Raw genomic sequence first — 922802 nt, 5'->3', positions numbered from 1 at the left:
TGTAAACTACAGAAACTCGAAGGAGATTTTCTCTTCTTCTTATTATTATTAATCCAGTCGAGAGTTACATATATATAGTGAAAGGCAAAGCCCAAATACATTAGGACTAGTAAACCGACATAGATTAAGGAGGTGACCGATGGGCCTTATGGGCCGTGTATGGACCGGTTATGGAAATCCACTCATCCGTGTTTTACAACACTCCCCCTTGGATGACATAACGGTGCAAATGCTAAGTAGGATCTCTGTAATGCGCTTGGGGGTGCTGCCTCATTAAAACCTTACCAGGAAAACCCATTGGGACAAAACCATGGTGAAGGAAAAAGAGTACAACACGCATTACTCCCCCTGTTCCAAGCATCCCTAGAAGTCCTTAAGTCTCCGCATTCCAATCTGGTGCATGAGCTTCTTGAATGTTGACGTCGGTAAAGATTTGGTGAAGAGATCGGTTGAATTGTCGCAAGAAGGAACTTGTACCACCTGAACTTCTCCGGCCTTTTGTAGTTCATGTGTGAAGAAGAACTTTGGTAAAATATGCTTCGTCCGATCTCCCTTGATATATCCTTCCTTGAGTTGTGCGATGCAGGCTGTATTGTCTTCATAGGTAACCGTTGGTTCCTTATCGTCGGCCATGCCACAATATGTCCTGATATGTTGAGTCATCGATCTCAACCATACACACTCACGGCTGGCTTCATGCATAGCTAAGATTTCCACATGATTAGATGATGTGGCTGCAATAGTTTGCTTCATAGAACGCCATGAAATAGTTGTACCACCGTGTGTAAATACATAGCCGGTTTGAGACCTTGCATTATGTGGATCCAATAGATAACCTGCACCAGCAAAACCAACTAAACCTTCTTTGTTATAGTTAGTATAATATAAACCCAAATCAAGCGTTCCTTGTAGGTAACGCAATACATGTTTGATACCGTTCCAGTGCCTTTGGGTTGGACATGAACTAAATCTAGCTAGGAGGTTCACAGCAAAACATATGTCTAGTCTAGTGTGGCTAGCCAAGAACATTAACGCTCCTATAGCACTGAGGTATGACACTTCAGGACCGAGAATTTCTTCATCGTCCTTCCTCATGGATCACTATCCAAATTCAAGCTTCTCACAACCATTGGGCTAGGCAATGGGTGAGCTTGGTCCATATTAAACCTCTTGAGTACCTTTTCAGTATATGCCATTTGATGCACAAGGATTCCATCATTTATGTATTCAAGTTGCAATCCCAAACAAAACTTAGTCTTGCCTAGGTCTTTCATCTCGAATTCTTTCTTTAGATATTCGACTGTTTGGGCGATTTCTCCAGAGGTTCCTAGGATATTCAAATCATCCACATATACTGCTATGATGACAAACCCTTTGTTTGCAAACTTCTTTATAAATATATATGGACTGATAGGATCATTCTTATAGCCCTCTTTGACTAGGTACTCACTTAGTCTATTGTACTACATACGCCCACTTTGTTTCAGTCTATAAAGGGATTTGTTTAGCTTTATGCAGTATTGTTCTCGAGAACCGCTCTTATCTTTGAGCTATATACCCTCTGGTAATCTCATATATATTTCATTATCCAGTGGACCATATAGATATGCGGCCACAACATCCATTAACCGCAAATCCAGTTTTTCTCTTATAGCCAGACTTAGTAAATATCTAAAAGTCGTTGCATCCATCACAGGGGAGTATGTCTCCTTATAATCTATTCCTGGTATTTAAGAGAATCCTTGTGTGACAAGCCGTGCCTTATATCTCACGATTTCATTATTCTCATTCTCTTTCTTACAAAGACCCATTTATGTCCAACTGGCTTTATATCGAATGGTGTCCTTAAGATCGGACCAAACACATTCCTTTTCTTTAATGAACTTAATTCCACGTCGATAGCTTCTTTCCATTTTAACCATTTTGGTCTTTGAGTGCACTCTAAAATGGATGTGGGTTCATGATCCTCATTTATTTCAAGTGCTACCTTGTATGCAAATATTTCATCGATGTCGACATCTTTCCGGTTCCATTGAATTCCAGACATGATATAATTTATTGAGAACACATTATTATCAATATCTTCAGGACCTTGAGGTTCAGCGTCCCAAACCTCACTCGGTACCTTAGGATTTGCCGCGGCCATTTCTGTAATTTCCTTAACCTCGGTTTGATTTGCACCTTTCTTAGATTTCTGAGGGTTCTTACCTTTGGAACCTATTGGTCTACCACGTTTCAAACGGACCTTAGACTCTGTAGCAACTTAATTATTGTGTTCCTTTTGAACATCAATACGTAATGGTGCATTACAAGCTGGTATGTACGATTTTATTACTCTCTTAGGGTTAGCAAAGGAATCTGGCAATTGATTAGGTAGCTTTTGCAAATGTATTATCTTTAGGACCTTTGCATCACATGCTAGAGTGCGAGGATCTTGCCTCTGAAACTCCAAAGACTCTGAAACTCCAAAAACTTGGACTCTCGCTTACTTGGCTTCCTCTTTTTCTCTATGGTAAGTCTCTCCTGCAACTTCAAGCTCTCATTTTCAGATCACTTTCTTTATTTTCGAATCAAATCTCTATTCTTTTTGAAAAATCTCTACTCTTATGTCAATTGAACGACATTAGAATTAAAACATTTTGAGGAAGTTTCACCTACCACAAAAGAATCAATTCAATTTTTTTGTATCCACAGGCAAAAGAAGAGGAGAAATGATCTGGTTTAACAACATGCTTGAACCAGACATGCAACACAATCTACAGCCCGAACCAAACAGGTTTTTTTTTTGTTGCTTTTACTGCTTTTTAAGTGATTTACTCTGTTCTTCTGAAAATTTCCAGATATTTTGGTGATTCTGTTTTGTGTAAACTGTGGAAAAGGAAGAAAACAAATCAGATATCTTTCACTGTTTAGCAACAAAGGAAATTTTTGATGAACTGGTTTTGGTTGTGTGATCTTTGTGTGACACTGCAATTACTTTTTTTCTTTTTTGTTAATTTATACTTTATATGGAAAGATGTGAAGTGGAATTGTTTATTTATTGATCATTTCAGGAGGAGGCTTAGTCTTGAAATACCTGGGTTGTATAATATGTCTTGTACAGAATTATTGGCTCTGGCTAATAACACAGACGCGTACGGCACAAGTTCATCAGTTGGTGCATCATCATCATCATCATCATCATCACTTAGCTCTCAATACTCAATGGATTCATGGATTAATAGTAGGAGGATGGAGTCTAATCCGTTGTTTTCAAACCCTGGATCCTCCCTTGGGATAAATACAGGCATTTCTGGACAAAGAACAATGCAAACACAACAATGTGAGTAAACCTGAATTTGTAGGATTTTTTTTATAAAATTGTCATGTTGCAGCATAGTATAGTGAAGAGTTAGATGGTTTGCTTTGTGAATTTTGACATATTGGAGAATAGATTTAGACTGGACCTTTAAGTCAAAGTAGGTTTCATAATATGAATTCTATTTTTACCTGATATCTTATGTCTTGGTGAACCACAGATGATGTGTCAACTCAACAGAGGTTTCTTTGTGACCTTAATCGTACACCTGAAGAGATGGTGAGCACCAGTCTGCGACCAACAGAAGCTGAGTTGCCTCCGATCACATTAGAAAGGCCAGCCAGAAGATTAGCTGAAACAGACCAGGAGCCTCACGACCCTATCAAGAAGTCTATCCTTGAAACTGGATCTCGTGCAGGAGTAAAGAGAGGAAGACCACGAAATAATGAGAAAGGACAGCTGAAAACACCGGCACCGAAGAAAAAAAAGACCAGGCCAAAGGTTGTTGGTGAAGGCAAAACAAACAAAGCCTCATCATCTAAACCAAGGGTTAAAACATCCTCTGCTGCTACTGCTACTGCTGCTGCTGCTCCTCCACCTGCTGCTACTGCTACTAAAACTTCTGAAGAGACCAGTTATGTACGGCCAAAAAGATCAAGCGGCAGATTTTTGCGACTTGACTTTGACGTTCAAGACGAAGAAGAGGAATATTGTGGTCTAGATTTCCCTTCAGAAGGTCACACAGGTGGAGAAGGACCAACCGATAGAACACTTGTGATATTTAGTAACATTCCAAAGGGAAGACGGAAAAGGAGAACCAATGCCTTTAAGAGAAAACAAAGAATCAATCCGTCTTCATCAGAACAAGGCAATGATGGCCTCGGTTCTATGCTGTCCCCGGTCAACACAGGACCAGCAACTCTCGAGGAATCAGAACAAGACATTCCCAGTGAATCACACATTTCTCAAAGCTTGGGAAGAAAAAGATCATCCATAGTGACCAGACCAAGGAACGTCCGGTCACTGAGTAAACTTATAAAAAGCATTGTAGCAAACAAACGTGGTAGAAAAGTACATAACCGTCGTGGCAGACCTCCGCAGGTTAAAGTTAACCGTCGTGGCAGACCTCCGCAGGTTAAAGCTAACCGTCGTGGCAGACCTCCGCAGGTTAAAGCTATCGTTGACGTTTCCCCAATACAAACAAAAGTGTTTAAAAATAAGCGGAGTCCAAGAGACCCTACAGCAAGCCAAATCAATGCAAGGGTACTAGACCTGCAGTGGCGACGCCAATCTCCACAAGGTTTATCAACACACAAGCACTTTCAATATCAAATAGATTCCTAGTTTTGTAACTTTTGGAATCAATACTAACTCTTACAGAAATGCAGGTACATCGTTTGCTGACATGTGGGAAAGAAGTTCGACAATTGATGCCATCACTAAGTTGTTAGAAGAGCTAGACATCAACATAGAAGGTCTTTGCCTTCCACATAATAGAGAAACCGCACTCATTCTATACAAAAAGACATATGAAGAGCAACAGGCATTGGTGAAGTATAGCAAGAAGCAGAAACCGAAAGTACAATTGGATCCTGAGACCAAACGAGTTTTTAAACTCTTGATGCTGAGTATCCACAGCAACGGTGTTGATGGATCAGATGAGAAAACACGTAACTGGTGGAAAGAGGAGAGGAACGTGTTAAAAGGCCGAGCAAGTTCGTTCAATGCTCAAATGTGTAGAGTCCAAGGTACTTTTTTTTTTATTTAACTTCTTCGTGGCTGAAATTTAAACCTAAGTTTATTTTTGTATACAAAGCAAAATGGTCTATAAGCAAACTTATTACTGCAGGCGATAGAACTTTCTCACCTTGGAAAGGATCGGTTGTGGATTCAGTAGTGGGAGTTTTCCTCACCCAGAATGTTGCAGATCATTCATCAAGGTAAAATGCATTCAAGAGATTTGTAACAAACAGAGGATATGTGCAACATGAATGGTTTCATAATTATCAACTTCTTCTCTTGTGCAGTTCCGCATATATGGATGTAGCTGCTGCGTTTCCTCTCGACTGAAACTTCAACAAGAGATCATCTCCTGAAGAGTGGGGAAGTTCAGTAACTCAAGAAACAATGATGAATCCAAGAATTCGTAATCCAACTTGCGTCATCATAGAGGAGATTCATGATGATGATGATGAGGACGGCACTGATGTTGTTTGTAGTCAGGGATCATCTAAAACGAGTGACAGTTCCATCAGTTCTACAAACCAATCAACAATGATGCTGTCGGATCCATTTAACACAAGTTTGGTGAATGAGCAAGTTGATTCCCAAATGGTGAAAGGCAAAGGTCATATACCAAACTCGAAGGGTCTTTCTATGGTGTCGTATACTTCTTCTCATTTCGAACTGAACTTAAATGAAGTACCACCTGAAGTAGAGAGTTGTGATTCATTCACAAACATAGACTATAAAGAAATTCATGTTCAACATATGTCCAGCCATCAACAAGAACTGGAGAGTACCCTTCATGCACAAGACCAGGAACAGAACACAAGAAAAGAGGATGTGAAGAAGAAACCAACTACTTCCAGACCAGTACGTCGACCGCGCAAAAACAAGGTAGATGAATCCTCATCAAAGAAAACTTCAAAGGAACCAGCAAAGAGCAAGCCAAAGGACAGCTTTGACTGGGATAGTTTGAGAAAGGAAGCGGAAAGTGGTGGCAAAAAGAGAGAGAAAACAGAAAGAACAAGGGATACAGTTGATTGGGATGCTGTTCGATGTGCAGACGTCAACAAAATCGCTAATATAATCATAAAACGAGGGATGAACAACTTGCTTGCTGGAAGAATCAAGGTTTGACTAATTCAATAAGAGTTTTTTTTTTTTGTGCTATGTATTTGAAATATACAATCTAACAAGGTGAAATTTGACTTTGGAAATTGGGCAGGCCAACAGACTGGTGGAAGATCATGGAAGCATTGACTTGGAGTGGCTAAGAGATGTTCCCCCTGACAAAGCCAAGTAAGAAAATTATTTACAACACTTGATGTTATATAATATATATAGCCGATGGTTCAAAAGCATTTTCATGGGTGAACAAAAAATGACAAGTGACTGCTAATGGTTGCAGGGAGTATCTACTAAGCATAAACGGATTGGGATTGAAAAGTGTTGAGTGTGTTAGACTTCTGTCATTACACCAGATTGCATTCCCGGTAAGTTAGTGAAGAATACTCTACTATGTACAATAGAGATATCAAAAGTTACATATTTTAAAATGTAGGTTGACACCAATGTCGGACGCATAGCTGTAAGACTAGGATGGGTTCCTTTGCAGCCACTGCCTGAAGAGCTGCAAATGCATCTTCTAGAGCTGTAAGTAATTCTTTAAAAGATCATTATGAAAGGAAACATGAAACATTTCAATAGGTAAGCCGTTTTCTTTCAAGGTACCCTGTATTAGATTCTGTTCAGAGGTACCTATGGCCGAGGCTCTGCAAGCTCGACCAAAAGACGTTGTAAGTAATTTTTTTGTTTTTGCATAGCTTTAGATCCTTTAACTTCTCTAATAACGCTACTAAATAATACAATTCTAGGTATGAATTGCACTATCATCTCATTACGTTCGGCAAGGTAACTCAATATATATCTCATTTGTTTCCTTCTGTCACAAAACTTGTTCTGTTTGTGGAATGGTAACATCTTAAAGTGACTTTTCCGATTCTACAGGTCTTCTGCACAAAAAAAGCTCCCAATTGCAATGCATGTCCAATGAAGGCGGAGTGCCGACATTACGCTAGTGCACAAAGGTTATTATATCCACAAAATACTATAGTTACTGAATTAGTTTCCAGTAAATGATAGGTCCGTTCAAAAACAATCATGTGCATCAACTATTTATCATGCTATCGTAATTCGTGAAAAAACTTTAGCTTAAAAGAGAAAGAGATCATGAGTCTATGGTATTTGTATTTTCTTATGCTTGTGGTATATTGCAGTGCACGTCTTGCTCTACCAGAACCAGAGGCGAGCGATAGAACAACTGTAATGCTCCATGAGAGAAGACATCAACGCAAACCCTTTGTAGTTAATTTCCAGCCATCTTTATTGCTTTCTCAAGAAAAAGAGCAAGAAGTGCAAAGATCCGGAAGCTGCGTACCAATCATTGAAGAACCGGCATCACCCGAACCAGAGTATACAATGCATGACATTGAGGATTATCCTTGGGACAATAACAGAGTTTTAAATTCTAAGTTGTTGGAAAATGATCCTTGGGCAAGTCAGGAGATGATTCCTACAATCATGCTCAGCAAGGAAGCTGGTACATCAACGGAATTGGTGGTACTAAGCGCAGAAGCAGCAGCAATACCTACACGTCAACTCAAGTCCAAGGAAAGGCTACGCACAGAGCACCTCGTGTGAGTTGCCACTTCCAAATTTGAGAACTCAGTTAGCATTTGTCTCATATTAATTCTCTTATTTTTTAACAGCTATGAGCTCCCTGACCACCATCCTATTCTAGAAGGGGTTAGTATCTCCTGCAAGTTATGATTTAGCAAGAATTTTTCAACTTCTCCACTTCTTACAAACTGTTTGATATTATATTTTATTTTACAGTTTGATAGGCGAGAAGCTGAGGATATATTTCCCTACCTGTTAGCCATTTGGACGCCAGGTAAACACAATAACAACTGACCATGATTGTTCTTTTCAAAGATCATATACAAACACACAGAATGCTACATAATTATGGGTTTGCAAATGTATATAAAAGAGTGCCTAACATGTGATTGTATGATTTGCCAAACCAGGTGAAACTGAAAACTCCATTCAACCGCCTAAACAAAGATGTGATTTCCAAGGAAACGACAGTACATTATGTCATGAGAAGAAATGATTCCAATGCAACAAGATACGGGAAGAGGAATCACAAATAGTGCGTGGAACTATACTGGTAAGACTATTTTCAAGAGAATCTCATTTAATCAGTAGAAAACTATGAGGAAGGTTGAAAAGGTGACAACTTGTTTGTGAACAGATACCTTGCAGGACAGCAATGAGAGCAGGCTTCCCTCTGAATGGCACCTACTTCCAAACCAATGAGGTACGTAAAGTTTTCCCAAATTGAAGTCAACTTAGATAAATGACCACAAGCAACACTCTACTACAAGCTCAATTTGGCATACTTTTGTGCAGGTTTTTGCTGACCATGCCTCTAGCATCAACCCAATTGACGTCCCAAGAAAACTGATATGGAAACTAGCAAAGAGAATCGCATACTTTGGATCTTCTGTGAGCGTAATTTGTAAAGGTAAAATATCCAAAACAGAACTGTCAATTTATGAACTGTCAATACATCCAAGGTCAGGTCTGAAAAAGCTTTTCTGAATTTTTATAGGTTTAACATTGGACAGTATCCGAGACAATTTCGAGAAAGGTATGCTAAAGTCTTATGCTTATTATATATAAATAGTTAGCTGAAAACATTGAAATCGTGAAAAGAATCTGCAAATTGATATGCAGGATATGTTTGCGTAAGGGGATTCGACAAGGAGAATCGTAAGCCAAAGACTCTAGTGAGAAGACTGCACTGCGCACCAAGCAACCAAGAACCCAAAACACAAGAAAAGAAGCCCAAAAAACAAGAAAAGAAGCCAAGAAAACAAGTAAAGAAGCCAACAAAACAAGGAAAGAAGCCAAAGAAACAAGGAAAGAAGCACCTCCAAATTGCATAAACATAGAGTTAAGACATTGGATTCATGGGTTAAAAGGGGGTATACATCATCAAGGTCATCATAGCTTTCACCAAACTTTCAGATTCTTGAAACTTCTCTTAGGAAAAAAAAAAAAAACAATGTTTCCTTTTCTTTTTGTTTTTTTTTTTTGTCCTTGCCATCGTTTTGGGCGATGGATGTTAGTTTTTGAACTCATCTTTTTTTGTTTTTTAAGTTATTATTTCATAAATTTTGCAGCAGCAATTATTCATCTTTTCAGTTATCATACTTGATGAGATTTAGTCACTCTCAAGCTAATTTCAATCTTCTGGTCCCTAATTCCAAATCAGATTTGGTAGAAAATCAAATGCAATTGCTCTAATAAGTACAAATCGTATCCATATTCAAACAAAATTAAGGTTTATTCACGAATCCTATAGACTTAGGTCTAAAAATAGATTACTAAAAATAGATTACAGAGTTTAGCAAAACATACCTTTCTTCTCGAATCGATGCACAGAAGCGAATCGAGAGAGCATTAGAGAAACAATGTTCCTAAAGAAGAAGAGACTTTGGGAGAATCGAGATTTTGCCGCCTCAGCTTTATAAGATTTTTTTTCCTTTTAGGCTGGATAACATGATGGGCTTTGATTTTAAAATAAGCCCAATAATATAAACAAAGAAGGCCTAGTTTTTTCTCTTACAAATTGGCGTTGTAAACCGGATTGGTTAAAAAACAGAGTTGAGAAAAAAGACTCAGCTAAACCGTTCACTTCTATGATAATACAAGAACATGAATACATGATACATATGACATTTAGCGTGTCTAATATTGAACATATTATTACTAAATGTATTGAATTATCAACTTTTCTCTCTTGTTGTTGTTTTTTTCTTCGATTTGGGAACAATCATGGTCATATATGTTTATTTTATTATCTATGAATATAAATATTGAGGAGGTTGATGATATGTCAAGTCATAGGTGGGCAGAGTAGGGGACAATCTCACCTCTTCATTGTAAAATCATACCAGTTTCTGTATCTTTTATTATTATTTTATAGTTATTGTCTCTTCCCATCTCCTCAGTTTCTGTCCCTCATTTTGCAAAATCATGACTATATAATCAGTTAATTAATGTATATATCAAATGGCTCAATCTGATTTGAGGTTTGACCAATCACCAAAGGCATTTATAAGTTTTTTTGCAAATTAACCAGTTTGGATTTTTAGAGCTTTCCCAAACTAGTTTAGCGTGACTCTTAGCTAGCTGGAACTGGATCCACGACTAGCATCCAATAATATACGTACACATATTAGTTTAGCGTGAACGTGATCGATACAAATCTTTTACGTTTTGACTCTTGGCTAGGGGAACTTGAATGTTTCAAATTCCGTTGTGCAGTATAGTAAATATTGGAGTGAACCATGTAAGTGGTCAAATGAAATAAATGTGTATAGAAGACAAGATCAAAATGTCGCAGTAATAATGTATGGGAAGTGTGTATTGACTCGTATCTCTAAGAATCAGGAATTAAAGGCAAATAGTTACTCTGTCTCCACTCTGATCTCAAATCTCACTCTACTCTTCCTCTCTACGGACCTACTCAGCTACATACCATTCTAAAAGGAAAATATGTACGTACGTCTCTATCCAAAATTACATACTATACCTTTATGTGCATGGGTTTCTTGTATTAGTATATTTCGTTATGTAATTGTCAACTCGATCGTGAATAAAAAATGGGATTTGCGATTTGGAAATCTAATAAGCTTAACTTTATATGAAAACATACTATGTACCGCATGAGTAGCAGTTATAAGGATAATTAATAAGTTAGCACAAACAAGTAATACATATACACCAGGACTCTAGGAGTATATACGTACGTAACATATATAGGATACAATAGAAAAAAGGATTTAATATTTAGACAATACAAATTTTAGTTTACAAAACCAATTAAATACATGATCATTGGTCGTAAATAAACGTTATCATTGGTTAACCCCTAATTTAATATATATAAAGTCTTTTTATCTTATACTAATTTCACTGTTATTTATTCCTCACGGTTTAGCCACGCATGACATCTTTCCTAATTAAGTACCGTTTATTCTTCATTCTGAGAATGGCATAAGTAGCTACCTTTACTGAGGATTATCTTCTTTCCTTAGCTTCAAACCATAACCCTCCCACGAGTTTTGATCTCCATCTCCAACGAGCAATGGAAAACAGTTTGTAGGACTAGCCGGCATGGCAATGTCGCAGCTAGGGTTTCCTTCCTTGGAGTTTGAAGGTATATAACCTTCATGGTGGCCTTGCTCATCATCTCGACTACAATCGTTAATTCTAGTTTCTTGATTTTGGTATATCATCATACTGTCTTTGATTCTCGAATGATTCCCACCGTGGCTTGACCAAGTCTCTTTCCTTTTCTTATTTACTTCTTTTTTCTCCATCTTGCTCTTATTTTCTTCATCTGCCATCGTTTGATCGCTTATGTTCCCATGAATCCTCTCTGTAGGGGATGAAGAGTTCGGCCTTATCGATGCCTTTCCCGTCAGGTACTTCAAGGCCTCGATCACGGCGACATCCCGAGCTTCCATCCTCTCCCTTTCCTTTGTCCAAAACAGACGTTCCTTGTCGATTCTTGCTGCTTCATCCCTTTTCCATTCCTCTTCTCTAACCATCCTTTGATGTTCTTTGTCTTCCACAGTCTTCATCAACTTCTCAAGCCAAAAATCTTGCTTCTCTATCAACCTCTCAATATGAATACCAATATATTCCTTGATCTTTTCCTTCCAATTCATCCTCTTCCCTCTAGTAGATTCGTTTCCTTCAGAGTAGGAAGTTAGATCCAACTCCGAGGAGGAGTTCAAATTGTTAGAAATGCTAAGGCTTTGAGTATTGCTCAAGGGCTTCTGATGATGAGGGACAGCGTTATGATGAATGTTGGGAGCGTGAAAATCGTGAAGAGCATTAGTCATTAGGAACTGCGTGTTGTCATAGCAAGAAATCGAGTCTTTGGACTCGCCGTAGATCGCTTCAAGCTGCCGGAAGAATCTATAGTTCTTACCATCTTGACGTCGACCCGCTTTGCCTTCTTTTGTCTTTTTGTAGTACTTGTAGAGATTCTCGAACTTCTCTCTGCACTTCTTGCCACTCCTAGTGTACCCATGTTCCTCCGACATAATCCTAAGAAGATCATGAGGCAAAACCAACAAAAGAATGAAAAATACGTCACTTTCACTGATTTAAGTTTGTATAATAATGTACCAAAATCTTTAATTATGAATCTTAATTTTCCCAAATGAAAGGGAGCTTTGGGAAAATAAAGCTGGAGAGAGAGATGAAGAAAGAAAAGTAAAATATAGAGAGACCTAGAAACTTCATCCCAAAGAGGACCCTTTTGATTGGATTCTTTGAACTTGCGATCAAGACGAGATCTGACCTCTAGCAACATCAACGTCTCTTGCCTCGGCCACCTCCCTGTTCCTCCCCCGTCGGTAAAGCCACTAAACCCACCACGAGTACTACTTGTGCTCGCTACTATAGCGTTACTGATGTTTCCAGCCACCGTAAGACCTTGTATGCCACGTGGCAAAAAACTTATCTCATGGTCGGTCATATGATGAAGACGATGGTGCTGGTCCGGTGCCGAAATGAGGTTGAAGCCGAAGAGATCAGATGAGAAATGAAGAGGTGATGGTTGCGCTATACCGTACTGTGGGTGGTTTTGATGATGATGGTCCTCCATTTAGTTTTGATTTGGTAGAAGAGAAGTGTTCGAGTCAGAGAGTGTGCAAAATAATGAAAATGAAAAGTGAAGGTTCGAAACTTTTTATTATTATCCAACGATTAGATGGAAAAGGTTTATATAAAATACTAAATAATTAACTAAACGAAAACAATAGAAAAGGTTAGAGATCGAGACTGTGAGAGAGAGGAAAAGTGCGATAGCGATAGAGGCGGATCGTGTCGACTGTCGTCTATGTAGAAGAAAAATCGAATTTAAGCTATAGTGACGATGGTCCCATGCATGAATTTACTATAACCTCTTAAATCTTCTGGGTATATAAGTGATGTCTCTAAGATACATATGTTTTCTTTAACTATCTATTCACGGTAAAAAAAAAAAAAAACAAAAAGAGAGAGTAAATAATGGGTGTACTAAATGGTTACTTTGACTATATATGTTTTCTTAGTGAGTTTGAGATTACTTCAATCAAAACATATATGCAAACTGGTTTAGATGGTGCTATACAGCTATAGTCAAATGCAACTATTCATGGGTATGTATGTATGGGTAAACGGTAAACCATACAAAATATGAAAAATGTTATTAATGTGTTATGTGTACATATATATATGGGTAAAAGTAAAACATTTTCGTTAATAGTTATTACAGTAAAACCTCTATAAATTAATAATATTGGGACCAAGATATTTTATTAATTTGTAGTTATATTAATTTATCTATAAATTAATAATTATTATTTTACAGTGTAAATTAATAATTATTAATTTACAGGTATATTTTTAATTGTTTAATTTTTTAAAATTATGAATTGAGACAATCTTTGCAAAATAAGATTATGAAATTACAAATGTTATAGAAAATTTTTAAAAATAAATTACAAATATTATAAATTAAAGAATATTGTAAATTTATGGTATTGGAATTAAATTTTAAATAATTAAAAATTATTATAAAAAAGAAATTACAAATATTATAGACAAATTCACTTGTACACATGACATAAATATTCATATTTATGAATAAAATTATCAATTATTGTATTTTAATAGTCTATCAAACTATCAAAATGTAAATGATGCATATGTAGAAATTGAAAACTTTAAAATGTTTTAGCTGTTTTATGAAATGTTATAGAATATTTTATACCAGTATAGTTTGAAGATACAGTATAACTATTATTTTATAGATATGAGGTTTAAGAGAAACATATTTTACTATATCAACATATATATATATATATATATATGTAAATTTACATGATTATTAATTTATGATATTATTGGGACCATATTTTATATGGGAATTTCAAAAAAATTATTATCTTATTATCTTATCAAATTTTGTTATTTTTTACACTGTCCCGACTTGGGACTATTAAAATTTATTAATTTATAGTGTTTATTAATTTATAGAGTATTAATTTATAGAGGTTTTACTGTATATGTTTTTCTTCTTATCGCCAAGGTGGGAAAATTTGGCGAGTTGTTTTTTTTTCTTCCAATTTACACAAAACAAAAAATACTACTTTCACTGTTTCACACTTACCTCATACTTTACTTACCAATAAGATTGATGGTTACTTAATTTATGTGGAAAATTGTTAGAGCATCTCATAGAAATGAAATGTCTTTAGCTAGATTAAAATTTTAAATCATACTAAATTATAATAAAATTAAAACTAATAGAAAAGTGACATGTATATAAAGAATATCCTAATTATGGATACCAAAAGTTTCATGACGTATTTGATCTGTTACAATGACCAAAAAAGACTTTCACCGTCCATTTGATCATTAAACGATAAGGTTACCAGATTGACAAAAAAAAATGACAAGGTTTCTATTTTATCTTACTATATCTGTTTTAATTCACATACTGATAATCTTAGTGACAGCAGTGGCGGATGCAGAAGCCATTTTTGTATGGGGCACAACTTTAAGGAACTGATATTTGGTTGATTTAAATAGATATATTACACAACATAACATTTTTACCTGGGGCACAATTTTAAAAAACTGAAATTTTTTGTAGATTTTAATAGATATATCACACAACTTAGCTAATAATTTACAAGAATTAAGAAAATGAGTATGGGGCACTTGCTCCACTCCTCATAAGCCTAGATCCGCCCCTGAGTGACAGTAATTTTACGTTTAGAAGGTAGTTTAATCCAAATATCTAGTTATGATCAGCTGCAAACATACCATTCCAAAGAGAGTAAGAGACCACGCGGTCCATGCATGAAGGATGGATCGGTTTTTATATCACGTGCGTATCGACGCGATTTGATATATTAAAATTCACGATCAAGGCTATACGTACATACATCTAGCAACTCATATATATCCAATCTATCCACCAAACAATTTTTTTTCTTCGCTTTTTAAAATTTTGAATTTTTGACAAGTCACTAGTTAGTACGAACTACATATGCATAAGGAATAGATATAATCATACTTTATATGAAAAGAACGATAATTTCATAATAAAAATTACTACAGAAATATAAAAAGTTATAAATCTGTAGGTAGTAAGTTTTATGTGGAGCCAAATCAACCGCAAGAAAGTGGTACGCACGAACGACGACGTTGGTGATTTCTACTTTTCTCATGGCAAACAACATTGTCATTGAGAAAGCGGTGTTAAGATGTAAATATAAATTTTGTTGTAAATGTTTGTTTCATATGGACTTGTTTGGTCTGAACCATGAATTGGGCCTACATTGATGTAAAGCCTATACAAAATTCAGATTGTGTGGTCTGCAGGTCTAAACCGACATAAGTTTTAGGGTTTCATTATATAAGGAAAGCTAGGGTTGAAGATAAACGTGGTAAGCACAAAGACGCACTAAAGAAGTTGGTGGTACATTGGTGGCGGCTGTAGGGCACAGCGCAGGGCGCTGTGCAGGGCAGATGCAGAAACACAGGGTGCAGTGCAGAGAGCATGTGCAGGCGTCGTACATGGAGCTTGAAGCTGTGCGCAGAACCATGATAAAAGAGTAGAAGCTCGACTGGTGCTGAAGGGCTGAGAGCCGAATATGACCTAGTTTAGGTTTAAGGTGTCTTCAGGACACTCTTATGAGAGACGAAGGTGGAGTTGCTTCTTTGGGGTTCTGGAGGTGTTTCAGGGTTATACATGGAGAGGAGAGCTGAACCAAAAACAGAGAGAGGGGAAGAAGAAAAACTAGATCTATTATGTGTTTTCTTCTTCAGGTTTCTCTGTAGTTCTTAGCTCTCTAAACTTGTACATGAAACACTGTGTGTAAATCTTGGTTGATTGATAGTGGATGTTTGTGGGAGAAGGTTCCCACACGAGATATACCCTCTGCATAAGGGGAATTCGTTAAATCCCTGTGTTATGTTTATGTTATGCATACTGATCTGTGAAGTAAATGAGGAATAGGGACAGAGTCGCGATATGCGGTTCACTACAGAGGTGAATCGGGGTCTGTGATTCTTAACAAATCTTTAATTAGGAATTTAGAATGATGTAAATATAACTAGGATGATCTGCCGTGTCCAAGCTAGAATTTGTGTTTACGGTGATTACATATAACTAATCATATTTATTAAATATATATTAATATTTGTTTTTTTAACATTTATATAGTATGCTATTTTGTATTAAAACAATTTTAAAAGAATGTAGGAAAAAATGAAACAGGATACTCTACGTCTCAACTAAATGAGAAGAAAAAAATAGTCTGAATAATGTACTAGACTTTAAGAAAAAAAGAAAACCAATTAGTTTAGATTAAAAAAAAAAGAATATCTTTGGGTCAAAAACATGAATTGATCATGGTATGGGGTCTTTGTTCAAAAAAAAAATCATGGTATGGGGTCAACATAAACATAAGACCATCTACATTGGTCGTTGCTTTCCCCAAAATATTTTATTAAAAATTAATAAAAAAATAGAAAAATAAAGAGAGAATGAGAGAGAAGTTCTACTCATAGAATGTTGCTCAAAGTATTTAGAGTAGAAACGTTTCTTAGTTTTTTTCTACACTTGTAAGTTCCTTTCTAGTTACATATCCCCCACTTCTACCTTGAAGCCACTGATGATATGGACTAAAGCCCATTTAATATTAGATACAAATTCATTACAAGTACACCATATTAAACATTCAGAATAAAGCCCAAAACGAATTAGTCGAGACGCGTGTTATGTAGTCAGGTCAATCTTTATCCAAAGGGAGCTAGCCTTGTCGACCGTACAATTAGAATTTGGATTTTTACTTAATTGAGTTGAATGGATATGCGTGGAGCTAATTAGTCAATAGACGTTATCTGTGGTAACCAATCAGGATTAGGTATTAGGATTTTTGCGAAATCTTAATGGATAATAATCATGTAAAACAATCGATTTACGCCACAAAACTTATTAGGATAGGATTATGATCAAGATTTCCTTCCTAATTTGAGTAGATAGCTTAGAGATTTTCTCTATATGTATATATGGACAACTTCAGACAAGCTTATGTCCATTCTCTAATACACTATAGTACCTTTCACTTAGCTTCGAGTGTGTTCCTTTTCGACAGTTCTGAAAAATGGCTATTGAAAAAATAATGCCGACCAGGTTTGAGATATATATATATATATATCTTATTGATATGTACTACAAATATAAAAAATTTGTATCTTGAAATTATCTCAAAAACTTTTGCGTAATTATTTTCAGGGAAGATACAATGCTCTTCTTCTTTGTTGGCTCTTTGGAAATGGATGTCTTTTAGCATGGAACACTATGCTCACAGTTGTGGATTATTATGCTTATATGTTCCCCGTAAGTGCAATACATTTTTTTGTTTTTATGAATATATGTATATGCTGCTTTTCTGTTTGTAACCAGCTGGTCACTTACCTCGTCTTGATTGTTTTGTTTTGATTTTTTTAATATTCTAGCGGTATCATCCATCGAGAATCCTTGCAATAATTTACCAATCATTTGCCATCGGAGCACTTAGTGTTCTTGTTTACAAAGAGGCAAGCCTAAATACCAGACGTCGAAACTTGTTTGGATACAGTCTCTTTGCCCTTGGTTCTCTTGCTGTCCTAGTGGTGAGTTACTCTTTCAATGTTTTTATTTATATATATTTTATTTTTTTCAATGATTTTAATATTTATTTTCTTGGATTTTTTTCACTGGAATCATAAGCTTGATGGTTTAAATTTACTCATTATAATATTTTTGCGGATGTGAATTTATCTTAAAAATTGCTATGAGGCAGTTAGATTTATCTACTTCAGGAAGAGGAGGGATTGGCTCTTTCATTGGAGTATGTGTCATTAGCGCGGCGTTTGGTTTAGCGGATGCACATGTTCTAGGTGGAATGATTGGAGATCTTTCTTTGATGGCACCAGAGTTTGTTCAGGTAATTACAACACTCCCAATTGTTAGTTGATTTGTTCAAGTTTACATATTTTTTGCCTAGAAAAAAATTCACAAATTGAGTATTTTAGTCAAAATGATTTCGTTTATGGTAAACGTAATTTATGTTTGTATTGGTGTTATACATTAGATGCACTTTGAATGCATTTATGAAAAGATGAAATCATTTTATTTATTTAATATGTGAAGTTATTGGCTTAAAATGGTAGTCTTTTGACTTTTTTAATGTTTTGGCCATCGATATCAGTCATTTCTAGCTGGCTTAGCTGCTTCGGGAGCACTAACCTCTGGACTGAGGCAGGTCACAAAAGCAGTGTTCAAAAACTCAAGGGATGGCCTTCGCAAGGGAGCTAGTAAGTGTATTATCTATACTCTTTAAAAATACGTCAATTTTGGTTATTAATTTAAATCCTACGATTAATTATAACATATTTGTTTGTCGATATTGGCAGTGTTGTTCTTTGCAATCTCCGTCGTTTTTGAGTTGGTTTGCGTCATGCTATATGCATACGTTTTCCCCAAGCTCTCGATCGTCAAATACTACCGTGCACAGGCAGTCCCGCAAGGATCGACGACTGTATGGGGGGACCTAGCAGCTGGAGGCATACAAGAGTTACCAAGGAGACAGGTACGTTGTTGTCAATTTATGGGTGGACGAAAAACAGTAACTAAAAGAATAAATAATGTTTAAACGAAAATCAAAATTTATTTTATAAGTTGATTTAGTATAAGTATAGCATTATTTATCTTAATTGAATGATCATTATTTCTTTATATTATAAGTTGTCTAAAGTTTATGATTAGTTATTAAACCAAAATAAAAACTATATATGAATGCAGGCCGAGGAAGCCCTAGAAATATCAGATCGGTTCAGCAACAAAGTCTTATTTTTACTGAACTTGGGTAATGCAATCAACTTGTTCTTGGTATATCTAGTGACGTTTAGATTTTTCCCTCGGTTTCTGTTGGAGGACATGGGAAAACACAGTTTAGGAGACTGGTACGTATACTAACTATGACAAGGTTTTTTTTTTTTTTTTTTTTGGAAAAATAGATAATTAACTAAGAAAAACGGCTTGGAACAGGTATCCGCTAATGTTGATAGCAGTGTTCAACGTCTCGCATTTGGTTGGGAGATACGTTCCTTTGGTCAAGAAGTTGAAGATGGAGTCGGAAAAAGGTCTCATGATAACAACATTCGGACGTTTCTGGTTGGTTCCAGCTTTCTATTTCACAGCCACATATGGAAACCAAGTCTGGATGATTTTCTTGACGTCAGTTTTGGGATTAAGCAATGGATATTTGACTGTTTGTATCCTAACATCAGCCACAGAGGGTCACTTGGTATAATTCCATTTCCCCCTCTCTCTCTCTTTTTTTTTTTTTTTTTTTTTTTTCTTTTTAAGATGGTAATGATGATAATACTTTATAAAATTATGAAATTGGTTTAGGCACCGGAGCAAAATGCACTAGGAAACATGTTGGTGCTTTGTATATCTGGAGGGATGTTTGCAGGAGTCATTTGTGATTGGATTTGGTTGATTGGTAAAGGTTGGTGGTAAGTGTTGCCTATAGTTTGAGAATTGAAGCAGCGGTTTGGTTTTCCTATCAATAAAATGTAATCTCTAAAGTATCGAAATTAAGTAGAGAGAATAATGCACCTCCCATTTTCATCAGTTGTTCTCCTTTTCATGTAAGACATTTTTATCTCTCTCAATAAGTTCATTTGACATTGTCTTCTGATATGTCATTTTGGTCAATTTCTCCATCTTACTGCAATTGCTTTATTATGGTTAACAAATTATTTTGTCTAAGAGGTATCGAACGATATCATTAGAACTATTGGCCTAAATCAAGAACAATAAACGTATTGGGTTAAGAGTTTAGCTCGGCCCAGTCCAGACCATAACTATTTGTAGATTGAAAATGTAAAGTAAGATTTTAGATCTCCCTACCACGTGGGTTATATTATAAATATTATTGTATTCTTAGAAAAAAATGTGGTGGAAGACTGGAAGATGATAATTCTATGGTGAGTGAGTGATGCTGCATACCTCACAATGAGACCTTTTACACTTGTTTAGTTATTTTGAAAAAAACTCTTAAATTGTTTATTAGGATCTCTTTTTCAGCTAAACGATTAGAAAATTGTGTTTATAAGTTATATATTCAGTATGGTGTGACTTGTAAGCAGATAATAATATCAATTTAATAAAACATGGGATACATATTTGGAATTTTTATGCCACATGAATAAAATCATTGGAGAAACTAATCAAATGAAATAAAAGGCTGCAGAAAATTAATGATTTATTCTTATTTGTTTTCATCTTTTATGATGTTATTATCTATGTCTCCCATTGTAATAGCCACATCATCATTGATCATTAATGTCTCATTGATGTACCCCCCATTAAAATAATGAAATCAAATAAAAACAAATAAAACGCCTGGTTTATAATCATACTTTGATTTATTATATTGATATTATACTATTGAATTTGTACGTTTGTTTTGTGAAACAATCATTTTTCTCCAACGGTCATTTGGGAATAAAACCAAATCGGGGAAAGGACAACATAGATCACGTATGATCCGCGTGATGCCATCGTTTTTTTTAACTTAACGTACCGATCGATCGCACATTTACAGTAATCTAATCATTTTTTAATTACACAATTATTATTCTCTTAATCTTTCTACTTTCCTCTCAATGCACATGATATAAAGAAATTTCCACTTTTTAACACACTACTAATATTTTGTACATTTTGTGCTACAAATGTAAGAATATTAGACTCAAATATATAAAAAGTAAAACCAATCCACAAAAAGGATAATAAAGAGAAAAAGTGTTCAGAGAAAAGAAGAAGAAGAAAAAGAAGTGTTTAGTTACAAACCTGTCTTGATGAGAGTATTTTTCGAAGTTACTTCCTAAAAAAACATTACCCTTATAAATCTCCAAGAGCCCCTAACAAAGATAATGATAGTAGTGTAGTAGTAATATAACACACGACGATTATAAAAATATAAATTACATTCACCACCACCCCCCAAACCTAAACGTAGAGTTAAAACACTCAGAGAATGATCTGTGTTCCAAGAAGTTTTGCTTCTCTCTTGGATTCAAAGTCAGTGTATGGAATCTATGTTCTTGCTTAGCTCTTCCAGCTTCTTCATTCTCATCTTTTCGCTTTCTCCCACCAACTGCGCATCATTCAAAAATTGAATAATCCGTTAAGTCAAGAACACATATCAAAGTCAATATAATCGACACCGAATAGAGTGTGATAAAAGAAATAAGAAGAGAGAATATATGAAAAATTGTTTCTTTGTTATTCAATCCTTGAAATTGACATTGCACTCTATGCTTTACTTTTATATTGGTTACAAAAGTTTTAACCTAGAGTTTAGAGTCTTCCAATGATTGATGCTCTGGCACAATGATGTTACGTGGCTTCATTGTCATCATATGATTCAAGTGAGGCAAACCGATTCTGTGGCGTTACTGCCGTACTAGTACTCTCTGCAAATCCTTTCTTTTTGTCTTGATCTGCAGATAGCCGTTGAATCATTGTGGACTTCAGGGTTATGTTGGGCCTTGGACCTAGCAGACCTTTTTGCAGAGTTGTGTCGTTTTGAGCTTTGCTTTTGACACTCCCCCGCAAACTTGGAGTGGGTGGAACACCTACGCCAAGTTTGGTTCTGAGGATTTCAAATGGCCGTTGAGGAAGAGACTTAGTGAATATGTCTGCAAGTTGTAGATCAGCAGGGATGTGATTAAAAATCAACTTACCAAAAGCTACTTGCTCACGAACGTAGTGGTAGTGCGTGGCGAAGTGTTTTGTGCGAGCGTGAAAGGCTGGATTTGCTGTGAGGTATACTGCTGAAAGATTGTCACAGTAAAGCTCTGGTGTTGAGGGAAGAGAAACACCTAGATCTTGGAGTAAGTTTACCAGCCAAGTAGTCTCAGAGGCTGCTTCAGACATGGCTCTGTACTCAGCTTCAGTGGAGCTCTTGGAGACTGTGTCTTGTTTCTTCGAAGACCAGGATATCATATTGCTTCCAAGAAAAGTACAAAAGCCACCAGTGGAGCGACTAGTGGATTTACAACCGGCGTAATCACTATTGTTGTATACGTGCAGCTTGGAATTTGTATTTCTATCAAACGAAATCCCAATGGTTGTAGTGCCTTTGATATACCTGAGAATTCGCTTGAGAAGATTGAAGTCTGAAACAGATGGAACATGCATCTTTTGACAGACATAGTTAACAGCAAATTGCAGATCAGGTCTTGTTAATGTGAGATACTGCAGACGACTTGCCAAGCTTCTAAAGTATCTAGGATCAGAGAATTCAACATGTTGCTGTGGTGTTTTCTTGAGTTGCTGAGGAAGAGGAGTGGCAACAGGGGAACAAAATGACATAGCTGTTGTCGCAATGAGGTCTTCAACATATTTTTGTTGAGATAAAAACAGACCGTTCTCATGATACTGAATTTGAATGCCAAGAAAATAATAGAGTTTTCCAAGATCCTTCATTCTGAACTGCTTGCTTAGCTCATCAAGCAGGTTTGAGAGTAATGCTGATGAATTTCCTGTAATTGCCATATCATCAACATAAAGCAGCAACATAATGATGTCTTTACCTTTGAAACAGACAAACAAGGAGGGATCCCTTAGACTGCAAGTGAAGCCAAAGTCTAGTAAAAGTTACTAAACTTGTCGAACCAAGCCCTTGAGGACTGTTTGAGACCGTAAAGGGATTTATGTAAGAGACACACATGATCAGGAAAATCCTTGTTGATAAATCCAGCTGGTTGTTTCATATATACTGTTTCGGTAAGATCTCCATGGAGGAATGCATTTTTTACATCCATTTGCTTAATTTCCCAGTTCATGATGGCTGCAAAGTGAAGAACAGCTCTAATTGTTGTTGTTCTAACCACTGGATTATATGTCTCTAGATAATCAATGCCCTCTTCTTGCTTGAATCCTTGAGCAACTAGTTTGGCTTTGAACTTATCTAGTGAACCATCTGCATTTAGATTGACTCTGAAGACCCATTTGGACCCTAAGACATGCATATCGGGTGTTGGAGGAGTCAGAGAGAAGGTGTTTGCTTCTTTACAGTTATCCATTTCTTCATTCATTGCTGCTGTCCAGTTTGGATCTTTTAAAGCAGTTGTTACTGTTTCAGGTTTAGGATATGATACCTTGTGAGTGAGAAGTGCATATCGAGGATTCGGTTTTGAGATGCCTGACTTTGATCGTGTGGTCATTGGATGAGTTGGAGCTTCTGCAGGAGCATGGAGATTGACATTGTCACTGAGATCATCGTTGGTGTCTGAAGTCTGCACATTTGAGGTCGATGATTGGGAGTTGTTGCCAATAGGAACAAGGTCAATGCTTGTCGTACACTCAGTACTCCCATCAGCAACCTCAAGTGGCAATTCAAGCAATGTAGTTGATGGAGTAGGACTGATGGCATCAGTAGTAGCAGCCGCTGTAGTGAGTGGAATTGCAGAGGCTGGTAGTTGAGTAACAGTCTCGGAATGTTTACACGTTTCAGAGATATCTGAAAATTTTCTAACCATGCACCATACAAGGGTGTAGGTGATGACTGTTGAAGATAACTGTATGTGCTGGCGAAGGGAAAACATGCTTCATCAAAGATAACATGACGACTGAGATAAACTCTCCCAGTTGGAGGATATAAGCATCTGTATCCTTTGTATTTCTCTGTATAGCCTAGGATAACACACTTAAGGGATCTTGGATCAAACTTGTTTTGAGTATATGCTCTTAGAGTGGAAAAGCAAGCACATCTGAAGGTTCTTAGAGCAGAGTATTCGAGAGTTTTACCAAAGAGAGCTTCATGAGGACTTTTGTGATCTTTGAGAGCACTTGTGGGTAACAGATTACAGAGGAAATTTGATGTGAAGAAAGCTTCCACCCAAAAACTTTGTGGAGTAGCACTTTGAAACATTAAGGTGAGTGCCAATTCTGTTAGCTGTCTATGCTTCCTCTCTGATATCCCGTTCTGTTGCGGTGTGTGAGGGCATGACATGAAATGTTGAATACCAGCATTTTGCAGATGAGTAAAAAATATGTTACTTATAAATTCGCCTCCCCCATCTGATTGAAATGTTCCAATTTTTGTTTGCAGCAAATTTTCAACAAGGAACTGGTACTTGATGAAAGTATAACAGAAATCAGACTTCTTCTTTAAAGGATAAAGCCAACAATATCTGGAAAAATTGTCAATAAAAACTGCATAAAATCTGAATCCTTGAACAGAAGAAACAGGAGAAGGACCCCATAGATCACAATGCACTCTTTCTAGAGGTCTTGAAGCAAGAAAAGTAGAACTAAATGGCAATATTGAACTCTTCCCAAGCTGACATGATTCACATACATTGCTGGTACTTTTATTTACTTGAATTGCCTTATTTGTAGAGAGAAATTGAAGCACTTGTTGATTTGGATGTCCTAGTCTTTGATGCCACACCTCATCACTTGTCTTGATCTGTCTTGTAGAGTATAACATCTGGTACTTCTAATCATCCAACTTATAAAGACCGTTATTTTCCCTTCCCTTTGTCAGGAGTTTGTGCGTTGCTTTGTCCTTAGTGACAACACATGGATAATCTTTAGTTAACTTTGAAACAGACAGTAGATTCTTTGCTATTTCAGGACAAACCAGCACGTCTTTGAGAGGAATGTTACCTGACGTTGTGGCAAGATTGGCGAAACCAACATGGGTGATTGGAAGGAAATTTCCATCACTTGCCATTACCATGTCAGTCCCATGATATGGCTGAGTTTGTTGAAAACGTTGAGCGGAGCTGGTGATGTGAGCCGTTGCAGCAGAATCTGGATACCAACTGTTGTCCTCCGTAACATAAGTAATGTGGAGAGCAGAGAAAGCTGCTGCATTGATTGCAGGTTGAGCTGGTTGTTGATATTCTTCGTCGAACCTGTACCAACACTCAAAAGCATTGTGTCATCTTTTCCCACAGATTTGACAAACCGGCTTCTCACTTGTGCTGACAGGTCGAGGTGAGCTTGTGGAGGATGAAAATTATTGGTGAAAGCCACGACCTCTGGTGGAGTAACTACCTCGTCCTCTACCTCTGTTTCCACGTCCTCTGTTTGAGTAGTTAGACGATCTCATAGTGTTGAAAGCCAAGTGTGGTGAGACATCAGCGGAGACAGAGTAACCTTGGAGTCTATCATCATATCCGGTAAGACGAGATATCACATTGTCGTAGGTAGGTGCAGGCAATCGATCCATTGAGTCCTCAATAACAGTGATAATCGGCTCATACTCACGACCTAAGCCTCTTAAAGCTGCAAATATCTTCATCTTTCCACTAACCGGGTCTCCTATAGAAGCTAGTTGATCACAAATATCCTTGATTCCTCTAAGGTAGTCTGACATGCTTTTATCTAGTTTTTCAGCATTTTGCAGAAGTCTTTGTAACTCAAATAGTCTAGAGGATGATGTCCGGTTAAAGTGAGAGATTAAGGTTTCCCATACCTCTTGAGCAGTTGCAGAGCCGACCACCAGTCGTAGAACGTTCTCAGTCATGGAGCCAAGCAGCCATGCCTTAACTACTTGATCAGATCTGGACCAGCTTTCAAAATCTGGATTGAGTATGTCTTCGGTTCTGCCAGTATTGTTGTTGCGAATAGGAATCTTCTCAGCAGGTGGTTTGACAGCTCCATTGACAAAGCCAAGAAGGGCTTGAGTGCGCATAAATGATTCAAACTGAGACTTCCAAATGATGTAATTTTGTTCGGTGAGTTTTATAGTAACACAATTTGAAATGTGAAGAGAAAAGGAAAAATAAGGTTCCATGGTTCCGTCCATGGCTCTGATACCATGAAAGAAATAAGTAGAGAGAATATATGAAAGATTGTTTCTTTGTTATTCAATCCTTGAAATCGGCATTACACTCTATGCTTTGCTTTTATATTGGTTACAAGAGTTTTAACCTAAAGTCTAGAGTTTTCCAATGATTGCTGCTCTGGCACAATGATGTTACGTGGCTTCATTGTCATCATATGATTCAAGTGAGGCAAACCGATTCTGTGTCGTTACTGCCGTACTAGTACTCTCTGCAAATCCTTTCTTTTTGTCTTGATCTGCAGATAGCCGTTGAATCATTGTGGGCTTCAGGGTTGTGTTGGGCCTTGGACCTAGCAGGCCTTTTTGCAGAGTTGTGTCATTTTGAGCTTTGCTCTTGACATGTGAGTGGCTTGATGAATATGTTTCGGTTCACAGACAGGATATGTTGGAAAACGGCAAGAACAACCAATGTGTTAACTTAGATAGAGTTTGGAGGAATGGACTCCGCAAACTAAGGAGAAGACTCACACATAGCTTTAACCGGTCGAAGAACTCAACATCAAAACCTAAGGATTAAACACTGAATCTGCAAGATGACTAATATGTATGCCTAAAACTATCAGTGTTTGATGCATGTCTCAGAACAGAGTTACGGGACAGTAATTAGCTTAATATCTTTATCCACACAAGTAGGGGGTAATGTGAAAAAATAACCGACAACACAGAACCATAAACCAGAGAAAAGCAGAACAACAACAAGTAGATCAGTTAACTCCAATCATTTCAAACTCGACCCAAAATATATGTATTTGACAGAAAAGAGATTCGAGCATTTGTTGACTAACCTCCATTAGCTTGGTGATAAGCTGCACCTTCTCCCTATTCTTATCGTTGAATGCTTCAAGAGCTTCTTTGTACTCTCGTTCCTGCAAGTTGTGTAAATAAACCAGCTTAGCATCTTAATCCTCAACCAAACAGGCATACTCTGAATACAGGTCAATAGGATTTTGATTATTGTTTTGGTTTTACCTTTTTCTGAACTGTATGGCCCAATGGCTTTAATTCCTTGTTGACAGAATCAATCTTCTTCCTAACCAAAGCAACTTCTTTCCTCATGGGATCAGCTAAACCTTCAAGTTCCTGAAATGCAATTTAACCACTGATCACCTTAGTCATCAATATAACATCACTCAGAAGCTTTTGATCCACAGAGCTAATCTCTATCAGGTAAAGTGGGTTTTACAATCTGTGTTACAAAATGTACAAACTTTCACTGTTTTGTATCCCATAAATTGGGCAAAAAACACTAAAACCAAAGACTTAGTCCAGATTGATGAATATAAACATAAACCCAAAAGAAACAAATGGTTCTTTTCACATAAAACTTAATCCACATAGCCTATTTATAGCAAAGGGGGTTCCACTCAGCTACAAATCTGGAAACTTTCACTCTTTTTCCTGTGACCAAGAAATTGAAAAACCCTAGAACCTAAGTGAAACCACGTTTTCTTGCTATTGATCACTTAAAGATCCAAAATCCAAACACCAAAAGCCCCAAAATTTTTATCTACCTACGGCACAAACCACACAAAAACCAAAGGAAAAAATATACTTAAAATTGTAACTTGAATGCAATTGTCAGATCTTGAAAATTACAACACTTGGGGTCCTACAATTTCCCCTTAAAAACATGAATTAAATCCACAAATATAAAAACCCCCAAATGTTCAATTTAGCCTCCCATTCAAAAAATAAAAAAAATAAATAAAAAAACCAAAATTGAAGCACAATTCTCCAAAATAAAAAATAAAAACAATTTTTTTTGATGAAAAGTAGGAAAGAAAAAAAAAATTTACCTCACGGATCAAAGCAAGACGCTTAGTCTCTTCTTCAACACGACCAAGCTGAGCTTGAACCCTTTCCCTAATCTCCATTTTCCTCTTCTCGTCGTCCCCTGCGACGTCTCTATTGCCTGCATCTCCTTCATCTCTCTCTCTCTCTTTATCGCTCTCTCTCTCTGTCTCTCTCTGTCTGGTTCTAGATTCTTCTGTGGTAGAGATTTATTTAGCTTACTGAGCTTTTTTTTTTCTTTTTAGAGCCCAGAAAAATAGTGCTCTCTCTCATATCATATGAACATATATAATATATATTTATAAAGATAATTATTATTTATTTATTATTTTATTTGTATAACGGGAACTTTTTAATAAATTAACATATAATATTGAAACGTATATTAAAATAAGAAATTACATAACAGGCAAAAAATAAAAAGTTATTAGGTGAAATTACCTAACTGCCACCAACAACCGATAAAAGGAAGGAAACAAAAAAAGGAAGGAGAATCTGATTTTTGTAACCGTTGGATCTCTTTTTTTGTAAATAAATCCGATGAAGGAAGCAAAACCCGGAGAGACAGCTAGCTAGCTCGTTAACAACTCAGCTGTCCTGTCTAAACCGTATATTACCGAATGAACCAAACTAAACCACTTTCTTTTATTCCGGTTCTTTCATTGGTCCATTTTACCTAAACCATCGTGATTTGATGCCCGATTTGATGCTATTGAGTTATTATTTTCATTTATCCTCATTCTCCTTAGGGATAAGACCAAATCTACTATGATTCTATGAATGATCTTTTTTTTTGTTTTTTTTTGTTTTGGGTATTAATGTTAAGTACTAAGAATGATCTTCTAATAACAACCGAATAGATATGAGAAGAATATAATGATCCCAAAAGATATCTCCTATGATCCTCAAACAGAAAAGATAGAGAGAAATCCAATATATAGTACCTAGTAGGTTTTTCGACGTGGTGTATCTTAAGGGACAGACGATACAAAATGGTTTAATACATTGGCAAAGAGCAGTAGCCCCTCTCTCTCTCTCTCTATCTATCTCTCTATCTCTCAACGGCTTCAACTACGGGCCTTCGAAGCAAGAATCCTTCTTTTCATTTTTATTTTTTCCTTTTCTCTTAATGGAATTTACTTTTCTGTCAATGTATACTATATAAATATATTCCTCTAAGCTATATTAGCCATCATATCAACTCGATATACACATAGTCACACTATTTTTAAAAATGGTGGGGTTTTACATCTTGTCCTCATTTGGTAATTTGAAATTTTGTTTGTCCCACAAATTAATAGGATAAAGTTGTATTAGTCAGTATCATTTCAGTTATTAAGAATTAATGGTTGTTTTTTTTTTTGCAAGGCTTTGCTGTGTTATCTAGAGTTAGAAAGATAGCTTACCTACTTGTAATTGACATAAAACCATATAATCTTGTAAAGTCTATATAATATAGAGCTTAATTTGATATATTGTGAAATAAGTCTTTTTAAAGTCTTATTATCTAATAATCAATATAGGTTTTTAGTTCGAATTAATGTTATACGGTTTTGCTTAGTTGAGCTTGATCACCTGATAAAATTTTGTTGAGATCAAACTGAGCTAATAATGTCAGTTTGTGACTTCCTTTCGGAATAAACTTGTTCGAAGCAAAAAACCAAAATCGTAGAATAGATGTACGGTGAGGATTGAGTCGATGAAAGACATAGACAATGGAGTGATCCCGTAGTCGACGTGTGCCTCTCTGCCTCAAAGGACCCACTAAACCGGTGTTTGTGTTAGCGCGTGCATCAGATATCATTTGGCACCCATACTTTTTTTCCTTCAGATATTATTCGTTTATGGATCCCAACCTGTTCTTGTTTTGTAAGTAAACTATACATATTAATTTAAAAAAAAACTAGAATTTGTAACATTCTGATTATCTACAACAGAACAAGGGCAATTAATGTGTTTGAAATAAACTTCTTGCAAATTAGAATGATCGCAACAAAGTTTGTTTTAGACATGTAATCTTGTTTCGCGTGTTGTGTGTTCAAATTAGCGAAAATTAAACATAAATCGAATAGTGTGTTGAAAGCGTTTGAAACTCTTAATGGTGATGATTATGAACGTGATTGAGGAAGAGAGGATATCGACTTTATACCTAATTGCCAGCATCAGCACTTAATTAGGATTTAATGGTCTCATGATAATGATTTGCTGTCTCTGATCAGACCTTATATTTTCCATTATGTTACATTAAATCAACGTTATGTCTTATGCACTTATGTGTGTCTCCCTGTCCATGCTTGATGGTTTTATAACGAATAAAGTACATTACTATAGTTAACTGTAATTATGACGGGATCTTTGTACATTATTACGCAATAATTTTCATTAATGATTTTTACAAGTGTATATATATATGCCCTAGCAACGTTATTATAGTTGACTGAAAGGACTTGAGAGTATCAATTTATTACCATTAAATTTATGTACTACTTAGAATATACTATTGCAAGGACGAAACAAATGTAAATACATCGACAACACTGGTTTCATAGCTATGGGCCAGAATCTTTGGGATGTCGGTTGGATTAGCGTAACTGCCAAAACACAAAGATACTTCCCTTCTTTCTTCTTCGTCCATATGAGACATGTCAAAATTGTTTGTTTGTTTTTCTTCGTTAATTACGATGATGGCAATTAATCATGTAGAGATGAATATTCTTGGTAATACTAAACAATATGGTGAATTTTTCAGAGAATAAAATAACTTTTTGTATATGTTGGTCAACAACTCAACATCATGGTTCAACTATACTGCACATATATTGATTGGTTGACACCAAATAATAATACTAAACTAACTCCGAGAGAATCGGTGCAGTTGACATATTCTTTTTGTAAGTTTGACTATAAATTCGTTTAAACTAGGATTTGAATTTCGACTATTGAGTAACAGTTTATGAGTTTATCTCGAATGTTTATCATATATATGCGTTGAGACACTGGTTTATTCGAAGCTAGGTTTAGATAAAAACTCAAACGAACGTAACTTTTTATATTAATGAACAAATAATAGTCAAAGAAAGAAGTGATCTAGTCCAGAGAATTTCTTGTTTCTACCAAAAAAAAGACTGCACATAATATTGTCGTAACTCGTGATTAGGGAAATCTTGTGTCAAATTATTTTGTTATATATCTAAATGAGACATATACAATATAGGTACCTATATTATATAGGTACAATATAGATATATATAATATAGGTACACAGTTAGATACACATTCCTTCAGTTGAACCACTAGATTCTGTGCCAACAACCATATTTTAACCGAGGTATGTACACAATTAATCCAGCCAAAAAATTGTCCAATTCTCACGTTACATAAAGATCCTACTATCCTAGTTAGACAATGAAGTTCTTAATATTTTTGTAGAGCTGGATGCTGCCATATTGTTTCATGATACATCAAAATGTCATCCTATAACTAGTTTATCCAGTGGAGTCTCAAAAAATAAGGAATCGGGAAGAAAGCAAACTTATTTGGTTTAACTTTGAGAACAAAATTGAGTAAGATCTTGGTTATCTCTTCTTAGGCTCGAGGAAATTTTCGTAAACAAAATTGGATTCACGTGAACCAACCGAAGTAAACAGCTGTCGTTATTATATATACAGTATAATGAAAATCAAGTAAGCATGTGTTTGCACATTTCTGACGACTCCTTTTCTTATCTGTCCTTTTTCTCCTTTTTTTTGGGCCCATTCTTTTTTTTTATTTAATAGTGTTGCTCCTTCTCTAATTAATGGATCCAATCCAACCAAGTGTAAGAAGGAAATATTATTTTGATTTACAACATGCTTTTTTTTTTTATGTTAAAACACAAATTTCTGTATAACCCAATAAATATCGAGCCGTATTAGTCACCCACCACTAGATTCTTGTTCAAAATTGGGAACCTGAACATGCTAATTCGTTTTCTTTCCATGGCAAAGTGCTCCAACTCAGGAGCCATATAACGAATATAACTTTAGAAACCTTTCCCTCAAAAGTTCAGGTTCATCATGTAATATACAGTGACTAAAAAACACTCTACGCGCTTGTCTTTAAACAGCTTCATAAATCTGGGCTTACTGAATTTGCAAGGCTTTAAGTGTGGAAAATAAGTTTTAAGAGTTGAGCTGTTGAATGTTCAGAGGCCCATTTGTTTTCTTAGTAAACGTTATAACTGAAATTTGGTACTGCTAACGTTACTACGATTATTTTGAAATGACAATGTATGATATTGGATAGATGAGAAAACTTAACTAGAAAAATTATCGGTGTCGCGGATAATCTTCTTGGAAGGGAGAACAATTGCTGCCACGGGTTTATCCGGGTATCCACCGCCTTCATCGATGATCAGTCTCAGACCATGGATGTGAAGCTTCCCATGGTGCCCGCTAACAACAACAGTATGTTTATCATCCAGCTCCTGAAGAATGTTTCAGATTTTCAAAAAAAGAGATTTCCAAACTGAGTAAGATGTTTACAAAACGTTCGGCTCATTCAGTGGCTTACTTGTGGGATGTCCCAAACGTTTTTCCGACCACTTAGATGTTGTATTTTTGAAATGCTTGTGTCTTTAGCTCTCAAGAGCTTTAGTTGTTCTTCTACATTATCCCCTTTCTCTAAACCAGCATGTACCGCTATCAACTTACAATGCTTAAGCCCTTCCTCTGTTTCAATACAAACATCGTCCTGTGGTAGAATCAACAAATGGACACATGAGTTCTACTACGATACACTTTTCCGACGAAACATGCTTATACCACTTATATACATGGCTATAAATTTATAATTAGTTGCAAGAGAGTGACTAATAAGCTCATAGTTCGAGTTCTTATGGTTTTATAACCATTAAACCATTGTTCCTACAAACATCACAGTATAAAATGGTAAGAGAAAAGAGCCCTTACCTCTTCATGGACCCATACCATATTGGTCAAGAACTTCTTGTGACTCTCAGGCACTGCCTTCATCAAATCTATCAAGACATAAAAACAAACAAGTTTCAAAATCATACCAAAGAGATCCCAAAACAGTCCAAACAGCCCTGCTTCCAAACCGAGAAAGATTCAATTTTCAGCCGACCAAATTGCTCAATATTGAAATGTAAAGAGATCTAATCATACCCTGACCACCAAATTCACAAATCACAACGATACTTGAAATGAAACCACTAATTATAAAGTACAACTAGCAGCTAGACAAAGGTGTAACAGAGAATTCTAATGTGTACAGATTCAATCACAGCTTGATCAAGCAAAAACTAAACTATGAAGAACCAAGAAGGAACACATTGATAGAGAATTATACCAGAAGATCCATGAGGAACACCATAAGATTCAAAAGTCGATCCAGCATCGTAAATCGATCCTTTATAAGGCATCCCTTTCACAGAATTGAACAGAGACTTAATTTTACCAGCCCATCTCCGACCTTGGAGATGCATATCCTCGAACCCGTCACCTCTGTACCATCCTTCTCTCTCCTCGCTACTTTCGTACTCCTTCCACGTATCCTTCAAATCAGACCCATCTGAAGGACGGGGCAACAAACCCAAGAATCCAGAGAAGGCAAAGTCATGGTTTCCGGCGAGAAAGACGTGAGTTTGATCGGGATGTCTCTCCGGCAGAGAGATTAAAAAGTCGATGACTTTCCGGGTCTCGGGTCCACGATCGCAGTAGTCGCCGAGGAAGATGACAAGAGCTGTTTTGAAATCTGATGGGTCGATGGCGGATTGAAGATTAAGCCAGAGGTTATTGAGCTTCGATATGTATCCATGGATGTCTCCGACGCAGATCACCGTTGCTGGTTTTTGCGCCATCAGTCTCTGTTTCTTAATGATAATGTATTAGTGGGCTCTATGGGCCTGCTGTGGCTCTATATATATGTTTCCAAATAATATCGAGTTTTTTTTTTTTTTTTTTTTTTTTTTTTTTTTTAATTGTATTACAGCTAGCCGGTCCATTAGCCAAATTCTTACATAAGAAGCGGGATTCCTTGTGTGATGGTGCCTTATACAAATGGACTTACCTTCTGCCACTATAGTAATGTCACTTCACATCCATGTTCGAGTTTTTTTTACACTGAAATAATAATATTTAATTGTTAATTTAATTATTAATATTTATGAATGATAAGAAAACCATAGATCATTATGTAACATGGCACATGGAAATAATCATCAATTTTCTATTAAAAAAAAAATCAATCTACAAAATCGGTATTTAGGAAGAAAATGAAAACTCAAAATACAATATGTGTTCCCTTTAAAACTCAAACTCAAACTCAAAATACTTTTCCTTTTGTTCCCTTTAAATTTTAAAAATTCCAATTTTAAATTTTCAGTTTTGATTGTCACATTGAAATTTATAGAGAAATTATGTAAACGTCTAATACAATCAAAAAGAAGAAAATTTTGTTCATGACATTGATTTTAGGTTTACAAAGTACAATAGTTAATAGAGAGTTTGTATCCCAGTTTGGAGAAGGACCTGAAAACTACCCAAATGTAGTAGCATTGAATACGAAGAAAAACACTCACTCTCACTATGTGTTCTTCGATGTGGGTAACTGCAGTGGATTTAACTATGACATATATATGAGTCAGTCATACAGAGTGGAAGTCGAAGGTATGTTCATATTCTCATAAGCTATAAAGAATGACATTAAGGATGTAATGGTCAAATACGATTTAAGCTTGCAATATACTATCTTCATGGGAGGAGTTTAGCTGACAAATACTTAATGTTGATGTTCTCAACCTCTATTAAACCTAATTTATCTATCTATTACAAAAGAGTATGGAGTTGTTAATAAATGAAATATTGTATTATGATATCCAAATACAATATAATCGTATAGTGTCTATTTAATGCATAACTTAGATTAGCATTTGTTATCTTGTCTAGATTTTCTTCTCATGCATTTTATAGAAGAATCTGGTCTATGAGACTATGACCTTAGATTTTATATAATTGACTTTCTCTGTAGAGGTAATGACACTTAAACTTGATCACCTTATAAAACTTACTTAACACTCCAACTTGGTCTCAGTTTTTAATCGGGTATGAGATTTTTTTATATAGCATCTATCGTCGCAAAGACATGATGAGGTAAATTTTTAACTCCATGAACATCTATATCTTGATTAGTTTCACAAAGAGAATCATCACTCACATCATGTTTAATGTTAAAGAATACTTTGGTAACTTTGTATGAACGATGAGATAATGAATTAAATTTTGCGTGAGATAATAAACGTGTATGGTTCCTCGTTTTTGCGCTATTAGTCTCGTGTCTTGAGATGACAATGTCCTTGGGGCGGACTAGCTAATAGTTGGTTTAATAAAAAAAACTTAAATAAAATTCTACTACTTTTTTTTGTATTTAAAAGTGCTAAAATTGATTCAATACTAAATAAAAACACTTCAGATATTTTTCAACATAACATTTGTAGTTTTCTAATAAAGTTTATCATAAGTCACAAGAATAATTCAATCGGTGTATCTATCTCTTTCCTAAAGATTATTATTTGTAGATATGATAATTTTGGATGAGCAAAAGTACAAAATAAGAAAACAACAGAAGAGCAAACGGAATGCTTAGAAAATATACATAAAGACATGAGATACTTAATTAGAAATATTATCGGTGTCACGGATAATCTTCTTAGAAGGAAGAACAATTGCAGCCAAAGGTTTATTCGCGTATCCACCGCTTTCATCGATGATCAGTCTCAGGCCATCTATGTGAAGTTTCCCGTGGTGGCCGCTAACAACAATAGTCTGTTTATCATCCAGTTCCTGAAGAAATGTTTCGGAGAAAACGAAATCATACAAAGAGATTTCTAAACTTAAGCAAGATCTTAATTAATACAAGTGTTGTTCTTTCAATGTTTTTGTTTTTAACCTGTGGGATGTCCCAAACGGTTTTCCGACCAGTTAGAGGTTGTATCCTTGAAATGCTTGTGTCTTTAGCTCTCAATAGTTTGAGCTGTTCTTCTACGTTTCTTCCTTGCTCTAAACCAGCATGTACGGCGATCAACTTACAATGCTTTAGCCCTTCCTTTGTTTCTATACAAACATCATCATGCAATAGTATCACATAATGGACACGTCACATATATGATAACTACTACTACACATGCATTTTCCTGCGTATTAATTAAGCTTTTACCCGCTAAATCAGACATCCTTTGTTTTATAACCACTCAAGTTCTGTTCCTACAAAACTTCACATGATGTATAATGGTTGGAGAAAAATCCCTTAATTACCTCTTCATGTACCCATACCATATTGGTCAAGAACTTCTTGTGACTCTCCGGTACAGCATTTATCAAATCTATAAAGTCAGAGAAGGATTTATAAGAAAACAAACAAGTTTTAAAAGCAACGATCCCAAATAGTCTTTAAAAATGTCACAATTTCACTATCACAAATACTATATGAACTCCAAATCGGGAAAGCTTCAACAATTGCCTGATCATCAAATTTAGAATATCGTTTGAAGAAAATTCACAGATTATGCCAAATAAACTATAACAAAAGAGAAGAAGCAGAACACATCGGTGGAGAATGGTACCAGAAGATCCATGAGGGACACCATAGGATTCAAAAGTGGACGCAGCATCGTATATCGATCCATTATACACCACCCCATGCTCGGAATAATCGAATTGAACCCTAATATTTCCCGCCCATCTCCTACTTTGGAGATGCATGCTCTCGAACCCTTCACCTTTATACCACCCTTCTCTCTCCTCGCTTCTTGAATACTCTTTCCACGTTTCCGCAATATAAGACCCATCGGAAGTACGAGGTAACAAACCCAAGAACCCAGCGAAAGCGAAGTCGTGGTTTCCGGTGAGAAAGACGTGGGTCTGCTCGGGATGTTTCTCCGGAAGAGAGATCAAGAAGTCGATGACTTTTCGAGTCTCCGGTCCACGATCGCAGTAGTCTCCGAGGAAGATGACGAGAGCTGAGCTGAAATCTGACTTGAGAGTCGATTGAAGATTACGCCAGAGGTCACTGAGCATCGAGATGTTTCCATGGATGTCTCCGACGCAGATCACAGTTCGTGGTTTTTGGGCCATCGTTAGTCTTGTTTTCTTGCGATGCAATCTATGTGGGTGACGACTAAACATTGTCAACAAAAGTCAACTGTTTCGATGGTTCTGATTTTCACATGTTAATAAGTCATCTAAACCGTCAAATTTTCACGTGTAACACATCCTACGGTTTACAGTCCTTTGATAGTTCGCTTTCCACGATAAATTATAATTTAAATGATTTACTCAATGACTCTTTTTTTTTTCATTAATAAAAAGGACTAAGGAAGATAGAGAGATATATAAAAGGTGTCAATGATCAATTATTCAATTCATTCACGTTACTATTACAGCATCATATCAAACTCGTTGAACATTCGATTTTTCATGTAAACACGTTTTGGACATTGTTGTGTTTGTGGAGTTTTAGCACCCAGAAAAAAAAACACGGATGATACATGTGATACATGCGTAACTAACATAAAGTTTAACAAAATATATCATGCCATCTCTAAAAAGCTAACTACCCATATAATTTTGTTCTTAATTATTAGTATATAACCTCAATTTTTTTATTACTCAATCATCTGGTGGTTCAAAAAGCTAATATATTTTGGTGCTATAAAGCATATTTTTTATTTTTGTGCAGTGGGTGGCTACTTGCATTATTAAGCTTCCACTAGCGTAGTGACACCGTAAGAGTCAAAGAACATTATTAACATCGGTTTAGTCGAGACATGTCTGGTTCATAGCATATGCAAGGACATCATATTTTTAAATGTCAATTTTGTGAGGCTAAGAAAATAATTGTTTTTATTAAGGAAAAAACGCATAGAGAGGAGCATAAATTTTAATTTCTGGCTGGGGCATCTGAAAATATTGGAACTCCCTGAGTCATGATCCTAGCTTATAATTCACCTCCTTAATTCATTAACATCTCTTACGTTTTCCGGTTTATGATCATTAAAGATATTTATGTATAACATGGCATAATTGAATGTGACGTATAGGTATATACGGCCAGAAATATTCGTGATTATGAATTCATAATTACGTACATTTTCTTCTTAATTATCTACGCACGCAATTCCATTCATTGCTAAATGATAAGCTCTTTTTACGGGACTCTTCACCAAACGCTACTTAATTGCTTACAAATTTATTGCTCCATGTATACATCATCTCTTGAAGAGATTCTCTTCCCCTTTCTGGTATTGTTCTTAATCACAATTCACAAATATAACCTCTTCAATAATTAAAACCCAATTCATTCCCCTTATTCCTTCCTGAATCAAACAAGTGAGGTGGCATATATAAGTATAATGGTATATGTAAAATTGTTCCTTTTACTTCATGTAATTTGTCCTTTCTTTCTCTTCACGTAATCCATCCCACGGTAGCTATCTCTCTCTATATATACAATAAACACACAAGAAACACAATCGATCATAAATAAGAAAGAGAGAGAGAGAGAGAGAAGAAGAAGAAGAGATGGGAAACGTGAGATGGCTTCTCAACTTTCTCAACCATGCCAACAAGCAAGAAAGTGTTGAGAATCCTGACAAAACCGGTGTCGTAAAGGCCTCAAACAGTGGATTCAAGATGCCATTGCATTACCCAAGATACAAGAAGGAGGACTACGAGGAGATGGAAGAGTGGAGATTGGATTTGCTTCTTTCAGACTACGGACTTCTTGCCTTCCATGACAATACTCTACATGAGAAGCGAGCTTTTGCAATCGGAGCTTTTCTGTGGCCTCAGCACCCGTAATTTCCATCTCCTTTATTTATCTTCTTTATATTATTTAAGAGTACTAATGGAGATTGTGTAGAGATACGAGAGCGGAAGAGATGAAAGAAACCGCGATATCAATCTACCCAAGATATATGTCAGAAGAAGTCCGTAGTCTGAAAGAAGCAAACGTATCTTTAGTTTTCATTAGACCACTTTATGTTGTCTATATAAGTTTAGCTTTGGATTTTGCATCTATGAATCTTCAATTCAATAAAATGTAGTTTTACCGCTTGTCATGGTAATATGGTATCAAAGCCTTCATTCAAATCTCCCCCAAATGAGGCTGAGTCTAATTCATTATATTTCCTTACCTTGTGTTGCTATTATTGTACCAAAGAATGAACATAAAGAAAGGTGAAGATCCATTAGTATCATTATATAACATGATTCATTGCATCCCCACCCCTAACTTATGACACTATGGTTGTCCGTGATTGGACTTCTTCAAAAGCATAAACTGATAAAGCAAATTCTAATAGCAACATCTATGTAATAATCATACTAGTAAGCATCTTAAAGTTGATTTGTTAGCATGTGGCTAAACACAGTATTATTGAGATCTGCGCTAAATTTCATCGAGATTTGAGCAATAACGCCAACGAAATCGAGATTTGGATTTATAACGCCAATGAAATTGAGATTTGAGCTAATAACTCCAAGTGGCTGACACTCTGAAAATATATGATTAACTAAATAATTATCGATTCTACCAACCAAATAGTATACACGTTTTTATAACAGATATTTTTGATTTTTTGGAGTAAAATAAATTAAACGGAGTTCGTCGTTATAGGAGAGGACAGACAATTCCAACGTGATATATACGTTTTTTCATGTGAGTTCGTCTGCAGGTCATTTTTTGGGATTATAATAGCTAATTTAGGAACGTTAAAGGTATGGATGATATTATTAGTCAAGTCTTTCCAATATGATTATTATATTATCCACTAATACATAATAATGATATCCAATTGATCAATATGCCTTAAACAAATCGAGTCAGACTAGTCCAATACAGACACCTAGACTCGAGAGCCTTATCGTCACTCCACTATATATATAAACCTAAAGTCACTTTCCTCTTAACATACCAAAAAGAAACTGAGAAAGAAATTTTGATTCATCAATGGCGGAAGAGAAGAGCTACAAGTACGTGATCATTGGAGGTGGTGTAGCCGCCGTAAGTAAATTGCTTTGCTCCATTTTTCACATCTTTTTTTCGTTAAACAAGATATATCTTATCGAATTTAAATCCGATAGTGACACAACACAATACAAATACAAACTAGTATAGATTATATGTCTTAGTCCAACGTTTTTTTTTTAGCAACTCGACAGCATTGTAGTTTGTTAATGGTTAGACCATTTTTTATCAACGAATCATCGCTTATTTCGCGTTTGTGCTTTGCTTTCGAATTCCTCTCTCTAGATCTCTTTGATTCTGCTCTCACCTTTTTTTTTTTTTTTAATAACTAAGAAGTTTTGGATCTAGGTTCTCACTTTTACATAAAATCCATTTATGCTTAGTAAACAAACAAAATAAACTGTTTATGCTTTGATTTGACTTTTTTTTTTGGCATTTCCGAATCACAGGGTTACGCGGCGAGAGAGTTTACGAAGCAGGGCCTGAACCCTGGTGAACTAGCAATCATTTCCAGGGAAGCAGTACGTTTTTCACTCTTATGAGTTTGGTCTCGATTTTTCACTCTTACGAGTTTGGTCACAACTTTGAAAATGATTTCACAATTTTTTTTTTTTGTTTGCAAACACAAATACAAGCGCAAAAGATTATAAACACTATTTTTGGAAAGTTGAAACAAATGATATATGATATTCTCTAGTCTGAAAACTGATTTTGAAGCCCATAACCATGTTTTGTTTTGTGTGTTTGTCAATAGGTGTCTCCTTTTGAGCGTCCTGAACTAACCAAAGTATATATCGACCTCTCAGGTAAAACCTTTTTAACTCTATAACATCTCTGTCAATAGATTTAACTTTTATTTGCTACAAGATTTTGGTTTAACTTGGATCACCATTACAGTCAATCCGACCCTTGCGAGTGTCTATTGCTGTGCTGGAACTGGTGAAGAGAAGCAGTACCCTCATTGGTACAAAAAAAAAGGTAATGGTTTAGTTTCTGTCTTCTCCAAGAAATCTCGGTGATTTTCCACTCGCAATGTTTTTGGTGATTCTGAGATAATTTTGATTTTTACAGGGATTGATCTAATTGTGAGCACAGAGATAGTCAAAGCAGATCTTGCTTCCAAGACACTTGTTAGTGATGATGGAACAATTTACAAGTACCAAACTTTGCTCATTGCAACCGGTTCTACTGTGAGCACAATACTTGCCCTTCTCTCTCTCTCTCTTTGTTACGTTCTAAGTTACTCTAGCTGGCGACGACTGATATCAATATATTTTGCAGTACGTAAAATTGTCAGAACTTGGGATCCCAGAAGCAGATGTTAAGAATATATTCTACCTAAGAGAAATCGATGACAATGATGAGCTTTCGTTAGCTATGGAACTATATGTGCAAAACGGACAGGCCGTGGTTATTGGCGGCGGTTTCTTAGGTCTTGAGATGAGTTCTTCTCTAAAGGCTAATAACCATGAAGTGACCATGGTTTTTCCAGAACCTTGGATTCGTAAGTTTGATGCTTAACAAAAAAAAGTTTACCTAAATAATTTTACATTGGATATTATTAGTAAGTTCATTTCAAGATACTAGGAGTTATCAGTTTTGCAAAAGAAGTTTTCATTAACATATTTTCCTCTGTTTGATCGTTGTATAGTGAACCGGTTTTTCACCCCGGAGATGTCTGCATTCTATGAGGCTTACTTAACCAACAAGGGAATCAAAATCATCAAGGGAACCGCAGTCACCGGATTTAACACCAACTCAGATGGAGTGGTCACGGAGGTCATACTAGAGGGTGGAAGAACCCTAGAAGCTAACATTGTGGTCGCCAGTGTCGGTGGTAAACCGGTCACCTCACTTTTCAAAGGCCAACTTGAAGAGGAGAAGGGTGGAATTAAGGTTTGTGATTAAAAAATAAAAGAAAACAGAGCTCTTGTCAATTACCATTATTAGTAGTGAGTGATTAATGATTATTCGTTATTATTGTAGACTGATGGGTTCTTCAAAACAAGCCTACCTGATGTATACGCACTTGGAGATGTAGCCACATTCCCAATGAAAATGTATGGCGAGATGAGGCGTGTTGAACACGCTGACAATGCTCGCAAATCTGCTGGACAAGCCGTCAAAGTAAGAGCCTTACCAGCTTGATTCTATAAATCGAATATACGGATGACCGAACTCTTTTGAGCTAACGACATTAACTAATGATGTGTATCTCTATGGTTCTAAATTGTAGGCAATCAAAGCAGCTGAGGAAGGGAAAACTGTCCCGGATTACGATTATCTTCCCTTTTTCTACTCTAGATTTTTCGACCTCTCGTGGGAATTCTATGGAGACAACGTTGGAGAATCTGTAATCTTTGGAGACACTGACCCCAAAACTCCAAAGCCTAAGTTTGGGACGTATTGGGTTAAAGATGGGAAAGTAGTTGGAGTGTTTCTCGAAGGAGGAACTAAAGAGGAATACAAGGCTATTGCTAAAGTGGCACGAGCACAACCTTCCGTTGAGAGTCTTGACGTGTTATCCAAGGAAGGTCTTTCTTTCGCCACCAAGTTTTAATAGCACCACTCTTTGAGACTTTGGGTCTTTGTTTGGTATAAGTCAGATTGATGCAACAATATCTCCTTTTGTCCTTTGATTTCGTATGGAGCCCCTTTTCTGTTTGGGAGAATAATTTAGTATAAGAATGTATTTTATTTGGTTTGATCGAATCATTGGATTTTAAAGTTCTTGCAATATTCGATTCATGATAGATATTCAGTTTTGGATGCACGTGAACACATGGCATTTGCCATGCTCTTGATTAAACTTTTTGAGTCAGACCAAAACTGTAACATTTTTTTTTAATGTCCAACACAACTTAAATTAATACTATAATTTTGAGAATCAAAATATAAAACCTGATTTAGTAAGTTTTTTTTTGGTAGTCAACTATCAGTTACACTCATAACTCAATTTAAATTAATAAATTAGTGATAACATGTACTACCAAATCACACCTTTCGCTAAAACTCTTCTTTTAACAACAGAATCGTGCTTCTCACGAGATGCTTTCTCGAATTATTCCAAAAACCGCCCGGTAAATCGCTCTCCTAGAGGCTTACACTGCCTAGGGTTTATCTGCTTCGACCCGAAACTTAATTAGATCTGCTTCGACCCCTATGATTTTTGAATCTTTGCTCGTTTTGATTATCAAATTATTATTTTATTATTTTCTTGTGTGTAGGAGAGATAAAGATTAGAACTTTGTGTTTGTTTCCAACATGGAACATGTGGGATTTGTCGATCTCGATACAGAGCTGATATAAAAAATTGGGACTTGGTGTTGTTTTCTATGTTGCATCGAATCTAAATCCACTGAAAAAATCCTTTAATTATCTCTAAGTAAATTAAGCTTCTATAGTCTCAAGATATCAATTTAAGACCAGCTTGTGATTTAAAAAGATCAGTAGAAGGTTTTTTAGAGCATCTTTAATGGTAGGTTTATATTTTTGAGGTTCTTACATTTTTTAGTATTTAAAAGTATACTTTTATAAAATAAGAATCTTTTGTTTGTTAATTAAAATTGTACTCCTCCAATGATAAACTCTTATAAGTGAAGTTTTTAGTTTTGAAAAAAAAAATTAGAGAGTTAGTTATCAAGTCTCTGAATTAAAACAGCAACATGAATGAGAAAAACCAGAAAATATATATAAACCCTAATAAATCCCCAAAGTCCGAATTACATAATTCATACTTCAAACCATTGGTATGCACATAGAGAATCGAGAAGAAGAAGGCATCGTTAGTTAAATTTGTAAGAGCCAAATTGAAAACCCTCAAAAGGAATCATCATCCGTAGTGGTAATGGGAAGAAAGTGAACCATTCTCTCGGTCTTCACTTATGGATTGTGGTGCTGATGATAGTATTTAAGATAAGAGATCAAAACTTAAATCCAAAGGGTGAAAAGAAACTGCATGCCTGCTTAGACGATGTCTCTCTCTATGAAGATGTCTCTGTGTGAGCTGACGGGTTTGTGTCTGCAAGAGAGAAGAAAATAGATCAGTTGCTGCTTAGTAGAGTAAACAAAACAGAGTCAATAAGATCATGAACAGGATGAACATACTCAATTCAATTAGATCATGAACATGATACGTCTTCAAACAAGCATAACCTATGGACCATAATAACTAAAGCAATTAGAAGATGTCGAATGTGAAAATAAATTGGTTCCACTATATTAAGATATATCACTACATACAATCCAACCAACCAAAAGAAGCCTTTCACGAGAGCTATTGAAAAGAAACACACACAAACTAGATCCAATTTGATTATAAATCATCACTAGAGCTAAAACTTAGGGCAATTTTGTTATAAGATTAGAGACTAATCACAAGATAACCTATGGAATGATTCAATTAGCTCTGAATCACATGAATCAAGTTACGGGATTCCCAACTTAACTAAAATCACGAAGCTACAGTAAACAATTCGGGTGAGCGGAGGAGGAAGAAGCAAAGAACCTGCAATCTGATAAGAACGAAGGGAGAGAGATGATAAAAAAAGGCAGAGAAAGAGAGGAATCTTTTACAGCAATAGAATCATGCACCAGAGTCGCCGTTGAGATCTGCCGTCGATGGAGATGATGAGTTAACGAGGTTGAGCAGCCGGAGGCCACCCAAAATTGAATTATTCTTCTCTGCTTGCAATCAATTTGTGAGAGAAAACTCTTGATTTTGCACTCTCTCCGTCAAGAAACAGAGAGGAGGAAGAGAAAACATAATCAACAAAAAAAAAAAAAAATCTTTTATTAAAGGAACACCCAACAATTAACGAACACGTCGTCGTCTCTTATGTTCTTTTTAACCTCTTAGTTAAGAGGCAATTCTTACCAAAATTCACAATTTTGATTTAATTTTAAATAGGTTAAACCTAAGAATTTGGGACTAAGAAGTCCCGATAAAGATGCTCTTATATTCTTATAACCAGTTGCTTTTATCCATGACTTCAACGATCCTTATAATATGCACCATATAACCAGCGAGCGCTTGACTTGAAAACTATCTTCGCTACAAAGACAAGACGAGACAAATGTTATAAACACAATTTAGTGAAGGAAGAGATAGAAACACCAATAATGGAAAATATTTTAATTTAAGTCTTACTCTTAAATCCAAACTTCTGTGAGACTTTTATGTAAAACCGAGTAAACAGATCTCCATCCTTCTTCGGTTGGATGAAAGATGTCCCAAAAGAAGGCACCCTTTGGATCTTCACAAACTGTGTACTTCTTCTCACCCTTCTCGTCCACGTTTGAGCAGTCGTGATTGCTGTCGATCCCAACACAACACGGTTCCAACGGGTTCCCAAACCTCGTAACACCTAAGCGATTCACAAGCCTCGTAAAATATATTTATTTACAAAAAAAAAGAAATAACAATTTTAGGATCCAAAAACTTTCAACTTTTTTTTTTGGTTTACCCGGTTCCGGTCCTTTGTTCTTGAAAACGGTCAAGAAGGCGTTGTAGTGATCAAGGACGACGAAAGTGGAGGGCTTGGTCTCATTGTTAAGCCTGGCGACGGCTTTATGCAATAAATAGTTGTGAAGATTCGTTGATATGTTATCTGTCGCGTTGCAACGTTGGAATGAAGTAAAGACGGTGATGCTAGGGAGGCATCCGAGTGGCTGCATTGAAGTAATCGCTATCTTCTTCACTCCTAACTTGTGGATGCGTCTCGCGTTTGCCTCAATTTGACCAACGACTTGCTGCATGAATGCCGGTAACTCCTACAAGAATAATTTGGCTTTACTTTTGCATGCCATGCTTATTTACGTTTACAATTTCTAACAAAATTAAAGTATTATATTATTAAATTTAGATATAAATTTATATGTTTTAATGTTTTCATATTGAAACAATGGGATCGTAATTAAGTGAAAAAAAAACAATATATATATATATATATGGTAAAAATATATATATATGGTGTTTACTTACGGTCAGTGGGCGTTTTAGGGCCATGAAAGTGGCATAGTCGTTGCCGGCGACGCTGACGAGAGCGAGGGAGGAGGGGAGATGGGAGGGAGAGTAGATATTGCGGGCGGTAAGGATGCGTTCGAAATAATCAATCTGAGTTGTCATGTTTGGCAATGGATTATCTTTAGTCTTAAACACTCCTGTTCCTCCGTACGCATAATTCATCCCGCACAATAGCCGTTCCTTTCCCGCGTAATCCTTCCACGTGTATGGGATCGGTGACTTTATCCCCAAGTATCTTGCTGCACACACGCATCAAAAGATTGGTGTAAGAATTAAATCAAAACGTTTAGTTGTTCAAAATTAACAATTCGTAAATGCAAATAATGTATAGAATTTTCATAAAAAGTTAAAAATAAAAATACGTGTAGATCATGAATGCAAATAAAATGAGCAGTTTCTTATCTTTTTATTTTTACAAAGAGATTCAATACTGCACATGGTAATTTTATTAATCTAATACAAAACCATACCTAATAAATATTGAATCAATTTTCTAGTGTATGTACCGAACTTATACTTCCACGTCAGCACTATTGCACCTAGTAACAAAATACTCATACTTTTTCCTTTTGTGATATTTAGGATATAAATCTACTACCTACGTAACGAAACCTAGCAAAACAGTATGGCCGAAGCCCATGATGAATGATGTACGGTTTGTTAGCGTTGGTGTTGAATTTTCGTGGCCGATTCACACCATCCATATCCTCATTTATTGTGAACAAAGAAAAAGTGTGTGAGAGAGAGAACCTAGAAAATCGGTGGCGACACGGCCATCGGAGAAACGACCGGAAGGTTTTTGTGGGAAAGTGATGCCGTAAGGAATTTTCCAAGAATCGGAAAGAGACTTCCTTATGTTTCCTGTATCTGCATAGGAATCTCCGAACACGAACAGCCTGTTCGGTCTCAAGCTCTTTGAGTTACTATGTTGAAGATGATCCGATTCAGCACCTTCAAAACATTAATCGTTAATTAGTAATAGGTTTCAGAGATCCACTTATGTGATTAAGAGCTATATTTTAGATGAATATGCTCCATAATTACCTAAGAAGAAATATGAGAATGAGAACAAAAAGAGAGTGATAAACAGATTTAGAGACTTCATTGTTGTTGGTGTATTAAGGTATCAGATTCAAACCAAGAAGAGGCTTTTGTGTGTGTGTGCATGTGTGTGTTTGTTTTGATGTGTTAAAGTAAGCAAAGTGGAGCGAAAAGAGGAGGAAGAATAAGTATATATGTGGTGCGGATAAGTTTGAGGAGAGGCTTTTTGTGAATTTTATTATTTTTTTCACTAACACATTGTCCTTTTTGGCTTTGTAGTGACAATTACAAAAAGAGGGAATTAAAAAAAGAAGGTTAATAAAATAACAGAGACGATTTGGTCAACTGAAGGTTCATAGTCATAATGTTACCTATCGGCAAAAGATTATAACTTTCACATACAATTGTGAAATTGTCAAAACCAATATAATCTTATATTTTGTATAACATAAAAATCGTACTGTAAACGAATTGAAATAAAATGAGCTTTTTAATCAAGAAATGATTTGAGACCATAATACTAAATGGACCGCACGTCTAGACGTAGTGCCCTTCCACACATATTACATAATTTCCTCCCTAACCAAAAGGTCTCATTATATATATATGAAGTCTTTCTTACATCAGAGAGCATTGTCTCAAAATCATCGAAACAAAAGAAAAGTCGTCATGGCGCAGAAGATCACAACATTGGTTCTGCTAATCGAAATATTGTTTCTGGTGAGTTGTGTGAGTCATTTCACCACGACGACGGCGGATAACGACGTTGATGTGATTCACGTAGCCGGAAAAGTTATGTGCCAAGACTGCTCTCTGAATTACGGCGAATGGATCAACGGCTCTGAACCCATCAAAGGTATACATTAATTGTTCCAATAAATTTGATTTTCTGTATTAATCACTCATAACTATAAAAATCCAAACATCAGTTATGGTTGTTGTATGACCAAAACTAATTAATTACGGTTATATCTAAAAAGGCTATGACCAAGACAGAAGCTAACCAATCACGTTCAAAAATTGAAAATAAATTTCTTTTAGCTATATATTTTTTTCTTTTCTTGTATGCAAACCGTGAGAAAACTCTCAAGACCGGATTATATTAACCAAATTATTCCACTTTGTATCTTTCAGGGGCAGTGGTATCAATCACTTGTATGGACGAGAGGAGAAGAGTGAGATACTATGGCAGCGACAAGACAGATGAGAGAGGCCAGTTCGATCTAATCGTCAACAATGTCCTCTACGGCGGCAAGGAACTCAAGCCTCAACTATGTAATGTCCGGCTAGTGTCTTCTCCGGACCAGTCATGTGACATTCCGACCAATTTTGGGGATGGTCTAACTGGAGTGAAGCTAGTTCGACCATTCATGGTTTTCAAGGATCTGGTTAAGTATGTGGTCGGACCATTTTATTATACCACTCCCATGTGTGAGACGCCCAAATTTGAAAACAACTACTAAAATTGGGAAGGTTTTGACTTTCTTGGCTGAGGTCATTTAAACTTAGTGGTCTTTCATTAACATAATATATATATTACTCAAATATTCGTAATGTGACACGTTTTTGCTTCCGTAATTCTGGTAATTCTTGTACATGTCAATTTAAACTATACTCGTCAAAAAAGAACCAATTACAATATATTTTCCCTTGTAATAGGTCTCTTCCAATTAGTAGATTTCCTCTAGTAAATTATCAAGTACTAAAAGTGATAAAATGGCAGTAACAAATAGCTGAAACTTTTGTGGAATGAAACTAACATCGTAAAGTGAAATAAATTAACACCGTTTAACCAAATTACGGGTACCAGTTGTAACTCTGATTTTTTAAACTGGTACTCGTTGTCGACCAAAAAAAACAATGCTTTTTCTTTTTTTTTTAAAGTCTCAAACAGAAAAGGGAAATCACTAGCTATAAAGAGATTCGGAAACAAATTTTGACAAAAGCATGCACATCTTTGGCCTGACTATTCTGCAAAAAAATTATCTAGATACTCAATGATACATATATAAAATCTCCAATAAAACAAAACTACACTCCAATTTAATTTATATCTCAAATTCGGATATTCCTTCCTTTTATTCCTCACACAAAGAACAACATACTACGGGAGTGGATACACCACAAACATAATGAAGATAAACAAAAACATAGATAAAGAGAGAGAAGAGAGAGCGAGATAGAGTATTACATAACTAGAGAGGTACATAATCTGCTGATTCCGAGGGGAACCGAAGCTTGCCAAAGGATAGAAGTTGCCCAATTTCGAGAGGGAGATAAACAAAACTCGCTGTCTGAATCAGCTGTCTCTTCATCATCAGCCTTCTGCAATCTTCATTGCTCCATATCATAAAACACTTTCCTTACATGAACACAAAACCGCTTAATTGTAGAGGGTATTCAAATTTGTTTTGTACATAGGCCATCCCCTAGAGATATGAATAACATCTAGATAATTAAACTAGAGGTTTTCATTCTTCGTCGCCTTAGGGGATGGCCATTTTTTCTTCTGTTTTGTGTAGTTGTTGTGCCAAATTTAGAGAGGGTTCAACAATGGAGGCTTGCTAGGGGGGTTTTATAGCTTTTACTTCACTTTTTTTTTTTTGCGTTTTTTTGTTTGTCTTTGGTCATGAAGACATTTTTAAAAGATACACACACCTAAACCACATATTACATAAGCTATATAGTGTTCTTTCCACCTTTTCTCATTTCTTTTTCATATAAAAAACCAACTTTTTGTCACAATCAACCAATATATTTCATGTTTGTTAATATATTTCTCTTTTTATAAATGATACTATATTGTACAAAATGATGTACTACTGTTAATAGGTCGTATATGTTGTTAAGTTATATTGGTATCATATATATATACACGTATTTATCTTGTATGTCTTATAACATTCTATTTCCTTTTTCTTCCAGATTTTACGTACTGTTAAACAATAAAACAAAACAAATAAAGAATGGAAAATACTGTAGATTATTGGTGAACTTAAGTAAAGGGGAATAAATAAATGGTGTAAAGACGAGGGCATGAAAAAGTAAATTAAAAAATATAAGTGGAAGCAGATGATGGAAACAAGGGGAGTCTTACGTGAATATGCTTGGAATTTTGGATCATCCGATGGAATATGCCATTACCAATATAGCCTTTTTCAGTTTTCACAGACATTATACACTCATCAGCTGATGACATGTTCAAAAATTACGTTATTTCTTTATTCAATACTTTAGTCATGTACCTGAGCTGTCACGTAGTCACGAACCTAAATTCTTTAAATGCTATCCAGAAATTTTAAATTTAGATTAAAGATCTCTAGTAAAATTAATTACGACGTGACTCTCTTTTACTGAATAGTATTAATATTTATATACATAAACAGTAAAGTTATTCATTACGTATGCAATCTTTGTGATATATATTCGTCTCTAACTGCGTGTCATGGTAATAACTTGATTCGTTTTGTTAAATGAAAAACTCTTTATTTTTCTTTCTTATAAGAAACAAAAGTCCCAAAATATTTTAAGACAAAATAGGACGCAACGCATTACGTTTATCTTTTCTGGAATTGATCAGCTAACTAACAAAGCTTAGTGATTTATTTGAATTGTGTTTATTTTGCTCCAAAATTTCGTGTCCAGCTAGTTGATACCCAAAAAAAAAAAAATTGGATCTACTTACTGATCGGCCTAAACTTTCAAAATTATCTAAGTCAATATTAGCCCAAAAATTTGAAATTTTCAAAAAAAAAATGATTAGTGCGTACACGTGTCAGTACATATGTACATATACATTTGTCATAATCTAGCATTCGGATTTTTTTTGTTTTTGTTTTTGGTACTTCGCATTTCTTAAGAAAAAACTCTATTTGCAAAAGGAAAGCTAGCAGAAAAGGGTAAAAGAATTAGAGAAATTGAAGGTTGATGGGTTATGCTTTAATGGGGCAAGTAATGATTGGCGTGTGCATAGGAAAACGCATTAAAATTGTGGGAGACCGAACCGTTGTCAAACAATGAGCGCCGTTGACACAACTCTTACTTACAATCCTCAACAGTTCCTTTGATTTTAAATGAAATTGTTGCTGCGCGCACATCAGGAACCCCCGGCCCATTCATGAGTAATGTTCAAGTTGGCTTCAAAAATGTATCATGTATGTGTTCCTAAATCCCAAGTTTGTTAGATGGAAAAAAAAAGAGAGAGTAATGTTCAAGCTACGGTATTTGTGTAATTAAAACCGGAGCAACTATTTGTTATCGTGAATCTTCGTTTTCATCAACATTCGGATTAGCTTCGTCTAAACTATAAACATCTAAAATATTTGAGCTTCAAAATCTGTCAATTATTTGTTTGGGCTTCTGAAGCCCAAAAGGTCGAAACTATCAGTAGATTACATTTTTTTTTATAAAAAAAAAAATCAAACTACAAGTTCCTTTTGTTTTTAACGTGTTACAGTAGGTCACGGACTCTGTATACTGTATGTTTGGGTGGGTGATATAACAGAAAATGAAAGTGACAGGAGAACTATGCATGATTAAAAAGTTTTGTACGATGTTTTTGAAATCAAGAGAATGATGTTCTGTCAATCTGTCTCTTTAATAATACTGTTTTGTCCTCCGTATCTCCCCACACAAGGTTAATAATGGGTTTGCTATTTTTTTCCTCTCTCATTTACCAACCATATGTAATATGTATATTTAAATAGTGATACAAAAAAAAAATTATTAACACAAATCATTTAAATTACTATTTTTATATTTATTTTCATCAATAAATACTCTTATTTTCTTTTTTTTCTTTTTTTCTTTTTTTACTACCAAATTCAAAGCTACAATTTATAGTGTATCTATGAATCCCAAATTGGTTTCAATCAGGATTATACAAACTACAAAATTTCATTAAAAATTTTAGAATCATAATTGTAATCAATTTTTTTTTTTTTTTTTTTTTTGCGATGTTACGAAAAAACTCGCTTTGAAAGCGTGGTGAAAGTATACTATTCCCTATTAGATATGCAAGGTTTATTTTTGGAAAAAAATCTACAAAACTTGTTTAATGATTTAACTAACATTTGTACATACTCATATTCAAAATGAAAATTTTATTTTTGTGTGATTTTATGGTATTTCTTTTCTAAGCCTTGCCATATTTTAAAATTTGATGTGGAATCATAAGTTTTTTGTTGGTTGTTTTGAGCCATGCATTTGCTTCAAATGGGGCATCCAGCATCCTTCTTAATATGATAGTTTTTAATTCTTTTAATAAAAAATATGGCATATATATTGCCATTGATACGGTGAATGAGCCAAGAATGAAACCACTAGTTAGAATTTAGAAGAAGGCATTGACTCATTAGGATTGGCCTTAGAGATATTATATTAATTATTAAGGTCCATTAGGACATAAAACAAGATTATCACTAAGCACTTTGGTCATAATCCACATAATAATTTAACGCTATGATATTGTAATTTATATAGTTAACTAAGTTATCTACTGATATTTGAATATAATTAGATATTGATGCCTTCATAAGTCCCACAAGAGGTACATAAGAATAATATATGATCTATCAAAAATGAAATCTATAGAAAATATTGCGCTAGATTTCAATCCACGAAAGAAGTTTCATCAAAATTTTAAATCAATAATTGATATTGTGACTCGACTTTTTATCCGTTGAGGTGTATTTTTGTTTGAACAAAATAACAATTAATTTTGTAACTTCCTATCGGTTTGCAGGAAAACATATCATTTTCAATACTACTTGGTAGGGTTATCGTGTGACTCTTTGAATTGGGGCACACCACATGCAATTTGACCGAGACTAATCGTTGAGCGCGGTATAATTATGAACAGCATATAAAGTACTTTAATGAAATAAAAGGTGGAAATTGTATTTACTTGCTGCAGGTTATATATGCTATGTAAAAAATCATCTCGGAGACAAACAGTCACTAATCAACTTTAATGAACGTAGTTGTTAATATCGTCGAAAAGAACCCATTCTATTTGTCATTGCATGAAAAATGCAACGGACGTGACTAGACCCAACGCAAATCACTAAATTAAATACCATTATAAATTTTAGTCTTAAGAAAAAAAAGTCTAGAATTATACACGATGTATACAAATGTGTACACAATGTGACATCACTCATTGGGCCAACAAACCTATATTCGCTTCATTTTGTAAGACCAATGGCTCTAAAGCTTGATAAATCTAACAATTTTACTAGTCAAATATATATATGAAACAAGTTTGGTCGGCATCTAGCAAGAGAAGAAATTCCCATTTTATAAGAATACATCCCAATCGTGTTATATGAATTTACTTTACACTCAATATCTAATATGTAAACGTTGTCCTCTCTAGTGGTTGGTTGCTAAGTAAATAATGATAATTTTACACTATATTTTATTGATTTAGAGGGTAACTGTTTTGTAACTTCGAACATGTTTCAGGTCAAATTGTCCGTGGTAACCACGTGTATTGTGCACTTGTCACTATCATTTCTTGACTATTTTTTACCAAATCCTCTAGCTATGTCTTCCTCCAACGGTAGAAAGTTGTTTGTTAATTTAAAATATATTAAAAAGAGAGGAAATATCATTGTAAATCTGCGGCTAATACACGTATTTACAAATTATGAATATAATAAACCTCCAACTTGCTGTTAAATTATACTCACTAATAATATCACTTGCTTAATTAAAAAATTGGATGCGTCGGCATAACTTGAAACATGGTCGTTTGTTGACAACAAAAGGCACAAACTGTTATTAATTAGAACTAATATGCTAACGGTAATATATTCAATTTCAATTCATATAAACATATCTTTTTCAAAAAAAAAAAAATCATATAAATATATTATTATTTGATTGCTATATTTAGTGCGATGCTGAGATGGTTTATAATCAAGACAGAAAGAAAATACATAGTACCAAAACAAGTTCCACAAATGTGTTTATTATTAGGAAATGAGAAGGTATGATCTACTTAAAAGAAATATAAAAATTGAGCTCGAGTCATTGTTCGAGAGACTAATTTCTTTTTGGACGTTTTCCTTAAGGTATCCGGATGTCAAGTACGTATCGAACTATGAGTAGCAATGGTTTGAAGTTTATCTTCAGAAAAATGCTTTAGGCTACGGGAGACTAATTTCTTTTTGGACGTTTTCCTTAAGGTATCCGGATGTCAAGTACGTATCGAACTATGAGTAGCCAATGGTCTGAAGTTTATCTTCAGAACATATATCATTTTCATACTATTTGCTTCTCTAATTCAATTCACTGAATATATCTCCGCGTTAAACTACAGTTAAAAAAGAAATTAATGATTGATGATGAAGAATGTTTTTTGGTCTCGCAAAATTAATAAATTAAAAGTAATGGGAAACTGGAATTAACAACAAAGAGAAAACGACAACATAAATGGAATTTTCTGTGAGTTAGTGGTAGCCAACCCCACTACTTGCATCGGTGGCTTTGGTTAATTACTTGATTTTAGATACAATGTAAAATTAAGTTCTTGGATAGCTAGGTAGATATTATGTTATTCTTGATTTTAAAAACGAAAATATGATAGAAGTTGATTGATTTCTTCTTCATCTTTCTATAGTGTGATCGCCTCGACTGACAAGTCTACAAATAAAGAGAAAATATAAGTTATAAATGCTAATACGCTGTTTTAGAAAACTTCATAAGGGTTAGGGTAAGATCGATGTTATTTCTAATACTTTTGGTTTTTGTCGCGTTTCTTAAGTAATTCTTAAGTTGTACGTTGCATGGGAAAATCATACTTTTTTGTTCTGTTATGTTTTAAAAGTAGTACTTTTATAATGTTAATCAAGCTTCCTTTTTTTTTTTTTGGTTAATACGTTTCAGGCCTTTTACTTATAAAAAACGAAGTATAATTAACTTGTCTGATCACTAATCCCAGCATCATTATAATAATCCACCGAAAAAGATATGTAAAAGTGTTAATCATATATATAGCACATCACAACGACTATCATTTAGCACCTTCCTGTTTAACCTTTTTCCCCTTACATTATTTTCTTCCTTTTCTTCATTTGTTATATTATAGTATACATAGACTATTAATTAATTGTTTTCGCCCAATTAAAATTTGATAAAACGAGAACAAAACATACAAATGTTTGGTCGAAATGACCAATATATGACAATAACATCATTAACGTTAAGTCTGGATCTTCGTTGAATTGACAAATCTTCGTTGCAGTGTTCAGTGTTCTAGTATACTATATATACATATTAGTCCATAACAAATCTTTTTTAACTGCAGGACAGCAGGAGAATGTGATAAAAAAAAAAAAAAAAAAAAGTTGCGGATATAGTAGTAGGTATGATTGACGTGCAAACTGATGATAGTTTGAGAACGTAAATAATTTTTTTTTAATCATAATTCCAAATACAAACATATGCATACTTCCTAATTAAACATTACCTAAAGCGGCATAAAACTTTCTACTGAATACGGAATGCGACCCCCCAAATATCTCGTTTATTAGTACGATTTATGTTACTTAGTAAAAGTTTTAGGCAGTTAATGCCGATTAGTTTTATTGTATTTGTCATTTATTTGAGATTGATAATGTCGATTTACACTGGTCAAAAGATTTTTTCGAGCAGTAAAATCTGTAATCAATTCGTTTTTTTTTTCTTCCTTCAAACTCGTCCTGGTCAACTTTTTTTTTATCAAACTCAAATTGGTGAGCAGAAGAAGAAGTTGACTTAAAATATTGGAACGCACGTGGATAAGTGTAAGAAAAACACAATGTAATGTTTCCCTTCACCGGCCAAAGAGCAGGTCAACATCTCTACCTTCTAAAACACTTAAATTTCTTTTGTTGTTGAATAATAAATCTCATTCATTAAACAATTAATTGTTTTTTTTTCTCTTGAAAAAAATATCTCAAACCACAATGAAATAGAAAGATTGTTAATAATTATTAAATTAAACCTTTGATTATTTTTCACCAGCTACAAAACTTTTCTAAGAGATATATAAAGGAAACCACTCTTTTGCAATCCAAGACACAGAGGTTAAGTGGGTTTTTTAAGATCAAGAAAAAAAAAGATAGATCACATTGGAAAGGGTATATTGGTAAATTTGGGTAAAGTTAAAAGCTTGAATTTTTATGGAACAGAGGATTCTGAAATAAGAAGCTGTTATTGTGGCGCTTAAGCTTCGGGATTTGGGTCCAGTCGTGTCTCCTCCTTTAGAAAAGATTTTGACCAACAAAGCCCACAGAAGCTGAAGACGAAGAAGAAAGAAAGAGAGAAGAGATAAGAGCTTCGAGCTTGTTCCGTACGGTTTGTGCCACTCTGACTTTTAGTGCTCTCTCTCTCTCTCTCTCTCTCGATTTGGTTTTTCGGATCCGGGTTTCGTTTTTCGAGTTCGGGCTTTTTTTTTTGCTTATTGTTTGTCTTTGGTGGTCTCTTTAGATTGAAGTCTTTATCTAGGATCTTTGATTTGTGTTGCTTTCATTTCATCTTTGATGAAGATTGAAGATTGAAATGGTGTTGCTTGGTGTGATTGTGTTGATAAAAGTTTTAAACTTTTGTTTCCATTAACACGACTCTCATATTGGGTTTGAAGAAAGGAGTTTCATTTTGAAGTCTAGATTTCAAAGTTTTTAGGTTGAAATGTTGGAAACTTGTAATGAACATTTTAGGTTCATATTGATCAAATTCCTAAAAAGTAGGATTCTTTCTAGCTTTTGTTGGTTTGGTAAATTTGGCAATACTACTGTGGCTTTTATTTGGGAGACGTGAGAGGAATCTCTTCTTTTATAAAAAAAATGAGAATTCAACTGAAAAAGTTTGAGAATTTGATTGAAAAGTTAAGATTTTTTTAATGAAGACTTTATGATTGCAGATTCGTCTTCTTCCCTAAAAGGCTTTCCTTTTGAGAGTAAAAAAAAAGGGGGTTTTGTTCTTTGCTCCTCACCCATTCTCTTCTCTGCTTATCTGTGAAAATTTAATGAGTTCTTGTTTTTTTCAAGTGGGGACCAAGAATCAGATGCGTGTCTTAATTTTCTTGTTTGATAGAGAGATTTGAGCAAAGTCTTTGCTTTTGCGACCACTTATATCTTTTCATGTTTTCCTCATTAGTTTTGGATTTGTTTATATCCGTCAAAAGTTTGTTAACTTCCTTTTGTGATTCTGATTCTGATTCCAGATTCATACATCGTGACTTGGAACCTGATTCTTGCATCTGCTTCGGAGCGTAGCTGAGCACATTATATATCCCACAGTTTGCCAGTTTACTGGAGTTATCCTCATGTTCTGTTGAAAGAGTGTTCTCCTTGAAGCCGGTCACGCCTTTTTGCTCTACGGTTTTGTCTGAGCAATTTTGCGTTTAGCTTCTTTGGAGAGATTTACATGTCTGGCCTTGACGTGGGAGGAGGACCAGTTGCTTTTGCAGAAAGAACAAAATCTGTTGATGCACTTACTAAGAAAGAGATCCTATCGGCCCTGAACAATGGAGAAATTCCCGAAACTTCTGAGGATGCTAGGTTCAGAGTGAGGACCCTGTTGCTCCCTGATGCTGAATCCTACTGTGGTTCTTTGCTTGGAAATGTTCCCGAGGGATCAGGGAAGTACGTGTGGTCAGATGGGTGTGTTTATGATGGAGAATGGAGGCGTGGGATGAGACATGGAATTGGAAAGATGATATGGGCTTCCGGGGCATGGTATGAAGGTGAATTTTCAGGCGGTTATATGCACGGTTCAGGGACTTACGTGGATGCTAACAAGTTAACATATAAAGGAAGATGGCGGCTTAATCTGAAACATGGGCTTGGATATCAGGTTTACCCCAATGGTGATGTCTTTGAAGGCTCTTGGATTCAGGGGTTGGGAGAAGGTCCAGGCAAGTATACTTGGGCTAATAAAAATGTATATCTTGGGGATATGAAAGGAGGGAAAATGTCAGGAAAGGGTACGCTGACTTGGGTTACCGGTGACTCCTATGAAGGAAGTTGGTTGAATGGAATGATGCATGGTGTTGGTGTATATACATGGAGAGATGGTGGTTGCTACGTTGGAACATGGACCCGTGGTTTGAAAGATGGTAAAGGCTCGTTCTATTCAGCGGGAACCAGAGTTCCTGCAGTGCAAGAGTTTTATTTAAATGCTCTTAGGAAAAGAGGCGTTTTACCTGATTTGAGAAGACAGAATCAAGTTGCTTCTTCGGTTAATATGGAAAACCTTAGAGTTGGCGTGAACCATAGTAAGCTCTCAAAAGGGAGCTTAATAAACTTAGAACAGTCCCGAAACGGAAGGGTTTCTTTAGAAAGACGGTGGAGTCTTGAAGTATCTATTGAGAAAGTGATAGGACATGATTACTCGGATTTATCTACAGCAGTTTTAGATAGCGGAAGTAGCGTGCAGTATAATGCAAACATACCGATCTTGGAGCGGGAATATATGCAAGGTGTTCTGATCAGTGAGCTTGTGGTAAACAACGGGTTTTCACGCACATCCAGAAGAGCAAAAAGGAAACACAAAAGACTTGTTAAAGAAGCTAAGAAGCCCGGAGAAGTTGTTATCAAAGGTCACCGGAGTTATGATCTGATGCTCAATTTGCAGCTTGGAATCAGGTATGCTTGTCCATAATCTTGTCTTGTGTCCTGTGAGAGTAGTATAGCTCTAAAGGCAGCGCCGAGTATTGTGTCACTGAACTAGTTCAAACGTTAGATATACAGTGGGGAAAATTACACCCATACAAAGGCGAGAAGTACGGACCGCAGACTTTGGACCTCGGGCTAGTTTTTGGATGAATTTTCCTCGAGCTGGCTCCACGATGACTCCTCCGCACCACTCGGAAGATTTTAAATGGAAGGACTATTGCCCAATGGTATTCAGGTTAATATTTATGGAACTATATTTTCTTTACCAAGAAATTTTACGCATAGAATTTTTCTTTGTAGTATGATTGTGTCCTTGGTGTTTACATTCATTCTAAACCTTCTAGGAACCTGAGGGAGATGTTCAAGATCGATGCAGCTGATTATATGATGTCCATTTGCGGAAATGATACCTTAAGGGAACTTTCTTCTCCAGGGAAGAGCGGCAGCGTTTTCTTCCTGTCTCAGGATGATCGGTTCATGATAAAAACACTCAGGAAATCTGAAGTCAAGGTTAGTAACCACTTATGTATCCACCATCTCTGTTTTCACATTTCTCCATTTCTTTATGTAGAGTTCTGCTTGTGTGTGATATATGGACATCGATAATTCGAGATTAATAAAATTTCATGTGTAGGTTCTCCTGAGGATGCTTCCAGATTACCATCATCATGTGAAAACGTATGAGAACACCCTCATTACTAAATTCTTTGGCCTTCACAGAATCAAACCATCAAGTGGTCAAAAGGTCCTGAAGCAATGAATCATATATTCCTTGATGATTCTGATTTTGATTATTAGTTACTATCATTAGCTTTGAGATTACCAACATTGCTGCCTCCTGAAATGATCTAAGAGTAGCAACCTGGCATTAGAGCATCATTTTTAAATCCAAATAAACTTTTAGACTAACTAACTTTGAAAATCTCTCTTGCATTGCAGTTCCGCTTTGTGGTGATGGGTAACATGTTCTTTACAGATCTAAGAATTCATAGGAGATTTGACCTTAAAGGTTCGTCCCTGGGACGCTCTGCAAACAAAGTCGAGATAGACGAGAACACAATACTTAAAGATTTGGATCTGAGCTACAACTACTTCTTGGAGCCTTCTTGGCGGGAAGGTTTACTAAGGTATATCACTCTCTCTAGGACCAGTTGTAAGATATATACATTTGTCACTCCATATTCCGCATTTTAAAATTTGTTTCCACGTGGTGTAACCAGGCAACTAGAGATCGATAGCAAGTTCTTGGAAGCACAGAACATAATGGATTATAGTCTTTTGCTAGGTGTGCATCATCGAGCTCCACAGCACTTAAGATCACAATTGGTTCGTTCTCAAAGTATAACAACTGATGCGTTGGAAAGTGTAGCTGAAGACGGTGAGAAAATCTTTTTTCATCGCCTCTAAAATGATTCATAGTCTGTATTTTTTAAAATTTCTAATGATGATGATGAAAGCAGATACAATCGAGGATGACATGTTGTCTTACCACGAAGGATTGGTTCTTGTTCCTCGGGGAAGCGACGATACTGTAACTGGCCCTCATATCAGAGGCAGCAGATTACGGGCATCCGCTGTTGGTGATGAAGAAGTCGATCTCCTTCTTCCTGGAACAGCCAGGTAACTAACTCTCTACTCACTCGACAACTGAGAAACTAAGACTTAACTTAGCATAGGAGGATCAATGGTGCTCAATTTCATATAGAGACTTGCACCAAAACACCTGAAGTATGTTAAGAATACAAATTAAAAGCAGGAACCTTTATAATTTCGAAGCTTATACATTTGTATAGTAGATCATGAATTGGATTCACTGGAAACAGATGCTGACATGTAAGGTAAAGTTGTATGCAGTTATTTCACTCCTGGTCTCGGTTTTGGTTATAGACTTTGGTCCAGTTCTTGAATCAGTTTTTGAGAATATCTGTCTATATATAAATGCAGGCTGCAGATACAGCAAGGAGTGAACATGCCGGCAAGAGCAGAGCTGATACCGGGAAGAGAAGAGAAAGAAAAGCAGATTTTACATGACTGCTGCGACGTCGTGCTATACCTTGGTATCATAGACATCTTACAAGAGTACAACATGACCAAGAAGATCGAACACGCGTACAAGTCTCTTCACTTTGATTCTCTTTCGATCTCAGCCGTTGATCCTACATTCTACTCCCAACGTTTTCTTGAGTTCATCAAGAAAGTGTTTCCACAGGACAACAACACATAGTGAGAGAATTGAGTACAGTTATGTTTTTTGTTTTGTAGAGAAAAAAAAATGAATTCTACTTTGTAAGTATTGTTGTAAACAGAGCTTCAATAAAACAAATAAAAACTAATTTTCCCTTTTTATTTTCTAAATCGCCGAAACCGCAAAACGCAACCCTAACGTGTTGTCTTTTTTTTTAATGTGCTACCTTCTTCCTTTGAAGAGTAAGTAACAAATCAATGTCGTCCCTAGAAAAGAAGAAGAAGCTGTCCTCAATTACGTCACTTCCCGATGATTTGCTATTGAGCATCGTCGCACGCGTCTCAAGGTTGTATTATCCAATTCTCTCACTCGTCTCCAAGAGCTTCCAATGTCTCCTAGCTTCACCGGACCTTTACAAGACCAGGTCCCTCTTGGGGAACACCGAGGGTTGTCTCTATGTGTGCTTACAGTGCAATCCTGGTTACCGCTGGTTCACCCTCTGCAGGAAGCCTGATCAAACCCTAACCAATAACACAAGTGGGTATGTATTGGCAACAGTCCCGAGTCCCAGATTCCATAAAGCGTGCTTTTCAAGTCTAGTGGCGGTTGGTTCTGATATCTACAACATCCACGCGCCCTCTTCCTCTAGCGGGTCTGTTCTGGATTGCCGGTCTCACACTTGGCGCGAGGCTCCAGCTCCAACACAGCCGGTGAAAGAGTTGTCAATTTCAGCTAGCGTCATTGGTCGTAAGATATATGTAGTAGGATGTTACAACAATAGAATGAGTCCAAAACCGCTGAAGGTGTTGGACACGAAAACACAAGTTTGGGAGACTATCCCTTGCAAGGGCAAAAGAGATTACAAGTTTAAAAACTCCCAAAGCACTTGTATTGACGGAAAGTTCCACGTGGTGACTGAGAGAAAGGAGGTGGTTGCTTACAATCCCAAGGAAGGTAGATGGGATCTGGTTGAACAATGGTTCGGTGAATATAAACCGCCATTATGGTGGGAAGTTAGCGGTTTTTTGGGACGATGATTTGGTTTATGGTCAGTCTAGTTTCGTCCATAAGAAGAAGATTTTGTGTGCGGAGGTTGCGCTTGAAAGACGCAAAAGTGGTGAAATTGTTGGGAAAGTTGAGTGGTTGGGTCATGTGCTTACAATCCCTAGAGAATATGATTTCGTGAAGGCTCTTGCCGCTACCGTTTGATGAATGCTTCGCTACTAGGCTTGAGAATATAATGTTGTTTAGTTAACATGTCTCTTAACTGTTTTACTTCTAATTATAACTTTCTAGTTGTTGAGCTATGTTTTTGATATGCACATGTTTGGTGTTCAATACACAGCGGTCGCGGTCACATTCATGTAAAAAGAAACACTTTGGAGAGAGTTTTAGTTTTAATGGTTGATTATGAAACACAATGAGGTTTATGTTTTAATGTCTTTGTTCATGTCCTTGATTGCTTCTGTACATCAATGCTTAATTGCATGAGATATTTTGGTTTTATTATTAAAAAGCAAGAAAAGAGAAGTAAAAAAGGTGAGCAAGCAACAAACACGTGGATACAAGAAAGGGCTTTGGAAGAAACGTTGAAACAGTAACTCATACGTGTCGTGAACCGAAATGTCGGAGAAAGATAGACGAAGAAGCAAAGAATTTAACGTTTTATTTGTATTTATTTTTGTTCCATTTTTTCATAGACGTTTTCCATTTATATTTTTTTTTTCTGCTTTGTAAAGAATTAAAGTTTCTTCTTTATGAATTCATAATTTTGTATGAATCATAGCTTTCTCATTCTTTACACACACAAAAAAAAAATCACCTTTTTTGTTTGTTTGTTAGGTTTAATTTTGATTTGATCTCTTCTAGGTTTGTTGTTTGGGGGGTTCTCTACTGGAGTATTATATTAGATCGAGGGTTTTAGAGTGAAAAAGAATGGGATCTTCTTCTTCAGGGCAAAGTGGATATGATCTATCTTTCAAGATCTTGTTGATTGGGGATTCTGGTGTTGGTAAAAGTAGCTTGCTTCTCAGCTTCATTTCCAGCTCTGTCGAAGATCTTGCTCCCACCATTGGTAATTTTCTCTTTCTGAACAAAATTGAACTGAGTTTGTCTCTGAACATATGTTTTTGCATTGGAAGACTCGCGCTTATAGTTTGTATCTTTGTGAGCTTGACCATTGTCTGGTCTAAATTCAAATGAAAGTCAACTGAAGTTGAGACTTGGAGCTTTCTTTTTTGGTTATTTTCTGGTTTGTTTCCCTGAATAATGAACTGAGAAAAGATGATTTGTTTTGTGACCTTGTCTGATAAATTACAAATTGAAACTTGAAGCTAAGTCTTTTCTATATCTGCCTGGTCTGATCAGTATATAACATTGTAGGTGTTGATTTTAAGATCAAACAGATGAAAGTAAGAGGGAAAAGGCTGAAACTTACTATCTGGGACACTGGTAAGTTGAATCCTACCAAACATAGCATTAAGAGCAGGTTCGAGTTCTTGGAAAGTGTAGTTTAGTTACCACAAGATTCATTTGGTTTTGTATTTGTGTAGCTGGACAAGAAAAGTTCAGGACATTGACAAGTTCTTATTTCAGAGGCTCCCAAGGAATCATTCTTGGTAATATGATATGATCATAAAACTATCGGTAGCTGTTTTTTGTAAAGAGTTCCCAAGACTTTGTAATAATACTTCCTCTGGGTATTCTTGGTGATGTTGCAGTTTATGATGTGACGAAAAGAGAGACATTTTTGAACTTAGCAGATGTTTGGGCTAAAGAGATTGAGCTATACTCGACTAACCATGACTGCATTAAGATGCTCGTTGGAAACAAAGTTGATAGAGTGAGTAGTATTAGACTATTAGTAGTAGTAACATGTACTTGTTAATCAAATCAACTTGAGCTTGGTTTTACTGACAATTGTCGTTACAGGAATCTGAGAGGAAGGTTAGCCGGGAAGAAGGAATGAATCTAGCGAAAGAACTCAAGTGTTTGTTTCATGAATGTAGCGCAAGAACCAGAGAAAACGTGAACCAATGCTTCGAAGAGCTTGCTTTGAAGGTAATTAGAAAGAATCTTGATGATCCCTTTTCGCTTTTTCGAAACCGGTTGAAACTCTGTTAAGTAAATAATAGGAGAGCTGCAAAATGTAACAGATAATGGAGGTACCTAGTCTTTTGGAAGAAGGATCAAGCTCTGTCAAGAGAAAACCGGATTATCGAGCTCATCAAGGCCGCTGTTGCAGCTCGTGAGTCATATAATCAGATGGTTTTTTAAGTAGCCTCTTTTGTATGTAAATTTCTCGAGAAGCTTGGCTTTTTTTCTTTTTGTAAATTATCAATTCCTTAGATTTTTCTCCGTCTTGCCTCAGCTGAGATTGTGTTAATAAGTTTATTAACCTCATTATAAAAACTTAACATAGAAAAATGATGACTTCCGCAACTTTATCTGAACCACTTGTATAAGACAAAAATCTTCGCTGGTTACTTCGGAGGAGTTTCTGCAAAGGGATTGGCGGAGAAGTGATGGTCATGAATCATGATGATGAGGAGATGTCGTAGGTTTTGGTGTACAGAAGTCTTGGATCGGATGGGGGGGGGGGGGGGGGGGGGGGGGGTCAGAAGCTAATGTGAAGCATACAGTGAAACAGAGAAGAACAGAGTGTTTGCTTCCATTTTACTTGGAGGGGAGGAGAAGAGTTGTGTTATGTCCGGTTTTAACAACAAAGGCATATTTGGAGGGGGTAAATGAAGTGTATTATGGTTAATGTAAATGAAGTGTATTATGGTTAATGCCAAGTGGTTCAGGTTCGTTGATTAACCAAAACCAGATTTTTATACTTCCATTGAATTAATCATTTGGACCGAATGGAAAACCATGTTTGGTGGGGTGTATATATAAATAAAAAAAAAGGGCATTTCCATTAACATTTGTTACTTAGTCGTCAAGTTAGTAACAAGAAATTATGAGAAATCATAACAAGAAAACATATAGATGTTTCTCATAGAGAAAAAGGTTACTTTAGGGGAGAATTTGAAAATACAGTTAGCCTCGAAGAAGCTTTTTAAGAATTTTAAGCTTAAACTGAAAAAAAAAAACCCAAAAAAGAACTCATGCTCTAGCCACTTTTACACACAACATCTGGCATTAATTCAAAGTTTAAGAGGTCAGAAACAGGTCCATAGAACTTCTAAACATAACTGCAGCAAGCTGATTTCTCAGTTGTAGAAGACGATGAGGCTTTGTTAGCGTCTTGTTTAGTGATCTTGATCCCTTGGGGCTGCAAAGCAACAAAGACAGTATTCGATTTTCCTCAGCAATATATACAGTTTCATAACCCGAGTATCAAGTAAGTAGTAGATTCACACGTGCTTCTTTACCTCGGCTTTTGTATCGCTTTCTGTGAGTCTTTGCTTTATGTCTTTCGCGATAGAAAGGAAAACCTGCTCGACGTTCTGGTTTGTTTTTGCACTCTGCAACAGTTTCCAATCACATCCGTTTTAAAAAAATGAAATATCAGAACAAACAATGAATGAGGAAACAAACATGTTATATATTTTTCCAGCTCACCGTCTCAAAGAACTTGATTCCATACTCATCAGCCAGAGCTTGTCCCTTTGATGTTGGGACAGCCTGTAGAAGAAGGTGCAGCATCAGTATACTATGACGAAATGTAGGCAAAACATGGTCAAGATTGTGAACAGAGAGAGAGTACACAGCAAAATTACCCTTTTGCTTTCATCCATATCGGCTTTGTTACCAACCAATATTTTGTTGACACTATCGGACGCATGCTGCTCAATGTTCTTCATCCAGTTCCTAATGTCTGGAGAAGCAATTATTGTCAGTTCCCAATAGTAAGTTTTTAAGTTCTTGGCAAATATAGTTCCTGATACAAAGAAAAGCCAGAGACATACTGTTGAAGGATGACTCGTCTGTTACATCATAGACAAGTAATATACCCATAGCTCCTCTGTAATATGCTGCAAGAGAAAAATGGACTAAAGAGTTTCAAAGAAACGGCATCTGAACGTTACTAACAAGAAAGAAAGTAAATAAATAGACTTGGGAGTAATCATCTACACAAAACATAAAGAGTGGTTTTCACTTTACAAAGAGCCGAGAGAAGAAGTTTGACCTGTGGTTATAGTTCTAAAACGTTCTTGTCCAGCAGTGTCCCATATGTGCAATTTGATACGCTTGCCATCAAGTTCGACTGTTCTTATCTTGAAGTCGATTCTGGAGAAGATAAAAAGAAAAAAAATAGAACTTTTAGACAAAGGTTTTCAACTATCTTCAAGATATTAAAAAACACAAGAAAAAACACCAAAAGAAAGAAAGAGATACCCAATGGTGGTAATAAAACTGGTGGTAAAAATATCATCAGAGAAACGCAGTAACAAGCAACTTTTCCCCACACCTACACAACACATAAGCAACGAAATGAAAAGAACTGAAGTGTTAGCACTATAAAATTTAACATAGCAACTGATGACTTCTGCAACGTTATCTGAACTTACTTGTATAATCAAGTTACAAAAACAAAGTTTCCTTAGTTCTTCGCAATCGTAAGTATATAAAGATTTTGATTCTAAAAACTTCCAAAACTGACCTACATCGATATTTTAAAGTTCTACAGAGACTGTACTGTATAGCTTTCTTCATCTATACTTTGTCAATTAAATAACACGCAAAACAAAAGATAACAAGGATTCGAAAAAAAAAAAAAAAAACCCTAATTCAGAAATCGGCAAAAACAAGCAGGAAAGAAGATTCTCAGATGAAAAGCTAGTTTGTTCAATTACTGATAAAGAGAGAAAAGGTATTATAATTACCGCTATCGCCGATGAGGTAATCATAGTCCGAACGAGCTCTTGCCGGGTGCAACTGCCATCGGAGAAGATACTTCTTTCTCCACAGAAACTAAAAGTAACCACCGAGCTCTGCTGTTTTTTTTTCCCCCGGAAAATCTCTTCTCGCCGGAGAAAGAAATTTTCCTGGAGAAGACAGACACATACAGCCAAAGAGAAAGCAAAACAAAAAAACGGCGTTTCTTTAGTGGTTCTGCTGCGCTGCTCATTGGTCGATCATATTTTATTACTTATTTGCTGTTTTCGTCTTTGTTTTTCAATTATTCCCACTTAAACCCACACAACTTATTAAATCGCTCAATTTGTTTTAGACGTTATAAATTACTCACTGTTTCTTACAAAACTTTTTCTTCTTCACGATATGTTAAAAACATCTCGAAAAACAGTGAGTAATTCAAAATCAGTGATATAATTAAACGCTGTGGTATGTTTTAGAGACATAAAAAAAAAGTTATGGGGTTAAGAATAAGGAATAAGAAAGATGCAGGGTAGCAAAACTTAAGGAGGTTATGCTGACGTGTCAGAGAGTTACTGTATGTATACGATTATACGTTGTACGTTGGAGTATCCACTATGTTCACCTCTGAGGCCTCTAAATGCTTAACGAAAACTCGTTCAAATCTATTAATCCGATCATAATTCCATGACTCTAAAACAGACACGAACCTTCTTAATTCATTGGTATCAGATTTCAAACCTTTGTATGTAAATAAAACCATCAAAAAATATAGGATTAAGACGAGTTAAACCCAAAAAAAAAAAGTCACTTCCCTAATACTTCACTGACTCGCCAAGCATCACTGAGATACCGTTGAGTTGTTTATATAGCTTCTTCGAGGATCCTCCTTGCATCAGTGTTTATATCAGCTAATTCATCTGCTGTCTGCATATTCATAACCTAGTTATTATACAGCTAAATCATACATACCTTCAAAAGCCACAGATGAAAGTGTTTTCAAATGTTTACCTTCCCATATGAGTTTTCTGTCCTTGGTGAAGCCCCAGAACCCAGCAAAAATCTAACCACATCAACATGTTCGCCTCTTGCTGCATGATGCAGAGGCTGTCACCAAAGAAACAGATTGTCATGAAACAATATCGAAAGAGAGAGAGACAGAATAAGACACTTGGAGATGGAGAATACTTACAGTGTCACCTTCTATATCGGCTGTTTCGATCATTCTCTTCACACATTCAGGACCATTAGCTCGGCTAAAAAGAAGCTGTACTATTTCCAAGTATCCTGTGGAGCTCAAGTTAAACAGAAAGAACGATAAGCCATAGAATGTAACCATTCCGTGAAACAGAAATACCAAAAGAATGGTAGGGGCCATGACCAGTTTTACCTCCAGCACAAGCATCATGTAGAGGAATTGCTTCATCTTCATCTTTGACCTCCATATTCGCTCCTCTTTCTAGGAGAAGCTGTGGTAAGAAAATATCATTAGGCAATTAATGGATTTTTACAAAAAAATACATTAGCTATCAAAGTCAGTGAGAAATGAAAAAGCAAAGAAGAGCAAAAGTAAAACCAAACCTGAACACAAGGTAGGTGACCATATAAACATGCCAAGTGAAGTGCCGAGTCATTATCCTCAAGAGGCTCATCGACTCTCCCATTCAAATTGTCTATCAAATTCAGAAAAGAAACATAAACAATTTCATCAAAAACAGCAGAAAGTGCACACATAAATCTGATAAAATTACTTCTACCAGATATTCATCAGTTAATAAAGAGAATACATAGTCAGGTCCATGGCAGCCTCAATCAACAAACAAAACAAAGATAGACAGGAACACACATAGGCACGAATTACAGCTTTCTCCTATCCTTCCTAACTGAAACTAACTAAATTGAGCAAACAACAAACAACAAACCAGTGAGGTTGCTGACTAAGATGGGAGTCAAATGGAAGATAAAGCCCTTAAGGTAGGTGTCTTAAGAGGAGGAGAAGAACGATGAGACAAAGATAAAAACACTAGAGGTATCTTCTACAACGATAGTGAGAAAATTTTGTCGAGAAAACTATACTTTTTCAGAATGCTCTGGTTTTTAAAGATGGCAAATTTGTAGTGGTTCCCCTAAAAGTTTGAGGCTTTACGTCCTCTAACCAGCTAATTAAGCAATTACGCAACTCTGAGGATGAAATTGAAATTGCAGTTCAACTAATCGTAGGGTTTCTCCGCAAACTCTGAGGAAGGACTCTGTTAAAGGCAGAAAGAGAGAAGAGGTAAAGGAAGTACCGATGGCAGTGCGCAAGGCGGAAACGTCACCGGACTGAGCAGCGGCGGCCAAGTCACGGATGTGAGAAGGAAGCTCGGGATCGCTGTCGTAGTCAACGCCGTTTTCCTCAAAGAGAGCGTTATCTCCGTCAACAACTTCTTCTTCCATCAAACCATTGCCTTCTCTTGGAACAGCCATTGTAGTAGTTCAGTCAACCTCTCCCTTTCTCTCTCTCTCTCTCTCTTTTATTTTCTCCACCGCCGTAGAATAATCTTCTTTTTAACAACTAATCGCCGCCGTTCAATAAGCTGCGCACTCGATTAAATTTTAGGTTTTCTCTTGTTTTTTTTAATACAAAACTTGGTATATACAAAATTTAACTATAATAGTTTTTTAAAATTATTATTTAAAATTGCATTTTAAAAAGTCACTTTTTACTTTAAAATATCATATTTTTAGTTAAATTGATGTTCTTCACTTAGATTCGGTCAATATTTTTGAGTTTTTATTTTTATTTTTGGATGGTTGTTATATATTATAAGCAAACTTCTGTAAACCATCGTCCATATTAATGAAATTTACCAATTCATAGAAGAAAAAAATTGACATTTTTTCGTAGTTTACGTCTAATTTCTACTTTAATTTTTGTATACTCCGTAATTTTTCACTATTTTTTTTTTTTTTTGTAATTAGCCATTTGCGTCATCTCTTTGTGTCATCTCTTTGCGTCATCTTCTTGCGTCATTCTCAATTTTTGTTTGTCTCTGCGCAAAACAACCAAAACAAGAATATGGAGGATAAATAGATGTCACACGACATGTCCTGGCAAGATTGCCTCTTTCTAGGTATCACATGGCAAACAAAATATGCAGCCATCACCGTCAGGACTAGGAGGCCTAGGGACATATATCCGAGTAGCAAATGGGGCAGTTCGAGCACTCATATCCAACATGTACCAATCGAGTAGTTAGTAGGCGTTTTGAGGCTACAATTTCGTTTTGCTCTCCGCCACTTACTGTGTACTATATTTTTAAAATGATTATTATTTGTTAGCCTATCAACTTTTTGTTATCATCACCCGCACTAAGCTTGGGTATATTTACACCGGTTGTGGTAATTTGATTTTCTTCACACTACTATTTTTTTTTAAAATAAAGTTTGAATATATATTTTAAAATTATTTTAATAAGAAATAAAAAGTAAAACTTAGACAACTAAAAATAATTTTTATTGATATGTTGGTAATAATATGTATCAAACATTTTTCTGGCAATATTTTTTAACAAATTTTTTCCGGAAAATATACTAATAATTAAACCATAACTTTTTTTAAAACATGATCAAATATACTAATAAATATTTGTTTAATATGAATATAAAATATGAGTTTACTAAAAACCATTTCAATTATAAATAAATAATATTACTATATTATATCATCAAATATTATTAAGTATTATCATATCATCATATAACAATAACCATAACCGCTTTAACCATAACTTTTTAACCGTTATTTTTAATCAGTTAAAGTCATGGGCGGACCTAGGTACAAGCTAGGGAGGTCATATGACCTGGGTAAGTTTTTTAAGTTCCCTAATTGTTATTAAGAAAGAAACATATTTTCCCCATCAATTTTTTTTAATTACATTTGACCAGTTTAATTTAAAAATTATTCTAAGAGACCAGCTGTGACTTACAAGCTTAATAAAGGTAAATGGAGAGCAGCAGACTTAGCTATTAACAGGGGATGGTGGTGCTCATCATCTGATTACCCATCATCTAATTAATGTGTGATAGAGAACGTGTTATATTATATTGTTATATTGACGGGATGATCAATTCGTACAACCCAGAAAAAAGGTTGGACATATTTAAAGGGATTGAAGGGTTTGAAAAAAATGTTTAATTAGATCGCCGAACTATCGTAACCATAGCCATCCCTAATATTGGAGTTTACTTATATGACACCTGGCATGATATAACAATTAGAGTTTACTTTTTTTCAAACGAAGAAAAGAAGTAAATAGCGTTTCAGTCAATCAAAAGAAAAAGAAAAAAAAGGGCAACCATAAACCTTAAGAGGCGATCCATAACCATGAACGGAGAAGTGCCAATGACGTTGATGATGCTTCCTAATGATTTGGTATTAAACTGCTTAGCCCGCGTTTCGAGATTGTCTATCCGACCTCTTTAGTTTCCCATAGATTCCGCTCTATCCTTGCTTCAACTGAGCTTTACCAAATCCGAAGCCTCTTACTCTTAGGCCAAACTGAGAGTTGTCTCTATGTGTGCTTAACAATCCCTAGCTACAAGAGCCCACAACAATGGTTCACTCTCTGCCAGATACCAAATAGTTCTAAGAAAGTTTTGATCCCAGTTACATCTCCCAACTCTCCTTCTACGTACCAGTCAGATTTTGCAAGGGTTGGTTCTAGTGCCATTGGCGGATTCATAAAAGATGATAATGCATCATCATCTGCTAGCATCATGGTCATGGACTGTCGTTCTCACACATGGCATGAGGCCCCAAGCATGCGGGTGGCACGAGAGTCTCCTTCTGCTTGCGTCCTTGATGGAAAAATATATGTGATAGGAGGCTCCAAAGTTCTCGATGCAACTAACTGGGTGGAGGTATTCGGTACAGTGGATGAAACTTGGGAGTTTGATTCGTCGTCAAGTCCTGGCGAGAAAATATGTAGCGGTTTTAGGTATCAAAGCGTAGGGTATGATGGAAATGTCTACGTGAAGTGTTTTGAGCGACCGGTGACTTACAAGCTGAATAAAGGTAGATGGAGAGCGGCAGACTTAGCTATAAACAGGGGATGGTGGTGCTCATCATCATCTTATTGTGTGATAGAGAACGTGTTATATTGTTATAGTCACGGGATGATCAAGTCGTACAACCCGGAAAAAAAAGTTTGGACATATATAAAGGGATTGAACGGTTTGGAAAAAATGTTAATATCGCCAGACTATCGTTGTGTTGAAGCCAAAGTGGCAGATTATGGTGGAAAGTTGGCGGTTTTGTGGGAACAAAATGTGTCTGTTAATGAGTATCACCATCACAAAAAAATAGTTTGGTGTGGGGTGTTTACCATTGAACACATCTGTCTCTGAGTTTTTGTTTCCTATTGACGTGTTTACCATTGAGCCAGATGTGTTTTTATCTGATCAATCAAATGCGCAAGTTTACTATTGTTCTTTTCTATCTTCACTTCATCTTAGTTAGTATAACTCTTCTAAAGAGAACATCCTTTACTAAGGTCATTAGAAATTCCTTTACGAAAACTTTGTTGGAAACTAGTTTATTCCACATTATGAAATGAATCCTAGTGTATACACTAGTAACACAAAGGGAGGGAAAAAAAAAAAGACAAAACAAGAATACTAAATTGGATTTGAGATGGCTAGTAGTAGTATACAAACATTCAGTATATATAATTCAAATTTTACAAAATTTAAAACTGCCCTTCCACGGGATAAAAAATTAGACAGAAGATCACAAACACATTCTTAGTACTAACATATTCTCTCATAGTAAACAGCTCACTTCTCTCTACTTCTCTGAGCAATCAGAATTTTGAACCCATGATTTCTCAAAACAAAAACAAATCGAAATTTAAAAAAAGGAAAATTAATAGTAAACATTTGATTAAATGAGAACAAACAAACAAAAAAAAGTGAAAGAATAATACCCTTTTTGATCAATCTAGGAAGTGATCATATGATCTTCTTCTCCTCCTCTGTCTCGATCCGCCGCTGCTTCTGCTAATCTCTTCCATGTATATTGCCGTTGTTCTTCCACTTGTTTAGATTTTGCTTGTTTCTCTTCATACTGCCTCTGGCATTCTTCAAAGAGTTCAGGATCCATCTCCATGAACATTTTCTTGATATTTGTGGTTAGACCATGAACTGCTTGGTTCCAGTGAGACTGGATGTTCTTCTCCAGTGCAGGGTATATGATTGGAAGGATCACGCTTCGGTTCTGCGCGATTAGACCCACAATGTGCTCGTTGTTCCACAAGAACAGTGCTCGTTCTGCAACCTGTGTCAGATTTTTGAGATATGTATGTAAACAATTAGGCAAAACCCACAAAAGAATTATCCAATTTTTTGAAAAGACATAATACGATGTGTAATTGCTACTTGCTAGCAATCAGTGAGAATTAATCAGACTTGTGATTACAACCAAGGAGATCAAACATGCTTCAGTCTAATCACACAAATGGATACCACATAGGAAAAGATGCTCATGTCTCCTTTTTCCTGCTATACTCCAAGTAAAAGCATTGTGCAGCGGAAATCAATGACTCGTGAATAAAGCAAAAGCAACATTAAGTTTGAAAGACTGTATCATGGAAAATGCAGATGATTGAAGAATCCAAGGATTTAATCAGAGTAGTAGCTATCAACAGCATGAGATAACCCATCAACATAATGAGAGCAGTGCCAACAACATCATTATAATAATGTTGTGAAATGAAATTGAACAGTGTGGCAAAAATGAAGAAAGAGGCAAAGCAAGGAGAAAAAGAAAAAAACATGCACCATAAACTTAATAAAGCATTGGCAACGAATTTCATGACTCGTGAATTAAGCAAAAGCAACAGTGCCAACACATTCAGAGAGTTATTAAGCTCGATTAAGTTGGAAATGACTAATGATCTAAGATCCACGGATTTAATCAGAGCAGTAGCTATCAGCAGCATGAAAAAACGCCATCAACTGAATGATGCCAACAACATCATTCTAAAAATTTCTGAAATGAAATTCAGCATTGTGGCAGAAATGGAGAAAGACGCAAGCAAAAAGTTAAAAAACAATTTGCACCATAAACTTGACGAAGCACTAAAGTTGCATTCTTTTCCAGGTGGATGAATCAGACCAGAGTCAAACGAACTTGACTTGAAGGTGAGAGGAATACAGGACACTAGCACGCAACACGGAATATACAATGCATCAATATTCTTAATATATCGTGACTTCTTGCGCAGAAAATGGTAAATAACAAAATCTCTTTATTTAAGGTGATATGCATAGACGAGAGCCCTCCATGACGAGATCAAAATGAAAAGCCAACTCATACTAACCTGAAAGTGAGAGCTCGTGAGGCAGCGACCAATCTGTTGGAATAACGGAACCATGCAACGCTGGAACTCGACAGGCTGTGTTGCCTCAAGAACTTCTTCAAGTTCTCCAAGGAAGAGATTCTCCTTCGCGCAGTTTGTCACGGGCCAATACTTTAATAAACCCCTGATTACTGTATCCGCAAGCTTATAATCTTTCTCCACAAACTGAACGATGCAATAAGATAACTGCTGATGATACACAACAATTGGTTTTGGCTTATGCAAAGGTATCAAGACCCTGATTAAGAATAACTTGTGCTCCTCCTTCATAGGCAACGCAAACCCGTTAATGATACTACCTAGAATCTCCAAGAGTTCCCCAATCCCACTGTGTCTCTCTGTCTCATAAACAAACCTATAGAATATGTTGTTGATTGCTTTCCTAATAAAGGGCCTGTGAACCATAAACTTGCCATAAATCCTATGAAGAATCGTTTTCAAATACTCCCTCTCTCTCGGGTCCTCAGAATCAAACAAGTCAAGCAACTTCAACACAAAAGAATGGTCGATATACCGTTTAGCCACCTTTGTATCCGTGTCAGTCGAAACAACATATCTCAGCAGCAACTCGTAAACCAGCTGCAAATGAGGCCAAGAAGGTTCCAAATAAGGTTCCTCTTCCTCAGGATCTGCAGGCTCTTGGCCCGTATTCTCATGTGAAGCTGGAGGGAGACACCGGAATATATTAACAGAAACCATCTTAATCATTTCTCCCTGACACGACTCAGAGATCTTACTAGACCCAGACTGTATAAAATCAACCAGCTCCAACAACGTTTGCCTCTTAATCTCCTTCTCTCTGGCGTTCTTAACAGTGTCAGTGAAATCGAACAGGAAACAGCAATTCTGAAGTTTCCTCAAGAACAAGGTTTGCCTCTCTGAAACAGGCACATCTCTGAACAAAGGGAGTGGCTCCACGGAGCCCAAAGGCGGAGTAGCCGTCACAGGAGACGGAGACGAATTAAGCAATGCACCACGAGACGCGTGACTAACAACGACATTGGAGCCAGGAGCAGGAGGACCAATCCCATAACTAGAAGGTTCATTAGCTTCGGATTTAGAGGGCTTTCGATGCCCACCTTTCATGATTTTCCTTAACATGGCTTACGCAACTAAGAGCTAAGGGGAGTGACTCAGAAAGAAGCACACTTTAACTTTTGCTCCCCCAAACCAAACTAGAAACCCTAAGTTCCCAAGCCGAGGAGAGATTTCACTATAAGCTAATAAGGAGCTCAGAATTGAATCAGCAAATGCAACGGAGGGCGAATTTAAAAAAACACTGAGAGTATTCAGATTCGAAAAGAAATTATCAGATGTGGCTTCCACTCTATGCCTCTATTGGATCAAAGGCTCCTCATTTGCGTAATCCCGCGGATAAAGATGTGGCCAAAGAAGGCGAGAAATGGTACCGGAATGATGTTATCGGAGATCTGAGGTGGTGAAAATCAGAACATTAGACTGATAGAAGAATCTTTCTCGGAGTTTAATAAGATTGTTGATCAGACGGCTAAAATTTCCCGGCGATCAAATCAGGAAGAGAGCGAGAGAGAGAAGAGAGAGATAGCCGAAAGGGGAACAAAGGGACTAAAATCAAAATAGATACAGATATAAATTTACACTTCAAGTGCCTATCAATTTCTATTTATTTAATATTTGCCCACTTATTTTTGGTTATTATAAAAAATTTCGCATTATAAAAAATATACATATATAATTTTTCACTTCACATTATATTTTTTACATTAAACTTTAGGTTAAAATTTCGGATTTAGAGACGACGACCAAAAAAGAGAGTACAAATGTAATTTTTGATTTAGTATATGAATTTAGTGACAAACAATTTAATGATTATAAAATTGTAAATTATTTTTAAAAAAACTTAAATCATTAATATATTATAAACAAAAAAGATCTCTGATTTCATACATAACTTTGTCTACTTTGCTGGTGGCTCCTCTTATTATTGGCATTTGTGATCTTCTCCCTCGTTAACTCTATTGGTTTCCTCCAACAACAGCAATTACGTGTAAGCATAGGAAATATTTAGGATTATCTTATAATCAACAATCTGATTATATATGGTCTCCTTATCATCCGTATTTAGATTATGTTTTATCCTATTAATTTTTTTTTATATCATTTCACGTTTTAGATAATGTTCCCTAATATGGCATTTTGGACTCTCACTCTATGATCTTATATCTAATTATCTCTACGTATTTGTCAAAAAAAAATCTAATTATCTCTTGGTGGAAATACCGGCTAATAGTTGTTACAAAATAAAGTCTATCATTCGTTATTTTTTTGTCTTTATCTTCTCTTAAATATTTTTTTGGACATATTTTTTTAATCAAATTTAAGATCACAATATTACTACTTTTTCTTTGTTTCCCATTTGAAATATTTGCCATGTATTTGGCTACCATGATAAAAAAAATTATTAAAATGGTCTTTGACTATATAAATGACATTTCATCACTTTCTAATTCAGCAATTGTCCTTGTTACTCAAAAATATTTTATTTAAAATATTTCATTGCTTTTCCTGCCATTACCTCTTTGTGAGAATTTATAATAGACGTCCAAAATATTGGTTGTCAACTGTTTTAATGCCAATTTTGTTATGTTCAAATTTTTCGTTGAAAAACTAGTATTATTAAATTACTCAATTTTATTTCATGTCATATATGGCAAAACTAGATAATATAACTAATTCAAAATTACTAAAACTAAATTTGTTATAATTAATAACAATAATTTGTACCAAATAAACCAAACCAAATCCAAATTTGTGTAATTAGATCAAATAAACGGATAATTCATTAATACTCATCAAATGTATTTTCATCAAGTTTAAAAAACTAAGAGTATTTTGCAAACACAAATTCAAAATTATCGATATATTCTAAATCTGAAAATTGCAAATCAATGTTATCAACTCAATAGTAGCTTTATCAATATATAAGGACATGAATAAATAATTGTGTGCATAAAAAAGTATGAATTAGATAAAACTAAACCGATTTGAATCAAAAATTGGCCAATCAATATCTGTTTTATGCAAATATCTATACAAACTTCTAGTTTCATCAAGATTATAAACTAAGAGTATTTTGTAAACAAAAATTCAAAATTGTTGATACATTCTAACTCTGAAAATTGTAAATCAATAATATCAACTCAATAGTAAATTTATTAATGTGTAAGAAAATGAATTAAGGATTGTATGCATAAAAAACCTGAATTGAACCAAACCAAACCGATTTGAATCAAAAATTGGCCAACTCATATCTATTTTATGCCAATATATATACAAACTCCTAATTTCATCAAAATTAAAAACTAAGAGTATTTTGCAAAAAAAAAAAATCAAAACTCTCGTACATTCTAACTTTGAAAATTGCAAATAAATGTTATCAACTCAATAGTAAATTTATCAATGTATAAAGAATGTAATTAATGATTGTGTGCATACAAAACTGAATAATGGACCAAACTACACCGATGTGAATCAAAATTTGGTCAATCTATATCTAATTTATGCAAATATCTATACAAACTCCCAATTTCATCAATATTAAAAACTAAGAATATTTTGCAAACAAAAAAAATCAAAACTGTGGTACATTCTAACCTTGAAAATTGCAAATCAATGTTATCAACTTAATAGTATATTTATTAAGGTATAAGGAAAAGAATTAATGATTATTTGCATAAAAAATAAATATTGGAACAAACTAAATCTGATTTGAAACAAAATTGGTCAATTCATATCTAATTTATGCAAATATCAATACAAACTCTCAATTTCATCAAGATTAAAAACTAAGAGTATTTATGCAAATTTCCACTTTCATCTTTAACATCCTATAATTTTCGGCATAAACATTGAACAAGCCAAACTTAACCGAATATAACCAAAATTGAGCTACTAAAACTGAATTTCGTAGGAGTAAAAAACAATAATTTTTACCGAACAAACCAAACCAAATCCAGTTTTGTGCAATTAGATCAAATCAACTTAAATTTATTACAATATATATAATCAAGAGATTTTTGCAAATGAAAATTCAAAATAGTCCGTACATTCTAAATCATTATAAATGCAAATCAATGTTATCAACTCAAAAGTAAATTTATCAATGTATCAGGATTGTGTGCACATAAATAAACTAAATTGAACCAAACTAAACCGATTTGAATTAACAATTGGTCGAGCTAAAAAATTGAATAGTAAAACAATTTTTATACCAGTATAAACTAATTTAAACCGGTAAAATGAACCGTTATGCGCTTCAGGTAGTATAGAGCAAAGTCTTGTTAGATCATCAAATAAGGTTGTTGAAGATAATGAGGGTAAGAAGAAATAGTTGAAAGTGTCCAGCATAGATTTCATGGAGCTTGGCTTTGCTGATAAGAGAAGCACAAGAGGGCTTCTAGCGGGACTTGTTCCTGTTGTAGACTATCTTCCTGAAGGAGACTTACCTGAGGTGGAGTTTATTGTTGGTGATAAAACGAGATTTGCGGAGAAAGAGAGAGGATGTCAATCAAGAAGGAGATGGAAACTCTGATGTGTATAAGCCCAAAGTTTCTACATGGGTAGCAACATCTCCAAGACTGTATGTGATTGGCCCATCTAAATAGATGTCTTATGCAACTGAATTAGTTGTACCTAAGAACTCAAAGGGGGAAAAAGTTGCTTGTCCAATGATGTTAAGTTAGGATAATAGAGCCAATTACTCCAGATTATTAAAGGTAGGAGTAACAGAAAGGTTCAAATACAGATAGCTCGTTGAATTGTTTCTTGTTGATGATATGCAAAATTCGTTTCTTGTTGATGATATGCAAAATTTTATCATGTATATGTCCTACAACACTATGTTTTCCAAATTCCAAGTAGCATTTTCAATAGGTTTCTGAACAACTTGAACCTCTAAAAGATTAAAACTAATCCATTCATGTTCATGAGCTTGGGGCTAATTTTAGCTATAAGAATTTGCATCTTAACTTTGTTCGAATGTATACTTTCCTGAGGACAGAGATATATACTTTTTTTTTTGTTTAAGTTTGGTGGTGGAAGGACTCTCCAACCGGGTGATTCAGTTGAAACCGCTGAAGAGAGGATTGCGAGAGAAGCACAGACAAAACAAAAAAATGCTCGCTGCGTACAAGAAATCAATCGGACTGAATATTGATCCCAAACTCAAACTTGAGTGTGAGAAGGTACTCCAAAGACATTTTTGTTCTTCTTTGAAAATAGACCTGATGCTGAAGTTAATTTGGATGTAATATCACACAAAAGAAATCTCATTTACAGAGCAAATTTGCTCTCAATGAAAATGCTCCAAGCTATATCTTATAAATTTTATGTTACCGTCTTTAGAACCTTACTTATAGATCAAATAGAGCAAAGATGTGGGTTCAACTGAAACTATGAGTCCTGATTTCTCAAGCAGATTCTCTTATTGTAAATATTTAGATTTACACGTTGCCACATTTCTAGAAAGTTTTTTAAAAATTGATTTGAGTGGAGAAAACCTATAAAGAAAATATTTACTTTATTTACAGGCATGTTCTGCATCTATTTGTGCATCAAGATAGCTAGAAATTAGGATCGTTTAGCTCATCATCTACTTCTTCCGTTAATTTTAATACTTTCTTAATTATAACAGGCAATAGACAAGGGGAACTCGCTTATGGATTCGGGGAAACTCAAGGAAGCTTTGCCATACTATGAAAAGGTCATGGAGAAAATAGTTTTTTAAGGTAATTTCTCCAAATCTTGTTTTTTACTTCATGTCTATGTTTCTGCATTAATCTACTTATACAACAATTCTTCTGCATATGCCTTACTCGTTCTGATTGCATGAGACTTCTTTACTATCTATCCGCAGCATGTTTGTGGAGCAAAGAATCCAACTATCTTATATAACAACCAAACATACAATCAATAAGGTTTTAAGAACCTAATTATTTTGCATCATTAGTTCCATGACCTTGTTATGTGATATTCTATCGACATCTTAATCCATTGATCCCCCTAGTCCTAGATACCGAAAGAAGTAGTTATTCAGAAGATGATGTTAATTACTTGTAAGTTCTAATGTTCGCTCTAGTAGATGTGACCTTAACTAGGTACGAGTTTAGTTGTGTCAGGATTCACTTCGAAAGTAAGTTTTTCTCTCTTTGTATTTCTCTTGATGCAACTACAGGGTGACAAGTATTTCTTCATGAATATTTGAATTTTTAATAGCCTCATATAAATTTGTATTTGTAAATCATTGTCCCAAAACTCTCTCAAGCTCTAAAACTCCCGAAGGAAACCACAAAATACTTGAAGCTTCCCTGTTATACTTACCAAGTTGATGGTCATTTGCGAATGTTCTAAGATATCCTCAAAAGTAGTCTTGTTGACTACTGGTTAGTATTTATGGGCTCATGTGCCCTTAAACTCTTATTGTGGAGTGACTGACAGGGAAGATAAGGCAAGGGGCATGTATGAGAAGCTTCTATCCCACCCAAATCAGAGAGTGAGCAAGAAAGCGAGGCAGTTCATGTTCAGTTTCCAGGTAACTCAAAAACACTCCCAAAAGTACTATACCTACTAATCACAACGAGCAAGATGAGTTGTGTAACACAACTTGTGTTTTCTCTTTGACTAAGATCCGACAAGAGCCATTCAACTCTATTTGTTTTGCTTATTGTGTGCTTAACGATAAAAAAGTGTTGGCTTCTCGTAGTGTTTTCTATCATCTGGTTTTGGCAAACAGTTTCTCTTAAACATGTGAGGGTTTTTCTTAACACACTTGTAGGCAATGGAGATGCTCAATGTTAAAGGGGTCGAGCTTCATGGAGGGAAACACTGGTTATCAGAACTACTTTGAAGCCTTTATCAAAGATAATGTGAATTACAAAGCGCAAGAGGATAATGAAAGAGAGGCAATGGGTATAGATGAGTATGAGACACTCCTATATGTGATTCTGCTTGCGTCTCCGATTATAATGGTCTTTATTGTGGCTGCACAGAGAAAGAATATGCACTGAAACGCACAAATTCTTGTCAACTTCTTACATGTAAGTGTTGTAAATACAATATAGGTAATGTGATGCAACGCAACTAAGTTAGTCATTGCTTGATTTGCATCTATATTATTGACATTAATTAAAAAATATATTTTATTACAGTTAAGGATCATCATGCACACAAAGCTTTTCTTGTTAATTAAAAGAACATAACAGAAGAGAAGATGAGAATCAAACTCCAAAAGAATAAATACACAAAGCTAGTAGTTGATTGACTCCTCATGCATGTGGTTAAAAGTTCATTTTATTTTACCTTAAACTTGAGGTTAAAAGTTTGATTCCTCATGCATGTAGCTTCTGATTAGAATTACGAGTAACTTTAGATTGGAGACGACCAAAAAAATAACCTTAGATTGGTGCAAAACCTATAAACCTGAATTTGGGATATGAATTTAGCTAGTAAGAATTAAAAGAGTTTGCTGATTACACATCTCAAAATACAAATTAACAAGCAACTTCCGTGAATAAGAAGATACATATGAAGTCAAGTAACTCTAAAATCTAAATTACTGTTGCTTTGTACTGAAACATCAAATCAACTATATGGGTAATTGCCTAATTGGCAAGTATTCCAAGTTTTGATAGTTAAAGACTCTCTAAGTGTTTAGATACTGATCACCCAAAAATCATCAGATTGTTATTGAAACTAGAGTAGCTAGGGAAATTTGCAGACCTTCTTTACCTTAGGGCTCACGACCAAATTTTTGGGGGATACATGCTCCGATAACAAACAAACAAAAATCGACATTTATTTATATTTCTTTCTCTTCTTACTCGTCAAATTCTCTATCATCTTATAATGCATAGTCCCAAATCTATTAAATAATTATAGGGTCGATATCTTTGTGTACTTAACTAGAGATGATGAGTATGTCAGAAGCACAAATGTAGAGTGTTAAGTATGGAAGATTCGAACAACTCACTTACTCGTACGTTTACCTTCTTCTTATATATTTGCTAATTAGTGGGCCGATTTCAATTCTTTTTCTTGTAGCCCATATATCTTTAAATGGGCTAATATATTAAGTTTGATTCCTCATGATTCTTCAAAGGTTGATTACAGTGTAATTATCAACACCTATAAAATTCACATTCCATTTGACGTTTTTTTTTTTCCTTTCAACTAACTTTGTTTTGGTTAAATATAAACTTTGTTTTGGTTCTAAAAGTTAAGAGTTAATCCCTTATACAAAGACAACTTCGAATGGGAATGAACACCCCGAAACAGCGAATAAAATAGTTTTTTTCCAATTAAGTTTTTTTTATTTTATATACTATGACTGTGTTTTAAATTTTTAATACTAGTAAGCAAAATATCCAATTTGGAACATTTCACGACGCAAATATAATGGATGGCCAAGCTTTGTTTTGTGCAAAGGCCCAGATTTGAATACTATGCAATTCCAAGCTTAAATATGTGAGGTCAACTAAATATGATTACATGGTTGGATTATGCCCTACCTCGGAATTTGATCAACTTAATGTCTCGGCTTATAGATTCTTACAACTCCGGTTACCTAATGAAATCCAATTAAGTTTACAATTTTAGTGCAATCTTAATAATGTTAAAGACTTAGTAGATGTGATATTTCGTTATAGTCCGTATTTTTCAACTTTTCCCGCTTGTAATCCAATATCATTTTAAATACAATTAGATATAAGATCATTTAATTTAAATTTCCTAAAGTGATGTAATGCAATATTTGTAGTCCTCAACAAATTCAGTTTAAAATGCTTTGTGAATTCGGTGTGCGTTAATGTTCAAGAAAATGGTATAGGCGATCGTTTAAGCGCCGTCTAAGCGTTAGGCGCTCAGCAGAAATTAGAAGGGTTAAATTAACAATCACTAGGTAAATAATATGTATCTGAAATGTAGAAATTAGAAATAGGGTTATTAGTTCAGATGATTTCATATATAATGCGAACAATGGCGTCCAATAACTATCATTGAATGTATAGAATTATTGATTTATTCAAAAAGAGATGTAGTTTCAATCTATATAAGTATATCCGTAACAGGCCGTAGGTACTATAGTCACTTTCCTTCCGTGTGTTGTTGTTATTTTAAGGAGTTTACACGGTTCCTTAATATTAAAACGATGAAATAACGAACATCATGATCTACGAACAGTAAATAAATAAAATGGTTGATTTTACCATTAGTAAATGTCGAATAGTTATTGTTACTCTTTTTTTTTACTGAAACGGAGAGTTGGGTTATTAAATGAATAAAGCAGTAGATGAACCGACGAACAAAATATTCCATAAACATTAATGTAAAAATATAGATATTCCATAAACATTAATGTAAAAATCTATATTAACATTTTTTAAGTACATTTATGTGTTGTTATGACCTTTTAGTTTTGTTTATTTAAAAAGTTATTTATAACATTAATTCCTAAAAAAATTTCAAAACTAACACTACTCTAGATTTTGTTTCCTAAATATTTTACATTTCATTCCAATTAAAAAAATAACAGCAACCAATATGGAAATAGAAACTATCATATATTTAACCACACATTATATTTTGTTTTGAAGATATTCTATATTTGAATCCTTCGTAAACAAAGAAAACAACAATTTGATTTTCATTTTGTTTTCCATTTTGATTTTCATTCTGTATTTGCTTTGATTCTTAACGTAAAAAAAATTTCGATTGACATTTATTTAAATATTATAATTAACATATATAAACTTAATAATTTTTTAATTATTACGTATATGTAAAATTAAAAATTTTAAAATACTATATAATGTGGTTATATAGTAGATGAGTTATAAATAGGACATATTTGAATTAATAAAATATTATTAAATTTGTGTTAACATAGGTTAAATCCTTATTTAATTATTTATCAAGACTACTAATATTAGAATATTTGACATAAAATCAAGTTGATTTAACTAAGATTGTATAAAATAAGTAAATTATTAGAAAAAATATGACTTAATCACAGTGTATAAATTACTGATTATGTATTTAGATCTTTTATTTTTTGTTATAATAATTAAAAATCAAAATAGAAATAAAATTTAAATATTTAGCCGCACAACAATCATAAAATTTAGTCATTTTTTCATTTATAAAACATCCAATATTTAACAAATAGATATAATATAAAATATAAATTATAATAGAAATTATATGACCGTAGTGTAACGCAGATTAAAGATAAACGAACTATCGAATATATTTTTTTAACTAAAAACAAAAAGTTGGGTATAAAAAATAAAAATAAATAAGGCAGTAGACGACGAAGCGAGGAAGTAAAAATTACTAAGTGTTATTATTATTGTAACTTGTACATCAGGTTATTAATTGGGTACTCTTTCAAATTTCACGACAGCCACATAGCATAGGCAAAAATACCAAATAAAATACCATTAATTATATTCGTTATACTTATCAAATTAACATAGAGCAGTTCATTATTTAATTAACATCGAGAGTACCTTAGTCTTAGTTATTCATTTTATTTAACTATTAACAAGACAGTACGTAGTAAACTATTTGATTCAGTTAGCGCTAGAATATAATATTGCATAATTAGGTTCTTGTAAAGCAGAACAACACTGTTCTTATTGTTTAGGTCCAACAAAGTAAGAAAATGGATTTTGTGAATGATGTTCAGCCCATTACGATCATGAGTCGAGAAACACTCTGCAAAGGAAACGGTAACAAAACAGAGCCATGTGCATCTTGCCGTACAGTCAAACCAGTGAAGACAGCTCACTCTACAGCTCACACAACGCTCCAAACCATGAATAGATTTTTTTCTCTAGGCTCTGCAATCCTCTGCAGATGATGACATGTGTCAGGGATCAACCTAGTCGTTTGTAAACCTAGTCTCTACTATAAATAGACTATGCAATGTAATGAGAGACAATAAGATGGAATAATACTTTTGAGCCACCATCTCTTCTCGCTTACGAGGGTTTATGACTCTTGCTTTCATGGTATCATAGCTCCGGTAATACGATCTATGGCTCAAGAAGACTCTTTTTCTTCTTCTCTTTCTATTTCTCAAGTTGTGACTCTGAAACTGTCAGAGTCCAACTATCTCTTATGGAAGACTCAATTTGAGTCCTTTCTCTCACCACAAATGTTACTTGGTTACATCAATGGTTCGATAAAGCGTCCTTCTGCTACTCGACCCGTAACTACTCGTCCTGCAAATGCTGCAGAAGGTCCTTCTAAAGAGCCTAACCCAGACTTTGTGAAGTGGATTCGTAATGATCAACTGGTCATGGCCTGGATCTTTGGCTCACTAACGGAACCAGCTCTGAGAGCGGTGTACGGTATGCAATCTGCACATGAGGTATGGAATGCTCTAGCTAAAAAGTTCAATAGGGTGTCTACCACTAGAAAGTTTGAGTTGCAGAATCGTTTGCGGGGTTGTCTTAAGATAGGAAGAACAATGGAAGAGTATCTTAGTGAACTGAAACAGATCTATGATCAGCTTGATTCTATTGGATTTCCTATGACTGATTTAGAAAAGATTCATGGTTTACTGACTGGTCTTGGTAAGGAGTATGAATCGGTCACCACTGTTATTGAACATTCTATGGATTCAGTTCCTGGTCCCTGTTATGAAGATGTTGTGTTTAAAGTTATCTCTTTTGATGATAAGCTGAAAACGTACAACACTGCTCCTGCTGTTTCGCCTCATTTAGCCTTTCAAACTGAGAAAGGTTACTTTGATAGAGGCGGCTCAAACACCAGATGAGGTCGTTCAGGATCTGGTGGTGGCTACAGAGGCAGGGGAAACTATTCTACACGAGGCCGTGGTTTTCAGCAACATAGCAGTGGTCAGAACACTCAATCAAATACCTCCAGACCAACTTGTCAGATATGTCGGAAGTATGAACACAGTGCATTCAGGTGTTACAATCGGTACAATGAGTCTTTTCCAGAGCCAGAGCTGCCTTCTGCATTAGCTGCTATGCGTGTGTCTCATGGAAATCAACACACTGGCACAGAGTGGTTACCAGATAGTGGGTCTACGGCTCACATCACCAACTCTGCATCTAATCTGCAACAAGCTCAAACCTATCAAGGTAATGATTCAGTGATGGTTGGTAATGGTGAATTCTTACCCATTACTCATATTGGTTCGGTTCCTCTGCAGACTGTATCAGGTACTTTTCTTCCTCTTAACGATGTGTTAGTGTGTCCAAACATTACCAAATCTCTGTTATCAGTCTCCAAGCTCTGTGATGATTATCCTTGCTCTATTAAATTTGATTCTGATGGTGTACGTGTAAAGGACAAGCATACCAAGCTGCTCCTCACGACCGGAAACCGGAGTAAAGATCATTATGTTCTGGCTAACCCTGCGTTTGGTGCTTTCTACTCTACTCGACAATTGCCTGCTAGTGATGAAGTTTGGCACAAACGGTTGGGGCATCCAAGTGCAGAAGTCCTACAACTCATATCTAATACTGAAGCGATTTCAATAAATAAACGCACCAACAAGCTGTGTGAATCTTGCAAACTTGGAAAGAGTGCTCAACTTCCTTTTTCTTCTTCTACTTTTTTAGCCAGTAAACCTCTTGAGAGGATACATTGTGATTTGTGGGGACCTGCTCCAATCACTTCTGTTCAAGGGTTTAGATACTATGTTATCTTTATTGACAATTACTCTCGTTTTTGTTGGTTCTATCCACTGAAGAATAAATCGGAGTTCTACTCAGTTTTTGTGTTGTTTCAAAAGTTTGTTGAGAACCAGCTTAATCAGAAAATCATGATGTTTCAGTGTGATGGTGGTGGTGAATTTGTTAGTTCACAGTTTATCACTCATCTTGCAAATTGTGGAATCAAGCAACTTATCTCTTGTCCTCATACCCCTCAACAAAATGGTTTAGCAGAAAGAAAACATAGACACTTGACAGAGTTGGGTTTAAGTATGATGTTTCAGAGTAAAGTCCCACAACAGTACTGGGTTGAAGCTTTCTTCACTGCCAACTATCTGAGCAACCTACTACCTTCTTCAGTACTTGCAGCTTCAAAGAGTCCATATGAAGTCCTCTTTACACAGGAACCAGACTATTCTGCATTACGAGTTTTTGGCAGTGTGTGTTACCCAACTCTTCGTGCTTATGGGAACAACAAATTTGACCCCAAATCCTTGAAATGTGTTTTTCTCAGCTACAATGAGAAATACAAAGGATATAGGTGCATTCATCCTCCCACTGGTCGAGTCTATATTAACAGACATGTTCTTTTTGATGAACATGTTTATCCTTTCGGTGATGAGTATGCGGCTCTAATTCCTGCAGCAACAACACCGCTCTTATCAGCTTGGCACCGTGGTACTCTGCCTCCTCCAACACCGCAGTCTGATGTGTCTCCCTTAGCTCATGAGGAGATTGCAGGGCCACACTTGGTTACTCCAGAGCTTCCTCAACCTACATCTGAGCAGAACAACACTGCTCTTGTTGAAGATCCAGCTCCTGTTCCAGACAATGTTTCACATGAAACCACTGAATTAGACTCTGATAGTGAGTCTCACCATGATGGTCCTCCTTTATTCTCAGAAGCAGATTTTCCTCCACTAGTTGCTCCAACAATCAATGAACACTGTATGAGAACGAGGGGGAAAGATGGTGTAAGAAAACCCAATCCAAAATATGCTCTCACTATCACTCAAACACCGATTAGAGAGCCTAAGACAGTAGCATCAGCACTCAAACATCCAGGGTGGACAGGAGCAATGGGAGAAGAAGTAGAAACCTTTGTGGAGACCAACACTTTTGATTTGGTTCCACATGAAGAAGAAATGAATGTTCTCGGCTGCAGGTGGGTTTTTAAAACAAAGATCAATGCAGACGACAGCTTGGATAAGCTTAGAGCCCGTCTTGTGGCAAAAGGTTACGATCAGGAAGAGGGGGTTGATTTTCTGGAAACATACAGTCCGGTTGTAAGAACTGCTACAGTTCACAAATGGCCTTTGAAGCAACTTGATGTCAAGAATGCGTTCTTGCATGGGGACTTAACAGAAACAGTCTACATGAGACAACCTCCTGGTTTTGAAGATAAGGAGAATCCATCACATGTGTGGAAACTGAACAAAGCAGTCTACGGACTAAAACAAGCTCCACGAGCCTGGTTTGACAAGTTCAGCACATTTCTTCTAAAGTTTGGTTTTACATGCAGCTTGAAAGATCCATCACTCTTCGTGTATGATAGAGGTAATGATATCATTGTGTTGCTTCTTTACGTTGATGATATGGTCTTAACAGGAAGTAATATGGAGCTGATCAACAAGCTTCTCCAGAATCTAAGTGAAGAGTTTCGCATGAAAGATTTGGGCAAAATGAGTTACTTTCTTGGCATCCAGTGTCACTATCATCATGATGGATTGTTTCTCAATCAACACAAATATGCAGAAGATCTTCTCATTGCTGCAGGAATGACTGATTGTGCTCCAGCAGCAACACCTCTACCCTTGGAGCTACAAAAGGTTAAAGGGCAAGGGGACATGTTAGACAACCCAACTTTTTTCAGAAGTCTGGCTGGCAAACTACAATATCTAACTTTTACTAGACCAGATATTCAATTCGCAGTTAACTTGGTGTGTCAACGAATGCACTCGCCTACGGTAGCAGACTTCAATCTACTCAAAAGGATTATTCGATGCATCAAAGGAACCATTGATCATGGTCTCTCTTTCACTCAGAATACTGATTCTACATTACGAGCATACAGTGACAGTGATTGGGGTGGCTGTCAAACTACTAGTCGGTCCACAGGAGGGTTCTGCACTTTTCTTGGCACCAACATCATTTCTTGGTCAGCTAAACGCCAACCATCAGTCTCACGAAGCTCAACAGAAGCAGAGTATCAATGTCTGTCTGACACTACAGCTGAAGTTAACTGGATAAGAGATCTACTAGACAACATTGGCATGCCTCCAACTCAAACTCCGGAGCTGTATTGTGATAACTTGTCTGCTGTGTATCTTTCTACAAATCCTACACTGCACAAACAGTCTAAGCATTTCAAGACACACTATCACTATGTCAGGGAACAAGTTGCAGAAGGCTCACTAACGGTTTATCACATTCCGTCGGCTTATCAACTGGCAGATATCTTCACCAAGTCTTTGCCAATTCATGTGTTCAACGATCTCAAGTTCAAACTTGGTGTAGTCTCACCGCCCACACAAAGTTTGAGGGGGGATGTAAAGCAGAACAACACTGCTCTTGTTGTTTCGGTCCAACAAGGTAAGAAAATGGGCTTTGTGAATGATGTCCAGCCCATTACGATCATGAGTCGAGAAACACTCTGCAAAGGAAACGGTAACAAAATAGAGCCATGTGCACCTTGCCGTACAGTCAAACCAGTGAAGACAGCTCACTCTACAGCTCACACAACGCTCCAAACCATGAATAGATTTGTTTCTCTAGGCTCTACAATCCTCTGCAGATGATGACATGTGTCAGGGATCAACCTAGTCGTTTGTAAACCTAGTCTCTACTATAAATAGACTATGCAATGTAATGAGAGACAATAAGATGGAATAATACTTTTGAGCCACCATCTCTTCTCGTTTACGAGGGTTTATGATTTTTGCTTTCAGTTCTAACTACGTACTAGCGCATATTTGTTTAATTGTTTGTAGAGTAGTACTCTTAACTCTACACAATACTAAATTTACTTAAATTATCATATCTATGTGTCACCATGCATGTTTTGTAGCATGAAATCTCACTATATGTCACTTCCTCGATTTACTTTATTCGTATTTTACGTTTTATTAATTCTCTTGTAGAGAGAAAGAAGGTTTATGTTTCGTTTCCATATCACTTATCCATTTTCATCAATTTTCATATTTTAAAATTTCCACTCACTTTCTGAACCAATTAATAATAAGTTTACTTCTTTATGTATGTTTCAAACTATGGACTTCATTGTACGTAATACAGCAAACATATACTTACTGCTTACATCAAAAGGCTAATATTAGTTATACGAATCACCCAATACGAAATAAATAAAAAAGAGAGTGAGAGTTTGAATCCATCCTGTACTAGTACTCTCACTGGCAGTAGCAGAGTAAACTAGTGGGAGCCCACCAACCAGATTTCAAACAGGAGGAAGTAATAAGCCATTTAGTTTTCCTTGTAATAACATCTGTTAATACTTTCCAAAAAGTCTATACTAAAAAGTTATACAAAAACTCTTGAAGGGAAAAAACAAAAACAAAAAGATATAGATTTTAAAAGTTAAATAAGGAGATTTTTCTTCCGAAGGTTCTGTTCTCTGACAAAACATAAAGATCGAGCAATGAGGTAAGGTTATCTAATTATCTTGTGATATAAAAAAACAGAAGAATTGACCAAAATTATCTTACAAAAAAAATGTTACCAACACATGATCACGTGACATGTCCTTTTCGCTACTTTCCACAGTAGTTTCTAGAGATGGGACTCATCACTACTCTACAACCATGATTCACTGGGCCCCTACTTACCGCGCCGCGCGCGGAGATTAAAAACAACACATTTTATGAACTAGAGTGATAAATTGTGATTTGCCCATTGGTAACGAAGTCACCATTCTTACTCTCTAACGGCTAAGTGCTAAGGGCATGTTTACAGTTTAGGGTATTTATAGAGTATAAATATTGTGAAAATAATATAAGATTGTAGTTAAGAACTTTTGTTAAAAAGTTAGTTATTGAGAGAACATGTTTAAGATTTTAATATTTAATAATATAATATTCTTATAGAAATTTAAGAATGTTTAACAAATACATAGATTAATGTTTAATAAAAAATTTAAGAATGTTTAATACTATTTAATAATATAATGTTTATTAATATTCTTAAACATATTACAATTATAAAAATTTATAAAATAACATTTTAATTGCAAACTTATAAAACTTTTACTAAAATTCAAAATACAATGCCATATTTTTATGAAACAAAAAAAACATTGTAAATAAAATTTTTTAAAAAAACAAACAAACATATTACTTAATTAATTAAACAAGACAAACATTTTATTTAATTAATACATAGATAAATGTCCAAATTTATTTCATATATTTTCAACCAATCCGAAAGAGACACGTCACACAAGATCAGTTCTAGAATAAGATCAGTGAACCTGATCTTAAGTCTACTATTCAATTATTTTCATTTTTAAAGTGCCTAAGAACATCCCATGTGATCTCCCTATAAACATGGCCTAAGTCGTAACCTTAGCTTAACTCATACATTTTATACAATATATATTTTTTCTTGGTGAATGCATTTTTAGGAGATTGATTTATACATATGTATAACTCTTACAGGCAGTCTTACTACTTCATCCTTTAAAATCTTTATTAGTGTGACGTACCTAGTTTTCCAATTAGTAGTAGTAACTATCAGTTGCCAAGTAGGACTGGGGGAAGGCTTTAATTCTTTTTGTCATTAACTCTCGATCGGTGAATATAGAATCTTATTAATGCCGGCGATATTATTTATCACACTAAAATTAATTAGTTTGACATAGACACAAAACAATCTTGCTTTCAATATGGTTTTTTCTAGATGCTGCATTTCTTTCATTTTTCTATAAAACAAAAACAACCAAGCAATTGTGGATCTATATATGTTTAAAGAGCGAAGGTTTTAACAGAAACAACAAGTAATGAAAACTAATTAGGGTCTTAAAACAGCCACACCACACGTAATACATGCACATCCCGGTAAATAGTTTTCCCAAACGCAACCAACAAAAACAAAATATCGATATATATGCCAAAATGGACGTTACTAAAATGATTAGTGAAAAAAACTATATAAAAAAAATCAAAATAGCTCGATTATCTTACAAAAAATGTCCTTTTCCCTGTTTTTCTACCACGGTGGTTCCTGGAGATACTCATGATTACTACACTAGGCCCCTACTTACAGCGAGGAGATTCCTTTATATATTCACTCCCTCTTTTTCTGATCAAAACCACTTTTAGCTCACTCTCTTGTAAACAAAAAAAACACTCAAAACTAAAAAAAAAAAGAGTATGTGGAAACGCACTCTCACCATGTCGAAGAAGTTAGCTTCTTCTCGCCGCCGTGTCTCCTCCGTGAGACGTAACTCTGATGCGTCCTCCTCATCCTCCTCTGACGATGTCACTCCACCACCTTTGCCGCAGTCCCCTCTGCCGCAACTACCTTCGCTGCAGTCCCCTCCGCTACATCCACTTTCGCCACAGTCCATTCCGCCGCAGCCCACGCTTCCCCGCCACTATATGTTTATATTAATTTATTAAAAACACATTAATGTGAATTTTAAATATATATAAGTTAGGTTTTAATCTCACTTATACGAGTATAATTGAATTATTTTCCATATGATTTTTATATACGACTTCATCAATCATTTCAGAAAAGCGTATTTAGTTTTCGATTAATCATCTTGAAGAATATTGAATAATATTTATTTTCATAATGAATCTAAATAATATAATAAATAATAGTTCAGTTTTCTTGCATTTGTTGGACAGTAGAAAAATTATTGAAGGAATTAAGAAATCTATAAAACCATAATTGAGGGAAATTTTATATAATGTTTGTACAAATTTTGAAAAAGACTTATTTTAAAAAATATTTATGTAATATAAATTATTAAATAATCAATTTATTTAATAAATTATTAAACTCTTTTAAAAATATATAATTATATTTTATTATATTAATTTCAAATCTATGCGTGAGACATTATCTAGTATGTATATAAACACGAATAAAGTATAGATAGATATGTTAACAATATATACTAGATAATATATATAAATTATAAATTGTATCTTGGACTGATTCTAATGCTTCCTGGATCTTGGTGGAACCTTGTGATGGTCTTTTAATTTAGAAACTCTTTTTGCTTTTACGGACAAATCATTTCTATTAACTAGTAAGAGATAAGATTAAATTAGTGATAATACCAGATCCCTCTTATTAACCCTTTTTAAAGTTTTCAATATGCTTTATTTTGATATATCAAAGGATTGAGAATCCATTATATCCAAGATACAATCATGATTCGGTGCCATTCTATTACTATAATCAATAGGTCCAAAAGTTGAGGATACCCACAAGTCCGGTCAAAGTGAGTTGACTTTAAAGATTGGATCATTTATAATCATCAGATTCAAATGTTTTTTTTTTCCGTTACACCGACTCTTATGACTTTTCGTACCCATACAAACTCAGCCATAGCTCTGGTAGAAAAAAATTATGTGGCTTTTATTTTCAAGAGATTATAGCGATGCCTTGCGACTCGTTCTAAGCCATTAATTCACCATCGGCCAAATTTTTGTAGTAGCAAAAAACGTTTCGTAGCGTAAATAAACATAATCTGATTAGTTCACAGCTTTTGTTCAATATATCAAGTGTAAAAAGGCGACCAAACAACTATTTCTAATATCCTATAGACTTAACAATAGTTGTCCAAGTTCACTTTAATTTGATTAGTTCACGATATCGTTTATCCAAACTTATAGTAAAAAGATAAAGACGGTCGTAACTCGTAACGTTACATTTGCTTTTGAAACCAGTGCTTTACTCCTAGTCCTGAAACCCTACAATATGGTGTGTGATCAACCAACATGTAAAGAATTAAGTTGTATATATTAACCAATCGCATTAATCATATAGTTATGCAATTATGTTATAGATGGATGTTACTGACAAGAAAAGGTGTAGTAAAGTTTCTAAGTATGTTAGATTAGCCATACATCATTCTCATTCTAGAATACATTTATAGTCGCGCACTAGTATTTTCTAAATTCTACAACTATTTTTTTTTTGGTGAGGAATTCTACAACTATTTTATCATTATAATTCAGTGGTTTATCTATCAAACAAAGTAAAAAAAAAAACCAATGGTTTACACTACATAAAGTAACCAATCTATAAAACAAAATTATAGCTTTCTGTTATATACAATGAGTTTTAAGTGGGGCTACAAATAAAAAATTAATGAAGAGAGAAATCAAGAACGGGGAGACTGAAGTTGTACGGAATGGTGTTAAAAGTTTGAACGAACATTTAGTGACTCCGTACAGACCAGACCACAAGGTAGTTGACATGGTACAGTATATACAAATAATACTCTACTCTAGATAATGACAATTTCTTCACTTCTTTTATGTGTCGGTACGTCTCAATATACATACAACTACAAATATATAAAGGGCACGTAGCGGTGATTAATGCAAGAAACCAAACATGTGTTCGAAATGTCTGAATTTAGTGAAAACCTAAAAATAATCAAAGTCTTTTTGTGTCTTGTGCAGTACACGTGTCTACCATTTGATGAATTAGTACATTTTTAGAGTCTTAACAAAAAAAAAAGATTGAAGCAGAGAGATCAATTATCCTAATTTAAAAGGAAAGAGGTGTGAAGTTACACTTTTTGGTCTGCAGAAGCGTGTTCTTAGGAGGCCCCACGATTCTGAGGGAGAGCAACGAAAGATTACAGCTGATACACAAATGAGAACTTGCATTTAATGTTGTAATTAAGAAATCTCTCGGAAACTTCCTAACCATGAGTGTTGACATCAACGTCGAGTATATAAACTACTCTCTAGCCCAAAACAATGCAATAACTCCACGGAAGGAGAAGCAAATAAACACCAACCAGAACTTTACTTCTACTGTTGACGTTTTGAGAATGTGCAAGAAGTTGAAGATTTTCATGAGAAAGCTACAAAGTAGATTCTCCAAAAGGGTAGGGAATTGTGGTGAGTTCGAGGTAGAGGGTAATGCGGGTAGTAGTGCTGCATGGATGATTCCAAGTGATGTGAAGGAAGGGCACGTAGCGGTGATTGCCGTTAAAGGAGAGAGAGCTAAGAGGTTTATTTTGGAGCTTGAAGAGTTGAACAAACCTGAGTTCATGAGGCTGCTCGAGCAAGCAAGGGAGGAGTTCGGGTTCCAGCTCAGAGGACCTCTGACCATTCCATGCCAGCCGGAAGAAGTACAGAAGATTCTACAAGGAGGTAGAGAGTATTGATTTTAGATTGTAGAGAAACAATGTTAGTTGAAATTCTTTTCCTACAAGAATTTACCATTCTTTCTCTTATTCACCGTTCTGGTGATTGTTCATTTTTTTCCTCTCAACACTTATTTGAATGTAAGAGGTTTTCGTAAGAAGCTAGCTTGATATTACCACCAATATTACAGCTTCAATGGATGCATAACATTTTCTCCCTAGATTAAGCAATTTTTCTATTGCAGGCAGTACAAAACTAAACTAGTACTAATAATCATGTCCGAGTTATTTATTAGTCACTATTACAGTTTTTAGCAAGCATTGGAGACCACACAGTACTAAATACCAAATACAAAGAACCGGAAGGTGGTAATGGTGATCATATCAACAGATTCTAGTTCTGAGCTTAAAAGACAGAGTTTCTAATCTTTCAATAATGATATAAGAGATTTAACCAGAGGAGTTTAAAGAGTGAAGAGTTGAGTGATTGATTAAAATCCAAAAGTACTACAAAGAACAGAACAAAGAAGAAAGATAGAGCTATAATCCATAGAAGTTCCACAAGTTTTTGGTTTCTCTTCTGATTCACAAGGGGGCGGGCGCGTAGCACAGAGAGACTTCTATGGGAAATAGACAGGCCAATTGTAATAATACGAGTCCCTGACTTCTTTCGGTATCTTGTTCCACTGAGTAGCAAAGAGAAGAACCAAATAAACTTGTGAGCAATGTAATCATATATGAAGAAAAACAGATTCAGTTCTTAGGCTAGATATAGTCTGAACCTTGAATTCGTAAGGCTCCTTCTTTGCCCTTGCTTTTTTCCAGTGGTACTGCTCAAACAGCATCCACTTGTCATGATAACTGCCATAGAGAATACGAGAATCGTTACAAAAAAACCACACTTTAGATAACCACTGAACTCATCGGGAAGAAACATGCTTATTCATGTACAAGACTTCAAACACAGTTGATCACACTATGTCATATCTATCGTGAATCCAATCATCATATCATAGAAGTAAAGAAACGAACAAAGAGAGGGTATGCAGTTACAGTCTCGATAAGACAAAACCACTCCTTCAACTACTAGATGATATGGAAACCTGAGGTTTCAGCTATGTCTATGATAATAACTTCATCCTAGTTCGCCTAAAAGACATCAAACTATCTTCTAACATTACAAAACCTTCTAACATTGCGCTGTAACCAATCATGTAGCAGCAAAAGAAGAACTTTAACAGAACAGTCGAACCAAAAAGAATCAAGAGCCTTAACATAAACCTAATACCCAAAACACATGAACTTGGAAAACCAATTTCGGAACCCAGACACTCACAACATTGAGAGAGAGAGAGAGAGAGAGAGAGAGACCAAACACGAAACATAAAAACCGATCCAGGTAAGGATTTTACTTGAACTGGTTGGAGAGCTGCCACATGTAAGGATTGACCCAGGTAAGAACGGAGAAAGCAGCAGAACCAATCCATATATTCACAAACCGATCCGCATCAGCATGTGGCACTCCTGGATCTCCCCTGTACGCATTTCCAAAATACTTCTCCATTTCTTCCTCTCTCAGTCTCTCTCTCTCTGTCTCTATCTCTCTCTCTTTGTTTTATCTTCTTCTCCGGCGATTTATCTTTCTACTAACTTTCCTGTTTGGTAACAGAGATTGAAATATCCTGGGATGATTTTGTAAATAGAATAAAAACTTAGGGGTCAATCTAAAAATACTTCTTCTTCCTCGCTTTAGGGCCACATCATTTCGATTTTCGAATATTCCAACAATTAGATCCTCTAAGAGAGGAGGCCAAAACGACACGAAACCCATCGTTTTAACTACGTGGCCCATTTCATTTTGGGGGAAGAAGAACACTAATAAAAGATCTGATTCTTTCTTTTGATTCATCCATCGTCGTCTTCCCCAAATTAAGGTTTTCTGGGATTAAGGTTATTAAAATTATGCGAGGCGGTGGTAGGAGAAGATCCAACGGTGGTGGTGGTTCTGGGAAAAGTAAATCTAAATCTCCGGGACAGAGCACGAGAACCAATTTCAATTCCGCGGCGGGGTCTTCCTCCGGTGGTCGTCGCCGACGTCAGAATAATACTACTCTGTTCGTAGAAGGAGGCGTTCTCTCCGATTACCCACGGGATCCTGATTTTTCAACGCCATCTCGAGGAGGAGGAGGAAGCTCTTCGAGAAAGGGATCGAATCTTAGAAGCTCAGATCGTGTGAAAGCTTCTGCTTCCACTACTGGTCCAAGGAAATGCAATGGTAATACTTTTGTGTATCAGTATCCTCCCGTCGAGTTTGAGGAAGGCTTGGACCGAAGACCAGTCGCAGAAGTTGATCAAATGAATGATTCAAATCCTATGGTGTTGGGTAAGTCGGAGACGACTCAAATTGTTGCATTTCTGGATCATACGCCTTCGTCTTCTAAAGGTGTTAAGGTAAATTATGATTACGAATACGAACCGAGTTTTGTTTTGGGTGATGAGTCTCATAAAGGGTTGGGATTTTGTGATGGTTCTGATGCTGCACCAAGTGGTAGCCTTTCTATTATTCCAAAGGCGTCGGAAGATAAAGGTGGTTCATTTGCTCATGAGGAGGAGGAGGTTGATGCAAGTGAGGATGAAGTGATGCCTGATGTTGTGAAAACACCGAGAAGGAATTCGGGTTTCATTTCTATAGGAGGGATGAAATTGTATACTGAAGATATATCTGGTGAAGAGAGTGAGGGAGAAGAAGGGTCGAATGATGATGATGAATCTGGAGATGAAGGTAGCAGTGGGTCTTCTGAATTATCTGAGAGTGACAGCTCGGAAGACATGTTTGGAAGTCATTCCGAGATTGATGATGATGTTGCAAAGGATTACTTGGAAGGTATTGGTGGCAGTGAGATTATGTTGGATGCTCATTGGTTAGCTGAACAATCATTGGATAAATTGGATTTGTCAAGTGCTGATAGTTCTGATAGTGATTCTTCTGATCGAAAACCAAGGAAGTTGACTGGTATTAGTCTGCAAAAAGCTTCAATGGAATATGGTAAGAAGAAGACGACAGGAAGTCGTTTCTCCGGGCATGGTAAGGCTAATCATCCATTCACAATGGATGATCTTATGTATGTGAAGGATCCAAGAAGTCTTTCGGGGAAGAAGAATAAGAAGAAAGAGGTGGCTAAGTTTCCTCAGTCTTGGCCTTCAGGTTCACAAAAGAGCAAGAAGTCACGTAATTTCCCTGGTGAGAAGAAGAAACACCGCAAAGAATACATTGCTCTGAAGCGCCGTGAGAGAATGTTGCAGCGTGGTGTTGATCTTGCTGAGATCAACTCTCAATTAGAGAGTTTTGTTCTGGAAAATGTGGACATGCACTGTTTCCAGCGTATGCATAATCGAGATTGCTCTCAGGTAAGACGATTAGCAGATGTGTACCGCTTATCAAGTAGCTGCAATGGTTCTGGAAAGAAAAGCTTTGTGACGGTGACTCGAACATATCAGACATGTATGCCATCTGCAAGTGATAAACTTCGCATCGAGAAGCTGATAGGAGCAGGAGATGAGGATGATGATTTTGCTGTCAGTGGAGGGGTAAAAGGAAAATCTGGAAGCTTAGATAAGAAGAAAGCAAAAGACTCAACCAAAAAGCGACCTACTAGAGAGGAACGGGAGAGAAACAAAAACAATGGGAAGAAGAGTTCATATGCTGATCAACCTGTATCATTTGTGTCAAGTGGCGTAATTGATTCTGAGATAGCTATTGCGAAAACCTCTGGTGAAAAAGATGCAAAACGGGTAGCTGAAACTACTCCAGGAACCTCTAATGGAGCAGACATTGGGGCATTCGAGCTGCACACGAGAGGCTTTGGATCCAAAATGATGGCGAAAATGGGATTCATAGATGGAGGCGGTCTAGGAAAGGATGGTAAGGGGATAGCACAGCCAATAGAAGCTGTTAAACGTCCAAAATCACTTGGGTTAGGTCTGGATTTCTCCATTGACACTGAAGACATGAGTCCGTCAAGTAATAACAATGCTAAAAGGAACAGATCTTCTTCCTCTGGCAAACATGTGAAACACATCTCCCATGACAATGGTGCCTCTAGTTCCGGAAGAATTAGAGACAAAAGATTGGGAGCCTTTGAGCAGCACACAACAGGTTTTGGGTCGAGGATGATGGCGAGAATGGGTTTTGTCGAAGGCTCGGGTTTGGGAAGAGATTCACAAGGCATAGTCAATCCACTGGTTGCTGTCAGACGTCCTAGAGCACGTGGAATTGGCGCTGAAGGCTAAAGATTTAAGTATTTAACGGTCAAGGTTTGAGCAAGAACACTAATAGATATATTATATGTTCATCTTTAATCTCCAACATGTGGCCGTATTATGTTCAATTACGTTTAAGACTTGGGAGCAGCATTTGTTGTTATCTTGACATCAATTGTTGTTGATTAATAAAAGCATCCTTTTTGGCTTATCTGACAACCACCAGTGATGCAGAAAGAACATCCTCAGCTTCGGAATCCATTTACAGCGTGTCACAAAATTCTAAATGTCTAGAGAGAGACCAATTTAACAGCATTAACATGACATGAGGAGGAAACAGATCCACTAATACAATTGTAATCTGCAATCCTTTTGTAAAGATCTTTAGTAATCCCTTTGCTCTTCATTTGTAATTAAAGAACAAAAAAGGAGGAGTGAAACGAAAATTAAGAACATTGATTAAAACCCAAACACAAGAGATTCGGATAACTTAGAAACACAAGGAAAGAATCAGTATCACTTTCTTTCCCAGTAATCCAAAAGTAGAGAATTCGAGTTTTAAACTTAAATAAAAAAAGGATAACGAAGTTATCACTAGTTGTAGAGATCATCATCATCCGCAGCAGCGGCCGCAGACGTGACAAACGGATCCGCGACTCCAGTGGTAGCACCTGAACCAGTAGAATTCTCGAACCTGAATTCAGAACCGAACCCTCTAGACTGCTGCAAAGTCTGAGCAAAGGCTTGGTACTTCCTGATGTCTGCATCACTTACACTCCTACGAGCATACTTCATAGACTCCTCAAAGTGTGCAGCTTTGATCTCTGATACTTCATCCACACCATCTTCCTCCATAGCCTCTGGGTTCTCGCTCCTCCTCTTCTCCTTTTCAATGTCCTGAAACAAAAGCCAAGAGAATTAAGTTCAGATATTAGAGAATGTTGCCATTTTAATTAGAGATTAGAGATTATAGAGATCACTGACCTTCTCAATGTTCTCTCTGATGGCGTACTTGCAAGCTCTCTGGCAAATCTCAGTGATATCAGCACCACTGAATCCCTGTGTGTATTTAGCAAGTGCACCGATGTCTACATCTTTAGCAATAGGAGATTTCCTCAAGGCGGCCTTGAAGATATTGAGACGGGAATCCTCGTCTGGTAGTGGAATGTAAATGAGCTGGTCGAGCCTTCCAGGACGAAGAAGAGCTGAATCAATAATGTCTGGTCTGTTGGTTGCTCCGATGATGAAAACGGTTTTCTTGGCATTCATTCCATCCATCTCAGTCAAAAGCTGGTTCAACACTCTATCTGCAGCACCGCCTCCATCGCCACCGCCTCCGCTTCCTCTCTGAGTCGCAATGGAGTCGAGTTCATCAAAGAAGAGAACACATGGAGCGGATTGACGGGCCTTGTCAAAGATTTCTCGGACATTTGCTTCACTTTCTCCAAACCACATGGTCAGAAGCTCAGGACCTTTGACACTGATGAAGTTAGCTTGGCACTCGTTGGCAATAGCTTTGGCCAATAGGGTTTTCCCACATCCTGGAGGACCGTAGAAAAGGACTCCCTTTGATGGAGACATACCGAATTTCTCAAATTTCTCTGGGTGCTCGACTGGGTATTGAACAGTCTGCATTTGAACAATGACACAGCTTAGCTTACAATTAATGAACAGATCCAAGCAAGAAAGGAACAAACAAGCTTGGCTTACAATAAAGGACATAATCAAGCAAGAACGGACTTACCTCCTGGAGCTCTCTCTTAACATTCTCAAGACCTCCGATATCATTCCATGAGACATTGGGAACCTCAACAACCTGAAAAGCCAAAAAGAAATTTTGGAATGAGAATTAAGCAAAAATATAGGCTTTGATCTCGTTCTAAGCGGAGCACTGTCACTGCCAATACTTACGGTTTCACGAAGTGCAGATGGGTTGCTGTTCCCGAGAGCAGTGTGGAAGTGCTCGTTGGTCACTGCCATGGAATTGAGGATTTCAGCATCTATGGAGTCATCTTCCAAATCAATCACATCCATCTTCTCTCTGATGCATTGTAAGGCAGCCTCTGTGCACAGAGCTGCAAGATCAGCACCAACGTAACCATGTGTGTCCTTTGAGATCCTTTCGAGATCCACCTGGGGGAAAAATAACAACAAGCAAATTTTAGCTTTCAATAAACATTACACTCAATAAACAAAGGCAAGGATATATATATATATATATATATATAATTAGAAAATTACATCTTCAGCAAGCTTCATGTTCTTTGTATGGATCCTGAGCACTTCAAGACGTCCAATTTCGTCAGGAACACCGATATCGATCTCCCTATCAAATCTTCCAAACCTTCTAAGAGCTGGGTCAATACTGTTGGGACGATTGGTTGCTCCCATGACAATAACATGAGCACGCGATTTGAGTCCATCCATGAGCGTAAGGAGCTGAGACACAATCCTTCTCTCAACCTCTCCATTTGTCTTCTCTCTTTTTGGTGCTATAGAGTCAATCTCATCAATGAAGATGATCGAAGGCGCATTTTTCTCAGCCTCCTCAAATGCTTTCCTCAGGTTGCTCTCACTCTCACCAGCCAGTTTAGACATGATCTCGGGTCCATTGATACAGAAGAAAAAGGCACCAGTTTCATTAGCCACAGCCCGAGCAATCAAAGTCTTTCCAGACCCAGGAGGTCCATAGAGCAGGATTCCCTTTGGTGGCTTAACACCAATGGACTTGAATAGTTGTGGATGCCTCAATGGAAGTTCAACAAGTTCCCTGATCTGAGCCATCTGTTTTCTGACACCACCAACATCATCATAACCTACATCATCTAGCCTTTCTTCATCCTCTCTCTTCACAGGCTCACCCTCACAGAAAATCTCTGTGTCTGGAGCAACCACACAGTATTCAGCAGGATCGGTCTCTATAACTTTGAACTCCACACTCCTCATTCCTCCTCTGACTAGGAAGAGATCACCCTTCCTCACGGGGCGGTATGCCTCAAGGAAATAAGCTGTTAAAAAAAACAAAATTTTATTCAGAAATCATTCCAATAATATCTCAAAGTCAAAGCAAATAAGAATCTCCAAGGAAACAACCAAAACACAAAAGCCGACTTACGTTTCAAGTAAGCATCAAAGAGGTTGCCAGTCACCCCTTCAACGGTATCATCAACAGGCAAGATGTGAACACGTTTTCCGTACTTGACATCTGGGCATTGGTGAACAGAAATAACATCTCCGAGTCTAACCCTCAAGTTAGATCTGACAACTTTGTTCATCCGGATCTTTGGCTCCTCACATGTTTCATCAGCAAGAGCAATGCAGACAGTGTCCTTTCTTTTCTTACCCTGAAAGCCAAAAGACAAAACAAATCAGAACTAAGAGAGACCACAAGAAAAAAAACAATTACTTCATAAAGACAGGACCAATACAATACTATCAACACACAAAAAAGCAAGTCTCTTTGTTTTTGTATAATACCCAAAATCATAAACTAGGGTTTGTGTAGAAACACATAAGAAATCCACCGATCGAGCACAGCAAAAAAAAACCCTAATTTCAGAAACCACACCATTCAATATCAGAATCAAAAGAGAATCCAAACGAAAAAAACAAACCTTGATGAGAATAGTATCACCACGGAAGAGCTGAAGCTTCTCCATGGTAGCAGGGTGAAGAGAGACGACGGAGTTATCATCGTTGATAGCCTCATCGACGACAAGACGGTTAGGAGACTTCTTCCTCTCGAGAATAGCAGTACTGAAATCTTTCTTCGATTTCCTATAAACACAAATCAAAAGATTAAAACTTTTAAAAACACTAGATCAACCAAAAACCCTACCAAGTAATCAAAATCGAAAAAAAAAAACAGACTTTAAGTAAAAGAGATCCGAGATTTTCCCGATCGGAAAAAACAAAATAAGAGATCTGGGAGTACTTACGAGTCTGAAGATTCAGCTGGGGTAGACATGATTTGAGATTAACCGAAAGAGTTGCCTCAGAAATCGAAGAAAGATGAGAGCTTTTTCTTTTTGTCTTGGTGTGGGTTTCTCTGAGAAGAGAGATCGATTTGTGATAATGGGATCTGAAAGAGCTGATGAGATTAATATCTCTATGTTTCTTGTTGGTAAAGAGAACTCTCCATTTTTTTTTCCTTTTTTTCTTATCTTTCTAGTAAATATGTAAACGACCCCTAGTGTTTTACATTTTTCTCAAATCTTTACCCTATTTATGTTATGTGACTAAATTACTCCTTATCTCTTTTATTTTGGTTTCCTCTTTTCCAAAAAGGACAAATCAATGCCACAAAAGTCACACTCTTTGTGCTTGCTTATTAATTTTTTTTAATTTTATTTTTGTAATTTCCTAGGAACATTCATTTCAATTTTTTATACTAAGATATGAACAAAAATACCAAATACCTAAACAACACAAGCAATAGCATCTTCTTTTACCTATTGGTAAAAAAATATTCTTAAATCGGTTAAAATATTCTTCTTTTTATCCAACTACTTCTCCCAAATTTGAGTAGTCCTCTACATATTTTTTCCACCCCACAAAAGACGTAATTGTTTTTATGTTTATTTATGTTAGCGTTAAGATTTAGTGATTTACTTATGGTTTAATCCAAAAGAAAAAAAAAAAAGAGATTTACTTATGGTAATTAATAGGTACTTTTACAATTAACACAAACACAAATATACACGTAAGCAAGAGTATTTTTTGTGCTGAAAACTTATTAGCTTTGGAACAAAACTCTGATAAAGTGATAAGCCATTCTTGCTTATATATATCTTCTTGATTCAGCTGTGGTTACTGGTTATAATCACACAAATATCATATTAAATCATTTAGTATCGTTCATAATCTTCATATGCAAATTATATATATGTAATGTGTATGAGCTTGATCTTGATCTCTCGCCAAACTCTTCAAGCTTTCCAATCTCCCTGGAACCTTTCTTGAGTCTTGTATTTTCGTATGATGGGGTTTGAATTTTTATGTAATCAGCAAGCTCTTATTGTCTTTGGGTTCCATAGCTTTCCAAACCAACCTCCTTCACCGCCACCACCATTGTTCTTTGTTTCTAAACCCCTCTTGTTCTTTCCTCCCGTGTCTCTTGAAGCATTTACACTCTTCAATGGAACTAGCTGCGGGCTGCCGTTCCCTGAAGAAGCTTCCACAATCTTGGTCACCATCTCTAACACCTCACTCATCTTGGGACGTGTCTTTGGATTCCTAACCAAACATCTGTTGGCAACAACTGCTAGCTTTTGAACCGATTTGATCGGGTACTTTCCTTCGAGCCTCGGGTCTAATATGAGTTTAAACTTCCTTGTGTCAGATAGATAAGGTCTGACCCATTCTAGAAGCTTCTGCTCTCCCTTGGGTTTGTTTCTGTCTACTGGTCGCCTCCCTGTGATAAGCTCATAGAGGAACACTCCATAACCCCACACATCGCTTTTGGATGTGAGACGGCCTGTTTGAATGTATTCAGGTGCTGCATAACCCATTGTACCTACAACCTAATACAGCCGAATTGTAACATGTTAATAGAGAGCTAGATGATTTCTTTCTCAAATCTTGCAACAAAAAATAAGTGAAATGCAGAACTTACATCAGTAGAAACATGAGTTAGTCCTTCAGATGGACCTAAACGAGCCAAACCGAAGTCTGAGAGCTTTGCTTTCCAGTCCTCATCCAAAAGAATGTTCGAGGACTTGAAATCACGGAATATGATCTGAAATTAAACAATAGATCAAAGTCTTTAAAGAGAGGGAAATGAGATCAATAACATAGCAAGCAGAGACATGACATTACCTGAAAGTCCATTTCTTCGTGCAGGTATGTTAAGCCGCGAGCTGCATCTTGAGCGATTCTCAATCTGAGGTCCCAAGTAAGAACAGTGAGTGACCGAGGGGACAAGTGGAATTCAACACTTCGGTTAGGCATGTATTCATAAACCAAAAGCCGTTGGATTCCACGTTCATCATCTTCAGCACAATAGCCAAGCAATTTCACCAAGTTTGTATGCTCAACTATACCAAGAAAGTTTACTTCCGTAACCCATTCCTTATGCCCCTAGAAAATCCAAGACATGAGATAACAGAGTTAGCCCTGTAAATAACTGACAAATCTTGAAAATAAGACAGGAGGAAAGAAAAGACTTTACCTGCAACCCTCTTTTACCAAGCTGCTTCACAGCGACTTCGATTTTAATGGACGGGTCTTCTAAGTTCCTCACTGTTCCCCTGAAGACACAACCAAAACCGCCTTCTCCAATCATAACAGATCGGCTAAAGTTCTTAGTTGCAGACTTGAGATCAGTAATGCTGAACTCTCTGAGATTACTTGCTCTAGTAGACATTGTAGGGTACGAGTTCTTCCTCCCCATGGATGACTCCGTACTCGTCCCAGAGACATCCCGGGAGTTAAACTCTGATCCGCTTCGGTTTATTTCGCGGTCAGAGAAGTTAGAGGTCAATGAAACCGAGTTAGGAGTCTTCTGTTCTCCTTTCTTGTCTCCACCAGAGAACAAGAAACACTTCATCGTCGAGAAGAGATGAAAACAACGAGGTTTCTCCACTGCAGGACACAAAATAAACAATGATCATGAAAACATAAACGCAACCAGAACATCAGAACCATCTTAATTTTCACAGGAACATTTTATCGAACAACTAAGCTGCAAAAGTTCAAGCTACAACAGAGTCATTGCTCTTAAACATCAGTGCTTCCCTTAGTTTCAACTTACTTGGATTTCGAACTTTAGATATACAAAAGATCAAATTTTTACTCACAGGAATCAACAGATCCAATATCTTTTCAAAGTAAAGAACCCTAAATTTAGATAGGGTAAGAGAACGATCTGGAAGCTAGAAGAAGTAATCGAGTTTCACAAGTAAGATTCCTCCTATAGTCTTAAAACCCAACAAGCAGCAACATAAAAAGAACTGTGACTTATTGAACTCAACATAAAAAGCAGAAGAAGAAGAAGAAGAAGATGATTACAACCCACCTTTGAATTTTGTTTTGTATAGAGGAAAAGATCAAAACTTTATCAGAAGAAGATACAAGTCAATCGCCAGAAGAGAAGGATGATTATGATTATTATGAAATGGTTCATAAATCACGTAACAAAAGAGGACGAGAGAGAAGGATGACTAGGAAGGAGGAGTTTTTTAATTGGGTATTTGTGAAAATGGATTTTTTTTAAGAAGCAAAAACTTGGAAGAGGAGAGGATGAACGAAGAAGAAGATGAAGAAGAAGAAGTCGTCACACGGCAAAAGCAAAGAAAAAACCAAAAAAAGCTAATAAGTCTTTTACAAGGCAGAGCGCTGAAAGTCTGCTAAAGTACTGAGAATTAAAATTGGACAAAAATAAAATACTTTGGTTTTGTACTATTTTGTTTTTAGATGCTTCCAAAAACTATATTTTCTTATTATTTATATATATATAAAAAAAACGTTTTATTTCATCCCCTTTTTTTTTTTGAGTATCAGATAGTGTATTTGGTACTTTTTTACGATTTAGAGTATCATTTTTGATTATATGGATTACGGTTTCTTTACCTTATTTTTCAATGACTAATCAATTTTTTCAGGCTCTCCAAATTATAAGTTTATAACCATAGCATATAAACTAACTAATGGTTTATGCCAATACAGTCTTGTTGCATCACCATCGGGATTGAAAATTCTACTTTTTTTTTTTTTTTTTTTTATTGGAATAAAATGGGTTCTATTTTTTTTGATAGGATTGAAAATTCTACTTTTTTAAGGTGCATCGGCCAAAATGGGTTCTTAAGTCCTTTCAACCTATCAAACGTATGAAAATATAATCTTACGTATGATATAAGCATAATATTCTGCTAATCTTATTTATGATATATAAAAAGTTATCATATAGTATGAGATTTGCTATGGGGAAGTGAAAGGGATGTTACACTTGAGTCACCTAGGAGATTTCCCAAATCTTCCTGGAACCTAGATTACATCAATTTAACGTCAGAGTTTAGCATTTTCACACAAATAATGAATTTAAGAAATCCTCGGTTATTGCTTTCCGATTGATCTATATCGGTTTCTTAATAACTTAATACGTACTATTGGTTTTGGTAAACTGCACCACTTGTTGAGCTACCTTAAACCTTGGTAACTTAACCTATTTCTTACAATTATGTGTTAATTAATCTACCACTTTTGTCGAGTTGCTCACGCTGCTGTGTCGGTTTGATCCCGGTTTGGTACTTTTCGTAATATATACATCTTCACTCAAGTCTCGTAACTTCACCTACCTACCCATTAGATTTTTACAGCTACAAGTGGATCAGATCTTCTCTGTGATAGAAAAATGGCACAGTTTTCATGTTGTTTATAAGAACCTAGGCACTGTCCCTACTGAGACCTTTAAACTGGCAAGGGAAGGGTCACGAGTAGAGTCCATAGGAAATAAGATAGAGACTTCTTGTGAATTTTTCGAATTTGATTTGTATACGGAAAAGATAAAAGATAGTAGTAGAAGAGAAGAGATAAGTAAAAGTCAAAGTTGGTAGATCCATATAGGTCAAAAGTCAACAGATTTTAACGACTCATATTGGTCCTACACTCCTCCAACCCTAACATTATCAAAACATCCGAAACGAGACATTAATTGTCATATCTATGATCCGATAGAAATTGTTCTTTTATGTACCGACACAAAAGATTCCACAAACTTTGTTTTTGCATAGCAATGAAGACCAATGTAGTTTCGTTGAACCGCACTATTTTGAATTCGAACCAGTTGCGTTAAAAACAAGTTATAAAAAACGACAATGCACATTGCAGGGAATTATGATCATTCTACTACTTTATAGTTCCGTTTAAACTCTTAATTGTTGGGGGCATTGAGCTTATGCCAGATTTTGTATGGACGTGCCTTGGTTTAGTTAAGCCAACCAAGAGGTGTACCTTAACATTAGTTCAAATATCATAGAGCCACTAATTAAGCAATTATGATCATTCTACTACTTTATAGTTCCGTTTAAACTCTTAATTGTTGGGGGCATTGAGCTTATGCCAGATTTTGTATGGACGTGTCTTGGTTTAGTTAAGCCAACCAAGAGGTGTACCTTAACATTAGTTCAAATATCATAGAGCCACTAATTAAGCAAATACCAATTCAAGTTAAAGAGACTTTCTCATCTCTTTTTGTTCTCTAATGAGGAGCAATTTTAAAAAAAAATATATAGAGGAATTAATTACATCCATGATGATGTAACAAGCCCTCAACATTCTGACATTTTATATATCACACTTAGGCCTGGTAATAATATTTATTAAATAATAGAGTACTGATAAAAAAGGGTAATTAACAAAATCAAGCCAAAAACACACACTCAATAGCACAAATCCTCAACTCAAAAGGTGATACAAGCAAACAACAATAGTGTTTATTTGGGTAGTATATAAATCACCAAAATCTCATTCCGATATAAAACTAAAAAGATGATTTGGAGAACTTTTTTAGTTTTAGTTGAAGTCTGGTTTCTCAGGGTAAGTGCAGCCAGACCTCTGGATCACTACGTTTGAGGCGTAGCATCCCGCCCTCACACACTCTTCAATCCCTTTTCCGTGCACCAGCTGCGAAAGAAACCCTCCCACAAACGCATCACCTATGATCACAGAACATGTCAGGTTAAACCAACGGAATTAGTTTAAATGAAACTGAGACCAAATGTATGATGGTCTTCTTATTACAATCAAACAAAGCAAACAGTTTGGTAAACCTTGATTTAGATAAGGGTGCGTGGTGTTTACACTAACTAGATGACTGGTTAGCATCATCAAACATTAATAAGTTTCTGAAGGGAAATTTGGGGGATCAACTCTTAGCTATAAGTCTAACTGTACCTAGCCTAGGAAGGAGTATAGCTGATTAGAACTGTTGTGACTTATTTAGAGAGCAGTTAGTGATGGCTTATCAAATACCTGCACCGTTGGTGTCAACAAGGTTCTCCTTGGGGAGAGGGATGACTGGGTACTTCTTCACCTTTCCATCCTCGGCGACAACCACGGGATCTGCACCTTGTGTAATCACAGTAGTCCTCTTGTATGTTCCGCTGGCTTTGGGCAACTGGGACATCTTGATGGCTATTTGCTCAACATCATCAGTCTGTATAAGATATAACCAAACAGATTAATAAACTGTCTTCATTCAAACCAAAAAAAACAGGATGAAACTTCGGCAGTTACCTCCCAGCCGTGAACCCTGGAGAAGGTTCTTGCCTCGGTCTCATTGCCAAAAATATAGTCCATGTACCTGGTCCAAGCAAAATATTGCTTTCAGTATATCCAATGATTAGTGTAAGCAACTATAAGCTGGAATAAAGGGATTAAGAGATTAGGATGTGTTTACGGTAGGCACTTCTCCTGAACATCTTTGAAGAATTCACAGATGAATGGCGCAGAAAGGTTCATTGTGAACACCTGCCAAATATGTGAGCATGTCAGGATTGTTCATATTAAAGACAAACTGGTAGGGGAGACAGATCACTGTGCTTGGTTCTCATAAAGGATCATGTCTTCTTACCTTGTTGTTAGCAGCGGCATGTTCACGAACCAACTGAATGGATTCTGGTGATACCGTGAGGAAGAATCCAGCGATGTAGTAAAACTTGGCCTTCTCAACTGCCAAAGAAGAAACATGTTTCACAAAATCTCAGCAGGTTCCAACGTACGAAACTTTCAAATCTAAGAAAGAAAACTCTGATAAAACGGTCAGAAGATGAGGATTTTTTTTTACCCAGAGCCCAGTTCTCAGGCTTCTTCAGGTGTTCAACCTTGTAGCAGTTAGCAGCAGAAAGATTAGCAATGAGCGACCTGCAAAAAAGTGAAAGACGCCTCAATACAACTCATAAGAAAAAACATCTTATTAAGAAAAAAAAAAGCAGACATAAAGATTGAATGTAAACTGACCTTTCTCCACCAAGAACACAGACACCGCAAGTTCCGGTAGGTGTTGACTCATCTTCGTAATAGTGGACCTGGATATAGAACAACAGCAGATTAACAGTCTATTCCCTGATGATATGGACTAAAAGCAGAACCAAACAGCGATAACTTATGAAACATAAAGAAGACTCACATTGACACCAGCTGCAGTAGCATCCTTCTTCATGGCCTCTCCGTATTTGTCCTTTCCAATGGATCCCATGTAACTGGTTGCCCCAGGAGTTTGAAGCATCCACTGCAGTAATCAAATAAATCCTAGGGTTAAGCAAATAAAAGGTACCAACATTAAGAAGAAAAAAGTATGAGAATAAGTGTTAACGATCCTTTACCTGAGCCACTTTGATTGAGTTCTGGGTAGCACCTGACAAAACCAAACGAAATCAAGAAGAAATCACAAACCTTGCTAATAATAATGCACATAAACACCAAATGACTTATAATAACGCAAAAAGATGAATTTTACCTCCAGCAATGTATTCAACACTGAACTTCTGGCTCATTTCATCGTACCTAAACAATACCAATGATCATGTGAATCAAGATAATAGTCAAAGTCATATTCCAAATCGCATCAAGAACGTTTTTCATAGTCTGAATCACTCAAGGCCATATGAAAAACTAATCACCAAGACTTGTGACAGCATTATGAAGTTCTCTATTTCCCTTATAACTATATCACATCATATCCAAACTCTATTGCTACATCAGAATATATAGAGTGCGGTTTCAAATCAAAATAGGAATGAGAAAAGCGATTAACTTACATGGGCAAATGCTTGTCCTCTGCGAGAATCGCATTGTTCAATGTGATGTCGTATCTGTCACGATTCCAAAAGAAAAGAAAAAACATTCAAAACCAGAGAACCCACCAGAAAGAGTATCTTACGCAAATCGATTCAGATCGGGGGAAAAAAAACAATCGGGATCTAAGCGAACTTACTTGTTGAGAAAATCTTGGTCGACGACGGCAGAGACGTCGAGGAGTGGGTTACCCATTCCCAAGAGGATTCCATCGAAATCAGAGGAAGCCATTGATGAGATGATCTGGAGGAAGAGAGATTCAGATCTGGTAATGGAGCTAAGTGTGTTTGGTGAGTGAAGACTGTTGTGTCTGTTTTTATAATAGAGATAGATAGAGAGAAACCAAGTTAGGTATACCAAAGATAGATTCTTTCTTCCTCTTACAAATTTACTTTATTTTATATATTTAAAGCATCTCCAATGTGTATAGTTTAACAGTTTTTTTTTTTAGCTTTTTAAAATCGTGCTGAATTTTTCTAATTTCTCTTAATCAAAACCATATACAGTACTAGTGTACTACTACAAAACTTGGATAAGTATCCAACATTGTGATTTAATAAGCGACTATTGAAATTTGCAATATTTGAGATCGTGAGTAACTAAAATAATATCATTGCAGTAGTTTTGTTGTATGTTATTAGTAATGTTACAGATATAATAAGTCCCAATCCCACCAACCCACTTGAGGAAATTGTCAATACACTTTGAAAAGTCCATTGGATCTAGCGGAGGAACAAGAGAGAGTTAAAATAATAATAATAATAATGAGACAACCATATACAGTACTACTATAAGTCCACTTCACGGCTATCCCTCGTGATAGCGGTTTGCAATTGAAGAGGAAATGGTAAAAAGAATGTGTCGGTGGCATTCATTAAAAGAGTACTCCCCAATAAAGATGGTCTTAGTCGCTGAATCATCCACGTTGTGTAGTATTTAGTAGTGTCAGCAGCATTCAAAGTTTTCACTTTTCAGGGATTGAGAATGTGGTGTACTGTGTACATCTTCGTAAGATATTTTACTCCGACAAAAACTTATTATTTCAGGATTACACGTGTGATCATTCATTCTTACCTTGAATAAGAGAACATAACGCCAAACAATTCTGGCAACAAACAAATTGTATATGAATTCAGGCAAAACCTTCCTGTTGTTGTTATGAATCTTCTTTACCATTAAGGCACAAGTAAATAGCTGTGAAGCTGTGCAACAACTTAGAATGTAAAGAAAAAACAAAAATCAATCATGTGAAAAGCCACTATCAGCTTTTGTTTCTTCACACAGGAAGATGATCAATAAGTAGAAAAATATTTGGGGTGAGAAAATTCACGAGGAAGATCCAATGGCGAATGGTAGAGAAAGAATCATGCTTTTACGGGTGTTTAGTGTTTAGAGATGATCACAGATTGCTTTTGTGAAATCTGTTGTGGTTGAGGTACCTCCGAGATCAGCTGTTCTATACTTTCCCTCGGCTATTGTGTTGATGATGGCGCTGTGGATCTGCTCTGCTTGTTTGTTGAGTTTCAGGTGCCGCAACATCATCACTCCACTCAGTAGCAAAGCTGTCGGGTTCGCCAGGTTCTATACAACACCACAAAAGACAAAACATCATACATTGATCATAAGCTTAGGATTGAATCAAGTATTGATTTTGAACATTGGGCTGGTAAAATCTAAATCCATTGTCCAGAGATGTTTGAAACTTGATCCTATAGATTATACTGGTTAACCCTAAACACTTGATTGGCCAGTTATTAACATCATTCAAGTAACGATGATCCAACCAGAACCGTTCTACAATATAAACTAGACGGTAATCCAATCTACAATGAAAGTCTCAGCATCTGAATGTTCTACCAAGAAAATGCAGAGAAAGAGGTGACAAATCTTCTCTCAGGAGCACAAGTTATATCATACTTGGTTTATGGATAACAGTCAGACTAAACTCACTTAGTTTGGTCTACCGCATTGTCGAAATCGTATTATTCATAATAGCAATAATTAAATGCATCATACACATTCAGGATGATGATAGTATATGAGAATGATGCAGCTTCGAGGACTAACCTTTCCAGCAATATCAGGTGCAGAGCCGTGCACAGCTTCAGCAAGAGCAATGCCATCCTCTCCGATATTACAACTGCAGCCAAAACATCATAAGAGTTTAAGGTAATTGCCTCATGTTCATAGTAGAGAATATCCTGAGAGACGAAGGAACAAATGTTACCTAGGAGTCAATCCCAAACCCCCAACAAGCCCAGCACACAAATCGCTGATAATATCTCCATAGAGATTTGGCATCACCAAGACATCGAAAAGTGCTGGGTTTTTCACAAGCTGCCAGAATTCAGATTATCAATCCCATGTTCCACAATACAAGAAAGCATTTTGTTCCCAATGTAAAAATAGCGAAAGCAGACCCAAGTATGGGTTGCTGGGTAACCTACTCCCCAATATTAACAAGATTATACCAACAGCTAATTTAATCAACCTTTACATGATTCAGAACAAAGGGTAGGGTATATTTCATGTTGTAACTTACCATCATACAGCAATTGTCAATGACAACCTTCTCGTAATATATCTCAGGATACTTCTTAGCAACCTCATCACAACACTGCAAATCAGGACGCAAACACAACCTAGTCTCAGAACAAATGTTAAGAAAAAGAAGCCAGCAGAAAAAATGTTAATGTATTTATGAGTTGCAAAATGTGGAGACCTGCAGGAAAAGGCCATCAGTTTTCTGCATAATGTTGGCTTTGTGAATTGCAGAAACTTTCTTCCTTCCATGAGTCTTGGCATATAGAAAGGCATACTCGGCAACTCTCATACTCGCCTTACGGGTAATAATTTTAATACTTTCCACCACACCCTTGACGACCTAGCAGATCATAAAATGGCAAGTTATCAACATGAATGATTCTGAAAAGAATACTAAATATAGATAGATTTAATCAAATGATGGAGCAACAGACAAACCTGGTGTTCAAGGCCACTGTACTCTCCTTCCGTGTTTTCACGAATGGTAATGAGATCAACGTCATCATAACGGGTTTTGTAACCAGGAAGACTGTAGCAAGGCCTAACATTGGCATACAAATTAAGCTCTTTCCTAAGAGTAAGGTTCAAAGAACGGTGACCCTTTCCAATTGGGGTAGCCATTGGTCCTTTCAAGCCAACCTTGTTATCAAGCACGGATTGAAGACTTTCCCATGTCAAGAAACTATTGGTTCGAGGATCTACTTCGGTACTAACATAGTGTTCGTCCCATTCAATGGCCACATCAGCAGCAGTAAACACCTGGGAGGATCACCATAAAAAGTGGGGAAACCCATTTTTCAGAGAAATCAACTATAACACTAAAGGAAGAAAATTTCGAATTCAAGAAGCCTAGATTCATCATTAACAAGTCTCAAATTATCCAGCCAGACATGATCTGGTAACATAATTACATCACACCAAAGTAGATTGAAAAAAAAAGGGACCTGTTTGACAGATTCAGCGATCTCTGGACCGATCCCATCACCAGGAAAGAGAGTTGCTTTGATCGGAGTAGTGGAGGAGGAGAAAGCCCTAGCAATGGAAATGAACGCACCGGAGGTAGAACTCGAAGTCCCGAGAATCTGGCTCGAGCGATTACCAATAAGACGTCTGGCGAAAAATGCTGCCATGGTCATCGCTTCAAGCCCTCAGAAAGACGCAGAGAGGAAAGAGACAGAGAGAGGCAGAGGAGACTTTTTTTGCTGCGTTGGACCTGAAAAAAAAAGGTTACTTTTATAGTTTTCTCCAGCTCCAGCAGAGAAGAGAAGAGAACATTTCTTCTAACGCCTTGTAGTTTCTCCGAAATACAATTGCAAATACAAACGGCACACAGTTAGTTTCTAAAAATAAGAAACGGCGTTTCAGTCTATTGCTTCATAAATTGTGAGAACCGGTCGGTTAGATCAAATTCAAATTCAGATCTAGGATCCGGATAACTTATACTAGTAAGCAAGCAGTAATCGTCTTGAACATTTATTTACTGGGAACGAACGACGAAGCGAGAGCTCTCTCTCTCAAGGTACTCTAATTCCGATTTCTTCAGTTTTAGTTCTGACGTCTCGATCCTGCGTTTTTGATAATTGAATCTTCCATTGCTTCTTCTCCGATCTTGTTTTCCGGTGATCGTTTTGTCTCCCTTTGTTCCTTTGGATTATGATTATTCCCCTGATCCATTGCTATATTTGAGATCTTCTTCAATCAGCTTGATTGGAGAAATTTTCTTGCGTTTTCTCGGTTGATTATGACTACATTGTAGAGATCTGTGCATTTTTATGCTTCGCATATGTGATTCTCCTATGAAATTTTGTGCCTCAGGATGTATCTAGCGATCCGAATTTTCGTGATTCGCTGTTCCATTTATCTCTTTGTGTGAACTGTGGTTGTAATGGGTGCCTTTCTGTAGCTTTCTTGTCCTATAGTAGTACATTGACTATACACAGGATTTCACATTTGAGCTTATGATATATACTTTGATTTTTGGATTTTTCCTTGTTGTGTTTCAGCTTTTACTAGTGACCAGAATGTCTGTTTAAATGAGTGTGGGTTGAAGTTTCTAATATCTTGTCAAAAATCGAAAATTTGGTTGCGTATTTGCTCAAATACTTTTGTAATGGTGATAACAGCTATATTTTGTCACTATTTCAGGTACATCTCAAGTCTTACAACAATGTCTCATGTAAGTACATATGCCCTTATATTCTGTTGAATGTGTATCCTTTATGTTTATGTGTATGTGTAGGAGTTTGACTATACATGATCTTTTTTTGGATAACCTGCTTTACTTCTCCCCTGGAACTTAATTACTGAATTTCTACTTTACGTTGAATAGGATTCATGTCCTTTGGTAAAGAACATTCTTCTTCTAGACTCTGAAGGAAAGCGTGTTGCCGTCAAGTATTACTCTGATGACTGGTCAACTAATGCTGCCAAGTTATGTTTTGAGAAATTTGTATTCTCAAAGACCTCTAAGACCAATGCTCGCACAGAAGGTAAGACCACATATACTATTCATCTAAAGAATTATTTTCATGGGCTGTGTATTGGGTTTCCTGACTTTGTATATACATACTTTCTCGCTTATAGATGTTTGGTTTTAACGTTTATGTGCAGCTGAGATCACACTGTTGGACAATAATATCATTGTCTATAAGTTTGCCGAGGACCTTCACTTCTTTGTTACTGGAGGTGAAAATGAAAACGAGCTCATCTTATCTTCTGTTCTTCAAGGCTTTTTCGATGCTGTTGCACTTCTTCTGAGGTATTTTGCTCGACTTGAATATGCCTATATTTATTTGCTCTACTTGTTCTTAAAGTTTGATGCATCCCTTTTCTTTACCAGGAACAATGTGGAAAAGATGGAAGCTCTTGAGAACTTGGATCTCATCTTTCTGTGCCTTGATGAAATGGTCGACCAGGGGTATGCAAGTTTAATATTTTAGCCCTACATGACAGTTATATAAAAGTCCTAAACATGTTAAAAGATTTGCTGAAGCGTTTTTGAGCTTGTCCTATATATCTTAGCATTTAGCTGTTGTTTGACTATGGCTTATTATGTAATAATGTGTTAAGGGTGGTTCTTGAAACGGTTCCTAACGTCATTGCGGGGAAAGTAGCAATGCAGAGCACAGAAGCTAGTGGTTCACTCTCTGAACAGGTAATTGACACTTTTTAACTATTGTTGTTACATCTCCCTACGAAGAAAGCAACAGCTTTTGCTATAATTTTGGTCTGGTTCGGCTATAAACACAAAAGTGCACTTCTAATTTGGATCCATTGTTTACATTTTTGGGAACTGCAGACACTAAGTCAAGCGATAGCAACAGCTCGGGAGCATCTGACAAGAAGTCTGCTTACATGAGTTTAACCATGGCGACACATAATAGAAGAATGGACTTCAATTTCTATGATGAGCAACTATTATGAGTGAGTTTTGTCTTCCGGTTTCGAAACTTATTAAAAGTCTCTAATAATTATATAAATAGCTTTGTGCAATTGGTGGAATGTTTTTGGAGACTGGATTATTGAAACAAGAATTTGATTACTCTACTTGACGTCTAGAATAGCTATTCACGAAAGTCTAAACTCTAAAGCGATTTCAGATGCTAGTGAGGGCTAGAACCTTCTAATTTGAGGTGCACGCCAATCAGTTTTTGGTTCGAATTTGGGATGAATTTAGGTAAAAAAAAATAACTAAAGCGATAAACAAATAATGAATTTCAGATTATTTTTAAGTAACAGATAAAGTCGAATAAGAGATCTTGTATTAAAAAAATCCAAAACCAACTAGAAATTAGCAGATTTTCCAATTATTAAGTTAGATTTAGTATTTCAAGCCCTCTCTGTATAAACACAGACGCTTCTCCTTCTCGTTACTCAAATCTCTTTCGCTCTGCAAACGTTTTCCTGTGAATTACTCTCTCAAGGTACTTGTTTCTCCGATCTCTTCTCTTAATATTTTTTTCGTCTGATCTTTTTGGTTCTACCATTCAGAATCCTCCGTTGAGATTATTCTCTGCCATATGAAAAATTGTCTTACAGATGACAATCCAAATCTACGCAAAGACTCTTACAGAAAAGACCATAACACTTGATGTTGAAACCTCCGACTCCATCCTTAATGTCAAGGCAATGATCCAGGAAAAAGAAGGCATTCCTTTAGATCAGCAAAGACTGATTTTTTCCGGTAGACTGCTTGAGGACGTTCCTACTTTGGCTGATTACAATATCCAATAAGACTCAACTTTCCACTTGGTTCTGAGGTTGAGAGGTGGTATGCAGATCATTGTTAAGACTCTTACAAACAAGATCATAACTCTTGAGGTGGGAAGCTTCGACACGATCGAGAACCTCAGGGCAAGGATCCAAGATAAAGAAGGAATCCCTCCTGACCAGCAACGGCTAATCTTTGCCGGTACACAGCTCGAGGATGGTCGTACCTTGGCTGATTACAGCATCCAGAAAGAGTCAACTCTCCACTTGGTTCTAAGAGGTGGTATGCAAATCTTTGTGAAGACTCCTGCGGGAAAGACCATATTTCTCAAGGTCAAAAGCTCAGACACCATCCATAACGTCAAGGTCAACATCCAAGACAAAGAAGGGATCCCTCCAGACCAGCAGAGGCTTATCTTTCACCGGGAAGAGCTCCAGGAGGACCTTACTCTTGCGGATTACGGCATCAAGGAAAATTCAAAACTTTACCTTCTCAATCGTCTTCACTGTCGTACGCAGATATTCGTCGAGACCCTTCCCGGTGTAACCAGTACCGGTGAAACCCTTGCCGCTAAAACCATTACCCTAGAAGTTGATACCTCAGACACCATTGGCAATGTCAAGGCGAAGATTCAAGACAAGGAAAATTTACCCTCAGACCAGCGGAGGCTGATATTTCTCGGTAGAGAGCTCAAGGATGACCGTACTGTTGCGGACTACAGTATCCTGAGAAACTCAAAACTTTACCTTGTCCTTCGTCTTCCTCCTCGTATGCAGATATTCGTCAAGATCCTCCCCGATGTAACCAGTACCCGTGACACCCTTCCCGCTAAAATCATTACCGTAGAAGTTGAGAGCTTGGACACCATTGACAATGTCAAGGCGAAGATTCAAGATGAGTCAAATTTACTCCCGCACCAGTAGAGGCTGGTTTATCTCGGTAGACCGCTCGATGATTGCCGTCGGACTCTTGCGGATTACGGCATCCAGGAATGGTCAACCCTTCACCTTATCCGTCGTATTCCCCGTGTTATACAGATATTCGTTAACACCTATTCCGAAAATCATACCTCTAAAACCATTACCCTAGAAGTTGAGAGCTCAGACACTATTGATAGTGTTGCAGCTAAGATCCAAGACAAGGAAGGAATACCTCTGGACCGACAGAAATTTATCTTTGGTGATAAAGTGCTTAAGGGTGGTCGAACAGTAGCATATTACAACATTGAAAACGAATCAACTCTGAATCAGTTGTATTTTCTGAGAGGTGGTAGTCGTATGCAGATTTTTGTCAAGATTTTTTCGGAAAAGACCATTACTCTTGATGTCGAGAGCTCTGATACGGTCGATAACGTGAAGGCCAAGATTGAGGACAGAGAAGGGATCCCACCGGACCGGAAAAGGCTGATATATGCCTGCAAACAACTTGAAGATGGTCGCACTTTAGCTGATTACAATATTCAGAAAGAGTCACTACTTCATCTTTTTCTCAGTTTCCCCCGTGGAAGCTCCTAAACAAGAACTAGCGTCGATGACTTTTGAGATTCTAGTGCTTTGGTTTTTTTTCTTTTCTTGGTATGTTTTACGTTTTGATGAGCTCGTAAATCGGTTTTTACCATTCAACATCAAAGTCTTTTGAATAATAATATATTCACTTTGCTTTTCTTATTTCTCTGTTCCACAAAATCTAAATCTCAATTACCATGAAATTAGTTTTGAGCTTTTGAAACCTTGACAAATGACAATGCACAAAACTATCATCGAAGAAGCAACAGCTAACATATAATTCATTGTAGTCTTTGCAAATGTTCAAAGGGGGTCAAAGACAAAAACGATCAATAAAAGCTTCAAATAGACTAAAGATACTAAAGAATTAAAGATAGCAAAAAGGAGCTACATTGCGTTTACAACACCGAGGCAGGATTTTTGGAATCATATGCACCAAAAACGCCGAACTTATAACCCCACACATCTTTTGCTCAATAATTTAAAATTTCAGTCGTTTGCAATTGCTTGGAAAATTATTACCGACTCATGTTATATTTCTATTTTGTCACCTAAAATATATTATCCATTGCATATATGTCGACAAGTTGACAATGACGGTGAGCTCCAAAAGAGTTTTATTTTCTTTTCTTTAATATCTCTTTTGCATTAAAGCTCCAAAGAAAAAAAAGAAATTGACATGGGACTAAATCTTCTTGTCCCCCTTTAGGCAAAGTTCATTAGATTTTCTCTTTTTGGCTAGATATATTTCATTATTATGAACTAACTATATTCCCTTTTTACCGATATATTACGTCCAAAAGTTTAATTTTTAAACCTGAACTAAAAACTACACCGTTGACACATTCATGTAAAACTTGAATATTTTTTTTGTACCTGCATGAATGTGGTGTGTTAATAGTTTAGATACAGTTTATTAGTCGGTCGTCACTGTAATAAGCATACATACAAATACTATAGACGAGAGAGAGAGATCCAACGAATCCAATAATAAATATTTTTACTTATTTTTTTTGTTTTGGTTTTGGTGGTCGCGATGAGGACGCCACCCACGTTCTCTCTGTTCGTCAGCCATCACACTGTCAAATGGCAGCTTGTCTCAATCTTCTTCTTTCAGTTCATGAACTTCACCTCCAATGGAAACCCATCTCTTTCTCCTCTTTCTCTCTCTCATTCCACTACTTTTCTCCAAACCCGGATCCGGTTTCGGATCCTCCGGTCCAATAGCGGCCTCGTTCGGCGGCTCTGCTTTCTTCTGCGCCATTGACGCTAGTGGTCGTCAAGATGTCATCTGCTGGGGCAAAAACTATTCATCTCCTTCTTCTCCGTCTTCTTCTTCTTCTTCCTCATCTCTTGCTTCTTCCACTTCCGCAAGTTACACCATTCCCTCAATGGCGGTTCTTTCAGGCGGAGACGGGTTTCTCTGCGGCATTCTATCCAACACTTCTCAAGCGTTTTGTTTCAGTTCACTTGGTTCTTCTTCAGGTATAGATCTCGTTCCTCTAGCTTACAGGACTACTGCTTACTCTCAGATCGCTGCTGGAAACAGCCATGTCTGTGCAGTTAGAGGAGCTTACTACTCCGATCACGATTCTGGAACTGTCGACTGTTGGGAGATCGAAAGAACTAAGAGTAACAACAGCTTAATCGCTAAAGAGAATCCAAACTTCTATGATCAGTTTGTTAGTAATCTCGTCTTTAACGATATCGCTTCTGGTGATGGGTTTAGCTGTGGTGGAATCAGAGACGGTGGATTACTCTGTTTTGGTCCCAATTCTTCTAATTTAGGGTTTAACACATCTTCTGATAACTTCCAAGTCTTAGCCGCCGGAGAAAACTCACTCTGTGCGATTCTAAACTCATCCCGGGAGGTAAAATGTTGGGGAGAAGATGAGTCTTTCGTTAATTCTCCAACGGATGATTCTCGATTCGTCGCGTTAACCGCAGGTCCTCGTCATTTCTGTGGAATCCGTGAGGATACTCATGAGGTTGAGTGTTGGGGAAACTCAAATTTTTCATTGATTCCGAAAGGTTCTGGCTTCAAAGCGATTGCTTCATCTGATTTCATTGTTTGTGGTATCAGAGAAGAGGATCTTGTTCTTGATTGCTGGATGGTTAACGGGTCATCGACCTTAGCTTATGATCCTCCTTTAGAGCTGTGTAGTCCAGGGATGTGTCGAGCTGGTCCATGTAACGAAAAAGAGTTTGCTTTCAACGCAAGTATCCTCAACGAACCTGACCTAACGAGTTTGTGTGTAAGGAAAGAGTTAATGGTATGTTCACCTTGCGGCTCTGATTGCTCTCATGGGTTTTTCTTGTCTAGTTCTTGCAACGAGAACTCTGATCGGATCTGTACGTCTTGTTCGCTCTGTCAAAACAGTTCGTGTTCGGACATATGTAAGCTTCATAACAGCAATTTTCCAGACAAGCATTGGCATCAACTACAGAGACTTGTCTTAATCATCGGATCTTGTGCGTCCGCTTTGTTGATCATCATAATCGGTTGCTGCGTTGTGCCACGGATTGTCTCTAGTCCTAATAAAGATGACGGTGCTGCGAATCAATTCAAGTCTTGTATAGGAAAGCCTGATTTAGACACCGAGCCACTTGAACATATCTCCCCTGCTCCATCCGTGACACCTTTTGCTCAAGTGTTCAGACTCTCTGAGCTTAAAGATGCGACCAACGGGTTTAAAGAGTTCAATGAGTTAGGCAGAGGAAGCTACGGGTTTGTCTACAAAGCCGTGTTAGCTGACGGGAGGCAAGTAGCGGTTAAGAGAGCAAACGCATCAACCATAATCCACACAAACACAAGAGAGTTCGAGACGGAGTTAGAGATTCTCTGCAACATTAGGCATTGCAACATTGTGAATCTCCTCGGTTACTCGACCGAAATGGGAGAGAGGCTTCTTGTTTACGAGTACATGCCTCACGGTACGCTTCACGACCATCTACACGGCGGGTTTTCGCCGTTGAGTTGGAGCTTAAGGATGAAAATAGCTATGCAAACCGCAAAGGGTCTTGACTATCTTCACAATGAAGCTGAGACGAGAATCGTTCATGGCGATGTGAAGTCTTCGAATGTACTTTTGGACTCGGATTGGGTAGCGAGAGTTGCGGATTTCGGGCTAGTGACATCGTCGAACGAGAAGAATTTGGACATCAAAAGAGATGTTTATGACTTTGGGGTTGTGTTGTTGGAGATTTTAACCGGAAGGAAACGTTATGATAGGGACTGTGATCCCCCGGAGATTGTTGAATGGACGGTTCCGGTGATCAGAGAAGGCAAAGCGGTGGCGATTATGGATAAGTATATAGCGTTGCCGAGAAACGTTGAGCCGTTGTTGAAACTTGCTGACATGGCGGAGTTGTGTGTACGGGAGGATCCTAATCAACGACCAACAATGTCGGAACTTGCAAACTGGTTGGAACAGGTCACACAAGAGATGCATTGATCTTCTCTAGCTTTTTTTTTTTTTCGGGGAATAACAAAGTCATTACAAATTTACAATGATACGGCGACGATTTGTGGATAACTATTAATTTAAATTGTGAGTAAGTTAATTACAATGTTTTCTCAGCTAAAATTTTCAAATTTGACATATGAATCTCTAAAATCAAAGAAGGCAGTAGTAGTCAGATCGTTTAATTAGCTGTTTTTAGAAATTAATTAATTTATGAACAGCTTCTTTTTATTGTTATATAGTGTTTGTATTTAACCATTTTTACCAAACATTTAGCTAGCTAATTAGTTCATGCACACATTCTGTCTACTATATACAACTATTTTCAACAAACATTTACCTACTTAGTTCATGCACATTATTTGTCAGACTTCCAAATTTACATGCTCTACATCAGAATCTTACTAACAAAACAAAGATTGAACCTACTGATAATAAACTGAATTAGAGCTTTTCTTAGTCATAAAACAGCTTTAGTAACAAAATTGGAAACCATCTCTCTTTTAGGGATATTTTATTACATTTACACATGTACATTCCTCATTGATATATAATTTCCTCATTACGCACGAACCACACAAATATGTTTTTTTTTTTTTTTTTTTTGTTAAAAGGTTTTCAAATTAAATGCATAAAAGGTAATACAAGGATATGACTTTGAGGTCATATAGTTTTTGAAAGTAGTTAAAAGGATAAGAACACACAAGTGTATTCTAGATTATAAAAAGAAAAATCAAGGAACTACGGTGCTTAACCACGACTCCCACGGCCACCACGACCACGTTTGCCATGTCTTCCAACCATAGTCCATTCATTCTCTTGAACTTTTTGCGTAGGTTTGATTGACCTCCCTCCTTGAGTTCTTAGAGAGAAGTCACCCATCTCAAAACATGTATCTAAAGAAGCAAATGTATTGCTCCCAAAAATATTCTCTTGCACAACTTCAATTACCAATGAACCTTGTTGGGTAAGAGTAACTAGAGTATCCATAGCCGGAGGAGAGCCAATCATTGAAGAAGTCTTAGTTGGTGCAGCCTTTGAAGAGGCCAATGTAGTGGAAACAGAGATGGCGTTTAAAGACGCAGTAGAAGGAGCTAAGCCATGTACAATGGTAGTTGGTGTCAATGGTCCATCCTCTGATATAGAAGAAGAGTGAGTTAAAGAAGAGACAATATCTATCTGAACGTTTTGAGAAGAGCGAGTGGAGTTGGCTGGGGGGGGGGGAGACAACAGTTTGCTCTTCAACTGGTGCACCAACCTCTGAGGGAGAACCCTTTGAAGGAGTGGAGACAGTATTGTATTGGCGAAGAAGAAGGCATCTAGTTTCTTTATGTCCTAGGTGACCACATTTCTCACACTTTTATGGGAGCCAAGAGTACTCAACATCTACCATTGAGACATTACCTAACTTGTCAACAGCTGCAATCCTGTGTGGAAAAGACCTGTTTAATTCCATTTCCACCATCAACTTGGCCTCACCCATAAGGGTTGGATCCAACCTTGGTTTGTTGGTTAGCATGGGTTCTCCTAATCCTGAAGCTATCCAACTAATTCCCCAGTCTGAATAAAGACAGCTTGGGATGTTCTTTAAAGTCACCCATACCGGAACTGAAGTGATCTCAGGCAAAGCTAAAGAAGCAGTAGGAGTCCAAGGTGCCACAAACATAATGCAATCATCAATATGCCATAGACCACGCTCTAACACCCAAGTTCTAGTAGACTCATGTGGGATGTGAAAAAAGAAACGAGGAGTCACCTAATTTACGAGTGAAGATCTTACACTTCTTACCCCAAATCCTGTTAGCAACAACATGTATGACACCTCCAGATGGTGTATAACATCTAATAAACTGACCAACCAAAAATTCCTTCTGATTTTTTAATCCTTGTGCTAAAACATGATTAGGAATCTCGACCATGGGAGTACCATCCTCCAAATAAGTTGGTGATGTTGTACAATAAAGATTGTTGGGTCCATCTTTGCTGTCCATGGGAACCGCAATTGACCATCTTCCTTGAACTCTGGTGGAAGTATGTCAGAAGGTGGACTTACATTATCCGTGATCTTTGCAGTCTCGGATGAAAGCAAAAATTCAGGAATTGGATCTTTTAAATCCAAAGGAATTTTTAGAGGCTTTCCCCAAGCTCCAAGAGAAAGAACAAATGGAACATGAGATTTTACCTTAGAGACATCAGCTATAGCAGAATCTGTCATTTGAGCTGCAGATTCTGTGATAGCATTGGAGGCATCAACAACACCTGTGGGTCGAACTGAAGTCATCCCAGGTAAGATTGGAATCTCCCCAATGACAGATTCAATCGGCAAGGAGGTTGTAGAGTGAAGAAGCGAACTCGGACTCGACGCGTTACGTTGGTCGGGTGATATCGCTGCCGTGATGTCAAGTTCAGTCACCATCAAAGAAATAGACAACAGACAGATCGAGGAGGAGAAGAATAAGAGAAGCTCGCTAGAATACTTTGTCGGCGAGAGCAGACGGCGGATCTCGCCGAAAAAGGGATCGAGATTTGATTTAGGGTTTTGTCCTAGGCCGGTTGTTCTTCTTTTCTTCTATTCTTGTTATATAACCACACAAATATGTTCAGATCTCTAACACATATATTAATTTCCCACTCAAATACAAATCTTGTTAGGGTATAACATCAGCTCAGAGGAAACGACAAAATAAAGTTAATGAATAGTATTTGGCTTCAGATCGTGAAACGAAGAACCTCGATCTGAACATATTTGTATTTGACAAAATCTTGTTGGATAGCACGTGAAACGTTACAATTAAGACAATGCAAAGGTCTAACAAAGGACCTCGATCTTGTTCAATCTTAGTGACTTAAACCTAAGAAAATCTTTGACATGTCTATCAGTATATTACATTGGTGTTTCGCGAAGATGTTAATTACGTTCGACGACGTCAGAATAGTTAAACATGCAATTATTTTCAAAGATACATCATCAACAGAGAAGCATCATAGAAAAAGTTTACTTTATATTATATATATATATATATATGTCACAATCATAGGTCTATGAATGAATAAAACTTGATTTTACATTCACAACTAGTTTTAAAAGACAAGTTTCCGTATCCAACTTGATGCAAATATGCAATGATGCCTCTCCTCTCCTGTCTGCCGTTTCCCACTAAACATTTCTATAATGATATTTATTTTCCTTAACTATGTATGTCTATCTTTTGGAATTTGCTTAATGAAAGAAAGTGTGTGTGAGTGGTTAGGTATGTGATTCTATATATCTCTTTATTTATTTCGAATCGCATTATTTATACCTCCGTATGATATTTTTCAAGATGATAAAATGATCACGGTTATAATTTTCCAACACTTTGATTTGTTTATTTTTTGGTTAAAAACACTTTGATTTGTTTTAATTGAGATAAGGGTATATATCAAACATCCCATAGTTTATATCTGATCCGACAATTGATTTTTTTTTTTTGAATCTAATGTTAAATTAAATTCAAAAAAAAATAAACGTTTTTACATTACTTGAATATAAAAATATAATAGATATTAGAGATGACTACTTACTCTTCCTTTCGAAGAAATGTATATTTTATTAGTATTCTTTGTTTTCTTGTGAGGTGTTTAGCTAAACGTGACTCTATATTCATACTAATTTTAGCTAATGGCTATGGAAATTAAAGAAACTTTTTTTTTAGGGCTTATGCCTTTCTTTTTTTGGTTGGTCAACAGGGTTTATGCTTTGAAGAAAACACTATTTTTTAAGACATAATAGTAAACACCATTTTTTTTTTGTGGATTAAACTTATATACACAATTATTCAAAAACGACAAAACAAGAGTTGATATGGAATTCCAAAAAGATCAGTTCACCTTTCGGACCATATAATTAATATAAGAATATTATGTTGGCAAAAAGTAGGGTTATTATAGGTTTGAAATTTAAAAAAATGTAAATGTAGCCTACTTCGTTAAGAATATTAAACTAAGAATAATTAGGCAAAGTATAAATTTAGAAGGGGGGGAACTAGACAATGTCCACTACACATTTTAGAGTTCGGACAGCGCAAGTGACTTCGAATCTTTAATCATGCATCTATGCAATTGATCCACAAGTTCTCAACTCCTAGAATACAAATCTTTTGAACAAAAAAAAAAAAGAATACTATTCTAGAACGTAAATTTACTAGAACCAATAATTTAAGGAAATTGTTTCTATATATAAAAATCATTTTCAAAGCATTGAACAAATTAATCCTAGTATATATATACGTAATGCAACCTAGAAAAAGATCTTAATAATTAACGGTAATGTCTTCTTATTAAATAAGCTATTTTTTTTGTTTGTCGTCAGATAACTCTTTTGTTGAAAAATTATTTTTTCGTAAAAGAGACACCTTTAACTCCTCCCTATTAACAAACAATTAATAACAAGAAGAAAAAAAGTCTCAAGAAAAAAGAAAAAAAAAAGAAGCTTTGTTGTGTAAACATAAACACCATCGAAGGGGGAAGGGGGAAGGGGGAAGGGGGTGGTGTTTTAGTTTTAAGTTCGTGAGTGGAGCGTCTTGGCCAACCCCGACCCCATCATCATCATCATCATCATTACCCACTTTCATCTCCCTAAATTATTCTCTCTTATCTCTCTCTCTCTCTCTCCTTTTTTAATATTCTTTCTTTCTTAATTCATATCAGAAAAAATCTTGTTCTGCTTTTGCTTTTTTAATAATTCCTTACATTTCACTCAATATCAACAACAAATCTCCCGATCCATCCGCAAATTTAGAAAATTTCTGAGATTTGATCAATTGGGTCACCCAAAAATCTTGTCTTTTTGATCTGGGTTTAACGCAAAGACTCAAATCATTTCATATGGGAAACAACAGCAGCAGCGGAGGACGCCGTCGGCGGCGAAACCATTCGGCAGCTCCCCCTCCTCCGCCTCCTCCTCCTCCACCACCTCCAGCTACAGAAATCCAAGCGATATTCGCCGCCGCTACACCGTATCCAAACCCTAATTCTAATCCGGTTTACCAGTACCCTTCTCCTTACTACCATCATCCGTCGGGTCCGCCTCTTCCTCCTCCGTACGATCACCACCACCTTCATCATCATACACCGCATCCTTACCACCACCACTCTTCTTGGGCTCCAATGGGGAGATACCCTTATGCTGCTGGTGCTCACATGATGATGGCTCAGCCTACTCCTTACGTTGAACACCAGAAGGCCATCACGATCCGTAACGACGTTAATATTAAGAAGGAGAGTCTTAGGCTTGAACCTGATTCTGATCATCCCGGTCGGTTTCTCGTCTCCTTCACGTTTGATGCTACCGTCTCCGGAAGGTAAATTTCACTTTCTTCCCTTTCTCGTTTATTTCGTGATCGATTTGAAAAAAAAAAAAACAGAACAAAACAGAGCAGATAACACGTGAGACTGTCTTCTTCCTCGTGACCATATCTGAAGTTTATTATGGTCTTCTTGTTGCAATTTGACTTCTTTGGATTTTGCTTAGTAGATGAAATTTTTTAAAAATCAAATCTTCATGTGTAAATTGACTAAGCTGATGTTATGTTGGACTTGTGGGGAAAAAACAGGATTAGTGTCATTTTCTTTGCTAAGGAGTCCGTAGGTTGCAATCTCACAGCGTCAAAGGAAGATATTTTGCCACCAGTCACCCTAGATTTCGAGAAAGGACTTGGTCAGAAGTTTAAAAAATCATCTGGTTCAGGTATAGACTTTACGGCCTTTGAGGATGATGAGCTGTTCAACAAGGCAGCAGACTCAGGTATCTATCCGTTGGCGGTTAAGGCAGAAGCAGCTGCCTGTGGTGAGAATGAAGAAGAGAGGTTGAAATCGAAGAAGAATGCTCAGATTACTCAAGCGGTTTTTGTGAAAGATAAAGGAGAGATTAAGCTTAGAGTTGTGAAGCAGATACTATGGGTTGATGAATTGAGATATGAGTTGCAGGAGATTTATGGGATTGGGAATACGGTTGAGGGTGATGGTGATTCAGCTGATGATGCTAATGATGACCCGGGCAAAGAATGTGTTATATGTTTGTCTGAACCACGAGACACTACTGTTTTACCATGCCGACATATGGTGAGTGTACATTCATCTTTAATTTTGTGAATTGCTGATGATTCCTTACTGTGTAGTGGACTTATCGATGTGAAATATGTTTGGTTTTGTGGTGCAGTGTATGTGTAGCGGATGTGCTAAGGTATTGAGGTTTCAGACAAATCGATGCCCTATTTGCAGACAACCTGTTGAAAGGCTTTTGGAGATAAAAGTTCACGGTAACAGCGGAAGCGGGAACAATACCGGACAGGGGGAAGCAACTGAAGGCCAAACACGGGAGAGTATGGATTGAACGGACCAACTGCCATCGATATATTAGTATATGCATGTTTGATCCTTGTGTGTTAACAAGAAAATGTGTGATTTTCAATTCATAATATAGAAAATTTCGAAATCATTTGGATCACAGTCACAATCCTTCAGTATTCTTGTTTAGCTAGTTGCTCATCCAGAAGCTGCAGCGGCAGATGAACAACGGCAGGACATTTGAATCATTATAGTGGCAATAAGACAGATGCTAAAACATGGAAACACACAAAATCGGCATTATGATGACACGATAGACAAAGACTGAGACTACTGAATTCCAAAATGCTCTGCTTCTTAGACTTTGGAGTATGTTGATATGTTCATGCAGGCTCGTTGGAGCAATGGAGGAACTTCATCTCAGTGGTGTGAATTTGTATGCGTAAAGAAGAGAAAAACACACTCTGTTTCGTGTTCTAACTCTTCGCAAGCAGCTGGCTGTTTCCATGCTCTCTTTTTTAGCCACGCTGGTTGGGTTTGGACTTTGGACTCACCATGAGCGGTAGGACGAGTCTAGTCGACTTTTCGAAATGGAGAAGAAGCCGTAGGTAGGACAGCTGAACCTCCAAGCAGAAGTTTGATGGATCTACCACCGGGTCAGACAACAGATGATGAGAGACGCATGTCAGAGAACCAAGAAACTGAAGCCAGAGGTTCTGAAATAATTCGTCTCTGATTTCAAAAGGGGACTTATTTTGTGCTCAAATGGGCCTATATTTTCCTTCTTTTCTCTTCCGCCTTCTATTATTGGGCCCTAACCAGGTTTCGTAAACAGGTCCGTTTCATATTTCCGTAAACAATTCAAATTTTCTTTTTTCGTTTGCGGTTCATGTTGACATAGTGTAAAATTAAATAAACCAAGTTCTCATAATCGCATCAAATATGAAACGACCATGTGCTCGATACTTTTAAAAGGAAAAAATAATGGTGCTCCCATAACCAGAAGTTAATATGGAAAACTAAATAAAGAATTTTCATAAATATCATTAGTATATTATTTAAGTAAATTGATACTAATGATATACGGGGGTAGATCATGTGTTATATACTAAAAATATATAATGCACACCGTAGACAAAACAATTACAAACTTACTCCTTTTCTTTTTAAATTGTTTCTTCCTTCAAAACATACGATTTAATTATTTAAATATAAACTATTTATTAAATATGTGGCAATAAGGACAAAGAAATAAAACAGGCGAACCAAATTTAACCTTTTTTTTAAGCTGAGAAATGGACAGTGATATATATATACCTTAGAAAATAATTTTGAGTCTCTTATGTAATGATCAATCACATATCTCACAATTTCAGGAACCCAGAAAGAGGACGACTTGTCTTTTACCTCCCAAAGGGTTCCTGATTATTGTTTCTTTGCTACAATTTTCTCCTCTGTAATAATTAAAAAAAAAAAAAAAAATCAAAATTTTCTTTAATTCTTGTTTCTTTCGTTAGAGATTCTTCTCTCTGGGTTTTCGTTTCCAGTTCGATGATGGATGGTAAAGATGATAAAGCTCGCCAAGAAGCAAAACATGGGTCTCACGAAGATACTCATTCTCCTCTGCAAAGGGTAAATCTTTCATTTCATTCCAATCAAAAGGTTTAATTTGCTGGTGGTTTTTTTGATTTGATTGGTTGATTATCCTTAGAATCTCATCAATCTCCCTTGATTTTAGGGTTTAGGGTTTAGTTGGTCGTTTCTTCTTCTGTTAATCGTTTAAAGTCGAGTCCTTTTGATGGAAAGATCGAACCTTTGTTTTTTAATGGAATCTGAGAAAATGATATTTGGATTTTGAAATGATCTTTTCTTGGTCTTTGCAGGATGAAGTTTCTGCTGAGATAGCAGAAGAAGAAGAAGAAGAAGAACAATCACCAGGCCGAGACCTATGGAGGCGAGGTCTTGTGCTAGATTTATCATCAACAACAACACATGAAGATACAAGAGATGATCTATTGAGACGAAATGCATCGTTGACATCAAGTCCTGTTGCCAAAAGAGTCAACTTCTCTCCAATGTCTAGTCCTAGAATCGGGGAACGTGGTGCATCCCTGAGTCCTTCTTCTTCGTCCTCTCCAAGAAACAAGCCTACTAGCTTGAAGAATCTAATCCCCAAGTTAAGCGTCAAGAACCGGAACAGCAATAACAATAATGTCGATATCGAGAAAGCTGCAGATTTTTCCTTTGTGTCCTCCCCTTCTTCAGTACATGGCAGAGACAGGTGCACATGGACCCTCACTAATATTTTAACTCCAAGATTGAAGAAAACTGAGTCCTTGCCTGTAACCCCTATAGCCCACTCAAATCCTGAGTCCATGCACGGTAGATATGTTGTTGATCCAGTTACTTCCACGGTGAGTAAGTTGATGGATCAATTCATTTAGGTTCCCATGTGGATTCCATTGTGGTTTTTGCTGGTTTCTCGTTGGCAAGGGACATTTCCTTGTCTCGTACTACACCTTGGTTTCAGTAGAGTATTTTTTTAAGTGATACATTTTGCTTGTAAAATAAGTTTATCTAACCAGGCTATCTTCTGCTTTACTTCATTTTTGGTTTGACTTAAAACTGTTCTCTCAGCAGAAAAAAGGGCCTCCACTGCCTATTCACCGTTCACGCTCTGTCCCTGCATTCAATAAAGATGGAAGTCTCAGGCAATTAGGTGTTTTCCGGGTGATTCCAACTCCGAACATGACGCCAACCAGAAATACTATTAAACTTAATGGTTAGAAATTGTTTCTTTCTCATTTGATGTTTAAATCTTACAGACATGAAAGTTTGATATCTTGGTTCTATCCGTGTAACAAACCCAGTGCCTTATATTAGTGAAATGTTTCAGACGCAAATGTTGATGGCGCTGAAGATGTTCCTGAAGAAGAAGCTGTATGTAGAATCTGCCTGGTCGAATTGGGTGAAGATTCAGAAGCCTTCAAGATGGAATGTATGTGTAAAGGCGAACTAGCTCTTGCCCACAAAGAATGTACAATAAAATGGTTCACCATCAAAGGAAACAGAACATGTGATGTGTGCAAGCAAGAGGTTCAGAATCTCCCTGTCACCCTTCTTCGCATGCAGCAGAATTCTCAGGGTAATCGTGGAGCTGCAGATACCGAGGCTTCACACTACAGGCAAGTCAAAGTCAAAACCATACCTCGTGAAAAATCTCAAATGTTATGTATATTATTGACCAGTTCTCGTCCTCTCAGTGTATGGCAGGATGTTCCAATTCTTGTCATTGTAAGCATGCTTGCATACTTCTGTTTCCTAGAGCAGCTTCTGGTAAGATTTAGTGAATTCTGATTCTTATACTTCTTAGTATAAAGCTTTTCTAACACCGTCTTGTCCTAATTAATATCATGTACAGCTTACAAAAATGAAATCCGGTGCAATTGCAATATCTTTACCATTCTCCTGCGTTCTTGGTCTTCTTGCCTCGATGACTTCGACAACAATGGGTAAGAAATGCTTCCCCATCAGAAGTTTTACTTCTCAACAGTTCTTTTCAGTACTCAAGCTATCAGTTTAATTGATTATGTTGGTGATCAATGTGCAGTGAAGAAGAGATATGTCTGGATTTACGCCACAACTCAGTTTGGTCTTGTTGTTTTGTTCTCCCACATTTTCTTTACGTTGGTGAGTCTTTATCTGTCAGAACAGAACAAGATACTCTCTTTGGTGTTCTAACGCTCAATCTATGTCGGTGATACTTGTGCAGGTTCGCATGCAGCCGGTTGTGGCCATTCTCTTAGCCACATTGGTTGGGTTTGGAGTCACCATGAGCGCAACTACAGGTCTAGTAGAGTTTTGGAAATGGAGGAGAAGCCATCGGACAGCTGAACTTCCAAGCAGTAGGCAGGTAGATCAACCACCAGTTCAGACAAGAGATGAGAGCATGTCTGGATCAAGAAACTGAAGTCAGAGGTCCTGAATACTAATTATGTGTTCACCATTAGCGAAGTATGGTATCGAAATCAAACCATTTCGGATCAAGTTTTCGGGACATCTGGATGGGAGATATATCTATTTAGAGATGTGAGAACAAGATTGGTCAATGTGAATTAAGTAGTGATGGTTGACGAGGTTAAGGCTTTGTTTGGGGTTTCATTTTGTGTTGAGTGTATATCATCTTCTGTTGTGTTATGAAAGAAAAACAGAGAAAGAAACAAAGTTTTGTATCTTTATGTATATTACAATATTTGTATTATATAAAAGGTTAAAGAGAAAGAGAGCAGTCATCTTCTCTGCTCACGCGGGTTCATCTTCTTTCCTGTGGTTTCTGAGACCTACGACGAGATATCTTCAGTGTCAAGATTGTTTGTTTCCTAACCAGATTTCATAAAGGCCCCTAAAGTCCAACAATATCTTATTATATAAATTTTCATGACAAAATTATTCTATGTAAGATTAACCTATGCGTTTTCGTAACTATAAAAATGTTAAAGTGAAAAGACATATAATAAGTTATTTAATGCGTTCATAAAGACAATTTGTTGGTAGTAGTTAAGACTAAAGAGTATATTTTAACAGTAAAATATATTTGTGTGTACAAATAAACTTTTAGTGGTAATATAGACAATAGATTTGTAAATAGATATACATTAGTGTATTATAAAAAAAAAAACAATTACTTTCTATAACTAAAAGTTTATCTCTTTACTTTTATACATTGTTTTTACTTACCAAAAAAATTAAATATATATTCTTTGTTAAATTTTAATACTTGTTTGACTATAAAAGACTAAAACATTGCCGCCGGAACACAAATATCCGCCAATCCCTAAATTTGGTTTTTTTTTGTTCTCCAAGTAATAGAAGAAATCTGGAGAGGATTGTAGTTCTTCCTCGTTGAAAGATGAAGACTAGGATGAGGAAGAAGCAGCTGTCATCGACGGCGAAATCTTCGAACCCAAGTCAGTCGCTTCCCAATGATTTGGTACTGATCATCGTAGCACGCGTCTCAGTATTGTACTATCCGGCTCTCTCACTCGTCTCCAAGAGCTTTCGATCTCTCTTGGCTTCACCAGAGCTTTACAAGGTCAGGTCACTCTTGGGACACACCGAGATTTGTCTCTATGTTTGCTTAAAAATGAAACCTTATAAGACTCATACCTGGTTCACCCTCTGCCGGAAACCTGATCGAACCCTAACCAGTAGTAAGGAGAGGAGATCAGGTTTCCGGCAGAGGGTGAACCAGGTATGAGTTTTATAAGGTTTCATTTTTAAGCAAACATAGAGACAAATCTCGGTGTGTCCCAAGAGCAGTCATTTGGACAATACCGCATGTATTGACGGAAAGTTCAACGTGGTGACTTCCGCAAAAGTGGTTGCTTACGATCCCAAGGAGGGTAGATGGGACCCTGGACTCGTACCGATATCTAAACATATGCATTCAGATTCTTCTTGCGAGATAGATAATGTTTTATACTCTGCTGCTGACGGAGCGCTCAGATGGTTTGACTCTCAGGTAAGACAGTGGAGAGATTTGAAGGGTTTGGTAGGACTATCCAGGCTCAGTCCTGTTGATCAGGTTAGATTGGCAGATTATGGTGGAAAGATGGCGGTTATGTGGGGCGTTGAGGTTCCTTGTGGTTCAGACTATCCCACGATCATTTGTTGTGCGGTGATTGCGCTTGAAAGGCTCAATAGTTGTGAAATTTTTGGGAAAGTTGAGTGGGTGGATCGTGTGTTTACAGTCTTTGGCCCATTTACTTTCGTGAAAGTTGTTGCTGCTACTGTCTGATGATTGAAATGAGTCACAAGGCTGCTTGAACGTGTGTTCTTTTTTTGTAATATCATTGCTTATTTGGAATTAATGCTTGCTGCCTTCTTTTTCTATTGTGTGGTGTTTATTCTATGGTGTTTTTAGGATAAGTACGGGCTTTGATCTGGAATCTTTTCGGTTTCGTAGATTATTAAGCTAATAGAGTTTTCTTCCTCTTGGATAAATGAATCAGTAGATAGGCAACGATCAGACTTCCTTGGGATAACAAAGAATTTTGTCGTGTTTAATAAAGTTGAAAGAACCAGGTGGCCATCCTTGCTTCTTCTTTTTTTTCTTCCATGTGGCTGCCTGTGGATATTGTCTTGAGACGTTACGATGAGGTTTTTTTTTTAAATTTCAGTGGCTAGATTGAATTACTTTAGTAAGTAGTGTTTAAAATTCATTAAAGCCAGTAACTGTTAGAAGGATTTAATTTGCTTGAACTGTTGAACAGGGGCCGCCAAAACTCAAGCATCCATGTCATGGCCTAGAGAAGAAGGAACATAAATTTCACAGCGTACGGGGAGATCAAATCAAGACTCCTAAATCCTAATTATGATTACACCAGAGCTAGTCCACATGAACTCCCCTTACAGTAACCACAATATGATTCAAACAAGTAATATAAGCAGCTGAAGAAATGATTTCTTTGTTCATGCGGCTAAACCAAAAAGAGTTGTGGTATAAAATTTAGTTTAATATTGAACAAGGTTTGACGTGAAGAGTTGAAACGAGCCTAAAAAAAACTTGAAAAGCTGAATTCTTTACAAATTTAGATGATAAAAATCGATCTCTTTCCTTATGACTTGAGGCTGAGGTTGGTTGATTTGCAGGTCCACTAAACTTGGAACATAAGAAGAGCACACAAGTGGGCAACAGTATTTGATCGAATCAATAACTCCAAATCTGTTACGTTTTATGATCTTTGGAGCCTCTCCGATATTCACAGATTTGAAGTATCCATCTTGTCCAATTATGTTGGCTGTTTGGTTGCAACGGGTCTTGATCAGTTGAAATTCGTCGTCTAGATCGAAAAAGACAGCAACTTTCTTCTCCTCGTCAATGAAGAAACTCCCATCTAGATTACTAACGCCACAACTAGAGGTCGAACTCAAAAACATGCTCCACGACACTGAACCGAGACTAATTTGATTCGTAACCCAAATCTCCACTGTGGGACGAAGAAAATTCCACAAGCTTTGATGTAATACCGCAAGCTGCTCGTCTCTGACGCAAGATATAGACATAAACCTCTCTAAAACACAGGAGGGAAACGGCAGAGGCAGCGGTGGTCCAAATTTTTCCATTGTAAAATCAAACGGGAGTAGAGTAACAAAACCAATCGATTGCTGGATTGGCGGGATTCATGTGATTCTTGGAAGTAATCATCACCAAACCAACATGAATCTAAGACTCGAGAAATTTTGGCTACTTTAAGAAAAATAAAAAATTTAAATCATATTTTGGTTGGAAAATAATAGCAGCCTTCAGACACAGCAAACAAATCAGTTTGACGCACATTTTGACAAAGATGAATCTATGCACACGAACAACATTGAAAAAAAGTCGAAGCAGGAAGAAAGACTTCAATATTCTTGACATTAAGAAGAAAAAACTCTCGTCGAATGATCAGAGAAGAGGGAGTAAGATACAAGCACAAACTGACACTGACTCGGCTGATAGTACTACTAAATGGGTTCTTTCGTCGTGTTCATCTCATTACTTCAGTACACTGCACACATAGAACAAAGGTTTGTTTCGTCAAAAGAATGTTTTTATTCAGACTGAATAACTATATTTGATGCGTTTGAGAGAAGCTTACTTGTATAAGTATGCAGCGATGCCCAGAACAATACACAACAAAACAATATCAATACAGAAGTTCCGGCTTGATCTCAGCTGCAACAAAAACGCCATGCTTTTTATGTTAGTAATCAAAAGCAGACCGATGTAGCATAGATCTTGAGAAAAAGCTTTCAAACTCAAATCACCTGGTTCACCGTATCTTTGAGTCTAACATTGGTGTTCTTAAGATCCGAGGTTGCTCTATCCACCTGCGAGCGAGTTTTCAGAAAGTTCAGATTACACTGACGAATTCAAAGACATGAAAGGGATCTCGGCGGTGTCTTGTACCTTTGTGTCGATTTCATCCATCAGAGGGACTTGCCTATCCAGCTCCTGCATTCATCAATGGTTGTGACATGGATCATCAGCTCAGGTACTGAATAAAGGAAGTGTGTTAAGAGCTGCACTTTAATAAACTCACCTCGTTCATATCCGATGCCATATTCTTCAAAGCATCTAAACCTTCAGAGATCATGTCCAGACCTTGTTCCTGATTTATACACAAGTAGTCAAGTCATATATAACCCCCCCCCCCCCCCCCCCCAATGCTTAAGTGATCAAAAGAGTAGAATGCAACAAGATAGAATATCACTTGCCTGCTTAATCTTTCGCATCTCATACTCCTGTCTGAATTGGCTGGATTCATGTGATTCTTGGAAGTAATCATCATCAAAACGCCCATCTAACATTCACAATAGAGGTGAATTAGTGATCTTGAATTTCAGTTTGCTCATAAACAGGAAATAAGATTAACAGTTGATATGATTCTGAGATAAACAGAACTACTATACAAGAACGAACAAAGTCATACGATAGTGGAACGCGTAAATGAAATCTAGAAGCAATAAACAAAGCCACTTTGGTTGAATCACCTGAATCAAATTTGATATCAGGACGAGATGTTGTTGAAGGAGCCCAAGCACTAGTGTTTTTAGGGCCACCCGGGGTGCCATCAGGTATGGCTTCAATCCTTGCCGGAAGTGCAAGCACCAAATCATTCCTCGCAGCAAGCTCTTCGGTTGTAAGGCCCTTAACCTGAACAATGTATAGATTAACACTCGAGTTTGAACAAGTTGATCCTCTAAAACAAGATTTAGTCAAAACTCAGTCAATGAACTACCATCTGAATGATGCTACTACCACAAAACTAGATTGGAAAATTAAAAACCAACAGGAATGCTACTATTCTCCCTTAAAAACAGGAATCATATAACCTCAACCAAGAAACTGATATAACTAGAAGCAAGCAGTGTGTAGCTGAACCGTGAACCAAAGTGCTAAACATGAGAAAGAAAACTAACCTTCTTGACAGCAAGTCTCTGCAACTTTGGAACTTCCTCCGCTAATCGACCCTTAGTCCGGCGGATCTCAGCGTTCATTGCAACAGCAGCAGCTCTATTTTTCTCCTTTGTAACAAGTTCAGCTTTCTGCAAATCAAAATTACATGTCACATCTCATTCAAAATTTCAAAGAAGAACCTCAAAGCTGCACAGAGCATTCAAAAAGTTTTCAATTCCCGCATACAAAAATCAGGACTAATAGTGACCAGAATTGAGCTATTTTTCTCATATAAATTCCAGACCGGCAAAATATCAAATTCTATGTTCAACATTGTGAAGCGCACTCCGTTAAATCCTAAAGAGATTCATCGGAACCGAATCAAATCAAGTTAAACATCTCAAGGATGCAAAACAGAAAAAAGGGAAACAATCACCTCGAGAGCGGTTTCGATTTGAGTTTCGAAATCTCCATAGAAACGAGCAAAGGCATCATCGCCGGAGATGTTGGCCTCCCGTTGCTTGTCGACATCGTACTTGTCGTACTTCTTACAGATCGAGTCAACTCTAGTCAGAAGATCGATCACAGTCATCTTCTTCCAAATCTATAACCAGAAGCTCCCAGATCTGAGATAAGGTTAGAAGAAGAATAAACTCTGATTCGAAGAAGAAGGCTTTGATTTGTGAAATTTGAATCGCTCTTCTGGAAGTGGCTCGTTCGGGCGACGAAGGTAGGGGGCCTGAAAGAAAAATTACAGCCTGGGAAAATATTCTCGTATCACCACCCCAACTTTGTTTTAATTTTCAATATTCACCCCAATATTTGTTTGGGAGCCAAAACATTCCTATTTGAGTATTTTCCAAAAAGAACAGTTATAGCTGATAAAATAAAACAAAAACAATACACTTTTTTTTTTTTTTTTATGTTGCTATAATTTTTTTTTAATCATGTATATAAGTTCAAATTTTAGTTGGTATATAAATTTCAGAATATTGGTTTTGTAAGTGGGGTATTCTTTGGTACAACAAATAAAGTGCATACCACCAAAATCGAAGATTGAAATTAACTTTGTATCTATGTTATACTTCTTCCGTTTCAAAATATAAGATGTTTTGGAGAATTTTTTTGTTTCATAATATAGGAAGTTTTCAAGTTTTATGCAACTTTTAGATTACTTTAGTATTTTATATTATGTAGTATTGTTTTTGATTGGTTGAACTTGTTAAAAACTTTTTAATCTGCGTGCTTTAGTTAAAACATCCTATATTTTGAAACGGGAGGAATAATTTCCAAACTAACCCCATTGACCAACTTGCTCTTATTTATGGCTATGGCCGAGTCTTTTGGCAAAACTGTCTTCAAGCTGTCTATTTTTTTTCTCCGGTGAGTGGTGCGCTGATATCTCGTAGCTCCGAAGAGCCACCATGGCCGAAGACTTTTCTGTGAGTTCTCTACATATCTCTTTGTCTGTTTCATTTGTCGGAGATTAAATTTCTCGTTACTCACGATGATTCGCTAGATCTGATTCTGTTTTCCTCTATAGTTGTATGCTATTCTTTCACGCGCGGTTCGTAATCTTCTGTGTTGCCTTGAGTCTGATCATTTGGTTTTGATGCATGTTGGTCTAGTTTAAGATTTAGATTAGCGAGCCTTTTTGTTGTGTTCGAGCATTTTGGTCAATACGTTTGATTGTTGTAACGCTGCTTAAAGATGATCTAATTATATGAAACTTTAGCATGCGGTTGTGATTTAGCAGAATTGCATCGGTAAAGTTTCGTCCTTTTTAGAGAATTCCATGACATTTTGAGTTGTGTTATTGTTGAAGACTTTGGTTACTGACCATGAACTTCATCATTTGTCATCTTGATCTTGCCATGGAATGTCTAAGTTTTTCCATTTTTGGCTCTTTCAGAACTTGAGGTTCGTGTTGAGTATGGTACAATCTGTCTAGTATAATAACTCGCGGTATTGGTTTCATGATTTTTCGTGCTTGTAATCTCTTACTTTACCATATACTCTTGAAGCAATTGGTCTTTGGTAGTATAAGTATACAAGTTATTTTTCGGCATTTCCCTTTTTTATTGGTTACTTAGAGGTGACCTGACAATAAGATTGAGAAGCAAGTTAAGGCACCTTGTGTTCTGTCCTCTCAATCTTCATTATTTAGTGCTCTCAATCTTCTTGTTTCTTCGTGCATCTAGATTCCATTCTAAGTTACTAAAAAGAAACAATGAACAGGGAAAGATCGAAAGCAAAGGGCTAAACCCGGGACTGATCGTCCTTCTTGTAATTGGAGGGCTGCTAGTGTCATTCCTTGTAGGAAACATCATCCTTTACACCTACGCACAGAAGAATTTGCCTCCGAGGAAGAAGAAGCCGCTTTCTAAGAAGAAGATGAAGAAAGAGAAGATGAAGCAAGGCGTTCAAGTTCCTGGAGAGTAGCTTTGTTGTTGGGATGATCCTTTGATCATAACTCACTTTGCAGTACTAGAAAGTTACATATGACTCTGTACTCTCTTTTTAGCTTTTAATGTTTTCGTTGTAGCATGATATTTTCTTGAGTTGACAATCTATAAGCTTTGCTGAGATAATTTCATGCCAAATTTGACATAATTTTTGATGTTTTTCTTTGTTGACCGAACGCATTTCAACCGCCCAAACTGTATACTGAGATTTAACAAAATTATCTTTTGCAACTAATCAGAAAAGTCTACAAAACAGTGTGATCTGCAGTAAACACCAAACTCACACACTAACAACAGATTGAGAATACAAACGAAATTTATATGTTAACAAGTCCATAATCATTAGCTCTTCTACTAAAGCTAGCAATCTAAATCTCTAGACAGGTCAGGACTATGAAGATTTCTGATAGTCTTGGATTCTTCTGGTGAATATACATGTTATCTACTTGGTCAAGTCTAGATTGTTTGCGTACACCACCACCACCTTGGCATGATTTGATGATACGAACCTTCTGAGATTTGGATCAGTTTTGGTCCTATGGTGTCTATAAAAGAACTTACCATGCAGATTTTGTTACTATCACGTTTATTAAACATGCATAGATAACTCCATAGGCCTTTTCATCCCAATGATCTGCTTTCTTGCCTCCTTATCAGTTTGGTTACGCTGATTCCATGAGACTGAGAGATTGTTGTTCTGGTCTTCTTCATGCTCATCATCTGACGAAACAACACCAAGAAATGTTTCACGCTGTGAGAGACCGCTCGTCTTTGCGTAATGTAAGGTTTAATCACCAACAAAACGAATTTAAAGCAGGTGAATGATTTTGGGATGTTTGTTTAGATCAAATTCTGTTTCGTCAGTTCTTGTCAATGAAAAACTTCATAACGAGGTTTAGCTAACGAAAATTTACCTGAACGGTCCAACAGAGGAAACTCTGTAAGGCGTCTAACGCAGACCTTAAGCGCTTGGAGTTCAGCTTCCTTTTCTTGGAGTTTGGACTGAGTAGTTTGTAGTTCAGCTTCAAGCTCGTTGATCTGGCCTTCCTGTTGTTCGATGAGAAGGTGGCTTAGTTTTTTGTCCAGCTCTGATGACGATATTCCACCACATTGGTATGACTCAGATCTATTCACCAGATCATTACATTCCTCCATAACCTCACTTGTCTAAGGGGAAAACAAAATAAAAATTCAATATAAGCTTCATCCATTAAACCCACCCAACACCATACTGAATGTTGGGAAAACAGTCCAGATGGTACCATGTTTATTCTCAAAGTTAACTACGAATCTAACCATCAAATAAGATTTGAGAGGAGACTCTAAGAATACATCTCAATGAAATTGATAATTTGACGATAAAAGCATACTCACCTCAGCCAGATTCATTTTCTGCAGCTCAGATTCAAGTTCCATCTCTAACTGTTCCATTTCTACCGTCTCTTGTTCTGGCTCCTCAGTTAGGACGCTGCTAGCATATTCTCCATCATTTCCCGACTTAGTGTCGAGAGATTCTCTACTCACCATCTCTGATCTAGATTTCCCGCTGGATTTCTGAGAACTCGCTGCACAACCACGGAATTTGAAATCCTGTAAAGATTTTATCCTAGAAAGTTCATCTTTTAGCTCCTGGATGGCTTTGGTAGTTTCTTCTGTTGCTGTATGCAGCTTACTGATTTCACTTTTCTCTGCTGACATCATATACATCATGCAGACACTAAGTGCCGAGCTGAAAGAGGAATGATCTGAAACACAGAAGAATTAAACATCAATAATGAACAATGCCAATAGCCAATAGGTGATGAGTCATGGTTATATTTAAAACATTCCAACGAGATACAATCAAACATCAATGCAGTTAAATAAAATGACATTGACAACATCTCAAGTAATTAATTAAGGGGACTTAATAGACGAAGTTGTCGAATTAGCACTTGGAAACACACATAAATACAGGTCTATTCTACTCTTATGAAAGCCTAGGCAAATTAGTGGTTGCCCATCTTATCCAATCCCTCAATAAGCACAAAGCCTCTTGCACTCCTAGAAAATCAAGAGGTCTGTATCAAAGAGTACTATTATTGTCCCTCAAATCTCAAGAAGTCTAGGAAGCAAAAACTAACAGTAGCGTGAAAGCTTTTCCCCAAGATTGACGCCACTAGCTATCATTCTATACCACAAAATCCAAAACCCAAAAGAAACTTTGCACTCGGATCAATCATCGAATAAGAGAAGTTCAGAACACTCCAAAAAACTAACTAAAATTTAAAATTCCCATCATGCAAGTGAAAATAGTCCCACTACAGAGTAGAAGCAAAACCTTGATTACGTCTATAACATGAAGACCCACGTTTTGAAGCAGAAGCAGCACCCAAAGTTTTCGTCTTTTTCGAGTAAACCACACTCTTAGTTTCCAAAGCACCAACATTTGCAGATCGCTTCTCGATCTCACATCCCCCACCATTATTTTTCTTCTTCTTCTTCATCAATCCACGAACCCTAACTCTACATTTCACCCCTGAACTCTTCCTAAACCCAGGAGAAGGACCGGATCCAGACCAGGAGTTTACAGTAGACCCGGAACTAGAAAACCGGAAAACACCATCGGTTCTATCGCAAGAAGAGTCGAGAAATCCAATACCTACAGGAGTAGGAGTGACGGGTTCCTGATCTTCGGCGTAATCCTCAGGATGACGAGAATCGCGAGAGAAAGGGTTGAAGAAGCGTTTGGCAACAAAACTAGTGGATCCAGCAATGGCTGCTCCTAGAACAACTTGCCACATCTCTAAACAACAGTCAAATAGAGAATCAAAGATCGAGAGAAGAAGAAGAAGAAGAAGAAGAAGAAGCAGAGTGAATTAAGTCTGAAGTGTTTAAATCGACGGGAACAGACAGAGTCGGAGAAAGTCCCGAGGTGTCAGAGACAGAAGAAGAAACTTGAGATTGTTTTGTCTTTTCAGCGGCGGTGGGACACACCATCACATGACACATACACATGTTTCCCGCTTTAAATACTTTCCAAATTTATTATTTTCTTTTTTCTTACCAAACCTATCAGATCTACATTGGGCTTATTGTTATATTTGGGCTTTTAGAGGCCCACTTTATAATAAATGTTCAGCGTCTGCCTTTAATTTCCGTTTTAGCGATTCGAATTTTAAGACGCTAAATTAGCGTTTGATCCTCCTTCAGGTTTAGCATTCAGTATATGTAAATGACTTAACTACCCTTTTAATTATTTGAAATCAACCAAAAAACCAAACCCTAATTGTTAAACCCAAAATCTGTAAAAGAGTGCGTCTTCTTCTCGGCAATCTATTCGCCGTCGTCAGTGTCATCGCCGGCGTTTTTGTTTTTCTCGTGACCAGTGCTTCTATCATTGCTGCCTTTGCCTCTTCTTCAGAAACGTTCCCTTTCTCTATCAAGGTAAGAGTTATCAGGAATATCTTCTCTACTGGGCGCTGTCTTTGGTTTTGTCTCACTTGCCTTCTCGAATCGAATGATCTTTGTTATTATAGCTTTGCCTTTTTATTGAGACGTTGTCTTGTGGGTACTTGTCAGATGGAGAAAAGCTCATATTTTTTGTTTGGTGGAACAAACTTCAATAAGAAGAAGTTTGCTCCAGATTTTGCTAAGTTTAAGGTGATTCTCTCTTCATGTGTGTTCGTTGTTGTTTAATTCAGCACTACTCTCACTCTCGCTGTTAGCTATTAATCAAAAATAATCCATATTGCTGTGTTAGAATTCTTCGAAGGATGATGATTCCAATAAGAAAGTGAGTCTCTTTGAGGAAGAAGAAGAGGAAGACACTGAACAGCAGGAGGAGAAAGTTGTTGTTTCCTCTAAGAAGAGGAAACGAAGATCTTCTAATTCTGGTATGTCAGGGAAGTTGATAACTATCTGCTTCACTAAAGTTTGTATTATTTATCTCTGTCTTGGTCTAATTTTGAATCTTCTTTATGTTGAAACAGAACCTGTTGAAGGATTTGATGTGTTTAAGAGCTCAAAGAAGGCACTTTCTGAAGATAAAGAAGAAGATGAAAACACAAAGAATGAGATTTTAGAGAATCCCAAGAAGGAGCTTAACCGGCGAATGGAGGTATTGTAGTTGTTTAAAAATCTTGTCTCTATTTCATCAAAGGCAAAAGAGTGATAGATACATGAATTTGTTTGCTTCCTCATAATTGCAGCGAGATGCTCTGTCGAGGAAACAGTACAACATTCATGTTTCCGGTAACAATATTCCACCCCCGCTTAAAAGCTTCGCAGAGTTGTCATCAAGGTGCCTGGAACTGGACATTGAGACCCTTGACATGCTTTAATTATGTCTTGAAATCTTCCTCTCCTCTGGGTTTTGATCTTAATGCTTAATCCATGTACAGGTATGGTTGTAAACGATACATTTTACGCAATTTGGCTGAACTAGGATTTAAAGAGCCCACCCCAATCCAAAGACAGGCTATTCCAGTTCTCCTATCGGTATGGTCTTATTCACTCGTTTTCTATTCATTACAGACACTTAAGAGCAGAGCTAGAGCTTCTTTATCCAGATAATGTCGTGAATTCTTTCATGAGGTTTCAGTGCTAATTTAGTTTTTTTAATCTTTTTGCTTAATCCCAGGGTCGTGAATGCTTTGCCTGTGCTCCGACTGGGTCAGGAAAAACCTTTGCTTTTATTTGTCCCATGCTTATGAAACTCAAGGTAATAATTTGTGTTTACCCTCCAGATTTCGCAGATCCTGATTCTTTAATCATGCTTATGAGTTTTTTTTCCCTGTATTAGCGCCCTTCAACAGATGGAATAAGAGCAGTTATCCTCTCTCCTGCTCGGGAACTGGCTGCCCAAACAGCTAGAGAAGGAAAGAAACTTATTAAAGGAAGCAAGTTCCACATTAGATTGTTGACTAAACCCCTTGTCAAAACAGCTGATTTCTCAAAGCTGCATTGTGATGTTCTCATATCAACGCCAATGAGGTTGAAAAGAGCAATCAAGGCTAAAAAGATTGACTTAAGCAAGTAAGTCAATAGCATGTATTAGAATATATAAACATGTGTAATTCTTTTTGTGTTGTGCCCATATTCATTTTAACCTCTGTTGAATACAGGGTCGAGTACCTTGTCCTTGATGAATCTGATAAGCTGTTTGAGCAGAGCTTGTTAAAGCAGATAGATTGTGTGGTTAAGGCTTGTTCAAATCCTTCAATCATACGCTCGTTGTTCAGTGCTACTTTACCCGATTTTGTTGAGGAACTTGCACGTTCCATAATGCATGATGCTGTTCGTGTGATCATAGGCCGAAAGTGAGTGTAGAAAGCATAAGACTGTAGATTATTAAATATGCTTCACAACATTTCTTGCAGCATATGGATCTTAACCTTTTATAATTCCATATAGGAATACAGCGTCTGAAACCGTCAAGCAAAAGCTGGTTTTTGCTGGAACTGAAGAAGGGAAACTTCTTGCTCTTCGTCAAAGCTTTGCAGAGGTAAGTTCACTTGTCTTTAACAGTATGATTAAGTAAGACTAGTACCTTTTGTAATTCCCTTTCTACTTGGCAGTAGAGCCTGAATCCACCGGTACTGATCTTTGTACAAAGCAAAGAACGAGCAAAGGAACTCTACGATGAACTGAAATGTGAAAACGTCAGAGTCGGGGTCATCCATTCTGAGCTCCCTCCAGGAGAGGTAAAATAATCTTTTCCCTTGGTTATCAAATGTTTTCTCTTCTATGGAAAGTATAAACTGATTGGAAACCATTTTACTAAATGATTGCTGCAGCGGGAAAACGCGGTTGATCGTTTCAGAGCGGGTGAAACATGGGTTTTGATTGCCACTGATGTGATCGCTAGAGGTATGGATTTCAAAGGGATCAACTGCGTGATAAACTATGATTTCCCGGATTCAGCTTCTGCATACATCCACAGGATTGGTACGTATATTACTCTAGCCTTTGTATCTAGATCTTGTGTTTCTCTGTTCTATGCTGAGTCATTTGTGATGATGAGTTGGTGCAATTTGGAAGTAACCACATATTATAAAACATTTCAGGTCGGTCTGGAAGAGCGGGAAGGAGCGGAGAAGCGATAACTTTCTACACGGAAGAAGATGTGCCTTTCCTAAGGAACATAGCCAACACGATGATATCATCGGGATGTGAGGTTCCGTCGTGGATCATGTCTTTGAAGAAGAAGAAGTGGAGGAAGCATAGGCCGAAACGTGATTCTATATCTACTCGACCGAAAGACGATAAAGAGGAACAAGATGAGTAACTCCAAAATTTTGTCTTTTGTTTCTCTTGTTGTTGTTACATTTGATGAATTAGTCTTGGTCTTTTGGATCCAAACTGTGGGGCTAGAATCGGAAATCTAGAAAATAACTTATAGTTGTCACTTGGATCGTACTACAAAATACAAATGTACTAAATCAAATTCAAAACTAGTGTGAGAATTTTGGTTTTTCATTTAGTTGTATTCTCAAGATTCAATGATTTCTTAAAATACATTAAAGATTATATTTAGATAGAATCCTATTTTGGGTTGGGTTGAATCAAACCGGGTTTCTCCGAAATGGGTACTTCAAGTTCTTGCTTGGCTGGAGCATCATCATCACAAATCATTATTGGGGTATTAAAGATCAGTGATCGCCTTTGTTAAAATAATTACAAAACAATTGAATATACTTATCAAACAATCTAATAATCTAAATAGAGAATTCAACCAAAAAAAATCCAAACTTTCCAGAATTTGCCAAAAAAGCATAAATTTCTAGTCTAACCAAATAAATACTCAACTTTGTTGATTTTCAAATATAATAACAAACTTTTCATTGACTTGCCAAATTAGCACGCTGTTTATAAAGTTAAGAGAAAAAATTAACATCCTTAACAACACACGTTAACTGTTGGGCTTAAATCATAAAGGAACTATCGAACTCGTGTTCAGAGAGTACATAAGGGAAGATTATACCACTGAACCAGCAGCAACTTTCAATCAATGTTACAACTTACTTGTTTTTATTATATGAATACACGGAATTAAAAAAAACAAAAATCAGAGTTTATCGACGTCGAGAGAGAAGAAAACCTTGCCGTAAAGCAAGCAGGTCGAATTTTTTTTCTTTCTTTTCAACCTTCAATTCATAGATGACATAAATCTACTCGATTGATTTTTTTGTTGAAACTAATTTCTATTTGTACTCTTTTCCAGAACTTAAAATTGTTCAGATTAAACCTGCAATTTAGTACCAAAATCTGGAAATTAACTAACAAAAACATGTAAACTAACCAACTACAATAAGGAAAAACTGCAATTTCTTTTCACTTACAAAACCAAAACTTAGAATTGTTCAAACCAAAACTTAGAATTGTTCAAACCAAACCTGCAAGTTAGTTCCAAAATCTGAAAATTAACCTGTTTGCTCTATGTCGCGGTCTTCTTCTCTCTCTCGACGACAAAGTCTGGATAAACTCTGATTTTTTTTTCTTAATTCTGTGTACTCATATAATAAAAACAAGTAAGTTGCAATAATGTTTGAAAGTTGCCGCTGGTTCAGTGGTATAATTTTTCCTTATTTATCCTCAGAACACGAGTTTGACCCTTAGTGATACATTTTTGTTTTTAAATTAAGAATTTGAAAACGACGTCGTATGATTTAAGTCCAACAGTTAACGTGTGTTGTTAATGACGTTAAATTTTTCTGTTAACTTTATAAACAGCGTGCTAATTTGGTAAGTCAATGAAAAATTTGTTACTATATTTGAAAATCAATAAAAATTGAGTATTTATTTGGTTAGACCAAAAGTTCATGCTTTTTTTTGGCAAATTCCGGAAAGTTTGAGTTTTTTTGGTTGAATTCTCAATCTAAATATCATTTGTTCACACATGAAACAAAAAAAACAGAAGAAGAAAAGATTGGACCGACGGAGAGAGAGAATGAAATGATCTCAAACTTGTCACAAAACAAGACGTGTGCAGTAGGTAAATGTCTTTTCTAATAAATACCAGTTTGGCGTTACTAAACTAATACAAAAACACCTAGGATTTACAGAACATGTTTATAAATAAATGAATAAGCTTTATGCACATATATAAATATTCTTTACGAAGAAAAACTGGACTTAAAAAAAAAAGAATTCCCTTATATATATTGAAGCATACCACAACGACCACATGAATGTATGATGTAATAAGAAAATGAATTTTCCACATTAGAAAAAAACAATAATGGTGAAGAAGATACACACGCTTTTTAATGATTAAAATAAAACAAAACTGAATCCATTATTGAGTGAACTCGTACGTTCCACTTCCCATATTATATTAATATACCATGTTAAAATGTTAAAGAAGTTATCATAAAAAAAAAAATCAAGACTGATGATCTAGTTTACAAAATCTTAGGGATATAATTTTCAACAGTTGAACTTGAAGGATTCTTAATCATGGCATAAACTCTAATAGAGAGTAACAAAACAATGAACTGAGTAATTAGCGTTAAAAAGGGATCCATGTCTCTCCCAGTTTGGTCCTGATTTATTTAAGTATTGTTTTTTTGGCGACATAAAAATCAATCACATTAGCTGTGGAAGCAGTTTAAAGAAATGAAGCCGTTAAAAAAAACAAAGAAAGAGCGGCAAAGCTGTTAAAAGAAGAAGAAATCAAAGTAGGGCCCACAAAAAAAAAAAAAAAAGGGGGAGCAGCTCAATTAGTGGGCTCACACACCAAATTAATACTTCTTTCATCTCCGAGAGTTCTTTTATTTTCTTTCTTCTTCTCAAGTCAGCAAAAAGATGAAAACTTCAACCTATTCAAATTCTCATCGCATTTTCATTTCCAAGGAGGTCTCACATTTGCATTAAAAGGGTTTACCCTTGAGAAGGGTTTGAGCTTCTCTTCTTCTAGATTTGCTTCTGCAGTCTCTCTCTCTCTCTCTCTCTCTCTCTCTCAGGTTCCATTCCTCCTCTTCTTCTCCCGTATAGTATAGCAAAGGTGAAAGGGTCTTTTCTATTCGAATCTAACTGTTTTGACTTTGGGGTTATATCAAAGCAGTTAGCTTTGCAATCCGTTATTTGGAAATTCTTAATTGATGTCATTAGAATCAATTTTTATCTGAGTAGGAGGATTAGCCATACAAAGTGCGAGGCCATGGTCAAAAAGGCGAAATGGCTCAAGAATGTAAAGAAGGCTTTTAGCCCTGATTCAAAGGTTCCAACTATGTTAATCTATTCTTCTCTTCACTGTGCTTTATATAGTTGATGTTGTAACCCTTCTTGTTTTTGTGCCTTATTTATATATTGTTTGTTTTTTGTTTTTACAGAAACTGAAACATGAATCGGTTGAGTGTCAAAACAGTGTGATCTCTTACCCTGTCTTGATTGCCACATCCAGAAGTACTTCTCCTCAGTTTGAAGTTAGGGTTGATGAGGTCAACTATGATCACAAGATGAAGAATCCCTGCCCTCCTCCATCAGATTCTGTAACTGCTACAGTTGCATATGTTCCTGTAGACTCTCCTCCATCTTCACCTGAATCTGTTCATCAAGCTATAGTTGATGATAGGTTTGCAGGGATGTCAAAGGAAGAAGCTTCTGCCATCTTGATACAGACTACCTTTAGGGGCTATTTGGTATGCTTTGATATTCACAATTCAGGGTTAGCTTGATTAGAAACTTTTGTAGCTTTATAGCCAGTCATACATAACTCTGTAATTGAAATTGGCTAAGTTCTCTGAATTCTTTTGATATGAGAGCAAATGTGAGCGAAAGGGTATCTTTTTTTTTAACTGTAACCTTAACACTTATAGTTTCTCCAATGTAGGCAAGAAGAGAATTGCAGGCGTTGAAGGGGCGGGATAGACTTAAGCAACTGATGGAAGGATCAGTTGTACATCGGCAAGCTGCAAATACACTCAAGTGTATGCAGACTCTCACTCGTGTTCAGTCACAAATCCGATCTAGGAGAATCAGGATGTCAGAAGAGAACCAGGCTCGTCATAAGCAACTTCTTCAGAAGCATGCCAAAGAGCTAGGAAGCACAAAGGTCTCACTTATTTTTCTCTCTGGTTTATTATCTCATATGCAGTTTTCAGTTTCCTACCCACAAGTTTGGTGAGAGGTGGTAATAACATTATTAACTCATTCCTAAAATTGGTTTTACTAAACCTGCGGCTTCTTTTGCTTAGTTAAGCATATCTTCCTTCTGATGGTATATCTTCACAATGCAGTAGCTTGTGATCCTTTTTTAATTGTACCTAAGCCTTTCTCTTTCTTTCTGCAGAATGGGGGTAATTGGAACGACAGCAATCAGTCCAAGGCACAAGTGGAAGCGGGTATGCTGCACAAGCACGAGGCAACAATGAGAAGGGAAAGAGCATTAGCTTATGCATTCACACATCAGGTACTTCCAAAGAATTTGGACTGCTTTGTCAACAAGTTCAACTTATATGTTTCTGCGCATTTCTATGTGCTTATGCAGAGAATTTGAGTGTACACTGGATTTGGTTTAATGCTTATGATCATATCCGACTCATATATATTTGCAGCAAAACTTGAAGAGCAACTCTAGAACTGCAAATCCGATGTTTATGGATCCTAGCAACCCGACTTGGGGTTGGAGCTGGTTAGAGAGGTGGATGGCTGGCCAGACATGGGAGAGTTCGGAGAAAGAACAAAACCACAACGAAAACTCCTCGGTCAAGAACTCGACTAAGAGTCATTCCCATGTAGGAGAAACCGCAAAATCTTCAAACCGCAACAAACTCAATAGATCGACTCAACCTAATACCTCATCCTCATCATCCACCACCACCACCAAAAACCCGAGAAAGAAGAGGCCAGTTCCATCGTCCATAAAATCCATGAGTAGTGATGAAGACACCAAGAGCTCGGAGAAGAACCGTAGGCACAGCATTGCAAGGTCATCGGTTAGTGATGACGAGAACCTGGCTAGCTCAACTGCAAAACGTAGTAGCAACATGGTTCCCACAACAAAACCAGCACGAGGCAAAGTTAAGCCCCAAACCACATCACGCGTCGCCGTGACCGACCCCGCAACTGAGGGAATTAACAAAGTTTTACCGGAGAAAGCAGCAGCCAAGAAGCGGCTCTCCAACTCGGCTTCACCTGCACCCAAACCCAGACGATCCTCAGCCCCACCTAAGGTGGGAAACAGCGCTCTCAAGGCAGAGAGAACGCCCTGAGTCTGACCATCCGAGGTATAATAAAGCCTCATTATTTGATTTTTGTTGCCATATAGATATGGTGTTCTGAGATTTGTATCAATGTTGGTTACAGAAAGCCTTAAGGTAATTCTTTTGTTGTGCATAGTGTAAGTCTCTATCGTTTATGTAATTCTTTTATACATCAAAGAGAAAAACTAGAATAATACTTGCAACTTTCAAGAGCTAAACCAATGGACGGCTACTGGTCTCTCATCCACACTTGTTGAATTTAGAAAATTAACGCATCTTTTGTTGATGTTCATTCTCAAATCTTATTCAGCTCTGTTTACTAAAGAGTACAAATATAGAAACCATTCTCCAGTAATGGATGCAATGTAATGTAACTGATCCTAATTAAAACCATATCAGAATTATTGATTTGATAACCGGATCCAAGAGAAAATAAACCGGTTATGTTTTTTTTTTCATCTAAAAAAAAAAAATTCTAAAACCCCTAACAGGATTACATGACTGGCCGACCTATCTGGCAAAGGCGAAGCAAACCAGGGGAAATAGCTAAAACCCTAATCCTTTAAATCGACCAACAAAATCGAGCATTGAACAGTTTGTCCTATCTCTATCAGATCAGATCGTGTGTTACTACTCATCAGTGCTCTTTCTTGCTCAAATCCTCTACAATAATGGTAAAGTTTGCGTTCATCTCGTCTTCTTTCGGGTTTTCTCTACAATATTCCACTCTGTATTGTTTTTGCTGATTCATTTTGGGGAGTTCATTAGATGATATTGAAAGCTTCCTTTGATCGGATTAGGGTTTCTGAAAAAATCCTCCCTTTTTAGTGTTTCTGCTTCCATTTTTGCTCTTTTGTGTTTGGGGGGGGTTTGTGTAGGTATCAAAGTGTTTCTTTTTAGGTTTTCTCTGGTTCAACTTCTCTCAGCTCGTGGTTTATACTTTATTGACTAAGATTTGCTCTCTTCTCATCCCTTTCTCCAGGTTGCAGCGATAATTGCAGGCGCCGCTGTTGCTGCTGCTGCTTATGCTGGTAAATATGGATTAGAGGCATGGCAAGCGTTCAAGCTCAGACCGGTAAGGCCTAGAATGCGTAAATTCTATGAAGGTGGTTTCCAATCTACTATGACACGGAGAGAAGCTGCCCTTATTCTCGGTGTTAGGTACTTTTTTTTGTGGCTTTATCCCCTCTATCATCAAACCAGTAAAGTTTGAGAGCTGAAGACTCAATGATACTAGTTGATCGTGGGACTCTTTGTAGAGTTTGGTGTAACCATTAACGGTTTTCTTTAGGTCCCTGATGGGTAAAATAGTCATCTATAGTCAGTAAATATGCCATTCTAGTTCTTAAATTTTTTGCAATAGGTGCCTAGTTATTCGAATTCGATTTGTTTATGCATAGCCATGTTCTTATGGAAGGGTTTAATGGTATGTTTGCATTGTTTGTGGCTTGACAAGTTTGGCACTTATTATGGTGGTTTGAACAGGGAGAGTGTAGCGGCAGAGAAGGTGAAAGAAGCTCACCGGAGAGTGATGGTGGCTAATCATCCAGACGCAGGAGGAAGTCATTACCTTGCATCTAAGATCAATGAAGCTAAAGACATGATGCTTGGCAAAACCAAGAGCTCTACTTCTGCGTTTTGAAACCCTTTGGTTAGGTTGATTGATCCCATCAACAAAGCCATGTGGTGTTTTGAGTAATTAGCCTTAGACCATTCTCTTTATGCCGTTAGTTTAGTTGTTCTGATCAAGATAGCCATGTGGTTTTGAGTTATTGGTCTAGATCATTTTTTTTTATTAAGCTTGGTGTAATGCGTGGGTGAGATTTTCTTAGAATCGTTTAACTTTCTGCATGAGATATATAGAAGAAACCAAATTGGAAGTGATTCTAGTTCGACTTATTTTGTTGGTCTTGGATTCCTGTTTTCTTTTGACTATTTGACTAGCCAAAATTGAAGATGAACAAATTTCAGATAAGTTGGTGGTGAGTATGATGGACTAAACAAGTAAACAAAACAAAATTCCTTTCCAATCTAATAGAAAGCAGCTTTGAAAAAAATGTTCTTTCAATTGCACTCTTAGTGCTATATGTGATCTCAAAATGAACTGTGCTTTGTTATAACCTATAAAATCTGAAATCTTCAGCCAAAGCAAAGAACGAAGCATGTTCTTGGTGTTATTTACATATTTCTCCATGACGGAACGAAGACCAAGAACAACGTGTTTCTATAGTTCTTTTATAACCTGTTTACTTACTCTTTAGAGGTGCTAGTGTCGGATAAACCTGTCTTTGGTTGATCCGGTTTATGAATTTCCGTTTTTTGTTCTGGTAACTCTACCGGACCCTTTGGTTCTCCAAATATGGTAGAGAAGATCTGCTTGTGGCACTCATCACAGAAATAGAAGTAAGAGAAGTGGCCTTCGTCTGGGAGTCTATGTACTGTTGCTTCTGGTATGACCCGACTAATGTAATCAGTTACTGAAGGTGGAGTGACTCTGTCATCCATACCCTACGTGATCACAGTCAACATGAGTAACTCACAACTCGGGAAAGTGATCATATAGAAGGCGGTTTTTAAGTGTGATTTCAACAAACCTGCCATATGTGTATAGGTTTCCGAAACCCAATAAGTTCACATTCGGATTCGCTGTACATTGACATTAGCCAAGAGAGGACACCATTGGTTCGACACTTCTTCTGCACGTGGAACTCGGGAAGACTAAATCCCCAATTTGAAACCTGTAACGCAGCTTCTTCGACAAACGGTTTTGCAGTTCCTTGGCGTACAGACTCCTCCACGTTCCTTTGGTAACGATCTTCAAAAACTGAATCTGTGATTACAAGTTTGTCCTGAAGTAGTAAAGTGGCAATTACAGGTTTAGCTTGTGAGCCATAAATAAAAAAGCCATTCGACGAAGCTAATCTATTTGGTGATACGAAATGACCGAAAACCGTGGGAAGAGACACTTGATGAATACAGACTTACCTTTTCTCCTAATAACATGGACATCCACTGATCCAGCGGCTCAAGATTACCAGAGAGAAAGGACCTACGGTAGGAGAAAGGAAGAAGACTTGGCCACCGACGTGCTAAAAAGTACATAAATTTTCTCTTCCGTAGCCACTGCTCCCACGTTTTTGCCATCTCTTCCTTTGTCATGCTCGGCTCATATGGATTGATCATAGGAGCTACCATAGCAACTCCTGTAGATTGATAAAAACACAACCTTGCAATTATTTTGTGTCATTCTTTAAAACTATCACGGTGTGAAAAGAACATGAACTGTGTTCAAATGAATTGATCTGCATTCAAATTTTGTCCGAAAAATGGAAAGTACCAGCTATTCGGTCAGGAAAGTATCTCATTGCAGCCCAGGCATGCACACTACCACTGGAGTAGCCGAGTAACCAGAACTTCTCAACAATCCCGAGAGCAGTAGCTAGGTCAATCATATCCGATGCAGATGAGCTAAGGTTCCGAGCACGATGAGGATCACTCTCTCCAAACCCTGGAAGATCATATGACACTAGACGGACACCATAGTCCGTGAGCAATGATTCTTTCACTCCAGGTATACCTTGAATAAGTAATGTTGAAATATTAGTAGGTAAATCACATGTAATAGCATTATCAAAATTAGCTGAAACTGAAAAGAAAGAACTAATGTGATCATACCTGCAAGCCGAGAGGAAAGAAAAGAATGAGGCACAATTAGAGAGTGTCTAGCTCTGTCAGCTGAAACACCAAGCTCTTGGTAAGCAATATATCTACCATCGGGAAGCTGTACACGGCTTGCGCTGGTAGGATGCAGTCGGATTTTCTTCAACACAGGGACAGATCTATCATGGTCTGAACTAAAACTCAATGCTGCACTTAAAAGATGGATATGTCAGAGAAAGGATATAAGCCTCCCTTGCACCAAACAGAATCTAATCAATACTGCCACTTAAACCCAACATATAAACAGAAACAAGTAAATTTACATACAACAACCCCATAACTTAGAAAAGATTCATCCCAATATAACAGACACTTGAAAATGAATAAATCTTCACTAGATGACTGGCATTGGAGATATAACAAAACCAAGAAAATATAGATTTGGTAACTGAGTCTGCTGGATTCAGAATTCTACTGTGAATGAGACAAACAAAAATGGGTGATCCAGAATCACAAAAACACTGTTTTATCAATATGTATATATACCTGTGAGAGCTAAGAGGAAGACGAAGAAAATAACAGGCCAAGCATGAACAGGATCACGATCCTCAGGCAAGTACTCGTTAAGAAAGCTCAGCTTCTTAGAAACCTTAGCAGCTGGTTTGCGGAGCTTACGCACGAGGAAAGAGTCCTCAGTCACAACCATCTGCTGAACAACGTCTTTACATCCGATAGCTAGATCCAGAAGCATTTCTCCCCAAGACTTCATAAACCCCATCACTTGATCTTTCAAAGGCTCCACTGGTTCGGATCCAGAACCCAAAATCTTTGACCTTGACTCAGTATCCGCATTCAAGTCAATCGGAGATCCGTCGTATTGTAAACCTCCGTCCATGAGACTCGCTAACTCGTCTTGCCACGTAGGCACTCCTCTTCCCATCTCCTCCATTATCAAAAAAAAAAAAAAAAAAACGAAATCCCTAAATCCGGATCCGAAGTCCGAAACCTAGTCTTCAGAGCAATGACAAGAAGAAGAAGAAGAAGAGCTGCACATACATTTAAAGTGGGGTTTTATTATGAGGAAAAGAGAAAGAAACACAAAGAGCGCGAGAGAGAAGAGAAGAACATGGCTGAGAGAATGAGCTGCAAAACTGACACCTTTACAAGCGTGAACTTCAAGCTCACTCTTTTTTCTTTCATATTATATAAAAAATCACTTCTTTCCATTTAAAATATCTCAAAGAGAAAATAAACGAATCAAAACTTCTCTTTTATATTAGAGAGAAATCGAAAGAGACAAAAGTTTCTCTTACCATATGACGCAGCAGAAAGAAACAGCTTAGACGTTGGGGAGGATGGTCACCAATTTAGTCTTCTTCTTCTTCTTTCCATTGAACATTTTTTTGACTGGTTAATGTAAGTAAATGAAAACTACTCCAGTCCGCCATTGACGATCCTTTTTTTCTTCTTTAGCTTCGGTTGAATAAACAAATACGGACCGTTAGATCAAGGTCGCTCTTTTGAGAAAATGGACGGTCGTGCATGTCGTTTTTTCGATGGAGAGAACCGGCTGAACCGGTTGCGTGTCGTGCGCTTCCTAATGCTTTGCTTTGTGTGCCTTTTTACCTGCTACAGCCGGGTTTTTATGGTTTTGCTGACGTGGCGGATAGTGTGGGGGTCGTGTGGGGTAGTAGTAGTAGGTGCACCGTGCACGTGACTCGGAGCAGCGTATACCTTAAGGACATGGTAGTAATCGTACGCGGTCGTTCGTTCCGTATATATAATTATTGTTGGGCTTTTTTAATATTTGGGCTAAACATGTGATGGGCCACTTAAGTCGGTTTCATTACATGTTTTAAGTTTTATGACAGACGGCGGTTTAGTGTTAACCAAACCCTATATAATTATTTTCTTAACACTAGGGTCTCTCTCCCTCCAGAACTAAAAAGAAAAAAGCTCGAGCCTTTCGCAGTTTTCAGCTCATCTCATCTCTCTCGCGCCGTCGTCAACATGGGGTATGGTTTCCCTCTCTTTGATTCTTCGTGTTCAATCTCATCTCTCTGTTTAAGGGACTATGTTTATGTTTCTTTTATTGGTCTCGGGTGAAATGCAAGTAGTGTCATATGTTATGTTGGGTTTAGGATTTGTTGCAGTGCTTGTTCAATTTCATCTCTAACTTCTCTGGGAATTATGGAATTGGTGATTTTGCTTACTAGTGCCAGTGCATATTTGTTAATTACTCTGTTGTTGAAGCTATGAGGTTGCAATTATTCGTTCGTCTTTAATGTTAAGAGTCTGAAATGTGGAAACTAAGATTGTGATTTTTGATGCCTAGATTCTTGAGTTCAACGCTGAATATGTTTTTTATCTTACGAATTTGATTATCTGGGCATCTCAGTTAGTGGATTTCTCATTTTGTTATGTCTTTGTCTTTGAATAATCTCTCTTTAGTAAGCCACGTGGTATGGGCTCTGGGCGCAAGCTTAAGAGGCATAGGATTAGTCAGAGGTGGGCTGACAAGGGTTTCAAGAAATCTCACCAAGGTAACGAGTGGAAGAAGCCTTTTGCTGGATCTTCTCATGCTAAAGGAATCGTCCTTGAGAAAATGTAAGTTTGTATTATCATGTAAATTTTACCTTTTTGTTGATTTTTGAGTATAGATCTTGACTTTGAAGAGACTCTTGTGTTTCATTATGCAGTGGTATTGAGGCTAAGCAGCCTAACTCTGCTATCCGTAAGTGTGCTAGAGTTCAGTTGATCAAGAACGGTAAAAAGATTGCTGCTTTTGTCCCCAATGATGGTTGTTTGAACTACATTGAAGAAAATGTAAGTTAGATGAGAACTGCCTTGAGTAATCAATCAGCGATATTCTGTTAATGTGTCCAATTTCTTGACTCTTTAATCTTTGTGTGCAGGACGAAGTGTTGATTGCTGGATTTGGGCGTAAAGGTCATGCTGTTGGAGATATTCCCGGAGTTAGGTTTAAGGTGGTGAAGGTGTCTGGTGTTTCACTCATGGCTCTCTTCAAGGAGAAGAAGGAGAAGCCTAGGTCTTAAGCTCTACTACTTTACAAGGAAGGATTTTTTTTTGATATTTGAAGACATGTCTATGTTCTACTTCAAGTTTCAGTGACATCTTATTACGAGGAGTATGAGTTTATCTTATTTTTGTTTCATTTATTTTGGATGCTAATTACCCTAAGTATTCTTTTCCCAATATGATGAAGTTCTCATAATTTGTCCCATTTTATCCTACGGACTACGGAGCACTTGTTAAAATCATATTATATGCAACTGAATTCTTAAATTGAAATATTTACCAGTAGTAAAAGTCAAGTCTGCAAACAAAAATAACTTTGAAACAAACTTTTTTCTCTCATACAAAAGTGTTGGTTCTACCCTGATAAAAATTCACACAATCCTAAACTTTGAAAGAGAAGATGCCAATTGCCAAGTCATATTCCACTTGATCCGTATTAGTGGGTTAGACGCTGATGCTGAGCATTCCTACTCTGCAGAACCATTTTTGCAAGTATCAGATCCATCAGAGCAGTTCTTGTCACTAGGCTGATCTTTCAAGTCCGAACCACTGTTATTCTCCCCAGTTAGAGATTGCTGTCCTCTATCATAATCTCATCTGCAGCTTCATTCCTATCCTCATTTCCCATTTGCTCTTTAGAAGAGTCTTTCAAGTCCCTCAACTCCAACATCGGGTCCTTCAGAAGGGTAGTACTAGGTGCTTCTTTTATGACCTGTTCAAGTTCTCCAGATAGTTGGTGGTCGATGCTGATGGAATTGGATTTCGCACTTGGGGTTTTGGTAACAAAAGCAGCCTGAGGGCTTGAAAGCTTTTCATTGGTTAAAGGAGAATTATCTCTTTTAGATAATGTTTTGGCTTTAGGCTTCTCCTGGAGACTTTTTCCACTACCATTGCTTCAGGCTGCCTTTTTGGAGGTCGAATCACTGCAAGGTAAGAGTCTGGTAGGTGTTGAACTGTGCATCTGGTTTGCTACTTTCAATATGCTTGCCCCAATTCCAAAACTTTTTCTAGTTTTCCCTGGTGTAATCTTATCACTTGCAGAAGAACTAATTTTTCGATCACTTTCGGGAGGAATGGGCGATCCTGGATCCTCTGTTTCCAGGTTCGCCTTGATCTTCTTTGTGGACTTGGGAAGTTTTGAAAGCACAACCTTGCGTTTCTTTTCACAATTCAGAACTTCCCCAGACTTTTCTTGTGATATGTTCCCTTTATGTCTGCTTAAGCGTTTCTCAGCAATGAACTCTGCCAAAGTTTTCTCCTTTTTCTTTGGAACAGTAGTATCTTCATATTCAAACACTCCATCGTGTTTACAGTCATCTTGGTCTTCTGTCTTTCTCCTTTTAGTATAAACTTGTTTACTCTTTTTCAATTCAGGATTAGAAACTTTCACTAAGCTAATTTTCTCTTCTGCAGGAGAAGTTTTGGGAGCAGACTCTACTGAGCCCTGAAGTGTCTCAAACTCAGGGAGTTCAGTATAGCCTTTCCAGCGATTATAAGCTAATAATCGTGCTCTCTGACTTACAAGCTGCAGCGCATCAGTAGCATCAGAGCTAAGAGAGCGTGCTAAACGCTTCACATATTCCACAAGGTTTGCAGGTTCAAAGAAGATAGCACTTGAGACCTTATCTCCACCGTGTATTGAGCTTGAATCTTCTCGGATACCAGGATTGATTATGTTCTGACTCTTGATCTTCTGATAGACTTCCTCTGAGATACAAGAACAAGCTAAACCAAACTCTATCCTTCTTGAAACCTCTTCTAAAGCAAAATCCATAGCATCAATAAAATCTGGTAGACTACTCTGCTTCGCCATTTGGGAGAAATGCTGTCGAAAAGGCTTTATCCGTGATGCATCGTTCCAAGCAAAGGTGCAATCTCCGAAATATGTAACTAAGAAACTTCCTTTCTTGAAGTGCTTCTTTGCTTTGTCTGTTGCAGCCGAAGCATCAAACACCTGTCCAGGCCACCATGGATGGCTCCTTACTTTAGCCCAAACCAAATCTGAGTCAGAGATCTTCACCTTCGCAGTTACAGATGCCTTATCATCAACCAAAATACTCTCATCCTTGCTCTCATGCGGTTCTAAACCCATAAAACATACAACATCCAAGTCATCAACTTTTGTTCCTTGCTTATCTAAGCCATCAGGTTTTCTTTTCTCAACAAGGTCTTCACTATCCAATCTGGCATCAGAAACCTTCACATCACTGAGATCAGCGCCATGAGAACAGACCAAGTCAGGTTCAACTTCCTTCTCAACCTGAAGTACCTCTTCACTATCTACTAGGACCTTCTTCTCACTTTCGTTACTCTCTCCACCTACATTTTCGGTTCCAATGCCTAGATCTAACCCTCCATTTACAGATTTCGTTTGCTTCTCCAGATCAGTAATAACATTTGTTTCCTCCATCTCATCATCACCAGCTGAAGCTAAGCTTCCGTTTCCTTCCTGCTCATCTCCATCAGGCTTCGCTATCAGCTCCTGAGCTTGACCAGCTAGGGTTTCAGACATTTGAGCATTTCTGACCTCAAGCGTCGACGCATTAGAGCCATCAATAACGTCTGAGACCGAATCAATACCTTCTGATTCCGTCGTCATAAGCAGTACCAAAAACAAAAACCCTAAAAGAACGGAGACAAGTAAATCATCAGAAATTAAGTCATTTCCAAAGAAAACAAGTAACAGCACCTAAAAGAAGAAGAAGAGATAAATCGAGAGAGAGAGAGAGAAGAAGAAGAAGCTCGCAAACAAACCTCCGATGACGGTCGTGATGAACAGCTAATATCCCGGCGGCGGGAGCTCGGGTTTCTTGAATGAAGTAAACGAAGCGAAGACGTCAAATCTAAAAACCAGAGACGGGTTTCTCGTTTTGGGTCTTTTACTCTTTTTTCCTTTTTTTTGTTTGTTGTGCGCCATTGTCCACGTGGCGGACAACTAAAGCTTTTTGTTTTTAATGATTTTATCCTATTTATTTTTTCTTATCTCTGGGTTTTTGGGTTTAATCATTCGGCCCACTTACCAAAAAAGCCTTATTACTTCTTTTTTTCCCGCCAAAACCCATTGGCCGAAGCGATATTTACTCAGTGACTGACGGACGAACGAGTTACGGTGATTTAAGCGGTGATGGGGTTTTACGGAGGCGGCAGCGACGGTGCAAGTATGAATTCGAGTCGCCGTAGATCACCGGAATTGATTCCATCGACATAGGGAAATTATTAGCTGTGTATATCAGGGACAACGAGAACTTGGCTATCGACGAGGAGAAGTTGCTGCTCACGGCGGAGCTCATCCGCATATTCTCCGCCTCTCCTGGTAGAGACCTAGTTTCTCAGGTATATTCGCCACCTTCAGATTAGTGCTTTATAAACTCAATTGACGATAAGTTTTGCATCAGATATCTATGAATCGAATTTGAGTGAAGCTTGTTATAGCAATTTTCCTGTATACTCTGTAACCTAATTAGCTCGATTTGGCTTTAAATCAGGGTAGACTGAGTAGATTCGTTTACCTCAGTTAGTTATTCTTAGATGAGAAACAAGTTTATAAGTTCTTTTTCATGGCATGGGACTATTGACACAAATTGGGAGAGAAACAGGTAAATGAAGAAGGTGGTGGTTCCTTCTCTTTGTCTCTTGATCTCCAACAATTCAAGAAAATATCCGATATCGAGAAATTTTTCTTAAATCTGGAGGATAATCCCAAAGGAGTTATCCCATGTATGAATGCTGCAGTTCACAAGGTAAGGTATTAAAGTTCACTATGTTTTGTTTTCTTGTTTGGCATGAGATGAAGACTTATTTCATCTTTCACAGGTTCTTTTAGGTCAATGGGAGACTAATGAATTTGAGAAGGACATGAAGATCAATGTTCGTCTCTATAATTATCCAGAATCTTCTATCTGCCTGAAAAACCTGAGAGCAGCATATATTGGTAGACTGCTCATTTCGCGTATTTAGTAATATGATGATAAACTTTAAGTGAGATGTACCATGAGTGTGTGCTTTGAAAATTGCAGGAAAGCTTGTAACAGTTCATGGGACTGTTGTTAAAGTTAGTACTGTGAAGCCCCTTGTCACACAGATGGCTTTTGACTGTGCAAAGTGCAAAACTAGCATAACCCGGGAATTTACTGATGGAAAGTTTTCACCTCCCCTAAAATGTGATGCTCATGGATGCAAGTCCAAAACGTTTACTCCAATCCGGTCCTCAGCTCAGACAATCGACTTTCAGAAAATCAGGTGTTCTTCTATTTGCGCCTTATCATTTTGTGTCCTTCATATCTGTTAGTTATGTATCTTGCATTGTTAAGCAGCTCTCCAAATGTATTTTAGGGTACAGGAAATGCAAAAGCCTGAAGACCATGAAGAAGGACGGGTACCCCGAACTGTAGAATGTGAGCTGACGGAAGACCTTGTGAACACATGTATCCCTGGTGATGTGGTGACAGTTACGGGGATTATAGGGGTCATTAATAATTACATGGATATCGGAGGAGGTATTGGTCTATAAATTATCAATCCTTGTTGTGTCCAATATTTTCTAAACAATACCATGCCCAAACGCCTGCTATCCTTAAACCGTAGAATAGCTAGAAATTTCTCTCTTGCAGTTTTCTTCTATGGGTTTTGGGCTTCTCATTGCAGGAAAGTAAATTAGAACACAGATCAGTTGTTTGTGTTACCCATAATGACTTTTTACCAAAGATAAAGGAACTAAAAGCCTCACTAGTGGTGTTAAATACCATTTTACCATACTCTCAGAGAGATTCCCTTGATTCAATGTGCTAAGCTATGCTTAAACTTAACAAACATTTAAAATGCTACTGTTTCAGGGAAATCGAAGACCAAGAATCAAGGATTTTACTATTTGTTTATAGAGGCAGTTTCAGTGAAAAATACCAAGCGGCAGTCTGCATTTGAGAACTCAGAAGACTCTAGTAGCAGTACCCAGTCTGCAGATGTTGGTGACTTATATTCATTCTCACAGAGAGACTTGGAATTTATTGTGAAGTTCAAAGAAGAATATGGATCTGATACATTCCGTCTCATACTTCATTCAGTCTGCCCGTCTATTTATGGCCATGAAATTGTCAAAGGTTATACATCTCTCAATAACAAGTTTCCCTGGGATATCATTGGTAAAGACATGATGATTACAATTCGAAGAATTGCACACCATAATACTTCTGTTGTTTGTTATTTTTTCTTATCATTTCAACAGCTGGGATAACACTATCTCTTTTTGGAGGTGTAAGGAAGCACTCAATGGATCGGAACAAAGTTCCAGTCAGGGGAGACATTCATGTCATAATTGTTGGTAAGCTTTCGAATCAATATTTTTATTCATTGGTATAAACCTAGGCTATAGAGTACATGAACTGAGGGAAGGTTTTTCATAACTAGATTGAAGCACCAAATTTGGATTAATGATTTTCGATGCATAATAGGTGACCCTGGATTGGGCAAAAGTCAGCTTTTGCAAGCAGCAGCTGCCATTTCCCCGCGTGGCATTTATGTATGTGGTAATGCGACAACTAAAGCAGGGCTCACTGTTGCTGTGGTGAAAGATTCCATGACGAATGACTATGCGTTTGAGGCTGGTAGCTCCTTCCCTCTGCTTTATTTAGCCAATACAAACTTACATAGCATATGATTATACTGTTTCCAATATGGGTTTGCGATGCTGTTGATAGATAGTTTTACTAAAATACGTAGTTGCAGTCTAGTTGCGTCAGAGGTGCTAAAACGATTTGCTTATTTTTTATGCTTGAGGGTGTGGCATACCTTAATCGGTTTCAAGTGATATCATTTTATGTGAATTTTATACTGCTGTCTTATAGTTTTGCTAGAATGGGGGCTCATTTAACAAGATATAGATAGTTCATTCAAGGATTTGCATCTTCAACAGTTTTAATCAGACTTAGGATATAGTTTTATTGAAGAACTTCACACTAGTGAAAAGTTGTACATGCGTAGGAAGTAGGAACTCTTACTTGAAAATATCTTCAACTGATTTGTGTGTAGGACGAGAAACCTTCGTATTTATTAACCTAGTGCTACCTGTGAGCAGGTGCCATGGTACTCGCAGATGGGGGGTTGTGCTGTATTGATGAGTTCGATAAAATGACCACCGAGCATCAGGTTTTTTCTTATCAGCAAAGCATTACTTCTGATGCTGCATTTTTTTCTCATTACTTACATCACTTTGCCACAGGCACTGCTAGAAGCAATGGAACAACAATGTGTCTCTGTTGCAAAGGCTGGGCTTGTAGCTAGTCTATCAGCTCGAACTTCTGTTATAGCAGCAGCAAATCCTGTTTGTGGCCACTACAAGTAATTTTCTTACTTTGCTACTCATCATTGTGGGAATGTTTGAATTATAGTTACGATATTTAACGTTGTCTTTATGATCTCATTTTCAGCCGTGCAAAAACTGTAAACGAGAACTTAAAAATGAGTGCTGCCCTTCTCTCACGGTTTGATTTAGTTTTCATATTACTTGACAAACCTGATGAGCTACTCGATAAGCAAGTCTCAGAACATATTATGTCGGTGAGTCTCTTCATCTCAAATTTTTGTTGTGGAGCATGCCTCACATATCTATTAGCAGATTTTTATCTCTCGTAGATGGAACAAATCAGTTACAGCTACAGCTACAGTTCATTTGACATATCTGAACGTTGTCTCATTGTAAACCTTATATGAACTACTTGGTGGATAGAAGAGATATTCTAGTTTGTGAAAAGACTCTATTGACTCTACTCGTTTGTTAATTCAGAGCCATTGATTACCTTTTATTATTTCTCGCAGCTTCATTCTGCAAGTGGAGAAACAACACCTGCATTGAAGAAGTTTAAGCTAGGTCCACTTTCTTTTGGTTGTTAGGTATATAGCTAGTATAAACATCGCCTTATGAAAGATAAATTATTGACTTCTTGCTTAATATTTAATGCAGCATCATCACAGAATGCTGGATATGCAAATATAAATGCGAAAGGGAATTCTCTACTTTCAAGACTACGGTTAGACTCTAAGAAAGATGACGACTTTTCTCCCGTTCCTGGCCAGTTGCTTAGGAAATATGTTGCTTATGCACGGACTTTTGTCAACCCTAAGTAATTTGATCTGTATCCCAGCTGCAACTACTAAATGCCCGCGAGCTACTTTAGGCCTTATGGTTAACATCTCTTTTTCTGTTCAGGATGTCAAAGGAAGCTGGAGAGATCATAAAGAAGTTTTACTTGAAGCTGAGAGACCATAACACTTCTGCTGATAGCACACCAATAACAGCAAGACAACTGGAAAGTTTGGTTAGGCTTGCGCAAGCTAGAGCTCGGGTTGACTTGAGGGAAGAAATAACAGTCCAAGACGCCATGGTAAGCCAGAACATGAAATGTCTTGTACCCTATTTCTGTTCTTACATGCATATGTTTGACCATAGACTCGACTTAACATCCATGCCATACATGTATACAAGTATTATGTTATCTGCTCGTTATTGTTGATAAGATAAGCAGCTAGCTTGAAAATTTCAATTCAAATCTGCGTTGTTGTGATGTTGGCTTGGACAAATTGTCTTGACTTCTGTCCTTGGATTTGCTACTACAGGATGTGGTTGAAATAATGAAAGAATCGTTGTATGATAAGCTTATAGATGAACATGGGGTTGTGGATTTTGGTAGGAGTGGAGGAATGAGTCAACAAAAGGAGGCCAAACGTTTCTTAAGTGCTCTTGATAAGCAATCAGAGCTGCAGCAGAAAGATTGTTTCTCTGTTTCTGTATGGACAACTTCTCGCCTCGACATTTTGCTAGTCGCTACTCTGACACTTAATTATCGGATGACCAATTTCTTACTCAAAAACATTTTACTGCAGGAGATGTATAGTTTAGCTGATAGGATTGGCCTACGAGTTCCAGGCATCGATACTTTCCTAGAGAACCTGAATATTGCCGGATATTTGCTCAAGAAGGGGCCAAAGACTTACCAGGTAGATACCTTCACCCAACTCAGAGACAAGAATGAGAAATAAACAGATAAAAGATGGATAAAAGATCAGATTTTAATCTCTACCCTGCCATAATTTCATGTATAGGTCCTCTCCTCATCTTATTCCCGGAGCCAGTCATCCAGGTCAAGATGATTAGCATTCCAAGTAAAAACCTTTCTTAGAACAGAAATTTAAAGTAAATTTAGCATGTGCATTGCCATTGTATTGTTCAAATCTAATTATGAGCCTGATTATAAAAACAGTCAATTGTATATTACACAATGCCAGAAACTCCTTAGTATTATTACATGGACTTGTGTTGAATGATTATGTTGTTCTTCACTCACCTACTGACTTACATCTACGGTAGAACCTAGTATACATTGTTGTATAAGAGAGCAGCCTGATCAATATAATGATCTAGTCTTCTCTTGGACCTAACTTCCATTCACTTCCATAGTAAGAATTAGGTAAACCGAGCCAAAACTTGAAAGCTTCAGCCGCTCTCTTTCGTTCTACCCGCCTATCTACTCTGGCTTGTGAAGCATGTTTGCTAGTGAACATCCTCGAGTGCATCTCCACATAAATCTTCTTGTACTTAGTCTTATTCGGAGGTATCCCATTCTCCTCCATGCATGCAATTATCTCCAATGCCTTCTTGAAAAACGCAGCCCTGACACATATATCTGCTAGTGTATCTAACAACCCTTCATCCGGTTTCAGCATCGGAGGAGAAGGATCTGAAGAAGAATCTGAAGATGCTTCTTTCTTTTTCACTTCACACCTTTCCTTTATCTCCTTCCAAAGCAAGAGCGCCTCACCAGGTTTCCTCGCCAGAGAAACCCCATTGGCTAGGCTCCCATAGGTAGCCACATTTGGGTAAAACCCGTTTTCTTTCATTCTTGAAACTATTCTCTGAGCATCTTCAATCAAACCTAGCCTGCAATACCCTTCAATCAACATGTTCCATGCGATCAGATCAACTTTGACCCTTGGATCATTCATCATCTCATCAAACACCCTATTCGCCAACTTAGGTTGCCCTGACATTGCAAAAGCCTTCATCAAAGTTGTGTAACTAATCTTAGTTGGTGCAATCCCTCTCGTTCTCATTTCATTGAAAAATGCTAGAGCTCCTGCGCTATCATCTATAAGAATGCATCCATCTATAATGATGTTATAGGAAACCACGTCCGGCTCGACCCCTGCATCTTCAGCCATCTCTCTTAGTAAATCCTCTGCCCTGTCTATCTGCAACTGCTTACAATATCCTTTGAGCAAAACATTATATGTAATCCTATTCGCAGGAACACCCACCCGAGCCATCTCGGCTAACACCTGCCGTGCTCTGTCCATCAACCCAGCTTTGACAAAAGCTGACACAACCGTGGTGTATGTAACTTCATCCGGGTGGCTATTTCTATCATCTTGACGCCTCATCGCCTCGAGCATTCTAGCTGTGTCTGCCACACGCCCATTCTTCATATAACCTTTCATCAACGTCGTGTAGATTCTTGAGTCTGGAGCAAAGACTTTGGGCAACAATGGTGGGTCACTCCTCGGATCAACCGAGTTAGGTAGCAATTTCTTGAACACATCCTCAAACTCCTCTTCACTGCTGCTTACCTCATCTTGAGCCGAATAACCTGAATCTTCATCATCCTCAAACGCATCATCATCATCATCTTCTGCTTCTTCCTCTTCTTTCTCCTTCAAATCCTCTGCATTGCACTCTCGTAGAACCTTACAAAGATCTCTCCTTTTCTCCCTCATCGCTTGAACAACTCTCTCAGCAGTCCTCAAATCACCAAAACCAACATAAGCTGCAACAAGAGAATGCATTGTAGTCATACAAACCTTAATCCCTTTATCAATAATCCTCTCCAACACAAAAACAATCAGTTCCTTCCTATCAACCCTCGCACACAACTTGATCATAACGTTGTAACTCAAAACATCAGGCTCACATTCCCACTCAGACATCTCGTGGAACAGCTTCCAGTACTTGTCAGTATCACCAAGATTAGCACAAGCGTTAAGCACCGCGTTAAACGCCGCCGTATCAGGCCTAGATTGAGCAACCAAAGATTGGTCGCCGAAACGTTTGACTCGTCGCGTAATAGCCGTGAATAGTTTGATAGATTCCTCCGGTCCGTCATCTCCGGCAGCAGAGAGGCTAGCTACCGCAGCTGTCCACGCTTTAACGTGAGGTAAGTAACCGGAACGGAGCATTGACTTGATGACGGAGACGGCGTAAAGGGTTTGACCAGACTTGGCTGCAGCCATGGCGAGGAGACCGAGGGAATTGGCGTCAAGACGATGAAGCTGACGTTCATTGCGGAGGCGCGTGAGGATAGATTGAGCGCGCGTGAGGCTCTCGGGTTTGGATTGATAAGATAATTGAGAAACTAAACGGCTAAGACAAGTTGGTCCAGGGAGATGAGTGGATTGAACATACTTAGCCCAAGCTTCATCTGTTCTTCTATTACGGAGTAGAAACAGAAGGTCTTGGTCGTTGTGTGTTGAGTAGGCCTCTGATGGAGAGCCCAAGAAGGAAGAGAGGTCTCCGGCGGAGCTATTAGCAGTGCCGGAAGCGGACCGTTGGAAAAATTGGCGGCGCGTGAATCGACCAGCGGCGGTGAAGCAGAGATTTATGGGGATGTGGGTGAGAGAGAAAACCACCGGTGGGGTTAACGGAGCGGAGTTTTGGTAAGGTGGAAACGACGATGATGACGTCGGAGGTCGGAGAATGTTCATCTTAGGTCCATCGAAGAGAGAGAGAGTGTGTGTGTGTGTGTCCTGTAATGAAAATGGATTATTTGGGTGGAACAGAGTTGTGCTACGTCGCCGTATTGAGATTCAAGCATCGGTTCATATTTAAATATCTCCATATTGTATTTTTGATTCAAATATAATATTCATTTTTTTTTGGTGGATCCATAATTTCGATCACAAATGCTCGAATGTCATAGATTTAAAACTACGATAACACAACTATCAATATGTAGTTTAGTTAACTACGAGATTACTAATTAGCCTCCAAACATGTATATGAAGATGTTGTAAAGAGACTTGTTTGTTTACATCAACTGAGTTGTCTTATTTCATTAGTTACAACACAACCCCAAGGCACACGTACAATACAACATTCGATTTTACTGTTTTTTTGGTTCTATTTTAATATGATTACAATGATAATGCGAGAGAACAGTAATCAAGAAATAGGGCATTGACGCCAGATTCCAACTGATTACTCCTTAGTCAGCAAACCTGCAAAGCACATAAACAAAGACCCATGTGATAACTTCCTCTGAGTTGAGTTTAATTCATTATGATCGGTTTTTAGACAAAATCGGGTGTTTGTGAGTTGAGTTTTCTGAGGAATATATCAAAGTTTACGACATTACATCAAAACAAAAAGAAAAAGTTAAAGAGAAATGTACCCAAGTTCAGACAACTTCAGATGAGCTTCCGAGTAGTCTTCAAAGAAGGCATCCTCATCCTGAGAGTAACATTTGAATCAGTGATAAATCCGTTTGACGATATATATATATGATCATGAGAATCATGAAATGATGAGTTGTGTTACTTACTGCAGCATATCTCTCAACAAATGGACGAAAATGAGGATCCTCGAGAAGAGCCTTGTCGGTTGGTAGTTGAAGAAGTCCTTCTTTCTCTCCGCTTAGTATCTCTCTGTTTGATAAACCATTAAGATTCAAGAGCTTCTGATTCAGCTCCGGTCCAATTTCAAGCATGAGGAAAACATAAGCAGAGAGAAACTGATCTTACTTGAAATAGGAGTTGTCAAAAATAAGAGGATTTTGTGTCCATGCTCCCTCAAATCCTGAGCGCTCCTTGTGGCACCGACCCTGAAAGTAAAAGTTGGTATGATGAGCCAAAACTGAGAAGAGCACATATTTTAGGCTCAATTATAAGTCTTTTGTTTCTAGATGCAGCATACATACCAAGGTGTGTCCACCAGACAATGCAACAATATCTTTGTCATTGAGTCCCATCCGACCAAACACATCTCTTAGATGATCCACACCTGAATTTACAATAAAGATTATAAACATGTATCTACAATCTGGTACCTGAATTCAAACTAAAAGCATTGTTTTAATAAGATCTGCTTTACCTTTGGTGGCCTGAGGCAGACGACCTTCAGGAGGTGGCTCAACTTTGTCCTGAAAGATGAAGCTTGGTTCAGTTAATCACATGAACATTACTAAGAAGAGAGAAAACGTCACTTTGGTGGTGTCTGTATCAGACCATCATCAATCATCAGTGAGTTGCGTTTCAACAAGAAGAACTTGAATATTGACTCACCAGTCTACCAGGATGGAATGGAATCTCGGGTCCTCCAGTGATTTCAACAGCAACAACTCCAGCTAGCTACAGTGACCAAGAAAAAACAAATGAATCAAGCCGTTATACCGATAGGAAATACAAGGTAAATTTCTAAATTCAGTTATAATCATACATATGTGAATCTAGTATATAATCTCTTCGATTTCTTTGCAAACAAACCAGAGGGCCAATAACAGACGACTCAGGCTAGAGCCTAGAGAAGAACCTTTTTGAGTCATAACTTAGCGGTTTCAACAAACAAAATCACCTCAAGCTAGTAACTACTACATTTGGAAGTTACAATCATTGATGCATCCAAAAACCCTGATTATATGTGGCTATTAATTACTACAATTTGATGCATCCTATGGTCAAATATTACAGCCTAAAAAAACTCAGCACACTGAAATATACCTGATAGAAATCAGCATATGAAAGCATAGGGAACAGCTCCTTGATAGGCTCAAGAAGCCTGACGGCAATATCAAGACCATTGTTAGCTTTATGGGCTAGCTCTTGAGGATGCCTAATCGTCCCAAATGGTCCTCCAGTCTTCGTCTTCACGTCAAATGTCCCAGCCGAGTGCCATCTGCAAATTTTCCCAAACAAAATTGCTCTCGGAGGCAATCCATTGAACAACTCACAAATGCAGCAACACTCATAAGCAAAACAAAAGAAACTGTACAGAAACAGAGCAGATTAGAACCAGCGGGAGGATCTTACGCAAGACGAAGTACGATGGGAGCACAATGTTTCTCAGCGATAAGACCACGGAGCTTCCTCTTGCATCTCTGAACAGCTTTCTTGTATTCTTCTTTCACTTCGGGGTAACTCTTCTTCACCATTCTTTTCAAATTTTGCTTCTCTCTGCAAAGCGTGAAAGACTTTTTAAAACCCCACAGAGAATTCAAAACTGAAGAATCTATATATATCGATAGATAAGATTACAAGAACATACTCAACTAACTAGGAAAATACAGAGATCGATCAAAGGAGAAACCTGAACAAGTTGTTGTAAAAAGTTGTCGTTTACTTTAATTAGCGAATCAATTTATAGAATTGGCTAATGATAAAATGAAGCTTCTAGTTTCAGCCTTTCTTTTAGAGATGCCGTGAGATGGACGGTCATGATTTGTAGATAAAAAGAGACTCTTGGCGCGCCTTCCAGAAACCATAGAAGACGATAATGATACAAACTAACCCTATACACCACGTGGCATTCTATCTTCCTTAAGTATGTATTAATCAAATATCGTTAAACTGCTCTTGACTTGAGTTTGAAAAGTTTGTATTGGGCTTAACCTTAACTATTGATCACAAGCCTTGAGGACTGATCAACACTAAACAGTAAATAAATTAACATAATCTCTTCTAACTGGGTAAAAAATATGAAGCTTAAACCTTAAAAGCCTTCCAAGTTCCAAGATTCAACCTAGGGCTTGTCTTTAATTTGGTTCATACCATCAAAAGATACGAAGGAACAAAACAATATATAAAGGAAACTGATATAGGAGTAAGAACTGAAGAAGTGAAAAGTGAAACTTGTTCATAATTCAACTTAATTAATATCCAGACTCCAAAACACAAAACAGATATTAAAAAAAAAAGACCAAAATCTTTGACTAAAATATGGAAGTGTGCCAAAGCAGACGAGATGATTACTGGCTAGCACCGAGCCATTTGGTGAAGTTATCAAACTCGGTGTAATCACTGTCGGAGATCATAGTCTGGTACCACGACTTGCCTGCTGCTTTGATTGCCAACGCCTCCTCCTGATGTAAGAGATAAGACAAAGATGATTTCAAAATTGAGTTCGTGAAGGGAACAACTTTTAATTGTACATAACAAGACAAGGAATCCCACATAACCAATTTACAAGACGAAACTACTCCACAACATTTCAGAATTACAATGGTAAGACCTACACTACAAATTGAATTCACTCACACACTAAACCAGAGGGGCATAGTTTATTGTACAGCTTAACATACAATGTAAACAACTACCTAACACTTCACAGTTAAGAAATAAGTTCAGCCAAATGAAATGCATACACAACAACTAAACAATGATCGATATACAAAAAAATGAAGTAATGGGATTACCTTGGTAACGGTTTTCCTCTTCTTGGTGAGCTTCTCCTTCTTGGCCTTGACTCTCTGTGCTTCAGCCAACAGTGACATCCTCTTCGCGGTCTTAGCATAAGGATTCAACTTCAACATCACATTCAAGTTCTTCAAAGGATTCTTCTTAAGGACAGCCCTCTTCGCATCCTTCTTAATCGGCTTCACAACACTCTGAACCTCATCGGAGTTGATAATCCTGGCAAGATCAGCATTCACCATCTTGGCACGAGGAAGCACATATCCCTTCTTCTTCTCAGATGGCTTCTCAAACGAACCATAGATAGACTCGAGCTTCTCAAAAGCAGACTTGGTCCAGATCACGAACCGACCAAGGTGACCACCAGGAGCAAGCTTCAACAAGTTAAGTCTCTCAACATGGCAAAGTTCAACACCAGGAAGATTCCTAAACGCCTTAACTATCTTAGACCCTTCAGTTCCGTAAACCACAAGAGGACCCTTCCTAGAAATGTAACGACGGTTCCTCATTTTACCTTTACCAGGACGGATCCCAATGCTGTCCTTGGCCTTCTCAGCATCATCGTAAGCACCGATTTGTTTCAAAACCTTGATCGCAGCTGAGGTCTTCTCCACACCTTCGGCGGAGTCACTCACAACAAGAGGCATCTCAGGAACGTTCTCGATCCGGTGACCACGAGCCATAACAAGCGAAGGGACAGCAGTTGCGGCGATGGCTGAGACGATAGCGTGACGCTTCATGTTGACATTGATACGACGGTGCCAGCGGCGCCAGATCTTGGTAGGAGCGAACATCCGACCACCACGACACATGTTACCGAAAGCTGCTTGACCAGCACGGTGAGTACCACCACCGGGAACACGAGGGATACGTGAGACGGCACGTCCGGTTCCCCAGGACTCAGCGGAGGTCTGGTGACCGGCCTTCTTGGACACGGCGTAAGGCTGACGGCTGTTGTTCGACATTTGCGCGTGAACGAAGTTGACGATGTCGGGACGAACAGGCGCCGTCATGACGTCGGGTAATACGACGGTGGAGGATTGATCGGTGGCCATGTCACCGTCCAAACCTTGGACGGTGATGAGAGGACGAGCAGCGGCGGCGGCCATTTCTCTCGATTAGGTCTCTCTCTGTCTCTCACTCTCTCTGTCTCTTTAGACTCTTTTGAGAAATTAGGCCTTTCGCAGCTTCAGTTTAAGAAGGACTAATATACTAGGGTTTCGTTTAGGGTTACTGACGAAAACCTCGTTTAGTGGGCCTTGAGCCTTATAAAGCCCAACTGTCTGAAATATTTAGATTTTTAAGTAGCGGCCCAATTTTAAAGGCTTGAACCTCCACTTTCGATTTTGCTACTAATTAATTAAAAACAACAAAATTAACCCTTACATAAAAAATGAGAAAAATAGGGCAAAGCATTAACGAGACTTTTTGCGTACGGTTTCGTTCTCGAGTCTCGACCCTTCCGGTAGCTTCGTCTTCGTCGTCGTCACCGGGAATTTTTTGAGCTGGCGGTTAAATTCTTTGTATCTGCGTAATTAATTGGTTCTGTATCCGTATTTGTGGTGTTTAAGATGGGGAGGGATGATGATTTAAAAAGGAATCGCCGAGATCGTGACCGTAAGGATTGTGATAAGGAGACGCGGCGAGAGAAGGAGAGGCGTACGAGACCGTGTGAGAGAGTTAATAGAAGTGATTGTGAAAAGAGAGAATATGATGATGAGAGGGAGAAGATGCGGAGACAGAGGGATAGGAAGATTAGTGATTCTGAAGAAGAGACAGGGAGGGATACACGCAGAGGGGAGGAGAAGGATGATATCAAGCGTGACTTGAAACGTACAAGGAAAGAGAGTGAGAGAAATAGCAGGCATGGGGGTGACAATGGTGAGAAGAATTCTATGGAAGAAGAAGAAGTTGAGGATAAGAAGGTGGAGAAACGGAGGAGAAGACTCCAGGAGTGGCAACAGTTGCAGAGGAAACATAAGGAATCTCAAATTGAAAGTAAGGGTCCAGAGACCAGAAAGGCTTGGACTCTTGAAGAAGAATCTGATGATGAAGATAATAAATCAGACTCAGAAGTGAAGATGGTAGACTCGGAGAGTACTGTCTCCGAGAGTGGAGGTGCTGGACCTAAAGATGAAGAGGAAATTGATCCTTTGGATGCTTATATGAATTTTAAGGTATTACCTGAGGTTGAGAAGCTTAGAAGTAGTTCTCTAGATTCTAACAAGGATGTGAAAGAAAGTGGTGACCAACCAAATAATAGTTTTAGTAAGTCCCTTGGTAGGATAATTCAAGGTGAGGATTCTGATTATGATTATGATTATGATTATGCAGAACCAAAGAATGATGATGATGATCCAAGTTTAGCCGAAGACGATGAGGAGTCTATGAAGAGAGTTAAGAAGACTAAAACAGAGAAATTGTCTCTTGTTGACCACTCCAAAATAGAGTATGAACCTTTCCGGAAGAACTTCTATATCGAAGTCAAGGATATCTCAAGGATGACAGACGATGTAGTTAACGCTTATAGAAAGGAAATGGAGCTAAAAGTACATGGTAAAGATGTACCAAGACCCATCAAATCTTGGTACCAGACTGGACTAACCAGCAAAATTTTGGATACGTTGAAGAAACTTAACTATGAAAAGCCAATGCCTATCCAAGCACAAGCACTCCCAATCATCATGAGCGGCCGAGACTGCATTGGGGTTGCAAAAACTGGGTCAGGTAAAACGCTTGGCTTTGTTTTGCCAATGTTGAGGCATATCAAAGATCAGCCTCCCGTTGAAGATGGTGATGGACCGATTGGGCTTGTAATGGCACCTACTAGAGAACTTGTTCAGCAGATTCACAGCGATATCAAAAAGTTTGCTAAGGCATTGGGTCTAAGATGTGTGGCTGTGTATGGAGGATCAGGAGTTGCCCAGCAAATCAATAAGCTTAAGCGAGCTGCCGAGATTGTTGTTTGTACTCCTGGCAGAATGATCGATATTCTTTGCACAAGCAGTGGAAAAATAACCAATCTGCGAAGGGTCACATTTTTGGTAATGGATGAAGCTGACCGTATGTTCGACATGGGATTTGAGCCTCAGATAACTTGTATTGTACAAAATATTCGACCTGACCGTCAAACTGTGCTCTTTTCTGCCACTTTTCCACGCCAGGTTGAAACTTTGGCACGCAAAGTCTTGAACAATCCTGTGGAAATACAGGTTGGTGGGAGGAGTGTTGTGAATAAAGATATAACTCAGTTAGTTGAAATCAGACCGGAGAGTGAGAGGTTCACAAGACTTCGTGAACTTCTTCTGGAATGGTACGAGAAAGGAAAAGTTCTGGTCTTTGTTCGTTCACAGGACAAATGTGATGCTTTGTGTGATGAGATGTACAATCATGAGTATGCTTGTCTATCGCTTCACGGGGTTATGGACCAAAGGCATCGTGAATCAGCTATATTTGGATTCAAGAACAATTTCTGCAATTTGTTGATTGCCACAAGTGTTGCAGCCAGGGGTCTCGATGTGAAAGAGCTTGTGTTGGTTGTAAACTTCGATCCCCCGAACCACTATGAAGAATACGTGCATCGTGTTGGCAGGACAGGTAGGGCAGGGCGGAAAGGCCTTGGAACTATCTGAGCAAATTATGCACCAGATTTAGTCAAGGCCTTGGAACTATCTGAGCAGCCAGTACCAGATGCTGTGAAAGCACTAGCCGATGGGTACATGGCGAAGGTAAAACAGGGTATTGTGCAAGCTCATGGAACTGGCTATGGCGGTAGTGGCTTTAAGTTCAACAAAGAGGAGGAGGAAGTCAGAAAAGCAGCAACGAAAGCACGAGCAAAAATTGCACAAGCAAAGTATGGCTATGAGTAAGAGAAGTCTGACTCGGAAGATGAGAATGATGTAGTAAGAAAGGCTGGTAGTGATATCTCACAGCAACAAGCTATGCTTTCTCAGATGGCCGCCATTGCTGCTGCTGCTGGTGAAGCTACTGTGACTGCTAACCAATTGATGCCTAATGGTGGCGGGCTTGTTACTGTGGCAGGTGTCCCTCCTAGTGATGGAGCAGGCCGCGTTGCAGCCATGGCTGCTGCGGCTAACCTGCAACACAACCTTGCAAGGATTCAAGCTGATGCGATGCCTGAACACTATGAAGCAGAATTAGAAATCAATGATTTCCCACAAAATGCTCGGTGGAGAGTCACCCACAGAGAAACGCTTGGTCCAATATCAGAGTGGAGTGGAGCCGCCATTACCGTTAGAGGTCAGCATTATGAGCCAGGAAGTATGCCGGGACCTGGGCAACGCAAGCTTTATCTGTTCGTTGAAGGGCCTACTGAAAATTCTGTCAAGACAGCTAAAGCTAAACTCAAGCGTGTTCTTGAAGACGTAACTAATCAAGCCTTCTCCCTTCCTGGAGGAACACAAGCCAGAAGATACTCTGTCCTATAAAACCATGAGGTTTGTGATTCTTGGATGCTTTCAGAAAACAAGTATGACAACAGTTGCAGAGTCTTATTATAGACTTGACTTGGTGTGACAACAAACATCAAATTAGATTGGTGGTGGTTTTCTTTCATTACCGTCGTTCTCTCTTTCCTGTATATAATATTTTGTTAATCAAACAAAATTCTGAATCAAACACCTAATAGAGAAAGCTGCCAACTTAAAAACAAATGAAGTTACCGTTATTTATTTAACACTGATATTGAACCATTACAGTCAGTCCTAGGACTTATTATCCTTGAGACCCGCTTAGTGGAAATATAATCCCGATATAAATGGGGTAAAATTCAACGGCTGAACGTACTAAATTCACAACACAAACAAAAAAAATTGTAAGAAACTTTTGTACAAGAGTAATGAATAATGATGAGATCAAAGGAAACGACATAAGGAGAATAATGTGACGTAAATGGTAGTAAAAATGAGTGGGTCAAGTCGTCTTATTAACAAATTAGATCCGTAGTAAAAATAAACAAATTACTGAATAAGATTCTTTATGCATCACAGTATGCAATCACTGTGCATACCATCATTAAGATGACACTTGTCATCAATCATCATCCTTGAGCCAAAAGAAAATTATGGCATTGAAGATTTTTCCTACGTTTCTCTATAAATGAGACTTGAGAATGCTATCAATCTTCACTTGTATTGTGTCGCTCTTGGTTTTTCTCTCTCGATCGGTATCTCCTAATTAAACCTTATTTTATTTCTTCTTTCATAGATAATCTACTGATAGCAATCGTACCTATGTGAGTTAACTCTTAATTATTGGTTCTTTCTTATTATTATTTACTAATACTTATATACACTTTTGTTCTTGGACGTTTTCAAGGAAAACCAAAATCTCGAAGATGGCATCAAGCAGTAAGAAAATCGACGTTTTGTTGGTTCGTACTGGCGTAGATAGGAACTACGAGAAGATCATCGAAAGCGCTGGGGGAGATAATATTAACCTCAAAGTGGTAAAGACCGTTGATCATGTATGATGGAACATCTCCTCGGGTTGGCTTCCTACGACCTTATCATCCTCATGGTCACCGTAGAAAATGGAATCAAGGTACAAAAAATTGAGTTTAATATTAAACCCACAGACAAAACTGGTAACGATTTTTTTACAAACTTTTTAAAGATCAATATAACTTTAATCTAATCCTCTCTCTCTCTATTTAAATTGTTTAATTAGGTAACTAGGGATCTTCGGGAGAAGTATCTTGTGAAGTCGATGATCGTGGGTGTGACTTCAAAAGGAGTCACAGACGGACAGCGTAGTGATTTGATAAAGGCTGGAATTGACAAATGCGAGGTTATGCCGTTAAGCATCGAAAAGATGGAGTCGGTCTATAACAAGCTCAACACCGGGATGAGAAACGGTACTTTTAGGAAGCACTTGTTCAAAGCGTTAATCGTTGACGACAATCCCGATGATGCTTTCCGTCGGAATCATGAAAAGCTCATCAGAAAAGCCGGAGGACTTGTTTCTATGTGTTTTTTCACTTTGACAGACGTCCAGCTGCTGATTTCTTATGACCTTATCGTCCTGACTAAGGTATAATGTATATATAGGATCCATCATCGCTTAATATATAGCGTAACAGCTTCCATTTTAAAAAAGTTTCCTCTTCTCGTTGTTTGTATTATTTTTAGGCAAGTAAGGCTAAGGAGTTAAGAGACAAGGGATGTTCGTCGTTGATGGTGGGCGTGACGTCGTCCAAAGAGCAGTTTACGGCGTTCCATGAAGCCGGCGTGGACCACGTGTTCTTGGACCCCATAACGATGGAAAAACTCATCCCTCTTATTAACGATATCAACAATTAAAAAATAGAATTTTGTTTTATTAACTACAGTAAATTACAGTTTGCATGTGTGTAAGTATGATTTATTATCCAGTAGTATTAAGTATGATTTATTATCCAGTAGTATTATACTGTCTTGTGTGTGATACAGTATATATAAGTCGTTTCTTTTCGGCTTATGAAAAATATTACTAGATTATTAATAAAAGGGTTCGCGTTTGCTATATTCATTTAAATATATATATATATATATATATATATCATTTCATATATGGATGTGTTAATAACTTAATACAAACATATATAGCAACATCAATTTCTACATATATGATATTAATTTGAGGTTTGGCCCTCTTATTTGTAAAGAGTAAAGACTTAAATAAAACTAAGTAATATCAATTTTTATTACGTTTTGTAAAGCAAATTTATCAATTTCTACAAATAAATTATCATACACACATATATCTATATGTGTGTGGAAATTTTTATTCTTCATCTCCCGAGTCCTGAGCATTAAAGTGTGCCTACCAACCAACTATGCACCAGAGAGTCTATGGCTTTCCGTCTTTCTCAACTTGGTTTATAAACCCTGCTAAAGTTTCTTGCTTCTTAATTATAGAAGAGCATTTAACCACCAAATCAATTCGTGTGGATACAAAGTATTACTTAGTCATATTCCATATCAGTTACATTTTTGGATGGAGAAAACATTCATAATGAATTATTGTATTTAATGGTTATAGGCAAAAAATGCCTGTGAAACATATTATTAGAAGGCACAATGGACGGTCCATATGCATATATATATATATATATATATATTTGTGGTAAACGAACCAAGTAAGTTACATGACCCACATTTGTATGAATTCAGTCGTTTTTTTTTTCTGAAAAGATATTGAAAAAAAGAGTTAATGCATCTCGACGCAAAAGATAGTCAAGATGCCGGTAGCTGGCACAATAATACATTTCAAAATTTTGCTATTTTTGATTTAAATTGAAACTTTTATCTAAGAAGGAACTATAAATAATAATCATCCACGAACTTTACCCTTGACACTGAAATCAAAGGATATTACATACAATAGTTAGAATAATGTGAGTCCAAAGTCTTAATAATGTTTGAATTTGCTTTTTAAAGTTACAGGAGAAGACAAAAAAAAATAAAAATAAAAATTAGATTAAAAGAGAAGAAGTGATAAAATTGACGAAATCTCGACTAGTGAACCTTAATAACTCCCAATTAGCCCAATAACAATTTTTAGTTTTACTTTTTTTTTGTCTATCTGTTACCAGCACAACCAACCAGGGCCCAACAAAATATTAAGGCGGTTGGTTACTTAACACAACATAACAGTAGTCCACATCAACGAGACGTCGGACGCGTTACGGTGTAGGGTAAGAGTCCTTCTCGATTCTTCTGGAAGCTTCTGTCGGAAAATTTTAGAGTGGATGTATTATAATCGTTGAAGATTCTCTGGCTTGGCCGGTGGATTTGATTTGAATCTGGGTAGGGTAGGTTACGTGCTTTTCTATCGGGATTTTGTTGCATTAGAGATGATGAAGTTAGAGAAATCTAAGTCCAGCAAGGAAGACGATGATGCTTCTTTGAACGAGAAGTATCGTAGAGATGGTGATCGCGGTACGGAGCGGAAGAAGGAGACCATTTCGGAGAAGAGACGGTCTGAGAGAGTTAGGAGAAGTGATTCTCAAGAAGAAGAAGATGAGAGGATACGGAGTCGGAGTCGGAGAGAGAGGAGGATTAGCGATTCTGAAGATGAGGAGAGGGATAAGAAACGCAGAGTGAAGGAGGACAAGCAAAGAGGACACCGTGAACGTGAGAGAGATAAGGGCAAAGATCGGAAAAGGGACAGAGAGAGGAGAGACAGGGAGGGTAGGAAGAAACATGAAAAGGAGAAGTCACGAGAGGGTTGTAATGAAGATAGAGATGATGATGATGATGATGTCAAGCTTGACATGAAAATCTCAAGAACCAGCAGGCATGGTGAGATCAAAACCCGGAAAGAAGAAGAAGAAGAAGAAGAAGATGTAGAGGATGAGCAGAAGCAGTTGGATGAAGAAGTAGTAGACAAACGGAGGAGAAGAGTCCAGGAGTGGCAAGAGCTCAAGAGGCACAAGGAGGAAGCTCAAAGTGAAAGTAAGGGTCTTGACGCTGCTGGTAAGGCTTGGACTCTTGAAGGAGAATCTGATGATGACGACGACAATGCAGACTCAGAAATGGATGTTTATGGAGAGACTATACCTGAAAACGGTGGAGATGCCAAGATGGTAGACATGGAGAATGAGAATGGAGGTGATATAGCTGCAGATGATGATGATGTTGATCCTTTAGATGCTTTTATGAATACTATGGTATTACGTGAGGTTGAGAAGCTTAGCAATATGAATGACAAGGAAAGTGGTGACCGGGCAAACAAAGGTTTTAATAAGGCCCTCGGTAGGATAATTCAAGGTGAAGATTCTGATTCTGATTATGATTATTCAGAACCAATGAATCATCATAATGATCCAAGTTTAGACGAAGACGATGAGGAGTTCATGAAGAGAGTTAAGAAGACTAAAGCAGATAAATTGTCTCTTGTTGACCACTCCAAAATATAGTATGAACCTTTCCGGAAGAACTTCTATATCGAAGTCAAGGATATCTCTAGGATGACACAGGATGTAGTTAATGCTTATAGAAGGGACTTGGAGCTAAAAGTACATGGGAAAGATGTACCAAGACCCATCAAATCTTGGTACCAGACTGGACTAACCAGTAAAATCTTGGATACTTTGAAGAAACTCAACTATGAAAAGCCAATGCCTATCCAAGCACAAGCACTCCCAATCATCATGAGCGGACGAGACTGCATTGGGGTTGCAAAAACCGGTTCAGGTAAAACCCTTGGCTTTGTTCTGCCAATGTTGAGGCATATCAAAGATCAGTTTCCCGTTGAAGCTGGTGATGGGCCGATTGGGCTTGTAATGGCACCTACTAGAGAACTTGTTCAGCAGATTCACAGCGATATCAAAAAGTTTGCCAAGGCATTGGGTATAAGATGTGTGGCTGTGTATGGAGGATCAGGAGTTGCCCAGCAAATCAATGATCTTAAGCGAGGTACCGAGATTGTTGTTTGTACTCCTGGCAGAATGATCGATATTCTTTGTACAAGCAGTGGAAAAATCACCAATCTGCGAAGGGTCACATTTTTGGTAATGGATGAAGCTGACCGTATGTTTGACATGGGTTTTGAGCCTCAAATTACTCGTATTGTACAAAATATTCGACATGATCGTCAAACTGTGCTATTCTCTGCCACATTTCCACGCCAGGTTGAAACTTTGGCACGTAAAGTCTTGAACAATCCTGTGGAAATACAGGTTGGTGGGAGGAGTGTTGTGAATAAAGATATAACTCAGTTAGTTGAAATCAGACCGGAGAGTGAGAGGTTCAGAAGACTTTTGGAACTTCTTGGGGAATGGTATGAGAAAGGAAAAATTCTGGTCTTTGTTCGTTCACAGGACAAATGTGATGTATTGTATAATGATTTGATGACCAAATATGGTTATGCCTGTCTATCTCTTCACGGGGGTAAGGACCAGGCTGATCGTGAATCAGCTATATCTGATTTTAAGAGCACTGTCTGCAATTTGTTGATTGCCACAAGTGTTGCAGCCAGGGGTCTAGATGTGAAAGAGCTTGACTTGGTTGTAAACTTTGATCCGCCGAACCACTATGAAGACTACGTGCATCGTGTTGGCAGGACAGGTAGGGCAGGGCGGAAAGGCTGTGCTGTAACTTTTCTCTCCGAGGATGATGCAAAATATGCACCAGATTTAGTCAAGGCCCTGGAACTATCTGAGCAGCTTGTTCCTGGTGATGTAAAAGCAGTGGCCGATGGGTTCATCATGGCAAAAGTGAAACAGGGTATTGAGCAAGCTCATGGAACTGGCTATGGTGGCAGTGGCTTTAGATTCAATGAAGAGGAGGAGGAAGTCAGGAAAGCAGCAAAGAAAGCACAAGCGAAGGAGTATGGCTATGAGGAAGAGAATTCTGACTCAGAAGATGAGAATGATGTAGTAAGAAAGGCTGGTAGTGATATCTCACAGCAACAAGCTATGCTTTCTCAGATAGCCGCCATTTCTGCTGCTGCTGAAGCTACTGTGACAGCTAACCAATTGCTGCCTAATGGTGGCGGGCTTGTTACTGTGGCAGGTGTCCCTCCTTGTGATGGAGCAGGCCGCGTTGCAGCCATGGCTGCTGCCGCTAACCTGCAACACAACCTTGCAAGGATTCTTCAAGCTGATGCGATGCCTGAACACTATGAAGCAGAATTGGAAATCAATGATTTTCCACAAAATGCTCGGTGGAGAGTCACCCACAAAGAAACGCTTGGTCCAATATCAGAGTGGAGTGGAGCCGCCATTACCGTTAGAGGTCAGTATTATGAGTCAGGAAGTATGCCCGGACCTGGGCAACGCAAGCTTTATCTGTTCGTTGAAGGGCCTACCGAAATATCTGTTTAGACAGCAAAAGCTGAACTCAAGCGTGTTCTTGAAGACGTAACTAATCAAGCCTTCTCTCTCCCTGGAGGAACACAAGCCAGAAGATACTCTGTCCTATAAAACCATGAGGTTTGTGATTCTAAGATTTTTAACTTACTCAGATAACAAGTAATTATTTATTGATTTATTGGAATACAATCTCTGCAAAATTGCAGAATCTTTTTATAGACATGACTTGGTGTGACAACAAACATCAATTTGATTTGATTGGGGTGGTTTCCTTCATTACCTTCGTTCTCTTTTAATTAAACAGAACTCTGAATGAAACACCTAATAGAGAAAGCTGTCAAGTTTAAAACAAACAGAGTTACCGCTATGTACTTAACACTGATCTTGAACCATTACAGTCAGTCCTAAGACTTATCCTTGACACCCGCTTAGTGAAAATATAATCCACGAAATGGGAAAAATTCAACAGCTGAACATATAATAAATACACAACACAAACAAAAAGAGACTTTTTGTACAAGAGTACCTGCGGCTGAGGCTGCCTTGCAAACCCGTGAACCGCAACTAGTAGAAAACACCTTACACAGGTCCTTGTCAAAATCTGCGCAAGACCCTATAGCCTAAAACTTCGTTTATGTTTCTCCTCAAAACAACAACCACTTTAACACAATTCCTCACATGATGATGCATTGACAAGATTGTGATTCCCAGTGACGTATAACACCAAAGTTTATTAAACATGGAAAACCGATGAGTAAACCTGCCAATACGGTGAGAACCATATAACTCTTATGTAAGACTTTACAAAGTTTGCAAGAAGCCTGAGGTGTATATATATACTGTATCCTGGTCATTTTGACTATGACTATGACTACAGTGAAAACTATATAACTCTCATTGGAAACCTTAAGAGTTAGATCACTGTCACTAGACTTATATCTATCCGTCTAACCATGATTGCATGTGATTTCTAATACTGGAAAAGAAGGAAAAACACTTACTTGCTATAGCTGATGGCTGATATTTTTGTTACGATGATTTGTCGCTTGTTGAGTTCTTGACAAGGGAATCAGTGGTACCAACGCTTGGGAGCTCGGTGTTCAGTTCATATGATGAGAGGACTGTCCTCTGCAGTATTATTACAGTCGGACTAGCTGAGGTTAGATTATATTTACTCACGCAAGCGCAAAAAACTACTTTAATTGTATAAGAATCATAAAACTTTTATCGTAAATTTAACACTTACAGCGGATTCGAAATCAGGGTTTGATAAGTTAACTGTGAGGTTTCTCATCAATAGCAGAACCTGCAAAACATACATTGATCAATGAAGGATGCTAGAAGCTTGTACCATTATTGTAGTCTCAAAGCTTGTAAACTCTGACTCACAGTTTCGAAATTAATAGGATCCATTTCCTTGAGCTTTTCCACGTGACCAATCGTTTCAGGATCAAAGACACTCCCAATGAAGTTATAAACTTCAGCAAAATCAGGAACAGCTGCAAAGTATTTATCAGTAGAGTGTCCACGGCCTTAAGATATAGAGTGTTCACAGATGGTTAAATTACCGTGAAGCACGGGAGGCTGTTTCGACTTTCTTACAATCTCAGAACCTGATACTGTTCTTCGGCTTGAGCTTCCCACAGCAGATGTAGAAGGGCTACTAACATTTAATATGCCCTTCGATCCAATATTAGCTGAATCAGTGGCGTTATATGCCATAATAAGCACATGAAACGTCCTTTGATAGAACCTACTCTACTACTACCAATAAAACGAAGTAAAAAAATAAAATAAAGAGAGACAAAAGTGCATGCCTTCTGTTCCATAAAGATTAGCAAGTTCTGGCTGTGGTGAAATAACTCTGTTTAGCAGCATTGAAGCATCATCCCACAAAGTATATCCCGGCATGTCGCTATTTCGCGTAGTAAAAGACGTGGAACCTTGAAGTGCCATTTGAGCTACAACAAAAAAATGGAGTTACAACTCAAGTAAACGGAACAAAAGACTCATGTACCTTAACCAAACTAATAAGGGATTATAAAACCATCGAACCGTTCTTTGATGCCTTTTGAGGATACGGATGAGCTGCTTTGCGCTTAGGCCGAGGGGGTGGCACATGTGCTAATGTCCCGTTTTTCTGAACCTTTAGAAAGTATTTTTGGGCATGACTCCTTATCTGCAGTAGAGTAAATATTCAAATAAAGCTGAAATACATAGCCAACAAATGTGTAAATTCTCAGAGGAGCTATTCTCAAACCTGAATTACAGTTTTGGAACCAACAAAATCTTCTATCTTCTTCCAATCACGATCAAACCTAAGGAACAGAGACCAGTAGTATCAGCACAATCAGGGTCTTGCTAAAGCAATAACACTTTCAAAACGTCCGCACAAGTATAAAGACTTTGAGAATACAGAGCTGGCTATTATTAGACATATATATATATATATATATATGCTTCTATTCAAAGATAATAACATGTAACAATTTCTCTGAATCTTAATGCTAAGTTCAACATGAGCTGCTACAAAAGATCTGATGTAACTCAACCAACTAGATCAATGTAACTCAACGAAGTAGATCTTATAGCTAAGATACTAAACCTAACATAATAATAAAAAAAATAATAATAAACATAATACTTCCTCTGACTTAACTAAAAACTCAGAAATCAGCAGCAAAGTTAAAATAACTCAAGTGTCCCTAATAAACACAAGAAAAAATAAACAAATAGAAGCAGAGAATTATACAATTGAAGTGCTTCAAGAAACTTATCATGCTCTTCCTCAGTCCAGCTCTCTCTAGACTTGGTGATGGTATAAGGTTTCCTCACTTTCTTAGACGAACCACTTTCCGCGGCCACCGCATCCGTCGTCGATGTTGATGGCGGTGGCGGTGGAGGTGCTTCGGCGGTCGTCGGATTCCTTGACGGCGACGAGCTCATCGATTTATGTTTTCAGATAACGACAGGTGTTAAGTCTTAGAGAGAGAAAATGGGAAAAAAAAAAAAAAAAAGTCCAAATGGCGGGGGGAAGAAGTCCGAAGTTGGTATGTGTAATAATAATAATATGTGGAGTGTGTTTCACTTTGATCTCAGACCATCCATTTTTCATTTCTTTATTTTATTTGCTATCACTTGAGTTCTAGAGCCTCAAGCTTAAGCACGTGTAGACTTTTTGTAGTCTTTGATTATGATTATATGAAAAATGTATGGTCGTGTTTTTTTATATATTTTTATAATGTTCCTATAATTGGTATGCAAGAAAACGACTCGTACCGAATCATACCAGTTGCCAATTGCTAAGTGCCAAATCAAATAAACGAATAAACGATCCACCGTCGACGTAAACTTTTCGTGGTATAAATAAATGAATATACGCATGACTAACACAATAAGTCGATATGTCCGAGTGGTTAAGGAGATAGACTTGAAATCTATTGGGCTTCGCCCGCGCAGGTTCGAACCCTGCTGTCGACGTTCTCTTTTTTTTCCCTTTTTATTATTTTGATCAATACAAACCAAAAAAAAAAACAGGACACTTTTTTTAAAATCAAATTAAAAAAAAAATTCCATAACCTCTTCAATATATGCGAGGACAAAGCATAAATAATATATCTTCATTATATAAGAAAAAAAAAATGTTTTCGATCAATCTCTATTTTTTTTTCGTTTAATTGTTTTTATCGAAAGGGCTTTCACCTTCGTAATTCCCACGTGGATCATATTCACAAACCACAAGATAGCCACGACCGTTATTGCATTTCACGCGTGCGCATCCAACGGCTGTGGTGGTTCGCCACACTATCTGCGTGTAATGGCCGCACGTCTCACCCGATGCGCACGTGTTTGTTTTCATGTCGTAGTTAAACCTTTCCTCGAACCATTTCGTCACCACTCTCTCCAGCGACCACGTCCTCCTACGCCGGTACCAGAACATGTTCTCGCCGTAAGGCCCATTTGAATGTATCATATTGCAATCGGGCTGACGTTGTTTAGCCCATTTATCAGCGTATCGGGCCAGGCCTTTGTTCCATTCTAGAGGTGGCACGCCTGCTGACTCGCGCGCCATGTTGTGAGCTTGTAGGAATTCTCTCGATTGTCTAGCTTTCCTCGCTCTGTTGAACATACGCGCCGCCCTGTTCATCAGGTGGGGAATGATGGAGGTTCCGGAGGCAGAGGGATGACCGGAAAAGAGAAGGATGACAAGGATGAGACATGACGATGGATGAGACAAGGTCATAGACATCTCCACGTCTCCCTCTGTATAATTTGTGTGCTCTCATCATCCTGGTTCCTCTGTTTCTAAGGAGTTTTTTTTTTTTTTGTTGCATTGTTCTGTTAGAATTTTCCATTTTCCTAACAGATTTGCTTGATAAGAGAAGACGACTAGCATATATTTTTAGAGTTTGTTTATGAACTTTTAAAGGTACAGGTTGTACTAAAACGACCAACCAACATACCCCGATCAACATAAGTAAAACGTAAATCACTTTCGTCAACAGCAGGATTCGAACCTGCGCAGGCAAAGCCCAACAGATTTCGAGTCTGTCTCCTTAACCACTCGGACATATTGACTTTTGCTTAGTTAATCAAAACTATTATTTATATTGACAAATTTCACAATACAATGACAAAAAATGGTCACCTGAGGTAAAACAGAAAGCTGTAGACTTGCTTCGGGAGTACAAAAACGTCTAGTCCTTTGCCTGTGATTTCAAGATTTCTGCTTCGTTATTCCCATCACCATCCGGTAAAGAAAAGGGAATGCTCTTGTGCGAACGAGAAGAAAGTGTTAAAAGAGGTTTTGAGAAAGAAGAAGAGCCTCGGAATCCATTTACTTGACCATAGAACTAATGGAACAGAAACAAAGAAACGAAAAGTTGATTTATTTTCTTAAATTTTTCGAAAAATATAAGACGAAGTTTCGAGCCAAGTTCCCAAACAGGAAGAACAAAATCCATTACATTGTCTAAGACCATTATAAGTCATAAATAATCTCCCAAAAGCAAATAACATTTGTCTTCCAACTCTTCACTGGTCATCATCTTCCACAGGGCTACGGTCGTCTCTTGGGCTGTGTCCGCCTTTAGGGCTACGGTCCTCTCTGGGACTAGAACTCCGGTCTTGTTGTCCATTGGTTCCAATACCGTCATCATCATTCCTTCTCGGTCTCTCTTTGGGGCTGTGCTTCTCGCGCATTGGGCTGCCTTCTTCAGGACTCAGGCTTCTCTTTCTATCTTTGGAGGGAGGAGAGTTGTCCACCATAGGTTCAGGGCTTCTGCTTCTAGCAGCAGGTTCAGGACTCAGATCCTTTTCCTTCCTAACCGGTGATCTAGAGCGACTGAAACAATCAGACGCAGACAGAACAATACACAGTTTCATTATAATCAAACTTGTAGTTATAAGTTGTGAAATTATGTCATAATGGGACATCACTAGCCTGTAGCTACGACCACGGCTGTAGCTTCTGCTAGGGCTTCTTCTTCTACGACGAGGAGACCGAGACCGGGACCGAACTGGCGATCTTGAGTAACTTGCATCCCGCCTGATATATAATCAAAAACAGATGACTCAAACTTAAAAAAATGACAGTGTTTTAGGCAAGAAACAGCGTAAGAATGGGATTGGTAAATGATACCTCAGCTTCTTAGGACTGTTCTTACAATTCCTCTCAATGTGACCCCTATCTCCACATCGATAACATTTGTTCTTCCAGTCACCAGCGGAGCAATCTCGAGCCCAGTGGCCATCAAGACCACAGTTGAAGCAACGACCACTTCCAGGAGGAGGACCTCTGCTCGAGGAAAATTCTCTGGAACCACGTGGTGTCTACAACAGACGGAAAACCCAAAAAGGTTAAACGAAAGAAACTTAAAAATTCAAAATAGACCAAGAACCTAAGTTTTTAAAATATAAAATAGGGCTAATTATACCCCTTTTGCAAACTCCACAATTATACGGCTTCCATCAAAGTCTCTCCCGTCCAACCTGTACCTCGCATCATCAGCATCTCGAGGATCACTGAAATCCTGAGATCAGAAAGTGAACATGCATACCAGACAGAAAAGCCATCAATAGGACACAGCTTACATAACTAGTTAAGGAGACGACCAAGCTAGTTATAGAGGATTACTACTTACGATGAAGGCATAGTCTCGCTTCATGTCCAAATCTCGAATTCTGCGGAAATGGTTTTCCAGAAACAGTAAGGCCACATTTAACTTAAAAAGAACTGCTAGCTACTGGTGTAGCTAGTGTGCTATGATACTGCACCATCAAGGCATCAACGGCTAACAAAACACCAGATTTTGAGATTGTTGCCATTTTTTCACCACTAAAACACGCAATAAGACAAGAAACAGAACCGCCAAAGTCACCCAAACACCATGAAAGAATTTTCCACCAAGGGGACCCTCTCTCTCTCTCTCTCACCATAATCCTCCAGGTCAAAAAAACCTTCAACAAGATCATTCAGGTTAAAATATGCTACACTTTTGGGTCACAACACTCCCACCCATATAATTTAATGCAATACACAAGAATCCTCATTATGAATCGTAATTCAGACCCGGTTAAGGTATCGGACTCTAATATGAGTTGAACCAAAAGTGTGAATCTAAAACCATAGCTTTGGCTAACTACAAAGCTGACTAAGCTGAAAACAGAGCCATAATGAGTAGAACCAAAGATGTGAATCTAACAAAACCATAGCTTTGCCTGATTACAAAGCTGGCTAAGTTCACAACTGGCGGTAAAGAGAGCTGTTTCTGCTAAAAAGAACCTCCGAAAGATAGATGTATTACCTTCCATATTTGCTGAAGAGCCGTTCAAGATCCCGTTCCCTTGTTCGAGATGACAGATGACCAACATAGAGACGTGTACCGCTGTATCGATCGTCATATCGAGGCATCTTTAAAAAAAGATAGGAAAGGTAATCAAATCAGCATACATATCAAAACCCCCATTAACAAACAGCTTCGAGATAGTCTTGACAAGAAGAAGAAGAAGACTGAAACAAATCTATGATATATCCAATAGCATCATTCAAATCGTATTATCTAAACATCGATTGATTTCCAAGACCTCTCGATTTGACCCTAACAAGGATCTACATCGGAACATCAAAATCATATAGATATCGAAGAGATAACAAAACAGAAGATTCCTAATTCCGGTAGAAAAAAAAAAACAAACATTCCGACTATTGCCATACCTCTAGATCCGATAATTCGCCGCACTCGGTGTATCTCGAAACTGAGCTACCCGTCACGAGTCAGATCTACGAAACACCACATAAGAGAGGAAAGACAATATATATCTGACGGTTAGGATTTATTGGTTCCAAATCAACGGCACAGATCTCATAGATAGTTGAAAACAAACATGTGTTTTTTTATTAATTCCCGACAAACCATTTTCCCGGGGAAAATAAAAGTTAAAAAACCTTATCCAAAACTTTAAAAAATGCCACTGGCGATCTCTCTCCCAACCTCATCCTTTTCTCATTTCTTCCCTCGCCGCCGCGGCCATGCAAATCTCCGATGTAAACGCTTTCACGGAGCTCGATCGACCCTCGAAGAACCGTACGATCGGAAGAATCAAACCGGCGTCATTATCATCGGCGCTGGACTCGCTGGTTTAGCCGCCGCAACTCGGCTCAACTCCGAACGGATCCCATTCCTACTCTTAGAAGCTTCCGACGGCGTAGGCGGACGAGTCCGTACAGATATCGTCGACGGCTTCTTTCTCGACAGAGGATTTCAGATTTTCATCACTGCGTACCCCGAAGCTAAAAAGCTTCTAGATTACGAAGCACTTGATCTGCAGCGATTCTACGCCGGAGCTAAGGTTTTTTACGGCGGGAAATTTCACACCGTCGCTGATCCTCTCCGGCATTTTTGGGATTCGGTGGCGTCTCTCACCAACCCGATCGGATCCGTCGTGGACAAAGGGCTTATCGCTTTGACGAGAGCTAGGGTTCTGATCAAGTCAGACGAAGAGATTTTGACTGCCGCTGATGAGGTTACGACCATTGATCTCCTCCGTAAGATTGGTTTCTCCGAAGCGATCCTTGATCGGTTCTTCCGACCATTCTTCGGCGGGATTTTTTTCGACAGAGACCTTGAGACGACTTCCAAGCTCTTCGATTTCATTTTCCGGTGTCTTGCTCTCGGAGAAAACACACTTCCGGCCATGGGAATCGGAGAAATCCCTAACCAGTTGGCCGCGAAATTACCCGCTAGTTCCGTCTTGTTCAACACAAGGGTAGCTTCGATTGAGTATCCAAATGGATCGGATTCGGATCCTCCTAGTGTAAGACTCCAAGACGGCGGCGTTTTGAAGGCAGAGCTAGGTGTAATAGTCGCCGTCGAGCAACAGGAAGCGGATAAGCTTCTCGAGGAGATCAGAGAGCCGGTTATGACTAAACGGCTCGGAGTACGATTTGTGTTTATTTCACAGCTGAACCGAATCAAATACCGGTACAAGACCCGGTTCTATTCCTTAACGGGTCAAGCACCGGTATAATTAACAACATGTTCTTCGCTACGAACGTTGCTCGGACATACGCGCCACCGGGAAAGGCTCTGGTTTCGGTATCATTGATCGGATCGTTCGAGGATAGATCAGATGATGATTTGGCAGCAGAGGTTCTCAGAGAACTCTCTGGTTGGTTCAGTGAGTCGTCGGTTATGTCATGGAAACATTTGAAAACGTACCGGATAAAATTCGCTCAGCCGAACCAATGCCCACCCACTGATTTGGTTAAGAGTCCGCGGGTCGGGTCAGGTCTTTACTTGTGCGGTGATTACATGACTTCTGCTACGTTTGACGGGGCTTTGGTCTCTGGGAGACGAGCCGTGGAAGTGGTGTTACGAGAAAAGGGACAAATCAAGTAGTTTTTTCTGTTTATTAAAGATTCTTTGTCTAGCATTTATTCATGTATTATTGTATTTGTATGTACTAGAGTATGTATCCTCTAAGATCACATCTTGGACAGTTAAACATTTATGGCTTCCTCAACTCATGTTTATGACTTAAACACCTAATGAGAAGTTGTTGTTGTGATCACTGGTCAATGCAAGAGGAATTAGAGACAATGTCTCTTAACAAACGACAGTAACTAATAAAAAGCAGTCCATGTGGTATCCGGACGTTGACAATAACTTCACTAATGTCTATGTTACTTCCCCACTAATGGCTACATGGTCAGAAAGCTCATTGACTTATAGATAGTCCTGACATCGAACTAGCGAGTCGGGTAAAGCAGATTCAGTAAAGTGACAATACATGTACCAAAAAGCAGAGGCACTGATCTTCTCATTACTAGCAAATAAGTCTTGGTACAAACAAAAGCTTTTACCACATACGAGAGCAATACACAGTTATTACCTTTTGCGAGTAAACTACTTCTGAAGTTTTAAAAAAAAATCCAAAAGAAAATGCGAACGTCCTCACTGCTGATACTCCTTGATCTGTCTCAGAGTTCAAAATCATCCTCCTTCAAGGCCAACTCTGCGGCTTCCTCTTCTTCTTCATCTAAAACGAAATACTCATTCTTCTCCACCGGCCTGAACATATAGAACATCAACATGTAAAACGCCAGACTTGCAATCTCCTCAGCCGCATTGCTCACCCACTGATACTTATAAGCTGCGATAGTCTTCAGAGCAAATACTACAATCCTCGTAAAGTACAAATACCCAATGACAACAATGTAGAACTGTCTAAACAGAGTCAATTTTGCCAAGTTCCTAGCTGCTTTCCCATCGGTTTTCGAAGTCTCTCTCAACGAACGTATCGACCAGACAATGGGGAATAAGATTGCACAACAGCAAACAATATCTACAAGCAAGAATATCTGATTCCAAGTTACCCAATCTTTGATGAAAGGTCCAGTCTCTCCAATCACAATGGAAGCTATGTTGGCCAAAACCTGAAGTGGAACAACAACCATCAACACGTTCTTCTCTTTCTCTTGTAAGAAAGGCTTCAAGAAGGACCAACCAGTACCGATCAGCACAATCACAGTGAAGAGAAGAACAACACGAATAAACTGGAAAATGTAGAATAAGACATCCCAGCCGTGAGGAGTACCGGTGACTTTAACGTAGTGCTTATCCTCAGCGGCACAGATCAGATTCAGAGCTTTCATCAGAAGCAACGCCGCCATGAGAACATGGATCCTATGAACAACTCTTTTATTGACAAAACAAGCATAACCCCAGAGACCAAGGAAAGCTAAGTAGCCGAGGGAGAAGAAGAAGTACAATCCAGGTAATCGGGTTGATCCGGCAGGGAGGTAATCCTTAGACCCGCTCGGATCCAAATTGTACATCTCCGTTCGGACCTTCATCGAAACTTTGGTTTCCGGTACGCAATTAACGAAGAAGAGAGAGTACTCGTTGGGAGAAACCACCGGGTACAAGTGCTCGTATTTGGAACCAGGCGGAGGAGAGAGATCGTGGAATGTGAAGAGATGGAGGACGTAATTGGAATCGAGTACACAGAAGTTAGGGTTTTGCTGGATCTCTAAGACTACTTGGAGAAGCGATTCCTCTGACATGAGGAAGAATCCAAGCCTCGAAGGATCCGGGATCGGAACAGACGAAGAAGATACTACTGAGACGGAGGAAACAGAGACGCTAACATGGCCGGACTGAGTGAATCCGAATTTTTCGAAGAGAATCATCGGCCTAGAGTCGTCGGAGATTGTGAGAGACTTGATCTCCGCCGTCGTGCGGGTTGCGGCAAAGAGGAGGAGGAGAACGACGAAGAAGAAGGGTAATCTCGTCATATCGTGCCGTAACAGTATAGTTCAGAGATGATGATGCTTCTCGTGTTATTTTTTTGGTTTTCAGTTTTGCAAAGCTTGGAGAAACGAAAATGGCGTTTGACCCGATTTCAAGCTGCGGAAACAAAACGTCACCGTATTGTGACACGGGAAATTTTGGGTCGCCCGTATCGGCTGAATTGACCCGACTTTAGGCAAAGCCCATTGGGCTTAATTGATAAAGCTAATATGTACTAAGATTGTCAAAACTTTTGATAAGAACGGTTGGTACAGTACTTTGGTAAGGGAATGTGTAACACGTGCGTTGCACTTGCACCTGTCTTCATCCATACATCTGTAGCAATTTAAAATACGTATGCGTAATAAATTATAGGAGAGACCAGCGCCATGAATTGGTAAACTATTAATGGGAAATGGATTTACTTGGAAAAAAAAACGAGTTTGGTGAGAACCTTGTCACACTAGGACACTTGTGATTGGTGACGAGATGCTTATTGTATTAATTAGACTTATTAGACACATCTAAAACTCTCTCTATTACATTTTTATTTTCTTTTTGGTTTTTTTTTTAACTCTTTATTACATTTATTAAAACGTGATCTACATTAATTAAACAATTCTTTCTGTTTTTTTTTTAAATGAAAAAAAAAACCACAAAGGACGAAACAAATTCAACACAAACGAAAAATGTATAATAATTAATCAATATAGAAAACATATAAAAAAATTGGCATGTTAAAAGTTATTATATTTAGCTTTTGAGAGGAGGTTTGGTTCGTGATATAAACAAAAACAAGCAACTCGTAAGCGTAGAGATAAAGAATATACCACAATTATGCTATTGTGTGGATGAGTGGATCACTTGATTGATTCATTGTAATATTCCAATCCACACGAATCCATTTCTTTTCAATTATTTCGGGAAGTTTTATTTAATATAGTAACATTTGTATCATGTTCATATTGGAACCCTATTGGAAATGGAATCGAAGAAAAAAAATATACTATTAGTTGAACATTTTTTGGTTTAATAGTCAAAATACCAAACTTGCCCTGTAAGAAATCGAGTAATTACGACAAAAGCCCTAGACCCTTCTCGTAATTCTCCCTCCCTTCCTAGTCCTGGTGGGCTTTCATAGGAGAGTACTCATCATCTATAATCTAAATCTCTCTCTCTATATATAAGCAATTACAGTGTCTTTTAAGTAATGGCGGATTTAATTTTCTTCTTCTGATTATCCAAAACAAAACCATCTTTGTAGTATAAATTTCGCCCGCCGGTAAAATACAATCGACGACGAAGCAAAAAGACAAATCCTTTCTTTTCTTTTCTTGACTTTGATTTTTTTAAAAATTTCCCGAGAATCTTTTTTTTTTTTGAGGAACCCAAGATTTTTATCCCCAAGAAGATATTTCAATCAAAATTGATAGAATAGGGATAAAAAAATTGGGTTCATTACTAATAGAAGAAGAATCACGATTTCTGAGCATACGAGATTCGTCCGTCGTTTCTTGGATTCTCCGCTATTAAGTTCCTTCAATCTGTAAGTTGAATTCGAAATCTTTTTCTTCATCGCGACTCTGAGATTTGGGAAATGTTTGAATTTTTTTTTTCTTCCCTTTGGGGTTAGTTCAGAAACTGATGTTTAATGGAATAGTTTAAGCTGCATGCTCGAAATCGTGTAAATTCTTGCTGGAATAAACTTGTAATCGGAACATTAAGAATGGTTTTCTAGAAAAAAAATTTAATTTTGCTTGTGGGTTTTTTTTTTTTTTTAGTATCACAGCTTATTGTGTTGTCTAATTTTGGCTTGTTGGGTTGTTTTTGTATCATCTGCAGGCTTAGGCTGGAATTTGCCCTGTCTAGAAACTTTAAAAAGAAAGTTTTTTGTATATGATTTAGAACAGTCAAAGTTGAAAGATTTTTTTTTTCACAATTGAATTTTGATGAGAGATGAGTTTGGTTGGAAGAGTTGGGAGTTTGATTTCTCAAGGCGTTTACTCTGTTGCTACACCGTTTCATCCATTCGGTGGTGCTATTGATGTCATTGTTGTTCAACAACAAGATGGTTCTTTCCGTAGCACACCTTGGTATGTTAGGTTTGGTAAGTTCCAAGGTGTTCTGAAAGGCGCTGAGAAGTTTGTCAAGATTGCTGTTAATGGCACCGAAGCTGATTTCCACATGTACCTTGATAATTCTGGTGAAGCCTATTTCATCAGGGAAGTTGATCCTGCAGCGGCTAATGACACCAGCAGTTTGATTTCCGGGTCTGACAATAGCAATGCTAGTAGTGAAACTAACGGCGTTGGTTTTCGACTTGAGCACAGTTTATCTGACGCTGGTTCTGGGGAACTACGAGAAGGTTTCGACCCTTTGAATCGGCTTGAGAGGACTGAGTCTGATTGTAATAGGAGTTTCTATGATTTTCAGGATGATCCGCCTTCTCCAACCTCGGAATATGGAAGTGCTAGATTTGACAATCTTAATGTGGAAAGCTATGGGGATTCTCAAGGCTCTGATTCTGAAGTCGTTTTGGTCAGTATTGATGGACATATACTAACAGCCCCTGTGTCAGCGGCAGAACAGGAGGCTGAGAATTTACGGTTAAATACTCCTCAGTTTCATTTGGCACCTGGTGATGGGACTGAGTTTTGTGAAGGTAATACCGAGTTTGCGTCGTCAGAGACTTCGTGGGATACTGAATATATCGGCAAAGTGGAGTCATCTGATGCTATTAACATTGTATCTGAAAAAGTGGATACCGCGAATGATGACCGTAGTGATTCAGATTCCGGTTCTCGTGATAATGCCGAAAAAGATTCTCATGATGTTCAAAGAAATCTTCTTGGGAGCTATGTGGAGCAGTCAGAGCTGAGTGAGACTGGTGAGAATGCAAAGTCAGGGGAACCAAGTCCTACTTTTGAGGATCGGAATCTAAAAGAAGGTGAGTTTCCACTTAACACCATCCCGGAAAATGATAGAAGTGAAGATGAAGTGACTATTGAAACAAGAGATACTCTCGTTGATAGTTTTGAATCTTCTTCTACAATTCAAATAACAACAGAAGAAGTCAAAACAACCGAGGAATCCAGAATATCCGTTGATTCTAATACTGATTCAGAATGTAAGGATGAACAGCCAAGAACATCTGCAGAAACTGCCATCTTGATTAACAACCAGGAAGACGGGATTATAGAATCGGAAGATCAGGCTTCTGAGGGAGTCTCTATAGATTCAACGAGAGAGGACGATGAGCAACTGACTCCAACTAAGCCAACAGAGGAGGATAACGAGGACGGGAAGAGTGTAGTTTCTGTGGGTGCGACTTCTAGTTTAGACGTAGGAAAACCCGATACAGATCAGAGTAAGGAACTTCAGTTTTTGTTGGTTTAAAACTATGACTAAGTAGCACTAGTAGCTGCGTTGTTTTTAACAGTGGTTCAACTTTACAGGATATGAGCTATCAATTTGCAAGGATGAGCTTCGTCAGGGTATGGGACTTAGCGCAGCTGCTGAGGTCTTTGATGCACATCGGATTACCATGGAAGAATATATAAACTCGGCAACATCAATTCTTGAAAGTGAAAATCTGGTTGTTAGGATTAGAGACACGTATATGCCATGGACGAAAGCTGCTCGAATTGTGCTTGGGAAAGCTGCGTTTGATCTAGACTTAGATATCCAGCCAGATGATGTGATTTCTGTGGAGGAAAATGAATCGCCTAAACCCAAGGATGATGAAACTACAGTAACTCCTTCTTCATCTGGAAGAAGATGGAGACTCTGGCCGATTCCTTTTAGAAGGGTTAAAACAATTGAACATACGGGAAGTAACTCCTCCAGCGAAGAAGATCTGTTTGTTGATTCTGAACCTGGCTTACAGAACTCACCTGAACCACAATCAACCGCAACGAGTCGCCATGAGTCCCCGCGTAGGCAACTTGTGAGAACCAATGTCCCTACGAATGAACAGATCGCATCTCTGAATCTGAAAGATGGTCAGAATATTATAACTTTTAGTTTCTCAACAAGAGTTCTGGGAACACAACAGGTTTGTTGATGGTTACATTTGTTGAAAATTTGAAAGCACGTTGGGGAAATTCTCTTCTAACTTAAGTCCTTAAATACTAATTGGTTGTTATTAGGTCGATGCGCATATTTACCGGTGGAGATGGGACACCAAGATAGTGATTTCAGATGTTGATGGAACTATAACTAAGTAAGCTTGGATCCTTACTGCAACTGATACGTTTTCATATTAGATTTATAGTATCTTGACTTTTGCCAATGTGATGATCTGTTTGTCTTGCAGATCTGATGTGTTAGGTCAGTTCATGCCCTTCATTGGAAAGGACTGGACACAGTCCGGTGTAGCCAAGCTTTTTTCTGCCATAAAGGTAAATGTTCAAGGTTTAAGTCAATCTCGCTTCTCGCACTTGATATTGGAAAAACATGAAATTCACGACTGCCGTATATATAAGATACAGTTTGTTTAAAGTGGTTGTTTCTTAGATCGATAAAACAGTTTGTCTCTGTAATTTTTGTACCCTGTAAGTATGAATCTCACTTTATGCTTCACATTGCTTTGGTTTTCTTAGGAGAATGGATATCAGTTGCTTTTTTTGAGCGCCCGTGCCATCGTTCAGGCATATCTAACGAGAAATTTCTTAAATAATCTCAAGCAGGTAAGAGTGAGATCGTTTTACCTGTAAATTGACACTTCATTCACTCCTAGTTCTTATTAATAACAAAGGCTCAAGGAGCTGAAACAATGATGTGTGGGGATATCGACAATCTGTGATTATGAAATCTCTCTGCTTCTTATGAAATCTCTACTGGCTTGCAGGACGGAAAAGCTTTGCCAACCGGTCCTGTAGTCATATCACCAGATGGGCTATTTCCAGCATTGTACCGTGAAGGTTAATCTTCATGCCTTCTAGATTTAATGGTAGCACTTCTACGTATTTTAAATTCAACAGTACAGATCTCTTATTTTTTCTAATATAACAGTTATAAGAAGAGCACCTCATGAATTCAAGATCGCATGTTTGGAGGTAAATAATTCTCCATTATTCTGTGAATAAAAGAGCACAGTTAAATTTAGCGGCACACTTTTAGATATGAACAACTTCTACAACTGTAATGTACAGGATATCAGGAAACTCTTTCCTACGGATTACAACCCGTTTTACGCTGGATTTGGAAACAGAGATACGGATGAGCTGAGTTACAGAAAACTCGGAATCCCAAAGGGGAAGATATTCATAATCAACCCAAAGGTACTTCACAATCTCTTAGAATCTGACATGCATGGTTGTTTCTTCGCGTTTACTGAGTGATAACTCTGTGTTTAAAAATGGATAGGGAGAAGTGGCAACAGGACATCGCATAGATGTCAAAAAGTCTTACACTTCACTTCACACTCTTGTCAACGACATGTTTCCTCCAACTTCACTTGTTGAGCAGGTAACTAGAGTGTTATAATCTTTTAGCAAATATTATCTAATGTAGATTCATCAATGGTTTGAAGTGTTTTCTTACACGTTCATAGGAAGATTATAACCCATGGAACTTCTGGAAACTACCAATAGAAGAGGTTGATTAAGGAAATCATGTTACAAAGAGAAGAAACTTTTCGAGTCTCTAAAACGAGGTGCAGATGAGTCGGACATAGTGGCTGTGGAATCTATGCTTCTTCTATGACCTTGTAGACAGGAAAGAGCTGGAACTTGTAGAAAAGAAAGAGCTAGAACTTGTCTCTACTTTGTAATGTCTTATGTAGGAGTTAACACAATAGGGAAAGAATGCTATATTAGCTGTGACAAACTTATGTACAAGACATTATTTTCTTTATATTTCTCTTTTACATACACAGAAAAATAAAAGTTAAAATAATATACATATTGGATATAAATTATCAGATAGTCTACTACATAACCTTGAAAGCGTTGTTGAATGGAGAAAGATGCAAAGAAAAACCTAACTATAGAAGTTTACAATATAAATCTTGATCAAAATATGCAAAAGAAAAAGAAACCTTATTAAGTTGAGAATGTTAACGAGGCACTTCCCAATTCTTCTTGGACATGATCGTAGCTTATACTCTAGTATATGTTTAACGTAAATCATACTCTCGATTCAATTAGGTTGATTGATTCAAATATGTAGACTAATGGATCCAAATTCCAAATGCATGTGAAAAGCAAGTAGCTAGTTAACTTAACTTAAAAGACGATTCTTCAAAGAGTTCATATACAATTTAGCAACTAACAATAACTTGTTAACTTAGCACTTTAATGGGTTTGGTTGTTAGATCATTTTTCAAAGAAACCATTGTTTTCAAATCTCCTTGAATAGAAAGTTTAAGACATATATAGTTCGACCTTTCCTTACGGCAAAAATATATAAACACTACACTTTCATAGATCAAGAAAAAGAAAACATGAATTTCCATGGATAATGATATCATTGATCATCGATCAGATAGCGTAAATTGGATTAACCTCGGATTCAGTCTCCGACGGATTCGCATGATGCCACGAACTCGTCCCAGTTCTAGCAAATTTCTTCTTCTCCTTCTTCCTTACTTTCCTCGTCCTCTTCGATTTCACAACATAATATGTCATTATACTCAAAATCCCGGTCATCGTCACAGTTCCTATGACCGTTACCACAACTGCCGCGTATCTGTTTCTCCGACCAACCACAATGTACGATGAGGATATGAATGCCACACTGGTGCAGACAGAGGCGAGCCACATCAGCTTATTGATTACTTCCACCACACGTCTCTCCGTCTTAGTCTCTCCTCTTACAAGCGTGATTTGCACGACAACTACTGCTAAGGAAGTAAAGAGCGCGATCGCGTTGAATATAAAGAATACCTTGAAGGATGTTGCATGAACCATCACTGCCACTCCGTGGTCGTCGTCGCCTCCCGGAACCGTGAAAATGGCGGCAAATGCAACCGTGGCGAAGAGAACAGCCACAACGGTCACTGAGTTTGTCGCATTGTTGATTCCAGCTCTGTGAAGTTTCCTTAGCTCCTTGGCAATCCCGTCGACGTTTTTGTTGGTTTTTCGGGTTTGTTCGAGCTGCGTGTGTACGTCTTTCTTGATCTCGGTCACTGTTTTCCGCAGCTCGTCTCTTGGCTGGTTTAATTCATTGGCTTTGAGGGCACCGCAACGCGATAATATGTCTTTGATCTCTCCGGATTCCTCTGAATGAGTGAGTCCTTCAGCAATGTCGTAAGCGGTTTTATGGTCTCGTGTTAGCGCATTCACGTTTGTATCCGGAAGTTGTAACAGCTCATTAATAATCTGCAAAATCAAAAATAAACAATTCAAGATTCAACAATCAAGAATCAAAAATTCAAGATTCAAGAAACAGTCATTTTACCTCTGCTCTTTTCTTCCGCGTAGCGATATGCAACACGGTGTTACCGAATTTATCAGGAAGCATGACGATAGCAGGATCAGCTCGAAGGAGCAACCTCACGACTTCTGAGCTAACTCCTTTCACAGCCATATGCAAAGACGTCTGACCTTTCTTGTCTGTTCTTCTTGCTAATTGCGGATCTCTATCGAGCAACGTTCTTACAATATCTACATGACCTTGACGCGCAGCAAGGTGAAGCGCGTTTTTCCCATTCGATCTAGAAATCTCGAGCAAGCTTGAGTCTTTAGCAAGCAATTCGTTAACAACTTCAGAATGGCCTCGTGTTGCAGCTGACACAAGTGGGGTTGCGTTTGATTGAGCTACTGTTTTACTCAACTGAGGTTCATGCTCAAGCAATAACTTGACAATAGCTGCATTAAAAGAAGCTCCCGCGCGGTTAATTAGAAAGAAAGATGCAAATCTTTTTAGCTTCGAAAAGTTTTTTCATTTACATCAAGACTTACCTTGATGGCCTTGACTACAAGCAATGTGTAAAGCGTCGAATCCAGAAAGGTTCTTCTGCATAAGAGATTCTTTAGTGGTATAACGAAGCAACTCGTTGACAACATCAATGTTTCCTTTCTCTGCTGCTGTAAAAAGCGGTGTCTCTCCCAACTCATTCACCTCGTTTACCACTGCTGTCATTATCTGAGACACCTCGTCATCGAAATCAGCTCCGGTTATGGTACCAGTAATCTGAGAATCAATGTCACTAAGAATCTGCTTAACAGAAGCAAGATCTCCTCGTTGAGCAGCTAGGTGAAGCTCGGTGTCGTTATGGCGGCCGGTGACCTGTTTAACGTACTTCTTCTTACCCGTTGGATCAAACCGTTTCCCGGAATTGGAAAGTCCCAAGGACTTGCTAGAATTGGACACCATTAAAGCCTTGCCCGAATTAGACAGAACCAGAGTCTTCCTTGGGGTTGGAGTTGGCGAGAGGTCCGCTAAAGTGCTTCCAGCAGGACTCGCCGGTTCAGTCGCCAAACGCTTCTCCACATCCTGTTCCAGCTCCTTCTCTGCGTGATTCAGATTGATTACACATTGTTTGTTTGTTCAACACGCAAATGACAAACCCATTAGAAGAAATACAAAAATCAGCCTAAGATCCCGTTTGCAAGACCTAACCCTAATATTGCGATTAGAGTCAGAAAACTAAAAATCAAGGAGAAGGAGAAATCGTTGTGTACCTTCTTCGATTCTGGATCCCATTGTGAGAGAGATGAAAAAACAGAGAAGGCTTTTGTCTTTCAAAGCGGGATCATGATGGACCGACGATTCTCCGATTGGAGAAAGATGAATAAGGCCGTCGAAGACGTCGGCCACCGTTTATGGTCACACTGTGCACGGGCAAGGCAAGGGTTTGCGATCTGATTAATCGTAGGAGAAGCAAAGCAGCTTAAATTACCCTCTTTTTTTTGGGTGTAATTTGGGTTGTCTTTTCTTCTTCTTCTTCAGTTAGGGATTTGCCACATCAGCAACAATTTCATGCGAGCCGTTCCAATTTTAAAATTCACAGAATCTATACAATACGCGTTTAGGAAAAATGGAAAGTACTTGTCGGAATGGTTTAGTTAAACAATTGATGGGCTTCGTTTCTTGGTTTGTCAACAAATATGTGTATTGGCCTGTTTAGGCTTCACAGTTTTGAAAATTTGATGAACGTTTGAAATTTATTTCTAAATCATTTTTGAACGTTTCTAAAACAATTTTGTAATATTTACTGGTCTTTATTTTTAGTTTTTAGAATAAATTAAAACAGTAGATTTAAATATATAAATATATATATATATGGTCCAAAAATATCTACTAAATTTAAAGTTGTCTGATCAAGATTCTAAACATTTTTCCAACCTTATATTTATTTTTATTTAAAAAAAAAAAAAAAAAAAAGCTACTGTCGGCACAGAAGAGAGAGAAAAAAAGGACAAAACAGTTCCTCCAACAAAGCTAAGCTATACCATCAATGGTTCAGTTTCAGTTTCAGTTGAAACAAAAGGAGGAGCAATTTAATTCTATCCCAACAATACAAAACTGAAACTGTCCCAAGTTAAATTCAACACTTAATTATAAATAGAGAGATATGGGAAACTTACACGGCCTTCACAGATCCCATCACGGCGGCGAAACCCCCAACACCCCTTTCCCACCACCATATACAGCCGCTCCATCGCCAGCTCCACCATCGAATCACCAAATGACGGTGGGACCTTATTGCCACGTAGACTCCAGCCTCCGCTCTCTCGCCGGAAAGGCCGAGGGTTTCGGCTGCGCGGCCGTTGGTGGTCTTAATGGTCCGATTTGCCGCGTCACTTCTTTAGCTGGTATATATTCAGTAGCCCCCCTCCCCTCATTTCATTTATATAATCTAGGATTCCTCTGTTTCTTGGATTCATATGATCTAGGTGCTTTCTAAATTTGGTATAATCTATAGGTGCTATATATATATAAACTTGTGAATCCCACATAAGTTTTGGATTCAAACCGCATAAAACTTAAGAGATTTACATATATTTATTTGGTTTTGAGATCCACAATATTATTGGACACTTAATGTTAAATATTCGTATAAAACGAATCATGTATGTGTGTGTGTGTTTGCAGACGAGGGTCCAGGATCGTTACGAGAGGCTTGCAAGAGGCCAGAACCGTTATGGATTGTATTCGATGTGTCTGGAACGATCAATCTTTCTTCGTTTGTGAGCGTATCATCGCACAAAACGGTGGACGGAAGAGGCCAAAGAGTGAAGATTACGGGAAAAGGGTTAAGGCTAAAAGAGTGTGAAAACGTTATCATCTGCAATCTTGAATTTGAAGGCGGTGTAGGTCCAGACGCAGACGCTATTCAGATCAAACCAAAATCACACAACATTTGGATTGATCGTTGTAGTCTCAAGAATTACTATGATGGTTTGATTGATATCACTCGAGAAAGCACCGACATTACCGTCTCAAGGTATAATTTTGGAAACCAATCCTTAATTATTCCAGATGTCATTTGATAGATAGTTAGACATTTGATAGATACATATTATATGTCACTAGCTATTGTGTTAAATGTTTTTTAGAAAAATATTTCAGATGTCATTTCATGAACCACGACAAGACGATATTGATTGGAGCGGACACAAGTCACGTGACGGACCGATGCATAAGAGTTACCATACATCACTGTTTCTTTGACGGTACACGTCAGCGACACCCTCGCGTTCGCTTTGCAAGAGTCCATCTCTTCAACAACTACACTCGTCACTGGTCCATTTACGCCGTTGGGGCCGGTGTCGAATCTCAGGTCCGTAACCGGAAGATTAACCTATAAGACTAGTATGAACATAAATATTTACGATTATGCCATCATCTCCGTGTATAGCTCATACATTTTTTGTTATGATATATAGATATATTCTCAGTGCAACATATATGAAGCTAGTGAGAAGAAGACTGTCTTTAAGTACATCACTGAGAAGGTGATCTCTAGTTTCTATTCTTTCTTTAGGTTCTTATATTACACTTTCTTCTTTTTGGTATAATGTTATAATCAAAGTTATGTTTTTTTTTTGGTTTGTTGATTAGGCTGCGGATAAAGAGAAACCTGGAGCTGGCTTCGTAAGATCGGAAGGGGATTTGTTGTTGAACGGAGCCAAGTCTTGTCTTAGCCAGGACGGTGGACATCGCCACGTGTTCTCTCCGACCCAACACTATTCTGAATGGACCGTCGAATCTCCTAGCGAAAAACTCAAGAACTATCTGAAACATTCGACCGGCTGGCAGAACCTTCCTCTCCCACTAGACTAAACTCTTGACCACCTAGCAAAATAAATTACTATTGGCAACCAGGATTCTTCTACGATCGGGTTTTATATATGAGGCAGTGTAACAAAATTGAGCTTAGACAAACAAAATTACATATCTAATTCGAAGTTGGCATTTTATAGTTTCCAACTAATATGAAAAAAATATTGTGTATATTTTGAGCTTGTGTGTGTATGTATGGATTATCCTCATAAGATGAATAACACAAGAGTGGTTCACAGCCCCTCTAAAGAAGATTTGAATCTTTCGTCCTAGTTTAATTTCGCTTGGGAGGAATGTTTTACGCCCATACAAATTTTATCAAAATCAAGACGAAGTCAAACCCAAAATTTTATAAAAAGAAGATACCGTATAAATTACTTGATGTAACAAATTGAATGTTTGTTTTTATGCAAACTTTAAGGTTTTTGAGTATTTAATATTTGTCAATTGTCATACTCATCAGTCTCTACAAAATGTGTGGCTCTTCGGCTCCTTCAAGTCTCCCTTACGTTGATTGGTTCTACAAAAGAAATGTGTGGTATGTAGGTCTCTACAAATCGTGTTATCTGACTTGACTTAGCTTATTGGATTATTAGCTACCTAACGGTCCTCACCCACCAAAAAGGACGAAAATTTCTATATATGATGGTGAACAAAATTCACATCCAAAGGAAAATGATGGCGAATTCATTATCGCATTTAGTTTTGACATGACAATTTAATGGTACTAGTCACACAATATATATACCTAGCTCATACCGTGTTACTATACAAGTCGTAACGCGTTACAGCTTAAATCACATTAATTAAGTTACATAGAATAATATTAGGAACAAAAATGATGAAAACACTATTTTTTTCCCCCTTCAAAATCTTCTGCATGACAAAGATCGAGTCTTTCTTCTGCATGACAAAGACCCAGTAGTAGTAGCAGTTCTAACAACACATAAATCTTCCATACAAACATATCGATTATCCGAAATACCCTTCCCGGTAAAGAGCTCCGACAAGCGGTATTCGATATCTTCAGGGGTATATCGGATATTCCATCCACCTTCTTTACCTATCAACATAACGGCGTTTCTATGCGCGTTGTAAAAATCGCGGTATATCGGCAAGAGCTTTCTCCTGATCGACATTCTCATCTCGTCCAACAGTTTCAGATCCGGTATGACGCATTCGCTTTGTGCCTCGCATGTCTTCTCAAAACTCTCGTTGAACTTTTCGGATTGCATCTTCGCTTCCTCGTTCGACATCCCAACTGTCTCGCAAGTACTAATCGTCGGACACATCGACACTAGTGGATCCCACGCTAGCCGCTCGTAGCTTCTAGCGAACTGTTTAACTTTCTCAAAATGTCTCGTGATCCAGTCGTCCCCGAGGAGCTGCTTCAGGTTCGTGGAGCGAGCACGTGAGACTACGTGTTGGAGATTGTTGGTTAAGAATAGATATTGCATGGAGAATTCCTTATACATCTCAGCTTTGCCGTCGATTTTGCAAAGGAGGACGAGAATGAGCCACGCGAATCTTACTTTTAGTTCTGACGATGGAGAGCCTTCGGATTCCGTGACGTTGAAGTAAGATTTTGGAAGCATTGATTTATCAGGAGAGGATGAAGGTGATCCGTCGAGGATATCCATGAGAGAGCTACTGTATTCCGAAAGTCGAGAGATGTGATCCATGACGGAGATAGTCATTGGATGAACACCTCCACCACGAACCATCGTCTTCGACGTGTCTTTACGTATCTCAGATTCAAATTCAGCCAGATGCGAAAGAATCGACTCACTAAGACGGGTAAGAGAGCTGTGAGCTTGAGTTCGAACAGCTGAAATTGATGGAAACGAGAAGATAGCTTCGATGGCAAGCAAGTTCTCTGTGATCATGCAATACATATCTAACAATGGAAAAATCTTCTCCATATGTGGGTTTTTCTTGTCTCTTACGGCAACGGTTTCAGGGAACCCAAACAGAAGCAGAGCTCCTTCCTTAGAGATGTCTCTAAAACAAGACTCTCTAAGAGAAGCAGAAGATTCAAAAACTTCATCGCATAGAGTCTTTTCGCTGATGAAGAGAGTCTTCATCGAGACCTTAACTGCCTCAATCCATCTCTTCGTCTTCAACTCAACAACCTCATATGGCATCTTCTTCGCCTTGGACGAGCTTATTTTCTCAACTCCTAGACGGTAAATGGATTCGTCAACTATCGATTTTCTAATGGATTTATAAGTATTAGCACACTCTTTAGCGTAACCGGCGGAGATCATGCACTCTGCAATGGACTTGAGCTCTGTCCTAGAGTTCTTTGACACCTCCTCAACTTCTATGATCGAATCTCCAACGGAACGGTAGTCGTGCCAAGCACCTTCATCGTTGGATACGACAGAGGTAGGTGATCTAGTGGAGACGGATTCAGGATCCAAATGTGCACGATTCATTGATAGAATTTGGAGAAACTCTTTTTGGAGCCGTTTCATAGCGATTTGCATTAGTCTTTGAGCTCTAAGAAGATGATCTGAACTCGGATCTTCTCTAATCAATAAGTCCATCGCGTTCTGTAGTTCCTTGACGCGTCTCACGAACTTCTTAGCCTCACGCTTGCTTTCGCAAAACAGAGAATAAAAATTGTTAGAAGAAACATACTCCGTGTTCCATTTTTCAATGATCTCGGCAGCGTTATCGATAGTTTTGTCGATCCCTGAAAAATCGTAACTCTTGCTAGGTATTGAGAAAGAAGGCCTCTTCCTCGAAGAAGTAATCTTAGAGAAGAAACTAAAACCGCTCTTGCTTCTCATCTTTGATCCTATCTCTCTTGCTCTCTTTTCTTGAAATGTGTCGTTGCAATAATTTTGAAGGATGAAAAAAAATAATGGCTTTCAAAGAGACTTTTACAATAACATAATATTGAAACGCCTCGCCTCCGATATGGATTCAAGAACTAGCGGTGAAAGGGTTCCCTTTTGAAGAACCTACAACTTAATCCAAACGCAGGGGAGGCGTCGTTAGAAACAGAAACCAGTCAGATAATTATGTATCTGTCACGCAACAATAGTTATCGATTCAGGTCGTTTATCGTTGTGGTCAGAAAACAACGTCAGAGAAATATGAGGAAGAATGTGCCGTTGGCCTTTGACTCATCCTTTCCTTACACGTGTCTTCTTCGGTCATGGATGGATCAGAGATTGATCTAACTTGCAAAATACGTTTTGTAAAACAATGAGAAATATGACGATTTTTATGTTAAGTACATTTTTATGGTACAAATATTTCAATCCCTTGCATCATTTAGACATTACAAACAAACGTGTGGGCGTACTTACTTGATGTTCGATGAGGAAACATGAAGATTTACCTTCAACAGTAAAAAAAAATTAAAAAACAAGAAAAAAAAAAAAAAAAAAAAAAAAATCTAACCCTACTTTATGTCGTTGTCCATCACTCATTATGGAATCACAATGAGATTTGGTTTGTTGCGTAAACATAACTGCCAAAAAGAAAAAAGAAAAAAACATGAAAGATTAACTACTAATTAAAAGTACTTGCCTTTACATTTAAGACGATTATTATTGAACTCTTTTTCTTTTGTAGTTTAGGACAATGATGGCCGTGACCGACAAGATGAAGGAGAAGAAGTCGACGAATTCCCCGAACTACCCTTCTCTAAGAACAAATCAGACAAATAGTTTTCGATATCTTCAGGGGTAAATCGGACAACTGAGCTCAAGTTTCTCTTCCCGTTGTCGTTCCCTCCACCGGCTGCTGCTCCCGCCAAGACGAGAGAGCTTCTCGTGTTGTAAAACTCGCGATATATCGGGACCAGCTTCCTCGCTATCGACACTTTTATCTCGTCTCGTAGCTTCGGATCAGCTACGACGCAGACACTATGTCTAACGTATGCGTCTTTGAAGCTCTCGCTGAACTTTTCAAACATATCCTTAACTTCCTCAGCCGTCATCTCCACCGTACGGTTCTCAGGCAACGAAGCCAACACTGGTCCCCACGCAAGCCGCTTATAGCTACCGGCGAACTGCCTCATCTTAGCGAAATGCCTCGTGATCCAGTCCTCGCCGAGGAGTTGCCTCAAGTTCGAGGAACGTGCACGTGAGACCACGTGCTGGAGGTTGTTGGTGAGGAAGAGATACTGCACGGAAAAATCCTTGTAGTGATTCGATTTATGATCGATCTTGCAGAGGAGGACGAGGATGAGCCAAGCGAATCGTAGAGCAAGTTCCGACGACGGCGAGTCGTCGGTTTCGGAGACGTTGAAGTAAGTTTCCGGTAACAATGACCTATCCGGCGGTGGAGATCCGGCGAGGATATCGACAAGCACGTTGCTGTAGTCAGCTAGAAGAGTGAGGTGATCCATGACGGAGATCGTCAGAGGATGCACTCCTCCGCCGGGAACCACCACTTTAGACGAGTCTTTCTGGATTCCGGACTCGAAATCCGCCAGTAACGACCGAACAGATTCTCCGAGAGAGATTAAAGACTTTAGAGCTTGAGCTCTGACGACGGAGATAGAGTCGAACGAGAAGATCGACTCGATCGCTTGCCAGTTTCCGGCGATGGAAGTGTACATGTCAAGCAACCGGAAAATCTTCTCCGGCGGCGAGTTTTTCTTGGTGGTTTTGGTAGCGATGATCTCCGGGAACCCAAAGAGAAGAAGCGCACCGTCGCGTGAGATGTCACTGAAGCAAGACTCTCTGATTGCGTCAGAGGTTTCGAAGACATGATCACATAGAATCTTCTCGCCTCTGAACAAAGTCTCCATAGAAACACTCACTGCTTTCAACCAGCTTCTGATCTTCAACTCCATAACTTCCCATGACATCTTCTTCACTTTCCCCGTACTCGTCTTCTCAACTTCTAAACGATAGATACCTTCGTCGATGATCGATCTACGAATGGTTTTATATATGCTTATACACTCCTTAGCGTAACCAGAACCAATCATGCACTCAGCGATTGATTTTAAATCCGTCATGACGTTGATAGAAACCTCCTCCAGCTCAACGATGATATCACCTCCGTTGTGTGAATCCTCGACGTCGTCGGGGAAATCAGAGTAGCTAGATCTCGCTGAGGTAAGTGAAGAGCGAGTAGAGACAGACTCTAGATCAAGATAAGCACGGTTCATCGAAAGAATCTGGTAAAACTCTTTTTGTAACCTCTTCATAGCGATCTGCATGAGTTTATGAGCTCTCATGAGTCTCTCCGAGTTCGGATCCTCACACACCAGTACATCCATCGTCTTCTGAAGATCTTTGACTCGTTCGATGAACATCATGGCTTCTGATTTGTCCTCGTAGAACATAGAAGTGACTTTGGCGAAAGAGGAGGTCTCAGTGTTCCATCTCTCGATTATGTCGGCGGCAGACTCGATCACTCCATAGATCGCCGCCGATTCTAAACTCTGGCGTGGCGTTAACGTAAGAGGAGGCTGTTGATTAGAGGGCGTTACGGCGACGCAGCAGATGTTAATCATCGGTTTCCTCATCATCAAGTCGTCGTAAAATTTTCAAAATTTTCGTCGTCGTCGTCGTGGTCGTCGTCGTTGAGAGAAAATATTTGTATAAGTGGTGGTGATAAAGAGTTATATTATGAGAGTAGAAGATCGAGTCGTTGAAGGGGGTATTTATAAAAGAAATCAAAACAGCGTTGGGACTACGTCGTTAAACTTAAATTTTTGTGGACGAAAAATGTTATTGTTGTTGACCTTTGACTTTTTGGGCCTACACGTATTGTGTGCTTTCCCTAGATATGACGTAATTTTTTTTTTTTAACGTTTAGTAGTGAAAAATCCATTTTATAAGTGTCTGACTATTTCAGAAAGTTTAAATAAAAAAATGACTTCACGACTAAACAAAATCCATTTAAGTAGTATTCGCGATAAAACTTTTTCTTTTTATGATACAATTGTCAAAGTAACTCTTAAACGTAAACTACGCGAGCGTTTACATTATTATAAACTATGAATATATTTATAGTGTATGCTACACTGCTACTATGCTTAATCCATGAGGTGTCCGTCAATTACAAACCCTAGAATCTAGGTTACTTGTGGTTGTGGATGGTATAATCTACAAACACAATATGTATATCTTGCATAAAAATATATTCTTAATTTGGAAAATTAAATGATTAAAAGAATAGGTCTATGGATCGCGTCACCCCAATGTCCAAAAACTTACAGATGTTGACGCCTGAGCTCAATTTATAACGACTTGAGTAAATTACGAAGAGAGATTTATATAATTTCTGCTACCTTATAAAAATTTCTTTCCTTTTTTTTTTTTTTTATCTTTTCTAAATTTGCGTCCATCCTTTCTTAGGTTTTGAAATATATGCACAATAATGTTGTTATGCTGTTTTCTTCTTTTCTCATATTGAACATATGTAAGGTTCCCGGTTTCAATATGCGAGTTCTCACAAATTTTCCATCAAATAAAGAGTTGTATAATGTTTAAAAATAATTAAAATAAAATATATTTTTTTGTTTTACAATTTTAATAGATAACAAGAAATCACATCATGACTTAAATTCAATCTAATCCATATACAAAATTACAAACCTACAAGATTAGCTATAGTTAAATTTACTTATTTTGTTAATAAATGATCATCATTTATACGTAAGATAGTTATAGAAATTAAAATCTTCGATAATGATACAATGGAATGGACTAAGAGAATCACATTTTTTCAACCACGTGTTAACTACGTAGAGATAACTTTTTGTCAACAATTTGTTATAGATAGATAGCTTATATATCAAATAAGATAGCCTATCCATATTCATATGTAGTGGATTCGAGTTTATTTACAAAATGATTTTAAAATAGTGATCAAATCTTCTCATCAAAGTCAAATTCAACTTTAAATAATTGCAAGTCCTAATAAGATCAAATAGTGATACATCTTTGCTTAGCCGCTGACAAATATATACACTGTTTCATCGAGACTTGTATCATTAAAAGTAATCTAATACCATTTAAATATTACTACGGAAAAGGTTGGTAAGCCAAAAATGCGTCAAACCAAAATATAGTTTTGCTTGTTTTGTTTTTCTGTCTGTCAAGGATTCTAGTAGATTAATCATTCTACCAAGTAAGTTAAATATATTATATAAATTTGCGAAAATTCATGAGATATTACTTGGAAGATAAGCATTTAGAAAGCATCACCTAGCCAACCAGGTACTTAGCTTCAGGATAAAATGCAAATTCGATTAAAAATAGTAGTCTCTCTAAGTGATATAATTTTTTTTAAAATGTAACGTATGAGACAGTTCCTAACATATTGATATTCTAGAAGTTTTCGTCAGTTTTATAAGAGCCTAGTCCAGGTTAAATTCATTTGGGGGTTTATGAATCATAATTTGAAAATAAAATTTGATCATTGTTAGCAATTTTGAAACGTCTTAATTTACAAGAAGATCTGAGTTTTTATATGTCGGATAAATCCAAATTTTGGTAAAGAGTTTCTGATTATTAAAAGAAAAAAATCGTCATTATCTTTGATTTTCTTTCGAGTGTTTCAATTCAACTGACAAGGCAACGTAGATGAACCCCCTTTAGTCATGAACCTTTGGTGCATATTCACATGCATGTCTTGATAACTTGATATTGACCTCATATTTGCTGGCTCAGTTTGTTTCAAAGGTTATGATTGGTGGTGTTGTTGCTATAAACTTTTACACAATTTTCCAATTTTTTACGGTTGTTCTTCGATGATTTGTCCGTATACGTAAAGTCAGGAGTCACTGTCGTGACTCAAGACAAAGTACGCCCGTTTGAAAAATGGACAAAGCAATAATTAAAAAATTTATTAAAATTGAAATTCCAATTAAAAACTTAAATTAGGATCCAAGAGCATCACGCATTAAATAAGCAATATAAGCATTAGTTCATATACAATGACTTTTATATCAAAAGTATTCAAAAACATGTGAAACTTTTCATTTTCTTGTTTTTCCTTCTAGAAAATTTATGGTATACTAATCGTCATGAAGCAAATAAATTAAATTCATAATTATAGGTTTTATAAATATATGTATGGAATATAACAATCCACGATATATAGTGGCTATATATCCTTTCTAGTTTCAATCAAATAAACGAAATTTACATATGAAATAAACCACATAAACATTACGAGTTAGCACCGCGTAAACCTTTTCTAATCCTTCCACCGACTAATTCCAATTATAGAAGAAATAAATTTCGTATTACGAATACTATTTGATATTACAATGATTACAATTACGTGACATCTTAATTATTAATGTTGATGTAACATTCAGTTACACATTACACAGAAAGATTTATCAATGTGTGGGTATATATTTCACCACTCAAACAAAATTTCTTGGAATAACATTGCTTAGAATATCTGATTACTAATTTTATCATTGATATGTGAATGGTACTACCCGAAGAAAATATTTAAAGTATCTGTATTCATCCCATATAGCCAAACTATACTAAATCTTTTCTTGAGTGGTACCATTCACATTTTTCTGTCAGTAATAACGGCATTTTCGTTACTTTTTAAAGTATTTTATACGTTTGGTTACATAATTAAATAAAATAAAATAATATATCTAATAATAAATATGATTGGGATTTGGGAATATCGCTTATCCAAAAGGTCCCAAACCCAAAGAGTACGTTTAGAAATTGTAATTATTAAAGTACAAAAAATACACTTCAACCGAAAGACCGCATAGCGCAGTGGATTAGCGCGTTTGACTTCGGATCAAAAGGTCGTGGGTTCGACTCCCACTGTGGTCGTTTTGTTTTTATCCCCTTAGATTTTTGTTTGTTCTTTATAATTTTTTTTTTTGTTTTTTTGTTTTGGGTTTGAGTGGGGGAAAAAGGTCAACTGACCAATTTACAAACCGACGAAAGCAGACGTACTTATCGTAAACGAATGCATCATGCTCCGACTTCCGACTCCTTCACTTCAAAGTTCAAACCAAAACGAAAAATAGAGGAAAAAAACAAAAAAGTATCATATTTGCTTGTTTTATTTGCTTTCTGCAACATTTTATTACCACCACATTCTTAACAGATTCCTTTGTATTCACATATTTGATATTAGTCTTCTGATATTTTGAACACATGTTCTCTTACGATGTTGACAATTTATACTGCGATGTTTTCGTTCATTTCTAATTTCTTTGCCAGATCATGTTTATCTAACCTACAATATTAACATAACCACCGCAATACTGTAGACAGTTTGAATACGTTGCGATTGAAGATAGCTGTTTGAAGTGTGCAACAAATGTCAAATTAAAATTGTTTCTATCCAAAAGTTTCCTATAAACTTTCCATGTCGTAATATAGATTGAGTACTAAAATGGAGATGAGTTATATATTTTTCTTTGAGTTCATCAAAAACTTGGAAAAGATAGAAAAGCAAAGGGATCAATAGGAACCAAAATCCAAGTATCTGAAACTGTTTGATACGATAACACAAGTGAATAACAAGAACAAGTTTCCATCAAAACAAAAAAGCTGAAGCAGTTTCTAGTAGGCTAAGAAAATTAAACTTTGATAGCGTACTTCCTGATTGGGAAGTACATCTCCTTCTTCTTCTCACGCTCAGTCTTCAAAGAGGCCTGAAATGCCGAGAACAAGACAAAGAACATAAGCACTCACAGTGACCAAAACACACTGAGCTCTTGTGGTTTAAAATGTTTTTGCCAACTATACAAATGATTGTGAGTTTTGATTTAGCTAAACAATAGACAGACCTGGTGTTTGGTGAGGCGTCTGCGGATAGCACGGGTCTTCTTGGGACGAAGATCAAGAGGAAGCAACTTCTTGTTCTTGTATGCTTCTCTTAGAGCAGACTTCTGCTTCTGGGAGGACACTGTCAAAACCTGAGCTATGGATTTACGCACCACCTTGCTGCAAATTACAATATCACAAATTACAAAACATCAGATTCAAAAAATCCAAACCAGGAAATGTCAAAACCAAAACCACATTCACACTCTCGAGAAGACAGTTATATGATACATAGTCTGCATATAAGCTAACGAAGATAACACCATTTTCTAATTTCCCAAGGACATAGCAAATTCGAATAAGAGAATGGCTTAATGTAGATTTCAATTTAGAATCCTATTCGACACTCCAAATCTAGAAATGATTAAAGCTAAACTCGAAATCTAAAAGTTTCTCGATACGTACATTTTGGAGAGCTTGTTTGGAGCACCACCAGTGACTTTGGCGACACGGAGGAGAGCGAGCTCAGCCTTAAGCTCCTTAAGCTGGTTTTGAAGATCGCTCTTCGACTTGTCCCTCAGTTCGTGAACCTTAATCCTCGCTAACAAAAACCGAACAAAACAAAGATTAATAAGACGCAATACTTCTATGAGGAACGAAATGGATTGAAGATATTTAAGGTATTAGCCATCGCCATACCCATCGTGGAGCTTGTGACTTTGTGTTCAACTTCTGCGCCGCTGCTTGCTCTTCTTTTTTGGCTCCGAGATTCAGAAACCCTAGCTATTGAGTGAAGGGGGATTATATATGAAGCCTCTTTTGTTTGATGAGAGAAACAAAAGCCCTCCTAGTCTACTAATTGGGCCGTATTAAGCCCAGAGTTTTATTCCATAGCATGGCTTACGAAATTACTAAATGAGCCTTGCAAAAACAAAATTAAAAAATATTGTTGTTTGCCTGTTGGATGTTCAGTGCAACTTATCTCAATTATCACTAGGATTTGGGTATTGTTTGTGTTTGTACTTTTGTTACACAAGTTTGGTGGACTCTGGAGACAATTTTTGTAATCGCCGAGTCAAAAATTGGAAATTATATTTACATATGATCGAATGGAGTTTTTACATTACTTTACTCTTTGTAGTTTCCTTCTTTCATGAATCATCTACTCGTGCACTCAAATCTCAAGTGGAATATTCAAAATGTGATGTTGTTTATGTATACATCTCTTCGCTAACAGCCAAAAGCATCAAGAATTGGGGGATAAGATGAGTTTAAAAGAGAGAAGCCTAAAAAGGAAAGTAAACGAACGTGACCATTCCATATGCATCATCTTTCTGGTTTCATCATATGATCAGCGCAGTATATTTAAAACCTTAAACAAGCAAATGAAGCCTCGGCTTCTCAAATACTCACATGAACTGTTTACATCACCAATCTTTCAACAAAATAAAGTGCTCAGTCAGATCACAACACACATATCACAAAAGTGTTATACTAGTTACTTTTTTTAATTACACAAATTTGCCAAAAAAGAAGGAAGTGACAAAAAGCCTAGAAAAGGAGGTAGCTAAATAGCAGAAGACATTATCGTAAGTTTCCATGGCTCCCCATTCCTTTTTATCCATGGGAGTGTCTAGGTACGAATGATTCTCCGGAAGAATCCTAGCAACTTGCTCGAACTGCTTCTTAGCTTCGTCTCCCTTCTTTAACAATGTATACACCAATCCTTGAAACAGATATACCTTGTAATCCTCCGGATCCTCCTTCACTAACTCTTCGCATATCCGGATTGCTTCGACCGTGTTACCTTCGAGAACCCTAATCTGCGCGATCAACATCCTCAAACCGCGAATCTCTTTCGTCTTCTTCTTCTTCATATCCTTGCATCTTCGAATCGCGTATTTGATCCTCTTCTCTGCTTCTAATAGTTTCGGCTTAGAGTCGTAGTACTCCATCACCAAGTAATGTAATGCATCTACACGAATCGGATCCGTCGAAAGAATCTCTTCGAATGCTTCGATTGCTAATTTGTTTTTGCAGAAGAAGGAAAGAATCCGAGCTTTCATACCCGGCCATTTTTGTTCTTGAGGTTCGATTTCAATGAGACGGTTCATCGTCTCTATCGCCTGGTCACATTTATCGGACTCGAACTTTATTTTAGCTAGCGATACTAAAGATTCCACATCGTTCGAATGCGTCTCGAGGTGTTTCTCGAGCGTCGTCTCTAACACGGTAGTAACCGGAGTCGTCGTCAGGGCTGGTTTGGAGATGAGGAAAGAGGACGCTGAGAACAGAGCTGCTGCTGCGGTGAGGGTGATGAAGGTGGTTTTGAGAAGTGATCGTTTGGGATTCGACGGAGATGATGAAGCTCTGATGGCGACGACGACCGGTGTTGACTTTGCTTGGTCTCTGCTGTATAAACGAGGAAACGAAAGATTTTGAGGAGCTGTTCTGACGAGGTTGATATGAGGGTTATACTTCGGCACACAGCATTGAAACTTCGCCGTAGACGCCATTTTCGCCTCTGATCAAAACTCTATAAACAAAGTACCAAACAAGTCAACCCCTGAAATGGGTAAAGAGAAGAACAGGGCAAGATCCAGTTCGAAAAGCGAGGCAAGAATTAAAACGATGCCGTCTTATTAAAAGGCCAAGGCCCATTTAGAGAAGCCCAAAAATTAATTCGGCTCCTCTAGTGAAATCAACCGTAGATTATTTCTTTATCGACGAATACAACGAAGTCACGTTAGCGATCTTGGTCTTCTTAACAGTAACCAATCATGTTCGTATCAACTCCTCTATATATAGATTGATATTTTCAGTTTCACTTGGTATTTTTTTTTGTAGAAATCTTAAGAGTCATCATATCATAATCAATGGCACCGAAGGCAGATAAGCAACCAGCGGAAAAAACATCGGCGGGGAAGAAGATCACGAAAGAAGGAGGGAGCGAGAGTAAGAAGAAGAAGACGAAGAAGAGCACAGAGACTTACAAGATTTACATATTCAAAGTGTTGAAACAGGTTCATCCTGATATCGGCATCTCTGGGAAAGCCATGGGGATAATGAACAGTTTCATCAACGACATCTTCGAGAAACTCGCTCAGGAATCGTCGCGGTTGGCTAGGTATAACAAGAAACCCACCATCACATCCCGGGAAATCCAAACCGCCGTGAGGCTCGTGTTGCCCGGTGAACTAGCCAAGCACGCCGTGTCTGAGGGTACCAAAGCCGTTACTAAATTCACCAGTTCTTAAGATATATTTCTTATTTTTCTCTTTGATTTTGTATTTCCCTAGTATGGGAATTTCGAATCGATATTGATATTATTCTGGTTTGGCTGATATTTGCAATCCCTTGATCTTAATGTAATAAAAGCTATATTGAAATTTCGACACTCTTCTATATGTGTTTGACATTGATTTTATTTTTACGTTACGATACATTCTCACATTAGGTTTCTGATCTATATATACATTTTTTGAGACATTTATAAAATAAATCATGAAGTTGGTATTTATTTACAGGCATATCATTGCCATTAAATAATTAATTTAATAAACAAACTAACTCTATTTATATATGATTTTTTTTATAGAAACTAAGTGTTTGAAAAGGTAACAAACATAATTGTAAATATATACAGATTTTATTTTCTTATTTTATAAGGAGGTGAGTGATGAGCTATTGTTCTTTAAAAATTTGAAAAACTGATTTGATAAAATAGTGACTTTTAGTCTCACATACTATATTTTACTTTCACGGGTTTCGTAAGATAAGTTTTTGCGGATTAATTTTTTTTGAACATGTTGCGTGATCCGCCTAGCGTGGCGGGTTTGGACTACAGAACCAACCCTAAAACTATTAGTTTATTTCATATACTATATATTTGTATTTTGTAGTCATAGTTTGGAAAATTAACTTATAAATTATTTAATATATGAACTACAAAATATTACGCATAATATAACACATTCTTAATATTCCAAAAAAAAAAATTGTATACACATAAAAATATACACTAACATACCATATATGCACATACCTCTGTTTAATTATAGAAAACAAAATTAAGTGTTTTAAAATTTTATATTCTATCTAATAATAAATTTAATGTAATTAAGTTATAAATTGTATAAAACGTAAAAAGAATAAAAAACATTCTAAGCAAAATTATAAATTAATGAGATAAAAGTTAATTAATTGAGAATCTAAAAATTAAATAAATTAAAAATTATTATTTAAAGTACAATAATTTATAATTTAGTTTTGCTTACCGCCCATGAAAATCTAGTTGTTTGTAGTATGATCTGATCGGTTCTCTAGTTTTCCCGGGAAGTAAACTGAAATTATTATCTGGAAGTTGTTTTAGTGGGCTCAGCCCAATACTATTCTTGATTCAGTCTAAACCGATAAAAAAATTGAAAACTTCAAACAATACCGGAATATAATAAACCAAACCGGGATTACATTGTACCGAACCATTCACCAGTCTAGGAAGTTGCATATTTCTGTAATGGACTCCTTGTATTCCATAGGAATCTATCTCTCTGTCTACAGGGTTTGACTTTCACTCTCCGTGGAGCTCCTCCGCTTGTCTTTCCCGGAGGTGTTGGCCGGAACAATTCTACTCCATGGATTATCGAGCCGACGAGGAGGCGCCGTTGGTCTCTGGTGAGGATCGTAAGGGAAGAGCTGGAAAGAGCTACACAAGAGATGTTCATATCCTCAGCATCTCCTTTCTTTTAATCTTCCTCGCCTATGGTGCTGCTCAGAACCTTGAAACTACCGTTAATAAGGTGCCCTCGATCTTACTTTTTTCCTTTCTTTTTTTCCATTGTCGAAGTTGATTTTTTATTTTGGGGAAATCAGTAGCAATGAGTATAGGAAAAATGCAAATTTTGAATATCTTATGGATGTTTAAGTTTCATTTATATTTTTGAGGAGAAAAATTATGCTGCCAGTTTGTATTGATGGATCCCGTGAGACTGTTGTCTATAATTATGTTGAGACACGATATTGTCTTTTGTTCTGAGGGTCAACAGTGTTAATTTGTTTATTTGTGTGTGTGTGTGTGGTGATATTTGAGTTGTTTTGATTCTTTCAGGATTTGGGAACAATATCTCTAGGGATATTGTATGTGTCCTTTATGTTTTGTTCCATGGTTGCTTCTTTGGTTGTCCGGTCAATGGGATCAAAGAATGCTCTCGTTTTAGGAACTACAGGGTATTGGCTCTTCGTCGCTGCCAATCTCAAGCCATCATGGTATTCTCATTTGTTTCTCTTGTCTTCATGCCTAGCTCTTTCTTCTTTTTGGCTATAGAAGAATGTCTCCATCTATTTGGTTCTAGGTTTACTATGGTACCAGCTTCTTTATATCTTGGATTTGCAGCTTCAATAATTTGGGTTGGCCAGGTACAACTACATGTTACAGTTTCTTAATGTTAATCATTTGGATATTTACTGGATTTTAAGACCTTATCATTAATTGTATTGGCTGCATTAGGGAACATACCTTACATCAATTGCGAGAAGCCATGCTAAAGATCACGGCGTGCATGAAGGTTCGGTTATTGGTGTGTTCAATGGGGAATTTTGGGCCATGTTTGCCTGCCACCAGGTGCATGCTTGTTTGTTTATATTTTTTTACTGCCCCTTCTTTTTGCTTACCTCAAAATCTTGTAATGCACTTACCTTAAAACCTTCTTCTTGACACATTTCATGTCAATCTTTTTCTAGCTGTTTGGGAATCTCATCACACTTGCATTGCTGAAAGATGGAAAGGTACTAAATTTTTTATATTGTTGACAGCAATGCTAAAGCATGTATCAGAGTTTTAGTGTCATATTCATGATCGCTTCCCTTTTTGGTTGCTATAGTTTAGACTGTTTTGTTTTCTTTCATCGCTTTAAAAAAATATAACTTGACTACTTGTTAACGAAGTAATTATTCCAAGGTTAAAGTATTGAATAGAAGACAATGCGACCACATTCTCAGTGACTATTTATATATTTTCCCTTCTATTTGGGTAGCCCCACCATTGTTTTCTTCTTGTTGACATGACTGTAGGAAGGAAGCACCAGTGGCACTACCTTATTGATGTTGGTGTTTCTCTTCAGTATGACATTAGGAACAATACTAATGTTTTTCATTCGGAATATTGACGGAGAAGATGGAAAAGAAAATGTGGGTTCTCCTGTGGGCTTAGTTGATTCCTTGGTTTCTCTTCCAAGGATGATAATCACTCCTTTGCTCGACATACGTATGCTACTGATTGTCCCACTCCTTGCATATTCAGGATTGCAACAAGCATTTGTTTGGTATGTCTCTCAACAAACTGTATATATATTCATCGTGTTCCCTTTTTTGTTACAAGAACAGCATTAATTGGGTATTGTCACTGGGCTCACTTAGGATTCAGACTTCAGTCAGTGATTAGGAGTTATTCTGCAGATCAAAGTTAATATTAGGGCCTAGATAACGTTCACAAAATTCCTTGTGGTGGTTGGAGTCTCAGGCTCTTAGCATTGAATAGTTGTTTCCAACCTGAATTAGGTTTACATTTCTTGTCAGCGAAACCAGCAGAAGTTTATTTTCAGCGTAAGATATACTGACTAATATACATACATCTTACGTTGTCCACTCTATAGGGCTGAGTTTACAAAGGAAATTGTTACGCCAGCGATTGGTGTCTCGGGTGTTGGTGGGGCGATGGCAGTTTATGGAGCTCTTGATGCAGTTGTAAGTTTAAAGGACAAGTCAAAAATCATACTTTTTACTGGCCTAGGTTTTATGAGGTTAATCCTTATTTTTTCCTGATGTGAATCATTCTAGTGTTCTATGACTGCTGGACGGTTTACCTCTGGTTTGTCATCAATCACCTTCATAGTTTCTGGTGGAGTTCTTGCTCAAGCTTCTATATTTCTCTGGATTCTTCTTGGGTACGGGTACGTTACTTTCACACAATATTAACTACTACGTTCACCAATCATTTTTACTCAAAACTAATAACAACTTCACAAATAGAGATTTAATCCAGAACTCCTTACTTTTGTGCTTTCATGAAATGTTTTCCTCAATAGAACTTCATTACGGGTATTGGTATCATGCTATGAATATTGTGGCATTGATCAAGCAACTTCCTTTTGGAAGTATGCCGATTTCTTTGTCATATATGTGAAATTGTTTGTGCTGGAGTTAGGTTCTTTTACTGTAGAGAATTAGGAATTGTGTGAAACTCACAACGTACAACTGTTTTTAGAGAAGCTAAGCTATGGTGATATGATGATGCAGGCAAACAAGTGGAGTACTTGGCACAGCTTACCCACTAATAATGGCGGCGATATTAGGAATTGGTGATGGAATATTAAACACACAAATCAGTGCTCTCCTCGCATTACTCTTCAAACATGACACGGTATACATCACCATCATGATTAGTCTCATGCACTGAAAAGCATGACAAAACATCCTCTAAAACCATCTCTCCTCTATTTGTAAATTGTGTGGAAACAGGAAGGAGCGTTTGCGCAGCTAAAAGTATGGCAGAGCGCAGCAATAGCGATAGTGTTCTTCCTAAGCCCGTACATATCACTGCAAGCAATGGTCATAGTGATGCTCGTCATGGTCTGTGTCTCACTTGTCTCATTCCTGTTTTTAGCTCTTAAGGTAGAAAAGGTATTCACCCACGACGAATGACGCTTTGATCTGTTTACGTTTGGGGGAGGAGAATCACAAAGTGTGAAAAGCTTAAAACAATATTCTCAATTCAATTGTAAAGGAAAAAAAAAAATGTTAATGCTTATAATGTCTCCGAAATTTCTTCTATATAAACATAGTGTTTATGCAACTTTTCAACTCTTCCCCTTTCCGTTTTACGTCTATCCGGTTCTGGATATGAGATTTGTACCAAACCGGTATTGACTAAATTAATTCACAATACCCAAATCTAACGATGATGATGCATCGGGTTGGAATTAAGAAGAAAACGACGTCGTTGGAGTCATGTGCTTTCACTTCAATACATTGCTGCTTCAGAGAGACTTCAACGTTGAAAGTTAGAAACACACATTTTCTCACAAGGGTGCTCTTCTCTGCTCCTCCAGAACTGTCTTTCACGAGAAATCTCTGCGCTTTTCCAAGGTAAAGGATCGGTGATTTCTCTTCGATTTTCATATATTTTGTTTCGAGTTTTGGGTAATTAGATCTCCAGTCCCCTAGGGTATTTACACAGTGATCTGAGCAACGGCGGCCTTTGTTTCATCTTACTGCTAATCAGATTCAATCAATGTCGGGTTTTTTTTGGTTTTCTTATTGGATCGATTAACAAAACATACTTCCCTTTATTGGATTTAGTTATCAGAGTTCTGGATTCATTATAATGTATAACCCGCAATTGTTGATGCCAATTGTGATACGATTCGAAAATAAAATTAGAGTTTGTTAAAAAGAGTTGATTTTGTGAATGTCTGTTTTGGTTACAGTCTTCATCACATGATGAGCAGCTTCTCTCTTTAAATTCTAATATCCTCCAATGGTTTGATTTGTAAATGTTACAGATATGTTTGACGATCAAGATCTGGGCTTCTTTGCCAATTTCCTTGGAATCTTCATTTTCATACTGGTGATAGCCTACCATTTCGTTATGGCTGACGACCCTAAATTCGAATAGAGAGATGAGCTTCAAATTCACTTGTCTCTGATATGTCAGAATTGATATATAGTTGATGTATGTTGACAATATGGTTTTAGCTGGAGAAGTCTCTCTTTTTATTGTAGTCCTGTTATTCACATACTTTGGTAATTTCACTATAAAAGGATTTTTTTTTTTTTTTTCTTTTTCTAGAGCAATTCCCGCGTTTTACTTGATAAATTATGCCTGATTTACTCAGCTGTGAGGGTTGGTGAAATTTTTGGTGTTTATGTTAGTTTGGGTTTACATGCTCATTGATACAATGACCAAACCACGAGGCATGAGTTCATTCATTGATAGGGGAGAAAGCAGACACAACTTAATGAATGTTCTTTGTTCTGTTTGCAGGGTATCTAACAATTGTTGCGCTATATAGTTAAACCATTTGCTTCGTTTTGCTACAATTCTCTCTGTTTTTACATTAATTTTGTACACTTAATGTTTCTTACATCATGGTTTCTGCTTTAGTGTTACTAAACATCCTCTAAGATTCTTCCAAAAATCAAGTTGTATGGGCTATTTCTGTAACAATACATATTGTTTCTTGCATCAGTCTGCTAATGCAAAACCCTAGACTGCTCAGACATAGAGCAGTTTCACTCTTCTTGAGCACCTCTTCACCTGTGTTATCACTTATCTTGTCAGTTGCTTCCTTCAGTAGCCTTACAAAAGAAACCGTAAACCTCTCTGCATCATCCTGGCTTGGACCCAACTCCATGTTTGAGTAGTTTTCGTTTGATGTTGTTCCTGCTTCAATATTATGGCATATCTTTCTCTTCTGCAACTCCTTTTGGAGCCTTGCTTGCGACTTGGTTATGGTGATCTCTTTTAAGCATTTCACCGAAGGGTTAAGCTTTTCTTGGAAGGCTCTCAGGTCATGAGTGATGTTTTCCCAAGGAAACACAAGGTTTGGTTGAACTCCAGATAGATTTTTGAGGCCATCACAAACATAGAGACAAAGATCAGATATCTTCGAGAAAGACCCCAAAAGCTTGTAGTAACTGACCGTGTTGAGTGGGCGGAGGAATGGAATCTTAGGCTCTGTTAAGGCCTCTCCTGTTAACCTCTCTAATGCGTCTACGTGAGATTTGAGTTTCGCCTGTCTTTTTCTCAAATCTGTAACCGCTGCCATTTTCTGGTTCTTCTGCTCAGAACAAAGAACCACTGACTGTATGCAAACTAAGAGGGCATCAAGACAGTGGGTAAGTTCGGTTCTTGCAAGGGTTGCTGCTCTCACAGGGGTGACGAGAATCTCCCCAAAGACAAAACAGAGCAGCCCGATTGAAGCTTCAACAATGCGAGCGATCGCAAACTCAGTTGGAGCTCCATAATTTCTCCTTCCAAGTATCAACAGTGCAGCAATGGCTGCTGTAACTCCTCCAGGCTGGCCGTAGACTTTGCTGTGCCTCATGAAGACGGCGAGGATTATCCAAGGGAGCAGAGGTAAGAACCTGAATTCTTCTAGTCTATGGAAAAGAAAACAACATAATAGACCATAGACTGATCCCATCGCTGTCCCTTGTAGACGAGAATTCGCCACTGTTAATGTTGCTTGCCTACCGCTTACAAGGCTAATGGCTACAGTTAGACCCGACCAATACCCGTTCTGTTTATTATACATAATACCAAACAGAACCGCAAGGCCTAGAGAAATCGAGCACTTGAATGCAAAGACAAACTTTTCTCTGGCCATCCAGACACATAGAATGTCCAAAACCTTTTTGGTTATGGACAATCCTTCGTTTCCTGGATGAGTTTCTTCCTCCGTATTACTCCTATTTACAGAGTTACTGTCTTGTCTCACAGATAAGGAATCAGCTCTGAAGATTTTGACGCAGTATCGGAAGAAACAAACCGGTAAAGCTGCAGTGGACAGAGACCCAGCCTCAAGATGCCAGTCTAGACTATCTTGAGACTTAAGAGTAGATGATGACTGGGGAGCAATATGTGTTCTTGGACCTTCTAAAAGACGAGTCAGTTCATCGCGGTTCATGCCTTGAGGAAAGGAACTGCAAGAACCCAATGCTAGCTCTAGTCCCCTCATCAGATATTCTGTTGCATGCAGTTTCTCCCCAGGATCCAACTTCTGCTTCCTTCTCAAGAATCTTGTATCTGGTCTCTCCCATGCCAAACGATCCTGTTACCAAATAATAGGTTCATCAGAAACAGATGATTAGTCAATTTAGTCTCACAAGATGAGCCGAAACCAAAAGAGTTACAGTTTTCTAACAATGATTATGTTTAAGTTTGTTAAGACAGTTGGCTTACATGGTGGATTTTGATGCTCTTGAGTGTGTTTTTTGCTGCTGCAGACAATGAAGCTGCCCGTGCGATCAAAACCTGAGCTGTAGTGTTGTCTCGAGCCATCATGACATCGACGAATAAATTCAACCTCTCAAGAGCAGTTTCAGCATATAATTTGCAACCCTTGCTCATCTGTAAACCATTTAAAACCTAAGGTAAGTATTTTGTGACTGTGTCATCGTTATGAATATGGAAAAATAATCTCAAGACTCACCTGACTATGAGCTAGCCTTGGAAACGGGAGAAGCACGGCTAGGATAGAAGCGATGGCTCCAAGTGCTGTACTGGCCGCCAAATGAACCGGGAGCATGAAAACATGAGCCACCTCTCCATTGAACACCACAAAAGTCACGTAGACGACAACAATTTGCCCGAAGGCTATCCGTTTAGTGAGAAGACTAGTGGAAACAGGAAAAGCCACGATGAAAGACGCTAGGGCCACAGCAACTGGAGCCACCAAGCCATTTCCTAGTGAAGCTGGTCCAACCACCAAGACACTCACTAGCACAATGGCTGTTGTCTGAAAAGTGGCGTATGTGACATCAACACAGCACTTGAGTACTTCGCCATATGTTGGTTCAGCATCGGAGAGCCAGATCAGGATTGTGGTCAAGTAAGAAAAGGCTGGAAACGTTGTGAAATGTTTTAGTGGTTTAGGAGCGTACAAAGTTGTTAAGCTCACGATGAGACAAGCCATGGCGGTTCTCAGAGCCAGGTTGAGTCGCTCTAGCCATGTTGTGTCACGCATTCTTTTTATGGATTGTTTTTGTGGATTTTTATGTAAGGATACTTGTTTGATGAAGATGATGAGATGAAGGTTATGGTGAGCAAGAAGACTACGTATAAATAAGGTGTGATGGGATTTAGAGTGTTAACGTCAAAGAGTTAAGACTTACGAGCAGCTGTCTTTTACGTGTAATTTTATTTTCAATATTTTGTAGCAAAGGAACCAAAGTAAACCAGACTCAGTAATGCCACACCAACAAAAGGGGGCAAGAGAAACTAAATTAGTTTAAAGGAACTGACATTTTAGATAGTTTGGGTTTAGGCCATGCCATATACATGTAGGTGTAAGGAAATACTGAATTAAACCGATTGGTCTTATGGTATAGTTTTGTTTAGCCCATGCTAATATACATTTTAGGTAGTGTGTCTATAGGGTTTTTGGTTTGGCTTTGGTTGGATAGTTGATATTTTTCGGTTTATAAAATATAAGAACTAGACTAGAAATCAAATTTATTTCGGTTCTAATACAATATGGACAGGTTTGAACCATATAGGGGTAAGATGGAAACGATTTAAACCAGCTGGTTTCATACCAAAGAAAAAAACAAAACGTTTTGGTTTCAAAAAATTGACAAATCTATATGTTTCTCCAAGTTTCTCGAGGGTTTAGTTTTCTTTTACTCATACTAGATTTTGGAAATGTAATGTTCACCACGTAATCGACCTTTCATTTTCTCAATTTGAAAGTTTCATCGACGGAAGAAAAGGGTAAAGAGATTTGATTTTAGAGATAATATTGTCAAAAGCGTAACTCAATTAATAATGGAATAAGACAAAGGAGAAGGAGTTGGCTGTCTGAAAGACATAAGTCTCATCAACAACAAGAACAGTTCGAGTTCGAATAGAGAGCATTAATCACAAGCTGCACGCTTCATGGTTAGTATTATGTCCTCTTCGCCAGGGAATTTGAAATGAATAATTAATTTGGTCCTACAACTATCATATACTTGGTACTTGTACACCCTATTCTATTTTGAGTATTTTCATTCATGGATGCAACTTTCTATGCCACAAAAATTCGTTTTTTTTTAAAGAATTTAAATCTGAAAATGAGTTCCCTATTATAGTTGAGTTTTTAAATTGGTTGATTGATTGCATTTATGAAAAAAAAAATATATACATTCTTTGAGAATGTTGAAGTTATTGCCACCTGGTTTATTGCATTGCATGGAAACTAAAAACAACAATATACCATCTTCCCATATGGCCATATGCATACCTCTTTCACGTGTCGTTTGGGCCATATTAGTTTATCAAAATTAAGAGTAAGAGTTATATAAGCCCAAAACTCTCACTCTTAAAACTATTCAAATCATCTAGTTTAACTGATTCTAAACATATGGCAGTATCCATGAACTATGGCTCATGTCACCAACACTTTTTATCATTTATGGTCCATCAATCTAAACGAACTGCGGTGGATTATGATTTGTCTAAGGCTTCTTCACAATCATATGCATTATGCAGCTTTACAAATTACAACTATAATAAAGCACATTAACTTCTTTCTTTGTCGTCAATTACCATCCAAGACAAGTCCATTGGGCCTCAAATTTGATTTAAAGACAAAAGAGAAAGCTAACATTGACGGTGAGTCGGTGACCAATGGACCGACTAAAAAGCCAATGAAAACACAAAGAAATGTCAAGTACGTCAGAGCCAATGACCGGCGTTGATTAGGGACTAAAGCCACCGAATCGAAGATTCTCGAAGCCTTTTTTTAAAACGGCTTCTTCGAGTCCCCACCCAAACCCCAACTTGGAAGTATTCCTATTTCAACGAGCCTTATTTTTTTAAAGGTCTGAAAAAAAGGAAAAAGTGCAAAGAAGAAACGCTCCGTGACTGTCAGATCCAACTTAAAAAGATCGTGTGGTTACATATCGAACCAATCGAAGATTCTCGAAACCATTAGTACAAAATCTATAAAGACTTCTCCTTCGACCACTTCTTTCGGAAAAAAAACAAAACCCTAGCCGCACGCTCGCACTTGCCTCTCTCTAAAATCTTTCTAAGTTTGTTCATTCGGTTTCATTACTATTATTAAACCTCAAATTCTTCCTCTAGTCAAAAGAGTTTAACAATGTCTGGTAAAGGAGAAGGTCCAGCGATTGGTATCGATCTCGGTACCACTTACTCTTGTGTTGGAGTTTGGCAACACGACCGTGTTGAGATCATTGCTAATGATCAAGGTAACCGTACCACCCCTTCTTACGTCGCCTTCACCGACAACGAACGCTTGATCGGTGACGCCGCCAAGAATCAGGTCGCCATGAACCCCATCAACACTGTTTTCGGTACGTTTCCTCTGTACTAAGATACAAGTAGATCTGTAGTAGCGATGATTTAGGGTTTCATAGAGTAGTAATTTAATTGTTTTCTTGTGGTTTAACTGTGATCTGTTCTGTTATGTGACAGATGCAAAGAGGTTGATTGGTCGAAGATTCAATGACAGCTCTGTTCAAAGCGACAGACAATTGTGGCCTTTCAAGATCATCTCCGGACCTGGTGAAAAACCAATGATTGTCGTGAACTACAAGGGAGAAGACAAGGAGTTTTCTGCTGAAGAGATCTCTTCCATGATTCTCATCAAGATGCGTGAGATTGCTGAAGCTTACCTTGGTACCACGATCAAGAACGCTGTTGTAACTGTTCCTGCTTACTTCAATGACTCTCAGCGTCAAGCTACAAAGGATGCTGGTGTCATTGCTGGTTTGAATGTTATGCGTATCATCAACGAGCCTACTGCTGCTGCGATTGCTTATGGTTTAGACAAGAAGGCGACTAGTGTTGGTGAGAAGAACGTTTTGATCTTTGACCTTGGTGGTGGTACTTTCGATGTCTCTCTTCTTACCATTGAGGAAGGTATCTTTGAGGTTAAGGCGACTGCTGGAGACACTCATCTTGGTGGTGAGGATTTTGATAACAGGATGGTGAACCACTTTGTCCAAGAGTTTAAGAGGAAGAACAAGAAGGACATTAGTGGGAACCCGAGAGCTCTAAGGAGGTTGAGAACCGCCTGTGAGAGAGCGAAGAGGACTCTTTCCTCTACTGCTCAGACTACTATCGAAATCGACTCTCTGTTTGATGGTGTTGACTTCTACTCTCCGATCACACGTGCTAGATTCGAGGAGCTTAACATGGATCTTTTCAGAAAGTGTATGGAGCCTGTTGAGAAGTGTCTTCGTGATGCTAAGATGGACAAGAGCTCAGTTGATGATGTTGTCCTAGTTGGTGGCTCTACCCGTATTCCCAAGGTCCAACAGTTGCTCCTCGATTTCTTCAATGGCAAGGAGCTTTGCAAATCCATCAACCCCGATGAGGCTGTTGCTTATGGTGCAGCTGTCCAGGCAGCTATTCTTAGCGGTGAGGGTAACGAGAAGGTTCAAGATCTCCTCTTGCTCGATGTCACACCACTTTCTCTTGGTCTTGAAACCGCTGGAGGAGTCATGACTGTTTTGATCCAGAGAAATACAACCATCCCAACAAAGAAAGAACAAGTCTTCTCAACTTATTCAGACAACCAACCCGGTGTCTTGATCCAAGTCTATGAGGGCGAGAGAGCAAGAACCAAAGACAATAACCTTTTGGGTAAATTTGAGCTTTCCGGCATCCCTCCAGCTCCAAGAGGTGTTCCTCAGATCACTGTCTGTTTCGACATTGATGCGAACGGTATCCTCAACGTCTCGGCTGAGGACAAGACGACTGGGCAAAAGAACAAGATCACAATCACCAACGACAAAGGAAGATTGTCAAAGGACGAGATTGAGAGAATGGTTCAAGAAGCTGAGAAGTATAAGTCAGAGGATGAAGAGCACAAGAAGAAGGTGGACGCCAAGAACGCTCTTGAGAATTACGCATACAACATGAGGAACACAATCCGTGATGAGAAGATTGGTGAGAAGCTTGCAGCAGATGACAAGAAGAAGATTGAAGACTCTATTGAAGCAGCCATTGAATGGCTTGAAGGCAACCAGCTAGCAGAGTGTGATGAATTTGAGGACAAGATGAAAGAGCTCGAGAGTCTTTGCAACCCAATCATAGCGAAGATGTATCAAGGTGGTGAAGCTGGTGGTCCAGCTCCAGGAGGAATGGACGAGGATGTTCCTCCTCCTGCTGGAGGTGCAGGTCCCAAGATCGAGGAAGTCGATTAATAACCTTCTCCTCTGTGCTCGGTCCTGTCGTTCAGAATACTATTCTCTATATTGTCCCCCTTTTTGGTTTCCTTTTTTGTTATTCATGTAACTATACTTTGGGAATTCTCGATTGTTTTCCCCTTTTATTAAAGCTATAACAGAAGATGTTTTGATTAGTTCAAGTCACAACAAACTCTTCTTTTTTTTTCTAGCATAACAAAAATACTAGATACCATCTTATGTCTTGTTCCAGAGTTCAGGACTGTGTGTGTGTAACTTTTGGATTCAGGTCAAAAGTGTAGGACTTCATGTCTTCATGTAACTTTTGGAATCAGGTTCAGGACTGTGTGTAAGTTTTGGAATCAGGTGAAGAGTGTAGGTCTGTAGGACTTTATGTCTTCCGAGTCTTAGAAGACGTCAACCGTAATTCTACGAGATAGCTAAACAATAATAAGATTGAATGTTATATTTTGTTATGTTGATTTTAGATAGATACTTGATACAAATCGTAATACCCCTACATTACAGCCAAGTCAAGACTCACAGATCCATGAAAACCGTAGGATCAAGCTATCTTGTAGCTTAATAAAGATGCATATATCTTGATGCATAATAAAGATGACTTGGTTGGTGTGGGTTTGGTAAGATTTAGCTTGGTGATGGCAAGGTCGGGAAACACATTTGATCTTGACTGATCATCGTGGCAACCCAGTTGGGTTTTCTCGATATTCACCGATTCCTAGAAGATCCTGCAGGTAAAAAAGGATATTCTTAGAGCATTATGAAGTAGGAACATAGCACAATGAACATTGAAGCTAATACCAATGATTTTTAGAACGTTGAACTCCTAAGCCCTAACTCTAAGTTTCTCTAAGTTCTACGCGCTATGATTGCTAGTTTTTTTTCCTATATCTATTCCCTGAATTAGTAAAAAGTATTCTGTATTGGAATCATAACATTGTGCAAGACCCACGTTCAGTAACCGGCATTCAGTTTGATAGTAAAGTGCAAGAAATCAGTGTGTTATCTTGTCTCAACCATTTCTGTCATTTCTGGCAACTTTAAATAGGCTGAAATCAGCTAGGTAGAAATCATATGTGCAGAACCTTAAAGCTAAGAATCTCTATATGCTAGTTAAGGTACTTCATTCTCGAAGTCTCTTTATCACCTAGACTTGTCGTGCAGATGTATCAAATTCAACTAGCATGGTCTGTTAAAAAATGACATATCAACTACATTCAGTAACCAAGATCATTAGAGAAGAAGTACCTGGCAAGCTCGGTTTTTGGCTCTGGTCTCTGCGGTGCTGGGGATATCGTGATTTGGTTTAAGAAACTTTTTCTCACGTCGCTCACAAGAGCCCCATCCGTCAGCGAATCTCCCTCCACTGAAAAGACCATAAACCAAAAGGTTAAACAACATTTAAGTACTACACACTATCTGCTAAACCCACCATCAAATTCAGGTTTATAGATGAAGAACATTACTGCATGATGGCTCGGACAATGAACTCAGCACGCTGGACATTTCTGTTTTCGTCAAATTCAATAGTCTTGTCTCTGATTTCATAAGACACGTTGAAGTAAAACGATATTTTCCTCCAACCTTGACATTTCCATACAATGCAGCATCAAAACCAAATATCAAATGTAAAGATAACAATAAGCAAACAGCAAGCATAATCTTCTCACCTGACTTTTTAATGTATGCCTTTCCTGATATCATCGTGTAATCAGATTTCTCTAGAATCTGTAATAATTGATGAAGCCATGTTGTTACTTCACAAAATCATATCATTTCATGTCACGCTAATATTAGGCATTCTTGATGAAGAAACGAAGCTATAAACAAGTCATGATCGCAATAAAATCATAAGAAAACACTGCTTGGCATTTCATCGAACACCTTCAATGCACAAAACTACTCTTGAAATCAACAAAATCTAGGATAAATTTTACAATCCATCATCTAAGAAGCTTCAGATTTCTTCGTAGGTTCCCAAATCATCATAGCAATTCCATAGAATAAACAAAATTTTATAAAATTCAATGAAATAGAGAGCAAATCGAAATACCGCCATGGCTGTATTCTGGTACTCCTTGAACAGATTAGCTGAAGGAAAGCTACCGTACAAGCTATGTCGCATCTCATTAACCGGATCGTTCTTAATGCAGCTCGCTGACGGAGAAGAAACCTCCGAAAAGGGCGTAGTATGCCTAATCCCAGGCGACAAGTAACTCTCCGGCGAAGTAAACCTCGTCGAATTGATGATACTCGGGGTCGAATTCCTGTTCGCCGTCGTAACAAGAGCCATCGGAGTCTCACTCTTCACCTCCGACAAGACGCGAGATCTGGCCAATTTGTTCGGACGCGGAGACTCCTCATTCAACCGCCGGCCAAGATTAGGGTCACGATTCGGGATCTGAAGAATCTTCGACTGAGGAGAAGGATACGTAACAGGCGTCGGAGGAGAATTGTAATTTGGATACCTAATAGCTAAGGGTTTCGGAGATTTCCCGGCGGTAGTAGCTGCGGCGGCGGCGGAATCAATCACCGCCCATAAATCAGCGTCTTCTAGGTCTTTATCATCGAAGGTATATGAAGAAACCAGCGACCTTGACGATGATGACGACGACGCCATCGAAGCGTTTCCCAAACACACTGTTTTCTTCGGCGGCAAAATAGCTAGTTTCAAAACATTGAAATTTACACTAAAACCCGCTGAGTCACAAAGAGGCTTTTAGTTTCGACTTTAGGCATTCCAATCGGTTCAACTCTCTAACCGGTAATTTCGGTTTATCATAATTTGGTTCGATTAGTTATGAGGTTGTTTTTGGAGTTTCGTTTCGGTTGAGCTGTTTCAATCATGTAACCACAGATGTTAATTAACATTTATTTTAAGGACAATTCTTGGGTTTCAACTCTTTTGTTCACTTCTCCTTATTTTAGCCAATAAGAATCTGACATCTTATAATATATTTAAGAACATATGTATTCACTTTTTTTATAAAATAAGGAAACAAAATCGGTATATATTATTAAAATATTTAAAACTTAAACCGCTTATTTATAAACCCAAACCGACATATAATTTCATTCTAATTGTAAAATCTAAATCCTAACCATCTCATTTGTAAACTCAAACCGACATATAATTTTCGTTCTAATTATAAAATCTAAATCATAACCATCTCATTTGTAAACCCAAACCGACATATAATTTTGTTTTAATTGTAAAATCTAAACTCTAACCACTTCATTTGTAAACCCAAATCGACATATAATTTCGTTTTAATTGTAAAATCTAAATTCTAACCACTTCATTTGTAAACCCAAACCGACATATAATTTTGTTTGAAATGTAAAATCTAAACCTTAATCACCTTATTTGTAAACTCAAACCGATATATCATTTCATTCTAATTGTAAAATCTAAACCAAGCCAATATATAACTTTTCTTTCAAAAAAATATATAGAATTTGTTTATTTAATATGTATTGTTTTTTAATTTAATTTGATTTATTTTTTTTAAACAAGATAATGTACGAAAGATTCTTATTGGTTGAGAAGGAAGATGTTCAACCTAAGTATTATTCTTATTTTAATCAGTGTAGTGAACTAGTGATCGCTCCCTTGTTCTTCAATGGCGATTCCAAGGTTTAGCTCTCTGCTGCGGTTTAGAAAATTGGCTAAAAGCGACTGGCTTGTCGCTTCAATCGGATTTGTATTAATCGTATTTTTCCTCTCTTTCTTCTTCGATCCCACGTCAGACTCTACCACCCCCTCCGTTGACCGATCTCTGCCTATCAGCGATCTGGTTAAATTGAAGTTGTCGAGTAAAGCTAAAGAGAGAGGAGCTTGTACTGTGTTACTAATCCTCTAACTTTTTGTTGTTTTACGTTTTGAAAGTCTTGATTTTTTTTAACTGAAATTTTTTTAATTTTGTAGTTTGTTTGGATGGAAGCTTACCTGGGTACCATTTTCATGAGGGTTCTGGATCTGGCTCCAAAAGCTGGCTTGTTCATTTGGAGGTATTCAATTTTTTGTTTGATACAATTTAAAGTTGATGACTTTACTTGGGAACTTTGTTTGATGTATTTGAGTGATAAGGGTGGAGGCTGGTGTAATACTATTGCGTCATGTTCTGCTCGAGCAATGACTAAATTAGGTTCTTCCAATTACTTTGAACAAGAAGTGGCCTTTCAAGGTGTTTTAAGCACTGACCCATCTCAAAATCCTGGTACGGGAATCTCTAGTAGCTTGATTCTCCATTGTTGTCTTTTATAGTTGACCTTCTTCTAGACTACTTGTAGATGATGTAGGCCGTCTTTTTTTGTTGTTTTTGCAGAATTCTTTAACTGGAACAAGGTTGCGGTAAGGTACTGTGATGGTGCTTCGTTTGCTGGACATCCTGAAGCTGAGTTTAAGGTAATATAAGGCTTTGGTAGGCTGACAAATTTGGGTCAGATTCTATTGAAAGCAACTAAAGTTCAATACTTTCATGTTTATTCGACTCTCTCTTTCTCTCTTCTCAGAATGAAACACGGCTTTTCTTCCGGGGTCAGCTCATTTGGGAGGCTATTATTGATGAACTGTTGTCAATGGGCATGTCAGATGCAAAACGGGTAACGTCCATGATCTTCTAAATATGAATTTGTCAATGTGCTTCTAGTGACCAATGACCATGAAAGTGTCTTACATTCCAATATTCCATTTATATTAACAGGATCGTCCATATTCTCTTCTGCATTTTTCGAATTTGCCTACTTAGGTAACTTGCTACAGATTAATTTTTGTTCTTCTTCTGTAAATTTGAGAAAATGTAGGCCATACTTACAGGATGTTCTGCTGGTGGCTTGGCAACTCTTATACATTGTGATTACTTTCGAGATCATCTTCCAAAAGATGCATCTGTTAAATGTGTTTCTGATGGAGGCTTCTTTCTCAACGTGTATGTTTCTGCTCATTAACTTTTTCATAGACTCATGAATTCCAGTACTCTTTTGTTAAGTTCTTTGGGTCTAAGCTAGGTTTATGAACCACACATGTTAGATTTTTCTTGAATTTTTAGCAGACTATACTCCACAGAGCTTGGAAATTACTGTCAATGTGAATCCAGTTCACACTATTTCTCAGTCTTAGTAAAGCTATTTCCCTTCATTTCAGGCCTGATGTCCTTGGAAACCCAAAAATGAGATCTTTCTATCATGATGTTGTTAACCTCCAGGTTCCTTCCCACTTTCTGTCATACTTTGTGATATATTTTCTTGAATTCTTCATCAAAATGAACAAGAACATGTGATGGATTTTTGCATGGTTCTGTGCTGGGTTGCTGCGGTTAACACAAACTAGGGCGTAGGTAAGAGCTTGGATCAGAAATGTGTTGCCAAAATGGAGCCATCTATGGTAGATTTTGTGTCTTACTTTGATTTTTGTATTTTCCATCTACTGGTATAGTCTTTTCTTTGCCTGATTATAATTGGTATTGAGACTTGTTGATTTTCATTTCCAGTGTATGTTTCCTCACGAATTCCTGAAATACATTAAAACTCCAGTGTTTCTTGTCAACCCAGCCTACGATTTTTGGCAGGTTAGAGACACCATTTAAAGCATGAGCACTTGTTTGCCTGCTTCCATTTGATTACTCTAATTCATGTTTTTATTGTCTTACTAATACCAAGCACATATTCAGATTCAAAATGTCTTAGTACCAATTTCTGCGGATCCAGATAAACGTTGGGCAAAGTGCAGACTCAATATTAAGGACTGTGATGCCGCACAGATGAAAGTTCTACAAGGTAATGTACTCCTTAATGATGTTAAGCAAGGATGAGCAAATTGATTCTCTAATCCGATTATTAGGAGTATCCTCTGTTTCAAAGTACAATCAGTAGATATGAGCAAGCTGTGAAGTAGCTATAGATCTTTAGCCTTTATTAAGATACAAGTTGACTGTTTATAAGAATCATAAGATCATCCTCGGAGCATAAGTTATTTTCTAATATGGTCAGCTGTATTTATAAGAATATTATATGACTTGCAGGTTTCCGCAGTTCTCTGATGGATGCGATAGGGGAATTTCATCAGAACAAAGATGGTGGGATGTTCATAGATTCCTGCTATGCTCATTGCCAGACAGTCATGTCAGTGACATGGCATTCCCCAACCTCAACAAGAATCGAAAATAAAGTAACGATTTTAAAGCGTGTTGCTTGCTTTCTCAAGCCTTTTCTTCTTCTTACAAATGAGTTAACCCCGGTTCATGCATGTCTCATCTTCTTTTGGTTGTTGTTTTTGGCAACAGACAATTGCAGAATCTGTAGGTGACTGGTACTTCAACAGAAACCCGGTGAAGCTAATCGATTGTCCTTACCCGTGCAATCCCTCTTGTTACAACTTGAATTTGACATGAACTTGCCTTATTATATCCTCGTTGGCCAATCCCTCTACTTTATTTTTTCGATTCACCGGAAGCTTCTTCATCCAGGGAGCGTCGACTTCCTCTAAACTTCTCAATCGGTTGAGTCCTAAAAGGTTTTCATGTTCTTGAAGCTGAAGATATCCAGAGAAAGCCAATTGCTTTGTTCCTGGTGTAGTTAATCACATAAGAGACTTCATTACAAAAAGCAACATGCAGTATATCACAATATATCGTCTTCATTTGATCGATAGTTACGCAAATTGCCACTTGCCACTTGGCAGTCACATATGTATATTCTGATTGTAACTTATTTGTACAAGGATTGTTTTTTAATGTGGATATAAGTTCCAAAGTCATGAGAACAGCAGATCTTGTCTTTCTTTCACATAGCATCAAGAAAAAGTACGTGGGAAAAAAAGTCTGGAAAAGTCAACGGTCAAAGTATGTCGTCCAATAAAAGAATTTTCCACATTATAACCAAGTTGTGGCAACTTATTGAAGACGCATGCGAAGACTGCGATATAATCACAAAGAAAGTCACCTGCTTTGTGTTTTCTAACGTATAGTTTGATCACTGATCGCTTCCTTAGCTTTGTCTCTGTTCTTCAATGGCGATTCGCTCTCTGCAACGAAGCAAATTATGGTCTAAAAGCAACTGGCTTGTCCCTTCGATCCGACTCGTCTTGATCGTATTTTCCCTTTCTTTCTTCGTAGATTCAACTTCAGACAGTAGCAATATGGTCAAACTTACGTTGTCGAGTAAAGCTAAAGACAGAGGAGCTTGTACTGTATCATTCAATAGATTCATTCTTCTATCTTATTTTGTTTAAAGTCTAAAACTTTCCGAGTATATTTGTTTACAGTTTGCTTAGATGGAAGCTTACCTGGGTACCACTTTGATAAGGGTTCAGGATCTGGCTCCAAAAGCTGGCTTCTCTTTTTAGAGGTAACTACTCTTATTTGTTGATAGAATTTGAATTCCTTTTACTTGGTAATTTAGAAATATATTTTGAGCATGAGATATTTTCTTATAAAAGGGTGGAGGTTGGTGCGATACAATTGAGTCATGTTCTTCTAGAGCAATGACTAGGTTAGGTTCTTCAAACTACTTTAAACATGAAGTGGCCTTTCTTGGCGTTTTAAGCAGTGAACCATCTCAAAATCCTGGTACGAGGATTCTCTAGTAGTTTCTTCTATTCTAGTTGTATATTACCGGTAGTTTTGAATCCATATGTATCTTTGTTTGTAGACTTCTTTAACTGGAATAGAGTCAATATACGGTACTGTGATGGTGCTTCTTTCGCTGGACACCCTGAAGCTGAATTCAAGGTAATAAGGCTTTTGGTAGGATGGGAAATTATGGGTTGTAGATTCTATTGAGTGCTATAAAACTTTCATGTTTCTTTGACTCTCTTCTCAGAATGACACGCGTCTTTTCTTCCGGGGGCAGCTCATTTGGGAGGCCATTATGGATGAACTGTTGTCGATGGGCATGTCACATGCGAAACAGGTAACGTCCTCTTTGTCTTATAACCGGCATTGTATTAGTAGGCTTTGATTACCTGCCTTGTATTTTCATCTATTTATCAATCTGAAGTTTTTGAATCTAAAGCCTCTGTCTTGCAATTCCATTAATGTTTCTTTTTGGTGTTACACATTTTGAGAAAACGCAGGCCATTCTTACAGGATGTTCTGCAGGTGGCTTGGCAACTCTAATACATTGTGACTACTTTCGAGATCACCTGCCAAATGATGCATCTGTTAAATGTGTTTCCGATGGAGGCTTCTTTCTCAACGTGTATGTAAACTGCCTTAGATCACTACTTTTCCACAACATCTATGTCTGTGTTGCCCACGAGTTTCAGTGCTCTCAGTCTTCGTAAATCTACTTTCCTCTTTTTCAGGCCTGATGTCTTAGGAAACCCAACAATGGAATCTTTCTATCATAATGTTGTTACCCTGCAGGTTTGTATTCACTTTCTATCAATATTATCTTGAATTCTTCATTGCACTAAATAATGTCAAGATTGCATGGTTTTGGGTTGTGTTGCTGCCACCAGGGGGTAGATAAGAGCTTGGATCAGAATTGTGTAGCCAAAACAGAGCCATCTAAGGTAGGATTTGTCTCTTCCTTTGAAAAAACGTTCAGGCCTGACTATGATTGGTATTGAGACTTCTTGATTTCGGCTTCCAGTGTATGTTCCCTCAAGAATTCCTTAATAACATAAGAACTCCGGTATTTCTTGTCAACGCAGCCTACGATTATTGGCAGGTTAGAGTTACCAATCCCAAGCATGATCAATTTTTTGTTTGTGTCCATTAGATTCACGTTTTCTGTTTTACTAAAACTAAGCACATGATATTCAGATTCGGCATGTCCTAGTTCCAAATTCTGCGGATCCAGATAAAAGATGGGCGATGTGTAAACTCAATATCCAGGACTGTGACGCCTCACAGATGAAATTTTTACATGGTAATTTATCTACTCATTAACAAACCTTAAAGATGTTGCACCAATATGAGCAAATTGATTCTATAAAAAACGGTTTTCTCAAAATTCTCATCTGTTTCAAACTACAATCCGTAGATATAGTCTCTGTTTGTTGTTTCCTTTGTAATCTTTTCGGCCTTACTAAGATCTTTGTCTTCCTTGGAGCATAAGTTATGTTGTCTAATATTATCAGCTCTGTACTTGATAAATCTATTATGATTTGCAGGTTTTCGCAGTTCTCTGATGGATGCTATTGGGGGATTTCAGCAGAGCAAAGACGGAGGGATGTTCATAAATTCGTGCAATTCCCATTGCCAGACGTCTATAACAGAGTCATGGCACTCTCCAACCTCAACAAGAATCGAAAATAAGGTATTAATAAAAAAGACAACTAACGTAATCTGTTGCTTTATTTTCTTGAACCTCTCTACTAGCAAATGAACTGACCAAGTTCGTGTCTCCTTCGTTTTGTTGTTGTTGGAACAGACCATTGCAGAGTCAGTAGGTGATTGGTACTTCAACCGAAAGCCGGTTAAGCTAATCGATTGTCCTTACCCGTGCAATACCTCTTGTTGAACTGAAAATAAATATGAATTTGATGCAATAGTTAATTGCGTCGCAGAAAGTTATTATTGTAACTGTAAGCATGTTTATCAACTGTGCATGTTTTTTCTTCTTTTTATATAACCAAAACGTGAATTATATAAGTATGATGTAACGAACTATATGAATGAGGTATATTATCTCCACACGTCTAAACAAGAATGGGGAGGAGATTGAATGAGCCTGTTTGCGGTAATAATAACTCTTTTAAAAAAATTTCTTTTAGAAATAGTCAGAGGTGGAATTAGTTGCAAAGCTCTTTGCTTCCACGTTCTCAATCCCGTAATCGTTGACAAATTTTTTTATAAGGATTCGCAAAATATAATTACGTGCTTAAGCATAATAATATATGGTTAATAAACTAATTGCCTTATAAAACTAATTTAAAAATGAATGTTCGAACACTCTGTGTCCTGATCATGGCATTTAGTCGAGTTATTATTCTCATCGACTAGTAGCAGAATTAGTAATATAAATCTCATTGTTATTGAGGTCTGTGAAAAATAGAAACATGATACGTTGAAATTTTCAAAGGATTAAACTTAGAAAAAAATTTTGATTGCAGAGTTCATGCAATGCATATATTGCAACGTAAGCAGCCAGCTGCTCTTACAAAGAATATCTGGTATCTTTTTTATGATATTAATTTCCAAACTGGTAAAATATTAGTTTTGTTTTTTGCATTCATACTTGTTATAACTAAGTCAGTGCCAGTTTAACATGCTACTTGTAAAGTTTGAATTTTAACACGATTTTTTTTTTTTTTTTTTTTTTTTTTTGCTATAAAGAAAACTAAACAAGGAAGCAACATATGGATTGACATGAAGTCTATAGATTTCAAGCTTTATAAAATCAATTTCATACACAACATATATTACAAGTAAGTATCGTCGTTCCACTTTCCGTATGTTACTAGACGTATATACAAAACAAACCCATAACCAATCAAATTAGTTTCTACTTATGAATATTTGTACGTATGTATGTAGTGTTTTTTTGTTTTTTAATGATGTTAAATTTGATAATAGCATAATTTGGTAAGTCATTAGCACACGATTTGCCTGCCCTAGAGAGAAGATAAAGCAAGTTTCCTGCATTTAGTTTCTTCTTTGCGACTGGTCTAAACTAAATTAGTAATGGAATTAACATGTAAGTCATTTGACTTTTTGCATTCCATTAGTTTTATAATTTTCATACTTTTCTATATAATTTATAAAATCAAACCACACGTACCCTTCGTTAAAAGTCAACTCCCTCGTACCAAAAATACAAATTTATTTAAATGAACAATGAAAAGTTTTACCAAAAGAAAAGTATATTGTAAAATACTAAACTAGGGACATTGGTTTATAGTGAAAATGATATCATTCATCATCGCAAAATCATAGTCTTATTTACGATACGATATACTATTAACTTGTCAAATTTTTCATTATTTTTTTACTAATTCAAATAAAAATTGGAATAAACATAATTCCAACAGAATAAACCTAATTAAAAAGTCAACTCTTTTCATCATATTGTACACCATTTGGCTCCAACATAAATAGGCCGAAGCTACTATTCCATCATATTGTCTCAACAAAATCTACTTACACACTAACGGCGCCGTTTCGCCTCCATCATGCGACACGACACGACACAGTTTCTCCTTCACTGAACGTTGCCGTTTTAATAGCTCTGCGTCGTTCAACATTCTCAATATGGGAATTGGAGTCGCATGTTTTAGTGGCTGTTGCGCCGGAACCACCGCAGGAAAAGTTAACACACGATACGATGTCGGAGTAGGACTTGTTCAAGAAAACCTCGGCCACTCTTTCTGCTACGTTCCTCCAGTTATCACCGGGTCAAAATCTTCTTTTCCGCCGGAACAACCCCTCCGACCCGACCCTATACCTGGAACCACCACCACTTTCCGTTCAATCTCCGGCGCCTCCGTTAGCGCTAATACTTCGACGGCTCTCTCAGCTTCTCCGTCAACAGACACATCTGGATTAGCCTCCGCGTTCGAAAGCTCCAATAGATTCGCCTCCTTGCCTCTCCAGCCCCTGCCACGTGGTCCGATTAAAAAACCGGTTCACGGCTCCGGTTTATTCGAACGCCGGTTCTTGTCCGGTCCGATCGAAAGCGGATTGGTCTCAGGGAAGAAGAAGAAGAAAGAGAAAAGTGGAAGCAAATCATTTACGAAACCAAAACCTAATAACAAAAAGTTTCTTACATTCAAAAACGTTTTCACGAATCTGTTTTCTAACAATTTATCTCGTTCTAAGAAGAGCGTGGTCGAACCAATCAACAGCTCCGATTCATTCGACGGATCATCACACTCCGATCATGAGAGCAACTACTCAAGCACGATTCAGAGCAGCCACGAGAACCCTATAACTGAAAAAGGAGGAGTAGAAGAAGAAAAGACTGAGTCTGCTTCGGAGGAGCCAAAGATACAATGGGCGCAGGGGAAAGCAGGGGAAGATCGAGTCCACGTCATCCTCTCCGAAGAAAACGGTTGGCTTTTCGTCGGTATTTACGACGGATTCAGCGGTCCAGATCCACCGGATTATCTTCTCAAGAATCTCTACACCGCCGTGCTCAAAGAGCTCAAAGGGTTACTATGGATCGATAAAGGTGAATCCGAATCCAAGAATCTTGAATCATATAGTGGCAACGCGATTACAGTCGAGCATGATTCTGATTCAGTACAAGAAAGATGTCGTGTGATGAATGGGGACAATGTTGATTGCGGACCAAGAAACGTAACGAGTGACATGAAGAAGTTGCAATGGAAGTACGAGTGGGAGCATAACACAAAGTCTAATAATGATATTAAAATGAATAAGAAGGATTTGGAGATGATTAACCACAAAGACGTTCTAAGAGCTCTTCAACAAGCGTTGAAGAAAACAGAGGAATCGTTTGATCTGATGGTTGATGAGAATCCTGAACTAGCATTGATGGGATCTTGCGTTCTTGTGACATTGATGAAAGGAGAAGACGTTTACGTGATGAGCGTAGGAGATAGCCGAGCGGTTCTTGCTCGAAGACCAGATCATGGGAAGAAGAAGAAGATGCAAAAGGAGCTTGAGAGAATCAAAGAAGATAGTCCATTAGAGACATCTTTCACAACAGAAACAGGAATGAGTCTTTTGGTTCCTGTTCAACTCAATAAGGAACATAGCACGAGCGTTGAAGAGGTGAAAATCTTTTGCGAAAGTCCTGATCTCAATTTGTGTTGGTTTGATTGGGAAGAAAAAACATGAGAAACTGATTATGTTTTTCTATGTGACAGGAAGTGAGAAGAATCAAGAAGGAACATCCTGATGATGCATTGGCGATAGAGAATAATAGAGTAAAAGGTTATCTCAAGGTCACTCGTGCATTTGGCGCTGCCTTTCTTAAACAGGTATATAGACACGATTTTATTAAGACCATTAAAGACTTTGTTTGGTTTGTTTCTATTCGGTTTGATAATAATATTTCAATTGTCTTTCCTTAGCCAAAATGGAATGAAGCGCTTCTAGAGATGTTTAGAATCAACTACGTGGGAACATCGCCTTACATCACTTGCTCTCCATCGCTCCACCACCATAGACTCTCATCACGTGACAAGTTCTTAATCCTATCTTCTGACGGATTATACGAATACTTTTCAAACGAGGAAGCAATCTTCGAGGTTGACTCGTTCATCTCAGCATTCCCTGAAGGCGATCCTGCTCAACATCTCATTCAAGAAGTCCTCCTTCGAGCTGCCAAGAAATATGGTACTAATAATAAAGAACAAATCGCAAACGCACTAAAGATTCTTCTTATTGCAGTCTTTGGTTATAAACTCACGTACGACTTTGTTTGGTTTTTAGGTATGGACTTTCATGAATTGCTGGAGATACCACAAGGAGATCGTCGGAAGTATCATGACGATGTTTCTGTGATTGTGATTTCACTTGAAGGAAGAATTTGGAGATCTTCCATGTGAATTACTAATATTTTGAAGAGATTTACTAAAGTAGCTTAGAATTTTGGGTTTTTTTTTTTGGCATTCCACAAAGTTAATTTCTATCATTTGCCCGTGCGCATATTTTAACATTTATGTTGAATTTGTTTACCCATTTTACCTTAGTGAAAAGTAAAAAACTATACAGTGCAATTAGTCAATAGCATGTATATTATCTTGCATATACAAAAATGTACAAGTAGTCATTAATGAATAATCCTATTAATAGATTCGGAAAAATGACTTTTAATTTTAGCTACCATGGATAAAACATTTCTCAAAACAAATACTTTTAGTTTAAATAACTACTTTTAGCTACCGTTTAGCATAGAAGATCACTTTTAACTTTTAAGTTTTAACAAAGGAAAGAACAAATTCACTATTTATGTTCATATTTACTGGAATTAAATTTGATAAGAATCCCGAACTGATTTTTTTGCTACGTTCTCTCCCGACAATACATCTATTTTAACATTTTTGGAGTACATTTTTGTACCATTTTTTTTTTTATTTTTGTATCCAAACAAGTCTCAATTAAATTCTGTACAATCCTTACAACCAAACACAATCATTTCCTTATTTGATAATATTAATTTCAAATTTCCTAAAATCTATCTACCTAATTTAAAGCAATATGTTCGATTAAAATATAATTCTCCTTTCATTTTTATTTAATATTATCTTTAATTATTTGAATTACTATTTAATACATAAAGTTAAAAAAAAATTAGATTTTTTCAACATATGATGTGATTTGAATTTTTATAAACGGAAATATATTTTTAAAATCTATCTTAACATATTTGAAGTATATTTTTGTACAATAATCTTTTTTGAAATGATTTTCCAAAAAACCATGATCTTAAACACTATTAATCACCATAAATTTGATTTCAATTATATTTCATTGTATTTTTGACCATGGATTACCATGCACAAAACCATGGTCTTAAAACAAATTTGATTTTAATCATAGTTCATTGTATTTTTGAATGTACACATATTTATTGTTCTTTCAAAGTCAATCCAAATAATTTTATTAACAAGTACTGTTAATTATTGTAAAAACACCAAAATAAAAATATATATTTAAGTACATTGATATTACAAAACAAAGAAATTTACTATAGGGTAAATTTTGCAAATACAACATATTATATATAATATTCTAAGATTTATATTAACTAACTAAAAAACCTAATTATATTAGTATACTAACTTATTTAAATGATTTATGAAAACGTGGGGTACCAAGAAGTAAGCAATGAATTATACTTTTAAAGATTTTCTCATTTTTTTTTTCAATGTATTTTACTCTTTTTTATTGGATAACTCTTTCTTAAGAAACGACCAAAAAAAAACTCTAGTAATATCAAGAACTCCAAAAAAACTCTTTTTATTGGAGATATTTTTAGATATTTTCCCTGCTAAAAATATCTTTGTTTTACTATTGTAAAATAAAAAAATCTTAAAAAATAAACGGTTTTACGAATATATGCTGTGGACAAAGGACAATTAAGGTTAACAAAGATCGAAACCGTAGATCTTAGATCTACACGAGTACACGTAAGGCGGTGTTTAAATCTTAACGGTGATAAGACCGCAACACACGGAACTTGGGTACGCTCTCGAACGTACCAGAGCCAACACACACTCCGCAATTATTTGAACCGACAATTATTGAACCGACGTACGAGAATCAATGCCACGAAGGGTTAGAAACGTAAAAAACTAGTTTAGAACTGATATTTAGGAGATAAGAGCGGAGTAAGATCTTGACACGTGTATGGTCATTATTATCTCACTTAGCTTATAAATCTAGGAGCTATCTCTTGTCATTAATTTTCATTCGGTGATCATATCAAGTTTCTAACAAATCTCTGAGATAATTCTTTGAAAATTTCTTTACAAAAAATGTCTTGCTGTGGAGGAAACTGTGGTTGTGGATCTGGCTGCAAGTGCGGCAACGGTTGCGGAGGGTAACGTCACGTTTACTTTCTATATGATTATATATCAAGAAAATAGTGTTATTTTTTCGGTGAAATCGTTGCATGCAACAACTTTGAATCGATGGTGTTTTTTTTTTTTTTTTTTGTTGAATTACACCATCTCTGTTTTCATCCGATACTGATGAGTTTTGTTTGATTGTTTTTACAGTTGCAAAATGTACCCAGACTTGGGATTTTCCGGCGAGACGACTACAGCTGAGACTTTCGTCTTCGGCGTTGCACCGGCGATGAAGAACCAGTACGAGGCTTCCGGTGAGAGTAACAACGCTGAGAACGATGCTTGCAAGTGTGGATCTGACTGCAAGTGTGACCCTTGCACCTGTAAATGAATGAAGATATCTATCTTTTAATATAGGCAGAGATAATATCCAGTCTTTTAATCTAAGTAATTTAATAAGTAACCTTAATGGTGTTTTCTAGGTTTGGTTTATGTGTAATAATAACGGCTGCAGCTTATCTTCTAGCCGACCGTAATCTTTTGTCTGTGTGTGGTTTGATGATCATATATATTAGATCATTAGATGTCTCTGCCATGTGATGAGTTTGTATTTTCGAATGAAAAAGTTATTATAGTTCATTATTCTGTCTTTTTTTTTTTTTTTTTTTTTGGCTTTTCATTATTGGTCATCTCAGTTGTTTGGCTTTAGTGAATTTTTTTGGTTTGGTTAACGAGTGTTCTAGACAGATATCTGTTAATTTGATTCAAGTGTGAAAATGTTAATTTGAAAACGGAAAGTAAACCTATTACCGAACCACAATAATTGGGCCGTAGTTGTGTTTGTATAATCAAACCGGATTTTCAAAGATTATTTACTTTATTCAGTTTGGTTTCTAATTTATCTTTATAAAAAATGTTAAAAACAAAAAAGTATAATGCCTTGGGACCATAGAAGAAATAATTGTAACAAAAATAACATTAGAGAGAGATCACGACTCAAATTGTATTTAGGGAAATATTTGAGTACGATAAGGTCAAATCTCTTGTTTAGGTTAAATATCATATCGAGAAACAACTTTTATCTCGGTATCTTTGGCTATACGTATTTCGTTCTTCCTTTCTTGTTCCGTCTCCCTTTGAGGATTAAGGTTTACTAAGGATTTTTTCCACATCACAATTAACAAGCTTCTTTGGTTTTTGCAACTATTGATCGTTAGGGTGTATCATTAAGCGTTCAATATGGGTTCTGGATTAATGAATGAGAAACCAATTGTTTACCCAAAGAGAGAACGGCGTGCTCGTACTAATCAGAGCAATACCGATGAGTCTTCAGTAGAACCGATAGACCAGCTCGAGATTTTTGATATCCTTATACAATTTCGTATTCCCTAGTTACTAAGACACTGATTTTTGTCATGTTTATGTTTATTAGTAATATTGGATCATGCATCTCTCCTTTTTCTTTTTTCCTTAACAATCTACAAATCATATAAGAGATATCAAAGATCCAGAGCATCATGACCTTTCTCTAGAAGATCTCAACATAGTTACAGAGGAATCAGTTGAAGTTGATGATGACAAGAGTTACGTTAGGTAAGAAAATAGTTATATATTGCGATTCTTCTAATTACCTTTCTCTTTTTATCCAGAGATGTATTAAACTGTGCCATCTTTTTTTTTTTACAGAATTACATTCACTCCAACCCTTCCACATTGTCACTTGCCACAAATCATTGGTCTTTGCATCCACGCAAAACTTTTGCAAAGCCTACCTGCTAGATTCAAGGTACAAACAAAGCATTGTTGCGTTGAATATTTGTTTCTTAAAAAACCCTTTCGTAATCTTTGAGCTGATTTTTATGTAATTGAAACATTAGGTTGATGTGATAGTAGCACCAGGGAGTCATGCAAAGGAGGCTGCAGGTATAAAATTATCAGTTTTTTTTTTTTTTTTTTTTTGTTGCAATGGAAAAGATTTGTTGAGTCGCTCAAATTGGTGTTAAACTTGCAGTTAATAAAAAGCTAGGGGACAAAGAACGTGTGGCGGCAGGATTAGAGAATCCCAGCTTTGTGGCTACAATGCATGCAATTGCGTGATTTCCATCCATCTTCTATGATCTTACCTTTGCCGTTTTTAGTTTCTTGTGTTCGATCTCTTACATGACATTCAATTCTAAACAATAGCCTTGTAATATTTCTTCTATTTTTTCAAATCTGAGAAAGAGGGATTGGATTGAAGCTATATATGCCCTCGATCTTTTACCACTAGCTAGGTCGTCACCACTGCTTGATTAGTTACGTACCGCCATTCTGTAAAATAAAGATTTGGATCCTTGCTTTATTAAAAAAAAAAGATGATATTAAAAACATTAACATAACTTTTGTTTGTGATTCGTGTCAACACCACAAACTCTCACAGCTTTCTCTTTTAACTAGTAAAGAGATTATTAATTAGTTAATTACAAATGTCCATCTGAACAGTGGGATTCACATCCGCAAAAACGGTTAATCTTAAATGTATTTCATGCACAATCCTTTGCTTTTGGCACCGAACAACTATAATTTGAATTTATAATTGTTTTTATTTGTTTATTTTGGGGGCAAACCTTAAACGTAATTATAGTGATAGATAGTTTGATTAATCACTTATGAGACACTTTTTAAGGTCTTACTAGATTTTCTTATAAAGCTGATTTGATGCTTCAGCATCGAGTATATGAGAGATTATATAAGATGGTGTCAAACCAAATTACAAAAAAAAAAAAAAAAAAAAAATTGTAAGAAAAGAGGACTGGCATGTAGAAAAAATTGATAACTGTAGACAAGTTGTAGACAAGTTTATTAATTTTAATGGTAGACAAATTGGTTTTGTTGTTTGTGGACAATTGTAAAATCAAAAGATAAGTTTAAATCTTTACTTGTCTACAAGTAATTAACTTGTTTATTAGTAAACTGAATTTAGCTTATAATATTAAACTTGTCTACTGATAAGTTAATTTGTCTATTAATAAAGTGAATTTAGTTTACTTGACGTCAAGATTGACAAGGAAGAATTTTCATACTTCTCTTTATCTTTTATCTCTAGAAGTACAAATATAAGTGCGGATTCTCTACCACGCAAAGCACGTGTTTATCCGCATCATGTTTTGTTTGTAAACAATTTTTCATCCAATTAGCTTGTTTGATCTAATCTTTTTTTTATCCATCAATATTAGTTATTTGAAACGAATTTTTCCAAAAAAAAAAAATGTAATGGAAACATTTAATCATCCAAAAACTAACGAATCTGAAACACATGATTCTAAACTAAAGTGTACATCTCATGGCCCAAAATAGTTTGCATAAGTCTCACAGTTCGACATAGAGACTTGATCATTGGCGCATTCGAAGTGATAAGGGCTAAGGGGCTTTGGATTCCAACCGGGAGAGACGCTCATCTGTTAGCTTTTTTGTGACGATGACCACGTCTTTGAGACTGACGACCTCATTCTTCAGCTCCGAAATTTCAAACTCCAGCTTCACAGGACTCATTGAAGATTCAACGGCGTAGGGAGCTAGAAGTAAAACAACGAAATACTTGAACATCCTCCAAATGGCTGACTGGACCGTCTGAGCAACAGCCTCCGCCAAGACTTCAGAAGCAGTGTACTCTTTAGGAAGATTAGAGAGAGAGAAGATTCGGAGCTTTGAAGCTAGATACTTCAAGAGAGAATCAAGTGAAGGATGTAGCCTTGAAATGGCAGAAAACAGCCTCACCAGAAATCCTTTAATAGGATTACCTTTCGGTGGTGGTAGTTCTTGACTAGAGAAGTTTCTAATCAAAACATAAGGAGGAGGCTTGGCTGCTGAAAGAAGACGAGCAGTGGAGACACAAGAGACGGATCTCGGGGCAGGAAAAAGAGTAGATCGAGCATAAGGAGGAGGCTAATCTTTTGTTGACAAAAAATAAAAATAAATAAATAAATAAATTTGTCTACCGGTAAATTAATTTGTCTAGCCGTACAATATTAAATTTGTCTACCAGTTAGTTAACTTAAATTTAGTTTACAATTTAAACTTTTCTGATAGTAAATTAATTTGTCTACCAATAACCTGAATTTGATTTATAATATTAAATTAAATTTAACTTGTCCACAAAATTGTAGAATAAAAAGTTGTCAAATAATACTGATTTTTATTTTGAAAAAACAGCTTGTCTACCAATTACAAAAAAAATAATTACGAGAAAAAGTAATTGAAAAAGGATGAAAATGCATAATTAAAGAGTTGAGAGAGAGAGCAGTGAATCAACAAGGCGGGAAAAAACCAAAATCTTGACAAAATTATAAATAAATAAAATGAGATCAATCGGTCAATCTTAGAAAATTGTAATATTTGTGTTTTTTTGTTTTGTAGGAGCAAGTCATAGCCACTCTAGACCATTGGTGAACCAATCAGCCAATATCAAAATCAGACATATCATTTGCTATTTATCTAAAATAAAACAAGATAGCAAATCTTAGAAAATTTGTTATCTCTCCTTTTTAATAGGTTCAGGCCGCCGTAGCAGCAGTAAACCAAAACCAGGTTTACCATTCCCTATTAATCTTTTTACTAGGTACTAACCCGCACATAGTGCGAGATAAATCGATTCAAATAAAAATTATGAGTTATATTATTATTTGAGATTTAAGATTTGTTTGTATAAACAAAATCTGTAAGTAAAGTTTATTTTTTTTATTTATTCAAGTTTACATTTATTTTGTGTAAAAATATGTTTCACCCGTGAAATATTTAAACGTGAAAAACAATTTCAACGTAGTGGAGAAAGTTTTGATGTATTTTGTATTTCTAAAATCAATTTTTTAATCTTTTATGGTCACATGGTTATCTACATCACTATGCCATTAAATAGATAAATAAATATTTTTTAGACTAATTGATTTAATTTAAACTAATCTTAAGTCTAAAAACGCAATGAGACAACTGTATAAATTAAAAAGTGGTAAATAATCAAAAAGTGTAGTTCTGGTGAAAACTTATAGGGAAAAATGATTGTTTAGTGTTTTCAAAAAATTCAATAACATGGATACAATGTTAAGATTGTTGAGTCACATATATTTAAATAGTCATTGGAATTTTTAAATAGGAAAAAAAGGTTTTGTTTTTCAAAAAATTAAATTGGTGAATAGTTATAAGATTGTTTGTGAAATGTTATTTATTTTTAATATTATATTGTGATAATTAATTTTAAATATACTTGAATAGTTATAGGATTTTTTTAAACTGGAGAATAAGTTTTGCATTTCAAAAAGTTAAATAGATGAATAAGTTTAAACTGTTTGTGGTATGTAATCTACTTTTATAATTATTGTGATAATTTATTCAATTAATTTTCTAAATATAATTGAATAGTCATCAGACTTTATCAAAATAGGAGAATAACTTTAGCATTTCAAAAAAATTAAATAAATAGTTTCTATTTTTCTTGAAATGTAATTTACTTTTAATAATTAAATAGGTTATGAAAGTGATAATTAAATTCATTTTTGGATTTTAATAGTTGATTAAGTCTTTCATTTTTAAAAACTAAAAGAAAAAAACATTGTCTCATAGTATATTTTAATGACATATTTATGTAAATAATAATGACTTAATGAAAAGTGAGAGCATTTATTAGAAAGGTACAAGAACTCTGTAAGTACGACATATCAACCTTTTTGGTAAGAATACTTCTCTATTAATATACAGGGAATATATAAAATAAAGTAGATTGAAAGTTCAGTTAAGTTTGCACAGTTTTTGTTAGTCGTTCTGTCTCATATCTTTATATAATAAAATAATGATTAGATCAAATAATAAATAAATCAATGCCAATGGACAAAACGAAAACTAGTTATTGAAGAATCGGATTTTTGAAGAATCGAGTATTGCATCATTTATTTTTTGTGTTGTTGTTTTCTTTATAAGACATAAATATCTTAAATAATCTAGGCGTCTGACTCGTTTTTGTCAGTAAATTGTCGTTGTGATGATCCTTTTGATCATGAATCAATGGAACTTTTCCCCTTCTTTATTAGTAATTTGGTTCTACAATTAAAACCTCATACGTTTTGCTCTCTGATCAAGTATTATTAGACGACTATTGTACTAGTGGAAGATTACTTTTTCCTTATGGAATTGACTATTCGTGTGCTGACTCTCATATAGTTGTTTTTGTCTCTTCTTTGTTTCTTATCGATTTCAAGCTTAATATCATCCTTTTCAAGTACTTAATTCTGTTTTCTATTAAGTTAATTGTACAAGATCACTTTAAACCTTCATGTGTGTAATTTGGCTAAATCCTTGTGATATTAACATGCAGCTGATGAGACCCTAGCTACTGGCGATGAGACTCTTGCTATTTGTTCTCCCACAATGTCTGTTTCCCCCACAAGCCGCCTCTCAGGTATTGCTACTAGCGGCCTTTGAAAACTCTAATTTCGTTTAGAATCTGAATAATTCTCTAGTTTTGTCCCAAGTTCTCGATAAGTAAATTGCTCGCGTGATTACTTTATAGACTTAAGAATTCATTATCTCCTAGTTTATGCTTTCTCTGATCAATTTTGGATTATGAGTTTTGTCTTTATATTAAATGGACTACTATGGAGTTTTCGCCACTGAGTTGTTCATATTTTGTTGATTGATCATTTTACTAATGTAAGGTTTTACTATTGTAATCACCTAGTTTTGGATTAGAGGATGATGAGTTTGTCATTATTCAATTGAGTATGTGCATGCTGACTCAACTCTTTGTCTATTTCTGATTGATTTCTACTAATGCTTATTCTAATGGATGTTTATATCAGATTTGAGTATTGCATCATTTATTTTTTGTGTTGTTGTTTTCTTTATAAGACTTGAACATAGATAGATACCTTACATTCTCTGGGCATCTGTCTGACTCGTTTTTTCTCAGTAAATTGTTGCTGTGATGATCCTTCTGATCATGAATCAATAGAACTCTTCCTTTTCTTTATTAGTAATTTGGTTCTACAATTAAAACCTCATATGTTTTGCTCTCTGATCAAAAACTATTAGACGACTATTGTACTAGTGGAAGATTACTTTGTCCTTATGGAATTGACTATTCGTGTGCTGATTTAACACCTCTCACATAGTTGTTTTTGTCTCTTCTTTGTTTCTTATTGATTTCAAGCTTAATATCATCCTTTTCAAGTACTTAATTTTGTTTTCTATTAAGTTAAATGTACATGAATTAAGATCACTTTAAATAACATGCAGATGGTGATGAGACTCTTGCTACTGGTGATGAGACTCTTGGTGACGTAGCAGGCGTAAACCAGAACGAGGTGAGATCAAATAATAAATCATCAATGACAAAAAAATTTAGCGGGATTTTAATTGTGAATTACGGGTTTTATCAGTTTTTTTTAACAGCATAGTTATTCTTTTGCAGGTTTCCGTAAGTGACGTCCCTGATGATATCCTTATTGACATACTCAGGAGAGCAGCTCCAAGGAAGAACACACACTCTTTAGTCTGTCGGCGATGGTGTGATGTGCCTCGTCTACACCAGACTATACTGACTTTGTTAGAGTTTCCGCTGACCCTCTTCCCGCTGAGATATCGTGGATTCAAGAGGCTAGTCTCAGTTTTTTGTGGATCACCTGCTTACAGATGAGTACACGGATGTGCTTACTGATGCTCATCTTGCCAGCTTGGCCATGGATTTCCCTCTGCTCCAGAGCCTTGCGGTGTTGGGATGTGATGAGATCACTCCAGCCGGTCTAACCTACCTCGTTAGTCGGTGTACGTCGCTTGTTTACCTACACGTACAGTTACCAATTCACCACAATCAAGCTTTCTTTTCTGCCAAAAAAAAATTAACACTAACGTTGTTTTTGTGTGTTTGTTTATGTAGAGCTGCTCACGCTTTGATGACGCAGCCATCATTGCAGTTGTTAGGGCTTGCAATCGACTAGCGGAGCTCAGGATTGCGTTCTGTGAGTTTACTTAGGCGGGCATTGCCACTCTACACCAGCTCACGATGGTGAGTGGAGTAGTTTGTCTTCTTTCGGAGGTACAGCCTTTCGAGATCCCATCTAGTCCTTCATGAGGTTCCTATCCATTTTCGAATAACAAAGAACCATCTATTTCCATTTCCCATCTACTTCGACATGTCTATTCTCACTTCCCCATCTACTTCGATACCGTTATGTCTTTTTATGATTTTATAGCGTTATATTCTTTGTAAATTCTGCAAAACATTTTACAACATTATTGCATATAATAGAAATCGACATATAATAAAATGTTTAGAATTCTCGTTTTAGTTAAATTATATCTTGTTCATCCCCATGTCTTCACTTCATTGTGCAAGCTTGGCCTCCACGTCACCACTTCCTTCCCCGACAGTGCGTGAACCAACGTAGTGGCTGAGTGAATTCTGACATCCTAAAACTCTATACTGACAAATGCTATGAGTGAATTCAGACATCCATAAAATCCAAGCATAATTTATGTATATATGACAACAAGAATTAATAAATATGTTCTTTTCAAGATCAAAACAAAGTAATATTTTATCCCTTACATCATGACTCAATGTTCATCAAATGGTAGTAGCAAGAACATGCGCTAAACCATATGGCTCATTGGTTGTAGACAGTAGTACAATGTCAACCCACATCAGCATTCCCCAAATCTCTCTCTTTTGGCGTTTTTCAATCGCATTTTCCGCACACATCATTCTCTTTATGGTTCTTAGCCACCACATACTCTTCCCACAAAACTGCCATTTTCCCACCATAATTCACCAAGTTAACATGAGCAAAACGAGTTAAACTATGTAATTTTTCCAAACCTTTCAAAAAATTTCATAATCTTTCTTTCGAATCATAACAGTCGACCGTTTTACCATCAGAACGGTAGAACACGTTTTCTATCACACAATAAGATGATGATCGACGACCCCATCCACTATTCATCGCTAAGTCTGCGGTTCTCCATCTGCCTTTATGAAGCCTGTAAGTCACATCCTTCGCTTCAGACCTCACATAGACAGTTCCTTCATATTCTACGATTTTGTATTCAGAACCTCCAAATATCTCCGCGCTAGGGATCTGCAAAAACTCCCAAGTTTGAGCCTTTGTATCGAAAACCTCCATCCAGTTCCTTAAATCAAGATTTTTGCAACCTCCATGTTACATATATTTTTCCATCAAGGACGCAAGCAGATTGGACCTCACGGGCCACACGCATAGGTGGCGCCTCACGCCATGTGTGAGAACGACAATCCATGACCATGACGCTAGACGAAGCATTCTTATTCACTAATCCTCCAATGGTGTAGATGTTAGGACCAACCACTACAGCATCAGAGCACATTGTAGATGGAAAATTAGGAGATGAAATCGGGACCAAAAACTTTTTGGAGTTAGATGGTTCACGCTCTGATAACGTAGTGGCTGAGAGCCGGTAAGTAGCCGTAAACACATAAAGACAATTCTCCGTGAGCTTTAGAAGGGTTCAGGTCTGATAAAGTTCAGTTGAAGCAACGAAAAACCGGAATCTCTTGGAAACTAAAAAAAAGAGTTGGATAATACAAATTTGAGACGGGGGTTAAGCAGTTATATACCAAATCATTAGGAAGCATCAAAATTGTCATTTGTACTCGTCGTGGCTCTTCTCCGTTCATGACGGCTGTGGAAGGTATTACTAACATTAACTTAATTTCTTTTTCAAAAAAAAAACATTAACTTAATTTTGCTTTTTACATATAATATTCCCTAATGTGATAAGACTGCATATATAATGGTGATACCCAATATAGGTGTTTTAAGCATTTTTTGTAATTTGTTTTATTATAAATTTAATTAATTTTAACCCCTCCATTTATCACCTATGGAGTCGGTCTAAGTGATAAAGATGGTCTAATGAAGCGTGTCTCGCACGTAATGTGCTATTGTTTTGGTGTGTTTAGACCTCACAACTTTTTTTAATTTTATTGGAATACAATCAAAAGAGCTTTTCAACTAAAAAGGTAGAGATTTATATGTGGCGACAGCGAACGTGGCTAATCCTGGCCGTGGCGACCGTAGGAGAGGCGGTAGAGCAAGAGATGACGACAAGTCGGTCTTCAAGACGACCACAGGGGTTGAGACCGTCGCGAATTTCGAAGACATGGGAATTAACGAGAACGTTCTTCGTGGTCTCTACGAGTACGGTTACGAGAAGCCATCGGCCATTCAGCAGAGGGCTGTCATGCCGATTCTCAAAGGGCGAGATGTTATTGCTCAAGCCCATCCGGTACGGGAAAGACCTCTATGATTGCCCTCTCTGTCTGCCAAGTCGTTGACACTTCGTCTAGAGAGTATGTTATGTTTCCTTTTCCTTTTGCTGGCATAACCCTAATTTCAATTTTTAACTTTTCTGCCAAGTTATCTATATATTCTCATCTATTTGTTACTTTTGGTTGCAGGGTTCAGGCCTTGGTATTATCCCCAACAAGAGAGCTAGCTTCACAAACAGCGAAGACGATACAAGCTATAGGATTACACGCCAATATCCATGCACATGCATGCATCGGTGGGAAGAGCGTTGGAGAAGACATCAGGAGGCTGGAGCATGGTGTTCAGGTTGTGTCTGGGACACCTGGTCGTGTCTGTGATATGATAAAGAGGAGAAGTCTACGCACCAGAGCTATTACAATTCTGATTCTTGACGAATCAGATGAGATGCTGAGCAGAGGATTCAAGGACCAGATCTATGATGTTTACAGATATCTTCCACCGGACCTCCAGGTTTGCTTGGTTTCTGCAACTCTTCCTCGGGAGATTTTGGAGATGACGAGCAAGTTCATGACGGATCCAGTGAAGGTACTTGTGAAGCGTGATGAGTTGACTCTTGATGGAATCAAACAATATTTTATTGCTGTCGAGAAGGAGGAGTGGAAATTTGAAACACTCTGTGATCTTTACGACACACTTACCATTACTCAAGCTGTTATCTTCTGCAACACAAAACGAAAGGTGGACTGGCTTAGTGAGAGTATGAGGAGTCACAACTTTACTGTCTCATCAATGCATGGGGACATGCCTCAGAAGGAGAGAGACGAGATCATGAATCAGTTTCGGGGAGGTCACAGTCGCATATTGATCACAACAGATGTATGGGCACGTGGGATCGACGTGCAACAAATTTCTCTTGTCATTAATTATGATCTCCCCAACAACCGTGAGCTCTACATTCATCGTATCGGACGGTCTGGTCGTTTCGGGCTTAAGGGTGTTGGAGTCAACTTTGTTAAAAACGACGATATCAAGATTCTCCGGGATATTGAGCAGTACTACAGTACCCAAATTGACGAGATGCCAAATAATATAGCTGACCTTATGTAGTAGAATTTTTTTTTTTTTTTGGTGCTCTGCTTGAGATATTATCTTATAAGCGTTATTTATGATCCTTATCTAATTAGTAATTTGTCTCACTTTCAAGCGTTATTTATGATCCTTTAGAGTTTGTGTTGATAGAATATAGGAATATTCTCTAAACAACTTAGCTATTGTACATATATTGTTATGTGTATCCCATCTATATTCCTATATTCTATCATGTGTTACACATAATTCACTTTCTGGTATATGGTTTAATGACTTAAAAAGGATCATCTCGACCAGACATAGCGATTAGAAAAAGGATCATTCATGAAAGAAGAAAAAAAAATGAAAACAAAAGTGATCATATTCCTTAATAATTCACATAATAATAATGCATGACTTATTCATCAAATGGTAGTAGCAAGAACATGCGCTAAACTATATGGCTTACTGGTTGTAGACACAACGCCTGACCATTCTACCACTCCCCAAATCTCTTGTTTATGGCGTTTTTCAATCGCAATTTCCGCACACCAGAATCTTGTCTCTTTACGGTTGTCAACAAACACATGCTCTTCCCACAGAAGAGCCATTTTCCCACGATAATCCACCATTTTAGCGAGAGAGAATCTTGTTAAACTAGGCAATCCTACAAAACCCTTCAAAGTTTTCCGTACTCTATCATTGAAGTCATACCAATTGATCTTGCTATCATTATAACGGTAGAAGACGTTCTCTATCACACAATAACATGAATACCGACGATCACCCCAACTATCCTTTAGAATTATGTCTGCCGCTCTCCATCTACCTTTGTGCACCTTGTACATCACATGCTTGTAGACACATTTCACAAAGAAAGTTCCTTCATACACTGCGGTTAAGTACTTAGAGCCTTCAAATATCTCCTTGCTAGGGATCTGAAAAAACTCCCACGTTTGGGTCTTGGTATCAAGAACCTCCATCCAATTCGTCAAATCAAGATCTTCGGAACCTCCTGGTACATAAATTTTCCCATCAAGGACGCAAGCAGAGTGGAGGAACTCACGGTACGTCCGCATAGGTATAGGTGGTGCCTCACGCCATGTGTCAGAGTGGAACTCACGGGCCACACGCATAGGTGGTGCCTCACGCCATGTGTGAGAACGACAATCCATGACCATGACGCTAGACGAAGCGTTATCATTCACTAATCCTCCAATAGCGTAGATGTTAGGACCAACCATTACAGCATCCGACCACAATGCAGATGGAGAATTAGGAGATGAAATCGGGACCAGCGTCTTTGTGGAGTTGATTGGTTCCCGAGAGAGAGTGAACCAACGTAGTGTCTGAGTGCCGCTATGTAGCCGTAAGCAAACATAAAGACAACACTCGGTGCGGCCTAGGAGGGTTCGGGTCTGATAAAGTTCCGTTGAAGCAAGGAGAGAGCGGAATCTCTTGGAGACTAAAGAGAGAATTGGGTAATACAATCTTGAGACGCGGGCTAAGCAGTTATATACCAAATCATTAGGAAGCATCAGAATTGTCATCCGTCGTCGTCGTCGTGGCTCTTCTCCATTCATGGCGGCTGTGGAAGGTGTTCTCAATAGAGAGATACAATATTAGTATGTACTTTGCTCTGTTTCTTTTATTTTTCCTTTTTTTTTTTTTGTTGTATTTCCTTTTTGAATAACCAATAAAAACACCGAACTCATTCATGTGAGGAGTTGCAAATTATTCTTTGGATTAATCACAGCTTTTTAACATTAATCCAAAAATATATAAAAAGAAAAGGAAAATAAAGAAACAGAGCAAAGTACCTGCCGGGTAAGACCTTGGCTATTTCAGCCTACTTGTTTCCATAGATTCGATGAGCATTCATGAGAGCTACTTCTTCCTCTGAGGTCCAAGCATCCTTGTTAATATCAGGATTCAAATGGTTGTGCCACCTGCATGCAAATCAAAACACATTAAAGCTTCCAAAATAACTAATAAGAAAAAGAAAAAAAAAGATTGGCTCATATGAATTAATCACCTTTCTCGACATTGGTAACCAAAGAACTGCCAACATATATATTGGAGGCGAGGCCTTGTTTAATATATAGCCTCTGCATGAACTACCAAACCTAAATCAAGATTTGCTACAATTCCAATGGCACTCAAAACGCTTCCTAAGGTAGAACGGGTGGACTTAACACCAGAGTTCCGCATATTGAGAAAGTATTCAATAGCCACAGTCTCACATCCTCTTTTGCCATGCCCTGGAATCATTACATTCCACGCGACCACATCTGGGCTTGGCATCTCCCCAAACAATAGACGTGCATAAACTGATGTACGTATTGATGACAGTCACAAAAGCTAAATGGTCAGGCCGATGGCCTTCACCCCGCGACGGCTTCCTCTGGCAAACCAGCCTTCACATGGCCAGAAAACAAACATGTCCAGCAAACTGTATTAGGATCCACTATCCCATCAAAAACTAGTCGAGCATCACCAAGTGCTCCTCCTTGTGGTCCCATTAGATGTTAACATCTACTCTTTCGCATTTGCTCAAACCACTAACCATAATGTTGTGAGTCTTAACATTAGGATAAACAGAAGAGTCCACCAACAGTTTGTCTTCATAGCCATGATGTGATCTCTTTCCTTGAGAGACCCATCAATTAAGATGTTATAACACGTAACGTCAGGTGCTAATCCTCTCTCAGACATTTCATCGAACAGTTGCAGTGCATCATCAACTTTTCCAGCTTTCGCAAGATCGCTAATCACAGTGCTGTAACTAAACACATCAGGCTTCAACCCTTCTTTCCACATCCAATCAAGAAACCCTCTAGCTTTCTCGAACTGTTTCCTCTTGCATGACATCTTAATCAAAACATTATACGTCTGCAGAGTTGCCGCCAAACCCGTTGTTTCGAAGTAGGCGAACAAGGACTCCACTTTATCCCATTGTTTCGCCTCTACGAACACATTGAGCAGAGTATTATAAGATCTGACCCCAGGCTCGCACCCAAAAATCTCCCCCATTCGTTGGAATACATCAAGAGCTCGGTCCGGCATGGAGTTCTTCCCGTAGGTTTTGATGACCGATAAAGCGACATCTTCGTCGCACTTGCATCCTTGTGACCTAATGAGCTCGACGATTCGACTTATATGGTTTTATATGACCTAATGACCTAATGAGAGACGTCAGACGTCGGAGTATATAGTGGTAGACGACGGCGGAGTGTGCATAGCCTGGATGACGAGTCGCCGAATCGAATAGAGCAAAAGCTGCGATTTCAAGAGCTTGAGGATTTGTTTGGGTGACACGACCATGAGAGAGTAAACAAATGTTATTTCGAGATGTTTAATGTAGAAACCAATAATAGCTAGCTGGTTTAAGGCGGTTTATTCCGGTTAAAATAGATAGACAACGTCAACAAGTGATTCGTTTAATGATCCAACCACATGATTGGATACAATTAAAAAGTATAATTTTCTCTAAATATACTTATATTACCACCATATCAAACTCAATATTTATACTATCTTTAGCAAATAAAATTAACATAATCCTTGCTAATTTGCATATATAATTAATTTGTAGAGATATACAAATTGGATAACTTATTTTTCTATAAACATCATCTAAATAATTTAAGTTAAAATAAACTATAATTGAATTCTATAAATAAATATTTTCACACGAAGAGTAATGTTAAAACGAGACAAACTACCAAGTCTTTAATTAGTAATATGTTATCACCGGTCCTATTTACATACTTGAGAATCAAAAGACTGATAGGAAATTTTATTATTAAGACAGTATATCATCATCATTAATTCCGACTCTCGTATATACGTGTGATCAAATAATCAATCATTTGATATAATCGTTCACAAACCTTTTAATCATATCCTCTAACACTCATCTTATCCGATTTATATACATATATATATATATAATATATATATATATACTTTCATAGATTCCATGAATTTCATACTCTACTTTGTAATTTTTTTGAATTCAATATTTGTATGGATTTCTTCTAAAAAAAATATGTTGTAAATACGTTATAATCACTATGATAGACCGTAATTGAACATAAGTTGTACTAAAACCATGATGAGACTCTTGCTACTACTGGTTTCCAATGACCATTTTCCCCAATGACCATTTTCCCCACAATCCTCTCAGGTCTTGAAATCGAAAGTATAAACTCAGGAGAGCAGCTCCCAGTAAGAACACACACTTTTTAGTCTGTCGGGGATGGGGTGCCGTGCGTCGTCTACACCAGACTACACTGACGTTGTTAGAGTGACCGTTGATTTCCACTTCATGTCTCTTTTATGATTTGTTCTTTTATAATTTTATAGCGTTATATTCTTTGTAAATTCTGCAAAATATTTTACAACATTATTGCATATAATAGAAATCCATATATAATAAAATGTTTAGAATTCTCGTTTTAGTTAAATTAAATCTTGTTCATACCCATGTCTTTACTTCGTTGTGCAAGCTTGGCCTCCACGTCATCACTTCCTTTGCTCGGTCTCCCAATCTTCTTCTTTATATACCAAACGTATTAATCATGTTAACGTTACATTAATTCATTCAAACCCTTATACATCCATCCTTATTCATCACGACAAAGATATTAGTTTTCCATCTAATGACTTTCCTAAAACTCTATACTGACAAATGCTACGAGTGAATTCTGACATCCATAAAGTCCAAACATAATATATATGACAACAAGAATTAATAAATATGTTCTTTTTAAGATGAAAACAAAAGTGATATTTATCCCTTACATCGAGTGAATGATTCCATGTTCACAAAATCATGACTCAGATCCATCAAATGGTAGTAGCAAGAACATGCGCTAAACCATATGGCTCATTGGTTGTAGACAGTAGTACAATGTCAACCCACTCCAGCATTCCCCAAATCTCTCTCTTTTGGCGTTTTTCAATCGCAAACTCCGCACACCAAATCATTGTCTCTTTATGGTTTTTAGCCACCACATACTCTTCCCACAAAACTGCCATTTTCCCACCATAATTCACCAAGTTAACATAAGCAAAACGAGTTAAACTATGTAAATTTTCCAAACCTATCAAAATTTTCCATAATCTTTCTTTGGAATCATACCAGTCGACCGTTTTACCATCAGAACGGTAGAACACGTTTTCTATCACACGATAAGATGATGATCGACAATCCCATCCACTATTCATCGCTAAGTCTGCCGTTCTCCATCTGTCTTTATTAAGCTTGTAAGTCACATCCTTCGCCTCAGACCTCACATAGACAGTTCCTTCATATTCTATGCTTTTGTATTCAGAACCTCCAAATATCTCCTCGCTAGGGATCTGCAAAAACTCCCAAGTTTGGGCCTTCGTATCAAAAACCTCCATCCAGTTCGTTATAAATCAAGATTTTCGCATTACATATATTTTTCCATCAAGGACGCAAGCAGATTGGAACTCACGGGCCACACGCATAGGTGGTGCCTCACGCCATGTGTGAGAACGACAGTCCATGACCGTGACGCTAGACGAAGCGTTATCATTCACTAATCCTCCAATAGTGTAAATGTTAGGACCAACCATTACAGCATCCGACCACAATGCAGATGGAAAATTAGGAGATGAAATCGGGACCAAAAACTTTTTGGAGTTAGATGGTCCCCCGTCCCGGACAGAGCGTGAACCAACGTAGTGGCTGAGAGCCGGTACGTAGCCGTAAAACACACATAAAGGTGTGAGCTCAATAGAGAGATACAATACAATATATGTACTTTGCTCTGTTTCTTTTATTTTTCTTTTTTTTTTTTGTTGTTGTATTTCCTTTTTGAATAATCAATAAAAACCGAAGTACCGAACTCAAGTGAGGAGTTGCAAATTATTCTTTGACTAATCACAGCTTTTTAACATTAATCCAAAAATATATAAAAAAAAAAATTATAAAATACCAAAGCGTGTAATAAGGAGGATATCTCTGTTTAGCCTAGCCTAGGGGTTGAGAGAGTCTCAATCAATCAACATATCTTTCTCAGCTGATTTGGTTTCATCATCAGCCTTCTCTTCCTCGGCAGATATAAACTCAAGCTGTCTTGATTTGAAAACTGCTGTCCTTTTCGATCTTATCCGGTATGGAGGAGATAGATTGTAAGCATTTGATCCATTGTTTTGAATCTCTTCACTGTCAGGGCTCTCTGAACTATCTTTACCATGGTTCACCTTTTGATCAACCTCTTTAGCTTCATCTGTTTTCGCGGCAGTGTTGTCATCCGGAACAACAACCCTGGGTCGTCTTTTCCTGAAAATAGAAGGTGTGTTTGGGTATGTTCTGGCAGCTTCTCTCAGGAAAGATTCAGGACTTCTTGGAGTTGAACCGTTACTGTACTTATTTCTACACGGCGGTGGAGTGAAGAAGCTAACTGGTGATGCGATTGGACTGCAACCACAATCATGCCCATCCATACGCTGCGTATCCACTTCTGATGCCACGTAATACTCTGTTTGAGGCTTGTAGTAAAGATGATAACCATTCATTGCAACTCCACCATTCTCTGGCAATGGCTCTGGGTTAAGAAACTTAGGAGAACAAGCATACTCATTAACACCAGTCATTCTTGAAGCAGCTCCTATTTCTTCAAGCGGAACAGAAGAGTTTAATTGGCCATTTCCACTTTCATCAGCGTTCTTCACATCTGTAGTTCGTGATGGGGTTTGAGTTACTGAATCAGAACACCTTTTCTGAGCAGATGATGAACGTTTAGTTACACTATCAGGAACACCGTTCTTTGGTGTTGGTGGTGGTGGTAACCTACCAGTGACTAAGTAAAAATCTGACTTCTTTTTCAGTGAACTATTCCAATGGTTCTTTATTGCATTATCAGTCCTGCATCATCAAATTTCTAGTAAGCTCTTTATTATAACCAGAAGCTAGGCTTTCTAAAAAGTCTTTTACTCCATTGAAGAATATATACCTGCCGGGTAAGACCTTGGCTATTTCAGCCCACTTGTTTCCATAGATTCGATGAGCATTTATGAGAGCTACTTCTTCCTCTGAGGTCCAAGCATCCTTGTTAATATCAGGATTCAAATGGTTGTGCCACCTGCATACAAATCAAAACACATTTAAGCTTCCAAAATAACTAATAAGAAAAAAAAAATGATTGGCTTATATGAATTAATCACCTTTCTCGACATTGCTTCCCAATTCGACCTGGTAAAGACTGTGCGATAACAGACCATTTCGCAGGCCCGTATCTCTTAACGAGTTCAACGATTTTCTCATCCTCCTGCAAAACAAGAAAACGTTAAGCATTCGTACTTCACTTAAAAAGATAGCCAAACACATTAGTTAATTCAGAAACAGAATGAACCTCTTGTGTCCAAGGTCCCTTAACAAGATCCGGATTTAGAACTTTCTGCCACCGGTGCAGGCATTGAACTTCAGTTCTATCATTGAAAAACTCCGCTGCAAAAATAAATACACCAAACCAAACAATAAGAACAATACTAAATGCTTCACAGAACCAGCTGCTTTGAAAAAAGCTGGAAATAAACGTAAATGCCTCAGCTGATCAAGTAAATCTACAAGTGTAATTCATAAAACTAGATAGGAAATAGTATGAACAGTAAACAGTTAGACATATCTACAACTTCAGACAAGACTCCAACTACAAATCTCTGTAATGTTGTAACGAGAACTAGAATCAAACAGACATAAGACTTTTACCTATCTTCTTCCAGCTCTTCCCTTTAAAAGTGCCAACTGCCTGTCTCAATGTCTCATCCTGCATTATGAAGTAAGACAAACTCTCATCTTGATTTTCGAACTAGTGATCCAGAATTTAGATATGTCAAAGCAATCACTAGTAAAATACTAACCTCTTCAGGAGTCCACCCGCCTTTCGCTCGCCTTATAGGGCCGCTCGTCCTCCTGAATAGCAAAAATTATCAACATCAATCTCCTATAGAAAGTAGGGATTACAAACACCAGTTTGACAAAGGAGTTTAATGTATTTCAAATTGGCAAACGAGTGCTGCAGAGGAGTTACTTCAAAACTGCCATTTCGACTCAGATATACAGAAAAAGAAGAGGAAGAAGAAGAACTAACCCGAGGTACCTATGAGCTGGTGATGCTGTGGCAGGACTTGCAACAGTAGGAGGAGACTTGTGGGAACTACCAGCACTGCCTTCAGATACAGAAGAACACGAAGCAGGTGCTGATTGCTTATTTTCTACACACTTATCCTCAATTTTCACTTCACCTGTTTCTTCCTGAAGATCCATCTGTAAAAAAAAATCAAGAATTTGATAAGAATTATCAGAGAAAACCCTAGAAAAAAAAAACACAAACCCATCATCGTAATTCGTAAAACACAAAGCAGACAGAACCCAGATCTCACAGATCAGTAATTCAGCAAACCACCAACCATAACACAACAAAAAAAAATTAGGGTTTATTATAACAATTCCAATCACATAAATCAATTAAAGAAAAAGCCCTATATTCAAAGAAAGTGAGATTCGTTTAAGAATCAGAGCGAAACAACGATGAACTCAATTTCACTACAATCTGATCAGAAGAACAAAACCCTTAAATAAATAAAAAATTCAGATTCGTTATACACAAAAACTAACCTCATCTGGAGAAGTAGCCGCTGGATTCAAACTGCAGCTCATCGAGATATACAGATACACGAATTCACCACCAGAAGAAGACGGAGGTGAGAAAGGAACGTTAAAAAAACCAAAACTTTATTCGAAAAATACTTTGCCCGTTGAACCAGAGAGAGAGAGAGAGATAGAGAGAGAGAGAGAAAGAGAAGACTTTATCGAAACAAAGAAAAAAAAAATATATTACATTAAAAAAATAAAAAAAGGGGTTAAATTAGCTCTGACTATTATAACGAATACTTCTTCATCTGACGTCACACCGTTACTTGCCGTTCTTTTTACCTTATGTAACCTATTCTCTCTGTACCGGCTCCGGTTTATTTCAATTAACTAGAAATTATTTTGATCATATCATTACCAACGGACTAGTCAACCAAACCAAACCAAACCGAACCGAAAGGCTAAAGTGTATTAACGCCGTCTTACGTAATATTTTGGAAAGTGGAAACGTCGGAAAAGGCTAAAAAAGTAATAACGGACGTTAACGGTAGAGAGTTAACCTCAGAAACGGAAGTTTGAACTTCAAACGGCACTCGTAGCTTATCCGTTGACCCCATTGAACACGTACGTATGCGATGCAGTTAACTCTGGACCGTCCGATGCAGATTGAGATGACTCGATTATACTTTGGGTTAAAAAAGAACCCAAAGGCCCAAAAGAACAAAGCAAATTTTATGTTGTCCGGACCGACACAGTAATTAAAAAAAAAAAAACACTTTTCTGGTAGGCTTTTTTTGGCAAATTTCATAAAAAAACAACAACTCTTCTACATACATTAATAGCTCATAAAATAGGTGAGATAAAAAAAACTTAGATAAATCCTGTTATCTGTTAGTGATTAATACTAATTGTTATCTAATAAAATAACCAAAACAAGGATAATAAAATTAATAAACTTAAATCCATTTAGATTTAGTTAATTATATATATTTTTTTTTTGCCCGGATATAGTTATATAAGTTAGTAAATCTACATATATTATTCAAAAATCTTAATCACTTACTGATAGATAGATAATACAGAATCAAAGATCCTATAATAAAATCATAACTTATATTGGGGTTCTCCTATATTCACGCAAAAATCAACTGGTTCGGCTCATAATAGATCAATACAATCCAAAATTATAACCATCCGCTTCTTCTTCCTCTTCCTCTTCTTCTTCATAAAATTTCTCACCGTTTTGATACTTTGTGTTCATGTCGTATGATTCTACATAGCCTTCTTCATCCTCTTCAGCTTCATCTTCATTTTCACCAATCTCAGGCTCATCGCTCTTCTCTTCCTTCTCCTCTTCCATGTCTGTCTCTGTTTTCGACCTCTTGGGTGGATTCTCACCTGCCTGAAAAAAGAAAAGAGAAGAAGGGAAGTTGTATAGTGCGCTAAAATACACCTGAGAAAATTGATGAGAGTTACCCAAGACAAAATATAAAACTTACCGATGTATCAAAGAGTTCTTGCAAGACGTCGTCGTTGATTACAGCTGTAAGTCTCTGTAAGAGTCAAGACTCAAAAATCAGGGAAGAGGAAGACACACAAAAATCCAAATTTTTTTATTCAAAGCTAAATAATACATCACCTTTTTAACAAGCGTTCGGCGAACAGCTTCCATGATGGTTGTGGCTGGGGGAGCCGCGTTCTTTTCTTCCTCAGCTTTCTTCTGCTGCTTTTCCTATAAGAAGAGAGAAAACAGAAGCACCGAGTCCATCACGTCATTCTCCATAAGTCAGATACTTGATATGAAACCAGGAACGTAATTGCAAAGTTTAAACCGAGTCACCTTTCTACTTTGTGTCTTAGAAACTATAGTAGCTTCGTAAAACTTTCTTGCATGTTCTGGGCAGTTAGAGTTGCTCGCTTTTAAAGCTTCACTAGCAGCCTTCACAGCTGCTTCCTTGGCCGCTTGCTCCTACAAAATAATATAATTCTGTTTCTTATGAGTGGTTGATCTCATATATGATACAACGAAACCCAAGAGAAGATAGATGATATATCTAGGCTCTGAAATCACCTCAATATAATCTTTGTTCATTGCTTCCCATACGATCTTCTTATAATGCTTTTCATCCTCGTTGTTAATATAGCAATCCACCTGGTCAACACTAAAATATTATGACCGACAGATCAAATATAACAAGTGAAACTGTCTGTTCCATATTCAAGGTTGGACATTTGACGTAGCATTTACTAACAACACAAGAAAGCAAAACAAGTACCGACCTCTTTATCATCGATGTCAGAAAAGTTGCCTGATTCATCCGACGTACCAGCATACTCTTCAGCCCCATCTTTATTTTTTTCACCTTTCTCTGGGACACAGCACAAAACGATTCTCAAATGCTAAAATAGTAGCAGAGAACACTTTAATCTGATACACAACAATTGCACTCACCAGAACACTGTTTTTCGCTTTTGTTCACACTACAATAGTCTGGTCCTCTCTCTGACTGCTTAAAGTTCGACAGAAGAAAGAGCTTTCGTATAAGATCTTACCAAAGCGAAATTGAACAAGCTCCCACACAGGTGCTTTCTCAAATAAAGGAGCACCGAAACTTACATATAGTTGTTCACCGTGATTAAGGCTACCAATTCCTCCCTCGTTTTTTTCTCTAGCCGCTTTGTCCATTCTCTCTTTCTCTGCGCGCTGGAAAGCAGGAGGATCCGACCCACCAACAAGTCCACCAGAAACATTTAAGAGCTGTATAAAAATTTGGAAAAGAAACATGTGATTGTTAACTTTCGGAGCCATTTGTCACGGATTAGCAACTATGTAAACAGAGGACATGAAAGCAGAAAAGCAGGCATTAAACAGGATACCTACATCTTTGTAACAGTCCTCACATAGTCCATAACCAAAAGGTTTACAATCCTGATGCATACAGAGCACATCCTCTTTGTTTGACGTTGGTTTCATGGTAAACAATCTTTTCCGCATCTCCCTTTCTCTTTCCCTTTCTCTTTCTGTGAGCTCATCACCCTAGCCACATATGTACAAACGTTATAAAAATGAACATAATTCTTCAACTGATATGAGGCAGAAACAAATTGAGCCCGTGTTGCATTATTGCATATGACAACAATCAATAGCAGCGGAGTATGCAATATTGTTACTACTATGACGGCAGTACCAGGTACAAATACTTAACCCAACATCAATCATGTGTGATGATATGGCCAGTTAGCAAATAATTCTACAGCTAGACACGCTTAGCCTTAACTCACATTTAAATTTCCAGACTCCGTATTGCCAAACTCAATCAATCGTTTGGTTAGAGTTGCTTCACATATATGGACAATGTTTACCTGAAATATTGAGAAAACAAACCAAATCAGCAATAAATTAGTGAAATAGAAGGCTAACACATCTTTCCGCTCATCTAAAACGTTATTTCTTGATAAGCCAACCATATCTTACAATATCTGACTTAGAGCACTTGATACCATGAGAAAGAGCAGCAGTGTAAGGTGCTGCTCCACATATTCCACTTGGTTTCAGGCCGGTCTGCAAGTCAATAGGTAGCTAATATTAACACAAGACACAATATATAACTAACTTTAAGACAAACAGTACATAGGAAACTATCACCTAACATAACAAAGTCACACCTGCATCCAATCTCTCTTCATACTCGCTATAATGGCTGTAGCTGTTCTTACAACAGCTTTATGCTGTGTTCCTTTCAATAAGCCTGCAAATATATGATGGAACGAGTAGGTTGGGTCAAGTATTCAATATAACTGTTTCATTCTGGGCTGATGTTCTGCATCAACCAAATACAGAAAAGAATGGTAGCCAAAGGATGACACACTTACTGTTCGAGAATCGAGGAATGAAAATTGAAGGATCAACAAGCTTTTCATAATTTTGACCGTCCGCAAAGTACAGCAATTCACAGAGTTGCAAGTACACAGAACCTAACTCATAACTGCACAAGATTTGATGAGACCAAAACAGTAAAATCAGCATTACATTGCTTGGACACGGAAAATCGCTGCAGTAGAGGTAACATGTAATTAGGCTACAAAAGAAAGTTGAACAGTATGTAAATAAAAACAACTTATCGTACACGCTAACTCGAAGGTAACTTGAGAAATCAATAAGAAGAAACGCAATGTTCATTTCCCTACAAATCAAGAAAGTTTTTGGTTAACATATAGCAAAGAAAACATCACTATTCAGCATGGTATTCTAACGAGGAAAATAAATCAGGAGACCACAAGACCATGACTCTAACCTGCAAGTCAAGTACAGACAGGAAGCCTGTACTAGTTCAGTACTACGGCCCTTGGTGAAATTTTGCTCAACTGCCATCTTCAGAAGATAAAGTGAGTTAAAAAGGTGGTGGAAGTCCTTACAAATTACTATTCAGAAAATAAGTAAACCAAACATACTCTAAAGAATCGAGCAGCCATGTCAATCACATCATCTCTCTCATCACCAATTCCCAAGGCATCCCTCAAATTCCTAAACTCATCTCTAGCTGCCAGAAAAAACGAAGGTCTGTCAGATCAAACTGTACTGATCAAAGATTGCATTAACAATGCAATGTTTCACACGGCCTCAAATTTGGCAGGAAATATAAGGATGGGAAATACATAACAGTGAGTACACCTAAGCAATTATAGAACTGAAAAGTTTGAAATACAATAAAAAGGGAAATGCACTGCTAGTTCAAACATAAGCAAAAGTTGTAGACTAGAAGTGTCAGTTGCACTAATTAGGCCAACAATGAAAAAAAGGCATACCTATTCTTAATCTCCTTTCACGCGAGGCTGACACCCCACTCTGAACACTCCTTACAATGTTACCTGACGCTTGGCTCTGCAGGTACAAAAAAATAATGTGTAAGCTTGAACCAAATCATTTCAAAGAATCCAAAGGCAGTATAATTCTCAAGTAACTCTCTGGATATAACTGAAGAGAATTGTTGTAGACGATTAATAGCTACAATAATTCCAAGATTCTCCAACAAAAATTAGTTTATCCCTCTAAGCTATTAATCATCTGCAAACCATATGAGAGACACCAATAACATCCCTAAGTAACATTGAAACATCTATAGTTCTACAGCAGAGGAGCCTGAAAAGAGGGAAATGAAACAAAAGCGGTGCTGCTTATACCTGCCCAGTAGCATTCTTAACGAATGTAACTTCAGCAGAAAAATTGAAATTCTCCAAAATCCTCCCGCATAAGTTACAAGCCCTGCAAAATTAAAACATATGAAATTCATAATTCGAAGCTTGGAAAGTTGGAAACCACAAAATCCAAACAGAAACTGAGCTCCTAAAAAGATACAACACCAGTGAAGAATAATCAAGACACTTACAATGCACCATCGTAGGGGCGAGTTCCGGGAACATTCTTCCCACAATGGTTACACCACACCATAGCTTCCAGTTAAACTGCTCATTAATGAGGAAGATCAGATTTTTTGGCGAATGAACACGATCGTGCGAGGAAGTGGAAACAATTAGGGTTCAATGGTATATAGGTTCACCATAATTACATATATACACATGTAATTATACCGGTTCTAGTCGCGAAGACGGCGACGGCGGAGAAGGCGGAGCTGAGAGACGTGTTGAGCTCAGATATGTGACTGCTCCGATTCGAACTCGTGTCCCTAAGAGTTAGGCAAAAGTAAAGTTTGTAAAGGATAACGGCAATATAATTTGGTTTAGTACTTCGGTTCAGCTCAATTTCAAGAAATTATCAAGTTAAACCGGTCACTTAGATCTGGTCCGTATCGGTTATTGTTAAACCGTAAAGAACACGGAGTGACATCTTTAAATTTAGGCCTATGCATCAAAACCGTACCCGAATACCCAATCTGGAATCCGATCCAAAAACCGGGTTCGAGTTGGATATGAGTTTGCCTATAAAATCCTATTGGATTCTATTTTTTAATACTTGTGGGTTCAGGTTAGGGTCGGATAATACTCGATACCCGTTTGGGTACCCATTAAACGCGAACATATAAATATATTTATAATATTTATCATTACTATAATGCAATTACCCCAAAATTATGATTATAATTTTGAATATTTCATTTAGTTTTATACCTAAATATCAAAAATAATCAAAATATCTAAAATATTTTGTCACATAACTCAAAGTTTAACTAAATTTGTTTAATTTTAATTATATTTTTTTTCGAGTACCCAGTAATTCGGATATTAATCGGATTCTAAAATTTGTAACTCAAACCGACCCGAGCTCAATAGTACCCAAACCAAACCGACCCCATATATCTAAAAATACCCAATGAATTCTATTTTTCTAAACCCGTTTATCCGAATCCAAACGAATTACCCGAATAAATAATACCCGAACCCGATTGAATTGAAGTTTAAACTTTAACGATCACAAAAATCAAAGATAGAAATTGCCATAATAACATAACACTGGGAAATTGGGCACTGACAAACCAAATATTTTCTGAAAATTTAGAAAGTTACATAAAAACAAGGAGAAGTGTATATAAATAAACTTCAAAGCTTCAAGTTGTTGTCGCCTATGGTCCAAGTAATTTAAGAGGTTCCTCTTTCTTCTCAGTGGCATTACGATTTGCTGCAGAAGCTCTAAGAGGAGGCTCAAAGATCTTGCTTGCGACATCAGGAGGCAATGCGTCTTCACCGGGAAGAACAAGAAGCCCTTTCTCTCTCAGAGAAGAAGGTTCATTGTAGCAAATGCTCCACAGTGAATCCACGAGCTGTCTCTCTTCTTTCACCGTTTCGAGATCCTCTTGTGACATCAAGCTGATTCCTTTGATACGTTCTTCTAGTACCTGCCTCAGTTTCTCATCGCTTTTGTCTATGCTGCTACCTCCGCTTCCATCGTTTTTCTCTCTCGCAAGCTCAAGCAGTCCGCGGAGAGCTGCTTCCCTGGTCTCAGAGTCATCACTAGACGCGAGATGCATCATCACTCGGGGAAATCCGAGTCCAGCGGCAACACTGCGGTCTGAATCATCCTCTTGAAGTAGGTATTGCAACAAGTTTAAGGCTTTCCTGGAGAATTTGGAATAAAGTAAGAGATAAGCAACAATTCAAGAATCTTCCAAGGTTTGAAATCTACAGGGACCGTAAAGGAGTAATAAGTATTTGTGTGGATTACCTTTGAAATCTCACACTATCAGACGCCAAGGCTTCTCTTAGACCAGCATAGCCATTGGCAAGCTTGAAAGCAGTGACCCCGGGCTTGTTATGGCGAATCAAAGCTACAAGCCATATTGAAAAGGTATACCTTTAGTATATCATAAACCAAGTAAAATAGAATAACAAAAGCTTTATGATCATCTCAATCTTTACTGTAAACAAATATCACAAGCTGGCTTACCTGATATCGCGCCAAGAGCTTGGGTTCGAGCATGAATATCTGTGTCTGAAGTGAAGTTTGAAAGCAATGACTCCAAACCATTCGCTTCCATAACTAATTCCTGACTTCTAGGATTGTTCTGAACAATTGTAGTAACGACATCAGCAGCTTTTGCCCGAATATTAGCATGAGAGTTTTTAAGGAACCCGAGAAGAGGAACCAAGCCTCCAATAGAATGAAGATCTACACAATAGTAAATTAGCAATTATCAGACTGTGCCAACCACAACAGAAAAAAAAAAAAAAAAAAAAAAAAAGCATGTTCCAAGTAAGAGATGGTTTACCATTAGCCATATCAATCGATTCAACGTGCTCCTGCAACTCATCCAGCAAATCTACCAGAATATTAAGAAAAACTCAATTAGTAACCCTCAAAAGATAAAGACCTAAACAATGTATTATGGCCAAATTAATCTCACCTTGGATATCTTCAGGTGTAACTCCATTATCCACCAAAACTTGTTCAGGTGTTTGCATAACTAGTGTAATCTCCTTCATGCGCTTGACTACATCTACAGTCTGCGACTGCATAGCTTCCATAAACCATTTTCGATCCTCCTCACTGTCTCATCAAACAAATCAATCAACATTAAACACCAATCATAACATATATCTATGACTATGAGTATTGCTGACATGACCAAATAGTGAATCCACTAGAGCTCAAGAGAGTTCAATGCAGATGTAGAGAAGTGAAAACGAGAAAAGAGATAGCCTTTTCACCTACATAGCTACAGAATTCAATAATTGAATCCAACCAACCAAACCCAGATTCGAATACAGTCATTAAGATTCATTGATTTCTCTAACTACCACTACCAGCATCTCAATCCAATCTAAGACAAACAACGAAACAGAACCTAAGAAACTAGAAAACGAAGTCCGTACCTCAACTGACGAGTGGGTCGAGTACCGTCGGCGTGAGAGAGACTCCATTTAAGTAACCCGTCCCAATTGGGTCCGTCTTTCGCCATTGAAAGATGTTTTCACCGTAAACAAAAACTTAGAACAGAAGAAAGAATTACAAACTTTTTATTGTTCGTCTCTTTGTAATTTATAAGGAAAAGAGCAAGAGTCGTCTAATCGCTGGGTTTTGGTTTTACAAAAGACCTGAGATCATTCGCGAAACTACTACCACATTCTACAACAAAATCTTAAACCTCCTCCTCGACCTCTTTGAAGAGAAAAGCAGAAAAGCGAAGCCGATGACGCGTCTTCCACTTTATTGGGCCTTTATTTAAAGACTCAGGCCCAATTAATTCATCATTTTGGGCTTTAATAGACTCGCTATTAAACCGTCCAAACCAAATTTTCTGGATTTTCCTTTTTTTTATATACAAAATTATTATTATATATATATATATATATATATATATATATATATATATATAGATATTTTTCCTTTTTGACATCAAACAAAATTATAAATAAGTAATATAACCTTGTCCTCGTGAAATGTCATCACAAGGAATTGAGATATAATAGCCTTGTTAAAACATTTAAATTGTAAAAAAAACAATATAACATAAAACTCTCTTACGTAATCAATCAATTTGATCAAAAAAAAAATTATATATTGTTTCACTTATTTTGAATATAATTTAACCAAATTCAATTTTGTGTTAACCATAATGCTTATTAATAGTTAGTACGTCAACTTGGCATTTGTGTTATATTTGTACAATCTATGACCTTAAAAAATTAGAAAGTAATGGTAATGATAAAGTACTATAGAAAGATACAAGGTCAAGGTGTAAGGATGATTTCTTAACCATGACCATTAAGATAAAGTAAAGATTTAATTACTCTTTATGTTTTAAATACTACACGATTAACTTGAATTGTATACTTAAAACAGTATTAGCCTATTTGTATAATCGACTTTCAAAATACCATCAGCATGACGAAGTTTCCAGATTAAAGGCCAAGTTTTTTGACAAATTTCGAGAGTTCTTCAATAAAAATCATCTAAAATTTTCTTTTTTTTCTATTATTTTATGTAGCTATGTAATTAATGTTCAAGTCTAGAATCTAATCATGGCTTGCATCTCTTCATGATATCTCTTATTAGAGTCGAGTGAGCAATTTTAGTTATATATTCATACATAAATTCATTTAGTGAAAAAGATGACTACAAGTTAAAACAAACTTTATCAATGTATTAAAACTTGATTACTCTGTTAAATTTAATAAAATTTTACTACTTCGGATTATTGTTTCACAATTCTTGGACTTTAATAGACTGGCTATTAAACCTTCTCTACCAGGATGAACATTTTTATCTGCACAACAATAAAAGCACAAGTTAATACCAAAAACAAATTGTAAGAGAAATATTGACATCCCAAATACTAAATAAGCCAAATGCAACTAAGTACGAAAATGCAAAAGGACACACTATAGAAAGAAGACAAAGACAAAATTCTTACCCCAGAATATTCGTCGCATGATTAGATTAATTGATTTCAACAAAATGATTCCCTCTAGATAGTTCCATTATTGTGTTCTCTTTTCATACTTTTTATTAATTCATCATTCTTGGACTTTAATAGACTTGCTATTAAACCGTCCAAACCAAGTTTTCTGAATTTTCCTTTATTTATATATACAAAATTATTATTATTTATATATATATATATATATTTTCTTTTTGACATCAAACAAAATTATTAAATTACAATTGATAAAACACAATTATTGGGTTCACCCTGGGATGAACTTACCTCTTCATACTTTAACCAATAGGAATGTGCCAAATACAATTTATTAGTTGGTGCAAATTAAATACTATATCTAAACATAAGTATTTTAAAATTTATTAAAATAACCAAACAAATCAAATTAAAAAAAGCGTAAAAAAAAAATTAACGCCGTTGTTGACGTTTATGTTGACGCTTTCTCTTGATTTTTTGTTTTTAATGTTTTAGAGTTATATCTGTTTTTCTTTGATCTTGGAATTAATCTACGAATTAACAAGCCAGAGACTGTTTCTGCATGGTTGCTTCGGCTACAGCCGGGTGATTGAGTTCTCTCTAGGCAGACAAAAAACGAATTTTATGTGTTGATGTTGTTGTTATTTTTGAAGATTTAACTTAACAATGGCGGGTAAATATCACAGGAAATATAACTGCCATTGATTAGCCCTTGGCTTCGCCTTCATCAACCAATGAAGCTTTCAGACAAATGGTGATCGCCGTTTCAGTCTCTGTTTTGTTGCCGTGTTTTGTAGTTTGTTTGAGTATTTGGCGACAGGTGTTGTATATGCGTGCACGGTTGCCTTCTTTTGTCTGGAGTATTGGGTAGTGAACTAAACTAGAATTTAGCCCAACTGTTGAACTGGTGGTGATTACTATAAACGCAATTTGACTATAGGAGTCATGAGAATCGATTAAATTCGTTTATTGGGGAAAACAAAAACTGATTCAATCACTGGGATAATAAGATTTCTAAGAGAACAAGTCAGGGCTACCAAATCAAGACAAGATACAAGTTTCCTCAGATCGGATCACAAGATAGACATAAACGTCAACTACGTTAAAAAAAATATAGAAATTTTATTTTCTTAATTTGTTATGTTAAAACAGAATATGACATGGCATAATCTTATAATGCTATTGGTAGTAAGAAGAGGTGGATATACTTGTTCTCCATCTCACACATGTTATACATTTGCCTTTGGAGCTTTGTGACATGTGATGATGTAAACGTAGGACGTTACATCCCCACTCGAAAAAAAAAAAAATGGATTATCATAAATGCAAAGTACAACGTGGCAAAAATTCAAACTCACAACTAAATTTCCTTTATCTTTCTTCTAATACGTCTTCATATCGCTTCTCTGTTCTCTCTTTGAGATTTCCGGCACAACGAAGATGAAGCGTGAGGAGCAAGAAGAAAGGGACATACTGTTTCAGACAGATGACGAGGAATGCCAAGTCAATGACGAAGACGACGATTCCGGTTCATATTCTCCATTATTCCAGAACGATTCGGCTCCATGGCCTCAGAGTTATCGGTAAAATCCAAATCCTCTGCTTTTTTTTTTTTTTTTTTTTTTTGAAGTATCTAAAGAAGAATGCTTGTGAAGGGGACAAGGGGTTTGCAGTAATAAAGACTATTCCTTCCTTTTTTTTTGTTGGAAAATTTCAGACAATCTGTGGATATCTTGACCGGAGCTACACCTCCTACTACGACCAGTTTCATTCATCAGAGAGATTCTCAGACATCATTCACCAGCTCTATCGCCTCCTCATACAAGAGACGACAAAACTCTTTTCTAAATTCTTTTGCTTCTTCAACAAGCAAACAACAGCTTCTCTCCCACAAAGACGATGATGACTCAGTCAAATCATTCCTTTCATCTCTGCTCAAGTTATCCATCACAGATCTCTCCTACGCAGAATCAGATCTCTGCTCGTTTCCTCAATCTGTTCTCAACGGTAAGACGTTGTTTCGGTATTGGTTCTGTCTCAAAGGTCTTTCACACATAACTTTTGGACAGGGCATGAGAATGGTAATTAATTGGTAACCACAACACTTTAGGGATTAGACTCAAACGGTTGAGAGAATACTGTATCATGATTACAAACATGTGTTTTAATCTGTCTCTCCTTTTTTTTTTTTTTTTTTTTTGCGTAGGAATCAATATCCTGTGTGGATTAGCTCTACTCACGATGCCTTACGGGGTGAAAGAAGGAGGATGGCTTGGGCTTTTTATACTCTTCTTCTTCAGTATCATCACTTGCTACACCTGTATTCTCCTTAAACGATGTCTTGAAAGCTCACCTGGCCTCCATAACTACCCAGACATTGGTCAAGCTGCCTTTGGATTCACCGGCCGCCTCATCATCTCCGTGAGTTATATGTAATCCATTTACATATACACTTTAAAACATCCCCAAACTAAGAGTAGGGTTCTTGAGATTTGCAGATACTATTGTATATGGAGTTATACGCAGGTTGTGTGGAGTATATAATCATGATGAGCGATAACTTGTCGAGAATTTTCCCCAACATTTCACTAAACATCGTTGGAGTACTATCTTTAGATTCTTCTCAGATATTTGCCATATCAACTACCCTTATTGTTCTTCCAACAGTTTGGCTCAGAGATCTTAGCTTACTCTCCTATCTCTCAGGTTTCATATATATATATATATTTCTATATAAGAGCCTTACGAAATAGCTGGGGGACTAGCTAGTTCATTGTTTAATTCATGTGTTGGATCTATTATTCTCTTAGCCGGAGGGGTCTTCTCTTCGATCATGATGGCTCTTTGTCTCTACTGGGTCGGGACGGTTGATGGAGTTGGGTTTCGCCCGGGTGGACAAGCTCTTGATCTCGCTAACTTACCCGTTGCGATTGGGATTTACGGGTTTGGGTTCAGCGGTCACGCGGTTTTCCCTAACATTTACTCTTCCATGAAAGAACCATCCAAGTTTCCTTTGGTGGTAGTCATTAGGTAAAAAACACTCAAGGTTACTTATAATGAACGTATAAATGATGTTAAGTCAAAGTTTTCAATTCTCGTTTCTGCTTTCGCAGTTTTGGTTTCTGTGTATTCTTGTACATAGTCGTAGCGATTTGTGGCTACAGTATGTTTGGTGAGGCCATTCAATCCGAGTTTACACTAAACATGCCACAACAGTTCACGTCATCCAAGATCGCAGTTTGGACAGCGGTGAGATATATAACTTTAAAAATCTATAAATATGTTTGTCTCTATGTATTACTAACTAAAATATATATGATTGCTTCTTTTTCTACTCATTTTAATTAACTAGGCAATAACACCGATGACCAAATACGCATTATCTATAACACCGATCGTGCTAAGCTTAGAAGAACTTATGCCGTCGTCACAGAGATCCTACGGAGTATCTATGTTTCTTAGAACGATTTTAGTTCTCTCAACTTTGGTCGTCGCACTTACATTCCCATTTTTTGGTAAATTACTCTAACATCTTTTTCCATGAAACGATTTACAAATTTTCTTTTTAAAAAACAATATTCATCTTCGTTAGTTCTAATATCTTTGCAGCGATCATGGGGGCTTTGATGGGATCATTCCTTGCAATGCTTGTCGTAAGTCTCCTGTCACGTCATCAATTTATAGGACAAAGATATAGGGATAATATGTATTTGATAAAGATTAAACAAAAAGCTACATATTTCATCAGAGTTTTTTTTTTTAAAAACACATTATCAGATATTCAGATTTTCAGCTTTTCAGTTATTTTAGGCATATCAAACATGTTAAAAAGGATTCACATTTTTTGTTTATCGTGCAGGCTTTTATTATTCCCTGTCTTTGTTATCTCAGTATCTTGAAGGGTAAATTGAGTAAGACGCAAGTAAGAGATATATTAATTTGTTTTTATTTTATGCCATAAAGTGGTTCTTGTTTTGCTTCATTAGTATATGATTTTCACATGACAATTACATTTATTTTTTTCTTGTAAATTAATTGATATTTGGCAGATTGGAATATGCGTTTTCATCATAATCTTTGGCGTTGTAAGCGGTTGCTGCGGGACGTACTCCGCCATTGTAAAATTAGTAAGAGAAATGAGTTGATATGGTGGTACACTGTGATGAACAATAAAACAACGTAAAATTTGTGAAACAGTAAGAGGTTATGGTTTATAGAAGTGGTAAAGTTTTATTACTAAAATTTAACAGAACGAGTAATCAAGTTTTGTAAAACGGAACACTGATGTTAAATTTTTAATACATTAATAAAGTTTGTTTTAACGTGTAGTCGTCTTTTTCATTGAGTGAATTGAATTTATATAATTATATTGGAGTAACTAAAAAAATGCTCACCGGACTAAGCTATACAGTATCATGAAGTCTTTGCAAGCCATGATTCTAGATACTAGAGTCTAGACTTGAACATTAATTACATAGCTTGATTAAATAAGAGAAGAGGAGGAAATTATTGGATGATGTCTATCGAAGAACTTTGTCGAGAAACTTGTCCTTTAATCTGTTCTTTAAACTTGTCATTTTTATTTTCAGATCAAATGACAAGTTATATATATATATTTCTATAATTTATAATTATTTAATTATAGATTGAAAAAGAACCAAAAAAATGTAATTATTTATGTATTTAATAAAAAGTAAATTATTTTTGGCATTTGTTTGATACTTATATTTTTTTTAGTAATATAATAAAAATATATGTAGTATTTTAAACTTAAATTGCATAAAAGAGTAGTTAAATTTTATCCGAATGGTCATGGTTAAAGAATAATCGTTTTATCTTGTATCTTTATTTAATTATACGTCATGGATTGTATAAATATTACACAAACACCCGGTTAAAGCTAGGTGCAGTGGTTTTGGACTATTTTACGGGGGCTACAGACAAGTTGTCTTGGAGGGAGACGTCGAATGGTGAATTTACAGTTAAGTCAGTTTATGCTTTTTTAATGTGAGATGACATTCCTAGACCTTGGACGGAGAGTGTTTTTGACCGTGTGTGGAAGGTAATAGCGCTAGAAAGGATTTGTTGTTTTCTTTGGTTGGTAGTTCATCAAGTGATAATGACAGAAGTTGAGCGATACCTCAGACATTTGAGTGACTCAGGTTTGTGTAAGGTTTGTAAGAGTGGTGAGGAGTCTATTATACATGTGCTTCGAGACTGTCCTGCCATGGCAGGGGTGTGGCGTCGTTTAGTACCACCGCGGAAATTACAACCATTTTTTACAAGTTCTTTGTTGGAATGGATTTATGGGAATTTGGGTGAAGGGGGAGAGGTGAATGATAGTCCGTGGGCAACATGTTTTGCGATGGCCATATAATGGGGGTGGAAATGGCGGTGCGGTAATCTTTTTGACTCCAATGGTAAGTGTAGGGACCGGGTGAGGTTTATCAAAGACTTGGTGAAGGAAGTGTCGAGTGCTCATGTGCTTTGTCAGGGTCAAACAACTGCGGTGGTGAGAGAAGAAATTCTGATTAAATGGATACCGCCTAGTGCTGGTTGGTTAAAACTGAATATTGATGGCACGTCTCATGGGAACCTGGGCTTGGCTTCAGCGGGTGGTGTTCTACAGGATGGTGATGGTACTTGGATAGGGGGCTTTGCGTTGAACATTGGTATATGTTCGGCACCACTAGCAGAGCTGTGGGGAGTCTATTATGGATTATGTATAGCTTGGGAGCGAGGGATCACGCGTCTTGAGCTGGAAATAGATTCGATAATGGTTGTTGGGTTTTTACAGGCACTGGTATTGGTGATTCGCATCCTCTGTATTTTCTAATACGTTTGTGCTATGCCTTTCTCTCTATAGACTAGATAGTCCGAATTACTCATGTGTATAGGGAGGCTAACCATCATACGGATGAGTTAGCGAACTATTCTTTTACTCTTTTCGTTAGGTTTTCACTTGTTTACTGATCAACCGGAGGTTGTTAATCATCTTGTTTTGGATGATGCCGGTGTGTTAGCGTGTTCACGTGTTGTTGGCGGGTAGTTAGTTTTCTTGTTGATTGAAAGAGCCTCCCTCTCCCTCACCAAAAAAAAAACAACTATTGATTTTTATAATTTGTAAAATTGTGTATTTAAAATGTAATTTTCGCTTAAAAATAATTATTTTTATAAAATAATAATTTGATAATTTTGTAAAATAATATTTAGTAACTATCATCAATTGTATATGATTTTATTCTGTTGATGTATTTTTTTCTTTGGTATTCGAAGTCTAAAGAAAAGTTATGTGCTATATAGTTCAGACGATGTTCATTGTTGAAGGCGAAGATTTTTTTTATTTATTTATTTTATTATTGTGTGATTAGATTGAAACTTTTGGAGGACATAAAAGCATCAGTTTGGAGTTGCAGCGCTTTGATAATAAATAATGCAAGCTTTATCGTTATATATAATTCAGCAGCCTATATATGTTACAACCTTGTTCTGAATTTCCATTTTTATTGTTAAAAAAAAATCAAGTTTTGACCACTGACTAATATAGGAAGAGGGTGACATTTGTGTTTAACAAGTTATGAACAACTTTTTATCTCTTAAAATCACCCAATATTATTCTTAAAATCTCACAAAATCTCACCAAAATTACAAACAATTTTTTTTCAGAGAAACAGAATAACAAATCTACAAAGGTAACTTAAAAACTCACTCAAATCTTCTAAAATCCAAAATATCATAAATCTCACAAAATCCTTCAAAATCCTTCAAAATCATGATTTGAATAAATTCATTTTGAATCTATAGTTATTTTTTAATTATTTTTTGGATACATTTAATTGAATCTATAGTTATATAGAATATATTACTCATTATTAAATTCAACAAATCCATCTCACACATGTTACCTTTGACTTTTAAGGTTTGTGACATGTGAAACGTTACTTCCACTCGAAATATAAAACGACTAAAAAAAACTAATTTGGAGCTTTGTATAATGGATTAATCATTGATGCAAAGTACGACGTGACAACAAGTCAAACTCACAACTTAATCTCCTTTCTCTTTCTTCTACTCTACATTTTGCTGCTCTGTTCACTCTTTCATTCCCGCACAAAGAAGATGAAGTTTGAGGAGCAAGAAAGGGACATACTGTATCAGACAGATGACGAGGAATGCCAAGTCGACGTATCCTGCAATGACGAAGACGATGATTCCAGTTCATCTTCTTCATTATCCCAGAACGATTCGGCTCCATGGCCTCGGAGTTATCGGTAATATCAAAATCCTCTGCTTTTTTCATATCTAAAGAATGCTTGTGAAGGGTTTGTACTTTGTAGTAATAAAGATTATTCCTTTTTGTGGAAAATTCAGACAATCTGTGGATGTCTTGACCGGAGCTACACCTCCTACGATCAGTTTCATCAATCGGAGAGATTCTCAGACATCATTCACCAGCTCTATCGCCTCCTTATACAAGAGACGACAAAACTCTGTTCTAAATTCTTTTGCTTCTTCCACAAGCAAACAACCGCTTCTCACCCAGAAAGACGATGATGACTCAGTCGTCAAATCATTCCTTTCATCTCAGCTCAAGTTATCCATCACAGATCTCTCCTACGCAAAACCAGATCTCTGCTCGTTTCCTCAATCTGTTCTCAACGGTAATTAAGACGTTGTTTCTGTATTGGTTCTGTCTCAAAAGGCTTTCACACATATAAGTTCATAACTTTCGGACAGGGCATGAGAATGGTAATTGGTAACCACAACACTTTAGGGATTAGACTCAAACGTTTAATAGATTGTATCAAAATTACAAACATGAGTTTTAATCTGTCTCTCTAAGTTGAACCTATATATATATATATATTTTTTTTTTTTGTGCAGGAATCAATATCCTATGTGGAGTAGGTCTACTCACGATGCCTTACGGGGTGAAAGAAGGAGGATGGCTTGGGCTTTTTATACTCTTCTTCTTCAGTATCATCACTTGTTACACCTGTATTCTCCTCAAACGATGTCTTGAAAGCTCACCTGGCCTCCATACCTACCCGGACATTGGTCAAGCTGCCTTTGGATTCACCGGCCGCCTCATCATCTCCGTGAGTTATATGTAATTCAATTACATATACACTTAAAAACATCCCCAAACTAAGATTAGGGTTCTTGAGATTTGCAGATACTATTGTATATGGAGTTATACGCAGGTTGTGTGGAGTATATAATCATGATGAGCGATAACTTGTCGAGAATGTTTCCCAACATGTCACTAAACATCGTTGGACTATCTTTAGATTCTTCTCAGATCTTTGCCATATCAGCTACTCTTATTGTTCTTCCGACAGTTTGGCTCAGAGATCTTAGCTTACTCTCCTATCTCTCAGGTTTCATATTTTATATATAAAATTAATGATCATAAAGCTTTAAGAAATAGCTGGGGGATTAGTTCTGATAAGGTTGTTTAATTCATATGTTCGATCTATTCTCTTAGCCGGAGGGGTCTTCTCTTCGATCATGATGGCTCTTTGTCTCTTCTTGGTCGGGACGGTTGATGAAGTTGGGTTTCGCCCGGGTGGACAAGCTCTTGATCTCGCTAACTTACCCGTTGCGATTGGGATTTACGGGTTTGGGTTCAGCGGTCACGCGGTTTTCCCGAACATTTACTCTTCCATGAAAGAACCATCCAAGTTTCCTTTGGTGGTAGTCATTAGGTAAAAAAACCACTCTTTTGCTTAAGGTTACTTTATAATGGACGTAAATGATGTTAACTCAAAAATTTCAATTCTCGTTTCTGCTTTCGCAGTTTTGGTTTCTGCGTATTCTTGTACATAGTCGTAGCGATCTGTGGCTACAGTATGTTTGGTGAGGCCATTCAATCGCAGTTTACACTAAACATGCCACAACAGTTCACGTCATCCAAGATCGCAGTGTGGTTAGCGGTGAGATATATAACTTTTAAACTCTATAAACATGTTTGTCTCTATGTATTACTAATTAAAATATGATTGCTACTTTTCTACTCATTTTAATTAGGTAATAACACCGATGACCAAATACGCGTTATCTATAACACCGATCGTGCTAAGCTTAGAAGAACTTATGCCGTCATCACGTAAGATGAGATCCTACGGAGTATCTATTTTTCTTAGAACAATTTTAGTTCTCTCAACTTTGGTCGTCGCACTTACACTCCCATTCTTTGGTAAATGCGCTAACATCTTTTTGCATGAAACTATTTACAAATTATTTAAAAAAAAAAACAATATTTATCTTCGTTTGTTCTAAAATCTTTGCAGCGATCATGGGGGCTTTGATGGGATCATTCCTTGCAATGCTTGTCGTAAGTCTCCTATCATCGATTCATAGGACAACGATATAGGGATAATATGTGTTTGATAAAGATTAAACAAAAAACTACAACGATATAGGGATAATATGTATTTGATCAAGATTAAACAAAAAGCTACATAATATTTCATCAGAGCTTTATTTTTTGTTTGAACTGAATGCAATATTTATTCAAATAAAAAAAAAAAACTGTTTTTACAAATAAACACATTATCAGATTTTTAGATTTTCAGTTCTTTTAGGCATATTAAAAAGGATTCATATTTTGTTTATCATGCAGGCTTTTATCCTTCCATGTCTTTGTTATCTCAGTATCTTGAAGAGTAGATTGAGTCAGACACAAGTAAGATATATATTAACTTTTTTTTATTTATGTCATAAAGTGGTTATTGTTTTGATTCAGTATATGATTTTCACATGACATGTACATTAATTTTCTCCTAAATTATTTTATTTTTTGACAGATTGGATTATGCGTTTTCATCATAATCGTTGGCGTTGTAAGCGGTTGTTGTGGGACGTACTCCGCTATTGTAAGATTAATAGGAGAATTGAAATGATATGGTACAATGATGAATAATGAACCAACCTAGAATTGTGAAACAATATATGGAAGTAGTAAAGTTTTATTAAATTTAACAGTAATCAAGTTTTGTAATACAGAAGGCTGATTTTGATACATTAATAAAGTTTGTTTTAACTTGTAGTCATCTTTTTCAATGAATGAATTTATGTATGAGTATATAACTAAAAATGCTCACTGGACTCTAATAAGAGATATCATGACGTCTTTTTGCAAGCCATGATTATAGATTCTAGATTTGAACATTAATTACATAGCTAGATAAAATAACAGAAAAGGAGAAAAAAATTTAGATGATTTCTGTCGAAGAACTCTTGAAGTTTGTCGAGAAACTTGGCCTTTAATCTGGAAACTTCGTCATGTTGATGATATTTTGAAAGCCGATTACACAAATAGGCTAATAGCTTTTTAAGTATACAATTCAAGTTAATCGTGTAGTATTTAAAACATAAAGAGTAATTAAATCTTTATTTTATCCTAATGGTCATGGTTAAGAAATCGTCCTTACATCTTGACCTTGTATCTTTCTATAGTTTATCATTACCATTACTTTCCAATTTTTTCACGTCATGGATTGTACAAATATAACACAAATTGCCAAGTACTTGACGTACTAACTATTAATAGGCATTATGGTTAACACAAAATTTATTTTGGTTAAATTATATTCAAGATAAGTGAAACAATATATAATCTTTTTTTTTTGATCAAATTGATTGATTACGTAGGAGAGTTCTATGTTAAATCGTTTTTTACAATTTAAATATTTTAACAAAGCTATTTCTCAATTTCTTGTGATGACATTTCATGAGGACAAGTTTATTAATATCATACATGAACATAGTAATTAATTATTTACATATATCTATACCTTTAATTAAGAAGTCGGTAATTTTTGTGACATTTGCATTATCCCCATATGAGAACAATGGATGGATGTGTCAACATCCAAGTACTAGGCCTTAGACATTAAAGTCGGAAGCCTACTAATGCATCTCTGCCGCCTAACTCACTTTGATCTCACTGAATCTCATGGATTTACTGGGAATTTCTTGGCTGGGTGGGTAAGCTTACACAGTTTCTCAGTTAAATAGTGCTAACACCAAAAACATGTTATTATGAATTTTGAAAATTTAGACCATATAGTATTTTATGGATTTTTAGTGCAGTTGTAAACATAAATACGCATATATTAATGATTTTTTAGTGTAATGATAGTATAATTGAGGTTGTACTTATATAGGTTTTGTTGTAAGCATGAAAAAAAACATTGAATTTTGAATTTAATAATAAAATTGTGTTTTAATTTGTGATTTTTTCATTGAAAAAATATTACATGCGTACCAGTAACTAAAAAAAAAAAATGCTCGTGGGATCCTAAGATATATCATGAAGTCTTTCCAAGCCATTAAAACATAGAGATATTTGGCAAAATGATACATTTTTCAAACATAATTAGTAAACACATACATTCACTATTTACAATTGGGAAAAAACACATTCACCACTGTTCAGCTATTTCCACATCTATTTTTGCCATGAAGGATTCTACTTAATTACATCCTATGTCATTGTTTCCCATTTTTTTTTTTGATATTTCAAATCATTGTTAATATAATTTTTTTTAGAAAACTTTTTAAATACAAAAAATCTATGTTTTTTTCTTTACAATTTGGTATGAATTTTAATTAATATTTTTTAAATAAATTATATAAATATTTTGTATTCGTACACATTTTTAAGTGTACAGATGTCTATATACCTTATTAAGTGTATAGATATCTGTACACATTAATAATGTGTACAGATGTAATTTTTACAAAACCATTGAGATACAGACATCTGAAAACTTAAGAATTAAACAAATTACAAATTTTAGATCCGTACACCTAATTAAATGTACAGATGTCTGTACATACTATTATGTGTACAGATGAAATTTGTTTAATTCTTAGGGTTTCAAATGTCTGTACATATGCTTGTACTGCAATGTTTTTATACAAATTACATCTGTAAAGTTAATAATGTGTACAGACATCTGTACACATAATAATGTGTAGACATTTGTACACATACTAAGGTGTACGGATACAAAAGATTTATATAATCTATTTAAAAATTATTAAATAAAATTCATATCATATTGTAAAGAAAAAAATGTATTTTTTTGTATCTAAGAAGTTTTCTAAAATTAGATTATATTAACAGTTATTTGAATAATTATGATTGAAGAAAAAAAAATTATTTCTTACCCACACACATACCCATTTTTATAATTTTCTCACTAAACCTATGCCCCACCATTTCTCCCTATTTCACAAACTCTCTGTTACATCCTATTTTTCTAATTTTAAATAATAAATATATTAGTTTCCCAATTAAGTTTCTAAAATGTACTAATTTGCTAATAAACCCTAAAACATATCTTAAGCTTGAAGTTCTGATCGGTTAAACGGATAATTAAAAAGTGTCTTAAGAAAGATGTTAATAGAGGACCTTGAGGGTAAAATTTAAAAACTTTGGGGCAAATACGAGAGAATATAAAAATCAAGGGATCATTGTAATTAGGTTGGGGGAGCTTTCGAGTTCGAGAGAGACATCTCCAAAATCGTCGACAACTTCAGACGTACTCCAACAACAACAATAACAATCGAGAAAGCTAAAGAAAAAAAAAAAAAGACAAATAATTTTAATTTAAAAATCCACACTCGCCGGAGACGCCGTCGTCTCGACGCCGGTGCTCCAAAAATAAAATTAAAAAAAAATGAAACGGAAAGGAGTTGGATTGTCTCTGCCCGTCACGGTGGTGATGTTGGTGATCGGTTTCATATACTTTTCTTCGGTTTTCACTTTCATCGATCGGTGGTTCAGCCTCACTTCCTCTCCCGGAATCGCTAACGCCGCCGCGTTCACCGCCTTGGCTCTGATGTGTGTCTACAACTACTACGTCGCCGTTTTCAGGGATCCGGATCGGGTTCCACTCAATTACATGCCGGATGTTGAAGATCCGGAGAGTCCTGTTCACGAGATTAAGCGCAAGGTCTCATCTCTTTCTCTTCTATCCATTCTTAGCTCTTTCTCGGTTCTTGAAATTGTCAATTCCAAGATTTGTCAGTATTAGTTTTGGATGTTGTGATCAGTTTTTTTGTTCATTTCAATGTCAGAGAGATTTGCCATTTTCCTCTGCTTTTTGTCCGGTTATAGAAAAATCTAAGAATTCTGTGGGTATCGTTTGTTATTTAATTTCTCAGGATCTGGATTGTCCAATGTTGCGTAGTCGTTTTCTGTATACATCAATTAAATGTTTAGTCTTTGACTATAATGATGGTTCTTGTAGATTGTTGACTCTCTCTTTGAGATATTTTTTTCAAATTTGTTCCTTGCTTCTAGTTATCTTTGGGATTGCATAAAAATTTCATCTTTTGTGCTATATGGATTAGCTAGAGTGGTGATTCTTGTAGTTTGTTTGTTTCTTTAACGTTGTTTTGATGGCATCTGTGATACAATTTTGAGTGTTGAGGTTTTGAGATTTCCATATGTGAGCTCATGTTTTGAGGCTTTGTGATTCAACTTGCAACTCTGTTCTTAGATATTTCTTGGAAAGTCCACTTGTGATGTTTTGTTTTCGCTACTTACTTTGGTTATGTTATTTGCAGGGAGGAGATTTGAGGTACTGTCAAAAGTGTTCACATTTCAAACCTCCGCGAGCTCACCATTGTCGAGTTTGCAAAAGATGTGTGCTTAGAATGGTATGCTCTACTGAACACTTATGTTTCATGCCAAGCTGAACATATAATCGCCCAAACCCATGTGATATTATGTTAAACCAGTCGTCTTTGGTTTGTAGGACCACCATTGTATTTGGATCAACAACTGCGTAGGACACACTAACTACAAGGTCTTCTTTGTCTTTGTTGTCTATGCGGTGACTGCATGTGTATACTCCTTGGTACATTTCCTAACTTCTGTTAGCTCAATGTATCTCTCTCTGTGTTGCTTAGTATATGAGCTTTATATTATATATATATATTCCTTGATTGATTAGGTTTTGCTTGTGGGAAGCCTTACTGTTGAACCTCAAGATGAAGAGGAGGAGATGGGCAGCTATCTAAGAACTATATATGTAATGATTGCAATTGATGTACTGTTTTGAAAACTACCAACAGATATCATTTTTGCTAATGGTTATAGGGTTTCTTTTCAGGTACTTTCAGCTTTTCTTCTTATCCCATTGAGCATCGCATTAGGTGTTCTTCTTGGGTGGCACATCTACCTCATTTTACAAAACAAAACGACTATCGAGGTTGTTCTTTTTTTCTTTTCTCTTGTGTTTTTGTTTTCATTTCTTCAATTGCTAGATTACGGATTTCCTTAGCTCTAGTTTGGCTTTGTTCCTCTGCTAATCATTTTGCGGTAACTGAGCAGTACCATGAAGGAGTGAGAGCTATGTGGTTAGCAGAGAAAGGTGGGCAAGTATATAAGCATCCATATGACATCGGCGCATTTGAAAACCTAACCTTGGTAATAATTCTTATTATTCTTTGGAGGATCAGTATCAGACAAATGTTTATTCTTTCTTAAATTTCACATCTGTTTCTTCTTCAGATTTTGGGTCCGAACATACTTTCTTGGCTCTGCCCTACATCGAGGCATATTGGTTCTGGTCTGCGTTTTCGTACAGCTTTTGATTCAATCCCTGCTTCATCTGAAACAAAATCTTAGCCAAGAACAAATCAGATATTCCCTATTTCTCTGGTGAGTTCCATTGAAAAGGCAGCAGATTTTTAACTTCACAGCACCTTGGCTTGGCCGTATTCAAGCATATTTTAGCCGCCTCAGCTTGGAACCTAAAACTAGCCCCTAGTCAGTAGTAGGCTCTCTGCTTGACAAGAAGGTTCTCTATCTCTCATCATTGTTAACTGGATCAAGAGCATCCGTTTGTGAATTATGGTATTAGTTAGGTATCTTCCCCTGTTTTTTCTTTGGATTCCTCGAAAAGGAAAAGTAAGTTAGGTTGTGCTTGTGGATACAGAACTCAAAAGCTGATTATGCTTATTATACATACCACACTTAACAGGTGAAAAGACATCATTGTAAGATAATTAAAGGCTTTCATATATTCTTAATCAGACAGTTCTCATTCTCAATATGTGTTTAACTGTTTATTTTATAAATTATGGAGAATCATAGCTTGTAAGTTCTTTGTTTACATGAGATATAAGCCAAAAGAGTATTGCAAAGATTCTTGTGACCAGATTGAAAGAAGAAGAATAAAATTAGAGAGGAAGATCAAGCCCTTTCCCAATTTCAACACCAATCAGCTGAAGTATTCCTTTGTTCAGAATCTGGAAGAAAAAGGAAAAAAAAAAGAAAAAGGCATCTCTGTTTAAGTTAATTTTGTCTGATGTATATATAACTTCCATAGCCATTGAAACTCACCAGCTCAACAATGTAGGATCCGATGAGACCGATCATACAAGCTCTAGAGTTCCATATTTCAGCTGTATATGTGAATCCCAGAAACGCTGGCTTGAATCCGGGTTCCTTTTTTGGCACTATCATCTTCATAAAGAGAATTGTGAGAGAAAGGGGAGAACAAAAAAAACAGAACAACTTCAGATATGATATGATGATCAGACGAGAGTGTTTAAGAGACCATATATATTATTAATTTACCCCTTCAGGGAGTTTTGCGGCGCGAACACGGAGAGACGACTGTTTCTGGGGGAACCAGAGAGTTGTTTGGCTCGGACGATGGCCATGAACAGACAATTTCCGAGGAACAGGTAAGAAAGAAGACGACAATGGCGTTGAGCTCGCCATTCTTTTTTTTCTTTAGGCGAAGAGAAAGATGGAAGTTAATTTTGTGGATGTGCTCTGCCTGAAGAATGAAGATGCTTTTATCTGTGTCTGAGTTCGGTTCCATTTACATTGCGCCACGTGTTGTATTCATCGTATTCTGTACTGTAATATTATTAATTTTATATGTAAGATAAATAAGATGGAACTTTGAGTTTTGAGTTTTGTAATAATGGCGGTTGTCGTCTCCATCCAGCGTCCTTATGCAACACCGTTGATCTCTGAAAACCCTAATCCTCTTAAACTTCACCAGAAATCCAGCAATTCTCACCTGAGCTTTTATCATCTTCCTCGGAGAACCAGATTGCAGCTCCGTTGCTTATCTGCAAAATTGACTCCTTCGAATCAAGAACCTGAATCTGCTCAAGGTTTCTCTTCTCAAATTTGGGTGTTTTTGTTTTGTTTCTTTGTCTCTTTTGTAACCAATTTGGTTGGGTTCAGATGGAGAACTTGAGAGTGTGGGAGTCAAAACAGCTTTAGCGGTGCTGAGATTCTACAAGAGTAATAAAAACCCTTCCTTTTTGCAATTCCTCATCTAATTCTGAGATTGTTGTTTCTCGGGTCGTTAATGGCGTTTTCCGGTGGAAATTCAGGAGAGATATCGCCGGTGTTACCTAGAAGCTGCCGTTACGTTCCGACTTGCAGCGAATACTCCATGGATGCTTACAAGAAATATGGATTTCTCAAAGGCACTGTTCTTACCACTTGGCGACTCTGCCGCTGCAATCCTCTTGGTGGTTCTGGATTCGATCCTCCAAGATGGTTTGGTGAGAATGTGATCAATCATCCCCAAGAAGAAGGAGAAGAAGTAGAAGATAACTATGACGACGAGGAGGATTAAAGATAGATTTTTTGAATAGATGTAAGAAAAAACAATGGAAGTTGTAAACTAATACTAGAGAAAGCAAAGGGAAAGCTAGCAGACAATAGAAAAAGTTTGTTGTAACTACGAGGGAATAAGAATTACAACATCTGTTTCCAAAAAGATTTGATCTTTTTTTTGTCTTTTGGCGCGATACATTTTAAGTAGACAGATCTTGGAATTGCCATGGGTTGAACTCGATCGACTTAGCGTCGGTGTTATCTTCAGAGTTATCCCCAGCTGCACGATGTTCTGAGTACTTTCCATTGAATTGGTAAACTTCGAGATCACCCCATGGTGTAGGAGTGACTTCTTCCGTTATATCAAACCATTTTGGAGTAAAGCCTTGTCCTTTCTCTTCACGGGTTCTCTTTTCAGCTCTCTGTCTCTCTTCCATGCTGTATTGCAAAAATGAGGAAGATCGATTAGAAACATCTCGATATACCTGCAATTTCAGGCATCAATTTCAGATTCTTAAGGACAAGTTTTTGTCAACATACCTGCTCTTCTCATAGCCGGATTTGGACATGTCGCCCATCTCGAGTGCATATCTATCAGGGCGTAACCGTGAATCAGATGGCAACAGCTTTTTAGGGGCAGTGTCAAAGCTATTGATCTTGTGAGCAAAGTGTGTGTATTGGTATTTGTCATCCTTTGGAACATCAGCGAGTTTCCATACCTATAAACAAAATATAATATAGCATCAGAATGTCTCATCTTATGGAGATCTTTGCAAATAGGATCTGAGTCAATGACAGAGAGACATTTGGCGAACCTCTTTAAGTTCGGTGCCTGGGAGAGGTTCACCTTCCCCGTCACACGGTTGATAACTCATGGACTCGTTCCATTTTCCAGTCATGAGTATCTTAGGCTCCTCAGAGGCGTTATAGACATATCCATCCACTTCATATCGACCAGATCTGTTCAGACCATGAAAACACATTATTTCAGCTTCAAATGGGACCAACAGGACGATGAGGTTGCAGTGAAGGAAACTTACCCGAACCAGCCACATGGTTGAAAGTAAAGCACAACTTTGTCACCAGTGGTCAGGTTTGTCATGACCATTTCCCCAGGTGAGTCGACCCAAGTTCGTCCAAAGATTAGGTTGTGAACTTTGGTTAGAGGAGGTACCAAGTCAAGAACAACTCCATCTCTTTTCAGTGTCACCCGTGTCCTGCAACATAGATTCATGGCATTTAAGGTTCAGAGTAATGTACAAATGAAGAATCTGAATTAAGTATATATAGTTTAGTTGCAGCCTGTACTGTGGTTTCGCAGTATTACCTTCCTACCGGGTAAACATCAATGGAATTTCCCAGAAATTTTGTTTTCAGTTTTGAAGTACAATCATACGTAAAATGCTCATTTTCAGCATGACCAGCACTCATTGGTGGGTGATGGCTGACCTGAGAACAAGATCATTGGTATCAACAATCTGGGAGAAGTTGGGAACTAAAAGAACGTTGAGAATTATTTGAGTTCTAAAAGAAATGGGCCAAGACCTGTTCAGAAATGAAGTTAACACCATTGTAATTAGCCATCTCATAAGTCTCACCGAGGATTGGATTGAATGGTTTCCAGGTACGTTGGAAAGCATAATACACAGATATAGCCCAAGATGCTGTTAAAGATCAACTACAATTTAGCCATACAGGACAGATACTGATCATAGAAGAAATCAATGAGGAGAAAATATACTTACATGCATAGACCATGCGCATATAAGGGTCCTCAGTTTTGTCAGCCATGTCTAACAGATGCGAGTATTCCATCAACTATCAAAAACAGAGCACATATCATTGGCATCAGAGAATTACAAAGCTAACAGAGAGGAACAACTAATAAGATGTCTCTTCATAAGCACAAACCTCTGCCATTTTCTGGAGCATCGTCATTGGTTCAAAAATAATCACAGGAAGGGTCACCATTGATGTAACATCTGATCCTATATACTTCTGCATCATCTTCCAATAGCCATCACGATCCTGAGAATTGTGTATGTTTCTCAGATGATTAGATTAACAAACATGACAACAACAATAACAACAGTAAATGAAGAAGTGTATGTATATACCTCTTGCTTCCATCTTCCTCTGCTTGCTTCCTCCGCTGCATCATCAGTACTTCCTTCGGGATTGATAACTTCAAGTCCCTCATAAGGAACCAAACTGAGAAGCAAATCAAAACACAACGATGATTCGTTCAAAAGGGCTAAACTTTAAGCAAAAAATGCCAGTTTAGAAGTGAATCAAAACTCTCCAACAACAGTGTGAATCAATCTCTAGTCTAACATCAATTCCAAATGAGTATACTTGGCAGATATTAAATTTTAACGCTAGAAGAAGATCTGAACATAGGAGACACCAAATCCTAACAGGTTGATTATAAAGATTCCAGTTTTTGAAATCCACATGACATAACGAATAGAGCAGAGTGGCAGATCCGGGTTTAAGAAAAGGGATCTCAAAAACCTCACCCATTAACTGATTTGGTCATAACAGATCCCAAATTGGAGATAGAGGAAGCAAGGGAAGCGAAGAAACCACTTCCTCCGCCGCCGCCACCGGCTTTTTTAGGATCATTAGAAGCCATTCTCCCCGGCCGCGGATCAGCCTACACTACGAGCTCCGGCAAAGAACAAATCGAGAATGTGAGCGAGAGAGAGTATAGGCGTCAGTTGATATCAAATTGGGTTTGTTTAAGAACGCGGAAAAATAAAAATAAAAAAAGCAAAGAGAAGAGATTCGTCAATAATGGAAGACCAGCGATGGAGACGATGAAGGCAGAGGATTTAGGATCGTGTGCGCTGGGACCTGCCTGGTCTTCGTTGTCACCCTTCTTTTAAATTATTTCAAACCGGTTCGATTAACTAACTAAAGCAACTCAAATTCAATTTTAAAAAGTCCAAACCGTCCGGTTCAAATTGATTTGTTGGTTTGTCGCCTTCTCATTCTCGGTTTGGCACTACAAATTATCAAATTTAGATCCAAACCGGAACTCGATACAGGTTTATCATCAAACCAGGACGTCATTAATTAAGGAATGTCGTCATTGATGGCGTCACCAAGTCCAAGTGCAGCCTCCTCCTTCAAAATTGAACTCTCGCTCTTTTCACTGCCATCATCAACGTTGGAATCGTCACTGAATGGCTGGTTTAGTTAAGCATCGATCTAGTTATATTTATCATGAGGATGGGTCGGGACCATGTCTCATCAGTTTACATATATTATCATGAAAGATTACGGAATCTTTTTTCGGTTCCAACGACTTAAAAGTACATATAGTTTTGACTTAATACATAAATATTGTACTTATTTTTGTTTATTATCATCATGAACTGAACGTAATTCTAGTATAAATGCAATCTTGACTGTTAGAATACCATTCGAATTCGTTTTCGGAATTAGAAAAGCATAAACCTTTGTTTATGTTGTTTTGGTCAACTTTGTCGATTGATCGTTTATAAGTTTGCTAGCAAACGTTCATTATATGATTTAAGCCTATATTGAATTATTGATAACATCTGTTAAGATGTTGAGGACCAGTGATCTCGAAATATATATAACAGTCAAAATGAGTTTTTTTTTTTTTTTTTTTTTTTTTTTTTTTTTTTTTTTGAAAAAATCAAAATGAGTTATCTGGAAAGAATTACTCAAGATCTCGGGATTAGTACAATCTATAACGTCAATGATAACATTGTATTTCTCAGTGAACAGATTGAATAATACTAGTAGTAGCTAACTACCATTGATTGAATTAAGTTAAACTTATTCATTTTCCATTAACAAGTATAAAGCAGACATCAAATATATATATATTTCTATATATATGTTTGTTTGGACGTGTATGTCATTTACAAAGATTGTTGGTGAAATTAACCCAAATTAACAAGGAAACAAATATCAATATACAACAATGATAAGGTAGCAATAATAAGGTATACCTTCGATACAATCTGAGCCACGAATCCATTTGTAATAGACGGATTCGAGAGTATGATGTTTCAGAGTTGTTTTTCTTTCTCTTTATACAATGCAATCATGAATATATGATTTGGATCATTCGGAGATTACGTTATCTTTTTCTCCACGACGCTTTGGCCTAACCGAAGCTCGAGATCCAATCCTTCAATCTCACGATGATGACTCGAACTCGAACCATCTTTGCTAACCTCCATGACCTTTCCGTGATCATTAGTACCAAACTTGCTTTCTTGAACCCAAAACCCTAGTTTTCGATTAGGACTTATATCTCTGTCAACATCTTGGTCTTGATCATCACATGTTAAAGCTTCTTCTTGTTGTCGTTCATTGAGGTCTAGAGAGACAACTTCTGATGAATCACTCTCGGCGACCACATCATCCTTATTATCTTCCATAAGCTTTTGTCTGAGTTTAGCTCTGTCTCTTCTGTGGATGTTCATATGCCCTCCTAGAGCTTGAGCATTTGAGAAGCCTCTTATGCAGAAACTGCATATGTAAGATCTTGACTGGTTCAGGGAATCATCAACGCTTTGATGACTGTTTCTCGATATGCTGTCTGTACAATCGTCTAGGGCTTTAGGGTTTTTGATGTTTTCCATATAATATTTGGGATTTGTCCCGTAGAATACAAGGAAAGATGATCAAAGATTGTGAAAATTTAGCATAAAGAGAAGGAAGAAGAGAAGAAAAGAGAGTGTATTCCATCAAAGAAATGAAATGGTCAACTCGAGCTTCTTTATTTGTTTTATGAAAATAGTTAATTAATCAACACTTATATATTTATAATCAAAATCTACCACCAAGACAAAACAAGAAAAGTGAAAAACAACTGTTTCAATGTCATTACATGAATAACTTAGTTGTTTATAATTAAAAAATAATAATTTGCACCGATCGATAAAATAAAAATCTTAAAAACACATTATCGCAACTAACAATACAAAAATAAAAATCTACACAATTTTGTCTATACAGTTTTGTTGACATGAAACTACTTCTATTTTTCTGATTCAGTTTTCTTATAGAGAATATTCGGATACGTAACATTAAGAATAGTTGCAACTATCTACTTGCAAGTGTGGTTGTTATAACTTATAAAAGACCGTTCTTGTAGCCGGATTATCTATATCAAAGCTCAAACTAATTCCATAACTAAATTTCAAGAAAAACAATTTTTTTTCTTGAATTAGTCCTTGTTTATACGTGTATGATCCTGTGAGGGATATATCTTCTACCTCACTAAAACAATGGAAACGGCACAGTTTTCAAACAATATTCCAAAATGGTTTCATGTAAATATATGAATTTTAATATATATGTATATTAATTTAACTATTTAATTTGAACTTCTTTTAAGATCGACGTAATTAGTAGTATATGGTCAACAAAATATATAATTCATACTCGAGAAATATAAGTCTAATACCCATCTATATAAAAGATAAGAAAAATTACCCTATGTATATGCTAACCACTTATATATGACAAGAAGTCAAGAACAAAGATCAGCAGCCTTTGAAGTTTCAACTTTAGCAAAACGACACAATTAACTTCAATGCTTAAATGTATTTAATCATTTCTATTTATTTCAAGAAAATTGACTAATAGTGGTTTTAATTACCTTTTGCTCTCAATAAGTAGTTTTTAAGGATTTATTAGTTTTGTTAAATTAAAAAATAATAGATACGCAGTTGACAAAAATGATCCAACACAGCATTTTGGCGTTTTGTTTTTGTCTTTGCGCAATTAGTAGTTTGATACACATCATCATCTTTGTTTTTGTTATTAGCATTATTTTAACATGTGCTTTTCCTGAAATTATCAACAATTATACCAGTATTGGACATCTATGAGAAGTGAATTAATCAACAAAATCGAAAAAATATTCAAATATTTAAAGCGATCCAGAGTACTTTTGAATTTGTATGTACATGTACATCATATTTACTATATAACTTTAAATATGTGTTTTCTTGCAATGAGTCACCTAAGTTTAATAACTGAATAAACACAGTTAGTTTAACTGAATAGTATAACCAAAATGTCAAATCACAAGTCCAAACATATATGTCAAAAGCAATGAACGATCTTTGATCGACAGATAAAACTATGTTGTGAACTTGTGATCATTTCTATTCTATCACTATTTGTATATAGATTAGACATATAAATATAGTATTAGTTAGAGTTACTTGTTTAAGTGTAAATACAAGTTATATAACTGATTCAAAGATACACGAGAGTCGTTGCCATTAACTGAACTTTTCTAAAAAAAAAATTAGTACGTTGACAAAAAGAACTTAAATTAATATGAAATAATCACACAAGTCACATAATTATTTAGAATGTGATAGTAAATATTACATAGCTCAACTTATACTATATTCTGAGTTTACATGGGGTAAAATTGCAGAAAATTAAAGATTATGATAGTGATGACCTACTTTTAGTGAACCAACAAGTAGGTAGTAGTAATTTAGGGATTTATTGGTAGATGGATTTAAAATAATATAGAAGTAAATCTATTGTTTTATTTTTATATATTGCTATAGTGTTTTGGTCGGCATTTATATTAAACATGGAGAATAGCACTGTCCACTTCTTACCATCTCCGTCTCATCTCTCATGTATGGTTTGCAAAATAAAATTATTTATTAATACGAATGTGGTTATCTTTAGCGTTCAATGTTGATGACTAACTAATTACAACTAAAACTCCTAGCCGTCGTAAACTGTGATTAGACAAAAAAGATTGGTAGTATATAGTAATCCATGCATATGCACGTGCGAGGTAATCAGGTAGCATAATAAATATATATACTAATAAGTTGAATGTGTATTACCTCTTGATACAAATGATGTTAAATTTAAAAGGAAAAGAGAGAAAACAAAAAACTAACCTCTTGATGATGGTAATCGTGTATCCGCGTGTGTACGTATTGTGAGTAAGGACGAGGTAATCCGCATCCCGAGGACTAAAAGTTATACTAACTCATAAGCATAGTAAGTTAATTAAGCTTTAAACCTCAGGATGCAGATTACCCGATCCTTACCAATACTCATCATCTTCAGTTCTTCACCTCAGGATGCAAGTTCTTGCTTGATCATGGTTTATGATTTATGTATGGTTGTTCTTCTTGTTGTTTTTTATAATTTGGTGAGAAGTCACTAGGGAAACGTGAGAATTTATAAGCCTCGTGAGGCTAAATAGTAATGAGAAGATGCTTATTCGAAAGGTTTAATGCTCTGAGAATATATGCTTGGAAAACAAAATCTTATTGTTCATGTTTTATTTGTGCATCCGTATGTTATGTCTAATTGGCTTTTTTTTTTGTTTATATGATCGCATGTATTAGCTTTTGTTCTATATTCATCTTTAGAACTATACATATTTATAGGATCGATGTGAATGTATTTGTACTCTAAACTTTATGGTGTTCTGTAACAAATAGTTTTAATTGCTGGTGAATTTCTAAAATATCGAAACTGAAATTTATCTTGAGGCGCATGCACTTACAACGTGTATATGCGCGCGCGGTGTAGTTTGGATACGGAACATATTCTTCATTTCCATCCTGTTTAGACATGATGATCATGATCGAGACTCCTCAGGATATCTCTTCAAGAAATTTAAGCAATATAATTGAATGCCGGTGTGAAATTCATGGACCTGAATCCATACTAGTTTATAGACTTGCATGCAACTATATTGTATACATATATTGCAATTACGAATCGTTTGTTTATGTCAGACAAATCTAACAGAACCAGATTACAACCACACCATTCGCACAGAGTGTTTTCTGCGTAAGCACTAGGCATATAGAGCGTTAAAAGGTAAAATTAGTGAGTATGAGACATCAAATCATTAGAGAAAATATTATTTGTTCTCTATGAGCCAATAATGGGAACTTAGGATTATGCTTTTTAACAGACAAATCCTATTCGACTACTTTTGACTGCCTTTTCTTATTGTGTCTTGTATGCCAATGAGATCTTCCCTCGGATCATAATTTATTCTCTTCACAATTATTGATTTTTTTTTTTTTTTTTTGTCAACTATTATTGATTTTTTTTTAGTTCATATATTGGGAAAATCATATGGGTTTCAAGTTTTTTTTTTTTTTTTTTTTTTTTTTTTTTTTTTTTTTGTCACTAGCTAGGTTAGAGTTTAAAAATCATATGGGTTTCGACTCTTTCGAGTATCAATAAATATGTCTTTTTAGTTTTTAGGGTTAATTAGTTGTTCTTGAATAGTTACATAGAATGTGAGTTTTTCTGTTAAGTATATCTTTTTCTCATTTGAAATCAACATTCGATAGCGAGAACAAAGTTGTGCACATCTTTAATCACCATAAGAAGACCAAGTTTTGAGTTACTATATATGGAACTTAAAAAAATAAAAAATTAATAACTTTTATATGTAAATAATCTTCTATATTTTCGAATTTTTCCTTATAGAGATTTCAGATATTTTTATTTTTTTTGGTAAGACATACAGATTTTAGATATTGTCACATCTTAAACTCTATCTCTACTCGTGATTAAAAAAAAGAATAAAGTTACCTGTCGCCTGTCGGCATCCAAAAAAAAAAATAGTAGGCTAATCATGAGAAAGGGTTATCAGAATAAATTCTTCAACTAATGATCTTTGTCTTTAATTTCTCTTTGGACAAGAGGAGAAAAGGTTTGTCTTTGTCGAAATAAAGGAAAAGACAAAGTTATGTAGCAATAACAAGATCAACATTTGCTTGTTTTGCTCTCATGGGCTCTTCAAAAGGTGACCACTTTACATTGTGCGATACTTAAAATCGAACCAAACAAAACCACATGTCTAATCCGAATTTGGCTCAAGTATGTCTTCCGAAGTTTGATTTGAACAAAAACTGCCTTACCTGATGTAATTTTTTTTAACATATAGAATTATGAAAGGGACTCGGTTTTTCTACACCATTTTTAGTGAGAGATTACATTTTTTCTGTCAAAACCCATTATAGGGTAATCGGTCAGAGATTTTTCTCTACAGAGAGCCGTTCTGGTATCGATGTGTTTACATGGAGAAACTAAAATTTCGTATCTTTGCTCTTTGTAATAATCAGCACGGACATTGTTATAACACATCTTCTGCCAAATATGAAAAGATGGAAAAGACGTTCTCAAAAGCATAAATTGAATTAACGCAACTTCATATAGATCACTTAATGGGATTACCTATCATAGCGATCAGAAATTTCATCAGTATTGTCTCAATGAGATATTCCATTGCACAGAGAATTGAATTCTCCTTGACATGTATATACATGAAAAGAGCATTCTATGAACATTAATTAACATAATATATGAACGTGTATTCTTGCTCATAAACAGCTAAAAATATATACCATCAATACACAAACATTTTCTCTTAACTCAAGAGTCAAGACCGTGACTTGTCGTAATTGGCAGGGTAAGTAGCAACGTTTGTAAACTTCAATTACAGATCAAAACTTCTAACTATTTTTTCCTACGTATTACATATTTACATCCGATCCATACGTACGACACCTGCTATCACTTATCACTAGTATTAGCATTTGATGAGCATTCATGTACCAGTTTTTTTAATTCTGTTTTTAACACCAAATTCACGGAAACTATATAATAAATACAAAACAAAGAGGAAGCTAGTTCCCGACCACCTTCGTCTTTGCCTACAGACAAAGAAGCTTCAGTTCCTTGTTTAATCAGAAGATTCAGAACACGTCGCTGACAAACTTTTTACATATAAACACACCATAGATCTTGCTGTCTTTAATTTACTAATATAAGAAAATTTGCTATGTTTTAAACTTTAAACTAAATTATAGCTAGAGATCTAATATATTTTCCTACTAATTAAATCAATTTTATTTAGTTTCCTCAAAAATACTTTTTTTCAACTTCTAAAATATACATGTACGGTTCAATTTAGCAGAAAACTTTTTGAATGAATTGTTAAATCTTATATTATCTTTTAACGTAGTTCACGTGTACACCCGTATGATTCCTCCGGCCAACCCGACAGCTCCATCGAAGACACAAAATAATATTTTTTATTTATTTAACAACTTACACAAATACTAGTTTTTTCCTATTGAAATTCCAAGTGTACGTGTATCTACCCGATTTACCCGGAAACCAAACACTCGGAAATTTCCATATGACACCACACGATCTGTCTAGCCTCCCGATTAACAAAAGAAAATTAGAAAAATTGTTTGAAGAGAAACAAAAAATCCTAAGAAAAAACATTGACCTATAAATAACTCCAGTAACACAATCATCTCGAAGTAAACCAAGAAAGAAAACAAAAATCGGAGATATTAATAAACAAAAACTCTACAATGGTTGCAAAGCTTATAGTTCTATGCTGCTTACTAGCGTGCACCTTTGTCATGGCGGCAGCATCATCGGAAGCTGAGCCTCCGGCAACAAGGAATTTCGGCAGGCACAACTGGCCAGGAGCGGAGGTAGAAGCACCGGAGATTTCACATTTGGAAGAGATTGTACGGCGGGGACACCACCATTCCACCTTGGACAGATCGATCGCCGGCGGTGGAGTCATTCTCGGAGGCTTAGCGACTACGTTTCTTGTGGCGGTCTTTTGTTATATAAGGGTTACGAGGAAACACAAACCCGATTATGATGAGAAGCTCGAGACTGAGACCCCTAAGGTTTTGGTTTAGTTTTTTATGTTTTATGTTTTTTTTTTTGTAAAATAGTTATGTAAATTTTTTCGTTTATTTACTTTTTTAATATAATTTCTTTTTTCGTAATTAGTGATATAAATTGAGCTTCACTGTCACCATATTGTCTTTCTCTCTTTTTTGTTTCCGATTTAATTCAAAATATATTAGTGAATTGCTACAACTAACTAAATAAAATAAATCATACATATGATAACCAGGTTATCATAACCTGCAGTAAACCTTTTTTAAAAGAAAAAAACAACGAATTCAGCTCGAATCTAGGGTCGGATTGATAAATAATACTTCTTCTATCCCTAATAGTTTGATGTTTAGGATTTTTCACACATATGAAGACAATGAATGTATATGATTAATTTATTATTTGTTTTTTTATGATTTATTTCTTTTAATTTTTGGTCATATCATACATATGTGATGATTTATTTTTCTGACATTCTCTTTAATTTTCTATTTTTCCATTTTTTTAATATTAAAAATATTTAGAATATCAATCTTTTAAATACAAGAAATATTCTCTAAAACATCAATTTATCAGAAACAGAGAGAGTATTTAGTAAAAGCAAAACTATGAAATATCTCTAAATAATCTGAAAAAATGGTTAACAATAGTTATACATATATATATATATATATATAAACGTTTTTCCAAATAAAATAAAATAAAAGCTCATATAAACAAATACGAAGTTGGCCACTATTTTTTTTTTTTTTTTTTTGTCGCCAACTTCGGTAATAGCCTAATAAGGTTTCAGTTCAATTTGGTTTCAAATCAGCCTAAACAAAATGCGTATCCTAGTTAAGTTTAAGGCTTTAAGCCTTCCCAGTCCCAGGGTTTTTTAAAGCTAAAGATGCTACACGATTCGTCGTTTTTGGGCCTAGAGATGATGATGGCCTGTTTTAAAAGTTTCTACCACATTTGTGAACGTAATTGCTTACGTACGTAATCAGTCAACCACTGAGAAACAATCAAACAAACTAATCAGAATTGTAAGATTCCAAAATAAAACTTAACATGAAAGTATTTGAATCCGTCAAAGGCTGACTGTATCGATGATGTTAGGGTTACACAATTACGAAACGGTAATGTAATTTGGAGCAAAAACTATAATTTTGAAAATTCTGAAGGTACTATTACTACTGAAAGATAACTTCTTATGAAAACATTTGTTCGTATTTGCACATTATGCGTATCTTATCATCCTAATTTGTGAAATATAAAAAATTGAAGCTAGTAATTTAATCTCAGCCATACATGCTCAACCACTACCCTCCTTTAAGAGTCAAGAACTTGACCAACTAATACATATTGTTATTTTTATTACTATATTTCTCTTTCACCAACTGTTCTTAAACATTATACTATTATACATACATTGAACCAAGTCCAAAGTCACTATAAATAACTGCTCACCAGCGTTGCTCAAGAAAACACAAACAAACACAGAAAAGAAAACCAAACAGAGTGTATTTTACTTTAAACCGGAAAGATGAATCAAGATGAGCAAGTAAAGGTTTTGGGGTTATGGGGAAGTCCTTTTAGCAAAAGAGTAGAGATTGTCCTTAAACTTAAGGGCATACCTTACGAGTACATTGAAGAAGATGTTTATGGTAATAAAAGTCCTATGCTTCTCAAGTACAACCCTATCCATAAGAAAGTCCCTGTCCTCGTCCACAATGGCAGATCGATAGCTGAATCTCTGGTGATTGTCGAATACATCGAAGATACGTGGAAGACAAGTCACATGATATTGCCTCAAGATCCTTATGAGCGTGCCATGGCCCGTTTTTGGGCTAAGTATGTGGATGAAAAGGTACATATATGTTGATCTTAATAAAACAAATTATATCAGGGGTATGAGATTTATATGATGAATTTGGAATTGAGTAGCAAAGTAGTAACGTAATATCAAAAATAAAGATGCATGTCTTAATCAAAGAGCATTGTGTACAATATTAATTAGATTTTATAACTTGTATTTGTCTTTGGGTTTCAGGTAATGGTAGCAATGTGGAAGGCTTGTTGGGGACCTAAAAGCGAAAGAGAAAAAGAAACGAAAGAGGCTTATGAGGGTTTGAAATATCTAGAAAAAGAGCTTGGAGATAAACATTTTTTCGGAGGAGAGACAATTGGATTTGTCGATATAGCGGCTGATTTCATTGGATATTGGCTAGGGATCGTCCAAGAAGCTTCAGGCGTCACGATCATGACCGCGGAGGAGTTTCCAAACCTTCAACGTTGGTCAAAAGAATTTATCAGCAATAATTTTATTAAGGAAGTCTTGCCGCCAAAACAGAAGCTTGCGACTCTTTTGAAGGCTCAATTTGGAAGTGTTACATCTGATTAAACGTAACGTAAGATCCTCGTAATTTATTATTTGATACAATCATACAATAGAATAAAGTTGCTTTGGTCGAAACATTACAAAAAAAAAACGAAAAATTGATGATATATGTTGTATTTGTTTTTTTCTTTTTTTTTTTTTGTCAAACTTTTAGTTCTATAATGGTTATCTTATATTCTTATTAATGAATTTTCTAAAAATATTATATGGAATTGGAGAGATTTTTATAAAAAAAAATAGAGGAAACATGTTTGATAAGTTTATGCAGCCACTCATGCTTTTGTATACACCATCTGGCGTCAGCGTAACAATGTCCTACACAACTCCCAAAGGCTATCTTCATCTTTAGTTTTCAAGTCGGTCGACCAGGAAATTCGCAACATCATTACCGCTAGAAGACTTCGTAAGCATTGGAATAACCTTATACTTCTTTGGATCCGCTAACACACCCTTTTCTTGATCCCATTATTGTAGCCTTGATTTATTTTTTTGCCTTGGCTACTTTAACTTAGGTTCTCCTTTTGTAAAGCCTAAACTCTTTCATTATTAATGATGTTTAGCAAAACAAAAAAAGTATATGCAGCTGGTTATTGGTAGTCATTATTCTTAGCAAGTATTGATTGAAATTAAATACCATCATGGGTATTTAGTTGGCCACTTAAAAATAATGGGTATTATGGTAGGCTTTGCGCATTTACTGTTTAGGTGTCGGCCCGCGTTCACTGAACTAGAGTGTTCCAACGTACGTAGTGGCTAACCCGCAATATTAGACCCCCATTCAGATTCATTTCCTTGGTTTAAAAATGGTCCCATCTTTAGGACCGACGCAAACGAGAAAAAAAAAAGATGCCATGAAGGTCAAAGCTTGTTCAAAAGTGGTGACTAAAACAAATCAAGCTGATTCAATACAAGATTTTTATAATTCAATTGTTCAAATTTGTGATGAATAACAAGTGGTTGAATCGTTGATGTATGAATAAAGGTAGCAACTTTAATATATTCATTCACTACTGGCGATTAAATCGGATCTGTGACTACTGACTACCTAAAACAATTCATATCTGTTACTTGTAATTGCCCCCAAAAAAATCTGTTACTTGTAATTTTTTTTTGAGAAAATAGAGTTATGTCTACTTGCCTCAGTGCCAGACTCAATCATAATAAATTTGAATATCAAAAATACTAATTAAAATATATGTAGTGGACATTTAATGATAGAAAGGAGCCATTAATGTAACACATTAACATTATCTCACAAACAATTTTCAATATCTAGAACTACAAATTTGACTAAAGAAGTAACAGTAAGCTTACTAATCAATACCTAGAATCTATCTTACGATCGAGGCATCTTCTGAGTTTGCACGAAGCTATATGGTGACTGGTGAGTCAAACATATAACACATGTTTAGTTTACAAGTTCTAATGGGAAATTCTGTGCAAATATTGCAGCGAGGATGGGGTGCACGTTACTACTATGTACTATCCATTGGGCATTGACGGACAACTTCGAGTGGCAAAAACGGGTACGGATTTGGACTTTGTTACATCGATTACAAGAACAATTTTGACACGTCATGACAAAGAATAGGCCAAGTATTACAAGCATTTCCTTAGTCAAGGAACACCTCCACCAATATGTACTTCAATGTTACTTCTGACTTTCTGAGTATGGTTTGTAGTTTTTAACTCGATCCCTGAGGTGTAATAGAGAGTTTATAAAAAAGAAGGAAAATACTAATAAGTTATAGAGTTTCTCTCCCTCTCACCAAAGTCGTCGTGGTGCCCGATGCCTTGACTTTAAAACTTTAGAAATTCTTTAAAACTTTCAATTTAGATGGAACGTTTTAGAATTTAGATAGTCTGGTATAAATGGTATAACATTACAAAAACAACCCTTTCTGGACACGTGTTTGGCTTCCATATTAACTCTTGGTTCTTTATGTAAATGATATACTCCCTTCGTTTCAAAATATAAGATGTTTTAGATAAGTTTTTTGTTTCATAATATAGAATATTTTCAAGTTTCTATGCAACTTTTAGATTAGTTTAGTATTTTACATTATGCAGTATTGTTTCTAATTGGTTGAACTTGTTAAAAATAAAAACTTCTTAATCTACGTGCTTTAGTTAAAATATCGTATATTTTAAAACGGAGAGAATATAATGGAAGGATACAAGTCATACAACAATTAACTAAAGTAATTAATACTAAAAACATAACTTAACGTAACTAATAGTTAGTACAAAATTAACATGTTTATAATGAGATCGGATGTTCTATTTTCCTCCTATAGCATCGGTGGTTATTATATCGATTTTGAGGATATCGTTGAATAATAATAAATACTATGGATATGTATAGTGTCTTTCCTTTTCAATTTCAAACGTTTATTATTTTAGAATAGTGTGACTCTTTTAGTGTAATAAGAAAAATTAATCATACCTTGTATCTTACTTGTGTAGAAAACTAGATTGAAAGGGTCGTTGACTCTCCGCTACCGTACTTTTTGTCTTCAATGGTCAAAGTTGGATGATATGGATGCATGCATACATGTATATACCACGTACCAACTTCAGATAAGCATCAACTCTCAAAAATAGTTGAGGGTCAAAAAGTAGAATTTGATTTTTTTTAAAAATAGAGATTATATTATTAATTCGCCATTTACTATGTTATATCAATAACTTTAATGCAAAAAATTCCGAATTGTACTGATAGGTCAGGTAATCACTAATATATAGTTGTTAATGAACCAATAGGTTGCACTTGCACGATTGGGACTAGCTAACTCATATTATCCTTTCCCTAATAGATGACAACAACGACAAATAAAGTAAATTACTAATCAAATTTGCATTTGCTTCTCTAATCCTAATGATGACGGATTTTCATTTGTCCTCTTGAAACTCCGTTTATTTTTCTTTTATATAAAATATTTAAAATCCATTTCCATCATCCTTCATTCATATTTATCAACCAAACTATAATATATTCAAATAAATCACTTACGAATATAAAATCTTTAATCTTACATAAAAAAATGTATTTAGTATACATAACACATGGAACAATATAAAATAATCGTTCATATTACATCACATGGAAACGTCGAAATTGCAGTTTAATGCTGTTTTTCTTTATATAATTTGGAAATTTTAGATTGAAGCCGAACGTGTTGCATTTAAAATTGTTGCTCGTTAAACACGAGATATATTATTAAATGTTTCAAAAACTGAAATCAAAACAGTCTTTGAGAAGATAATTAAGAGGAAAAAAAAACCACTGTTTATTATTGGAGTTTTTTTTTTTTTTTAAATAGGCCTTATTCTATGCAGGTGAAACCATACTCCCTCCTCTGAGCTAATATTAAATGGTCTTAAATCATATAGTTTATAATGTATGGAAGCTTCATTTTTTTTGGAGATACACAAACACAACGACCTGATTGAATTTTATTATTATAATATGTACTCGTTGGACACGCGGAATATTATATGTTGTAAATTTTCAGAATTAAAAAAAAAAAAAAACGATGTAGATCATGCAATGAATCATCCTGTTTAAATAACAGTATGATAGTTTAGTCAAATAAATATATAAAAGCATTATAATATATAGGCTAACGTCAATAACCATGTACGTAGCAATCAATATATGATCCAAAACACGATCTTGATCTATAAAATAAAATATTAAAATGATAAAACGATGCCTGGTTGGCATATTAAAAAAAAAAACATAAATGAGAGATCAATAAGTGAATGAAAATCACTATATAAAGAAAGCCTTTGAGATGTAAAAGAACCATCAATACTTCTAATTCTGTTGAAGAGCGAACAAACAGCAACAAGGAAAAAACAAACAAAAATGGCTTTGCAAAAGTTTCCTCTCTTGGGGCTGCTTTTGCTCGTAGTTATCGTCGGTTCTCCTGCAAATGCTGGTGATCCTGTTTGTCCCCCGTCTACCAAACTAAGCCGAGGAAGTTTCCCTGAAGGTTTTCTTTTTGGCACTGCAACTGCGGCTTATCAGGTACCATTTATATACTAGATTAGCCTATATGTGTTTATATATATCATTTGCTAAACCCATCAGCTATTTTTTTTTTGGTTATATGTCATTAGGTTGAAGGTGCAGTTAACGAAACTTGTCGTGGACCAGCCTTATGGGATATCTACTGTAAAAGATATCCAGGTGAGCTAATGCCTCTACATTTACTTTTTGTTTCTTACAGTCTCTTAAATCTAACTTAGAATATTGATTTAACTAAACTTAATTAATTTCAGCGAGATGTAATAACGACAACGGCGATGTGGCTGTTGATTTCTTCCATCGTTACAAGGTATCTATTAATGAATACCTTGGTTGGTCCGATTTAATTATACTAGATTTTAAAAATTAATTTGTCTCCTCTGCGAAAATGTTTGTAGGAAGATATTCAGCTCATGAAGAGTCTAAACACAGACGCCTTCAGAATGTCCATCGCATGGTCAAGAATATTTCCTCGTGAGTGTATATCGAATTTATTGTATTTATATGCTCGTTGAATATTAATGAAACTAAACAAATGTTTATTTTAAAATCAGATGGGAGAAAGGAGAAGGGAGTGAGCAAAGCTGGTGTGCAATTCTACCACGACCTCATCGACGAGCTCATCAAAAATGGTTATATATATTTTAAAGCATTTATGTACATAAATAAATTAATCGACAAAAAAACTCTATATCTAAATAGGCTAATACCCTTATTTTTCTCTAATACAAATATTTATATTTGTGATTAGGTATTATTCCATTCGTGACTGTTTTCCACTGGGACACCCCACAAGATCTGGAAGACGAATATGGCGGCTTTTTAAGCCAAAACATTGTGTACGTTTTCGTAAGACGCAGTTAAAGCTTATACGAGAGACACTCTTCACGTGATTTTAATTAATATCCCTTTTTTGTTGCAAAAATACAGGAAAGACTTCAGGGAATACGCAGACTTCGTTTTCCAAGAATACGGTGGAAAAGTGAAGCATTGGATCACATTCAACGAGCCATGGGTCTTTGCTCACGCCGGTTATGACGTAGGAAAGAAGGCACCAGGACGTTGTTCTACTTACGTCAATCCTTTATGCCAAGATGGACGATCAGGTTTTGAGGCTTATCAAGTCAGTCACAACCTCCTACTCTCTCACGCAGAAGCCGTTGAAGCTCTACGAAAGTGTGAAAAGGTACATACATCATATACAAAATCATAATTACTTATTTATCGTCATGATTCAGATCATAATTACTTACTTATTTTACTTTTTTTTTGTGTAATTTTTATTGGCTATAGTGTAAAGGGTCGAAGGTTGGAATCGCACATAGTCCGGCTTGGTTTGAGCCACATGACTTTGATGATGCACAAGACGGTGCGTCTATTGACCGTGCACTTGACTTTATGCTCGGATGGTAAGTAATTAATCTCTATATATATATGAAAGAAAATAAATGCTCGTATATAATTTCTATTTTATTAATTAAATGGAATTTTAATTATTTTTATAGGCATTTGGACACAACTACCTTCGGAGATTATCCACAGATTATGAAAGACATTGTTGGCCATAGATTGCCTAAATTTACCACTGAGCAGAAGAGAAAATTGAAAGATTCGACCGATTTCGTAGGACTCAACTACTACACTTCAGCGTTTTCAAACCATCTGGAGAAGCCAGATTACACTAAACCAAGATGGTTGCAAGATTCTCTTGTTCAATGGGAGTGTAAGTTTTCGTTTTCCTTTTACTTGATTAAATAACTGATACCAAAAAGTCTCCGGAGTAGGTTTGAACGTATAGAATTACTTATAGTTGTTACTAATTAACATTATTATCTTTAATTTTCCAGCCAAGAATGTACAAAACTACAGCATTGGTAGCAAGGTATGTATGCGAGGTTAAGACTTTCCCACTTTGGCACTGTTTATTATACTGTCGTCTACTGATACCATGTTTTTTTCTTTTTTTTTTCTTTCAGCCTTTCACCGCTGCATTGAACGTTTACTCTAGAGGTTTTAGAAGTCTTTTGAAGTACATCAAAGATAAATACGCAAACCCGGAAATTATGATCATGGAGAATGGTAACTAGATATTCTATTTTTTACTGCTAACTAGTTTTCGGTGCTGATTATATTTTATGATAAATATTAAATATACAATTATCTTGATGTTGTTTTTCTAGGATATGGAGAAGAACTTGGGGCCACCGATTCGGTTGCAGTTGGTACTGCTGATCATAATAGAAAATATTATCTTCAGAGGCATCTTTTGAGTATGCAAGAGGCTATTTGGTAAGTAGTACTTCTTTTTTTATACTATATCATAGACTAACAATTTGGGAGAATTTGATGAAACATTTGTGTAAAATGTGCAGCATTGACAAGGTGAGAGTCACTGGATACTTTGTATGGTCGTTGTTGGATAACTTCGAGTGGCAAGATGGTTACAAAAACAGATTCGGACTCTATTACATTGATTTCAACAATAACCTCACACGTCATGTGAAAGAATCGGGCAAATACTACAAAGAATTTCTCGCTAATGGTGTCCGTCCCTCCGCGATCAAGAAGGATGAGCTTTGAGCTAAATTTTGAGGATTTGGTTTCATAGTCCAATGTTTCTATCTTATGTTTTGATTATGTGATTGACCAAGATTCAAGAGGTCTTGGTTAGAATAAACGCAAGTCTCTTCTTCGTCATATTTATTTATCAATCTGTAGCTGATTTGACAAAACCAAAAGCCTTTGGTTTCATAATAAATGATCCTTTTTAGAAGTTGCTATGTGAAGTTCAGAAGTTATACATACATTTACCTTCATAACATAAGAAACAACTGCATTGCATGTATAATCTAAAACATACAAAAAAACATTTGTATTATACAACATGAGTATTTTGTAACGAAGTACAAGTTAAAAACTCACTGATCCAACAAAGTGATTGATCGGATCAGTCCTTCATCACCCCTAAAACAACCACCAAGATATCCCACCGCAATCTCCAAATACAATATCCCAACAAAAACGTTTTGAAATTGTGTAACGTTGCTTTGTTATTTTGATCAAATATCAACAGGAGAAGCATGGTGAATGCATATAAACCACTGGCCATCAATCCGTTCAAACACATTCGAAACAAACTGAGCTCCCCAACTACTACTCCCTTTTGTCTTCACAAACTCCATACACGTTACATAACCTACTTCGCCTCGGACATGAGCCTCGACATCTTTCAGCTCGATCTGTAACGGAAAATCATAGTTCATCCACACAAATTCCCAGCTTTCAATCACATAATCATACCCTGTTATGCCTTTGGCTCCTGGATGGACACAGCAGGGGTTACCGGATTTTGACCACAGAGATTGCATCGCAGCTAAGTCCCCGTTTCTGAAAGATTGGTAGAACCTAGAATTAGCTGACAAAACAGAGGCTTTGTTGTCTTCTTGAAGCTCTTTTAGTTTGTCCCGTATTTTAGCTGCCTCCACGTAGTTTTCTTCCTGGATCGCAATCTCGAGATCTTGCTTCAACGTGTTCTCATCCACTGATATGCTCTCAACATCTGCAGTTTGGTTACTGTCCTCGCGTTTCACTTGACAAGGCCTAAGACGAGAGCCTGCATCAAAATGTTAAAAGTTACATTAAACAAAACCAAGACTCAAAGAAAGGAGTCTCATCTAAAACTAGATATTCTACTAGATAAGATGCTCGAACTCACACGGTTCTTTGTTTTGCAGCTTGAGATGAGCCAACCCAAATGCATTGCTGGCTGAAACCATGTTGCAATGAATGGGATAAGATTTAGGTAAGTGAAGCAGCTTCGTCGAACCACCAAACAGAGAAGTGACATCTACTGAGCTTGAAACCTATCAAGGAGCCAAAGATTAAAGGCCAGATTAGCACAACAATAAATTCATCAAAATTGCTCAAAGTGGCAACAACAAAGTTCGGATCTTGAAGAAGACGCTGCATCTCAGAGTTGAAATTCAAACACTTTCTAATCGTTAATAAGGAAAATATTGACTTCATCGATCCAAATTTCTTCTAGGGTTTAATCTCAGTACAATACGTAATCAGCTAATTCGTAAGAATCTTCACACCAGACAAAGATTAAAACTATGCCCATGAACAATAAACCGTCCAATCTCAATGGGTTCATCTTGTTGATCGACTAAACCTCAAGATTTCATATGACAACCATAGATTGGAGCTTCAGAACTCGAGTAAAAAAAATCGGAAGTAATGTCTTCCAAGGAGAGAAATTTTGGCTTACTTTGCATAAGAATCCAGACCCATGAAGCGCCATTGTTAACAAGGAATCGAAAATTTCAAAAGAGCTTTCCCGGAAAATTTTGGCGATTAGAGTTTCAACTTTCAAGTTGTTTTGATCATCATCAATCAACAAAGAAGATAGGAGCTCAAACTCAAAGGAGACAGTTCAGTTAGACTCCAAGATAAAAGTAATGGGCCTAGCATCAAGGCCCATATTTCATCATAAATAGTCCATTAAGGCGTAGGCTAATTTATATTTTAAGGGCTATATATGCTGTACTTATTTTGTTTTGTTCTTTGTGTTTAATAATAAGATATGAATATAATTTAGTCACCTAAACGAGCGTCCCATTACACCACTACACTAGAGTTTCTAGAGAGTGTTTCTTTTTTTGCCAGTAATGATCAAAAAGTTTACGAAAACGATTTGATTACGATAGATTACTTGAATGTTTTAAAAATTATGGATGAACTATAATAAAAATTTAATAAACTGTAAGTGTGATGTATATGACATTCAATCTCGAAAAGCTGTGGTATTATTTTAATTGAGAAATTTTATTTTTAAGTTTAAAATGAAGACGAAACTCCGCCTGATATTTTTATTTATAAAAACAAAACAAAAAATGAAAAGAAACTGTAATGTAAAAAAAAAGAACTGTAATGTTCAATGCTCACAAATTAAAAAACGAGGAATTTAAATGGAACAAGCAAACAATTTCTAATTATGACTTCAACATCATGTTGACAATTTTTCGTATTATATAAATAATACCAACGTTGATTTTTTCAAAAAAAAAATATATATATATATATATACTATACATTATTCTGTTCGTCAAGTATTTAATTATGATATATAAAAATATTCGATACCAAAAAAGAAAGATTTTGTTTCTTTAAAAAATTATATATATAATTTTAATGGCCGGAGGCGGGAGTTTAGTTTAATAAACCAAAGCACTTGAAAAAAATTTATTCTCGCCGAGCTTCTCCATCGCCGGCGATGGGCTGCATTTGCTTCAAACCTTGGCGTCGATCGCCTTCTCCGTCGATTACTTCCACCGTCATCGACGAACTAGGTAAAACAAATTCCGACGAAATTCTCCCAGACCCTCCTCCTCTGTATTCGCGTTCTGAAGAAGACGATGAATCGAGAAGAACTAACCTAATCAATAATTTCGACCTGCAGATAACAAAGGAGAAGACGAGGGGAGTACTTGTCCCAGTTTCAGGGAATTTAGCTTGGAGCTTTTGAGAGTTGCTACTGACGGTTTCGCCGCCGGCAACATCGTCTCCGAGCACAACGAGAGGGTTCCTAACATCGTATACAAAGGGAGGCTCAACGACGGCAGATTGATCGCCGTCAAACGGTTTCAGAGGCTTTCGTGGCCTGATTCTTTCGAATTCATCGTTCGTCTTTTACCTCTTTTGATTACTTGCTCAATCAGTTTTTGATGGTTGGATTCAAATTTCTTTGGTTTTGCTTAAGATTTGACTAGTGTTTTTTAAGCTTAGATCCCCAATTTTTTTTTTCCGGTTGTTCATCGTCTTTGACTTTTGATTGGTTATTGTTTCCGAGATACTTCTCTTGAATGTGACAGTGTTCTTGATTTTGGTATGTTTAAGAGGCAAATTTCATTTCTTTTTGAGTTATTAGAGGAAATTAGGTTCTGAGCTTGACCTGTTGTTGCAGAGGAAAATTTCATGAATGTGGCATTTTGTTTTTTTTTTCAGGAGGAAGCACAAGCTGTGGGGAGGTGTAGGAGTGAGCATATGGCTAATTTGATTGGTTGTTGCTCAGAAGGTCACGAGAGGCTGCTCGTTTCTGAGTACATGCCTAATGGAACACTCGCAAAGCATCTCTTCCACTGTGAGACTCATTGTTATTTGAGTTCCTTGATTAACTCTCCTGTCTCTGATTTCTTTTGGCCTTGACTATATGCTCTAATTAAGTGGTTTGACTATTGTCTCTTAAGTTGTTTGACTATGAAATTGTTTTCAGGGGAGAAACGACCAATGAAATGGGAGATGAGGCTGAGAGTTGCGTTACATACTGCCATAGCGTTGGATTACTGTAATGATAGGGGAATAGATTTGTACCATGATCTTAACACCTACAGAATATTGTTCGATAAGGTTAAAAATTTTCTTGCAGTTGGACAACCATAAATGTAATATTCATTATCATAAGTTTCTTACAAAGTATTTAACAGGTTGGGAATCCCAGGCTGTCTTGCTTCGGTCTAATGAAGTGTAGCCGAGAGGGGAAGACTTATAGCACTAACTTGGCATTTGCTCCTCCTGAATATTTGCGTCTAGGTATGTGCATCCAACCACTCTTCTCTAGGGAAAAGTTCTAAACATCTGAAACCACTCGTAACTTTTAAACTATTGCTAGGTACTGTGATACCGGAGAGTGTCACATTTAGCTTTGGGACCTTGTTACTGGATCTCATGAGCGGCAGACATATTCCACCGAACCATGTAACTTTCTTCTCACAAAGCAAAATATCTGTTGGTCCTCAAGGTGTCAAATGTCAATCTTTATAGATGAGCTGGCTCTTGTTACTTAGACTGTAATTAGTTGTATCCTGAGGCATGATTTATATGATATGTAAATGTATCTTGAGAAGTTTCATCATCTGGCAATGTCATTCCAGGCACTTGACCTGTTCCGTGGCAAAAACTATCTGGTGCTAATGGATTCAGCTCTGGATGGTCAATTCTCTGATGAGGATAGAACAGAACTAATACATCTAGCGTCCCGCTGTTTACGGCCTGAACCAGACGAGAGGCCAAGCATAAAATTTCTCATGTCGGCACTTTCAAGGCTTGAGAAACGAGCTGACTCTTGGCCCAACGTCAAAGGAGAAAACATCCCTGTAAGTCATCACTTCACTAATTCTTCCAAGGTTTCGGGTTATGCAGACTTTTCTTATGTAATCATGGGACTTAATAATGACAGAGTCCATCATACACTAAACCTGAAACAAAGCAGCAAGTGCGCTTGAGTCCTTTTGGAGAAGTATGCTGGAGAATGGATCTAAGTGGCATACACGAATTACTCGAGAAAGTCGGATATGGAGAGGATGATGTTGTTGTCACAAACGAGGTATATATGTCTGTGATGAACATAAAATCTCTTGATACATTCCAATATCTCATTATCATGAGTTCAAAAATATTGCAGTTCTCATTTCAAATGTGGACGGGTCAAATGCAAGAGAATATGGATTACAAGAAGCACGGGGATGCTGCATTTCGTGCTAAAGATTTTGAAACCGCAATCGAATTCTACACAGAGGTATCAATTTGAATCATCAAGAACCTGTCTTCTTTTACCAGCAAAGATACATTATTTATAAGGATATGAATATCTTCTTATCACAGTTCATGAGTGGAGCACCAGTGGTATCACCAACAGTATTAGCAAGAAGGTGTTTATGTTACCTAATGAGCGATATGTTCCGCGAGGCTTTAAGTGACGCGATGCAAGCTCAGGTCACATCACCAGAGTTTTCAATCGCTCTCTACTTACAAGCAGCTTGTCTCTTAAAGCTTGGGATGGAGGCTGAAGCTAAAGAAGCTCTTAGACATGGCTCTTCTCTCGAAGCTTTTTAGAGTTACCAGCAACAACAACAAACAAAAAAAGCCAGATTTGTACAGCTTCTTTCTCTGCATACGTATATTTAGAAATGTGAATACACACATAGCACATATACATGTTTGCTTCTTTGACTTGGCTTGAGAGAACCTTGGTGTACCATCAGATTTTTTGTGTGCTAAAACCGGATTTTCTTGCCGTTTTCCCTTGATCTTAACTGGATTGTGGATTTTTAACTACACATTCACATTACTTGGCAATGTTATGATATATAGATCATCATTGTGGGCTTGTTGTGAAGGCATGTTACAAAGTGAAATAACCACCATATTATCTTATGGAAAACGCAGTCGCCATACAGTCACAAAGAAGTTGAAAGCCACTGTGGCCTCTGCTCAATTTCAGAACTATATAAACTATCTCTACTCAATTACATCACAACTTTGATTACAAGTAAAACTCAAGCTCTCCGAGATCAAGAGATAAAAAAATCAAATACAAAAAAGAAAGTAAAGAAATCTCAGAAAAAAACAAAAGAAAGAAAAATCTCAGAGACTGGTTTTGTTTTGCTTTTTTGTTTTGTTCCTTTTATGTGGACAAGACATTGGTTATGTTCTTCCCCTGTTCAGATACAAGATAATGATCTCGATGTCCCCTTGAGCCTTGAGACCTTAATCGGCCAGCTGCTTCTTCCATCGCCTTCACGCTGCTACTCTCTAAACCGCTTCTCAGCCATGCAAGGCTGCTTATATCCGTTGCTATAGCAGCTAGTTCGTAACTCGGAATTGTTGGTGGGTCTAAGTAATCCACAAAGTCTGGACCCAACAATGAGTCTTGCTGAACGGGATTTTCGCTGCAACAACCATTTCCACATGTTGGAGGCACAAATTGTTCGCTGTAAGATCCTTCAACCACTCTTAGCATTGCTGTGTCTTGTTTAGATGATTGGAATTGATTTTTGTCTTGTATATGTGGAGAGGATGATCCTTCCATATGATTGTACGCACTATTAAAAGAACTGAGCCGAGCTACAGGGCGGAAAAGCGTTGGAGGATCATTACCGTCTTGCCTAGAAATAACTTCTCCGTTTGTCTCCTCTACGCATTGTTCTTCAGGCATTTCCATAGAGGCAGCCCCTTTGACTTCCGGAGACACAATTGGAGTAGTTACATGACCACCATCCCCTGAAGATAAAATTTCTTCTGGCAAAGCTATTGTTGCCGTTCTGTCAAATCCAGGATCTTCTTCGACAACTAAGCTTCCAGCTCCCATATTCTTGGCCTTTTCATCCATAAATCGACGTCGTAGAGTGGAGTTCCAGTGGTTCTTGATAGCATTATCTGTTCTTCCAGGAAGAATTTTCGCAATTACAGCCCATTTGTTTCCATGGATGGCATGTGCTCTGATGATAGCCTGGTCTTCTACCGCTTCATAAACCAACAAACAAAAAGATACAACGAAGTAGCCTGATTTAGTGCTACTGATGAAAATGGTATAGAAACAGAGTTTAAAGTTGATATGAAAAGAACACAAACTAGTAATGCCTAGGCCCTTGGAAGCCTCGTACCAATCAGCGCCAAATACTTCTACAGCTAAGCAGAGTTACTATCCTCAAATAAACCGTGTTTTTGATCAGCTACAACATCAAATGGTATCCAACCTAATTTGTTGTTCGTTATGGATTCAAGGAAAAGTTCACAAGCCATAAAAATCCCGAATTGACACACCCTGAAGAAGCACAGAATCCAAAGATCATTTCTTTTCTAGTTTTTTTTCAGTTTTACATCACCGTACCTCGCTAGTGATGATGTCTCAGCCAAAATCACCAATTCAATTCCATTTCACAACCATACAAGTAAATCACAGAGCAGATCCAATAGTCAAGTCTCTCTCCAAAAAAAACAGAACAAACATAAAAGAACCAAAAACAAAAAAAAACCCTAGATTCTCTCAACTCACCACATACCAATCAAAAATTCGAAAAGAGAAGAAGAAGATCACAGCAACAATCCGATCGGAAAAAAAATCAAAACCCCAAATTCAAATCAAAAACTGGGAAAATGGATTGAATGATACCAGTAAAGGAGTTGCGCTTCACAGATGGATCGAGCTGATTACACCAACGAAGACGACAAGACTTGCCTGAACGACCAGGAATACTCCGAGCCATCAAACTCCAATTCCTCGGTCCAAACTTCTCAACGAGCTCACTCAACACAACATCCTCCTCCGGTGACCACGGTCCTTTTACTCGATCTTTCCCTCCTCTCCCACTCGCCCTTTCCTCAACGAACCCCGCCGCATCTTCTCCACCATCGCCGTCGCCATCGCCATCACCATCACCATCTCCTCTGCCAATTGCCACCGATTCTTGCACCTCCCTGAATCCTGATCGTCTCACAATCTCTCCCTCCATACGGCTTCCGTTCTCGTCCCTCTCACCCACCGGACTTCTTAAACTGTAAAAGCGTTGAGTTCTCGTTGGGGTCGGTCGCGTGAGCACACGCGAGAGATTCGTAGGGCTTTGTGTTTCGGTGGGATCATTTTTATTCCTTTTAATTACAGTTTTGCCCTTGTGATTGACATTTACATTATTATCCTCACTAAAAATCCTCTTTCTAAAATTTTGGTCAAGCTTTTGTGAGGGAGGTTTAGGTAAATTCATTAAAACGGAAGATCTTTGGGAGGTTGATGACTTTCTCTGGCTTCTGGCGGGAATTTTTCATTATCTGGGGGACTAAGTACTTTTTATTGGGCCTATTTAAAAAGCCTATTCTTCTGTAAATTAGGCCTCTTCGTGTGGCCCATCCAGTGGATGATGAAGATGAAAAGTAAAGAACTGTCTTTCTTTTTATTTTGATAAAATGTGGAAGTCTTTTCAAGTTATAAAAACAAATGCTAAATATGAAGTACGCAGACCTCATTATTTTGAAAACAATTTTTAAGTCCAAATGTTTGATCTTGAAATAGTGAAACTATATAGATAGATCTCTAAAATCTAAATAGGTTTCTAAAAGTCAACTCACAAACCAATAAACTAAAATTTTGAGTTTCATGAAAATGTATTCAAGATCATCAAGGAGTTGATCGTGTCTACGAAAAGGCTTTGAAATGGTGTTTTTAATTTGAAAAGTCAATGGTAATCCATTCGCCTATGATATGAGATGGCGAAAGCTAATAAAGAAAATGTTCATGCCAACGCTTGAACATACAAGAAACAGTCGGATTATATTATTACACGATCGAGAGCGACCTTTGCCTGACAACAAATCTTTAGATCTGACTATTTATTTAATTAATACGGGGTTTCAGATTATGGCGAGAATGGCCGTTTACTATGTACTAATGTACATTAACCTACAATTTAATGGAAATCTAAACTTTATCTTTACAATAAACAAACACATACTATATTACGACCTCGGAAAATAATGATTAAGCAGAACAACTAGGTCAAAGATAAAACACATCGGAAAACAATGATTAACTGGAACAACTAGGTCAAAGATAAAAACAGTTGTTGCATTGCATCCGAGAGAGTACGTACGCAGTATATAAAGAGGTAAAATAGGTATCATATAATAATGATGATGTGTTGACTCGAAAAAATCATACAGATATGAAATGTATCTATATGTGAAACGTACATAAAACTATATCTATCTACACAAAATACAACACGTTTCTCGAAGGTATTGTAAAGTTGACTAAGAAGAGGCTTTCAAGTTTCAACTTGAACACATGGACCGCTTTCTATGCACGTATCAAAATTCTTCATGTCATAAGAAAATATGTATATTACTAAACCAATTAATAACATGGTGGGAGCCTTTTTATAATGAATTTGATCAGTAGTTGAATACTACCCAATTTGTCATACAATTTGAGACAAAATCAATTGGCCTGTGTCTGGAGTGCGTCGCATGTTTATTTCTGCATTTAAATAAAGCCAAAAGCAATATGGGTTCGTTGATTCCTTAATTATATCGAATTCAACACACTTTTTAAATATACGATCTCATATGATTCTTGGATATGTTTTACTTACTCTAAATTTTAAAATACGAGTAACAGTAGCAAATGGAAAAGAATAGGACCATTGGGTTTTAGGTTTCTACTTAAATAGTTGTAACTTTTAATTCATTGATACAATGTTTTGAGAAATTATTTTGCGGATTTTTAATGCTCAATTTTATTATAAATCTGTCGCTAAAATTGTGGTTGTTACTTAGATATCAAATTAGATAAGTAGTTGTCTATATTGGACTTGTAATACGTATTATAATGAGTTAAGATGGTTTGTGTTGAGACGCAAAAAATTTTGGATGACTTTTGTTATTTCTCAACGAAAATTATAAACTAAACTAATAAAGAGATCAAGTGTTAGAAATTTAGAGAACGATGTCTCTACTAACAGATTGAATATTACCTATTGGCATAGCTTCGCTAGAAAGAATATTTCAATATCTACAAAAACACATGCATACACGTAGACAAATACATACACGCCTAATTGATTATGCTATAACAGTGATCGATATACATCATCAAGCCATCAACTCAGATCTAATATTTATTTCTTTGTTCTAAATTATACATTTCTTTTAAGAAACTTAAATTAGAATGGAGAATGAATTAAAAATTTTATTGTTTAAATTATACATCAATTCTAGTTATTATCAGTAGTGTTTGTATAATTTGTATGTGTACGATATAAATCTTTGTTTTTTTTTGTGCACCATAGAAATCGTATTTTAAATTTAATATTCTAAAATATCTGCACACAAATACAAGAAAAAAAAAACGAACTCTTAAAATTGAAAACTATCTAAACTATGTGGCAGTAACATTGGATAGAACTTACGTGGCTAGCTAAGGTTCTAAAGAAATCCATATTGAGAATCATGATGTATATACTTCTATATTCAAACCATTATCTTAGACAGCCCTAGTTACCATCGTTCGTTAGTTACCACTTCGCATTCTATAAATTATTAAGTAGAACCACAATTCTCTTTGCTTCAACATCTCCATAACACACATCTCTCTTTGTCTGCTCGGTAGCTCTCATCTTTCTCTCTCTAGGGATGGAGGGTGTTAGGGTATCTCTTGCTTGTGCTCTACTTCTTTTCGCAGTCTCTTCAATAGCTTCTGCGGCCATTGTCGAACACACCTTCAACGTAACTATGCATTCTTGCCTCCTCTTCTTCTTCCGCTAAAATTGATTTTTATTGGCATGTTATAAGCGTATGATATATTCGATACGCTTATAATTAATTGTCTTGTATCGGTTCAAAACTTGAAACAAGATGATTCTTACTTATTTGAAAACCAAATTCATGCTTCTGCCAAATGTTGTGATTGTATTTGATTATAGGTGAATCTAGCTAGAATTAATGTGAAATATGAGTTTATTTAACTAGCTAACTAGCTAGTACGAGCATTGACCAGTCATATCCCTAACGACGTGAGAGATACTTGGATTTTGCCAGGTACAAAACTTAACGGTGTCTCGGCTGTGCAAACGGCAAGTGGTAACGGTCGTAAACGGAAGCCTGCCTGGACCAACAATACGCGTTAAGGAGGGTGACTCGCTCGTTATTCACGTCCTCAACAATTCACCTCATAACATCACAATTCATTGGTACTCAATTAGTTGATTACGGTAACCTCGTTTTAATTTATATATTAATAGTTTGCTTAACTAATACATGATTACGTTTTCGTAGTTTGGCTTTACTAGACGTTCGCCTTTCACCGTCTCTTAGTTATTTCCTTTCTCGCATAGAATACTCAACGTTGTTTTCGAAATATAAAATTAATATATGTAGATATTTCATATTTGGAGTATAGTCACTTCGGTCCTTCTTTTTTCCTTCGAAATTAATTAGGGTTATGATCACAGTATAGTTATATTTTAACAAAACGTACTTATCTAAAAGATGAATGTTTTTTTTTTCGTTTTGATTTTTGTTAAAAGGTTTAACGATTTTTATTTTTGTATTTGTGTTCAAATTTTCAACAAGTTTAATTATCTTAATATTTTGTGTACGTACACGACGACACAGGCACGGGATCTTCCATAGACTAACAGTTTGGGCAGATGGACCAAGTATGATAACGCAGTGCCCAATTCAGCCTGGCAAGAGATACGCTTACATATTCAACATCACCGGCCAAGAAGGTACCTTGTGGTGGCACGCACACTCTTCTTTCCTACGCGCCACCGTATACGGTGCTATCATCATCCGCCCAAAATCCGGCCACTCTTACCCGTTTCCCAAACCTCACAAAGAGGTCCCCATCTTATTTGGTATGTCTCAAAATAGTATATGTTTTATAAAAAAAAAAAAACTGGATTATATACTAACTATATTATAAGCTAGATATATATTATTAGGACAAATAATATTTCATTTGTTGTTAAAAGTTAAATGCGTCGTACTCCTCAGTCTTTTTTTTTTCTTTTCTTTTTGTGTGTTATAGTGATATTAAATTATATAAATAGTTAATACTTAATCGCACACGTTCAGTATAACTTCAGTTGGTTAATGACGTACGGGTGTTGGTCCTTGTCTTTTAAAATTGAAACGTCTATATACTTCAGTAGCTGGAATTGGCCAAATCAAAGTATTCGATGTTCTACATTATTATAAAAACAGTACTATATATATATTAATATCTTAACTTTTATATTAAAAAAAAAAAAAACAGGTGAATGGTGGAACACCGATGTAGTCGCGTTAGAGGAGACTGCAATCGCCACCGGAGTTCCTCCAAACAATTCCGACGCCTATACGATCAATGGCCTTCCTGGAAACCTATATCCATGCTCCAAAGACAGTGAGTCAAAAGATCAACAACTAAAAAAAACCCAAAACCAAAATATTTACTAATTAGTAAAATGACCAAATTAAAACAACTAAATAACCAAATTTCTAACCATACTGTTTGAATAAAACTTAACATTTTACTAATTAATCCTTTCATTATGAATCAAAATAGGAATGTTTAGCCTAGACGTGGTAAAAGGAAAGAGATACTTACTTCGCATCATAAACGCGGCAATGAACATGCAAATGTTTTTCAAGATAGCCAATCACAGGCTGACAGTTGTCGGCGCTGACGCAGTCTACACCGCCCCTTACGTAACCGACGTCATCGCAATCGCACCGGGTCAAACCGTTGACGCACTCCTCTTCGCCGATCAGTCCATCGACACCTCCTACTACATGGCGGCTCATCCTTACGCCAGCGCACCATCCGTCCCTTTCCCCAACACCACCACCAGAGGCGTCATCCACTACGCTGGCGCGTCGAAATCACAGCGAACGAAGCGCGTGTTGATGCCGAAACTACCTTCCTTCTTCGACACGTTAACTGCTCACAAATTCTACTCCAGCCTCACTAGCTTAGTCGATGGACCTCACTACGTACCAGTACCTCGCCACGTGGAAGAAGAGATGTTCGTAACCATCGGGCTCGGGCTAGAAGCATGCGCAGATAACACCACGTGTCCAAAATTTTCAGCTTCTATGAGCAACCACTCTTTCGTGTTACCTAAAAAGCTATCGATCTTGGAAGCTGTGTTCCACGGCGTCGACGGGATTTTCACGCCGGATTTCCCAGACCAGCCTCCGGTTAAGTTCGATTACACTGACCCGAACATAACTCAGACGAACCCCGGACTTTTGTTCGCTCAAAAGACAACGAGCGCCAAGGTTTTGAAATTCAATACGACGGTGGAGTTGGTATTGCAGAACCATGCGCTTATCGCGGCGGAGAGTCATCCCATGCATCTTCACGGATTCAATTTCCATGTTTTGGCTCAAGGGTTTGGTAATTATAACGCCAACCGTGACCGAAGCAAGTTCAATCTCGTTAACCCGCAATTCCGTAACACTTTGGCTGTGCCTGTTGGTGGATGGGCCGTGACCCGTTTCACTGCTGATAATCCAGGTAAGAACTCTTTCAGTCCAATTCTTTCATTATGCTATTTTACAATTAATGCACGAAACCTAAAATATTGGATAACATATTGGTTCAGGTGCGTGGATTATGCATTGTCATATCGATGTTCACTTGCCGTTCGGACTAGGGATGATATTTGTGGTTGAAAACGGACCGACCAAGGCGACCACGTTGCCACCGCCACCACTTGATCTTCCCAAATGTTAAGCAAGAATATTACAAAATGATTATTAAAAACAATAAGAAGATTATTTAGAGCAAAATAGGACAAAAATTTGCCTCAAACACTCAGTGAGACTTGTTTGATTTGCTCTCTCGTATTTATTTTGATGTAGTCGGTAAATAAAATTAAATTGTAGTTCCCTTCATATGTTTTTGTTACCAATTGTGTGTTGTCAATGATTTATATGGTTTATTTTCTTATAAATTTGTCATTTTTTACATAAAAAACTAGATATATCCGTGCTATACACACGCTTATGGCTTAATGTTTTTTTAACAATTGTGTTAGTAATTTGTTTTTTTTTTTTTTTTTTTTTAGTTTTTTTAATTGTTGAAATTTTGAAAAATAAATTTTTGACAATGATTTTTTTTAATACTTCAAATAAGTTTTCTCATTTTGTAATTGAATTATTAGATATATGGATGAACAACTTTATTTCAAATGAAAGCTTGATCTAAATATGCATATTTTGTAACAAAGAGATTTTTGGTTGAATAAATTTTACATTCATTCAAAAGTAGTGTAAGTATTTAGATAACTTCATACTTAAGCTTCTCAATTATATACTATAAAACACTAATATTTTTTTTTATCAAGAATTGCAGTTTGGCTAACTCTATAATAGATATAATTAAGATAGACAATTTCCTTTTATGTTAGCTCTTCTATTTCTTGAATATAACTCTTAATTTTTTTGTAATAATAATTTCATTTAATTTTTTTTTTTGACAACTTCTAAATATTAGAATATGAAAACCCCTTTCTTCTTTGTCTCTGTATTTTTCTAACTAACATTCTACAGTTTAATTCAATTATCTTCCATTTGATAGTGAAGAAAACCTCAATCTTCATCATATATAAAATTTTATTTCTTTTGGGACAAACTTTCATGAATTTTTCTATATTATTAAGAAACATCTCGATTATTCGTACAACTCTTCAGAATATTGACGAAATTATAACGCCTAAAACGATACATTCATGGTTTACGCCAAGAGGAAGAAGTGGCTCTTTGATTCACTCATCATGCCCTTTTATCTTTTGGTGATGCATGTACTTTCTTGGGACATGTTCTAAACCTCTCTAAATATCTTATGTGAATATTGAAACTGTTTTTGGGATATATATATATATATATATATATATATATATAAAGACATAAGATGTTTCATATTCCTTTTTATTTTAGGTTTGTTTGCTTTTAATGATGATAGACATGTGGCACTCTCTCCACTGCTGACGTATCACTCGAATGGAGAGAGTTAGCCAACTTTTATATTATAGATTAAATTATTACATAGTGATAGTTTGATACCTTAAAAAAAAAACGGGTACGCAGTAGTGTGATCTTGAGTTCAAATATTACAAAATATAAGCACAATGCTGAATGATATTATTATTATTAATTAGCCCAATGATTCGAAGTATATTATTAGTAGGGTTTAGCTATACACTAATTACAATTATAGCCTCACTATATGCAACTAATACATAGATGCATCTCTTTCTCAACCAATAAGCACAAATTAGTAAAGAATATACAAAACCAAAATTTTCCTTATGACCTTATCGTCGTGACGAAAGTTATCTTTGTTAATCAGTTCAGAATTATTTTTTTTTTTTGGTAAGACAAAAGGAGACAAACCTCCCTTAAAAAATAAAAAAGAAAATTACGAATAAATCCATTGAGAGGTCACCTCCCCACGCGCATCTTCCATCATGAGAGAAAGAAGAGCTTCCGGACAGGTATCGAACAACTGCAAGCCAAATGGATGAGTGATAGACAGGTTTTCACCCAGGGTATCAATCTCCTATGCAGTTGTAGTACAAAGGGTTATCAATCCAAATGGTTGTGTATTGCTAGCAGGAAGGATATGATCAGAACAATGCAAGTCAAGCCAAGCAATTAGGGTTTTGGTTTTAACGATTCCTAAAATAAACAAAGTAAAGAATATAAACAAGTAAACCACACGACCTAAGCACTTGATGCAAGCAATCGAGTACATGATCGAGTGGGGTGATCGAGTAAGCAAGTGAGATATGAACAGCTCGAGGTATTACTCGATACAGGTTATCGTGTACCTGATCAGGTAATTAGTCGAGTAAGTGAAAGAAATGCAAATAAATAAAATAAGAAAGTTCCTAAGGATGGGGGTAATCAAATCCTAAGTGTTCTAAACCAGTATGGATGCCTTACATGCCTCAAGCAATTATTTCCTAGATAATGAACCTCTAAGACCTTGTCACCATACTTTCGCACTAGCAACAATCAACCTTGAACACATTACCACACTGTCGCACTAGCAATATGAACAAGCAGGCATTAAGAACGATTCATTATTGTCAGTAGACTTAAACTCATCTAATTTTGTTACTCAAAGTTAAGTAAACCTCTAGCATTGGCTAAATCAAGCATTTTATCTACTCCTTTCGGCCTGTAGCATTTGTAAACGCCCTAGATCTAATCTCAACCTTTCGGTCTGTTGACAGCATTAAGAGCACCAATCTAGAAGGAAATCTATCAATCATTTACAATCAACTAAAGCATCCTAACCGATCAAGAACACAAAATCATCTATCCCATCCCTAGAAACTTTACTACACTACTCGGACATAGAAGCGAATAAAAAAACAATCAAAATGAATGAAAATGACATTGTATTAAAAGATAGAGTAGAGTAGAGAAAGTAAAGGATATAAATCTAAGAAAACTACAAAATAAAAATGCAAAACAAGAAGAAAAATGTTGAGTCGCCCAGTTCTCTCACAGAAGCTCTCGCTCTCTGGTTTGAGGGTCTGCGGCGTGCTACTTTGCAAGCTAGGGGAAGAGGGGGTTTACATATGGAAACCCATTTGACCTAGCTTCCCAGACCTGCCCAATGATCTACTCGATGGGGTACACAAGGGTGAAGTCGGGTTACTCTTCGGGTGGATCTTTGGGTTACTCTTCATGCTCTTGGATCCTCCTCGATCGTGTTGGGGTTCGGACTTGTTATTGCAGCTCGATGGCTCATTCGGGTACATGCTCGAGTTGTCCTTGTTTTTCCCTATTTTTGGCTCTTTAGCACATGTTTTCATCCAAAATATGAAAATGCAAAAATGCAACACCCTAAATGCTCTAAAAGTGAATTCCTACAGTAAATGACCTAAAAATGCTAAGTTAGAGGTATGAACAATGCAAAATATGGACAAAAAAAGATGCTAAAAACATGTAAATTAGAGAGTTATCAATGAGTAAAAACATAATTTGCTAAACCGTCGGCAAGACGATTAGCCTCCCTGTAAACGTGTGTAACCCAGACTGACCAGTCTTTTGATAAGAAGCCATAGCGCAGACGTACTAGGAATGACAAGGGATGAGTATCATGAATCCCCGTCTTGAAAAAACCTACTACCAACTCCGAATCGACTTCCAACTCCACATGTGTCACTCTTCTGTCCCACGCAAGGGAAAGCCCATAGTACACTCCCCACAGTTCCGCTAGGGGATCCATACAATATCCTATGTTCAGCGCAAAACCATGAACCCACCGCCCTTCACTATCCCGGAGAACTCCCCCAGCTGCAGCACACCCAGGATTCCCCCTCGAAGCGCCATCCGTATTAAGTTTAAACCAGCTTTCCTTGGGAGGACTCCACGCAATCTGTCTCTCCACTTTCACACCTGTACTTGTGGACCATCGGCTCAGGGAGTGAGCATTGCATACTTCCTTTGCCATATCCTTCACAAACTGGATCCTATCTCTACACTTCCCCACACTACCAAAGACATTCCCACATCTCCACTTCCACCCCCATCACACAGCCATACCGAATAAAGTTGCCCAAGGAACATCAAACGGAACTGACATATTACTCAAGTTCCCTGAAACCCATTCTAACAAAGTCTCCCCAAAGAAATGATCTCTTCTATCCGCGGCCACAAATCGATTCCAAAGCCCCGTCATTGCTGGACAGTCTCTTAAAATATGAATAATCGTTTCAATACCCCTTTTACACACCTGACAAACGCTGGAGTCACACAAATGCCGCCTCTGTCGCTCTGAGTTAGTCATAATAACTTGGTTGACAATCAGCCAGAAAAAAACTCTCACCCTTTCAGGAACTTGAAGTTTCCAAAATTTACCAAACAGAACCCCCATATTTTCTCTTGGGACCACATTCCTCGTGAACCAAGCATACGCTGCTTTCACGGTAAACTTGCCATTCGGACTCGCGGGACCACATTCCTCGTGAACCAAGCATACACTGCTTTCACGGTAAACTTGCCATCCGGACTTGATCCCCAAGATAGTCTATCTCTCGCCCCAGTCACTGTATCAACCACCACAGTCACAAGACAAGACAGAGTAAATTAAGACACAAACGGGACAATCCGTGCCACATCCCAACCAAAGTCCGTAGACCATAAATCTCAAACCCGTAAGTTGAGAAACTCACCCGGTATATCTACCAACGCAGCCTCAGCGAGTGGTGTAGTAGACAGCCATTTATCCTTCCAAAAGCTAATAGACGTACCATCCCCAAGCACCCAACTCATACCCGGGATCACCACATCTCGCAAACCTGTCCCCACACTTCTCCAAGTCGAAGACCAGTTACTCCGCACCGCTGACCAAGATGTATCTCGAAGATAACCCACCTTGTACTTACTCCGCAACACACGGGCCCAGAGACTGTGATCATCATGGACTAAACGCCACCCAACTTTTGCTAGCAACTATATTCGATGCTGCTGCAGTTCGTATACCAAGTCCACCATCACACTTTGGAGAACAAACTTTTTCCTAGGCGAGAAGGTGCTGCTTCTTCTTCTCAGGAGTGCTACCCCAGAGAAAAGTCCTGGTAATCCTGTCCAACTCCGCCAGTGTTGACTTAGGCAGCAGGATAGTACTCATCGAATGAATTGGTATGGATGATAAAACTGCTTTAGAGAGAGTAATCCTCCCTGCTAAGCTCAACGTTCTCCCCTTCCATCCTGACAGCTTGGAAGCGACCCTCTCGACAACCTCCCCAAAGGTACTCTTATTCATCCGCTTATGGATAATTGGCATTCCGAGATGCTTCCCCAGATCACTAGTCGAACTGATACCACTCTCCAGACTTATATGAGGAGCTAGGTCCCGACTAACATTCTTGGAGAAGAAAATTTTGGATTTCTCAAGGCTCACCTTTTGACCTGATGCTACACAAAACTCCTCCAGAACTCGCCTGATGACTCTAACCTGAGCCACAGACGCCTCAGCGAACAGAATAAGGTCGTCCGCAAAACATATATGTGAGAGCTTCGGACCCCCTCTCGACAAGATGATGGGCTTCCAATGTTTCAACCCAATCGACTTTTCAATCAAATGGCAGAGCCTCTCCAAGCAAAGCACAAACAAATACGGTGATAACGGATCACCTTAACGAAGGCCTCTAGCAGGTTGAAAAGCTTGTGTTTTCTCACCGTTCCATTGTAGATTCATGGATGAACCCTTAACACATGACATAATCCACCGAACCCATTGCTCTGGTAAACGCGCGGCTTGTAAGGTGTACTCAAGAAAGTCCCACCTGATCCTGTCATAAGCTTTCTCAAGATCAAGCTTGAGCAACATCCACCTTTTTCTCCCTTTCTTCCTCCTCATGGAATGCACCACCTCTTGAACAATCACTACGTTGTCTGTACTCAACCTTCCTGGGATGAAACTAGCTTGTGTCGGACCTATCAACCATGGCATGACAGTCTTCAACCGTAGAACCATTACCTTAGTAATAACTTTGAACAAAACATTACAAAACCTTATTGGTCGAAACTGCGTTACCCTCTCTGGTTTCGAGACTTTGGCAATCAACACGACCAAAGCATCATTCATCTCCTCTGGTAACTCCTGAGTTAAAAAAGTTCAGGACAAAAGTAACCACAGATTCCTCCACTACGTTCCAACAAAAAACCGGTTGAAAGCCATCCGGTCCTGGTGCCTTGTATTTTCCCATGCTCTGTAAGGAAGCTACAACCTCCTCAGCTGCAAAAGGCTTCCCTAACACCCGCAGATCCGCCCTAGACAAGAGTGGAACCCTTCCTGCGGTAATCTCTCAACATTCAGATCAACATCATCTATCGAGTAAAGCCGTTTGTAGTAGTTCACCGCCAACAGTTCCAACTCCTGCGCCTTAGTGATCCAACTACCGTCATCTCCTCGCAACATTTCAATCATATTTCTCCGCCGTCTGATAATAGTCGATTATGAAAATACTTGGTATTACGGTCACCCAAGCGCAATAAACTTCTCCCGTGATTTTTGAAACCAAACCATCTCCTCCTGTTCCAAAACCACATCTAAGTCCTTCTCTAAATCCGACTCCTTAGTAAGTAAAGCATTCGTCGGATTCAAGTCAATCTGCTCGTGCTCACGAGCAGATTGACTTGAATCCGACGAATGCTTTACTTACTAAGGAATCGGATTTAGAGAAGGACTTAGATGTGGTTTTGGAACAGGAGGAGATAGTTTGGTTTCAAAAATCACGGGAGAAGTTTATTGCGCTTGGGTGACCGTAATACCAGAGCTCGTTCAAAAGCTTATCCTTCCTCCTATTTATGTCCCCAAACACTTCTTTATTCCACCTTTGAAGCTTCACTCGAAGGTTATTCAGCGCCGGGTAATTACTACTTTGATAAAAAAAAGTTTAATTACTACTGTAGTCCGGGTAATTTTTTACTTTGGTTTTAGTTCAATACCGGTATTGGTGTTAAATGTTAACCGGTTACCGGTTAAAAAAACACTTTCGAAACATTATCCTAAAAAATTGAGAGTAGACAGTGAGAAAAAAACAGAGAATGATGAAGCTGCAAGGGGGACTTCTCCAATGGAGTCGTAGCAGTTTAATCCCATCGATTTACTCGCCAATCAACACAACCCAATTCTCTATATACGCATGTGTCATTGAGGGAAACCACCAGCTTACGGCGAAGGAGAGACGGCAGCTCCGGAACGAGAGGCGGGAGAGCAAATCAGGGTATAGCTGGCGAGAAGAAGTTGAGGAAAAGTTGATTCAGAAACCAACGAAACGGTATGCGACGTGGACGGAGGAGCTCAATTTGGACACTTTGGCTGAGTCAGGTCCGCAATGGTGGGTGGTTAGGGTTTCTAGACTTCGTGGTCATGAGACTGCTCAAATCTTAGCTCGTGCTCTCGCTCGTCAGTTCCCTGAAATGGAATTCACGGTAATGGGATTTGGGTTTGTCTTCTTCTGTTTGTGTGATTTTGAAGTTTGGATCAAAATGGTATCTTAGCCTTAGATCACTGTTGAGAAAGTTTAAAGCTTGTTTAAAAATCGAAACTTTATTGGAATTTTTTTGGTTAGTGTGATACTGAGTTTGGATTTTCGGTCATTGTGTGATCTTTGAGAATTTGTGGGGAACTCATACAATTGGTTTTGAAGCAAGTGGATTTGGAATTTCGTTGTACAGGTGTATGCTCCATCTGTTCAGGTGAAGAGAAAGCTAAAGAATGGTTCTATATCTGTTAAACCAAAACCTGTGTTCCCTGGTTGCATTTTCATCAGATGTATATTGAACAAAGAGATACATGACTCCATAAGAGAAGTTGATGGAGTTGGAGGTTTCATAGGGTCAAAAGTTGGTAATACGTGAGTAGTACTCTCACTCTCACTCTATGCGTCTGTAAAGGTCTGTGAATTGATCTGTATCTGCATTTTCTTTTGCAGCAAGAGACAGATTAATAAACCTAGACCAGTAGACGACAGTGATTTGGAAGCCATTTTCAAACAAGCAAAAGAAGAACAAGAGAAAGCAGACAGTGAATTCGAGGCGGCAGAAAGAGCTGAAGAAGAAGCCTCACAGAAACTTGCCACATCTAATTCAGATGTTGTTGAGACTGTAGCAGACTCTAAACCGAAACGAGCCCCGAGAAAAGCTACACTTGCTACTGAAACAAAAGGGAAGAAGAAGAAACTTGCAGCTGGTTCTACAGTTCGAGTTTTGTCAGGGACATTTGCAGAATTTGTTGGCAACTTAAAGAAACTGAACCGCAAAACTGCAAAGGTATAATTTTAGCTCCTTGTGTGTGCAACAAATGTGTTTTGTTTAGATGTCTGTCTGACTTAGTGACTCTCTTGTGTTGTTGATGGTTTGCAGGCAACGGTGGGATTTAGTTTGTTTGGGAAGGAGACACTAGTGGAAATTGACATCAATGAACTTGTTCCTGAGATTCAATCTTAGTAGACTAGTTTGTTCACTGTATGTGAATTTTTGGTTTGAAATAATAAATGCATGATTACATGTTTTGATGTATCTGTTCTGTTAAATTTGCCATACGAAAATATTTAGTCAAAGCTAAGTCTGAAAGAAAAAGTAAACTGATGAAGGAGACCATAGAGATGAATAACATCTATAGCAACTCTGATTAACCTCTACTGAACTGTGCCCCGTTTTACCGTTTTAACATCACAACGCATGATGTTTCTAGTGCTGGATTTGGGCCCTTTTGGGAAAGGCCCAATATCATTGAAATAAACAATAGCCGTCAGATCAGAAATCAAGCAAACAGATACAAACCGTTAGATTAAGGTCAATTGAAAACCCTAAAGCTTCCCTTATCTCTTGGCAAGTTCGGCGACTATAAAAAGGCTGATACCAAAACCCTAGCTTCTTTGCGTCAAACTCCCTCTGTACACAGAGTTAAACTGAGTTTGTGTCTCGAAATTTTTATCCTTATTTGAGCGAAAATGGTGAAAGCAACCAAGGCGGAGAAGAAGATCGCTTACGACACCAAGTTGTGTCAGCATATCGATGAGTACACCCAGATCTTGGTCGTTGCGGCCGACAACGTCGGATCAACTCAGCTCCAGAACATCAGAAAGGGTCTTCGTGGTGACTCTGTGGTGCTTATGGGAAAGAACACTATGATGAAGCGTTCCGTCAGGATTCACTCTGAGAACACCGGAAACACTTCAATCCTTAATCTGCTTCCTCTCCTTCAGGTTAGTTTCTTCAGCTTGGCGAAATTTTGTTTTTTGTTTTTTTTTTCTGTGTTTGGAGAGTTTAGATTATAACTTGCGTTTGGATCTGTGCTTTATTTAGGGAAACGTTGGTTTGATCTTTACCAAAGGTGACCTCAAGGAAGTGAGCGAGGAGGTTGCTAAGTACAAGGTTGGTTTATTGATCTTGTTTCATTTCCCTTAATCTGATTTACAAATGTTAGATAAAAGAAGTATGGGTTACATTTCTGCTTATATTGGTTAAGTCATCTGAATCAACTTGGGTATTGGATTGTGTAAAATGTTGATACATCTCAGTGTGATTGGATTGTGTAAAATGTTGATACCTTCTCACCGTGATTGGATTGTGTAATATGTAATGTTTTGTCAATATGATTGAATTGTATGGAAATGTTGATGCTTCCTCCATATGATTGGATTGAAAATGAAACTTTTTTCATATTATTTACAGGTTGGTGCCCCTGCTCGTGTTGGTTTGGTTGCCCCAATTGATGTGGTTGTCCAACCTGGCAACACTGGTCTCGACCCGTCCCAGACATCTTTCTTCCAGGTTTGTTTAATCATTCATTGTAATGTTTTATTGTATCGTTTGTATACAAAGTATGAAGTTATTGAATAATGAATGAATGTGTTTTGGAATGTTTAGGTGCTTAACATACCAACCAAGATTAACAAGGGCACCGTTGAAATTATCACCCCTGTGGAGCTCATCAAGCAAGGTGACAAGGTCGGGTCTTCTGAGGCTGCCCTTCTAGCCAAGCTAGGCATCAGGCCGTTCTCATATGGTCTTGTTGTCCAGTCGGTTTATGACAATGGTTCAGTCTTCAGCCCAGAGGTTCTTGACCTTACAGAAGATCAACTTGTTGAGAAGTTTGCTTCTGGTATCTCCATGGTCACTTCCTTGGCACTAGCTGTGTCTTACCCTACCCTTGCTGCAGCACCGCATATGTTCATCAATGCATACAAGAATGCCTTGGCTATTGCTGTTGCCACTGAGTACACCTTCCCACAAGCAGAGAAGGTCAAGGAGTTCTTGAAGGTTAGTTATAAAATAGTAGTGAATCTTTTTTATCATGTTATATCTAATGCTTGGTCCATTGATTATTGTAAATGTTAATTCTCGGGTGTAAATTTGGAATGCAGGATCCTAGCAAGTTTGCTGTTGCTGTAGCAGCTGTGTCTGCGGATGCAGGTGGTGGTGCAGCTCCTGCTGCTGCTAAGGTAGAGGAGAAGAAAGAGGAATCAGACGAAGAAGACTACGATGGTGGTTTTGGTTTGTTCGATGAAGAGTAGATTTTGTCTATCAAGGTTTTACCTTTTTGTCATGACTGATAAGTGTTACTTCGTTTTTAGAATCTGGTTTTCAATTTTCTTGGTTTTGGCCAATTCAGATTTTTATGTTACGGTCTTTATATTCAGGAGTTTTCTTTATTTTTGTGTGGATTTGGCCAATAATTTTTTTAGCTTCGATTTATGTTATGTGCACGTCAATAAATGTGTTTCATGACATAATTGCGATTTAGCGCTATCGAACGAGAAATGAAGAAGAGTAGGTACTTCATAAAGTGTCATGGTGCAAATATTTTTAACGTTTAGCATTCTTAGGCTGTAGTTGTCGTGAAACCATTTCGGAGAAAGTGGACAGGAATGTCTTAATCTTAGACTAATTGGGGCGAACAAAAGAGAATGCAATAATATTGAATAAGTATCAGAAACAGCATTAATCTTAGTCAGCAACCACTATGACAGATGGAGAGAGCGTCTGCATGAGTTAATGATATTCATCTCTTCCCTCAGCTTTCTTCTTAACAAACTTAAATACTTCTTGAAAAGATGGACTTCATTCTCTGAATCCTAGAAAATTCCATTTAGAAGGAGAAGAGAGAGAGAGAGAGGCAGAAGAGTTCGTCTCTGTAGCCATTGAAACAGAGGAGTTTCGTTTAGTTTAATCCCAAGTTAAGCTATGGCGCTGTTCAAAGCCATCTCTTTTCTGTTCGTTTTATATTTTGAGATACATGGAACCGCAGGTGTGGATTTCACGTTTTCGTTTGATGGATTCGTGAAATCTCAAAACAAGAGTGTTGCTATGTTTGGAGATTCGAAGCTGGTCAATGAGAGTTCTTCGATTCAGCTGACTGACTCAGTGGGCGGAAGCGTGGGACGAGTCTTTTACAGGAAACCCATCAATCTTTTCCACGGTAAAGAGAGTAACTTGGTTATTTTCTCGACTTACTTCTCGTTTTCGATGCCCAATGAGATTGGTGATGTCTTGGCTTTTGTAATGGTTCCAAGTACTTTGGATATTAGTCTGTTTGGTAAGAGAGATAACAGTTCCACTGCTTTAGGGTTTCTATTAGAATATGCAAAGAACGAGACAGTTGTTGCTTTTGAGTTTGATATCTCCAAGAGAGGAAACCGTGCAAGAATCTTAATTGGCAGGCCTGAATCTTCTAATATTAGAAACCTTTCGTTTGACGGTGACTTGATGATGAACAATGGAGGGACTTTGAGCTGTATGATTGATTACGCGGCAAGATCTAAGAGTATGATGGTTAATTTCAGAAGATCTGGTTCGATAAAGGAGTTCGATCCGTTCTTCTCTTTCTCAGTAGACTTGGCGAAGCTTTGGAAAGGTGGTGAAGTCATGGTGGGTTTAAGCTCTGCCAATGGGAAGTCTTCCAAGGCACATTTTCTCCATTCTTGGAGCTTTGAAACATGGCAGCGTCATCCGATGTGGCTGCATCCAGTGCCACTTGAACAGAATGAAGGTTTGAAGGCCGATGTTTCCACGGAGGAGGAAGAGGGTCGAGAGAGAAGTGAGTGCACATGGCGAATGCTTGGTGGTTTGGTCTTGGGTGTAGTATGTGGAGCCTTAGGGGCAATGTTGGCTTTGTATCTCTGGACAATATGCGGTGTTAAGAGGTCAATGGCGGTGGTTCCAGAGGAATGTGCTATTGAACAAGGCAAGAAGTAGTGACTAGTTTGGTTTGGTGTGTGTTTTGGAAGGTTGTCTTGTGTTGTGTGGTGGAAATGTAGGGTCTTTGCCTTTTTCCTCTTCTTCCTCTTCCCTCTAGTTTATCTTATCTTTCTTCTGTGATGTTTCTGTTTGTCTCCTTAGTTGCAGGTTTTTGCGATGTGTTTTCACTATGAAAAATCACTATGATAAGAAGCTGTAAGCGATCTTGCAAAATTAACTTAGTTGTTGATGTTGTTCTTGATCCATTTGGGTTGTAGAGTCCTACTCATACATTTAACATGTTTTCTATTTCTGGAACGGAATCAAGAACCAGGACCCACTTTGTCTTCTTCTCACTTTTGATGTTTACTGCAACAGAGTAATGTGAACTGAGTACAAAAAAGTCTTCGTTCTGTCATCTCGTGAACACAGATGAAAACTGTAGAAAGAAGACAACATTCACATGTATCATCAGTTGCCATTTCCTAATATATCTCAACCAGAAGAGAAAGAGACTGATGTATAATGAACCTAACCTCAATATGGGACAACAAACAAGAGGTGTCAAGAAGAACAGCAGATACTTAAGATTCATACAAGATTTTCTGAGAACCTAATTCTAATCTTTAATCGATCCTTCCTAATTACTGCTGGATAACTAGGAATCATCTGGAGAGCAACTGGAGTGGTAAGCTTCACAAATATCCAGGTTGACTTCCCCAGTTTTAACCGCATGAGGTAATTCCTGGTAAGCGCGGTGTAGAGGGGGTAAGATCAACGCAGACTTATTATCCATTGCTAATAGGCTTCCACATTTACTGCATCAGAAGAGAGGTAGAAAAGTTTAGTCCATATCAGGCCATTTTTTTCTAGTTTTTCCAGAAGAATTATAAAGAGTGGCATAGTACCTGCATGGTTTGCTAAATAGGGATTCAAAACTGCATATCCATAGCTGCATTAGAAAAAAAATAAAAGTGTAAATTAACTTCCATGGATCCAAAAGAAATAAATTATTCATGATGTTATCTAGTGAGTGATGTGTCTTTGTAAATGCATTACCAGAAGAGAATAGAGAGCTGTTCCAGTACCAAAGCCGAGAAAATATTGCAAGGCCGTAGCAGCATGTTCCTGAAAGAAAATCTATTTAATGCAAGTTCCCAATCTATCAATTCTGTGAAAATTTATAATGTGACACCAATTTGCAGTCTGTGTTACCGTGATGTGTTTGTACACATGATAAACCGAGAATCCTCTCGCATGTAAGTAGCTACCTCCCTGTAAGGAAGGGATGAAACAAAGACATGAATACTTAAAACAATTTAATTTGAGAATCAGTATATTCTAATGGAGAGAGAGTGGAAGTTACTTCATCTGGAGAGAAGAATGCAACTGCATCTGGATCAACAGAACCAGCTGGATTCAATGAGACTACAGCTCTGAATACAGACGGAAATGATAATTCAATCACAGCAATCTTATCAACAATTTCGTTCTGTATCCCTGATCTCAGCTTACTAGAACTCTGGAAAATAGGCTTCGAAGCTTCTGTTGGATCATCACTAGTTGACCCAGGTAAATAATTAGCTCTCTTCAGCCAGTTCAAGCGTCCATAAGTAGACACCTTCACATCCGGGACCAGCTTCTCTAAACGCGATTGTATATCTGGCAATGTTTTGTAATCAACCGGCTCCTCTCTTTCATTTTCTACTAGCAAATGGGAGGCACAAAGTTTTTTCGATCTTGGTTCCATCTTCAATCCATCATCAATGTGAGGAAAGAATCGTCTTTTCTGATCCGTGAAGGCCTTGAGAGCTAATCTACAGTCATTAAGAGTCATGACAACATATTATGTTAACAAACCAGAATGAAAACATCATTATTCACAACACAGGAGAAGCTTGCATAATGCATGACATTTAGTAAAACTGGTTAGCTGATGAAACTCCAAATAGGTTCACCAAAGCTTCACAATCATTCCGTTAGATCCAAGAGACTATTAAGGAATGATGGAAACAGAATCCACAATCCTCCAGGAGGAACTAACAGCCAAAATGATTCTTCAAATCTAATATTGTAGAGTCGAACCTAAACACTAATTATGCTCTCATGTCATCTGCAACAATCTCATACCTGGTTCTATCAACAGCAGAAGCACCAGCTTGTCCAGCAAGCTGTCTTTTCCAAGCATAAGCAACAACTGCACCATCTGGACAAACCAATGGCATGTGAAGACCCCATGAATTACTTCTTGACCTAAGAGACTCAGTTAACACTCCAGATTCTTCCAACTTCTTCCCTGAAACATAATTACGATCTTGAGAACTAAACAAGCAAAATCAATACTAATGACATAATCCAATTTATGGTATCACAAGTAAAGCACCGATTAAACGAAGATCCTGAAGATGTTGACGCATGGAGGCGTCTTCTCTGAGGAAGAGCTGAAGAGGCATATCGGTGTGACGAGGTTGGGAAGCAACGAACATTGCTTCAAGGATACGGTCAGCGCCGAGGCGGATATCGGCGATAACCCTAGCCGCTTGATTAAGTCGTTCCATGGCTTGAGCCACCTGTTTAGGCGGCGCGTCAGATTCCGACTGGTTGTTCGCCGGCTCGGCCGAGTTCTGGAGAAGTTGGGACTGGTGTAGCGTCTGCATAAGCTGTGATGGAGGATTCGAACTCTCTCTCTTTTTTATCTCTCTCTCGATAATTTCAATTTTTTTTTATTTCAATTGAAATTGATGTTCTTGACGACGACGGAGTAATAATTTTTCTGGACTGAGAAAGAGAGAGAAAGATTTGATTTTCACGTCCAAATACTATACTCTATTTTAGTAGCTGGAAACGCTAGACGCAATTTTATAGCGTTTGCGTTTTTAAACGCGTTTTTATTGATCTGCTTTCTTCTGCTCTGGTTTTATGTAATCTTGTCTAAATTTTTAACTAGTTTTCTATCTGTGAGTTGAGGAAGACCAATCAATTATGAATTTCTTCTTTTCCACAACATGTTACCTTTCAAAATACAAAACTTTGTTATTATATAAATCCACAAAATGTTTTGATTCTTGGAAAAATGGTTTTAGCTGACTCATTGGTATATACTACAATGCAAGTTGCAAGCAGAAGATACATCTTCATGCTGCTCTTTCTTATTCCTACTTCCCTAAGTACACTTGATGTTGTGTTGATGACTTGATGTCTAAAAGCTGAAATCGAACTTGTTTATATGAAACATGGATAATAAAGCTACAAGAGAAGTTAGCCGATAAACCTTCCTGTTAAATCCCAAGGCCGAGTTTCATATGACTTCCCGATGATGCTTCGTTTGTCACTCACAGTTCCGTCTTCTGTTTCGTACTCTGGAAAGTAATCGATAAATGTTTTTGTGCCTAACTCGTCGACCCCATTGAACAGGAAGTCGCGTAGCAGCTCCTGATTTTGTTTCAAATCATTTTCTTAACATCTTCTTCACAAATTAATGGGGGCAGGGCAACAAGTTGAAACATGAAAAGGGCTCAAATCTTTTGTTATACCTTTGCCTTTGCTTCACCAACTGATCTTTTAAGAAGACCATGTCCAGGATCCTGCAAACACCAAACAAGATTCGCTGTAACAATACAGATAGATACAATCTCTGTTCAAACATGCAAAATTACAAAGGGATATATTTGATTACCTTCTGTGCTCGCCATGTCAGGTATTTGTGTTGTGCTTCACGATTGGCTCTCACCTGAGATGGTTCCATCTCATCCCCCACTTGGATTGTCATCTCAAGCCATGCCTGTGGTAATAAAATTGATAAATTCCTCAGTCATGTTTCCTGTAAAACCTTAGCATTTGGCTGCACACATCACAAGTATATATACCTGATAGTACTCGAGGAACGCAGAGAACAAAGCCTTATGTTTTTCTTGGCTAGACGAAAACCTAGTCCACATCACCAAAGGAGAAAAAAACTTTATGGATTCACCAGTCAATTTCCCTCCCCATGGGAAAGTCTGCAAATAAAACCTCAGATCAGTCTGCAAATATAAGCATTAGGTTTACCTGCAATTGAGTGTTTCTATTAAGTGGTCACCTCAGCATATTTGTGATATATAGACATTATCTTGTTATAATACTTCTCTTGGTAATCTGTCCGGTCAGTTAACTGATGCAGAGGATTGAGATCCCTAAAGAAGAGCATACAGTAAAAATTTGAACATCTAGTGTCTATGTTTGGCCAATACCGAATTGATAACTCCAGCATAACTAGAGAATAAGGTAAAGAAGAAGATAACTTACAACACCACTATGTTCGTGTTAGCAGATGTGAAGAAGTTAGCACAGAATATGGGTGCATCATACTCAGGCTCCATGAAACCGGCAAAGTCAAAGACCTGCACAGTTTACAAACAATCAATCATTCGATGGTAAGGAGATGAGGACTAAAGCAATCAAATTTGTACACAGATAGATACTGCTGCAGTTAAACCTGCATTGTCTCATTCTCGATGGCCATGCTCCGTAAAAGTCTAATCTTTGAAGATTTGAAAGCAAGCATTTGAAGTTCACTTTTCCCATCCAGTCCTGTAATGCTACTATACCTTTCCTGAAACCAGTTTGATGATGATTAGCAAAATTAAAAATCCCAAGGTTTATTCAAGCAGCCTATACAGTAAAGTCATTGGAGCACTCATAAAATATGTCCCAGACTGGAATTAGATAACAGTTTAAACACAAACCAATCAGTTCCCTGTATCCTTGAAACTTGGCATAAGACGAAGACACCATTATCTAAGTATATAGAGCGACCATTACTAACACCACTAGAATCTTTGGTAAGATAATCGATAAGCAAAACAAATCAACTCAATTGACCCAAAATTCACAGTTTGATGATTAGGTAATCCTCTCTCTACAGTAATCGAAACATAAAATGCACAAACCTGGAGAGGTGAAGGTTCAAGAACGATCCTTTTCCTGGTTTCCTCAAAAGCAGACTCTGCGAAATCCTTATACGAGACAGCAGAGACTCTAAATAAGAATCGTTTACTTCTCCTTCTCAAAGTGAAACTGATCTTCTTAGGGCTTTCCGAGATTAGAACAGGTGGGTCTGCTGCTTTGAAGCACGACCCAGTTGAAAATCCAAACTTTATTGATAAAGCCATTACAACACTCACAAACTGATAACCAAAGGTCTCCTCTTTCCTCTGTGTCCCCTTTCCGACCACTATCTTCAATTCTTCATACTGTGACAACTACTGTATTAAAAATATATATTAATGGGGGAATCTCAAAAGACTTTTTTTTTCTTTATATGTTTAAGCCGGTGAGGTTCAAAACGTTTGCTATTCCTCTCTTTTGAGTTTTCTATTCTTTGCGTTGTTCTCTGCAAAGGAATACTACTACTACAATGGCTGAGGGTACAGAGACAGTGAAGCTAAGTCTGAGACTTCTCATAGATGAAGAGAGGAACAGGGTTGTCTTGGCTGAATCTGGTAAGGATTTTGTTGATGTGCTCTTTAGTTTTCTCACGCTTCCCATGGGAACTATAGTCAGATTGCTTGAGAAACATCGGAAATCGCCTCAAGTGGTTGTAGGATGTTTTAACAATATTTACAAAAGCGTTTCAGAGATGGGTCTTGAGAGTTTTCAGACTGAATCATGTAAACAAGTGCTACTGTATCCTAGGAGTGTGAATCATGAAAAGTATGGAAAGATTAAGTTGAAAATAGATGACACCGAGGCTGTCAAGTACTTTGTTTGCCCACGTTTTCACCATGGAGGAGAATCCTGCAGAAGATTTTATAGCATTGAGACATGTGGGTGTGGAGAAATTGTGAACTCGAAGTTGGTCAGTGGATTGATGAATCAGGAGGTTCTGGGACTTGAAGAAGAGCATGTTCAAGGAACTAGTAGCGATGAGATTTTTGTTAGCTATGAGAATTCGTTCGTCATAACGGATGACTTGAAAGTGGCGTTGAGCTCTATGGATTATGTATTGAATACTCTCAGAGGCTTAGGCTATGCAAATGCTCACAAGCTCGGTGAAATTGTTCTTGATGTCGGTTTAAGTGAGGTACTGTATCATTATTACACTTCTGTCGTCATTTGTATATTTACACGTTTTTGTTGAATGTTTGTTTTGTCTGATTGACAGATACTCACTTTGCTGGAATGTTTATTTACTTCTGATGCTTCATTAACCGATACTTTTCTAAGGAAGCAAAGTTCACTGTGCCTGACTAGATCTCGTATACCGCTAAATCCAACTCTGCAAGAATCTGGAGCAGGACCAGACCAAACCATAACATTGAAAGCATTTGTTAGAAAAGTGGACAATAAGATTCTCTGTGTAGAATCTGGAGCAGATTTCATTGATCTTGTATTCACTTTTCTAGCCTTACCACTTGGATCTGTCTGGGACATCTGTGGAGACAATAATATCACTCTTGGTTGTATTGGGAACGTGTTCAGAAGCTTCAAGGGTTTGAACGAAGAAAATGATGATTCCTCGTCGTCTGCCAAGTGTCTGCTTCCTTCATATTATAGTTGCCCAAAACAGTTGCTTGATGTTGTCACTTTGCAAAGAGAAATCTATTATTACAAGTGTCCCAGCCCGGGTGAACCCTTTGGTCGCAGTAGGTTAAGTTTCACGAGAAAGATGCCTGATGGTCTTATTTTTCGTTTCCAACACTTAACGTTCTTGATATGGGAAGTTTTGGGTTTGTGAGGGGATACGCAAGGTATTTGGTTACTGATGATTTGGTCATTAAACTGAAGGACTCGGTTTCGAACATTAGTTTGCTAAAGCTGACAATGCATTTGGCGGAGGAAGATATCAGAGAACAAACGATCACCATTGGAAAATCAGAGGTATGGTTGTTGTCTTCTCTTTTTTTGTGATTAAAGTGTTTGGCCTGGAGGGAATAAATCAGTTTCTAAAAATTGAAACTTTCTTCTATTTCAGGCTATTAGTTTGCTAAGAGCTTCAATGATGACATCCTCGGCTTTAACTAGTTGCTTCTGGAACTTAATCGTGAAGAAGGCCAAAGAAGAAACTTAAGGAAAGAGGATTAGGATAATAAGCAGCGTTTATCAGGGTCCATTTGGATATTTTCGTATGAGGTTCCCAAGTAGTCATCGTGTTCTTCTATATATTATCTTCTAATTTAACTTTTAGTCAACATGTTTATCTTCATGGTGAATAATGAAGTTCATCGAACCTAAGTCAATTTCTTGTGATGGATTGTTTCCAGATGCTAAAACACTGTTATAGTGTTCACCAAGTTTTTGTTAACCTCAACTTAGGGCATCATTAATGGGAGAACTTTTTTTTGTGTTCTTAGATTAAATATATAGTAAAAATAATGTTAGATTAGTTGTTAAGATCATAGGTAAAAAAAAAGGGAGAACTAATTATGGTGTTCTTAGAATAAAGATATAGTGAAATAATATTCATAAACATTTTACAAATTATAAAAACTTATAAAATAACATTTAAATTGCTTACTTATATAAAAGCAATTGTATACTTATAAATTAATATAATATTCTTAAACATTTTACAAATTATAAAAACTTATAAAATAACATTTAAATTGCTTACTTATATAAAAGCAATTGTATACTTATAAATTAATATAATATTCATAAACATTTTACAAATTATAAAAACTTATAAAATAACATTTAAATTGCTTACTTATATAAAAGCAATTGTATACTTATAAATTAATATAATATTCTTAAACATTTTACAAATTATAAAAACTTATAAAATAACATTTAAATTGCTTACTTATATAAAAGCAATTGTATACTTATAAATTAATATAATATTCATAAACATTTTACAAATATAAAAACTTATAAATTAACATTTAAATTGCATACTTATATAAAAGCAATTATATACTTATAAATTAATATAATATTCTTAAACATATTACAATTATAAAAACTTATAAATTAACATTTAAATTGCTTACTTATATAAATGAAATATTTTCTTTTTTTTCAAAAAATCTCGTCCAATCACATGAAGCCACGTCAAATAAGAACTGGACTTAAATCAGTTCTACATTAAAAACTAAAAAAAAGTGTTCTAAGCCACTATTCATTATTTTTATAATTTTTTTGGGCTTAGAACACCCTTGGTGTTCTCCCATTAATGATGGCCTTACAGTTCCATGGACTAAATAGTGAATTACAATACGAATGGGATGTTTTTATGTAAAACTGTAAAATGTAGGGACTCATGTGTAAGGTTTTGGTGCTTTTCCTTTTCTAATTATGCTAAGTTGGCTTGTACGTGGGTCTTGTTATATAAAGACCCCTTATGATTTGGGTTCAGCCTCCAACAATTAACCTAATTCGCAGCCTCCATCTTCCTCTTCCTTTTTTTTTTGCTTTTACTCGTTTCCTTAACCTACAATGGCTACAAGTGCGAATACAATGGCTACAAGTGCGAAGTTTAGCTTGAAACTTCTCGTCGATGAGAAGAAAAACAAAGTTGTGTTGGCTGAGGCCGGTCAAGATTTTGTGGATGTGCTCTTCGGTCTCATGACACTCCCAATGGGGACTATTGCAAGATTGTTGGCGAAGCATCAGAAGCTACCACAATTCCTAGGTTGTTATAAGAATCTTAATCGAAGTGTTTCAGATATGGTCATTGATGATTTTGAGACCGAGGCTTGCAAGAGTATGTTGCTGTCTCCCAAGAGTTCGCATGAGATCCATTGCAGAAGACTCACGCTAAATATCGATGATACTCAGGCCACAAATTTCTACGTGTGCCCTAAATTGTATGAGAGCGATTCTTGCAAGGCATACACCAATTTTTGCTCCTCTAGGTGTAGGTGTGGATCATTGATGAACATTCGGGTTCGGCTCCCAGAAGATGAGCAAGTTATAGGCTCCATAGGAAATGCTGTAGATGGAGTGTTTGTCAGCTGTAGATCCTCTTTCATTATCACAGATGATTTGAAAGTGATGTTGAACTCTATTGATGAATTAGTGAAGGTGCTCAATGGCCTAGGCTATCCAAATTTAAGCGAGTTGCAGGAAATGGTCCTTGATGTTGGCTCTGACGAGGTACTATATGGTTTTCTGTATTTTTTTATTTTTTAAGCTCTTCATGCATGTATATCTAATCTAATCCAAATGCAGGTGCTAACTCTACTGGGGAATTTATTCGCTTCAGAGTCTCCCTTAACAAGTACATTCCTCAGGAAACAGTGCATGCCAACGATGCTTACATGGCCCCCTCCACCTATGTTAAAAACCGGACGAGCAGAACAGGGCAGAGAATGCTATATTAAAACGTTTGTTGGAAAGTCAGATAGAAAGATTCTTTATGCTGAGTGCAGTGAAGACTTCATTGATTCTCTTCTCACTTTTCTTGTTCTCCCTCTTGAGTCAGCGTCTTCGCTCTCCAATAACAATACCATATTGGGATGTGTCAAGAATTTGTGCAGATGTGAATGTAGAAGAGAGTTGCCTTACCGTTGTTGTCTTCCAGCTTATTATACTTGCAGTAAGAATCTGCTTGATATTGCTAGCTGCTCGTCAGGAGCATATGAATGTTTAATTCCCAAGAGGTGTTTCACTACCTCGCTTTGCAAATTCTCAAAACGGATTGAAAGATCTGTTCTTGAAAAAGGTGACAAAGTTGTTGCTTTGAGTCCTATGGATCCAAAGGATTCAAAGTCTTGCTCTTCAATGATAGTTGATACTGGGTTTGTCAAGAGAAATACTAAATTCATCGTCTCTGATGATCTGGTTATCACTCCAATGAACAAATTTTCAACCATTGGCCTGTTAAAGAAGATGGAGATTAACATGAAAGACATCGAGGCTCGGCCGATTTGCATTAAGAAAGCAGAGGTATGCTAAATCTGAATTTTTTTCTTTAATGATACCTTTTCTGCATCTGTTTATCTGCTTGAATTTGTGAACCTGCTTTATTTTTATTCTTTTGCAGCTCATCAATATATTGAGTGCCTCCTTGATTTCGTCCTCTGCTTTAACCAACGGTCTCTCGTCCTTACTTGCAAAGAAGCCAAAGATAGAAACTTGAGTTCAGTTTGAAACGAAACAGGGCTTTGCTTTTCCTATGTTGTTGAAGACATTCAAGCTAGCAGTTTGGTTTTGATGCTCTTCTTCTCTATGTTTCATTTCGTTTTGGTTTTTTTTTTTTTTCCTGTCTAGATATTCTCAGACTAATGGTTTTAAGTGTTTTGTTGATTATCTTCCTAAATAAAACTTGTCTTGTCTTGCATTTGCTTAATCAAAACACCTATTTCATTAAACATCTGTCTAGCTTCTACTGTAGGCTATCAGTTTGTTAAGAGCTTCCGTGATGACATCCTCGCATTTAACTACTTGTTTACGGAACGTAATCACGAAGAAGGCCAAAGAAGAAACTTAAGGGATGAAAATGTGGATAAGTCGATGTTTCATCTGGTTATAAGCACAAGTTTATGGTTTTCGAGGAACCGTTGTTACCGCCTTACAGACCAAAAGTTTTTGTTGCTGAAAACATTTAGGCTAACAGTTTGCTTTTTGATACTCCTTTTCTCAATGTTTCACTTCGAATTGGGGTTGTTTTTTGTATCCTCAGATTAATGGTTTTAAGTATTTTGCGATTATCATCCTAAACATACAACTTTTGTTTTACATCGCTCCATCACAACTTAAGGCTCTGAAGTTGACTCTGTTTTTGAAGACAGACCCTTGTGGCTTTTAGGTTTTAAGAAACATTCTTTATAACTTGATGGGAACATGCAATGACGGGATGATAAATAGGTTTTAGGGTCTTAAGCCTGGTCATAAGTGTTGTTACCATCTCAAATTCTCATTAGAATTAAAGGATAACGTTTTTTCTGCAAGTTAAACCAATACAAGGTTCAGAATTATTCAGATCCACGAAGACTTATCAATTATTATCGACCCAAACACACATCAGAGGAAACACAAACGAAATAAGATAAGCAAAAGGGCCCTATGGGACACAGGAAAATTCCATAGTTGATGAAGCTTGGCCTTGAAGACGGCGTAATCAGAGAAAAGGTTTGTCCCTAAGGTGTAGGAGGCAACGTTGTCTCTCTTGAGTACTCTGAGGGATTGGTAATAACTCATGTCGGGGCCCCTGAAAAACTTTCCAGCCTTTTCATACATGGACGTGTAAAACCCGCAACAAAATAGCTACCTTTTCAGCGTTCTGAGTGCACCATTGTCCAATCCAAGCCACCGCCTTCTCCCTCGTGTCCATGCTCCTCAGGTGAGTAGGCGCGTTGTGAACGGTCACTACCTCTGTTGGCGTCGCAGCTGAGAAATTCTCCAGATATGATAGCATCTCATCAAGAGCCTCCCACTTGACCTCATCATCGAAGATAGGCGACAGAGTTGCTAAAAGGGTTCTGTAGGTTAGGGCTTTACTAACCTCATCTTCAATGGCGGGGAGCCTAACTGCAACGCTCCCAACACCTTCTTCTAGATTTTGTTCAAGAATCAAGATATTGAAGTAGTTTAAGATGAACGTTTCAGAATGAAGTCAGAATGCTAATTATTATAAATGAGGAATTCAATTGGAGATTAATAGAATCTTGGCATTGGGACATGTATATTAGTCACACGGCCATAGGGAAGCATAAAGGTCAAAACTTTCTGGGTTCCGATGTTTGAATCATTACTTTTCATTAAATATCAGAATACACGAAACCTTTTCAGTTTCATAACCGATGTTTCTTCAATATATAGTAGAGGCAAAAACTCATGTTCTTACTGTCAAATTGTATAACCTGAAGTCTCTGATCAATTACTTTTCTCTTCCTTGTTTGTTTGTTTTCCTTCACGTCCAATGGCTAAAACTTTTAGCTTGAAACTTCTGATTGATGAGAAGATAAACAAAGTTGTGTTGGCTGAGGCTGATCAGGATTTTGTTGATGTGCTCATTAGTCTTTTGACTCTCCCTATGGGTAAAATCGCTAGTTTGCTTAAGAATCACACGACGGTCCTAGGTTGCTTTAAAAACCTTAACAAAAGTGTTGCAGATATGGCCATTGATCATTTTAACACTGAAGCTTGCAAGAGCATGTTGCTCTATCCGAAGAGTACTAAGGAGATTCATTGCAGAAGGCTCAAGTTGAACTTGAATGATACTGATGATGCTACAAGGTTCTATATGTGCCCGGAATTTTTTACGGCTCGTTCATGCACCAAAGAATATAGAAATTTTAGCACCTCGAGATGCAGTTGTGGAGAACGGATGAGTCGTGAGATTCATATCCCAGAAGCAGATCAAGTTGGAGAAGTGATAGGAGATAATGCAGATGGAGTATTTGTCAGTTGCAGATCTTCATTCATTGTGACTGATGATCTGAAAGTGTCACTGAACTCTATTGGTGATATAATGAAAGTTCTTAAGGATTCAGGGTATCTCTGTTTTAGTGATCTACGAGAAACACTACTTGATGTAGGGTTCGAAGAGGTACTTTAGCTTTTTCTCATCTTTGTTATTTTCTTATTTTAGTACATAACGCTCTTATTATCTAATCTTAATCCTAATTCAGGTGCTGACTCTACTGGGATGTTTATTCACTTCGGAAACTCCCTTAACATGCGCATTCCTCAAGAAACAATGCTTGCCAAAGATGCAGAAAATGCTATCCCCACCTGTGCCAAAAACGGACAGTGTAGAACCATGCAGAGTGTTCTCTGTCAAAGTTTTTGTGAAAAAGTTTGATAGGGTGATTCTTTATGCTGAGTGTAATGAAGACTTCATTGAATCACTTCTTACTTTTCTGATTCTCCCTCTTGAGTTGGCGTGCTCATTGTCCAATAACAATACCATTTTGGGATGTGTCGGAAATTTGTGCAGAAGCCCGTGTAGAAGAGCGTCTGCATCCAATTTTTGTCAAATCCCTGATTATTATGCGTGCATTAACAACAATAATCTGTTTGGTTATGTCTGCTACAGCTCACTAACGTATGAATGCTTAGTTCCTCCTTCCGTTTTATCGAGTTATAGTTTCGCCAGGTATTTTAGAAGACCTCTGCTCCCACGAAGTTTCAAACTTGTGAGTGTGTGTCCAGTTAACCCAAAAGTAAAGTCTGGAAGTTCACCAATATATGAGACTGGGTTTATGAAGAAGAATACTAAGTTCATCGTCTCTAATGATCTTACCATAACTCCCATGAATTCATCTTCAACCATTGGCTTGCTTAAGAAGATGGAGGTTGATTTCAGCGATCTTGAGGAGCATCAAATTAGTATTTCTAAAGCAGAGGTATGCTTGTAATATTGCACTTCTTTTCTATTCTTTTTTGCCTCAGGGGAATTGTTTAAGTTACTGAATTTTTCTGTTGCAGCTCATCAACATTCTCAGAGCTTCGTTGATCTCTTCCTCTGCATTAACTAATGGTCTCTCAAGCTTGCTCCTGAAGAAACCGAAGGAAGAAACTTAAAACTCCATGAAAAAAAATACAACCTGAAGAGTCTTGATGGAGTCGCCTCTGTTTCTGAAGATTCTATCTTGCATCTTTTGGATTCTAAAGCATTATTTCAACTTTTCAAGCTTTATTTTCTATCCTTTTGTTTTTACAAGGCTTCAGATTTTAGTTTGAGCTTGATGCTCTTCTTCTGTATGCACTTCGTTTTGTGGCTTTTAAGCGTTGCCCTAGTAATTAATACATTTTGTTCTGTCTTATCAATGTTTATTTCTTAACTATATGCATCACAGATTTGCAAAACCAGAGTATTAGCCCATATTGAATACAGATAGTTTTCTCCCTAATCGATGCACTCTGTTTGAAAGATTACATTTCCTTGGGACATGATTCCAAATCTCATACGGGTCATGGGGAACTGTAAAGGTTTCTCTATGTTATTGGTTTCATTAATGGTTATTGACTGTCACATCATATGAAACCCCTCTTGGCACTGGATAGAGAGGAAATATCAATGCAGTGATTAAAGCAGCCGTAGATGCTAAGTTTAAAATTACTGGAGGTAAGTGGGCGGCTTCTTCACTAATCGATGCAATTTTTATGGAAAATATACACAACATCTGGGAAATATATATTAAACTCATGCGGACATAGGAAACCGCAAAGGTTTATAGGATAATTATTGTAATTGAAGATATACGTTGTGACACATCTCAAAATATATTTATATATAATAGGGGGAGATCACTGGAATCGTCACTCAGACACAACAGTTTACCTTAAACACCAGTTAGTTGATTTTTTCTTTCTTTTTTGTATCTTCCCTTGATCTTTTGATGGCTAAGAACGTTGCAAAACCGAAGTTTAGCTTGAGGCTTCTCATCGATGAGGAGAAAAACCGAGTCGTTTTGGCTGAAGCTGGGAAGGATTTTGTTGATGTACTCTGTAGTCTTTTGACTCTCCCTATGGGTACAATTGTAAGGTTGCTGGAGAAGCATCAGAACCCACAGTCTTCAATCGTTGGTTGTTTCCACAACCTTTACAAAAGTGTTTCAGACATGGACGTTGACAACTTCGAGACTCAAAGTGGTAAGAATTTCCTGCTGTATCCACGGAGTGCTAAGGCGAGTCACTGCAGAAATCTAAAGCTGAACATAGATGACACTGAGGTGACAAAGTTCTTTGTCTGTCCGAATTTCATATCTACTGAAGCATGCTGTAAGGTATACAGCAATGTTAGCACCTCGAGGTGTCGTTGTGGAAGCTCAATGACTTGCGAGATTCAGGTTGAAAGAGAAAAAGATGGTGATGGTTGTTTAGGAGATAAAGCTGATGGAGTATTTCTCAGCTGCCGAACGTCATTTATCATCACTGATGATCTGAAAGTGGCACTGAACTCTATGGGTCTTGTACTGAACGTCCTCAATGACCTTGGCTATGCTGGTTTTGATAAGCTTCAAGAAATGGTTATTGATGTTGGTTTTGAAGAGGTACTTGTCTTTCTTTTTATTATTTTGTACTTTGCTTAATTACTACTTTGTCATTTAGTCTTTAATCTTCTGTGTATTGTTTTAAAACGCAGGTGCTTACTTTGTTAGGGTGTATTTTTACTTCGGAATCTCCCTTGACAGACACATTCCTGAGGAAAAACTGTATGTCCAAGAAGCGTAAAATCTCCATTGGTGCAAGAAAGTAAAGTTGCAGGAGATGCAGATGAGCTTATATCTTTGAAAGTTTACGTTAGAAAGACAGACGGGGTGATTCTTTATGCTGAGTGCAGAGAAGATTTCGTTGATTTTCTTTTCACTTTTCTTGCCATACCGCTTGAGTTTGCTTGGGAGCTTTCCGTTGACAGTATGAATATGGGCTGCGTTGGTAATCTCTGCAGAAGCGTGAAAGATTTGAGCTTTGAGAAGCAGAATGAAACCACTGTTTCCAAATGCGTGCTTCCTTATTTTTATAATTTCAGGGTCAGGGCACAACTTCTAGATGTTGTTATCCAGGAAACACCAGAATATGAATGCTTGGTTAGTTGTTATGGCGGTACTGGCAGAAACATGCTCTTTAAAGAGATAGAGAACAAGGTTCTTTCGAGCGGTGAAAGAATTGCGAAGTTAATCTCAGTGGATTCAAAATCAAAGGACACTTCGGATTCTGCTAGTTTTGGACTTGTGAAGGGAGAAACGAATTTCATAGTGTCTGATGATCTAGTTGTCACTCCTATGAACTGTTCATCAACAATCTCCTTGTTAAGCAAGCTGCAAATGACCATTGGTGACATCGAGGAGCAAGTAATTCGCGTTGGCAAAGCTGAGGTATGATTCCCTCTGTTCCCTCTACATTAATTTTCAACTCTCTGATAGTTTTTGAGAAAAATATTCTTAATTTGTTTTGAAACAACTTGTGTTGCAGGCCACTAGCTTACTAAGAGCTTCCTTGATCACAACCTCAGCGTTAACCAACGGTCTCTCAAGCTATCTCTCGGAGATGGACCATCCTAAAGAAGAAACTCAATCAACATCCAAGATTCTGAAGTCTGACAAACCCAATGAAGCCCCTAAAGAAGAAACTCAAGCAACGTCCAAGATTCAAAAGTCTGACAAGCCCAATGAAGCTTGGCAGCTTCTGTAGCCATGTACTTCTTTAAATTTCAAGTGTTCTGTTTTCTTGTTTTGCTGCAAAATCTTTGAGAACATGTCTTTTGTTTGGTTGTGCACCATTTGCTTTTTTTTTTTTTTTTTTTTTTTTTTTTGTACCAATATAGCCAAAATACATTTATCTTCTAAGTGATACAGAAAATGTCTCCACAAACTCACAAGTACAAAACTTTACAAGTGAATCAAAAGTATCAGTAATTCATCATCATCATCCATTCACACGGCTTTTTCCCAGCCGCTCTTTGCCGCCAAGCGTTTGGATTATAGCTTCCAAGAGTTTAATCTCGTTATCACGTTTGGAATCTGTTCTTGCATACCTAGAATTTTACTTCGTAATATCCATAGAAACCTTAATTAAACAGCTCAAGGAATAGAGAGAAATGGATTTGACTCCATAGTCAAATCATCGGTACACAACACTGAAGCAGCTTTGGTTTTTTTTCTTCTTTCAGTATGTCAAACGTTGTCGTTTGATTGGCAAAGGTTTTAAGTTTTAACGTTACTTATCTCTAAATCCATTCAAAGTTTAGTTTGGTTAATCGGCTCTATGTTCCGGCCATGTAATTTTTTGTTGACCAATTAGATGGGCTTTTGTTGAGACCAAAGTCATATAAACGTGGCCCATACGTCTCTTTTTATTTTTTTTGGTCTCATTAGAGAGTCTCTTCTGAGTTATATACCCTAAGGCAGCTCGATTTATCTAAAGCCCTAAATCTCGCCGGAAATCTTAAAAGACGCGATTTTTCTTAACGCCATTTGAGATTCCCTTACAGTCTTTGAGGTCCAGGAGATAGCGAATTCGTTAGTGGGTGTTGAAAATGGAGGAAGAGAACGAAGTGGTGACGACGTTTGTAGAACTTGGTGTGCGTGAGGAGCTTGTGAGAGATTGGGATGGAAGAACCCTTCCAAAATTCAAGCCGAAGCCCTTCCTTATGCTCTTGAAGGTATAAGGCCTTTTGTGCGGTTACACTCTTTTTATCTGTTTAATACTTTTGTGATGATGATTCCTGCTCATTGATGTTTTATATATTGTTTTGAGGTTCCGAGATTTGAATTTTGTGATTATTAGGGTTTATTATAGCATGCAACTAATTGAATCTGATGTTTATTTAATGTCTCTGTTCGTTCAGGGAAAGATGTTATTGGACTCGCGCAAACTGGTTCTGGTAAAACTGGAGCCTTTGCGATTCCTATATTGCAAGCACTTCTTGAGTATGTTTATGATTCTGAGCCTAAGAAAGGACGTAGACCTGATCCTGCCTTCTTCGCTTGTGTTTTATCTCCAACTCGGTATGACAGTTTCTTCTAGCGCTTACTTACTTTGTTTGCTCATTCTTGTTGGATTTGATTTTTTTTAATTTTTCTGTGTTCCTTCCTCTCCAGAGAGCTTGCAATCCAGATTGCTGAGCAGTTTGAAGCTTTAGGAGCTGATATAAGTCTTAGGTGTGCTGTGGTAAGCTCATGTTTTAACCATAATTTAAATTTTAAATCTTCCTCTTGTAGCACAATAGTTGAATAGGTTTACAACTACATAATACGTCGTTTTCAGCTTGTTGGAGGTGTAGACAGGATGCAACAAACTATTGCTCTTGGGAAACGGCCTCATGTTATTGTACTTTTCTGTTTTAATCTTATGGTCATTTGTTTTGGTAACTGCACTTATCGTAAGTGTGAATCTAGCAACTAACTATGGTATGTTGTGTCTTTAGGTTGCAACACCTGGTCGTCTCTGGGATCATATGTCTGACACAAAAGGCTTTTCTCTGAAATCTTTGAAATATCTGGTATACTAATGCTTATCTTTATTGGTCTTTTTCGTTTTTGGTTTAGCCTTTTCTTGGATCGTATCAATTTCTTATCTACTTCAACAGGTTCTTGATGAAGCAGATAGGCTGCTGAATGAAGATTTTGAGAAATCTCTTAACCAGATTTTGGATGAGATCCCTCGTGAACGTAAAACACTTCTTTTTTCAGCGACTATGACTACAAAGGTAGGAACCTTTCTTGACAGTGTTTTGGTTATGATCGATCAAACTTTCTCTCTTATCTTTTGGAGTGGATGATCTAAACGAACCATTGATTATTATTTAAGTCTCTGATTTTGTTTTGTCCTTCTAGGTTCGAAAACTTCAAAGGGCATGTTTGAGGAATCCTGTGAAGGTATGGAAACACGAAATGACTTTTTTCTTTTTTCTCACAGCTATCATTGTTGGGGGTATAACAGTTGTCTGTTCGTTGCTTTCCTCCAGATTGAAGCTGCCTCCAAATATTCCACAGTCGATACTCTTAAGCAGTATTATCTGTTTGTTCCCGCGGAATACAAGGTATCCTATTTGCATCACAGAGCTTAGTAAAATACTCATACATTGATGTTTTGAGATTTGTTTTTGTTCCTAGCTAAAAGATTGATGTTGTAGATTTAATAATTAAAAAGTGTTTTCCACATGGCATGTTATCTGAAGGATTTATATTTTTTCTTTTTATTACAAACTTAATTGTATATTAATCTATAAATATAAATTTTAACTTTTTCTTAGTAATTGTGAATTTGTCAAAACATGAGAGTAGATATTATTAGCAAACACATAAGAGGTTTTATCTTCTTCAACTATATAATTAGCTTATTTTTATTCACTTTATAACAGGATTGCTATCTTGTTTACATTCTAAGTGAAATGCCTGAATCAACATCAATGATTTTCACCCGAACATGCGATGGTACTCGTTTTTTGGCTTTGGTGCTTCGGAGCCTTGGTTTTAGAGCCATTCCTATCAGTGGTCAAATGACTCAGGTAAATGATGATGCAGTAGTCCTATTTCTAAACATTTCTCGAATTGTTTTTTCTCAGTTTTCTTTTGAAATATTCACAGTCAAAGAGACTGGGAGCTTTGAATAAGTTCAAAGCACGGGAATGTAATATCTTGGTTTGTACCGATGTGGCTAGTAGAGGGCTCGATATCCCATCAGTTGATGTGGTTATCAACTATGACATTCCCACAAATTCAAAGGTTAGCCCTTTTCTTTCGTCAGATGAATATGATTTTTTTCTTTCTTTCTTGTTTCTCATGAATATTGAGATTACACACTGTTTGGTTCATAGGATTACATCCATAGAGTGGGAAGAACCGCTCGTGCTGGACGTTCTGGTGTCGGGATATCACTTGTAACCCAGTATCAGATCGAATGGTATAAACAAATAGAAAAACTCATTGGTAAGTAAAATAACTTGCAAGATACATTTTTATTATTTTGTTCTCTCTTGGGATACAAACATTTGACTATGTTTCGATGCTCAGGCAAAGAGCTACCAAAATATCCTGCTGAGGAAGGCGAAGTCTTATCATTTTTGGAGAGACTTCAAGAAGCCAAAAGGTTATCTGCAATGGTATATCTACTCATCAGCACTTTTACTACTACATGTAAAAAAGGGTTAGGTTTTTTTTTGCTTTTTAACTTGAATTTAATAATAGAGCTAATGTGTTTGTGGCAATTTATGTTATATAGGACATGAAAGAATCAGGAGGTTGGAAGAAGAGAAGGGGAGAAGATGATGAAGTGAGTGAGAGGTTCTTGGGAGGTAACAGAGGTGGCAAATACAAGAAATCTTTTAAGAAGTTCAAACGATAAAAATGGCTCTGTTTCTTTTGTTTTTCAGTAACTCACCAAAGTTTTGAATTCAAGTTTCCATTTGAACTTGGGAAAAATTAATCAATTTTGTACTCGTAATTTGTATTTTCTTTTCTTTGTTGCTTAAAGACTTAAATTATACTATGAATAATTTTTTCCTAAAAGGTTTAAAAAGCTATGGTGTCTGTTCTTGGTGTCTCTAACAGCTCTTTGTAAATTCACTTCGTAATCTCCCTGGACACACAGACTCATTCCTGAATTTTACTTTTTTTTTTCTCAACATCAACTATTCATTATCCAAAGCAATACAACCAAATCAAATGTACATAACATTCATCTCCATAGACTTGGACCAAATGCAATAGATCGATCTAGTATCACCCTGAATCACTATGCGGATTCAACGCTGCATAACCGAGAAACATTGCATTTTTTAACCACAACAAGATAGATAACACACCACGACTCGGTGTGAAATCATCTTTTAAACCACTTAAATTGACCATTTGACACGAAAACAACAACTAACTTCAGAGAAGACCAAATCCTATACTGAAGAACAAAACAATTCTTAACTATTAGAACCTCATGATCAGCGTGTAGAACTTGTCCCAATAGTATCAACACCAAAGGCGCAACTTGAGAAAAGCTTGGTTATTTAGAAAAATGCAAAAAAAGTAAGACAACAATTGTCTTTTTTTTTTTTTGAGAATTCACAATGGTTACAAGTTAGTCCAAATAATTATATATAATTTTGGCAATAAAATTTGGACTTTTGCATCAAAAGCAAACAGTAAATTTGGGTCTGTATATTCTCCAAAACATTTGGTACAAATTAATCCTCATAAAAACGTGAAAAAGGTTCTGTTATTATTCATTTATTTTATCAATGGATTATTTCGTATCTTTTCATTATTTTTGGTTACCAAATAAGTTTTTGCTTCGACTGGCCAGTATATAAATTAAAAAGACTTGGGTCTGATTCTCTCTCTCTCTCTCTCTCACCTTTCTCAACTACTCTCTCTCTCTCTCTCTCTCTCTCTTCCTTTTGTGTATTTCCTCTCTCTCTCTCTCTCTAGGGTTTCGATTTCAATTTTTTTTTTCCACTGAACCCGCGATTGAACTGAACCCTTCACCCTCCTTCGCCATCTCAGGTTGATTTAACGGAGAGCTTACTTGTTTCAAAGAGCCCATGTATGTTGTTTCTCCGATTCTCCCGAAGCTTTGTGTTCGTTAGGTGATTTGATTCCTCAGATATATTTGGATGCTCTTAGGGTGAGTTTTCTCACTTGTTATAGTGTTACGCCTTGATTTGGTGTCGCGATGCTTTCGAGTAGAGGACTAATTTGAAATGTCCGGCTGAGATTTCGTTGATTCGTCGCTTCTAGGGTTTTTTTTTATATTTTTTTTAATTTGGTGGTAGTCGAGTAAAGTGGAAGAAAGGAACATAGACTATGTGGATCTCTTGCTCTGATTTTGACCTTATTTGCTTCAATTTTACGGCTCTGTTTCTCGCTATTGAGATAATTGGAAAAATAATTTTGAGTTTGCCTTTTATCTCGCGGCTACTGATATCTTGCTTTTATCATGCCTTCAGATATTATTTAGGTAGCTGCTTGCAGAGGAATGAGGTTTTAGGTTAATGCTGTTCATTTTCCCGTGAATGGTTGCTACGATGGACTTAAATGCTTCACCCCAACCCGAAGAAGACGACGAACCCTATGTCAGACATCTAGAAGACTATTCTTCCAGGGATGACCGGATAGAGTCTGCAGTTGAAATCGCTAGACGGGTACTATTGATTTTTCAGCAGCACTCAACATTGATTGATCTAGTCACTATATAATGCAGGACACTTCAGAAAAACAATTAACTAATAATTGATCCCCACTTGTATATAATTTTTATCTGAGGATTTATTTTCTTGTGTTTATTGTTTCAGGAACGTGAAGAGAGAAGGAAACGAATGAGATATGACAAGCCAACACATAACTCTCAGCCAGTTTTCCGTGATCAATATTATCAGAATCGAAATACTAAAGCTTATGATAGATACAAGATCCCTCAAGGTGATATTTCTTTGCTGAGTAAATGCTTATTACGTATCTTTACTCCCAATTATAAACGGCTTTTTGGCTGAAAAACTTTTAGCTAGTTTGTGTTCTTTTCTTTTCCTTTTAGGCCATTTCTGTAAATAAGGTGACTCTTTGACAGCCTGTCTGATATCACAGGTTGGCTAGATTGCCCACCTTCTGGGCATGAGATAGGATTACTCGTTCCGTCAAAAGTTCCCCTGAATGAATCTTACAATAATCATGTCCCTCCTGGAAGTAGATACTCGTTTAAACAGGTGATCCATAACCAGAGGATAGCTGGGAGAAAGGTAATTTGTGGAATTCTTTGTCCTTGCTTTGTTTAAAATATGAGTGTGTATCATTGATTGTCTATGCAACGCTGGTATGTCCGTGATCTAAGTTGTCGTGTATTGTCTCTGTCTTTTTCAGCTTGGTCTGGTGATTGATTTGACAAACACAAATCGTTACTATTCGACGACAGACTTAAAGAAAGAAGGCATAAAGCATGTGAAGGTATACGGATTACATACTATTCTAACCCATATCCTTCGGGACGGCTGTAGCAGATTGCTTTATCTTTAGTTTTATTTGCTTGTAGATTGCATGCAAGGGTCGTGATGCAGTGCCAGATAATGTGTCTGTCAACACGTTTGTCAATGAGGTATATTTTTTTTTTGTAGCCAAAATGAATCATGAATGTTTACCTGATGTCGTATATAATTTTCTTGTAAAATCAATTTTGTCTACTGTTAGTTTCTCATTAAAGAAACTGTCTTCAGGTTAATCAGTTTGTCCTAAATCTAAAACACTCAAAAAAGTATATTCTCGTCCACTGCACACATGGGCATAATCGGACAGGGTTTATGATAGTTCATTATCTTATGCGATCTGGGCCGATGAATGTTACACAGGTGATTATTTTTCACTTCTCTTGTTGTATTTGTGCACTATATGTACCTCCTAAGAGCAAAAGGATCAGGATCTTATATCACTATTGTTTCTATCAGGCATTAAAAATCTTTTCCGATGCCCGCCCACCTGGGATCTATAAACCAGACTACATTGATGCTTTATACTCGTTTTATCACGAAATAAAACCTGAAAGCGTCATTTGCCCATCAACTCCCGAGTGGAAGCGGTCTACTGAGCTTGATTTAAATGGTGAAGCTTTGCCATATGATGATGATGATGATGGCGGTCCGGCTGGTCCTGTGCAAGTAAGCTCAGTGTTAACTAACGATTGTTTATTTAGCAGATCACTTATATACATAAACCGTCATTCCAATGATTTTCTTACACGTTTGTTTAAGCTTCAGACTTGTCTTTCCTTGTTAGCTCAGCGCAACCATCTGAAAAGTAGCTTAGTGTTAAATTTCAGCATCACAATCATTGTTTCTGTGCCATTTTACGTTTTAGTAGTGATCTTTGAATATAATGATTTTCCCTTAAGAAATATAACCTCTGAGATGTGTTAAGGTAGGTTCTATAGCCCGCGAATCAATTTATCAGGAATTTAGTTATTGGTGCATATTGATGGGTTCAGTTGAGTCTATCCATGGCTGATAAAACTCATAAAGTGGTCATCTGGTTTTCTTACTTATATGGTGGTTTTATGTATAATTGTTGTCTTACTGCCTTATGCTTTCAGGAGGAAAGCCATCAGGTGGATGTCAAAATGTCAAATGATGACGTTCTAGGTGATGAAATACCCCCTGACCAGGAGGAAGGTTACCGGCAGTTCTTTTATAAGATGCTATCGCTGAATATTGGGGTAGGAAATTTGAAATCTTGTTATAGGTTGTTCACATAGAATTTTATGTAGTTAAATTTATGATATCTAACACTGTGATATTCAATTTCAATTCGCTTTTGTATGATTGCCTTTTATCTTGCGATCTATGTCTCTTAATTTTGTTGTTGCACATCCTTATAATGCTACTTGAGAAAATTACAGAAGTAGATTGTGGTAACTTGAAATTATAACGTCATCTTGATCATCTTGGCATCGTTGTTTGCTGAATATGAAAGAAAGTTTTCCTTGGGCTAATAGGCACTTTTCCACTGACTATGGTTTCGTTATGAATTGGTTTCTGCTACAGCTTTTGTATAGTGTGCTTTAAGTTTCATGTTTTCGTTTATTAATTTTTCTCTCTCTCTTTTTCATTGGCGCAATCTAATCTAGGGAAGAGGATGTTCACAATTTCCAGGTTCACACCCTGTCTCCTTAAACAGGTATGAATCTCTGCGTAACTGTTTGTAGCTCATGTCAAGAGATGATTGACCTAATGCATCCCCTTAGTTCGGGATCAATTTGTTCATTTCGTTTGCGGTACTTTACTCCTAATTTTTTTGGACATTTGTGGTAAAACAGGGAAAATTTGCAACTCTTGAGGCAGCGGTACTATTATGCCACATGGAAAGCTGATGGAACTCGATATATGATGCTGCTAACCATGGATGGATGTTACTTAGTGGATAGAAGCTTTAGATTCCGGAGAGTTCAGATGCGGTTCCCCTTCAGGCACCCAACTGAAGTGAGTAATTTTCCACCTTTGTTGGTGAAATTGTGTATTGAATCTAAACAGAACTAGAGATTTTCCTTACTTTTTTGTTTTTGGTTGCCAGGGCATATCTGATAAAGTGCACCATTTTACATTGCTTGATGGAGAAATGATAATTGATACCTTGCCAGATAAACAAAAGCAGGAGAGGAGATACTTAATATATGATATGGTAGCAATCAACGGCCAATCAGTTGTAGAGGTTGGAACTGACATTATTTTATTTCTGTGATCGATAATGGTTGGATTGGTGTTTCCCTTGTTTTTCATTATTACTGGAATCTCAAGCTCTTTATTCTCAAGATCTGAGTATGTATTGAGGCACATCGTAAATACTGTAGCTTCCATTATCCTCATAATAGAATATTAGAACATTCGAGAAATTAAGCAGTAGTAAGGCCGGGCTTCCTGTCATGATTATCTTAGAGTGTTTGATGTTTTTCATATCTGATTTTCTCGAGATGCAATAAATATTTTAGCAATTGTGAACATATATGATCCCTATGCTAGAGCATCTGACTCCGGTGGTGCTTATTCCATGCAAATAAGTTGCATCATTTTCGCAGTTGTTCAGTATTCTTTGTTGCTGACTGTTAACCTTGACATTCTGTTTACCAACATACACATCTGTCAGTAGTATATATCAACGAGTTGTGTTTGGCTTGCTGAATCATGTGTCAATTGCTTGAGATACTAATAGAAAGTTTCACAATTCAAAAATGGACCAGCGGCCTTTCTATGAAAGATGGAAGATGCTTGAGAAGGAGGTGATAGACCCCCGTAATCATGAGAAGGCCAGAAGTCATATCTACAGATATGATCTTGAGCCTTTTAGGGTGCGTACTAAGAGTTATAATTCTTTTCTCATGCCATTTTTTCCATATTTATCTTTTTCCTTGTATAAATTGTTCATGAAGCTGATAATTATTGTCTTACGTAGGTGCGGAGAAAAGACTTTTGGTTGCTTTCTGCGGTTGAGAAGGTTTTGAAAGGTTTCATACCATCACTTTCACATGAAGCCGACGGTCTAATCTTTCAGGTAACCATGAGAGTGAAGAGGGTCTCTCATAAAAGCCACTGTTTGTTTTTATACAAATGCAAAGATGTGAAGTTTTAGTTTTAGTGCAGTGTATATTGTCTCTCAAATAAAATATCTAAAATCGAATTCTCTGTTAACAGGGCTGGGATGATCCTTATGTTCCCCGTACCCATGAAGGTCTGTTGAAGTGGAAGTATCCAGAGATGAACTCGGTTGACTTTTTATACGAGCAAGATGAGAGTGGCCGCGGAATGCTATCCTTGTTTGAAAGAGGGAAGAAGAAGCATATGGATGGGAATTCTGTTGTTTTTAGAGGAGGTATGTGTATGTATAGTGAAATATCTGCTTATTATTATTAGTAGGAAAAACTGTCAATCATAACTTACTCCATTAAAGAACTACAAGCTTCTAATACTGAAACTGCAACAGATGATTCGGACTCTGCCGAGTACTCTGGGAAGATCGTAGAGTGTTCTTGGGATCAGGAAGAGAAAGTCTGGGTTAGCATGAGGGTCAGGGTCGATAAATCAACGCCGAATGATATCAACACTTATAGAAAGGTCAGTACTTCTTTTCATAACCTCTCTGTATATATACTTGATGGTATTCTTTATATTCATATCCCCAGTGGTTGCATTATTGGTTGACGGTCATACTTTGCTAACATTTTGTTCTGTCTTTCGAGTTTCTGTCGTATTCAATTCCATCTAACGGGTTTCTTGCTGTCTTATTTGTTTTTTCTACTGAAAAACATCCTTCAGCTAGTTTATTTACCGATTAACATATCAGTGTACCATCTTATATAAATTTGTATGTTTATTTCATCTTCCATGACCAAAGAAGAGTTTCTAAAACCATTGTGGATGTAAAAAATAGGTGATGAGAAGCATAAAGGACAACATCACAGAGGAAGTGTTGCTGCAGGAAATAAGAGAGATCATCCGTTTGCCTATGTATGCGGACCGTATTCAAATGGATAGCAAAGCTGCGCGGCGCAGATGAAACAATGTCTGTTTGTTTCTCTCAAAACATGCAACAAGCTGGGATCAAGAAGAAGACATCCGTGGATCGCTGGTTATGCTTTCGCTACTCTTGTTTGCAAATCCCGGGTACTTCTATACTAACATTGTACGTAAGAAGAAAGAAAGGAACTCTGCAATTTCTCGAATGTGTAAGAAATCCCGGTTTCGAGGAGGTTTTAGGATTTATTATGAATCAAAATTCCGTTTGGGATATTTGATGATGGTTTTAGCTCTAAAAGGTGTGTTTACTCTTCTAAGTGATTCATCATATGTTTTAGATGGAGAAGCTGTTTGTAATAGTACTTAGGAAAGGGATAATGTTGTAATTTTTTAGTATTAGTGTCATATTATTATTATTGGTTGGTTCTCTATTTTACTTGACAGAATCAAAAGACTGATAGACAAATATCATCATCATTCCTAGTGTCGTATGTGTGATCAATCATTTGATATGAATCGTTTACAAATATTTTTTAATCACATCCTCTTGCAAATCGATGATATAACAGAGCGGTGAAAATGTTTTAAGCATCGACCTGCCTTTGGTCTCTCGTTTCCAGGGGATTAGATATACTGTGAGAGCCTATGTATGTGGGGGCCGTACTCCGCACGTATTCAAATGGATAGCAAAGCTGCACGCCGCAGACAAACAACGTCTGTTTGTTTCTGTCAATACACATCAAAGCTGAATATTCAAGGACAAAGACATTTCACTTTTACTTCACTTCTTTGCAAATCCCTGGGTGCTTCTTCTATACTTTACATTGTAACGTAAGAAGAAAGAATGAAGGAACTATGCATCTCTCGAATGTGTAAAGAATCCCGGGATATGTGTTTACTCTTCTAAAGTGATTCATATGTTAATGTTTATACGGGGAAGGTGTTTGTTTAAAAATAGCACTAAAACACAACCGAGACCAAGTTAAAAGAAAAACGATTTGACGTTTCTCATATTTGTAACTAAACAGCGAGCTGTTTTTCAGGCGTTTTATTTCGATCAAAACGGCAAGCAGTTTTTTCCTTCCCTGCGTCATTGGATTTCGCCGGCTTCGATCTCTCCCCACACAACACAGACAGACACAGTATCAGAAGGGCTTCGTCTCTCATTCTCCTTGTCGATCTCTCCCTTTCACTCCCCCATCCCAATTCCCAAAACCCCAAATTTTTGGGGTTCTTCAAAATCTCATCCACATAATCGGGTTCAGGTTCTTCGATCCTGAATCGATTATTTATTTTATTTGTGCAAGAGAATTAGTATTCGCAGAGTGTGGCTCATATGAAATCATCGCGAGCGCGGCAGTGTCTGCTGGTTTTTTTGCTCTGTCTTACCTTAACGAATCTCTCCTATGGAGAAAATAAGTTCAGAGAGCGTAAAGCCACCGATGACGAACTGGGCTACCCTGAAATGTAAGTTTTCGATCTATATTGAGTCCGTCTTGGGTAGAGAGGATGCAACGCCTCAATTTGATTGTTGGAGATATGTTTCTTTGCTCGTAAGGCTCTCTCTCTGTTTGGTTTCTCCGATTTAAGTTTTTTATTTGGGTTCTGGGTCGTTTCGTTGTGCAGTGATGAAGATGCTTTGTTGAATACTCAGTGCCCGAAGAAATTGGAGCTGCGATGGCAAACTGAAGTCACTTCTAGCGTTTATGCTACACCCTTGATTGCTGATATTAACAGGTATGGTTTTGTTTTTTTACTCACGTTTTGGAATTGGTTTTCTTTTGTGTTGAGGATCATTAGTGTTGGTTCCATATATTGTGTGCTTAAAGCCCGAATTGGATTTTTTTGTTGCAGTGATGGAAAGCTTGACATTGTTGTTCCATCTTTTGTTCACTACCTCGAAGTTCTTGAAGGAGCTGATGGAGACAAGATGCCAGGTACTGAATAATTTCTCTTGTTCGTGTTCATCTAATGCTGTTAGATTATTGAGGACTTTGAAAAAGGTTAGTGATGCTCTCATCAAAATGTTAGGTTGGCCTGCTTTTCACCAGTCAAATGTGCATTCGAGTCCTCTTCTATTCGACATCGACAAAGATGGTGTTAGAGAAATTGCTCTGGCTACCTACAACGGCGAAGTGCTCTTTTTCAGGTAATTTTTTTATCTTAAACGATGGATGTACTTTTATCTTTAATCATGGTCCTTGGAATTTTGTGGGTTTTCATATGATGCTTTCTTGTTTCCAGGGTATCAGGCTTTCTGATGTCAGATAAGCTGGAAGTGCCACGTAGAAAAGTGCACAAGAACTGGCATGTAGGACTGAATCCTGACCCTGTTGACCGTTCACATCCTGATGTTCATGATGATGAGCTTGTGGAGGAGGCTATGTTATTGCATTCATTGACCAATCGTAAGTTTATTAAACTTTCTACATCAGTTTTCTTGTTTGCTGCTTAAATTATGCCCTTCTTCCACATGATCCACTTGGTTAAGTTTATGTTCTTCCAAATTTTAGATTTAGAGACACTGAACTGCTAATGATTGGTTGTTTGCTTTAGTTAATTGAAAGTGTAAAGCTAAGTTTTTGCTTGGTGTAGCTGCCTCACCTAATCTGAAGAATTTATATTCTGTATCTTGCATTTATTTTATGAATTTTACATCTGATGGGGCTCCCAACCTTGCTTATCAGTATCTTCAGTATTTAGAGGGTAGAAAAAAATACATGGATTAGCAGAGTCAGTTTAATTCTTGATGAATGTTTACTTTGTGACTTTCACTTCTCCTATCTGTAGAAACGAATGCAACAACCACAACACCAAATGTTACTGTCTCAACGTCCAAAGAATTTCATGGCAGCGAAACTAACGTTTCATCTCATGAGGATCAAAAGAAACCCGAGAATAACCAAACAGAAGCTGTCGTAAAGCCTACTCCAGAGCTACATAATTCCTCCATGGAAGCTGGAGCAAATAGTTCGGCAGCAAATAATACTACAGCTGGCTCTGCAGAAAATCTCAACGGAAATGTAACCACCAATGAGGTGGATCAAAGGAAAATTAGTGAAGATAAGAATGAAACTGTTATAAAATTAAATACTAGTAAGGATAATTCCTCAGAAACTCTGAGGACATCTGGAAACAGTAGTGAGACAGAGACAGTTACCAAAAGTGGGAGGCGGCTTCTGGAAGATAATGGCTCTAAAGAATCTGCGGACGGCCATTCGGATAATAAAGACAACACTGAGGGTATTCGCATGGCCACAGTTGAAAATGATGGTGGCTTAGAAGCTGAAGCAGATTCATCGTTTGAGTTGTTGCGGGATAATGATGAGTTACCTGATGAATACAGATATGATTATGATGATTATGTTGATGAGAAGATGTGGGGTGATGAGGAATGGGTCGAGGGGCAACACGAGAACTCAGAGGATTATGTGAATATTGACGCCCATATACTGTGCACTCCTGTGAGTTTCATCTATGTCTAAAACCATTTTTTTCGATTTCTTACTTCCATGAGAGATCTTACAGTATCACTTTTTATCAGGTAATTGCTGACATAGACAAAGACGGAGTACAGGAGATGGTTGTTGCTGTTTCCTATTTCTTCGATCCTGAGTAAGTTCATCTTTCACGCTCGAAATGTTCCCTGATCTGTCAATGCAAAAGCATCATAAGTAGTATTGCATGCATGAGGTCTTAATATTCCCAATAGCGTTTCTAGTTTAATCACATTGCAGAATATCGGTTAGCTGACACGATAAGCTAATTTTCAGGTACTATGATAATCCAGAACATCTAAAAGAGCTTGGTGGTATTGACATCAAAAATTATATTGCTAGTTCAATTGTGGTTTTCAATCTGGAAACTAAACAAGTCAAGTGGATCAAAGAGCTAGATATGAGTACGGATAAAGCAAACTTCCGTGCTTATATTTATTCTTCCCCAACGGTAGTTGATTTGGATGGTGATGGTTACTTGGATATTCTTGTCGGAACTTCCTTTGGCTTGTTCTACGCAATGGATCATCGTGGTAAGACCTCTTGTTACTTCCTTCTGTTTATTTATTTCCGTTGATGACAATTCTGCCTTTCTTGCTACTGCTTTCTTCAAGCAATGCTTCTATAGCATTCACAGTAAAAGCCCACACTTCTCTCAAAATTTGTATGTTAAATTTGAATATTCCATATCTCTCTGCAAGACAGAAATTTCACTCTTATTAGATATTTCACTCTTATTAGATATTTAGATTCCTATTCATATTGAGAGTTTTTTTTTCCGCCATTTTCTCATAAGTATGATATTCAGGACAATGCACAAGTCTTACAACACATTTTTGTCACACTGGGTATTCGTAGCTGTTTCCTTGCAATTACCGATGTTTGTTTGGATTCTAAAATTGTTATCTTTTTGCAGGAAATATCAGAGAAAAATTCCCACTTGAAATGGCTGAAATTCAAGGGGCAGTGGTTGCAGCCGACATAGATGACGATGGAAAGATTGAACTTGTAACTACTGATTCACACGGAAATATAGCAGCATGGACCACGCAAGGAGTGGAAATTTGGGAAACACATCTAAAGAGTCTTGTTCCCCAGGTAAAAAGTTACCCACCGTTTGTTCTCATCAGATATAGAAATCTCTTATGTATGAACCAGTTGTAGGAGCATCATCATGAGATCTGTGTGTTGTTACTCTTAGTTTAAGTCCCAGAATAAGACTCAATTTTTTTAACCATGAACACTGTCTCCGAATTTGATCACTTCACAATCAGTGATCGTTGCCAATCTTCTCTTGCAGGGTCCTTCTATCGGCGATGTTGATGGTGACGGACACACAGACGTTGTGGTTCCTACATCATCAGGAAACATATACGTTCTTAGTGGAAAGGATGGTTCGATAATCCGTCCTTACCCATACAGAACTCATGGAAGAGTGATGAACCAACTTCTTCTTGTTGATCTAAACAAGCGAGGTGAGCAGAAGAAGGGCCTCACCATCGTTACTACATCCTTTGACGGTTACCTGTATCTCATAGACGGACCCACCTCGTGTACGGACGTTGTTGATATTGGTGAAACTTCGTAAGTCTCTTTTCTTCCTCTCGGCACATTAATATCTATAGTAGGTTTGTTTTTCCGATGGATATTGACCGCCAGGGTGTTCCGAGTTACAGATACAGTATGGTCTTGGCTGATAATGTTGACGGTGGAGATGATCTCGATCTCGTTGTCTCAACTATGAATGGAAACGTCTTTTGCTTCTCAACGCCTTCTCCTCACCATCCCCTTAAGGCAAGATCAATCCCGAACACTATGTTGAGCGGGTCTTGCTTAACATCTTCTTGATTCTTTTTATAATGTGCGAGATTACTGATTTCAGTCTTGTTTCATCAGGCTTGGAGATCTACTGATCAAGGAAGGAACAATAAGGCCAATCGCTATGATCGTGAAGGCGTTTTTGTCACGCATTCGACCAGAGGTTTCCGTGATGAGGAAGGGAAAAACTTCTGGGCTGAGATCGAAATCGTTGATAAATATAGATACCCATCTGGTTCACAAGCACCCTATAACGTTACTGTAAGTTCCTCAAAACCTCAATAGATGGGACATGGCCTCTTTCTGAAACTAAACTTGCTGTTTTCAAATGTACAGACGACGCTGTTGGTTCCAGGCAATTACCAGGGAGATAGGAGGATAACACAGAGCCAGATCTATGACCGTCCTGGAAAATACCGGATAAAACTACCAACAGTCGGAGTGAGAACAACAGGAACTGTAATGGTGGAGATGGTAGATAAGAATGGACTCCATTTCTCAGACGAATTCTCACTAACTTTCCATATGTATTACTACAAGCTTCTGAAATGGCTTCTTGTCCTCCCGATGCTCGGGATGTTTGGTCTGCTCGTGATTCTACGGCCTCAAGAAGCGGTGCCCCTCCCATCCTTTTCCCGCAACACAGACTTATGATCGATCTTAGGTACCATCTGGTAAACCGGATGTACACACATCCTTCATAGAGCTCATCTAAAGAATCCAGGGACAATTTCGTGCTAGAGTTTTCAGGTTCTGTATCTTTATAAAACCTGTAATTCTGACTTTTAGTTTTAGATCAACTCTCCTCGGAGTTTTAAAAAGTTAATGCACTACTTAAATGTGTCAAGAGTCCATTTTTGAACTAAAGAAGATACAAAGATCTATGGTTCGCAAACACAAGTTCATTCCCAATAAAAGGAGTCCATAAAAGTAATCAAGTGTCTATACCCAAACGCCGAAGGCAATGGGAAGAATGTAGAACAATTTATATATACACATACATATAAACAAATCTTCAAGAGAGCTGCAACAATGGCCTCTTACCAAGTCTCTTCATCTCTCTCTCCATACTTCCTGTGAGCATCAGACTAAACATCTTGAGATCGCAGAGAAAAGACCAAACCGGATGCCCAAAGCTCGCCGGAACATTTCCTTCCACGAAGAAGTGGCTGTACCAAGCGAACCCGTAACCAAAGAGAGGCACGAGAGCAACGAACCACCAGCTGATCAAAACCGAACACAACAAAGCCAAGAGGCTGGCGATTATACCTATGAAGTGCCATCGCCTCGTTGATGGATTCGAGTGTTGCATCACGTAGAAAGGCCAGAACTCCTCAAAGCTTCTGAAATTCATCTTTTTTTTTTTCCTCTCAATCAAAATCCCTAAATTTTCCGATTTTTGATGATCTCTCGAGTTTTTTTCTTCTTCTGGGTTTCGTTTCTGAATGTGAAAGCGAAAGGAGAGAGAGATAGAGAAGACGAGAGAAACAACGAACAAAGATTTTTATAGATGAAGAAAATGAAAATAATTAAACAAATGATTAAAAACCATATTCTCTCGAGCCTTCAAAGCCCACATTATACCGGGCTTTTTAAGTATATTTTAGGCCCAATCTCAATTTAATCTCGACAAAAAGAGTTTATTAGAAGAGAAACTAGTTATTAAGGTGAAATTAATGGTGATAACGGAAGAAATTAAAAATTTTGATTTTTAAAACCCATGGTTTAGAAATTGTTTCCCTCCTACACACACAGTAACGACAATCCCATCACTCAGAAAATTCCCCAAAATCACTCTCTCTCTCTCTCCCTCGCGCTAGGGTTTCCGATACCAAATCCCTCAGAAATTTAGGGTTTTTTCCCCAAATCGGAATGAAGCTGAATCAGAAATTAAAGAAGCCTTGTTCATCCACGAAGGTACCATATTTTATCAATCACTTGCTCTCATCCAAATCTCAAGGCAAATGTACTTAATTTCTGTTTTTTTAATTGGGGTTTTGTTTCCGTCTTCGTTCTTCCAGCTGATTCTGCAAGAGATCATCGGTTTGACTACAAAGAACGACAATGGATTGGCCTCAGTTACTTGCAGCTCCAAATGTGTTTACTTGGCCGGATGCGTTGTGGTGGTCTACGATGTTGATTCCTTCACTCAATCTCACCTCGTTGTATCTCATCGTATGCCTAAGCCTTTGAGTTGTGTGGCTATTTCCCAGAATGGGCGGTTCGTTGCTGCTGGAGAGGTAAATAATAATGATTCTGTTTCCATTTGCGTATAAATCTAGTTTTATGTATCGTGATTTTGGTTTTCTGGTTTTTTGATTTGATCTTTCCTCAGTCTACGAATCTTTCTGCAGTCATGATTTGGGATTGTGAGACTTTGGGACTTGTCTCGGAGCTTAAAGGCCATCTTTATGGAGCTCACTGTCTTTCCTTCTCACCAAATGGTTAGTTCTCCTTTTCTGCTTTTGTTGCTCGAACCGTCTTTTTTTAAGGTTCTCATCCATTTCTGTTTTGTGCATTTTTCCTTGCTTTGGTGTTTAGGGGAATATTTGGTGAGTGTTGGAGCATATATATATCTTTGGGACTGGCGCAAAAGTATCTTAGTGGCGAAGATCAAAGCCAGTTCTAATTGCTCTGAGATAACGTCTGTGACATTCTCATCCAATGGAAAATTCATTGTTACTTCCGGGAACAAGCACTTGAAGTACTGGACAGTGGGTTCTTTTCAGAGGACACGTTCAAGTAAAGTTGGATCTTTGGTATATCATGGAAAGCCAACTGATGATATTTTCCAAAATGGAAACTCTTTTGTATCAGTGATATCAGCCAACAGTGTGAAATCTAGTGGAAGTGACGAACAAACTGAAGATGTTATTTCAATATATGTTCTTACAGAAGCAGGTAAACGCTGAAACAGTTATAACTGTTAATATGAGTTTTTTTACACTCGTTCGAATGAAAATAAGTAAATTTATTGTGTTCTGTAGGTGTTCTAATGCTCATGAGTAATGGGATGTTAATCAAGAAGTCGGTAGATCTGAAGGTACAACAACTTCATTTCATTCTCTTTTGTTGTTAATCTAGGAACCATGAGACAATGCTTAGCCCCATCATTTAGACATGTAAAACAATCATTTCCTGTAGTCCATACGCATTGACTGTATTTTCCTTGTGGGCTTCGGCAATAAGTTTGATTAACTGTATGCATTGGCTCTAGGTGGAAAGACATGAATAAGTTTTCATGTTAGCTTGTGGAACTTTCAGATACAAACCTTCCGAGCTTTTCTTCTTTTCATAACAAGAACTTCTTCTATTGGCTTGCAATGAACTGTCAGGTTGAAAAATGTTTTGCTCTATCTGCATCCAATCGATTGATAGCCTGCGCTTGTAGCAAGGAACGGTCCAGCTATTTACGCCTGAAACTTTAGATTATGCTGGCAAAATACCATTTTCAGATGCTAAAAGCAGCACCACTGAAAATCAGTCTCATTCAGGAGAACTCGAAAATGTAGAGTCTCCGCCTGTTATCTTCCCAGACGCAGTTGCTTGTCAGTTTTCTACCACAGATAAGCTCAGTGAGTGTAGAAGAATCTTATAATAGCAGTACGTTGCTTACCTAATTTCCTTCTGACAAAAGGTAATATTTTGGCTTCACAGTTGTCATCTATGGGGATCGTAGTCTCTATGTTTGGGATGTGAATGATGTGAACAAGGTAATTGTAAACGTATTTCAGTACTTTGCGCAGATATTTAGTTGGTTTTGAAGTTCTTTCTGGCGCCAATGTTACTTCTGAAGTTTCCTGTTGAAGCTTAGAGCACCAACTGCATATGGTGAAACTTTTCTTCCTTATTCCAGCCTACTAGGTGCTCGATGATGGTATCACATTCTGCCGGAATTTGGGATATAAAAAACCTCTCTTGTGGAAATATGCACAGTCCAACAGCTGCATGTGTAGCTAGGGGATGCAGTGAAGGGGTTTCTTTCACTACATGTTCTGAAGATGGAACCATCAGGTTGTGGGATCTTGCTTTCCAAGTGGATCCGTTAGAAGCTAATGCAAGCAGCAATCCCTCAGAATCTTCAACACAAGGGATTATGCATTTAGGTAATTATAACATATGCTCGGAATTTGAGACCAATTAGTGTTAATATATTTCTGTTCATCTTTGTTTTCAATTAGTCATTTTCCCTCATTATTATGATAATGCAGCTAGGGCTGGAATTTTTGAACGTGATCTCCTTGAGACATGTGGTAGCAAATTTGGTTTCCGAGCACTGGCAGTAAGTGAAGATGGAAAGTACTTAGCAGCTGGTGACTGTGGAGGAAATCTTCATATATATGATCTACAAGAATCAGAATATACAAGCTTTACGGTAATATCAGTCACCGTTGTTCAATATTAGTCTTCAGTGGTTGGTTTCCAGACATCATATTCCTAAGCCTCTTATTGAGAACCATCTTTCAGGATGCTCATGAAGCAGAAATTCAGTCATTGAGCTTCAGCTTTCCTGGAATGAAAGACGCTGATTCTGAAAATACCTCAAGCAGCGATTTCTTGCTTGCTTCTGGTGGAAAGGGCCGAGCGATCCACCTTTATGATGTCAAAAGGTGTTAAATAACCGCTTTGTTATGGTCTTTTGATTTACCTAACAAGGGCCATACGAACTTATATGTTCTTGTTGTCAGGAACTTTGATCCCGTTGGGAGTGTTTGTAGTTCAGCTGCGGTAACTTCTGTTAAATTCGCATGTAATGGCCGGAAAATTATAACTTCTGGTGCAGATAGGTAATTTTTTATATGCTGCAAGACCACGAAACTTGCATACTTACTCTATTTTTTTTACATCCGCATATTTACTTTAGAGAAATTTATGAGATAATCGTTGATATTGTGGCAGGTTAGAGCTGTTTGACGTTGTCAGAAAAGCAAGTAGTGTTCGTCTTTCACCTTCTCTTCCTCAAACTCTCTCTCACGGAACCATCTCTGATGTGGCTGTAGATCCAACATCAAGACTTGTTGTCACAGTGGGACAGGTATTGGTACCTCTCGGTAAACATTAATATATTATTACCTTATCTCGAACACCTTGAGGCAATTAATCGTACACCTAACATCTGTTTAAACTTTAAACAAACAAGGAGTCTGATGGTTTATCTCATGATTGCAGGATAAGAAGATAAACATATTTGACATAGAAAGTGGAAAGCTCGTCAGATCATTCAAGCAAGACCGAGACCATGGAGATCCCATAAAGGTGCTTTGAACAAACATTTTGATTAGACTTCAACATTGTTTGATGTGATAGTGCTGAAAATAAGATCTCTTCCACAGGTCATTTTGGACCCAAGTTGCAATTACTTGGTATGCTCTTACTCTAACAGGACAATCTGCTTTGTGGATTTTGTCACTGGAGAGCTGGTTGCTCAGGCCACAGGACATGGTGAAGCTGTGACTGGTGTTATTTTCCTACCTGATTGCAAACATATCATTTCAGTAAGTTTCTGAATTGTAGTTTTCTGTTACTTACAACTGTAAGAAGCTTTGCTTATGGATGAAGTCAACATTAATGTCTTTTATTGTATTGAATTCCCATAAAAGAGCCTACTATGCTCGAAAACCTGGATCTATCTTTCTTGGTATGCCTCAAATGAAAGCAAAAAACTGAGAGAAACTTTGCTTTTAACTTTTCTTTGTGGTTATTGTCAGGTTGCAAGTGACGGCTGTATATTTGTCTGGAAACTTCCTTTGCGAATAGCTACACGTATTATACGGGCAGTAAATGAAAATGGCAGGTTAACTGTGGTCCAACTCGAAAAGTTCAAGCAAATTGCAGTTGATTTGGAGGAAGACAATCCAAAAGATGCATCATGTTCTGCAAACTATAAGCCAGTAGAAGAAAACGCAGATCAAGTGCAGCTACGCTCTCCATGGACATCCTCATTTAAGTTCAGCGTTTCTCGACTTCCTAAGTGGGCTCAAGTTTATGTGGAAACATCTGATATTGCTACCAATTGTCAGAATTCTATTTCAAACCAGGTACAAGCCCAAAAATTTGCATGCTTTCTGGGAATCATTAGAAAATGCTTTTTCTAGACCCAAAATTTCAGCTAAAGGCTTTCAGTTCTTCTGATATTGTGTATCTTTATTGCCTCCACATCAGAAACATGAAGATAAAAGTCTAGCAAATACTGTTCACAGTGCTGAAGAATGCTCTTCTGTTGAATGCCAAACTCCCAAGCAAGGTTCAAAAACCGAAAAATCATGCCTTGGAAGCCTATCCAAAAGCTCTAGCGACACAGAAACTTCAGATATTCAAGGAGATGCTCCTAGGTAAGAAGCTTTCTTCATTACTGCAGTTCTTCTCTCTATCACTCTGTCTGCTTTTATGAGAACCACACTGATTGTTTTAATTTTGCTTCTCAGCAGCCATAGGAAAGAAAAAACCCGTTGGAACACTATCTACAACGTGTGTTTGGATTTTCTGAATTCTCCAAACATCCAAGCATCTTTCATTAAACAACAGAAACCTGAAAATCTCTGCACCAAACATTCTGCCGAGCAGGGGGACATGCTCAAGCAATTTGATAACAATTTGTCAATGATAGACGAGGTAACAGCTCTCTTCCCTATTGCTGCGACATGTTTTAGGTTACCAAGAGAAATTTTGATGGTCAGTTTTTTTTCTTTCTTAACCATAGGTTGATGCCGAAAAATCATTGCAGCAAAAAAGGTATTCTTCCCAGTTTTTCCTAAGAAGAGACTACATTGGCGGAACCAAACAATTTATGCGTACGCCCTCCCAGAAATCAGGGTACAAGACTTTGAGGTCGATCCAAGAACATCTCCCTCTTGATACGGTGAATGATCAATCTTCACTTAGTTCAGAAGACCATCCTGAACAGGTTTCACCAAGTCATATTTTTGCTAACTATCAACTCACTTATACATTACACAGCACAGATTTATACAGACACAGTTACATATTTATAGGCCAACATAGTGTTCGTGTATATAGTAGTAAAGTGGTTCCAACGTTACGTTTTATGTAACCAGTGGTTTTGTTATGTCACAGGACAAGTCCTCTTCAGAAGTATTCCATGATACAGTTGCAGACGATTCACTTCAAGAAATGGTAACTTCCTGCCGTCAAACACTACACGGTTTAAACACTGCTGCTGCAGTTTTTGTCCAGTCAATGTCGGAATTGTCTGAAGCTTCTCCTCGAGATCAAATCTCAGGTGAACTCAGAGCCCAGTTGTTTGGTGAAGCAGCTTTGATGATCCCAGAAATGTCTCATAAAGTTAATGAAGTTGTTGCCAAGATAATGCTTGAGCAAGAAAATAGAAACAACAGCGATAGAATAGTCTCCAATTAGTTCGAATCAGTAGTAACCAAAAAAGACTACACAAATAAATCCTCTGTACAGTTATCAGTTACTTTACCATACAAAAATTGAATAAATAATGGATTGTTTGTTGCTCGTCCTAATTACATTGACTGGTTTGCTTTTCAAATCATTTCAGATTCCATATAATGTACATACGTTAACCCATTTAATGTATAAACTACTTTTCTGATAAAGTAATTATTTACTTAGTTATTTAACTTGTATGTTCTTGTAAGTTTCAAGATCGATACGATGAAAACACATATATGTGGCTAAGTCTAATTACGTGTATGATCGACTCTGAGTATGTATGAGCATAAAGTAAATAAGACACAAGATTTGTTAATGAGGTTAGGATAACCTACATCCGCGGAACCTAGTCCAGAACTCATTCACTAGAAAAGGCTGCAACCTACAATTGCTATATGGCACCCACCACTCTTTCCTAGAATTACAATGAAAGAAGACTACCACTAATTGTCTTTTCCGACTAGTGTAGATCTTCAACAAAACCATCAAAAGATCTCTATCTTATTGATGGGGCGACACCACACATCTTGTGTGCATCTCTTGAAACTACCTTGAAGCGCGCAAGTCTTCATGAAGCGCCTTCTCGATATTTAGATCAATTGCCCAACCCTTAAGGTTAGCAACTTTCCTATTATACAACAAATAGGAATTGGGAGATTAACAATTGTACAAACCCTAGGATTGACAATTTTCCTATTATACAACAAATAGGAATTTCCTCTTATACAACAAATAGGAAAGTTTCTCTCCATGATCCCATCTTGAATCTTCTATTCAAGATGTTCATCCAGCTCAGCAGCCGCCACTTGGCTTGTCCAAGTCGACCCCAAGCTTCTGTACTCAAACTCTTTAACTCAGCTTCTTGTACTACTTCTTGCATTAACGTCGGACTAGTACAAGAACTGCTTCAGACGTTATATATCTAACTGCAAGGTTCTTGATTCAATACCTTCTCTTTTCTGCTTTGTGTTAGGTAATACATCATTCTCTTTGTGAAGTAATACTTCATCTTTTGTGTCAATTCTTTCGGCATTTGTATCATGTAATGCATCAGTCTCTCTGTCAGTTTTTTCTTGTTTTAGTAGAGAATCCATGACATGTTCTAAGCCTTATAAAACTTCAATCAACACAACATCTTCGTACGAGTCTGTCATCTACAAAAAACGGATCCAGCAAAGTAATGTAAAGATATCCACCAAAGTAGTGTTTCAACAATGCCTTTTTCGTATCTCTCTTCCTTTGAGAACTACTACTACTACTATAGCTACTGATTTTCATGGCGATTAGTAATAGACTTTTTTTTTTCTCTGTTAGGTCAGGTACTCAGTTAATAATAGACTTGTTTTATGATAGTAAAAGTTAGTAACATATTCAGTACTAAACCTATATACGATAATATTCTTCTTTTTTTTCCAAATATACGGTGATATATTGGATCAACTCTCAAAACCCATCTTAATTTTGAGAGAGGAACAAACATGAACAAAAAGATTAATGTGTCAAATGTTAAGTTAATCGTTTTCTTAAATAATCTTGGAATCGAATATCATCTTTACATTATATACATATACTACGTAACTAAAAAAAACACTATAGTTCACACAAAAAGAAGAAAGAAATGTAATAAAGCAAAGCCTAGAAATTTGTCCTGTTTTGAGTGCTTTTTTGTCTTGCTTTAGTAACATGCTTAAAAAAAAAAACAGCTCCCTCCTTTATTGGGATTCCTCACTCTTTCTAAAAAAATTTCAAATTCTAGTAACAAACAAATCTCAAAGTATATGTTTAGCTCCCTCCTTCTCTTATGTCTCTTTCTCATCTATTCCATCTTTCATTAATTAATAATTCCGTTTTTTTTTTTTAAATTATACTCCATTATGGTTTATTACTAGGTTTCAACCCAAAATTATGTGTTAGTTGTAAAAGACACTAACGCATCACATGTTTAATACTACCGCACAAACGATTAATACGGATGTAGTGTACATTAGAAACTATTACACGAGATACAGTTAGGCACGACCAAAATCAAACGGTAACCGTATTTCGGACAGTAACCGGACCGTATTTGAACCGTAACCAGACCGTAACCGTATAAAATGGTTAAAAACCGTAACCGTTAACCGTAAAAATGTGGTTAAATTATATTAACCATAATTGTTAATTAATCATAACCGTATCAAAACCGTTGGTTAACCGCATAGTTAAACCGTAATTCATTAACCATAACCGTTTTACAAATGTAATAAAATATACTAATAATTATTTATTTAATATGAATTATATGATTTATAGAAATATAAATACACTAAAAGAACATATTAGTTATAAATAAATAATATCAATTATATTATATCATCAAATAATATTAACTGTATCATATTATCAAATAATCGTAACCGTGTAAAACCGTAACTGCTTTAACCGGAACCGTATTCAACCGTAATTGTTTAACTGTTTATTAAACATTTATGGTTAAGGTTAAACAAAATTTCTAATCATAATCGATGTCTGATAAACCGTAATTGTGATAACCGTAACCGTGGTTATGCCTAGCCTAGATACACTACATGGACACTTATTAGTTAAGAGAGTATCTGAGTAAGAAAGTAACCAAAGAGACTTTCATAAATGTGAATAGAATGACATACACAAGCATGTTGGGTCCAAAATAGAGGCTTTTATGTAAAATATTAAATCTTTTCCCATTCATTTTTTCATTTTAAAGTGAAAAATAATAAGTTGGGTTGTTTTTTTTCTTCTTGATAAATTGGGAAAACCAAAAAGCCTTTGATTTCTGTGAGTTGTCGAATGTTGTGGGCCAAAAAGGTTCATATTTGATTGTCCTTTTCCAACTCATTATTTCTCTTGTAATGATTATATGTCTCTTTTTTTTCCTTTACCTTTGATCCAATGTTTTTCATAATTTCTATCACAATAAATAAAAGAACAATTGAATAAAAATGATAGACAAATAATGTTGAAAAATTTATATATCTTTGTTGGTATTATGTCATAGAAAATTTTGAAGTTGCCTTAAATTAATCTGGTTTTTGAGAGATAAATTAAGTAAGGTGAATCAAGAAAGTTCAAGTATCTTTGTATCCTCAAGTGTCTTAGGGTTTGTTCTCACTTGGGAATAATAGGGTTATCTGCAAGCATGCGCTGGTCTCCTCTTTTTTGTTTTGTTTAGTGGACTTAATGACTAGTTTGAATACAGATAAATTGGTTTGAGTGAGCTTACCTTAACTTTTTTTTTTCTTTTTAACATCAAACTCTTTTTTCCATGTTTTTCTTCATTCCATTAATAATACCCATAAAAAAAAAATTTCAATCATGATCTTTAATCCATGATTAAATTGCCCACAGTCTAAAGATAATATATTATATAGCGCTGTAATAATTATTATGTTTTTTGTTTAAATGGCACTATTATTACTAATCGGTTAACTATTCAAATGTTTTACCAACCTGCTTTGGTTTTGTTATGCGTTTGTATTATTTTCATATTTTGGCTTTTTTGTTCCTATCGTTAATTACGACTTTACAAGTATTCATTTTCTCTATCGTTAATATCTTTAAATTTATTAAGATAGAGAATCAGTTTTCTTGCAAATAATACAAAATTTACTATACAAAATTATAAACGAGAAAGAAGTAAGTGAAAAGACGTGATTTAGTACGAATAGTAGTAAAATTCAGTATGAATAAACACCCACATTAATGGCATTGATTGCGTGAGAGAGGTTTCATGGGCTACGAGGCAGCAATGAACGTCAGTGCGTCACGCACACACGACCTTAAAATAATTATTTAAACGTAACAGATAAAAAAAATGATATATTTACGGTTTGACCTTAGAAAAAAAAAACAAGTCCATGCTATTTAACTACGAAAGTATACCTTTAGTAATAATAGTACATACAACAAAGGAACCGCCAATGATGAAGAATAATAATACTTACGTGGGAACTAGTTGGAAGATTCTTACTTATAATATACACACAAATAGCTAGACATCCTTATATATCTTTAAAACGTAAGATTGTAACCAAATTATTAAAATACAATGGTATATATATATATATATATTAGTACATCGTACGATGATGGTATAGTATAGGGAAACAAAAATGAACCCATAAAACGATGGAAAACGACGGCGTATAGATGAAGGACAAGATGTGCTTCCCATGCTAGAGACATTCGAAGACCGTACGTACTACCTCAGTTCAGGACAGAATATATCAAAATCTAAATATATAGTTCTACAGTCCAATTAAACATCAAATTTTAAAAATTTGTATTACATATTTAAAGAAATATATAGAATAAATGCAACCACGTCCAACACTAGAGGATAAATAGATTTTTAAAGAAATCAATGGAGAGAACAGAGAAAGAAAAGAAACAAAAAGAAAAGCCAAGACAAATTTGATCAGATAAAGCAACAAAAAATAGAAATAAAAAGGTAAAGAAAGCATCGCAAAAAAGAAGCATACAAATAAATAATATACAGTCTTTGATAACGAAAACTACTCAAATCGAAAAAAATTCTCATAGTTTTTTTAATTTGTTCTTGGATATCAAATGCAATTCTTCTAGCAAGTAGTATAGTTAAAAACAAATGTTTTTGAGATTTCTTGATTTTGTTACGATATACTAGTACTACTATTCTGGTCTTAATTTTCAACCTCTATATCTCTATCTCTCTCTCTCGTTTTAATATATTCCTACGAATATCGAGACGATTGATTTGCAAAAATAATGTTTAGAGAAAAAAAGAAAAAAAAAACAAAAAAAGGAAAAAGAGAAGAGAGAGAAAAGGAAAAAAGCAAGAAGGGAGAAAGCGAAAGAAGAGAGTGTCACAGAGACAAGAAATTAGGAGTGTGATTTTTGCTTTTTCTTTTCTTCTAGGCTCTCTCTCGTTCTCGTATCGTATTGTCCGAATCTTTTTTTTTTTTTTTTTAAACTATCGAGAGAGGCAGAGAGAGAGAGAGGGGAGGGTCTCTAAAAATCTAACTGTGGTGATTTTGATTTAAAGCAGTAATTTTCATATATGATTGATGCGATAATTGACAAATGATCATTACCGTAGCACTGTATACAAAACCGGAGAGCCTCGCACCACTGTCATTTTACACACGAATCCAATTATTATAATATATGTATATGTTTCTTAATGTTTTTTGGTATCGTTGGTTGAATCAACGTTAGAGTCGTCATTATTGATTTAAATTAAACTGAACCATGTGTTCCTTTTGGAAATTTTGTCCTAAAGCAGTGTGAAAATTTTGATTGTTTTTTTTTAGTTAAAAATTTGCTTTTTTGACAAAGCAAGCAAAAAAAAAAATCCACTTTGCCACCGACCCAACAAGTAACGGGTTTATCATATAACATTACATTATTACATGACTTGAGACAAAAAAAAAAGAATTAGAAGAATATCAGGTCAATTACGACACTACATATCTCTCAATTTTAGCTCTATCCATCCACTTGTTTTGGAAGAAACATGTAATTAGCAAAAGCAAAATGTTTGATAAGTGTAAAGGTTTAATATGTTTTTTTGTCTTAAAAAAAGTAAAACAAAAATAAAGATCTTGGCTTATACCATCAATAAAGCTGGACAAAATTTCTAGATAACCGTACATTAAACACGCTAATACCATATACTAAAAACATTATACTATTCTTACTTGAAAAAAACTGATTTATTTAATTTAGTTTTGGTTCTTCTCTGCTTTAATAATAATTCTTGACATTTAGTTTTGTTGTTTCTCTGTTCTATCTCCTTTCTCTTTCAATTACCGTTGGAACAAGACCAAGTTTCAGAGACAACACACTTCCCCCAATCTCTCTCTCTCTCTAACCTCATTGTTGTCTCTCTCTATAAGCCAAGACCAGACAGTGATGATGATATAGCTATGAGAGCAGAGGGAGAGAATCCATAACAACCATTATATCCCGTCATGAATCCAGCTACTGACCCACCAGTCTCCGTCGCCGCATCAGCAGCAGCTTTAGCTCCGCCTCCACAACCTCCACAACCTCACCGTCTCTCTACCTCTTGCGACCGTCACCCAGAAGAGCGTTTCACCGGTTTCTGCCCTTCTTGTCTCTGTGAGCGTCTCTCTGTTTTAGATCAGAGCAACAACAATGGCGCTGCCTCCTCCTCCTCTTCTTCTTCTCGGAAACCTCCCACCATCTCCGCTGCGGCTCTCAAGGCTTTTTTCAAGCCTTCCGGTAACAACGGAGGAGGCGGTGTAAACAACAGCGGAAACGGCCGGGTTAAACCCGGATTCTTCCCTGAGCTCCGTCGTACTAAATCTTTCTCAGCTTCTAAAAACAACGAAGGGTTCTCAGGAGTGTTTGAGCCACAACGTAGGTCTTGTGACTTCCGTAGCTCTCTTTGGAACTTGTTTAGCCAAGACGAGCAACCAAACCTTCTAACCTCTGTCTCCGGCGGCGGTGATGTTGAAGTCGAGCCGAGTAAATCTAGCGTTGCGGAGCCTGTTTTAGAGGTTAACGACGAAGGAGAAGCTGAAAGCGACGACGAAGGAGAAGCTGAAAGCGACGACGAAGTCGAAGAGGAAGAGGAAGACTACGTCGAAGCTGGAGACTTTGAGATTCTTAATGATTCCGGCGAACTTATTAGAGAAAAAAGCGACGAAATTGTTGAAGAGATCGAAGAGGTTGTTATGGTAACGGAGAAGGCTATAAGAGAAGAGGAGCTGAAGCCTATTAAGGATTACATAGATCTTGATTCTCAAACCAAGAAGCCATCGGTGCGACGGAGCTTTTGGTCGGCGGCCTCTGTTTTTAGCAAGAAGCTTCAGAAATGGAGACAGAATCAAAAGATGAAGAAGCGGCGTAACGGCGGCGACCATAGGCCGGGATCAGCTAGATTACCGGTGGAGAAACCGATTGGGAGACAGCTCCGTGATACTCAGTCGGAGATCGCTGATTACGGATTCGGCCGGAGATCGTGCGATACAGATCCTAGATTCTCCCTCGACGCCGGAAGATTCTCTCTTGACGCCGGAAGATTCTCCGTTGATATCGGAAGGATCTCGCTTGATGACCCTCGTTACTCGTTCGACGAGCCGAGAGCTTCTTGGGACGGGTCTTTGATCGGACGTACATCGTTTCCTCCCGCCGCGAGAGCTCCTCCGCCGCCGTCGATGCTTTCTGTTGTGGAAGATGCGCCGCCGCCGGTGCACCGTCACGTAGCCCGAGCGGATATGCAGTTTCCGGTGGAAGAGCCACCGCCACCGCAGCCACCGGTGGTTAATCAAGCTAACGGAGTGTCCGACCCGGTTATAATCCCGGGCGGGTCAATCCAAACCCGAGACTACTACACTGACTCATCGTCACGGAGACGGAAGAGTCTCGACAGGTCATCAAGCTCCATGAGGAAAAAGGCTGCAGCGGTTGTGGCTGATATGGACGAGCCAAAGCTTTCAGTGTCGTCGGCTATATCAATAGATGCTTACTCAGGAGGATCAATGAGAGATAATAACTATGCCGTGGAGAACACGGATAACGGGTTTTTCCGGGAACCGCCGATAATGGGCGGCGAGAGGAAAGTGAATAGTAACGATAATAGTAACAAGAAGTCGAGGCGGTGGGGGAAATGGAGCATCTTGGGACTTATTTACAGGAAGAGTGTTAACAAGTATGAGGAAGAAGAGGAGGAAGAGGATAGGTATAGGAGATTAAACGGTGGAATGGTGGAGAGATCGTTATCGGAGTCATGGCCGGAGCTGAGGAATGGAGGTGGGGGAGTAGGAGGGCCGAGGATGGTGAGGAGTAATAGCAATGTGAGCTGGAGGAGTACCGGTGGTGGATCACAGAGGAAAGTCCACGGGTTGGATAGGAATAAGAGTTCAAGGTATTCACCTAAGAATGGGGAAAACGGAATGTTGAAGTTTTACTTGCCAACTATGAAAGGTAGCCGGAGAGTGAACGGTGCAGGTGGCGGCGGTGGTGGTGGCGGAGGGTGGGCGAATAGTCACGGGCATTCAATAGCGAGGAGTGTAATGAGGCTGTATTGATTGGGATCAACAAATTGTTCATTGGGGTTTAGCTCTATGAAGTCTGAACCTTTTTGTTATTTCTCGTTGGGTTGGGTTTAATTTTGGTGCAATTGGTTTACTTTTTTAAAAAAGATGTTAAGGGGGGGAGGCATTTTCAAACGAATCACTTGTTGACATTGTCTATTTTAACCGGAATAAACCGCCTTTAACCAGCTATTATTGGTATTACTTACGTAAAATCGACTACTAACAGTCTAACACAAAGATTTTTTCTTTTGTATGCCATTCATTTTAGAATTACTGAAGAAAAATAATAGCATTAATGAGAATCATAAAGAGAGTTTCGAGTTCAGAACTTCAAAGAAAATAATAGCAAGAGTTGATTTACAAGGAAAGTTTCGAATTCAAAACTCCAAAGAGAATAATACCAGTTGTTCAGAAATCATAAGGAAAATTTCAGGTTCAGAAGTTCAAATGTCAACTTTCTTCAAGAAATCTCAAATGCCAACCTTCTACAAGAATTTTGAATGCCAATTTCTCCAAAAACTCTCAAAGATGATTGCCAAAGTGGAGTACTCCTTGGTACAACAAGACGCATTCTTGATAGACATGATGATAATCGATTGCTACAAATGTCGAGTTAGAAGTACATGTTTTTTTTTTACCGCTCTTAGTAAACCAAATATCTATTCTAAATACATAAACTAAATACATTTATGCATATCATTCTAATACAATACTTTTGCTGCAACTTATATTCAATTAGTGGCGGATAGAGAACAATATTTTGTCTAGGACACATATAGTACATAACTAATAATATATTTAATAAATAAATATTTTTGTTTATATTTAAGTATATTTTGTATTTTTAAATATATTTTAAAGCTTGAAATCAAAAATAAGCCAAACATTTTGAAAGAATTGTTTATATTGTTTTATGATTATGCTTAATTACATATATGGGGAATCTTGATATTTTTGTTCCTTCTCCACTTCATGAGTTTCTCAAAGAGGCTCAACGACTTCTCAACATTGAATTTTTTGGCTCTTAAAACTTTCAACAAAACTATTCTGCTTCTGTCACCTTCCAACAGTAGGATTCCCCATATCGTGCGTTTGAGAGCAGACTTTGTTTCTAAATACCTCTGCACCAATAGCCTAAATTCATTAAGAGCTTTCCTCTCTGAATCAGAAATTTCTTTTTCAACTATCGGCTGATGTCGTCTCGGTTGCGGCTGATGCCCTTCCTCGATTTCTTGGATAAAGTCCGTTCTGAAAATTAATAAAAGATTGAAATCCACGAAACCAAAATCTTAATAATAATTAGCCAAAATAATTGTAAAAAAAAAACTATTGGTTAAAGGAATCATAAGGAGAATTTCAAGTTCAGAAATTCAAATGTCAACTTTCTTTAAGAAATCACAAATGCCAACCTTCTCTAGGAAATTCAAATGCCAATATTTCCAAGAATTATCAAAGAGGTGTTACAAATGTCTACCAAAGAGTAATCCGTTTACCAAAGAGTATGCTTGATAGATATGATGATAAAATAAGCCAAACATTTTGAAACAACTGTTTATATTGTTTTATGATTATGCTTAATTACATATATTAGATACAGATTTGCTTTATTAATTAAAAAATAAGCTGTTACAAACTTATAATTCATGATTTGTATTATATTCAAGATTATTTATCAAATCATCATACAAATTCAAATTTTTAAAAATGATAAATTTACTACAAAAAGAGATAATATTGTATGATGTTACTAATTTAATAGTTTAATTACTAACATTTTTTATATTAAGATATATGGTGATTAACAGATTACTACATATTTACACCATACTTTCAAAAGGAATCTATATTTAAAAAAAAAAAAATTTGAATTAGATCTATGAAAAGAATTTTTGAAATATAACTACATACATAAAAGCATCGATGTGCAAATATTGAATTTAAAATATTTAAAAACCAAAAACATAATATTCTTTCTAGATCTAATAAAAAGAAGATAAAAAAAACTGTTACTTTAACCGGAATAAACCGCCTTTAACCAGCTATTATTGGTTTTGGTTCTACTTACCTAATTTTGTTAATCTATATTAACATTTTTGAAATACATTTTGGTTTATGCCCTTTAAATTTTACTTATTTAATTTTTTTTACAACATTAACCCCTAAAACAATTCCATAAATAACATTGCATAGAAACTCAAATACTAAACTTTCTTAAATTGACCAACATTTGTTACATTTATTGCCATAAAATCTTAACAACATCTATACATTCCGATATTTCTAAAAACAACTATACTCATTAAAGTTTTAGCCCATTAAATCTCCAAAACTATTTTTATGGATGCTAGAATCTCTCAAATTTAAATGATATACAACAGATTTTCCATAACAAAAGTTTACAATATCCATAATTATATTAACATTCATAAATTTCCTAAACTGAAAATCCAATTATAAAATGTCACATTAAATATGTTGAAAATCCCCCATATAATTTGGTTTATTTTTTATTTTTTGAGGAATTACCAAAAAAATAAAATTCTATTAATTATCATAAACTATATATATTGACATGGAAAAATTATAAACTATAAAATATGCTAATTTGGTAACAATTAACATAATTAAACTTGATAAAAAAACTTATTTTGATTTTGGTGAGACGGGTTGACATTAATCCCATATAGGGAGTTAAGTGGAATTGTTTTTTTTTTTAAAACACTTTTAGATGTTTACCATGAGATAAATGTATTACTAGACTATAAATATACCACACGGTTAAAACCTTGAAAACACTACAAAATTCTTAGACAAATAAAATAATATAAATTTTAAATTTTTAAAATTAAAAATATTGTCTAGCAGTGTAGTGGTCTAGTTTAAAACCCAATAACAACAGAGAACATTTTAATTTACTGATTTTGGGTTAAAACACACACAACATTGATAAACTAGTTTTTTTGTGTCTTTTGTTTTGTCACTGGCTCACTGCTAATCTCAGGTCTTCTGGTGAGTCACCACCGGGTAAAAGTGTCTTACCATAATATCCCGACTCTTTCATGGTCGTGTTCCCGAAATCGCTGTCACCCAAACAAGTCCTCAAGCTCTTGAAATCGGAGAAGAACCCGCGCGCAGCTTTTACTCTATTCGATTCGGCGACTCGTCATCCAAACTATGCACACTCCGCCGTCGTCTACCACCATATACTCCGACGTCTCTCTGACGCGCGGATGGTTAGTCATGTAAGTCGAATCGTCGAGCTCATTAGGTCACAAGGATGCAAGTGCGACGAAGATGTCGCTTTATCGGTTATTAAAACCTACGGGAAGAACTCCATGCCGGACCGAGCTCTTGATGTATTCCAACGAATGGTGGAGATTTTTGGGTGCGAGCCTGGGGTTAGATCTTATAATACTCTGCTCAATGCGTTCGTAGAGGCGAAACAATGGGATAAAGTCGAGTCCTTGTTCGCCTACTTCAAAACAACGGGTTTGGCGGCAACTCTGCAGACGTATAACGTTTTGATTAAGATGTCTTGTAAGAGGAAACAGTTCGAGAAAGCGAGAGGGTTTCTTGATTGGATGTGGAAAGAAGGGTTGAAGCCTGATGTGTTTAGTTACAGCACTGTGATCAACGATCTAGCGAAAGCTGGAAAAGTTGATGATGCACTGCAACTGTTCGATGAAATGTCTGAGAGAGGAGTAGCACCTGACGTTACGTGTTTTAATATATTAATTGATGGGTCTCTTAAGGAAAGAGATCACAGCATGGCTATGAAGCTGTGGGATAAACTGTTGGTGGATTCTTCTGTTTATCCTAATGTTAAGACTCACAACATCATGATTAGTGGGTTGAGCAAATGTGGAAGAGTGGATGATTGCTTGAAGATATGGGACAGGATGAAAGAGAATGAGAGAGATAAAGATTTATATACGTATAGCAGTTTGATACATGGGCTGTGCGGGGCAGGGAATGTTGATAAGGCTGAAAGTGTGTTCAAGGAGCTGGTCGAGAGTAAGACCTTTATTGATGTGGTTACATACAATACTATGCTTGGTGGGTTTTGTCGATGTGGGAAGATTAAGGAGAGTTTGGGTTTATGGAGGATTATGGAGCAGAAGAATTCAGTTAACATAGTGAGTTATAACATTTTGATAAAAGGGTTGTTGGAGTATGGTAAGATCGATGAAGCAACAATGATTTGGAGGCTTATGCCTGCTAAGGGATACGCAGATGACGAGACAACTTATGGTATTTTTATTCACGGGTTATGCGTGAATGGTTATGTAAATAAAGCCTTGGGGGTGATGCAAGAGGTGAAGAGCAGAGGTGGGAATCTTGATGTTTATGCATATTCGTCAGTTATAGACTGTTTGTGCAAAGAGAGAAGACTAGAAGAAGCAGTAAATTTGGTAAAAGAGATAAGTAAGCAAGGCGTGGAGCTGAATTCTCATGTCTGTAATGCATTAATAAGTGGTTTGATCCGAAACTCGAGACTTGGTGATGCTTCCGTTTTGTTGAGAGAGATGGGGAACAACGGTTGTCGCCCGACTGTTGTATCTTACAATATCCTTATTGATGCTTTGTGTAAAGCAGGGAAATTTGGTGAAGCATCTACTCTTGTGAAAGAAATGCTTGAAAACGGGTGGAAACCAGATCTGATCACGTATAGTGTACTCTTGGACGGTCTTCGTCACGACAGGAAGATCGACTTGGCCCTTGAATTGTGGCACCAATTTCTTCAATCTGGTCTAGAACCCGATGTGAGGATTCATAACATACTAATTCATCGCCTGTGCTCTGTTGGGAAACTTGATGATGCAATGACTGTCATGGCAAATATGGAGCATTGGAATTGCATTGCAAATCTCGTTACTTACAACACTTTGATGGAAGGATTCTTCAAAGTTAGAGACAGCAACAGAGCCACAATGATTTGGGGTTACATGTACAAGATGGGGTTGCAGCCTGATATTATATCCTACAATATTATACTGAAAGGGTTGTGTATGTGCCACAGAGTGTCGTACGCTATTGAATTCTTTGATGATGCTCGAAACCATGGTTTTTTTCCAACTGTTGTCACCTGGAACATACTTGTTCAAGCTGTCGTGAATTGCTAATGTGATGAATAAGAAAGCAAAGCTTAATCCGTTGTATATTGCTGTATAATTCTGGGGCAACTTAACTAGTTTTCAGTGAGAAGGTATTATGCTCTGACCCTGGATTTCAGTTTTGGAGGTTAAATTCTGATCTATCCGTGCCTGGAAGTGACATGAGGTAAATCACAGTAAGTCGATAAGAATCAAGTTAGCTATATCACCTGATGAATACATACATCAAAAACACATTGGTTTGAATGATTCGAGTAAACATCATCGAGATATGATATTTGTTGATGCAAAAGAAAAACTGTAGCTTGACGTATCAAACCAAAAGTTATAAGTTTCCCACTTTGGGTCTATGCCATTAAGCTATATATATATATATCTTTCGATTGGAGTCCAATTCTCTGTGTCTCTCGTTCATTCCTTCTTGTTTCCTTTACCTTTATCTGCTTCTTCTGATAATAATGTTTGTTCGTAGACAAATTGAGTGAGCAGTGGGATAAGAATAGCTCCAAGAATTGCGACTTTTCTCCAATCCGGTGCAGAAACGAAGGAATCAGCAATTGCAAGAACCACGATCCCAATTAACCCGAGGTAAATATTCCTTCTTGACTTTGATCCCGCACTTTCTTTGGTAAGCTCTTGTATTTTCTCAGTTTCCTCTTTAGCTTGCTCCATATCCACCGGTTTTTTGTCACGTAAGCTTTTAAAGAACAATCCTTCATTCCTGTCTACTTGGATCTTCTCCTCAAAGTCAGCTAACTTATTATCGTTCTCCTCTATCTCTAATCTGTTCAATCCCGCAGATTCCTCAAAAGCTTGCATCTTGCTTTCGATATTCTCCAGTATCTGCTCAATCACCCGGAAAACACACAAGATTAGCTTATCTATCTTTCTGTTGCTGCAAGATCATCGAGCAAATCACAATCTCTGAAAGCTTTTTTTTACTTCGTTTGATCTATAGAGAAAAGACAATTCTTATGGTACAAGTTGCATCAGAGTATCAAGGTAAGCAAGCCATTCTACTGTTCTAAAACTGCGTTGAGCAAGAAGGACAAAAGTTTCAATCTTTTCCATATCATACGAGATTTCAAAATATTATCGTTTAAAACTGACTGATACGAACCCTTGTGCTTGCTTCGTCAAGGTCTTTCATAGCGTCTTCTCCAACCTTGTCGAACTCCGCATTAGCTTCTTCAGCAAACTTGGTGAGATACTCTGATCTTTCATCCAAGAAATCAGTTAAACGGACCTTGGAAGTCTGAATCATAGCGATCCTAGCTAAGAGTTCTTGTCTCCGAGTATCGCCTTCGGGTTTTGGAGGGTCGGGATCAGAATCAGAATCTGAAGTTCCGTCTCCCGATTTGGAGAGACAGAGAAATTGGGGTCTGGAAAAGGAACGTCTCGAGGCATTGAAAAGAACATGGAAGTTTGGTGTTAAGTTTGTCTGAAATGCATGAAGTGTGTTCATCATCTTCTTCTATGTTACTGAAGAAGAAGAAGAGGTCCTCCGCTCGTTTCAGAGTAACCACCTCTCGTTTTTTTTTTTTAATTTTAGTTTACGCATTATCCAAAACCAGTATTGAGTTTCAAAGTATTTGCACAAAACACCCTATTTTTGTGAGACTATTATAGATTGAATATTTGAATCTGCTTACTTTTTAATTCGGATCTGGTTAGTATAAAATGTATAACTATTTTAGATTGAATCTCTTACAAAATAAAGACTTTAACTTTAAAATTTTCTTTTAAAACAAATATAACAATTATTTTTATTATTATATTATAATTTTTGGAAAAAATATATTGATCCGTGATTTGATTTCTAAAATATAGGAATGAAATCTGTGATTTTAACTCTGATTTTTTCCAAAAATATTTATTTTCCTAATTTTTTTAAATAATGAATATTTTATGATTATGAAAAAGTAAAAATCTATATAATAATAACAATCCGAATAAATGCGACAAACAGTTGTGTTTTTTCAATCGTACCTTTTGGATATTTTCTGAAAAGTCGTGATGGATCATTAGAACGGTTATTATGAAAAATTACAACTGTTCATTGTAAAGTTGTGTTGATTGGAATATTCGTATCTTTTGAAATATATATATATTTGCATGTTTGAACTGTTTTTATTTTTTTTGCCATGACACAAAATCAACTAAAATTTCAATCTCAACGGTTTATACATTTTTCTAAATTATTTTCTAGCATTTATTCTTTAAAAAGTCAAGAAATTCCTCTAATTCTTTATTTAACAAAAAAAATTTGGAACGATGAATTAAATTTACATCTTTTAGTTAATTTTAAATATAAAAGTTTAATGAAAATACCTAGAGTGTGTTTCCAAGATTTAGACGGATTACATAGTGAGTTTTTGGATTTGACTTTTCAATATATTTAAACCCAATCCGAATAAATACCACCAAAAGCTATGTTTTTTCAATCGTACATTTTGGATAATTTTTTTTTAAAAATCTATAAAAAATTTAAATTGTATGTTTTACAAAAAGTTGTGATTGTTCATTGTAACGGTTTTTTGTAAAGTTGCAACTGTTCATTGTAGAGTTGTGATTATTCGAATATTTGTATATTTTGAAATCTATCTGTTTGAACTGTTTTTCATTTTTTTCCATGACACAAAATAATATAAATTTTAATATCAACAGTTTTTACAACTTTCTAAATTATTCTCTAGCATTCATTCTTTTAAAAGTAAAGAAACTCTTCCAATTCTTGATTTAACCAAAGATTTTTGGAATGATGAATCTAATTTACAACTTTTAGATTATTTTAAATATAAAAATCTAATGTCTATATATAATAGCAATCCGAATAAATGCCACCAAAAATTGTGTTTTTTCAACCACTTTTTGGATATTTTTTTTAAAAATCTGTAGAAAAATTAAATTATGTGTTTTACAAAAAGTTGCGATTGTTCATTGTAACGGTTTTTTTTGTAAAGTTGCAACTGTTCATTGTAGAGTTGTGTTTATTCGAATATTCGTCTTTTTGAAATTTAGATATATTTGTCTTTTTGAACTATTTTCATTTTTTTTGCCATGACACAAAATAATATAAAATTTTAATATCAACAGATTTTACAGATTTCTAAATTGTTATCTGGCATTCATTCTTTTAAAATTAAAAATATTCCTCCAATTCTTGATTGAACAAAAATTTTTGGAATGATGAATATAATTCACAACTTTTAGTTAATTTTAAATATAAAAATTTCATGAAAATACCTAGAGTTTTTTTTTCAAGAGTTAGATGGATTATATAGTGAGTTTTTGAATTTGACTTCTCAATATGGTAATAAAGATGTCTTCTATTTAAAAACAGTTTATATGGGTTATTAGGTGAAATCAAGTGCAGAAACAACATTTGAGATTTTTCGTAGCACCTTATCATAGTAATTTTTTTTATTTTTATTCAAACGGTTGTATCTGTTCATTGTAAAGTTGTGTCTTTTCACTATATTTTATTTACATCTTTTCATCACAACTTTTCGGTCTAATAAGTGTGTCTATTTAAATAGTGATGTCTTTTGAACTCTCTTTATATTTGTCTCTTCATCAGTAACTAACAAGTTCATTGAAACAAATTTTCCATTTTATGTTGAATCTAAATAATTAAATTTAAATATATAATATTCAAAGTTATTCTATAAACTAACTAAAATTTTAGAAATGATTATAGCAATAGAGAAATTTAATACAACTTAATATAGAATTTACAGTTGCGTCTATTTTTATCGTAATTTTTTGTTAAAAAAATAGTTTAATATTTAAAAATAAGAATAACTATCTGAATAAATACGAACAACAGTTGCGACTATGCATAGTATTTTTTTATAAGAAAATTGTTTTTATTCCTTTTTTTAAAACTCAAACAGTTGTATCTGTTCATTTTAGAGTTGTGTCTTTTCATTATATTTTATTTATATTTTTCCATCACAACTTTTCGTTCTAATAGGTGTGTCTATTTAAATAGTCATGTCTTTTGAACTTTCTATATATTTGTCTTTTTCATCAATAACTAACAAATCATTCGTTGAAACAAATTTTCCGTTTTATGTTTAATCTAAATAATTTGAATATTAATATCTAATATTTAACGTTATTCTATAATCTAACTAAAATTTTAGAAATAATTATAGCAATATAGAAGTTTAATAAAACTTAATACAGAATTTATAGTTGCGTTGCGTCTATTTATCGTAACTTTTCGTTAAAAACTATTTTAATATTTAAATTTATATTATTTTGTTTTTAATTATAATTATTTAATTGTAAATTATATTTACTCATTACAACCATTAGTTCAATATTCTCAGTTAGGATCACTTTGTCATAATGATTTTTTTAATTGTAGCTTTACCATAATTCTTCGTAAAATACCTTATATTTATAATACTTTAAACAATATTTTTTTGTAAAGTTGCGTCTATTCTACATAATATTTTTTGTTATAAGTTTTCATTTTGATGGTTGTATTTTTAGTAACAGTTTATGTTTAATGTTTATGTATTCAAACTATTTTATTATATTCAAATAATTTTATAATGTATAATTTTAAATTCTAACTTTTATTTACTTTTTTATAAAATACTTTCCGCGCGATATCGCTGGGGGTCTGAGTCCTAGTAGTGTATAAAAGTAAATCCACAAAAGGAAAAATGAAAAATACTACTTGGAGGAGGAATTGTTCTTTATATAAGACAAGTTGCTGTCTTATTTCTTGGGAAAAAAAAATGATGATGTCCGTAATTCTTCCTTTAGATATGGTAGAGGAAATACTATCTAGGGTTCCAGCCACATCTTTAAAACGATTAAGATCTACTTGCACACAATGGAACGCTTTATTCAAAGACCAAAGATTTACTAAGAAACACTTTAGTAAAGCACCAAAGGAGTCTATGGTTCTCATGTTGAAGGAGTATAGGATTTTTTCAATGAGCCTCGATCTCAAAATTGCTCCCCATCTCTAGAGTTTAAGGGTGGCCTTGGCCTAAAGGATTCTCATTCTACTTTAGAAGAAGACGATATACATTTAGTTGTTCATTGCGAAGGTTTATTGCTATGCATCACCGAAGATAATAGACCCGTGGTTTGGAACCCGTGTTTGGGCGAAACCAGGTGGATCCAACCTAAAACCAGTTACGAGTGGAGCTCTACGTTTGCTCTAGGATACGAAAAAACGAAATCCGGCCATAGCTACAAAATGCTGATGTTTTGGAAACGTGACAATAACTTACCATACGAACTTAGTGGGTCTGATATATATGATTTTAACTCTGATTCATGGAGGGTGGTTGATAATATTGTCTCTCTCGACTGCTTTCTGCTATCATATATTGGCGTCTCACTGAAGGGAAATAGTTACTGGCTTGCTTATGATGCAAACGGCAATCACTTCTTACTATGTTTTGACTTTACAGCAGAGAGATTTAAACCTATGTGCCTTCCTCTGGTTGCTGGTCAGATGGCTATATCAGTTGTTGGAGATAAACAACTTTCAGTGGTTAGTCAGAGCGATAGTACAATAACGATGTGGGTTACCAATAAAACTGATACTGACATTAAAGGTGCGTTGGAGTGGAGCAAATCGTTTACAGTGGATATACCCACCCGCGGTGCATGGTTTCCATATTTATTCAGTTTTTCAGTTGTCGAGGAGAAGAAAGTGACCTTGTGTAGTGATGGAATTTTGGTGACCGGCAGAAACATGGTTTACATTATTAGAGAGGACGAAGAATCTTATACAGAAATCACTTATATCGAACCTACAAACATATTCCAGTGGTGGTATCCATTTATTTTCAATTATGTTCCAAGTTTGGTTCAAGTCCAACTAGAAGAATGAAACTTGTCAGTTAAAAAAATAAGCAAGTGATTTCTTCAAAGACAATGTTGTTTTAATAATTTAATGAATACTTTTTTGGTACTTTTACGATTCCTTTCTTCTTTTATGTTAGCTTGCTTTTAATCAAAAAAGATTATATATTTGATCGGATGATGATGTTTTTACCTGAGGAACTCTGATTTTGAAAGTGACAAACTATTTATAATTCACGATACTGAATCAGTAATGCAGGGAAATGAGGTCACAATGGCACTGTCCGGGAGTGCTCTTTATCTCTATCCAATGGTGTTATCCACCTTGACTTCAAGACCGTTTCTTCCAAATACAAACCAGAGCGAGCGGTTCAATGACACAACTATTGAAATGTGAAATGGATGATTAGTCACACTTACACACACACAAATTTATTAATCAAACCTCTTTGGCACAAAGAATTAGCAGATCAGCAAAGCTATTAGATAAGAACTCTACCATATATCCGCGCCTTCTAATGAGAGTTTAACAAAAAACAGGCGGGTTTTCGGGTCGACCCGAAAAAGGTTGGATCTTTTTATTTTGTTTTTCCCTGCTAAAAAGTTTTTTTTTTTTTTTCCGACTCTACACAGCTTTTCGAATTCTTTACTCACGACGACTCTACTCTTTTCGTTTCGATGCTTTTTGTTTCTCATGGTTAAGTGGAGTAGAGACCTCTGTTCTATCTCCGGCGAAGTTCTTATTTTGGTTGAATCATGTATTTTCGAGTTCTCTTGACGCCGTCCTCGCCCAAGTTCAGTTTTTTCTCCTTGGTACGTCGTTTGAGTTATTCCAAAGATTTGGGTCGTCAAATCTACTATGGACATGTTATGCCCAGCCATGATCAGTTACATCAACGTCTCGTGGAAATATGTCTGGACCAATGCAAATTATTCAAGAGTCGCAAAGTGTTCGACGGAATGCCTCAAAGACTCGCACTTGCCTTGAGAACTGGGAAAGCCGTCCATTCCAAAAGCTTGATACTTGGAATCTGTTCAGAAGGCAAGTTAGGTAACGCCATTGTGGATTTATACGCCAAGTGTTCAGAAGTTTCTTATGCTGAGAAGCTCTTTGACTCCCTTGGAAAAGATGTAACGGCGTGGAACTCTATGCTATCCATGTATTCCAAACTTGGGCAGCCAAGAAAGGCCTTAAGGAGTTTTGTATTGTTGTTTGAGAATCTGATTTTTCCAAATAAATTCACTTTTTCCATTGTTTTATCAACCTGTGCCAGAGAGACTAATGTCGAGTTTGGTAGACTAATTCATTGCTGTATGATAAAGATGGGGCTTGAACGTAACTCGTATTGTGGAGGGGCTTTAGTTGATATGTATGCCAAGTGTGGCCTTATTGGTGATGCTCGACTAGTTTTTGATGGGATAGTGGATCCTAATACAGTTTGCTGGACATGTTTGTTTTCTGGTTATGTGAAGGCTGGTTTGCCAGAGGAAGCCGTCAGAGTATTTGAAAGGATGCGTGATGAAGGCCATCAGCCTGACCATTTAGCTTTTGTGACTGTTATAAATACGTACATCAGTTTGGGGAAGCTAAAGGATGCACGTGTATTGTTTGGGGAGATGCCAAACCCAGATGTGGTTGCGTGGAATGTAATGATTTCAGGTCATGGGAAAAGAGGATGTGAGACTGTGGCTATTGGATACTTTCTCAATATGCGGAAGTCTGGTGTTAAATCCACCCGTTCTACCTTAGGAAGTGTTTTGAGTGCCATCGGAATTGTAGCAAATCTTGATTTAGGTTTGGTAGTTCATGCAGAGGCTATTAAACAAGGCCTTGCCTCCAATATATATGTTGGCAGTTCTTTGGTTAGCATGTACTCCAAATGTGAGAAAATGGAAGCTGCTGCAAAAGTATTTGAAGCTTTGGAGGAAAGAAATGACGTCTTGTGGAACGCGATGATCAGGGGTTATGCACATAACGGCGAAGCCCACAAGGTTATGGCACTTTTTATGGATATGAAATCTTCTGGTTATAACATTGACGATTTTACCTTTACAAGCCTTTTAAGCACTTGTGCTGCATCGCATGATCTAGTAATGGGAAGCCAGTTTCACTCGGTCATCATCAAGAAGAAGTTAACAGAAAACTTATTTGTAGGAAACGCATTAGTAGATATGTATGCAAAATGCGGAGCTCTTGAAGATGCAAGGCAAATTTTTGAGCGTATGTGTGATCGTGATAACGTATCCTGGAACACAATAATTGGAAGTTATGTCCAAGATGAAAATGAAAGTGAAGCTTTTGGTTTGTTCAAGAGGATGAATTCGTGTGGTATAGTGTCTGATGGAGCATGTTTGGCTAGCACACTTAAGGCATGTACAAATGTCCATGGTCTTGATCAAGGGAAACAGGTTCACTGCCTCTCTGTCAAATGTGGCTTAGACAGAGATCTTCATACTGGCAGCTCGCTCATTGACATGTATTCCAAGTGTGGAATCATTGAAGATGCACGTAAATTTTTCTCTTCTATGCCTGAGTGGAGCGTTGTGTCAATGAATGCTCTGATTGCAGGTTATTCTCAGAACAACTTAAAAGAATCTGTAGTTCTCTTTCAAGAAATGCTGGCCAGAGGTGTTAACCCATCTGAAATCACATTTGCCACCATTGTTGAAGCTTGTCATAAACCAGAAATTTTTACTCTAGGAACGCAGTTTCATGGTCAGATTATAAAGAGGGGGTTCTCATCTGAAGGTGAATATCTAGGGATTTCCCTTTTGGGCATGTACATGAATTCAAGTAGAATGGCAGAGGCTTGTGCTCTCTTCTCAGAGTTACCAAGCCCTAAGAGTATTGTTCTTTGGACGGGAATGATGTCAGGCCACAGTCAGAATGGATTCTATGAGGAGGCTTTGAAGTTCTACAAAGAAATGCGTCATGATGGTGCTCTACCTGACCAGGCAACATTTGTCACTGTTCTTCGAGTGTGTTCCGTCCTTTCCTCTTTAAGAGAAGGTAGAGCTATCCATTCTCTTATCTTTCACTTGGCCCATGACTTGGACGAGTTGACTTCTAACACCCTAATAGACATGTATGCTAAATGCGGGGACATGAAAAGCTCGTCACAAGTTTTCTTTGAAATGAGGCGTAGAAGCAACGTTGTCCCATGGAACTCCTTGATCAATGGATGTGCGAAAAATGGTTATGCTGAAGATGCCCTGAAAATCTTTGATTCCATGAGACAATCCCATATCATGCCAGATGAAATCACTTTCCTAGGTGTTCTTACAGCCTGTAGCCATGCAGGGAAAGTAACAGAAGGACAGAAGATTTTTGAGATGATGATTGGTCAATATGGTCTTGAAGCGCGTGTAGATCACGTAGCTTGTATGGTTGATCTTCTTGGGAGATGGGGATACCTTCAAGAAGCTGATGACTTCATAGAAGCACAAAACCTGAAACCAGATGCCAGACTATGGTCATCTCTTCTTGGTGCATGTAGGATTCATGGAGATGACATTAGAGGACAAATTGCTGCTGAGAAGCTCATTGCATTAGAACCACAAAACTCGTCAGCTTATGTTCTTCTTTCGAATATATATGCCTCACAGGGGCGTTGGGAAAAGGCCAATGCTTTAAGGAAAGCCATGAGAGACATAGGAGTCAAGAAGGTACCTGGATGTAGCTGGATTGATGTGGGACAGAAAACACATATTTTTGCTGCAGGAGATAAATCTCATCCTGATATAGGAAAAATCGAGATGTTCCTTGAAGATCTTTATGATTTGGTGAAAGATGATGTCATCGTCAATCCTGATACCGTGGAACGAGCTTCTCTTGATTGTGTGTAAAAACAGGGAAACACTAATGGTGGGAAGCTTCTCGATTGTTTGTACAGAGCTTAAGATCACCACATCAGTTCACAAAATCAGATACAAAGGTAGGAACTCATATTGCATACACAGACGACCATGTTGCTTTTGCCTTTTGGTGATGGGGACCAAGTTTTCATCTAGCCAAGAAAAACAAGGCTTATTCTCTGTGTTCCTCGAGTACTATCAGGTAACTGGGTTTGCGTGCTGCCAAAGCTCAAGGTTTTACAGGAAATATGACTAAGAATTTATCAGTTTTCTTTCCCGCATGTAAGGCTTGAGATGGACAATCCGAGTGAAGGAGCAGAAGGATCCATTTTAGGTGAGAGCCAACTGTGAATCACAGTACAAATACTTGACATGGCGAGCACAAAAGGTGATAAAATTTAATTTCCTTTGTAAAATTATGCATGTTTGAAAAGACATTGTATCTGTATCAATACAGTGTTGTTTATTGTTGGCAGGATCGTGGACATGGTGTGTTGATGATTATTTCCATTAGCGTGAGTGACAAACGAAGAGGTCTTTTGAAATCTAACCTTGGGATTCAAGTATTCAACATGGCAACTTATTGGCGAACTTCTTCTATAGCTTTAATCTATGTTTGTCTGAAACTCAACCTCTCCCGTCTATGTTGAATGTTTTAACCATAAAAACCAAAGCTTATTAAGAAAGAATCATTCTGTTGGATATATAAAAGCGAATCATCATAGTTGAGTGTTCAACCATAAACCAAGGTTCATATTCATTCACATATAAACAGATTCTCTTACTTCCTCACAGCCAGTAGTTTCAACTTACAAATCAGAAATCATGTGTAAATCAAACTCATTAATGGCATTTGACCAAAAGCAGAAAGCAGATGATAAGTATATGTTTAGAGTAAACTACTCCACAGTGACAGATACAGAGCTTCAACACTTTGTTTGGATTTTTAGTATCTGCTTTCGTCTTGTTTGTGTCCCATGCTGAGGTTAGATTAGCTATATACATCAGTCTCTTTCTTCTGGTGGAGACATATTAGCGACATAGAAGCAACTGACAAGTGACAACTGATGACACATGTGAATGCTGGGTTGTTTTCTAGACATTTGATCTGTGTTCACGAGACTTTTTTTGTACTCAGTTCACATTGCTATGTTTCAATAAACATCAAAGTGAGAAGAAGACAAAGTTGGTCCTAATTCTTCATTGCAATCCAGAAACAGAAAAGATGATAAATGCACAACTCATAATCCAAATGGATCAAGAACAACATCAACAACTAAGTTAATTTTGCAACATATCAATAAGCTTACATCTCTCACAGTTTAGATTTTACATATTAAAAGTCGATACTACAGTTTTTTTTGACAAACAGAAGGATACTACAGTTTATAGATCCTACATTTACACCACAACACAGGAAAACTTTTCAAAACCAAACTAGTGACTACTTCTTGCCTTGTTCAATAGCACATTCCTCTGGAACCACCGCCATTGACCGCCTAACACGGCATATCTTCCAGAGATACAAAGCCAATATTGCTCCTAAAGATCCACAAGCTGCACCCAAAACCAAAGCACCAAGCATTTTCCATATACACTCACTTCCCTCTCGACCCTCTTTCTCCTCCGTGGAAACTTCATTCGGTTCAAGTGGCTCTGAATGCATCCACATAGGAGGAGGATGCCTTATCTCAAAGCTCCATGAATGGAGAAAATGTGCCTTGGAAGAGTTCCCATTGGCAGAGCTTAAACCCACAGTGACTTGACCATCTTCCCATAGCTTGGCCAAGTCTACCGAGAAAGAGAAGAACGGATCAAACAGCTTTATCGAACCAGATTTTCTGAATCGAACCATCATTCTCTTAGAACTTGCCTCGTAATCAATCATACAGCTCAAAGCCTCTCCATTGTTCATCATCAAGTCACCCACAAACGAAAGGTTTCTAATTTGGGCAGATTCAGGTCTACCAATTAAGATTCTTGCATAGTTTCCACTCTCGGAGATATCAAACTCAACAGCAACAACTGTCTCGTTCTTTGCATAATGTGATAGAAACCCTAAAGCAGAGGAATTGTTATCCCTCTTACCAAACAGACTAAGATCGAAACTAGTTGGAACCATAAGAAAAGCCAAGACATCATCACCAATCTCACTGGACATGGAAGAAAACGAGAAGTGAGTCGAGAAAGATCTCGAAGTCCTCTCTTTACCTTGGAAAAGATTGATGGGTTGCCTGTAAAAGACTCGTCCCACACTTCCACTCACTGAGTCAGTCAGCTGAATCGAAGAACTGTCATTGACCAGCTTCGAATCTCCGAACAGAGCAACAGTCTTGTCAAAGCTCGGAGATTTTACAAACCCATTGAAAGAAAAGGTGGAATTCACATCTGCAGACATGGTTCCATGTAGTATCTCAAAGCATAAAAGGAACATAAAGGATAAGGTTTTGAACATCGCCATAGCTTAAAAACTTGAACTCTCTGATTTATTTTAATGGCTATAGAGATGAGCTAGTATGTCTCTATCTCTCTCTCTCCTCTCCTTCTAAATGGAATTTTCTAGGATTCAAGAATGAATTCCACCTTTTTCCAAGAAGAAGAGTAATATTTTTATTTTGTGTTGTGGTGTTCTTGTTTTATGTGAAGGAAGGAGGAAGACGTTATAAAGCTAAATTGACCCAAAAGTAATATCATCTTCTGGAGAAAGCAGAGATGTTGATTCGTTCTCTCACTTTCCCTCTTTCTCTCTCTCTGTCTTTAGTGAGTTAGTGGGGGTGTTCGAGTTGTTGTCGTTTATATGCATTTTGGTGATATATTCTGATTTTTTATTCAACATTTTCTCTTGTTTAGCTCCATTAATCATAAGAGAGTACTTATCACATCTATAGTCCGTCTGAATTATATATGAAAAGATTTGCTTAATACAATTTGTTTTATGTTTGATGATACACTCTGATGTATAGATAATTAGTTTTTGGTATACTCAAAAAGTTGTGACACATTCTTCTTGATTCTTTCTGTTGTGAAGAGCATCACCAATGGTTGGATCCAAATAATGGGATCCAACTATATTTATAATTGAAAAAAATCAAACTCTCAAACGTTAGATACTTATACATGTTTATTAATTTTGACACTCCAATGGTAAAAACACCTAATGAGTGTAAAAAATTCAAATTTTTTAAAACTTGTGTCTTGACACACACTTTAAACAAAATACACTCTAAACACACTCTAAACAATAAGAACTTGACAATGAACAAAGCATAAGATCTACCTCCAACCAGTACTAATACCAGCGACGCGTACGTCAAACAGAGAGCAAAATCGTTTTTATTCATAATCTCTCCTTGAAGAAAGTTAATGTAAAATCAATGGCTCCAAGCATCAGAACAATCCGAAGTTACGCTACTCAGGAAAAGTTCTCTGTCGATTTCTGCGGAGACGAGATCATCGTCACGGTGACGCCGGATTCCTCCGCCATCGGCCAATGGATCCACCACGTCCTCTTCAGCAGCCGCCGCCGCTCCTCTAACCCTCTCCTTATTGGAGTCGGTGTTTTACTGGACACCAACTGGTTCTCGCTCCGACTCACAACCGGATAGTTATCGCCAAAGATAACAGACATTGGTAAAATCACCAAAGATAGCAAACAAGATAGTGTAACATACTCGCCCCCTTCTATATTTCACCAAAACCAGATATATCAAAGCCACCAGAGAACTTCCGCTTTGCACCTGTAAGTAAAAATAACTCGAAGGTCGTTAACATCAAATCCCCAGTTTTGGGTTTCATCAAGATAGTAAAGAACTAGAATCTGCCAAACATAAACAAACCAGCTATCTTAGAAAGTATTCATTGATCCGATTCAAGACACCATTTATATAAACATAGAAACATAGCCGTGATCAAATACAAACACAAACAAACAACCTGATCACTCAATACATTGATCAAACAACACAATAAAAAAAGATAACATTCAGGAGCAGATGAATCACAGCAAAAACCTACTTCAAACTAAATTGATTCCCAAATCAAAAAGCTACTTCACAACATACACATTGACATAAATACACTTTAAAAACAAAAAAAAAAAACATTTAGGAGCATCTAGATGAATTACCTGGCTTCATTACTTGAAAGGAAGGAGCGGAAGCTACTTCACTCTCTGGTGTTCTAATTGGGTTGCTCAACCAATTTCTCTTCATAAAAATAATAAATGAAAAAAAAAAAAAAAAAATTAGCCCATTTAGCTGAGAATCGTTGCTATGAGAAGGAGCGGAAGCAGCCCTAAAGAAACGATATGTGGCAAACCAAATATTTTGGTTGGATACTGATTAAATATAAAATACAATTTTTTTTTTTCCCGACGATCTCTCTTTCCTCTCTCAATGAAACGGTGAATCCAGATTCACTGATTCCTCTTCAGTTTTCATTGATTTCAACCGATTGCCTTTTCCGGCATAAACATGTGAGATAACTGTGGCGACCAACGAACCGGAGCACGAGCACAGAGACGAGGAAGATGCTCCGATCGGTAGGCTTGAGGTGGTTCCTGTCACTACCGGCGAGGAAGATGAAGACGCCGTCCTCAATCTGTAAGGTTAGCTTGTAAAACTTGCAAGATATTTGCTTCCCTATGCTCATTAAATGGCCAAAAGTTTTGAAATAAAACAGTATTTATGCTGAGTGTTTCAGTTCAAAGAGTGTTTTTTTTTTCCTGTAATTGAGCCTTTCAGTTATGTTATTCTTGTTGTTGTAATCAACAGACGCTTCGTAGGCTCGCTCAAAACCGTGAGGCTGCAAGGAAAAGCAGGTTGAGGAAGAAGGTATACTTAGATTTATGCTCATTGTTTCAGTTCTTTCATGTATTCCACAAGCGTAGCTATTTGCAAACTCTAAGATATCCCTTGGTCACCGCACTTTTAGGCATATGTTCCAGCAGCTAGAGAACAGTCAATTGAAGCTAACACAACTTGAGCAGGAGCTGCAAAGAGCAAGGCAACAGGTTTTAATTGTGTTCTGCTTTGTTTTTGTGGATATATGCTACTCTACATACATAAATAGTTTCTCATAATTGTCAGCTGAGAACGATGTCTTCCATTTATTGTCAGGGATGTGGAAAACACCAGAGCTGAGAGATGTTTCTTGTGGCTTGGCGGTTTCCGTTCATCAGAACTTCTCAAGGTAATGATTAAAGCATAAACAGACCAATCTGTTTCAGTTTATCCGGTCTCTTCCTGATGATTTGTCTTTACCAGCTTATAGCGAATCAGTTGGAGCCATTGATAGAACAACAATCATTAGACATAAATAACTTGCAACAGTCTTCTCAACAAGCAGAAGATGCTTTGTCTCAAGGGATGGAGAACTTACAACAATCACTCGCTGATACTTTATCGAGTGGCACTCTTGGTTCAAGTTTATCAGGGAATGTTGCTAGCTACAATGGGTCAGATGGCCATGGCGATGGGGAAGTTAGTACCTCTAACTACACAGCTTTTACCGTTACCCATATGCTATACTTGTCATTTGGTTTACAATAATCAGTTTTCTGTTTTCCAGGTCCAAGGGCTTGTAAACACGTTTGGAGATCTACATCAGGCACTCCTCTGTACATGGCGCCAGAGCTTGTGAGAGAACAGCCATACAATCACACTGCCGACTTGTGGTCTCTTGGTGTTATATTGTAAGTGGAGAATCTCATCTGAGTTGTCGTATTTCAACTCCTATTTTTATAAAAGCTGTTACATATATAACTGTGATGATTGTGATGGCCCATTCTTGTGTTATGCAAATTTCAGTGCACTTGAGATGGTTCTAATTATGTTCTTTTGATACATCAGGTCGACTCCTCTATGAACAGATCATAGTCATGATTTTTGTTATGTTTATGTTTGGTTCTGATTTTTGTTATTTAAAATATTTTGGTTCTGATTTCCAAATTCTGTAAAATATTTTTGTTTCTCTTTTAAATGTTTTATAAGTGTTTTATTATTTTAAATTATTAAAATTTCAATATTAATAAACAATAATTTAAAAAATAATTATTTTAATGAAGGTTTCTCTAGTGGAAGGATAATTTTGTTAAGTTCTAAGTGGGTTGCTTTAATTAGTTTAGTATTAATTATATGATTAGTTTATATTTGAGCAACTCAAGAGAGTTGCTGGAGTGGACAGTTGAACCCGTATCCAACAATTTTAAATTAAAATTTAAATTTTTATAATTTAAGGTGTTTCTGGCAGTTTCCTCATACATAATTTTGTTTCTGGCAGTTTTTGTGTGGGTGGTGGTGATGTTATTGTGCTGTAGGTAAAGAATCAGTTCCTATAAAGGCGCAATTGCCTGAAGACGCCCGGAAGTGTGATCTTGAGCTGAGGAGACAAAGTATCATAGATTTTGATGGAATATGATTGTTTGCCAGAGTCAAAGTTAAATTGCTCCGAAAATTTTCCTTGAGTTTGCTATTTCAAGTAGCTATGTCGTGGTTTCAACAATGATGTGGCTGTTTAAGATCTGAGCGTGAACATGAACTCTTTGCTCTATGTCTAGATTGAATGAAGATTAGGTGAGTAACATAGACATGTCTATTGTTGTCATCAGGGAATTGCTATCGAAACGCAAGCAAGAGCATGAGGCTAAGTCATCTTAGAAGGATTCTTCTGAAGCTTCCAAGGAAGAAACTTCTAGACAGAATGGTATGAATAATGGTGAACAAAGAAGTAGCATCCGAGGATGGACCGAGCTCTGCATCAAAAGAACCTGCCAAGACAACAGAAGGATTTGCACCCAAAGTTCTAGAGGTCTTCTCCTATACTCTTTATTCGGTGTCATGTTTCATAGCTTATTGTGGTCTTGCATTTAGACAATTTTTTTGTTGGTGCATATTTAAATTTTCAGGCTTTTGTCAGCTTCTGAGTTACGGGCTATATAAGCTATGCACGCGATGGCCAGGGCATATACTTGAAGGCATTGGTGAACATATGCGGTGCAGCAGCAAGGGTATGGTATGATACAGCTAGCGCGCTTTCTATGAATTAATTGTTGTGTAAACTGATTTTATATTCAAAGCTGGAATCTTTTTTCAGATATGCCATCTTGTGTTTGGACAGGTTGGTTTTTCGTGTCACACTGTTTGCTGAGCAAGGCAGAGAACCTTCCACTTCCAAAGCAGCTCGTTTCCTACCTAATCCAGAGACGAATTGGAGTCCAAAGCTTCAGGGGTCAATAAACGTTAGTAATCTCAGTATTAGTTATTTGGAACGAAATTACACATCTGTGCTAATAGTTACTCAAATAATCACAACTGTATAACCTCTAGTGATTGTCAAAGTAAAAAAAAATAACCATTCCTGTGTCATGATGATTATTTTGAATATTACATGTTAAAACTAACAGCTTCAGTTCCAGATTGAGAAAACAACTTGAACTTCATCTTCATTGATAAAAGAAAACAAACAAAAAGAAAATGTGCGTGTTTTAGTCGATTTTCTCACTATGAAGAAGATGAGAGAATCCCACTCTTACTTTCCAATCATTCCAAGAGTGAACAACAACCTTGAACAATTCCTCCACTAGTGAATCCCCATCGTCAGCATTTGCTTTCTGATCCTTGTCATCAAAAGAAAGCTCATCAAGCTTTGTACCCAACCAGTCTAGCTTAAACCCCGCTCTTGTTAGCTCATTCAACTCCCTCTTAGCTTTATTTAGCTCAGTCTCGGTGAAGCTTTCTGGAGGCTTGTTCAGTGTCTCGACAAGACCAAGGAGGGCACTCATGTACGCTGTTTTCACCAATGGGATCTTTGGTATGAAATTTACTGCAATGTCCGGGTGATCCTGGAGAAGGTGAGTCGCTGAAGTAACCTGCGGTCAACGAGAGAAAGATGTTAGATGTTAATAATCAAAAAAGGGGAATCATCATCAACAAAAAGCAGAAGAAACAAGGGTACCTGAGAGTAAAGAACTTGGAAACCACGGACATCTAACATCTCGTTCCCAGTTATATCCCCTTCCTCAACTACTTTTATTTCGACTTGAACGATCAGTTTGTTGTTATTCTCCAGAAGCCCTTCTTCTTTAAGCTTCTTATGAGTGGAAACCCTTGAATAACCCCACTTTAGCAGCTGAGCGCAGAAAAAATAGCAGTATTTAGGCGATCTGTAGAGCTCTTTGCCTGATTGATTTAACAGAACGAGTGAAATATTAGCTCGTCTTTTCCATCCAAGTCTGAGTGATTCAGGAGTCGCAACGCCGAAGTGCACAGACAAGTGATCTTTAACAGCACCGTATCCTTTGGGATAAACGTCAACATACCTTTTAAGAAAGAAAAAAGAAAAAAACAGATTAATAACTAAACGCTAGCTGCTTAATTTTAGGGTTTGCATACCTAATCAATAACAGATACGATACGAGTTATTTATAAAATTGTCGCATGTATACGTACGATCGACGATGAGTTGCAAGAAGAAGAAAAAAGAACACATGTTAAAGATCGTGTATAGGTTTACCATTCGCAGCCACCACCGCTGGAGAATATAGGAGACCGTATCACATCAGCTTCCTTCTCCCAGAAGTTATCTATCTCAAACGTGAAACTCGTCGTTTCCTTTTGATCCTCCACCATATCCTCTGATTCTTTAGGGTTTCTAGCCAAAGACTCACAAAAACTATACACCCATATGCATCGTATGATCTTATTATATATGAAAAGCTTTTCAGAATCGTAATCCAACTGAAATAAGGAACCTCTTGTAACCCTTATCGCGTGTAACAGGAGTTAAAAGCCCACACCAAACCAACACTTTACATAATGATTATTATTAACCCAATAAATTTCTGTTATATAGTAAACCAGGGATTAAACCGGAATTGTACCGTTTTCACATTTTGGAGATCAATTTCTCCAAAAAGAAAAAGAAAAACATAGATGACTTTATCCGAGGTTAATCCAATTTACGCTATCTGATCGATGATATCATTATCCATGGAAATTAATGTTTTTCTTTTTCTTGATCTATGAAACCAATGAAGTGCTAATTAAGTTACGAGTTATTGTTAGCTGCTAATTTTTTTTTTTTTTTTTAGCTGCTAATTTGTACATGAATTCTTTGAAGTGCCTCGTCAACATTCTCAACTTAATAAGGTTTTCTTTTCTATTGCATATTTGGATCAAGATTTATATTGTAAACTTACTATACTTAGGTTTTTCTTTGCATCGTTCTCCATTCAACAACGCTTTAATTTCAAGGTTATGTATAGTAGACTATCTGATAATTTATATACAATAGAAATATTATTTTAACCTTTTTTTTTTCTGTGTATGGAAAAGAGACAAATATTAAGAACATAATGTCTTGTACATAAGTTTGTCACAGCTAGTGTTAAGAGTTGGTTTTAAGGTTATATGAATGGATAAAGAGCATATAAAGTAATTATTTAGAATACTATTATACTGTACAATTATATAGAGTAGAAAATTGAGTTACAAGTCACAATTTTTAGTAAAGTTGTTAAAGTACTAAACCCTCGTTATTACCTCTTTACATTTTCACACCAATGTCTTATTAAGTCCATAAGTCATATTAACAGTAACACACACGCAACCCGGCCCATAAATAGTCTTCAAAATATCCCATTTTTAAGCTTCTCTCTTTAGTTTATTTTTGGGTCTCCGATTCATCGAGATGAGACATTAGAGGAGAAATTGCTGCTGAGAAGCTCATTGCAATATTGCAACCAGAAAACTCGTCACCTTATGTTCTTTTTTCGAATATATATGCCTCACGGGGACGTTGGGAAGAGGCCGGCCAAAGCTTTGAGAGACAGATCGAGGAGTCAAGAAGGTACCTGAATGTAGCTGGATCGATCGATGTGGACCGGGACAGAAACACACACACATATATATTTAGGAAAAATCAAGATGTTCCTTGAAGATTTTTCTGATTTGGTGAAAGATGATGTCATCGTCAATCCTGATATTGTGGAACGAAACGAGCTTCTCTTGAATGTGTGTAACAACGGGGAAACACTAATGGTGGGGAGCTTCTCGACCGTAGTTGATTTCGCACAGAGCTGAAGATCACCACATCAGTTCACAAAATCAGATACATAGGTAGTGAAACTCAAAGTGCATACACAGACGACCACGTTTCTTTTGCCTTTTGGGTGATGTGGACCAAGTTTTCATCTAGCTAGCCAAGAAATACAAGGCTTTCTTCTGATCTGTGTCCCAACACTTTGTTTGGGATCTTTACTCTTTAGTATCTGATTTCCTCTTGTTTGTGTCCCATCTTGAGGTTAGATATATTCGCTTTACCTTTACATCAGCCTCTTTCTTCTGGTGGAGACATATATAAGCGACATAGACGACGCAACTGACAAATGATGATGACACGTGTGAATGCTTTGTTCTTTTCTAGACATTTGATCTGTGTTCATGAGACTTTTTTTTTTTTTTTTTTGCACTTATCAGTTCACAACAATTGCTCTGAAGTCGGAGGATCGAATATATATATATATATATATATATATATATATATATATAGTGCTCCTACTCTCTTTGATCTTTTGATGTATTGTTAAGAGAAGTGAGCATTAAACATTGTATAGGAGTGTTTTTTTATTTCTTATTTTTGGATTCAGAAATTTTTATTTGGTTCTTGAATATTCTTGATCTTTCTTTTCAACATTTGTTATCTAATGTGTTTAAAAACGTCCACCGTGTGAAACCACTTACGTGTGGTCTTTGGTTGTAATGTTAAGAGAATTGATCATCCAGTACTGCTTAAACTGCTTCTCCCTTATAACCCCCTACAAACAATGTAACTGCAGCATGTACGTATTATAATTCGTATATTATGTTTGTTATCTAATTCTTGACTCTAATTAATGGAGGGCACTGGTTGAGCTGTGATTTAAAGTTTCGATTGTTTAAAAATTATCACAAAAATTTAGGATGATAAATATCTCTATTAATTATATAGTCCCTATATTAATTATGCTGACGTATAAATGTGAAAATACGAACAAATATTTTCATAAGAAGTTAACTGCGGTTATATCGACTACGTCCAAGAAAAGAGAATAAAAAAATAAAAAAATAAAAAAAAAACTTGGGTTACAAGATAGTACGGTGAGCGCTTGAGAGAGCCAAAGAGGAAAATCAAAATAAAACCGCGAAACACTTCTCCTTCATCGCTCTCTCACTCCCTCCATCATCTCTCTCGTCTCGCCACCGTCTCCTTTATCTCTGTCGTCTCTTTCTTCCGCAAGAAAACCGCGACCCACCTTCTCCGTCTTTCGCAATGGTGCTTTCTTCTTTCTACCATAGCTTCGATTTTGGGCATTAACCGCGTTTCTTGAAATTATTTCTTCAATCGTCTCTCTCTCGGAGATTACAGCTTCTTCCCCTCTTACTTTTGATTTTTTGCTGGCAGGATCGGGATGCTGTACAAACTCCTATCGTTCAACAAGAACAACAACAAACACGAACCGGAGGAAGAATCTGCAGAGACCTCGTCATGTTTCTCTTTTACATGCAGTTGACCCTGGTTTCAATCTTTGTGATCTTCCTGATCATTCAAGGTTTACTCTCCATCTCCGTCAATTCAACAAGTTTCCAGCCCATGAAATGGTACTTTCCTTTACTCGGATCCATCGTTGTCTCCGGAGTCCTTTCTTTAGCCTGGCAATGCTTCTTCTTCTGCAACCTATCCGCAACACTCAACGCCACATTCTGGTTTACACCGCCACTCACAATCTCCGTTGGAGTCTTCCTTTTAGTGAACAGATCATCAGAAGTTCCAACCATCGGAATACTTTTCATTCTTTTTGGCCTTGCTCAAACATATCATGCCTGGTTTTACGTCGGGTCAAAGAAGCGTGACTTCACTATCAAGATGATGTCAATCTCCACAGGGTTACGGCCTGCAAAAACGATTTCCATAGTCTTGTCGTCACTCATCTTCTGTATCTTTTACATGAGTTTCTTGGCGGCTGGAATAGGAGGAGCTACTTGTGCAAGGGCTTCAGTGGGTGGAATTGAACAAGTTGCTGCCACAAGTCCAGGTTTAGATGTAATGTACATATGCATTATCGTGGTTACTTTGGGATGGACAATGCAGGTTCTGAAAAACGTACAAGCGGTAGCCATTTCAAAATCGACCTACGTATACTACGTGAGGGATGAAGAACTTACCGATGCATGGGCTGATCTTGGTGACATTGTGAGCAACCAGCTCGGGAGCGTTTGTATTGGTTCCGCAGTTGTTCCAGTTGTTGTACTCATCAGGGGAACGATCCGTTTCCTTAACAAAGTTGACAACGTCTCTGACCTCTCAGTGTACGCAAACAAAAGCAAGCGAACCTGCAATAAGATTGTCAACAACCTCATCCTATGCGGGAACAGGTGGGGGTTTGTTCATGTTGGAGTTTACGAGAAAATTTTTGTCCAAGCCTCAAGTGATACGTGGAAGATGTTTAGAACGGTGCCTGGGTTGGAGGAGATGATAGACTGTGACCTAACTAGTAACATTTGCTTCCTCAGTGCCACTGCAGTTGGCACCGTCTCTGCGCTAACTGCTGGTATATCTGCACTCATCATACATAAGAAGGATTACCTATGGGAGCTTACGCTGTATGCCTTTGTTTTTGGGTACTTTATGGTAAGTTAGTAATCATATAAATGGAGTGAAAAGAATGAATAAAAATGGTGGTTTAGTACGTTTCATAATTGTGTACCTTGTTTTTGGTGGTGTGTGACAGGGGAGAGTTGGTTCAGGGTGGCTACAAGGATGCGTATTAGGCTACTACGTAGCATATTCGGAGGATCCAACACGAGCTAAATTTGATGACACAATTTTTAGGCATCGCATTGAACAGCAGCAAGGTGTATAAGAGAAAGAAAGAAGCCAAGGGAGAGAGACACTACACTTACAGATGATGTTCGTTTTTCGATTTTAGATTTCACTGAGACTGTTTAGCTTCCTGAGCTAGAGAAGTTGTACACTAGAGGTAAACTGATTCTGCTTTCTCTTTCTCTTGAAAATCTGTTGCCTGTATCTGAATGCATAAACAACAGTAAAGAGAGAATTAGACAACTTTGGAGAAACTATGTTATTTGACAACCAGAATAAAAAAACGAATCCAGTACAGGAACACATGCAAAAAATATGTATGGGTTGGACTTGACAAAAGTAGGATTCCGATGCAATTAATAATAACTGACAAAAGTAGGAGTGAGCATGTAACAATAAACTTCCAACCCAAATCAAATTCCTCCCTACTTCCAGCCTTGTTCAATAGCATATTTCTAGAACCACCGTCATTGACCACCTAACGCGGCATATTTTCCAGAGATACAAAGCCAACATTGCCCCTAATTAAGGATCCAGAAGCTGCTCCCAAAAACAAAGCACCAAGCAGTTTTTCCGTATACTGCACTCACTTCTACCTGAACCCTCTTTCCCCTCTGTGGAAATTACTTCATTCTGTTCAAGTGGCACTGCATGCACCCACATCGGATGAAGATGCCTTGCTTGAAAGCTCCATCAATTGGAGAAAATGTGGCCTTGGAAGAGTTCCCACTGGCAGAGATTAAACCCACAGTGATTTGACCATCTTCCCATAACCTGGCCAAGTGTACCGAGAAAGAGAAGAACGGATCAAAAAGAGCTTTAAGCTAACCAGATTTTCTGAACCAAACCATCATTCTCTTAGAACTTGCATCGCAACCAACCAATCGTATAGGTCAAAGTCCCTGCATTGTACCAAAATAAATGGACCAAGCATCATTCTCTTAGAATTAAGAATGGACCAAGCATCAGATATAACTTGATAAAAAAGATGCACTGCTATTAAATGACTAACCTTCAAGAATTCCTTGACCTTCTCAGCTTGTGGGAAGGTGTACTCAGTGGCAACAGCGATGGCCAAGGGATATACTTGAAGGCATTGGTGAACATATGCGGTGCAGCAGCAAGGGTAGGGTATGATACAGCTAGCGCCAAGGAAGTGACCATGGAGATACCAGAAGCAAGTTGATCTTCCGTAAGGTCAAGAACCTCTGGGGTGAAGACTGAACCATTGTCGTAAACCGACTGGACAACAAGACGGTATGAGAACGGCCTGATGCCTAGCATGGCTAGAAGGGCAGCCTCAGAAGACCCGACCTTGTATACCTTGCTATTGCTAGGGGTGATAATTTCAACAGTAATCTTGTTAATCTTGCTTGGTTGGGATGTTAAGCACCTAAACATTCCAAAACACATCCATTCATGTTTCAACAAATTCAGACATTGCATCCAAACGAATCCAGTAAAAAAGTACAATGAATGAGTAAGCAAACCTGGAAGAAAGATGTCTGGGACGGGTCGAGACCAGTGATGCCAGGTTGGACAACCCCATCAACTGGGGCAACAAGACCATGAAAATGCATTCGTAAAACAGGCAGCACAAAGCAACACAAAAGATTTTCCAGGAAATGAGGTCTAGCATCAACACATCGTGTCAATAAAGCATCATCATGACACAAGCCTGCGAACAAGCACATTGGAACGGTTCCAGTTTACAGTGGAAATAAAGCGTCTCTAAGTCTATGCTGCTACAACTTTACATAGCCATACTAATTCATCATCATATGTAAATGGGAACGGTTCCAGTTTACAGGATTTGGAGTCTTGGCATCCTAGTGAATACTCATACTTACTAATGTTAAACTCACAATTCATCATCATCATCATCATTCTAACAGGACAGGTCAGGACAAGTGCATTGGTACGATTCAAATTTCCATGGGAAAAGTAGCTAAATTTACAAAAATTTGCTACATATCAGATGCACACAATTCTAATAACCAGATTGAAAAACAAAAAAACGCAGAATAACATATGAATTTCGCTTTTGACTATCCATATGAATTTAAACATCAAGCGGATATATAATGGAGGAGGAGGAGCAAAATTAACCTTGCGAGATGGAGGAGGAGAGTCAGGAGAGCACACGAATCCATCCCACGCCTAACATTAGGAAAGAGAAAAAACAAAAAAGAAACTCGATATCGCCGGAAAAAGGCAGCCGGAAAAGCGGACTTCATCGTCGTCCCATCGGGAGTAATTCATAAGATAAGACATAAGATTTGTTAACCGATGCGTCGCATTTGATACATTTGGGATATTGTGGATTAATTTTGGTCACTCTCGGTTTGGTTTGGTACAAATCTTTTTAAAACCGGCCCATCAGAACATGTCAATCAACCAAGTCAGAACCCTCCGGCTCATAACAAGCCTGTCACCTTCCACGAAGCAATGTTTTTATTGTATTGATTTAATTGTAAGCAATGTTTTTGAATTCGAACCGGATCGTAAACCGAACGGACTGCTTTCCAGATCACCCGGATCAATGGGTTATTAATCGGGTTTGACCACCGCCCAATCTATCTTAACATTTATTAATTAAATGTATTTATATGGATTACACAGTTTCATAGATATAAAAACAAAACTAATAAATATGAAGTCTAACAATGATAATAATAGTAAAAGTGATAGGAAATTCATTTTAATCCAAAATAAAACTAACAAAAGTACTACTAGTAAAAACCTAAAAAAATAGAACATCATGACAAAAAAAAATTGTGTGGACGTTTCCGAAAAAATATAAAAAGAAAAAAAAAAAAAAGATGGTCCAGTACAAGTATGATATTTTTAATAAAAAAATCATTTTGTGACAAAAGGCCCATTTCAGTCCAACAACTTGGGAATAGGCGAGATAATTTTTAAAAACCCACTTAGAATTAGTATGACATATTAACCATAGCCCAACTAGCTAGTTTAAAAGTTATCCTAAACGTTTATTAACGTTTATTGGAGCATTGTTGTTGAGAATGTTTAATGGTTTAGTGGTAAAACTCTTTCTACAATGTGTCTAAAGACTCGAGTTCGACCCCTGTGGTTGCAGTTTTTTTTCCTTTTTAAAAAGGAAGGAAAAAAAAAAATAATAATAATAATAAATAGTAAATTCCTTTAAAATATCTACAACAAACTCTTGTAGTCAAACAAAATATATCTCTCTCACTCACCGTCACTTCTTCGTCTCTCGTCGGGTCCTCTCTTCCCGTCAACGCCGTAGATATGAGCAGTATTCGCGTGTCCTCTCCGGCGATCTTGTAGTCAAACCTCTCTCTCTCTCACTCACCGTCACTTCTTCGGCTCTCGTCGGTTCCTCTCCCTCTCTCTCTCTCACTCACCGTCACTTCTTCGTCTCTCGTCGGTTCCTCTCTTCCCGTCGCCGTCGTAACTATGAGCAGTATTCGCGTGTCCTCTCCGGCGATGACTGGAATCACAGGTCTCGGAGATCAATGGACCTGCAAGAACCTCGTGGTCCTAGGTCTGGACTGGCTTGAGAAGAAGCTTGGTGACACGGGGTCAGCCATTCGAGAATTCATCTTGGACAGGGTCAGTCTTCTCATCCTCTCTTTGGGATCGTTGATCGGGATCCTGTACTGTCTATTGCAGACGAAGAACCTGAGAAATCAGAAAAAAATCATGTTCACCGTGCACTTAACGCTCGAATCAGCCGTTTCTTCGAGACATTTCTCACCAGATTCGCCACTCTTCATATCCTATCAAGGTGTGCTGGGATCTTACTTGTTCTTGTGGGGTTTGTATACCTCACCAGTTTTGTGGAAAAGGACGATGGTTGGAACGGATACGCCCTCGGTTTTTATCTGTTTTGCTACATGCACCTTATTACTGTGATGAAATTGTTTGGGCGTGAAGATTGTTTAGGGGCGTCGGACTCGATTCTAGCCGTTACGGTTACCATTTACATTAACCTGCCTGCGGGCAAACAGGGAACTTGGCCTGGTATTTTCCTGTTTGGTGCTTCTTTCATCCTGCTCCTCCTCAAGTTCTCCAGGCCTGTATCCAGGAATGTTGAAGAAAATTCCGTTGAGCTAGAAGAAGTCAAAGTTGTACTTCAACTTGGAGCTGGACCTGAGCCAGAATTACCTTAAGCTGCGATTCGTTCCTGATCTTTATTCATTTGCTATTGCTGCTACCTGTTATTAAATGTCAGAATTCGTAAGTTTAGTGTCTGTAAAACTGGTGAGGAGAGATGTTTTAGTTGAGCGATAGGATTCTGCTGTTTAGTGATAGGATCATTCGCTAGGATTCTGCTGTTTAGTGATAGGATTCTGATCCAGTTTCTATTGCAATGTCAGTATCCTTAGGTATAGTGTCAGTATAACAGTGTTGTATGCGCTCTAATTTCAAAAACTTTCAATAAAATTCTCTTTTCTAGTTCGCAAGGACCACCCTAGTATATGCAACAGTTATCTATAGTAATCTTGTTTTCTTTCTCTCTCCATGGTTAGCTATCTCCGGGGTGTTACATTGCATTTTCTCCTGTCCTTCATTAGAACCCACATGAATAGATCCAGAGATTTTGCAAGGCAGCATGCATCAATACATTGCAGGTTTATGTCCTAGGTACAGAGAAACCGCCTAACGGGACACCAGATAAGTTCCCGGTATGGTTCTGTTTCTCGTGACACAGTGTGTAACATTTCAATGAAGTTACCCTGCAGACTTCCATGAGGAGGCCGTTGTTTGTTGCTCTCTCCACACTACAGGGCAAGGAGACTCTCCTCGTTCCTTCAAGGTTAGTTGGAGTACCTACCTGCAATATCTTTACCAACATGTATTTTAGTTATTGCAACGTACATTTTGGAGGTTTCTTCTTCAAAGAAATCTGGGAAACCATTGCTTGTGTTTGGTGATTCTGGTTACCAGCCATGCATTGTTAGTGCTTCTGCCAGTTTATATTCCGTTTCACGTTTGTTTTTATCCTAAAACCTCTTTTAATCCCCCCGTGTTGGCCTACTCCCGCGACATATACTCTGTTAAGATTCTAAACTTTCAGTTTTCTATGAATTTGTAACGTCCAGTTGTTAAGAGTACTAAATTTTCACTTTTCATCTATTTTTTTTAGGTATGAAGGAACTCTTGATCCGTGGATCCCTTCATTATGGACTACAATTTATCAGATCAATCTGAAGGTCCGGATGCGATGATTCCTCAAGATGAAGTAGCTGATCAACCGATATATAGAAGCATATATCATAAGCAGGGGAAATTAGAGCCTAGGTTGTTAGAGGAATCAGGTATGCCAACGTGTGAAGAGAACTTATGGCCCGTTTTGAGTTGCTACTTACGTTAACTTGGGACCTAGGACTCACGACTATGTTTAGCTTGCCGTAACATTCCAACTAAAAATCAAGTCTTGGCGTAAAAGCTGGAAGCACAAAGGATGTCCGCCAGTTCGAGTTTCTTTTGTGTACTTTCTTGTTTGTTGCTTCACTTGCCTCTCTATTTCAAAGTTCATTGTGATTTGTCGTTGATTTACATAAATCATGCTGGTAGGAAGTTAATTTGTGGAGAGAGACTTCAGATTTAGCAATGGAAATGGATCTGAATGATTATACCGTATCAAGGAAGGAGAAGCTGAGATTCTCATGCACAAGAAGAATCAAGTCTTCTTCAACAAAGCTGAGGTTTCAAATTCTGCTTTTATTCTTCTTTTCTCTTCTTTGTAACCATTCAGTATAGCATCTCAATTGGTGTGTGTGTTTCTGTTTGATTGTATTGGCTGCTTTGGTTTGTTTTCATATGTTGTAGAGTCACATCCAGATCCAGTAGCTGATGGCTTGTTCTGGGACAAGAATTTGGGGGTTGCCCTTTTTTTTTCATTTATTTAGGAATTCTCCAAGAAGTGCCATTATAAAAAACCATTGAGCTGAGGAAACAAAGTATCATTGTTTGCCAAAGTCAAAGTAAGTTGCTCTGAAAATTTTCCTTGAGTTTGCTATTTCAAGTAGCTATGTCATGGTTTCAACAATGATGTGGCTGTTTAGGATCTGAGCGTGAACATGAACTCTTTGCTCTATGTCTAGATTGAATGAAGATTAGGTGAATAACATAGATCTGAGCGTGTGACTCCGTTTGGCATGAAAACTGAATGCTCCTATGGGCTTCTGGGTAAGCTAAAGTTGATTATTATTCATAAAGGGTCACCAGTGGCTTTCATGTGACCTTGTTTCATCATACATAATTTTGTTTCTGGCAGTTTTTGTGTGGGTGGTGGTGATGTTATTGTGCTGTAGGTAAAGAATCAGTTCCTATAAAGGCGCAATTGCCTGAAGACGCCCGGAAGTGTGATCTTGAGCTGAGGAGACAAAGTATCATAGATTTTGATGGAATATGATTGTTTGCCAGAGTCAAAGTTAAATTGCTCCGAAAATTTTCCTTGAGTTTGCTATTTCAAGTAGCTATGTCGTGGTTTCAACAATGATGTGGCTGTTTAAGATCTGAGCGTGAACATGAACTCTTTGCTCTATGTCTAGATTGAATGAAGATTAGGTGAGTAACATAGACATGTCTATTGTTGTCATCAGGGAATTGCTATCGAAACGCAAGCAAGAGCATGAGGCTAAGTCATCTTAGAAGGATTCTTCTGAAGCTTCCAAGGAAGAAACTTCTAGACAGAATGGTATGAATAATGGTGAACAAAGAAGTAGCATCCGAGGATGGACCGAGCTCTGCATCAAAAGAACCTGCCAAGACAACAGAAGGATTTGCACCCAAAGTTCTAGAGGTCTTCTCCTATACTCTTTATTCGGTGTCATGTTTCATAGCTTATTGTGGTCTTGCATTTAGACAATTTTTTTGTTGGTGCATATTTAAATTTTCAGGCTTTTGTCAGCTTCTGAGTTACGGGCTATATAAGCTATGCACGCGATGGCCAGGGCATATACTTGAAGGCATTGGTGAACATATGCGGTGCAGCAGCAAGGGTATGGTATGATACAGCTAGCGCGCTTTCTATGAATTAATTGTTGTGTAAACTGATTTTATATTCAAAGCTGGAATCTTTTTTCAGATATGCCATCTTGTGTTTGGACAGGTTGGTTTTTCGTGTCACACTGTTTGCTGAGCAAGGCAGAGAACCTTCCACTTCCAAAGCAGCTCGTTTCCTACCTAATCCAGAGACGAATTGGAGTCCAAAGCTTCAGGGGTCAATAAACGTTAGTAATCTCAGTATTAGTTATTTGGAACGAAATTACACATCTGTGCTAATAGTTACTCAAATAATCACAACTGTATAACCTCTAGTGATTGTCAAAGTAAAAAAAAATAACCATTCCTGTGTCATGATGATTATTTTGAATATTACATGTTAAAACTAACAGCTTCAGTTCCAGATTGAGAAAACAACTTGAACTTCATCTTCATTGATAAAAGAAAACAAACAAAAAGAAAATGTGCGTGTTTTAGTCGATTTTCTCACTATGAAGAAGATGAGAGAATCCCACTCTTACTTTCCAATCATTCCAAGAGTGAACAACAACCTTGAACAATTCCTCCACTAGTGAATCCCCATCGTCAGCATTTGCTTTCTGATCCTTGTCATCAAAAGAAAGCTCATCAAGCTTTGTACCCAACCAGTCTAGCTTAAACCCCGCTCTTGTTAGCTCATTCAACTCCCTCTTAGCTTTATTTAGCTCAGTCTCGGTGAAGCTTTCTGGAGGCTTGTTCAGTGTCTCGACAAGACCAAGGAGGGCACTCATGTACGCTGTTTTCACCAATGGGATCTTTGGTATGAAATTTACTGCAATGTCCGGGTGATCCTGGAGAAGGTGAGTCGCTGAAGTAACCTGCGGTCAACGAGAGAAAGATGTTAGATGTTAATAATCAAAAAAGGGGAATCATCATCAACAAAAAGCAGAAGAAACAAGGGTACCTGAGAGTAAAGAACTTGGAAACCACGGACATCTAACATCTCGTTCCCAGTTATATCCCCTTCCTCAACTACTTTTATTTCGACTTGAACGATCAGTTTGTTGTTATTCTCCAGAAGCCCTTCTTCTTTAAGCTTCTTATGAGTGGAAACCCTTGAATAACCCCACTTTAGCAGCTGAGCGCAGAAAAAATAGCAGTATTTAGGCGATCTGTAGAGCTCTTTGCCTGATTGATTTAACAGAACGAGTGAAATATTAGCTCGTCTTTTCCATCCAAGTCTGAGTGATTCAGGAGTCGCAACGCCGAAGTGCACAGACAAGTGATCTTTAACAGCACCGTATCCTTTGGGATAAACGTCAACATACCTTTTAAGAAAGAAAAAAGAAAAAAACAGATTAATAACTAAACGCTAGCTGCTTAATTTTAGGGTTTGCATACCTAATCAATAACAGATACGATACGAGTTATTTATAAAATTGTCGCATGTATACGTACGATCGACGATGAGTTGCAAGAAGAAGAAAAAAGAACACATGTTAAAGATCGTGTATAGGTTTACCATTCGCAGCCACCACCGCTGGAGAATATAGGAGACCGTATCACATCAGCTTCCTTCTCCCAGAAGTTATCTATCTCAAACGTGAAACTCGTCGTTTCCTTTTGATCCTCCACCATATCCTCTGATTCTTTAGGGTTTCTAGCCAAAGACTCACAAAAACTATACACCCATATGCATCGTATGATCTTATTATATATGAAAAGCTTTTCAGAATCGTAATCCAACTGAAATAAGGAACCTCTTGTAACCCTTATCGCGTGTAACAGGAGTTAAAAGCCCACACCAAACCAACACTTTACATAATGATTATTATTAACCCAATAAATTTCTGTTATATAGTAAACCAGGGATTAAACCGGAATTGTACCGTTTTCACATTTTGGAGATCAATTTCTCCAAAAAGAAAAAGAAAAACATAGATGACTTTATCCGAGGTTAATCCAATTTACGCTATCTGATCGATGATATCATTATCCATGGAAATTAATGTTTTTCTTTTTCTTGATCTATGAAACCAATGAAGTGCTAATTAAGTTACGAGTTATTGTTAGCTGCTAATTTTTTTTTTTTTTTTTAGCTGCTAATTTGTACATGAATTCTTTGAAGTGCCTCGTCAACATTCTCAACTTAATAAGGTTTTCTTTTCTATTGCATATTTGGATCAAGATTTATATTGTAAACTTACTATACTTAGGTTTTTCTTTGCATCGTTCTCCATTCAACAACGCTTTAATTTCAAGGTTATGTATAGTAGACTATCTGATAATTTATATACAATAGAAATATTATTTTAACCTTTTTTTTTTCTGTGTATGGAAAAGAGACAAATATTAAGAACATAATGTCTTGTACATAAGTTTGTCACAGCTAGTGTTAAGAGTTGGTTTTAAGGTTATATGAATGGATAAAGAGCATATAAAGTAATTATTTAGAATACTATTATACTGTACAATTATATAGAGTAGAAAATTGAGTTACAAGTCACAATTTTTAGTAAAGTTGTTAAAGTACTAAACCCTCGTTATTATCTCTTTACATTTTCACACCAATGTCTTATTAAGTCCATAAGTCATATTAACAGTAACACACACGCAACCCGGCCCATAAATAGTCTTCAAAATATCCCATTTTTAAGCTTCTCTCTTTAGTTTATTTTTGGGTCTCCGATTCATCGAGATGAGACATTAGAGGAGAAATTGCTGCTGAGAAGCTCATTGCAATATTGCAACCAGAAAACTCGTCACCTTATGTTAAAGTACTGAACCCTCTATATTATTATCTCTTCACATTTTCATACCCATATATCTGTTTTAAGTCATAAGTTATAAAAGACACCACCACCCCATATATAGTCTCCTCTTTAGTATTTTTGGTCTTCGACACATCTCTCTATTTCTTCTCTGATTTATTTAAAATGGCTACAAAGACGAGCTCTTCTCTATCTCACTTCTCTCCTTCTAAATGGACTTTTCTAGCCTTCTAGGATTCGAGAATGAATTCCATATTTTCCAAGACGAAGAAATACTGTAGTAATATATTTTAAGTTGTGTGTTCTTGTTTTATGTGAAGGAGAAAGTAGAGATTATTTGCTTAATACAACTTGTTAATGTTACTCATGTTTCTCGTAAACCTATATTGGGTATGGGTGAATCACACTGTAATAACCTCTCGTGATTGTCAAAGGTAAAATAACCATTCCGATGTACTTGCTTCGAACAAACTGGATGGGAAAAGTTATATTATTTTGAGTACATACATAAAAAGACATATTGGCGCTATGAATTTGACAGCTTAATTAGTCTACTTATTTCATTAGGAAGAAGATGAGGGAATCCCACTTATTCAAAGAGTAATCAACAAATTAAAATTTGATCCAGTCATCCAGTGGATCCCAATAAGAATTTGCTTCCTGATCCTTCTCATCAAAAGAAAGCTCATCAAGCTTTGTGTCCAACCAGTCTAGCTTAAACCCCGCTCTTGTTAGCTCATTCAACTCCCTCTTAGCTTTGTTTAGCTCAGTCTCGGTGAAGCTATGTAAAGGCTTGTTCAGTGTCTTGATAAGACCGAGGAGGGCACTCATGTACGCTGTCTTCACCAATGCGATCTTTGGTATGAAATTTACTGCAATGTCCGGGTGATCCTCGAAAAGCCGACTCGCTGAAGTAACCTGTCAACGAGAGAAAGATCGATATAAGTATGATATACGTTAATCAGAAAATTAAAGGGGAATCATCAAAAAGAACATGCAACAACGAAAAGACCAACTATTTCTAATAAGAAGGATATATACCTGAGAATAAAGAACTTGGAAATCATGAACATCTAACATCTCCTTGTCAGTTGCATCCTCTTGATGATCAACAATTTCAACTACTTGTATTTCGACTTGAACAATCAGTTTGTTCTCCAAAAGCCCTTCTTCTCTAAGCTTTTTAAGAGGCAAGAACCTTGAATCAGTACCCCATCTTGAGAACTGAGCGCAGAACAAGTTGCAATCTTTTGGCGATCTGTAGAGCTCTTTGCCTGATTGATTTAACAGAACGAGTGAAAGATTAGCTCGTCGTTTCCATCCAACTTTGAGTGATCTAGGTCTCGCAACGCAGAAGTGCACAGACAAGTGATCTTTAAAATCACCGTATCCTTTGGGATAAACCTTAACAAACCTTTAAATAAAGAAAAAGAAAAAGAGAGAAACAGATTTAATAACTAAACGCTAGCTGCTTTATTTAGGGTTTGTATACCTAATCAATAGACAATAGTAACAAATACGAGTTATTTATAAACTTGTCGCATGTAAGACGACGATGAGTTATATAAGAAAAAAAAACAGAAAAAGCACATGTATATATATTTGTTTACCATTCACAGCCACCACCGCTGGAGAATATAGGAGACCGTATCACAGCAGCTCCTTTCTCCCAGAAGTTATCTATCTCAAACGTGAAACTCGTTTCCTTTTGAATCTCCCCCATAGCCGATCCTATACTTTACTTGGATTGGAAGTTACCAAAAACTCACAAAAATTCATATATACTAATGTACTCGTATGGTCTTATTACAGGAAACTTTCCAAAATCCTATTCCAACTAAAATAGTTAAGGAACCTTGAAAACCTAATCGTTCCTCTTCCCCATGATAAATGTTACAGTCAGGAGTTACATTAGTAATTTGTGGACTTGAAATTAAATCATCTACGCCCACCAAGGACACGGACATAAAACCCAATAAAGTTTTCTTTTAATAGTAAACCAAGGATTAAACCGGATTGTACCATTTTCCTCACCCCAACACTTTTTTGGATAATATCAATATCTCTCAAAAGAATACCCCCAATACATAATGACTTGATAAATTATGAAAAGATCATTCCATAAGCTTTCTATCTTTGGAAAAATTGAAAAAAAAAAGTAAGATAAATATACTCTTAATCCATATAACCTTAGCAACTCTAACACTAAATCCATTTCATAGATATACACAAAATTTTAAAGTAGAAAAATTGAGTTACAAGTTTCAATTTTTAATAAGGTTGTTAAACTGAACCCTCTATATCATCATCTCTCTACATTTTCACACCAATGTCTTTTTAAGTCATAAGTCATATATAAAACACACACACACACACCCCATAAATAGTCTCTTCTTTAGTATATTTGGTCTTCGACACATCTCTCTATCTCTTTCTCATCTCCTCTCTCTCTCTCTCTTTCCATCGCAATTTCAGACCCCAAAAAAAAAAAAAAATGTCACGAAGAGCATGCAAAAGAGTAAGCTTTAATCCGAACCCAGAAGCCACAGACGAACCCATATTCCCAAAACACGAGGGCTTAAACTCGTCACATCACAGCCGGAGAAAGGTGGTTCTCGTCGGAATTCTCAGTTTCGGTCTTAGGAGCTCGCCGGCCGCGAGGAAATTGATCCAACGTATTGGAGCTAGAGTCGCCAAAACGTGGCGTTTCATATCCTTCCGAAGGAATACGACCGATAAAAAAACGTCATCGTTTCTGTTGCCTTCGTCGGACTCGTCGTCGTCCTCTTCTTCAACTATTTATATGAAGAGGTCAAAATCTGTAAACGAGACAGAGTCTCACCGAGCAGAAGCTATTGAAGATTGCATCGAGTTCTTGAACTCTTCTTTTTCTCTGTCGAGATCAAACTCCGTCTCAACGTGGTCTTCTTGATTTGACCAACCCGGTTTGGATCTGAGTCGGAGAATCGAATATAGTGCTCCTACTCTCTTTGATCTTTTGTTGTAATGTTAAGAGAATTGAGCATTGAACATTGTATAGGAATGTTTTAAATTTCTTATTTTTGGATTCAGAAACTTTTTTTTTTGTTCTTGAATAGTTTTTCCCTGATCTTCTATTCAACATTTATCACAAACCATATATTTAAAATTTAAACAAATAAAATGACACTAATCTAATGTGTTTAAAAAACGTCCACTGTGTGAAACCAGTTACACGTTAATAGTATTAAATTTGATGAACCGAGAAAATGAATAATAACATTTTCCTAAATTTGTACCGACCAAAAAAAGAACAAAAGAGAGAAGGCCAGGTCTAAAAATTCAAAAGGAGGGGTCGACTTCAAAGGACCATATAGACAAGAAAGCTCATGGGAAATCCCCACTTGGCTTTCTTCTTTTTTGACCCCATTCATTCCTCATAATAATATTTCTTTGTTCAAACAAACAAAAGGAAAATTCCAATTATTTTCTTAAAAGAAGGATGATTCAGACCAACAAAAAAAAAACACACACACACAAAATTAATTTCATCATGACAAACCTTTTAAGTGTTTCGGAAATTGTAGGTCCAAAACCTGACCTAACAAAAACAAAACGAATCAAATAGTATCTAAAGAATCCAAGGACGAACTTACATTTTAAAAAATGTTGGGTTCTTCCCCCTCTCAAGACCTTGTGTGGAATGCACTACCAGAAGTTGCAACAAAAGGTTTTATTACACTGGCAAGAAAGCAAAGACATAAAGAAAGATTCTTTGTCTTGTTCACAAAGGTAGACATTTCATCAAAAAAGAAAGAAAGAAGAGTATTAGGTTGAGTAGGTTGAGAAAGGAAGACAAAAGAGTAGTTGAATTTAGCTTATCTCTCTATACAATGGAAACTTGCTTTGAAAACTAAAAGATATATAATCATTTACGCTGACATAATATTGAGTACTTAAAAAAGGGGTTAAACAAGAGACATCAATTTAGATACAATGAAGATGATGAAGGTAAGATTTTTTCCTTTTACCGAGACCACTTCCATCATACCTTTTAACACATTTGTTCTTGAACATAATTTTCCCACCCAACTAAAACCAAAACATACAGTTCCTTGTCACTAGTCAACACTACAAAGTCTTTTTCTATCTTATGTCTCTAAAATGGATTCATTAGTTAGCTTTGTGACTGTAATTATATACCCATTAGAACCAAAAACTTTACAAAGACAAAATCTAAGAATCCACTTACAACAGACGAGCTCTCTCACACTAGATAAAGTTTGAATCTTGATGATGTTCTTCATTTTGTTCAGCTCCTTCTCATGAAAGTTACAAAATTATTTTCCGGGAAAACAGAGCGTGATCACCGTTCGTTCTTGGGGACACCATTACTCGACGGATGTTATCCCTGAGTCACTAGAAGTTTCCCAGACCTCAACACCTTCCATAAACTCCCGAGAAACAAAGAGCCGATCACCTCCAGCTTCAATTTTCGAAATCACCCCTCTCTTGGAATCTTCTTCCTTGTCTACAAAGTTTCTTCTGCGAATTGGATCACCACTCGTCTTCTCATTAACACTTGACCATACCTCTAATGCACCACCTCTAGCAGCAAACACTTGCTTTCTATAACAATGTACAGCGCTGTAACCGCCTCCGTCTCCGGCCTTCCAAGCACCGGGATTCTCATCTGACATATAAACCCATGGATCTTCACCTAATCTACGGATGTCTACCATTCCGAGGTCTCCTGACTTAGAACATACCTTGAAGATGATCGCGTCTTCAACGTCAACGTCCATGTCAGCTAAGGCATCTCCGAACCTACTGCTTCGTCCCGAACCTGGCTCGTTCGTTTCCCAAACTATGTTCCTGGTCCTCGGGTCCCATATCCGGATGTAGCCGGAGCATCCAAACGCTCCGCGTTGCACGGCGGATCCTACCAAAACACCGTTCGTTGGCAGCCACCGTAGTTTCTCCGGCACCGTGGTTTTAGCCGAGCTTCCGGATTGCTGGCCGATCACGGCGGCGACTTGGAGAGTGGATTTGTCGATCTGGAGAACGCTGTTCTCTCTGTGCAGGCACTCAAAGGATGCGAACACTCCACCGTCGGAATCAGCAACGGCGGCGACGCGTGCCTTATGGATTCTCGGATCCTCCGGATCAGTCCAGTGCGTAGATCCGACGTATCGACCTCCGGAGAGATCGTAGAAATGAAGCCCCGAAGCGGATCCAGATCCGACTGCAGCCGCTTCGCCCCACACACGGCAGATCGATGTGATATCACTGAGATGCGTACGGACGGTTCCAGCGTGGGAAAGACTCCAATCGTAGACGGAGATCTGACCGCCGTGAGCGATCCACAGAGAGGCGTCTCCAGCTGTGGCGGTTAAAGCAGACGGAACTCCGTCAGCAGCAGGTGCGATTGTGGAGACGAGAGACGCATCGAAACCTAGCAGCGGCGGCGGTAACATCGCCGACCTGAGGAGTGATTCGACGCCGTAATACAGAGCTTCATCGAGTAGCTCTTGCTTGGAGAAAGCGCCGGAGGAATTTGCTTGGAGTCGACCAGTACGGAGGAGATTGAGGATGACGGCGAAAATCTCAGGGTCACGATCGATGAACACAGGGATCGATCCATGGGATGTTGGAGTCGAGAGAGCAGCGAGAAGAGAGTCTGGACAAGTTGATTGAATGGTCGTTGCGTTGGTTTCGAAGATCTCGCCGCCGACGTTGAGCTTCACTCGCTCGCTGCCATCGGAAACCATCACAATCCGGTTCGAGTTTCGTTCTATTATTTCACCTTGAACTGTTTTTTGCCAATTGGGCTGTGGGTGGGAATAAGAAACATGATTTTGTATAATTGATAAAAGTCAAATTATATGGGCCTGGGCCAATCAGTATTGGATATTTAACAGCTTAAACATAAAATTTAATTAGGGTTTTAATTGAAGAAAAATTAAAAAGGTTGAGGGTTTCATTGTTAATTTACAAAACTATTCTACAATGGAATTAACTTACAAAATGGAAAAAATAAATAATGAAGTCTTTAGGATAAAGAGACAACACGATCACAGATTATACAATGATCTGAAACCAATTTATCCATGGCACTTCCTTGTTCAATTTCGAATTTGCTGCTAAACTTATTCCACAGATGCAATCCATAGCTTCTCTTGTGCATCTCAAGAACCTTGACTTGGACTCTCTTAGAATCTTTCTCTGTTCTTGGAACTTTGAATAGCTTCTCAATCTCAATCCAGTTCACTGGATAAAACGCAGGAGGTGTCATGATGGTGAAGTTATAACCACTTGTTCCTTCCACGGCTCGAGCCACTCTAGAAACCAGATACGGTCCGTTATGACCCCAAACGTTTCCGTTGAAAGTCAACGCGAACTCTTGAATGGATTTGAGCAAGAAAGGATGGTTCTTGTCGAAGACCAAAACCGCATTGTTCAATCTTGTCCAGTTTCTAGAAACCGGTTCGAGGGTCTGTGCACCGATCACGTTCCTAAGAGTTTTAAAGCTCTTCAGAACAATCATGTCCGTGTCCAAATAAACACCTCCGAATTTGAAAAGATACGCCAGTCTCATAAGATTTGACAGATTCTGAGCTAAAGGAATCTTTCCGGGATCTCTTTTACCCGTTTGAATCTCCTCAAGCCACGATTCTCCGGCTGTGTCTTTCAGAAGAAAAGGCAAATCCGGCGTGACCGCCATAACTCTGTAACCTCGATCAAGAAACGGTTTCAAGATTCTGAAACCTTGTGGAGAATCCATTGTCGATGATAAAATGGTCAAACAACCTCGAGGGTGATGTTTGAAGACGCTCTCTACAGATAAAACCTCTCTCTTACCGAACATTTCCGCAGGTGAGATCCATGTCATCATGAAGTTGACCTCACAATCATCTCTTAAAAACTCTGTTGCTCTCTGTTGAAACTTCTCCGACACGCCTTTGCCTCCAAAAACTTCGAGAACTTGAAGATTGTTAATCTCTTTGACTGTGACTTGTTGCTTGATAGAATAGTTGTGGTTGGTCTCTTCACTCAACTCTTTCTCTGAGCTTAGAGGTAAGTAAGGAACAACTGTCTTGATCTCTATTGTCAACATCTTCGTCGAGTAATCTCTCACCGATAAATTAGAGACGAGAATGATCGTGAAAACGATCAGAGCTATCACTGTGGAAGCAAACGCTGTGAATAGTGATGATCTGAAGCGGTTTAATAACCGCCGGTTATCAAACATGGCCGTGATTTTCTTGGTTATTTCATGATCCATATTTTTGGAAAGGAAGAAGTTAGGAGAAGAAATCAGAAGTGAAGTCTTTGTGTTTTTTTTTTTTGGGGTTCTTATAATATGTTGTGACCTTGTTTTTCTTGCTTCCTTTGGGGTTGAAGAAGGTGTCGTGTTTTGAAAAGTTCTTAAGCAGCCAAAGAAGGCTGACTTGGACGTAGGTTTCAATATGTTTATTATGTAATTAAAATGGGACCATACGCTTAAATAAACGACCATGATATATCCACTTTTTGGTTTTGCTTTACTTTTTTGTAAGGGCTCACAATCTCTTGACGACATTTCTGTTATCATCTCTTTGACTATATCCTTATGGACTGTTCATATCGTTTGAGTTTGGTTTTGATTCAGTTTTCTATCGGTTTAAGTACGGACCAGCTTAAATTTATCTTGTAATCAAAATATATGTATTAGCAAAAAGAAAAAAAACTTGGATTTCGTTTAAGTTTTTTTTAGTTTAAGGAGATGAAACCTCTTCCACTTTTGAGGTTAGATTCTTGGATTGAAATATTTTGGATATATCAATTAAATGAGGACAGCTAAATTATCCATTATTTTGAATATTTTTTTATTGTTACAAGTTGATGATTTTTTAGAATCTTCTCATAATTTGTTTATTGTAAGGACAAAGCAATTATTAAACTTTCTTTTGATATGGTCTTTAATCTTATAGCTTTTGATAATTATGTTAATAATTATTATTAGGCCGTCTGTGGAATTTTAATGCAATAGTACATTACTTTTCAAATTTCTCCCGAATGATAAACGCCTTGTGTTCTTCATAGTTGACTGATAAATAAAACAATAATTACGTTGCTATAACTAAGAAGGAAGGCACCTTAAAGGCAAGGTCTCGATGTGTGAGGCACTTTCCTAGTTGATCCATTTGTTATATCCAGTTTAATTTTGTTGGGTTCCTATTTTTATTTCTCTCAAAACTCTCTAATCCATCCTTAGTAATATTAATTTTTCTCGTACAAAGTAATTGAATTAGAAATTTAGGCGAGAAAAGGAGAGGTTTGAATAAGTCCACCTACATATATTTTTTCATCCGCACAACTTGTCAAGTGGAAGCATCTTGACTTTGACGATTGAAAGCATAGTTAGGTGCATACAAATCTTTTCCCAGTATTATACTACTGTACTTGTCTCATTATTGGCGATGGTTAGTAAGTTAATAAGTGTCAGTTGACAAAATAAAAAAAGTTAAGTTAATACAGTAAGTATCAATCATTCTGTTTAAGAATGTTGCTAAGAATGTTGCAAATCATGCCAATCATAATTAAAACTTCCTGGCCCTCTGACACATAGGGAAATGTCAGACAACTGCAATTGACCAGATGAGCATATTTGGTGTTTCTGATTCATAATAAGCTATTGGAAGTACAGGTACTCATTAAGCATTATATATACACATACATTCTTCAGCTTTTTTTTTTGGTTTACTTCTAGATGCTTCATTTGAAAGTGAAGGAGACAAGCCAAACCAGTTGGTTGGAAAGAGCAAACTGAGTTTGTAAGTGGCTATAACTTAATTCTGTTTGTGTATACGTTGCGATAGGATAAGTTATCAAGTTTTAAAACTCTCTAAGAACACTATAGCGAATTGGTGGGACTAGACCTTAATTTACAGAGATTGTAGATTCATTTTGAAATTTCAAAATTTGTAAATGCGGTTTGTGTTCTTCTTTTTGTCTGTGTTTTGCGTTCTCTGGTTCTATTGATCATTATCAGTTCGAAGTTACAACTTATTGCAATCAAAGCAATTAAAATCTGACTAAGACGATGATATCATCATTATTATACTGAGTTATTAACATTTTGATTTACTATACAAATATATAAAGATGTTAATACATCAGAAACTAGTTAGTATCCTCAAGAATACAATTGACCTCTATTAACAGATAAAAATCATCTAGGAGCCATCTCTGTGATGCTCTGAAAGGAAATATTAGACGTCGACGTCGACCCTTGAGGATTGGCTGAGCTTTTCCCTTTGTGACGTTGCGTTGACGAGCTCTCCTGTGAACTGCCGCCTAAAAGACCGATGCCACGGTGGTTGCGTCCCTTGTTGACACCTCTGTAGACACCAGGCTCCGTTAAGGCATCCTCGTTGAGGTTAAGCTCTTTCCTGCAAAGCATCTCCACCACTTGCTTCATGTTTGGTCTCTTCTGCGCCGTGGCTTGAGTGCAGAAAAGAGCCACTTTGATGAACCGGGTCACTTCGTCTCCTGGGAACTTGGTTAGATTCGGATCAACACACTCTAGTAGCCTCCCTTCTTTTCTCAGCTTCCACACCTGCCAAAACACACAGAGAATATATAGCCACCCTGTTAATTGTGGTTTGTTTTCATATTGACATGTTATCTAATAGGATGCTCAAATGAAACCACAACGTTTGCATTTACATTTTGAAAATGTATTATTATTGACTTGTAAGAAAAACACTAAAACAAACATAGAGGTCTATGTTGTGTGTTTAGGAGTGAGATCATTTCGTTCTTTACCCATTCAATGAGAATCATGTACTCCTCTCCAAAGGCGGCTCTGCTGCTACTACTACCACTTATGACCTCCAGGACAAGTATCCCGAAGCTATAAACGTCTGCTTTTTTCGTCAGTTGACCAAGAAGTGCATATTCTGGGGCCAAGTACCCTCTGTAATCTCAGTCTCATTAGTTGAAATTTATCCGTAGAGGAAAAGATAAAAAAAAAAACGATTATGTTTATAGAAGGATTCTTACACTGTTCCAGCGACTCGGGTACTGACATGAGTGACATTGTCTGGAAAAAGCTTAGCCAACCCAAAATCTCCAATCTTGGGAGAAAAGTTTCCGTCTAGTAAGATATTACTGGCCTTGATGTCACGGTGAACAACCTGAGGTTCGACTTCCTCGTGAAGGTAAGCTAAACCTGAAGCCGTCCCAACGCAAATCGCAGCTCGTTTAGACCAGTCAAGAGCTACATATTTACTCCGTGAACCTACAAAAATCACTCAAAACAAAATGAGAAAAAAAAAAAAAAACAGGACAGAATGGGACTTGGTAGACAAGAATGTGATAGTGTGGTATGGTAACAAAAAGTTACTATACCAAGCAAAGCACTAGCAAGACTGTTGTTCTCAAGATACTCATAGACAAGAATCCGATTGTTCCCTTCAATGCAGCAGCCAATGAGGTTAACAAGGTTAGGATGATGAATGTTGGAAATCAAGTTAATCTCGGTCAAGAACTCGCGTGTCCCTTGTTTAGATTCTGCTGACAATGATTTCACAGCTACTTGTGTGCCATCTCTCAAAACTCCCTACAAGATTCAAAACAGGTTTTCAACATATATCAAACATTTTTTATAATGAAACTGTAAAGAGAAGATCATTGAAGTTTAAACACCTTGAAGACAACTCCATAGCCACCACCTCCGATTCTGTTGGTTGGATGAAAACCATCTGTGGCTGATCTTAACGAATTATAAGAAAAGACCCTCACATTGTCGGTGCAAATCTCTGATTCATTCCAAAAAAGAGAGAGAGAGAGAGAGAATCAAATTCAGTGTCCATGTTCTAATCTAATCTAAAGCAAACGAAATCAAAGAGGAAGTGACTAAATTGATTTGGTCAACCATTGTCGAATTCTACAGATTCTATGTATCAGAGTAATGATGACAGGTAAACTAACTTGCACAAGGAAGCCAAAGCCAAAACGAAACCTAATTTGAGATCAAAATTCAAAACCCTAAAAATCAAAGTGAACATTCATCAAATCGTTGTGCAGTATTAGTATATATATATATATATATACCTTCAGCTTCTCTGAGTCCAAGACGGTCACTTCCTTTGCACTTATCAAGAAGTCCAAAGCAATTACAACGCATCACAAACACAAAAAAAAAAAAAAAAAAATCCTCCGAAAAAAAACAGAGGAATCTTTCACATAAAGAAACTCAAAATCAAAACCCGACCAAAGAAATAAAGAACCTCAGATTTGACATGTCTCCTAAAAAAAAAACTGAATCTGGAAGGTAATAATAACGATGAGATTGTAGAGAAGAAGAAGAAGATAAAGTGAGGGTTTGTTTATTTGAAAAATTTGTTAGTGGTGGAAATCCAAATCGAGTGAATCAAAGAGAAAGACAAACGAGTTTGGGTTTTTGTGTGGAGGAGAGTAGTAAAAATGTCAAAACTTTTTTTCGTGAGGGATATCAATAAATGGTTGAACATACAAAAACAAAACCCAGAAACTATATGAACAGAACAGTAAAGACGCCAAAAAAAGGTGTAAATCAAATTGTTTCTCGTATTTAATTTGTTGGCTGCTGATGCTAGAAAAGACACTGACAGGTACACGACGAGACTAAAATTTTAAATAATTTTTTAATGTTATTTCTCACACGACGACGACGACGAGACTTTTTAGTTTTTATTGATTGATTGAGTTTGCTTTCTTCTCTCTTTTTGTTCCCTACTTCCGCTTGTGGCAGCTGATAAAGTAATTTAACTATTACCAAACCAAACTACACGGCAAAACATTAATTTGACCAAGCAGAACTCGCCCTTCAAAGAAAATACGTCATCAAACTACCAATTTACGACATCATCGTTACGCTGCTATTAAATCATCCCTAGAGAGAAAGATCCAAAAAGCTTTTTGAATTGACTTTACGCTTGGTAGCAAATGACATCATCGTCATTCCACGAAACGTGCCATTTATTCTTTTCTGTTATGTGTGTGTGCACCACACACAAATGCAAAATTGAAATAGTCCACGTTGTTGACCATATAATTTCATACTATCTTTACTAGATTCACAGTCAGCTGTTATACAACTTTTAGTATTAAAGTATACGATTTCGGTGAAGTTGTGGCATGTAACTACTTCATTGGTCACGCGACTCACACGTAAGGTCTGATCTTTTCCTATCTGAACGTGAATACGATTCACCTAAATCCAAATCCAAATCCTCACAAGTCACAAGGACTTTGTCATCATGTAAATTGACTCTAACATAAAAACCTAACGAGACAAGTTATGCAGATGTTCCCGTAAGAAAACCCAAAATGTCCAAAACCATTTACATGTCTCTGCTGCATCCAAAACTATGCTTTTTAGGATATTTAAAAATATGTTTATTATATACACCTTCTAGAACAAAGTAGCTTTGAAAAAGGACTGGGTCTGTGAAACACTCTTTTCATATTTGAAGTGCAATATTCAAAATGCAAAAGGCTAATTATATTAGAGCGAGTCAATGAACAAGGTGAATATGCCTAGTAAAGTCAAGGATCAAAGTTCAACTGTGGTTAAACCGTGTGTCCCATTTCTCCTATATATATGCTCTGTTTTTCCTTACTTCCTTGCTCTGTTTTGTTTCTCGATACTCACTTGTTTCGATAGCTCTAATCGTGAACATGGTTTTAAAAGCTTAAGTTTAAAATCCAGACACACCCTTTAGCAGTTGTTTTCTGCAAAAACATTTTATGAAGGAAAAAAGACATCTGATACCTGAGTTTCTTAGATATAAGTATAACGGATCACTTAGAAACACGTAGTTTCAAAGTGTTAGAACAAAAACAAGAACATAAGATATATAATATCATGGGTCAAGATGTGAACTTGGGGAACTGATCTCGCGGAGAAGCATAGCTTCTCTCACTGAGAAGATCATCATTTTCAGCTTCGTTCCCGTCCAAGCATAGAATGTTGATGTTGTCAACACTCGGTTCAGATGAGCTCACGGTGCTGCTTGTGGCCATCGGCGAGCTTGAGACACTAGTCGGCCGACTTCTCACGCTGTACATTGATGATGCCGGAACTTTCGTCACAAGCGGTCGGAGATTTCCCGTCATGCCTCGTCTTATATCCTACACACGAAATACCAAAAGTTAACACTAAAATTACCGGAAATAACCTGAGCAAGCACTTTTTTGCAGGTAAGATCTTTTAGGCCAATGTTTTATCTATGGTGAGCTTCTGAGAAACTCTTTACTGAGGATTTCGTTCACTCCCAAGATTAGGTGGATGTTACAGGGAACAAAAGCGCGGTGCTACTCTAAACACCGAAAACTTGATCAAATATTGTACGACGTTATCATACCATATGTCTTAAGGCCATATCGATGGAGCTCTTGGAGAGGTTTCTTCCATATCCAAGGCTGTTAAAAGCGGAGTTAGATTTCCCGGTTCCTCGACCGCCGCTCTCAGTTAGCCGTGGTGGACCTAGTTTCCTCATGTTCACCACTCTCTCAACCATTTTATTACCCATAGCCACTGGGCTCAAGCTATCACTTCCGCCATTGTTTGCCTTAGCTCGCCCACGCACACCTGTAACACTCCCGTTGGTGTTCCCTATAGGAGCCCGACCTCTGGACGGCGAGCAAGATTGCCTTCTTGCATGACTGACGCTGCCACTGGTGGGACCACCTCCGCGTTCTATGGAACCCGATCTTGAACCTGGTGCTGAGGCTACTCCAGGTCTGCCTCTTGAAGCTGAGACCGGCCTGTCTGATAAAGTGGTCCTCAGATTCGGTGGGGCTTCTAAAGAGAAACCAGGCATCTCCGGCGGTTTCCACGGCCTAGACGAATTAACAGTAGGAGAAGGAGAAGTCCCTCGGGACGGAGCCTTACTGGAAACTATTGATGGACCAGTCGGGGTTGAAGGCCTGCGGGTTGGTGTGGCTGGCCTTGATACTGGTTTTTTAGAAGGTGCAGAAGATGGCCGAGTATTCGTATTAGACCGAGTTGGAGTAGCTGATCTCGCTGAACCGGTAGACGTGGTAGTGGTTCGTGGAGCCGACGAGGTAGTGGTTCGTGGAGCCGTCATGGAGGTAGTAGCACGTGCAGCAGTTAAGGTGGCACGTGAGGTGGGTGTTGAGGATCTAGAGGTTGAAGCTTTGGTGGTCACAGGACTAGTTGTAGAGGTGGTTGGAGTTGTAGACCTTCTTGTTGGTGTGGAAGGTCTGCTCGCTGACCTTGAGCTACCAGAGGATGATGGTCGCCTGAGTCCAGCTACAGAAGAAGAGCTCGTTTGGGGCTTATTATGGTTCATTGACACGATATCTTCACGGCAGTTCCCTAACTACAGAAACAGAACACAACAAGAGCTTCGGTGCTTATAATGACAAAGACAAACGTAAGCTTGGACCAGAGACATATTAAGGTTCATACCCGAGATTTAAGAGCCGTGGGGCGAGAAGTGGGAGCATCGAGCTGATTCATTACACTTCTATGCGACTCTTTCTCGAACTGTGGCGTGCCTGGTGGAGTTAGAAGCCTGAACAAGAGACAAGAACATCAGACCAATGATTTATGGAAGGAGACATTTGATTACACTCTGGCACTAAGCTCAGGTGATGTACAACAAGAAATCATGATGTAAATGAACCTTGCTTTGCGTAAAAATTTCAATATAATTTGGACAAACTCAAGTATATTCCCAATCACTAGTTGTTCTAATTTTGGAATGCGCAAAGAAAAAAAAAACTTTGGAATTTCCTTTCAATTTTTATGATATTAAAAACGATAGAAAGGGAACACAAATGGAAAACATTACCAATCGTAATCAGACTTCTCATTCTCAGAATACAAGAAGTTCTCGGCGGCGGTTCTCCGGAGAGGATAACGTTGAGACGACGCCGTTTCTGAGACACCAGAGAGCGCCGCTGCCGCAGCAGCCTTCAACGTTTCATTGATACTACTAACATTATCAGATCCTAGAAGAGACAGAAACAAGATTCAAACACCATTGCCAAGACACAAACAATATACATAAAGATATAGTAAACGGACCTGTTAAAAGAGAATCAGCTCTGTGTTCTTTCTCGCGACGACGCATCTCAAGGAACAGAGAGAGTTCCTCGTCTCTGTCGTGGGTCAACATATTTGAAACCTGAGATTGAAAAGCTTTCTGGGTCTCGTGTCCGAACTTGCACAACAATAACAACAACCAAAGTCTTCAAATAAAATTAAAAAAGAATGGGATCAATCAGATCTGGAACAGATCACCACACTACAGGGACCCTTGGGAGAACTTGAACAGCCATCAATGAGGATAATAGGAGGCACTAGAGAACAAAGGACAAGGACCCAAACGGTTTTTTTTTTTAATTGATTCAAAGAGTTGAAGAAGAAGAAGAACAACAGGGAAGAGAGTGGGGTAGATGTTCTATTCTTCTCAACGAGATGTTTTATTTTAATGTGTTCAATTTTTTTATACAAAAATTCCGATTTCAAACCAGACAACTCTTGGTCGTACCATAAATCTCTTGTTTTTTTCCTCTTAAATAATTGAATATAGTTTTGAAAATTTGAACAGAACACGAAGCATCGGGTTCAAACCGCAGAGGATCTAAGAAAAGCTCACGAGACACGTGTGCAGTCTTTACCCATGAACATGCTATTTAATTACGAAAAGGCCCACTTGTGTTATGGTTAGCTAAAATATTTGTGGTTAAAGGTTAAAACTGTTGTAACGGTCTCGCTAAATTTGAAAATTAATTAAGAATACACACTCGTACTGTAAAACCTCTAAATATTATACCATTAATTTATAGATAAATTAATAATTATTATTTTATGGTGTACATTAATAATTATTAATTTATAAATATATTTCTAATAGTTTGAATTTTAAAAATTATGAATTGAGACAATTTTAGCATAATAAAATTATATAATTTTGGATTTTGTAAATGTTATGGTATTGAAATTGAATTTGTAATATATAGAAAACATTATTAACAATAAATTACAAATACAATAGACAAACTCACTTACACACATGACATATATAAATTCAAATTTAATAATATCAATTGTTGTATTTTAATAGTCAACTAAACTATCAAAATGTAAATGATGAATATCTAGAAATTAAAAACTTAAAAGAATTTAGCTATTTTTATGACATATTACATAATATTTTATATCATTATAGTATGAAAATACAACATAACAATTGTTTTCTAGATATGAGCTTTAGGAGAAACATACATTATATATATATGTGTGTAAAGTTAGATGATTATTAATTTATGATATTATTGGGACCATATTTTACATAGAGATTTCAAAAAAAAATTATCTTATTATCTTATCGAATTTTGTTATATTTTACACTGGCCCAACTTGGGACTAGCAAAATTTATTAATTTATAGTGTTTATTAATTTATAGAGTATTAATTTATAGAGGTTTTATCCCTGTTTTAGAAATCGCTAGACGCTAGTCGGGCGGTCGGGGTGAGCCTAGCGCCTAGCGAGAAAATCAGAGATTAAACGGGGATTAATCGGGAACTAGTTTTTGGGTTATTTTATTAAATTAATAGTAAATTAAAAATATATAGTACTAAATATATGTATAATTATGTTTATGTGAAAAGAAAAATATCAAATAAAATATAAAGCTACAATATTGTCTTTAAAATTACGGTAAAAACATAAAAACGTAATATTAAGAAAAAAAATAATTTTAATTAAAAGTTTGTATATTAATTATTGTAAAACATCATAAACTCTTAATTTAAATGTCTAAATAATAGAAATATATATATTTGATTTATATTTGGCTCTAAAAATAATCGGTATATACAAAATTATGCGGGAATTAATCGGGTTAGACGGTGTAATCAGATAGTGGATGCTAGGCGGGGACTAATCATTAATCGAGGCGGAGAGAGTGGGTCTAATGATTTTACGGGGCGTAATCCGTGCTAGAAGGGGATTTTTAAAACAAGGGTTTTTACTGTACATCTTTATCTCCCACACTGGATGCGGTGAAATTGAATCGAAGTGTATAAGTAGGTAGTAGGACAGTAAAAGCATGACAGACAACCACCGGTGGAAGTAACTTCTGGTAATTAGGATTTCAGAATAAATTAGGATAAATGGCCTAAAAAATCTCTATCTTTCATTACTGTTTATTCTTATATAATATGTATCTTGTTACGAGGAGATATGAAAGTAAAAAATATGCATATGGTAAAATTGTTATGTTTAATTTGGAGATGTATGTGTGTTGTTAGACATCATATCAATGAATTCTAATCGCACAAAACAATTTTCCTAAAACGATTATAAACTTGATATGTATTTGTAATATCAAGTTTCAAATTTTATAAAAACGATTTTAGCTTTCTTATATAAATATGAATATTTTGGTTTCTTTTTGTACGCTTACCCGAAAAAATGTCGATTTTTTTTCCCCAGCGAGTTTGCTGGTCACCGATAGTCTATAAGAAGGGATTGACCACTAGCCAAAGTAGTTCCCATGGGGCCGCAAAATTAAAAGAGAATCCAATTTTTCTTATTCTTCGTCGCTTCCAATCATAGGCTCGTCCTCGTCCACGTCGTATCCACCTCCATCGGGTCCAAGCACCTTAAACCTGGCCACATTGGTTACACAACATCCACATTAAACCAAGTCACTTGAATCCATTTTTGTGATGGTTTATTCTTTAGATTTGGTTTTGGCAATTGAGAGAAACTAAGATGTCAGAATATTGAAAGATAAGAACCTTTCTATGATGAATTTTCCTTCCTTGTACTTCTGAGACTTCTCGTATGCAATTTCCTGAGGGAGAAAATGAGAGAGTTAGGGATCAAAGAAACAATCACAAAGAAAGAAAGTTGTTGACAACAAGTAAGAGTTTTGGAGTCGTGTACGTATTTCCAGCCGACAAGAGAGCCACAGCTAACACAGAAGATGTCAGCAACAGTGTGCCAACCAGTCATCATTACGCGATGCTCCTTCTCTCCAACAGTCACATTGACACTAAGAATTCAAAAAGGGCTTGCTCAAATAAATAAAGAAACCATATAACAATTCCTTGTATGAACAAAATCCTTACATGTAGTACTTGTACTTACACATTGTCGAAAAGATAAGCCCTTCCATGCTTGCAGTGAAATGACTGGAAACAATACAAGCACAAACAAACACAAATCAGATGTAGCTGTTTGATCAATTGAGGAACTATAATCGCACAGTAGAGTGTGGACAGAAATCATGGTGTGTTTGATCAGTTCAGCTCAATAACTACTACAAAACAAGAATTGACAGGTCAATACAAGAGCATCAATTGATTATTAGCAACTGAATGGTAAATTTCCATTTCCTATGATCAGTATGAAACTGTAAGTTGTGTGTGTTCAATCAGATATTTAGAACATAACAAAACCTCTGAAAACATGTATATTCTGCATACACAAAAGTGTATAAGACCAAAGCAAAGTTGTACTGTAGGAACATCAATTGTGCAAAAGAGGAAGCAGTAGTAAACTGATATGGAAATCAAAAGGAAGGAAAGATTACAAAAAAAAAAGGGCGAACCTTAGAGATAAGATCATTAGTAAGAGCGAAATGTGTCTGACAATGCTTGCAGCTATAAACCAGTCCTTCGAGGTTGATCACAAATAATCTTCCCATTTCGTAACAAAACCCACCTTACCTGAAAAATTAATACCAAACACCAACAGATCTCAAATTCCGTCACAGATCTTGACAATAATCAATTTAAGGATGCGAAGCAAAACAACAAACAACTGAAGATTCTGATCCCAACAGGCTATTAAATATGTAAAAGGGGCATCGATTGAACAGAGAAATTAAAAAAAAAAAATCACACTGAAACCAAAACCACAAACAACCGAGAAATTTTCTCAGAACTTGACGAAGAACATCAAGAGAAATTACCAGAATATAGTTTGCGTTTGACGATATAACAACATTAAATATTTCTTACAAAAATGAAAAAAATAAAAGAAAAGGAGGAGAGCGTTAATCTCGAGAAGAATAAGAAAAAAAAAAGCTTTCGATCAAAATGTCAAATGGAAAAAAAAAAAAAAGGGTAACGAAATCGAAATAGTAGTAGTAACTAGGTAAGAAGAAACTTGCGTAGTTCGCAAGATGCCCAGTGGAGAAAAAAAGTAAGAGAGAGAAACGAAAATAAAGAGACGAAGATCTCCCAGAGATTTTCCCAGCCCAGGAAAAAAAAAATATATTCCCCAGAAGACGAGAGATTCGTACGACATTGAAATTTGAGGCTTTTGAGCAATCAAAAAAAAAAAAGGTTCCCAGAAAGTGGAATTGATCTTACCCCCGAAGGAGGAGAAACGCCAGACAGAGAGAGGCAGAGAGCAAAGGGAAGGTTTCGAATTTTCCATGCATTTATGTTTATTTATATATATTTTAGTAAATTGAATTTAATTGACAAAAAATAGAGAGCCAAGGGGGGCTACTGCTCTACGGCCCATGATGATGGCCTTTATTCTTCTACGAAATTTAATTAAGGCATTTAATCACACACTTAACACGTGGCAAATAGTATTTATTCCCACAGAGTCTTTAATGAGATTGGAACTAGGTTTTTTTTCAATGATGGTGTTCGAGCCAGCAAGCAAACCGGAGCCACAATCAGGCTAAAAAGTACTGTATAAACCATTGTTCCAATACAAGAATGTTTTCATTTGTTTGTTATCATTGAGACGTGATGACTAATTCTGATTTGAGAATCTGAGATTGAAATATAGATGTAACTTTTTAAGAAAGAAAAAATGTGAATTTTGCGAGTTCCTCATTAAAGAATCTTTGAGGAACAATGTAGACGAATTTTGGATTCTCACTAGATCCCAATTGAGACACCGGACAAATTTGTGAACGAGGAGGAGTCCTACATTGTGTTAAAAACAAAGGGTATAAAAAACGAGATTTTTAATCTTTTTGTTAAACCATCATTCTTTGGTATAAAACAGATTCCTCAACGAGTTTACTTTTGGGAGAGGAAGAAACATTACCTTCTCATTCTCCTTCTTCTTCTCAATTAGCTTTATCGACCAATCTTGCTTACTCTTTGAGGAGGCCACACCACACGGGTGACCCGTCCTCGAATTAAACCCAAAGGAATCTGCCAAACAAGTTTTTTATCCACATCAGTCAAACGGGACAAGTCTTCAAGAGTATCATCACATCCTTCATCGACATTCAAAATCTATGTTTAATATGTGATTATGTGTAAGGGGTCTTGCAAGCAGAGAGGACTTACAGGGCCAAAGGTTTTTTGAGTCTAAGCTGGAATATTTGTTATCTCCTTCTACCCAACAATGACCTTCTGGGACTCTGATCACATCCCGAGAACTACTTATCCATTCGCCAGGCATCCCCACTATCCTCTTTATGTATCTATCCCTAAAATTTTCCGGAGAGCTGCCAGTGATATGCAGTTTTCATTGACATGAGCTCAATGATGTATTCCAAAAATATATAACTTAGAACACATACAACACAATGTGAAGAACATTACAAAACAGATTTGAGACCTTAAAAAGAGCCAGAAAAAGTAGACCCTTTTGAAGCAAAAGACAAGACGAGAATCCAAAGAGTTTCATTTCATGGCCAAATATTTTAGACTACATTGTATCAAAAGTGCAGTTTCTTAGGGCCATGTCTAGAGATTGAATATGCACTTATTTCATGGTACAGTTTCTTTTCTTTGCAAGGTTATAGTGATTAGTTTTACATTTTTAATGACATTGTGAATACTGTAACCATCCAAGATAACAGGAGGGTGGAGATTAACATGTAATCAACTAATACTCATTATATAGTTCATGTCAATGGATGACTCAAACGTTGTTTGGCATTAGAAGGAACATACCTGAACACTACAACATCACCACGTGCAAACTTGTAATCCTTGAGGCAAAATTTGTCCACAAGTACAAAATCATCTGCACCAACAATTGAACATCTAATAATAAGAAAAGAAGAATGGACAAAAAAATGCAGGAGTGTACTTTAAACCAGTTTTGGCAAAAAGACACTTACCAAAATAAGAATTTTTCTGTGGATTCATTGTAGGAGACATGGAATCTCCTCTCACCGGAACAACGCTACAACATCTATCTGAAATGGTAAGCCCTATGATACCTCCAGCGAATGATTTCTTTGCCACTTCCCATAAAAGTTTCTGGATTCCCATGTCCAAAGATGGCCTACCTTAATATGTGATTCTCAGCAACAGGCATAGAACCATCTACAACAAAACCCACAAGGCTCCAGAGTTGATTAAGCTTTTAAATGATGTTTTCTAATACAAAAATGACATAATCTATCAATTGCATCTTACATAAACCTTAAAGTTGTGAATCTAATCTTAAACTATGCTAAACTAAGTGAACTAAACCTAATCGATTCATGGAACTGAGAGGATTAAATTTGAAAACCAGGAGGAAGAAAATGAGACCTGTGACAAAGCTACCTGCAAATCGAATTTGCGAAAGTACGACAGCAGAACCAGAGCTCGCGACCCAATGTGAAGAAGAATCAGGGTTTCTCTTTTCTCAAAAATCAACACTCGCTTTTAATTTGTCTATAGGGGTTTCAGCTAAAACCATAAACCGGTCGGTTCGACCAAGAAATTTGGGTCGCGGATTTTAATGTCGACGATTCTCGGTCTAAAGTCCCCAACCCAAATTGAGCATAGAAAAGAAGAGAGGCAGATTCTCAATATGTGATGAGTCTACTGAATTCTTGGCTTGCGTTATCAGTTATCACACTCTGCCTGGTATTTGAAGTATCGAACAAAACTCAATTTATCTCCGGAAGACTTAGAGGATGCTCGATGGTTTCTTCCTGCGTTAATAATATCTCTGGCAAACACGTGCTGAACTTGAAGATTGGAACATTTCGCTTATGCAAAAGCTTTGAGACCAGATTGTGTAAACTATATGCTGCATACCACACTCGTCTGTATACATTTTTGGCTACACTGATTTGGTGTCTTCTATCTCTTCTTTACAGCTAGCTTTTTGTGGTTTTAGGTAACGAGAGTATTTTATGCTATTACAATAATTACATAGAACTCGATACAATGTGCAATCTAATTATAGAGCCCTGTAAAAACTATATTCACTGTATCTTGTCAGTACACTTCTCTGCAGACTGCAAGTACGATAATCGATCTTCAAAAGTAGCTTGCAACACAGGAAACGTGAAAAAAGAACCTTCTCTCCTCCAAAATGATGTACATCTCTGAAACTAATGTCTGATGAAAAAAAACCCCTTTCATTTGATCTGAGGTTTCTGTCTGGTCTTTGTGAACTGTATGTCTCCATTAAGAACAGCTGCTACGAATTTCTCAACTTCCTCCATTGTCATATCGCCTTTGAATGTAGCAAACTTACCTCGCCGAGGCTTGTAAGCTATTAGGAGTTTATCGGAAGTTTTGAACTCTGATTTGTCAAGTGAGCTCAAGAACGACGATTGTTTTGCTGCGTCTACAAGCGAATAGGATACTGTATCTTGAGAACCAGTGGTTGAAGCTTGTCGTCGAGACAGTGATTTCTGGGATACCTGGTCAAAGAATAGAGCCACATGATTATTGATCTTCAAGTCAAAGAACCAAAACAGCAAGGGCTTGAAGAATAACACCGCAACTCAAGTGGTTTCTTTTCACTTCTTCACTACCCCAGCATTGAGTTCAGCTTTCATGCTAAGCTAAAGGCCTAATATATAGAGTAAAGGTAAGAAAATATTCTTACCTGGGACAATATTGACTGCAACTTTTCTTTACCATGTGAAGATCTGAAGGCACCGATGATACAAACAGGAATGTTCTCCCCACAAATGGAGTCAAAATTTGATCTCAAGAGAAGAGGTACCCTTTCTAAAGACTCGCTCTCTGTTTGGCTGGACTGACTTTTAAAAGAGACTTTCTTGTTCTTTTTCTCAAATCCTTCTAGCAATTTACCAATTTCCTGCACAGCTGATTTCAGATTTTTCACAGTGATACCTGTTTTCAGGACTTGCTTCTCTCCATTCGATAACCAGCCAACTATTGCTGGAAACGCGTCAACCCCCAACTTACGAATTTTTGGATCAGAAGTATCATGGACCTACAAGATCATGGAAAAACTAAGCTTTAGAGAATAACTCTTCCCTCAAGTATACATAATGAAGCTTAAATCTGTTGACGTGGATCACCCATAAGTTCTAGGATCAGCAGATTTACAGAAACAACGCCGGTAGGAATATAGATGTAAGTGGAAGTTAAAAGCCATAATATAACAAACCTCTGTGTTGTAAAAGACAAAACGTCCATTGTACAAGCCACTAAGAACACGCCAAATCACTGGAGTGTCTTTCTTTGTTGACAAAAGCATAACTGTAGGAATCTTTTGTGAGCCAACAGCAGAGACATCGAAGGTATTCAGGTCAATCCTTTTTGAGAATCTCGGCAGATGTTCTTGGCAAAAGCTCTTCACCTTCTTTGAAACAAGCTCTTCAGTATATTCTGCTAAAGTAGCTTTGCCACTTGATGTGTATGAATAAACAAACAACCTTGGAGCCCTACGAGGAACTATGCCAAGTTGTTTGCAAAGAGAGGACTCTGTTTCACAATTTATACGCCCAACCTGAAACATAAATAATAATCAAGGTAAACAACCCAAAACAGAAAACATGAGATCAATCATGTTCACAATGACCATATTAAGCTTTACTTCTAAAACCAAAAACACAAAAACAGAAATCAACAAACTCGACAATTGATTTACCTTTATAGCTCCTTGGAATGACTCAGCAACTTCCTCAATGGTCGATTCATGGTACTGAGTTCCCCTTTGAGATGGAAGATACGAAAGCACAAGCCAAGTCATCCCTTGGTCCAAAATTTCCTTCTTATAGACCTGAGAATTTATTGTTCTGATAGTTGCTGCCGTACCACTCTTTGATCTAGATTCAGACTTGGATGATGAGCTACCAAAGCCACCAAACTGATCCTTTCCTTTAGAAGTACCGCCAGAAAACATGTTAAAGATATCATCCATCCCAAAACCAAAGGAGTTTTCACTAGGACCCCCAAACGAGAAAGAAAACGATTTGGAGCCTCCCCCACCACCCATATTTTTCCATCCACCACCACCTGGCCCTCCAAAATTGAAACCCCCACCACTTGAGGAGTATGAATACCCACCATTACCTCCGGGAAAACCTGAGTCGAACCCAGGCTGTCCTTTCTCATCTCCATAAAGATCATAGTTTTTCCTCTTCTTTTCATCAGATAAGATTTCGTAAGCTGTTACACATAAACCAGGGTCGGTTTAGACTTGTCTAACTCAAGGCCTCAAAGCAAGAACAATCTTAAAATGTACAAAAAGATTCATTTACAGAACTCCTCAAACTTGCATTAGCACCCATAAAGATACAACACACAATAGATTCTAGGACTGAAATTAGATACCCACCATTGTTAATCTCAGCAAACTTCTCCTGCGCAACCTTATTTTTGTTTTTGTCTGGGTGATATTTCAAAGATAGCCTACAGAGGAAAAAATCACAAGCTACATAAGTACTTGTGTTGATCATTCACTCAATTTCTCAAATCATAGACTAGAAAAAAAAAACAAGGGTGCGTACTTGTGGAAAGCTTTCTGGATCTCACGCTGCTTTGCATCCCGAGATACTCCAAGAACCTGAGAAGATACAAATACAACGTATAAATTTTATCTGCAGAAATTAATTAACAATCGCGAAAAGACTTAAGCAAAACCTAATCAATCAACGATTTCTCTAAAAAAAAAAAAGAATGATCATCGATTTTCACTAATACTCGAAACCCATCAGAGCGAACAGAGACAGAAACCTTCAATTCGATAGAAATCACCAGGCCCAATTCACAATCTCCAACCCTAATCAAGAGACAAGTCATGAAATTGGAAGTAAAAAAAAATGTACCTTATAAGGATCAGCGCTTTTCGCTTCCGCATTCAACAACAAAAGTGTTGACACAACAAGAACAATAGATATCGCCAATCTTGTTCTCACCATTTTCGAAAGTGTAAACCTCTGAAATCTTCTTCTTTTTCTTTCCCAAAACTCTTCTTTTTTTTTTTGTCAACGGATCTTCGTTTTCGTCTTCTTCTAAGCGGTTTCTATTATCCACGGAGCTCGACGCTTCGGGAAATATCGAGAAGAGAACGTTTCCCATTAAATAGGTTCACTGGTTTTAAAGAAGAAACGAGTTATTTCTCGAATGACCTTTTTATTGTTATATAATTTAGAATGTCTCCCATATTTATTATTAGTACAATATGACACAATATTCGTCATCTAGATTAAGAAACTGATGGGGAAAATTAGTCACTATAAAAACTATTAGGGCTTTTTAGTATTTTCAGAAAATAAATTATGGTTGCTTCCGGTTCTCAATTTAAGGCGGGGTATCATACGTGGCAAATTTGATGCATTCCCACGTATCTCGACCAATAAGATTTTAGCAAAGCGAACCCGATCTTTGTTTCGATTTGTACTCACACGCGCCATACAAAATCACGCGCTATAATTAGTTGGGCTTATCAGGCCCAATATTCTGTAATCAGCCCAAAAACTTCCAGTCTCCGGTTGCGTGATCGGAATCCGATCAGACGACGGTAAGTATTAATATTTTCTTCGGATGTGAAAAAAAAATAAGAGAAGAAAACAATTTCACTGTTGACTGTCACATTAATGTTTTGAAGAGCGTTAGAGAGAGAGAGAGAGAAGTTGAAAGACGGAGAAAGCAGACGATCTTCTCTTTTTATTGTTTCTTACTTCTCGGTCTTCTTACACTTAGCTTCGCTTTTTTTCCTCCGCCGTGAGATTTTATTATCGTCGTTCGTAACAAACCCCTAGGGTTCATCGTCGACGCTTCATTGGTTGATTAGGTCAAGGATTTCGTCGGATCTGATGGCGTTGTCAGCTTCCGATTTACCGGCTATGTACACGCTACTTGCTAATTCAATGAGTGGCGACGAGAATGTTCGGCGGCCGGCGGAGGCTGCTCTATCTCAGTCGGAGAGTAGACCTGGATTCTGTTCTTGCCTCATGGTATCGTTTCTAATCTGTTATGTTTCTTGTGGTTTCTGCTAACGTCGCTTGATTTTTACTCCGCTTATTTGCTCTCTCGGTCTGGTTGTAGGAAGTGATTGCATCCAAGGATTTGGTTTCACATGTGGACGTTCGATTGATGGCCTCTGTATATTTCAAGAACAGTATCAACCGTCATTGGAAGAGCAGACGAAATTCATGGTAACTTCAGCTTATTGACATTCTTAGATTTGTAATGGTGCTAGCTCTGCAAAAGTTACTGCCCTATTTGGTAGGTGTTGATACTCTTTGTGGCAATTTTTACAGGAGTATGAGCAACGAGGAAAAGAGTCATCTGAGGCAGAAGTTATTGTCTCACTTGAGAGAAGAGAACTATCAGGTGTTTTAACATTTTGCTTTGTTTGTTCTGATTTGTTTTCCTTAACTTACACCATCGGAAGACATGTATTTTGTAATCGTATCTATCTGACTTTGTTTGCTTTATGGCAGATTGCGGAAATGCTAGCAGTTCTCATATCGAAGATAGCCCGCTTTGATTATCCTAGGGAATGGTCAGCATTTTCACTTCTTAATTCATGTTAACTGCACAGTATCTTCCTTAATTTTCTGAGTTTTTTCATGCTTCATGATGTCAGGCCTGACCTGTTTTCGGTACTAGCTCAACAGCTTCACTCAGCTGACGTTCTTGCTTCTCACAGAATCTTTCTGATTCTTTTTCGAACCTTAAAGGAATTGTCCACTAAACGTCTCACTGCAGATCAGAGAACCTTTGCTGAGGTGTGTCTGCTACTAACATCGTCCCCTTATCAAATTTCTTTCTCCTCTTGCATGAATTTATTGCTGGACCAAAGCTTGGTTTTTTTTGCTTTAGTAAAGGATAAGGTTCAGTTTAATTTGTTGGCAGATCTCGTCGCAATTCTTCGACTTTAGTTGGCACCTTTGGCAAACTGATGTCCAAACAATTATACATGGCTTTTCAACAATGGCTCAGAGCTATGGTTCAAGTAATGCTGAGCAGCATCACGATGAGCTTTTTCTGACTTGCGAGAGGTGGTTTTTATGTTTGAAAATAGTGCGGCAACTCATAATTTCAGGATTTCAAAGCGATGCCAAATGTATACAGGTTGATACACTATTCTTTTTCTTGACTCATTAGTTCATTATTACATTCACCTTCAGCCATCTCTCTTCTATGGATGGTACATTTTCACCCAAGTATGTGTTTTGTTAATATACAGCTAACTCTTTTCTCTCAGGAGATACCACCAGTGAAAGAAGTCTCTCCTGCGCTTTTGAAGGCGGTTCAATCCTTTCTTCCATATTGTGAGTTTTTTGTAGTGTTGGACACTCTTTTTTCATGCATATGACAAAAGCACCTAGAAATCTGTATCGAGGAAAATTTTATCCCTTTCCTCGCTTCATCCTGTCACCACACATATATATGCTTTTGCTAACTTGTGTGGATTCTCCATGCAGATTCATCTTTTCGGAATCGAGATCCTAAATTCTGGGAGTTTGTAAAGAAGGCATGTGTTAAGCTGATGAAAGTGTTAGGCGCTATTCAAAGTAGACATCCTTATTCGTTTGGAGATAAATGTTCTCTTCCAGTCGTAGTGGATTTCTGCTTAAACAAGATAACAGACCCTGAACAAGAATTGTTGCCGTTTGAAGAATTTTTTATTCAGTGTATGGTGATGGTGAAATCTGTGCTTGAATGTAAAGAATACAAGCCAAGTCTAACTGGTCGTGTGATGAATGAAAATGGAGTTACATTTGAGCAGAGGAAGAAGAATGCTTCAAGCACAGTTAGTGGCATTGTGACTTCACTTTTACCCAATGAAAGGATAGTTCTTTTGTGCAACATACTAGTGAGAAGGTAACACTAACCAATGATAATACATGTGAATTCAAATGATTTGGTTCCTCTTACTTATCAAACTGTGGCCCTGTCAATTTCATATTCTTTGATGCCTTAGTTATTTTTAAGGTAAGTTGATAGAACAGAAATCCAAAAAATAATGAGCTGGGGTAATTTTGTGGACCCATAGGGATCTTGTTGCTGTACATCTATGTATCTCTGTTCTCCGTCTCTTCGCCGAAAAGTTGCTAAGCATGGAATAGATGAGAAGGCGTTACCATTGGGACCTGGTCGATTTAGTTTAATATATATTGCATACATTAAGTCATTTGTTTTAGTGTGAACTCTGATGCTTTCATGTAGTTACACCTCCATACAATCACCATTCTTGATTCTCTGGTCATTGCATGAATGATGCATGGAAGAAAAGTTTGCTGAAATATAACCATCAACTTTTGAACAGGTATTTTGTTCTAACAGCAAGTGACCTAGAGGAGTGGTACCAGAACCCCGAGTCCTTTCATCATGAGCAGGACATGATTCAGTGGACAGAGAAATTGAGGCCTTGTGCTGAAGCTCTATATATGGTTTTGTTTGAGAACTACAGCCAAGTAAGTAGCAAATAATCCTGTTCTGGAAAGTTTACTAATTGATATAGCGTCATAAATCATGCTTATTCGTTCTGTCTCCATCATTGCGAGCAGCTGCTAGGACCTATTGTTGTGTCCATCCTTCAAGAAGCAATGAATAATTGTCCCCCTTCAGTTACTGAAATAACTCCTGCACTGCTTCTTAAAGATGCGGCATATGCTGCTACTGCATATGTCTACTATGAGCTCTCGAATTATCTTAATTTCAGAGATTGGTATGCTCTAGATCTTCTAATGTCTGGATTTTTTTTCCATCTCTTCTTAATGTTGCTGTGTCTTGAACCTTCATATTGCCAGCCAGCAGGATGTGACAGAAGTTTTTGATTAGTTAAGTAATTACTGTGCCTTTCTTAATGATCGGATGATTTGTTTGCAGGTTTAATGGTGCTCTATCCCTTGAGCTCTCAAATGACCATCCAAATAGGCGTATCATCCACCGAAAAGTTGCTATGATATTGGGACATTGGGTTTCAGAGGTACTGTTGTTTTAATCCGGTTTACCGTCTTTATGCAGCTAAGTTTGACAAGAGGCTTCGGAGGAAATTGGATCTTATCATTAATTAAATTGCATCAGATTATAACATAATTTGTAAATGACATAATATCTTGTCCATAAGTTGATTCAATGAGGGGTAATCATCTAAAAAGCAGAATTTTATTGGTTAATTGTAACAAATGGCTATTAGGATTAGTTAACCTGTTGGTTTATAGGCTATCTTCTCTACCCTAGTTTTCGTTAAATTATATTTTGGTTGAAAAATGGCTGCCTAATGGTATATGGTTCATGATAACAACCTTTCAGATTAAAGAAGACACAAAAAGAGCAGTTTATTGTTCGTTGATCAAATTGTTGCAAGACAATGACCTCGCTGTCAAGGTAATTTTGTTTTTATATTTCTTTCTTGCATTAAGGACGCATTCTCTTCCTTCCTTTCTATCTGTGTTGACGACCTCTGAGATTGTTTGTTTACTTATGTAGCTGGCAGCTAGTAGGTCATTATGCTTACATGTCGAGGATGCGAATTTTTCGGAGCAAAATTTTCTTGATCTTCTTCCAGTCTGTTGGGAATCATGTTTTAAAATGGTTGAGGAAGTTCAAGAATTTGATTCGAAGGTACTTGATGCAGCTGCCTCAAAGTCATTATAGCACTCCATTCTTGCCATTATGCTTCCTTTAATGACTCATAGAGCTCTCTCTCTTTACCTATAACTATCCTTTCTTTTTCTCAGGTTCAAGTTCTGAACTTGATTTCTACTCTGATTGGCCATGTTAGTGAAGTCATTCCGTACGCACAAAAGTTGGTGCAATTCTTCCAGAAGGTATGATAGCATTCTTTCTGGGTTTGTTTGTTCTTGCTTGGTGCACAAATGTCTTACTATCTATGTGTTTGACTTAAGAGCAGGTTTGGGAGGAATCTTCTGGTGAAAGCCTTCTACAGATTCAGCTTCTTGTCGCACTGCGGAATTTTGTGATTGCACTTGGTTATCAATCTCCCATTTGCTATAGTATACTGCTCCCAATACTCCAAAAGGGCATTGACATAAATAGCCCTGATGCACTCAACCTTCTGGAGGATAGCATGGCAGTAAGTTTTCACTCATATAAAATGTTTACCTTTTTCTCTGCTGATATAAATGCGCTATATATAATTGACACTACTCTACATTTGCAGTTATGGGAAACTACACTTTCCTATGCTCCGATGATGGTACCCCAGCTATTATTATGCTTCCCCTATATGGTGGAGATCATTGAAAGAAGTTTTGATCATTTACAGGTTGGTGTTGAAGTTTTCAAGGAGTTTTCTGATTCATTAATGACCTATAATATATGTGTGTTCAGATTTATTGAAACATGTTACGTCAATAATCCCTTGAGACATTCCAATGACCATATGCTCCCAAAAAGGTTGACTAACATCTTAACCAAATGGTAGGTTGCTGTCAGTATCATGGAATCGTATATCATTTTGGATGGAGGAGAATTTCTAAATATGCATGCTTCAAGTGTCGCAAAAATTCTTGATCTTATTGTTGGAAATGTAAATGATAAGGGGTTACTCTCGATTCTTCCAGTGATTGACATCTTAGTTCAGGTGAGTATAATTTCTCATTTTCCCAGTTTTGTGCCAACAGGCGACAAATTTTCATGGTCGTTATGTTTTATCATTATGATTAGCAACCATTACCATATGGAGCCCTTTTGCACGTATGTAACCCTGTTAACTAAAATTTTGTTTTTAACGATTCTTTGATTCTAAGTTGTATGTTTATATTCTCTCGCACAGACGTCTGTAACTAAATTTCATTGGTCGTGTCTATTTTGTGATGGTATTATTGATCTGCTGTTAAGTTTGTAGCTACACTGCATTGATTTTTGTATTGCATAACCTCATCTCTTGGTATACAGATAATTTGACCAATAATGGAATTTTTGGCATAATAATTGTGAAGGGTTTTTGTCATGTCATTACTGTATATAAATGTGTTGCATGAAATTGTGCCAAGTTTTAACTTCTTCATATAAACATGTGCTTGTGTATTGAGCAGTGTTTTCCTGTGGAAGTGCCCCCTCTCATCAGCAGCTGTTTGCAGGTGAATTTCAGTCTTCTTTTATAGATGAAAAAAATCCATCCTTAATATTTTTGATAGAGTTGGTTTGTTCGTTTCCTTGCAGAAATTGGTGATTATTTGCTTGAGTGGAGGAGATGATCGCGATCCATGCAAGACTGCAGTTAAAGTGTCTTCAGCGGCTATCCTGGCAAGGATTCTGGTGATGAACACCACTTACCTGGCCCAGTTAACATCTGATTCATCTCTTTCAGTGTTACTCCAACAGGCAGGTGTCCCAGTCGAAGACAATGTACTCCTTTGCCTCATCGACATTTGGCTCGACAAGGTCAGTGGATAACGTATCTTGAAAAATAACTGCTTGTTCGCACAGCTTTCTGGAATTTAAACTTGTTTTACAATGGGCTTCCAGGGATCTTGTCTTTAAATGGTCTTGTTTTTTGAATTCGAAATTTCTCATTTTCAAACTGCTCTACATGTTAAAATGCGTGTTTCTTTTTCATTATCTGACACACTTCGGTCTTGCAACTACTCGTGCAGGTTGACCATGCGTCTCCCATGCAAAAGAAGACATTCGGCTTGGCTCTCTCCATAATACTTACTCTTAGAATGCCTCAAGTTCTTGATAAGCTTGATCAAATACTAAGGTACATGTTGCACAATCGAATATTAACAATTTGATTAATTTATCTTTGTGATATAATTGATCTGTATGTTTCTTGAAACAGTACATGCACCAGTGTGATCCTTGGTGAAAACAAAGATTTAGCAGAAGAAGAATCAAGGTCAGACACTCTATCAATTGCTTACATGATTAAGTCACGTTAGTAATTTGTTATGGAACAGTTGACAACACAAAGTATTAAGAAATCATACAATTTATAATTCCAGCGGTGACATTAGTTCAAGCAGGTCTCAAGGAGAAGAAACCCCACCAAGCAAAGAGTTACGGAAAAGTCAGGTAAGCGTTCATTAAATTATGGTCTTCTTAACGAAACAGCTTCCTACAAAACCACTGATTTTTACCCATTTTTTTGGTGGGGTTTGGATCTTGTTAAGATCAAAGTTTCCGACCCAATCTACCAGATATCACTAGAGAACTCAACCCGTGAGAACCTTCAGACATGTTCTACACTTCATGGAGATGCCTTTAATTCTGCCATAAGTAGGATGCACCCATCGGCGCTTGCACAAGTGAAGCAAGCTTTAAAGCTGCCGTGATCAAATGTTTTTACCTCTTCATTGTTTGTTTCCTTATCACTTAAAGAGAAGCAGTAGTCAAGTGAGTTTCTGATTCCTCGTTATTCTCCCTTCTCAGCATCTTTCAATAAAAAGCCTTCCAATTGTGTTTGTCTGCCTCATCTATATTCATCAGCACATACATTTAAAGACATAATTACAACTGTCGTAGGAAATTTATGTCCATGTAAGTATAGAGATACGAAATACTATATAGTTGCATATTTGATGCTTGTTAGGCTACTAATGCAAATGCAGTATATATATTTGCACATATAATTAGATATCATCCATGAATGTTTTATTTTGAGAATTATGTATAGATTGAGTAATGTAGTGACATGTGTATATGGTGATGAATCTTCAATTGGTCTGACTCGTCACTTCATATCTGTTCAGGTGAGTGTGTATTTCTTCAGATTTGATGGATGTGTTACATAGGCATGCGTGTTGCATTTTCCTCTGGGACCTTGGTGGTTTGAGCCTTGAGGAAACACGTACATATCTGTTGTGAGGGGCGGTGTCTCTTTTAGCTGCCCATTTGTTTTCTTGTCCTAAAGGGACACAAGGAGGCGACATCTTTTTGTATTTCTTTGGTTGAGTTTTATATGCCAATTCATTCTTCAATACAGCCTTTTTGTCTCAATGTTACAGTAAAAAAAAAAAAAAAAAAGCAAAAGAAAGTTGAGTCCAAGAGCTCTACCAACATATATGATGGGAAAAAGGTCGAAATTATGTTAAATTCTCTACTTTTTACTGATTTTTCTTGTTCTTTTGGGGTACTTTTGTACTTGTTGATTTTTTTACTCAACAAGATTCGTCTCATTGGATCTGATTTTCCCATTTTGGTCGTGTAACTCTCTCTCTCTCTCTCTATAACTCTTCACTATAATTTCGTAGAAGCACTTTGCTATGGTAAATTAACAGTGACGTCAAAATATAATGGAACTGCACTGTCAAGTTTTTAGGCCTTTAAGAGACATGAAGACGTGAGATCAATTTATTTGACAAGGGTAAATCAGAATGTCTCAAACTCTCAATTGATCCCTTAATGCACTTGTAATGTTATGCATACAAGAATTTCACTCGTTCCTTGATAACCTTTTTGTTTGACTCCATACATGTATATAATTTAATTGATAACCTTATTGTTTGACTCCATATATATATAGTTTACGAGCTTGCGATCAAATTGAAGGTGGACAGTTAAATAGCGATTATACTAAATTGTTCTACGGTACTTCCAAAGATTCGAAAACAATGTAGAATACTATATTCACAAGTAACGTCAAGTAACTCAAAAGAAAATTACTACAGACGAAGTTACTTAATTAGGAGATAAATGTAAAGCAACATATGATAGATGTTACTTGTGATGAACATTCACTGAATTCGTAACATTTCCATAACATATGAATTTTTTTTTGGTCAACAACCATTGAATTTTTATCTTCAGAAAAAGGTAAGCAAATGAAGAGCAATAACTGAATGCATGAACATGACCTCGTAAAAGGGTTTTGTATAAATTGGCTTTTTTTTATCTTTTATTTGGCATTAGAAAAAAATACATATCTTTATATTTATAAGCGATGAATAAACTCTCTTGTTTTTTGTTTGTTATGGTATTTGTATTGTGTGTTGGATTGGGTAACTCGGCAATCTGGAAGAAAAACTCTGTACACTTCAAAAGCTATCTTCGTGAAGGACATTTTCTTTGGGTTAGATGTGATTTGAACAAAGAAGATTTAGGCAACAAATATTTGAATCCTGGAGAAACTTACGAAATTAGTTTTTATGATGGTATTTTCCCGACCAAGATTCATTGTGGATTAGGGAAATCTGGAATGAATGAAAATGGTCACGCATATTTCATGGCATACAAAGGTGGTGGTCTCCTATCTCATCGTGGTGGTAAGACGAATTTCTGGGACGCTAGAGAAGATGGTATTTACTTCACACATGGTAAAGAAACACCTAAAATGGAGTATAAATGGATCCACTATTAGTTTGTCATTTCATATCATTAGATTGTTCTTGAGTTTGATATTTTTGTTGAATAAAGAGATTCAATCATGTTTTATGTGTGTGAATGAATTATTGTTGGGTTTACAAATGAAATGGTTAGGGTTTAGATTTTACAATTAAAACGAAATTATATGTCGGTTTGGATTTACAAATGAGGTGGTTAGGGTTTAGATTTTATAATTAGAACGAAATTATATGTCGGTTTGGGTTCAAAAATGAGATGGTTAGGGTTTAGATGTTACAAGTGTAACGAAATTATATGTCGGTTTGGGTTCACAAATGAGATGTTAGGGTTTAGATTTTACAAGTAAAACGAAATTATTTGTCGTTTGGGTTCATAAATAAGATGGTTAGGGTTTAGATTTTACGAGTAGAACGAAATTATATGTCGGTCTGAGTTTATTAAAGAGCGGTTTAAGTTTTTAATTTTATAATAATGTATACGAATTTTATTTTTCCTTATTTTATAAAAGGGTGTATGAAGAGGTTTACCCAAGTATTGTTCATATAATTATATCTAATTATCATAAACTATCAAACAAAAAAAAAAAGAAATCACAAATAATAATGCTCGTCTAGATTTATAGGAAAGAAAACTAAAATTGATAGAATTAAAAGTGAACTACATTTGATGAGATAGACGTAGGGTTTGACTTTTTTTCTTTTTTCTTTTTTACCACTCGTTTATTTTTGAAAATTGTTTTCTTCTTCTTCTTCATGAGGAAAACCAAACCAAATGTTATGTAATAATCACATCCATGACTCATACATATCCTTTGTGTTTGATCGTGTGCCAAAACAAGAATTTGATGGGTTTTTCAACACAAGCTCCGTACACGGTGAAATTCTTATTAATTGAGTGACCTTCCAAAAATGGGAACAATGTAAAAAAATTAAACACCTAATTAAAGTGTTTGTCGTTCATCGGAGGCTCTTTACTTCCGGTATTGTCCGATCTCTTTCACAACGCCCTCGGTCAACGAGTCAACATCGTGATTCTTTCCATAGAATTTCACAAAATTCATCTCCGGGCTCATCAAGTACCTTCACCCACAACATGTTTTTCTATCAAAACTCCAACCCACCAAATAAAAGAGATCAAACACAAATATACATGACTGTAACTATATGAATTCTGAAATTTGAGGATAGATACAATTTCTTATATTTTGGTGTATATTGTATATCAACATGAACAATTTGTAAATCTGCATGTAAATTTTTGCGCCCATAACTATAATCTTCCTAACAAAAATTAAGTTTAAGGGATAAACAAGTTTACTCACATAACTATAGAGTGATCAACGAGATAGTCTGAATCTTCCTCTTCGGTCTTCATGTAGTAAACCCGGTAAGATCGGGCCACTGATTTGATTTCTTCAGGGCTCCCGGTTAACCCAATCAATTTCGGGTGAAATTCTACACAAGAAATATCAGACTCCAAGAGTTTTTTCATTTCAAAAACTGAATGCATCTTTCTTTACGTGTGAAAAATATCTACCTTTGACATACTCATGTACTTGCTGAACTGTGTCTCTTTCAGGATCCACAGAGATAAACACTGGTACCACATCTACTCCCGACTTCTCCTCTGTGTAAAAGGTAATAGAACCTTAGAGAAAAGAAAAAAATCTCCAAATGTGGAATCAATCACACAAATGAAAAAAAAAAAAAAACTCACTGATTTTGTCGATGGCAGCAGCTAACTTAATAAGCTCGTCAGGACAGATATCAGGACAATGAGTGAAGCCAAAGTATAAGATGGTCCATTTTCCCATCAAGTCTTTCTCCGTCACACGTTTCCCATCGTCTCTTATAAGGCTGTATGGTCCTCCAATGGCTGCTTTTCCAGCAGATGGCCCCTCCTTGACGGCTATAGATTTTGTATTTATATCTAAACCAACAAGAACCCGAGTCAATATACAAAGAAGAATGGCGATAAGTAATAACCAATAAGATTTTAGAAGATACAGGAATTGAACAAAAATGATCAGTAAACATTTGCTCAGTGATTGAAGTGATCAGCTCCTTAATCTAGTCAAGTTTTAACTGAGCTCTCAAATTGTTTCAGACATCGTTTGCTAAGGGCTAAGCCATGTGATCATTAAGGTACAAACCATGTATTCCAATTAGGAGAGTTTCTACAATATTACATTTCAAAACTAGATTAAAAAAAAACGTACTTCATGAATGCAGATACTAAGAGCTCGCTCAAAATCCTAGCAGTCTTGCAAATCCAAACTTAAATAAATAGGAGCTATGTAGCAAAATACGTAACAGTAGCCTATGTTCATAAACGAACTCACCATAAATGAGTACCTTCAATATGACGTTTCTTTTCTCCATTATAATAGTAGACCAATCCAGCTCCAGTAGCAAACAGCAAGAAGAAGCTCATCCATGAAACTGGCTGCAATTAAAGATAGATTCCTAATCAAACATCAGAGGACCAAAACGAGTTTTATCCTTAAAAAAAACTATTCTGCAATTTGTTCGGAGAGACTTATTCATCTTACCGCTCCACGAACGTCTTTTCCAGAACCACGGTCGTTTCTCTGATTTGAACCACCGTCAGAACTCTCTGATCCTTCAGATTTCTCATTCTTATCGGAAGATTTTGATTCCGATTTACCGGAGTCAGATTTAGAGGTTGTAGTATCAGAAGCAGAAGTACTCATCAAACGTCTCTGATCCATCTTCGACCGTTCGATTCCACAATTAAGTGTTAAAAACTGCAAAAGAAGCATCGGAATTACAGAGCTAAAAAAAAAAAATCAAACCGAATTGGGAAAATGATGAAGAAAATTTCGAACCGATCGACGGAGAGAGAAATCTCCATGACGAAGCGCGTCGGAGATGCTTGCCGGAGATGGAGGAGACGATGTCGATAGTAGATCGCTCGAGACACGAATCCGACGGCAAAGTTGAACGGGACGAAGACGGCTTGCGGTTCTACATAGAGCAGACGCCATTGACGACCGATTTGTTGTTCTCTGAGAAATTCACAAATTAGAGCTCTGAGGTTTTTTAATCTGAGAGAGAGAGAACAAAGAGGTTTTAGTAACACTCTCTCTCTCTATTAAAAACCTTCTACACTTAAACGACACCGCTACAAAATAACGGCAAGGTTTGCGCACGCTTTTTATACAAACACCATAGCGTTCATAATAAAAAGCCCATGAGGATCGATAAGCCTATTAGTGGATCGATAATTACAAGCTACAGACAGCCCATTAAGCCGGTTTAGAATTTGACACTTTGGTTTTAGATATTTTACAACATAGCAATAAATAAGCTGCACCTCTTGTCATTAAGACCCAATTGACTCATACACGGCTACCGCGATATGTGATTGATACTTGCTTTTTAACCAAAAGAACAATAAAAAGAGTTTGCCATATAACCGCTATTCACATCATTCGATAGGAGACAAGATAAAAGAAGACCAAGACCCGTAACAAAACGAATCTTTTGACAACTAAGAGAGAGTGAGACTAGACTTAAAAAGGCTTATCATGAGTGCATGAGTCTTGCGATCATGCCTTGAGTCCAGCGTGCAGTGACCTTGAGATCTTCATCCTCTGATTGGAGACACTCATTGAGGAACTCACCACAAAAGGTGAAATTTTTGAACAACTGCTTTGTGTTCTCTCCTACAACGTCCGCAAGATCACCCATTGCTGCAACCGCTGCTTTTGTCACGCTCTCATCCCTGCTCCCAAAAACATAACCACAGCAATAAGTATAAACGGAGTAGTGAAACCAATAATATATAATACAAATTGATTATCTTATTGAAAACATACAGTACATTACCTTAGGGTATCTTTGGACACTACTTCAACAAACTGCAAGAGATGCTGAGCGTAGGGTATCATGAGCTCGGCTTTTGTGTCCTTGAACCCTTGTAGTATCCCTGAGTATGCCTCAAAGATGCTTCTCCGGAGTTGGTTCGCATAATCCATAAGTTCCTCGTCAAGTGTGTCCAGCTGAGCACACACCTGAGCAGCCCCTTGCATGATCTGAATGGCTGGAGCTACATACCTTTCAAAATTAGCACCAACCGCCAGAGAAATGTCTCCAAAGCATGAGAATATTGGAGGCTTCACCGATCTGTGGAGTGCATCGCTTTGAAGGTTTTGGATAAGGTGACCCATGATTTGATCGCAAAAAGGTAGGATTTGTTCATCCAGGGCACGGCAAATGTCACCAATCACTCCTACGGTGATTGAGCAGACTTGGTATTCTTCGAAATTCTGCAGTCCCATCTGGAGATATCTGAAGAGCTCAGGCATGTATTTCACAAACTCAGCTCCAGTCGCATAGGCAAGAGCACCAATTGCAAGCATGGCTTCTTCGTGGACACTTGAACTATGGCATCCAAACACTCTTAGGAACAGCCTCATGATGCCATCTGCGTTCTGCATTATGATGGGTCTCGTGTCATCCGAGCCACTCAGCTTCTGGATTATGACTTGGAGAACACCACAAAGAGAAGCCTGGAGTTCCGCTTGCTTCTCACGGTCATCAGATGATATTATCGGGAGGTCCATCGTCTCAGCTAATTTTTTCATGATGGCAGGGAGGAGATGTGCTATGATGTTCGAGGCCTCTGAAAGGTTTGAACACCGGACAACCTCGTTCAAGGTTTCATATGCAGCACCTCTTAGCTTAGACTCTGCCCCATCAGTACGCTCAGCAGCTGCAAGCAGATGTGTGATGATCTCCGTAAGATAAGGAGAGAGAAGAGACGAATTTGCTCCAAGGTCTTCATATCCCTGTGCAAGATTGTATATTGCTCCACACACCTTCTCTGCCACATGTGGCACATCTTTAATTGATTCCAGTAAAACACCCACAATTCTAGGGAGGTTTTCGGGTGATATAACAGAGAAGCCATTTTCTGGGGAGTGCAAAAACTCAAAGATACGGCTCAGAGTCCAAGCAGTTGTGTCCCTGACATGGTTATTACCATCTTGACTTGCGATGAGGAGAAATTCCAAGCCAGCAGCAACCATCGGGGCAAGTTTATCAATTGTTGGGCCCTCCAAAATTGATCCAAAAGCATAAGTGGCTGCCTCCCGGCTTCGCCAATCTGGCGAAGTAATGTTTTCTACAACAAAAGGCATTACAAGAGGGACTATACCATCTCCAACTGTTCTGGCGACGAGGCCAAGGCATGTCCCACCAGCCATAGATATGTTCCAGACATCGTCGTCATGATCCTGATCCTCTTCCTGCTTCTGCAGAGTTTCTAGCAACATTTGTACTAAATGGGGAAGGGCCTGCTCTATGAAACAAAAATGGGGAGGGGACGAGTCACCACTATCAGGACTATCATACTCTTGACGATCGATCTCTTCATCACAGATGGAACTCCAGAACTCGATCGCTTGGAGGGCAACACTCTCTTCATCTCCCTTAACAGCATTTGATGTGAGCTCAAAGAGTGTTGGCATGTATTGCTTTAGCACCTCGTAGTATGTTGATGCAATGGAGACAAGGCACTCGAATGCAGCTTGCCTGATCTCTGCTTCCTTGGAACATGCAGTCTCGCATACCATCTTCATGATGTAAGTTCTCTCCACCTCATTCTCAAAATTAGTCTGAGAGAAATCAAGGGCATTCAACAATGCCTTTGCGGCTGCAAGACGAACTTCTGCGGTATTTTCAGACTGGTTCATGCCCTGCACAACTGCTGTAAGGACAGAATTCACTTCATCTTGGACAAGATCATGATGTGATATCTCTTCACAGACATAGCCAAGAGTTTCCAAGGTTGACTGCTTCAAGTGTGAGGGACTGCCTTGCTGGGTCATATTGTTAAGCAGCGATCCAACAAGTTCAGGCCACTGCTTCTGAGGAACTTCGATGGAGGCTACCTTTGCAATAACCTGAGCTGAAGTATGCCTGGCCTCAAGGGCAGATGAACCAAGAGTTGTTAGTAACAGTTCCTTGATCTGGGATTTAAGAGCAACGTCAATAGCAAACCACTGTTTCACCAGATGACCTTTCCTGGCAGAATCTTTGGCATCTAGAGAATTCTTGAGCAGAATACCCGCTAGTCGACGGGATTCAGAAGGTTTATCATTCTTGGCAAGCTCAAAAGACAAGGATAATAAGAACTGCGGCAAGTTCTGTTCTTGGAATTGCCTGAGACTACCCTCTGCTTCAGTACGGATTCTTGCATCGGCTGACTGGGCGGCCAGTAGGAACTGAGTTATCTCCATCGCCATACTTCTCTCTGCATAACAAAGACATGTAGTAGAATCAGCGACAAAACATTGTCAATAGAACACAACCAGCACACAACTTTAAACAAAAGTAAAAAAAGCTACTAAACAAAGCATTTGCTATAAACATAGAAGCAATTATATACAAACCGTCCACAAGTTCATATGAGATAGCACAAGCAAGGGCAAACTTTACGATTTTGAACATTAGCGGTACAAAATTAAAATCCATACTCGGAGAAAACTATATGAGAATCTCTTATCTGAGTACAAACAAATCCAAGTATAAAATCCGAACCAAAATTGACCTTCAAAAAAAGCTTATATGCCTATAAGTCGTGAAGAACGCGAGTTTCCATTTTTACAAACGAAATCAAAGAATGTATAGTGACAAAATCACAGCGAAGTAAGCAACCAAATTTAAAAAAAATCCTAGAAGTAGTGAACCAAAACCTAATCAGAAAGCATAGATCTATCAAGAGATAAGCAAATCCAGAACTCAATACACAGTTCAAGCAAGAGACTTACACGGAAATTGAGGTTTCGCTCTTGGGTAATTCACGTAAGAGCTAGGGTTTATCGCTGCAATCCAAAACCCCGCGTCCCTGTCACTGCAGATTTTATCAACAAAAGTGTTTTCGAAAACGCCGCTCGAAAGCAAGCAGAAACCTATGGATCAGAAAACAAAAAAACCCTAGAGTTGCTGAGAGAAAGAGAGAGAGAGCTTGAAACTGTCGAAGGAGAGATATTTGAAATGAAAAAAGAAACAATTTCAATTTCGAATACAGAGAAGAAGCGGGTGGGGAAGGGGCAAAAAGGCTAACACACAAATTAGTAAATTACCATATTTCGAAATCACCCATTTAAACATTGGGTTTTTTTCTTTAATCTCAACTAACCTAATTGTCCAAAAATAATTCTGATTACCTTATAATAAAAGTGATACCAATATTTTTATTTGTATGTATATAATGAGTTAAAAACTCTTACATCCACATTATATTTATTTATTAGGTAGTTTATTTTCTCTTTATCTTTTCCAATTTTTTCCTTATTTGGATTAATAGATTATTTTCATCAACAAAATATTACATTCGCCGCCCTCTTTGGGTTTGATTGGTAATCTTCAACCGCCTCGTTTGCAAACGAACCATCTTGAAAGTTACCAATCAACATGACAATTGGAAGAAGCAGTTGGAATAGGTGGTTAGAGAAGATGGTTAAAGAGAGTGGTTGGAAGGGGGAAAATGAGCGGTTGCCAACCGCCCCAAAAACAAGGCGGTTCGTTTGCAAACGAGGCGGTTGGATTTTAAAAAAATTATTAAAAATTGTAAAAATAATATTCATATATATTATTTTCTAAAGGAATTTAAAAAAATATAAATAAAATTTTAAAAAAATGTTTTCATATTTTAATTTATTTTATATTATTTTTTATAATTAATTTGTTTACTATTCAACCGCTTGTTACCAATCAAAACTATTACTTAATCACTCACTTTAACTTAACCACTTTTTTTCTTCCATCTTTTCTAACCGCCTTCTTTTTAACCACCTTATTTACAACCGCTGAAAATTTTTCAATAGCCTCGTTTAAATGTTGTTACCAATCGGAGTTTCTCTTTTATCTTCAGAGCAAAAATAATTTTTTAACAGTGACAATATTTTGTTATTATTATTTTGTTTCAGTTCAAAATAATTTTGGTTCATGTTATTGAATTCATCAACTATAATAATAATTCAGTTAATGCATGCTAGTTTTATTTGTTTTGGGCTTTTGGCACTCAACCTTAGGTGAACTAGTATAGTACCCCGGTCCAAGTTAATATTTAAGTTTGAAACCTCAAATACATGACTAAATGTACTTTTACTTAACTTTTAATTAAATTTTACTTAACTTTCTTATTAAATCTGACTCTTCGGAAAGGATATAATTAAGTTGGGCGTCTATTCAGCTACAACAAATTCTTTTAAACCTAAGAAGGTTATATGAGATGAATGTCCATATTAATAGGTAATTTGAATTTAAACTAGGTTGAACAAATGATGTTTTCTTTTGCTAAAAATGATGTTTGTAATTCAGTAGCAAGACCAAAATATTATCTACTAAATAAAGCAAACAATGAGAATAATCAAACAAGCAAAGAAATCATTTTGAAAAAGAAAAAAAGTATTTAACGGTTGTAGGTTAAGTTTGATTTACAAACATTATGAAATTTTAATAAAGATAAGCATTAGTATTTCTTAAAATTAAATGGAATGCTTATAGTGTAGTATCAAATGCAAATACGCCCACAAGTTCCCGACGATTCAAAAGAATTTTGAGATGTAAGACGGATGATTTATAAAAGTTTAAGGTAACTAAACAAAATGTTAGAAACTTCAGGAGTTAACGCTAAAATAAGCAATAATTATGGGGTGAATTAAGAAATAAGGTGTAATGAGCTTTTGCTTTGCCCTTCTTCCCCTCTCCCCACCCGCTCCTTCCTTTTATTCGAAAATTCATCTCTCTTCAGTCTCTCCATATCTCTCTCTCTCTCTCTCTCTACCTCCTTCCCCATTTTCTTCTAAAGTACTCTCTCTCTCTCTCTCTGCAACTCTAGGGTTATTCTGATCCAGAGGTTTTTGCCCCTGCTTCGAGCGCCGTCTTGGAGAAGTTTACTTTCTCGATAGAGATTTTTCAGTGAGAGGGGGTTTGGATTGAAGCGATAAACCCTAGCGCTTACGCGTTTTCTCAGGCGAATAAAACCTTAATTTCCATGTAAGTCTCTTGATTGAACTGTGTATTGAGTTATGGATTTGCATATTTTCTCAATAGATCTATGATTTCTGATTTGGTTTTGGGTGTCACTACATCTAGGGTTTTGAAACTTTAGTTAGTTACTTACTCGCTCGCTCGCTTTGATTCGCCTCTCATTTTTTCTTCGTTTCAATTCTAATCGAAGTTCAAAGTAAACGCTGCGTCAACTTTGGTTTGGTTTTTTTTTTTGTAAATTGGGATTTGTTTTCTCAGAGTATGGATATTACTTTAGATATGGTTCAATCTATTTAACCTTGTTCTTTGTTTGTGCTCTTCGATTTTGAACCTGAGGGATGGTTTGTATAGTAATAGTACTATTGCCTTTTTTATAGTTCACCTTTACTTTGTTCTGTAGCTTTTACTTTTTGTTTTGAGGTATGTTCTATATACAATGTTTTGTCGCTGATTCTCTTGTACATGTATTTGTTACGCAGATAGAATAATGGCTATGGAGATCACTCAGTTTCTATTGGCTGCTCAGTCAGCTGATGCAAGGATCCGCACTGAAGCAGAGGGTAGTCTCAGGCAATTCCAAGAGCAGAACTTGCCGCAGTTCTTACTATCCTTGTCTTTTGAGCTTGCTAGCGATGATAAACCTTCTGAATCCCGTCGACTTGCTGGTATCCTGCTAAAGAATTCTCTTGATGCTAAAGATTCTGCCACCAAAGATCATCTAGTGAAGCAATGGTTTGCTATCGAAGTTGCTCTTAAATCCCAGATCAAGGAACAGTTGCTAAGAACTCTTGGTTCATCTACCCTTGAGGCCAGGCATACTTCAGCACAGGTTATTGCTAAGGTAGCCTCCATCGAAATTCCTCAGAAGCAGTGGCCTGAACTTGTTGGATCGCTTCTTAACAATATGACCCAGCAAGGCAGTCCCGCACACTTGAAGCAGTCAACCTTGGAAACTCTTGGCTATGTCTGTGAAGAGATATCACATCATGATCTTGTCCAAGATGAAGTGAATTCTGTCCTTACAGCAGTTGTGCAGGGCATGAACCAGTCTGAAAATACCGCAGAAGTTCGTCTTGCAGCAACAAAGGCACTGTTGAATGCCCTGGATTTCTCCCAAACTAATTTTGAGAATGAAATGGAGAGAACTTACATCATGAAGATGGTATGCGAGACTGCATGCTCCAAGGAGGCAGAGATCAGGCAAGCTGCATTCGAGTGCCTTGTCTCCATTGCATCAACATACTACGAGGTGCTGGAGCAATACATGCAAACACTCTTCGAGCTCACATCAAATGCTGTAAAGGGAGATGAAGAGAGTGTTGCCCTCCAAGCAATCGAGTTCTGGAGTTCCATCTGTGATGAAGAGATTGACCGTCAAGAGTATGACAGTCCTGATAGTGGTGACTCGTCCCCTCCCCATTCTTGTTTCATAGAGAAGGCTCTTCCCCATTTAGTTCAAATGTTGCTAGAAACTCTGCAGAAGCAGGAAGAGGATCAGGATCACGACGACGATGTCTGGAACATATCTATGGCTGGTGGGACATGCCTTGGCCTCGTTGCCAGAACGGTTGGAGATGGTGTAGTCCCTCTTGTGATGCCTTTCGTTGAAAGAAACATAAGCTCGCCAGAGTGGCGAAGCCGGGAAGCAGCCACTTATGCTTTTGGATCAATTTTGGAGGGCCCAACAATTGATAAACTTGCCCCCATGGTTGGTGCTGGCTTGGAATTTCTCCTTACCGCAACCAAAGATGGTAATAACCATGTCAGGGACACAACTGCTTGGACTCTGAGCCGTATCTTTGAGTTTTTGCACTCCCCAGAAAGTGGCTTCTCTGTTATATCACCCGAAAACCTCCCTAGAATTGTGGGTGTATTACTAGAATCGATTAAAGATGTGCCAAATGTGGCAGAGAAGGTGTGTGGAGCAATATACAATCTTGCACAGGGATATGAAGACTCTGGAGCAAGTTCGTCTATTCTCTCTCCTTATCTTACGGAGATCATCACACATCTGCTTGCAGCTGCTGAGCGTACCGATGGGGCGGAGTCTAAGCTAAGAGGTGCTGCGTATGAAACCTTAAACGAGGTTGTCCGGTGTTCAAACCTTTCAGAGGCCTCGAGCATCATAGCACATCTCCTCCCTGCCATCATGAAAAAACTAGCTGAGACAATGGACCTCCCGATAATATCAACTGATGACCGTGAGAAGCAAGCAGAACTCCAGGCTTCTCTTTGTGGTGTTCTCCAAGTCATAATCCAGAAGCTGAGTGGCTCAGATGACACGAGACCCATCATAATGCAGAACGCAGATGACATCATGAGGCTGTTCCTAAGGGTGTTCGGATGCCATAGTTCAAGTGTCCACGAAGAAGCCATGCTTGCAATTGGTGCTCTTGCCTACGCGACTGGAGCTGAGTTTGTGAAATACATGCCTGAGCTCTTCAAATATCTCCAGATGGGACTGCAGAATTTCGAAGAATACCAAGTCTGCTCAATCACCGTAGGAGTGATTGGTGACATTTGCCGTGCCCTGGATGAAAAAGTCCTACCTTTTTGCGATCAGATCATGGGTCTCCTTATCCAAAACCTTCAAAGTGATGCACTCCACAGATCGGTGAAGCCTCCAATATTCTCATGCTTCGGAGATATTGCTCTGGCGATTGGTGCTCATTTTGAAAGGTATGTAGCTCCAGCCATTCAAATCATGCAAGGGGCTGCTCAGGTGTGTGCTCAGATGGACACGCTTGACGAGGAGCTTATGGATTATGCGAACCAACTCCGGAGAAGCATCTTTGAGGCATACTCAGGGATACTACAAGGGTTCAAGGACACAAAAGCCGAGCTCATGGTACCCTACGCTCAGCATCTCTTGCAGTTTGTTGAAGTAGTGTCCAAAGATTCCCTAAGGTAATGTACTGTATGTTTTCAATAAGACAATCAATTTGTATTATATATTATTGGTTTCACTACTCCGTTTAAACTTATTGCTGTGGTTATGTTTTGGGAGCAGGGATGAGAGCGTGACAAAAGCAGCGGTTGCAGCAATGGGTGATCTTGCGGATGTTGTAGGAGAGAACACAAAGCAGTTGTTCAGAAACTTCACCTTCTGTGGTGAGTTCCTCAATGAGTGTCTCCAATCAGAGGATGAAGATCTCAAGGTCACTGCACGCTGGACCCAAGGAATGATTGCAAGGCTCATGATCTCGTCATAATTGTATGCCTTTTAATCATCACTACTCGTGTCGTCTCTGTCTCTCTCGGTCGTTATTGTTTTGAGTAAAGGTTTAAAGAATGGTTATGGGTCGTCCTCTTTCCTCTGTCGAATGATGTGGGATAGTGGTTAAGGGGGGTTTTGGGAAATTGTTTTATTGCTCGTTGCTATCTCTGTTTTGAAGCCGTGTCTTATTTTATTTTTACTATGTAGAAGAAAAAAAAAACTTCTTTTTTCGGTTAATGGAATCATCCACTTATCGGTGGTCACTTTTGAGTCAATTTTGTTTTTCATCCTTCGGTTTTAGCTTAGATTTCATATTCACGATTGTGTCTTTCTTATCGCGATCAATTTCGACAGCATTAAAAAGTAAACGCTCATTACTCATCAATGATCATCTACTCAAGCGCAAACTGTGAGAGGTATCAGAACTCGTTTATACATTACAAAAGGTGCCAAATTTTCTTTAAGATAACGACATTACACCATTACATGACAATAGGAGCTAAAAGCCACCACATCAAGAGGAAGAGAAGGTATCAATAATGGTGGTGTGAAGCGGGTCACTAAGGTGAGTCGCCCAGTTGTTGAGCGGTCCTTTACCCGTTGCAGCAGCCTGAACAGCGAAACCCAAGAAGGCAACCATGGCTAAACGAGCATGTTTGATCTCAGCTAGCTGAAGCTGAGCCTTCTTCTCTGGGTCAGACGCTAGTCCTAACGGGTCAAAGAACTTGCCTCCTGGGTACAAACGCTTCTCCGAGTCCAGCTCAGCGTTTCGTTGGAACTCAATGTAGCCGACCACTAACACTTCGATCCATATCAATGTCGAGATTGAGAAGGGCAATGGTTGTCCTAAGTAAGACGACCCATCCACTAGCTCAACCTGGTAAAACAATAACAATCACACAAAATGTCCAAACGCAAACGCTACAAAAAAAAAAAAGCGACGAGAAAGAAAGAGGCGATACCTTGCCGGCGTCTTGCCAAGTAACACCGGTGAGCCATTCCACGGTGAGAGCACCAAGAGTGGCGAGCATAGCCCATCGACCGTGAATCAACTCACATTCTCTGAACCTCTGGAGCCCGAAGACTTCACTGTATGGCTGAAACGGCGTCGATTTAGGGTCCACCTCCTCGGTACGTGTCCCGATCACCTCTCCGTACAAGTTCTTGGCAAGATTCTGGTCCAGGGAGTCGAGATCAAACTGGAGGTACTCCGCCGGTTTACCTAAACCGAAAGGGTCGAACCCGTAGTCTCCGACAAGCGAACCGTCGAGATACTCAGGGGATGTTGCGCCTGGGAACCATAGAGGCCGGTCTGTGATAACCTTCTTAGCTTTTTTGGGAGCGGCTTTCTTGGTTCCGAATCCGAACCGGGCTGTGAACCTGCTTGAACCGGAGTGGATGTCAGAAACCACCCGTGTACCCATGATTGAAGAAGAAGCAGCGGCGACGGCTGTTGAAGTGGCGGCCATCTCCGTCGTCGTTTGTTTTCTCGCTTTTGCTGTTTTGTTAGATTTTTTTTTTCTTCTGTAAAAGATTACAAATCAAATGGAGTTTTTAAGTGGTTTGTATATGTGTGGGATCAGATGAGGCTTGGGAGATCTCAGAGAACGTATCTCGACGGTTGGATGGAGAAACAAATCCATCTGACGGTCAGAAATAAACTCAGCCTTATCTAGCGTTATCTATCCCTGTCTTTTTAGAAGAATGAGTTTTATTAGATGAGGCAAGAAGCTGATTGGGCAAAAGAGGCTATTGGCGAATCGTATACAGCGCCACTTGTCACTTCAACAGCACAATGTCACCAACGCAAGTCCACTTGTATGCCTTCCAAACCAAAGTAAACTAGAAGATCATTCCAATCTTTGAATTTTGATAATCCGGTTCGGTTAACTCAACCTAATCCAAACAATTGATACGGTTTACAATTCTCTTTTAAACCACAAATAAAGTCTAACGGCTTGGCCACCTCTTGTGAAATTCGAACAAGGCTTCTCATTAGAAAAATATGATTACATTAATCGCATCCGAAACAGTACAATAGACCAAGACTACTGTTCCACAAACACAAGAAAAATAAAAATACATTCAAGGTAAATAAATCTCAGAAGCAGAGTCTCCAGATACTTCCGGAATCGATGATGATCCGGAAACAAGTAGAAACTTTGTCGATAGCACTCAAATCAGTTCTCGGTGAAGGCAAATCTCGAATAACCAAATGTTAAGCAAAGAAAAAGTTTTACTTTTAAGTAGAGAGCTGGAAACGGCCGCTGGGTTTTTTTCTCCTCCATCCCTGCCAAAACACCAAAGAACATATGAGATTCTTCAGATACTTATACAGAAGACAAAACGGAGGAGTAACATCAAAGAAGACTTACAAAGGCAATGTAATATAGGAAGGTTAGTCCAGCCAGGATAACAAACCCGATTTGGAACACATTGTACCTGAAATTTACAATCTCGATCGCTCAATATGACTAGTTACGAATATATCATACGACTGCCATATGCTAAACCATTTCTACTTACTTGTAGAGGTACTTAATTCCTCTAAGGGACTGCAATGTGTGACCAAAGATCTCCTGCGCAGCAGTGGCTTGAGCGTAATATCCAAATGCAGTGGCACAAAACTGAATCACACTGCATTTTATATGAACCGCATTACTCAGACTGTGAGGATTAACATGTAATTAAGAAGGTAGCAGCTGGAATTTAGTCAAAATGTTTTGGTTTGACGTCCAAGAGATAATGAAGGGTACCGAAGTGCATGAGTAAAGTAGTTATCAACTTTGATTTAGGCATTAGGCAAAAAGGAAATTAGTTTTGGTGATGGTATGACAACAACACTGAGTAGTAAATGTATGTACGTAAACACGCTTGCTCTAGATCCATTTATGAGAGTGAAGTCGATCCCATCAAATACAGAGGCAGAAAAGAAGAGATCGGAGAGACTTACCTGATTGAACAAAGAAGAATGAGCCCGACATTGAAGAGGAAAGAGTTCATTAGAGTAGCTCCCCATCTGAAATAAAGTTGATATGGCCAATCAGAAATCAAAGAATAAGGTACGAATGACATTAGAAACCAGCCAAACACTGTTTTTAACACTTAAACTCGTTAGATAAATTACTTCATTGGATGAATGGTAATGAAGACCAGCTTCAAACCCAGCATCATTGCCCCAGCAATAACAGCAAGTAGAAGGTAGAAACAGAAGAAAGCAAAGGCAGCAGTGCCTAAAAGACCTGGAGATTTCCACAATTCCAGCATGGAGTCAGTCAGATATAAAAAAAATTAGCCTTATATAGGATAACATGAACAGAAGTAAGAACTTACCCCAGACATCATCAAGCTTAATGAAAACCTCGTTAAGAAAAGGGGAGAGAGGAGGGTCGACGAGTAAATATATGATGATGTGTGCAACCCAAGCAATGGAAACGATCAATCTACAAAGACATTAAAAAATTGCCATTCGAAAAGACGATTAGATCCAAGCTTAAGAGTGCAAACCTAAATATGCAAGAACTATATGCATTACGCATGATTCTATAGCATTTAACAAAATAAGGCTGTAACAAAAAATATGCAAAGAAGATTTTTGCTTAGAATCACTAACCCTAAGATTCCAAGAATAAACTTGGCCAAGTATCCAAGCACAGTGAAAGCCCATGCTGTTTCTGCCTGGAAAAAAGTTCTAGGGAATAAAATAGTTGAACGACAAAAAAGGTTATAGATTAAGTTCTAAGAGACACTTGTCTTACCTGCTCTCCTTGAGGATACATCTCTTCTAAGAGGTTCACATCTTCCTCCAATTGGAGTAACTCCTGCAAGGATACCACATTCAATTATAGGATTGAGGGACACATATTAAATCCACAATCAAGCAAAGAATTTAATGACTATCATAACTAATTCTACTATCTCAGTAGCTTTTCACTACAAATTGTCATTCCCATAACTCCACACAAAACCAAAGTTTCTTTACAAGTCAGGGACCGGTATCAATAGGCAAACTTTCCAAGTTTCTACATACAAAACCAAATTTAAATAAGATACTGAAACTTGAGATAAATAATGTACCTTTTCAACTGCTTTCACATTTTTCCTCCATTTCCTGCCCTTAGCACCACTTCTTTCTTCCTGATGAAGTCCATCAGCTGCTTTCTTTAGTTCTCTTGCCTTTTTACCTAGTTCGGTTGCCTCCTGTATAACAGTTATGGAGTTAACCAAGCAAGAGACAGTGGAAATCTGATAGAGTAAAGTACGCAAACTTCACTACTATCGATCTCCATCAAGATCTCGAAGACATGCTTCCAGAGAAGAGTAATAACCAGACCTTTATATATTGTGATCTAGTGATAACAGCTTTTGGTCGCCTGATGAATGCAGTGATAAGTCCCAACGGTAGACATGCAATACCGACACCACCAAAAATCTAAAAATATTTGAGAGAAGACTTGGTTTTTTACGGAAATGTATAAATCAAACATCAAATCACTTCAATGGATACAAAATTAGATCTTGCCATGCATTTCATTTGTTGAAAGTTTGTGGTTAGTCGACGAGAAGTCAACAATATAAGACAAGTTATATCCTTCCAGAGCAAAGAATGCACTTTTCAACTTGATAGAATAATGCTCATACCGTAAAAAGAACTGAGCCAACAATTGTCGCAAGGGCAACAACATATTCTGGAAAAGTAGTACGCATGGTCCATGTTTTCTCAGATGCGGGATTAGCTGTAAATGCTGAGCACTGCATTGATTAGCCAGAGACAGGAAATTATGTTACATGCTGAAACTCTCTATGTCATAAATGACCCATGGTATAAAAACTAACACTAATTCTGCAATCAAGAGGCAAACATTACCTGTCGAGCAGTGTTACCGATGCATGGTTGAGTATTTGAAAACTGCCAGGAAGTAGGGAAAGTGGAAGTGGCAGAAGACAAGTGCCTAACAGAGAAGTCAACCTTTCCAATGACACCTAATATGATGTAAAGAATATAAGAAGAAGAAAGTCCAAGGAATATGAAACTAAACACAAGCATGAATGGCTCCTTGTAAAGTCAATGAGATTACTTCTGTAGGTAAGATGAAAAAGATGCTAATTATGCAAATTACTCTAAGCTATTCCTAACAAATAAATGACAAAATCTCAATCCAAGCCCTAATCAGGTAATTTATCAGCTGAAATAAAAAGTAATGTGTTAGGAATAACTTTACAAAAGATGTTAAATCTTAGTGACCAACATCAGAGTCATCCATGTTACAAGCACACTAATGGTTTCCAGCTAAAAAAGTATAAGACAGGAACAACTAACCGTATAAAATACCAAGCACCAGAGCACAAACAACAGCCGTGGTTACCACCCAAAGTAAGGCACTTTTTATCCTCTTTCCTAGAGTCCTGAGTAAAACCAAGAAAACTGTTAGCAATATTTCGATTAACAAAAACATGTTACAATGTACAGTAAAATCAATTTCCATCGAGAATACAAACTTGTCCTGGTCGCCTTCATAGAAAAACATAGCGAAGGGGATAACAAAGAAGACGAGAATAGCGTCAACAATGTAAATGGCAAGCCAAAGATCCTTCATTGGCAATGTTAGATTACAAGCACCGTTGTATATAGCATGTCGACAAGCATGCCGATTAGCCACATCCGCCGGTAACATGAGAATCGAGATCATGGCAACCGACAAGCCAAAAACGACGACGAATTTGGGGAAATAAGCCTGGTTTGCATCATCTGGATGCTGGTAGTTCACGAGGAGATAGATGCTTGAGATGAATACGATGACGCAGACAACGATCGCGACAATCACGAGAGCGAGGTTGAAATCGCCCATCGTGTGTAATGTACGATGTCCTCAATTCGGGAGATTTCGATGCAGCAAGCAACCTCAATTGAAACAATCTAGGGCTTTCTCGGAGTTTCAAATTTGAAAACTGAATTTGGGGATTTTAGTAGATCTGGATTTTTTTTTTTTTTTTTTCTTCCCTCTCGAAACCCAGACGAGGGAAGGAAGGAGAAAGAGGGACCTGGGATGAACGTTCTTGTGAATTACGCAGTTACCCTCATCTATGTGTTATAATTGCATGGGAATTGTGCCATGGCTTTGGGTGTAATCGTAAATTGATTGTATTAGGTTCGGAAATTAGCTGTCCTGTCCGAAGCAAATCATTCCGACAATATATTTCAATTAATGTAGAAAAGACATCTGTAATTTTCCCTTAAATAAACCAGAACTGCGCCGTCTTGTGTGAACCGGACATAATTTTTAAAGGACAAAAAGTGTCTCAATAACCAATATTTAACTATTCTTTTGGCCAAGAGACTGTAACAGTACAAGTAGTTTGAGTAAATAGTATGAAGCACCTCCTATCGTCGCGAACCGAAGCTCTTCGGTTCCCTCGATCTCTGGAAAATCTCCTTCTGTTACCCGGTTAAATCCTCCGGTTAACCACCCTAAGCTTTTGTAACCTTCTCCGTAGAGCTTTGATACAGCCATCAATGACCTGAGATTGATAAGAAGAATAAACCATTATTTATATACCAAATCAACCAACACCAAACCGATTCATTTTGGATAATGTTAACAATCCTAAACCAATATATGCCTATTTACAAGACTCTCTACTGATCAAATCGAATCTTTAACTACACTGATTTAAGTTTGAGAAGTTTCTCTCACACGACAATGATAAACCAAAATGGAACATCTTTAGCTGGGTTACCTGAGTCCTTCACCGCACACGACAAGCACTTTACTCTCTTTGTCCGGGACAGCCTCCACAACACGGAGGTTGAATTCGTCATTGAACATTGTGAATCTCTGGCCTGTCCAAAGCCCAATATACCCCAAATGGATCCATTTCTTCAGCAACGTAATCGGCCCATTGTCTGTATCCTCCACGAACAATGGCACGTGTAAGGACCCTTTCACATATGCCTTTTCTCTTTCCCAAACCGGTCTCACGTCTAAGAGCATGTAACCCTCCGACGCCACAACCGCCTTCGCTTCTTTCGGCTCCACCGCCCGGACCTTGCCGGAAAGTATCAGCTGCTTACCGGACACCGCGGCGGAGATCACTGGTAATCTGTAAGGTTTTCGGAGGCGTCGGTATAGTACTAGTGGTGGCTTGTGGATATGGTTTGGTTGAAAAGGAAGAAGAAGTGTCATCATCTCTTTACTTTTTGGATTTCTTGATAAATTTAACCAATCATAGTTTGTTCTTATATTTTTTCTTTTGCTTGCCAATATAAAGAACATTTATTTCCGTTTTAAGTCCTCAGAAATTTCATAATTTATTTATCACCCTTGTTTAGTTGTTTAGAGTTATACTACGGGGCCAAAATTAAAAGAAATAACTATTTTTTGGCCATTAAGTGTAAATTAATTACTATATCTTAAAACGACGCCGTTTATTTGATGTAAGCTTGGTATACCGAACCGAAAGAAACCGGTGAAGACCAAACAAAAGAACCAAACCATTCGGGTAATTTTTTGATGTCTCTCCATTATAAATCCGAACCGGTACGGAATGATCAACCCCATTGAGGAAGAAGATCATCATCGATTGAAAACTTACAAGACGAAGAGGCGAATCAAAAGAAGAAGAGAGGAAGAAGAAGGGAGAGGTAATAGCAATGGGGGTCGATTACTACAAGCTGCTTCAGGTGGATCGGAACGCAAAAGACGACGACTTGAAGAAAGCTTATCGGAAACTGGCCATGAAGTGGCATCCTGACAAGAACCCTAACAACAAAAACGACGCCGAAGCCAAATTCAAGCAGATCTCTGAAGCTTACGATGTACAAGTCTCTTATACCAACTCCAATTCCCTTAATTTTATATGCTTTGAATTTGGAGCAGTTCTGTAGTTTTTCTCAATTCAGTAATGGTGACTTCTCTGCCAATTAAGTAATACAAAATTGATCATCTTTGTAAATTATGGTGTTTGATTAAATTTTTCTTATGCTTTTGGATTCGTTTTAGGTTTTGAGTGATCCTCAAAAGCGAGCAATCTATGATCAATACGGAGAAGAAGGTCTAAGTAGCCAGGCTCCGCCTCCCGGAGCAGGCGGGTTTTCCGGTGGTTCAGATGGAGGAGCTTCGTTCCGGTTTAACGGAAGAAGCGCTGACGACATCTTCTCGGAGTTTTTTGGCTTCTCAAGACCTTCCTTTGGAGGAGACTCACGTGGTGCAGGTCCCTCTGGTGGTGGGTTTCGCTTTGCGGAAGACGTTTTTGCTTCGAATGTGAATGTTCCACCTAGGAAAGCTGCCCCTATCGAGAGACAACTTCCTTGTAGTTTGGAGGATCTTTACAAAGGAATCACTAAGAAGATGAAGATCTCTAGAGACGTCCTCGATTCAAGCGGGTCAGTTTTTTCACCTACATTGCCTTGTTTTGAGTTTTAACAATCACCTTCTTATGTATTGTAGTTTCAAGAATCACCTTCTTGTGGATTTAAAGTTCCAAAAACATTGATATATGCTTACTAGGTCGAATATTAGTGTCCTCTGTCACCATGTTTCAGTTAGTCGTTAGTCATTGAATAGGTTTTGTTATAGTGAATTTGTGTTAACTCTGTTTTTTCGGACATCAGAGTTGCTTCTTGTGCTTCGATGTTTTTGTTATTGGTAATGCAAGTTGAAATTGCATTCTTTGTTCTGATGCAGGAGACCCACAACAGTTGAGGAGATCTTGACAATAGAAATCAAGCCGGGGTGGAAGAAAGGGACAAAGATAACTTTCCCGGAGAAAGGAAATGAGCAGCGAGGAATTATACCGTCAGATCTTGTATTCATAGTTGATGAGAAGCCACATGCTGTTTTCAAGCGAGATGGGAATGACCTTGTGATCACGCAGAAGATCCCTCTCGTGGAAGCACTTACTGGTTACACCGCTCAGGTCACGACTTTGGATGGAAGAGCAGTAACGGTTCCGATCAACAGCGTGATCAGTCCTTCTTATGAAGAAGTGGTGAAAGGAGAAGGCATGCCAATCCCTAAAGACCCATCGAAAAAAGGGAACTTGAGAATCAAATTCAGCATTAAGTTCCCGTCAAGGCTAACTACAGAGCAGAAATCTGGAATCAAACGAATGTTTTCGTCTACGTAGTCACCCTCTTTCTCTTTTACTGCTACGTTTGGTTTCGGTTATATCAGCTTGGTCGTTGTGGAGTGCTTAGGATTGTGGCCGTGTGGGTGTTTGCTGGGAGATTGCTACCAACATCATTCAACGCTTTTGGTTTGAGGTTTTAACATTATAGTAGATTTTTTTCGTTTATCTCATTTAAATTGTTATTAGATTGATGGAAGAAAACCAAATAAAGATTTTTTTACTTCTTTAGTTTGTTAAGAGCTTTATAATTCTTTTAAAATACAAAAATGAGAAGAAACAAAACTTATGTATGGCACCAGCTCCTGCATTCTTTTCTATGCAAGCTCAACTAAAGTATTTCCTGTAATTATTTGATTAAAAGCATATCAATACAACTTTTCAGGTTTAGTTCTAACAGTCTTCCACAAACAGACGATGGTCACGTGATTTGGGTTTCAGAGAGTTAGAGGTGGTGAGAGTCGTGAATATGGGTTGTGATGAAAACATGAAAATAAAGAAACAACACCAAACATGTTTTCGCATAAACTTATGTCCATCTCGTCTTTATAAACACCAAAGAAGGCATCCTCATTATCGTACATCTCTCTTTGTCTTTGCTTAATCTTATCTACTCTTTCTTCCTTGTCGTTTCAAATGGCGCAATTGTATTCTTCGGTGAAACCCACGCCAATGTTGAAAGATGAGCTAGACATTGTGATACCTACGATTCGGAACCTAGACTTCCTTGAGATGTGGCGACCCTTCTTTGAAGATTACCATTTGATCATTGTTCAAGATGGTGATCCTTCGAAAGACATCAAGATTCCCGAAGGGTTTGACTACGAGCTCTACAACAGGGACGACATCAATCGAATCTTGGGTCCCAAGGCCTCTTGCATTTCCTTCAAGGACTCTGCTTGCCGTTGCTTCGGTTACATGGTTTCCAAAAAGAAGTACATCTATACCATTGATGATGATTGCTTTGTAAGTGGTCTCTTATATGTTATTCTAAGACTATATATAGTTGGTCAGCCAAAGTCTTCTTCAAAGTTGACAATATATGTCCAATATAGGTTGCAAAAGATCCATCCGGGAAAGAGATCAATGCGCTTGAGCAGCATATCAAGAACCTCCTATCTCCATCAACCCCACATTTCTTTAACACACTTTATGATCCATTCAGAGATGGTGCCGACTTTGTTCGTGGATACCCTTTTAGTATGCGCGAAGGTGCCATTACTGCCGTCTCTCATGGCCTATGGCTCAACATTCCTGACTATGATGCTCCCACTCAGCTTGTGAAACCTCTTGAAAGGAATTCCAGGAAATTTGATCTCTCACTGAGGCAACCAATTTTGTTATACATTTTTTTTTTGTGAAATCGTAAACGATGAAGCAAAGCTTATTAATTAGTTCTTGGTTACATGCAGGTATGTTGATGCAGTCATGACCATTCCCAAAGGAACTCTTTTTCCCATGTGTGGTATGAATCTTGCTTTTGACCGCGAGCTGATTGGTCCGGCCATGTACTTTGGCCTTATGGGTGACGGACAGCCAATTGGACGCTATGACGACATGTGGGCTGGTTGGTGTGTCAAGGTAAATCAATTACGTACATGTACAGTATTATGCACTAGTATGCGGATTTGAACTCATGCATGGTTACTCAATACCTGCTAGCACAACCACTAGAGTCTAGAGTACATATCATGGTCAAATGCAATTCTTATTTACATATCCATTATTGGTTTAAATGGAAGAAACGTTACATTTGTCCACCAACCTTAAAATACTTTTTCGTTTAAACAAAAATATAGGTGATATGCGACCATATGGGATGGGGAGTGAAGACGGGTTTGCCTTATATATGGCACAGCAAAGCCAGCAACCCATTCGTGAACCTGAAAAAAGAATACAACGGAATCTTTTGGCAGGAAGAGGCGATACCGTTCTTTCAAACTGTGACTCTTCCTAAAGAATGCACTTCGGTTCAGCAATGCTACCTCGAGCTGGCCAAGCTCGTCAAAGAGAAACTTGGGAAGGTTGATCCTTACTTCATCAAGCTTGCGGCTGGAATGGTCACATGGATCGAAGCTTGGGAGGAGCTGAACTCCCCAGAGGGAACCGAGGCCAAGGCCAAGGCACCAAAGGGTAAAAATGATTAAAAGAGAAGGTCACTGGACGGTTGGTTACTAGGAAATGAGGGTTTGACCCTCTCTGTTTCTCAAAATTATTATATTTGGAATTGTTACTGTTTATTATAGTTCTTTTCATCAGTATTTGTGTTCTCAGTCCATTGACTAAAAATGGTGTAATTTGTTCTATGTATTCTCTCTTCGGTTTCTATGGATTCTATTTGTAAATCTATCTATCATTCCTATTCAGCACTCAAGAGTTTTAAACAAGCCCTTATTGTACAGTAGGACTATAGCTCTGGTCATTTGCTTAAACAGTAACTCAGTAAGTACTACACAAGGACATAGGAACATCGTTTGGTGTACTGATTTACCATCTTCTTCAGTATTCAAATTCATAACTCCAACAGAACTGAAGCTCAGCATATACAGAAACCAATTTTTTTCAAACAAAAAGAAGCTTGAAAGATAAGAGATTGGAGAAAGAGGATAAAAGAATAGGTAATATAAACCAGCAAAAACAGAGCTAGCTAGAATTTATCAATCTCAACGCCATCTCTTAAAACCTCATAAGCATCTCGGCTTCTGCTTTTCTTCATCCCAGCCATGAAATGTACCTTTGAAGAATCAGCAGAGATACTTGTGACTTTAACCCATATCATTACTTTTGTCTTCATCCCTTCAACATCTGCGAGCTTTCCTTTCTCGAGAAAAGCTGTAACTGTTGTGGTGAATCTCAAGACTGATGAATCTTTGTAGCCAACTTCGCAGATTGATGGAATAAAGACGGTTAGTTTCCTCGTCTGTTCATTGAACTCGTAGTTGGTTGCGTCACGTGGAAAGATCCCAACAGGCAAACCAAACTCCTTTAGTAACTCAGGCAATGGCTTCTGCATTTTCCCTGGATAACGAGATCATAAAACCAACAACTTAGATGTAGCTCCTTAAATGAAACAGCAAGAATGATAGAGTAAGAAATAGCTAACCTTTGATTTTGTTTATAAACCATTTTGTTCCTCCTTCAATACTCGTAGACAGAGACTGAAACAAAGAGATGTATACAGATTATAGAAGAGATCAACATTGCACAAATCATGTTCTCAAGAAACCCAAAACGGCCTCAAGAGTATCTAATTTTAAGATCTTTATCCTACTAAGCCACAATTCACCTAATCTAAAGATCAACATAACCATAGATCGTATAAAAGTATGAATCAAGATTCTCAAAAAAAAGCACCGGATCGAGATCAGAACTCAAAAACCAAAATTGATGATGATTCTGAGTGATTGATTATATAAAAGTGTAAAAGTGTAAAGTAGTGAAGGAGTGAGTAGAGAGGGAGGGAGATGCGTACGTTGATATCGTCACCGACGGAATCGAGCTGCTTGTTCGCTTTTTTACCTAACCAGTAAGAGCCTACCTTGTTCAAGATCTGATCCATTCTCTCGTATCTTTTTTCTCACAGATCGTCTCGCTCTCTCTCTCTCTCTCTCTCTCTCTCTCTCGCCCGAGATCGGAGGTGTCTTTTTTCTTCCAATCACCGATTCATTTAATTTCGTTACTTTGTATTAACATTATAAATGTCCATTAAGGTTTTGACACGTAGCAATATGAGAAAGGTGGGATATGGATTGCAGAACTAACCATCAAAATTTAAAAAACAAAAAAACAAAATTATTTTTATTTTGCTGTCAAACAATATACTATATTTTTATATTTATTGTTTTAATGTTTTCATTTGTCTTGAATCTTTCTATACATTTTTTGAGACACTAAATAAATACTGAAATTCAAACATATTTACAACTATGCTATCAATATTAATTATTAATTTGTTTTTCATTTAGTTAATTAATATTAAGTTTCTATTTTTGAAAGCAAGATTTCTCATCCTAAATAAATTTCCAAAACAATCAGAAGTAGAACCACTCCCTTTAACATTAAATATTAAATTTATAATTAATTTAATTAATATTAAGTTTTCAATTTTACATTAAATAAAATCCTGATTGGTAGTCTTTAGCCCGATGGTCCTACTTAACAAAAAAGTTATATTAATTAAAGAAAAAAAATGTGATTTTGAGAAGAGAATTCTTTATAGGTAATAAACTTTCCATACAATTTAGATTGTTTGTATAAACTAAGTGTTTTACATAAATTTGGTTAACTGTTATAGGAACAAATGCCATTAATTTCGGTGTAATTGTTCTACATAAATTTTGGATTTAAACAATTGTTCAAAAAAACTAATTGTATGATTTTAAAAGATAACAAACATATTTACCAATTTGATATCTTATTCAAGGGATAATAATAAAATATAAAAGATATTGTTTGCTCACAAATTTATTTTTATTTTTATTACGTACTTAAAACTAATTTTTACTTATACGGGTTTCTTATGATGAGTTTTTGCGGATTAAAATTTTTTGAACATGTTGTGTGACCTGCCTAACATGACGGGTTTGGACTATAGAAGCAAACACTAAAACTATTAGTTTATCTCATATATACTATAGATTTGTAATCATAGTTTTGAAAATTAACTTATAAATTATTTAGTATATAAACTACAAAATATTACATATACTATAACACATTCTTAATATTCCAAAAAAAAATTAAATCCACATAAAGATATATACTAACATATTATATAGGCATATACCTCTATTTAATTCTAGAGAACAAAACAAAACACACTACTAACGATTTTCAAACATTCTCAGTGATATTAGCAAATAGTCTTAAAAACAAAAACAACAAATAGTCTTAAAAACAAAAACAAGTGTCTTGAACAAAAAAAACCAAGATTCAAAAGCACTATTCAATAGGCAGACACTAATATAACTAATATAACGATGGTCTTCAACTTTCTCATACTTCCAATATGCTGCCATTTTATCCTTTGTAGTTTGTGAAGACAAACAACTGCTCATTAACAAAGAAAACTCTCTGGCTTTAAATGTATCTAAAGTAAATTTATTTGAGTTTGATTATTTAGATTGTTAAAGAATGGATTTTCATCAAGGTAATTAGTGATTGTCCTCAAATACACTAAGTGAGTTTATATATATATATATATATATGATGTGAAGGAATTTTATATTTTCTTAAATAATTACTTAAATGAGTATTCTTGTACAAATTTCAAACATTAACAAAACAGTTGGATTTGAATATTTTTAATGTCTTTTTGTTAAAATAATATATAATAAACTTTTGAATGTACGTATTTCATCTAAATACAAATTGAAATCGTTGTATGTATTTCATCTAAATACAAATTGAAATCGTAAAATTTAATTGTATCATTCATTCTTCCAACTGGTCTGAAAAGTCCGTCACTACAATCAATCATAATTCTCCACCAATCCTTTCGTCACTACAATCATAGATAACATAAAGATCAAAACATTTTTAGAAATAAAAAGAATAATACATTTTATGGGGAATCAGAAAAACAAATGACATTACCAAAAAAAACAATCAAAGCTTAAATAAGGGTCAGATTTAGTGGTCTCTTCACTACATAAATCGACTACTCTATTTTGTCAATTACATTCTGGTTTAGTTTCGGTTCAATTTGGTTTATATGTCAACTCCGGATATTGAGAGAGAGAGAGTACAAGTAACCCAGCTGTGAAGAAATTGGCAAGCGATGGTTGGTTCCTTCGAAAAGAAAAAAACAAAAAAACAAAAAAGAAAGACAAAAAAAAAAAAAGAGAGTACAAGTAACCATACTACTGTAATATAAAATAGAGTAGTCGATCTATATAATTAATTTTTTTGGTAAACTAAACAAACATAGTCGATAGAGTTCTTTTTGTTGGTCGACTTTATATTGTCAAAGTATTAATACGCATTAACGTGAATATCATGAATGTCATCTCCTCCACACAAAATCACAAAAACCGACCACACAAATAGTCCAAAAGACCTTGACTTTGAACATTTCTAGTTCTTCATTCGTTGAGAGAGCGTAAAAACATGTCCATACTTGAGACTTCCTTAAACTCAAATGTTCTCTTTTACATCATACAATCAAAGTCAAAAAAGCTTAAGATACTCCCGATGGGAATATCAAGATTCATAACCTCCTTCATGCTTTTGCATCTACGGAACTGTAGGTGTAGGTAGAGAGGTTTTTTTGGTTGCTAAGCTATAGAACCAATACTGATCAAACAGAGATATCATACAAACGAACTGGTGCCACATGAACTGGTGTCAAGGTCTATCTATTGCTTGTTGATGATGCTCCAGATACTGTTACATGTCTCGTAGGCCGTCATCTCATTTGTCTCGAATTGAAACTTCTCGATGACCCTCTTTTCACGATCTACCATATCTATTATGTTTTCCAAAATCAAGGATTCAAAACACCCCAAGTATAAAACTGAATAAGATATATGACTAAGACAAAGTTGAGAGAATAATAGAGTAATGATGAAGGATACAGCCTGAGATCTTTGAAGGATCATCAATGTCCGGTATCACTTGCGTGACGGAAGCATACATAGATAGCTTTTTCCTGCAGAAAAAAAATAAAAAATGTAACGAACATTCACAAACAAAGCAACTGCAACAATGGGGGTTTGTGGATCTTACTCATCTCTCAAGTTGTCCCGCGCTTTTCTCTTTGTGGAGTTCTTATGTTCAGCAATTGAAGTCAATTGAGCATTCAGGTCATTGAGTTCATCAGCGACCACTGTATTGACACAAAAAAAAAAAAAAAAACAAAGATTTGTATTTTTCATGTCACTCACTCCAAATCATTAGACTATAATAATAACTTCACTTATCTAAGCTCGTCTTTAAGTTTGCATTCCAGTTCAATCTCTTCGTCAAGCTCTTTCTGAAGACGTTCAATCTCATCTTCAGCCGCAGAAACATCTAAATAAGCTTCCTCCGTTTTCTTCTTACAAACATCGAGCTTCTTCTTACAATCTGTGTCCCCCCCCCCCCCCCCCAAAAAAAAAAAAACCAAAATTGCTCACTCAAATCTAACACCAAACAAGCTCTAGCTAAAATCCACGTTCTTCATCTTATAGATTACCTGGAAAACCAAATCGGAAAAAGAAAAAAACTGACCTTGAATAGAGCCATGTATCTCAGTGTAATCCTCGTCAGAAGCGAAATTGAGAGATTTTAACTGCTCGGAACTTTGAGAGATCTCATCAAAACCATTCTTAACACGCAATAAACTGATTAAATCGTCTCCGTAAGACTTCAGATCCTCAATATCAAAATTCTCCGACGCAATTCCCATTTCTGATGCCGCAAATGACAAATCCACTACCAAAGCAGTAAAGGCCTAGAGAGGCTCAGGAGGAGGGAGGAGAGTAGGGCTCGGCATTCGGGTAACCGGTTCGGGTATTATCCATTTGGGTTTGGGTAAATGGGTTTAGAAAAATAGAATTCATTGGGTATTTTTAGATATATGAGTTCGGTTCAGTTTGAGTATTACTGGGTTCGGGTCGGTTTGGGTTACAAATTTTAGAACCCGATTAGTACCCGAACTACCGTGTACCCGAAAAAATATAATTAAAATAAATTAAATTTAAATAAATTTAGTTAAATTTTGACTTCTGTGACAAAATATTTTAGATATTTTGATTATTTTTGATATTTAGGTATAAAACTAAATGAAATATTCAAAATTATAATCATAATTTTGGGATAATTGCATTATATTAATGATAAATATTATAAATATGTTTATGCTTTCCAGTTTAATGGGTACTCAATAAATATGTTTATGCTTTCCGGTTTAATGGGTACCCAAATGGGTACCGGATATTATCCGACCCTAACTCAAACTCACGGATATTAGAAAATAGAACCCAATAGAGTTTTATAGGCAAACCTGTACCTAACCCAAACTCGGTTTTCGGATCAGATTCCGGATTGGGAATTCGGATACGGTTTTTATACCCAGCCCTAGAGGAGAAATTGAAGGGGATAGATCTGAATTTTGATTTTAAAATCAGTGTTAAGTTTATTATTATTATTATTGTTAGACAGACATATATAACCTTTACTGCTTACCGAAAGTGGACGCCGATTTGGGCCAAGCCCATATGTTTTTAATTTGCGTAATGGGCTAACGAAATGTATAACCAAAACAGTGCACAGATTTAGAGGTTTGGGGAAAATTGATTTATCTTTCACAATACATTCAATTCCATGATTCAAATTTCAAATACAGAGATTGATGAAGAATGGGGGAACAAATCGTTAAAAAAATAAATAAAAAGCCACAGGTAAAATTATTAAAAAAGCACACCATATCAAACCAGACTCGGTAAATTATACTACTTATGTTGTAAAACACATACAATATAACATACTAAAAGCCAAAAGAGAGACACATTCTTCAACTATTCTAGTTTTGGTTTCTGGGATTTTGAAAACCCGAATTTATAATAATAATATCCCAACAAACAAACAAAAAAGGAAACACAAACAAACATTTCTTATTATTTTTTTTTTGATTCTTCCGATCTTATTTACTACTACTATGAAATTCCTTCCTCACTTTCTCCTTCTCCTCCTCCACGAGCCTCTTCCTTTCCTCTCCTTATCCTCAAGCACGAAATAACCTTTCACATATAAGGTTTTTTTGTTAAATAAATGCATAGATTAAGATGGAATGAAAAAAGAAATCTCTCAATCTCTCTCTATACCTACCTAGTGCGTATCCTGCCGTGAGTTTTCCAACACTAACAAATCCATTCCCAACTACAATCACAACGAGCGCAACATTAAAAAAAAAAAAAAAAAAAAAAATCAGTAACCCGATGAAAATAAAAATCAAAGCTTTCGATCTTAACTTTACCTTTGCTAATAACGGTGGACGAAGAGATATTGCGGCCAGAGGGAAGCCCTCTCCCTCCGCGTGTTGCCAGCGTAGCGACAGATCTCAGGTGACTCAACCGCGACATACTCGGCACACAATTAGGTTCGCTCTTCCTCGTCTGCCCTTTTCTTTCTGCGCTTCAAAAGGGGTGTTAAATAGGGTGAAATGGGCCTTTAATTTCTTTTATCTCTATATCCTGTTGGGCCTTAGCCCAAATTGTTTTTAAACTTTATTTGAAGGTCATGCGAAATTTAGTATATGTCCAAAAAAAATATATATAGTAAAAAAGATGAACAATTCCCTTTTATTTAAGTGACTACCGCCAAGTCTATCTAAGTTAATAATGTCTATATGATGATGGATGATGCTTTGATTCTACCAATGTCTCTACGTCACCCTAAGTATTTTTCTTACAAAAAAACCACAAGTGTTGGCATCTCTCGAGAAGTAAAAAAAAAACACAAGAGAGACACACAAACCGAACAATTACAAGTCTGTTGTTGTAAACGGAAGATGATATCTTCTGAAAGAAATCATCCATGAATCACTTATTGACAGGATTCCAGGCCGGCAAAATGACCGTAAAACGTTGTTAGGGGAGTTGAACTGGATATTCACACACAGCAGTGACGGATACAATTGCATGGAATGTGCTGCCTCATAGTATTTCTCAAAACTTTTTTGCATAGTGTATCAAGGTCAAACATCTTTAACTCAACTTCTTTACCGTGCTCCTCATGAATGTTATGTTAGTTTTACCCTGCAGAACAATTCCAGAGATTATTTAGACAGGACTTGTTGGTCGCTAGCCTTTTCCTAAATTCCTTACTTGCTGAAAGAATAATATATATATATTTTAGTTTTAGGGTTATTTTATTAAATTTGTAATAAAATTAAAATATATTGGATTAAATATATGTATAATTCTGTTTATGTTAAAAGAAAATATAAAGGGAACTATAATATTGTCTTTAAAATTATGATTTTTATTAAAAGTTTATATATTAGTTATTGTAAAACATCATAAACTCTTGATTTAAATGTCGAAATAACATAAATATATATGTCTGATTTATATTTAGTTCCAAAAATAATCGGTATACACAAAGCTGAAAGTAATCGGATTAGACAAATTATAATCAAATTAGACAGATATAATCTGACAATTGATGCTAGGCGGAAATTAGTCATTAATCGAGGCAGAGAGGGTGGGTCTAGCGATTTTGCAGAGCGTAAACGGTGCTAGACGGGAATTTTTAAAACAAGGCATATAACATAAGCCAAATATAAATCAGACAAAAGACACTTTCTACTTTGGTTTATGGATCTTGAAGAGCCGAATTATAATAATATCCACATCTTAACTACAAAATCATTTCTTATTTTTGATAAAACAAAAGATCAGACAAATATTTACGGAAGGTCCATCTCCTCCGCCAAGCCAAGCCATGTAGTCAAGACTTCCACAGGATAAATATCCCCAGAGACCAAGAACATCCTTAATCGGATGTTACTTGCAAACAAACTCTACTATCCTATCCCTCACTACAAATCACATATAACAAAAGGATCAAAACATTTATTTAAAAAAAAAAATCAAAGTCCCTTAGAAAACTAGATAGATACATAAAAAAAAAATCAAAACTTGTTAAAGAATGGATTTTCATCATGGGAATTAGTGATTGTCCTCAAATACAGAGTTATTTTAAATATATGAAGGAATTTTATATTTTTTAATATTTACTTAAATGAGTATTCTCGTACGAATTTCAAACATTAACAAAACAGTTGGATTTGAAACTTTTGAATATATTTTTTATTAAAAATAATATATAATAAACTTTTGAATGTATTTCATCTAAATACAAATTAAAATCTTAAAACATAAGCCTGTTAAATAGCTCCACTAATTATATATTAGATATCTTTCAATAATAAGTCTTCCAACTGGTTTGAAAAGTCCACGAACACTCTCCAGCAATCATTTCCTCACTACAATCACACATTACAAAAATATCAAAACAATTTCGAAAAAAAGAATGATAGATGGAATAAGGGTCAGAAAAACAAATGACATTTAAAAAAAAAAAACAATCAAAATAAGGGTCAGATTTAGCGGTCTCTTCACTACGTAATAATAAGTCAACTACTTTGTTTTGTCATTTTTTTTTCGGTCAATTTTATCTTGTAAAAGTATTAATACGCATTTACGTGAATATCATGAAAGCCGTCTTCTCCACACAAAATCACAAAAACCGACCACACAAATAGTCCAAAAGACCTTGACTTTGAACATTTCTACTTCATTATTCGTTGAGAGAGCATAAAAAGATGTCCATACTTGAGCCTTCCTTAAACTCAAATCTTATCTTTTACTTCATAAAATCAAAGTCAAAAGCTCAAGATACTCCCCATGGGCATATCAAGATTCATAACCTCCTTCATGCTTTTGCTCTTTCTAATTCTATCATCAAACGTTTTTAAATGTTCTGTTCCTGTTGACGCCACAACAGCAGCAAAATTCACATTCAAAGGTTTCAAAGGAAGCCAAACGGCAATTCAAGCAGAAGGAGCTTCGACAATCCAACACGACAATGGTCTTCTTAGGCTAACTGATCGGAACCACAACGCCACTGGAACAGCGTTTTACCGCGAACCGATTAGATTACGTGACTACACCAACTCAACCAACTTCAAAGTATGTTCCTTTAGCTCCTCTTTTGTCTTTGTCATTATCCCTTCAAGTCCCGGAAACGGTGGTTTTGGATTCACGTTCACACTTTCTCCGACCCCGAATCGTCCCGGAGCCGAATCAGCACAGTATTTAGGGCTTTTGAACAGATACAACAACGGGAACAAATCGAATCACGTGTTCGCTTTGGAATTCGACACGGTACAAGGATTTAAAGACGGTGCCGACAGAAGAGGAAACCACATCGGTCTCAATTTCAACAATCTCTCCTCCGAGGTACAAGAGCCGCTCATCTATTACGAGACCGCTGATCGAAAAGAGGATTTTCAGCTCGATAGCGGCGAACCAATCAGAGTTCACGTCGACTACGACGGATCCAGCGAAATCTTAAACGTTACAATCTATCCGACGCGACTAGAGTCAAAACCCGAAAAGCCTCTGATCTCGCGGCGAGTTTCAGAGCTGACGGGGATCGTGGAGGAGGAAATGTACGTAGGGTTCACAGCCGCGACTGGGAAAGACCAGTCTAGTGCTCACTATGTAATGGGTTGGAGTTTTGCTAGCTGTGGAGAAAACCCAAAGGCGGACTGGCTTCATCTCGAGCAACTTCCTGATCCTCCACCTCCAAAAACAAGCTTGCGTGACAAGAAAGGTTACACTTCTCAAGTCGTTGCTTTGATTGTAGCCCTATCGATCGTTACAGTGGTCTTGCTTGTGTTACTGTTTGTATTTGTCATGTACAAAAGGCAAATCCAAGAGGATGAGATTTTAGAGGACTGGGAGATTGATTATCCTCATAGATTCAAATACAGAGATCTCTACTTAGCAACGAAGAGATTCAAAGAGAGTGAGATCATTGGTACTGGAGGATTTGGGATTGTTTACAGAGGAAACCTATCTTCTTCGGGTCCGATCGCAGTGAAGAAGATAACTTCAAACAGCTTACAAGGTGTTAGAGAATTTGTAGCAGAGATCGAGAGTTTAGGAAGATTAGGGCACAAGAACCTCGTGAATCTTCAAGGATGGTGTAAACACAAAAACGACCTTTTGTTAGTTTATGATTATATTCCCAACGGGAGCCTCGACTCGTTGCTGTACAGAACACCGAGAAGAAACGGCGTTGTTTTGCCGTGGGACGTACGTTTCGATATCATAAAGGGAATCGCGTCGGGTCTGTTGTATCTTCACGAAGAATGGGAACAAATTGTGATTCATAGAGACGTGAAAGCTAGCAATGTTCTTATTGATGAAGATATGAACGCTAAATTAGGAGATTTTGGACTCGCTAGGCTTTATGAACGCGGAACGCTATCGCAAACCACGAAAGTCGTTGGTACTTTAGGTTACATGGCGCCTGAGCTGACACGTAACGGCAAAGGTTCCACCGCGTCTGACGTTTTCGCGTTTGGCGTTTTGTTGTTAGAAATCGTTTGTGGGAATAGACCAACGAACTCATCAGGTGACTTCTTCTTAGCTGATTGGGTCATGGAGTTCCACGCAAATGGTGGGATACTTAGCGCCGTGGATCAGAAACTCGGATCTAGCTTCAATGGCATAGAGGCTAAATTAGCTCTTGCTGTTGGACTACTATGTTGCCATCAGAAACCAAAATCTCGGCCATCGATGAGAATGGTGCTTAGATATTTAAACGGCGAAGAGGATGTTCCACGGATTGATGAAAATTGGGGATTCTCAGATTCTTCGAGGGATGATCTTGGAATAAATGTTGTAGGTTATGTTTCATCCGATAAAGCCTCGACCTCGAATACTTTTTCGTCTTGTTCGGAGGTTTCTTCAAGCTCATATCGTTAGTACTGGTAGATAGTTTTATCACTTTATGCGCGCATAGCACTTATAGTATAGCTTTCTTTAAAAAAAACAGGACATTGTTAACTTGGTATGGTCTTTAATACTTAGTACTTACCGCTTGATGTAGCGCAATCTTAATTTCACATGTTTGAAAATTGTGTAACAATTTAACTAATGGAATGGTTAAAACAGAAGTAATGCTAAGGAACGAACGAACTACAATCTTATTTAGTTTGATATCTTAAACTCAGATGTATATATATGATGCGTTTGTGGATTATGGTCTAGTGGAACCCATTATGATGAGTGATATAGGGGTTGATTGTACAAATTCACATTCACATAGCAAACAAATATCTTATTCCAATGAAAACAAATTACATTATTCCGTTTAGTTCGCTTGTGTAGTTGTGTAGTCAACTACGACTTTGATTGGTGATGACTATGTCAAAAAGACAATAAAGTCCTAACATGATGACTCGTTCTCTTTAAACTTTGATGTAATTAAAGTGTGAATACCTGGCATGCGATGAGAGATTGATATTTGAGACTTTACGAAATGAGATTGACAGAAGATAAGACTAACATGTCCGTCCGTTCCATATTCTTTCCATACGTAACAGCTTGATTGGATCGTTTCTATAGCATTTTCAAGAGAAGGAAATAGAAAATACTAAAGAAAAATATTGTGATTGCCCAATTATTTGAAGAAGCGATTCAAAATTATTATGATATGAGCTTGGTAGGTTGACGGTTTCACTTTCATAGCACAACGACAAGTGAATTACGAACCAATGCCTCAGTTTGTGTCCAGGTTCATGATAGGTTGCCAATAATTAGAAACGTGTATTTGAAAAGAAAGCGTAGAAATTTGCAATTGGCTAGCGTTTAGAAGAGCCAATGATTTCGTTATGAACATAACTGAATTTTCATAATAAACACAACCCTTTGATAATAAAAAACAAAAAAACAATTTTATAATTCACTTGTTTTGTTAATGTGATACGTGTTAATATGCTTCAGATACACCGTGCATCTTGTTTTATACGTGATTCCTTGTATAGAACCATGAATCAGACTATCATCACTATCCTACTAGTTAATTATATTACGCCAACCAAACTAAAGAAAACTATATATAATACAATAGCTTTGACGCTATGGTTGGGTTAATTAAGGTGCTTACTTGCTCATCTTATCTATGATCATGATTATAATATTTACTTAATAAGTGGAGTTTTTTGAAGTATAGTTTTCATGTACTTGCTTATATAACTTACGTAAGATATACGTAAGTTTAATACTGTATAAAGTAAACTGGGATCATTAATTTTCTCAAAGAATGCCTAAACAAAAGGACACGCTTCAGCTGATAACAAATTAAATTTGCTTATATAAAATCAATTTTACGCCTTTTTATAGAAGACGAACTCTTGCCATAAGTCACATACTCTATCTCCTCTCTCTCTATCTCTCAAAAGATCTCTGCCGACGTTTTAACGGTGGTGAAAAATGCGGAGGTTTACGGCGGTTAATTCACTACTGAAACGGAACAATTATCTTCTTCAGCGTCATGGATTCTCACAGACGGTTGCTCAGAGAACAACCTCCGTTCGCGAGACCGAGACAAAAGTTCCGAAAATGCCCCCTTTCAATTATTCACCGTCGCCTTACGACGGTCCCTCCACGGCAGAGATCATAGCAAAGCGGCGAGAGTTCCTCAGCCCCGCTCTGTTTCACTTCTACAACACACCCGTAAAACGACGCCGCTTTAAACCTCATTAAAACGAAACCCTTTTGTTGTCAGCGACTAGGGCTGCTTACTCTGTTTTTTTTTTTTTTTTTTTTTTTTTTTTTTTTTTTTTTTACTGTCGTTGATGATAACAGTTAAACATTGTGGAGGGAAAGATGCAGTATGTGTTCGACGAGACGGGGCGGAGATATTTAGATGCTTTCGGAGGCATAGCGACTGTTTCGTGCGGCCATAGCCATCCAGAAGTAGTTAACTCCGTCATCAAACAACTAAAGCTTATTCAACACTCCACCATCCTTTACCTTAACCACACCATCTCCGATTTTGCTGAAGCCCTCGTCTCCAATCTTCCCGGAGATCTCAAGGTAAAAAAGTAAAAATATTTTTGAGTTGTGTAATTAATACTTAAGGTTTTATTGTAGTAGGGTTGATCGATGACTTCACCAGCAAGGCAAAGGCATATAACCGTGTGTTTATTATGTAGGTAGTGTTTTTCACGAATTCAGGTACGGAGGCGAATGAGCTGGCGATGATGATGGCTAGGCTGTATACAGGATGTAACGACATCGTTTCGCTTAGGAACTCTTATCATGGAAACGCAGCTGCCACTATGGGAGCTACTGCTCAGTCCAATTGGAAATTCAACGTCGTTCAGGTTCTTTTCCCTCTCAATCTACAAAATTGTTAACAGAGACCATGCATGGATCTTTCCATTTCCGTTTCTTGGCTATATATTTTCAATTTGTAGGTATAAACCTTAATTGTTAGTAAATATACTAATTAATCATCAACTTTGCAACAGAGTGGAGTTCATCACGCCATAAATCCAGATCCTTACAGAGGAATATTTGGATCCGACGGTGAAAAGTATGCAAGTGATGTTCAAGATCTTATCCAATTCGGAACATCCGGCCAAGTCGCCGGTTTCATCGGCGAATCTATCCAGGCAAGATCTATATGCATTTTTTTAATAAAAATAATTTATTGTTTTAAATATGCATGTATGTATTTAATAATGTAGCTGATGTTTTGAAATAGGGAGTTGGAGGAATAGTAGAGCTAGCTCCGGGATACTTACCGGCGGTGTACGACACTGTGAGGAGAGCCGGAGGAGTTTGCATTGCCGATGAAGTCCAATCCGGTTTCGCTCGTACCGGAACCAATTTCTGGGGATTCCAGTCCCATGGTGTTGTCCCTGACATCGTCACCATGGCTAAGGTTCACCATTATCATTCAACATCATGGTCCATTCATGATGCATCATTATTATCATCATCGATTCTAATATGAACTTACAGGGGATCGGTAACGGTATACCACTTGGAGCGGTTGTGACAACACCGGAGATCGCCGACGTTTTAAGCCGTCGGAGTTACTTTAATACCTTCGGCGGAAACCCAATGTGTACGGCAGCAGGACACGCAGTCCTTAGAGTCATTCACGAAGAGAAGCTCCAAGAGAACACTTTGCTCGTTGGCTCACATCTCAAACATAGACTTACACTTCTCAAAAATAAACACGAACGTGAGTTCTTTCTTGTCCAAACTAAACACATATATGTTTAATTTGTTCCTTTATTTTTTTGGTTGAAATCTTATATCTTTTCTCTAATGTGTTTTAGTCATCGGAGACGTGAGAGGAAGAGGATTGATGCTTGGAGTTGAGTTTGTCAGAGACCGTGACTTAAAGACTCCTGCTAAAACAGAGACCCTTCATTTAATGGATCAACTGAAAGGTTAGTTGTGTTCAATACTAAACCAAACCGGTCCGATCCATAATGGAATTGGTGACTAGCTATTTCTCTAAGCACAATAAAAATAAAAAATGAAAATGTATTGATTATCCTATCCGAAGCTACTTATGCATTGAATATGAATCTTTTGGTACAAGAAATGGGAGTGTTGGTGGGGAAAGGTGGATTCTATGGGAACGTCTTCAGAATCACTCCTCCTCTCTGCTTTACCCTCTCTGACGCTGGTTAGCTCCATACACTTTGATGTTACTTAATTAAATACGTTCAAATAGGATATCGATTCTTCAATTCCATTCTTCTATATCCTAACTATTCTTCGAATCTTTTATATTGTAGATTTCCTTGTGGATGTGATGGATCACGCTATGTCGAAGATGTGATGTACTCTCTTTATCTGATCATTATGATCATTCACCCTTGTGCATAAATAACACAGTACAACATGTAAACTACATTAATATTTCAATTGGTTTTTACCAAATTATATCACATAACTAATTAAGTGTACTACTATATATATACATGCACTTGGTATAACCTATAAATTAAAAGTCGCTGTGATATTATCGGAATGATATGTGCGCCAATATGTACTGCATATAATAATCCGAAGTTTCGAGTTTTGAGTAATTTCAATGATGATAAACCTGTGGGGCAAAGCGGTTGGTCATCAAAAGGCAAGGTGACGGGAGTTGCGGCGGAGTAGGTAGAGGACATCCGGAGAGTTTCCGTGATCGCTGAGGCTAGACATGTCAGCACGAAGATCATGCATGAGTTCTTCAAGTACGCTCAGTGTCGTTCCCATCAAATAGAATATATGTGTTTTATCGATTCCGAAGTCAAAGAGAGAGCGAAAGAGATGTGTGGTCTTTTACTACTGACCTTGCAGCTGGCCTTTGATGTTGTTATTCAGACAAACAAACTGATTATAGTTCTTTAAACGATCAACTTTTACTTCCCTTCATTTATAGTACTACTACTATTATCTAGTATTGGTTATTAAATACTATATTTAAGTAGCAATGGTCATTAGAAACAAAAACAATTAAACAAAAATAATGATCACTACGATGGAATCAAAAGTATTAACTGATTAAATGATGACATGAATTTTTAGTTAATTAACACGATGAGATAACTATATTTTAGAAAAAAAAATATATTTTTTATATATATTATATAATGTATACGATTTATATAAACTATGTTCTAGAAAATGAAATATTGGTCGATTCTTTTAATCGAGCACCAAATACCAGATCGTGGATGTTTAGAAAAAATACGTTAAATCTATAAAATTTCACAAATTTTGAATGGATGCAAACTGGCACATATCGGTGTTTTGATGTGTAAGGTTGTAGGGTAATTTTTTGCAAAGCTCCATATAGGAATGAAGGTAGTAAGGCTTTTTTTTTATATATGTATTGTATTTTGGATTTTTTTCAATACAAGGAGTTGCTAAGCCTGAAAGGTTTAATCACTGAGAAAAAAATATAGACAATTTGTCCTTTTTGGCTAAATTATAAATTAATATATATACATATAACAAAATAAAAATAAAAGTAAATCTGTCCTTCTGAAGCGATGGTTATTGTTTTCACAGATAGGTAGATTCGCTAAGTGTGTGCACGCATGATGATCTCTACTTGCACCGTTGTACCTATACGGCCGGAATGATAAATGTTCTATCGTAGCCCGTAGGGGGGGGGGTTATTCAAAGAGTTTATGGGGGTTATAAGGTCACACGTAACACTGAACAGAGCTTCTGATGAAAGTCACAACTCACAACTACAATTCAGAGCTTACGTAGTTGTACTTTTCTCTCTCAAACGTTTCAGTTGTACTTTGTGTCGTTTCTCTGCTACTCTTTTAATCTATTTCTCACTGTAATTACACAAGTCACATAACATTAAAGTGACCGTGGGAGAGTTATGGTTTGACAGAACTATGACTTTTAGAGTTCTTTTTCTTTGGCAGTTTTTTATTTTATTTTTATATATGGACATAAATCATGATCAGAATTCAGAACAAAAATCAGGTTTAAGTTGCATTTTAATAAAAATTTCAGATTGAATTTGCAATGATCACTCACGTTAATTGATTAGTCGGTTCGTATTTACATTTTTGTCCATGATGCATACAAAATTTTCAGTTGTCATATATTTAACATACATACTGCAGTATATCAAATTTAAATTCCAAATTTCTTACCTAAAAACATATAGGATACAATTTTATTCTTAAACATAACATTAAATTTTGTAATTAATTAGAGTGGATATTTTTCATCTCAAAGAGAGTAAAACTAAAAACGGAAAGGAGAAAAAAAGAATGAGAGAGAGAGAGAGAGAGAGAGAGAGAGAGAGAAGTGGAAAGAAAACGCAAATATGCATTGAAGACTTTCCCTTTGTCTCTCTCTCTTGACAAAATCCCAATTTTCGCATCCTCCTCACTTTCTCTCCTTTTCCTTTTTTTTTTTCTCTTCTGCCGCCACCACCACCACCACTGTTGTTAATTCGCCGCCGCTTCCACATCAATCGCCGTCGTAGCCATCATCGTTCACCATCCTCCGCTTCTCTAGATTCTTAGGGTTTCTTCTGCCGCTTCTCTGTCCCATCTGGGAGGGTTTTTTAATTCCGAGCTGGATTCTCTGCTCCTGCGCCGCTGGTGCAGCGGCTTTGTTGATTGATCTGGATTTCTCCTTCTTCGCTTCTATTTATTTATCGTCGCTTCTCTCCCAATCCAATACAAAATAAAAAGCTAGGGCTGAGGATTTGATTTGCGTGATTCCGTGTTAATTCGGGGGTGTGTTCTCCGATTTGGATGGCATTAGGAGACTTAATGGTGTCTCGGTTCTCGCAATCTTCTGTTTCTTTGGTCTCCAATCACCGATACGACGACGACTGTGTCTCTAGTCACGATGACGGTGATTCACGGAGGAAAGATTCTGAGGCTAAGAGCAGTAGCTACGGGAATGGTACTACTGAGAGAGCCGCCACCGCCACCAGCATGGCATACTTGCCTCAGACTATTGTGCTCTGCGAGCTTCGACATGACGCATCCGAGGCTTCTTCGCCCTTGGGGACTTCGGAGATTGTATTGATCCCCAAATGGCGGCTTAAAGAACGAGTAAGTTTTCGATCCAACATTGCTGTTAGCTGCAAGTATGATAAGACTAGCTTGTGTATTTGATCCTTTTATGTTTAGTGCAACTGATGATGTGAGTGGCGCATATAAGGACTACATTATATTGAATTCATGATACTGTCTGCTATTTTTTTTTCAACTATGTTGGGTGATGTTATTGGAGTAAGGTTATGTTAGCGTTTTTATTTTGGAGATGAACCTTATAGATACATGTTTTCATTTCATTTCAATCTCAGTGTCTCCTCAGAAAGCTTTTTTATTTTATTTCTCGTAAGCTTAATCAGGCATTTATTGGATCTGATTGCTACAGGAATCCTTGTAAGTCTCATATTCTTTGTTGACTTAAATTCTTCTTCTTTGCAGATGAAAACCGGATGTGTAGCTTTAGTTCTGTGTTTGAACATCACTGTTGATCCGCCGGATGTTATAAAGATATCTCCATGTGCTAGAATCGAGGCCTGGATAGGTTGAACCTTTGTCCAACTCAATCCTATTACACTCTTTCTTTTGCGTGTTTATCCTTTTTCTTTGTCATCACACTCAATATCTTTTTTTTTCCCTGATGGCAGATCCATTTTCCATGGCACCGCCTAAAGCTCTTGAGACAATTGGAAAGAACTTGAGCACTCAGTATGAGAGATGGCAACCAAGGGTGATGCATTTATTTTCCCGCACCCCTTCATTGCTATTTTGTTAAGTTACGCTTTTCATATTTATTTTATGATTTTCCTCAGGCTCGGTATAAGGTTCAGCTAGATCCGACGGTAGATGAGGTGAGGAAGCTGTGCTTGACTTGTCGGAAATATGCAAAAACCGAGAGAGTTCTATTCCATTATAATGGGCATGGTGTGCCAAAGCCTACAGCTAATGGTGAAATTTGGGTATTCAACAAGGTCTGCTTTTACTACGGTTTCTTTTCTCTACTATGTTCTTTTTCTTTTTCGTCTGTTACCACATGCTAATTGATCCTGTGTTTGCGCAGAGTTATACACAGTACATTCCCTTGCCAATCAGTGAGCTTGATTCCTGGTTGAAGACACCCTCCATCTACGTTTTTGACTGCTCTGCTGCTAGGATGATTCTTAATGCCTTTGCTGAGGTAAAGGAAACAACCACTTTACTCATATACCACCTCTTCCTGTCGAGTTTAGGACTTGATTCTACAATTGTGATTCCATATGATGATAAAATTCATTTACTCTTTATGGCAGCTTCATGATTGGGGTTCTTCTGGTTCCTCTGGATCCTCAAGGGACTGCATTATACTTGCTGCTTGTGATGTACATGAGACACTTCCTCAAAGCGTTGAATTCCCAGCTGATGTTTTTACGTCTTGCCTCACAACGCCCATTAAAATGGCGTTGAAATGGTAAATCCTCTTTCCATCTCTGACTGTCTTTGCGTACCCTGTTTTCTTGCTACAAAACGTAGTTTAAGTTCCGTCTTGCTAGTTTATAGAATCTTAGCAAGCATGTTCTTGCTTTACATGAGGTAGCACCCAAATTTTTTGGCGTAAGTGTTTCCGATGATACCAAAGATGGATCATAGTGTTTTAGTTAGAAGAACTTATGCATATGTTTTACTTTTGTGCGGTGAGTAAAGCTGCATATCATGAGAATTGTGAAATAATCAGGACTGATACCTTTAGTTGCCAAAATACTTTGCATATGAAAGTTTACTGATGAGACCAAAGATTCATGATATCATTCTGATTGAAGTCTTTCTATAATACTTATTGTATAACTCATTGATACTGAGGCTGTGCAGTTTCAGTTCTGGGCTTCTTCTTAACCTTTTTTTCCATTAAATAGATTACTGTTCTATGTTGAATGCGGTTGATTCGAACTATGCAGTTCAGTTTAGCTTGCAGCTTTCACAAGAGCCTTTCCATTGCAGGTTCTGCAGGCGTTCTCTTCTGAAAGAAATCATCGATGAATCACTTATTGACAGGATTCCAGGCCGGCAAAATGACCGTAAGACGTTGTTAGGGGAGTTGAACTGGATTTTCACAGCAGTGACGGATACAATTGCCTGGAATGTGCTGCCTCATGGTATTTCTCAAAACTTTCTGCATAATGTATCAAGGTCGAACATCTTTAATTCGAATTCTTTACCGTGTTCCTCATGAATGCTAGTTTTACCATGCAGAACTTTTCCAGAGATTATTCAGACAGGACTTGCTGGTCGCCAGCCTTTTCCGAAATTTCTTACTTGCTGAGAGAATAATGCGGTCTGCAAACTGTAATCCAATATCTCACCCTATGCTGCCTCCTACGCATCAACATCATATGTGGTATTCAACAAGAACCAGATTCTCTGTTATATAAAATGTTATGTGTCTAGATTTTGTCTCAGCTACCCGTTACATGCTCTTCAGGGATGCATGGGACATGGCTGCTGAAATCTGTCTTTCTCACCTTCCCCAACTTGTAGTGGACCCAAGCGCAGAGTTCCAGGTTTGTCTAGTATAGTTTCCTTGCATTGTATAAGCCGACACTTGTCTTGCTGATAATACTTTTTCCTATCCTTTTTCTAGCCAAGTCCCTTTTTTACTGAGCAACTGACAGCTTTTGAGGTGTGGCTTGATCATGGATCTGAGCATAAGAAGCCACCGGAGCAGTTGCCTATTGTCCTCCAGGTTCCTAGATTTCTGTACCCATTTCCCTTTTTGCTGAGAGAGAGATCCATATTCATTTGTCATTTTCGAACTCTTGGTTTTGTGTGGATATGGTTTAGGAATATTCATTGGCCTCCTTCAGGACGTTCTAGAATAGTTTTGTTTGAATATTGCCATTTTAGCATATTTATAGAATCTGGTTTGTTTCAGGTGTTACTTAGCCAGTGCCATCGGTTTCGTGCTCTTGTACTTCTTGGAAGATTTCTTGATATGGGTTCATGGGCTGTGGATCTGGTATACGTCCTTACATGAATTCTCTTTCCCTTAAGCTTACAAATAGTTTCTCTTTGTTATCATGTTTATGTCTTTACACGTGAAGTAAAAATTCTTTTAGGCCTTGTCTGTTGGCATATTCCCATATGTGCTGAAGCTTCTGCAAACAACAACGAATGAGCTAAGACAGATTCTGGTTTTCATATGGACAAAAATTCTTGCACTTGATAAGGTAGATCTCTCATATTCCATGTGCTATTTTCTGGGAGAACATGCTGGTTTGTCATGCGTCTGCTTTTTATTCTGCAAATTTATGCTAGTTTTTCTGTGGCTATCTTCTTAGTGTACATCTGTTGTTTACTGAGCATGGCATTGATGGGTAAAACTGTTTGTATTTTATTCTGACATGAATTCTGAATGGCAGATATCTACCACCTAATATTTCTCTGCATCTTTTATATCATATCCTTGGACATCAAATCAAGTTGCTTATCTTGGAGTATTCCGACACTGATTGGTCTCTCTTTATTTTCAGTCATGTCAAATTGATCTTGTGAAGGATGGGGGACATACATATTTCATACGATTTCTAGATAGCTCGGGTGCATTTCCAGAACAACGAGCTATGGCTGCTTTTGTTCTGGCTGTCATTGTTGACGGACATCGACGAGGCCAGGAAGCATGTCTTGAAGCTAATTTAATTGGTGTTTGTCTGGGGCACCTTGAAGCATCCAGACCAAGTGATCCACAGCCAGAGCCATTGTTTCTACAATGGCTTTGTCTTTGTCTTGGAAAGTTGTGGGAAGATTTTATGGAGGCCCAAATAATGGGCAGGGAAGCAAATGCTTTTGAAAAGTTGGCACCTCTGCTTTCCGAGCCCCAACCTGAGGTGAAGCTCAGATTTCTGTATAATGTCCTTCGTGTGGTAGTTTAATTTCTGACCTTAACATTCTCTTGCAGGTAAGGGCTGCTGCTGTTTTTGCCCTGGGTACCTTACTTGATATTGGGTTTGACTCTAATAAAAGTGTGGTGGAGGATGAATTTGATGATGATGAAAAGATTAGAGCCGAAGATGCTATCATTAAAAGTCTCTTAGATGTAGTTTCAGATGGGAGTCCACTTGTCCGAGCAGAGGTTGCCGTAGGTACGCAAAGCATGCAACTCTTGAAAATTCATGATCGTGGGACTGTGGGTTCCTAATTAGCGTCAGAGTCATTTTACGTCAAAGTAAAATATTTCTAACCTAATGAGATTAGATACATCTCTACATCCTGTTTCTTAATATATCATTTGCCCAACTTTGTGAGTTCCAATATAGTTAGAAACCCAAATTTATATGATGCGTTAGTTGGAGAGAATGTCATTTTTAAGTAAATACAATCTTTAAATCATATTGTCTCTAGTTTAGAGAGTTCATATAAGTTTTGTGCATTTCCAAATGTTTGCCTTTGTTCATTCTGCATATTCATCTTGAAGCGTAGCGTACTTATATTTAGTTTTTCCTATTTGGTCCCCAAGTCATTCTGTTGTTAATGTCTTTACAGCTCTTGCACGGTTTGCCTTTGGCCACAAACAGCACCTAAAGTTAGCCGCAGCTTCATATTGGAAGCCTCAGTCAAGTTCTTTGCTTACTTCGCTCCCTTCAATAGCTAAATTCCATGATCCTGGGAGTGCAACGATTGTTTCTTTACACATGAGTCCTCTGACCAGAGCTAGCACTGATAGCCAACCAGTGGCTCGTGAGGCTAGGATCTCAAGCAGCCCTCTTGGCTCTTCTGGGCTGATGCATGGATCTCCATTATCTGATGATTCTTCGTTACATTCTGATTCTGGAATTATGCATGACAATGTCAGCAATGGAGCTGTCCATCAGTCTAGACTGTTGGATAATGCTGTTTATTCGCAATGCGTTCGAGCTATGTTTGCATTAGCTAAAGATCCATCTCCACGTATTGCAAGTCTTGGACGGCGTGTTCTCTCTATTATTGGAATCGAACAGGTTGTTGCGAAACCCTCGAAACCCACTGGCCGACCAGGGGAAGCTGCAACGACATCTCACACTCCTCTTGCTGGGCTAGCTCGTTCATCCTCATGGTTTGATATGCACGCAGGTAGCTATTTTATGGAGTGTTTTATGATCATCAGTTGATGTAAAGTTTTGCTTAATTTAAGGATGCTGTTCACTACTGAATGTTAGTGAGTTTTGATTTTACACTGTTGTTGACGACAGGTAATCTGCCCTTAAGTTTTAGGACTCCCCCGGTCAGCCCTCCTAGAACAAACTATCTGAGTGGACTGAGGAGAGTTTGTTCGTTAGAGTTCAGGCCTCATCTGTTGAGTTCACCCGACTCAGGATTGGCTGATCCGCTTTTAGGCGTCAGTGGATCTGAACGAAGTTTGCTTCCACTATCAACTATCTACAGCTGGAGTTGTGGCCACTTTTCTAAACCGCTTCTTGGTGGTGCGGATGCTAGTCAAGAAATTGCAGCCAAAAGAGAAGAAAAAGAAAAATTTGCACTTGAGCATATTGCAAAATGCCAGCACTCATGTAAACAGTTTTATCTGTTATATCTGGTTTGTTCCATACCTATACTAGTTACCTGAATTGACTTTTTACATTTTACTTTGACTAGCTATTAGCAAGCTCAACAATAATCCTATTGCCAACTGGGATACGAGGTTCGAAACGGGAACAAAGACGGCCCTGCTTCACCCATTCTCTCCTATTGTAGTTGCTGCAGACGAGAATGAACGGATCAGGTACGCGAGTTTCATCTAAGCATCACTAAAATTGAATCTTAAATCAACTTCCTGCATTTAGATAAACCCTCTGTTAGGCAAAAATACAGGCTAGTTCCGAACAAAAGAGATGGTGTTTCCTGTAGAAGCATGATCTATTGGATCAGGTCTCTTTGTTTAGTATAGTCATTTAGAAAAAGCTTCTTTTTGAAGCTCCTAAACTTTGATGTTCTCTCTTGTGACCTATTTTATCGAGAAGCCTCAACTGCACCTAAGTATTTCGCTGTAATTTGCTCTCAGAGTGTGGAACTATGAGGAAGCAACTCTTCTCAATGGCTTTGACAATCATGATTTTCCTGACAAAGGAATTTCAAAGCTCTGCCTGGTCAATGAACTTGACGATTCGCTGCTACTTGTTGCGTCATGTAAGATTCACAACTCTTGCCACCACGTCTTCAGATGCTTGCAAGTTGATTGAATATGGCTGTTGAGTGATGGCATTTATGTCTTACACATGCTTTTCCGAATTTTGGGTAGGCGATGGGTCCGTCCGGATATGGAAAAACTATGCAACAAAGGGTAAACAAAAGCTTGTTACTGGGTTTTCTTCAATCCAGGGTCAGAAGCCCGGTGCACGTGACTTGAACGCAGTCGTGGACTGGCAACAACAGTCTGGTTACCTGGTATGTTATTACTTCAATCACGTTGTTCACAGTGTTTCTTCTTTGTTTTCCAAGTTACGAAGCTTGGTTTATTGTTATTTACGGAGTACTGGTATTTAACAGTATGCTTCTGGGGAGGTGTCAACGGTCACACTTTGGGACCTGGAGAAAGAACAGCTTGTCAGATCTATTCCATCTGATTCAGAGTGTGGAGTTACAGCACTTGTAAGTCTGCGTGAACAACCCTATTTTTAACAACTTAGAAACGCACTTAGGATGCTATGCTTTGCGACCAGTTTATTATGATCTATTAAATCGGTTTGATGAATCGAAGAAGTAATATACCCGAGTGATTGCCTTATAGTTCTTTTTGTTTGTATTGCAAGTTTATCTTGCTTTTCCTTGATCAAAGATCTTTCCAGGATCTTAACGAAAGAGAATCTGACCTTAATAGTTAATCTGAGAGAAGTGTAGCCTTGTGTTCATTGGTTGTCTGTTGGGCTGATCTTAGTTATTACATGGAATAAATTTATGTAGGTGTCTTTGATTCTTAGCAAATTGTTGTTTAAACTTAGAATGAGCAGGAAGAAACTAACAATACTTCCCAACTGGTCGAGAAGTACAAAACATGGAAATTTTGCTTACTTTACGTTATCTTTGTAGTCCGCTTCTCAAGTGCACGGAGGTCAACTTGCTGCTGGTTTTGCCGATGGGTCATTGAGACTCTATGATGTTCGATCACCTGAACCGTAAGTTGCTTCATAGTTCATTCTTGAACAGAAAAATTGAATATAACTTATCAAAATAATCGAAAATGACCCACCATTTGAATACGTAACTTAATATCATTTCTTCTGTTGAAGGCTTGTCTGCGCGACTCGGCCTCATCAGAAAGTTGAAAGGGTGGTTGGACTCAGTTTTCAGCCTGGACTTGACCCCGCAAAGGTTGCAAACCAAAGCTTATCTATGAGTTGATAATTCTGTGTCACTTTCCCGGGGCCAATATCTGTTCTTATTTTCTTTCAGGTGGTGAGTGCATCACAGGCCGGTGACATACAGTTTCTTGACCTTAGAGCAACAAGGGACACATACCTGTCAATTGATGCACACAGGGGTTCACTCACGGCCTTAGCTGTTCACAGACACGCTCCAATCATCGCGAGCGGATCTGCAAAACAGCTTATTAAAGTGTTCAGCCTTCAAGGGGAACAACTAGGGATAATCCGATACTACCCGTCCTTCATGGCACAGAAGATTGGTTCAGTGAGTTGCCTCACATTTCATCCGTACCAGGTCCTGCTAGCAGCTGGAGCTGCTGACTCATTCGTCTCCATATACACCCACGACAACACTCAAGCAAGATGAGTCACAACCGTAAGTGAATATGTTGCAATTTGCATTTGCTCTTGTGATAAAAAGAAAAGCAAAAAAAAAAAAAAAATCAGTGCAGGTCGGGTGGGTTTTGTGTCGGGTAAAGTGGGTGTGGTTTATATAGTATTCGTTAGCCTCCGTCGAAAAGAAGATCTAAGTTAACACATTAAAAAAGAAGGGAGGCTTCACCAAATAAGAAGTTCTTGTCTCTAGCTATGCAACAACAACGCACGTAAATGGTGTCTGTAAATAGTTTTCCTGTTTTTGCTTTTCATTTTCTCATCTCTTGGGTGTGTGATTTGCTTTTCATTAATCTTTATTTAAGTCTTTTCGTTTCCTAATTTGTTTCATGTGTAAAAAAAATGGTAAAATTAATGGTGGAAAAAAAAAATTTGCAGTTTCGTGATATTTATTACAAGGATGATTCATACTAGAAAAGTTAGTGTGTTGTTTGTTCAAATTGATCTCGATAAGTTGGGATCCGTTGGAAACAGTCAATAGACATGCATAATCTATTCTGATTGCAATTTTCATGCTACGTATCGACTACGTTTGGTCTAATAATGCCAATTATTATCCTAATCCAAATAATTGTGGAAAATCACTCATTAAGCAAGTACAGATGCGTTTGGATTGTTCTCACTTATCATAAAAAATTAGGTAATTTTTGTCAAAGCAAATTTATACAGACACGTGCAAAGCAAAGCTCCCGCGTGCGACGAATGCTTTTTGCTTCGAAAATTGTTCACTGCACCGAGTAGGTGTAAAAGCTTTTACGGAGAATTAAGCTTCCTTTAGAGATGGCGTCCATGGCGATCGGCGTCAGTTTCTCGATAATTAGCGGCGTAGGAGGAGGAGGAGATAGCGTTAATCAAGTAGCGACGGCTCCACGGACAACACTGAAGCTAAATCAGAAGTACACACTAACCGAGAGTACTACATGCAGGTTTTTGGGGATGAAGAAGTTTCGGGGATCCGGAGCTATACGAACCATCTCGAAGGCGGTCGTTTCCGGAGAGGAGATGAGTAGAAGGAATCTGAGAGTGGGACTCATTTGCGGAGGTCCGTCGGCGGAGCGCGGGATTTCTCTCAACTCTGCTAGATCAGTTCTCGATCATATCCAGGTTCTTTTCCTGATTAATTGAGCTTGGATTTTAATTGAGTATGGTTTGAGATTGCGTTTCGATTGTGTTGGGATGGTTTATCATCAGGGTAATGGTATAAGCGTGAGCTGCTATTATATAGATCCTGACCTCAAAGCTTTTGCAATTTCCTCCGCCCAGGTTTGCTAGCAGCTTCTTGTTTAGGTGTATATTGACAAGTTTCTGGTGTATGTATCTCTTATTATTTTTTATTTTTTTTGTTTGTGAAAATTTTCAGTTGTACTCGAATACTCCGGCAGATTTCGATTTCAAGCTGGAGAGGTGAGGTATATGATAAGAATGAGCTGCTATTATTATGGAACAATAATAATAGTGACCAAATTAGCTGAGTGGCTAGTTTGTTTCGTACTGTAGTCTTGCACAGGGATTCTCATCGTTATCCGGATTGGCTGAGCATCTTGTTTCCGCTGTGGACATTGTGTTTCCAGTAATTCATGGTCGATTTGGTGAAGATGGTGGCATTCAGGTTTGTTGTTTTGTACAAAAGTTTGGGGTTTATTTTCTCCTGTAAGTACTTATGCTACGGGACCTTAAATTAATGCTATCCAGGAGCTGTTGGAAAGTCACAACATTCCATTTGTGGGGACCGGATCCCGTGAATGTCGTCGAGCCTTTGACAAGGTAAATTAATGAGTCTGGATGAACGATTTTTTCAGATATTCATTTACATCCTATTGAGTTAACTGTCGTTTTGTTGTTGATTTGTATCTACCTATGTATTTGTATAGTTCTGATTAATTCCAGTGAACTAATTCCAGTATGAAGCCTCTTTGGAGCTCAGGGACTATGGGTTCATGACAGTACCAAACTACTTGGTGCAGGTAGTATATTGTCTAGACATGTCTCTTTATCTGCATTCATTTTCTACTTCATTTGCAGAGAAATCTTATCTTTACATAGCAGTCAAATTTTCAGCTAATGATAAATTACCTATAAACAACATGTCGTTCAGGGGACTGACGTAGACGAAAGTGAAATAGCACAATGGTTTACAGATAACAAGCTGGATCTCAAGATGGGAAAAGTCGTGGTAAGCATCTGGCTATCTCTCAGCCTGGTCATAGAAATGTTGTCTAGAGATCCCATTTCCTTCATTTATTTCACTTATTTTTTCTCTTCATTTCTGTCTGTTTCAGGTTAAACCAGCTAAAGCAGGTTCGAGTATTGGTGTCAAAGTTGCTTTTGGCGTAAATGATTCAATTAAAAAGGCTATTGAACTAATCCTAGAGGTATCCTTTGTTTTGAAGCTTGAACAGTATAAGTAGGGACTTAGAAGTGAAGGAATGGAAAACTCTATTTCCTGAAACTAGAAAATCTGTAGTTTTGGAGGATTGCAAACTATATTATCTTAACATGCAAATTGGTTTTTTCTTCTTGTGTCGGATAGGGAATTGATGATAGGGTTGTTGTTGAGGTGTTCATTGAAGATGCATATGAGTTCACTGCCATCGTCCTGGATGTAGGTTCTGGTTCTGTTTGCCATCCTGTTGTACTGATGCCTACTGAGGTAATTACATTTTCATTTGTTTTCTGAGTTTCACAGAAAGCTTGTGCCACATATTTTTTTCTCTGAGGTTCTGTCTCAGCTGATATCTGGACCACGACTACATGAATTATATTAATATTGGACTAGTGAAACTTTAGCCGCTGTAATTTTTTATACTAAATAGGAAGCAGATCTCAGGACGAACAGATTTAGTTTGCTGAATGCCATTGTTTGTGGCTAACTTATTTGTGCATTGAGGTCAGATGACTTCATGAGATATCCATTTAAAGTAATACGTATATGGACTAGATCTTTCCCTTAATATCATGTATAGTTTCTTACTGTTATGTACCTTTATGTGATCAGGTTCAACTTCAGTTTCATGGCAGTAGTGATCCAAAGGAAGACGCAATCTTCGACTATCGGAGGAAGTATCTGCCGACACAGCAGGTGATTCTTGCAATTACCGTAACCAATAGTGAAAGCTGTGTCTGAAACGAATTGATTGCTTTTATACCCTTAACTCTGTATTTTAAAAAGGTAAAGATATCTTTCTTTCTATTTTTCAGAGGTTATTTTATTGGTTTCTCAGCATATCGAGTTCTAAATGTTAGGAACTTTATTTCTCCTCACAATGAGTGTATTTGAAACAGGTCATCTATCACACTCCTCCCCGTTTCCCTATCCATGTTATCAAAAGGATTCGTGAAGAGGCATCTCTTATATTTCAAAAGCTTGGTCTACGTGACTTTGCTCGCATTGATGGATGGTATCTGGCTCCCAACTCAAATTTATTATCATCTGCAAGTGAAAGGCTTGGAGGACCCGAGTCAGGGGATATTATATGCACAGACATCAACCTGGTTAGCCTATTGCAAATTTGACGACCTTCATATTTACCCGAAGCTGCTACTATACATTGCATTGTTCTTAGAAGTAACACTTGAATGCATATCTCAACTGCTTTTACAGATAAGTGGCATGGAACAAACTAGCTTTCTCTTCCAGCAGGCTTCTAAGGTAATTAAAGATATTGTACATTGATGGTTATGTGAAAAATGTGCTTCGTGCTGTCTCTACTCTGTTTAACTCTTCTTCTCATATTTTGTAAAATGTGTGTGCATTTACCCTATCTTTTTCCTTATTATTGTCGATGCTTTGAGAAATGACATGATTTTATAAGCATCACGCTTTTAATTTTTTCTTCCCAACTATCTTTTTTGTTTTGTTTTGGACAGCAATTAGTCTTCTCATTGATAGTTTGTAAGTAAATTGTAAGGTAATAGGGAAACTGGGAAAGTTTGAGCTGTGATGTATTGTTCATTTATGTATGTATTCTCATTCATGCGTAGTTCATTCGAACAATAAGGTTTGATGTTTGTATTAACCATACATGATTTTAGATCATTAATTCTTATATTCAGGTTGGGTTTTCTCATTCAAACATTTTACGAACAATCGTCCACCGTGCTAGCTCGAGGTTTCCCCATCTTTCTTGGTATAATAATGGGTATAGTCAATTACTCCAAGGTTCAACAGACCTGGAAATCTCTGGGGACGTCCAGAAAGTGTTTGTCATATTTGGAGGAGATACTTCAGAGCGGCAGGTGTCCATCATGAGTGGAACGAATGTCTGGATCAATTTGCAAAGATTTGTAGATGTAAGTTGAAAAGAACGCATCATCACATCATTTGAGGTGTAATTATACATCTTATGAAATCATTAATTCCAGTGTGCATTGTCGTTAAGCTATGATAGCTAAAATGTGGTTGCAATAGTGCAATAGGATATTGCCGTGACTCTGATGATCTTCTTGTTTACAGCTTAATGTAACTCCCTGTTTGCTTTCCCCCTCACTTAGCAACTCATCAGGAACATCTTCAAACTTGGACAATAAAGAAGTCTGGGCTTTGCCGTAAGTATATTCTCAGAGTTGAAATAAGATTTACAGTAGTCTGTACTCATAGGTACAAATATTGACCTCCCATACGATAGAGGGGAAAAAATGGTATAACAGTTATGTGGATGTATGAAGTTTTTTGAAATTTCCTCATTTATAATGCTATATCAGTCAACATCAGTAATGAGTTTCTTTGTTCTCAGCTATTCAGTTGTGCTAAGGCACACTGCCGAGGAAGTTCTTGCAGCGTGCTTAGAAGCAATCGAGCCTGATCGGGCTCTATTTACATCTCTGCTGCAGAAGCAAGTGATGGAGGATCTTATGGATGGTTTGGGGAATCAAAGCTGGTTTGCAGGGTTTGATATAACAGACGATCTACCCAGAAAATTCTCATTGAAAGAGTGGATCAAGCTTGCCAAGGAAGCTCAAGCAACTGTTTTCATTGCAGGTTAGTCTTATAACTGAGAGACTACAATGTTTCCAATTTTGTATTAAACATGAGCAAATATAAGTTTATGACTTAATGAGAGAAAGCTATCAACAAATTAAATTAGTAAGATTAGTTGCATGAACAAAAACAAAAGCTGGGGATGTTGAAACAGTTTTGGTTTGCAGTGTTGATACTCCTCCAGAAGCACTTTTATCTAGTAAGAGAGTGCTTCCATTCTGTATGCAACTCACCCTCAGTCGCTATATACTGAGTATGCAGTGTTTTTATGAGTATATTTTTCAAATGCTAAATGACAGTGCATGGAGGAATTGGGGAAGATGGTACGCTACAGGCCTTGCTGGAGGATGAAGGAGTTTCTTATACAGGTTAGTTGCAACTTATGATAGTATTTGGGTTTCTATTTAATTCTCTATGTCCACCCAATGTTTAATTTTCCTTTTCTGTTCTTAAATAAAGGTCCAGGCGTACTAGCCTCAAGGACTTGCATGGACAAGATTACAACATCTCAGGCTCTTAGTCAGGTAAAGAAACCAGTCAATATATTCAAGCTAATATATTGAAAACGTGAGTAATTGTAACAAATGACTTTTTATTGTGTGTTTTCGTAATCAATAGCTTTCAGAGTTTGGAATTCATACCATAAGCAAAGATGTGAAAAGAACAGAGGATATAATGCATGAGACCATCCCAAATGTTTGGAATGAATTGATCAACAAGTTTCGTTGTCTCACACTATGTGTTAAACCAGCAAAGGATGGATGCTCCACTGGTGTTGCAAGATTGTGGTAACTCGTCTTTTTCCAATCGTCACCACTAAGTTTTTTTTGTGTATGAGTTTAAATATTTGGGTTTTCCTGCAGTTCCTCTGAAGACCTTGCTATATATGTACAAGCTTTAAAAGATTGTCTACCAAGGATTCCTCCAAACACTCTTTCTAAGGTCAAAACAAAAAAAAAATTATTAGCATAACCGTAAACCTTCCATTCATAAAGTAGGATTATCCAAATACCTATCTCAACTTTGTGTGTATAGACACATGGAATGATTGAGATGCCAAATCCTGCTCCAGAGCTCTTGATTTTTGAACCATTTGTTGAAACCGATGAGATCATAACTTCATCCAAAGCCAAGCAGCAGCTCTCTTGGAAAGGTAGGAGGCGATGGGTTGAGATAACTGTAGGTGTTATCGGGAGCCGTGGGTCAATGCATTCGCTGAGTCCTAGTCTTACTGTCAAGGAAAGTGGCGATATATTGTCACTCGAGGAGAAGTTTCAAGGTATTCCCACTTGTCTTTCTTTGCCATTTCATGTCTTCTTTCTACTTTTTATGAGAGTACTAAAATGTCTTTACAATGATGGCATATGTAATTATATCTTTAATAGGCGGCACTGGCATAAATCTTACTCCACCTCCACCAACAATCATGAGGTTTGTCTAAAGCTTCAATCGGGATATTATTTTTACATGGAATAGATTAAAATACTATGCTTTGTATATGAAAGAGAGCATTTTACTTAGTTGGAAAGCTCTTTGAAATTCTTTAGAAAAGCTATGCTTGTCACAGTTATCAAATCCAGGTTTTGGTTTTCAGGTCTCTTGGTCTGAGGAAACTATAAACTAATTTAGAACCCAATTTAGTTTCTGAAGAGTTGGTTTTGTATTGAAATGGACTGTTAGTATAAAGATCATCAAAAAACTGAGTTTCGTTTTTGTTTTTGGGGTATAAAAAAAGTAAAACCAAAATAAGACATTGACCGGTTTCTTTGGTTTGGTGCGGTTTTGATCAGTTTGATTTAGTCAAGAGAACAGAGAGAGAGAGAATAGATTATAGAAGCTGATGACTAAAGTTGTGAGTTTCAGTAAGGAAGCTTTGGAGAAATGCAAACAAGGCATTGAGCTGATTGCAGAAACTCTCGGGTTAGAAGGGTTTTCACGGATCGATGCTTTTGTGCATGTTGAAACCGGAGAGGTACGATAGGGATCCAGCGAAATACTTTGCACTATACTAATGTCTACTCTCATCGTTCGTTCCAAAATCAATTTCTGTGATCTCACAAGGTCGTTGTGCAGGTACTGGTTATAGAGGTGAACACAGTTCCCGGAATGACTCCTTCCACTGTTTTAATCCAACAGGTGACTTTCGCATTCCTATTTGTTCCATCTTGCAACCGTTTCAGCTTATATGTGGTTTCGGAAGTACGTCAACTAAATGGAAACCGGATAAATTATTTGTTACCAAAAAAATAACTGATTTATCTCTAGTCCAAAATTTTATCAAAGAACATAAGTTTGGGTTGTGCTTGGTTTTGTTTAAGTGTTTTGAATAACAATTTAAGATAGATCGATTATTGGAATCATGTTTTATTTGTCTTTAGATTTGTGTACGTGAAAGTTTGCTCTTGAGACATTGACATAAACACACCTTCTTTGTTTTGATATGGGATTTAAAACCTGAAGGCATTAGCAGAGCAGCCCCCAATGTACCCTCCTCAATTCTTTCGGACTCTGCTGCATCTTGCTACACACAGAGTCAAGTGAGTTTGTTTTTTATCTCCCCAAGTTTAGCAAGTGTTGTACATAGTAAAATACACAGTCTTTGTATATATAATTAAAATAAACAAGTAATGTATATATATATGCTTTTGATTTTTTAGTGGCTTTCATATTTATGATCTCCGGTTGGATTTTTTTTTTAATCGGAGAATTTTATAAATTATTTGCATGCTTTTGGATGTTTAGTAGACTGAGTTATATCATAACAATTATATTTATGAAATTATGATTCAACAAAAATTATGATTCAAAATGGAATTAAGCAATGCGAACAACATGAGATGAAACAGTTTGAGCGATTTAATTTAGATTTAGTTTGATAGAAAAGCAAACTTCATAAGAATGAAGATAAAATCTGATACAAATGGTTATCTTATTTGTGTTCGGTATAAAATTATTTTCAAAACAAACATACAAATAAATATAAATACGTTATTCGAAATACTAAAAAGTATAAAGCGATGCAATATTCAAGGGTGATAAATTGGCGGGAGAGATGAGCATCGTCACCGTGCCAACATCGAAATCCCAGCAGATCAAAACCCTAATCTCCGTCGCATCCGCCGTCAGCCATCTGAAACAAATCCACGCCTCTCTCATTCGCCACCACCTCCACCACGACACTTTCCTCGTTAACCTCCTCCTCAAGCGAACTCTCTACTTCCGCCAAACCCGTTACTCCTTTCTCCTCTTCTCTCACACCCAGTTCCCAAACATTTTCCTCTACAACACTCTCATCAATGGCTTCGTCAACAATCATCTCTTCCAAGAAACCCTCGATCTCTTCCTCTCCATCCGCAAACACGGTCTCTCCCTCCATGGTTTCACCTTCCCTCTGGTTCTCAAGGCTTGCACAAGATCCAGAAATCTCAAGCTCGGGATTAATCTTCATTCGCTCGTTGTAAAATGTGGGTATGATCACGACGTAGGTGCTATGACGAGTCTGCTCTCTGTATACTCTGGAACCGGACGTTTAAATGATGCCCACAAAGTGTTCGACGAAATTCCTGAGAGAAGCGTTGTTACTTGGACGGCGTTTTTTAGTGGGTATATTACTGCGGGAAAGCACAGGGAAGCCATTGGTTTGTTTAAGAAGATGGTGGAGATGGGTGTGAAGCCGGATAGCTACTTTATTGTTAAGTTTTTATCTGCTTGTGTTCACGTAGGAGATCTCGACAGCGGGGAATGGATTGTTAAGTTCATGGAAGAGACGGGGATGCAGAAGAACTCGTATGTGCGGACGACACTTGTTAATCTCTATGCAAAGTGTGGGAATATGGAGAAGGCTCGTTCTGTTTTTGACTCGATGGTGGAGAAAGATATAGTTACTTGGAGCACTATGATACAAGGGTATGCATCGAACAGCTTACCGAAAGAAGGGGTTGAGTTTTTCATCCAGATGTTGCACGAAAATCTGAAACCGGACCAGTTTTCAATTGTCGGGTTTCTTTCTTCTTGTGCAAGCTTGGGAGCGCTTGATCTAGGTGAGTGGGGTATCAGTTTAATAGATAGGCATGAGTTCTTGAACAATCTGTTTATGGCCAATGCCCTGATCGACATGTATGCGAAATGTGGGGCTATGGCTCGAGGTTTTGAAGTATTTAAAGAAATGAAGGAGAAAGATATAGTTATCATGAATGCTGCAATTTCTGGTCTGGCCAAGAATGGCCACGTTAAGCTCGCGTTCGCGGTTTTTGGACAAACAGAGAAGTTAGGTATCTCACCTGATGGGTCCACGTTCCTTGGACTGCTCTGTGGGTGCGTTCACGCTGGCCTAATTGAAGACGGGCTTCGTTTTTTTAACAGCATGAGCTGTGATTACGCTTTGAAACGCACTGTTGAACACTATGGTTGCATGGTAGATCTTTGGGGCAGAGCAGGGATGTTAGATGACGCTTACCGTGTGATCTGCGATATGCCCCTAAAGCCAAACGTGATAATATGGGGAGCGTTACTGAGCGGATGCAGACTGGTCAAAGATACGCGGTTAGCAGAAACTGTTCTTAAAGAACTCATAGCTTTGGAGCCATGGAATGCAGGAAACTATGTTCAATTATCCAACATATACTCTGTGAACGGCAGATGGGACGAAGCGGCTGAAGTGAGGGACAATATGAACAAGAAAGGTCTGAAGAAGATCCCGGGATATAGTTGGATAGAATTGGAAGGGACGGTCCATGAGTTTCTAGCAGATGATAAATCTCATCCTCTTAGCGACAAGATATATGGAAAGCTAGAAGAGTTGGGTAATGAAATGAGACTTATGGGTTTTGTTCCAACGACAGAGTTTGTTATGTTCGATGTTGAAGAGGAAGAAAAGGAAAGGGTCTTGGGGTATCACAGCGAGAAGCTTGCTGTTGCGTTTGGGCTGATCAGTACGGATCATGGCCAAGTGATTCGGGTAGTGAAGAATCTAAGGGTGTGTGGAGATTGTCATGAAGTGATGAAGTTGATATCGAAGATCACTAGACGAGAGATTGTTGTTAGAGACAACAATAGGTTTCATTGTTTTACTAACGGCTCTTGTTCTTGCAATGACTATTGGTGAAAAACGGCAGAATTTAATTTCACTTGTCATTTAATTGTTCAGAGCTTGACATTTTGTAAGAAATATACAACAGTTTTTAAAGTTGGTTATAAAAAGAGTTGGCAGACAGAATAGACCTTTTTTAGCAGGTCACATGTCTAAACACAGAAGATAACAACTCGGAGGAAGCAAAACAGTTGTCGGAGGTTGTGTAAGGATGCGTTTCCCGGTGGTTCGAGGACGCTCAGGGTAGCAAAAGCCTTCAAAATGCAGATTCTGGTAACTCGGAATAAAAAAAAAAGTTAGCTGGCTGCATAGCCTTTGAAATACATCTGACTTACCAGCCAGCTAACCTTAAACTTGCACTTAGACTGGACTTTGAATCTTGTTGAAGGAGGTGATAGCTGAAGATATTGTTGGAATACTAACGCATATGCTTTAGCTTTAACAGTTAGCAGTGTATAAAGTTTTTTTAGTTATCTCACACTGATCAATTTCTCAAAACAAGAATCTCTATAAGTACTTTTTGCAAAATTCATAAAATGTCAACTGTTCGTCCGTAGGTTCTTGAAACAAGGTTTAGGTGAACTTCTCTTTCCTTACACAGATAGGCCACTGGATGCTTGGGACCATGACGCCCTTTTCTGTAACAAATGTCTTCAGACAAACACTCCATGACTATTGAGACCCGCAATGTGAACATAGCAGCCCTCGGGGTCATGTAAGTTACTGCATTAAACATGAACTTCTTCTCTCTCGCATCTCCGTTGTAGAGGTTTGGATCCACGTACACAAACTGGCAAGTTTCATCGCTTCTGGATATTCTCAGCCACAAACAGGTATCCCTTGGGACATTAAGCAGCGTGATCTCACACTGAATAGCCACTGGGAGACCAGGCAAAAACGAAATCGGACTGTAAGGACCATTACCAGGAACCTCTAACTCTGCGCTCACACACTGCAGATTACTAGAGAACGTAAACTGTTCCGGAGAGAAGCAACTAAATATCTTGATGAGATGAAGCAGTCTACAGCAATTTATATTAGCAGAGCTCCCAATCTCTAGCAATGACTTCTTAGTTTCAGTTAGAAAATCTGATGGTTTGGTGCATTGTTGTTCGTGGTGGAGCTCTAATTGAGATATCGTTGAAGTTAGCTTCTCCATGCAGCTAAGGCGGCAGCAAGTCTCAAATCTATATAACCTTAACAAGCAACCAAAAATTACTAGCTCCATTACTAACGACACCTCCATAGACAAGCCTGTGAATCTACACCTTATCTCCATCAGTTTTATCTCTACCTCTTCCATCAGTATTTCCAGTTCTACAGATCTGCACGTGCTGATGTGTCTTGAGTATTCGAAATGAGACCATACTTGAGCGAGAAGTTCTATTATGTGAATGTACTGACACATAAACTGCAATGCACCAATGGAGATTGAAGAATCGGCTGTCAAAATTGCTAACTCCCGTTTGCAAGCCCTGGACAAGAAGACAAGAAACACATTAGTTAGGGTACACCTGAAACAATGATTCAGAGGCTGGAATTTTAATAGATTGTAAGCTGTAAAACCTCAACGCTCGGAGTGCTTCTTTCGAGCACCCTGATAGTGATAACAACCAGGCAGCCTTTATCTTCAACAGTATATAGTTAACAAACTTGAGTGCTTGATTACTCTCATTAGATATATCTTTGCTTGGTAGTAAGACAGGGTGTCCAGCAAAATCTGCATTACCGTGCCTATATGCATGAAAAAATATATCTCCTTTGTTGAATTCTGTACCCGAAGAAGCAGAAAGAATAGTGCAATGAGTCAAGTAAGCCAAAAGCGTATCCTGGTCCATCATCTCATGAAGTCCACGAGAGAATTTCCCCAGCATTGCAAGTGAATATGAAAAAGCCAGGGGTGGTACGGAGGTGATGCTTTGTTTGTTTGAGAGAGGGGCTGAGATTATCAGCATAAGAGATGCAGATAAGTGTTGGCTGTTGAATTCAGATTTATTTCCGGAAGCTGTCCCTAGCTGGAGAGTATGCAAGAGTAAGCAATGAAAATAATTTATATGCCTATAGTTAACAAAAAAAGAGTGATAAAAAGTTTCTCGTTTACCTTTTCACTAAATCTCTTAACCAGACTGGCTAAGAACTTTGCGTGTTTTTTTCCGAAATGGAACAGGGCAGACAAGGTATCAGGTTCGTCCTAGGATGAAATAGCAAGAAAATTAAGGTTCAGAAGAAGAAAAAGAAAAGGAAAGAATTGATAAAATCAGAAGCTACTTCATCTCTGTAGATAACTGTACCAACCTGTGGATACATCTCTAAACTTTTTAGGACGCCATCAACACATTTGTCGACCAGCTTCAAATCAGGCAGCTTTGCCAGTTTAAGAATGTTTCTAGCCTCAACTCTTATGTTCTCAGAAGTATCAACAATAGCTTCCAAAAACTGCAAAGTCAAGTAGAAGGTCTTTATCAAAACTCGTAGCAAAGATATAGCCAAATAGAACCAAGTGACAATCATGGAGTCAGTGGCAGCGAGGCTAGTTTAGTACCAAATCACTTATTGTCTCGTTAAGCATTAGGCCCTAGAGTGCAAAGAATTATGGAGCTACTTCAGTGGGCCTAAACTCATAGAGGTTGGTTATATGCATAAAACCTGGACCACACGAGACAACATACCAAAGTTATGAAGTATAGCAAGAGAAGTATTGCATCTGCATTCTCATTAGCTGTTTGCCTACTCAGTACAATAGAAAAAAAAAAAAAAAAAAAAGGCAGAAGATAAGGTGACTTACGGCGGGCATATAAGTTTCCTGTATCTTCAGGTCCCCCGAGTCTGCTATATGATGCAATGCATCTAAAGCTTTCAACTTGACAACCATATAATCATCGTATAGCATATCCATCAATAGGTAAACAGCTTCATCTGGGAATTTGATAGAATTTACTGAGAGGGAGTGGAAGGAGTCAACCGCAGCTTCCCGTACCTTCAAAAATGATGCATATAAATGCTGTTAATAAAAGTCCAGAAACAATAAAAACTCAACTAAATTCTTTTCTACGGAACTTACTTAACAGGATTGCACATAAAGGCACCATAACAAAACGAAAAAGGAATTTTCTTATAAGTATACCTCGTAGAATTCATCTTCAAAACCATGGATGAAAACTCCAGCTGCAGCAGCGACATCAGCTGATACATTCGAAAGATGATTCTGCGGTTTCTTCCCTTTTCCTGCTCCCAATAATTTTTTAGAAATTGTTTGCAATATAATGCTTTCTGATGCAGTTCCTATAATCCCAAATCCCCTGAAGACCTCAACCCTCACGTCTACACTCATATCTCTCACGATAGAACAAAGCTGAAATCATGTTTATAAGAAAACATCAGACATTTGGTTATTTAAGCTCGTTTGCAAAATACAATTTAAAACTTCACCATGTTTATTTCATACAGTGGATATCACAAAACTGACTCGTCACTGTATCAATTCGTAGCTAGGTATAAGACAGCTCCAAACACGAAATTGGTAATTTCATAGACTTCAAATGCTATACAAGCCAAAGAGGAGCTAGTTACCTGGAGAAACACAGCATCTGTACATTCTCTTCTGTCCACCTCTTCCTCCTTGGATGCAATCATCACTTTGCCCCATACACTGACCTGAACATTCGAAAAGTTGCCAACTCCCCAATTAGATATAATCAGATCATTAGCTTATAACAATTCTTTCAACCGCAATTTCATAAAATCAAAGAGAAACTTACTGCACGAACTGCAGAAGATCTGACGCTATCTTCAGCATCGCCCAAAAGCTCAACAGCACGAGTATAGCAACCTTCCACGGCATGAGCGTGATTCAAGTCACCAGCCTTACATATACTAATCAATCCATCCAGAGCTAGTTTTCTGATATACGGATACGGATCCTTGGTAAACCCTAAAAACAAGGTGAAAAGTACGGACGACGGGACATTGAACCTCTCCGCGTGCCTAAGTAGCCACAGCCGAGACGATATAGGTGCTCCGAGACAAATCGACGCAAATACCTCGCCGTCGATTTTGGAAAGCGCGGCGGCGAGGCTAGGGTATCTTTCGGATACCGACGCCAGCACAGCAAGCGATTCCACGGCGGCGGAGTTTTGAAGGCGGAGTAAGTTGGAAAGGACCGAGTCGAAGATCTGTGGTGCTAATTCCTTTCGCCGGAAGGAAAGGTCGGAGAGTAGCTTGAGGATGTGGTGAAGAATTGGCGAGTCTCCTCGACTCAGAAGACCACTAAGGAAATCGAACACCGAGGAAATTACAGAGTCGTAAGTGTCGGCGTTGATAATGAGTGATCTAATAGAAGCTAGAGTGTCGAGAGAGATCGAGTCGTCGTCTTCCTCCATTGAAGAAGAAGAAGTGAGAATTTCTCAATTTTTATTTGGCGGCGACAAAAAGATTAATAGTTTTGATATTTATTTCAAAAGTCAACATAAATTTTTAGACCAATAAAAAAAAAGTCAAAACATTTTTGAAATCTCTAAATTTGAAGTAAAAAAAAAATGGTGGTGTGAAATTTTACATACTACCAGCTCGTCCTGAAGTGGGTTTCTTGAACTTGGAGAGTTCAACAAGATCACCAAACAACTTGTCTTCTGGTTTCTTATTCATTGGCTTCATCATTGGTGGATGGTTAAGAGCCAAAGGCTGTTGTTGATGATGAGAAGAAACTTGGTAGGGGTTTGTATTGTTGTTTCCATTCTCTTGAAGAGACATGCCGTACATTTGTTGTTCTAGAAGGTACTGTTGTGGTGGCTGAGCTTGTCCTCCTCCGTAGCCTCCTCCGTACATGGCGGGATTGTAATTGTTGTTTATGACGTTTGGGTTGTGGCCAAAGGGTGGCATGTGGCCTCCTGTCATTGGAGGGAGGAACATTCCGAACAAGTTGTTGTTGTTGTTGTTGTTGTTGTTCGGGGGATGAGGAGACCCGCCTTGAGGGTTGTAACCGAAGGGTTGATGACTGTGTGTGGTGATGACCACTTGAGTCACTTGCATTGGATGAGTAGGAGAGTATTGAGGGCTAGAGCTTGGAGATTGAGCTTCCCATGGTGGTGGGGGTAATGCTAGTACATTGTTGTTTTGTCCACCTTACAATTTAAAGAGATAACAAGTTAGTATACTAATTAGCTAGTCTTTGTAGGTACCAATATCAGTCTGAGTTTCAGTCCAAAGTGCATACCATAGTGAGGAGAGGCAGGCGGGCTAAAGCTAGGCGAAAAGGGTTGGTTTCCGTAGGCAGGAGAAGATGGTTGTTGGTGTTGTTGGGTAATTTGGAGATTCCAAACAGGACCAGATGACCCTTGTCCATAAAAAGGTTGCTCTTGATGGCCAGCTGGTCCAAATCCATTTGAGTGATGTTGTTGCACCATCTGATTCTGTGCGTGTGGATTCGAAGTAGGAGTAGAGCTTTCGCAGTTGTTATCTGATAACATATCGATTAAGACAATGGAGTTATCTGGCGTTGCTACGGGACTACTTGGTTGCGGAGGTCCGAGAGGAACAAGGGCTAATGAGTTTTCCGCATTCGGAGTCTCAAAGTCATCACCACTTAGAAGGTCTATTTTTGGACCATTTGTTGCAGAAGCCACAACAGTACAAGCTTTAGTTTCACTGCAAAACAAATTTTATATATTTTAGAATGTCATAGTCAAACTTAGTCAAGAACCCAAAAAACTAGAGCTGCTTCTTACCTTGAACCAACATCTATGATCTGAGTTGTGTCCTTAGGAACTTCCTTTTTAGATTTATCTTCCTTTTCTATCATACTGTTTCCAGAGGCGATGGATTCGTGCTTTGCAAGTAGGCGCTGCAAATCGTCATTTAAGGCTAGGCCTTGGCAAAGCAATGATTCATCTCTGACACATGAACCAAAACGTATATAGTAATCATGTATTCGTCATAACTGTTAGAAATTTCAAAACACAATTATGAAGTTAACGTTTTAGATCTTTACGATGTCGAGTTTACAAGGTGTACTACTCTTTGCTTATAGGTGCGACATTGGCCAACGAGATCTACAAGAACCTCTTGTTTAAGCCCCTGCAAAGGTGACACCAATATAATATGTTACCAAAATGTTACATACCTTCTTTTCAGAATTTGGATTAACATACCTCTTTGTTGTTTTTATCTATTGCGTTCATCATTTCAGCTAAGACATCCATTATTCCTCTAGCATTTTGAATTTCTGTCAAACTTCAACCAAACAATGCTATTTTATCAATCTTTTTATTTTCAATATTCCTAGAAAACAGTGGGCAAATAAATATCAAGATAAACACCTCAAAGTTGGAAATTCTGACTCTGTTGAAGTATCAGTAGCTGCTTGTCTAGCATTACGAGAACTCTGAGGGTACGTTATCGAAGGACCAGTTTGTCCTGAACTGAGTGTGGTATGAGGTCTTTGAGGGAATACAGTTCCTGCCCGCTGCAAATAGATAAAGAAAATAAATGAAATCATGTGAACCATGCATATTACAGCAAAAAAAATGAAACATACCAACAGTTCTTGGTATGCTGCATAATATTGTGGATGTCTTCCTTGTGGACCTGAAAAGCTCTCTTGCCAAGTATCTATAAGTATCAATATCTTCTCCCTCACTTGGATGTTAGGCTATAATTTTTACAAAAACAACATGATAAGTTTGGTGTGACACAAAAATGATCATAGATGGAACAATAGTTAAAAAATAAGAATCATATAATATCCTGACCTTCTTTTTGGCCATCTTCACCATCTTATGAAGTATATCCTTCTCTGCAACTTGCATATGAATAAGTTCCCCACAATTGTTCATAATTGTCTCTAGTAACTACAATTGTAACAATCCCAAATATACATGTTTAAACTGAAGTGAAAAAGGGGAAAAAATAAAAGTAAATATCTAAAAACTATATTGGTTGTTTGCATATCAAACTGAAAGTGAAGTTTGGTTTTCAATTATTATGTAAGAACATTTCATTGAATAGAACTTACTGTAAGAGCCAAAAGCTGAACCTTGGAAGTCCTACTAGTAAGCCTCTTCTTTATGCCACTCACTACCTCTCTTGTTTGCCTACAAACACACTCACATATCAAAAAACGATGATATAGAACCAAAAAGAAAAATCAAAACCAAATTAAATGCAAACCATCAAAAACTTCAATGATCAACACAAATCTAGTATAACATGTTAGGATTAACAAAAAAAAATACCACTAATATTGTTATTAAGATATCAAAAAGAAGAATTGCATGTATTCTCTTTAGGACATCATAAGTTCAACTATTATTGATTGTCCTTTAGAACATTGTTTCTGATCGACCAGATCGAGGATTTTCCGATCATAGAAAAATATTTAGTGAAGACAGGTCGTACCCAGGCTCATGATTAAGCATGTCACATATCTCGAGGTTCATAGCCCAATCAGGGCCAATGAGCAGGTCACTTGTGGCCCTATCAACCAATGGATGCACCATCTTCTTCGTTTTTTTCCTCTTGTCTTTCAAAACTCCGAACTAAGAGAAGTGTTGTTTTGTTCCTCGTAATATGCAAAACAAGAAAACTATTAGCTCTTCTTAATTAGCAACTAGAAAATAATACGGCGACACTTGTTAACACCGTTGCTACGTCAAAGCAGAAGATTAAGGAACTAATTGACCTTTCATATTTTCCCTTTAAAATGTTTTTTTCTATTAAATTGGGCCTTTAGGTGAGTGAATAAACGAGCTTCGAATATAGAAACTCATCCCGTTTTTCTAACAATAAAACGACACGCTAACCACTCTTTGAAACGTGAAACGCCACGTCGTCTTTAACATGTCCTGAAGATGCGGTAACAGTAGAGTTGGATTCTTCCATGCGAACACCGTGAGAGGCTGGAGATGTATATGGACATGCTATTCTTCATCAAGAAACCCGATACCTTGTTACGAAAGCTACTGAATGGAGGCCAAGTGTTTATCCGGAAAAAAAGGTCACCGTGTGATGTGTGGCGAACCATGTTCATAAAATCTTGGCGGATACGTTAGGGGTCGACTGCACTAACCTAACGAGTTTTCATAATCTAATTGAGAAACTATTCAATTTTTCGACGTCAAACTTTTCATATTCTCTAACTCTTTACCTCTTCAAGAACTCTGTTTTACGGTTTTACAAGTCCATCATCCGGTTTCTTTTGTCTTGACAGTTTGGCTTACCTGAGAGAGTAAGCTTAAAAATCATCGATATAGATTGTTGACTCCGGTTTGTTTCGTATAATGTGGTCGTAATATATAGTTTGGTGGCCTTAATATTATTAGTGTGTAATAGTTTGGCTTAATTAGCTTTTTGTATCCTTTCATTTTCTGCCTGTTCTCCTCTTTGTAATGATTTTGTGATATTAATAAATATTCAATCCTCAACTTAACAGAAAAATAAAGATAAAAAGAAATTTAAATATATAAAAATCAAAATTAAAAAGCTTTGGATGGGCATGTTGATCACTCTCCAGTCTTAACGGAATGCAACGATGCTACTCTCAGAACTGATCAATCTACTTGCTTAATCATTCCCGACGATTCTTTCCAGCTGCAAACAAACATCACATTGGATCCATATAAACAACACTTGCATCAGACCGAGTGAACAAAATGACAAGCAAAACCAATTAAGAATTTGTTATATAGGAAAATAATACTAAGAGAAGAACAAAATACTGATCTCTAAGCTTAATATTTTCCAATTAAGAGTTGAGGAACTAGTAAGTAGTTGAATCGATGGAGGACACAAAATGACAAGGTATGACTCTCATTGTGTAAAAAACCATCAGAAGACTTACCTGGCGCACATCATAACGAGAAAAAAGCACAGTGGACACCATGTCATCTGATTCTTCAAGCATGTTCGTTATCCGAGGGTAAAACTCCTTCCGCTCCGGCAGAGAATAAACAATTAATTTCTTTATGCCGCGGACCTGATACCAGAGAAGCCGACATTGATCAGAAATAGTTATTTAATCCGAACCTAAAACAAAAGATGAAAAAGAAAACCTTGTATCCCCAAAAGAAGTATGCTCTCTCAGTGTAAAGGATGATCTGTTTACTCCCGTCAAAAAACTCTTGTCGTGCACCGGATTTAACTTCTGTGCTTGCATATCTGAGAAGTGGAGGATAGTCACGATTAACAACCATCCAATCAAATTAAACAATTCCGGATAACACAATGCTTCAAAATAGGGGAACAAATGGTCTCACTCGTCAAGAAAACAGAAAGAGGCATTTTGCGAATTCAGAAACTTTGCAAGCATGTAGAACTCGAAGTAAGAATTGATAAAGATCATTACTCCACCCTACAAACATGATTAAAAAAATACGACAAATCAAGCTCCCAAATTTACGTGATACCAAGGCTGTCTTTTTAGTATAGACCACTCGCGATGTTGTTGTCCATTATCTTTTTTAGTGGAAACTTTATAAAGTATGGACATCAAAATTGCTCAAACTTTGAATGATGGGAGTACCTGAACAGAATCTCTTATCCTTGGGAACACCTGTACCAAAAAGAAGAAGATAATCAGTATTTAGCAAAATTGTTAACGAAGAAACATTAAAAGTATAATCTGTGTAGTACCACTACTTTCAATGGTACATAAACAAAAATTCAACAATAAAATGTGGCAATGCAAAATATCATCCGTCATATATTTTCTTTATCCATGAACATGTAACAAATCAAAACTAGATCTTTTTGGTAAAATATTCAAAACGTGGCATGGAGGTTGCATCAACATGAGCATCAAAACGTGGCATGAACATGAGCATCGTTAGCATGGACCATGGAGGTTGCATCAAATCTTTCAAAAAACTGCAACAAAGACGAAAGAGATAAGATGTCTACAACATTTATGTTGAACTAAGATGATATATTTATTATACCTGAGTGGCATTGCACAACACTTCCTTAAGAACACCATCGTACGCACACTCCAGCTTCATCTGCATTAATTCAACTAATCGCGTGATGGGAAATTTTTTAATATAAAAACTGCAATCTTGGTTTGGAGGAGACATAATAGTTCAATTCAAACTACAGTAGTAGTAGGTAGTAGTCTCTGGCCTAGCCATCCCGTCAATCATCTATCTAATACCCTCATAACGCAAGAAACAAAAATATACCCGCAAAAGAGAAATCCCACACCCACCTTTCCTTGATAGTTCAAGCAATGATGATTGAATAGAGAATTCATTTCTGCAAAGAAATATTCTCCGGGTTAGTGATACGAGTTTGAAAACTTAACCATAATCAGGGGTTATGGAAATATATAGCAAAAGCACAGACAAAAATGGAATATTGCCACATGTGAAAAAAAAAAGGCAGTGGGCAGAACAAAACCTGCGGTTAAATAAGAGCTTATAATTATTGACTGCCGATAGAACCGTGCATGTCCATCCAGATACCTAAACATAAGACTGACTTTACTGAGAGATTCTGACATAGTTGAGCAGTGGGACATATACATCTTATTAGAGAGAATAAGTTGCAAGTTAGAAAAAGAACTACATACAACGGTCGGACTCGCATGATGTTGGTACCATGTGGTTTTGATGGCAATCTATTTAATTGTTTGAAGACTGTATCAACGTGCTTCCAATTCTGCATAGACATTACATCTGCATGATCGATAACCAAAACCTATCCAAATGTAAATGAAAGAAATATTAGTAACTTCAACAAGGAGATGCAAAAAATATGACTTACAATATTTGCAACCACAGGCAGAAACAGACGGATGGTAGTCTAATGTAAATGATCAATGTTGGCATCAATGATAAACAAAATTACCTCGATGGAGGAAAGATAATCAACATCTTTTTCCTTGTTCTCTTCTGCTTTACCAATGGCTTGAACTATCCCAAGGGGTGAAGCAATAATCATGTCCGAGGAATAGAAATCACCATACAGCCTAATGCTCTTCTTTGTATGCTTAATGCCTATCATAAAGGAATCATCATCGTTCCCATCACCAATAAGGGCTTGCCAATCAGAAGGTTTTTCTGATATCCCATTTTCCCACGTGCTCACATCACATCCAAATTCCTTATTAAACCGGTCAAGGTATTCTACATTAACCTGAAACCAATGAATACAGGGCAACTCGAGACATAATCAGTAACTGAGACAATATCAGTGACATTCACCACGTGTGCCGGAAAAAAATTTGTATATACCCTCTGAGATTCTGGAGTTAGTTGAATGAGCCTCATCACAGCGCGAAAAGCAATACTCTTGTATGGAAGTAGAATCAGTACCTGGATATACATACAAGAAATGTAAGACCAATTTGGCAAATATTGCGAGGAGCAACAGATTTGATCACAAAAGGGATCACCTTTGGACGAGTAAATCCTTGGTCTCGAAATCCATCATCAGAGAGAAGTTCCTCTTCAGAAAGATTGGAAATTTTACATTCGTTCTTCTTGACAAGATCTCTAGTTCTGAGAATGTGATTCAACTGCAATAAGACAAACTGACTTCAATAAAACGGAGAAATGCCAAGTGGAATAATGAAAAGCAATCAACATAAAGAAAAAAAAGTATGCACATACAGAATGCATAAGGTATGCGTCCATGTGACTGGTGTCTTCTCTACGGCCTCCATTGCAAAAGGGTCTCTTGTTAGAATGAAAAATATCCAGATAGCTGTTGCCTAGAAAATATCAAATACTAAAGTCAATATGAGAAATCTATACATATAACAAGACCAAAAGAAAATAAAAAAGGGGTGATTCGTCAGAATCCGATACATACAAATGGAGAAGAATCTTCTTCTGTTAGATGAGCAAAAATCTTTTCCTCCAGATTTCTCGTATAACTGAAGCCAGTGCTTATATAACTTAGGCTTGAGACCATAAGTTGGATCACTCTGAGAACCTGTGAAAAAATGTGATTCGTAAGAGTGTGGAAGGCAAACTCGGCAACAATATTTTTGGTTGCTGGACAATGTTATAAGCAGACAATACATACATGAAGAAAATTTGGTCTAGTTCCTTTCCAGGTGCAATTTGGCATGCCAATGGCAGGTGCTTCCCATTTAAACTCCCAGTTGCCTTTTGGTAAAGTATTTACTTCTTCAGTTGATAATATGTGACTAAGGTGCTCTCTAAATGCACTAGTAGATGAAGATTGGCCATTGGTACACAACTCCTGCTCCTCATCATCCGTTTCAAAATCTTCTTCTTCCTCATTATGAAGATTATGATTCTCCTGCCCTGTGTTCCTAGTAACAGCACCGAGACTTTCCTGAACAGCCCCTTTAATAAAGACAAGACAAGATAACAAGTATGATTTAGAACGATGAATGCAACAAATACAACCAAGAGGACCGTGATAAGGAAAAGCATACCTTGAATCACATCAACCTCAGCGGACCCACTGTTTTCCTTATCCTCAACTCCTTCTGTGTCGCTTTTACCTTCTTCCTCCATGTGCCTGTTAAAAAAAATGCCACAGAGGAACAAGAATGGCAAAAATATACAAAATAACTAACGAGTGCACATACATCAATGCAAATAACCAAAATTACAACTAAATGATTGAAACTTGGCAACACAGTTACCTTCTTTTGTTCATACGGGCAACAACTTTGTTAGATAAACCGAGAGATGCCAGAAAATTATCATACATTGTGGGTTCTCTATAACAAACCATTGCTTCCGAGTCTACAAGACGCAGAGAAAGAGTTAATTAACCTCGACATACAATCTGAAAACAACTGCAGAAATGACCAAGAGCTAACATACGTAGAACCGGATCACGTTCACACTTGTTGGGATTTCTCTGTCTGGATCACCATTGGAGCGAACTTGTGTTGAAAGAAAACCCCAAGTTCGGCGGCTTCGTATAACAAAAACGTTTTTGCATTGACCTTTCATATTAAAAATGTTTTTTTTTCTATTTAATTGGGCCTTTAAATAAACGGGCTTAGAATATGGAATCTCATCCCGTTTTTTTAACAACAAAACGACACGCTAACCACTCTCTGAATCACGAAACGCCACGTCGTCTTTAACATGTCCTGAAGATGCGGTTTTTTTATTTGCAGAGAGCCTTCAGTGACGTCATATTTTCCGCTCGTTGTGCTCTTTCTCGTCGCCATGGACGATCTCTCACTTGAGAAAATCGAGATTTCGGGTTCAATATTGGCGTCGATGATTCAACGAGCTTCCTCCTCTCCCAGTGACGTCGATGGCTTGATCTTCGGTCAAATCCACCGCATCGTCTCCTCTAATCTGTCCGACGACTCTCCGGCGGATTCGTTCTCCTCGAGTTCCTCGTCTGATCAAATTGTAGCCACCGTTACGAGTTTCGCCTGCTCTGGTAAGACCGTCTCATTCTACGATCCGCTTGGCCGAGTTAACTCCCGTCGAGTCGATTCCCTCCGCGTCGACTCGCCGGACCGCTTAATTGGCTGGTTCTCCGCCCGTCGGAAAACCGCTAACCGTCCCTCAATGAGAGAGTCAGCCGTCACTTCATCTCTCTCATCTCAATTTCACTTGCCGATCGAGGATTCGCAAAACCCTAAATCGACGAACATGGCTTCATCCGTGTTCTTCCTTCTCACTACGCCATCGACTGATCAGTGCATTCACACGCACGAGTACCGTGCGTACCAGTTCCGATCCTCGAAACAACGGCTCGAACCGAGATCAGTTGGTGTAGTCAACATTGGACCGGCGTTTCGAGGCCACTACGGTTCGTTTATCCCGAAATCGGGATTTCCGCCGCTGGTCTGCGAGTTGGATAGCTCAGCCATGGTCGTGGATAGGGATGAGGGTTCCTTGGGTGCGAAGAAGCAAGCAGCGAAAGATCAGAAGGAGATCGATGCTTTGGCTGAAGGGTTACAAGTTGGAGACTTGAAACGTTTGGTTGGAGCTGAAGCTGCGAGTTTCACTGGCGGGATTGAAGATATGTATGAGAGAATGTTGGCCAAGATCCAAAGCTTGGCTTCGGATGTTGAGACGAGCTCGGCTTTCGTATTTCAACAGGTACCAATAAACGAAACCACCTTTAAAGCTATAGGAACTTCGAAAATTCGATAATTTTTTTGTGTTCCTGAGTGAGTAGTTTAAGCTGCTGCACAAAGGTTGTCTAGAAAGCCAATCATTATAAGTTTATAATGCCACAAATTGTGTAATATATTTCTTGCTTCTTTCAGGAGAAACATAATCGGAAGTTGAGAAATCGGGTTGCCAGAATCGGGCGATGAAGCTTCTTTTGAGTTTCTGTTCTTGTATCAAGGTTTTTTTCAGTGTATTAATATACTTGGAAGTTGGAACTCTCTACCTTAAGGGTACCGTGCAGTACAGTACTGGCTAGCTATGGCGCAACTGGAATTATATGGAGGAGACATTTTGTATTACAGTTTAGCTAATTTTTTGTTAAACCTTTGCTGGCTAAATTGTGCTTGATCAGAAGATATCTCGTTTTCCTTCTATGGCTAGTTTTTGTTAGAGAACAATCTATAGTGGAATTGATTCATGTCAAGAGTTCTATAACTGAGCATATTCAAGCCTGGTCACGGGACTTGTCACCATTACAAATAATGGAACGGTGTCTCAGTTTGACACCGTTTTTAATCAGAGTCCTGATACGTTCATCAACATTCTCCATCATTCTTAAAAACACTAGCGCTGCTTCTTCCTACTCATCCTAACGCAGACAACAATCATTCTTAGGGATTCTAACTAAATTGTGCAATAGGGTTTGGCAGGGCCGGGGGAGGATGACTCGGTGACACGTGTGGTATTGTTTATAAACAAAACGACGTCGTTGCGTTTTAAAATTCAGGCAGCAAGAAAGTTCGTGTAAAGTCAAGGTCGGTCACTTGACCTCTACGATAACTATGCATACACAATACCGAATGATAGATTTTACATCAAAGACTTTGTTTTTTGAACATTAGGTAGAGAGAGCCCGAATCCGACCCAAAATATTAGAATGTACCCGAACAAATCCTAAACTTGTAGACCCCAAAAAACCGAACCCAAAGTCGCCGCATGACCATCAAGTGGCTAGCCTCGTTGGAACAGGGCTGCGGTTCATCCTTTCAGCTACCCCGTTTTGTTGAGGGGTGTATGCACATGTCTTACAATCCCATTTCTGCTAGGTCGAACAGGGCTGCTACGTCGTCCGCTATAAGCTTCTCAAAAGCAGCTGATGACATGAACTCTCTTGAATCAAGGATGCTACAAAAAAAAAAGGAATTATTTAAGTTAAAATCAAGCATTTGCCGTTTTTACACCCCAAAAAAAGGAAAAAGGAAAAAACAAAAAGAAAAAGGCAACGCAAAGATAGAGATTCTCGCATCTAAATCGTTGTCGACGGGAGAGAGAGAAAGAGAGAGAGAGAAAGTCGCCGTTGTAGTCGCTCCGCCTCTCCGGTTGCCCTTCCGGCGCCGGAGAGGGCTCTGTCCTTTTAGTTTTCTTCTTAGTAGTTCCTTTTCAGTCTCGCTCCTTGTTTTATCGTCGTCGTCAGTTGGGTGACTCTCGAAGGTGGTTGTTCCGGCGATTCCTCGGCGCGTGAAGCAGAGATCCGTCGGGTGGAGGTTGCTGGTGAAGGCTCAGGTGCGGACGTTGGAGGACAGCGTAGAATCTTGGCCAGATCTGGTGGATCTGGGGAGGCGGACTTCGTTTGCTGTTTTGTCACCGGCGGCTTGTGGGTATCGGAGAGCAGTGAGGGCTGAAGTTTTCTTCGACGAGCTTCAGTGGTCGGATTTGGTTTCTTCTTCAAATCTTACCTCTCATTCCAGCCACGGTGGGTCTTGCAGCAAGGGGTGATGTCGTTTGTTTTGTTTTCAGTCCGACCAAGGTTTGTGCATGTCTCGTAACTTGATGGAAGGGATGCTGCTACTTCGAACTTGCACTGCAAGGTGATGATATGCTAATCTATGCTCCAATCTCTAATCCTTAGATGATTAGCATTCTGGTTATTGTATAGTTAGTTCGGAGAACCATCTATTTCGCCGGTTATTGTAGCTTCATAACTTTTAGACGGGTCAGTCGGATGTATTGTTCGTTTTAGGTTTAGGACCGGAACAGTAAAAGCCGGAAAGACCAAGCTTTTCTGACGATGCGCCTCTGGATGTTGAAGCTATTGAGACAAGTTCTACACGTCGATCATGAGGATCTCATAGCTAGGATTTGATTTGTATTCAGTATTGGTTTAGGTCTTCTCTGTGTTAGTATTTGTTTTCGTGTCATAGGATCATTGTAGGTGGTCTAAGAGATGATTTCACTCCGAGTTGTGGTGTGTTATTTATCTCGTTGTGGTTAAAAAATGCAATGGTTATCGATTAGGTAGTGTTGGTTTCGTATGGTGTTCCAGGGTTGTACTTGATCAACCATTGCATTTGCTTTTGGTACAATTCTATAGAGGCGAATGTAATGTACCTTGGATTTGGTTGTAATATCTTGGTTAATGAAAAGTTGATGTTGAGCCAAAAAAAAAAAAAAGGAAAAAGGAAAAAAAGGAGTTACTATTTCGGGATATGTTCTTTGGCCTTCTCAACCATTTCAAATGTTGCATCCAATTGACGGGCCTTGACGGCAGCACGGAGTAACATCTCCTCTCTAAGACGGTAAAGGTCTTGTATGAGTATGGGGTCTGTAATTCTGTCCCATCACCATGGAGATGTTTTACGCGCATCTCATTCATAGCCAATTCCAAGTTGTTTTGTTGTGCTGTCTCAGCAGCAAGTTTCTTTTGCGAATCCGCACATTTCAAATCTAGCTCTTGTCCGGACAAGGTCACCTCTAATTGGCCGAGAGCACCATCATGTATCACCTGATCCGGATCCTCCATTTGTCTTTCCACAAAGCGTTTGAATTTTTTGCCTTTAACATCAACCCATGCTGATCCATTCTTCACCCCTTGTACCGCACTGTTAGCAGCCTGAATCAGGTTATCTGATTCCACAAAAGCTTTACACGTCTTAGCTTTGACACCCATCCACGCATAGCCAGCCTTCACCTTATCAACAACTTTCTTCACCATATCTGATAAGAAAACAGAGAATTCAACAACATCTCAATTCAAGACAACCAAATCTGAAGCATGTTCCCAAAACAAACAAATATAAAACCCTCTCGGCAACCAACCAATTTAACACAAAACATTCGATTTCTTCCCTGAATTAGAATCAGAGAAGAATGACCTCAATTCTTAAACCAGCCAAACAGAAACACTCTGAAACCCTAATTTCTAGCAAAATTAACATATGAAAAAGCAACACAAAACTGAGAACTGAGATCTGGATTCGGTTCAGAGGATTAGGCAAACAAGAAATTAAAAACAGTAACCCCAAAACTCGAATCCAATTCCTAAACAAACGACACAGAAACACTCGAAACCTAATTTTCTAAGAAAGATCATCCACGAGTGTTTGACACGGAACAACAACGAGTTTGATTATTCTCTAAAATCCAATTTATTCTTCCCTAAAAATCCCAATTCATAAAAACCGAAGCATCATATTAGAATTAGATTCCCAGAAACAGAAGCATTACTTGATAATTCGATGGACTTCGTGAAAAGCAGAATCGTCGAGCGAGAAGAAGCTCTTCGTAATAGAAAAGCTATATGAAATTGAACTAGGGCTGGGCAAAAATAATCAGTAACCACCAAATAACCGACAAACCGAACCGAACCGAACCGTATTCAAACCGCAGTTCCTTAAATAACCGAGGAGACATTTTGTATTACATTTTAGCTAATTCCTTGTTAAAACCTTTGCTATTGTGCTTGATCACAATTCACAAGAGATCTCGTTTCCTTCTATGGCTAGTTTTTGTTATAGAACAATCTAGAGTGGGATCGATTCATGTCAAGAGTTCTATAACTGAGCATATTTATATTGATACAAACTGGTAGAGAAGGTACAAAAACACTCCGATGTGGCTAGAGAGAAGAAAAAATAATACTACGAAAGTAGCTTTTCCATCTTTGAGCACTGGAGTGGATAAAAGTCATATTTGAGCTTTGAAAGCATGGTTTGAGAGATGATCATAGGTTTTTGGTTAAGGATCGACTAAACCATACAAAATTGGGACCACTACTCAAGAAGTCAAGATAGAAAAAGTTTTAGTTGCTTGTTGGAAGCCAACGAAAACTGTTTACTAGAAGATGCTCCTTCGTCTTTGCGCTATTGTAACTACTTCTAAAGACAAAAACGTACGAACCAAACTAGAGTTGAATGCAGTATGAGCTGCCATACTACTCCGTATCCATCGCCTAAGAATTGTCGCTATGTTGTACTACTATTTTCGATCTGTCGTCGTCAATGTTTTTTATACAGGAGTTAACACCGTCTTAAAAAAAAAAAAAAAAAAAAAAAAGAAAAGAAAACACCGTCTTTAAAATTTTGATGCAGGAGCAGTAAAGTAAGTGTCATGAATTTTTCAAAAAGCAGTTGTAAATATTTGAACTTTTAAAAACATATACAAGAATACGCTATGTATTAAACAGCTTTTCAAACTAGTTGGTCAACAAATCACACACTATATTATTTACAAATATTTCGATGTTGATCGAGTTAAATTCAAATACTAGTTACTAGACATATTTGGGATGAATATTACTATCACATATTAGTCGTTCATCATCGGTTGCTAATTCGTCTTTTTGATACATTTATTTATTTACAATTCTTCTTCAATAAACCAACCTTTTTTTTTTTTTTTATCAAACTTCAATAAACCAACTTAAGATGCCAATTTTTCTTTTGATGGATTAGTGATTACTCAACTTCTTACTATAGTTGGTATCAGTATTTAATTTAGTAGGCCTTTTAATTTGAATTGATTAAGCAATGAATTTAATTAGATAGCTAAAAACGATACTATATTTTAATAGAAATTGTTCGATAGGAGGATGCAATTGAATCCGGAGGGTTGGATCTTAAATTGGCTGAAGGTAAAACATTAAATTCATCCACAACTAACACTAACGCTCGTGTCCTGTCCTAGCAATCACTCCTCCTCAACTGCCAACCCTAAACTCTTTCCATCTATAAATAACCTCTCAATTCTCTAACCCTAACCACAACACACACAACAACAACCAGAAAAAAGAAACAGAAAGTAACATGAAGTTTCTCTTACTTGCCATGTGCCTGGTTCTTGCTTTGCGCTGTGGTGAAGCAGCCGTGTCTTGCAGCACGACGGTTGCCGAGCTTTACCCTTGTGTCTCCTACGTGGTTCAGGGCGGTGCCGTCCCAGAAAGCTGCTGCAACGGTATCAAAGCGCTCAACAGTCAGGCTCAAACCGCTGCGGACCGTCAAAGCGTCTGCCGTTGCATCAAATCTGCTATCGGAGGAGTCTCTTACACTTCTAACAACCTCAACAATGCTTTGTCTTTGCCTTCAAAATGTGGACTCAGTCTCCCTTACAAGTTCAGCCCATCCACCAACTGCGACAGGTAATAAAACACATATCTCTCTCTTGTGATTACGGATCTTATAATAATAATCTAAACCACTAACTCCTCTTTGTTTCTCTTTAACAGTATTAACTGAGACGAGCAGAAAAATCGGAGAGGAAGCTACTAGTACGAGAGCTCTTAGAACCTAATAATAAATGAGGACATGGTTTGCTAGTTGCTAGTTTTAATCAGTAATGTATCGTCATTTCTCGAATGTTTTTAATATATTATCAATATTCCTATGAATATTCTATCAAAAATTTAAAATTCTCCATGCTAGCTCCCATCCTAACACAAAAACTTCACCGCGAACTGCATTTACTAGCTTCAATAAATGAAACTATGGATCAGAAGTTTCAGAACATAAAGTAAACCTACAGTCTGATATTTTTGTTTCTGTTGAATATAGCAATTCCAATATATGAGAAATAAATTAGTTAATCCGGCAAGTCGACTTTTGGAAAAGTTCAGAAAAGGATATTAAAGTGGTGGTATAATCTTAAAACAAAACTTCTAAACTTTGGTTATTTCGGTCAAATACAGCTTAACTATTATGTTCACCGGAAAACTCTTAAGACCAAACTGAGTTGGTGATTTCTATCTGTGCAAATATGTCAGTTTTAATCTTTAAAACAAATTACGTAGTATATTTATAGTGTTCTTTTTGTATATCTCCAAAATGGAGTCAAATATTTCAACCGAACTGATAAATGAGAAAGAAAGTTTTAAAACAAATTTATTATGATATATTATTATATTTGGTCACATAAAGAGAGAAAATATTTGACATGCAAATTTTGCATATGTAGCTTCATTCTTAGAGTTTCTTACGGCACTAACTTATCAAACACACAATTTGCATTTTCAATCTCAAACATAGGTTTTCATATTACGTGTACGTGAAGAAAACGCTGTGTTCTTTGATATAAAGAGTAATTTTAACCTACAACAAAAAAAAAATGATATGATCTTGAAACAAATATGATATGATTTGGACTTCAGTTCTGGGTTATCATTATGGGCCTAACAAATTCAGTTCATTTGTATAATTTTTTGTTTGAAGTTCTCTTTTCATCTATTCCAACCAAAGAATTTCTAACGGAGGATTTATTTGATAGATTATCTTTTTCTTAGTTTGGTGATTGGTCTCACAAACCAAAAAAATAATCTTACGTATATATATGATTAATATATATATAATCAAACACATCATTAATTGCGAGATACTTTGAATAAAAAGATTGGAAAACCTTTACAACATCTTTTCAAAGTTCGAAACTTGTGCACGAAATCATTATAGAGTACGATAATATTTTAAATAAAATTTGTAGAAGTAGTGAATATTCATGATTTGTCATCAGTAGTATAATAATTAGTCAAACGTGAAAATCATTTTTTTGAGTTATGTGGCTTGTTCAATATAGATCAAATCAAAGTAAGCCAACCCTTATTCAAACCATAATTATATATTCCAACTAAACTAGAAAGAAAAAAATTCTACACATAAGGAGAGAAGGAGACGCCTATACCATAACATTATTAAATTAACAGCATTAGAAAACGTCCATACTAGTGTTCAAAAAATTATTTCAAGTTATTCAATCTTCATAAGTTTTTATTTGATATTGTACTACGTTTTATCAATTTTGATATAAACTACCTACAAAATGGAAAAAAAATTATTAGATGATACTTGTACATAATACACTTGTATAGGTAGACTATACTATATAGAGGTCGCTAGGCAGTTAGATCATGTACATAGTATAAATACATTGTACATACTTCATTTCTAAATTAATCGTGTGAATTAATGTGTTATTGAATTCTCTTTTTTTTTTCTTATCAGATATGGTGAAAAAAGTTGTTGATGAGGTGAAGGCTGGCTACGGTGGATGGGTGTCGAAGCTAAGACTGTTTTCTGACTAATTTCTTGTTTGCCTAATCCTGTGAACCGAATCCAAATATCAGTTTTGTGTTGCTTTTTTATATGTTAATTTTGTCTAGAAATTAGGGTTTCAGAGTGTTTCTATTTTGCTGGTTTAAGAATTGGGGTCATTCTTCTCTGATTCTAATCAGAGAAGAAATCGAATGTTTTGTGTTGAATTGGTTGGTTGCCGAGAGGGTTTTATATTTGTTTGTTTTGGGAACATGCTTCGGATTTGGTTGTCTTGATCCTGTGAATTGAGATGTTGTTGAATTCTCTGTTTTCTTATCAAATATGGTGAAGAAAGTTGTTGATAAGGTGAATGCTGGCTATGCGTAGATGGGTGTAAAGTTTTTGTGGAATCAGATAACATGATTCAGGCTGTTAACAGTGTGGTACAAGGGGTGAAGAATGGATCAGCATGGGTTGTTGTCAAAAGCAAAAGATTCAAACGCTTTGTAGAGAGACAAATGGAGAATCCGGATCAGGTGATACATAATGGTGCTCTTGGCCAATTGGAGGTGACGTTGTCCCAACATGAGCTAGCTTTGAAATCTGCGGATTCGCAAAAGAAACTTGCTGCTATGAATGAGCTGCGGGTGATAGGTTTTCATATTACATACGTGAAGAAAACGTCGTGTTCTTTATAAAGAGTAATTTCATCCTTCAACAAAAAAATGATATGATCTTGAAATAAATTTGATATGATTTGGACTTCAGTTCTGGGTTATTATTATGGGCCTAACAAGTTCAGTTCATGTGTATAATTTTTTTGTTTGAAGTCTTTTTTGTTTTCATCTAATCCAATTAAAGAATTTATAATGGAGGATTTATTTGGTAGATGTATCTTTTTCTTAGTTTGGTGATTGCCTGATTGGTATCACAAACCAAAAAAAATCTTCTTACGTATATATATGACTAATATATATGTATATAATCAAACACATCATTAACGGATGAGATACTTTGAGTAAAGATAGAAAAACCCTTTACAACATTTATTCAAAGTTCCGAAACTTGTTCAAATATCACAACACAAAATCATTATAGAGTACGATAATATTTTAAATAAAATTTGTAGAAATAGTGAATATTCATGACTCGTCACCAGTAGTATAATAATTAGTCAAACGTGAAAATCATTTCTTTTTTTTGTTATGTGCCTTGTTCAATATAGATCAAACCAAAGTAAGCCGACCCCTGTTCAAACCATATATAATTATATATTCCAACTAAACTAAAAACAAAAAAGTCTACTCACATAAGGAGAAAAGTAGACGACTATACCAGAACATTATTAAATTGCGTATCAACAATAACAGCATAGAAAACGTGCATGCTAGTGTTCAAAAAAATATTTTAAGTTATTCAATCTTTCATAAGTTTTTATTTGATATTGTTGGTGTTGGGTTTCGACGATCACAAGGCCCGTAGGAGAAGCCCAATAAAAAATAATTGTTTCCTGCGGCAATAGAATTGTCGCGGGCCCAAGAAAAAGTATCGGATAGAGGAAATGCCGAGTCGAGTTTGAGAGAAGATCTCGGGATCTCGGGATCACGGGCCGAGATCGTGAGAGGAAATTGAGGAGAGAGTTTCAAAGTCTTTTTCCGTTTAAATATCCGAGTGATGATTAAGAAAAGGGACATGTAATTTTCGATTACACAATATAGATAAAATAAATATAAATCCAGTTCGTCATTCTTCATTGTTCTTGTCGATTTCAACCGAAAGTCTGCTCAGATCTTATTTTTTATTCGATTTCATCTAGTTGTTGTTTCTCGTATCAACGGATATTGTACTAAGTTTTATCATTTTTGATATAAACTACCTACAAAATAGGGAAAAAAATATCCTGTTTGAATGATAAGTAACTTTCACTTGGTAAAAATCACCAAAATTGTCAAATTAGTGGCTTACGATACGATATGGCTTGGTTAGCCGAAGTGCCGAACGCTCATATATATGTCACTATAGTTTGTAATGCACATGCACGTGATATTACAAAAGCGAAAGAATGCATCTACAACAAAAAAAAAAAATTCATTGGACAAGTCTAACAAATGGGGGAAAAAATGATGATGTAACTTAGGCTGGTCAAAGCACAAAGCAGTAGAGTCTAACAATGCCGAGAAAAGAAGCGGCAAAGACCAAGAGGAAGCTCCGCCAAAATAGGAAAAAGAAGAATAAAAAACACTTTTAGGAACGAACGAACAATATAAGTCTATGAGTTGGAGTTAAAGTCAAGTAAAACATAAAACTCGGATACATATATTAGCAGCTTAAAGTTTTCTATCTATGTAGTATTGTAATAAGTGAATGAATACGTGAAAGGTTCCAATTGAAAAATCAAAAACCTTATTATATATGAATTTGTGAAAATTTCCATTTGATTATCATAAACTCGAGAAAAAAAGACCACACATGATGATGATAGTGTAAAAAACTGTTAAGTAAAAAATATTCAGGAAGTAGAGGAGATTGGGAGAGAGTGGTTCGAAGGGACCCCACGTGTCCTCTGTTATCTGAATTTGATAAGAGTTTCGTCGCCGCACGCGTGTACCGCGCGTGTGCTTAGAAACCTTTTTTGATAAAATGATTTTTAAGTATTTAAATCTTCTTCCAAAAGAAACGATGTCAGCGGGTCCCACATTAGTGAGGAAGTGACTGAATAAGAACCGTTGGTTGGTTGATAAATCTTGTAATTGAACGGTTACGATGTTTTAGTCAACAAACCTATCTTAAGTTTAGTCATTTGACCCAATTAGAAGAAGATTACCTGTCATTAGAGTAGATACGGCCTATTTTTATTGAACAAGCAAAGACAAAATACTAATTACTACTAGTACTTAATAATTAAAAAAAAAAAAAAGGGACAAAACTAGTTTTCCAAGTTTGACTGAGATGTCGCTTTTCTCGAGGCCCTCCTCTTTACTGGAAATCTAGGCTTTCTCCTCCTGATTTTACAGTTTTCCCTACCTTATCTGTTTTCTGTATTGTTATTTTTATTTTTTAGTTATAAGATACACATTTAAATGGCTATTTCCTAAATCAAACCTAAACTATATAGTGATATTACAATCGGTACAAACTGTTTATATAATATAGATTAGATCTTTAAAAAATAAATAAGCTCATTCGAGTATTAATATTTTAAAATATAATTTAAGTTATAATTGATAAATATATACAATATCTTCGTTAAATAGAAATTTAAATCACAATGATTAAGAAAATAGAGTTGATTATTAAGTAAATTTTTTGATAAAGTGATTGTATTTCATATGATATGTAATTTTTCCAAAAAAAAATGATATGTGATATAGCAAAAAGAATTTTGAGGACTACTCTTTATTTTTTTATATTTTTCTTACAAACAGGTTAAAAAAACTAATAAGAAAAGGCTATTAGTTGGAACAACATCATGTAGAGTTATATCTTTTTGAGCAGCTTCATTGTGTTAATGAGAAAATAATAATAATAAAATGTGAATGAGGTAGATTTGTAGTATAATATTTTTTGTGACGAGGTTATAGAGAGAAAGAAAACAAAAAGTGGAAAGAAAGAATATAAAAAAAGTAGAGTAAGAGAAAAATTCCAAACTAGTTAGCTGAGGAATTGAATTAAGATTTTGGACAAAACTCTAAAAAGATAGTAATATAATAAAATCTTTGGATATCTGTTTTGGTTTGAACTTTGACCACTGCCTCTTTTGAGGTCCCACCAATTTTATTTGTTTCTCTCTCTCTCTCACTTTCCCAAACAGACAGACTTGTTTAGTTTCCTCCCCCTTCTTCTTCTTCTTCTTCCCAGAAATTTCTCATTTATATTTTTTGCATATCTCTCTCTCTCTCTGTAGCTGCAGTCTCCTTAGAATTTTCTTGGGTTCTCTTTGTCTCTTCCAGGTTTGAACTGATTTCTTCTATCTTCCATGTCTGTTTTGATTTTTCTAGATCGAAGACTTCATGTCTTTTTTGTTGTGTTCGGATAACGAACTTTCTCAGGAATAGATTTTGATTTATCCTAAGATTGTGTGTAAATGACAACTTTGGTTTCATCAATTAGCTCACTTTCAAAAGTGAAAAATTGATTTTTTATTTATTTTCTTGAATTGAAAAATATCTATCCAATGATAATGCGATTTTAGAAAATAAAAGTGAAGTTCGTTGTATTACTGGATTTAATTGTCCTTGTCTCTTGTCTCTTTACCGAATTTAATCTAATTGGATATCGTCATTAAACTAATCCAAAGCGTGTCTTCTTATTAGGTTATACAATCTTTGCAGTTTTTGTTGCTGTTTCACTGTTATTGAATTAGGGTTTATGTCCTTTTGCTTGTTGTTGCTTCAAGTTCTAAAATTCTCAACCACGAGATCTGTAGAAACGAATATTTTTATCCAGTTCTACTGAAAAAATTGTTTATTTCTATGGCCAACACATGCACACACACAAAAAAAAACGGATCTGGGTTTTCTAAAAACTGTGTCTTTTTGTGTGATTTGCTAATCAGTTATTATCTTTTGAATCATTTTTCAGGTGAAATTGTGATTTTCTCCTGAGTTTATTATATGCATTCCAAGGCTGGAGTTTATGTATATTAGCATCACAAACAGATATTAAAAGATTGGAAAAAAAGATGGTTTTGGGTTGTTTCCCTTTGAAGAGCAAGAAGAAACGAGGCTCCGTGTCTATGAAGCGGTTTGATCCTGAAGAAAGCAAGCCAACTGCTTTACCTCAGCCACCCAACATTGCAAGTCGTAGTTTACAATCAGCTCCTCCCAGCTTCAGAACTCGAGTGAAGCCAATTCTCTCTACTAATGGTGGAACCGGAGATATGAGTAGCCGGGCAAGAGTGATGTCTGCTCCTTCAAGCATTCACGGTGCTGTCGAACGGGATCTTCTTGCTGGAGTTTACCATGACGAGCAAGATGACCAACCAAGAGATGCTCGTCCTTCTACTAAAGAATCTAGTCCTCAACCGCTTCCGCTGCCATCGCCGAAGACTGGCTCGTCATTGAAGAATTGGGGAAGCTTCAAGTCCTTTAATGGAAACAGCGGTCGGTTATCCGCATCGGGAGCTGTATCTGGACCTTTGCCTTTGCCACCTAGCGCGTCTGTTAGGAGCTTCTCATATGATGAAGTGGCTGCTGCGTGTAGCGCTTTTTACTCTGACCGTTGTGTGTTGGAAGGTCTTTCATCTGTTATGTACATGGCTTCTTTTGGCGATGAAGCTTCGACCTCTGGCTTAAAGAAGGTCGACGCAACTGTTGTGCGACTTAACGTAACCACTCAGGTAACTAAATCTTTGTGGTTATTGTTACCAAGTCTGAGGATATTTATTTATGTGTTTGTTTCCTTAATATTGTTATTCTACAGAGTATCAGAGAGTTCATTAATGAAGTGAACACATTGGCCTCGCTGCAACACCAGAATCTGTGTAAACTGGTAGGCTATCATGCCCGCGACGGTTTGGACACTAGAATGCTGGTGTACGAGAGGCTTGCTCACGGTAGTTTGGACCGGTTGCTGCATGCGAGATCAGATGGTCCTCCACTTGATTGGAACACTAGGATGAAGATTGCTCTTTGCGCAGCTCTAGGTTTAACCTTCTTGCACGAAGAAGGCCCGTTTCAGGTACATTTGTGAATTTGGATGATAACATATATTGGTGACTGAGCCTTTTTCGTATTGATAACATGTTGGATGAACATATTGGTGACTGAGCCTATTTCGTCCTCCGAATGAAACAGGCAATGTACAATGAATTTTCTACTGCTAATATCCAAGTCGACAAAGATTTCAGCGCCAAGCTATCAGGATACGGTTGTGCAGGCCATGCTCCAGAGACAGAGACATCAAACAGTTCAGCACTTGCGAATCTCTCGGTCGAGACGATAGAGAGAGGGCTTTTGACACCGAAGAGCAACGTGTGGAGCTACGGAATAGTTCTTCTTGAGATGCTGACGGGGAGGAAAAACATGGACGGGGCTTACCCGAAAGAAGAGAGGAACTTGGTGAAATGGAGCCGAGCTTTTCTAGCAGATGACTGCAGGCTCTCACTCATCATGGATCCTCAGCTTAAAGGTCGGTTTCCGGCGAAAGCAGCAAGGAGCGTAGCGGATATAGCACAGAAATGTCTGCAGGTGGAGCCATCAGAGCGTCCAACCATGAGAAACATTGTGGATCAACTGAAAGTCATACAGGACATGAAGTACTCGTGTAGGTTTCCGTTAATAGAACCAGCACCTGTCGCTGCAAGGAAACATATGGGAAGATCAAGCAGTCTCAACACCATTATTTGGACCCCAGCGTCAGTGCCACCAAGGTCGAGCTTTTCACCCTCGCCTCCACCACGACAACCGTCGATTTCACCCACAAGGGGAGGAACGGTCATGTTCCCACCAGTGTTTCCGCCACGAGCTTGTTCATCGTTGGAGGAGATGGCCAGGGAAGAGGTTCGGAGATCGTCTTCAGCCAGTGGTAGGAGAACTAGTCTGGAAGGGTTTTGATTTGTTCATATCTCTCTCTCTCTTCTTTCTTCTTTTTCCTATTTGTTTTTATATTTTTGGCGTTGATTTGTTTTTTTTTGGATTCCAAATATATTAAAAAGAAAAAAAAAAGTTTTTTCTTCTTTTTTTGTTTTGTTTTTGCGTTGTTTATAAATCCGGACATCGAGAGAGGGTTTATGCTGTTGTTGTTGTACATAATAATCAACATTTCTTCGTCTTTAGATTTTAATAATCAACCTTTGTACATATCAACACAATTCTTTAAAAGTACATAAATGTTTTGTGTATGGATAAAACCAGTAACGTCATTAACTTTCTCAGTAAAGATAAGATCGTTAAAGATTCACATTATATTTTCCTTTCCTTATTCGCCTTCACATCTTTAAAACTTAACTGAGAAAACGAAAAAGAAACCTTATTCAAGAATCAATCTCTCTGATACGATTCAAATCTTCACAGTAAGCAGCGTCGCATGGCTTCCCCAAAGCGTTTGTTGTTGCCATCGCTGCCACTCGAGATGATAGAAGAAATACTTTACAGGACTCCCGCCGAATCCTTGATCAGATTCAAATCGACGTGCAAGAAATGGTACGCTCTCATCACCAGCGACAAAAGATTCATGTACAGTCACTTGGATCGATCTCCGGAACGGTTCATAAGAGTATATGATCGTCAGATCATGGATCCGGTCAGTGGAACACTCTCAGTTGCATTAATCCCTGAGGAGTTCCGCGAGTCGTATCCGATAGATTCTATGGTTCACTGTGATGGACTCTTGCTATGTACGTGTGAAAAATGGAATTACAGAGAGTTACAATACGCAAAACTCGCAGTTTGGAACCCGGTTTTGAGGAATATGAAATGGATCGAACCGTCGGATATTTACCGGATTACTGATTACTTCGGGTTTGGATACGACAATACTGTAGGATCTCGTGATAACTACAAAATCTTGAGGCTTGTTGTTGGTCCTTGGCGTATTCGTAAAGATGGTTATTCAGATCCAGATTGTGAGATCTATGAGTTTAAGTCTGATACGTGGAGAACGCTTGGTCGTAAGTTTGATTGGGAGGTAGATTTTAGTAAGTGCAACGGCGTGTCTGTGATGGGTAATATGTATTGGATTGCTGTGAAGAAGGAGGAACATTTCATTGTAAGTTTTGATTTCTCCGTTGAAACATTCAAGGAGATATGCGTTTGTCCTTCTTCTTGGGTGACTCGATTGGCCTGTTTCAATGGAGATAGACTCTCTTTGTTACTACAAGCTGAAGAATCAACGGGGATTGAGGTGTGGATGACAAACAGTTTGACTGATGGGGTTGTTTCGTTTAGCCATTATTTCAATGTAACTAGCCCTGATCTCCCACCGTTACATATTCATAGTGAAATGGCTCGGCCAGGATACTCCATCGGCAAGCACAGGAATATAATGCTGTGGTGTGAGGCAAGTGTACAAGAAGAAGAAGAAGATGAAGATGATAAATGGTATATTCGCATCAAGTTTTACGAATTTGATCAAGGTGGGATTACAAAGCAAATCGAGACAGCAAGACATAGACAGTATGACTACTATGATCCGTTTATTTGTAGCTATGTTTATGTGCCAAGTCTCATTCCTATTCCTTAACAGAGGAACAAGAGGTAGAGATATGATGAGTGCTTTTTCGTGTTCTTAAAGGCTCTGTGTAATATTATTTTGTTGGTCTTTGTGTTAGTTGAACATTTGAAATCAACTATGACTCTGTCTGTACAGATGTTCTTGAAATTGACTTCTGGTTTTGGTATTACGATCTTGACAAGTTCATCATGTTCATATCCTTCATAAAATAAAATGAAATTTGACTTCTGGTTTTGGTATTGGTTTTTAACCGGATAATTGAATTGAACCGAAGTACGGTTCGGTTTGTTTTCTGTGTGTTAAATGTTGGTTCAATTGAGAGTCAAAAATAAACCTCGAGTGAGTCCCTTCTGGCTTCTTCCCTAGAGGACCTTATCCACACCACCACACAGCCAACACTGAGCGAGCGACTCCGTTTGTCTCGTCGGGCGGAAGAACTAAAATGGCGGGAAGAGCGATATATTCTGTAACTTCATCTCCATCCTTGTGTATCCCTTATTCAGCTGCTTCATCTTCATCGATCTCACTATCTCGATTGGCGCTCCCTGTGCGGGTTTCTCCCCGAACCAACAGATTTCCCAGTTAATTTCTCTCCCGCATCTCTTTTAATTCGAGTCACTCTATGCAAAATTGCTTTCGAAATTCTTTTTTTCTTTTCTGTATGATATATCCGGACGAATTTGAATTGCAGGGATTCACTGCTCTATGTCTGCTAACGACATCAAAGCCGGAACCAATATCGAAGTCGATGGTGCTCCTTGGCGTGTTCTTGGTATCCTTCTTCCTCAATTCGCTATTTACTATTGGTTTATCTAATACTTGTAAGGTTTATGGAATTGGTATATAGTATTGTTTACTAGTTCATGAAGATTTAACCATTTGTTTTTGGCTTTGATGCTTGTACTTTTCTAGTCTATTGAGTTTTTTTTTTCTTGTTTTTTCTTTGGGGTAGAGTTTCTTCATGTGAAACCAGGGAAAGGTGCGGCATTTGTGAGGACTAAGATCAGGAACTATGTTAATGGCAGCACAGTGGAGAGAACATTTCGTGCTGGGATTTCTGTAATATCATCCTCTCCTTTTTGTTTTTCTTGTATCTTAATCCGACTAAATAATTCTAGTTGCACCATTTTGATTATTATGATCATTCTATGTTACAGGTCGAGGAAGCTAATATATACAAAGAAACCAAACAGTTCACATACAAAGATGGGTCTCAGTTTGTTTTCATGGATTTGGTATGTCACAATGGATCTTTACTTCTCTTACTCGCTGATGGGATAGCTTTAAAAATTGAGTACTAAAAATGTTATGATTTTCTTCTTGGTTATCAAATCTTCTTTTGTATTGTAGACCACATACGAAGAAACACGTCTTAATGAATCTGATATGGGTGAGAAGACGAAATGGCTGAAAGAAGGCATGGATTGCATTTTGCTGTATTGGAAAGACAAGGTACCCACTTTAACATGGAATTGTAAGTAGTTCACAGGACAGGATTAAGCGGTGATGCTAACTTGTTTCTGTCTGGACTGTTGCAAGGTTATCGATTTCGATCTACCAATTACAGTTAAGTTGAAAATTGTCGACGTTGATCCTGGCCTTCGCGGTGACACTGCACAAGGTAATAATGTTGCACAAACCTTTTTGCTGAGAGAGAATGGTCCTTGTGTTTTGGTTTAAACAAGCCTGAACCAAGTTGTGTGATGGATGTATAGGTGGATCAAAGCCAGCGACACTGGAAACAGGTGCAGTAGTTACTGTACCGCTCTTTATTAACGTAGGTGAAGAGATATTGGTGGACACTAGAACCGGTGCATACATGAACCGGGCGTGAGGCGGATCTACACCTAATTTAAGTTGGGTACTAAGTCAGGAGGCAATGATAAATCTTTTTTGCGTATATGAGTCAGGAGGCAATGACAAATATTTGTGGTTTTTTTTTGGAACTCCCGGAGATAATTATTCGATCACATAAGAAATTTGTGTAAGTATATTTAAATTTGAGTAACAACAGCAAATTCATCGTCAGAACCCCCATTGTTTCATACACAAAATAACATAATTTGGTTAAAACATGTATCAGCAACTCTTAACGTTGTTAGTGAAGTCGTCAAAGAGTCAGGTAACCCAATAAGTTGTTACGTAAACAACTATTAAGACGAAGACTAAGACAAAAGTTGAAGAAGGTTCAAGTTAGAGAGATTCGATGGAATATGCGATTGTAATCTTCTGAAAACGGAAAGTTATCACAACGTATATATGTATTTGATCTCACGGTTTGAGTTTTAGCTATTGCCAACCGTGGATTTGAAATCCGAAATCCACATAATCCGGGGAAAAAAAACAAGAATCAGGACGTTCTAAATGATGGGCTTGGATGAGAGGCGGCCCACCATAATAAAGAAAGAATTAGTGGACAAAAAAACCTCCGCCGCATATTTAACAACTGGTCAACGTTCTCCCAATAGGATACGAACACGTGTCTAGATCCCTGGATCTGCGATGCTTCTCTTAAATTCTCCTCTCGTCTTCATTTCCATCTTCGTCTCCTTCCCTCAGCCATCCTCTCTGGTAATAATCTCCCCTCTATCTCTTGCATTTGACTTTCCTTTTTAACATAGTTTACATTCGATGTTTTTTGTTTTTCTGGATCATATAGAAGTTATCAAAATCCATGATTTGTTTCTAAACCACAAAACGTTTTTTTTAGATTTCAGGTCATAGATCTCGATTTGCATGAAATTTGCTTATCAGTAGATCTGAATTATCGAAATTTTGGTTTTTTTTGTATCGATTCTGAATCCGGAGATTGTGTAGGGCTTTGGGTTTTATTCAAGATTGTGTCTTTGCAGTGAAAAATTATCCCTTTTGATTCTGCTTCTGTCTCTTCATAGATTTTGGTCATGTTTGAGATTTTGATATGTACATGTGGGTAGCCTCTGATGAATCTGTGAACTTTGATGTTCTTTGCAGAGAATATAAAACCTTCATGGCATTTGCGCACTTCTGCAGCATCCAGTGTTTCCTTAAAATCGGGAAACAACAAGAGCTTCTTCTCCTTGTCATCGGATTGCCTTTTCCCAAGATTTTTCAGATTAGCAATTGTTTTAGTCAGTTCTCTCCTCATTAATATCTGTCGTCGGTACAGAATCCCTCACCAGGCTTGTGGTGGTGAACTCTTGAAGCTTTCTCAGTGATTCTGTATCGATCTTTTTTTGTTTGTTGTTGTTGTTGTTGTGGACATTATGGTTTCCTCACAGCGTCCTGTCCCCAACAAAATCCAGAAACAGCAATATCTATCCATCAGCCCTTCAAATTCTTTCTTGAAAGATGATGATGTCGAACTTGAGTTCTCTGATGTGTTTGGTCCACTCCCTGAAGAGGCCAATGATATTGTCTACGACGAGCCTGCTGTTGTCTACAGTCGATCCCACTCATTGGTTGGCCCCTCTTCCCTCGATAGCCATTCTTTGAAGCTGACCAAGCTCACCTTACGCGAGACTGAGGACTCTATTGACTTGGTGGAATGTATTGAAGGCGAATCCTTAAAGGAAAACGATGAATTCTCTGGTAATGACGACAGTGACAGTGACAAAGCTCTAGAGGGAGATCTGGCCAAAGTCTCAGGTGTAGTAGGCAAAGATGATTTTGAGATTTTGAAGGTTGTTGGGAAAGGTGCATTTGGGAAAGTTTACCAGGTCAGGAAAAAGGAGACCTCTGAGATATACGCAATGAAGGTCATGAGGAAAGATCACATTATGGAGAAGAACCATGCAGAATACATGAAAGCTGAGCGCGATATTCTTACCAAAATTGATCATCCTTTTATCGTTCAACTTAAGTACTCTTTTCAGGTAAAAAATCCATCTTCCCTCTGTTTGCTGTTTTATAGTTCGATTTCATAAACGAGAGTTCTAATATATACCTTTTTATGCAGACCAAGTATAGGTTGTATCTTGTGCTTGACTTTATAAACGGAGGGCATCTTTTCTTCCAGCTCTATCACCAAGGGCTTTTCAAGTATGCTATTATTCCTTTATGAATTACTTAACAAGTATCACCAGAATTCTGCAAGGTTTAATATGGTTCTGTTTTTTACTCTTTTACAGAGAGGATTTGGCTCGTGTGTACACTGCAGAAATTGTCTCTGCAGTTTCCCATCTCCATGAGAAAGGCATAATGCATAGAGATCTAAAACCTGAAAACATACTCATGGACACAGATGGTCACGTGATGTTAACAGATTTCGGTTTAGCAAAGGAATTTGAAGAAAACACAAGATCAAACTCCATGTGCGGAACCACGGAGTATATGGCACCTGAAATCGTTCGAGGAAAAGGACATGATAAAGCGGCTGACTGGTGGAGCGTAGGGATTCTTCTATATGAAATGCTCACAGGAAAGGTAAAAGCCGCCTTCTTTGTAATTTGCATGCAGCCTCGTGTCTTGGTAATTTGTTAAGGTGATGTGTTGTGTGATGCAATTTGATTTCCTTTTGTAGCCTCCGTTTATGGGAAGCAAAGGAAAGATACAGCAGAGCATAGTGAAGGAAAAGATCAAGCTTCCGAAGTTTCTGTCTAATGAAGCTCATGCGATGCTGAAAGGGGTAAGTAAACATTCTTATGAGAAGACTCTTCTACAATCTTTTTTTACTTTGAAGCATTGGATTTAGAGCAATACTGATTCTGACTTTGTAATGAATATGTAGCTGCTGGCAAAAGAGCCAGAAAGGCGACTGGGAAGTGGACCGACTGGAGCAGAGGAAATAAAAAAGCACAAATGGTTTAAGGGAATAAACTGGAAGAAGTTGGAGGCTAGAGAAGTACAACCAAGTTTCAAGCCGGAGGTTTCGGGAAGACAATGCATAGCAAACTTCGACAAGTGTTGGACTGAAATGTCAGTTTTGGATTCTCCGGCAAGCAGTCCGAGTTCGGATCCAAAGGCCAATCCATTTACCAACTTCACATACGTGAGGCCTCCTCCTTCATTCCTTCACCGATCCACATCCAATTTGTAGATGAAACTATATATTATGTTATTCATGCTTATTTTGTTGTTGTTTTCCGCCAAACGTATGAACATGAAAACAATCTCGGTTGACTAAGAAGCTTAATTTATATTTGAGTTGAATCATGTTTTGGTTGAGTACCAATAATTAAAGTCGAACAACTAACAATGACCCTTTCGACCCTCGTGAAAAATAAAAAAAACGTTGAGAAAACGTGTACGTGATAACGATATGTAGCTTTTTGACCAGAGTGATCGTCTTGTAATGGCTTAAATAATGCCGGCCCAGTAAAAAACAGAGAAGAGTTTACGGTTTCCCAATAAAATACGAACACGTGTCCTGACCCCATGATCCGCGATAGCTTCCGAAAGACAATAAAAGAAGAAGCCACGCGCCTTCTGAAACCTTTTTTCCTTGTGGGTTTGGCAATCAATCACCTCTTTCCTTTTTAAGTTGTCTTTCTCTTCTTCTCGTCTCTCTCCTTCCTCAAAGCATATTCCCTGGTAAAATCCCTCTCTCTCCATCTTTGACTTTTAGCTCTCTCGCAGTATTTGGATTCCTTTTGTTATTCTAGTTTTAAATTTATCGTAAAGTTCATATATTGTTTCTACGACACGAAACCTTTTTTTAGGACCAGCTCATAATTTTTCTCTGTTTTGTTCTACAAATTGCTTGTGTTATGCGGCGGCACCTGTTCGCCTGATTCTCATACTAGATTTGAATTACAGATATTAGAGTTCTTTGTTATCCTCGAACCTGCTATAATTTTTAACCGATTCTGAATAGGGAAATTCTAAAACTTCTGCGTTTTATTTGGGTGGGATGATCATTTAAAGATATTAGGTCGGTGTGATGTTTTCTTAATGTCAAATATGTTGATTTTATTATAGCTTTTGGTAATTCTAAAAAAGAATATTTTTCATTTGCTTATTTTTTAATTCCGTATCCGTCTCTGTTCATTGTTTTTGGTCAATAATGAATGTATTTGAGTTTTTTTTTTTTTTTTTTTCATGATCATGTATGTCTTAACCCTCCCAAATTTTATGAACTGCAGATCATAAAGCACTTTGATGGCATTTGAGCACTTGTGCAGCAACCACTGTTTCCTTCAAATTGGGAAACAAGAAGAGCTCCTCTTCCTTGATTTTGGTCTGCTGTTCCAAATTTTCTCCCTCACTCACTCCATCTGTAGGAGACACTCACCAATCTGGTGAACTTGGGAAGCTTCGTTTCTCCGAGATCATTCTTTTGGCGATTTTTTAGAAATATGGTTTCTTCTCAGTGTCCTGTTGTTGCCAACAAAAACCTGACTGGCAAGCCATTTCAGAAACACCTCTATTTATCCATCAGCCCTCCAAAACCTGTCTTCAATGATAACCTTGAGCTCGACTTCTCTGATGTTTTTGGTCCAATGCCTGAAGCTAACTCCTCTGGAGACCCCAGTGATGTTCTCTGTGACGAGCCTGCTGTTGTCTACAGCCGATCCCACTCATTGGTTGGCCCATCTTCTGTCGTTAGCCTTTCTTTGAACCTGAACAAGCTTACCTTACGAGAGACTAAAAACTCAATTGACTTGGTGGAGGAGGAGTGTCTTGAAAAAAACGATGAATTCTCTGGGAATGATGATGACACTGACAGTGATAAATCTCCAGAGGGAGAGCTTGGGGACGTCTCATGTGTAGTAGGCATTGAGGACTTTGAGGTATTGAAGGTTGTGGGACAAGGTGCATTTGGGAAAGTGTATCAAGTCAGGAAAAAAGACACATCTGAGATATATGCCATGAAGGTCATGAGAAAAGATAAAATTGTTGAGAAGAACCATGCCGAATACATGAAAGCTGAGCGCGATATCCTTACCAAAATCGATCATCCATTCATTGTACAACTTAAATACTCTTTTCAGGTACATTTTCCACTTTTTGTTCTGTTTTGCATCCTTTTGATTTTACTTCACTACTTCTTAACTTACAGTGTTATACATTCCCTTGCAGACCAAGTACAGGCTCTATCTTGTGCTCGACTTTATAAACGGAGGTCATCTTTTCTTCCAGCTTTATCACCAAGGGCTTTTCAGGTTTAGTGTAAATTCTTTTTCTTTGAACCATCTTTGGAGTTTCGCTAGAATTTGTCTGCAAGGTTTAAATTAGTTCTGTTTTTTACTGTTTTACAGAGAGGACTTGGCTCGTGTGTACACTGCAGAAATCGTCTCTGCAGTTTCCCATCTACATGAGAAAGGCATAATGCATAGAGACCTTAAACCTGAAAACATACTCATGGACGTTGATGGCCACGTGATGTTAACCGATTTTGGTTTGGCAAAGGAATTTGAAGAAAACACAAGATCAAACTCCATGTGTGGAACTACCGAGTACATGGCCCCTGAAATTGTTCGCGGTAAAGGACACAATAAGGCTGCCGACTGGTGGAGCGTAGGGATCCTTCTCTATGAGATGCTCACTGGCAAGGTAAAAAAAGAAGTGTGTTTTTTTCTTTTTCTTTTGTTGCATACAGAGTGGTATTTGTATAGATGATAACTGAAAATTGTGTTGTGATGCCATTGTTTTCATTGTGCAGCCGCCGTTTGTAGGGAGCAAAGGAATGATACAGCAGAGAATAGTAAAGGAAAAGATCAAGCTTCCGAAGTTTCTGTCTAATGAAGCTCATGCTTTACTGAAAGGGGTAAGTAAACATTTTTATGAGAGAAGAAACAATCTTTTTATACTTTGAAGCATTAGATTTAGAGCAATTCTGATTCTGACTTTGTAATGAATATGTAGCTGCTGGCAAAAGAGCCGGAAAGGCGACTGGGAAGTGGACCGACTGGAGCAGAGGAGATTAAAAAGCACAAATGGTTTAAGGGAATAAACTGGAAGAAGCTGGAAGCTAGAGAAGTACAACCAAGTTTCAAACCGGAGGTTTCAGGAAGACAATGCATAGCAAATTTTGACAAGTGTTGGACTGAAATGTCTGTTTTGGATTCTCCAGCAAGCAGTCCCAGTTCGGATCCTAAGGCCAATCCATTTACCAACTTCACATACGTGAGGCCTCCTCCTTCATTCCTTCACAGATCCACATCCAACTTGTAAATGAAGTATACTCATGTTACTCCGAAACATATGAACATGTAAAAAATATACGGTTGACTAAAAAACCTGTTTTATAGTACTTGATTTATGATATCTTATTAAAATTAATGAAAAAGGAATGTTTTGATCGAGAAGAGATAGTTAAATTATTGAACCAGAGCTGCTAATATTGACCTTTGACCTTCTTCAACGAATTAAAACGTAAATAAGATGATAAAGATGTTTCTTTGGACCAGACTAGTAGTTAGCATTACCTTTATAAATTAGACTCTAGTTTAAATATAAAGTTCAAGTGAAAGTCAAATGGTTCTTTTGAGTCTCTTACTTACAATACAAATTGCAAATAGTTCCTAGAATTATTGACAAACTCTCTGTTCTTGGCCAAAAACCCCTATATGTTGATGATTTTGAAGAAGAGTCATTTCTTCACTTGTAATATATATTAGCTCCTATCAGATTTCAGACTAGTTACAATATTTTAGCTCCGATTTTTTTGGCCTTATTCTCTGTAGTCATGTATATGTGCTGGTTCTATCTGGTTTAGAAACCGTCCAAGCCCTATCCATGACCATAATAAGGTGACTTCAGGCTTCTCTCATCTCGATCTCTGCTTGAGCGATTTGCGAAGGTAGTAGTATACAAATAAGAATTCGATTGTGGACAAACGAAATATCCGCAAGTTTAAGAGAAAGGATCGAGATGTCATAAATACTGAGGCATTGGATGATTTGCCTTTCATTAGTAAAGTGTGTATATGATATCAAAGAAGAAATCAAAGTAGTGGCTTGCAACATTTTAGTTTGCTACGTTTCAAGGATATATTGAGTACTGAGAGAATTGAAAAAGATGCATACTATATAAAAACAGGAAGCTCTTCTAACTCAAATTGTTTTTAGTGACCTTTTAAAACATTTTACATTACACAACCAAATTGATCACACGGTGAAAAAGACACAGAGAACAGACCTCAGAAGAACAAAAGGCAGCTATAGTAGAGTCAAGATCGTTGAGGACTAGCAGGCACAGAATCAATGATAGAAGTAATCTTCTTTTGTAGCTCTGGTTTGTTTGCTCCAACAAGCTTTCCTATTTGCTGTCCATTCTTTAGGAAGAAGAAGGTTGGTGTTGCCTTTATGTCCCATGATGAGCTAAAATCCTGCAACAGAATCATCACACAAATACATTTAAAGATACATATATGAAAAGAGAGAGGAGAAGACGCAAACAATCATTAGATACACACTTACGCTGAGTTCATCAACATCTACAAGAAGGAACATGATATTAGGGTGTTTCTCTGAGAGCTCGATGTAGAATGGTGCCACAATCTTACAAGGTCCACACCATGTCGCGCTGAAGTTTGCAACCACCTGTTTACAGAGAAGAGAGGATATATGGCTTATTTATGAGATTGGGATTGAGATTGAAAACACACACACACACACACACACTCGATGAGAAGAACAAAAAAAAAAGAGAGGAGAATATTACGATTTTGCCATCACGGCCAGCTTCAGCTAATTTGTCATCCCAGATCTCTTTGGTTGTAACCAGATGAACATTGCCACCGGAAAACTCAACGTTGTGGATTGAATCATCGTCTCCTTTACCCTACGTAGCAAAGCAAACAACAACAACAACAAAAAAAATCCTCTTTTTTTACATTATCATCGCAAAAAAACAACAAATACAATCAGGACAACATGCGACAAAATAAAAAACCAAAGGGGGTTTTGTTGTTTTAATTCATTACCTTAGAGACGCAGCTACCCATTTGAATGTTGTGGAAATACGAATTCGCCTGAAATATATATAAAAATCGATTCTTTTTTCTTTTTTTTTTTGTTGCAATTTTCCTGGAATTAAAAAAAAAAGAAGAAAACTTTCAGTTCATCGAATTGCGAAGAGGGTTTTCAATAATAACACGAATAAACCGAAAACTTGAAAACAGTTTAGGCAACCAAAAAATAAAAAAAAAGAGAATCTAAACGAGGAAAGAACGGACCTTTGAGATCGGATAATAACGATCAGAGAGGCTGAAAAGCCTAAAACTTTTAGAGAGACAAACAAAGAGAAGAAGGAAGAGAAAGGAGATAATTTACTTTTTTACCTAAACTTTTTGTGTGTGTGTGTTGAGGATGGATGATGAAGAAAATGGAAGAAACGCAGTCGTATTGAAGTGGGGGAGACCAAATTATAAGAGTCGTTGATTGGAGAAGAAGCTCTCCCTCCCTCCACCATTAAAATGACCCAACTTCTATTTTATTTCTATTTAAATTACGACTTTGCCCTCCTCTTCTCCTCTCTGTCCGTCCCACCTTTTTTTTTTTTTTTTTTCCTTTTTCGAGATTTTCACTTTATTAGTTGGTTTTTTTTAACGCTTTACTAAATAAATTTGAGTAAATTATAATGAAATTGCATTGTATAGTTCCTTTTCTTAATTGTTTTTTTCTAATTTTTTTTATATGTACTTTTCAAAATTATAATTAAATTGGATAGTTCCTTTTTCTTAATTATGTACTTTTAACAGTTTTTTTTTATTTGCCAAGTCTTAAAGTTAGATTGCTCTACCTTTTTTTTTTTTTTTGTAGTTTGTCGGCAATTGAGATTGCAGTTACACATGCAATGAAGAAAGTATCGAAACAAACAATGTGAATAGATAGTTCGATGCCACAATTATCTAATTTGTGACTACTACTAGTCTTCTAATAAGTATGAGTTAATTGATACCACAATCATCTAATTTTTTTTTAGTGACTAATACAGATATTCCTTTAAATAATGAAAGCATATTAATAGTGAAAAAAAAGGGGAACATCTACGTAGCTTCACACAGGGTTATCTTTTAAGAACACCAAAAAGGACTTCAAAGCTTATTTTTCAAGTTAGAAGACAAGTCAACCCCATTGTACAGATCTACACCAAAAAGGACTTTAATCTCTCAATTTTTTCCCATCTACTATATTGTACATTTGTACTACTAGTTATATTCCTTGCCAATTGTTGATAAAGAAAAGACATTGCAATTTTCTTACGTACTACTCTATAGTGTTTATAAAATGAGTACTACTATTTAATAACAAAACGCCAATTTTCCGAACTTTTTAGGAGCACTAATGAGTAATATTACAACTTTTTGTTTAAAAGTATGTCACACATATAGCTACTCCAAAATAGTTTGATGGTAATACTCAAAAGGATGAATGAAGATTGTTGTAGGTTAAAAAAACTCCACTTTTGAAAACGAGTCTATAGACTCTTTTAAGTGATGAGAGAAAATCATAATGTAGATCAGGTGAATATAGATAATTAAGATCAGCTAATTAGTCGTTCGATTATGATAACATAATATATCGTTTGCTAATAATAAACCCCACAAAAATCATATTTTTTTTCTTCAAATTTCCACTTCCATGCAAAAATAACAGAACCTTTTGGCTCTGTTTTATCATCAAGTGGCATACTTCTGTGTCCAGCTTTGCGCAATCGACTCGTACTTGGGTTTATCTACCAAGTACATCTCGGCTATCTCCGGCACAAGAGGATCTTTCGGGTTCGGGTCATTCAACAGCGAGCAAATCGACAACAAAACCTAAGAACACAACATCGATCACTCTCATTAACACACCAAAAAAAAAAAAAAAAAACTCATACAAAATACCACAACATACAAACACACAAACCTTGGATATGGTAAGAGCGGGACTCCATTGCTCTTTCAGGATATCAAGGCAAATGCTTCCATTGCTATTGATGTTTGGGTGGTACACCTTAGTCATGAAAGAAACCTACAACATAGTATACACATCTCTAATAAGCCTGATGATCATTAAAAAATCATGTCACAAGAGATGATTAATTGGTGAAAAACACACAACAGTACCTTTGGTGGCTTGAAAGGGTAATCTGGAGGAAAGCGAATGGTGACCATAAATACTCCTCCGGCATACGGACTGTCATGGGGTCCCATGATAGTTGCTTGCCAATGGGTCATGTCTTCACCCACAGGACCTATAATAAAAGAATGACGACGTTACAATATTTCTTCATCAACTCGCACAACAAAACAAAACATAAAGGAATCAATCGGCTAAAAAAAAATCAGCCAAGAAAAGGGAGATTACCTGCGCTACAGTTTGAAGGAGGATCTCTTTGCAGATCCCTGAGCTCTCTCGCAATACGATTTGAAGCCATGCTCTTAGACACGTAAAACTTGCGGAAACTGCAACAAGACAAGGCAACGCAATGAGTATTATGGAGAGAAAGAGAAGAAAAATTAAAATAATTCAACTAATTAACAACACATAAAAGATCATAGAGGAAGAGCATGATTCCGAAACAAACAACACAGACGCAGGTAACGTAGGAGATCAGAAACCCTAACTAACTAACAAGTTACAAGAATTGGAAACCAGAAAACAGAGAGAGCAAGGTTCGAGAGATAATCAGTTAGGGTTCGAGAGATGAGTACCACAACCGAAGCTTCTTTGACGGCCACTGACGAGAGAAGAGAATCTAAAAAATACGGAATGCAGCGAGCGAGCGTAAGAGATAAAGGGAGAGGGTCTCCTTGTGTTTATTTATATTAGCCAGAGAATCTAAGAGTCAGTCTGGAAGCTTCTAATTCTCGTGCCAAATATGTCTATTTTCTAAAGTGATCAACTCATCATAAAACTTCATAACTTCTACTTTCTGAAAAGTTAAATAAAAGTTTAGCAAAATGTCCTAAATATGATTTGGAAATCTTTTTCTTTTTTTTAAAAGAATGACTTGGAAATCTTACTTATATTTTTGGACAAAAATACTTACATAAAACAAAAACATTAGCTAAAATAAAAAATAAAAAACCATTTAAAATCAGTTAAAATAGAAAATAGTTACAAAATTATTTATGAAAAGTTGAAAACCATAAATTAAAGCTGTTAAAATTAACATTACCTAGAAATCAATTGAGCTAAATTACACCTCTTCAAGATTAGTAGGATGAGATGAGATGAGATGATCAATCCGGGTTGTTTTCCTTGAGAACCTAAAGACGAGGAATTGCTCATCATCATCATCCACATTTCAGAGTCTATTGATCATTCTTCTCAGCATTAATGGGGAAAGATGAAGCTCATCCTCCTCAAGATTCAATCAAGAAATCTTCAAATGTGACTGTAATTGCTGACATTATGTGATGCATACGTCTTCTGTCATGAGTGGACCAGACAACCCAAACATGGCGTTTGGGGTGGTTGCAACCAAGTGAGGAAGGAAACAAGAGAGTAAAAAAGTAGACCCATCGAAATAAATAATAGCTAATAGTGATCAGAACAGAAGAAGAGTAGGTACAGCTAAGTTTTTCGATGACAATCACATGATACCGTTTGCAGTGTCTTTTTAAATAAGTTTTATATATATTTCCATGCGCAATAACAGAGTTCCACTGCTTGTCTCGATCGAAACCAGACCACATTTGTCTTATCGCAGTCGACTCATACTTGGATCTATCTGTCTTGTATATATTAGCAATCTCCGGCACAAGAGAATCATCAGGGTTTGGGTCAGTCAGCAGCAAGCAAAAATACAACAAAACCTGATTTCCATAGCATCAACCACTCGCGTTCAAAATACGAACATAAGTGTGTTTAAATGGTAGTAGGGTAGGGATACAAAACAAAAACCTTGGATATGGTAATAGTAGCGGGAGTCCATTGCTCTTCCAGGTTATCAACGCATATGCTTCCATTCCTATCGATGTTTGGGTGATACACCATAGTCTTAAAAAACACCTGCTAAATCGTATACACATCATACATGCATAAGATCTATGATTTAAAACAAAAACCAATGATCTTAAGAATGTCTCACTCTGCAACAGAACAGAACAAACACCTTTGGTGGGGTCGTAAGGATAATTAGGAGGAAAATGAATGGAAACAAAAAATACTCCTCAGGCATAAGGGCTTCCAGGGGATCCCCATGATAGTTGCTTGCCAATGAAACATGTCCTCAGCCACTGGACCTAAAATACAATGTGACAGCAAAGTTAGATCAGTAGAGAACATATTAGCAAGAGGTACATAGAAGACGAGACATACTTGACATAAACTGAGCTCTGGGGACATGAAATGAAAGCTTTTACCAAAAAGAACTCTCAGAGGCATAATATCGATTCGGTGAATAAAAGTTTTATTATATAAACCTAACATCAAACTGGTGAAATATTAACGAATATAGTTCAGTCTCCAGTGCGAAATTAATGGTTTAGAGAAGTGAGAGATTTTACCTGCGCTGCAATGTGAAGGAGGATCCTTGTGCAGATCTTTGAGCTCCTTCAAAATCCGCTTCGAAGCCGAAGCCATGCGTCAGACACAACCAAAACTGCGTACACAAGAGATCAGTGAGTAGTAAGACGAAGATTCCGAACCAAACAGCAAAGAGTAAGTGATCAGAAAAACCTGAAAGCTAATCCTAAGGAAATTTAGGGGTTTTACCAAAGAGGGATGGTGGAATTGGACTACAGCTTCTCTTCTACTCCTAGTTTTGTCTCTTTATTATAGTCAGAGAGAATCCAAACAAGTCAGTCATGAGTCAGCACGCTGACCTAAATATATTTATGGGTAAGTTTGCATTTTAGTACGTTTTTGTAACTTAATTAGTATTTTAGTACATACACTATTCAAAAGTAGTGTAATTGAAACCCTCACCATGAATGGTTTTAATTTTAAGTGTGCGATTAGTTTTTGGTTTTTTTTAGTCTCTTTTTTATTTGTAAGTTAAAATAAAGTTCAAAATCCAAATCACAAGAGTCCTTTTTTGGGTGATTGAAAAATTGAATAAAATATAAAAACCAAATAAACCAAAAAACCAAACCGGAAACTAATCGCACACTTAAAATTAAAACCAAACTAACAGCTACAAACCATTCATGGTGAGGGTTTCAATTACACTACTTTTCCAGATAATGTTTGGAACAAATTATGCAGTCAGACATGATAATAGAACTAGAAACGGTTTATTATATAGAAGAAGAAGAAGAAAAGAAAAGAAGAAGAAGGAAAAGCAAAATAAATAATGATTTGAGAAAAGAAAAAAACCAATCTAAACCGGGCTATCAGAGCTTCTAATCATTTCAGGCGAGGAGGCTCTGTTACCAGAACCAGGACCAGAACCTGTAGGTCGAATCTCCTCCATCATGTTAACCACTTCCTCCATTGAAGGCCTAGTATCTGGATGCTTTGACACACAAGCCATTGCTATCTGCAACATCTGCACCATCTCTTCCTCCACGTTGTGTTGCTGTTTGATGAGCTCTACGTCAAACACTTCTCCAGTCCACTCCTCTCTCACCACTGACTGCACCCACTTGGGCAGATCCACCACTTCCTCATGCCCTGTCGTCTTCCCTGCTGCTTTCCCTGTCAGCATTTCTAGCAACAGTACACCAAAGCTGTATACGTCGGATTTCTGGGTGTGTTTACGGGTTTCTATGGCCTCCGGTGCTCTGTAACCTAAGCTTCTCGATGGGATCAAAGTGTGGTGGCTCATCAGTGGTGCTATACCAAAATCAGATACACAGACATGGAGGTCTTGGGTTAAGAGGACGTTTGGTGATTTGATGTTTCCATGGAGGAGTTTAGCACCAGCTGCAGAATGGATGTGAGAAATTCCTCTTGCAGCTCCCAGACAGATCCTTAACCTTGTTTCCCAGTCCAGCGCCGCTCGTCCTCCCTCGTTGCTTCCTGCAAAGCATTCAACTAAAATGTTACTTCAAAGCCACTTTCTTTATAATCTTTTGAATAACATGTGAAACTTCATATTACCATGAAGCAGCATGGAGAAGTTGCCCCCTTGGTAGTAATCATACACGAGTAATTTCTCGTCTTTTGAGAAGTAATAAGCACGGAGAGGAGCTACATTCTCGTGTGGACTGATCCTTCCCACGGCTTCCATCTGCTGCTCAAACTCCCGTTTCCCAGCTGCTACTTCTTTCAGCCTCTTCACCACCACCGTGGTTCCTTCCTCTAAGATGGCCTTATACGTTGTCCCATAGCTTCCTTTCCCTAAAACTTCAGCTGAGGCTCTTAGCAAGTCCTCAAGATCAAAGTTATATGAACTTCCTTCAAAGAAGACCAGCTTGTTCTTCTCCGCCTCTTGCACACCACTCCCAAACTCCTCTGCCTTGTTGTCACTCCTCCCGGGTTTAGCTTTTGGCACTGCAGTGCTGTCTTGCCCGCCATCTCTTTTCTTGGAACAGCACAGGGTTATGATGGCAAGAAGGATAAACAACAAAATTGAACCTCCAACTGCAATGCCCACAATAGCTCCAGTGGAAAGAACTTTTTTGTTTGTATCGTTTGGAACAGGGCCGATTGTTGTTGGAGTCGGGGAAGGAGAAGGTGCAGTGGTGTTCTCTGGGCATGGAGTAAGAGGAGCACCACATAAAAGACTATTTCCTTGAAACGATGACGCTGGGAAGGACTTGACAGAAGATGGAACTGACCCGTTAAGTTTATTGAAGCTCAAGTTCAAGTATTTCAGGCGAGGAGGTAGGTTGGGAATTGGCCCACTAAGAGAATTGTTTTGAAGGCTGAGATCAGTGAGGTGGGTAAGGTTTTGTAAACTGGCCGGAATGTTTCCCGTTAGCGAGTTGGCAGAGAGATCAAGATTAACAAGGCGATGGGAAAGAGTGGGTGGGATAGGACCAGAGAAGTTGTTGTCATGAAAGTAGAGTGATCGGATAAATGGAAGAGAAAGAATGACAGATGGAATGTTCCCTTGAAGATAGTTGGATCTAAGGCTAATGATCCTGAGGGCATCAAGCTTCTCAAACGTTTTCTCTGGTAAAGGTCCATAAAGTCCAGATCCAGGCAAACGGAGTGCGGTTACACGGGCGTTGTTCTTGGAGCAGGTGATGCCGGTCCAAGAATCGCAGATTGGGATTGAGGAGTTCCAGTTGAGTTTGCGACTGTGAGGAACAAGAGTCGCAAACTCAAGAAGTGCTTGCTTGTCTGACTCAATGTCTGCAGACAAACAACGGGAAACAAAAGGAGAGACCAAAAGGAAAAGGAAGGCCGCAACAATCTTCATCATCAATCAGTCCTTTTTGTTATAATACTCTCAGGCTCATTCACATCAAAGCTTTCTTATTCAACAACTGCAAGAGAACACAAAACACATCATGTTAGGGTTTCAGAGCCACAGCATAAAAGTTAACTAGTAAATAGGACTAAGTAGGCAAGAGGGAGACCGACACATCACAGATTCACAGGTATCAGGATAATGGGAAGCTTCCTTAATAATAATGACAAATAAGGAACTTCTCCATAAGTGAAAAAAAGGAACTTCTCCATAAGTGAAAAGGCAAAAATCTATTGGACGACTTGTGTCTCAAGAACCATAATGGGAATGACGATAAATCCAATGCAGCACTTACTCAATTATCAATCAAAATCAGAAATTTTCGCAAGGTTTTTTATGCACAATGTGAAGAATTCTCATGGTTATATGATGAAATCTCTAAAAAAACCCCAAATTACGAAAGTTACTGAATTTAGAATCGATTAGTAAGAGAAATGTATGTAAGCCCAGATCTGTAAAATCTACAACATTAGAAAACTAGGGTTTTTTTCAGCTAAACCAAAACAGAGAAACTAAAATTGAAAACGAAGAAAACTTAAGCTAAACAAGAAGTAAACAATAAGATCGAAAGAGTGAGAGAAAGAGAGACCTTTGAGGTGGGTTCAGACGAGAATCGTGAAGGGCATTGGAAGATGAAGAAGAGAGTGAGAGAGAGAGAGTGGAATAAATGCAAAGGAAATCACTTTTTTTTTTTAACAACGGCATTTCGTGAAGAAGAAGATTGAGCAAAAAGCTAGAAAAGCAGAAAAGAGTAAGGAATCTGGAATCGCCATTGATGCAGATTCAGTGACAAAGTGATAAAACAGTCAGAAGAGAGAGAGAGAGAGTGTGTATTGTAGAGATTTAGAGAGAGAGAGATGTAGCTAAAAAAAAAACGTTTAAGGGGTTTTTTGGGGAAGAAGAGCGATGGAAGCTTCGGCGTGACGCCAACGGAGAGAAACGTAAATCTCGATGTTTCGGTTTCAGATTCCAAATCTCTCTTCTTCTTCTTCTCTCTCTCTGTTGTTCCTCCGATTTGCTCTTTGGTTGGCTTAATGCCTCCTCCTCCTTTGGGCTTTGACTCTCTTCCGATTTTTTAGATTTTTTTTTTTTAATTTACTCAGCCAAATTTTGCTTTGTCCTTTTGTTAATTTCTCTTCTCTTGCTTTGTTTTATTCTTTCTCAACGAATTAGTATATGCTTTTTATTAAAGGCTATTTACTGAAACTAAACTTCCCTACTTTTAAATTTCTCTTAAAACCGACTAGAGAATTTCGTATTGAATGAGTCTGTCAGATAATTAAATGAATATATTGGGGCTTCTTAATGACAAGTTTTTAAAATTTTTTGCTAATGTGAGAGTATGCAACTTATATTATTAATTATTAATTCAAATGGATAATTCTGATTCTCTTTTATATAATGGCGACGATAAGAATATTTCTAGAAATATATAAAAAAGATGGGTAAGGGAAGCAACAAAAGTAGGGGAATATTTAACAGATTATTATGTTGCAAATTGAGCTTACTATTTTTAATTCGGGTATCTTTCTTAACAATTGACCCCCTGGATGGGGAGAAGTTTGGTATGTGACATAAATGAGGGTATTTTATAAGGGGTGTTAACATTATACTAAAATACAAGCAAAAATACAAAATTGAAATCTTCTTATTAAATACTGTAATCAAATATGCCATGAATTGAAATGAAAGTCAATTTCTGGAATTATTATTTTTTTCTTTTCATTTTTTCATTTTTATTTCAAAACACACTACTACTGGCTCTTTGTTGGTTGAACTTCGCTGTCACCCATTATTAACTCAGCTCTGTCATCGATTCACGTTAGGCGCGTGAAACCTCTCTCTCTCTTTCCTTTTTCCTCTTTCCTCTTTCAGACTTTCACATTCTAATTGTTTCGTCCAAGATCCTTGTTTACATGATAAATTATATTCCACCAAAGAGGCAACACTCTCGACATTACATACCACACATTATTACGTTACCATCTCTTCAAATATTATTATATAACTACTAAGTTACAAACCTCACTCAAGAAAACCAATAATCAAGAATCAGTAACCAAAGAACCAAGAACCACTAGACACTTATATCTCAATACTCCGTCTTTTTCCACCATTGACAAGCAAACAAACTGTGTAAGATAAATTAAAAAAAAAAAAAAGAGAGATGCGGTTTTAGAAAAGAAAAAAAAAAGTTGTTTACTTGTGCTCTGTGTGTGTGTTATAGTGGGGCAAAGGGCTCTGGAAGTAGCTCGAATCCTCCATTGTCAAACATGAGTCCGTGATCTGGCGACCGGTCATCAATGCTATGCAACCAGTTTGTGTTCTTTACGTCTTCTTTCAACAACAATGCATCATACCTTGAGCTCTCATACATGTCCATGTCACTCAATTTCCCCATCAGTCTTCTACCCTCATTTGCATCATTCCCGTTCTCTGTGCCGTTGCTGCTGATAGAATCCGAATGATTATTCCCTGAACGGATTGGCTGGATCTTGGACGAGGCTGGTCTGATGCTCTGAGGGAAGAGCGTTGTCGTTGACAGTGCGCAACCATTGGTCTTCCCGCTTCTTATGTCCTACACACCATCAAACATGTTGAGATATTTAAAGCATGGTACAAACCTACTTGCGCCTACTGAGAAGAGATAGATACGTACCATGTGCCTAATGGCCATATCCAATGAACTTTTTGAGAATGACCTGCCAAGTCCGTTGTTATTGTCTGTGACAGCAGTTGACGAGGTCTTCACAGTTCTCCGTGAAGTTATGTCAGAAACGTTTGAAATCCTTCGGGGCTCTGGTACATCTGTAAGATGCTGCCTATTACCACCAAAACGGCCATTTCCTTGGGTCTCTGCGAGTCTTCCTCTCGTCACAATAGGAGATGAATTCCTTCTTGTGATTGGACCTTTGGGTTCTGGACTTGCCTTTGCCGTGCTGCCACCAGTGACTGGCCTGGACCTGCCAGCTGATATTGGTCTGTCTGGGAGAGTTGTTCTGAGGTTAGGTGGGGTATCAAGAGTAAAGTCTGGTAGCACAATTGGCTGTTGCGGGGTAGTTCTAACTCTAGGTCCAGGAGAGCTTGGCCTAGACAATGAAGGTGCACTACGACCATTTGATGCAGCACGTCCACTTGAAATATTGGATCCTGACGTTGCAGACACAGAGGTGGATGGGCTGCGACGGGTAGGGGTAGAAGGACGAGAATTTGGTCTAGAAGCAATTATATTTGGGGAGTTTGCTGAGAGCTGTGGTCTAGAAGTTGGAGTTGATGGCCTTGAGCTCAGGGACGGTCTGGCCTTGTCCATGGATGAACTAGATGACCCAGGACGGATTCTCGAAGGAGTTGAGGCCCGTGAGGTCGAAGAAGCACGGGTGGGAGTGGAAGGTCTAGCTGAAGATGAAGAACGGGAACTCGGGGATGAAGGTCTGATGTAGGATGAGACTGAAGCAGAACTAGTGTTCAAGATGGAAGATGGTGAACGGCCTGAAGTAAATGAGCTGTATTGCGAGGTGGAAATGGATGGGCGAGTCACGGAGCTGCTTCTAGCAGGACGTGAGGAATGGTAACTGGTCTCTGACTGCGATACTGAAAGCTGAACAAGGAAAATAACAGCATTCGTTTATGAATTAGGAAGTTATGGAGACAAAACAAAGAAGGCAAAGTTTCAGAAGTTCTTGATTGTGTCATCAAGAACCAGAGCGGAGAAAAAGGAAAACACAATGAAGAAAGTTTGTACCCTTGAAGCCTTTGATGCAGAACTGGCTCTAGCCGAAGATGTAAGCTTTGGAGCTGCCAATGATGAATGAGAATCGTTTCCAAGAGGTGTTCCAGGAGGAGTAAGAAGCCTAGAGATAACATAAATGAGTCAAGGGATGAAAAAGGAGTCAGTTCCTATACATAATTTTAACCTTCCTAACACAAAATTGGACACTCCAAAGTGCAGGGTAACCAAAAGATCAGCTATTTCTAATAACAGAGTGGGCAACTGTTCGATTGGAACCACAAAGAGAGAGACTAGAGAGAGAGTGAGTCAAGAGACCAAAGAAAGAAGCAGCAGAAACATACCAATCATAATCATTTTTGCCACCTTCAGCTGAAGACAAGAGATCATCACCTTTGCCTCTAGGAGCTGGTTTGGATCCGACCGAGAGTCTCCCGAGTTTTGCAGAAACTGTAGACAATAAAAGTCGTGTGTATTAGTGTCATATATTTAAGAAACAGATCAAAAGTGATGAAGTAGTAGAACAAGAGATCCAGCAAAATTCTTCATTTGGTCCCGACAAAAGAAAAGTACTTTTATAGAGATGGCACTGTCTCTCAACAAATCACTATAACCGAGAGAAAAGCAAAGAGATCGAATCTAGAAGACGAAGACAGTTTGAAAAAACAAACAAAACAAAAAATTAGGGTAGTAGTAGCGACCACAGCATAAATTGAGTAAAAAGAGTGAACATCGTTTTCGTCTCTGAATCTGACAACTGTGTCTCGTAGCAACAAAATTCGAAGATCCCCAGATTTTATTTATATATATATATATATATATATATGTTTATAAATTTAGAAATTTTACTAAGCGAGCACAACGAACTCGATTCCCACCCTAAAAAAAAAAAAAAAAGAGAGGGTTAAAATTGGAACGAACCGTCGGGTAATTCGTCAGAGGAAGCCAATGGGAAAGAGCGACGGATCTTAGAGAAGAGATCCAGATTCTCATCGGATTCTCTCGCGAAACCGTTCTGAGATATGTTGTTGTGATTGCTGCCTCTACGAAACTGAGAGATCGCCGGAATATTCCTCCCACCGGCAAGAGATTCTCTTAGATTCCTATTCATTGTCGTCGGAGGGGAGAGAGAGAGAGAGGCAAGCAAAAGACGAAGGAAGCAGTCGAGGCTGTATGTGAAGGAGTTTGCTTACAAATTACGCCATTAGATTAGAGAAGAAAGGAAGAAAGAGAGAGAGAGGGAGAGATTCAGATCTACTAGTAAAAATTGTATAATTGTGTCACTTCCAAGTTGGTGAGGGATGTTGTAACCATCTAATGTTATCACGATGCATGTTCATCTTCTTCTTTTTCCCCCATCAATCATACTCCCTTTTTTATATTTCTTTTTATAAAATATTTATGAGGCGGAGATGTGAAGGTAGTTTCCTTATTTCTTGGTTATATAATAACTTGTTTTTTATGAATGTGTATGAGTTAGACCCCACGTGCTCTTCTCTTTCTATATTTGTAATTTTTTTATTAGAAGTTGATATTTTAACCAAAATCATTTTGTTATTACAGGTGACGTACTATTTCCGGAAACCTACCCAACAAAAACCCCCCAAATTTACCGTATTGTTGAGTGTTAGTAACCGTTAGCAGACAACCATAGTACTAGTAGATTGCTTACCTTATCACTTTGGCAAACCGTAACAACATACTTTTATCATTTATTTATCGGAATTATGGACAAAGACTGCTCGGGACTCGACCCCCATTTACTTCCCATGTTTTCCTTCCCATGTTTTCCTTGTTTTTTTATAGGCTGAAAACGATACCTCCTTTGTACTTTAATGGGCCTACTTCACACTCCTTCCGGCCCATTTTACTCCCCGCTATACATGACTTGTCTCTGTAATATAGATTACTAGATAGCGGTCCCTTCAACGGTTACGTTTTAACTACCCCCTCCTTCTAATTGGCTTTCTTTCCGATACCGACCTCGATTTCCGGTTATTCATTCGCCGGTTTTCTCTACCGAATATCGCAATCCTCCCAATCCCTTTGGACAGCGACGTCAAGAACGTTCCACCATTATTATTACCAGATTTCTCTATCATCTCGTGTTTCATCAAATTGTGTTCTTTCTCTAACTCACTAACTCTCACTCTCATCCTCGATATCTCCAGCTTCAGATCTCTGTTCTCTCTCCTCAGCGATGCATACGTGTCTCTTGGCGAAACCGCGCGGCTTTGTACCCTTGAAGACAGAACCCACGACGACCCTTCTTCTGATTCTCCCGACAGAGCTTTCTTTAGTCTCAGCTGTTCCGAGTAAAGCACTCGAACCACCATTTGTACAGGAAGCCGATCGTTTTGTGCCACGTGGTTGCTTGCTTCTTCTGAGAGTTTGTTGCAGTCAATGAATTTGCATAGCTTCTTGCTTTCTACTTCTGTCAATAACGGATGAGCCTAATTTCCATATTTTGATTATTATTAGTTTGAGATGTTTTCTATAACAGAGAAGTGGTTTTGTTTTTTTTTTTTGCTTACCTTGAGATACATATCGATAGCTCTGTAGATCCCGTCGTCTATGATACGTGCGTGTTCGGGTAATGTCTCTATAATGGCCGTGAACTTGTGTAGATTCAGATATGGATCAGGTGCGATCTCAGCCAAGTAAGCATCCATGAGCCGTCCCACTTTTAGCAACGAACTGTGCTGTCCCGTTGAATCAGAGTCGTAACCACATTCCTCATCTTCTTCCTCAATCCTCTCAAGAAAGTATGTGAGTATCCTATGGACAGTATCCACATCATAAAGTGAATCGTCGTTTTCTACAGATGGTATAAGAAGGTCATCGAGAGACGCGGTCTCTAGCTGATGCCCGATTCTATGTTCGAGCTCTAGCCTGCAAGAGATCTCTATATCTATTATAGTTCCGACCTTTAGCATTCCGAAGAGGAAACTGAGAGGAATAATTGAAAAAGAATAAGATCCTTTTTGTTCATTCGGCAAAAGTGTAACCACGGCTTCAACGATTTTTCTCTGCTCTTGGCAGTTTCGGTTGATGATACCTTTTATTGATGCTTTAGCGTAATGCACCAGAGAAGAGACGATACTCTCTGACCGCACGCCTAATCTCGCCATTGCTGATACTACTCGGGAGTAGTAATCAATCCCGAGAGCAGAGAGTTCTTCGGTCCACAGCTCGAGACAATCTCTTCCCTTGAGCTCCTCTGACAAACCTGATACTAACTGTTTTCTATAAGCGTTCATTGCGATGGCCTCCATGCACCGGTCAGGGATTTCAAACGTTTCAGCCATCTCTTGCATCTGACAAGAACAGAGTACTTGGACAGATTCGTGGAGACTACGGAAAAAGATTTGGTCGAGGTAATTCTCGGCTAGAAAGATCAGGTTCTCTTCTTTATAATCCTCAGTCATCTCGAGGTAACCAGCAGCGCAACGGAGAGCCACCACGTTGAAGGCAGTGATGTCGAAGGCAATACCGTAACAGAACTTCATGGCTAGTTCAAACGTCGAAGGTCCACCAGGGAAATCTCTGAGCTCAACGATGGAAGAAGAGTCTTTGAGATCTCTCACCATCTTCCTCATCTTTCCACTCCGAGCTACTAACGGAAACTGCAATAATATTTTATTGTTTTTGTTTCTGATGCCTTTTGTTAAAAAACTGTAAAGGAAAGTAATTTCGTCGAACAGCACTAACCTTGTGGAGTAGAAATGATTCCCCATCCACAACAACAGTGATGTCACCCGCAACATCAGAGAATATGCTGCATTTGTCATAAAATCAATACGTTCATAACATCAGCAAGCAAGTGAATATACTTAAACTAAACAGAGATTACAAAACTGGAAAGGGAAGACAGACCGAGTGGAGAAGGTGGTAGGAACAGAGGAGCGACTGTTACAAGGAGTATAAGAAGGGCTGTCTGAAATAGTGCCCATCGTGAATCTCTTTATCTCACTCTCTGCTTCTGTTTTGTGTGAAGACAGAGACGCTGCAGCATTCTTGAGATGTTAAAGAAAGTTACGGAGGAATAAAGATTGTCGGGTGCTCAAGAGGAGAAGCTTTACTTAAAAAGCATAACGGGTATAGTGTTACAAAACTTTTCTAGATCGGGTTAATTCCCGGTTAAAACTATCATGGACGGACTCGGTCTAACTTTTTGGAATTATTGAATTATTTTTGTACTGAACCAAATTGAACCAAATTTATGCTACGTATTGGTCGGACTTTTTGGACTCAGTGCTCAGCCTGATCGGGCCGTCCCGTTTCACATGCTAGTCCTTGTGCATCTTCAATTACGTATTCGAAATCCAAATTAACTCATTTAAGGGTAACATATGATTCAGAGCACGTGAGAAGGAAAAGCAAAGAGGGTGTGGGCACGGAACTCTATAAAGACTCCACTATTGTTGTATCAACGTAAACATGCCCTTTATTGCATTCCCATTATATCACACCGGTTTAGAAAAATAATACGCTATTAAACCATAAATAATGTAAAAACACTATAGTTCCCTGAAACAAAACTCGCAAGTTTTGGTGGAAGTTTGTCCAAACTTGGTCAAGCAAGACTTATACCTCATTTTTAGATACAGAGGAATTGAGAGAATTGGAGTCGCGGTCTTATCAAGACCGACCAGAGTGGAGAAAACAAATAGCAAAGGACAGAGCTAAATGATATACTTTTTGGAAAAGATATCTCAGGTTCTCAATTAGTTAATGCATCACTGTGTATTCTTTTGGTATGTTCTTATTGTACATCTCATGCTTTTCATGTATATACATGTTTACTAGCCAAAGTTGAAGTGTAATTTTATGTACCACAAAATTTAAAATACTATACAAAAGAGTACAGTAACTCGTTGATCAAGTTGTCTACTTGACATGGATTGGTGGCGCATTATAGCTTCTATTTAATCTTTGTTGTTTTCATATTATGAGCATTTGTTGATACGTCATAAGGATGTTGTCTATTTAGTTCAGCATAACGGACTTTTGACTCACAACAGTCACCAAAAATATGTTAAAACTCATAATAGCATCAACAAATTAAGATACGATAATTATCCACGCAACATGTTCGTTGAGCTAGAGTAACGAAGTGTTGATTACATCCATGTAATGATAATATTGTAATGAGATAAATTCGCTAACTGTTATGGTACAAACAAACAAATATCTTTCATATCAATTTTCTTTGGTTTATCAAATAACCGAAACTATATTTTGCAATCGCGAAAAAAATGCGATCTTTTATAACTAATCGTGTTGGTGATCGATCATTTGCAACTTGCAAGTGATTGAATATAATAGCATAGAATAGGTGTCTGAATCTGTCAAGCTATTAGAAGTTTTGCTTGACTTATTAGTTGTCGAGCTCGTACCAAAATCTAAAAGAAAACCAAATTGGTTGTAGAAAAAATAATGCAGAAACAAACGTGAACTCACGAATAAATTCACATGATAAACAATATAATATGTCCACTGCCATATGTATAAGAAGAAGACTCGGAACCTAACATTGTGGACGTTAATTTAATTTTATTACCTAAATATGACTATTTATGGGATATTTGCAAACTTGAGGGTCTTATTCACAAATTCCTTAATATATTTACTTTTTAAGAAAAAAAAAAAATTAAAATTAGAGAGGATATTCCTGTGAATTTTTTTTTGGGTTGCATGATTTATCCCAAAGTCTCCTCCAAACCGAGAAAGGATTTGGTCGTCGAAGTAGGGTTCTTCTTTTTTTTTTCAAATAATTTCTTCCTTTTTCATCAAATCTCCTCATAATCCTTATTCATCTCTTGTAATTTTTTTTGCTCATGTACGTCCGATCCAACATTTTTCGTGCTCCAATTTTGTCCTGTGCTGGTAAGTTCTGCGATCTCGTTGGCATTGATCTGGGGGTTCCTATTAGAATTATGGATATAATCGTGTAGATCGAACCGTAAATTTCTGAAATTTGGCTCGCGAATTGTAACTGGGTAATTTGAATTGCTAGAAATCAGAGTTTTTTTTTGAAAAAAAAAAAACGATTTTGTCCATTGAAAGGAGAATGGGGGAACGATATTATACCAAAAAAAGGAAGGATTCTGAACCAAATACGTGTGATGATGTTTTGCAAATAATGTTGCTTTGTAGTTCTGGGTTTCCTTAAGAGACTTTAGGTTTAGGTTTGGATGATGATATTATATCCTTTGTCTTAAAGCAAATTATCTAATGCGTTCATATTGTAGTTAGATGCGTAGGGAAGATAGTTAATTAGGTGCGTTGTGATCTATTAAAACGGGTAATGCTAACAAGGGTATTATTATGCTTATTGAAAGTTTTATTCTTTACAGTTTGCTAAGTTGAATATTTATTTCTTATGATTTATTCAACAGGGAACAGTTACATCCTATTGATGCAGTTTTGATTCCTACAGAGCCTTTGGAGTTTATTTGGTATTCCCTTTAATTTATCGAGCGTTTTCTCAAATCTCTTGTAAGGAGAAAACTTGCTTGAAGAAGATCTTTCAGCATCAAAAATGATGCATTCAGGCTGCAAACGACTACTTCTGCCGCTTCTATTTTTATTTTTCGTTGTATTCGTTGGGAACACCGGCGCAGATTCTCAATGGGAGATTTCAAATAAAGTTAGAGCTTCTCCCCATGAAAACATGGGACGGAATGTTATTGACGGAAGCGGTGTAGAGAAAACCTTACATGACATTGGAATGGGTGACAAGAGAGGCAGTCACAACAAAGTTTCTGTCTCCACTGTTGCCTTGTTCACCTTGGCAATGGCTGCTGCCACTGGGTTAGGTGCAGTGCCTTTCTTCTTTGTTGAACTTGATCCTCAATGGGCTGGAATTTGCAATGGCATGGCGGCTGGTGTGATGTTGGCAGCTAGCTTTGATCTTGTAAAGGAAGGGCAGGAGCATGGCTCTGGTAACTGGGTTGTTATTGGGATTCTAGCCGGTGCTTTGTTTATCTGGCTCTGCAAGAAGGTAAGCAATTGAGTGTTTGGCTGTCAGTCATCTAGTTACTATTCAGTATTTTGAATTCATAATCTCATGTGTTGACAGTTGACAGAAACCTACTTTTCTGTTGTATACTCTTATCAACTGCAGAGTTGTAGAATCTCATAATGTTTAGACTCACATGCCTAGAAAAACTTGTCTTTTCTCTTGCTTCCTCTTACATAAGCTGCCTGCCAAGTTGCATGAATTCTCAGAATTGAAAACTCACTCATTAAGACTCTGTATTTTGGACAGATTCTTGAACAATATGGTGAAGTTAGCATGCTGGATATTAAAGGTGCAGATGCAACTAAAGTTGTTCTCGTCATAGGAATTATGACACTTCATTCTTTCGGGGAAGGATCAGGGGTTGGTGTATCGTTCGCTGGTTCAAAGGGTTTTAGTCAAGGGCTTCTGGTCACTTTGGCCATAGCTGTTCATAACATTCCAGAAGGGTTAGCTGTTAGCATGGTGCTGGCATCAAGGGGTGTTTCTCCACAAAATGCCATGCTCTGGAGTATAATAACATCCTTACCTCAGGTAATCATATGATGTTCTGTGATTTGATGTCTTTATTTGCATAATATGTTACTGATTCATTTTTGTATTCTTTACCAGCCTATCGTAGCTGTGCCAGCTTTTTTATGCGCTGATGCGTTTAGCAAGTTTTTGCCTTTTTGCACTGGATTTGCTGCCGGATGCATGATATGGATGGTTATTGCTGAAGTGCTTCCTGATGCATTTAAGGTGAATTTCATGTCATGATTTATGAAATCAATGTTGATGTTCGTATTTGAGAGATATGCGGATTTCACTTAGTATACTGAATTAAATTCTATTCATTGTTACCACAACAGGAAGCGTCTCCGTCGCAAGTGGCATCTGCAGCCACAATATCAGTAGCATCAATGGAAGCTCTTAGCACTCTTTTCGAGAGTTTCACACATGATTACAAGTAAAAACCACGGACTTCTAGTAAAAGTTATATGCTGTTCCAATATATTGGTTCTTAAAATTCAACTTACGCTTCATTTTCTTCAATCTGCAGCTCAGAGGATGCTTCTGGCTTCTTCGTTTCACTCCTCTTTGGTCTGGGTCCATTGCTTGGGGGCGTATTTTTGGTTGCATCGGCAGTCACCTTCCGTCTCCAGCACGCCCTTCTCATGGGAGTAGCCTCAGGCATTGCTTTTGTCCTTGGTCTTTGGCGTCCGCTTCAACTATTGGTATCCGCAAAAATGGGATTCATTCCTCTGCTTAGTCTACTTGCGGTTGGAGCCGGACTGAGCCATTTTACTAGCTCGTCCATCCTGAATGTAACTTGTCGGAAAAAGTCTGGGGCAGGCAGTTTAATAAACCCTGTAACCAATTTTCCAACCAGTGTGATAACACTTCAATCATTATTAGCATGTGGAGCGGTTGGGTTCCATGCTCTAGCCGAGGGGCTTGCTCTTGGGGTAGCTGCTCCAAATGCTTATGGACTTGGCAGACACATGGTACTCCCGGTTTCCTTACATGGGCTTCCTAGAGGGACAGCGGTTGCAAGCTGTGTCTTTGGGGCTACTGACAGTTGGCACGCAGCTCTTGCAGCAGCTACTTTGATAGGATTTGTTGGACCCATATCAGCCATAGGATCCATATTAGCCGGGATAGATTACAGTGGACTGGACCACGTAATGGTGGTGGCATGCGGTGGATTACTGCCCAGCTTCTGGCAGGTGATTAAGAGAGCGGTGAGGTTAGAGAGAAGGAAAGGCAGTGTGGGGATGGTGCTGGGACTAGCGTGTGCTGTTGTGTGTCTGACTTTCACGAGACTCGTGTGCTTGCACACGCCCTACTGCAATTCTGCACCTGAGGCTGTTAGATGATGATTCCTTGTGAACACACACACTCTCTCTTTCATTCCATGTTGTAAGATATATACTTCATATTCTGGTTTAACTTGTGTCTATAGAAACTTGTTGGATGGTAGGTTGAATGGAAAAGAGAGTGTCTTGTACTGTTAACCTAAATATATGTTTGGATTGAGATCAAGTAGATGGGGGCTTTCTTCAGCTCTAATCTACTGGAATGTAACAACACTTTTGACAATAGATTGCTTATTTTATTTTTCTTATGAAGGGTGCGATTTACCAAGAATGGCCAAAACAACACGAAACTTATTGGTCAAGTTTTGCAAGTGGTTCTCGTTTTCTTGACAATCATCATCATCATCTGTCCAATTACACACAATAAACCCATTTTGTATTAGTTGACGCCGTCATAATGAAAGACGCATCATTAGTTACGTAGTCCATTAAAACTGATCAAGTCTTGTGTTTACTTTGACCGCAACTTTTGTCTACCAACAACAACAAGCGTCACCACGTCATTTGCTTCTACCAGTTTTCTTAGAATAGTAAGCAGAAATTTTTCTCTGACATAAAATAAGTTAATGTCCGAGAAACAAATCATTCAATTCTTATTTGTATAACCCTTTTATTGAGTTTATATTCATGGTAGATAATGAAAAAGCAAACTTGGCCTAACAATGACATCCAAATCATTAGGATGGACCTAATAAGAAGGGATTCTCATCTTATTTATTCCAACACAAACCAGAACTAAAGTCGTATTGCGGAAAATGGTTTCAAACTCAGAAATACCTATGAACGGACGGAAACACACAGAGGAACTAAAACCTCAAAAAGACTAAGATGAGATTCAATCATCCTTCTCTTTCTCTGAAATCTCTGACATCTCTATCTTCTCCTCCACAGACTGTGATCCAGTCATCCTCGCCAATATAACAAACGACATTCCACCAGCAACATTGTTCGCACACCTTAAAACCACTACACCGGTCTTAAACACCAATGGCGGCAACACCTTGGCCAGCAAGAACTCAATCCCATTCAACGTCTGGTACCTCACATTGGCGCTCACTCCCATATGCGTTGCCCAAGTTAAAGAATTCAACACAGTAGGCGGCGGTTTGTTCGGCGTTTCGAAGCCCGGGTCCATCTTCTTCCTCAGCATGATCAAACCATTAGAGATAGCGGTTCCAACAAGACCTGCAGCTAACCCCACAGTCGCAAAAACCATTCCTTTGTACACAAGAGTCCCACAACGGTTCATAAGGGTGAAACTACCCTGTTCAAACATATGGCTAGATGGACAGTTTCTAAAGATTCCAGGCAAGGTCTGTGAGGAGCCAAGAGTAGCTGCAGTGGGAGCTAACAGATACATGAGTACGAAATTGAGAATCGAACCTACAACGAGAGTGGAGAAGACGAAATCGAGCTCGTTCAATCCGAAGTTAGGGCGTGACGCCATATCACCGAGAACACAAGCGCTAAGTCCTACAATCTCCTCCATTAGTACCTTAAACGGGAACTGAGGATCAGCTGCAACTCGTGATCTCCATCCTTGTAAGAACATCCCAATTGGTCCCCATGGAGACGATTCTTCTCCAGCTTCACCGCCTGAACCTCCGTAACCACCATCTCCTCCTCCTTCGCCGCCGCTTCCACCGCCGTGATTACCGATGCTTCCGCCACCATCACCGCCTCCGGCGCATGGAACCGCGAGTTTTGGAGAAGAGAAATTAGTGTGGAGTGAACAAACCGATCCTTGTCTTGGAAACGAGACTCTAGTCGTCAGATCGCGTGAGAGGTTGATCACTCTCGGCAATCGAACACTGCTCTGATCCGATTTAGCCGATATTTGAAGCTTCGCTGCCATAGCCGCCATCTTTATCGAGAATGGCCGTTAATGGACGAAAAGATCTGTGATCCTCTCCGAGAAATCGAAAATGGCTTCGTCAAGAATCTGTAGGACGGAGGAGGAAGAAGAAAGAGAGCTCAAGTGTTTGTGTGTAACCTCATCATCTACGCTTTAAAACCCTAGTTTTTTTATTTTACAAACAATCAAAATCAATCGGCCCATTTCACACGTGCGAAACTAAAGCTGTTTCCGAGCCCCCACGTGCCCGCATCACTCAACTACTTCACCAACTTAAACTAAACATATTTAGCTGACCACCACCATTGTTGATTTTTTTCTTTTTCTTTTATACTCACACTAATCTTTTGAAAAATATTAGCATTGAACTTTCAATGTTCTTTTTATTAGATGAATGATTCAACTTTTTTTCGCCAATATTAATAGCACAACATGAATAAATCCAAAGAATGTATCTTAATGGTTTACGATGCGTCAACCATCATATACTACCGCTATTTTTCACTTTCTTTCTTTCGTCTTTAACGTTTTCCTCTACCGACATACAAACAAACAAACTTTTGTCTCGGTATCTAATGCTCTGTTTAGCGTCCTGTTTTTAGGGGATCTCATTGCATTAGAATTCAAAGGGGAGACACTACCGCTTGGCCCCCATACTGTTGGACTTCAGCAAAGTGAGCTCTCGCTGCTTCTTGGTGTAATGACTCCTCACTCATCCTGCGAAAAGAGTACCAAGCATTTTCATGTGGGACATGAACATCAAGTGTGAACCACACCACACCAGTAGATATTTCCACTTTTGAAGCTAAAAAAAACAATCTATAAGCAGTCTCCGATATACCTCTCTCAGTTCAATCCTTCTGATAAAATGTTGACTCATGAGACCATCTTAATTACTTCTTCTTCCACTGCTTTTTAAGTTTCTTCTTTGCTTTAATTCCTATGTTCGGCTACTAGCTGTTCTTTGGTTTGTCAAAAATGAAGTAAATAACTTGTTTTTGAAATTTATTTCTCGGTTATGTTGATACAGAAAACAACAAACTTGACCCTACCAATCGCATACAAGTATTAGACACACCAGAACAAATGTATTTTGCTTTTGTAAGAACGTACGTGTAAAAAGGTTTCAACTCAAGAAGATGATGCCACTTGTGCCTTCTACCTATCAACAACAGTAACAACATAGCAACAAACAAAAAAGCTCTATAAGAGATTTCAATCATCCTTCTCCTTCTCTGACATCTCTGTCTTCTCCTCCTCCAACACCGACTGTGATCCAGTCATCCTCGCCAATAAAACCTTTTCTTTCTTTTCTTACAAAACAAACAATTAAAAAATCAGTCGGGCACAATTTTCACAGTGAAACCTAAACCTGTCTCTGAGTACCACGTGTCATGTAGTCAACTACTTCACCAACCCCAATGGCCCGATTCAGAAATCAGTACACAACATGGTTAATGTCTTTTTGCAGAAAAAAATAGTTTTATGTAATGATCTCTGTTGTTTGGTCTTGTACTCTCTCTCTCCTCTGTACTCAACTTGCTAACCAAAAGACAACTTAATGCTACCTAAAATCAGAAGATTACATTTTGATTCTCCTCCTGAATTGGTAGGCTTCTATCCCCAAATAATATATTACTAGATCAACATTCCAGAATCAAGAATACAATTACTTCAACACATGAATAAATCCACATTATCTATCTTAATGGTTACAATGCATCAATCTCTGGTTAAGTAGGAAAACATGGGACTTCTCTTGGTGCAATATGCTTTTTAGCATCAGTGCAGATCAAGATGGTAAGCAGGAGAACCAAGAGCAGACGCAACCAACAGCATTAGGCTAGTTATACACATATACACAATACCTTTTTATCAGTATCTCTCAATGGCTAAGTCTTAGCGCCCTGTTTTTGGGCGTTTCATTGCATTTGAATTGAAAGGAGAGATGCTACCGCTTGGCCCTGGGCTGTTTTCTCTCAAGTTTGAATTCAGCAACGCGAGCTCTCGCAACTGCTGCCTCTTGATGTAATCCTGTGACTCATCCTGTAAAAAGAATTCAAAGCATGTTACGTGGTCACGTCATAAGGTGGAAAGGTCTGTTACCACCTCCCTAGTTACTACATTCTACCCAAAAACTGAGACTTCTATATTTGGGAACTTAAAACCTTGCCTAACTAATACTTAAAACAGGCATTTACCACAGAAAATAAACAAAAAAACCATTGATGAACTTGTTGCCAAACTTCAAAGCAATGTGGCCTTTCATAAATAAAATGACAAAGTATGTTAAAAAGACGCACCACAGGTTTGACCAACTCCTCGATAATTTCTTGGGCCTGCCGCAGCTTTAATTCCACAATATCAATAGGAAGATCAGCCTCAATGAGAATATGCAGCTGCTCATTGAGATGCTCATAGCCAAGCTTCCCTTTCAGTTTCTCTTCCTAGCAACAAACATATAAAAGCAAAATATGAACAAAATCTTTGATAAAGATGGTTGGGAAGCAGAACAAATGGTAGGCATCCCTTACTTTGTCAGGATCCTTAATTGATCCTTTCCCTCTAATAAACACACGGCAACCAGTAGTTGCTTCCACTCGCTTCAATGAGTTCCCTCTAGGACCAAGAAGCCTTCCTACAAAATTGAACTAACAACCAAAAGCAAAACAATGCTTATGTCACCTTACTTCCATTGTCTCAAAAAGAAAAAAAAAAATCGGCAAAACTTACATTCGGATAGGTATCAACTGGAAGATCTAAACGCAAGATACGCTTCACTGTGTATGAACTTGGGCTAGCAGGCGCACCTTGCCACTCCATTGCCATTCCATGAGGACCACCTATTCTCTACAAGAAATATAAATCTTAGATTTTTAGAATAGTTCCTGGAACTGAAACTTGGTTTACCAACCCAGTATAGTTTAAGGGTTCACAGGGTCTCTACAAGAAGAAAAAAAGGTTCTACTTGGAGCTCCCGAGGATTTTTTTCTATAGCTAGACAGTAAAGACTACACCATTATTTTTCAGGCATACAAAGACCCAAACTTTTAACTCTTGAACGTGTAATGACTAAAGGCTACAGATGGCACCACATATTCAAACAAGGAGATGGAGTACTAAACTCATACCTTATATTCCTTGCAGTAGGAATATTAGGCTTCTCCAACAAAAGAATACATGAGCCATCCCTACATATTTCATGTGCAAGTGGGTTTCAACCCCACAACCCTCAGTTAAGAAACTTTCTATGTTCTATTAAGATGATAGAGGATGAAAAGGACGCTTCTTAAACAAACAGATAAAGAGAACCTCTGACAAAACACAGTTTGTAAGAAATATGGCTACCTCTGGTGGAAGACCATTCCAACCACTTAATCCAGCACCGGGAACATTAGACATAAGACTTGGTGAAGCCATTGGACTAGGACTTCGGTGCCTCAACCTATCAAAATCGGTAAACCCTTGGTTGGGCATCACTCCGGAGACCCGGAAAATTTCTGCATAACCAAAAGAGAAAGAAAATAAGAGAATGCCATGATACCAATCAATAACGAGTAAGAAAGACAGAACAACATGTAACTTCAGGATTTACAAAATTAAACAGAGATCATATCACCCACTTGGACTGTAAATATGTAGCAGTCAGCTTGATCATCTTTTAATTTTACTTTACATTTGAATATAGTTAACAGAGTTGGAAGCTTTACGACCAAAACAACATAAGCAATCAAACCAAAGCCACATAAAACACCAATAATGCCTATCTCCATTATCTGACCAGAGAAGACACCTTTTTTAACTGAGCTAATACAACTAAAAAGCATCAGGAGCATGAACTATCGAGAGCTGATAAAAAGTACTGTGATTTTTTAAAATATGAGCAAAGATCCAATTATGTGATTCAGACTGAGAGTATTAGGACAAGTCATCAAAGAGAGAAATGCTGCATAATCAAGATAAATATACAGGAAACATCAACTTCAATAGAAAAAACAAATTGTAGATCTAAGAAGGAAGAAATGAGAAGAGTGAGACCTTGATTTAAGAGTCGGCTACATATGGGTAACACTTGCATGAAAGGTCCAAGCTTTTGATGCTCTGCTAACAATTGAGATAAGTATTGACTACAGAAGACAAGCAGCAACAACAAAAAAAAAAAAGGAAAAAGAGATAAGAGATTTAACCAAAGAAGCAATAAGAGAGAGGGAGGAGAAGTCGAAAGAGAAACACCTGTCAACATCGGAGGTAGTTCTAATCTGGGGAGAAGCGGCTCTAGAAGGTGAGAAGTTGTAATTATACAGACCAGACATGCTTGGTGGCTTGTGTGTTTTGCGGCTATTAGAAATTAAAAAGACGAAGACGAAGAAGAAGAGAGAGAGAGAGATTTTGCGGGATAGAGTGAGGAGGAGGAGGGTGTTGTTGGTTGTTGTTGCCGAGGAAGAGAAGGAAGAAGTAAACAGAGTCGTCACAGGAGCATTCGATTAAAGGAGGGTTTAATTTGTGTGTGTGTGTGTGTGTAAATAAATAAAAGAACAAGAAAAAAGTTTGAAACACAAAAGAACAAAACAAAACAAAAGAGAAACTTACCGAAGACGAACGTCGGATTTTGTCAAACATCTTTTGTGAATACTTATCTTTAACCATCATTATCATTCAATCTTTATTTGGTTTGCTATCATTCATCTCTTATCAGTGCAAATACATTTAGTAGAATTTGCTCTAAATAACTCAAAAACACCCATAAAATTGTAAAGCCAACATCCGCATTCTTTTTTGCTCTTGTGAAAATAGTTAAAAGAAAAAATTATCCTTGAAGTTCTTGTTTACGAACAAAATAATTGCATAGGTTATGAGATTACTATATTTAACCATTTTCACCCGTTTTTAGTTACTTTGTTTCGAATCTAACTCTAGAGTCACGTTTTTTTACAACCAAAACCCTACTTTTCTTTTCGCGGCTTTTATGACCACAATTTCCGGTCTGTCCGCAGCGTTACTTTCTTCATGCAGAATATGACTTTAACGTTCTACAAAACGTGTCAAACAAATATTAATAAACAGATATTCGAATCTACAACGTATATGACAGATAAAACGACTTATAGATTCTCTATATATATTTTCTATTTTTTTTTCTGTATCTTGTGTTTTAAATACCAACTTGTACTTTGCGAGTTTGGTTTTACATGTCTTCATATGTTGCTTGATTTAGTCACATTTAAATCAATGGTTTTGAAGATCTTCTATATAAAACATTGCTTCCAAAGACTATACCTTAGTGCCTTCATCAACCACCTTGAGCTTGTTGGGGTTAAAGTGTTATTACCAGGGGAAGCTGTAGAAGTGTGAAACCCAAGCATGTACTTGTAGTCTTGTACGAAGTACCAACTTTGGAGTCATGCTACTACCAAGTACGGTACGGTGGGTTATCGAGTTGTTACCACTTACCACTGAGAGACAATCAAAAGAAGAAAAAAAAACGTTTTTATTGGGATGTATTGGGCTTCGAGATTTACGTTTTGATTAAGGAAAGCCCAACAAGCCCATTAATTTTTCTCAATTGAGTCCAGTAGTAGTGCTCTCATCTCTCTTTTTTTTTTTTGGGGTCAAAATGCTCTCATTTCTCAATCATTAATTTTGGATCTTAACACAGAAAAGAAATCACAAACGGAAAAGGAAGGAGCTAGAGAAGACGAAGAAGATGTCGTTGGTATGGCTAGAAGCGTTGCTGCCTCTTGGAATCATCGGTGGAATGCTATGCATCGCGGGAAATTCTCAGTACTACATCCACAAAGCTTACCATGGCCGTGTATGAGATTTTTTCCCCCTCTTTTTCTTCTTACATTGCGTCTCTCTCCTAGGGTTTGCTCGATTTGATCTAATTAAGTTTTAGTGAGCAATTTTGGGTTGATGATTTGATTTTTGAATTTGGGATTGAGCAGCCTAAGCACATCGGCCACGATGAATGGGATGTAGCTATGGAAAGACGCGACAAGAAGGTCGTCGAGAAAGCTACAGTTCCTTCCTCATGATCAGCTTTTATATCTCTTTTGTGTCCCTCAGGTTTGTGTTCCTTCTCTACTTAGGTTATTTGATCTGCTTTCTCTGAGAGCTTCTTTCTTAGTTTAGTCCTCTTGGATAGCGATGGTATTGCTTGTTGTTTACTTAGAAAAGCCAATACAGCTTTCGTTCGTCCATGTATTGATGAGAATCAGTAGACCACTTCTGTTGTTTTCCTTAGGTTAGCTACATGTGTGATCAGTGATCACTGGAAAAGCTCTGTGTTTTCTTTGTGGGCTTTCGAAAATGGAAATACTTTAAAGATTTTATCTAGAGACCTTGTGGATTTAATTTAGCTTCTGTATCAGTTATAATAAAGCAATAAGCAGATGCGCCATTGCTGAGTTCTTTGTCAGTTTGAAGCATTATTGTACTGGTTGGATTGCTATTCTGTGTAGAAGTCCTCTAAGGGAAACGAATAAGATCCTCAGTCCTGGGTACTAGATTAGATTATCGTAGGCACTTTTGCTAAGTTTTTGGCCACTTGAAGATTCTGGATGGTGGTTTGTCATGTCTAGGAATGACTGAGATCCTGGTTATGGTTCTTATTTCTCTGTAATGTGAAGCTCTAGGGTAGTGATGTTCTGTCTTCTATGCATACGAAATTCTCCTACTGCTTTCTTTTTCTTCCTCTGGCTTGCGATGTTAAACTCTGAGAGTAACATGTTGATGTGATATAGGTGGTTAAGATGAACACTTGGGGGCTGACAAATAAAGTGCATTTCAGACGATGAAGAAGAAGAAGAAGCTGGGGGATCTAATACTTTCGTTCCCATTTGATTTTCCTTGGCCATATTAAAGTTTTCAGAAATCAGACCGTAATGACATTTGGGGTTTATTAACATTTCTCTATTTGTTGTGATATTTTGTATGCTTTTGAGTTGCATGATACACTGTACTGTACTACTCTCTTGCTTTGTGAGTTAATAAATGAATATCTCTGGAAAGATGGCTTATCCCATGCATATACTTTCAGAAGGATTATTATCATCTTCAGGTGTTGGATTTGTTGCTGGGTAGGAACGAAAATAGGACAGGGTGTGTTGTTAGATAAGCATAAGACGGAAGAGGGGAGACTGCATAAGATACATGAGAGAGTCCAACGAAGCCTTGTGATGATGAATCACATGGTTTAAGACTTTGGCTAATAATGGAGGATGGATGGTGAATGAGAACGGTCAAAGCCTCTGTCTCTGCTTGCAAATTCACATGGGGTCCCTTCGTTATTTCCCTTTCAAGTGGGCTCGTCTCTTAATTTTCTTACTTGAAAATGGTCCCTAAACCCTTTCTTTTTTTATTAGTTTGTTCAAAGGAATTTTTCTTTAATGTCACCAAAATCGATCTTTACCAACCAACATGACTTACATAGATTCACTTCTAATTTCTCCTTAAAACGACACAAGCTTCTGCCAAATTACAGCTCCTCAGGCGCAGAGAAAGAGAGAGAGAGATAGTTCTCCTTTTCTTTACTTTTTTTTCATGTGTTCACAAACAAGCTCTTGATTATTCTGATAACTTATAAAATCAAATCATTTTTTCTGCTCTTTTATATACCATCCATTAAATCTTTGAGGTTATATTTTTAATGAAACACCATCCATTAGATCTTTTAAGATTCGATTAACCACAACTGAATATAAGCAAGAAAAATAGGAAAGACCAATCCTGAGAGGAATCCTCTCTTTACTCTTTAGTGAAAAGGAAGCTTGTTTTTTATTTTACCGTTTAAACTTGACTTTGATGAGTAGAATTCTTTAGCTTTCTCATAGAACAGATAACAGAAAAAAAGAAGAAAAGAGACGAATATTCTACAATTGTAGTTTCCTTTTAACAAAAAGACTGGCAAGTATTTGGTAGTACATAAAACACAATTAATAGGAGCATTTATATAACAGTGCACTTCATCTTCATTTCGAAACACAGACCTTTAGCTTATGAAATGATGGGACAAATAACATCTCCTGGTTATCTGCAGAGGTCAGAGAAGATACTGCAATGTTAAATTAGTCATTTACATTGTTGTCATAGCATTTTTCTTGATATGAGCAAGACGCCATAAGAAGTCCCAAGCCAGGCTAACTTAGTCATGTATTCACATTAACTCCATACCTGGTAGTGGGAATTGGGAAACAGTGTTTTTCCAAATTGCAAAATCCATGTGAACGTGCTTACTTTTCATAGAAAGTACGCAAAGGAGACAATTTGGATGTAAACATAAACGTTGTAATATAAAGCAGCTTCTGTAGTAGTATAACACTGCAAGCCATCTTCTAAAGAAGAGACAGAACAAACGCAATCCATCCTCCATGGTTCCAAAACAAATATAGCCTTTCAATGGTGCTTTTCTAATATAAGACATAGTTCGGGTCAACAAGTTGCATGAAGCATATAAGTACAACAAATGTTACAGCTAGAGTAACAACACTTGAATCTTAAGAACACACTAGTTTCCTCTATAAAGAATGCTAAGCTCAAAATAACAGAGTTTGAGTATGGATGAGATAATCATCTTCTTCTCAACTGTCTGCTTGTCAGACAAAAGATGTTGACATTATTACAAAATAAAAAGATCAAAGCTTTACAGCAAAAGTAGTTAGAAGAAAACAAAGTGAGTGCACTCCAGAAGCAATCCAACACTTTTCATTCCCATGAAGAGAGAGACCACCAAAGTTTTTGTGATTTTGAGAGCACAAAAAAGAAAACAAGATTACTTATTTCCTTATCACCAGTAGAGAAACAAGATGAATGTGGAAGTATCAACTTGCTAACCACAAAGAAAAAAATAATCAGAAATAAGAAAACACTTTACCAAAAGAAGAATAATTGAAGAAGAAAAAAAAGACAGATGATCAAGATTCAAGAAGATGTGGATGATGATGTACACAAAGATTATCTAAGCTGCGTATTCCGTTTCAAGCATGGGTTGTGTACGAGTAGTAGTAGCTGTAGGTGCTCTAGTTTCACCGACCTGAGTCATCCTCAGAGCTTCCCCTGTCTCTCCAGCTCTCTCCATCTCCCTCATTTTCTCTTGCTTCTTGTAATTCCGACATCTCAACACCAAAAACAGCAAAAGCCCCAACAGTAACAATCCACCAACCACCGAACCAACGATGATCCAAGTCTTGGAATTGTTGGAATCAGAACTCTTCTTCTTCTCTTTCTTCCTATCCTCATCCCCTGGAGGAGCTGGACTCGGAGCAGAAGCAACAGATTTAACCACAACTGAGAAATGTCCCTGATGCTCAGTCTCGCATGTGTTCCCAGGCTGAATCGAGTCGCTGAAACTCGCAACACCTTGTGAATCAAATCTAACACACTTAGCACTAGAACCTTGTGGGATTCGTTCCAGATCAGAGAAATCGATCCTGATGGGATCACTAGAGACCTTCAAATCAAGCTCTGGCAAATTAAGACCCGAGAGATTCTTGGCATCGTAAGCGAGAAGACCCAACACAGGCGCGACATAATCATAACCAGACAAAGGGTAATACAAGTGAGAGAAATTAGCTAGGTTTTGATAAACAAGGACAAGCCTTGTCACATACGGCTTGACGATAACGCCGGTGGGAATCGAGAACTCTTTAAAAGGAGTGACTCCGCGTTTTCTAAAGCTTCCGCTTCTGAGTCTCATGGCAGCGAGTTTGATCCCAGTCAAATTGGAAGGAACAGTACCTTCGTAGAGAATGCCGGTACGAGGACGAACAAAGGCTCTAAAAGAGTAATCTTGGAGAAGAGCATCAAGAGCATTGGGTGGTGGAGGAGGAGATTGAGCTTGTAGACGAATCGAGGAGAGAGAGAGAAACAGAAGCAGCACCTGGAGACAACAGAGAAACCCCATTGTTGTTTCGGTTTTACTTCTTCGCCTCTGGGAGCAAAAAAGTTCCCCAGGGAGGCGAGTCAAAAAGCTGTGAGACTCAGTAATAAAAGAGTCGCCGTCACGTCTCTTGAGTGAAGAAGAAGAAGAGTTCCAATAAAGGGGCAAAACCGGAATTGGAGTAAAGAAGAAGAACAAATCGAGGGTTTGTAAACAATGGCGGAGGAGAGAGAGTTAATGGTCGCCGGTGGTAAAGAGAGAGAAAGAGAGAGAGAGAGAGAGAGAGATAGCCAAAAGGACAAAAGGTAGAAGAGAGAAGAGTGTTGTCGTCAGTCCCATTTGTTCACAAAAAATTATACTATACAGCCTGTTCTTCTGGTTTTTCTCCTTTTTTTTGTTTTCCCACAAATTAAAAAATAAATAATAATATTTTGTTTTTTTTTTTACTTTTCTTTTTCGACCAATCATATTGTTACATTGCGGCATTCAATTTCGCCGTAACAGTTGTCTTGTTATCTGTATTGTATCTCTTTTATACATTTACTCACTGTATCATTCATTCTTCTAATCTTTTTTTTAATTGTTCTTTATCCTAGGCCCATTTCTATATGGACTCAACTTTTTGCCTTTGGCCCATTAGAAATTGTTTTGTAGCCCACTACCAACTTTTTTTTCTTGTCCTCTATTGAGCCGACACATTGAGACTATGACAACAAACGCGGCATGATGATCTAGAACATTCGACATACTAGAATATTCGTTTCCTACCATTTTTTTATTTGTTGGGGGCTTGACAAAGTTTACTTGAGCCCAAAGTTAAGCCCATTGAAAACGAACCACGTCATCACTAACTTTTCTATTTTGTTTTTTTATAAACTCCATATTATTTATGTCAGTGATAGCTCGCTCAACCTACCATACCACACCACATCATCCCTTCCCTTTCGACTCTCTCTGCGAATCTCCATACGACTCTTTTAAGAAAGAAAGCTTCGTTTCCTCTGTTTCTCCGCTGGTAAGCTTCCGTTTCATCTCTTCTCGCTTCTCAGATCTGTTCTTTTAGCCTTTGATTTCTCACCGACGAGTGGATCTGAATTACGCACAGCTATTATTATGGGTAGTTCCGGCGACGTTAACTGGAAACTTGCGGACCACCCTAAGCTTCCTAAGGGTAAAACAATCGGATTAATTGTTCTCGATGGATGGGGTGAATCTGATCCTGATCAATACAATTGCATCCATAAAGCCTCAACTCCTGCCATGGATTCTCTTAAAAACGTATGTTTCCTTTTTTTTTTTTTTTTTTCCTTTGTTTCCATATATATTCACGATAGATTCCGATTATGGATTCCAACGGTTTGTTTGTGTTGTTCGCCAGGGAAAACCTGATACATGGAGGTTGATCAAAGCCCACGGTACTGCCGTTGGTCTTCCAAGCGAAGACGATATGGGAAACAGTGAAGTTGGCCACAATGCTCTTGGAGCCGGTCGAATTTACGCTCAAGGTGCTAAGCTTGTTGATCTCGCCCTTGCTTCTGGGAAAATCTATGAAGATGAAGGTTTCAAATACATCTCTGAATCTTTCGAGAAAGGTACCGTGCACCTTATTGGTCTTCTTAGCGATGGTGGAGTTCACTCTCGTCTCGATCAAGTGCAGGTACCCATTACTCGGTTTTTTTTTTTACACATTGCTTTACAATTTCTATTGTAATGTTGGCGTTTGTTAATGTTCTTGACAAATTGCTTTTTTTTGTTTTGTTTGTGCAGTTGCTGCTAAAGGGTTTCGCCGAACGTGGTGCTAAGAGAATCCGCGTTCACATTCTTACTGATGGTCGTGATGTTTTGGATGGCTCTAGTGTCGGATTTGTTGAAACTCTTGAAGCTGACCTCGCTGCTTTACGTTCGAAAGGTGTTGATGCTCAGGTTGCATCTGGTGGAGGTCGTATGTATGTCACAATGGACCGTTATGAGGTCTGAACTCACTTTCATTTATATGAAATGACAAGTTTCTATGATCTTTTTTCTAATTGGGAGCTGGATTAGGCATAGATTTGAATTTATGTTGTTGCTTTAATTGTATTCTGTTTCTATTCCTTGCAGAATGATTGGACTGTTGTGAAACGTGGGTGGGATGCTCAAGTCCTTGGAGAAGCTCCCCACAAATTTAAAAGCGCTCTTGAAGCAGTTAAGACACTGAGAGCTGAACCTGGTGCTAATGACCAGTATTTGCCTCCGTTTGTCATTGTTGATGACAGCGGAAAGGCTGTTGGTCCAATTGTTGATGGCGACGCAGTTGTTACATTCAATTTCCGTGCTGATCGAATGGTCATGCATGCAAAGGCCCTTGAATATGAAGATTTCGATAAGTTTGATCGCGTGCGTGTCCCAAAGATACGTTACGCAGGAATGCTCCAATATGATGGAGAGCTAAAGCTTCCTAGCCGCTATCTTGTTTCCCCACCATTGATCGATAGAACTTCTGGTGAATATCTGGCACACAATGGAGTTCGTACTTTTGCTTGCAGGTTAACTTTTAGAGTCTCTCAAATCTTTACATATAAATTCTCTTTTCCATTTGTGTATTGTCTTCAATTGCTTTCTCCTGGTTTAGTTACTTTGCTGGAATTGGAATTAGAAATGAAACTGTGACATAACTAGTCCTGTCTTCAGTTTATCTCATGCTTTGAGGTTACTTGTTGAGTAAAACTAGCGATAGTGTCCTAGCTGTCTTTTCTTGATAAGATTATACAGTTGATGGTAACTTACATTGAAAATTTATTTCGCTGAAACAGTGAGACTGTGAAGTTTGGCCATGTCACCTTCTTTTGGAATGGAAACCGCTCTGGATATTTCAATGAAAAGTTAGAAGAGTACGTTGAGATCCCAAGTGATAGTGGAATATCATTCAATGTCCAGCCAAAGATGAAAGCTCTGGAAATTGCCGAGAAAGCAAGGGATGCTATCCTTAGTGGCAAGTTTGACCAGGTAAAGTGTATTCTCTTATCATATTGTCTCAACCCACTAAAAATTTCGGCTTCTGAATTTCTTGTGAATGGATTTTTAGGTGCGTGTTAACCTGCCAAATGGAGACATGGTGGGTCATACTGGTGATATTGACGCAACTGTTGTTGCCTGTGAAGCTGCTGATCTTGCTGTGAGGGTATGGTTTCAATCAAATTTGTGACATAGGAATGTTTAGAAACCGTTCTTAGTAGCAATGACTCACTGAGTTTTTGATCTCTGGTCTGCAGACAATCCTTGATGCCATAGAAAAGGTAGGAGGTATATATGTTGTGACTGCTGATCACGGAAATGCTGAGGACATGGTCAAAAGAGACAAAGCCGGCAAGCCAGCTCTTGACAAGGAAGGGAAACTTCAGATTCTCACCTCTCACACCCTGAAACCAGTAAGTTCTAGCAATACTGAAACAATTTGGGATATGACCAGAATGTGGAAGTTGCTACTGAGCATAGATTATGCATGAGAAGTTTTATTACCACAAGTGATTGGTGTGTCTTATGTGACATTTGGATAATGATGTATGTTTCTGTGCAGGTGCCAATTGCCATAGGAGGTCCTGGCTTGTCAGCAGGAGTTAGGTTCAGACAGGATATCGAGACACCTGGGCTTGCGAATGTAGCGGCGACAGTGATGAACCTCCATGGATTTGTAGCCCCGAGCGACTATGAGACAAGTCTGATTGAAGTAGTCGACAAGTGATGATTCCGCTTGTAGTTGCCTTAAATAGTCCTACTTGAGCCTCTCTAGACCCTGATTTTCTATCAAGTTACTATTTTCACCGCTCTCTAATAAGGCTCGTGATTTTTTGGGAGCCATACTTTTAATTTTAGCTGGCCCTCTCACGATGTTGTTTACGTTGCAAACTACATTTTGATTTTGTATTTCGCCAAAACATAATTTGATTTTATATGGTTTTGACAAGTACTAAACAAATTACATAAAGAAACCTTTCATGTAAAGTAAGAGGTATGAGAATTTGAGGGCAGCTGTCCAACATTCGAACACATGGAAGAATATTAAAGAAAGTTGAAAAAAAACTTTTCATATTGAATACAGAAATTAATATCGCTAATAGGAATATAACTCATGTAATCAAGTTGTTTATATAGAAAGGTATCAGTTTATATTCTTTTCATGCCTTTTTTGTACATTCGAAATTCAATCTTTATATATACAGTAAAAAATAATACGAAGTTGAAAAAAATCTGCGAATAAAAATAACAATTTGAACACTTCAATATTTATTTAATAAATAATTTTGCAAATTGATCTGGTCCGGTATGGTAGACAAAATAATATTCCACGCTGCCCTTCCAGCCGTCCATTCACTAGTTGCCCCTCAACGACGCCAGATAACGTTCCAGATTCCTAGTTTAAGATCTAACGGTTAGCAAGCAGAGTCGTACCCTCATACAAAAAACAATTCTTTTAAGAAAGTAAACGAAATCGACGGTTAAAAATCCCTCGTGTTTCAGTCTGAATGATCCAACGGATATGAAGAAGCAAGGCCCAAATAGTTTTGTTTGCATCTCATAGAAACCCGTCCCCACTGGGCGAGTGACGAACAACGCAACCTGTGCGACCCTATTTTTCGAGACGATAAAAGGGCTAAGAATTGCTCATTTCAAAGCCTCGCCTCTTCACCACAGAGAAAACTTCGTCTCCTCTCTCTGCTTCGCCGCTCTCATCTCCGTGAGAAAAAGGCGGAGTCTCTCTCTCTTTCCAGATATTTTGCTCATCCATCGATTCTCTTAGGTAACACTCGTTTCTCTCAGATCTGTTTACTCTTTATATATATAATTTCTCGTTGTTCTTCGAATCATTTTTATTCTTAGTTTCTTCGATCTGTGTTTCGTTTCTTAGATCTGTAAGGTAAATGAGCTGTTCTGATCCGTAGATCTGACTGTTCTATTGAGAAATGATGTTATCTGTTTGCTTTTTTATCCCGATCGGAATGTATTCAGCTCATTTCCGAATCTTTGATGTATCGGTTTTATAGATCTGCTTATTTTTTTGTCAGTTTATCTGATCTGCTGATCTCTTATTCATCGAAATGGTTTGGATCTGTTGACCTTAGTTTCAAATGTGTTGGATCTGATAGCTGCGACTCCGTTTACGGAAATTGTGATTGCTGTGAAACCTGAATAAGTTTTTGTTCTACCAGATCTTTACCTTTGTCATATGTGCTTAGTGAATCTTTGTTAGTTGTATCATCTTGCTGTGTTAATATCATTAGTCGAGTATGATCCCTCCAGACGTTTGAATTGAGCACTGTTGTTTCCAATAATCTTGGGTTGGTTTGCTTGCTATTTTGATACTGTTTTTGACTTTTATTCCGGGAGGATCTTAGACTACTAGAATTACATTTCAAACTTGTGTTGTTAAAGCATTCTTTGATATACGTTACTGCTTTATATATGATAATTACGTTTGGTTTTATAATTTTGCAGAGTTCAAAATGGTTGATCAAGTTCAGCACCCCACTATTGCTCAGAAAGCTGCTGGGCAGTTCATCCGTTCAAGTGTTTCCAACGACGCCCATGTTGGTTACCAGAGGCCTTCTATGTACCAGAGGCATGCAACCTATGGAAACTACTCCAATGCTGCATTCCAGTTTCCTCCCACATCCAGGATGTTGGCCACAGCTGCTTCTCCAGTCTTTGTCCAGGCTCCAGGAGAGAAAGGGTTCACCAACTTTGCTCTTGACTTTCTGATGGGTGGTGTTTCTGCTGCCGTCTCAAAGACTGCTGCTGCTCCCATTGAGCGTGTTAAGCTTTTGATCCAGAACCAGGATGAGATGATTAAAGCTGGCAGGCTCTCTGAGCCATACAAGGGTATTGGTGACTGTTTCGGCAGGACAGTGAAGGATGAAGGTTTTGGTTCTCTATGGAGAGGAAACACCGCCAATGTCATCCGTTACTTCCCCACCCAGGTTGGTTTAGTTCCACACTTGTTTTTATAGCTTTTGAAACAACTTGATTTTGTGCTAATCTCGTTTTTTTTGTCTATGGTAGGCCCTGAACTTTGCCTTCAAGGATTACTTCAAGAGACTTTTCAACTTTAAGAAGGACAGAGATGGTTACTGGAAGTGGTTTGCCGGTAACTTGGCATCTGGAGGAGCAGCTGGTGCCTCTTCCCTTCTGTTCGTGTATTCCCTTGACTACGCCCGTACCCGTCTTGCCAATGATGCCAAGGCTGCAAAGAAAGGAGGTGGTGGTAGACAGTTTGATGGTCTTGTCGATGTTTACAGGAAGACTCTCAAGTCTGATGGTATTGCTGGTCTTTACCGTGGATTCAACATCTCTTGTGTTGGTATCATTGTCTACCGTGGTCTGTACTTTGGGCTTTATGACTCTGTGAAGCCTGTTCTCCTCACTGGTGACTTGTCGGTTCGTCTTCTTGTCTTTCTCTCTGAACTGTGTGTTCTCTTACTTATCACTGGTTGGTTTTGACATGTTGCTGTTCTTCTTTGGTTATTTCAGGATAGTTTCTTTGCTAGTTTCGCTCTTGGATGGGTCATCACTAATGGTGCGGGTCTTGCATCTTACCCCATTGACACTGTCCGCAGAAGAATGATGATGACGTCAGGTGAGGCTGTCAAGTACAAGAGTTCCATGGACGCCTTTGCCCAGATCCTCAAGAACGAAGGAGCCAAGTCACTCTTCAAGGGAGCTGGTGCCAACATTCTCCGTGCCGTTGCAGGTGCTGGTGTGCTTTCCGGTTACGACAAATTGCAGCTGATTGTCTTCGGTAAGAAGTACGGATCAGGCGGTGCCTAAGTGCTGCTGCCTTCCTCTTTTTTCGATTTTAATTGCGGTTTAAGACCCGTAAGAAACTGAGATGTTGATGAAATTTTTTTTGCTTAAGACTTAGGGAGGCATGAGCCCTAAACCAAATTTTATATCCTTCTGACGCCAACTTTTTTTACTTATGGAATAATTCATGTTTGTGAGAGTTGTTAGACTCTTCGATTTTAAAGAATTTTGGATTTGTTGAGTTTTATTTCCTTTACTCCTTTTTTTTTCTACTTTATATTAGCAATGATCTTTAATTATGTAAGTTTCTAAATAGCGAGTATCCCCGGCTCCCAAGCCTGGTGGTGAGAAATTGAAGTTCTGTTAATCGGAATAAACTGTGGCAATAGAAATGCTCCAAACTCAAATGTAAAGGAGAGAAAAATTGTTTGAAGAACTAATTTGAGCCCATTTGAAGTTCTATTACTCTATTTCGCTGTCACTCTTCTTTTTCCCACTTCACTTGCCGTCCTAAACCTGCCTGCAGCTCACTCGCATTGCATTCAGCATTAATAATTTCACTAAGAAAGCGAATGCTTCTCTGTTAGACATGATTAAATAAGCATGGTACATAAGATAGTCAGAAAGCTATAAAGTTAGGAAGCAATATCTTTTTCTAGATCTCCCTTTCGATCACACTCAGCTAGCTCCGAATCCTTGTGTGGAACAGATTGAATTGCACATCGATTTGGAATTATGAACATCGATATAAATCAAGTGAAGCAAAAGAAGCTCCAATAAGAACACACCAAATAGATGCTTGAGTTGACAAAAGGTGTTTCCGTAAGGTTTGAAATAAAATAGAAACATACTGATGTGTTGGTGACTAATGAATGATCCATCTATTGACTCTGTCCTTTTGCCATTTGTTTGCTGCCATTGGAAGGATATTTCTCCGACAGGGATAACACATATCAGATCACCATGTCATATGTTTGGTGAAGAAAAATAGAGCAAAAGTAGTGGTAACAAAGGTAGGGTTCATAGGTGGTTAGTGTAGTAAAGAGATTTTTTTTTTTGTCAAGCGTGTAGTAAAGAGATTAAGAAAGAAAATTGGAGTGGAGTGGAGGTTGTAATAGAGCCCTCAATTAGTAAAGTGAAAGTGTGTGTATGTGTGTCCCCAAGAGACTATGATTGAGTCTTTATGGAGCTCCGTGCCACACAACCCCCTCTCGGCTTTTCTCACGTGTTTCTGAAACATATATCACTAGAAAAGCATACCTCTTTTTCTTTCTTTTTTCATATTGGAGTCAAGATTACGAAATTGAAAGTTGCAATTATATAAAGACTAATGCGGTTTTAAAAAAATTACGATTTCGACGAAAAGGAAAGTGTTCAAAGCCTATGTTTTTGAAAGGCTCCTCCTCAAATTCCGAGTTTCTTCTTCTTCCTCGTCAAGGTCACAATGGGTATTATATCGGACAGCTCTCAATCCAACTCGTCTTCCTCCTCTACTCCTCCTGCTCCTTCCATCTTCTCCAGCTCCTTTGCCACTCGGTCTGTTCTCTCTCTCTTGTTCTATCTATCTTCAGAGACCTATGTCAAAGTTTGTTCCTTTATGCATTGTTGCTTGTCTGATGCATAAAGGATTCGTTTTTACTACATGATATTGCAGCATATTCTCAGATGTTGAGGGAGACATCACAATCGTTGTCGATGGAGAGTCCTTTTTACTCCACAAGGTTAGTGAATTGTAGTGATCTGTTTTTTTGTTATCATTAACATTACACAAGGTGTTCGACGAAATTTAGTTAACGAGTTTCTGAATTTGTTTGTGTTGCAGTTTCCGCTGGTGGCTCGGTGTGGAAAGATTAGGAAAATGGTGGCAAAGATGAAGGAATCATCTTCAAACCTCCCGTATACAGAGCTCCGAGACTTCCCAGGTGGGTCTAAGACGTTTGAACTCGCCATGAAGTTCTGCTACGGCATCAACTTCGAGATTACCATCACCAACGTGGTCGCTCTCCGCTGTGGAGCTGGTTATCTTGAGATGACTGAGGACTTTAAAGAAGAGAATTTGATCGCACGTACTGAGACTTACCTCGAGCAAGTCGCATTTCGCAGTCTTGAGAAGTCTGTAGAAGTCCTCTGTTCTTGTGAGACTCTTAACCCTCAAGACATTGCTGAAACTGCCCATATTCCTGAAAGGTGTGTTGAGGCCATCGCTGTGAATGCTTGCAGAGAACAGTTAGTGTTGGGGCTATCACGGCTGAACAGAGGCAACGAGTCAGGGGAAAATAAGCAAAGAGATTGTCCAGAGTGGTGGATTGAAGACCTCTCTGCTCTGAGGATTGACTATTACGCCCGAGTTGTATCTGCGATGGCGAGAACTGGTTTGCGGTCAGAGAGTATCATCACGTCTCTGATGCATTACGCTCAAGAATCGTTGAAAGGTATTAGAAACTGCAAGGAGCGGACCAAGCTTGACTCGGGTACAATTGAGAACGAGCAGAGGAATGTCCTTGAAGCCATTGTTAGCCTTTTCCCTAATGACAAAGTCCCATTGAGTTTCCTCTTTGGAATGTTGAGGGTTGGAAGTACCATAGACGTAGCCATCTCTTGCAAGCTCGAGCTCGAGCGGAGAATAGCTCAGCAGCTGGAAACAGTGTCCCTTGATGATCTACTCATACCTGTTCTCAGAGAGGGAGATTCCATGTATGATGTGGACACTGTCCATAGGATACTCGTTTGCTTTCTGAAGAAAATAGAGGATGAAGTGGAGTATGACGAAGAGCATGAATGTTACGAGAATGAGACCGAGAATCTTACTGGCTCTACGTGCCATAGCTCGTTATTAAAAGTGGGTCGGATCATGGATGCGTACTTGACAGAGATCGCACCAGATCCGTGTCTGAGTCTGCACAAGTTCATGTCTTTGGTAGAGATATTGCCGGATTATGCACGTGTCATGGATGATGGGCTATACAGAGCTATTGATATGTTTCTGAAGGTAAAGTTTTACTTTATATACCTTAAAAGGGAACCTTTGTGTCTCTGTTTTTGCAACATTTCGTATTGATAAGAGTGGGAAATGTCTTTGTGATGATGGTTAGGGGCATCCGTCGCTGAACGAACAAGAATGCAAGAGTCTCTGCAAATTTATAGACACTCGGAAACTCTCACAGGAAGCATGCAACCACGTGGCTCAGAACGATCGGCTGCCAGTGCAGATGGTGGTTCGAGTCCTCTACTCAGAACAGCTGCGTATGAAGAATGTTATGTCTGGAGATTCAGGGGAAGGTATATTGCTGTCGTCTCAGAAAATTAGTAGCGGGAACCCTAGCGGAGCTGTGTCTCCGAGAGATACTTATGCGTCGCTGAGGAGGGAGAACAGAGAGCTGAAGTTGGAGATCTCGAGGGTGAGAGTGAGGCTGACCGAGTTAGAGAAGGAGCAGATTTTGATGAAACAAGGGATGATGGAGAAGCCAGGTCATGGTGGAACATTGCTGACCTCTCTTTCCAAAGGGATTGGTAGGATTTCGATATTTGGTGGAGGACCTACAGAAGATAAGCGGCGGAAGGCTAACCGAAAGTCTAGGTCGAGGTTGGAGAGAAAAACCGGTAGGAGCCGAACAGAGTCTATGTTTTAGGTAGCTGGGTACATGTAAATACTGTATGCAATGAAAATGGGGTGTGATTCATTAGTAGTGAGTTGTGTATATTTCGTAACAAATCTTGCAAGTATTGGATTGCGATTTCTCAAAACATATTTTAGAGGAAACTGACTTTGAAAGAGCATAACTTAATAGCTTCGCTGCAGCTTTTCTATATAATGTTTTCAGCAATTATTCTCTCTTCACAACATTTTGAAGATGAAAAGGATGGGACAGAGTAAAAAAAAACTGTTGATTTCCTGCTAAAAAGTGACAGTATCACAAGGCCAAAATGTGTCACTTATTGTGGACTAAGCAATATATTATGTAAACTTGGGGGTGACAGGATCATGCTCTGGAGGTTTCAGGAGCTCCAACGAGGCGCGTCCTGATCTGCAGGGATGAGAAGAAGAGTTAATGGTAGAGATTAGGAATGATGGGAAACAAGAACACCCCTAAATGAAAAGACCAAACCTGGGGAAGCTTCTGTCTGAAGGCGACGTCAAGGCGTGCGTCTAAAGTGTTCTCGCAAACAATCTTGCCGTCTTGAGAGGCCAAGACCACCCCGCCAGAGCTTCACCATTCACACGTAACCATTGTTCAGATATATACATATATGGTGGAGAAGAAACGAGAGAGAAAGTTTGAAAAAGAAGTATTACCAGTGAGGGTCGTGAGAATCAGGGAGCTTAGGATTAGGAGGTGGAGGGAGGAAGACCTTGTCGTCGATGGTGATCTTAGGAGACCCGACTTTGGCTTTTTCCGCATACTGTCTTTTCGCCTCCTCAATGACTGATTCAACAATCTTCTTGTCCATCTCTCTGCATCTCAGCAATACTGATGGCTCTTTCAGGCGCAGCAAACTCTGTATGCAGTAATGTATTATATAATGGTAAAGACGTGTGGATATTGAGGGGAGAAAGGATGAGAGATATATATAAACCTCAATGATGAGACTCTTGAGAAGCTTCTTGTAATTGTTCTTGTCGTTGGAGACACGGAGAAGATCCTTAGCTGCAGAGGCTTTGATGGAGGTAACAATGTCGTCTTGTGCTTGAAGGTACTTGATCCTACTTGCATTCAGTTGCGTGGAGTAGTCGCTGAAGAGAGAAACAAATATGGAATGAATGAATTAAAGGGCCTAGTAAAAGGAGGAAGAGATAGAGGAAGCTAAGGATGGGGAGAAAAAAACTGACATTCGCTTGCGGATATCGACCTGCTTGAGCTTGCGGTCATAATCTTGACGGAGCTTACGCTTGGCAGACTCAAGAAGCTGAAGTCTCTCAATGTTGAATTCCTCCTCGGCGGAGATGGAGATCTCGTTTGCTTTCTCTTCTGCTTCTTGCCGGATGAACCGGACCATCTGCTGTATCTGCTGTGACACATCCGCATCGTTCATCTCTCTCTCTCTCTCTCTTTGTCTCTCTCAGACAACAACCATCACATCAAAACCAACCTCCTTACGATGCTTTTATGTGTAAATTGAGGTGTCTCCGCTTTTTGGTGCCAAATCTTCTTTTCATGGACCATTGACTCTTTCTTCATACCTGTTTTTGGCAATCCAAATTTTGTTATCCTCATGATTAGATGTGTGTATTGGGTCTCTATCAGTTCGGCCTAGTTTCATTGATTCTGATTAAACTTGACATAAAATATGTTTGGTATTAATCTTGCCCATAACACTCGTGTTGTTATATGATGTAAGTAGAAAAAGATGAGTATAATAAGCCTGGCGCTTTGAAGTTCTGTACATGGTAATAAACTTACATAGAAATAACAATGGCAAGAGAAATATTCTGCAAACTTATCTATCATAAGTTGCAGGAGAGTAAAATGAGATAATAGGACCCTATGTCTCTCAAGATGATCGTAAGAATCACACAAACCCGCTTTCTTGACTCTTCTTTGTCCCAATCCCTTCACTTGGCTTCCTAAAGCTACACAGCACTCATATTGCACCCAGTATCGATATCAGTAAAAGCGAATACATCAGCTCGGTACTAAAACCTGCTATTCCTCTGTGAAAATTTAGCGTGTTCCATCCCAGGTGGCGATAAAGGAGGGACTGCTGATTCAGCCCCAAGAAGGTGCCTTGCAGAGATGCCTTCAGACTTGTTTTCCTTTGCTGGAAGGGACTCAGATGCAGTAGACCTGGATGAGTTGCTTTTGTGCATTGATGATAAGAACTTTTTCTTTGAAAGATTTGTGGAAACTGATGAGACAACCGAGCTGAAGACACCAGATTCTTTTAATGCTTGTATAACAACCTGCATTTTACCACCAACGTAATAAAGGTTTACAATTGACTTGCTAGAACCTAGAACCTAGAACTCAGAATTGTTGGGTATATACTTACCATTGGTGAATAAATGCGAGTCAGAATACCCTTCCTAAGGAGTTTTGTCTTCACCTCTTTGTCTCCCCATACAACGTGTTCACGGTACCTAAACAGGATACATTATTTTTGTATCAAGACCAGATAATTTGTAAAGAGTGCAAAACTATCAAGACCAGATATTGCCTCAAAACCTTTCTAACTTGTTTAAAGAATGTCAAAAGTTTTCAATCGCACAAGTACCCAAGAAAGAATGCAATTCTTCAGGGTGAGGCTCTTACCAGCTTAACATTTCTTCTTCAGTTGCTGTTGACGCAATAATAAATGCCTACAATGTTCATTATCCAGACGGCATCATTAAATAGTAAAAAGGAACTGAAATATAGATATTTGAAATGACTTAAGGATATTTAGAGATTTTAAGAAATGATGCTCACAGATCTATCAAAGTCCAACATAAAGCATCTTTTCACATCTTCTTTTGTAGGCTTGCAGCCACATCGATCACGCCTGGATGTTAAGTCAGAAAATTTTGCATATGTGTAGTGTAGGACAGCAGCCTCCTCCAATTTGATCTCACTAACAAAAATTATCAGGTTAATATATACAGAAAACGATTTGGCTTCACAGACAGGAAAATTAACTAAGCTGATAACCGTAGCTACACTCCACTGCTAAATCCCTTAAGCTAGTTGCACGTTTCTATAGTAGCCAGCAGATTAACAAGAAAGTCTTATCAAGTTCCTCAATCAATAGAAAAATTCCTTATGTTTCAATCTACAATAGACATACTTGGGAGTTTTCATGTAATTATGCCATCTGTGTGCTCCATTTGGACGAAGGTGATCTTGAACCCGAGCAACTGATTTGCCATTACCATAAGTCAAAAAATAGTTTGGGTTATTTCGTGTTGCTTCTTTGTACATTCCGAAATATGTATCTTTTGGAAGATGATCGTAATTCTTCTTGAACATTGACACCTGCTTGCATCAAAAATATCTCAGAAGTAATACTAACATAACAAGCAAAACAATGATACTGTTGACACTACAATACTTTAGTTTAATCTACTCTCTTAGGTAAAAAGAGTTAAAAACTGAGTTATACCTCTGTAAAAGGATCCTTGATATCATCTCGTTCTACGCTGCTTTCCTAAAGACAAAATCCAAAACAGTCACGCAGAGCCAGGCCCAGATCATATAAGCAAGTCTACACTCACAACACTAGCTGAAAATAAGCGATACAAGAAATGTGAATCAGATGTCAAACTCACATAATTTGGAAATATAACCATGTCTACATTTGGAGGAACATCAAGCAGCAACCGTCTCAATGAGTACTCACGAGCACCTGCTGGGTATATTAGCTCATCTGTGTCAAGATGAAGTATCCAATCCATACCCGCATCCTGATATGTAGTTAGAAAAATTAGTCATTGAATAATACATGAGACATGAACAAAAGCCAACTAAATCTTGCCATGAATAAAATTGCTTACCCTTGCCATGACAATAGCCATTTCCATGTTGAGAGATTGTTTGACAAATAACTCATAATTGCAGGGCTTATAAAAGAAAGATGACAGCCACGTCTCATTCCAAATCCGGCTGATGAAGCAAAGCAAAAAAAAGGATGAAAGTGAAATGATCAGTAGCAGAAATCACAATATAATGCTACAAGTCCCAGAACATTTAAAGACAAAACATGTACTTAGTGCCTCCCAGAGCTCAAGATATTCAGAAAATATGCAAAGGCATAGTTTACTAACCTCTTTGCCTGCTTCTCCTCAAGTTCCTTCGTCCTGTATATTACCTTAACCCCCTGAAAGAGACATCGGACTACATTTAGTCGAACAGGACTAACGTGCTAGGAGCTATACAGCTAAAAAAGTAAGTAATGCAACCGAAGATAAAGTAGTTCAACTCACGGGAATAGACTCCAGCACTTTTGAAATACTCGGAGTAGCAGCTTTCCCTTCTACGAAAAGAAAAAATGTGGAGACGCCAAGAACCTTATGGTAGAACATCCATGGTAGAATCTGATCCAATCCAGCTGATGTACTAGTCGTAATACATATCTGTAACAGTAGCAATCCCAGAATCATATACATTGGGAACAAAAAGGTAAAGTATTTACAAATACAGATCTGATCAAAAAATTAAACTTTCAGATTTCTCAAATTGATGTTAGACTTCAACAGGCTAGAAACAAACGATGAGTCAATGCTCCAGATTAGACATTGGAGTAAGAGTTAAGAGAAGACTACAACATCCAGATCGATAGAAAAAAGGTCTAAAGCAGTGGGATTTTGAGATAACCTTAGGCTTTAAGCTAGTATCAACACCAAACTTCCAATCACCATAGTAAGGGAAGGAAGGAGAAGAGCTGCGAGCAAGATTGGAGCAGTCGGAGGAAGACTGGTGAGCCTTAGGGGAGACAGATGAAACAGTCTCCATGCCGGGAAAGACCTCGTGATTGAGATCGGAACCGCCAGGAACCGAGGTAGAGGAACGAACAGAAGCAGAGGCAGGATCGGCTAGACCACCGCCTCGCCATTGGAGGATAAAGGCGAGACAAGCAAGGGAAACTGGAAGTAATGTAAGAAGAAGAAGGAGCCTAGAGACGAAAGAGTTGTTTGAGGAAGAAGATGATGATGATGAGGAAGAAGATGAAATCAGTGGAGCTCTATGATGGTGACTCGATTTCATGGTGTAGTATAGTAGCTCTTCCAATTTGAAACAGAAAAAAAAAAAAAAAAAAAAAGCTTACGAGGAAGAAGACGACTCAATTCTGAGATCTTTCTTCTTCTTCTTCTTTTGTTTTTTGGTTTTTTGTACTTTGGTTTGGTTGTCACTGAATCTGAGATCTACTAATCGATAAATTGAATTTGAACCTTATTACTGTAAATCATCATCAAATCAAATAATCTCCTTTATGATATAGTATTAAATAATAAAATAAAAATTGGGAGATCTTCTTCTATTCTTGCTTATTTTATGTTTTTATTTATTTATTCTGAAACAAAACTTTTTTTTGTTTTATGTTGTTCCACTTAAGGGGTACCTTAGCAATTAAGGGCATCTCCAACAAGGGAGTTCACCTTCAAAATAAGGGTTTGACTTTCAGCCGTCCATTCACTAATTGCCACTCAACAACGCCAGATAACATTCCTGATTCCAAGTTCAAGATCTAACGGTTAGCAAGCAGAGTCGTACCATCAATTAAAAACCTATTCTTTTAAAGATTGTAATACAATTTCTTTCTATATTACATGATAATAAAATTAGATTTTAGTTCTATGCACTCAATCCCAATGAGTAGCATTAATAATTTTCATATTAAAAAATATGTTTTATATCAAATTTATATCTTACTTAAAAATTAATAAAACATAATTCTCAAAGAAATAACTGAAAACGAATTTTATCTCATATTTGAAAAAGTAACAATATTTTAAATATATTTGTTTCATATTTACTTAATATTTTTTTAAAGCTAAAAATTAATAAAACATAATTCTCAAAGAAATAACTGAAAACGAATTTTATCTCATATTTGAAAAAGTAACAATATCTTAAATATATTTGTTTCATATTTTGTAATCTCATACGTAATAATTTTACTTATTGTCCAACTAATTTTAAATAAAATTATACTAATATTATCATAAATTAATCAAAAATTCAAAGACGTTATTATGAGAGAAATTAATTGTTTATGTAAAGGTGAGTATCTAAAATCCTTTTTCTTTTAGGATTAATAATTGACTGTATAATTTATTTAATTATGATATTATAGTAATTAATTGTATAATTTTCTTAATTCTTTTTCTTATAGAATTAGTAATTTAAAATTAGAATTAGTATTATTTTTATATATATGAACTATTTTTTATATTTCTTAAATTTTAAAATTTTTTAATTTCTTATAATTTACAAATATGTAAAATAATATTTTTGTATAACACATGAGAAAATATTTAATTGTTAAAATTGACACGTGTCGCGATCACATGAGTTTTGAAAACTAAGGTTTATATGATAACATAATATTGAATATGTTATCAAATCATTCACTGATTGAAAAACTTAAGGAAATTACATTAATTTATGATTTTGATTATCTTATTTTCTTATATTATGTTAATAACTAATTTTAACACTTTTTTTTCAGCATCACTAATTTCAACACATTAAACCTTTTTATACTTTAATCACTTTTCTGTATAAATTTCTTTTTACTATATAATTGTAATAAATAACAATTGCAATTAAATTGCAAAAATTTTCCTTATTAATTTCACATATTTTTCTATTGAAATTAGTAATTTAATATATAAATTTCCTATTAGAAGTAGTGATATAATAGATTACTTTTGGTTTTATATACTTTTTAAAAATATTAATACTTTTATTTATATGATTTTTTAATATTCCTAATAATTATTAAATAAATTTTCTTTTTACACATGTCAAAATATAATCGATATACTTAGATATATGTCGCGACTATATGAATTACTAACTTTCAAAACTAAGGTTTATATCATAAGATGCCCTTCCTAAATTAGAATTCGTTTTTTCTAATAATTTTAGACAATAATCATATGGACAATTCTTAGGTTCAACTCTAGGGGTGAACCACTCTTATTCACTCCCTTTAAATTAAAGAAACAAATATTAATTAAGGGAATAAATTCTGTAGATCAATCAATTTTAAAATTATTAATTTAAATATTATATTACAGTTTTTAATTATTACATCTAAACCCTAACCATTTTTTATAAACTCAAAAAGACATATAATTTTGTTTAATTGTAAAATCTAAACCCTAATCACTCTTTTATAAACTCAAACCGACATATAATTTTGTTTAATTGTAAAATCTAAACCCTAAACACTCTTTTGTAAACCCAAACCGACATATAATTTCATTTAATTGTAAAATCTAAACCCTAACCACTCTTTTGTAAACCCAAACCGACATATAATTTTGTTTAGTTGTAAAATCTAAACCCTAAACACTTTTTTGTAAACCTAAAAACTCGTTTGTAAACCCAAACCGACATATAATTTCATTTAATTATAAAATCTAAACTCTAACCACTCTTTTGTAAACCCAAACCGACATATAATTTTGTTTAATTATAAAATCTAAATCCTAACAATTCTTTATAAACCGAAACTGACATAATTTCCTTAATAAAAGATCTACATAATTTATTTTCTTAATTTATATTGTTTTTTATTTTAATTTTAATTTTTTTTTAATATAATATGACATGTTGTATTTTGATTGGTTAAATAAGAGGGGTGAAATGTGGTGAATGCAAGAATTTTTCTAATCATATTATGATTATTAGTATCGTGGATTTTAAAAACCTAGGCGCGTGAAGCCCGTTAAGGTACAATCCAGGCCGGGCCTGGTTATAGATGTAAGATCGGATAGCTTCTCGTTATTTCTTACAATGTTAAGTCTTACTACACCTATATATTTGTTTTTATTACTAGCCCATTTTTTTTTTCTCTCCCCTTTCTCCTTCCTACTCTACCATCACCACCTTTCTCGTTCACTTGCCTTCAGATCTGACTGGCAGCGAGCGATTTTATTTTCTCCTCCGGTCTCTCCCTCTCTCTCTCGTCTACGTTCCCTCTCCTCGCCGTTGGTGCTTCCTTCTCGGCTGTGGATCTGATTCTATCTAACCTCGGATTTTCTCTTACCGCGATCAGTGGTCAAACATGGCTGCGGCCAACGCCCCTATCACGATGAAGGAGGTCCTGACGGTGAGTTCTCTATCCTTTATCACTCTTAAATATATGTGTATCTCATTGGATCGAGCGTGGTTTTGATCGATTTAGATGTTTCCGTTGCTTTACCCTCTCATCTCTAATAATTAAGCTCTGCTGAAACTGTTGTTTTATTGATTCCAGCTTCCTATTGTTCTGAATTCTGATGTATCGTTGTTTTACCTTCTATTATTTTATTTTTAAACCCGATCGCTTGTTCGGGGAATGCATGTTTCTGATTCAATTTCTCTAAATATGTTCAGATCTGTGTTACGACCCCGAATTTTATGTTGTTGTGTAGTGTGCAATGTGCCTATATACTCGGATCTCATTACTATGTATATGGAACAATGTGACATTACGCTTCATTTTGATTTTTTTTTTTTTTTGATTTGCAGCTTCCGAGCGTCGGGATCAATCAGCAATTTATCACGTTTACCAATGTTACTATGGAGTCCGACAAGTATATCTGTGTACGAGAGACGGCACCACAAAACAGTGTTGTAATCATAGATATGAATATGCCGATGCAGCCTCTAAGAAGGCCTATTACTGCAGATTCTGCTCTTATGAATCCAAACTCGAGGATCCTTGCCTTAAAAGGTATTTTAATTGTTTCCGTCGATTGAAAAATCTCTGTGCCGTGATTATTCAGTCATGACACCCTTACGAGTTTGCCTTTCAAGTGTTACTTAGAGCTAACATTGCTTCTTCGTCTTGTTAGCGACATATGTTATCTATTTCGGTTATCTGTTAATTTTCCTTGCTCTCAACTTTGTATTCATGCCTTCATATTGGATCGTATCTTAAAACCACATGATTAGAATAGAAATCTTGTTTGTTGGATGTTTCCGTATATTGGATATTACTTTTTTCTTCCTTACCTCGTTGTTCACTTTTCTGTTTAATTTTTCTACAGCCCAAGTTCCAGGAACTACTCAGGATCATCTACAGATATTTAACATCGAGGCAAAAGCAAAGTTGAAATCGCATCAGATGCCTGAGCAGGTGAGTGTGTTAACCAATTATCTTTGCTGTTGCACTTCATGTACTCTCATTTTTCCGTCAATTTTTTTTTGGAATATTTATCTTTCATATTTTATCAGGTTGTCTTTTGGAAATGGATTACACCAAAGATGTTGGGGCTGGTCACACAGACTTCCGTATATCATTGGTCAATTGAAGGTTGTATATCTTTTAAAGTTTTCATATCATGTGTTTGTGTTACTAATTTTCTTTCGATGTTTTCTAGGTGATACTGAGCCAGTTAAGATGTTTGATAGAACGGCAAATTTGGCCAACAATCAAATTATAAACTATAAGTGCTCTCCTAATGAGAAGTGGTTGGTTTTAATTGGAATTGCTCCTGGCTCTCCTGAGGTAGGTTTACTGTGCCATATATTAGGTTAAATAAAGACATCAAAATTACAGTCATGTTGCAAATTCCTGACTGCTCTCTTCTTTATTATCATATTCTGTAGAGACAACAATTAGTAAAAGGAAATATGCAGCTTTTCTCCGTGGATCAACAGCGGAGCCAGGCCCTTGAGGCACATGCTGCGTCATTTGCGCAGTTTAAGGTAACTACTTGGTTTTTTGGCGAGTTCGTTCTATGGTCTAATCTTGAACTGTAGTTTGACTTGCAACATTATTAATATTAGGTCCCTGGGAATGAGAATCCTTCTATTCTTATATCCTTTGCAAGCAAGAGTTTTAATGCTGGGCAGATAACATCAAAGTTGCATGTCATTGAACTTGGTGCCCAACCCGGTTAGCTTCCTCTATACAAAACTATATTTTCCCACTTATTTAGTGTATTTGGTAACATTTTTATTTGGCTATCATCTGATCTTTAAAGGTTGGCGATTTTTTTCCCAGGAAAACCATCATTTACAAAGAAGCAAGCAGATCTCTTTTTCCCCCCTGATTTTGCTGATGATTTTCCTGTTGCCATGCAGGTTTGTTGTTGCTTTATTATTAGTTATATTCGTAAGTTGTTAGTGAAAATTTCTTGGCACTAATTTTTCCTTTTCCTGACAGGTCTCTCACAAATTTAACTTGATTTATGTTATCACCAAGCTAGGCCTGTTGTTTGTATACGATCTAGAGACTGCTTCTGCTATCTACAGAAATAGGATTAGTCCCGACCCAATTTTCTTGACTTCCGAAGCTTCCTCAGTTGGGGGTTTCTATGCCATTAATAGGCGAGGACAAGTTCTTTTGGCAACAGTAAACGAGGCTACCATTATACCTTTTATTAGTGGCCAAGTATGTTAATCTTTTATGCTTTTTTTTTCCCGTTACAAGCTACCCATATCATCATGCCATGCTAATAAATCTATGTTTTTGTTTCGCAGTTGAACAATTTGGAACTTGCTGTCAATCTTGCTAAAAGAGGAAACCTCCCAGGTGCAGAAAATCTGGTATGCGTATTTTTATCATGGATCTGTTGTCTTGGTGAAGTAATTATACTGGAAAAAGGGCAGCCTGTAGAAAAAGAATGTCATTTGGTAATGTGAAATTTCTCATATTCAGTTCGGATGTTGTAGGTTGTCCAGCGGTTCCAAGAGTTGTTCGCTCAAACAAAGTACAAGGAGGCTGCTGAGCTTGCTGCTGAATCTCCTCAAGGAATTCTAAGGACACCTGATACAGTGGCCAAATTTCAGGTATCAATTCCATATCTAAGCACCTATGTGTGAACATGTTTATTATTATTAAATGTAGGTAACATTAACTTGAAATTACAACGTTGCACTAATAATTTTGCAGAGTGTTCCTGTACAAGCTGGACAAACTCCTCCACTGTTACAGTATTTTGGGACTCTTTTGACTAGAGGGAAGCTCAATTCATATGAGTCACTGGAACTATCTCGGCTTGTTGTGAACCAAAACAAGAAGAACCTCCTGGAAAACTGGTTGGCAGAGGATAAGCTAGAATGCAGTGAAGAACTTGGAGACCTTGTCAAGGTAATTTTGAAATGGAAAATCTTTCCTTGAACTTGTGTTATATATCTCCTATAGTATGTTGTAACGATAAACCTTCTTATTCCAGACTGTGGATAATGATCTTGCTTTGAAAATATACATCAAAGCTCGGGCAACTCCAAAAGTTGTAGCTGCTTTTGCAGAAAGAAGGGAGTTTGACAAAATACTGATTTACTCAAAGCAGGTAAGCAACAAGATCTGTAGTTTAGCCTCTGCTGCTATGGTTAGCCTAAAGTTCATTGTGCTCATGAAGTACCATTGTTTCATATTGTGACTTCAGGTTGGGTACACACCTGATTACATGTTTCTTTTGCAAACCATACTCCGTACAGATCCTCAGGTTAGTGTGGCTCTTGGTTCTTGCTACATATTAAACTATGAAAGGAAGGTCGTAGTTTACTGGATATTTGTTGTGTAAGCACATGAAGAGTCATGAATCAGTTAACATGTTAAATAATTTTGACCTGACGGTATATAGAATGAAAAAGGTTTCCCCGTATTAATATCAATAGTCTTTTAATTGGTATTTGCAGGGAGCAGTAAATTTTGCATTAATGATGTCTCAAATGGAAGGAGGTTGTCCAGTTGACTACAACACCATCACTGATCTTTTTCTTCAGGTAGGTGAACAAGTATAAAATTTTGTATGCACCTATTTACAGAATTGTATACAGTAGATGCAAATGTGTGCTAATATATCTATTTGTGCATGTACAGAGAAATCTGATCCGAGAAGCAACTGCTTTCCTTCTGGATGTGCTGAAGCCAAATTTACCTGAGCATGCGTTTCTGCAAACTAAGGTTGAAAATTGTTGCCACCTTGTATCTTTCCGTTCTTTCTTGATTCACCCTCTTTCCTCAGACTATTTAAACCATTTGTCAACACAGGTTCTGGAGATCAATTTGGTAACCTTTCCTAATGTGGCTGATGCGATATTAGCAAATGGAATGTTCAGCCACTATGACCGGCCTCGTGTTGCTCAACTTTGTGAAAAGGCTGGACTTTATATCCAATCCTTGAAGGTTGGTATTCGTTTTTTACCTTTTTTCCTGGCCAAATATATGTATTATCTTTTCATCTTCTAACTTCTTTTCCTTATGATTTTTGCAGCATTACTCAGAGTTACCTGATATAAAACGTGTAATTGTGAACACACATGCTATCGAGCAACAGGTAGTGCCTCGGAAATATATTTTGGTTGCTAAACTCCTACATGGTAAAGTTGTTGCATAACACTCTGCTTAATATGCAGGCTCTTGTTGAGTTTTTTGGCACTCTTTCTAGCGAATGGGCTATGGAGTGCATGAAGGATCTGTTGCTGGTCAACCTTAGAGGCAATCTGCAGATAATCGTTCAGGTCAGTGGTGTATGATTTGTATGATATGATGAATCTTTTTTTTTTTTTGTGACACTAACGAGTCCATGCAATTGCAGGCTTGCAAGGAGTACTGTGAGCAACTAGGTGTTGATGCATGTATTAAGCTCTTTGAGCAGTTCAAGTCATACGAAGGGCTATACTTTTTCCTAGGTTCATATTTGAGTATGAGGTGATTTACATAAAATCTTGTCTCGTTCCTGTAAACATGCGTGATTCTTTTATCGATATGCTCGTGTTGACAATGTTTTCTTTCTGTGTTTAGTGAGGATCCGGAGATTCACTTCAAGTACATTGAAGCTGCTGCCAAGACTGGTCAAATAAAGGAGGTTGAGCGTGTAACTAGAGAATCTAACTTCTATGATGCTGAAAAGACGAAAAACTTTTTGATGGAAGCTAAGCTGCCTGATGCACGACCTTTGATAAATGTCTGCGACCGTTTCGGCTTTGTGCCTGATCTTACTCATTACCTCTACACAAACAACATGCTTCGTTACATTGAAGGTTATGTACAAAAGGTATAAGGTTTCTTGGAACTATTTTTAATGCGTTGGAGCTCAGTTTGTTTAATCAAATATTTATACGTTTGATTCCTTGTAAAGGTGAACCCTGCGAATGCTCCTTTAGTTGTGGGACAGTTGCTTGATGATGAATGCCCTGAAGATTTTATCAAAGGCCTTATTCTTTCTGTTCGTTCGTTGCTTCCTGTTGAACCACTTGTGGAGGAATGCGAGAAGAGGTGAATCCTTTTGGTCATTCTGGTTTCCGTTCATAATTGTGTCTGTTTGTTTATGAAACTCTAATATGTTTCTGCTTTTTCAGAAATCGACTTCGTCTCCTCACTCAGTTCTTGGAGCATCTAGTTAGTGAGGGAAGCCAAGACGTGCATGTCCATAATGCCTTGGGTAAAATTATCATCGACAGTAACAACAACCCAGAGCATTTCCTGACCACCAACCCTTACTACGACTCTAAGGTTGTGGGTAAATACTGTGAGAAACGTGATCCTACCCTGGCGGTTGTGGCATACAGAAGAGGACAATGTGATGAGGAACTCATCAATGTCACTAACAAAAACTCTTTGTTCAAGTTACAAGCCAGGTATTTTATCATTATATATGAAAATTCTTACTTTTCAAATACTGGTGACTCTGTAGATTGTTAATACTCGAGTTTAAAATTGTAGGTATGTAGTGGAGAGGATGGATGGTGATCTCTGGGATAAGGTTCTCGAGGAAAGCAATGAGTATAGACGACAACTTATTGACCAAGTTGTGTCTACTGCTTTACCTGAAAGCAAGAGCCCGGAGCAAGTTTCTGCAGCTGTTAAAGCATTCATGACTGCTGATCTGCCACACGAGCTTATTGAGCTTCTTGAAAAGATTGTTCTTCAAAATTCTGCCTTCAGTGGGAATTTTAATCTGCAAAATCTGCTTATATTGACTGCTATTAAGGCAGATCCATCTAGAGTTATGGATTACATTAACAGGCTGGACAACTTTGATGGACCTGCTGTTGGAGAAGTTGCAGTTGAAGCCCAATTGTATGAGGAAGCATTTGCTATCTTCAAGAAGTTTAACTTAAATGTTCAGGCTGTCAATGTATTGCTGGATAACGTCAGAAGCATTGAGCGTGCAGTTGAGTTTGCTTTCCGGGTTGAAGAAGATTCTGTTTGGAGCCAAGTAGCTAAGGCACAACTCAGGGAAGGACTCGTCAGTGATGCAATTGAGTCATTTATCCGCGCTGATGATGCCACTCATTTCTTGGAGGTCATTCGTGTCTCTAAAGATACTGATGTCTATGATGACTTGGTCAAATACCTTCTGATGGTTAGACAGAAGGTGAAGGAACCCAAGGTTGACAGTGAGCTCATCTATGCATATGCAAAGATCGATAGGTTAGGTGAGATTGAAGAATTCATTCTGATGCCAAACGTTGCTAATCTACTAAGTGTTGGTGATCGCCTGTATGACGAAACTCTCTATGAGGCTGCAAAAATAATCTATGCGTTCATATCAAACTGGGGTAAATTAGCCGTCACACTTGTGAAGTTGCAACAGTTCCAAGGTGCTGTTGATGCTGCAAGGAAAGCAAACAGCGCAAAGACATGGAAGGAAGTATGCTTTGCTTGCGTTGATGCAGAAGAGTTCCGGTTGGCCCAAATCTGTGGTCTTAACATTATCATTCAGGTGAATACCTGATCTTAGTTGATACAAAAGTTCCATCTTATGATAGTATAGCCCAATGAATCTCATTTATAACTCGGTTAATCTTTTGGTACTTAATAGGTGGACGACTTGGAAGAAGTCAGCGAGTACTACCAGAACAGAGGGTGCTTCAATGAATTAATCTCACTTATGGAGAGTGGACTTGGGCTGGAACGTGCCCACATGGGTATCTTTACTGAGTTGGGTGTACTCTATGCTAGATATCGTTATGAAAAACTTATGGAACACATCAAGTTATTTTCAACTCGCCTCAATATTCCCAAGCTTATACGGGCCTGTGATGAACAACAGCACTGGCAGGAACTTACCTATCTGTATATTCAATATGATGAGTTTGATAATGCTGCGACAACTGTTATGAACCATTCTCCTGAAGCGTGGGAGCACATGCAATTTAAAGACATTGTTGCCAAGGTAGCAAATGTCGAATTGTACTACAAGGCTGTGCACTTCTACTTGCAAGAGCACCCTGATCTAATCAACGATCTTCTCAACGTGCTTGCGTTGCGGTTAGACCACACTCGTGTTGTTGATATAATGCGGAAGGTTAGAGGCTGACCGATGACGTCTTTTTTTTCATCTGAAAAACAACTGAGCATTACTTAACAGTCAGTTTCTTCTTATCTCAGGCTGGTCACTTGCGTCTTATCAAGCCATACATGATTGCAGTTCAGAGCAACAATGTCTCTGCTGTTAATGAGGCTCTGAATGAGATATACGTGGAAGAAGAAGACTATGATAGGTTGCGCGAGTCTATTGATATACATGACAGCTTTGACCAGATTGGCCTCGCTCAGAAGGTAGAGTTTAAATCTGCTACTCCTTTAATATCTTCTCTCTTTATATATATAATTAGCGATGGCCTGAGCGTTAATATAATCTTCCTGTGAATGGTGCAAACAGATCGAGAAACACGAGCTTGTTGAAATGAGACGTGTGGCTGCATATATCTACAAAAAAGCGGGTAGATGGAAGCAATCAATTGCTTTATCAAAGAAAGACAACATGTACAAAGACTGTATGGAAACTGCTTCACAATCCGGCGAACATGAACTTGCAGAACAACTATTGGTGTATTTCATTGAACAGGTATGATGATGGTTAAGCATTTAGAGATGCTACCGCTAGCCATTTATTTTGCTAAGTAGAACGGAAAGATAATCGGTAAATAATATCCTTTTTTTTTATGGTGTGCTTGATTATACAGGGCAAAAAGGAATGCTTTGCCACATGTCTCTTTGTGTGTTATGACTTAATCCGACCAGATGTGGCTCTAGAACTTGCCTGGATCAACAATATGATGGACTTTGCCTTCCCGTATCTCCTCCAGGTGATCTATCCTGATCCTCAAATACACTCTTTTGATTCTCTATTTGATGATATTCGAACACTATGATGAATTCTTTTTTCTTTGTAGTTTATCCGAGAATACTCGGGCAAAGTGGATGAGCTAATAAAGGACAAGATAGAGGCACAAAAAGAAGTTAAGGCCAAAGAGCAGGAAGAGAAGGAGGTCATGTCCCAACAGGTAATAACCACACAGCTACACTCGGTATCACCCAGAATCGTTCTCTCTGAAGATTACAGTTTAAAGAGTTTTGTTTTTTTTGTTAAACAGAACATGTACGCCCAGCTATTGCCACTTGCTTTACCTGCACCACCGATGCCAGGAATGGGAGGTGGTGGTGGGTATGGTCCGCCACCAACAATGGGCGGTATGCCAGGAATGCCGCCCATGCCAGCATATGGAATGCCACCGATGGGAGGCTACTAAGACACAAACTTATGTTTTTAATATCCGCATTTGGAGAGAGTTATCAGAAACGCATAGTCGGCCCAATTTGCTAGGGAGGTGTTCGTCTTAGACAATATCTGACCAGAATTTCGTCTGGGAATAATGTGGATAATAACCTAATTTCGTTGTAATATTCTGTGGTGGTTAGATGAGTCATTTTTTTTGTTGGTGTTGTTGAAAGCCATTTATCTTGGGAGGAGAGTGACTCGTATGAGTTTGTAGTTGTACGTTCTTTCTGCATTTCTTTTCATTTGATTTTCGATTCCTTAAACCGATTTAGAGTTGCACCTTTGTTGTTGGTAGTTAATATGAGACAATTGAATGGACTTGTTAGTACGTTTTCATCGTGACAATGCGTTTATGAAAAAAAATAATAATAATTAGAGTAAGTGATAAATTTTTATATCATTTTTTTTTTGTCAACCATTGGGCCACAAATTGGTCGGCATATTAGCCAAATTCCTATATTCGTAAGAGCCGGGATTCAATCCCGAGTGTGATGGTGTTTTTTACAAATGGATTTATTTCCTGTCATTGTACTAAGCTCACTTCACAAATTTCTGTATCATTTTTGTTGTACAAGTATTATAAGTTTTGCCCTATTCACAGCCACGTTGATATTTTACTTTGATTGAATCTCATTTTCCTCAAAAAATAATAATATATATAGAGGCAATCCATATTTTACTTTGTCAATAAAAACCTTAACGACATGAAACTAAGAAATGCAATGCATAAGTAAACTATATTCCTACAAAAATATAAAAAAATGTTAATACATAACCATAAACTAATCTAATCTATATTATTATTTTTGAAATACATTTTGTGTTATGCCGTTGAAGTTTTGCTTATTTAATTGGTTTTTTTACAATATTAACCCCTAACTATTTTCCGAAAATAACAATTCCTGAAAATTCATTTAATGGAACTATTTGATTCGACCTAATTTGATAAATTTATTGCCATAAATAGCTTGACAACATCTATACATTTCGATTTTACCAAAAACAACTCTACGCATTAAATTTTTAATCCCATAAAAATCTTCAAACCTATTTTAATAGATCTTTAGATATTGTATGATCTCTTAAATTTAAATGACACAGCCGAGTTTGAGTAACAAATGATTATAATCGCAATAATTATTATAATGTTAATAAAGTTCATAAAAACGAGAACCCAACTTTAGAAACTCAATAATCAAGTATATTTAACTTTAGCATCAAGAAAAATATTTAATATAATATATACCGTGTTAAGAAACTGAATATTATTCTGCGGTAATGTTATCAACTCAAATAGAAAAACACTAAAATCTCTCTTTTATTACTACGGATTGTAAACTCCTTGCTCATCAAGCATTTTTCATGTATAAATATCAACTTCACAAACGAAACACAACACACAACCAAAACCACTAATATGACGGTTTTGAAACACGGGTTAAACCACTAATATGACGTTTGTTGTTATATAACGGGTCATGTTATTAACATGACGGTTTGAATTAACATTAGTATAAATATAAAATATTACTAATTTGGTTTTGAAACACGGGTTAAATCTTCCTTTAATTATTTGGTCAATACCACTAATATAAGAATATTAGACATATTAAATCAGGGTAATTGAATTAAAATTTTGTAAAACAATTAAATCATTGGTAAAATTGTGACTTTATCCGACAATAGCTTATAAATTACATATTTATGATTTATGTCCCCTATTATTATTCTAATAATTGACAATTCCAAACAAAAATATTATTTAATTAAACCAAACAAACTAAATATATATAAAAAAAATTGTTATTATTTTTTAAAAAACTGTCCCGCGGTGAGTTAAAATCTAATTAAATAATAGAATACCATATTTACATATATAATTCCATCAATGATGCATTCTTGTGTTTTGCTCTCCTTCGTGTCTGATTTCTCGATGCAATTTTTTTGATGACACATTTCCTAGGTAAAGTGTTAGTTTTCTTGTCGTCTAAATAATCTAATCACAGCCATACAGTTGTTAAATAGAGGTCATAGAAGTAGAATATAGTGATATTTAGAAGAATCGAGAAATAGAAAAATAAAGGAATTGTATGAATTAGCAATTTACCTTTTCATGCCCACATTGGATTTTTAGATTTGTACTTGAGAATAAATTTTGTGTGTATGTGTGTGTGTGTTTTTTTCGTGTGGATCAATTGATATGCAACACACAAAAATAAATGATAGAACACCTTGAGGTAGTGATCAAGAGATTGCTCGTATATGGTGATCTCTTATGGCTAGAAATAATGGTCTGAGACTCGCGTTAGTCCTATGGTGATGAAAAAACACTATTTAGACATCGATGATTGGTTCTCCGATTGTAAGATTATGCTTCACAGCCCGTGATAAATCAAAGAGCTCACAAACGTAAAGATTCCATATACATTTACGTTGTATGATGCACCGGAGAAGAAGAGCGCCTTGACATCACAAAGTGAACGGGTATATATTGTGTTCAATATGTGGATTTGTTTCTAAAATCTAATTAATTATGTCATCTCAATTTTTTTTCCACATAGCAATGACTTCAAATTGAGTAAAAACAGTACATGGCAAGGAAATGTCTATTGCAGACAATGAGGGAAGCTGAATGAACTAATCAATTATAATAGTACCTTCGAATTCCTATACACTGTCGAAAATGCAATCCCCTTCCATGGAAAGCATATGTTCCATACTATTAACCACTTTTCTCCAATCCTCTACTTCCTTCGATTCACGAAGATTATTTTGCCTTCAAATTAAAATCCTCAAATTAGATAGAAAATGATTGGAAAATCTTGAAAATTTGAATTAACAATAAGATTTTAGTTCCCAAGAGATGAAAGAAAATGATATTTCTAACTCACCGGGAAGCTAGCTTTTTCCAATCTCCCGTGGCTGTGCTCACAGTCCTATTACCAGTGATAGGTTACTTAGAAACTCGTTGCAAACGTCCACGGTAATTAGAAGAGGCTGAAGACGTTTTCAAGTTGGAGACGGAGCCGATCGAGACATGCATATATCTCTGGAATTTTTTGGAAACATAAACAACTAACAGATTGTGAAAGATGAAATATAAAAAAAAAAACTTTGCTTTACTTGAGTAAATGAGTTTTGAGTTCATAGTGAGTTAAATTTATAGAGGAAGATGAAACAGTTTCTGCGATGTAGAGATTGTGGGAGAGAAAATTTAGGGATTTTTATTAGAAAATTTGGTTATTGTTTAGTTTTTTTTTTTCTCGCCACAATTTCAATTTCTTTTCAAATTTTTCTTATGAAATTTAAATTAAAAATAAAATAAAATCTCATATGGCTTAATTTAATTGGACAGATGACTTGTGATTTATAGCATAAAGGATAACGACTTCACGTATCGTTTCTAATATCAAATTTTCGACCTTCACCACGATAAATCTCATCCTAAGCAGACACTTAACCAAATGCTAAGCAGATTGTATAGAATATAAAGGAGAAATGAGAATCAGGAACTCATGTGGATCATTCCATGTAAGAAACATAATTCTAATAGAAAACAAAGATTCGATTTGGTCCAACAACAAAACATTCAAATAGCAAAACCAACAAAACTCCCACAAGAGTTGATTCTAAAAAGAAGAAAAGACACGAAACAACTCCCAAATCTTCTACTTAGATCGCTGTCTCATCTTTCGTCTCTTCCTCTTTAATCTCCTCATACGCTTCTTCTTCCACTGTAACAACCAAACACACAAAAACAATAAAGATCCTACACACTACTTCGATTTCTCAGCACTAAACAAAAATCCATAAAAAAATTAGAAACCCATAACTAACCTTGGCTCTCATGCTGGTTTCCCTGAAGCTGTACCCTTCTTCGTTCCTCGGATTACTATCGTGTTTAGGTTTTTACAAGTGAGGAGCGGCGGAGGAGATGATAGAAAGATTTTGTAGGTTACGCTCTTATCTCTACTTTAAACAACAACAACAAAAACCCTAAAAAAACAAGATCAACTAATGGGCTTTATCAAATCCAATAAAAAAGGCCCAACAAAAAACCCAAACGGATAGAATTTGCCAGATGGGATATTCGCAATGACAGAGACTAGAGAGAGAGATTGAAGAAGATCTCTTCCGACAAGGTTCAACAAGATCGATTTTTTAGTTTTTACATTACATATGGAGGAGATTCACTAAAAAATCTAATCTTGTTTTGGCAGAAGCGACACGCAAAATAAAATAAAAAAAGCGATTCTGTTTTCGTTTCTTTGTCTGATTTCAAAAACACGATAAGATTAAATTCTTTTTTCCAATTATTAGTAGCACGCAAAGATCCGTCTCTCTCTTGTTTAAAACCTCATGTCGAAGCAAACGTACAGAGTGTGTTTCTGCTTTCGCCGGAGGTTTCGTTACACTGCATCTGAGGCACCCCGTGAGATCAAGACTATTTTCGAAAAGTACTCTGAGAATGGGGTTATGACCGTTGATCATCTCCACAGGTTTCTGATTGATGTTCAGAAGCAAGACAAAGCTACAAGGGAAGATGCACAGTCAGTTATCAATTCTGCATCTCTCCTTCATCGTAATGGTCTTCACCTTGATGCTTTCTTCAAGTACCTTTTTGGTGAAAACAACCCGCCTCTTGCTCTTCATGAGGTAAGTTTTTTTTTTTTTTTTCTCATTCTCTTGTTTCGATTTCTTTAGTTCAGGACTTTTTTTAGTCAACTATGAATTTGATTGATATGACAATAACTCAGATTTTGAATTGGGATTATTCACATTTCTTGTTTGGTAGCTAAGGGATTGGTGTGAGACAGTGATATTTTTTTGAAAATACTAGTCTTGTTGGGTGTTTCATAGAGACTGATTCAAGAATTCGAAGCACTTCTTTTTTTTTCTTTTTTCTATATATGTGTCGGCTACAAGAGTTTAAAGCGATATATTGGTTTTTCTTTTTATGTCTACTAGTGACTGTGAAAATAAAGTTCAGAATGTAACATAATAGGAATGTGACAGTTACTCTTTTAAGAACTCTTGTCTCAAGAATCCATGATACAATTATTGAACTTTTTACAATTCCGGCTATACATCATATAATTATTATGTGTGACTTAATTAAGCTGCTAGCTATAATTTTTTTAGTTTGATTCTAGACTTAACTCTAATGAATTTGTTGTTTGACCTTTTTTTTTTTTAGGTGCATCAAGACATGGATGCTCCTATATCGCATTATTTCATATTCACTGGTCATAATTCATATTTGACTGGGAATCAGCTTAGCAGTGACTGCAGTGAGGTGCCTATTATCGATGCATTGAAGAAAGGTGTTAGGGTGATTGAACTGGATATATGGCCTAACTCCAACAAAGATGATATTGATGTTCTTCACGGAAGGTTTGATATTCTCTTTGACCTCAATCGAATGAATTCAAGGTTAGGTTTTTGTCGTTTATTTTTGTTTACTGAACTATTTTGAAACAGGACTCTCACTGCACCTGTGGGGTTGATCAAATGTCTAAAAGCTATCAGAGCACATGCCTTTGATGTATCTGACTTTCCTGTTGTTGTAACTCTTGAAGATCATCTTACTCCTGAACTTCAGGCTAAAGTTGCTGAGGTAACCTCTTTCTGCATTTTTTTTTTTGTTGAGATTTTTTTGTTTTTCCGCTTTGATTGATGATTACATTAATACTGAGATGTGTTGTTTTTGTTGTTTGATTAGATGGTTACTGAGACATTTGGGGAAATTCTGTTTGCTCCTCCTGTCGGAGAATCTTTGAAGAAGTTCCCATCGCCAAACTCTTTAAAAAGACGGATCATCATCTCAACCAAACCCCCAAAAGAGTACAAAGAAGGAAAAGATGAGGAAGTGGTGCAGAAAGGTAAATCCTTGGGTGATGAAGAAGCTTGGGGGAGAGAAGTTCCGAGCTTTATCGATAGGCAAAAAAGTGAAGCCAAGGTATGTATCAAGACAGATCATCTTCATTTCAGTTCTGTTGGTGTTCATATTCAAAAGATATTAGTTTCTTTTTTGGTGCAGGATGACTTAGATGGAAATGATGATGACGAGGATGATGATGATGATGATGATGATGATGAAGACAAGATTAAGAAGAATGCACCACCTCAGTATAAACATTTGATTGCAATCCATGCTGGGAAACCAAAAGGTGGGATTACTGAGTGTTTAAAGGTAGATCCTGACAAGGTTAGACGCCTTAGTTTGAGCGAGGAACAACTTGAAAAGGCAGCAGAAAAATATGCAAAACAGATTGTGAGGTAATCACATGAATGATTGTCATATTATGTTTTTTATGTTTCAGAGTAAAAATTGCAGTCCGTCGTCAACTCAGCAGTATGAATCCTGTTAATCATGGTTTGCGCAGGTTTACTCAACAAAATTTGCTGAGGATTTACCCAAAAGGAACTAGAGTTACTTCATCAAACTACAACCCGTTGGTTGCCTGGAGCCACGGTGCTCAAATGGTAGCTTTCAATATGCAGGTATCAACTTATTTTTACACAGTAGTAAAACTTTTCATTATTTTGGAGAAGCTCACTTTACAAGACATCATCCGTATTCCTCAGCTAACTTTATTGTGCTTTCTTTTTCATGTACACAGGGATATGGAAGATCATTGTGGCTAATGCAAGGAATGTTTAGAGCCAATGGCGGATGTGGCTACATCAAGAAACCAGATATTCTGCTGAAAGGTGGATCGGATAATGACATATTTGACCCAAAAGCTACTCTACATGTAAAAACAACACTTAGGGTGAGATATCTGATTCTCTGTATGCTCTCTCCTTCTGCCAATACAAAATTGGTGAACTGAATTCTTTTATTATCCTTAGGTAACTGTATACATGGGAGAAGGCTGGTACTTTGATTTCCGCCATACACACTTCGATCAATATTCACCTCCTGACTTCTATACAAGGGTAAATTCGATTTCCTTAAACCTCACGTAAATGTTTTGACTTTGGAGATAGTATTGTTCCTTGTCTTTTTAGATTGCAATATAATTTGAGCTTTGATACATACATTTTCAGGTTGGTATAGCTGGAGTTCCAGTGGATACAATAATGAAGAAGACGAAGACATTAGAGGATAACTGGATCCCATCTTGGGATGAGGTATTTGAGTTCCCATTAACCGTTCCAGAGCTGGCTCTGCTGCGATTAGAAGTGCATGAGTATGACATGTCAGAGAAAGATGATTTTGGAGGACAGACATGCTTGCCGGTTTGGGAGATACAAGAAGGAATAAGAGCATTTCCTTTACATAACCGGAAAGGGGAGAAGTACAAATCCGTGAAGCTTCTCGTGAGGGTGGAGTTTGTGTGACGATTGAGATACAGCATTTAAAACTGGTCCGGTAAGTTTTAAGTACCACAGAGTTTGTGAATTTCGAATTGGAGGATTTGGTGTCTGAGTGAGTGTGAGTGTGAGTGTGAGTGTGAGTGTGAGTGTGAGTGTGAGTGTGAGTGTGAATGTGTGTGGGAGAGGATCTGCTTGATTTGTTGTGTGTAATATTATGTACATATAAGAGGCAAGAGAGAGTGAGAGAGACGACGATCTTGTCTCGTGTGTTGTATTATTATTATGTATGTAGTAGTCTCTCGTGTTAGACTGTAACAGTAAGATACTTGTTGAATCATCATTGTTGTTCCTTGTGTAAACAAACGACTGTGTTTTTAAAACTTGTTTGATTTTCATTCGGAAAGAAGCGTAGCTTCAAAAGAAAGCTCTTACATACAATGTGACATATCACAAGATTCACATCTAACTGATCCATATCCCATAAACGAACCAATCACACCCTCAAAAAGAGTTATTAACCCTTGTTTAAAATTTCCAAAAAAGAAAGAAATGAGAAAAGTGTTATGAATATATCTAGTATTGTATGGATGCCTATTATCGGGCCATTAGTGGACTCGTAAACCTTAATATGTATTTTATATATGTTATATCATACAAAATTCTAGCCGACTGAGCAAGTACGATGCCCTAGCCGTCAGAGACTAAACTAAACAAATCTCACGCAACCCTACTGTTTTCCGACAACCTCTCATACCTCCGGTCAAGCGACAAAGATAAGTAACCCACGGTTTTATAATTTATTTATTTTTGGCTCATGTCATATTGTTTGTCGATTTGTTCGATTTTTATCGCTTAGTGAGATCTAAAGCATCAAACGAATCGATCATATCTTATTAATCTTGCGTTTGTTTAACTTGCAATATATTGATTGACATGCTATTTTCTCCAATCTTATTGCTTGATCGATATCGATATATATATGTATATGGTGTTAGTGGATTTATATTATGTCGGTTTAGTACAAGTAATACCGAATCATGTTATATTATTATCGGTCTCGTATGTCATATTTTTATTTATTGAGATATGCTAAGTGTTAGTTGATCATACTGCGGTATTATGTTAGATATATTTATAACACTTTATAGTCTCCCTAATCCCAATCCCGAAATACATAGTTGTGATTATCTTATTATTTTTAAGCTTAGATTATATCATGCTTATTGATCGACATATGTTTATATACTAATTTATTAGTTTGCCGAGGTAAGACTCATGCTTATAGCTGGTCTAATATCTCGTTGGTTTACGTTTGAATACAGCTATATATTATATATGAGTGTGAATTATAAGAATACATAAACGGTGATTCAAGCTGTACCACTTATCGCTTATATATTTTATTATTGTTTTGTTATTTACCGAGATAACTTATACTCGTTTATTTGACTAATTATTGGTATATATATGCAGTTGAGGCTGGTTTTAGTCGGTGAATCTCTTTGAATGCCGTAGCCGACCTCTCAGTTGATGAGTCGTTTGTATCGAACTAAAGTTTTGCTGTTGCAACATGAGTCGAAGGACTAAGCAATATTCATTGCCAATGATGTCTCCGTCTGGATTTCTAATAACATCTCCATCGAGATAAGTACTATCATTTTTATGGTTTTATAAATTAGCAAATAAATAAGCATGATGTGCTTTATTAGCTAGTGTTTTTTTTTAAAAAATCTATATTCACTGATAACTGATTAAAACACACACATATATATATATATATAAAGATATGATGCTTAATATTTATTTAGCATTTATTTATACGATTGTTTATAATATTTCTAATTTATTTTATTTGTTTAATCACAAATTTAAATCTAATTAAAATTAGATTTAATATCATGATGAAATATTTTAAATCATGTCCTCCAACCTGTTTTTTTGATGAATACATTGAAAATTTAGTAACAAATTACTAAATAATAATTATTGATCATGTTTTCTTGGCATCACTTCTATGGGGAGGTTTAAGTCCAAGTAAATGATCATAAAAATTCACTAGTTCTTTAGAATAATCTAAAGAAAGTAAATCACTAAAAGTCTATAAGAGAATATATACAAACAACTTAATTCCACTTATAACCAAAATTATAATAGAAAATAATATCATTGTTGGAAATATATTAGAGAAAATATATTCTACTTGTCACAAAATATTGTTGTCATGTAAGACACAATATAGTGAAAAAATATTTTTAAAAAATATTATAATCTTATTTTTTTGTGACTGTATAAAATTATGAGATGTTGATGTAAATCACATCCTATTGGCTTGGTCTATTCATTGAACTGAATATGACTTTATGCAAAGAAAAAGGAAATTGCCACATCAATATCAATAATAAGAAAGTTACTATAAAAGTGGTTATAAATGTGGGTATGATATATATATAAGGTCGCGGTTAAGTCGACTATTATCTCCACTATAAGTGAATAATAAGTACATGAGGTACTTATCTCATCTATATATGATGATGATGAAAGAAGTTAGTGTGAGACAATTTCCACCATTCTACTACAATAATAAGAATTAGTAGAAAAAGTATTGAAAGCTCTTGAAGAGTATATATATATTATTGTCTATGAGAACACAATTTGATATTAATGTGTTATAGTCTCCCAAATCTAGAAGTTAAAAAGGTCTAAGATATAATACATGACTCAATTTGAGAATATTATTGATTACAGAGTGTGATTCAAATCGATATTGATAGACATGAAGTGTCATCATCTCGATGAGGAGAAGAGGTGATGGAACATAAATAAGATTATGTTCACACCCAAAATGAGTTTAATCACTCATATGATAGAGCAAATCTTGAGGATTTGAAAAGTAATCATGTTGAGACAATAAGCAAAGAAAATACTTTGAAATCATAAGTATTACCCAAGACAAGAAAAATATTTTAGAGATTACATGCATTATCTAGAAGATAAATTTCTTTGTGAAAATCTCACTGTTTGGCATGACCGATTAAGCCATTCCGATTCAGTAGTGATGCGAAAGAATAATCAGAAATTTCTGAAAAGATTCATTAGAGAACCGAAAGAGTTTTCCTAGTGATTTCTTATGTGTGCTGCTTTACAAAGCAAGCCGATTATATGGCTTTCACCGACCCCATGAATTTGGATAGTGTCAATTTTCTGGTACGTATACAAAGAGATATTGTGGATTGATCATCCACCATAAATTCGAGTTTGCAAGATTATTTGGTTAATTGACAGTAGTGGTGAAACCAGGCTATGTGATTGACAAAAATGACTCTATATGTCAATAAATTCGCATCGGGCCAATGAATTATCATGAGTACTCCTCATTACAATTGGTTTCGGTCAGAAACTATATATATTCCATCTAAATGTGTTATACATGTTGAGTTGCTCCACCACATTGATATAAGATGGGATTTGAAAAAATGTTAGAAATATGATATGAATCTCTTTTGAAGATTGAATATCTCGAGATTTTGAGGCTCGAGAAGCAGAGACTGTTATTTCGGTGAGTCAGTCTTTCCAACATAAGGGGGAGAAATAAACAGCTGGAATATATATATATATATATATATATATATATATATATATATATATATTGGGAGAAATTATCTTGATCCTCGTACTTTGAAATGTGCGCTAGAAATTGAAAAAGATAAATTATTTGCAAAGTTTAGCAAATATGCTAGAAGGCATTTTCTGACCTTGAGTGACAAAGTCACATATACCAGCTGTGCTCCAATTGAAATTAATATCCTAGAAGGATAAGATCAACTGCTAGTAAGTCTGAAGATCGCATGAAGTGTGATAGACTTATGGTTCCAAATATAAGCATCCTCGGAAAAGAAAAGGAGCATAATTTAATATGGCACCGAGGAAGCAGAGAGTTATGTAAATCTCTAGAGGAGATTTAGAGACAAAGACATGAGTAAGAAAGAGATTCAGGTACCTGAGAATCATAATGAAAATAAATCTCAACAAGTTGAGTCATGTCTCGAAAGAAAAGGAACCAAAAATCAAATCGACGTCGTAAATATGTTTGCATGCAGTGTTGCAGTTGATTATGTTATGGATTAAAATCGAGGATCATAAACCGCGATTAATAGAAAAGTTTTATTGAAAAGTGTACATAAAGAATGATTGGTTAATCATTGAAAGAAGAACTACGAAATAGTTCAAGTCTCTTAAAGAGATAATATTTGGACTTGTAGTCATTACACTTAAAAGTGTAAAATGAGTGGGACATAAGGGGATCTTTATGAAAAATAAAGTACATGTAGTAGTATAATGATTCTCATAAATACTTAATATTTATTATGAGAAATGCACTCTCATATGGTGGAAGCAACTATGTAGATCTCTTATGAGTTTGAAAATAAGGCAAGACTTGATTTGGTCTATTTAGAAGGTTTTCAAACTATAAGAGATATCCCTTAAAGTAATTATCTTGCTAATTATATTGCTAGAAGCAATACCTTATAGTTCTCGAGAATATTGTAAAAGCAAGAAAAAGTCTTGATGCCTTTTGACACATTTGGAGAGAAAAATGTGAGAGTTTATCTCTATGAGAGAATCATGTTTGTAGATCATTGTTGTTGATCTTAGGGATCTCATAGTGGGTTGAAAATAAATCGGGAACAAACGAAGAGAAATCTTAGGGTTGTGTAAATCCGAGATTGAACACTAATTGTAATTGTGTTCAAGAAGTATTTTCAAGAAAGTTTGAGGACATAGGCCTTTGCTGAACCTCGTTAAAAGAAAAATTATATATGTCTTTTGTCTCTTCAGCACTTACAAGTGGTTCTTGTTAAAAGAAAGGTAAAAGAACAAGTGCAAATATGTTGATGATGAAAATGTTATCTAATCTCCAGTAGAGATTTCACATACCAAGGAAAATATGGAGAAATAATCAATGATGAAATATTACTCCTGAAAGATGGAGAAATCGGATTGTATAAGATCAAATATTTCATGAAATTTCTTGAGGCTACAGATTTGATATCTGATGAAAGAGATGTTATCTCAAGATGCTTAGATCATCTTACATAGAAAAATGGTCTTGTAGTATCATACTAAGAAGAAGAGTTGAAAGAGAAAGTTTTACAAGTAGATTATGATACTCTTATGTATAAGATTGTTTGGAAGATTGTATGTAATAGATTCAAATAGATCTTCTATATGAAAGGGGTTCAAATGACTTGAAGTTCAATGACGAAGGAGAATATATGATGATCATATGAGTTTGTACATGAAAACGTTGTTTATAACAGTTCAGAAAAGATGATATATATATGATCATAATGCATAATCTGAAGATGATGCTTTCTGGAGGAGAAATATGATCATAAGCGTGGTTGTACTCTTTTTCCCTTATCATGGTTTTTATCTCATTGGGTTTTTCCTTAAAAGGTTTTTAACGAGACAACAAAAGAACACGCGAAAGATAAACACCTGAAAAAGGAATATTATGATTCCAGTGGTGAAAGACTATCATCTTCAAAGTCTTTGAAATACATTGATGAGATTGTGAGAAACAAAAATAATGATAAAGATGAGTCACTTGCGAGACCCATGACCAATAGAAGAATGGCGATACACGTTTACTGCAGATTCGTTCAAGTGAAGATTAGGCGAACCATTTACCAAAGCATTTCCAACCACTACTTTTAAGAAGCTACTTCATCATATTGGATCAGTCATCTCGAAGATTTCAAGTGATGTACTCAAGAGGGGGAGTAAAAGTGCGTTGCACTCTTTTTCCCTTAACCATGGTTTTTTCTATTGGGTTTTTCTGGTAAGGTTTTTAAAAAGGCAGCATCTCACATGCGCATTTGGAACTATATTTTTATAATAGTCATCCAAGAGGGAATATTATAAATATATCTAGTATTGTATGGATGCCTATTATCAACCCATTAGTAGAATTATAAACCCTAATATATATTCTTATATATATGTTATATCATATAGTACAGATAAAATAATATAAGAGAATAATTCTCTAAACCTTTATTCTTTAACAAAAGGGATATTTTAGTAAATGAAAGAGAGAGAGGTGGTGGAAGCGCGCTCTATCTCAAAAACTTTTGGGGGTTAATGTAATGATGCAACTCTCATTCTCCTCCTCCTCCTCATTCTCCTCCTCTGTGTCCTCAACAATTGAAAACCGTACAAAACTCATACATAAAGCTCTCTCTTCCTTCTCATTCTTCCGCCTTTTGAATCTTTTTTTTCTTCCTCTTCTTTCTCTCCGCACAATCCCCAAATGTCCTCCGACAGGTACACCCCCAAACTTCTCGATTCATTCATCCTAACTCTACCTCTTCCAATTTTGTGTTTTTTTTTTGCTTGTGGGTTATCTTATTGGTGTAAAGGTCGATGCTTTTTGAAGCTGGTTTGGTTTCTGTGGAGGGTTCAATTGATTTCTTTACCCTTCTTGTTTTTTTTTTAGGATACTGTGCAAGTTCTTTGTCCATGGCTCGTGCTTGAAAGGGGAAAATTGTGAATTTTCTCATGACTCCAAGGATCCTCCGAATAATGTAATGTAATCTCTTCTCAAGATTGTTTCTTTCTTTCTTCTTTAATGCTGGTTTTGAATTTTGATTCCCAAATTTGTTGACTTGTTTGGTTATATATGTAAATTAGGTTTGCACATTCTACCAAAAAGGGATATGCCTTTACGGGAGTAGATGTAGATATGATCATGTCAGAGCTTCTTCCAATGTTCCTAGACCACCTCTTACCTCTGACTCTGAGTCTCTTGATCGCTCTTTATCATCCACCACTCCCTCTATGAGGAATCTGCAACAACAACAAGGCGATATTAACGACGGTGATAAATCCTCTAACGTCTATTGTATCCATCCAAGAGAATACCCAATCTGCTCCTTTGCTGCTGCTGGTGATTGCCCGCGAGGTAACCAATGTCCTCATATGCATGGAGACCTCTGCGCTACTTGTGGCAAGAAGTGTTTGCATCCTTTTAGACCTGAAGAACGAGAAGAGCACACTAAAGAATGCGTGAAGAAGCAAAAGCACATTGAGGCTTTGAAACGAAGCCAAGATATCGACTGTAGCGTGTGTTTGGATCGTGTCTTGTCAAAGGCCACTCCAGGGGAAAGGAAGTTTGGGTTGTTGACTGAGTGTGATCATCCGTTTTGTATACAGTGCATTCGTAATTGGCGTAGCAGTGCTCCTGTTTCAGGAATGGATGTGAACAGTACGCTGAGAGCATGTCCTATATGTCGCAAACTCTCTTACTTTGTTGTACCTAGTGTTGTCTGGTACTCTACTCCTGAAGAGAAAAAGGAAATTATCGATATATACAAGGCAAAACTTAGGTATATAGTTACTAACTGCGAAGACTTGATTTTTGAGCTGTCTGCTAACTTGATATGCTTAGTAGATTCTTCATTGTGTTCTATTCCAATCTTGCAGATCTATCGACTGTAAGCATTTCAACTTTGGAAATGGAAGCTGTCCATTTGGAGCAAGTTGTTTCTATAAGGTATATATAAATCATGTACTTTCTTCTATTATCTATCGCCTACCAAAGCTTCAGACGAATGATTTAGTCATATCAATTTTTGTTCTTGGTATATAGCATGCATATTCTGATGGTCACTTGGAAGAAGTTGTTTTACGGCATCTTGGTACTCAAGAAGGAGACAATATCAGGTCTTTGTCCCAATATGATCAACTTCAGACTTCATTTGATATTTCCCCTTACTTTTTCTCTGATTCTAATACTGTGTTACTATTATCAGGCTATCAGAGTTACTTGGTGGCCTGCAGATTTTCTAAAATACTCTTTCCGGGATAATCGAAAGTAAGTTCCATAGCTACTATCAGAGATAGATGTTCTTTCATGTGTTGATGAAAACTTGAAATCCATGAAAAGTCAGCTTATTGGTTCTCTAATATGACTAACTTTCTTGTCCAACACAGCAGAACACAAGGTGGTGATGACAAGTTATTTTCTAATCAAACTCATGTTTATTCTGAGTTTTGACAATCCTCTTAAATAAGGTGAAGCAACTTTGGGATTATCTTTTTTTTTATTTCCTTTATCTTACTAGAATTTTCCTTGTTGGCTGATTCAAACTATCTTCTTGTTATAGATATGGAGACATGCTCAGAGAGGATAATAGTTAAATAGATATCAGGAGGACACAGAAGAAAACTCAATGTAATAATAATTAGATTGGTAAATGTCTACTAGACAATTATGTAAATAAGTGTGAATATAACCCAACAAATAATGTAAATAATGCTTTGAGAACAATCCATGTGAAAGATTTTTGAGATAATAAAATTCTGAGTTTCTTTCTTCTATGCAGTAAAACATCTGTTGGGTGTATTTGATACAGCAAAAAGGGTAGAAACAGAGGTGATGTTTTCCCATTATTGATATTATTTGATACAATCATACAACAACAAAAATAAGGGTAAAAGCAGATGAACATATAAAAAGTATCTACCATCTGAAAATGGCAAATCCAGAGAGGATGAAAGAAGAAATGATCATGATGACAGACATTCCTGGAAAACAAGAGGCTCCAGTTTGTGACTCTGAATCGTACTGTGCGGAGGCGGTAAAGACAGAGGAGAGCGTCACCGTGGCGAAAACAGCCATTGCTGTGTATTGATTCTGGGAAGCCATGTTTACCTCTCAAAAACAAATTATGTCCCTTTGCTATACCAATAATGTTGTTTTATAGGGGAAAGAAGGAGTTTGTACGTGGGGACGTGAAGAGCACAAGGTTAATATGCTCATTTCATAGAACTCGCTTTTTTGTTTGCTGGTCAACGATTGTTAATTAAGCTAACATTTGTGATATAATCTATGGAGCATAGTGGGAAACCTTAGAAGAATTGTATAAATCTTTCTTCACATTAAAACCAAAAAATTGTATAAATCTTCTTCTGAAAAAAAGGATTTGGTCCAAAGACCAAGTTTAAATATTGATGAAAAAAACATGTACAACTAAAGAAAAGCCCAATAGTAACACGAGCCCAATGAGAGTTTATAGGCCCAAAGGTTTTTGAAGCCGTTGGTCTCCTACCCTTTCGTTCGTCGAAGAATCGAATAGTCCTAAGTCCTGAATTTATAGATTCGGGTTTAGCTACTGTAGTTTCTGAAAATTAGTCTAGATTTTGATCTGTGATCTTCTTCTTATAAAAAGAATTCATTTGTTAGAAAATTCACAACGTAATTTCATGGTAGACTTCGTCCAACACTGTGATTTGTAAATAAGAGATAAAAGGGTTATATTAGAGAATTGAATTCAGTTAGCCTCCCTACGTGATGTATGATGATTACATCGATTTAGTATTCATTAAGAAGAAGTATGATCCGTGCTCCCATCATTACTTGCTATAATCGGTCACTATACTTACTATTATCGATTCTTTATCAGCTGTTGAGTATTATTTACAAACGTTTATTGCATGTCCACTATTATTCATTACGCTATTTCGAAAAGATTTTTCTGATGATGATGCTTTTATTTTTGGTAATTCGTAAATAAATGGACTCGTTTTTGGGATTGGTTTATACTTTATAGCTAGGGGGTTTTGATATCACATGAAAATTTATGTGTAATTGATGAATTAAAAAACAAAAAAAAAAACGGTGATATTATATCTTGCACGTATTCTTAAGTTTGGATTAGATTGTGTTAGTGTTAGGCTTTTGTTGCTGTGATTTTATGTCTCATCGATCTTCTCTGAACTTCTATATTGTTCTATGTTTCTGTCAAAGGATCCGGAATCCGATTTCTTTATTTAGATTCGGTTGATTGTGTCGTAAAATGGAAGTTACTTCAAAATAAGCCTCCTTGCAAGAGTATAGTACAATATATGACTTTTTGATAGTGAAAATTGGTTATTAGTTGTCGTTTAGAAAGAAATAATATTTTTTTTAAGAAAAACGAAATTAGTTATGAAAAAAAACACTCGTAAACTAAACTAATGTATTTAATTTGCATACACTTTGATACTTCAAACACACGTGTGTGGTGCGGGGCTGAGAGATAGAGAAAGGGAAAGGGAAAGAGGTTGGTCTTGTTCTTGTCTTTGACTCTAAACCAGTCTTTTTCGATACATTTTTCTTCACTCACAAGTCTATCATCATGTTTTTAACGAAGATCAATTCTTTTCTTTTATTATATTTTAGTAACATAGAAAAAGATAAAAGACGACCCACCTCTTGCTTCTTCTTCACATCCCCATTTCTTCTCCTCTCTGTCTCTCTCTATTATAGACTCTCTCTACTCTACCCATCAATCCCAACAAACACTACTTTTTATCTCTCTCTTTCTCTCTTTCTCTCTCTGTCTCTCTCTTTGTCATATCCATTACGCATATTCATATCATTCCAAAGCAATCCCCACAAATCATATCATCCTCTCTCCATCTTTCCTTGCTTCTTACAGTCTCTCCAAATTCCAAATCTCTCTATCTCTCTCTGTATAAGCTTCTTCAAAAAGGCTCCACCAGTCCAAAATGATGATGAGGAAACCGGACATCACTACGATCAAAGACAAGGGCAAGCCAAATCATGCATGTGGTGGTAATAACAACAAACCGAAGCTAAGAAAAGGACTTTGGTCGCCTGATGAAGACGAGAAGCTAATAAGATACATGTTGACCAATGGACAAGGATGTTGGAGTGACATCGCTAGAAATGCTGGTCTTTTACGCTGTGGCAAAAGTTGTCGCCTCCGATGGATCAATTACTTGAGGCCTGATCTTAAACGCGGCTCTTTTTCTCCTCAAGAAGAGGATCTCATCTTCCATTTGCATTCCATTCTTGGTAACAGGTAACTCTATATATACAATGAGCCTAATCAGATTTGAAACGATTTGGTGCTAAAATGATTTTTGTGCATAATTAACTTTTTACATTTTATCATCAGGTGGTCTCAAATAGCTACTCGGCTTCCAGGTAGGACAGACAACGAGATCAAAAACTTTTGGAACTCGACATTGAAGAAGAGGCTTAAGAACAACAACAACAACAACAACGACAATACTTCACCAGGATCATCACCTAACAATAGTAATAGTAATTCCTTGGACCCAAGAGATCAACAACATGTGGACATGGGAGGCAACTCATCGTCAATGATAGATGGATATCATCATGATGAAAACATGATGATTGTGGGGAACACCATGAGTATGGAATCTTCTTCCTCATTTAATTTTGCACCAATGGTTAATAGTGTGGGCTTAAACCAGCTTGATGATCCCTTGATGATATCAGTGCCGGATAACCGATATCACCAAATGGGAAACACGGGGAATGTGTTCAACGTTAATGGTTTAGGAGATTATGGAAACACAATTCTTGATCCAACTAGCAAGAGAGTATCGGTAGAAGGTGATTGGTTTCTTCCCCCCTCGGAGAATACCAATGGCATTGCTTGTAGTGCAAGCAATAACCTAAACTTACAAGTCCTTGATCCTTGCTTCAGTAGCAAAAATATTTGTCACTCAGAAAGCTTCAAGGTAGGGAATATGTTGGAGATGGAGAATGGTTCATGGGAAATAGAAAACCCTAAAATCGGAGATTGGGATTTAGATGGTCTCATTGATCACAACTCTTCTTTCCCCTTCCTTGATTTCCAAGTCGATTGACAATCTCTCTCTCTCTCTCTCTCTCTCTCTCTCTCTCTCTCTCTCTCTCTCTCTCTCTCTCTCTCTCTCTCTCTCTCTCTCTCTCTCTTCCTCATTCCTCACTCCTCATTCATTCTTATATACTTATTTTTTCATCATGTCAACGTTAGTAATATACATACATGATACATCTTCATGGACCGGATACTGGAGCTACGTACTCTCCCCTACCCCGGAGCACGTACGAACATGAAGTGGATCTACTGTATTCTATAAGAGTCTCAATTTTTTTTTTTTTTGGCAAAAAAAGTCTTCTTTTAAACAGAAGTGGTCTATTTCTTGTCCCTTTATTTTCCCATCATATGTCTATTATTCACAATGATATTGTTCATGGATACGAGAGAGATGCTTAGTTTTATTATCTATAGGTGGAGGAACCAATCACCATGCATGGTTCCATTAGTACATGAAATGTGAATAGGAAGGTTCATTGAGAATTTATTTGCTGAAGAAATACTTAAATAATGGCCCACACAGCAGTGAGGTGATTAGTTGGTTCATTTGTATAGTTTTCTCTTTCTTTCCAAATTGGCAAATTCTTTTTTGTACAAATCTGAGTTTGATGTGTAAAACACGATTTCGTAATAAGAAAGCATTATCTTAATTATCATCCTCTCTCTACCTAAAACTGGAGTTAATTCCGACCACAAAAAAAAAACTATTCGATTTTAAATATATTGCTTAAGAAAAGTACTTTTACAATTGAAAAATCTATTTACATCCGTTAGTTGAATTTATCAATTTAACGAAAATTTACCTTCTGTTAACTTTGATCGGTATGAAATAAACTAAAAAATGGAATAATTACGCTACACAGAAAAATGTAAAATAAAAATTGTGAGAGAGAAAAAAAAAACACTCAAAACGTATACTTAAAGAAACAGATATAACAAAATGATGTTTTTGGCTGAAACCCTAAATTAGTAAATTTAATGTTTGCCATAATTGAAGGAAAAAACGTCTACCAAAGACTGTTGAGTTCTAGTATGGATGGACCTTGAGGTCTCCGTATAGAAAGTTTATGGGCCAATGTGAAAGCCCTGCAGAAAGAAAACTTTTAGGCCTGATTAATCAGTTTTTTTTTTGGTTCGTTTGGGTTTGTTGGTTTCGTTGGGGAAAGGAGATTTGAATAAGAAACCCGATTTCTTCGGTTTGGTTTGTTGGAAATCTTTTTATTCGGTTCAGGTTTGGGTTTGCTCGGTGGTGGTGGACAAAAGTTGATAAAAATTAAACTGTTTGTCGGTTCGGTCCGGTTGCAACAGATTTGGTTTCTATTCAGATTGCTAGGCATAATAATATCAAATTTGGTCTAAAATAGAATATCAGTTCCAAATCGGTTAAGAAAATTTAATTCGGTTTGATTATTTTTTTTAATGCTACTGAACCTAGCCGTTAAGAAAAACATAAACCATCATCTATAATGGCTTGTTCTCTCGTGTTGAGAGAGCACTTATGAAACGGCCACAAAAGTATCACAAAAGAGGATTAATGTTTTGCTTATGAAAGCTTTCCGAGGTTCTAAAAATCGTTTCAAATATTGAACACAAAAATGAAATTCGAAACCCAAACTAAATATTTAAAGGAAAGTAATTAGTAAGATAAAATTAAGAAAATAATATATGATTTGAATAAATAAAATATAGAGCTTCCTAGGTTGAATGATTGGTTAAGTGGTCATTACCTATTTAAACTTAAGCGTGAAGGGAATTGGATTACAAGAACAACAAACCCACATCATGACTTGTGTAATTATAGTTTTCTCCACCATGAAATTAATAATTGAACGCTAGCTATTATAATGCTTAATTTACTCTACATCAATAAATCATTTCAGAGATCGACACCAATCATATAATATTATAATTCATAGTATCTCTGTCGTAATATATGAAATCATATATAATTTCTCTCATCACATCCCAAAACCAAACGACACAAAAAGGAAAAAAAAAAAAATACTAAGGCAATTAGTTTATAGAATGGAGAAAAGAGAGGACCTCTACCCAAACTACTTCGTCCAAAGCCCTTCAACGGTTATCCATGACCCCGAATCCGAATTTCAATCGTCGACTCGTTCTGACTCAGCGCCATTGGTCTTATCCGGCGTCAATGAATTCCAAAGGCACTCAGATTTCTTGAGAAACCCTGAAAACAAATTCTTGTATGAGGACGATGAGAAAATGTTGGTGCCATTGCGGAGCTCCAGTTCGGGTTGGTGGATCGTTCTGCAAGTAGGTTGGAGGTTTTTGTTTAGCTTAGGAGTGGCATTGCTTGTCTTCTACATTGCTACTCAGCCTCCTCATCCTAACATTTCTTTTCGAGTAATATGCATCTTCTCCTAATAAGCTACTAAACTAGTAGCAAATTTTGTTGATGGATGGAGTTTTCTTTATGACTTTGAGTTTTGGCTTGCATACTCTACCTAAATTGTATGTATTTTTACAGATTGGAAGGTTTAATCAGTTCATGTTAGAAGAAGGTGTGGATTCACATGGAGCGTCGACTAAGTTCCTCACTTGCAATTGCTCTATCAAGCTCATAGTAGATAACAAGTCTAATGTCTTTGGCCTTCACATTCATCCTCCATCTATCAAATTATTCTTTGGCCCACTCAACTTTGCAAAGGCGCAAGTAAGTCTTATATATATGAATTTAATTAGAGATATATATATATATATATATATTTATTCTTTTTTTTTTTGGTCAAAATATATATTTATTCAATGTCAACTTAAGTTACATGCATCTCTTCTTTTTTTTTAAAGGGACCTAAATTATATGCGCTGAGCCATGAGTCGACAACATTTCAGCTATACATCGGAACAAAGAACCAAGCTATGTATGGGGCAGGAAGAGAGATGGATGATATGCTTCACTCGAGATCTGGATTGCCTCTAATACTGCGGATGAGCATAAATTCCGACTTTCGAGTTGTCTGGAACATTATAAACCCTAAGTATCATAACAAGGTCGAGTGTTTATTGCTCCTTGGTTACAACGAGAGGCACATCGAGATTACGATGATAAGAGAAAAATGTAGATTCGTATCTTAATCAGAGATCAATTATATATATCCAAAGCCTAAGGGCATTGAAAAGTGCAGGAAAAAAATAATTCTCAATAGATGCCATGATTAGAGGTGTCAAACGGGCCGGCCCGCGTCCATCTGGGCCGTCCGCATAGGGCAATTTCTATTTTCTGGATCGCAACGGGCCGACTCGCTAAGTCCGCGGACATAAAAGTTATGTCCAAGCTCACCCCGCTAAGTCCAGCAGGTTAGCGGGCTGGCCCGCGGACCTAAATAATATACTAAAAAAAATATATATATATATATATTAAAATAAAATAAAAGTAACAAATAATTATTTAAAAAAATAAATTAAATCAATGTTTACATTAATTTTTTATAGATGTTTTAATTTTTTATATTAAATTATTTGTGTTACCATATACTTTTAAAAGATATATATTTAAAATTATATACAAAATAGTTATGTATCTATATTAAATATTTATTTTTATTTAATATTTGAAGACTGCGGGCCGACTCGCCAACCCGCGGGTATAATCCGCTAAAACCCGCAATCCATTTGGACTAAACCCGCAAAGCCTGTTTTTTGATGGGTTTAATATTTAGTGTTCATGCCACTCTACTGAAATACTATTTGGGTTAGGTCCGTGGATATGAAGCCCGCTTGACACCTCTAGCCATGATTAACTTATGTAATATTGTCAAAGTTTTTTCGGGGAGAATCGAAATTTTATGAGGTCATTATATCGGATCGGTCCATATTTTGAGTTGTATTCAAATGGGGCACGCAATTTGTATTCAGAGTTATATATGTTGCTGATATATTGTTACTTGACTCTTACTTACACATAACATTTTCAGCTTCTATATATATATGGATATTTTTCTAGCAATATATATATATATGCATGGGAATTCCATACAACTAAAAACAAACAAGTGGGTCTTTATAATTTATATTTCAGTGAATCAAAAACAGACGAGAAATCTATATGGATAATTTATACATAATTTTTTTTTATCACTTTTTCTGTAAATTTCCAACGGCCGGACACATTTTGTGTTCATAACTCCAACAATCCAATCTGACACTTCAAGAACGAGTAAAAACTGAAGGAACGTGGCAGTCAGTGCGCAGTAACGCCCCCAGCTTTTCTTATATTGGGTTGAGGGAAATAAAAATCTTCGAGTGAAACAAGAGAATTCTATTAAAAAACTATGAAAATTTTCCAAAGCTTTTATGCGTTTAACGATTTGGTTCTCCTAAGCCCATAGCCCATAGCTCATAGTTTCATGTTACCAATTAATCAATTCATCTATAAAAACGATAGACCCAATTGCGGATCTAGGTGTATAAAGGTCTTCCCACAATCCCACCTTATTGGCTCCGCTCTTCAAATCCACCCAATAGTTGATTTTTATTATTATTTGAATGATGTGACTATCCAAGATTGGTTTTCTTACAAACTTGGACATCCTACCCTCCTCTTTACGTAGCCACAGAATTTATCTAAATGCGGATTGTATATACAAATTGATATATAATAGTTTTTTAAATGACACTAATAAAGCTACCAGACAATATAAAAATAGTGGCTCGTGCCCGATGTGCGTGTAGACATAATGGAGTCATTCTCAAGTGTTGATGTCTTTGTAATTAAATCATTTCCGAGAGACGTCAAGTGTTTTTCTATGAAATATTTTAAGTCATGGTACACTTGTACTTTTTGTGTACTCTTTATAGAATGAATTGTGTGTGTTGTCAAATAATTGCATCTTTTGAAATTAGAGTGCGCACTACGTAACTAAACGTTAAGTTAATCAGCAAAGAATATCTAACAATTTCATCCACGAATCAATTTGAATCCTCTGACAATATTTTGGAGGTACGAATGATACGATTAACATACATGTTAGATGGTAATGATTAATTAAACAGCGGATAGCTTATAAAAGGAGATGATAAGAAACGTGAGGTATCAAATGTAGTTCAATGGGTATCGTGATGGATAAATTAGGTAAGGCGAAGGCGCATAACAATAGAAAGGAAAAACAAAAATATTACTTTTATAAAAAGAATGAGAAAAAAAAATGAAGGGTAAACTAATTAATATTTGTTGCAACTTAATTGGGAATCCTACGTAGCCCACTTTTGTTGTATAAAACTGTTACGTTGATTGTGACTGTTATGTTGAATGTGACTTCAGCCACTACGTCACGTCTCTCATAAGTTTCTCGTTCATCGAATCATTTTGGTTTCATACACAAATCGAATAAGTTACAAGTTTTTTACTGGATTTGAGCAAGGAACTGACTAATTATAATCAATAAACCAAATAATAATTTAATGAAAGTTTACTACTGTAATTAGTTTATCCCTAAATATAAGCTACGTCTGAGAGACGAAAGAGGGAAACTTAGACGAAGCCGACAAACTATCTCGTATTGTAAAATTAACGTTTTAACATATATTTGCAATTCTGAAAATTTAGATGCATTGTACTTACAACTTTTTGTTTTTATTGAAATGAGCTGTGTATCGTGTTATAGTTCGGATTCATCATTCATATTTCGATTATGAGAAAACGATTTAAAGCAAGATATAACGACATACTCACACACATTATTTATTATGTTGGTTCATTTTTTACCGTAAATTTATGTTCACACAACATACTCCCTCCGTTTCATAATACAGGATGTTTAGAGAAATATTTTTGTTTCATAATATAGGATGTTTCCAACTTTCTATGCAATTTTTAGATTAAAATTATATTTTATATTATGCAGTCTTGTTTATGATTGATTAAACTTTTTAAAAATAACTATTTCTTAATATGCGTGTTTTCACTAAAATATCATATATTTTGAAACGGATGGAGTATTACATATAGTCAACAATTCGTTAAAAAAGAATGAAAAAGAAAGAAGATTACGCATATTGTTGTCTTATATACAAGAACGTTGTAACTGATTTTTACCCAAAAAAAAAAAATCGTTGTAACTGACATCTATTTTTAGTTTCCGCAATTTCCACAAGTGAATTCCCAACTTTTAACAAAAGTTAATTTAAAGTAAAATAAAAGGTAGGATAGCCATTGCTTTTATATATAAAGCAAAGTTTGGAGAACATATGGACAAAAATGAATATGAATGGAGTGTGTGTATAAATTGGAGCCAAGTGTTGGCACACACTCATTAAACTGAAGCCAAGTACTGGCACACGCCTATATGTTCTGTAAACACTCCTAGATACTCACTGACTGACTACTACTCACGCCTATAAGTTCTCTAAACACTCCTAGATACTCACTGACTGACTATTACTCATCTCAAGTTCACGTGTGACTACTTATATAAGCGTTGGCTACGTAAAAGGTAAGATATTTTCTCCATATATCTCATAAGTTCTGCGATTTTCTTTAGTAATTGCATATATATTCTCTATCCTACGGGGATATATCAACAATCATGTAGGACAGTTCTTTGTGTATGTAGGTAGTGTGTACGGTTGTATATATGAACCGAGGGAAAGAATATAACAAAATATTAGTTGTTAAGTTTATAGAGGCTAAAACATAATTTCATTTCAGATATAATTGCACATAATTTAGGTTTTCCATGTACCAAAATTATCTTTTTTCTTAATTAATTTTCCCAATTTTTTTAGTTCTTACATATTATCTTTCAGTTTCCTATTAATCAATCTTCATCCTCATTTTGAGTATTTTTATAAGAAGACAATACCAGTATATTATTAATTTGATATTTAATTACTTCTTAAATATTTTAAGTAATCATTCCAATTTACATATAGAAATATTATTTCTTTTATTTATTACAAACATAGAAAGCTGGGATAATTACTACCACATATATTACATAATCAAATTTTTACCTTTAATATACTTATGTACTGATCTAAAGGTTTTAAATTAGTTTTGGGATAATTTTATTTGGAAACAATAAAAAGCAAGCTAAACAACAGTAAAATTATAAAATTTTATGTTATGAATTTAATTTCATTATTAATCACATAGTTTATAAAACGGGTAACTCTACGATAATAAGTAATATGTATTATACTGTTATGAATGGGGGAAGTGGCAATGTTGGTAGTGAAATAGACATTGATAGCTTGGAAAAGATGGCCTTATCTTGCGGAACAAACAATTACATACACGACACGCACTATATACAACTCACCTGTGTTGGTCTGTGTAGCCATCTTTTATGTTATTGTTTTCCGACTGTCGCCTTCCTTTAACTAATATATATATTATCATTTTAAGGGTGTTCATAAATCCTAATAGAAAGTTAATTACAGTTTCCTATAATGACCATGACAGAAATAATACAAAATATATATATATATATATATATATATATATTACACTAGGTATACCGATTTAATCTTAGGTACTTTGAATCGTGATAAAAACTAAACGGCCTCTCATCCTCTCTCCCTCCCTAAAATGGAAAACACCGTTATGCAAGTCTTTTAACAATGCTCCACAAACATGAATGTGTTTTAGTAATGTTAAAACTTATATAACTTACCCTTTTCAACGTCCCAAGGGCCATGCATCAACGACATGGAGATCTTGGAACCGAGGTCCTATGGAAGGAATAATTTCCGTACTATGTTATTTTTAAAAAATAACATTACTTTCTTAACATAATTTATGAATATCGGTATTTTCATCGGAATTTCATATTTTGTCTTCTATTTGTTTTTAGTTGTACTAAGTAAGACGGCGCTAAACACTTTAACACTGTCGTCTAAATTATAAATAGTTTTTTTTGTCTTTTAGTCATTTATCGTAAACAATAACGAAAGTTATTTTTTATTTAAAAGGAAAAGAACGGAAAATTCAGATGTGTTTAAAGAAAATTTACAAATTAACTATTTATTATAATGATAAACTATATTTATAGTAATATTTAAATCATATTATCAAAACAGAAAACTATTTCAATTCCATTATATACAATATTAACACAGAATTTTGATTTAACATAACAAAAAAAACTGGAAAAAGTCTTTATAACTGCCGAAGTAAAAAAGGCTTATGAATTATTAAATTAGATGTTATTTAATGATAAAATAACAAATTTTTGGCAACTAGTGAATTTCAATTACTCAAAAAGATTCACTTTTTTAAGTGGAAGATATCAAAAAATAAATGAGGAGTTTAGAAGAAAATAAACTCGTTCCCACTATGATGAATACATGTAAGAAAACTTTCATGAAAACTAAAATTATTTACTCAATATTAAAATAGAAGACTCTTTCTCTTTCACAGTCAGCTTCAGTACTATAATTTTTGTTAAAGTTCACGAGTACCATAGTTTTCCTATTAATTAAACAAACCTTAGAATTTATAATTAACAAGGGCAAGCCAATAAGTTATAATGGGATTTTATACTTAATAGAAGCACATTACGATGTTTATGTCTACCTATTTTTCCTTCAATAAAAAAAGAGGAAATTCATATTATTGTTGTCTTTAGTTTAGACGGAAATAAAAAGCAAACAAAAAGATGTTAAGGAAGGAAACCTTTGTTTTCTTCAACAAACATATGAAATAAAAGAAAAAAGAAAGAAATATATATTTTTTCCTTTATTAAATAAGCAAAGATATGCATGCTCATTACGTGTCTATAAATACAAATACATTTGTACATGGAATCTACTATAAACGTTCCCTTTGCTTCTCCGATTCTTCGAAACACTTAAATGATATTTTCAGACTCAAGCAATTAATTACAGAGGCAGTTACGAAGGAAAAAAATATCGATGACGGAAAATGGTGATCTTGCTACGATTCCAACAAGCGTGAGCAAGCCAATCCCAATTCTGGTTGTCTTCAAAGATTTAAGGTGTGTGTTTATGTATTTTATGATCATGGTGAAGAATATTTTATAAGAGGGGTGTTTCATATAACACTTAATAATTCATATGAAACTGCAGACATGTATTCAGTCTGGATACAATCGGGCGAGAGATCCTAGGCATGGCGTTTCCAGCAGCTTTGGCTTTGGCTTCTGATCCAGTCGCCTCTCTGATTGATACCGCTTTTATCGGGCGTTTGGGAGCGGTTCAGCTAGCGGCGGTCGGAGTCTCCATTGCCATATTCAATCAAGCTTCTAGAATAACGGTATTCCCACTTGTGAGCATCACAACTTCGTTTGTGGCAGAGGAAGACACGATGGAGAAGATGAAAGAAGAAGCAAACAAAGCCAATCTTGTTCATGCAGAAAAAATACTTGTTCAAGATTCCTTGGAAAAGGGCCTTTCTTCACCTACAAGTAACACTACCAACCAGCCACAGCAACCACCTGGTAAATTCCCCAAATCATACTATCTCACTCAACATTGATCAGAACTTTATAAAAGTTTGGAATTGGTTATTTTATTTTATTTTTTTTCCTTTTTTTAATGTTCAGTTTATGTCGGCATTTTTAAATTAAACCATATTTCTATAACCTTTGTTGTCAAAAAATAAAAATAAATTAAACCATATATTCTTCGTATCAAAGACGGAATTTTATGTTTTATTTCTACAAACTACGTCAAACGTAAACAGACTATATATGTTTGTGTTTGGTGTATGAGTATAAAATTTGGAAAAAGGGATATTTTTTTTTAAATCTAAACAATGTTATATTAAAACCTATAAAAACCGACACATAAATTATAGCTTTTCAAACTTTAAGGTGGTAACTCATTAGTTTGAATTTGTGTTTCTTGTTGTTGTTGTTGTGAATTAGTAGCATCGGATACAAAGTCAAACAGCGAAAACAAAGGGAATAAAAAAGGGAAGAGGACTATACGAACAGCATCAACAGCCATGATCTTGGGGTTAATCCTCGGCCTTGCCCAAGCTATTTTCTTGATTTTCAGTTCCAAGTTGCTTCTAGGCTTCATGGGAGTGAAATCAGTGAGTTTACAGAAATATACATTGATCATGCATGCACATAATCTTGGATTCGAACAAAAAAATTTGACTAAGTTGACTAATTTGAGTTGATTGTTTGATAACAGGATTCGCCAATGTTATCACCAGCGCACAAGTACTTGAGCATACGAGCTTTAGGAGCTCCTGCATTGCTTCTATCTCTTGCTATGCAAGGCGTCTTTCGTGGCTTCAAGGATACCAAAACTCCTCTCTTTGCCACTGGTAAAATAAATTAACCACTCTATTCTATTCTTATAATTTGATTACCAGATCGTCACTCTATCTGCTATAATATTTGTCTTCATGCATGAAACAGTCGTGGCAAATCTCATCAACATCGTCCTCGACCCAATCTTCATTTTTGTGCTTCGTCTCGGGACCAGCGGTGCAGCCATTGCCCATGTCATTTCTCAGTAAGAAAATTCACTCAACTTTTTTTCACACATGCAGAATTGATCATTACTTATAATTGCTTGGCTCATATTTTTTCTTTTTTACAACTAAATGTAGACTTGTGAAATCATAAGCACAAACTAAAACTAATGATTTTTTCTTTTTCTTTTGTGTACGTGAAGGTACTTTATGACTCTAATCTTGTTCATCTTCCTCGCAAAGGAAGTTAACTTGATGCCACCAAACTTCGGGGATTTGCAGTTTGGAAGGTTCCTTAAAAATGGTACGTGTGGATGCCTATTCATTAAAAGTTGTTTTTCTTGCAGTTATCAAAGCACAAGATCCGTCGTAGGTGCTAGCTACTGCACATAGTCCAAAAAATATCTTCTTTTGATATTTTTGGGTGAAAGCAAAAAATAATAACTATCTATGTAGTACTAGATTCAATTAAATAAGGTCTGTATTTAAAAAGATTGAATATTTAAGTATAGTCCGATGTCCTTGCAAAGTACAGAAATGTTGATGTGATCTAACAAGTAATATTATAAATTGAAAGGGGTATTATTGCTGGCGAGGACCATAGCTGTGACGTTTTGTCAGACCTTAGCAGCAGCAATGGCGGCTCGACTCGGTGCAACACCAATGGCAGCTTTTCAGATTTGCTTACAAGTCTGGCTTACTTCTTCTCTTCTCAATGATGGTCTTGCCGTTGCTGGTCAGGTAAATTCCTTTTACTAAATTAATCATCTTTAATTTGTAACCCTCGTATGTATAGTTAATACTGTTGATCAAGTTGTATATGGAAAATGGAAATGATCATTTGATGTGTCTTTAATTTTACAGGCGATTCTGGCTTGTTCGTTTGCTGAGAAAGACTATACCAAAGTGTCGGCTATTGCATCCCGTGTTCTACAGGTTCGGTTCAAACCACATTATATGAAACCTCTCTTTAAACAATGAAATAATTGTGTGTCTAAAACCAAAAATGAATGAAATTGGTTTGCAGATGGGTTTTGTGTTGGGATTTGGACTGTCCGTTTTCGTTGGACTGGGTCTCTACTTTGGTGCCGGAATATTCTCCAAGGACCCTGCTGTTATTCACCTCATGGCCATTGGAATCCCGGTACTAATAACAACAACATTAAACAATAACTATAGTATTAAAAAAAAAACATGTTAAAAAGACTATAACTAATAAGATGTTAATATGTTATATATGTAAATATATGCAGTTTATAGCAGCAACACAGCCAATAAACTCACTCGCCTTTGTATTGGATGGAGTCAATTTTGGAGCATCTGATTTTGCTTACACTGCATACTCCATGGTACGCACACACCTTCTTTGCTTACATCTGCAATGCTTAATGACTACGTGTTCATTTCACATTTTCTTGAAATTTGACTCTTTCTTATTATTTGTTAATTATGACATATCAGGTAGGAGTGGCGGCCATAAGCATTGCAGCAATAATATATATGGCTATGACCCATGGTTTTATAGGAATATGGATAGCTCTTACCGTCTATATGGCTCTCCGAGCTATCACTGGGATTGCCAGGTATTTTAATTGGGTTCTTAACGGGCCTTTACTATATAGCCCATTATAGTAGAAGCAGTCTTTTTGACTCGGTTGCTGTTGAATTTATGCAGGATCGCAACGGGAACCGGACCGTGGAGGTATTTGCGTGGACGATCCTCATCATCTTCCTAGGACTTAGTATATAAACGAGTTGCATCTTCCTTCTTCCTTTTTGTTTGTTTGTTTCTAGTTCTTGTGTTTTGTTTTCTCATATTTTGTTCGAGAGACCGTTGTATCTGTAATAGTTTCACATAAATAATTGGAACAGAGTACTTTCATATTTTGTTTCTATAATGCAAATTAAGTTATTAATATATGGAGCCCTCGCTGGTATTTCTATCTAAAGAGTACTTTCTTTGTGTATGGATACATTTGCTTAGACTATATGGTTCAAACTTCAAAGAAGTCTCAGATTCTATAGTTAAGGGTTCATTAAAAAATGGATTTCACCTTTTACTATAGAAAATCTGACCATAGTTTATCTGAATTAAGTCCCAATAATAGGTTCCAGACTCAATTTAATGAAAACCATTAGATTTGTTTGGTTCAAACTTCAAAGAAGTCTCAGATTCTATTACTAGGTGTTGGTTACAAAATGGTTTTTATCCTTTTACTAAAGAAAATATGACCATAGTTATTTTCTTTACTAAAAGACCCAAACTGTGGTTCCAAATTCAATTTAAGAAACCACTAGATTTGTTCTTTTCTTGTAATTAGTTCCACTTTAAAAGTCTTTTCTAAAGTTTTTCAACTACTTCATACCTTCCACCTTTTTGGTCAATCAACTTTTACACTAAAAATCACATTAACTTTAATTCAAATTTTCAACTTATGTGACTAACCAAGTTTTATACTTCAATAGCTAATAATTATTCCTCCTTGCACTTTAAAGTATGTTAAAAGATCAAAAACAAGTTTTTGCTCTACCTACTAAAATTTTGTTATTAACTATTACTCTGTTTAACTCAAAACATCTCATATTACAATAATGGGATATATCATTATCCATTTTAACTTGAAGGCTATCACTTAATTCCAAAGAACACAAGATGCAGTCGTGATACAAGAGTAAAACTCGATCTAAGCCACATGAGTAACCACAATCTGATCAATGACAGGACCGCATAGAGATCCAATATCAGTCTTCTTGGTATGGTAATAACCACTGAAGAAAGTAATTCTAGTTCTTGCCTCGACCGCCTTGAAATTGAACTTCGCAGTCTTAACATGACCTCCACCAACGGAAGTGTGTGGCACTTTGAGTGTATCTCTGGCTGCAAAAGCTTCAACCATCATGGATCCATGGCAGTCATTCTTAGCATCTCCAACGACGAAGGAGAGAGTGTAGGTTTGACCAGGCGAGGTTCTAATGACTTGTGCGATGGCACTTTCTTTGCCTGCAACAAGCTCGATCGCAGCTTGTCCAAAGGGGACATTGAAGTACTTAGAGTCTATGAATTTCACTGCCTTGAGTGACTCAATGATCCAACCAGGTAAAGGTGATGTGAGATCTTCTTGTTTAGGTGGGAGAAGTACTCCTTGTGTAGAGTTCACAAGACGGTGAGGACCTTCTTCGAACCCTCCGTTCTTCACCAAGTTCCCTGCACTTGTCGGGAAAACCGAGTTATTACCAAACCGAACCAAATTGAATGTGAACCGGTATCAAGATTGAACCAAATCTAACCTAAAAGCTTAAACTGAAACAGATGGAATTTTAAATTGATTTCGGGTTCTGTTATCCAATAAACCGGAAACTAAAAACCCTAGAAAGTGAACCGGAACCAAACCAAACCAAACCAGAGAGCTTACCTTTGATGTACAATGGATGAACAAGCTCTTTGATGGCGACAGCGTCCAACAAAGGACCACAAGCAGGATCTTCTTGAACTCCAGGATTATGGAAAGTCACAGTAACTTGAGAAGTCTTGGCTACGAAGGCCCAAGCGTACACGTCACCTCCGAAGCTGTTGTAAAGTGTCTGAAGCGGCAAGTCACCGGACTGAGGAGGCACAGAGACTCTAAGAACCTCGTCTTGTGCACAAGTTCTCGACGCACCGAACGTGAGCGCGTAGAGAGAACCTGGTTTGACTTGAAGCTTCTGAGAGATCGTGGCTTCGTTTCCGAGCCTCACGGCGTGGACTCCATGAGCGACGGGGAAATACATACCTCCCGGTTGAGGACCACCCGCGATGTACTCGACGAAACCGGTGGTTTCCCATTCGGGCAAGGCGGTTTTGCCGAGGAGAACTGTTTTTTTCATGTCGGTTTTCTTTGGTGACTCTTCGAAGTTTCCATTACGAAGGTATCCTGAAGAAGAAGTAAAACAGAGAGAAGAAGTCTTATCTGGATCTAAATTTAAAGAATGAATCTTTTTGATCCAAAAACACCAAATCTTGATTTAGAGTACTAAACAGAGAAGACCCATCTTCCAAAACCAAAGCAAACCAGAGAGAATGTGATTTTACTTACCTTCATAAGCAGGAGCTCCAAGAGCAGCACCACAGATGAGTAGCAAGATAGGTAGAATAATGGCTTTAGGAACCGCCATTTTTACTCTTTTCCTTCTTCCTTAAAGAAGAGTGAGTGAGAGAGGGGAGCTTCAGAAGGGAAAGAGAGAGAATAGGTCCGAAGAATTTGAGGATGGTGAGAGGAAAACTATCTCGAGATGCTACGACTTTATACAAGAAAAGTGAAAAGGGATTTAAAGCGAGTGAGAGAGAGAGAGAGGAAATCACGTAGAAAGAGGTAATGGTAATGGGACCACATTGATTGATTTTGTCTGTCTGTCTTGCTGAACTGAAACCGACTTCCTCCTTAATTCATGCTCTCTAATCTCGTATCGGCACTTGTGCCCTTTCTTCCTTCACTCTTCCCACAATCTTGTTTACTTATAGAAGATAGTACTAATATTTACTTGGCTTTCTAGTTTCTATATAGTCCTATTGGTAAATTTTGTAAGGATTGTTAACAATTATTGAAACATGTTATTGATACCATAAAACAGTTTTCTTCATTGATACCATATGTATGTTTCGTCACAAAAAGCTAGCTATTGGTCTTCTTCGATGGTAAAATTGGAAAATGTATTAGTAAAAAGCGTAAACAAATGGCTGATGTCAAAAAAACATCGATCCGATAGCTTTTGAGATTTTCCAACATTCAAGTAACTAACTAACGGAGCCAAAAACAATGATGTCAACTTATACTATTACACAAAAAAAAAACTGACTAAGTTTTAAGTTTGTTTGTTTACTTGTTTTAAAAACACTAATGGAGTATATTTAGTAAACATTTAAGTCGGTAACAGAGCCATAACAGAATTCTTATTCTCAAAACTTCACTACCGAATAGTAAATGCATTATATCCTATAACATGAAACTTTTTCCTAATCTACGCGTTTTATAAAAACAACTGTTCTGATATGTCTAACTTTAGTTTACAAATCTCAAAATATCTATAATGAACAACCAAGTCACAAATCAGATTATTTTTTCTGAAATTGTTTATGATTTGAGAAGTATCGTATTAGAATTGTACAAGATTTTTTCATCAGATTGTGGGGTTTTTAGTTGATCTGCTTAAAACGGGAATTGCGGCAGATGCAACTGTAATCATGGAGAGGTAGAGAGAGTAAGGGTGTAGACAATTTTCTGGCTTTGGCTGGTTCCAACAATTATTGGGATTTTTAATATCTATACAAAATCAGAGGCATGTGCAATAATATTATTATGACTATAGGTTTGTTATATAGTCAGCGACCGCATGTGACTATCAGCTGAATAAATTGTGTAAACACATCACTAAGTTACGTGTTGTGTGGGTCCTTTTGCGTTTTTCTATCTACTGATGTTATCCACTCGATGCCTTTCACCCCCATGCGGCCGCGATTGCTCCATGTTTGCCAATTTTATTAATTACGAATGGTTCTGTTGTGTCTTCTCTGCTCACTTGCAGCACTTTTATTTCATCGGATTTTGCAACACACACACTAGATATATTATTAAACATGTATTTCGTTGGGGGACTATAAATAAAACCTAAAGGAAAAAAAAACATGTGTTGTAAGTTATATAATACAATCAATTAATTCAGTAGTTTCATATAAATCTTAGAAAGTAAATTTAAAACAAAGTTGCTTTTACCTCACAAAATAAATTTAAAAATAAAAATAAAATTGAGGATAATTTGTAGTAGGTTTGTTCTCTGAGTAATTGAGTAATCAAACCCCAACCATATCCATTTATTTTGTTTGGGACTTTAGGACCAAATTCTATTTTTTTTAGCACATCTAACATCAATTGTGGGCCTTTTTAAAATAAAGTTTTGAAATGACGAGGCATACCGTATAACCTAGTTTGAAGGAAAACAAAATAATTTTGTTTCCAATAGTTTAAAGAATCTTAATTACATATTAGACTATCAACAGTGTTGATTCAACACAATCAAAGCTTAGTTACAAATATATGGTAAAAACTGTAAAAGTATCATTTTACCTATAAAATTTGTATTGTATTGGATAAAAGTTTCAAGCCCAAAATTACCTCATAGTAAGCTGGCCCAAAACCAGTTAAGAGCCCAAATATATTTTCGACTTTCTTCTTTCATTTCCAGTTTCTCCGAGGGAACCCTAATCTCTTCCTACGTCTCTGAACTCTGAAGCATGGCTTCGATGAGGATTTTGATGGAGCTCAAGGATCTCCTGGAGAATCCTCCTTCAAATTGCAGCGCAGGTCTGAGTTGATGAACAAATCGAGTCTTATTGGAACGTTTAAGAATCCAGATTGTTCAGTACCATCTGTAAGATATACTAATTGATTCCACCTTGCTGCAGTCCTTGAAGAGCTCAAGCTTGAATACTGTGAGCTGAGAAGGGTTAGAAATTTTATAAAACTTTGGTTCAGTCTTTTTTTATAAAGGTTTTAGTTTTATTCTGGTCTTCTTAATAACATTAGCTGTCTTGTGAAAAAATGTATACAGAGAATTCAGATAAAGAAGTTGGAACTTGAGAAACTGAAACTAGAAAACAGATTGAGGTTTGTTAGTGAGGTTAACAGTGGTGAAACTAGAAAATAGGATTCACACCATTTCCGAACAAGGCCAAGCCTGCTGGTCATTTTGATGCAGATGAAGAATTTGACGATGAGTTGCTGATACTAGAAAACAAAGTCCAGTTTATTGGCGGAGTAATCAGTGGAGAAATCGTAGTGATTGATAAGAAGAAAGCTCATCTTGTTCAGGAGTTGAGGCAGAGAGGATTCACACCATTGGGGAAGAAGCCTGTCGAAGGTGCTGTTGCTGGAACATCTGATGCAGCTGAAGAATCTGAGTATGGCTACTTACTGGTATTGGCTAGTAAAACAATGCCTCAAGAGAAAGCTGAGCAGTTCTTGGCAGAAGCTGATGAGCCAGACTTTGAGTCTCTTGACATGGATCTGCAGAAACTTGAATTCAACGATGCTCAAGGTGACAAAGAGAGAGAAGCAGCACAAATCAATATCAGGGGACAGTGCTGGAGCTTCAGCATCTGCACCAGAGAAGACTCTATCTGTGGATGAGAGATGATGATCATCAATGATCAGCTGATTTGGGATAAATATATTAAAATAGGGACTAAGTGTTTGATGGATAGTAATAGTCAGTTATATGAAGTATTATCTATAAGTGATTAGTGGAGAAGTATTTGGTTTAATGACATTAACATGTTTGGAACAAAGCTTACCGTTTAAGCATTTGGTCTCTCATCTTATTTTGTTGTTGATTGAATTGATGAGTCTACACGAGAAATATTTTATGTGTCATTTGTGGTTAATGTTGTTAAAATGTCACCAATCACCACCATCCGCGTATGTTGTCAATATAATAAAATTTACCAAGTCAAAGTTTTTTTATTGCTCTAAATATGTCTCATCTATACTGTAATTGAGAAACTCCAAAATTGTATAGTACAGTTAGTTGAAAGAAGAGAGTTGGGATAGTGACGACGTGGAAGCATTTAATTGGAGGAGTCAACAAGAGCACTCTTTCAGTTTCTTTGGCAGCATCTTATAATAAACCAACCGTTGATTAAGGTTGAGATGAGAAAAAAAAAAGCATCTTCTTATCTCTGCGTCCAAAACTCCAAAAACTCTCACAGAGCGCACAAAAGAGACGACCCCCTTTCTCTTAACTCTTTCTAGTATCTATCTACTACTACTGATTAAATCATTAATACAACTAATTAATTTATTACATTAGCAATCCTTAAATTTTCTTTTTATATGATAATAAATAAATTAAATAAATAATATATATATAAAAAAAAAAAAAGAGAGAAGCGATCTCTAAAATCAAAATCTCGATTTTTTTTTTCTTTTTTATTTTTTTTTTATTTTGGAGGCGAGAGGAATAATTTTGGTTGCGGTGGGATTGGGATTATAATGGCCTTTCACGTAGCTTGCCCAATTACATGGTAATCTATCTATCTCTCTTCTCTTCCTTATTTTGCTTCACTATCTCTCCTTAACATCCTTTTGCTCGCAGTCGTCGGATCTGCGGTTGCTCCTTAGGGTTTTCTCGGGATCTCCGTAGACCTAATGGCGAAGACGAGTTTTTGAAAAAGGTTAATCAAGTGGAGGAGTTTCGCAAGGATCCTCGTGTTTCTTCTAATGTTGTTCATGGAGGCACGGTTCAGGTTAGGGTTCCTAAGGTTGTTCCTGCTCCTCAGACGGTTTCTTCTGTTTCGGTTTTGGGGGTTGGGGATGGTGTTGGTGTTGGAGTTGTTGATGAATTGGCGGAGGAAGCTTCCGCTCAGAAGAAACGTGTTGCTCTTCAGAGACAAGCTGCTGTTACGGTTGAAGCTGCTGAGGATTATGCTCGCAGGTTTGAATCTGGTGTCAATGAGGTGAGTGCCTTTTTTTTTTTTTTTGTTCTTAATTTGCTTTGATATTCAGTTTGTGTGTATACAAAATTGGGAGAATTGTTTGATTCTTCTTTGTTGGCATTTGTTGCCTTAAAAATGTCATCTTTCATTTCCGAAGCCATTTTTTTCTGTATTGATTGAGCTTTTCGTTTGTTTTGTTTGTTTGTTGTACAGCTTTCATCAAAAGACCTTGCTGGTGAAGAAGTAGCTCACTCCGGCATGAATATAATGTGCAGAATGTGCTTCCTCGGAGAAGGTGAGGGAAGTGACAAAGCAAAGAGGATGCTTTCCTGTAAACACTGTGGAAAGAAGTACCACAAGAACTGTTTAAAGTCTTGGGCCCAACATAGAGGTATTTACTTACATTCAATGTTGCTGTCATTTTCCTGGCTTGCTAAGTCTTTTTTTTTTTGGGTCTAATTGCTGTAAGTTGCAGATTTATTTCATTGGAGTTCATGGAGTTGTCCCTCTTGCCGGGTTTGTGAGGTAGTTTGTTTCTGGTTTTTCAGTTTTCTTGTTCGTGACATTTGTTGCATCTGAGCACTACCTATTGCTCGCAAAGTGATTGATAAAACATATGTTTCTTTTTTTGTTTAACGAAATCAGTTGTCTTAAGTTAACGAAATCAGTTGTCTTAAGTAACGAACGGATATAAAAGTGTTAGCCTAACTGCTATATAGACTGTCTTTAGATCTTTAAACCTGCCTCACTGAGTCGTTACCCTCCTTAGGTCTGCCGTAGGACTGGAGATCCTAACAAGTTCATGTTCTGCAAAAGGTGTGATGCTGCTTACCATTGTTATTGCCAACATCCTCCACACAAGGTACCTGACAGATAGCTACCTTCATGTGATTATCTTTTTTAACTTAAGTAGTTTGGCTTATTTATTCAACATGAACGCACAGAATGTAAGTTCTGGGCCATATCTCTGCCCAAAGCATACAAGATGCCACAGCTGTGATTCTACCGTCCCTGGAAATGGCCTAAGTGTCAGGTATACATCCTTTGTCTTTTGCGGGGTAGGTTAGTCTTACAAGTGAGCAGAACAATTTACTTTGTTTGGCCAGTTTAGGATTTGCAGATGGATTTCCCTATTAAAAATTCTGTTGATCAGTTTTGTTCACATGTGTTTTCTAATGTAACAGGTGGTTTTTATCATATACTTGCTGTGATGCTTGTGGCAGATTGTTTGTGAAGGGAAATTATTGTCCTGTATGCTTGAAGGTACTGTATTTTTTATTTTAAGCAAAACAAGTCTTAGCAATAGCATTAACATGGCTTTTATTTTTAATGCGAGATTCCTGTAGCAAAACATGACGCCTCTTTAGTGTTGCATTAACCAAGTTGCTTATCTTGTATAGGTGTATAGGGATTCAGAATCAACTCCAATGGTTTGCTGTGATATCTGTCAACGCTGGGTGCATTGCCATTGCGATGGAATAAGGTTCGTCCTCATTGTAATTTGTATTGTTGCAAACATAGTTATTTCTGTTGCATCTGCGATATGATTATACTACCAATTAGATTAAGTCATATTTTAGATATGCATCGTAAAATGTATTTGAGTCATATGTTAAATCTGGAATTGTTTGCCTCTGGAAACTGTCATGCAGTGAAGAGAAATATCAGCAGTTTCAAGTTGATGGAAAGCTGCAGTATAAATGTGCCACATGCCGTGGGGAGTGTTATCAGGTATGTCTGTTCTTGTTATTAGTACCCTCGCTTCTTAGTCACTCAATTATTCTTCTTGGTTCTTGTTATCATATAAGTATTGCTCGTAGAGCTGGGGGGGGGGGGGGGGGGGGGGGGCTTTCCTTTGGAATGGGAAGATGATTTAATAGTGCAATTTGCTAGTGTGTTGATCATATAAATTTTCTTGGTTTTCAAATTCTATCTTTGGCTTCTCAGGTGAAGGATCCTCAGGATGCAATTCAAGAACTTTGGAAGAAAAAAGATGTGGTGGACAAAGACTTGATTGCTAGTTTAAGGGCTGCTGCTGGTTTGCCAACAGAGGAGGAAATATTTTCGATATCTCCATTTTCAGATGATGAAGAAAATGGACCCGTATCTGGGCGCTCACTGAAGTTTTCTATTAAAGGTTTGGTGGAAAAATCCCCAAAGAAAAGCAAGGAGTATGGGAAGAACTCAAGTAAAAAGCATGCTAGTAAAAAAGGTAGTCACACTAAGTTAGAGTCTGAAGTGCATCAGGAGATTGGATCTGAGAGACGCCGATTAGGTGGTGCTAGAATTGATAATGTGGGGTTTCAGATAAACGAACAATCGGACGTGAATTCTTCTGTAGCTGGAATTTGCTCAACACATGAACCTAAGATTGTAAAACATAAGAGGGTTGATGATGTTATGGTGACTGATGAAGAAAAGCCGTCAAGGATAGTTAGAATAAAGTGTAGCAAGCCTCTTGATTCTGATAGCGAGGATACCCTACGGAATGCAAGGGAGGAGAAATCTGTAAAGACAAAGAAGTTGGTTATTAATCTGGGGGCAAGGAAGTTAAATGTCAGTGGTTCTTCGAAGTCCAATGTTGTTCCTCATTTATCAAGGGACAAAGATCAGTCCACTTTGGGAGGTATGTTGTGATCTTTTTATTAATACAACCACACAAATACTTGAGAGTTTTTTGCATGTGCATTAACTGGAGTACTAATATTTGAACATTTACAAGTCTATAATTCCTCTAAATTTCTGCTAATAATGTATTTCTGCAGGGGATAAAATTGATCAGACTGGCGAAGTAAGAACCCTGAAGATCTCTGGAAGGTTTGGGAAAACTCAATCTGAAGGAAGTAAAGCTACATTTGGGTCGATCACACAGTTCCCTGCAACAACAAGTGAAGGAAATCACGTGGATGACAAAACATCCATTTCGCCATCGTTACAGAAAGAAGCAAGACCTCTGCTGAAATTTAAACTCAGGAAACCTAATACAGGAGATCAGACATCTTTGGTTACAACGCAGTCTGAAGATGAAAAACTGAGTCCTGCAAAAGGCCAAAGATCAAAGAGAAAGAGACCTTCAAGCTTAGTGGAAATGGCTTCACTGGAAGAAGACAATGAAGCTACAACACCTTCTTATCAGGATAGTTCAAGGAACGACGAGCTGATGGATGCTAACTGGATTTTGAAGAAGTTGGGTAAAGATTCAATAGGAAAGAGAGTCGAAGTCCATGGATCTCAAAACTCATGGTAAGTTTGATCGTCTTAACTGATTAAGCTGTTGTGATTGGCCTGCTTATTGTATCCTATCTAGATGTCTAAAATGAATAATACATTTACTGTTTAAAGGCATAAGGGAACTGTGACAGACGTTTCTGGAGACACATCCACATTGTCGGTTTCTCTAGATGATGGAAGCATCAAGACATTTGAACTTGGAAAGCACAGTGTCCGCTTCATACCGCAAAAGCAAAAGAGGTCGAGGAGCTGATTGGACCAGCGAGCAGCGTTTTAGTCACTAACCTTCTGCGTGCGATAAGACAATTGGATTGTTGGGCCATTTTCTTCGCTTTAAGCGCTTTTGGTAGTAATAATCAGTAACACGAAAAGTGCCAAATTGTGTAGATATTACTTGTGATATGAAAGGTGGTAGTTCCTGTAACTCATTCACTTGGTAGGTCCATAGTTTTTGCAGACTCGTGTAACAACAATTCGTTCTAATTGAAGCAGGTGAGAAATTTCTGTTACTAAATGGCAAAATATGGTATTAACATATATCAAAAGGGAAATTAAACAGGGGGTGGTGGCAAATCAATAAGAAGCCAAAAGCCAACACAGTCATCAGAATCTAAGTCATCTTGAATTGCAAGAAAATGCAAACCACCACTTGCTTTCTTTGCAGATTCCCAAGCTTCAGCTTCATCAGTAGTAACAGGTGTCTTCTTGTAGGTCGCATAGACATACCTTGTTGAGATCCCAACAGCTAGAATCAAACATCCTTTGGAACTGTCTGCTTCAATCGAACATACTTCAAGCCCATTCATCCAAGCTATAATGATCAAGTATAAAACTCAGAATCAAAAACCAACCCACAAACAAACTTGTTCCAAAGATGGCTTAGCAAGAAACCAAACACCTTACCTGCCAGAGGTTTAGCTCGTGAAGTAGCAACAGAGAGACCTGGAATCAGTGTATTTTCATCCACTTCAATGCCAAGCAAATCCAAGTCTAAGGTAGCACCAAACACAAACTTGTCCTCAAAGTCTGAGATCTCCTCTCTAACAGCTGAGTAAGGTAATTGAACAAATGCCCATTTCTCCCCAAACAAATTCTCCGGAAGATTCATTGGAAATGGATTGTCTAGAGACAGAAGAGGCAATGATCCCTTTTGGAAACCGGGGTGACGCGTGTACACAGTGTCATAACGTTCTTGCAACCACAGAAACAGAGACAAACACTGTAATGCAGAAATTTAGCTTTGTTTATCAACTTGTTCCAAGTCCCTAACATAGAAACCACATGTACACAAAAACTGTTAACTCACCCGTTTACTAGGCACTGCCTTAATGGCAAGCTCTTTGCAAGCTTTTGTGATAATGGTTTGCATCTGTGACCTGCAAAACCAACTTCAACCATTAGACTACATTTAAAAGAAAAGAAAAGCAAAAAAAGCTTTTTAGTGTTTGCACCTGAAGAAGCGAATCCTCTCAGGAAGAGGAACACCCAAGTCTTGAGTGATGGTAACAATGGCGTCTTTGAGGGTAATACTATTAATGACATTATTGGGAAAATATTTAGTGACTTGAAGAGAGAGCGAAGCATCACAAACCACAAGCTCCCAAATTTTTTTCCCTCTGGAATCAAGGATAGGCCTCGAGCAAAAATCCAATTCCCACTCTTTGATGCTCTCCGCATCGGATTCCGGATCCAGATAACTCAGCTCAGACGTTGGATCATCTTGTTCTTCCTCTACTTCATTTGATACCTCTTGTTCTTTAGTAATCGACAGTGAGCTCTCAGGTAACGACCTGGAGACGAAACGGTAGCGTTTCAAAAGGGTATCGGAGGAGAAGAGATGATGATGGGTTTTGATTGGTTTATTAAAAGAAGAGGACTTGGGGATTCTGGGAAGTGATGGTGTCTGGATTCGAGTGGTGTTAAAGCCTAACGTCGCCATTGTAAAGGTAGAAGAAGCTTTAGAAGAAGAAGAAGAACTGAAGAAGAATGATTTATCCTTTTCGGTTACTCCTTCCTCATCCACAAAGATATTTAATTAATAAAATAATATTTTTTTTTGTTTTTTTTTTTTGTGGTCACTTATTTAAATTGAAAAAAAAAACTTACAACACAAAGCTTCCGTTTGAAGAAACAAGTTTTGTTGTGAATTGATTGATGATGATGAGGAACGGCATTGAGCTACTAGTGAGACGAGTTGCAGCGATACCTCAACACTCAGTTTCTTTTAGCTTCCAAGTTCTTCCTCAATTTTGCACATCTTCTGAGTCGCCCAGCTCCAAGCTATTCATCGGAGGTTCGAATGTGTTTTAGTATTATATCAAAGGTACCCACATTTACATATTTTAGATGATAAAATTACGATTTTGATTCCCGTATGTATGCAGGAGTGTCGTGGTCTGTAGATGAGCAATCTCTCAAAGACGCTTTCTCTTCCTTTGGTGAGGTTGCCGAAGGTAATAATTGTCATCTATAACTCTTCCAGGTGTTCGATGAAATGTCTGAATGAGTCTTTGGTTATGACTTTTGGGTATTTTTGGATTTATCTGATCGTTTGTAAGATTTGTTGGTTTAGTGATGAGTTTTATAGAGGCTTGGAGAGCTCTGTACTTTCTCTCACCCGAGTTCCATTTGTGTGTAATGTGAACAACTACTTTAATTGTAATCCTATTTGGATTCTTTAATCTATCAAATATAATTGTGATGTCAGTTAGGATTGCGTACGACAAAGGAAGTGGGAGATCAAGAGGCTTTGGTTTTGTTGATTTTGCAGAGAAAGACAATGCTCTGTCTGCTAAAGACGCCATGGATGGAAAGGTAAAGAAGCAAACGTAACAAACAAAAAGATTTGTTGTGTTGCTATCGCTGCAGGATGGTTTCTTAAGTGACTCTCTATGTTGCAGGGATTATTGGGTCGGCCACTGAGGATAAGTTTTGCCCTTGAAAGAGTGCGTGGTGGTCCTGTGGTTGTTCCGCGTTTTGGGAAATCAAAGAGAGACAGGTAAAGAGTCTTCAAGTGATGAAAGCATCTTGTAGAGATCCATCTTTCAAAGACTCTTAATCCAATGACAAAAGACAGCATTCTTGTAGAAGCTTGTGGTTGAGTCTTTTGTTTAGTTGTAATCTCAAAGTCTATAAACTATCATGTAATATCATTTAGTGTGAAAGGTTTTGCTTTGCATCATACAATAATGGAGAAAAGATATAAAACTGTTTGAGACATGATTTTACAAAAGAAAAGAAAAAGAAAAAAAAAAGAAGAGTAGCTTATGACTTGTACTCAATAGCTACTCAGTCGTGTGTTGGATTTGGATGTACCAAGGATGGTGGAAGACAGTGAATGAAGAAACACTTGGTTTATTGATGATGAAGGAGAAAGAATATGTATTTGGGAAGAGTTCCCATCAGGTTTGATGTTTCAGGTCATAGGCATTGGTTTGTTCTCTAAAAAGGATCTGAAAAGAATAAAGGCTTGACGGGGACGGTGTAGAGGCACTTCATGACCAGCTCCTGCTACTGTTACTAATGTAAGCCCTTTGTACACTTGACTCCACCCACCTACCTACAAATTACAATACAATGCCCCTCAAATCAATTTCTGAATCTTACGCATAGAAACTAACATGAGAAAGGTTCAATTTTTCACCTTGCCATGATCGTACCATGGGTACCAGTTTGTGATGGTTGCTAGCTTCAGTGCATCAATAGAGTATCGGGTAGCGGTTATAGGAACAACCGCATCTGTATCCCCACTGCATATCATGTAGAAAGAGATCATTGATCAAGCAATCTTTATTTGTAATCAAGACTTTACATATATCTCTACACTGCTCTTATCTGTAATCATTCATTAAGGAAACATCACAAAGTTCAATACAAATTTTGGTACCTGAAAACCCATATTTTGAGACCTGCAGTAATCAATTCTCTGTATATAGGAAGCATTGACAGAGGAGAATCTTCCCAATAGTTTCCCACAATGTCACTGCAAGAGGACAAAAAAAAAACTCAATAAATCAATCAGGTTTATGCCTTTAAATACAACCAGAATTGAAACTTTGTTTTCAACTGACCTGCATGCTTTCCAAGGGTAAGGTAAGCGAGTGACATTTGCGTGGAGAGCCTTCTGAACTTCCACGCGGTTAAAATACACATTTGAATATCTCTCTGAACAAGGATCATAAGCCCTTGACATCCATGGCTGAGATATGGACACAAAGTTATAGCATTTTAGCTCATAAAAACAAACAAGAAGATTAATCCGAAAATGCTTTCGGATGTGTCAAAACTTACATAGCGACCCTTTAAGAATCTCTTAAGTTGTACAGTATTGTTGCAAGGTTTGGTGAAAATGCTATATGGATCGATATTTCCTTGCTCTAATTCGGCATTTCTCAGAGCCTCCATACACTGCAGTGAAGGATGCTGAGATGATACTGAGTAGCACGCTGTCTTTAGCTGGTGATACGTGGAATCGGATATGAGACCATGATTCCACCAATATTCAAATGTTCCTATATAATCATGATAGTCATCTGTAACAGCATTTCCCACCTGAATAAGCAGACTTTTAAAAATCCCAAAGTTTACTATCTTGTCAAAAAGTCTGAGTTTTGTACAATCTTTACCATAAAACCTTTGAGGTTTATAGCCGGGTTCCTGAAACCCTTGTTTCTTTCATGGACAAGTTTAGACAACTGAGGAACAAAATGACCTGTCCAAGAGAGAGAGAGAGAGAGTCAAGAGTAAGCATCAGGTATCATCTGTAACTGATGAGAGAGCTTGAAGGAGAAAAATGTGAAACCTGCATAGCTTTCTCCAATAATATAAAAGTCTCTATGTTTGTATTGTGGAAACCTCTCAAACCAGCTGACAAGAAATCTATACGAGTCTTCGGCTACAGATTCATCAAGACAAGAAATCAATTAGAGTTCAAGAAAGCCTGATGATTAAAGTTGATAAAAATCAGAAATAGATTATAAGAGGGGCAGAACCTGTTCTCTGATCACCGGTTGTGTAAAGATCTGAGCTTGTGTTTGAATATGAGAAACCAACTCCAGCTGGAGACTCCAAGAATAGCAGGTTTGCCACTGAGAGATACAAAGAGAGAGAACAAATCTGAATCCGGAATTAAGAAGAGAAGAGCAACTAATGATTAGAGATTCAGAACAAAAAAATGATGTTACATTTATTCCAAGCATAAAGTTTTGGATGAAGAGTTTTGCCATCAGACCCAACGCGAAAAGGACCAATTTCTTCAGCACCTCCATAAGCAACAGAAGAACAACCAGGGCCACCATTGAGCCACAGAACCAAAGGTCTAGACTTTGGGTCACGGGTCAACGGAGACTCCACCAACCAGTAGAACAAAGCTCTTCCACGTTCTTCATTCACAGTGACATAGCCTGAGTACTGTCTAAAATCTACATTACTAGGTTGTCCAGGCAACTTACTGATTCTGTCTCTCAGCTGTTCTTCCACATAAGAAGAAGCACAACATGAACTTGAAGAAGAGATTGTGAGTAAGAGAATGATAAGAAGAAAAGAGTGATCCATGGATCAGATCTAAGAGAGTTAGATCTGGTGGAACTCTGGATTCCTCACGATTTGGAGAGAGTGAGTGTAAGAAACATTTAATTGTTCTCAAAGTCAAACTTATAGTTACTTAACAGAACAGCTAGCGCACTACTCTACTACTGTCTTGTCTTCAGACTGGACAGACAGTGAATAAGCTACTCCCTCATTATATTAAAAAGCTAATAAAGACAGATATTAAAATTCTGTTTGTGACACTAGTAATTTTAATATTAAGGCTAATGTAGTTACTTTTAATCATGGTAACCTAATTAATTTTTATATAGTGTCGTTAATAATAGTTTTTTTTTTCTCTTTACGTTATTTAAAAAATTTGCTTATGAAACTTGTAATTGATTCCTTTGTTATAAAAGGAGACTTAGAATATTAAACTGTAATTTCTTCTATCTATGGTGAAACTAGTACTAGATTGTTAACATAATTGTTTTACTACATTTTGACCAAAAAAAAAAAAAAATTGTTTTACTACAATAGTTTCAACTAGAGTCTGCTACTAAATCTGCAGCCCAGTTAGAAAGAAAAAAACATTATCATGTTGGAGTAGTGTGAAAGAGAGGAAAAAAATAAAAAAGGAACTTTTTACTTTACAGTCTTTGATATTTTACCCCCAATCCTAAGTTCTAAATTCTAACCATTCTTGGATAGGCTTTTTATCCATCCGACAATTTACAGGTCTGACATGGGCATGCCTGATTTTTCTTGAGGCTAGAATTTTATTGTCTTTTTCAAAAAGAATTCGCATTTTAATTTGACAGAGTAATCCAAAATTTGACTCCTTTTTGTTTAATAAATATCGTATAAATGTTGAAATAGCTGAGTTTTGAACCTGTTGTTGTCATATGTTTTGCACGCAGAAGCCGGATATCACTTGTTTCCCACTCACACAGTCACACACTCACTACTACTGTATAAACAACAGTTATTTACCACTGAAATCGTTGTTAACCAGCGATCGAATTATTATATATAGGGACATATGAATCTTAAAATCATATTTTAAACTAGTGTAATTAAAAAGAGTTTCGGATCTCTAATCTATGTATCCTAATTTCATATGTTTTTATTTAATTATTTATTTTGTAATTTTTATATGTAATAAAAATGTATACATGCTTATTTTGTAAGTTCACCTAAACATTTAAATCTTAATTGTTTGACGCAAAGATAAGATTTTTATAAGATTACAATTTTGATTGGTCATACGCCGTAGATATCGGATTATCCTGATTCCGCCAATCAAAACACATATTATATATTAATTTTGCCAATCAAAACACATAATCCTAATTCCACCAATTAAAACAATAATAATAGATTTTTAAACCTAAATTGTTGATAAGATAATACTATCTATATAGATTCTCTATATAATCAACAAAACTGAAACTAGGTAAAAAAAATTTGTTGAAAAACATAGTCGACTTCACCATGAAACTCTACAAATCTCCGACTAAGCTATCGAGCAATCAACTAGTGGATATGAAACAAATTCAACTTCAATTCCAAGCAGCAAAGCTTCTCCCTTTCCGCGGGATGAAGAAAAAAGGTTTTGTATGATTTACTCTTTTCATTATCATACTTATGTGTGTGTGTGTTTTCTCCCTCTAATTTTGAGGCTATTAGAACATTATTTAGTTTAAAAGGGGTGAAATCGAAAAGAAAGAAAAAGGTAAGGACCCCAAAATAAAAAGAGAATACTTTGTGGCCTGGCGCCTGAGGTATCGACAAAAAAAGTATCTCTCCGGCTGATACAGTTCGTCAGTTTCCAAACCTTTAATTAATTTTTTGATTAATTTTATAATTAAAATTTCACAACTGTATTAGGGCTGGCAATTTTGATCTTCAAACCCCATCTCGATTCCTTCGAATTTTGTTTTTTTCTCAAAATTAAAAAAAAAAAAAACCCTAAAATTCTTTGATTATGTTTCTCCTGAATTTTCCCTCGTAAAAATAAAAATAAAAATGGAGTCTTGAGTAGGCAATTTTTGTTTTGGTGCATTCTCAGAGATGGCGAAACAGATGACGTCATCCCAGTTCCACAAATCAAAGACTCTCGACAACAAATATGTGAGCTTTTCTCCACAATTCTGGGTTTTTTAGCTTTTTGGTCTAGCAAATTTGAAATTGGAATGCTTTCAATCTTTGTGGAGTTTGTTTAAATTGATTTAAGTCACTCAAAGGTTTGTGCTTTTTTGTTGAGGGCAGATGCTGGGAGATGAAATTGGTAAAGGAGCTTATGCTCGAGTTTATATAGGATTAGACCTGGAGAATGGAGACTTTGTTGCCATTAAACAAGTCTCTTTGGAAAATATTGCTCAAGAGGATCTTAACACCATTATGGTTTGTTTACTTTCCTTTTTATTTCTGTTCTAAATGTCATCTCAGTATCACTGACTCTGAATCCTGTTTTTGTTGTGGGGGGGGGGGGGGGGGGACAATTTCATCAGCAAGAAATCGATCTCCTTAAGGTACCTTCTTTTCTTCCATATCCTGCAATTATTTCAAATTGCACATTCTTTATAACCGGTTGAGATGCAGTCTTCCTTCCTAAGATGATGTGTCAATGCAATGCAGAACTTGAACCATAAAAACATTGTCAAATATCTTGGATCCTTGAAGACAAAGACTCACCTTCACATTATTCTGGAGTAAGTCATATATTTGGTCCACGCTGGACTACCGTCTGGAAACTCATGTCCAATTTTGTGTTTGCAGATACGTTGAGAATGGCTCTCTCGCAAACATTATTAAACCAAATAAATTTGGTCCTTTCCCTGAGTCGTTGGTGACTGTTTACATTGCACAGGTCCGTATATATCTTTTTTTTTCTAGTTTGAGTTAAGTTTCTTGAAACACTTTTGGACTAACTAGTGAATACAGGTCTTGGAAGGTTTAGTATATCTGCATGAGCAGGGTGTCATACATCGTGATATCAAGGGTGCAAATATTTTGACAACGAAGGAGGTGTGTTGTTAGTTCAAGATCTGTTGTATTCTGAGATGGACAAGATTCTTCTTTGCTGTCCTTCCTTAAATACTTGACTATCTCATACTTCAGGGACTTGTTAAGCTTGCTGACTTTGGAGTTGCCACTAAACTAAATGAGGCTGATTGTAACACTCACTCAGTGGTCGGAACTCCTTACTGGATGGCTCCTGAGGTACATCTTTGATAATATATTTATCTTCCTCCATCATATTCGTATAGGTCAAATATTCGTATGTAATTTCTATAATTGGACTTTGTTCTTGTTGTGACAAAAGGATGTTGTTTTCTCCTTTAAAAAACGTATAACTGATTATGTGTGGACTGACGGATACTCAAACTTTGTTTTAGGTTATTGAATTGTCAGGAGTTTGTGCTGCTTCTGACATTTGGAGTGTTGGATGCACTATTATTGAACTTTTGACATGTGTACCTCCTTACTATGATCTGCAACCCATGCCAGCCCTCTACCGCATTGTTCAGGTTTTTCCATCATTTACGAGTTTGCTTTAAGTTAATTAAATTTAGGTTTCTCTTCCTTCCCCTATTCGTATTCTTCCTTGTTTTAAATCACTTCCTTCCTGCAATAATGCAATAGCTGTTAGCAATCACTTAAAACTCTTAAAACTATTCCTTTTCTGGTTTTGTTTCAGGATGATACCCCTCCTATTCCCGATAGTCTTTCTCCCGATATTACAGACTTCCTACGTCTGTGCTTCAAGAAGGTATAGCTTGTTACAATATTGTTTAATAACTCTACCTACCGAAACCTAGGCATTTTGATTTATCTAATATCCAGTATGTACATCTGATTTGTATCTTGCATATTACAGGATTCCAGGCAGAGGCCTGATGCGAAGACACTTCTCTCTCACCCTTGGATACGGAATTCTAGACGAGCACTGCGATCATCACTTCGGCATAGTGGGACCATCAGGTTAGAACCTGTGTCTTTTACGTTAACTTGTGGAAGAATATTTCAAATTTTACTATCTATCTCCCCGTAGGGGTTCGTTACAAGTCTTCGTTGCCTTCATTAACCTGTATTTCTGTCTTTGGGCACGTCATCCTTTGCAGATATATTAAGGAACCTGGTTCAAGTTCAGAGAAGGATGATGAAGGTAGTCAAGAAGTAGCTGAAAGCCTTTCAGCAGAAAAAATGGGGGTGACAAAAACTGTAAGATTCATTAGCTCTTTTTATTATCAATTAATCTTTTGGAGATGCCTAGAGATGAGCAGTATACTGCATTAAAACCAGAGATGAACTTTGCTAAAGCTACTGATCCAGTCCTTTTGTGTCCAGAACTCGAGAAGCAAATCACCTGTGGTAGGTTTGGCGAGTTTTAGGTCTGAGAAAGATCAATCTTCACCTGATCTTGGTGCAGAAGGAACGGATTCAGAAGATGGTCTTAATTCGGATCAAGTTCCTAAATTGTCTATCCACGATAAGTTTTCTCGTATTTCTTCAGATGCAAAGGGGACATCTCAAGATGTAATAGAGAATCATGAGAAATCCGAATCTGATGAACCTGGAAATCTTGAAAGGGAAGCTTCTGAAGGTAGAAGAACTACGACAGCAACAAAGCAGGTTGGAAAAGAAAGTTCTATCCAGGTGGAGCAGTTACCGCATAGTTTTAGCCAAAAAGGTGAAGATGGGCTTCGAAAGGTCAGTGGTGTTTTGTTAGTCATTCTTGCCCTAGTACTTATTTAGATTATATGGTAAATCACGAGCGAGTATGCTGTGCTTTGTCTGTTGAGTTAATTGATAAGTTCTTCTTTCTTAACTGACAAAAACAAAACACTTTGCTGAGTTTGTACTGTATAAGTAACCTCTCTTTTTTTTTGGCGTTTTTTACTAAGACTTCTATAATGAGCTATTTTTGTTTGTTGTTGGGGTTTGATCTTGTATGCTTCAAGATCTTATCGCAATACTTTCCCTTATTTTGTAGTAGATGCTTTATTTTATATAAAATTTGTTTATTACTCTCGGGAAGTAGGTTGTTGATGGCTGCTGTATACTGAGATGATGGCTTGCAAACTGACTAGATCTGCTATGCTTGTTATTTCTATCTTAAAGGCTCCGAAGACTTCCTCTAGTTTTGGTGGGAGTGAACTGACTAGATTTAGTGATCCTCCTGGGGATGCTTCTTTGCATGATTTGTTTCATCCACTGGATAAAGTTCCTGAGGGAAAACCAAATGAAGCCTCAACATCAATGCCTACGACAAATGTGAACGAGGGTGATTCTCCTGTTGCAGATGGTGGAAAGAATGATCTGGCAACAAAATTGAGGGCTAGAATAGCTCAGAAGCAAATGGAGGGTGAAACGGGGAATTCACAAGATGGTGGTGATCTTTTCCGCTTAATGATGGGTGTTTTGAAAGATGATGTTATTGACATTGATGGCTTGGTATGCTCTGTCTCAAGTATGCAGGTTTGATAATTCAAGTAGTATGTTGTTAACATATAGTCATATCTTGTTTCTCAGGTATTTGATGAAAAAATGCCCGCGGAAAATCTTTTTCCTCTGCAGGTATTCTGCAATTTTATATCCTGAGCTTTTAGCCATCTTTGATCATATAATGCTACTTGACCGACCCACTCCATACTCTGAGAATAATTAGGTGTTGAAAAGCAAACCAAGGCTTCTCAACTCAATTTATTAGTTTCTATTGTTGTGTGAATTTAGATCTTAGTAATTAATTGGTTAAGTTTTTATAGGCAGTCGAGTTCAGCAGATTGGTGAGCTCCTTAAGGCCAGATGAATCAGAAGATGCAATTGTAACTTCTTGTCAGAAACTTGTTGCCATGTTTCGTCAGAGACCTGGGCAGAAGGCAGTATTTGTGACACAGCATGGTTTCCTCCCTCTAATGGATCTACTTGATATTCCTAAATCTCGAGTACGTTACTTGTAACCAAGCAGGTTTTTTTGTTGTCTTTCATCATCAGTAGTTGGCTTATGCTTGTGAATCTTTTTTGGTGTTTTCAGGTAATACATGCCATGCTGCAACTGATAAACGAAATCATACAAGATAACACCGACTTCCTGGAAAATGCTTGTCTCGTTGGTCTCGTAAGTCTTACTCTCCATTTGATAGCTGACTTGATGAATCACCAGTAGTTCCTTGGTATAGTTCGGTGGAATCGACAATCAAAGGCTCCTGTCTACATTTTTATCTTAAATGTCGAACACCATTTCGACAGCTAATACCTTTTTGAGAAAAATCGTAGATAATTAAAAGACGGTGTTGTTACATTATCACCCAAGTTTTCACGATGTTCTCAAATAGACAAAAAAAAATCCCATGAAAGTTGATTATTCCTTGTGAAATGGCAGATTCCTGTGGTAATGAGTTTTGCTGCTTCTGAGAGGGGTCGTACTCGAGAAATTCGTAAGGAAGCAGCATACTTCTTGCAGCAGCTTTGTCAGTCAAGGTTACGAGTCATCAAATACATATTTATTTGCTTCACCTTTTTTTTTATAGCTTTTCTGTAAGTCATATAGTTAATTTGGTAGCTTCTTTACAGCTCCTTAACGTTGCAAATGTTCATAGCTTGTCGTGGAATACCTGTTTTGGTGGGATTTCTTGAAGCAGATTATGCCAAACACAGGTGGGTTCAGTTTACCGTCTTCTTACAAGTGTTTCGTCTGAAGGACTTGGAATTTATCCCACGCAGTGATTCCTGGGTTATTACCATTCCCATCAGCATCTGATTTTGTATTTAAACCTGTTGTCCTGCCTACTTTATGTGATGTGTGTTTCTTCTTTTGAAAACGGCTGATGCATTTCTAAATAGCTGACCATTTTCTTGATTTAGCTCTTCTCTCTTTAATCAATTCTGTTCCTTTTCGCTCTTTATGTGCTACTAAATTCTACTGATTTGAGCTTTTTCAGGGAGATGGTACACTTAGCTATTGATGGGATATGGCAGGTATTTAAACTCAAAAGATCCACCCCGAGAAATGATTTCTGCCGTATAGCAGCAAAGAATGGAATTCTTCTTAGGCTAGTCAACACTCTTTATAGCTTGAGTGAGGCAACTCAACTGGCTTCTATGTCAGGGGACGCATTGATTGCGGATGGTCAAACTCCACGAGCACGCTCTGGTCAACTTGACCCTAACAATCCTATTTCTAGTCAGCGTGAAACTTCACTCAGTGTGATTGATCATCCTGATGAGTTGAAAACTAGGCATGGGGGTGGTGAAGAGCCTTCTCATGCTGTGATTTCAAATTCTCGAAGGTCAGATGTCCGTCAATCAGATGCCTTGCACCCAGATGGTGATAGGCCTAGATTAAGCAGTGTTTCCCCAGATGCCACAGAAGATGTTGTAAAACAACATAGGATATCTCTCTCTGCCAATAGAACATCAACTGATAAACTTCAGAAAATGGCGGAGGGTGCGTCTAATGGTTTTCCTGTTACTCAGCCAGATCAAGTTCGACCTTTGCTTAGCTTGTTGGAGAAAGAACCCCCTTCAAGAAACTTATCTGGTCAACTGGATTATGTAAAGCATATCACTGGCATAGAGAGACATGGAAGTAGACTTCCTCTTTTGCATGCGCCAAACGAAAAGAGAACCAATGGAGACCTAGATTTCTTAATGGCCGAATTTGCAGGTAATTTAAAAAATTTGTATTTAGGAAGACTGTTCATATTGTAAGCACATACGTATATGATTTTGTCGCTTGTGCCGTATCATTACATTGTTTCTTCAGAAGTCTCTGGACGTGGAAAAGAAAACGGAAATCTTGATAGTATGCCTAGATATTCCAGTAACATGATGACTAAGAAGGTTATGGCTATTGAAAGAGTCGCTTCGACGTGTGGGATTGCATCTCAGACTGCATCTGGTGTACTGTCAGGTTCGGGTGTTCTAAATGCTAGATCTGGAAGTAACACATCATCTGGTTCACTTGCCCATACGCTGAGTGCAGATGTTGCAAGGGAATATTTGGAGAAAGTGGCTGATCTGCTTCTCGAATTTGCTCGAGCTGATACATCAGTTAAATCATACATGTGCAGCCAAAGCTTACTCAGTCGTCTGTTCCAGATGTTCAACCGTGTTGAACCTCCTATTCTGTTAAAGGTATTTCAAAAATATTATAAAGTTCCTATTTTTTTTTTCTCCAGCAGCGCTTCATATAATGTTTCCATTTTCTCTTTGGCCAAGCTTGGATGTGTGGTTCAGAGGATCTTCAGGTTGCATGTTTATAACGCCTTTTATTTGTCCAGATACTGGAGTGCACCAATCACTTATCCACGGATCCAAATTGCTTGGAGAATCTTCAGCGTGCAGATGCAATTAGGCTCTTGATCCCAAACCTTGAGCTTAAGGATGGGCCTCTTGTTAATCAGATCCATCACGAGGTTACCTTCTTGACTTGTATGGAGATAGCCTCTGTCTGTTGGTTATAACTTGTTGTCCAGTATGCTGTTTTAAATATTGAAGTTTCGACTCTTGTTCTAGTTCTTATATCGTTCGGTGTTGCTTTTAATCAATTTAACTCAAACCAACGTTTGTAAAATTGTGTAGGTACTTAGTGCACTATTCAACCTCTGTAAGATAAACAAGAGAAGGCAGGAACAAGCGGCTGAAAATGGAATCATTCCGCACCTGATGCTTTTCATCATGTCGGATTGTCCTCTAAAGCAATATGCATTGCCACTACTATGTGATATGGCTCATGCATCTCGGAATTCTAGAGAGCAGCTAAGAGCCCACGGCGGTCTGGATGTTTACCTGAGTTTACTCGATGATGAATATTGGTCAGTGATAGCCTTGGATTCAATTGCTGTTTGCTTGGCGCAAGACATTGACCACAAGGTGGAGCAGGCATTTCTCAAGAAAGATGCAATTCAAAAATTAGTTAACTTCTTCCAGAACTGCCCAGAGAGACATTTTGTGCACATATTGGAGCCATTCTTGAAGATTATCACGTATGTTATCCTCTTTTCTTTTGTATAGGTTATGAGTGAAGTTGCCACTTGTTAAGTCCTCTGATACTGAATGTTATATCTTCTCTAGTATGGACTAATCCTTCTCTTTGTTGAATGCAGGAAATCACCTGATATCAATAAAACATTAGCATTAAATGGATTGACCCCGTTACTAATTTCAAGATTAGACCACCAAGATGCGATTGCTCGACTTAACCTCCTGAAACTCATTAAGGTAATTGGTAGTTTGATTATCTAAGTCCTCGCTTATCTTGTTCTGGGTGCTGAGTGTTTGGTTTTGGCGATCAATGGAAACAGGCTGTATACGAGAAGCATCCAAAGCCAAAACAGCTGATCGTAGAGAACGATCTTCCTCAGAAACTGCAGAATCTGATAGAAGAACGACGTGATGGACAACGTTCAGGAGGCCAAGTTCTGGTGAAACAAATGGCAACATCTCTCCTGAAAGCACTTCACATCAACACCGTCTTGTGAGTGTACATTAATTCCCATTTTTGCAGGAAGAACTCACCCAGCTAAGTGTATATCATCTTCCCTTTACAACAACAGATTTGTAATTGTTAAGGTTGTGTATCTCTCTAGTGTTTTTTACTTCTCGAGAGATGCCAACACTTCTGGTTTTTGTAGTATATTCCTCAAGAGAACTTTTTGGAGGAATGTCTTTTTTGGTGATATTTGATCCCTTTTTTTTTTTGGACATGATCAGTGATCTGATTTCATTTAATCATATTATGAATGAATATGCAATATGTTTGTTTTTTTAATAGTGCTCTGAGGATGATGAGTCGAATACATCTGTAGAATTAGGACCAACGTCAAATATTCAGAAACCAGTCACATTTGTTTCACTTCTAACAGAGATCAAATCCCCTAAGTTTATAACCTTACAATCCCACTTTATTAAATTATCTCCATAAAAACCTACTTCAAACATGGACCATATCAATATTCAATACTCTATATATACAAAAATCAAGACCAAATTTCGAGTACATATAGAAATAGACTGATATCGATCCGTGAATACTAAGTTTTTTCTTGGGGATCATTTGCAAAGAGGAGAAACGTTTCCTAGGGTGTTCAACCTCACATTGGAGCAAGAAGCTTTGGAGACATCTTGTTGGGTTTGGTCGACCAATTTAACGTTTTGCATTGAAATTCCTCGACATGGGATGCTCTTGCTGCACGCAAAGTTCACAGCTACCGGTCTTGAGCTCGTCCCTTGTATGTTTTTGTACAACACATTGCTCACTTGCACGGCCGATTTCTGCCACGTGTACCATCTCAGTATTATTATTACTATACTTAGAGCTCTAGTTGTGTTGAAAACATTTGTTATATTATTTGATGTGACTTTCGTTTTTTTTTAATATGGTCTCATACCTGTTCGGGGCATGATTCAACACGATCGCAGTAGTCCTGGTTGATGATTATTGGGTTTGTAACATTTTTCATTATGATATCTTGGAATATGATGTTCTTTGCCATTCCACGTCCTCCCTGATATATACATTAATACTAGTCATATTTTTCCTTTTTCTTTTTCATAGTAATAATTATTTTATAAAACAAAAGACATTGATAATTTACCTGCCAAGTCTTGATTCTCACACCATTAGTGGTTCCTATAAGAGTCGCTTTGTTGACTACCACATTTGAAACATATGCTTTTGAGTTACCTTCTCCCAAACTTCCAATGCTATTTTCATGTAAAAAAATAAGACACCAAAAAAATTATAAGTGACTCCAAATAAAAATGCTTGTGCTAGGACGCTTAACACCATTTAATAACATTGCATTTATCGTTTTAGTATATATTTTAATAGCTCTAGCAACATATGGTTTTGAGCATGCATCATATATCCTTTTCTCATTAAAAAAAAAAACAAAGATGGGCATTTTTACAATTCTCTGATTGAAGTTGATAAAGATTAGTTGATAGGTTTCCAACAAATAATACAGAATGTTGCAGATAGTATGATGCTTAAAATAAGATAAAAACAAAATATTTAGGTGAAATTAGGGAGAGAGATGGTTAGACCTGATTCCATGACCCGGCCCGCATGTAATGCCTGTCGCTCTCACATTCTCTGACCCACTCACTATCGAAATACAATCATCACCTTCATCACCAAAAACAAACCCAACACATTACTATTTATTATCCACCAAATAAACAATTTTTCTAGAGTGAGAGAGATTAATGAAGGAACTAATAAGTAACAATCCTCTCTGAGCTTCAATAAATGTCGACTTCAATGTAAATGCTGATACAAAAATATATGATTAATGTACAATATAAACAGAACAAACGTTCAGACCTTTTGTAACCCATATTTAATTAATTCACTAATTTGCATGCGAATGTCAAGATAGCATTTTATAATAAGATGGTTCATTAATAATTACCAGTACGGATGATAGAGTCTTGAATTAAGATATTGCGAGTTCCGCTAACGTGAATGCCATCGGTGTTAGGACTATCGCCCGGAGATGTGACCATAAGATGCAAAGCCTTCACGTTTTGGCAGTCTTGAAACGTCAAATGCATTTGCTGTGCGTTTTCCAACCTAATGTTACTTACTTTCAAGTTGTTACACTCCACAAACGTAACCGCCTGCCCCATTAATAATTTTCAATACATTAGTTACATTTCTTTAATAGAGCTCCATTGTATATTTATTAGAACTGAATTAGGGGGCGTTTGAGGTTCCTACCGTTGGAGCTCCCAGGCACGGCTGTTCACAAAATAAATTTAGTTAGTCGATTTATATTCTTTTAATTAAGAGTTTCTTAAGATATATACTGATACCATATAGAGAAAAACTTACAAGTTTAGGGTTGATTTTGCAAGATTTTGGCCACCAAATATGTCCATTACCGTCGATGTGGCCACCTCCTTCAACACGAAGGTTATCCACATTTTCAAACACAATCCAGTGCCTACGTACCTTGTAGTCTGATGGATTTTCCCATGCCTCAATCATTCCGTAGATCTAAACTTACACATAACAAATTATAAGATCGATGTAGAAGAAACATTATACAATAACAATTTAATTATGCCTATATACCAGCTGCATTGGTTTCTATCATACCTTAAAAACAATCAAGGATGATTTACATGGACCAGAGAATTGGACCGGTTTAAGCATGTATTTTCTATTATTCGGAACCACGATGTAAACTATTCCGGTCGACGAACAAGCTGATTGCCAAGCTTTCATGAACGCCTACGGTTCAAAAATATATTTAAATTTACGTCGATTGTAAATATTGCTATGGAAATCAATATATAAATATAATATGGATAAAAGGAGTATAAACCTGAGAATCGTCGTTTCCATTGGCTTTAGCACCAAAAGAGTTGACGTTAAAAGCTTGAGGAGAAGATCTAGGAGCATAATTACCATGGCGATTTTTCGTATGACTGCTGCGAGTAATGTGACCATGTAGATGACTGGTTTCGTAATAAACATGGGAAGACATGAAAGGATCAGCATCTCTATGATTGAATGGATAGCTGCTGAAACAAGAAGGGAGAAACGTTAAGAAGAATGCTGATAAGACTATGAACTTTTCATACATTTTTTTTTTTTTGAGTGAGTTCTCTCGAAGTTAGATTAAAATTGGGTTTGACGTGTAAAGAATATTGAGGGAAAGAGAAGAGTGTATGATGTATCATGGATAATGCAAAAGTGTTTATATATATAGACATGGGAAAGAGAGAGAGAGGAATAAGAGCATTTCCACTGTTTAGATACTCTATCAATATGAAATATTTAGATATTCACATCTTAGTGTCATTCGGTAAAAAATCAGCAGGAAATGTTTGTTATCATTCCTCATTTACAATTTGCACAAGGAAGTTTATTTTATTCTATTAATAATCACTACAAGAAAATATTGGGATTTGACTATGGATTTTCTGCATTAATGAAGCCACTTTAAAGACATTTACTTTGACGAATATTAAATATGTAAAATGAACTTTTATATTAAAGACATTCGTTTTTTTCTCATCAATTAGATCAAAAAATTTAAACAGTTATACAAAGAAGATCGTTTTATAAAAAATGAAAAAAAAAAACAAATTTAAACAAAATCTTCCAACTTTGCTCTTTTTTAAAGACGAGTTAGAAATAGACGGGAGTTTATGGCATAGTGGTCTAAAATTCTTCGTGTAGTTCCCACCTTGATTGGTTCTAACTCCCATCGTGGGAGGGAAGAAAGTGGCTATGTGACAATTAGCCTAAAAGACAAAAGAATTGAGAAAAATAAGTTCTTTAACTTTTTTTGCTCTGTGATATATTCTTGAGTTTTTTTTTTTTTTTTTTTGAAGTCATGGCGTTACGCCTGTACCACGTACTCGTCTTAAAGCATTACTTTACATCCTCATAGAATTGAGTTCACCATTTTGTTGGTTGGATCGGTTTAGCAGTTGGACTAAAGATATCGAGGTTCCTAAAAGTCTTGGTTTGTTCTTCAATTTCCCGGATTTCTAGACCTCTGTTTACTTAGCAATTAGATCGTGTTGTAGGTCTAGTATGTTTGTTACAGTGTGTATATTGTTAGCAAACGTCTTATTTTATTTATACTGCGTAAAAATAAATAAGTGGATTTAATTGTTAACCTAATGGTTTGACATAAACCAGGACGAATTACACCAGTCTAACCCGTAACAATACACTTATGGTATATGTTTGGTAAAAATCCCCTTAAAATTTCTTATGTGATGGGAAAAGACTGGCTAACAATTTGAAAATTTTGGTCATATCCCAACATACATGGGTAAGAGAAAAAAAAAACATCTAAAGAGCTTTATTAAACAATTAATCTGAAAACGGAAGAGTTAATCTCGGCCTAGATGAAGAAGTAAGTATTGACTTTGGCTTTGAATTAGGTTATCTGCAAATAACTGAAATATAAGTCTCAAGTAAAAGCAGTTTTGTTGGTTAAAGCTTTAACTTCAACTTTTGTTAGATATGTCTTCAACCCAACCTTTAACATTTTCAAACTTATTATAATGATTTTCTTCGTCTTAGATAACTCGAAAGCCCAAAATTTACGGTCAATTGAAAAGAAATACTTTGAACTGTTTCTCTTCAATAGTGTTGCACGTACTGTGGTCAGATTAGTACTAATGTTTTTTTGTTAAGAAACCAAATTCCCGTATATGTCTTTTTCCGTATTATTGCGGTGGAAAATATTAATATTGTCCGAGCACCAAAATGGATTCAGTTCCGACTTTCAAACTATACAATTATATTGCAAAAAAAAAAAAAAAAAAAATTAGGAGAAACCATCAAAATCTGTGACACGGTCCTGTTTTGATGACCATAATTGTACATTATTTACGTTGAGCCGCGAAAAAATATGTTAGAATGTTTTAGAAAAAGAAAGCAACAATGCATGCATGTTATAATTATATTGGTGCATGTGATATAGTGTGAATCAACATATAGTGAAAGTAGGCGGAGCTAACAGAAAAGGACACAAGATGGATAATTGGTAAATGATGTCAAAGGTTAAGTTAGAGAAGGTTTAGATTGTTGCATCATTGCATGGAATGGGATCTTGCGTGTAACTTTGTTTTTTTACTCTTTGTTGCGTTAGGTAATAATATATCTATATATTCCTCCACATTTCGGATAAAGGGTTGGGTAATAGCGGGTATGGGTCAGTATGGGAAAGGTAATTCGAGTTTCTAAATCTGTTATCGGACAAGATGGGTTGAGTTGTTGAGGTATCGGGTGATAAGAATCGTTATGTTAATTACTAAAATCACTATCCAAATTTTAACTAATTTTGGTTGATTTAATTTTAAGTTACAAATCTAAAATAGTTTTAGATGATTTTTTCAAAATTTTAATTACGCAAACATGCATGCGTGATTCATGCATGTATGCTAGATTTCTCCAATTCATATATACGGTTTTATTTATTTATTCCAATTTATACATTTTCTACTTGATGTAATGTATAATCATAAAATAATTTCATTGACCCTTATCGGATTATTTTTTTGGTTGATTCGAATTAATCTGGTATATACGGATAGGTTTAGATTATGCAAACCGAAATGGATTAAAAGCCAATGAATTTGAATCCTAATAGGAATTATAGCCAATGGACACAAACCTAATGGAAACCTGGCAGTTATAAAATGATATTTTGGGAAGATCCTTCCTAGCTACAACAGGAGCAATCATAGGCATGGGAGAAGGCATGAATGTCAATTGAATCAGGCGATATAAACACTTTTTAAAAAGTCTCGTGTAGCCAAAAGCATATGCAGGAGCCCTACTGCCCTAGACACATGTCCCCAACTACCATTTTCTAAACATGACTGACTGTTCCCAATTAAATTTGCATCTACTTTTTAGCAGTATCTTTCAGAGAAAACCCGAACAAACTCATTTAGCCTAGGTTTTTTAGACATCTCTTTCACACAAAAAGTTCTGCATATTCTACATATTATATGAGATTTATGATGAGTATCCCCATTCAAGGCAACGTTACGCAAAAATACACATATATTGGCCTTGGTTTTTCATTAAACTGAAGATGGTTATATATTTATCCAATAGACTAAAACAATATAGCTCACTACTCACTAGAACATTATCATTATTATCCGCTATAGATTACAGTCCTCTTATTATACTCTCTGTTTCTTAAGATGCTGTCTCATGTCTCCTTACTACTGATATAAGCCAAATCTACGACGTCAGAAAAAAAAAAAAAAAAAAAAGGATAATACACAATCCAAAAAAATTAGAAATTAATAAAAGTATTCAAGCTATATGTAAATCAAGAAAAGAAAGCTAACTCTTCTTCTTTTTTTTTGCTAAAGAATGCTTAATGCTATGTGAACTTATTTTAAAATTTATTAGCATTGACTTTGAGCTTGGCTTGTAGAGGAGCACCAGAAAACCTCACATCTGTACTAATACCCAATCCACCTACAAGTCAACTTGTTCCAACGTATTTAAAAATCAATTTGGAAATAAAATAAAACGAAAACTAGTAACATGTTCTGCTGTATAATGGTTAATTAATTCTAAAAGAGTCAAAATATAAAATTTGGACCAAAGTAAAGAATAAGATATACACAAGTCACCCATCTGCTGTACACATACTTTCTTTCACGTTTGAAGAAACGCAGTACAAAAGAATAACAACAACCAAAAAATGGTCAGAGAGTATTGAACTTTTTTAGTTACAAAAGAATCGATTTTTTATTTTTTTCTCTACTTAGAAGAATTGGTTGAATAACATAATAAATTTACAAATATATCTATAGAGAAAGTAAACAAAAAATTCTAACAAAAAAGAATAACCTCAAACTTTGTTGGGCCTTGGCGTGCAAGTTAAATGATTGGTTCTCTCAAGTGTCTTCTTCAACGAAGACCCTGAAGATGAAATCCCTGAAACGTCGTGCGTATTGCTTTGGATCAACCGCTGAGATCGATGTCGGATCATACTGCATTGATTTGTAGGCATGTTCAAGCTTCTTGCTTATGTCGTAGTCTTGTAGAATGTCTATTACACCAAAGTAGAGAATCACATCATAAAATTCACCAGTTGGTTCCCCAACAAGCTGATTCTCACAGTCACTTCTTCTCACTGTTCTTTCAACTCTTGCTGGCATGTTTATACCCAATTTTATTGATGCTAGCCTGGAAAAAAATATCATTAAAGAAGAACCACACTTTGTGTTATAAAACCCTTTTTTCTTTTTACGGTTTTTGCGATATAAACATTGAATTTTTTGGTTCTTTACTTGCTGGCATCAAGAAGAAACCGGTCCATTTCTGCTCGGGAGAGACGAGTGTTTCCACCATCAGAGGTTCCTGCTTAAAGATGATGAAGTTGCTTCAATCAAGCTTTAAGATAGACTTTTCGAAAATTGAGTTAAAGATTTGACAAGATTTTACCGGTTGGGGTTCGAGCACCGGAAGTAGGAGTGGCAGAGTCTTTAAATGCAGCTTCTCGAAAGTGAAGACCAACCAAGAGACTATAATCCATGATTCTCTCTTGTTCAAGGAATTCACAGTCTCTATCCACTTGCCTGGTAAAAAACAAACACTCAGAATTTGGGTTTACTAATGAAAGAAGTGAAAAGAGATATAAGTAATGAATCAGTGATGCAGCTAGATTGCAACAATCAGTTACCTGCAGAATTCTTGGAACCAGTTCTTTTGCAATCGGAATGCAAAATTTAAATCAAGATCTTTAAGCGTCGTGTTTGGATCGATTTCAGACTCTGGTTTAGTAGTAAGACGGCCATGAGAGGATCCTTTGAGGTCAAACCGCCTATGGATGGAGTGACCAGTACAGAATAGATTACCCATTATCACAAATCGAACCTGCAGGCAAAAGTATACTCTCATCAGTACATCCAAATTGAAGATGCTAACAACAACAATGCAGACATGAATACAAAAAAGGGTATGGACCTTTTTCTGTGCAGTGCCAGTCAATTTCACGCAATGAAGACCGAAGAACTTAGTAACTAAAGTGTTTTCACATGCCCTAACATGATTGTAGTAAGCCGGGAGCATCCTTATAAGAACCTGTCAAGGAAAAAAAAACAAAGACATGAGTGAATCTTACTTAATAATTAGAATGATGCGGTTTAAAAATTCAGCTCTTACTTTGGTTTCTGCCTTCTTCATGGTCTTGATCATGTAGCGGTCATCGTTGGTCAAGTAGAAAAAGCTTCCACTTTTCCCTGGAGATGATAGCTCCCTAAGTGCATCATTCCCACAAATAGATAACATATAATCTGCTGCGTCCACACTAAATAGTTTCCGCAGAGTCCTACACGAAACACAAGATTTTCATCTGTTTTCTTAATACCACAAGAGAGGAAATCAAAAGTAAGAAAGATTCAAACCTGAAAACAACAGGACAGTAATCCTTCCATTTGAACTCACAAGACTGGTGTGGAGGAGTGTATTTTGATCCTTCAGATGGGAACTTCGTCCAAAGTTTTTCCTTTGGATCAAACGCGGAAGCCTTCAAATCAAGAGAAGTAGCTGGTGCTGGTCTTCCAACAGAATGTCTTCCCAACAAAAACAACACTCAAACATCAAACAAAGCAAAACGAACAAATAAACAAAGCGAAAAAAACACAAATAGATAGTTTCGGTTTTTACCTAATTCCGAGCTGCAAGTTAAGCATGAGTTCATAATTCTTGTGACCTTTGGAGATAGTTTGTCCTTGTTTCTTAGCAGGCTGTATTCTCAAAGGCCCTAATGATGATCTATTACTCTCTGCATTATCATCTAACTGAAGATAGCCAGAACCATTATTCCTCAACTCCATTTCACCATTACTTACTCTTCCATCAACGGATCTCCTCCTGGGCCTCTCACTGTTCTTGGTCCTGTTCCCACTACTACTCTGCTCCGAAGAACCGTACCAAACAGGCATCTTCTGAGACGGCAAAACCGGGATCCTCTGACAAGTAGAAACCACACATTCACTCAAATCAGCATAGAACACTTGTTGTGGCTGCCAATCAAAATTCCCTGAAGACGTGGAAGGGTAATAAGTGCCGTTCTGTTCTTTAGGATCTTTGCTCCAAACACCGACGTAGAAACTCCCATCCGACCATCTGAAAGTTCCATTGCCTTTAGGAGCACCGTCTTCCCAAGAACCATCGTAACGGTTCCCGTTGCTCCAAATCATGGTACCGTTACCATTCATCAACCCATTCTTCCATTGTCCAATGTAATGATTCTCGTTCTTCCATTGATACCTACCGTGTCCATCTTGTAAACCTCTCCTCCATTCTCCGTCGTAGCAATCACCGTTGACGTAACTTTTCGTTCCTTGCCCATGTCTCAGATTCATAACCCATGATCCTCTATACAAGTCTCCAGAAGAATCGATATAAGTACCTGCCAAAACAAGAATAAAAATCAAAACTTTGAGATGAAACAACGATTTGAGGATTTGTTGTTGTTATGATATGTATACATACCTTTGCCGTCCATGTAACCGTTTTTGAAATCGCCTTCGTAGGTGGCACCACTAGGCCAACTGAAACGACCTTTGCCCATGGTTTTGCCTCTGCACCAATCTCCGACATACATACAACCATCGGTCCAAAGGTATTTGCCATGGCCGTGAGGGAGATTATCACGCCATTGTCCGGTGTAGAAATCTCCGCTTGGTAAAGCTTTCTCGGCGTGGTAAGACTCACCAGTCGGTCTGCTGTAATCGTCGGCGTCATCTGCGTGTGCTACCGACATTTCTATGTTCTCCTGCTTCTTCTTCTTCCTACGAAATTTCACTTTTTTATTTAAAAAATCTATTTTTTTTTCTTTCTTTCTTTTCTTTCTTCACATTGTCTTGTTGTTGGATTCTACTACGTTTCTCTCATTCGTTCCTCCATAGCTTAGATCGCCGAGCCGCATTTGGATTTTTGTGGGTCTTTCAGAAATTATTGGATTTCAATGGTGGAAAATGTAGTATAGCCAAGGACGACGAGAACGTAGATAGATAGAGAGGGAGAGAGAGAGAGAGAGAGAGGTAAAGGAGATGTCTTTTTTTGGGAATGGCGTGGGGAAACGAAGAGCAACAGAAAGAAGAGAAAGAGGAAATTGAAAACGAGGGAAAAAAGAAAAAAAAGGAAAGATTGAGAAATGTTGTTGGTGGTGTGTGATGGATGAATCTCTCTCGATAGAGGAATTGTAAGAGTTTGGTAATGGCCATTGTTATTGGAGCTCCGCGTTTGATTCCTAAAGCGACTACCAAACCAGACATCTGGAGGGACTCTCGCATAGATGCGACGTGGTTACCTTGTCAATTTGCTTACGTCATTTCCTTTTTCCTTTCTTCCTTTTTTCTTTTTCCATTAAAATAAATAATAATGAGAACGAACTTCCCCACGGAAACCAAATTAGTCAAATTACACATACATACGATACGGTTATAGTTTCTTTTTTGTTTAAAATTATCCTAGTCAATGGAGTCCCCCCCTTCTTTTATGCTCCATCTGACTCATCTCTTGTATACTTTAAATTTCTTTTGTTGATTGATGATTTCTGTGATTCCCCCCCCCCCCCCCTAATAATAATAAAAATCATACTTTTCAATCATTCAGATAAACAACACAAATTGACAGCTATAAACTAGGTTTAATATGTTTATAGTTTAAGTTGATGGACAAGACAAGTGATTTTAGAGTGGGTAATTCATTTTCAAAAACGAGTTTGTGCTTTGCTTTTCACCCAACAAACAAACTTTTTGTGTGCCTTAGTCCTAAAAGAGTGATCGATTGCGACTGTTTGAAAAGAAAAAAAAGTTTGGAGAGAAGTTAAACATGTATAAATTTCTATTATCTCGTCGTCCAAGGAAATCATTTCTAACTGGTTTGTCCAAGGAAATGTACTACTTTCCGAGCTGTCTTAACAATTTACGGAGAAGCTGATCTTTTTTTCTGTATAATGACCCAACCTCATAAAGAAAGATAAAAAGATGTCCACCTGAAACAAGCAAGAACCCCACACGACTTCTTCAAAAAGCTTATTACAATCTCCACTTATACGCTATCCAATGCATCACTCGGCAATTCATCTTTGTTCCTTGCAGGAACCATTCTTTCTGTTGCTAGTCTCTCCTCTAAAGCTCTTGCCCCTCTTTCTCTGCAATTACATCTTTTGTGTTATGGCAAGTTTTTTTTGCCTTCTCTAGAACCGGGATATACAAGTTTTCTCAGGATTTGGTTCGATACAAACTACTCATAAGTCTAAGTCCTACATACTGATAAAATCACTTTTTCTTAGAATGGAGTCATTAAAATCATTCGTTATCTCGGTTTGCATCACGTAGATCCTAGAGGATGTCAAGTCAAAAAAGGGTGCATACTCATAATTGAAGACATGAATTGCACTAACCCCCCATAGAGCTGGGGATTCAGTAAGATCGTTGCATCTAAAGTCTAAACTGCCATTGAACTAGAACAGGAAAAAGGGGAAAAGAAAAGGAAACAATTTACCTCCTTCTGGATGCTTCTGCAGAATCGGAACCTGGCAATGGTGCACCGCTGGTAGCATAATCATGGTCTTCACTGGTAACATTTGATCGTCCACAAAGCATCCGGTGAAAGATTGAGGCTATAGGGTCAATTATGGGCCTGCATTTCATTTGGAAACATAATATTACCAACAATTGATTTGTCCGCAAACTCGAAAGTGCAGTAAAAAATGTAGAAATATTATTTTACCTGAGTAATTCAGGAAAGAAAGAAGAGAATGCAAAGTCATCACTTGGATCACCTCTGAGCTTTGTTTCTGGTCTCCTCTGTAGGTACCTAAGGTATAACCAGCCCATATATGTACCAAATATCAAAGTGGGAAGGTATGCTGCTGAATCTAGTGTAAAGAAGCTTGAGGCTATTGACAAAATTAGCATAATTGAGGGCAACCACTGCACAAAAAAAACCAGAGGTAAGAATAGGAAGTGAGAACTTCTTCAACCAGCCGAAGTTAAAAGTAAGAAAATGTCAATAGTATTATTCATTCCTTATTAGAAAGTAAGAGATTACCTTTGCTTTTATCTTTAACAGCAATACCTCCTGGTCAGGTATTATCTGCTTTATCCCGACAAGAAGGCCTGCCAAGACACCATGAAAACCTGCAAAGGGCATATATCTAGCAAGGAGAAAACAGAGAATACATTGTTATACTGAGGAAAAATATTAACTATATAACTAAGAATAGAGTACTCATCATACACAGTGGTAAAGATAGAACTTAGCCGAGCAGGGAAGCAAACGAGTTATAATTTACAGCGTGGAGGATTTCAGACTCTAGTTTCATAACGGAGAACGAAATAAACAAACAGACACTTAGTGAGTATGTATAGGGTGGTGGAGTACTTACAGGTAGATTTCCAGCCTCGTTATGTAGTATAAGGCAATGGCTGTAACGAAAACACAGAGATACGTAAGGAAGTTCACCACAAAGATGAACTTAAGGAACTCCTTGGAACCCCAGACAGGCTCCAGGAACTTTCCCATAAAGAGGAGAGAAACGGTGCTGAAGACAACCTGCGACATTGCAAAACAGTCACTCATGTATTCAAGAACTATTAGATGCGAAAACTGGATTTGGATAGGAACATGTTGAACATACCCCATATACTGATAGTTCAAAATAGCCGCTCGTAATCAGATTCCAGGCAAAAGGAATAGTCCTATAATGAACAAGAGTTAGAAGTCATTCTAATCACTGGAATTCACAATGTACAAGGAGCATCACATTGTTCTCACACTGGAATTTAAATAATAATTAGGTAAATAGAACCATGCGAGCATCAAATTCGCATCCTAAGTAATATACTTACTAACTGATTTTAACATATATAAAACCCTAATTTCTTCAAAATAGTGAATCAGCAATTAGATTCGCGCGGAGTAGAACAAAATGCATTCAGTAGCAAAATTGTAACCCTAGAATTTGACATAAGATTGAGAAGGAGAGAAACACGGAAGTACCTCGCCGGAATGAGAGCAAGGTAAGGGATGGTAGCAGGAATGAACTGAACAACGAGGTGTCCCACAACAAGTACCAGAGCAAGTCCTTTGCAGAGCTTAGTGAAATTGGTTAACATACTCGTTCCCTGATACACAATGTAAGACGAAGAAGAAGAAGAAGAAGAAATCGTAAGATCAGAGACGACGGTTTCCAAAAAAAATCGAAAAACAAAGAAAACGCGAAAAGATCTCAGGGCCGATTTCGTAGATCTACTATAATAACCGTACGGGAGAACTCATGTCGCCGGACTTGAGCGAGAGAGAGTGTGAACAACAAATCTGACGATAGATCTCACCGATGCAGCTCAAACCGGAGATTAATTCTCCCACAATTGGTAATCTATATACTTATATATGTAATTAATTAATTATATCTACATTATTATATGTTTGTTACTTTGTTTTGTTCACACTTTACAACAATAACAAAATTAATAAATTAAAAAAAAAAAAACAATTATTTTTTTTCTTTTTAACATCAGAGAATGACATCTTCTTATATCATATACACACTCACAAAACAAAACAATTTTACTATGAACATTTAGCTTGTAACACCAAACATATATGATTTAATGTGTTACCGTTGAAAATCTTGATTTGCTTTTCATACTAATGTAGAAACTAGGATTAGTTCTGAAGAATGATCAATCAAATTATGGTTTTTTTTACATAGGTTTTGAGGTGGATCAAGAAGAAAAGTATTAGCATCTCTTCACTACAAATTCAAACAAAACAAACAAAAAAAAAAGTGAGGGAAGAAAGGAGGAAAAGTATTTATATATATCATTGAGTGAGAGGAAGACATTCAAGCTGGATCTCAAGTACACCTCTCTCCACATTTTGAAGCCTAAGTGAAATGTCTTGTCTCACTTTCCCTTCTTCAAGTGAGATTATCCCGTCACTCACCAATGTGTTCTCTTTGCTTGCCACCCAACTTCCCAGCTGCATCGGTTCCTTTATGCTCGATGACTCGTAAGCTTTTGCTGCACTCACCAATGGTTGTATGTCTATCTCTGCCTCTCCCATGAAATCATCTGTCGAGAATGTATCCTTGTCGTACACTAGCTGCAAATTTTACATATCAAGCAAGATTTTGGTATAGCCTCTGTTCAGTCGAGTTTGTTAACGGCTAAAATGTTATGATATTATTGTTCTTACCACTTTGAGAGGAGGCATGGGCTCAGGTATCGAAAGCATTAGCGTCTCATTCCATACGGGATTCAAGTTGTTCTTTATCACCCGTGTTTTTACCGACTAAAACAAAACAAACATGAGAGAGGTTAAGTTTAAATCATACAAGTTGTCTAGTAGAGATTTGGCAGAGAACTCACTTGTTGGCCAAGAGCAAGGATGACGTAAGGATCGCTGGTCATCACGTCTCGAACCGCAAGATTGGTTCCTTTTACCACATTAACCTTAATTAATCCCACAAACTCAATCATACCTGCCTGTTAAACATCCACAAAATTAACGTTAGCAAACAGTTATTAGCCAAACATGTAACGTTATGTATGTTTAGTGGTTGTTACCATGGAATTGCTCTTCTTTGGTCCTTTGTGATCAGATTCTCTTCTTCCCCAGCTATTCCTAAATGCATGACCAATACGGTTTTTTGTAGAACGGTGGTTTGCTGAACATAAAGACGGTGGTGAAGTAGTTATTCTGCTAGGCTGTTGATAAGGGCACAAAGCTCCATCCTTTGGATCCATAAACTGGTGCATCTCATATTTTTTTCTGCAGAATTATAGATGTTAACGACATGATGATCATACATACATAACATTATAAGAAATCGTAAGTAAAAAATGTAACCTGATGAAATCATTGCGTTCCTCATTAGTAGAATCTGGTTTGGGTTTCTTTGACTGGTCGATGTTGCAAGCTTCGAATCTCTGGTTCACTGTGGTGTTTCCACCATACCCTACAAGCATGTCAACTTGATCATCTGTCCAGTCGTCTAGTTTTACTGACAGAACCTGCGATGATGAATCGGTCAATCAAAGTTATCGATTTAAAGGCTATAAACACAGAAGCAGAGAAAAAAAAAATCAAGATTGGTTATGAAAAGAAAGTACCTTAGATATATGAACTCCAAGACTTCTGTGTACACCAGAACACTTAATGCAGATAAATACACCGAGACTCAACGACCTAAACCAGATGAAATGAATCAATCCAATCCATCAAAAGGGATGTACAAAACCACACACAACTAATTAATCAAACTTACACCCATTTTGGTTCAGGAGAGCCACAGTCAGCACAATATTTATTTCCAGGTTGCTTCAGCAACTTCTCTAACCGATCTCGGGGATCTGACAAATGAAAAACCAAACAGGAGATGAGATAGTCACCAACTAACACTTAACATATATCTTAAGAAAGTTCCATCTCCAAAAAAAATGAATCACCAGAAGAAGATGTTTGCAAATCCATTTGAGGAGTCCATCTGGGTGTCTCTGAACATAAAAGTTCATATAAGCAAGCATGCGACCCTATAAACACACACAAAAGCCAAAAAATATTGAAGCCTTTTTACACGTTTGAAAAGTTGGGAGGCATAATGAAAGGATTGTGTTGGAAATTTACCTGAAACTTCAACAGGTTCGACATTTTCTTGGCCGAGAGACATTTCGAACCAGAGCCGAGACAATAATGAAGAACACAGGAATGCTCAAAAAAGCCGTGGCCATTCAAACAACATTATTCCCAAGAATCAAGACAACATCCCCAAAGGAGCCATTGGATTTTTTAAAACAAGGAGAATCTGAATCCATCACCAGAAAACAAAACATAAACTTAATTTGCACCAAACAAAGCAAAAGTTTTTCAAAGATTCGTTCTTTGAGAAATACCTTAAACAAAGGGGCTAATATGAAATTACAAACCCATCAAAGCCTCGTTCCAATTTCAATTTCAATGTCTTGGAAGAACCTAAAAACTCTAAAAGATCAGTTGATTCTTTTATTTTTTGGGGGAAGAGGGAGAAAAAGTAAGGTTGGGTGTAACGACCACGGAGGCCTATAAACGATGAAACATAAAAACAGAATTACGGAAGGATTTTGGAAGAAAATTGTCTGAAAAGTTGCATCATCATCCTGCAGACAAAGGAGATTGAGAAGCCTATGATTAGTTGTGTTTTTTGTTTTTTTTTATTTGTCGGCCAGAGAGAGAGATTGAAACCAAAAAAAAAAAGAAGAGGATTTTCGATTTTGTGATTTTCAATTTTGTGCAAATATTGTAGTTGACACGTCATTATAACAAATTATCACAACATTTTTCCTTTTTCCCTTACCAAACAACCTTATTAAAATCTCTTAAATTTAGAAACACATATTAATACACAGGTTTAATGCAAGTAAAAGAAAAATAACACATCGATTAAAGTTGTGATTGCCTCTGCAAATAAACCAATAAAATGCATTGGTTTGGTACATTTGTTTACCAATAAATATTGAACTTATTTTTAGTTTTGGATTTGGCTCATAAACAGTAGTAGTAGTTGCCTCATCATTGTCATTCTTTGAATTAGTATATTATATCGTCACTTGGTGCCCAATCTATAACTAAAAAAACAAAACTTAATTTTGAATATAATAATAAGAACTGAGAATCCGACCAAAAAATATATTCCCTCCATTTCAAAATATCATATATTTTATAGAAATTTTTTATTTTATAATATAGGATGTTTTCAAATTTCTATGCAACTTTTAGATTAATTTACTATTTTATATTATGTAGTATTGTTTTTAATTGGTTGAACTTGTTAAAAATAAAGACTTCTTAATCTGCTTGCTTTAGTTAAAACATCCTATATTTTGAAACGGAGGGAATATTAAAAACTGAGAAAGTCGTATAGCTTTTCACCCTCAACTAACTCATGCCTCCATCTTAGGTGTTCGACAATATTAAACACAAAATAAAAGCCATAGCTGATACCAAAAGGTCCAAAACACATTACAATATATAAGATATACAAACTAGTTAGTACTATAAGATAATATTTCATTTACAGCTTTTAAATATATACTTGTACGGTTGTACCTTACCAGTCATAATTTATACCGAATCCTGAGGAATTCCCAGTAATAGTTTAGCATATGGTCATTAGGCTTCACCCGATCCCAATTCCCGTTACAGAATATCGCATACGCATCCGCTGCATACTTTCCAACGCCATGCAATTGAGTGACATGAGTCCAGCTCTCTTGAAGATACTCCAGAGATAACCGTTGAATCATTTTGGCTCTCTTCTTTTGTAATCCAAGAGGTTTTATCAGACTCTCTATCTCCTTTTCTTCAACTTTTGTTGCAGCCTTTGCATCAGGACATAAAGCGAACAAGTCTGATATCACTCCCCGCGTCTGCAATCACCTTTTAAAACAAATTCACTGACCAACCACACAAAGCTTTTTCTTCCACCAAATTCAATAAGACCAAGCAACACATTTCATGGTTAATCAATTACTCATCAAACCAAACGGTTAAATTGGAAAACTTTAAGCCCACAGAGGTTTAACTTCTTACTTCCTAACAAACTTTGGAATACTCTCAAGAATGATTACATGTGCTGATTGCCGTCAAGGGTTGAGAAGGTATGCAACAAGAAATGTCAACACCAAACACATCCACTTAAACTAATTAGTGTATCTAACTTCAGCAAAAAACAAGGAGAGAGGAATGAGAACAAACCTGAGCACCAGATGTCTTGTTGAGAAGCATACATATAACTAGCACCCGCCATGGATCATGCCAATGATCTTCTTGAAGTAGATTACATGGAGATGGTGGAGGCACCCATGTGTTATCCAGCGTTTTCCGAAGGTATGCCTCATCGGTCTTCTGAGAAAGCGAGAGTAAAGGACTCACAACCGGAGTTTTCCTCACCCTTCTTGATTTCTCATTTTGTGATTCATTGACTTGAATTCCATTTCCATCCGCAGGCACAACATCATGGAAATATCTTGAAACTTTCACAACCTTAAAATACTTACGCAAATCTCTTGGCTGTTCTAAATCAGCTGACGCCTGGAAATAACGCGAAACTCTTCGAACCTTAGCTTGAAGTTTGCTGCTTTCTCTCCTACTTCCACTTTGAGATGAAACAATGTCAGAATCACATTGTGAAATACCTGATGCCTGAAAGTATGGAGAAACTCTTGGAACTTTAGCTTGAACTTTCCTGCATCCTTTCCTACAACTTCTTCTACTTTGAGAGCAAACACTACGAGAATCACACCCTACTTTGGACTGTTGTGAAACAGTAGATCCCTGGAAGTATGGAGAAACTCTTCTTACTTGAAGATGAGATTTAGAAACAGTGTCATCATCAACCATTTGAGGAGAAACAAGATTACTAGTAGTTTCACTTTCAAAGTCATCCCTTTTCATACTCCTCACACCCTTATAAGCGAACCCAAGAAACAAATCATCCAAATTTCTTCTACATGGAACAAAGCTATCGCTCTTATTATCCTTGTCGAGGCAACAAACATCATCACGATGACATTGAAAAGGCAAATTACTTGAACCATGTCTAGTTTCAGACTCATCAATGCAACCCAAATCTCGAATGATATCATCATCCTCCTCCTTAAATAAACCAATCGAGTGATTCTCATCCCTTACCTCAATAGTAGCGGAGTCGGGTCTCCGAAGAGTCATCATCACTGAACTATCATCGTCCCTTCCAAGTCTTCGACATCACCTTCGCGTATACGTATAAATTACTGGAGGAACCATCTCAATTTTACAAATATAATCTCCTCAATCTCTTCAAGGAACCAAAACAGAGCATCCCAATCTCTCTTCTTCGCCGATACTTTTTTGTCTGTAAATTACCCTTTTTCGCCATTGGTGTGTGTAAAATTAGAAGTATTTTTTGGTCAATTACATTAAATTGCGCCATTAATAAAAAAAAAATTTGGGGTGAAAACAAAAATAAATTGAGCTTTTTTATTTTATTTTATTTTATATAGAGATTTGTTAATCTATATAATAATAACAATCTGAATAAATGCGACCAACAGTTGCGTTTTTTCAATCGTACCTTTTGGATATTTTTTGAAAAGTCGTGATGGATCAATGAAACGGTTATTTATGAAAAGTTACAACTGTTCATTGTAAAGTTGTGTTGATTGGAACATTTGTATCTTTTGAAATCTATATATATTTATCTGTTTGAACTGTTTTCATTTTTTTTGCCATGACACAAAACTATATAATAATAACAATCAGAATAAATGCGATCAACAGTTGCGTTTATTCAATCGTACCTTTTGGATATTTTCTGAATAGTCGTGATGGATCATTGAAACGGTTATTTATGAAAAGTTGCAACTCTTCACTGTAAAGTTGTATTGATTGGAACATTCGTATTTTTTTAAATCTATATATATTTGTTTGTTTGAACTGTTTTCATTTTTTTGTCATGACACAAAATCAACTAAAAATTCAATCTCAACGGATTATACATTTTTCTAAATTATTTTCTAGCATTCATTCTTTTAAAAGTCAAAAAATTCTTCTAATTCTTGATTTAACAAAAGATTTTTGGAATGATGAATCTAATTTACATCTCTTAGTTAATTTTAAATATAAAAATTTAATGAAAATACCTATAGTGTTTTTCCAAGAGTTAGATGGATTACATAGTGAGTTTTTGGATTTGACTTTTCAATATGGTAACAATACGAATAAATGCCACCAAAGGTTGTGTTTTTCAATCGTACCTTTTGGATGATCTTCCAAAAAATCTGTAGAAAATTTAAATTATGTGTTTAACAAAAATTTGCGATTGTTCATTGTAACAGTTTTTTTTTGTAAAGTTGCAACTGCTCATTGTAGAGTTGTGTCTATTCGAATATTCATATCTTTTGAAATCTATATATTTGTCTGTTTGAACTGTTTTTATTTTTTTTGCCATGATACAAAATAATATAAAATTTCAATCTCAACGGTTTTTACAGATCTCTAGATTATTCTCTAGCATTCATTCTTTTAAAAGTAAGAACTTCCTCCTATTCTTGATTTAACAAAAGATTTTTGGAATGATGAATCTAATTTACAACTTTTAGTTAATTTTATATTAAAAAATAATGAAAATACTTATATATAATAGCAATCCGAATAAATGCTACTAAAATTGTGTTTTTTCAATCGTACTTTTTGGATAATTTTCCAAAAAAATCTGTAGAAAATTTAAATTGTGTGTTTTACACAAAGTTGTGATTGTTCGTTGTAACGGTTTTTTGTAAAGTTGCAACTGTTCATTATAGAGTTGTGTCTATTCGAATATTTGTATCTTTTGAAATCTATATATATTTGTCTGTTTGAACTGTTTTCATTTTTTTTGCCATGACACCAAGTAATGTTAAATTTCAATCTCAACGGTTTTTATAGCTCTCTAAATTATTCTCTAGCATTCATTCTTTTAAAAGTAAAGAGATTCCTCCAATTCTTGATTTAACAAAAGATTTTTTGAACGATGAATCTAATTTACAACTTTTAGTTTATTTTATACCTAGAGTGTTTTTCAAAGAGTTAAATGGATTATATAATAAGCTTTTGGATTTGACTTTTGAATATGGTAATAAAAATGTCTTCTATTTAAAAGCAATTTATATGAGTTTGTAGGTATAATCAATTGCATACACAACAATTGCAATTTTTTGTAGTACCTTTTTGTAAAAAAAAAGTTTTTATTTGTTTTTTTTAATTTCAAACGGTTGTATTTGTTCATTGTAGAGTTGTGTCTTTTCACTCTATTTTATTTATATTTTTTCATCACAACTTTTTGCTTTAATAGGTGTGTCTATTTAAATAGTCATGCTTTTTGAACTCTCTTTATATTTGTCTCTTCATCACTAACTAACAAGTTCGTTAAAATAAATTTTTCATTTTATGTTGAGTCTAAATAATTGAATATATTCTATAATCTAACTAAATTTTAGAAATGATTATAGCAATAGAGAAATTTTATACAACTTAATATTGAATTTACAGTTGTGTCTATTTATCTTAATTTTCTGTTAAAAAAATATTTTAAGATTTAAAAATAATGATAACAATCTGAATAAATAAGAACAACAGTTGAGACTTTTCGTAATACTTTTTTGTAAAAAAATTGGTTTTATTTGTTCTTTTTAAAAAACTCAAACAGTTGTATTTGTTTATTGTAGAGTTGTGTCTTTTCACTATATTTTATTCATATTTTTTCATCACAACTTTTCGTTCTAATAGGTGTGTCTATTTAAATAGTCATATATTTTGAACTCTCTATATATTTGTCTCTTCATCAATAACTAACAAAACATTGTTGTTGAAACGATTTTTTCTTTTTATGATAAATCTAAATAATTTGAATATTAATATCTAATATTCAATGAGATGTGAACAGGTAAAAAACTCTACCCAATTAGTTTCTCTTGCCTTGGACACATTTCTGTTTATGGTTTCTTCCTAACTGAATATATAAGAAAACCGCTTCTCATAGCTACGTCACTTCTATGATTTCATGATGGAGAAATGGTCCTGAATAGGTGTTGCTCTTCTACACCTAATTCAGGATTTTGCCTACATTTTCTGATTAATATATATTACGCAGTTAGGGTGATACAAAACTAATTTGGAGGCCTACTTGATTGCATCATCTTAATGTGATGCTGAAATCTTTGCCTACACTGCCTTATAAAAAGCTCCTTTGGTTGAGCAAGAGAATTAGTAATTACCGTCTGAATACTAATCAAGAATTATCTAGTTTTGGTTTTGCTATTCTGAAATCTCTGTACCTATCTATATTCTATATTCAACAAATACGAACGGATGGGGTTTGTTTTGGCAGTGTGGATCAGAACGATGTGCGCCACAAATCCGCATGAACAGAAGGTATCTTGGTCGCAGGAAGACTGGATATATTGGTAGCTCAAGTGAGTAGAGAGAGTAGCCTCTCTTTGTGTAATAACTAAAGAACATGTTATGGAGTTGGTGAGGTCATGCTTCTCTTCTTCTTATTCTCTATCTTGCTAGTGGCATTGACTTGTCTTTGAGTATGCTGAAGAATGTTATTCTCTAACACAGGTTTAGTAATGAAAGGAAAAGAAAGATAGAAGTTGTGATTGCCAGTGAAAATAAGTCAAGAAAAATGCATTAAGTTGTGCTTGGTTTACCCTTAAATATTGAACTTGTTGTCATGAGTTCATAGTTTTGGCTCATAGCGATAGTTGCCTCATCATTGACATTCTTTGAAGTATTATATCGTGACTTGGTGCCCAATCTAACTAAGAACAAACTTAATTTTGAATATAAAAAGAACTGAGAAAGTCGCATTGCTGAACTATCATCGTCCCTTTCAAGTCTCCGATCTCTTCTTCGTTGATACGTACACTATTGGAGGAACCATCTCAATTTACAAATAAAGTCACCGCAATCTCTTAAGGAACTGAAACAGAGCACCCATCTCTCTTCTTAGCCCTTTCTTTTGTCTGTACATTATACACTCTTTTTTTTTCCCGTCCTGTGTAAGTAAATTAAACGGGTTTTTTTGGGTCAATTATGTTTTTGTTTTATGAATTAAATTGCAGCCTAAACATAAAAATTAGGGGTTTTTTTATTTTATAAAAGTGAAAACAAAAAATATAGGGTTAGGAAAACGCAATCAAGAAAACAAAAAGCTTCACAACCTCTTCGCTTGAGTTACCAATCGGGTGCTGTTTCGTTACCAAAAAGGTTTGAGTTGATTTTCAAAATTTTCCGTTCTATTGTTAAAGATTATAATTGTAGTTTTAGACTCGGAATAAAAATTACTACTTATTATGTTTTAGGTAACGGAGTGACGGAGTCCATCTTCTCTTTTTTTTTAGATGTTCATACCAATTTTGTTGATATTTATAATATTTGATTTGGTTTCTTAATGCTTTCCTTGGCAGTAATCATGGCTGATGAACCTAATGTGATCAAGGAAGAAGTGAAGGATGAGCAAGATGTAAGTTTGGTTCTCTACTTTGTTTGTCTATATGAGATCCGTGATTCCTATATTTGATAGATATTGCTTTGGAGGATTATTTATTTCCTTAAGTGACAAATGCTTCCTTCCAAAGTTATTTGATTTCTACTTGTTTTTCTCTGATTGTGAGTTACATGTACAGATTCTTCGTAAGGTCTTTAATATTCTGCGTGAAAATAGTCCGGAGCTTGTTGGAGTTTGGCTTCTTACAGTTATAAGGCCACCACAAATTCTTCTTGAAGGGACAGACAAAACAGTCTTTGTCAACGTTATGGACTATTGCAAGACGTATGAACACAAAGTCCCATAGTAATTTTTGATCGATGTTTGTATTTGGAATATTTTACCACCGTTAAAACATTTTCAGGATGCATCGTCAACCAGATCATGTTAGAGCTTTCTTGTGTGCTGACATGAGAGCTAGGGGTACAATAGATATGCAGCAAAGGTTGGTCGTTAATAGGAGAATTAAACCCAAGCGATTTAATTAAAAGAGACATGTGTGTTTTTTTTTCCAAGAACTAGCAATTTTCTGAAAAAAATTAAAATCAATGACATTAATTTAATTTAATTCAATAAATGACATTATTGAAGGAATATGATTCTCTTAATATAAAATTTTAGTTTGCTAAATCCCCTATTTAATAAAACGGAAGTACACAACATTTTTTTGTAAACTATATAATAAATATATTTATGATTTTTTGGTTATAAACTTGTGACATAGCTACATAGGTATATCATAATATACATGTTAGTCTGATTTTTGGTAAATAAAGATAGTATGGATTTAGTTAATTATAGTAACATATAAATCAATTATAGGTAACATTTAAAAGACAAGGAAATCTCTCAACCTAATTAAAACAAAAATATGTGATTCTTCTTTCACATTTATTTTATTTTATATTTAAATTATTTAATTTTTTTATGATTTATGATTTTAGGTAACATTTAAAAAATAATGAAATTTATGTTTTTTTTGCATATGATGTAATTTTTTTTTTTTAAACAGACATATATTACTCAACTGATGAATAAAAAAATATACAAAATGTCCTACATCACCTAAGAAAACTAGGCAAAGATTCAAAGTCATATTAATAAAAAAGAGACCAAAATGATTATGAATACAAATGAGCAGAAACCTTGATTTATCAGGCATTGAAATTAAAAAATTTATGCATTTTATTATGGTTATTTATTTTAAAGAATTTCAACTTTTAATAATTTTAAAAATTCAAATGTATAACTTTTTAAAATTTTAAAGATTATTAATATTTCAATTATTAAAACATTTATCTTTTTATAAAATGTTTAAGATATGAATAATATTTAAACTTTATAAGAAGTTCAAATATTATAAGTATTTCAATTTCTAAAATAATAAAATTTATTCAAACATTTTAAATTTTAATAATATATACGAATTAAAATATCACATGACGGGTTATATGGCAGGACATGTTTGAGTTGATATTAATAGAAAATTAAAATGTCATTAATTCGGTGCTACACAGGTAAAATATCATCTTATTATTTTGTGAACTTTTTAAAAGCTTTAAAGATTATTAATATTTCAATTATTAAAACATTTAATTTTTATAACTGTTTAAGATATTAATAATATTTAAACTTTATAAGAAGTTCAAATATTATAAGTAGTTCAATTTCTATAAAAAAAGAAACTTTATTAAAATATTTTAAATTTTTGGTGTACAACAAATTAAAATATCACACGACGGGTTATATGGCTAGACATGTTTGAGTAGATATTAATAGAAACTTAAAATGTCATTAATTCGGTGCTACATAGATAAAATATTATCTCATTATTTTGTTAATAATATGAATATTAGATTAATAGACGTATCTAATTAAATCGATTAATTAATATTGTAACAAAATAATTAATATGTGGTATAGTGTAGGTTAAGTCATATAATTAGTAATCAAAATACAATATATAATTTTAAAAACTAAACAAATCAAATAAAATTAGCAAACATAAATTAATATTTTTATCAAATAACTTAAATTGCAGTGTACCGCGAGTCAAAATCTAGATCTACTAGAATAGATCTTATAAAATAGATGTTATTTTCATAAGTTATATTCAACATCTGATTTCATGGCATAGTGTTTGAGCAAAAAAAATTAAAACAAAGAAAACAATCATATATATATAACATTTTAAATAAAAATTACAAAATAAATAAAATAAATGTTAACCCGTGCTCTAGCACGGATCCAATTCTAGTTTTATAGTATATTGTATATTTTTTTATAAATGTTATGGCCAGATTTTATTCTTAAACAAAACAATTAATGCAGGGTGTAGTAAGTTAAATATAATATACCATTGGGTAAATAAACCACTCCAAATTAGTCCAACTTCGTACCTTTCCGGCATAAACCGACGTCTTCCACAAATTTGGTTCGAATTCGGTTAAGCCCGGTTTAGGAACAAGTCGGTGTTGTGGCCTTGTTCTTGTAGCGAAAGGCAAAATCGATCCACTCTTCCAAAGTCAAAACCTTTATACAGCGGCGGCGAGGGCAACCGCAATATTAATATTCCGACAGAGAAGAAGAAAGACACAGCAAACGAATTGTCTCTCCAAACAAAAACAAAAAAGATGGCGAAAGACAGCTGTTTGGCCCGAATCACTGCCGGAGTTGCCGTTGGTGGCGCAGTTGGTGGCGCTGTAGGTAAGCTTTTCTTTTTCGATTTCCTTTACATTCTGGGAATAAAAACCCTAAACCCTAAATTACAATCTAAAATCCGCCTTCGATTCTATGAGAATTTGGGTACGAATATTTTTGGTGTGAAGATGATATTGAACTTGTTTCGTTGTGTTCAGGTGCTGTCTATGGAACTTACGAGGCGATTAGATTCAAGGTAAAGCTTTGTAATTTCGGGTTTTTGTTATAAAAATCATATCTTTCTCAGTCTTCTGCTTTGTTTGCCTTCACTTTTGAGCATTGAATTAATTTGACTTGTGCATCTATGTCACCGTTTTGGATAACTTTAATCAATTGTTTCTGTGATAACGCCTCAGTTATGTTTACTTGTGAGTTGGTTAGCAAGATCAATATGAAAGTTTTAGCGCTTTAAGTTAGATATGAAAGATGTCTAGAGTAGAGATTGTTCTTGTTGTCACTATATGCGTAAACGGTTGTGATCACAATCTCAATAGAAACTTGTGGATCGACATTAACTGTTTAAAATTCATATCTCGTTACTGCTTGATGATGATCATTTGTTTCTTTTTCATCCAATACTTATTCAACAAAATAAAATAAAAACTCAATATTTTCAAAAAAGAATCCAATCTTTCACCAGGAAACTATGAGAGAGACACAAACTTAAAAGCTTCTAGAGCTAAACAAATGTAAGGGGGGGGGGGGGAATCAGTAGCTTGTGTCTCTCTCATTGTTTCTATCTCGTTACTGCTTGATGATGATCATTTGTTTCTTTTTCTTCTTTTCCTGCAGGTTCCTGGGCTTATGAAGATAAGATACATTGGGCAAACTACCATTGGCAGTGCAGCAATTTTCGGGCTTTTTCTAGGTGCCGGCAGTTTGATACATTGTGGAAAAGGCTACTGATTCCCCCCCCCCCCCCCCCCCTACATTTGTTTAGCTCTAGAAGCTTTTAAGTTTGTGTCTCTCTCATAGTTTCCTGGTGAAAGATTGGATTCTTTTTTGAAAATATTGAGTTTTTATTTTATTTTGTTGAATAAGTATTGGATGAATCAACTTATATATTTCTGCCGCTCTCTGTGAATTTTCATCTCTCTTGGTTTGATCAGAAACAGCTTCTTATTCTTTTGGCCTAAGATTATTTCGTTGATGAAAATATCTTGTTTCAAGCAGTTTGGTTTAGAAACTGGAGCAAAAAGAGTATATTATACCTTTATCAAAGATAATCTTTGTTTTTGACCGTATGTGCAAAAAAAAAAAAAGGAAGCTTTAAATAGTAGAGGTGGCTTGTTTGCACATACACTCAGGAACAGGATACTTTGTAACATCTCTCCCAGCTTTGCTTACCCTTAGTTCTGGCTGTCCTAGAGATTGTCTGTGTAATTTCTTTATCATCTTCTCAAACTCTGTTTTACTCATTGATGTGTTCACAAAGTATGGGAGCATATGCCTTTTGTTTGGTGTTATAATCTTTTTGTGTCCTTCATAAGCCCTGTGCCCCTGAAAGATTAATTTAGCACTCTTTAGTCTTTACCTTAAGATTGTGTAACTGCATACTAGAAATCGACTTTTGAACCATCTGAGACCTAAGAATGTGTACCTGAATTGCATGGCCCATGTTCCCTCCATGAGATGCCATAAACACATCACTCTCTTTGCACACTATATAGTCGATTGCTGCCATTATCGAAGCTCGTTTTGCAAAAGGTTTGAGTTCAAGTGGCAATGCAATATCGTATTTGTTGTAGAGATGTGGGAATTCGCTTGTTAACGGTTTCAAAGCTTCCTTTCCGCCAAGCGGTTCCCCTCCCGCCCAATAGATCCTCGCATCTCTCGGTGCTCCAAGTGCTCTAAGCAGCCTGAAATCGACCAATATAATTGAAAACCAACTTCTCTCTCAGCACATAAAACCTTGTAAGAAAACCATTAGGTCACTCATTTACCTTGTTACCTCCTTGGCATTTAATGGACAGAGACCAGCGAGTTTCCTCTCATTAGATGTCATCCTAGATTTGGCTGTTAAGAGCTCAGGCCGCTTAATCCTTTCTATGTTAACAATCTCATCATACTTTGAGCTCAAACCAGAAAGGCATCCTGTTCTAACCCACACATCTTTCTCCATTCGAAGATGCAGCGCAATGTAAGGCCCTTTGCTCCTCATCCTCTCTGCAAGCTTCTTCCCCATCTCCATGACCCGTGGCGAAAACTTCAGTGCTTCAAATGCTACCTGCAACACATTTCTTGTTCAAATGTGAAAGAACAAAAACAAACTCTTTTTAGCTTCCAAGTTAGAAACATACCTTACAACGGAGCTTCTGGAGATCAGTGGGCAAGTCTTTAGACAATCTTGAATCTAATCTCCTTAAAAGCAGAACTCCGTCCCTATTGAACTGCAGGATATAAGTATAACAAAGACCATTGAACATTGTTTCTCATTTTTTCATCACTAAATGATCCAAGAGGGATGTTGTATATGATCTTACACGCTTTAGATAGTGAGAACGGATCCATTGAGGGGAGGCGTTAAAGGGCATACCACCTTCTTCTGATGGTCTAGTCATTATTTTACTTGCGGGCAGCAACGAAACAATCTTCACATCATTTGCTAAAACACTCTTGAACTGCTCTAAATCAAATATATCTGAAAACTCACTGCAAAAAAAAAAAACATTCAGAATGACGGATGAACACAAAAATGAACATTTCTGATGATCCATTATGATATTACTGTTTACCTCTCGTCACCCCAAATGAGATTGATTTGCAATATTGGTACAACAAGAGCAGCACCTAGAATCCTCGCAATCACAACCGCATCAACAATCTGAATCTTCTGCTGATTCAACCCACCAGAGACAACCACCATCAGATACTTTCTCCTCTCTCTAGCAATCTTCTTACTCTCTCTGCTGTATCCAATGCTGAAGTCTAAGCATGGCTTGTAACCTAATCCATCAGGCTGTTTCCAGAACTCATTCTTATCACCATGTCCATTTCCATCAGAGGTGATCAAATGGGATCGATCACCACCAAAGGTTTCATTTTTCTCCAAACCCGTATCCAAAGATCGATCCTTAGCGTTTGAAATCTCAGTCTGAGTAGCGTTTGATCTGCTATACGCAAAACCTAGATGGGATTTAGGAGATACATTAGAATCCGAGCTTTGAAGTTGACTTTCGTGATCGCCGAAACCAAAAGGAGAAAGACAAAGACTGAGTCTTAATGATATCCCTAAAACAGTAAGTAAGAAGATAGATAAAGCCCAGAGCTTTGGGTTTCTGAGATTGAAGAGTTTGATTGTTGTGTTCTTCTTCTTTGAAGATTTGTTATCGAGAAAAGAGTGTAAGGACGATGAAGAAACAGAGTTTATGATCTGAGCTGGGACTGAAATGTAGCAAACTTGCTTCTTACTACTGCTTCTCGTCTTCCATGTTCCCATCACAACTCTAAACAGACGAGATGGGAGCTTTCGGTTACGGCGGGAACATAGAAGGATCGATTTTGTTACAAAACAGAGGACTGTGTTGTAGTAGTATAGTATTCTTTTGGGGTAGCTTCGTTTCCAAGAAGATTCTCATATGTTATTTTTAAAAAAAAATTGGTGGTATTATACTATTATTCAATAATCGAACATTAGTTGGAGAAGATCTGTATTTTTGGTATTTTTTTTTTTTGGGTCAATTTTCAAAAAAAATGCACCCAACAAGGCAACAACTTTTAAAACTATATCAAACTGACTAAATAATTGAACAAAATGTTTAGAAAGGGACATATTAATCTATATAATATAAGGTTATCAATTGAGACGACCTTATCTTAGTGTATCTTTTATATATCAGAAATTTGTTTCGTTAACGTAGGTAAGAAAAACTTATTATACTTTTTAAAAATGTGTTATGTGAACTATTGAAAAAAAATTATACATCAAATATGATATATAAGTTTATGTAGCAATAAAGTTAGCATATCATTTTTTGTATCCATCGTATGTTAAATCTTTGTTGATTAAAAAATAAAATTGGTTAATGCTTTTAGAGATTTTATAAATGCTTTAAAAATTAACATTATATTTACTAAAAAAAAAATCTTTCTAAAATGAAAATTTTTTGCGTCTAAAATAATAATTTTGGCTGTGGAAAATTGGTTATCTCAAATTGGTTGATTAAAGGTTTTGCTTTTGCTTGCTTGCAGTAGTAAACTAGATGAAACAAATGAGCTGGGCTAATATAAGATGTGACAGGCCCAAGATTGAGCTGATTGTGATCCAGCTGAAAAAGAAGTTATTAGTTTGAGAGATACTGGTGATTATCGCATTATTGATTTTTTTTTATTTTTTTTTAGTTGTGGTGAGGTTGTCTTACATGTTTGTTGTTACCGACGAAACTAACTCATCCCAAATTCCCACCTATGTATTTATTTTAATTCATTGCATAATAATGAGCTAGCTTCTCTTCCCGTTGTGGGGATGCATTTTTTTAAAGTTTCTCATAAACTAACGAACAAGATCGTATCTAAAATTTTGTAGATGTATCCAATAGTGTTTGTTACGAAATTATGTATATATACATTAAGGAGAGTAGGAGACTTTGCATATGGTTCAAGATACAAAATATACATATACATATTGTATAGATAGAACGATTTGGGAGGGGATAAACAAAGGTTAGTAGAGAGACTTAGAGTAATGAAGGTAAGTGGAGTCGTGGACTCACGTACATCTCAAGCAAATCTGATTAATAAAATCAATCAAAATATGGGAATGGGATACCATATTGTTCTCAGATGAATCTATATATTACAATGTATCGTAGAAAAGTGTACATGTCTTAATCATATGAACATCAGCTAATACTAAATAAATATAACATAGGCTATATATGGCACTTCAGCACGTTTTCGCCTTCTTTAAGTTTTTAAACTTTTTTCAAAGCATGGCTTAATTCTAAAGAATTGGATGGAATGGAATCATATTTTATACCGAATACACACAAAAATATTTGTAATTTTCATCTATTACTGATGAATTGTTAACTGGAAATTTTTAAAAATTTTAAAATCCAGTGTCAATTGCTTTATCTCGCAATTTAGATGATGATAGAAACATCAAGAAAATGAGATATTTAATCGTCTAGGCGAATGACACATAAGTCCTCAGAAAAGAACAGAGAGCCATAATAAGCCAATCAATCAACCAAATTACGCACAACGTTCACGGATATATTAGTCATTTAACAGATGAAATTAAAAAAAAAATCTTTGGAGGGGGGGGGGGGGGGCATAAACAAAATGATTCAAAAGTTAAACCTGCGTCATTAGTATTATTATTAACCCTCCTACTAAATGAAATCCAAGTTCGTTTTCAAAATCATAATGTTTCATTAAATTATAAATAAAATAACCCCAAAAAGAAATCAAAGGCTCTTGATTCAACGCTCTATCTAAAAAGGAACACATCTTTCCTTCCTTCACCTAGCGATAATAATATATACATCATCTATCTCTCTTCCAAAATTCCAACTTTCATAATTCTTCTTTCTGCTTCTTGTTCGACACCAACACCCCGAGAGACGCGGGGATTCCAATTCAACGCTCCTCTGTAATTTTTTTCGTTTTCTTTCAGTTAATATACTTTTCCCTTTAAAGTTGTTTTATTTCTCTCTCTTTTCTTTTTTTCCATTTTTAGTGTCTTTTGTTCTCACGAGCGAGAGAAAGAGAAAGAAAAAGAGAAAGAGAGAGATCATCTGTTCTTGCCTTCTTCTTCTTCTTGTTTCTGGAAATTTCTATAATCTTTTTTATTAAACAAAAGAAGCTGTAATCTTTTTTTTTTTTTACTGTGTGTGTGTGTGCGCGTAGGGGGAGAGAAGATTAGGTGTTTCAAAAGAGAGGTGATAACGTTTGCAGAACGTGACAAACAAATTATAATATTGAAAGGTATCTATCAGATTTTGATATGATTCTTTTTATAACATCTCTCTCTTTCTTTTTTTTCTTTTTTAATTTCGTTTTTTTTTTTGGTTCTCTATAGCAGCAGCAGCAGCCTACAAAACCTTTTATAAAATTTTAATTGACGGTGTCCATGTTTCCGTATTCGTCCTTGGTCTGAATTTGACGGAACCCACAAAAAAAAATCTGAACTTTCAGACAATATTGTAAAAAAAAAGGAATCGAATTTGGTCCGGAGGGAGGATGTTTGGGATCCAAAGCAGACGTGATTTAACAATGGAACTCCAATCTCAGATTCCGATTCTCCGTCCGAGCATCCACGCCAGACGAGCCAACATCGTCGTCAAGTTCCAGGATTTGTACGGCTTCACCGTCGAAGGAAATGTCGACGACGTCAACGTTTTGAACGAGGTCAGGGAGAAAGTGAGGAACCAAGGACGTGTTTGGTGGGCTCTTGAAGCTAGCAAAGGAGCTAATTGGTACCTTCAGCCTGAGATTCTCTTGATCGGAGACGGCATCGCTTTGAAAACGTCTCTCAAGATCTCTACTTTGACGAATGCGATTACTTTGAAGAGGTTGATTAGGAAAGGGATCCCTCCTGTGCTGAGGCCTAAGGTTTGGTTTTCTCTTTCTGGTGCTGCTAAGAAGAAGTCCACCGTCCCTGATAGTTATTATAGTGATTTGACTAAGGCCGTTGATGGCAAGGTCACCCCTGCCACCAGGCAGATTGATCATGTGAGTTTCATTTTTTTTTTATCCAAAGTTTCGATTTTTAAGCAATTTTAGGATTGAATTTGACTGATCCTTTGTGTCAAGGATTGGTGTAGATCTGTTGTTGATTCTTGTGCTCTGTTGGCAACTACTTTTGCAAAACCTTTCTCTTTTACTACTGTTGTATGATGGTTATAGGAGGCTGCTTCATATGTTTGTTGTGTTTTTTTGCATCCCCTGGATCTTAATTGTGCCTCTCAGATTGTATTTTGAGTAATTGTAGGATTGATGTTAGCTGCAGGAAACCAACTATTGCGTGGTTTCGTTTCTAAATTTTTACATTGATCCTTTGTTTTAGGATTGTTATAGATCCGTTGTTAATTCTTGTGTTCAAGCAATTTCTAGCAGAGTCTTTCTTCTGCGTTGGTTGATTGTCATTCGAGATTATATGTTATGAATGTTGATTTTTATTGTCTTATACTGCAACTTCCTTTTCGGATCTTCTCATCATTTTCATTTGACATTGTGTCTCTACTCTTGCAGGATCTGCCACGTACTTTTCCAGGCCATCCATGGTTGGATACTCCAGAGGGTCATGCTGCTCTAAGACGTGTGCTTGTTGGCTATTCCTTTCGCGATTCTGATGTTGGCTATTGTCAGGTACACACTTATCCTTCCCATATCCATTTGCGTTATTCAATAGAATTTTTGGTCTTAATCAATTTCGTTATTGGTCCAGGGACTAAACTATGTTGCAGCATTACTATTACTTGTCATGAAGACAGAAGAAGACGCATTCTGGATGCTAGCTGTCCTTTTGGAAAACGTATTAGTTCGTGACTGCTACACAACAAACTTGTCTGGATGCCATGTTGAGCAGCGGGTTTTCAAAGATCTGCTTGCTCAAAAATGTCCTCGGTAACTCTCTCTAGCTTTCTTGGTTCTCTTGGTCACTGAGCTTCATCAGTTTATCAAATTCTGGCTTTATCTTGTTCTTCGATCACGAAATTGACTCGTTAACGTTACATGTTTGCAGAATAGCTAGTCATCTTGAAGATATGGGCTTTGATGTTTCCCTCGTAGCCACCGAATGGTTTCTATGCCTCTTCTCTAAAAGCCTTCCTTCAGAGGTTCTTAAAAACGAAACCTTTTGTCAAATTATGTGTCTTTTAAGATTACTTTTTCTTATGTTATACAGCAAACTTTGGTTTGGTTTGCAGACAACTCTAAGGGTGTGGGATGTACTTTTCTATGAAGGAGCAAAGGTTCTATTCCATGCAGCTTTAGCAATATTCAAGGTTCTTCTTTCTCTTCCTCTGATCAGCCTTTTTCGTAAATTATTAATCCTCCGACACAGGTGAGTCTCATCTCGTGAATCTCTCTTCATTCGCAGATGAAAGAGAACGAGCTTCTTATGACCCACCAGGTCGGTGATGTAATCAACATATTACAGACAACTTCACATCAGCTTTTTGACCCGGATGAATTATTAACGGTAAGCCAAGCCTGCCCTAGTCCGAACACCGAGTTTTATGTATATATAAGATTCATAATCCGTAGTATCAATATCAACACATTTTCAGGTGGCATTTGAGAAAATTGGATCGATGACTACCAACACCATATCAAAGCAGAGGAAGAAGCAGGAACCAGCAGTGCTGGCAGAACTTGACCAGAGACTTAGGAGGCTCAACTCTCTTAAAGAAAGTGGTAAGAGCACATAAACAAAAGAACTGTTGGGAGAAGGTGAGCCAAAAGGTGTAAACGAGGGAGTCCCCAACAATGGTTTTATTTACCCCTCTTGATGGTTTCTCTCTTTTTCTTTCTCTAAGTATATATATAAATAGGATTTTTTTTTTAATTTTATTTCGAGAGTAAAACATAACCAAGATCCATTTCTGAGATGGTAAATGTCAAGTTTCTTCACATTCCAAGAGGTGTTACTTTGCCCTCTTGCTTTTATTTACCCCTCTTTGACATAATCAATTGTGATCTTCATGTTTTAATATGATCCATGTTTTGGTTTGTAGTATGAATTTGTCAAACTGTTCTTCTCAATACTATTTTTTCGAAATAACAAGTCGTATCGTAAAGCAGATGGATAATGATATGTGGATAAGAACTTGGCATCATATTGATATACTAAAATAAAAGAAATTACGAACGTATAATTTCCACAATCTAATTTAAATTAATCAAAGCCCAATAATAAATCAAACAAAATGCACACAACTAGGCCAATTGCATCAGAGGATTTATATTGGTGGTAATGTTTAAACGAGGCGATTAGAACTTGGAAGTATGAAAAGAAACCTGATGATGTGGTGGTAAGAAGAAGCGGTCAATAATAGTTTGCTTCTCTTTAAAGGCATATAAAAGAAACGAGATGCATTTCCTGTGAAGCAAAACCTTTTTTTTTTGTAACTTTCAGCTTTGACTGAGAATCATTATACATCTCAGGTTCTAACACAATCATATCATCAAACATATGTAAAGTGGAAGGAGAAACAGAGTTGAGAACAAACACAGACATACTGATTTCCAACGACATTAATGGACACACAAAAAAAAAAAAATCAAGATCAAAGATGAAGGAAGTAAATGCCGCCGTTCTTGTTCTACGATGATCAGAAAAAACGATTTCACATTTATATGTTCAACGAAAAAACGGTAGATAGGGAGTGAAACAAACACAACTTTCTTCTACTGACAACACATCTCAGGAGGCAACTCGCGTTCCACGAAATATCAAACCGCAGGCCATTCTTTACGGATGTCAAAGCTGTAGTTGATCTCCAAGTAGCACTTATTATCATCATCAAGAAACTGAAACAAGATTTTCCAAGTAAATTTAAAAAACAACACCAAAGAAGAGAATATCACAGAGTTAGATGATGAAGGTCTTAATCTAATCATACCTTAGTTCTAGCAGAATATGATCCTCGAGCAAACATGCCAGAAGGAGTGGTCTCTTCTGGCATCACGTGGTTGTATGGCTCCGACTGAGGACTAAAGGTTCCAAGCATTTCCTTTGTTCTGTCCACTGAAACCATTGAAAAGGAATTGGATCACATTGTCTCTAACTAAACCATTGAGAATCAATTTAAAAAAAAAAAAAAAAACTTGTCAGTAGTATTGTTTTACCTTTAACACCGGTCTTCCAAACTGTATTGGTGTACCTAAGACCAGAAACAATATTGTTGTTAACTTGAAATGTGAATTTGAGGTTGTACTTGCTCCCTTCTTTCAAAGTAAACCACATGCCCTTTGGATTTCCATTCTCCGGAACCAACAGAACAATATCGGGTTTTCCGGGAGACAAGATGGCAAGGCTAAGAATCCTCACTTCCGGATCAAGAGTCTCTGCATATCAAGAGAGGGATTATAATAAGTGACAAATTCATCAATGTAATACACATTTCTCCAATCTTAACTTGACGTTATGTACAAAACACTCAGAAAAAAATGCAGTCAAGCAAGGACATGAACAAAGATGATGAAAAACTGAAATCCACACCAGTTTCCGGAATCATATGCAGGAAGATTGTATCTATTTGAAGGTAAACAAAGACCAAACAGATCCAAATTATTCACATAAATCACAGAGAGATGACAAACAAAACAAGCAGCATCATCTAACAAGGGTCTCATCAAATGTGGCCATATAATATTTCAAGATCATAAATTTAACATTGTTTAAAAATGAAGAGGAGGCCTAACCTCCAATGTTGGTGACATCAACACTTCCAAGAAGCTGTTCCTTCCATTTCCTCAGACTCTCATCATCCTACAAGAACTCAGATTCAACAAAGCATTAATTTTTTTTTTTGACAATGTAGTTTAAAATTACAAACCAGAAAAAGAAAGAGAAAAAGAAGAAGAAACCTTATCCTTCTCGAGATGTTCTTTGATAGTGTACTGAGGACCCAATTGTAATTTGGAATCCTCGTCTTCTTCTTCCTCGGTAGCACAAAGAGAAGCTTCGCTCATCTGTCTTCCCAAAGATCCAACAGCCTCGTCGTCGGTTCTGGAGGTGTTTTCATCATCTCCACCTTCCTTGTTGTTGTTGTTGTTGTTCTTGTTGTCGTCCAACCCCATGTCCCTGGCTCCAGATACCAAAGACATCAATCAGCTCCGCACCCCCTAAGCCCTCTCAAAAAGATTTGAGTTTTGGCACACAAAACAAGAAAAAAAAAAAAAGGTCTCGTCTTTAGGAGGAGGAAGGGGGAAATGCAAATGAAAATGAAAAGTGGAAATTTTTTAGGGATTTTGGTTTTGGGTAACGGCAAAGAAGAGATGGAGTCATGTGGTGATCCGAGTTATATGAGAGAGAGAATGAGAGAGATCGTGAGGGTCACTAACGAGACGAGAGAGAGAAATCATCAAATCATCTCATAAATATTAAAAAAAAAAAAAAAAAAAAGCATAATTGCTATTTCTTCCACGCGCACCAGATGAGAGACAACAAGAGACGACGAGAGCCTCGAGCCACGACAAAAGACAAAAATTAAAAACACTAATGTTTTATGTTTTTTCTCTTATTTGTTTTTTTATATTATAATATATCTCTCATGGATTAAATCATTTGTAACCAATTATCGAATTAGTCCTCTAACCTATTGATGATTGCAATAATTTGCATTTATGATTTTAGCCGGTTTGATCCGGTTATTGATATTTGGGGGGACCCTAGCTATGGCGGACCTACGTAAGACAAACATGGCATATTGCTTCTTACCAAATTTTTTTAAAAGATAAAAGATGAATTTTTTTGCCTTCAAACAACTAGTATTATTATTTAATCAATTTCATTTAATTGGACCTTATTTGTTTCATTCAGTTTTGCTTATAATCATGTATGTAATTATGTCACTTTTGATTGTTTCAACTCGTATCATGACATTCATGAATACACTTATCTTATCCTTTACATGTTCTTGCTCCTTGGAGACATTTCTTATATATAGTCTTGTAGTTCATTCCTTCTATACTCCGAAGTCATGTACCCAATAATAGACAATGCATATGCCTTTCCAAAGTCATATGCTAGTTTTTTTTAGGACAACGTTTTCAGTTGTTTAGGTTAGGCAATCAAAGTAGTCGTCTAAGTTAATTATACTGTTTGTTTGTTTGTTACAGTACATGATATATAGCAGAATTATAATAAATCCCAAATTAGTCAACATGCATTAGGTTAGTAGCAATATCATAGGGTCGATAAAAAACACATCGAGAGATGAGTCAAAATCATGACATGAAAAAAAGATATAAAGCAGTTTCATAACAAAAATAAATAAAGAGAAGCCGATAACTATGAAGTTTTTCACAACATCTCTAATTTCTCTGTGTTTCTCTATCGTCAAAACTGAAAAGAATAATAATTTCAGTCTTGGAGTTGAAATATATGTGTATAGGTGAAGATATTGCATTTTGAATTCACATTTAAACCCGATATTCCATGATTTAAACGCAGCACGCATACTCTAGAGGTGTCGGTAAGCAAGAAAAATGGCCATTAATTTGGCCACTTAGAGCCGTTCATAATGTACCTTGATAGACCCAAATATAACTACGTTCGTCATCACTCATCATGTACAAAAATGTTCATATTTCCCACACCACGAAAAATTGCATCGTCGTCGATTTTTTTTTTTTTTTATTTTTTTTTTATTTTTTTTATATATATATATAAAGGTTTATTTAAAATCTTTTAATTGTATAAGATGTTTAGATCTTACGATGAATAGATTTTTTATTTTATTTTTAAAGACGATAGGGAATCTCTTCACATGGGTTTAATATTTAGATCGAAGATCACTATTGGTTATCTATATTTATATATACACAATTTTTTCTTTTTAGTGAAAATTATATGATTTGCGTGATTTGCGAAAGCCTCTTTTTTTTTTCTTCTATGATAGTATATCTTTAAAGTTTGCTTTATCTAACTTTGTTTTTCTTGTTATTAATTATTTAGATCTAAATAAATATATATATGCTAAGAGATTTCCCATTTTCTTCTTTGTATTGCTTGGTGGTCGAGCATGCATGGTAAAAAACAATATTAGCATACAATTAAGCGATACGATTAAAGGGCACACGATCTTGGGTTAGTACTAATTAAACAACATCTAAAAGTTAAGAAACAAATTACCGGAAAAGTTTATGAAATCATATTTACATTTAACCAAAAGATCTAAAAACTAATATAAATTTCAGGCTTTTGATTAATATAGTTTTATCATAAACGGTGTATCAAACCAAGACAATGTTCCAACATGAACAACAGTATGAAACCAATTAGGCAAACCATGGAAAAGAAGATCTTTAAATTTACCCAATTTTGGATCATAAGCCACAAGAACCCTACTCTTATACTCCAACAAGATCTCTCCATTCTCCAACACACATAAAACCCTAACCACTTTACCATTATCAGTGTTCTTCCAAATCCACATGGGTCGGTCAAGATTCTGCTTTAGCCCCTTTGGCAAGTAAGTCCCAATGCTATACTCTTTTCCCCAAGATTCCTTAACACCGTAACTCTTCATAACCCATATGTCCAATTTGCCGTAGTTACCATAAACGACCGCGCAAAGACGCCCTTTAAGATTCACTAGCCTATGGTTGGTCCGGTTTAGCCCACCACAGTCCGGTTTAGGTATCTCTATAAACTCTTCATCTTCGAGATCAAATGATACGAACTTACGATCCGGCACGTGCCTGCGAGGCCTTGTCACAAAATGTAACCTCCCGTTGACCAAAGCCTCCGATGAACGCTTCATAAACTTATAACTAGGAGCTTTGCCTAAGCTTCTCCAAGACAAAGATTGATCTTTCCTTGAGGACAAGGTTAAGATCTGAACCTCTGATTGCTTGTACTGGATTCTACCCCGAGCTCTGTAAACACCGTTATTGCTACTACTAGTAGTACTACTACCTCTGAAGTAAACTATCTTCAACACTTTGTATTCTTTTGTCGTCTCATGGAATCCGAAACCGAACACGAGTTCTTGGTCGTGGTACTTGTTGGAACATTCGGGAAGCTCCAAGGAGTTTGTAGTGAAAGGATTGTAGAGGTAGAGTGAGTCGTTGTAGAGAGAATCAGATAAACAGAGCAAACCGTTACATGATCCCACAACGTTGAACTCGGGCATGGAAGATGCGAACCTTAAGGTGAATTTTTTGGTCTTGATGCGTTTCTCATCTTCTGATAAGTCGAGGAAGTGAAGACCGTTGCGTATTGGGAAATCACAGTGAAGGAGAAGACATGGTTTTGTAGGGGAAGAAGAGACACGACCGTGGTCAGTCAAAATGGATCTCCAAGATCTGCAAACGAACATAAGGCGAGCTATGGAGGAGATTGGTAGCCGAGAGAGTATGTCAGCTACAATATCTCCGGGAAGGGATTCTAGTAGTCCTCCTCCTCCTCCTTCGTCTTCATCATCGGTGATCTTTCTCTTCTTGAAACTCTTCTCTGAAGCCATGAGAATGAAGAGAACCAGAAGCAAGAGTTTGGTCTCGAGATGGAGAGAGAGAGAGAGAGAGAGAAGACGAAGATGATGGAGGAAAAAAGGAGGGTACGTTGAATAGGCATCACATAATAATAATTCTCTCGTGGATTTTTTTTTTTTTTTTTAATATAATTTTCTTTAGTTTTTTTAGGATCAAGTGAATGGAACAAGAAGTGATGATGATTGGAGAGATCTAGACCGTGGGATGAGATTAGAGTTTGCGGATTGTCAAAAAGAAGAGAATAAAGAAAATGGGAAAGAATACAAAACCAAAAAAAAAAAAAAAAAAAAAAGTGTGATGATGACAGAGCAACATTTAATTAAATAATTAGTTTTCTTAAGACTTTAATAATAAGAACAAAAAAAGAAGTTGCCAACTCATGCAAAAGTCCTCTCTTTCCTTTTACCTTTTTTTTTTTTTCTTTTTATCTAAGGTGTTTTTATATTGAATTGTTTTTTTAGTCGTTAATATACAACTATCTGACCTTTTTGATTTATAAATAATTTGTATACTTTCAAATTTTTTTATTGTTTTTTTTTCTTGAGAAACAAAATGCCTTTTATTAATTAGAGTTGCATTTGTTCGTTTGTGGTATATAGATCACATTAGACTTTTTTTCCAGTTAATTTAATAAGACTTCTTCGTGGATTTTATGTAAGTTAATGGGTGAGATAACATTTAGTTCAAATCCTTTGTTGAACTTTAAAGATATTAAACTATGTGTCTATTTGTGTTGCTGGGTTTCAGTCATAATTAGCGTGTAAAGATAAGTTAGATGAAGAGTTTGGATCAAGAGATCAAAAAGTAAAAAAAAACTAAACAGAGTTTTATAACTACAAATTTTTCAGCTCCATTGTTATTTATTTATTTATTTTTCTGTCTACAACTCTACATGGTAACGAAATAAATGCAATTATGCAAATAGTAGTAGATTTTAATCGTTAATGTCCAATTCACCACTAAATATATAATTAATAATCACTGACTCAAACCGATGCTATGACTATGAGTAAGTAAAAATAAAAGAAATGGTGGGTGGGGGCAGTTGTGCCGTGAGTGTTGGTTCTTCAAAAGCTAAAAGAAACATTTTAGTAAGAGGTACACAAGTTTCCCACCACTTGTAGGTTTTTTCCAAACGCTAAATACCAATCTTAGGCTGTAATTATATGATTTAGCATCGGAGAAAAGACATTTTCGTAGGCCCATCTATGTTCAAATTCAAACATTACGCACTATTTACCAAATTTTTAAATAAGAGATGTCTATTATTAATATGTTTGACTTTGAGATATTACCGTGCCCTTGTAATATTTAATGCTTGTTAATTAAGCTTTGTATCACCAAACCAATAGCTGAGAACACGCATACGTCTGCATTGCGCTTTGGACAAGAATAGTTGGGTTGAGCTACCAAAAGCATCTCAGCTGCAGACGAAATATATGAAGTGAAATGCAGTGGAAATAAAACAAGAATCAAATCTCGAATTACCTTCAGTTTCCTGGTTTATTAATTATGAAAAGATAGCAGTTTCTGTTCTGTTTTTTTATTCCACATTGCCACCAATAATTACAAACTATCCACAACTATTATTTACAGAGTCTAACACTGAACCAGTCATATACAGAGAGAGTTAATAAATCAACTCTCAAACTCTGATAAAGATCGGGTCCCTCACGTGTTGATGGTAAGATCGCTAAACCATATAAAAGGTTCTCAAGATCAGTTGTTGCCACTAGCTGATTGCTGCGTATTGAGATGCTGGTGAGTAAGGTGCGATTAACCACATAAATATGTTGGTTTTGATCTCAATTGTGCTGAGACGACGACTATATGTCTACTCCACCAGCAAGCCTGGTCAAAAACCCACCAATTGTAATAGCACAAAAGTAACTATAAAAATAGTCTATACTAATGGGAAAAAAAAAAAAGAATCGACGTGTAGCACAATGTCTCAGAATACCAAAAAAAGAAAAAACAGTAAGAAGAAGAAGAGCTTTCACTTGGCTAAGAGATAAGAAACCCTCAGAAATTGCCAAGTATCTACAAAAATGGTTCCTCTAAAACCTCCATGGAAAGTGTTTCCAAGAGAGGGAGCCCCATTTGATCACCGTTCCAGATTACTAAAATATTCATCACAGGGAATCTTAACTTTGTTTCAATGTTTGTTTAAAAAACATATCAGACCTAATGTCTCTCAAATCAATTGATCATTAGGGGAATAAAAAAAAAAAAAAAAACTCTAGTAGTTCTTGAAATGATTTCATCTCTTCTTTAGTGTCTTATTAGGATTTCTTAATTCTTAGCTCAAGGCGTTGAATGACAAAACCAAGTTGAAGCAAACCTACCAATGCAATCTAACATTCTAACATGTAAAAAATAAAGATAAGGGACTTAGTTTTAGTTACCAACATATCAATAAGGGTGGTTCAAGAAGTCTTGTGGAGTGAACGAAAAAGACGATGCTTCTTCCTCTTGGAGTGTCTCCCTCGACCCTTCTTCATCACATATGGCATGAAGGTCACCTGTAATCATGATCAAACAAAACATGATTAGCATACATATGATTAAAAAGAGTTGAACAACAGACACAACAAAACTAACTCTAATTCAGAAATGGGGAGGTGATTAAAATTCAAAACCTGAGAATTGTTCCGGACTCCGACATCTTGAAGAAGAGCATTATCGTCAAGCAGCTTCTCATTATTGTACGAAAGACAAAAGTTTGACCATACATGCTTCCTGCATATTCCCAAATTAACAAGTTGTCTGTATTACGACGACAAGAACTAGAAAAGTAAAAGGAGAAGGCTACAATATATACCAAGAAATGTGGCGATGACCCATGTTTGCTTGCTCCATTTCGTTAACTTTCTTCTTGATCAAAAGCTTCAGATCTTTCAAAGTAGCTGAATTCATGACGGCTACATCTGCCAAGGAATAAGCAAACAAGTAAAGAAACGATACCATGGTACAATTTTTTTTCACAATGCACACCACATGTTCGATAAAATGCCAAAACCAAGTAAATATACCCAGTGAGGAGCCGTCGAGCTTGATGACGGAGAGACGCATAGCGCTTCCCTTTTCCAGACTGACAAGAGTGACGACATCGAAAAGTGTTGGGTTCCTCGGAACGTCGGCGAGAATCGGATCGGCAAGGAGACGAGACAGAACCGATTTAAGCTTCTCTCTCTTCGTCTTGACGTCGTAATCTCCAACAACACTATCGCCGTTCTTCTCCATTCCGTTATGGCTTTTTTAGGGTTTGTCTAATGGGTTCTGTTTTTATTCATTTGTTTATCTCACACCAAGCCCATTAACCACTTCACGTTTAGGCCCAATATGAGATTCTCCCTCAAATCTATAAGTATTAACTTTTTTTTTGCAACAAAGTCGAAAAAATAAAATAATCAAATTGTGATGACCCTAAATGGGGTACAAGTTTCGTCAATGTTACAACATTATGACACAATCCATGTATAGAAGTTCATAAATAGAAAACGCACCAAGTCAAAAGGGATCAGCCACCACAATCCTCGGATATATTTTTAGCTACGAAGGAGTTTGTGGTTTTGCCATCTCCCTTTGCTCCTTATATAAAACGGACACTGAAATCTCAGAAAAAAAAACACATCAACAAACATAAAACAAAAAGAAAAGAAGGAATAAAGGAAAAAAACAAAAAAAAACAAAAAAAAAAAATCCATTAAAAAAATTTAGAAAACAAATAATGGAGGGTTTTTGTATAACAAATGGGTTGTTTTTTATCGTGCTAGTGGTTATGGCCACCTTAGTAGCAGACGCAACACCACTTGTTGATAAAGCAAAAGATGCAGCTACATCAGTTGGTGATAAAGCAAAAGATGCAGCTACGGCAGTTGGCGATAAAGTATCTGGAGCAGTACCTGGAGCGGTACCTGGTGGACCTAAAGCAAGTTGCGATGTTAAAGTATTAGGAGCCAAAGGAGACGGGAAAACTGATGACTGTGCCGTACGTACCATATATTGTATTATTATTCGATTTTGTATGCGTTAACAATGAATCTGACTCAAATAGATTCATGTATAGGCATTTGCGAAAGCATGGACAGATGTGTGTGCAGCAGGGGGGACACTGATAGTGCCAAAAGGTGAATATTTGGTAGGAAGCTTAGAACTCAAAGGTCCATGCAAGGGTCCAGTCACTTTGGAATTGAATGGCAATCTAAAGGCTCCAGCTACGGTCGCGGCAACTAAACCTCATGCGGGATGGATTGAAATTGACAATGTTTGTGATTTCACGTTGAAAGGGAACAATGCTATTCTTGATGGTCAAGGTGCCCTCGCTTGGAAGGTCAATGACTGCGCCAAAACTGGCAAATGCAACTCTCTCCCCATCGTAAGCACATTCAATTTTTATATACATTTTAGAAGTTTTTGTTCATCAAATATATAACTCATTATATTTATGTGTTTTGTAACAGAACATCCGATTAACGGGTCTAACAAACTCGAAAATTATGGGCATTACGTCAACAAACAGCAAACTTTTCCACATGAACATCATTAACTGCAAGAACTTAACTCTTGAGAATATTGGCATTGATGCACCTGCAGAGAGTCTCAACACCGATGGTATCCACATCGGAAGGTCCAACGGTGTTAACTTAATAGGGGCAAAGATTAGAACTGGAGATGACTGCGTTTCCATTGGAGATGGTACCGAAAATCTCCTTATTGAGAACGTCGAATGTGGACCAGGACATGGTATTTCCATTGGAAGTCTTGGATTGTATCCTAATGAGCAACCAGTGAAAGGAGTCACCGTGAGGAAATGCCTTATCAAGAACACTGACAATGGAGTTCGCATCAAGACATGGCCTGGATCTCCCCCTGGTATTGCCTCCAACATTATTTTCGAAGATATCACAATGGACAATGTTAGCACCCCCGTTCTCATCGACCAAGAGTATTGTCCACATGGAAAATGCAAAGCTGGGGTAAGTAACCTAATCAAATCAATTAATACACAAAATATCTACATTAATTTGATAGATTTTTTTTAAATAAAATATTATATATAGAGCAAAAACTTAAATTTCATCTCTTTAACTAATATGCATGAAGGTACCATCTCAAGTAAAATTGTCGGACGTGACCATCAAGAACATTAAGGGCACATCAGCAACAAAGGTGGCTGTGAAACTAATGTGCAGCAAAGGATGTCCTTGCACCAACATTGCCCTCGCTGACATCAACTTGGTCCACAATGGTAAAGAAGGACCAGCTGTCTCGGCCTGTTCTAACATTAAGCCTGTTCTCAGCGGAAAGTTGGTTCCAGAAGCTTGCACTGAAGTCGCTAAACCGGGTCCTTAAATTAAAGTCGCTTGTCCACCATGCATCCATCCAATCTGGTGATCAGTTAGGGTGTGATGAAATTTTTTTGCAATATTTTATATTTTACAAATAAATAATAGTCCCTTCAAGCTTGATGTTTATTAGTTGAAGAGTGACTCATGGTTGTATAGTAATGTTTTTGGGAATTTTGTGAGAAATGCTACATTGTAGATTGTTTTTTTCCAAAAATACCACATTCTTAAACCTTTTTTTGTCAACCTCAAATGAGCCAACTAGAAGAAATATTGTTTACATAGTAGTAAAATGCGGTAATGTGCAAACTCGTCGCACCAAATCATCCGTTTTGACATTAGATCTACGGGGAACTAATGATAAAGAAAAGGAAAAGAAACCCCCTTGTCGATCTCGATCTCCTCTAGATATGCTGAGAAAGTCGGCCACTCGTGAGGTGAAGACACCATCTTCACCAGGTCGGAGCAGTCGGTAAGGATGAAGACAACGTCTTGGACACATGCGCCTAACATGTATTATATTGCCTAAATTGGTACATCCACCTCGGTATGTAGACAAGAGAGACTTGGTCGTAGATTGGATGTTCCCATAGATGGGGCGCCAATATTTGGTGACAAGCAGAACCACCTTATACCAACAAAATTGTCGCTCTGCTTCCAAGAACCATACACAAAACAACGATGGACCGATTAAATGGATTCCTGAGAAGCAAGAAAGAACAAAATTTAAACTCCACCTTCCGTTGAAACATGAGGCTCACACAAAGAATTTGTTTGCAGTAATTGCCATGCTTTTGCCTTTTCTTCCGCTAATCTCAGAACCTAAGAAAGATCATTTACCGAGTGTGCATATAATTTATCATTTCGAGCCTTCTAAATATACCACATTATCCAAGGAAAAGCAGCTGAATAACCTCCCTTGGACACACTCCAAGAAAAGATGGTCTAGATTCGCATTTTGAACCATTTATAAATGTCACAATTTTAAAACATTCCATAATAACATGAAACAATAGACAAAAATATAAAATTTATGTGAAAGTACCTAATTAGTGGACAAAGGCAACAATTTGTCAATAATTTTAATGTATACGAGTCAATGAAAATGATTTAAGCTTGATGTCAAATTTTTTGTTTCCATCACCGAGAAAAACTATTGGTGGAATTACTAATTTAGAAGCGTCAGAGATGTAGTCTCAGAAACCTTTGAAGTCATAATTTTTATTTGCGGACAACAATTGTGAAATGGACAGTTGATCACATTATGCGGACATACACATAAATAGTAGAAAAATTGTTATCCACCAGTATAAGTTGGGTTAGGATCTGTGTTTTAAATGGCGAGAGGCGAGGTGAGGCAATGAAGGTCTGGTTTGCGCTCTGAGCCTAGGCGTTTGGCGCTGCGCGCCTTTGGTGGCTGAGGAAAGACTACACAATAAAAGAATTGTTAGTCGTAATATATTATTGATATCTTAGCTATATTACTACAATTTGTGAATCTAAAATATGGATATTATCATTTGAAACATAGAGAAAGAGACAACCTAATAATAATAAAACTGAGAACTGAAAACAAAACAAAGAAAAAGCCAATCCAAACAAAATTTAGAACTGATAACTGAAACAAAACAAAGAAAAAGCCAATCCAAACAAAGTTTAAAACTTTAAAATAAAAAATTCATCTCATGATTCTCCTCATAATCATACTCAACATCTTCTACACCCACTTTTTAGTGTCCTCATCTACTCCTGTGAAATCTTCTTCAATTTTATCCTCATCATCTTCATTAATCAAAGCTAGTGGAGTTGGAGATGGCCTTTGAAATGATCTTGGAGCTGGAGTGGAGCTTGAGGCTGTATTCTTCCCTTTCTCAGCTCTACTTGCAGATTGTGCTAATGCTTTTTTTTGCCTCTAGTAAGGTAGTTAGGCTCATTAGCTCCAGATGCTTTACTTACCACACCCCATGTTAAATCACCATATTCAAACACTTGATCATTATACTCAACAGTAGACTCCTTATCCCTTCTTCCTACCAACCACTCATTACAATCGTCAAAATCTTCTAGGATGATCATATCAATGGTGTCTTTCATTTTGTAATGGTGTTGTAAAGTGTGATTGTACTTAACAAACACCAAGTCATTGAAACGTTCTTGAGCCAATCGATTCCTTTTCTTGGTATGGAGATGATGAAACACGCTCCAATTTTTCTCACAACCAGTTGCACTACACGTGAGACTAAAAACCTTTATGGCAAAGTCTCTAAGTATTGGTGTAGATCTTGCATAAGAAGACCACCACTCAGCTGGTTTTTTTCTTTTCCTTTGTTTTTTCGACATGAGAATCCCAAAGAGTCCTGAAGCATTTTTAAACTCCGTCAACTCTCTGTCTATCTTATCTTGAGTTGCAATTTCAGAAACCAACCTTTCAATAGTGCTGTAGAGACCTTTCACAACCTTTTCACAACACCCCACACTCTTCATTATACTGAAATTTTGGATTCAAAAGTAGCTAGCAGCATGCAAAGGATGATGGAGTTGACAATCCCATCGCTTATCAAAGATTGCAAATGCATATTTCTATTGTTCGTCTTTCTCATTGAAGATCTTAGCAATGGTCTCTTTAGCCCTATCCATCGCTTCGTAAATGTACCCCATAGCTGGTTTTTTCTCTCCATAAACCAACCTAAGCACCTAACTAGAGGCCCAGTCAATTTGAGTGTATACAACACACTGTGCCAGAAATTGTCCTTCATGATGAGCTTTTTCACGTTCATTGCTCCTACATCCTTCGGCCACTTGGAATCATTCCATTCTTGAGTAGTTACAAAACTCCTCAAGCTTTTCTTCTCCTTGTGATATTGCGCAAGTGTGATGAATGATGTAGCAAACCGAGTAACTGCTGGTCTTTGTGAATTTCCTCATCATATTCACAAGAGAAGTGTGACTATAAATGTAGCCATTTATGTAGATGCAATTCTTTATTGCAGACTTCACCGAAGGAATTTTTCCAATATCCTCCAACATGAGATCTATGCAGTGGGCTGAACAAGGAAGCCATTACAGATGTGGTCATTTAGCCATTAGCAATTGGCCTACAATAGTAACAAAACACAAATCTGTGTTAGTATCAGTTTGAAAAAGAAAACAAAAAAAACTGAACCTTCTAAAATTTTTAAATAATAAATTCACCAGCTTTTACATAGTTTGATGCATTGTCCGTTATCACTTGAAAAACATTAGATTTCCCAACTTCTTCCATCGTACGATCAAACTTATCAAACAGAAAATTAGCATTTTCACATTTGTTGAAACATCAACTGATTTGATGAAAAATGATCCTTTTGGCGAGTTAACAAGAAAGTTAATAATGTCCTTTTGAACAACGGAATCACGCCATCCGTTAGACATGATTGAACAACCTTTAGTTGCCCATTCTGTTTTCTGTTCCACCATCAGTTTTTCTGTTTCTTTTACTTCCTTCTTCAAGAAAGGAACGCGTAGCTCATACATAGTTGGTGGTTTAAAGCCAAACCCATATTGACCAACTAATTCAAGTGTTTCTCTAAAACTATCAAAAGTAATTGCATTAAACGGAAACCCTGCATCATAAAACTACTTTGCAATAACAGCACATGCTTTATTAGATTTTCCAAAAACTTATTTTCTGTCTTTTCTTCCTTTCAAGATATCATGAGGAGTTGGTTGAACATACCTATCCATTGGACTCTTACGTTTTTTGGAAGGTGGCTGACTAGGCTGAGCTTCATCTTCCACATCATATAAAGTGGTTTGTGGTGGCATCATTTGCGTAGTGGCTTTAACTTCAGCCTTGTTAAGCATGAAAGTTTTGACTTCTTCCTTTACATTATCTCTAACTAAAGTGCAGGAAGTAACATTCCAATAAACACCAACAATATGCTGTTTTGCATGTTGAACTCCACCATTTGTGACTTTCTTACAGAAGATACACATAAGCTACCATATTTATCAGAAATTGGAGTGGTATATTCCTTACTCGATCAAGTTGCTTAGTAGAATCACACATGATGAGGAGTTGATGAAGAAAGAAGAGTAAGAAGAAAAAGTAGGGAGAATGGAGATTTGAGAGTCGTGAGAAGAGGCTGGAGAGGTGAGAGAAGAGGCTGGAGACGTGAGGAGTTTATATGCACGATTTTTTTTAGGGTGTTTTCTTTTTAGCAATCAAATCACGTCTACTTATTTTTCGGAATAGTACAAGGCAAGTAAATTTCAACCATTTAACTATCATTATCTTTTTTTAATAGGCGCAAGGTGTCCTGGAGCGCGCTTCACGTCAAGGCGTCAAAGAGCACGCACCTTTGCGCTATCGCCTGGCCTCATCTACTAGAGGCGATGACCCTTGAGCCTTACCTCGCCTCACGCCTAGGCTACGCCTTTTTAAACACAAGTCAGGATATTCTCATCATTTGGCGTAGTCTAATAGCATTTAATTTTTAAGAATCATCATAAAATACACTTTTGATTTAAGTAAAACCAAAGGAACCATCATATTTACAATGAGTTATGGAATTTTATTGTGGCATTTCTATCATTTTGTTTTTTTTTTGTGATTCACAATATATTACAAGTGTCTGAATTTATATTCAATAAATAATAACTTATTTGAAGTCTTAAGTTTTTGTCTTCCTTTGGACAAGAATAGTTGGATTGAGCTACCAGAAGCTTCTCAGTTGCAGATAAATCTTTGAAGCAGTGGAAATAAAATTAGTAAACTCAGTTTCCTGTGTTATTAATAATGAAAACAAAGCAGTTTCTGACATTCTGTTCTGTTACAACTTATCCACAACGATTGCAGACTCTGTAACTTATCCACAATGAAAACATAGCAGTTCCTGTTTTTTTCACATTGCCACCAATAATTACAACTTATCTACAACCATTAGTTACAGAGTTTAACACTCAACCAGTCATATACAGAGAGAGTTAATAAATCAACTCTCAAACTCTGATAAAGATCGGGTCCCTCACGTGTTGATGGTAAGATCGCTAAACCATATAAAAGGTTCTCAAGATCAGTTGTTGCCACTAGCTGATTGCTGCGTATTGAGATGCTGGTGAGTAAGGTGCGATTAACCACATAAATATGTTGGTTTTGATCTCAATTGTGCTGAGACGACGACTATATGTCTACTCCACCAGCAAGCCTGGTCAAAAACCCACCAATTGTAATAGCACAAAAGTAACTATAAAAATAGTCTATACTAATGGGAAAAAAAAAAAAGAATCGACGTGTAGCACAATGTCTCAGAATACCAAAAAAAGAAAAAACAGTAAGAAGAAGAAGAGCTTTCACTTGGCTAAGAGATAAGAAACCCTCAGAAATTGCCAAGTATCTACAAAAATGGTTCCTCTAAAACCTCCATGGAAAGTGTTTCCAAGAGAGGGAGCCCCATTTGATCACCGTTCCAGATTACTAAAATATTCATCACAGGGAATCTTAACTTTGTTTCAATGTTTGTTTAAAAAACATATCAGACCTAATGTCTCTCAAATCAATTGATCATTAGGGGAATAAAAAAAAAAAAAAAAACTCTAGTAGTTCTTGAAATGATTTCATCTCTTCTTTAGTGTCTTATTAGGATTTCTTAATTCTTAGCTCAAGGCGTTGAATGACAAAACCAAGTTGAAGCAAACCTACCAATGCAATCTAACATTCTAACATGTAAAAAATAAAGATAAGGGACTTAGTTTTAGTTACCAACATATCAATAAGGGTGGTTCAAGAAGTCTTGTGGAGTGAACGAAAAAGACGATGCTTCTTCCTCTTGGAGTGTCTCCCTCGACCCTTCTTCATCACATATGGCATGAAGGTCACCTGTAATCATGATCAAACAAAACATGATTAGCATACATATGATTAAAAAGAGTTGAACAACAGACACAACAAAACTAACTCTAATTCAGAAATGGGGAGGTGATTAAAATTCAAAACCTGAGAATTGTTCCGGACTCCGACATCTTGAAGAAGAGCATTATCGTCAAGCAGCTTCTCATTATTGTACGAAAGACAAAAGTTTGACCATACATGCTTCCTGCATATTCCCAAATTAACAAGTTGTCTGTATTACGACGACAAGAACTAGAAAAGTAAAAGGAGAAGGCTACAATATATACCAAGAAATGTGGCGATGACCCATGTTTGCTTGCTCCATTTCGTTAACTTTCTTCTTGATCAAAAGCTTCAGATCTTTCAAAGTAGCTGAATTCATGACGGCTACATCTGCCAAGGAATAAGCAAACAAGTAAAGAAACGATACCATGGTACAATTTTTTTTCACAATGCACACCACATGTTCGATAAAATGCCAAAACCAAGTAAATATACCCAGTGAGGAGCCGTCGAGCTTGATGACGGAGAGACGCATAGCGCTTCCCTTTTCCAGACTGACAAGAGTGACGACATCGAAAAGTGTTGGGTTCCTCGGAACGTCGGCGAGAATCGGATCGGCAAGGAGACGAGACAGAACCGATTTAAGCTTCTCTCTCTTCGTCTTGACGTCGTAATCTCCAACAACACTATCGCCGTTCTTCTCCATTCCGTTATGGCTTTTTTAGGGTTTGTCTAATGGGTTCTGTTTTTATTCATTTGTTTATCTCACACCAAGCCCATTAACCACTTCACGTTTAGGCCCAATATGAGATTCTCCCTCAAATCTATAAGTATTAACTTTTTTTTTGCAACAAAGTCGAAAAAATAAAATAATCAAATTGTGATGACCCTAAATGGGGTACAAGTTTCGTCAATGTTACAACATTATGACACAATCCATGTATAGAAGTTCATAAATAGAAAACGCACCAAGTCAAAAGGGATCAGCCACCACAATCCTCGGATATATTTTTAGCTACGAAGGAGTTTGTGGTTTTGCCATCTCCCTTTGCTCCTTATATAAAACGGACACTGAAATCTCAGAAAAAAAAACACATCAACAAACATAAAACAAAAAGAAAAGAAGGAATAAAGGAAAAAAACAAAAAAAAACAAAAAAAAAAAATCCATTAAAAAAATTTAGAAAACAAATAATGGAGGGTTTTTGTATAACAAATGGGTTGTTTTTTATCGTGCTAGTGGTTATGGCCACCTTAGTAGCAGACGCAACACCACTTGTTGATAAAGCAAAAGATGCAGCTACATCAGTTGGTGATAAAGCAAAAGATGCAGCTACGGCAGTTGGCGATAAAGTATCTGGAGCAGTACCTGGAGCGGTACCTGGTGGACCTAAAGCAAGTTGCGATGTTAAAGTATTAGGAGCCAAAGGAGACGGGAAAACTGATGACTGTGCCGTACGTACCATATATTGTATTATTATTCGATTTTGTATGCGTTAACAATGAATCTGACTCAAATAGATTCATGTATAGGCATTTGCGAAAGCATGGACAGATGTGTGTGCAGCAGGGGGGACACTGATAGTGCCAAAAGGTGAATATTTGGTAGGAAGCTTAGAACTCAAAGGTCCATGCAAGGGTCCAGTCACTTTGGAATTGAATGGCAATCTAAAGGCTCCAGCTACGGTCGCGGCAACTAAACCTCATGCGGGATGGATTGAAATTGACAATGTTTGTGATTTCACGTTGAAAGGGAACAATGCTATTCTTGATGGTCAAGGTGCCCTCGCTTGGAAGGTCAATGACTGCGCCAAAACTGGCAAATGCAACTCTCTCCCCATCGTAAGCACATTCAATTTTTATATACATTTTAGAAGTTTTTGTTCATCAAATATATAACTCATTATATTTATGTGTTTTGTAACAGAACATCCGATTAACGGGTCTAACAAACTCGAAAATTATGGGCATTACGTCAACAAACAGCAAACTTTTCCACATGAACATCATTAACTGCAAGAACTTAACTCTTGAGAATATTGGCATTGATGCACCTGCAGAGAGTCTCAACACCGATGGTATCCACATCGGAAGGTCCAACGGTGTTAACTTAATAGGGGCAAAGATTAGAACTGGAGATGACTGCGTTTCCATTGGAGATGGTACCGAAAATCTCCTTATTGAGAACGTCGAATGTGGACCAGGACATGGTATTTCCATTGGAAGTCTTGGATTGTATCCTAATGAGCAACCAGTGAAAGGAGTCACCGTGAGGAAATGCCTTATCAAGAACACTGACAATGGAGTTCGCATCAAGACATGGCCTGGATCTCCCCCTGGTATTGCCTCCAACATTATTTTCGAAGATATCACAATGGACAATGTTAGCACCCCCGTTCTCATCGACCAAGAGTATTGTCCACATGGAAAATGCAAAGCTGGGGTAAGTAACCTAATCAAATCAATTAATACACAAAATATCTACATTAATTTGATAGATTTTTTTTAAATAAAATATTATATATAGAGCAAAAACTTAAATTTCATCTCTTTAACTAATATGCATGAAGGTACCATCTCAAGTAAAATTGTCGGACGTGACCATCAAGAACATTAAGGGCACATCAGCAACAAAGGTGGCTGTGAAACTAATGTGCAGCAAAGGATGTCCTTGCACCAACATTGCCCTCGCTGACATCAACTTGGTCCACAATGGTAAAGAAGGACCAGCTGTCTCGGCCTGTTCTAACATTAAGCCTGTTCTCAGCGGAAAGTTGGTTCCAGAAGCTTGTACTGAAGTCGCTAAACCGGGTCCTTAAATTAAAGTCGCTTTTCCACCATGCATCCATCCAATCTGGTGATCAGTTAGGGTGTGATGAAATGTTTTTGCAATATTTTGATGATACTTTTTTTAACGTATAAATAATATATATATGGATATTAATAGATAATAGTCCCTTGATGGTTGGAGTTTATGCTCTGAAGAGTGGCTCATGATTGGATAATAATTTTTTTGTGATTCATAATGTGCGAGTATTTGAATTTATATTTAATAAATAATAATAACTTTTAAATCTTAAGTTTTTGTCTTTAAGATTCACATATTTTTTTTTTCTAAAATATAGATATAATTTTCATATATAACAGAAAATTGCTGCAAAAATCTCGTCTCATTTTTCTTTAAAAGTTCAGTTAGGAGTAATTAATATGGAGTTATTGTAATCAGTTTTTATCATTACAGATTTAAATCATCAAGCCATATTGTAAGATATACACATAAACGAAACATACATATTGATAAGTAAGAAGAGTTCCTAACAACAACGTTAATCTCACAAAAAGAAGAAGAAATTTACATACAACCATATGAAATAATAAGTTCAGGGAAAGATAAATCATAAAGATCTATGTGTCCCCTTGAGAGGGTGGCAGAGTCACTGCCTCACGGGGTACGCCTCTTTTTGTTCTTATTCTTGCAACGTCTCTCAGAGTACGAAAAGTTTAGTTCTCTATTTTCGTACCCTTTAAAATTTAAGTAATTAAGAGAAATAATCTACCAAATATGAATAATAGCCTCAAATATTTTGGTAAGTTTGGCTTGTATAAGTGCATGCATGTTTATCCAACAAAGAAAGTATGAAGGAACCAAATTGATATAAAAACAACATGAACTTCTCTAATCTTCACCTTCTACAAAAAAAAAAAATGAATGTGAAGTATTTTTTGTCAAGTGGTTACAACACCATTTCTACGACCGAGTTCATCGAAGTTAGACTGTACTTAAGTCGCATTACCCTGCATAGTAAGAATAACATATATTTCGCAGTTATTCTTGGAAACAAAGAACGTTCTCAGGTCTCATCTGGTCCCCTAACGCTCAAGCAAAGGATCTCTAATATACTTTCTTGGTTGCATGGTTTCGTGTTTTTCATTAATAACCATGGTCTATGTTTCCTGTTTATGTGTATGTTTGTCTCAGTGTAGGTATCACTCCGTGTAGGAGCCACTGATTGTAATCTGGTTCCCCATTTTCAAGTTTTAATGGAAAGATATCTTTAAAAAAAACAAAAAAAAACTTCTATTTTAACCAAAACATTTATCTCGACAATGTCCATTATAGGACTAATTAATTCGTATTAAATCGATATAATTAGTTTTGGACTGTGTCAATTTCAAGTTATGTCGTTTGAAAACTTTTTGAGTTGGGTTGAGAGTTGAGAGAACATATATTTGGTTTGATATCATGTTAAATTATACGGATTTTTCTAACACACATAAATAAACTGATTCATATATGATCTTATGTATTGCTCAAAGTCTATTATATATGTGATGAGTAGTAGTTCTGCATGCATAATTTTTAATGTTTTTTTGTATTTTAATATTATTCATATATAACAATTTTATATTTTAATATTATTCGTCACGTCCCATACATGTCATGTTTTTTCTATCTCATAATTGCGGTTTTGGATCAAAATTGGTTTCACCATAACATTTGGACCGACACGACGATGGATCTGAATCAAATGTGAACCAAAGTATTCGATTATAAAGATTAACCAAATTGGATTACCTAAATTGTCTAACTGGGGGAACCCACATTGATAGGCCTACCTCTAACAATTTTGCTATTTTTTACTGGTAGAAAATCGGTTATCCAAAAACCACATGAACAATATCTGCATTCGTCCTACTGAATTTGCAAAACCCGTGGGTAACAGATGTTTAAAACCCGTTCTGCTGAATTTGGTTTCATAATAGAATATTCTTGTGAAATTATGAGTATTATCTAAATTATATTATTAATATAAATATGAAAGTTTGTTTGAAAAATACAGGTTTTCTAATAATTTGGTAATATTACCTTGTTATTAGGTTGCAAATTATATTGATTTAGAAACAATACATGAATTTCGCATCTCTTAAATGTTGTAATTTGAATTATCGATGATCTGAAGAATATGTTTAGTATTTTGATCTTGTATATATAGTAGATATTTAATATATGAGATTTTGAATTTATTATAAAAATTAAAGAAAATCTGCAACCTAGCGCGAATAATCACCTAATTTTAATAAAATACAAAATACGTGACGTGTAATTCAAGGCCCACAACTTTTTGTGCGTTCAAACAACCTAAAAAACGAGAAGTAGAGAGTAAAATGGTGCTAACATCTCTCTTTGAAGGCATTATATATAAAGCAGCAAACGGTTAGTAAAACTCTCAGAAAAAAAAAAACACAAAACAAAAAACTAAAGATATATATAAAAAAAAAGTTAAAAAAAAAATAAAAAATAAAAAATGGGTTCATATATCGGAATTTCTACAATTTTCGTTCTATGTCTGGTGGCATTTTCAGCCAATGCTCATGAGGTGTTTAACATTAATTCTCCTCCAGGTTCTGATATTACTCAGGTTAGTTTCATATCTTGCTCCCAAGCAATCTATAGAAAGGTTACATTATCAAAACCCTGTTTATTAGTATTTCACTTACACATTAACTAATAAGGGTTTCATTGCGCGATATACAGAAACTTTTAAAAGCATTCACAGCGGCAAGGGCGGACGTACGTTACGGTAAACCGGGGCACTTGCCACGGTTAAATTTTTCAGATTAATGTTATTTTACATGAGTTTTTAAGTATGCTCCTGCTAAAATATTTTTTATTGCCCCCATTACTCTATTTTCTTCTTAGATATACTTTTTGTGTTGTGTATAATATTAAAATATCCTACAAATACAATACAAAAACTTAATTTTGTTTATATTTCCTATGTTAACAAGCCCATATTCTATTAATAAAACAAAATTTTGTTACTTATATTAACTTGAAACTAATTAAATATTTTTAACTGATATAATTTTATTTAAAAAAATAATAAATAATAATTTAATATTATTGCCCCGGATAAAATAATTTTCTGGATCCGCCACTGCACAGCGGCATGCCAATGTACGACACCGAGCAGGGTGGTGATCCCAAAAGGAGAGTTCAAGCTTTGTGAGATCATTATGACAGGGCCATGCAAAGCTCCAATCGAGATCAACTTGCTAGGCACTCTTCTTGCTGACGGAAGTAACATCCACGGAAAGGATAAATGGGTCGTCTTCCGCAAAATTAATGGGTTTAAGTTGAACGGAGCTGGAACCTTCGACGGTGAAGGTAGCGCAGCTTGGAGGGTCAATAACTGTCACAAGACTAGCAATTGCAAGAAACTTCCCATCGTAGGTGTTTCCATACATATATGCTACTATGCTAGGCCCTGAATTACATATAGTAATGTAATTTACTGTTGCGCATGCAGAGTCTGAGATTTGATTTCGTGACGAACGCTGAGATAAGAGACATATCCTCAGTGGATTCCAAGAACTTCCACGTCAACGTGATCGGCGCCATGAACATGACCTTTGACAACGTCAAGATCTTGGCTCCAGCAGAGAGCCCTAACACCGACGGGATCCACTTGGGAAGAAGTGACGGAGTTAGGATCATCAACTCTAGGATCTCCACCGGAGATGACTGTATCTCCGTCGGGGACGGGATGGTGAATCTTCTCGTGAAGAATGTCGTGTGCGGTCCTGGACACGGTATCAGTATTGGAAGCCTTGGAAGGTACCCACACGAGCAGAACGTTAGGGGTATTAAGGTCATCAACTGTACCGTACAAGAGACTGACAACGGCCTCAGAATCAAGACTTGGCCCACCGCGGCTTGCTCCACCGTCGCCTCCGGTATTCATTTTGAGGACATCATCCTTAAAAACGTTAGCAACCCAATCCTCATCGACCAGGAGTACTGTCCTTGGAACCAGTGCAACAAGCAAGTACGTCTCTTATGATAATATTATTAATATTGAATCATATAGCGATAGACTAGAGTCCCACTTTAGCCACCATATGACTATATATCATTTTCAAAATTGGAGAAAGGGATTGAATTCCATAAACTATATTTCCGTGCTAGCCAGTGTGGTAATTCTAACTGACAAACCTTATAATTAGTCTGTGCTTTGGATTTATCCTCTTCTAAAACAAGTATATGATTATAATTCCCAACGTGTGTTGTAAATAACTCGCAGAAATCTTCATCCATTAAGCTGGTAGACGTAAGCTTCACCAATATTAGAGGGACATCAGCAAACAAGGATGCAGTGAAGCTATTGTGCAGTAAAGGTTATCCATGTGAGAACGTTGTGGTTGGAAACATTAATATTGAGTACACTGGACGCGATGGTCCAGCCACTTTCATGTGCTCAAATGTAAAGCCTAAGCTTGTGGGAGTTCAGAACCCAAAGGCTTGTAACACCCCACCAGTATTGACCCAACCTAAGTAAAATGTAGAAATCTCACAGCATATATTAATTTAGGAGTTTCACATCCAATTTTCTTCAGTCTTATTTTTTTTCCAAAGTCACAAAGACGTTTAAAAAGATGTAAAAGATTTTCTTTAACTTTTCTTGTTTGATGCCAATATATAACGTGTGTGTGCATATAGAGATATGATAAAACTACAAGATTTAATATATCTTTTTGCATATGAATTTCTTTTAAAAGCCTAATATTTTGGCATACAAAATTAGAAGATGCACCGTCAATTTTTTTAATTCGTTATATTATATGTCATACTAATATATACATACAAAAAAAATTTGACAGTTTTTATCCAGTTTAACACACTGACACACACACGCGTGTAATTCAAATGCCGTATCGATTTGAAGATGCTTTGAGATTTGCGTGATGTTGGACCATTCGTTTATTCGTGTTACAAAAAGGTAGTCTGACACAACGAACTAAAAGAACGAATGCCTCCGAAAAAACTGTTTCAAAGCTCGAGTGTAGGACGTGTGACGGCGACGGTAAAAAGTAACCGTAGAAATACGACCTGGTGATAGTCGAAGTACAATAAAACCTTAAATTGGGAACTTCCCCCAAAATCTAGCAACCATGTTGTTGTACTTTTTTACTTGATGCCTTGAAACGCATCACACATGATAGCACGTGCATGTATGTACATGTGGGTTTACATGCACAAAATAGATGGTACAAGTCCGTACATCAGTACATGAACATAATATATCTTTTTTTTTTTATAAATTAATGAACATGAACATAATATTTCAGCATGCTTCTGATTCAATTAATTTAAATTATTTTATTTGGCTAAACATTATATTATTTTAATTTTCAATGTCTAAAATTAAGTAAAAATATGCATACATAACTTTAGTTTTTCTATGAAATTATGTGTTATTAGAAATGAATGCCCTATGAAATCTTCACAATTAACACGAATATATATAAAACTTCTATACGTGTAAATACGGTTCGGAGGGTACACAAGTTAAACAAAGGATTACAAAATAATGATTAGATATTCTAACATGTTTATAAAAATGGTTGAATAGTCTTTTACATTTTCCTTTGTGTATACCAAAACTATTAACGTGGCCACATTTAGAATACTTTATATAGAAATTCAATTTTTAATGACAATGTCCCTTTGTTTACATTTTAGTTTTCATCCTTTAATTAGTCCAAGATACAAAATTAGACATCAGAATTCCTAAACACATGGGTCAAACAACCCAAAAAAACGAGAGGTGGTGAGAAAAATTCTAAAATTAGAGTTTAACAACTCTTTACCCGATACACTATATAAATGTAAACATGAGACTAATCAAATTACAGAACAAAATAAAACAATAAATAGTAATTTTAGTAATTTTTTTTTTGGTAAACGATGGGTGCATACTTTGGAGTTTCTACAATTTTTATTATCTGTTTGTTGGGAATTTCAGCCAATGCTGAGGTATTCACCATTGGTTCATCGTCAGGTTCTGATATTACTCAGGTTAGTTCCCTTTCTTGCTTTCCAAGTAATCTACAAAACCAAAGTTTTTTTTTTTTGGGATTAACTCTTTAATTGGGGTTTTACTGCACTAATATGCAGGCACTTCTGAAAGCATTCACAGCGGCATGCCAATCTCCGTCCCCAAGCAAAGTGGTGATCCCAAAAGGAGAGTTCAAGCTTGGTGAGATCGAGATGAGGGGTCCATGCAAAGCTCCAATCGAGGTCACCATTCAAGGTACTGTCAAAGCTAACGGTAACGCTATCCAAGGAAAGGATAAATGGGTCGTCTTCGGAAACATCAATGGGTTTAAGTTGAACGGAGGTGGAGCCTTCGACGGTGAAGGTAACGCATCTTGGAGGGTCAATAACTGTCACAAGACCTTCCAGTGCAATAAACTTCCCATCGTATGTGCTTCTGTCTTTAACACCCCTTTGGAGATTTTCAAATTATATTAATTACCAAGTTATCATGTGTTTTTGCCTTACTGATGTTATTTGTTCTGTTTTTACAGAGTATAAGGTTTGATTTCGTGTTGAACTCTGAGATCAAAGATATATCCTCAATTGATTCCAAGAACTTCCACATCAACGTCCTGGGAGCAAAGAACATGACCATGAATAACATCAAGATCATCGCTCCAGAAGATAGTCCCAACACTGATGGGATCCATTTGGGAAGAAGTGACGGAGTCAAGATCCTTAACTCTTTCATCTCCACCGGAGACGATTGCATCTCCGTCGGAGATGGGATGAAGAACCTTCACGTCGAGAAAGTTACATGCGGTCCGGGACACGGAATTAGTGTCGGAAGCCTTGGAAGGTACGGACACGAGCAAGATGTTAGCGGCATTAGGATCATCAACTGTACCCTCCAACAGACTGACAACGGACTAAGGATCAAGACATGGCCTTCTGCAGCTTGTTCCACCACCGCCTCCGATATCCATTTCCAGGATATCATTGTCAAGAACGTCAGCAACCCAATCCTCATTGACCAAGAGTACTGCCCTTGGAACCAGTGCAACAAGCAAGTATGTATCTTCATCATAAATTTTGGATAGATCTCTATCTAGCTAGCTAGTACCTAGCAAATTTTATGGTTAATTAGTGTAGGTTTCGACCTGATATATAGAAATTTTATCCAATGCATGATTCTGATTTTTTAAATGTTGTTTTTGTGATTTTCAGAAACCATCAACGATTAAGTTGGTGAACATAAGCTTCAAGAATATCAGAGGAACATCAGGGAACAAGGACGCGGTGAAGCTACTTTGCAGCAAGGGATATCCGTGCCAGAACGTCGAGATTGGAAACGTTGATATTAAATACACTGGAGCGGATGGTCCAGCCACTTTCCAGTGCTCAAACGTCAGCCCCAAGCTTTTGGGAACTCAGAACCCTAAAGCTTGCAGTGCTCCCGTGACCAAGGGACCCAATATGTAGAAGCTCGAATTATTTTACACCCATTCAATTTAATATTTTTATCTCTATACCAAAACTATGGTCTATGATGTATGCTCTCATTTTATTTAACTCGAGAATATGAATGCATCATTTTGCCCAATTTGACCCAAAAAAAAAATATTCTTTTAATTTGCTCTGTTGAAAGTTATAAATTAGTCAGTACTAAAATGTCCCATTAATTATCTATGGTTCGGCTAAATGACAAGCCGGATCATTGGTGTCGAGATTCACGTTAAAAGCCACTTTAAATTTTGGTGTGTAAATAATGTGTAAGTGAACCTTCCGTTCCGTTGTGGTTTAGGTTTACGACGGGTTAGTGTTGACTTGGCTCCTAAGTTTTTCATTTTCTTTTGTAACTGGAGTCAGGAGGATCCAGACCGAAACTTAAACTAATCTTGCTAACCCGTGGATTCTTTTTTTTTTAATCAACTATGATTGAAATAAAATAACAGTGAAAGAATTCGAATTTAATTTGGTCTCTCAACTAAACATAGTGAATCATTGGTTGCTGATGAGCTCTCCTTAATTTGAGACAGCTTTCATGTAAGAAAATACTGGTCTGTAACACAATTTATTATTTTTCCTAAAATTGTCTCAGTTTAGGAAACTGAAAAATGTTTAATAGACGTATCATGCATGGATTAAAATATTTCATGTAGATTCATTGATAGAGTAATAAAGTTTTTAGTTTGCAGCGGGTGTAGCTAATATAGTGACAATAGTTAAATTTCATCTAAAATAGTCTTCATCCCGAAAATATTTTTATTTTCTCGCCAAAATAAATTATTCGTCTCATTCATTAACTAAATCAGTTTATCGAATACATTGTCTAGACTCTAGATGCATTGGATCAATTTACCTATTCCATATTCTATGCGAAGACTAACACCAACTTATGTTACTCAAGGATTTAAAAACTCACATATCATAATAGTACTTTTACTTTACGTAAACAAACCTGTACTTTCTTCTTTTTGGGTTAACATACCTAATTTCCAAGCATTAATGCAATCTATTATCAGAATGATCTTTGGACTTAAAAGTTAAAACAGTTAAGGTACAATAAATCGTGGAGAGAATAACAAAAATGGAAGATCAACCTATATCAAATAATCATATTAAGAATCATAAGAACTAGCTAGTGAAAAAACTGCTCACAGATCATCATGGATTAAGAGTATATATATTACCATTGAAAAAAAGAGAATTTGAGACTAAGAGTAAGAGAAAAGAAAAGATAGAATAAGAGAGAAATCAAGAAGAAAACATAAAAATATAGTTTCTATAAAATAGAAGTACATCAACAGAAACGAGTTTTGCTTGCGTTCGCATAAGACATACAAACAGCTTGAGAACAAAATAATCTCATAGTGATAAAAAGACTTATTCTCGAAAGCCCTACATGGCTAAATCCTCTTTCCATATCTCACACTATCAAAAACAAAAGACTTAAAAAAAAAACGACAAAACAAAAGAAACTTAAACTCTAGTACAAATCTGCCTCAAAACACAAACCTTAACCATAACCCCCAAGAAGAAGAAGAAGAAAGAAGAACCATTACATGACAATGAAGAAAACTGAGGAAGAAGGATCATTTTTTTTTTTTTTTTTGGTTTTGAACTCTTCTTATGTATTACCGCCTCGCCAGAGACAGATACAGTTTCTTCTATCCCTCGTTGAAAGAAATAAAGAAAACAAAAATAGAAAGAAAAAAAAGAAGAAAGAAAGCAGAAATAGCCTAGGAGGAACAATGAATTTAGAAAACCAAACCATGACAGAAAAATCTGCGGGATTCTCTGGTTAGCTCTAGCTGATTGATGATATGATCAAGTTTCGTCCTCATGGGCATAATTTGTATGAAGGAGAGATAATCTAAAAGATTCGCCAAAAGACACAGATCGTTCACCGTGATGGCTCGCCTACAATATCGTGGTAAAACAAAAACGATTGTACTAAGTAGCAATTCCTGCAACACCAAAAAGCGAAAAACCGGAAAAATAATTCAGAGCTATAAGAAGAGCCATAAGAAACCAGTCATGCAATTGGGTTTCTTCATCACACGTTTACTAGACTATTTAGAGAGTCTGGTGTCAGCAACAAATAAAATTTACCTACTTTCCTAGTTCCACAAGCGCATAATCTAAAGCATGGAAATAAACAAACTTTTCTCCTGTAAATGATCACAACTGATGAACTAGAAAACAGTGCTACTGTTTCTGTATGCAAACAAGTTTCTCTTTCTGAGGCACTTAGTGATATGCAAGTGTTCTACAGACTGAAATGCACCGTAGTTCAAGACCCTACACCACCGTTTGTTCATGGCATTCTCTAATCAACTAGTTCATGGCATTGTCTAATCATAGAATCACATGTTAAAAGCAAAAAAATTACTCTAAACTCAATTACCTCTGTTTGATTGTCTCTTGTTCACACTGTAACTGCCAACGTAACCTGGAGATGAACTTCTAGCTGAAACATCTGAAGAAGGACCCCCTCCTCCAATCCCATAGCTAAAAGTAGCAGGCCCTTCTGCCTGAGGAGTTGGTGATCTCCATGTGGGATCACTATAAACTGCACCATTCCCGTAAAACTCTGCGAGTCCTGCTGCATCGTAACCACTGTTGTTGGTTGCCGAGGCAGAAGAGAATGAAGACGATGGTACTGCCTTGTTAGCCCCTGGGTTTCTTGCTGTATAACCACCGGTTCCCAACCCAAAACCAGATTCACCGTTTCCTCCATAACCAAACTTGACATTCTCGTTACTAACAGCATTGTTTCCTCCTCCAGGAGCACCCCAATTGACTCCCGAATTGCCAAATGGACCACTAAGTGTGTTGTTCCCAGTTGATGATCCCCCCATGTATGTATTGGAATTTGAGTTTGTAGTGTTGTTGTTGTTGTAGTTAAGACCACCATTGTTTCCCCAAAGGTTCCGTGTAACCGAACTAAAGAAGGATGAGTTTCCTCCTCCATTGCCCCCTTCATAGCCAACCGCAGGACCAAACCGGTTTGTGTTACCAATGTAGTAAGGGCTCATTCCTCGGCCATAGTCAACGTTGCCATTGAAGTTTGTACCTCCAGTGAACCCTGTGGGCAATCCCTGCTCGAAGTTCACATTCATCCCGTAGCCAGAGTTAAAGCTTGCAAAACCGCTTCTTCCAGCACCAACAGGACTGAAACGACCATCCATCCTAAGTCCATAGCCTCCAACTGCTGCAGGATTAAACCCTTGAGCATATCCATTAAGGAGGTTATTGACCCTATTAACTCCGTAGCTGTAACCTGCACCAAGCGGGCTGCGAGTTGGACCTGGAGATAACTCCTTTGGAACAGCTCGCTTAACCTCAACCATTTTACCATTTAGTTCATGGAACGTCTTGAGCAATACCTTTTCAACGGCCTCCTCGGAATCGTAGGTTATGAAACCGAAACCTCTAGGCCTTTGTGTGTTGTGATCATACATAACAACCACATCAGTAGTCGTCCCAAACTGCTCAAAATAAGTCTTGAAGTCGCTCTCTGTAACGGAAGAAGGTAAGCCTCCAACAAAAATCTTCCTAGTGCGACCTGGACCACCGGGAGAACCTTGGATGCTGCTGCCGTTGCTTCTATTAACCATGTTTTGATCATCTCTGGGAACAGCTTTCTTAGCTTCGACCTGCCGCCAAGGATCAAACATATATAAGTAAGTAAACCACTCAACTTCTTCTCAAAAAAATCCAATCAAAAAGTGATTGATCCAGTTACAATAGTGGTTGATCAGGTAGCAAATGGGAACTAGGGAAGGCTAAATTGGAAAAGGAAGCTTCGAAAACAAGTTACATTGTAGGAAAAGGAAAGGAACATTACCAAACGGCCATCAATGTTATGCTTTTCGGTGATAACAATCTCAGCAACAGAAGGATCAGCAAAGACAACAAAACCGAAGCCACGGGCACGACCAGTGGTACGATCTTTCAAGATGACAGCCTCGATCACTTCACCAAAACTGCTGAAATACTCCTTGAGGCGTTCCTCATTGGTGTCCCAAGATATCCCACCGATGAAAAGCTTTCCATTATCCGATTGCATTTTGCTCTCTCTCTCTCTCTCTGCTGCACACACACACACACACACACACACACAAAGGAATTCAATCAGTTCTGCTTTCAGATCAAACCTCAATAAATAAATAAAACAAGTTTTGGTTTTTTAGTTTAATTGTTTGGTTTATGATTGGAATCAATCAGATATTTCAAAATCTGATCAAAAGGAAACATCTTTTTTACAAAGACTTAAAAAAAAAACGTAAATCAGATTAACGGATTGAATCTAGAAAACAACAGATCCTTCATCAAGCAATAACAATTAAGAGAATCAATCTATTGCCAGAAGAGTTTGATCGGATTAAAGCAAACAACAATCAAAGGAAGAAGAAGAAGACGGGGTAAATCTCAGATCAAAGGATGATTGATTGATGAAAAGCAGATTCATAAAATAGATTAAAAAAAAGAAACCCACCAAATAAGAAGAAGAAGAAGAAGAATAAAACCCAGATGCCGAATCTCGTAGACTAATAAGATCTGAGGAGGATAGGCACGATTTGAACAGAGGGCATAATTTTAAACTGCCTCTTCCCCAGAAGAAGAAGAAGAAGAAATGAAAGAAGAAGATGAGAGAATTAGGAAAAAAAAAAAAGAGTTTTTGTGCAATCCGAATCAAACCCGATTTAACACAATTTCAATGGCGTCTATAATAACATACTGACGACGCGCAGGGACGCGCTCTTGATTTGATGATGAGGTATTTATATATATATATATATTAGTTATGTATTTTAGAGAGAGAGAAAGAGAGAGTTTTTATTTGGTAGAGGAGGAGAAGGAGAGAGATGATAGAGAGATGATAGAGAGAAGAAAGACAAAGGCTTTTCGGATGTGTTGTGTGCAAGAAGAAGATGAAGAAGATATGTCTCTATTTATATATATATATTACACATTACATTGTTTTGTAAGGAAATTTTCTTACTTTTACTATCTTACATATATATTTATTTTTTGCTGATTATTTTTTTATATATATGTTTTCACATTACAAAAAGCTTCTTCTTTTTTTTTCTTTTTTGCTGTAAGGAAAACTCGGAGTTTGGTTTTCTCTTCAATTTATTACACGGATATTTTATTTTTATTATTTATTTTTAATATATTTATTACTAATGACTTGGAATATTTAGATTTTTTTTTATTTTTGTGGAATTTTTATCTTTATATATATATATACACTTAGTAAGTATATCCTAAAAACAAAAACTAGGATTGTGTCAATAAAACCAAACTTAATATGTTTTATTAATAACAAAAAAATGCAATTAAGTATGTCTTCCTTTTTATTCTTGCAATTAAGGCTGTTTTTATTCTTGCAAATTGAGTTCTTGTTGATTTGGATGATTTTAAGCTTCTTGTCTTTATAATTTAAACCTAATTAGTGCTGTACTTTTTTTTTTTCTTTTTGAGTTTTTAATTACCACCATCAAATTGAGTTAACCTAGTACTCTGGCCTGGTGATGAAAATGTATATATATTCCATCAATGTTCATTTCGGTTTTAGGAACACTACTTTTTTTTACGAGCGACCATGATTTAGGTGATCGGAAAAAAAAGCACTTACTATGAAGAAGCTTTATACATGAAGAAGGTGATGCTGCTACTTCAGATTCGAAAATAGCCTAGAAGCAATGAACTATTTATGTGCTTATTACTTATTATTAGTGTGGCTGGCTCTGATGGAAAAACACTTGAAGAAGAAGGTTGTGAACATGTTCATCATCATAGGGCCAACAAAAACCCTCTTTAGTGTTTTGGGCTTAAGCCCAAATTTTAAAGAATACAAAAACGATGGGTTTGTAGACCTCAGAAGAAGAGACTCATGTTGACAGAAAAAAAAAAAAAAAAAGGGATGAAGAAGAAGAAGTACATGAGTATAAATGATGTGTAAAAATATACAGAAGTTCTACAAAAAGTTGTTGTCTCAAATATTACGGCTTTCTGAACAATATTCACTTTTATAAAAAATAACATTTTAATGTTTATATTAATTAACAGACACATATAAGTGTATATAACAGAAAATAAAGACGGTAATTATATTTTTAAGCTACTATATAGGGCAACAAAAAATAAATACTATCTATTTTTAGTACCTAGTTTCTAGTGCTATAGCGCTTAATTAAAAAAAGAGTTAAATAAAAAAAAAAATTGGCTCAAAAAATGTTTCCCTCCAAGATGTAAAAAATTTAAACGGCGCCCACCCAAAAAAAATTTGATTTTTTTTCTTCTTTTTTTTGAAAACCCTTATCTTTGACGAATCTTCTCTCCCACACTTTTCTTCATCCTTCTTCAACCTCTACATCTCCGTCCGTCTTTATATGCATTTCTTCCACAACCTATTCACTATCGCTCTATTGAAAACCCACAAACAAGTTTTAACCTTTCACATTCTTTTTTTTTTTTTTTTTTAATCTTCATCCCCACTCCCACTAGTCTCTGCCATGGCGACCCTCAAATCTTCGACTTTGCTCAAAACCTTCGGCAGTGACATCGTCGGAGATGTTTTTTCCGATCAGGGGCGTCGCGGGTCCGGTTCTGTTCACGTTATCATGGGTCCTATGTTTTCTGGGAAATCGACCTCTCTTCTCCGCCGAATCAAGTCAGAGATCAGTGACGGAAGGTAAAACTTGATTTTTAACTTGTCAGATCTTTGGATTCGAATTTTACAATTTAGAAATCTGAGTAATTTTTTTTCTGACTTGGGTCTTTTTGTGTTAAAGCAGAAGTGTTGCGATGCTGAAATCGAGTAAAGATACGAGATACGCCAAAGATTCGGTGGTGACACATGATGGAATTGGATTCCCTTGTTGGGCTCTTCCAGATCTCATGTCATTTCCTGATAAATTCGGACTTGATGCTTATAACAAGGTCAACTAAAACCAAAACAAAAACTATGGGTTTCTTGGTAATTTCAGTTCTGGTCTTAATTGTCAAGGATCTGCATTGAGATTGTGTGTTTCTCTTGGCAGCTTGATGTGATTGGTATTGATGAGGCTCAGTTCTTTGGAGATCTTTATGAGTTTTGTTGCAAAGCCGCTGATGATGATGGTAAAACTGTGATCGTTGCAGGCCTTGACGGTGACTATTTAAGGTGTGCTTGATTGATCCTATTTTTTAAAGCTGTGATTTTGATATTTTTCACTTACCGATTTTGTTGACTTGACTTGTAACGTGGATGTGATCTTCCTTCTATACGCAGGAGGAGCTTTGGTGCTGTACTTGATGTTATACCAATAGCTGATTCTGTGACAAAGCTAACTGCAAGGTGTGAGGTTTGTGGACAGAAAGCTTTCTTCACTTTGAGAAAGACTTGTGATACCAGAACCGAGCTTATTGGTGGAGCTGATGTCTATATGCCTGTTTGTCGCAAGCATTACATCACTAATCATATTGTTATGAAAACATCCAAGAAAGTGTTGGATCATGCTGACAAGGCAAGAGCTGAATCCTGTGTTGCTGCTGCTATCATCTAAACTATAAATGATGTGTGTATCATGTAACATATGTTATAGTGAAAGTTTCTTCTTCATCTTCTTCTTGTTTTGTTTTACTGGTCTGGGTTTCTCTCTCCTTATTGTTGTTGTCTTTGAAAAACACTTGTGATCTTTTGTACATAAATGTAAATTTGGTGCTTTCTCCATAGCCTCCGGCTCATGTTTCATGTTTTTCTTTCTACTGGCAATGTCTACCAAACTGTTAAATACAAACCTGTTAGTTGGTCTAAAGGGTTCATGAATTCTCTCATACTTTCCAAGACCATTTGGTTTCTCGAGTAGGATTTGTAATTCTGATAATGAGAGCTTGCTGTGTGACATAATCTTTTCTTTCATCAGATCCTGAATCCAGACTTTTATGTCTACTTCATGCTGAAGTGAAGATTTAAACTCTTGTTATAGCGATTCTGTCTCCGCATAAGTGAAGAATAAAACTCTGCTTGCATCAATTCTGTCTCCTCAGTCTAGTCTAAAGAAACATAAATACTTAGCTAACCTCAACCAATTCCAAACTCTTGAGGGGATGCTGGATGCAGATAATTTCAGCATCAAAAATTGAAGAGAGAACAATCTTGAGGGCACCTACAAAGAAGCTTGAATCGGATATATTGATGATGTATAAACATTGAAGTGCGGAGGGCGATAAAATAGCCTGGGAACACAAAGGAGCTCCTAAGAGAAAAGAGCAGCGGTGGAAATCAAAATTACAGAAAGATAAAACAGCATCATTCCATTTAAAAAGTGTTAAAACAGCACTTGGCACAAGTTAAATGTAGTACAAGAAGAAGTCTCTTTGTTGCCTCTGTGAACACCAAAGCATTCAACAACAGATAATCATAACATTCGCACCATCAAGGTGACCTTGTCTCTGAGCTGGTCCCATCTTTGCCAAATCTTGAAACACTTCTCACACTCTTAGGAGTCACAGCACCAGGACTTGCTCCACGAGGACTCGATCCACGATAACTTGCACGAAGGCTCTCATCAACAGTAGAAGACGATTTAGCTATTGCCTTTCTGAAGAACTTCTGAGCAGCGGGTGAAAGTGTCCTAACATTTGGACTTGCACTTCCACTTCGATGAGGAGATGGCAACGGTGGTTTCTTAAACATACGGTTTGATCTCTCTCTCAGTTTTCGTGATGCGTCCCTTGATAATGAATGTGCCCTAACGTCTCTGGCAGGTGCAGTTGGAATGTTGTAGTGCGGTCCATCAGCACTACCACCAATATCAAGAGGTGTATCCTCGGGATCTAAGCGCATTGGTGTCCCATCAATCTCACCCCACGTTATAAAGGGTGATTCATCAAGACCTGGTGCAGGAGAAGGCGTTCTAACAAAACTATACCCATTATCTGCCCTTTTATCTGATTCCGCATAGAAAGGGTTTGGGGTTTTCCTTAAATCATCGAGATCATACCTCTTAGATTTGTCTCTGTCCCTACCGGAGATGTGCATAGGGGAAGAACCTGCGATTGGAGTGTAGAGAATCTCAACAGAACCATCTTCTCTTGGCCTAGAATCCATAGTCTTCCCATGAAAACGAGTGTTCCCTTTCACAATCTCCTTTGTCAATCCAAGTAACCTCACAGCCCTTTCGGCCTCGGTTAAGGGCGCCTCACCCCTATCAGCTGGATGGTACATGAGAAGATTCTTTGCTGTATACTTCCAACTTTCTAAAGTGCTCGGTGGCTGATCAGATGTACCATACCCATCTGTAATCCTATCTCTCTTAACATCCTCAATCAATTTACCATCCTCCTTTTCACCTTCAAGGAGAAAAGCATACCTCTCCTTCTTCTTCCTATTCACCTTCTCAAGAATCTTGGAAAAGCTATCGTTATCCTCACTTGTATATCTCCTAAAGAACTCATCCAAGGACAAGTCAAGATCTATATCTTCATCCCCATCATCATCAACATCTACTTCACCACCACCAGGGAACTCTCTACCAGAGACACCAGGGGTTCTAGGGGTTTTACCATCAAATTCATCTAAAGGAGTGAAATTTCTCAGAAAAGTAGATCCAGGAGTTTGAGTTTTACCCTCCGTGTCCCCAACCTGATGATGATGATTGGGCTTCTTCCCACGTCTTTCGATAATCTTCAACTGGGCGTCTCGGATTTGAATCGGGTCACGTGTTTTCACAGCCTGGATCCAATCGAGCCGATCCCTAAGCTTAGTTATATCTGGAAAGTAATCTCGCTCGATGATCTTCTCGATTGCTTCCACATACGCGTCCTCGTCGAGAACTCTCATTCGTTTTCTAGGGTTCCGGGGAATGATCTCCGATGAAGAGGAACTTCGAGGCGCCGACCGTAGGGTATCATCGGAATAAGAAGACGGCGATGGTGAAGAAATCTGCCGCGGAGAACGGCCAGGCGAGCGAAACATCTTGAATCAGAAACACGCGAATTTGAAAACTTACGAATTGGATTTTAGGATCCGACGGAACTTTATCGAGAATTCGGACACTCTAGGGTTTGTTTGGTTTTTTTTGGGTACACAGGAAAAGCAAAACGATGGTAGAGATATGATGATGATTGCGTCGGCGAGGATTATTATTAATCAATCTGATTGTTAACGCGTTTTAGTTTCCGGAATATTACACTATTTACCCTAAACTTCTGATTCCTCTTACTTTTAACCCCGTGAGAAATAAAAATCGTTGTTATAACCAAAACATTGAGGATCTTACTCTTATGCAAAACGTTTTCTTTTTAAAGTCCAATTTTCTAAATCTGAGTTTTAAGTAATGAGATTTTGGCAACAACACTTGAGTGAAAAAGCGACTGCATGAGATTTTTTGGACCCAACACTGGCCAACACAGCAACAATCCTGTGAAAATGTTGAATACAGTGACCACAATGCTTTCTTCACACACAAATCCAACCTTAATTGATTCGAAGATTTTTGGATACAAACAAAGAGGGACAAATACAAACATTTTACGAAGGATTGGACCTGAAAGGATTTCGTTGGTTTGATCTTGGATCTACCCTTGGCGACGACGATGCATTGTATCCATGAAGCATTTCTCTGATATTTGAGTACATCACTGCTTGTGACGCCTCACCGCCATTTTCCTGCTCTTTTATCTTTTCAAACAGATACTCTTTCTCTGCCTCTGCCTCGCTCAGCCTCAGTTTCAGGTAGTTACTCGCGTATTCCTCTTCCGTTTTCTCCTTTTTCGCTTTTACAATCCTCTCTAATCTCTCTGCTTCCACTTTCGCCTCGTTAGCCTTTAACTGAAACATCTCTGCCTCTGCTTGCTTCAGCCTCACTATCCTCTCCACCTCTTCTATCTGTTGTTTCTTCTTCTGCCTCTCCATCTTCAGTTCCGCCACTTGCTTTGCTTTCTCTTCCACCTCTCTCTCGCATTCCTCAAGCCCCATTCGCGCTTTCTTGTACATCCTCATCTTTTCCTCACCCACTATTTCCATTTTCCTCAGTGTTTCCTTTACTACTTCAGCAATTCTGTTGCATGCATCTTGAGGTGCTATAGTCCCCCCACCTTCTCCGCTTTCAAGGCTCTTTGGAGAGTCCAATTCAATTTCTTCACACACAAAAAACGGTCAAGACTAAAATGAGTAACCCTTTATTATAATTATATATTCAACAGTAGCGAGGCTGGTTTACCTTGGAAAAACACCAGTATCAACTTGGCAGCTGTTGCTGCTTCAGCCAGTCCACTTTTAATCTTGTCAATAAGTTCCTCACACTTCCAGAATAACTTCCGGCCTCTTGTATCTTCGCTTCCACGGAAAATCCTCCTCACGAAGTCAAGTTCCTTCATCAAAGACTCCCTATCCCAGTTAGGTGCACAGTGCTGAAACACATCTTTAACCCATCCCAGTAATTCAGAAGTATGGTTGCACGCTCGACACTTGAACAGCATTTCTCCCATCCCAGATACACTCTTGGCAGAAACTCCCATGGAAATCTCTCCATCCCTAATTGCACAATCCGTATGAGTCCAATGAGAACACACGTCGCAGCCAATCCAGCGGCATGTGTTAACCGAAAAGTCAAACTTGTTACAGATTACACACATGCACAGGTTGCAGAAGCCTTTCCTATTAGCGCAAATCTCGCAGGGACAACCATCAGCCGGGAGTTCGTTCTGGCAGGCTATGTTTCTGCATCTCTTGTACACAAAGATCTCGATGAGATATGTTTGAGAGAGATTGAAGTTTGGATGCAAGAATGCTTGGATTCCAGTGTTAATAACCACAAGGATTTCAAGCTGCACTCGGTGAGCCCTGACAAGTGTCTTTGAAGTTAAATCAGATCTCGTCTGAACAAACTTCTGCAGAAACATAAACTCATCTATAGGCTGAGAACCATTACCCTCAAGGATAGCCTTGAGGCCGTTCTTTAACTCCTCAAGATACTCTTCTGGTAACCGGTGCATTCTCTCAGCGACTGCCTCCACTCTCTCTCTAGCTATGTCCCGTAGTGATACCTTATCGGCAATGGAAACATGGCGGATCACAAGTTGGTCATGAGAGTCAGGGACTGACTTACCGCTCTCTGTCTTGTTTCCCATAATAGATTTAGAGGTTGGCCAAGTCTCTTGAGAGCTAGCACTTTCAGCTGGGGATTCACGCACAACGGCGGAATTAGATCGTGACAAGTGGGGATCCGAAGACACAAGTGAGAGAGAAGTTTGTAGTTGTTGACGTGGTGGTAGCATTTGGTGTGGAAGATTGGATCCAGATGATGTGCCCATCAATTTAGTGCTGCAAACACTGAAATCACGTCGATGTTAGATTCATGGCAAGATACTGAGAACAAGACAAAACTACAATTAAACTACACATTACAGAACACTACAAGAAGAAAGAACAGGTAAATGTGGAACCAGACAATCTAAGATGATGCATTTATGATCTTAAAACGATTAAATATGGCATGCCTACTCATATATTTCAAGCCTGAAACAATTCAGTATGCAATTGCGGTTAACTAACAAACAGCTCTCACAATAAAACTCAAGTGCCTTTTATTGTATTCTTATCAAATGAAGTTATGAGTTCTAATTCAGGAAAGCCCTAATCATTTTGCCAAATCCCTAGATATCCACCGACAGACCCAAAAAAAAAACTACATCCTAGGTTCAAATTGAGCTGAGATCAATCACTTTTGAAAGCTCAAAAAAAAAAACACAAAACACAGGAGAGAGTAACGCCAAGCAGCATGCGCTAAACCAAACAAAGTTGCTCGAATTTATTTGGTTCGTAGATTGAACGCTAGAAAAGTCAAACACACAGAGAATCTTGCAAGTACCCAGCACAAAATAACACGGTCATCACTAAATAAACCCTCAAAAACTACGCATCCAACTCGATCTCGAAAGTTATCGACTCACTCTATCACCTAAATATTAGGACCAGCCTCGAACTTTCAACAACCAAAACATCCAAATATACTCCTCAGACAAACAAAAAAGAAAGCACCAAACAGAAAGAAGATGAATGGCGAAAGACCGCCGGAAAGTGGACCGGAAACATAAGGACTCACCGGAGAGACGACTGGGAGACGTTATGAGACGCAGAGGACGAACTAAGACACCGTGAGAAACCCAAAGGGAAAGGTAAAACGTTTTTTTTCTTTCTATCAAAAAAACAAAAAAAAAACATACAGCTGGCAGTTCTTTTATGTCTAACGGTTAACCTGGCCAACCGGTAACCTTCCACTTGTGTTGACTTTAGAAACGTGTTCAACGGTTTGTGTCCAAACAAAGTCTTAACCAATTCAATTCATCGCAAACAACGCCCCCCTATATTTAAATTACGATTACCAAATGTCCCAATTGTTTTAGACAGAAATCGAAAAAGATATTTTTTCTAAAAACACACTCCCAACTGAGGAGGTTAACGGTTATTAAATTATACCGACCAGGATCAACGTATACTAAACATTCTCAATCTCTTAAAACAACGAACAGAGATTATCATTGGCTCATATTGCCTTTTGTTTGCTCAATTTAGACTTTTTAGGATTCTACTTCTGCTGCTAGTTCTAATAAAAAGAAGAATTATGATGAGAATCATTGCGGGGGACATAAACGTTAGGCTTCTGTTCATTTCTTCCCATCCACTTCAACTGGTTCAACCACTTCAGCTTCGAAAGTATCTTCATTGTGAGAATGTGCCATCTCCTGTTGCTGTGGCTGCACCTCAGGGCTTGACCATTTCCCGGAAAGTGCTATACCCATCATCTCATATATCTTCCCACCGAGCTCTGCTGGATTCTCCGGCTGTAGTACATATTGAGAAACCACAACTACCAATCTTTACCCATTTCATTTCTAGAGACTAACAAAAAGAAAGATTTAGTGTAAATACTCACCGTGAACCCACTAGAAACTAGTGCTGCATCATACATAAGATCTATGGCTTTCATTGCATCTTCATCATTTGGGTTACTCTTGTAAGCAGCCTGCGCAGTGAAACATAAAACCAAGTCAACACTAAAAGGCGGCTATTAGATTTATAATGATAGCTAGTGATTATGAAGGGTGACTTCACATTTATGTTCTTGATAATCGAGTGGTCGGGATTGATCTCAAAAACTCTTCTCCCTTTCATGAACTCGAGGCTTGTTGTGTCACCAGCTGATTGTGCCTTCATTAGCCTGTCGAGATAAAGTATTCTGTGTTATTTAACCAGGAGAAAATAAGGGAGAAAGCAAGTCCTTACTTCGGAAAGTGGTTTAGATCCTACCTCTCCATATTGGCTGACCATCCAAATTTACCAGATACCAGAACACAAGGGGAAGAACTAAGACGGTTGGATATTTGAACATTGGCAACCTTATCACCCAATCGTTTCTTTATCCAATCACAAGTCTGCCCAAACTCCTTTTTCTCGGCCGCCTCTTTCTCCTCGTTCTTGTCTCCTGTCAGCACAAGATCATAGCCATAATTTGTTATTATACAATGAAGTGAGATTACCGGACCTGTTAAATCAAGGGAACTGCATCAAACACTTGCCTAGATCCAAGTCTTCCTTGCTGATATCTACAAAATCTTTGTCCTTGTAAGCTTTTAAGCTCTGTATGGCAACTTCGTCAATAGGTTCCACCAAAAATAGTACCTACGTTCACAAGACAAAGAAAAGCATGTCAATCACCTCTGAGCTAATAGGAATATTTGCAACAAAGAACAAAACGTGTCCCCATTCAGAAGAACACATACCTCAAGTCCCTTCTCAAGGATCTTCTCGAGAAAAGGTGCATTCTTCGCACTTGTAATGCTGTCGGAAGCAATGTAATATATAGCTTTCTGTTCAGGTTTCATGTTCTCAACATACTCATCCAAGCTGATCATGTCATTCTCACTCTGGGAGGAGAAAAATCGAAGCAGCGGAGCTATGCGCTTGTGGTTTTCACGGTCCTCTATGCACCCCAGTTTTAAGTGTTTGCCAAAATTATCCCAAAAATTCTCGTAGTCCTGCAAAAGTAAAAATATTGTCAGGAAAATCATCACCAGAACATAGCAGTGATTTTTAAAAGGGTAAATAAAACAAACGGTAAGCAAAGGGGAACAAGAGTACTCAAGCATACTTCTCTGTTTTCACTTAAGGATATGCCCAAAATCATATCAAAAGCTTTCCTCACGAGGCGTTTCTTCATTATCCGCACCTTGGAGACGCAATACAAAACCGTAAGCGTAAGATAACACTGCACTTATACAAAAACAGAACATATCTGAGAAAAGCTTTGCATAAGAATTGGATATTAGCACTTACAATGCGACTTTCTTGAAGAATTTCACGGGACACATTAAGTGGGAGATCATGCGAGTCCACAACACCTTTAACAAAGCTCAAGTACCGAGGAAACTGTCCACAAACACCGCAAAAGTTGTTATTAATATAAAATGAAAACCACAGGTTTCTGAAAAGAAATTTGCACCACACGAAAAGAAACTTTTCTCACCAGCTCCCCATCAAAGTCATCTGAGATGAAAACTCGTTTGACGTAGAGCCTTATGTTCTTTGTCTTTTGATTGACTATATCATCCTTCCCCGTTGGTGAGACAGGTGGCACGTAAAGGATAGACCTAAACTCGACCTCGCCCTAGAATAAGAGGATTGCCAATATAAGAATTTAAGAACATTATATTATTTTTGTGGATCGTGTTACAAAGCATAAATATTCGGTTGTTTAATGGAATTCTCCAACTCAACAGATGTTTCCCTCATAAGTACCTCTGTTGTGAAATGGGAAGATGCCAATGGGTCCAAATACTCATTGAAAGCTTTTCTGTAAAACTCATTGTATTCTTGTGTTGTCACCTCCTTAGGGTTTCGCAGCTGCAATAAATGAAATATACTGTTAAATCGATTCTATTTGCTGATTTAGAGTGCACGCAAAAATAATTCGAGCAGTCCTTACCCAAATTGGTTGTGTCTCATTCGTAAGCTCCCAATCCCAGTATCTCTCAACAACCTTCTTGGTCTTCTTCTTTTTCTGTTACAAGAAAAATAGTCACCAACTATAAGCCTACTATTTTTATACATCTAGCTATTCTCTGATGCATATTAAGATATTATCCTGCTGCTGATCAAGATAATTCTCAGAACAAGCAAAAAGAAACACGTATACCTCAGTTTGGTCATCTTGGTCATCTTTTTTTAACTCATTTGGATCATCTTCAACCTCAACCTGCAAAAGAGAGAACCAAATAGACAAAGCCAGGTAATAAGATAACTATATTAGTTGTATCTGAAAGAAAAGAACAAATATTTTAGTTTCAGATATCTGCCAATCCTGATGAGCATACCTCTTTTGTGATTCCTTTTTCCTGCCAGGTGTAAATAGGGAAAGAAACAAACTGAGAATAGTTTTTCACGAGCTTCTGAATCCGCTCAGGATCTGCAAAGTTTTTGGCATCTTGCTGTATTGTAAAAAAAGTAGAGAAAATTTAGGATGTCAGGTCTCATGAGGGAACAAATACTCGGGATTAAGCTACAAAGTAAGTGTCAAAGCAAAACAAACCTTAAGATGTAAAGTAATACGAGTTCCTCTAGGAATGAGAGATTGTGGATCTGTATCTTCCTGAATGGTAAAACTGCTTGAATTTGCTTCTCCTTCCCATACATATTGCTTATCCGACTTAGGGCTCTTGGTTGACACAATTACCTTCAAAATATATATGTATATATGTATTACACAATTGAGTTGGTGGGAAGGTGAGTATATCAATAAAAGTAACCTACAGACGTGACAACATAAGAACTTACCCGATCTGCAACCAAAAATGCTGAATAGAACCCCACACCAAATTGACCAATCAAATTGTTGTCACCACCCGCATCCTTGCTATCCTGAAATCATTACAACAATGCTTAGTTGATCCAGTGGTTCCATGAATATGTTTTGGGAAATAAGAGTATAAGAGAAATAAGTAAGACCTTCAAAGCCTTCATGAATTTGGCAGTTCCACTTTGTGCAATTGTCCCAAGACAGTCAACTAGTTCTTGCCGTGTCATACCAATACCAGAATCACTGACAAAGTGAAAAAAGAAAGCATATTAGTTATCTATTCGCAGTTGCTCAAAACAAAATTTACACATTCAAAGCAGAAAACAATAAGACCTACGTGAGAGTTATGATTCCATTCTCCTTATCTGCATAGATGCGTATATCAAGATTGGGAGTATCTTTTGCAATCTCGGAGTCAGTTACGCTCAAGTAACGCAGCTTATCCAGTGCATCGCTAGCATTGCTGTTGCACAACAAATCAAAGAATAATACAGATTACCAACAAACCAACTATGTGTCCACAACACAAATGACCATACAAAACGCAAAAGGATAAATAAATAAAGGTTACCTAATAAGCTCGCGAAGAAACACCTCCTTATTGCTGTATAAGCTGTTAACAATAAGGTCCATGAGGCGACTAACCTGCAGTTTATCCAAACATGAGTGACACACACAATTATGATCACAAAACAAGAAATCGAGAAGACACAAAGATCAGACGTACTTCAGCTTGATACTCGAATTTCACAGCCGGTGGAGGAGCCTGAGTGGAAGAATCTGAAGCTGCTGCACTGGTTTCATTCCGGTGTCCCATAAACCAATTGGTTTTCATGTTCAAATGAGCCAAGGACCTAGTAGATTGAGTACCATTGGTTAAGGATGATGAGTACCATCTCGATTCAGTGCCACTTCTCTTGACGCCCTAAAACAAGAAAAAGGAGGGGAACAGTAAGTAATCCAATCACACAGTGTAATTTAGAGATGATTTCTATTTTTGAGTGTGACATCTCTCAGGCTTTTGGGTACATTTACATTTATCATCCGATCATACGAAAGCCAATTAGCAACTAAATCGATCGAGACCCAATACTCAAAAAGTAAAAATCCCAAAAGCGTCGAAGAAATGAGGGGAACAGAAGTGAATACCGTGGCAGATGGGGAAGAGCGGGAGATGGAGGAAGCTGCGGCGGCAACACGGAAGCTTCGGTCACCGGCTCGTAGAAGGGTAGACACGGAACGCTTAGAGAGCCTAATCATAGTCGCAAACTTGGAGATTCGGAGGAGAAGAAAGGGATTGGGACGACTTCGATTTTGGTAGCAAGGCACTGAGATTGATGATGAGTTGCGAGATTGATGATGAGTTGCGAGATTAATTGGGTTTTAGTAGGGTTTTTAGGCCAAAGGGCGAAGCTTCTGGACTTGAAGGGCATTTTCGGTAATTAATTACCCGTCACTCTCTAAATCCTCTCCGTCCCTGCGAGCGATTCCGGTTCAACCGTAATTCAGTAGTTGACCGGATTGATTCCGGTTCAACCGTAATTCAGTAGTTGACCGGATTGATTTCAGAGCTATTCAATTTAGCCGAACCGTTTTAAGTGAATTGGAGGTAAACAAAAGTGTCTGTTTTGGAAAATAGCTAGAAAGAAAAGACACCAGCATCCAAATGACAAACCAACAAAGACATGTACCAAAATCACAGCACTATTAAATCGCATCACGAAATGTGTTAGTACAAGAAATCCGACCAAAAATGTCATTAGTCCAGCTGCAGTGACATAGATCAACGGTTTGATTGGACATTACCAACAAAACTTCAATCAAAGTTGAAGTGATAACAAGTATGAAGTAGTTAGTTGTTTGAACATCTCTTTCGTTTTAGTAAGGGTATCGACGTATCGCCCATCTGCGATTCAATTAGCGGAAACGGAAAAGGAACACTTTTAAACATATGCATATTGCCATTTATGCACGATATTATGCATATACAGTAGACTGCTTGTATAAAAACATACCATCTGTTCTTCATTCGTCCTAAAGGATACTAAAAGTGCTAATATCCAAAGGGGAACATGTAATGAGCAAAATGCCAACGTCTCCATCTCATTTCTCGGAAAATCTGGACCAAGAGAATGTTTGAAATTTGAATACTATTTCGTTCCGTTTCCAAGAACAATATTAATGTTGATGCTATTTCTGAAAATGTTAACCACCGATGTCTACTGAATAAGTTTGTACCTATATACACTTTAGTGTCCAAAATCATTGCAACATGTTAATTTGTTGGGACATGTCCAAAATGTCATAAGTTTTGTTTCTTAATCTACTCTCGTTATCGCTTGGGTTTTCCACATTACATATAATTAAATTACTACTTTCGGATTACTCGCACTATTATCTGACTCTGTCACATAAATATTGCATAAGCCACAGTTAAGTATCTGAGAGCAAAGCTTTGTATACACCAAAATACAAAAACGCATAATTTTGTTTTCCCTTGCAAGATTTTACCAAGCCAAACAGCTTTTTTTGGCTTGAGTTTGTTTCTTCCTAGTGCATGTGCCACAAACAAACCCAAACCAAAGAAAAAAAAGAAAAATAAGAGGAGAAGAGAAGAGAGACAAGTACGTACATAAAACAGCCAAAGTTTAATGTCAAGATTCAAGCTTTAGAGATACAACACGAGACTGTCGGTTGCGTTTAGCTGCCTTAACAAAGACTACCGAGAGACAAGACGGTGCCCACCACGGCCGTCGGACTCTTTGCTCACCTTTCAAGCAAGCCACTGTCAAATAAAAATAAAAACACAGTTATTTCCTTAGTAAAGTTCATGCAGCGAGTAAAGCTGAGAGGAGGAAGAGAGGGAGAGAGAAAGAGAACCTTTAATCCTTCTGAGTTCTTTACAGAGGGTGATGAAGTCTCCCCACTTCATGTGATGCCTCCTTATGAAGTGAAGGATCTGTTCGGTTGTAAACACAGACATGCTTTCTAGATATTCTCCATTGACACCATTTTCTTTGAAAATCTGGCGGTAGCTCCCAAGGTTAATCTCCTCGAGCCAAGACCCGACATCCTGAAGAAAAAGAACTCCGCTTTACAAATGAGCAGGATATATATAATCCATAATAGCATCTGACCGAACAAAACCAATCAGCAACACCTAACCTCCCTCCAGCTTCTCTATATGAGTGGACTAACTCTATTTATCTATTGCAGAGCAACTTAAAAAAAACTATTATTCATATCAGGTAATCATCAGCTAATCTCCATCCAGCATTCACCCTTGAGGTAAAACTACTTACTGAGTATAATTTACATCATTAGCAAACACAGATCTCCAATGGACTAGGGGGACAAAAAAAAAAGACGTTGTGAAGTAAATGACCACTAAGTGGGACTTGAGTTTGGTCGATAGCTAGAGGTAACACAGTAATTGCAGGGATGTAATAGTAGCAATCAAAGGTGGAATTACACGATTAATGTGAGATTTGTTCTTGGAATAACCACCAGAATACAAACAAGAGCAATAAAACAGAAAAAAACAAAAGTATTGATGAATGAAGAAGTCCCCAGTAATTGGATCTCCAACAAACAAAAACATAGGCAAACATACCTGAGAATCAGATCAAATTGGATTGAATTCAGTAGTAAAAGGATAAAAATTGTGTTGAATTCAGATCAAAAATAGGCTGAATGAATAACAAGGAATCTGCAAGAACAGGTCTAATTGAAGTGGTGGCTCAATCAAAGAAACATGCCGAAATGAACTGATCATTCAAACAAATAAGAGGGGGGGAGTGGATAGAGAGAGAGAGAGAGAGATAAAAGACCTCAACAGTCCAGATGAAGAAATCAAGAGGCTCAGGAGGATGATCTCTGCTCATCCTAGTTTGCTCTGCACAAAAGTCCCAATACAATTCACCATAAAGCATTTTTTTTTTTGTTTTGGTAGTTGTTGTTTACACAGAGTGGGAATCAATTCGAGAAAAAAATCGAAATCATTTCTCAATTCTGATTGATGAAGAAGGAAATGAAAAGGGGGGAAAAGACCTACCGAAGCGACAGCTGTGTGTGAGAGAGAGAGAGATCCGAAATTTAAGCTCTCTTTGATCTGAGTGACAGAAAACAAAAAAAAAAAACCCAACTTTTGATTTTCTCGGGAAACCAACGGAGAGAGAGAGAGAGAGAGAAGAACGGGATTCAGCGAACTTACAGTGCAAAATGCGTGATTTTTGTTTGTCTAGGGTTCGAAGGAGAGCAAGAGAGAAGGAGAGAAGGAGAGGATGAGAGGGACAAATGGGTCCACGAAGTGAAAGTGTGCTTTTTTTTTTCTCTTTTTCTCTTTTGGCTCTTTTACTCTCTTTTTTCTAATTTACACACGCTCCTCTCCCGCCTCCACGCGCCACCGTCTCTTCCGTACCACGACCATTTTTAGTATATAATCTTTTTCTATTTTTCCTTTTTTTTTGGAAATATATATCTTCCTTTTTACACGTACGTATTATTTACCCACAAGATATAAAAGTTTAATCTCTTTCTAAGTTTACCAAACTCTCATATATAACTAGATTAGGACATTCCGACCTGCGGGTAAAAAAAAATTAATAAAAATATAAAGTAAATATTTTTAGTAAGTAAAAATTATCTATAAAACTAAATAGATATATTGAGGTGTTCAATGCGATATTTCGTGTAAAAAGTGTGACTCTACAGTTGAGACTATTAATCATGTTTTCTTTGAATGTCCTTGCTCGTGTGAAGTTTAGGATTTATCTCCGACTTCGGTCTCGTCAGAGAGTTTTCCATATGAGTCGGTGTACTCGAATTTGAATTTTGTTTTCTGGAGGGATGCCTCTCAATAGGGTAACCCTGATCAACTTCTTCAATTACCATGAATTTTATAGGCAATCTGGAAGGCCATAAATAAAAAAGTTTTTCAAGGTTTAGAGATCGAAGAGAATGATATAATTGCTCAGCTTTGGGCAATAAGTTAGACTGGGAAGAGGTGCTCTTTTTTACGGCTGTCATGTCAGCTCCATCTTTGTCTTCAAATGTTTAGGTTTCTTCACCTTGTTGTTAGATTGATGGTTCTTGAAAAGCAACCAATATGCATTCAGGATTGGGCTGGTGGTGTTGTGTTGGTGAGGAGCAAACCTTGCTGTTGGGGGACAAGTGTCTAAGACGAATCCCCTCCCCTGCATTCATGAGTTAGAAGCGTTGTTGTGGGCCATGAAACGGATACGTGTTGTAGGGATCCCATGTCAACATTTCGAGACTGATTGTGCTGAGTTATTCACTATGGTGCAGTCCCCTGAAAATTGACCGTCTTTCTCCAACCTGCTCGCTGGAGTCCTTCCCACTATTCTCCATCTCTTGGATCCCGCATGCGTCAAATATGAAGGCGGATTGTCTTACATGTGCTTCACGCTCTCTTATCTCTGAAGTTTCTTTTGTAAACCCCTTCCCTCCGGCTTAGACAACTAACCGAAGAACTTCCTTTTAACTTATTTTTTGGTTGAAAAAAAAGTAAATAGATACACTTATAGTTAAAGAAAATAGTTGTAGATGAGTTCAAAGTTATTAAAATAAAATTAAATTTAACAAAGAATATATATTTAATTTTCGTAAGTAAAAACAATGTATAAAAGTAAAGAGATAAACTTTTAGTTATTAAAAATAATTCTTTCTTTTTTATTGATATAATATAATAATGTATATCTATTTACAAATCTACTATCTACATTACCACTTAAAGTGTATTGGTACACAGAAATATATTTTACTCTTAAAATATATTTTTTAGTCTTTACTATTACCAACAAATTGTCTTTATGAACATATTAAATAACCTATTATATATCTCTTCACTTTAACATTTTTATAGTTACAAAAATACACACGTTAACCTTACATACTCGTATCTTATATATTATAATTGCAGTATTTTGAATAAATTATTTGATTGGTGAAAAAAATATGAGACAATTTTTTTTATTATTTTTTATTTTACTTCAACAATCTTTTTCTTTATGTAAAAGTGAGTATTTACATTTTTTAGAAACATTAATTAATTGTATAATTTTTACAATCATTTGTTTATCTTATATAAAAAGTAATCCTTTTTCTTGTAAAATTAGCAACTTAAAATTAAAATAAGTAAAAAATATTGTAATTTTGAATTTTATGATATATATATATAGAGTTTTCTTATAATGATCTTTTCTAAATTTTAAAGTTGTTTAAATTTTATAATTTTCGTATAATTGCCTTTTAATATTTTTTAACCTATTAAAAACAAAACTTTTGTTTTACATTTGGAAATTTACAACGGGTTTTTTTTAAAGATTTTAAATAAAATTAGGTTTTACTTTTTATATAAGATTTTATGGTAGGTGTTAAATTTTTACATTTAAAAAACAAAATTTTTAATAAATTTAGAATTGACATATGTCATCATCTAAATGATACAATTGACATTTGTCACGATCTTGTTAATGAGTAACTTTGACATCAAACTTTATATAATAAGATAATATAGCTTTTGACTCTTTTTTTTTTTCCAATAATGAAACAAAATTTGAGCTAGTGGACACTAACAATAAAGAGAAACAAATCATCATCTTCTTCAAACTACTATTTAGTACTATTGTTAGAAATCCATTTTAATTGTGACTAGACTAGAATAACGATTTAAAGGCAAAAATTGCAAATGTAAATAAGCTTAACTAGTTGAAAAATAAAAAGATACACTTTCATTCGTTTTATATTTGGAATCTCTCTTCTACATATTTTTTGCTCCTTTTCTTTTTGTTATGATAAACGACTTACCAAATTGACTTTGTCAGCTGTAAGTGTAACCAAAGAGTGAGTGAAACGAAGATATGAAGACGGGAAACAAATCGTTAAATTGGGAGTTTTGCATAAAAACAGTTGACTGTTTCCAAGTCATATTACAAAACCCAAAGTTGAGATACACGTGACCAACACTGCTCACACACACATTTGACCTTTGAGCTCAATCATGGACCACCAATCTTCTCTTCTTTCCAAGTCCATTCAATCTTCTGCTGACCTCATCTCATCTCTCTTTTCTCCTCCCAAAATATCACAAATCCTTTTGTAACTTGTTTTGTCTTTTCACTTTAAATAGAGAGATCCAAGAAACACAATGCATTCACAAGTAGTAAGTAGGAACTCCCTTCTTTTAACGAACGTGATAATGTTTACTACTATGGCAAAAAGATATAACACCTTTTCTAACACACAAGACAAAGCATGGGACACTAAACAGAGGAAAAAGGACTTTGATTAGCTAATCTGTTCTGACTTCATATAGATTTTCCACAGATACAAATATGATTTAATCCCTTGCAAACATGTTCAATATGAAACCCAAAGTCAAGATTCGTCTTCGCAGGTCTCTGCAGCTGAAATCTCTGAATCAAGTTTGCTCATTAGAGTCTCCGTCACATGCTTGGCCACAGAGATCATGTCAAGGATGACGCTCGGGTCTAAGCCACACCCGCCTCGTTTGGTTAACCCACATATATGGCCTACCCGGTTCACAGATATTGATACAGCTGAGCTCATCTGAGACTCCTCTTCTGCTGTTGCATCAACTATGTAATGCATTCCCACCTGGGAAAACCATGGATATGCATTTTTTACATGGATGGCACAAGACTAGTGAAATTTAACCTAAGGAGATGTCTATGTGAATCAAGAGATCTGAGATGTGATTTACTTTTGTTAACGTGACTATGACCGGAACACTGGAAGTGTCAAATTGTAGATACTCTTCGTCGCTTATGTCAATCTCTGGTTGCTCATCATCTGCTACTTCAGCTGAAACATTGACTTTTGGGATGGCCGTATTGGTTAAAGCAGCCTGCAGGAGCATTAGTCAACAAGTGCATTAAAGCATGCATTCAGCCTTGAGGAAAGATGGCTTTTGGGTTTATTAAACTATCAATTTGCAACATATCATAAAGCTACAAAACCACTTAATCCAAATAGATTGAACTAATCTACGATATTTTAATGAAAGACCTGCTCCCATTCTTTTTTCCTACATTCTGAGGCCTTTCCTTTCTCTTAATCCTGATTGATGTGTATTATTTACTCATTACCATTTGCAATTAAACCTGGGACTAAGGGTTAAGAGAGAAAACCAAACACATATCACAAGAATTACCTTAATAGCAGCACCCAGGGCATCCAATAGATTCCCATCTGAACTAATGACAAGGCCATCGATATAAAGGTCCCAGCAAACTTTTCCTTCTTTTATTAAAAGCGAAGATAAATTTATTCCAGCTCCTGTTACCAAAAATGAAGTGCCATAAACATTACAAACTGAAAGCGTAACAATGCACCACAGATAAAACGAACATGATTGCATACCTGCTCCACTTTTCCCACCCAGAAGACATCTTTGAAGAGCCAAAGCAAGCTCAGAAGACAACTCCTCACCTCCTCTCCCCTAAGCAACAATAAGGTCACAAAGAATTAGCCTCGTAGAGACCTTAGCAGCATTGAGTTTGGGAAATCCAAAGAAAAGCTCTGATATACAAAATCTCAGTTCAAATAGTAAGAGAAACACCAAGAGAACAGATGTGACAAGTGCTTGATAGAACCAAAACCAGGCAGTATCATAGAAAAAAGCTCACCCCAAATGTCGGTTCTGCTGTTGGACTGCAATCAATGAAAACTGCAACCTTTCCTTTATCGGGTTGGAGCGAACTTGGCCTCCCAATTTCAGCCTGCAATTGCACAATATTACTGGGTGACATTTACAATAGAACAGTAACACTTCCCCTGCAACAATGACAGTAGGGAACAAAGAAAGTACGCACCTTTACACTAGCAATCACATCGGTTCCACCTATCTTAACTCTCGCTGAACCATTAGCCTAGAGCCAACAAAAACAAGAGAAAGAAGCATATCTGTTTAAACAACTAGGAAGCAAAATTGAGAAGCAGAGGAGCTCTCTGAGATATACAGTTACCTGCGGAATTACACCAGTTTCAACATAGATAGGTCGGTAAGTCAATCTTTTGCGACCATCAGTTCGAAGATCTTGAGCAATCCCACCTTTAACAAAGTGTTGCTCCCCAATAGAAAGCCCCACCATTGATTACTACATAGAGATCAACACAACATCAGCTTCAGAAACCAATTAGATCAAATGCTGAAGTAGATATCTACCGGAATTATAAACTTCGAGGTTCACGGATTGATGCTAGGGTTTAAGAAACAGCTCAAATAAAAAAGTACACATCTTTAAACAGCACAATCAAAACCCATTAATCTTCTTTACCTTCCTGAGAATTCAATAGAAGACAGAGCACCCAGAAAATTCTCCGGCGAGTGTAGCGGCAACTTTGGATTGGTTAGGTTAAGAGACGCTACAAGGAAACTGACAACTGCCGTAGGGTTTAATGATGGCGTGAACATAATTATTGACACTTGGTAAGGGTAATTTAGTCTTTTACCGACTTATCATTTTCTTCCACAGCGTTTTAGCTCTCTTCTGGGTTTCTTCAATCTGCCGGGAAGAAGTGCGAAGCTTGGTGGTGCCGATGGGTCGTTCGAAACTAGCGTCTCGTCCTGCTGATGCAGACTTGAATCCCGGGTTCGTAATAAAGTTCCATTCTTTATCCGTTTTAGCTCGAAGTCTTCTAGGGGTTTCTCTTCTCAATTTCAATCTCTGGTATTCCAGTTAGCTGTGTTTGATTCTCCGAAACGGAGTTGATTTGGTACTTGTGGGTTCTTGGTTTTGATACTGCTTCAGTCTCTTGTCTTGATCCTAAATTTGGTGGATTTATGATGTTTCAGAAAATCGAAAAGGAAGAAGATATCCACGGGTTCCGATTATGCAGGAGCTTCAGTTTCCACCGGTATGTTTCCATGTACTGAGCAATGAGATATGCATTGATGTATTATCAAAGCTGCCTTTTTCCAAAAGTTGTCACATTTTTGGATGTTTCAATAAGTGCTTTACATTTACCAATACAAATGATGTAGGAGGTGAAGCTGGGAATGAGAGGAAAGCTGGCCTTTACTGTTGTAACTATTGCGATAAAGATCTGTCTGGTTTGGTTCGTTTCAAATGTGCTGTTTGTATGGACTTTGACCTTTGTGTCGAATGCTTTTCTGTCGGCGTTGAACTTAATCGCCACAAGAACAGTCATCCTTATCGGGTTATGGTTAGTTTCCAACTTCGAGCACTACTTTTGAATTTCAACCGAACGCTCTGTCAGATGAATAGTAGTAATTGGATAGGTATTGTGTTATAAACAAAGAAATTGTTCTGTGGTTGTTTTTCTGTTTGTGATGTATCTACCCTTTTCTGTGGCAGGACAATTTATCTTTTTCGCTTGTTACTTCTGATTGGAATGCCGATGAAGAGATACTCCTTCTTGAGGTAATTGTTAAACTGTTTCTAATCCCATTCTGTTTGTAATTTTACGCTCCTTTGTTTGGATAGAGGTTTTTAGCTGACTATTTGGATGTATATCTATGGTATTAGGCCATTGCGACATACGGGCTTGGGAATTGGAAAGAAGTTGCGGACCATGTTGGCAGTAAGACTAAGATAGAGTGTAGGGATCACTTCAATTCAGCATACATGCAATCACCGCTCTTTCCACTTCCGGTAAACACTGATGAAAACTAATGATTAGATAGTTGACCCTAGCTTTTTTATTTACTCAAAACTCCTCACTGTGTAGGACTTGTCCCATACAATTGGAAAGAGCAAAGAGGAGCTTCTTGCTATGAGTAAAGAGCATGATGTAAAAGCAGGTCAGCTTTGAATATATTAGTGGAGGTTGCCTTTCTGATTTTGAACTATTATATTGACCTAAGGAGGAAACTGAGCTCATTTTCTGTTTTTTCACAGAAATACCTGCACTTGCGAGGCTATCTCCGAAAGAAGAGTTACCTATGTTAGCTGAAATCAAGTATATACTTGTGTTTGTAACAATGATTTATCTACGTAGACAATGTTGAATGCTCTTTTTTTAAATCCTTTTCTGTTTCAATGGGCAGACACAAAGCTTCAGGGAAGGAAGATGCAATAGATCAACCTTTGACTGCCTTAGCTGGAGGTATGTGACACTTCTCATGAAATGCTTTTATCTATATAAAATTCTAGTTGTTTTTTGCTCTTTGATTTCTGGTTAAGAAGCAATCATCCGTCTTTCGTAATTGGACCTCATATATTATCTTGTCCTTGGTTCCAAATGTAAAGTAATGCTTTTATTGGACAGTCAAGAAGAAAGTCAATGTACCACAGGCTAAGGACATGACTAAGTTGGAAGGTATGTACATATTGGAACAAGTTGTATGCAAAGTGATAGTTGAAGGGAACAAATACTAAATGTACTTAAAACAGAAATGTAGAAACTAAAAGTAGTTATTGGCCCTTGTGTCTCAGCTGCAAAACAACAATCTGATAGGAGTGTGGGGGAGAAGAAACTGCGACTTCCTGGAGAGAAAGTTCCATTAGTAACAGAGTTATATGGCTACAATCTAAAGAGGGAAGAATTTGAGATCGAACATGACAACGATGCTGAGCAACTGCTCGTTGACATGGAATTTAAGGATTCTGACACGGATGCTGAGCGTGAACAGAAGTTGCAGGTTCTTCATATTTACTCGAAAAGGTACACTTGTTACAGGAACATACATTGTTAATCCGAATTTTTGTCGTAAGACAATGCTACAGCCAAGATTGTGCCTTGGCTTTGTTGGCAGGCTTGATGAGAGGAAGCGGAGGAAGGAATTCGTTCTGGAAAGAAACTTGTTGCACCCTGATCAATATGAGATGGGCCTTTCAGCAGAGGAGAAAAAAATATATAAAAGCTGTAAAGTCTTTGCGCGGTTCCACTCCAAAGAAGAGCACAAGGAACTGATTAAGGAAGTCATTGAGGAGCACCAAATTCTCAGAAGAATCCAGGATCTTCAGGTTTGATGCTTATAATATTACCAAACTTGAGAACTAATTACCAAGTCAATTAGGTGGGGACATTAAGTTGAGCTTTTGGTTCTGTTGTAGGAAGCTAGAACTGCCGGTTGCAAGACAGCTTCAGAAGCAAAGAGATTTATAGAAGAGAAGAGAAAGAAGGAAGCTGAAGAAAGTTTGCTGCTGCGACTAAACCACGGTGCACCAGGCAGTATAGCCGGCAAAACACTAAAAAGTCCAAGAGGGTTACCCAGAAATTTGCAGCCCTTTGGTTCTGACTCACTGTCAAAGGTCACGCCTCCAATAATATATAGTGGTTTGGACAATTGGGATGTTGATGGCCTCCTTGGGGCTGACTTGCTCTCTGAGATCGTAAGAACAATAATTTTCAAACTTGGTGTTTCTCATCTTATTTGTGTTTTTGTTGATTTCTTGATATTATTCCCATGATTTGAGAGATTGAAGCTGTGTGCAGGAAAAAAAGATGTGCAACGAGACCAGAATACTGCCTGTACACTATTTGAAGATGCTAGAAATCTTAACAAGCGAGATAAAGAAGGGGCAGATAAAGAAAAAGTCTGATGCTTATAGCTTCTTTAAAGTAGAGCCGAGTAAAGTAGACAGAGTATATGATATGCTGATTCAGAAGGGAATAGGTTTCGAGCCAACATGACTCATTAGCTTCATGGTCCCTAACATGTAATTCTCAAACATATTTTAGCCATGTACATATAAAGGAAGGTGATGCTGATTTTGGTTCCACATCTTGTTCTATGCTAGTTTTGACAGCTTGACAATGTCTGATTGTTATCTCCTTGAATTCAGATCTTGTTTTCTAGTTTTTTTTTACATAAACACAAGAAAAGCTTTTGATACAATGTTTAAAGCCAATGCCCTCTCTTGGGTTAGTACATATTTCAGGAAAGCGTGTTCAAGAAAACTAGATTCTTTGGTGACAAGAAACTACTTTGAATCAGATAGTCATTTAACAACAGCGAGAACCAAAAGTTACTCTACATCAAGCTGCTAATCATAAGAAAAGCTTTAACATCAACTCCTACGGTTGCCACCATTGATTCTTCTCCCAAGGCTTGAAAACACCATCATGTGAAACATATTTCAAGTAGAAGAAAAACCCACGTAGCAACTTCAAAGCTCTTTCCTTATCAACACCATCCACAAGTTTGTATTCTTTCTCGAAATCAGGGAAACTTTCTAGATAAGATTGTCCCAATTCGTCAGTCTCATAATCGGTTTCTCGTCCCTTTCGTAGTTCTCTGCATCGGGTCATTTTCCTATGGATTGATGCGTGACGATGGAGCTGCTTCAACTCTCCTCCATCATATGGTTTTTCAAGAACATCCATTAGCTCCTTTCTAAACCAACAACTACCACTGTCATCCTCTTTACTTACTTCATCAAGATCAACCACTTTCTTGGACGCCACAAATGGTGTACCATCCCCATCCAAAAACGGGTTATCATCAATCGCAATTATATCAGAACCATCAGACCAAGACTCAAGATCTTGCTCAATCTTCACTTTTACTAGTGGTGGATCCGTTTCAGGGACCATTGTAGATTCGTTAAGAGCATCCAAATCAGACGGATCCTTCTGAAGATTCGCCATTGGCTTAGTTATCGCATCTCTAAGTGAATCTACAAGCCATGTGAGATATCTCATGTAATCCTTATCCACAACCTTTGCACCCTCCTCCTCATTCTTCTTCCTTCTCGTTACAAAATCTCCTTTGCTCCTTGAAGTCTCATCTACATCCTTAAGCTCTGTAACTCTTTTTACTCGTTCCACATGATCATCAACAACCCTTGAAGTCTCTGCAGCCTTAGTTTCAGAAAATTTACCCATTCTCCGTTCAGGAACTTTGTTGTCTAGTTGAATGGCTTCTTCAGTTCTAACCAACGGAACAGCTCTGCTTTTTAACTCGTCAGCTTTCCTCTTTCTCCCTTCAGAAACTGTGTTGTGTCTTTGACTGTCTTCTTGAGTTCTAACTAACGGAACAGCACTTGACTCCGAAGTTTTCCTAACTTTGTTGTCTCTTTGTTGAAAGTCCTCTTGGGGTTTTTGTAACGGAACAGCTTCTGAAGTCTTTGCAGCTTCTAACTCTGCGATCCTCCGTTTTCTCCGTTCAGCAAGCCTGTTGTCTCGTTGAATGTTTTCTCGGACATTAACTCTTCCAGTCTTAAACCCAACAGCACCCTTCCTCCTCGTTCTCTGTTGATTAACTCTGCTCTTCATTGGATTCTCATTCACAAGCTTTGAATCACAAGTAGAGATTTTGAATTTACGAGTGTCAGATCCTCCATTGTCAACTTCAAAGCGAGGGATGAAACTGTTGTCACCTCTTCTAATATGATCCAAGATTACACCGTAGTCCGTATCAATCATAACATCATCATCATCATCATCTTCGTCAAGACAGATTATTGGAATATCGATTCTTTCAGACATTGCACAAGTGTGCTCGCTGATTGCATTCATCATAAACCTTCTACATCCATCATCATCCATAACTGAGTTTGATACACCAACATCGTCAATCACAATGGTTTTCTTCTTCATCGCTTATTAATAACACTCTGTTAAATCGAATAGATAAACTTGAAAAATTTAGGCAACAATCATTGAAGAAAAACCCTAAAAGGTTTGCGTTAAAACCAAGAAAAAATAACAAAGAAAGAAAGCAAAAAAAAAAAGATGAAGAAACGTAGAATCAAGCATACCGTTTAGAGCGACTCGGGTTGCGAACACAAAACGGAGCAAAATTATTATTCTTAAGACTTAAAAAGAGAGAGAAATAGGAAACGGTGAGCTGAAGAAGTTAATCACATATAGTGATTAGGGTTTTAATGCAGATCAAGTTTTGCTTCAACAATTAAGGAAATTGTTTTTTTGTAGAGAAAGAGAATATGAAGAGACGTGAGATAAGATTGAAGAGACTTGAGAGTTAAAGAGGAGGCTATGAAGGTCGATCAGAGACCTAAGGATCGTAGCTATATATCAGAATCCACGTCATATATTTTCTGTCCTCAAGAAGAGTTAAGAAAATAGAAATAATGCATAATAGTAATAAAATAAAAAAAGTAAAGTTACACAATAATCATACCCAAAAAAAAAAGGTAAATAATTGAATTTTCTGGTTTGTGTGAGTGTGGGAAACAAGAGCATGCATTGGGTAGTTTGGTGAGTAATAAATTTAGGTTGGTGTGTGTCGCGTGCGGACCAAACTGCAACATCTTGTCAAGTATTCCATAGAACGAGATATATTCTGAGACTAATAAAAGATATGGAAAAATATTGATGGGGTTAGACTACCTATGGTCTATGGATCACTAAATACGCATCTACTACCCCCTGACTGAGACAGACTGGGGTAACGGATTGAATTCAAAGCTTTCATTGATAGTGAGTGTCATCAATTGATAGTTCCGTAGTTCGTGTGTATCACTAAACTATGGTTGCTACGGTTTCTTATAGGATGGTTCGTCCGTTATTATTGTTTAATGAAAATTTCGATTGTTTAATTACAAAAACGTAGATAAAACAAATGCACACACACTTCATCCAATCCAAAAGGAAAATTAAAAGAAAAAAACAGAAACTTCACACAGCCTCTCTCTCACCAGAAAGAAAAACCAAACCATACTTAGTTAGTGTTGGGAGTGAACAAGAAGATATCATCAAGCCTATCATTGCTTGGAGAGTTCCCACCATAAACCAACAGACCTTCCTTACCATCCCGTGATCCAGCTGCAAACGCGCACCATCCTCTAGGCCCGGGATGCTCATCTGATCCAACTCCATCATCCCATTTCCTCCATTCCAATGTCTCCGTATCAAGGCCATATGCGTCACCAGTGAAACAACCTGCTCCCATATGCCCCAAGTCACTCGGATCGATCTCCCCTCCAGATATCAGTATCTGTTTTCCAACAACCGCAGACGAAAACACACTTCTTGCTGACGGTTTCTCGCCTTTTGTCTCAACTTCTTTCCATTCTCCTTTGGCTATGTCGAAACAGTGAACATCATCAGCTTCTTCTCCTGCAAATCCGTAGACCACCCAGATCTTTCCTTGAACAACAGCAAGCCCTGGACCGCCTCTTCCTTTACAAGCTTCACCCGGAGACGGGAACTTAATCCATTTCTGATCAACAACGTTGTAAGCCCATAGATCGTTGAGACGTCCTTCAACTCCGCACCCTCCAAACACATACACGTTCTGAGAATCCGCGGTAATGGAGTGGTAGCTTCGGTTTTGTGGACCGGTTTCCCCTGCAGTGAGCAGTTTCCACTGGTTGGTGGACGTGTTGAAACAGTAGAGTTCGTTGAGCTCCTGATGAGTGGCGTCCCGGCCACCAAAGAAATAGATGATGGGTCCAACTGCAGCCATGGCTACGCCTACTCTAGGAGGAGGAGCGTCCCCTGTAGCTTCTTGGATGGACCATGTCTCAGTCTCGAGGTCGAAAACGTATAGATGGTTGTCAACGGGAACACGCGGTTGGAACTCGCCGCCAAAGGCATACACTTTGTTTCCCACAAGTGCTATGGCATGTGAGCTTCTTGCTCCAGGTCCAGTTCCATTCTGTTTAAGCTGATCAAACAGAAAACAGAGAAGAAGAAAACATCAACACAAAGATTAAGTACTAGACAAGGATGATATTAAGCTTGAAATCGATAAGAACAGACAAATACAACTATGTGAGAGGAGTTAAGTCAGCACATGAATAGTCAATTCCATAAGGACAAAGTAATCTTCCACTAGTACTGTACAATAGTCGTCTAATAGTACTTGATCAGAGAGCACAAAGTATGAGGTTTTAATCGTAGAGCCAAATTATCAATAAGGAAGGGGAAAAGTTCCATTGGTTCATGATCAAAAGGATCATCACAGCAATAATTTACTGAGAAAACCGAGTCAGACAGATGCCCAGTAAATGTAAGATATCTATGTATCATGTCAAATTGTAAGAAAACAACAAGTCAAAATATAAATGATGCAATACTAAAAATCTTATAATCTCATATCTATTAGAATAAGAATGAGTAGAAATCAAAATCAGAAACAGACAAAGAGTTGAGTCAGCATGCAAATACTCAATTGGATAATGACAAAATCATCATCCACTAATCCAAAACTCGTGATTAACAAAAGATAAACGATTCAAATACTTAAATGTAATGATCATTACAATATCAAAACGTTTTGTCTTTTTATTAAAACCTTACATCAGTAAAATGATCAATCAACAAAATATGAACAACTCAGCAGCGGCGAATACTCCATAGTAGTAGTCCATTCAATATAAAGACAAAACTCATGATCCAAAATTGATTAGAGAAAGCATAGACTAGGGGATAATGAACCTTCTTTAAGTCTATATAGTAATCACATCAGCAATTTAGTCAGATTCTAAACCAAAGTTTCATAGGCCGCTTTTTATCGTACGATTCAATAAGATCGAACAATTTGGGGTTTGATCGGAAGATTCATAAATAGTATATCCGATGAACCCCCAGATTCGTATCTACGAGAAGCAAAAAGACAAGAAATTTCAACGAAGAAAGAGAGATGAGACCTGAACCCATTTGCCTTCCATAGGAGTAGCTGCCATCGTTGCTCTGCTGCAAATTAGTATTTACCACTGAGTGAGACTCGTTTAAGACCAATTTTTGTGTTTATTGTGTGTTTGTTTGTGAGGTTTTCTTTCTCCTCTTTTGCATTGTGTCCGTCTCTCTATTTAAGGCCCAAAGAGAGTGAAAAAGGAATCTTTCCCTTTTTTATAGATTACCTCAATATTTTTTAATTTTTTGCAAATATTATTCTTTCTATCAAACAAAAGACAAAGTGAACTTTAATTGGTGCACAAAAAAAAAAAAAAAATAGAACTTTAATAAAACGGCATGGAATGAAACTAAACGCAAAAGCGGCATGGACTTTGCAGTTTTTTTCACAGTTTGGTAAGGATATGTCTATCTAAACAAACTTCACAATTTATTACATTTTAGGATCTATAATAATCAAGCCAGCTCCTAACAACCATTATGATTTTATTAGTAGTAGTGTATATTGCAATAGAAAAGGTTTCAATTTTTTTTTAAGCTCCATTATTTTATTTTTTTAATAACCAAAACAAAAATTGGTTATCTAATAATGGGCTCCGTACGGTCCTTTGGGTCCACGGGCTTCTAATACCACACACACATCACATATCCTCTAATCTCTAGTCATACGGTGGTGTAAACATGACGAGCTTGTCATTTAATCTCAATTCTGGACAAGTATCCATAGAGATTAGAGAGAATTCATCCATCCGAAGCTAGGGTTTCTCCCTAGATTGATTTCAGTACCCTTTACCACACCGTAAGTTTGATCTGTGTACTGACTTTGATTTTTTCCTTTTTGTTTTTCAACGCTTCTTTTACTTGAATCCGTGGATTTGATCTGTGTGTATTTTGAGGCAATCAAAAAGATTTCAACTTTTAACGAAAGCTAAAAGCTTTATATATGTCATTGAATTAGGTCTCGATGTTAAACAAGAAACGTCGTTGTTCTGGAGGAGATGGTGGTTTCAGCGATACCTATACATGTGACTTAGAACTCCGAGTCAAAAACTCTAACGGCTTCCTTCCTCCCTCTCCTCCTGACTCCCCTGTCCTCAATTCCCCCGAGAATCTGGACTCAACCCCCACCGCTGCTGCGGCTGCTGCTGCTTTCGATGAAACACCAACCTTGTCCAAGACTAGGAAGAAGCGTAAGGCTACGCTGTCTCCTTCATATGCTCCTCCTGATTCCAAGAGACTCTGGAGTAAAGATGACGAGCTTGTCATTTTAAAGGTTTCTACTTTCCTTTTTTTTCTTCGTTGGATCTTCTTGCTGCTTATAGCTAAGCTGGCTTATTATTATGTCTTCTTCCTTTTTTTGTTTGTTTATTCTTTCGCTTTACTCTTTGTGAAAAAAGGGCATTGTTGACTACAAGACCAAGACAGGACTGGACTACCGTTCTGATTCAGCTGCATTTTTTGAGTTTATCAAAGATGGCATTGATGGTATAGTCTCAAAGGATCAGCTCATGAATAAGATCAGAAAGTTGAAGTCTAAATTCCGAGATAGTTCGGTTAAAAAGCCTAGCTTTACTAACCCCCAAGATTCTGAAATTTTTGACTTGTCCATGGCAATATGGGGCAAAGTTAAACCTGGATGTGTTGATGACAGAGCTAAGAGGACCAGGAGCAAGGTAAGTCAGGGTTTCACTCACCTTCTCCTAATATATTCATTGGTGTTATAGTTGTTGCCCTCATCAATCTCCTGAGTTTGGTTGCTTATCAATCTTCTGAGTTGTGTTATAGAATTAGTTTGGTTGCTCAACTTGCTTGATGACTCAAAAGGTAAATTGAGTTGTAATTTTGTATGTAATATAAGGTTCAGGCTTTCGTGGAACACGAGGTGGTGACAAACGGTGAACCAGAGAATGATGATGGATTAGCAGAAGGTAACTCTTTTGACAAAAATGCTGACAAGAATACGGAGAATGAGAATGGTGGGAAGAGGAGTGAGGAAGATGGAGCAATGACAAACGGTAAACCTGAAAATGATAATGGCGCTGCAAAAGGCGGCTCTTGTGTGGACAAATTACCCACTGAAAATGTCGACAAACGTGTGGAGAAGGAGAACGGTGAGGAAGAAGATGGTGCTGCTGATGATGAGCTGTGTGCTTTACAGGACGCACTTGAGACGACAGTGTTTGAGCATATAGGAAACTACGCACAGAAGCAGATGCTACAGAAGTTGAAGAACCTTAAAGCCAAGGAAAGGAAAGAGTTGAGCAGTGAATGGAAGTCATTACTTGCTCAAGAGGCGCTATTGAAGAGCAAGAAATATTCGTTTACGGCCAAACTCGCAAATGCAGCATTTCATAATTAGGTAGAAGAAACTAGTGTGATGACTGATGAGTAATGACTTCCAAAAGTAGTTGGGTGGGTAAAAACTTCGCTTCCTGAAACTTGCCTATGATCCGATCATGGTGAAGCGTCACAAGTTTTGTTAATAATGCTATTGTGCAGTTTCGTTACTTTGTAATAAAACTGTAGTTGTTTGGTTTTGCTTTTCTATACAAAAACTTCCGTTTTATTTGGTTTTAAATGAGTACAAAAATACCCAATTATGTATCCTTTAATTTTTAAATAAAAGATCTTTTTAAAGGAGAAACGCTTATAATAAGCGTACTCTGTGTCGAACTGTGCCACACAAAGAACGTGAGAAGGAGAAGCTGGACACGCACCTTATTTTCCTTAAGTTTGGCACTAAAAGTTACAAAAGGTTCCTTTCATTATTGTCCGATCAAAGTCCAATTTTTTTTCCTATTTACGCAACAAATTACGATAAAAGGTACGAAATTAAAATTCAATAGGAAGGTGGAAAAACAAATTCGGTGGAACAACACACGTTTCATAAGGACGACACCATTACGCAACCTTAGTCCTCTCTGTCTCTACCGTTCTCCTCTGTTCCTCTCTACTTAATTAGCCGATTTTACAGATTAAAATATCTGGGTCTGGGTTGTTTTCTGTCTCACCAGTCAACCCGATTCAGGACTCAAACAAAGGTTCCATTTTTCTTAGTTAATACGTCTGTAATTTGTTTGCGTTTCTCAATTATTCTTGGGTATTTCTTCTGGTCTGGGTTCAGGAAAAAAGTTTGGCTTTTTAATCTTTGTACAGTGAATTGAGTTCCTCTTGCTTCTGTATACTTATGTGTTACTACTGTTCTCTGATTGTTTATATTTTGTTCATGCTCTGAAAATTGTTGTGATTCTCTTATCAATTAAGTAATCTTTAGGACTCGATGGTTTGTTTTACAAGAGGTTTTAAGTATGATGATGTATTGGAGCTCTGTTACCATGGCTTTTGTATTGTTTTAGACAATCATATTGTCTCTTTTTATTGAATATTGTTGTTTGTTTTTGTCTGTTCAATAGGTTTTATTGTAGCTTAGGTGGAAATGGCGGCGTTATTAGCTTCTCAGAGCTGCTGCTATGGCAGTGAGACCGCAAGAACCACCAAAGCTATTGGTTTCAGTAGCTCTCTGGAGAATCTTTTCACTGGAGAAGCCGTTCAGTGTTATGGCAGCAAGTCGAAGAGATTTCGTATTGAGATGAGACAATCGGGTACGCCTTCAAAGGTTGGAATCAATGGACGTGCAGTTAAAATGGTTCCCGCGAGTGAGGTGATGAAAAGGAAAGATGGTGTGAATAATGTAAACAAAGTGAATGGATCAGCGGAGAAAGTTGTTAATGGAGCGAGTTTGGTTAGTAGTAGAAACAGTAATGGTGCTTCAACAAATTTGGTTAAGGTACCAAAGAAACAACCAGAATCTTACCTTCCTCCACCGGTTGAAGGAGTTAGAGTTCTTCCTTCTGATGAAGGTTTTAGCTGGGCTAATGAAAATTATAGCGCTTTTCAACGTAGTATTGACGTTTGGTCCTTTGTTTTATCCCTGAGGATTCGTGTCTTGTTCGACAATGCAAAGTGGTCGTACATTGGAGGATTCACAGAAGATAAACAGGTAAGAAACCTTTCCTTATTTCTAATCTCATTGATTTTTCAGAGTTGCCTACGTTTAGATACCAGTTTTTTTGTTTCTTGTTCTTACATCTGTTGTTGCATTATTATCAGAAAATCCGAAGAAGAGAAACAGCTTCATGGTTGAGAGAGAGTGTATTGCAACTTGGTCCAACGTTTATCAAACTGGGACAGTTGTCTTCAACGAGGTCGGATTTGTTTCCACGTGAATTTGTGGATGAGCTTTCCAAGTTGCAGGTACATTTGCTATTTCGTTATTGATGGTTTTGAATTCATGCATTAGTTTAGATTCTCTTTGCGTTTTCTTACTATTCTTTTATACTGGTTTTCAGGATAGAGTCCCGGCTTTCTCTCCAGAGAAAGCAAAGCGCTTCATCGAGGCCGAACTTGGGGCTCCTATTAGTGTAATGTATAAAGAATTTGAAGAGCAACCCATAGCTGCAGCTAGCCTTGGTCAGGTATTTGACACTTAGCCACACCCTCAAGCAAGCCTACTTGCTTATCTTTTGTTTTTTGCATTCCATCTACATATTGATGTTTGTATCATAATTTTCCAAAGTGTATTCCTTTAGGTACATAGAGCTGTATTGCACAACGGCGAGAAAGTGGTAGTGAAAGTACAAAGACCCGGACTAAAGAAACTGTTTGATATTGATTTAAGTATGTAGTAACAACTTCTGAGTTATACAGTAGAATACTTGCATGGGTGCTTGCTTGAGAACTGCTGAAAATGAATTTACTTTCCTATCAGAAAATTTGAAGCTCATTGCTGAGTATTTCCAAAAAAATGAATCATTTGGCACAAACGATTGGGTTGGAATTTACGAAGAGTGTGCCTCGTAAGTCTTTTTTATAACTTTAATACCTAGCAACTTTTGTGGCTCTAAACCATGTAGGGCTGATATCTCCTTTGGTTTCAGAATCTTGTATAAAGAGATTGACTACATAAACGAAGCTAAGAATGCCGACAAATTCCGGAGAGACTTCCGGAATATAAGCTGGGTCCGAGTACCTGTAAGTTTCATTTGCTAAACCAAAACCTATGTTATCAAATTCTGGTATATGAAACACATTCTGTTTATCTTGTTCCATCTGTAGTTGGTCTATTGGGATTACTCTGCCATGAAGGTCCTGACTTTGGAGTATGTGCCAGGTTCGTGTTGAAACTACCCAATGCATTGGTTCGTTTGATAAACAATGTCGCAGTATTAACTCTCTTATTGATTGGTACAATTAGGTATCAAGATCAACAACTTAGACGCCTTAGCGACACGGAGTTTTAACCGTTCTAGAATCGCATCACGGGCCATTGAAGCTTATCTTATCCAGGTTAGTAACAATATAGCAACACTTTTATTGGAGTCCCAAGTCTTTGGTTCAAAACTTATGTTTATGGTTTGGCTGTTTTAGATACTTAGAACCGGCTTCTTTCATGCGGATCCGCACCCGGGAAATCTTGCAATTGATGTAGATGAATCGATCATCTACTATGACTTTGGCATGATGGGAGAGATCAAAACATTTACTCGGACGAGATTACTTGATCTCTTTTATTCTGTTTATGAAAAAGATGCGAAAAAGGTATATTTTCTCTTTCAAGGGTTTGATCTTAAACTGATAAATAATAAAACTAACTAAATGTTCTTACAGGTCATGAAAAACCTGATAGATCTTGAAGCACTTCAACCCACTGGAGATCTTTCATCGGTAACACTACTGTCTCACTCTTTTCTCTATGCGAGAAGTTTATATATGTAAGCTCATTTCGACTCTGTACTTGTTTTTGTTAGGTAAGGAGATCTGTTCAGTTTTTCTTGGACAACCTATTGAGCCAATCACCAGATCAGCAACAGACTTTGGCAGCTATTGGAGAGGTACCGAACAAAACTGTGCCTGAAAAACGAAGCTGAGTTCTTTCTCAAGCCTATTTATGATAGTGTAACCATAAGGTTCTTAAATTCAAAAATTCCTCATTTCTATGGCAGGATCTTTTTGCAATTTCCCAGGATCAGCCATTCCGTTTCCCATCTACTTTCACCTTTGTCATCCGAGCATTTTCCACACTTGAGGGTGCCTACTCAATCTGTTCTTAACCATTTTTTTTCTTAAAATCTACCACAAGTCTCACCATATAGCTTTTTGATTTTGCAGGTATTGGTTACATCCTTGATCCAGATTTCTCTTTTGTGAAGGTTGCTGCTCCTTATGCACAGGTTCGTACCTCTTTTCTCTGCTCGAAACCCAATTTTTTAGCAGTCACCTCCTCTCTACATTTTTCGATCAGTGTGGTCAACGCTCATGAATATCAACAAAAACAGGAACTCCTGGATTTAAAACAAAGGCAGCGCTCGGGAACTCAGCTTGTCCAAGAAATAAGGAAGCAGGCTGACGATGTAATGCTTTCGCTCGTATTTTACTGTCATATCTCTATTTTTTTCTTCTGTTCTTTCTAGATGTACTTAATTCAACTTTAAAACATGTGCAGGCCAGGTCTTCTACTCTGTCAATGCCATCCCGAGTGCAGCGAATAGAAGAGTTTGTGAAAGAACTCGATTCAGGCGATCTAAAACTACGTGTTCGGGTTCTTGAGGTAAAGCAGCTTCGCCATGGTTTAATCACCTCGACATAGTTGGTTTTAGAGTAAAGCTGATTTGTCACGGTTTTGTAATAGCAAGAGATACTCACTGTGGGATTTGTTTGTTTATATTGGTTCAGTCGGAAAGAGCAGCCAGGAAAGCGACAATACTGCAGATGGCGACAATGTATACAGTTCTTGGAGGAACTCTGCTTAATATTGGGGTTACATTTAGCAACCAAGGAAGTCAGCTTGTTGCTAATGGATCTTTCGTCGCAGCAGGTATGAAAGCCGTTGTACACACGTGCATATAGAAGTATATGCAGGTATATTTACAGTCTATGCAAAGGGTATATAAGCTTGATAAATATCTTTCGTGCAGGAATATTCTTGGCATTGGTACTGAGGTCTATGCAAAGGGTAAGTAAGCTTGATAAGTTTGAGAAGATGATATGATGGATGGTTATTCTTTCGAATACAAATATCAGATACAGAATTTGTGATGTATAGGTATAGAATGTATCTTTTAGCTCAAGTTCATAATATTTATAAATTGTATAAAAACTGTCTCTAATTATAAAGGGAAGGAAAGTCAAAAGATATATGACAAAGTTTTCACTATAATTGTGTACAACTATACTCTGCGTATTTCTGATAACTCTGTCTGCACCAAAACATCCACTGCAACTACATATTAATCTTCAAAATACAAACAAGTCTGCACCAAGGCTTAGCAGAGAAACTTATATAAAATACAGTGCTCAAGGTTTCTGACCAAGAAGCCATGGCTGGAAGAAGAGATGGCTGTGAGCAATCTCGATGAGTTCACGTGGGTCATTCATCGTCTCATCTCTCAGCGCCTCAAGAATTGCCTCACATGAGAACTCCCTTGAAACATCATCAAAGTGTAAATCATGATTATGAATGCAGTCCAAGTTGATAAGTTATTACAAAGTTATAGAGATGCGCATACCTTGTTATAAGAATTCTGTAGAGCATCTTTAAGATGGGACAGAGTTCAGCTGGGGTTACAGGTTTGCCCTCTTCAGGGTGTTGAAGACTTAAAGAGGATTGGTTCAACAACTCGTAAAATGCTTTCACCGCAGAGACCCCCTATGAACATTACATCAAAATCACTTCATGCAATCTATGACAAATTATTTGCAATCTTAATACTAATCATCTTATGCTGATCTACAGTACTAAAACTTATACATAGACGATATATGGTATATAGATTCAGTGTTTACTCAAGTGTTCTACCTCCAAAGTTCATAACTTTCTATGAAATGTGCAATACCCTTAGCTATTAACCCGATTTTATGAATATGAATTTACTATGTAAGGAAGGGAGTTATATGTGTTCTCAATACTAAAAACGTCCATAACTTGCCAGGAAAACTTATGGCTAATTTGCAATTGAAAAATTGATCTATGACGTACCTGAATCATCCCCTTGCCTTTGATGCTGTCACCCATTTCAAGGCTAAGTTCTCCTTTTGCAAGCTTCTGGCCATACCACGCATTACGACCTTTTAGTAATGTTACATAGGTATCCGCAAGCAAAGGCCCAGCAAGTTTCTCTGGCTCCTTGGCCAATAGATGTGTTATAAAAATCATCTCTGAAGTACAATGCGCAAAGTATACAGACTTGCTGGTAGCACTTTCCTTAGTCAGTGTAGCCACCATTCCTATAAAGTAAAAAAAACGGCAAAACAACCACTCGGCTCGTGAACTTTGACTTATGATCACGAGTTCCAATATTTTATTTCGTATCACTACTATTCAGGTAAACATGTTAGACACCTGGTCTTACCTGCACCGATGGCATACACATTCTTCAAGCCACCCATTACTTCATGCGTAATGAGGTCACTATTATCCCACACTATGAAATGTGACTGCCTTAGAAACTTTCCCAAAGGCTTCCTCCATAATTCAGACCCGCAAATCCGCGCATTGGCATACTCTTTGTTATATACCTCAGAAGCAATATTAGGTCCACCAAGGTAGAGAATGTTCTCAAGAGGAATACCAGCTACAAAAGAGAATATGAGAAACAAACTATAAAATTTTAATGACAACAACTACTGATCATACACTTTAACACCAATACAGTCAAGACATACACTCAAGACATACACTCAAGCAATCTGTTGGGTAACCAATACACAATATCACCTTAACAAAAATAGAATCTTAATTTACTCTAACGAAAACTTAGGAAGAAGATATCAAGTATTCATCTAGGAAGCAAATAAAAAAGACATATGAGAAGTGAATTTACTCGCTCGATAGATCATTTGGGTAGGAGTAACAATCCTCGGATGAGGTTCAAACTCAGCTTCCACACCTTTAGCCAAAGAGATAATAACAGGAGCAGTAACCCTCTCTTGCCAGTACTTACTAATCTCATTGAACACCTGAAATGTCTCAGTTGATGGTAAACCATTGATGACAATATCAGCATCCCAAACAGCTTCTTGCAGATTAGTCACAACTTTCAAAGGACACAAAGGAGTCTCAACCATATTCAAACAAAACCCATCTTTCAAAATCTCATCAGCGTATAAAACCCTATCCCCTAATCTAGCTTCCACATACTTGAGATAAGCACACCGTCTGATCAACCTCCTCAACAGCTCTTCCCTCGAATTGATCACTTCGAACAAATGTTCAGCTGTGCTTTTATCTATTGCTCTCCCTCCTCTTCTCCAGATCCTCACACTAGCTTTTTCCCTAAATTTTCCGTAAGTCTCCTGCAACATTGCAATGAAAACACTGCCCCAAGCACCAGCTCCTACACCTACGATCCTTAACGGGTCGTCATCGGCTTTGCCCATTACTCTACGAATCTCATCAAGTCTTTCTTCCACCAACCTGCTCGGAGCAGAGTTGTTGTTCGTCTCCACGGTTTCCACCACATGATCCATCATCAACAAAGCCTTACGATTTCTCTCTTCAGTTGGTTCACCCACTAAAAAGACACAGCAAGCTATGGAACAAAATCGGAGTTCTTGTCGGATTTACCGATGCATACACTTTAAACAACCAAATGACTTTTTTTTTTTTTCCTGGAAAGTTTGTGTTTTTTTTTTTTCTTTTAATTTTCAGGTAACTTATACCAACAAGACAAGGAAAGACGTCCTATTTATCCCTCAAAACTACCATATCGTACCGAATGTCCCTGGAACTTTGACCTCTTAATAGAACCTCTTCCATCTTATATCCTCTTTCTATTTCCCCCCGAATTAATACTTCTATGTCTATTTCCCCAATTAAATTAACCTTCTCAGCTATTTCCCCATCGACGTCGATTAACACGGTTTACTGTTTTAGTTAACCGACAGACAATTCTTATTAACCAAAATAACCAAATTAAACCATTATTAACCAATTGACAACCCGATTACAACCCGATTACAACCCGATTACAACCCGATTACAACCCGATTAGATCACTTAACCTAAAAAACCCAAAAATCCCCAAATCATTTTTTCCCTTTCCATCGACGAACCCTAGATCCCTAAATTGATTCTTCTTTCTTCGAATCGTTTTGTTATCTCTTGCTCTTGGCTCTTGGGATGGCGTTAGTCCCCGTTGTTAATCCACCTATTGGAGTGGAGTTCGACGAGGAAGGCGAGGATCGAGATGAATTTCACATCGATAAGCTTGCGACAGATTTTACAGAAACGGAGGAATCGATTCGTCATAACGTGTATCCAGAGAGTGACGACGAGTCTGAGGGTAATGGTCGTGGTGGTGCCGCGCGTGGGGGGACACCGATCGTTCGTGGCGATGGTATAATGTATAAAGGGCAGAGATTCTACAATGGAATCGCGTTTAAGGAGTGTGTGACTGACTATGCACTGGCAACAGGTTGTAATCTGAAGCAATACAGGTACGATAGAGATAGAATCGGGTTTAGGTGTGTTGGTGCTAAGGGAAAATGTCAATGGAAAGTTTATGCTGCGTCTCTTCATAATGAGTCGATGTGGAGGATTACGAAGTACACGAACACCCATGTTTGTGTGCCTAATGGAGAATGTGAGATGTTTAAGGTCCCAGTCTTTTTCTTATTCATTTATATGTTTTATTCTAATTCATTTATATGTACTCTATATGGTCGGATGTGGCAGGATTATGCACTCCTTATGTGACCCGTTTCCTTGCTGATGAGCATAAGGCAGCTTCTACATGCTTTGTATCTCCCAGCACAAATGGAGCGTATGAAGTTTACTTGGGATACGATAAACACCGAGTTTGTTTAAATGCCAGAACTTGTACCTGCATGAAGTTTCAGATTTGTGGAATCCCATGCGAACATGCTTACGGACTGATGATCAAGAAGACATTGGTAGCTGAAGACTATGTGTGTGAATGGTTCAGAACTGCTAAGTGGAGACAGAACTACACAGACGGGCTTGTTCCACAAAGAGGTCTACGCTTTTGGCCTTCCACTGGGGGTGAGAATGTGTATCCACCTCCAAAGCCGGACGATGAGAAGATCGACAAGAAGAGGAAGAAAGGTGTTAATGAGTCACCTACCAAGAAGCAACCAAAGCAAAAGAAAAGAATCATGCATTGTGGGATTTGTGGTGCAGCTGATCATAACTGTAGGTACCACCAGAAGAAGAAGAATAAGAAGAATACAACACAAGTGGAATCTTCTCAAGGTTGTCTCACTCAAGAGAAATAATGTGGGATGGAGGATTAGCATAAGTAGGACTGTTTTTTTTTTGGTTTTATGACCTGTTTCAGAACATATCTTGTTTTGCCTTAGTATGGTCAAGTCCAATCTTTTGAACCTTATTATTAACTATGTAAGGATGTACTCTTCCCTTTTGAACATGAATGTATTTTGAAACAAGATAACATCATCTCTTAAAAACATTTTGTCTCATACAAAACAAACATAGAAAACAACATACAATGTCATCATATTAGCTTAACTAGACCAAATATGATCATACAACCTAATACTAAAACAATTATCATCCTATTCATCCTAAATTTAAATTCAGCTTTTACATCTTCAATCCTCTCAAATATCTCTTTCTCAAGCTCCATTTGCATCTTCTTCTCAACTTTCATTGTCTCTGATATGAACTCTTTCATTGCCTCCACCTCATCCAACAAAGCCTCATCGACCCACTTGAAAACGTGATTGTCATTCATAAGCTACACCATGGACAATTCATTTGGTTATCGTTTAGAACCTTATCAATATTCATAAGCCAAATAATAAGTTCTACTTCGTATTACCTTATTTCCAGTTGCATACACACAACGAAAGTATCGTCGATTTGGGTTATGGTCGGATTTTGACATTTTGGCCACAATTGCTTCTCCACACCAGCATCTCTTAGGTACACCAACAACTCTACCTCTTTCGCGGACATTTGTCGACCTACTCGAAGACCCAGAAATATTACTCATGATTTTGAGAGAAAAAGACAGAAATTTGGATCTTTTCAATTTAGATTTTTAGGGTTCTTAGTGGAGTAAGAATTTGGGGGTTTTCGTTTTAAAAGAAAGAAGAAGAAGTAATCGGGTCGGGTTCTAAATGTTACCCGGTTATAAATTGCTTCCAGACCGGTTTAAGATGGGTTTCTATCGGGTTTACTAACAAAACCGTGTAAACCCAGACGGATGGGGAAATAGACATAGAAGTATTAATTCGGGGGGAAATAGAAAGAGGATATAAGATGGAAGGGGTTCTATTAGGAGGTCAAAGTTCCAGGGATATTCGGTACAATATGATAGTTTTGATGGGTAAATAGGACGTCTTTCCACAAGACAACGATAGCTGGCTTTATCTACTCTGGGCCCATTCAAAAACTGATGGCCATTTTTACGACCTTCTCTTTACGAGTTCGAACCCAGTCAAAGGGATTGAGTATATTTTTATATTTTATTGAGTTTTTGAGAAGTCTTCTTTCTCAAATCCATTTTGCATAAACGTTCAGTTCAATCGCCGTCCGTTGTATATAATAAAATAGGTTCATATCAAAATCACTATTTTTGTACTGACAGAGAGAGAGAGAAAAAAAAAACAGACAGTTGAATTATAACCACGAGTGGATAATTTCTTGAACATGGGAAAAAGCAAATCTTCCAATGTACTACGATGATCTGTCTGTAAGAGGTTTAAGTAAGAGATTCCCTGATACATTTTAAGGTAAAATTTAAGTCCAAAATGATGATAAACTCGTACTTTTTTTAGACACGCGACATGCCGAGTTTGCGTTCAAACAAGCGACGCAGAAGATAAACTTGGAGAAGACTTGCTCCAATCAGTGCAAACGACTCGAACAAAGCTTTGTGTACTGCTCTTTTGCTCATGTTCTCGTTCACTGCACAAAACAAAAAATAACCATATCAAACTATACCTCTCAATATGCAGAAGCAAAAAATAACCAAAGGGGGGTTTTCAGAAAGAAAAAATTGTTACCAATAGCTTGACGATCGGTCTGAGCCTCTAACCAATGTTGTTCAAATTGGATGTTGTAAAGAGCCTCCTCTAACTTTGATATTTGCTCCATCAAGGGAGTGAAGTGCTCTGCGCACACACATTAACAGAACAACAAAGAAAAAACCATCTTCAGCTAAATAACTCAATATCAAGCTGAACTGATTAAGAAAAACACCAAACAGATAAATACTCACCGTCCTTTGCGTGTTGATCGTAGTATGCAAAGTGACCAAGCTGTACATCGAAGTCAATGGTTTCGTGATAAGGAGACTTGTTTGTGAAACAAAAACGGTAAACACCTTTCTTTTGGACAACAAAGTCATGCTTTGCGCTTATCTGCTCCCTGAAGTCATGAATTTGTTCGCCTGTTGGGCCATGTATCTATTCAACATCCAAAACATATATCATCACCAAAGATTATTTCATTCAACAGCATAATGGTCCCCAAGTCCACCAAATCCATCATCAGTATTAGTTAATCAACAGTGCAAAAGAGAATAGTAACAACAACCAAATAAACTAGAGAGTACAAGATAACAACTTTAACGAGAAACCAAATTCTTTATCAATACATGCTACTAAAATTACCTAGCAACAACCCTAAGCATTGTCAACTAATACAAGCCAAATTTTTTTATCAATACATGCTTTAGATAACCTAGCAACAACCCTAAGCATTGTCTAGTCTAATACCAACCCTATCTATCTCTCGATCGATTTTGCAAGATAGAAACGTAGCAAAAGGTTCAATTGAGGGGGAAAAAAAGTCATACCACAAGATCTACACCATCCTCGTTAAAATGCCATTGAGAATCAGACTTGATGACGACGAAAGAGACATGAAGCGTATCGCCTTCATATTCAGCCTTGTGAGAGAAACATTCTTCTCGGTCTATCACGAATCTAATCCCTAACGCTGCCTGGAAGCTCCATAGGAGCCCTAATATTACGATCGTAGCCTTCAAGCTCATCTGCCACAATAATTTCGAATTATATCAAGCAAAATACGCAATTCAATAGTTTAGAAGAAGCCTCGATTGCAGATTCCAAAACCAAACCAAAATTGAATTGTTTCAATTTCCGAGGTGATTTATACTAGAGATACAGAGTGTGAGGAATTTACCTTCCAAATTCAGAAGTGATTAGATCGATGGAAACTCGATCTGGTCGAAGAGTGTTGAAAAAAAATTGGATATTGATCGGAAAAAAGACGGTGGAGAGAGATAGGGAGGGGAGAAAGAGCGAATTCGTTCAGAATCAGACACGAAGAATCCTGTTTTGACTGAAGGGCAGTTTCGTGATCGGACAAGATCATCAAACTATAAACGACGTCGCTTGCTCCTTTTTGGGGTATTTGGTCAGCGGGCTTACGTGGCGTTATATCATTGGCAATAAAATACCTTTAAACCATTTAGGTATTGCCACATCACATTATGTCGAAATTGGAGGTTCCATAATTCAGTACGTTATCATCAGGCTCTTAACATAATTTCGGCAAAAAAAAAAATTGTAATTGGGAGACTTTACATGTTTTCTTTTTGTATTATAGTATGCCACAGTTAAAAAAAAAAAAAAAAGGTTTTTGACGTGTAGTACAATCAGATTCTAGCCGTACTCTGCGTTTCTGCTACACGATCAATTTTATACGTTCAGCTTGTAAGTTTTAGAAATAATGCTCAACTCATATGGCTTGATGCCAGGAGGACCAACATAATCTTTTACGAGTGACAGAGTTTTTTGTATTGGACTATGGACAAAACACATTTACTAGTAATATATCAAACTGCCATGCCTACACCAACATTCATTTCTTTGGTAGAAAAAATTACATTTTTGGTTTGAAGAACAACGACGTCTACCCTTGACGCATCTTAAAGCTGTTGAAGATTCCTAATTCAACACTCATTTGAAGTTGAAGAAGTTCCTAAGTCCAGTGAAGAGACGTAGAGCCTTCAGCTCACCGCTTCTGATATCCCTCAGTCTCCTCCTAATAATCTGAACCGAGACCCAAAAAAAATGCACAGATTCCACAATATCATAAATAGATCCACGAATTCTTCTACCATATCGAGTACAAAATGAGTCCTTACGTATTGAGCACGGTACAGTATCCTACGCTCGCTTGTGGACAAGTCTACAGCTAGCTGTTTTAGAAACGCTTTTCGGTTTAATTGTTTTGGAGATGTAATGTCCAAATCCATTGATCCACTTTCCTGCAATTAGAAATGATTAGTAAAACAAACAATAAGCAGATGCAGTGCAATTTTTCCACATATAGAGAAAGATGAACTGTTTTTTGTCATTTTTACCTTTAAAAAACGGGTGTACTTTGATATGCTTGTTTCACATGAGTCCAGTATGAACTGCAATGCTTCTTCCTCGATTTCGGGATATTTCAGATCATTCTTTGTTGATGTCTTATTTGAAGCAGCTTTCGCCATCTGAAATTGATATAAATTTAGCAAGGATGTATTATGAATCAGGGAAGAATTGGATAAAGTCAACTAAAAAGGGTCATGATGGAGTTGCCAAACCTCCTCAAAGCTGTTTCTCATATCTGGAGGGCTCACCACTAGATAAGCATATGCCATTAGTTCCATTGGCCAACCCGTTATCCTTACGGGGAAGCATTGAGGCCTGCCAGTGAATTAGTTAACAGAACAGACTCATTAAAAGAGAACTCAAGTTGATCAAAAGAAATCTACAAAAATTGAGAGCGAAATATGGATAGTGGGGAAATTTGATTACGTCGATAATCCATGTTTCTTTAAAGCATCCAGCTTTTCCTTGTAACACTTATCATTTTTCCTAAGTGACAGTGCTAGCTCTACTGAATCACTAGGATTGGTTCCTTCTCTGGGAACAAACCCATACGATAACAATAGCTCTCCGTTGGATTTATTTCCATATGATATGAAAACCTGCACAAAGTCATGTATTGAAATACATCAGAGACTTCAGAGTACATTGATCCCACTCTGGATTGGCTTGCTGGAGCGCTAAAAGTCCAATAGTGTGAACGAGAATTGTTTGTGTTATACCCAGACTTATACTTAACTTCAATGCTCGTGTTTATCTGAAGTTTGACCAAACTGGCATTTGAAGTGATACAGATATGCACTTCATATTTTCTCTAGGGAATGAATCTATAGGTCTTATTTACCTGCTCACCTGGTTGATATGGTCGATCTGTCGTAAAGACAACTCCTTTTGAAGACTTATCATAATCCAGGAACGTCTCAACCTTTCCAAGTAAAATTTGAAATAATTACTACCATAAGTTAACCATGCTTTCTGATTATGAGAATTTAGGAGCTAACTGGTCGGTCATAAAGATAAGCAGAAGTACCTCACAATTATGATTAAGCATATCTGCCCATGGAACTAAGGCAAATCTTCCATCCATAGACGGCAACCGTACCTGTGTTAGAGAAGCTTAAGTCTGAGTTGACAGAGACAATCAATGCACACTGGATACCGGAAAGGAAAGAGAAATTAAATAATGAAATTTTTTGGTTGTGACTGCTCATTATGGTTCACACTGTAAATTGTTGTGCAGAAAATCATGCTAAGATTTAAGAATAAGTCTGTTGTTTCACTAATTCATGACATCTAGATAATGTAAATCAATAATAAAGATCAGCAAATAATTGCTTCTGATAAAGTAGTTCTTACCAACCGTGAGAATAGGATTCCGAAAGACCACTTAAATGTCTCATCATTGAAAACCTGCACAGATAAATAGCACACTCATATTCATTTGGACAAAACAAATTTAAGATGTAAATTCACAGTATCTCAGATAATAGAATAAAGGCAACACTAGTTGCAAATACAGAAGTGCACATTGCAAGTGACAAAAAGACCTCCAACAGACCAAAGAAAGACTAAACTCGATTTTGAAAATGTGTTTTCTTTCATTATTAGAAGAAGAAAGCAGACGTTCGAGCAGAGCAAGCTGTATACTTATGTCCCTGAGTCAACTATAGCAAAATAGGCATAACATTTACCTCTTTAGGGAAAAGGTTAGGGTGTTTTGAAAATATCCTGCTTCTTAGATCTTCATAACTGGGGAATAAAAAGGATAAAAGACATAAGCAGTGTCTAATGCAAAATACAAATCATCAAACCCCTAGCCTACAATAAGTGCTGGTGAATGCTTCAATGAATTCAGGACTCGGGAAAGCAAATTCTACACATCTACAGCAGTTGAGAGAAAGAAAGAAAGTACAATATCTCACGTTCCAACAACATTCGTGATTCTTTCAATAGCCCGTTCTCGAATCTGCGAAGCTTCCAAGTACATATCAAGTTCTGTTCGAGTCCTGAAATAGTACAAAAGGGCTGTAGGGAGTAAAAAAATTGAGACAAACGTGATCATTTACGTGAAATTTCAGCTACAAAGAGAAGTAGAAAACTTTACCAGTATAAAAGTGAGTAAGGTTGTCGCGGAAGAGCTGAGATATAGTTAAACCATCTTGAATTTTTCTGAAGACTTGCTTCACTAATAAGATAAGTAGCGAGCAAAGGCCAATCTGGAACGTCGTAACGTTTCATCACTTCACCAGCTTCTGGGTTGGTCCATTCCTAAAACTCAACCTCCAGTATTATTAATATTCACATTCATGAAAAGAAAGATACTTTAACATTGCATTGCTTTCAAGTGAGAGATCAAGAACCCATGTGAGATCAAAGATTTTTTTTTTTTAATTATTCCAAGTGAAATTGGGAACTTACGGAATCAGCACTGATGACGAGAGAAGGAGGAACAAAAAGCAATTTCTCTCCTTTTCTAAGGTTCTGTGAAGCGACGAGGCCTCGCTCACCGATGTCGACTCTATCAATGGCCATTTTCTGCGGAGGGAGGCCTGATTCGGAGAGCCAGTTCTGAAGAGAAGTAGCGTTCTCAAGTGAATCTATCTCGCAGCCCCATGATATGTCTGGAGCTTCCTCCACGGATCGTCTCGTTGTCTCACCGGCCGAAACAGAGCAGTGGATTCCGGGACGGCATCGAGACACCGGAAGCGGTGGGAAAGAGAGGATGAAGCTTTGATTACGGAGTTTGTGGAGTGGAGAGTAAGCTGGGAGGAGGGTTGACTGCAAGACGCTAGAAGCTTTCGCCATTGGGGAGAGGAGAAAACGAAGAAGAGAGAAGACGAGTGGCTGTGGGTGAGGCTATGATGATGCCACTCACTACTCTTCGATTACCACTTGGCCGAGACATGATTAGTTTGTAAATTACGGTTTGGTTCGAATAATATTCGGTTAGTTTTTGGTTTGGGTTTGATTTGATTGCCAAGGAAGATATTAATTTTAATTTCCTATGTTTTGGATAGGCCTAATGATAATCAATTGATGAGATAATTGAAAATTTGTTTACCATATTATCATTTTCTATAGTTTCAATTATAGTGTTTACAAATGTGATGATTGATTTATTTTTATAATCTAAAAGTAAAACTAGTTATGAAATATTTTGATGGTTTATTAGGAAAGCAGGTAGTTTAAAGGGTTTATTAGAATTTAGAAGCAATAGGAAAAATACCCAAAACACATAGGAAAAAGAGAGTGAACTTGGTAAAAATAAATATTGAAGATTTATTCAAGTAAATGGCTTTTTCTAGAGGTGACTTCAAAAAATGTTAAAAGGGTATTGGTTAATATTTTAGCAAAAGTCTAAGGTGTAATTATTTTTTATAATACACACTTTTTTTTCGATAAGTTATATCTATATCTAAAAAATAGCATGATTCAAAAGGAAAAAAAAAATTATGCAACACTTATAAAATAGTTCAAAACATTAATAAATTATATTGAAGTTATTTTCTCACAAACTGTATTTATGTTTTTTTTTGTGTGGTTATTATATAGTCTAAAAATATTGAGAACATCCTTACTTGTGATCAAATTTTCTCAAATAGTAATAATTGTGACATCATATTTGGTTATCATTCTTTACCAAAGATTCAGATTCAAATAATAATAATAACCAATAATTAAAAGCTAGAAAAGGAAAGCAATAACAAAAAATATAAAGGAAAATATGAAAGAAAGAAAAAAAGCCCTAACCTTGCAAAAATCACAGTGCGTAATTTTTTTCTTTTTTGGTTGTTGCTCATTCCCTTTTCTCGCCCCCCCCCCTTTTCCCTTCCTCTGCTTTTTTTTTTTTCTTCTCTTTTTTTTTTTTTTTTCCCCCTTCTCTTCTTCTTCTTCTTCTTCCTTCTCCATCCTCGACATAAAGTAGTTTCAAATCCCATCCTTCTCGTACTTATTTAAATCACTTGCGTATTATTCGTATACAATACACAATATATAGGTTAACGCAGACCTCTTCTGGTCTGTTTCCAGATTCGATTCGAAAAAAAAAAAAAAAATTAGCGAAGAAGCGAGATTACGTTTGAGAAGAAGAAGAGAGGATGGTCGGCAGTGGCACTAGGGTTTCGATTCCAGCCAGTACTCGAAAGATGATTCAGAACATTAAGGAAACCACTGCTGGGAACTATAGCGAGGATGAGATTCACGCAATGCTTCATGAATGCAACATGGATCCTGACGAGACCGCTCAACGCCTACTTCTTCAAGGTATATTAATATCTTCTCTTCACTTGTATTTATTCATACCTGATTTCTCTTTATTTTGATTTGGATCCACGATGAGAGATTTTGTTTTTCGATTTGGGGGGTTTTTTTTTCTTTTTTCTGTCTAACTTAGGTTTTAGCATCTGATTCATCTGCTCTTCTCTCCTTTGATTTTATCTGAATCATCGGTTCCTTCGCCTGCTGTGTCTAGTTGTTTTTGTGATTTTGTGTTGTAACCGTTTTTTCCACACAAGAAAAAGCTTTCAGGATTTGATTTAGAATATACGGGAATCAATTACTTCCACTAGTGATGTGTGAGAGAAAGGGTATAGTAGTATTCTGAGTGGTTTGTCTATGGGGGAATACTTTTGCTAGGTATGAGTTCTATACAAAGATTGGTGCCTTGTAGATGAATCCTATTGCTTGGAACTTGGAAGTTCACATTATCAGTATCTTATCTAAACAAATTGTTTTGAAAAGAGTTCTAAAACCATGTGCTGGGTCTATCAGTGGTAACCATGATTTTCTCTAGGTTTTAGAGCAGATTTTCTCGGCAGTTGTGGTTTTTGCATCAGGCTTTTCGAGTTACCTGCTTGGGCATCTTGTAATTTGGAGATGGATTCTGGGATAGGTTTTATTTTGTTGGGTTATTCTACAATCTTCTGAGCTAATGCAAAAACTGTTTATGACTCTGCAGATCCATTCCATGAGGTTAAAAAGAAGCGTGATAAGAGAAAAGAGGTATGAGGTGTTTGCAGTTCATTTGGTCTATTTCATGAGTTTATGTATCAACCATGTCTACTAGACAGCAAATATTGTGACATGGAGATTGACGATTTTCTTTGAATGCTACAGAACATCAACAACAAGGATTCTGCTGAATCACCATGGAGATCTGGTGGCACGGGCCGTGGTAGTAGGGCCGGTCGGGGGAATTTCTCTTCGCGTCATGCATCACATGGTAATCAACACTCGGGCTAACTCAATTTATTGCAGTACTTTCATCTCTTAATATGCAGCATTAGTTTTCTCTGAAAAGTGGTTTCTTACTGTCACAATCCTGTTTGTTATATTTACTCAAAGTTAATTCTTTCTTGATTTTTCTCTAGGACACTACTACATGTTTGTGTTCATGAATGGCTTTTAGTATGTAGCGAAAGAATGTGATAGAGTTAGTTCCTAGCGGCAGTCCATAACTTGTTGCTTTTTGAAGTTTTCAGTAACTGATGAACTGTCTGTTGTGAATGTTTATTTCTAATCAGATGTTGCTGGTGCAAAGAATTCTTTTAGAAAAGAAAATGGTCCAAAGCAGGTCACTGATCCATCAACTTCAACCTCTCAAGAGATAAAAACGAAAGATATTACTTTGGTGTCAAGGTGAGTGTCATCCTATAGTACTAATCCCTTTTACCTATCATTCTCCTTGCTCCTTTGTGACATGTGACATAGAGGTGGATGTATTTATACCCTCAGTGAAAACAGGGGTTGGCCTTTTTTCCAGCATGGTTATACTCAATAGATGAACCTTCTCATGATGTTTGTTTTCTTTTTTCTTTGTTACTGTTGACAGCCATTCAGCTGTGATGGATAAAAGTATTGTTGGTCTGACATCGGGAAGCTCTGATGTTCATCGTTCTTCCAACCTACCAGCTACTTCAGGTCAGCTGAAAACTACTGGATCTTTAGTCGCCTCAAACACCATTGATGGTGCACCATCTTCTGTGGAATTACACAAAAATCGTGTAGCAATTGTCTCTAGGGATGTGCCTACTGAGCAGAAATCGGTTGATTCTCTGCCACTCCCTCGTCCAACTTCTTCTGAAGTTCGATTCACATCTTCAAATCCCAAATCAGAGCAAACAGCACATGAACAACACGTTGGAGAAAGCAAGTTCCATGCCAGATCCCGTGGGTCTGGGAAGACTGCCGTGAATGATACTTATGTTCCGAGGCCTGCTTCATCTCATAGCAACAGTACGGGTAGTCGGCCTTCTTCTAATTACAGCAATCGGTCGCATCAGACTGTTGGTACTCAAAGAGGTAACAGTGATACATTTATATCTGCAGTACTGGATTTCTTCTATGTGATATGAAATATTTAGCATATATTCCAGGTGATAAAATGTGCGTAGAAATCAGAAACATCAGGCATTGCTTTTATTGGAAACACTTTTTGTCCACGATAGCTCTTCATTATTGTATTTTTTTTTCTCACTTCCACAAGACTGTAATCTTCTGACATCATCATTTTAATGATGCTTGTTTCTAGGTGCTGGTTCCGTTAAAGAATGGAAACCGAAGCCAGTGAACCATAACACTACCCAGGGTTCTGGTGCATCATCCACAGGTGAAGCGCTTGCAGGTCCTACTGAAGCTGGTGACAAATCTGTTGAAAATGTTATACCTTCAGCAGAGGCCACATCTAGATTGCAGAGGCAGCTGGAAGACTTGCAGATTCAACGTCAGCATGTTATTATTCCAAACCATATTCTTGTTCCAGAGGCTGAACGAACCAAGTTAAGCTTTGGAAGCTTTGATGCTGGCTTTTGTATTACGTCTAGCTCAGTAGCCTGTCCAGAGAATGAAAAGAGATCTGCACCTCTCGCTCATGATTCACAGGAAGTTGAAGAGAGTTTTGAAGAGGAGGAATTCAGGTATCTACCTTCCTCTTCTTTGTCAGTTATTGTTGATGTTGTTGTGTGACTATAGATTCTCAATTTAGAATGCAGTAAGCTGAAAAGAAGTTGTTAATAATAAATTACTGATGGAATAAGGTAAAAGAAATTTCCAGGTGTAGTTTGCGTGCTCTGTTTAGTAGCATAGTTGAAACTTCCAAAACACTATGGTGTACATCAGGCTCTAGAACATATATCTTTTTTCGTGCTGTAGGTTATCTGTTGATCGAGTAATTTCGATAATTAATTGGGTTTTGTTTCTAGAAACAACTCTTTGTCCTGCCTGGTTCCTAAGTTCGAAACAGAAAGAATTTTTGTCCTGCCTGGCTCCTAAGTTCAAGAACTTTTTATGTCTTGAAATATGACTGTATTTATATGGCCAGTGCCTAAGTGAATTTTTCATTTATGATTACAGTCACCCAACTGTCCATTCGACTGAAAAGGAAGAGGACAATAATGCTTACCTTGAGTCGCCTTCAGAAGTTCAACATAATATGGCTGGCGAAGGTATAACCGCAACAAATGTAGCTCCAGAGTATGATGTGTCCAAGCAAGACAATATGTTGGAGTCCGAAAGCAATCAAAACTCCTTTGACCATGTTCCAAGTAATAGTAATGGTCTTGTTCCTCCAGCTCCTGGGAGCCAGCTTCCACAATTTGAGAATGCTGACCCTCAAGCACGTGATGGCTTTCGTATTCCCAATTATGCGGTATGACTTCAACTTAATTTTAAGTTGTTAGGTTTTCTTATGGTTGATATACCTTGATTTTACTCTTTGTCGATCAGTAACATTTTGCTCCTTACATAGTTTTTCGGCATTGTCACCTGTAATTTATCTTCTAAATTATCTTCGCTTTTGCTGTTTTGAAGGGCCAACAACCATTTGATACAGCGAGTTACTATGCTCAATTCTACCGCTCAGGCCCTGAAAGTGATGGCCGTATTTCTCCCTTTGTTTCCCCAGGTGTTGCCTCCAAATTTAATGGGACCGTGTTGCCTCCGCATTCATCTCAAACCATGCAAGAGGTTAGCCTTGTATTTTATTATAGAGTTCACACCTTAGTGATTTTAACCTAATTGAAGATGGTTCTGAGACTCTTTCGTTTATACATTCAGTCTTCCAACATTCGCAGCATCAATTTAATAGTCAAATTTGTTATGTCAGCCACTTGGATTTAAGTCTCATTTTTTCTTCTTGATAAATTTGGAGTGAATCTACAGTTTCTAATTAGTCTGTATATTTTTATGTTGATAAATTTGAAAGATCAAAAGATAAAGCTGTTACAAACATGTATTAGCACTCTTCTGTGTCTGAAATGCTTGAACATGTTGATTTGCAGGGAGGAAATAACTTGGTTCTGTCTGCTGCTAGTCCACCACCACTGGTAACTCAGGCTGCAGGACTAATGCAGAGCTCTATACCTGTCACACAGCAGCATGTTCCTGTTTTCCGCCCCCCGGGTTTACATATGTCGCATTATCCACCAAACTACGTGCAATATGGACACTACTTCTCCCCATACTATCTACCTCCCCCGACAATGCACCAGTTCTTAAGCAATGGTGCATTTGCTCAGCAACCTCAGGCAAGCGGTGTATATCCTGCTCCTCCACCTCCTGGAGCTGCAACAGGAGGCAAATACGCACTCCCTCATTACAAGCCCGGGACTAATACAGGAAACATGACTCATGTCGGTATGCCTGGTGGTTACGGACCAACATATGGGTCCTTCCCAGCAGGGTATAACCCCACCTCTGCTGCATCAGCCGGGAATTCGACTTCCAATGAGGACCTCAACTCATTGCAGTTGAAAGAAAACAACGGCTACAACACAACAGGGCAACAGGTATCTATCCCCTCTCCCTCCCTAAACCAACTCAGTTGAAAGTTTAGTTCCCTTTCCTGATGAAATTATATTCTTGGGGTCTCTGCAGAGTGAAGCATTGCCTGTATGGATTGCTGGACCAGGACGAGATGTGTCAAGCTCTTTCTACGGTTTACAGCACCATGGGCAACATGTAACTTACGCTCCAGCACAAGCTGGACATGTCGCGTTCCCAGGTATGTACCATCCGGGACAAGCAGTAACAGCAGCAGGAGTTCATCATCCGCTCTTACAACAGTCTCAAGGTGTGGCTGGAGCTGAAATGGTTGCACCTGCGCCTAACGTCTTCCAACAGCCTCAGCAAACGCAGATGAATTGGCCAAGTAATTACTGAAACAGGAAGTATAAAGGATGAAAAAGATTTTGAAGATTCAACAAGTTTGAAATTCCAGAGAAATCAGGAAAGATATGGTGCGGGTTTTTGTTGACTTGCGTGTGTGTGTGTGTGCCATCTAACAAAATTACCAAAGAAATGAAGCTATGAAGTTGAAGGCTTAAAGCATGAAGGGGATTTACAGAGAAAGATCAAGGCTAGGGGAAGGTATTTTATGAATCCAGTGTTTTGGTGTTACTATATCATTTTGTTTTAGCAAAATTTTTGCTTTCTTAGTTTTTAAGAGGTCTTTTTTTAGCTCTCCTTTTAAGTTTCTGAGCTAAGCCAAGAACTTTGCTGCCTGAGTCTGTATCTGAAGACTCTTCTTGTCTTCCTTCTTTCCTTAGCCTTTGGTCAATGTTTTCAAATCCGTGCCAGCAATCAAATTGGACAAGTTTCTTGATCGCGTTCATCTTACTTCTGTTTGGTTACCCTCAATTTCAATATTTTGTTACTGAAACTTGAAAATTACTGAATTTATTATTGCCTATACAAGGGTTACAAATTTGTGATGTAATAAGTCTTCAATAAAAAGTACAAATATCTGAAGGAGTTTAATTTTTAGTCCAATATATCTCTTAGAGCATAAGAGAACAAAATGTTCCAACAAGTTTTGGCATTGGTTCATCGTTAGATCAAATAGTATGCTAACCTCTTGTAACCAACATCTCGTTATACTCGAATCCAGTCGGTTGGTACCACATAAATGTGTCTGATAGATACTGGATAACGTCTTTAATTTACAAGAATGCCGAGTACAAGACAGAATACAAACATTTATGAGTATACAAACAAATAGACAGACATATACAATCATATTGTTTAAATTATACTCTAAATCTCCCTGCTTTAAACTACCAAGAGAAGAACAAAATTCATGGAACCCGGATCAGTGAGACGCTTGAAGAAGAAGAAATCGGAGTTGAGGTAATTTGTTCGCAAGGAAAGTCAGAGAATGATCCCTCTGAACAAGAATGAAGCTTCTAAGGCCAAAAAAACCGATTGAATCCCCAGGAATGAATGATTGCTCACAAGAGTCAGTCTTGGATCTGTTCAAACTAAGAGTAGTCTTGTTTTGTTAACTAAAACTAACCCACAGCTTTCCAAGTTGCTCACTTTCAAACTGCCCATAAGTCAAAAACCTTTCTTGTTTGGAAATTTTCGCCCATCTGTATTTACCTTTCAAAGAGACTCTTCAATAGCTTCTAGTTGGGGTGAGAGGGTCGTAATCATAAGCTTCACCAGCTTTGACAAATCTCCCCTTTACACGCCGTCTCACATCAGCTCTTGCTTTGCGAGAAGCATACCTCACTCTCTTATCAAACCTGTTTCAAGAACAAAAAGTATCATTAGGAAAAACCCTGCACTAACTCCTATCTATTGATGCGCATGCATTGCATTGTAGCAGAATACTACTTACTTGCGAGCCTTCTTCTTTTCCTTGTAACGCATAACTGCGTTATTACGGGTTACTGAATGTGAGCAAGCATTATTATCCTGTGATGTTGGAGGATACCATGGTGGCTCCCCTGAGAGCTGCATAGAAGACGATGCACCACATTCTTGGAAATCTCCAGCACTACTTTCTCCAGTGACTCCAGAGAAAGAGATATTCGAATGTGCTGGCTTCGATGCAAAGCAAATTATTGGCTCAGTTTTCGAACTCATGAACGAGTCATTGCTGTCAGCTGGCTGCACATGATTCCCTCCCTGGATCAAAAGAGGTATAAGAATCACACATAGATGCATCCAAAATCTATGATCATTGCTTTGTAAATCTAATAAGCAAGGTACCTCTGTAGCTGTTTGGTGCTTCTGGAAAAGACTATCGATTCCACCATGGCCAAATAACTCTTCCGAGGGGTTAAAGGCAACACCAAAGAGCTCTTCATAGTTCTCAAGTGCCAAGTCAACTTCATCCATACCGAGGTTCCCATAGAAGTCATCTTCACACACTCCAACATCCTTTATAGACAAACAAGAAGTCGAGTTTAGTAACAAGAAAATATTTCAATTCCAAATGTAAATATAACATATATCAGAGAGAAAAGTAACCTTTTTAGCAAAAGATGAATTCCCTGGTGCAGCAGAACTGGTTTCAGGAACAGTAGAGGATCCAACCAAGACATCTTTCTTGTTATCCTCATTGCAATTTTTGTCGGTAGGAGCATTATTATTATCGTCTATATTCATCATACCCAATTCTTGTTCACAAATGGATTGTCCGGCTAAGTCTAAACAGAAAGACCAAATAGAGGCGAGTTCTGAGCTAGAAGGGCAACCAGAATAGCAACTAATGGTTTGCCTCTTATGCTGCTGCGGAGAAGAAGAAGCAGAAGACGAAGAATTGTTGTTGTTGTGGCCAGACCAATCACAGTTTTGACAAAGTGAAACTCTTTCTTCAACACACCTGACGGTAGCAGGCTGAGCATTGCATCGCTCGCAGATAAGTGTCCGAGAATGACGTTTGGACAATGCGTTAGCGGAATGAACACTACGGTCACAAGAGAGACACAAACAAGCAGCATCTGATCGACAGTAGACCATAGATCTTTGTTCACCACAGAAGTCACACATGTAACCCATCTCTTCCTTCACTCTTGACCCAAATCAACTTCCTGTTATTGTTAAACAACAACAACAAAAAAAAAAAGCCATAAATAATTTACTCAAATTAGACTAAAAAATAAAGAAAGGGAGAGAGACTTGGTCATATAAAAGGAAAAAAAAAACAAAAGCCTTGAAGAAGAAAAAAATGGAATCTTTTACATAAATTTCTGAAAACAGGTAGTGATTTTCTATAAACAGGTGGAGGATTGATAAATAAATCCCAAAGGAGAAAGGTTAAAAAAGGTAACTTGGAAACCTACTTCATGAGATTTACTAAAACAGAGCTTATATTAATGAACAACAATCAGAGACCAAAATCCCACAAAAGGATATCTTTTTAAAGTACAGATCAGTAAAATCAACACAGTTTTTGTTTGACTTGATAGTTCAGGAAAGGACCAAATCGGAAAAAAAATCTCAATTCCCGATAAAGAGAAAAATCAAGCTTTTTCTGATTAAAAATCCCAAATAATAATCATCATCCGAACAAGTTTGAAAAATAAATTAAAAAAAACAAGAAAAGCCCTCCATCGAAGATCGAAAATTCAACACAAAGGCAAGATTACAAAAAGAAAAAAAAAAAGAAAAAAAAAATCAACCCTTCATACTGATAAACAGTGAATAATCAAATCATTAACACTAATTGATTATATATAAAAAATATGGCAATAACACTAAGAAAGAAAAAAAAAAAGGAACAGAGATAAGAGAAACAAAAACACTCACGTAAAAGAAAAGATCTTCAGAAGAAATTGTATCCTGCAAGAAACTAATATCTTCAGAAGAAGAAGAAGAAGTGGGAATCAGAAACTTTATAAGGGAAGAAGAAGAATCAAACAAAAACCCTAGAAACAGAGCAGATGATTATTACAGAAAACTTCTTTCTTCTCTCTCTCTCTCTCTTTTTTTTTTTTCTCTCTGTGTGAATAATGAATGAGATGAAGAAAGAAAAAAAGAGGAATGGATAGACAATGGGTGGGTGTGTCCGCAAAGGGACATGTAAGCGCCTGCCTTGTGACATAACATAACCCCTCTTAATTAATTTTGATTATCAAAAGTGCCTAATTCTTTTTTTTTCTTTTTTTTCATTTTTATTACAAAACACGAAAAAGTGCACAAAAAGGTTCATGTAGGGATAGTGGGTCCCTGTCGTATTTATAATGAAAGCAATAAACTTTTTTATAAATAAAAATAAAATAAAATTGTACTACTATTTGTTTTATCTCACGCGCTCGGGAGTATTAATAATCAACGTACTCGCGACGTGGAAGTTACCAAGTGGTCTATATCTATACTATATGTTATGTTGCCCATAATGCCTTTTTAGTCTTTTAGACGAATCACAAACACTCTCTCTTCGTCCATGCTCTCTCTCTCTCAATTATTATTATTTTAGCTTTGACCTCTCTTACAACAAAAACCAAAATATCTTTTTTTTCTCCGTGGGCGAATTCCAAAAATATCTTTTTTTTGTTGGGTAGAAGAAAAGAAAGATATTTTTTTGGGATTGATTTGGTTGGGAAAGCGAGTGAGAAAGAGAAAAAAAAAAAGGGAATTGCATTGTATAATCAACAAAAAAAATTATAATTCAGAATGTAACTATTATAACTATTAAAAGTTGATATATTATATATAAACTATAATATATATTATTTTAATTTTCTTACAACTATCACCTCTCTCTCTTTTCCACCACTTCTACCATTTAATCAACATCTTATTTTTTTATCACCATTCCTTTGGATTCACAATATTATTTTCTAGGGTTTAGTTTTTCCTCAACTACCACATCCGCCGACCACTACCGGTAACCATCTCCGGCCAACCACCAGCCGACCTCCGGCAACTCCAACTTCCGGCGAACTCCGGTCACCAACAAACTTTCGGCAACCTCCAACCTCCGGCCAAGCCACCGCCGGCCGCCGGCCTCCAACCACTGGTCATCATCTCTCAAATAACTAAAACACCAAAATAGTAATTTTATCTACTTCTCCTCTTATTCTTCCAATTTTTTCAATTAATATACTATATTCTTAATTAAATTTGTAAATTTGATTATTCAGCTAAGTTTATTAGAGACGTCTCTCTTCTGTGTAAAAACTAAACCACAAAAGATATTTAACAAACATAACATACAGTTGCTAGCTACTAGCTAGTATAGATCTATTTAATAAAATCATAAAAGCCGCTGGAAAATTATGATATCAATGATAGATCTCTTTTGTCCTTTTTTCCTCCCTTCCTTTATTTTATTATTATTCACCCGGCTTACCCATTTTTTTTAATAATTAAATTCAATCAAATTGGAAACAAAACTATATATTATTGTACTATCATTATGTATGATCAATAATAAGGTGTTTTGAGTTTTGGATGACAACCCACCTCCATTTTTTTTAAAGTGTCTGTGTTTTTTTTTTAACATGTTTCATTAAGAAAGCATTTAAAAATATATCTACAAATAAGGTCCGGTTTAATTAATTGATGACAACTTCAGTTACAAGCTAAACAATGGAAACAAAAAAAAAGGTTGCATTCGTCAGTATTAAACAATGAAAAGTATCCTTTGTGAAAATTGAGATGGTGTTAACTTTTGTAATCATATTACTATTTTTTTTTGTTCTACATTATATCATTAGACGACTTGTATCCAATCAAAGACAAAAGATAAAATTGAAAACCTATTAGATAATAGCATGAATGAACCTTAATTGGATAAATTATTTGATAATTCTGCCCTGGAAAACAAGTATATAATCAAGGAACGATAATGAAAGCAAAAAGTAAAGGAGAAAAAGGGGACGATAAGACGCACTAAATCGGAAAAAATTAACAACAACAACAAAAGTTTCTAACATATGATGCTGAGAGATATGTGATGAGTCGGATAAGATTCTGGGACGATCCGAAACTTTGGTACAAACATCGTATTCCTCACGAATATTATACCACCGGCTTAAAGAGCTGACGACACCTCACTTATTTTTCTCTTAAGATAACATTAACTACTATCTCCTAATTATTTATTTATACTTCCATGAGTGCCTTTTATGGACTTCACACCCATCTCTCTTTATTTATTTATTTGATTATGCCTCTCCCACCCAATCATAACTAAAATCGTTAATATTATTAATATATATATATATATATTACTCCTAGGACAACCATTAGCTGTGTGTGAGTGACATAACACTACAGGATCCTCCCATGAGTTGACCAAATATAATGTACCTTTATAATTCAAGATCCTAATTGCTTTTCTTCGAGAGTTTTAAGATTTGTTTGAAACAGCTGTTCCGTTTCATAAATATCTTAGAAAAAAAGCAATAGTGAGTGACATGGACTTCATTAAGCTGAGTATAAGAGTATTAATTAAACAAACGAGGTCCAATAGGGAAATTTAGTGCAGGCCCAAGCAAATACTGTAGCCAGTGTGTTAGGCCATGAAAAAGACCTGACCGGACCTGATAAGATTAACCGTAAAGAGCACGCCACGGACTTTCCTCTTCTTTAGATGTCTTTGATGCGATCCACTTGATTCTCTCTCTTGAGAAAGACAGTCCTGCCCAACTTGCCACAAGCTCCCCTGTTTCATGAATCACCTGTGATGACAATTACACAACCCACAATTCAGTTGAATCGATCTTCTCTTAGAATTGACAATAGATTTTTTAATTTCATGTGAATGCTCTAGTGACCTTGCAGAGTATGAGTGGATTTATAACTCCACATAAAAATGAGACATACCTGAAGCTCTTCATCTAGAGTTTTGCTATATAGGCTACTACTTCTCTGTCCTATAAGAATACATGTAGGCAAGCGTTTGACACGAGCTAGATGAAGCAAGCATGACAAAGGTTCATAATGGATCTGCATCAGTGGTGGTGGTTTCTCGATGCGAGAAGCAAATAACCTACTGGTATCTGTTTCTGTACCAACTTGAACGTAATGAAGACTAGCTTTGCTGTTATTCGCTTCAAGGGATCTGTTATTAAACTTAAGCTTAGATGCCGCCACAAGAAAAGGAGCCACAATTGTTAGAGTTGACGTTTCCCTTGTAATTAGGTCCAGCAGTTCATTCATAGCACACACTAGTACAGGAGGCTCGTAGCTTCGAAGAAGAAAGATCGAGACCTTAAAAACAATGTAAGACATAATCAGAAACTTAAGCAATGTAACCATGCTATTATCACATTCCAGAAAGGCAATTCAACATAAAAACAAGAAAAGATGAAATCAAGTCTTGCAACACAACCATGATACTGATGAACAAATGATACAAGGGGATAAATCATTATCATAGAAGGTCAAAGGCCTAAACATAATCAAGCTAAGAAGCTAGTCCCATATCATAAGTTAAGTTCCAGTTAGCTACTTACTATAGGAAAGGGACTGTTAATGCTTTCTCACTCGCCTTATATACAACCTCTAAGCATTCTCATCTAAGCAGAAGAGAACTATTAGTTTCGATCTCATAAGGCTCTAGCTTTAGTTTAGTGTAATACAATCGAAGAAGCAATCATCTAGTGAAGCGAAAAATGAACACAAATCCCAGTAACAGTTTCAAATCCAAAAGAATCACCCATCATATCACTTATCCCAGTAATAGTTTCATGTCCCCAAGAATCAACACACTAAAGCCAGGGGCATCACTACTCTTCAGCTAAACTATAACAGGTTCCGTATTATAGAGCAGCTTACAGACACAGCCCCATGTAATGTCGAATAGAATAAGAAATTAGAACTCAAAATTGAACTGTGAAACACTGATGTCGACGAGAAAGCCACTTAATTTCGACGGAATCGATAACTGCTTAGAGGAAAGAACCTGATAAACACCATTTTCGTCGACGAAGTGAACGATACTTCCGCCGGTTCCGGCATCATCTCGGACGCCATACTTATCCAAAGGAAGCTGGATTTGTTCTTCTCTGCGCAAGAGATTACAAATGTTAAAGTAGAGTATTGAGGCGGAAAAGACAAAAATCGAGATCAAGGAAGAATTTTCGATTACAGTTTGCGAAGAGGGGAACTAGGGCTAGAGTTTAGAGCATCAGCAATGGTTGCTGCGAATCCATCGGAATCTTCCCAGAGGAATACAATCTTCTCCGCTACTTTCATTGCCCAACAGCTTTTTCGAGTTTTTGCTTTAGCTTGAGATTGAGAACCAACTCGTCGTTCAGCTTCAGCTTATTGCGCAAGACGAAGCAACTCTACAGTATACTCTTTTCTTCCAGAAACCTTATTTCTTTTTATTTGTCATTTAGTCCCTCTTTTTCTCATTGTTTTCAAATCTGAACTTAAAATCCGACTTTAGATTGATGAAATTTTAACTTACAAAAAAAGTTACTTAAGTTTAAATATAAATCACATTGTTAATTCGAATATCTTAAATCAACAATACCATTAGTTTTTTTTTAATCATTAAATTTTTGAAACAAAGTCATCAATTCTTCTACCATTACAAAAATACAAACTTAACAGTTGTAAGTTTGTAACTTGTATGTATGGAAATAACTCTCACCAGAATTTCTAACAAACGAACACATACATGATAAAGTAAGTATCTATGTATGGAGGAATGAAAACAGTACACTAGGTAGGTAAGTTCTTTGTTATTGTTTTTAATATCCGACTATTTCTTGCTTCTACTAAAAACAAAGGTGCACACGGTGACTCCTCCGACCTCACAACTTGTTACAAAAGCGGAATGTCTTGTAAGGTGCACTGGTGCCTCCTCTGACCTAACCGCACTGCTAACGCTCTTCTTACACCACATAATAATGATATCATCAAGCGGATCTCTGTCACATAACTATTCAATGATTTAAACCTCCTTCTGCATTGATGTTTCACTACACTTTGTGCAATCCAAAACAATGGACTACTTACCAAGAAGCTGTCGGGGACATGTTTAGAGCATTGTAGTGTCCACTGGGTAGCTTCCCAGTACCCGCAAAAAGGTAGCAAATTCCTGCCCATAAAAGAAACCAGAGTCTTAGTCACACGTACATGTATTTTTTAGATCAATTAACCCAAGGCTTTTACCTCGAGATGTCTAAGTGCGTTCTGAGCAACTTCATCAGCCATAGATGCTTCAAAGTCCACATAGAAAAGATAGTCAAAGTATCTGTCAAGCAAACAAAATAAAGAAATACTTTCATCACTACTAAGAAACTGTGGGTTATGGTACAGACTTTAAGAGTGGATTGTGAGAGAAATTACTTTAGTCCTCCAGATGCTCTCAGCGGGTGTTTCCTTAACGGGCGGCTTTCAATCTGATCAAAACCACAAGAGAATTGAGTTTGTTAAGGATTGGAAACCAGACTGCTTCTAAACAAGGCTGCACATTAGAAGGAAAATTTTGAGTCTACTAACTAACCTTTGTGAGGTTGATTTGCCTAAGGGCAAACACAGCAAGTGCTTTGAAAAGTACTCCAGGCCCTTCCTCTAACGAGAAAACTATACTTGTCTAAAAGAAGATCATAAGTAATTCATCCATCAGCGAAATATACATTATCACATAGCAGAGAGTTACGTTTGAATTTGGAAAGAAACATTGGATTTCTCACCTTGAAGAGTCTGTTAGTTCCAGGGATAATTGGTTCCCTTGCGAGCATTAGAAACCTTGTAACATTATCACAGTCATCCTACATTGATTGCACTTCACTATCAAAAAATCCAGAAGTGTAAAGATATGAATAAAAAATGGTAAAGGCATCCAAAAACTCTATACTACCTGGATATCTTCAGCAACTATGTTCAAACCATATATCTTTGCAGCTTCTGCGCTGGCAACTGCTGCTGCATCATTTATTTTCTCGAACGCAATTTGCTGCAAATCAAATTCATAAACTTATTTAGCAGTCATTGTAAACTGTGACTGTGAGTATAAACATACTTGGAAGATAAAACTTACCTTTGCAGCACCAGCAGTGTCATCTACTGCTTCTCTGACCAACCCCAATTTGGTTAACGTGTTTTCACACTGGGCAAGAGCCTGAGCCAAAGACAACGGTTAAGGCTTTGGATAATATCAAGAGAGAAAAATAATTCGATCCTGCACAAAGGCATGTAGGGTACCTGTGGATGGCTAAGCACTCTTCTCAACTCTTCAATATTTACACCGTGGTTAGCCAACAAACAGTGGCGGACAGCTAACTTGACTTCGCCAACAATATGCAAATTGTGTCGCAGCAGAAGATCATAGTTTCTATGGATACTTCCACCTAAAGAGTTCTCAATAGGTAAAACAGCTCGGTCGACAAGCCACCGCTCAACTGCCTAAAACAAGAACAAAGATTGGAAACTGCTTCAGACTAATGGCAACAAAAACTTAAAACAGAACTATGGCAATGAAACTGTTAATACAAATTCCACAAACGAACCAAAGTAGCAAAAGAACAGAATCAAACCTCAAAAGCAGTGTCAAACTCTTCGCATGGAACAGCTTCACAGTTAGGATAAGCCTTCTCAGCTGCTGATTCGCTGTATGCACCTCGTACTCCCTAATTGTAACAAAATCTTTAGCCAATAAAACCCCAAAAACATATAAAAATTAATCAGAAACAATACATTTCCGTGAACAATTAACCTGATACGCAACACGAACGCGGGAGCCATTGGAGGATACAGATTCTGCTAGCTGGTTCGATGACAACGGCTCTATTATTAAAACAAAACAAACCAATCATCACTACTAAATCCAACTACTTCCTTAATTTATTATCTATGCTACTACAAATGAAGATATCTATTGCAGAAGCTTAATTGATCGTAGCTCAAACATGTAACTAAAGGAATCGAATCCATACTAGGAAGCAGAGGAGAGTCTTCGAGAATCTTCTTGACTTCCATAGCTCTCACGGACTTGTCCCTACCATTTGCATCGTCTTCCCGGAGTGACGTCAAGACGGTTACGAAACGGTAACGTTTTGAAGATCCGCATCCGTATCGGAAGAGGGTGTTAAGTTTGCGGTTCGATGGTGACAGATTGCCAGAGATTCCGCCGTGAAGCTGAGTCGCCGGCGTCGTCAATCGAACAGCGTGCACTGTCATTGATGTTGTTTTTGACGGCTGTTTTACTTCTGATGTGAAAGCAACAATACTTATATGGAAGGTGGAAGTGCCATTGATGAGCCACATTAATGGGCCAATCTGAAGGCCCATAATATTTATCTAACGCCCTTACTAAAAAGTTGAGGCAGACCAACAAACAACATACAGTTTGTTTTTGATGAAGAATATTATGGTAGACCATTAAACAAGGAAGCTAATTTTGACACTATAATGTGAAGTGCTTATAGTGAATTGTGTGGTGTTGAGAGACTCTTTAATTGGCTCATTTGAAATCTCCCTAGTTTCAGCACCATCACTCTTTCTCTATTGTCTCAAGATTAAACACAATTACACAAATAGTGGAATAGGAATTAGAGAGGTAAAGGTATGAGAGATTACATCCCAAAATACTTGAACGCTTTTCTATTGGCGTTTGCCACTTTCGCTGTAGTCTTTGCGATTTTCATAGCAAAAGGTTCAAATTCATCTTCTCATCTTTACTTTTCAACTTCTTCTTCACTATGGACCTCTTCCTTCTCCCCCGCATTCATCACGGTATCCATCTTTCTTCCCGTTCGTCCATTTAGGCTTATGACTGTTTCAAATCAAGAATTATTTTTTGTCTTTTCAAGGAAAAAAGGAAGAGAAACGGATCAAATCCAGGTCATGGATCTTGGAAAAGAGACGGGAGAGTAGAAGCAGAATTAGCAACCGCAAGAGCGTTGATCAGAGAAGCTCAGTTAAACTCTAATTCTACTTCATCATCACCCCTTGGAGACGAAGAGTACATCCCTCATGGTGACATTTACCGGAACCCTTACGCCTTTCACCGGTAACAATAAACGTATGTGTTTACTTGTCATAGAAGTTACCCTTTATTGATCTCAGTTTACGTGTGGCAGAAGTTATCTTCTAATGGAGAAAATATTCAAGATCTACGTATACGAAGAAGGAGATCCACCGATATTTCACTATGGTCTTTGTAAAGACATATACTCAATGGAAGGGTTGTTCCTAAACTTTATGGAAAACGATGTCCTTAAGTACCGCACCAGAGATCCTGACAAGGCTCATGTCTTTTTCTTACCTTTTAGTGTTGTTATGATCCTTCACCATCTTTTTGACCCGGTTGTTCGAGATAAGGCTGTCTTGGAACGTGTCATCGCTGACTATGTCCAGATAATTTCCAAGAAATATCCGTATTGGAACACAAGCGATGGGTTTGATCACTTTATGTTGTCTTGCCATGACTGGGTACATCTTATTATTTTGCTTAATTAGGTCATCTAAGAAACTTAAGCACGGACTGACCACATTGTGCGTACAGGGTCATAGGGCAACATGGTACGTAAAGAAGCTATTTTTCAATTCCATAAGAGTACTATGCAACGCCAACATATCAGAATATTTCAATCCAGAGAAAGACGCTCCGTTTCCTGAAATCAATTTACTGACCGGAGAAATTAAAAACTTAACCGGCGGTTTAGATCCAATCTCTCGTACAACACTCGCTTTCTTCGCTGGAAAATCACACGGCAAAATCCGTCCGGTTCTTCTAAACCATTGGAAAGAAAAGGACAAAGACATTCTGGTTTACGAAAATCTACCGGACGGTTTAGATTACACAGAGATGATGAGGAAAAGCCGGTTTTGTATTTGCCCCAGCGGTCACGAAGTAGCTAGCCCGAGGATACCGGAAGGGATATACAGCGGATGCGTACCGGTGCTTATCTCGGAGAACTACGTTTTACCGTTTAGTGATGTGTTGAATTGGGAGAAGTTCTCGGTTTCGGTATCGGTTAAGGAAATACCGGAACTAAAAAGGATATTGATGGATATACCGGAGGATCGGTGTCTGAGACTATACGAAGGAGTGAAGAAAGTGAAGAGGCATATATTGGTTAATGATCCTCCAAAGAGATATGATGTGTTTAACATGATCATACATTCTATTTGGTTAAGAAGATTAAATGTTAAATTGTTATGACATTGATGCCTACGTGAACTCATAGCCGGCAACTAGAGTCGAACGAATTTTGCATGTTTAAGATTCGGTTGTATTTAAACTTAAATCAGTTTAACTTCTTTTTCCTATTAGTTTACTCCAGCTTACATCTCGAGGGGTGAAGTTAACTACTTCTTAGACTTGACTAACTTCACAAAGATGATTGAGGAGAGAATTACAAATTATGACAAAACTAGATATAACTACGGACAACGAATCTTCTTACTACTGCCTTAGTGTTTGCTTTAAGCTACCAACAACAAAAAGGATGAGTTTTGAGATGCAACTAACAATTACTCCTACTCTTCTCCGTTTGTAATCAGCCAATGTCTACGTGTTTCTTCACTTCCCAGATTTTTTCTCCGCACGTATGTCTTCACTATCTTTGGCTTTCTCTTCTCTTCGGTTTCCAAAGACCTGAAACAATACAAAAGAAAAGAAACACAGCTTAGACGACAAGCAACTCGGATTAGTTATGCTTTCTACAGGTAGTAAGAAGACGAGTACAAAGCTCACTTCTTTTCAGTTGGAGGATAGTCTTTGAGAGCCATATCGATTGGATTGACTATCATCTTTAATTTCTCCTCTTCGGCTTCAGAACATCTTAGCCAAGACAAAAAGACATTCAGTTTACTGATGTTTTTTTAAGGCATTGAGAAGAGAAGTAAAATAAACTCACTTTTCACTAGGAGGTACGTCTTTCAGAGCCTTGACAACTGCTTTGCATTTGCCCTTTGACTTGTTCCTTCGCTTAAAATTGTTTTTCTCCTTGGGTTCTGGAGACCTGAACACCATCACAAAACCGAAATCAAGCTTAAAACAAAAGGAAACTCATTTTACTGATGAATGCAATAGGTAGTGAGAAGAAAAGTAAGAACTCACTCCTGTCCACTTAAGTCCCTGAGAGACTTATCAACTGCATGGACTATCATATTCTTAACCTGTTCAACCAAACAACAGGAAACAAATAAAAAGAATAACATTCAGAGAGGAGTCAGAATTTGCTTAAACCAAACAGAAACTGAGACGAGAGGAATACCGCCAACTTGTCCTCTTTTGCAAAATGATTAGGTGGAAGTAGACGATACTGTTTTGTCAAGCGTAAACACTCGCCGACATTTTCAGGTGAGACAAAGTCAAGCGCTACCTTCGTACAGGACTGCAAGACACAAGAGAAATACAATGATCAATTGATGAACCTTACTTATGCTGCGAAACTAAAAAGTAAAGTAGCTCAAATCCACTGTATGTATCCTAAAGCAAAAATATTACCTTCAAATTTCTAACTTGATGAGGGCAACCTACAGGTATTAAAACAGCATCTCCAAGCTTCTGATTGAAGGTCCAAGGTTCAATGCCTACAACAACAGCTCATTAAATATGACCAAAAACCGCCAAGATAAATTGGTTAGTTACAAATTATAAATGACAGCATACCATATTCTTCTTTCAGCTTCATTATATGATACCGCGTTAAGTAGAAATTCTGGTCATGTATTGGATGAAAAACCTAAAAGAGAAGGTAAAAGGAAAATGTAGGATAAGTTGTAGAGAAGACTGAACGGACGCAAATAAGCACCACATATCTTTATAACGGTAACCATTAAAACTTTTAGGAGAAGAAAAAGAAGTATACGCATGCAAAGAGAGTGTGTACCTGAGATACAGGGCAGCAGTAGAGATGTCTGAACTCCTTGTGATGTTTCTCAATGTAACTTTCTAATTTAGGGATATCTTCTCTACGGAAAATGTCCCAAAGAGCTCCATCATCAGATTCAACATTTCCGGTTTCTTGTTTAGATTTTACGAGAATCTCCATCATTTCCTCCTTGTTAGCTACAGAGCTGTATAGCTCCTTGAGATCTTGTTCAGCATGCTTCTTTTTCAGTTCTGCGATTTTAGATTGTCTATCCTTTACAATGGGCACTTCAGATATGTGCGTCAAAACATTCACCTGAAAATAACCAACACACGAATAAAAATATTGAAAAGAATTAGATAAAGAGAGAGAAATTATTAATACTAAAAATGTAATGTCAGTCTATATGCTTTTATAAAAGAAAGCTTCTGACACTTACGAAGTTATGAACTGCGTAGGGCGCATGTGAGGATTTGTATCCAATACTCACATTATAGATCTAACAACCAAACAATTACAATAAGTAGCAATAGCTAGGGGTGTTCAGTCAGGATTTCAGTTCAGGTTGATGTCAATCCTTTATTTCAACAACGGGCGACAAATTGGCAATGTCGCATTTTTCGTTTCCTTGGCAACAGACGACCGTAACTGACAACAATTGGCTACATTTGGGTGCGCGATAACAACAAACGATATCAATTTTGTTGTCATCATTGATTAGCTCTAGAACAATCCCAAACACTTTTTTGATGATGCTACCACAAGAAATGAAATGTGTTATCTTCGAATTCAATGTGTATTCCACAATAATCTCATTTTTCAACTATCATTCCGACCAAGTTCAATGTTAGCCAGATTAGTCCCGCAATCAATCAATTATAAGAAGCTGAAAAAACAGCATTTCAGATTATGATCGTTGATTGCCAATTTGGGAAGTTAAACTAGCATCAGCGAAACGAACTTGATTTAATCCTTCTCGCCGGTAAAAGCAAATCGAACAAACTTATTGCATCTTGAAAATAAAGAAAAACAGAAGACTAAACGAACTGATCCAGAGAAGAAGTAAGAGAAGACTAATCCTAAATAAGATTTTTAAAAATCTATTAGGAAATCTAAGTGAACTGGTGGTTTACGTTTGAATATATTAGGAAATTATCTGATTTTCTTGTTTTGATAGGTTCTGAGGTCATTATGGGTATGGCAAGCAAACCCATCAGAAGAATAGACAGATTTATAAAAAAGAAACAAATATGAAAACGAGAGAAGACAAATCATATGGGTACTTACCGCATCAGACATGTCGCAATGGAGTTTAGTAACAGAATCTCCACGGCCAGATTCTTGCGCGAATCCATAAGCAACGTAAGTCTTTGGTCCCATGTCAGGCTTCAAGCAATTGTTGGGAAGTTTGACAGCAAGATTCAAAGGTCCATTTACCGGGTGTGTGTAATGCTTCAAAGGCAAACTGCATAAGAACTCCTCAGCATGACGTGGCAAGTTTTCTTTAAAGGTCTTAGTTGGAGGCCAATCTTTCAGTTTCAGAACTAGTGGCCAATCCATGCGATCATAACGACCGTCCGTATAACCAGTAAAGAACTCATGCAGATTAATCGATCCCTGCATTTATCACAAGTCATTAAATAAAGGGCATAGTAAGAACTTCAAAATCTTGAGAGAACCAAATGAGCCATCATGTTGTTGCCTAATAAGCCTAATATGAATCTTCAAGAAAGGTAATACGCTGAATTCACTGCTAATGAGAAAAACGCAGAACAGCCGGTAAAAGAAACTGAAATGTCAACCGAAAAGGGAAAAACATGAACGTCAAAACGTATACAACCTAGATAAGGAAAAAAAATCATTGCTATGGAAGCACCAGAGTCATAAAATAAGCAATCACAGAAAAAAAAAAAAAAAAAAGGAAATAAGGACTCCAAATAAAGCTGCAAAGTGCTTAGGTCATAGCAACCTCTATAAAAAAGGACATGGACCACATAATTTAATCAGGAAAAAACTGACCTCACACAAGTCCATACAATCAACAGCATCAACTTCAGTAAGTTCTCCATGCTTAATGTGGCTTATCTGGCGGCAAGCACGCCACATTACCATTGGTTCCCAGCTTAATCCAGCTGTTGCTTCAAGCACATTTCTCACAACCACAGGCTCGCCTTTTACCCAATGGTGCTGAAAATGATTCAAATCATCTTGTTGAACATCTCTAACACTTGGATAATATAGATAATTGTCTTCTGAACCTTCTCGACAAGCAGCCTTTAGCAATTTACCGTTGTCCATGTCAATATGACCATTAGATTTAAAACAAGGGCATCGCTCCAAAACTGTTTCAGGTAAATCCAAAAGCTCGCTGGCAGCAGCAAGTTTTTCTACTTTCTTTAACAAATCCGATACCCAACCATCAGGAAGTAGGCGTTTCAACTTTAAACCCTCAGCACCACAGTGACAAGTAATGATTCCAGCTTCATTTGCTTTCCACAAAGATGGGTAATTCATATGGTCTTTGCAAACCGGCTTATCATCTGGCTTCTCATTAGGCTTATCATCATCCGGCTTTTCAATAACTTTGCCTTCTTCTCCATGTTCATACTCTAAACCTCGGTTAACATAATTCCAGGACACATCGTCCTGACATGCCTGAGCCTTTCCATTGCGGATCTCAAGGCAACATGTAAGGCATATATCACAAGGACAGGCCGAGCAACTCCTATGGAGATCAAAGATCGAAGTCTTGCAGATATCACTGTAATCCCAAGGAGTTAAAACAACAACGAATCAAGTTAACAACACCATCATGAGATACGAACTTGTCAAAATTTATTGAAACAAAAATGTTAGGGTAAGATACCAGTATAGTCTCTCATCATGGAAAGCTTCAGCGTCTACGGGCCTCACCTCTTCAATCTCCAGTCCTGTAAGACTAAACAATATTAAGATATACTCTTAATCCTTGAGCTAATCAGCTTCCAGCTTCCTACTTAGAAAAAAGAATCCACTCACTCTGGGATTTTGTTGGGAAGAAATGCGAGTATATCCAACAATATAACGATTATACATACTTAAAACATGATAGCATGTGAAGGGAAGGGAGAACAAAAACAAACATTACTTTCAAGTACAATCACAATAAGCATGGAAAGTACCTGATATCTTTGCCTCAATTTCCTTCTCAGCAATTTGTTCATCAACTATTTCCTTCATATGTGGGAGAAGCCACCGCAAAATATATTTAGAGCATTGAATTTTTGCGTCCTTGCTGACCTCGAGATTCGGATTTATGCCCTACATGGCATTCAAGTAATCATCATGCTAAGGAGCTCAGATAAAATTTAAAAAGCATGGAAATAATAATCAAGCAAGATACGAGAAAAATTTACTTGTATCTTATTATCTAGACGCAAACATCCTCTGCAACAGCAAATACCACAGCAGAATGGGCATTTACTGGCAACATCTTCTTGTGGTATGTTGGGGTACCTGAAAGTAATACAACACAAGACAACAGTTAAGGATGTGAGCGTTCTGTTTGTCTTGACTCATTCCAAAACTTTTACAGAATTATAAAAGATCTATATGCATATAACGAAACCAGTAACAAGAAGCCAAAATAAATTGCTAAATGTTATGGTAAGAGAAGAGAGCACATACCAAGTTTTCAAGCAAGGGAGGCAAAAACGCTTCGACTTGCAGTTCCGACACCGCACAACGTACCCTCTATCATTCCTTTGACATTGATGACACATATTGGACTCTGCACCTTCAGCATTATCCTAAATATCCTCAAAAAAAAAAAAAAAATATATACATTTACAAAGAAGTGGGATTAGGTCGTGTATATAACCAACGACTGATGAGAAAAAAAGAGACCTTTTTACAGAGAAATCACTAACCGTGTTGTGTTTGTTAGCTCTGTTCTTCAACCTCTTGTTCGACTTAGCTGGAACCTCACCGTCGATTTCATCCTTCTTATAAGTTCTCTTCCGAGTCCTCCTTGCCCCAATGGTAGTCTGGTTTCCAGAATCATCACCTTCCCCAGCAATTGAGTCCTTTTCTGAGTCATTCGTCTTAGCAGAGGCTCTCTGCTTCTTCTCTTTCGCCAAATCAGCGCCTCCGTTCGCATCTCCAACCCTAACACCTTCGTCGTCTACCTTCTGTGTCTTTCTCGGAGCCCTATTTCCCCCTTTTTTGCCCTTTCGCTTCTTGGGTCCTTGGTCTTCGTCTTCGTCAGTGACAGGGTCAACGTAATTTGTCATCTTCGTAGAAGCTCTCCGAATCCTACGGCCGCGACCGTTCGCTTCTTCAACCATAGCAACATCCTCCGCCGAATCCATATCCAAATTTCAAAAGCACTCACACACACACTCTCCTCGGCGCAACTCTTGGATCCCTCCCTAAACAGTAACGATAAACCCTAGATGATTTAGTGAGGAATTTGTTTTTTTTTTTTTTTTTGGAGTTTTTGGAAACTGAATGGTTCCGATAAAGGTAAAGTTAAAGTTTAATTAATAGTTAAAATCAAACACGATTTCGCGAAATCTTTGGGGTTTTATCTCCCGCTCGCTCATATTTTGTTTGTTTTTTTACATTCAGTTGAATTATTTAATTGCTCATAAGATTAATTTCTTCTCTCGTTCTAATATCTTTTTGGTTCAATCACTTGCGGAGTCACAGACTCACAGTTGGCCCAGTCTGGTTTAATGGGCCGCAAAGAACACGAAGGGAAGACCCACTAACAGGCACTACGATTAAAAAGTTTGAATCCCTCATTTTTTGTGACCAAACTTTTGTTTTGAGGGCGCATTTGCTTCCCCTAGTATCATTTGTAATGTACACACTTTAGTTTTTACATTCTGGATAATACGTAAATGTTACTTAACGCAGCTTTCACCGTTTTTATCTCCATGAGTTATATGATATCTTTGTTTGATCAAATTGGTGATATCACTGCAATTGGCATCAGCAAAATGTTTTAAGAAATAAAAGTCAGATTAGCATAGACAAACACATTAGTATAAATTAAGAAGCTAATTGTGTTTCATTATATTAGAAAAAAAAAAAAAAAAAGATGATTTGCGAACAATACATTTTGCAAGTCAAGCATCTAATATTTGTTAATACAGATGGATGACAGATTAGTAGTCAAATTAATCTGTTTTTCGATTAAGTAGGAAGTTAGAGGGAAACATGTACTGGAGAGAAGACGAAGACTTGAATCCCCGTCTGTTCTTCTTATTCATTTGCTACGCACAACTGGATGATATATAAAATAGACTTATTAACTATCATAATTGAAATATTGACTCAAAAAATTATAAGTCTTTAGCCTTACATTACATGTATAAAATAATAAAACTAACAGACTATGGTATATTAAACAAATATTTAGTTGTACTGTGTATCCTTATTTAACCAATTTATTTTGAGCCAGTCAAGTAACTATTTAATCTAATTTTTTTGACTCAATCAAATAACGATTTTATAGTTCCTTTTTTATATTATAGAATTGGCAATATGCTTGTACGAGTCGGCACCTAGAACCAATAAAACACGCAAGGAACAAAGATATGAAACTGACAACGAAATTCAAACCAGCCGATTCCGTTGGTGTAAGACAACGACTCATGTAACAAGTGATTAATATATAAGAATCAATCGATCCTTATTTATATTTCCTCAAATTTGTGATCATCTTAAGAAGAAGACACAGAAATTTCTAAGCAAAATTCCATCAAACATTCAAAGCGAATTCTCAAGCCGACCATCTATTTACTCATCCTTTAAACCCGGCCGTGAAGAAGACAAAACATGAAGGTATGTATTTTGTGTACTCAAAAAACAAGTAATAACTTGGATACTCTTGTGAAAGAGAGAGAGAAACTTCTCTAGAGATGTTAAGATGTCTTCTTACTGTATGCAGCAAAATATCCTACTACGAGTTGCTATGACTGATGACAAAACCAGAGCAAAAGCACTGACAACTGCGGTTCAGTTTAAAGGTAACAAAGATACAAACCTTAACTCGATGGTCGTAGTTCTAGTTGAATCTAAAGATCTTGTGCATTGGTTTTAGGCGTGAACGCTGTGGAAATAAAGGGAGATCACAGGAACCAAATTGAGGTGACCGGTGTTGAAGTCGATATGATCGCTCTAATCAACACACTGAGGAAAAAAGTAGCATTTGCGGAGCTTGTTAGCGTAGCCAAAGTTGAACCACCAAAAGATGGCGACAAAAAGCCGGAAGAGAAGAAACCCGATGAGCCGAAAACAGATGAGAATAAAACTGAAGAGAAAAAACCCGAGCCATGCTGTCAACAATGTTGTGGATATGGTGTGCCATCTTCCTATCCCTACCCGTGTGATCCTTACCATCAGATCGGGGAACCCGTATACAATCATGATCCCAATTGCAGGATCATGTAAAATAGGTTTCAAGTGGAAGACTAACGAAGGAGATAGCAGTTTTTCTATACCAAGATTGTCAGCTTGTTAATACATTTTGATAGTCAGATTTGGCACATGAATAAAAAGCCTAGAGCTCTCAAAACCACACAAAATCATCTACTTGTACATGCTCTTATAACATGTAAAGCTAAATCTTGTTATCCATGGAATCGCATTACAGAGTAACTTCCTTACAAGCAGCAATTCTTAATCAAATCATTCCTTTTCAAGAGTTGCTAGATACATAACTTGGTACATTCTCCTAACTCGCATACCTTAAAACTTTTTTCGAGTGCATTGCTACATCTAACGACCTCTGCCACCGCCACCGCCACGACCACGCCCACGACCTCTTCCACGACCGCGTCCAACAGGTTTCCCTACAGATGAAAGAAAGGGAGAAAGATAAATGGATTGATAAAGTAGTCTTATAGCTTATGAAGACAAATGCTCAGTAACATCGAAATGAATGGAGCATTACCAGCAACAGGCTTCTTAGGCTTAAGTCTAGGAGTGTCTTCCACAAGTAAAGTCTCCAGGTTCAAGCTATCAGGAAGAATGTAGTATCGGATATTGTTACCCCTCAGGCTGAGATGATCAAGTGTTACTGGGTTTTTCCCCTTCAGAGTCATCTTCACTGTCTTCAAGTGAGTATTCATGCTCACATCAACACCTGCCCAAATCATCAAACTTAAACTTCTCAATAAACATACACTTTTGGATAGTGAATCCTAATTGGACTGTTTTCTCAACCTACTGTGATCACAAGAATGCGAATAGAGCCAATTGGCCAAAATCAAAATTAGGGAACAGATCGCGACTTGTATCAGTAACAGCAACTAAGACCTAGAAACGAAGAAACCGAGAGAGAAGAAAGGTGCGAAGAACTACAACAAAAGAAACTGGATGCTAAATAGAACATACCAGTGATGGTTCCATGGACCACAGTCCCGTTCTTCAGCTCGATTGACACAGTCTCATTGTTTAACTTCATCAAAAACCTACTCGATCCAGTCACACCAAATCCCCCCCAAAAAAAAAAAAAAAAAAACACAAATCAGCTCACTCTCAAGAACAGGAATGGATTCCATACTTGAAGCTAACTAAGATTATGAACAATACGAAATTATCAGTGTAGAAGAACAGAGATCGAAACAGTACCTGACGAGCTTCATCTTTGGATGCGAAGAAGAAGAACAAACAACAAAGAAAACCCTCAAAACCCTTCTTTTACGCAGTGAGAGAGACCTCGAAACGGAGCGGGTTCAGATCCGATTCCGGTTCTGGAGCCATCAGATTATAACATCAAAAATCAATATTGGGCCGATCACAAATGTAATAAGGCCCATAACAGAGTCCAAGGGTCGATCAGTGATGACGTTTTAAACCAGGAATCTAAAATACAGATTGGTTCAGCTAACCGGATAAATGGTTAAAGAGGACCAAATTTCAATTTCAAAGTAGAAACATAATTAAGACACGAAACTAAATTTTGGAAAGGGGCGTAAATTAATAAAAGCGCGCGAGCGCTTGATAAACACGCGATAAAGTAGACGCACGTGAAGATTAAACGACTTAAAGAGGAGACGGAGACGACGCTTTTCAACGTTCTCTCTCACTCTGCGTTAAAGACTTTGACAGATCTCCTCCACCGGTAGAGAGAGAGAGAGTTCTCTGAGAAAACTGCGCAAACCCTAACTCATCAATGGCAGATTCGAGCTCCAATACGAAACGATACACTCCCCCAAATCAAAGGTAACTTTTCTTCTTCGTCTTCTTCCTCTCACTTTGCTGATTTCGAGTGATCTTTTTACTCTGCTAATTTCGTTACTTCGCCTCTGATCTTTTCTTTGGCTGTTTCTTCTCCATCTCACAGGAAGCCTTCTGGAAATCGCCGCAAGGGAGGTACGTTATCTCTCTCTCTCTCTCTCTTTCTTCTTCGCCTGAATCGTTCTCTCTTGATGTGTTCTTCGTTACGAGCGGATCTAGTTATGTGGAGGTTATAGCTTAGAATCATTGATTGTTCGAGGAAGAGAAGTAATTGATTGGAACCGAATCTGTAAACATTGTGATTGGGGATAGTTGGGTAACCTCAAGAATCGTTCTAAGAAAGTGATATATTAGGGTAGAGCCTGGAATTTAGATCTCGCTCTCTCTTTATTAGCATATCCTCTGGTTGATCTATCTCTCAATGTGTGTTCTTGATCCATTTGTATGCCTGTTTTCTTGAAAAAAAGCATCATCGTTCATGCTATATATCAGGTTTTGCTCGTTATGATATTGTTCTTGGCTAAAGAAAGAGTGAAATGCAGATCGAACAAGTGGCCAACAGAACAAGGATGGTGAGCGAAATCAGCCTCTTGCTACTGGTCCTCAGATGGAAGTCAAACCCCAGAGGATAATACCACTAAAGGACTGCTCTACGAGTGAAGCTTCTCAGCTTTTGAGCCAACGTATGAATCTGAACTATCTCTTTAAACATTTGAGTGGTTTTATTATTTGCTTTGTGCCACTGTTTGGTCCTTCTTGTATCAAATGTTGCTATGCTAATTGCTAAACATCTGATGAGTCAGTGCTAGTTGATTGGTCATGCTCCTTTCTTGTATCAACTGTTGCTATGCTAATTGCTTAACATCTGATGAGTCAGTGCTAATTTATTGGTCATGCTCCTTTTAGAAATCTTTGAACTTAACAAATATGGTGTGTTAAATTCACGGCTTATGCACTCAGTTTATGTGCTTGTCTTATTTACTTGCTCTTGATTTGTTCAATGAACAGGATGGGCAGCTGCAATGCATGAATACAATGACCCGACTGTGGATCTATCTGGTGAGATTAAGGGCTTCCAAGTTTTTCTTTATCCTTTTTGTCTGTTACACTTGTTCTGCTTGAGTTGGCTCCAAACGCAATGAAATATACCCATAGTTCCCACCTTGATCTCTGCATTCCAGCTAATCGAGTATAACTGATTGTCAAGTTTGCCTGCTATTTCACAGAGCGACCAATCATGTACTATGGAGGAAGTGTTTGGGGTAAACTACCTCACCAGGTAGAACTGACTTGAAACTCTATCATATGCTTTTTAGTTCTCTATTAAGATGCTCGTTCGGATAAATGATGAGACCCATGTCTCTTGTTTTGTGGGATGAAACAATTACAGATCCTGGCTGCAGCAAACAACACATTGCCTCCTCAAAAGATGTCGCCAACGGATTACATGACTGAAGTGCGCCGAGGATTGCTGATGCCAAAATCGTCAAGTTCTAACAATTGAATGGTCCTTGTTCTGCTGATGGATCCCATATAGACTAGTGAAAATGGTGTTAGGTGTTTGTTGAGATGGCACAAGCGGTGATGTGTCAATGACTTTTGGTTTTGTGTGTGTGTGTAGGATAACGAATATTGCTTTTTGTCTCGATCGGTCTTTTTCTCTGGTCCCTGAAAGTGTAAAAAAACCCAAACCAGAGATTTGACTAACAATCACGTTTACCATCTCACATCGTTCCTTTCATGGTTTCATTCATGTTCTTGAAAGATTAACGGATTCAGTAAATAGACCGTCTAGCTAAAAAAACACTATTATAGTTGTTAAAAGTTTGTTTGAATCCAAGTATTAAATTCGCTTACACCAAGATGTAAAATATATGCTTATTAATACCAGAACAAAATACCATTCGTCGATCAATACAAATTTACAATAAGCATGTGGGTGGCACACCGCACACGGCACACCCAATCAATATAAGCAGTTGACTTGAAACTTGAAATGTTAGACCGAGATTGGTGTAGTGAATTAAAGCTAGGGATTTTTATAACAAGTGCTCCAAAAATTGAAAATAAAATTATGATTTTGTCCTTGTTTTGGTCAATTTATTGTTCTGTCTTTAAACGATCAGAACTGGTTAAATGTAATGGGTACATTTCAATCATTTTCCCACATCTAAAGCAATGAGAGAGACAGAGAGAACGAAACTATAGCTTCCCACACGACACAGAGTATTATACTCTTTCTTAATGGAAACAGAGCTCTTTGTTTTTTTTATCTTACATGACTAGTAATCATAAAAGAAAACGAATTGTAACGACAGAATAAATTATAATTAGTTGAATCCACAACTGCTTCAACACACACTATCTCATAAAACAAGATATATATACAACTCATCGTCGTCGTCATCATCATCATGATCCCTTCATTACTTTCCTCTCTCTCTTTCATCTTTCAGATCCAGAGACAGAGAACAAAAAAAAGATGAAGCTTAATTCTGTTTCCTTCATCATCTTGAGCTTATCATTAATTGCTCTCTCCACCACCATAGTTAATGCTCAACAAGCTAGGGAATCATGCAATTCAACTCTATCTCTCAACGACCTCACCTTCAACGCCACCCTCCTTCAATGCGTCGAAGCTTGGACTCTCCAAAACTACATCCTCCGAGTAAGTCAATCTTTTTTTCTCTCTAATTTCAGAATTTTTGTTAAAAAAAAAAATCTTGCTGCAGTATGCTAGAACGGTGGAGAACACATGGAGCTTCATCTTATCAGCTCCGGATTCAAGCGCCTTCATCGGGATCGGATTCTCAACCAACGGTCAGATGATCAGAAGCAGCGCGATCGTCGGTTGGATACCTTCCGGCGGCGGCGCCGGAACAGTGAAACAGTATTTGCTCGGAGGGAAATCCCCAGGCGAGGTGAACCCCGACCAAGGAGATCTAACGATCGTCGACGGCTCGTTAAAGATCGAGTCAGTGTCGTCACGTATATACATGAGTTTCCAGTTGACGGCGGAGCTGCCACGGCAGAGTCTACTTTACGCTATGGGACCTGCCGGATTCTTCCCAACTTCGCCGGACTATAGGTTGAGAGAACATCGGTTCGTGACCACCACGACCATCAATTATATTACAGGTCAGCCAAAGACCAATCTTTTTTTAAAAAAATCAGCTTGTTCTAATTATTTCATTTGACTAATTATTTTAAAGTCAATCTTGAATTAATCCTTTATTTGACTTGTTTAATCACCGTTAATTATATATCTCCACTAGTTTGGTATCGCCTTCTCACAACGTAATACAGTATTTGTTGGAGTCATTTTCACATCATACCCACTTTTTGTCCTAATATACGCGGTTTTTTTCCCCCAACTACTACTAATCTCTCTTGGTAATTTCCAAATACTACTATTTAACAATACAATAGTGACTAATTTTCTAATTTATATAATTGATTTCATTCCGGCCGCCAACAAACGACGATGATGTTTTATTATTGCTACCATTTTGGAAAAGGTTGCCTATACTATATTATGAGATTATGGGACTCTCTGGAATTCTAGGATGTTGTAGCTTGGAGTAGTAATTAAGTTTTGGTTGTTGATTTTTGTATCACATTGCAACTCAACAATATATGTCGGGCAATAAAGACAAAAGAGAATGATGATGTTACAAGTTTTGTTTTTCTAATTATCGTCTCATCATTTTCTATTTTGGTATTGATGATAGTGAGATGCAGTAAAAAACACGTTATGATCAATACGTGTAGAAATTTAGTGTTTGGGATGTTTTAAGATAATCAAGGAGGGTACAAAACTAAAATAAAGAACAAACTATATTATTGTGGAGCGACAACTGAGTTTGTGTTAGAGTCATAGACTGATTGTGAAGATATGAATGTTCTTCTTTTGTCATAGGCTGATTAGTATATGTTTTGTTTTTCCATTGATGAATTAATAGGTTCGCAAAGTGTGGTTAAAGGTTCACCACACTCAAAGCTAAGGAAGACACATGGGCTAATGAACATGTTCGGATGGGGAATAATAGTTATCATTGGCGCCATCGTGGCTCGACACATGAAGCAATGGGACCCCACTTGGTTCTATGCTCATATCGCTCTCCAAACCACTGGTTTCCTCCTCGGTTTAACTGGTGTCATCTGCGGTTTGGTTCTTGAAAACCGGCTCAAGGCCAATAATGTTTCCACGCACAAAGGCCTTGGGATAACCATACTCGTCATGGGCATTCTCCAGGTTCCTCTTCTTTTAGCAGCACTCTAGAATTTAAGTATATACTACAAAGAACACTAGAATAATGAATATTTCGGTTTTGTTTATTGATACTACAGATGGTGGCATTGCTAGCTCGACCAGATAAGCAATCAAAGTACAGAAAATATTGGAACTGGTATCATCATAACATTGGAAGAATTATGATAATACTGGCTATCTCTAACATCTTCTATGGTATTCATTTGGCTAAAGCTGGTTCTGCTTGGAATGGCGGTTACGGTTTTGCCGTCGCTGTTTTGGCCTTGACGGCTATTGGTTTAGAAGTTAGAAAGTTTAAGAACAAGTAATTTTTTTATTTTTTTTTTCTTAAAATAAAAAATTTCTCTCTATTATCTTCTTGCTACCATATTTATCTTGGATAGGACAGTGTGATGTATTGAACATGTTATTGACTAATCATTTGAATGAATCTTTTCTTTTTTTTTGGAAGTTCTATATGTTGGTACAAGAATTAATTTGTGGTTTATACTGAGAATGATCTTTATTTTTCACTGTAAGAAAAAATTATAATCTGCTTCAAGATTTAACCAACTAAAATGTATCTTTGGCTATGATAGAAATTTTTATTAGTCAGCAAAGTACTCTACATTAAACTTAAAATCAATCAATGATTCAGACTTTAAGTTTACTAAACACTATCAATCCATTAACACTGGGATACTTGATTTGAGCGCACGAAAAAAAAAAAAAAAAAAAGAATGCCTTAAGTTTGTTTGGCTTTATAATGGGCTACAATAACGGGGCCCATATAGATGAGAAAGGAAAGCCCAAATAGTTGATGACGACTCTCTGAATGCATCAGAGAGATTCGGAGACATTTGCAGAAGAAATTGGAAGAGAAAGAAGAAGAAGAAGAAGAAGATGTTGAGAACTCGACTTCTTTGGTTTACGCTTGGGTTTTCCGTCAGCGGAGGTTCCATTGCTCATCTCGTGTGGCGTAATCTCTATGCAGAACGTTTCGCTATTACTTCTGATGTAAAATATATATTTTCCCAATGTTTTCTAAAATCATTTTTGTTTGGGAAAGTTTTCATGCGAACATCTGGAAAAATCCTAAACAAAATTGGTTCGATTGGTGCAGATGAAGGAGAAATTCAATGCTCTGGAAGGTAGAGTTTCGGGTTTGGAGTCGTCTGGTGGTTATGAGAATCCGACTCCAGCTCAGGTCAGCTCTCTCCTTCCGTAAATGTGATTTGATTGTTAGTCTTAAATAATCTCGTAACGCTGCTTGATCAATCAAGCTATTCATGTGATCTGAGTTTCATAGAAAGCTCTTTGGTTAGGTGACCGAGTTACTTCTCATTGTTCATCAATTTACTCCAAATTTGTTTAAATCAACTGAGAATTCAAGAATTTTGCAGAGGTTAACTAAGAGTTATAGTTTGATGTTACAGCTTCTGATTTACATTGAGATTTCACCACTGTCTGTATAAGCCACAACATGTTAGTTTTCTAGAGTTGGGTTGGACAGTTGCTTGAGAGTTTAGAGTCTCTCTAGTTTTGGTGAATTCCAATAACAAAAGCAGTCTCACAGGATCTGGTTACATTAGTAGTAGTAGTAGTAGCCCATAGTGTAGCGGACCTTGAAATGATTCATGTGCGCTATGCTCGACTTGTTCCTTCAATCATGTATTAACTTCACTCTGTTGTAGGATGAAATGTTTTCATAAGAGAGTATATTACAATTGTCATACCCTCGCATTATGTATATCCTCCTAACTCTTAATCACCATTGTGTCTTCTTTTGGGGTTGTATGAAATGCATCACGGCTGTGCACTTTTAGGATATAGCCCTTCTAATCTCAAACCTTTCACCAGCTTGAAACCAATTTTATTCGAACATTGTGTCTTCTTGTAGGCTGAGAGTTGAAGACTCTTGGAAACGACTTACCTTTTGACCCTCGAGATTTGTTCTGCAAGCTACGAGCAAGACTTACATTTGTGTTACTAAACATTCGGCTTCATTTATTACAAGAAATGGTTTAGTAGTTTTGTTTCATTGTAAGAAGAGGTTTGTATGAGAAATGCATCACGGATGTGCGCTTCTACCTTCTAATCTCAAACCCTTTCAGCATAAAACCAATTTTATACAGAAACTTATACCATACCAATTGAAATCTATTCACATCCTAAACAACGATACGACCCCTACTCGTGTATCAATTAACCATTTGCTAAAATATCCAGACACTGACAGAAATTGCAAAAGAGACTATAACTCTATGAGTCAGAGGGGAAACCCCTCATTCTATCAACCAGTACGACTGGAGCTCTCTCTATCCCGCGATTTTATTCTTTTTTCTTCATTGATCCCGGATTAAAAAGATTCCTTGGTCAGCAGAACCCACCATCGATCTGCTTGATCATGGCTTCATTTGATGGGATGGATGGGATGGGCGAGGGAGGATCGAATTTGCCAGGTCTTCGTTCACCTTCACCGGAAGAGGTGGCATCTGCTTCATTACCTCTGGCATGTCATTCAAGCTGTAACACAAACAGCAAAGCAAGCAAAGATTTGAGTTAATACATTAGAATAGCTCCAGAACTTTGTTGGAAAAGAATGGCATTTCCCAAAGTGAGTCAAAGACATAGAAATGATCAATAGATGGATGAATAAATGTATTACTCGTTCAAGATTGTGAGGATATTGTCCCGAACTTTGCTCAAGATATTGACATTCTCATGTAGCTGCAACAGGAAAGAATCTTGGATTAAATACACAGTTGAAGTTAACTAGCGCAAACTTAAGCTGATCTAGTCTAAGGACAGCTCAAAAGCCAACAAAACAAGGCACAGAAACAAATCAGGTCCAAAACCCCCAGAGCCAACTATACAAAAACTTACAAGCTGAAAAGTGGAAGTTGAATTCACCTGGAAAGCTGTAAAATTTGATGAAACTTGATTGAACAGTTGAGCATTTTGCTCGAGAAGATCTCCACTCAAACCACCAATAGCTGCAATAACGTCAAGACAGTTATGCTCCTATACAATCTAGAAGATTTAGCCTTCACAAGTAAAAAAAAAAAAACAATCCTAGATTCGTAAACAAACCTTTAAACGAAATACCATCATCAGTATCTACAGGCAACATAGGCGGAGCATACGAAGGACCATTAGGATGAACATTCAAATGAGATGAGGACTTGGCTGAAGAATCTGTAGTTTTTTCCTGCTTAACAGATAGTGAAAGACAATCAATTTGTAGACTTATAAGCTAGCTTTCACCCGTGCAAAATCACAAGTAAATAAACTAAAAGTTCAATCTAGTTACGCATTAAAACTCAGTCATTCCCACATACTTTCTTATCTTTGCTTTTCCTCGACGAATGGTCGTCTTTCCTGCGCTTTCCATTTTCCTTTTTCTGTAATCCATCAGCAATCACATGAAGGTAAAAAAAAACCATCTTACGGATCAAATAAAGCCAACGGGCGAAAGAAGAGTAACCAAGAAAGAACAGAAAAACTCACAGTCATCCATCTACAGCGCAGCGCAACATCTCGGACAGTCTTATCTTTCATTTTCATCGCAATCTTGGCATATCGAAAAACTGACGGCTCTGTCGCGTACCTATATAAGAGATATTAAATTATTAAAAGCTGTGAGTAGGATTTAACAAACAAAGCTCATACAAGATTACTAGCAACCAATCATTACCGATAAGTAGACAACTCATCCTCCAATTAAATCCAAACTAGTAGTATTTCTCATAGCTCTTAACACTACTGTGCTTATCATAAATATGATACAATACAACAACACCAGCTAGTCATTACTAGTATTTTTATTTATTACCATACTCAAAAGTTTTAGGCTTTTATCTAAGCTAATCAAACACAAAACTCTCAATTCTTCTCTTCACAGTAAGATACAATCATATTAACAAAAGAACCCACAAAAACTTTACAGCTTATATGCCGGATTCAAAATTCGAGGGACCATGTTCACAAGATAATCTCAGGATTCAAATCTAAAACACAAACAGAGAGAGAGAGAGAGAGAGAGAGAGAGAGAGAGAGAGGAAAAGGATATTACTTGAGGAGCAAATCTTCCAATAAGGATTGTTCTTCATGAGTCCAATCGGTAGAGATCCCTGAATTATGCCTCAACGCGCCAATCGTCTGCGAATTATTATCAGCCGCCGCGGCGCCTGTATTGCCACCACCATTATCGACAGAATTAACAGCACCGCCATTCGTAGCCGCCGCCGCCGCTGAAGAAGTCGATACCTTCTGCGTCGCCGAAGAACCTTCCTGATTGTTCCCCGACGGGTTCGCGCTCGCCGCCATCAAAAAAAAAACCCAAATCTCTCGAGCTAAAAACTCCACTTGCGCCGGTAAAAAGTGTCAATTTTTTCTAAGGCAATTCAGATATGACAACGCCGGTGATAGGGACAGAGAGAGAGAGAGAGGAGAGAGATGGGAAGAGGGAGATTAATCCGGCCGCCGACTGAGCTTCTTTCTTTCTTCTTCTTCTTCCCCTCGAAATATGGAATCTTTTTTGCTTATAAATTTTTTTAATAATTCGTTTTTTCATCTTTATCCCTTTTTTCGGATTTTTTATTTTATTTTTCTATAATGAGTCAAATATGTCAATTTTGGTTATTACGAGGCTTTTTTGAGTAAATATTATAATTATAGGGGCTGAAACATAATAACCTAAAAGAAGAAAGTAATCCGTTTTGTTTTCTTCTCTCTTTTCGAGGTCCCTCTTCCTTTGTCTTCTTCCCCCTTCCCTTCCCCCACCACCTCTCTCCCTCTCTCCCTCTCTCTCTCTCTCTCTCCGCGCTTGAGGTTGGCGTCGGAGTAGATTTCCAAGAGCCCTCTCTCTCTCTCTATTCGTCTCTTGGATATGGCATCTCAGCCGACAGGTTCGTTCAATTCAATATCTTTTTTGCGGATTGAGAATTTTTTAGGGTCTCGATTTATTGAATTATCCTTTTGCAATTTTTTGGTCGGTTCGGTGAGTTTGCTATTTGGAATGATGTGAAATATGATTAACTTCGACCTAGAATTGGATCAATTAGGGCTTTATTCAATCCATGAGATCAGTTTTGGATCTCGTCTATCCAAAACCTTTTAAGGATTGTTCTGTAACCTGTTTGGCTAACTTATCAGCTGAGAAACTTCTGTTTCGATTTCGTATTCCATACCTTCAATCATTGTTTTGTGGCAGCACACGTTGTGGATCGCTGTAGCTATTAACTGTAGCTTTCAAATTGTGAAAAGCTCTTTGAATTGTAAGATTGACTTACCTTGGATTGCTCTTAACGTTGGTTGGCCTTAGCTTTTCTTGATTCAGTTAGATGTATTCATTTTTTTATTGCAATTTGATGTCTTTTTTTATACAGCATCGTAGTTCTACTCCTTGTTTCACAGAACGTTGCATTGATATTGCTAATACTGTTTCTAATCAGATTTGCAATTGCTTCATCAAGTCTCTTTAGTGTTTTTGCCTGTGCTTATTGCTTCAGAATGTTATCTATTATCTAATCATTACTCAACATGTTATAACTTCAATATTTTTGGTGCAGGTGGCAGTCCTCCTAAACCTTGGGAACAAGAAGGAAATACATCTGGTCCTAATCCTTTCAGGCCTCCTTCAAATACTAGCACGGCTGGTTCAGTTGAAGCTTCTGGCACAGCTAATCCTGGTGAAGTTGTTTCATCCATAAACAGGACTAATACATCTCCTAATATGAATGCATTGAGTAGGCCTGTACCGACTAGACCTTGGGAGCAGCAGAATTACGGGACCACTATGGGAGGTATGGTTCAAAGTTATTTTAGTTTTTTTTTGGTTATTGAGATTACATAGAGCTTATTTCTTTTGTTGTATGAAATGCAGGTTATGGTTCAAATCTAGGGGTGAATTCTGGGTATGGGTCAGGTACATATGGTTCAGCATTAGGTGGGTATGGTTCATCATATGGTGGTGGAATGTATGGAGGTAGTAGCATGTATAGAGGAGGTTACGGTGGCGGTGGTGGTCTATATGGAAGTTCGGGCGGCATGTATGGTGGAGGTGGGATGTATGGTGGCACGATGGGTGGTTATGGGATGGGTATGGGAACGGGAATGGGGATGGGGATGGGGATGGGAATGAGTCCTTATGGTGGTCAAGATCCAAATGACCCTTATAATCAACCTCCATCTCCACCAGGCTTCTGGATTTCATTTCTCCGTGTGGTATTGTTCATCATTTATACTTATTTTGTATAAGAAAATCAAAGAAGTTTGATAAGTTAGTTCTGTATAACGTAAAGTGTTCATGTTTTGATTGATGACAGATGCAAGGTGCTGTGAATTTCTTTGGCCGTGTAGCGATGCTTATAGATCAAAACACGCAGGCCTTTCACATGTTCATGTCTGCGCTTCTTCAGGTTTCCGTCCTTTTTTCTTCTACCAACTTTACTTATACTGGTTTCTTGAATGATTTGATTGTTGTTCACATGTTAACACCATTCAAATATTTTTCCACAGCTGTTTGATCGTGGTGGTATGTTATATGGAGAATTAGCAAGATTTGTATTACGTATACTTGGGGTGAGAACAAAGCCTAGAAAGATGCAGCAGCCACCACAAGGGCCCAACGGACTCCCTTTACCCCACCAGCCAAATAGAAACCAGAACTACATCGAGGGGCCTAAAGCTGCTGCACCAGCACCAGGTGGTGGCGGTGGTTGGGACAATGTATGGGGAAACTAAATGATACCCAAATCCTTCAGCATTGCTTTATATACACCATGAAAACCCAGTTGGTTACTGATAGAAGACAAGTCGTGCAGCAGCCTGCAACGCAGATTGGGATATACGAAAGCCAGATGTTTGTTTACAAATCGAGTCTCTTCTTCTCTTCTCTCCATCTCTCTACTCAGTTTTCTGTTTGTGTGATAAACAAACCGCTGATAGATGTCGAACTCAATAAAATGGAAAGTGAAGTTTTAAGTGTGTTAAATTAAAGACCTTTCTATTGATATATTTTTATAATATTCGATTCTCTTCTTTTTTAACTGGATTCGAAGCAACACTGTTGATTAGATTGTCCCTAGACTCACTGTTTGTCTTTCTACTTATCGCTCTTTCTTCGACAAACTAAGATGAAGTTTATTTTCTCGTTCTGTCTGAGGAAGGCACAGCTAGGCGCTACCACAGTGAGGTCCCATGGAATGATACACTATTGGTAGATTTGTTAAAAATCCAATATTGATACACTTTTTACTAGTGAAAAGAAACGGAAGGAAGAAAAACTAGGAATCAGCAGAGCACATAAAACTCGTTGTTGTGTTGTAGCTTCAGTGTTCATTGTGTTATGTTCTTTACACTTAGAGATCAGAATGTGTATAAATGATGTCTCAATGACTGTCACGGGAGCCATGGATCTGTCTATATATTTCAGAGTTGTTACTAGCTTGGTTCAGCAGCATTCGGATCGTAACCTCAAATGAGAATGGATCCCATATAAGATAAATGTAAAATATACATTTTGATAACCTATTAACAAGTTGAAGCCTATTCTGGAATAGATCCGTTCTTGCAGTTTATTTAATTTGGTCTATTTAATTTTGGATTTTTATCGATCTTTTCATTTAAAATAAATGAAAAACTAGCCCAAGATGTTTAAACTTATGTATCGGGAATCATCTAGATAATTTATAAGAAATTGGACATGTAACATTGGTGAATCATCTAGAATAGACGATCACGCGCGAACATAATAACCGACTTTATTAATAAACCGTCTTTTCTTTTTGGTGATTCATCTGCACCGTCGATTGCGTTAGCTAAAACAATTACCAACCGTAGGATCTATCCGAATTCCTAAACCAGTTCGGTTTTGGGTTTTGCTCCCCCTCTATATATATAAGTAAAAAAGTGATCGACGACTGTTCATCGCTTCTGTATCCTTTTTGTTTCTGTTTTCTTTTTGCATGTCGATGATTCCTTATTGCTTGTTTTGATTATGTTTCTATTATTTTTATCATCTCTTTAGGGTTTTGCTCGATTTTTTTAACATCTGATATATCGTCGTTGATCTCTAATGATCAACCCTTGTTGTTGATCTTATTGCATAGATTTTGCGACTGATGGATCCATCGAGGTACGTTGTTGTTATCTACGCATATATCTATATCTTTTTATTACTGTGTATGAATCTTTCTGGTCTTTTGCTTACATGTCTCGTAGAATTCGATTACTGGTTTTTGTTTGGTCCATATGAAGTCTTCTTGTAACTTTGTTTTATGTTTTTTGATATTCTTGTATAGATTTTACATAAACATCAGTTCTCGTTGATCCATTCATCGACCCTCATCGATTCTTATCATCAACCCTAGTTGATCGGAACCACCAACCCTCGTTGATATATCTAATCAACGCTTGTTGCCGTTGATCAACAAGCAGAAGTCTGTATATCTTCTAATGAAAGAAGGAAGGATCTTGTAGATGTCTGTTTTATTTTCATGTAAGTTTTGTTCCTTTTCCTTATATGACTATCTTTTAAATCTCATTATCTAATCGATGATCTTCTTGTTATGGTTTGGCTTGTCTTACTCTCCTTAGCGCATATTTGGGATGGATTGTTGAGTTTTCAGGCCTATCCATCGAGGTATATATATTCTTGTCTATGCCTAGGTTTTCTCGATCTTCTGGTTAGATATCATGTAAAATTTGGATGACAGTCTTCTGACTCATTCTGTTTTGTATTCTGTCTTGTAGGTATTACGTATTCATATAGAGGCGCAGCCGCGCAGGGACAAAAACACATCTGATCAGTTCTCGTTGGTCTTATTATCAAATCTCGTTGATCTTATTATCTCTTGATAATGAACCAACTCTCGTTGATCTCATATATCATCTCTCGATGATGAACCAATCAATCATCATTGATCTTGTTATCATCTCTTGATAATGCTCTTATCAACCATCGTTGATCTTGTTATCATCTGTTGATAATGATCTTGTTATCCTCTCTTGATAATGCTCTTATCAACCATCGTTGATCTTGTTATCATCTGTTGATAATGCTCCTATCAACCATCCTTGATCTTGTTATCATCTCTTGATAATGCTCTTATCAACCATTGTTGATCTTGTTATCATCTCTTGATAATGCTCTTATCAACCATCGTTGATCTTGTTATCATCTGTTGATAATGTTCTTAGCAACCATCGTTGATCTTGTTATCATCTGTTGATAATGCTCCTATCAACCATCGTTGATCTTGTTATCATCTCTTGATAATGCCTTATCAACTCTCGTTGATCTTGTTATCGTCTCTCGATAATGTTCCTATCAACCATCGTTAATCTTATTATCAGCTCTCGTTGGTCTTATGATCAACTCTCTCGTTGGTCTTGTTATCATCTCTTGATAATGCTCTTATCAACTCCCATTGATCTTGTTATCGTCTCTCGATAATGCTCCTATCAACCATCGTTGATCTTGTTATCATCTCTTGATAACTATCAACTCTCGTTGATCTTATGATCAACTCTCGTTGGTCTTATGATCAACTCTCTCGTTGGTTTTTTTATCATCTCTTGATAATGCTCCTATCAACTCTCGTTGATTTTATGATCAGTTCTCGTTGGTCTATGATCAACTCTCTCGTTGGTCTTTTTATCATCTCTCGATGATCTTCCAATCAACTCTCGTTGGTCCTATGATCAGCTCTCGTTGGTCTTTTTATCATCTCTCGATGATCTTCCAATCAACCCTCGTTGACAAAAAAAGGAATAGAGTTAACACTTTCAGAGGTTTATGTTTGGTCTTTCAAACTGACCAGAAACAGATGTACAAGAGAGAAAGCAGAGGATGTATCTGAAGAACAAGAAAACAGTGTAGACTTGTTTTGGCCTAGATTTTGGAAAATAATGATTCGTGTATTGAAAGACCCCTGGGGAGCTTATGAACAACGGAGGAATGTTAAGGGAAGGATTGCAAGAGTAGGATACGTGTTGGCAAGAATTTGTTCGGACTTTTATGTTGCAAGGGCTTAGCAGCAAAGTTTGTGAAAGTGGTAGATTGTAATTTTTTTTTTTTTTTGTATCTTGTATTCTTGTGGGTGATGAGTACTCAATGATCAATATACAAAAAAAGCTATACTCTCTCACTCGTTTATTTACAGCAAAACAAATACCAACCTATCCACACCCAAAGTGTTTGATTTACATCAACACCCAAATTCAAACGGTTTTTAAAAGAGGATTCTCTCAAAATTTCAAGGTAAATAGAAGTGCAAATGTAAATTACAAAACTAGCTAGAGAAGCCTCCTCCTGAAGTTTCTGGTAGTTGATTGGTAAGTACGAACGAGAAGACCGACACCAATCCCAACACCAACCCTTACACCTGCATTAAACCATGACATCTCTCTATCTATGCACTCACTTCTCTAATACATGTTCACTTCGTAATCCTCTTTGTAATTCGCATACTCTGTTGCCTACAGACAAAAGGAATGATACTTACTATACAAAGAGTGATAATTTTTTAAATGGTCCATCCCCAAAGAATCACAACATTACAACAAAGCAAATATTGGGGGATTGTGCAAGAGACAGAAGTAAAGAATTCTAAGGACCATCCATTATAACTTTATGGACACATTATAAATTTGACAACTAAGTGAAGTAAGAATGTATAGTATTTGTTGATGACCAAAAAAAGAAAGGATGTATAGTATTTGTAATGTATATTTTAGAGTTGTTTACTAGCTTGCTTCAGCAGCATTCGGATCCATTCTTGCAGTTTTCCTCTGGGTAAGACCAACGCATATATACTGTTGGGTAATGGATGCTTCATTCTTGTGCATATAGTCTCCAGTCTGCTCCTATGGCCATCATTTCCTCTGCCCTTATTGTTATATCGGCTCTATGTAACCTGAACATCTCAACTGCTGTAGGGGTCAGCCTCGCATTCCCGCTCATGTAGAGAATCTGGAGGTTCGTGCAACCACCTCGTAGAGCAAGCAACCCTCGGTCACATAAGTTCCTACAACGGTTCACATGGAGATTCTTCAAGTTACGGCACCACTTTCCTACGGCTTCCCATCCCAAAACCTTAACTTCATGACACAGAGCCAAGTTCCACTCTTGGAGCACTGGACAGCCTTTTGCTATAGCTTCGATGGATTCATCACCAACCGTTCTGCACATCCTTAGGTTCAAGATTCTAAGTTTTGATGCAATCCCAGAGCCAATATGTACCAACCCATCTTTGTGGATGTAGCAACTTACCCCTGAAAGGTTTAGAAACTCAATCCCACCTCCGCTAATGATCCCAGTTATCCCCTTAGGCTCAAGCTGACAAGACTCAGCATCCACATAGCCTAGAGTTGGAGAACAGCCGTAGAAGCCAACACCTGTTATGCTCTTGCAGTTTGAGATCTTCACTGACTTAAGCTGCAAGCATGCTTGTGACAATACCTTTATCCCCAAATCAGACACCAGAGGGCAGTACGAGAGATTCAGGCACATTAGAGGCACGGAAGCCCTGGCTAAAGCTTCTAACGCAATGTCACTGATATTGCAGCGGTAGAGACTAACCACTCTTAGATTGGGGCAAAAGCTAGCAACTGTAAAGATCCCATCATCAGAAATACCAAAGCAACAATCTAAGTAAAGACAACGCAGTCTTGCACCGGGAAACCTGAGAGAGGCGAGGCTTGAATCATTCAGTAACGTGCAACCAGAAAGCGAGAGATGCTCCAACCACTGGAACCGAGTGAGAAGCCTGTGGAGATGATAGGAATTCACATCAGGATTCGGCTGAGACAGAGTTGCAGGATTCAGGACAGTGAAGGAACACTGAAACTGTAAAGATCGACGGCTTATGTTTTGGATGTTGAGCCAGCGATGACAAGTCAAACCGAATGAATCATGGTCAGCCACATTATCAAGTCGTTGGAAGATAAAGGAAAGACAGTCATCTGGAAGGTGGGTAATGGAGGAGGTCTCAGCATCATCAGACTCGGACACAACCTCCATCTGTCACTTCAACTCCTATAAACGAACAACAAAATCTTATCTTTTGAAACTAAAACCTCCTACAAGTCTTTAACTATATCTCCTCCACAAATCTACTTTGATACAGAACCCTAAACGAAGATTACCTAAATCAAGTCGGAAAGCTTCAATTTTTTTTGATCTAAATGAAGCAATCCAGAGAACCCTTAACTTCAAATTAAACCAGATTATAGCTCTTTGTCCGAAACCAAGTTCCAAAATGGCGCCTACTGGGTAAGTAATATAAGAAATCAAGAATTCCGCATCACCAGATAAGATCAGGGAAAAAAAGACATTGCAAGCTTAGATTCCAACTAAACCAATATCCATGAGAAACTCAACATGCCGTTGGATAAAGAAACTCAAAAAAACAAAAAACAAAACTTTGAGACTCAAAATTTCTGGATTTGGATTGATAAGAATTGAAACGGATTACGAATATGAAAACCAAGGAGAAACAGAGAGAACTGAAGAAAAAGAAAAAAAAAAAACTATTATTATTATTTTTCCGTCCGTGATATTATAATGCACGTGTTATGACACCGTGCTGTGACTTTAGCCTAAAACGAATCGCGGCCGTTGATTTACGTCACAAATGACAAGAGAGGTAAGTAAATTGGCTAAAGGTTTTAAGTATATTTAGCTCACTGATCCTGAAGCTGCAGCCATGGTGACGATTCATTCCCTGTCTCAGCCAGCCTTGACTTCAGCTGGTAGTGTACTGTGGCTATACATGGACGGAATTTTTTGCATCCTCTTTTTTTTTTTTCTAAAATCAGAATCATTTGCTCATTAATAGTACTAATTAGCAGTTAAGCACCGCTACTACCCAAATACAACCTGTACAGTACCAATCAATACTATATTTGATTAGTCAATTTTTGAATCCAACGGTAGAAATATTTTGAATTTTTTTTTAGTGATGAAAAAAAAATACTCATGTGGATTAGAAATACTCGGCTGTGAAGAAGCCAGCTACAAAATTACTATTAGGATGATACAATGTTCCCACTGATTTGACATATGCTATGAGTGAGATGAGCTGCTTTTGTCCGGATTCCAACACCTGGTCATAATTTTCACTGCACCTAGGAATAATATTTGTCTCAAGTCTTTAACTATGTACTTGTATAAAACAAAAACAATCAAACTATGTATGTATTTGTTGTTCCGGTGTAGATCTTAGTAGTTTGTATTCATGTTGATATGTATATTTCTGTTTTCAAGGTGATGGTGCTTCAACTCGTTAACACTCAGTTAGATATTTTTACTTGGCATCTTCATCAAATCACATCTATTAGGAGAGACTAAAGAGTGAATTTTGCCTCAAAGGCAAGGGTAAAGAGTTTTAGGGCTTTATTATTACCACCGATGTTGCCCACTCACGAGAAAAAAACATTTGTTTATCAATTAGTGTCTCCTTGGATCTAGTGAACAAGTTGGACTTTTGCATATTAATTCTCCCGCCTGTGTAGCAACAAAGTCTTCAGCTCAGAGTAGGAGTTCACATTTTAAACCTGATCCTCGTACAATTTTACTGGACCTTTTTTTTTTTTTTTTTTGGGGCAGTGAAAATGGGCTTCGTGAAAACACAACTTCGTGATTGTGTTCTCTGACAAGGAAAGTACAGCTAGTTTTGCAAGATTTGGGGATGGCCAGTTAATCAATTATTGTTAGTAACTTGTAATATTTGGTAGGTTGCTAGGTAAATATAACATTTATTAATCTAAAACTTCAAAAAAACCGAGGTACGTCAAGTGACCACATGGTGTGTGTTGTAACAAGATCAGTATGGCCAACCAGGTCTTCCCCATTTCTAGTCCTTGTCTCTGCAACCAAGCTGTTGTGACACTTTCTTTCATTTTTTTGGGGTGCACACTTAGCTTCTTTCTTCTCATTGCCTTTCGTCTTATCCCTCCTTTTTGACTCTTGCATCCACAATAACTCTGGCTAGATCATTTTCAAATAAAGTCCAAAAGAAAAGAAAAACCATGCAAAAAATCTAAGTGACAAAAAGCTATAGAGAGCGTTTCAAATCAATGGACTATTAATTTCAATAATCACTGGGGTTCTTTTTTGAAAAATTTATGTTTCTTATTATAAAACTTACGAAAAATATGGATAAGACAAATAAAAGACAAAGCACTCGACATTGTAGCCCAACTATATATAACTCTTAATTAATTTGAATTTCGATTACATAGTCGTATTTCATAACACGAGTAAATAAAGAAAAATATTTTGGCAAATAGAAATGTTGTCTTAGTTGTTTTCCTCGTAGATAAAGATGGTACCTATATCGCCTTTAATAATTGGGTTGCACAGAAAAGAGAAGATAGTGTTTTGTATAGTACTAGTAGTAAAGAGAAGATGATGGTATTAAAAGTCAAAAAGATTCTTTTTGAAAGAGAGGACCAGAATTTACTTGTCGTAATTATTGCATTTCATATACGTTCTTCCCTCCCCTAGTTTCACTTTTTATATGTATTATATTCAATTGTAACTAGAAGAAGAGTTCACTAATCACACCATTCACTACACTTACACTAGCATAGTGTGGTACCAACTACCAACCAACCATTAAGGCTCTTTCATTCCTGAGATAGTGCTGCACATTGCAGAACACACACACAAAGCTCTCCAAGAAAACCCCAAAAATGGACTACGCCATCATCATCACCATCTTCTCCCTCCTATCATGCGCATCCTCTCCCTTATCATACGCCTCTCCGGCCAGTTTCAGTCGCCGTCACATTCTACAAACTCCTCCGACTGACCCTTCCACATTTTCGCCGCCGTTCTTCCCACCTTACAGCTCCTCCTCTCCTCCTCCTCCTTCGCCACCGCAGCCTCTTCCGCCTCCCGCCCCCACGTTCGCGACTTTCCCGGCGAACATCTCCGCACTCGTCCTCCCTCGCTCTCCTCAATCTCACACTCCTTCCCGTACACTCCTCATCCCAGCTATCTCCGCCGTGCTCGCCGTAGCAACACTACTCGCCCTGTTTTTGTTTCTCTACGGACGGTGGCGAGGGCAAACCCGTCACTTTAAAGAAGAATCCAAGAGCTTAGCTTCTTCTTCTTCAGACATTACCAAATCTGAACAACAAACTCCTCAATGTCCCCAAACAAGAAACAACACAACTGAAAACAAACTCTCTGTAGCTCCTTCTACCTCCGATGTTCTATACCTCGGCAACGTCGCCACTTCCTCCGGTTCTGTTTACGTTAAACCAGCCTCACCGGAGATCTCTCCTCTCCCACCATTACCTGCTCGTAGCTTCCTCCTGCAGCACAACTCCGATAAAGAAGAAGAAGAAGAAGAAGACGACGACTTTTACTCGCCTCTGGCGTCTATAGCTGGTCAAGAACCACGAGACCGGAGAACCAATCCGTACAGCAACTGCTCTTGCTCTATCTCTTCACACTCGGATTCTCCGGCGATGTCACCGTCCGCTACGATTTCTCCTCCGATGAACTCTACCGCTCCACATTGGTCAACTAACCAAAACCCTCACTCTCCCTCTTCACCGGAGAGAACCGTAAGGAACAATAAGAGATACGGTGGTGCGTCTCTGAGAATGTTTAGCCTCTGGAATCAGAATCTAGGGTTTCCAAGAATCTCCTCTGCTTCTACTTCACCAGAGAGAGGTATGATTAGAACTCCTGACGCATATGCTCGTTCCTCTATGTACTCTTCAGTCTCCACCACGCCGGATCGTTTTTTCCGGAAGGTTCTGGACTCTTCGCCGCCGAGATGGAACGATTTCAGTCGAAACGTCAAGTCTTTGTTCCTTTCTTCAACTTCTGCGTCACCAGCTAGAGATTTTTGTATCAACATCTCTGAATCTTCAAGAAGTTTGAAACCTTCTTGGGAAAATCCAGAGTTTGGTACAACTGAACAGAGCGACTCGGGTGCAGCTGCTGTTACTATTCCTCCTCCACAACGGCCACCGCCGGCAATGCCGGAGCCTCCTCCTCTTGTGCCACCGTCACAGTCTTTTATGCTTCAGAAATCTGGAAAAAAGCTATCTTTCTCTGAGTTACCACATAGTTGTCGGGAAGGAACAACAGAGCGACCAAAGCCAAAGCTGAAACCTTTGCCTTGGGACAGAGTCCGACCAAGTTCTCGCCGGACAACTACATGGGACCGTCTTCCGTACAACTCTTCGAATGCTAACTCGAAACAGAGAAGTCTTAGCTGTGATCTTCCGATGCTAAATCAAGAGAGCAAAGTTTTAGATGCAAGAAAGAGTCAAAATGTTGCTACTCTTCTTACAACACTTAAGCTCACCACACATGATGTTTGTCAAGCCCTTCGAGATGGTAAAATCATCAGTTTACAAAACTAATTTCTTCTCATTTTCGATTGTATCGAGTTGAATCTGATTTGTATTTTCTATCAGGTAACTATGATGCACTTGGAGCTGACCTTCTTGATAGTTTAGCAAGAGTAGTGCCGAGCGAAGAAGAAGAGAAGAAGCTGATTAGCTATAGTGATGATTCAGTGATCAAGCTTGCCCCATCAGAAAGGTTTCTGAAGGAATTGCTTAATGTGCCTTTCGTATTCAAACGGGTTGATGCATTGCTCTCTGTTGTTAGTTTTGACTCCAATGTCAAACACTTGAAAGGGTCACTCCGCGTTATAGAGGTATAAAACAAAGCTGAAGATACTGACTGTGAATGTTGTTGTAAACTTATGTCTCAGAAAGCTATATGATTCTTTTGCAGGCTGCTTGTGAGGCACTGCGAAATAGCAGGATGTTAGTGAGACTTGTTGGAGCTGTCTTAGAGACAGGGATAAAGAGTGGTAATGCTCATGCCTTCAAACTTGAGGCGCTACTTGAGCTTGTCGATATCAAATCGTTAGATGGAAGAACCAGTATCTTGCATTCTGTTGTACAAAACATCACAGGATCAGAAGGCATCAAAGGGCTAACCATTGTGAGAAATCTGAGTTCAGTACTTGACGATGTCAAGAAAGCTGCAGATTTGGACTATGGCGTTCTAAGAAGCGATGTGGCGAAGCTTTATCAAGGAGTTCAGAAAGTAAATGAGGTTCTGCTACTGTGTGAGGACACAGGACACAATCAAGAACACCATTGGTGGAAATTCAGGGAGTCGATGACCCAATTCTTGGAAACCGCTGCTGAGGAGATTAAAAAGATAGAAAGAGAAGAAGGTTCCACACTCTTTGCAGTGAAAAAGATCACAGAGTATTTCCATGTTGATTCCGCAAAGGAAGAAGCTCAGCTATTGAAAGTATTTGTTATTGTGAGAGACTTCTTGAACATTCTAGATGGAGTATGCAAGAAAATGCAGGTGACTAGAGAAGAGACTGCTCTGGCTTAGATTTCTTGTGTAATAAAGATCCTAGAATCTGTCCAAGACTAATGCATTGTGTTACCTCTTAGTTATGTAAGTATGTTTGTTTGAATCGTTGGAAGGTATGTTCGTATTTCAGGGAGAATGCAACTTTTACAAACATAAAGTGGCTTAAACAAACAAATCATATAATTACACGATCTATCTAATTCCGTCACTCTAATACACTAATAGACCAGGTCCAGTCAGCTGATACATCCTCTAAATTCCATCAAGAACTTCATCAATCCCCTGGAGGATCTGAGCGGCTACATTCTCATCTTCTGCTATAATAGCCGTACTCATCTCTGAGGTCTCTATCAGGCCACTGCTAGGATTTGCTATATGAATTATACTGTTTTCTGATCCATTCTCAGATATGCAGTGTTCTATGGATCCTTTTATTCCCATTTTTAGTAACGCGTCCAAAAGTGGTTCCTGAGCCACTGTGCCCCAATACCTTAATGGCCGAGCCTTCCTTGAACTTTCTTCTTGCTCCAATCCTGTAACTAATCTGTGTTTCCCATCTTCCATCAGAAGCTCACCTTTTAATCTTGCAATACCAAAGTTTTCACGTTGTCTCAGTTTTCTCCAGCTCAATTTGGAGGCCAAGTCCGTTGTAATCTCTACGCTTGGATTGTCTGCAGTTCTTGGCACATGCAGCGTCTTGTTCTCAGAGAAATTCAAGATTGACTTTATCTTCATCTCACTAAGATTGATCCTCTGACTGACAGCATCAGGGACCTATACATAAAATGGTATCAGATAGATGAATAACGACAGATGCACGATAGAAAGATTTCTAAACAAAGTGGAGGAGAGAATCGTTACCAAAACAATCTTTGGCTGCAAAACGGAAAGAAGTGTTGGGAGCTTCTGCAATCTGCAAAAGAAACTACCGCATTGAGTAATGGTTGACAAGCAAATTTCAGATCACACATTTGGCCTGTGGACTACATGATAACAAGCTCAACGTGTTAGCTGTCATGATTTTTAAAAACTAATAATCTGGGAGATAGTGAGAAATTGCTGGTCACCAAATAGTGATAAGACATATCATCAACGTATGCCCTTGCACAGGAACCCATGCTAATTCCTATTTTGTGCAGGCACAACTCAGACTCCTTGATTCAAGAAGACAGAAAAAAACAACTACGGAAACACCAGAATGGAATCTAGTTTTAATCATACAGCAAGGCAAACCTTACCTTATTCCAGAAAGAAATGAACATTGGAGAACTTTCATCGCTACTGGTCTAAAAGGGAGAAGTGCTAAACCTGAACTAATTCCATCCTGCAATACATTTCTCATCAGATAGATTGACAGAGATTCACACTGGATCATCTGATGGAGCTAGGAAAGAGAGAAAGATATAAAACCTCAAGAACAAGCAATGATTTTGGATCTCCACGCCAACGCTGAAGAAGTTGGACTGAAGGGCCAAGCCGCAAACTACAGTGAGGAGCAAATACAATGCATGGTTCTTGCCAACTCGTTCTGTTCGTATAACTTAAAAAATTAATGAATGTTGTAACATACTTCTTGAAATGGAATCACCCCACCCCCAAGATTTAGGTTGCAGATTCCATGTGAGGTATTTTACTGATGTATCTGAACTAATCAACTAAGCAATAATTTAAGGTGAACAGAGATGATATTTTCAATAATAATACTAGCATGGCATGTGTAATGTGTTTGCAAACTATGCATTCAGCAAAATAACTCATCAAGTAGTGATTGCAGAGATAAAATTATGAACCCTTCTTACATTAAGTTGGGTGAATGAATGGCAGGAAACAAATGAATCTTCTTGTCTTTAATGAATTTAAGATGGTCAAATGACGGTTCTCCTGAAATTAACTGTGACATCAATCAAAATATTAGTATTTGATCTATCTTTCAAAGAAATTATAAAAGAACATATACCATTTGATTCATTTTCTCACATAAAAAATTCAGTGATTCACCAAGAAAATTGGCAGAAGTATACCTTCTCCTGTCGTTGGTCGCACAGCCACTCGGGTATGGTGTTTGTGTATGCCAATAGCTCTTCTGCCACAGAAGATATTATAAAGATTGGAACCTAAGCAAATCCAGACTAGAGTGATTTAGTCTAACAGAGCTAAAGAATAATTTCAAGTAAAATCACCTTTTTTCTGTGCTTCATATCCTCAAGAAAGTAAATCTATAGAATAATAAGAAAGAGAAATCCAACCTTCAGAGACGAGGATTCAATATAATCTGACATTAGCTCTAGGAGCTGCAAAACTATCCCAACACGAGTAATCGTTATCAAGGTTGAGCCACCAGCATCAGCAGATTCTGCAGCACATGAACAAACAAAAGCTAGTTTCTCCATTTCTTCTAAGCTGTCTTCTGTGTTTAGTAATGAAGCAGCCAAGTCCTCATCCTTATTGTCACTACTAAAAAAGTACAACAGTAAAGAAAGATTCTCGACTTTAAGTCCCAAACAAACATCCTAATAAAATGTAAGATAAAGTAATATGTTAGAGTTACCTGATTGTTGATAAATAATTATTATCCGGGTTGGGAGAAATACAATCATTCTCAGTCACTTCTGCAGATTGGAGGCATGAGAAATCTGAGTAAACCATCACATCGGTTCCTTTGAGACCATTGATATCAAAATTTCTCGCATGAAGTGAAACTAAGATGGAGTTTGACACATAACTTAGACTTGCATTAGGTCCGTTGATCAACCAATTGCAAGCCCCAATATCTAGGCCTGAACTTAGGGCCTTGATGACCAAGGTCCCATTATAACAAACTTCTTCTGCAAACTTTACAACTTGAACCTTCTTCATGCAACTCTCTATATCATCTAAACTGTGGAAAAGATTGGACTTAAATTAAAGAAGAAATCAACACTATAAAACTTGAAGAGCTGGTTAACTTAATAACGGGGAAACATATTGTTCGACAAGCCAATGATAGTTACCTGTACAGACGCATCCAACTGCCCAAATCATCACCACTCTCACCAAAGACAACTTTTTTAAGCAAGGCTGGTACCTCTTCACTATCTAAATCCTTTATCCACCCAGGATAACTTGAGTCCCCTGGTCCATAAAAACATCTGAATTCCTTATGCATCGAGACAAGATCTTCCATCATGAGCTGTCCAATCTTGGCTGTTGCTTCAGTCATATATATCTACATCTTAGCGGTAACAAATCAGCACACAATTACACCCCAAGCAAACAAAATCATTCAGAAAACTCAAAATTTTAGGACCTGAAAACGTTTACCTTGGCACAAAATCCAAAGTTCTGGGTAAGGAATGGCAATCCGAGCAATCCCATAGGGTTGGAGATGAGAACTACATCAATCAAAGAAGCCTCCCACAAATGCAAAGCCTTCACAGTTTTGTACCACGGTTCTGCGCACACCAAATCAGCGGGAGTTAGCTGTCTCTCCAGTTTCTGCTTCTTCTGAATCGGATTCTGAGCATCAGATGATGGATATTCAGAAGCTTCAAAACCCACATCATATGGAACAGGTGAGAAGATTGTGAGCGCCGAAAGGTCCAAAGGGCACTCAATCAAGATTCTGAAACCACATAGATTAAGCATATGACAAGGAGGATTGTGAAAGCCATCTCCTTTACTCAGACATGTCTGCAAAAAAGAAAACACAAAGTTTTCATATTTACCCAACCCGAGGTTTGCAACACCTCACACGAGATATATAAACTTACATTAACTTATACATAAGAGAGCAAGCGAAACTCACCAATTCCATGGCGGTGTAAACGATAGTAGAATCTGTTCAAATTCAGAGCTTTTACATACAACGCAAGCTCAAAACAGCTCTAATAATGCCGCATCATAGAAGATTTTCAGAAGAAAAAAATATAAACTTGTCTAGAGAGGATAAAGTTGAGAGATTGAAGTACGGCGGAGGTTTATGCAAGGCGGCGATGGAGGTTGTCGAGGACGAAGCGGCGGTTTTAATTTGAAACTGGTTTAATTTCGATTCGGTTCGGTTCATGACTTCATTCAATTTAAAAGAAATAAAAAACCGGTTTAGGATCTCAGGTTCGGTTCAATGCGGTTTCGCTGTTCTGATAGATGTTGCTGAAATATAACCGAAGCGAGACGGAGACTTTTTATATTTTGTTTGGTCCTCCGATGAATTCAGGTAGAGAGGTCAGCGATGGAAGACTCACCGTGGAAGGTTTCTCTGTAGCCGCTGGAGCTTTTGCCGATAAATGGAAAACTCATAACCAATCGTTCCCTCCATGGTCATGGGTTCCTCTGATCAATCGAACTCTACACCTTTCAAATCAGGTTAAAACAACCATCTCCATAATTCAACCTTGTTTGATTAAATACTCTTAAAAAAAAAAAAAAATCCTTCGTCTTGTTGTGTTATTTAGCAGGATTCAGGTTACTTGTCGCTCGAGAATATCCTCATTCTCAGCTCACTTGAGGTAACAAGACTTATTACAGCTCTTAACAGTGCTGCTGTTGTGATCTTCTTCTTTTCTTGTTTCTCACCATTTAGTATGTGAATAGGAAAGTCCAGAGGATGAATCTTTGAATGCAGCTACTGAGTGCTCAGAAGAAGAAGAATCAGTTGATCACACAATCTTGGTACATTAACCTTTTAAGCAAATTTCTCATTGTCGACATCTTTGAAGCAGAATTGTGGAATCACTGAGATTTGTCTTTGCTTGTTTCCTGCTAGGTTCAGAACCAAGAAAATGAAGCACATTACTATGATTTCATATAGTTTACAGTGCATCATACAAGGTTCCTGTGCTATATTTCCGCGGATACTCCAGCGGTATATAACCTTCTTTGTACCTTTGTGGTTTGTTCGTTTCTTTAGTGTGAAAATCATCTTTGTTGTCACGTAGGTGGACAACCTCTATCTTTGGATGTCGTTAAAAAAGATCTGCCCTCATGTTCTGTTAGTCTTTTGCTTGAATCTAAGTGGACTTTTATAACACAGGTGGTATCTATGCTCTCAAAATCAATACTACAATGTTTGTTTTAAGTGTATTATTTGGTTATATGGTATTGAAGAATCTCTATGCAACTATCAATCGCAGGAGCATCCATATTTGAACAGGCCATGGTTCAAGCTACATCCCTGTGGGACTGAGGATTGGATCAAGCTGCTTTCCCAAAGTAGCATCTCTTCTGGATGTCAGATGCCAGTTGACTTGTACTTAATTTCATGGTTCTCTGTTATCGGGCAGGTGGTTGGTCTTAGGATCCCTCTTGAGATGCTGAATTAATAGCCATCTTCTGTTGTCAGACTATAGGATGTAATTACATACAAACAGCAAAGACGCTCGTAACTCTGGTTTCCTCTGCTCTATTGGTTTACATCTCTACTGCCATTTAGGCTTTCTGGCATTGATACTGATGAATCTATGAGTTGAAATGATGAGTCTCTCATGTTTCCAAGCCCATGGCTTTATTTTGACTATCCAATGTAATTTTTGTCAATACCTTTCAATCTTGTCTTTTCTTTGTTTGTTTAGGAGAATGAAGAATAGAACAGTAGATTAAGAGAAGCTGATGATGAACTTTTATGAACAGAAATGAAGCTGTGTAGTTTATTAAATTACATAATTTACATTGTTTATTCTGCTAAAGGGGTTTGGTGAAAGTATAGATTTTTCTTACACGTTGGACAAGATTATTGATGTTAGTGGAGAGATGATTGGAATGTTCTTCCATCTCCTTTAAAATCAAGCTGCTGTTGCAACGCAGCAGAAAGTTCCCTCTCTCGGCTCAGCTCCCTAATCTTTACATCTTTCTCGTCCTGAAAAGTTTCGTTTTACACAAAGGTTTCAATTCTAATACGTTTTAGTTCAGAGGAAAACGGACAAAGCTTTATGCTCTTGGAAAGTCAAAAGATGAATGTCAATGTTGCTCAAACGCATTATCTAAAAAGACAGCAGCATCAGTCATCAGATAACAAGAATCTGCTACAAACCACCAAATGATCCAAAGGAAAAGTGCGTAAACGTACATCTGAAGAATTTTTTTTTTTCTTAAAGTACATTTACTGTAAATCTTGTGTTATTCAATTATTTGATATATTACTAATTTTTTTCTTAATAGTTTTGTCAACTTTTTTATTTAAATGTATGGTTTTAAATGATACAGAATTTATAAGGAATGGAATATGTTTTAAAACAAAATCAATCAAATTATCAAAATTTACCTAAAATTATCAAAACCATTGAAAGATTTATCAAAACTAAAAACAAAACTATTTTATACTAGACGTTAGAAAAAGAGACGAAAAAATCGAAACTTAATTTCAGTTGACTCCGACGTGGAAAAATAGCTGGTTCGTACAAAAATAGAGAGAGAGAGAGTTCCGACAAGCTCACTTTTAGGACAATACATATCTTTCTTCAAACTAAAGCCCCGACCAAAAGCACACTCATCGCTTAATCAGATTCCCTCATGGAAGAGTAAGCTTAACCCTGTCTCTCTTCTCTCTCCCTAAACTCAACCTGCCTTTTTTTAAAACCTTTTCTTTATAAATAAAATATTCGTTTTCCGGCCAGATCTGAGCCGAAAGATAACTACATGACCGGCGTTGAGAACGGCGTGAGAATGACGTCGCCGACGATGTCTTCAACTTCCTCCGTCGCCACCACAAGTGTCCACGTAAGCGCTCTTGACGGACTCGTGAACGTGAACTCTCTCTTCACCATCGCCGTCTTCGTAGGTCTTTCCATAGCGACTCCAGGACAACACAGCCTCGAACAACGATCCAGCTGCGATGCAAGTGCTGATGTTGCCAAGAAGCTGCTCGTCTTCGAAGTCGTCTCCTTCAGCTTCTTCCTCTTCTCCTCTTTGGTAGCGCAAGGTCTCAAACTTGCCTTAAACCTTCTCAACAGCAAAGACGTCGATGAGATTTTCAGAGCTCACATTAACATCAAGGTTTTGAGATGGGGAATGATGGCTTCTGCTGTCGGATCTGTCATGGGCTGTCTGTTCTTGATGCTGTCTATGGTTAATGTGATTCAGATCCGTCTTGGGTTGCTCTCTTGCGGCAGCCAATCGGCGGTTCAAGCGGTTGCAACGCTCGTCACTCTGGTTTCCTCTGCTCTGTTGGTTTACATCTCTACTGCCATGTACGCTTTCTGGCATTGATACTGATTGTGCCAATGTAATTTTTATCAATGCCTTTCAATCTTGTCTTTTCTTTGCTTGTTTCGGAGAATGAAGAATCGAAGAACATAAGATTAAGAGAATCTGATGATGAACTTATATGAACAGAAATGAAGCTGTGTTGTTTACAGTTTGGTGAAAGTATTGGACTCAATTTCTCTTACACTTTGGATAACATTATTGATGTTAGTGGAGAGATGGTTGGAATGTTCTTCCATCTCCTTGAAGACCATATCAAGCTGCTGTTGCAACGCAGCACAACGCTTTCTCTCTCGGCTAAGCTCTGCACTCAGCTCCCTAATCTTTGCGTCTTTCTCGTCCTGAAAAGTCCATTTGTACAAGATTTCAAGATCAATACATTTAGATTTAGTTCCGAGGAAAACGGACAAAGCTTTTAACTTATGTTCTTGGTAAGTCAAAGATCAATGTCAATGTTGCTCAAACGCATTCTAAAAGCCAACAGCATCAGATAACAAGAATCTGCAATAGTTATGCTTAGGTAACAACTAACAAAAAACGTAACTCAATAAGAAGACTAAAGGAAAAGTGAGTAAACATACCGGTGTCTGAGAGAGGTGGGGATTCCGGCGAACATTAGGTGAGAGAGGCAAGAGAGGATGATTATGTTCTTTCACAAATTTAGTGACGAGCCATTTTCCAGATTTCTCTCTTTTCACTACAATCAAAGCCTTACACCCTTCTCTTGTTATAGCTCGAGGTTTCCTGCTCTCGCTTCTACGAGGTCTCGATCTACGGAATCCTTCTTTATTACACACGAGTCTGCGCCACACCACAGTCCCATCTCGCATTGATCGCCTGAAAGCATCCACCCGCATAACAAAACCCATGACTGTGGCATAATTGTCATAGAAAGACTTTGCAGATTCTTCTGATTCGAACTCCATACCAATGAACGGCTCCACCATTGGAGAAGCTTCATATGTGACTGTTTTAGTTCCATTTGAATTCTCCATCATCTCTACATCTTCTTCGGGTAACGAGTTCCCTTCCACTGCCACACAACACACAGAGATTTCAATACAAGAAAAAAATATGCAAAGCTATGAAACAGAACCACACCATAAGCTCTCAACTCTCAACCAAATGCCCAACCAAACCCTAGAAAACGCTTATAAACCTACCGGCTCTCTCAAGTCTCAAACCAACTCGCACAACAGCTCTGATCTGCTACAATCAGCCCTACGCTAGATAGAGTCGACGTAAGAGTTAAATAGATGAACTTCTCTTCAAAGCTTATCAAAACAAACAATGGTTTAAAGATAAGCAGGTCCGTAAGAAGCGAAAACAGAAACCCTAAAATATGCATATATAAACCCTAACGGAAAAGGCAGAGAGTAGCAATTTCATCAGTCTTTACTCAAAAGTCTTTAAATTGTGAATTTAACCAAAGTGGGTTCATATCAGAAAAAAAAAAAAAAAAAAAAAAAAAAAAAAAGAGCAAAATCAAGCAGATTAATCCATACAGACGGCGAAACTGAGAAGTTAGATTACATAATTTGATACACAGAAGGAAACATAGAACAAAAGGGAGCAAAAACCCCACAAAATCATCAAAACAGAGAGATAGACTAATAATAAAGATTTTGAGTTATAGAACAATAGAGAGTGGGATTAAATTGAAGCACTCACTTGGATATATGGAAGATTAGAAAACTCCAAAATCAGAGATTCTTGGAGAGAAGGAAGTGAAGTGACGATCTCCGAAACTAAAGCTAAGTGACTGGGGAGCGGTGAGGAGGAAGACGACAAGAGACAAAACGAAGATCTCGTCTTTAGTTTTGTACGGTGACGATGACTTACTTTACTTACTTGGTTTTGAATTTTGACTTCTTTCCACATTCCGGGTCTCACCCGTTGGGTCACGAAAACTGATAAACGACACGTAGTTTGTAAGTTTTTAAAAAAAACATCATGTAGTTTATAGTTGTTTTTCCTTCTTCTTTTTTTACTTTTTACCGAGAATTTCCTTTTTGGTACTTTTTACCGCTATAAGGAAATAAGGATTTAATTAGGTTGTGTGATTTTTTTTTTTTCTTTCTCAAATGAATACTATATTATTTAACATGAATCATTACAGAGAGGTTCAATGAGCCAAGCAGACTTTGTTACGGACTCAACATAATAAATTTTCACAACCAAATTTTGTAAGTGTGTGAGCAACTACGTTACATGACCTTCTTATAAAAGTACAAGCAAAATTATGGAACTTTGATCTCCAGAAATTAATATCACGAATCAGATTCAAGATAGATACATTCTCTTAGTGGCCATTGACGATTTTAATTAAAATTTCACAATTTCCTTCAAAAATCATCGAAGTATAACCTCGGATCCATGCATGCATGTTGTGTGATAATTGTAAAGTACTGCACCAAACTCCAAATGTTAACAAATAATAAAAGAACAGTTATCAATAAACAATTTGAAATCCTCAAAATCAAAACAATTGCAGATTTGTGTGATCCGTGTATTCAATATTCTTCACATGGTTATGTTTCAAAATCCCAAAAATAGAATTTTTTTATCAACAACGTTTTATATATATGAGCATTCAAAACAAAGCTCACAAAGTTTGTTGAGATTTTTTTCTTTTTGCAAATCCATTAATCGATTTCGTGGCTTTGCCCTAATAATCATTCCGAAGAAAAAAAACCCAATGATTTTTGGTCTCAGACCCGAACCCGACAAAATGGTTTTTTTTTTCTTTTTCTTTTTACAAGTCTGATCCTAAGGCGGCAAATCCACCACCTTTCATCATCTGTTTAAACTCTTTGAAGTTCACCATCCCATCTCCATCAACGTCAACTTTGCTTATCATCCTCTTGCAATCCTCTAGGGTTCTTCCTTGCTTGAGCCCCAAGGAAGCTAACACAGATTTTAGCTCTTCAACCGTGATGAACCCGTCCCTGTTCTGATCGAACACATTGAAAGCTTCTATCATGTCTTCCTCCTCGTCTCTTTCCTCCATTATCGTCTGGTACAACCCTCCAAACTCTTCGATGTCCACGTACCCGTCACCGTTGAGATCAATCTTCTCGATCATCTGCACCAAGTCTTTGTCAGGGATGTAGATTCCTAGATTCTCCAATGAATCGTTCAGCTCTTGCTTCGTGATTTTGCCGTCACCGTTCCTGTCGAACATTTGGAATATCCGGCAAAGCTCTGCTTGATCCATTTCTTCTTGATTGGAGTATATATATTTATGAGCTTTTAGAAACAGAGAATGAATGAGAACAAAACTAAGATATAGGTTTATAGAGAAGAAGAAAATTAGGGCAGGAGAAGAGAAGAAGGACTGGTTCTTAAAGGAAAGGAGTGGTTGCCATTTTAGAAAACTAATTACAACTGTGATCGTGGTCTGCACCAGTTTTCTGTTGAACTGGTCTTAAAATAGGTTTATGTCTTTCAAGAATACGCTAAAACGTAAGTCTATCTATAGATACACACGGAACCTACACAATTTATCTCATATTTCATCATCTTCATCAAACAGTTGTTTTCCGTTAGGATAGTTATTTCAGGTTTTATCTTTTAAGATTCACATTCACAATTTGTGGTTAGGATAGTGAAACGTAATTTTGTCCAATTCTTATCACTTTGCATAAGTTTATTTTTCTCTTTTCAAATTTTGATATTATCTATCTTTGATGTAATTTATTGGAAGTGATAATGTTCCATACACCTTTTTTGTCAATTTGAACATCGTGATGTACTGATGTTTCGAAAATAGAAGAGACAACTTGAACAGTAATAAAATAAATAAAAAGAGATTGCGTTTTATAATAGTCAAGTTCTTAATCACGGATTGATGGTCTAACACTCTTAACTACTTCAAGACTTCACAAACAAAGATTTTAATTATTTTATATTGTATTGACCTTATAAATCTGAAAGTAATAATTCTTGAGTTAGGTGCACCACAAGCAGAAGTTAACATTTATTTAAAAGTACATCTGAGCATTCGATTCTTCAGTTTGCTTTGGTTTCGGATTTTAGAAAAACGCATACGAATTAGAAAACTAATCGCAAGGTTTAAAGGACATCTAATCTGCGTTCTGGAACCACCCGTATAAATTAACCTCAATGGTACTACTGATTCACTCTTCCACTCTAAACCCGAACAAGAATATACATTCTACAAACAGAGCTTGCAAGGCTCGAATCAAATCTACCAAACCAATGGTATGAAGATGCCATAGTTAATATATATGGTCTGTAATAAGAATCTCATTCCTGTTCTACGAAGGCACATCATTGTATATGCTCTCTTTCTCTATGCCTAAAGCTCATGGCAAATTCAGCTAGAGAGACCAACACAAAGTAACCACAATTCGACATAATGTGTTCATTAACCTCTTCCTCTAAAACGGTTAAGAAGCAATAGAGCAAGATCAACTTAGAGAGCAAGAACTGAAATCAAGAAAGCAACAACATTCAATTTGCAAAGCAGCAACCCATACTAAAAGCAGGGATGATCGTTGAAACAAGCAAGTTCTTTACCACATTACAAAAATTTAAAGTAAGGAAAGCAAGATTACAGATTCAAATATGGAGTTATCTGCAGAGTACCATAATTTCCAACGCGAATTTATTAGCCAATTTGAGAACGAAACCACCAACGACACTTATGAGAGACTTTAGAGCAAAAACTTACGGGATGTCCCAAGGCTTAGCTTCAGGGACGGCGACGACCATACCTTGAAGCTCCTGGGTTAACACAACTTGGCAACCAAGACGAGAGTGTTTGTTCAAAACACGGGATCTAGAGCTACGCTTCAGGACATACTCCTCGTCGTAGCTACGCGGAGGGAGTTTCTCGAGCCATTCCTCAGCGATCTGAACCTCGCACTCAGCAGAGCAAGCCTCGATGTCGTCTAATCGATGCGACGCCGGATCGATCAGACCGGTGTGAGTGAGCGCACGAAGGAGAGTCTGGCCAGAGAGCCCAATGATATCTTGCTTGTAACCATCTGGATCGATCGCAGAAAGCTTGACGATTCGGTCGGAGACTTTCTTAGATCCCAGAGACGACGGAGAAGGAGCAGATGTGGCGGAGGTGCGGACGGTTAGGGATCTGACGAATGGAGAGAGGCGGTGGATTTGAGAGGAGAGTTTCTGGAGAGTCGTCGCCATCGTCGTTCCCCAATTTTTGGTCGGAGAGTTTTTGTGTTAAGAAGGTAGCTTTCGATTACGCGATACGGGAAACCGGAAAAGTTTGTGCGGGTGAAACGCTAATTTTTAGATGGGCTTCTTTATAAGCCCAAACATTGTTACAAGCCCAATCATTCGAGGAAAATAAAATTCAAATTGGACCACTCGGTCGAACCCGGTTCAAATTGCTTAACTTATGTCAAACAATGACTATGCCACGTGATGGAATAAGCTTTGCATTCTATCGATAACTATAAGAACGGTAGCGTGCAACCAATTCAAATTAATCTATCTCTAACAACTTACTATATCACAAAAGAAACGTGAATTTGCAATACAGGTCATACCCGCCATTAATCATTGGCCAAGTAATAATAAAGAATGGGTACCGTCTCCGTCATCAGTCAGTCTAGTACATATGTCCATGAGTTGAAAGAAACGAACGTTTAGGATGATTGATGATTCAATAGCCTTGAGAAATAAACATTGATTTCACAATGTGTTTAATATGATGAGGCATTCAAGACACAAAAAGCTCTATTTTAGTAGGAGTAATACTATTTACATTCGGATAGCCGCATCTTCCTCCGGCCAGATCCACTCGGTGTCCCATGTGATACGGTCCGGTCCACCTACTTATTCCAATAACGCGTTTAGAAATTATAGAACCGAGGCGTTAACTAGCGAAAACTTAAAAAAAAAAAAAAAAAAAAAAAGAAATACCAGTGCAATAGGGGTGGTTACAAGGCACGTGGAAAGCATTCATTGGTTGATTCCATGTATGGAATGAGAAGCAGAAGATTACTGCTCCCATTCCAAAATTCCGCCTTGAATAATTTTGATAAAAATTTACGATCCACTCTGTTTCAAGCTGTCACCAGAAATGTCGTCTTCTTCTTCTTCTTCTTCTTCCTCCTTGCTTAAACCCATTTATTCAATTTCCTATTAACGAGCCCTGCGCGAGAGATATAGAGAGATCTGAATTCGGCGTTGGTCAAGGCGACGATGATTCGTATTGTTCAAATCGCGTTTCTTCTTTGTCTGGTTCTCGCCGTCGCCGGGATCTCGATCTCTGCGGCGATTTCAGAGAACGAGTCTATATACGAGATCCTCCAGGCGAATGGTTTGCCGCAGGGGATATTCCCGAAAGGCGTCAAAGAATTCAACTACGACGCCGCAACGGGACGCTTCTCGGTTTATTTGGATCAGGCGTGCGATGCTAAATACGAGACTGAGCTGCATTACGACGCTAATATAACCGGGACGATCGGTTCATCTCAAATCTCGGATTTATCTGGAATCTCGGCGCAGGAGCTCTTCTTGTGGTTTCCGGTTAAAGGAATCCGAGTCGACGTCCCGAGCTCTGGTCTTATATACTTTGACGTTGGTGTCGTTCGCAAGCAATACTCTTTGTCTCTTTTTGAGACACCTAGAGATTGTGTTGCGGTTAACAAGGTAATGGAGAAATCATGGGAATTTTGTGTTTGCGGATTGATGAGTTTTTAGATTTCTAACTGAATCATATGTTTGTTATTGCTTGAATTGAGATAATATTAACATAGAGATTATTCGGGTTTGCTTAGTTGTGTTTAGTTTAGTGTTAGGGTGAATAAAGACAATGATATCGTCTTCAAAGGAGAATCCTTTTTTTTTTTTTTTTTTAAAGTTTGTTTGGCTTATCTCATTCATCCTAATCTGAAGCTTTTGAGATTCCCTTTTCCAGAGTCATGATCGGTTGAGTTTTATGATCGGTGAACCAAACTGTTAGTGCTAGGAAAGATGGTTTTTGGAAAGGGTGTTATATTGATCAGATACAATGGATAAAATGAGCTAATGTGTTGTCCTTAATGGCTTTTTACGCAGGTTCAGTCTCTTATGTTGCCATTGTATCATGTAGATCAAAATCTTGGGAGAAACGTTATTTAGCACAAGTATTGAGGAATTTGTTGTTATACCAATCAATACCAGAGAGAAAGGAAGATAGATGATGCTCTCATCAAAATTGTTTTGGTCTCAAATCTTAGGCAAATTTCTTTCATTCTTTCCCTCCCCATTCCAGTTTTGTTTTCTGTGTTTCATTCTTAGATTGCCCCGGGGACTGAAACCAGAGGAGAGAATCCTGTGGTTTTGTAAAGATGCTCAAGAGATGGCCTCAGATTTGGTTCAAGTGATGATTACTTGTGAGGTGATGAATGGTTTGGTTTGTGTTGTATTTTTGTGTCATGTGTCTAAAGTACAAGATATAATAAAATCCTATATATTTAGCCAAATGCAATGTTATAAAAAAAATTCAAAATTGGCAATTTGCAATCATTTCCCTTTCACCGCCGGATATCTGGCCTGCTTTATTTTAGGTAAATGAATCTAAGTTTTACAGTCAAATCAACAACTGTTGGCAATTATAGGTTTTCGTCGTCATTCTAAAGACCTGGCCTGAAGTGGAAGTCTGTCTCCAGTTGGCTTCGGAAGTCGCTGTCCTAAAGATTCAGTAGATCAATGAAACAGTAATGCCAAAATATGCCCACTCAGGAGAGACTTTCAAACTTGTCCAAGTGCTTAAATATTAAAAGACTGGTACTTGGTTTTTAAGATTGTGAGATTTTTTTTTTAGTTTTACTTTTCGTCTTCTAGTGCATGGTTACACACATTACATAGTCTCGAACCTAGTCAGACAGGTAAGAATAACATGGAGGAACTAAAGCCACCAGACCATTAACTCCAGTCTCGATGAGACATCATGGTGACAAAAGACCCATGACTTGATATGTTAAAAGATAAAACGAGACTAGAGTGATCTATTTTATTAAATTTCCCGGATCCAGATATTCTACTAATTGCATAGAAAATGTGACCCTACAAACAATATGCCTAAGTTCCACGATCCATCTAATCAAACTCATGCAATCATTCTCGTTATTCGCCTACTAATAATTGTTAACAAGATTTTTAAAACTAGCGAAAAAAAAAAAAAAAAAAACTGTAATGAAAAAAAGAATCTCAGGTTTCTTACAGTGATTTTGGTCCGAGTCAGATGGGACAGCCATGTGGTCGTACAAATTTGTCGGCTTTGGTTCAACTTGTGTGCGCCGTGTAGGCTCTTCTCATCTTATATAACTTTGCGTATCTCTCGATCCAACTCTAATAAACCCATGCCTCTCACTCTCTCTTATATGATCCCATGTGGTCCGGTCCACCTACTTTTCACAATAACTCAGTTAAGTGTTTATAGAACATGGCTTAACGAAAACACCCACACATAAAACTAAAATTGGTGAGTACGTGGCACTCATTCATTGGTTTTTTCTACCGAGAAACAGAGGATCACTGCTCTTCCCATTCCAAATTCCGCCTTCAATAATTTTGATCCACTCTGTTTCAAGCTGTCATAAAAATGTCGTCTTCTTCTTCCTCGCTTAAACCCATTAATTCAACTTCTTCGTAGCAGCCCAGCAACGAGATCTGACGAGACGAGACGAAACGAAACCATCCCCGACACTATGCTTCGTATCATCCAAATCGCTCTGCTTTGTCTCGTTCTCGCCGCCGGGATCTCGATCTCCGCCGTGATCGCAGAGAACGAGTCTATAGACGAGATCCTTCTAGCGAACGGATTGCCTCTGGGGATATTTCCGAAAGGAGTAAAAGGGTTTAGCGTTAACGGCGAAACAGGACGCTTCTCTGTTTATTTGAATCAGTCATGTCAGGCTAAGTACGAGACCGAGCTGCATTACAACGCGAGTATCTCCGGTACGATAGGTTACGCTCAAATATCGGATTTATCTGGAATCAAGGCGCAGGAGCTGTTCTTGTGGTTTCCGGTTAAAGGAATCCGTGTTGACGTGCCTAGCTCTGGTCTCATATTCTTTGATGTTGGTGTTGTTCGCAAGCAATACTCTTTGGCTTTGTTTGAGACACCTAGAGACTGTGTTGCTGTTCGTAATGATAACAAGGTATGAAATCTTGAGACTTTGTTCCGATTGAAATTTCTTGAGTACCACCTTTGTCTCTTCTTGTATGGTTTTGTAGATATGAGTTTATGGTATTTAGCTGTAGGACTAAGTATTGCAATTGCTTGAATTGTGACAGATTCAGTTTACACATGAGAAGATTCTGTAAAGATGTTTTTTTGACAGTGTTGCATTGATTAGATTCATTGGATATAATGGAAAAGTGAAACTGATTGTGTTTTTTTAATGGTACTCTTGCAGGTTCAGTCTTCTATGTTGCCATTGTATCATATAGATGAAACTCTTGGGAGAGACATTGTTTAGCCGGAGTTTAAGAACTGTTGTTATACTAATACCAGAGAGAAAGATAGATGATCTCATCAAATTCTTGAAGATACATGTTACTGTTGTTTTTGATCTCAAATCTTAGGCATGATTCAAATTCAGATCTCATCATCATTCTTTTCCTCTCCCCATTCCAGTGTTGTTACTGCATTGCTTTCTCTGATTGCGCAAGAGGACAGAACCCGAGAGAGTTTGTGACCGGAAGTCAGAAGGAAACAACAACAATGTCTCTGGTTGGTTTGGAAAAAAGGATGTTGATTGAATGGCTAAGATTTGGTTCAAGTGATGATATTATTGAGGTGATGAATGTTTATTATTGTTTATTTTTGAGTTTTGTCATTTGTTCTGTTTTGTTCTTTGTCATGTAAGCACAGATATAAATAAAACATAATCCTGTATTTAGCCGAATAAATGTCATATAAAAATAACTTGGATGTGCATATACTAGCTAGAGTGTATCATTTGTTTCGTAGAATTTTGACAATTCTTCAAGCATAAAAATTAATAGGTTATACGTTACTGATACATCATCTTTTTTTAATGTATAACTCAATTTCTAGGAAAATTGAATTTAACAATAAACATATTAAACTCTAATACGTATGAGACAAGTGAAAAGTGAGACTAATTGCATAGAATAGTATCAACTTCTGATTACAATATTCTAATCAGAATTTGACATTTTCTACTATAAGATTGACAAGCGTATTAATCAAAAGTTTTAGACTTTGACATTTTGTATTTCTTCTGTTTAAAAAGGAAAAGGTGAAAAGTGAGACAAGACGTCAATTACTTTACTTGTTATGAATATGAAAGTAATCTTTTTTTTAACTAACCGCATAGAAAATGTAAGTTTACAAACAAACAAACCCCAAATATCATGATCCATCTAATCCAACTCCATTAGGTTACACATGCGACCATTCTCTTTTGCGCTCTCCTAGCTACTATTATATATATGTGTGTACAAGTTGTAATATGATTTATGAGCCTCGATTTTTTAAGACATATTGTCAAAACTAAAAAGAGATGATTGTAATGAAAAGGTTTCAGGTTTTTACAGTGATGCTACTTATGGTTTTTGTCCAATCAGGTCTGGTGAGAGAGACTCTGGGACACCCATGTGGTCGAACAATTTTGTCGGCTTTGATTCAGCTAGTGCCTTGTAGACCATCACTGGCTCCGTTTAGCACATTGCGTCCGAACGAGCTATGTTGCGCTGCCATCAAGACACTTGGTCAACCTTGTCTACGTGTTCTTGCCAAGGGACCACCCATCGTTGGCGTTAACCGGACCCTAGCTCTCCATTTACCTGGAAAGTGTTCTGCCAATTTCCCTCTTTTTTCTGTCTCTCCTTGTCAATTTTTTTTGGAACTATTTTACTAGAAAGTCACATCTTTCATAAGTTTTTAGTCAGGCATAAATTGAATGAAACATTTATAGTGAGTATCGAGTGATGTTTGATTAACAAAGATACTATATGCAGGTGAAGTGTTAAAGTAGAAGCAATTGTTTGACAAAAAAAAAAGCTTCATGGAGATATATTTATAAATATTTGGATTTTTGGTTTCTGACTTCTATTAAAAGATATGTTTTTTACATTAGTTGTTCCTTCTGTACAAGATTGTGCACACTTAAAAGTCTACATTTTTTTATTTTTTTTTTGACAACAAGTCTGCATTTTATAATGTACCCAAAAATCAATATTCAAAAACATTACGGAGTATTTTGTTAAAGAAAAAGTAAACATAAAATTCAGTTTTTAATGTACATTGAATTGTAAAGTAATCAGAAAATTCAATATTTTTAAATTATTTTATTGAGCGCAGAATCAAGCTGCACTTTTACGTTTCATGGCTTACACATATTTGAAAAATCCAGAAAACACACAAAATATAACTGCTTAGTTTAACCCATATTTGAAAGTTAACGCATATACGGCGGCAGCATATACGTGACCCATATACGGCGGCAGCAGGCAGCATATACGGCGGCAGCAGCAGCTCCGGAGCACGACGCACAGCGTCTGTATGTGCGGGAGAGTTGAAAAAAGTAACAGGGTCAATGTCTATGTATGGATTCTCTCCAATCAAGTGACCCATGAGAGACAATCGTCCTGTATCCTCATTGAGGATTCTTCTAACTATAGCTTTACGTTCATCATGCTCACCAGCAACCTGAGCCTTGGCCATGCCCTTAAAAGTAATGTAGACCACTGCAGTTTTGGCGTTGAGTATCTCATCTGGCGGCAGCATATCTTCCTTGGTTTCTATCACGGCTTTCACAATCTTCAGCTTGGACAGATCGCTCTGCAGCAACAGCAAAAGTTTTCCACAAGTTAATGATTATATTATAACCAACAGTTCCACTCACTCATGGTATGCCATTGATATGGAGAAAAAAAAACAAGACTTACATCTGAGATACCGACCCTCTCAATTTTACAGAGTACAAGTTCCAAATACAGATAAATCCAATCATTGTTTAGAAACTCCGATTGCTTCATCTAAATGGAAAAAAAAAAAAAAAACCAATTAAAAAAACATATCAACGATCAAGATCAGAACAAAACAAAAACTGATGTTGTTAATCTTACCAGGTAAAATCGGTTTGTATCACTGAAAGAATCCGGCCACTGAGGCAATTCATCAGCCACTGAAAAACTAGGTATGTGGGGTTCCTTGGTGGTCATACCTATATATATGCAACAAGCAACAATATTAATCAACACCTATATATAACAATATTAATCAGCAAGAGTGAGATTTTTTTTATAGTGAAAAGCGAACAATTGATGTTTGGATTTACCTCTAGGTCTAGCAATTTCAACGATTATGTCCAACCTGCCCACACGTTGTTCATCAACAAGAACCTGAAAAGTTTGATGCGAACCGCTAACCGAATCTTGTGCAAGCAAAGTGATGTAGTAAGGGGACACAAAATTCTGCAACTTGTTATATTTCGTAACGGCCCCGAGCTTGAAGTTTGTCCCCTGGGAAAGAAGAAGAAGTTGAATGTGATCATTCGTATATATATATATATATATATATATATATATATATATATACGACAAGCATGCTGCTGGAAGTTGATATATCAACACACCAAGCAAGAAGAGATGTATATGATGTGGGAGACAAGTTCTTCTTAAATTACCTCCAACATATTGTAACGATGAAGCCCCGCACTAGCATAACGTTTGACCAAGACGGGACACCGCCGTTGACAGTCGTAGGCTATCAGTGGAATGGCCCCTAGTGGTGCTTCGATTCCCTCGACATCGAAACGCTAATTAGGGGAAAAAAAACAAAACAAAACAAAATACTCACTTAGCAACACAACAGCTCTAGGGTTTTAATTCTGTGCGACAACCCTAGCTAAAGGACGAAACGAATATCTTCAACTCCAACAAACAGATTCTAAAATTAAATAAAAAAATCTAAAAAAGATAGAAAGGATTACACATACATCGGATTCATCCAGTCGACGCCAGTAATCGTTCACCTCACGGCATAACATCTCGTGATGTTCAGCCCCAAACCTCGAAATCACGGTGAAATCCATATATATATATATATTTTTTTTTCTTCTTTCTTGTTAACGATTTAGGTTTACCAAGACGATATATATTATACCTTTTTTATTATTATTGCGTAAATTCATTTGTGGGCTTTTGTTGGGCCTTCTCAACTAGATTTTTCTTTTCTTTTAATTCGACTTTCTTGTTGGAAACCTTTGCATAAAACGAAACTTTTCAGGAGGAGAAAGATGTAAAGATTAGGGAGCTGAGTGCAGAGCTTCGCCGAGAGAGGGAGCTTTGATCTTAAAGGAGATGGAAGAACATTCCAACCATCTCTCCACTAACATCAATAATCGTATCCAAAGTGTTAAGAGAAATATATACTTTCCACCAACCCCTTTTGCAGAATAAACAAGACAGTTCATAAAAGCTCATCATCAGATTCTCTTAATCCAATGTTCTATTTTTCATTCTCCTAAACAAACAAAAGGAAAGACAAGATTGAAATGTATTTATTGACAAAAATTACATTGGCTAATCAAAATAAAGCCATGGGACTTGGGAACCTGAGAGACTCATCATTTCAACTCATTATCCTCCTCCTCTGTAAAACCCAAATTTTTGACAGTTATTGATTCATCAGTATCAATGCCAGAAAGCCTAAATGGCAGTAGAGATGTAAAAACCCAACAAGAGCAGAGGAAACCAGAGTCACGAGAGTCTTTGCTGTTGGCATCTAATTACATTCTATAGTTTGATAACAGAAGATGGCTACTGATTCAGCATCTCAAGAGGGATCCTAAGACCAACCACCTGCCCAAACAACAGAGAACCATGAAACCAAGTACAAGTCAACTGGCATCTGACATCCAGAAGAGATGCTACTTTGGGAAAGCAGCTTGATCCAATCCTAGCTTGAACCATGGCCTGTTCAAATATGGATGCTCCTGCGATTGATTGTTGCATAGAGATTCTTCAATACCGTATAACCAAATCATACACATAAAACGGACATTGTTAGTAATAATTACTATTGATTTTGATTTCGAGAGGATAGATACCTCCTGTGTTATAAATGTCCACTTAGATTGAAGCAAAAGACTAACAGAGCATGAGGGCAGAGATCCTTTTCAATGACATCCAAAGATAGAGGTTGTCCACCTATGTGATAACAAAGATGATTTTCAAACTAAACTGAAGAACCAACCACAAAAAAGGTCCTAGAAGGTTATATACCGCTGGAGTATCCTCGAAAATATAGCACATGAACCTTGTATGATGCACTATAAACTATATGAAAATCATAGTAATGTGCTTCCTTTTCTTGGTTCAGAACCTAGCAGGAAACAAGAAAAGACCAATCTCAGTGATTCCACAATTCTGCTTCAAAGATGTTGACAATGAGAAATTTGCTTGAAAGGTTAATGTACCAAGATTGTGTGATCAACTGATTCTTCTTTTTCCGAGCACTCAGCAGCTACATTAAAAGATTCATCCTCTCCTATTCACATAGAAAAGAAGAAGATTACAAATAAGTACCTCAAGTGAGCTGAGCTGAGAATGAGGATATTCTCGAGCGACAAGTAACCTTCCTCCTGCTAAATAACACAACAAGACGAAGGGATCAAACAAGGTTGAATTATGGAGATGGTTGTTTGTTTTAACCTGATTTGAAAGGTGTAGAGTTCGATTGATCAGAGGAACCCATGACCATGGAGGGAACGATTGGTTATGAGTTTTCCATTTATCGGCAAAAGCTCGAGCCGCTCCACGGTGAGTCTTTCCATCGCTAACGTCTCTAGCTGAATTCATCGGAGGTGGAGCAAACAAATATATAAAAGCTCGCCGTCTCTCTCCGGTGGTAATATTTCAGCATATATCAGAACAACGAAACCGCATTGAACCGAACCTGAGAACCTAAACCGGTTTTTTTCTTTCTACTAAAATGAAGTCATAAACTAATCAAACCGAACCGAACCAAATTTAAACCAGTTTCGAATTAAAACCGCCGCTTCGTCCTCGACAACCTCCGTCGCCGCCTTGCATAAACCTCCGCCGTACTTCAATCTCTCAACTTTATCCTCTCTAGACAAGTTTATATTTTTTTCTTCTGAAAATCTTCTATGATGCGGCATTATTAGAGCTGTTTTGAGCTTGCGTTGTATGTAAAAGCTCTGAATTTGAACAGATTCTAATATCGTTTACACCGCCATGGAATTGGTGAGTTTCTCTTGCTCTGATGTATAAGTGTTAATGTAAGTCTATATATATTTCGTGTGAGGTAGTGGCTAAATATGAAAGCTTTGTGGTTTTTTTTGCAGACATGTCTGAGTAAAGGAGATGGCTTTCACAATCCTCCTTTGTCATATGCTGAATCTATGTGGTTTCAGAATCTTGATTGACTGCCCTTTGTTAGTGTTATTTGACCAAGTCTTTTATTGTTCGAATAAACTCCTAGCTTGTAGGAGTCGTGGTAGTTGAATTGTTCTCCCATGTTTCTTAGTTGTAGAAAATCCTCTGTATGATAAGGAGGTGCAGTTGTTGTTTGAGTTTGGCTATTTAAAGCCCTATGAAATAAGAACAAAGACACGGTTTTGTTCAATCTTTTGCTCTGTTTTCAACAAATTGGTATCAGAGCAAACCTGGTGAGAGCAATTGCGAGAGAGAAAGAGAGATACAAAAGAAAGAGTGAGAGATGTCAGGCGATGGGCAAAGCATGTTGGCGATACCCAAGTTTGACGGAGATTTCGAACATTGGAGCATGTTGATGGAGAATCTCATCAGATCCAAGCAATGGTGGGATTTGATCGACCGAGGCTACGTTGAGCCAGGCCGAGGAGACATTCTGACTGGAGCACAGAGAGAAGAATTGGCGGAGAAGAAGCTAACATATCTGAAGGTGAAGAACTATCTGTTTCAAGCCATCGACAAATCCATTCTGAAGACTATTATTCAGAAGGATACCTCGAAGCAACTGTGGGATTCTCTGAAGACAAAATATCAGGGGAATGATCGTGTGAAGAGAGCTCAACTTCAGCGTCTGAGAAGAGAGTTTGAAGTTTTGGAGATGAAAGAAACTGAGAATATCACAGAATATTTCTCAAGGGTGTTGCCTGTCTCAACTAACATGAGGAACCTTGGAGAGGATATGCAAGATCACAAGATTGTTGAGAAGATCCTAAGAACACTCTCAGAGAAGTTTACATACATTGTATGTTCGATTGAAGAGTCTAAAGACATAGCGAGTCTTTCAGTGGATGCTTTGCAAAGCTCACTTCTGTGTCACGAATAGAACATTGTGAAACATGCCAGAGGATCCAGTAGTAGCGATCAAGTCCTAAAGGTGACCTCGGAGTTCGGTGAGTGGAGTGGAACACGGGGAAGAGGAAGAAGAGGATCATTCAGAGGACGTGGCAGAGGTCGAGGGAGACAAGGCTTTAACAAAGCTTTGGTGGAGTGTTACAAATGCCACAAGTTAGGACATTTCCAGTTTGAATGTCCCGGAGCAGAGAAGCATGCAAATTATGTGGAATTTGACGAAGAAGAAGAGCTTCTACTGATGGCACATGTGGAGCTACAAGGCTCGAAAATAGAGGATTTGTGGTTCTTGGATAGCGGATGCAGCAACCACATGACTGGAAACAAGAAGTGGTTCTTTGAGATGGATGAGAGTTTTCGTCACTCGGTGAAACTGGGAAATGATGCTCGAATGGTGGTGCAAGGAAAAGGCAACATAAAGATCAGAGTGAGTGGGATGATTCAAATTGTTCAAGATGTCTACTACGTCCCAGAATTGAGCAGCAATCTTCTGAGCATTGGACAACTTCAAGAGAAAAATCTTGCAATCCTTATACAAGAATTCTTCATGTTGTAGCAGAGAGGAGAAATCAAACAATCATGAATCTGGTGCGCAGTACACTTACAGAGAGGAGAATGCCGAAAGATTTCTGGGCTGAAGGGGTTAAATGGATCACGTATGTGCTCAATCGCAGTCCCACTACATCCTTGGAGAATCAAACACCAGAAGAAGCATGGAGTGGTGTTAAACCAAATGTGAAACATTTCAAGGTTTTTGGGTGCATTGGGCATGTTCATATACCAGAAGCAAAGAGAACTAAGCTAGATGACAAGAGCTGCAAGTGTATCTTCCTTGGAGTTAGTGAAGAGTCAAAAGCTTATCGTAGGTACAATCCCATTTCTAAGAAAATCATGGTGAGCAGAGACGTCGTGTTTGAAGAAACAAAGAATTGGGATTGGGGAAGGAACAATGCCGATGGTGTTGCCGATGGTGTTAATATCACCTCAGAAGTGCTTGCTTGGGAGAATGATGAAAATCATGTGTTCGGGGAGGAAGAATTCTTACAAGAAGATCCTGAGGTGACTGAAAACGAGGTAGCACAACCAGAAGTAGTGGCTGCAACAAGCTCCAGAGTAGGAGAGGAAACTGCAGCAGAGGTAGCTACAAGCTCCAAACGTGAGAAGAGACGTCCTACTTATCTACAGGATTATGAATGTGGAGAATCCTCTGATGAAGATGTTGTTGCGCACTGCATCAGTGATACGATGGCACTGCAAGTAGTTACTGCAGTTGGAGATCCTGCAACATATGAGGAAGCTGTGGCGTATGGTGTTTGGAGAGAAGCTATGAGGGCAGAGATAGAATCAATCGAGAAGAACCAGACCTGGGAGCTAGTTGATCAACCTGAAGGTACTAATATTATTGGTGTTAAATGGGTTTTTAAAACAAAGTATGATGAGCATGGAGAGTTAGACAAATATAAAGCAAGGTTGGTTGCCAAAGGTTATGCTCAAAGATTTGGGGTTGACTACAACGAAGTATTCGCACCAGTTGCGAGGTGGGATACTATCCGAGTCATCATTGCAACTGCAGCATATCAGAATTGGAGTGTCTATCAACTTGACGTGAAGAGTGCGTTTTTACATGGGGAGCTGCAAGAAACAGTGTACGTTGATCAACCACAAGGGTTTGTGAAGAAAGGAAGTGAAGGTCAGGTTTACAAGCTAAAGAAAGCTCTTTATGGGCTAAAACAAGCTCCACGTGCTTGGTTTAGCAAGATAGAGAGTTACTTTCTTAGGGAAGGATTTGAGAAGAGTGAATCAGAGCACACATTGTTCGTTAAGGCAGAGAAGCAAGGTCAGATTCTCATTGTCAGCTTGTATGTGGATGATCTGATATTTACAGGAAATTGTGAGAAGCTGATCGACGAGTTCAAGGAATCGATGAAGAGAAATTTCGATATGACAGACCTTGGGAAGATGAGATACTTCTTAGGTGTTGAGATACTACAGAGAGAAGAAGGGATATATATCTGCCAAAGGAAGTTTGCTAATGAAGTTCTAGAGAGGTTTGAGATGAGTATGAGCAATGGAGTGAACAATCCTATTGTTCCAGGAGCAAAAATTTTAAAGAAAGGGGGTGGAGCTGCTGTTGACACTACCATGTACAAGCGGATGATAGGAGGCTTGATGTACCTCACCGTCACGCGACCTGATTTGATGTATGTGGTATGTCTTGCAAGTCGCTACATGGAAAACCCTACAGAGGTTCACTTTCAGGTGGTCAAACGTGTCTTAAGGTATGTGAAGAACACTGCAGAACTTGGGATTATGTACAAGCGTGGAGGAAACTCAGGGTTTCAAGCTTATACAGACAGTGATTATGCTGGAGATTTAGATGATCGGAAAAGTACTTCAGGTTTTGTGTTTTTAATGGCTGGGGGAGCAGTCTCATGGAGTTCAAAGAAGCAATCGATCGTTGCATTATCAACAACAGAAGCTGAATACATAGCTGCAGTCTCATGTGCAACTCAAGGAGTTTGGATGGCAAGAGTACTTGGGGATATCGGTCAGGATCATGAAGAATGTATCACAATCAAATGTGATAACAGTTCAACTATCCAGCTCTCTAAGAATCCAGTTCATCATGGACGCAGCAAGCACATTGAAGTTCGTTTTCACTACTTAAGGGAGTTAGTTGGAGAAGGAAAGGTGGAATTGGTACACTGTGGTACTCGAGATCAGCTGGCAGATATCATGACCAAACCACTGAAGCTGGAGACGTTTGTGAAGTTGAGGGAGATGCTTGGACTTGTTGAAGTGCCAAGGTAAACTGTTCTTGCTTACAGCAAAACAGTTTAGGGAAGGAATTTGTTAGTGTTATTTGACAAGTCTTTTATTGTTCGAATAAACTCCTAGCTTGTAGGAGTCGTGGTAGTTGAATTGTTCTCCCATGTTTCTTAATTGTAGAAAATCCTCCGTATGATAAGGAGGTGCAGTTGTTGTTTGAGTTTGGCTATTTAAAGCCCTATGAAATAAGAACAAAGACACGGTTTTGTTCAATCTTTTGCTCTGTTTTCAACACCCTTTGGACCTTTCAGCGATCAAAATCTTCTCACCTGTTCCACATGATGTGGGTTTTGAAGCTTCTGAATATCCATCATCTGATGTGTCTCTGGATGCTCAGAATCCGATTCAGAAGAAGCAGAAACTGGAGAGACAGCTAACTCCTGCTGATTTGGTGTGCGCAGAACCGTGGTACAAATCTGTGAAAGCCTTGCATTTGTGGGAGGCTTCTTTAATTGATATAGTTCTCATCTCCAACCCTATGGGATTGCTCGGATTGCCATTCCTTACCCAGAACCCTGGATTTTTGTGTCTTCAGGTCCTATTGTGAATGATTTTGTTTGCTTGGGGTGTGCATTGTGCTGAGTTGTTACCGCTAAGATGTAGATCTATATGACTGAAGCAACAGCCAAAATTGGACAGCTCATGATGGAAGATCTTGTCTCGATGCATAAGGAATTCAGATGTTTTTATGGACCCGGGGACTCAATTTATCCTGGATGGATACAAGATTTAGATAGTCAAGAGGTACCAGCCCTTGCTTAAAAAAGTTGTCTTCGGTGAGAGTGGTGATGATCTGGGCAGTTGGATGCGTCTGTACAGGTAACTATTATTATTGGCTTGTCTAACTATCTGTTGCCCCGTCATTAGTTACCAGCTCTTCAAGTTTTCATGTTTTTGATTTCTTCTTTACTTTATGTCCAATCTTTTCCACAGTTTAGATGATATAGAGAGTTGCATGAACAAGGTTCAAGTTGTAAAGTTTGCTGAAGAAGTTTGTTATAATGGGACCTTGATCATCAAGGCCCTAATTTCTGGTCTAGATATTGGGGCTTGCAATTGGTTGTTCAACGGACCTAATGGAAGTCTAAGTTATGTGTCAAACTCCATCTTAGTTTCACTTAAGTTTTGATTTCCATGGTCTCAAAGGAACCGATGTGATGGTTTACTCAGATATCTCATGCCTCCAGTCTTCTGCAGAAGTTACTGAGAATGGTTGTATTATCTCCCAACCCGGATAATAATTATTTATCAACAATCAGGTAACTCTCACATATGACTTTATCTTACATTTATTAGGATGTTTGTTTGGGACTTAAAGTCGAGGATCTTTCTTCTTTACTGTTATACTTTTTTAGTAGTGACAATAAGGATGAAGACTTGGCTGCTTCATTACTAAACACAGAAGACAGCTTATAAGAGATGGAGAAACTAGCTTTTGTTTGTTCATGTGCTACAGAATCTGCTGATGCTGGTGGCTCAACCTTGATAACGATTACTCGTGTTGGGATATTTCTGCAGCTCCTAGAGCTAATGTCAGATTATATTGAATCCTCGTCTCTGAAGGTTGGATTTCTCTTTCTTATTATTCTATAGTTTTACTTCTCTTAAAATTATGAAGCACCGAAAAAGGTGATTTCACTTGAAATTATTCTTTAGCTCTGTCTGACTAAATCACTCTAGTCTGGATTTGCTTAGGTTCCAATCTTTGTAATATCTTCCGTGGCAGAAGAGCTATTGTCATACGCAAACACCATACCCGAGTGGCTGTGCGAGCATATCGACAGGAGAAGGTATACTTCTGCCAATTTTCTTGGTTAATAATCACTGAATTTTTTATTTGAGAAAATGAATCAAATGATATTTTGATTGAAATCGCAGTTAATTTCAGGAGAACCATTATTTGGCCATCTTAAATTCATTAAAGACAAGAAGATCCATTTGTCTCCTGTCATTCACTCACCCAACTTAATGTAAGAAGGGGTTCATAGTTTTATCTCTGCAATCACTACTTGATGAGTTATTTTGCGTGAATGCATAGTTTGCAAACACATAGCCACCCTCGTTTATAATTGAAAGTATCATCTCTGTTCCCCTTAAATCATTGCTTAGTTCAGTAAAATACCTCGCATAGAATCTGCAACCTAAATCTTGGGGTGGGGTGATTCCATTTCAAGAAGTATATTACAACATTCACTAATTTTTTTTTTAAGTTATACGAACAGAACGAGTTGGCAAGAACCATGCATTGTATTTGCTCCTCACTGTAGTTTGCGGCTTGGCCCTTCAGTCCAACTTCTTCAGCGTTGGCGTGGAGATCCAAAACCATCGCTTGTTCTTGAGGTTTTTATATCTTTCTCTCTTTCCTAGCTCCATCAGATGATCCAGTGTGAATCTCTGTCAATCTATCTGATTAGAAATGTATTGCAGGATGGAATTAGTTCAGGTTTAGCACTTCTCCCTTTTAGACCAGTAGCGATGAAAGTTCTCCAATGTTCATTTCTTTCTGGAATAAGGTAAGGTTTGCCTTGCTGTATGATTAAAATTACATTTCATTCTGGTGCTTCGTAGTTGTTTTTTGTTCTGTCTTCTTGAATTAAGGAATCTGAGTTGTGCCTGCACAAAATAGGAATTAGCATGGGTTCCTGTGCAAGGGCATACCTACCTTGAGTGATATGCCTTATCGTTATTTAGCGACCAGCAATTTCTCACTATCTCCCAAATTATTAGTTTAAAAAAAAAAAAAACATAGCAGCTAAAACGTTGAGCTTGTTCTCATGTAGTCCACAGGCCAAATGTGTAATCTGAAATTTGCTTGTCAACCATGAACCATTACTCAGATTGCAAAAGCTCCCAACACTTCTTTCCGTTTTGCAGCCAAAGATTGTTTTGGTAACGATTCTCGTCCACTTAGTTTAGAAATCTTTCCATCGTGCATCTGTTTATATTCATCTATCTGATACCATTTTATGAATAGGTCCCTGATGCTGTCAGTCAGAGGATCAATCTTACTGAGATGAAGATAAACTCAATCCTGAATTTTTCTGAGAACCAGACGCTTGTTGTGCCAAGAATTGCAGACAATCTAAGCGTAGAGATTACGACAGTACTGGAGCTGGAGAAAACTGAGACAACGTGAAAACTTTGGTATTGAAAGATTAAAAGGTGAGCTTCTGATGGAAGATGATGGGAAACACAAATTATTTACAGGGTTGGAGCAAGAAGAAAGTTCAGGGAAGGCTCGGCCATTAAGGTATTGGGGCACAGTGGCTCAGGAACCACTTTTGGGCGCGTTACTGAAAATGGGAATAAAAGGATCTATAGAACACAGCACATCTGAGAATGGATCAGAAAACAGTGTAATTCATATAGCAAATCCTAGCAGTGGCCTGATAGAGACCTCAGAGATGTGTGCTGCTATATTGTAGCAGAAGATGAGAATGTAGCCTCTCAGATCCTCCAGGGGATTGATGAAGTTCTTGATGGAGTTTAGAGGATGTATCAGCTGACTGACCCGGTCTATCAGTGTATTAGAGTGACTGAATTAGATGATAGATCGTGTAAATATTATGATTTGTTAGTTTACTGGAATACTCTTTTATGTATTTTAGAGTCTCTGTAACATACTATTGAAGGAGAATAACAGAACCTCTTCCCATTTCTTCTTCTTCTTCCTTCTCGACTCTAGTGCCTAAAGTTTGCAACGTCATTCATGAAGTGTCTTATATCAAGTTTTCAAACTAATGCATTTTATGTTTGTAAAAGTTGCATTCCCCGAATCTTTTAGTTTCCAAAGCAAGTTGCTAATATTTCAACTACTATTTAGAGAAAAGCTAATATTTCAACTACTATTTTGTCTTTCTTTCTCAACCTACTCAAACCTAATACTCTTCTTTCTTTCTTTTTTTATGAAATGTCTACCTTAGAAAATTGGGCTACACCCACTAACTCACTAAGACAGAGAGAGAACGAATCAACATCTCTGCTTTGATATCTACTTTTGGGTCAATTTATTAGCTTTATAACGTCTTCCTCTTTCACATAAAACAAGAACACACAACTTAAAATATATTACTAATTTGCATTTAGAAGGGGAGAAGTAAGATAGAGATATACGAGCTAATCTCTGTAGCCATTTAAATAAATCAGAGAGTTCAAGTTTTTAAGCTATGGCGATGTTCAAAACCTTATCCTTTTTGTTCTTCTTATGCATGGAACCATGTCTGCAGACGTGAATTCCACGTTTTCTCTCAATGGGTTTGTAAAATCCCCGAGCTTTGACAAGAGTGTTGCTTTGTTCCGAGACTCGAAGCTGGTCAATGACAGTTCTTCGATTCAGCTGACTGACTCAGTGAGTGGAAGCGTGGGACGAGAGGAATTAGAGATCTTTCTCGACTCACTTCTCGGTTTCTTCCGTGTCCAGTGAGATTGGTGATGTTGTCTTGGCTTTTCTTTCTGGTGGTTCCAACTAGTTTCCATCTTATTAGTCTGTTTGGTAAGAGGGATAACAGTTCCTCTGCTTTAGGGTTTCTATCACACTATGCAAAGAACGAGACAGTTGTCGCTTTTGAGTTTGATATCTCCAAGAGTGGAAACTGTGCAAGAATCCTAATTGGTAGTCCTGAACCTTCTAATATCAGAAACCTTTCGTTTGTTGGTGACTTAATGATGAACAATGGAGGGACTGTGAGCTGTATGATTGATTACGAGGCAAGTTCTAAGAGAATGATGGTTCGATTCAGAAAACCTAGTTCGATAAAGCTGTTTGATCCGTTCTTCTCTTTCTTGGTAGACTTGGCCAAGTTATGGGAAGATGGTCAAGTCATAAGCCTCTGCCAATGCGAACTCTTCCAAGGCACATTTTCTCCATTCATGGAGCTTTGTAATAAGGCATTCAGAGCCACTTGAACCGAATGAAGTTTCCACGGAGGAGAAAGAGGGTCGAGGGATTAGTGAGTGTATATGGAAAATGCTTGGTGCTTTGGTTTTGGGTGCAGCTTGTGGATCCTTAGGGGCAATGTTGGCTTTGTATCTCTGGAAGATATGCCGTGTTAGGCGGTCAATGGCGGTGGTTCCACAGGAATGTGCTATTGAACAAGGCAAGAAGTAGTGACTAGTTTGGTTTTGAAAAGGTGTCTTGTGTTGTGGTGTAAATGTAAGATCTATAAACCGTAGTATCCTTCTTCTTCTATGGCTTTTATACTTGTAAAATCTAAACTGTGAGAAGATGTAGGCTTATTGATATGTTGTTGCTCAATTAAGTTAGTTGTTGATGTTGTTCTTGATCCATTTGAACTATCATCAGTGGTCACTTAGCATCGTTCTGTTCCTGGATTGGAATGAAGAATTAGCACCAAATTTGTCTTCTTCTCTCACTTTGATGTTTTATTGGAACAGAGCAATGTGAATTGAGTAGCAAAAAAAACAAAAAAAACAAAATGTCTCGTGAACACAGATCAAATTTCTAGAAAACAACACAGCGTTCACATGTGTCATCAGTTGTCAGTTGCTTATATGTCGCTCCATAAGAAAGAGACTGGTTTAAAGTGAAGCTTTCCTCAACATGGGACACAAACAAGACGAAAGCAGATACTAAAAAAATCCAAAACAAAGTGTTGAAGCTGTATTAACTTCCGCCACAAAAGCAATAGAATTCTAACCCTCCCAAATCCTGCCAACAACAAACAACACTGTATTAGCTTCCGCCACAAATGCAATAACAAATATGTATATATATATATATATATATCCAACATCCTAAAATAAAAATCAAGTAAAACGGGAGTCGAGACCATTGAATATAAAACCCTACAAATTTTTAAACCACCAGGCGAAATCTGCTCTACGTCCAAACAACTAAGAATATCTTGATTCTACATAAACCTGTGAAAAGTCTCAGGGCATAAACCTTCAACCAAATGTGAAACCACCAGCAGTAGGAGCATTACCTGACAAGCCAATACAACTCGAGGAATTTCACAATCTTCTCGTCAGTATTATCGTGACTTTTAAGATCCTCAATCTTCTTCAAACCTCCTGCGTCATCAATCATCTGGGCATACTTATAACCGTCTACTGCCTTCTTCTCGGCTTCGGCAACTTTCAGAATCTTGTATAGACCTTCCAAAGCCGCTGTGACGACCCTTGGATCAGGACACGTCAGGAGATCACACAGCGGTTTAATGCAGCCTTGCCTCACGAGAAACCTGCAAAACGAATAAGAGAGTCAAATTACAAGAATCGTTTCCAAATAGTCAAAACAGAATACATACATAGTGCTTTATTTTTTCTTACTTGATTTGGTCATGATTGCCACCAGAAGTTGCATTAGAAATTGCCCAAAGTGCTTCCTTTTTTACGTCCAACTCACCGGTCTGAAGCAGCTCCAACAGAGGCTTAATAAGGCCAGCTTGAATCACTTGCTGCACAACAAAATTTCCAGTCTTAAATACAAATGAAAAAGCGACTTCTGGTTCTATTAAAAGAAAGATCCGGGGTTTTCGACATTGTTGTCTAGTAACTCACTTGAATATGACTTGTGTTCCCAGCTGTAATGTTAGAGACAGCGCAGCAAGTTTCCTTCTTGATGCTCATCTGTACGTATGGGTTGTTGTATGTGCTGTCCAATATGTTTAACAGACCAGGAAGCGCACTGCTTATAACTGCCTGTTACGGCGATAACAGAGATGATTTACTAAGTAAACACCAAACCTATCAGGAGACATTTCGTATAACAAATAAGGTAGACAATTAGGGATGGTATTAGTACCTGAGTCTGCATATCATCTCCGGTAACAATATTTCCAATGTTTGAACCAGAACCAGAACCAGAACCAGAGCTTCAAACATTTCTAATGTTTTGGCCGAAAGTTGTCATGACTTAGATCATCTTTATCGGAAGCTTTTAGAAGGAACTCTTAGCATTACTGTGATTAAAAATAAATCAAAAATAGGAAAATAATAAGAATTAAAAATAAGAACAAGATAAAGTATTACAATTTTTCACAAGTTACAAAATCAACATAGTGAAAACAACTGAGGACGTAAAATTGGTAAAGACCAAAGGTAAGCATTCAAGATCTTGACGTTTCCACCGTTTGAGATTATCCCCAAAATGATATATCTCATCAACTTCATCGGCTTTCCTATGATGTTCATTCTCCATCTCTGCACCACCATCCTCGGTGGTCCAACCAAGAACCCTCTTCGTCGGTTTCCTAACCGCACCACGGCTCGTTTTCCTTTCCTCCTTTGCTGTGGCCACCAGACCCTCGAAGGAAGACTTGAAATGGCATGGACTGCGTTTCTTCTTACCATGTTTTTAATACCTTCTTCTTTGCTTTTTGGTCTCGGATTTTATCTAGTCTTCAAATTTAAGTTTCTGATGGTTTTGTAAAGCTTGGAATCAAAAGAGCTTTTAATCATTGAAAGAGGCAATGATTATGAGCATCATGAAGGCCTATGGTGAGTAGGATTGGAGGTTAACCTTTTTTAAAAAAATATTCCATTTCTATCTCTCAAATAGTAGTATTGTACTCCTAATCAAGTTAAAGATAAATCATAGATCTATTAACTCAAACTGATCAAGAATAATTTGAGCCTTAAAAAACACATTTGAGTATTCGAGATATCATAAACTGTTACTACTATTGGTAAGCCGGTTTTGGTGACGTCCTCTATTTCATCAACTGGAGTTTTATAACCTTTAAATTTCACAGTTGGTAGATTTTCATTGGAAGTTTATATGACTAAGCGACTTTTTAGTGACGAAGTATAAATCCACCTGATTTGATTCTAATGTTTTGGCCGAAAGTTTTCATGACTTAGATCATCTTTATCGGAAGCTTTTAGAAGGAACTCTTAGCATTACTGTGATTAAAAATAAATCAAAAATAGGAAAATAATAAGAATTCGGTTCTTATTTCATTAGGTGCACATTGAATGAAGATTGACCATATCCCTCCACTGTTGAAAGTTTCTATTATATTCTATCACTTTTGAAAAATCGATTTAAAATAAAAATTTACATCATTTAGAGAATTGATGTATATATTCATGTTTGGTGTAAGATCATTTTTTAAAACGACACAAAATTTATATCATTTAAAACTGATGTTAAATAAATTATATTGATATCATTTAAAATTTACATATATATGCTTTAAAAAGAATAAACGTAATTAGAAGATAAATATTGAAAAATTTGATCGATCAAAAATTATAGCAGATTATTAGCTACAAAGCAAACCTAGCTGTATATTTATTTTCTTTTGGCAAAAAAAAAAAAAACTGTATCTTCATTTTCGTTGGATTATTAAGGATCCTTATTCATCATCATCAAGTAAGTTGTATGAATTATTTTGATTGGAATAATCCATTTAGTAATCAACGAGATAATTAATAAACTAGAGTAGTTACTAATTTTTATATGTTGCTGATAATTGTTTATATTTAATATCTTTTTTTTGTTTGTAAACAAGAAAAAAAAAAAGAGAAGTTTAAGTATCCCACATCGGATACTTCTTAAGTTGTGATGAGACAATATTTTCTATAAATACCAAATTAGTTTGCCTATTTTTAAGTTAACTTGTTCCATATATTAAGCCTTAAAATCAGGTAATTAATGAGTTTGTTTTTATCAAGTTAATTTATTTTAAAGATTCTAGTTACCGTTTAACTAAACTTATCCATAAATATTAATTGTAATTAAATGAATATATTAAAAAAGATTGAAAGTTACTCCCTCTATTCCAAAATATAGAATTGTTTGGCTAAAAGCACGCTTATTAAGGAAAATTTTAACACAAAATAACTCATTAATTGAACACATTAATTGACCACAAAAAATGAAAAAAATAGAATGGATAATTAAGAATATTAAGAGACACGTTTTATTCCACTTAAATAGGGGTTGCTAACAAATTACAAGAAAAAAATTTCAGATGCGAGCCATTTTTTTGTAAACACTTTGAAACTAAAATTCAAATTTTTCACTATGGAGCCATACGAACCAAGAAACTCCAATTGTTTATCTCTATATAATTTCTTTGGTCTAACAATGATTTACCAAATTTTTCATGGATTACAATATTGATTTGAATTTTCCAATCCTAAATCATGGGGCAGAAGTTTTGATTGATTTAAACCAAATTCCAAGGATAGAAGAAGATGATCCTAGTCACGGCGATGAAGTTTTTGATCATCCTATTAATCATAATCTAGGTGAGAATCTTTTTCCATGTTTTTAAATTAGTTAATTTAAAAGTTTAAATAAACCAGAGATAATGCTTTTTGTATACGCATGAGTTTTTAGAGTTACAATAATTTTACAAGTGTTGTTCATCTTCTACATAGTTTTGTTAAATATTTTCTCTTACATACGGTAATTTTACAAGTGCTGTTTTTGTAATTTTAATTAGATTGAGTTACATAGCATAACAGTGACTTTTTTAATTATTGCAGAAAACGATGATCAGTTTCAAGGTGATACGATTCTACCAAGCGGTAGAAGAAATGTTTTTAATCAAGAGAGATGGGCAATTTTCAGTGCTTTGCTAGCAAGAAGTGATAATGGTAATCTCAACAGATATCATACAAAAGAAGTTTCAAATCTTTTTTCAGTGCCTATACAAAATGGAATAATGACACGATAAGTCTCACATAAAATTGTTTTAATACTTGCATAGAAATCTGAGAAAATTCTATATTTTGGAACAAAAAAAAAGCTAAACAATTCTATATTTTGGAACAGAGGGAGTATAAATTATTAAATATTATTCAGACAAAATTATTTTCATATTATTTTTTATAATATTGAATTTAACATCAATTTTTAAATGATATAAATATTTTACATTAGTTTTGAGAAATGATTCAAATATTTTATATCAATTTAATAAAAATGATGTAAGCCTTATATCATTTTTTGTAATTGACGTAAATGAAAATCAATTTTATTAATTAAAGCAAATATTTATTTCAATCGATACAAATTATTTGCATCAACAAAATATAAATCATTTATTAAAATGAAGTAAATTATTTTTACATCATTTAAATGTGATACAAATATATAAAATAAATGATGTAAATCAATCATTTGTTGTAGTGTGAATGCATAAAGTCTCTCTTTTTAACTTTTCCTAGTTGCTAATTGTAATAGGGGGATTTTACGTACGAGAAAGGTTTCAACATTGCGCTCTGCTTAATTTGTTTTTTTTCTTCTTATCTTTTGTTTAGATGACCGCTGTGACACGGAGTTAGACTTGGGTTTTCGGCATTTGGTTGGGCTTCGTCTTCTCACGGCCCAACTGTTCTTTCTGCTGTTAAATCATCTACTCCCGTTCGGTATCATCAATTTTACTAGAAATTGGATTTTAAAATAAACACTAGGATCACACCCGCGCTACAACACGGGGGAATATTTACAAATACATGCAATTTATAACAAAGTAATAATATTATAATTTACAGATTGAAATATATATATTATATTTTATTTTACTATAGTATGGATAATTATGGTGAAATAGTGGAAGAGAAATAAACAAATAAATGATAATATACTGAATTTTCACACAATAAAAGATATGAAAAACAAAAAAAAATCATAAATTTGAAATAAAAAAGAATAAAAATAATAAGTAAATTATATTAATGTATAAAAATAAATACATGTAAATATTTTGCAAATAATTAAATTTGAATTATATTTTTTCAAATGATCAATATAAATACATGAAAATATATATATATATATATTGGTTAATTACGTATATATACACGTGATACTAAATATATTAAGTCTAAGTAAACTATGTGGGCTTTGTACAGAATTAACATGCAGCTAATATACTACTAGAAGTATTGCAAAATGCATACATCATGAGAACAAATGTCCATTTTGTACAGTATTAACATGCAGCTAATATACTTCTCAAAGTACTGCATTAACATCAGCTAATATATTTCTCAAAGAGGTGATCTTTTACATGGAATTCTATCTCATCAACTCACCTTCACGTATTCTCTACTTATTCTTCGACTTAGCCCGGCTCTAGACATGTGCTAGGTGTGCCATAGCACCCGGTCTTTTCATTATTTTGGTTTTTTTTGGTTAAAATGATTTTTTTCACCAAAAATGCATAGGGGAAAAGGCCAATTTTTTTTTAGGTCAGGGACCTTTATTATGTTGAGAGTGTTGTATTGAAACTTTCTCAAATCTTCTCCATATTTTTGCAGTTCAATAGTGATGCACCTTTGTGGAACAGAACCACCGAACCCAAAATGTGAAGTTCACATTAATACAACTGTAACTGCATAAGAGAATCCAAAATATACTACTTTATTATCACATGAAGATTTAAAATTTCTTGGCTAATCCACCACCACCAATCTTCACAAACAAAAACCAAAGATCAGAAAGATCAGATTGTTCAAGAAATTATTTAAGCAGTTACACTTATAGAGTAGAAATCAATGCCAAGCTCCATCTCATCTACTTGCTCTCATGTGATGTTAACGTATTCAATCTCTTGTGTATCTCTCAGCATCAAAGGGCCTTCTTTGTGCATTCCAGTTCAAGTCCTTAGAGACTTCAGAGGCCGGTGCTGCATTCATTGGTGCAAAGGCTGCAACAAGAAAGGTTGTTCAAGACAGCTGAGATACTTATGGTAAGCAGAATGCTGAAGATATACAGCTAAGATACTCGGTGAGGAAAACTCACCTTTATCTCTCATTCTCCTTTCTCTATCAAACTCAAATTTGTCTCTGATCTGATTGACTTTCTCCCAGTTATCACCTTGTGTACTTCTGTTAAACCCTTGCTCCTGCTTCCATTTTCAGATTCTCACAAAACTCAGACTCAAATTTTAAAGAGAACAAAAGAAGGATGCACGCAACAAGATCTCAAAATCTACACAGGCTCGTATATGTTCATTCACTTAAAAAAAACATCATCATTAAAGTTGTTACCTTTGCTTGATCGGTGGACGACCGCCTGTTCCTGTAATGAACAAGGAGATAAACCAATCACATAACCATCCATCCACACACCTACCTAAAACACCATTTTTATAAGAACATGGTCAAGTGGAATAACAGAGATAAGATACCTGTATGGATTAAAATCTTCATCATCTTCTTCAGCAGACTCATAATTAGCATGATCAGTCGCAATTTTCTTTGAATATCCTTCATCCCAATAAAGCCTCTCCCAGTTCTCTCTAAGCTCATTATATAGTTCCATATACTTTTTGCACCATGGCTCATGTTCCTATCATATTCAAATGGCAGCAAAATTAGGTTAAAGACAGAGTTTTTCCAATTGAAACTACAGCACAGAACAATCAATTTGAAAGTAGATAGAAACGAAAGAGCACAGAACAATCAATTCAATCTGCTCAAGCGGCGAAGAATGTAAAAACCGAAACTTTGTTAAAAAAGGAACTCACCGCTTCTTTAAGGACAAGGCGAGTGCGGCGCATGAACTGCTCACGGAGCTGCTTACGGCGTTTATTGGGGATGTTGTCTCTAGGGATTGTGAATCGCTCACGAGGAGGGACGTGATCGCCAATCTCGTGCATCTCTCCGTCGACGATCCACCATTCGGATTTCTCTTCCTTCTTCTTGAACGGAAGAGAAGGCAACTTGCTTCGCCGTCTTGGCTGACCTGCCTCTGTTCTGAAGAGTCGGATCTGTGAAACGCCGCTGTGATGTAGCGACGGCAAAACGGCGCCCAGTCGTTTGACGACAAAGTTCATGGCGGTTTTCCGGCGGCTACTAGAAGTCGGAAGTGAAGTCTCTCATCAGCTAAACAGTATAAAAACGACCTATACCAGAGCTGGTTCTTAAACCGGTAATATTTTGGGTTATGAACCGGTAATTTCACAAAACCGGAATTGAACCTATTCTGGTATAGTCAGTCGTATGATTTGAGGGAGAGAGTTTGGTCATGTGTTCAACGAGTTTGATTTTGTAAGATTATAGATAACTAAAGAGCACTTGCTACTTTTCTTTCCTTAAAACCTTTTAATTGGAACTCACAATATTTTTTCTAAAAGATCAAATAATGGTTGGATCAAAGTTGAGCTGTCATGTGTGATGTGATACCATTACACACATTTGATTGTTGTCTTGTTACCTTTACAGCCAAATCCAAGCAAATGCCACTCTAATTATCGTGAATTATAGATGGGACATGCTTTTGCCTAAACAACCAAGACTCTAAACTCTATACTATACTCTAGTCTATACTATATACCGTTCCACCCACTCTTAAAACTAACTAATTTATTAACCAACGAAGAAGTAACAACATTGTTCGAGAGATATCCGATGGAAACTAGCCAAGTGCCATGAGTTAAGGACAAAGTCAAGCTACACGCAAATACTGGACTTATCTCCAAACACCTTAAACTTCATGCGTCTACCAGTCTTCCAGAGACCCCCATAAACTTCCCAAACCAATCTCATGAATCAGATACAAATGATGAATTCTACTACTTATCAAACTAGATATCGAAAATCTTATAAAAACTCAGACACCCAACCTAGCATGTCTAATTCTCCCCAGCGTCCTTAAACTTTGTGGTTCTTAAACCAAGATGAACAATTTGAGCAGATGCAAGAGAACCCAAAATCTCAACAATTATAAGTCCGCAAAACCCAAAATCTCATTATTCAAAATCAAATTCGAAACAGAAAAGAAAAAAAACGACAAAGCTCATATCTCTCAGTCTTGATATTTCCTAATCTTGGGAGCAAAGATGCAAACTTCCCCAAATCAATGTTTCAAAAACAAAAGCATTAGCTCCAATCTGCTACTGATCTTCCAATTTCTCTCAATCAAGTGCTGCCATGAACAATCGACCCAAGTGTGCCCAGAACAGAGAAAGCAAGCAAAGGACTAACATCAAGCGTATCGAAGATAGGAGGAATAATGTTCCTAAACAGATTCAAGTAAGGATCACAGAGATCTCTAATGGCAGACAAAGGCTGTCTTTCCCACGGGATATTAGGGAACCAACTGAGCAAAACCCTAACCATCAAAACCCCACTGTAAATATCTAACCACTTCTTTATCCCCACCGCAACCACCGTAAGCGGCGTGTTCAAATACCCCGGAGGACGATCTCTGAGCGACGCGAAGAAGACGGGTCCGGCGGTACTGAGTGATAATCGTAATCCCTCCGCGAGTACAGGAGCGAGTTTTTGAGCTAGGATTTTGGTTACGGCGATTGTCAAAGCCGCGAGAGTAGCGAGAAACCGGGTTGACCCGGTTAGTGTGGATGAACGATTCGTTGATTTCGCAGCCGGGAAGATTGGTGTTATCGGCGAAACGGATGCGGCGATTCGGATGGATTTTTTAGGGTTTTGGATGGATAGAGAATGGAAGGGTTTAAGGGGGAAGAAGAGACGGGAAGGTGGTGGTCGTTTGGTGAAGCCATGGAATCTGGTAGGGTTTGAAGCAGATGAAGGAGGAAGTAGAACCGGAGAGCGGAGAGCGAGAGGTGTGATGGTGGCCATCTCCGTTCTTCCGCCTTGTGAACTGAAGAGATAATAAGAGACGATAAAAGGTTTTTTTTTTTTTTTTAACGTCTTTATTAGGAAACAGAATTTGTTACAAAGTCGTTACATAAATGGCTCCGTAAAAATATTGGAGGTCTGAAATATGTTCTACTAATTTTTGGTTGATAATGAGCAAACTTAGCTAACTTATCAGCCGCTTGATTACATTCTCTCTGTATAAGTGAGAATGAAATCCTATCGAATAGATCCGCCCAACTGCAGATATCAACTAGGAGATTATCCATAGTTATATTCGTTGTTCTTCTGTGTATAAGATCATCCAAAGACTTACAGTCTCCTTCAAATATTGCCCGTCGATAGCCTCGACACCATGTTAATTGAATAGCATGTAATAATGCTAGCCCTTCGGTTTCTAGAGGTGTAGATGCTTGTTTGAGTTTTGAGCTGCCGGACAATAGATAAGATCGTCTTTCATCACGAATTATCCATCCTACTCCTATGCTCCCATTGTGTAAGTGAAAGCTGCCATCAAAATTTACCTTGACCACATCTCTTGGAGGAGGTTGCCACTAAGAGGAAATTGAACTTGTTGATGATGTACTGCAATGAGGCCGATGTAATGATGGTTGTGTTGCAGATAGCCATTCTTCCACATCATCTTTAGCTTTCTGAAATACTGAACTTGTCTCCCAAGTTACTTTATTGAAAACAAGATCATTCCTTGATTTCCATATTTGCCAGCCAATCCAAAAAGGTAGATGTTGTGCATTTTTATCCAAGCCAGAGTTGTACATGAGCAGTAATGCTTCAACGTTATCTTCAAGCGATGATGAAAATGTGGGAACAGTAGGGAGATTGGACTGTCGCCATATTATTGAAGCATACTGACATTGGAATAGCATGTGGTTTATTGATTCGGTACCTTGACAGCAACGTTGGCAGGTTTCTTCAATTGGGATTCCTCGACGATTGAGTTCATGAGCAGTTTCTAGGGCAGCAGATAACATTCGCCAGTAAAAATGTTTTGGTTTTGGTGGAAGAGATGTTTTCCATAGTTTCTGTTTTACCAAAGGGTTACCAGGTGGAGGGGTAGTTTGTTCATCGTCATCGGGCAAATGTTGACTCAACCAGTAGCCTGATTTCACGGCGTAAACTCCATTCTTGGTATAATGCCAGATAAGTTTATCCGGGCATTGATGTTGGGGAATATATATGCGTCGGGCAAAGTCCGCATCTTCAAGTGAAAGATGCTGACGTAACTTCGACTCATCCCATTGACGTCCACCAGCTTGCCATAGTTCGTTGAGAACTGTATTTGTAGGTAAGGAGTGAATAGTTGCTGGTCGTGGTGGATGAGATGGAATCCATGGATCAGTTGTAGCCTTGATTGTTGCACCATCTCCGACTTGATATCGGAGCCCCGTTGAGTAGTAGATCACGTCCTTGTAAAATTGATTGCCAACCATGAGAAGACGATAAAAGGTTTCTTATGAGACTCTTTAGGATATAAAACCCAAATCTGTCCAATTTTTATTTTTTATAAATAATTTCCTACTATTTTTTATTGTTATACAAAAATTCTTAATTAACAATTTCTGAATATTATTTGTAGAAACCAAAAAATTATTAATCTTTGACGAAAAACATAATTGGTCATTAGTAAACTAAATATGATAGTTTATTTCATTATTTCAAAAAGAAATGTAATAATGTTATAGTTAATAATTTAGGCATCTAATTAGCATAACTCGTTTGCAATTTGTAGTTTGTAGTGATCAATGACACACAGAGAGACAAAATAATTCAAGAACGAGTTGTTTTTTTCATAAACCTGAATTCTTTAAAGAATAAGCTAGGAAGAATATAATAAATAAGACTTATATTATATAAAGCCGATTATTTAGAGATTCACACAAAAAAGATAATAATAATAATAAGAACAAAGATAAAATATTACATTTTCACAAGTTACAAAATCAACATAGTGGAAACAACTGAGGACGTAAAATTGGTAAAGACCAAAGATAAGCATTCAAGATCTTGACGTTTCCACCGTTTGAGATTATCCCCAAAATGATATTTCTCATCATCTTCATAGGCTTTCCTATGATGTTCGCCCTCCATCTCTGCACCACCATCCTCGGTGGTCCAACCAAGAACCCTCTTCGTCGGTTTCCTAACCGCACCACGGCTCGTTTCCCTTTCCTCCTTTGCTGTGGCCACCACACCCTCGAAGGAAGACTTGAATTGGCATGGACTGCGTTTCTTCTTACCATATTTTTTTACCTTCCTCAAATTACAGTATATTTAATTAGTCTTCAAATTTAAGTTTCTGATTTCGCAAGTTCTTGAACGTGAATTTATAAGTAGGAGAAGCGACTGAGTGATGATATCGATGATGTGTAAAGCTCGGAATCAAAAGAACTTTTAATCATTGAAAGAGGCAATGATTATGAGCATCATGAAGGCCTATGGTGAGTAGGATAGGAGGTTAACCTTTTTAAAAATATATTCCATTTATATCTCTTAAATAGTTGTATTATACTCTAACCAAGTTAAAAGATAAATCATAGATCTAACTCGAACTGATCAAGAATAATTTGAGCCTTAAAAATACATCTGAGTACTGGGGATCATACACTAACTTTTGTTACTACGTACTATTGGTCAGCCGGTTTTGGTGACGCCCTCTATTTCATCAATTAAAGTTTTATAACCTTTAAATTTCACAGTTGGTAGATTTTCCTTGGAAGTTTATATGACTAAGCGACTTTATTAGCCGAGAATAAATATATGACGAAGTATAAATCCACCTGATTTAATTCTAATGTTTTAGCCGAAAGTCTTCATGGCTTATACAAGGGTAGTTTCTATTGTGATGTATCTGCTTATCTGGTCTTTGACATCTAAATATTGTGCACTAGTATTGTATAAACCGGTTTTAATCCTTTTTGTTCTGGTTTAAGTGTATAGATTAAACCAAGTTAGAGTCTGTATATAAAGCAGTCCATGTACATTTTACCAAATCAATGAGAATGAGATTAATTAGTTCCTTTGGTAAAAGTTTCCATTAGTTTGGTAAGAACTTGGAAAGTGTATTGGCATTTTGTTCGATCATTGGCCAATCTACGATACTCTATAAAGGTTAGTTTGGGGAATTATAATTCCTTTTTTACATCATGGGATTATATAAACCATGTTGCTTTCGTCTGCGAATTCTAGACCTCAAGCCTACGTTTAGTTGGGAGGAATAATACTATTTTCTTATTTAAAAGGGTTGATTATGTAATGGTGATCTATTCAGCCTTAGGTTGTGAGCCTCGTGCTAACCATCATTACAATTTACATGTGACCCCAATTCATGCCCCTTTTTTTTCAACTGCATAATGACAAGATCAATCTTACCTAATTACAATCGATACAGCTGGCCGTTTAAACTTTCTAAGCAAGGTCGCTACAAAAGAAAACGCATTTGAAATACTAGAAAAATTAAACCTGAAAAAGACAAAACCTATTGGGCTATTGGGCTATTGGGCTATTGGGCTATTGTGCATAATCACAACGATCTTGTATTATTATTATTTTAACATTATTTAGCTGTTAGGGACAGAGTTCCCGCGAATATCCCAAACTTGAAGAATACCAAACTTTGCCCTTCTCTCTCTGTCTCTGCTTCTATCTGCTTCTCTCCGCAACACTGAAACAATCCTTTTCCTTGTTCCAACAATCTAAACTTCCTCCTAATCTCTCTACTCTCAAACCAAAATTATCTCCAAGTAATCATGTTTATATATAATCTCTTCTTCTCTTTCAATTTCTTCAATTCAATTAACATCACTAAACCCAAATCTTCATCTCAATTTCTCCCATTCTTCTTCCGGTTTTCAAAATGGAATCTTTTGGAAAAAACCATCAGAAAGAGCTGGGTGATGATTTATCTCCCAAACCCATTACGCTATCCAAGTATTCGAACCGGGTCGAGTTAAAGACTCTGCTCGAACGAAGCGACCGCGGCGCAGGATTGGTCGGTAAAAGAGTTGTGATTGGGGGTTGGGTTAAGTCTTCTAGAGCGGTTAAGAAAGATTCTCCTCCTCCGCCACCATCTGTAGTTGGTGTCCCCTCGCCGTTGAGCGGTGGGGATCAATCTCATACGACGGCGAACATTAGGTGCACTGAGATTATTCAATCCAAAATGAATATTTTCAGGAGATTTTTCGATGTATTGAGCGGCGGTGGTGGAAAGACTTATCCAATCTTTGATAAGACGGAACTCGCCGGTCAGAAGACCGCGCCACCACCGGAGTATGTTTTTTACTTCTTGATCAGTGATGGCTCCTCCGTCTCCAGTCTACAGGTATAGCGCATTATACTTCAGATTCACATAAAGTTTACTAATTTCGATGCGAAAACGATAACTAAATTTTTGGCGCATAACATGTTTGATGAAATGCCAATGAGAACTTTTTTTTTTATAGAGAAAAATTCCAAATTTGTTTTTCTCTCTCCAGGTTGTTGTTGATTCTGCATTGTCGACTGTTCCAGCAACTCAGCTTATGGCTCTAGGGACTTGTATTGTAGCTGAAGGTGTGTTAAGACTACCATTGGCTGCTTCTACAAAACATGTCATTGAGCTTGAGGCAGATAAGCTTCTTCATGTTGGAACAGTGGATCCAGAAAAGTATCCACTGTCAAAGAAACAACTTCCTCTGCATATGCTTAGAGACTACTCTCATTTCAGGCCCCGCACCACTACGGTATTACTATTTTTATTTCTACATTTTTTTTTTCACAAATGGTTTGGTGTTTTTCATGAAAGAGCAATTAGTTAATATAGATTTCTCTTCTATTTGTTGGTGAAGGTTGGGTCGGTAACTAGAGTGCACAGTGCGCTAACCTTAGCGAGCCACACATTCCTTCAATACCATGGGTTTCAGTATGTTCAAGTACCAGTCATCACAACCACTGGGTTTGGCGAAATGTTTAGGGTCACTACTCTTTTAGGTAAAACTGATAATAAAGAGGAGAAGAAGTCTGTCAAAGAAAAAGATGGATTTAGCATTGACACTGTAAAGGCTGCGATAAAGGAAAAGACTAGGCTGATTGATCACCTCAAGAGATCTGACAGCAACCGAGAAGCTGTGGTTGCTGCTGTTCACGACCTGAAGAAAACAAGCGATCTTGCATCTCAGCTTGAGATGAAACAAAATTCCAAATCAGGAACTACTTTGGTCAAATCTGAGAAGCTTGATTTCTCGAAAGATTTCTTTGGTCGTGACACTTATCTGACTGCTTCTGGGAGGTTTCATCTTGAGAGCTATGCCTCTGCACTTGGAAAAGTTTATACCTTAGGACCGCGTTTCGTAGCTGATAAAATTGACAATGCAAGGCATTTGGCAGAGATGTGGAATGTGGAAACTGAGATGGCTTTCTCGGAATTGGATGTAAGATTGTTATAATTATAACATTGATTTTGGTCATTCAGTGATTTTTAACAAATGGTGACTTGAGTTCTTTTGATGTTACAGGATGCTATGGATTGTGCTGATGAATACTTCAAGTTCCTCTGCAAATATATTATAGAAAATCGTCATGAAGACATGAAATTCATATCAAAACGAGTTGACAAGACCATCACCACACGTCTTGAAGCAACAGCGTCCAGCTCTCTTTTGAGATTCTCCTATACTGAAGCCATTAGTCTTCTGCAAAAGGTATAACACTCTCACATCCCATATATTTTTCTACTTACTGATTTTTTGTGACATCATAATGATCTGCTTATCTGTAACAGGCAACCGCTAGAAAATTTGAAACCAAGCCTGAGTGGGGCGTTGCTTTAACAACAGAGCATCTAAGGTATTGGTTTTGCTCATGCTGAGCCTTTGTTTCAAGATCTGATTCTCATATTTTTCCCTTTTCACCGGTTTAATGTTGCAGTTATCTAACTGATGAGATCTACAAAGGTCCTGTGATTATACATAGTTACCCGAAAGTAGCTAAACCGTTTTACGTACGGTTGAATGATGATAAGAAGACTGTAGCAGCATTTGATCTGGTCGTACCAAAGGTAAGAAGAGAACCAAACCAAACATTGATCCAAATTTAGGAATTCAAAGTTGTAGAATCTTACGGAAGTCTCCAACTTTCTTTATAGGTTGGTGTTGTAATCACCGGGAGCCAAAATGAAGAACGGTTTGAGGTTTTGAATGCAAGGATTGGTGAATGCGGGTTCACGAGGGAGAAGTTCGAGTGGTACTTAGATTTAAGGAGGCACGGGACAGTGAAGCATTCAGGAATAAGCTTAAGCACGGAACATATGCTTCTGTTTGCGACCGGACTTCCTGATATCAAAGACGCCATTCCTTTCCCTAGAAGTTGGGGCAATGCAAACAACTAAATCAACCTCATCTACAAACTTGTTATGTAATCTATGTAACCATACTTGGTAAAGTAAGAAAAGAATTGTATAGCAACGTGTTCATAAATGATCTGGGGATTGTATACTTTGGATGAAAATGATAAATAAGCTTTAAGATATATTTTTTTTAAAAAACTATAAGAGAGTTGCAATCATACAAGTGAGCTGTTAACAAAGACCAGACAAGTAACGCAAGTACAGTAGTCCGAAGCTTGAAGGACATTTGAAAGTCCCATTGCTTACTTTGAAGTATTCTAGTTACAGGTACAAATTATACTCAAAATTCCGAATATTTGTCTTCTTGTACTCATCCATACTTAGATTTTGATGCTTTGTGAAACTAAAATTGAATTCAACAATAATTATCGAACCACACAATATTAGTCAATTTTTGGGTTGTCAAGATATAAAACTGGCTGGTAGCAGAATTTTTTGATGACAATTCTTGTAAGCTTTTGAAATATAGTTTGGAATAAATATGTTGGTTGTGCCATAAAATATGAGCAAACTCTTTAAAAACAAAAAATATTGTTGAAAAACGTACCAATTTTTGTCTTCAATTCATAGAAACTAATTCAGAAATTACTACTAATTTAATTAGCAAATTCTAAAGAGTCTTTAAGCAAATTTATGATTTATCAGAAAAGTGACACCAAAATGCTTAGAATTAAGTATGGCCTTAATCACAAAGTCTTAAACGCAATTAAGTAAAGAATTAATGAAGATAGTCTATATAGGAAACCCCGCCAATCACGCAGCTTGTCTGTCACCACTTTACCACTTATCAAAGCTTAGGTTCTCCCCTTGAAAGCCTGCAATAACCATATCACCACAATCTCAAGAAGAAAGAAGAAAGAAGAAGAAGATGGGTAAGGAAGACGACCGAGGAGAAGAGTACTTGTTCAAGATTGTCCTAATCGGGGATTCAGCTGTCGGAAAATCGAACCTGCTGTCTCGGTTCTCTCGGGATGAGTTCGACACGAACTCCAAGGCGACAATCGGAGTGGAGTTTCAGACGCAGCTGGTGGAAATCGAAGGGAAAGAAGTGAAAGCTCAGATCTGGGACACTGCTGGTCAAGAGAGGTTTAGGGCTGTCACTTCTGCTTACTACAGAGGTGCTTTTGGTGCTCTCATCGTTTATGACATCACCCGAAGCGACACTTTCCAAAGCGTTAAACGTTGGCTTCAAGAACTCAACAGTACGTTATTACTGCCTCTTCTTCTCTCTGTTTTGTTCCACTTTGGTTTGATTCTGCTGCTATGTATCTGAGCCATTGTTTCTTATCTTAAGTTTGAGGCAATGAGATGTGTGATTTGGGTTCTCTGAGTCTATAAGATGCTCTGTATTGCTCCCTTTAAGTTTGAGAGTCTTTGTCTACGGTTGTGAATTCAAACAAAAGTCTGACACTTTGTGTTTTGTTACCTCGCAAGCTCATTGTGACACGGCGGTGGCACAAATGCTAGTTGGGAACAAATGTGATTTGGAAGATATCAGAGCGGTTAGTGTGGAAGAAGGGAAAGCTCTGGCAGAGGAAGAAGGGTTGTTCTTCATGGAGACATCAGCTTTAGACGCCACAAACGTAGACAAAGCCTTTGAGATTGTCATCAGAGAGATATTTAACAATGTCAGCCGTAAACTTCTCAACTCCGATGCTTACAAGGCTGAACTTTCAGTTAACAGGGTCAGCCTTGTCAACAACCAAGATGGCTCCGAGAGCTCTTGGCGGAATCCGTCTTGTTGCTCCCGATGATTTTAAAACGATCTTGTGTTTTTACCAGAATAAACCTTATATGGTTATAATTATCATTTCGGAGTTGTAAGATACTCGGAATCTATTTTGTGTTGTTACTCTGTGCTACACATCAGTTCTGCCCGAAGGATCAGAGCAAAATGGCAAAAAACATGAATTTGAAATCCAACTCTAATGGGACTATATATGTACATACTACATAAAAAATAATATAGAACAGATGCAATGGTTGATTGGGTACAAATAAATCAGGGTTTTCGTAAAGCAGAACCAGCACCCATTACTACTGCCAAGACAAGGCCAAGACCAGCACCAAGTGAAGCTCCCACGGCTGCTGCTGACATTGACGATGACTTGGCCTGTGAACCATCTACTGCACGGTCTTTGGCTAGTTCAACCAACAGTCTGTCCCTAGCAAGTTCCTAAGAGTTTGATGGAGTTATATTAATATTGAAGCGACTTGGACACTCTATTGATAGTTATCACATAAGCGCTGTATCAGCTAAGAGAGTATTTATACCTGAAAGCAAGCTTCTTCTTGAGATTGAAGAACGCGATGGACAAGCTGGCAAAGGGAGTTCACACCATCCACTGGGAAAACAGTGTCTTTTCTCTGAAAAGGCTTTTTGACAAGGTCGAGTGGAGCAAATATTAGCTTCTGCGCACCTACTGATCCTTCATTACCCGCATTCACAGCTGCCCAAGGCAATGAGGAACTTCCAGAGCCAGAAATAATATAAGGGATAGAGTTAACGATTCCAGTTGTGTTTGGTGACGCTTGATATGCCTGAAGTACAGCTTCAATAGCGGATTTCTGCTGATGGGCACTGACTGAGAACTTGTTTGTTATGGCGAGGACCCAAGGGATACCTAGAGATTTAACCTCATCTAACAGAAGAGCAAGTGCTGGTTGCTGTTGCTGCAGCTGTGTTGTTGAGTTCTGGTAACGTGGTATTCTATGAGAGAGATTGTGAACAAGAATAACTAAATCTATCTTTTTACTTAGAATACGAACTCCTTTCCATAGTTCTTCTCTAAATCGAGAAGCCTCTAAGTTCAGCTCCTGCATCAGAATACTAAAATGATATACTAACTCTAGGAAAATAAAACTTAAAGCTTGTGGAACCAGAATGTGATGTAACCAACCTGCAGGTTTACACCCACTGTGTCCGAGTAGCAAACACCACCAATTATACATTCTTGAACATCAGACTGAATCTGCATATTCTCCACATGACTCATCGAACTCAGCATGCTTTGACCCAGTATTGCCCGGAATAGAGAGGTTTTACCAGCACCCTGCGCAGACAGATGAGCCAGATATATATAATTACATGCAATATATGAAAAACATGTAGTGTTATATACCAATGAAACAAGGACGGCTGTACCTCAAGTCCGAGTAATCGCACCCTCCGTGTTCTGACCTCAACCTCCTTAGCCACTGTAGCAAAATCACTAGTGCAGAATATGTATAAGTCCTCCAAACCTTCAGGACGAACAAACTTGTCCTCTTGAAAAAACCCTAGGTTGATTCCTTCCTTGGGGAAACCGGTGTTTGAATCAACAGACGAGAACATAGGAACTAGAGGATCTTCAACTATCTGGTTGCTTGGAGGTTGTTTCAGGGGAGTTCCAATGACCACCCTAATTTTCTGTAGTTCTGTCTGTTCTACATTATCAGAAGAATAAGCTGGTGCTGAAGGGAAGGATTCCACGGTAGTTGAGCACCTACGGAGAGTTAATCACTAACAATTTAACAATTGTATCACATAAATTGGTCATTCATTAGAAAATAGAAAATAAGGTGGACATACCAGTGGCCATTCACTTGTGCATGTACAAAAGAACACAAATGCAAGCCAAATCCAGTGATATCAACTTTTAGAGGTTCTGCATTTTTATCACCAGGAACGCCTTTCCAGCCAAGCGGAGCGATAGAAGTGGCCGTTCTAATAACCGGTGATTCAACAATGTGCCCAAGCTCTACACTACCACCAACTGCAAGTCCAAGCCACTGTTGTAAATGTGGAAACTGCTTTTGTTGATCCACTCCGAATAAACCATCAATATCCATGCAGAGGTCATGTATTCTATAAGAATAAAAGAAGCATGTCAATAAAAAAAACATACCAAATCAAGGGGTAATCGGCCCACACCTGGAATTTTGGACAAGGAAAAGAGAAACTATTACCTCTGGAAGCGAGCCCTATATGACTTCATAGAATGTGACTGAAGACGTTCTCTCAGTTCGGTTATCACAGATCTGACCTGAAAATATCTTTGCCAAAAAAATGCAACCAAATAAGAGACCTTCAACCACAAACTAAATATGAAGGTAGGCATGCATGTAAAATCGAGGTTCGAGATATTGAGCATCCAAATCTACAAGCGCCTCAAGTTAGGGAACTCCAAAATTAAAGAAACTTGATAAATTCAACAGTTAAAAAAATCACTTATTAGCATGTCTATGTGCAAAAAAAACCTCATACCGATGTCAATTTAGAGTACTCTCCTTCTGAAAGTGATTCCACAGATGCAGTTCCCAAGAGATATAGCTGTGATACGAAAAATAAACTTAATGAGATGTCACTTATTCATGATTCTACTGAAGGAAAAAAAAAACATCGAAGCTGATAATATGCCATCGAATTAGCATTTCCAATCTTGATAAAGTAAAGTAGGTTAAGTACCACATTTGTATATTAGTTATAACATCTACCTCTCCAAACGGAACATAAGAAGGCAGATAAGGAACCCTAAACCCATTGGACGAGTTGGTCTTTCCTTCACTTTTTCCACTAACTGTTTCTCCATTGCCAGTATCTGGCAATGGCTTGAGAGATATACCATCCCTACCCTCCTCAATTTCAAGAGATTGTGGTTCAATAACCACGTCCCCAGCTGACACTGAAGATACAGTTGCAGTAGAAGTCTCTGCAGGATCCACTTTCTTTCCTATATACCTATCCAGTTGTTTCTTAACAGCCTCTAGGGGAACAAGTCGTGAAAGCCTCCAGAATGAGTTCTGAACAGGGCCAACACCAATGACTAACTGCTCGTGTTCTTTACCTTTTGTCTTTTCTGCCTCTGATGTTACACCCTGACCATTCTTTCTGGACAATGACAAATCTGCGGCTTCAGCTTCTCCAGCCATTGACATTCTTTGCTCATTGTAATGATGAAAATATGCAGGAGATAATATCCTCGGGACCAAATCTTCAGGAATACAATAGCTTTTGAAATAATGATGCCATCCTTTTTCATGGACGTAACTGCAAAGGAGAGAAAAACACAACATGAGAATGCTATTGCTAAACCCAGCCATATGTTTGATTGGTACTCTAAAACATACTCTCTCAACGCAGCATTCCCAACAGGAGGCTGGGAGAAGGTTATACATTTGACATGAATATTTCCATTGTCTTTCTTCGTAGAAGAGGCAGCAACAACCCTTAATATGGCGAGTGTAGCTAACGCAGCTACCTACACAAGTGAAAGAAGGAAATACAAAACCCACGAGTCAGCAAAGCTAAGTTAGATGTGAAAATGAACGACAAGGGTAAGAAAACATAGAGCACTTACAGCTCCACCAAGTGAGTGTCCACATAATACAAGTTTTCGTTTCTTTTTCTGAGCAAGCCTATAAAGTTCCAGAGCAGGTATCCCCTTAGCACGAGCCAAGAATCCCTAGTTGTTAACATTTAAGGGGATAACTTTTAGAAAATATCAACTTATTTTGAACCCTCTGTACTGAAGGTACAAAAGAGAAGAAAAAGTCTACTCCAAAGTGCCACGAGCATACCCGATGAGCAGCAGGTTTGGGCTTCTGTCTAAGTTGCTTAGGATTCCGCAGACCCTCCCCGTTATTTTTCTGTGGTTCACTTTGAATTGGCTCTGCGATACATTCATCCTCTGCGACATCATCGTGAAATATATGACCTTGAAGTATATTTGCGTCGGCCATGATGTCCCTAGAACACACCCACGAATGAAAAAACACATCTCTTACATCTGAGCTATTTTGTTTTCCAGGGAACAGAAACTCCAAGACTTACTTATATTGCCTAGTTCCGACAAAGGATGCAAATAATGTATCACCTGCCTCAGCAAGTAAATACCTGCATTAACATATTATTCCTTAAGTTAACTTCCTTATACATAAACCAACTTTGAGCATTATGAACTACACACCACAAATGCAGCCATGGGACATAAAGTATTAAAAATCCAAATATAAACTCAAAAACATTTCTGTAAATTAGTAACGAAGTTGATGAATAATTCCAAACGGTAAAGAGATGAAAAAACAACCTGTGAGGAACGTGATCAGATGAAGGTTGAACCCTCTCCAAGGAAACAAATTGGCCACCAAAATCGGCTTTAAATTTGTTAACAGCTCGAACCATCTCACTTGCAGGTCTCTATTACAATACAGCCTCCATTAAAAAGAAACAATACAATAGCCTAAACTGAAATTCCCAAAAATTAAGCTAGCTACATCTCATTGCAAAGTTACATTTTTTAAAATTAAAAAAAAAAAAAAAAAAAAAAAAAAAAAAAAAAAAGAAAAGAATAAAGAGAGATATGAAACAGAGAGAAAGATCGAACTTTTAAGTTCCTGTATAAAACAATTACAACAGTACACATATGCACAAGCTGATGATTACACTACACAACACCTTCTAACTGAATAACTAACTAACTAACCGAACCTCTTACTTAATCTGTAATTAACGAGACTAGATTGATTTACATTAACACAATGATTAATGAAAAGCATAAGACTAATAATCACCTTGTAAACACACTCGGAGAGGACCATGCAACAGAGTATGTCCTGTAAATCTTCGACAGACTCGGATTTAAGGGCGAGACAAAGATCCTCAATTTGCTTCTTACGCTTCTCATACTCCCGGCGGATCTTAATCCTCTGATCAGCATCTCCTCCGTTCCACGGTGGCCACCGGAATTTCCATTGAATCGGTCCCCACGAAACCCGTAAAAACCTCGCTCTCTGGTCTCTGATCCACGATTCCACTCGGTTCTGTATCGACTCCATTGCTAACCTCTGGTTAATAATTAATAATACATACTATGCGTCTCTACTGAATCGAAAACTCAGAAACGCGTTCGAGCATTAGAGTTTTTTTTAAATCGCGTTGAAGTTTAAAAAAAAAAAAAAAAGGAATATTCAGGGTGAGATTTGAGAAGAAAAGATGATAGAATTAGAATCAATTAAGGAAGCGCCTTAAAAGAGAGTAATGTTTATTGTAGCAGGGAAGAGCCAGAGAGAGAGAGGGTTGGGAGATTGAATCAGCAGCAGCAGCAGCAGCAGCATCAAAACAAAACGCATATGCGCCTCCTGGAAATGGTTGAAACTGTCTTTAATTAGTTCTTGGGTCGTATAGTAACAGATATAACTAATTGGGCTTTAGGCCCAATATGTCGAGATGTTAAACCCGGGAACAAGTTTTGAGATTTCATGATATAGAAAACAATTTGATTTCGTTGTCATCTAAATAATGTATTTGTTGAAAGACAGAAGCACCCAACAACAAAACAAAAACCGTATTATCACTTGTCACTGTTCTTCATCGTGGACAACAGCAAATTGAACAAACTATAACTTTTTTTAAAAAGGCTTTGAAAAGAAAATAAAACGGAGAAACACACGAATATGGTGGGTAGTGGTGGTAGTAACACCAAAATCTCACCATCTGGCGTTTGGTTTGTTTATGAAAGTAGTCTATATAGTGAACGGCACACGGCAGATTTTAAGCAGATAAGATGATATGATGATGATAACAGTAATTGCATGGTCCATACAAATCCATTAACTCTCAAGAATATTTGTAGGTAAGGTAACGAGGGAAGGTGAAAAAAAGTAAATGACTCTACGACTAATATAGTACTAAAAATAGTATGGGGGCTATCTCCATTATTGCACGTACCAAAGGAAAAAAAGAAAAAAAAAGGGAAACTCAGAGAGAGATCATGTTCAGAAAATAAAAATAGAAGCCAACAAAACCATAATTCCCAAATTAACCCCAAAATTTACTTTCGTTGTCAATGACCCTGCGTTCCCTGGACCTCCCGCCGCTTGCCCTGGCGTAGTCGAGCCGCCACCGGTGGCCGGAGACGGAGCAGAGCTCGGTGCATCGGCGGTAAAACTCAGGACACGGTGTGAGTTCAAATTATCCGGAGCGAAAGGATGCACTCCGAGACGACCGTTGGTATAATTCCCGCCGATCTGCCACACCTGATTCACACTATCGGCTCCAGCCGGAACCTTAACCGTCGTGAAAATAGCGATCCTGCCGCCGCTCAACGACTCGGCGCGTAGGTTCCAGAACTCGAAGGCGAGTTGGCCTTCCACGAGACTTCTGTAGCCGCTGATGTTGTACGTCTTCACGACGGGAGCAGCACCGGCTCTGGATCTGTAAGCGACGAAGGCCTGAGAACCGGGCATCTTAGTCCCCGTCGGGTTAATAGCCCAAGAGACCCAGCCGCCGATGGTTTGAGACGGTGTTGCGACGAAGGCGACGGAGAGAGATGAGTTTGAGGCATTGTAGGTGTAATGGAGGTAGGAATCAAGAACGGGAAGGTCCTGGCAAGTGTCGAACGAGGCGGCGGAGTTTAGCTTCTGAGTGGAGCAAGAAGTCTGTGAAATCACCGGTGAGATTAGGGAGACGAAGCAAGCAACGACGGCTAAGATTAGAAGAGAAGAAGAAGGAGAAGCCATGGCTGAGTAGTATGATAAGACAGAGGTTAAGACAGAACACATGGACATGAGATGTTTAAATAGAGGGAGAGAAGTGTTTATGTCCTGAAGTTATGGAGTGTTTTGGTTCAGTGCATCGGTTCTACGATTGAGGTAATCAGGGAGAGACGTTAAGATGATGCCACGTGTTGAGTTGACCGTGATAAAGGGGAAAAGTCACGTTCGCGATGTGAATTGGTTTTGTTATTAAAAAAAAGTCGGAGATAATTAAATAGGTAAGGGAGGAATTTGAGGGTAGAGAGAGCATGTGGAGAGTGCGTGTTCTTGTGGATGTTGACTTGCAAACTGCAACTTCAAGTTGCGTCTGTGATCTTTTGTGTGTATACGTATATTGTCATCGGTCAAATGGGTTGAATTTTTTTTTTCTTTCCTTATGCATGACTGATATTTTTGTGTCTATACGTATATTGAAACTAAAGGGGGTACTAAGCCAAATGTTATTTCTTCTTTGATATTTTTTGGTGTTTTCTTTTCACCTTTTTTCCTAGCTAGTTGTTGGGCAACTTTGAATATATACCAATTCACGTCTACCTCAATTACTCTTTTTTTTTACACTTTTTCATATTGTTCGAGAATCGTTTTATTATTACATTTAGGCATATAGCAGTTAGAGAGAGACCCACGTTAAATTTGTCAATACCAAATTTCTGTAAAAATGTTCCCGCGTTTCTCTCTTTAGTTTAATATCTCGCTCTATGCGAAAAAGTCCAAGTTCTTTTTGTCAATAAGAAAATGGAAATGGTCCTCTCTCTCTCTCTCTCTCTCTCTTTATTTTCCGATATTTCATGAGAGATGTCGACGAAAGATGCATGGAGAAGAAGAAGACATAAAAAGGCTGCTTACATAAGCATTATTGCATACGTGACGTTTCCATATGTACAGTCCCTATGTGGGTGTTTCTTGTTCACGTGGTTTGTGGAGAATATAATATTTTCCTCCTATTTATAGTGTATCATGATATTTTTTTATATCCATCCTATGAGCTATATAACAAATACTTTATATTTCTTTGCTTGAATGATCGAATCTTTTAGATATACAAATAGTTTGTTCTGTATTGAATAAAATATCTCAACGCCACAAATCGTTTGAACTTTGAAGTGAATATCTCGGTCTACTTCGACATACGATAAAATAACAGTATCACAATCCGAAGATATGTATTCTAGTTGAGCCGGGGTATGTTATGGGCCATGGAACGGGTAGAAAACAACAAGTCACAAAATATCTGTCCAGATTTGATGAATTGATCATAAAAGATAACTTATGAAAATGGAATTTTGTCAACAATTGTGTCTCGATTAATTATTCTTTTCTGGCATATGTTTTATATATTAAACGACAGTCAAGTTTACATCAGAGACATCATTTATAGTACAAGATATTGAACCTTTTTCATACGTTGTTATATACATATGAAAATAGAATGAAAATTAGCGATAAAAGGTGAACAATGAACTCATAATTATGTAACAAAAAGTATTCACAAAGTCTAGCCAAAAAAGATTAAAGGCGTCAAATAATGAAATAAAGATTGCATCCACAGAAATGGGAAGAAGATTGGGTGAAAAGGGGTTAGAAAGAAATTACACACGCTTTCTGTCCTTAACTTTTTGTACGAACGTCACTAGTCCTATAATAATCATTCATGGCTACCCACTATTTTTTTTGTTTTATGCTTTAGCTCGTTTATATATATTTTTTGTTTTGTTTAATCTATCTCTTTAGTCTAGGCCTATTAACTCAATACAAATTTCAAACCTAATGGGCTTTGGATCCATCATCCATCACGTGTAAGAAGAAAGTTTTTAAAGGATATGTGCGTTGATACCAAACATTGGATGCAGAGATTGCGCACAAATGTATCGACCAAGAAGAGGAAGGAGATTGTTGAGCGTGCTTCTCAATTGGATGTTGTTGTTACCAACAGATTGCTAGATTGCGAAGCCAAGAGGACGAGTACGCAGTAGGCACACACTGACACACACAAAAAAAAAAAGGATTATGTGTTCGGTTCTTTTGCCTACAAATGTCCTCTTTCTGAAATTTTTCTTTATTTTGTTTTGTTTGTTTTTCTAATGGGCTTAGCATCATGTGTCAATTATCTGAGATTTATATTATAACTTACTAGTATGATTTTGGGACAAATGTATGAATGAATTATGAATCTAATAAATCACAGTATCACACTTTAAATTTTAATCTGATGAGTGTTTTAAAAGCAAACAAATGCATCCAATTTCATCAACTAATAAGATAATCATATTTTTGTTGACTTGACCCAAAGAAAAAGTTAATTATATTATTTGACAGCATTTATTTTTCTACAACTTGGTTAAACTATAGGGTAAAAATATAGTATTAATAAGATTTTGATTATCTGTTTATGGTACTAAATCTTATAAAAGATACCCAATGAAAAAGGAAATTTCAAAATCCGGATTACGCTCCAACTCTGATCGGGCTGACCCGGTAAAGATTAAAAAAAAAAAATCAAGGAAATTTCAAGAGATTGTTTTCCATAAGTGATTAAAAAAGATTTATTAATAATAAATCTTTGGGACTTTTGGGGCTTTTTCTTCTCTCTCATATGCTCGAGAAATTTCGCGGCTTCTTCTTCTCTTCTGAAACACTCCGGGGAGATTCTACGAAACCCGCCGCCGCATAAGTCACAGAGGGAAGTTTTTAGGAGGAAAGGAGAAATATTTGCCGTCGCAGATGGTTACAGGCGTGGGCTCCGCCATGGCGGAACGGTTAAAGGAAGACGGAAACAATTGCTTTAAGAAAGAACGTTTTGGTGCTGCCATTGATGCTTACACCGAGGTACATGGTTCTCAATCGTTTCTCTTATTTCATCGTTAGGGTTTTTTTTTTTGTTTTCTGGGTTTATTATATATCCCTAGGGATTTTGATTTAGATCTGCGTGGAGAGGAATAAACCCTTGGATTACAAAATTTCGAATTTTTATTAATCAGAACTTAATTTCATCCAAATTAGGTTTAGATTGAGTGATAAAACAATTGATTAGAATGTTTACAGTTGGAATTTAGAAACCTTTTTTTGTTATCATCGATATGTTATCAGTTTGCAGATATGTTATGTTACTGTCATCAAGAAGCTACAAAGACTTTTTTTTTTTTTTTGGGTGATTGTCTAATCATCTTTGTGTAACTTAACAGGCAATAACTTTGTGTCCAAATGTTCCTACTTTTTGGACAAATCGAGCACTTTGCCACATGAAGCGAAAGTGAGTATGTTCTCTCGAATTAAGTTATATACTTACTGATCAATTGCTTTGATAGTTTACTGTATTGGTTAGTCGTTTTTTTTGTTTATGTTTGGCTTGTTTGCTTTGTGGGTGGCTTGCATCAAATTCAGGGATTGGACTAAGGTTGAAGAGGATTGTCGCAAGGCTATTCAGCTTGTCCACAATTCCGTCAAGGTTTTGATTCTTCTGGTCATATCTAGACCGGTTCTCTTTTGTTCAGTATTCTACATATGGAATCTGTTAAGTTGTTTGTCTTGTTTTGGTCTTCTTCTTTCCTTGGCATTCTTTGATCTTTCCTCCTCCTTCATATGGGTGTTTATGTTCTGTGGCAGGCCCACTACATGCTAGGGCTTGCATTATTGCAGAAGAAGGAATATACCAGTGGAGTCAAAGAGTTGCAAAGGGTATATATTAAACCTATTACTGGACATGATTCCGTACGCATCACTTTCCTAAGTAGTGTAGTTTCTTAGCATCATCTTAATGAAGATGTAATGTACCACTTGAGTCTCTATATTTTTGTTCGAGAGTTGTGTTAGTGGATACTGTGGACGCTGGTTTGAGTCAGAAAGAACACTAGGGATGCCTTAATTTGCTGAAATCATCAAGTACTACATAGCACAGTTTTGATGAATGTTTCTTGCTAACTTCATGTGGCTACGTTTCATATAGGCTTTAGATCTTGGAAGAGGAGCGGATCCAACAGGATACATGGTAGAAGATATATGGGAAGAGCTTTCTAAAGCAAAATACATGGAGTGGGAACTGCTTTCTGCAAGGCGCTCGTGGGAATTGAATAGTTTGAAGTAGGTTATGTAATTTTCTTAATTTGGTACAATCATTCAACTTGGAACTATGCTTCAGTGTGGCTTTATGGAACTATTCATGTTTTTCGTAGGGAAACTTGTGAGGCTGCTCTAAATCAACAACGTGCTTTAGATATGTGTCGAACAGAAGAAGAAGAAGAGACAAAAGAGTCCTCTCAAGAAGCCTACATTGCCCATACTGAGCGTTTGAAATCTCTTGAACGTGTGTTTGAGAAGGCTGCGGAAGAAGATAAACCATCTGAGGTGCATTAAATTTTCTTTAAAAGATTTTTAAGACCCATCTTTCATTTATATTTGAGGTCCAAATACCATTCTGGATTATTATTTCCAGGTGCCAGATTATTTGTGCTGCAACATAACTCTTGAGATATTCCGAGATCCTGTAATATCTCCAAGTGGGGTTACATATGAAAGAGCAGCGATCCTTGAACATCTCATGAAGGTTGGCATTATCGTCGCTCTTTGCTGTAGCGTTAATCTCTCTTTTTATTTCTTCTTATTTCTGTTAAGGTTTGTTCGTTTGCAACACTTGCTAGGTGGGGAAGTTTGATCCTATAACGCGTGAAAAACTTGAGCCGTCCAAGCTCGTTCCAAATCTAGCTATAAAAGAGGCAGTGGCTGCTTATCTAGAAAAACACGTCTGGGCTTACAAGATTGGTTGCTGATCAAATGAGGATTCACATGCACAATGACTGAGAACGAGGCTAGCTACTTGATGAAAGAAGAACATATCAGATGTGTTTTAATTTTATTTTTCTTAGCTGATGTTTTCAAGTGTAAGATTCTCTGCCGTGTATATATATACAATGTTTTTTGTGCACCCTGCACACATTGGGCGTTAGGCTTAGCCTATACACACATTGAGGAAAGTCCAAACAAAATTATAATGTAGTTCCTCTACAGTGTCATTCTCCAGATTTGTTGCTCCGTGTTAAAAGGATAACGGTGAGGTTTGTCTGGAGACGTTTAAGTTTTGGTTTCGGGATTTGGGATTTAGATGCACTTCTCTGAAGATTGATATTTTTATAACATGTAGTATAAATCTTCTTGGGACCACTCCAGTCATCTTCCCTGAAGTCTGAATCTGCAATTAATTTACTCTAAAATATGAAAATACATACGATAAACAAACGAGAATTCGCATACAAATAATGTAAAAAAAATTCTAGTCGAACACAATAAACCACTACACACTACTGTTTTCATAGTTGCATCAATTGTCCACAAAGTTAGATTCATTTGGTAGTTAAGCAAAACCATCTTTCGAACAATTTCACCTCCGTCATTTACACACGACACCTGCGATTCCAAGGTTTCTTAAGATTTTCGATCATTTCATGAAAAACAACAAATAACGTAACTTAATCTCCTTCCATTTCGATAAAAGGATTCAAGCAGTTGGTGTAAAATTTATATTACATATTGCCATATTGGAACCAAGACGTTTTGTATACGAAAATAGGTACCTCATCAGTCATCTCCCGCACTAACTGATATTACTATAGTAGTTAATTAGAATGCTGAATGCATCACATAACATTACTATATCGTATGTCATGTATCTGTTGATATGTGGCTCAAACTTCAAAGTCTACTTTAGAAAGAAAAAAAGTTGACATGTTTGCCAGTACAAAACTGAGAGCAAGCACAAAGGGCAATCATAAAAAAAAAATGTACCCAAGTTGGACTTTCTCTAATATGAGAGCCTCAACAAAAGTAGAGAAAACCTCTGCTTATATGAAAAGGGGAAGAAAAAACAAAATTTCCATCTAACTCGATTAATTAATTTAATACTTTAATCTAATCCGATTGCCAACCTGGAAAAATACAGATTTAATATCCAAAATGTTTAGGTTGTCTACAAAAATAATAATTAAGATACAGTAAGTAGGTAAATAAATATTGTTCTTAATAGGCAATTGATGAATGGTAAGACTGAGTTATCCAAAATGTTGAATGAATAGTGTTTCTAATAAGACGGGAATATTGTGTCTTGGAATAGAAATAAAACTATTTTATATTTATCAAAATGATTCTATACACTAGAGGAGAGGGGGGACAAACAAAAAGTAAACCCACCATTGTGGATCATTAGGATTCGTTTGTCTTTCTTTTTTCATGGGAATTATATTTTCTTAACCATAGAATAAAAAATTTGTCCAAAAAAAAAAAAATCTCATTGGTATTTGTAAAACGTTACTTGTTGTGGATAAAAAAGTAGAAAGCATCACATTCTTTTTTTCTTGGCTTTTCTGTGAAAGTTGGATGAGGAAAGGAACAACCACAACCACCAAAGAGTGGTTTAGAACGAATCCATCCATGTTCTTACTCTCCCCATCTCCCTCTTCAATATTCCATTTTCCCAACTTTCTGCATCTATTTTCGAGTATTTGGACTCGTCATTATTACGAGTCACGAATCTGTGGCAACTTCGTGATTCAATTCTACCTTCTGAGCCAAATCTAAAAACGAAATACATGTGATTTTTATCATCATTACTTACTACAGTATTTGTCTTTTCTTTACATCATTCCGTGAAAATATTTAGTATATTACTACTATCAGTAATTTTCAAGTACGAATATCATTAGTACATTTGTTTTTCTGATATATACATTTTTTTAGTAGACTTGTATAATGGAAAATTTAGCCGTTTATAAAATGATTTGTTTTTCTAATAAAAATGGCATACGCCCAAGATGGGGTCACATTACATAACATTATACATCACGGAAATCACATCAATGACATCGTAAATCATAATAAGATCTCGTGACTCTTTTTAATTAACTCTTCCCCCAGAGAAAAGTGTGGAATAAGATTGATTAGCTTTGTGGCTCATATGAGATGTGAAGAACACGACATGACAGCCTTTTCTATGTACTTTGATAATTAATACACAAGAAACAGACGAAAGCTACACAGTAACTTGTTGACCAAGGCGTCCACAGCTGAATAAAGCCACCAAACAATTTATTTTATTGATTGATTCCCCCATAAACTTCAAACTGAAAAAACAAAAACTATTCACACAGATTTCTACTTACATCTCATATACGAAAACCATATCATTCGAATCCTAAAGATATGAATAATTTACAAAAATATTCTGAAAGCCATAAAGAACCAAAAATAAAAGCAAAGAGCAAAGATATAGATAATTTACATTACGGATTTTTATTTTAGGGCTTTCTCTCAGGCTGTGTGGGTAAGATTCATAGCTTTTCTCAGTCTGTCCAAGATCCCATTTGCTTTCCTCTGTGCCCTTGAGGTTCCTTCACGCGAAAGCTTTGTTATCGTTCCATGAGCATTCTCCTCTTCTTTGATCTCTTTCCACTTTGTCCTGTCGCTGAAACATATAGTATGCAGTATCACAATCGCGTTCTCTTTGTTTCGTTTGCATTCGCTCTCTCGAGTGATCTTCAGCAACCAAGAAACCCCACCGAGTTCACCCAATTCCTCCACAGCCTTCCAGTGAGTAACCAGCATTGCCAATATAGCTAAAAGCTCATCCACATGCAACCCGTTTGAGATTTTTTTACCTAAAACCCTAACAGCTCCGTCTCTTACGGCTCTACTCCTGTTTTCATGGGCGATACAAAGTGTAAAGATCGCTGCAGCTACGTCTTTGATAGCCAATGGATTCCCTTCTTCTAGGAGATCAATAAGCGGTTTCAGGATCCCTGATTTCCCTATAAGTACTTTGTTCGAGTCGAGCGCAGACAGAGTGAATACCGCTGCAGCTGCATTGCTTCTCGTGGCTACCGTTCCACGCCTCAATGCATCGATCAGGAGAGGAATCACATTAGGGTTTTCGCAAACAAGCTTCTTGTTGCTGTCATCATGTATAGCTATGTTCAACAATGTTGTCACCACATCTTCTTGAAGATTCTCATCAGGGTTTGACCCGTGTAACAACGGATTCAGCAACCGAGTGATTTCATCCGGAGACTCGCCGAAGAGAGCTCTAAACTCAGTACCTTTCCTAGTCAGAAGCCTAAGCTCCTTGGCAGCAGATTTTTGATCTTGACGGATTGAAGACGAGACTTTACAGAGCAAAGAATTGAAAATCTCACGATCTGATCTTGTCACAGCTTCTTCTTCATTCACAAGGTTGGGATGATACTGGTTCTTCGTGTCTAGCCCAATCTTCTTACACCATTTTGAGATCATATCACGGATTAAGAGATTGGGAGTTAAAGCCGTGTTAGGCAGAACTTGCTGAGTCTTGGGACATGTTCTATTGCCTGAACTCAACCATTTCTGGATAAACAATTTGTCATAAGTCTGCAAAAAAACAAAATGAAAAGTTTCAATACAATTATAGACTTTTAGATTCAAATTCTGGGTTACAGATTGATCAAACAAGTGACACAACTACATAAATACATCGAAAGATCAATTCTTTTTCCTTCATTACCATAATCAAAGTCACCAGATTCGAAAACATAATTTTACCCTACCGACAAAGCAAAGAATTTTTCATGAATACTGAGTCGGATTATCTCAATCGAGTCGAGTTTAAACAAATGAAAACTTTACCAAAACCTAACAACAGAGAAACAAAACAAAACAGAAAGAGCAAAAATTCAAAAAGAAAGAATAAAACAAGAAATCAAAATGCGACGAACCTGACCAGAAGCCAAAACGACGGGATCCCTCATAAGCTCATTAGAAAGAGGACAACGAAACTCGTCAGGACAAGAAGAGACAGTGGTCTCAAGCATCTCTAAAGACGAAGATTTAGCCATCTTCCTCCTCATCGTCGCTTCTCTCAACGCAGACAAAGCATCCTGTAACTGATCGATAGCCTGAACACCTGAATCATCATCATCCTCATCTTCGATCTTAATCAGTAACTTTCTCATCTCACGCTTCAGTTCCTTGGCTTTCGCAATCGCCGTTGGATCCGAATCGAATACACCGGTCTTCGCCATCGCCGTCGGATCCACACCGCCGGTACTCACCACCACCAAAACCAAACCCTTTTCTTTCTCGGATTGTTATACCGAATTGATATTTCTCACATTAAATTATTTAATTTTTCTTTCTTAGTTTGTGAAAGAGAAGAGTAATAAATATGAGGAAGAGAGAAGAAAGAGAGGGGGCAGAACACAACTTCAAGTGTTGATGTTGTTTGTGTTGTACTGTTGTTAGTAGTAGTGCCCCCTCACTATAATAGAATTGTTGTGGCCTGCACCGATTTTGCCACGTCATTTATTCATTCGTTAATTAAACAATTAATTTAAATTTGAAAAAAAAATTACTAATAAAAAAAAGGATTTCATTTAATAATGCAGCACGTATGACCTACCTCGCGACTAAGGTGTCAAAATACAGCCGACACGACTAGTCTCATACACTCATACACGTTTTTTTTTTTTTTTTTTTGTTTGAAATCACACACGTTATTGGTAATTTTGGTATTAATTACTAATAACGTACAGTACTAATAGTAATTGATAAGAGAGAGTACTTTATTAGCCTAGTGGTGGTCGTCATTTTCACTTATATGTTCGTAACCTGCACGACAGCCTGTTTTTTTTTCCTAAACCAAAGAGGAAAAGTTATAATCAAACTACTAAAAGATTTCAAACCGAAACAGAGTAGTTCTGAGAGTTTGCCAAGCCAAAACAAGCATTTTCCAAAAGGTTGTAAAAAACTATATATATATATATATATATATATTTTTAAAAAATTTACAATGGTTACAAACATACAATAGTTTAATTATAATTACAAAATACTCAAAACTTATCCATAATTACAATATACTCAAGATAACTTACAATAGTTGAATTTACAATCCATTAGATCACTATGAATTAGTTAGAAATAGTTATTTATCATGAACTAATTAAATTTGGGTCTATGGACTGAATGATTAAATCACTATGAATTAGACAATTGACTTTGTTTAGAATCACTATTTATTAATACTATTTAAAACATAGATATATTGGTAAAATAAGTAATCATCAGATAATCAATTTGAGCGTAGTAATATATTAATATGTATATCTAATGAGTAGTATTACGGATTCACTCCCAACTTGTGCAATAAGGGTCAAATTAATTGATACTATTGTGATTGAGATATGATTGTGATATTACATTAATTGTAATTAGATATTATAAGATTTTATTGTATTCTATAAAAGCTATGTAAAGTACCATTGAATGATACACACAGAAATATCATTTCCATTATCTACGATTCTATATGGTATCAGAGCGGGTCAATGCTTGTGGATCGATTATGACGATCGTCAAAAACGACGGTGATGAAGATGACAACGATGAAGACGGTGCCTAGATCCGATGATGAAAAGATATATGTGACAGTGCAAAGCTAGAAGATGAACATGAAGAAGTTTTTGCCATCTTACGTTCTGTTAGAAACCGACAAACCCGACGAACCCAACGAACCCGACGAACCTGACAAACCCGACAAACCTGACAAACCAGAACACGACTTGAAGGATTTGAAGGAATCCTTGTGTCACACACAACTCTTGTGTTGTGACATCGACGAACCAGATTACGACAAGAAAAACCGAGAGACTCAACGGTGGAGTATAACACCTTGATGAATACCGAAACGGGGATATGAAGATGAGGACATGATCAAGTTCAAGTTGGACATTTGCAAGCGGCATGCTCCAACTTGAGGGAGGGTATTACGGATTCAACTCTGCAACTTATGCAACAAGTTAATAAAGATCTGGTCAAGGTTAATTGATACTATTGTGATTGAGATATGATTGTGATATTACATTAATTGTAATTAGATATTATAAGATCCCATTGTATTCTATAAAAGCCATGTAAAGTACCATTGAATGATACACAGAAATATCATTTCTATTGTCTACGATTCTACACGTAGTAATATATTAATATGTATATCCAATGAGTAGTTTGAATAACAAAATCGTAAAATTACTTTCTAAGTTACAATTTCCTCATATCCTTATTCCTCTAATTTTGCTAAGATACGAGAAATTGTACCCATTGCTACATTAGAAGAGACCTTAATTTTGATTTATCTTGATCCGATATCAATGTATGTTACTCAGAATATATCATAATGAATTTTTGTATCCATTAGATCACTATGAATTAATTATAAAAAATTTCACAAACTAATTAAATTGGATCTCTCGACTGAATAATTAAATCATTTATATAGACTACTAACTTTGTTTAGAATGGCTAGTTATTAGTACCATTTAAAACATAGAGTACATATTTGCATTATAGTAAAACTTCTATAAATTAATAAGGTCGGGATCACGATATTTTATTAATTTATATAGGTTTTAAAATTATTAATTTCTCTTCATAATATTAATTTATGAAGAGATTTTCATTTTCATAGTTTTGAATATTTTTGATTAAAATAAAATATTTTTGTTATAATTCACACTTTCATATTCTTAATTTATAATTTTGGCTATCGTAATATGATTGATGTCAATAGTTTACTAGATTATCAAAGTGAAAATGATAAATGTTTAAAAGTTCATAGTTTAGAAGAAATTGTTGTTACTATTCTTCATGATGAAGTCAAAAAAGATATTACGGTATCTTTATAACCAATTATACGTAAAGAAGCAACTATCGCGTGTAAGACGCTCCACAATTTTTGGATACAATTTGAGAAAACAACACAAAAGTTTTTTGATGTAATGAGAAAGATTATAGAAGAGCTTCAACAAGAATGCAAATTCAATAATAAACAAACAACAATAGAGTCATATTTCACTAAATTTTCTTAGATATATATATATATATATATATATATATATTTAGTTTATATTATTATTAATTTCTGATATTGATGGATTATATTTTTACTTAAGATTTCAAAAAAAAAAGTATTATCTTATTATTTTATCAAATTATGTTATTTTTTACACCGGTCCAATTCGGGACTGAAAAAAATTATTAATTTATAACAAATATTAATTTAAAAATATTAATTTATATAGGTTCTACTGTATATTGGTCATATATTTTTGCATTGTTTTATAATAACTGATACTGTTTAAATTAAATATTTATGTATATTGGTGAAACAAGCATCTGAGCATAGTAATAGTATATATATATGTATATCCAACAAGTTTTTTTTTTTTTTCCTTCCAATAACTTTTATTAATCACTTGGGTATTACAACATGTACCAAACCAATACAAAATTTCAAAAACAATTTATTACATAAGCAGAAATATGTGTTTTATATGAAGATAGCAAGCATGAAAAAAATGAAGAACTAAGAGATATGGTATATCCAACAAGTTTATATCGTATAGTTTGTATAAATAAATCGCGAAATCACTTGCAAGTTGCAAAAGCCAGGCAAAAAAGAAAAAAAATGTAGAACATTTGATTAAAAATGTAAACTTTAATTAGTAATTAATAAAATTTCGTAACAATGGAAAGACGGTAATGGCGGCGAAATTTAGAAAGTGAGTGAGTGAGTGTAGTGAAAGCGGGACCCGCAAAGTTATTCCAACATGGCAACGAACGAACAAACAGCTGTCTTTCCGCGTCAATGGATTCTTCCTTTTCTACTCTCTCTCTACTCTACTGCGTACTCTCTAATTTCTTTTTTGACTTTTTTACCCCTGCCGTTTTTTGCTTTTGTAAATCATAGTATTATGAGAAAAATTAAAATTTAAAAAAAAAAAAAGACAAAATCGAAAAGAACACACAAGTGTTATTATCTAGCTTTCGACGCGTGATTGGATGAATCAAGAGAGTTGACCATAATCTATATTATCAGCAATTTAAAAAACAAAAAACAAAAAAACAAAAGTAACCCGAAGATTTGGTCTTGAATTTAGTCTTTATCAAGATTCATCTTTTTCAACTTTTTATTAGTAACATTCTAGACAATACTATTAAACAATTACATTCACGTCTCAAACAAGCAATTTAAAGGTGAAAACGACCATTTCCACCAATATATGAGACTTCTTTTTCTTATAAATGTTTTATAGTCAGCAAATGTTACTGCCCAAGTTATATATTAGCCACGGATTTTGTGTTCCTATCTACTTTCCCTACATTATTATTAGTAGTCCTAGTATTTGATTAACAAAAAAAAAAACTTAATTGGTAATACATGGCTTAGTTAATTCACCATAAGAGAGAGTGAAAGTCCATACAAGGCGCTCGGCTTTAGATTAGTCTCAATCGCAACCAATGAAGTTGTTGTTCTACAACAAAATTATAACATTATTGGAACAAAAAAAAAAAAAAAAAAGTACGTTTACTTACATAATTGAACTATGAATACTGAAATAGACACGTGTATGAATATGTAAATACGTAGTAGTTCTGACAAGTGGGGATCACTTTCAATCTCATCTGCAAAACACATAAGAGAATCTTGCAAGTGCCAAGCTGGACTGCTGGTCATAACTCACCTTGCGTGGGACTCTCCAAAACCACGTGTCCTTTTCTTATGCCTTCATCAGCTTCGAACTGTCCTTCTTTTTTCCCTGCTTGCGAGACACCTCTGCTTTCCCTAATTATTATCTTTGTTTCTCTTTTGTTTTTATTATCTGATAACTACACTCTTTTATCTTGAACAATTTTTATTTCATAAAAGTAGAACATGTTATAAGTTTCCAAAATTTTGGTAACCAAAAGAAATAAATATTGGCGAATATTTATCTAGCTATGATTTTACAATGCAATAATAAGCTTTACAGCATGAAAACAATGTTAATCAACATATGAAAATGAAAAAAAAAATGTAGTTGTTGCCTTGTTGGCATGTAAGGTCTGGTGTACGTTAACATAATTATTAAAGAGTATGGGAAATTGTCAGGTTGCCCAAATAAATTTAAATAAAACAGAGACTTACTGTACAACTGGTCATATTTTATGTTTGGGATATTATTGTAGTGTTTTTTTAAGACAGTCATTTTGATGTTATCTATGTATAATGTATGTGTTTGGATTCTTAAAATTCTCTACCTCCTCGATATTGTTATGCTGGCAGAATGTTGAGATATTCTGATAGTTCAAATTAAAGGATTGAAGATTCAAATGGAAACTCCGATAAACTGTGTTGAATGTATATCATAATTGATAGGTATCATATGTAACTAAACGGTCCTTGACTCTTTATTGATAATGTATTTTTATTAGTGTATAGTTATCAGTCCATATATTCTGAAGAATCGAAGATATTTTAAAACATTTTGAATATGAAACGATACTCATTTTTTGATTCGTATTTTTCAATTTGATTTTTGACTTTAGAGTTTTGAAATACAGAAAACATACATACTGTATATAGTACAGAAGATCATTAATGGGTGGGTTTGGACGTATTTGGAAACCAATAAAAGTGTTGTAAGATAGAAGACAAGACCAATAATTGAAAGAAATAAAATTATTATCATATTAATATTACCATGTTCCACTGAACATATATAAAAGAGGCCCATTTGACACATACGTTTCTTTTGTCAACAACCCATATGTTTTGTTTACAAACAACAACCTACATACGTTAATGTTATTACTTTGTAGTTTGTACGAATACGATGCTTTTTCCAAATAATATTAAAGTTTCTCAAGTACTTTGTTTTAACATAGTCCATAGTCCATAAACTAGTATTCGGATTTGGCTGGTTTGTATAAGTGTTTAGTGCATCTGCAACTTATTTCTCATTGAATCTTTTATATAATTGTATATCCATCTTATACTCTAACAAACCGAATTTCTTCAATTTAGCAAAAGAAAGATACGAATGTTTATGCTCCAAAATCTGATATCCCTGTAAAATTAATGACTATCAATGTTTCTATTCACAAATGGAGAATCAAGTTTCTTTCCACTTTGAATCATTTTATGAACAGAATGTAATTAACAGGCTTAATAAATGACCGAGGTTTGAAGTCATTGGCCTCACTGAAAATATAAACGTGTAAAGCCTAACAAATACCATTGATGGGTTATAAAGTACAATGGGTGACTAGGAAGCCTTAAATAGGATATAAACTTGCTCTTGAGGCCCATTTGTTCGTCAAAGCAAACCCTAGAGAATGAATCAATGAACCCACATATCTCCTTCAAGTGAATGAAAGACAACAAGCCTCAACACTAAATGATCAGATTCAAATTACTGTACGTATTTAACGTTGTGAAGTAGATAATTATATATGTATAAATGTACGTAATGATCTAGATCATGGCTTTTGATATATATGTATTTACAAATTTTATACACACAAATGTATCAAATGAATATAAATTTAAAATCGAAAGTATCCATATATATATATGGATCGGAGATGAGAGAGTATTCAGTCGTTTTATGATTTTCGTAAGCGTGTATAGCCTGTTGAACTTTCTTTTATGAGCGCATGATAATCTCTCGAAACCTCAAACATAATTTGGTCTCTGATGATGTAATAATCCGAATCAATGTGTTAGAATCAGATGGAAAACTGATGAAAACCAAATTCTGTAAGAATAGACCTCGAATGAGTTGTAATTCCAAAATTATACGTAACTGGGATCAATCACAGTCACACATTGATGAGATTCCCAAGTGGGAGGGGTGTGAGGTGACTAAAGCTAGAATAAGCTGGCCCTAGAGCTGATGATAGAATAAGCGATCACCACACATAGAAGTAGTGAAGTCGGAAATATGCACATGTTAAACTTGATAAAATAAGATCTCAGCAGAGACTACAGAAGATAAGGAACTTAAACAGACTAAACATTCCTTGATACTGTATATAGGAAAAGAATCTCTTGAGATCTTCAATTTATACAACGAAGCCCTAAAACGCTATAAAAACAAGTCTTAACATCCTGTTCATTAAACCTATGCTCGTGTATTTATTAATTTGTTTGCATTGCATCTCAACAGATGCTCATATATTTTGATTTTTTTTTTGTGGTTTAAAAGCGGTTTACGTCCACAACATCTTCTCTGTGTGTGGCCAAGTGCTGGCATGGGCACAGTTGGTTCATGGTTGAAGCCAGTAGCCAATCTTGACAATTACAAATATTTAAGATTCTTTAAAGACATGCAAATATATCATAATCGGCTTTGGCTGACCTTGTATGTATAAGGGTTGAGTGCATGCAACTTATTTAACATTGAATATGTAATAGAATTATATATTCATCACTCTTTCGTTTGTGCAGCTAAATAAGTTGAATTTTTTCGTATATTAGTGGTAAATTTTCTGACCGTTTATGCAGCTAAATGTTTATCTTAATTTTTTAACCCGCAATATACTTTACTACCATTTTGTTTGTTATATTTCTTTTGTTTTGTTTAGTGTTTGAGATTCTATTTTGATTTTTAATTATTTTAACAAAAAAATAAGGAATTTAAATACATAATAAGTCATTTATACGCTATGATTAAATCACATTTTTCCTAATGATTTAATTATTTTACACAATCTTAGTTTAATCAACTTAATTTTTATATATCAAATATTGTAATATTAATAGTGTTGACAAATAATAAAATGAGGATTTAACCCGTGTTAGCACAAATTTAATGATATTTTATTAATTCTAATATTTCTTTTTTATAACCCATCTACATATTCGTAATATTTTAAAATTTTATTAAGTTCATATATATTAAGTATAATATTTAAATAAATGTGAATCGAAATTCTTTTTACATAATAATCAAAGCTGACAGATTTTGGAAAACATAATAGGAATCAAATTATTGTTTTTTTGTTTGAAAAAAAATTCAGAGATAAAATATCTTCAATACGTAATACAATGTGTGGTTAAATCTATCATAGTTTTTAATATATCATAGTTTCTGTTTCTATATATATTATGCTGTATTTTTTTTGTTGGAATGGTATGTAAAATATTTAGGAAACAAAATCTTAAATAATATTATTTTTAGAATTTTTTTAGGAATTAACTTTATAAATAAATTTTTAAATAAGTATAAATAAAAGCATATAAACCAAAATGTAATTAAAAAATATATATATTGTTTTTTTAATCCTTCGAAGGAGTACACGACTACGAGAGTGAACATAATTCATTCCGGCTATGAAATATCTTTTGTTTAAATATACAATTTGGCCCCAAACAACTACTATAGCACAGATATCAGTATATCACAAATTGTTTTTATGTAACTTGTAATAAGAGTGGACAATATATCTATCTATAACCTAAGACCCAATCTGAGATTTAGTTCGATCTTAGATTAGGTTATATTCAATGCAAAAACAATGTATTCAAAGTTTTTAGATCCAAACATTTTAATTTGAAATCAAGGATATATATGATCATCACTAGATCTAATTTTGAACTTTTTTTTTTTTGTTCAAACATCTAAGTTTGAACTATATCACAAAAGTTCAACTCATTCTTGGCCTCTAGACTTTAGTACTGTCCATGCGATTTTGCAGGTTGTGTAATTTGCTTCGTTCAGAAATCAAAACACTAAGCAAACTATGGGTCTGAATGGTAACGACGGATTTAGTAATGCGAAACTAATGATTTTAAAGTGCGGTACGGTTCAACTGCGGTACGTGCGGGATAAAAGTATTTGCGGTACAAGTGTGGTTTATGCAAAATAAGCGGTACACAATGATGTTTGATTGGTGAAAAAACTATTAGCGGTATTGTTAATATGAAATTTTTCAGTTGTTAATCAGAAATATTTTAAACATATGTTTTTCTTCAAAATAATAATTTCTGCTTTAAACATAAGTAAATTGGATTACAAATTAATCTTTTTTTCTTATCTGTTTTTTTTTATGTTTTTAATATAAAAAACTGGATTGCAAATTTTTATATAACAATGATCTAAGAGGGAAAAGAAGAGGGAGAATATATAGCCTAGATAGAATCATAGACATATATATGTGGGGGATAAAACAACAACTATACACTATTTTTAATTATAATCAAAATAATAAAATATATATAAAAATAATCCACTTCGTTTTTCTTCTGACGGTTGGGTAATAAACATGTTTGAGTTGTTACAGTTCAAAGCATTTTGCCTTCTCAAAAAAGGCACCCACCACTTTTTGTTTTTTTTTGTAAAACCACAATATAACAATTATTGTGATTGGTGAAGGATATGCGTTATTCATAAATCTTCTCTAAATTCCGCAAATAAAATGTCTCCATTCATAGCCATATATATAATTTGGGTTGATCTCAAGAGTATATGATGAACAAAAAGACTTTTCACACTGCAAAACAAATCAACAATAAAAAACAAAAATTAATTATCATTGATTAATTAGTTCTTAACGAAACAACATTTAATTTTTCGCTGACACTAGATTTGTCATATATGAAAATAAATTAACATATTAATATTCTCCAAGATCAAAAGACGATTCTCCGGTACTGATTTTTCCTCTTTTATTCGTCATGTTGCGTGTTCGCCATAGAGATAACAAGTATAATTAACAAAATATCATCGATTTGAAATCAGCAATTAAAGGAAGAATAATAATGATAGATAAACGACCTATTTTTTTAATATACACATGTGCAAGCACTATACCAAAGATTTATATATACATAGTAAAATGAGAAATACGATCATAAGTAAAAGAATAATTTATTTCCATCTTTTGTATCAACGAAAACATTATTGGCTGATTTGTAGATTAGGATTTTTTGTTTGGGATAACTATTGGCTGATTTGTAAATCAGGATTTTTTGTATAGTCTTCCCAGGCCGATTGTGGTGGGAGTACTAAGTTAGGCTAACTGTCACTCTGTTTGATTATGTACTAGCTCTTGTAATTCTTAGTTCCATTGTTGGAATTAATATAAATTCAGATGACAAAAAAAAAAGTATCAACGAAAACATTAACTTCAACCATATTTATTTATATATATATATATATATCAACTTGGATTTCATTTGTTTATTATTTTTTGTTATGATTTTATAAATATGTATTGTATATAGTCCTCGGCAACGTTTGAAACTTTGACTAGGTAGATGCATAAAACAAATACTATTGTCATATAGAGAGATGAGATCAATTCCGACCAACTACTTGATGAAATGACTCATTCGACTAATATGAGTCGACGAGTCGTGATCTTTGAGACCTAGTGGTTCTAAAATCTTTCTCGGGAATTATACCATTCGATTTGCAGCATCACATGATTAAATTAAATGCATAACTGGACCGTCGTAATAGAAATCATTAGTTAAATACAACTATGCTTATTAAAACGAACGATGTAAATCGTCCTAATACTAATAAGTCTAATATATCAAGAGACAGTAAAAGCAAACACATTGCACTTCCTCATTTGAGTATTTTTATTTTTTTAATAATACTAAAAATAATACAAATCTCTTTACACCCCTGTTTTTTTTTTTGTCCTCTCATTAGTTATCCTTGGGTGTCTCATTTGGTATTTGCAAAATGGAATAGGAGATTGAATGGTTTTGTACTCTTTGCCATCAACTCGAGCACAAGAAGATGAGCTAGAAGAAAAGAAACACAAAGATCCTTCTTCCATCCTCACTCCTTTTTAATCTCCATTCGATGATTCATCAAAACATAGAATTGGAACCACAAAATCAACCAAAATCCAATAAATTTTTGAAGGGTTTTGAGAAGAGATGGATCCAAATGTTTTGTTTCTGGAAACGACGAGACAACCGATCTCGATCGTTTTGATTTTGCGTTTCATCCTTTTGATTTTGTCGAAAGAGAGTGAGAAGAAAATGAAAAAAAAAAAAAAAAACTTAACCAATAAAATAGTGACACGTGTCGGGTCTCTGTGAACTAAAAGAGTTTCGGCAGAGACCTGTGTCTCACAAAAATTATGATTAAAACTTTTTCTTTTTTTGATTATATTACTAAATAAATCAAAGACATCTCAGAATATGTGCAATGAGATTGCTCTAATGGATTAGGTCAGTTGTGGATAGCAAAATCTGGTCTGAAAAAGAAAAACCCGAATATTCGCATAAACACCAAAAGAATAAAAACAAAATAAATATGAATAAAAACCTTATCCGTTCCACGTGCTCTGTTATTTTTATTTGTCCCACTTTTTTCTTCTCTCTCGTAAAGGCTTTTTATCAGGTGTGGTCGAAACTAGACGACAAACCCATGCACCTAGGTAGACCTGGACCCTGACTTGTCACGCCAAGTCACATTCAATGCACTGCGAGAACTACGTTACGTGTTACTGCCACGTCGATTGCTATATTTATTATAATACGTTATCCTCCACATCATTTGATCTCCCTTCTTAATATTATGACCATTAGATCTTACTCTACGGCTATCAGTCGAAGCCTTATCTGTGTGTACCTGTCGCACTCGATCATTGCTCTTCTGTGTTTTATTTTTTTTTCTTCACAATGTTCATTTTCCGCGTAAAATTGTTTTATTCATCGTAAAATCTAGATTTTTTCTTTTTGGGTTTAATTTGTTTGTTTTGTATCACAAGTTTTTATTTTATTTCGAACGAAAAAATTCTAAATAATGGAATTATATATTATTCTCTAGAATGTGTGGAAAAAATCGAGTTAAAAAATGACACGTGGGTTAATTTTATCGTGTTCGCACTAATAGACGGCCACCGACGGCACTATCGAAACCGATGGCACGACACATGACGGTGTTAAGAGCGGAAGATGACGGAGTTAAGTTGGCTGTGCGTTTGTAAGGACCAAGCCACCGCGTTTGCATATAACGATTCTTCCTCCAAGGTGGAAGCGTGAGGCCACGGCTCCTAAGTGAGATCCTCGCGGCGTCACATACGAGCCGCAAGATCCGCTTCAACTCCTCTCCTCTTCCCACGAAAACCGCCGGAAGCGATTGAAGCACACGCGCGTACTGTGCCGTTGGCCTGGCGATTTGGAACCGCGACGCGAAATCTAAATCGACGATGTAACGTACGGTCTGAGACGAGGCTGATGAAGGTGTGGTAAACATGACGTCGATAAACTCGTGGTTACCGGCGGTGAGACCGCCGGAAGATTTCCATTTGGTTTTGCAGATGGCCGCATTGTGGCCAAGCTCTCTGAGAAGAGACATGACCTTACGCAACAAAACGGCACGCTGTTCGTGCTGAGATCCGAGAGACGACAACACTTCCATTGCTCTCGCCACGTGAACCAGCACCGTTCTTCCGTATGAATCTTCTATAAGTGAGTTCCTCAGAATCTTCGCGATATCGTCGGCGTAGTCAGGGAGCTCCGCTCCGTCCGAGTCAGAATCCGAGTCGGAACCCGAATCTTGATCACACCAGCGAGAGTCATCATCATCGACGGTCTCAACTTCATCTTCCAAAAAGCCTTGTACAAGATCGGAGAGACAAGGCGAGTCATCGTCTTCGTAATCTTCGATTCCGTCGCCGGTATGTTCACTGCCGCTGCTAAAGCTACATCCAACGAGACGAGCCCTAACCTCGTCTGCGAGTGGATCGGTGACACGTTTTGCTCTAGAGAAACCCATATCAAAATGTATAAAGAAACACGTAACTCGAATTTTTTTTTTCTCGGAGAGAAGTTTGAATAAGAGAGAGAGAGAAGGATGAGATGGGTTTTTATAAAAGGTTCAAGAACAAGAAATGCGTGAAGAGAGAGAGAGAGAAGAGAGGAGTTGGGGCTCCGAATATTCGAAGAGAAGCTTAAGTTATTTATACTATAATTATTAGATATAAATAAAGAAATAAAGATGGAAGGTGCATATTATAAGAAGACACGAAATAATGGGGAAAAGCAGAACCGGAGGATATACCACTTCTTGCTTACTAATAAGCATGACGACTTTTGGCCCGATGGGTTAGGCAAGCAAAGGCATATCCCAACAGGCAACGGGTATTTAGGGTTTTATTCCTCCTCTCATTTACATTTTTCACGCTTCCATTTTTATTAGTTTCTTTAGTAAAAGTTATATAACTTATGCGGACATAGTCATAATGTAAATTGTTCACGTAGATATTTTAGTATATTCGGATTTTGGGTACCGGATCGATGGATCTTGGACTCGATAGACCATCCATCGATGAGCCTTCCGATGGATTATATAAAGCATTAAAGCTCCCATGTTTAGCAGCACGGCTCGGCTAGTGACTCTATGAAGATATGCTATCAATTAGACAAATATAGTTAAGTTAATTAATAAAAATTAGAATGATTATGATTTTCGTACGATTTCTCATAGATGTGCATGTCACTTCATGTCATACATTGATTACATTCAATGTTCATCTAACAACTGCATGCACTAGACTCCCTCTATCTCTCTCTCTCACTAGATGGAGTAGTTTTTGAATGGTAGCTGGCCCAGGAAGATTTCTCATAGGTTCCACATCCCATTTTTTTTCTGCACAAAAAACAAAAACATACGCTTTCGTCTACAAGTTAATCATAATATTTTACTATTATTGTATGTGATATACGATAGAAAATTCTTATAGACAATTTTGTTTAGACGAGAAAACCATAGATGGAGATATGTATGTGTCTTTACATTTTATTAATTGAAAAACTAACAACTCCATAACCCATGCTACGCCTGATTTAATTTGACCCAATAATAATAATAATTTCACCTTCAAGTTTGATTTGAAAACAATGATATATGTATGTTACTTCAAATTTGACGACGACAACAACAACAAAGATATCAATTTGACCAAATAACATAAAACTAAAAAACATATCTAGATTTGTATTACCCTCCAAAATTATAAAATTAATAATTCACTATGGTCGTTTAGCGATTGAAAGTTCCTCTGATATTCTAGAAACAAAATCTTATCGTATGTCAACCATTCCATTGTAAATAGTCTTAAATGGTTGAGGAAAAAGTATAATTTTCGAAATTTCTAGATTAATTTTGTTTTCAGTTGAAGTTTTTACTTAAAAAGAATTACAAGACAGATGTGAAAAGTCTTATCAGTTTGTCGCTACAAAAATTTACAAGCAGATTGAGATGGTAGGAAAATAAGGGTTATCCGTAAGCAAATTACAGATAGAATTTACAGGAAAAGAGGACACGTGACAGAGAGATAAAAAAAAAAGAAAGAAAGAAAGAGAGGAATAATATGATGAATTGTGGTGGGGGCCAAATAGGACGAGAGATAGATGATTGCCAAAGGGGAAGGCGTAGGGCCAAAAGAAGAAGAACCAACCCAAAGAGCCTTTCACCTTTGTATCCCCTATCCTCTTTTCTTGATTTAATCCATTTCTTTTGGCTCTTCATGATAGGGAAAGGTGTAGCTAGCTGCGTCTCTCTGTAACATTTTAAAATAAACTCTTTTTATTAAGACTTACCAATAATCTTGTTTAAGCCGAGCATATACTTTAATTGTGATCCGTTTTGAGTTCGAAAGAAAAATTTATGGTTGAGATGGAGAATAAGTCAATTTTATGACTCGGTCTTTATTTATTGGTTGAACGTAAGATATGTGTTAGCCTGTGACTGTGAGGTATTAGAAACAAGCAATATCTTGGGAGATCAGTGAGAGAGCGAATAAACTATATATAATAAAGGCATTGTCGCCTAAGCATCCATGCACAAAAATTCATCCGGCTATCTTCAAATGATATTTTAAACTGACAATCTATCTTCCATTATAGTTGTTAGTCTATTCATATAAAGTAATTAGTACCAACAACGTAGGGGGAAATTACACCAACTGAGGGGGAAAGCTCGCGTCCAATAACTTTTGCTAATTTAATGGAAGAAAAAAGTTGGAATTTGGGAGGTGTGAAGAGTTCTCAGAATGAAGTAACGAACAAGTGACAATATCTAATAATCCCTAGTAAGAACAAGAACGTGACAAGTGGGTTTTGTTATGTGGTGTCTATTTATGCTCGTTGTCCCATGCAGGTTGCGGTATACTATTATTAAAGACGAACCCAAATCCATATTCTTGTATATTATCGTAATTTTTATTTAAATGCGAAGAGTCAAGGGATCTTTACTATTTTATAGTTAAATCGTGAAAATGCTGCTAGTTTTAGAATAAAATACACTAAGGAGTAAGGATGGTGCCAAGAAGCACTCTATATACGGGACTCAAACATCTTTCCTAAATCATTGTTATGTATAGAATGTACACTAGCTACGAACATGAAAAGTGCAAAATTAATGTACTTGCACAGAATTTAGTAGAAAACATTTACCTAGAACTATTCGTATTTCGAGTAAAACTAAAGTGAACACTTTTTACAACAAATCAGACAAATAATGTCATGTATATGTTTTTCCTACATTAACTGATGCAACTAACTTATTATCCATATTGCATATACTAGCTCACATAATTGATTGTGGTAGTGGTGATGTACACATACTAATATTTTAATTTGTTGTTCTTAAAAAAACAATTATGCAAACATCTTCATAACTTAATATCAAAATGATTTTCTGTATCAATATTAGTTAGTGACTTAATGTCCAGCTCCAATCCAATGATGTATGATTTTCATTAGTTTTAAGATGTTTTTATAATTTTATACGTTGTGATAGCCATTAGGTAAACCCATATAAATTTTAGTTAGTGACTTAATCTCCAGCTCCAATCCAATGATGTTTAATTTTCATCAGTTTTTAAGATGTTTTAATAATTTGATACAAATGTATCAAATCAAGCCCAACTACAAATCAAGGAAAGGCTCAACTCAAGGAAAGTCCAATAACTCCACCACAGAAGAAGACAAATCTATATGTACCTCCAAAAGATGTTAGAGTTAAGAAAAAGGAACAGGAACCACAAGCAAACAGATTCAAAACCATTCTAACCTTATGTGATGACTAAGGTTGTAACTAGCTGTAAAACCTTAAAGAAGTCTAAATTATTCTACAGCATATATAAAGAGCCTCTTAGACTATTGTAAACATTATTGAGAAATAAGATCATTTTACCAAAGTACTCAAATATCTTTCACAGTAAGTCCTCACGCGATACCTGCAACTCTGAACCCTGTTATCGTGTCACCAACTCCACACAATTCTCAAGCTGCTGATACGCAAAACGACGAAGGACTCTTTAGCGAGAACAATGAGAATGTGGATACTGAACCTGTTGCAGCAGAGGAGGACAATGCCTATGATCTGCAAAACGAAACCAACATGGAGCCATCAGATTCTGACAATGGTGAATCAGAACTGCTTGATGATCAAGAGATTCAACTAATTAACGATCATCCTATGGTCACTAGAGCTAAAGACGGAATTCACAAACTTAATCCGCGATATGCTCTTCTAACTTCCAGATATACGACTGAAGAACCTAAAGATCTGGAAGCTGCAATGGCTCATCCAGGGTGGAATCTTGCACTAATGGATGAAGTAGGGAGAATCAACATGTTACACACATGGGACTTGGTTGAACCAACAGAAGATATGAACCTGCTACACTCGAAATGGGTATTCAAAACCAAGTTAAAGCCTGATGGAACCGTAGACAAACTCAAAGCAAGACTTGTTGCCAAGGGATTTGAGCAAGAAGAAGGTGTAGATTACCTCGAGACATACAGTCTAGTAGTAAGAACATCGACTATCAGGTTGGTCCTAGAAGTTGCTACAGCTAAAGGATGGCCAATAAAGCAGTTGGATGTATCAAACGCTTTTTTCCTCCATGGAGAACTGCAAGAACCACTCTTCATGTATCAACCCGATGGCTTTGTTGATCAGCAGAAACCTAACCATGTGTGTCGTCTCACCAAGGCCCTTTACGGACTCAAACAAGCTCCAAGGGCTTGGTTCGACACATTCAGCACCTTCCTGATCGAATTTGGTTTCGACTGCAGCAAATCTGATCCCTCTCTGTTTACTTATCGCAAAAATGGAGAATCTCTAACCTTACTTCTGTATGTTGATGATATTCTTCTTACATGAAGTAGTCAATATCTCCTGGACAAGCTTCTTGAAACTCTGAATCAACGCTTCCTCATGAAAGACCTTGGTCCTCCGAAGTACTTTCTTGGAGTCGAGTTTGAAATGCATCCAACAGGCATATTCATGCACCAGACAGCCTATGCTTATGACATACTACATCAAGCTGCAATGAGTAATTACAATCCAATGCCGACTCCACTGCCGCAGCAACTCACTAATTTTAGCTCAGAGTTATTCTCCGAACCTACTTATTTTAGAAGCCTTGCGGGTAAACTCCAATATCTAACTATCACTCGTCCTGACATCCAATTTGCCGTCAATTTTGTTTGCCAGCTTATGCACGCCCCCACTACCTCTGACTTTGGCCTCCTAAAACGGATCCTTCGATATCTCAAAGGCACACTCCACATGGGTCTCCGCATTTGGAAAGACAACAACCTATCTCTCTCTGCCTACAGTGACAATGACTGGGGAGGTTGCAAGAACACTAGAAGGTCAACCTCCGGATTTTGTACTCTGCTCGGACCTAATCTTGTTTCGTGGTCAGCCAAATGCCAACAAACAATGTCGAACTCATCCACCGAAGCAGAATACAGAGCTCTCACAGCAACAACCCAGGAACTCACGTGGCTCTCCTTCCTTCTCAGAGATCTCGACATCTTTCAATCTCATCCCACCGTTCTTCAATGCGACAACCTTTCCACAGTCTACCTCAGTGCAAACCTAGCTCTCCACAATCGATCGAAAAACTTCGATATAGATTACCACTACATTCGTGAGCAAGTAGCTCTTGGCTTCATTGAGACGAGGCACATCCCAGCAGCTCTTCAATTGGCTGATATTTTCACCAAATCGTTACCGCAAAAGGAGTTCACCTTACTCCGGCACATGCTCGACGTCAGTTGGTCACCCACCTTTCAATTGAGGGGGAATGTTAGTGAATGTACCAAATCAAGCCCAACTACAAATCAAAGAAAGACCCAACTCAAGGAAAGCCCAGTAACTCCACCACAGAAGAAGACAAATCTATATATACCTGCAAAAGACGTTAGAGTAAAGAAGAAGGAACATGAACCACAAGCAAACAGATTCAAAATCCTTCTAACCTTATGTGATGACTAAGGTTGTAACCAACTGTAAAACCCTAGAGAAGTCTAGATTATTCTACAGCAGTCTAGATTATTCTACAGCCTATATAAAGAGCATCTTAGACTATTATAAACATTATTGAGAAATAAGATCATTTTACCAAAGTACTCAAATATCTTTCAGTGATATTAGGTAAACCCATATAAATTTTTTCTCTCGTGGATGGATGAAACCCGTTTAATTCGTTAATGGGTTTAGAAGTTGAAGGCCCATATGAATAGAAGAAGACCACAAGACGCGCTCTTATTAATGCAATCGATATTGGACTATACAGATGATTAGAGCATCTGTTTCATCATGCGTGACGTAGGTGTGAATATTATTTGTGATAAGATAACTGATACGAGATCTGATCCGAAGCATCTGTATTGTTTGAATGCGTAGCTGTATGTATGAAATAGCTCAACGTGTATATTATCTTCTTCTTTTTTTTCTTATTTTGACGGCGCTCAAGGTTGTACTATTATATGACATGAAGTATACTTTATCTCATCTATTCATCTATTCGTATGTATGTCTCTTTTTGTCTTTCCTAACGTAAAAAGTCGGTGATATGTTATTGAAAACGTGTACTTGCCTGGAACCTGGAATTTGAAAACAATGAGTTCGTCAACTGAACTCAGACAATCTATTTTGCATATTACTGTAAAATTCAGGTAACACAAACAAAACACTACTTTTTAAGTAAAACTTGACATATGTTAGCGACACCAAAGCAACACTCGAGAGTCTTAAAATTTTAACTAATTCTTAATTGCTTCAACAAAAACCCAATTGCCTCATCGAAACTTACTTCTTGAAACAATATATTATTGTCTTCTTCTTTGATATTCGATCAAAGAGAGCGTTCAACACTTTTGACATTACAAAATCAACATAAGAACCGGCGATGGTTAAGGAAACATCGACAAAGGAACCCATTCGTCAAAATTAGTTCGTTAGAAATAAGCTTAAATAGCAGATTTGTCTTTGACGTTTTATTACATTAACTAAACGTCCAAGGCCTTCTTCCTTTTTATTTATTTATTTATTTCCATTTATTAGAAAGTCATTGATTGGTGAAAATTTTAAAATACAAATTTTATTAAAAAAGTATATAAACTCCTCATTAGTGCCATTAACGAGCTCCCCTTTTCTACTCTGTTCTTCACTTTAAGAAATTTACAAACTTTTTTATATCTTTCTATTGGACGAATCATCTCTGATCTGAGTTTAATTAATTAATCGCTCTTTGATTAAGGACTTTAAAAATCTGCACTTTTGATTTCCATCTTCACTTCCTTAGAATTGAGCTCCATGGAGAACGAGCTGTTTATGAATGCAGGAGTTTCACAACCGCCGGTGCTGATGACGTCACCGTCTTCTTCTTCGGCGATGCTAAACTGGGTTTCGAGTTCAACCCAGCCGGTGGACCCCAGTCTCAGTCACAATCTATCCCGGGATTGTTTGTTCTGGGAAAAGTCAACGGAACAGAGCATCTTCGACTCGGCTCTGAGTTCACTCGTCTCTTCGCCGAACTCTAACTTTTCCGGCGGAGGAGGAGTAGCTCATGGAGACAATTTCATCATCAGAGAGCTCATCGGAAAATTGGGTAACATCGGCGAGATCTACGGAGCTCCGGCGAGCAACGGGAACGTCTCCGCCTCGTGTTACGCAACTCCGATGCGCAGCTCTCCACCTCCGAGACATATGATGGTGACGAAACCGCCGACCCCCTTGGCTGAATTCTCCGGCGATACGGGTTTCGCGGAGAGAGCGGCGAGGTTCTCTTGTTTCGGTAGCCGGAGTTTTAACGGCAGAACCAACCCACCGTTCCCGATTAATAATAATAACGTACCCGTCGCAGCCAATGAGAAAATGCCACGTGTCTCTAGCACCCCAGCTCTCAAGCCTCTCGCCGGCGAATCTTCCGGTGAAATTTCCCGGAAAAGAAAAACAAAATCCAAGCAGAATTCTCCTTCCACAGCTTCACCATCAAAGGTTCTTTCATAATCAAAGCTTTCGATTCACATTCTTTAAATAAAACCTTTTTTTTTCATTATTTTAATTAGTTTTGTTTATTTTCAGGAGGTTGAAGAGAAGGAAGTTTCTGACCCGAAGAGAAGCAAAAAGACAGAAGCAAACGAAGACAAAACGAAATCAGTTGATGATGATCCTTACAAAGACTACATTCATGTCAGAGCTAGACGAGGCCAAGCCACAGACAGTCACAGTCTCGCAGAACGAGTCAGTTAACTTTTTATTTTTGCTTTTTCTTACCAAAATTAGTTACCTAGTTCAATCTCTAGGTTTAATTATGTTCTCATTAGTTGGATTAGTCATATGCTCTCTATATGGGTTGGAATTTGAGGTTTCGATTTTTTAAAAAAGGTTCGAAGAGAGAAAATAAGCGAGAGAATGAAGCTGCTTCAAGATCTTGTCCCTGGATGCAACAAGGTGAGAGAGAGAGAGAGAGAGAGAGAGAGAGAGAGTTTGATTAATTTAACTAATTGATTCGTTTTTAGTTGTAATGTAGTTGTGATAAGAATAATGATATATTGTTAAAGGTTACTGGGAAAGCACTGATGCTGGATGAAATTATAAACTATGTCCAATCATTGCAACGACAAGTTGAGGTAATTTCTCAATTAGATTATTTTTGTCCACTTTAAACTCTTTTCCATTATTTCATAGTCGCTTTTCCAAAACAACAACTACACGATTTCGAATTTTATTTATTTACTTTCTTAATCTTAATAATCTTAATTTCAATTATGGTGCAGTTCTTGTCGATGAAGTTATCGTCAGTGAACACCAGGCTGGACTTTAACATGGATGCTTTCATGTCAAAGGATGTAAGTCACCGTCACACTTTTTTTTTTTAAAACAACATTAATAGTAATTATAATTGACAATTATTATAACAATAATTACTTTGTGAACCAATCGTGTGTTTATAAAACTTTTTAATTTTCTGACAGATATTTCCTTCAAGCAACAATCTAATGCATCATCAAGTACTTCAACTAGATTCTTCAGCAGAAACCTTATTGAGTGATCATCATCACAATACAATTTTACAATTGAACCCTAAAATTTCTTCCAATAACACAATGACCCCATTGGAATCTTCTGAAACTAGAAGCTTCGTTTCTCACTTACCAACACTTGCTCATTTCACTGACTCTATTTCTCAGGTTTTTTTTCTAAATTCTTCTATCACTTTTTAACATTCTTCTATATAAATGTAACATGCGAAACAACCTTAACCCTTTTTGGCTTTTGTTTTCAGTATTCAACATTTTCTGAAGATGATTTACATAGCATCATTCATATGGGTTTCGCTCAAAACCTGATCCACGAATTGAACCCAGGTAAGGAAATTTAAATCATGTGTGTGTGTGTTATTTTTTTCGTTTCATTATATGGACACGATGATTTAGTTTTGAGGTGTACAATATATATCTATGCAGGTCCATCAAACCAAGTACCATCGAACATGAAAGCTGAACTTTGAACCTTTATTTGTATTTTTTTTTTACAAAAAGATTAGAGTTCTAAAGGGCTTACGGATAGAAAGTGAGAAAAGGATTGATGGGGGTACATAACAAGAAGCTTGAATTGGACCACACCATTTGCGAATTCAGTTCTACAATCATCTTCATAGATATATAATTTCTTCTTTTTTATCCTTACGATTCATTTGTGGTACTCGATTTTATTATCATATCCAATTATCCGTTATTATTGTAATCAGATTCCATAAGCTTGTATTGTTTATATTTGAAATCAGTGTAAGTTTTAATCCCACTAAAGCTATAACTATTTTTCCGAACTACAAAACTTTTTCTTTTAAACCCAGTAATTTTTTTTTAACAAAAAAATATCAAACTCGTGGAAGCGAAAAAATAATTCGGTTCTCTCTATAAATGGCCAAAGGAAGATATTTTCAATATGTAATGATAAGAAAAGGACAGATCAAACCTCTAAATTCACATTTTTTCAATAATTTTTTTTTAAATCAGAGAGGGTATCCTACGAATAGGGTCCTCCATGTATGTAAATGGGCCGTAAGCAATGAGCTCATACCCATGTGGCCAAAAGGATAAAGCTGAGTAATTCTGTGCTTGGAGAAAATCGATTCCTGGCCTAGACCAACAAAGCGATTCTTCCACCAAGCTAGAACTACTAGTCCCTCACCTGGTGATTTTTTTTTTTTTTTTTTGTGGTATGGTTTACGGAAAAGTCATCAACGTGTAGCAAAGAAATGATATATAGATGCAAAATAAGATTTTATATTTCAATTATTGAAAATGTATAGCTTCTGCCTTCTGC

The 922802-nt window shown here is 37.2% G+C and overlaps 223 protein-coding genes, 8 long non-coding RNA genes, 6 other non-coding genes and 35 pseudogenes across 424 annotated transcripts; 134 read left to right on the top strand and 138 right to left on the bottom strand.

Moving 5' to 3' along the window:
- The first annotated feature begins 2599 nt into the window (after positions 1 to 2599).
- On the top strand, positions 2600 to 9351 carry LOC104767401 (DEMETER-like protein 2). The gene is given in 20 exon segments (XM_087501969.1): positions 2600 to 2776; positions 3054 to 3322; positions 3519 to 4598; positions 4687 to 5046; positions 5148 to 5238; positions 5326 to 6154; positions 6249 to 6322; positions 6432 to 6516; positions 6585 to 6676; positions 6751 to 6819; positions 6898 to 6934; positions 7031 to 7110; positions 7300 to 7719; positions 7792 to 7828; positions 7919 to 7976; positions 8113 to 8255; positions 8340 to 8405; positions 8498 to 8612; positions 8700 to 8738; positions 8825 to 9351. Coding segments are annotated over 20 exon segments (4221 nt in total). The 5' UTR covers positions 2600 to 2711; the 3' UTR covers positions 9037 to 9351.
- LOC147920132 (uncharacterized) lies at positions 6142 to 9589 on the bottom strand. The gene is made up of 2 exons (XR_015591085.1): positions 9512 to 9589; positions 6142 to 6309 (listed from the first exon to the last, which is right to left on the bottom strand). It is a non-coding gene; the product is annotated as an uncharacterized LOC147920132 (long non-coding RNA).
- Positions 9590 to 10915: 1326 nt separating this feature from the next.
- On the bottom strand, positions 10916 to 12866 carry LOC104764696 (trihelix transcription factor PTL-like). Its single transcript, XM_010488280.3, has 2 exons — positions 12400 to 12866; positions 10916 to 12214 (listed from the first exon to the last, which is right to left on the bottom strand). The coding sequence occupies exons 1-2, from the start codon at positions 12774 to 12776 to the stop codon at positions 11167 to 11169; spliced, it is 1425 nt and encodes a 474-aa protein (XP_010486582.1). The 5' UTR covers positions 12777 to 12866; the 3' UTR covers positions 10916 to 11166.
- Positions 12867 to 17147: 4281 nt separating this feature from the next.
- Positions 17148 to 19934, top strand: LOC104767400 (equilibrative nucleotide transporter 2). Of its 3 annotated transcripts, XM_087501967.1 has the most exons (9): positions 17148 to 17360; positions 17463 to 17567; positions 17687 to 17842; positions 18013 to 18156; positions 18421 to 18526; positions 18626 to 18801; positions 19014 to 19174; positions 19260 to 19518; positions 19626 to 19934. In XM_087501967.1, the coding sequence occupies exons 2-9, from the start codon at positions 17529 to 17531 to the stop codon at positions 19734 to 19736; spliced, it is 1152 nt and encodes a 383-aa protein (XP_087358093.1). In that variant the 5' UTR covers positions 17148 to 17360; positions 17463 to 17528; the 3' UTR covers positions 19737 to 19934. The 3 variants fall into 3 exon arrangements, with proteins under 3 accessions (XP_087358093.1, XP_087358092.1, XP_087358094.1); XM_087501966.1 differs by lacking the exons at positions 17148 to 17360; positions 17463 to 17567; XM_087501968.1 differs by lacking the exons at positions 17148 to 17360; positions 17463 to 17567; positions 17687 to 17842 and having other exon boundaries at positions 17887 to 18156.
- A 1023-nt stretch (positions 19935 to 20957) lies between these two features.
- Positions 20958 to 28087, bottom strand: LOC104764695 (uncharacterized; annotated as a pseudogene). Its single transcript, XR_015591151.1, has 4 exons — positions 27885 to 28087; positions 27058 to 27168; positions 26874 to 26954; positions 20958 to 21381 (listed from the first exon to the last, which is right to left on the bottom strand). The product of XR_015591151.1 is annotated as an uncharacterized LOC104764695 (transcript).
- A 3937-nt stretch (positions 28088 to 32024) lies between these two features.
- Positions 32025 to 33825, bottom strand: LOC104764693 (tyrosine-protein phosphatase RLPH2). Its single transcript, XM_010488275.3, has 4 exons — positions 33229 to 33825; positions 32829 to 32896; positions 32431 to 32610; positions 32025 to 32344 (listed from the first exon to the last, which is right to left on the bottom strand). Exons 1-4 carry the CDS (start codon positions 33737 to 33739, stop codon positions 32174 to 32176), a joined length of 930 nt encoding a protein of 309 aa, XP_010486577.2. The 5' UTR covers positions 33740 to 33825; the 3' UTR covers positions 32025 to 32173.
- Positions 33826 to 35431: 1606 nt separating this feature from the next.
- On the bottom strand, positions 35432 to 37175 carry LOC104764694 (tyrosine-protein phosphatase At3g09960-like). Of its 2 annotated transcripts, none has more exons than XR_015591542.1 (4): positions 36500 to 37175; positions 36192 to 36259; positions 35827 to 35990; positions 35432 to 35720 (listed from the first exon to the last, which is right to left on the bottom strand). XR_015591542.1 is itself a non-coding variant. In XM_010488276.3 (4 exons), exons 1-4 carry the CDS (start codon positions 37059 to 37061, stop codon positions 35550 to 35552), a joined length of 981 nt encoding a protein of 326 aa, XP_010486578.2. In that variant the 5' UTR covers positions 37062 to 37175; the 3' UTR covers positions 35432 to 35549. The 2 variants fall into 2 exon arrangements, 1 of the variants encoding a protein (XP_010486578.2); XM_010488276.3 differs by having other exon boundaries at positions 35827 to 36006.
- Positions 37176 to 38350: 1175 nt separating this feature from the next.
- On the top strand, positions 38351 to 39069 carry LOC109130941 (uncharacterized). Its single transcript, XM_019241080.2, has one exon. The coding sequence runs from the start codon at positions 38457 to 38459 to the stop codon at positions 38733 to 38735; it is 279 nt and encodes a 92-aa protein (XP_019096625.1). The 5' UTR covers positions 38351 to 38456; the 3' UTR covers positions 38736 to 39069.
- A 586-nt stretch (positions 39070 to 39655) lies between these two features.
- LOC104764692 (monodehydroascorbate reductase 3) lies at positions 39656 to 42640 on the top strand. Its single transcript, XM_010488274.2, has 9 exons — positions 39656 to 39939; positions 40353 to 40424; positions 40658 to 40709; positions 40801 to 40881; positions 40975 to 41093; positions 41185 to 41407; positions 41555 to 41799; positions 41890 to 42030; positions 42140 to 42640. Exons 1-9 carry the CDS (start codon positions 39886 to 39888, stop codon positions 42461 to 42463), a joined length of 1311 nt encoding a protein of 436 aa, XP_010486576.1. The 5' UTR covers positions 39656 to 39885; the 3' UTR covers positions 42464 to 42640.
- Positions 42641 to 43573: 933 nt separating this feature from the next.
- On the bottom strand, positions 43574 to 44636 carry LOC147920131 (uncharacterized). 2 transcript variants are annotated; one of them, XR_015591149.1, is made up of 2 exons: positions 44479 to 44636; positions 43574 to 43924 (listed from the first exon to the last, which is right to left on the bottom strand). It is a non-coding gene; the product is annotated as an uncharacterized LOC147920131 (long non-coding RNA). The 2 variants fall into 2 exon arrangements; XR_015591150.1 differs by lacking the exon at positions 44479 to 44636 and adding an exon at positions 44011 to 44149.
- Positions 44637 to 44677: 41 nt separating this feature from the next.
- Positions 44678 to 47176, bottom strand: LOC104764691 (GDSL esterase/lipase At3g09930-like). 2 transcript variants are annotated; one of them, XM_010488273.2, is made up of 6 exons: positions 46973 to 47176; positions 46679 to 46879; positions 45887 to 46167; positions 45369 to 45675; positions 45053 to 45269; positions 44678 to 44956 (listed from the first exon to the last, which is right to left on the bottom strand). In XM_010488273.2, exons 1-5 carry the CDS (start codon positions 47031 to 47033, stop codon positions 45055 to 45057), a joined length of 1065 nt encoding a protein of 354 aa, XP_010486575.1. In that variant the 5' UTR covers positions 47034 to 47176; the 3' UTR covers positions 44678 to 44956; positions 45053 to 45054. The 2 variants fall into 2 exon arrangements, with proteins under 2 accessions (XP_010486575.1, XP_087358263.1); XM_087502137.1 differs by having other exon boundaries at positions 44678 to 44951; positions 46973 to 47131.
- A 419-nt stretch (positions 47177 to 47595) lies between these two features.
- LOC104764690 (proline-rich protein 3-like) lies at positions 47596 to 48627 on the top strand. The gene is made up of 2 exons (XM_010488268.2): positions 47596 to 47825; positions 48104 to 48627. Exons 1-2 carry the CDS (start codon positions 47639 to 47641, stop codon positions 48430 to 48432), a joined length of 516 nt encoding a protein of 171 aa, XP_010486570.1. The 5' UTR covers positions 47596 to 47638; the 3' UTR covers positions 48433 to 48627.
- A 7176-nt stretch (positions 48628 to 55803) lies between these two features.
- LOC104764688 (phosphatidylinositol 4-phosphate 5-kinase 9) lies at positions 55804 to 60978 on the top strand. Of its 6 annotated transcripts, none has more exons than XM_087500934.1 (10): positions 55955 to 56311; positions 57180 to 58602; positions 58700 to 58867; positions 58977 to 59142; positions 59267 to 59377; positions 59572 to 59759; positions 59853 to 60010; positions 60093 to 60252; positions 60389 to 60470; positions 60577 to 60978. In XM_087500934.1, exons 2-9 carry the CDS (start codon positions 57383 to 57385, stop codon positions 60423 to 60425), a joined length of 2208 nt encoding a protein of 735 aa, XP_087357060.1. In that variant the 5' UTR covers positions 55955 to 56311; positions 57180 to 57382; the 3' UTR covers positions 60426 to 60470; positions 60577 to 60978. The 6 variants fall into 6 exon arrangements, 4 of the variants coding, with proteins under 4 accessions (XP_010486568.1, XP_010486569.1, XP_087357060.1 ...); XM_087500935.1 differs by having other exon boundaries at positions 56030 to 56306; XM_010488266.3 differs by lacking the exon at positions 60389 to 60470 and having other exon boundaries at positions 55804 to 56311.
- Positions 60979 to 60992: 14 nt separating this feature from the next.
- Positions 60993 to 62139, top strand: LOC104767399 (F-box/kelch-repeat protein At5g51250 pseudogene; annotated as a pseudogene).
- A 349-nt stretch (positions 62140 to 62488) lies between these two features.
- On the top strand, positions 62489 to 64243 carry LOC104764687 (ras-related protein RABC2b). The gene is made up of 6 exons (XM_010488265.3): positions 62489 to 62891; positions 63200 to 63268; positions 63370 to 63435; positions 63538 to 63659; positions 63749 to 63877; positions 63973 to 64243. The coding sequence occupies exons 1-6, from the start codon at positions 62753 to 62755 to the stop codon at positions 64066 to 64068; spliced, it is 621 nt and encodes a 206-aa protein (XP_010486567.1). The 5' UTR covers positions 62489 to 62752; the 3' UTR covers positions 64069 to 64243.
- A 553-nt stretch (positions 64244 to 64796) lies between these two features.
- Positions 64797 to 67406, bottom strand: LOC104767398 (ras-related protein RABE1e-like; annotated as a pseudogene). Its single transcript, XR_015591622.1, has 8 exons — positions 67239 to 67406; positions 66652 to 66739; positions 66164 to 66236; positions 65955 to 66055; positions 65545 to 65799; positions 65387 to 65449; positions 65197 to 65289; positions 64797 to 65096 (listed from the first exon to the last, which is right to left on the bottom strand). The product of XR_015591622.1 is annotated as a ras-related protein RABE1e-like (transcript).
- LOC104764686 (uncharacterized) lies at positions 67285 to 69266 on the bottom strand. Of its 2 annotated transcripts, none has more exons than XR_015591148.1 (6): positions 68932 to 69246; positions 68225 to 68316; positions 68034 to 68112; positions 67844 to 67930; positions 67655 to 67750; positions 67285 to 67570 (listed from the first exon to the last, which is right to left on the bottom strand). XR_015591148.1 is itself a non-coding variant. In XM_010488264.3 (6 exons), exons 1-6 carry the CDS (start codon positions 69107 to 69109, stop codon positions 67508 to 67510), a joined length of 603 nt encoding a protein of 200 aa, XP_010486566.1. In that variant the 5' UTR covers positions 69110 to 69266; the 3' UTR covers positions 67285 to 67507. The 2 variants fall into 2 exon arrangements, 1 of the variants encoding a protein (XP_010486566.1); XM_010488264.3 differs by having other exon boundaries at positions 67836 to 67930; positions 68932 to 69266.
- A 1770-nt stretch (positions 69267 to 71036) lies between these two features.
- LOC147920130 (F-box/kelch-repeat protein At4g23580 pseudogene) lies at positions 71037 to 72031 on the top strand (annotated as a pseudogene).
- A 253-nt stretch (positions 72032 to 72284) lies between these two features.
- On the bottom strand, positions 72285 to 75638 carry LOC104764685 (serine/threonine protein phosphatase 2A 57 kDa regulatory subunit B' beta isoform). Of its 2 annotated transcripts, none has more exons than XM_010488263.3 (2): positions 74005 to 75638; positions 72285 to 72959 (listed from the first exon to the last, which is right to left on the bottom strand). In XM_010488263.3, the coding sequence occupies exons 1-2, from the start codon at positions 75142 to 75144 to the stop codon at positions 72624 to 72626; spliced, it is 1476 nt and encodes a 491-aa protein (XP_010486565.1). In that variant the 5' UTR covers positions 75145 to 75638; the 3' UTR covers positions 72285 to 72623. The 2 variants fall into 2 exon arrangements, with proteins under 2 accessions (XP_010486565.1, XP_087358258.1); XM_087502132.1 differs by lacking the exon at positions 72285 to 72959 and adding an exon at positions 72985 to 73183 and having other exon boundaries at positions 74005 to 75492.
- LOC147920129 (uncharacterized) lies at positions 75357 to 81086 on the top strand (annotated as a pseudogene).
- Positions 81087 to 94731: 13645 nt separating this feature from the next.
- On the top strand, positions 94732 to 95339 carry LOC147920128 (auxin-induced protein X15-like). The gene has a single exon (XM_087502135.1). The coding sequence runs from the start codon at positions 94801 to 94803 to the stop codon at positions 95137 to 95139; it is 339 nt and encodes a 112-aa protein (XP_087358261.1). The 5' UTR covers positions 94732 to 94800; the 3' UTR covers positions 95140 to 95339.
- A 198-nt stretch (positions 95340 to 95537) lies between these two features.
- Positions 95538 to 96839, bottom strand: LOC147920127 (uncharacterized). Its single transcript, XM_087502136.1, has 3 exons — positions 96531 to 96839; positions 95901 to 95979; positions 95538 to 95804 (listed from the first exon to the last, which is right to left on the bottom strand). The coding sequence occupies exons 1-3, from the start codon at positions 96680 to 96682 to the stop codon at positions 95739 to 95741; spliced, it is 297 nt and encodes a 98-aa protein (XP_087358262.1). The 5' UTR covers positions 96683 to 96839; the 3' UTR covers positions 95538 to 95738.
- A 63-nt stretch (positions 96840 to 96902) lies between these two features.
- On the top strand, positions 96903 to 99589 carry LOC147920126 (uncharacterized). The gene has a single exon (XM_087502131.1). It carries the CDS (start codon positions 97081 to 97083, stop codon positions 99406 to 99408), a length of 2328 nt encoding a protein of 775 aa, XP_087358257.1. The 5' UTR covers positions 96903 to 97080; the 3' UTR covers positions 99409 to 99589.
- Positions 99590 to 99813: 224 nt separating this feature from the next.
- Positions 99814 to 103681, bottom strand: LOC104764681 (cell division control protein 48 homolog A). The gene is made up of 8 exons (XM_087502130.1): positions 103317 to 103681; positions 102993 to 103155; positions 102494 to 102722; positions 101620 to 102386; positions 101290 to 101511; positions 101123 to 101194; positions 100363 to 101007; positions 99814 to 100275 (listed from the first exon to the last, which is right to left on the bottom strand). Exons 1-8 carry the CDS (start codon positions 103343 to 103345, stop codon positions 99973 to 99975), a joined length of 2430 nt encoding a protein of 809 aa, XP_087358256.1. The 5' UTR covers positions 103346 to 103681; the 3' UTR covers positions 99814 to 99972.
- A 327-nt stretch (positions 103682 to 104008) lies between these two features.
- On the bottom strand, positions 104009 to 106795 carry LOC104764679 (serine/threonine-protein kinase PCRK1). Its single transcript, XM_087502133.1, has 5 exons — positions 106394 to 106795; positions 105548 to 105960; positions 105196 to 105456; positions 104993 to 105115; positions 104009 to 104900 (listed from the first exon to the last, which is right to left on the bottom strand). Exons 2-5 carry the CDS (start codon positions 105923 to 105925, stop codon positions 104382 to 104384), a joined length of 1281 nt encoding a protein of 426 aa, XP_087358259.1. The 5' UTR covers positions 105926 to 105960; positions 106394 to 106795; the 3' UTR covers positions 104009 to 104381.
- A 1878-nt stretch (positions 106796 to 108673) lies between these two features.
- LOC104764678 (adenosine kinase 1) lies at positions 108674 to 111791 on the bottom strand. Its single transcript, XM_010488254.3, has 12 exons — positions 111311 to 111791; positions 111135 to 111188; positions 110834 to 110880; positions 110700 to 110731; positions 110504 to 110605; positions 110335 to 110402; positions 110162 to 110238; positions 109949 to 110046; positions 109775 to 109845; positions 109612 to 109678; positions 109348 to 109531; positions 108674 to 109031 (listed from the first exon to the last, which is right to left on the bottom strand). The coding sequence occupies exons 1-12, from the start codon at positions 111400 to 111402 to the stop codon at positions 108889 to 108891; spliced, it is 1035 nt and encodes a 344-aa protein (XP_010486556.1). The 5' UTR covers positions 111403 to 111791; the 3' UTR covers positions 108674 to 108888.
- A 483-nt stretch (positions 111792 to 112274) lies between these two features.
- On the bottom strand, positions 112275 to 115144 carry LOC104764677 (isocitrate dehydrogenase [NAD] catalytic subunit 6, mitochondrial). The gene is made up of 7 exons (XM_010488253.3): positions 114660 to 115144; positions 114154 to 114474; positions 113894 to 114055; positions 113714 to 113788; positions 113399 to 113508; positions 113239 to 113311; positions 112275 to 112752 (listed from the first exon to the last, which is right to left on the bottom strand). The coding sequence occupies exons 1-7, from the start codon at positions 114849 to 114851 to the stop codon at positions 112561 to 112563; spliced, it is 1125 nt and encodes a 374-aa protein (XP_010486555.1). The 5' UTR covers positions 114852 to 115144; the 3' UTR covers positions 112275 to 112560.
- On the top strand, positions 115135 to 117261 carry LOC104764674 (coatomer subunit zeta-2). 2 transcript variants are annotated; one of them, XM_010488251.3, is made up of 7 exons: positions 115135 to 115234; positions 115861 to 115891; positions 116045 to 116204; positions 116326 to 116473; positions 116555 to 116632; positions 116785 to 116869; positions 117014 to 117261. In XM_010488251.3, the coding sequence occupies exons 2-7, from the start codon at positions 115883 to 115885 to the stop codon at positions 117071 to 117073; spliced, it is 540 nt and encodes a 179-aa protein (XP_010486553.1). In that variant the 5' UTR covers positions 115135 to 115234; positions 115861 to 115882; the 3' UTR covers positions 117074 to 117261. The 2 variants fall into 2 exon arrangements, with proteins under 2 accessions (XP_010486553.1, XP_010486554.1); XM_010488252.3 differs by having other exon boundaries at positions 115204 to 115334.
- A 237-nt stretch (positions 117262 to 117498) lies between these two features.
- LOC104764675 (polyubiquitin-like) lies at positions 117499 to 119592 on the top strand (annotated as a pseudogene). Its single transcript, XR_015591145.1, has 2 exons — positions 117499 to 117638; positions 117754 to 119592. The product of XR_015591145.1 is annotated as a polyubiquitin-like (transcript).
- Positions 119593 to 120344: 752 nt separating this feature from the next.
- On the top strand, positions 120345 to 123032 carry LOC104764673 (serine/threonine-protein kinase-like protein CCR1). Its single transcript, XM_010488250.3, has one exon. The coding sequence runs from the start codon at positions 120567 to 120569 to the stop codon at positions 122883 to 122885; it is 2319 nt and encodes a 772-aa protein (XP_010486552.1). The 5' UTR covers positions 120345 to 120566; the 3' UTR covers positions 122886 to 123032.
- Positions 123033 to 123514: 482 nt separating this feature from the next.
- Positions 123515 to 125461, bottom strand: LOC147920125 (uncharacterized; annotated as a pseudogene).
- A 1721-nt stretch (positions 125462 to 127182) lies between these two features.
- LOC104764672 (putative E3 ubiquitin-protein ligase LOG2) lies at positions 127183 to 129369 on the top strand. Its single transcript, XM_010488248.3, has 3 exons — positions 127183 to 128236; positions 128489 to 128996; positions 129094 to 129369. The coding sequence occupies exons 1-3, from the start codon at positions 127761 to 127763 to the stop codon at positions 129265 to 129267; spliced, it is 1158 nt and encodes a 385-aa protein (XP_010486550.2). The 5' UTR covers positions 127183 to 127760; the 3' UTR covers positions 129268 to 129369.
- Positions 129370 to 130506: 1137 nt separating this feature from the next.
- Positions 130507 to 133502, top strand: LOC104764671 (uncharacterized). 4 transcript variants are annotated; one of them, XM_010488247.2, is made up of 8 exons: positions 130507 to 130853; positions 131105 to 131635; positions 131862 to 132003; positions 132118 to 132406; positions 132485 to 132557; positions 132643 to 132733; positions 132832 to 132911; positions 132994 to 133502. In XM_010488247.2, exons 1-8 carry the CDS (start codon positions 130773 to 130775, stop codon positions 133189 to 133191), a joined length of 1485 nt encoding a protein of 494 aa, XP_010486549.1. In that variant the 5' UTR covers positions 130507 to 130772; the 3' UTR covers positions 133192 to 133502. The 4 variants fall into 4 exon arrangements, 2 of the variants coding, with proteins under 2 accessions (XP_010486549.1, XP_010486548.1); XM_010488246.2 differs by having other exon boundaries at positions 130519 to 130853; positions 131859 to 132003; XR_015591147.1 differs by having other exon boundaries at positions 130565 to 130853; positions 132105 to 132406.
- Positions 133503 to 134130: 628 nt separating this feature from the next.
- LOC104767395 (F-box/kelch-repeat protein At3g08810 pseudogene) lies at positions 134131 to 135018 on the top strand (annotated as a pseudogene).
- Positions 135019 to 135803: 785 nt separating this feature from the next.
- LOC147920124 (putative F-box protein At3g13624 pseudogene) lies at positions 135804 to 136346 on the bottom strand (annotated as a pseudogene).
- A 134-nt stretch (positions 136347 to 136480) lies between these two features.
- Positions 136481 to 139111, bottom strand: LOC104764670 (syntaxin-71). 2 transcript variants are annotated; one of them, XM_010488244.3, is made up of 9 exons: positions 138599 to 139111; positions 138186 to 138311; positions 137757 to 137919; positions 137481 to 137566; positions 137306 to 137374; positions 137173 to 137217; positions 137031 to 137093; positions 136862 to 136938; positions 136481 to 136771 (listed from the first exon to the last, which is right to left on the bottom strand). In XM_010488244.3, exons 1-9 carry the CDS (start codon positions 138752 to 138754, stop codon positions 136759 to 136761), a joined length of 798 nt encoding a protein of 265 aa, XP_010486546.1. In that variant the 5' UTR covers positions 138755 to 139111; the 3' UTR covers positions 136481 to 136758. The 2 variants fall into 2 exon arrangements, with proteins under 2 accessions (XP_010486546.1, XP_087358260.1); XM_087502134.1 differs by lacking the exon at positions 136481 to 136771 and having other exon boundaries at positions 136858 to 136938; positions 138599 to 139008.
- Positions 139112 to 139470: 359 nt separating this feature from the next.
- LOC104764668 (DNA-binding protein S1FA3) lies at positions 139471 to 140775 on the top strand. The gene is made up of 2 exons (XM_019240577.2): positions 139471 to 139604; positions 140401 to 140775. The coding sequence occupies exons 1-2, from the start codon at positions 139587 to 139589 to the stop codon at positions 140602 to 140604; spliced, it is 222 nt and encodes a 73-aa protein (XP_019096122.1). The 5' UTR covers positions 139471 to 139586; the 3' UTR covers positions 140605 to 140775.
- Positions 140776 to 140835: 60 nt separating this feature from the next.
- LOC104764669 (uncharacterized) lies at positions 140836 to 143618 on the bottom strand. Its single transcript, XM_010488243.3, has 4 exons — positions 142948 to 143618; positions 142002 to 142372; positions 141542 to 141794; positions 140836 to 141347 (listed from the first exon to the last, which is right to left on the bottom strand). Exons 1-4 carry the CDS (start codon positions 143408 to 143410, stop codon positions 141217 to 141219), a joined length of 1218 nt encoding a protein of 405 aa, XP_010486545.2. The 5' UTR covers positions 143411 to 143618; the 3' UTR covers positions 140836 to 141216.
- Positions 143619 to 143817: 199 nt separating this feature from the next.
- Positions 143818 to 147086, top strand: LOC104764667 (DEAD-box ATP-dependent RNA helicase 57). Of its 2 annotated transcripts, none has more exons than XM_010488242.3 (13): positions 143818 to 144053; positions 144189 to 144269; positions 144370 to 144502; positions 144599 to 144726; positions 144818 to 144909; positions 145010 to 145106; positions 145249 to 145329; positions 145411 to 145643; positions 145733 to 145927; positions 146022 to 146112; positions 146189 to 146311; positions 146405 to 146555; positions 146675 to 147086. In XM_010488242.3, the coding sequence occupies exons 2-13, from the start codon at positions 144189 to 144191 to the stop codon at positions 146893 to 146895; spliced, it is 1626 nt and encodes a 541-aa protein (XP_010486544.2). In that variant the 5' UTR covers positions 143818 to 144053; the 3' UTR covers positions 146896 to 147086. The 2 variants fall into 2 exon arrangements, 1 of the variants encoding a protein (XP_010486544.2); XR_015591510.1 differs by having other exon boundaries at positions 143872 to 144053; positions 146186 to 146311.
- A 2314-nt stretch (positions 147087 to 149400) lies between these two features.
- On the top strand, positions 149401 to 152031 carry LOC147920123 (protein IQ-DOMAIN 1-like). 2 transcript variants are annotated; one of them, XM_087500872.1, is made up of 6 exons: positions 149401 to 149613; positions 149742 to 149829; positions 149942 to 150250; positions 150442 to 150663; positions 150901 to 151020; positions 151166 to 152031. In XM_087500872.1, the coding sequence occupies exons 2-6, from the start codon at positions 149770 to 149772 to the stop codon at positions 151820 to 151822; spliced, it is 1368 nt and encodes a 455-aa protein (XP_087356998.1). In that variant the 5' UTR covers positions 149401 to 149613; positions 149742 to 149769; the 3' UTR covers positions 151823 to 152031. The 2 variants fall into 2 exon arrangements, with proteins under 2 accessions (XP_087356998.1, XP_087356997.1); XM_087500871.1 differs by having other exon boundaries at positions 149407 to 149572.
- Positions 152032 to 152310: 279 nt separating this feature from the next.
- Positions 152311 to 153712, top strand: LOC147920122 (mitochondrial import inner membrane translocase subunit TIM14-2-like). The gene is made up of 3 exons (XM_087502920.1): positions 152311 to 152487; positions 152796 to 152974; positions 153299 to 153712. The coding sequence occupies exons 1-3, from the start codon at positions 152485 to 152487 to the stop codon at positions 153453 to 153455; spliced, it is 339 nt and encodes a 112-aa protein (XP_087359046.1). The 5' UTR covers positions 152311 to 152484; the 3' UTR covers positions 153456 to 153712.
- Positions 153713 to 153859: 147 nt separating this feature from the next.
- Positions 153860 to 157089, bottom strand: LOC104767394 (uncharacterized). 2 transcript variants are annotated; one of them, XM_087500469.1, is made up of 7 exons: positions 156787 to 157089; positions 156020 to 156624; positions 155489 to 155680; positions 155151 to 155390; positions 154799 to 155016; positions 154408 to 154662; positions 153860 to 154321 (listed from the first exon to the last, which is right to left on the bottom strand). In XM_087500469.1, the coding sequence occupies exons 2-7, from the start codon at positions 156420 to 156422 to the stop codon at positions 154064 to 154066; spliced, it is 1566 nt and encodes a 521-aa protein (XP_087356595.1). In that variant the 5' UTR covers positions 156423 to 156624; positions 156787 to 157089; the 3' UTR covers positions 153860 to 154063. The 2 variants fall into 2 exon arrangements, with proteins under 2 accessions (XP_087356595.1, XP_087356594.1); XM_087500468.1 differs by having other exon boundaries at positions 156020 to 156519.
- A 289-nt stretch (positions 157090 to 157378) lies between these two features.
- Positions 157379 to 158708, top strand: LOC147920121 (small ribosomal subunit protein uS12y-like). Its single transcript, XM_087500856.1, has 4 exons — positions 157379 to 157488; positions 157925 to 158080; positions 158173 to 158299; positions 158389 to 158708. Exons 1-4 carry the CDS (start codon positions 157484 to 157486, stop codon positions 158527 to 158529), a joined length of 429 nt encoding a protein of 142 aa, XP_087356982.1. The 5' UTR covers positions 157379 to 157483; the 3' UTR covers positions 158530 to 158708.
- A 63-nt stretch (positions 158709 to 158771) lies between these two features.
- Positions 158772 to 161388, bottom strand: LOC147920120 (PWWP domain-containing protein 2-like). The gene is made up of 2 exons (XM_087500847.1): positions 161267 to 161388; positions 158772 to 161134 (listed from the first exon to the last, which is right to left on the bottom strand). The coding sequence occupies exon 2, from the start codon at positions 161109 to 161111 to the stop codon at positions 159408 to 159410; it is 1704 nt and encodes a 567-aa protein (XP_087356973.1). The 5' UTR covers positions 161112 to 161134; positions 161267 to 161388; the 3' UTR covers positions 158772 to 159407.
- Positions 161389 to 161534: 146 nt separating this feature from the next.
- Positions 161535 to 166828, top strand: LOC104764661 (putative DNA helicase MCM8; annotated as a pseudogene). The gene is made up of 17 exons (XR_015590684.1): positions 161535 to 161845; positions 162109 to 162252; positions 162326 to 162443; positions 162529 to 162751; positions 162845 to 163008; positions 163345 to 163608; positions 163734 to 163829; positions 163960 to 164112; positions 164583 to 164653; positions 164727 to 164845; positions 164935 to 165064; positions 165323 to 165374; positions 165468 to 165627; positions 165714 to 165888; positions 166121 to 166291; positions 166388 to 166501; positions 166607 to 166828. The product of XR_015590684.1 is annotated as a putative DNA helicase MCM8 (transcript).
- On the bottom strand, positions 166727 to 169379 carry LOC147920119 (pentatricopeptide repeat-containing protein At3g09650, chloroplastic). Its single transcript, XM_087500845.1, has one exon. It carries the CDS (start codon positions 169256 to 169258, stop codon positions 166922 to 166924), a length of 2337 nt encoding a protein of 778 aa, XP_087356971.1. The 5' UTR covers positions 169259 to 169379; the 3' UTR covers positions 166727 to 166921.
- Positions 169380 to 169576: 197 nt separating this feature from the next.
- LOC147920118 (L-ascorbate peroxidase 2, cytosolic) lies at positions 169577 to 171968 on the bottom strand. Of its 2 annotated transcripts, none has more exons than XM_087500853.1 (10): positions 171855 to 171968; positions 171578 to 171721; positions 171269 to 171443; positions 170834 to 170899; positions 170643 to 170691; positions 170470 to 170552; positions 170294 to 170373; positions 170095 to 170197; positions 169945 to 170003; positions 169577 to 169771 (listed from the first exon to the last, which is right to left on the bottom strand). In XM_087500853.1, exons 2-10 carry the CDS (start codon positions 171697 to 171699, stop codon positions 169759 to 169761), a joined length of 750 nt encoding a protein of 249 aa, XP_087356979.1. In that variant the 5' UTR covers positions 171700 to 171721; positions 171855 to 171968; the 3' UTR covers positions 169577 to 169758. The 2 variants fall into 2 exon arrangements, with proteins under 2 accessions (XP_087356979.1, XP_087356978.1); XM_087500852.1 differs by having other exon boundaries at positions 171813 to 171906.
- A 415-nt stretch (positions 171969 to 172383) lies between these two features.
- LOC104764659 (large ribosomal subunit protein uL4z) lies at positions 172384 to 174153 on the bottom strand. The gene is made up of 2 exons (XM_010488232.3): positions 172960 to 174153; positions 172384 to 172626 (listed from the first exon to the last, which is right to left on the bottom strand). The coding sequence occupies exons 1-2, from the start codon at positions 174064 to 174066 to the stop codon at positions 172513 to 172515; spliced, it is 1221 nt and encodes a 406-aa protein (XP_010486534.2). The 5' UTR covers positions 174067 to 174153; the 3' UTR covers positions 172384 to 172512.
- A 214-nt stretch (positions 174154 to 174367) lies between these two features.
- Positions 174368 to 177630, top strand: LOC104767393 (DEAD-box ATP-dependent RNA helicase 45). The gene is given in 1 exon segment (XM_087500844.1): positions 174368 to 177630. A coding segment is annotated over 1 exon segment (2877 nt). The 5' UTR covers positions 174368 to 174528; the 3' UTR covers positions 177406 to 177630.
- Positions 177631 to 177919: 289 nt separating this feature from the next.
- On the top strand, positions 177920 to 179481 carry LOC104745134 (two-component response regulator ARR22-like). 2 transcript variants are annotated; one of them, XM_010466310.3, is made up of 4 exons: positions 178104 to 178142; positions 178295 to 178519; positions 178646 to 179008; positions 179107 to 179481. In XM_010466310.3, exons 2-4 carry the CDS (start codon positions 178445 to 178447, stop codon positions 179275 to 179277), a joined length of 609 nt encoding a protein of 202 aa, XP_010464612.2. In that variant the 5' UTR covers positions 178104 to 178142; positions 178295 to 178444; the 3' UTR covers positions 179278 to 179481. The 2 variants fall into 2 exon arrangements, with proteins under 2 accessions (XP_087356980.1, XP_010464612.2); XM_087500854.1 differs by having other exon boundaries at positions 177920 to 178519.
- A 1145-nt stretch (positions 179482 to 180626) lies between these two features.
- LOC104745131 (DEAD-box ATP-dependent RNA helicase 45 pseudogene) lies at positions 180627 to 184049 on the top strand (annotated as a pseudogene). Its single transcript, XR_015590682.1, has one exon. The product of XR_015590682.1 is annotated as a DEAD-box ATP-dependent RNA helicase 45 pseudogene (transcript).
- A 66-nt stretch (positions 184050 to 184115) lies between these two features.
- On the bottom strand, positions 184116 to 186944 carry LOC104764657 (protein REVEILLE 8). Of its 4 annotated transcripts, none has more exons than XR_763771.3 (9): positions 186526 to 186944; positions 186034 to 186091; positions 185829 to 185952; positions 185591 to 185734; positions 185342 to 185470; positions 185163 to 185272; positions 185020 to 185079; positions 184775 to 184923; positions 184116 to 184533 (listed from the first exon to the last, which is right to left on the bottom strand). XR_763771.3 is itself a non-coding variant. In XM_010488231.3 (9 exons), exons 1-8 carry the CDS (start codon positions 186717 to 186719, stop codon positions 184803 to 184805), a joined length of 918 nt encoding a protein of 305 aa, XP_010486533.2. In that variant the 5' UTR covers positions 186720 to 186944; the 3' UTR covers positions 184116 to 184533; positions 184775 to 184802. The 4 variants fall into 4 exon arrangements, 1 of the variants encoding a protein (XP_010486533.2); XR_015590695.1 differs by having other exon boundaries at positions 185342 to 185453; XR_015590696.1 differs by having other exon boundaries at positions 184775 to 184901; positions 185342 to 185453.
- Positions 186945 to 187171: 227 nt separating this feature from the next.
- Positions 187172 to 187253, top strand: TRNAS-UGA (transfer RNA serine (anticodon UGA)). The gene has a single exon. It is a non-coding gene; the product is annotated as a tRNA-Ser (tRNA).
- Positions 187254 to 187446: 193 nt separating this feature from the next.
- Positions 187447 to 188022, bottom strand: LOC104767392 (pathogenesis-related protein 1 pseudogene; annotated as a pseudogene).
- A 247-nt stretch (positions 188023 to 188269) lies between these two features.
- Positions 188270 to 188351, bottom strand: TRNAS-CGA (transfer RNA serine (anticodon CGA)). The gene has a single exon. It is a non-coding gene; the product is annotated as a tRNA-Ser (tRNA).
- A 294-nt stretch (positions 188352 to 188645) lies between these two features.
- On the bottom strand, positions 188646 to 192678 carry LOC147920116 (serine/arginine-rich splicing factor RS2Z33-like). Of its 2 annotated transcripts, none has more exons than XM_087500850.1 (7): positions 190990 to 192678; positions 190580 to 190686; positions 189917 to 189956; positions 189710 to 189805; positions 189415 to 189605; positions 189217 to 189321; positions 188646 to 189117 (listed from the first exon to the last, which is right to left on the bottom strand). In XM_087500850.1, the coding sequence occupies exons 2-7, from the start codon at positions 190684 to 190686 to the stop codon at positions 188808 to 188810; spliced, it is 849 nt and encodes a 282-aa protein (XP_087356976.1). In that variant the 5' UTR covers positions 190990 to 192678; the 3' UTR covers positions 188646 to 188807. The 2 variants fall into 2 exon arrangements, with proteins under 2 accessions (XP_087356976.1, XP_087356977.1); XM_087500851.1 differs by having other exon boundaries at positions 189917 to 190232; positions 190990 to 191192.
- LOC147920115 (15-cis-phytoene desaturase, chloroplastic/chromoplastic-like) lies at positions 191241 to 192845 on the top strand (annotated as a pseudogene).
- Positions 192846 to 193067: 222 nt separating this feature from the next.
- Positions 193068 to 194786, bottom strand: LOC104767390 (protein CANDIDATE G PROTEIN-COUPLED RECEPTOR 7). The gene has a single exon (XR_015590688.1). It is a non-coding gene; the product is annotated as a protein CANDIDATE G PROTEIN-COUPLED RECEPTOR 7 (transcript).
- An 823-nt stretch (positions 194787 to 195609) lies between these two features.
- LOC104764654 (phosphatidate phosphatase PAH1) lies at positions 195610 to 200454 on the top strand. The gene is made up of 11 exons (XM_010488227.3): positions 195610 to 196112; positions 196409 to 197933; positions 198022 to 198620; positions 198715 to 198788; positions 198882 to 198966; positions 199168 to 199254; positions 199416 to 199488; positions 199580 to 199623; positions 199720 to 199848; positions 199934 to 200035; positions 200121 to 200454. Exons 2-11 carry the CDS (start codon positions 196523 to 196525, stop codon positions 200172 to 200174), a joined length of 2658 nt encoding a protein of 885 aa, XP_010486529.2. The 5' UTR covers positions 195610 to 196112; positions 196409 to 196522; the 3' UTR covers positions 200175 to 200454.
- A 432-nt stretch (positions 200455 to 200886) lies between these two features.
- Positions 200887 to 203500, bottom strand: LOC104764653 (ankyrin repeat-containing protein ITN1-like). Its single transcript, XM_010488226.3, has 4 exons — positions 203194 to 203500; positions 202471 to 203022; positions 201968 to 202377; positions 200887 to 201888 (listed from the first exon to the last, which is right to left on the bottom strand). The coding sequence occupies exons 1-4, from the start codon at positions 203213 to 203215 to the stop codon at positions 201049 to 201051; spliced, it is 1824 nt and encodes a 607-aa protein (XP_010486528.1). The 5' UTR covers positions 203216 to 203500; the 3' UTR covers positions 200887 to 201048.
- A 314-nt stretch (positions 203501 to 203814) lies between these two features.
- Positions 203815 to 206060, top strand: LOC104764652 (putative pectate lyase 21). 2 transcript variants are annotated; one of them, XM_010488225.3, is made up of 5 exons: positions 203815 to 204327; positions 204608 to 204959; positions 205085 to 205295; positions 205402 to 205470; positions 205577 to 206060. In XM_010488225.3, exons 1-5 carry the CDS (start codon positions 204087 to 204089, stop codon positions 205796 to 205798), a joined length of 1095 nt encoding a protein of 364 aa, XP_010486527.2. In that variant the 5' UTR covers positions 203815 to 204086; the 3' UTR covers positions 205799 to 206060. The 2 variants fall into 2 exon arrangements, 1 of the variants encoding a protein (XP_010486527.2); XR_015590694.1 differs by having other exon boundaries at positions 203849 to 204327; positions 205072 to 205295.
- Positions 206061 to 206462: 402 nt separating this feature from the next.
- On the bottom strand, positions 206463 to 208593 carry LOC104764651 (exocyst complex component EXO70H1 pseudogene; annotated as a pseudogene). Its single transcript, XR_015590686.1, has one exon. The product of XR_015590686.1 is annotated as an exocyst complex component EXO70H1 pseudogene (transcript).
- LOC104764650 (exocyst complex component EXO70H1 pseudogene) lies at positions 206463 to 211512 on the bottom strand (annotated as a pseudogene). The gene has a single exon (XR_015590687.1). The product of XR_015590687.1 is annotated as an exocyst complex component EXO70H1 pseudogene (transcript).
- A 3004-nt stretch (positions 211513 to 214516) lies between these two features.
- TRNAR-UCG (transfer RNA arginine (anticodon UCG)) lies at positions 214517 to 214590 on the top strand. Its single transcript has one exon. It is a non-coding gene; the product is annotated as a tRNA-Arg (tRNA).
- A 621-nt stretch (positions 214591 to 215211) lies between these two features.
- LOC104764649 (large ribosomal subunit protein uL29z) lies at positions 215212 to 216389 on the bottom strand. Its single transcript, XM_010488221.3, has 4 exons — positions 216235 to 216389; positions 216001 to 216136; positions 215559 to 215715; positions 215212 to 215423 (listed from the first exon to the last, which is right to left on the bottom strand). The coding sequence occupies exons 1-4, from the start codon at positions 216236 to 216238 to the stop codon at positions 215349 to 215351; spliced, it is 372 nt and encodes a 123-aa protein (XP_010486523.1). The 5' UTR covers positions 216239 to 216389; the 3' UTR covers positions 215212 to 215348.
- A 494-nt stretch (positions 216390 to 216883) lies between these two features.
- Positions 216884 to 218135, bottom strand: LOC104764647 (protein SLOW GREEN 1, chloroplastic). The gene has a single exon (XM_010488219.3). It carries the CDS (start codon positions 218049 to 218051, stop codon positions 217047 to 217049), a length of 1005 nt encoding a protein of 334 aa, XP_010486521.1. The 5' UTR covers positions 218052 to 218135; the 3' UTR covers positions 216884 to 217046.
- A 220-nt stretch (positions 218136 to 218355) lies between these two features.
- Positions 218356 to 219008, top strand: LOC104764646 (histone H2B.9 pseudogene; annotated as a pseudogene). The gene has a single exon (XR_015590699.1). The product of XR_015590699.1 is annotated as a histone H2B.9 pseudogene (transcript).
- A 1002-nt stretch (positions 219009 to 220010) lies between these two features.
- Positions 220011 to 223384, top strand: LOC109124680 (UNC93-like protein 3). 2 transcript variants are annotated; one of them, XM_010488215.3, is made up of 10 exons: positions 220011 to 220334; positions 220643 to 220800; positions 220887 to 220950; positions 221042 to 221155; positions 221275 to 221319; positions 221605 to 221855; positions 222186 to 222276; positions 222370 to 222482; positions 222829 to 222952; positions 223051 to 223384. In XM_010488215.3, the coding sequence occupies exons 1-10, from the start codon at positions 220170 to 220172 to the stop codon at positions 223231 to 223233; spliced, it is 1308 nt and encodes a 435-aa protein (XP_010486517.1). In that variant the 5' UTR covers positions 220011 to 220169; the 3' UTR covers positions 223234 to 223384. The 2 variants fall into 2 exon arrangements, with proteins under 2 accessions (XP_010486517.1, XP_010486518.1); XM_010488216.3 differs by having other exon boundaries at positions 220044 to 220334; positions 222370 to 222476.
- A 206-nt stretch (positions 223385 to 223590) lies between these two features.
- On the top strand, positions 223591 to 224370 carry LOC104764645 (dolichyl-diphosphooligosaccharide--protein glycosyltransferase subunit 4C). The gene is made up of 2 exons (XM_010488217.3): positions 223591 to 223677; positions 224094 to 224370. The coding sequence occupies exon 2, from the start codon at positions 224096 to 224098 to the stop codon at positions 224204 to 224206; it is 111 nt and encodes a 36-aa protein (XP_010486519.1). The 5' UTR covers positions 223591 to 223677; positions 224094 to 224095; the 3' UTR covers positions 224207 to 224370.
- A 250-nt stretch (positions 224371 to 224620) lies between these two features.
- On the bottom strand, positions 224621 to 227410 carry LOC104764643 (uncharacterized). Its single transcript, XM_010488214.3, has 3 exons — positions 226746 to 227410; positions 226496 to 226663; positions 224621 to 226364 (listed from the first exon to the last, which is right to left on the bottom strand). The coding sequence occupies exons 1-3, from the start codon at positions 227277 to 227279 to the stop codon at positions 224730 to 224732; spliced, it is 2337 nt and encodes a 778-aa protein (XP_010486516.1). The 5' UTR covers positions 227280 to 227410; the 3' UTR covers positions 224621 to 224729.
- A 1655-nt stretch (positions 227411 to 229065) lies between these two features.
- LOC104764642 (heat shock 70 kDa protein 3) lies at positions 229066 to 231626 on the top strand. The gene is made up of 2 exons (XM_010488213.3): positions 229066 to 229611; positions 229733 to 231626. Exons 1-2 carry the CDS (start codon positions 229398 to 229400, stop codon positions 231466 to 231468), a joined length of 1950 nt encoding a protein of 649 aa, XP_010486515.1. The 5' UTR covers positions 229066 to 229397; the 3' UTR covers positions 231469 to 231626.
- A 261-nt stretch (positions 231627 to 231887) lies between these two features.
- Positions 231888 to 234170, bottom strand: LOC104764641 (uncharacterized). The gene is made up of 5 exons (XM_010488211.3): positions 233525 to 234170; positions 233142 to 233199; positions 232938 to 233055; positions 232720 to 232837; positions 231888 to 232199 (listed from the first exon to the last, which is right to left on the bottom strand). Exons 1-5 carry the CDS (start codon positions 234089 to 234091, stop codon positions 232146 to 232148), a joined length of 915 nt encoding a protein of 304 aa, XP_010486513.1. The 5' UTR covers positions 234092 to 234170; the 3' UTR covers positions 231888 to 232145.
- Positions 234171 to 234950: 780 nt separating this feature from the next.
- On the top strand, positions 234951 to 238228 carry LOC104764640 (pectin acetylesterase 5). 7 transcript variants are annotated; one of them, XR_015590693.1, is made up of 13 exons: positions 235023 to 235311; positions 235400 to 235482; positions 235562 to 235691; positions 235800 to 235879; positions 235987 to 236076; positions 236178 to 236222; positions 236291 to 236402; positions 236618 to 236678; positions 236804 to 236857; positions 236964 to 237041; positions 237181 to 237249; positions 237495 to 237640; positions 237756 to 238228. XR_015590693.1 is itself a non-coding variant. In XM_087500848.1 (12 exons), exons 1-12 carry the CDS (start codon positions 235095 to 235097, stop codon positions 237861 to 237863), a joined length of 1278 nt encoding a protein of 425 aa, XP_087356974.1. In that variant the 5' UTR covers positions 234951 to 235094; the 3' UTR covers positions 237864 to 238228. The 7 variants fall into 7 exon arrangements, 2 of the variants coding, with proteins under 2 accessions (XP_087356974.1, XP_087356975.1); XR_015590692.1 differs by having other exon boundaries at positions 237144 to 237249; XR_015590689.1 differs by lacking the exon at positions 236178 to 236222 and having other exon boundaries at positions 234951 to 235311; positions 236278 to 236402.
- Positions 238229 to 238356: 128 nt separating this feature from the next.
- Positions 238357 to 240951, top strand: LOC104764638 (pectin acetylesterase 4). The gene is made up of 12 exons (XM_010488208.2): positions 238357 to 238655; positions 238736 to 238818; positions 238910 to 239039; positions 239122 to 239201; positions 239293 to 239382; positions 239546 to 239670; positions 239777 to 239837; positions 239933 to 239986; positions 240067 to 240144; positions 240240 to 240345; positions 240590 to 240735; positions 240850 to 240951. Exons 1-12 carry the CDS (start codon positions 238481 to 238483, stop codon positions 240937 to 240939), a joined length of 1218 nt encoding a protein of 405 aa, XP_010486510.2. The 5' UTR covers positions 238357 to 238480; the 3' UTR covers positions 240940 to 240951.
- Positions 240952 to 242542: 1591 nt separating this feature from the next.
- LOC104764637 (putative protein phosphatase 2C 36) lies at positions 242543 to 245111 on the top strand. Of its 2 annotated transcripts, XM_019241082.2 has the most exons (4): positions 242543 to 244154; positions 244250 to 244363; positions 244457 to 244721; positions 244818 to 245111. In XM_019241082.2, the coding sequence occupies exons 1-4, from the start codon at positions 242670 to 242672 to the stop codon at positions 244931 to 244933; spliced, it is 1980 nt and encodes a 659-aa protein (XP_019096627.2). In that variant the 5' UTR covers positions 242543 to 242669; the 3' UTR covers positions 244934 to 245111. The 2 variants fall into 2 exon arrangements, with proteins under 2 accessions (XP_019096627.2, XP_087356972.1); XM_087500846.1 differs by having other exon boundaries at positions 244457 to 245111.
- A 1687-nt stretch (positions 245112 to 246798) lies between these two features.
- LOC104764636 (metallothionein-like protein 2A) lies at positions 246799 to 247537 on the top strand. The gene is made up of 2 exons (XM_010488206.3): positions 246799 to 246930; positions 247109 to 247537. The coding sequence occupies exons 1-2, from the start codon at positions 246866 to 246868 to the stop codon at positions 247287 to 247289; spliced, it is 246 nt and encodes an 81-aa protein (XP_010486508.1). The 5' UTR covers positions 246799 to 246865; the 3' UTR covers positions 247290 to 247537.
- Positions 247538 to 248004: 467 nt separating this feature from the next.
- Positions 248005 to 249136, top strand: LOC147920114 (protein AE7-like 2). Its single transcript, XM_087500855.1, has 5 exons — positions 248005 to 248279; positions 248395 to 248491; positions 248585 to 248684; positions 248776 to 248821; positions 248910 to 249136. Exons 1-5 carry the CDS (start codon positions 248138 to 248140, stop codon positions 248993 to 248995), a joined length of 471 nt encoding a protein of 156 aa, XP_087356981.1. The 5' UTR covers positions 248005 to 248137; the 3' UTR covers positions 248996 to 249136.
- A 4007-nt stretch (positions 249137 to 253143) lies between these two features.
- Positions 253144 to 255192, top strand: LOC147920113 (uncharacterized). Of its 2 annotated transcripts, none has more exons than XM_087500858.1 (4): positions 253144 to 253325; positions 254162 to 254229; positions 254337 to 254689; positions 254802 to 255192. In XM_087500858.1, the coding sequence occupies exons 1-3, from the start codon at positions 253295 to 253297 to the stop codon at positions 254559 to 254561; spliced, it is 324 nt and encodes a 107-aa protein (XP_087356984.1). In that variant the 5' UTR covers positions 253144 to 253294; the 3' UTR covers positions 254562 to 254689; positions 254802 to 255192. The 2 variants fall into 2 exon arrangements, with proteins under 2 accessions (XP_087356984.1, XP_087356983.1); XM_087500857.1 differs by having other exon boundaries at positions 254337 to 254712.
- Positions 255193 to 255491: 299 nt separating this feature from the next.
- On the bottom strand, positions 255492 to 256577 carry LOC109130775 (F-box/kelch-repeat protein At4g23580 pseudogene; annotated as a pseudogene).
- Positions 256578 to 257360: 783 nt separating this feature from the next.
- On the top strand, positions 257361 to 258279 carry LOC104764635 (eukaryotic initiation factor 4A-III homolog pseudogene; annotated as a pseudogene).
- Positions 258280 to 258604: 325 nt separating this feature from the next.
- LOC104764634 (F-box/kelch-repeat protein At4g23580 pseudogene) lies at positions 258605 to 261572 on the bottom strand (annotated as a pseudogene). Of its 2 annotated transcripts, XR_015590698.1 has the most exons (3): positions 260276 to 261564; positions 260061 to 260189; positions 258605 to 259828 (listed from the first exon to the last, which is right to left on the bottom strand). The product of XR_015590698.1 is annotated as an F-box/kelch-repeat protein At4g23580 pseudogene, transcript variant X2 (transcript). The 2 variants fall into 2 exon arrangements; XR_015590697.1 differs by having other exon boundaries at positions 258605 to 260189; positions 260276 to 261572.
- Positions 261573 to 262971: 1399 nt separating this feature from the next.
- Positions 262972 to 264109, bottom strand: LOC104767387 (F-box/kelch-repeat protein At4g23580 pseudogene; annotated as a pseudogene).
- Positions 264110 to 264129: 20 nt separating this feature from the next.
- LOC104764633 (transcription factor MYB3R-3) lies at positions 264130 to 267677 on the bottom strand. Of its 2 annotated transcripts, none has more exons than XM_010488203.3 (8): positions 266894 to 267677; positions 266376 to 266542; positions 266137 to 266188; positions 265985 to 266042; positions 265629 to 265723; positions 265441 to 265544; positions 265230 to 265358; positions 264130 to 265141 (listed from the first exon to the last, which is right to left on the bottom strand). In XM_010488203.3, exons 1-8 carry the CDS (start codon positions 266933 to 266935, stop codon positions 264268 to 264270), a joined length of 1521 nt encoding a protein of 506 aa, XP_010486505.1. In that variant the 5' UTR covers positions 266936 to 267677; the 3' UTR covers positions 264130 to 264267. The 2 variants fall into 2 exon arrangements, with proteins under 2 accessions (XP_010486505.1, XP_010486504.1); XM_010488202.3 differs by having other exon boundaries at positions 266367 to 266542; positions 266894 to 267185.
- A 230-nt stretch (positions 267678 to 267907) lies between these two features.
- On the bottom strand, positions 267908 to 272612 carry LOC104764632 (transcription factor IIIB 60 kDa subunit-like). Of its 6 annotated transcripts, none has more exons than XM_010488199.3 (20): positions 272459 to 272612; positions 272257 to 272332; positions 272051 to 272132; positions 271676 to 271751; positions 271322 to 271410; positions 271165 to 271241; positions 270997 to 271053; positions 270743 to 270855; positions 270536 to 270618; positions 270345 to 270431; positions 270152 to 270232; positions 269751 to 269906; positions 269487 to 269627; positions 269322 to 269379; positions 269150 to 269238; positions 268941 to 269021; positions 268710 to 268838; positions 268509 to 268601; positions 268369 to 268422; positions 267908 to 268271 (listed from the first exon to the last, which is right to left on the bottom strand). In XM_010488199.3, exons 2-20 carry the CDS (start codon positions 272316 to 272318, stop codon positions 268038 to 268040), a joined length of 1842 nt encoding a protein of 613 aa, XP_010486501.1. In that variant the 5' UTR covers positions 272319 to 272332; positions 272459 to 272612; the 3' UTR covers positions 267908 to 268037. The 6 variants fall into 6 exon arrangements, 5 of the variants coding, with proteins under 5 accessions (XP_010486501.1, XP_010486502.1, XP_087356968.1 ...); XM_010488200.3 differs by having other exon boundaries at positions 269322 to 269376; XM_087500842.1 differs by having other exon boundaries at positions 271165 to 271234; positions 272459 to 272566.
- A 691-nt stretch (positions 272613 to 273303) lies between these two features.
- LOC104764631 (hsp70 nucleotide exchange factor fes1) lies at positions 273304 to 275518 on the bottom strand. The gene is made up of 6 exons (XM_087500840.1): positions 275195 to 275518; positions 274726 to 274868; positions 274591 to 274641; positions 274269 to 274490; positions 274047 to 274149; positions 273304 to 273940 (listed from the first exon to the last, which is right to left on the bottom strand). Exons 1-6 carry the CDS (start codon positions 275278 to 275280, stop codon positions 273448 to 273450), a joined length of 1098 nt encoding a protein of 365 aa, XP_087356966.1. The 5' UTR covers positions 275281 to 275518; the 3' UTR covers positions 273304 to 273447.
- Positions 275519 to 278003: 2485 nt separating this feature from the next.
- LOC104764628 (amino acid transporter AVT1G) lies at positions 278004 to 289044 on the top strand. 2 transcript variants are annotated; one of them, XR_015590680.1, is made up of 10 exons: positions 278004 to 278321; positions 278456 to 278745; positions 278945 to 279159; positions 279237 to 279444; positions 279549 to 279768; positions 279852 to 279987; positions 280091 to 280253; positions 280348 to 280391; positions 280598 to 280749; positions 289000 to 289044. XR_015590680.1 is itself a non-coding variant. In XM_087500838.1 (10 exons), the coding sequence occupies exons 1-10, from the start codon at positions 278179 to 278181 to the stop codon at positions 280881 to 280883; spliced, it is 1578 nt and encodes a 525-aa protein (XP_087356964.1). In that variant the 5' UTR covers positions 278004 to 278178; the 3' UTR covers positions 280884 to 281066. The 2 variants fall into 2 exon arrangements, 1 of the variants encoding a protein (XP_087356964.1); XM_087500838.1 differs by lacking the exon at positions 289000 to 289044 and adding an exon at positions 280788 to 281066 and having other exon boundaries at positions 280598 to 280660.
- On the top strand, positions 283768 to 286785 carry LOC104764629 (amino acid transporter AVT1G-like). Its single transcript, XM_087500917.1, has 10 exons — positions 283768 to 284009; positions 284110 to 284399; positions 284623 to 284837; positions 284915 to 285119; positions 285227 to 285446; positions 285539 to 285674; positions 285769 to 285937; positions 286032 to 286075; positions 286364 to 286426; positions 286548 to 286785. Exons 1-10 carry the CDS (start codon positions 283858 to 283860, stop codon positions 286641 to 286643), a joined length of 1590 nt encoding a protein of 529 aa, XP_087357043.1. The 5' UTR covers positions 283768 to 283857; the 3' UTR covers positions 286644 to 286785.
- Positions 289045 to 289089: 45 nt separating the features above from the next.
- On the top strand, positions 289090 to 291813 carry LOC104764626 (putative protein S-acyltransferase 16). Of its 2 annotated transcripts, none has more exons than XM_010488194.3 (7): positions 289090 to 289706; positions 290323 to 290415; positions 290514 to 290615; positions 290712 to 290789; positions 290871 to 290969; positions 291092 to 291187; positions 291272 to 291813. In XM_010488194.3, the coding sequence occupies exons 1-7, from the start codon at positions 289431 to 289433 to the stop codon at positions 291386 to 291388; spliced, it is 861 nt and encodes a 286-aa protein (XP_010486496.1). In that variant the 5' UTR covers positions 289090 to 289430; the 3' UTR covers positions 291389 to 291813. The 2 variants fall into 2 exon arrangements, with proteins under 2 accessions (XP_010486496.1, XP_087356965.1); XM_087500839.1 differs by lacking the exon at positions 289090 to 289706 and adding an exon at positions 289935 to 290204.
- Positions 291814 to 291815: 2 nt separating this feature from the next.
- Positions 291816 to 292629, bottom strand: LOC104764627 (light-harvesting complex-like protein OHP1, chloroplastic). Its single transcript, XM_010488195.3, has 3 exons — positions 292343 to 292629; positions 292106 to 292228; positions 291816 to 292011 (listed from the first exon to the last, which is right to left on the bottom strand). Exons 1-3 carry the CDS (start codon positions 292487 to 292489, stop codon positions 291943 to 291945), a joined length of 339 nt encoding a protein of 112 aa, XP_010486497.1. The 5' UTR covers positions 292490 to 292629; the 3' UTR covers positions 291816 to 291942.
- A 22-nt stretch (positions 292630 to 292651) lies between these two features.
- Positions 292652 to 293510, top strand: LOC104764624 (UPF0161 protein At3g09310-like). The gene is made up of 3 exons (XM_010488192.3): positions 292652 to 292893; positions 292967 to 293026; positions 293119 to 293510. The coding sequence occupies exons 1-3, from the start codon at positions 292698 to 292700 to the stop codon at positions 293364 to 293366; spliced, it is 504 nt and encodes a 167-aa protein (XP_010486494.1). The 5' UTR covers positions 292652 to 292697; the 3' UTR covers positions 293367 to 293510.
- Positions 293361 to 296260, bottom strand: LOC104764625 (oxysterol-binding protein-related protein 3B). The gene is made up of 10 exons (XM_010488193.3): positions 295867 to 296260; positions 295465 to 295558; positions 295259 to 295375; positions 295093 to 295165; positions 294893 to 295011; positions 294675 to 294796; positions 294388 to 294564; positions 294163 to 294307; positions 293888 to 294066; positions 293361 to 293785 (listed from the first exon to the last, which is right to left on the bottom strand). Exons 1-10 carry the CDS (start codon positions 295980 to 295982, stop codon positions 293548 to 293550), a joined length of 1380 nt encoding a protein of 459 aa, XP_010486495.1. The 5' UTR covers positions 295983 to 296260; the 3' UTR covers positions 293361 to 293547.
- An 886-nt stretch (positions 296261 to 297146) lies between these two features.
- Positions 297147 to 298100, bottom strand: LOC104764623 (transcriptional regulator TAC1-like). The gene has a single exon (XM_010488191.2). The coding sequence runs from the start codon at positions 297970 to 297972 to the stop codon at positions 297460 to 297462; it is 513 nt and encodes a 170-aa protein (XP_010486493.1). The 5' UTR covers positions 297973 to 298100; the 3' UTR covers positions 297147 to 297459.
- Positions 298101 to 303602: 5502 nt separating this feature from the next.
- Positions 303603 to 304167, top strand: LOC104764622 (uncharacterized). The gene has a single exon (XM_010488189.2). The coding sequence runs from the start codon at positions 303736 to 303738 to the stop codon at positions 304075 to 304077; it is 342 nt and encodes a 113-aa protein (XP_010486491.2). The 5' UTR covers positions 303603 to 303735; the 3' UTR covers positions 304078 to 304167.
- Positions 304168 to 305406: 1239 nt separating this feature from the next.
- On the top strand, positions 305407 to 306655 carry LOC104764621 (glutathione S-transferase U8). The gene is made up of 2 exons (XM_010488186.2): positions 305407 to 305912; positions 306096 to 306655. Exons 1-2 carry the CDS (start codon positions 305589 to 305591, stop codon positions 306444 to 306446), a joined length of 675 nt encoding a protein of 224 aa, XP_010486488.2. The 5' UTR covers positions 305407 to 305588; the 3' UTR covers positions 306447 to 306655.
- A 3499-nt stretch (positions 306656 to 310154) lies between these two features.
- LOC104764620 (beta-glucosidase 23) lies at positions 310155 to 313249 on the top strand. The gene is made up of 13 exons (XM_010488185.3): positions 310155 to 310476; positions 310569 to 310638; positions 310731 to 310786; positions 310875 to 310950; positions 311031 to 311108; positions 311228 to 311315; positions 311407 to 311662; positions 311770 to 311885; positions 311982 to 312199; positions 312324 to 312358; positions 312453 to 312555; positions 312657 to 312765; positions 312849 to 313249. The coding sequence occupies exons 1-13, from the start codon at positions 310315 to 310317 to the stop codon at positions 313054 to 313056; spliced, it is 1575 nt and encodes a 524-aa protein (XP_010486487.1). The 5' UTR covers positions 310155 to 310314; the 3' UTR covers positions 313057 to 313249.
- On the bottom strand, positions 313223 to 314902 carry LOC104764619 (uncharacterized). The gene is made up of 3 exons (XM_010488184.3): positions 314747 to 314902; positions 314192 to 314339; positions 313223 to 314089 (listed from the first exon to the last, which is right to left on the bottom strand). Exons 1-3 carry the CDS (start codon positions 314777 to 314779, stop codon positions 313536 to 313538), a joined length of 735 nt encoding a protein of 244 aa, XP_010486486.1. The 5' UTR covers positions 314780 to 314902; the 3' UTR covers positions 313223 to 313535.
- Positions 314903 to 315681: 779 nt separating this feature from the next.
- Positions 315682 to 318652, top strand: LOC104764618 (serine/threonine-protein kinase BSK6-like). Its single transcript, XM_010488183.2, has 10 exons — positions 315682 to 315827; positions 315938 to 316158; positions 316483 to 316618; positions 316751 to 316884; positions 316962 to 317067; positions 317147 to 317232; positions 317409 to 317630; positions 317714 to 317860; positions 317939 to 318052; positions 318139 to 318652. Exons 1-10 carry the CDS (start codon positions 315752 to 315754, stop codon positions 318367 to 318369), a joined length of 1473 nt encoding a protein of 490 aa, XP_010486485.2. The 5' UTR covers positions 315682 to 315751; the 3' UTR covers positions 318370 to 318652.
- A 14-nt stretch (positions 318653 to 318666) lies between these two features.
- On the bottom strand, positions 318667 to 320882 carry LOC104764617 (transcription factor MYB1). Its single transcript, XM_010488181.3, has 2 exons — positions 320429 to 320882; positions 318667 to 319779 (listed from the first exon to the last, which is right to left on the bottom strand). The coding sequence occupies exons 1-2, from the start codon at positions 320766 to 320768 to the stop codon at positions 318941 to 318943; spliced, it is 1179 nt and encodes a 392-aa protein (XP_010486483.1). The 5' UTR covers positions 320769 to 320882; the 3' UTR covers positions 318667 to 318940.
- Positions 320883 to 323293: 2411 nt separating this feature from the next.
- Positions 323294 to 326822, top strand: LOC104764616 (laccase-7). The gene is made up of 6 exons (XM_010488180.3): positions 323294 to 323532; positions 323845 to 323996; positions 324421 to 324665; positions 325067 to 325195; positions 325358 to 326311; positions 326400 to 326822. Exons 1-6 carry the CDS (start codon positions 323440 to 323442, stop codon positions 326528 to 326530), a joined length of 1704 nt encoding a protein of 567 aa, XP_010486482.2. The 5' UTR covers positions 323294 to 323439; the 3' UTR covers positions 326531 to 326822.
- A 6324-nt stretch (positions 326823 to 333146) lies between these two features.
- LOC104764615 (uncharacterized) lies at positions 333147 to 334842 on the top strand. The gene is made up of 4 exons (XM_010488179.2): positions 333147 to 333753; positions 334000 to 334178; positions 334257 to 334593; positions 334687 to 334842. The coding sequence occupies exons 1-4, from the start codon at positions 333367 to 333369 to the stop codon at positions 334768 to 334770; spliced, it is 987 nt and encodes a 328-aa protein (XP_010486481.1). The 5' UTR covers positions 333147 to 333366; the 3' UTR covers positions 334771 to 334842.
- Positions 334843 to 334893: 51 nt separating this feature from the next.
- On the top strand, positions 334894 to 336980 carry LOC104764613 (large ribosomal subunit protein uL10x). The gene is made up of 5 exons (XM_010488178.3): positions 334894 to 335531; positions 335632 to 335700; positions 336001 to 336099; positions 336196 to 336588; positions 336693 to 336980. Exons 1-5 carry the CDS (start codon positions 335277 to 335279, stop codon positions 336840 to 336842), a joined length of 966 nt encoding a protein of 321 aa, XP_010486480.1. The 5' UTR covers positions 334894 to 335276; the 3' UTR covers positions 336843 to 336980.
- Positions 336981 to 337512: 532 nt separating this feature from the next.
- Positions 337513 to 338771, top strand: LOC104764612 (lectin-like). Its single transcript, XM_010488176.3, has one exon. It carries the CDS (start codon positions 337513 to 337515, stop codon positions 338521 to 338523), a length of 1011 nt encoding a protein of 336 aa, XP_010486478.1. The 3' UTR covers positions 338524 to 338771.
- Positions 338772 to 338852: 81 nt separating this feature from the next.
- LOC104764611 (mediator of RNA polymerase II transcription subunit 27) lies at positions 338853 to 341354 on the bottom strand. Of its 2 annotated transcripts, XR_763769.3 has the most exons (8): positions 340889 to 341338; positions 340636 to 340801; positions 339872 to 340322; positions 339721 to 339780; positions 339565 to 339633; positions 339414 to 339457; positions 339042 to 339323; positions 338853 to 338944 (listed from the first exon to the last, which is right to left on the bottom strand). XR_763769.3 is itself a non-coding variant. In XM_010488175.3 (7 exons), the coding sequence occupies exons 1-7, from the start codon at positions 341160 to 341162 to the stop codon at positions 339164 to 339166; spliced, it is 1224 nt and encodes a 407-aa protein (XP_010486477.1). In that variant the 5' UTR covers positions 341163 to 341354; the 3' UTR covers positions 338896 to 339163. The 2 variants fall into 2 exon arrangements, 1 of the variants encoding a protein (XP_010486477.1); XM_010488175.3 differs by having other exon boundaries at positions 338896 to 339323; positions 340889 to 341354.
- Positions 341355 to 341518: 164 nt separating this feature from the next.
- On the bottom strand, positions 341519 to 343865 carry LOC104764610 (phytochromobilin:ferredoxin oxidoreductase, chloroplastic-like). 2 transcript variants are annotated; one of them, XR_015591709.1, is made up of 8 exons: positions 343434 to 343766; positions 342980 to 343096; positions 342790 to 342884; positions 342553 to 342677; positions 342372 to 342432; positions 342182 to 342286; positions 342039 to 342089; positions 341519 to 341937 (listed from the first exon to the last, which is right to left on the bottom strand). XR_015591709.1 is itself a non-coding variant. In XM_010488174.3 (8 exons), exons 1-8 carry the CDS (start codon positions 343653 to 343655, stop codon positions 341764 to 341766), a joined length of 990 nt encoding a protein of 329 aa, XP_010486476.1. In that variant the 5' UTR covers positions 343656 to 343865; the 3' UTR covers positions 341519 to 341763. The 2 variants fall into 2 exon arrangements, 1 of the variants encoding a protein (XP_010486476.1); XM_010488174.3 differs by having other exon boundaries at positions 342372 to 342503; positions 342584 to 342677; positions 343434 to 343865.
- LOC104764609 (uncharacterized) lies at positions 343819 to 345618 on the top strand (annotated as a pseudogene).
- A 1183-nt stretch (positions 345619 to 346801) lies between these two features.
- LOC104764608 (uncharacterized) lies at positions 346802 to 348800 on the top strand. Its single transcript, XM_010488173.3, has 3 exons — positions 346802 to 347583; positions 347659 to 348375; positions 348473 to 348800. Exons 1-3 carry the CDS (start codon positions 346924 to 346926, stop codon positions 348566 to 348568), a joined length of 1473 nt encoding a protein of 490 aa, XP_010486475.1. The 5' UTR covers positions 346802 to 346923; the 3' UTR covers positions 348569 to 348800.
- A 652-nt stretch (positions 348801 to 349452) lies between these two features.
- LOC147920112 (uncharacterized) lies at positions 349453 to 350190 on the bottom strand. The gene is made up of 3 exons (XM_087503129.1): positions 350184 to 350190; positions 349700 to 349983; positions 349453 to 349656 (listed from the first exon to the last, which is right to left on the bottom strand). Exons 1-3 carry the CDS (start codon positions 350188 to 350190, stop codon positions 349453 to 349455), a joined length of 495 nt encoding a protein of 164 aa, XP_087359255.1.
- On the top strand, positions 349458 to 352226 carry LOC104767386 (uncharacterized). Its single transcript, XM_010491420.2, has 3 exons — positions 349458 to 350980; positions 351063 to 351779; positions 351862 to 352226. The coding sequence occupies exons 1-3, from the start codon at positions 350351 to 350353 to the stop codon at positions 351955 to 351957; spliced, it is 1443 nt and encodes a 480-aa protein (XP_010489722.1). The 5' UTR covers positions 349458 to 350350; the 3' UTR covers positions 351958 to 352226.
- Positions 352227 to 352775: 549 nt separating this feature from the next.
- On the top strand, positions 352776 to 354570 carry LOC104767385 (uncharacterized; annotated as a pseudogene).
- Positions 354571 to 355279: 709 nt separating this feature from the next.
- On the top strand, positions 355280 to 358402 carry LOC104767384 (DEAD-box ATP-dependent RNA helicase 10-like). The gene is made up of 13 exons (XM_087503104.1): positions 355280 to 355540; positions 355727 to 355886; positions 355980 to 356049; positions 356146 to 356208; positions 356306 to 356380; positions 356468 to 356587; positions 356715 to 356756; positions 356846 to 356920; positions 357242 to 357388; positions 357468 to 357605; positions 357698 to 357809; positions 357894 to 357982; positions 358102 to 358402. Exons 4-13 carry the CDS (start codon positions 356167 to 356169, stop codon positions 358222 to 358224), a joined length of 963 nt encoding a protein of 320 aa, XP_087359230.1. The 5' UTR covers positions 355280 to 355540; positions 355727 to 355886; positions 355980 to 356049; positions 356146 to 356166; the 3' UTR covers positions 358225 to 358402.
- A 737-nt stretch (positions 358403 to 359139) lies between these two features.
- On the top strand, positions 359140 to 365277 carry LOC104764607 (uncharacterized). 7 transcript variants are annotated; one of them, XM_019241295.2, is made up of 18 exons: positions 359173 to 359276; positions 359379 to 359499; positions 359822 to 360016; positions 360167 to 360293; positions 360456 to 360607; positions 360729 to 360812; positions 360898 to 360960; positions 361079 to 361210; positions 361307 to 361516; positions 361948 to 362070; positions 362482 to 362531; positions 362671 to 362833; positions 362925 to 363062; positions 363589 to 363696; positions 363801 to 363899; positions 364040 to 364217; positions 364329 to 364459; positions 364776 to 365277. In XM_019241295.2, the coding sequence occupies exons 3-18, from the start codon at positions 359888 to 359890 to the stop codon at positions 364899 to 364901; spliced, it is 2013 nt and encodes a 670-aa protein (XP_019096840.1). In that variant the 5' UTR covers positions 359173 to 359276; positions 359379 to 359499; positions 359822 to 359887; the 3' UTR covers positions 364902 to 365277. The 7 variants fall into 7 exon arrangements, 5 of the variants coding, with proteins under 5 accessions (XP_087356962.1, XP_019096840.1, XP_010486474.1 ...); XM_087500835.1 differs by having other exon boundaries at positions 359258 to 359276; positions 359379 to 359461; XM_087500836.1 differs by having other exon boundaries at positions 359140 to 359499.
- A 517-nt stretch (positions 365278 to 365794) lies between these two features.
- Positions 365795 to 371071, top strand: LOC104764606 (protein DEFECTIVE IN EXINE FORMATION 1). The gene is made up of 13 exons (XM_010488168.2): positions 365795 to 366328; positions 366488 to 366598; positions 366716 to 366798; positions 366893 to 367010; positions 367106 to 367269; positions 367652 to 368325; positions 368406 to 368476; positions 368635 to 368891; positions 369275 to 369456; positions 369659 to 369942; positions 370035 to 370152; positions 370255 to 370437; positions 370513 to 371071. Exons 1-13 carry the CDS (start codon positions 366198 to 366200, stop codon positions 370828 to 370830), a joined length of 2694 nt encoding a protein of 897 aa, XP_010486470.1. The 5' UTR covers positions 365795 to 366197; the 3' UTR covers positions 370831 to 371071.
- Positions 371016 to 371530, bottom strand: LOC104764604 (uncharacterized). Its single transcript, XM_010488166.3, has one exon. It carries the CDS (start codon positions 371528 to 371530, stop codon positions 371192 to 371194), a length of 339 nt encoding a protein of 112 aa, XP_010486468.2. The 3' UTR covers positions 371016 to 371191.
- A 390-nt stretch (positions 371531 to 371920) lies between these two features.
- Positions 371921 to 377759, top strand: LOC104767383 (uncharacterized; annotated as a pseudogene). Its single transcript, XR_015590550.1, has 19 exons — positions 371921 to 372093; positions 372198 to 372416; positions 372512 to 372620; positions 372718 to 373077; positions 373164 to 373219; positions 373512 to 373751; positions 373834 to 373889; positions 374033 to 374282; positions 374388 to 374551; positions 374644 to 374786; positions 374865 to 374963; positions 375076 to 375211; positions 375346 to 375432; positions 375510 to 375671; positions 375885 to 376214; positions 376339 to 376508; positions 376605 to 376788; positions 376877 to 377080; positions 377251 to 377759. The product of XR_015590550.1 is annotated as an uncharacterized LOC104767383 (transcript).
- Positions 377760 to 383098: 5339 nt separating this feature from the next.
- On the top strand, positions 383099 to 385847 carry LOC104767382 (protein OCTOPUS pseudogene; annotated as a pseudogene). The gene has a single exon (XR_015591787.1). The product of XR_015591787.1 is annotated as a protein OCTOPUS pseudogene (transcript).
- Positions 385848 to 388577: 2730 nt separating this feature from the next.
- LOC104764602 (uncharacterized) lies at positions 388578 to 392431 on the top strand. 2 transcript variants are annotated; one of them, XM_010488163.3, is made up of 4 exons: positions 388578 to 390938; positions 391245 to 391360; positions 391573 to 391774; positions 391914 to 392431. In XM_010488163.3, exon 1 carries the CDS (start codon positions 388718 to 388720, stop codon positions 390779 to 390781), a length of 2064 nt encoding a protein of 687 aa, XP_010486465.1. In that variant the 5' UTR covers positions 388578 to 388717; the 3' UTR covers positions 390782 to 390938; positions 391245 to 391360; positions 391573 to 391774; positions 391914 to 392431. The 2 variants fall into 2 exon arrangements, with proteins under 2 accessions (XP_010486465.1, XP_087356959.1); XM_087500833.1 differs by having other exon boundaries at positions 391245 to 391774.
- LOC104764603 (uncharacterized) lies at positions 390954 to 392380 on the bottom strand. Its single transcript, XM_010488165.3, has 2 exons — positions 391893 to 392380; positions 390954 to 391615 (listed from the first exon to the last, which is right to left on the bottom strand). The coding sequence occupies exons 1-2, from the start codon at positions 392238 to 392240 to the stop codon at positions 391184 to 391186; spliced, it is 780 nt and encodes a 259-aa protein (XP_010486467.1). The 5' UTR covers positions 392241 to 392380; the 3' UTR covers positions 390954 to 391183.
- A 3095-nt stretch (positions 392432 to 395526) lies between the features above and the next one.
- On the top strand, positions 395527 to 396638 carry LOC109130774 (putative F-box/kelch-repeat protein At3g22730; annotated as a pseudogene).
- Positions 396639 to 396909: 271 nt separating this feature from the next.
- LOC104764601 (pentatricopeptide repeat-containing protein At3g09040, mitochondrial) lies at positions 396910 to 401176 on the top strand. 3 transcript variants are annotated; one of them, XM_087500830.1, is made up of 4 exons: positions 396910 to 397177; positions 397322 to 400667; positions 400753 to 400853; positions 400942 to 401176. In XM_087500830.1, the coding sequence occupies exon 2, from the start codon at positions 397367 to 397369 to the stop codon at positions 400454 to 400456; it is 3090 nt and encodes a 1029-aa protein (XP_087356956.1). In that variant the 5' UTR covers positions 396910 to 397177; positions 397322 to 397366; the 3' UTR covers positions 400457 to 400667; positions 400753 to 400853; positions 400942 to 401176. The 3 variants fall into 3 exon arrangements, with proteins under 3 accessions (XP_087356956.1, XP_087356957.1, XP_087356958.1); XM_087500831.1 differs by having other exon boundaries at positions 397031 to 397177; positions 397322 to 400853; XM_087500832.1 differs by lacking the exon at positions 396910 to 397177 and having other exon boundaries at positions 397213 to 400667.
- Positions 401177 to 401709: 533 nt separating this feature from the next.
- Positions 401710 to 403230, bottom strand: LOC104764600 (lectin-like). Its single transcript, XM_010488159.3, has one exon. The coding sequence runs from the start codon at positions 402924 to 402926 to the stop codon at positions 401910 to 401912; it is 1017 nt and encodes a 338-aa protein (XP_010486461.1). The 5' UTR covers positions 402927 to 403230; the 3' UTR covers positions 401710 to 401909.
- Positions 403231 to 403485: 255 nt separating this feature from the next.
- Positions 403486 to 405116, bottom strand: LOC147920111 (uncharacterized). The gene is made up of 2 exons (XR_015590677.1): positions 404592 to 405116; positions 403486 to 404202 (listed from the first exon to the last, which is right to left on the bottom strand). It is a non-coding gene; the product is annotated as an uncharacterized LOC147920111 (long non-coding RNA).
- LOC147920110 (uncharacterized) lies at positions 404929 to 407829 on the top strand. Of its 14 annotated transcripts, none has more exons than XR_015590671.1 (10): positions 404929 to 405071; positions 405238 to 405297; positions 405398 to 405476; positions 405583 to 405655; positions 405730 to 405945; positions 406034 to 406157; positions 406782 to 406900; positions 407073 to 407272; positions 407370 to 407471; positions 407582 to 407829. XR_015590671.1 is itself a non-coding variant. In XM_087500827.1 (10 exons), the coding sequence occupies exons 8-10, from the start codon at positions 407177 to 407179 to the stop codon at positions 407698 to 407700; spliced, it is 306 nt and encodes a 101-aa protein (XP_087356953.1). In that variant the 5' UTR covers positions 404929 to 405071; positions 405238 to 405297; positions 405398 to 405476; positions 405583 to 405655; positions 405730 to 405945; positions 406034 to 406157; positions 406782 to 406900; positions 407073 to 407176; the 3' UTR covers positions 407701 to 407829. The 14 variants fall into 14 exon arrangements, 2 of the variants coding, with proteins under 2 accessions (XP_087356953.1, XP_087356954.1); XR_015590674.1 differs by having other exon boundaries at positions 407558 to 407829; XR_015590667.1 differs by having other exon boundaries at positions 407370 to 407476.
- Positions 407758 to 409159, bottom strand: LOC104764598 (MATH domain and coiled-coil domain-containing protein At2g42470-like). Its single transcript, XM_010488157.3, has 3 exons — positions 408977 to 409159; positions 408419 to 408782; positions 407758 to 408332 (listed from the first exon to the last, which is right to left on the bottom strand). The coding sequence occupies exons 1-3, from the start codon at positions 409090 to 409092 to the stop codon at positions 407949 to 407951; spliced, it is 864 nt and encodes a 287-aa protein (XP_010486459.2). The 5' UTR covers positions 409093 to 409159; the 3' UTR covers positions 407758 to 407948.
- Positions 409160 to 411480: 2321 nt separating this feature from the next.
- On the bottom strand, positions 411481 to 414097 carry LOC147920109 (uncharacterized). The gene is made up of 6 exons (XR_015590664.1): positions 413732 to 414097; positions 413404 to 413528; positions 413208 to 413307; positions 412904 to 413057; positions 412666 to 412833; positions 411481 to 412520 (listed from the first exon to the last, which is right to left on the bottom strand). It is a non-coding gene; the product is annotated as an uncharacterized LOC147920109 (long non-coding RNA).
- Positions 414098 to 414216: 119 nt separating this feature from the next.
- On the bottom strand, positions 414217 to 415614 carry LOC147920108 (large ribosomal subunit protein uL10y pseudogene; annotated as a pseudogene). The gene is made up of 4 exons (XR_015591620.1): positions 415433 to 415614; positions 414814 to 415001; positions 414336 to 414716; positions 414217 to 414225 (listed from the first exon to the last, which is right to left on the bottom strand). The product of XR_015591620.1 is annotated as a large ribosomal subunit protein uL10y pseudogene (transcript).
- Positions 415615 to 416501: 887 nt separating this feature from the next.
- On the top strand, positions 416502 to 420676 carry LOC147920107 (uncharacterized). Of its 6 annotated transcripts, XR_015590660.1 has the most exons (9): positions 416502 to 418127; positions 418458 to 418629; positions 418698 to 418802; positions 418889 to 419019; positions 419144 to 419298; positions 419419 to 419503; positions 419920 to 420119; positions 420217 to 420323; positions 420429 to 420676. XR_015590660.1 is itself a non-coding variant. In XM_087500825.1 (3 exons), the coding sequence occupies exons 1-3, from the start codon at positions 420024 to 420026 to the stop codon at positions 420545 to 420547; spliced, it is 306 nt and encodes a 101-aa protein (XP_087356951.1). In that variant the 5' UTR covers positions 419885 to 420023; the 3' UTR covers positions 420548 to 420676. The 6 variants fall into 6 exon arrangements, 1 of the variants encoding a protein (XP_087356951.1); XR_015590659.1 differs by lacking the exons at positions 416502 to 418127; positions 418458 to 418629; positions 418698 to 418802; ... (1 more) ...; positions 419144 to 419298; positions 419419 to 419503 and having other exon boundaries at positions 419813 to 420119; XR_015590661.1 differs by lacking the exons at positions 416502 to 418127; positions 418458 to 418629; positions 418698 to 418802; ... (1 more) ...; positions 419144 to 419298; positions 419419 to 419503 and having other exon boundaries at positions 419869 to 420119; positions 420217 to 420318.
- Positions 420605 to 422006, bottom strand: LOC147920106 (MATH domain and coiled-coil domain-containing protein At2g42470-like). The gene is made up of 3 exons (XM_087500824.1): positions 421824 to 422006; positions 421266 to 421629; positions 420605 to 421179 (listed from the first exon to the last, which is right to left on the bottom strand). The coding sequence occupies exons 1-3, from the start codon at positions 421937 to 421939 to the stop codon at positions 420796 to 420798; spliced, it is 864 nt and encodes a 287-aa protein (XP_087356950.1). The 5' UTR covers positions 421940 to 422006; the 3' UTR covers positions 420605 to 420795.
- Positions 422007 to 423544: 1538 nt separating this feature from the next.
- On the bottom strand, positions 423545 to 426786 carry LOC104767381 (MATH domain and coiled-coil domain-containing protein At2g42470-like). The gene is made up of 3 exons (XM_010491418.2): positions 424683 to 426786; positions 424114 to 424486; positions 423545 to 423990 (listed from the first exon to the last, which is right to left on the bottom strand). The coding sequence occupies exons 1-3, from the start codon at positions 424793 to 424795 to the stop codon at positions 423685 to 423687; spliced, it is 792 nt and encodes a 263-aa protein (XP_010489720.1). The 5' UTR covers positions 424796 to 426786; the 3' UTR covers positions 423545 to 423684.
- LOC104764597 (uncharacterized) lies at positions 425450 to 426167 on the top strand. Its single transcript, XM_010488156.3, has one exon. It carries the CDS (start codon positions 425567 to 425569, stop codon positions 426002 to 426004), a length of 438 nt encoding a protein of 145 aa, XP_010486458.1. The 5' UTR covers positions 425450 to 425566; the 3' UTR covers positions 426005 to 426167.
- A 447-nt stretch (positions 426787 to 427233) lies between the features above and the next one.
- LOC104764596 (protein ENDOPLASMIC RETICULUM-ARRESTED PEN3) lies at positions 427234 to 428982 on the bottom strand. The gene has a single exon (XM_010488155.3). The coding sequence runs from the start codon at positions 428820 to 428822 to the stop codon at positions 427443 to 427445; it is 1380 nt and encodes a 459-aa protein (XP_010486457.2). The 5' UTR covers positions 428823 to 428982; the 3' UTR covers positions 427234 to 427442.
- Positions 428981 to 430493, bottom strand: LOC104764595 (uncharacterized). Its single transcript, XM_010488154.3, has one exon. The coding sequence runs from the start codon at positions 430334 to 430336 to the stop codon at positions 429104 to 429106; it is 1233 nt and encodes a 410-aa protein (XP_010486456.1). The 5' UTR covers positions 430337 to 430493; the 3' UTR covers positions 428981 to 429103.
- A 1632-nt stretch (positions 430494 to 432125) lies between these two features.
- Positions 432126 to 434799, bottom strand: LOC104764594 (putative serine/threonine-protein kinase). The gene is made up of 6 exons (XM_010488153.2): positions 434152 to 434799; positions 433744 to 433856; positions 433447 to 433657; positions 433099 to 433336; positions 432862 to 433012; positions 432126 to 432652 (listed from the first exon to the last, which is right to left on the bottom strand). The coding sequence occupies exons 1-6, from the start codon at positions 434222 to 434224 to the stop codon at positions 432266 to 432268; spliced, it is 1173 nt and encodes a 390-aa protein (XP_010486455.2). The 5' UTR covers positions 434225 to 434799; the 3' UTR covers positions 432126 to 432265.
- Positions 434800 to 435798: 999 nt separating this feature from the next.
- Positions 435799 to 438266, bottom strand: LOC104764591 (uncharacterized). The gene is made up of 5 exons (XM_010488148.3): positions 438137 to 438266; positions 437901 to 438060; positions 437516 to 437621; positions 436446 to 437426; positions 435799 to 436212 (listed from the first exon to the last, which is right to left on the bottom strand). Exons 1-5 carry the CDS (start codon positions 438225 to 438227, stop codon positions 435952 to 435954), a joined length of 1599 nt encoding a protein of 532 aa, XP_010486450.2. The 5' UTR covers positions 438228 to 438266; the 3' UTR covers positions 435799 to 435951.
- A 2190-nt stretch (positions 438267 to 440456) lies between these two features.
- On the bottom strand, positions 440457 to 443248 carry LOC104764593 (protein yippee-like At3g08990). 4 transcript variants are annotated; one of them, XM_010488150.3, is made up of 6 exons: positions 442442 to 442562; positions 441676 to 441793; positions 441213 to 441256; positions 441009 to 441117; positions 440861 to 440916; positions 440457 to 440728 (listed from the first exon to the last, which is right to left on the bottom strand). In XM_010488150.3, the coding sequence occupies exons 2-6, from the start codon at positions 441769 to 441771 to the stop codon at positions 440650 to 440652; spliced, it is 384 nt and encodes a 127-aa protein (XP_010486452.1). In that variant the 5' UTR covers positions 441772 to 441793; positions 442442 to 442562; the 3' UTR covers positions 440457 to 440649. The 4 variants fall into 4 exon arrangements, with proteins under 4 accessions (XP_010486452.1, XP_010486453.1, XP_087356949.1 ...); XM_010488151.3 differs by having other exon boundaries at positions 442039 to 442445; XM_087500822.1 differs by lacking the exon at positions 442442 to 442562 and adding an exon at positions 443139 to 443248 and having other exon boundaries at positions 440591 to 440728.
- On the bottom strand, positions 442759 to 444906 carry LOC147920105 (mitochondrial inner membrane protease subunit 2-like). 2 transcript variants are annotated; one of them, XM_087500819.1, is made up of 6 exons: positions 444602 to 444906; positions 444169 to 444376; positions 443999 to 444071; positions 443387 to 443547; positions 443139 to 443248; positions 442759 to 443014 (listed from the first exon to the last, which is right to left on the bottom strand). In XM_087500819.1, the coding sequence occupies exons 2-6, from the start codon at positions 444320 to 444322 to the stop codon at positions 442967 to 442969; spliced, it is 546 nt and encodes a 181-aa protein (XP_087356945.1). In that variant the 5' UTR covers positions 444323 to 444376; positions 444602 to 444906; the 3' UTR covers positions 442759 to 442966. The 2 variants fall into 2 exon arrangements, with proteins under 2 accessions (XP_087356945.1, XP_087356946.1); XM_087500820.1 differs by having other exon boundaries at positions 444587 to 444721.
- Positions 444907 to 445057: 151 nt separating this feature from the next.
- On the bottom strand, positions 445058 to 448366 carry LOC104764590 (dnaJ protein ERDJ3A). The gene is made up of 7 exons (XM_019240617.2): positions 448078 to 448366; positions 447760 to 447815; positions 447588 to 447661; positions 446898 to 447418; positions 446415 to 446756; positions 445884 to 446237; positions 445058 to 445695 (listed from the first exon to the last, which is right to left on the bottom strand). The coding sequence occupies exons 1-7, from the start codon at positions 448168 to 448170 to the stop codon at positions 445408 to 445410; spliced, it is 1728 nt and encodes a 575-aa protein (XP_019096162.2). The 5' UTR covers positions 448171 to 448366; the 3' UTR covers positions 445058 to 445407.
- A 273-nt stretch (positions 448367 to 448639) lies between these two features.
- LOC104764589 (uncharacterized) lies at positions 448640 to 456369 on the top strand. Of its 7 annotated transcripts, none has more exons than XM_087500812.1 (25): positions 448640 to 448772; positions 449046 to 449208; positions 449300 to 449409; positions 449515 to 449587; positions 449698 to 449759; positions 449844 to 449985; positions 450113 to 450331; positions 450465 to 450531; positions 450685 to 451084; positions 451530 to 451677; positions 451771 to 451931; positions 452093 to 452192; positions 452519 to 452593; positions 452696 to 452830; positions 452947 to 453036; positions 453120 to 453302; positions 453390 to 453494; positions 453654 to 453812; positions 454267 to 454311; positions 454394 to 454615; positions 454828 to 454934; positions 455016 to 455072; positions 455179 to 455248; positions 455347 to 455569; positions 455926 to 456369. In XM_087500812.1, exons 2-24 carry the CDS (start codon positions 449068 to 449070, stop codon positions 455506 to 455508), a joined length of 3033 nt encoding a protein of 1010 aa, XP_087356938.1. In that variant the 5' UTR covers positions 448640 to 448772; positions 449046 to 449067; the 3' UTR covers positions 455509 to 455569; positions 455926 to 456369. The 7 variants fall into 7 exon arrangements, with proteins under 7 accessions (XP_087356938.1, XP_087356937.1, XP_087356943.1 ...); XM_087500811.1 differs by having other exon boundaries at positions 450447 to 450531; XM_087500817.1 differs by lacking the exon at positions 448640 to 448772 and having other exon boundaries at positions 448811 to 449208; positions 454369 to 454615.
- Positions 456370 to 457105: 736 nt separating this feature from the next.
- LOC147920104 (S-protein homolog 9 pseudogene) lies at positions 457106 to 457606 on the top strand (annotated as a pseudogene). Its single transcript, XR_015590468.1, has one exon. The product of XR_015590468.1 is annotated as an S-protein homolog 9 pseudogene (transcript).
- A 759-nt stretch (positions 457607 to 458365) lies between these two features.
- Positions 458366 to 460664, bottom strand: LOC104764588 (cytochrome c oxidase assembly factor HCC1). Of its 2 annotated transcripts, none has more exons than XM_087500810.1 (7): positions 460365 to 460664; positions 460068 to 460283; positions 459858 to 459961; positions 459233 to 459445; positions 459053 to 459142; positions 458838 to 458970; positions 458366 to 458595 (listed from the first exon to the last, which is right to left on the bottom strand). In XM_087500810.1, exons 3-7 carry the CDS (start codon positions 459895 to 459897, stop codon positions 458487 to 458489), a joined length of 585 nt encoding a protein of 194 aa, XP_087356936.1. In that variant the 5' UTR covers positions 459898 to 459961; positions 460068 to 460283; positions 460365 to 460664; the 3' UTR covers positions 458366 to 458486. The 2 variants fall into 2 exon arrangements, with proteins under 2 accessions (XP_087356936.1, XP_010486446.2); XM_010488144.3 differs by having other exon boundaries at positions 459871 to 459961.
- Positions 460665 to 460914: 250 nt separating this feature from the next.
- On the bottom strand, positions 460915 to 464714 carry LOC104764587 (importin subunit beta-1). Its single transcript, XM_087500809.1, has 3 exons — positions 464313 to 464714; positions 461368 to 463795; positions 460915 to 461263 (listed from the first exon to the last, which is right to left on the bottom strand). The coding sequence occupies exons 2-3, from the start codon at positions 463785 to 463787 to the stop codon at positions 461065 to 461067; spliced, it is 2619 nt and encodes an 872-aa protein (XP_087356935.1). The 5' UTR covers positions 463788 to 463795; positions 464313 to 464714; the 3' UTR covers positions 460915 to 461064.
- Positions 464715 to 466216: 1502 nt separating this feature from the next.
- Positions 466217 to 470031, top strand: LOC104764586 (importin subunit beta-1). The gene is made up of 3 exons (XM_010488142.2): positions 466217 to 466545; positions 467019 to 469446; positions 469550 to 470031. The coding sequence occupies exons 2-3, from the start codon at positions 467027 to 467029 to the stop codon at positions 469749 to 469751; spliced, it is 2622 nt and encodes an 873-aa protein (XP_010486444.2). The 5' UTR covers positions 466217 to 466545; positions 467019 to 467026; the 3' UTR covers positions 469752 to 470031.
- Positions 470032 to 470173: 142 nt separating this feature from the next.
- Positions 470174 to 471284, bottom strand: LOC104764584 (chlorophyll a-b binding protein CP29.2, chloroplastic). The gene is made up of 2 exons (XM_010488141.3): positions 470719 to 471284; positions 470174 to 470633 (listed from the first exon to the last, which is right to left on the bottom strand). The coding sequence occupies exons 1-2, from the start codon at positions 471223 to 471225 to the stop codon at positions 470271 to 470273; spliced, it is 870 nt and encodes a 289-aa protein (XP_010486443.1). The 5' UTR covers positions 471226 to 471284; the 3' UTR covers positions 470174 to 470270.
- A 444-nt stretch (positions 471285 to 471728) lies between these two features.
- On the bottom strand, positions 471729 to 475966 carry LOC104764583 (LIMR family protein At3g08930). The gene is made up of 14 exons (XM_010488139.2): positions 475256 to 475966; positions 475077 to 475162; positions 474624 to 474739; positions 474398 to 474508; positions 474090 to 474188; positions 473834 to 473956; positions 473515 to 473577; positions 473370 to 473434; positions 473090 to 473199; positions 472884 to 472998; positions 472710 to 472775; positions 472283 to 472393; positions 472132 to 472198; positions 471729 to 472046 (listed from the first exon to the last, which is right to left on the bottom strand). Exons 1-14 carry the CDS (start codon positions 475603 to 475605, stop codon positions 471999 to 472001), a joined length of 1530 nt encoding a protein of 509 aa, XP_010486441.1. The 5' UTR covers positions 475606 to 475966; the 3' UTR covers positions 471729 to 471998.
- LOC104764582 (rhodanese-like domain-containing protein 10) lies at positions 475941 to 477147 on the bottom strand. The gene is made up of 2 exons (XM_010488138.3): positions 476495 to 477147; positions 475941 to 476275 (listed from the first exon to the last, which is right to left on the bottom strand). Exons 1-2 carry the CDS (start codon positions 477028 to 477030, stop codon positions 476071 to 476073), a joined length of 741 nt encoding a protein of 246 aa, XP_010486440.2. The 5' UTR covers positions 477031 to 477147; the 3' UTR covers positions 475941 to 476070.
- Positions 477148 to 477307: 160 nt separating this feature from the next.
- LOC104764581 (uncharacterized) lies at positions 477308 to 479113 on the top strand. The gene is made up of 3 exons (XM_010488137.3): positions 477308 to 477572; positions 477757 to 478139; positions 478441 to 479113. The coding sequence occupies exons 1-3, from the start codon at positions 477408 to 477410 to the stop codon at positions 478880 to 478882; spliced, it is 990 nt and encodes a 329-aa protein (XP_010486439.1). The 5' UTR covers positions 477308 to 477407; the 3' UTR covers positions 478883 to 479113.
- Positions 479114 to 479441: 328 nt separating this feature from the next.
- LOC104764580 (UDP-arabinopyranose mutase 3) lies at positions 479442 to 481269 on the top strand. Of its 2 annotated transcripts, none has more exons than XM_010488135.3 (4): positions 479442 to 479848; positions 479938 to 480209; positions 480295 to 480463; positions 480682 to 481269. In XM_010488135.3, exons 1-4 carry the CDS (start codon positions 479519 to 479521, stop codon positions 481027 to 481029), a joined length of 1119 nt encoding a protein of 372 aa, XP_010486437.2. In that variant the 5' UTR covers positions 479442 to 479518; the 3' UTR covers positions 481030 to 481269. The 2 variants fall into 2 exon arrangements, with proteins under 2 accessions (XP_010486437.2, XP_087356934.1); XM_087500808.1 differs by having other exon boundaries at positions 479452 to 479848; positions 479938 to 480189; positions 480296 to 480463.
- Positions 481270 to 481344: 75 nt separating this feature from the next.
- Positions 481345 to 482702, bottom strand: LOC104764579 (uncharacterized protein At5g01610). Its single transcript, XM_010488134.3, has 3 exons — positions 482355 to 482702; positions 481986 to 482040; positions 481345 to 481900 (listed from the first exon to the last, which is right to left on the bottom strand). The coding sequence occupies exons 1-3, from the start codon at positions 482439 to 482441 to the stop codon at positions 481530 to 481532; spliced, it is 513 nt and encodes a 170-aa protein (XP_010486436.1). The 5' UTR covers positions 482442 to 482702; the 3' UTR covers positions 481345 to 481529.
- Positions 482703 to 484978: 2276 nt separating this feature from the next.
- Positions 484979 to 486372, bottom strand: LOC104764578 (kinetochore protein SPC24 homolog). The gene is made up of 5 exons (XM_010488133.2): positions 486092 to 486372; positions 485803 to 485947; positions 485609 to 485710; positions 485458 to 485531; positions 484979 to 485348 (listed from the first exon to the last, which is right to left on the bottom strand). Exons 1-5 carry the CDS (start codon positions 486267 to 486269, stop codon positions 485239 to 485241), a joined length of 609 nt encoding a protein of 202 aa, XP_010486435.2. The 5' UTR covers positions 486270 to 486372; the 3' UTR covers positions 484979 to 485238.
- A 1085-nt stretch (positions 486373 to 487457) lies between these two features.
- LOC147920103 (uncharacterized) lies at positions 487458 to 487979 on the bottom strand. The gene is made up of 3 exons (XR_015591351.1): positions 487839 to 487979; positions 487687 to 487741; positions 487458 to 487602 (listed from the first exon to the last, which is right to left on the bottom strand). It is a non-coding gene; the product is annotated as an uncharacterized LOC147920103 (long non-coding RNA).
- Positions 487980 to 490099: 2120 nt separating this feature from the next.
- LOC104764577 (putative L-type lectin-domain containing receptor kinase VI.1) lies at positions 490100 to 492561 on the top strand. The gene has a single exon (XM_010488131.3). The coding sequence runs from the start codon at positions 490273 to 490275 to the stop codon at positions 492361 to 492363; it is 2091 nt and encodes a 696-aa protein (XP_010486433.1). The 5' UTR covers positions 490100 to 490272; the 3' UTR covers positions 492364 to 492561.
- Positions 492562 to 493697: 1136 nt separating this feature from the next.
- LOC104764576 (alanine--glyoxylate aminotransferase 2 homolog 3, mitochondrial-like) lies at positions 493698 to 496373 on the top strand. Its single transcript, XM_087503328.1, has 9 exons — positions 493698 to 494115; positions 494248 to 494478; positions 494598 to 494768; positions 494916 to 495059; positions 495152 to 495331; positions 495412 to 495637; positions 495735 to 495848; positions 496004 to 496090; positions 496203 to 496373. Exons 1-9 carry the CDS (start codon positions 493873 to 493875, stop codon positions 496244 to 496246), a joined length of 1440 nt encoding a protein of 479 aa, XP_087359454.1. The 5' UTR covers positions 493698 to 493872; the 3' UTR covers positions 496247 to 496373.
- Positions 496374 to 498161: 1788 nt separating this feature from the next.
- Positions 498162 to 507113, top strand: LOC104764574 (regulatory-associated protein of TOR 1). Of its 3 annotated transcripts, none has more exons than XM_010488130.3 (24): positions 498168 to 498995; positions 499377 to 499479; positions 499583 to 499665; positions 499748 to 499906; positions 499996 to 500112; positions 500225 to 500382; positions 500910 to 501064; positions 501162 to 501306; positions 501391 to 501469; positions 501550 to 501651; positions 501841 to 501924; positions 502025 to 502135; positions 502439 to 502792; positions 502864 to 503047; positions 503448 to 504014; positions 504134 to 504451; positions 504537 to 504663; positions 504943 to 505067; positions 505180 to 505325; positions 505428 to 505529; positions 505968 to 506053; positions 506168 to 506249; positions 506331 to 506678; positions 506755 to 507113. In XM_010488130.3, the coding sequence occupies exons 1-23, from the start codon at positions 498690 to 498692 to the stop codon at positions 506667 to 506669; spliced, it is 4032 nt and encodes a 1343-aa protein (XP_010486432.1). In that variant the 5' UTR covers positions 498168 to 498689; the 3' UTR covers positions 506670 to 506678; positions 506755 to 507113. The 3 variants fall into 3 exon arrangements, with proteins under 3 accessions (XP_010486431.1, XP_010486432.1, XP_087356925.1); XM_087500799.1 differs by having other exon boundaries at positions 506750 to 507113; XM_010488129.3 differs by having other exon boundaries at positions 498162 to 498995; positions 506331 to 507113.
- A 155-nt stretch (positions 507114 to 507268) lies between these two features.
- On the top strand, positions 507269 to 514350 carry LOC104764573 (uncharacterized). Of its 16 annotated transcripts, none has more exons than XM_087500801.1 (25): positions 507389 to 507550; positions 507622 to 507799; positions 507887 to 507958; positions 508056 to 508104; positions 508193 to 508304; positions 508388 to 508459; positions 508597 to 508659; positions 508791 to 508868; positions 508975 to 509067; positions 509226 to 509345; positions 509691 to 509774; positions 509978 to 510187; positions 510297 to 510344; positions 510749 to 510985; positions 511149 to 511240; positions 511429 to 511673; positions 511973 to 512041; positions 512133 to 512197; positions 512292 to 512461; positions 512537 to 512615; positions 512709 to 512952; positions 513059 to 513104; positions 513537 to 513645; positions 513747 to 513809; positions 514134 to 514350. In XM_087500801.1, the coding sequence occupies exons 7-25, from the start codon at positions 508633 to 508635 to the stop codon at positions 514212 to 514214; spliced, it is 2160 nt and encodes a 719-aa protein (XP_087356927.1). In that variant the 5' UTR covers positions 507389 to 507550; positions 507622 to 507799; positions 507887 to 507958; positions 508056 to 508104; positions 508193 to 508304; positions 508388 to 508459; positions 508597 to 508632; the 3' UTR covers positions 514215 to 514350. The 16 variants fall into 16 exon arrangements, 9 of the variants coding, with proteins under 9 accessions (XP_087356930.1, XP_010486428.2, XP_087356926.1 ...); XM_010488127.3 differs by having other exon boundaries at positions 507431 to 507550; positions 508056 to 508099; XM_087500807.1 differs by having other exon boundaries at positions 507435 to 507550; positions 509691 to 509864.
- A 306-nt stretch (positions 514351 to 514656) lies between these two features.
- LOC104764572 (putative pentatricopeptide repeat-containing protein At3g08820) lies at positions 514657 to 516885 on the top strand. The gene has a single exon (XM_019240792.2). It carries the CDS (start codon positions 514726 to 514728, stop codon positions 516775 to 516777), a length of 2052 nt encoding a protein of 683 aa, XP_019096337.2. The 5' UTR covers positions 514657 to 514725; the 3' UTR covers positions 516778 to 516885.
- A 1188-nt stretch (positions 516886 to 518073) lies between these two features.
- Positions 518074 to 521162, bottom strand: LOC104764571 (protein SIEL). The gene is given in 8 exon segments (XM_087500798.1): positions 518074 to 518267; positions 518270 to 518777; positions 518864 to 518953; positions 519058 to 519198; positions 519548 to 519739; positions 519887 to 520114; positions 520333 to 520416; positions 520521 to 521162. Coding segments are annotated over 8 exon segments (1914 nt in total). The 5' UTR covers positions 521142 to 521162; the 3' UTR covers positions 518074 to 518217.
- A 28-nt stretch (positions 521163 to 521190) lies between these two features.
- On the bottom strand, positions 521191 to 524385 carry LOC104764570 (TOM1-like protein 8). Of its 2 annotated transcripts, none has more exons than XM_010488123.3 (10): positions 524155 to 524385; positions 523772 to 523850; positions 523509 to 523607; positions 523295 to 523408; positions 523077 to 523222; positions 522909 to 522990; positions 522749 to 522834; positions 522486 to 522650; positions 521975 to 522405; positions 521191 to 521882 (listed from the first exon to the last, which is right to left on the bottom strand). In XM_010488123.3, the coding sequence occupies exons 1-10, from the start codon at positions 524253 to 524255 to the stop codon at positions 521314 to 521316; spliced, it is 1872 nt and encodes a 623-aa protein (XP_010486425.2). In that variant the 5' UTR covers positions 524256 to 524385; the 3' UTR covers positions 521191 to 521313. The 2 variants fall into 2 exon arrangements, with proteins under 2 accessions (XP_010486425.2, XP_087356923.1); XM_087500797.1 differs by lacking the exon at positions 524155 to 524385 and adding an exon at positions 523992 to 524111.
- Positions 524386 to 525179: 794 nt separating this feature from the next.
- Positions 525180 to 529912, bottom strand: LOC104767379 (protein NUCLEOLAR FACTOR 1-like; annotated as a pseudogene). Its single transcript, XR_015591619.1, has 21 exons — positions 529779 to 529912; positions 529557 to 529597; positions 529373 to 529475; positions 529160 to 529245; positions 528792 to 529067; positions 528565 to 528699; positions 528363 to 528463; positions 528146 to 528268; positions 527985 to 528065; positions 527599 to 527886; positions 527321 to 527448; positions 527149 to 527213; positions 526958 to 527004; positions 526692 to 526751; positions 526572 to 526620; positions 526485 to 526522; positions 526277 to 526306; positions 526011 to 526105; positions 525807 to 525912; positions 525596 to 525730; positions 525180 to 525345 (listed from the first exon to the last, which is right to left on the bottom strand). The product of XR_015591619.1 is annotated as a protein NUCLEOLAR FACTOR 1-like (transcript).
- Positions 529808 to 531311, top strand: LOC104764569 (uncharacterized). Its single transcript, XM_010488122.3, has 2 exons — positions 529808 to 530801; positions 530972 to 531311. The coding sequence occupies exons 1-2, from the start codon at positions 529911 to 529913 to the stop codon at positions 531020 to 531022; spliced, it is 942 nt and encodes a 313-aa protein (XP_010486424.1). The 5' UTR covers positions 529808 to 529910; the 3' UTR covers positions 531023 to 531311.
- A 4430-nt stretch (positions 531312 to 535741) lies between these two features.
- On the top strand, positions 535742 to 536492 carry LOC104764567 (non-specific lipid-transfer protein 6-like). The gene is made up of 2 exons (XM_010488121.3): positions 535742 to 536229; positions 536317 to 536492. Exons 1-2 carry the CDS (start codon positions 535898 to 535900, stop codon positions 536324 to 536326), a joined length of 342 nt encoding a protein of 113 aa, XP_010486423.1. The 5' UTR covers positions 535742 to 535897; the 3' UTR covers positions 536327 to 536492.
- A 5355-nt stretch (positions 536493 to 541847) lies between these two features.
- LOC104764565 (putative serine/threonine-protein kinase PBL1) lies at positions 541848 to 544917 on the top strand. The gene is made up of 4 exons (XM_010488120.3): positions 541848 to 542061; positions 542693 to 543449; positions 543533 to 543790; positions 543907 to 544917. The coding sequence occupies exons 2-4, from the start codon at positions 542793 to 542795 to the stop codon at positions 544663 to 544665; spliced, it is 1674 nt and encodes a 557-aa protein (XP_010486422.2). The 5' UTR covers positions 541848 to 542061; positions 542693 to 542792; the 3' UTR covers positions 544666 to 544917.
- Positions 544918 to 545067: 150 nt separating this feature from the next.
- LOC104764564 (F-box protein At3g08750-like) lies at positions 545068 to 546581 on the top strand. Its single transcript, XM_010488119.3, has one exon. It carries the CDS (start codon positions 545138 to 545140, stop codon positions 546290 to 546292), a length of 1155 nt encoding a protein of 384 aa, XP_010486421.2. The 5' UTR covers positions 545068 to 545137; the 3' UTR covers positions 546293 to 546581.
- Positions 546582 to 546600: 19 nt separating this feature from the next.
- On the top strand, positions 546601 to 548311 carry LOC104764563 (uncharacterized). The gene is made up of 7 exons (XM_010488118.3): positions 546601 to 546864; positions 546975 to 547055; positions 547236 to 547342; positions 547441 to 547518; positions 547634 to 547735; positions 547823 to 547904; positions 547999 to 548311. Exons 1-7 carry the CDS (start codon positions 546726 to 546728, stop codon positions 548115 to 548117), a joined length of 708 nt encoding a protein of 235 aa, XP_010486420.1. The 5' UTR covers positions 546601 to 546725; the 3' UTR covers positions 548118 to 548311.
- Positions 548312 to 548574: 263 nt separating this feature from the next.
- On the top strand, positions 548575 to 551416 carry LOC104764562 (serine/threonine-protein kinase AtPK1/AtPK6). The gene is made up of 6 exons (XM_010488117.3): positions 548575 to 548854; positions 549257 to 550137; positions 550221 to 550303; positions 550393 to 550687; positions 550785 to 550889; positions 550992 to 551416. Exons 2-6 carry the CDS (start codon positions 549529 to 549531, stop codon positions 551298 to 551300), a joined length of 1401 nt encoding a protein of 466 aa, XP_010486419.1. The 5' UTR covers positions 548575 to 548854; positions 549257 to 549528; the 3' UTR covers positions 551301 to 551416.
- Positions 551417 to 551671: 255 nt separating this feature from the next.
- Positions 551672 to 554506, top strand: LOC104764561 (serine/threonine-protein kinase AtPK2/AtPK19-like). Of its 2 annotated transcripts, none has more exons than XM_010488115.3 (6): positions 551672 to 551794; positions 552346 to 553194; positions 553283 to 553365; positions 553462 to 553756; positions 553866 to 553970; positions 554069 to 554506. In XM_010488115.3, exons 2-6 carry the CDS (start codon positions 552559 to 552561, stop codon positions 554375 to 554377), a joined length of 1428 nt encoding a protein of 475 aa, XP_010486417.1. In that variant the 5' UTR covers positions 551672 to 551794; positions 552346 to 552558; the 3' UTR covers positions 554378 to 554506. The 2 variants fall into 2 exon arrangements, with proteins under 2 accessions (XP_010486417.1, XP_010486418.1); XM_010488116.3 differs by having other exon boundaries at positions 551780 to 552134.
- A 708-nt stretch (positions 554507 to 555214) lies between these two features.
- Positions 555215 to 556624, bottom strand: LOC104764560 (thioredoxin H9). 2 transcript variants are annotated; one of them, XM_010488112.3, is made up of 5 exons: positions 556383 to 556624; positions 556131 to 556233; positions 555869 to 555988; positions 555625 to 555747; positions 555215 to 555533 (listed from the first exon to the last, which is right to left on the bottom strand). In XM_010488112.3, exons 2-5 carry the CDS (start codon positions 556149 to 556151, stop codon positions 555375 to 555377), a joined length of 423 nt encoding a protein of 140 aa, XP_010486414.1. In that variant the 5' UTR covers positions 556152 to 556233; positions 556383 to 556624; the 3' UTR covers positions 555215 to 555374. The 2 variants fall into 2 exon arrangements, with proteins under 2 accessions (XP_010486414.1, XP_010486413.1); XM_010488111.3 differs by having other exon boundaries at positions 556488 to 556614.
- A 1035-nt stretch (positions 556625 to 557659) lies between these two features.
- Positions 557660 to 559833, bottom strand: LOC104764558 (ubiquitin-conjugating enzyme E2 11-like). 2 transcript variants are annotated; one of them, XM_010488110.3, is made up of 6 exons: positions 559316 to 559833; positions 558849 to 558892; positions 558502 to 558599; positions 558261 to 558388; positions 558061 to 558165; positions 557660 to 557969 (listed from the first exon to the last, which is right to left on the bottom strand). In XM_010488110.3, the coding sequence occupies exons 3-6, from the start codon at positions 558569 to 558571 to the stop codon at positions 557829 to 557831; spliced, it is 444 nt and encodes a 147-aa protein (XP_010486412.1). In that variant the 5' UTR covers positions 558572 to 558599; positions 558849 to 558892; positions 559316 to 559833; the 3' UTR covers positions 557660 to 557828. The 2 variants fall into 2 exon arrangements, with proteins under 2 accessions (XP_010486412.1, XP_010486410.1); XM_010488108.3 differs by having other exon boundaries at positions 558849 to 559069; positions 559316 to 559412.
- Positions 559834 to 561237: 1404 nt separating this feature from the next.
- LOC104764557 (putative inactive receptor kinase At3g08680) lies at positions 561238 to 564773 on the bottom strand. The gene is made up of 3 exons (XM_087500795.1): positions 564093 to 564773; positions 562186 to 563519; positions 561238 to 562104 (listed from the first exon to the last, which is right to left on the bottom strand). Exons 2-3 carry the CDS (start codon positions 563453 to 563455, stop codon positions 561464 to 561466), a joined length of 1911 nt encoding a protein of 636 aa, XP_087356921.1. The 5' UTR covers positions 563456 to 563519; positions 564093 to 564773; the 3' UTR covers positions 561238 to 561463.
- A 704-nt stretch (positions 564774 to 565477) lies between these two features.
- LOC104764556 (uncharacterized) lies at positions 565478 to 568916 on the bottom strand. Its single transcript, XM_010488107.2, has 5 exons — positions 568152 to 568916; positions 567575 to 567680; positions 567246 to 567354; positions 566163 to 567101; positions 565478 to 566081 (listed from the first exon to the last, which is right to left on the bottom strand). Exons 1-5 carry the CDS (start codon positions 568339 to 568341, stop codon positions 565725 to 565727), a joined length of 1701 nt encoding a protein of 566 aa, XP_010486409.2. The 5' UTR covers positions 568342 to 568916; the 3' UTR covers positions 565478 to 565724.
- Positions 568911 to 571310, bottom strand: LOC104764555 (putative BTB/POZ domain-containing protein At3g08660). The gene is made up of 4 exons (XM_010488106.3): positions 571107 to 571310; positions 570942 to 571008; positions 569765 to 570856; positions 568911 to 569683 (listed from the first exon to the last, which is right to left on the bottom strand). The coding sequence occupies exons 1-4, from the start codon at positions 571181 to 571183 to the stop codon at positions 569174 to 569176; spliced, it is 1746 nt and encodes a 581-aa protein (XP_010486408.2). The 5' UTR covers positions 571184 to 571310; the 3' UTR covers positions 568911 to 569173.
- A 1527-nt stretch (positions 571311 to 572837) lies between these two features.
- Positions 572838 to 576361, top strand: LOC104764553 (putative zinc transporter At3g08650). 3 transcript variants are annotated; one of them, XM_087500788.1, is made up of 6 exons: positions 572838 to 572978; positions 573639 to 574236; positions 574504 to 574788; positions 574867 to 574995; positions 575106 to 575203; positions 575297 to 576361. In XM_087500788.1, exons 2-6 carry the CDS (start codon positions 573775 to 573777, stop codon positions 576111 to 576113), a joined length of 1791 nt encoding a protein of 596 aa, XP_087356914.1. In that variant the 5' UTR covers positions 572838 to 572978; positions 573639 to 573774; the 3' UTR covers positions 576114 to 576361. The 3 variants fall into 3 exon arrangements, with proteins under 3 accessions (XP_087356914.1, XP_087356913.1, XP_087356915.1); XM_087500787.1 differs by having other exon boundaries at positions 572866 to 573119; positions 573632 to 574236; XM_087500789.1 differs by having other exon boundaries at positions 572894 to 572978; positions 573125 to 574236.
- A 348-nt stretch (positions 576362 to 576709) lies between these two features.
- On the bottom strand, positions 576710 to 578379 carry LOC147920102 (protein RETICULATA-RELATED 3, chloroplastic). Its single transcript, XM_087500791.1, has one exon. It carries the CDS (start codon positions 577975 to 577977, stop codon positions 576949 to 576951), a length of 1029 nt encoding a protein of 342 aa, XP_087356917.1. The 5' UTR covers positions 577978 to 578379; the 3' UTR covers positions 576710 to 576948.
- Positions 578380 to 579586: 1207 nt separating this feature from the next.
- Positions 579587 to 582831, bottom strand: LOC104764551 (KH domain-containing protein At3g08620). 2 transcript variants are annotated; one of them, XM_010488100.3, is made up of 7 exons: positions 582202 to 582831; positions 582007 to 582095; positions 581317 to 581468; positions 580702 to 580818; positions 580503 to 580619; positions 580272 to 580415; positions 579587 to 580014 (listed from the first exon to the last, which is right to left on the bottom strand). In XM_010488100.3, exons 1-7 carry the CDS (start codon positions 582279 to 582281, stop codon positions 579868 to 579870), a joined length of 846 nt encoding a protein of 281 aa, XP_010486402.2. In that variant the 5' UTR covers positions 582282 to 582831; the 3' UTR covers positions 579587 to 579867. The 2 variants fall into 2 exon arrangements, with proteins under 2 accessions (XP_010486402.2, XP_087356920.1); XM_087500794.1 differs by lacking the exons at positions 582007 to 582095; positions 582202 to 582831 and adding an exon at positions 581832 to 581931.
- Positions 582832 to 583585: 754 nt separating this feature from the next.
- Positions 583586 to 584978, top strand: LOC104764549 (NADH dehydrogenase [ubiquinone] 1 alpha subcomplex subunit 1). Its single transcript, XM_010488098.3, has 3 exons — positions 583586 to 583780; positions 583914 to 584034; positions 584712 to 584978. The coding sequence occupies exons 1-2, from the start codon at positions 583673 to 583675 to the stop codon at positions 584001 to 584003; spliced, it is 198 nt and encodes a 65-aa protein (XP_010486400.1). The 5' UTR covers positions 583586 to 583672; the 3' UTR covers positions 584004 to 584034; positions 584712 to 584978.
- A 1485-nt stretch (positions 584979 to 586463) lies between these two features.
- LOC104743285 (uncharacterized) lies at positions 586464 to 588285 on the bottom strand. The gene has a single exon (XM_087500792.1). It carries the CDS (start codon positions 587867 to 587869, stop codon positions 586925 to 586927), a length of 945 nt encoding a protein of 314 aa, XP_087356918.1. The 5' UTR covers positions 587870 to 588285; the 3' UTR covers positions 586464 to 586924.
- A 351-nt stretch (positions 588286 to 588636) lies between these two features.
- On the top strand, positions 588637 to 591813 carry LOC104764544 (putative 2,3-bisphosphoglycerate-independent phosphoglycerate mutase 2). The gene is made up of 9 exons (XM_087500790.1): positions 588637 to 588860; positions 588951 to 589123; positions 589224 to 589502; positions 589613 to 589816; positions 589946 to 590370; positions 590638 to 590830; positions 590910 to 591005; positions 591097 to 591252; positions 591402 to 591813. The coding sequence occupies exons 2-9, from the start codon at positions 588959 to 588961 to the stop codon at positions 591564 to 591566; spliced, it is 1683 nt and encodes a 560-aa protein (XP_087356916.1). The 5' UTR covers positions 588637 to 588860; positions 588951 to 588958; the 3' UTR covers positions 591567 to 591813.
- A 334-nt stretch (positions 591814 to 592147) lies between these two features.
- LOC104764543 (ADP/ATP translocase 1, mitochondrial) lies at positions 592148 to 594869 on the top strand. Its single transcript, XM_010488093.2, has 4 exons — positions 592148 to 592622; positions 593318 to 593799; positions 593882 to 594256; positions 594350 to 594869. The coding sequence occupies exons 2-4, from the start codon at positions 593326 to 593328 to the stop codon at positions 594644 to 594646; spliced, it is 1146 nt and encodes a 381-aa protein (XP_010486395.2). The 5' UTR covers positions 592148 to 592622; positions 593318 to 593325; the 3' UTR covers positions 594647 to 594869.
- A 713-nt stretch (positions 594870 to 595582) lies between these two features.
- Positions 595583 to 598366, top strand: LOC104764542 (BTB/POZ domain-containing protein At3g08570-like). Of its 2 annotated transcripts, XM_087500785.1 has the most exons (5): positions 595583 to 596158; positions 596277 to 596343; positions 596445 to 596757; positions 596843 to 597611; positions 597715 to 598366. In XM_087500785.1, the coding sequence occupies exons 4-5, from the start codon at positions 596982 to 596984 to the stop codon at positions 598249 to 598251; spliced, it is 1167 nt and encodes a 388-aa protein (XP_087356911.1). In that variant the 5' UTR covers positions 595583 to 596158; positions 596277 to 596343; positions 596445 to 596757; positions 596843 to 596981; the 3' UTR covers positions 598252 to 598366. The 2 variants fall into 2 exon arrangements, with proteins under 2 accessions (XP_087356911.1, XP_010486394.2); XM_010488092.2 differs by having other exon boundaries at positions 595808 to 596158; positions 596445 to 597611.
- A 4-nt stretch (positions 598367 to 598370) lies between these two features.
- Positions 598371 to 599701, bottom strand: LOC147920101 (V-type proton ATPase subunit E2-like). The gene is made up of 5 exons (XM_087500786.1): positions 599451 to 599701; positions 599198 to 599354; positions 598917 to 599119; positions 598729 to 598828; positions 598371 to 598647 (listed from the first exon to the last, which is right to left on the bottom strand). The coding sequence occupies exons 1-5, from the start codon at positions 599651 to 599653 to the stop codon at positions 598603 to 598605; spliced, it is 708 nt and encodes a 235-aa protein (XP_087356912.1). The 5' UTR covers positions 599654 to 599701; the 3' UTR covers positions 598371 to 598602.
- Positions 599702 to 599896: 195 nt separating this feature from the next.
- LOC147920100 (glycosyltransferase-like KOBITO 1) lies at positions 599897 to 603616 on the bottom strand. Its single transcript, XM_087500781.1, has 11 exons — positions 602908 to 603616; positions 602517 to 602666; positions 602358 to 602410; positions 602088 to 602196; positions 601863 to 601997; positions 601697 to 601741; positions 601382 to 601569; positions 601027 to 601168; positions 600871 to 600917; positions 600611 to 600698; positions 599897 to 600521 (listed from the first exon to the last, which is right to left on the bottom strand). The coding sequence occupies exons 1-11, from the start codon at positions 603295 to 603297 to the stop codon at positions 600255 to 600257; spliced, it is 1614 nt and encodes a 537-aa protein (XP_087356907.1). The 5' UTR covers positions 603298 to 603616; the 3' UTR covers positions 599897 to 600254.
- Positions 603617 to 606047: 2431 nt separating this feature from the next.
- On the top strand, positions 606048 to 615031 carry LOC104767377 (clathrin heavy chain 2-like). The gene is made up of 30 exons (XM_087500586.1): positions 606048 to 606373; positions 606775 to 606979; positions 607296 to 607384; positions 607483 to 607561; positions 607629 to 607756; positions 607858 to 607956; positions 608038 to 608146; positions 608255 to 608334; positions 608417 to 608644; positions 608734 to 608799; positions 608926 to 609042; positions 609146 to 609343; positions 609429 to 609545; positions 609642 to 609701; positions 609895 to 609981; positions 610079 to 610162; positions 610250 to 610384; positions 610473 to 610535; positions 610615 to 610719; positions 610797 to 610909; positions 611003 to 611255; positions 611340 to 611476; positions 611560 to 611838; positions 611924 to 612926; positions 613026 to 613511; positions 613595 to 613765; positions 613869 to 614054; positions 614173 to 614295; positions 614383 to 614493; positions 614584 to 615031. The coding sequence occupies exons 1-30, from the start codon at positions 606329 to 606331 to the stop codon at positions 614737 to 614739; spliced, it is 5112 nt and encodes a 1703-aa protein (XP_087356712.1). The 5' UTR covers positions 606048 to 606328; the 3' UTR covers positions 614740 to 615031.
- A 2264-nt stretch (positions 615032 to 617295) lies between these two features.
- On the bottom strand, positions 617296 to 618038 carry LOC147920099 (uncharacterized). The gene is made up of 2 exons (XR_015590551.1): positions 617660 to 618038; positions 617296 to 617544 (listed from the first exon to the last, which is right to left on the bottom strand). It is a non-coding gene; the product is annotated as an uncharacterized LOC147920099 (long non-coding RNA).
- A 233-nt stretch (positions 618039 to 618271) lies between these two features.
- On the bottom strand, positions 618272 to 618737 carry LOC104764539 (uncharacterized). The gene is made up of 2 exons (XR_763761.3): positions 618606 to 618737; positions 618272 to 618502 (listed from the first exon to the last, which is right to left on the bottom strand). It is a non-coding gene; the product is annotated as an uncharacterized LOC104764539 (long non-coding RNA).
- Positions 618699 to 622471, top strand: LOC147920098 (phosphoinositide phospholipase C 2-like). Its single transcript, XM_087500585.1, has 9 exons — positions 618699 to 619424; positions 619966 to 620162; positions 620250 to 620385; positions 620491 to 620727; positions 620809 to 621047; positions 621155 to 621272; positions 621392 to 621544; positions 621624 to 621710; positions 621822 to 622471. Exons 1-9 carry the CDS (start codon positions 619128 to 619130, stop codon positions 622113 to 622115), a joined length of 1758 nt encoding a protein of 585 aa, XP_087356711.1. The 5' UTR covers positions 618699 to 619127; the 3' UTR covers positions 622116 to 622471.
- A 5686-nt stretch (positions 622472 to 628157) lies between these two features.
- On the top strand, positions 628158 to 630453 carry LOC104764536 (E3 ubiquitin-protein ligase makorin). Of its 2 annotated transcripts, none has more exons than XM_010488087.2 (8): positions 628158 to 628418; positions 628591 to 628678; positions 628785 to 629479; positions 629577 to 629646; positions 629743 to 629816; positions 629906 to 629967; positions 630090 to 630167; positions 630260 to 630453. In XM_010488087.2, the coding sequence occupies exons 1-6, from the start codon at positions 628405 to 628407 to the stop codon at positions 629940 to 629942; spliced, it is 978 nt and encodes a 325-aa protein (XP_010486389.1). In that variant the 5' UTR covers positions 628158 to 628404; the 3' UTR covers positions 629943 to 629967; positions 630090 to 630167; positions 630260 to 630453. The 2 variants fall into 2 exon arrangements, with proteins under 2 accessions (XP_010486389.1, XP_010486388.1); XM_010488086.2 differs by having other exon boundaries at positions 628161 to 628418; positions 630087 to 630167.
- Positions 630454 to 632396: 1943 nt separating this feature from the next.
- On the top strand, positions 632397 to 634431 carry LOC104764535 (transcription factor MYB83-like). The gene is made up of 2 exons (XM_010488085.3): positions 632397 to 632962; positions 633059 to 634431. Exons 1-2 carry the CDS (start codon positions 632646 to 632648, stop codon positions 633780 to 633782), a joined length of 1041 nt encoding a protein of 346 aa, XP_010486387.2. The 5' UTR covers positions 632397 to 632645; the 3' UTR covers positions 633783 to 634431.
- A 1223-nt stretch (positions 634432 to 635654) lies between these two features.
- On the top strand, positions 635655 to 637289 carry LOC104764534 (uncharacterized). The gene is made up of 3 exons (XM_010488084.3): positions 635655 to 636142; positions 636267 to 636452; positions 636587 to 637289. Exons 1-3 carry the CDS (start codon positions 635801 to 635803, stop codon positions 636872 to 636874), a joined length of 816 nt encoding a protein of 271 aa, XP_010486386.1. The 5' UTR covers positions 635655 to 635800; the 3' UTR covers positions 636875 to 637289.
- Positions 637290 to 639985: 2696 nt separating this feature from the next.
- On the top strand, positions 639986 to 646102 carry LOC104764533 (protein DETOXIFICATION 43). 7 transcript variants are annotated; one of them, XM_087501823.1, is made up of 13 exons: positions 639986 to 640230; positions 642626 to 642735; positions 642827 to 643197; positions 643630 to 643796; positions 643901 to 644036; positions 644131 to 644227; positions 644390 to 644490; positions 644764 to 644927; positions 645051 to 645122; positions 645214 to 645330; positions 645440 to 645535; positions 645648 to 645769; positions 645862 to 646102. In XM_087501823.1, exons 2-13 carry the CDS (start codon positions 642653 to 642655, stop codon positions 645920 to 645922), a joined length of 1587 nt encoding a protein of 528 aa, XP_087357949.1. In that variant the 5' UTR covers positions 639986 to 640230; positions 642626 to 642652; the 3' UTR covers positions 645923 to 646102. The 7 variants fall into 7 exon arrangements, with proteins under 7 accessions (XP_087357949.1, XP_087357946.1, XP_087357944.1 ...); XM_087501820.1 differs by having other exon boundaries at positions 643627 to 643796; XM_087501818.1 differs by having other exon boundaries at positions 639987 to 640230; positions 642606 to 642735; positions 643627 to 643796.
- A 624-nt stretch (positions 646103 to 646726) lies between these two features.
- LOC104764532 (protein TEEBE-like) lies at positions 646727 to 648652 on the bottom strand. The gene is made up of 3 exons (XM_010488082.3): positions 648260 to 648652; positions 647600 to 648097; positions 646727 to 647391 (listed from the first exon to the last, which is right to left on the bottom strand). Exons 1-3 carry the CDS (start codon positions 648336 to 648338, stop codon positions 646871 to 646873), a joined length of 1098 nt encoding a protein of 365 aa, XP_010486384.1. The 5' UTR covers positions 648339 to 648652; the 3' UTR covers positions 646727 to 646870.
- Positions 648653 to 650448: 1796 nt separating this feature from the next.
- On the top strand, positions 650449 to 651520 carry LOC104764531 (DNA topoisomerase 2-like; annotated as a pseudogene). The gene is made up of 3 exons (XR_763760.3): positions 650449 to 650521; positions 650623 to 650663; positions 650769 to 651520. The product of XR_763760.3 is annotated as a DNA topoisomerase 2-like (transcript).
- Positions 651521 to 651867: 347 nt separating this feature from the next.
- LOC104764529 (uncharacterized) lies at positions 651868 to 656390 on the top strand. Its single transcript, XM_087502286.1, has 12 exons — positions 651868 to 652239; positions 652311 to 652671; positions 652864 to 653041; positions 653126 to 653175; positions 653420 to 653512; positions 653595 to 653683; positions 653835 to 653913; positions 654051 to 654133; positions 654303 to 654381; positions 654598 to 655276; positions 655416 to 655893; positions 655993 to 656390. Exons 1-12 carry the CDS (start codon positions 652208 to 652210, stop codon positions 656132 to 656134), a joined length of 2343 nt encoding a protein of 780 aa, XP_087358412.1. The 5' UTR covers positions 651868 to 652207; the 3' UTR covers positions 656135 to 656390.
- On the bottom strand, positions 656365 to 657890 carry LOC104764530 (protein TAB2 homolog, chloroplastic). Its single transcript, XM_010488079.3, has 4 exons — positions 657333 to 657890; positions 657188 to 657257; positions 656785 to 657100; positions 656365 to 656692 (listed from the first exon to the last, which is right to left on the bottom strand). The coding sequence occupies exons 1-4, from the start codon at positions 657818 to 657820 to the stop codon at positions 656433 to 656435; spliced, it is 1134 nt and encodes a 377-aa protein (XP_010486381.2). The 5' UTR covers positions 657821 to 657890; the 3' UTR covers positions 656365 to 656432.
- Positions 657891 to 657951: 61 nt separating this feature from the next.
- Positions 657952 to 659062, top strand: LOC104764526 (glycine-rich RNA-binding protein 4, mitochondrial-like). 2 transcript variants are annotated; one of them, XM_087502287.1, is made up of 4 exons: positions 657952 to 658174; positions 658266 to 658334; positions 658593 to 658695; positions 658782 to 659062. In XM_087502287.1, the coding sequence occupies exons 1-4, from the start codon at positions 658036 to 658038 to the stop codon at positions 658801 to 658803; spliced, it is 333 nt and encodes a 110-aa protein (XP_087358413.1). In that variant the 5' UTR covers positions 657952 to 658035; the 3' UTR covers positions 658804 to 659062. The 2 variants fall into 2 exon arrangements, with proteins under 2 accessions (XP_087358413.1, XP_010486378.1); XM_010488076.3 differs by having other exon boundaries at positions 657994 to 658174; positions 658589 to 658695.
- Positions 659010 to 662485, bottom strand: LOC104764528 (serine carboxypeptidase-like 27). Its single transcript, XM_010488077.2, has 9 exons — positions 661065 to 662485; positions 660873 to 660968; positions 660683 to 660775; positions 660507 to 660592; positions 660172 to 660432; positions 659952 to 660079; positions 659768 to 659863; positions 659525 to 659630; positions 659010 to 659440 (listed from the first exon to the last, which is right to left on the bottom strand). The coding sequence occupies exons 1-9, from the start codon at positions 661432 to 661434 to the stop codon at positions 659297 to 659299; spliced, it is 1380 nt and encodes a 459-aa protein (XP_010486379.1). The 5' UTR covers positions 661435 to 662485; the 3' UTR covers positions 659010 to 659296.
- A 361-nt stretch (positions 662486 to 662846) lies between these two features.
- LOC104764525 (MAP3K epsilon protein kinase 2) lies at positions 662847 to 671185 on the top strand. 2 transcript variants are annotated; one of them, XM_087502065.1, is made up of 25 exons: positions 662847 to 663019; positions 663479 to 663540; positions 663679 to 663813; positions 663921 to 663941; positions 664048 to 664121; positions 664189 to 664279; positions 664354 to 664437; positions 664531 to 664632; positions 664809 to 664940; positions 665111 to 665182; positions 665291 to 665394; positions 665535 to 665634; positions 665761 to 666123; positions 666535 to 666867; positions 666946 to 666990; positions 667179 to 667358; positions 667448 to 667531; positions 667796 to 667893; positions 667987 to 668070; positions 668355 to 669079; positions 669179 to 669549; positions 669696 to 669830; positions 669997 to 670400; positions 670521 to 670635; positions 670719 to 671185. In XM_087502065.1, the coding sequence occupies exons 1-25, from the start codon at positions 662902 to 662904 to the stop codon at positions 670893 to 670895; spliced, it is 4209 nt and encodes a 1402-aa protein (XP_087358191.1). In that variant the 5' UTR covers positions 662847 to 662901; the 3' UTR covers positions 670896 to 671185. The 2 variants fall into 2 exon arrangements, with proteins under 2 accessions (XP_087358191.1, XP_087358192.1); XM_087502066.1 differs by having other exon boundaries at positions 662868 to 663019; positions 669182 to 669549.
- A 14-nt stretch (positions 671186 to 671199) lies between these two features.
- Positions 671200 to 674174, bottom strand: LOC104764524 (polygalacturonase QRT2). The gene is made up of 9 exons (XM_010488072.2): positions 673749 to 674174; positions 673520 to 673654; positions 673253 to 673417; positions 673139 to 673159; positions 672831 to 673038; positions 672463 to 672544; positions 672012 to 672120; positions 671805 to 671921; positions 671200 to 671688 (listed from the first exon to the last, which is right to left on the bottom strand). Exons 1-9 carry the CDS (start codon positions 674007 to 674009, stop codon positions 671467 to 671469), a joined length of 1320 nt encoding a protein of 439 aa, XP_010486374.2. The 5' UTR covers positions 674010 to 674174; the 3' UTR covers positions 671200 to 671466.
- A 3325-nt stretch (positions 674175 to 677499) lies between these two features.
- Positions 677500 to 681334, bottom strand: LOC104764523 (phosphatidylinositol 4-phosphate 5-kinase 6). Of its 2 annotated transcripts, XM_010488071.2 has the most exons (9): positions 680417 to 681334; positions 679586 to 680333; positions 679324 to 679491; positions 679082 to 679247; positions 678884 to 679000; positions 678600 to 678793; positions 678362 to 678495; positions 678208 to 678277; positions 677500 to 678103 (listed from the first exon to the last, which is right to left on the bottom strand). In XM_010488071.2, exons 1-9 carry the CDS (start codon positions 680685 to 680687, stop codon positions 677812 to 677814), a joined length of 2160 nt encoding a protein of 719 aa, XP_010486373.1. In that variant the 5' UTR covers positions 680688 to 681334; the 3' UTR covers positions 677500 to 677811. The 2 variants fall into 2 exon arrangements, with proteins under 2 accessions (XP_010486373.1, XP_087358411.1); XM_087502285.1 differs by lacking the exon at positions 677500 to 678103 and having other exon boundaries at positions 678204 to 678277; positions 680417 to 681203.
- A 408-nt stretch (positions 681335 to 681742) lies between these two features.
- Positions 681743 to 684507, bottom strand: LOC104764522 (rhomboid-like protein 19). The gene is made up of 8 exons (XM_010488070.2): positions 684203 to 684507; positions 683936 to 684060; positions 683574 to 683634; positions 683322 to 683488; positions 682985 to 683090; positions 682664 to 682866; positions 682436 to 682573; positions 681743 to 682082 (listed from the first exon to the last, which is right to left on the bottom strand). Exons 1-8 carry the CDS (start codon positions 684212 to 684214, stop codon positions 681980 to 681982), a joined length of 915 nt encoding a protein of 304 aa, XP_010486372.1. The 5' UTR covers positions 684215 to 684507; the 3' UTR covers positions 681743 to 681979.
- A 97-nt stretch (positions 684508 to 684604) lies between these two features.
- LOC104764521 (putative ADP-ribosylation factor GTPase-activating protein AGD11) lies at positions 684605 to 687252 on the bottom strand. The gene is made up of 10 exons (XM_010488067.3): positions 686833 to 687252; positions 686567 to 686744; positions 686389 to 686472; positions 686208 to 686292; positions 686053 to 686128; positions 685790 to 685953; positions 685507 to 685711; positions 685309 to 685425; positions 685136 to 685231; positions 684605 to 685042 (listed from the first exon to the last, which is right to left on the bottom strand). The coding sequence occupies exons 2-10, from the start codon at positions 686607 to 686609 to the stop codon at positions 684761 to 684763; spliced, it is 1152 nt and encodes a 383-aa protein (XP_010486369.2). The 5' UTR covers positions 686610 to 686744; positions 686833 to 687252; the 3' UTR covers positions 684605 to 684760.
- Positions 687253 to 687888: 636 nt separating this feature from the next.
- Positions 687889 to 689886, bottom strand: LOC104764520 (methyl-CpG-binding domain protein 4-like protein). Of its 3 annotated transcripts, none has more exons than XM_087502283.1 (2): positions 688673 to 689886; positions 687889 to 688354 (listed from the first exon to the last, which is right to left on the bottom strand). In XM_087502283.1, the coding sequence occupies exons 1-2, from the start codon at positions 689645 to 689647 to the stop codon at positions 688304 to 688306; spliced, it is 1026 nt and encodes a 341-aa protein (XP_087358409.1). In that variant the 5' UTR covers positions 689648 to 689886; the 3' UTR covers positions 687889 to 688303. The 3 variants fall into 3 exon arrangements, with proteins under 3 accessions (XP_087358409.1, XP_019096295.2, XP_087358410.1); XM_019240750.2 differs by having other exon boundaries at positions 687889 to 688344; XM_087502284.1 differs by lacking the exon at positions 687889 to 688354 and adding an exon at positions 688408 to 688550 and having other exon boundaries at positions 688673 to 689814.
- A 4025-nt stretch (positions 689887 to 693911) lies between these two features.
- On the top strand, positions 693912 to 694474 carry LOC104767375 (eukaryotic translation initiation factor 2 subunit beta pseudogene; annotated as a pseudogene).
- A 1945-nt stretch (positions 694475 to 696419) lies between these two features.
- LOC104764519 (uncharacterized) lies at positions 696420 to 697798 on the top strand. Its single transcript, XM_010488066.3, has 3 exons — positions 696420 to 696692; positions 696845 to 696882; positions 697479 to 697798. Exons 1-3 carry the CDS (start codon positions 696620 to 696622, stop codon positions 697590 to 697592), a joined length of 225 nt encoding a protein of 74 aa, XP_010486368.1. The 5' UTR covers positions 696420 to 696619; the 3' UTR covers positions 697593 to 697798.
- A 75-nt stretch (positions 697799 to 697873) lies between these two features.
- On the bottom strand, positions 697874 to 700247 carry LOC104764518 (O-fucosyltransferase 24). Its single transcript, XM_010488065.2, has 6 exons — positions 699422 to 700247; positions 699170 to 699338; positions 698987 to 699076; positions 698630 to 698913; positions 698287 to 698545; positions 697874 to 698186 (listed from the first exon to the last, which is right to left on the bottom strand). Exons 1-6 carry the CDS (start codon positions 700123 to 700125, stop codon positions 697956 to 697958), a joined length of 1737 nt encoding a protein of 578 aa, XP_010486367.2. The 5' UTR covers positions 700126 to 700247; the 3' UTR covers positions 697874 to 697955.
- Positions 700248 to 701944: 1697 nt separating this feature from the next.
- Positions 701945 to 705369, top strand: LOC104764517 (uncharacterized). Of its 6 annotated transcripts, none has more exons than XM_010488063.3 (9): positions 701945 to 702305; positions 702540 to 702617; positions 702712 to 703364; positions 703884 to 704000; positions 704080 to 704258; positions 704377 to 704470; positions 704561 to 704638; positions 704734 to 704835; positions 704924 to 705369. In XM_010488063.3, the coding sequence occupies exons 3-9, from the start codon at positions 702873 to 702875 to the stop codon at positions 705062 to 705064; spliced, it is 1203 nt and encodes a 400-aa protein (XP_010486365.1). In that variant the 5' UTR covers positions 701945 to 702305; positions 702540 to 702617; positions 702712 to 702872; the 3' UTR covers positions 705065 to 705369. The 6 variants fall into 6 exon arrangements, with proteins under 6 accessions (XP_010486365.1, XP_010486364.1, XP_010486363.1 ...); XM_010488062.3 differs by having other exon boundaries at positions 701993 to 702282; positions 702715 to 703364; XM_010488061.3 differs by having other exon boundaries at positions 701993 to 702305; positions 702715 to 703364.
- A 448-nt stretch (positions 705370 to 705817) lies between these two features.
- Positions 705818 to 707884, bottom strand: LOC104764516 (rho GDP-dissociation inhibitor 1). The gene is made up of 5 exons (XM_010488059.2): positions 707226 to 707884; positions 707061 to 707127; positions 706485 to 706703; positions 706259 to 706383; positions 705818 to 706166 (listed from the first exon to the last, which is right to left on the bottom strand). Exons 1-5 carry the CDS (start codon positions 707463 to 707465, stop codon positions 706089 to 706091), a joined length of 729 nt encoding a protein of 242 aa, XP_010486361.1. The 5' UTR covers positions 707466 to 707884; the 3' UTR covers positions 705818 to 706088.
- A 1660-nt stretch (positions 707885 to 709544) lies between these two features.
- LOC104764515 (F-box protein At3g07870) lies at positions 709545 to 711142 on the bottom strand. Its single transcript, XM_087502280.1, has one exon. The coding sequence runs from the start codon at positions 710825 to 710827 to the stop codon at positions 709568 to 709570; it is 1260 nt and encodes a 419-aa protein (XP_087358406.1). The 5' UTR covers positions 710828 to 711142; the 3' UTR covers positions 709545 to 709567.
- A 1174-nt stretch (positions 711143 to 712316) lies between these two features.
- LOC104764513 (U11/U12 small nuclear ribonucleoprotein 25 kDa protein) lies at positions 712317 to 714121 on the bottom strand. Of its 2 annotated transcripts, none has more exons than XM_010488056.3 (5): positions 713888 to 714121; positions 713677 to 713782; positions 713495 to 713594; positions 713261 to 713377; positions 712317 to 712706 (listed from the first exon to the last, which is right to left on the bottom strand). In XM_010488056.3, the coding sequence occupies exons 1-4, from the start codon at positions 714096 to 714098 to the stop codon at positions 713282 to 713284; spliced, it is 513 nt and encodes a 170-aa protein (XP_010486358.1). In that variant the 5' UTR covers positions 714099 to 714121; the 3' UTR covers positions 712317 to 712706; positions 713261 to 713281. The 2 variants fall into 2 exon arrangements, with proteins under 2 accessions (XP_010486358.1, XP_010486359.1); XM_010488057.3 differs by having other exon boundaries at positions 713265 to 713377.
- On the bottom strand, positions 712873 to 712996 carry LOC147920097 (small nucleolar RNA snoR130). Its single transcript, XR_015592001.1, has one exon. It is a non-coding gene; the product is annotated as a small nucleolar RNA snoR130 (small nucleolar RNA).
- Positions 714122 to 714407: 286 nt separating the features above from the next.
- LOC104764512 (exopolygalacturonase-like) lies at positions 714408 to 716435 on the top strand. The gene is made up of 4 exons (XM_010488055.3): positions 714408 to 714846; positions 714925 to 715233; positions 715319 to 715834; positions 715962 to 716435. Exons 1-4 carry the CDS (start codon positions 714586 to 714588, stop codon positions 716208 to 716210), a joined length of 1335 nt encoding a protein of 444 aa, XP_010486357.2. The 5' UTR covers positions 714408 to 714585; the 3' UTR covers positions 716211 to 716435.
- A 1485-nt stretch (positions 716436 to 717920) lies between these two features.
- Positions 717921 to 720178, bottom strand: LOC109130772 (uncharacterized; annotated as a pseudogene).
- Positions 720179 to 720949: 771 nt separating this feature from the next.
- On the bottom strand, positions 720950 to 722804 carry LOC147920095 (U11/U12 small nuclear ribonucleoprotein 25 kDa protein). 2 transcript variants are annotated; one of them, XM_087502278.1, is made up of 5 exons: positions 722571 to 722804; positions 722360 to 722465; positions 722178 to 722277; positions 721944 to 722060; positions 720950 to 721389 (listed from the first exon to the last, which is right to left on the bottom strand). In XM_087502278.1, exons 1-4 carry the CDS (start codon positions 722779 to 722781, stop codon positions 721965 to 721967), a joined length of 513 nt encoding a protein of 170 aa, XP_087358404.1. In that variant the 5' UTR covers positions 722782 to 722804; the 3' UTR covers positions 720950 to 721389; positions 721944 to 721964. The 2 variants fall into 2 exon arrangements, with proteins under 2 accessions (XP_087358404.1, XP_087358405.1); XM_087502279.1 differs by having other exon boundaries at positions 721948 to 722060; positions 722571 to 722803.
- Positions 721556 to 721679, bottom strand: LOC147920096 (small nucleolar RNA snoR130). Its single transcript, XR_015592000.1, has one exon. It is a non-coding gene; the product is annotated as a small nucleolar RNA snoR130 (small nucleolar RNA).
- Positions 722805 to 723090: 286 nt separating the features above from the next.
- Positions 723091 to 725154, top strand: LOC104764511 (exopolygalacturonase-like). Its single transcript, XM_010488054.2, has 4 exons — positions 723091 to 723529; positions 723608 to 723916; positions 724002 to 724517; positions 724645 to 725154. The coding sequence occupies exons 1-4, from the start codon at positions 723269 to 723271 to the stop codon at positions 724891 to 724893; spliced, it is 1335 nt and encodes a 444-aa protein (XP_010486356.2). The 5' UTR covers positions 723091 to 723268; the 3' UTR covers positions 724894 to 725154.
- Positions 725155 to 727302: 2148 nt separating this feature from the next.
- On the top strand, positions 727303 to 729551 carry LOC104767373 (polygalacturonase-like). Of its 4 annotated transcripts, none has more exons than XM_087502274.1 (5): positions 727305 to 727494; positions 727611 to 727656; positions 728022 to 728305; positions 728386 to 728904; positions 729160 to 729551. In XM_087502274.1, the coding sequence occupies exons 1-5, from the start codon at positions 727381 to 727383 to the stop codon at positions 729412 to 729414; spliced, it is 1218 nt and encodes a 405-aa protein (XP_087358400.1). In that variant the 5' UTR covers positions 727305 to 727380; the 3' UTR covers positions 729415 to 729551. The 4 variants fall into 4 exon arrangements, with proteins under 4 accessions (XP_087358402.1, XP_087358400.1, XP_087358401.1 ...); XM_087502275.1 differs by having other exon boundaries at positions 727389 to 727494; positions 727611 to 727646; XM_087502276.1 differs by lacking the exon at positions 727611 to 727656 and having other exon boundaries at positions 727303 to 727518.
- A 1140-nt stretch (positions 729552 to 730691) lies between these two features.
- On the top strand, positions 730692 to 732498 carry LOC104764510 (polygalacturonase). Its single transcript, XM_010488053.2, has 4 exons — positions 730692 to 730934; positions 731034 to 731339; positions 731447 to 731965; positions 732123 to 732498. The coding sequence occupies exons 1-4, from the start codon at positions 730824 to 730826 to the stop codon at positions 732375 to 732377; spliced, it is 1191 nt and encodes a 396-aa protein (XP_010486355.2). The 5' UTR covers positions 730692 to 730823; the 3' UTR covers positions 732378 to 732498.
- A 1162-nt stretch (positions 732499 to 733660) lies between these two features.
- Positions 733661 to 737511, bottom strand: LOC104764509 (heterogeneous nuclear ribonucleoprotein 1). 5 transcript variants are annotated; one of them, XM_019241507.2, is made up of 4 exons: positions 736900 to 737511; positions 736249 to 736493; positions 734806 to 736057; positions 733661 to 734365 (listed from the first exon to the last, which is right to left on the bottom strand). In XM_019241507.2, exons 2-4 carry the CDS (start codon positions 736468 to 736470, stop codon positions 734352 to 734354), a joined length of 1488 nt encoding a protein of 495 aa, XP_019097052.2. In that variant the 5' UTR covers positions 736471 to 736493; positions 736900 to 737511; the 3' UTR covers positions 733661 to 734351. The 5 variants fall into 5 exon arrangements, with proteins under 5 accessions (XP_019097052.2, XP_010486352.2, XP_087358397.1 ...); XM_010488050.3 differs by having other exon boundaries at positions 733661 to 734318; positions 736900 to 737380; XM_087502271.1 differs by having other exon boundaries at positions 736249 to 736490; positions 736900 to 737337.
- Positions 737512 to 738698: 1187 nt separating this feature from the next.
- LOC104764508 (thymidine kinase a-like) lies at positions 738699 to 740124 on the top strand. Of its 2 annotated transcripts, none has more exons than XM_010488049.3 (4): positions 738699 to 739104; positions 739208 to 739352; positions 739454 to 739575; positions 739684 to 740124. In XM_010488049.3, the coding sequence occupies exons 1-4, from the start codon at positions 738926 to 738928 to the stop codon at positions 739955 to 739957; spliced, it is 720 nt and encodes a 239-aa protein (XP_010486351.2). In that variant the 5' UTR covers positions 738699 to 738925; the 3' UTR covers positions 739958 to 740124. The 2 variants fall into 2 exon arrangements, with proteins under 2 accessions (XP_010486351.2, XP_019096820.2); XM_019241275.2 differs by having other exon boundaries at positions 738754 to 739104; positions 739205 to 739352.
- A 444-nt stretch (positions 740125 to 740568) lies between these two features.
- On the bottom strand, positions 740569 to 742587 carry LOC104764507 (uncharacterized). Its single transcript, XM_010488047.3, has one exon. It carries the CDS (start codon positions 742369 to 742371, stop codon positions 740830 to 740832), a length of 1542 nt encoding a protein of 513 aa, XP_010486349.2. The 5' UTR covers positions 742372 to 742587; the 3' UTR covers positions 740569 to 740829.
- A 166-nt stretch (positions 742588 to 742753) lies between these two features.
- Positions 742754 to 745657, bottom strand: LOC104764506 (protein OBERON 1). The gene is made up of 3 exons (XM_010488046.3): positions 745502 to 745657; positions 743618 to 744729; positions 742754 to 743534 (listed from the first exon to the last, which is right to left on the bottom strand). Exons 1-3 carry the CDS (start codon positions 745618 to 745620, stop codon positions 742927 to 742929), a joined length of 1839 nt encoding a protein of 612 aa, XP_010486348.2. The 5' UTR covers positions 745621 to 745657; the 3' UTR covers positions 742754 to 742926.
- Positions 745658 to 745973: 316 nt separating this feature from the next.
- On the bottom strand, positions 745974 to 750684 carry LOC104764505 (heat shock protein 90-6, mitochondrial). Its single transcript, XM_010488045.3, has 20 exons — positions 750401 to 750684; positions 749979 to 750176; positions 749823 to 749896; positions 749589 to 749714; positions 749401 to 749494; positions 749230 to 749313; positions 748985 to 749128; positions 748770 to 748883; positions 748592 to 748651; positions 748382 to 748456; positions 748195 to 748299; positions 747923 to 748063; positions 747733 to 747825; positions 747548 to 747625; positions 747180 to 747434; positions 746976 to 747078; positions 746707 to 746881; positions 746512 to 746617; positions 746333 to 746422; positions 745974 to 746240 (listed from the first exon to the last, which is right to left on the bottom strand). Exons 1-20 carry the CDS (start codon positions 750509 to 750511, stop codon positions 746064 to 746066), a joined length of 2403 nt encoding a protein of 800 aa, XP_010486347.2. The 5' UTR covers positions 750512 to 750684; the 3' UTR covers positions 745974 to 746063.
- Positions 750685 to 751693: 1009 nt separating this feature from the next.
- On the bottom strand, positions 751694 to 753591 carry LOC104764503 (uncharacterized). 2 transcript variants are annotated; one of them, XM_010488044.3, is made up of 5 exons: positions 753465 to 753591; positions 753306 to 753362; positions 753082 to 753146; positions 752132 to 752324; positions 751694 to 752036 (listed from the first exon to the last, which is right to left on the bottom strand). In XM_010488044.3, exons 3-5 carry the CDS (start codon positions 753133 to 753135, stop codon positions 751906 to 751908), a joined length of 378 nt encoding a protein of 125 aa, XP_010486346.1. In that variant the 5' UTR covers positions 753136 to 753146; positions 753306 to 753362; positions 753465 to 753591; the 3' UTR covers positions 751694 to 751905. The 2 variants fall into 2 exon arrangements, with proteins under 2 accessions (XP_010486346.1, XP_019096258.1); XM_019240713.2 differs by lacking the exons at positions 753306 to 753362; positions 753465 to 753591 and having other exon boundaries at positions 753082 to 753198.
- Positions 753592 to 756406: 2815 nt separating this feature from the next.
- On the bottom strand, positions 756407 to 758687 carry LOC104764502 (uncharacterized). The gene is made up of 8 exons (XM_010488043.3): positions 758572 to 758687; positions 758260 to 758391; positions 758107 to 758163; positions 757921 to 758013; positions 757655 to 757733; positions 757446 to 757570; positions 756996 to 757139; positions 756407 to 756889 (listed from the first exon to the last, which is right to left on the bottom strand). The coding sequence occupies exons 2-8, from the start codon at positions 758383 to 758385 to the stop codon at positions 756650 to 756652; spliced, it is 864 nt and encodes a 287-aa protein (XP_010486345.2). The 5' UTR covers positions 758386 to 758391; positions 758572 to 758687; the 3' UTR covers positions 756407 to 756649.
- LOC104764501 (transcriptional adapter ADA2a) lies at positions 758665 to 762098 on the top strand. Of its 2 annotated transcripts, XM_010488042.2 has the most exons (13): positions 758665 to 758886; positions 759090 to 759151; positions 759279 to 759460; positions 759613 to 759678; positions 759784 to 759909; positions 759986 to 760058; positions 760156 to 760216; positions 760305 to 760363; positions 760526 to 760576; positions 760693 to 760921; positions 761013 to 761223; positions 761314 to 761592; positions 761696 to 762098. In XM_010488042.2, exons 1-13 carry the CDS (start codon positions 758834 to 758836, stop codon positions 761891 to 761893), a joined length of 1650 nt encoding a protein of 549 aa, XP_010486344.2. In that variant the 5' UTR covers positions 758665 to 758833; the 3' UTR covers positions 761894 to 762098. The 2 variants fall into 2 exon arrangements, with proteins under 2 accessions (XP_010486344.2, XP_087358255.1); XM_087502129.1 differs by lacking the exons at positions 758665 to 758886; positions 759090 to 759151; positions 759279 to 759460; ... (2 more) ...; positions 759986 to 760058; positions 760156 to 760216 and having other exon boundaries at positions 760507 to 760576.
- Positions 762099 to 762150: 52 nt separating this feature from the next.
- Positions 762151 to 764264, bottom strand: LOC104764500 (uncharacterized). The gene is made up of 2 exons (XM_010488041.3): positions 763963 to 764264; positions 762151 to 763818 (listed from the first exon to the last, which is right to left on the bottom strand). The coding sequence occupies exon 2, from the start codon at positions 763799 to 763801 to the stop codon at positions 762278 to 762280; it is 1524 nt and encodes a 507-aa protein (XP_010486343.2). The 5' UTR covers positions 763802 to 763818; positions 763963 to 764264; the 3' UTR covers positions 762151 to 762277.
- Positions 764265 to 764706: 442 nt separating this feature from the next.
- LOC104764499 (thiohydroximate-O-sulfate sulfur/sulfate-lyase (nitrile-forming) NSP5) lies at positions 764707 to 767267 on the bottom strand. The gene is made up of 2 exons (XM_010488040.3): positions 766819 to 767267; positions 764707 to 765833 (listed from the first exon to the last, which is right to left on the bottom strand). Exons 1-2 carry the CDS (start codon positions 766852 to 766854, stop codon positions 764886 to 764888), a joined length of 984 nt encoding a protein of 327 aa, XP_010486342.1. The 5' UTR covers positions 766855 to 767267; the 3' UTR covers positions 764707 to 764885.
- LOC104764498 (GLABROUS1 enhancer-binding protein) lies at positions 767167 to 769441 on the top strand. 2 transcript variants are annotated; one of them, XM_010488039.3, is made up of 4 exons: positions 767167 to 767603; positions 767763 to 768077; positions 768202 to 768477; positions 768669 to 769441. In XM_010488039.3, exons 2-4 carry the CDS (start codon positions 767769 to 767771, stop codon positions 769161 to 769163), a joined length of 1080 nt encoding a protein of 359 aa, XP_010486341.2. In that variant the 5' UTR covers positions 767167 to 767603; positions 767763 to 767768; the 3' UTR covers positions 769164 to 769441. The 2 variants fall into 2 exon arrangements, with proteins under 2 accessions (XP_010486341.2, XP_010486340.2); XM_010488038.3 differs by having other exon boundaries at positions 767247 to 767603; positions 768663 to 769441.
- A 28-nt stretch (positions 769442 to 769469) lies between these two features.
- LOC104764496 (protein ACTIVITY OF BC1 COMPLEX KINASE 7, chloroplastic) lies at positions 769470 to 774017 on the top strand. Of its 2 annotated transcripts, none has more exons than XM_010488036.3 (18): positions 769470 to 769845; positions 770218 to 770804; positions 770915 to 771058; positions 771154 to 771279; positions 771394 to 771481; positions 771573 to 771660; positions 771742 to 771835; positions 771920 to 771974; positions 772059 to 772150; positions 772232 to 772402; positions 772472 to 772528; positions 772612 to 772695; positions 772807 to 772891; positions 772973 to 773034; positions 773140 to 773214; positions 773307 to 773411; positions 773537 to 773678; positions 773779 to 774017. In XM_010488036.3, the coding sequence occupies exons 2-18, from the start codon at positions 770241 to 770243 to the stop codon at positions 773850 to 773852; spliced, it is 2106 nt and encodes a 701-aa protein (XP_010486338.2). In that variant the 5' UTR covers positions 769470 to 769845; positions 770218 to 770240; the 3' UTR covers positions 773853 to 774017. The 2 variants fall into 2 exon arrangements, with proteins under 2 accessions (XP_010486338.2, XP_087358395.1); XM_087502269.1 differs by having other exon boundaries at positions 769787 to 769904.
- On the bottom strand, positions 773999 to 776527 carry LOC104764497 (glycerol-3-phosphate dehydrogenase [NAD(+)] At3g07690, cytosolic-like). The gene is made up of 5 exons (XM_087502270.1): positions 775684 to 776527; positions 775213 to 775434; positions 774840 to 775087; positions 774370 to 774509; positions 773999 to 774284 (listed from the first exon to the last, which is right to left on the bottom strand). The coding sequence occupies exons 1-5, from the start codon at positions 776330 to 776332 to the stop codon at positions 774158 to 774160; spliced, it is 1386 nt and encodes a 461-aa protein (XP_087358396.1). The 5' UTR covers positions 776333 to 776527; the 3' UTR covers positions 773999 to 774157.
- A 2919-nt stretch (positions 776528 to 779446) lies between these two features.
- Positions 779447 to 781188, bottom strand: LOC104764495 (transmembrane emp24 domain-containing protein p24beta2). Of its 2 annotated transcripts, XM_010488035.3 has the most exons (5): positions 780996 to 781188; positions 780646 to 780843; positions 780067 to 780253; positions 779852 to 779959; positions 779447 to 779753 (listed from the first exon to the last, which is right to left on the bottom strand). In XM_010488035.3, exons 2-5 carry the CDS (start codon positions 780841 to 780843, stop codon positions 779620 to 779622), a joined length of 627 nt encoding a protein of 208 aa, XP_010486337.1. In that variant the 5' UTR covers positions 780996 to 781188; the 3' UTR covers positions 779447 to 779619. The 2 variants fall into 2 exon arrangements, with proteins under 2 accessions (XP_010486337.1, XP_087358082.1); XM_087501956.1 differs by lacking the exon at positions 780996 to 781188 and having other exon boundaries at positions 780646 to 780849.
- A 345-nt stretch (positions 781189 to 781533) lies between these two features.
- Positions 781534 to 785109, bottom strand: LOC104764493 (ribulose-1,5 bisphosphate carboxylase/oxygenase large subunit N-methyltransferase, chloroplastic). 3 transcript variants are annotated; one of them, XR_015591220.1, is made up of 12 exons: positions 784610 to 785109; positions 784296 to 784459; positions 784114 to 784197; positions 783883 to 783940; positions 783548 to 783601; positions 783222 to 783293; positions 783044 to 783116; positions 782621 to 782793; positions 782407 to 782509; positions 782182 to 782313; positions 781963 to 782085; positions 781534 to 781867 (listed from the first exon to the last, which is right to left on the bottom strand). XR_015591220.1 is itself a non-coding variant. In XM_010488034.3 (12 exons), the coding sequence occupies exons 1-12, from the start codon at positions 784994 to 784996 to the stop codon at positions 781775 to 781777; spliced, it is 1524 nt and encodes a 507-aa protein (XP_010486336.1). In that variant the 5' UTR covers positions 784997 to 785095; the 3' UTR covers positions 781534 to 781774. The 3 variants fall into 3 exon arrangements, 2 of the variants coding, with proteins under 2 accessions (XP_010486336.1, XP_087358394.1); XM_010488034.3 differs by having other exon boundaries at positions 783036 to 783116; positions 784610 to 785095; XM_087502268.1 differs by having other exon boundaries at positions 783036 to 783116; positions 784104 to 784197; positions 784610 to 785074.
- Positions 785110 to 785932: 823 nt separating this feature from the next.
- LOC104764492 (GBF-interacting protein 1) lies at positions 785933 to 791789 on the top strand. The gene is made up of 10 exons (XM_010488033.3): positions 785933 to 786454; positions 787149 to 787192; positions 787307 to 787412; positions 787714 to 787828; positions 788022 to 788491; positions 788721 to 789105; positions 789542 to 789836; positions 789998 to 790153; positions 790468 to 790974; positions 791063 to 791789. The coding sequence occupies exons 1-10, from the start codon at positions 786289 to 786291 to the stop codon at positions 791345 to 791347; spliced, it is 2529 nt and encodes an 842-aa protein (XP_010486335.2). The 5' UTR covers positions 785933 to 786288; the 3' UTR covers positions 791348 to 791789.
- A 289-nt stretch (positions 791790 to 792078) lies between these two features.
- Positions 792079 to 795094, bottom strand: LOC104764491 (zinc finger protein CONSTANS-LIKE 9). 2 transcript variants are annotated; one of them, XM_010488032.3, is made up of 5 exons: positions 794723 to 795094; positions 793442 to 794004; positions 793181 to 793351; positions 792807 to 793096; positions 792079 to 792711 (listed from the first exon to the last, which is right to left on the bottom strand). In XM_010488032.3, exons 2-5 carry the CDS (start codon positions 793970 to 793972, stop codon positions 792582 to 792584), a joined length of 1122 nt encoding a protein of 373 aa, XP_010486334.1. In that variant the 5' UTR covers positions 793973 to 794004; positions 794723 to 795094; the 3' UTR covers positions 792079 to 792581. The 2 variants fall into 2 exon arrangements, with proteins under 2 accessions (XP_010486334.1, XP_087358393.1); XM_087502267.1 differs by having other exon boundaries at positions 792807 to 793351; positions 794723 to 795001.
- A 2182-nt stretch (positions 795095 to 797276) lies between these two features.
- LOC104764490 (uncharacterized) lies at positions 797277 to 799272 on the bottom strand. The gene is made up of 4 exons (XM_010488031.2): positions 799014 to 799272; positions 798828 to 798930; positions 797747 to 798133; positions 797277 to 797601 (listed from the first exon to the last, which is right to left on the bottom strand). The coding sequence occupies exons 1-4, from the start codon at positions 799118 to 799120 to the stop codon at positions 797473 to 797475; spliced, it is 726 nt and encodes a 241-aa protein (XP_010486333.2). The 5' UTR covers positions 799121 to 799272; the 3' UTR covers positions 797277 to 797472.
- An 80-nt stretch (positions 799273 to 799352) lies between these two features.
- On the bottom strand, positions 799353 to 802096 carry LOC104764488 (arogenate dehydratase/prephenate dehydratase 2, chloroplastic). 2 transcript variants are annotated; one of them, XM_010488029.3, is made up of 12 exons: positions 801814 to 802096; positions 801594 to 801664; positions 801415 to 801507; positions 801083 to 801283; positions 800919 to 800999; positions 800739 to 800834; positions 800572 to 800649; positions 800382 to 800471; positions 800225 to 800277; positions 800048 to 800129; positions 799892 to 799973; positions 799353 to 799814 (listed from the first exon to the last, which is right to left on the bottom strand). In XM_010488029.3, exons 1-11 carry the CDS (start codon positions 802055 to 802057, stop codon positions 799914 to 799916), a joined length of 1149 nt encoding a protein of 382 aa, XP_010486331.2. In that variant the 5' UTR covers positions 802058 to 802096; the 3' UTR covers positions 799353 to 799814; positions 799892 to 799913. The 2 variants fall into 2 exon arrangements, with proteins under 2 accessions (XP_010486331.2, XP_010486332.2); XM_010488030.3 differs by having other exon boundaries at positions 799355 to 799803; positions 801814 to 802077.
- Positions 802097 to 802313: 217 nt separating this feature from the next.
- Positions 802314 to 804152, top strand: LOC104767371 (putative glycosyltransferase At3g07620). The gene is made up of 4 exons (XM_010491408.2): positions 802314 to 802612; positions 802690 to 802889; positions 802960 to 803311; positions 803385 to 804152. Exons 1-4 carry the CDS (start codon positions 802445 to 802447, stop codon positions 804042 to 804044), a joined length of 1380 nt encoding a protein of 459 aa, XP_010489710.2. The 5' UTR covers positions 802314 to 802444; the 3' UTR covers positions 804045 to 804152.
- On the bottom strand, positions 804132 to 810345 carry LOC104764486 (lysine-specific demethylase JMJ25). Of its 3 annotated transcripts, none has more exons than XR_015591219.1 (16): positions 809610 to 810330; positions 809368 to 809489; positions 809097 to 809196; positions 808863 to 809001; positions 808568 to 808631; positions 807721 to 808462; positions 806989 to 807318; positions 806141 to 806456; positions 805720 to 806016; positions 805500 to 805572; positions 805335 to 805420; positions 805102 to 805221; positions 804945 to 805003; positions 804742 to 804846; positions 804579 to 804665; positions 804132 to 804479 (listed from the first exon to the last, which is right to left on the bottom strand). XR_015591219.1 is itself a non-coding variant. In XM_087502265.1 (15 exons), the coding sequence occupies exons 1-15, from the start codon at positions 810048 to 810050 to the stop codon at positions 804362 to 804364; spliced, it is 2883 nt and encodes a 960-aa protein (XP_087358391.1). In that variant the 5' UTR covers positions 810051 to 810345; the 3' UTR covers positions 804132 to 804361. The 3 variants fall into 3 exon arrangements, 1 of the variants encoding a protein (XP_087358391.1); XR_015591218.1 differs by having other exon boundaries at positions 806141 to 806363; XM_087502265.1 differs by lacking the exon at positions 806141 to 806456 and having other exon boundaries at positions 809610 to 810345.
- An 842-nt stretch (positions 810346 to 811187) lies between these two features.
- Positions 811188 to 812390, top strand: LOC104764484 (heavy metal-associated isoprenylated plant protein 16-like). Of its 2 annotated transcripts, XM_010488023.2 has the most exons (3): positions 811188 to 811530; positions 811637 to 811715; positions 811790 to 812390. In XM_010488023.2, exons 1-3 carry the CDS (start codon positions 811525 to 811527, stop codon positions 812137 to 812139), a joined length of 435 nt encoding a protein of 144 aa, XP_010486325.1. In that variant the 5' UTR covers positions 811188 to 811524; the 3' UTR covers positions 812140 to 812390. The 2 variants fall into 2 exon arrangements, with proteins under 2 accessions (XP_010486325.1, XP_010486324.1); XM_010488022.2 differs by lacking the exon at positions 811188 to 811530 and having other exon boundaries at positions 811562 to 811715.
- LOC104764485 (small nuclear ribonucleoprotein SmD1a) lies at positions 812279 to 813447 on the bottom strand. Its single transcript, XM_010488024.2, has 4 exons — positions 813322 to 813447; positions 813085 to 813161; positions 812642 to 812833; positions 812279 to 812540 (listed from the first exon to the last, which is right to left on the bottom strand). Exons 1-4 carry the CDS (start codon positions 813333 to 813335, stop codon positions 812467 to 812469), a joined length of 357 nt encoding a protein of 118 aa, XP_010486326.1. The 5' UTR covers positions 813336 to 813447; the 3' UTR covers positions 812279 to 812466.
- Positions 813448 to 813659: 212 nt separating this feature from the next.
- On the top strand, positions 813660 to 815679 carry LOC104764483 (uncharacterized). The gene is made up of 6 exons (XM_010488021.3): positions 813660 to 813915; positions 814037 to 814065; positions 814473 to 814613; positions 814939 to 814989; positions 815157 to 815209; positions 815321 to 815679. The coding sequence occupies exons 1-6, from the start codon at positions 813866 to 813868 to the stop codon at positions 815432 to 815434; spliced, it is 438 nt and encodes a 145-aa protein (XP_010486323.1). The 5' UTR covers positions 813660 to 813865; the 3' UTR covers positions 815435 to 815679.
- A 393-nt stretch (positions 815680 to 816072) lies between these two features.
- LOC104764482 (cytochrome b561 and DOMON domain-containing protein At3g07570) lies at positions 816073 to 818653 on the top strand. Its single transcript, XM_010488020.3, has 4 exons — positions 816073 to 816598; positions 816663 to 817068; positions 817893 to 818185; positions 818281 to 818653. Exons 1-4 carry the CDS (start codon positions 816413 to 816415, stop codon positions 818509 to 818511), a joined length of 1116 nt encoding a protein of 371 aa, XP_010486322.1. The 5' UTR covers positions 816073 to 816412; the 3' UTR covers positions 818512 to 818653.
- A 319-nt stretch (positions 818654 to 818972) lies between these two features.
- LOC104764479 (uncharacterized) lies at positions 818973 to 820303 on the top strand. Its single transcript, XM_019241422.2, has 3 exons — positions 818973 to 819199; positions 819306 to 819389; positions 820083 to 820303. Exons 1-3 carry the CDS (start codon positions 819086 to 819088, stop codon positions 820092 to 820094), a joined length of 210 nt encoding a protein of 69 aa, XP_019096967.1. The 5' UTR covers positions 818973 to 819085; the 3' UTR covers positions 820095 to 820303.
- LOC104764480 (uncharacterized) lies at positions 820291 to 822767 on the bottom strand. Its single transcript, XM_010488017.3, has 7 exons — positions 822258 to 822767; positions 821693 to 821792; positions 821524 to 821586; positions 821276 to 821393; positions 821096 to 821178; positions 820851 to 820912; positions 820291 to 820708 (listed from the first exon to the last, which is right to left on the bottom strand). Exons 1-7 carry the CDS (start codon positions 822509 to 822511, stop codon positions 820588 to 820590), a joined length of 801 nt encoding a protein of 266 aa, XP_010486319.2. The 5' UTR covers positions 822512 to 822767; the 3' UTR covers positions 820291 to 820587.
- Positions 822742 to 825234, top strand: LOC104764481 (peroxisomal membrane protein 13). 2 transcript variants are annotated; one of them, XM_010488019.3, is made up of 5 exons: positions 822742 to 823092; positions 823756 to 823989; positions 824070 to 824410; positions 824512 to 824604; positions 824705 to 825234. In XM_010488019.3, the coding sequence occupies exons 1-5, from the start codon at positions 823074 to 823076 to the stop codon at positions 824927 to 824929; spliced, it is 912 nt and encodes a 303-aa protein (XP_010486321.1). In that variant the 5' UTR covers positions 822742 to 823073; the 3' UTR covers positions 824930 to 825234. The 2 variants fall into 2 exon arrangements, with proteins under 2 accessions (XP_010486321.1, XP_087358390.1); XM_087502264.1 differs by having other exon boundaries at positions 822941 to 823461.
- Positions 825235 to 826109: 875 nt separating this feature from the next.
- LOC147920094 (uncharacterized) lies at positions 826110 to 828336 on the top strand. Its single transcript, XR_015591217.1, has 4 exons — positions 826110 to 826322; positions 826489 to 826685; positions 826784 to 826829; positions 826940 to 828336. It is a non-coding gene; the product is annotated as an uncharacterized LOC147920094 (long non-coding RNA).
- A 452-nt stretch (positions 828337 to 828788) lies between these two features.
- LOC104764477 (F-box/LRR-repeat protein 12) lies at positions 828789 to 830930 on the bottom strand. Its single transcript, XM_010488015.3, has 2 exons — positions 830336 to 830930; positions 828789 to 830225 (listed from the first exon to the last, which is right to left on the bottom strand). Exon 2 carries the CDS (start codon positions 830208 to 830210, stop codon positions 829023 to 829025), a length of 1188 nt encoding a protein of 395 aa, XP_010486317.2. The 5' UTR covers positions 830211 to 830225; positions 830336 to 830930; the 3' UTR covers positions 828789 to 829022.
- Positions 830931 to 832426: 1496 nt separating this feature from the next.
- LOC104764475 (formin-like protein 10) lies at positions 832427 to 835716 on the top strand. The gene is made up of 3 exons (XM_010488014.3): positions 832427 to 834551; positions 834632 to 834876; positions 834957 to 835716. The coding sequence occupies exons 1-3, from the start codon at positions 832886 to 832888 to the stop codon at positions 835575 to 835577; spliced, it is 2532 nt and encodes an 843-aa protein (XP_010486316.1). The 5' UTR covers positions 832427 to 832885; the 3' UTR covers positions 835578 to 835716.
- LOC104764476 (uncharacterized) lies at positions 835653 to 839584 on the bottom strand. Of its 11 annotated transcripts, none has more exons than XR_015591211.1 (11): positions 839344 to 839584; positions 838860 to 839228; positions 838550 to 838764; positions 838108 to 838437; positions 837740 to 838013; positions 837581 to 837642; positions 837359 to 837450; positions 836970 to 837087; positions 836798 to 836883; positions 836421 to 836472; positions 835653 to 836333 (listed from the first exon to the last, which is right to left on the bottom strand). XR_015591211.1 is itself a non-coding variant. In XM_087502255.1 (11 exons), the coding sequence occupies exons 3-11, from the start codon at positions 838578 to 838580 to the stop codon at positions 835812 to 835814; spliced, it is 1527 nt and encodes a 508-aa protein (XP_087358381.1). In that variant the 5' UTR covers positions 838581 to 838764; positions 838860 to 839228; positions 839344 to 839584; the 3' UTR covers positions 835653 to 835811. The 11 variants fall into 11 exon arrangements, 7 of the variants coding, with proteins under 7 accessions (XP_087358381.1, XP_087358383.1, XP_087358378.1 ...); XR_015591209.1 differs by having other exon boundaries at positions 837806 to 838013; positions 839344 to 839548; XR_015591212.1 differs by having other exon boundaries at positions 837740 to 838010; positions 839344 to 839548.
- A 123-nt stretch (positions 839585 to 839707) lies between these two features.
- LOC104764474 (ubiquitin-like-conjugating enzyme ATG10) lies at positions 839708 to 841080 on the top strand (annotated as a pseudogene). The gene is made up of 6 exons (XR_015591214.1): positions 839708 to 839900; positions 839993 to 840043; positions 840129 to 840206; positions 840301 to 840399; positions 840473 to 840567; positions 840668 to 841080. The product of XR_015591214.1 is annotated as a ubiquitin-like-conjugating enzyme ATG10 (transcript).
- A 781-nt stretch (positions 841081 to 841861) lies between these two features.
- On the top strand, positions 841862 to 842919 carry LOC104764472 (uncharacterized). Its single transcript, XM_087502262.1, has 2 exons — positions 841862 to 842050; positions 842147 to 842919. The coding sequence occupies exons 1-2, from the start codon at positions 842043 to 842045 to the stop codon at positions 842736 to 842738; spliced, it is 600 nt and encodes a 199-aa protein (XP_087358388.1). The 5' UTR covers positions 841862 to 842042; the 3' UTR covers positions 842739 to 842919.
- LOC104764473 (protein FAR1-RELATED SEQUENCE 5-like) lies at positions 842831 to 844580 on the bottom strand. Of its 5 annotated transcripts, none has more exons than XM_010488011.2 (4): positions 844407 to 844567; positions 843899 to 843956; positions 843317 to 843768; positions 842831 to 843076 (listed from the first exon to the last, which is right to left on the bottom strand). In XM_010488011.2, exons 3-4 carry the CDS (start codon positions 843731 to 843733, stop codon positions 842882 to 842884), a joined length of 612 nt encoding a protein of 203 aa, XP_010486313.1. In that variant the 5' UTR covers positions 843734 to 843768; positions 843899 to 843956; positions 844407 to 844567; the 3' UTR covers positions 842831 to 842881. The 5 variants fall into 5 exon arrangements, with proteins under 5 accessions (XP_010486313.1, XP_087358386.1, XP_087358385.1 ...); XM_087502260.1 differs by lacking the exon at positions 843899 to 843956 and having other exon boundaries at positions 843317 to 843572; positions 843664 to 843768; positions 844407 to 844551; XM_087502259.1 differs by having other exon boundaries at positions 843899 to 843961; positions 844407 to 844536.
- Positions 844581 to 845380: 800 nt separating this feature from the next.
- On the bottom strand, positions 845381 to 846056 carry LOC104764471 (calmodulin-like protein 3). Its single transcript, XM_010488008.3, has one exon. The coding sequence runs from the start codon at positions 845950 to 845952 to the stop codon at positions 845491 to 845493; it is 462 nt and encodes a 153-aa protein (XP_010486310.1). The 5' UTR covers positions 845953 to 846056; the 3' UTR covers positions 845381 to 845490.
- Positions 846057 to 847193: 1137 nt separating this feature from the next.
- LOC104764470 (uncharacterized) lies at positions 847194 to 848089 on the bottom strand. Its single transcript, XM_087502263.1, has one exon. It carries the CDS (start codon positions 847908 to 847910, stop codon positions 847428 to 847430), a length of 483 nt encoding a protein of 160 aa, XP_087358389.1. The 5' UTR covers positions 847911 to 848089; the 3' UTR covers positions 847194 to 847427.
- Positions 848090 to 848443: 354 nt separating this feature from the next.
- On the top strand, positions 848444 to 850198 carry LOC104764469 (uncharacterized protein At5g01610). 2 transcript variants are annotated; one of them, XM_010488004.3, is made up of 2 exons: positions 848444 to 849383; positions 849792 to 850198. In XM_010488004.3, the coding sequence occupies exons 1-2, from the start codon at positions 848934 to 848936 to the stop codon at positions 849852 to 849854; spliced, it is 513 nt and encodes a 170-aa protein (XP_010486306.1). In that variant the 5' UTR covers positions 848444 to 848933; the 3' UTR covers positions 849855 to 850198. The 2 variants fall into 2 exon arrangements, with proteins under 2 accessions (XP_010486306.1, XP_010486308.1); XM_010488006.3 differs by having other exon boundaries at positions 848780 to 849383; positions 849798 to 850198.
- An 870-nt stretch (positions 850199 to 851068) lies between these two features.
- LOC104764468 (uncharacterized) lies at positions 851069 to 852660 on the top strand. The gene is made up of 2 exons (XM_010488003.3): positions 851069 to 851878; positions 852137 to 852660. Exons 1-2 carry the CDS (start codon positions 851426 to 851428, stop codon positions 852197 to 852199), a joined length of 516 nt encoding a protein of 171 aa, XP_010486305.1. The 5' UTR covers positions 851069 to 851425; the 3' UTR covers positions 852200 to 852660.
- Positions 852661 to 853144: 484 nt separating this feature from the next.
- Positions 853145 to 853821, top strand: LOC104764467 (uncharacterized). The gene has a single exon (XM_010488002.2). The coding sequence runs from the start codon at positions 853250 to 853252 to the stop codon at positions 853604 to 853606; it is 357 nt and encodes a 118-aa protein (XP_010486304.1). The 5' UTR covers positions 853145 to 853249; the 3' UTR covers positions 853607 to 853821.
- A 184-nt stretch (positions 853822 to 854005) lies between these two features.
- LOC104764465 (UPF0725 protein At1g02770-like) lies at positions 854006 to 855816 on the bottom strand. The gene is made up of 6 exons (XM_010488001.3): positions 855689 to 855816; positions 855377 to 855508; positions 855029 to 855212; positions 854817 to 854914; positions 854637 to 854726; positions 854006 to 854529 (listed from the first exon to the last, which is right to left on the bottom strand). The coding sequence occupies exons 1-6, from the start codon at positions 855782 to 855784 to the stop codon at positions 854065 to 854067; spliced, it is 1065 nt and encodes a 354-aa protein (XP_010486303.1). The 5' UTR covers positions 855785 to 855816; the 3' UTR covers positions 854006 to 854064.
- Positions 855817 to 856375: 559 nt separating this feature from the next.
- On the bottom strand, positions 856376 to 858005 carry LOC104764464 (ubiquitin-like-conjugating enzyme ATG10; annotated as a pseudogene). Its single transcript, XR_015591207.1, has 5 exons — positions 857406 to 858005; positions 857171 to 857241; positions 856977 to 857076; positions 856802 to 856901; positions 856376 to 856687 (listed from the first exon to the last, which is right to left on the bottom strand). The product of XR_015591207.1 is annotated as a ubiquitin-like-conjugating enzyme ATG10 (transcript).
- Positions 858006 to 858435: 430 nt separating this feature from the next.
- Positions 858436 to 859032, top strand: LOC147920093 (uncharacterized). Its single transcript, XM_087502251.1, has one exon. It carries the CDS (start codon positions 858436 to 858438, stop codon positions 859030 to 859032), a length of 597 nt encoding a protein of 198 aa, XP_087358377.1.
- Positions 859033 to 862159: 3127 nt separating this feature from the next.
- LOC104764463 (uncharacterized) lies at positions 862160 to 865542 on the top strand (annotated as a pseudogene). The gene is made up of 10 exons (XR_015591206.1): positions 862160 to 862295; positions 862423 to 862706; positions 862821 to 863146; positions 863243 to 863450; positions 863583 to 863677; positions 863766 to 863857; positions 864110 to 864227; positions 864315 to 864400; positions 864725 to 864776; positions 864862 to 865542. The product of XR_015591206.1 is annotated as an uncharacterized LOC104764463 (transcript).
- Positions 865543 to 866029: 487 nt separating this feature from the next.
- LOC104764462 (uncharacterized) lies at positions 866030 to 867173 on the top strand (annotated as a pseudogene).
- Positions 867174 to 867231: 58 nt separating this feature from the next.
- LOC104764460 (importin subunit alpha-1b-like) lies at positions 867232 to 868788 on the bottom strand. Its single transcript, XM_010487998.3, has 5 exons — positions 868654 to 868788; positions 868410 to 868550; positions 868179 to 868306; positions 867833 to 868090; positions 867232 to 867555 (listed from the first exon to the last, which is right to left on the bottom strand). Exons 1-5 carry the CDS (start codon positions 868663 to 868665, stop codon positions 867540 to 867542), a joined length of 555 nt encoding a protein of 184 aa, XP_010486300.1. The 5' UTR covers positions 868666 to 868788; the 3' UTR covers positions 867232 to 867539.
- A 44-nt stretch (positions 868789 to 868832) lies between these two features.
- Positions 868833 to 869201, bottom strand: LOC104764461 (uncharacterized). Its single transcript, XM_010487999.2, has one exon. It carries the CDS (start codon positions 869199 to 869201, stop codon positions 868902 to 868904), a length of 300 nt encoding a protein of 99 aa, XP_010486301.1. The 3' UTR covers positions 868833 to 868901.
- A 4007-nt stretch (positions 869202 to 873208) lies between these two features.
- LOC104764459 (uncharacterized) lies at positions 873209 to 875368 on the bottom strand. Of its 2 annotated transcripts, none has more exons than XM_087502250.1 (5): positions 874337 to 875368; positions 873998 to 874158; positions 873858 to 873888; positions 873610 to 873712; positions 873209 to 873514 (listed from the first exon to the last, which is right to left on the bottom strand). In XM_087502250.1, exons 1-5 carry the CDS (start codon positions 874643 to 874645, stop codon positions 873411 to 873413), a joined length of 708 nt encoding a protein of 235 aa, XP_087358376.1. In that variant the 5' UTR covers positions 874646 to 875368; the 3' UTR covers positions 873209 to 873410. The 2 variants fall into 2 exon arrangements, with proteins under 2 accessions (XP_087358376.1, XP_087358375.1); XM_087502249.1 differs by having other exon boundaries at positions 873610 to 873715; positions 874337 to 874873.
- A 138-nt stretch (positions 875369 to 875506) lies between these two features.
- On the bottom strand, positions 875507 to 876549 carry LOC104764458 (ylmG homolog protein 1-1, chloroplastic-like). Its single transcript, XM_010487994.3, has one exon. It carries the CDS (start codon positions 876408 to 876410, stop codon positions 875730 to 875732), a length of 681 nt encoding a protein of 226 aa, XP_010486296.2. The 5' UTR covers positions 876411 to 876549; the 3' UTR covers positions 875507 to 875729.
- A 1726-nt stretch (positions 876550 to 878275) lies between these two features.
- LOC104764457 (uncharacterized) lies at positions 878276 to 878792 on the bottom strand. The gene has a single exon (XM_010487993.2). The coding sequence runs from the start codon at positions 878687 to 878689 to the stop codon at positions 878390 to 878392; it is 300 nt and encodes a 99-aa protein (XP_010486295.1). The 5' UTR covers positions 878690 to 878792; the 3' UTR covers positions 878276 to 878389.
- A 1223-nt stretch (positions 878793 to 880015) lies between these two features.
- On the top strand, positions 880016 to 882882 carry LOC104764455 (asparagine--tRNA ligase, cytoplasmic 2). Its single transcript, XM_010487992.2, has 7 exons — positions 880016 to 880767; positions 880922 to 881167; positions 881273 to 881854; positions 881939 to 882124; positions 882205 to 882269; positions 882351 to 882480; positions 882568 to 882882. Exons 1-7 carry the CDS (start codon positions 880303 to 880305, stop codon positions 882808 to 882810), a joined length of 1917 nt encoding a protein of 638 aa, XP_010486294.2. The 5' UTR covers positions 880016 to 880302; the 3' UTR covers positions 882811 to 882882.
- Positions 882883 to 883451: 569 nt separating this feature from the next.
- Positions 883452 to 884709, top strand: LOC104764452 (ras-related protein RABA5b). Its single transcript, XM_010487987.3, has 2 exons — positions 883452 to 884030; positions 884263 to 884709. Exons 1-2 carry the CDS (start codon positions 883697 to 883699, stop codon positions 884580 to 884582), a joined length of 654 nt encoding a protein of 217 aa, XP_010486289.1. The 5' UTR covers positions 883452 to 883696; the 3' UTR covers positions 884583 to 884709.
- On the bottom strand, positions 884601 to 890307 carry LOC104764453 (uncharacterized). Of its 2 annotated transcripts, none has more exons than XR_015591203.1 (14): positions 889381 to 889735; positions 888897 to 889006; positions 888641 to 888703; positions 888388 to 888556; positions 888168 to 888272; positions 887938 to 888068; positions 887305 to 887857; positions 887075 to 887140; positions 886777 to 886863; positions 886400 to 886675; positions 885974 to 886313; positions 885729 to 885881; positions 885103 to 885645; positions 884601 to 885004 (listed from the first exon to the last, which is right to left on the bottom strand). XR_015591203.1 is itself a non-coding variant. In XM_010487989.3 (14 exons), the coding sequence occupies exons 1-14, from the start codon at positions 889642 to 889644 to the stop codon at positions 884831 to 884833; spliced, it is 3024 nt and encodes a 1007-aa protein (XP_010486291.2). In that variant the 5' UTR covers positions 889645 to 890307; the 3' UTR covers positions 884601 to 884830. The 2 variants fall into 2 exon arrangements, 1 of the variants encoding a protein (XP_010486291.2); XM_010487989.3 differs by having other exon boundaries at positions 886777 to 886853; positions 889381 to 890307.
- A 50-nt stretch (positions 890308 to 890357) lies between these two features.
- LOC104764454 (auxin-induced in root cultures protein 12) lies at positions 890358 to 891893 on the bottom strand. Its single transcript, XM_010487991.3, has one exon. It carries the CDS (start codon positions 891373 to 891375, stop codon positions 890584 to 890586), a length of 792 nt encoding a protein of 263 aa, XP_010486293.1. The 5' UTR covers positions 891376 to 891893; the 3' UTR covers positions 890358 to 890583.
- A 1979-nt stretch (positions 891894 to 893872) lies between these two features.
- Positions 893873 to 896422, top strand: LOC104764450 (E3 ubiquitin-protein ligase CHIP). 2 transcript variants are annotated; one of them, XM_010487983.3, is made up of 8 exons: positions 893873 to 894189; positions 894546 to 894613; positions 894745 to 894808; positions 894967 to 895038; positions 895307 to 895440; positions 895533 to 895704; positions 895793 to 895903; positions 895998 to 896422. In XM_010487983.3, the coding sequence occupies exons 1-8, from the start codon at positions 894085 to 894087 to the stop codon at positions 896124 to 896126; spliced, it is 855 nt and encodes a 284-aa protein (XP_010486285.1). In that variant the 5' UTR covers positions 893873 to 894084; the 3' UTR covers positions 896127 to 896422. The 2 variants fall into 2 exon arrangements, with proteins under 2 accessions (XP_010486285.1, XP_087358782.1); XM_087502656.1 differs by having other exon boundaries at positions 893901 to 894189; positions 894967 to 895071.
- A 1995-nt stretch (positions 896423 to 898417) lies between these two features.
- On the bottom strand, positions 898418 to 900652 carry LOC104764449 (U-box domain-containing protein 9). Its single transcript, XM_010487982.3, has 2 exons — positions 900093 to 900652; positions 898418 to 899748 (listed from the first exon to the last, which is right to left on the bottom strand). The coding sequence occupies exons 1-2, from the start codon at positions 900396 to 900398 to the stop codon at positions 898657 to 898659; spliced, it is 1398 nt and encodes a 465-aa protein (XP_010486284.1). The 5' UTR covers positions 900399 to 900652; the 3' UTR covers positions 898418 to 898656.
- Positions 900653 to 911957: 11305 nt separating this feature from the next.
- Positions 911958 to 913540, bottom strand: LOC104764448 (uncharacterized). The gene has a single exon (XM_010487981.3). It carries the CDS (start codon positions 912939 to 912941, stop codon positions 912036 to 912038), a length of 906 nt encoding a protein of 301 aa, XP_010486283.1. The 5' UTR covers positions 912942 to 913540; the 3' UTR covers positions 911958 to 912035.
- Positions 913541 to 918929: 5389 nt separating this feature from the next.
- On the top strand, positions 918930 to 922310 carry LOC104764447 (transcription factor bHLH62). The gene is made up of 8 exons (XM_010487980.3): positions 918930 to 920468; positions 920556 to 920714; positions 920859 to 920924; positions 921035 to 921103; positions 921251 to 921322; positions 921449 to 921664; positions 921760 to 921841; positions 921941 to 922310. The coding sequence occupies exons 1-8, from the start codon at positions 919785 to 919787 to the stop codon at positions 921982 to 921984; spliced, it is 1392 nt and encodes a 463-aa protein (XP_010486282.1). The 5' UTR covers positions 918930 to 919784; the 3' UTR covers positions 921985 to 922310.
- Positions 922311 to 922802: the final 492 nt, after the last annotated feature.

Source organism: Camelina sativa, chromosome 19 (assembly GCF_030686135.1).
Source record: "Camelina sativa cultivar CO46 ecotype springtype chromosome 19, ASM3068613v1".
Taxonomy (NCBI): Eukaryota; Viridiplantae; Streptophyta; class Magnoliopsida; order Brassicales; family Brassicaceae; genus Camelina; species Camelina sativa.
The sequence above is the reverse complement of the archived record's forward strand: the minus strand, read 5'-3'. Positions and strand labels throughout refer to the sequence as shown.

What these genes read in the sequence shown, in the direction of transcription:
- LOC104764696 (XM_010488280.3), bottom strand. Translation starts at nt 12,776, where the DNA reads ATGGAGGACCATCATCATCAAAACCACCCACAGTACGGTATAGCGCAA. An exon ending in CTTTGGGATGAAGTTTCTAG is followed by an intron (nt 12,215 to 12,399) that starts GTCTCTCTATAT and finishes TGATCTTCTTAG; the next exon opens with GATTATGTCGGAGGAACATG.
- LOC104767400 (XM_087501967.1), top strand. Translation starts at nt 17,529, where the DNA reads ATGCTCACAGTTGTGGATTATTATGCTTATATGTTCCCC. An exon ending in AAGAGTTACCAAGGAGACAG is followed by an intron (nt 18,802 to 19,013) that starts GTACGTTGTTGT and finishes ATATGAATGCAG; the next exon opens with GCCGAGGAAGCCCTAGAAAT. An exon ending in CAGCCACAGAGGGTCACTTG is followed by an intron (nt 19,519 to 19,625) that starts GTATAATTCCAT and finishes AAATTGGTTTAG; the next exon opens with GCACCGGAGCAAAATGCACT.
- LOC104764693 (XM_010488275.3), bottom strand. Translation starts at nt 33,739, where the DNA reads ATGGCGCAAAAACCAGCAACGGTGATCTGCGTCGGAGACATCCATGGA. An exon ending in TGGTATGGGTCCATGAAGAG is followed by an intron (nt 32,611 to 32,828) that starts GTAAGGGCTCTT and finishes ATTCTACCACAG; the next exon opens with GACGATGTTTGTATTGAAAC. An exon ending in ACGTTTGGGACATCCCACAA is followed by an intron (nt 32,345 to 32,430) that starts GTAAGCCACTGA and finishes AACATTCTTCAG; the next exon opens with GAGCTGGATGATAAACATAC.
- LOC104764694 (XM_010488276.3), bottom strand. Translation starts at nt 37,061, where the DNA reads ATGTTTAGTCGTCACCCACATAGATTGCATCGCAAGAAAACAAGACTA. An exon ending in TGTCCCTCATGGATCTTCTG is followed by an intron (nt 36,260 to 36,499) that starts GTACCATTCTCC and finishes CTGACTTTATAG; the next exon opens with ATTTGATAAATGCTGTACCG. An exon ending in CCGTTTGGGACATCCCACAG is followed by an intron (nt 35,721 to 35,826) that starts GTTAAAAACAAA and finishes ACATTTCTTCAG; the next exon opens with GAACTGGATGATAAACAGAC.
- LOC109130941 (XM_019241080.2), top strand. Translation starts at nt 38,457, where the DNA reads ATGGGAAACGTGAGATGGCTTCTCAACTTTCTCAACCATGCCAACAAG.
- LOC104764692 (XM_010488274.2), top strand. Translation starts at nt 39,886, where the DNA reads ATGGCGGAAGAGAAGAGCTACAAGTACGTGATCATTGGAGGTGGTGTA. An exon ending in TCATTGCAACCGGTTCTACT is followed by an intron (nt 41,094 to 41,184) that starts GTGAGCACAATA and finishes TATATTTTGCAG; the next exon opens with TACGTAAAATTGTCAGAACT. An exon ending in TTTTCCAGAACCTTGGATTC is followed by an intron (nt 41,408 to 41,554) that starts GTAAGTTTGATG and finishes ATCGTTGTATAG; the next exon opens with TGAACCGGTTTTTCACCCCG.
- LOC104764691 (XM_010488273.2), bottom strand. Translation starts at nt 47,033, where the DNA reads ATGAAGTCTCTAAATCTGTTTATCACTCTCTTTTTGTTCTCATTCTCA. An exon ending in ATTCTCATATTTCTTCTTAG is followed by an intron (nt 46,880 to 46,972) that starts GTAATTATGGAG and finishes AATGTTTTGAAG; the next exon opens with GTGCTGAATCGGATCATCTT. An exon ending in TGTCGCCACCGATTTTCTAG is followed by an intron (nt 46,168 to 46,678) that starts GTTCTCTCTCTC and finishes GCGTGTGTGCAG; the next exon opens with CAAGATACTTGGGGATAAAG.
- LOC104764690 (XM_010488268.2), top strand. Translation starts at nt 47,639, where the DNA reads ATGGCGCAGAAGATCACAACATTGGTTCTGCTAATCGAAATATTGTTT. An exon ending in CGGCTCTGAACCCATCAAAG is followed by an intron (nt 47,826 to 48,103) that starts GTATACATTAAT and finishes TGTATCTTTCAG; the next exon opens with GGGCAGTGGTATCAATCACT.
- LOC104764688 (XM_010488266.3), top strand. Translation starts at nt 57,383, where the DNA reads ATGTCTGGCCTTGACGTGGGAGGAGGACCAGTTGCTTTTGCAGAAAGA. An exon ending in AATTTGCAGCTTGGAATCAG is followed by an intron (nt 58,603 to 58,699) that starts GTATGCTTGTCC and finishes TTCAAACGTTAG; the next exon opens with ATATACAGTGGGGAAAATTA. An exon ending in TGGCGGGAAGGTTTACTAAG is followed by an intron (nt 59,760 to 59,852) that starts GTATATCACTCT and finishes TGGTGTAACCAG; the next exon opens with GCAACTAGAGATCGATAGCA.
- LOC104764687 (XM_010488265.3), top strand. Translation starts at nt 62,753, where the DNA reads ATGGGATCTTCTTCTTCAGGGCAAAGTGGATATGATCTATCTTTCAAG. An exon ending in AGATCTTGCTCCCACCATTG is followed by an intron (nt 62,892 to 63,199) that starts GTAATTTTCTCT and finishes ATAACATTGTAG; the next exon opens with GTGTTGATTTTAAGATCAAA. An exon ending in TTGGAAACAAAGTTGATAGA is followed by an intron (nt 63,660 to 63,748) that starts GTGAGTAGTATT and finishes TTGTCGTTACAG; the next exon opens with GAATCTGAGAGGAAGGTTAG.
- LOC104764686 (XM_010488264.3), bottom strand. Translation starts at nt 69,109, where the DNA reads ATGGCTGTTCCAAGAGAAGGCAATGGTTTGATGGAAGAAGAAGTTGTT. An exon ending in CGCCTTGCGCACTGCCATCG is followed by an intron (nt 68,317 to 68,931) that starts GTACTTCCTTTA and finishes TGAATTTGATAG; the next exon opens with ACAATTTGAATGGGAGAGTC. An exon ending in CCGATATAGAAGGTGACACT is followed by an intron (nt 67,751 to 67,835) that starts GTAAGTATTCTC and finishes CTTTGGTGACAG; the next exon opens with CCTCTGCATCATGCAGCAAG.
- LOC104764685 (XM_010488263.3), bottom strand. Translation starts at nt 75,144, where the DNA reads ATGTTAAGGAAAATCATGAAAGGTGGGCATCGAAAGCCCTCTAAATCC. An exon ending in TCACGAGCTCTCACTTTCAG is followed by an intron (nt 72,960 to 74,004) that starts GTTAGTATGAGT and finishes AATCTGACACAG; the next exon opens with GTTGCAGAACGAGCACTGTT.
- LOC147920128 (XM_087502135.1), top strand. Translation starts at nt 94,801, where the DNA reads ATGTGCAAGAAGTTGAAGATTTTCATGAGAAAGCTACAAAGTAGATTC.
- LOC147920127 (XM_087502136.1), bottom strand. Translation starts at nt 96,682, where the DNA reads ATGGAGAAGTATTTTGGAAATGCGTACAGGGGAGATCCAGGAGTGCCA. An exon ending in CAGCTCTCCAACCAGTTCAA is followed by an intron (nt 95,980 to 96,530) that starts GTAAAATCCTTA and finishes TCTCTATGGCAG; the next exon opens with TTATCATGACAAGTGGATGC. An exon ending in AGGAGCCTTACGAATTCAAG is followed by an intron (nt 95,805 to 95,900) that starts GTTCAGACTATA and finishes TTTGCTACTCAG; the next exon opens with TGGAACAAGATACCGAAAGA.
- LOC147920126 (XM_087502131.1), top strand. Translation starts at nt 97,081, where the DNA reads ATGCGAGGCGGTGGTAGGAGAAGATCCAACGGTGGTGGTGGTTCTGGG.
- LOC104764681 (XM_087502130.1), bottom strand. Translation starts at nt 103,345, where the DNA reads ATGTCTACCCCAGCTGAATCTTCAGACTC. An exon ending in GTGATACTATTCTCATCAAG is followed by an intron (nt 102,723 to 102,992) that starts GTTTGTTTTTTT and finishes TTTGGCTTTCAG; the next exon opens with GGTAAGAAAAGAAAGGACAC. An exon ending in TCAGAGAGAACATTGAGAAG is followed by an intron (nt 100,276 to 100,362) that starts GTCAGTGATCTC and finishes CTTTTGTTTCAG; the next exon opens with GACATTGAAAAGGAGAAGAG.
- LOC104764679 (XM_087502133.1), bottom strand. Translation starts at nt 105,925, where the DNA reads ATGAAGTGTTTCTTGTTCTCTGGTGGAGACAAGAAAGGAGAACAGAAG. An exon ending in ACGAAGAAATGGACTTTCAG is followed by an intron (nt 105,116 to 105,195) that starts GTAATGTCATGT and finishes GTTTAATTTCAG; the next exon opens with ATCATATTCCGTGATTTCAA. An exon ending in TAACTCATGTTTCTACTGAT is followed by an intron (nt 104,901 to 104,992) that starts GTAAGTTCTGCA and finishes CGGCTGTATTAG; the next exon opens with GTTGTAGGTACAATGGGTTA.
- LOC104764678 (XM_010488254.3), bottom strand. Translation starts at nt 111,402, where the DNA reads ATGGCTTCCTCTGATTTCGATGGAATCCTCTTGGGAATGGGTAACCCA. An exon ending in TGTTGAATACATTGCTGGAG is followed by an intron (nt 110,732 to 110,833) that starts GTAAAATTCATC and finishes TGGTTTTGTCAG; the next exon opens with GTGCTACCCAGAACTCAATC. An exon ending in GTTCAGGAGAAGTGCCTACC is followed by an intron (nt 109,679 to 109,774) that starts GTAAACACATCC and finishes TGCTTGGACCAG; the next exon opens with GTACATGGACTATATTTTTG.
- LOC104764677 (XM_010488253.3), bottom strand. Translation starts at nt 114,851, where the DNA reads ATGACCATGGCAGCATTTTTCGCCAGACGTCTTATTGGTAATCGCTCG. An exon ending in ACAGTGGCCTTGAACACCAG is followed by an intron (nt 114,056 to 114,153) that starts GTTTGTCTGTTG and finishes ATGATCTGCTAG; the next exon opens with GTCGTCAAGGGTGTGGTGGA. An exon ending in CACCTGATATTGCTGGAAAG is followed by an intron (nt 112,753 to 113,238) that starts GTTAGTCCTCGA and finishes GGTGTTGTATAG; the next exon opens with AACCTGGCGAACCCGACAGC.
- LOC104764674 (XM_010488251.3), top strand. An exon ending in GATGAAATGGTCGACCAGGG is followed by an intron (nt 116,633 to 116,784) that starts GTATGCAAGTTT and finishes TAATGTGTTAAG; the next exon opens with GGTGGTTCTTGAAACGGTTC. An exon ending in GTGGTTCACTCTCTGAACAG is followed by an intron (nt 116,870 to 117,013) that starts GTAATTGACACT and finishes TGGGAACTGCAG; the next exon opens with ACACTAAGTCAAGCGATAGC.
- LOC104764673 (XM_010488250.3), top strand. Translation starts at nt 120,567, where the DNA reads ATGGAAACCCATCTCTTTCTCCTCTTTCTCTCTCTCATTCCACTACTT.
- LOC104764672 (XM_010488248.3), top strand. Translation starts at nt 127,761, where the DNA reads ATGGGAAACAACAGCAGCAGCGGAGGACGCCGTCGGCGGCGAAACCAT. An exon ending in GATGCTACCGTCTCCGGAAG is followed by an intron (nt 128,237 to 128,488) that starts GTAAATTTCACT and finishes GGGAAAAAACAG; the next exon opens with GATTAGTGTCATTTTCTTTG. An exon ending in TTTTACCATGCCGACATATG is followed by an intron (nt 128,997 to 129,093) that starts GTGAGTGTACAT and finishes TTTGTGGTGCAG; the next exon opens with TGTATGTGTAGCGGATGTGC.
- LOC104764671 (XM_010488246.2), top strand. Translation starts at nt 130,773, where the DNA reads ATGATGGATGGTAAAGATGATAAAGCTCGCCAAGAAGCAAAACATGGG. An exon ending in ACCGAGGCTTCACACTACAG is followed by an intron (nt 132,407 to 132,484) that starts GCAAGTCAAAGT and finishes TCGTCCTCTCAG; the next exon opens with TGTATGGCAGGATGTTCCAA. An exon ending in CCCACATTTTCTTTACGTTG is followed by an intron (nt 132,912 to 132,993) that starts GTGAGTCTTTAT and finishes ATACTTGTGCAG; the next exon opens with GTTCGCATGCAGCCGGTTGT.
- LOC104764670 (XM_010488244.3), bottom strand. Translation starts at nt 138,754, where the DNA reads ATGACTGTGATCGATCTTCTGACTAGAGTTGACTCGATCTGTAAGAAG. An exon ending in TGATATCAAATTTGATTCAG is followed by an intron (nt 137,567 to 137,756) that starts GTGATTCAACCA and finishes TGTGAATGTTAG; the next exon opens with ATGGGCGTTTTGATGATGAT. An exon ending in TGGATGAAATCGACACAAAG is followed by an intron (nt 137,094 to 137,172) that starts GTACAAGACACC and finishes ACTCGCTCGCAG; the next exon opens with GTGGATAGAGCAACCTCGGA.
- LOC104764669 (XM_010488243.3), bottom strand. Translation starts at nt 143,410, where the DNA reads ATGTGGCAAGTTGTTCTAGGAGCAGCCATTGCTGGATCCACTAGTTTT. An exon ending in ATGTTATAGACGTAATCAAG is followed by an intron (nt 142,373 to 142,947) that starts GTTTTGCTTCTA and finishes TCTGTGTTTCAG; the next exon opens with ATCATTCCTCTTTCAGCTCG. An exon ending in AGAAAATGAATCTGGCTGAG is followed by an intron (nt 141,795 to 142,001) that starts GTGAGTATGCTT and finishes TTTTCCCCTTAG; the next exon opens with ACAAGTGAGGTTATGGAGGA.
- LOC104764667 (XM_010488242.3), top strand. Translation starts at nt 144,189, where the DNA reads ATGGAGAAAAGCTCATATTTTTTGTTTGGTGGAACAAACTTCAATAAG. An exon ending in CTATTCCAGTTCTCCTATCG is followed by an intron (nt 145,107 to 145,248) that starts GTATGGTCTTAT and finishes GCTTAATCCCAG; the next exon opens with GGTCGTGAATGCTTTGCCTG. An exon ending in CCATGCTTATGAAACTCAAG is followed by an intron (nt 145,330 to 145,410) that starts GTAATAATTTGT and finishes TCCCTGTATTAG; the next exon opens with CGCCCTTCAACAGATGGAAT.
- LOC147920123 (XM_087500872.1), top strand. Translation starts at nt 149,770, where the DNA reads ATGGTCAAAAAGGCGAAATGGCTCAAGAATGTAAAGAAGGCTTTTAGC. An exon ending in CTTTTAGCCCTGATTCAAAG is followed by an intron (nt 149,830 to 149,941) that starts GTTCCAACTATG and finishes TTGTTTTTACAG; the next exon opens with AAACTGAAACATGAATCGGT. An exon ending in AAGAGCTAGGAAGCACAAAG is followed by an intron (nt 150,664 to 150,900) that starts GTCTCACTTATT and finishes TTCTTTCTGCAG; the next exon opens with AATGGGGGTAATTGGAACGA.
- LOC147920122 (XM_087502920.1), top strand. An exon ending in GCCCTTATTCTCGGTGTTAG is followed by an intron (nt 152,975 to 153,298) that starts GTACTTTTTTTT and finishes TGGTTTGAACAG; the next exon opens with GGAGAGTGTAGCGGCAGAGA.
- LOC104767394 (XM_087500469.1), bottom strand. Translation starts at nt 156,422, where the DNA reads ATGGAGGAGATGGGAAGAGGAGTGCCTACGTGGCAAGACGAGTTAGCG. An exon ending in CTTTCCTGACCGAATAGCTG is followed by an intron (nt 155,017 to 155,150) that starts GTACTTTCCATT and finishes ATCAATCTACAG; the next exon opens with GAGTTGCTATGGTAGCTCCT. An exon ending in AACCTATACACATATGGCAG is followed by an intron (nt 154,322 to 154,407) that starts GTTTGTTGAAAT and finishes GTGATCACGTAG; the next exon opens with GGTATGGATGACAGAGTCAC.
- LOC147920121 (XM_087500856.1), top strand. An exon ending in GGAATCGTCCTTGAGAAAAT is followed by an intron (nt 158,081 to 158,172) that starts GTAAGTTTGTAT and finishes TTCATTATGCAG; the next exon opens with TGGTATTGAGGCTAAGCAGC. An exon ending in TGAACTACATTGAAGAAAAT is followed by an intron (nt 158,300 to 158,388) that starts GTAAGTTAGATG and finishes CTTTGTGTGCAG; the next exon opens with GACGAAGTGTTGATTGCTGG.
- LOC147920120 (XM_087500847.1), bottom strand. Translation starts at nt 161,111, where the DNA reads ATGACGACGGAATCAGAAGGTATTGATTCGGTCTCAGACGTTATTGAT.
- LOC147920119 (XM_087500845.1), bottom strand. Translation starts at nt 169,258, where the DNA reads ATGAACATTCTCCGACCTCCGACGTCATCATCGTCGTTTCCACCTTAC.
- LOC147920118 (XM_087500853.1), bottom strand. Translation starts at nt 171,699, where the DNA reads ATGGTGAAGAAGAGTTACCCCGAAGTGAAAGAAGAATACAAGAAAGCT. An exon ending in TGTCTGGTGGACACACCTTG is followed by an intron (nt 170,374 to 170,469) that starts GTATGTATGCTG and finishes TTTTACTTTCAG; the next exon opens with GGTCGGTGCCACAAGGAGCG. An exon ending in TTGTTGAGAGATATGCTGCA is followed by an intron (nt 170,004 to 170,094) that starts GTAAGTAACACA and finishes TGTTACTCTCAG; the next exon opens with GATGAGGATGCCTTCTTTGA.
- LOC104764659 (XM_010488232.3), bottom strand. Translation starts at nt 174,066, where the DNA reads ATGGCCGCCGCCGCTGCTCGTCCTCTCATCACCGTCCAAGGTTTGGAC. An exon ending in AGAGGAAAACCGTTACCAAG is followed by an intron (nt 172,627 to 172,959) that starts GTAATCCCATTA and finishes CTCTTACATCAG; the next exon opens with GAGGAGGCGTTGGCAATCAA.
- LOC104745134 (XM_087500854.1), top strand. Translation starts at nt 178,445, where the DNA reads ATGATGGAACATCTCCTCGGGTTGGCTTCCTACGACCTTATCATCCTC. An exon ending in CCGTAGAAAATGGAATCAAG is followed by an intron (nt 178,520 to 178,645) that starts GTACAAAAAATT and finishes TTGTTTAATTAG; the next exon opens with GTAACTAGGGATCTTCGGGA. An exon ending in ACCTTATCGTCCTGACTAAG is followed by an intron (nt 179,009 to 179,106) that starts GTATAATGTATA and finishes TATTATTTTTAG; the next exon opens with GCAAGTAAGGCTAAGGAGTT.
- LOC104764657 (XM_010488231.3), bottom strand. Translation starts at nt 186,719, where the DNA reads ATGAGCTCGTCGCCGTCAAGGAATCCGACGACCGCCGAAGCACCTCCA. An exon ending in GTTCCAAAACTGTAATTCAG is followed by an intron (nt 185,953 to 186,033) that starts GTTTGAGAATAG and finishes ACTCTACTGCAG; the next exon opens with ATAAGGAGTCATGCCCAAAA. An exon ending in TAATCTTTATGGAACAGAAG is followed by an intron (nt 185,471 to 185,590) that starts GCATGCACTTTT and finishes CCACTGATTCAG; the next exon opens with CTAATATTGGATCGAAGGGC.
- LOC147920116 (XM_087500850.1), bottom strand. Translation starts at nt 190,686, where the DNA reads ATGCCTCGATATGACGATCGATACAGCGGTACACGTCTCTATGTTGGT. An exon ending in CTCTTCAGCAAATATGGAAG is followed by an intron (nt 189,957 to 190,579) that starts GTAATACATCTA and finishes CCATTTCCGCAG; the next exon opens with AATTCGAGATTTGGACATGA. An exon ending in TTGTGGAGTTTGCAAAAGGG is followed by an intron (nt 189,606 to 189,709) that starts GTATAATTAGCC and finishes CGTCTGTTGTAG; the next exon opens with ACACCACGTGGTTCCAGAGA.
- LOC104764654 (XM_010488227.3), top strand. Translation starts at nt 196,523, where the DNA reads ATGAGTTTGGTTGGAAGAGTTGGGAGTTTGATTTCTCAAGGCGTTTAC. An exon ending in AAAACCCGATACAGATCAGA is followed by an intron (nt 197,934 to 198,021) that starts GTAAGGAACTTC and finishes TCAACTTTACAG; the next exon opens with GATATGAGCTATCAATTTGC. An exon ending in GTTGATGGAACTATAACTAA is followed by an intron (nt 198,789 to 198,881) that starts GTAAGCTTGGAT and finishes TTTGTCTTGCAG; the next exon opens with ATCTGATGTGTTAGGTCAGT.
- LOC104764653 (XM_010488226.3), bottom strand. Translation starts at nt 203,215, where the DNA reads ATGGGATCCAGAATCGAAGAAG. An exon ending in GGGATCCAGAATCGAAGAAG is followed by an intron (nt 203,023 to 203,193) that starts GTACACAACGAT and finishes TGAATCACGCAG; the next exon opens with AGAAGGAGCTGGAACAGGAT. An exon ending in CGCGGAAGAAAAGAGCAGAG is followed by an intron (nt 201,889 to 201,967) that starts GTAAAATGACTG and finishes TTGATTTTGCAG; the next exon opens with ATTATTAATGAGCTGTTACA.
- LOC104764652 (XM_010488225.3), top strand. Translation starts at nt 204,087, where the DNA reads ATGGGAAACTTACACGGCCTTCACAGATCCCATCACGGCGGCGAAACC. An exon ending in CCGCGTCACTTCTTTAGCTG is followed by an intron (nt 204,328 to 204,607) that starts GTATATATTCAG and finishes GTGTGTTTGCAG; the next exon opens with ACGAGGGTCCAGGATCGTTA. An exon ending in TTAAGTACATCACTGAGAAG is followed by an intron (nt 205,471 to 205,576) that starts GTGATCTCTAGT and finishes TTTGTTGATTAG; the next exon opens with GCTGCGGATAAAGAGAAACC.
- LOC104764649 (XM_010488221.3), bottom strand. An exon ending in CCAAACAAGCTCTCCAAAAT is followed by an intron (nt 215,716 to 216,000) that starts GTACGTATCGAG and finishes TGTAATTTGCAG; the next exon opens with CAAGGTGGTGCGTAAATCCA. An exon ending in GACGCCTCACCAAACACCAG is followed by an intron (nt 215,424 to 215,558) that starts GTCTGTCTATTG and finishes TCGGCATTTCAG; the next exon opens with GCCTCTTTGAAGACTGAGCG.
- LOC104764647 (XM_010488219.3), bottom strand. Translation starts at nt 218,051, where the DNA reads ATGGCGTCTACGGCGAAGTTTCAATGCTGTGTGCCGAAGTATAACCCT.
- LOC109124680 (XM_010488215.3), top strand. Translation starts at nt 220,170, where the DNA reads ATGGATTATCGAGCCGACGAGGAGGCGCCGTTGGTCTCTGGTGAGGAT. An exon ending in CCATGTTTGCCTGCCACCAG is followed by an intron (nt 221,156 to 221,274) that starts GTGCATGCTTGT and finishes ATCTTTTTCTAG; the next exon opens with CTGTTTGGGAATCTCATCAC. An exon ending in CATTGCTGAAAGATGGAAAG is followed by an intron (nt 221,320 to 221,604) that starts GTACTAAATTTT and finishes ACATGACTGTAG; the next exon opens with GAAGGAAGCACCAGTGGCAC.
- LOC104764645 (XM_010488217.3), top strand. Translation starts at nt 224,096, where the DNA reads ATGTTTGACGATCAAGATCTGGGCTTCTTTGCCAATTTCCTTGGAATC.
- LOC104764643 (XM_010488214.3), bottom strand. Translation starts at nt 227,279, where the DNA reads ATGCGTGACACAACATGGCTAGAGCGACTCAACCTGGCTCTGAGAACC. An exon ending in CAAGGCTAGCTCATAGTCAG is followed by an intron (nt 226,664 to 226,745) that starts GTGAGTCTTGAG and finishes AATGGTTTACAG; the next exon opens with ATGAGCAAGGGTTGCAAATT. An exon ending in AGAGCATCAAAATCCACCAT is followed by an intron (nt 226,365 to 226,495) that starts GTAAGCCAACTG and finishes ATTTGGTAACAG; the next exon opens with GATCGTTTGGCATGGGAGAG.
- LOC104764642 (XM_010488213.3), top strand. Translation starts at nt 229,398, where the DNA reads ATGTCTGGTAAAGGAGAAGGTCCAGCGATTGGTATCGATCTCGGTACC. An exon ending in CCCCATCAACACTGTTTTCG is followed by an intron (nt 229,612 to 229,732) that starts GTACGTTTCCTC and finishes GTTATGTGACAG; the next exon opens with ATGCAAAGAGGTTGATTGGT.
- LOC104764641 (XM_010488211.3), bottom strand. Translation starts at nt 234,091, where the DNA reads ATGGCGTCGTCGTCATCATCGTCAAGGTCGCTGGTTTCTTCATATACC. An exon ending in ATTGTCCGAGCCATCATGCA is followed by an intron (nt 232,838 to 232,937) that starts GTAATGTTCTTC and finishes TGGTCTTTTCAG; the next exon opens with TGGAGGGAGATTCGCTGACG. An exon ending in CCAAAAACCGAGCTTGCCAG is followed by an intron (nt 232,200 to 232,719) that starts GTACTTCTTCTC and finishes TTTTACCTGCAG; the next exon opens with GATCTTCTAGGAATCGGTGA.
- LOC104764640 (XM_087500848.1), top strand. Translation starts at nt 235,095, where the DNA reads ATGGCGATTCCAAGGTTTAGCTCTCTGCTGCGGTTTAGAAAATTGGCT. An exon ending in CAGCCTACGATTTTTGGCAG is followed by an intron (nt 237,042 to 237,143) that starts GTTAGAGACACC and finishes GCACATATTCAG; the next exon opens with ATTCAAAATGTCTTAGTACC. An exon ending in ACAGATGAAAGTTCTACAAG is followed by an intron (nt 237,250 to 237,494) that starts GTAATGTACTCC and finishes TATGACTTGCAG; the next exon opens with GTTTCCGCAGTTCTCTGATG.
- LOC104764638 (XM_010488208.2), top strand. Translation starts at nt 238,481, where the DNA reads ATGGCGATTCGCTCTCTGCAACGAAGCAAATTATGGTCTAAAAGCAAC. An exon ending in GCATGTCACATGCGAAACAG is followed by an intron (nt 239,383 to 239,545) that starts GTAACGTCCTCT and finishes GAGAAAACGCAG; the next exon opens with GCCATTCTTACAGGATGTTC. An exon ending in ACAGATGAAATTTTTACATG is followed by an intron (nt 240,346 to 240,589) that starts GTAATTTATCTA and finishes TATGATTTGCAG; the next exon opens with GTTTTCGCAGTTCTCTGATG.
- LOC104764637 (XM_087500846.1), top strand. Translation starts at nt 242,670, where the DNA reads ATGGGAATTGGAGTCGCATGTTTTAGTGGCTGTTGCGCCGGAACCACC. An exon ending in ATAGCACGAGCGTTGAAGAG is followed by an intron (nt 244,155 to 244,249) that starts GTGAAAATCTTT and finishes TCTATGTGACAG; the next exon opens with GAAGTGAGAAGAATCAAGAA. An exon ending in GCGCTGCCTTTCTTAAACAG is followed by an intron (nt 244,364 to 244,456) that starts GTATATAGACAC and finishes GTCTTTCCTTAG; the next exon opens with CCAAAATGGAATGAAGCGCT.
- LOC104764636 (XM_010488206.3), top strand. Translation starts at nt 246,866, where the DNA reads ATGTCTTGCTGTGGAGGAAACTGTGGTTGTGGATCTGGCTGCAAGTGC. An exon ending in TGCGGCAACGGTTGCGGAGG is followed by an intron (nt 246,931 to 247,108) that starts GTAACGTCACGT and finishes TTGTTTTTACAG; the next exon opens with TTGCAAAATGTACCCAGACT.
- LOC147920114 (XM_087500855.1), top strand. Translation starts at nt 248,138, where the DNA reads ATGGGTTCTGGATTAATGAATGAGAAACCAATTGTTTACCCAAAGAGA. An exon ending in GATGACAAGAGTTACGTTAG is followed by an intron (nt 248,492 to 248,584) that starts GTAAGAAAATAG and finishes TTTTTTTTACAG; the next exon opens with AATTACATTCACTCCAACCC. An exon ending in GCCTACCTGCTAGATTCAAG is followed by an intron (nt 248,685 to 248,775) that starts GTACAAACAAAG and finishes TTGAAACATTAG; the next exon opens with GTTGATGTGATAGTAGCACC.
- LOC147920113 (XM_087500858.1), top strand. Translation starts at nt 253,295, where the DNA reads ATGTCTGTTTCCCCCACAAGCCGCCTCTCAG. An exon ending in CCCCACAAGCCGCCTCTCAG is followed by an intron (nt 253,326 to 254,161) that starts GTATTGCTACTA and finishes AATAACATGCAG; the next exon opens with ATGGTGATGAGACTCTTGCT. An exon ending in CAGGCGTAAACCAGAACGAG is followed by an intron (nt 254,230 to 254,336) that starts GTGAGATCAAAT and finishes ATTCTTTTGCAG; the next exon opens with GTTTCCGTAAGTGACGTCCC.
- LOC104764633 (XM_010488202.3), bottom strand. Translation starts at nt 266,935, where the DNA reads ATGAGCTGCAGTTTGAATCCAGCGGCTACTTCTCCAGATGAG. An exon ending in CCAGCTCATAGGTACCTCGG is followed by an intron (nt 266,189 to 266,366) that starts GTTAGTTCTTCT and finishes TTTGCTATTCAG; the next exon opens with GAGGACGAGCGGCCCTATAA. An exon ending in AGGGACCTTGGACACAAGAG is followed by an intron (nt 265,545 to 265,628) that starts GTTCATTCTGTT and finishes CTTGTTTTGCAG; the next exon opens with GAGGATGAGAAAATCGTTGA.
- LOC104764632 (XM_010488199.3), bottom strand. Translation starts at nt 272,318, where the DNA reads ATGGTGTGGTGTAACCATTGTGGGAAGAATGTTCCCGGAACTCGCCCC. An exon ending in TGGCTGCTCGATTCTTTAGA is followed by an intron (nt 271,242 to 271,321) that starts GTATGTTTGGTT and finishes TATCTTCTGAAG; the next exon opens with ATGGCAGTTGAGCAAAATTT. An exon ending in ATCACGGTGAACAACTATAT is followed by an intron (nt 269,380 to 269,486) that starts GTAAGTTTCGGT and finishes TCGAACTTTAAG; the next exon opens with CAGTCAGAGAGAGGACCAGA.
- LOC104764631 (XM_087500840.1), bottom strand. Translation starts at nt 275,280, where the DNA reads ATGGCGAAAGACGGACCCAATTGGGACGGGTTACTTAAATGGAGTCTC. An exon ending in CGACCCACTCGTCAGTTGAG is followed by an intron (nt 274,869 to 275,194) that starts GTACGGACTTCG and finishes TTGATGAGACAG; the next exon opens with TGAGGAGGATCGAAAATGGT. An exon ending in ATCGATTGATATGGCTAATG is followed by an intron (nt 274,491 to 274,590) that starts GTAAACCATCTC and finishes ACTATTGTGTAG; the next exon opens with ATCTTCATTCTATTGGAGGC.
- LOC104764628 (XM_087500838.1), top strand. Translation starts at nt 278,179, where the DNA reads ATGAAGCGTGAGGAGCAAGAAGAAAGGGACATACTGTTTCAGACAGAT. An exon ending in CCATGGCCTCAGAGTTATCG is followed by an intron (nt 278,322 to 278,455) that starts GTAAAATCCAAA and finishes GGAAAATTTCAG; the next exon opens with ACAATCTGTGGATATCTTGA. An exon ending in CCGGCCGCCTCATCATCTCC is followed by an intron (nt 279,160 to 279,236) that starts GTGAGTTATATG and finishes TGAGATTTGCAG; the next exon opens with ATACTATTGTATATGGAGTT.
- LOC104764629 (XM_087500917.1), top strand. Translation starts at nt 283,858, where the DNA reads ATGAAGTTTGAGGAGCAAGAAAGGGACATACTGTATCAGACAGATGAC. An exon ending in ACTTACACTCCCATTCTTTG is followed by an intron (nt 285,938 to 286,031) that starts GTAAATGCGCTA and finishes AAATCTTTGCAG; the next exon opens with CGATCATGGGGGCTTTGATG. An exon ending in GTAGATTGAGTCAGACACAA is followed by an intron (nt 286,427 to 286,547) that starts GTAAGATATATA and finishes ATTTTTTGACAG; the next exon opens with ATTGGATTATGCGTTTTCAT.
- LOC104764626 (XM_010488194.3), top strand. Translation starts at nt 289,431, where the DNA reads ATGAAACGGAAAGGAGTTGGATTGTCTCTGCCCGTCACGGTGGTGATG. An exon ending in CTGCATGTGTATACTCCTTG is followed by an intron (nt 290,616 to 290,711) that starts GTACATTTCCTA and finishes TTGATTGATTAG; the next exon opens with GTTTTGCTTGTGGGAAGCCT. An exon ending in AAAACAAAACGACTATCGAG is followed by an intron (nt 290,970 to 291,091) that starts GTTGTTCTTTTT and finishes GTAACTGAGCAG; the next exon opens with TACCATGAAGGAGTGAGAGC.
- LOC104764627 (XM_010488195.3), bottom strand. Translation starts at nt 292,489, where the DNA reads ATGGCGAGCTCAACGCCATTGTCGTCTTCTTTCTTACCTGTTCCTCGG. An exon ending in CCGCAAAACTCCCTGAAGGG is followed by an intron (nt 292,229 to 292,342) that starts GTAAATTAATAA and finishes CTCTTTATGAAG; the next exon opens with ATGATAGTGCCAAAAAAGGA. An exon ending in GATCCTACATTGTTGAGCTG is followed by an intron (nt 292,012 to 292,105) that starts GTGAGTTTCAAT and finishes TTTTTCTTCCAG; the next exon opens with ATTCTGAACAAAGGAATACT.
- LOC104764624 (XM_010488192.3), top strand. Translation starts at nt 292,698, where the DNA reads ATGGCGGTTGTCGTCTCCATCCAGCGTCCTTATGCAACACCGTTGATC. An exon ending in AGAACCTGAATCTGCTCAAG is followed by an intron (nt 292,894 to 292,966) that starts GTTTCTCTTCTC and finishes GGTTGGGTTCAG; the next exon opens with ATGGAGAACTTGAGAGTGTG. An exon ending in GGTGCTGAGATTCTACAAGA is followed by an intron (nt 293,027 to 293,118) that starts GTAATAAAAACC and finishes GTGGAAATTCAG; the next exon opens with GAGAGATATCGCCGGTGTTA.
- LOC104764625 (XM_010488193.3), bottom strand. Translation starts at nt 295,982, where the DNA reads ATGGCTTCTAATGATCCTAAAAAAGCCGGTGGCGGCGGCGGAGGAAGT. An exon ending in TATGCGCATGGTCTATGCAT is followed by an intron (nt 295,012 to 295,092) that starts GTAAGTATATTT and finishes GATCTTTAACAG; the next exon opens with CATCTTGGGCTATATCTGTG. An exon ending in TCCGGCTATGAGAAGAGCAG is followed by an intron (nt 293,786 to 293,887) that starts GTATGTTGACAA and finishes TTTGCAATACAG; the next exon opens with CATGGAAGAGAGACAGAGAG.
- LOC104764623 (XM_010488191.2), bottom strand. Translation starts at nt 297,972, where the DNA reads ATGGAAAACATCAAAAACCCTAAAGCCCTAGACGATTGTACAGACAGC.
- LOC104764622 (XM_010488189.2), top strand. Translation starts at nt 303,736, where the DNA reads ATGGTTGCAAAGCTTATAGTTCTATGCTGCTTACTAGCGTGCACCTTT.
- LOC104764621 (XM_010488186.2), top strand. Translation starts at nt 305,589, where the DNA reads ATGAATCAAGATGAGCAAGTAAAGGTTTTGGGGTTATGGGGAAGTCCT. An exon ending in CTAAGTATGTGGATGAAAAG is followed by an intron (nt 305,913 to 306,095) that starts GTACATATATGT and finishes TTTGGGTTTCAG; the next exon opens with GTAATGGTAGCAATGTGGAA.
- LOC104764620 (XM_010488185.3), top strand. Translation starts at nt 310,315, where the DNA reads ATGGCTTTGCAAAAGTTTCCTCTCTTGGGGCTGCTTTTGCTCGTAGTT. An exon ending in CGACGAGCTCATCAAAAATG is followed by an intron (nt 311,109 to 311,227) that starts GTTATATATATT and finishes ATTTGTGATTAG; the next exon opens with GTATTATTCCATTCGTGACT. An exon ending in CTCTACGAAAGTGTGAAAAG is followed by an intron (nt 311,663 to 311,769) that starts GTACATACATCA and finishes TATTGGCTATAG; the next exon opens with TGTAAAGGGTCGAAGGTTGG.
- LOC104764619 (XM_010488184.3), bottom strand. Translation starts at nt 314,779, where the DNA reads ATGGCGCTTCATGGGTCTGGATTCTTATGCAAA. An exon ending in GGTCTGGATTCTTATGCAAA is followed by an intron (nt 314,340 to 314,746) that starts GTAAGCCAAAAT and finishes GCTCCTTGATAG; the next exon opens with GTTTCAAGCTCAGTAGATGT. An exon ending in GCTGCAAAACAAAGAACCGT is followed by an intron (nt 314,090 to 314,191) that starts GTGAGTTCGAGC and finishes ATTTTGATGCAG; the next exon opens with GCTCTCGTCTTAGGCCTTGT.
- LOC104764618 (XM_010488183.2), top strand. Translation starts at nt 315,752, where the DNA reads ATGGGCTGCATTTGCTTCAAACCTTGGCGTCGATCGCCTTCTCCGTCG. An exon ending in GACATATTCCACCGAACCAT is followed by an intron (nt 317,233 to 317,408) that starts GTAACTTTCTTC and finishes ATGTCATTCCAG; the next exon opens with GCACTTGACCTGTTCCGTGG. An exon ending in CAATCGAATTCTACACAGAG is followed by an intron (nt 318,053 to 318,138) that starts GTATCAATTTGA and finishes TTCTTATCACAG; the next exon opens with TTCATGAGTGGAGCACCAGT.
- LOC104764617 (XM_010488181.3), bottom strand. Translation starts at nt 320,768, where the DNA reads ATGGAGGGAGAGATTGTGAGACGATCAGGATTCAGGGAGGTGCAAGAA. An exon ending in GAAGCGCAACTCCTTTACTG is followed by an intron (nt 319,780 to 320,428) that starts GTATCATTCAAT and finishes TGGTTTATGAAG; the next exon opens with CGGTAGAAGACCAGGCTATC.
- LOC104764616 (XM_010488180.3), top strand. Translation starts at nt 323,440, where the DNA reads ATGGAGGGTGTTAGGGTATCTCTTGCTTGTGCTCTACTTCTTTTCGCA. An exon ending in CATAACATCACAATTCATTG is followed by an intron (nt 323,997 to 324,420) that starts GTACTCAATTAG and finishes ACGACGACACAG; the next exon opens with GCACGGGATCTTCCATAGAC. An exon ending in ATATCCATGCTCCAAAGACA is followed by an intron (nt 325,196 to 325,357) that starts GTGAGTCAAAAG and finishes GAATCAAAATAG; the next exon opens with GAATGTTTAGCCTAGACGTG.
- LOC104764615 (XM_010488179.2), top strand. Translation starts at nt 333,367, where the DNA reads ATGATGAAGCTGCAAGGGGGACTTCTCCAATGGAGTCGTAGCAGTTTA. An exon ending in TCCCTGAAATGGAATTCACG is followed by an intron (nt 333,754 to 333,999) that starts GTAATGGGATTT and finishes TTCGTTGTACAG; the next exon opens with GTGTATGCTCCATCTGTTCA. An exon ending in TGAACCGCAAAACTGCAAAG is followed by an intron (nt 334,594 to 334,686) that starts GTATAATTTTAG and finishes GATGGTTTGCAG; the next exon opens with GCAACGGTGGGATTTAGTTT.
- LOC104764613 (XM_010488178.3), top strand. Translation starts at nt 335,277, where the DNA reads ATGGTGAAAGCAACCAAGGCGGAGAAGAAGATCGCTTACGACACCAAG. An exon ending in ATCTGCTTCCTCTCCTTCAG is followed by an intron (nt 335,532 to 335,631) that starts GTTAGTTTCTTC and finishes TGCTTTATTTAG; the next exon opens with GGAAACGTTGGTTTGATCTT. An exon ending in AGGAGGTTGCTAAGTACAAG is followed by an intron (nt 335,701 to 336,000) that starts GTTGGTTTATTG and finishes TATTATTTACAG; the next exon opens with GTTGGTGCCCCTGCTCGTGT.
- LOC104764612 (XM_010488176.3), top strand. Translation starts at nt 337,513, where the DNA reads ATGGCGCTGTTCAAAGCCATCTCTTTTCTGTTCGTTTTATATTTTGAG.
- LOC104764611 (XM_010488175.3), bottom strand. Translation starts at nt 341,162, where the DNA reads ATGCAGACGCTACACCAGTCCCAACTTCTCCAGAACTCGGCCGAGCCG. An exon ending in TCTGCTGTTGATAGAACCAG is followed by an intron (nt 340,323 to 340,635) that starts GTATGAGATTGT and finishes TAATGACTGTAG; the next exon opens with ATTAGCTCTCAAGGCCTTCA. An exon ending in ATGTGTACAAACACATCACG is followed by an intron (nt 339,634 to 339,720) that starts GTAACACAGACT and finishes ATTTTCTTTCAG; the next exon opens with GAACATGCTGCTACGGCCTT.
- LOC104764610 (XM_010488174.3), bottom strand. Translation starts at nt 343,655, where the DNA reads ATGGCTTTATCAATAAAGTTTGGATTTTCAACTGGGTCGTGCTTCAAA. An exon ending in AACACGAACATAGTGGTGTT is followed by an intron (nt 342,678 to 342,789) that starts GTAAGTTATCTT and finishes GCTCTTCTTTAG; the next exon opens with GGATCTCAATCCTCTGCATC. An exon ending in TGACATGGCGAGCACAGAAG is followed by an intron (nt 342,090 to 342,181) that starts GTAATCAAATAT and finishes TGGTGTTTGCAG; the next exon opens with GATCCTGGACATGGTCTTCT.
- LOC104764608 (XM_010488173.3), top strand. Translation starts at nt 346,924, where the DNA reads ATGGCTACAAGTGCGAATACAATGGCTACAAGTGCGAAGTTTAGCTTG. An exon ending in TTGATGTTGGCTCTGACGAG is followed by an intron (nt 347,584 to 347,658) that starts GTACTATATGGT and finishes ATCCAAATGCAG; the next exon opens with GTGCTAACTCTACTGGGGAA. An exon ending in TTTGCATTAAGAAAGCAGAG is followed by an intron (nt 348,376 to 348,472) that starts GTATGCTAAATC and finishes ATTCTTTTGCAG; the next exon opens with CTCATCAATATATTGAGTGC.
- LOC147920112 (XM_087503129.1), bottom strand. An exon ending in GCACTCAGAACGCTGAAAAG is followed by an intron (nt 349,657 to 349,699) that starts GTAGCTATTTTG and finishes ATGTATGAAAAG; the next exon opens with GCTGGAAAGTTTTTCAGGGG.
- LOC104767386 (XM_010491420.2), top strand. Translation starts at nt 350,351, where the DNA reads ATGGCTAAAACTTTTAGCTTGAAACTTCTGATTGATGAGAAGATAAAC. An exon ending in TTGATGTAGGGTTCGAAGAG is followed by an intron (nt 350,981 to 351,062) that starts GTACTTTAGCTT and finishes ATCCTAATTCAG; the next exon opens with GTGCTGACTCTACTGGGATG. An exon ending in TTAGTATTTCTAAAGCAGAG is followed by an intron (nt 351,780 to 351,861) that starts GTATGCTTGTAA and finishes TTTCTGTTGCAG; the next exon opens with CTCATCAACATTCTCAGAGC.
- LOC104767384 (XM_087503104.1), top strand. Translation starts at nt 356,167, where the DNA reads ATGCAACAAACTATTGCTCTTGGGAAACGGCCTCATGTTATT. An exon ending in GGAAACGGCCTCATGTTATT is followed by an intron (nt 356,209 to 356,305) that starts GTACTTTTCTGT and finishes TTGTGTCTTTAG; the next exon opens with GTTGCAACACCTGGTCGTCT. An exon ending in CAGCGACTATGACTACAAAG is followed by an intron (nt 356,588 to 356,714) that starts GTAGGAACCTTT and finishes TTGTCCTTCTAG; the next exon opens with GTTCGAAAACTTCAAAGGGC.
- LOC104764607 (XM_087500836.1), top strand. Translation starts at nt 359,888, where the DNA reads ATGGTTGCTACGATGGACTTAAATGCTTCACCCCAACCCGAAGAAGAC. An exon ending in TAGATACAAGATCCCTCAAG is followed by an intron (nt 360,294 to 360,455) that starts GTGATATTTCTT and finishes CTGATATCACAG; the next exon opens with GTTGGCTAGATTGCCCACCT. An exon ending in GGCCGATGAATGTTACACAG is followed by an intron (nt 361,211 to 361,306) that starts GTGATTATTTTT and finishes TGTTTCTATCAG; the next exon opens with GCATTAAAAATCTTTTCCGA.
- LOC104764606 (XM_010488168.2), top strand. Translation starts at nt 366,198, where the DNA reads ATGAAATCATCGCGAGCGCGGCAGTGTCTGCTGGTTTTTTTGCTCTGT. An exon ending in ATTGCATTCATTGACCAATC is followed by an intron (nt 367,270 to 367,651) that starts GTAAGTTTATTA and finishes TCCTATCTGTAG; the next exon opens with AAACGAATGCAACAACCACA. An exon ending in CTCCTCACCATCCCCTTAAG is followed by an intron (nt 370,153 to 370,254) that starts GCAAGATCAATC and finishes TTGTTTCATCAG; the next exon opens with GCTTGGAGATCTACTGATCA.
- LOC104764604 (XM_010488166.3), bottom strand. Translation starts at nt 371,530, where the DNA reads ATGAATTTCAGAAGCTTTGAGGAGTTCTGGCCTTTCTACGTGATGCAA.
- LOC104764602 (XM_010488163.3), top strand. Translation starts at nt 388,718, where the DNA reads ATGGTCGTGTTCCCGAAATCGCTGTCACCCAAACAAGTCCTCAAGCTC.
- LOC104764603 (XM_010488165.3), bottom strand. Translation starts at nt 392,240, where the DNA reads ATGATGAACACACTTCATGCATTTCAGACAAACTTAACACCAAACTTC. An exon ending in TTGACGAAGCAAGCACAAGG is followed by an intron (nt 391,616 to 391,892) that starts GTTCGTATCAGT and finishes GTGATTGAGCAG; the next exon opens with ATACTGGAGAATATCGAAAG.
- LOC104764601 (XM_087500830.1), top strand. Translation starts at nt 397,367, where the DNA reads ATGTATTTTCGAGTTCTCTTGACGCCGTCCTCGCCCAAGTTCAGTTTT.
- LOC104764600 (XM_010488159.3), bottom strand. Translation starts at nt 402,926, where the DNA reads ATGGCGATGTTCAAAACCTTATCCTTTATGTTCCTTTTATGCTTTGAG.
- LOC147920110 (XM_087500827.1), top strand. Translation starts at nt 407,177, where the DNA reads ATGGTGAACAAAGAAGTAGCATCCGAGGATGGACCGAGCTCTGCATCA. An exon ending in TTGCACCCAAAGTTCTAGAG is followed by an intron (nt 407,273 to 407,380) that starts GTCTTCTCCTAT and finishes GGCTTTTGTCAG; the next exon opens with CTTCTGAGTTACGGGCTATA. An exon ending in TATGCGGTGCAGCAGCAAGG is followed by an intron (nt 407,472 to 407,581) that starts GTATGGTATGAT and finishes GTGTTTGGACAG; the next exon opens with GTTGGTTTTTCGTGTCACAC.
- LOC104764598 (XM_010488157.3), bottom strand. Translation starts at nt 409,092, where the DNA reads ATGGTGGAGGATCAAAAGGAAACGACGAGTTTCACGTTTGAGATAGAT. An exon ending in AGCGGTGGTGGCTGCGAATG is followed by an intron (nt 408,783 to 408,976) that starts GTAAACCTATAC and finishes CTTTCTTAAAAG; the next exon opens with GTATGTTGACGTTTATCCCA. An exon ending in TCCAAGTTCTTTACTCTCAG is followed by an intron (nt 408,333 to 408,418) that starts GTACCCTTGTTT and finishes CGTTGACCGCAG; the next exon opens with GTTACTTCAGCGACTCACCT.
- LOC147920107 (XM_087500825.1), top strand. Translation starts at nt 420,024, where the DNA reads ATGGTGAACAAAGAAGTAGCATCCGAGGATGGACCGAGCTCTGCATCA. An exon ending in TTGCACCCAAAGTTCTAGAG is followed by an intron (nt 420,120 to 420,227) that starts GTCTTCTCCTAT and finishes GGCTTTTGTCAG; the next exon opens with CTTCTGAGTTACGGGCTATA. An exon ending in TATGCGGTGCAGCAGCAAGG is followed by an intron (nt 420,319 to 420,428) that starts GTATGGTATGAT and finishes GTGTTTGGACAG; the next exon opens with GTTGGTTTTTCGTGTCACAC.
- LOC147920106 (XM_087500824.1), bottom strand. Translation starts at nt 421,939, where the DNA reads ATGGTGGAGGATCAAAAGGAAACGACGAGTTTCACGTTTGAGATAGAT. An exon ending in AGCGGTGGTGGCTGCGAATG is followed by an intron (nt 421,630 to 421,823) that starts GTAAACCTATAC and finishes CTTTCTTAAAAG; the next exon opens with GTATGTTGACGTTTATCCCA. An exon ending in TCCAAGTTCTTTACTCTCAG is followed by an intron (nt 421,180 to 421,265) that starts GTACCCTTGTTT and finishes CGTTGACCGCAG; the next exon opens with GTTACTTCAGCGACTCACCT.
- LOC104767381 (XM_010491418.2), bottom strand. Translation starts at nt 424,795, where the DNA reads ATGGGGGAGATTCAAAAGGAAACGAGTTTCACGTTTGAGATAGATAAC. An exon ending in AGCGGTGGTGGCTGTGAATG is followed by an intron (nt 424,487 to 424,682) that starts GTAAACAAATAT and finishes CTTTATTTAAAG; the next exon opens with GTTTGTTAAGGTTTATCCCA. An exon ending in TCCAAGTTCTTTATTCTCAG is followed by an intron (nt 423,991 to 424,113) that starts GTATATATCCTT and finishes TCTCGTTGACAG; the next exon opens with GTTACTTCAGCGAGTCGGCT.
- LOC104764597 (XM_010488156.3), top strand. Translation starts at nt 425,567, where the DNA reads ATGTCACGAAGAGCATGCAAAAGAGTAAGCTTTAATCCGAACCCAGAA.
- LOC104764596 (XM_010488155.3), bottom strand. Translation starts at nt 428,822, where the DNA reads ATGGTTTCCGATGGCAGCGAGCGAGTGAAGCTCAACGTCGGCGGCGAG.
- LOC104764595 (XM_010488154.3), bottom strand. Translation starts at nt 430,336, where the DNA reads ATGGATCATGAAATAACCAAGAAAATCACGGCCATGTTTGATAACCGG.
- LOC104764594 (XM_010488153.2), bottom strand. Translation starts at nt 434,224, where the DNA reads ATGCGTTGTAATTGCTTTGGACTTCTTGATAAGTGCAAAGGAAGTGAC. An exon ending in TCTTGCTAGTGCTTTGCTTG is followed by an intron (nt 433,337 to 433,446) that starts GTATAGTAACTT and finishes TGATTTTTGTAG; the next exon opens with GTTCACGGAGTAAATATGTA. An exon ending in ACCCGAGTCGCTGGAACAGT is followed by an intron (nt 433,013 to 433,098) that starts GTAAGAATCCTT and finishes CTGAGATTACAG; the next exon opens with AGGGTACTTGGCCCCAGAAT.
- LOC104764591 (XM_010488148.3), bottom strand. Translation starts at nt 438,227, where the DNA reads ATGTTGACCCACGACAGAGACGAGGAACTCTCTCTGTTCCTTGAGATG. An exon ending in AGCTGATTCTCTTTTAACAG is followed by an intron (nt 438,061 to 438,136) that starts GTCCGTTTACTA and finishes TGTCTCTTCTAG; the next exon opens with GATCTGATAATGTTAGTAGT. An exon ending in ATATGGCCTTAAGACATATG is followed by an intron (nt 436,213 to 436,445) that starts GTATGATAACGT and finishes TTTCGTGTGTAG; the next exon opens with GATATAAGACGAGGCATGAC.
- LOC104764593 (XM_087500822.1), bottom strand. Translation starts at nt 441,771, where the DNA reads ATGGGAAGATTATTTGTGATCAACCTCGAAGGACTGGTTTATAGCTGC. An exon ending in CTAATGATCTTATCTCTAAG is followed by an intron (nt 441,257 to 441,675) that starts GTTCGCCCTTTT and finishes TATTGTTTCCAG; the next exon opens with TCATTTCACTGCAAGCATGG. An exon ending in CTCTTGTCGGCTGGAAATAC is followed by an intron (nt 440,917 to 441,008) that starts GTACACGACTCC and finishes TTTCTCCCTCAG; the next exon opens with GAAATTGCATACGAGAAGTC.
- LOC147920105 (XM_087500819.1), bottom strand. Translation starts at nt 444,322, where the DNA reads ATGGGAATCCAGAAACTTTTATGGGAAGTGGCAAAGAAATCATTCGCT. An exon ending in ACAGAAAAATTCTTATTTTG is followed by an intron (nt 444,072 to 444,168) that starts GTAAGTGTCTTT and finishes TTGTTGGTGCAG; the next exon opens with ATGATTTTGTACTTGTGGAC. An exon ending in AGAAGAAGGAGAATGAGAAG is followed by an intron (nt 443,015 to 443,138) that starts GTAATGTTTCTT and finishes AACACAATGTAG; the next exon opens with GACTCCTCCTCGTTCACAAA.
- LOC104764590 (XM_019240617.2), bottom strand. Translation starts at nt 448,170, where the DNA reads ATGGTGAGAACAAGATTGGCGATATCTATTGTTCTTGTTGTGTCAACA. An exon ending in GTTTGCTGAGATTAACAATG is followed by an intron (nt 447,419 to 447,587) that starts GTGGGTATCTAA and finishes TATGTGTAACAG; the next exon opens with CTTACGAAATCTTATCTGAT. An exon ending in TTGTCTTTTACAACACAGAG is followed by an intron (nt 446,238 to 446,414) that starts GTTTGTTATATT and finishes ATGATCTTGTAG; the next exon opens with GTCCATGATACTTCTGATCC.
- LOC104764589 (XM_087500811.1), top strand. Translation starts at nt 449,068, where the DNA reads ATGGCGTTGTCAGCTTCCGATTTACCGGCTATGTACACGCTACTTGCT. An exon ending in ACAATGACCTCGCTGTCAAG is followed by an intron (nt 452,594 to 452,695) that starts GTAATTTTGTTT and finishes TTACTTATGTAG; the next exon opens with CTGGCAGCTAGTAGGTCATT. An exon ending in TGATTGACATCTTAGTTCAG is followed by an intron (nt 453,813 to 454,266) that starts GTGAGTATAATT and finishes TGTATTGAGCAG; the next exon opens with TGTTTTCCTGTGGAAGTGCC.
- LOC104764588 (XM_010488144.3), bottom strand. Translation starts at nt 460,523, where the DNA reads ATGGCGTCTGCTCTATGTAGAACCGCAAGCCGTCTTCGTCCCGTTCAA. An exon ending in TGCTGCCATCGACAAAATCA is followed by an intron (nt 459,143 to 459,232) that starts GTGAGTTTTTTT and finishes CCTTTTACACAG; the next exon opens with AGGAGAAGTCGGGAGTAGAT. An exon ending in AGTACATGAGTATGTCAAAG is followed by an intron (nt 458,971 to 459,052) that starts GTAGATATTTTT and finishes TTTCTTGTGTAG; the next exon opens with AATTTCACCCGAAATTGATT.
- LOC104764587 (XM_087500809.1), bottom strand. Translation starts at nt 463,787, where the DNA reads ATGGCGATGGAGATAACTCAGTTCCTACTGGCCGCCCAGTCAGCCGAT. An exon ending in GTGTCCAAAGATACCCTAAG is followed by an intron (nt 461,264 to 461,367) that starts GTAATGTACTGT and finishes TTTTGGGAGCAG; the next exon opens with GGATGAGAGCGTGACAAAAG.
- LOC104764586 (XM_010488142.2), top strand. Translation starts at nt 467,027, where the DNA reads ATGGCTATGGAGATCACTCAGTTTCTATTGGCTGCTCAGTCAGCTGAT. An exon ending in GTGTCCAAAGATTCCCTAAG is followed by an intron (nt 469,447 to 469,549) that starts GTAATGTACTGT and finishes TTTTGGGAGCAG; the next exon opens with GGATGAGAGCGTGACAAAAG.
- LOC104764584 (XM_010488141.3), bottom strand. Translation starts at nt 471,225, where the DNA reads ATGGCCGCCACTTCAACAGCCGTCGCCGCTGCTTCTTCTTCAATCATG. An exon ending in CTTGGCAAGACGCCGGCAAG is followed by an intron (nt 470,634 to 470,718) that starts GTATCGCCTCTT and finishes TTGTTTTACCAG; the next exon opens with GTTGAGCTAGTGGATGGGTC.
- LOC104764583 (XM_010488139.2), bottom strand. Translation starts at nt 475,605, where the DNA reads ATGGGCGATTTCAACCTCGCTCTCGTGATTGTCGCGATCGTTGTCTGC. An exon ending in TTGGCTCAGTTCTTTTTACG is followed by an intron (nt 474,189 to 474,397) that starts GTATGAGCATTA and finishes AAATATTTTTAG; the next exon opens with ATTTTTGGTGGTGTCGGTAT. An exon ending in TAAGCTTGATGATGTCTGGG is followed by an intron (nt 472,999 to 473,089) that starts GTAAGTTCTTAC and finishes GGAAATCTCCAG; the next exon opens with GTCTTTTAGGCACTGCTGCC.
- LOC104764582 (XM_010488138.3), bottom strand. Translation starts at nt 477,030, where the DNA reads ATGTTCTTTATATTGGCAAGCAAAAGAAAAAATATAAGAACAAACTAT. An exon ending in GTGTGCGGTGAAGGACTCAG is followed by an intron (nt 476,276 to 476,494) that starts GTAACCCAGCTA and finishes TATCAATCTCAG; the next exon opens with GTCATTGATGGCTGTATCAA.
- LOC104764581 (XM_010488137.3), top strand. Translation starts at nt 477,408, where the DNA reads ATGGGGGTCGATTACTACAAGCTGCTTCAGGTGGATCGGAACGCAAAA. An exon ending in AGATCTCTGAAGCTTACGAT is followed by an intron (nt 477,573 to 477,756) that starts GTACAAGTCTCT and finishes GATTCGTTTTAG; the next exon opens with GTTTTGAGTGATCCTCAAAA. An exon ending in GACGTCCTCGATTCAAGCGG is followed by an intron (nt 478,140 to 478,440) that starts GTCAGTTTTTTC and finishes GTTCTGATGCAG; the next exon opens with GAGACCCACAACAGTTGAGG.
- LOC104764580 (XM_010488135.3), top strand. Translation starts at nt 479,519, where the DNA reads ATGGCGCAATTGTATTCTTCGGTGAAACCCACGCCAATGTTGAAAGAT. An exon ending in CCATTGATGATGATTGCTTT is followed by an intron (nt 479,849 to 479,937) that starts GTAAGTGGTCTC and finishes TGTCCAATATAG; the next exon opens with GTTGCAAAAGATCCATCCGG. An exon ending in GGGCTGGTTGGTGTGTCAAG is followed by an intron (nt 480,464 to 480,681) that starts GTAAATCAATTA and finishes ACAAAAATATAG; the next exon opens with GTGATATGCGACCATATGGG.
- LOC104764579 (XM_010488134.3), bottom strand. Translation starts at nt 482,441, where the DNA reads ATGGATCAGATCTTGAACAAGGTAGGCTCTTACTGGTTAGGTAAAAAA. An exon ending in CCGTCGGTGACGATATCAAC is followed by an intron (nt 482,041 to 482,354) that starts GTACGCATCTCC and finishes TCTTTGTTTCAG; the next exon opens with TCTCTGTCTACGAGTATTGA. An exon ending in GTTTATAAACAAAATCAAAG is followed by an intron (nt 481,901 to 481,985) that starts GTTAGCTATTTC and finishes CTCGTTATCCAG; the next exon opens with GGAAAATGCAGAAGCCATTG.
- LOC104764578 (XM_010488133.2), bottom strand. Translation starts at nt 486,269, where the DNA reads ATGGGAATTGCGTCGGAGAATTTTGATATTGAGGATCTGAAGTCTTAC. An exon ending in AAACTTAAAGACGAGCTTAG is followed by an intron (nt 485,711 to 485,802) that starts ATAAGTGAAGTT and finishes TTGTGTCAATAC; the next exon opens with AGTGGTCGCTGATGAACTCA. An exon ending in CGGGACAACTTGAGAGATGA is followed by an intron (nt 485,532 to 485,608) that starts GTAAGATCCACA and finishes TTTTTTCTGCAG; the next exon opens with GAAAAAGCTATCTATGTATG.
- LOC104764577 (XM_010488131.3), top strand. Translation starts at nt 490,273, where the DNA reads ATGGGCATATCAAGATTCATAACCTCCTTCATGCTTTTGCTCTTTCTA.
- LOC104764576 (XM_087503328.1), top strand. Translation starts at nt 493,873, where the DNA reads ATGCGGAGGTTTACGGCGGTTAATTCACTACTGAAACGGAACAATTAT. An exon ending in TTCACTTCTACAACACACCC is followed by an intron (nt 494,116 to 494,247) that starts GTAAAACGACGC and finishes TGATGATAACAG; the next exon opens with TTAAACATTGTGGAGGGAAA. An exon ending in TCTCAAAAATAAACACGAAC is followed by an intron (nt 495,638 to 495,734) that starts GTGAGTTCTTTC and finishes AATGTGTTTTAG; the next exon opens with TCATCGGAGACGTGAGAGGA.
- LOC104764574 (XM_010488129.3), top strand. Translation starts at nt 498,690, where the DNA reads ATGGCATTAGGAGACTTAATGGTGTCTCGGTTCTCGCAATCTTCTGTT. An exon ending in AAATTTGGGTATTCAACAAG is followed by an intron (nt 499,907 to 499,995) that starts GTCTGCTTTTAC and finishes GTGTTTGCGCAG; the next exon opens with AGTTATACACAGTACATTCC. An exon ending in ATTAAAATGGCGTTGAAATG is followed by an intron (nt 500,383 to 500,909) that starts GTAAATCCTCTT and finishes TTTCCATTGCAG; the next exon opens with GTTCTGCAGGCGTTCTCTTC.
- LOC104764573 (XM_010488126.3), top strand. Translation starts at nt 507,476, where the DNA reads ATGGCGTCCATGGCGATCGGCGTCAGTTTCTCGATAATTAGCGGCGTA. An exon ending in CAGTTCTCGATCATATCCAG is followed by an intron (nt 507,800 to 507,886) that starts GTTCTTTTCCTG and finishes GTTTATCATCAG; the next exon opens with GGTAATGGTATAAGCGTGAG. An exon ending in AGCAACTGTTTTCATTGCAG is followed by an intron (nt 511,674 to 511,972) that starts GTTAGTCTTATA and finishes GCTAAATGACAG; the next exon opens with TGCATGGAGGAATTGGGGAA.
- LOC104764572 (XM_019240792.2), top strand. Translation starts at nt 514,726, where the DNA reads ATGAGCATCGTCACCGTGCCAACATCGAAATCCCAGCAGATCAAAACC.
- LOC104764570 (XM_010488123.3), bottom strand. Translation starts at nt 524,255, where the DNA reads ATGGTGCATCCATTGGTTGATAGGGCCACAAGTGACCTGCTCATTGGC. An exon ending in TAGATAAAAACAACAAAGAG is followed by an intron (nt 522,835 to 522,908) that starts GTATGTTAATCC and finishes TCACCTTTGCAG; the next exon opens with GGGCTTAAACAAGAGGTTCT. An exon ending in GCCTGCCTCTCCTCACTATG is followed by an intron (nt 521,883 to 521,974) that starts GTATGCACTTTG and finishes TTAAATTGTAAG; the next exon opens with GTGGACAAAACAACAATGTA.
- LOC104764569 (XM_010488122.3), top strand. Translation starts at nt 529,911, where the DNA reads ATGGACGATCTCTCACTTGAGAAAATCGAGATTTCGGGTTCAATATTG. An exon ending in CGGCTTTCGTATTTCAACAG is followed by an intron (nt 530,802 to 530,971) that starts GTACCAATAAAC and finishes TGCTTCTTTCAG; the next exon opens with GAGAAACATAATCGGAAGTT.
- LOC104764567 (XM_010488121.3), top strand. Translation starts at nt 535,898, where the DNA reads ATGAAGTTTCTCTTACTTGCCATGTGCCTGGTTCTTGCTTTGCGCTGT.
- LOC104764565 (XM_010488120.3), top strand. Translation starts at nt 542,793, where the DNA reads ATGGTTTTGGGTTGTTTCCCTTTGAAGAGCAAGAAGAAACGAGGCTCC. An exon ending in GACTTAACGTAACCACTCAG is followed by an intron (nt 543,450 to 543,532) that starts GTAACTAAATCT and finishes GTTATTCTACAG; the next exon opens with AGTATCAGAGAGTTCATTAA. An exon ending in ACGAAGAAGGCCCGTTTCAG is followed by an intron (nt 543,791 to 543,906) that starts GTACATTTGTGA and finishes CGAATGAAACAG; the next exon opens with GCAATGTACAATGAATTTTC.
- LOC104764564 (XM_010488119.3), top strand. Translation starts at nt 545,138, where the DNA reads ATGGCTTCCCCAAAGCGTTTGTTGTTGCCATCGCTGCCACTCGAGATG.
- LOC104764563 (XM_010488118.3), top strand. Translation starts at nt 546,726, where the DNA reads ATGGCGGGAAGAGCGATATATTCTGTAACTTCATCTCCATCCTTGTGT. An exon ending in CCGAACCAACAGATTTCCCA is followed by an intron (nt 546,865 to 546,974) that starts GTTAATTTCTCT and finishes TTTGAATTGCAG; the next exon opens with GGATTCACTGCTCTATGTCT. An exon ending in TCGCGGTGACACTGCACAAG is followed by an intron (nt 547,905 to 547,998) that starts GTAATAATGTTG and finishes ATGGATGTATAG; the next exon opens with GTGGATCAAAGCCAGCGACA.
- LOC104764562 (XM_010488117.3), top strand. Translation starts at nt 549,529, where the DNA reads ATGGTTTCCTCACAGCGTCCTGTCCCCAACAAAATCCAGAAACAGCAA. An exon ending in AACTTAAGTACTCTTTTCAG is followed by an intron (nt 550,138 to 550,220) that starts GTAAAAAATCCA and finishes CTTTTTATGCAG; the next exon opens with ACCAAGTATAGGTTGTATCT. An exon ending in TATCACCAAGGGCTTTTCAA is followed by an intron (nt 550,304 to 550,392) that starts GTATGCTATTAT and finishes ACTCTTTTACAG; the next exon opens with AGAGGATTTGGCTCGTGTGT.
- LOC104764561 (XM_010488115.3), top strand. Translation starts at nt 552,559, where the DNA reads ATGGTTTCTTCTCAGTGTCCTGTTGTTGCCAACAAAAACCTGACTGGC. An exon ending in TATCACCAAGGGCTTTTCAG is followed by an intron (nt 553,366 to 553,461) that starts GTTTAGTGTAAA and finishes ACTGTTTTACAG; the next exon opens with AGAGGACTTGGCTCGTGTGT. An exon ending in CTCATGCTTTACTGAAAGGG is followed by an intron (nt 553,971 to 554,068) that starts GTAAGTAAACAT and finishes ATGAATATGTAG; the next exon opens with CTGCTGGCAAAAGAGCCGGA.
- LOC104764560 (XM_010488112.3), bottom strand. Translation starts at nt 556,151, where the DNA reads ATGGGTAGCTGCGTCTCTAAG. An exon ending in CTGGCCGTGATGGCAAAATC is followed by an intron (nt 555,748 to 555,868) that starts GTAATATTCTCC and finishes CTCTGTAAACAG; the next exon opens with GTGGTTGCAAACTTCAGCGC. An exon ending in TAGATGTTGATGAACTCAGC is followed by an intron (nt 555,534 to 555,624) that starts GTAAGTGTGTAT and finishes ATTCTGTTGCAG; the next exon opens with GATTTTAGCTCATCATGGGA.
- LOC104764558 (XM_010488110.3), bottom strand. Translation starts at nt 558,571, where the DNA reads ATGGCTTCAAATCGTATTGCGAGAGAGCTCAGGGATCTGCAAAGAGAT. An exon ending in ACCCTTTCAAGCCACCAAAG is followed by an intron (nt 558,166 to 558,260) that starts GTACTGTTGTGT and finishes ACTATGTTGTAG; the next exon opens with GTTTCTTTCATGACTAAGGT. An exon ending in CCGCTCTTACCATATCCAAG is followed by an intron (nt 557,970 to 558,060) that starts GTTTGTGTGTTT and finishes TTGTGTTCTTAG; the next exon opens with GTTTTGTTGTCGATTTGCTC.
- LOC104764557 (XM_087500795.1), bottom strand. Translation starts at nt 563,455, where the DNA reads ATGATGAAGATTGTTGCGGCCTTCCTTTTCCTTTTGGTCTCTCCTTTT. An exon ending in CTTCTCCATGCTGCTTCATG is followed by an intron (nt 562,105 to 562,185) that starts GTAATATGAAGT and finishes AATGCTTTGCAG; the next exon opens with GAAGCAACGAGGGAGGACGA.
- LOC104764556 (XM_010488107.2), bottom strand. Translation starts at nt 568,341, where the DNA reads ATGAATAGGAATCTAAGAGAATCTCTTGCCGGTGGGAGGAATATTCCG. An exon ending in CTGCATCAAAGGCTTCAAGG is followed by an intron (nt 567,102 to 567,245) that starts GTACAAACTTTC and finishes TTCCTTGTTCAG; the next exon opens with CTTTCAGTATCGCAGTCAGA. An exon ending in ATATGGCCATTAGGCACATG is followed by an intron (nt 566,082 to 566,162) that starts GTACGTATCTAT and finishes GATGGTGTGTAG; the next exon opens with GACATAAGAAGCGGGAAGAC.
- LOC104764555 (XM_010488106.3), bottom strand. Translation starts at nt 571,183, where the DNA reads ATGGGCACTATTTCAGACAGCCCTTCTTATACTCCTTGTAACAGTCGC. An exon ending in AATCATTTCTACTCCACAAG is followed by an intron (nt 570,857 to 570,941) that starts GTTAGTGCTGTT and finishes ATATTATTGCAG; the next exon opens with TTTCCGTTAGTAGCTCGGAG. An exon ending in CTATCGATATGTATCTCAAG is followed by an intron (nt 569,684 to 569,764) that starts GTAAGCAAAAAA and finishes TATGGAAATTAG; the next exon opens with GCTCATCCGTTATTGACAGA.
- LOC104764553 (XM_087500788.1), top strand. Translation starts at nt 573,775, where the DNA reads ATGATGCATTCAGGCTGCAAACGACTACTTCTGCCGCTTCTATTTTTA. An exon ending in TTATCTGGCTCTGCAAGAAG is followed by an intron (nt 574,237 to 574,503) that starts GTAAGCAATTGA and finishes TATTTTGGACAG; the next exon opens with ATTCTTGAACAATATGGTGA. An exon ending in TAATAACATCCTTACCTCAG is followed by an intron (nt 574,789 to 574,866) that starts GTAATCATATGA and finishes ATTCTTTACCAG; the next exon opens with CCTATCGTAGCTGTGCCAGC.
- LOC147920102 (XM_087500791.1), bottom strand. Translation starts at nt 577,977, where the DNA reads ATGGCGGCTATGGCAGCGAAGCTTCAAATATCGGCTAAATCGGATCAG.
- LOC104764551 (XM_010488100.3), bottom strand. Translation starts at nt 582,281, where the DNA reads ATGTCTGGTCTGTATAATTACAACTTCTCACCTTCTAGAGCCGCTTCT. An exon ending in CAGTTGATACCTATCCGAAT is followed by an intron (nt 580,620 to 580,701) that starts GTAAGTTTTGCC and finishes TTTGGTTGTTAG; the next exon opens with TTCAATTTTGTAGGAAGGCT. An exon ending in CAATTAAGGATCCTGACAAA is followed by an intron (nt 580,416 to 580,502) that starts GTAAGGGATGCC and finishes GTTTGTTGCTAG; the next exon opens with GAAGAGAAACTGAAAGGGAA.
- LOC104764549 (XM_010488098.3), top strand. Translation starts at nt 583,673, where the DNA reads ATGTCGTTGGTATGGCTAGAAGCGTTGCTGCCTCTTGGAATCATCGGT. An exon ending in ACAAAGCTTACCATGGCCGT is followed by an intron (nt 583,781 to 583,913) that starts GTATGAGATTTT and finishes GGGATTGAGCAG; the next exon opens with CCTAAGCACATCGGCCACGA.
- LOC104743285 (XM_087500792.1), bottom strand. Translation starts at nt 587,869, where the DNA reads ATGGGGTTTCTCTGTTGTCTCCAGGTGCTGCTTCTGTTTCTCTCTCTC.
- LOC104764544 (XM_087500790.1), top strand. Translation starts at nt 588,959, where the DNA reads ATGGGTAGTTCCGGCGACGTTAACTGGAAACTTGCGGACCACCCTAAG. An exon ending in CCATGGATTCTCTTAAAAAC is followed by an intron (nt 589,124 to 589,223) that starts GTATGTTTCCTT and finishes GTTGTTCGCCAG; the next exon opens with GGAAAACCTGATACATGGAG. An exon ending in GTTCGTACTTTTGCTTGCAG is followed by an intron (nt 590,371 to 590,637) that starts GTTAACTTTTAG and finishes TCGCTGAAACAG; the next exon opens with TGAGACTGTGAAGTTTGGCC.
- LOC104764543 (XM_010488093.2), top strand. Translation starts at nt 593,326, where the DNA reads ATGGTTGATCAAGTTCAGCACCCCACTATTGCTCAGAAAGCTGCTGGG. An exon ending in TCCGTTACTTCCCCACCCAG is followed by an intron (nt 593,800 to 593,881) that starts GTTGGTTTAGTT and finishes TGTCTATGGTAG; the next exon opens with GCCCTGAACTTTGCCTTCAA. An exon ending in TCCTCACTGGTGACTTGTCG is followed by an intron (nt 594,257 to 594,349) that starts GTTCGTCTTCTT and finishes TGGTTATTTCAG; the next exon opens with GATAGTTTCTTTGCTAGTTT.
- LOC104764542 (XM_010488092.2), top strand. Translation starts at nt 596,067, where the DNA reads ATGGGTATTATATCGGACAGCTCTCAATCCAACTCGTCTTCCTCCTCT. An exon ending in TCCAGCTCCTTTGCCACTCG is followed by an intron (nt 596,159 to 596,276) that starts GTCTGTTCTCTC and finishes ATGATATTGCAG; the next exon opens with CATATTCTCAGATGTTGAGG. An exon ending in AGTCCTTTTTACTCCACAAG is followed by an intron (nt 596,344 to 596,444) that starts GTTAGTGAATTG and finishes TTTGTGTTGCAG; the next exon opens with TTTCCGCTGGTGGCTCGGTG.
- LOC147920101 (XM_087500786.1), bottom strand. Translation starts at nt 599,653, where the DNA reads ATGAACGATGCGGATGTGTCACAGCAGATACAGCAGATGGTCCGGTTC. An exon ending in GTCGATATCCGCAAGCGAAT is followed by an intron (nt 599,355 to 599,450) that starts GTCAGTTTTTTT and finishes TTCTCTCTTCAG; the next exon opens with CGACTACTCCACGCAACTGA. An exon ending in TCAAGAGTCTCATCATTGAG is followed by an intron (nt 599,120 to 599,197) that starts GTTTATATATAT and finishes TACTGCATACAG; the next exon opens with AGTTTGCTGCGCCTGAAAGA.
- LOC147920100 (XM_087500781.1), bottom strand. Translation starts at nt 603,297, where the DNA reads ATGAAATCGAGTCACCATCATAGAGCTCCACTGATTTCATCTTCTTCC. An exon ending in GAGGAGAAGCAGGCAAAGAG is followed by an intron (nt 602,197 to 602,357) that starts GTTAGTAAACTA and finishes TTGCTTCATCAG; the next exon opens with CCGGATTTGGAATGAGACGT. An exon ending in TGGTTATATTTCCAAATTAT is followed by an intron (nt 601,742 to 601,862) that starts GTGAGTTTGACA and finishes TTTTGTCTTTAG; the next exon opens with GAAAGCAGCGTAGAACGAGA.
- LOC104767377 (XM_087500586.1), top strand. Translation starts at nt 606,329, where the DNA reads ATGGCTGCGGCCAACGCCCCTATCACGATGAAGGAGGTCCTGACG. An exon ending in TCCCAGGTGCAGAAAATCTG is followed by an intron (nt 608,800 to 608,925) that starts GTATGCGTATTT and finishes CGGATGTTGTAG; the next exon opens with GTTGTCCAGCGGTTCCAAGA. An exon ending in GTCTTAACATTATCATTCAG is followed by an intron (nt 612,927 to 613,025) that starts GTGAATACCTGA and finishes GGTACTTAATAG; the next exon opens with GTGGACGACTTGGAAGAAGT.
- LOC147920098 (XM_087500585.1), top strand. Translation starts at nt 619,128, where the DNA reads ATGTCGAAGCAAACGTACAGAGTGTGTTTCTGCTTTCGCCGGAGGTTT. An exon ending in ATTGATGTTCTTCACGGAAG is followed by an intron (nt 620,163 to 620,249) that starts GTTTGATATTCT and finishes ATTTTGAAACAG; the next exon opens with GACTCTCACTGCACCTGTGG. An exon ending in ATGTAAAAACAACACTTAGG is followed by an intron (nt 621,545 to 621,623) that starts GTGAGATATCTG and finishes TATTATCCTTAG; the next exon opens with GTAACTGTATACATGGGAGA.
- LOC104764536 (XM_010488087.2), top strand. An exon ending in ATATACAAGGCAAAACTTAG is followed by an intron (nt 629,480 to 629,576) that starts GTATATAGTTAC and finishes CCAATCTTGCAG; the next exon opens with ATCTATCGACTGTAAGCATT. An exon ending in CAAGAAGGAGACAATATCAG is followed by an intron (nt 629,817 to 629,905) that starts GTCTTTGTCCCA and finishes TACTATTATCAG; the next exon opens with GCTATCAGAGTTACTTGGTG.
- LOC104764535 (XM_010488085.3), top strand. Translation starts at nt 632,646, where the DNA reads ATGATGATGAGGAAACCGGACATCACTACGATCAAAGACAAGGGCAAG. An exon ending in CATTCCATTCTTGGTAACAG is followed by an intron (nt 632,963 to 633,058) that starts GTAACTCTATAT and finishes TTTTATCATCAG; the next exon opens with GTGGTCTCAAATAGCTACTC.
- LOC104764534 (XM_010488084.3), top strand. Translation starts at nt 635,801, where the DNA reads ATGGAGAAAAGAGAGGACCTCTACCCAAACTACTTCGTCCAAAGCCCT. An exon ending in ATCCTAACATTTCTTTTCGA is followed by an intron (nt 636,143 to 636,266) that starts GTAATATGCATC and finishes GTATTTTTACAG; the next exon opens with ATTGGAAGGTTTAATCAGTT. An exon ending in TCAACTTTGCAAAGGCGCAA is followed by an intron (nt 636,453 to 636,586) that starts GTAAGTCTTATA and finishes TTTTTTTTAAAG; the next exon opens with GGACCTAAATTATATGCGCT.
- LOC104764533 (XM_087501820.1), top strand. Translation starts at nt 642,653, where the DNA reads ATGACGGAAAATGGTGATCTTGCTACGATTCCAACAAGCGTGAGCAAG. An exon ending in CCAGCCACAGCAACCACCTG is followed by an intron (nt 643,198 to 643,626) that starts GTAAATTCCCCA and finishes GTTGTGAATTAG; the next exon opens with TAGCATCGGATACAAAGTCA. An exon ending in TGGAAGGTTCCTTAAAAATG is followed by an intron (nt 644,491 to 644,763) that starts GTACGTGTGGAT and finishes ATAAATTGAAAG; the next exon opens with GGGTATTATTGCTGGCGAGG.
- LOC104764532 (XM_010488082.3), bottom strand. Translation starts at nt 648,338, where the DNA reads ATGGCGGTTCCTAAAGCCATTATTCTACCTATCTTGCTACTCATCTGT. An exon ending in TGGAGCTCCTGCTTATGAAG is followed by an intron (nt 648,098 to 648,259) that starts GTAAGTAAAATC and finishes CTTCTTCTTCAG; the next exon opens with GATACCTTCGTAATGGAAAC. An exon ending in TCATCCATTGTACATCAAAG is followed by an intron (nt 647,392 to 647,599) that starts GTAAGCTCTCTG and finishes CGACAAGTGCAG; the next exon opens with GGAACTTGGTGAAGAACGGA.
- LOC104764529 (XM_087502286.1), top strand. Translation starts at nt 652,208, where the DNA reads ATGGCCTTTCACGTAGCTTGCCCAATTACATG. An exon ending in TTGAATCTGGTGTCAATGAG is followed by an intron (nt 652,672 to 652,863) that starts GTGAGTGCCTTT and finishes TTTGTTGTACAG; the next exon opens with CTTTCATCAAAAGACCTTGC. An exon ending in GTCTTGGGCCCAACATAGAG is followed by an intron (nt 653,042 to 653,125) that starts GTATTTACTTAC and finishes TGTAAGTTGCAG; the next exon opens with ATTTATTTCATTGGAGTTCA.
- LOC104764530 (XM_010488079.3), bottom strand. Translation starts at nt 657,820, where the DNA reads ATGGCGACGTTAGGCTTTAACACCACTCGAATCCAGACACCATCACTT. An exon ending in AGGCAGTGCCTAGTAAACGG is followed by an intron (nt 657,101 to 657,187) that starts GTGAGTTAACAG and finishes TCTGCATTACAG; the next exon opens with TGTTTGTCTCTGTTTCTGTG. An exon ending in ACGAGCTAAACCTCTGGCAG is followed by an intron (nt 656,693 to 656,784) that starts GTAAGGTGTTTG and finishes TGATCATTATAG; the next exon opens with CTTGGATGAATGGGCTTGAA.
- LOC104764526 (XM_010488076.3), top strand. Translation starts at nt 658,036, where the DNA reads ATGATGATGAGGAACGGCATTGAGCTACTAGTGAGACGAGTTGCAGCG. An exon ending in CTCCAAGCTATTCATCGGAG is followed by an intron (nt 658,175 to 658,265) that starts GTTCGAATGTGT and finishes GTATGTATGCAG; the next exon opens with GAGTGTCGTGGTCTGTAGAT. An exon ending in CTTTGGTGAGGTTGCCGAAG is followed by an intron (nt 658,335 to 658,588) that starts GTAATAATTGTC and finishes TTGTGATGTCAG; the next exon opens with TTAGGATTGCGTACGACAAA.
- LOC104764528 (XM_010488077.2), bottom strand. Translation starts at nt 661,434, where the DNA reads ATGGATCACTCTTTTCTTCTTATCATTCTCTTACTCACAATCTCTTCT. An exon ending in ACTTTATGCTTGGAATAAAT is followed by an intron (nt 660,969 to 661,064) that starts GTAACATCATTT and finishes TGTATCTCTCAG; the next exon opens with TGGCAAACCTGCTATTCTTG. An exon ending in TACCCTTGGAAAGCATGCAG is followed by an intron (nt 659,864 to 659,951) that starts GTCAGTTGAAAA and finishes GTCCTCTTGCAG; the next exon opens with TGACATTGTGGGAAACTATT.
- LOC104764525 (XM_087502065.1), top strand. Translation starts at nt 662,902, where the DNA reads ATGAAACTCTACAAATCTCCGACTAAGCTATCGAGCAATCAACTAGTG. An exon ending in AGGATCTTAACACCATTATG is followed by an intron (nt 663,814 to 663,920) that starts GTTTGTTTACTT and finishes CAATTTCATCAG; the next exon opens with CAAGAAATCGATCTCCTTAA. An exon ending in AAAATCTTTTTCCTCTGCAG is followed by an intron (nt 666,991 to 667,178) that starts GTATTCTGCAAT and finishes AAGTTTTTATAG; the next exon opens with GCAGTCGAGTTCAGCAGATT.
- LOC104764524 (XM_010488072.2), bottom strand. Translation starts at nt 674,009, where the DNA reads ATGTATGAAAAGTTCATAGTCTTATCAGCATTCTTCTTAACGTTTCTC. An exon ending in ATGGAAACGACGATTCTCAG is followed by an intron (nt 673,655 to 673,748) that starts GTTTATACTCCT and finishes TTTGAACCGTAG; the next exon opens with GCGTTCATGAAAGCTTGGCA. An exon ending in CGTGCCTGGGAGCTCCAACG is followed by an intron (nt 673,039 to 673,138) that starts GTAGGAACCTCA and finishes TTAATGGGGCAG; the next exon opens with GCGGTTACGTTTGTGGAGTG.
- LOC104764523 (XM_010488071.2), bottom strand. Translation starts at nt 680,687, where the DNA reads ATGTCGGTAGCACACGCAGATGACGCCGACGATTACAGCAGACCGACT. An exon ending in TGAAGAAGGCAGAAACCAAA is followed by an intron (nt 679,001 to 679,081) that starts GTAAGAGCTGAA and finishes TTTCCTTGACAG; the next exon opens with GTTCTTATAAGGATGCTCCC. An exon ending in CTGGCACTGCACAGAAAAAG is followed by an intron (nt 678,794 to 678,883) that starts GTCCATACCCTT and finishes TTTTGCCTGCAG; the next exon opens with GTTCGATTTGTGATAATGGG.
- LOC104764522 (XM_010488070.2), bottom strand. An exon ending in CTTGCTCTCATTCCGGCGAG is followed by an intron (nt 683,635 to 683,935) that starts GTACTTCCGTGT and finishes TGTTCATTATAG; the next exon opens with GACTATTCCTTTTGCCTGGA. An exon ending in TTGAACTATCAGTATATGGG is followed by an intron (nt 683,489 to 683,573) that starts GTATGTTCAACA and finishes GCAATGTCGCAG; the next exon opens with GTTGTCTTCAGCACCGTTTC.
- LOC104764521 (XM_010488067.3), bottom strand. Translation starts at nt 686,609, where the DNA reads ATGTCTCTCGGCCAAGAAAATGTCGAACCTGTTGAAGTTTCAG. An exon ending in TTGGAGTTCATATATCTAAG is followed by an intron (nt 685,954 to 686,052) that starts GTACTTTCTTTT and finishes TCATCATCGCAG; the next exon opens with GTTCTGTCAGTAAAACTAGA. An exon ending in TCCTTGCTCTTGGCCAACAA is followed by an intron (nt 685,232 to 685,308) that starts GTGAGTTCTCTG and finishes GTTTTGTTTTAG; the next exon opens with TCGGTAAAAACACGGGTGAT.
- LOC104764520 (XM_019240750.2), bottom strand. Translation starts at nt 689,647, where the DNA reads ATGATGACTCTTCGGAGACCCGACTCCGCTACTATTGAGGTAAGGGAT. An exon ending in ACAAGACATCTGGTGCTCAG is followed by an intron (nt 688,345 to 688,672) that starts GTTTGTTCTCAT and finishes AGGTGATTGCAG; the next exon opens with ACGCGGGGAGTGATATCAGA.
- LOC104764519 (XM_010488066.3), top strand. Translation starts at nt 696,620, where the DNA reads ATGGCGAAAGACAGCTGTTTGGCCCGAATCACTGCCGGAGTTGCCGTT. An exon ending in CGCAGTTGGTGGCGCTGTAG is followed by an intron (nt 696,693 to 696,844) that starts GTAAGCTTTTCT and finishes CGTTGTGTTCAG; the next exon opens with GTGCTGTCTATGGAACTTAC. An exon ending in ACGAGGCGATTAGATTCAAG is followed by an intron (nt 696,883 to 697,478) that starts GTAAAGCTTTGT and finishes CTTTTCCTGCAG; the next exon opens with GTTCCTGGGCTTATGAAGAT.
- LOC104764518 (XM_010488065.2), bottom strand. Translation starts at nt 700,125, where the DNA reads ATGGGAACATGGAAGACGAGAAGCAGTAGTAAGAAGCAAGTTTGCTAC. An exon ending in GTTCTCACTATCTAAAGCGT is followed by an intron (nt 699,077 to 699,169) that starts GTAAGATCATAT and finishes TATATCCTGCAG; the next exon opens with TTCAATAGGGACGGAGTTCT. An exon ending in ACATGGGCCATGCAATTCAG is followed by an intron (nt 698,187 to 698,286) that starts GTACACATTCTT and finishes TTAATCTTTCAG; the next exon opens with GGGCACAGGGCTTATGAAGG.
- LOC104764517 (XM_010488063.3), top strand. Translation starts at nt 702,873, where the DNA reads ATGTTTGGGATCCAAAGCAGACGTGATTTAACAATGGAACTCCAATCT. An exon ending in CTGATGTTGGCTATTGTCAG is followed by an intron (nt 704,001 to 704,079) that starts GTACACACTTAT and finishes TTATTGGTCCAG; the next exon opens with GGACTAAACTATGTTGCAGC. An exon ending in ACCCGGATGAATTATTAACG is followed by an intron (nt 704,836 to 704,923) that starts GTAAGCCAAGCC and finishes ACACATTTTCAG; the next exon opens with GTGGCATTTGAGAAAATTGG.
- LOC104764516 (XM_010488059.2), bottom strand. Translation starts at nt 707,465, where the DNA reads ATGTCTTTGGTATCTGGAGCCAGGGACATGGGGTTGGACGACAACAAG. An exon ending in AACATCTCGAGAAGGATAAG is followed by an intron (nt 707,128 to 707,225) that starts GTTTCTTCTTCT and finishes GAGTTCTTGTAG; the next exon opens with GATGATGAGAGTCTGAGGAA. An exon ending in TGATGTCACCAACATTGGAG is followed by an intron (nt 706,704 to 707,060) that starts GTTAGGCCTCCT and finishes CTTGATATGCAG; the next exon opens with AGACTCTTGATCCGGAAGTG.
- LOC104764515 (XM_087502280.1), bottom strand. Translation starts at nt 710,827, where the DNA reads ATGGCTTCAGAGAAGAGTTTCAAGAAGAGAAAGATCACCGATGATGAA.
- LOC104764513 (XM_010488056.3), bottom strand. Translation starts at nt 714,098, where the DNA reads ATGGAGAAGAACGGCGATAGTGTTGTTGGAGATTACGACGTCAAGACG. An exon ending in GGTCATCGCCACATTTCTTG is followed by an intron (nt 713,595 to 713,676) that starts GTATATATTGTA and finishes GGGAATATGCAG; the next exon opens with GAAGCATGTATGGTCAAACT. An exon ending in GAGTCCGGAACAATTCTCAG is followed by an intron (nt 713,378 to 713,494) that starts GTTTTGAATTTT and finishes TCATGATTACAG; the next exon opens with GTGACCTTCATGCCATATGT.
- LOC104764512 (XM_010488055.3), top strand. Translation starts at nt 714,586, where the DNA reads ATGGAGGGTTTTTGTATAACAAATGGGTTGTTTTTTATCGTGCTAGTG. An exon ending in GGAAAACTGATGACTGTGCC is followed by an intron (nt 714,847 to 714,924) that starts GTACGTACCATA and finishes ATTCATGTATAG; the next exon opens with GCATTTGCGAAAGCATGGAC. An exon ending in AATGCAACTCTCTCCCCATC is followed by an intron (nt 715,234 to 715,318) that starts GTAAGCACATTC and finishes GTTTTGTAACAG; the next exon opens with AACATCCGATTAACGGGTCT.
- LOC147920095 (XM_087502278.1), bottom strand. Translation starts at nt 722,781, where the DNA reads ATGGAGAAGAACGGCGATAGTGTTGTTGGAGATTACGACGTCAAGACG. An exon ending in GGTCATCGCCACATTTCTTG is followed by an intron (nt 722,278 to 722,359) that starts GTATATATTGTA and finishes GGGAATATGCAG; the next exon opens with GAAGCATGTATGGTCAAACT. An exon ending in GAGTCCGGAACAATTCTCAG is followed by an intron (nt 722,061 to 722,177) that starts GTTTTGAATTTT and finishes TCATGATTACAG; the next exon opens with GTGACCTTCATGCCATATGT.
- LOC104764511 (XM_010488054.2), top strand. Translation starts at nt 723,269, where the DNA reads ATGGAGGGTTTTTGTATAACAAATGGGTTGTTTTTTATCGTGCTAGTG. An exon ending in AATGCAACTCTCTCCCCATC is followed by an intron (nt 723,917 to 724,001) that starts GTAAGCACATTC and finishes GTTTTGTAACAG; the next exon opens with AACATCCGATTAACGGGTCT. An exon ending in ATGGAAAATGCAAAGCTGGG is followed by an intron (nt 724,518 to 724,644) that starts GTAAGTAACCTA and finishes ATATGCATGAAG; the next exon opens with GTACCATCTCAAGTAAAATT.
- LOC104767373 (XM_087502274.1), top strand. Translation starts at nt 727,381, where the DNA reads ATGGGTTCATATATCGGAATTTCTACAATTTTCGTTCTATGTCTGGTG. An exon ending in CAGGTTCTGATATTACTCAG is followed by an intron (nt 727,495 to 727,610) that starts GTTAGTTTCATA and finishes CGCGATATACAG; the next exon opens with AAACTTTTAAAAGCATTCAC. An exon ending in GGAACCAGTGCAACAAGCAA is followed by an intron (nt 728,905 to 729,159) that starts GTACGTCTCTTA and finishes AATAACTCGCAG; the next exon opens with AAATCTTCATCCATTAAGCT.
- LOC104764510 (XM_010488053.2), top strand. Translation starts at nt 730,824, where the DNA reads ATGGGTGCATACTTTGGAGTTTCTACAATTTTTATTATCTGTTTGTTG. An exon ending in AGTGCAATAAACTTCCCATC is followed by an intron (nt 731,340 to 731,446) that starts GTATGTGCTTCT and finishes CTGTTTTTACAG; the next exon opens with AGTATAAGGTTTGATTTCGT. An exon ending in GGAACCAGTGCAACAAGCAA is followed by an intron (nt 731,966 to 732,122) that starts GTATGTATCTTC and finishes TGTGATTTTCAG; the next exon opens with AAACCATCAACGATTAAGTT.
- LOC104764509 (XM_010488050.3), bottom strand. Translation starts at nt 736,470, where the DNA reads ATGCAATCGGATAATGGAAAGCTTTTCATCGGTGGGATATCTTGGGAC. An exon ending in ATAACATTGATGGCCGTTTG is followed by an intron (nt 736,058 to 736,248) that starts GTAATGTTCCTT and finishes CCTTGGCGGCAG; the next exon opens with GTCGAAGCTAAGAAAGCTGT.
- LOC104764508 (XM_019241275.2), top strand. Translation starts at nt 738,926, where the DNA reads ATGGCGACCCTCAAATCTTCGACTTTGCTCAAAACCTTCGGCAGTGAC. An exon ending in TCAGAGATCAGTGACGGAAG is followed by an intron (nt 739,105 to 739,204) that starts GTAAAACTTGAT and finishes TTTGTGTTAAAG; the next exon opens with CAGAAGTGTTGCGATGCTGA. An exon ending in GACTTGATGCTTATAACAAG is followed by an intron (nt 739,353 to 739,453) that starts GTCAACTAAAAC and finishes TTCTCTTGGCAG; the next exon opens with CTTGATGTGATTGGTATTGA.
- LOC104764507 (XM_010488047.3), bottom strand. Translation starts at nt 742,371, where the DNA reads ATGTTTCGCTCGCCTGGCCGTTCTCCGCGGCAGATTTCTTCACCATCG.
- LOC104764506 (XM_010488046.3), bottom strand. Translation starts at nt 745,620, where the DNA reads ATGTTTTTTTTTTGTTTTTTTGATAGAAAGAAAAAAAACGTTTTACCT. An exon ending in GTCTCCCAGTCGTCTCTCCG is followed by an intron (nt 744,730 to 745,501) that starts GTGAGTCCTTAT and finishes ACGTGATTTCAG; the next exon opens with TGTTTGCAGCACTAAATTGA. An exon ending in GATACTGGTGTTTTTCCAAG is followed by an intron (nt 743,535 to 743,617) that starts GTAAACCAGCCT and finishes TTGTGTGTGAAG; the next exon opens with AAATTGAATTGGACTCTCCA.
- LOC104764505 (XM_010488045.3), bottom strand. Translation starts at nt 750,511, where the DNA reads ATGATTAGGCTCTCTAAGCGTTCCGTGTCTACCCTTCTACGAGCCGGT. An exon ending in ACCAAGATGACCAAACTGAG is followed by an intron (nt 748,457 to 748,591) that starts GTATACGTGTTT and finishes TTCTTGTAACAG; the next exon opens with AAAAAGAAGAAGACCAAGAA. An exon ending in CTTCCCATTTCACAACAGAG is followed by an intron (nt 748,064 to 748,194) that starts GTACTTATGAGG and finishes CTCTTATTCTAG; the next exon opens with GGCGAGGTCGAGTTTAGGTC.
- LOC104764503 (XM_019240713.2), bottom strand. Translation starts at nt 753,183, where the DNA reads ATGCTTTATGGTGAATTGTATTGGGACTTTTGTGCAGAGCAAACTAGG. An exon ending in TCTTCATCTGGACTGTTGAG is followed by an intron (nt 752,325 to 753,081) that starts GTCTTTTATCTC and finishes CTTTTTCTTCAG; the next exon opens with GATGTCGGGTCTTGGCTCGA. An exon ending in AGAACTCAGAAGGATTAAAG is followed by an intron (nt 752,037 to 752,131) that starts GTTCTCTTTCTC and finishes TTTATTTGACAG; the next exon opens with TGGCTTGCTTGAAAGGTGAG.
- LOC104764502 (XM_010488043.3), bottom strand. Translation starts at nt 758,385, where the DNA reads ATGGTGGGGCTTTCTATTGGGGAGCAACACTTTGTTAAAGGTGGGATT. An exon ending in AAACTGGTGTAATTCCGCAG is followed by an intron (nt 758,164 to 758,259) that starts GTAACTGTATAT and finishes TGTTGGCTCTAG; the next exon opens with GCTAATGGTTCAGCGAGAGT. An exon ending in CAGCAGAACCGACATTTGGG is followed by an intron (nt 757,734 to 757,920) that starts GTGAGCTTTTTT and finishes ATTGTTGCTTAG; the next exon opens with GGGAGAGGAGGTGAGGAGTT.
- LOC104764501 (XM_010488042.2), top strand. Translation starts at nt 758,834, where the DNA reads ATGGGTCGTTCGAAACTAGCGTCTCGTCCTGCTGATGCAGACTTGAAT. An exon ending in AAGAGATACTCCTTCTTGAG is followed by an intron (nt 759,679 to 759,783) that starts GTAATTGTTAAA and finishes CTATGGTATTAG; the next exon opens with GCCATTGCGACATACGGGCT. An exon ending in CTTCATATTTACTCGAAAAG is followed by an intron (nt 760,922 to 761,012) that starts GTACACTTGTTA and finishes CTTTGTTGGCAG; the next exon opens with GCTTGATGAGAGGAAGCGGA.
- LOC104764500 (XM_010488041.3), bottom strand. Translation starts at nt 763,801, where the DNA reads ATGAAGAAGAAAACCATTGTGATTGACGATGTTGGTGTATCAAACTCA.
- LOC104764499 (XM_010488040.3), bottom strand. Translation starts at nt 766,854, where the DNA reads ATGGCAGCTACTCCTATGGAAGGCAAATGGGTTCAG. An exon ending in TGGAAGGCAAATGGGTTCAG is followed by an intron (nt 765,834 to 766,818) that starts GTCTCATCTCTC and finishes CTGTTTGATCAG; the next exon opens with CTTAAACAGAATGGAACTGG.
- LOC104764498 (XM_010488038.3), top strand. Translation starts at nt 767,769, where the DNA reads ATGTTAAACAAGAAACGTCGTTGTTCTGGAGGAGATGGTGGTTTCAGC. An exon ending in ACGAGCTTGTCATTTTAAAG is followed by an intron (nt 768,078 to 768,201) that starts GTTTCTACTTTC and finishes TTGTGAAAAAAG; the next exon opens with GGCATTGTTGACTACAAGAC. An exon ending in CTAAGAGGACCAGGAGCAAG is followed by an intron (nt 768,478 to 768,662) that starts GTAAGTCAGGGT and finishes ATGTAATATAAG; the next exon opens with GTTCAGGCTTTCGTGGAACA.
- LOC104764496 (XM_010488036.3), top strand. Translation starts at nt 770,241, where the DNA reads ATGGCGGCGTTATTAGCTTCTCAGAGCTGCTGCTATGGCAGTGAGACC. An exon ending in ATGAGCTTTCCAAGTTGCAG is followed by an intron (nt 771,059 to 771,153) that starts GTACATTTGCTA and finishes ACTGGTTTTCAG; the next exon opens with GATAGAGTCCCGGCTTTCTC. An exon ending in CTGCAGCTAGCCTTGGTCAG is followed by an intron (nt 771,280 to 771,393) that starts GTATTTGACACT and finishes GTATTCCTTTAG; the next exon opens with GTACATAGAGCTGTATTGCA.
- LOC104764497 (XM_087502270.1), bottom strand. Translation starts at nt 776,332, where the DNA reads ATGATGGATCATGTGGTGGAAACCGTGGAGACGAACAACAACTCTGCT. An exon ending in TGTGTATGCCATCGGTGCAG is followed by an intron (nt 775,088 to 775,212) that starts GTAAGACCAGGT and finishes TTTACTTTATAG; the next exon opens with GAATGGTGGCTACACTGACT. An exon ending in TACAGAATTCTTATAACAAG is followed by an intron (nt 774,285 to 774,369) that starts GTATGCGCATCT and finishes TGATGTTTCAAG; the next exon opens with GGAGTTCTCATGTGAGGCAA.
- LOC104764495 (XM_010488035.3), bottom strand. Translation starts at nt 780,843, where the DNA reads ATGAGCTTGAAGGCTACGATCGTAATATTAGGGCTCCTATGGAGCTTC. An exon ending in AGGATGGTGTAGATCTTGTG is followed by an intron (nt 780,254 to 780,645) that starts GTATGACTTTTT and finishes GATGTTGAATAG; the next exon opens with ATACATGGCCCAACAGGCGA. An exon ending in GACCGATCGTCAAGCTATTG is followed by an intron (nt 779,754 to 779,851) that starts GTAACAATTTTT and finishes TGTTTTGTGCAG; the next exon opens with TGAACGAGAACATGAGCAAA.
- LOC104764493 (XM_010488034.3), bottom strand. Translation starts at nt 784,996, where the DNA reads ATGGCGAAAGCTTCTAGCGTCTTGCAGTCAACCCTCCTCCCAGCTTAC. An exon ending in TCGTCATCAGTGCTGATTCC is followed by an intron (nt 784,460 to 784,609) that starts GTAAGTTCCCAA and finishes GTTGAGTTTTAG; the next exon opens with GAATGGACCAACCCAGAAGC. An exon ending in GAATCCTATTCTCACGGTTG is followed by an intron (nt 783,294 to 783,547) that starts GTAAGAACTACT and finishes TCTCTAACACAG; the next exon opens with GTACGGTTGCCGTCTATGGA.
- LOC104764492 (XM_010488033.3), top strand. Translation starts at nt 786,289, where the DNA reads ATGGTCGGCAGTGGCACTAGGGTTTCGATTCCAGCCAGTACTCGAAAG. An exon ending in TCAACGCCTACTTCTTCAAG is followed by an intron (nt 786,455 to 787,148) that starts GTATATTAATAT and finishes ATGACTCTGCAG; the next exon opens with ATCCATTCCATGAGGTTAAA. An exon ending in TTTGAAGAGGAGGAATTCAG is followed by an intron (nt 789,106 to 789,541) that starts GTATCTACCTTC and finishes TTATGATTACAG; the next exon opens with TCACCCAACTGTCCATTCGA.
- LOC104764491 (XM_087502267.1), bottom strand. Translation starts at nt 793,972, where the DNA reads ATGGGTTACATGTGTGACTTCTGTGGTGAACAAAGATCTATGGTCTAC. An exon ending in ATTCATCTTTTGCTAAAAAG is followed by an intron (nt 793,352 to 793,441) that starts GTTACTTTTCTC and finishes TTGTCTATAAAG; the next exon opens with GATGTTGGAGTGTGTGAAGA. An exon ending in GAAAAGAAGAAGGCTCGCAA is followed by an intron (nt 792,712 to 792,806) that starts GTAAGTAGTATT and finishes TTCTTGAAACAG; the next exon opens with GTTTGATAAGAGAGTGAGGT.
- LOC104764490 (XM_010488031.2), bottom strand. Translation starts at nt 799,120, where the DNA reads ATGAAAGTAGCGGAGAAGATTGTATTCCTCTGGGAAGATTCCGATGGA. An exon ending in AGTTCCCCTCTTCGCAAACT is followed by an intron (nt 798,931 to 799,013) that starts GTAATCGAAAAT and finishes TCTCTTGCGCAG; the next exon opens with AGAAGAACAAATCCAGCTTC. An exon ending in ACGAAAATGGTGTTTATCAG is followed by an intron (nt 798,134 to 798,827) that starts GTTCTTTCCTCT and finishes ATTGTTTTTAAG; the next exon opens with GTCTCGATCTTTCTTCTTCG.
- LOC104764488 (XM_010488029.3), bottom strand. Translation starts at nt 802,057, where the DNA reads ATGACAGTGCACGCTGTTCGATTGACGACGCCGGCGACTCAGCTTCAC. An exon ending in GAACTAACAGACTCTTCAAG is followed by an intron (nt 800,472 to 800,571) that starts GTGAGAAATCCA and finishes ATCTTCTTTTAG; the next exon opens with ACAAGTATAGTTTTCTCGTT. An exon ending in ACGCACTTAGACATCTCGAG is followed by an intron (nt 799,974 to 800,047) that starts GTAAAAGCCTTG and finishes TTTTATGGGCAG; the next exon opens with GAATTTGCTACCTTTTTGCG.
- LOC104767371 (XM_010491408.2), top strand. Translation starts at nt 802,445, where the DNA reads ATGAGAGATTACATCCCAAAATACTTGAACGCTTTTCTATTGGCGTTT. An exon ending in AACCCTTACGCCTTTCACCG is followed by an intron (nt 802,890 to 802,959) that starts GTAACAATAAAC and finishes TACGTGTGGCAG; the next exon opens with AAGTTATCTTCTAATGGAGA. An exon ending in TGTTGTCTTGCCATGACTGG is followed by an intron (nt 803,312 to 803,384) that starts GTACATCTTATT and finishes TTGTGCGTACAG; the next exon opens with GGTCATAGGGCAACATGGTA.
- LOC104764486 (XM_087502265.1), bottom strand. Translation starts at nt 810,050, where the DNA reads ATGGATTCGGCGGAGGATGTTGCTATGGTTGAAGAAGCGAACGGTCGC. An exon ending in CTCCCTTGCTTGAAAACTTG is followed by an intron (nt 809,197 to 809,367) that starts GTATGTGCTCTC and finishes TATTACTTTCAG; the next exon opens with GTACCCCAACATACCACAAG. An exon ending in CATGATGAGAGACTATACTG is followed by an intron (nt 808,463 to 808,567) that starts GTATCTTACCCT and finishes TTGGGATTACAG; the next exon opens with TGATATCTGCAAGACTTCGA.
- LOC104764484 (XM_010488022.2), top strand. Translation starts at nt 811,616, where the DNA reads ATGTCTTCTTACTGTATGCAGCAAAATATCCTACTACGAGTTGCTATG. An exon ending in AACTGCGGTTCAGTTTAAAG is followed by an intron (nt 811,716 to 811,789) that starts GTAACAAAGATA and finishes CATTGGTTTTAG; the next exon opens with GCGTGAACGCTGTGGAAATA.
- LOC104764485 (XM_010488024.2), bottom strand. An exon ending in GGTCCATGGAACCATCACTG is followed by an intron (nt 812,834 to 813,084) that starts GTATGTTCTATT and finishes TGATTTGGGCAG; the next exon opens with GTGTTGATGTGAGCATGAAT. An exon ending in GCCTAAGAAGCCTGTTGCTG is followed by an intron (nt 812,541 to 812,641) that starts GTAATGCTCCAT and finishes TTTCATCTGTAG; the next exon opens with GGAAACCTGTTGGACGCGGT.
- LOC104764483 (XM_010488021.3), top strand. Translation starts at nt 813,866, where the DNA reads ATGGCAGATTCGAGCTCCAATACGAAACGATACACTCCCCCAAATCAA. An exon ending in TACACTCCCCCAAATCAAAG is followed by an intron (nt 813,916 to 814,036) that starts GTAACTTTTCTT and finishes TCCATCTCACAG; the next exon opens with GAAGCCTTCTGGAAATCGCC. An exon ending in GGGGTAAACTACCTCACCAG is followed by an intron (nt 815,210 to 815,320) that starts GTAGAACTGACT and finishes AAACAATTACAG; the next exon opens with ATCCTGGCTGCAGCAAACAA.
- LOC104764482 (XM_010488020.3), top strand. Translation starts at nt 816,413, where the DNA reads ATGAAGCTTAATTCTGTTTCCTTCATCATCTTGAGCTTATCATTAATT. An exon ending in TCCAAAACTACATCCTCCGA is followed by an intron (nt 816,599 to 816,662) that starts GTAAGTCAATCT and finishes ATCTTGCTGCAG; the next exon opens with TATGCTAGAACGGTGGAGAA. An exon ending in GACCATCAATTATATTACAG is followed by an intron (nt 817,069 to 817,892) that starts GTCAGCCAAAGA and finishes ATGAATTAATAG; the next exon opens with GTTCGCAAAGTGTGGTTAAA.
- LOC104764479 (XM_019241422.2), top strand. Translation starts at nt 819,086, where the DNA reads ATGTTGAGAACTCGACTTCTTTGGTTTACGCTTGGGTTTTCCGTCAGC. An exon ending in GTTTCGCTATTACTTCTGAT is followed by an intron (nt 819,200 to 819,305) that starts GTAAAATATATA and finishes CGATTGGTGCAG; the next exon opens with ATGAAGGAGAAATTCAATGC.
- LOC104764480 (XM_010488017.3), bottom strand. Translation starts at nt 822,511, where the DNA reads ATGGCGGCGAGCGCGAACCCGTCGGGGAACAATCAGGAAGGTTCTTCG. An exon ending in TGCGCTGTAGATGGATGACT is followed by an intron (nt 821,587 to 821,692) that starts GTGAGTTTTTCT and finishes GATGGATTACAG; the next exon opens with AAAAAGGAAAATGGAAAGCG. An exon ending in ATCCTCACAATCTTGAACGA is followed by an intron (nt 820,709 to 820,850) that starts GTAATACATTTA and finishes TTTGTGTTACAG; the next exon opens with CTTGAATGACATGCCAGAGG.
- LOC104764481 (XM_010488019.3), top strand. An exon ending in TTACGGGACCACTATGGGAG is followed by an intron (nt 823,990 to 824,069) that starts GTATGGTTCAAA and finishes TATGAAATGCAG; the next exon opens with GTTATGGTTCAAATCTAGGG. An exon ending in TCATGTCTGCGCTTCTTCAG is followed by an intron (nt 824,605 to 824,704) that starts GTTTCCGTCCTT and finishes ATTTTTCCACAG; the next exon opens with CTGTTTGATCGTGGTGGTAT.
- LOC104764477 (XM_010488015.3), bottom strand. Translation starts at nt 830,210, where the DNA reads ATGGAGGTTGTGTCCGAGTCTGATGATGCTGAGACCTCCTCCATTACC.
- LOC104764475 (XM_010488014.3), top strand. Translation starts at nt 832,886, where the DNA reads ATGGACTACGCCATCATCATCACCATCTTCTCCCTCCTATCATGCGCA. An exon ending in TTGTCAAGCCCTTCGAGATG is followed by an intron (nt 834,552 to 834,631) that starts GTAAAATCATCA and finishes ATTTTCTATCAG; the next exon opens with GTAACTATGATGCACTTGGA. An exon ending in GGTCACTCCGCGTTATAGAG is followed by an intron (nt 834,877 to 834,956) that starts GTATAAAACAAA and finishes ATTCTTTTGCAG; the next exon opens with GCTGCTTGTGAGGCACTGCG.
- LOC104764476 (XM_087502252.1), bottom strand. An exon ending in ACTTTGGATTTTGTGCCAAG is followed by an intron (nt 838,765 to 838,859) that starts GTAAACGTTTTC and finishes GCTAAGATGTAG; the next exon opens with ATATATATGACTGAAGCAAC. An exon ending in AATTATTTATCAACAATCAG is followed by an intron (nt 838,014 to 838,107) that starts GTAACTCTAACA and finishes GTACTTTTTTAG; the next exon opens with TAGTGACAATAAGGATGAGG.
- LOC104764473 (XM_010488010.2), bottom strand. An exon ending in CCCACCTCTCTCAGACACCG is followed by an intron (nt 843,077 to 843,316) that starts GTATGTTTACTC and finishes TGGACTTTTCAG; the next exon opens with GACGAGAAAGACGCAAAGAT.
- LOC104764471 (XM_010488008.3), bottom strand. Translation starts at nt 845,952, where the DNA reads ATGGATCAAGCAGAGCTTTGCCGGATATTCCAAATGTTCGACAGGAAC.
- LOC104764470 (XM_087502263.1), bottom strand. Translation starts at nt 847,910, where the DNA reads ATGGCGACGACTCTCCAGAAACTCTCCTCTCAAATCCACCGCCTCTCT.
- LOC104764469 (XM_010488004.3), top strand. Translation starts at nt 848,934, where the DNA reads ATGATTCGTATTGTTCAAATCGCGTTTCTTCTTTGTCTGGTTCTCGCC. An exon ending in ATTGTGTTGCGGTTAACAAG is followed by an intron (nt 849,384 to 849,791) that starts GTAATGGAGAAA and finishes CTTTTTACGCAG; the next exon opens with GTTCAGTCTCTTATGTTGCC.
- LOC104764468 (XM_010488003.3), top strand. Translation starts at nt 851,426, where the DNA reads ATGCTTCGTATCATCCAAATCGCTCTGCTTTGTCTCGTTCTCGCCGCC. An exon ending in CTGTTCGTAATGATAACAAG is followed by an intron (nt 851,879 to 852,136) that starts GTATGAAATCTT and finishes GTACTCTTGCAG; the next exon opens with GTTCAGTCTTCTATGTTGCC.
- LOC104764467 (XM_010488002.2), top strand. Translation starts at nt 853,250, where the DNA reads ATGATTGTAATGAAAAGGTTTCAGGTTTTTACAGTGATGCTACTTATG.
- LOC104764465 (XM_010488001.3), bottom strand. Translation starts at nt 855,784, where the DNA reads ATGGATTTCACCGTGATTTCGAGGTTTGGGGCTGAACATCACGAGATG. An exon ending in ATACAAACCGATTTTACCTG is followed by an intron (nt 854,727 to 854,816) that starts GTAAGATTAACA and finishes TTTTCCATTTAG; the next exon opens with ATGAAGCAATCGGAGTTTCT. An exon ending in AGAGGGTCGGTATCTCAGAT is followed by an intron (nt 854,530 to 854,636) that starts GTAAGTCTTGTT and finishes CTGTTGCTGCAG; the next exon opens with AGCGATCTGTCCAAGCTGAA.
- LOC147920093 (XM_087502251.1), top strand. Translation starts at nt 858,436, where the DNA reads ATGTCAGGCGATGGGCAAAGCATGTTGGCGATACCCAAGTTTGACGGA.
- LOC104764460 (XM_010487998.3), bottom strand. An exon ending in GGAACACAAGTCATATTCAA is followed by an intron (nt 868,307 to 868,409) that starts GTGAGTTACTAG and finishes TTTGTTGTGCAG; the next exon opens with CAAGTGATTCAAGCTGGCCT. An exon ending in GGCAATCATGACCAAATCAA is followed by an intron (nt 868,091 to 868,178) that starts GTAAGAAAAAAT and finishes TTCGTTTTGCAG; the next exon opens with GTTTCTCGTGAGGCAAGGCT.
- LOC104764461 (XM_010487999.2), bottom strand. Translation starts at nt 869,201, where the DNA reads ATGGTAAGAAGAAACGCAGTCCATGCCATTTCAAGTCTTCCTTCGAGG.
- LOC104764459 (XM_087502249.1), bottom strand. Translation starts at nt 874,645, where the DNA reads ATGAACTTTGTCGTCAAACGACTGGGCGCCGTTTTGCCGTCGCTACAT. An exon ending in CGTCCACCGATCAAGCAAAG is followed by an intron (nt 873,716 to 873,857) that starts GTAACAACTTTA and finishes TGAAAATGGAAG; the next exon opens with CAGGAGCAAGGGTTTAACAG. An exon ending in AAGGAGAATGAGAGATAAAG is followed by an intron (nt 873,515 to 873,609) that starts GTGAGTTTTCCT and finishes TTCTTGTTGCAG; the next exon opens with CCTTTGCACCAATGAATGCA.
- LOC104764458 (XM_010487994.3), bottom strand. Translation starts at nt 876,410, where the DNA reads ATGGCCACCATCACACCTCTCGCTCTCCGCTCTCCGGTTCTACTTCCT.
- LOC104764457 (XM_010487993.2), bottom strand. Translation starts at nt 878,689, where the DNA reads ATGGTAAGAAGAAACGCAGTCCATGCCAATTCAAGTCTTCCTTCGAGG.
- LOC104764455 (XM_010487992.2), top strand. Translation starts at nt 880,303, where the DNA reads ATGGAATCTTTTGGAAAAAACCATCAGAAAGAGCTGGGTGATGATTTA. An exon ending in CCATTAGTCTTCTGCAAAAG is followed by an intron (nt 882,125 to 882,204) that starts GTATAACACTCT and finishes TATCTGTAACAG; the next exon opens with GCAACCGCTAGAAAATTTGA. An exon ending in TTAACAACAGAGCATCTAAG is followed by an intron (nt 882,270 to 882,350) that starts GTATTGGTTTTG and finishes TTAATGTTGCAG; the next exon opens with TTATCTAACTGATGAGATCT.
- LOC104764452 (XM_010487987.3), top strand. Translation starts at nt 883,697, where the DNA reads ATGGGTAAGGAAGACGACCGAGGAGAAGAGTACTTGTTCAAGATTGTC. An exon ending in TTGGCTTCAAGAACTCAACA is followed by an intron (nt 884,031 to 884,262) that starts GTACGTTATTAC and finishes TTACCTCGCAAG; the next exon opens with CTCATTGTGACACGGCGGTG.
- LOC104764453 (XM_010487989.3), bottom strand. Translation starts at nt 889,644, where the DNA reads ATGGAGTCGATACAGAACCGAGTGGAATCGTGGATCAGAGACCAGAGA. An exon ending in CCAAACCTGCTGCTCATCGG is followed by an intron (nt 888,273 to 888,387) that starts GTATGCTCGTGG and finishes GTTAACAACTAG; the next exon opens with GGATTCTTGGCTCGTGCTAA. An exon ending in GACACTCACTTGGTGGAGCT is followed by an intron (nt 888,069 to 888,167) that starts GTAAGTGCTCTA and finishes TCACTTGTGTAG; the next exon opens with GTAGCTGCGTTAGCTACACT.
- LOC104764454 (XM_010487991.3), bottom strand. Translation starts at nt 891,375, where the DNA reads ATGTCCATGTGTTCTGTCTTAACCTCTGTCTTATCATACTACTCAGCC.
- LOC104764450 (XM_087502656.1), top strand. Translation starts at nt 894,085, where the DNA reads ATGGTTACAGGCGTGGGCTCCGCCATGGCGGAACGGTTAAAGGAAGAC. An exon ending in CCATTGATGCTTACACCGAG is followed by an intron (nt 894,190 to 894,545) that starts GTACATGGTTCT and finishes GTAACTTAACAG; the next exon opens with GCAATAACTTTGTGTCCAAA. An exon ending in AAGAAGATAAACCATCTGAG is followed by an intron (nt 895,705 to 895,792) that starts GTGCATTAAATT and finishes TATTATTTCCAG; the next exon opens with GTGCCAGATTATTTGTGCTG.
- LOC104764449 (XM_010487982.3), bottom strand. Translation starts at nt 900,398, where the DNA reads ATGGCGAAGACCGGTGTATTCGATTCGGATCCAACGGCGATTGCGAAA. An exon ending in TCGTTTTGGCTTCTGGTCAG is followed by an intron (nt 899,749 to 900,092) that starts GTTCGTCGCATT and finishes GTTTTTTTGCAG; the next exon opens with ACTTATGACAAATTGTTTAT.
- LOC104764448 (XM_010487981.3), bottom strand. Translation starts at nt 912,941, where the DNA reads ATGGGTTTCTCTAGAGCAAAACGTGTCACCGATCCACTCGCAGACGAG.
- LOC104764447 (XM_010487980.3), top strand. Translation starts at nt 919,785, where the DNA reads ATGGAGAACGAGCTGTTTATGAATGCAGGAGTTTCACAACCGCCGGTG. An exon ending in CATTGCAACGACAAGTTGAG is followed by an intron (nt 921,104 to 921,250) that starts GTAATTTCTCAA and finishes ATTATGGTGCAG; the next exon opens with TTCTTGTCGATGAAGTTATC. An exon ending in GATCCACGAATTGAACCCAG is followed by an intron (nt 921,842 to 921,940) that starts GTAAGGAAATTT and finishes ATATCTATGCAG; the next exon opens with GTCCATCAAACCAAGTACCA.